This window comes from Pezoporus flaviventris, unplaced genomic scaffold, assembly GCF_033815535.1.
Source record: "Pezoporus flaviventris isolate CSIRO_AGI_PZ_B2104156 unplaced genomic scaffold, CSIRO_AGI_Pfla_v1 ptg000063l, whole genome shotgun sequence".
NCBI lineage: Eukaryota > Metazoa > Chordata > Aves > Psittaciformes > Psittacidae > Pezoporus > Pezoporus flaviventris.
Genome location: NW_026892611.1, coordinates 2,520,499 through 3,478,171, shown reverse-complemented (window position 1 = coordinate 3,478,171; position 957,673 = coordinate 2,520,499). Strand labels below are relative to the sequence as shown.

Below are 957,673 nucleotides of genomic sequence, written 5' to 3'. Positions count from 1 at the left end.
ACCCACAGGGTGCAGGCAGTGTCACAACTGCCTCTTCCTTCTCCTCCATCACCACCCAAGAGTAGGGGCCAGCACAAAGGGTGAGCATCTACCTAGAACCCAGTTCCTGGCTCTCATGCCTCAGCACCACCAGCTCCCTCTCCGTGTTGCCCCTCCAGCACAGCTGTGTTTCCCTTCCCAAGGTGCAGCCTCCCCGAGGAGGATGGATGGTGTTGGGACACTGCCAGGAGCCAGGCAGCCCCCAGCACATATTGGCTGCCTTCTCACTACCCCATCAACGTTTCACCTCCAGTGAGTGCTGTTCATCTCCCAGTGGCCCCATCAGCTGTCATTGGGAAGCAGCAGCAGTTTGGGGGTGCTGGGTGGATGTGGGTGAGAAGCAGCCAGTCCAGGGCTCTTTGCCTGGGCTGCAGCCACCCCCCTCAGCAGTAGCACTGGGGGTGAAGACACCCAAACCAGGCCTCTGGTCTGTGGGACCCATGAGCATGTGAAGATGCTGCCCAGGATGGGCAAGCACCCACCAGTCAGCAGTGCCCCAGTGACATGTGCTGGGGAGGTGGGGTATCCCCGGGGGTCAAACCCCTCTGTGGAGGCTGGGGAGGAGGCAGGCGGGTGCCGTGAGTGGCCTGATTTATGCATGGCGACGGATAATTACAGCTCTTTCATCATCTGTCAGGCAGAAGGGCCCGGCAGAGCCTTTACAGCACATTTCTGGCTCCCCATCTCAGCCCATAAATCTCTCCAGCGCATGGCAATAAATCAGTGGGGGCCGAGGGAGCAGGGCCTGGGTGGGCGTTCCTGCTGGCCTCCCACCCTGTAATGGGCACCTAGGTAGGAAGCATCCAGGATGAGGTGGGGACAGCCCAACGGGATGCACTAATTACAGGCAGCGGGTGGCATCCCATGGCCAGTGATTTATGGTCTGCCCTTGCCCGCTTCCGAGAGCTGGGGCTGAATCCCAAAAGCCAAGATGCTGGGAATCCCCAGCAGCGTTTCATAGGGGCTTTGTGCAGGATGGGGCAGCCTCAGCACTGCTGCCTGCTCTCTGCACCTGCCTCTGCCCAAGCAGAGACTGGATTTGTGCCCAGATCAGTCCTCTCCATGTCTGCTCTGTACCACACCTCCTGCCTTCATCAAACCCATCCCCATGGCAGGGATACATCTTGCATAGCTGGGTTTTGGACAGGCATACCCCTAAGTGGAACTGGCATGCACATCCTGCCGGCATTCAAGCATCCCAAAGAGCTCCTTGCTCCTGACCTGAGCTCAGTGGGTAAGTCAGTGGCTGGAGGAGCATCCACTCCTGGGCAGAGCAAGACTGGGCAGCCAGAGGGCTGCTGGGGAGAACAAGGGAGCCATAGTGAGCACAGGTGAGTGCTCAGAAATATGTGCAAGCTTCACTTCCCTTTGAAGTCCCGCTGCCTGGTCCTCCCCTATCCCCGAGGCCCTGGCTCCTGATTTATTGGGTTCCTGGAGCAGAGGCACCTAAATTAGCTCCAACTTCAAAGAGCCAAGAGAGGAGAAGGGCAATAGACAAATAGCCCCCCACTAATTGTGGCTATTGATCGAATGTGAACAGGGACAATAGGATAGGAAGGGATGAATCGAGAGGGGCACATTCTCCCAGGGCTTTGGTTTGGCACCAGTCACCCCAACAATTTGTCAGACCCACTCCTGGGCCATTTTTCATAGCATTGCCACTTGCACAGGAAGGCATTTAGCAGCTGCTCGCTAATGAAATGATGGGCAAACACGTGATGGTCAGGGGGACAGGGACCTGGCCCTCCCCATGGCCTCCAGACCTGTTGCACCTGGCAAGTCCTTGTGTCCCACTGGCCTGGAGATGGATGCAGAGAACAAGGAGCTGCTTTCAGCATCCTTTTCCCCAGAGGAAGTGCCTGGCAGGCCCAGCAGCACCAGCCCAGACAGCTCTGCCCCCAGGCTCCTTCTCTCTGCTGGGAAAGGACAGGAAGGCTCTGGAGGCAGGTAGCACTTTAGCTCTTTTATCACCTGCCCCAATCCCCCCTGCCACATTCCTGCTTCCTGCTCTGAGGGCAGAGGCGTGCCAAGTCCCCCACATTCCTCCACTGGCTCACAGAGGCTGCTCCTACCCAGGCACCCACCTACCTCCGTGCCCACCATGGATGCTCCCTGGGGTGCAGCTGCGTGGAACAGCTCGAAGGCACTGTCTCAAAAGCAGCTCAATGCTCCAGCCCTGTTCCTGGGGCAGGAGCAATTTTGTCTTCTCCTCAGCAACTTCATCACTCTGTGCCTTGGTTTCCCCTAGCTGGGAAATGAGAGATGCTGAAGCAGCAGTGAGTGTGTGGGAGCACAGCCCAAGCCCCAGGCTGGTTCTGAACCACAGCAATGTATAAAACCCAGGAATTCCCTGTTGCAGGCTCACCCAGCAGAGGAGAGGCCAAAGGGGCAAAGGAACCCCTGCATTGCCCAAACTCTTAGCAGGGATTAAGCAACCACTGCAATGTGTGCTTGGTAGAGGTGCTTCCCCCTGTGAGCAGCCCACTGCAGCCTCTGGGCAGCCCAGAACTGGTGCCCCACGCTCCATCCCAGCACCATGCTCAGGAGCATCCCTGCAGGCAGAGGCCAGGCCGGACTCGCCCTGTGCCCCTGGGCCAGGGAGCACACCTGCAGGCAGGTGAGGTGAGGAGGGTCGGGATGCAGCCACGTGATGAGCCCATGGTGGGGTTTTTAGAGGCTGCTGCGTGTGGCTGGAGGAGTGCCTCCCACATCCACAGGAGGCAGGACCGCAGCAGCACCTCTCCTGCTCCCCCTCAGCACAGCCATGTCCGGAGCAGTCATGGGGAAAGGCGCAGAGCCAGAGCCCGACAGCTCGGAAGAGGAGCTGGAAGCAGGGAGCACACCCCAGGCGTGCTATGGGCAGGGCCTGTGGGTCTCCCAGCGCAGGGAAGCAGCCACCTGCCTGGGTGATGCCGAAGGGATGAAGGTGAGGAAGAGGAGCAGACCGGTGCGCTCCAAAGCCAGGAGGATGGCTGCCAACGTCAGAGAGCGCAAGAGGATCCTGGACTACAACCAAGCCTTCAACGCCCTGCGGCTGGCCCTCAAACACGACCTCGGGGGCAAAAGGCTTTCTAAAATCGCTACCCTGCGGCGAGCCATCAACAGGATCACGGCTCTGTCCCTGTCCCTGCACGGTGCCGGGTGCTGCTGGCACTCCGAGTGCCGCAGCCGGGCCGGGGTCCTTGTGCAGGAGCCAGGGGTGAAGCCCAGCCATCCCCAGCTCCCATGGGAGCCTGGTTCCACAGCCGCTTTGCAGCGCTGCCCTCCATCCCCTCTCTACACTGCGTTTTCCCCCGAGAGGCAGCTCCATCACTACGAGAGCCTGAAGGAGGATCGCTCCGTGCCCATCCCTGCCTATTGCTCCAGCGGGACCCACCACCCTGGGCTGCGAGGTGCCTGCCAGCAGAGATACACGGGCAGCCTGCAAGACCCCCTGTCCGGGGCCATGCCCTGGCAGCTGGGCTATTGCCAGAGCTGGGGACACCAGCAGTGCCTCCCCATCCACTGACCCACGGGGCTGGGGTGGAGAGATGGTGCAGGGAAGGTAATGGATCCACGGGACACATGGTGTGTGTGTGTCGGGGGGGGAGTGGGAAGGGGCTGTTGTGTGCGAGGAAAGCACTACACGATGCAGGGCTCAGCTGTGCTGCTGGTAAGAGCTGTGAGCCCCCAACATGCCGTACGGGACCCTGCTGTGGGTCTCTGCTCTGTGGTAACACTGGAGAATGTGGGAAGTCCTCTGGAAGTGCCAGCTCCGTGTTTCCTGTTGCGAGGTTTCACCGTTGCTGGTTGTCGCTGTTATTTATTCTCTGTTGCTTGCTCTGTGAGAAAACATGGCTTATAAACCCAGCACTGCAGCACTGATGTTAATGTGTGTGGGGTGGACAGATGGGCTGCGGGGATCACACTAAAGCCTCTGGCTGGCTGGTTGCTCTGGCTCCCGCTGCGGAAGGAGGGGGGCAGAACCAGGGGAAGGTTGGTGCCCTGGGACTTTGGCTGCTAAGCTCATTGATGCCAATGTGCCCAGCAGATTTGTGAGGCTGGGAGGGGAGACAGATGCTGGCTTTCATAAAACCCACCCATCTGTCTGCAGGTTCTGATTGTGGCAAAGTGGCTCTGGTGGTACAGGCTGATAGAATGCTCCCGGATGATCCCAGGAGTGGGGAGGAAGGGGGGATTTCCCTAAAAAGGCCCCTTCCTTTTGGCTTAGAAAGCTTGGACTGGCCGGGGTGCTGAGAGGGCTCCCTTCAACCTGAGGCTCAGCAAACTGGAATTGCTGCAGGAATCAGGCTGGGTTTTACAGCCACATACATCACAGCCGGCAGGTTCTTGGATAGGGCAAATCACACTGCTTGCGTTCCCGCAGTGCTGAGCGCCCACAGAGCTCCTCCAGCCCTGCTGCTCCTTTCCCAGCGCTCCCAGTCGAGCTCCAGCACTGTCTGCCAACACACCGAGGGCAGTCTGAGCTCTTTCCCTGCGGGGGACATTTCAACCATGGAATATGAGAGGGAACAACCACCTCAACCCTCCGCTCCCCTGTGCCAGTCCCTCTCCAGGATCTCCTCCTCTTCCCTTAATCCCCAGGCGGGACAAGGGAGCTGGGCAATGAGCAGAGGAAAGCTTGCAGCAGCCAGGAGAGAGTGCTCTTTGCTCAGCAAAGGAGCCTCTTTAAAGTGCTGACGGTGTCAGGCATCTTGGCTTTAATATCCAACAGATGTTCCCGTTGCCAAGAGAAGGCCTGCTGCGATGTCCTCTGAAGGAATCCTGCTTCTTCCAACAGCATCCCTGCTCTGGGTGGCTTTCCCAGCTCTGGCTCCCCCCTGGAGTAGCGCATACCCCTGCTCTGTCAGCACCCATCACGTGGGGAGGGAGAGCACAGCAGTATCGTCATTCAAAGAAGGTTTAAATGAAACCCAGCAGTAACTGACGCAATGAACCACTCTCCCCACCCAAATTCGCATCTAAGTGTTTTACCCCCAGCTCTGGTGGTTACCCCGCTGCTCCTGAGGCACCTTTTGGAGAGGCAGAAGGTGCTGGGTGCGCCCCGTAGATGGCACTTACTGCCAGGGAAATCCCTGACAAATCTGGGACTGATGCGTAATACAGAAAGGGTGGAAAACATCCATCTTTGCCAGCCATCCACCCATGTGGGGTATTTATACCTCCATCCTGCCCCTCACAGCACCCCCTGATCCCAAGGATGCTGTTAGCTGCTTTGCAGGATGTAACCCACCCCTGCACCAGCACCCTTTCTCCTTTGCAGGTCAGGACCACACAGATTTGGTGTCGGTGTCTGCAGTCTCTGTGTCTCTCGCTTTCTCACCCACACAAAGCGAGGGCAGGGTGAGCTCCTCACAAAGGACCTCCTCTCGCCCTGAGATGCTTTCCCAGAGCAGATGGAACCAGCGGTACCGCCGGGCACCCACCGACTGCCCAGACACCATCACACCCGGGGCAGCTCCTGCCTGCAAAGGGCACAGGGCAGCTCTAGCCCCTCTCCGCAGCGATGACGGGTGTGTGGCTCTGGTCTTTGCCGCATGTCCCCCACCCAGCCGAGGAAAGGCTTGCGGCCAGTAGAGCCCCAGGAACAGCAGGGCTGTGTGCACCGGCACCCGGCACGGAACTGCCCTCGGCATCGCCCTGCGCCCCGCTTAGGGCTGGGCTCTCACGTTCCGCTGCAGAGGAGCCGAGCCCGTGGGAGCCCCCGGGAAGAGCGGGGGATCGGTGGGGCGGGGCAGAGCCTCGGTTGGAGGCGACAGGGGACACCCCGGCTTCCCCACCCACCGCATCCCCGGGGGCAGAGAGCCGGGCGGAGGCTGAGCGCAGCCGAGGGGCGGGGGGGATCGGGGACACCCCGGGGGCGGTCCGCGGCCCCAATCCTGCCCCGGGGGCTGAACCGGGCTGGCCCCTCCTCCGGCACGGCCTCCCGCGGGGCGGCGGGCCCCGGGCGCAGAGCGGCGGCTGCGGGGCGCTCCCGGAGCCCGCTCCGCCGGGCCATGGCGAGCACCGGCTCCGCGCCCGGCGGCTCGGGCTCGGGCTCCGGCTCGGGCTCGGGCACGGCGCTGCCCACCCGCTTCCAGGAGACCGAGAAGCTGCTGGCGGCGACTGAGAGTCGGGAGGAAAAGGGCCTCCGCGGCTCCAAATCCTTCACGGCCGCGCTGCCCGGCGAGGCGGAGCGCAACGGGCACGGGCTCTCCTACAAGTCGGTGTCGGTCGGGCACCTGGAGGCGCCTCCGCTCTCGCCGTCCCGGCTCAGCCTGGGCAGAGCCTCCTCCATCGCCACCAGCACGGCGGCACCGGAGCAGGGCCGCCCGCGGGACTACCTGGTGCTCGCCATCTTCTCCTGCTTCTGCCCCGTCTGGCCCATCAACATCGTGGGCCTCGTCTTCTCCATCATGGTGAGTGCGGGACCCGCCGTGTGCCCGGACCCGCCCGGAGCCTCTCCCGCTGCCGCCGCCTCGACGGGGCCGGGGCCGCTCCGGAGCTGTCCGCGGTGCTGCACCGGCGGGGACCGGGACGCGGCGGGGAGCGGGGCGGGAGGAGCCCGCGCACCTCCCGCAGCCCAACCGGGATCGCGGGGGGCTCTGCCGCGCAGTGCCGCTGCTCGGTGCTTCCATGGCTGTGCCGAAGGGAGGCGGGCGGGGACCGGCTTCCCAACCGGGGCCAGCTCCCGGGGAGGTGACGGGATGGAGATGGATGGCGGGGATTTGAGGATGGGATGCGGGCGCACCCAGGAAAGCGCGGTCCCTGCCGCCCGGCAGCGGTCCAGAGCGACTCGCTGGGCTTTCCCGGGCAGGAGCTGCGAGGCGAAGCGAGGACAAGGGATCTCCCTCCCTCCCTCCGCACCACCCAGCAGCCGAGCCCAGCCCTGCAGCGCAGGGGAGACCCTGGCTGGAGGCTGGCTCCTCGGACACCTCAAAGCGACAGGCTGCACCTGCACCTCTGTTAGGTGCCCTGAAGAAGCTATTTTCTCCATTCAATATCGTCCCCACCTCAGCAAATACACCAACAGCAGAGCAGGGGAGGATAAAGCCAGCCAGCCTCTCGCCCATCTCAAGTAGAGGGTGGCTCAGTCAGCACAGCCCTGCAACTGTAGTCACCCCCTTACATTGCTGCTCAGCCTCTGGGCACCTTTTATACCTTTAATTTACAACGGAGACAAATCTATTTGAAAATCATGTCAGGGAAAGTAATTCCCTGCTTACCACACAAATACACTGAAGGGTACCTACAGCCAGCATTTCCCCCAAACCCACCCCCACCAACTTGAGGACAGACACCAGCAGTTGCCACAGAAAGCCCTCTAGAGAGACCAGTTTCCATTTTGAGGAGGAATCATCATTTCTGCCAATGCCAGCTGTCATCTGCTTAGTACAGTTGTGTGGTGGAGCCTGTTTAGGCAGCATACGGGGAAGCCAGCCAGCCTTGTTTGGCTTTGCACTGCAACGAGAGGGAAAGCAGCTGGGTATTGCATATCCATGGTAATAAACAAGGTCTCTCACGGGGATTTTCCAACCACATTAGCCTTCATGCAAAATAGATTCTCACACTCTCTCTTGCAGGCGTTACAGCCTCCAGCGCGGTGGGGATGTGCTGTGGGCCACATAAACCCCATGGAGTAGAAGAATAAACAGTGATGAAAGAGCAGAAGTTAGTTAATACAGCTAGACAGAGAGGCACTGGTGTGTATTTACTGTGTTAAACCCAAAGGCAGGCAGGACCAACAAGGCAGAAAGACTACTTGGCTGCCTTCTGCTTCCAAAGCAAGTAACAGCATTGACCAGAGGCAGCAGAAATAGGTCTTGGGGCATCAACTGATGCTTACACGGGGGAGGAATGTAATTCCCAGTGACTCCAAAGGCTGCCACAGGCTTAGGTCTCCCTGCAGAATAAAACCAACCCCCAGACCTGAACAGGAACCAGGCTTTTGTGATTCCCGGTGGCTGGTGCAGCAGAGGGAACTTTCCACAATGTGCTGATGTTCCTTTAGCTTTGCCATTGTCTTTTTCTTTCCTAAGTCAATGCTTTTTGCGCATGAAAGCTTATTTTTCCTGAGTAATGAGCAGTAACAAGAGAGGAAAGCAAATGAATGCTTTTGGGTTGTCTCATAAATCAGTGTTCAAAAGCTGCTCTCAGATCCCAGCAGGGCCTATGGCCAGTGGTGGAAAAAGAAAATCAGCTCTGGCCCTCAGCCTGGCCCTGATAATGCTGTCTTGTGGAAATGAGTTACCTGGAGGCTCCTCCACTGACACTTGGATGTGTTTTCTTGACCAAGCAAGGACCTGGCTGCACCGAGGGGTTCGGGTCCTTCCCCGAGCCAGAGAGTGAGGCTGATGGACACAAGGGAAGCGCAGCTTTGGAACCCATCTTGGAGGAGTGCAGGGCAGGGCTGGGTACCACACACACTGTAGGGCTGTTATCAAAACCCTCCGCCTTCCAACCAAAGTGCAGCCACCTCAGGGAAGAAGAGACCGGTCACTTATCAGTGTACAAAAGTCCAAACAAATTAAATGAACTGAAAAAAATATGTAAATCCACCCAGAACCAGCATACAGTAACAGGGAGGGCAATTCTGCACGGCACTTTGTATCCCAAATCAGTACTGTCATTCCCCAAAGATGTGGGAGAAGTCTAATTATCATTAATTCATGTTAAATGGCACAGTCCTCTAGGTCTGATGGTGATTTATATCTCTCTTAGAATGTTTTCTTCAAGGCAAGTGTTGAGGGTTTTATTCTGAGTAACTGGTGGAAGGCAGCAGAGTGCAACTGAAGCCAGTTCATAAATTGGAAACAATTGCGAGGAAGAGGAGGTGACGATCCATCTTCTCCATCCCTGTAAACTAGCATGGAAAAGTAATTGCATTCTTTTGCAACAAGGCAAGTTAGGCAATCTATTAACAAAAAGAACCTCCAGAGCAGCAGCTTGAACAGGGAATAGTTTGAACGCAGGTCAGATTAATACCTCTTTTGAGTCACCCAGCCTTACCTGGCCCCACAGGTGCTGTGGTGCAGCCTGTCCTTCCAGCCCCACTTCTAGTGCCCTACTGATTTGCTGCTGCTGCACCACCACAGGGAATCCCTTTGGCACACCCACAGCGCCTCACTCCCCCATAGCCCTCCAGCCTTTCTGGGATATTCTGCCTTGGCGAGTCTCGATTAATAAACAAGATGTTAATGTTTTTATGTGGAAAGCAAAACACAGGATTAGTGCTACTAGAGAGCTAAAATCCAACTGTTCCACACCAATGAATAACACATGTACAGTAACAATAGCTAGCTAAACAGCCCGTGCCGGTGCCGATCTATGTTTCAGAATTGTTCAGGGTAAATGAACAATAAACACTTCCAGAGGCTTTAGTGATAAATATATCCAATTCCTTAGCTTATGTGCTTTCCCTAGAAGACAGCTGAAGCTGCGGATTTCATGGCAATCTATCCCACCCCCTGCAAAAATATTACACATGTTACAAAAAAACGGAGCCCAAAAAAGAATCCCCACCGTTGGAAGCTGTCAGTGAGCAGGGCAGGGATCCTGTCAATCCCTGGGTACCGCATCCTCCCCGGCTCTCACCGGCTTCATTTTGTCACCTCCTGTTCTGTAATGAGAATTGGCTCTTGGCTGCATCCCGCTGGTTTTGGATATGGTCTGTCAAACGGGCTGCCGAGACCAGAAGGAGCAAAGTCTTGAGCTCTCTTGGTGCCAGCATTGGGGATGGTGTTACAGAGGGTGTCAAGAGAGCGGAGCAGGACGGCTGCAGGGATGCAGTGGAAGCAGCTGCCTCTTTGAGGCTCTGCTATGTTATTTACATGGTGATACAAACTAAAACGAGAACATGGAAGCCTTTAAAGCTGCACTTCACCTACGGAGCACTGCGGAGCAGCAGCCAGCACACAGCCTGGGCTGGAGACCATTTGGTCATGGTGCTGCTAAAAGGGAGCAAGATGAAGTGGAAATGGTGCAATAGAGTCAAGTAGTTGTTCATTTGAATCCTCAGTGACATTCCTCAGTTAGTGCTGGAGCTGTGCTGGGCCTCCTATTTCATTTCAAAACATTTGAGAGGGGACCATTTCCAGTGCAGTTATTTCTGAGACAGACTTCTTTTGAAAGGAAAGTGGGATTGTTTTAATAGATTCATAGAACAGTTAGGGTTGGAAAGGACCTTGAGATCATCCAGTTCCAACCCCCCTGCCATGGGCAAGGACAATGTACTGCCATCTTTAACTCTTTTTAGGTAGCATATTTATTTTCTTAGCTGTTTCCCCAGTTGTAGCAGCCACACTCCAAAGGGAGGAGCTGGTACACGGGGGACCTGCAGGCAGCCCAGCAGCCTGCTCCTGGTTTCCCTCTTTTCCTAAGCCCTGGCTCAGCCAAGGCAGCATGGCTGGAGGTGGATGGAACAGGTGAAGACTTAACCCCTGTAAAAACATTAAATACTTAAAACCAGCTCTAAAGAAAGAGTAACTGCTCCGCGGCAGTTAAAGTATCCACAAAAGCCTGTCCCCAGTGAAGTCGAAGGGAGTTTTGCCAAACTCCTCAACTGGATCAAGGTGGAAAACGTTGCCTGTATAGACTTTAAACCCCCTTATCCGATTCCCCTCCCTCCAAAACCCTTTCCCAATGGATTTCATGGGAGGCAGAAGGGCACTATGTGAATTCGGGAAGGTTTCTCTGCCTGGAGAGCCGCGCTGCTCCTATCTGCCTCTTCCCGAGCAGGGAGCTCCTGTTCTGCTGATGGAGGCGCTCCAGCCTCTCTACCACACACAGCAAATGCTGACGCACGGTGAGTAATTCCACCACAATAACCTCGCCGTGGTGCAGCTCAGAGCCCTTCTGCTAAGTGCTAGGGCCTCCCTTAGCCAAGTGCAGGAAGCCCCAGCATGCTCGCTCCAAGCAAGCCAAGGAGCACTGCGGGCTCTTCTCTCAGCAGTGATGCTGCTTCCTCACAAGGAATTCTTACTTCCAGTATTTTTCACTTGGGAACCAAGTGATTTGCCAATTACAAGTGCGAGAAGCAAGATCAGTCCTTATTTAATCATTTACTCTGAAAGTTTACCATGCAGCTGTGTATTGTGCTTCATCTGGTGAGCTCTGCTTGGTCTTCAGGCTGCTGTGTGTGGGTGGCAGAGGTGGAGGCTTCTCTTGCCCAGCAGGTCAGCAGCACTGCTGAACACAGGGCAGTAAGAGCTGGCATCAAAGCATGGAGGAGTCAGGCCACAGCATCACCCTCGTGCACCATCAGGCACCAGGCAAGGTCTGGGTGAGCCCATGCTCAATCCAATCTAAGTCTTTTCCTTTTGGGTATGAGCCCAAATCTGCTCAAACCATCCAGCGCCTTGCAGCTGTGGCAGCAGCAGCCCTTCCCTAAGGAAGCTTCACTAACTTCCCTGGAGCTGCCCCCAGGGTCTAGATCTCTGTCAAGCCCATGGGTGGCCAGCCCTGATGGAGCAGTGAAAAGCAGTTTCCAAGCTGTGTGTTCCATCCACCCTGGGTTGCCATTGCTGCAATTTATCCCACTGAGAGCTGGCTACAACAGCAGGGCCCACCAACACCAGCACTAGGCAAGTCCTGTTTTAGCTCCAACCGTTGGGGATCTCTCTTAATCCTTTAATGAGTCTACACATAGTAATTTCCAGGCACCCTCCAGTGCTTTCCCCATCCAATTCCTCATTTCTGCCACAGCCAGGGAGCCATTTCTTTTAGTTAGGAAAGCTTTTACTGAGCTGTCTGAAGAAATCAGGCAGGGAAATCACAATGGAGCTGAAGAGCAGCAGGGGAAATCACAATGGAACTAGAAGCAGAATAGAGAAGCTGCATGGCCTATTCCTTCCCTCCCTACAGCACACATAAGAGCAGGAGCTCACTGTAGGAGGACTGCATTTAGTAACAGAGCTGGTGAACGCAACCCATCTATGCTGATGCAGAAATCCAGGGTAAACCAGAGGCACCAAATCACATCCCAGCACAAGATGAAAGCCAGCAGTTAGTGTCCACTTTATGAAAGCCCCTTCCTCTCACACACACATTCAGTTCAGCAGCCAGCAAAGAGGCCACATGCTGCTTAGGAAACGTCTGTCACTGCTTTTGCTTTTGCAGCTTGTCAGTGACTGTTAAACTTGTAATAGACATTGCTTCTCAATTATGGATTTGCAGAAGATGATGGTGGCAGGATGCTTTCCCTGCACAGAAAGGCAGTGGTGCCCCTGGGGGGTGCAGTCCCATAGAATTGAGCTGCTCTGGGACCCGAACTTAATAATTCCAGGGTTTTCTATGGAAGAGAAAGGGGCTGGGGCTGTGCTGTGCCTCCTGTCCCATGCTGGGACTCGCTCTTAGTCACTCTAACAGAAGACAGACTCAAGCCAGCCCAGCTCCTATCCAGGACAAGCAGAACAGCATCTCAAGGCGGGGCTTCTCCAAGCCATGTAAGTTCAGCAAGACCATGGGCTGCCAAAGCCATGGGCTCACAAGGGGAATCACATCACCTCTCATTTTGGGGACTACAGCCAAGGCTACCCTTAAGAGCCTTTTTCTGTGTTTCCCCCAGTCGAGGAACAGCGGGCAGCAAGGGGACCTGGATGGAGCACGGCGACTCGGGCGCATGGCCAGGCTGCTCAGCGTAGTCTCCATCGTCCTGGGGACCATCATCATCGTGCTCTACATTTCACTCAGCATCAGAGGTAACATCTCCTTCTCTTTTCCCCAGCCCAGCTAGAGCAGGACCCTCCCGGGTCTATAACCCACTGTATAGGACACACATGCCCACCATCACCAACCACTACCCTAAGGCAGGTGGTGCTCAGTTCTCACCCCAGCTGCAGTGGTAGCACACTAATCATGACCATCATGAACTGCAAACACAGATGCAGAACACCTTGGAGAACAGGGCCCTTGCAGTAACAACACACCCTATTCAAAGGGCCAGAATGGAAAGTCTTCCCATTGCACGATGGTGACCATACAAGGTCCCCCCGGAGACAGATCTTTCCCCGGCAAAGCCTGTGATGGGTTTACAAGAGCATAGTGGGGTAAAAACTGAAGGGTTTCAGCACACAAATCAACCTGCCCAATCCCAAAATGTTTGAGGAGCCTCCCAGACACAAACCCATTTGCCAACCCATCATGACCAGCATGCAGCACAGGCAAACGGGAACTTCAGAACAAAGCCTAACCCAAGTGCATAAGGGAAGCACCAGTGACTACTGGAAGGTGCCCTAAGACTCTCTTTATTTTGCAGTTTCCTAGAAGACGTTTAAAGCATGCAAATGCCTCGAAGAGGAGGAAGACAACTTTCCTTTTGGGGGTTTTACTTTCAGCCTTGCAACAAAAAATTGTCACAGTGTAGGTGGGCAGCCCTGGACAGCCTGCTCTGGAGCGCCGTCGGAAGGAACGCATGCTTCTACTTCATCGCCTCTTGGAAATGAGTTTGTACAAGTGATGGGATAACGAACATCGCCAGAAGGAATGGGAAAGGACATGGGATGCCACGCAGAGAGGAGAAAGGGGAAATCCACTACCTCATTCCCCTCCAGCAAAACTCACGGAGTGGGGAGACAACTAAAGTACAAGAGAAGGGAGTTCCAAGAAGGAAGCTTCTTTTAAAAGGCGAGAACAGGACATTCTGAGGAATCCTCCTGAGGATTTTGGCACAAGTCACTGAATCCATGGGGAGTTGTTGGTTTTTAAATCGTCAGATGCTGTCTCTACAATAAAAATAAAACCCCAAAGCTCAAACTGCCATCGGGAGCTGAGAGCTGCTCCATGGAGGAGGAGGGAAGAGCAGAGCTGCAGCAGGACCACGGCTCTGCTCCGCACGAAACTGCAGCAAAAGCTGGAGGATGTGGTGGGTGCTTTTGTATTTTTGATGAAAAAAAAAAAAAACAAACAAAAAAGAGACAATGACCATTTGCATGCCTTTGGGAATGTTCTCCATGTCTGTTCCTATGAGCTCTTTTATCGCTTAGGGCAGATCTCAGAGCTGGGAGAGCAGGATGCTGCTGCATGAGAACCCCAGGCTCCTCCTCACCCTGACCCAGCGGTGGGGTTTTTAATGGAATGAAAAATAATGCTGTCTCTGTGAACCCACCCGTTTCCCTCTCTGTGCACCCAAAGCGAGGTTAATACTCATGGCGCTGAGAAAAGAGCCTGGTGTATCTGTAGCAGCAGTATCATGGCACGGAGAGCCCGTTCTACCCACTTACATATTTATGTCACATCATGTCCATCACACAGAAGCTTCAGCATGATCCAGCCCCCACTTTCCAACCCTTTTGGGCTTCAGTTTAGGGCTTTCCAGGAGATTTTCAGAGGCAAAGAGGAGTTTAAAAGCCCTGGTCCTGTCCCTCCATCCCTAACATGCTGCTCTGCATCTCTGGAAGTCTCCAGCACCCCCGGAGCTGGCTGGGGTCAGTTCCACAAGTAGTGTTATTTTTTAATGTTTTATATTTAACGTAACAAGAAAACAGACTTTGCTCCTCCCAAGCTGCCTGTAGGTACTGTGCACTCTGCCATGTCTTCCACACCATGCTTTTTCCCCTGGGATCCAATCCCAACACGCTCCCTCGAGCCTCCATTCAGCTCCATCCCTTCTTCTTCCCCCTCACCCTGTCTGTGCTGTGGGTTGTTATTGAGGTTGGTCTCTACCTGACCACCCGGACTATGCAAAGTTTTATTGCCTGTGATTTATTCAGGCTTTGTAGGTGATTTCTGACCATGTCCATGGGCTCTGCACTCGCTGAGCCTCTCTTTTATCAGAACTTTGCGGGCACAAGTACACAACCAAGAGCTGCACTCCCTGGCCCTTCTGTTGGCTCTAGCTGACAACCTGGCACCAAGATACATGGACTGCACCAAGGTACAAGGTGCTTCAAGGCACTTCTGCTCCCAACAATCAATCTTCTGGGGAGAAAAAACCCCAAACAACCCAAACCTTAGACCAAATCAAACATTCCCGAGGGCTTGTCTGCATGGAGAACCTACTGCACCCCATAAGAAACTTCACACATGGTAACTGCTTGGCACTGGCTTCTTGTCTGGACTATGCGAGTGCACGTGTGGGGTTAGCACAGCGTGGGGTGCGCTGTAAATCCACGCTGTAGTTACCCCGGAACTCAAGTAAAGCCTAGTGGAAGAAAACACTTTAAAGAGGAGCAACCAAACAGGTGACAAGAACGCCCATGGCTCTGCATGGTAGTCACTGCAGAAAGCCACGTCCCCTAGACACGCTGTTACCTTTCTTCCCTGTGTTAAATGGGATTCACAGCTATAGCACATCCCTACAGCACTTTTCCTGGGCTCCATACCCGTCCACCCCTTTGCCGGCGCTCTATTACAAAGCATTGGCTTTGAAAATGGGCTGAATTCTCCACCTTTCTTTTGCAGCTCATTTTTTTGTGATCCTCAGCAAACAGGGGCCCCTGAGCGCTGCTGGGTGCGAGCTCCCACTCACAGCCCTGCCAGGCTGCCCCTTGGCACCAGATCCCTTCAGAAACCCTCCTTAGAGACTCAGCATCTCCCCTTATGGTTGATGAAACCCCATCAACCCCCCCCAGACGTTTCCTTCTTTAACACTCCAATCCAAAAGCTGCTTGCTGGGAAGCACACATTGTTTTCCCCTAGATCTATAAGGGCAGTGCTGCCTATCTGTGCATCTTCTGCCCTTTGGGCTGCCAAAATCCAGCTTATGGTAAGAGCTGAGCAAGCTCCTCCTTGGGCAGGAAGAGCTGACATTCAGGGAAAGCTGCCGCAATGAGTTATAGTACTTGAGAGCACCCAACATTTATTAAGGAAGAATTTAAATGCTCTTTTATCATTATATAAAGCCTTTCATCTAAAGAGCTTTCCCTCGTTCAAAGGATTAAACCCTGCCACCCCCCACGAGGTGGGTTAGCATTACGCTGCTCTAATTGCACCGATGGCAAAGTTGCTCAGTCACATGAGCTCCATAAGGAAACCTGTGTTTCTGTCTCCTCCTCATTAAAACCACATATGAATGCACATTTCCTTCACACTGGGTTTTTCCAAGAGCATCTATGCAAACACACACCACGCTTCAGGACGCATTGGGATACCTGCAGTTGGAGGAAGAAGGGGGCCTTGCGAGGCAGCTGCAATGGTCCTTGCCAGAAGTCCCAGGCTGGGGAAGCACTGAGGAATCAGAGTTCACCTGAATGCAGGAGAAGGCAGAAGCTTTCCCAAAAGACCCCATGGTGATGATCTGTTGCTTGTACCCAATGTGGTTTGTGCCTCCCGTCTTCACCTGGATCATGGGGCTGCTGAGGTCACTGCTTCTTGCCTCACTGTTAGCTACAATAAAATAGGGAAAAAGTGCATTTAAATGCCTTTCACTTTAAAAGCTTCTTTCTGATTAGATACAATGATCCTGCCCTCTTGGATGCAGCTTTGTGTTCCTACCCTGCATTCAAATCCAGGGGAAAGCCTCTACAGCTCCTCCTGACACAATCTTTTCCCTCCTTGCATCCTGGCTTTCCAGTGCTGGAGAAATAACTTCCCCAGGATGATCTGGAAAGCCTCCTCTCCCTGTTCTCCCCCAGCTTCCCCATACATTTTGCAGCCTGGTATTTTGCCACTAAATCCTTGCTCTCCACATCCCACTGTTTTATGCTAGCCCAGCTGCCTCTTTGCCTCTTTTGCATTCATGAAGAAAAAGGTGCTGAGGCCCCAACCCTTGACACTCACCTCACTTACTATTGTGTTGTGAGAGGTAAATCACAGCGCTTCAAACTAGGGCCAGCAGCAGGCAGGGGTCCTCTTTTGGTCTATGGGGAGCAGCAGCATCCCTTGTGATTCTGCCACATCCAGGCACAACCGCTCCACTCCTTAACTGTGTTTTTAGCATGCAGGAGGGCGATCACAGCTGTGTCACGGAGAGACTTTCCCTCTCCATCCCCACAAGCAAGGCCTGGTACTTGTGACAGCCCTTTGCTGCCTGCTGCAGCCTCCTCCCTGCACACACACACACACACACACACACACACACACACACGCACGTCAGAATCGAGGTTTCCAGGTTTGCAACTAAAACAAGTCATGAAATCCTCAGGGTCTGGCCAATCTCTATCCCCTAGTGACAGAGAGGTGAGAGATCCAAGCGATGCGATGGCAATGCAGCCTTACCTGCGGTGGAGCTGGTAGGAGGATAGCTTGATGAAGAGCTGGAGAAGGTGGGAAACGTCTCTAAATGTAAGCTGAAGTAGGAGTTACGATCGACAAGTGTGAGGTCCCGGTGGGATATAAATACACAGCTTGCACGGCTTGGGAAGGAGTCTCTGAGCAGAGCACGTGGCTGGTGGCACCTCTCTATCGCTGGTGTCCCTGGCCTCCTCTGCCAAGGGTTTGGGGAGAGCTGGGCTCTGCGGGGTGACGCAGAAGAGCTAGGTGGAAGACAGACAAGGTAGCTTGGTTTCATACCAGCTTCTTACGGATGCAGTGACCGATGGTCAGGAAAGGTCTAGCAGGAAGCAGTCGGTCACAGCAACACGCGGACGGGTGCCGACAGAGGAGGCAAAAGGGAGGAGAGAAAGCAACAGAAGATTTGATTTCAGACTTTGCTTGCTAATGGGGGTCTGATTTTACTGGTGGGTTTTTCACTCCGTTCCCATTCGTCCCCTGTTTGTACTTCACATGCTTCCCCCCTAGAGCAATGCACGAGCCTCACAGGCTCTTCCCCCCCATCCTCTGCCTTTTCCTCAGTCCAGACAGGGTCTCGTTGGGTGTCCATTGCTGGGCTTCACTGACAGGGGTTATCCAGGAGGAGGGAAACTGCTCCTCCAAGGCCCTGCCCCGGACTCCAGCACATACCCCTGCAGTAGCTGCCCTTCCAAATACAGACTTCTCCATGTAGACAAGGGGAGCAGATCCTGCCTTTTAGATAAAATTAATCCCCTGTTTCCATTCAGAGTCCAGGGGGAGGCTGCAGAAATGCACCCGCTGGGCTGCTCCCATGACTTATTCCTTTTGTATCCCCAGTGTGCCCAACCTCACCCGATCACTCGGGTCCTTGTCACAGGACCATGGCCAGGGCTGCGCAGTCAAGCTGAGGCAATCGCAGATTTAAGGTCGTTTTTCTTTCGATAGAAAACCTTTAATTTAGGCGAAGACCGCTCGGTTTGAACTGAAAACTCCCAAGCTTGGGCACAAGCCAAGGGGGTGCTGGGGAAAAGCAGCCTTTGCAGAGTGGGAATGTTTGTAAAGCATTTGCTGACACCAGTAGGTAGCAAAATTCGAACCTATAAATACCCATCCGGGATAAGAAACATCAGAAAGGGAACGTGTGCAGGATTCACCAAGGCAACCCTGATGCCACGTGTTAGATGGTGCCCAGGACGCGATCCTTGCATGGAAGCGCAGGGTCTATCCCCCCACTGCCACAACCACCGTCCATGCACCAGCTCCTCCTGTTTCGAAGCCAAACTGGAAGAGCCCCGTTTCACACACAGCATGAACACATCAGGAACCGCAGCTGGGTGCTTCTCTTTGCTGATGGGTGTTTCTTTCCCTGCAGGATGATGTGGTATATCCTATACACTTTCTTTGTATTTCTTGGCATGAGATAAATTAAAATGTAACATGCATGGTCAAAGCTGAACTTGTTTCTTCTGTCTAAATGAGAGAGAACATCCGAACATTTAACTATTGCTTCACACTCCCAGAGCAAGCGCAGGGTGAAGCGGGTATTTTGGGTGCAGTGGGTGGAAAACCATACAGATAAGCAAAAGGCAGAAGAAAACAGCACAGGGCAGAGCAGACGAAGGTCCGGACAGGTCAGCCTCATGCTGTGGAATCAAGCAGCACTGAGCTCCTTGGACCTGGTCTAGTGGAAGATGTCCCTGCTCATTGCAGGGGCTTGGAACTGGATGAGCTTTGAAGGTCCTCCCAACCCGAACTATTCCATGGTTCTATTGTGGGATGCCTGCTGCCAGACCAGGGAAGGAGGAGGAGTCCTCCCTGCTTGCAGCACACAGGGATGGGATGGGGAATAGCCACTAGGAACCGCTGCTCACTGCTGGCCCTACTGCGCGGTGCCCAACCGAGTACAGCAGAACACGTTCCACATCTGCCCAAACCCCCAAATTATTGATCCAGCCATAGATTTCAAGGGTGACAGCAATACCTGCCTCCATTCAAAAAGCCTAAACGCAGGCAGCTCCAGGAACCAAGTCCCTTTATAAATCCCTTAAACCGAGGCTTGAAACCCCAGCCGTTACCAAACCCACTGCCTTCAGCCTTTTCCCAGCCAGGCTGGAAGGCTGTTGGCTGTGGATCACACACTCCTTGGGTCACTACCAGGGTTTGGTTCTGTGTAACAGCACACTGCTCAGCCAAGGCCACTGATCCTTACTGCAGCTGAAGTGCACAACCACTTCATTCAGCTGTATCCTGACACCCTCCCCTCGCCTCACAGCTCTGGCATCCTCTGGGAACAAATGGCACTGCTGCTTCCAACCCAGCTCAGCTTCATTGCCAAGTCTGGGATGAACTGGTTGTCCTACACAGCTCTTGTCTCTGTACAACACACTTGGGCAGCCCAGGGCAGGACTTACTGGAGGTGACAGCCTCACAGCTTCCCAAAGATGACTCCTTCCCTCGCCCAGCAAAGCAGCACGCACACAGGAGGCAGCAGGGATCACAAATGAGCCCCTATGGCCCCAGAGCTGGTACCAGACACAGCGCTTCCATTTCCATCCATGTCTACGATGGAAAAAGACAGATGCAAACCCTCTGCAATGTTGGCAGCCCGCAGCGTGATTCAGCATCAAAGCCGCTTAATGGCCCTGCCTGGAGCCAGTGAGGTTCCTCAGGGCAGAGGCAGGTGAAACTGGGGGCACTGAGGAGCACTGAGCCACCAGCACTGCCCAGGGCTCTGCTCCCTCGATGGAGCCCATGGGTTATAACTCAGCAGCAAACGCTGCAGTGAAACAAATTCAGCTCTTTGGCTTGCCGGGGTCGCCTTTGGAAATGGCTATACCCACGCTGGCGAGGCAGCAGGGTGAACAGACCGTCGCAGGCAATCCCTGTGGTCCAAAGCCAAATCCCTCTGACGTGACACAGCAAAGCTTTGGTGTATTTGTAGTTTTCAACCAGCGGTGTTATGATAAACCCCTTTTTCCTTTCATAAGGCTACAAACTGGAGGGGTTTTTGGGTGGCAAAAGATAAATCAATAGGAAAAAAACCCAGGAACTCAAAGCCAGAGAGGATGGAGATCAAATGCTGTGAGCTCATGAAAACCAGCCCTGTTCTCACGTGCATCTCAGACAGCAACCAAAGGGACAGGAGTTAGTTCTAGATCTGCCTTTGCCCATAACACAAAGCCCAGCCCCTGTAAGGCACAGCTTGTCGCAGTGTTGGACTGCCCCTGAGGTTCCCTACGGCTCAGGCAGCACAGCCCTGGTGCAGCACTGCCCGAGCACCTCCCAGTGAGGCAGAGCTGCTCCACACCTCCAGCACACTGGCAATGAGCTCAGCTTGCTCTGTCCCATTGCCCTTCCCTTACACTGCCCTACCCACCCCGACCTGGCTCCGTGCATTTTCAGCACATCAGATGTATTTCTTTGGCACCATCCATTCCCCACCGCTTTAAAAACTGCAGGTCGGAGTGGAGCTGCTGGTTCTCACTCCTAAACACCCCCCCCTCAGTAATGCTACCTAAATCAGTGCTCTTGATGCGCAGTTTCACATACCAGAGCTCACATATCAGCTGCTCAGACCTTTAAGAGCCACCAGCCACAAATGCTCACAGCCACACAGGTCCAAGCTTACACCACGCTACAGCTACTCCTGGACTTTCCCTGTGTTACTCCGCAGCATCCCCTTGCTCCCTCTGCTCACCTGGAAGTGCAGGAGGCACAAAGGCTCTGGGCAATGAGTGTGGGCACAGGGGAGGTCCAAAGAGCCCCTTTATCTGTCCTGAGGGAGAAACGAGCCAGAGGGAGTGAAGAAATTCAGTGTGACTCCCACCGCAGTACGCAGCAAAGCAAAGGGACTTGTGGCTGTGGTTGGTGGTACCTGTGCATAACAAAACACGGGCGGTGGGGAGAGCTTTCGAGGAGCAGCTGCAATTGGCACCTCAGCACACGATGCCGGAGGTCGCTTTAAGCCATCTTTGGCCTTTTGCGTGCATTGCTTAAAGAATTCAGCCGGCGAGAAGGCCGAGAGGAAAGAACAATGGCAGTGTCCTGGATTTCACTCGCATCAAACCCCAGCTCTACGGACATTCCCCTTCGGTGGCGAGATTCCCCTCGGAGCATCCTGACCATGTCCCCGAAGCAGCCGGGCAGATGCAGGCTCCAGACCTCAAAGCAGGAAGCTGACAGCCTCGCCTCTGATGTCTCACCGAGGAGAGGGGAGTGCCGAGCGCTTTAGCCTCCTGTTTTATTAATACCCTGCTCTGATGGGCTTATGTATAATAGATTGGCAAAGGAACAGCAAGAGGTTTACAGCCAATTTCCACGTTGCGTGTTTCCTGCTAAACACCATAGGCTCCCCGTTCACCTCCTATTCGCCTTTGCTAATGAATTTGCATGAGCTTTGGGGTTCAAGCAAAGGACAAAAAGTTGGTCCCCAGCTCCTCAACTGGTTTCTGTGACTGTGGAGGTTCCAGATGACATCAAGGTGTGCGGGGGACAGCTTCAAGGTTTGCAGTTCAATGACACACACTCCTGGTGGGCTCCACGGCGGAGAAAAGCTGAGCTTGGCTTTGTAAGGGCGCCAAAAAGGTGCCTCCATCTTCCCATTTCCCTACCCAGAACCAGCCTTCCCCTTTAGGGATCGAGACTTCCTCGTGGCATGACTCTGCTGCCTCCAGTGCAAAGCTGTCACCACTCCCCTGCCCACCCAGAGCCACAGCTCCCACATCTACCTAGTGTTTCATCAGGACTCAGCTGATCCCGCGTGGCACAAGGCAGATGTTTCCATCACATCTCAAACCGGGGTTGGTGTCAGACTGGTACTCTGTAGGACCAGTGGTTAGGACTGCACAAGGGGACAGGAGGAGAGCGCGGCTCACCCGGCTAAGTGGGAATTGCACCAGCGGATCAGGGCACTGCTCTAAAAGAGGATCTTTCCTTCATGGTGGTTACTGCTGCATCCTTCAGAAGATGGAAACTCCCATCCAATACCTCCAACAGAGCAATGGGGGTTTCTCCATGAGCTAAGCTACCGCTTTATGTGCTAAGGAAAAAGACAACTGATGGCCCCCATTGTTTCCAGCTTAGCTGTAATGTCGGATGCTATTCTCGGTCAGGAGCTGCTGAACGCTTCTGAGGCTTGTGGAGTTGTTTGCTTTAATAGCACACAGCATGGAACAAAGCAAAGCTGGAAGTTTTCCTGGTGAAATGCTCCTGCTGAGCTCGCTGCCTCTTGGAAACGTTTCGTTATCAGCTGCAGGTTCTAAAGCAGTTACTTGGTCTCAGGTCCAGTTGAATAAAACCTGCGTTTTATACTCCTCGATGCAAACAGATCGCTTCTCCAACTCCAGTTGGGCAGGACAACAAACCAGCACATCACCCAGTGCACTGTAATTCATTACTGCTCCGAAACAGATGGCCCAGGTACACAGCAAAATGTAATACAATTAAAGGAATGGTGATAAGACCTAAAGCTCTGAAGCGATGCTCTATTGCTACCTTGATTTTTGACTGCAAAACACACAGTGGGGATAAGCTGAAGTGTCCCCAAAACCGGGTCAACAGCACCCACCTCTGAAGGGCATCAGTGGTGCCATGCTTGCAGAAGGGACTGGGCTGTTGAGTTAAGGAACAGCTTTTCCCGAGGAAGCAGAGGTTCACTGCCCATGGATATGTCTGTGCTTACACCTGAGGAGGTTGGTGGTGGTGCAGGATGGCCAACGTGTGTCCATCCGACAGTGAAACACACAGGGATGCTCTGGTAGCAGAGACACAGCTGCCTCCAGGAGCTTTTCAAAGGCCAAACACCTGGGCCGGACTGAATGGAAGAGATCTGGACACTGAAATCCCCATGGCAGCACCCCTCGCATCCCTCCCAGAGGCACCATGGCCCAGCTGGAGCTGAACTGTCCCTGAGGCATGACCAGAATTGATCATCCCCAAATGTTTCGGGTTCTTTTTCATTCACAAGCTTATTTACACAGGGACCATTTACATTTCCTGAAGCATATGGAAGCACAGGAAGAGCTGGCCAGCAGAGCCCTGAAGGCACAGTTGCTACCTGAGCACAAGGACCTATTTCTGTGGAGAGGGCAGAACCATGCCAGGAATGGTCTCTGCTGCAGGCTGAGCCCTCCCGCCCGCTGCCTCTTCCCAAGCTCTATTCCTTTACATAAGCAGCGCAGGCTTTTATAGACCTGACTCACAAACCTCCCCACCTCAGTAATATTTTAGAGTAAATTTAGCACTGGTGATACACGCCTGACCCAGAGGGAACTCCATTTATAGCACAGCAGGGAAATATCCACATCTACCCCCTTCGGCACTCGGCCTTGCTACTTGGGTGCCTCAATTCCCCTATGCTGGAAGGTGGGGGAGCACACGGGGGTGTTCCCACCCGGACACAGGCACCCAAACATCTTTGGTCCCAAATGAAAGGTGAGGACGATTGGCCTCACTTCCAAGAACCTTGCATCAGGCAGATGGGGATGGGTAAGGAAGGTAAGACCCAAACCGACATCAGGATGGGTGAAAGCCTTCCTGCTCCCAGCGCTCGGGGAGAAGCACACTGTGCTCCCACACCAAAGCGGCTAGCAGCGGGTTTCCAGCTCTCCGTGTAGCTTTGGTTGATGAGCTTCGAGCCACCCTGGGACCCCCTTCGTGGACTTCAAAGCCAGGAGAGGCGTTTTCTGTTAAAGAGATCAAAATGAGACCAAAACTGCATTCCTGTGTTTGAAAAGTCCACCTGGAGCCAAACACGGATGAAGCAAGAGAAGAGATTCTGATGGGGAGACGAAGGTAAAGCAGCACAGGATGCAAGGCCGAAATGGGCACGACTGCAGAAGACCTCTCAGAATCACAGCACAGGCTGACCCCGTTATCTGCTGGCCAGACACTAACTCATTCACAGGGCGCAAAGCGAAGACGACGAGCAAATAACCCACAATGAGAACTGCAAATGCTGCTTCAAAGGCTTTAAAGAGGGACTTTAATTGTGGCCAGACTTCTGCTTTACCCGCAGCGCTCTCAAAACTGGGTTAGCAAAGCCTCAGGGTCCCATCAGCACAGAGAGCAAAGGAGGGCTGCCACGGCACGGAGATGAAACGAGGGATGAGCAGCAGCACACACGGTTGTGACGGGCTGAGCCGGCTTGCAGAGGAACATGAAGGCAGGAGGAGGCTCTGAGTGTTTAATGAGATGCTGAAGCCCAAGTGCTGGCAGCACTCTGGTACCTGCAGACCCCGGTTCTGGCACGCAGCAGATGTAAACACCTCCTGGAAACACCGGGGCTTCTCTTCAACCAGTCAGGAACCAAGTCCACGCAGCAGCGCATCTCCCACGTTCAGGCAAGGGGAAAACAAAGGCACTCCTGTCTCTGCCTATGAATTCCTAATGGAGCGCTCGGCTCCCTTTCAGCAGGAAATCTGCTCATGGAATTGCACCAGAACGAAAGGAGCAGAGCGTGGCTCATCCATAATGCAGGAACACCCACTGCGCCCGAGCTTGGCAGGAAGGGCAGCGGGTTTCAGTATGAACAACAGTATTCTGGGAGGCGGATGGTTAAAAATATGTCTCTTACGCCTGTGCCACTATAAATTATTGACTGCACAGGGAGCTGGAAAAAGGGATGCAGCTCCATTAACAATGTAGTTTCTAATCCAAACGAAGATGGAATTTTATGCACCACTTATTGCCAGCGCTGCAACTGGAGAGACCAACTGCACTTCCCAGCACGGCCTTACCATTTCCACAAGTTTTTGGAGTTTCTCTCTCTAGCTTGAAGCATTCAAAGCTTTCCCTTGAGAAAGCACATGGTCATTCCTGAATATTTAGTAGGCACATTAAGGATATGGAAAACTACCTCTGCTTTAAAGCAGCACTGCAGGCACGGCACAACAGCCGAGAGCTACCTCCCTCCATCCCAGCCTCATGCAGGTGGACAGGAATGATGCTGCCAGGCAGATTTTGTTGAGAATCCCAGCCTGGTTTGGGTTGGAAAGGACCTTACAGCTCCTCCAGCTCCAACCCCTGCCACGGGCAGGGACCCCTTCCACCAGAGCAGCTTGCTCCAAGCCCCTGTGTCCAACCTGGCCTTGAACACTGCCAGGGATGGGGCAGCCACAGCTTCTCTGGGCACCCTGTGCCAGCGCCTCAGCACCCTCACAGGGAAGAGCTTCTGCCTAAGAGCTCATCTCAGTCTCCCCTCAGGCAGGTTCAAGCCATTCCCCTTGGCCTGTCCCTACATCCCTTGTCCAAAGCCCCTCTCCATCTTCCTTCCTTTTAGCCACTGGGAGCTGCCCTAAGGTTTCCCTGGAGCATTCTCTTCCCCAGGCTGAACGAGCCCAGCTCTCTCAGCCTGGCTCCATAGGAAGTAAATAAGAGTGAGCACCAACAGCAACCCCACCAGATACAGACGGGTCCTTCAGGCATGACGCTGCCTCGTCTGAACACCCAGGGATGGAGGGGGTTCAGGCTGCAGAGGTGCTACAAAACTACAGGACACAACAGAACAGAGAGCTTTTACAACTGCTCGTACCATGCTCCAAGTACCTACTTTCTTTTGGTGTTTGTGTTGTGATTGGAGCAGCAGGGGAAAAAGAAGCTATTAAACTACCAAATCTCTTCAAATCGACATCAGTCAACGCAGCAGTTTTGGGGTGCAGTTGGGAATTGAATGTTTTCTGCTAAGGATACATAGAAAATTTGGTAAAGCTTACCTCTACAGAGCACCATCCTTGTTCCATCTGAAAGTCTTGACTGCATTCAGGCCTTTCCAATGCAGATGCTTGAAATGGAAGCAGAGGAGTCCAGGTCTGCACATACAGGCAGGAGGAAACACATCCCATCACACCAAGAGATTTGGGGCCAGGAAACGCTCCATCACATCTGATATTTGGTACCCAAACAGAGAAACACACTATTCCTTTTGTCCAGTGTCAACCCTAAGCTGGAGAGATATTGTCTGCCTCTTCCCTGAGGTTTAGGTAAGCAAAGATTGTCAGGGGGAAAGAACCAAACACCTTGCTTAGAATTCTAATTTATTATTAAATTACATATCAAAGCTTTTTTTTTAATACATACAGAGAATGCACAATAGGTGAGAACAAAAATAATTACAGTTACAATAAAATAAGTTTCAAGAAGCTGTATGGAAAGCAAAATATCAGAAAGTGCAATCAGTTACAGGGGTCTGGACTGGGATACTTTGTGAGAAAGGGGTTTGGTTTCTGTCTTGGGTGTTGACTCAAACTGCTGCCTTCACTCAGTAGGAGACAGACCAACAGCCACTTGGGTATTCCCAACTGAGAGCATCACCACTGGTTGACTACAGCTGACAGAAGAGACACAGGGCACCAAGAGGACTTGTCACCTAGGATATGGCTCAGTTTTGGCTCGGAATGTCTTTCACTGGAGCCTCCTGTGCTGCACGGCGCTCCACAGGCCCACTGCTCTGAAGGATTTCACAATCTGGCACTGCTCTAAGGGGGTCTGGAATTACTTCCTTCTTCAGAGCAATACAGCTTTTACCTCTCCTCCTGTGTCAAATGAAAGCTTGGGGGGAGAAAAAAAATGTAAAAGTAGGAAAAGGCTCTGCATTAAGTGATCTTGGGACACAAGCTGCTGTGGTCAGGCGGCTAAAAGAGCTGTGACTACACACACTGCACAATCAGAGGTGGTGGACCAGGCTCCAGTCCCTGTGCAGCAGCTTTGGGGGGAGCTTCAGGAATGCAGCTCCGCAGGGGACAAGCTCTTGACAAGCTATCCGAAGCATTCACATCACCCAGAACTCTAGTGCTGCTCTTTTGCTTGCAACATCCAGGGAGGAACTGACTCTTTCTTCTCACAACAACCTTAAGAGCGCTGAAAGGAAGGACTTCCAAAACTACAAATGAGAAATGCGAGTTGATTATTCCATGTAACGAATCCAGCAGGAATTTATACCACACCTCTATATGCAAAAGCTCCTGGAATCACTATCATGCCTTCCCAGGAAGGACATGCTCTTGTATTACCAGAAGCCCCCACTGCTTGGTCCCAAAGCCTCCCCCTTTGCTCAGGCTTGCTCCCACGCAGGGCTGGGGGGTAAGTTATGGCTGAGATTTAGAGTGCGTGTGGGAAACGTGCCCTGTAGAAATACTCTGGATTTCCTCACTTCATTTCAATGCCTTAGCAGTAATTTTCTTAGCACAATTCTGTTTGGTTGAGTTACAGAACTGCAGCTTTGCCAGGAATTGCAGAAATGAGACTTGAACCACGTTTTTTCCCCTTACAGCAAGAGGAACCACACAGAAGGAAAAGCTCAGAGAACATAGTCAGCAACAGGAGACGTACAAGCCTGTATTTTGAGATTTGAGATGAAAAACTACAATCCACTGTTTTCATTTTACAGCCCATTGCTCCAGCTTACAGCTTCATGTATTAGAGATGTCCAGGAGAATTAGTGAGTCTCTCCCCTCTGCTCTATGTGAGCACAGCAGAGAGCAAACCTGCCTGCTCACATTGCTAGGGCACTACCAGGAGATGATAAAGGGGGAACTACAAGGTTAATTAAATGTATTATTCAACACAAATAATAACCATGGAGGGGCTGCCAACACCGAAACCATTTCCAGTAAAGCTTTATCAGAGAGAATTCAGTATATTTTGGTTATTTTATACTAAAATATATCAGTTCCTCCATTACATTTTCATAACATGAAAAATCAGTTGTTTACATATTTCTTATAATCTACATTTTCTCCATAGCAGCTTTTTCACACAGTAAGATTAAATATATGCACCAAATCATCAATGAAGTCCAGCAAAAAGGCTGTTATCAGAGTAAATAAATGAATTTCTTTACGGTACTGCAGATCTTATATTGCCAACTATAGAGCAACCACATCCCACAAATCCTAAACAGAAGCACGACTGCTGATCAGGGTCCCTCAGGATGGTGAAGGAATCAAAGAGAAAGCACTGGGAGAAGAGGTTTGATCTCCCAGTGCAGAGATTCATTAATAAACCTCCTTTATCCATGCAGGTTTTTCATAAAGCCCTTTCATGAACACTTCAAACCAGGAGCATTCCCAAATCAACCGGATCATCACCCTTTATGTAAAATACAGCCCCACAGGTTTACATGTAGCAGTCCAAATGCTTTCCAACCCCAACGAGGACCGATTAGAAAGCCTTTGTGGACTTTTTAGCACAAAGTATTAGTCTGCAAATAAACCTTCCAATGCACACAAACAGTTTAGGTGCAACAGTGTGGGTTTTTCACACTACATAGGCAGGAGCCTTTACTCCCTCCAAAAGAAACTGCACAGACACTATAAAAAGCAGTAGAAAATTGTGTCTGTCCCACCAGACTCTGTTCCAGAAGAGAACTCGGAGACTATTTGACATTTGTGGGTAATGATATACATGAAATCTGTTAGGAGCACTGTAAATTGATTGTGAAAAGAGTTAAAAGTTCTTGGAAAGCTATTTCAGTGCCTCGCTTTGAATTTCTTGAGTTATGATATGACAGATGGAAAAGAGCTGTTGAAAGAACAGGAAAATCTGTAATTCGTGAATGTGCAATATCAAAGCCATTCCTGACGTCAGCTCTGTTCAGGGATGGCAACACAACAGGATTCATGGTGCATGTCTGGATGGAAAAAGGCTTTTTCTCTCCCCAGATACTGGTAAATAATACTTGTTTTACTGTTCATACATTCAGATTTTTACTATGAGGTGTTATGTCCCTAAGTTTCACACGCAGACCCATCTGCCTCAGGTAGAACCATCATAATTCTCATTTCCAATTGGCATTTAGGTTATATCCTACTTACAGTGTAAAAATAATAATGCTATTAGAATAACTTTATCTAAATTACAATATAGACTTTTCAAACTGCTTATCGTGCCTTTATAAAGACCTTTATGATGCCAGCCAAAATCAAAGTATTTACACCCAAAAGACTATTTTTAGGTGGAACTCATGTTTGGTCACTTCTTAGATGACTGAACACTACAGTAAACAGCTGCTAGGACACTGTGCTCCCTTTTTACAAAGGGGGACTCGTTAGTCCCTTTAAAGCCACAAGAAACCTTACAACTCTTCCTCAGAGGGTAATTTATTCATATCCTGTGCAAAAAGTGAACTAAAGAACCCTTTCTGTTTGTTTCTTTACTTTGAGGAATTTGTGTGAAGCACAGTTTTCACAGCACAAATGATGCAGACATAACTATCTCAACCATGAGTTAAAAAAAGGATTACAGAACATGTATTTAGTAGTAAAGCAACCTGATGGCTTAAAGCTGCAATATTCTTCTCACAGGGCAAAAGTGTTCAGTATTGTGCTTGGCCTATGGGGGAAAACAGGTTTCCTGCTGAGTTTCCACCCGAGGCAAGCATAATGATGATCTTCTACTTACAAGCCAACAACAGACCTCCCCAGCACTGCTGAGCACAGAAGTTTTTCCACCTGTTCTGGTAAGCATCCCATATTTACTTACCTTGCAGTGAAAAGGGGAATGAAAGACAAACAAAGCCCACCAAATTTAAACCAAAGGAAGATGTATGGCAGGGAAGGAGGAACACCGCAGCTTCAACCCAAACCCAGTGTCACAGTCCACCATCATAAGCTCTAGCCATCATGCTGATGCTCCCAGCCGTGATGAGCAGGCTGTTGGAAGTCTGTCGCTTCCCCCACTCACTTTTCATTGACTGAGGGGGGAAAGGGTTGGTGGTGATGAGTTTAGCAAAGTCCATCGAGGAACATCCATCAATGGAAAGCATACAGCAGCAGTAGGATGGTACAGATGCCAATAATGCCACCCAAGATGAGGGAATCCCGTCGTTTCCGAAGGTTGATCCTTTGAATCAGGCTGTTCACTGCTGGAAACCGATCTTTAAGGAGTCTGAGTCAAGGGCATATCAGAAAACACTTGACTTCTTAACTAACAAGCCCCAAAGTCTGTATGTAGAAACCCCAACACTACAGTACACAGAAATGCAGAACTACTCCAGAGCTGAAAAAGGCAGACACAGTAATAAATCTCCACTAATAATCAAAGAAATGGGCGAACAGAACAGCTTAGAGCTCACATGAACACAGAATTCATCACCTAAATTACCAGCACTTGATGTAATTTAATCTCCAGTAGGTGAGGCTTAGTTACTTTCAATAACTGTGTTTAAATAAGTATGAAAAAAATATGGGGCAGTTACATAAAACATCTGTGGAATGTATTTAATGGAATTCTGCTACTGGCGAAGGGAACAACCAAAGGCATTTGACTGAGAAAATCATGCACATTGCGTGACTATGCACTGCTCAAGGATAGCACATAAGGATGAACTCCTACTGTAAAATCATAAAGATGTAAAACTGTCTTTTAATGTACAAAATAAAACTGCCAACAAGATAATAAATTTCAGAGCTTCATGTCTTTGGAACCAAGAATCTTTAAGGCCAAAGATTATTGAATCTTTTTTGTTCTTGCCAGTTGCTAAGAACTGTAATGAAACTTATGGGTTACCAAGATCCATCTCTTCAGGATGTAATCTGTCTAATCAAATGATGTTAATGTTATTCCTTCTTGTCATAAGGGCCCAAAGAACGAGTGGGAAAAGGACAAACATTTATGACTTGACAATCTGGCACATTCTTTAGCCATGAGCACAGAATATGAAGAGAAACCAAGGAGCCAAAATCTTAACATCTCCAAGACTGTGACAAGGCAAGAGGTCATGAATACTCAGCTGTAAACCATAACAAGAAGCAATGTATGCCAAGCTTCAGCTCTGGACAGTCTTAAAAGCAAAAAGCAAGAAGTGAAATCACTTTTACAAAACCACACAGCAGGGAAGGCCATAAAATGCTGCTGCAAATCTCCACCTGAAAATCAAGCTACACTGATTTATATGCAGTATTCAAATTTGAGTAAAACCAACTTACTCACCACATCCCTCTTTAAGACGCTTCAGTCATCATCCAGCCACTGACATCGCAAAGCATTTTGATTCCCAAATGACAAGAGTGAAAAATTGTACTATACCTCTTCTTCTGCACTGGCAGCACAGTATTTTAGGGAAGGATACTAGCCAAGGTATTCATCTTGCTTTGTATTGACTTCAACATCCCTCTCTGCGAAGTCATATTTTCTTTAGTTGCCATGGCAATGCTGGAGAAAGAAGAAGAGTGGATCAAGTTGTTGGTGCTAAGAATAATCTAGAGCTAAAACAAGAAGAAAGCAAGAAGGCAACGCTTCTTTAGAGAACAATGAATGAGGTGAAGCCATATGAATGAAACCACATTTTCCCCATTAATCTCTACCTTTTACACTACAATTTCTCTTTTTAGATAACCTATTAACAACTGCAAACACTGACATTTCTTGAAACAGGCTGGGGTTTGACATATCTCTGCCAGCTCAAAAAACAGCACTACATTACAACCAAACCTAAAAGTACTCTTCTGGCATAAGCTTTACATTCAGAAGTTTGTTTAATCACAGAAGCCCCATACTTACTCTGTCATATGAAAGTTCTTGTCTGCCATCAGGGGATGATGGCTACAGAAGTATTAAGCAAATAAAAGCTGACTCACAGTTACAAATCAATTTGCAAAGTGAACGTGCTGGTTGAGAGGAGATATTAAGTGCAGTTTGAGACCTGACACAGCTCATATAGCTTCACACAGAAGGTTTCTGGACAACCAAGCTGGGCCATACAGTCACCAGGTCTTTGGAGACATTTAAGCAAACAGAATGTTGGGATCTACTTGCTTTGACTCCAGAGTAATACTGCCCCCTGACTGCAGGGAAGTGGTGAAGGTTGGATACTCTTCACAGAAAGCCCAACCTGTTTTCCATAAGCTGGAGCTGAGGGAGCTGGTGTATAATGAAATCATATCAAACGCTGCTTCCAGCAAAGCACAGATGAGAGAAATTTCTGGTCCTAATTAAGACTATTATCCATGCATATGTAAGTTTTATACTCCATTTCTTTACTAATACACGGTCTAGCTGCATGTACTGGCAGGAAAAGCCACACAGACAAATTGTACTTGTTCACTCACCAGGCACAGAACGGGTGTTCCCAATGCTTTTATAGCAAAGACTGGTCGCTAAAACTTACTTCAAGTTTCTCTGGGAGCACAACACTTGCAATGAGCAGCTCTGGATCTGGTGTTCCAGTGCCTTCTCTGCTAGGACACTGCAGCCAGTTTCACAGGAAGAGCAGGCCAAATCCAGCAGAGCCAAGCCTAACAACTGCCCTTCAAGTCTTACAGCAAAAGGTCATGATCACAGTTCACAAACATCTTCACCAAGAAAACAGCCTGGATCAATGATCCCTAAAGTGTTTCTGGAGCAATGAGCTCCTTTGGGCTCTCTTCCATTATATCTGCTACTCCATCTCAAGTAGCCCTCGATAGAGGATCTTTAGCCTTCCCATAACGCGCCAGGCAAACTTTCAGGGGGAAAAAAAAGAAAGACGAGGAAAAGGACCACCACCTCTTCAGGTGGAAGCTGCCCTTTCCAACCAGCTTTGTCCATAAAAACTAAGGGCTCACCAAGCCAAAGACTAAGTGTTATAATAGGTATGATTTTGGTTTCAGCAGTAGAAGAATACCTTGGCAAGCAAGACAAGCTCATCACATAAACCTATGCGAGAGAGAGGGGCCAGCAGGGCCAGCTGATGTCTCTGGTAGCTTTCAGGTCACAGAAAATACTCTTCCAAGAGCTCTATATAGAGAATTCTTTTAAATAGAACAACATGCATTGACAGGGCAGATCAATATATTATTTTAAGCTTATTTTAGCATTCTGGTAAATTTGGACATGCATTTAGGAAATTGAAGATTCATCAGTCATAAAGAGACTACGAACAGTTTGATCACATGTAGGCAAAGCCCTGGCATTTTCTATGAGATTTAACATTTTAATACAATTTTGATGTATTAGCTTTAAAAAAATAAACATAAAAAGGGAAGTTTTAGGGCAGAAGTAGGAAAAACCTTCAAGCTTTTTTTATTTACAGCTGGCTACTTAGTACTTTTTTCTTGTATGTTTTTGAAGTGCCACATAAGCACAAAGGGAAAATGAAACTGATGGTTAACTGGAAGTGACAGGACTTGCAGTCACCTCCTTGATGTTTATAAAGGGGTTGCCAGCATGTGCAAAAACAACAGAAGAAAGTCTATAAAGCTGCTTCTCTTAGACTGTGTGTGCTTGTTCCTGTGGATACAATAACTCATCTACTGTAGCTGGTTTTCACTACATGGGACAGCCTTTTCAGGACTAAAATTAGTAGAAATGAAAGTGAAAATTAGATTAGAGGAGAAAAGAAGGATCAAACCATTGCCTACCTATGAGTATACAAAGAAAAGCAGCTAAGAGAAGGGGCTAACAGATATCATGAACAGAGAATAAACAGCTGTATATCAGCATAGAAAAAGCAGTTACCATCAAAGGCTGAAAAAGGCTACAAGATTAGAATAGCAAGTACATCAGATCATATCACCTGTGAGAAGATACAGCATTTAACAGATTATATACATTTACAACTCAGCATACAGCTATTTTAGTCCTCTAAAAAGCACCAAACTCACAAACCCATTACATTTGCTATTGAGCACTCGGGATACTTCACTAGGAACCAAGCTGGAAAACAAAACACTTTCCTAGCTGCACACAGGAAAGCTCGCTCAGTAACCCAGAGCTTACCTTATACCATCACATTGACTTGATACTTGTCCAGATGAAGTTTTAATACAGCATTGCCCAAAGCACTCCTGAATTAAGCCACATGGTTTTTGAAGATGCATCCAATGACTCATTAAGGTATCCATTAATTTACAGAAGTGAAAACACAGGATGAGTGCCAGGATATAAAGTGTTCCTGAGACACCTCCAAAATGCCTTTAGAAGTTGTTATTACAGATTATCACAGAACACAAGGTTCCTGCTTTAACATCGGAGAAGTGAGGCTGCCTACTTCATATAAAGAGGCAGTAACTGTTTAAGTTTACATATTACAGGATTGGAACCCTCTTCACTTCTTTTATCCATCACTTAGAAAAAAGGGCTAAGTTTTACTGAAGGGCTCAGAGGATAAAAGCCTGCAGTGATTATAATTTTTAGTATGATACGGTCTAGTAATGAAATGTAATTGTGATCTCCATGAACAAGAGCTTAACTGGATTCTAGCTACCACGAACAAGTCAAAATTGAAGCAAAAAGCACTGTTCTTCATGTATAATTAGATTATGTAAAATATGAGCTGGTTTGCCTAAGCCTTTATATCTGTAAATGAAACTATTAAGCTCAACAGCTATCAGAAAACACCCAGCTTCTGGGGAGTAGTCCTCCGACTGGTCTTGTACAGCCTTAAGTACTGCAGCTTCCTCATATCCTTCATTAGCCAGTTTTGGGTTCATTCCCATCCCTAACATATGCTCATTGACTTACTGTTGCCATTTGTTCACTGACAAATACAATTTAAAGAAAATTAATCATATTCTTCCCATTCACAACATTGGCCCCGTTTACTTACTCAGCACCATGATCTCCCCACATTAATATGTTTTTCTCACTCTAGGAAACTTCTACACAGTGCTAAGGATAAAAGATTAAATGATTTTTACTGGAATCAAGATGACCCCGATTTAACGTTTCAGTTGGAAGCCAGCAGGAACTGTTCTCAGTGCTGCACTGGCCTCAACTACTAGAGTTGGGTGCAAACCAAGTTTCTAAAACCAGATGGCATCCTGCTCTCTATATTTAACACTCAACCACGGCTGAAGTACAATATTAAAGACTGCTGCATTATCGGAGAGATCTCTTCTAGGTAAGCCCCAGGTCACAGCCACAAAGAGCCCACTCATCTCCACCGCACATCAGCGGGAGCATCTCAAACTCCTGTGCTTGCAGCTAGATTTCCTCGGAATTCCACTTATATTTCAAGTTTATCTTGGAATGGTCAGTAGTGCTGGGGGTATGTGAGCAACTTCAAAAGTAAAACAACTGCTATTTGTGTTTAGTTTGCAGTTTTGGCTGGCATGGAAAAGTACAGAGTGCTAAATGCTTCCAGCCATTATCACAGTCAAACCAGTCTAACGTGCAGAGATACACCTTTAATGCTCCTTGACTTGGAAGCAAAGTGTTTTTACCTAGACAAATGTCCGAGCTGTTAGGCTGAGGAAGCTGGGGCTGCTCAGCCTGGAGAAGAGAAGGCTGCATGGAGACCTCATAGCAGCCTTCCAGTATCTGAAGGGGGCCTATAGGGATGCTGGGGAGGGACTCTTCATTAGGGACTCTAGTGCCAGGACAAGGGGTAACGGGTTCAAACTTAAACAGGGGAAGTTTAGATTGGATCTAAGGAGGAAATTCTTTCCTGTTAGGGTGGTGAGGCACTGGAATGGGTTCTCCAGGGAGGTTGTGAATGCTCCATCCTTGGCAGTGTTCAAGACCAGGTTGGACGAAGCCTTGGGTGCCACGGTTTAGTGTGAGATGTTCCTGCCCATGGCAGGGGGGTTGGAACTTTATGATCTTAAGGTCCTTTCCAACCTTAACTATTCTATGATGCTATGATTTACACCCCATGTAGCAGCCACACGCATACAGGACATTACACCAACTGAAACGTACCCAAAAGTCAGCTCTTTGCTGCATTCATTGAGTCAGCTCAGCCAAATCCACACTGATGAGGAACTAGAACAAAGCTCTAAAGGAACAAGGCCTGTTTTTTAAAATCAAATAATTTATGTATTACTGGAACTTGGGCTTCATTTTGTACTCCATGAATCATACTTGCTCATTTAAATTCATGACAACATTTATGATTAAGGGAATGGACTCTGTGACTCTGCATAGAAATGGAAGCTCTGGTTTCAAATTGCTACAGATTCTGATTATATCACTTCTTTGTGTATACATACTTGTATCTATAAATACCAGTGTATACAGGCGTATATAACCACACAATCTTTCAAATTACTTTAAAGACTGTTGTGTCTTTTGATGAAGCTCAAGATGAAAACAAAGGGAATATTTCCTCAGACACTGGGGCAAGGCTCTTCTGAAAACCTAACTCTTGCCTTTCCATTCCGTAAAGTCAAGGATCAGTGCAAGTGATTTTTCTCCTTTTATTAAATCCTAGTTGTAACCTAAAGAAATACCCCAAACAAATAAGGAGGTTTTTTAATTAAGTCTATGGGATTAGTCTGGGAGCCGTGCAATCTGTAATACCCAAACACTGACACATCAGCCTGAATTAGGCCTCAGAAACAGTATTACAATAAAACCTTCAGAACTTGTCACAGGGTGCATGCAAAACGATACAAAAACCTCAAACTGGGCCAGCCTAAAAATGTAAATTGTTGGAAAAAAAGAAATAAATTGTTTGCTATTTTGGAAAAGTGATAATGTTTGAAAATGAAACCCCCAAAACACAAAGCATATTAAACAAAATCTATGCTTCTATCTATATCTGGCCAAGAGAAGCGAGCACTGTTCCAGAAGAACTGCAGTACAAAGTATCACATCCCACTCGTTTCTGGAAAGAAATCTGCTGCAGTAAGAACCCAAATCACATAATCCATTTAAAAATGGATTAACAGTTCAGCACTATCAAAACATCTGGAAGGACAGCCCTACTCATCACTGGAGTTACTGAATCATCTCAGCTTAGGTGCCCGTATATTATCTTGCACGTATGCTTGCTCCCGTGGTGGAACCACACAGAGGAAGAGTCAATTTTGGCATCTCTTCAGTCCTCTACAGAGAGTTAGAGGAAGGGTTTCACCATCAGTGCTAACTGCAGTGGCTGGCAGTGGGGTCACTGGTATGCAGCTTGGCAAAAGAAGCCTCTGGCTACAGGAAAATGCTTTCCAGGCTTTGGGATCGCTGCTTAATAACAACCCCTAAAAAAATACAAAATGATTTCTTGACTTCCTGAATTGCACCCAAATAATGAGTAATGAAGCAGATGTAAGCCTTGAAGACAGAGCAGTATTAGTAGCCAGAACAAGCTAATTACATCTCACTTCACCCAAGGAATCTGCATTCAAACAGCTTCCCCCGCACAGTTCCCTCTTTTATTTGGTTTACAATAGATAAAGCAATTGATGGTCCCAAGTTGGGTAAATTTCTATCTGCAAATTCACTTCAAATGCAGCAGGGTTTACCATCAGTTAATATCATACCTGAATACTTGCAATCATTGGGGATGACAAGAAAAAGAGTAAAACAAAAGAATTCACCTGGTTTCAATAGTGGAATTGAATTAAGACGTTATAAATGAAATTACTTCTCCTGCTCAATGGAGTCACTAAATGACATCTTTGCCTACAAAAAGATATGTAGAATTTTTGGCAACTACAACAAGAATTTAATTTACTTTAGATAATAAATACTGCAACAAGGGGGGCTGAAATCCAGCCTCTTAAACATTAGGGTTCCTTTATTAACAGAAGGAATGCTTTCAGTAAACAGCACCAAGGAGCTCTAACCCAAGCGATGCGAGTTGGGATTATTACTACTTGAGAAGCAGCCACTTGAAGTCAACCACAGGACTGCAGCTCATACAAATGAAACTCAAAGCAGTTTGAAACCAGCCTGGATACCTGATGTCACCACAGAGCTTCTGAGTAGACTCGAAACTGATGGAAGAACCAAGGTAAGCATTCAGGCAAGTGCCCTGCTTCGCGCTCCAGTCTGCCACAGCTACATTCCCTTGCACAGGTAAATCAACACAGAGGTTCCCTCATCACACACAGTCTCAGCTTCTCTGATGACATTTAATCAACAAGCTAAGTGCTCAAATTAGAAAATGCAAGTAATTTTGCAGGATATTAAGCTTAATAAATCACCATATGCTGTTTAATGCTCTACTTAGTAGAGTGGTAGCACGTAAGAGATTCAACAAATGCTGAGCATTTTTACAAGAAGGAGATGTAGGGCTACAAGTACGGCAAAAAGGAAGAGGAATTTTGATGAGGAAAAGCCTAGAACCCGAAGTAAAACAAATAGTGACAACAACTGTGCTAAATTTGGCAAATACCTTTATGAGGCTGAGGTGAGATTACACCCACATCGTTCTCACCATTTCTGGTTCATCACAGCACATTAATGTAGCTTAACACATTCTTCCACCATGCTAATTAGACTGAGCCTACTGTGTGTACTTAAGCTAGCCAGCCCTTAATGGACACAGAGCCTCGCTGCACTTCTAATTACTCTCCTTGATCACTTATGCCAGTACATGCATTATCTGAAAGCTTCTCTTGTTTTCTTTCTTCCTTTTTTTTTTGAAAAGCAATAATCTAAAATTTAGACTCCTTAACTTGGGCACTCTGAAATACTGGTCTGCAAAATCCCAGAGTTCAGCGGAAGCTTGGGAAGGGCACAGATGAGACAACTCATTTGTGATACTGTGGTCTAAAATTCCTAGATCAGTTAGAGAAGGTATCACTTAAGTATTCAAACCACCCAAAGATAACTAACTATACAACAGAAAAAACCTCTTAAGCCCTTGTGGTAAGAGCCCTTATCTGTATCAGCTGCACAGCAGCATGCTGAATACATTGATGGATTACAGAAAATCCCATTGTTGAAGAGTGTCTATGAGAAGAAACATCTTGACTACAGGAATAGCCCTGAACAGCTCAACCTGACATTCATTCTGCTCAGTCAGTCTCTGTGTTTTTGTAGGGGCTATTCACCCTTGAATAGAAATGTAGATTTTCTAAACTAAGATAAATAGAATATTTGAGCAACATAATTATTTCAAAATTGAACAATAATAAAACCCCCAAACAAAAATAATCTCACCACGTCACTGTACTATTACCCAGGAGCTGCGAACAATACAGGTATTGTACAAATGAAATGACTGATAGCTTTAGACACAATTCAGTGCAAATGCCAACTGTGCATAAAATAATGAAAATTACTACGTTCACTCCTACCTTATTGTTTCTTCTATCAGTCGATCTGAGCTGAAAGCCAAAGGAAAAAAGAAATAAGGTTAAAAAAAGGAACAAACATTAAGTATTATTGTAGATTATTAAATCAAGGGTCACCATAACACAAACCTTAACAGATTCACCCTTACAATGGCTTATTTCACTGTTTGCTACTACACAGATTTGGTATAGCTAATAGGAGCCTTTGGGGAAGACAGGCAGTGTTCCTCAGGAGCAGCATTCCTACCTGTACGCAAGAGCAGATGCTCCATGATTCATGGCTAATGAACGTTAACTTAACCTGATGTGCACCAGATGCCCAGGAGAGTTTGGAAATGAGTACTGGGGAAGAAAGAATCTAATTTTATTGCTTTTTAATCCTGGCCATTCCTGCTTACCCCTTCAAAAACCCTAATTACCAACAGAAGCTGAGACTTGGTTCCAAGTAATAGCATCTCAGAACACTGCTGCAGAACTGGTTTACCAAACACTGGTTTATGGTGGTTAGAGGCAAGTTCTTTCTATAGTAATAGCAGTTGGATGAGAAGAAAGTGAAGCTTATGGGAAACAGAATACACACCATCTGTAAGAAAAAGACCCTGATAACACGCATCCCCCTTCCCTCTCACTGCCTCACATCAATTGAGTTCTATGAGCATTGCTGGGAAAAGGACAGCCTAAAATACAGCACCAGAGAGAACATGTCACTTAAACACGGATGTGTGAGATCAGAATGGCAAACAAGATCCTCAGAAGACTGGAGCAATTCCTCTTTTTCTCTACTCAAGTTCTTATAGACAGGTTTTTAATCACAGTTTAAAATATATCTTGTTACAGCAATCAATATCGCAAATGTAACACTGACACAGAATAGGTTGAGTGCATCCCTGCTTCCCATACTGTGGAAACAACGATACATCCCTACAATTGCTCAGTTTACCACAGACTTAGGCAAACCTGTGTAGAATAACTGAATAAAAAAAAAAAAAAGAGTTTGCAGTTTAAGAAGGAAATCAATTTGACAAAAAGGAGTTCTATGTTGCACTGCATATTGCTTCCAGAATGAAAGCAGAATTTACTGCTGCCAAACTAAAAGGATTAAAAGACACTGAAAGAGTATGACAGTCTGCATCGTCCATCCTCCCTGTTCCAAGTGTTCTGCCACCTCAGGAAGGGAAGGAAAGGGAAGGTACCAACAGCCTCTGACTCAGCTGGAGCTGCCCGATTTGGAACTTTTCTTCTACCCACAGAAATTCTGGAGATCCCTCCACACCTCCAGCTGGAGGCACAGTGAAGGAGCACGTTGTGCTGTGCGTGCATGAGTGTGTAAGCTGTATGGGGGGGGGGAGATGCTAACAGCATGTCCTTATTTGTCTGTGAAAAGCAGTGAAAACAAAAGTTGCTATTTCAGTCTAGTCCAGGGCTTGAAATATGGAGACAGCATACAGAGCACTAAAAATATTTTGCCTGATTTTAAGTTGAGAGGAACTCAACTGGGGCAGCAAATGCTGAACACACTGGAACTGGAACACTCTGGGCTCCCCAAACAAAGCCACGCTCCAAAGATTCACATCAGTCGCAAGTACATCAGTTGAATCAAATAAAAGCATTTGCATTCACGGTGTGGTATTTACCACTGGCAGAGAGAAGTAAAACACCATGGTTCTGTACACAAAATAGTAGAAGGAGATTCAAGTCTCACAGCATCCGATGATGTCCCAAGGCAGCAGCAAAGCGATGCATTAAAATTTCCGTAATCGCTGATTCTCAAAGATACAAAATTCAACTGAGCATTTGCCTTTCAAACATAGGCAGCCTCTAACAGACAAGTGTATTATGTGGGAAGTGCATAAAAATAAACTGCAAAAGCATCAGAAAACGGCCTGAAAAGCAAGAACAGTGCACAAGAAGGCACCCTTTTTAAAATGAAAAACAAAAAGGTATCAAGAGCCTTGCTGGAAATGAGTTACTAAAATTCTGCGGAACAGAACATTGCTAGAACAGTGCTATTAAAAAACAACCTGCCATCACCAGCATCACCAGCTCCTTGTCCATTTAACTGATGAAATCATAGTACGTTCATGTTGATGAGCTGAAGATGACAGGGATGTTGAACACATTCGGAGACCTCAAGTGAACTAGGATGTTCTCCAACGTTTTCAGGGCACAAAAAATTAGGCTTACCAGTTTGCAGCAGACATTCACTGCTTTTTATGTTAGCAAAAGCTGTAGTTAGGCAGTTTTATTAGAGCCATAACCACAAAAAGTAGTTAAAAGCTTCAGATTCAACTGTATTATACCACATTATTTTTTATATAGGCATGTATGGATGCACATATATAAAAATAAACCATGGAAACGTGGCTACCTTTAAAATGATGACAGGTAGAATAAAAATGTACAAACGCAGTAATAAACAGTTCTCAATAGCAACAAAAGCAGACAGATGCAAATGCCAACACAAGGCATTGAACGGGAACCTGAAGTCACAAGATCAATGCTTCCCGAGTGACGTGGCGGTCACGCCAACTGTTTCAAAGGATGAGATGCATATGAATTCTCTTCAGAATGACTGATGTGCAGTAAGGGCAGACTGAACTAAGTTCTGAAGTTGAATACTTCCTGTCCAAGTTCAGTTTAAGCAGATGCTTGAGGCTTTTCTAAAGGCACTCACGCAGAATCTCAAAGTCCTTCCAACTTCTTGGCAAATACAGACTGTAGCTTTCACTTAGAGCAACACCCAGACAGAAGCAGTTTGTTTCATCATTGTGTATTTCATAACCATAGAAATTAACAGTCAGATTGAAGGGAGATGAGGAACACAAAGTACAACAGAGAGCCAAGGGAAGATCGCAGATCGCTGACTAATAATAACCTGTTTTACACAAATAGAAGATGCTCTCACAGCTATGAATAATGAACATTTCAAACTGTTTGACAGAATAAAAAATATCACTGAAAGAGGTAATTTTGCTTAACTCACATTCAAAACACTACAAAAAGAGGCTCTTTAAAAACAAATAAAATCTCTTGACTTTGTTGTTCTGCTTTCCAAGCAAAGACAACCAATCCAGTGGACATCACCTTATGCACATCCAAGTAAGCAAGCGATGGTTCTGGGCAGTATTAATCTGATCTGCCATCTGTTCCGATACGTTATGCACTTTCACCTGTCGAGACAGATGGCACTTTGACAAAGCCATTGCAAAATACTATCTGAAAAGAATGCTGAAGGATGCTGAGGCAATCGCCTCCTGTAATAAATGACACAAGTCCACAGTCGCAGTCATGCGTGTTGTCATCAGGCCTCTGTGCAACTGCTCTTTTCAGAAGATTGTGTAGTTTGTCATTGAAATATGAGACAGGTTAATTAATCCAAAGGAGAAATGCAGTGAAATAGGCCTCTAGGATAGAAAATGAGCCTGTCCCTCACATCAAGCTTTTACAACTAAAGGAGGCATTTTCTGATCTGTTTTTCTTAAGCAATTTTCTATGCTAGTAATTAGAATTCAGTCATACATATGATTACTCAGGTAAGGACTGTGCTTCTCCCAAATCCATAGATTTTGCTGCTGACTTAACTGGTTAGATACCCAGTACAAGCACCTGTCAGAGAAATAAAGTAGAGCAGTAACACTCATCTGCACACAACTCATTTCTCAATGCACTTTAAACCCTTCAGATGAAATTAGGGGCAACATTATCATAAAGAATAATTTTAAAGGATATGGGAAAACCCCTGTAGAATAAACTCATCTTAGCACTCGATAACTCTTCTCTTACTTTCATTAGGAATAATTACAGAAATCATAATTTTACATTGTTCTAACTGCAAAATCAATCACTAGCACCAGGGAACACGGAGCTTCCAGCAGCGCAAATATTGCAAAACATACTTGATACTCTAATGCAAATAAAGAGATTATGATGAAGCAAATCAGACTTCTACAGTCAGTTATTTCCACCATAGTAGTAATTCCTAACCCACAAGGGAAAGAAACACTGTGCAGACACACCAAAAACCCACACACCAACTCATTTTTTTTCCGCTTGCCATTAATATATCTCATCATCTAAAAACTCTGAAGATTTAAAAACTGAAGCAGGAGAATGTAAAGCATTCTGTGGTAACAAACAAGACACTCCAGATTTTGTAAGACTTGTCTTAGCTCGATTCAATTTAGTGTTGAAGAGTGAATTCCACTGGAGCTGCTTAGCTACTCTGAAGAGTCTTCTACAGCTGCTAATGAGGACAAGAATTGGTATAGAAGCCTATTACTGACTGGGAACCAGCACAAGAGCGTGGTGAGCCAAACATGCCATGGGACTACAGCACTCAAAACCAAAGACATGAGGCAAGATGGGTATTTTCAGGGATGAACAGTTTGCCTACAGAAATCATTCTGAAAGCAGAGAAAGGTTCAAATCCTGACAAAAACTGATGTCTTTTGCGGGTTCCCTTTGTACGTAAATCAAAGCATAAACCTAAATGCTAAGGAGGTGTAATGTTGGTGGCAGTAGGTAAGGTGAAATAAGAGCCTACAACAATCAAACATACCAAACCTACAACAAACCAAACATACCATACAAACATAAACCTTAAGTCAATGTATAGATTTGCTCCAAAGGAACAATACATTATTAACAACATCACACCTACAAACTCTCAACACATAAATAAACTTATTTCTGCACATCACTGTGCTGGGGAGTCTGACTCTCAGGAATCACTTTTAATAAGAATGAGGAATAGCTGCAAAATTGGAAACACAACAAAAAAGCACAATGGCACAACATCCCATGGCTTTTAATCAATGCAAGTAATTTGTTACATCTAGAGTGAAAGGCACTGGAACACAACCCACTGCTCCAGGCAGGAGTTAACTAACATTATTTGGTGTTGAATTTCTTTCCAGATGGTTCATGTGTACCTTGTATATGAGGAAAGAACACATCCAAGAGACATGCTTTTCACTGTAGGGAAGAATCTGCCAAAAGATTTCCAGGAAAATGACCTGGTGAAACCTACTCCTTCCAACCTACAATCCTATGACACAAAATTCACTAAGAATTGGACTCTTAGCTCCAGCACTAAGTAAATGCCTTGACAGCTTCTCAATTCCAACAATCTGGGTTTAAGATAAACTAACATAAGTACTTTCTTTACAGCTGCCTAACCTCTGTAAACATGTCTACAGATGCACCACAACCACTGAAAAGATGAGTTGTTCTAACTCAGTTTAAAGACCAACTTCATGGATGCCAGCAAATACCAAGTGATGCCCTCCCTTTGCAGGGGGATCCCTAAACACAGCGATCCACCCTCACAGCTCCAGGAACACCAACATGTTGTTCCTCCTGGATTTCCAAAGGGTACATTCTGCACCTCCACTAAACCCCATTGACTTGTCTGGGAATTATTAACAAGAGTGAAAGAAATGTTTCTGTAAAAACAGGAGGTAGCCAAGAAAGCTCTTTGGCACATTTAAAGACTACTGGGGAGAGAGCCTGATGCCTGAGAGTCCCAAGAGGGTGAGCAGCAGCAATACTTCTTCCTTTCAAGCAAATCTATACGGAAATAAGAGCCTTCTCCATAATCTGCAGCATACAGTTTACCCAAAGAATGCAGTTAAGAACTTAAAATGAAAACAGTTCCTATCATCTAAATGAAGTGCAGGAGCTGGTTGCCTATTAGTAAGCACACGACCAAGGCCAGGATGGCACCAACTGCCACATCATGAGGTTTCTAGAGGCTCTCTATTCATGGTTGTGAAAGTTCCTGGATAGATTGACCCTCCCATATAATTGCTCCATATTACCCATAGGAACAAAGTTAAATGAACTGAGAAGGGCAGGCCTTACTGTAAGTCATTATCAGTAACCACAACTGTCAGAATAATTCCAGTAACTTACTAATGGACTATATCGGCATTTCCTCAAACTTTACATGCTGCATGAAGAACCAGCCTTCAGGGGGAGTGCTGTTTTCATCATTCCCTCCAGTTTAAAACACAGAATTTAGACTATACCTTTAACTAAAAGGAAAACCCCTCAACACACAGCAGCACAGCATTCAACACCCAACACCGATCTGTTGGAAAATGAGCTTTACCAAGACAATGAGCCGTTACTCATTTGTTGAGCACACACAGACGAGTCAGATGCACAACTTGCAAGGAACACAAGCTGTCTGTCATCTGCACGGTAACAAAAAGGTTGTGTTGCTTTTTCAGTTTCTGCTTTTTGATTAAAGCTAGACAAAGCTAAAAACCCTGTCCTACTCCTCACGCACCAAGTAACCAAGAAAAGAGAACACGAGGGGAGAATGTCTTCTAGAAGAGCCCCATCATATAAACAGCTTTGTAATGAATCTCATCTTAATTTCCAGTGAAGCTAACACAGAAATGAGTTATCCCTAGGATGACAACCCTGAAATACCCACTGATAGATATTTATTCCACTTCCTGACTGCATCTTCACCTGCTGTGGTTTTGAGGGTTTCTTTGGTACATGTAGGAAGCTATATGGCTTTCATCCAGGACTTGGCTGAAGTATCTCATGTTACAACTATCTACCTGCCCATTTACTGAGTCTCAGAAACTGATGCTTCAAACTGCAAATTTAACTGTACAACATAACAAACACCAGTGGTTCAGAATTTGAAGTGCAAACTACTTTTAAACCATCCTCAATCCAAATTAAGGATGCAATTCATTGACAGGTAAAGATCTCCACATTCTTCTTCTGACCCAATTGTGTTTCGAGGCTTGCCTTCTTACCTAAGTCTGATGCTAAGATGCATTCTTCCAGAAGTGTGACTCTATGCAATACAAACAAGTCTCTCAAGTGAGATGAAAGCACTCTGCATCTTTCACTTGACAACAAAACTAAGGTCCTTGAAAGGTTTTAAGCAAAATTTCATTACCAGGCTAAACCAGGCGTGCTTTAGTGGGAATTTGGCCCTACTCCTGCTTACCACCATGGATTATGTACCCTCAGCAGATGGGAGTCAACGTTTTCTATCAAACCACCGGTAAAGCAACACACTAAGATATCTGCAGAGCCTACCATTCAGCAGCCAAGGATGATGAGGACCTCAGACTGATGCATTAGCACAGACATGCAAAATAAACAGACTCAAGCATGACATTTATACAGCAATGTGCTAACTTTCCAGCTGTACACTCTGTATTTGAGAAAAATGGAAATAATCACTACTTAACATACCCATACACATCAAACAAAAGTCAACAGCTTGTTTTCACTGGCGTTCCAATAGCAAATAATAAGCAAGCACTTCAGGCCTGAAAGAATAAAGAAGTACACAGCCACACTGGCAAAAAAATGACATGCTGCATTGGAATCACAAGTGATTCTCAGATTCCACCAAAGAGGTTCTGTAAAACTCCACAGTCATTGATTCTGTTCAAAAGATACACCTACTTTTCAGAACAACCCATGTAAGAAGGACTTCAGTTCTTGTCAAAGTCCTAATTTCAATACAGACCTTGGGAGGGGGAAGCTGTCCTAGTTAAGAAACAGTGTTGAAAGGAAAGCTAAAAAACAAATAAAACATGCATCACAGATCTGTTTATTTCTGAAACCAGCAAGAAACTTCAGAAGCAGACACAGAGCTCTGAAGTTTGAAGCGTGGTTTTGTATCTCTCCCTCTCCCCACATCAAGGGCATAGTGTGGTTTCTAAGGCAAAGCCCAGAACTGAGAACCAGAGCCAAGTTTTAGTCCCAACCACCCTTCTTTCCATGGTATATTCAGGTAATCCTTTCACGCTGTGGTGTGAGGGTTTGTTCTGTAGTTCCTGTAGAGATCAGGCAGAGTTTCCTAGGGGTACAGTTAGACATACTGAGGTATAAAACATATCACAACAGTCATCAACGGCAGGGAAATCGTTGATTGCAGCATTTTTTAAAGCAATCCAACTCTAAAGGAAAGCATGCAAATAAACCTTGTGAGATGGATTTACCCTCTGGTCTAGGGTTTTGGGGTAGGTTTGTTTCTTAAAGCCCTAAACACAGCACAGGAAGATGAAAAGCACTACTTGATTTTACCCTAATGAAGCTTCACCTATTTTTAGAAAGTTATGAAGTGCTTGGCTGATTTTCACGTTCTTATATTAAGTTATTTATAAATAATAACAACACCCAGGAGAGCATCTTCCTTCACTGCCTTCAGGCTTTGAACCTCCTCAAATTCTCATTAAACTACTTCAATAACTTCCTCACAGAGTTTTCTAATTACAGCCACATAACAAGCAGTGAAGTTCCTGGGTTTTTCTTCCAGAAGTTGGGAACTGTCCCCCTCATTGAACATTATCTACTATTAGAATAAGAAAATAGACAAGGTGTTCTCAGTCTGGTGTTGTGGTTAAGTATATGATATGCCCAAATCTTGTATTCAGCATGGGATTGTAACAGGGAAGCCAATCCTGCTATTTAGGAAGTGGCTTTGTGTCATTCTGCCATGAATCTTCAAGAGACAAAGGTTCTGCCAGCATGTCTGGAGATAAAACCCATTCAATCCCTTTCAGAGATAAGGCAAAAGCAAGGAATCACTGGTGCACAACTGCAATTCAGAGAACTGTTCAGCAATAGGAGACAGAGCAGAATGAGAAAACAGAATTGTATTTCCAAACAGGATTACAGGACAAGTTGTGCATCTTAAGTCAGCTTTTCCAATACCAAAAATCCTCCTTGTTCAAATCCCTTCCTTGAAAACCACTTTATTTGTGCTGCTGTCAGACAGAGCGTACAGCCCTGCCTAAAAAGCCCATGTTATGGATAGAGATAACAGTCCTGGCTTTCCTGGGGTGCTGAGAGACAGATTAAACATGAAGGGTCAAGAAAGTCTGTGCCCCTTTCATGTGATACTCCCCCTGCAATTGGAAGTGAAGATGGGGATGGAAGGGGAGGCAACAGCAATACTCTGGCTCTAATTCAACACTGAAAGTCCACCGAAATCCACAGGAACCTAAGCAGCAACAGCATGGTGAATGGAAATCAGAGTGTGAAGAGCAGGGATAACAAAAGGAAATTAAGGTAGAAAACTAGTTGCTTTTCCCCAGAACATCAACACACCTCTAATCAAAACCCCTGTGAAGTGCCTCCGTATCTCATTAAGCTGACTGTGCAAAGCAGTACTGAAGTGAGGATCTGTAAGCAACATCAGTATTTAGAGGAAAAACGGTCAACAAGTCACTCCCTCTATTAAGATCCGGACTGCATTACGAAGTTGGAAAGCAGTTTCCTGGTCATTATTCTCTACTGATGGTGGCAGTTTCTGCCCAAACAACAACAGGAAACCTGAAACAGTTCTGCTGACACATGAAATGCAATAATAGTAATGATAATATTTAGCACTCCAGAGCACTTCACATATATGAAGTACTGCACAAACATTAGTTTATCCTAATCATCTCCATGAATCAGGTATGTATTATTAATAGCACCATTACACAAGTGCTGCAGATTCCCGTTATTTCTTTTGCTCACTTCTCTTATTCCTCTTTCCCATACAGAACACATCCCTCTGTTTGCTCTCCTCCTTTTCTCCTTCAACATTTCTCACCCATCTCTTCTGGTCCCCCTACCCTCTGATCCAGTGCTATATTTTAAGCCACACAGGAGTGGTTTATGTCCTTAGCTAAGGAACACTTGAGCAGGTTCATCTCATCTACCTGCATCACACCTCATAATTCTGAGCTGAAATCTTTTTTACCAGACAGACTGATAGCCTGCACAGGGACACCCACCAGAAACACGTAGTCATCTGTCAGCAATTAGAACCACAGCTCATGATCCGGGCACCTCTTTACCACCAGCCTCTTCTTTTGGAGGAGGACAGATGTCTAGTTTTTGAGCGTGGACCTGAGTAACAAAGTAATAGTTGTACAGTGGCCCTACAATGGCAGAACAAACGTACTCCAGCAAATGCTGCTGACCACTGAAGTGGTCTCATTTTCAGCTAGTTTTGCAATGAATTCACCATAGGGAATAAAATCTGTAATTCCTATCTAAACCTTAGAAGCCCTCATCAATTTTTACACAAATTCATCACTATCACCTCATAGGGTATCATTCACCTCCAATAAAAGCACCAACACAAGGGCAATTTTCAATTGCATCCACACAATACAGCTAATTCAATCAAACACATCAGTCCTTTTTCTACTGTCACTCATCAACAACTGCAGACTTTCTCAGGGCAAACACTAAGCTGACTCTTTCCTCTGAGGCAGCACTTTTCAGGGCAGTTTTTCAAGCACTAAGCTAGATCTCTTCATCAAAATTGTTTGCTTTAGGTAGAAAACAGTATTACAAGAAAATGGATGACTTGTTTATCTCCCTGGCCAAAAGCATACAGAGAAGACGAGACAAACACCTTCACTGAATGGCACAGACCCAAGAAAACAAGCATCCAAACAGCAACTGCAAACATGACCACGCTAGACTTGGTATTTAGTACCTGACACAACAAAAGGTAGGAGGTATCAGGTAAAAATATTATCAGGGCATCAATATTTGATGAAATCTGTATTCCAGCCTCATTTCAATTTAGTTTATTACAAAATGTAAGCATTACTGGTTTTATCTCCAGAGACAGCTAAAACCATTCTTGAGCTATCTGTATAGAAGTGGGAAACTGAGCAACTTAGAAACTTTACTCATCCACAGCCAACTACATTTCTAGATAAATCTCCTTTTCCAATAAAACTCAGACTCAGCTGACTTACAGAATGAATTGAGGCATCAGCAAAGCTCTCCACTGAAGAGAGAACACCACACCATGTTTTCCCTAGCACTTCCAGAACTGGGAGCCCTGCATGCCTCCAGCCCAAGGGCTATCCCAGCAGCACCATGATCCTAACCTGAAAGTGCACACCAGACTTGTGCCAGCAGCACTGACACAGCAGCCAGCCCCACCCAGGAGAGTGCATCCAAATGGATGCACCATCCTCACAGCTTAACGGAGAGCAGGTTCATGTATTACAGGTGTAGCAAGGGTTTGTGAAGTGCTTCCACAGCTATCATTCTATTGGTGCTTAATATATGCTGGATCCTTTTATTCATAAAAATTTTGTACTCTCAGATTTATTTCTCCTCCTTTTTCACTATTACCTACATATGGAAAATTAAAACCGACAGATTCTCCTTCATTCTTCTTCCAGAAGAGATAACATTCAGAATGGAACAGAAAAACAAGGAGGTGGATTTAGGCAAAAAGCAGAGGTTCAGGCCAGGCTGGATGGGGCTTGGAGCAAGCTGCTCTAGTGGAATGTGTCCCTGCCCATGGCAGGGGTTGGGACTGGATGAGCTTTAAGGTCCCTTCCAACCCAAACTATTCCATGATCATGCCTCAAGTCCCTTCTGGAGAAGAGCTTTATGGATCTCCTCATCCTATTCCCAAGTGAGATACCATCACAAACAACACCCCTCTGGGCTGCCAGCAGGCTTTTTAGAGAGCAGTCATGGAAAAGCTGCCAAGAGTAAAGTCAAGTTTCTGATTACCCTGTCTCACATGGTAGTGCATAAAGAACAAGGCTGATGGATGAGGCTGGTTCTCTGCAGTGGGTAATAGCCCATACATCCTCCATTATCAGATCATGGAAAAGTATGTAATAAAGTACTTCATATAATAAATTAAGCAGGGCCAAGACCAAGTGAATGCTCCAATGTCTGATACAAATGCATCATTCCTGTGGTGTTATTTCATTCCTTTGCAGCATATAATAATACACTTGCAAAGTTCCCATCCCCATTCTTCAAACTCTTTTCACAGGTTTCAAAAGTCTTGACATTTGCAAGTTATCACTTAGAAGACGGTTGAACTGTTCCAAAACTGCCTTATTTCATTCTATTTTTCAGGCATTTTTACCCTAAAATCATAGTGGAGAGTTCAGCATGTTTAAAGAGATCAAAGCAATCGATGCTCAGTAAATGCTGGGCTCCAGATCTGACGACATCTGCAGATAACATTTACAAAACGAACTTCTCCTCTCCATTGTTTCAACCTTTTCAAAACAGTGCCTTCAGGGAAATGTCACTTTCTTAGAAGTGCATTTTATGACTCCAAGAGTCCCTTATTTGTAGCCTTCTTTAACAAAATGCCAAATGTACGAATGCATTTATCACCCCTCCAAAACCAGGGAAAACCAAACCACAACATCTAGAAAGAATCAGGTTTACTCAGGTTAACTGGCATTAATTCTTCAAAGTACAACATCTCAGGTAACACTCACCTCCAAAATATTAAGAGTGTGGTTTTTTTTTCCTGGCAACTTTACGTTTCCTCATGATGTATCTTTAACAACAAATACAACCTAACAAAAGTCATAATTTAATTAACTTCTGAGTTTTAAAGATACTAAAGAAACTTGAGGATGAAATGGTGCTAAGCCACAAATCACAGATTTGGGGTTTAATCTCCTGTAAAAGCTTTTTGTGCAGTTCTGGCTGGAGGTTGGAGCTCTCTTTATGCAGGCACATTGCAGAAAGCCACAGGTCACTTTATAGTTAGTTATTTCAAGTGAAAGGCTGCCCCCTTGAGCAAGCCTGAGGTTTAGTGTAAGGACAGTCAAGAACAGAGGCATGAAGATCACTGCTGTTTCTTGACTACCTAGAAAACATGAACCACCCAGTGCTGTTCTGTCAAAACATGCTGGTTTTGCTGAATGAGCATGACACAAAGCAGCTACTCATAATCTAATGCCCTCTCTGCAACGAGAATGAAAAGAAAGTCCTGTTTCGCTTGTTATCTTGGCCAATAAACTAGAGTCAATTTGCAAGTATTTAAGTGCATGGGTAACACTGGAATTAGTCTCTTCCACCACCATTTGTACACACTCAGTAGAGACAAAAGGAAAAAGGTTCTTTGTCTGACTGACAAATGAAGAAGAAAGGGAAAACCAGCTAAATCATTGGGACTTTGGTTTAGTTTTTTAACCTTTATCCCAGTGATCATGCCATGAAGGCAAAGGCCAAGGGCAAGGTCTGACTCAGAAGTGATTTTTAAAAGCCTGCTGAAGACAACATGGTATCACTTAGTGCTGACAAGATCCTGAAAGTCAGAAATCACTGGAAACAGGCATGAACCACTACCTACTATACACATTTCAGTCAGCACAAGCAATAAAAGTTTATCCAGCTACACAAGCAGCAGCACTGTCACACAATTCCAAGTGCAAGGTTTTCACTGTGGACATACGTATTAACAAATGGACAAAGCTTTCACAGATGCTTGGAAGTAAGAACGTTTCATCCCCCAAAAGAGTAAATCACAAATTTCACCTACTTTCGAAGGTGCTCGTGTTCCTTAAGGAATAGTTCTGTTCTTCTGTTATTCACGCCAGACCCACTTTTATATGATCTAAAATCCAACAACAAAACAAAACAGAATCTTAACACGGCCTTAATAAGAGTTGTGTAACTCTTTTTGCTATATTCAGAGTAACTATTTTTGCTATATTCAGAGTAGAGAGGAATAAACTATGCCAAAGATTCTCCTACAGGAGAGTTTCCAGCTTCCCCCTGCCAAGAACAGTCCCATACCATTGCTATAGCAAACAACTTACTCGATATCTTTCCTTACTGATCCCAACAGATTCTCCCTTTCTCGTATTGCCAAGAAGTTTGCTTTGGTTTTGTGGAATTCGTGTGTATAATCCTGTAATAAAACAAAATGAGGAACCTGAGCCCAGTTTAACAACACAATACACTCAATCAGGATCCAACCATCCTTCAAAATGTGAACTGTGCACGACCAGCTTCTGAAATGAGCATCAAAAACGCCTGGTGTCTTTGAAACTCACTGCTCTGACTGCAGTTGTTAACTTTTGAGGCCATAGAGGGAAATCCGTGGTCATTCCTTCTCCCAGTTTCATTGCACTTCACCTTTCTGATGAATTACCATTTTGTGTTAGAATTCCCCATTACTGGTTGAATGGTGTGGTGAAGGTGCTCCTGGGTTAATTTTGTTAAGTTACATCAGATGAAAAAAGCCTTTTCTGAACAGTGAAGGCAACTCTTTTTTAATGTTCAAGTTGCAATTCAACATTTGAAAACACTTGAGGCAGCTACTGCTGCTGGAAAAACAATTTAATTGGCAACTGGCATCCTCCAAAGCCACTGTTAAGTATTCAGCACTGCTTTCCATATAAATGTCATGGTTTTTACTAATAAAATGCTTTTTACATTGTGTATTGCAGATACGAAACAGAAACCAAACTGTACGTGACCAGCCAAATAAAACATGCCTTATTAACACTACCATGCCATGAAAACACCACCAGTTTGAAACATGGCTGATTTCTAACATGAATTAGTAGCTTTAGCCATCACATTTCCTTCAAACTTTTTTAGCAGTTTAGATGGCTTTACCATCATACTTTAAGTGTGAGGTTCACACACTGCTGTGTGACAGGCCACACACACAAGACAATCCATCACCTTTCCCCTTTTGCTATATAAAAGACACCTATGCAAGATGGCATGTTCTACAGTTCTTAGGTATCACCAATATGACATAAAAAAATGCAATTTTCAACTCAAGTTCATTGATTGGGGTGTCTGGAGAGAACAGTGAGCTGAGACTGCTGCCATTCAAATCTTCTGATCAGACTCTGAAGCATGCTGCAATACCAGCACTGTTAACTATGATTCCAAACAAAGAAATAAAACACAAGCAAGAAGGACACGGGTCTGTTACCTGCAGTATGTCTCTGTGACGCTGTAACGTGTGCATGAGGGCAGCGTTCAGGGAGGGGACTCCTGCACTATTTGTGTATTCTGCCATTTTGTCATTTATTCCAGTAAGCTGGAGAAGGAAAACAAAACCAAACCATGAAATGGCTTGTTCCTGGAAGAAACTTACAGTGCATATGTTGAAGGAGCCAGCTCTAACAACAGACGTGTACCTCCAGAAACACTTGTCTAACACCCACATTAGTATCTCCCAACATGCATCACGGGAACCTGCACTGCAATGTTTCCTAGAAGCTGAAGTAAATCCACAGTTACCTTTCCCAGAAGTTGCTCAATCTCCACAGCCATGGTCTCAAACATTCTGTCCTGGCTGGATCCATTTAAGAGGGGAGTTGTGTCAGAGCTAAGGGAAAAGAGGAGCAGTTACTGCAAAGGACATGATCTTTTCAGGAATCTTTTCATGAAGTTCAACAAGGCCAAGTGCAAGGCACCTTAATTAAATACAGTGTAAGGACAACCCACTAACCTATTAAGCAATCAGTGCTCTACAGAGCAACACAAGCCACACAATTTATCACAGTTACAGTTTCACACCTTCCCTAGAAGCTTTCTAAGATAAATTAAAGCCACATCTAAGCAACAGAACCGAAGCACAACACAGGGTATGCTAATGTGTAAATATGACAACTAATACCTTTCAAAGACTACTCATTGCTTTGGTAATCCACCATAACTACTGTAAGAGAAGCAAGTACAGCAAAAATAACTAAAACAATCAGATTACACAGCAAGTAACAGAGCCAGAAACAAGAGAGACCAAGACTCGGATTCAAGCGTAACATGATCATTGCTGAGGATCTCTCAGGTTTCCAGAACCAGAAGTTCATGGAAAGGTTGAAAATGGATTCAATTATCAACTTAAATAAACAAAACCATCAATGTACATCCCCAGAGCCGTCACAACACTGATACACAGTCAGGACCCAAAGTTAATAAGGAAGCAATGGCAGTTTTTAAGGCTGCACACAGGGACATAGAAGTTGACGGTTAACGTTGTACAAGACCTCAAGTCTGGCCCATAAGCAAGAAAGACCTGAAAAGTTTAATCAAAGTAATTCTTCAGTCAAACATAAATCTGACTAAAGCAAACAGAAAGTACTCATATACATACACCCACGCCTATTTATGTGGTTCATATATACATGAACCATATACACTATATGTATAAAGAAGCAAATATATAGGTCTCATTATTACTATTGCCTTAAAAGAAAGCCAGAAAGCAGCTACTCTTCCTAAAGGGAAGACTAGTCCCCTGAGCAACCCTGGACTAGCCACAGCTGCTCAGTGCTCCCATTCCCTTACCGTTAAAGCAGAGATTACAAGTACCACCCCAGCCCACCTGGGAAGTAGGAATTCCCCTCGTACTCACTTCTCTGAAGCCCTCCTGCTACTTTAATACAAGAAAAACTGGAGAATACGCCAATGTAAGCATTAAAAAGCCCTGTCACCAGTTCAACATGCAAACCCCACCGTTACAGTGCAGTCTCCTCAGCGATATTTACACTCTCACAAGGCACCTCTGCAGCCCACACGCCTTTCTGACTCAGCCCCCAATATCCCTCAATATTGCATCAAGCCCAACACCAGCAATGAGAAGTGCCGAAACGAGCTGCTTAAGAAGCAGAGCACAACAGCCACAGGTGGAACTAGCATGAAGCAGAGTACAAAACCGAAGCAAGTACCACAGGCAGCGTTTAAAACATAAAGAAACGGGCTAGTACCTATACCTGTCGCGCCTTCCGTCTCGGGAGCTGCTGTAGCTGGTGCAGAGCTTGCTGAAGGAGACCAGCTTCAGGTCCAGCTCGTTCTCCAGCTGCCTCGCCTGCTTCCGGAGATCTGCACAGGGCGGCCGAGAGCGGGGACCAGTCACAAACGCGCCCGGGGACCGCACGCGTTCAGGGGGACGAGGCGGAGCTGGCGGAGGGAGGGGAAACCCCATGGAGAAAGGGGAAACCCCCCGGAGAAAGGGGGACCCTCGCCGGTTGGGGCACGGCTGAGCACTCCCGGGCCCTGCCCCACACGGCCGCGAGGGTCGCGCTCAGGGCGTCCCCCCCTCTCCACGGGCCCTCAGCCCGGCACAGCCGCCTCATGGCTGAGGGGCCGACGGGGCCACCCCTGCCTCCGGCCGCGCCAAGCCCGCAGCGCGGAGCCGTCGGCGGTTCCGGCCTGCCCTGGCGGGCCCCCGCGGGCCCCCGCTGCCCCGTCCCCGCCGCGCCCAGGCCCCACTCGCCTTCCCAGTAGTTGCTGCTCGCCGCCGCCATCTTTGTTGTCCAACGTCAGCCGCGGCCCGGCGACACCGCGCCAGGGAGAAGGGCGAGCTAGAGCGGCGTCCTGGAGGAGAAGCCCGCGGAGGGATGGGCGGCCCGCCCGCTGCAGCGCCACCAAGCGGCGGGGAGGCCGCTCCATAGGGTAAAGCGGGGTGGAGAAGGGCTTCAAGATCCGGTCCAGCCTTTCCTGCCGACGCCAGCGCTCACCCCGAGGGTGAACACCTGCGGGGACGGGGACCCCAGCACTGCCTGAGCACCTCAGCTCCATCTAAACCTGCCCTGGCGCAGCTTGCGGCCCTTTCCTCTCGTCCTTGGGGAAGCCGCCAGGCACCCTGCACACCTCACCCCATCAGCCTCCCCTTCTCCACACTCAACCCTCCCCTCTGCTGTCCCCCATCACTCCTGTGCCCCAGCCCCATTGCCCACCACTTCAATATCTTTTAGCAAGGGGCACAGAACCGAACTCCTCAAAGAGGAGCTGAGGTACAACCGCACCGGCCTGGCCGCAGCATCCCCCCTGCAGCCCCAAGCCCACGCTGGAGGAAGAAGGAGACGAGCCAAGTGGACATCAAAATAGTTTTATACGGATTATTGGATCTCGGTATACAGGTAAAAAACAGAGGCTGAGGGCAGAGCCAGGCCTCGCTCCCGCCGCCAGGAAAAGGCGATTCAAGTCCCTTAGAAAACGGACATTTGAAGGCACAGTGCATGGACACGCTGCAGGGACAAGCACCCGCGGGGGACCAGCTCGGGCAGATGGATGGGTGGATGGATGGATGGGTGGACAGCGAGGGGAGGCTGCTCCTGCCTTCCCCAACCGGTGACAAACACCCCCAAGGATTCCTGCTGCAGCCCCAAGCACAGAGCAAGAGGCAGAACCCCCCCGTCCTGCTGTATAGAAAAGCCTCACGGGTTGGCAAAACGTCTCAAACCCACACACCTACTGCAAGCTGCTGCCAAACACCACCCTGGGAGGGAAAGGGCCAGCTCTAAGGAGGGTTATTGCTAGTGGGACAAAGCAAGGCCAGCTCAGCCCCCAGCACCTGCTGCCAGAGCAACTGAAACCCAAACAGAGCCCTAAGGACCATTTGCAAACTTAACACAAACCCCAGCTGTGTCTCTCATTAAAGCCCTCAGAAGCAGGGGAGGTTCAGAGGTTAGGCAGAGTTAGCACTATTGAGTGCTGGTGCGCTGCAGCTCATCACCCATGGGAAAGGGTCATGGCCCAAATCACAGTCCTGCTCAGCATGATGAGCTGGGAGCAGGCACAGGGATGCTCACGGCTCAAGAGCAGCTTTCATACCACAGCAGTGCAGGACAGGAGCAGAAGCAATGCTCAGCCTCATCTCCCTGCACCCAAGCCTGGTCTTAACACACATTTCTTGCAATAGAATTCCCTGTGGAACAGGGAAGGTGTATTGGTGGGTAAGGGTTCTCTCTGTCCCTCCAGCTGGCTGCACATTATCAGCTGGGACTATGAGCACGGCAGCACGGGCATGTGGTTCTGGATGGGCACTTACCACATGCTGGGGTGAGGAACTGCTCCTTCCCCAGGTGACAGGGGCCCAGCAGCCTTCAATAGGGAACCCACTGCACTGTTTCCCCAGAGAGGACCAAGTAAGAACCCTGCAGAACAGACCTCATCATGCATTTGGGTGCAAACACCCCCCAAGAGGCACCATGTGTAGGATTCGCCAGTGAACCTCCCCAGGTTGCTGGAGAACAGATCAGCTCAGGGCAAAGTGGATGCCCAAGACATTGCTGTGCCAGGCTCCTGCACCCTGGAGTTCAAGTCAGTAGGGCAAGGATTAAAAAAAAAGAACATGAGCAGCAAGAAAATAAGTGCCTATTCTAAGCCCAAGCTTCTGCCCAGAAAGCACAGGAACATCAGAGATGCATCAAGGCTCTGGAAATCAACCATTTCAGCCATTCTTCCCTTCTGGCCATCACTTCTATTCCCCCCAAATCCTACCTGCCTGGGGGATGCACACTGCAGCTCCCCTTTCCTGCCAAGTGCTACAAAACAGGATGTGGCTGCTTTTTCCTTCTCCTTCAGCACAGCCATTCAGTCCTTCCTCACACCTTGCACTCAGGCCCCGCAGCAGCCGACATACAAGCAGGTGGAGCTCTTGCTACATACTTCAGGGCAGAACAGAGCCAAGCCAGCAGCTAAGCTGATGCCCACCATCACCAGAGCTTGATGAGGATGTTTCCAAAGTGCTCTGACCAGTAAATGGTATTAGGTACAGCTTTGCTTCAAAATTTAAGACCGAAGTTGGGCCATGGATACTCCCATGACCTCTCCCTGCTGCTCCAATAGGAGTGCAATACAAAGCAGTGGTCACATTTCACTCTTTCCTCCTGAACAGTGGCACACTTGAGCAAGACTGATCAGGTGGAGTCAGTAACTGATTGCTTTTCTAACAGTATCCAACCCCATCAGTTTATCCATTTGCTTAGAACAACCTCCAGTTGCTCTTTCAGACACTGTGCCATTGCAATGCTAACGTGAAACCCCAAAGGCCAAGCCTACTACACAAATGAAAAGCAACCAGGGGTGATGGGTATAAAGCTTCTTCCTTCCCCAGAAGTCAGGCACAGCAGTACCACAGAGCTGGCAAGCAACCGAACTTCATCAGGGTCCACTGAAGCTCTGACATCTGCTCCTTCCTCCAGCTCACATCAAGAGTGGATGTCATCTCCCCTAGCTCTCACTGCTGATCATAGCAGGCCACAGCACCTCCTGGTGGGAAGAAGCTCCAAGGAAGCAGCTGAGAACCAAGGGATGCTTTTTTTTCTGGGGGGTGGGTCTTTTTCCAAGGGCTGCACTGCAGAACATGGAGTCAAGTGAAGGATGTGGCTTCCCCCCAAGTACAGAGTGGAAAACATGAAATCAAAACAGGAAGAGAAACTGCTCTGGAGTGTTGGAACTATGACTCCCTGCAGGTCTTGGGGCACTTCCCCACCATCTGCTTGCTGTACTGAGGTGCTGGGGAAGTGCTAGGAACTCTGCTGGCCACCCTGTTAAGTTGCCTTTCAAACAACCTCATGTGAGCCTCCAGGTCTTGATCCAAAACCATAACAACCAGTGTCCGTTCTTAGCCTGAAACCAGCCCCCAACACCAACTAATCTGCATGTACACAGGAACAGAGCAAATAGAGGGGAGCTGGGAGCAGCCACCCGCACCTCTGGAGGACACATCCTGCAAGCTAATGTTTCAAAACTGAACCACAGGGACTGGCCCCCACCACTGGGTCTGGTCCATGGGAACCTCCCTTCCTGCCCGAGGAGTGTCAGTGTTTGCTGGAGTACAGTGTTTCTTCTTCAGTGTCTGTTTCATCCTGGAATTCATGGCTCAGGAGTGATTTCTTGGAGCCTGTGGACATCATGCGGATTTCATCCTCGTAGTCGTCGTGGTGCTGCCGGAGGCGGTGGAAGCCATCCTTGTGTCTGTTGGACTTGATGGAGCAGACACACCAGATGATACAGGCAGTGAGGAGCAGAGCAGACATACTTGCACCTGCCAGAGACAAGACATCAAAATTTATGGGAGGCTCCTGAGCTTGCCACCATCTCTCTTCCCTTCCTCAATCACAACCATTTCCCCACTTCACTGTGACCCTGCTGCTTCCTCCTAGGCCAGGGCAGACATGCCACGCATGACAGCTGCTTCCAGAGCAGGACTGCACTAGCTTTATTTTCTGTGCTCACAATCTGGAGCAGCACCACCGAGCTCCTCTGCAGACTGGGTACAAACTCTTGCCTTCCAGCAGTTGCCACTTTGACAAAATAAGTAAGTACTAATGCTTACTTGGTGCCACAGCACCCTGAAGAAGCAGCAAGATCTAGCTTCCAGCTCCACACACAACCAGGCTTACCCCATTCCAGGCATGTCAAAGTTCATTCTAAAACCTTCAGACCCCTGGAAACATCCTCTACTTCCCTCCCCTCTGCTAGTCCAGCATCACCAGATCCAAAGGTTGTTGGACCAGTTTGCAAAGACAAGCACATGTTCAGAAGGGAAAGCAGGAGATGGCTTATGTCTTCAGGCTACTTTTCCAGTTCAGTGAAGGGTCATTGCCAGCAAGAACCAGTGCAGAAAGCAAAGCTCAAAGCTTTGATCAGTTGTGTCACTTTACCTGCAACAGTCACAACCAGCTCCCTTGGCAGGCCAAATATCCTGTTCTCTGTGTCAAATACAATGAACACGGAGCTGGGTGCATCGTGACGGACAAAGACCTGCAGAAAGATACAAGAGCTCAGAGTGTCTCTAAGCTTTCACCTCTCTCAGGTGTCAAGATGAAAGAGATACTTGGCATCCACCCAGTCCTGCCCTGGTCAGCAAAGACGAGTGCAATGGAAAGAAAAGCCACTGCCTGAAACAACCCTGCTGCGCTAGGAAATTCTTCTCCATTCATTGTATCAAGGCAGAAAACCAGGCAGATAACCAACAGCTAAGCACAGCCCAGGCAGAGACCAGACAGGGATGCCTTCATATGACAAGGAGCAGAGGGAAAATCTCCAATACAGACATTCACCTACCTTGACATGTTTCTGCTGGTACCCTTCAGCTACTGCACTGATGGTGTGTAAACCTGGAGCCAACAGCACATGGAAATAGCCACCTTCTTTAGTAAAGACCCTCAAACCTTCATTAAGAACAATGATAGCTTTAGAAATTGCCTTGCCACTCTTGTCTTGGACAAAGCCATGGACTCCCTTTTGGACCTGGAAGAAAGCATTTCAAACACGTCACATTCAGATCCACATGTGTGGCACATTTGTAACTAAAAGATATAACTAATCTTCCCCTCAAAACACAGCCCATTCTCCATCTCTGACCCCCAGAACAAATAAAAGTGCACGGCACTGCAAGGACTACTCAGCCCACTGTGAGGCAACACAGCACAGACCATTAACTCTCAGGTCAACACATACTGCGGTCACTTGCTGCCTGTGTTCAATTCATTCCTCATACAGTCTAAGTTATGACTGTCTGTAATTACACAGCACCAACAAAGCCGCAAGGACCCTCCATACTGTTCTCTTCCTCTTCCCCCTTCCCATCCAGCCCACTACCTTCCCTCCTTGCCCGAATTTGCTCCCCAGCTGTGGCTCACCTCCACCAGCATGCTAAGGAGAGATTTCCTGTGCTCTGCCCAGAGGCCAGGAAGCTGCCCTGCACTCGGGAAGTAACAGCAGCTGGTATAAACAGTGATCTCGGGACAGTGGCCAAACGTGACACTGAAATCCTGCAAAGGCCAAAACCACAGTTACAAGAGGAGGTATTCAAAAAGCTTTGCAGAGTGGGGGGTGTTGCTCAGACATCATGTTCAATGCTTGTTTAACAATGCTTGTTTAACAGAGATAGGAAGCCTTGTGCTGTGATGAAGTACCTTCATACTCCCCACATGACTGTGCCACTCAGAGCCACGGATCACACCGCCGGGGATGTTCTCATCTGTGAGAGCAACAACACAGGTATCAGATAGAGTCTAGCACATGCTGAGGAGGGGGTAAAGGACTCAGCCAAACATACCTGACTTATTGGGACAGCCTGGCTGGCCCAAATGCATCAGCGGATGGTTGTTTGCATACACAGATGCCAAATGCTTCAGTGTTTCTTTGTTCTCCACTACAAAGAGAAAAATCAGACCTTGAGAGTGCAGCTCCTGCTCCCTGGAGCGGCAGATTCCCATTCTAACCTCAAGACCCTGTATTAGAGACATGTTGTTTCAAGGCCATTCCAGATTTTCCCTAACACTGAAGGTGGTATCAAAAGCAGACTTCATAGTGGCTTTAGCAGAAGAAAGGTTGAACTACAACAGAAATAGTAAGTGTTCTGCCCCCCTGCTGAACCCTGTGAGGTTTTATAGCTTTACTTAACAGACTGTCAACCCCACATACAAGGGGCTGGACACAGAAGGAGGCTACAGAACACCATCAGCACAAAAAAACTCCTAAACCATGCAGTCATGTGGACTTCTGCCCAAGAGAGAAGTCCAAGATGAGAGAGAGCTCAAGGGTAACTGCATGCAAGGCCCTGGAGATGTTCATCATACCTGTCTGTGATGGGTTATCATATGGGTATGTGACAAGCAGAGATCCTCCGTCTAGTGCAACAGAGAGGCTGAAATCCTGCTTCAATATCAAGTTCTCCATGATGGCTTTGGTCTCAGGCTCCAGTGTGTCCAAGTACCGGGAATAATTGCCTATAAACCAGAACAACAAATACAAAAGGGAATTGACATCCGTTTCCTCTGCTGTTTGAGAGGCCAGAAGTACATTCTTGGTCTATGCCTGAAATTAAGTCTATTGCAGGTATTACGCAGCAGATGCAAGTAAAGCATCTAGACCACTCTACCCACGGGGGGAATTCACCTGCAAAGCTAAACAGGTGTGACACATGACTATTTCATATGTGTTTGCTTTCAGTATCACCAATGACGTGCCAATGAAGGGCAGTTACTGAAACCAGAAAAGCATGGAAAATAAAAGGAGACTTTCTGGGGAGCATGAACAGAAGGCATTTTTCAGAAATCAGGGGCTGAAAGAAATAAGTTAACAGGAAAAAATATATTATGTGTTGTCCAACCTCTGGACCATTCCTCAAGAGCTCAGCTCTGCCTTTTGCTTGCAAATAGGAAGCTGCAAATTACCATCTGTAAGGCAGATCCAAGCACTGGAAGCTTCCCAGCAGCTCTGCTCCCTGGGCTCCAGGGCAGGAGTGCTGCTCTCTGTACAGACAGATTCTGTAACCGAATCACTATACCCAAACCTAGAGCAGCCAGAAGGAGCCTTCACACTTAGAGGGACCCTACACATCACTGTGCTTCAGTTTGCTTTACTTGTAAAGTCTGTGTCCAGATCTTTGCCACGAGCATTAGTCTGGCCTATCTTCGATGTGCAGCCTCTCTCCTGGGCTATCTCATGTCCGTCTGGATTCAGGGAAGGCACAATCACAATCCGTGTTCGATCAATCAGCTGCACAAAAAGGAGAAACAGTACATGAAGTGCAATCAGAAGGGTTCACTTGCCTGGATCTCATCCTAGGAATTGCAGTTAGAGGTTCCCACTTGCCCTGAGGATCTCACAACACCTCCCCCACTACACATAGGATCACTGCAGGTCAGCGTTAACAAGGCAAGTCTCTCCCAGTGAGCACTGTTTTCTTAGGATATAGCTGGAAGACTCCAAGATGATCCCTTGCATTGGCTCCTCACCTTCGTAACAGCAGCGTTCTTCTTGTAATTCATGCAAAGGAATTCTGCCAGTGACAGGAGCAGTTCGGTACCAACAGGAGCGTTTCCATGAATACCAGCAACAAAGCGGATCTTCGGCTCCTCAGGCTCAGACTGGTTGGGCTTGTTGGAGATTTCAAGGGACCAGATCTGACGGAACTCAATGCTCTGACCCAAACTGCCAAGAGATGAAAAGCAGAGCGTGAGCTCAGGAACAGAGCTGCACCCCTGGTACAGGAGGGAACTGCTGCCAACCTCCGAGAGGCTGCAAAGGCAGACAAAACACAACCACATCCCAAGAGCAGATCTGCAGCAGCACTGAACAGAATTCACTAGGAACACAGTTTGAAAACAAGCATCTGTGGAAATATGTCCAGGTCCAGATGTACAAGACACCCAATGCTCTGTGTATCTCTATATAGGTTATGATGCTAAATGTGGAACTGCTAAATGCCTCTGGGCTTCCATTGTTGGCTTTGTTTGTGGCTTTCTTCTTCCTTCAAAGCAAGATACATCTGGACATCAAACTAATTTATGCAGCAGAGGACAAAAGCAGCCCTACTTCCAGTAATGCAGAACTTGTTGCCATAGTCATGCCATTAAGTTAGCAAACGGAATGCAAGCAAAGCAGGGAACGCAATCGGGGCTGATGCAACTGGAAGGACAATAGAGGCTACAGATGAGACAAGCAGCTTTGGCATCAGCTGGGACAGCACATGAGCACACTGTGCCTGGTAACAACAAGCAAATGAGGTCCTGGGACAAAGAGATTTGTGCTTTGTAAAGCTGAGAGAGGGCAAGCGCTACAGGTCACAAAGAATAGCAGAGGACTGCAGCAGCTGGTCTTCTGCAGGAGGGCAGAGGCCTTGGCTCAGGGCAAGCTAACCCAAACACATCTCACACTGCTGAATCAAAAACTGAAGGCAGACAATGAAAAAGCCATCTGAGATTTGTAAGCCAAACTGATCAGTTATTCTGGGGACTCTAGCAGGGTGGATGTTAGAAGGCATCTGGAAAACAGAGGAAATAATGAGCATGGAACAGAGATATTTTGCAGACACTGAGGATATCAGTGCTGGAATATCACCAGTCCCAGGCACCCCGGAGAAACTGACAGCACCCCAGGTTTAAATCAGCAAAATACATCTCTGGAAAAAGCACACAGATGCATCTGTAAGGCCAGTGCTCCACAACCAAGTCCTTGCATGCGGGGCTCCCTCAAACTCAGGGACCACAGGGAAAGGGAGGGAGGAGCTCCCCATCTCTGCACTGTGCTCATGGCTCATCATTTCACTACCTCCCTACACCAGGCTGCTGCTCAGGGAGGAGCTGAGCGGTGCTGCTGTGAGTTTTCACCTGGTGAGATTAGTAATGTGGGGGTAGTTCAGATAGAGGCCTCGGAGGAACTCGGAGAGGTCCTTGTAAAAGCGGTATCGGTAGGGAGCGACATTCCCGGAGGAGGTGAGCAGGAGGCGCTCCAGGCCATTCTCAGCAGAGAGGTCTTTGATCAGGGTCTCAAACTCCTTCTCGTTGGGGTCACTGGTGTCCGGGGTGTTCAAGACTGGCACCTTCCCCTCCTCCACTTTGATGTCTGTCCGTGAAAGGGTGAAGTTGACCTGCACCCCACCTCTGCTGCCGACTTCCACCGTCTTAGTGACTGGATCGTACCTGCCCAGGGAAGAGAAGGCACAAGGAAGCATCAAGCATTAGAGACCTCGCACAACAAACCATCCCGCTTCCTGACTAGACACTCACATGAGGCTGCTACTGCTCCCAGCCACAAGGGAGCTGTAAGAATGAAGAGCAAGAACAGTTCCGAAGGACATGGGAATGACAGGAGGAGAAGCAGCAGCTCAGGGCTCAACACGGTGCTGGGCTGCTTTTGGCTCAGGTGTTGCAGGGTTACGTGGCAGACTGGCCGCACAAGAAGTCAGGCTGCTTCAAAACAGACGTTTTGGCAGCAGTTGAAGTGATGAAGTCATTTCTGTGGGCAGCTGCCAGCAAGAGAATTTCCCCTAAAGACATTATCAGCTCCTTCCCCACATCACCTCCTAACAAGGGAGGGTTTGGACTGCACACCGATGCCAGGTGAGCACTCTTTGACACCAGGGTAGCATTACATTGGTAAGTCTGCATAGGGCAGAGGGCAGGAAAAACACCCATGTCTACATCTGCTGTAGGGCAGAGGTGATGGAACTACTGACTGGGAAGTCGGCTGTGCTGCTGTTTGCTCACCCTCGGGCAGATGCTGTGATTTTGTACATCCCCTGGACCAAGAGGCGCCAGTAGTCTCCATCCTTGTAGGTGGTCACCGGGTGGTTGATGTCAGCAACGCTGATGGTGGCATTCAGGATGCCCCTTCCATCCATAGCATCCAGCACAAACCCCCAGACGCCGCGGTGAACCTGCACACAGACCCACAGCCCTGCTGAGTGCCAGCTCCTCCTCTGGCTCCCACTCCACACATCCCTGTGAGAGCACTGACACCCAGATCCCACCACCTCCCAGGCCAGGAGGTTCAGCATTCCCAGAGACACATTCCGATAGGGCTCAGGTTCAACTCGCCAGCAGCTGGCATGGACAACTATCACCTGATGAGCACAATGAGCAACTGTTTGGCTCAGGGTGCCACCAGAGCACTCTCTGCTCCACACCTCTGTTTGCATACCCTGGGTGTGCAGCACTACCACCAGCCCCAGCTCAGATGGGAACAGCATGTAAGGGCTACTCCAGCCTAGGGAAAAAACCAAGGCAGTGCTAAATAAAAAGCCCACACTGGCATCACCTGGTTGCTATTTCCATACAGATTTTTTGCATGTTGAGAAAAGGGAAAAGGAGGAGTTGAGACATGTCTGATGGGGATGATTTCTGTGCAGCAGGTACCCAGTGTGGCCAGGAAGCAGCACTCACTTCAGCCCACAGAGCAGTGCATTCATCCTGGCACGTCTAATACAAAGCCCAGAGGCAGCTCCTACAAGTGCTTGAGGTCAAAGCGTGTCTCACCTGCTTCATGAACTGGAGGAGGGATCGGCGGTTCTGCTCCCAGTACCTGGGCAGCTCCTCGGCTTTGGGGTATTTCACACAGCCCAATTCAATGGTCACTTCAAAGCAGTTTGTATGTAAGTAATTCCAGTCCTGCATCCCACCTACAACAGGAATGTGAATAAGGTTTGGACAAGGTCTTCTGAAGGCAACTGTACCACAGCTCTAGAAAAAAGGTGTATCGGATAGTAGAGAAAGGTGACATACAAACTACAGCACACATTTTACAGTTGAAGAGAGAAGGCTTTTACACAGGGTAAGATTTAAGCTTCAAAGGGAAGCCAGACTAGCAGGCAAATAACCATCTGCCCTGTAAATACCTTCCATGCTAATACAGGGCTGTAAAATTTTATGAAACCATTTTGCTAATAACCAGAAAAACTACCCTATAAATTCCTTCCCCCAGGAATAACTTTATCTGAGTACATTATTTAAGAGGTTATAAAAGAAACCCGAGTCCAAGTAATCTGGGCTGACCAATGCAGAGTTTGTGACTGAGCAGACTAAATTCTTTAAGTTGTACATGCATTAACCTGGGGGACAAACAGTGCAAGAGATTTAAGGTCTACTTTACCTGGAACGTTGTACCATTGAGCCCCATTAGTGATGCCGTGTGGGAAGTACTCAGTGGGGTACATATCCTTACAAGGGCTTCCCTGGTACATCTTTGCATTTTCCTACAAAACAAGATACAACATGTGAAGTTAAGTCTGCACTCCATAGGCACTGGCACTTTTGTCCTAACATGAGTCACACACTCAGGGTTATCAAGCACAGAGGTCCCTGTAGATGTGTGTTTGTATGGCTGCAGCACAAATAGACTGCACCCACACCCAACCCCAACCCCTCCTTGCTCTCCTCCCAGCCCATACAGAGCATTTTCTACCACTCTTCAGTGCATCAGCTCCTGCGCTCCAGGAGTCATCCCAGCAGGATGTGCCTGTCTTCCCGTTAGAGCTTTACCTTAGAATAGGAAAGTGCCAACTGCTGAAACACAGCATCATCTGGGGATTTACTGTATATGGCTACTCCTTGCTCATCATCATCAAAGGGGTAATTAACCACCAGAGAACCTGCAAGGGAAACAAGCTTTGACTCACACTTGCACACTTTCCAAGTGATCCCTCAGCCTAATAGCAGAAATGTTTCCTTTCCTCCAACCAGTACCAGTGTTCTGCTTCTCAAGACTTGGCATTAAACAAAGCATTAAGCCCAGAGGGTAGAAGAGATAACAAAAGCACCGGAAGAGAGAAGATCACACCCAGGTGGGAAGGTGAACCCGCACCACAACACATCAAAGGTTTGGCTCTTACATACAGGAGTGATGAGCATAACCTTAGAATAATCGCTTTCAGAGGAGGGAAAGCAAGGGGAGGGATTTCCTAGAGCATGCACCATGCTCCTGGCCCAGCTGCTGTAGTTTTTCAGCCTTTTGGAGCTAATTGCAAGCACTGACAGATTATAATCCCTTTGGCTTTCTGAAGCTTTCCCCAAGCAAGTTGCACTAACAGCACTGTGGAAGCCCAGCCACCACCACTGCTGGAGAACTGCCAGCTCTCGTACCCACACATGGTACCGCTGCACTACAGAATTCAACACACTAGCACGAAGCAGCCACCTGCACGTTACCACAGCTACAAGCCAGCAGACAAACTGTCGGGGGAATAAGCTGCAATACAGAGATTTAATTCACATCACTCCAAAAAGATAATTAAATTACAGCAAATGTCATAGCTCTGCCCTGCGACTCAAGGCAGGGAACCCTCAGGATAACATCTTGTTCTCTTCACTCTGTAATTGTTATGAAGCCTTTAACAGCTGCAGCACTGTATCACATTCCCAGATCCAGCTGCTGAGCAACCGCTGAGGAGAGCACCCATCCCCATCTCCCAGTGGGCAGCGTGCTTGCTACTCCCCAGAGCATGCGCTGCCTCCAGAGAAGTGGCTGGAATCCTCCCAGCAGCATCTCCAACTCCCTACAAATGTGCTGGGAAACATGGGTTTCACCCTCATTTACTCTTTGTGTAAGCCCTTTGCAAATGGCCTTACTCCTGTTGCAGGAACCTGATTGCCTTCACTAGAACACTGTGGAGTTATCCCTGCAAACTCCCATCCCGTGCACCTCAGCAGAGGAAGGAGCTGGGTCTGGCTGCCGTTACCTCCGTGCAGGTTTGCTGAGAGCACAAATGGGTGAGTCTTTAACCAGGTCATGACAGCGAGAGTTTCTGGCTGCAGAGGGTCTGTCACATGGACAAACTGATCTGGGAAGTTCCGGTTCAGGTCGTAGTTGTTGCTGTTGTTCCTGCCAACGGTGCCTCCTCTGTCTCCTGCAAACGAAACCCAAGTTCAAGCTTGTGCCCTGTGCGAGTTCTCACTTCAGTGCAGAGGCTTCATCCCCTTACTACAGAGCTTACAACAGTCAATGAATGGATGACAGCAGCGAACACAACAGTGCTGGCTTCTTGCACCCCAGACTGAGGGGACACCCATCTTCTCCTCCAGCAAGAGGCCTGCTCTGCACACGGAGGTGTCTGGGGTCCTCTCTGTGGGTGCTTGCACAGGCTCTCAGTGCCACTCAGTGTACCATGAACAATGCCAGAGCCGGATGTCGTGACCACAGCAACCTCAGAGCTCACCTCCTCAAACCAGCTGGACAAGTTCTTTGCTAAACCCAAGCAGACCTCTGCTTCCAGAGAAATCACTCTGGACACACAGGCTTTGTTCTGCCAATCTGCAAGAGCCACGAAGTTTTAAGGACTTCCCTGCGGGCTGTTTTTGCCAATTTCAACATCACGATAGAAGTCTATATTATCCTTGGACGAGTGCTCTGCAGACAGCCTGGCTCCCACATCACATGTTACTAAGAGCATGGACCAAAACACAGCAAGCAAGAGCCGTGTCAAAGGAATGTCTTTTTATATTCAATGAGGCTTGGGATAGCCACAAACCATAAGGGGACCTGAAGAGGGGCAGCATATAGCAGTGCTGAAGCATAAGAGCTCTCTCCAACAACCTCAAGCATCAGTCGACTGCCCATATCCTGCAATGTGGGTTCACCCACTCATCCCACACACGCACCATGACCCTTCCCAGCCTCCCTGTGCAGAGACCACTCCTCCTCCAACAAGACTTCCAGGTTTCTCAGAGGTAACAAGAGCCCAAAAGCTTGTTTTCAGAGTTAGAAACCCCCCAGATGTTTCAGCACAGGCAGCAATACCTTCCTGGGACTTCTCATAGCCGTCAGGGTTCATAGATGGCATGATGTGGATCCGTGTGTTCTGGACCAAATCTGTCACTTCAGGATCTGTGCCAAAGTTCTTGCAGAGGTACTCGATGAGGTTTAGGAGAAGCTCTCGCCCCACAACTTCGTTCCCATGCATGTTCCCAATGTACTTGAACTCTGGTTCACCTGCAGACACAGGGCCACACCAAAGAGACAATTATAACCACTTCATTAAAGCTTGGAGACCTCTCACCACCCTTTCTGCAGGTCATTTACCTATTTACCGTTCTGCTCCCCCAACACCAAAAGGGTTTGTCACCTGCATTTGTGCCTCAGTAAAAAGGATTTCCCATGTTTTACCTGCTTCGTGGACACCAGGATTGTCAGAGATCTCCATTACGTAGAGCTCCCGCAGCTCCACCGACTTGCCCACGGAGTAGAGGTGGGTTATTTTGGGGTACTCGTTGGCGTAGCGCCGCAGGAAGATCTCCATGTCTGAGAAGTGGTGGTGGCGGAAGTCCATGGGTTGGATGGGTTGATGGAGAGAGGTTGTGCTCGGGACCTCTGCCTGCGCAGGGGTGGGGGTGATGGTAGAGGCAGGAGCAGACGTTGCTGTGAGCTGCGTGACGTTAAATGATGCCACTATTACAGTTGGCTGCAAGGAGAAATCCACTTCTGTTGCTGCTCCCTCCTTCACCTCGATGTTCTCTCTGGTCACTGGTGTGTAGCTGTGAAATAGACATTTGGCTTCAGCAAGGAGGCTCTTCAGAACCTCCTTCCTCAAAGCCAAAGCCTCCTGCAGCCTCTCCACCATTCCAGTTTACTCTTCCCACCTGAACCCACTGGGATGGGCTACGCAAGAGATTCACCAGAGAACAAGCCTTCAGGACACATCCCACTGCTACCAGAGCCAGCCACGCTGCTGTCCTTGCTGTGTCACAGAGGCAGAAGTTCCTGTTCACGGACTCACCAGGAAAGAAGCCACAGGCTCTCACAGGTAGCCTAGGGACAAGCTACACCTTCACACCCAGACTTGGGACAACACAACTCTTACTGGGGTGACCCTACTCCACTTTCTCCTTTTGCCCAAGAATTTAGATGCAGATCAATACAAGCAATGAAATGAAGGTGACAAATACTGGGCATCCAACAGCACTCTGCTGCAGCGGGGCGTGGGGTGAACAAATACAGCTGCAGCTCTAAGCTGGAGGCGTTCACTGGTCCTTCCAGCCAAGCCCATTAAATACACAAGATGCTTTGGGACAAGAAGTACATGAAGGAACACAAGTAGCTGGCAGTGTGGCTTGCAGGCTGCCACAGAGACATTACCCCATTACAACTGCAGTCACGTTGTAGGTCCCAGGCACAAGCAGTCGATGATAATCACCAAATCTGCCTGCAGTGATGTTGTGAGCGATACCAGCAACAACGATGGTCGCGTTCTCCAGGCCAGCTCCACTGACAGCATCCCTGACAAAGCCTTTCACACCAATGTGGACCTGAGGAAAACAATGCAAGAGCCTGGCTGAAGACAGGCAACAACAGGGGAACCACATCCCCAGCCAGCAATCCCCCTGCCCTTCCCCAAGCACAGCAGAGGACACCAAAGGGAAGGCAGCAAGATCTCCGAACTGATCCTCCCTAACAAATCCTCTTAATTCATCAACACAGCAACGTGAACATAGCAGGGCTGCATGCTGTATCAAGGGACAAAATGCAGCTCCTTTCCCAGCCTAAACTGTCACCTACTCAACTCATCCATGGGCATCTGGAGACAGATGCAAGCCAAGGTTTCAGCGGCGTTGGTGCTTTTGAACATCACTGGAGATTCACGGCAATGAGGCCATACAGGTACTCAGTGAGCACATTACTCAGCAATAACTGCACTGACTTAACACTGCACCCCACGAGGCCGCTCTCAGGGGAGCTCTGCTGTCTTGGAGGATGTGGGAACTGTGGCAGAACCACAGAGGCACACAGCAGCTTTCTAGCCACCAACCTCTGCACAGCACCTGCAGTTGTGTTACCACACACAGCAAACCAAGCCACAAGCGAACACGGTGCTCTCAGCCCACCGTGGACACCCGGGTTTCCCATGCTGCCAACACTACCTGCTCAATGAAGGCAAGGAGAGAGTCCCGGTTGTTCTCCCACTCCTGCTGGAGCTCAGAGGTCGGAGGATATTTGCAGCAGGACAGCTCCAACGTGATCTCAAAGCAGTTGGCCCACACGTAGTTGTAATCCTGCATCCCACCTGAGAAAACGAGGAAGAGATGTCCCAAAAGCAACGCACAGACATCCCAGCACGGGAGGCACGCTCTTCCTTCTCCTTCAGCCCCCCACAGCATCTCACCATGATGCTAGCCTCGCTTCAGAGCGAACAACCCCGATCAGATCATCATGACAGCCTGTGCTAGGGAAGATTGAGCTCAGTTTCACTCGGTAACTGGCACGCTGGGTCAGTCAGGCACAGACAGCTCAAAGATGACAGTCCCTTTAGTCTCACTGCTCTGTCAGCTGAAAGCAGCAGCACAGCACTCGGGGATTCATACAGGTTCATGTTACTGTGAAGACATCTTCCAGACACTACCAATCCAGGGTGCCAGGTCAGGCACACCAGAGTTTGAACACGACTGCCACCGAGTCCTTCCCTATGCATTCCAAGCCACCTTTAGACTTATGGGGTCTTCCTGCAAGAGAAGTTATTCCACCCTAAATGCGCTTCAGGCCTCTGATACAAAAGAATCCACCAGGCTATCAACCTGGGAGGTGGCAGCTCCAATCTGCAGGCCAAACTCAGCTTCAAGGACCATACAGCTGTTCTCCCAAGAAACCTCTTAGCAAAACTCTAGACAAGAGGAAGCAACGCCTTCCCTTCTGTACTTTGTCAGCTGCTCTCTTCCTCCAAGTAAAGGCTCTCCATCTACTTGGTATTTAGAGCAGCTCTAGCAGAAAGCCTGACAAGCTCTGATATGGTGTCAGTGTGGACTGAACTGCAGCAAGTCACCCTCGGGAACCTCGCCTCTTGATTTCAGAGGGCAGCAATGACCCCTCACTCCTGAGGACTCCGGCAACACCCCAGCACCAGAACAGGACCCAGACTTGTCCTCCTGAGAAACTCCAAGTGGGAAACGTGCTCTTTTCCCTGAGACCCTCAGCCAAGTGACCAGCCTTCTTCCACATTCCCTCTCTAAGGCAGCAGTCTCAATCAGTTTAAGGATGTTGCAGCGCCAGGGGACAGTTTGCTAACTCAGTATTACACCAGCCAAACCTCCATAAGCACCAGAAACCAAGAGTGCACAGAGCTGCTTCCCCAGTACTAAGCTCATCTTGGTATTCTTGCCCTTCAGAGAAACCACAGGCACTGCTATGAATCAAAAAGGTCACCTTGTTCCAGGAGTGTCCTGACCCTACTTGAAGTTTGCATTCAGCCCTCAGCGAGCAAACCTGTTCCTCAAGCAAGGGTGAATCATGCGCCAGCAGGACACGAGGGCCGCAGGTATCACCACTCATCATCTGGAGCTCAGACTTCAGTGCGTGCTGCTGCAGACTGCCGATGTTCAGCCCTCTGAACATTCATGGGAGCTTCCAACAGTGAAAGGCACGTTCCAAACCCACCACAAGTCTGTGAAACCGGTTTTAGAGGCACCCTGACGAATCCCACCACATGACTGTAGCCAGATGTCATGGCCACATGAGAAGATCGTTCCCACCACCACATCAAGCAGTTGTGCCAGCATGGAAAACACACCACACGAAGTTTTACCCATGCTGATGCTCTCTTCTGGGTTACACCACCTTGTTCAGTTACAATCCAGGCAGACTGGCGCGCCATGGCCTTGGCCACCACCTCCTGCATGGCTCCATCCCAACCTGCACAGCAGGGCCTGCAACTGCTCAGCCCAGAGACCTCCATGAACCAAGTGAACAACTCCCACCACTGTCAGATGGACGCAGGGACCCAGGCAATGGATCCCTTCTGCATGAGCTGAGGATGTCAAACTGGCTCTCAGAAGCCCATCTCTCATACAATAGCTATACATTTGCTCTACAGGAGGCAATGCAGACTTTAGGAGGACAGAAAGCAGCAGCCAGACTGCAGCTCGTGTCATGGCACCAGGCTGCAAGACCCCAGCAGGCAAGTGATAAATGAGTACTTTGTGCTCTCCTCCTTTGCTATGCTCAAAGAGCTACATTAGTGCTATGGTAACAAACCTCACTCCCTTTGTCTGAGCAGTTTCCTCACCATTCACAAGTGAGGGACCTTCAGTGGTGTGGCCAATTAAGTGGCCAGAACGGATCAATACCAGGATGCAAATGCACTACCTGGCATCTGCAGAGCCTGTGTTAATGCACGGCCAGGAAAAGCCATCAGCAGCACCTTACCAGGAAGAGGAGGCTTTTAATAAATGTGGTGGCTGTGGGCACTCACTCTCCCAAAAGGTCAGGGACCACTGTTCCGGGTTCAATAGCCCCACTGCACTTGGGTGAAGCAGAGGTGGACTGACAGCATGAGCAAGGATTTAGAACAGACCCCTGGAAGACGTGTGGGATGGTGCCACAACAAGGATGTCCCAGCTCCTCTCAGTTCTTCTGGGAGCCTGCTGCTAAGTGAACAGGAAGCTTTTATTGTAACAAATCCATCACCACGTGCGGCCAAGAGAGCATTGTACAGGCCAAGAGCAAACCAGGGGAGAGACTTTTCTGTCCAGCACGAGGGGCCCAAAAGTATCTGAGGACTTCAAAACTCTCAGACTCAGTTCAAGGGCTTAGAGGAACAAGACCTGCAAATCTGATGCTTGGTTCAGCTCCTGTTACCAGGTTCAGGGAAGTAACCCAGTGTGGGCTGCCCTCACCAGTGAACACCATGCAGAGCGAAACAATTTGCCAACCCATAACCATCTGCTCCTAGCAGGATGCTAATGAATTTGAAAACATCCATACGTGAACCAGAGCCATTATGAAGCGTATTTAGGGCTTCATCTGCCATTCAAGCAAATTTAGGACAGATGCTCACCCATAACAGAGCAGCAACGGACTGAATTAGAGCTTGCTCCATCAATCTTGCTCAAAAGTAGTCCATTGCATGCTTGAAACTTTGGATTGTATCCACTGCACATATTTGGCCTTCAAACGGCCCCGTTGCAGAGCAGGACAGTTATTTTTACAGCATATGGAATGACGTGGTTTTCCATATACCATCTGTCCTGGATATATAGGAGATGTGGAGGTGTGAAGAGATCTGTACACAGCCTACCACTAGCAGAGCACTGCATTCAAGAGGCAGCACAGAAAAAGTACACCCAAGGCAGGGGTGTCAGACAACAGTGCTTCTACTTTACCTACCTGCTTGGGTAATAGCTGGGGTAATCCCAGAGTGTCTTTTACCCCACACTGCCTAAAGCTTTAGCCTCCCATTGAAGCATCATACCTATTCTGCAAGGAAAGGAAAGCAAAGCAAAGCAGAAGTGAGCAGCTTCCAGTCACAGCAAGTCGGTCCTGGCTGGCAGGAGATCACAGAACGCTCAGAACAGACCTCTCTCCTGCTCTGATCCGCTCCTTGAGCGTCAGGACTGCACTTTGGGCAAGGATCCCAGACCTCCTGCAGCACAAGTGCTGCAGAGCTCACACTGACAGGCATGCCTCTGCTCCCTGCCAAGCTCGAGCAGGCAGAGGAGCAGGAGAATGCAGCTCTCGAGAGTCAAGCCTGGGGAGCCAGATACCATAAATACACCACATGCCAGGAGAAGCCTTCCAGGGCAGCCAGGAAGGGCTCTATTTTCAAACTGCACTTTGCAGAAACCTCTCCAATTCCAGCTCTGCTGGAGCAGACATTAGGAGATAAGAGACCTGCAGCTAAGTTAAAGCAGAGAAATTGTCCTGTCTGCTCTGCAGAGAGAGCAGATGGCACAAAGGAAGCCAGAGATGTGATTAAATATATGGCACAAGTCGCTTAGTCTGTGGACAGAAGTGATTGTCTCACAGCATGAGACCAGGGGGGCAGCAGTGGCAGCACCACACAAGCAGAGGAATGTGCTGGTCCATTAGTCTGCAACCATTAAAGAGGTGGGTGAGGATGAGCCTCCAGCTCCAGCAGCTGCATCACACAGCCCCGAGCAGCACTGCCCTGCAGCCTTCCTGGGGCTCTCCAAGGGGAGGGCAGAGTCTTCCCAAGAGCTGCAGTTCATGTTAGATGTGAAAAGAGACCTTCAAACCATCAAGCCAATACTCCCCTCAAGAATAAAGAAAAAGCTGCAGTAGGGATTTTATGGAAACACTTACAAACACATAAGGGCAGCCAACTGTGCACATTCCAGACAGACACGGCTGAAAACTTCTACCAGAGCTCACACTGTGCAACTGCCTTCTGCCATGCTCAGGAAACAGCCACCACAGCGGTACCACGAGCACCCACTGCTCTCAGCACCCATTTTAATTACTCTGATGCCACTAAAAGCTGCGTGGAAGCTCAGTGGGGCTTGTTACCACAGCTGAAGCTACCGCTAAGCACACACGAAACCTAAATCCACTTTGAACTTCAGAAGCACCTTTCGGTATAGACCAGAACTCGGCCATCAGAGTCAAACTAGCAAGGAAAAGAGCTTTTAGGAAGGGACTGCAAACAACACCAACCCCTTCCAAGGCTGCCCACAAAACAGCCTATTGAACGTTAAGCTGAATTCAGTTGCGGAACTGGGCTCTTTACAAAGTAAAGGCAGGCACATCCTTCCACGGTAAGACTTGAGCAGTTTCTTAACAGCTTTCCAAGCATCATCTGGACCAACACTTGCACGCGTTTTCTTGATTCAAACCAGGCATTTAGTAGTTAAAACCCGCAGAGGTTGAAAAGGAAGGGAGAGTAAGAACATGTATAGCAGAGATAGCCTCTAAAACCATCTCGGTGGCAGACGTGCTTATCTACAGCAGCTGGAATGCAGAAGGCAAATTCAGCTGTCTGGCAAAGAGCCACCTTTTCTGTGCACACTTGACCTTACCAATTGCTCCTATGGTTTGTACTTGCCACCTCGGCTTGACACACACAAGGGGCTGTTTGCAAGCTCAAATGAAAGTTAATGGGGTCTGGCACCAGCCTAAACCTGCACCAGTTAACTCCAGCACAATGAATCCCGTGGCAGTTTGCTTTCCAGCTTGTTTGATTCCACATGAGAAAACGTGGCAGGAAAATTTCCACCTGTGGAAACATTATGTTCCCATTTCTTTGTTTTTCCTGGCTTCACTTGGAGCCTGCATTCTCTCCTGGCACAACCTGATCTAGAGGCCACAAGTGAGTGCCCTGCGCTGCTCACACAACCACGCGCTCCGGTTATCTCCTGCAGGATACTGGGATTTCCCCAGCCTCATTCCATCACACATTTAAACTCTGCAATCGCTGGGAAAAGCCTCCTGGTCCCTGTGTGAGCCTCAGCAGGTTTAGCACAGAGCTGAGCGAGTCAGATGACTCAGTGCAGCCACCGTGGTGGTTCTGCTGCTTCTGTCACACTGCATACACCTGACCCCCCTTCGCCTGCTCTTCATCCACGACTGGAAATAAATGTTAAACCCCAAAGGGACACAATAAACTCATACAACATCAAATCACACATGTACCAGCCTCTGGTACTGGGTGGGTCAGCTGTGGGTTAACCCCTCAGCCTGGAAGGTGATCCAAGGGCTGCCACCATCCTCCACAGCTGCATTTGCAACAGCAGTAAGAGGTTAATTAGAACCATAGAATCAACTAGGTTGGAAAAGACATTTAAGCTCAGCAAGTCCAGCCTTACTGCTTCAGGAAGAGCCCACACAGGCTCCTCTCTGCCACTTCAGCAATGCTCCATTCTGAGAGTTGGTGTCATTGCACCTCCTATAATCTCTGCCCGTGAACCACCTGCAGTCATCAGCGCTGAGCCCAAGACCATGGCTTGTCACAGCAAAAGGGTTTATTTCTGCAGAGGCTGGATGCTGGAGGCTTTGGGACAGAACAGAAACCACAGCGATGGCAGCACAGAGCAAACTGGTTTTCAGGTCACACTTTGCCACTTCCCGTGAAAGGAAAGTAGGTGAAACCTCCTGAAAGGCTCACACATCAGTGCCACAGCCATCAGCCAGGCACCTCACACCCTAGCAGGACGATGAAGGAGTTAACCCTGCAGCAAAAAGTGCTGCTCACGAGGGGCCCGGAAACACTGGCCCAAAGCTGTGGAACCACTCACCCCACTTCACTCCAACGGCAGAAAACCGTAGAGCTGCAGCTAACAAACCTCCTGACTCAGGTGTTGGCTGGTAACAACCGCCACCAGAACAAGGCAGCACAGATCATCCAGGATATCCTGTTCCTTCATAAACAAATTCACCAGATTACACAAACCTTCCTCCTGCTGGACTTTTCACAGCAGCAGAGTGAGCCTTGAGCCAGCAAACACCATGGCCAGCGTACTCGAGAGGGTGGAAGGAAGGAGACAGCTGCTAAAGAAAGAGATAAAACTGCATCTTATTTGACCGCTGAAATCCTGGGGAATGATTCAGCCACCACTGAAATCAAGACTTCCTCTTCCATCACGGAGGTGATGTGTTCAGGCCAAGTAACAGATCCCTCTCCCTCCTTCCCAAGCAAGGTGGATGCAGGGTTAGCACAGGACTCAGCTCTGGAGCCTTGTTTTGGGCAGGCACCGTCTTACTAGTTTGTTAAGCTGTAAGCTCTGAAGGACAAACAAAATCCCATGTCACTGCTTCCTCAGTGCTGCTGCCATCACCCCTCAGCCCGAGCAGGAGGGAAAGCAAAGCAGATTGGGCACAGCAAAGCAACACAGCTTCCTCACATCATTTCTGCAAGGTTTCTGTGGTGGCCTCACCACAGGAGTTCCTGCAGTGTCTGGAGAGGCCGTGGTTGTACAATATCCGCTGAGGAGCCCGGCAATGGTGTCACTTCTAAAGACACAGCCAAGATTTCTCTCCCCACCAGCCCACAGATACATTTCCACCAGAGCCTCTCATCACATGTATTATCATTTAAATCCCATTTCCAGCAAAACCAGCACACACAGAGCAGCCGCTGCATGGCTAAGCCAGGCCAGTCACCTCCACACGTACAGGGTGGTGGCACCTGGGGGTAAACTTGCTGATATCAAGAGCTCTCCTAGAAGCCCCAGAGACTGAACTGCAGATCCCTTCTAGATCCCACCTCTCCTCTAACACAGGTCTAAGAGCAGAGCAGTCCATAGGAAAGCTGTCCTCCCCACTTTCAGAGCAGCAAGGTGAGCTCAGACTACACATTTACATTTTATATAGCTTTACAGCAGGCTACTCTATAATAATTTACAAAATTACAAGTTTGAAGGCTAAAAAAAAAAACCCTCAAGGAATACTGGCATTGGTTTAATGCCTTTAACAACAGTTTCTTCTTTCCTGTATCAAAATTCAGTAACCATCTAGAGAGCTATTGACAGTTCACTTGGCAAACGAAGCCTCTTGCATGCAGGATGCCTCTCCAGCATCCAATAAGGTCAGGAAGAATCCTCCAGTTTGCTGTGATCTCTTCCCTACGAACATCTCCCAAGCTGTGATTCATCAAGCCCTTACTGGTGTGCCTGTGATGCTACCTCCCTTCATTTCGAGCTGCTAGAACGCATTCAAAGCTAAAAATATCACTTCCCCCACCATCCTTTCCTCTGTGATCATCACCACTGGTTTGGATTGCAGATCCCAGCGGGAGCAAGGAGCTATTTCTGTGAGACTGGTAGGCGACTTAGAGCCCGAGTGACTTGTCAGCACATCTTACCTTCTACATCATACCACTGAGCACCATTTGTGATACCATCTTGGAAGGTCTCTCTCTCCTCGCCAGGACAATTGGGTCTGCCAGTTCTCATTATGGGGTGATGCGACGCATAAGCTTTTGCCAAGTATCTGAAGACCTCATCATCGGCTGATTTACTGTAGACTCCTGTGGGCTTGTGTGTGGGAGAGTCATCATAGGGGTAGCTTGCGACCACTGAGCCACCATGCAGATTGCCAGAGAGCAGAAACCTGGGGTTGGGGAGGATAAAAGGAAAAAGAGAGTCATATTGGAACAACTTCAACAGGATGCTTGGCTACAGCTGCCCAACCAGTTATTCTGCTGCCTTCCCACCCAAACCACGCTCTTGGGAGCCTCCAAACTCTATTTGGGATCAATGAGGCAGAACGTGCCCACTGGATGAGCTGCCCGAGTGGCAGTGACACTTTGGAAGAGATCAGACCCTTCTCCATCAGCCCTGAGCAAGGAGAACACCCACAGGGCTGCAGCTACACCAAGGTCATGTTAACAGATACACACACGCTCTTCATCTTTCCACCACACAGAGCACTGAAGGAAAAGAGTCCTCCTTTTCATCTGGTCAAATGGGATTTAGTTTGTTGAGCAGAGGTAACGTGACCAATACCTTTACTTGCTTAAAATAGCTCACACGAATTGCAGTACACCCACAATCTCTTTTTTAATCAAACACTTGTGTTTACCCACTCATTTTTCTAACGCTGGTTGTGTTAGCCTGATACAATCATACCGGCATTAACTGGTGCTGCCAGGTAGAGGCAAACACAAAGCCCCATGTTCTTCCTGCTTCACCCTGGCTTGGAGGCCAATCCCACCCCCAGCACCTGAGGTATTTTCAAACTGCTGTTAAGAACATGCATGTTTCCCTAGTAACTAATTCCGAGTTGAACCAAGTCTAGAGGGATTTCGGTGCAAACTGCTGCATCTGAGCTGTCCTAAAGGATCCCTGGGACAAGCCATTACTGACGCAGCACATGAAATCCCTCCAGAGCAATAACCCCCACGGGCACTGCATCCACCAAGCTTTAATAGTCTGGCCAAGCACATTTCATCCCTAAAACTGAGCCAACACTATTGAACACCAAATGTCATGTGCTTTGGTTTGATCTTACCAACAAGGCAGACCAGAGGTGGCAGGCACCCCCTCCCCACTTCTCCCTCTATCTCAGCTTTAGGAAGAGAGCCACAGTTTGTTTCAGTGTACTGCATTCTGGTTTTCTCCATACACTTGGTCACACTGACCTCAGTGGTTTGGACCTTCCATAGCTCTCTAAAGAATCCTTGAATGGTTTGTGTTGGAAGGGACCTTAAAGCTCATCCACTTCCAGTCCCCTGCCACGCGCAGGGACACCTTCCACTAGAGCAGGGTGCTGGGCTTCAAAGGCACCATCTCTCCTGCCGTGCTCTGGGCACGGCAGCTTCCCTCCATTCACCTCCTTGGAGGGCGAGAGCCTGAGGGTGAGCACAGGGCTCAAGGCTCAGTCCTGCATCCCCAGGAAAAGAGATGGCAAAGAGAGCTGCAGGAGTAGCACCTGGATGAGGAAAGGCTGCTGCACAGTGTTATTGCTAAATCCAGGGAATTTTCCATGAAGCACAGGGATGGGGGAAAGCCCTGTTCAGCACAGCTCTCTCAACATGCTTGTACACAGACCAGCTGCATACTTAACCTCCCAATGCTTTAAGCATCCTACAGCTCATGGTGAAAACACTGCTAACTCCAAGAGCAACACACACACACACAACCTGATGATGAAGCGGGTAAGGAGAATTTTCCAGCTGTGGGCTCTTGGAAAAGGGGGACACACAGCTGGCCACAGAGGCCGGGAATGCCTGTGCCCAGCGGGGCTACTATAGCTCCTTGCAGGTGCACAGCAAACCCCAGCCCTGTACAGGCTGACACAGGAGCGTCAGCCCGGGCACTGAGTGCAGAGCTGACCCGGGCTGCGATGAACACTGGGGAGAAATTCCACAGCACAGGGAAAGGCTGAACGCAGCCCGGAGCCCCCGCGGAGCGGAGCCAAGGCTTTCCCTCGGAGGGGAAGAGAGGAACCGGGCGGGGAGCCCCGGCCGGGCCGGGTCACACTCACTTGTTACGGCTCATCCAGTTGATGAGGGCTCGCACCTCGGGCACGGGCTCCAGGTCGGGCTTGGCCGCCCCGAACTGGTCGGGGAAGCTGCGGTTGAGGTCGCGGCCGCGGCTGTTCTCCCGGCCGCTCTCCGCGCCGCCGCCGCGGCAGTCGCCCTCCCGGGCGCGCTCGAAGCCGTCGGGGTTGAGGCTGGGCAGCAGGTACAGGTCGGTGCTGTTGAGCAGGCGGCCGATGCGCGCGTCGCCGCCGGCCCAGCCCCGCACCAGCTCCTGGGCCAGGCGCAGCAGCAGCGGCCGCGCCAGCGGCTCGTCCCCGTGCATGTTCCCCACCAGCTTCACCTGCGGCCGGCCGGGCAGGGCCGCCCCACCGAGCTCTTCACCGTCCCTCTCCGGCGGCAGCCCCGCCGTCAGGCGCAGCACCCACAGCGGCCGCCCCTCCACCGAGTCGCCGATGCTGAAGAGCCGCGCCAGGCCTGGGGGGGCCGCGGCCGCCAGCGCCCGCAGCGCCTCGCCCAGCTCGGCCGAGTGCAGGTACCGCAGCGCCTCACCGGGCGCCGCCGCCTCCGCCTTCTTAATGTGGACAGCGCGGGCCGGGCCCAGCAGCACCGCGCAGAGCAGCAGCAGCAGGAGGAGCAGCACCGGCGGCGCCCGGCCGAAGCCCCGCACCGCGCTCGCCATGGCCCCGTCGCTCGCCCGGCCTCGCCGCCCCGGGAGCCGCCGGGCAGCCGGAGGAGGCGGTGGCGGCGCTGGCCCCGCCCACGGGCGGGCACTCTTTCCGCCGCCCGCCAATAAGCGGCGGCCGCGGAGGAGGAGCCGCTAGAGCGGGGCGGTGAGTGACCAATGGGAGGCTGCAGTGACCGGCGCATCACGATGGGGTGGGGCGTCGAGGAGCACTGTGGCGCCCCCTGCGGGCCGCGCCGCTACTGTGGCCCGTGCTGCCCCGGCCCTGGTCCCGGTCGCAGCGGGGCGGGACGCGCACGGCGCTGGGGGCGAGCGGAGGCCAACGGGAGCGGCTTCATCTCCAGGAGAGGGGAATTTCCTCCTCTCCCCGGAAAAGAGCTCAGCATTTCCCCTTCCGAAAGCCGCCCAGGGCCGGGGCCCACGGAGCCTGTGCACTGGTGCAGCAGATACCAATAATAACCCAAGACCAAGTAACTGCGTACAGTGGAACAAGTTCCAGCACTCCTGGTGTCTGCCCTCTGCCACCAGCTCAGGCGGGACCTCCAGGGGAGTAGAAACTTTGTCACACCATTTGATGTCTGTGCTGCACGTTGCTGTACTGCAAGCTACTGCAGGACTGTGCGCCTGAGGAGATGTGGAAATAGTACTTGGGGTTTCCTCCATTCAGATCTTTGCCAGTTCCTTTTTGGGGCAGGCGGGATGATAAGGAATAACAAGCAGAACAGCTTACTCTGCAAAAACCGTGTTGCAGTCCATAAAATGTCAAAGTGTCCATCTCCAAGAGCAAATTCCCATCGACTCCTGTTTAACTTCTCAGTGGTGTCTCATGCTCACATCTGCTTCCCAGCTCCGGCATTTCCTGTGGAGACACAAGGTCTAACACATAAAACTGATTTTGAGGGCAACCCTCGGTGGTATGAGCCTTTCACCTCTTTGCATTCCAGAATCCTTTGCGTGAGACATCAGATGATGCAAACCCCAGTGTAAGCCAAGCGTGGTACAGCTCAAAAGGGAGCTGAAGAAAAGGAGAGTAAATTGGCTTCTCTTTCTTCGGGCTCATCTGTGCTGCAGAGTCATTAAGGGAGGGAGAAGCAAGGAACAGGGATTATCCATTTAATTAAACCGGAAAAGCCAAAAGACCTCAGCCATCAGGATGTTCTTAATCCAAAAGGGAAGAAGAAATGACAAGAGGGAATTTGGCTGTCGCAAAAGTGATCACCGTTACATAGCTTTAAGTCCCCAGTCTACAAATAAATTGCTCTGGATTTACAGAGAGTAACTGAGCTTATTTTCCTTTTTAGCTGATAAAAGCCCAATTGTCTAGAAATTCAACAAACCAATTGTAAAAGCAGCATGGGGCTGAAGGCTAGTGAGTCACCCACTCATTTTCTCAGCAGCCAGTAACAACAAAACCTTCCCATTTCCTTGGGCCAACCTAAAACAGCTCTGCCTTCCAGGTCCCTGGGTGAGCAGCTCTGCAGCATAGGGACCCACCTGCAAGAAACTGCCTCCTCCTTCTTCTTTTTCTCCTCCTCCTTTTTTCTCCTTCTCCTCCTTCTCTTCCTCAGGTCAATGCTGTGCTCGTGCTTGCCAAGATCTGCAACCCTGGCACCCGAGAAGGTGGTTATCCAGGGGCTGCGGCTTTTGCCTTAAGACACTCTGAAGTTGTTCCAGCCATGGAGGAAGAGTGTGGTTTCCTCCTAAAGACTGGCAGCAAATGGTTCCCCACGAACTGGAAAGATGGAGCAGCTCTGTCTCCGCAGATTCCTTGCAGAGGGAATGACGGATGATGCCACAGCAGGGAGGTTAAAGCTGCTAATATTGTTTGGCAGCACTTCACAAGATCAAATCAGCACTTGGTTTTCCAGCAGAGCATTTCCAAGAAATCCCACTGGTGATGAAAGTTCCTAGGTAGACAAAAATATCTGAGGTCCAGGCCGCAGCAGAACAGAGACTTGAAAAAGTAGCACATCTTGGAATGCTGCTAGGGAATGTCCTGTGCTGGCCATCAGAGAGCACCTAAACTGGGCAAGAAACAGGCACCCAGTTTAGCATCATCCTCACCCATCTTTGTTTCCCAGAGGAAACAAAACCCCCTTGAAATCCAACCCATCAGCAGTAGAGACACGTTTTCTGTCCAGGAAAAGAACCAAGTCATGGGAACCTGACACATTATCACTGCTATGATGCAGTTTAACCCCACAGCTCAGGCAGGACACAAGTTGGTTCCATCAGGTAGAAAATGGAGTTTCAGCAGTGGATGGTGCAAAGACTGATGGTATTCATTTCCCTGAGCACTGCTAGGTGTGAAAGCTGGAAGCCACTAACCAGGCCTTCTGAGATGGGAAACTACAAGTGCCAACATTTAAGTGGAGTTTAATACAGATGAGTCACTTTTATCTCCTGCAGGAGACCGCTCTTGCTAATTTAATGCCAGGTTCCTTTCACATTTCCTTTATTTGGCACCATTATTTCTCAGAGTAGGACAGCAACAGCCACATTAGGGTATTACCTTCAGTCTTCTAAGTCAACATTGGTGATTGCAGTGCTGGAGGTAACCCAGAGCAGCCAGGGAAGAAGGGGATCAGTGCTGACTGCTGGCACCAGGCAGCTGCACCTTCTGCTCTGCAGCAGTTTGCTGGGGCTTTCATTCACTGCCCTGAGCCCTGCTACAGACCCTTGGCTGCTTTCTTCACAGCACAGGGAACACTGGCAAGTGCCTCAATGCTCTCATTAAAGGTTAGACTTGACCTCCTGGGACACGGTTCCATTTCTTTGCACTCACTTCCAAAAGAGGGGTTTAAAAGATTCAGGAGCAATTGTTGAAAGTGATGACTGAGGTTCTCTAAACCCAATCACACTTCTGGAAAAGACATATGAGCAGAGCAGTAGCAGTAAAAGCCCAGGACAGGGTTTCTTCTTGCATCACCAGGAGCATGGACTCTGCATGGGACGTCTCACAGCACTCACACAAAGGGAATTCCCACCTCAGAAACATCCTCCCCTGAACACACAGGTCTGGGCAAAGCTGTCCGTGAGTGTGACACTGCTTTAGGGGCTTCTGCAGGGTTTGCTGCCTCTGAGCTTCCGCCATGGTGGTCAGAGGGATCTCACCCAGGAGGTGATTTTCCTCCCTCCCAGACACTGGTCTCTGGGTGCCAGCTCTTGTGGGTGTCTCTCCAGTAGATGGCAATAGTGCCCAGCGCTTCACCTTCCCGAAGGCTTCTCTTCGTCTTGATTGATCTCGGGAGCCGTTTCTTCATCAATGCCCACTTTTCATTTGAATCTTTAACGCCCTCGAAATAATTTCAAAACATTCACTGCTTTGGTGCTGCTTTTGCTAATCTTACACATAATAAACAGACTAAAGATCACGTATCATTCCTGCGCATTCAGTGATGGAGAGTGGGACCTTTTACATAAGGACAATCAGAAAGTAGAATTATTAACAAAATGTGTCCACCTCAACAGTGGAAAACATGTGAGGTATAGGCTGGGAATCAGAGAAATGAGGACACATCACATCTCCATCATCCTGACACTTGGGAAAAATGGGTTTCATGGGAGGGAACAGGAGTGCTGAGTAAGATGCAGGAGCATCCCCTGATAGCCTGGCAAGCAGAGGCAGTAGGTTTGGGTATTACAGTCATTCTCCAACAATGGAAGTGTTGCAAAATATGTAGCACCGCATATTAAAAAGGGATTAGGAGCACGGAACCGCACTGAGTAGGAAGATAGGAGCAGTCTTTGAGCAGAGCTTCAGGCACTGTTGACGGAACAGTGTTTCTGGAGTGGAGTTACAGCCATGGTACAGGCATTGTCTGCTTGACAGATTTACCACACATCTGCACACATCCTGCACAGATCCTGCTATGCTCCCAGCTCCAGGAGCAACCTTCAGCCCTCACAACGCTGCTGGGTATAAATCGAGTGCTCATCTGCCAGTGGAAATGCAGAGGATTATGAGTTGTTAGCCCCGTTCTGCAGGCACTCAGGACAACCAAGTGGAACCCAAAGCACTGTGAAGTCTGGAGCTGGAGGATAAGACACCCAGTGGAAAAAAAACTTCTGCCCAATCTCTATCATGTTCTAAATCTTCTCTTCTCAGGTTTCCAAGGCTTGGATTACACCCAGGAATAGACTGGTGTTTATTAATTAATTCCCTTTGGGTTTGTTGGGCTGGTGTTGCCATAAGGATGATGAGCAGTGGATTACTCTGGCTCTAGTCTGTCTAATCCTGCCTTGACAGTGCCTGATCCAAATACCTCAAATGAGAAGGCTGGATCCTTTGCATGGAGAGTTATGGAGGATGTGCCTCACTGAAGAGGTTCCTCCCACTCTGAGTCACTAACGGCTGCTTCACATTCTGGAGCATGAGGTTTACATCCCTCCTAAACGTAATGGAAAGGTGGAGAATGCACCCCACAGAACTCAGACCTCAGTAATTAACACCCACAAGGTAATTACACCCCGTATAAAAAGAGAAGTGTAAAAAGTCATTGCGAAAGCAATTGTTACCTGTTAAAAATGCTGCCTTTGAGTGCCTCTGGCCAAGTAACACGTTGCTGTTCTAGTCCCTCTTCCTTCAGCATGTCTCAGAGCCCACTGCAAAACAGAACACTGCAATGCCTTCATTTAGGGAACATAAACCTGAGCTCACCCACCACAGACCTGCTGCAAACCTGGCACAGAGCTTTCCCCAGCTCCCACTTGTTGCTGTGCCATCCATCATGACAAACCCACCACAGAACAGCTCTTGCCCAACAACCTTTTCTTTCACCCTCATTTCTAGACCAAAAAAATACCCCAAAACTCCATTCTTTCTTCCTTTACATTCTCACTTTAAACACCTCCTTCTTCTCCTGGTCCCGCCATGACCACTTTGGCATCCCTCTCTATTTCAACTCAGCTTAATACCAAACCACAAATGTCACTTTACTCCTCGGAAGAGCACTTTGATTGAAGTTCATACTGAACCATAAGCCAACACTCAATCCAATGCTATGAGAGGACATACAACTTCCAAAAAGTGATGAATTAAGCTAAAAGTGTCTTAATTTGAGTTTGAAGATAAAGAGCAAGTTAAAGGCTGGACACTGAGCTCTGAAACAGCAGTTTTCAGCCTGAACACTGTCTCTTTAAGGGACTTTTGGACACATATATTTTTAACCTGAAAATGATTCCCTTTTAAAGAAACCAATGAACACAGAAAAAAAGTTGTATTAAGAAACACTCAAAGGTGCCCTACGTTTGCAACAGCCCCACAGCTAAACAGTGGTGTGTGCTCCTATGCTCTGCATACAATAGCCAAGGAACGGGGCCACTTAGTCTGCATGCAGAGAAAATGCTGAGGACGTGTTCCAGGCTCCTGCTGCTTGTGAAATGCTCTTCATGGCTCTGCTGAGCCAGCTCCTGAGGAGTGACATGCCCTGCGCCTGTGGGGACACTGCCAACGGTGAGAACATGTTCTGGAGGCTGCAAGAACCCCATCCTTTGCAACCGCATCACTGTCATCCTGCTGAAGGCACTGATGCGAGCAGGCACACATCAGTGAGCAGGACAGTGGCTCTGCTCTCTCCTCTGCCAGCATGCTACAAGGCAGTAGCTTCAGTTCAAAGTCTGAATCAGTGCATTTTCTCATTTTCAGGGAAAGCAGGACATGGCAACAAAGCTTCAGGGCAAATCAGAGAGGAGCAAATCAGAGTCTGCTCCTGCTCTAGGGGAATCCAGGATAAACTTCCTATGTCTTGAAACATGTCATGAAAGCCCAGAAAGCTGAGAGGGAAAAGGTATTCTTTTTGGCTGAAGGTCTTTACAGCCAATTCAGAAACTCTCATTAGTTACTCATTGCCTTGGCAAGTCTCATAAAACACCCAGCAGAGCCCAGCAAATACTTTTCTTCATTGTTCTGAGAGCTCAGAAACCCACGGACTGAACGAGGCCTTGAACCCATTTTATGGACTCACTTCTTACTAAGCTACCATAAAATACTAAAATTGAAACCTTATAAATAAGGAGGGAAAGGAGCTTTGCATTTCTTGGCAGAAGCAGCTTCTCCAGAGACTCTTCCCTAGGTAAGTCCAGTGCTGCACGACTGAAGATGGGTTCCTCTTGGTAGACAGGTGATTGGAGGCAATGAACTCACACAATAGAGATTAGAGATGGAAAACCCCCTTGATTCTGCTCTGAGCTGGAGAAATCCCTGCAATAAACCAACTTAGTTTGTTCCCTTGTGATCCTGTACCCATCTGGGAGGGCTCTCCCCAGGGTGGCCGATGGCAGCAAGGAACTAACCTCTCTCCACAGACACCCCTCTGAGATGGTGCAGAGGAGCAGCCTCGCAGTCCCCTATGAGGTTCCTCTCCTTGCTGTTTGCCTTTTGGTGTGTGTAGCCACAGGTAAGCAATGGAAAAAATCCCTCCTGGGCTGGGCAGTGCCCAGGGTGGTGGGCCACACCAGCAGCCCAGAAAGCAGATGTTCTGGAGGTCATCCCCAGAGGACTGCCTGGAAACTGGTCCCTGATTTTGAGAGTAGCAGAGAAGGGAATGGGGAAGCTTCAGCGTTTCCCATTGCAGCAGCTGCACAGGGATGAGGAGGACACCGTTCCCAAACCTGCTCTAAGCAGGGAGAAGTGTGGTAGCTCTGGCCAGCTGGCAACATCAGGGAAGGGACAGGGAGCTCCAGACTGTTTTACATTCACAAGACTATGGTGCCTTCATATTCTGAGCTGTATTTTTAGTTCCTTCATCTATGACCCAGGCTACAGTAGCAAGATTCAGGCCATTAGAAACATTTCTTCCCCATATTGGTTCTTTATTTAGCATGTCCTGAGGTTTGTCCTTTAGACAAACTGCAACGCTTCAATTTCCAGACTCAGACTGGCCAGGATATGGCCAAGGGGCTGATTAACTCATTTATACTCTCAAGCCCATTCAGCTCCAACCAAAAACCAGCACTTTTCTCAAACCATGAGCACAAAACCTGAGGACACAGGTATGCCTTGATGGTGATCGGCAGCAAGAGGGTGAGCACGACTGGTGGAACGATCTCTTGCTGTGTGTTACACGGTCACTGATGGGTTTGAGATGTTTTGTTACTACAGGTCAGGCTTTGGTGTTCTCACAGCCAGTTGCAAAAGCCTGACTTCGAGTGCGAAGGGGGCTTTGAGATGGGACTTGTCTCCAAAACTGAAGTCCCACCTGAAAAGAGCTGTTAGGTTGAGGCTGAAACTCTCAGTCCCTCCGCAAGATCAAGGCCTGAAGAAGGCAGCAGGGCAGCTTCTGTGGGAAGGGAACAGCTCAGGATACCCAGTGCCCACATTCTCCTTCTTTTGCAGGTCTGGAGCTGTCAGTAAATAACCACAATGCTGACTTCTCCCTGCTTACATCACCCGGCCCTGCCGTCTCCCTCTCCTGCCTGGTGCAGAACAGCAGCGAGGCTGAGGAGCTGCTCTGGTACCGAGGAGATGGGCAAGTGGATCTGAAAGATGGGAATAAAGTGAACATCAGTAACATCTGCATATCCCCAGTCACTGAGTCCGACAACGGAGTCACCTTCACGTGCAAGCTGGCACGGGACACGTCTGTGCAGGTGTCTGTGATCCTGGATGTCCAGTGTGAGTCGTAGCAGTGGATATGTGTGCAGAATGGCAGGGGTGGGATGAAATCAAGGTCCAAGCACCTCGGTGTCTGGGCACTAGGTGAAGGTGGGTATTTTGCACCCTTGTATGCTGTCTTCACCAAGAAAAAATGCATCTAGGAGGAGATAGCTCATGTGATAAGACACTCCCTTTCCACCTTGGTGTTCATGACCTGATCTAATGCCTCTTTTATAGGGAGTGGGTGGGCCCTTAAGTAAGAAGATGTCCTGGATATGTCCCTGCCTCCACCTAGATTATTTCCCAAGGATACAAGTCAGGGCAGAGGAGTTATGGGAGTGACCTGCTGATTGCCGGGAATCAGGAAAAGCTGCTCAACTGTGCTGTGTTCTACCACTGAGCAAGGTGTACACAGGATGTGTAAAGGCACTTCTGTTGTGTTCCATGATGAGCAGCTTTATTAATGACCTGTTGTACTGCATTACTCTGAGCAGTTCCTCCCCACCTGTCTGGAGAAGAGTCCGTCCACACTGAAGAAGACAAAGATGTTACTCTGTCCTGCAACTCCAAATCCAACCCTCAGGCCCATGCAGCTTGGTACAAGAACACCACCACCCTGACCCTGCAGAAGGACCGTTACCAGATCCACCAGACCAGTGAGGTCTTTCAGCTCTCCATCAAACAAGTGCAGATGTCTGACAACGGGACCTACACCTGTGTGATGAGCTATCCTTTCAGCGAGTGGAGAAAGGATTTCCACCTCATAGTTGAAGGTAACACGGCTGCCGCCAAACAATTAGCTTTACAAGTAACTCTCCATTCTATTTTACAATGATAGCAATACATTTATATTAGGAAATGTAAGTGAAATGGAGTAAGCAGTAGGCTTCTGAGGGCACAGCAACAGCAAGGAGCTCTCCTTGCACCTGCACCTGAGACTACAGCACCAGGAAGGGCCTTTCCTGCCCTACCTGTTATTCCAAGGCGTGTGGCAAGTGTGACCTGAGGCAGAGTCATCCCACTCTCACTTCCCACACTGACAGGGTACATTCAACTGTGGCTTAAAGCACCTTAGGTCTTACTTGAAGCATCTTCGTAGAGTCATAGAATAGTTAGGGTTGGAAAGGACCTTAGGATCATCAAGTTCAAACCCCCCTGCCATGGGCAGGGTCACCTCACACTAAGACATATCACCCAAGGCCTCGTCCAACCTGGGCTTGAAATCTTACCCTGACCATCGTGTTCTGTCATGCCAAAAGAGTTGCTTAAGGTGAGAAAAGCTGTCCTCCATAAGCGACTGTAGCTCTGTGAACAACTGGGTGGTGGAAGCCTTGCTGGGGCTGGATGCTCCGGTCTCAGGCATCCATTGTCCACCAGCTGTCCAGGCCCCCCTCACTTCTGCACTCTCAGATCAGGGAGGAAAGCAACGCCAGTTGTGTCAGGGACACTTCTAGGCAGCCTTATTACATGTGTAAGAGCACTCTGGGGACCTCCTTCTTCTTCAGGGACCAACATTTCCATTCTTCCTTCAGTTCCTAAACCAGACTTGGCTCCCTTCTTTCCAGAGGATTAATGCACACATTCAGACTGCAGACAGCACGGAGCAACACTTCAAATCAGCAGTGACCGCCACAGGAGGAGAAATAAGTCTGCCTGCAGTTCTGTGGAATGTCCTGCTTTATGTGACTGTACCGATCGATCACATATTCAACCTCCTCTCTCCTGACAGACAAACAGCCCGTTTTCCCCATGGAGGCCATTATTGCTGCTGCTGTGGTGGTTTCACTCACGATACTTTTTGGAATTGTGGCTCAAAAAGATAAAATTTGTAAGGTATGGAAAGCCCTAATTTATTAGGAAAAACCAGTATTGTTTTGTGGCAATGCCCTGTCTTCTTCTGCCTTTTCCATTCTACTTTGTTGTGCTGCTTTCCACGGTTAAAGAACTCTACATACAACCTCCTGCTTTAGAATTAGCAGTAGGTAATCAGATAGTAGGTATTTTGAGGTGGAGGGCATTATGCACTCGTAATACATTAATCTAAATATCCCTATGGTCAGGAAACACAAAAGATAATGAGTCTGCTCCTTTATTTCCAGTGCTTCAAGACATCAAGTGAAACAGCTCTGTGAGTATTTGCTTGTTCACGCAGCTTCCAAATGAACCCTCTTCTTTAAGCCTTGTCTTAAGGCTTAAACCAGAAGAGCACTCAGTGTGCTTCCTGGAGCTGAACCCAGCCCAGGTAAATACAACTCACGTGGGTTTTTTTCCCCTGTAGGTGATTTTTCCTTTGTTCTTTCCGTTTTGCTGCAGGTGAAGACCACAGGGATCCTGTGCACACCAAGAAATCGTAATTTTTGCTGCTGGAATTAAGCCCTTGAGCGAGATGTTGAGATAAAGCACTGAAACAAGCTTTTTAGGGTCAAGTTTATATGATCTTTTCAAAATGTAATTGGTTCTTTGCATCTGTTCAGTCTAACCTACTGCTTAGAGCAGTGCCATGGGGGCTGCACTGCTGGAGCTGCTGCCAGGTCCTGCCTTCCACACTTACTCCTACAAAGTACACACGCGCAGTCAAGCATGCGGGTTGTGCATCGGTCTACTGAGGAATCCACAGTGCGCTGCCACGGACAATGCTGCTGATGGCACACAGATAAAGCGAGGTGTTGACCTGGCAGCTGCTTTCTTGTCCCTGTCCTACAGCACCATAATGTGTTAGAGGTGGCAGCCACCCAGCTTGCTGCCCCTTCCTGGGAATCCCGTGGGCATCTCAGCTCCTTCTGGCCAAGGGGAAAGCCGCCTGGTACTGTCACACCTTGTGTCTCCCTGGGTGCTGCGTGGAGCTCAGGGGCTGGGCACTCAGGAACACAGTGGGAATTCCAGTGTGAATGCTCTCCATCCCTCTGCTCTGCGGTAACGCCACTCCAGCGCGTTCCTCAAGGTCCTGGCAAGCTTTCCAGGCCTCACCGCATGTCGGAATGGTGCCTTACTGTAAATAAACTCCGTGTGCTGTAAATGAACCCCAGCCTGCGATGTGCAGACGCCCTCCTCGGAGGAGCAGGGCTGTTACTCAACAGGAAGCGTGACCTGGCGCGCGTCCTTGCCTAACGTTCACAAGCACCGTGCAACACCAGCGCTCCATGCGCCGGGCCTCCCCTCGGCCGGCAGCGTTCAGCCCACATCAGGGGCTGAGACCGGGGAGGGGGGGGGGCAGCGGGCTGGGTGAGCCTCCGATACCGGGGTCCCCGTGGAGCCGCAGGACCACCTCACCCCCCGCCGCCTCAGGAAGGTTCTAGCGCCGAGGGCGGAGCGAGGGGCGTGCGGAGCCCCCACCGCCGCGACGCGCGCAACCGCCCCAAGCTTGTCCCTTGCTGCGCGCCGTCCGCCCCCGCGCCGAGCTGCCCCCTCCCACCCGCGGCCGGTGCCGTGCGGGCCCCCCTCTTCCGGCTTCCGGTGCCGGCGCTATAAGAACCGCTTCCGCCTCGGCGCGCGCCACCGGCGGTGGGCCCGGACGGGGAGCGGCCGTTTGCGTGCGGGAGCTCGCGCCGCCTGTGCCATGAACGCTCGCGGTGAGGGCGGGGGACCCGTTACCGTGGCAACGGGCGGGGGGTGCTACCCGTGAGGGGGTCCTGTTGCCATGGCAGCGGGGGGGGGGTGTACCCCGTTACCTGAGCGATGGGGTGGCTTGGGGGGGGTGTGTGTGTGTGTTACCGGTGGTGACGGTTGTTCCTCCTCGTCCCGCAGGGCTCAGCACGGAGAAGGCCGCCGCCTTCACCCGGCGGCTGCGGGCCGAGCCGCAGTTCCTGCTGGCCCAGAACGTGGCGACCTGCAGCGACCCGCTGGAGGTGTGCCTGCAGCGGCAGGTGGTGCAGGACACGGTGCAGGTCTTCCAGCACGCCGTGCCCGCCGAGGGCAAGCCCGTCACCAACCAGAAGAACTCCGGTAAGGGGCTCCGGGACGAGGTTTGTTGTCCTCGGGGAGCGGGGCGCTCTCTCTTAGCGGCTGTGGTGGTCGGGGGATGAGTGGTGGCTTCCTCTGACATCACTTCATTGGCTCTGAGGCAAAGCTGTATCCCTGCAGCATCCTCTTGGGTTAGTAACAGTCTCCAGACTCAGTGCTTGCCTCTCTTCCCTTCTGCATAGTGCAGGATAAAATCAGTTGATTTTTACTGCGTTTGCAGTAAAAGGGCTCTGAACTTCTTACAAGCTGTTTGGTATTTTGTCATCCTGGCCAAAGCCTTGCGGCAAAGCTGTGTCATGAATCTTGTGTTTAAAGCAAGAACGTTACAGAGCTCTGGAGTGCAGACATTCCAGTTTAATCCTTGTTCCTTTGATCTCTCAGGGAGATGTTGGATTTTCTCGTGTCTCAATGCAATGCGCCTTCCTTTCATGAAGAAATACAACATTGAAGAGTTTGAGTTCAGCCAATCCTATCTCTTTTTCTGGGATAAGGTATGGTAGCACAGGCTGCAGGTTATGCTAGGACAGCTTGTGTGTTTGGGTGTGGGTACTGGGACAGGATTTCTTTTAGGCTGGACTATTTTAACATTACAGGTGGAAATCATGAGAAGAACCGTCAGAAGTTACTTAAATCAGTATTTTAAGCAGTAGTCAAGCAAAGTGGGATTTCCAGCCTGAGAAGAAAGCTATCCACATGTTAATCATAGAATCCTAGAATGGTTTTGATTGGAAAGAACCTTAAAGCTCACCCTTTTCCAACCCCTGCTGTGGGCAGGGACACCTTCCACTAAAGCAGCTTGCTCCAAGCCCCTGTGTCCAACTTGGCCTTGAACACTGCCAGGGATGGGGCAGCCACAGCTTCCCTGGGCACCTGTGCCCTGCTCTGAGCTGTGTCTGCTTGTTTCCCCTAAAGGAACTAGAGAAATTCTAGGACTAGTTTGGGCCATGCTTCACAGAAAACCCGATGTTTTGCATTTTCTATTTCCCTACGCTCAAGTTCTGTGCTAACTCCTTAACAGAAAGAAGTTTATACTATAAGCCCTGGAATGTTAGATGGAAAATAAGGTGGATGATCTAGGTAGGACTTCTGAAGAACTGAATACTCAGGAATGAATGCATAATGTGCCAGACTTAAAAGTATTTTTCCCCATCCATTTCAGGTGGAACGTTGTTACTACTTTTTGAATGCCTTTGTGGAAACAGCTCAGCAGAATGAGCCTGTGGGAGGCAGACTGGTGCAGTTCCTGCTCACCAATCCCACGAATGATGGTGGACAGTGGGATATGTTGGTTAATATTATTGGTAAGAGCATTGGTCCCTTCTTGAAATGGCAGGCTGGTTTGAGAAGTGAGAGTGAAAGAGAAGAAATAATTCAGTTTGAGACTTGGGGGTTTGCTGAGGAGCGTGATGCCGTAACCACTACCTTTTTTAATCCCTTGTGTGGGGTCTTAACTCTTGCATATTGCTGTAGACAACAGAAGCTCAGAAGATCAACAGAAGTAATGAGATATCCTGGACTTTGTGTTCAGTAAAAAGGTTCAATCCCCTTTACTTCAGTCATCAACTCAACATTGGTTATTTATACCCATGTATTCAATTCTTAGGGCATATGGTAAGGAAAAAACCCATTGCTAGACTAGGGTGTGTCTACAAGGCAGAAGCAAAACTACTTAGGGCTGAAGTCTGAAGATAGGCGGTGTAAAGATCAGTGAGGGAAATGATGTGGAATGTGGCAGTGCTGGTCTTACAAAGATCCAGCTGAAGTGAGATCTTTCATACACAGATTAAGGAGATACTTCTCTGTGTCTAAATTACACTAGGGTTTGCTTTTGTATTATGAAACAATGTGACACTCTGTAAATCAACAAGCCAATAATGTAAGTTTAGAATCACAAAAGGAATTTGTTTCTTTGAAGCCTGGAGGTTACTTTTTTTCCCCATCCAGTTGTTACAAATATTTAATCAGGGCAGAGGAGGTTTTGGATGCTGCTGTTACACCCAGAGCCTTATTAGCTAGTGCAGTATTTGACTGGTGCCATAGTATGGGAAGGAGTTGAGCTGCTGCTGGTGTCTTATAAATGTTGAGGAAGAAAAGAGTCTGGGAAGTCAGTCACTTAACCTTAAATAAAATACACGGAATAATTCGTAAGAGACCCAATTCTCAAAGGTAATTCAGGGGCTTAATTTCCAATTAATTTCTTTTTCTGGTGAGAAGAGCTTCTTAAAGAGCACAACTTAATTCAACACCTAAAAGTTATAAATTACATGATACTGAACAGTTCAGGGATTCCACTTCTGGGGACCCTGTGGAATACAGACCAGAGGTCAACATTCAGTCACAAATTAAGGTGTAAACTTTGAATACTCATAACCTTTAAATAAGAGACTTTCCCTTGTAATCTCTGCACAAAACCCAAGTATATGTAGCTTTTACATGGGTATAGGTAGAAGCATTAACATCTACTGTGTAGATAATTATTAGAAGATAATATTATAATATTATGTAGATAGGAATTAGATGATGGTTAATCTGTAGTATTATTACTTTCCTTTAGAAAAGTATGGTGTTGTCCCCAAGAAAAACTTCCCGGAGTCTCATACTACAGAGGCTACTAGAAGGATGAATGAGATCTTGAATCATAAGGTAAAACTGATGTAATTAAGGTTGAGCCTGTTTCAGGTGTTCTAGCCACCTTCATTTCTCTTTATTATATTAAGTGCATGTCAACAATTTCACTTGCTTTTATTCAAAAAACCAGTCTAAAATCTCAGCAATTTGTTAATCTTGGAGCATGGAGCAGGAAAGTGTTTGTGGAAGATGTCCACTGCGGGGCTTCAGTAACGTGAAAGTACCTTGCATGGGTTTAGTAGCAATTGTTCCTAATCCTTGAATTTCTAAGAAGTTAATTCCTGCTGTGTGGCTGATTAAGTCTGTTAATGCAAAACTAGCACTTGGCATCTGACTTTTTTACTGACAAACTTGATGGAAAAAATTAAAAGTATTTTCAAAACACTGAATCTTAAACATCAGCATTCAGTACAGAAAGAGCAGCTTTGTCTGAAGGAAGATATGAGCTCACTCCTTGAACTGCAGATTCAATCAATCTGGGAAGATGCTAGAGTAGGTACCTAGCTAAAAAGGCAATTAAAGCTTTTTTTCCAGTGAGCTGTGGTTAATTTTTCTGCAGTTCATTTGCTACATGCTCAGGGAAAAGTGCCTGCAGAAATCCACATAAAAAAAGTAAAATATGTGCTGAAAAGCTGACACATAATGAATGGTGTTAATGTTATTCTAGTCTTGAACATGGCAAGCCAGCTGGTCTTTAGGGAGCCCTGCTCACTGTTCCTGGCTTTATGGATTGTGACAGTAATGGGAAGTGTGTGCTGCTCTTGCTGCAGTCCTGCAGGCAGTGGGGAAATGCTCCACTCCTTTTATCAACCAAGAGATCAATTATGCATTAGAATTGCAACATAAATTTTACAGTATAAAGACAGTCTGTTCTGAGTTAGAGGTGATCTGAGTGGATGTTGCAGCATCAGTTATGGAGCTGAGAAATCCAGCCTTAAGAAGAGCTAATGGCTGCAAGCTTCAAATTAATGGTTGGAAAATATTAATTGAATTGCAACTATTTGTTCATTTCAGGTTATTTTTTTGTGATATCTTACTTCTAAATCGTTCAGATATCTTCTGAAAAGAATCAATATCTAACAAAGCTTCTGCAAGGTTTTTCTTTTGAAAACATGGAGAGTAAAACAGTGCTTGAAACAACCAGATAGCAAGTCCCAAAACCATAATAGGTGACCCTTTCATATCCTTATAATAAAATGACTCTCTTTAAACAGATGAGAGAATATTGTTTGCGGCTAAGAAATATGGTGGAAAGTGGAACAATGAGAGGAGAGCTTTGTGCTGCGATGGACACGATGATAGAAGAGGTAAATACACGTGTATGACATGAATCTTGTTGAAAGCAAGGCTAGGATGGATGAGATTTCTTACTCTTGTTCTACAGCTGATGGCTCGTCCAAACCAGTTGCCTTTTGTTCACCTAAGTAGCAGTGTTTTGTATGGCAGAGTGCTTGGAGGTATTCATTGTGGGTTTTTGCAGGAACTTGTGTATCTCGTTCTGAGTTTTTCTAATACTTTCAAACAAACACCTTGAATTTGTAGAACCCCAAACTATGACATTTTAGACACATCTGCTCTTTCTTGTGGGAGAGCATTATTTTTATCTTTAGAGAGCAAAATAGTGGGCTATCAAGCTTTTATAAGTAGTAGGAAAGAGGTTGAAAATAGCTTTCTGCTGGCTTTGAATGTAGAATCTTACTGCACAAGTGTTGTTGCATAAATCCCCCACAAGAGAGCAGAAGAGAACAACAAAAGGGAGTTTTCTCTGAGCTGAACGCAAGGCTGAAATCCAGCTGTGGCCTGATACTGAAGGGCAGCAAAGGAAGGAATTGCAGCATCTGTTCTTGGCTCTGTGAGTTAACTCAAAATCAACTCAATTGGCAAGTCTGTAGTACACAGTATGGGTAATGGCTGCCCTCCATCTGGTCACACTGAATGAGTGACACGCATCAGTCCTCATACTTGATTCTTAAATAGCCAAAAGTAATGTTAAAAGCTCAGACTGTTTTAGGTTGACCATGTGCGTTTTAAAAGGAAGGATCTATTTCACTTGTTCAGTGCAAAGTGGTTTTAACATCTGTCATTAGAGGGCTCAAGAAATCAAATGGTTTGGTTATGTATGTTAGGTTTTCTGCACCCCAGTAAACATCAGTGTTAGGCAGGGTTATATTATTGCAACAAAAACTTTTATGATGTGACTTCAGATGAACTCAGTGGTTTGAGCCTACCCGAGTCTGTTGCCAACCAGTACTTAGTTCACAAGTGAATTAACATGATTTACATCCAATGTGTGTCCAGAAGCCCTTGGAGGATTTTACAGCAGACATCAAAAGCTTCCTAGAGATGTTAATTTTCAGGGCAGTGACAGGCAGTTCACTGCACAATGGCTCTTCACTTATTTAGAGCATCTTGCCCTCCAATGAGGGATCCTGGACCTGGTGTTAAAGGCTTATTAAGTGATTGCAGTTTGTTCTGTAGAAAGGCTGTGTTTAGTTTGCTGATGTTAACACAGTGTTTTCTCCTGCAAGTGGGTTGCAACTTTTGTTGACTGAAAGTAAATCCACTTTGTAGTTGAAATATGCAGTCGCACCTCTCTTGTATACTTTAAAAACACTTAGTTTGAGAGGCTTGTGATCACTCTTGTTTCATGTGTTTATATGTATACAGGTGGTATTGCATCTATTTTTGTATGTGGCAAAACAGAGCTTGGGTTTGTTCTGTGCAGTTTTATTTGCATAGCAAATCTTGGCTTGCTCCTGCAGGGAGGCAGTGCTCTGGCTAAAATGGGGCAGTCATTGGCACACAAGATTAAATATTCACTCCAGAACTATATAAACATTCTTCTTATCAAGCCAGTGCACAGCAGGTCAGAAGCTGAAATCAGTACACTGCATGTGATTGACTTTTTCTTCCTTCGCTGTTTTCCTTTGTAGACTCTTCCTTATCACGAGTACCCTCCTTTTCCCCTCCCCGTTCATTTGGGATTTTAGCACAAGCCACTGTAGCTTTGCCTCATCTTGGCTCTACTTGTCACTGGAGTGATATAAGTCACCTTTTAGTTTAAATGTCTGCTTATTTATTGATTGATAGAGGAAGCTTGTGAGATCCTGAGATGGGCTGTGCTGGGTGTGGTGGCAAAAAGACTGAGGGAGGCCATTCCCAGGCTCCACTGCCCCTGAGACTTCTGTCTCCATCACTTCCCTTCCTCTGGCTGGAGCCTGCTTGTGTGTTGCTCTCCTTTCAGGCATATTTTTTCTTGCTTATTTTGTTTTCATAACCTCGTCCCTAACCACTTGTGGTTATTTGAGGTAATGTGGGTGTATCCACAGCAAATGCTACTTTTTGTGCAGTCTGTGCAAAGTTAAATATTTATAGTAGTTTAGGGATTTACATTTGCTCTTTAACATATTTATTGAGAGATAGATGTGCGAGTTCCTCCAGTGAAAACACGAAGCCCACACCCTTGATTCAACCCGTAATTAATCTTTTGGCTTGTTTTCTTAAACTGCTTGGAGCAAGAACACCTTTACTTATATTTTGTGCACAGCCGAATGGTGTTATTTAGCATGAGAACTGTGCTCCTTTTGCCATCAGCACAAAGCTGGTTCTTAGGGAGCCTGAGGATCCCTATAAAACAGCTCAACTAGCTCCAGAAAGGGAATGTCAGCTCTGGGAAAGGTATTCTGTCTCCTCCCCTGTGAAAAGTCAGTGAGAGGAAGGTGTGAAGACTGACAGCCTCAGAAAGCTGCCACAAAGCAGTGACTGGATCCTAGTGCAGAAGGTGCAGCTGGGATTTGACTCCCCCTTTCTCTTGTTTTAAATAACCTGTTGGTTTCTTGCAAGGAGAGGACTCGGGACATGGACAGCGCTGAAGCAGACCAGTGTCAGCTGAAGTAAAACAGATTCAAACCTGTTTTAATATGATTGAATTGTTTTGTCCCCAGGGTACCTGTGGCGGGTCCTGCTAAATATCCTTAGAGACAGTCATCTGGTTACCCTGCCTACAAGTTAGCACATTTTGTGATAAGCCCTGTGAAGAAGTACAGTAGTGGTTAAGTGCAGCTTCATGTTCTGATTTATAGGGATGCTGATGACTTGAAATCTGGTCAACTTTTTGTGCTAAGAAGCAACAGAAAGCTGCCATCTGTGAGGGATGTCACAGTCAGCAGGCAGGGATCTTGGGTGAAATTAAATAGCCTGCCAGCTCAACCCTAAACAGACATTGACAAACATATTAAAAGGGATGGGAAGATTACTGTTGAAAAGAAGCAAAAGTCCATGTTTGAAATCTAAATGAACATTACATGAAAAAGAGAGATTAATACAGGGGAAACACTGGCATAGAATGCTTTGTTGGACGCATGGCAGAAAGATTGGTTTGTCTTTGCGTTTGCATGGGGCAGAACACCCGGTAGAGTATATGATGCTGAATGCTTCAGCCTTTCTACAATCAGTTTGATGAAGTTTCTCTTGCACTGGGAAATCATCTTGTTGGAGGAGCTTCAGAATTACTTATGAAACATTGACATGAGCCTGGGCAGTGTACTGGCCTTTGCTCCGGCCACTGCATTCCTAGGAAACCTGGAATTTGTGTTCAACCTTGGGCTTCTGTTTTGCCTGATGATAACATGGAGTGTGAAAATGGAGAGAGATTCTGCATTTTTCCTGTGGCCTTTCAGTTTTCCTTTTGGACTATTGAAACACGTAGAATTCCAGAGCTGAATGCAAGTAATTCATGTGTGTGTGTTTACTCATCTTCAGAGGGGGTGTTAAGATCCCATTTCTCCAGTTGGTTTTCACATGGAGAAATCCACTCCTCAGTGGCATTGCTGTGGTAGGAGAGGCACTGCTGCATGGTCCAGCAGGTTCACAGCTGTTTGCTTCTCTGGGCAGGTATTCAGAATAGTGAGCACTTGCCTGGGCAACCCTCCGGAGACTTTCTGCTGGGAGTTCCGGGATAAGGAGAAGAACTACCACAAATATGGCCCCATGACACCGGTGCAGTTCTACAATGAGCATGTGAAGCCTTACTTCAACATGGAGGACAAGGTGGGGATGCTAAAAGGTTTTCCAAGCTTCCCAAGACCTTTCTTTGCTGCCAAGCCACTTATTTCCACTGTTGCAAGTGGCCTGTCCACCCTGTAACCCATATGTTATAGGTATTACACCCACAAGTCAAAGATGTTTATTCTTCCCATTCTCCTGTTTGTGCTCTACCCTACAATTAGCTGTGATCCCATATTGCACTTCCATCCTGATTTTGTAATGATGAGATATGTAATGATCTAATCAGTCATAAACTGCCACGAGACAGCTATTAGAGAGCAGGAATAACATGCAAAGCTGCTATGCCAGTTAGGAGGTGAACTAATAAAACAAAAGCAAACAAAACCTTAAAAACTCTGGTATTTCAGCCAAGTGGTTTGTTTGCTGATGGGACAGGCAGCTGGGACCAAAGTAATCCTCTCAAATCCACCTGGATTCACTCCTCAAAGGTTTCAGTTCAGTTGCACCCTGATTTGTGACATCTTGGGTTTTGGCAGATTTGTCTAGTGAATGATCCTCGGCCGCAGAATCCATACAACAGGCTGTACACAGTGGAGTACCTGGGCAACATGGCAGGAGGGAGGAAAACACTCTACAACAACCAGCCTGTGGATGTCCTGAAAAAACTAGCTGCAGCATCCATTAAGGATGGCGAGGTTGGTTTGGTTTCTCTTTGTGGATGGCACAGGGCAGCCCTTGTAATGTAAAACTGGCTGGGATATGGCCCAGATGTGACTCTGCTTTCTATCTGTAGGCTGTGTGGTTTGGCTGTGATGTTGCAAAGCACTTCTATAGCAAGCTGGGAATCAATGACTTGAATATGTAAGTAGACAATTGAAACGGGGTAGCATTTGGGATACTTGGCTAGGACATAAACAGTCTTTAAGCTGCTTCAGAAACTTAATTTGTACATACTTTGGATTATATAACCCCCCAAGAGTATATTTAAGTAATTCAGCAGCAACATAATGTTTTTTCACTTGTTAGCTAAACTCTGAGTCCTTTAAAGATGCACAAGTGGTTGTTAAACATGCATACTCATTTGAATTGTTTAGTACTCGGTGAGAGAAACTCCTCAAGAGATCAGCTTTTACATTTATTCCGATACTAAAAAGAGTTGAACTTTTATGCCTGTGCACTGGCTCCTGATTTAGTTTACTGCTTCCCTGGTTTACTCCTAGTGAAAATTTCTCCCTGCATCCCTTTCGATATTGCTTATGTGCCTTCCCAACAGATACAATCATGAGCTGGTGTTTGGTGTCTCTGTCAAGAACTTGAACAAAGCAGAACGGTTAATCTTTGGAGAATCCATGATGACCCATGCCATGGTGCTGACAGCTGTCACTGAGAAGGTGAGTATTCCTCCTCAAGTTCTGATGCTTGCATGGATGTATCTGCCTGTTCTGGCAGCTTGCTTGTGTTCTGGGCTCATTCACAGTGTTCAGGTGTGCCACAGCACCCTGGGTTGTCTGTTCTCCCTGTGATGTTTGAGTGTTCAGAGCTATAAATATTTAACAAGGAGGGGAAAATTTGTGACAAGTCCAGGATTTCTTTCCTTCTGCCCACAAACCTTTACTGAAGAAAGGGGAAAGGAAGTAAGCTGCTATTTTTAACAGAACAGAAAACCTATGTTAACTGATTTTTAAATACAGATTCCTGATGTATCTTGCTGAGCAAGCAATCAGGTATCACATCCAATGTTTCCTGCCATGTCCCACTGCATGGGTTAGTCGTTTTACAGCGTGAAGCTCTTACTGCTAAAATGCCAGTAGGAGGCACTTTGCAATGGTCTAAACCTCCTGCAGCTCTGGCATGTGACCTCCCTGACCTACTTGTAATTAGGGAAGGAAGATGGTGTCCAAAATAGCTCTGTGGCAAGACAGTAGGCTGAGATGAATCCACAACTAAATCAGCTCCTGGCAGTATAACAAAGCACATGTGGAGTAAAAAGAACCATGTGAAAGCTTACCACTTGGGGTTATCTGCAGTGTTGTTTTCCATGTATTTCCAGAAGCTGTCATTATTAAAGTTTCTTTGAAGTGATCTCTTCCTGTCCAGCGTGACCTTGGCTTGAGAAACAGCAGCTTGCACAGAACTGAAAGTTAGTTTGAGCTCTGGAGTTGGAGGACTCGAGATGGGAATGCTGAGTCAGAACTTTTGAGTTACTTTTTACAACTTGGTGTATTATTTCTCCTGTTCTGCATTCTGAGCTCTTAACACTTCCAGTCCTTGTAGAAATGTGTTGCATGAACACATCTTTAAAGCCACTGTTTTTCAGCTAGACATTTACTTTTCTAGTATTTAATACCTACTACCTGCTTGTGACTGAAGCCTGTCTGTTTGTACTTATTGTAGCCGGTTTGTGGCTGCATTTCATTGCAGCTATAGTCTATGGTCTGTGTTTTTAAATTCATTCTTTTACATGCCTAAATGTATCATTGCCTAAAATGTGACCTGATCTCTGATCTTCAAGACAAGGATGTGTATAAGATCAGTAAGGATGGTAGCTCTAAACCCAAAGATAGTTTAAAAGAAATAATCCTAAAACAAGCTTGGCATTTAGAGGCTTTTCCACATTCAAAATGGGCTAAGTTGTTTCTACTTTTTATTTGAGCATGTTGTCTTACATTAAACCTTAACTTAATCTAAAGGAACTTTGATAAACTGAGTTATAAAATGTAATACCTTGGGTTTACCTACTTTATAAAAAAGCCTTGAGGATTTAAAAAATCCTATTACAATTTTACAACATAAAATTGAGGTGGATTAAATGCACCTTTTGGTTCAACTTAATGTACATAAACGTGCTTATCCCAGTGTATCTGATGGCAGCAAGAGCTGACTTATCCCTAGTCTGGTAACTCTCGAGTGTCCTCTGTTTTTTAAAGTGAGGATAGAAGCAATACAGCAATATTCCACTGAGTAATAAAAATCATAGAATAGTGAGGGTTGGAAAGGACCTTAAGATCATCCAGTTCCAACCCCCTGCCATGGGCAGGGACATCTCACACTAAACCACCTCACTCAAGGCTTCGTCCAACCTGGCCTTGAACACTGCCAGGGATGGAGCATTCACAGCCTCCCTGGGCAACCCATTCCAGTGCCTCACCACCCTAACAGGAAAGAATTTCCTCCTTATATCCAATCTAAACTTCCCCTGTTTCAGTTTGAACCCGTTACCCCTTGTCCTGTCACTACAGTCCCTAATGAAGAGTCCCTCCCCAGCATCCCTATAGGTTTTATGGGGTGCTTTGCAGGTTAATTTTTTGTATTAGAAAACTACTTTAGGAGCAAATGAGTGTACCTAATGCAGGCTGGAATACTGCACACTCCTGAACATGAACTCATGCACTCCATGCTCATTAGAAGCCTCATCTTTTCTTTCAGAGCAGCAGACTTGGAGCGGTGTCCTTCAGCCAGATCCTGAAGTATTTGTATTTGCTCTTACTGCTATAAATTCGTAGAGTTGCTTCATTGTCCTTGCTCCTTTCCTCTGATTCCTACTTCAAGCAAGTTGTGTTCTGTGTTTCAGAAGACCCCATGACAGGTCCTAGGGAAGGCTGCTTAAATTCTGTCAGTTAAGTCCAAGCTCAAATATGGTTAAATTTAAATCATCTGGTGAAAATAAATACTTCTTGCAGGGTCTCTTCTCAACCACACTTTCTCTTGTAAGCAGGTAGACAAGTATTTTAGGAGATTACATTTCTCCAACTGTTCTGACCGTTGTTTGAAAGCTGCTGATGCCTTTTAGGAGTAGAACTCTCTGGATTGCTGGTGCTGGATTTAGACTAGGAAGGCCTGGCTGCTACAAACTCGTGTGGTCCTTCACTACTGAATAGCCATCACCTTGTTTTGTCACAGGATGGGCAAGAAGATGCATTTGAAAAATGGAGAGTGGAAAACTCCTGGGGTGAAGACCGTGGTAATAAAGGTAATCTACAGTGATGGGAAAGGAGAGCTGAGCTTAGTGTTTGGAAATAGGGAGGTGGGAGGGGGAAGAGGATGTGCTGTGTGCCCTTCACCAGGACATGCATGAAACAAGCCTGCACATGCATGCAGATCACTGAGTTATGGCACTGTATTCCTGGAAGACAAACATTCCTCACTTAGATGTGATTTACAGCTAAGTAAATTGAATGTAAACATTGGAGAAGCAGGAAGGGTCACTGGATAAAGCTGACACTGTGGCTGCAAGCTCAGCTGTAGAGGTGATTGTGGCTGTGGGAGGTGGCCATAAGTGATTGATCCTGACACTTCTTGACAGGTAGAGCATTTGGTCCCAAAGGCAAGAGGATGCAGTTAACAGAGGCTCCTGTGCTGGGGGCTAGAACTGGAACTCTGAGTGTAGGTAGTTTAATGATATAGGGTATGTGTTATCTTTACAGTGTTTGACAATGTAACCAAAGTAACCAGACTTTTCATGTATGGGAAGATACAGGTAGACCTTAAAGTTCGTATCAGAGTTTAAATACTTCATTATAAGTGTGGTCAGGCCTTGGCAGAGCATTTGGTAAAGTGGAGTGGAGGGAAACTCCATGATTTTAGTCATCCCCTATGTGAGGCAGGCCGGATGTGGAGTCAGGCCTGGCATAGGCTCACTGATGAGCATGCTGTGACAGACTCCAGCGTGTGTCCACAACAGTCATTGCTGACCACATTTTTCTGCTGCACATTAATCCCAAATGTTGTGCTCACAAGATTTGGTATGGGTGAAATTTCTCAGGATGTCTGGGTTTTCTTCTGGGAATAGGCTATTTTAGGAAACATCTGGTTTAGGATGTGGTCTTGCTCATAAGCTTTTGGTATCTTACAAACAGCTAGCTGCAGTGTAGGGTATTCTTCTAACAGTGTCTTAATTGATGTTCTGGTCCCTTGGTGCTGCAGTAGTGTCTGTTCTGAGTTAGCTGTGTACGTTCACAGCAAAGTATTCCAATAACAGTCTTCAGTCTTGAGCAAACAACGAAGCGGTGTTGATGTTCAGCCTTCAAGGCTCATCAGTGTGACAGTAGTAAAATGCAGTACTTTGGAATGGTGGATTAAGTAAAGGAGCCAAACAGTAAGAAGTCACATCAAAACTTTTCATGTCTCCAAAGCTAATTAAGGACCTTTATGTATAATAGAGACTATAAAACATAAAAATGGCTGGTTAGTTGTGCTCTTATTATCAAACACTTTGTTTTGAGACACTCCAGATAATCAGTTTGTGATGCTTGATGTTAGTGTTAGTGGAATGCTTCCAGGAAGGAAGTGTCTTACTCAGCTTGCTTTACAACCACTCTGTGGACCTAAGCTTGTACTCCAAATGTTCTGGAGTTCACAGGTGCATGTCAGAGCTTTGGCTGTGCTGGCAATACATGCTCCTTGGCCAAGGTTGAGTTGTTCTTTACTAGACCTGGAGAAAAATTGGCTCAATTTTGGGATACTGGCTAATATTCCCAAGCAGTGCAGTGGACTGAAGCGTGGCACTGCTTGCAGGAGTTGTACCTGTGGAGCTGTGACTGAACAGCAGCAGTTTTGTGCTGGTGTTACTGGACTGGAGCACCAGGGAATGCTGTGATGGAGCTGCAGAGGCTGTGACTATGTGGAGAGCCATGTTTGTGATTTTTGGCTTTCTTCACTTCAAACATACAATCCAAAAGCAAAAAAGAAAAGCTACAGCAACAGGGAATGACTAGTGCAGTGCTTCAGGCTTCAAGTTAGAAATAACACTAAGCTAACCCAGTTTCCTAGTTGTCTTGAAGATCACTTTGAACTTGTCTGCCAGCTTTGTAAGCTCAGCTTGCTGCTGGGTTTGCATTAACAGTTTATCCTCCTTAGACATTCTCTTTTCCAAACACAGGTTCACTTTTTAAATGGCTCTAAAAGAAGTCATTCTTAAGAGGAGCTGGTGGTTCCTTTGAGATCTAATAGGACCTTGTATGCACATCTTATGTGCATGGCATCTGTGTGCACTCTGGGTAGTCACTGTCACTTGTCTGTTCTGCGCTGGTAGAGACTGTGGTCCCTGGGAAGTCTTGCTCACTGTGTATGTTTTGCTTTGGTTAGGGAGTTGCCTGGAAAAGTGCCTTGAGAGAAAATCCCATCAGAATTAGGAAGCTGGACTCTATTTCAGAGTTATTTTTGTCTGGGAGGTGATTCCCTGAGTAACTTGCTTGGGCATGACCAAGCAAACCCCTATTGAGCTAAAGGCAGTTGCACTGTCCTTCAGAGCTCATATTTGGATGTTAGCAGAGGTAACTTGGCAGAATTTCCTCCCCTTTCTGTTGCTTTTTGTCTCTTCAGTGTCTAGCACTAGCTGGTGTAGGAGGGTGAGGATTTGTGGTCTGTCCTAGCTCTCTTCCTATGCCATGGAATCTCTCTAGCAGTGGTTTTTTAATCTTATCTGCCTTGTTAAGGAATTGGGCAGCTGTGTTTGGGCAAGTCCAGTGCAGAGAACCAGAATTCACATCAGTAAAGGGGCCAAGAATGATGTTGAACTTGGCACATCCCAGCTGAGGCCCAGTTGGGTGTGGGGGATACGAGTAAGCCCCAACTCCATTATTTCTTGGACAGGATGACAAAGGGCAAAGCCCACAACAAACCACCAGAGACCAGGCTTTGAGTCATTAAAAACCAAGCAAACAAATGACTTGGTGCTGGTAGGAAATGGACCTGTGTTTTCACATGGGGTTCCTGTTGCTTTGCTCCCAGTACAGCCCAAGGTGCCAGATACCACCAGCTTCCCCAGACTTGCATGGTGCAGGACTGGAAAGCCTGTGATTCCTGATTTGGGTATTGTGGGATGAAGTTGGTTACACGCTCACACTGCACTGAGTGCACAGAACTGGGTTCTTGTGGTAGTGCTTGTCCTGGAGACAGGGAAGCCCTGGGGATAGGCAAGCATTGGTTGCCTTTCATAAATAGCTAGTAACTACACTCTGATCTGTTGAAAAAGTGTTTCTTGGAATCCTGTCTGGTTTTCCTCAAGGAACGAGCACAGCTGCTGACAAACACTGCTTGTTTTTTGAGGTAAAAAAGTCTCTTCCCAGTCAAACGTTTCCTTTCTGTGTTTCACTGGCACTCTGTCAGCCATGCAATTATCCTGTGTGCTCTTTTGTCCTGACACAGGACATTATTACCTAGGTTTGAACCCGGCTTATCCCATCGGGTATCTCTTTTTGAAACCAAGCACAAGAGGAAGCCTAAGTCACCTTATCACATCCAGCTGATAGGGGTCCATCTGCTTGTTTTGGCATGAAAAAGACCTTCTTGTGATACAACTCCAGCTAGAAGTCAGCTCCCTTTTGCCTTTTCTGATCTCTTGTACTGGCTGCTGCATACATACCCAACAGATTTACTGGAGACATTTAACGTCTGTATTTGTGTATGTGTGTGTATATCATCCCATAAGTACGCTATGACAGAAGGACACTTAGTTTCTCCTCCAACAGAGGAATCGCAGCACAAGCACCAAGTGGCTTGTAGTAGTCCTTTGGGAATTTTCCAGGGCTTTATTTTCAGGTGCCCACATCCTAGGTTATGGAATAATTTGCAGGCCATTGATCCTCAACTGACCTCTCCCTGGCCAGCAGCTGGGTAGTGTAAAATGCTTTTCCCCTTCTAAGTTAGAGAAGTGTGGACCAGGCTGGCACACAGAGGAGTACTCTTTGTGGTCAGGTGCTGTGTTGTGTTACAAGGGGATGTTGTTCCAAGTTCTTTTCCGTATTCTGGCCTTAACATAGAACTGGTTTGAGCAGAAGCAATAGATCAGCTTCCTGAGGTGAAACTCCATTGTGTGCCCTGCCTAGAAGTGCAGGAAACTTTCCTGCTTCTTTTTCACTTTTGCCCATCACCTGGCTGCAGTGCAGGGCTCAGGGTTGCCTTAGGTAGGATCTTAGGTGTATATATACTGCTGCGTGCAAAGTATGTATCTGCTTTTAATGAAGAAATTGATAATGGCTTTCATTGTGCCACTGGCACAGGCCTTCTCAAACAGTGTCCTTGCTTATTTGCATGTTCTGAAGTTCTGCTTGACGCTTCCTCCTTGTTCAGACACTGCGATCCTAATCGGCCCTGTCAAGCTCTGAGATACAGGATGTCAGCAGCAGAGTTCATTATCCTCTCAGGGTGCAATTACTTGTTGGCTCTTGGGAGTGAGAGGTTTTTGTGTGTCCCAAGAACTCATATCCTGAAGAGAGAATAATCAGGGCAGCTCCCTTTGGCAGTGTTTCCAAAATGGCTTCTAGCTCGGATTACAATTGATAGGGTTTTTAATTTATGGGAATTATCTGATCTCTTGCTTTAGAAACAAGATGCTGTAGATAGATGCACTTATTGTCCGTATTCTTTAGACATTTTCTTGTTTCATTTGATTGTGGGATGATACTGTATAAGGACATGAGGATCTTTATTACATAAAGCCTGCTCATCTGTCTTCTAAATGCTTGCTTTCTCCCAGCCTCTCTTTATTTTCAGTTCACCTTGAACAGTTTCTTTCCAATGGCAGCTTTCTGTTAAAGCCTCTGATAACTCTCAAAGTGACTGTTTTCCCCCCCAGTTCAAAGGCTGTTCACTGAAATTCTCTGTAAGAACTATATTAAGGAGGAAAAATGAATATTTAGTTCAGCTAAAGTGTGATTTAGATGGTTTATGTTTGAGGAGAGCAGATGGCCTCCTCTCACTGCAAGAACTAAACCAGCAAAGTTTCCTTAAGCCACAGATGGTTGGATATTCACCCAGAAAATTTCCCTTTTCTTAACCAAACCCTGAAAACATCTAAAGCCAGGGACTTAACTGCCTTAACTGCCTTTTTTAAGGCATTGTAATTCACTTGAATATTCTCAGTGCCTGTTTTAGCAGAGGGAGCTTAAATAATGAATATTCTGGGTCTTCTTTTTCCTAGCAGGCTTCTTGCCTGGTCTTTCAGTGCCCATGAAGTACATCTGGTCAGCCCGAAGGTTAATTTCTTTGTCTTGAGATATACCATATCTGACTAGCCCTGTTTAACACATCATACACAAGTGAAACTTTATCTGCTTCACTGTAGTGGTGGTGGTTCTCTTGTAATGAGCTGTTTTCATCTCCAGGTTACCTGATCATGACCGATGACTGGTTTTCTGAGTACGTGTATGAAGTGGTGGTGGACAAGAAGCATGTACCAGAAGACATCCTGGCAGTGATGGAGCAGGAACCAATTGTTTTGCCAGCGTGGGACCCTATGGGGGCTTTAGCCAAGTGAATATTTGCCTCTTAATGGTCAACCAGAATTAGATGCAATAGAGAATTCCAGTGGTTGGAAGCCATAGCCAAATGATAATGTGACCAAGCCCTCAGCATGGTCCATACTCTTGAAATGTAAGTTAAGGATCATTGGGAAATAGCGCTTTACTGACTCGCCTGAATGAAGCTCTCAGACAGGCTCCTCAAAAAGCTAAAAGGGGAAAGGCAAAACCTCATCATGGAAAAGTATTACAAGTGCTGTCAATGGCACTTCGATTTCACCTGGAATTTTGAGTAAAAGTCACCATAGTAACTTAGTAGAATTACTTTGACCAGTGTTTTCCCTAGAAAAGATGGCATAAAAGGCCCTTTAGAATGACCAGCTGATTGTTAGAACAAAGACATTGAGATCCTTATGAATCAACCATCCACGGTTTGACTGGTACCGTAAAAGAATGCCCAAAGGATTTTATATATTTACACTTCTGCATTTGCTGAAGTTTCAAAGAGGACAAAAGAATTGAAATGGCTAAAATTACCTTTTGGAAAATACTATTTTCCAGCAGAAATCAGGTGTGTGTGGAATCAGTTTCCTTGGGGTTTCCCGTTTCACTTGTTTTCATTCTTCCATTATTGAGTTAGGACTGGATAACCCATGTCAAGGCCCAATGCCATGTCTGTGTGCACAGGAGCGCTATTTTCCAGTTACATTAGCAAGAACAACCATAAGTATGTTCCCAGGTGGAGTTAGTGTCATGCTCAACAGAAAAAACCCAATGTTTTAATTGCTGCATTTTATTTGGATGTTTTAAAAACCAAGATGGTGCTATGAAGCTTTTGAATAAACACTTTCTAAAGTGACTGCTCCAGTTCTGTTTTCTTGTTTCTTCAAATGAGCTTCATGGGACTAGTGCAATGGAAAGATGTTAGTGGGTTACGAACAAATCTAAGTGAGGCAGATGTGAATGTATGAGGAGAGCATGCTGCTTGTTCTCTGTAGTTAAAGATGCTTCTTTCACTGAACAAAGATAAGACAAATATAGTATCTCCTGTGCTACAGGCACTCAAGTAGCTTGAGCACAGAACTAATCCGTAGATTTAAACAGTGCCAGAATGGTGGGCTGGTTTTGTGTCCACCCTGACAGTTTTCCTGTTCTGTACTAGGTTTAGTCACAGGCAAGTAAGAGGGTAAGTAAGGATAAAGAACCACACTGCAACACAAGTGCCAGCTACTGTGGGTAGCAGATAGGTAGTGCTTCAGTGCAGGCAAAAAAAGGATGTTTATTGCTGTGGTATTCCACAGTTTGGTTTGACTTTTGTTCCATCTGCACAGCAGAGGTTAAAGCTCCTAAATGATTATGGAAGTGTATCCTATGGTAGTTACACAAATATGTGTGCATGCACTAAAAATGCCAAGCTGAATCATTGTGTTACTTGCTGAACTAAATCCAGATTCGGGTTTGTCTAGGAGAGCCATCCAAGATGATTCAACCTGCTGTGATTAACATCTCCTCAAGTGGGCAGGAGTGCTGGTTAGGGTAAGGCAGTTTGGTGTGGAACAGCTTTAGGAGGATGTTGCTGTCCTGGAACAATGTAAAAGACTGTGCCCTTTGCAATATTTTCTGCAGAGGTGTTCTGGAGGTGTACATTGAATGTACAGAATGTACCTGAATGTGTCTTGGCAGGACAGAGATCCTGTAATTTGATTCCTCTCTAGCAAAGTTCAGCTCACGTTATCCTGGACTTAGGTCAAGGTTTTCTGTCACCTGCAGTGCTGACTGGCAGGAGCATGCATCACATGCAGTTATCAGTGCAAGTCTGTGCATACCTTTCAGTTACCTGGCTACTGTTGAATAGCTGATCTGTACAATGTGTTTAATTATCAGGTTATTGTCAAAATATTTTGCTGCTTTCCGATAAATGCTTGTCAATGTGATCTGTTGAACTATGCAAATGTGCATTATGTGGGAAATGGTGCCCAGCCAGGGGTAACTGGGTACCCAGAGGATGCAGAGCAAGTGTGGACTGGGTTTGGTGCGGAAAGAAATGTAAAAGCATCATGGTTGACTGCATATTCCTATGGAATAAAGTAATACTGGGGTGCATAAACAGAAATAGCTGCAAGGTATGTAAAGTTACCCAGCTCTGCCTAAGGTTGCTGGGGAGTGAGCCGGAGTGATGTACTTTAGGATACTGCACCTCAGAGAAGGTGCAGATCAAAAATGAACGTAAAGAAGAGTGGTAAGAATGATCAGGGACTGGAAACTGCCTAGTAAAAAGCTGAAAAGATGGTGTTTAGAGAAAAGGGGAGATGTCATAATCTTTTAAGTGATAATAGATGCTTTAAAAAAGGGAATTTTGATTCAACTGCTTGTGATAAATTGATCAAAAAGTTGTGGGCTTTAACTGCAGCAAAACTTGGTGAGATTGGGAAAAGCTTTCTGGTGATGCAAATAGTGAAGAGCTGGAATAGATTGCCTGAGGGTGTGTGATGCCTCCCTTGTTTGAGCTCCTTAAGGACAGGTTATGGAAGAATGTGTCAGAACTGGCAGAGTTGATCCCTCTTTTGGCAGAGGGGTGGACCTCAGCTCCTGAGGTCCCTTCTGGCTTCATGTGTCTGTGATACAGAACCTCTACTTCATGCTGTTACTTGAATCAAGGCAAGTAAACAGCCTTGTACTTGATGCTGAACCCTGGTGGCTCTGAAGCAAAGCCAGGTCCCTTGGGAAGCACTATTATGCACAATATTTTCATTGTGAGTAATGCATGTGTTGTTCTGGGGGTGCTTTTCCCTTCCAAAAGGTCAGTATTTTAGTCTTTTAAAACCTTTCTGCTTAGGGCATTACACCAACTCTTTTCTTTCCTTTATGCTATCTCTGAGAGGGGCAGAGCAGCCAAAGAGAGTCACTTTTTCTCTGGAGTTTATCATTTGTGTTGCCCATGGCAGCAGTGGTGAGGATTGAGTTTGACAAACTAAAAGAGTTTCCAAGCCAGTTTTTGTTAAGTATTTAAAGTATTGTCCAGCATGTGCTTATCTCCCAGCTATTTCCCTGTACAGCTTATACAATAGTATGGCTTGGTTTTCCTTTCCTTCAAATGAGCACAGAAAACCCACATGGCTGAGACACATTACAGGAAATGAAGCTAATCTGGCAGAGTTTTGCCTTTATGCTCAGCATCTTTCTAAGTTCTTTGTAAGAAGGAGTAGGGAAGAGGAAGGGAAATAGCTCTATTTCTTCCACTTTGAGGACTCTAAAGGCAGTTGAACAAACTTTTTCTCAGTGGTTAACAGCCCATGAAAACCTGTACCTTGGTAAGAATCAATAGCTGTGTGCCCTTGCTAAGTGGCTTTGTTATCTACCAGTTGTATCTCACAGGCAGTGGGCTTGTTTTTAAGCAGCAGTTTAAAATGTGAATCCAATCAGTATGTGATTTCCCACTAACAGCTCCTGTGGCTATGTTAACTGGGTCACTCTGCTCTTGTGTCCTAAAGGAAATATCACTAATGTGACCAGCAGCCCTCAACTGGGGAGTAAGAATTGAGAGAGTTGAGCAGATGATTGAGAAGCCACATGCTCCATACAGAGGCTGAGGAAGTTTGTCCTGTGTAGCACAAGGGATGGCTGGATCCAGAAGAACCTCAGGCTCTTCTCAGGTGCATGGAAGTAAGAGGACACCACAGAGGTGATGGAATGAAGTGGCCCAGCACCACTCCAGCAGTGTAGTACAGCAGCATGTGGTTGAGGAACAGACCGCTTAACTCCTGTCAGTTTGTAGGAAGTCGTTCAAAGAGGATCAAAACCTAAACTCTTTCCACCTGATGGAGTGGAAATAATGCGGGAACACTCCTAGCTTGCTACAGTCCAGCAAAGGAAGCTCTGTGCCTTATCAACTGTAAACTAAGATCACAACAAAACCAACATCCAACTGGTAAAAAAATGCCTAGGTTAGACTGAAAAACCAAAACCAGTTCCTGCCCACTGTGTTTCAGTGCTGCTGCTTTCTTTAGTTTATATCTTTTGCAAATCCATATAAAGACCTTTGGATTGCTGAGGAACCAACCGACAGTTTCCTTTTCCTGTTTGTCAGTGGTGTAGTTCTCGTGGTAATTCAAGGAGTTCCTCTGACAGGTGGCAAATATTGACGGATGACGTTGTAAAAGTCAGATAGCTCGGATTCCATCAAAAGTCAGAATAGTAATTCCTCCTAAGAAAAGGAAGAGGCAGGGGAGCTTACGTGTAGTAGCAGTTTGTAGGTTCTCGGAATCGGATTTCTCCACCCAAATGCTCTCTCAAAACAGCTGAAATCACAAAACCTCTCCAAACCCCATCTAATGCCCAGATGTATTTCCCAGCTCAGTCAGCTTAGAAAATAACAGGGCAGGACAATCAGAATTTCTTTTAACCCAAAGCCAATCCTAATAGCTTCTAAACACAGTCTGATTCCTAACTAAGCAAAAAACTGGGAACAAATAAATACTTCAGGATTTGTTTTGTGTTATTTGGAAGATTGTTCCTATCCTCTTACTGGCAGTGAATCAGACACACTTGCAGAATTACTACTAAGCTCTTCTTAGTACAGCTGGTACTGCTGTTATTAGGGAATTTGATGCTTCCCATCCTTGTACTGGCATTGGGAACTGGATCTACAGTTGCTTTGCCTGTAGAGAACTGCAGAAGTGTTTGAGGCTACATCTTGTGTAAAGTCAGTTTTCTTCCTCTTTTTTCATACTTTCCAGAAATCATTAGTGTTTTACCCACCAATGCACAGGATACTTCATGGAATTCTGGAACTGACTCGGTACAGCACTTGGAAGTCTTTCACATACAAGATAAAGTGGAGGGCTCTGCCTGAAATCCCAAGTCTGTCATTTATATTATGCTCCAAAGGCTCCAGACGGGTAAGAAACTGCAAACAAACCCCCATGCTGCTGCAAAAGCCATTAATGAGAAAAAACTCCTCAACTGACCAAGCAGTCCAGGATAAGTCATGAAAGGTGGTTTTGTGTTCTCAATGTGCCTCTTGTCATGTTACAGCTTTGTGTGCCCTACAGAAATAACCAGATGGTGATGCTGGGTGCCACTGATGTGAACATATGAAAGCAATTTAACTGCAAGTGTTGGCCAAGGCGAATGGTGTGCAGCAGTGTTTGAGGTCTTGCTAAAAGAGCCTACTCTAAGCAGAGACCAAGACAGAGAAAAAGCCTCAAAGGTCATGATGCCGTAAAACTTTTAAACCCCCCACATAATCATGTAAAGAAGGGGCCAAAGTAAAGAGAATTTTTCTTGTAAAAGAGTAGAAAAAGTGAGTTTGGGAAATCCATTCCCATCTCCCAGCAGTAGTGAGCTGGCAATCTGCATGAAAGCAAGGCACAGATTCCTCCCATATCCCAAGAAAGCAAAAAACCTGCTATGCAAAGCACAGGGGCTAACCCACAGATGGGAACTGGTGCATTCAGAGGCTGTACTTCAGCATTCATAAAGGCTGAGTGAGGCACCAAGCCTTTGTCCTTGCAAACCCTTCAGAACAGGACAACCAGGGGGACACTGTGACTGATTACAGGCTGCAAGGACGCTGACTTTGGGGCAGCTAAACAGAGATTAACACCACCACAGCTGCTTATTTTGGAAAGAAGGGAAGTTCAGCACAGCAGAGAGCGGATGATTTAGTGCTATTTCCACTTAAAGATCAATGGATGTCTGATACAACTGAAGGCCACAAACTTAATTTGACACAGTGGTTTTAATACCTTGCCAACAAGAATTAACGGGAAAGCCAAAACTTCTGAGCCATGTGTGGCTGGTGTCTACGATTGCAATACCTGAGCTATCCTTGAGATGGTGCAAGTGCCACGCTGCTGCCTGCCTGCTGCAGTCATTAAGGGACCAGGAGACAGAAAAAGGAAAGTGCTAATTATATCCCAGTGCTTTCCAGTGCTCAGACTTTGTTTTCTTTTCAATTGTCTGGAGCAAGGCTCTGAAAACTGGCAATAACTTCCAGCAAAACCGCTGCTGCTCCAACCATCCGCTATTCTTAGTTGTCCCCATTCTGCTTTTCCACTTGTTTTCTCCCAAATCTGTCGCCTAACCCATGGCACTATTTCACTGACTTGTGGGTTGTGACTCTTTATAAACACATGGTAAAGTCTAGGAATGAAGAAATCCTGGATGAAAAAGCTGGAGACCCGGCATGTGTCAGAGGCTGAGTGAGAGATTTTGAGGAGCAGCAGGAAGAAAGGAAATCACTTGTTGAGCTTACCGAGGCAGCAAAGCGCTTCTAAGAATCAGTGTAAAGAATGCTTTAAACCACAACTAAACCTTATTTCTTTGTTAAAATAATGTAAATATTCAGCAATAGAAGTTATTCTTTCCAAGCCATTTTATTGTCATCAGATCCCAGTTTTTTTCCTACCTCAATTCCCAGACCCACCTGCAAACTCGTCATTTACTGATTTCCTCAGAACTTCCACCCTGTTTGCTGTCTCCATCATCATCATCATCCCCATCCTGTTATTTATAGCTGGAATAAGAGCCAGCAAACCTGTCCCTTACCAGGAAAGCTTCCCTCCTTCTCCCTCTGCCTTCATTGGATCCTGCTCTTTTGAACTGATCGGAGCAGGCAAATGTAGCCACCCACCTCTAGGAGGAAAACTGAGCTGCAGCCCTGGTGAAACATAAAGTTTATTTGACTAAAGTGACGCAAAAATTCTCCAAGAGCTCTTTGGCAGCAGATTATCTGGAAATCAGACCATGTGAGGGGGACTGGTGTACAAAAACCTCCCCAAGATGCTGAGTTGCCCACAGGCTGAGCTCCCGAGACCGAAGTAAATGTGGGTGAAGGTTACTCGAGCTTGGATAACTCCAAGGAAAGTGCTTCAAGCCGACCCAAACGACAGGTACTTTATGATGTTGTTTTTATCACTGATTTCTGAGGACTTTATGAATTTAGACAGACTTTGAGACGCTGTCTTCAGAGCTTACCTTCTGAAGCAAGCAGATAGCAGAGCTTCATTAACTTCCACTCCTTATTGCCTCTTTCAGCTCTAGTTATGAAGTCTGAACTACTAATAACAGTCTAGAATGCGCACGCTACGTTTTGCTTCTTTTTAAATCAGCTTTTAAGGTCTTAGAGTATTTCTGTAGCTTTGGGGAAATGTACATCTAACAAAGGGTTTTGGTGAAAGTTTGTTTTGATTTTGTCTTAAAACTTTAATGCTTTTTCTTGCTTTTCTGCTGCTCTGATGCCCTACTCCCTCTTGCTCAGGCACTTGTCCAGCAGTTATGAATGTTGGGAGTCAAATGCCTGCAGCAGAACATGTTATGACAATCTGAAATTACAGTTTTCACAGTCCCCATAACTGCATTATGAGCATGAAGTTTATTTAAAGTTTACAGAAAGGCATTAAACTATAAGGAAAAATAAGCAGAATCTGAAGGGAAGAAATCAATGCAAACTATTGTTTATTTTATACAAAGTAAGTTTTAATAACCATATAAAGTTCTATTTTAAAAGGTAAACTGTTCCAGCACAGTAAATTATCTAACTCAATGGGACAGATTTATTATCAGTAATAAATCTGAAGAGTATGTCATATATAGATTTATAGTCAATCATGTTTAGTGCTGAAACAACTTGCTTGCTGGTTAGCTTGCCAAGTAATATGGAAGTTTAAGTGAGGAATGCCATGTAACTGGATATATAAATAGTCATGGAAAACATGTTTTGGTGTGGTAAGAAAGTCTGGGGGGAAAGGATCGTGCATTTACTGGATCTGGATTCTTGGAAGCCTTGTGGGATTTTTTTTCACGTGGGTTTTTAGCTGCCAGGCATTCACCAGGGAAGGTCCAGGCACTTGGACCTCATCTTCTGGTGCTATCGATGACTGAATTGATGGTAGTTTTCTCAGAGAGCACTTTGTAAACTTGGCATAAAGCAAGTGTCTGTTGTGGTCCATCTTCTAATTGGACAGGGTGTGCTGAGTCGCAAATGGTTATATAAATTAAGGAAAACTGCCCTAAAACTGGAATTTAATAACCCCCCTAAATTATTCCCACACAAGGAAATGCACGGTGTGTATTTAAGCTCTTTCCTGCTTTCCCCCATGGAAATAAAGCCCAGCCAGTTTTCATTAGGAATTAAGAGCCTAAAGAAATGTTAAGTCTGTATCCTGTTGTCCTTTGTGATGCTGGTGTTTTAACTCTGTTCCAAAACTGTGTATCTGCAGCTCTGTTGATCTGGCAATCTGTATCATAGATTTTACACAACATAACGAAGCCTGTCTGTGGCACAAGTGTTTCATAAAGAACTTGGAGCCTGTATAAAGGGGCTGTAATTTAGAGATAGCTGTTAACAAACCTCCTTCAAAGAAACATCATCTGGAAACAATGGTGACTGTTTCTTTACTTCCTTTAGGTCAAAACATTACAAACAAGTACATGCATGCAGCCAGGCTTTGACTTGCATCTGCAAACAGGTCTCTCACTTCAAACACCATGCCTGTTAATTTGCCTGTGCAGAGTTCCATTAAGGAGCTCTGCTCTATTTGGTGATATTTGCTCCGTTATGACTTTTCCTTCAAGTTTATATAAATAATTTGAGGAAGAATACAAAGGGAATAGCATTCCCTCTGCGCTTATCTGTTTCCTTGCACTACATGTAGCCACTTGAGCCACAAAATGCATTTTCTCCCCCTCCTCCCTGTTTTTTAAATGTCATCCATCTGGCAGCATTCCCACTACAACACAGCATCTGTCTTCTCAACACATTTTTAAAGGTAAATTCTCTTTCTTGCCGACTTCTTAATTTCAGACTGAAAGATGGACAAGATGGGGACATAAAAACTCACAGCACAGGTTTATATTCCCCCAATACTATTCCTTTCAGAGGCATTATTTTCACATCTTACTTGTATTTAGCCTTATCTGGGAATACACAAGTTAACTGGAGACAGTTTGTTACTTATGCCATTCTTACCTTGGTAAGAGCCTTTTACTCTCCCACTATCTCAGTGGGACTACTTGTTGAGTACAGTTCTATTCTGTTTTAGTAAGAAGCAAGCCCTTGGAGAACTGCAAATACTCAGATATAGGATCTAAGTTGTCGTCTACAAGTTGCAGGTGTCTTATAAAATACCCATTAGTGGTGTGCAGAAGTACCCAATCCAGTTACACTTAAAATGACTGGCACCAGGATCAGACCTGCTCACTAGAGCCATTAATTTCAGTGGGTTTTGATCACTCTGTATCAAAAGTCAGTTTTGATTGTATCCAGCTAGACTGCAGAAGCATAGCTAAAACCCAAAACCCTGAAGAAATGATTTTTCTGTTGTTGAGGGTAGTTTAGACATCAGCTTGCACCTGCTTTGCACCAAATACTGCTGGTTACAGGCAGCCCTCCCAAAGCTGGGAGTCTGTATCTTCTACTGTGTATTTATGAATATCAGGCTTTGAAACCTGAAATGGAATCTGTCACACTTGCTATTGGCTCACAAAGGAAACAAACTGATAGAAAAGGATATCCTAGGTGCTCATTTTTTAGTGACATCAGTATATACAAACACAGCCAAAAAGCAAAGGGCATTTATTTTTTTTGCATTATGAACCCTAAGCATGGCTTGTGTATGATACACAGCAGGTAAAATGAATCCTAATCTAGTTTCAAGATTTAATTGGCTGAAACTTATTTTCCAACAACTCCTCACAGCATGGGCACATCAGAGCTATCCCAGAATAACTTTGATTAAAGGGTTAGTCCTGGCCTTCAAAACCTCCTTCACACCACACTTGCAGTAAACCAGGGATGCACCAGCCCACAAAAGCCTGTTAAAAGGACCAATCTTTACAAGGTTCTCACTGTCACCCAGGTCACCTCCCTCCTGTGCAAAGACAGAGCTGCCTGTGTGAACAGCACCTTTATTCCAACGTGTAATCTGCAGTCAAGCAGCTACATAATTTTAACCATCTTAAATACTTTGTGATAAAACCAAGATTTAGGTCAAGGTAACAGGTATGTGTTATAATGTTTGGTTCTGTTTGCCAGCAGGGTGAGTTAACTTTTTGTCTCAGAGTTCAAAGCACTTGAATTCTTTGCAAGTGCTAGCATGTGAACGGGCAGAAGTGGGGCAGATGGAGGAGCTGCGCGAGGGATAGACATGGGTTTTGCTGCAGGAACTGCTGTAATCCAGTGAGTAGCTGGCACTCCAGCAAGCATTGGCTCATAAAAGTAGCACATGAAAACAGAATGTAATTTGTATGATGCAAAATGCATGCAAATATCCACATGTTGCAAGTTAGAATGTATTGGATGGTTTGGAGACAAGCAATGAATCTGCAGTCACGCAGAGTGAGGCTGAACAAACCCTTGTGCTGAGGAATTCAGGAAGTCAGTGCTGCCCCACCTCAAATAAAGTATCCTCCAGGTGACTCAAGGCATTGAGATTTGCTTTCCTTGAAGCATCTGGTATTTGCTGTACCTCAATGTAATTGCCTTAATCTCCTGGACACATCAATCTGCTCCTTTAAAAAACACAGAGAACAGGAAAACCGTTTTGCCTTGAAGCGCTAGAAGGATTTTGGTTTACTGCATGGCAGGACATTAAAAGAGAGGGATTCCCACACTGCCACGAGAGGTCACTGCGTGCCTCAAGAACTAAACAAAGCGATGCTCCTTCGGTTGTGCAGCTCAGGGAGGAGCCGGGCCCCAGGACAGGGATGGATGTTCCTTGAGGATTGCTTTGATAGAGGCAAAGGAGTTGGGTTTGTGCACCAAGGGGCATAGAGGGCTTTGACATCCATAGTGCTGGTTCGAGTTTAGCTCGAGTGGGAGTAACCAAAAATGATAATTTAATTAATATTTGGCTGATGTGAACTGCGTTGGTGGCTCCAGCCAAGCTCGTAGGAACATATGGCTTCAATTAGCCAGCCTAGTGTTTTCAGCAAGCAAGCAAAGCAGGGAATAGCTGTGGAGGATGTGCTGTGTGTTAGAGGATGCTTCCCTGGAGCAGGGCTGAGGGTTGCTCTTCTTCTGTCACTCTTTGACTAGGGAGGAATGCAGTTCACAGGGCTGGCACCTCTCCTGTGCTCCTGGACAGCACAGCATTAGGAAAAGAAAACTGGCCTTTAGAATAATCATAGAATCCCAGACTGGTTTGTGTCGGAAGGGACCTTAAAGCTCATCCAGCTCCAACCCCTGCCACGGGCAGGGACACCTTCCACTAGAGCAGCTTGCTCCAAGCCCCTGTGTCCAACCTGGCCTTGAACACTGCCAGGGATGGGGCAGCCACAGCTTCTCTGGGCACCTGTGCCAGCGCCTCAGCACCCTCACAGGGAAGAGCTTCTGCCTAAGAGCTCATCTCAGTCTCCCCTTGGGCAGGTTAAAGCCATTCCCCTTGGCCTGTCCCTGCAGGCCCTTGTCCAAAGCCACTCTTCAGGTTTCCTGCAGCCCCTTTAGGCACTGGAGCTGCTCTAAGGTCTCCCCTTCAGGAGCCTTCTCTTGCAGCATCTCCATGAGCTCCTCTAAGCTCACTCCAGAGTCTCTGTTCAGAGCTACTGGAGGGACAGAAGGTGCACACACTTAGGACTGCTCAGAGGAGCAAAGACACATCACATCACAACCAAATGAAGACACAGCGAGCTTGCTTTTTCTTCTTCTGTAGCAGATTATGCTGGCGATAAGAAGCCAATGTGAATTTATATAAGAGCAACCTTTGCAACAGCTCAGATGGAAAATAAGTAACAAACTGCCCTTTCTTACATCAGTCACTATCATCATTCTAGCACCTGTAACTACTGAAGGATCGGTGCATGGAGATGAAATGGAGGGCAAAATCCTTCGCTATTGGTGTAATTTTCCCCTGGGTATGTTCCCTAGTGATCCTAACACACTTCTCAGCCCCAAGAGCTTCAATTCTGCAGCTGTTTGTGCTGTTTGTAGCAGTTACAGATATTTTTTTGTTTGAGTTGTAACAAGAGGGAGAAAAAGTCCATTCTCCCACAGTTCTTACGCTGTAATGAGATCTGACTCTCTAAATGCTGTGTTTTCATGTGCCAACTATACCCCTGTGAACACTGCTGTTGAGTCTGTCACTCCAGAGATTTCCCAGGGAATAGTTCAAATTCCAGCTGAAGCCCCCAAAAGTTCCCACATAATTTTGCATATTTTAGGCTGAACTACTGAAAATTCTACATCAATATTTCAAATAATGTGATATTTCTTCCCTGTGGTCTGCAGAAGACCAGAAGGAGCTTAGAGCTGGATAAGACAACGGTCTTGATTGTCACAGATCCAGCAAATCAACAATACATTCCATGACCTCTCCTCTGTAAAGGAAGCACCAAGAAGTATTTATGTGCAGAAATGAAGTGTTTCACAAATACAGTAAGGGTTTAAGTCTCAGGTATGGAAAACTCAGCCTCATGAGATAATGCAGCTAAATCAACATCCTTTACTACTTTCCCATTTATGAGTAAGAGGTGTAAAGTCCATAAGGGCTCAGGTTACTTTTCCATGTTCCTACCTTATTTAACATGCTCTATAGGAGAGCAGGATTGGCTGTGACCTTTCCTAGGATTCTTATGTTACCTCCAGTGGTGGTAGGACTGTTCTCATCTACATAGGCTTTTCTGGGATGGTTTCAGACTCCAAAGCCATTCAGATTTTATAGCCTCACAGGTAAAACAGAAACTCCTGTTCTTCTCAGTAGTATTTTTCTCTGGAACTCTGAAGATGTTTCAGTCTTTGTGGATGATTAACTAATGGTAGCAAAGTACTGCTCTAAGAAGTCAGCATTAATGATGCACTGCTTGCTATATGATGAAAAGAAGAACTGAAGAACTAGGTATTTCTGAACGTCATAAACACCTTCAAGTGACTTTCACCTCAGGACCATCCTCCTGTTTACTCTGCAGCTCGATAGCTTTCCTTCTCTTTCTGCTCGCTCTGATAAGTATTTAGGAAGAGGTTTAACAAACTGTCTTTGCACAAGGATGAAAGCAATGAGCAAATTCTTTCCCAATGGTTATAAGTGAAATAAAGTAATGCTTATTCTTCTGCTAGCACGTGACAATGCTGTTCACGGTGGTAAAAGGATTTGAAAGGAAAAATTAGATGTAATTATAATAATCTGTGTAGCTTGTGTAAGGCTTTGCTCGCTATAAAGCAAGGTTACTGCCCCAGGGAATTTGCAGCACAGAGAATCAGCTCCCATTTCAAGAGTAAAGGCAGCTTTTATGCTTTTTTTAAGGGCATTTGACTTCCCTAACAAACGACCAGAGAACAAAACCTGACCCACTGGCCCACAGTTCTTTTTCTGTTCTAAAGGAAAATCTGTGCTGTGCACTTTCTTTATTTGGGGATGGTTCGTTTCCCTTGTGTTAGGCTCCCAGCCCACATGAAGAGGGCTGGGATAGCCAGGGGTTCTCCCAGAGTCTGCTCTTTGCAGTCGTACCCACTGCCCTTCCCGGGGCTGGAACCACAGTGTTAGCAGATCCAAATGGAAAGCTGCCTTTATTTCCCCAAGGATTTAAATAAAACTGGGGACAATTCTTGTCCTTTAGACCCACACATCAGCTCTTACTCAAAACAATCAAATTGAAGTTTTCTGATCTTTTTTCCTTGCTATTATTAGTGCTGACAGCCTCAAAAGTCAGTTTGATGCAAAACAACTGAGATTTAAATACTTACTTCAACTTCCATTTAAACCTTCTAGGTGTGCTGCTAAACAGAGCAGAACCTGTGGAATTTCTGAAGAGAGGTGATCCTGAAATGTAATTTGTATATCCACTGTTATGTCATATTTGTTTCACTAATTCTTTTCCCTTCATACTGGGTGAACCTAGAAATTGCCACAGGATGAGTGGGTAAGACACAGGATGAACTTATGAAACTGAAAACACAAGCCACACTAAACTCTGCCCTCAGTATTGCAACCTGGGAGTCCCACAGCCTCCCTGGGCGTGAAAGCAGGGTTCAGAGGGGAACGTGGTACCAGAAGACAGTGGGACTGTGCCTGCCAACGATGCACAAAGTCCAGCAAACCTGCCCGAGAGGTTATAAACCAGGTACAGCAGCTTCTGCTGCAGGAGAGGATCACTGCTTCCTTCCTTTCTCTGTACTGAATATCCTGGATTATCTGCTAAATGATTCACACTGCATGCTGTGATGGTTCATTACTTCCAAAAGTATTTTAATTACAGAAACTCTCAGTTGTAACTTAAAAGTTACAGCATCAATAAGCCCTGTAATGGATTTTTAACTATTTTCATTTCTTAGATGGTGTTTGTGCCTTCAATGTGATGGATTTAAATATGGAAGAGGAGTTCTAAAAGTGCTGGGAATAGGCTGGGAATAAAAGTGTGGGAAGACAAGCCACAAGGGGACTCTGCTGCTGTCTGTGTGCAAGTGATTGGAACAAATCCTGGTGAAAATGGAAAAAAAGGCAACGGGGAAAGAGACTGAGCCACTGACTTGCAAGAAAGATGCCTCAGACTGTAACAAAGGAGAAGACTGTAAAGAGAATGGACTTCTGGTCAGGAACCCTAAATCTGCCCTGCGGCTGGTGGAGGATGGCAACAAAGTCCATCCCAGCCAGGGTGATAAAGGGCAGGCAGCTCCGATCTCAAATGGCTATTCAGGGGGGCAGAGCTCTGCTCCCTGCAACAGCATGGGAGAGGCAGAGGATGCCCAGTGCACTGCCCCAGCAGCCACCACCACCACTACAACCACCACTTCCACCACCTGCGGAGCAGAAGGCCAGCAGCAGCTGATGGAGCTGGAAGACAGAGAGACCTGGAGTAAAAAAATTGACTTTCTGCTCTCTGTCATTGGCTATGCAGTGGATCTGGGGAATGTGTGGAGATTTCCGTATATATGCTATCAGAACGGAGGAGGTCAGTGACTAGTTCTGTGTGCTGTTCCTTAATGCTGAACTTCCTGCTTGTAAATGGATGGGTTAGTGGCTTATTTTAGTATCGTACATAACAAACAGCAAAGGGAAAATTACTTTGCAAGCATATTGGAAAACCTAAATACTGGAATAGAAGAGCTAGATATTAACATGGAAGAAAACTAGTAAGCAAGATCTAAAATGTCAGTACAAACAGAAGCCAAGAGCCAGTTGGGTACAGAACCATGTTCCAAGAGAACAGACTCAACCCCTGTCCCAGGGAGTATTTTAGAATCAGATAAACCAACATGTCAAAACCAGCTCATGAGGAATGCAAAGCCTTCAACTCACTGATGTATCAGCCAAATCATAAATCTAATCAAGGAGATCTTGCAAGGGACTTTTGTCTCCATGATGTAACAAAGGCATTTTACTGAAGAAATTATTTCACCTGTAGCCCACCTCTCTCACAGTTGTAATGCATTGTAGCCAGTGCAGTTTTGGTGAATCCTATGTATACTTGCTATAGAAATGCGAGACATTTGGCCTGAATGTTGCTTGTTACTCACTTTACTAAGTAGTTACTCTTATGAGAAATCCCATGGTAATTCAGTGTGGCACAGTGGCTAGGAAGGGGGTATGCATTTTGCCTGTGGGATAAAAGGAATTCTTGTGTATGGAGTGCTGGTACTGTTGGAAGAGAAGCCCTATGTAGAGTTACAATAACCTGCTTTCTTTCTTGCAGGGGCATTCCTCATTCCTTACACAATTATGGCCATCTTTGGAGGGATTCCTCTCTTCTATATGGAACTAGCACTAGGACAGTACCACAGGAATGGGTGTATTTCAATTTGGAGAAAAATATGTCCTATATTCAAAGGTAAAGAAGGGGAATGGGAAAATACTGGGGACTTCCAGAATAACTGGAAGAGTTTCCTATAAAGGTGCAATTTCTTAAATAAATATTAAGATCTTCTAAAGCAAAGTAAGGCTTGTTCTACACAAGAATTTGGCTTTACAAAGAAAGCTTTCATAAAGCTTTATGTCCACTTGCAGACGTGTGTGCTCTCATATGTATGTATGACATGCAACTGTCTAACTGATTAGATAACCACTGGGTCCACGTTCTCTGACCCAAGCCTGGAAATACTCAATAATAAACAGAAAATGTAATTCATAGAGTGCAACATTCCTGAATCCAAGGGGAAGTTCAAACCAGGAAAGCATACAGATCTACTATTTCTGTTACAAATAAATGATTCCCTATCTTCACCCTGGTCTGTCAATTGCTGTCCTACCATAGAGTCTCTTTGAGTAAATGGGCCTGTCCCATATGCTCATTTACTCTTGCTCCCAGGCTTGAAGCTCTGGTCCTGTCTCTTATTTACTGAGAGTGCAAGACGCCTATTTCTAAATTCCAGGAATTTGGGAACAGATGGGAGAAAACCCTATATAAGCGTGTCCTGTCTTGCTTAAGGATGCTTTTTTGGAATCAGAGCCTGAATGTTTCTGAAGCCACAAGAAATTCCACTGTTGTAAATACTTGAGAGGGTAGTGTACCTCCTGAGAGCTGCCTTAGACAGTTACTAATTGTAGTTGATATGGTAACAAATTCCTTCCCTTTGTTTTTGGCCTAAAACTTACACTTACTTCATGTAATTATTTCCTGCCTTACTAGGAATTGGCTTTGCCATCTGTATAATAGACCTTTACGTAGCCTCCTATTACAACACCATTATGGCTTGGGCCTTTTACTACCTCATCTCCTCCTTCACGACGGAGCTGCCATGGACTAGCTGCACAAATGCCTGGAACACAGGCAACTGCACAAACTACTTCAGCAAGGATAATGTCAGCTGGTCCCCACACTCCATCTCTCCTGCAGAAGAATTTTATACGTAAGTGCATGTAAGTGAGGATGGTGATATCAGGCAGACTGGTGGAATATGTAGTTTGGAGGGGGAGGAGGGCTCCTTATTAATGGGACCCTCTTCTGAAGTATTCAGATCACTGAATACTTACTTGTAGGTGTGTGTAAGCTTAGGGTGTATGGGAGGGTACTCTGTATTCTAGATAAAGGGGTCCAAACCACTGTCATCACTTATCATTTATCGTCACTGTTGCACCATTAACTAGTTAAAAGATAAAAAGACATGACTGAAGGCTACTTTTCAAGGCCCTACGACTACCTGCAATGCTCAGATGACAGTACAGGACTTAACATCAGCTTCTGTTAAAAAATATCTATACTTGTGTTTTTCTTTCCTCTTTCAGACGCCAAGTTCTACAGGTGCACAGGTCTGATGGGCTGGACGACCTGGGAGGCATTAGCTGGCAATTGAGCCTCTGTTTATTGCTAATCTTCACCATTGTATACTTCAGCATCTGGAAAGGGGTCAAAACATCTGGCAAGGTGAATGCGAAAGCAAGATGAATCAACATGGTACAGTATAGTCTAGCAGCAGTTCTAAATGAGCCAAGTAACTTGACAGAATGATCTGAGATTGTCTTCATGACAGGGATTAGAGGCTTATGGATTTGGAAAGCACTTGGTGTGGAGTGACTGCTACTGTTACTCAAGTAATATGTAACAACAGTAAATCACACCACTGTTCTCTGGACCAGAACAACTCTGCTGAGGGAAAGCATGGGTATAGATGTGCAAGCTGCCTGTTCACAGATCCTCTGAAGAAGCTCACATGAGGATGTTACAAATGCTAAGAGCTATAATAACTTATTATCACTGTTAACTTTCTACTCCTGGCAAACACTGTGTTCCTGTTTCCCCTCACAGGTGGTGTGGGTAACTGCCACATTCCCTTACATCATACTCTTTATCCTGCTTGTGAGAGGTGCAACATTGCCCGGGGCTTGGAGAGGAGTCCTCTACTACTTGAAACCTGACTGGCAGAAACTCCTGGCCACTGAGGTAAAAAACCATTACAAAAGGGTAGAGATTTGCTGTTTGCCATCAGCATGTATACACTTCAATGTCTCTTTTCAGCTCAGAGCGTGAGTAAACATATGTCTTGGTGTGGGCTTACAAGCCCGGCTTCATGCTCTTGTTTAAAGTCACGCTATTCTTTCTATAGTTATAAAGATGTTTTAAAGATTAGTATCCACCATCAACTCAGCTTGAACTAAGAGCAGAGCTCCCAGACAGGGGCTGAACACAGTTAGTGATGTGATTAGATGGAAAACAAGCCACTGAACAATTTCTCACCAGGAAAATGGTGACACTGAGCAAGAAGCTGTGATTGCTGCTACACTGCAATAAATCCCTTGATCTTTGACAGCCACACTGAGCAAAGTGAGTTTCCTAAGCCCTAACAACAACTCTAGCTGCAGGATTTTTGGCTGCGATGGGATCATTACACAGTTGGGCAGGCTTTTCCGCAGCCCAAGTGTCCACAGTTGCCTGTATTTATACAGTAAATAGTGCTGGTTACCAGAGTGGTAACTTCCAACCTCCAAGACAAGATCTGGCAGATAAGCCCAAGGAAACTCTGTAGCCACCAACTAAAATATGACCATAATGCATTTAAGTGCCTGTAGAGGAGGAATAAATCAGTTAGGCCTGCATAGACCACCAAGATTCAAAAAGAAAGGAATGAGGACAAGACTGTGGCAACCAACAAACCCCAGGCATTCCAATATCTGATTCAGCTTTGAACTCTGTGGATGACAAGTGGTCCATCAGGCTCTAGGCTACACTTACTTCACTGCCTATGAAAGTGTCTAGTGAGGAGGGTGATGGAAAAAGCCCAAAGCAATAAATACTACAAATATAAAGATTACAAATTCTAATGTTTGCAAGTCTGCTGCTGCCCACCTGATAGGGAGAGTTGTGAATGAAAAGGAAATGAAAAGACACCAGTCTCTGATAAAGCAGCATCTCCAATAAGGGACCACATCTTCAGAAAAAGCAATAAAGGGCATTGATATTGTATTGGCTGCATCTGAAGTGAGGACAGCAGATCACAATCTGTGTGCTGGACGGTGACAGAGCTCTGTCTGTGGGTGATACGGGATGGCCTCATACGATGGAAGAGAATATTAGAAATGAGATGTAATGAACTCCATGGTTCAGTCAAAAGAGGATAAATGAATGAGGACTTTCACCTTTGGAAACAGGACTGATACTGTACTTTAGGAACACTACTCATTAAGGCTGTGGCCACTTTTCAAGTACAACAGGCATTTCATAATGAGATCATCACAGTTGTATCTGAGTCCCGAGGACTAGAACTGCACCCACACTGTCAAATGCATTTCCATATATCTAGGAAAAGTCTGGGCAGTGATGATCTACTAGGCAGCCTGGAGGACACACAGAGAGCACAGAGAGTTTGGAGGAAGATGGGCCAAGCCTACTGCAAAATCATGGATAGGAAGTTCTCATGTTAAACTGGTTGCAGGCAAATCACTGTGAACTCATCTCAGATGCTGTCAGGAGTGAAACTACCAGTGAGCACTCGAGACAGTGTAGAGACACAATAAGCACTGAATAGGCACTAAAATGACAGTGGATATTTACAACTCTCACAGATCTATGACAAATATTTGCATTCCAACATGCTTTCTTAACAAAATGTGTGTTACATCAGGAGTAGGAATACAGGCAGACTAGTGAGACGGAGTTTTGTAGGGCTAAGGGATATTCTGAATATGCCAAACTCATTCACTCTGGTTTGTGTCATTTTTTCCCTTGATCTTCACTATTTTTCAGGTTTGGGTGGATGCAGCAGCTCAGATTTTTTTCTCCCTTGGTCCAGGTTTTGGGGTCCTATTGGCTTACGCCAGCTACAACAAGTTCCATAACAACTGCTACCAGTGAGTTCTACCTGATTCTATAAGTCAAATTGAATTTAAAAATGTAACTGTGGCTATTTAAGGAAAAGAAACCCAGTGCTGGTGAAAGGCACTATTTATAACTTGGACAGAATAAAATTGGATAACTTGTATAAAATAAAATTTTCAATTCTTTAATATTCTTACAGTAAATCCTATTTTTCTAAAACACCAGCGTACATCCAGCATTCAACCCAGTGTCAGACTGATGTTACAGCAACCGTTTAGAGTTTGGGGTTGGGGGTTATGTTTCTTTCTTTCAAATCTACTGCTTGATTTTTCCCCTGTATTCCCCTAGTTTTCCTAGGACTCCATCCAGAACACTAACTCACCCCATCTGTAGTAAACCCCTCTTTCTAGCAGATGCCGATTCCCTGACACGAGTTAGGTCTTCTGTTGCAGAGATGCTCTGGTTACCAGCACCGTGAACTGTGTGACTAGTTTTGTGTCTGGATTTGTCATTTTCACCGTGCTGGGATACATGGCCGAGATGAGGAATGAAGATGTATCAGAGGTTGCCAAAGATACTGGTAGGTTACGTTTATATGCACATCTCTCAAAGTGCTTCTAAGATAGAATATAATCTTCTAGGTTGAGAATAGCCTCCTCACAGCAGTAGCGTGCTAACAGTTATCCTGTTCTAATATCAGGACCCAGCCTCCTCTTCATCACGTACGCTGAGGCCATTGCAAATATGCCTGCTTCCACCTTCTTTGCCATCATCTTCTTCCTGATGTTGCTCACGCTGGGATTAGACAGCACGGTGAGTACACAGCAGTGCAAGGCAGTGAACCTCTCGGGTACCTGGTGTATAGCATCACTCTTGCCAGCATCAGAGGAAACAGAATTACAAATACTGCACCACCACTAAAGGGTTTAAAGCAGGATTGGCATCTCCATGTGTCTTCTGTAAGACAGCAGGCATTACCTAAATAGGCTTAAATAAAATTAAACAACTTGTCAGTGTCATACTGTGGAAATTAGTAACTCCTTCCAGCAAGGCTGAACTCAGGCGATTTCGCAATCTTGATTCTCCTGAGCCACCTACAACTTACTGGCACCCTATTCCTTGTAATACAGCGCTTCCTCTGGATGGTAGGCATGTCCTACAGATCCACGAAGACTAAATCCCCACCTTGAAGAGTTTAAAAGTTCTGAAGCCTGTCTAAACAGCAGTTACACAACTCCACAGGCAGAATAAAGCACCACTGTTCCAATGCTTTAAAGCTCCTTTAAGCATTGAAACATACTTCAAGGCAGGTAACACTGCCCTCTATTTTCCAGTGACTTTTCCATGCTTTTCAGTTTGCAGGACTAGAGGGAGTGATTACTGGAGTCCTGGATGAATTCCCGCATGTCTGGAGCAAGCGCAGGGAACTGTTTGTCCTTGGTCTGATCATCATTTGCTTCCTGGGGTCATTAGCAACCCTGACATTTGTAAGTATTTCACCCACTCCTCAGTTTTCCTCACTGGCAGGTTCCTGCTAATGACATCTTTGAAGAGAGTTTTAAGGAATCAGATTAAATCTCCAGCCTGTTTTCTTTATGCGTTAGAAATGTGTTTGTGGAGTGAAATGTGAACAGTAAATCTCACTAGGAAATGTGCTGCAAAGTGATCCTTTTGCAATTCAGCACAACTCTGATGTGCTCCACATCAGAACTGATGCAGCTGCTCTTCCAGCTGCTCCAGGAACAGGCAACCTTCCACATTCTCTATGTGGCTTACTTCTTGTTCTCCAAAGCCCCATGTTTAAAAATCATATTAATTGTTATTCTAATTTTTGCAATGTTTAAAATATTTTTTTTTAATTGAACATACATCTGCTAGAAAATGATGTGATTGCCTGCTGCTGTTCTCCAAAAAATTTCTAGCAACGGATTTCCTGCATCTTCCTCATAAAATCAGGCCAGAAATCAGGATCAGTCACACCAAATAGTCCCTGTGGAGCTATTTTCACAAGAAGCACAATTCTGAGTAATGAGTTCAATGATCATATGGAAGAAGTAAAAATACTTGGCTTTTGTGTCACATTTCACTCCACTTGCTCTTTTATGTGCAACTTCCTTCTCATTTAAGGCATTTGCTGCAAATAGACTTAGCTCCTCTCCAAGACACAATGCTCTTCTCTTTCATGATTCTAGATCCCAAAGAAAGCAAAGTAACACCATAGTTATTTGGTGTTTGGTAACTGTGACTCATATTGGTGAAAGAAGATGCCATCAGAGAAGGCACGCAAAAAGCCATCCCATCAACCCCCATCAAATCCCAATTGCTCCTTAAAATCCAGCTAGAACTGCCAGTGGGTTCAGCTTTAACTCGTCTGCGTGGCAGCCCCACTGGTTCATAGGGAGGGAGCAGACCAGCAGCACGCTCAGGGAGTTCACTGCCAGGACCAGCCATGCAGTGACAGAACTGAGCGACCCGTCTGGGAATGCTCTGCTCCAGGTGGAAGCAATAATGAAGAGCAGTATGAGCAGATTCCCGTCACTGGATCTTCGGTTCCCTGATGATGTGGTCTCCTTTCCAGGGAGGTGCATACGTGGTAAAGCTGTTTGAGGAATACGCCACGGGGCCGGCTGTCCTAACCGTCGTGTTTCTGGAAGCGGTCGCTGTGTCCTGGTTCTATGGTACGCCTATTGCCATGCTGACCCATTTGCAGTGTTAACCCAGCCGGCTGAGCTGCTGCAGCCTGCTATTTCCTCTGTTCAGCAGACAAGATCACCGGTGTCTCCAGAAAAAGTTTACAAACTCACTGATTACTAAATCCATGAGAATTAACTGTTCTCTGACGTGAGTACACAGACATCTAAAAGCAACAAGAGCGGTAATGCAGAATTAAGGATTTAATATAATTAAGACTTACAGAAACAAAACAGTCTTCCATGATGGAGTCTAGATTTACTTGTGTATACGAAATGCTGTGCATCTACTTGCCCAAGACTTACATCTGTTGTTACCACTCTCCTCCCACTTGTCTCCACAGGCATCACCCAGTTTTGCAATGACGTGAAAGAAATGCTAGGCTCTGCCCCAGGCTGGTACTGGCGAGTTTGCTGGGTAGCAATTAGTCCCATCTTCCTTTTGGTGAGTTTTCTTTATAGCTTTTTCTTTCCAGCACCAGAAAATGACCACTGAGCAATGCTGCTCCTTTGACTTCTAAAAGCTTAATTACAGAATCTTCTGGTGAAGGTCTTCAGTAGCATTTTTTGTTAAATCAAAAAGGCTCAAAGAGTGAAAAATCCAATGCAAGGTCTTGTTACTAAATCACTGTTTTAAGGATTTTTGTTAGTAAGACTGGGTTCTCCACCCCTCTGCTGAACAAAGTTACTCTGGTTTGTTGCTTTATGTTTACCTCAGCAAAATGAGGCAATAAGAGATGATGATAAAATATACTGCCTGGGGAGGAAAGCCAAGATAAGTAAATATACTGCCTCAGCACCCGCTGACTGACAACACTGGAATATTCCACTTAGAATTTACAGCAGTTAATTACAACCTTTATAGATCTGTAATTCTGAGTTGGAAGCACTGTCCCAGTGTTTGACTTGGCAGGATTATCAATAACATTTTAACATAAAGTGTTCATTTCCTGATCCAAAATTAGTTCACGCTCTCTTTTATTGCCACTAGCCTTAGCAGGAGCAGAGCAGGTCAAATTGGAGGTTATAAAGCACAGAATGTAGGTGTAAGACCTACAGAGTGAACTCCAAACACTTGTAATGATCAATGCATCATTAACAGATTACCATTTTATTACCCCTAGAAAATGAAGGGAAGAAAAGGCTATAAATTGGGGTGACACCACAAAGAATTTTTATACTCCTGTCCTCTTTGTGATCCTAAGGCAGTAAAACAAACAGGGAGGAACATGGCTCTGGTGATGGGGTTAGCAGGCAGAGCCATTTGGATTCTCCGCGGAAACTAAACTAAACTAAAGGAAGCCCAGAAGGCAGCACATTATTTCTGTATGGAAATTTTGCTGTTAATCCTGATACTCTGATGATAGAATCAGATGTCCTTCCAATGCTAGTCACAAATATTATTCGTGTGATATTAAACTAAAAGTATTTGTTGTTTCACTAGACAGTTTTCATTCATGAAGGCTATGCACTGGAAAGCGATCTAACAGCATCAGTCGAGCTGATGCCAGAATGCTGTATCCAAACTAGTATTAACAGTTGTAAAAGCTACTGAAGAACTGAAATGCTCTGGAAAAATATCACAGAAAAGCTAAACTGTGTAGAAATAAGTAACAGTGGAAAAAAAATAGAATCTGTATAGCTTATCACAGAGAAAACTGACAGCCAATGTGATTACCACAGGTAAGTACTCTTAACAGTGTTTGAAAGAGTATTCAAAGGGGCTACAACCCAATAAAGAACAGCATAAAGCACCACTACAGGGGCTGTGAGTTAAATTCAGACTAAACAGAATTGACACTGATCATAATTAAATGTAGGACAAGTGGCAATGGGAAACTCTGCACATCCCATTTCTGGTGGCTTAAAATTAAGATGAGACCTTTCTGGAAGGCATCCTTTGCTGGAATCAAGTTATAGAGCTTGATAGAAGGGCAACTGGATGAAATTCTGTGCACTGGTATCAATCAATCTGATTCTGTCCATCTAACATCTTTTTTTTTTCCTTTAAATGTACAAGTGTGGTCCTGAATTGTGTCTCTAATGCTTCTCAGGCAACAGACACATCCGTGTGTATTTACGGAATAAGTAACTCATGGGAGTCTTTTTACCTGGCTCTTTCAGCACCTGGCTGGGCTATAACACTGAAGCACTCGAGCTCCTTTAAACGTTCTGAAGGAAAGTCTGGATATCCAGAAGTGGTTTGGGGGGTTCTTTAGTTTTGGGTTTCTGGTTGGTTGATTGTTTTTTTTAAATTCCATACTAATGTCATTTAGGATTTTTTTCACTGACAACCTTTTAATCCTACTCGTGATTTTTAGTTCAATGCTATGCTGGGATCTGGAATTGCTAAAGTAAGTGTCTGCCATTAAAATACCAGATGGAACAATCACACTTTCCCCTTTTTCCTTTCCCAGTTTGTCACTTGCAGCTTCCTGTCCAACCCTCCTGAGCTACGGCTTTTTGATTATAACTATCCCTACTGGACCACAGTAGTGGGTTATTGCATAGGAACCTCTTCTGTCATCTTCATTCCAATCTACATGGTCTATCGGTTGGTCATCACACCAGGAACATTTAAGGAGGTAACGATGATGCTCTGTCACAAGTCTGTGACAGCATTTTTGGGATTTACATTTATGTAATTACCAGATCAGAAGTAGTATGTTCAGTTGGCTCAGGGTATCCAAGTGAACTGCAAAGTCCTAAAGCATTAATACTTCCGTCACACTGGTTCAAATTATATGTTGCAAACAAAAACAATACTGTGTACTTCTGTAGCACCTTGTATCTTCATAGTGCTGAGATGAAAGAAGCCTGAAACATCCTTGCGTTGTAGTTCATGAGGTGTAACTCAAACTAAATTCATATCTTATTATAAATCTCTTTCCAAATGGCTGTCACATTATGTATTACCTCTAAAATCAATTGATTTCTAATACTGATTTCTCTCCAACAGCGTATTCTGAAAAGCATTACTCCAGAAACAGCTACAGAAATTCCTTTTGGAGACATCCGCATGAATGCAGTATAAGCTAACCTGGGGGGAGCACAAAATGTGACTTTCCTCATCCTCTCCCCCACCCCCCCAAAGAATTCAGTTTCCAGATAAGACAAGAAATGGAGGAGTTTTCCACGGAGATGGCATCACTGACAACAAGCATCTGGAAACACAGTGCCTCCAGCACATATATCCAAGCAATTCAATGAAATCTCCAGTGCACTTCTAACCAGCCTGAATTGACAGAGAGCCAACGCATACTGGGAACACACGGCTGTCTGTGTGCATGAGAATACCACTACTCCATGCTCTGGGGCTGTCAGAAAGTGTGCATGGCTGAGTAAGCCACTAAAGGACAAGTATCAGCGGGTAGGATTAGGTGTAGAATCCCAAGTCTGTGGCAGTGCTCCTGTATCTTTCTCAATGTGATCGTTTGTACTGGGCAATGTCGTATTCGCTTTTAAGGTTCTAATTGCTTAAACTACATTGAAAAATACAAAGATATTTCTGATAGCCATAAATGTATGACTCAAGTAACACAGGGTTTTATAAACTAGCCAAAAAAAGTAGCATACCCATAGGTTTGTAGTGAAGTAGAGAGAGGAAGAGGAAACTGAGGATTCTGAGCAGCACCATATGCAGCTCTGCGTACATCAGCACACACGGTTGGTGGCATTATCCTCCTTTTCATTACCAGTGTCTGTTCTTCCTTATGTAGTAAGCACTACAAAAGCATTCTTTGTAATGTGGTAGGCTTCACTTTCCTTTAGACCCAATCAAGCCACAAAAACTCACCACGGGTTACTTCACCCAACACACCCAAAGAAACTACAGGCCAAGAGTGAGCATTTTTGAGTTCCGATGCCAAAAAGTGTAATCTTAAAGATCTGCCTCCCTGCTTTGCTTAGTTTTGTGTTTTGTTCTGCATTTTTAGTTTGTTTTTAATTTATTTCACACCTACAATTTGCTGGAGCCTGTGGCTCTTTCTACTCCTTCCTCATACAGAACTGAAGTTTAGAATACTCCTGTTGGCTAGCTGACTATAGTACATTTAACAAGCTACACAAACCTACTTTGAAGATTTATTAGCTCATATTCTAATGTGATCACATTTGGGTTTCATCCTCAAGAAGAAAAAGAGGTGAATTTTGTTTTAACAAGAAGCTGGGTAGAGTTCAGCGGGACTGATTCTCATCAGAACTATTTCTATTACATTTTGAGGCAGTAATACACAAATTAACTTTCAGGCACATACAAACCTCTCTATATCAGATGCACGCACTCCAGATGTAACTGTCCTTCAGGCTGACTGCAACTGCCAAGTCAGCTGGAGGACAGCACTTCTGCTGCAGGTACATGAGAGTTTGGATAAACCCAAGTAAGCATCATTTATCTAAAAACCTGCATTCTATTTTCACTCTACCATTGAGATATAACAAGTAAAATAAATTAGAGGATAAAAGTCTCTTTTGTACCTCGTGGCCTACTTAGGTAAGAACTAAGGTTATATATACATTCATAGCCACAGGTATTAAGAGACTTGTTGAAGAGTTACATCAGTACAAAGTACTCGCCACGTCAGAAGAAAGCAGTGATGGAGTCTTCATCTTCTGAAACATTTTCATCGCTTCCACCAAGGTTTGTCTCCTCAGGTGTGCAGACACCTCCTGGAGGAAGCTCTTACACTTCAGCTGCTGACTTGAGTTCACTAAACTTTAGGTCTGCAGCCCAACCTCCAACGAGGGAATAAATAACTTCAAGGGACAAGGATTGTTCTTTTGGAGCTAAAAACAAAATGCACCTGAACTATTTTTAAGAAGGGAGCATGTTCTTTCACTGCCAACAGGAAAACAACAGATGTGTCTTACTGTACAGTTACAGGATACTTTTGTAGCTTATCCCTCAAGTATATCGGAAAGCCGTTTCCAAATCTGACTCCATTTTAAGGACAACAGGAACAGTTTGGGAATTATTTTAATATTAGAATGCCATTTAATTATTAAGTTACCAATCAGGAAAATTACTCTTGTAATTTTTTTTGTTATAATAGAAATTTCTATTATTTATTATATTTCTATTATAATAAAAAAAAACAACAAACCATAACAGATGTAAGATTGCTGAGGTACATGCTGAGGTATGTATCCACCATCTAAGTGTGGGAAGTAAAGGAGAAAACCCTACCCAGCTCCTTCACTCTTCAGACTGGTGGTGAGCTACTGATAAGTGAGTTTTCTCCTAAATGGGTAAGTATTTAAATAGGTAAATCTTACAGATGGACTATGTTTTGCCAGATTTGACGCTGTTTCATGCTAGGCTCCTTTAACAAACCCACACACACTTCCTCAAACCAGCTCCAAAATTCAACTTCCAATGTTCGGTCATTTTCATACACCCACGTGCAAACACCTCTTCAAACAGACATTTTGCAGCCTTCTATTAGCAAGGGTGAAGGTGGGGACAGAAATGGTTGAGTTAAATAGGAGCATTATCTGTTTCGAAGCCAAAGTTTCTCTTTCAACCCTCGCAAACAAACTGAAACTGGGAACATTATTTCTAGTGGAGTAATTTGCAAAGTATCAATTGCAGAAATCCCTATTTCATGTGCAACACTACAGATGTTATTCCTTTGTAACAGCATTTGAAGATGCATCTTTAATTTGTACTCTAAGACACTAATACACAACAGACATTGTCTCTCTGGGTGGTTTTAGCACCTCCTAAGAAATGCCACTGTTTTCTAGTGGACTAAAATCAGCCAAGAAGCCCTGATGTTAATACAGTCCTGCAACAGCCAGTGTAAAACAGGGCACGGTCTCTCAGTTGACTAAACCACTCTGAGTACAGATGTACTGACAGAGGGTAAAAGAGTTTTAAATCACTTGGAGATAACAGAGCAAGACAGACATGCAAAGACACAGGAGAAATATTTTTAGGAACAAATAGTCCAGAAGATCACTGGTGATGTTAGATCTTTGCTCTCTTTTCACTAGAACAATCCAGTCTGAGGTGCTTATGGGAATGGAGCAAGGAAGCCCTCCAGAAGTGGATTTAAAATGCTTATCTTTTCCCGAATACCACAAACATTAAATGCATGCATGTTTTCATTCTATAAAAGCTGAACTTCCAAGGCAGGTTAGCCCCCTTTATTTTTTGTTACATGGCACACCTGTGTCAAGTTTTCTGTATCTTCTGCTGACAAGTTCATTTGTCAGTGTCTGTTTAGCTCAGTGGCTGGTATATTGAGAAACAGATTTATTTTTACAATTGATTTTACCTTCCTTTTACATATCCAGCTGAACACATTTAGAGGAACCAGTATTTACCAGGTAGTTCAACAGGCAGTCGTATGTTAAACATCAGTTTTGTACAAAAACTAGTTGGCAGGTTGATAGCAAGTGGGCTGCACTTAGAAATCTCTTGAGGCAAACCACCCAATTCCTTCTCTTCAGTTCCCCTTCACTTACCCATCACATGAGAACATCCTACCCCTTATTCTGAGAAGTAAGAAGGAAGTTATGAAACCATTAAACTAGGACCATATTTGCCTTTTAAGCAAAGAGTATTAAACCGGAGTTTTAGTTGTACAGAACTAAGTATTCCCTCCAACTTGTACATGATGCACCTGTATTAATTTATGCAGCTGTTTAGTTACAAGTGTTGCAAGCCAATTGTTAAGTCATCAGTATGTGCCTTGTACTGTAAACTGTTATTGTAATAAATTTAATATTCATAATCCATCTGTAGACTTCTCTTGTGCCTCTCTTATGAGAAAAAAGAGCAAAGACGCAACTCTATTCCAAACAGCAAAATATCCAGTCCAGTTTACTACCCCAACAAGGCCTCTTTGCCAAAAAGCAGAGGATTTCCTTCAGTTCTTTCACTCTATTCCAACAGAAGAAACAAAAGCAAATTACATTTGTTTAGACAGAACAGCAAAACTGAACTGATCCACACTTGGAGTAAGTGCTTAGTTACTTGATGAGCTTATATATAAAACTCATTTCAAGGCTTTGTAAACTGGCAGGCTTGGCATTTAACTTCACTCACATTTTGTCTCATTACTAAGGCTGAACAAGTTCACTTTACTGTAGCATAAAAAGCAATAAAGTACAACTACTATCAAAAGTGTTAAAAATGTGTTCTAAAATCTACAACCACTGTCAGATATCCCACTTACCAAGCTAGAGATTGGAGATAACTTTATTCTTCATTATGAACCTTTGAACAGGTTGACAAATGTAAAATATTACTTCCAGTAGAAACAAGCAGATACAACTGTAATACATAAACTCATATACAAGCACAAGACTCATGTACCTTATTTCACACACAGACACAGTAAAATAACACAAGCATTAAGAAGACCCACACATTAGACCCAGTATGTATCTTACACTTTATTCGTTTCTGTACATCAGGTCCCCAAGACCAAAGCTCACACATAAATACAAAATTCATATATCAATATGCATCTAGCTTACAAAACACCATACTACATACAGAAGTTTCCTAGATTATTATTCAGGCTGTTTTTCTTGCCTTTTTCTTCACTTTTACAGGTCTGTTGCTCACTTTTGAGAGCATCAGTTGGCAACAATGCCTCCTGCCAAGGGCAGAGAACCCGTTTCTCTCAGCAGAGCTCACTGCTTCAGCTCGGAGCTGCCATGCTTTTTAACACTCCTAGGTCTGTCCCAGAAACTTCAAGTGCCCAGAATCTTATGGGCTGGGTGCTGAAGGCCATGGTGGATGGAGTCAACCCAATTTAATATTTCAACTGTATAAAGACACTAAGGCTGTTTTTCAAGTGATCCATGAGCCCATTTCAAGAGTTGTTCCTCTCTTACAGCATACAGTTTCTTAGATGAAAGCCAGGAATAAATAACTAGGACACACTTTTACCTCTGTACAGGAGTCCATGCAGCAGTGACTTTTCCTTCTGGTTGACAGACCAAGTGTTTTTGTCCACCAAGGGATGTTAATCTTCTTCCTTCTCGATGTAAGATTTGGCACTGACACGTGCCATCTGCCTCGCCAAGTACCGGTCCCTTGCTGACATGACTGTCTCCTCATTGCTCCGTTTGGCAAATTTGCTCATGCTCTCAGCTGGTTTCTGTGCTTGTTCTTTCTCCTCTTTATCCCCTTCTTCTCCAGCTTTACGTTTCTGCTCAGATGACATTTCAGAGCTGGATCTTCCCTTCTCATCCACCTCCCTCTCTCTTCCCTTTCTCTCTTTTTCCTGATGAGTCTCTCCATCTTTTTCTAAAGGTGTAGAACTACTTCCCCTCCTCTCTCTGTATTTCTTTTCATCATTACCGTATTTCTCTCTCCTGTCCTTCACATGATCTTCCTTTTCTCTATATTTCTCTCCTCTCTCCTTCTCTCTGTCATTATATCTATCTTTACCATTTCTTATTCTTTCTTTTTCTCGTTCCTTTTCTGAGCCCTTCTCATCTCTCTCCTTTGTTATTCTTTCTTTCTCTCGTTCCTTTTCTGAGCCCTTCTCATCTCTCTCCTTTCCTTTCCTCCATTCTCTGCTGTGTCCCTCCCTCTCTCTTCTTTCCTTCCCTCTTTGTTTATCATCCTGCTCTTCCCTCCTCCTGTAGTTATCTTTATTAATATGATCCCCATATCTATGTCGCTCTTCCTTATCCCTTTGGTGATCCTTTTCATAGGTCCTACTTCTCTCGTGATCTTTTTCCCTGTACTGTTCATCATTTCCCCTTCTACTTGGTCTGCTCTCTCCCCTCCTTGTAAGATGATTTGTTTGGGCTTTTGAGGGTGGCTCTTCCTCCACACTGGATGCACTCGGTGACATGGAATGTCTCTGGTTCTTGTGATGTTTAACCTCCTCTTCACTGCTCACAGAGCTCTCCCTCTTTTTCTTCTTTTTCAAATTCACTTTACTATTTTTATGTCTCTTATCATCATCACTACTATCAGTTTCTAAGTCAGTATCAGCATCTGGATTATTCTCTTTCTTAGCAGAGGGCTTCGGTCTTTGTTTTTCATATGAGCCTTTGTTCCTTTGGCTGGATTCATCGTAACAACTGTCAGGTTTTTCTTCCTTTATCCTACATTTTTTATGTTAAAAAAGAAAACAAACAACATTACACAGCCTGAAATCTCAGCCTCTTCCACAAACTGACTTCTGGTCAGGGCTTAAGCAAAAGATGCTGCTGAAGTCTAGGAAAGCAAATCTATCTGTGGCTCAGGTTCCAGGAATCCAGCGCAGAGGATTTCTGCTACACATCTGTATCTGGTTCATTGGTGAACGTGAGCGGATTAATTTATCTACAAGAATGACTATGGTTAAGTATCTGTAGCCTCCACCTAAGCAAAAAGACAGATTTGTATTCATATGGGAGTTGTGTGGCAAGCTACACACTTTTTCCTATGTGCTTATTCCTTTTCACTTCAAATAATTATCCAGATGAGCAGCAGGCTGTATGCTGTGTTGTTGTATGTTTTGTTGTTGCGTGTTCTGCTGACAGAGGTAAGAAGCAGCTTCCATTAGTAGTAGATCTTTTATAATCCAGTATTTCTGAAGATCTTGCCCTTGAGTCTAGATAGAAATGACTATCTTTTCAGAGCTCATAGATTCTTAAGCACAAAAAGCCGATCCATGGAGGACCAGTCTGGGCAGTAGGCAGAAAGGTTGTGCTTTGTCATTCTTTGCTGACTGATAAGGAAATACGTGCTCAATCACAGGAGCCATGAGTCTCTTCTCTTTAATCATACAGCTCTAGTAACAGTCCATGGTAAATTCTTGTGAATCAGCACACCATCTATTTAGATCGAGCATCTGATGTGTGCTGCATTTTCTTTGAGATGGCAAGCATTTAGCTTGCGATATCCAGGTTTAAAGCCTATCTTAAGAGAGGTTTAACCTGAATTGTTTCAAATGAACAGTTGTTGCACATAAGAAACATACCCCCTTCATCATTCCACAGGGCAGAATTTCACCACCTCAGCTATGTAAGTAATTCAGCCTCATCTCATTACTTTGCTTTGGAATGTACATATATTAAGATCTTAAAGCACTCCCACTGGATTTCCTACACATTTGGTTAATTTCCTTTTACCACAGCACCAGCACTCAATCAATTTAGTCTTTATGAACCCATAAATGTGGAGTAAGTATGAAGTCAGAGACTCACATTCTTTTCAGGCAATTTATATCACAACATCATTTCCTGTCCTCTTGTGCTTGTTGTTTTATCTTTTGTCTCCCTCATAATTCAAAATATGGAACCTACTGCATATTGTCAAATATGTGAACCAAAGTAAATAAAGGTTGGAATATATAGGCTGGAATAATACCAAGTGGTATTACATGTATGACTGTCCTCTTGATACTTTTTAAATGGCATTCCTGTCCTGCTTGGTTCTGTCTTACAGACTATTACACTTATGATTATTAGACATTTTCCACATAATTAAATTAATCAGCTGTGTAAAGGAATCACTTTACCCTACAATGTTTAGTACTCTCTGATTCTTACAGTGGTCCAGTGAGTCTGGAATCAGAAACAGCCAGAAGCTGGTTTATATTGGAAAGCCTTCCAGAATGGCATCCTACCTGGCTTCACGGAAGCTGCATTTAGGCATCTCTTCTTCCCCCACTCTCTGGTTTAAAAGATGTCTGTAAAATCCACTGAGATCCTTCTGTTTGGTCACATCCAGGTATGCTGTGAGAAAGAAAGTGAGGTTGGATTTACCATGCCACAAATACTTATCAGTACAAATACTACAACTCACAGTTGGTAGACACCACCAAGTCTGCAGTCTCCAGCCTGGAGGTTTTCAAGTCCAGAGTGGAAAAAGCTCAGAGTAACCTTACAGCAGACCAAGCTTTGAGCAAGAGGCTGTAACAGATGAACTTCTGAGAGCCACTCCAGCCTGATTTATCTCATGACCCCATATCCTATTCTTTACAACACCCGTTCATGGGACACTACAAAACGTCTGAAGTAAGGAGTGTAAGCCTCATTGTACCCCGGGCTTAGAGACTTCCTTCAACAAGTGACTCTTCCTCAAAAATAAAAAGCAGCAACACAAATAACACTGACACAGAGAGGAGCTTCCTCTGTTCCTTTAGTAACATACAAAGGAAAATAACAAAGAAGGATCTGATTCAGTATCTGCCACCTGGACCTTTTTGATTTTAATTATCTCAAGCCTCACAGAGAGCCCACATAACAATGTTGTAAATCATGTCAAGGCTGTACTAACATATTTATTTTAAAGGGCAATTATTTCAGTGTGAATCTCACCCTCGAGAGCTGCTTCTCTTCTTTCTCTTTCCTCCTCCTCAGCCCTTTCTTGCAGCTTCTTCTTATAGGCTGAGGTCACGAAAGCCTCTTTGTGATCAAACTCTCCCCCTTCCATTTCACGCTCTTTCTGTATTTTTCTTTCCATTCTTTTTTCTTGCTCCTTCTTTCTAATCTCAGCTGCTTTGAGGATATTTTGGATGTATTTGGGCTAAAATAGAAGAGAAAAAAGGGATCATGATAAGAGGTAATTAAGGTGGCTGAGAAGATATACATTGGGATTGATGGAGAGAAGCTGAAAGTTGGTAAGAGAATAAAAACTAACAGCAGCTACTCTAACATATTGTCCACTGTTTGGCAGCTATCTGAAATAAACTGGCATTCTCTTTCAGATCACAAACACCCATGCTTCCATGCTGTATTCAACCAAAACATTCAGCCCATCTTTGACTAAGATAATTTTTACTCTTGAGTGTGAGTGGTTTTTGATTTCTCACCCCTGTCTTCTGCCTTACAATAGTTTTGCCTTTCTATTGCTTGTAAAGGAGTGGGAAGCTTCCCTTTCTACCCACAAAACCTGACAAGAGCTTTCAAATTAAACAGAGTAAGTAACAATGAAAGTATCACTTGTCAGGATAATTCAACAATGCTTTCAAACAAGCCATTGGGCTGTGGAAACCGGCTCACATCTCACCAATGGAAATTAATTACTTTTGTCTCCTGACAGTCCTCCGGGAAGCCCAGCAGTGTGTGAGGAAGGACAATTTATGTTCATTGGCTTAATAACAAGAGTCTCTATTATCATAAGCAGTATTGTTACAGGGCCCATTGCCTCTAATCCTATTATCCCACTGTAACATTCTCTTCAGAAATACACAGACACACTGTACGTACATCATAAAGTGCATGGGAAACTTGTAGTGAGCCACCCTCTGGAATACCACTGGATGAGGACTCCAAAGTACTCAACAAACTAACAGTTTCGCCAAAATTCTTGCCAATTACTACCTTATTTAATGGGATTTGAGCACAAAACTTGCATGCCCCATGGGAAAATGCATTTGGCAAAGCTTAGAAGTTAATCAATTTTAGCCACTCCAAGCACACGGGGCTCAGACAGACATCACACACTTTCAGGTATCAACCTTTTTGTCATCTCTTCCAGATAACACTCTGGCATTACTTTCTTTCTTCTGCTGCTGCATTTCATCATAAATACTGTCATATTCGTACACTGTAGCATCTTCCTCCAAAGCCTTCTGAATCTCCAATTTAGTCTAAAAGAAAGGAAAGAGGATGAAAAGATACCCAAAAATTAAGCATGACATTTCTACAATTTTCAAAGCTTTTGAGAAATTCTAAAATAACCAATGCACTCTACACCACAAAACAAACTTCAACACCTCGTCTATTTAACTGCTTGCTTTGAGGAAACAGAAAATTCACTGTATTTTACATTATGGCCAGTTCTGTAAGCCTCACTCATGCAGCTTTCATCGGGCTCTTCTTCAGCTGCTCTGATCCCAGCCAGAAGAGTTTCAAAATGACCAACCTTGCCCAGAAACCTGATAGATTTCCATGCTAGAGGAAAGGCCCTGAGAACTTCAGATCAAGTCTTGTGCTAAAAAGAGCAATGCACAAAATCATAAGTGTATATGGAATTGGTTTAAAGGGTAACTGTAACACTGCAATGATACAAATCTGTTTCTGCAGCCATTTAATTAAAGGAAATAGATGCTGTAATTTCTTAATCTGCCACCACATCTTACCTGTTTCATTGCTTGTTTTTTCAGTGCTTCTTTCTGAAGGCTTTCACCCACAGATGGCTATAAGGAAACATTGCAAAAATGAAATCAATTACATTGACACAGCTCCTAACAAACAACTGTGTAACAATCCCGTTCCATTAAGTCAGTCTCTCATTTCAGTAGAATTTTTCTGTAGGAAGAAAAGCTAGAAGTTCCTTCCCAAGCATACAATGAATCAGCCTTTTCCACGAGCAAAGAATCTCAGTACCTCAGCATATATATGAAAATGATGAGTTTAAGAACACTATTTCAATGGCGTGCACCTCAAAAGCTGCATAAAGCGGCATGTCATTTCAAAAAGCAAGTGATCTCTGTCCAAGAACTGCTCAGAGACATAGGAGGTCTGTGAAAACTCTTCAGTTGCAATGCCCTCCTCCAACCACTGCCAAAAGAACAGTGGAGAAGATACACCCCTCCACTATGGTAAGGGTGAGCCTGCAGGGATCATGCTGAGAGGTAATTAAGGTGGCTGAGAAGATACACATTGTCATTATCTTTCCAAGAGCCTGTGAAATACATAGGTAGTGCTCAGAATATACATACTCTTCCTCCAGCGTGTACATGCGCTCAGAGATGTAGCAGTCATGAGCAGACATTCATACAAGCACATGAAAAAACTGTGCTCATAGTAAAAAACAACTGAAAGATTTGGCATTTACTACAGGATTGATCTGTATCATTAGTTCTGTATTTTTAGAAAGAAGAATACTGCTGCTATGGACAGCATGTACTTCAAATGTTCACGTTTCATTTTTCAAGATGAATATGCTCGCAAACAGCAGTACTGATCTTCCCTAAGAAAAACCATGTCCACTACTGAAAATATGTTTTCTAATCATACTGTCTTTTAAAGGCAGCTTTGCATTTTATTTAGTTTTGTCTTTTAGTGTTGAACTAAGCTGTGTATTTATCTTTCCTCAACCAATAGATGATACTGTTTATTTAACAGATTCACTACAACTGACAGGACATGTAACCTTGTTTATGTAATTAAGTATCTCAAACCTACAAAGCTGCTACATGCAGACTTGGATAAACTCCATCTCCACTTCCCAAATGTTAAACCTTGCGCTTAAACTACAGGAATAAAGGGAAAGTGTGATGTGCACTTTCATGGAAGAAAAGCCCTCCATGGTTCAGTTAGGCTCCCACCAAAAGCAGCCTCCCTCTCCCACCCACCTGCAGGTAACCAGGTGAAGGGAGCAGACAGACTTCAGGCTTTTGGAACCTGAGCTTGTAAGACATTAGCAACACACTCGAGAGTCTGCTGTGGGATCAGAGGCTACACCCTGTACACTGCAGCTTGCTGCTTATTTGGATTAGTATCAGATTTAGTCTCCTATTTATTTATGTAGCTGGTTGGTTGGTTGACTGGGGGAAGTAGATAGCAGTTTATTCAGTTTAAAACAACGTAAAAGGATCTGTTCACCTCTGGCTTTCAAGACTGAAAAGCTAATGTTGTAGAATATTTTAAATACTGTACTTAATTTTTAGGTCATCTGCTGTCTTTTCAAAATGCTATAAATGAGTCTGTATGAACTTCTTCATATAAACAGCTGCTTTAAACTGGCAGTGGAACATATACCAATGCCACACAGAAGACCTAAACTTCCTTGTGGCCCTTGGGAAAGGCGCTGATCCTCTACTTCACATATTAAGGGTCAGCACTGAAGACTTCCTTTATCAGACTCTTACGCTGGTTTTACAGAAAGGTGCCTGAACATTAAGGCATCTTCCCTGCATTAGCGCAGAAAGCAATGGCTCAGTAGAAGATGAAACAGATTCAGGAGCTGTATTTACAGAAGCAGTTTTATCCCACCAAAATGTTTGAAATGCTGCTTAGAATGTTTTCTTCCTCTGCCTACATGAAATGAACTTGCTGATCTGCAAAGATTACATGAACACAAAAGTAATACATAATCCTCTTGATAGTACACATCATTGTAAAGAGCTCCACCTGCCATTTGTTTGTCTAGAGTGGCAGTAAGTTTACAGAAAACAAACACTTTCCCTCATGGTTTATGGTGAACAATTTCCGGCTGTGCCACAAGCTCTGACAGATGAGAACTTCCCGTTCTTTTGTATTGTTTTTACTTATCAACTGCCCATTTATTAAAAGCCCTATAAGCTCAGCAATCTGTCTCATACCCTTTCCTTGCAGTCAAGCTATTCTTCTGAAGCACAAAGCTTAGAGTTTAGTATTTTCTGGAAGGAGAAAATGTTTTAACCCCATCCTGTGAAATGACACAGAATCCATGCAAATCAAGAAGCTCTTATGTATGAGATTCTCTCGTCTACCCCTCCTAGGGTTAAAAAAAAATAATAGAAGAAATAATAAATTACCCCAATCTACTAAATAGCTCATTGTTTGCTCCCATTTCTTTATTTTAATAGATGCTCTCAAAGTACATGTGAGATGCCCAACTTCTTCTTCCCTACTGTCACAAGAAGACCAACAAATTGTGACACAGTAGCTATTAATAATGGAGCATCTTGTATTAGCTGCATATCCTGCCTCCAAGGGAAAAGCATTTGTGGTTGTTACCAAAACTCCAGGCATGGTACTTACTGATAGACAATATAAGACATCATTCCAATCCTTTTCTAAAACCAGAAGACAATTCTGCTCTAATATAACCTGTTATGAAAGACCCATGAGAGGGCTTTGCCCTTTTGAACTCCCTACATGCTGCTTTGCAGTAGGCACACAAAATAAATTACCATTGTTTAAACTGAAATACATTTGAAAGGGAAATTACATGCTTCAGTGACGTCAGGCAGATTAGATGTAGTTTGATTTTAATCTCTCACTACAACCATCTAGTTTAAGCTGGGCAGAAAAATACTTGACCAAAGAGCAGCACCAGGATAATCAGGAGCTCTGCTTGATCACCAAGTGAAGGGACAGTCAACCAGCTCACAAACAGCAAAGCACTTTCAAAGCAAAATTCACCTCCCTAATTTTAGGTGTTCACTTTAGCATGAAGTGAGTTGTGCCTCAGCAGTACCTGCATCTCTCGTGACTGTACAGAGCACTCAGGAGCTCAAGCACAGATTTCTATGGATCTTGCCCAAGTTTGGGGCCCTGCGTGGCTGTATATTGGAAAGGCTGAGATCTGACTCTGCTCAATTCATGCTTCTCACATCAGGTAAGAAATCTCAGGCTATGATCTTTGGATTCATGACTCTTTGGTATCCAAACATTTCAAAATGAGCCACTTACACTCCCATGTATATGTACTTAGCATTGAATCGTTAAGGTTGCCCTCAGAGAGACCTGGATTACCCAACTACAGACCGCAGAGATGATCCCTGAACATACACAAGACTCAGAGCTTCAAGGGGAAAAAATACTATCAAGTCAGGCAACAGATCCCTCTCAATTCAGACATCATACGAGTCATGGCTACTAGCAGAAGATTAAGAGAAAGAACATAAACAACTCACATACAGAATTAGCTTTCCTCGACATTCCCTCCTAGGTTCCAGAAACCAGGAGGTGAGGGACTTCCTGCACTGGAGGATGCACCTGGACCATTGTTTGCCACCAAGAGCACCCCTTGCTTTGGCTAATCCATAAGTGAACCCATTTATCTTTTTGGCCATGCCACAATATCCTGCGGCAATGAGCTCCACAACTTAATTATACATTGTGTGGAGAAATCCCCGACTTCCTTTTGTTTAGATCAAACCAGTTACTTGGTAATTCCATAATACACTGTGTTGCTCATATTATGAGAAATACTACGTTACTTTCTCTGAATTTTCTTGATTTTACCTACATCCTCTTCAGTTCCTTCTCTTCACTTCCTTCCTCTCAGTAACCTAAGAGCCCCTTCAGTCTACTTACTTTGCATGAAAACTGTTGCATAAACTCTCGTCATCACCAGTACTCATCACTTTGCCAATTTTACTTTAAGTCATTCTATATCTTTTGCAAAGTGACTCTACAACAGAATATAGTCTTCTGCTTGTCCTCAGTTTCTTCCTTTGTGCCTGCTTAAAGACTTCATTTATGTCTGAAAAAGAACTATCCATACTGACTCCACTCTCTCTCTCTTGAATATACCACCTACTGTGGTCTAAATACAGTTATTTTTACAGCTACACTTTACATTCTGAGCAACAAACCAGTTCTGTAAGGCTGGTGAGGTGCAGGAATGTATGTTGGGTGATTCTGATACAACCAAAAACCAGAACCTTTATCTACTATACCACAGAGATATTTTCAGCTGAATTCCAAAGATAAACCAGAACATGCAAGAGTGCACTGGGAATACTCACAAGCCATCTCTGAAAACACAATGCATGAATAAAGGAATAGCATCTTTGGAGAAAATGGATGTATCACAAATAATACTAAGCCAGAAAGGAAACCTATTTTTAATGCATCCTAGACTGCTGCTGTAACACCTGCTCTCTACAACAGGCTTTCCCAGGGGTAAAAACCTTCCCCCCAGTTTTTAAAGATAGCGAAAACTCCTCATTATGAAGGCAAATAATTCACAACTCCAATGACTAAAAGCACCTGTAACCTCCTGGATTGCTTTTTCCCAGTCAACACTGTACTTGGAGAAAACTTCCACCCAGCTGTTCTGCTCCTTATGAACTAACCCAAAGATCATCTTCATCAGCAACTAACATCCATTAATGTACTTAGCCACAGAAAAAAACCCACCTTTCAAATTCCTTCAGCAAGAGCACAGGCAAAATCTTACTGAAATATGCATAGTAACATTTAAAAACAGAGAGCAAAAGTTTGGTATCTCCTGTATGATCACAGACCAAGTGAGGTGTGCAGATTTCCCAGCACAAACTTTATTAGAGTTCAGTTAAAAATACATAATCTCCAGACATTTGAGATGTAGTTCTGGCTGATAAGGCAGCAGACAGGAAATGAAACCCCTCCCAAACGCTGCTCCTTATCTTGAAAAGCTCTGAAATGATTACTGAACTAATAAAGTAATTTAGCTTTAAAAAAAATATAAATGATCTTCTCTGATAAAGGCAGTTATGAGATTATTACTTTTTGCTGGGTATGTACCATAGTGATGAGCATGACAACTTTTAAGAGTCTTTGTAACAGACTCTCAGTGAATCTGTCAGCCTTGCTGAGAGGATACTTGATCTGTTAAGCTAAAAGTAGACAGCATCATGCACTATTATTATTAGAACTCTATGTATTATTTTACTTTAACGTTTAGATATTAAGAGGAAATGGAGAAGTTAAAAAGTGTTCTATACTCAAGATGGTTCCCAGTCCTACTGTGTAATGCTGGCAGTGGATTAAATCATGCTCATTCTTGGGATATGGAAAATGTGGGGTTAGACCCTTAATGTAGAAAAAGACACCAAATCCCAAACTGACAGGGACTAAACTGACCAGGAAAGTGCTCTTGCCATGGGGACAGTGGATCTCCATGGACACTGCCATCTCCATCTGAAAGGAAAGCCTCTCTGCAGCACCATGGAGCCAGCTAGGAGATCAAGGAAGGACACACCTTCACAGAGTGCAAAGGACAGCAGCAGCGTGAGATGGGATTTAAGACATGTTCCTGCCCTCTCTGCCTCCTGTGGTCCTATAAGCTGCACTGAGTCAGTTCCATGTTGAGCAGGTGCCACTAGGAAGGCTCTCACCCCTTTCATGCCTGTACAAAGAGAGCTCATACACCTTCAACAGCAGCATTCTCATTTCTGTAAGTGAACCAGGTACACAGAGGCTGGGAAGTGGTAGATTCAGGCTTTCTGTGACATATGAAGAACAACTGAGAGTTCATAAGAAAAAACAAAAAACTCAAAGCATATTTAAAAGAAATGTTTTGATAATGAATCAGAAACTGACGAGGATTATCTGATGCTTTATTAGCACTGGGTTTTCAACCACACTAAAAAGCATTGAGTGAAGCTCTACAGCAGCAAGAGTATTTTTGTAACAGATTCCATTGCCAAACTTCAACTGATTCTAAATTACAACTTCTTAAACGTTAAAATTCTAGGCTATGGGTATAGGTGAAGTTTATTCTCTGAGTTTTGTAGGAAAAAAAGCTAAATATACACACAATGACATTCCGATTAAATTATCACAAGTAATTCCAGATCAATAAAATCCAGTATATTGCAACATTATGTCCAGAAAGCTCCATTCATGTTCATCTCCATGATTTTGAGTTCCTGTTCTTTACCTGTAAACTATGAAGCTACTGGCTCTAATTCCTTCAGAAAGTCTGGTTTAGGAGTTGGGTTTCTGTAAGGTATCCCAAGCAGTCTATGTACCATGCCAGTTCTTGATGCTCCCCATATTCATAGCACTATATCCAGGGGTGTAACTTTTAAAGCTTACAGCAACTGCTACTGGGGCACGTTGAAAGCAAAGATTTTGAAGGTAATACTTAAAAAATATAAAACCATTGAAGGAGACTATAGCAAAGAACACTATCAACTTCATGTGATACACTCATACACACCCATGAGTCTAAACATCATAAACCACTTGTATGAAATCTGCATTGAATGAGCTAAAGGATAAAATATGCTTTACTGCACTTTAAAGTTAATACTCAAGAAAGGAATGTTGATTGTTACTGGTCTTTATTTGCAAGCAGGTTTCCCAGTGATGGCCAACAAGTTTCTTTACAAGCTACTATTAACTCTTACAAACAGGCTGCTACAGGTGATGAGTTTTTGGAAGAGCTGGCAGAAAGTAACCAACTTTGGTTACCACGGTTACCAACCATGGCTTCACCTAACTCACACTAAAGAACACACAGATCCTATTTCACACCTAAATGGCAACACAGATCTCAGTGACACCAGGACAAGCTCATGCAGTCATTAATGGTTGTAAACAATTAATGTGAAGAATACGGGGAAAAATTCCTCATAAAACTGTTGAACTCACCTCATCATCAGAGTCATCTGCAAACACTGAGAGTTTCTTTGAAACGAGATTTTTCTGTGGCGTTTTTTTGGGCATAATGAGCCCATATCTAGAGAAAAAGAATAAAAGTCACCCTTTCACGTTACTGATAAAAAAATACAGCACATTCCAAACCGAAAGTCCACCATTTCCAATTTTAGAAACAAAAGACCAGCATCAGTGTAATGTATGAGGTGTGGAGCAGCATCATCAGCAGTGTGCTCAGCCTTGCCATGTGCCTGCAGATTCTCCCATAGGTATTGCTGACTTTTTCCATGCAAAGATTTGGGATGCAATGGAACTCCTAAATGAGGCCATAAATCCCTCATGTTCAGAGTTTTCCAAGTGATTTTGGAATTAAGAAATTACTGTTTCACCTGCAGAGGTTCAGTCTTAGTCTACATTAGACACCATTCTGTGCGCAGTAAGCTCACCTATTTTGCATGAGAATGTAAAGCACCAACCCACATACACCACTATGGGAAAAGACACGATTTACTGCCAGATGATGTCATGCAGAGCTTAATGACACAGACAGAACTCTTCTGCTGGCAGAGCCAACCTCTGAGAGACGTTCTGTCAGAGACACTGTTTTTGGCAATGAGCAATCTCTAAGGGAGGGATTTCCCCCAACCTGCTTTCCCCCAGTCCGTCACTGGGTAACTTGTTTATCATAACGTGTAGCTGGGGAACTGCACGATGCCGCAGATATCACATCACCACTGTGACAAATTGTTTCCTTCCGTGTGCTCCGAATCCGCCCCAGCAGCTCACTCTAACCGGCTGCGGGGAGCCGAGGAGCAACCGGGGGCCGCTGCCCCTCAACCGCCACTACTGGGGGCCTGGCGGCGGCAGGCTGAAGGGGGAGGTATCCTGAGGAGATTTTACTTCCCAAGAGTGAAAACTCCCCCCGAAAACACGGCAGCACCTCCGCCACTCCCCACCGATGTGGGGTTTGTTTGTTTTTAATAAACACAGGTTTAAACTCAGGCCAACGCAACGAGCCCCGCTGCTGCGGCCCGGGCCGGGGGGCCTGTTAAAAGCTCTCCCAGGCCCGAGACAGGACCCTGCTTGCGCCCGCTCTCACGGCGGCCCCGGGGACCTTCCCTCCCATCCGCTGCCCCGCGGAGCAGAGCCCGGTCGGACCCTCCGCACCGAAGGCCCCGGCGCCACCGACACTCACTGCTTGCTTAGCGCCGCCATCTTGTCCCGGCCGTCGCCGCGCAAAGCCGCCGGTTGTTCCGCGGCCGCAGATTCCTCGCGACAAAAACCCACCCCGGAGGATCCCTCCGCCTCGAGTCTCGGTCCCGCTCCCGGTCCTGGTCCCGCTCCAGCTTCAGAAGGGGAGCGGAGAACGGGCGGGAGGGGGCTGGCGGAGGGAGCGAGTTTTTTAACGGCTCGTTGCCTGGTGGCGAAAGTGCCGGTACGGGAAGGACTGGTGGGGGTGGCCCGCGCCGCCCTGAGGGGAGCCGAGATGGGCCGAAACGAGCCGAAAGTAGCCGAGGTCGGCCGAACCCAGCCGAGCTGAAACGAGCCGAGCCGAAACGAGCCGAGCCGGACCGAAACGAAAGGACCCGAACCGAGCGCAGCCGAACCCAGCGGGAAGAAGAGCGAGCGTGCCCCCGTCAGGCATCACCTGCCGGCACACGTCGCTTGTTGCCGGGTGCATTAAAAAAGAGCAGTTTAATTTCCCAAATTTGATTAAAAAAGAAGTGATTCGGCCAAAACAAGCGATATTGGAAAGATGAAATCTTGCTGCTGACAGCGCAGTTGGTGTAATGTCCGGCTTTATCCCAATGAGAAAGCTTTTTTTTTTTTTGCTGCATTGAAAGTGTAGCGCGTTCAGAATAACTTCACAAAATGCTGATTAACAACCTCTACTTAAAATTGTTCCTAAAAAGCAATTTAAGGAGACTGAATGTTGACTTTTGCTGTATCATCTCTTAGCATTGCAGCTTGGTATTCACAATACCTCTCCCCTTTTCCCGTCAGGATTAATTCAACCAAACAAACGCAAATTCAACAAAAACTCTTTAATCTAGGTTTTAAAGTAAGTAGCTATACTAGCAAAACTGTTTCCTTCAACGTGTTTATAGCTTTTTCTAATAACTAACAGACTTCCCACCATCTTAACAACAAAGACTTGGTGGCTATGGGTAACAAACAATGTAAGAACCTTAACATTTAGTTTAATAAAGGATGTCAAATACCAGAATGACTAAGGTGAGGTGAGGAATTAAAGAGGTTTACTTGGTGGTGCATTGGAACTCGATGCCAGAAGGGGCTAAAAATGTTTTCTTTTTGCTGTATAAACTCCTTGGGCTCCCTGCCAGCACCAGGCAGGTGTGTACCCAGTGATACAGGTACTCTATGGGAGCTGAGCCTTGCTCCCACACTGCTGCTCGAGATACACCTGAAACAAAGAAGAGCAGGAAATCAAAACCATGAGCACTGTCACCACACGACTGAGTAGAGATCACCCCATCACTGTTGCTCTCCCCAAGCCCAGTAAATTCCAGGCTGGAAAATGGTGGTGCTTTGAAAAGCACACACAGCATTACTGTGGTCACTGTCTATTTATTAGAATGCATCTTGCACAAAGTGCTCTGCTATATTTAATGCAAAACATTTGATAATTAAACATGAAATGAGAAAAATGAGGTTTTGTCCAAGCTCAGATTTGATTTAAGAGTAATGAACTTCAAAGCTCTTTTACTAAATGCTATTAAAGGTCACTGCAGAATCATACCATTAAAGGTTGCTCTGTCGATAGAGTATAGCTCCTTATGTGCTGTCTTCTCTATTACAGCACATGTATACAGAACATATGGGCATTATCTGGTGTTAATTTTAAAACAATTCTTATAATTTCAAGTTATAGCTCTATTCACACCACTGATCTGACACTATGCAGAGTAAGTTCCACCCTAGGAAACCAACCCTTTGTAGCATACCAGCAGTTTGTCAAAGCTATAATCTTTCTAGTTACAGTTCTAGGCCTGCTTTGTTCTTTCCAGTAAATTAGTTTAATATTTATGAGGAGAACACATGAAAAAGAGCTCTGACTGCTTTTTGTGTTCACCAGTGGGCAGGGTACTCTCGATACATATCCCCAGCTAAATTAACACATCTTGACCACATGTGATTTTTAACAGGCCTCTCAGACAGGCATTAGATCATTAAAGGAGAGATCTCAGTGCGAACAAGAGTCATCTCTCTTGCAGAGATATTGCAAATAATAATAGCCTCTTGACTACTTTGGCACCAAAAAAAGCTCATATTCATTAAAGGAGAGAAAGACAGGCTGAAAATAAGCTCCTGTATATGGCCAGTGAGTATTTTAAGTACCTGGCAGATGGTGTTTATGAAGAGGAGGGCTCACACTGTCCTCCCACACTCACATTGCTGTTTGGAGCTAGGTCAGTCCCTAGGGCAGGACATGGAGGCCTGAAGTAGATTTACTTGCCAAAAGAGCCATCATTCTTAGTATATCTTTATATATTACGTGCCAAAAGCATCATCATTCTTCATATGTTTATCTGGAGATTTACAATGAGATCACTTGTTCTGGTACGTTTCAAAACTGAGCTGTTCTCCTTTCCTTAAGACAGTGAATTTTGATTCTAAATTTAACAGGTTGACTTTTATTGACCGAAAAAGACTGCAGATATTTAGGACCCTTTATCTGTTGCTTCATCTGTTGTGAAATCAGAGTTAATTTCTGAAATAAGGACCTTAAAAGCACTCAGCTGAAAGCTGCCACTGACACTGTTTCATTGCTGAGCCAGGTCTGGTAATCTCACAATTAGTTTATGATATTTACCAGCGATGCAGTCCAGCAGCAGCTCTGCTTGAATTTGCACAGATGCAGCAGTCGGATCAAAGCAATAAATCTCCTGAATCAAACTGTCATCAAGTTTCTGCAATGCAGAGAACAAAAAGAGTCGGGTGTCAGTGAAAACTTAAGAGAGGGCTACAGAACTAAAGATGGCTAAGACAAACATATAGGAAATCTGTAGGTAATTCCACTGCATCTTCTTGGTGGGGGAAAGAAGAGAAATCAAAGACTCAACATTTTGAAGTCTCACCAGTTTACACTGACTCCAGTTCTCAGTCTCCTCTGAGCCCTTCCAGTCTGGATGGAAAAGCAAGAGCACAGCCTTAACTATGCTATGGACCAGAGCTGGTGGTTCTACATAGCTCTTTATGTCACCAAAGCTCTCCGCACTGAGTTTCCAGACACACTTGCGCAGGTCCTGCAGCATGCACCAGTGGAACAGAATCCCTGCATGCCTCAAATTTGCTTCGTGTTCTGGCTCTGGAATCAAAAGCAAAAACCTTTGAAGAAGTTGCTCAGAAACATCTGCTACTCAAGACTTATGTCATCGATTGCGAGCTCTGCCCCGTTTATGAGTAACTCTTTGTCTCCTTGGCTGATTGATCTGTACACAGCCCAAGCATCCTATGAAACTTTTAAAAATGGTGTGTGCTGGAGAAGGAGACAAAACTTGCCTCAGGGGCAAGCAGAGGTCCTGAGACCACGCAGGGTTCAGGCATGCAGGTAACTCTGTGACATTCAGATTCTTCTGATCTTAGTTGGGGCGGTTCTGAGGACGATATGCTAGATCCCCGAAGGCAACAAAGCTTCATACCTTTGATTTCAGTGGGACTTGGGCACAAAATACCCTCTGAACCAGCGTCAAAACCTAAACACTGTGTTTAACTGTACTCTGCTAAGCACTTAGGATTGCTCAGGAGTAGCTGAGTTACCAAAGGTTTGTATTTGTCATCCCAAACTTGTAGGAATGATTCTTTAGTTGGGGCTTTCCTGAGATTCCTATTTCATCCCTAAAAACCCCATCGTGGCTCTGTATGCACAATACCCAGTACATAGGTTGGTTCTGTTTCCTCTAAAGCCGTCTTCAGTATCTCAGAGAAGGCAGCTTGTGATATCTTTAGCATTTTCTGCAGGTCTTTGTGTTCATGATGTGGTAATTTCTGGTTGTGTCCAATGTTGATGTCAAACAGGCCAAGAGCCTGTCCCGATAGATCACGGAGAGGTACTGCAATGTGGTATTCTCTGTAGACAGAAGTGTGAATGACTCCTGAACTGTCTATGCACTTATACAGGTAATCTCTGAAATGAGAGTTGAAAACCATTCCAGTTACTTTTGGTAATATATTAAGCATATTTCAGTAAGATGAAGGTCATCTCTAGTTAAAACAAAGGTATTACATTATTAAATCATTGTTTATTTCCCTGAAATGAAATGCAAAGGTTTAAGTATCACTCAAGCCATGCACAAAAAGGAGGAAGTAGCATTGTGGAACACAGTATTGCTCAGCCAAAGCAATTGCTGAAAATCATAAGAATTTAACAAACCTTGCTTTAAAAAGTTTCCTAAGTGCATTGACATTTGTTCTATAGAGCTTTATGAAAAGGAAAACATCTGCTGGAACAGCATTGGCTGTTCACTCAACTTTGACAGCAAGGATGATAGGCTTAAAAGACAAGCCTGTGAGGATGTTCGCAGTGGAAGGAAACAGCTGAAGGAAATGAGACTAATATGGCCAGGAAAAAAAGACAGATTATTCTAAAGAGTAAAATGGCTCAGTGTAGACTCTAACCCTGCAAACCTTTCACAGAAGAGGTAGGGCTTGCTTGGCAATTCAGCTGGAAAGCATTAAGTTGGAAGTTCTGTTTTTGCAGGCCTAAACTCAAAGAGAAAATACTCCTCACCCTTCCTAATTCAGTGTCACATGGATCCACACCAGAAGCATTGATAGTGGGAGAGCTGCAGCCAGACACTCTTGCAGGGTTGCACTACCATGGGCTCTGTGTACTGTGGATCATGTCTGGTGCAGGCTGGAGTCTAGAACCAGAGGTGACAGGTTTTATTGCAGGTGCTGAGCCTACCTTACGAGATTTTCTTTTCTGAGGAGAACAGGAGAGCTATGAATTTCCTTTTGTCCTGTGTTATCTATAGAAATCATCTTGCGCAAAGTGTAGTTCTGTGCCTGCCAGAGAGGAAAGGGAGGTTTAGCTGCATCCAAGAAAGAAACAGCCAATGTTGAAGCTTGGAGAGGGAGGAAATTGTTTCTTAAGCTCCTATGTACATTAAAGTGCAATGGGATGGTTTAAAGACATCTCCCAACAACGCTTGGTTTTATTCCCAGAGTGTATTGCTCAAGCTGCATGTGAATGTGCCCTGGACCTCACTTCACCAGACTATTTAATCCACCCCCAGGCTCCACACTGAGGAACACCCACAGGCCAAGAAGAGGTTTTTCTTCTTTTTGCAATCCTCTTGCAGTCCTCTTTCTCATGTTTGTGTCAGTGTGCCTTGACACGTGAAAAGCACAGAGGGCAGCAAGTGACCTGGCTATCAGGCAGCTAACAAGGGAACAGTGCAGAGCCTGGAAAGACAACAGAAAGCTGCCAACATAAACCATGCTTATCAGAGGAAGCAGCTGAATTATGGCTACAGCAGATGTCATACAGACTTTGTGATGACACAGGATCAGTCCTAAATATTGCATACACTTTTCATCTTCTTAACTCACTTGTACATGAAATGACAAGCTTCCCAGGGCCCGAGAGCCTGCTCAACAACTGGAAGATGATCTGCAGGGAAGGGGGCTGCCTCTTCAAGCTAGATAATTAGGAAGCAGCCACTTCCTGAGATGTATTCACATCTTGCCTGCTGACATTAGTCATTAGTTCAGAACAAAGAACTAATACATTAGCCAGGACATTTTATTTTTCTTATAAAATACCATAATTTTAACGTGCACAGAATCTCCTCTGTGGAGGCCCCAGACAGCAAAGCTACAGACAGATGGATGGGTGCATGGATGTGGGGTTTTGTTCTATTGGTTCCTATGCAGCTGTGAGCATTGAAGTAGGAGAATACTCTTTTTTTTTTCCCCATGGAGAAGGGGTTATAGTAGCAGTGCTCTTGAACTGTTTTACATGGGAGAATGAAAAGAATGAAGAGTGGCCTCCTCTACAGGGAGAAACTTCCCTCTCTAGCTTTTAGCCCTTTGTTGCACAGGCAGGCACAAGAATCTCAGGCAGGCTTCAACTTAAAGTCACTGGGAAAATCAAGATAAATTAAAGATAAACCACTGGGAAATCAGCTAGAAATGGCATGTCCTCACTAAAGCTGCCTTTCAGCCCTTGACTATTACAAGCTTTTCACTGCAGTGATCTGCCTACCTTGTCTTTGCTGGGCTCCACCAGGTACATAGTAACAGTGTGGATGCTGGGTGCCCTGGTATACAGCCAGTCCAGAGCAGTACCAGTCATTTGTAGAACATTTTCCAGTGTGCAGATGTGGTGGTAGGCTTTGCTGAATGCATAAGAAACTCCCTGTGAAAGCAGAAACCTCCAAGTGAGCGAGACAGTTCCATCGGATTTGGGTGAAAAAGCTGACAAAATGTTCATGTAAATGGTTTTAACGAGTTACTTTAATCAGAACTTGTAAAGCTGAGAAGTGACTGCGCAATGTCCCTTATCGAATAATGATCTAAAGCTCCAGAGTGTCCAGGTCACAGCCACGTCCTAAACGAGACAAAGCTGTTCTTGGTGGACACGGCCACATCGGCTGGTAACCTTGGCTTGCTGCGCTCCCTGCTGCCCAGATCATGCATCGCAGTGCGCCTGATCCTAAAGAGCATCCCAAGGAGACCCAGACCACTGTTGCTGGTAATTATTCCACCATGTAAAAAGTAAGGTTTCATGCCACTTTATGGCAACAAACAGAAATGGGAAGCTCAGAGCTTCAGGAAAGAAAAGCTGCTACCTTTGGGCTTTGCACAATTGTGCAATTATTTACTAGTCAGGAGAAGCTTAAATTAGTTATTAATGAAGTGACACCTCATAATCACAGATAAGACTCTCACAAGTAAAATATTGATAAGGTGTTCTGCTCACACCACTTTCACCGTGCACAACAGAAAGGGACCCACAGTTCTTAGCTGTACAAGTTACATTTACTCAGAACAAACACGTGAAATTCTTGTGATCCCTACAGTTTTCTGCAGGCAGGTCTCTAACAAACCCCTTTCTGATGATGCCCACCTGATAGAAACTGATCTCATGGGTCAGAAAGATGGCTGTCTCACACTGGTCCCGAAGCGTGTCAAGTCCTAGAATGCCAAAGACTCTCCAGTGAGCGTCGTGCAATGGCAGTACCAGGAAAGAACCTTTTCTCTCCTCCACTGGGCGGTCATGGTTCCAGAAGTGGATATTTGCATGCAGCTGAACTCTTGGAACATGGATTGGCTTTCCTTCTTCAACAGCTGCAAAGCTGAAAAAGAAACTTTTATGTTTAAAAGTAGCAGAAAACCTTTAGTGAAATAATAAATATTACAGCTTTGATCTCTCCCTGCTTTTTGGCATCAGAGAAGGAAGGTGTTAGCTCCTTACTCTGAGCACACCCAGAAATACCACATTCACCACTTGCATCCCAAAGACAGTAGTAAGAAATAAGGCACTTTTCATCCTTAGGATGTTTAAAAAACATCAGCTAATGAATGTAATAAAAAGAAATACAGAAGCAAGCAGCAGTTACATTTAATAGATTAGAAGAACATTTAATAGGTTTAAAGAAGCAGCCAAATATGTCTGGCTTTTGGAAATGAGAAGTGAAGAGGCATGAAAGCTGTTTATGGTGTAAACACTGGGAAGGAAAGGCATTGTTCTCAGAGAATATCCTGTGGATGTAAACTGCTGTAAGGGAATTAATATTTAAAGAAGAAAATGTAGGCCCAATGCAAGAGTCATTTGCTGAAGGATGAGATTATTAGACTGTGAGCTAATCTCCCCAAGGAAAGGAGTGAAATCCCAAACAGAGCACTTCTAAGTAGACCATGCAGAGTATAAGGCATGTATATGATAACAAATCATTACACAACAGTCCCTGGGGGGATTTCCTCTCTATTCCCAGTGCACCCCAAATTCTGACTGGTACACCCCATTCCAAGTATTTTTGACAAAAGGAATAGTATTTGCAGCTTTTCTTGCCTTACTCCTTTCATGTCTCTCTGAAGAGTTTGGTTTAGAACATATGGAGCATCATCAGCGGTACACGCCACATAGTGTAGGAGAATCTGGTCCTCCTCTGGTGTGAGCTGGTTCTCTTCCAAAAGGGCAATATACGCACTGATCTTCTTGTTATCCCCATGGGCTTCTGCATCCTAGCAACCAAACGTTTCCCATTACATTATGTACATTAGCCACTGGCCATTACACTTATTTCATGGACTTAGCACTTGTCTCATTTTTTCTGAGGTGCTGTTCTGGGTCACTGATTTTGTATTTCAGGCACCAATTGCACGACATGAATGTGTCTGTGCTATGACGGTGTCTGACCAGGACACACTGTTACAAGCAAAACAACTTGATGCTTTCACTGGCAGTGGAAATGGATTTCTTTATTCCTGCTGCTAATGGAGAAAAGTTCATGTAAAAATAATCCCTTTATAATCTGTGCTTAGGATCAAACCATGGACAAGAAGTATTGCAGATCTGACCTGTGATTCTCTGTGCACAGCCATGGGCTCTCCTGAACAGAAGCTAAGTGCAGAAATGCACAAGGAAGCCAAGACTCAGAGCAGCTTCCCATCTTGCACTCATGTGCACCAGAGTCTGAAGTCAGTGTCACAATCCTAATACAAACAACTCCTGTGCTTCCTGGGATGCCTACCTGGGAGAGAGCCTTAAACACTGCTTTGTAAACCGGCTCTATGCTTCCTCCGCTGGTCTCTGCTGCCTGCTGGATATTGTGCAGCCACTTCCTCCTGGCTGAGCTTTGCAAGAACTCCGTGTGACTTTGTTCCACACTTGTGTTCAGAAATTCCACCAAGTTATCAATAGCTTCATCCTCATTGCCACTGAGCTCGGAAGCAAGTAACTCAAGGAAAGTCTGGAATGCCTTTGGGGATAGCTTCCCCACTCTGCTGAGCTGTGGGTAACGGGAGCAAAGGTGTTTCTTTGCTAGTAGAAGAAACAGAAAGTAAGACAAGGACAATCTATTTGAATAAGTTTTGCTTTTCCTGTGTAAAATATGAATCAAGCCCTCAACTGGCTTTGGGTGGAGTGCTCCAGTCTGTCATTCTTCTACCTTCCAGCTATCTCCTAAATGGAAGCTCTCATCATGACAGGTAAACTCCAGCTTCCAGACTGAATACATCTTTTCGTCTAGATCCCTCACCTGCTGTGAAAGAAACCTAAGCAGCATTGCTCTTGTGCTCCTTTTGTACCCCTGGAACATACCTAAACAGTAAAGGTCAATGGAAAATAGGAAAGGTGCCATGGTAAGAAAGGTCTGGCTTCCCTTTGCTTGGAGAAGGGGGAATGAGGAGTGCCACAAGGGTCAAATCATGATTCTCAAGAATCACTTTCCCAAGTCTACTCATTCTAGTTCACAAAGTTCCAGTTTGCCCAGAGATCCTGAAGATAAACAAGACCCTTCTCAGACTTGTAATCCCAGCAGACTGAGCCTGAAAATGTACATTTACCCTGTGGCTTCTCTGCAGATGTTACTTAAATCAGCAGCCAGGCTAAGAGAGCTGTTGCACCCTGTACCCATCCTTTCAGGCCAGTGCTGCTGCTCCCCACACCCCAGCTCTGGGCTCACGGGGGTGCTCTTGCACAGGCATTGGGAGTTGCAGGCGGATTCCCGGCTTTGGAAAACTGGGATTCACCGGCGGCTCTGCCCAGGCTGGGCTTGCCTGTTCCTGCTCCTGGCAATGCCTCTCCTGAGCACTGCAGTGACTAAAATCTTCATCATTTTTTCTGCATCCTGATTTCAAATCCTGTTGGACTCGAAGAAGAAAAGGAAGGAGAGCGATTTGTCAAGCTGCTTCCAACTAGCAAACTAGGCAAGCAAAGATATATATGTCAAAGTGTGACTTTGCTGTTAAGCACGAGAGTATTTTGTGATCAATACAGTGGGCTATAAGGAACAGTGTAATAGAAAATGCTTTGATTCATGATGCACAGGAATAGGCAGGGAGCTGCCCTGGTTGCCTCGCAGTGCATTAAGACACAGATATTTATGGTAGCTGAGAGCCTCCTCCTTCCCCCCCTAGAATTCAGGAGGTATTTGATCACTGACTTTAGCTGTAGAATTAGCAAGTGCTAACCAGCCCCAGTCACGGTGGAGCTGACTGTTAATGCTGCCTTATCCTGCCCATCAGCTATAGAACATTCAGAGTTTTTCATTTAATTTCTGGCTTTCTGACAGAACTAGGATGGAGAACTGTTTGATGGCATAAACACGGATTTTCACCTCCACTTTCTCCTCTCTTTGAAGAAAGAGATGAAGAAAGAAATGCGCATGAAGTTGAACGTGGCATGATCGGTTCTTTTATTACTGAGCCATAGCATAATGAATTATTCTCTACATCCTATCTGCAATGTTCACTTTTCACTTACAAGGAAAATCAAATCATTCCACCCACTTGTCACTCTGTGTTTTCATCCAAGAGGTGTTCAATGTCTGTGGCCCCTTCCCCCAAACCTGCTTGTTCCACAGTGGCTTTGGAAGATTACGTTGAAGCTGCTGGGAGTATTTTATGTTGCTTGTAGGTAGTATTGATTTTGCTATGCTATCTTGCTATTTATTTGTCCTTTAGTTTATGAGCCCTTCATGGAAGGGACTATGTCCTTCCATATTTCAGTACATTCTGGCATGCTTTAAATACAAGAAAGCTGTGACCTGCAGTTTCTTCTGTGGCTGTGCAGCCTGGAGACTACGAACTGGAGCACACTGGTGTGCTCCCCACCCCACCAGCTGCCTCAAGTGAGCTAAAGGACAAAGAGGGTTTGGTGGTTGCTAAAATGAGCCGTTTATACCAACAAGAAGATGAGCATGGAGATGAATAAACCAGTCCTCTCCATCCAAGCACGCATGCAGACCTGTTTCTAATTGCTAATACAGTATTTCAGAGCATCTAATGCCCACATGTTAATATGTATGAGGCTGCCAGACAGGTCCAGGTGAACCTGCAGCACTTCTGTCTGACCCAGCTCTATTCTGTCAATGACCAAATTTGCTAAGTTTAGTCAGAGAAAGGAACCAACAGAGAAGTGAGACTCAAAGCTGCTATCTAATTCATGAGCACTGTGCAAGTGTGGATTACTAAAGGCTATTTGAGACCCATAAGGAAAGCTGTTGTTCTTTCCTATGAGATACATTGCTGCAGATAGCACAGTAAAATCTATCTATAAAAATAGCTGGATAGCTCAGACGAGCTAGATGAGAAGTGCAAACATGTCTCAGGTTTTACCTGTGTTTTTCACTGCCACAACACAAGTGTACATTGCATGTTAAGGCTGAAATGATTTTTCAACACATCACAATGTCAGGGAAGCACTGGGCTGCCTCTCTGAGTGGGAATCTGTTGCAGAGGAGTCTTGCCCAGGAGGAGGGGATGGAGCTATGCATTAACAAGTCGCTCTGGATAACTGTTCCATTTTATTTTACACATCATACCGTGTATGCTTATAATTTCTTGCAAAAACAAAAAGTGACTGGTGCTTGCCAACAACTTCATTAGCACTGTTGTTGAATGGTTTAAGCCTACTGTGTTAACAGTGTTTTCTCAGAGCACAGCTATCTCCTTACCCTTCCTCAAGGTCTCTTTTTCCGTCCCTTCCTTGAAGGTGCTCAGAACAGCCTCCACCTCCTCCAGGTCCAGAAACCCAGATGCAGTGTTGTCCCACTTTTCAAACAGTGCCTCCAAAAGCAGGTTCCGCTGGGCCAGGCGAGAGCTGTGGTGAACCTACAAGAGAGAGGAGCAGCTTGATCTGTAGTGACTCCTGGACACTGATGTTCAGTGTCTACCCAAGAATGGAAACTGCAGCGGTATGACAATCACATCATTCCTATCTGTACATACACAGCTCAGACCTGGAGATGAACCTTTAACCTGAGAGATGCCTAGGAACACAAAACACAGACAACAGTTCAGTTCTAGCAGGCAGAATCAGCACCGCAGAGGGTTATTTCACAGTGAACAAATGAAGCCTGTGCTGGATCTAAAGTGAGATCAACTCAGGTAAGTGCAGGTTTCCCAGAATACAAATGTCTTCCCAGGAAGAACTAACCATAGCCTTGTTACTAACACCCAAAGATGTGACAGTTTGTGTATCTGTACATTGTTATTTTGCTGGTGCTGCCCTGAAGTGTGTGGGCTCCAAACGAATGTACAATTTGCCCTTTAAACTATCTTTGCACAGCATACAGTGATAAATGGCTGGGATGGAATTCTCTCAAAGGCCAAAATACTGGCAGTGTGTGTTGTGCTCAGCGTGAGGACAGTAGAGCCGTCAGATCCAATATCTCATCCAAATTAGGTCAGCAGCACAGAGGAAAACTAGAAACAGGTCTGAGGTCTGAGCCTCTCTGAGCTAGAGAGACTACTATGGACAGACCCACCATGAAGTATATCTATACTCTGAAGTGATATGGGGCACCCAGACGCTGTGCATGAGGATATTGCTGAAAGGGAACATATTTTTCAACACATGGCAAGAGCACCCTGAAACTTAAACACAAAGAAGCATGTGCACATTCACATACAGCCATGCACATAGCAAAACCAAACACACTTGTTTTATGATCTTCACCGAAACACCCACAACCTCATATGCACATGCCAGTGCAGTAGGTCAGAGATCAGGTTCTTGGCTATTATGAAGGTGAATAAGCAGAATGGAATGTTTTGAGCTCTTTCAAAATTAACTATCAACCTGCTGTGTCACTGAGGCTCTAGAACAGACAGACAACCTCTTACAGGATGAGTCTGTCACCACTCCTAGAGCTATGGGCTAGGGAGGGAGGATCCATATGAAAACAAAGGTGTAAAAGGTCTCTTGAAATAGAGAATGCAAGGCTGCAAGTGAATAGCTCTGCCAGCATGAGATTAAAAGTTGACTTTCTAAGTGTCTGTAGGCATTTGCTTGATTTTTGTTTGGACATGGGCTCAGCAAAACATATATTTACTTTTTCTAGTTGTTTCCTTTTTTCTTCTTCTGTCTGTTTGTATTCTCTTTTGATGAAGGCAATAAGCCTCTTCACAGCAGGCAGAGAAACCTCTTCACCAACAAATGTCTCCATGAGCTGTACAAACTGTGGCAGGTTGAGGCTGCTTTCATCAAAGGCACTCCTAGTACGAGAAGCCCAATGGTTCTGAATCTCTGCCATGATGGGATGTAAGTCTGAAAGGCAGAAAGCACAGTGTGTCACAGGCAGCCAAATGTTGCCTTAACACTGGCCACGTGGCAGATAGCAACTCAGTCCTAAATCCTGCATTTCCTATCCGGTGAAATTATAGCTGAGTACAGACTGACTCCACACTGACTAAAGGCCTTAATCTGCTTATATTTTCCTAATAGCATCTCTTTAGTCTATGGATGCTATCATACAACAAGGTCAAATCCTGAATACAGCTAAGCTGAAATTACTGTTACGCTGCAAGTGGTTCTCTGAGGCAAAGCCTACACTGCTCTTATCTTGAAGTCAGCTTTAGTGCTTGTATTCTTGCCAAACTTTGAGCTCACAGCAGTACTGGCCAACACTGCCAGCCACTATGTGCCCAAGTGAACACACAGCTTTGTGACCAAATACCTGCAAATCTAGTGTCCTCACACTTCCAGTCCTCTGGAATTCTCTCTCCACAGCTGCTAAACCTGGAACTTAGGTCACGAGTCAGAAAGTCACCTGATGAAAGATAAAATATACACAAGCTTTTAGAAAAGACACAAGATACAGCTTTTCTAAAAGCCTTTACATACACATATCCAAGCTATAGCTTCTAAAATGGATGAAAAGGGCTGACATGATCAGTTACCTGACCATGGCACTTTAACCTCCTGGCTATCTTCAGCTAGAGAATCCTGTCTGTCTGTGGGTGCTGGACCTGCAATTTTAAAGAGAAATCTTCTAGGTTTAACATGCTCAGGCTCCTGTCTTACTGTACTTATATTACATACATTCTTATATTACAGAGTGAAACAGAACATGAAGTTTCTCCTTATTATAAAAATGGTTCTGCTTCAGAAAGTCCATACTTGAATTACAGTGGCTGCTCAGTGCCTTGAATACAGATCACCAGCAGTGACTCACCTGCCACTAGGATAGTTTTGAAAAGGATTAAAAACACACCTATAGTTAAACCAGTCAATGTGTACATTGACAAAGATCAAGGTCTGCCAGAATAAAAGAGAATGCTTTACCTTCACCCTGGTCTTGGAGAAGGTTCCCATCCTGCAGCCTTGCCTGTTGGCCAATCTGGCTGCCATGCTGCTCAGAAACACTCTCTTTTCTTGCAGGGGTTTCTTTCACAACCTCTGCAACTGGAGCATCCTCTTTTGAATCAATGACATCTGTGTCTGCCAGAGCTCTGTCTTCTGAGGTCATGGCTGTAGCTTCAGGTGTTGGCTCTGAAGTTGTGTTGGTTGTCTCTGCAGTCCAGTTCTCCTCTTCCTGACCGACTTGCCCTTCTGAGCCAGGCTCTCTGTCTGAGACAGGATAATCTACTTCCCCATTTTTTTCTGTATCAGGCTGTCTTTCCAGGCTAAATTCCTCTTCCTCCACCTGATTTTCAGATCCAGGTTCTCCATCTCTACTGAGACTGTATTCAGTGGAAGCTGATTCAGGGAGAACTTCCTCCTGACTGAATGCACTTACAGACTCAGTTTGCTCCTCAGTTTGTATGTCTTCATGGAAACTGGATTTCCCACTAACTACGGTATCTCCATCCAAGTCTCTAACTTCCAAACCAATGCTTTCCAGCTCTGACACAGCATCCTCACCTTCCTCTCTCACTTCAGCATCATTTGATTCTGCTGCTTGGTTTTCTCCCTTAGGAATTCCTCCAGTCTCAGCTTCACTCATGCCCTTTTGTTCAGAAAGACCTTCTGTGACACTAGTTTCCACTACATTGCTGCCTTGTCTATCGTCAGCTACAGGTCCAGCTAAAATCTCTCTCTCAGTTTGAGACAAGACTAACTTTTCACTGAGTTCCTCACAAACCTCCTGGTCATCAAAGCCTCCCCATAAATGTGCAGGCTTAATCTCTTGCAGCTCTATTATTGGCCCTAGAATAGAAAATACATTGGTAAGCTGATAGTTCACAGTGGGTTTATGTTCTCTAGTACTGCATAAGGAAAATTGAAGGAAAAGGTATTCCCAAAGGAAAAGAAACTATCAGAAAGTACCTTCTGGAAACATGCATCTCAGGAACACAGAGCTTCAGAATGTCTTTGCTTACAGAGACATGCACTTGTAACTGTGTATTACACCATATTGCTTTTGAAAGAAGTATTTCCTAATTCTCCATGCTAAGAAGGAAAGCTGTAATTTGCCTTGTACTTGATCTTAGCAGTTAATTAATGTCCAATAGCTTAAAACCATTCTATTTTCATGTAGATTATTCTCTGTGGTTATCTTTCCATGTTCCTGGAGCAATTTTTGAGTGAGCACAAAATTCACTGCCCAGGAAGAAAGAAGAACTGTTGCAGGAAAAGAACTCTTTCTTTACTCCTACTTCTAAAAAGTACTCCAGAATTTGGTAAGAAGGAAAAGTTCTGGATGCTGAAGTATTTCTGAACACGCATTTGCATCACAGTTTGCAAAACATGTTTGTAAATTATGGTGTATAGGTCACAGCAGTTATTTGGGTCCTTTTATAGGCTCTGTTCACTTCTGGTAACACTTATGAAACATATATTAACTCTGCAATCTCATGTGACCTCCTCATGTTTTAACCAAAGTTGGAAGATCCCACGTACTTACACTGTCTTGGGTTACAGAATCCCCCCTGAGCACTCACTGGGCTTCTTTTGTAGAAGTCTGTCAACAGAGCAAGTATTTTTGGTCTGTTCAAAAGACCAACCTAGAGAAAAAGATTACAATTATCGGGTTTTTCCTGTGGTTCTTGGGACTTACATCAATATTTGCAGCACTACAAAGGCACCATTAGCTAAGAATTACCTGTGACTGAAAATTATCCATTACCAGAACATCAATACAGATTTCAAAGAAGTCAATTTATTTCATAGAGGCAAAAATTCCTCCTCTGGGCTTAGCTGGAATGCCCCAAACACATCACTTTGCAGGCACATCCTCTTGCATATTCTTCACCAATTACAGCTAGATCATTGTAACCACTTTGCCAAAGGAGCTCTTCATGTAAAGATCAAAGCTTCAATATTTCATGCTTTCTGGACAGATATTGATTTCCTGACAGTACTATGGAAGAATTTTCACCTATTATGAGCTGTGCTGTATTATGTTAGCGAGTGCACGTTGCAGTTTGCTTTTGTGCCCCATCATTTCCTTTGAAGTGTTATGTATTGGCAACTGCCTGGGAAAATGATTAGTCCAAAAACCAGAGGAATTATGATAACTCCCCTAATTTCCTTTAAAAAATCATACACATTTGACCACTGAGGTGAGAGCAGTATCAGTGATTCCAGTGCAGAGGAACGTGCAGAGTTTATTAAGTCCTTGTTGCTCAGGGTGAGTGTTATACAGACAATAACACCAGGAAAAGACAATGAAATGGGGCCTTTCCAATCAGGAAATTGTGAGTTGCAAAAGTAAAGCAAATCTAAATGATTGCAAGTTCTCCATTTTATGATGAATTCCTGTTGTCATTATTTAAGTCCTTCCACCTTTGTAATCTCCCTGCCATTAGTGAAATATCGTAGTTAATTAGAGAACAGATTTACTTAAGTTCATTATTTATAGCAAGTAGCTTTCTATCTGAATTATTGATTTCCTTTTCACATTTTGCTCTTGGATTAAAAACTGCAGAACATAAAGTTTACCAAGCTTTTATTTCCTGCTGAACTTTGCCTACCCTGAGGCTGAAGAAATAAAGGAAGAAGTTTGCTGCTCTTTTCTGGAACTGAGCTGAAGATGACCCCCTTGTTTATCATTTTAAACCATAATTAATGGCATCAGTGTTTAGGAACAGAGGGTTTGAAAACAACTGAGAGAAGTGCCTACTTGATGAAGTGCCTCCCAAGGAGGCTGATACTGAAAACAGGGAATCCATCACATTTTCTGTTACTGCAACACCTTTCCTCTACTGGGAATTGAGGAAAGGATCTGAACTGAAATGTAAGCATCTGGTGGAGTTTCAGTGTTTCATACTCTGGTAACTTCATTTCTCCTGGTAAAAAAATGCTGGAAATTACAGTTGAATTTCAGCTCTCTGGGGGTTTGGAACAACAAATGTCATCACATAATTCTGTCCCTAAATGTACAAGGTGTAGGCCCTGATTCCCAGGGTCTCCATCTTCTTGCCATTAATATACAAATACCTTGCACATTTCCATGCAAACACTTCTTCATGCTGCTTGTTTTTCAGTTGAATACATCCGTTTGGGTTCTGCATACATTTAATAGACACACAAACATGGTTTTGAAGACGTTACTGGATCACTGTGTAATCTGGATTCTCCATTCAGTATTTCCACTACACACACTTAATTTTCCCTTTACATTTCCTCAGCTGTTACTTCTCACAGTTAGCTGCTGGTTCCCTGGAAGTTGGCAGCACTAATGCAAAACTTTATTAAAAAGGTAAATCAATTAATGAAGTATTATTAAAAAGAAAATAAAAAGGATGATTTGGGATTCTTTTGTCATGTTAAGATAATACACTTGGAGGGTTCAGATAACTCAGATTCTAGAAGAGTTTGGGCCTTGGATGAAATAATTTTATGTATTGTTAAAACCAGTAAATTCCTTTTCAGAAATTACCACTTATGAATGAGGGGTACCTTTTCCACCTTGTTTTAACACGTACAATTTATACAGATCTGCCATTCTACTGGAGGTGTCTGTTATTTTAGGATACTTTTCCTTACAACTTACCTTGGGAGGAACTTGCTCTGTCTTTCTGAGTTCCTAAATTTACTAACAGAGCACAGGTTTCTTTGTGCCATGCAAGTGACTGAGGAGGCTGCTGAAAGATTCCTGCCCTTCAGCCCTTCATATTGAGTCTTCTCAGCAGGACAGGTAGGGCATCCACTATAAATAACAGCAGACCATCTGTGTTTGCACAGCCACCCAAAACTTGTCTCCACTTTTAATGAGTGCCAGCTTTACTGGTTAGGGTTGAAATGTGTTGACTTAATTTTCTTGACACCTAGATATTGGCAGGTGATGATTCTCATTTGTTTTCAGCAATGTGCTGTGATCTATGAGTAATTCCTTTAAGCAACACACTGAACCAGACTTGCCATTTCAGCAGTGATAGGTCAGTGTTTAACTGATTGATTGTTTTCCTGGAAATGGGACGTGTATATCTTGAGCACCATAAGACACTTGTTAGCGAGCAAGATGGGAAGAACAGACAGAAAAGGTCATGAGAAAGCAGGCTCTGTCATTGCTGTACTGCAAGAAAGGCGACCTGAGTGTCTCAAACTTCATTAGTTTGAAAACTAATCTGACTAAATTCAGTTACATTTAAAGGCTTCGGGCTGAAAAAGTCCTTCAAAATTAATGCAGATTCTTTTAATTTAAAAGATGGTTTTAAAAAACTATACTTGATACACATGAGCAGAGAGGGACAATAAGCTTAGAATTCCCAGAGCTATTGCCTTTTTGGGCATCAGAGCAGTGATTCAGCTGTGTTCTGGTACTGTCTTGGAAAGTTTCTGCTTCACTGTATAGTCCAGGCTGTTCTTGCTGACCTGCCATCCTTCTGGATGCATGCATTTGAAATCATAATAATGATCATGTGCATACCTTCTAATTTGACTGCAATTTAAACACTGCTTTCTCAGCTCCCTGGCTCTAATTGCAGCTCATTGAGGCAGCCAGCCACAGTTACCATGCAGACTGGAATAACTGCCTGCCACCAAACAAATGGAAATTAGGAACTGAAACAACTGCTTTGCTCTGCTTTGCAGAATGAGTATTACAGGTAATGGATCACATTCAAGTGGAAGAAGTCCTAGGGTTAGTTTGCATCTTTTATCTTCCCTGTGGGTACAGTAGGGCAGGACTTATTAAGAACTATACAAAAGAAACCAGGTCAGGTTTAAAAGAACTGTGTGGTCCACACTACAGTTTGGTGAACTCAATTCGCAGAGCAAGGCTACCTCAGAGACTGAAAACAGCAACCATGTTTGTGCTCTGTTCATTCTTTTCTGGGCAGCAATGGAGTCTGTGCTGATAGCTGCTCACTCTTATGTTTTCCTAGTGTTTTTGGCTCTTTGCCTCTGAGATTCCACTGGGATTAGTAGCATGGAGATGGTGATTACTGCCATGGAAATAATAGCAAGAAAATCACATTAAAACATGAAAGGAAAAGAAGGGATCCTTTCAAAATGCATGACAAAGATAGGACACAGCTTTATGTATTACTCTACCTGGGAGCATCCACCATAGGAGCAATAGGAAAATGAAATGTCTCCTAGCTGAGAAATAGACACACTTCTTTCCTCATCTCTGAAAGAGAAACTTGCCAGCTATTCTCCAAAACACACCATTGGTGTTGAAATGTTCTCTGTAATTCCATCCTCTTAGAGGTAATGACATTATTAGCATGACATTGTACAGCAGAGTTCATTCTGGGTAGGCATGCTGTAAACATCATTAGAGGAGTGCTGCATGGAATACATAATTCCTGTAGAAAACTGCAAGATTATGGCAACTGTTTGCTGTGTAGTAGCCAGCAACTGGCTAACTAAGGCTACTTGTAACAAATACCATACTTTTTGGATGAAGCCCAAGATTTTAGCAATAGCTCATGCCATTGATTCTTCAGCTCTATTTACTTGTTTTCTAATACATCTAGCTTATTTATTTATTTAAATGGAAATGCAAATGTATTCAGAGGATGATAGAGTTTAGAGCATCTGAAAAACAGATTATGGCTTCTGAGTTCCATTTCCAGCTCTGTAACTGACTTACTCTATTTTAACTCCCTGCCCATAAACTGTGGCAGAAGTTCAAAAGGTTGTAAAGACAGATTATTTTGCATTTTAAATTTAAACTATGAGATTTATTGATAGAAGCCCTCAAGGTGTATAAATTAATGCAGCATAATTGACACAATATATGTTACTATTGTAGTAATGTGCACATTTGTTAAGGTCAGTCTCTGTCAGGTTATCTTTGCTGCAATACAGCTGAACAGAAAAATTAGCACCCAAACATTCTCAGTGTTCTGTGGGAACAGGTAATGACCAGAAGAAGTAAAGACCATGGTTAATTTCTTCTCCAAAATCATCAGACTTCAGCCTTAAGTCATCAGTTAGGTCATTCAGGTTCTAATCAGTCATCAGCTTATAGGCTGCTGGCTGTTTCTGTGCCTAAGAACCATGAGTTTGAAGACAATGCAGCAGCTGTTGTCCTCTGAAATAATGCTGAGTAAGCACAAAGAGAGTATCTAGAGTCATGAGGAGTAAAGAGAAAGCAGTGACCCAGAGAAATACCAAACTGGAAGTATTACCATATTGAAATTAGGTTGAGAGCTGCTTTGCCTACCTTTGCGTAATCACAATCTATGAAGAGAAAAGTAAACATTTGCCTCCACATATCATGTCTTACTGCTTCTCTGAAGTCATCAGCACACCGACAGAGATGCTTCAGCATTTCTTGGAACACGGCATCTGGAAAATGTTCAGTGTAGGAATGGACATACTGGGAAGAGAAAGCAGCAGTGTGATGGTTAGCTTTCTTCAAGTATTTTAACCTTTATTTAAGCTCCTTAAAATTGATTGCGTGCAATAATGTATGTAGGAGTTTGTAGTTTAATCTGCAGGCTTGGTACATGGATGGTACACAGCCCGCTTGGTTCTTTCTTTCAGAAACAGCAATACTCTCCAAACTAGCCTGTGACTCTGCTGCCCAGAGGTCACTTATCATGTTCAGTGCTTCAGAGATGCTGGATGAGAATTCCACTCTATGAAATGCTATTGATTAAGCCAGGTTATCTCAGGGAGGATAGAAGTTCTCCATGGTTTTCAGCAGCATTTAGTATTCTTGACTTTACTCCTAACGACGCATTTTGAGCCATTAGTTTTTGCCAAACTGACAGTCACTCAGCTCTCTAATGCCACAACACGACCATTGGCCACAATTTCAATGTTTAAAGAACCAGTCTGGATACAATAAAATAAAGGAAAGAACCTTTTGAAAATGTGCCTGCTGTCACCTAAGTCCTCTCACACTGGGGATACTACTGACTCCAGATTTATTTTAAGTTCTAGCCTTGGAGACAGGTTAACACTTTGGATTTATAGCCATGTGGTTTTTATGAGCAAAAGCAATATGGTTCTAAAAATGTGGTGTGCATGACATAAATAATAATGGCCATCAGACCAAACCACAATCCCAAAGCCTGTGCTGAATTATTAGAGCAGGTTTCTGGAGCCAGCCACAGTTGAGGGAGACATACAGGGAGTTAAAACAAGGAATTTCCAAAATATGGAATGTTTCCCATTATCCCATTTTTAGAGCATGGATACCTGCCTTAAATACTAGGACTTGTTGGACTTGTTGAAATGCATTAACCAACTGAAATATTAATATATGTTATTATTATTCAGGTCTATATTGCATAATTCCCAAACATATGGGACAAGTGGGGAAGAGAAGAAGAGCAGAAAAGCAGCAGCCAATGGCCTGAGGGGTGGCTGGTGGGAAAGAAGAATTCCTGATGCAATGTGTGGCTTTTCTGCATTTCAGCATAAAAAGAGAGGATGTGCGTGGGCTGGAGAGAAGGTGGCAGATCTGGGAACACGTGTATCTCCCAGCTTTTCAGAGCTATTACAACCCAGAGCCCTGTGACAGATGAACCCTTAAGGATGACAGCAGTTGGGAGGAGGCAGCTTGGACAAGCAGCTTGTTATTTTGTATGTCATCTTGATGACACATCCCAGGGCTTGTGTATTAATACTTCTGTCTAACAGCTTCCCAGAACAGTTTTTAGAAGCCTATGTTCGGCTCTGTGGGCAGGAGGAACTATCGTAGAGTCTTAAGCTTTTCTTAGCTGATGTGTATAAAGCACTCTGCTGTGTAAAATACTGTACATGTTATAAGCATACATTGATTTATTATTAACCAAGAGATTTTGACACCCATCAGAAGAAAGCTGGCACACCTCCTTCTTGCTATCCCATGTAAGACCTCACTGAGTTTGTGAACACATTATCATCAAGAACGGAGCTTTGCTTTTTGTTCCTCCTGATCTCAACAGAAATGGAGTGAGTCACATGTGATCATGGAAAATAATCTCACCTTTAAAACTTGATTCTGACCCTACAAAGGCAGTGGGAGTATTTCCCTCAGGGTCAACAGCTTTGTGTCAGGCTGCTGTAGGTTCTGCATATTAGAGTACAAAGCCTGTGAAATAAACTGGTAAGGACTGGTATCTGGGATTTAAATGCTTTTAATATAAAGACTCCATGAGCTTGCCATGAAGGATGTAAAAAGACAAAAACCACTGTTTTGCATGTCCAAAAAAATATCCCCAAAACCCAACAACAACATGTGAGGTCTTTCTACTGAGTTTCTAACAGCCTTTAAGTAACCCAAAGCTGCACTGAATTCAAGGAAGGGAAAAAAAGCACCATTTAATTTTAAGGTCCATTACAGAGCAATGCTTTCCACATGTGAAAGGGCCTAGACCAGTGTCGAGAAAGATCATCTCTCTTGCTGGTCTATGGTGGATGATGCAAACTGATGAACAAAGGTAAAGTGCAGCTGAGGATTAGAAGCAGCCCTGGCCTGAAAGTGAGGCCTGTGATTATGGAACAGCTCCCCAAGGGAAGTGATGAAAGCTTCATCATTTGATTCAATTAAAAATGGACTGCAAAACGCATCAAAGAATATATTCTGAGAACAAAGTTGCACTAGCTAGTGAATGAGACAGCTTGACAGTCTGTGTCTTTTGTATTCCTGATCTCTGTTGTCATATCTTTAATTGAGTTAAAATAAAGAGTACACAAAATAAATTTTAAAACATTTTTCTAATGCTAATGGAGCATAAATTCACTCAGTGCTTATACATATGCCATAGGGATTATGTATTGATGCTTCATTTCAGTGACAAAAGCAATTCTCTGGGCTCCCATTAGCCACAATAGTTTTCTTAATTAAATGCAGTTATTCTGAGGTTAAATTTAAAAATACCTCATTTCATGTTTAAAAAAGCCTTCAACAAGTTACCATGAAAATGCATCTCTGTGCAAAATAACGAACATGGGGGTCTCCTGAGAGCAAGGAAGGCACAAAAATCACACATGGTTGCTTGAAATTAGTCTCTGCACAGCTGCTTTATACTCTGGTTTTAATTATTGTAACAGCACCCACCAGCACTGCTGCAACTTGAGGGTCTGCCATTATTTCTATTCTAAACATCCCTTTTTGCAGGTTTAAGTACCCAGCCATAAAATTCAGCTCTGTTGTAGGTAGAAATGGTTGGCAAAGGATTGGCCTGGAGAGTTTTTCAGTAAGTGTAGTTTGAACTAGTTCAGTTGTTTTCAGATTGATGAAGAGTAGAGTGATGGGGTGAACCTTCCAACTACACTTATTGATGTGGATGGGTTAAAAACACACTCCTGATGTTTCTCAATGACAGAGTTTGATTTTAAAGCTCTGTATTTTCTACCCTGGTTGTGCTTTATGAACAGCTATGACTCTTGCTGCAGTTTGGTTATGGTCCAAGTCAGTAACAGTTCTGAGCAAAAATGAGCTTCTCATCACTTGTTAGGCTTTTCTATGGCTAATAGAACTTGATCAGAAATAACAATAGTTTGAGGACATTACTGATTATCTCAGGCTGATGGATATACTGGGACACCAAACCTGTCTTGAGCAGCTACTGCAACATCTGCATTCACAAGTGATTCAGGGCTTTGGCATTCTAGGAAGCGACTGAGAGGGCTGTCCTAAAAACTACTGCTTGGCACAGGCTCTGAGAAAGCAAACTACACCCTCCTTGCTGGCCAGAATGGAAGTGTTGGGACAGCAAAGGATGGATACAAAGATGGAACATGAAATGTCCCCATATAACCAGTTACCTGGGATGCTGAAGAAGTGAAGCCCTTCACTTATTCATCTCAGCTGTCCCCAGAGAAATGCTACTACTTTGTGACAAACACCATATTCTGCATCAGATGCTCTTATTTCATTTCTCACCTCTGTGAATTCATCTATGTTTACTTTTTTCTCCAAAGTGTCTACGATTTCCAGCTTCCTGTCACAGACTGCCAGTAAAAAATGAAGGGATATTGGTTTAGAAAGCAAACAGTTGTGGGGTTACATATTGTACACATTGTTTTGCTTCAGTGTTAGATTAACTTTCTTCTCATACTGGATTACATTTATTTCAGGTTATCCTACAGAGCAGCTGAAGCATCTGACTGTCTGGAGTCTACCTAATTCTAATTCCTACACATTTCTCTTGCAGAGAGTCTGCACTTACCTATTCAGAACTGTATGGTTGTATTTGTTCTTGACATATGCTGGTGCAACCTGCAATGATTTTAATAGTACTTACAACTACATATGTGAGGGGAGAAATGATTTTTGCTTTAACAAACATAAAACTGCCTTAAAATACTGGGGGCATGGGTTCTGCTTTGCAAAAGCGGAATCTGAAAATCACAGTCATTTTCCCAAGATGTTCTATAGGATTATTTTTTACTGATGATGATATTCAAAATTATCTGGCCTGTTATAATGGAACTGAGAAGACAGCTCAAATGCCTGCATAGTTTTCTGAATGAGGGCTTTGAGCACAGACATGCTATTTCTGTTGGGATTATTTGTGCGCTCTTTCTTCTACAATATAACAGGAGAAATGAGAAAATTCGCCATAGAATGCATTTATCCCTTGTTGGTTAAGACATTTCCGAGCTGTACATTATCTTTATTAAACTATAAAACAAAGCTTGATGTTCTGCTAATGCTTATTGGATGATATTAAATGAACTAAATTAAGAAATGGAGCCACATTTTTAGTGAAATAGGACATAAACCACTTTAAGCATCTGGAGGGCAAGTGGCTGGATAGAAACTTCCTTCTCAATCTCTCATCCCAGTATCTGTCCACACAGGATCCACGAATACCACAGTAGGAGCACACAGGCTGGGTCTGGCATTTATACACCATACTACAAATAGGATGATTGACACAATTCTATGATGTAGAAGGGGCTGAGCAAGGTCAAGCTCTAGAGCGGGGTGACTCCAGCAGCAAGCAGGAATGCACATCCCATCTTCCAGCAAAGGCAGATTTGTTATTATTGATGATCATTACAGACTCTTAATATAAAGGGCTGGCAGCAGGCTGTGTGCTGCCACTCTGATGTTCCTGGCTCTAGCTATTCAATTATCATTATTCAGGGAGGTCAAGTGTAAGCTATTTAAATTGGACAGGAATTATGGAAATCTTTCTGTGCTGAGTGCTCTGGTACAGAGGCCCTTGTGCTGGGTGTCACTGGCATGCCTGGGACTGGCAAAGGGAAGAGCCAGACAAGAATGGGCTGTTCAGCAGAGCATTAGGCAAGCTTCAGCATCAACCCTGAAACCATGAAAGGCAACACCACTGTCAGACTGTAATTTTCATGATCCTACCTTTCTTCCATACCTCCCTGTATGCTAAGCTGTCCATGGGATTTCCAAGACCTCCCATGAGAAACACTGATAGGGCAGGTGGAGGAGGAGTTTGTTGAAGTGGTTCTTAAAAACAGTGATAAGCACGTGGCAATGTCTGGCTAATGAAGGATGTGAGTGGATCTTTTTATCTCTCTGAAAGATTTTTTTCCAACTTCTTTCCATGCTTTTCAAGATCCTGTTAATGAACCACCCGGTGATTCAGTCTCTTTCCAATCTGTCTCAAAATCTGTGGTTCATATCCTAACTACCCTTAGAGATCCTTTCTCTGTTATCAAATCCATTGGCTGTTTGCTCACAGTTTGCATCAGAATTCAGACCACAGAAACAGAACTAAAGGAGACACATCAAAAACTTACTTTTTCTCACATCTGTGGCTGTAGAAGCAATGACATCTGCAAAAGTCCTCAGGGCACTCTGAACCTACAAATCAAGGGGATAGTCAAAGGCCTGTTTCATGCAGACAACAATAGGTAATTACTAAAGGAAATCACCCAGAGTAACCAGTGTATGGGCCAGCCATGCTTCTTACCACTTATAGGTGGGTAAATGTTAAGGTAGACCTTGTCTGTGTTGTGCTGTGTGTAACCACAGGACCATTTCCTAGAGGGCTTCTGTCACTTGTAAGAAAAATGCTTGTACCAAGAGATTATTACAATTACTGCACATTTCATCTCTTCTGAGCTGCAGTATCAATTTGTATGAGCCACAGGAATAGGAAGAAAATTTAATGGAGGCCACAGGAGAGCAAGAGTGGCTGCCCTGGACCTTTTTAAGGGGATTCTGAGGGATAACCAGAAGGACATCCAGTGATGAGGTATGTATCCCCAGCCTCAGGACTGCCTAAGTACCTTAGGGGGTATTTAGCTTCCCAGGAACTGTGTGGAGAACGCACTGCAATTCTCCCACGTGTTCATAGGGAATCAGGGCTCGGTGGGGCTAAGAGGTAGACAACAACCTGCATCCTGACCTTAAGGGATGGCAGAGCCATTGCCTATCCTTATGCTCCATGCTGCCATGCCAGGGCAGATGCCACTATCACAGTCTTCCTTTTCCTCCTGGAACAATCATAGCACTATGTTAACAAGAATCTTTCCTAGTTACCAGTGCAATTGGTATTCTGCCACTGACGTCCACTGTCCACTCTTCGAACTGAATTGCCAGTGCCTCCTTTCTCATCAGTTTCACCTGAGACTTCATATTTTCTAATTCCTCCCTCTCCTTACGTTTGACCTTTGCCTCAGCCTTCATCCTGGCCAGCCTGTAGGACACGGGAATATGGTTTAGAAAGATACCATCATAATCATATTTAAGCTAGATTAAGCCTACCCTGAAGAACAAAAGGAAAGGAAATAACTTCTGACTGAAATACTTGTCCTTCTAATACAAGCAGGTTTTTTGTCCAAAGACATATTTGACGTTTGAGGCACAAAATTACTAGTGTAACTACTGGACTAGATAATAGTAACCTGTGTTTTCAGAGGGAATCTCCAAGGAGGTGAGAGTATTTATATTGACAAGTATCATCTCCTGAAATCAAGTGTACTATGAATCTGAAGAAATAACCTGCGTCAGATGTGTGTGTGGAGAGAGCTTCTTGTAGAGCATATGGTAGACATTTAAAGGAAAATCATCTGTACAGCAACCCTAGTTTGTGTAGTTTCAACAGCAATAATTTTTACCTTCACACTTATAATGGCATTAATCATTTATTGTGTAGATGTCCTTCACCTTCTAATTTTAGCAGGAAGAGAGGTGCCTAATCTTGCTACGCTTGATTTACCAACAGAATTGCATCAGTCTGCATTTGTCTCAAAGCCTAAGCACAATTTCACATAAGCACTTCACTGGCAAAGAACAATGTTCAATGAAATTTCTTAAGCAGTCTCCCACAATAAAGTCCTTTCTGCCTTAGGACAGGGATAATACCCCAACCTCTCTGTCATTTTGAACATACTGTTTGCAAGCTTGGACTAAAAATGCCTCCCTTTCTTCTTCCTTCCCTTTTCTTTGCTTCTCTCATCACCTAGCCATGTTTTTCCCAATCCTCCATTTTGCACAACAGAAGAACTGAATCAATTGATCCTGTAGAACTGATCTGCTTTGGTTTTGACTGTGTTCATTTATGAAATGAAAAAAAAAAAAAGCCTTCAGGAAGGTCAATATGCTTAAAGCCAAAGGATTAGTTCATATGGAGAGAAGAGTTCCAGGTCATGGAGACTGCTGGAACCTCTCTGCATTCAGCAGCTGCACTGCTCACCTCTGTGGCACTTACACCCTCTGTAATACTCAGATAAGGGGAGTTGCTCCTCTATTGTACCTGAGAACACACGAGCACAGAAACTATATTTTAACTAATGATTTCTGCTCCCTTCTTCCCCTGTGTTTCACATACTGTGAAGATGGGCTGATCCTGTCTGATCTCTTCTGTTGCTACAGGTCATCCTAGAAATGATAAACCACTGCTATATTTAGAAAGGCCTGTTTGACTTTTTACAGCAGCACACTCGGATCACAGTTTTATCACTTCGTACTTGTTCTTTGTTGCTACTTATCACAGAGATTTCTTAATGAATAACTGGGTTCCTTCACCAGTTGTGGGCATTGCACAAGTCCTGATTGAGGCAATGCAGCCTCTGGCACTTTGATAGCAGGGGAAGGGGAAAACAATTTCCTATCTCCTGACTCCTTCATGGACACAGCAAAGAGGAGGTATGTAGCAGGTACCACACTAACCACACTAACACATTTTTCTCCAATGTATGCTACAAACAGAAAGAGAAAACCAGACCATTTCTGGACCATTGCAGCTCCTCCTCAGGAGTGGTCTGCAAACTGAAGGCAGAGCTAAGGCTGTGCTGGGAGTTGCCACCGTGCTTTGGTGATTAATTTGGGCAGTACCCAGCGCACCTTTCCTTGTGTGCTGCACCCGCACTGGGCTGCAGTTTTGCCTTTACTTCTAGGGTCCTAAAACACCAAATTGCTGCCTTCTCTGCCTGGTGTCCCTGGTATGGGACAAGATGTTCCCCCCCTAGACAATCACAGCAGATCAATGCTGGGCACCCATTTCAATGTGAGCTCATTCCAGGATTAGACATTTCCAGAAGGATGAGATGGCAGCGAGGGTGACTTCTCCCTGCAGAATGAAACATGTTTCTTCAGGAAGACAGCCGCCTAACTCCCACACAGGGATGGTGACTCAGACTGAAGGACTACCATCCCTGGACAAATAAAGTCTCTAATTCAGGTACCAGTCCATTTGGATATGGAATTTCTCCCATCTGCTCTCCTGTCTGGTGGCAGTTAAGGAGAGAGTGGAGGAAGCCTGAGAGAACTCACTGAAATTTAGACAGAAACCTGTGGTGAGATCCTGCCTTTCCTGAAGGTCATGTCAAGGCTCCCAGGAGCTGCATTGGGACCAGAATTTTACCCTTCATCTTCCTGCTGCTTATGTGAGCGATTCTGAGCACAGACCAGCATCTCCTGTCAGTAAAATCCTCTGTGCTGATGGGGTTTAAGAATCTGATGCAAATCCCACAATACAGCCATCACAAATATGTAAATCCTGAGCTGCTGTGAATGCAAATCCCATGACACTACTACCAGCTGATACGCAAAACCTGCTATGGCTACATAACCCCCTGTGGCAGCGCTGTCTATGGAGAGATTTATTTCTACAAGTCTTGATAGTCACTTCCTTTGCATCAGCTTTGATAGCTACAAATTGAGAACCTGTCTCCAAGTGTAAACATGGATTTAACAGCCAAGACCAAGACAACATGTCACCAGTAGCCAACACTTTGCATTCTACAGGAAAACCTGAGCATTCCAGAAATATGCTCTGATTCACAATGAAAGCCAAGAATATTTTAGCAGTAAAAAACCCAAACCAAACCACAAAACTAAGAACACTCCCAAAACCAAACCAAAAAGCAACCCAAAATGTCAGGAAATGTTCTGTATTTTAATTCAACTTCTTTTGCAAAATGAAAGTGAGACATGGTTCTGAGGTTCCGGCATCCAGAAAAGGTGTTGGCAAGGCTGGCATCATCAAAATCCCCCAGAACAGTGTGTGGTTGAGTAAAGCTCACTGAAAAAGCAGGTATTTCCCCAGATCATTTGTTTCAGTGGACCAGCATTTAAAAATAGAAAATATAACTGAAAATCTTTTCCCAGCTTTGGTTGTTCTCCTCTATGTCTGCTTAAGAAGAAAAAAACAAAAAGCTGAGCTCTTACATGCTGACCACAATCAGTCATTCACAATTATTTCTACCCATGGGGGAAAAGGAGGGGACTGTATACAATTCACTCATGACACTGCTTTGGCTGTATCCACACAAGGCATGTTCCTATGAACTGTAACAGTATGTGGACTAGAAATGCTGAGAGACAGAAGCTCAGAGCAGTAGAGAGAGATTTAATATGGTCTTTTATTCATTTTCATACTGAAACTTCAGTTATCTTCATTTAGAGTTTATGTATAAGACACGTCAACATTTGACTTCCCTAATTCCTGACACTGAAAGCTTGAAACCAATTTTCAAGCTCTATGTACTATTTATGCAAATAGGAGACAGCCGTTCAAATAGAAGTCAGTATTCTACAAACCCAAATACAGAATAAAATGATCTGGTAGCGCATGAGTAATTTTGCCATCATTCACCATCACCTCTGGATCATCTGCAAACACAAATGTTCAATTCTGCATTTGTCTCAATAAAGCAATGACAATGTAACCATTATTCTTCAGCTAATGCACTCCTATTCTAACCATAGCATACTATAAGATGCCATGGAACCCCCTTCCAATATTAATTACATATCTGAGTAAAGCAGCAGATTAAATACACCCCAGGAATAAGCAACATAATAAAATACAAAAAAGAATCTGGAAGGAAAGCCTAAGTAAAAATCCCAGGAGAAGGAGCTTCTACAATGTACCAGGACAATATTGTTGTTGGTTTGGTGAAATCATCCTGAAGGAGGAAAAAAAGGTTCTCTTTGTATTAAGTTTGGAAGAATATAAAAGAACTGATCTGAAGAGTCCATGGACCTTCGATACTAGCACCTGCTCTAAAGAATTGCTGTCACTAACCTAGACCAGCTTGAAAGCAGTTTGCATTCCACACATATAATTAAGATAGTGTCTAAAGAGGAATTGCATACTTGTGAAGGGCAGAAAATTGCTTTAAACAGGAATAACTGGTGTCTCTTTTTGTGTGAAATGTTCTGGCATTTGTGCTGCTTCTCAGATTTTTGTGAGAGACAACTGCCATTGCTGGCACCGGACTCCACAAAGTTCATTTTGTTCTACAGTATCAGCCAGGCTGCAGCCACACCACTGCAAGACACCAGCTCTGCTTGTGTGACTAGCCACACTTTCAGCTCTCTCACCTCTCCGATGCTGTACCAGCCATCTCAGATTTTAGCTCCTCTGTGACCACCTTCAATCCTCTCAGGTATGGGCCTGGTTTTGCAGGAATGCCATACCGGGGGTTATGTCTCATCAGATATTCACCAAGGAAGATAAAGGGATTGAACTGGGTTGGCTCTTCCGCTGCAAGCACGTTCTTTCTTTCCACTTCCATTAACAGTTTTTCAATTCCTGGGATTAATGTAGGTAGGAGTTTTTCAAGCAGATAGATACGAGTGTCTAGTGACACCTTCTCATTATTGAACCACTCTCTGGACAGCAAGTCACAGGGTTCTCTCTTATTTACCTTTTCTTCTTTTACCTTTTGCTCACGAACCATCTTCACTTTTGTGTCCTGCAGACTCAGACACCTCTGCTGTACCTTTTTATAAAGGCACTCTTTCCACAGAGCATAAATATTAAGACATGGCAGCTCATCATTCCCCTGTTTTCTCTTCATTTCTGCGGCAGTCATATTCTCACCTCCAGGCTTGGGATGTTGCAGACCTGCAGTTTGGGCTGCTGCTGGCTGAACAGCCATCCTTCAATAGCTGTGACACAGAACAGAAGCAGCAGGTTATACAATGCCAAAAGATGCAACAGTGTCCTAAAAGATGACTCTATTGTTAGGAATTGAGTAATATTCTTTTTCTACATTCCTTTTTCATTCTGTTACTGCTGCTTTGTACTCTTAAATAAATACAGCCCCTTCACTTCAAAGATCATTAAATGATTTATAAAGATTAATTATGTATCACAATGGCCCTTGGAGACAGAGAAACCAAATAAGTGTGTTCCTTTCTTGGAGGAGAAGAAACTGAGACACAGAAGTGATTAATTCCAGGTCACTTAAAAACTCAGAAACCCAGTGGTGAACAGTACTCAGAAATCTTGTCCCCCAGTTCCAACTAGTAAATTCCTCTTACCCTTAGTGTCATTATTTCTGTTTAGGTTCCATTCCATGCCTCCAGGAAATCCAATGGGTGTGAGACAAAGGAAGCAAGTAATGGAAGATACCAGATACCTGGGAACAAGATTTCTCCACATCTTCTGTTTCATCTTTTCTGTTGCTGTGAAAAAACAGTGAGGAAGCCTGTCCCACAGATTACTTCATTTCAACTTTGACAACTATTTTTCCCTCTGGACATTTTGTTCAGGTAATGAGGACACAGGTGTATGGGTCAGAAGAGCTCCCACAGAAAGGGAAACTCTATATCATCAACTCTGTAATTAAGCTGTTCACAAGCACTTAATCTTGTAGATTATTCTGTAAGAGACAGACCTACACAAAGTTGCAGATATCTCCTTTACAGTGTCCCAAACTCCACTGTTTTCTTCTCAAAATGTTCATTCTGTGAAATATCAGGAAGAAACCGTGTTGCTCACAAGGCACAATCTGAAAACTATTGGTGGGTCTCCACACATCACTGTCTGCATCTGTAATGGGATTTATGAATACGGAATGGAGCAGAATGTTGCCCAACTACTTGAGCACGCAAAAACACCAGCATGCTGCAAAAACCCCAGGTCAGTGTTAAACAACAGCAAGGCAAGGGTGATACTAACAGAGAGAGCCTAATGCCTTTCCAAATTAAAGATGAAATTCCACTCTGAACTTTTCAAGCTCTTATTTAAAAGGGCTTTTCACCAAGGCCTTTCAGTATCCGTAGCAGTACTGTTGCTTTTGATACGTTTTGCTCTTCATGTTTAAGCATTTGTAGCTGTTCTGAAGAGAGTTCAGCCTTCCAGGAAATGCATACATGTGATCTACAACCCTCTTGACGCACGAATGTAATTACTAATATGTTCACCTTCTAGCTCATAACCACTGTTTGAGTCCAAATGCTGCTTGAACAGGTAGGATGCTTCACAGCACTAAATTTCTGTGTCTGCTTTCTTGATGCACTTATTGGCGTCTGCTGGTAATTTGTTTTCAAAGATGATTACCTGTTAGGGAGGGAGATGGATTTATGGATCAAGCTGCCTGCCTGACCCACACAGAGGGTTTTAAGATGAGAGCTGGTCTTGCCACCAGAGGACATGAGCTGTAAAGGAGTCCAGATTTACAATGGTAGAAAAGGAAACCAGTCAACCCAGGCAAATAGTTCCTTGCTTAGGTGAGTTTCCCTCAATCAGTTGTAAAATCAGACTCTTTCTGGTTTAAAGCAGGGTGTTAACCAAATGTCCTGGTCATATTCCAAATCAACTGGTTTTGTTGTGCCAAAATAAACCTTCTAGCAGTTTCAAATACTTACGTTATTTTTCAACATCCTTTATGAAACCGCTCTGCAGTCTCTGTGCAGTGTTGAAGTGACAACTGCACTCTGCTTTATGAGGTGCCCAATTCCAAAGAATGATGAATAGATTTTCTACATTTGTTAGGATGATTTTGAGGATTACCAAATATTTATAAAGTATCTCTATGTCTCTGAACAAAATAAAACAAAAAACAACTCAGGGTGACTGTTCTATCTCAATTCCATGGCATTCACCTTATGCCAAGAATGGAAGCAGAGCACAGAGAACTATGCCCACGCCTTTAATGCAGGACAGATAACGAAGGTATGGAAGAACATACAAACAGCACATACCTGTTAACAACAAAGGAGTGCTAGCATCAGGCCCTGAAACTTGGAATTTGTTGAGGATTACAGGAACACACCTCCAGTTTGTGTAAAACACCAGCTCATAAACTTCAGTGCTGATTAACATTAGTTGAGAATTTGGCTTGTGACATGCCCAAGTAGAGGCCTGATTGTTCAAGTAACAATAAGGATGGTGCACAGATGCAAGCTATAGAAACACCTAGGAAATTTGAAATGTGATATAAAGTTTCCTGTAAGCCTTTGCTCAAGCTGAAGGCAAGATAAGCTTTTCATTATTTAGTAGGATGCCACTTCCCTGGCTCCTTTTCTGTGAGAGAAATATTCTTGCTGGAATCCCTGCAGGTAGAAAAAGATTATCTCTCCCTTTTCTGTACAAACCCCAAATCTGCTCATAAATAAGGTTCTTACGGTTTCATTGTTATTCTGTTAGGGGATTTTGTTGGGTGGGATAGGGCCAGGAAAGACTAAAGTTTGTCTAGGTAAATATTTTAGAGATGTTTGAGTTACAAAAGTACTTTCAAAACCAGAGTATAATCTCTTTGATGCTCTATCGCTCAGAAATAGTTTTACCTTTCCTTAATGTGCTTCACAGAGCATGTTTATCTCACCAAGCACAAAGAGCCCAATACCCTTTTATACATGATTTCCTTTTCAATACAATTACAATATAAAAAGACGTTCTCTTTTGCTTCATGAAGCTTTGAAGAACTGTTTTTCTTACCTTTGGAGCAGGTATCAAACTAAATCTTATTCTTCCTGCTTTCAAAGTGGCTTTGCAAATGAACTGGAATTTAATATATGCCCATCTGTTCACAACCTTAAAAATCTTGAAGTGAATTAGGGATTTCTCAGACCTGCTGTGGAGCCGGGCTGTGAGTTTTACTCCTCTGTGTTTGCAGTTGCTAAGCAATAATCCCAAAGGTTGCTATGTGTCTTCCACGACTCAGAATTGCTGTAGGTTGTCTTTGGGCTTTGGCAGCCCAACAGACTCTTCTGTACTGAACTTAGATCATTGCATCACATGACTGAAAATAAAACCAGAAAAGACTATGAATAGCAACAGACAACACTAGGGCACAGATAGAGAATCCACAGGTGCCCAGTGACAGGAGGTTTACCTTCAGCTTCAAGGTTCACAAAGTCCAGAACAAGCAAGTCCATTCCAAGCTGAATTGAGGACTGCATTAACCAGATGTGAAACTCTGAGAGATAAAAAGAAATTCATTACAAACTCAATTTAATCATTTTCAGGCTCTTTATTGGAAAGAACTGTGTCACTTTGAAGCAGCCCTGAGGAAAGGCATGCACAGCACCAATAAGGGTGCCATTTTGTTAGACTGCTTTTAAACCTGAATCTACAGGAATTTGATGAATCATCTTCCATAATTTCTCCTATATTCTTGAAGAATAACATACAATGTGGGGAAAGGAGAAGGGAAAAGACAAAAACATCTACAACAGCCATTCTGCACTCTTTTATGCTACTGTGAATCAGGCACCTGCTTAGTGATTTCCTTTGTGTTATACTCAGAACTTCCAACTGAGAAATTTATGGAACAATCTGCCAGGAAACAAGGTTTATCTAATGCTGTTTCTTTCTTTCTATTTTGCACTGGGAGAGGCATAATCTTTGGGTTGTCTACCTGCAGGAAAACTGAACTGTGACTTTAGCTACGGCATCTGTCAATGGAACAGCTTCGCCCTCTAGCAGAGTATTATTCTCCATTTTATGGGACAGCTGAACTTGTTAGAAACCATGAAATAGAGGAGGTTTAATAAAAATAACAGAATTTTCCCAAAATCTAATAGAGTTCCTGTCAGTTACATTTGTTCTCTAGCTTAGGAACTCTGGATTTTTAATTGCAGACTGTTTCATTCTCTGTCATCTTTGTCAAGTCACTTGTTATTTATTACAGCACCCACAACACCACAGTAAATAATAAGTAATTTGTAAAACTGGAATTGGAATTAGCTAAATATGACATGCACCGGAGTCCCTAGATAAACCCAGTTCAATATTTATTCTGCTCTGAAAAAGGTTTAGTTTTGTTCCTAAGCCTTGCCATAGAAGTTAGAAAGTGTTCATGCTGTGTGCAGGGTTATTACAAGGAGGAAAGTTGCTCAGAAATCACAATAACAATTGTACTTTGATGGACAGTCAAAACCCTCAATTTTTGTATCAATTTTAGACTGTCTTTTCTGGAAAGTAGGACACTCCTGGTGTTCCTACCCAGCAACATTTATTTCCCTCTATGGTCTCCTGTACATATTTCAGAAACAATTTGTATGGTTGTAGCTTCTATAGATACTTTTGGCCATCTGTGCTACATGTCTCTGAAAACTTTTCCTTCTGGACACTCTCAAATACCACTGGAATGCCAAGCTTACCAGTGCATTCACATGCCATAGACACTACAATACTGACTTGAGTTTACAATTCAGTATTTGCTTGCAGAGAGGAAACAGCACAAAAGAAAAAAAACACAAAACACATATAAGTCAACTTTCATGTCAAAAATATGCTGTAATAAACTATCACTTCTTTGCTATTTACTTGAAACAACATCTACCAGAAGGAAATAAGCTCATTGCAGTGTACTTCCAAGGACTGCATCAATTATGTCAAGAAAATGAAGCAGAAAATTAGTGCACAGGAATAATTTAAATGAGGCTTTAAGCTGGATTGTGCACTTTTTTCCTCAGAGCAGCTTGCACATGATTAACTCCCGTTATCTCTTCTCCCAGGTGGGTTTGCTTTTCCCCTTTGCACTTCAGCATTCTGTTGGTATTATAATTAATTTACCAAACTTTCTTTTTTTTTCAGTCTGAAACATCTATTTAAAAAATGCTCTCCCTTTTCTTAAAGTGATTTTTTTACCCTCCAAACAAACATAACTTGGAAGGAGGAATCACAATGGCTCTATTTTTATTTCCCTGGAAGTGCAATCCCATGGGCTAAGCAAACCTTCAATCACACCCTATTTAACTGGGCTGTTATCCCCTAAATGTTTTTGCTAAGCAAAGTGTATCCTTTTATTATGCCATCAAATTCTTACACTGTTGACAAAATAATGGGCTGAATATGTCATCACAGATGTTTTGCTGCAATTGCCTCTTCCATCGATTTGGTGGGTTTCTGTGTAAGATACATTTTGGGAGCACACTGTTGCTGTTTGCAGCTGATGCCAAGATTATGCAATAAAAGCCCTGACATGTAGTAATCATAAGTTGTTTTAGCCAGAGAAATGTTTGCAGTGTATTACAGAAAACAGTCAGTTTGGGAAACATGTGCAAAACCAGCTCATGTAAAGCTTTAAATGACACATGGGGCTAAAGCTGCAGGTGCTGACCACAGCGCTTTCAGCACAGGAAGGAATAAGGCCACAGGCTTCAAATCTCTTCTTTGTACCAACCATGACGCTGTGACCACAGGCTGCCCTCTAATTGCTCTTTTCAATCAGAATTCATCTGCCTTTTAGCTTCCAACTCACATTGAAATTCTGCTGCTAAAAAGCATTGCACATGCAGATTATACCTTTCTAATGGCTCAGAGAACAACTGCGATCTGTGATTATTGTAGTTAGCAAGTGAAATGTTGGACCTTTAGTGAGCTATAGATAGCAACTCCATTATTTACTCTCGGTAAATGTTTTTAAAAAGGGTTTGCTGTTCAAATACCTGGAAGAGCTACAGGATATATGAAAATTACACAAAAGTCAATTTCAGAAGCTGGTTTAAATAATCATTTATTGAGAGTAATCCCTGCATGCCTGTTACTCAAAACCCAGAGTGAAATACCAGTCCCAAGGGAGGAAACTGCTGGAAGTCTGGGCACCTGGGGGCTTCCACCTATCCTCCGCATCACTGCAGATGTATTCAGCAGAAGCCACACGCCTTGAAGCAGCCCTGTATTTGCAGGAATCCATTTGCATGAAACAAACTAACAGCCTAGATATTGTACTTTAGAGAAAGATGAATAGCATTGAGAGTCCTGTCATATGCCAGAGAAGAAAAACCCTTCCCATCCTCAAAAGTGACTCCTGCCTTCACTGAAATTATGACATAAACTTTACAGCAGCATAGCTTCATATCTGGCTACCACCTCAAAAGGGTGGCTGGTGACCACAAAGAATCTCTTTCTACTAAGCTTCACCATGCTTTGCATAACCAGTACGTAGCAGACACAAAGTACTTGAGTCCATGCTTCTTACATTCCCAAAACCTCTCCAAGGGACTACTTAAGTGATGCAGGATCATTTTTAACTGAAAGAAAGAAGTGCTTTGCCAGGAGAAAAAGCACTTTTTCAGTTTCACAGAAAATAAGTCAGACAGAAAAGAGGAGTTGGGAGAACAAACACCATATTTGAGTAAAATATAGCAAAAAGCAGCTACAGTGAATATAGCAGAAAACCTAAATATCTTTAAAGTAATTGACAATAAAAAGGTTCCCATGTGCTTCATTGTACTGCTTATCCATAACATTCTTAGCTAACCTTTTACTTCTGTTCAACTGGGCAGAAACTAAATAAAAAGCTGACTAATATGGTCTGGAAAATACACTTTATGCAGTTTAGTTATACCTGGATTAATAGCAAATATTGATAGGAAAGAAGTTCTGTTCTATCTACAGATAGAGCTTTTTTTTCCATAGCCACACCTAACAGCCTTCTGGTCCTGCTGTGTTATTTGAAAGTATGAAAATATCTGGTATGTACAACTCACAAGCACAGAACAGTCCTTCTGCTCCCCAAACTTGCAGCTTGCTTTATGTGAATGCCAGAAAGATGTTTTTATTGGGAATGGCCTTTGCCAATCTGTATCTACTGTTCAGATACACCAAACTCACATGTGCATTGCAGATTTGCCCACAGAAAGGATAAAGCATTTAATAAAAAAAAAAAGGGGGGGGGGGGGGGAGGTCCTGGCAAGAGGCTGCTCAGAAAAAGATATTGTTTTATTGGGAAGTTGTGGAATATTCAGAACGTGAGGGATACTAATTTAAAAGGGGTCTGGAAGGCATTTTCTTGACTTCTGTGCCATAAATCAGAATGTGCTGTAGGCATAAATACTTTCCATAAATACTGTGTTCCAAAATACCAACGTGATGGCTGTAAAAATCAGGACAATGGCTCTCTGTTTACCTACAGGTTTTACTTATTCTCCCCACACTCTTGGATCCTACTGGTGGCTCTTTCGGACTCCTTCATGTTCAAGATCCTGGCTTGCTGTGCAGTTCTGTAAGCTCAATTTTAGACCAGTTTAGGGAGCCTGTCCTTCATCCTCTCTTGACCACCAGGAGGCAAAATGCCTCATTAGCAACCCTGACTTCTTCCTTGCAGTGCAGCCCAGCTACAGGAGCCTCTCTAATTACTTTGACTGCAGGGCTCTGGGGAATCACCTAGAGAGCTACCATGCAGCTTCTCTGGTATTTAAATTTACTTAAAGTCCCCTACAGCCCTGAGGAATAGATGAAAGCTGCTTAAAAGGAATCTGTGGGTCAATACACACTTTTTTGCAACGAAGTTTGTCCTGTTTAATATTTAGAATGGCTCCTGTTTATCATGTGTAGTTTTGTCATTAGATGCCCAAGACAATTCCTGATCCCAATTACCCCCTTGCCAACATTCCCATGAATTCAGCAGCACGAGGCTGAAAGTGCGAAACAAATGAAGCTTAATAGCGTTTGGCCCTTTGCCTCAAAACCCAAGCTGTCAATCAGTATTGCCTTCTGGGGATGGCTGAATGCTTAAAACGTCATTTATACTTATTAGACTTGCTTTTTCATAGAATCACAGGCTTGTTTTGGTTGGAAGAGACCTTAAAGCTCCTCCAGCTCCAACCCCTGCCACGGGCAGGGACACCTTCCACCAGAGCAGCTTGCTCCAAGCCCCTGTGTCCAACCTGGCCTTGAACACTGCCAGGGATGGGGCAGCCACAGCTTCTCTGGGCACCCTGTGCCAGTGCCTCAGCACCCTCACAGGGAAGAGCTTCTGCCTAAGAGCTCAGCTCAGTCTCCCCTCTGGCAGGTTAAAGCCATTCCCCTTGGCCTGTCCCTACAGGCCCTTGCCCAAAGGTTTCTTGGAGCCCCTTTAGGCACTGGAGCTGCTCTAAGGTCTCCCCTTTCAGGAGCCTTCTCTTCTCCAGGCTGAACCAGCCCAGCTCCCTCTCACTCTTTTGGTGTTGGAGGTTGTTCACTGATGTATAAATAGGTGTTATATGCCGTTTCCATTACATTAAGAGTTACTATTGCTCCCTAACCCAAAGAAAAGCTACAGTGCGTGAGCACTGAGGCCAGAATCACCCAGTGCGGTGCCATACACACCCCGAGTGCTCCCTGTAGGATGGGATTCCAAAACACCCTCAGTCCCACACGCCGGAGCACCCTGCCGGGAGGCAAACCAAGCCGGCACACATTCCCAAACCCCTTTCTCAGGCCGAGAGAGGCGGGACACGGAATGAGGTGATCCCAGACCAGTGCCAGCCGGTTTCCTCCCCTCAGCGCGGAGCCTGCCGGCGCGCCAAGGGTTAACCTGCAGGGGGCGGGACGGCGCTGACAGGTGGCGCATGCGCCCTGGCGCCTCATTGTGCCCGGCCGGCCCAGCCCCGGCGCGCCTCAGTCGGCGAGAGGCCGTTGGCGCGCGCGGAGCTGCTGCCCCCTGCGGCCGGTGCCGCGCCACCTCCGCTTACCCCCTCCCCACCCCTTTCCCCTCTTCTCCCCGCCCTCCCACCATGGAGTAAAGCTTCCCCCGCCGGCCGGACGCGGGGCCCCGCCGCGCCTCGATGGCTCTGGTCACGGTGCAGCGCTCGCCTACCCCCAGCGCCACCTCCAGCCCTTGCGCCTCGGTGAGTCCAGCCGCCCGCCCGGCGCTGAGGGGAGCGCGGCGGTTGGTGGCCGTTAGGGTCCGGAGCGCGGCGGTGCGCATGCGCGGGGCAGACCTCTCTCCTTCTCTCACCTCAGCCTTTTCTCCCCCCCCCCATCCTCTTCCCGCCGGGTCCTGACAGCTCCGTGTGGGCGGCGGCGGCCGCTGCCCTCGGCCGCTCGGAACGGAGCCCCCGAGGTGCTGTGGCCTGGTGACAAGCGAGGGGAGAGGCGGAGGGGCTGCGGTGCCCCTCAGCAGGCCCGGGCTGAGGGCCCCCACAGCGGTGCGGAGGGAGCCCTTCAGCCCGGGCCTGCTGAGGGGCACCGCGGTCAGGGTGGTTCCCTCAGGGTCCTGGTCAGAGCCCTCCCCACGCCTCTGTGTAAAGGTGCTGCTGCCCCATCTGCAGCGCGGAGCTGTCTAAATAAAGCGCCCGGTTTAATTTTGTTGTTGTATGCGGTGGGGGAGAGGCGGGAAGCGTGCGTTGGAAGCGAACTGACATTGTTCAGCTACGGCTGTTTTAAGATGATTTAATCTGACAGCACCCTCTGGGTATCTCCAGTACGCGGCCCTTCCTTTGCAAAGAGCTAAGGTTATTTCTTTCTTTTACCCCCTGTTTCTTGGATGTTATGTATAATCTTGCAGAGGCTGTGTCAAGCCCAAGACGGCTCGGGAAAGGCCAGATTTCAGATCTCTGGGTGAGATGTGCAGATGTTCCCTGGATCAGGAAGTGAGGCAGGAGGCTGGGAAAGGCTGCTTGCTTTCCATGCTCTTTAAACTTGGGACGGGTTGTTGTTTTAGTACTTCTGTATTGTAAAATCTTGCATGTTAACCCCTTATACTTTAACCTACTGTTTGTGTGGCTTGTTTCTAATAGAACTAAGGATGCGAATAAATATTGTGAGCTTCATTTCATCTCTTGTGCACCTAATTTTTTCCTTAAGAAGCCTCATGCATTGTCGCACTGGTGTTATGTCTGGTTTGCAAACGCTTTTTGGGGAGTAAAGAGTTGAAATCCCTGTTGCTTGCTGGGGGGAGATGAAGAAGCCAACTATGAAAATATTTCTTGTTGTGTTAGGTAACCTCTTCTGAAACTAGATCAGCTACTTGACAGGTCCTGCCTGCCCCGACAGCATTTTAGCTGTCAGAACACCTTTTTTTTCCTTTCCCATGTCTCTCCTAAGGTATGTTTGTTTAGCAACGCAGACTAACTTCACTTACATTTCTCTGCCATAAATATTAACCTGCTGCATTACTTCAGAGGTTGCTTCCCCCTCTTGACTTCTTCACCCTTTCCACTATTCCCTTTCCCAAACATCTCTTGTATTTATGGCATCTTGAGGGAATAGGTAAGTCTGTCTTGGCACCTTCCTTCTTTCTCCCACTTGAATGCATAACCTCTTCCCTTTGCTGAATATTTGATCTGTATGAACAATTAGTTGTATTCTGCAAGGCTTTCCCATCTGGAACTGCCAGGCTGTTTCCCAAGCAATTGCATTACACAGGAACTGTACTCGTTTTTGAACACTGCTTAGCTTTTAAATATAAAAACAACCCCTTTCCAGAGCCTCATAAATCCCAAGAATGCAGCTTTTGGTATATTTATCTATATTCTCTTTCTTCAGTCTCATAGTACGGAGGTGTATTCTGTACCAGCTGTCTTTGTAAATTCTTGGTGCCCTAAGTAAAAATAAGCTTGTGACTGTTTTCCTGGCCTGGTTTTAGTTCTCATAATACTTCTACATTCTCTGAGTTTTCTCGCAGACTAAAGTAGTAATGATACTCATCATATTCTGCCCTTAACTGCTATTGTTTGAGTACTTCAGCTTTTCCTGTTATAACTTCCTAACCACATGTTAGGGTTTTAACTGCCCTTTTAGCCTCTTGCAATATTTGGGGTTGGTTGTTTCTCCATCCTCCTGGCAGGATTTTGTTGAGTGTGTTCCTCCTTTCACAAAGTCCTTATTCAAAACTTTTGATATCATTTCAGATGGTTAGCCTTCCTAATCTGTGACGGGCTTGTGAACAGGGCAGTCGCTGGTCTAGGCCTTGCTCCTGTGAGCCTGCCACACTTGCCATTCTTTCAGATCAGTGTTGTCTTCAGCAGGAGGACTTGATGTTTTCCACCAGTCTGTTGTAAACTGATGGTAACTTCCTTCTGTATGGACTAATAACTCTATCTCCAAGTTACTTCTGTAAAAGAAAGCTCATCTTGCTAAATATTTGTTATGGTATAAGGGTCTAACTTGCTGCATGAGATCCTGCTGTTTCTGAGCAAAGATTATCTGGGAACTGCTGGAATTTTGCTCTTCCAGCTTATGGACAAGGAAGAAGCACGTTGGTGTGCAAGCATATGGCTGTGTCTAATTCTGTTTCCAGGTCACTAAGAATTTTGAGGACAGAGAAGGATTCTCTTAAATTGATGCCTTTTTGCTTTAGAGATAAACTTACCAGACAAGGAGAAAGGGTGAAATTGATGTCCTCAAACTGAATTTTTTCATTAAGTGAACAGTTGTAATTGGCTCTTATGGATTCAGGGGAATTGCTGATCTGAATCACTCAGAAATCGGATGGCTTTTATTTATAGGTTTTGATCTTGTTCTTGCCACAGAGTATCTCATGAGCATTTATTTCGGGGCAGTTCGTGCAAAGGGTTGATTATACATTTCCAGCCCTCTGGTCACTTGATAACTTGTTAAATTCCTTTAATTGTCTGTCCAGACTTCTATCTGTTGTGGCCTTTGGTTGTGCAGTCACTTTTGAGCAGTAAGACTGCAGTCTTCACTTCTGAACAGAACAGTTGTCTTCTGATGTGCCATGTTAGCAGGAAATGGTAGGAGGCAGGACTGTGCTACAGTGAAATGGAAAGATGGCGTGAGCCAGAGGGGGCTGCTTGGTGCTGATCAAAACCTTTGTTTATCTTCTAACACAAAATAAGATCTCCTTTTTTATTTCCCCTCATGTGTGTGTTTGAGGGAGTTGAAGAGGGGCAGGTGTTCTCCATATTTCTCAAAAAAAGGTTGTTTTGGGAGGAGGAAGACTTGAGTCAAAGTGAAGGAAGGGCCCTGGAAGTACAAATCTGCATTATAGCAGGTGGGCACCATAGTCCCATGTTGAACAAAAGCAGTGAAATACCCACCATGTTCACAAGTGCCACTTGAATGTGCCGACAGTGCTCAGCTAGGTCAGTTTGAAAAATCTAACCTGTTGCTTTTTGTCTCTGTACCCCAGATTCTTTGACTCTACTCCCCAATATCTGCCATGTTTCCTGTGTTGCATGACAGTATCTTAACAGCTGGTCAAGGGATTTCCCATCCTTCCCTTCTAGCATCTTTATTTCAGTGGAACAAAAATGAAAGCGTATTTTCTTTGGGTTCTTTCTTGCCAACTGTAATCTCTGTCCTGCAAAGTGAAGAAGCTGGGCAGGCAACCTGGCCCTGAGTGCTCTTGCAGTGCACTTGTCTTCCCTACCCTCTCGGAGACAAAATCCTTTCATTGGAAGGGAGTGACTGACCCAGAAAGAAAGGATATGCTGCAGGTATTGTTCTACAGTGCGCAGTTTAAAAAAAGAAAGTTTAAAGCAAATGAAAACCTAAGCCATTTGACTTCCCCCCTTAATCCCAGGGGACCAGCTTGAGCAGGAATCAGAGTCGTACAAATGTGTTTAAGGAGTCCCTGTCATGTTTTGCTTGAGAGCTCTTTGCTGGTGGAATGTACAGAAAATATTTTCCCACTTATTTATGGGGAAGCTAAATATAACTTCTCTACCCCTGGCCCTGCAATTGCTGTTAAACAGTTTGGCATTTGTGAGTTCACTTAGTCATTGATAAGTCCAGTCTATTTTGAGTAGAACCTGCTTTTATGTTTGTTTCTTTGGGGTTTTCATTAGTTAAGATCTTGACTGCTGCTGCTTGTATAGGGTTGTGGAGAGTTGATTTTTGGAGGGGTCTACAATGTAGCTAGGAGAACAGAAGTATCTTATGAACTACTTAGTAGACATAGAAATGCCTAATATTTAAAGATGCTGTCATCAGATATTTGTTGGTTTTCCTTAGCTGATGTTTTTCAGGTATAGCCATAGCTCATTCCAAAACCTGAAATTTTCAGAGGCAGTGGACCAGAAGAATGGGCTGATTCCTGCTTTAGGCAAACTTCTCATGGTGTCTTACAGATACCTCCATTTCCTGTGTTGCCAGCTGTCACTATTAGGGAGATACACCAAAGCTCTTTTAGTGAGGTGATGTGTAACATCCTCCCTATCTTTCAAACTCCTGTTGAAATCCCTGAGAGAAAAACAAGAGGGCTCTACCTCTTCCTGGGTGTGATGCTGTATTTTTAAAGGATGAAGGTTTCTATCCAGCTCTACAGGACCAGGCTGTCGTGCTGTAGATAATTTGTGTATGGGTAAATGCATTCATATGTAGTGAGACTCTCCTCCTAAAGCAGCTTGATGGCTAAGCTGAAGCTGCTTGGTGACAAAAGATCAGTCCTCCTCTTGAGGATTTGTTGTCTATTGTATACACACATACCAGGCTCTTACAGGGATCTGCATGAGATGCTGTGTCCTCTTGTAGGCTGCAAACAGTGTTTGGAGCCAAGAAAGAAGAAGGCAGTTGAATTGGAACCTCACTGAGAATCATAGAGAAATAAAATATGCAGAGTAAAAGAGTCTCTATTTTCTGAGCATTCATACCTTACAGCCACACTGATGATGACCAGTTTGGTTTGGTGGAGTGGTTGAGGTTTTGCTAGCATTTTTGTTTAATCTGGTTTGTGAGGAGTGTAAATTTGAACCTGGCTACGACTTACTTCGACTGTCAGGTCTAATATGCTTCACTATTTGTTACTATGCTTATTGACCTAAAGGATGTACTGAACATAAAATACCTCTTTCATATTGTGCTTTACATTAGATCACTCAGTCTAAGGCTTCTTTGCGAAGTTAGCAGCTACTTCTCCCATACCCTTCCCCTTCTATTTGTTTTGTTTCCTAGGGCATTGCTTTACAGGTTGTCAGGTTTGGAGTATGTGTGTCTTGAGCAGTGAAGACCAGCCCAAGGAAGCTATGGTAGCTGGCCTAGAAGCTGCAGCCTGCTTTTCTTGGGGAAGGTGAGGCTTCTTGTTGTACTTGGTCAGCGTTGACCTAAAATGGCCATTTTTAGGTTGAGGGAAATTTCATCTTTGTTTTTATTTCACTTATTTTCTTATTCCACTGAATATGATGCCATTTGTGGCATTTTGAATCAAACAACTGTACAGCTCAGTTGCAACTTTCAAAATATAAATCAGAGTGAAATACACACTGAAGTTGTCACCTCTTGAGTTCCAGCAGTACATAAATTCTTGTGTTTTGAAAAGGAGCTTGTAATTTGAAAATGCAAATAGCCTGTGATGCTCTAATGAGTCATTATTTGGCCAATACTGATTCTTGCCATTTAAGTAATGCAAGAAGGATGAAAAGGGCAGGGTACTGTAATATCTACAGTTATTCTGAGAGTCAATGACACGTTTACTAAAGTGGAGAATGCTATTTTGAGCAGAGACTGCCATTCAAAAAGCAATCTGCTGGAAGTATTTTAGTGTAAGAGGGCTGCCTTCATGCAGGGGTAATGCCTGAGGATTTCCATTTACTGGAAAAGAATCCTGAGAGATCTGTAGTTGCAACTGTTCTGTCTTGGGAAACATAAAAAAAGCCACAATAGCCTTTGGGCAGCTAAGCTCAGTGTAGCTGCTCCCTGAGCACAGCCTGGAGCTGAAGGTTTCATTCTTCACTCACAACAACCCACATCCTTGCAGTACCACCGTGCAACTTCACCCTACTGAACCGAGGAGGCTGTCTTCTTGTCTCTGGGAACATCTGCACTCTGGAAGCTCTTGCTGTTCTTGCAAGAATGTGCTGGATGGGAAGGCTTCAGAAGCGCTTGAAGTTGTTTAGTTCAGCCTGTGAGTTTAAGAGGAGTCTCCTCTCTGTGCCACTGATTTGCCTGAACATCCTTTTAATTTATTAGGTAGTGACAGTGAAGCTCATATCCTTTATATAAAAGGAAAATCTTAAAGCAGAAGAAGAAAGAGGTGGTACCTACTAGAAGTAGTCAGTGATTTAACTAAGGCAGACAAGAGTTTCTTACCTTTTGGCTGGAAGCTGTTTAAAGGAATTAAAAAATGAAGACTAAAAGCCACTTTTGCATTTTTGAGTTGGGCTGTGTGAGTTGTCTCACTCACTCAACCATCTGCAAAATGTTTTATTACAGTAATAGAATATCACAGTGTTTGTGTGTTGTAGTTAGTGTTTGGGCAGGCTTCTGGAGATGCGGTTTGGAATATGTGAATAGCTTTTTCTTATCCCTGCATAGAATTGCTCTGAATATGCATCTTATCAGTGTTGCTCACTGCAGGCTGATCGCCTCTCAGAAGGCAAAAAACGTTGCTGTAAGATGAGTCACACAGTTAAACAGCTTGTTGCTTCCATGGTGAGACGCACCCTTGCTGTGTATGCCAGCAATCAGGAAACTCCTGGCAAATACCCTGTGACATGAACTTCGTATGGCCTTGGCAAGGGAACCACACGTGGCACTCACGAAGTAGGTTGTGTTTGTGGCTGTTCGCTGCTTTTGGATTTGCTAAGTCTTCCCCAAGAGCTCCTCAACTGAGGCTTCATGGAAATAACGAATTTCCTGCATCAGTGTGGGCAGTTTCAAGGTGAAATTAGTGGGGAACTTAAGGCCACAACATAAAGTTCTTGTACTGAAGTGATCAAAGACATTAGAATATTTCAACTGTTCTGTTTTGAAAGAGCTGGTTTAGCACAGATCGTGCTGTGCGTGTACTAAGCCCATACCTCAAGAGGTGCTTGAATGCTTGAGTTTTCCCCTGTTCTGCAAGAGGAACAGCGTAGGAGATCTCTGGGAAGTAAATTCTAGAGATGTCATCTCAGGAATTGTCAGGGTCTGGGATTTGTGATGCCAGGCTCCTTGTTGCACAGCCTTCCCCCTGCCCACACCCCAGTTTGGTGAACCACCAACAATTCTGAGGCAAGATAAAGCAGGATCTGAAAGGCAGAAGACCATGATCTGGCTCCTGTGTTCTGTGGGCCCATTGAGTCACATGTTTCATCTATTTAGTGGGTTTTAGTGCACTTGCTGTAGCAGCTGATAGGTGATGCTCTCTCCTCAGGAGACAATCTGCAGGTTTCTTCTCTTAGTTTGCTTGTAACTGGCTTTGCTGTTGTACAAGTGGGGATATCCCAAAGGGAATTTGGAACAGGTTCCAAATGCAAGAGTTTGTTCTCTCTCTTAGAAGAGATGAGAAGTAATAGGAAGTAGCTGGGGAAGAAGGGCCCCATGAGGGGTTTGTTGAGGGATGCTGCATTCACTTGTTAAGTCTTGAGTCCTCCTTATCCAAAAGGCAGAAGCTACTGAACTCAGCACATCTATCTTCAACTTCTAACTGGATTAAATATCCGGGAAATGGATTTTAATGTGGAAAGCTGGTCCTGTCACCAGGTACTGTCGTCCTATTATTCTCCCTGGCGGCTACTGTGTCCCTTCTGTTTTGGTGTACAGAATTACCACACATAAAATTGCAGCAAGAACTTTTAAGATTTGTTCAGCTGGCTTGGTTTAGCTTCAACAGCTCATGTCTGAGAAATGTGTGTATTGGGATTCTTAAGGAACAGAAATAAAACACTAAGCTTTTCATCTCTGCCTTTTAGTGTGATGATGAGAGGGAGGGATAGGGCCTATGCCTTGCAGGGGTAAAATGCTTTGCTTTCCAAAGGAGAGCTTTGTTGGTAAGTAGAGGTAGTCTGAGTCGCCTGCGTAATGCAGGACCAGCCCTTTGGCTTAATCCATCTGAAGCTGGAGTTTCCCACGAATCTCTGAAGCAACTGAATGTTTAAGAGTCCTGAGTGCCATGTTCCAGACATTTAAAACCAAAAGCCCCTGATCTTCACTTGTGTGCGGAAAAGTGCTGTCCCTCTGTCTGCAGAGTATTTCCACGGCTTTGCTCAGGGAGGAAGGGGCCAGTCCTTAGCAAACTGTAATTAAAAAGCACAACTTCTGTTCACAAACGTCGATGCTCTGAGCAGAGTCAGCAGTTGTCAGTGAAATGGCCTGCTCCTGGTGTGGTAGCAGGTTTCTTTTTGAGTCTGCTATTTCTCTTTTGTAGTCCTGAGTTTTGGAGCATCTTCTGTAGGAAATGAGTGTCCCACTGAAAATTGAGCTCACAAGTAGCTGTGGGGCAAGCAGAAAAGTGACTCAGGAGCTAAACCTCGTTGCAAGAGGAAATGGCAGGTGACAAGATAAAGGTGTTTGTGAAATAAGGATTGATTCTTCTTTATTATTCTTTGTTGCCTTCCTGGGTTTGTTTTCCTTTCCGCTGTCGTCCTTAACAGTTTAAAACAGTTCTAAAGCAAAGAGCTCTGGACACGTTCTTCAGATGATGCTGTAAACGCTGTATTCAAATGCAGCGCTTCCAAATGTGGTATGAAACAGTTAACCAGCTGCCATGTTACATTGTCTTCCTGGGTAAAGTGCGAACCTTGAAGTGACAGCCTTCCCCTCTGCCTTCTGAGATTGCAGAAGGGTTGACAAAGACTTAATTCACTTTCTGAACAAGTGGTTTTTTCTTATGTAGCATTCAGTGAGTTTTGGTGCCACGAGTTTCCTCTGGTTTTGTTTTCAGCTGAGCTGTGCTGTGTGGGGTAGCACACTTGTGACCTCAGAAAGTGAAGTGAAATACAACAGCTTAGGCTTTTTTGTGCTTTGTGGCATTTCCTCCTTCTTGGTAGTACTTTGGTTGTGAAGCAGTTAATAGAATGTCTAAGCCTGAATTTCAACACTTAAAGGAATCTCCAGACAGCAACTACCCCAATAGTGTGGGTCAAGTCTAATATTGCATAAAATTGCATGTGGAAATCAGATACTAATATGATATCTCTTGGGTTTTGTGCCAGCCTGCCACTGCGTCCCTCTGCACTTCACTGGGTGGTGGCTGGGGGTGATGTGCTGGGAGGGAATTGTCCTTCTGTGCAGCTTCTGCTTTGTTCCTGAATGGGAAAGAAAAGATATCATCAGGGCAAACCACTATGAACATGGCATATTTTCAGATGCCTTCCCAAAAGGTAGCATGGGTATAAAAACTTTAAGGCAAGGGAGGCGTTATCAGTTAAACGTTTATAGTACGACTGGAGAGAGTTTGCATAGGCTCAGTGGGTGAAATGAATATTTTTCACATATATATCACAGATCCCTCTTGTCAACTTGTGCTTCATGCTGCAGAGATAACAACTGTGCCACAAGCTTCGGCAACCCACACTTCTGGGTTTTGAAGTGGAATTTTTCTCTTTTACACATATACCAGAAACTGCTGTTGTCTGGAGGAAGCTCTGTTTAACTTAGATCTGTTCGTGTTGACTGTAGATGCCTGAGACAGTTATTTTGGGGCAGTTTCTATCTAGTTTTCTTCTAAGTGAGGAAGTTCAAACTTGACTTTCCCTTGAGGAGAATGGAAAAGTTTTACATCTTGGTGCTATTTGGGGAGAAAATGGTGCTAGACAGATTTTTAAGCTTTGGCTAATTCCAAACTTGAGATCGGGCTCATTTAAAATCAAATCAGAATTAAAAAACCCCAACCCAACAAACCCCAAACCGAACACACATATATCCCTCCTACAGACACCCTCTGAAACACCCCAAACCAAAACTACTTAGCTTGTTGAAAGTTTACCCTTGCAAGTTTGGTTGTAGGACAGACAAGCACAGAGTGCCTTGAGCCAAAGGGAGTACATGCAAAGACAGCTGGAGATGAGGAGCAATCTGTATTTGTCAGAATTTCGTTTGTCTGTTAAGAAGTAGGAGTTATCCTGGACATAAGTCACTGTTTAAACTCAGTTTTGATGGCGAACATTTCTTTGCACATGCTGTAGGAAATACTGAAGAGCCCTGAAGCAGTTGCGAGGTATAGACAGGATATTAGGGAAGAACCTTTCTAGGGGCAGAGGATGGGAAGTGATTTGCAGCTGATTCCTGACAGCGGTCAGTGTTGGTAACACGCAGCGTCACTCTTGGCTGGGTTTCAGTGTCTGTGGTGCAGGAGCTCGCTGTGCAGAACGTGAGAACTTCCTGCTGTGATAAGGAGCCAACAGCTCTTCCAGCAGGTGCAGCCTTTAGCTGCAGTCCTGAAGATGTAACAGCAACGTTTGCTGGCATGAGCCTTCAGTGTTGTCCATCTCAGACTGAGGAGCTCACTCATGAAGGAGCACTGGAACAGGCCTGAACCAGTTCAGAAGGCAGAGCTTTGTTTTCTGCGTTGCACTGCTGTGGTAAGAATTAGGAGGGGAAGCTGTGTTCAAGAATCTCTAATCCATGATGGTGGCTCTGACTGAAATGGAATAATCTTCTTTTAAAGGGTGCTCTAAACCACTCAAGCTTTATAAATATTAATTTTGTTCTTTTGTTTCCTAATAAAAGGCTTTTATTCATGAAATCACTGTTTATTTATTAACCTGACAAACTAATAGCAAGCTCTCTTCTTTCAGTGTATGCATGTGCCATATCACAATTCTGCTTGTCACCGTAATAAGAACTTCATTCATCTGCTTTAAAATGTCATTGATAACAACCTGGCAGTGGCCCAGCTTGGAGCAAGTTAACTACAAAAGGCTGCATTGTAAAACCTTTCTGAGAGTACATGCTACATTAAGTCTAAAATTAAAAAAAAAAGAGAGAGAAATGTGCAGTCTGGTCCAGGCTGCAGACAACTGCCAAATAACTTCAGACCTGAAAAAAACAGCTCTGTATAGAGGAGATCTGGCTGAAAACGGAATTAAGGGTATATTCTGCTCACTTTAAAACCTTTGAGGTACACTGAATTTATAATCATTATCTTAAAATGAGAAGGAATGTCTGATGGCACCACAAGAGACACATAAGGATCTTCTTATTTCCTTTAGTCTCTTATTTCTTTGACTGGTCAGGATTAAAACTACAGTCTGAAAATCAGTTACAAACCTTTTGGAGTAAACTACTAGTAATTCTGTGAGGTAGTTTGTTATAAACAACCTTCCCTTATCCCAGCTGCAGGCTGTACATCGCACATACTTATCCACGTGTAGGTTCACGCAGTGCAAGCAGGGTGTCCGTCACATATGCCTGGTCTTTTTGCCAGCTCTTCTGGAGGTACCCAAGCTGCTCATTGCCCTGGCAATCTCTGTTTGGGGCTTCATGTTCATGGCAGTTCAGGGTTTCTTGCTTTTGACTTTCCTGTTCTTAGAACTATTACAAATGAAACTTGTAGCCTGAGTGAGAGTGAAAGCGATGCAGAGCTTGTAAACTACTTTGAGAGAAGCTCTCAGGGATTTTTAAAACGGGCCCTGCCCTATGCTCCATGTATGAAAACACACAGCCCCTGGTTGAACAATTGGGTGGAACGTGAAGCTTTAAGGCGTGTTCATCCAAAGCCTTCTGAGAGCAATATAAACATGCAGTAAACTACCACCATTCTCATCCTACACTCCAGAAATGTCAAAGGCTCGGGCAGTGTGGTGAAGGGCTTGCTCAGAATGGATGGGTGTATGGTCTGATTTCTTAACTGGAGTGGGGGCTGCAAGAGCTTAACAAAAGAAAAAAGATACAATTTCATGCTGCTTCATTTGTGTGGTTTTCTTGTTTTGTCTCTTTCTTAAGTATAGTGTGTGGACAGCACCATGGGTTAGGGAACACTTCATCTTCCGAGACTTTTCGTATGTAGCCTTCTACTGAAGTCAATGGGCGTGGAGGTAAGAAGTGCTGTGTGCTTCCTGACAACATCACTGCCACCCACTCTGCAGCCTGATGCACACAACACTCCTTGTATTTGAGCATTGTTTCTCTCCAAAAAAGTCGCATGCAGTTGCACAATGAAGACACTGCTTATTTGTGTGGTGCAAATCTCTTCCTGCTTGTCGGTACAAAGTGCAAGCAGTGAGCATCAGAGTGTGGGGGACTTCACTGATGCTGCATGAACACTTGCCACTGAACTTCAGTGGCATCCCTGTATTATGTCAAAACAAAAGATGACTTCACCGTTGGTTTGTGAGTGAATGGGATGTGACCATAGGGTTGAATGTTGCTGCCTGAAGTGTTTGTGTTACTGATGCTCAGCACCTCTTGCCCTGCTGTTGTGTATGTATTTTTACAATTGCTGAGCCTCGTCTCTCAATGGTTAACCATTTTCTCATGAGCCAGTCAGTATCAGTGAGAGTTTCCTGTTTCCTTGTCTTTCTGTTGATACACAACTTTCTCTGTTGAAAGAACCTATCTGCTGCACCCCTCAGCTTCCAGCCAATGGCTTAAAGCAGAGGGAGGGGGAACTGTCTGAAGTAGCATTCTGATATTCTCACAGAGATATTGACAGTGGGGTCTGGTGACTAAATTGTTGCCATAAAACACAAATTCATTAGTTGATGCTGTTGAAATCCATTGACTTTTCTGTACTCCTGATAGAAGGCTTTAAAATACCCAGCTGCAGACTGATCCTCTCCAAGCATGTGACACTGACATCAGTCCTAGAAGTGAGGCATTGAACTGCCTCCAAAAATGAGCTCATCGGGTGATATTCAATGCTCTGATTTAGCAAATATTCGCTAACTTGATTGCATGGTCACCTGTACCTACTCTTTGAAAGATGGAAATTAATTCCAATTTTAGCTGCTGCTATTCCAGGTATCAATGTTGTAATCCTAAGATCCTTCTGGTTAGAATGCTGTGCTCTCACTGTATGTTGGGAGCTGGCCTTGGCAGAGCCTATCTCAAATTGCTGCTGATTTGCTCCAAGACTTTGGTTTTTTTTTCTCCCTGCACCCCTCCCAATAAGCTATAGGAAATAAAAGGTTGGGGTTTTGTTGTTAAGCCATCCCTCTAAAGCCACACTGAAATAAAACCAGCTCCTGGCAGAAGATCCTGGAGGGCTGGGTGCCTCCAGCTTCCTCCCCTCAGCAGTAACCACATCCTTCCTCTCATGACCCGCAAAAGAACACAAATTCAGGCAGCATCTCAAAGTGGTGGTAACTCTGAGTAAACACACTTGTCCATTATTTCTGTAGACTTGAAGAAGTCCTGTATTTATCTGTAATTAGACTCTGTTCTAGATTCAGGTGACTGATCATCTCAACAGATACCTGATTATTTATTTGAAATATGGGGATAAGAGAATCAATATGTTAGAAGAAGGGTTCATGTGAACTTGTGCAAAAACATCTTTGTCTCCCTCCCTCCTTCCCAGTAGTTTCTGCCTGTTATTGCACTTTACATGATCGTTTGGTTTGAATGCTGTTTCCTGCTGAATAAAGTCCTTATTGAACTGGCCATAACGTTGCACTTTTCTTTCAAGGAATACTGCTGCTAACTTAAGACAGAGGAAGTTGCTGTATCTTATGGGGCTGTAAAATTGTGACCGATTGTGCAACTAAAGGGTTACACTGGGGAAGAAAAAGAATGGGAAAACTGTTGCTGGTGTATACAGAGAGTTGAGGTGATGTGAAGCTCTTAAAAGCCTTATGTGTAGAGCAGGAAAAGAAGCTAGGTTTGAAGAGCAAGCAGGAGAAAATGATATAGGAAGAAGTCTGTTCCTGCAAGAGTAAATGATCCCTTGGAGTAGCCCCAGAGGCTGGTTGATGTGAACTCTGTGCAGAGTTCAGTGGGGAGCGTGCTCTGATGTCCTGGGTGATACTGCCTCTTTCTACTTCTTGTTTACAAAAACCTGGCATGTTTTCAGACCACATCCTTGGTGGGGATGAGGAGTGGGATGACAAAAATGGTTACTTGTGTCTAGAAAGTCAGAGCAGGACCTATTCAAATTGGCTGAATGGCTGCTGCCTGGTTTTGGTTAACTTCAGGAGCGGTGCGGGTAAGACGGGAGGTCTCGGGGCGGGAGTGTGCAGCCCCTGTCGTGCCTCAGCACATGCATTCTGTGGTGGCAGTTCAGTAGCATACTTGAGATGTTGCCTCTGCAAAACGATGGAATAAACTTCCGCTTTTCCCAGTAAAATGCCTGTGGTATGTGCGTCACTTGGTTGGTTTAGTTCATCTTCATTTAACAACAGAAAGAGTTGTGCAGAGTACGCATAGGGCATGGAAGTGGAGACCTGAGCTCCATCTCTCTGCTGCTGGAGGGCAGGAGGATGTAGGGAGAGAGGGAAAAAAGGAAAATGGATTTGCCTGTGCCAGGTTTGATACTGAAGAGCTCTTTCCAGTGATTTGAGAAGGGGGTAGGGAGAGAACCAGATGCTCTTAGGAAGTTCATACCATTGTTAATAATGTAATTCACAGATGGTGGTGAAGGCCTTGAAGAGGCTTTCATGCAGTACTTCTGCTCTGTAATAGATAATCACATAAGGGCTCACAAATGGAGATGACTTAATCCCAAGGATGAGTCTACAGTGATCTATTTGATAGAGGCCCTGTGGATCATTGGAACCTTTTTAAACAGTTCACAGCTTTCAGGATCCCTGAATATTGAGCACTATTCCAGCACTGGACCAATCCCTAATTAAATTGTCAGGATAAAATGTCAGTATAACTTTGATACCTTTCCAACGAAAGCAGCTCTTCTAAACTAAAAAGCTATCTGTTTGGTCTGGGTACAGAAATCAATACAGGTAGAAGTGTGAAAATCAGTTTGTACAGTGGTGGTGTGTCAAGAGGCAGTTCTGCTTTCATTTCCATTTATCTGGTTGGAGTTGAAAGTAGACCTTGTCTATATTCTGAACAGCTGTCAGTACTGCTTGAGAGCTGAGAAGAAGGACTGGGTTCCATGTCCTCTTACAAGCAAGCCTCTCATACCTATAAGCTTTATTGCAAGTGAATGGTCTGTTCGTTTTCAAACGTCCAGAATCAGAAGAGTTTTAGTCAAGTCTGCAACTAAATTCAAACATTTCTATGCTTGTAAGAGGCTTATTGGTAAGTCTTTGCTGATTGTTGGTCAGCTTCTTTGTTAGCTCAAAACTATGTAACAAAAAGTACATATTAGGGACTTCAAAGCAGTACTAGCTTATATGTGGAACACTAAAAGTGAAGAGTTCCAGATAACATGAGAACTTTGCTTTGTTTGCTGCTGTCTTTTCAGGTGCAGCTCCTCCCTTCCAAAGAGATGTTTCTATAATGGGTTTTATTATTATTATTAACTTCTTCAAGTTTCAATTGTGATTAGTAAATTGGCTTCTTGTGATGTTTGTCATGTGATGGTTAATGAGCCCTAAAGAATGTGCTCCTGTGACTTCAGCCATGTATTTGCCTGTATCAACACAGGCTGGATCATGTGTTCTTGTTGTCTTGCATTTTGAGCTGAGTAGTGAAGGGGGCTGGGGATGGAAAAAAGGGGGGGACTGTTTCAGGGCTAAGCTACCACAAATTCTCAGACTACTTAATTTGTGACCTTGTTCAGTAGCTAAATGCTGTCCAGGATTTTCTACCACTTCCATACTTCCACAGGGATCTTTTCTGTATTAGAAAAGAAAGACCTAAATATTTTAAGATTTTTTTTTTTACCTTGGTGGGGTGTGTGTGCTTTAACTGAATCATAGAATGGTTTGAGTCAGAAGGGACCTTAAAATCATCCAGTTCCAACCCCCTGCCATGGGCAGGGACACCTTCCACTAGAGCAGGTTGCTCTAAGCCACGTCAAACCTGGCCTTGAACACTACCAGGGATGAAGCATTCACAACTTCCTTGGGCAACCTGTTCCAGTGTCTCACCACTAACACAGCAAAGAATTTCTTCCTTATATCCCACCTACATCTCCCATGTTTAAGTTTGAATATATACATATATATGTGCTGCTACTGCTGTTCATTTCTCTGTTTTGCCTCCCTGCATTTGATACAGCAACTGTTGTTGGGTATAAATCAGTGTTCTTAACTCCTGGACATCATTGTCTTACAGGAGAGATGACCGCCAGCTAAAGTTGTTCAGTGCCCTGAAGGCTCTGCATGTTGGATGCCCTAACACTAAAGCTGTGCATATTCACTAGCTTTCATTCTCCAGCAGATGGGCTGTGCTCTAGAGTTCACATCCTGTTAGACTTTTTTGTATGTTTTATGTCTGTGTGGGCTAATGCAATTCTTTGGATTTGAATCCAACATCAAAATAACATCAGTTTAATACAATGGGTTTTCTATTGCCTGCTTCTTTTTTTTTTTCCCTCCAAGTTGGTTTTTATTTTTAACTCTGACTCTTGCCTTTGTTGCTTCATAATTTGGGGCTTTTTGCTTGCTCTTCATGTTGCTTAAAACAAAACAACCAACCCAAACCCACACAAAACTCTGTTTTGCTTAGCTCAGACAGTATTTCCACTTGGCTCAGATGATGTGCATTTCTGAGCTGAGGGAATCCTCATTTGGCTGGTCACCCAAACTCTCTTCAAGAGCATTAGAAGGATCTACAGCTTAAGTTCATCAGAGCACTGACCTGCTCTAGTTTTAATGAGATTTATTATACAGGTACCTTTTGGATTCTATGGCTTTGATCTTCAAAATGATCTGTATAAACCTGTTAGTAAAAGCAGAACTATTGACAGAAACCTGACTCTTTATGCTGAATCTGCCCTATGTTAAGATCAATGATTTTTGAAACTCCAATAATATCCTTGTGCCATTGGCATGCAACTTATCTGTTCTGTTTGGCTAAGTGCTTGTTTTCATGTTTCTCTTCTTAGCTCTTTCAATCCTCCCTCTCAGAAAACTGCATTGATCAAACCCTGATATCGCAGCTCAGCCTTGGAGAGGGTGGAAGAAACAAATCTGCATGTTAAGAGTTGATGGGTGATTGTGTGTGAGTTTTATGGATACAGCTGCAATCCTAATACATGCAGGAGACACTGGGAGAGGGGTGAGTCTTGGCCAAACACAAGGATGTATTTTCCCTAAAATTGCCTTTGGCTTTCATAAAAGCTTGACAGCACTTCATAATTTGAGTTTTGTTCACTTAAAAAACCTGAGAGTTCTTGACTTGCTCCAAAATGAGTTCCTGGGAACTTTCAGCTTGTCAATGAACTGTAGGACTCCAAGGCCTGGGAAGGGGATCCAGAGGGTGTAGATGTGTACGAGTTATCATTGAGTGAAGGCAGTGGTAGAGACCATGGGCAACACGAGCAGGGAAACTGGTGTCTGGACTGAGAGTATCTGGATCAGTTTCCTCCAGAGCTGCAGGATGTGTGAGATACAATAGCCTGCCTTTCACTTTGGTGACTCCTATGGCTGTGTTAAACCTCCATGGACGACACAGCTTGACAAGCCTCTAGCAGAGGTGGCCAGTGAATGCAGTGATTTGACCTGTTCCATCAATGTTTGGCAAGCCTAATGGCTAGGTGATCCCTGGAGCTGTGGAAAAACTGTGTGGCTTGTCAGTACCAGGGTTCATTAGCTTTCCTCTGCTCACCCTGGTGTTTGTACATGCAGTACTCGGGTCTGAGGCAAATGCACTGCTGGGTGTAACACCTCTTTTTTTATTAGTGTACCTATTAATGGAAGCACAGTGCATAATGTAATCCTAAAATAGCTACTCCATGAATGCAGAAACATTCCACTTCTGACTGATCGGCCGTTCAGAAATGAGCATTTCGGTGTGCACTAGAGACTGAGTGGCGGCTTTCCACATCTGCACGAATGGAGTTAGAAACATCTGTTCAGGCACCTCGCTCCTTGTTCTGTCCTCTTACCCCACACCTACTTACCTCAGTGTAACAGTCCTCAAAACCAGATTACTCTTTCTCTTGGTTGTGAATGACCAGGAACACAAAGAGTTTACGGTCAAGCTCTGGCTGTAGTGCGTAGTTCGAAGAGCTTGGCAGGCCCCAGGGAGCCCATGTGCAGTGTTTTCTGCCTGACAGGCAGCTCTACAACAGTGTGTGATGCTCTAGAGCCCTGGCACAGCTTCACAATGAGCAGAAGACCTGCAGATACATGTCAGGGCATGATCTGTGTGGTCTGTTGGATCACAGACCTAAAGTCTGTCCCAGGTTGAGGATGTCTCCTGTAACCGCCCACTCGCTGCCTAGGCGGATGGTGCAGGTTACACAGGGCTCCCTCCCAGGGGACCAGTGCCACTGGAAGTGGGTACAGGCTCACCCATTGGAAAAGGGGGGAAAGGGCAAGACTCTTCTAAGGATTCCTGCTGGGCAAATACACATCTTCACTGGATTAGACTGTTGATGCCTCGTGCATGTGCTGGACTGTCTATTGCTCTGGCCCCTCCTGGCAGGCACTGAGGACCTGCTGCCGGCTTCTAATGCTGCCTTCCCTCTCCTGCCCGCAGGGCTCAGTGCTAAGGGCTCTGGCAGGGCCAGATCAGCAGGCAGAGCCTAAAGAAGTGATTTTTCTTGTGCTGATCAGTGTTGCTTTTCCAAATACCACACGGTCTCTATGACTATAATCGTGTAGCCATCTCATTTAGAGCTGACCTCAAAGGCAAGTTCTCCACTCCTCCCAGAAAGGGGGATTTTGACATAGGGGCTTACGCTGGTTTAAGGCTGCTTTATCTTAGTATAGTATAAACCTGTTTCTACTTATCTTAAGGCAGAAAGCAACTGGGGGATTTGGATTGGACTGGATGATTGATTCCTGCTGATTTAAGCAATCCATAAGGAGTGCCTTTTGCCCTTACCTAGCTAATCTTAATTTCCTTTTCTGGCATAGGCAGTACGTATTTACTTTACACTGTTTCTTGCAGCAGGACAAAGGGACAGGCTGAGCATTGGCTTCCACAGCTCTGCTCTTCAGGTGGTTATTTATGCAAGGTGCTGGCGAAAGGGAAGGGAAAGTTTTAACTGGATTAACCTCAAGAAGAGAGTGCGGGGATTTAGTGATTAAGGAACCAAAGGCAACCAGCAATCACTAACTTAAAACGTGCTGTAAGAGAGCCAGTCTCTATAGACTGGAAATAGAGTCCTTCCTTACCTGCATATGTTGAGGTTGGCAGCAATTTTACCTTTGGGGTATTATAGAAGGTGGTCTATAGGGCTGCAGGGTATGTGTAGGGGGTTTCCTCTTAAGGTTTGTCTTTTGATGGAAAAATAATTGGCAACTGTTTAAGAAAATACCGCTGGAGCACTGAGTGCTCAATGAGATCTTAAACCTGGCACTCTGAAGGTATGTTGGTGGCTTGCTCCAGCATAATGAGAACATCTGGTTTCGATAGACTTGTAGCTCTCATAACTTCATGCACTCTCCTTGTACACCTTCTGCCCTTGCCCCAAAGTGTTTGTATTGTCCTGTATGATTTTTTCCGCTGATGCTGGTCTGCATCCCTGCAGGGAAAATCCTGGTAGATTACAGGATTGACAGAAAGATTGGGAGAGATCAACAAAAACCTGTTACTAAGGAGACACGAGTTTTAGCATTGTGTCTCTAATGGCCAGTCTGCTGAAGAGGAAACAGATGGCACAAAGGAGGCTGGGATTATATAGACAAGTACTGCAGGGCCACAGATCTCATACATCTATTGAACTTCCAGGGGTCAGGCAGATCCAGTCTTGTGCCAAGACTAATGGGGTTCCTTTGCCTTTGGCACAGTGTTCCTCTCCTTCTGTCCTTAACGGCTGTTCTGGACACAGGGGTTCTGCATCAGCCATTGCTGCTCCTGGGAAGAGCCAGGTTTGGCACAGAGCGAGGGCAAGCTGGCTTTATGGAAGCGTGTCCCTTTGACAGGTCAAGCTGTACCCGCTGCCAGGGGCACTTGCATCTTGAGAGGGGGAAGTAACCAAACCTTACATGGCATTCGGGTTTAGTGCAGCTTTTCTCTTGTTACCAACACACACGTGTAGGAACGTGACTTCCTCTCTAGAATGGGAGGACGGGTGGTGGCCGCAGTCATTCCCGGCTTTTGACACAGCCTGGCCTTTATTGCAATATAATGGTTCACAGAGGCTTAGATTTCAGGAATGATGCTCCCAGCTGCCAGGCGCCTGCTTCCCCTGCTGCTGCCTGCTCTCTCCAGAGATGCGGAATGACACTGCTGCTCTGGGCTGAGCAGCAGGTAAATAAGCAGAGGCAGAGGACACACAATGCTGGAGTCACTTTTGCAAGAGGCTAAGATCTATTTCTCTTGTATTTAACTTCCAGGATCTAGAGAGTGTTGCAGTAAACAGGACACTGATTCGTTAATAGATGGGGTAGTGCTGGATGACTCCAGTACTAGAATTAATAGCTTGACAGCATTTCCTTTTCCCTTTTCTCTCCTCCCACAGCAATTTGGACTGATACCCAAATAAACAATAACAAAGACATTTTTGGAGGAGCTGGCTGGGAGAAATAACAAAAGTCAAGGGGCACTCATTATGCAACTTTGTTCTGCTCATATTTGACTCATCCAGAAAACCCTGTTCTACTCCTCAGCTGCATTTTCCTTTCTCTTTTTTTCCTCTTTTCTTTAAGTGCTGTTGGAGGAGGTGTTGTTTGAGTTGATGCCTTGGTTTTGGTCCCTCAGAAACTGCCTAGGCCCTTGTATCTCCAGTTGGCTGTAGGCATGGAGTGCTGAGAGAGTGTAGGCAGAACACTACTGTGGAGAGACAGTGTACAAGAGCCTATAAACCAGCTTGCATCAGGCAAGAAAATGGCTCAGCGTGCTGCCTTCAGTTCCAGCAGCAGGAGACTAATACCTGGGTGTATTTTTTACAGAAGTGAGTGATTCTGAGCTCTTTATAACCATTATGTTCCAGTTCTGGTAGCAGTGGTCCCCTGCCAGAAGTGGGGCAACTGGGAGACTCTGCTGCACCCTGGGGACCGAGGATGTGAACATGGAGCACACTCTGTACCTTGTGATTCTCTCTGCTGTGTCTTGCCAGGGAATATCTTCAGGCTTTCCTTTCCCTCTGCTCTCCCAGGGCTCTGCTTTGTGTCCTGCATGTCCCAGCAATTCCTTTTGAAGTTTTGCCTGAAACACTTGGGGCTTTTTTTTCTGTTCCCTACCCTGATAGAGGCTAGAGGTGAAGGGACTTTGCTGCCAATTCCTTTTCTGATACAGAGCTTCAGCTCCTGCTGTTAAACCTCTACCAGCCACTTCTGTTCCAGATCTGTCACTGCAATAGAGCAGAAACTCCCCGGCTGCGCTCCTGCTTGAATCCAGGGTTGTGCAATAGCCGCCTGTGAGTGCCAGTGCAGATGCTGCTGCATCCAGACACGCTGCACCATGTAGTTGCTTAGGTACCACCTTTTTTCCCGTTTTTCTCCCAAATGCAGGTGACAATTTGCAACTTGTAATTATACCATTCGACACCGATTCAGGGTTAAGCAATGTTAAGAATTTGAAATACTAATGACTTCCTCTCGATGTTGCTTTTCAGAGGTTGAGTATTGTGGAATTTGAAAGGACTGAGTGTTGCTCTGCTCCCTTTTCAGAGTCTTGATTTCACCTCCACAAGTGATAAATAACTCCTCACTTGGAGGATTTGTTTCATCCAGAAACCCATCTTTTAATTACTGATGCAGGAGGCCAAGGGCTCTGCATGGCCTGGCTGCTGGTGCCTGCAGATCAGGTAGGTCAGGAAGATTTCTGTGCTGCTCCTAACTCACCCGCTGTCGTATGTTCATTACGTCAAGGGGAGCTCTGATGGGAGCTGGCAGGGATTGGATCTCGAAGGAGATGAGGGGGTGAGAGTCTTTTCTAATGTTCTGGAAGGGAGAAGGATGCTTGTGTGGTACGGCAGCCACTCGCCTGCTGAGCTGGTACAGGGTGAAAATGGAACTCAAATGTGTCTCATGGATGGCTGCTTGTGCCTCCCTCTGTGCAGTCAAAGGCAAGTTGTCAAAATGAAAAGCCCATGCCTGGCTATGCTGCTACTGACCATGAATTAGACTTCTAACAAGAGAGCTATGCTGGCACAGCTTGGACATAAATAGGAATGGTATCCAGATAAGCTCTATTCTTGTCCCTTTATGGGTATAATATATTTCATATATGTGGCAGGTGAATCAGCATTGCTTTAGTGACCCTGCTATACATTCTGGGAGAAGTCAAAGCTCTGGAGTTACAATTTGAACTGTGCCTGCACAGAGCCCTGGAATAACCTCCTGCTTTTTAATGGAGATGACTGTAGCAGGGATACAAATGAGGCTGCTGTGAGTGCACACCAAGGTGAACAAGAAGCTAACAGGAAGATGGCTGATTGCAAGACAAAGACCCTTCCCTCTGTGGTGTACCTCCCTTCCTTCCACCTTCCTCCTCCTAAAATAGCCCTTCAACATGAGTGAAACCCAAATATTTTCCTCTTTTAAAAGCACGTTTAATGTTTATTCATTTCAATGGGAAACTGACTTACACCAAAAGCTGTGATGTGCATCTGCTATGTCTGGTCTATGTCCTTATTCCTTGTAATGCCTAATCATTCCATCATGAATGATGAAAGGTTATCAGCTGCAGTTTCACATCTCCAACTTCTCTGCATATGGCTCATCAGCCAGTTTGCTTTTCAGGCTCCTTCAACCTTGTTCAGTTCTGGCTGTCTTTTAATGCAGCAGTTTAGGAGATTCTCTCCCTTGGAACCTCCCAGGTTCCAAGGTGGAGATGTCAGTCCTCTGGGTGAGGAGATGCACACGGCCACGCTGCTTCTGAAAGCTCTGGAGTCCATTGGGAGGTTGAGCAAGGTCTGAGTATGAACAGGTAGTGACTGGAGCAGGGCCAAGGTGTCAGTGTCCATCCTTAATTGCACAGGGCCAATTTCATGCATGTAAATGTGTCACCCTGCATGAATGGATAATGAACAGCTGCTCATTGGGGTAACCTGTGGAGCTGGGATTTCATTTTCATCACAGACTGTTCATTGTGTAGAAGCCCTGCCCTGTGCTTCACCAGTGTACACACGCGTTATCTCTGACTTGGTCTTAGGTAAACTGTACCTTAAATATGTATGAAAACAGTGTCTGGGTTCATACAGCAAGGGAGTTTTCTCACAATTGCCCTATCAACATAAGCATTTGTTGCTGTTGTAGGGGAACAAATGCTTCTGGATTTTAAGATATACAGTGGACAGCTTCATTAGCTTTGCCTAAAAGGAAATTAAGCCAGTATCTTCAGGGTTCTGGGAGGTGTTAATCTAGCAAAGCATCATCATTATGTTAAATACCTGCCTTTTCTGTCTTACTTGTGCAGTGTTAAAGGCTTTCTGAAAGTTAGAGGAAAGCTCTCTTCAGGGAGTCAATGGGTTTTTAGGCTTTTTCTTGGTGTTTGTATATGTCTAGAGATAATACGCTACTACGCAGCTTAGAAAGGTCGTGTGTGATACTGCTTTGGTGTAGGGATATTTAATATGAGGATGTATCCACAAAGTTTGTATTCTTTTTTGTTCCCTCCCCCTTTGGGTGCGTCTGCGATTGAGGCGCAAGCTGTTGTACTCCACATCAGGCAGGCTTCTTTCACTGCAGAAATTCAATTGACAGTAATCTCCCTTCAGATCTGCCCTGGTGGGGTAGCGTAGCAGGCTGTCACACTGCATTTCTCATCCCGACTCTTGCTGTACCAGTTGGAAGCTTCTAATTTTTTGCCTTCAAGAGTCTGAGCTTTACTTGTGCGGGTTTTTTTGTGCTAAACAGAGTTTGCATAAATCTCTTTGCTCCAGCAGGAAGATGAAAGCTTTGATAAGGAACTTGTTGGGTTTTTTTCCCTCTCTCCAGAGCAGGAGCGCAGTGTCTTTGACCTGAATATACCAATTAGTGACACAGCAAAGTGATGCAGAAAACAGTCTGAAGGAATGCCAACCCCTGAATGAACACTTGACTGCAGAAAGCTGTTGCTTATGTGGAACCTCAAACACAGAAGAAATGTGAGGAGGAAACCAGTGTTCATTCAAAGCATTTCATGCAAATAGTGATAGATGAGAGATGGCTGGAGAAAGCTGCCTGTTCGCCCCTGATCCCTATAGCTTTGGAGAGGTAAAAGCACTATGCAAAACCCAGCGTGGCTCTCTCCTTTCCCCTTTGTGGCCTAGTTTGCTCAGCTTAGCTTTTTGAAGGACTTTTATGTCAAACTTAAAGGCTTCCTGGTAGCAGCTTCTATTTATAAGAAGTGTTTAATGGCAGATGTATTTCGGAAAGCAGCAATGAGCTACTTCTCTAGAGCACACCAGGTGACTTTTTTAATTAGTTTCATAACTTAATAATGGTTAAGGTTCAGCATCTCCAGGGACTGAGGGATTCTAAAGTGAACTGGTTTTCAGTTCAGCTTTGAGACCCATCCTCTCTATGTGAGTACCTGCACATTGCCACCGTGTTGATGGTTTCCATAATACACCGAATAAATCAGTTCACACAAACTGCTGCAGATTTTGTCTTTGTTCTCCATGTGGCAGCTGTGGAGCTGCAAACTTTGGCTGTCAAATCACCAAACTGCTTGGGTTTTCTTGCAAATAAAAAGGCAACCTTTCATGAACCCAGGTTTTGGAGTCAGCCCTCATTTCTTTTTACCAGCCAGTGTTGTTGCTGGCACTTCAGCCTTACTGCAAATGCATATGTGTGGGCTTTTTGCTAACACAGTTTATTTAAGAGATTGATACAACTCAGACTGCATGAAAGTCTCTCTGCTCCAGAAATGTGTAATAGATCTTTGGCAATCTGACTCAAATGTTTGTCTTACTTTGTTCCAGCACATAATTTGAGATAATTGATAGGAACAGCCTTGTGCCCTTGAATCAGCATCTGTCAAATGCTTCATCTTGGAAGGTGCTGATTTTCAGTTCTATGTGATGTCCACGCACAGATCCTGGTCCCTTGGACTTAAATGGCCTCTATTAAGTTGCTTCACTGGGCATCTCATGCCAGTCCGTGCAGATGTTGGATACCCCGGGGCATATCTAATGTCACTGTATATCTGTGTCAAGAGTTGAGTCAAGCCCTGAGGTATCTGAACGTCCATTGCATGCCCTTATCTGTATGTGACTTCTATTGCATTAGAGGAAAGGCTGTGGCTGCAGTAATGGCACCTTCTCTGCAATACTTGACCAGACTGGGTTATCCATGCATTGGGTAACAGTTGAGGGAGGGTGCTTTTTGTACTGACTTGTTTAAAACTTGCTGACACACAAGGGGAGCTCATGTATGGAGGAGCTTGCAGTGCACTGTAGCCCAAACAAAGATACCCTGGGAGTCAGGGGGATGCTATGAAGAGGAGTGCTTGCATGGATTAACAACTGGATCTGTGCCTGGCTGCACAACCTCTGATTTGACTGAAGCAGCTGCCTTCTTCCCAGCAAAGGTCGTGTTCAGCTCAGAGGCACTTAGTGTGTGTTTGAACAACTGGATGGGATCGCGCCAAGGCAAGGGGAGGCAGAGAGCTAGAAGATTGCTCATTTAATTACAAGCCTTTTCTTTGTAGTATTTCCTTTGAGACTGGGTCCAGAGTTGTTCACATAATGGTGGCTGACAGTTCAGTGGAAAGCTTCTCTGATGGCCTGGCTAGATCTGAATCTTGCTGCAGGTTTGGGGGGATCTATATTGACTAATTTTTTGTTGTATAAATAAGAATCAGCCAGTTGCACTTCACTAGGAGAGGTAAAACAACTTCAAGTTCTTTGTCTCACGGAGCTTCTCACAAAACAGCCTCTGCATTCCTGCTCTTGCACAAGGTCTCTCTGCCCCTGTTAAGGATCTTTAAAGAAAAAGAACAATACTGACTCCGAAAATTAACAGCTTCAAGAAATGAAAGTGGTTTTCCCTCTTGGTTCTGCCTTCCTATGAGAAATTCGGGATCGCTCACTGCTGGTGTTTGTTGCTGTGCAGAGGATTTATGTAAAGGGGGAAAGCGGACCACACAATGAAGGTACTGGAGCTGCCCATCCAAAAAGCAAATCCTGGCCAAGATTTAGAAAACACAGAAGGGGGAGAGGAGTTCTGTAATGTCTGAAGTGTGCACGTCACAGCTGTGAGCAAAATGGTGACTTGTGGGGTGAAAACTGCCTGAATTGCCAGGGCTTTGATATCGATGGCTGTGACCAGTCACATTCCTGATAAACACTTCTCAGGCATTGTCTGTACAGTCAGGTATGTTGGCATAAAATCACATGGAGCAAGTAGTTATTAAATCGGAATCTCTTTCAAGGTTTGAAAGATGTATTTTTTTAGGGTGTAGTCTGTGTGAAATGTTCCTTGGTTAATAGAAACGGAGTGAATGTTAGACACATTGCTTATGCTAATAATCACATCTCTTACAGTGCAATGTTAACTACAGGCAGACAGCTTCAGCCCCTGTACACAAGAATGCAGACTGACTCTTGTTTATCATTACATCAGCCTGCAAAAGGGAGATTTCTAAGAGCAGAACTGTTTGCGTGACATGGAGCGACTCCCATTGTGTAGAGCAGAATAGCACTCAGAAATTTCTCTCCTCTCCCTTGCTCTTTTGATGACAGATAGTTGGCAGAGGATCAAAGCACAAATAGGATTAATGTTTTGCATATTCTGTCCTACATGGCCTGAAAGGAGCAGAGATGGAATTTTTCATCTTTCACTTTAAACTGCATTTAATATCGTGGCCTAGTTTAGAGCAATGCGACTCATTCCTTCCATTTCCCCTGAGGCCTTTGTTTCTGGTCAAGGAAAACAGGGCATGACTCCCTCTGGAGCTCATCAGTGCAGCTCAGCTTCCTCTTCCTTGCAGGCTGGTGGAGGAAGCTGGTTTGAGGCTGGAGGAATCCAGCATCAGGAATCTCCAAGGAGCATTTGTCTCTTGTACAAGCTGCTGTCTCTTGTACCCATTGCAGTGAGTACAGCATGAGTGCTGCAGGGCATGGGGAACCTGGGGCAGGACCAGGGTTCCTGATGCTGCCTGTGCAAAAGTCACCATCATGGGTCACACCTCCATATGGCTGGGTTCAGTACCCAAGGGTGCTGTCCAAGAGTGGTCCTTTTCAAAGTCTAAACCACCTTCTCAAAGATGCCCTCAGAAAGGAATGTTCTGATCCACTCTTTGGCTGATGAACTGTTGTGCAGCCAGCAATACTTCCTCCTCTTTGGAAATACTCTGAAAATGGCAAGAAAATGTGAAGGTGCTTGTTGTGATGGTCCTGCCAGTATTGGAGTCATTGCCTTCACTGGTGCTTGCACTTGACCATGCAGTGGGCGCATCTCTGTCCTGCCCTCCCCTCTAGTGGGGTGACTTGTCATTGCAGCTTAGTTTTGGCTGATGGTTCCTAAGGTTTCTGTGATGTTTTGCAGCTGCAGAAATACAGTGACCAGAACACAGCACAGAGAACTGCAGGATGGGTATGGAATACACTGGATATTGTGGATGGACTTGTAGAAGAGGATTAATAGCAGTGGGATATCTGAAGTATGGGAGCATTGGCTGTATCTTCTCTCATGTTGAAATCCTTCTGTCCATGGGAAGGTGCAGATGCATTTGCAAAGAACATGGTTGATGGGATGCAGATGAGAGAACATCCCAGGTATTGGAAATGGATCTCTTGCTCAGATTGCACTTGTCTGCAGTTCTGTTCCTGTAGACAGCTACATTCTGAATAGATGTGCTCCTCACACGGATCTGCCACAGTCATGTCTAATATTAAAGGAGCTTCAGCAACGACAGATGGTAATTAATTGGGCCATGTCTAGCCTCCTCCACATGGAGCTCTTGCAGGCTGAATTTGGAGTGGAGCTAGGAAAATGATCTGTGTATTTCAGGATCTTCTCCTGTCATTTGTGGGACTTTTGGCTGTGGCATAGCAGGCTTGCCAGTTGCTGTGACAAGGATTTTTTTGGCATGTGGAAAAGGCCGTTCATTATAGTACTAAAAATGTTTGCATAGCTTGGGTTCCTGAACAGCACAGGAGCGATCTCAAGTGCTCTTTCAGTTGTTTTACCTAACTGGGTTTAAGGAACTTGTTCTCCAGCCAGATACATGCTTTTGATTGGTTTTGGCTTATTCAAAAACCCCATTGTGTCTTTAGCTGTCCTGCATGTAATGAAACCTCTTCCCTTCTTCTCCGACCTCTTGCTCCCACCAGTCAACTTTTTTGTCAGCCTACAGGGAACTCAGCAGAGCCCCTGCTCTGGCAGGAGCTGGGAAGTTCCAGCAATAACAAACACACCCACAACAGCTAATGCCGTCTTCAGCATCACTTGAGATAAATAATGGATCTGCTCAAAGGAATCTAACTGCGCAGCTGATGCTGGCTCCCAGTTGTTTGTCTTGCTGATCTTGCCTGGGACATTTAGCCCACCAAGCCCTTAAGGTGATGCAGCATCCTGAATGAAAGGTGGTGTGGTTCTTCTCTTATGCTCGTGTTGGTCATCCCCATCTAACCCCACCATCGTAATGCTGTGAGGCCATTACATCAGGTAGTGCAACTCAAAGTAGTGGGGTAAGGCTGGGGATTGGGCAAAGCCAGTGGTGTTAACTGCACTGTTAGTGTCTTTCTCAGTTTAACAGGGCTGACCTGTTAAAAGACCCTTCAAAGATCATAAGCAATACCTACATAAATGTACTGCACAGCAGAGAATTAATTGCTGAGATCTCTCGACGGAGATATTGCTTTGGGCTTTAGTAGGTAGGCTTGGTAAAATTCCACAGCATGGTAGAGATTGTGCATATTAATTTTGCATTTCAAGTAGCATAGGATGTCAAATTTCTACTTTCTAATCTATCTACACTCACTCAGTCCTATTTGTCAGTTCATTACCTGCTGGTTTTGTGGATTCTCACACGCGATTGCTGACACTGACTGTGAATTAGTATGATCTGTGTAAAGGTAACTGAAAACCCAGAGCTTTTTGTCCAGAAGTAAACTATGTGTTTACTCAGCCTGCCTTGTTTGGCAGGGGTCACTGGAAGTCCACACCAGAGCATGCTAGGTCCTGCAATGGCAAAAATTCTTGGGCTGTTGAGTTCTTAAGTGAGTTTTGAGAGAACGCGAAGTGACAGCGGAGCAGAGAGTGAGCTCCTCTGCAGTGACAGTGACATGCAGAAGCAGTGAGAGTTTCCTTTGCCTTCTACAATCAGACCAGTGAAATGCAAGTCTTTGCATTCTGCATATATTAAAGTATATTAACTTTTTTCTCCTTTCCTATCTATGCAGGAGGCAGACAGTGGGGAAGAAGAATGCCGGTCCCAGCCCAGAAGGTAAGATTGTCACTTGAGGCTTGCAAGAGTCCTCAAGGATCTCTTTCTGTGTAAAATGTTCTGCAAGGGGGTTTGTTGTTGTTCTATTCTGCATCATTTTCTCTCTGTTGTTAATCTTGCACAACTGTCTTATATGTACCTTACTGGAAAATGCATTGAACTGCCCTGAATGATGCTCCCAGGGCAGGGGTTGCTGCAGTAGCCAATGGAAAATGTCAGATAAACACTAAAAAATACCTATGGGGAACAGTTTGCAAAGCTGTCAGTGAGTATATTCACCAAACTGTTGTTTGCATCCAGGAAGAGGTGTCCTGCCTGAAGACGCCACTCCTCTGTGTATGTGCAGACTTTGTATCTGAGGAACAAACCCTGATCGTGTTGTTCCTTAGCTCCCTCCAGTGTCCTGTGATGTTCCTTGGGATTTGGGCCATCATCAGAATGTTCTGAGAGGAAAAACCATACTAACGAACTCTGGCTCTCTGGTTAAAAGTCTCTGTTGCCATCAAGAGGTGAATTGGATTTGCCTAGTTAGCACGAGTCTCACAGGAGAGACTTCAGCAGTGATGATTGTCCTCTAGCTGTGTTTCTTCTCCTGATGAGGCCATTGTGTACGTGGGATCTGTGAAAAGCTGTACATCTAGAAGCTGAAGCACAGCGTGATCCTATGCCATAGGGGCACCTGCTGCTTAAAACAGCATGTTCAGTGGATGTGTAGCTACTTGCTACTGATGCAGATCATCAAACATCTACTCCAGAGTTAAGAGAACACCGAGAATTTGCAGGGATTTCTTTAAACTGGGGTTGTTTTGCCTGGAGATGCTCACCTTTTGTAAATGCTGATTTCAGTTGCTTCAGGAAGGACCAGTTTTGATGAATGCTTCTCCAGTGAAACTCAGCTGATCGAATGGTGACAAGTGTTAACGGTGATTTCATAATGTGGTCGTAGTCTTAAGGGTGGACTTCTTGAAGCCTTGTAAGCTTTGTCTCCTGTCCTCTAAGCCATCAAAAGAATTATTTCAGCTAAACTTAATAAATTATTTCAGCTAAACTTAATAAAAGCAGGAACTTTGTCTACCAGGTAGATTCTCCAGCAGCAGGAGCACTAAAGCGTTCCAGTCAACTTTTAGGAAAGGCAAAAGATTCCCTCCAGAGGGCGTAGAGGGGAAGTGAAGGTGAAACAGTTCTCCCTTCATGAGCTCTTTGGCTGTTGCAGTTCTTTCCTTAATGTTGTTTGTGTGAGTAGATAACAACAGAAGCTGTCATTTCTTGTATTCAGAAGGTCTGAACAAGATTTGGCCTTTGGGTTTGGGGCCAACTTGGATGAATCCGCAATAGAAAAATGCTTGCACGTTCCCATGATTTCAGCAGAGTCCTGTGATTGCATGGCCTGGGGAAGGTGACTGGTTTGTTTCCTTCAGTCTTCTCTCCTGAAATGATGATTTAAAAATTGCTGTTGCTTCATTTTACAACTTCCATGACAGAGAGGAAAGCTGGAAAGCACAATTCCCAAAGGCTCAAATTGTACTCGGCTAAACTCCGATTTTTAATTCCACTCTTAGCCTTCCAGCAGTCACAAGATCAACTCATGACTTGATCTCAGTATACATAATGTATTGGAAGGGATGGGAGGTATTTAATTGTTGTGGGCACTTAGCAACAATTGTAGGTTAGGTTTGAAAGGAGCACTTTTTTAATAGATTTGAAATAACTTCCTGTGGTAGGAAATGACAACCTGCTGTTGATGTGGTGATCTGAACCGCCTGCCTCCTGTGACCGGGGTCAGAAAGCTAACTGAAACCAAGAGCCTTAGCAGGGAAAACAAGGGGTGGGTGTTAAATGGGTTTGATTACAGCAGCATAAAAATAATACAGTCAAAAGGGGTAAGTAGTCAACCTGGAGCCCTGCCGTGGAGGAGTAGCAGATGTATGTAAAGAGCTCTTGAGTATATCTGATCCCCAGATTTCAAGGGAGCATAGCAAGTAGGAGCTATTGAAAATCCAGACAGTAAAAAGGCAATGGCTTGAGTTTGGCTTTAAGAGCGAGGTATGTTATCAGCTTCATGGCCATCGAGGTATCGCTCAGCAGCAGCCTGACATTCCTACCTGCCTGCCTGGGCAAGGCCAGGCTGGTGAAGCTCTCCTGGGGCGGAACTCAGGTGACCTGGTTGTAGCTCCAGCCAGTGTTTGGGGTGGGATTTTTGCCATTTGTAAAATTCCTCTGATGAGGAGTCCTGTTGTCTCCTGCACTCCTGTAAAATGTGCTCAAACGCTACCTCAGGCTATCATGGTTGGCATCAAGCGAGCCCGGACTCGTGTTAACTGGTCCCGTTAACTGGATGTGGAATGCACGACTCTGGTAGTACTAAAGCATGTTTGAGTTAATAAAATAACTTTTCAGTATTTATTAAGTAGGATGTTAATGCATAGAGATGTTAATGCTTGCAGTGGAATTAGCTTAAGACCTAAACATAAGCATGTAGATGTGTTTGGTGTCGGGAGATGTTTGCAGTGATCAGTCTGGAGGATCATGAAGTCCAGCCTTCATTTCCTTCCTCCTGAGTCCCCATGTCTCTGCACAATCTAGGGACTGCTCTCTCAGAAGAGACAGATGTTCCATTTGGATCCAGCCCCACAGCATTGCTAGTCCAGTGCCTTGCAATTTCTAGATAGCTTTTTGTGTTAGGTTTCTGCTCTTTATCTTTTCTCACTGATGAGCTATGGGATATATATTGAGGCGAAGAGGAGCGTGCAGAAAAGACTGGCAGCAGGACAGCAGGAGTGACAGTTGGAGTGACTGTGCTTGTTGAGCAGAGGCTGTTAAGAGCAGCCAGTCTAAAATGTCCTCCAAAGAGGCAGAGGAATTTGTTTCAAACAAGAGCTCAAACTTTTAGGTAGGTACATCAAGATCATGATACATAAAACAAACAGTCTGTCTGGTTACTGATCTGTTTGTGCTTTTTAAGATCTAACAGCACAGAGGCCTCATTGCATGGACTCTTGTCTCACGGGTGAGGGAGAGGAAGTGTGTAAAAACATTGTTTAAACTTAAACCTGCTCTACAGAGCAAGCAAATGACATGACAAGTCTGCGCTCGCCACAAGACCGCTTCTGCCAGCACCATCGTGGAATGAGGAGCTTTCTGCTTTGTGAATTAGGAGAATCCACTTAAAGCGTTTCTCCAAGAGATGGGGAGAGTTATTGGAGGTGCAGAGAGAGGGTTCGTGTCTGCTCTGCAGGAGGGTCTCTGTAACCTGCTGTTAACTGTGACCATTCTTGCACTTCATGGGTGAAATCCCCAAGTCCCTAACACAGGTCCAATTTTTGCTTTGGAGTCCCTGATGGAACTAGTCCTTGTCACCTGTCTAACTCTTGGCTAATGGGACTGGGACAGAGTAATACATAAGCAGATGTCCTGGAGAATCTATTTATTATATTTATTACCTTCATAGCTGCCTTCTAGACATTTTTATTAGGCTATCTGGAGGCTGTACAGCCAGCTGGCCTGTGCATCTCTCCTCCTGTCCCCAGACATGCTGCCACGCTGAATACACTAAATGAAGCATCTGCATTAACAATCTCATTGCATCATCCTGATGTTGTTAAAACTTACCTAAAACGCATGTGTATTGAGCTCTGAGTTGTATTTACACCAACTGATGTATTGACAGTCATGTTTTGTGCGCTCTGTGCCAAGGTTGCAAGGATTCAGCATCTTTGTTTTGCTGACAAACGACATCTCCAGGGCCCGGGGCAGCAGTGGTGCTGCAGTCTGCGTCAGATTTGCTGTCAGGATCTGCTGGTTGCTTTCTGGGGTTATGTTTTAAAGCGTGCCTCTATTTCCACACTGTGAATTTACCACTTCTGGGCGCTCTGAAACCCCAGTGGTTGCTGAAATGCAGCATTTGAGGCTGCACAGTAACTGCTGCATCTAAAACTGGGTAGGCTGTATTGAACTTTTATGGCCTGGCTCTTGCTCAGACTAAAGTCTGTTTGCTTGGGTAAAGCCCGTCACTCCCTTCAAGTGCCATAGGAAGTGATGAGGTCCTGCTCAAAATCTGGGGGTTGTTACCTGGAAATGTTCTCTAAAAGTGGTTTTCCTCCCCTCTTCAGGTGGTATGAAAAACCCCAGAAAGAAATAAACCCAAACCACGTTTTGCAGCCCAAGTATGCTTCACTTCTGGTTTGTTGTTTTTAGTCAAAATAGTTCCTTCCAGGAGTGAACTGGGAAGGAAAGCCAATCAGATTATTGCCATGATAGCAGTTGGATATGCCAAGATGCCTCAAGGTTTCAAGCTGTGAGTAAATACCTTTGTTTTAGGAGCGGACGACCACAGTCTGATGCAGGAGCTTATGGTTTGTAACAGCATAAAAGCTGCTTTTCAAACAGTAAGTGGAATTGGTGCATGTGTTTCATTGTAGAGGGCGACAGCTCAATAAATCATAAGCCAACTTGTTTGCTTTTTAAACTGAGACCTGTTGTAAGCATCTCCCTACCTCTGGGTTATTGCAGAGGGGTGCTAGTCCCCGGGGGTACCAAACTGACTGCACTTCAGAAGGTTCACGCACAGTCCATGGTGAGATGTGTGAATCTGCAGCACCCTTTGCCTGTTGTGGCTCTTAGAGATGTGTATCATCACCATTTGGTGCTCCTGCGGCAGGCTCCTGACACTTATGGTTATCCTTAGAGCCTATCTGCTGTTGCAAGAGACTTCCAAAAACCACCCGCTGTGAGTTCTAGGAACTAAACCTGCCTTGTGCTTCCTTTGCTTGCTGCTGCAGTTGCCAAGCACTTACTCTGTTGGTACTTGAACAGTAGCTGGATCTTCTAATGGATGTACAAGAGAGTTTGTAACTCCAGATCTTGAGTGAGAGGGGACTGTGTGTGTAGTGTACAGGAAAGCTTGTGTTTATCCATGCCGGAGATTACTAAGCTCTTGCAGTATGAACCTTATCTTTAGAATGTGTTTCCTGAATCCATCTTTCTGTCTTTCCTTTCAGTGACAGCTTAGCCTCCCTGTGGCATTTACTACAGCTGCTTGTGGAGAATGTAATACTGAGATAAAGAGCAGTTCTGTTAATCTGCCAGCTCTGCTGACCACCAGAAACTGTTCTGAGGGCCACCAAAGCGGGTCTGTGGTCTCCAGTTTTGATTACCAGCTGGTTTATCACCAAACTGTGAGCAAAGATAGAGCACTTGTAGTAAAACCGGGGTTCACTGCAAGTTCTGTGTCTGTGCTTGCAGCATGACCAGTCTGATTACATACCTGTGGATCACAGTAATGTGTAAGGTGACTTCAGGTGTGATGTGAAGGATCAAGCAGACTAATGTTGTTGCATTACGAGGTAAACACAGGATGCTGCAGCAGGGAGCTCGATCAACACGTGAATGCTTATGAAAGCGATTTTTAATGTGTCCAATCTAAGCACGTGAACAGAGGAGAGTGAGGAACAAAGCAAAGACCAACTGGGAAGTGAAAGGAAACAAGGTGGGTCAGGTCCTTCAGCTACCAAAAAGGTCTGCTTAGCACAGAGCAAGCCCAGAACTGCCCCCATGCAGTTGGGCTCCTTCTTTAGAGGTTAGCAAAGAAGGATCTGACCAGGAGGTGCTGTAAAGATTCCATACGTGCTCATGTTTCCTGCTGAGCATGAACCAGGTGCTCTAAGGTAGATGAATCTAAGTTAAGGAAAGATTCCTGTTGTAAATAGAAAAGGACACTGCTCAGGTCCCTTCAGTCTTCTTTGCTTCTGCCTCTGTAAAAGGGGTGTAATTGAGCATTGACCTCTTTGTGTCAGACCCTCTAAGATTTAATGATAAGTAAACTATGCAGTGATTGGGTGTGGGGTTTGTGAGGGAAGGGTTTAATGAAGTGATAATATTGCAAAATAGGTGTTGAATTCTCAGCTAAGAAGCCTAATCATTGATCAGGACTGGCCACTGACCAGAAGGGCTTTAAAAGCAGGGGTTTGTTCTTTCTGTGATGCTTATCGCCCTATCCCTGTGCCTGTCTGATTTCTTTGCTCAAGAACTAGAAACAGAAATACTCTTTGACAGCTTAAATAACCAAATTTGGAACGTGGCTTCCTGTTCTGACTGGTTCTTCAGGATTCAAGTATAGTTTTGCATGCTTTCCCTGTTCCTGCCTCCCCCCTCTTTTTTAACTAGGTATGGCCTCCTTTCTAATTACTTTGTTAAATTTCCCTGACAGTGTGTAATAACGCTGGTGTATCTCCATGCTGCCTTGGTGGGTGGTAAGCCTCTCACTCACTGGGGATGCTTTGTTTCTTTCCTATGTCTCATTCTGCTCTGCATGCATTGGCTTGTTTATGATCCCTGCTACTGAAGAGGCTTCATGTTTTCCTGATAAATTGGACTACATAATGCAGAAGGCTTTGTCTCCCATGCTAACAATGGCCAAAAGACTCTTGACAGAGCAACTTCTCCCTCTATGGTGGGGATGGAGCACAGGAGGTGCTGCTCTCAATGGATTGCTCCCTACCTGTTCACGGTGTAAGGCTTTCCCCAGATAAGTCATCTGTGTGGAGCCTTAATCCACTCAGACTCATCTGTAGCCTGTTCATTATGTCCTCACAGCAACAGGATGAATTAACTGACCTCCCAGCAAAACAAAAGCAGGGCCATCTGATCCCTTGACCCTCAACCAGCTCCAGTGTGGCACCATATTCTTCCAAGCTACCTTTTAGGACTGTTTTTCCCCCATAAGACCTGATGCTGAGACAGCTGCCTTTGTGGGGAAGCACTGAGTACAGCTGCTGATGAGAAAAACAAAGCAGTTGCCCACCCTCTGCACATGGAAATGAACTTGCTGTCTCTGCTCTCTCTGGCAGTGCCTGTGCAAGACTCCAGTGCTTGGAGCAGTGACATGTTGTTTTCCAGAGTCTGGAATTTGTCCTAAATGACATGGGAAACAGCTGCTCAGCAGTGAAGAACAACCTTTCCATGTGCACAGTGAAGGTGCCTGGGCAGGCAGTGCTGTAGCTCATCGCTCCGTGGGGAGAGGATGCGATGGTGCTGAGGGGGAGGTTTGTTGTTAGAGCAGCAGCTTCACAAGTTGTTCTCATCATGCCCTGAAAACACAAGTCCAGGTTGTGCATCGCTTTATCTGTTACACTGGTACTAATGGATCGAGGCCAAAATTCCTACGCCTGACAACCTCCCACTGTTCACTTTACCTTGAACATGACTAACATTACAGCTGTAGTACCTTCCACAGGTTTACCCCGCTGTGTTGGAGGAAGAGAGGAATATTCCTTGCTTCAGTACCTGGACTTCGGTCCAAAGGCATTTAAAATAATACCCAACCCTTCATACCCACTGGAGTTTCTAGAGAGACTATTGGCAATCTATCATCCTCATTAGGGCTCTTCAAAAGGACAGAACTGAGAGGACCAGAGAAAGTCTTGCTGGCAGATATATTCTGAAATGAAAAGAGGTCACCGGGTCCCAGTGTAGGGTAAGAATTGAACATGCCCAATAAGACAATCACTGCTCTGGATTTAATCATCTTGGCACATGAGCAGACACTCAGCAACCCCTGTGGGATAGGAGTGGGTGGAATGAGGTGACACCCACACCTTTTTGTAGTCTGACAAGAAGAAGCAATTCCGCCTTAAGCTGTTGATCTTGGATGGAAACATCAACTTGATTAATGTCCTCTTTGCACAGGGGCTATGTGCACTGACAGGACTATGTCCAGCTGAAAGCATGCTTTCTGCAAGTGTGAAATCTGTGCATGCTAATGCAAAACCTGGCTTCATGTGTTTTTACTGGTGATCTATGTCCTGAGGCCCCAGCTGTACAAGGAGGATCCCGTTTGCAAGCTGCAAAGCCCTCTGTAGGACACAGAATTACTCTATTACATCATTGCAAGATCAAAACATGTTAAAATGGGTAAGGACGCTAAGGCAGCTGAATAAACCATGTATTTTATTTTTCACTATTTTATATTATCCCCTGTGAGGGTGCTGAGGCACTGGCACAGGGTGCCCAGAGAAGCTGTGGCTGCCCCATCCCTGTCAGTGTTCAAGGCCAGGTTGGACACAGGGGCTTGGAGCAAGCTGCTCTAGTGGAAGGTGTCCGTGGCAGGGGTTGGAGCTGGATGAGCTTTAAGGTCCCTTCCAACCCAAACCATTACATGATTTTCAGCTTTATTGTCTGCCAAACAGAACTCTACAAGTCAATACAAGACATTTGTACATGCATGTTTCCCCTCTGTGCCCTTAGACTTCTCTGCAGAGGTGGCTCTGGTGGGCATTGCCTCTGTCCCCTACTCCTGAAGTACCTGGCTGGATGTCCTGAGCACGCTTTGTCATAGTTTTTTTCCACTTTGCTTCCATAACTGGTTCTAGCTGCCGGAGTAGCCGGCTTAGTTAGTGTTGCAGAGGTTTAGGGATGGGTATTTATACAGTCTGCCTTGCACAATATATGGAACTGCACTTTATTAGTCTGTATAGTGTTCAGAGGTTAAATCCTGCTGCCCAACAAGGGTCGCGTTGTGCTGAGCGCAGACGTGGTGTTGTTTACCACTTGCAGCATGGCCCTGCTAATCCTGTGACCTCCTGTGGAGCACAAAATGCCGACTGAAACTCGGACAGGCAGTGCCTGTCCCCTGCAGCAAAGGGTAATTCCGTGTGCTGGGCTGGGAAGCACACGAGAGCCCAGACAGACTGACTTGTGTCTTGTCATAGGGTGATTAATGGCTGTGCTCACATGCTCCATGGCAGCACAGTGATGATTTAGGCTGCTGCCTGTCATCGCTGCAATTTGGTGCACTTTAAATTCTTCATGTGTTTGTCCCAGCACAGTGCACCTGCTTCCAGCAAGGAGCAGCTTCTTGCTGTCTTGTGACCTGCTGCCTTCAACTTCATCTTGTTGGGCATCCCCTCGAAGCCCTTTCTTCCCGCTTGCTCCTGCACGCTGAGGGATCGGGTTGTGGGGTCAGTACTTGTGCTCAGGTCTAAATGTAGGATGTGACTTTGGCAAAGAAATGAGGGTGTTTCTTAATCCTGATTTTAAAAACCAGGATGTGAAAATAACACAGGCTATACCAATGGGAACCGAACCACTTGTCTGTAATGTGTACCCTGTGTACCCTGAAGGCAGTGTCAGTCTTAGGCTAGTATTGCAATCTTTATGGCAACAAAACCACGTTCAAATACTTCTTATTAGATCAGATTTCCATGTATGAACTTATTCAAGAATTTTCCACTCCTGTTTTCTAAAGGTTCAAAAAAACCCCAAACTAGAATATTTTATTATCGTTTGGTCTCCTAGCATATGGACATGCAGTGCATGGTTGTATTAATCCAGGACTAATTCATTTACAAATCTATTATCCATATGTTATGAGTAGCTGCTTTGAGAGTATTGCTTGTAGTTAATCACTGCACTTGTTTTGAGCAGTTTTTAAGGGCTTGCCTTTGTAATGCTAGTTGCGTGTAAGAAATCTTGATGTCTCTGTGTTTAGTCTTATACAGTGCTTGAATAAAGCCCTTAAGTTATTAAGCAGAATAGAACAGAAGTTCTGGGTTTGTTTTTCAGTCTATGACTGCGTGGTATGTGTTACTACTGAAGATGAGGTTCTTGCCAGTCCCCTAACCTCTGGAGGGCTTGCGTTACCCTCCATTTCTATAATGTCCTCATTTTTCCATTGCTTCTTGCACTGACTTCATTCCTGCCTCAGAAAATGATTTTTTTTGGCACTGCAGCAAGTTGGCACTGCATTTTCTTTACAGCTGTGAGGAACCATTACCAGAGCTGTATTCCTGGCTATATAAGATGACATTGCTTAAATTAATGCAACCAAGCCATGTTCTAGCAAAACCTGCAGAATCACAGATCCACTGCTTTGTCCTCTCTGTGAGTCCCCGATGGCTGAGACCTTTCAGACAATACTTCTTCCCAGTATCTAATCGCAGTCTCCCCTCTGTCAGATTAAAGCCATTAATTAGTTAGTAAGTGTATGTGTTTAAATGTACATCATCCTCTGCCATCTCGCTGGAGCTGGGCATGTGCCATCCACATCAGATAACGTAAGAGCAGTGTATTATTTGCATCCCTCCTTGCTGTGATGTCCTGTGTTCCCTACGGGAAACACTGAACAAACTTCTGAGGTTCCTGGGCTGTTTTTCCATTGCTTGGTGGGCGTGAGGGCTGGAGAATGCGGATCTGGAACAGGCAGTTACTGCCTTGGGGTTGTCCTGTGTGCAGGGCTGGATGGGGCGGGCTCTGCCATTAAATAAAATTCTGTTTAATAGTTTCCCTTGTGCTGTAACATCTGAATTCCTCTCTGCAGTGGAAAACTCAGCTCCTTGCGCTGCAATTCCCAGCAGCCAGAGGACAGGATTTTTGTTCTAAGGAACTTCCTTTCTTCCTTTTCTCGGGAGAGACGACGGAGCTAAAGATGAAACAGCACTGAAAGGCTTCTCCTTTGGCAGAAACGAGTTGTCACATCTCTGCATAGGAAAATTATTGCCAAGAACTATTCCCTTCCCCCTGTCTCCTGCAGGAGAGATATTAACTCGGTTCCTGAGCACCCGAGTTGTCGCTGCCTGCTTTTTGCATGAAAGAATCTTTTGATGTGCTGCTTCAAACCTCGTTTCAGTTCTGTGGCCTGGATGTAGGGGGGAAAGGGAAATATAAAAGTAATTATTAATAATAAAATAACTTAAACCACCACCAAACGCCATGCTCGGGGCTTCCCGTCCCGTTTCCCATCCCCTTTCCCTCTCTCTCGCCCTCCCGGGGCAGTCACCGCTCAAACCCCGGTCCCGGACCTACTGGGACCGAGCGTCCACGTGCGGCCGGAGGGCGGGGCCTGCGGAAGCCCCGCCCCATTTCCGGGGCCGCTCCTGCGCATTGTGCGGGGGGCGCGGGCAGAGCGGAGCGGCGGGTCCCGATGCCGCGGGGTAGCGCGGCCGCTCCCGCGGGCAGCCGCGATGATCCCGTACTTCTCTGACAACGCCGTGATCTCCCAGGGCGCCATCGCTCAGCTGTGAGTACCGGCACGGGCCGCATCGCTCCTCCCGCCTGCCCCGGCTCCGAGCGGGTCCCTCGCTGCGCGCACCGGGCTGCGATTTCCCCGCTTTCGGTCGCTGGCTCCGCCGCGGGTTCCCTTCGGGCAAACTTTCCCCGTGGCAGCGGAGCCGGCACCGCAGCCGGAGGGAGCGGGGCTGTGGGAGCACCGCTACCGGGGGCTGCGGCTTCTCCCGTCCCGCTTCTCCGCCGCTGTTCGGGGGGGGGGGGGGGGTGTCCCTACAACAGCTTTGGGTCCCAGCTGAGCGCTTCCATAAGCAGCGCTCAGGGGAAGCAGGGGCTGCGCGTCCTCTCGCTGTGCCGCCGGTTCCGTGCCCTGTGCGGGGCTGCGGCGCTCTCGCCTCGCCACCGCCGGGCTGTGCCGTGCTAGCGAGGTGCGAGCCTCCAGTGGCAGCGTCCCTCGTCCCTCTTTCGGGCTTTAAGCAGAGCTTGGCCCCTGTTTGATTTCTTGGGAGCTGCGGCGTTGGGGTTGGTATTTTCAGTCGATGCAGTAGGAGCAGGACTGAGGTCTCACACTCGGGACCTGCAGGTCAGGAGGGGGACACGTGAACTGATGCCAGTTTTTAAGTCCTGTCAGTCTTTGGGCAGCTCTGAAGTGCCGTGTGAGTGGCTGTGCCCGTATTAAGCTGCTGGAAGGCTCGGGCTGTCCCGCTGCACCCCCCTTTGAAATGCAGATACAAATAATTATTTAATTTATAGACGATTAACAGCGACTGCCCGAGTTGTGGGGCTGAGCTGGAAGGATTAAGAGGGAAGTGGTTGCTATGGGGTGGTAGATAAGGGGTTTAGAGAGCGTAGTCCCTGCGGTAAAGCCATGCTTGATATTCCTTTAAAAAAGCCAGTTGCTGTTTTATCTCTTGGAAGCATCATGAAAGGCTTCAAGATAGGAGGATAAAAGGCTGGGTCCCACCTGCACCTGGGTTCTTGTCCTGCTAGAAATGGAGCTACCTCACACAAGGCATATCTATATGAGACGTATCTACTTCAGTACATATTCGTGCTTATGCTCATATGGAAGTAAGTCCAAAATACTTAGTAATTTTTTCCCCTCATGGTGTTGCCTGTAAATATTACAGCTTTCCTCGAGGTTCCTGATAAAAGAGGTTTAAGGGTGGTACACCTGAACTGTTCCATTGAAGCATGGATGCAGGTGAGATATGGGAAGCAGCAATAATCCTGGAACTGGAGCAAAACCCCAACCTACCATAGGCTGAAACATTTCCTTACAGCTCACCATGATTTACCAAACTCTGTTAGGTAGCTGGGTAACAACTTAAGCGCTTTTAAGATGTTTGTTCTATACTCTGCTCAAACACTTAACCCACAGTTTGAGCCTGGACGGAAAGGGATCAAAGGAAGAGGAAATGCTGTTTGTCTCTGCTCTCCCATCCCATTGCCCTGCAGGGTTGTATCTAGTAGTAGTTTAAATGGCTGCTTGGTTGGAAGGACCACCCTTTCCTTTTCTGGGGAGAGAGATAACCCAGTTATCAGAGGAGCTTACGCTGTCCTTTGCCTCCTGGAAGGGAAGATTAATAAGCATGAGAATGACAGAGCTTTTGGCCTACACATGAATGCTCACACAAGGCTGAGTGCTGTATTAACATCTGATAGCGTTCTCAATCAGGACAGTGCTGGGGCTTTCAAGCCGGCATAATAAAGACCTATTTAAAGTTTATGCACCTAATTACAACTTCACAAAGGCTGGTTAATATTGGGTGTCCTTATTTCATCGGGGGCAAGACCTAAAAATCCAGATTTTGGTGTTTTGCTGGGCTAAAAATGTATCCTCTGTGGAACGGGAAGGGCAGTGGTGAGCCCAGTGTTATCAGAAACTTCTGTTTCAGTGTATCCTTTAGTAGATGTATTTGGCTAATCAGCTCTGACTTTCAGAGATCAGCAGAAATTGCTCTTGTGTTGACGCTTTTGGTCAGTAATGTAGTCAGCTGCTCTGGGTCGAATTCATTTCAGGTTCACAAGGATTCAAATAGTGTCCGAGAGACTTGTGTTGATCAGAAATGCTCCGGTTTTGTAGCTGTGCCTCATTCCAGAAAGTCTTGCTGCTCTCATTGACCCTAGTGGGAATTCTGCTGATCGATCAGGGTTTTTTTATGTGTAGAATACAAAATATACTTTGGTCAGTTAAAACTCTAAGGCAGCTGATGGAAAGATAGAAAGAAAAAAGCCCAACTTCAGCCATTTTGCAAATTCCAACCTGTTTTTAGCAGAAGAAACCTGGAAAAATTGCCATAGATCCGTTCTTCCTGCCTGCAGTCGCTTTCTCTGCTTTTGGCTAAGGTTTAGGTATCTAATTCATTGTTGGTGCCCCTAAAGTGTTTTCTTTCCACATCCCTGTGATAATGCCAAATTCCTCTGTCGCTCCGTTTTCCTCTTTATCTGGGTAGCAAAATGGGATTATCCAGTGATTAGGGGGCTCAGCTGGGATTCAGGAAGACCCAGCTCTGGCTCCCTGCTGCACCACATCCTTCCTGTGTGACCATGGCAAAGTCCCACCAGGCTGGTGTTCATCAAGGGAGTGGGGTCCAAAGGTGCCGATGGTCCTCAGCCTTTCCTTTTAACCTGAGAATTAACCTCCTGCCTTTGGTGCCCACATTCTCTGGGTGGGTTTGTGCGTTTTTCATGTGTTTAAGTACTTTTCTCTCTGCCTCAGCTTCTTTTCTGCAAAACAGCAGTGAGAGCCCTCCCTGGGCTCACGTTCAGCACGTGTTAATGCTGTTTACTACTTCATCCTCCAACAGTTTGGAGCCAGATGGGTCTAAGCCTGTGAATAAGCTTGCTCCTTTCCATGGTTCTCATACTTGCTTCCTACTGGCCTGTTTTCTATTATGAGATGTTAACTGATAGTTTTTGTAAGTATTTTAAACTATGGAAGTGGGGGGGGGGGGGAGAAAGTAGGAGCTGGAAGAGATAAGTTCAGTGTTGTGGGCATTTGGAGCTCTTAAAAGGTAAAGCCAACAAGTTAAACACTATGATTTTAAGCAGAAGGTTAAAGGTAGACACCCAGTGTTCTGACGGGCTTGGCTGTTGCTCTTTCACACACTCGGTTTTCTTTTAAGTGATAAAGCGTGGTGTGAAGAAACCACACGCTTCACGTAAGAGGAAGTCACAGGCTGTGCAGGTAATCACAAACTCCACTAAACTACACCACGGGGTGGTTGGGGCTCATTGTGCTGCCTCCTCCTTGCTGCAGGCTGCCTTTGTGCCCAGCCTGCCTTGCCCCTTGTCCTCTCCCACCCCTTTCATTCACCCTTGTCATGCAGCCAAGGCTTTTATGGAGGAAATTTCATGACCGTCTCATTCTAAATTGTGCAAAGTCAGGAGCTTTAGGTGCTGTTGCTATTGTTTGGAGAGCTGCTTATTTATTTATTGAATGGGAAACCTTACAACGTTGTCTTTTATCTGCTCACAATGTTATTGTAGCCAAAAACCTTGACCGTGCAGCAATTAGACCAGTCCTCCGAGCAGTGTGTTATTGGAAATCTTTAATTGCCTTTGTGCCATTGTAAGTGCTGGAGCTCTGAGCATTTCACCATTGTGCTGAGAGTCAGGGATACTTAAGAGTTGATGAGGAGGTTCTTTGAAACAGCTGCTCAGAAGGCTGGAAGAACAGCAGGGTGATTCCAGTTACTGCTCTCAGCTCCAGCTGAAGTTGCTGAGGGTCGCTCTGGTTGGAGGTGCTTGAGATACAGAAACCAGTTGATGAGCTCTTCATCTCTGGTAGGATCAGTACGGACTGCAGCGGTTCTGTTTTCCATTTAATTGTGCATTATGTTCCTTGCATGACTGCAGAAGATGGCTTCATACTCCATCAAGGATGCAATGGGAATGTGCAGGCAGGGGAACCTGACCCCTTACCCTTCCTGCCCACCCCTCCATGCAGCTGAGCTCACCCTGTGCAGTGGATGGGCTTCCTGTTGACTGAGCAGTCATAGGGGACTTCTCATCTTTTTTAGTACTTTGCTGGTTGCGATAACACAAAATGTGATGCATAAAACACCTCTTAATACCCACTGATGATGAAAAGCTTCATGCAAATAACTGGGTAAGAGCAGTATGCTGTGTGCTCCAGAGTTGATCATTAACTGAGCCAGGGCTGTATTGTTCATAACTACTTTTCCTGTTTGGCTTTTCCTTTTATTCCCCTGGAAGCTATGGGTATTTGTCTCACCGATCCTTCCTGGTAGGGGGTTGGAAGAGAGACAGAGATGGTTATCAGACATAAAATCAAAACTCAAGCAGCAAACCAGTGTTTCAAGGACAAACCCCCTACTCCACCACCCATTTTAAGCAGTGTGTTTTACTTAGGAAGCCTGGGCTGCCAAGTCCATGTTCTAAAAGGCTGTGAATGGTAGAGTCTGTGTTGTCTTGAAACTTCTGCAGATGTTGCTGTCTCTGGAAATGCTTGGGATTTTTCTAAAGACTACAGAGCAGAAGGTCCTGGGTGACATTATCAGCAGAAAAGGACCTTTTGGGGCCAGTGAGTGGGGTTTTCTTTTTGCAGGACTGCACTTCCTTGTACCTTTATCATGGAGCCCCTGGCGAACACATTGCTGCATTGTTTTCTAAACAACTTCAGGCTAAATCTCTTGAAATGCTGCTTTTAACCAGTGTTTGTGGGGTCAGAGAGAGTTGAAGATTCTGGTCCCATCCTGCAATAGGCTGTGAAGAGTTGCTGCCCCTTGTGCATCGTTCTGACAAACGGCGTTTAAATTATCAACCTGTATGGGCTTAAAACTAGTTCAGCAAATATTCCCCCCCCCCCCCCAGTGTAATGGATGTGATGTGTGCAGAGCAAATCTGCAACTGGAGTTTCCAGCCGTGGTGTTTCACAGCCGCCGGCTGAAGCCTCTGTTTCCACAAACACATGGAGTAAAACTCGCTCCTGTCCTTGTGAATGGGTGTGCTGCAGTACTCGGAATACATCCTTTTGATTTGTGTATGCACCTGGGCCAAAGCTTGAGTTCCATGGCTTGGAAGTAACGGGAGGCTGGCAGTTGTTATTCTGCAGCCCCCTCTTGCTGTGTAGGATTAACCGAGTGTTTTGTGACAGAGAAGCTTTCTGGTTCAAGGACATCAGCCCACAGATGAGGGAGGCTGGGGAGGATAATACCTAAATACCTACAAGAAAACTGGAGAGGCCCTTTTTGATGAGGGGATGTAGTATTAGGACAAGAGGGAATGGCTTTAACCTGACCAAGGGGAGAAATCCAGCCCATGAGATCCTGGTGTAAGGTTTGCACTTCTTGGCATCAGCAGCTTTTCAGATCTGGGTATTTCTAGGGTATATTAAGGCCACAGGCTCCTCAGTGCATTTTCCTGCTTATCCAGTACTTATCTGGCCATCATCCACATTGTATTTAGCCCTTTGGGGTCTCTGGGTTTATTTGTAATAAGCCATTTAAGAACTACACTTTTCCTCAAAACACCTTTGTTACAAGTAGGTTAAACCCACAGGCTGCAGAACCAGAAACCATTTACTCCTTGCTTTGAAACAAATGATCTTTGTCACTTGGTTGTGAAGTCCTTAGTTTGTTCACACACTTCTCACAATGGCTTAATGAGGTCCATACTGTCTCCCTAGCCCGGGTTTTCTCCTCCTGGTGATCTCAGTAACTCCACAGCTCTGGGTTTCACTCACACTCTATTACACTTCCAGCTTCCCACTGGAAAAGTGCAGATTTGTTCCATGTGGATTTTGTGGTACAGCTCTCATGGAGGCACAGAGATGAATCGGGGTTAGGTTCAGCCCTGGGTCCAGCGTTGTCCAGGGTGGGTTGAGACCCCTGCAGAGAACTGTTGAGATAAGTTGAGCTTAGACTTAACCACTGTTATTGTGGCTGATGAACTGTGCTGTATTTCCTGGCTCCCTGTGCTTTGTTTGCCAGCATGAAGAGAATGAATTTGGTCATCTGAGTCTCTTATTGCCCTGCAGCTTAGGGTGTCCCAATGGGATGCTTTGGAGTGCGCTGTTACCCATTGTCTTGGCTCAACCACCTCCAGCTCTGCAAGTGGTGCTGATGGAAAAGCACAAGCAGCTGTATTCCAGGCATATTGCCCATGTTTTGTGAGAGGCTCCAACCAGGTGGGACTGGAGGAGGCTCATTTTGATAAGCAAGCGATAAATTTACCTCTGTTAGGACATAATTTAAGGAGGAATCTCAGTTGCGCAAAGGTACAGATGGGAAGAACTACCATTACTCTTATTTTTGTCCTCTAAAACATAGCCTGTCTTGTGCTTGCTTTCTGCAGCTCGATTCTGGATTAAAATGAACCCAGAATTGGTTTTTCTCTTCTTTGTTTTCTTCAAGCCTGTGTGGTGGTGTGTGAGAGTTTGTCACTGCCTTTGTTGTTATCGTTAAGGTTGGCTGTTTGTTTTTTCTTCCCCCCCCTTTATTTGCTTTAAAGAAGAGATGGAGAAATCACAAAACAAATGTAGAGTAGAGCAGCCGCATTCCTCTGTGTTGCAAAGAGGGAAAGCCAGTTCCTCTAAATAAAAACAAGTCATTTGTCAGCACCGTTTCTGGCCCTCCTGTCGGTTTGCCATGGGGAGAAAGTTGTAAGAAAGCAAACAGAGGAATATTCATGTGCCTCCCTAACCAGGAGGATAAACACCCATCCCAGAGCTATGTGAGGACACGTTCAGTGTGGGAGCAGGGCAGTGGGGATTGTGAAGCCAGGGTTGGTGGGCAAGGGCAGGAGCCTGTGTTTGAGACCAGCATCTGCTCGGCAGGACATAAAGGAGATAGGGCAGGACATAGAACCACAGAATGGCTTAGGTTGGAAGGGACCTTACAGCTCATCCAGCTCCAACCCCTGCCACGGGCAGGGACACCTTCCACCAGAGCAGCTTGCTCCAAGCCCCTGTGTCCAACCTGGCCTTGAACACTGCCAGGGATGGGGCAGCCACAGCTTCTCTGGGCACCCTGTGCCAGCGCCTCAGCACCCTCACAGGGAAGAGCTTCTGCCTAAGAGCTCATCTCAGTCTCCCCTCTGGCAGGTTAAAGCCATTCCCCTTGGCCTGTCCCTACATCCCTTGTCCCAAGCCCCTCGCCAGGTTTCTTGTAGCCCCTTTAGGCACTGGAAGCTGCTCTAAGGCAAATCACCAGGTTTCCCAGCACAGTCACCAGAGCAAAACCTTGACACTGTTGTAATATTACTGACTTTTTTTGCCCTCGGTTCCTTCAAGAACATCACAAAATGTTCTATGAGAGGCTCTCTACCTTGAAATTAAGCAAATATCTTTTCTTGAGCCTTTTTATAAGAGCCTTTTCCCTGAAGTACAGTCTGTTCTTGGTAGAGGCTTCTCTGGGTCTGTAATACACTGCAGTGTTTAGTATTCCATTGGTTTTTTCTGCTTTAATGTGTGGTTTTTAAAGGGGGTTGCATGCTTTTAGGAAATGCGAAGACCCGAGTTAACCACTGAAAATAGGCTGCCAAACTGCTTAAAGTGCTAATTCTGATGAAATTTAGCACCTGACTTTTGCAAGGAGAAACACATCTGGAATCTCTACTCTTCTGAATGCAAACTCTTGTAAAATAAAACTTTATTTAATGTATTTCCAGTTTGAGTCTTAGTCAGCAATTCTTTGCAGGGCTTTTATGTAGAGTTAGAAACTCCTTGTATGCATTTTGAAGTTAGGCATTGACATCTCCTTTAGCTGAAAGTCCCATTAAGGTGCTAAGAGACTATGTTAATTTGCAGCTGTACTGAGGAGTCAGGATTGAAAAACTGCAGGGTAATGCTTCAGGATGATGCACCTTGCTGTGTTTCCTTTATCTGCTTTTTCTGTGAGCAGATATGAAGAATGGACGGTTCAAACGGTGCTTCTTCCCCACTTTTATTTAAGGTGTCTGTATAAAAACACTGCAATTCTTAGGAGCAGTTTGAAGAAGTTCACTTGCTACTTAGAAATATCCCAGGTCCTTTCACCTCTTGGGCTGTCCTTCATTTCAGCCTTTCACCTGGGAGATGCAGTGGTGCTGTTAGACATCCCACAGCCCGTCAGCTTCTGTTGGAGATACTGTATGGTGAGTGATTAATGGAAATAATTTCAGGAATAAAGGACTCCTGGTAAGCTGATCCCTATTCAGAGCACCAAAAGAAAAAGCAGAGTCACAAGGGATGTTGTCTCCAGGAAGAACTTGGTGTATCTGCAGGCGGAAGAGTTGGATTGGAAAGTGGTGCTGAGTCTGCATATTGAAATGAATCATAATTATATCTCGGGGTCTGATGTGGAGAGCTTTTCCTGATGGCTCCGGAGACTGATGTCACTTACACCAGCAAAATGTTGAGTGCTGTCCTTGGCTCCTGCTGGGGTCCGTGTTGTACCGGGACACAGCAGCGTGTCACCCATCTGCTGGGAGCAGTGTCTTCAAAGGCTGAGCTACCCCATTCCCTGCGGTGCTGGGTCAGTTAACCCAAAGTGATGCCGTATTTCTACTCTGGTTTGCAGCTTTCCATTGAATCTGAAGTTTGTATTAACCCTGCTTATGCCAAAGACTGGCCTTCTAAGTGTTGCCTTGGATTGAAGAAAGGACCAGACTCCAGGAAACTATTCCAGCTATGTTTGTTATTTACAGCCACATTAAAAACTTTGTATTCCCTTAATTGTGGCTTTGCTCATCCATAAAATGAAGTCACTGGTGTATTTGCAAGGGTGAGCAGATCAATAGCCTGCTTATGGGCTGCATCAGCACAATAGGTAAAGCTCTCTGTGACTTCCAATTTCAGATCAAAAAACCCTATTGAAAGAAACCTGGCACGTGGCTGTTCTCTCTGAAACAGTTCACAAACCGCCTCGCGCTGCTGGTTACCGCTGACTGTCCTTTTTGCTAATCTAAAGGGACAGTCAGTCCTAAACTGATTTTACTGTTTCTGCTGGAAACTGTCATTTAGGGATCAAATGGCCCTCGTGCACGGGGAGGATGCAATAAGAATGAGAGAAAATTGAAAGTGCTGAGTGCTGCAGAAGTTAAAATACTGAACAAATAACTTCCTTCTATTTTTTTTACAAGTCCAATCCAACAGCCTCTTGATGATTTTTTGATGCTTTTGGTAAACAAGCATCTGCTTCTTTTTAGCTCAGAGGAAAAGGCTTATTAATTCAGCATTGATTTCTTTGTGTAGAGACAGAGTGGTCCTTGTTTTGGTGCTCTATTTACAGGGATCTGCTAATGTATTTACTGAGGGCAGGACACAGGGCTGCGATCCGAGCCAGGCTGCTTCCCCAGTGTCATTCCTTCATCCCATGCCCTGCTCTGGGTGTCGGGGTGGTTGCAGAGCTGAGTCCTGGCATGGTGCTGCTTCACAAGCCAGCAGGACCTCTGCTCCCCTGCCAACCACAGCCACACTCAGTGCTGGCCACCTCCACCATAACCAGCTACAGAAGCGATGGAGCGATGTCCTCCTCGAGCTGCCTGCATCCAGGCTGTGCTGCTCTGCTCTTCCCAAGCCTGCAAGGTTGGGCTTGTCCCTGGGGGAGCCGTGGGTGCTGGGGAGGGTGTTGGATGCCCTGCTTCGAGCAGGTGCCAGGGTGTCCTGCTCAGACTGTCCCCATCTTGGGTAGATGGCCAGTGCTGGCGGTGATTCAGGCAAGTCAGAGATCTCCTTCCATCTTTAAAGTGCTGGGCATACTTTGGCTAAATATAGGTGCCCCCGGGCTTGGCTGCTGTGGGGAGGGACAGTATAGTGACCTCAGTGTGTCTGCTGTGACTTGTGTTACAGTCGTATTTAAAGCAGAGGGGTCCTTGTGTGGTGCTGCCGGGCAGCCAAACATGGTCAGGTCTGACTGCCATGAATCCTGCACGTGCAGGGAGATGGGAGTGAAAATCAGTAAGAAAATACCCTCTCTTAAACATAGTGGGGAGGCAGCTTCCAGGCTTGCTGGTTGTGAACCAACTGCCCAAGGAGGTGTCAGCTCTTGTTTAAGGTCTAAAGAGACATGTGCTGTGTATGAAGGCCACGCTTTCCAGCTCTGGTGGCAGAGGAGATCACTATGTGGTTTAAAGCTGATCAGCGTGGACTGTGCTAATTCTGAGAGGAAAAACAAGATAAGTACGTGTCAGTCAGAGCTGTGCTTTCTGAAGATAACTAATCCAAAAGCTCTTTGTTGTTGTTCTTTATCTGATCCTTGATGTGATCAGATTCTCCTATGAAGTTTTCTCATGTTCAGAGTGTTTTTAAGAATATGTTTGTGACAGCATTTTGTTCATACCGCAGCAGCTGGATCACTGGGGACAGTTGGAGCTGGTAGGAGCGTGACACGTGGTGGTAAAACATTGCAGAATGCTCCCTGGGGTATAACTGTCCTGCTCCACGAACCCCATGGTATGCATTAAAGTCCGTGGGTGTTTAAACAGTATATAGCGCAAGAAGAATGTCGCATAGGGATTTAATCTGGGAATGTCTTGACTTGGAGACCTGAAAGCCTTTGGGGACTATCATGTAAAACAAATTCCTTTCACGGTCTCGCTTCCGGTCTGGGTCTCTTGCTTTAAAAAGTGCAAAGAATCAGATTTCTTCTGTAAACACCCAGCGCTGGATTTCTTAATAAGCATCCTAATTGTGTTCGCTGCCCCTTTCTAGCACTTGAAGTGCTATGGTCGGGCTGTATTAAAAATGATCTGGTGCCTATCTTCAGTCTCGAGTTCAAGCACACAGAGCTGTTTGCACAACTTGTTCTACTGCTGCTGTTTGGGGTGTTCTTATTTCTCTCTAGTTGGATTCTCTAAAGCCAGCGTGAGGATTGACCTTGGGGCACCCATTATGTGGCTTGTTGGGACTCCCTTAGCGCTGTGTAGCCCAGTAGTGGTCAGTAGCGGGTTTTGCTCTTTGAGAGATGAGTGCGTTTCAGTGTGTGATAGCTCTGTTCTTCATTGCTGTGGTGAGCCAGCCTGTGCCCAGGTTCATATTCATTGAAATGAAGGATTCGCTGGTGATCGGTGCTGCAGTGGGATGTCCCACCCTGTCCTGTGCTTCAGTGGTGGCAGCAGTGTTACAACTGGGTGCATCTTGCACCCATGAGCTGCCCAGCCTTGGCATAAGGGTGATTCCTCTGAGCACCGGCCAGAGGCGATGCCCATGGGCTCAGCAGTGAGGTGACACACGCAGGGCTGTCAGCGTGTTACTGCATGAGCACACGTTCAGCAGCAGCCCTGGGAAACGTCATACAGAGCTGTCGGGAGCCAGCATGGGCACATGGATGGGTGGCAAAGCAACGCGGAGCTCACAGCACTGGCTCTGCCAAGGGCTGGTGAGGAGGCAGCTGGTGCCTGTGTGGGGTGTCTGCCTGCACTGTCTTTGGTTTAGGGGTCTGTATGGTTTTGAGCTGGTTCATTCATAGGCCACGGGTATATGAAAGGAATAGGAAACCCTTGTGGGCTTGACTTGTGTCAGAAACAATGTCTTCTTCAGGAGTCCAGCCTGGTTTCTTGTGCCTGGAACAAATAAATCCCAGCCCTGCCTGCAATGGAATATGTGTGATAGGAGGCCGAAGGTCATCTTGCTGCTGCAAAGCAGGGCTTGGGGCACCCGGAGGCAGAGGAATGCTGCAGGTGGTTGTGGTTGTTGTGGGCATAGCACAGACCCGATGCAGCTGCGTGGGATGAGAACGTTGGCTGCAAACAGCAGCTGTGATTGCTCCCCTTGCTGCCAGCAAGGCTGCTCGGCACAGAGCTGTCATCTTCTGTGCTGTCTCCAAAGGATGCCACTGCTCTCAGCAGTGTATCCAGGCTGCCCTGAGTCTCAAGCTTGCAAAATGGTTTCTGGAGCTCAACTCAAATGATCCTAGTGGCACAAGGGCCCTGATTTCCCAGTAGTGGGCTTGACTTACAGACCCTTAACTCAGTAAGGTATTGAGTGGGTGTCTCCCTACAGCCTTGTTGGATGACCTGAGGCTGGTTAGATCCCATCTCTCAAACCTTGTCTGTGAGTGTGGTTGCTTTGTGCATCTGAAGTGGTTGCTTTTCACTTGCAGACACAACCATGCTCATCACTGCTCCCTTTTGCAAGTTGTACCCTCTCTGAATAGACCAAACTTCTCACTTGGGCCAAGTAAAAGCAGTGCCTTTTGAGTTCAGATTCATGCCCATCATCCTTCGGGCACCTTCTGGCAAAACTGTGACTTTTCCTTGTTCTAGCTCAGCTTCAGCAGATGCCCGCATTGGAGACCAAAGCAAAGGAAAAGGCAACTTGGCTCCAGTGAGAAGGGATCGGTAGGTAAGTTACTACAAGCGAGTTCCCGTTGCAGAGCTTCCTGCGATGATGCCTCTCTGTGTCACTGCAGCTCAATTACCCTCCAGCGAGCCCCACCTTGGAGCAGAGGAAGTGCCTGTAGACACTTCCTTTGAAAGAGAAGAAAAAGGCACAAGTGCAGATGTTGCTGAAAACCCGGTTTACGTCAAGCAGCCGAGAGGGAGCGGTTCCCACGCTCTGTTTTTCTCCTCGTGCTGTTTCTGAAGTTGCAGAAGTGCTGAGAGGTGGCCTTTGCTGCAGAACCACTTCCCCTTTCTCTCCCTGCCCTCAGTGTTGTCACCTCTGTTGACAGTGGTACAGAGCCCTTTTCGGTAAGTCAGGGCCCTTGTTTTGCTCTGCGCTGGGTTTGTTTCTATTTTGGATATCAGAGAAGCCTCGATTTGTCTGTGAGTGCTGCCAGCTGACCCTGCTAATACAGCTGTCAGTGCTGAGCAATCCTGAGTTATCCTTGCCTTTTCCATTTCCATGGTGTGGTGGTGGTTTTATTAGTGACCGGTAATACATTGCTTTACACAGCCCTGAGATCTGGCCTCAGTGTGAAGAGAACCAGGTGGCTTCATCACTCGCCTAGGAGCGAAGGCTTAAGCTGGAAGCCAGACATTGCTCTCCTCTGTAGTGTTCATGAATACTGTTGGCAGTTATTAAATCAGGTGCTTTAAAAAGTAAGCAAAGGACATAGGGATGTTGTTTATTGAGAAACAGCCTACTTTGAAGGTGTAAGAGGTTCCTGGGGAGGGATGCTGAAGTGTGTGTTGCTCTCATCTGGTGGCTTGATGGAGGAACACCTTTGTCTTCCAGACTGCACATACATGGAATCATAGAATCCTAGACTGGTTTGGATTGAAGGGACCTTAAAGCTCCTCCAGTTCCAACCCCTGCCACGGGCAGGGACACCTTCCACTAGAGCAGCTTGCTCCAAGCCCCTGTGTCCAACCTGGCCTTGAACACTGCCAGGGATGGGGCAGCCACAGCTTCTCTGGGCACCCTGTGCCAGCGCCTCAGCACCCTCACAGGGAAGAGCTTCTGCCTAAGAGCTCCCCTTCTGCCTATGGTCTCCCCTTCAGGAGCCTTCTCTTCTCCAGGCTGACCCAGCCCAGCTCTCTCAGCCTGGCTCCAGAGCAGAGCTGCTCCAGCCCTCGCAGCACCTCCGTGGCCTCCTCTGGACTCACTCCAACAGCTCCACGTCCCTCTTGTGTTGTCCAGCTGTATACCCAGCCACCATCGCACCCTTTGCTTGGGGCTGATGATGTATTGGCCAGGACTTTCCTTGTGGCCAGGTCAAGTGAGGGGGAGGCTGGTGGATCAGGAGTGATGCCATGCACAGGGCCTGCTGAGGAGGAAAGGAAACAGCCAGTTTGGGAAGGGGAGCAGGAACAGGGAGGGAAGAGCCTTGAGATGCTGAGGAGAGCAGCAGGCTGCTTGGCCTGCCCTCCTGTAACTTTCCCCACAGCAAGCTGCCGCTGGAATTGCTGCTCTTGCAGGGTGAGCCCTGGCGTGTGCTGCAGGAGTTGCTCCGTGTCCCCGGCTGCCCTCGCTCCACAGCCTCACGATGAGCTCAGGATTGACGCCTGCTCCTCCTGCCAGCGCTTCAAGTTTGGTCTTTTCCTCAGTTTTGTGTTCTGCAGCCTGTGGATTGAAGGAGGACGTTAGAGCTGAGCTGGCAGCAGATGAGGTGTGCACTGGGATGAGATCCCCAGCCCTGTAGTACAGATGTCTGCATTGACACCTCCCTTTTTCAGAGCTTGGAATGCTGAACGCTCCCAGTTAGTCAAAAACTTGCATCATTCCTTACCCTCCAACTTGTCTGCCTGCTTTCAATCAGTGTTTCTGCATTCTTTGATTCGCCTTTGGTCTAACTGGGTACTGGAGGGAAAGGGTTTGTCCTGAAGACGAGTTGGGAACTTGAAGCCCTTCATTTGTGATGCATAGTCCTGAGGGGCAGCTTCTTGTGTTTGCCCAGCTTGCACTGGGTGGTGGCTGTGTCCCAGGAGATGCCCGTTAGGAAAAAAAAAGGCTTTCTGCTCAGGAGTTGGAAGCCTTCGTGGTTACTGCGCAATGTTCTTGTCATGGGGAGCTACAGATGGAGCCTGGCTTGGTGTTGAAATCCCAGCACAGCTTCCCGGTGCTGAGCTGTAGCTCCCTGGCTGTTAGGATGCTGCCTCGGAGCACTTTTCTGCGGGGCTGACCCGAGGCTGATAGAGAAACTATGTTTGTATTTCTGTAAATAATACACGTAGTGGGCTTCAAATACCAAGTACCTTGAAATCTTCATTTCCCTTGTCCCATTGCTTTTCCATCTCCCCCTTTAAGGATGAGGGAGAAAGGGACAGGAGGATGTGATCTCCCTGCAGTGCCCGTGTTGCTGCCGTGCGTGCTGTGGCACGGCTGGTGAGGAGGTTTGTTGCCCATTCCTGTGCCCTAGGGGATGTGGTGGAAGGACTTCTACTGAGCCTCCCAGGGATGGTGCCAGCTCTGTCAGTTGTGCTGCTTGGCGAGCACCCGGTTAAGGGTTGGGCTGGACAGGACAGAGCCTGTTGTAAAGGAGCTGCTCCGAGGAGTAAGTCGAGCCGGCTGAAAAGTCATCCTCAGGCTCACAATAACTTAATTAAGTGTTTATTAGAATAAAACGTTGCCAGAAGCTGTTCAGGTGCCTCTTTGCTTTCCTTGCTGTGCTTCTAAAAGAAGGTTTTATCTCCTTTCTTTATGAGATAGAAATTCATTATTCTGAGGGTGGTGAGGTGCTGGCACCGGTTGGATGGGGCTTGGAGCAACCTGCTCTAGTGGAAGATGTCCCTGCCCACGGCAGGGGTTGGAACTGGGTGAGCTTTAGGGTCCCTTTCAACACCAACCAGTCTGTAATTCACTGTCAGTTATCAGTTACAGCTGTTTGGACTTTCCTATAAACTTCATGCCTTTCCTCCCAAGATTTTCTTTACTGTTGGAATCTCAGAGCAAGGGCTTGGTTGTGTGTTTGTGGATTATGGGGCTTTCTTTGCCGGGGCGCTGTGCTGGTTACTGATGCGTGTTGTATGTCTGGTGTTAGGGTTTTGTGGCAGGTGATGCCAAGAGCCCTGGTGCCATGCCCTCATCTGCACAGTGAGTGTCCCCAGAGGTGTATTTGCAGGACGAGGTTGTTGTCTCCACCAGCAGGCACTCTTTCCAGTGGTGCCGATGACCATCTCCTGCTCTCGCTCCTGCCCTGCCAGCCTGACCTTGCTCTACCAGAACGTTCTTCAGTTGTTCTGACCCTCTGTATAGGGTATTACATTTCTTTTCCCTAGTCTTACCGAGTAAGCTTATTGCTTGTGGTTAATGGCCCAGAAGGTGGGCTCCTGGAAGGATGTACCTGATGTACTTCTTAAGTTCTGCCTATGTCTCCTTCCAGGTACGTAGCTCATAGCAGAGTGCTGGTGATAAGAGAAAGTGATGGAAGTGAGAAGATTTTTACCCTCCCAGCCCTCTAGCTACGTGCTGCTTTATCAACTAAAAATAGTTGCTAATTCAGCCTTCTGGAGGAACCTCAGGCCCAGGATAAAGGATTGCTGATACTAGGTGTTGGCTTTGCTGATAAAATGGCCTATGTGAAAACTGGCTGTGACTGCTGGGTGCTTTCTCCTCCTGTGCCTCTGTGGTGAGATTGTGAAGGGAGGAGGAGGAGAGGATGTCTTCTCATTCTTCCTCTATCAATTGTCTTGTCTCCTGGTGAGGCTCAGCAAAGCGCAGTCTTTTTTGCCCCACTCCATCATGGGGGCAGGTTTGAAAGCTGGAGTGTTTTTCTTTAGGACATTGCTTGATGTTCTTGAATCAAAATATGTTCAAGCTAAGTGAGGGAGAAAGATTTCTTTCTTTCTTTATACCTGTATTAAGTTAGCAGTTTCAAGATAACTCAGTGTTTCCTTACTTCAGACTGTGTAACCCAAGAGCTTTCAGAGGTTCTGTTTGTCACCAAAAGCTGGAAAGGCTCAGTCAAAATTCATTACATGAAAAAGCTCTGAAGAAACATCAGTGCTCAGTGTGCCCAATTAACCTAATCTGGTTTGGTTTTAACTCCAGCATCGCTAAAGATCTTGGATCCATTTCAATTTGGGATGAGTGATACTTTTTTCCTTTTCAGCATTTAGGTTTGGTAAAACATCCAGTGCGTGTTTGATGTCTGGTTTAATTTTAGGAAGTAGTCCTGAGAGAAAGCCTGTCAGTAAGGGGGGGTGCTGAGGTTATGACTGTGCAGTCGAAACATTGAAAAAGAAGATCCTTCTGAGCGTATCTGCTGTTGGAGCTCAGAGAATCTGATGGGTTTGTATCTCCGCCAGCAAAGTGGAGAGGTGCCCACAGGTGTGCTTGAGGCTGGGGGGAAATCCACCTTTAACATGAGCTCTTATGGTTCTTATACCTATCAAGATGTATTTGGCAAAGCCTACTTCTTAAGCAGCCAACCTCAAACCATGGAGCCAGGAGATCCCAGGCTCATGCCGTGCTGCGTCCTGGTTTCTGGTCACGTTTGGTTTCTCTGTGATGTCTTCAGTCGTGCTTAGGTGTGTGCCTGCCTTTGGGTAGCTACTGAATCATGTCCCTGGAGTAGGAGGCAGGCAGGCAGCCTTGGCTTATGCTGCAGGGCAGAAGTAACTGTGGAGGGTGGTGCCTTGGCATATCCTAGTGTTCACCTGCGTTTTGTAACAGGGGATTTCTGCAGATACATGGATGGTTTTTATACTCCAGTGTTACCATTTCCCAGTCCTCACCCCTTAAAGGAAGGGAGTAAATAATCACATCTGGTATTTGTTTAAGCAGAGAAAGGAACTAAGAAGTTCCTAATCTCTTCTTCAGTTGAAGAGGGCAAGCCAATGTCTTTCTCGAGGCACAGAGCTGCTGGGGTGCACGATGCCAGGGATTCTCCCATCCTGTGTTATCATCTTCATCAAGCATCCTGTTGACTGTAGAGTTGTTTCTGGCTTTCTTCAAAGCCTGCACGACTATTCTGTCAGTTCTGAGAAAAGCAGGAACCTTTAACTGTGCACCAGGATGGTTTAATATAGTGTGTCCTGCTTTTTCCATGTGTCACAGCATCTCCTAAGAAAACTGCTGGAAGAGGGGCTTAAAATATCAGCTCTTCCACAGAACTTGAGAACTCTCTATTGTCCCTTTCCACAAACCTCTCCTTGTGTGACTTCAGAAAGGGCAAACTGAAGGCAGTAAATGATTTTTGAATTCAACAGCATTACAGCTTTGCTTTCAATATATAAGTTTTTGAGTCAATTATCATATGACTCAGTGGTTTCCTGGTTTCTTAAGCCCTTACGTACACTGATTTTCTTTTGGCTAAGTGCTGAAGGGAGACATTTGTTTCTGGAGGGCATCAGCTGTGCCTGAACCCCAAAGCACAAGGTTACCAGAGTCCATAATTACAGAGGTGCGTGGGCTTGCTGCATGAATCGCCCTTTAGAAATGTGGAGCTCTCATCTTGACTTTCAAATCGAAAATATAGCCATAGGTTAATCCCCTCTGCCTGCTCAGGTTCCACCTCTGCAGGCAGCGTGGCACCAGGCATGGGTTCTGCTTTTCAGTGGTTCTCTGTTCCTGTTGTTCTCAGTTATGCTTTGAATGTTTGCAGTGCTTACATGGGGGGGGAGTTCCTTACCAGCAAAGCAATTCAGTGGGAATCTTCCTTGCAAAAGAACCTTGAACCTTTCTTGTTCTGTTGCTTTTAAAGACAATGGAGAGTTTTCCTTATTCACTGTTTGTGCCTCCTCTTGCAGCATCAGCGAAAGCTTCCTCACTGTGAAAGGTGCGGCTCTCTTCCTACCACGAGGAAATGGGTCGTCTACTCCCAGGATCAGTCACAGGCGCAACAAGCATGCAGGTAACGTGTTGTATGTGATGGCTGAGGCTTGTCTGCTCACTCTTGTGTCCCAGTTTTCCTTTTTTGAGTTCACTCCCACCGAATAATACACATTTCTGTTTGCATCAGGGGTGTATTAAAGCTGGACCTGCCACTCTCAAGACTGATGTTTAATGCTAACAGAAATAAAGGCTTCAGTACTCTCTTCTTTGTGCTGCAAAACCAAACAAATGGGTGGCATCAGGGTAGCAGTTGTGTTCTCAACTCTCCGTGATGTCAACTGCCCCCCAAAATATCATCCTGTAACTTCTGTATGAGAGAGAGGCTCCAGGATTCCATCAAAACCTTCATGAGTTACACTGGGAAACTTGAAGTTGTGATATGGTATGAGTAATGGTTCTTCCTGATCTGAAAGTAACAGGTTATGATGGAGGAAAAGGAGGAGACTTACCTCTACGTAGTGGTGAGGAAACCTCTGAGCAAAGTCAGTGTGACTTCTCAGACATGTGAGCAGAGTGAATAACATGGAGCCAGTCATAATCCCACACCCTTTATCTGCTGAAAGTCTGATTTGTGTTTTTGCTTTGACTGTTTGTTTGGAAAGTCAGTCTGAGTAATGAAACTCAAACATTTCAGGTAGGTTGTTGTTCGTTGTGTGTATGGTGCTTATTCACTGGTGGCGTTCTACCGGGATCAGATAATGTGGGGGTTTTCCCTTCCATTGAACAATCAGGAAAAATAAACCTAACATTGAGACCTTCACACTTCTGCATAGGGGAAAGAGGCAGAAACAGAGCCTGGAGTCGACTTTCTTTGCCAAAAAGTGACCACCGAAAGGTGATTTGGTTTGGTTCCAGGTGTAGATTTCTTTGTACTTTGATACCATGAGGCTGTCATCGAGCTCTGCATCCAGGAGAGTTGCCTGGTCCACTTCAAAATCTGTTTACAAACCTCTTAAAAAAAAGAATTCAAAGCAAAGGCAGTTAATGACGTACTTCCACTCAGACACAATGTGAGCAGAGCCCAAATTGCTTTGAGTGAGATACATTACCAGATGTAAAGGAAAATAAATTGTTCTGAAACTTAATTTAAAGCTGGATTTTCTGATTGAGATTAAAGTGAAATTGTTGTGAAAGCAGAATCAGCAGTGTTAAAAGTTTATCTTGACCTGTCTTGGGTTTTAATCTCTCCAAAGTCCTCAGCATCACTGAAGCACAGGTTTCCAGCTGGCAGTTGCTATCTTGGCTTTACCTTGCAGAGGAGACCTGCTGGGTGGTTTTCCCTATGAACAAGGCAAGGCAATGAGAACAACTTTTGAGCCTCTCTTGTTGCCTCATCTGCTTACTACTGCTGAGCTGTATGAGGTCTGGAAGCCTTGGTGGGAAGGAGTTTCTTGCCTAATCAGCCCAAAGCTCTTAAAAGCCAGGTTGCCAAGAAAGCAAATCTGGTGTGTTGTAATTGCTTCCAGCGAGATGTTTTGTATTGAAGAGGGTGGCTTGCCTAAGGGCTGGGATTTTTGTTCTTAGAAGACTCCTTTTATTCCTGTCTCTTCAATTTATGTGGTGAGATTTCGCATCCTTTCCTCAGTTTCCCTGCATGTCAAGTGGTGTGAATGGTACCGTATTTCTTTAATGGTGCATGGAGATTTCACTCAAGAGGGACCTGTGTACGAGAGTGTGCATCACCTTCCTCTTCTGAGAACCCCTCTAATGTACAGTACATACCAGCAGACCAAGGCACCGAGCAATCGGTGTTTCACCTTCCTGAGCATAACATCTGTGCCACCAGAATTAAACAGTGATGTATTGAGAGTGGCTCTGCTGTGAGGTGACCCGGCTGCTGGCAGCGAGCTGGCAGAGTGTGTGGCAACTGTCTCCTTTCTTGGGCTCTGATAATCCATGCTCAGCTTTCATTCCCATGTCTGTGTGTCGTGACCTATCTCTGGCACACAAAATTAGAAGGGGGGGTAGAGAGCGGACATAACTTTCCAGTATGAAATTGCTGCCTATGGATGCAATAGTGTTTCAAGTGGCCATGTGAGCATTTTCTAGGAAGGCTGACTAACCTTCCTGACCAGTTCATCAGAGGTGCTAGAATCCAGCATAAAGAGTAAATGCATAACAGGAAATAATTAATGCTTACACCCATTTCTTTAATCATATTGACTTCAACACCACTAGTTGCTCCCCTTGCTTAGTGGTCCTGCGCTGCCTGGGCTGTGTTCTGTGGGACTGTGGCTTGCTTTTACACTCCAACAACACTGGAGAAAAGGATGTCGCTTCCCTGGGGCTTTTGCTGTGTCTGGGATACTGTAAATCACTTCTAAGAGCCCACCCTCCCTGATGCTTTGCACCTAGCCTGCCAGCTGAAGGAAACAAAAGCATCTGCTGGACAATGCGATAGGAAGCAGCAGTCTTGTCATGAAGGCCAGCAAAGCCGACAGCTCTTCATAGGACAGGATGTGATGTTTTTGTGCTGATTCTGGCATGTTAAAACTTTTCCTTTGCTTTTTCTTAATCCAGGAAGTTTACAAACTGCCTTGTGTGTTTGGGGCTGAAAATGCCTGCAAGTCAACTAAAGCTGGCCAAGGAAGCATTTTCCAGCTCCCTAGCTCCCAAGGCTGGCAGGGCAGGCTGGGGAACAGGGAGGAATACAATGAACTTTCTGAGGCTCCTTAACTGAGCCTTGCAGAAAGGGTTGTCTTAGAATTTCCTCTCTTTTTTCTAAATATTGAGATAATCCAGTAGTCTTGGTGGTGTTTTTTAAACTCTGGAAACTTCAGCTCTTAAACTGGTTCCTGATGTTGGATTATTGGCAGCAGTAGGTGGGAACTCTGATGCCTTGGGAAGGAAAAACAGGTGAAGCAACTTTCGTTTTAAGCTGCCTAAGATGTGAATGTCTCATGAGTCAAATACTTGCTGGGCTCTTCCAGGCTGCCAGGCAGGAGGTGCCACCTGAAGCACAGAGACCTTTGCCTGTTGAGACAGCAGGCACTTGCACCTGAAACTTGGTGGAATGAGCAGCACTGGTGTCGACATGGGGAAATCCTGTCTCCCACTGCACCCACAGGAGGACAAGCATCTGGTGGATGAGCTGGCCTTTCCTCTCCTACCTATCTCCCTGCATAATTGCTTTTCAGGGCGGCACATGCCAGCCTCTCCAGCCCTGGGAGCAGTTTCCACGGGCAGGAAGTAGCTTCATGTGCTTGCTGTTGCTGGTACGTTGTCTGTGACTTCCCTCACGCTGCAGTGCCTCGAGTTTTTCCACCCCAGTTAAAAATGCAGTCCCAAGGCATTGCCTCATTCTCCATATGCTGAAATGTGTTTCAAAGAGGAAGGAAGAGGAGCAGGGAATGCCGTGTCCTGCGCAGCCCTCTCCACACAAGCCTGTCTCTGTCCCATCAGGAGATAGCTGCAGCAGCCCTGCTGTAAAAATCATTTGGAAACCAGGCACCATCGTCTTGTTGGGCAGTGTTTCCTTTCTTACCTTTCCCTTTTGCGGCACTTCTGGATGCTGTTCTGTACCCAAGTTTCCTTATTTCTGAAAGTCCATGAAATAGCACAGATTCTAGTACCCTGATAAGTTAGGAAGGGAGGTCAGGAAGGTTACTCAACCTTCCTAGAAAATGCCTTTGTAACCAGTTGTGCTGAATACTTGCTCCAGCATTCGTGCTCTTCCCCTGTAGTGTTGCCTGAACTCCACTTCCCATATGTGGAGGAGTGGGAGAGTAAAGGCTGCTTTTGCCAATCCGTGCCGCCCACTGGCAGCCTTGTACTCTCCTTTCTGGGAATACACATTCATTTTCCAGGTAGCAATTGAAAAACCAGCCCATTGCTGGAGGTGTTCTCACGTTCTGACATTCAGAAAGTAACGGGCTTGCTCAGCAGAGAAGCTCTTGGCTCTCTATGGGCAGGGAGCGTGGCAGTACCAGCCACCTCACTTGTCTTTCAGGTGTGATGCTTTGGGAACCTGGGACACTCAGCTCTTCAAAGTCTTTCTAAAAGCTACTGTGTGACTGTGATTATTTTTTTTTCTCTTGTTTCAGTGTTCCTCAGCTATAAAAAGCAAGTGTTTTCTAGGAGCAGTTGTAGGTTCTTGGCTTCTAGGGCAGCAGTTCTGTGCTGCTTTTGGCAGTAGTGTTGGTCCATAAGCTCATACGGGCATGTGCTGATCTGAGATGGGACTAAATCTCATTTCAAAGGGGATTCTTTTGCCTAGGTATTAGTTCTGCACTAAGTAATAATGATTTGAAGCATGAGGTTAGAATGAGATGTGAAGGGCTCCATTTCTGCCTCGTTTGCCTTGTCTTTCAGCAGAACACGGTACTAAAACACTGTTTCTCTCCGTTAAAAGGATAACAGGGTTTAGCAGGAGAGAAGAGCATGGTAAGATGGAAACAGGTGAGCACATGGAGCAAAGAGCAGCTGACTAAGAGCTGGAGCTTTGTCATCTCTGAGGGTGGAAGTGCCAACGCTCTCGGTGACGTGTCAGGTTTCTTGCTGGATGTTTGCTCTGGCTGGACAGCCAGGAACTCGCATGTGATTTCCCACTATTTCCCTGCATTCACCTTTCCCTCTTGCCTGCAGGGGATCTCCAGCAACACCTGCAGGCCATGTTCATACTGCTCCGCCCAGAAGACAACATCAGACTGGTAGGTTGGCTTTTTGCTTATCTGCTCTTAAGGAGTATAAAGGTTGAGTTCCACTTGACAAATACACCTGTGTAATTCATGAAGGCAGTGGTGTGTGTAGGCTTGAGTGGGTTTGGGGAGTCTTCTTTGCAATCACAGAGGTAGAAAAGCAGTTAATTATGAAAGGCTTATTTGGTTGGCCAGTGAGACAAATAGTTTGGCTGGAAGACTGCCTTTGAACCAAATACTTAGGCTCTCAAAAAGTACTGTAACAATTGCCAGGGAAGCTGGGTAAGTTAGCTTGTGTCCTGTGTAAATCAAGAGTAGGTCTGGCCAGTGTGAATACCTGCCCTTCCACATTGGTTCAGTTGTGTTCCTCACTCTGCTCTCCTAACTTGTTGCACCGCAAAAGGCCATGGCTTATCAGGAAGGAGCATATGGGATCCCCAAGTAGCTATGCACCTAAACTGAACCATGTCTTTCTGCTTTTCTGGGTTGTTTTATAATGATGGAATGAAAGGCATTGCTGCTTATAGCATTGATACACAGTCCTACAGACCTCCAGAAGCCAAAGAGCAGCAGTGAGGAATTTGTCTAGGACGCACTGAAGTGCTCTACAAGGTCAGGCATGACTGCAGTGTATCTGCATCTCTCATCACTCAGTAGCCTGAAGTTTCTTTCCTGTGTTGTCTTGGTGCATCTTAGCAACGTATGCCCAAAGTAGGGATGCCAGCATCAGAAGCGTTATTCTGGCACCTCTGGTTTGATGAATCCCCCTGGTGCTGAACTGATTGTATGAGTATAGCTAGGAAACAGTCAAGATGACCGTGGAATGCATTAACTTTCAAAGTGACCACCAAAAATAACCTGCTACAAGCAAACAAAAGGACCTGCTCCTAAGCTTTGTCAGGCACACCTTGCTGTCATGAAAATCCCAGCAAAAGTGATGGGAGTGGAGGTTCTTGGTGCTTTTCAGAATCTGAGCCAGGGTTAGAACATTGGAAGCTATTGAACAAGTCATTGTTCAGCAATATCACTGGCTACATTGTGTGATTTGGGACAAATTAGCCTTAACAGCTGAATAAGGACTTTGTGGGCTGAGACATAAACCCTTTTGTTCCGAGTTACATTTGGAATGCTGAAATCTTGCGTGAGGTTAAGTTCGATAGTCTACTTGAATTTAATTGATTCTTGACGAACGAAGGGTGTGCAGGGCTGCAATAGACTCTCTCATAAAGCAGTAGATACAAGTGAGATTTGAAATACAAACACTACTGAGAGAAATGCATTCTCTTGTGTTGGCTGCTGCCTTTTGGAGGGCAGACTTCACAGCTCAGAGGGCAGCAGAGTGATCTAATCCTCCATAAACCTACACTTCAGATTTGGAGCAACTCTTGTTTCTGCTGGAGCTGTTGGCAGAGCCTTCCATGGGAGCAGGATTAGAGCAGTGCTACCACTGCAAGATCAGTAGGAAAGAGGAAAATGAGTTAAGAATACAAACTGAGTGTTTTCCTGTAGCTTAGCAGAGTGGGGACTTGTTCACTTGCATGTGTCAGTAATAAGAGAAGACTTGGGCACCTTTTTTTGTTTTCAAATATCCCAATGAGAAATGTATTCTTGTATGAAACGCCTATCATGTAGCATGAGAAAAATGAAAGGTCAGCATGAACTTCTTGGAATGTGTTTGTAAGGGCTGGCGAAATACCACATCATACTTCTGATGAAACAAGAATGCAGCAGGAGATAAAAGTTGGGTTGTGTTTAGGTGAGCCTGAAACTGAGAAAAATGTTGCTGAAAGGGCTGCAGGGGATGACGTGTTCATGAACACGCTATAAATAACATTCCCAAATTGAGGAGAAAGCTAGCTCTGTGAAGCTGTTGAGAAAGAACCTTCCATCTCATTGCAGTCCGTGAAGCCAGAACCTCCTCCCTAGATAGACTGAGATGTCTAATCCCTTCATTCAAAAGGCATCAGACCACTCGGTGCACTCCTGTTATTGGGTGAGCACATGAGCTAGCACTTAATGAAAAGGTTGGAGACTAATTTGTGGTTTGATGGTTGTGTGGAGCTGTAATAGGAATTGTTGAGGTTGGCTGGTTTATAATGTCAGGTTTGCTGGTTGATTATTCTAGTAAATTAATAGGACACTTTGCTCCAGTCATGATTCTTTGCTTTGTGGCAAGGTTCTAAGTGTTAAATTGAGAGAACCACAGTAAGCCATGCCTGTTTCTCTTAAGCAGCCCTCTGAATATGCCACCACACTTACTTGAAGCTACGTGACCTTTGGTTGCTGTTTGTCCAGCCCTTTTCTAAAGGGTCTCGTGTTAAGACCACGCTTCCTATTACTGCTAGCCAAGTTGGTTTAGCAAAGTAAGTTATAGTAGTCCTCTTGCTGCTGGACTGTCCTCAAGAGAAGCAGAACAGAACTGATGTGTGGGTGCCCCGACCACAGGGCATCTGTTGCCCATCTGCTCCCATTTTAGCCAAGTCTGGGTTTCTGTTTGAGGTTTGGTTCCTAATGTAGATAATCACTTTAACCACCAAGATCTTGGTGACTGTTTGCTCTTCTAGGTTGAAGAGCACCCTTTCTGTTTCGCTGCAAGCGGTTAGTTGTAGAAACAGCTGTCTTGGGCAGAATTCACACCCTGAAGGACTGACCGCTCTGATCCTCTGTGTTTTCAAAGGAATCCCAGTGACTCGAGGAGCAAGAAGGAAAATAAGGCTGGTTTTAGCATGACTTATCCTAAAGAGATGGGGTGGGGCACAGTCTCTGGCTGTGCAGAGCACATCTGTCTGCTGGCATCAGCTTTTGAGTAGTTTCTGTTACTCTTTGGTCCCATTGGATAAGTCTAGAAGACAGTCAACACCATTTGTTGCCTGCACTTGCTGTTCTATCCCCATCACTAGAGCTGCTGCTCCCTGCAATGCCACTGGGAAGCTTTCCCTGCTGCTCTCAGCTGTAGTAGAGCACTCTGGTGAATGTAGTGAGCTCTGTTTCAGCTGCCTGTGCTGTTTGAATCTTTATTGTAGACTGCCACATCTTGTGGCCAAGACTTACTGGCTTGGACAGGTGAGGTGTGAGGAGCTCAGAGGGGATTTCCTCTAACCTACAAGGTGCCATTCTGGCCTCAAGACCAAGTTATAAAGAGCTAAAGGAGCATATTGGGAAGAGCAGCCTACTCCTGAGAGATTCCACACAATAGTTATTTTGTGAGCTTTTTATGTAAGGGTAAAATGACTGTTGAAACTGGGCTGTGCGAGCCATGAACTCCTGTGGGGCCACCAAGAGATGTCTACACAAGAACTGGCTCAGGAGGGAGGGCTGCTGGTGTTTGAGGAATTCAGGTTCGCTTTGGGAAGGTGTCAGCCACTTTTGAGCTTCACTTGTTGGATCACAAGGAATTCAACTGATTCCCATCACAGCATGGGGCAAGGCTGAGCTGTGATAGCTCCTTCTTGCCCGTGATAGCTCCTTCTTGCCCATGTTTGCTCTCTGCAGGCCCTGCTCAAAGTTTAAGCAGCAGTTTAACCATATAGTAAACACAGAGGCCAGACAGTGTCTTGGGGCTGGATTAAGCTGTCTAAAGTTAAGCAAGCTTTGATATACATGATTACGACACTTCCTTTGTAGGGATGTCATAGTTTGTCTGTGACTAAAATAGCTGCAAATGATGTGGAACAGAGTCCAAAGAGTGTTACAAGTGAAGGCTGCCTACTGCAGGTGTTATGGACAAAACTTGCAACGCCAGGCTCCCTTCCCCAGGCTCCTCACTCACCAGCAGCCTGTCTGTAAGAGGACTTGCTGGAGTCACTTCAGCTCTCACTTCCTCATGGCTTCTGGAGGAGTAGTGTACTTCAGTGTAACCTTTCAAGAGCTTCATTGTTGGTCTGCCGTTCACAACTTGGCTGCATGGCTGCTTTCTGATTGCTGTCAGTACTGTTTGATTTGGGGGAGTGCAGGGTGAGCCCTGCTAGATCTCTCTCTTGGCACTGGGGTGCTTGTGACTGTGGTAGGAACAGTGAGGCATAGTGATTTTTACCTTCTTTGGGCAATCTGAATGCACCCATGGGTGATAGGGATAGCTTAGTGATAGGGAAGTCTTTTCCTACAGGTGTAAGGCAGTAAGGTTGGTTCTGCGCTGGGGAAGCTGCTAGAAGGATTCAGAGGAAACCACATCTGATTTAGATCCTGCATTTCTGCCCAGCTGCCTGGCACAGTGGTGCAAAAAGTCTCATTGGAGCTGTTGCAGCACAAAGTAGTGTAAAGCCAAGCCCTAGGTCTTTGGACAAAGCCCTCTGAGAGGTGAAGATTACGTTCAGCGCCAATCTCTCTGAACGTGTAATGCTCAATGAAGCTCTCTAGGCTAGGACTGCTCAGTGGACTGTGGCAGCCAGTCCTGTAGGCTGATGTTTAAACACAGCCTTAGTGGGACAGGGCAGGCCTGCAGCAGGGTGTGCAGAAGGCACCAGGAACATCCCACTGGTGACGAAAGCTTTGGATAAGAGAGTAAGTTGCTTCTCCCTCTTCAGCTGGTTACCCAGCTGAGAAGTACTAGTGCAAACTGCATCACTGCTTCTGCGCCTGTCACTCAGCATGAACAAGTGGCTTGTAAAGGTAATGGGGTGTGTGTTTTGCTGGCTGCACTGCTGATCTCTCCCCTTCCTTCCTTTAGGCCGTAAGACTGGAAAGCACCTACCAGAACCGCACTAGATACATGGTGGTCGTGTCCACCAATGGCAGACAAGACACCGAAGAGAGCATTGTCCTAGGAATGGATTTCTCTTCCAATGACAGGTACTCACAGTGTCCACGTGGGGGAAGTCCTCATGTTCACCCACATGTCAAGTGTAGAAGTCTCTGTCTGGTGTCCATGCTTTCTGGGGATAGAGTGCTTCAGGTTTTCCAGCTAACACCTTTTTTGAGATCCAGAATTCCCCTTTTATTTCTCAAAAAGAGGTGGCAAATGGGAAAGTGACAGTGCAAGTTAGCATTTCCTCCATTCCTCCAGCTTGTGTGAGGATGTTGAGTGCCCTTAAGTGTCTCTAAATGGTGAGGTCCCTAATCCTGCATCTGCACATCAGAGACAGGGACAACTTGGATGCAAAGAAAGAAAAAGCTGCAATTAGAAAAGCTGGACATCAAGGTTTGGGAGAGCAGCTAATAAGTGGGTGACTGTCAGCCAGCTCCTCCAAGGTCCTGGCAGAAAGAGCCTGATGGGAACATCAGGGTTGCTGATGGCAGATCTTGCACAATGTGTCCTCTCCCCAGACATCAGTATGTCATCAGGGTTTAGTGCTTTTGCTTCGTTCATTTAAATTGCTGCTGACCTCTCCAAACGGCTGCAGAATGTAGCTGGAAAGTAGCATTTGCTGCTGGAGCCGCTCTAAGCCAGGAGGAAGCACCTCCAACAGCTTCAGGAGCAGAAGCTTCACATTTACAAGGGGACACGGGGCACTTTGGGGAAGGAATGGAGGCACATGAGTTGTAAGTTTTTGCATACATAGGAAAGGAATCACTTGGGTATTCCAATGAAACTGTTTGGCCAAGAAACTTGCTTCCAACCAGGCTGCTGATCACAGCAGCCACCATCCTTAATTTCACATGGCTTGGTTTGGATGCTTAGCTTAAGTGATGTCTGATAAAAAGAGGGACCAGCTTGATGCTTCCACTGGCTCCTGTCTCCCTTCCTGTGTGTGTGTGCACAGCTGTAGCTCAGAGTTGTGGTAGGCCAAGAATCATTTGTCCTTGCACAGGTTGCTGTGAGCTTGGAGTTTGCTATTGGCTGTGATGTACCAGCACAGCCACCTTTGATAACTGAGAGCTCGCTGGTATTCATCTCTAATAACGCAGCAGGGTCATTTTAGCTTTCTGCTAGAGTTACTTCAGTTCTGGATGGTCAGTCTGATACAGCCTCCCTTAGCCTACTTGGTATTTATAACTCAATGTAGACTTGTTGCTATGGTCTCTGATAAGCGCCTGCTGAACAGTGTCACTAAAAATACCCTGGCCACCTTGGGAAGCCTTTAAAAACACCACTTTCCATGAGCTCATCTCATGTTGTCAACAGAAATAGCTGCGTGCCACTGTGTCTCCTTGTGCTGGGCACCAGTCGCTCCAAGGCATGTACATTTACAGGGCTTCATGTCTGCTGACCCTCTGAAGCTTCGAGTCTCACCCTCTTCCCCCACTTCTCATGAGCTGCAGGCACTGACAGAGGTGTTAGGGCTTGTGGAAATTTGAGAGCAGCTACTACAAAGAATAAGAGCAAGATACAGAAGAATCCAGTTCTTCCAGATGCTGTTTTGATTATGGACCAATTTGACAGCTTACAGAGAGTCAGCTTTTCTGTTTGACCACTTGGTGCAGGCTGCTTTGGGGTTCCCCTTCCTTCTTCCTTGACTTCCTTTTTGCTTGACTTCTGCTTTTAACTTGGCTTTTTGCTCAGCCTTACAGAGAGCAGGTGACTGAGGGCAAAGAGGTCAAAGCAACTGGGAGAGGAGTGGGATTGCCAAGAGGTGTCTGTCTCAGTGGGTTGTGCTCATCCTCGAGGTCCAGGAAGGTGAAGAAGTCAGGAGTCAACAGTGGGTGATAGGCTGTTATTGCAGACCTACCTTGCTGCTAATCACCCTGCTGTTGCACTACAACTGGTCCCAGTTCCCAGCTGCTGGGACTGAGGGACAAAGAAGAAAACAAAGCTGTGGATTGCAAAATCAGAGCTAGAACCAAACCACTTGAGCCTGAGAGGGACTAATCTGTAAAGAAAAGCCTTGAGCTGACTGAAGACTGTGAGCCCCCTCTGATCTTCTGCACAAAGCTTGCTGCTTTGAATCCTGTCTGCTCTTCTCTTGGGTGTATGTTAACCCTTTAAGCTTGCTTGACAGAGTATTGCTGTACCCTGTATGTGGTAAATGATCCTTGCCAGACACCTGTAGAACAACACCGGCACTGTTTGTCCCTGAAGCAGCAGTGGGATTTTCATTTTTTTCCTAATAAGTACAAAGCCAGACAACCATTGCTGTGAAATGAGAATGATAGCATGGTGCTGTAGTAGATGGGCTGACCTTCTCTTTCTTACTACAGTAGCACTTGTACAATGGGCTTGGTGCTGCCGCTGTGGAGTGACACCTTGATCCACCTGGATGGGGATGGGTGAGTGTCTTTTGTATGTCCTAGATGGAGAGGGTCTCTGCTGTGAGTTTGCAGTGCGGTGTATGGGGAAGGATTCAAATGATCACAGAGTTCTAACCGATCCAGCAAACCTGTTGTTGACCACTATGGGGTTAGTAGGCTCAGAGGCCCTAAATCACAGTGGTTGTGGCAGGGAACACCAATAATTGACTTATCTGTGAATAAACTCGCACTGAGACAGTGGCTTATGTGTGTGTTTAGGCTGGTGTAAAGGAGCTTTTCCTGAAGAGTGGGTGTATAGTGAAAGCTCCTTAAAGGGATCCTATTATGTGCCTCCATCATGCTGCAGCAGGCAGCATTCAGCTGAACATAAAATAAGAATGATGTTTGTCTGCCAAATAGACACCTGACTTGCAGACTCCTGTTTGTGCCAGTTACAAGGGCTGTCTAGTGCAGTGCATGGAATGACTTTTCTTTCCTTGGTAGCTGCCCCAGGATCACTGTAGCTGGACTCTGTTGCTCCCAGCTGTGGCACTGAATTTGTGTTGCCAAGGTAAACAGCACAGCCCAGCACTGTCCCACTGTCTTGGTTTCATTCCTGAACAGCAGCTGCTTAAAAAGAGTTATCGTAGAGCTTTTAGTGTGCTATTTTGATCTGTTTGCTAGCTGAGCTCAGCAGTGTATGCATAGGGCTAGTCATTTGCTGTTCTGATGTGCTACAAATTATCAGTTAATAACAAGTAAGTGGCTTTTGGGCTACATTTTTACTGTGCTTTTTTTCCCTTCTCCCCAGAGGGTTCAGCGTATCAACAGATAACAGGGTTCACATCTTCAAGCCGGTGTCTGTGCAGGCAATGTGGTAAGTACTTCCCAGCGATCCTTCTTCCAACGTGTTTTGGCTGCTTGAGCTTTTAAAGCTCAGGTGCTGTTTTGTGTTACTGGTATCTTGAGACCTACTTGAGCAGCCAGAAGTCTCCTTCAGAGACAGGGAAGGAAGTTGACTACTAGAGGAAAAAGAAAACATGCAAGTGCTGGTATAGAGCAGTGAGTTTATAGTTCTGCTGCAGCTGTACCTTCATCTTGGCTGGGGGTAGGAAGGAATAGGGTCAGTTTCCCTGCAAAGAGCTGCTGCTCTGAATCCCTCCGAAGTGGAATTGCTTTGAGCATGTGTTTGAAATTTGGGGAACACACGCTGTGCATATTTTAGGAGTCTGTGTCTCCACCAAGCCATGTTCATTGTGATAGCAAGAAGGAAAGAGAAGCTGCCTGCATTTTTCTTTCCTTTTAGGGTGGCCCATGTAAGAATGTAGAGGCCATGAAAGTATTTCTGGCTCAAGCTTCTTTGCATTGCAGAAATACATTGCCTGTCAGGGTGTCATGCTACTGTGTCACCCAAGTGATTTTGACCTGGATCCTTCTGATCCCAATCAAAGATTTAAAACAAGCTAAAAATAGGATGGGGGAGATTTGTTTGCCAGAGGCAGCTGAAGAAACTTCTGACATCCCTCGTGAGAGAGGGTGGGCACCCAAACACTTCAGTAGAGTCAAGTACTGAGCCCTTGGTTGTGCTGCTCTCTGTGTCTGACTCCTGGGTGTCCAGGGAATCCGATGGCACAGTAGGAGCTATCAGAGCACTATGGCTCGGACACAAACTCTGTGCATCCTGGTTTTTGGCTTGGGTAGCTGTAGCAGGTTTTGGAGTCAGAAACAGAGGTGCCTCTGCCATCTCAATTGTGAGCACCTTTGCTGCTACCCAGGCTTGTCTTGGCATACTTCAGTTAGGGCATGCAAGCATGTGGTTATCCATGCCTTTGCAGGACAGCCTCCTCCTCAGTGATGGGAGCTGTTGCCAGTAGCACTGGGGTTTGTGCTGACTGATGGGACCCGAGCAGCATCCCAGATTTGGCTGCTGCTTTGTGCTTGATACCAGCCTGAGGAAAAAACATTGCAGTCCTGCAAGTGTTCTTCCCTTTCTAGGTCTGCTCTGCAGAGTTTACATAAAGCTTGCGAGGTGGCACGGAGCAACAATTACTACCCAGGGAGCCTCTTCCTCACGTGGGTCAGTTACTATGAGAGCCATATCAACTCCGACCAGTCGTCAGTCAATGAGTGGAATGCCATGCAAGATGTCCAGTCCCACCGGCCTGACTCACCCGCCCTCTTCACAGATGTGTAAGTTGGGCTGGCTCTGCTGAGCCCAAGTGTTTGGCTGTCAAGCACTGCAGCCTCCAAATGAGGAGAAGTTTCCAAAAGAGATTACTCTTAATTAGGTATTAATGAGGAGAGGTTTCATCTTCCAGGTAATAAGCAGACCCCTGATTAGGTAGACACCAGCACTGGAAGTTTACCCTTCCGGGGCTCCCTTGCATCTCCTCCAGCTTCTGTTTTCAGTCTGGTTGTTTACCTTGCCCTTTAGGCTTGCAGATCTTCTGCAAGGTAAGTCCTGTGTTACTAGCAAGAGGTGAGGTGTATTCTAGTACCTAGACTTTCCTCTTTGCTGGTTTTGTCCTCTGGTTTCCAGGCCTGTTGTCTCCTGAAAGGAATAGGTTTCTCTGGACTTTGCTCTTACGCTGGCCCATGCCTAGAGTAACATGGTGTTTTATTTCTTATTCAGTTAATTTTGCTGTAAAGTGTCTGTGTACAGACTTTTGAGACTGTGAGCTCAGAAGCATCCTTATAGGCATCCAGCTGACACACCTGAGAATGGGGACAAAGAGCAAAACAGTTTTTCTGTGTTTTGAAGAGTCTGCAAGTGTAGAGCAGGACAGTGTATAGGTCCCAAGCTGTCTCCAGCTAAACATTTGGATGTCTGGTGCCATATGGCCCAAAACAGTGGCTGAGGTAGACAGGTGACAGTTTGGAAAGGCAGAAGTTATAGCCTGTATCAGCATTCAAGGTTTGCAACCTCTGTAATTAGTAATCGCTGATGGTACTGATACCACAGAACCTCAGAGGTAGTCTGTGTCCAGATGTGATGCTGAGCGTGAGAGCTTAGTTGCCTGGTTTGTAGTAGAAGAAATGACTTCACTAACCCCAGCTGCTCTCACAGATTATAGTGCTGTTGGTTGATTTATGCTCTCAGAGATTTCCTGTTGTTGGAGTTCAGTGAGTGAATAATGAGCAGTGAGCAGTTGTTCAGCTGTGAACAAGTCTTCACACTTGATTGTTTCTTAATGTACAAGGAAGGTGGCTGAGAAGTTTTGGCAAGCTGTCAGGTTAATATTCCCTTTTGGCTTATTATATATAAATTTTGTGTCACCCACCCTTTCCCCTGTGGCAGCAGTTGAATGATTTCCTGGGGACACCGAGACAGCATTCCCTTAATTGAGTCCTGGAATAATGCATGAGGTTAAGAGAATCAGGGCCATTGATGATCTTTATGAACCACCAGTTGGGCACTGGTAAAGCAGAGAAGTGTCTGTGCAGTCACCACCCAGGCAGTCTTCCAGGGAAATGGAAAGGTGCTGTGAGATGTTACTGCTGGGTCCCTTCTAAAGATGATGGGTGAAACAGCTCTGGGCTGCTGCTCTGTTGCAACCTCCCATGGTGTTAGTCAGGCTATTTTTGCAGCTGGTGATAAGGCCCCTGGCAGCAGAGGCTGGAGGAATGCACAGAGGCTTAGCTGCCCTTGTCTCTCCATGTAAGGAGCTTTGGAGCTGTTACCTTTCCAAGAAAGGTAGGGGGAGGCTTAGATATTGCTCCAGAGAGTATAATGCAGCCTTCCCAATTTAAATTTTACCAAATACCAGAGGTTCTTTAGATGACAACAATGGATTAGGAGCATTCGGTTGGTCTCTTTCATACACAACCAGGAATCTAAACTGGGCTTTACAGTCACCTGAATTCCCTCCAGCTGAGGACGTTCTTGGGGGAAGTAGCATGAGTATCTGAGGCTGCAGAGTACCCAGTCTATGCAATACCTGTTTAAAAGTGCCATGAGTCCAGCTTCTTTCTCCTTCTGGTGACTCTTCTTGCTTTCTTCTGACAGTCCAACTGAGCGGGAACGCACAGAACGGCTGATTAAGACCAAGTTAAGGGAGATCATGATGCAGAAAGATTTGGAGAACATCACCTCAAAAGAGGTGAGTGCTGAGGGAACAGCACGGGAAGTGCTGTTGTGCCAGCCAGAGAGCTCTGTGCTTTATGCCATGATGAAAGGCTGGAACAAAACCTTCACATGGCTTCTTTGTGTTCCTCCTCCCCACCCAGATACGCACCGAGCTGGAGATGCAGATGGTGTGTAACCTGCGGGAGTTCAAAGAGTTCATTGACAATGAAATGATAGTGATCCTTGGGCAGATGGACAGCCCCACACAGATATTTGATCATGTCTTTCTGGTAAGTCTTACAGTGAATCCAAACGTAAACTCGCCAAGCACATCTCCCTATGTCTCGGTTGGCACAGAGGTCTCTGGAGGAACTCTGGAACTCTGAAGGAGAGATTGGCTGATCCTTTGGTCACATAGTCTTAAGCAAGACACTAGTCCTGTTGAACAAGAGCAGTCTGGCTTCTTGGCTGTGCTAAACTTTGCCATACAACACCAGCCAAGCTGTAGACCCTGTCACTAATCTAGGTCGTGCTTTGCCTAGAAATGTTGGACCATGATCCTTGAGGTCCCGTCCAACCTGGTGTTCTGAGACACTAGAGGATGGAAGGCAAAAAGTCTTAATTCTAACTACTTTTCAGGGCTATTTCCATTGATGCAAGACTAGTTTTGTAGCTTTAACTGTCCAGGGTATCAACACAGCAAGTTCTTGGAGTGTGTTTGGGAAGGGGATATCTACAGCAAAGAGGGAGGGGAACTGTTTCAGGAGAGCTGTGATATGTTCAGGTGGAATCGCACTCCTGTAACATGGAAAGCTCAAGTGATCCAGGAGGAACAGAGGAGCCTAATGAAGAATCCTGAAGATAAGTCACTTAAGGAAACATTAACATTTGGCCTGCTAATGTTTTGCTGGCTTAGTTGCCTTTCATTGCTGCTAGGCCCTGTCTAATTACTGCACTTCCTTCTGGTGAGTCAGCGTTCCACTGGATTTCCCAGCCCTGGAGCAACAGACACAGGTTTGGTTGGGAAACCTATGAGGTTGGCTCAACTTAAAACAAAGCCATTCCTCTTGGACTTGCTGGGCTTTCCAAATGGAGAGGGCCTCTCCCAGTCTCCTTAAAGCTTGGTGCTGTGGCTCAGAAGCAATGGTGTATGTTAATGTGAGTGCTTCTGAGAAACTGTGGTGGGGTAGAGCCAGGAAAATTAAAGTACAATGTACTTTGTAATGTACTACAATGTAATGGGTTTTATTTTTGCAAACTATGTGTTCTGTGGAGAGAAAGACCTGTTCACAGCCTTACAGTGCTAGTTGAAAGCAGTGCAGGCAGTTCAGTGTGCTGCAGGGCTTGGAGTCTTGGCTCAGAGTGTATTTAATAGGAACAAGACCTTTAAAACAAGGCTTAAAGGAGCTGTGGCTAATGTGTGGAGTAGAAGTATCTGCAAAGCAGCTCTGCGGTGAGGAGCAGCGCTGCTGGGGCTGGGCCCCAGCTTAATTCAGGAGTGTCTATACTGCAAGGCAAAGTGAGGCATGGAGCTGTTTTCTTCCAGGTAGAGGCAAGAGCCCTGTGGGATCCCACTTACGGAGTGCTAAAATAACTAAGCAGGAAGTAAGAGATCTGATGGTGTTGGTAATTGTGGATCAAAGGATAGGAGAAAAAGTTTTCACCACTGCAGTGTTGTTCTCCATACCTGTGGAAACTGATGCTTCCCAGGCCTGAATTAAAGTATTCTTTCTTGGCCAGGAAGAGAGAACATGAAGTTAACTAAGGCGGGGGGCCAGGGTGAGTACAGCAGGGATCACAATATAGTTGTTGGCACATCCTGAATAGCAAGAGCCGCCATACTCATCCTTCAGACTGTGCACAGCTCTGGACTTTGGTGGAGCTGCCCTGATCTGTGGCTGAAGGCGATGGATTCTGGTGTAATCTGTGCTGCCATGGCATGTAACATTTGCTCTTTTACCCTGCTCAAAATTGAGATTTCCATCTGTGCTGAACTCTTGAATGGTATCTTCATTATGATGATTTTTCTTAGGTAGTGGTTCTTGGGAAGAATGAGCTGCTTTTCACGTCAAGAGAAGACAACAGACTTATCCGCAGTAGCTACCAGAATAGCAACAGGGCCCTTTCCTGTGCGTGTACATCCAGACATGGGCTGGGAGTGCTCAGGACTTCTCTGGAAGTGCTGTCATGGGCACCATTGTGTGCCTGTGAGTCAGAGCTCTTGGAGCTCCCCCATCTCAGACACAGGGTGCCTGTGCTTTCTGTGGCAAGAAGCAACCCATCCTCTGGATGGACACTGCAAGACTGGGATGTTCTAACTACCTGGCTGACAGGCTTTGCAGGCAAGCAGTGATTATGCTCCAAGGGCTGGCTCAGCCTGAACCTTGGGTGGTGTGGAAGCCTGTGCCATGGGAGCAGCCATGAGCAGTGCTCTTCTGCTGGCGATGGTGATGCTACCAGAGTCCCTCTTGCTTACTCCTGTATTTGAACCATCTTTCAATTTAGGGAAGCAGATAGCTTGTGCACCTTAAATTTTGAAGGAAGCCTTTGCCGGAGTGGTTTTGTCCTCCGTCAGGATTTATGTGTTTGAGCAGGAAGCAAGCAGCTTGGAGGCCCTGTATGTGCTGGCCACAGTGAGCTAGCCAGGGCTAAACGTGTTTATTTCTGCTCACACAGGCTTTGAACATGGGGAGACAAGGTGTAACCCAAGTGAGTTTACCTTGTTGGTGCCTTTGATGTGTGAGATAGGTGTTCCATGCATAAAGAGCACCTGGATGGTGCTGGCAGTCTGTCCTCTGTGGGGTAGAGCTGGCACAGCCTCCAGGGAAAGGGTGGAGCATTCTCATCTTTGCTGAGGTTGGTTTGTGAGTGGTTTATAGGAAGTGCCAGGGTATGGTGCTGGGCTTCTGCTTTGCAGGGCTGTTTGTTGCTTCAGAGTAGATCTGCTCAATGGGGCAAGATAAGGTGCTGAACCTTAGTATTGTTACCACTCTTCTGTGTACCCATGTACTCAAAAGATCCCCTCTGCTCTCCAGTACTTGACTGGCCAGCTTCTTCCTCCAGGTCACTGGTGACAGTCCCTCCCTCCATCAGTTGTCTGGCTGTGTCTTCCTTCTGGCTGATACGTCCCTTTGCATGTTCTCCCTGCAGGGCTCGGAATGGAACGCCTCCAATTTGGAAGACTTGCAGAACAGAGGGTAAGTAGCTTCAGGCTGTCAGCTTAAAAGCAAGAGCCTGGCCTCGACACTTGTCTGTGCAACAAATTCTCTTCCATGCCTGCTGTGTAACCTAAGTCTTACTAAAGGGTTTGCAGATCCAGACAAGTTCTTGCTTCCTCCAAACTCTATATCCCACAAACAGGCACCCTAAAGTAAAAGAGTCTTGTTCCCTGACCTTGACTGACATCCCCTTGGTGAACAAAGGAAGCCAGCAATCTCACAGCTATAAGTAGCAAAAAGCCACAATTACTTAACTGGATGCTGTGTGGTTGGCTCTGTGCCCTCTGCTTCAGCCCGTTATTCTGGACTTGAGGTCTCATGGTTACAGAGGCACTTTGGGGTCTGCACCTCCGGACTGCAGCAGGAAGGAAAACGTGTAAAAAGAGCATTTGTTGTTTTGAGTGGGGCCCAGGAGGAAGTCCTGTAGCTCTCACACTTAACACTGATGGGTTCCTCTGTCTCCTGCCCTTTCAGGCTCAAGCTTAGTATCCTTTCTCTAGGCCGGGTGGAGCTAAGCAACAAGATTTTTGCAATTAAATCATTATTTATGGGCCTGGCTTATTTGTGCCACATCCAGTGGAAAGAAAACGAATCACTGCTGAACTGAATAGCTCCCATACCTGTACCTGGCAAAAGGGGCTCTCCTCGCTGAGCTCAGGGTCTGCTCCAGTTCCCTTGGGTCAGACAGGTCCTGTTTGACTGCCAGCGCTCTCATACCCGCTAGGGAAAAGGGATGTCAGTCCCTTGCAGTGCTCTTGTTCTGTCTGGTAGCCCAGTGTGAGTGCAGTTCATAAGCATCTTACAAGTAACCCTCAGGGCTAAAAATACTCGATGTAATGTACATAAATACCATATGCTTTCCCCAGCAGTTTCCTTTCCAGAAAATTAAGGGATAAGAAATAAAGCCTCCCCAGTGGCTCATTGTCCGTTGCATCTCTCTGTAGTTACTTCACACATTTGTTTAGCTATGTTGTAGCTCACGAGCTGGTATCTTCAATCTTCCTGGTGCAGCAGGAGAAGAGATTCACAAAAGGGCTTGGAGAAAGTGTCCAAACACGACCTGAACAGGCTGTACAGGAGCTCCTGTGACACAAGTGTTGCTAACTTAGGTGGGCAAGCAGTGTGCAACCTGACATGCTGTAAAGGAAGTTTCTATCCAGCATGGGCGGAAGCCCCTTTATCAGAGGCTAGGCTCAAAATTGCTCAGCCAAACCTTTTGTCTGTATCAGCTGCTGCTTCCTTGCATTGAGCCCTGGTTTCCAAGGAGGTGTGTGCAAGACTGCAACTTCAAATGCTGTGAGTTTGCCACTCGCAGGGCAAGGCTGTTGTGTGGCAGCTGTGATCTCCCTCTGAACTTGGTGTGTTCTGCACATTCTGCATTTTCATCTGCTCTCTGTTTCCATGCAGGGTGAGGTATATCTTGAATGTGACTCGTGAAATAGATAACTTCTTCCCTGGGCTCTTTGAATACCATAATATTCGGGTGTATGATGAAGAAGCAACAGACCTTCTGGCTTACTGGAATGACACCTACAAATTCATCTCCAAGGCAAAGTAAGTCTTTTCAGAGCAGAACAGACACATTTAGAAGATGTATATTAAGTATTTTATATTTTCCTACTGATTTTCTTAACTACTTTTCCTTGCATACCTGGCATCAAAGCATTTTCACTTTGTAGTTTCTGGCTAAGAGTTGCCTTCAACACGTTTTCATTCTTGTAGGTGCTTGTACAAGGAGCAGGTAGGACTAGTGAGGGGTTTCTGCCCAGTTTGCAGTCCAGACAATCAGTGGAATGGGTAATTCCTGTACTGGAGAGCTAACAGTTTGCCTGCTGCTTAGGAAATGCAATGGATCTGGAGAGGTGCTGGAGGGAGGAAAGGGCAGTAACAAATTGAGCAGGGCTTAACAAAAGTGAGAAGCATTGTGAGGTTGTATGATGAAGCCCAAAGTCTGGAAGTGATTTCTTGTAGTGTAAAGCTCCAGAGTAAACTCTTCCCTTTAAACAGGAGTAAGTGCCTGTGTAGCTCTCTGAGCTGTCAGTTATAGTGAGTAATCTGATAGCGGGTGCTGAAAGTAGGGCTTTTTTACTGCAGAGAACTGCATCCCAGTTACATGAGCTGTCTCCAGTTAATTCAGCAGCCTTCCTAAGGGAAAACTGGTCAGAAAGCAGATTGGCATATGTTGCCTTTAAAGTATTATTACCATTATAGAAGTCTCTCATCTCTTAACCGTAGCTGGTGCTTGCAATTTCTCATAGCCTTTACAGGCTGCCTTGTTTGAATATGGTTTGAGACTTACTTTATTTGAGGTGGTGTCACTGTATTCCCTTAAGTACTTAAGCACTGTGACACCACATTTGTGTGATATATGGAGGCCCTTTTCATTTGGAATACTGCTTAATACCCATGGGCCGCTGGGGCTAAGTTCAAGGGTGCCATACTAGTCTTTAGCAGTCTTCACGAATATGCAAACAGCTGATGTGTGTCCGTGTGTGATAAAAGCTTCAGCAGAGCTGTTGTAACAAAATCTGTTAAGAATATTAAGACCCTGTTCTTCACTTTCTTTGTGTGTCTTGCTCCAGTTTGTAAATTGGATTATCAGATCCCATCCCAGACTTCCAACTGTGGCCACAGCGTTGAAAATATGTTTGATAATGCTCTGGTAAAGAAGTTGTTATTTTCTTAAGCTTCTCAGGGGCCGTGTTTTCTATTTAATGATCCTCTTTTTGTCTTTCTTCCACCTCAGGAAAAATGGTTCCAAGTGCCTGGTGCACTGCAAGATGGGAGTGAGCCGCTCGGCATCCACGGTGATCGCCTATGCCATGAAGGAATACGGCTGGAACCTGGACAGGGCGTACGATTACGTGAAGGAGCGGCGCACAGTCACCAAGCCCAACCCCAGCTTTATGCGGCAGCTGGAGGAATACCAAGGGATCCTGCTGGCCAGGTGAGTGGAAGGAATGACCCTGATTACCTGGGTTAAGGCATAAGTGATTGACTCCATTGTTTTAATTGGAACTTCCCTTGCTGCATTATGAGCTCCTCATTGTCTCGGGAAAGATAGCACTTTGTTTTCATGGGTTATCTCAGCTGAGCCTGGGAAAGTGGGTGTAATAAAGAGCTTTTAGGAGGCTCTTTGGCTTCTAGGATGGCTGACTTTTTTGGAGAGTAGCATCCTGTGATCTACCATCTGAATGCAGCATTCAAAGCTGTGCAGCCCCCAGCAGAGATAAATGGTGTTCCTATTGCTTGTAACATCACTTGGCAGGAGACTCGCTTTGTCTCCATCTCAGCCTCACAGTTCCCTGTTGAGCGTGCCTCTCCTCAGCAGCTGGTCTGGTTTTATTTAGATCACTTCGATAAGTGTTGGTGTTAGGGGAGGGGACAGGATGTTCTGTGCATTGCAACAGCGGTGTTTATTCCTGCATGGAGTCCTGAGCCTGGTGTGGAGCTGGGCAAGTGTGTTGTAAGCCCAAGCCTATCACTTGATTAGCAAAAGACACACAAATATTGCATGTTTCCGAGAAAGCCACTTGCAGGCTGCATTAAGCAACGTGTTCACGTGATCAGCTGGAAGGAGGTAGTGATACTCTGTGTTCACCAGATTACACTGTTCTGTTTAGGATCCTGGTGTGCTTTGCCAGGGAGCAGATCTGAAGCAAGCAGAACTACCCAAGTTGAGCCTCCTGCCACATGCTCTGGGCATGTTTTGACCATAGTAATTACTTCATAGCTGCATGGTGCTCTTGAAAGGTTTCTGCCTTATGCTGCTCTTTACAGCAGCTTAGGCAGTCACATTCTTTCTTTAGGGTATAGTTATCACCTCTGTCCTCTGCTTGGTCTTGTCCCTTTGAGTCTGTACTATCCTCTTGCAAAAAGCAGGTAATACTCAGTCTCAGGATAGATCACAGTAGAATAGATATTTCAAGAAATATCTGTGCTCTTCTGGACTGAAACCCTTGGAGACAGATACCACACCTGCCTTGGTGCCTTGTGTGACACCAAACGTGCTGCTGGCACCATTTAATAAAGGTCAGTGCTTAACTCTGAGCTAGAGGTGACCTGACCAGTGTGGTGTGCTATGTAGCGCTGAGCAGACTGGGCAATCTCACTGGGATAAGCCAGATGGAGGAAAAGAAGCTTTTCAGAGCTGAAAAACACATCAACCTCCTTTGCAACAGGTTGGTGAACACCTGCGAGGAGCCCTGGGCTGGTAGCAGCTGGTACATCATATCTTCAGCCCTGCAGTTGGGTTAGGTAATGTCACGCTGGTGGTTGGTGGCACACCTGCAGAGCCACCCTCTACAAACATTTTAGTTAAGGACTTTTCTTCCCCTGTCCTCTGGTAATTTATCTTTCAGGAGGTAAATCTTCTCTTGCTGCCATCCTTTATCTGGTGTGTGGCTCCCGTCCCACTTGAGCACACCACTGCTCCTGACCTACTCTGCCAGTCCCCATACAACAGCACGAAGAGGATGACTTGTGAGGCTTTAAAAAATGCAGGAGCAGTGCATTGCACTGGTGTGGGTAGGACTGAAAAGCCTGTAGTAAATGAAGCTTCACTGAAGCAAGGAATGGGCTCCCTGTGCTGCAGAAGGGGTCTGTGGTTATGTGGTTCCTTTCTCAGTTCCAAACTGCCTTTTTCTTCCCGCTTTATGTTATTGAGCTTTGCCCTCCTCTCTCTGCCTGCCTTGTTTATTGCTGCAGTATTCCAGGACAGGTAAAAAACAAAAACCCAACAGATCCCCACTCATGTGACTGCTCCAGTTTCAGGGGGATGGTATGTGAGGGCAGCCATGTGCTCGTGCTATCTGGTTACGGTTTTGTGTTGGGGTTATAGCAACTGGGGTATGTTTTCCAGCTGTAAAATGAAAACCCCCTGCCTGCTTTTAGTCACAACAACAAGCGTGTTTTGCTCTTTGGGACTGTCATACTTCCTGGGGTTAGTTAAACTGTCTCTTCCTATGTGATGATAGCCACAGAAAGGCAGAGCCACCCCTGTTGCTTTTATTAGTTATGGATAAGTTACAGGAAAACAGTGTTTGGGATTCTCTATTCCTTGTGCAACTTGTAAATCAACAGCAGTAATGTTATACCAGAGTCTGGAGAGTTGGCTGCAGCCTGGGGTGGGGTGGCTGGTCCAAAGCTGGTGTGACCGCAAGCTGGGCAGCCCCAGTGCTGCCCCAGACCTTGTGCCATTGGATGTTCTCCCCAGCACTGGGAATGCTGCTCAGGAAGGTGAAGAGGTGGTGGTGGGCTCTAGGAAGGGATGCGGGCTCTTGTTCTCCTGCTTTTAGCACATCTTGCAGGTTGTGAGAGTGGAGGAAGTGTGAGATTGAAGGCTGATACAGTGCACCTCTCCCAGTGGTTGTTTACATGTGTTTTGATTCTTGGATCAAGGCTGTGCTGGGCAAGTTGGGTTTGCTCGTGTGTGAGGGTAGTTTTGACTTTCAAAATCAGATGTGCAGCTGGATGTGAGCACTGAAGCACCAGGGTAGGAAGTGCCCTCAAAAAAACATCCCCAGCTTCTCCCCAGGTTACATAAGCAGAGACATGGGAAGCCTTTAGCATCCCATACAGAGCCTCAGCAACAACCTGCCTCATGGAAAAGCCTGGTTCTGCTGCCAGTGTCAGACTGTGATCCAAAACCCATTAGAGACAGAGCACGTGCACCCCAGAGCAACGCCTTTTGGCCTCTAGTCTTGATCCTCCTCTTCTCTGAAAGGCCCTGATCCTGACCTGTGTCACACATGAAGGCTGTAGCTGATTATGGGGTTGGAAAGCCAGATCTGCAGTGGATTATTTTCCTTAGCTGTTGGGCACCCACAACCAAACCAGTGCATTGTAATTAGTCCAATGGCATCTGTTAATTAACTTACAGCAGCCGATGGATATGTCTGGGAGCGCCTGCTCTCGCACTAGCAAGGGACTGAAGAGGTTTTCCAAGGTCTCCTGCTGATCCAAGACCTTTCTGTGGTATCTGCTCTCCTCCTAGGGGCAATCGGTGGAAGCACAGCCCTGTGGCCATGGTCACTCAGCAAAGCCCTTGCAGGCATGTCTAGCTGGTGTGGTTTCACTGTCAGAACTTGCCTCCTTTGCTCTCTGTAAGCCCAGGGGCACGGGCTGGGTTTTTTGGCAGGTAGGGATAAGGAAGATGTTGCAATGCTGCTTGGCTTTGTGACTGCTTAGACCTTCCTAAGGGGGCTTTCCAAGAGCTGGAGAACTCTTGAGTTTCCTTCCTGTGAAAGGCAGGCTTATTGACTGTTGAGGATGTCTTCTGTTTTACACACACCCACATCCTCTCACCCCACCCTACCCTCTTGGTTACCAGAGCCCAGTTATGGATCGCTGAAGTTCTTCAAAGAAGGAGCCACAAAGGAAATTTGACTTCATTCCATGTCCACCATCCGCTCACATCCAGGACTAGGGACCCTCTCTGGTCATCGCTCACCTGCTAGCAAAAAGTGCTTTGTGGTTGAGGGAGGACCAAAGTCTGTAGTCAGTTAAACATTGTTTGTTGAATAGACTGATAAAATAACTGCTGGGGCATGTGGCTTGTTACTGGATCAACTTCTCGAGCAGTGGGTTTGGCCCTGACCCGTTTAAGTGAAGCAGTTGTGGTCAATGACTCCAGTGTTTGGCATGATTCTTCCTGTAGGTTTCATCCTCTTACAAGACGGTGGGTCTGGCTCTGGTACATGAAGACCCTACTCAATGTTTTCCTTCCTTTTCCTCCCCGCAGCAAACAGCGGCACAATAAACTGTGGCGCTCGCACTCGGACAGTGACCTCTCGGACCATCACGAGCCCATCTGCAAGTCCAGGCTGGAGCTGAACAAAAAGGAGATCACCACCTCAGCCGACCAGATCTCAGAGGCAAAGACCAACGACAACCAGCAGCCGATGTCTCCCATCTACTCAGCTGAGCTAGACAGGGAGCAGCAGCTCCCGGAGGATGCCAACATGATCGAGGAGGTGTGTGTGAAGGAGAGAAGGATCCACCTGGAGTTTACGTGTCGAGACTTCCACGCTGAGCAGATGGAGGACAAGCTGAACCTGAACAGTATCAATGGCTGTACGGCAGGGTGTTGTGTAGACTCTGTTCCCCCTGATAACTGCCGTGCTTCTGAGGCCTTAATACAACTCCAGCACCCTTTGGAAATAACAGAGTTCCCTGATTTGACAGTGGACGATCTGGAAAAAGATGCCCTTAAGCCTGATATGAATGTGCACTTGGTTCCCATGGAAGAATTCACTTCGTGCTTAAAAGACTTTCCCCAATCCCCAAATCAGAATTCCCCAAGTCTCCAACAGAATCCCCAGCCCGCGGTGACAGAGCTAAGTACAGACAGGATTGATTTCTTCAGTGCTTTGGAGAAATTTGTGGAGCTTTCCCAGGAGAGTCGGTCACGCACTTGCTCCCATTCCAGGATGGAGGAGCAAGGGAGTGGAAGGAACGGAGTCTCCAGGGTGCCTGTGCTGGAAGTGCCGCCTGCTGTGGATGGGGGTGCAGATACTCGAAGGAGCAGCTCTGGAAACTCTCCTCAGGCATCAGATGACTCTTCCACAGATGAAGAACAGCAAAAGGTTAAAATAACTTGCTCATTTTTCCTAGGAAACTGCTGCTCAAACCTGGTTCTCTTGCTGTGAACAGGGCATTGCCTAATTCTGACTCTCACTGGGCAGGCTGCCCATTGGGGAAGCATTGTTAGATGCTTTCTTCTTCTTCGCTTTTAGATACTTGGCCTTTCCTGTGCTTTTTCCTTAAACATCTGCTTGCTGGCAGAGGCAGGGCACTGGCTGAGTCAACCTTGACCTGCTGTGCTGTTCTCATGAGAAACTCACTTTTGAGGTTTGCATCAGATGGGTTGAATCCAAGGTTCAACGTCCTGAGCCAGTGTGGGTATTTATCTTGACTTGAGAAATCCACCAAAGAATGGGGTAAAACTTGCACCTTCCCCTGGTTGGGAAGCACCAGCAATGGGATAGTAAATCAAGGCATGTGTAGAACTTCCACTGCTGGAGAAAGAGAATGAGCCTGTCCAGGCCTAGAGCGATGGGATCAGGCGTGTCATGGCTCACTTCTCTCCTGGGTAGAGATATGATCCTGACAAAATGTAGTAACCTCTGAACTGAGGTACTTTTCCCTTATAATTGCTTTCCATCCTCCCAGACTCTTGCAGGGATTGATGATGTCTGGGGCCATCATTTTCTGGGAGCCTCTCATTTAAATTCCACGCTGCATTGCTTGAATCTTTTCCCTCTCCATGTGAGGCAGTAAGACTCTTCCAAACACAACAGGCCAACACTCTCTCCAGTGATTTGGCAGGAGCATCCATGTGGATGCAGGAGCCTCTCTTTCCTTTTTCTTCCAGGAAACCAGGTTTCATTCTTTATCCTGTACTTCTGCTCACTCCCCTACATGAGCAGAATCTTTCATAGTTTTCAGTTCAAAATTGTGCCTTTAGAAGCATTAGGAATAGTTTTATTTTGTTAAGTGGATTTTTATTTATTAAAAAAAAAAGGCTAAATTCCCCTGGAATTCGGGGCAATTAAACAAGAAGACCTTGAATCTCAATCTAGGTGAAAATCCAGCCTGGAATATCTTGAATGCAGGCCCCAGAGACAATAATGCTTCATTAGTCATCATGGCACTTGTAATCTATCCCCGCACACTAGCACATGCACTTCTTGTTCCTTTGGGAACGTGCACCCCCATTTCCTTTAAGCTGCTGCCATTTGCTGTGTGTCAGCACAGCTGATCCACTTTGTAATTGTACTGTTTGTGTTGCAGGAGGTGCCCGAGCTGCCCAGCACAGGCCATCTCACCAGATCCCACTCGGAAAATGCCATTTCTGTGAAGGAGATCATCACAGAGATCGAGTCAATCAACCAGGGAGCAGGACCTGCCCAGCAGAAAGAAGGTTCAGCCAACCTCAGCCAGACACCAAAGAGGAACACGGTGCATGACCTGCCAGTGGAGGCGATTTGGGCATCAGAAAGGGTGGAACAGAGTGAAGGAACCTGTTCTGGACACCAGGAAAAGGAGAAGGACCCTGTGCAAGCTGAGCAAGAAGCTGCCCCCTCCCTGCAGCCATCTTCTGGTAAACTAGACCTGGAGGAAAGCAGCTCTGGAGGGGAGCAGCAGGAGCCTCGCAGCTCCATGAACCCTGAGCCCAAGTGGTGCCCTGGCTCTGTCCGACGAGCCACCCTGGAGTTTGAAGAGCGCTTGAGGCAGGAGCAGGAGCACCAGCACACATCCCCAGTCTGCATCTTACCCACCCGCAAGAACTCCAGGAACGACTCTCCTGCTGCTGAGCTCCTGCTGCGGGGAAAGAGCGAGGAGCCACCCCTGGAGCTGGCTCCGGAGGGTGACAAAGGACGGGCTCCAGGCAATGAGGAGCTGCCTCTGCCTCCTGGAGCAGAGCTGCCTGTGGGCAGGCACCTGCCTGCACAGGAGTCTCTGCCTGCAGAGCCCAGCCCGGGGCAGGAGGGAATGGCACAGCAGCGCAGGACAGTGGTTTCATTCGATGGGATGGAGGAGCCAGCCCTGCCCTCCCTCCTCCCAAAGAGAATTGAAATCATCGAATACGCTCCCATGGTCAAGTCTGCAGAGCGCCCCAATGCAAGCTGTGAGCAGGGCGGGCTGGTCACAGCCATCCCCTCTTTAGATGAAAACTTGAACCCTTCCTTGTGCTCAACCTGTCCCCGAGCTCCGACGCTGGTAAACCTCTCACTGGAGCACGCGGTACACAAGCAGGTCACCTGCACTGTGGGCAGCCCCAGTGAGGATGGTGGTGGGTTGTCTGCTCACCTCGGTGCTGCTTCTCCCTCTGCCCAGGTGACCTCTACACCTTCAGCCAGCCCAGATCACTCTTCTCACCCCTGTGTAATTCACCTGGAAGGTGTCACTGAGCAGAGCACGGGTACTGATGACGAGCCGGTCACGCCGTGTGGCACGGAGGGCGATGCAGCTCTCCCATTCAGGGACAGACCTCGGTGTAGGGGGGGTGCCAGCACCTCGAGGCAGCTGAGCGGTGAGGACTTCACCAGTCAACGTGATGAAAACATGGACCTTCTGGACATCTCCTTCCTGTGTTACGGCCTCTCGCACAGCTCCAGCAGCTGCAGCGTGGAGGAGTGCAGCAACAGCCCTGGGCTGGTCAAGCAGCGAGCGAAGGAGATAGAGGCTCGGATCCGGCACGCGGGGCTCACCACGCCATCCCACATGAAACGCTCGGCGTCCTTGGCCAAACTGGACTGCCTGGACCTCTCCAAGGATGACTTGTCCGAGAGGGAGTCGGCCTCTTCCGATGCCAACCCGGTGCTTCTCACCTGCGTTGCCCTGGGTCGAGGCTTTCGCGGGGGGAGGTTGGAGAGGGATTCATGTGGAAAGCATCGCCTTTCCTCCCCGGAGCCCGCTAAGCATTTTGTGGAACAGCTCAGAACAACCGAGTGCATTGCCCAGAGCAAGCCTGTGGAGAGGCCGCTAGCTCAGTACGCCAAAGAGTGCGGCTCCAGCCAGCAGGGCTTGTTTTCCAGCACGGATCCAACGTGGACTAGCTCCGAGGAGGGTCCTCCGCTGCTCCAGGCGCACGTCCTGGACTCCTTGTCCCCAGCTCGAGGCCTGGCTGTCGCGCCACGGCAGCAGCACGGGAGAACTCACCCTCTGAGGAGGCTCAAAAAGACCAATGATAAAAAGCGGACAACCAATCCCCTCTACAACACAATGTGATCCGGAGCCCTCGGCTGGGGTTCCTCCACACAACCCGTGGCGTTGCGTTCACCCAAGGGGCAGGTGTAATATAAGGAACATGCACTTTATTGGTTAATTTTATATATATATATTGTCATTTTACTGTTTCTGGCGCATGTAGGTGTGGGTTGGTTCTTCTGTGTGTGACTCTGACTGCAGGACTGTTTGGGTTTTTTAAGTTGTTTTTTTTTTAACTCGGATAACCTCAAATGTTCTTTTTGTTTGTGCTTTGTTTTAAAAGAACACTTCTGTCACGTGAAGGTGCATGTTGGCTTGCTTCGGCAAGGTGGGGTTGTGCTTAGAACCACATCCGAACTCCTCACTTGAATTTTCCCCGTGCTTTGAAATGGTGCTGGGCAGTTGTTGGGGTCACAGCCCCCATAAATGTGAAGGCTTGTGCCAAGGTCCCTTTGTTTGGCCTTTCTTTTACTTCTGCAAACTGGAACTCCACGATGCTGGCAGATCACTCACAAAGCTGCTACAGGACACCCCCCCTGGGCTCGGTTCAGCTGCTGCATCCTCAAAGGAGCATGTGGGTAAATCCTGACGGATGGGCTCCAAAAACCCCAGAGATCAGATCAGTGCTCACTTCCTGGTGCAGGTCATGCAGAGCTCCTCCATGACCTCCAAGCTCTCAACTGCCCCAAACCATTGTGTGAGAGGAGGAGACCCCCCCAAAGCCAGAGTGTTCTTTTAAAACAAACACCTCGTTAGGGTTTAAACCCTCCCATTACTTGAATACTGCTGTGGGCCTTCCAAGTTCATGGCCATATCATCTGTCCTCTGCTCTCCTGCTGCCTCCCCTCTGCCTCATTCTTGTCTCCTCATGCTGCCTGAGTTTTCCTCTCCCTTCTGCTCACGGGCACTTCTGGGCACTCCCAAACCTATTGTTACATGATGCGTTGCCCCTACTGAATGCAAAGCTTTGTCCTCTCTGCTGTCACTCCCAACACTTGGAGGGATGAGCTTTTCTGGATTCTTTTTCCTTTATTTTTTTTTTTTTTGCCTAAATTGTATATATGGTATTTATAGAGATTTTTTTTTTTGTCATTTCCATGTGGTTTTCTGTTTTTTAAAAAGGGCAAGACTGCATTCTGTAAACTGGAAATCAAACCCATCTTACTCAAACTCAGTGCTGTTCATTGTAATCTGCCCAGAAACGGGAGTGGGTTTGACATTGGAACCTGTCTCCCCTTTCCAGAAGTGAGCCTCCATGCCAGCCTTTGCCAAACGTGTCCCTTCTCCTCCAGTCCTTGTGAGCCCCCATCACCCCCAGTGCATCTGCCCCTTTCCCTCCTGCTGGAAGCTGGGTTTCAGACGGGCCAGTTGGATGTGGAAAGCCGTGGGCTGCTCTGAGCCATTCTGCAGGTTCTTGCTTCCCTGGAGAACCCGTGTTTGAAGGGTCTGCTCCAGCCTCCAGCACATGATTTAATAGTTCCCAAGCAGTTGGGTTAAATCAAAGCTCCTCATTTCCAGCCATGCATACCAGCGACTTGTATGTGTGCTGTAGGAAGATGCTTGCAGACAGGATCCAGAGCTTTCCAGTCCCATGGAAGGGCTGTGGCAGGAGATTGTGAGTGAGCTGGTGCTTGGCCCTAGCCCAGATCCTGCCCCCTGAGGAGGAGCAAAGCAGAGAGAAGCTGCAGAATGGCTCCAGCTGTTGAAAGCCCTGCATGGAGAGGGCACGCTGTGGGAGGAGCAGCAAAGGCTGTGCCTAGAAAGCGGTGCTGATGCTGCAGGCTCTGATGGGACAAACTCAGCTTGAGCTGGAGAGGAATAGACCTCACCAGAGCGCTGTGGAGTATTGGGAAGCAGCATGTGTCTCCCCTGGGGAAGGGGTGTCCATAACCCCAGAGGTGAGGATCCCACCTCTCTGCCCCCCTGTCGCTCCCAGGGGTTGTCCCACATTCCCACAGCATGGGACTGTGTGTCCCCTCCAGCAGCAGCATGTGCTTCATCCCTCTTTTCCAAGGAGCTTGGGCTCTGTCACCCATGATAGCTGCAGGCTGGAGCACAGCCCGAAGTAGCCCAGCCTGGGTCACGTAGCACGTCATTGCAGGCCATTTCGGTCACTAGGAGCCACCCAAGTCGCTGGCCCAGGAGGCCAGATACTTCTTTGGGACATGGAAAGACATTTGGCTTCTCCTGGCCAGCTCCAGCTGGCTACGGAGCTGGGCAAAAGGAAAGGCCAAGTGGCTCATGTCATCTTGTGAAGGACAGTTCCAGGCCTTGCCTCCCCCACAAACCTCACCAGACCCCACTGCCCACCATTCCCAACCCCAAGGACACGTCTGCCTGCTCCTTGCAAGGGACAGGCTGCCACCAGGCCTGCCCTGCGTTGGAGGGAGCAGCGTGCTTGGCTGGTTGCATGTCCTGGAGACAAGGATCTGCTTCGGAGGGGAAAGTTCTGTGTGTCATTTGCTCCCTTGAGAAGGGAGGAGGAGGAAGGGGATCTGGTTTCTTTGCCCAGCACCATCCCAGGAGAAATTCCCTATAGAAAGGCTCTTCTATGCAGACCAGAAATGCTGCTTCCTGCCCCTACTCTGCTGCTGTCCAGGTGCTTTAAGCTGGGGAGAGCAGCCAAGGGGCACAGGCCCCTGCAGGGAGCTGTGGTGCTGTCCCCTTGTCCTCAGCTCTGTCCCAGCATCGCTGTGGTTTTAATCTGGGAAGAGGGAGTTGGGGAAGGTGGTTCCATTGCAAAGCTGTGAAGGTTTTGGGGGGCTGGAGGCTCAGCTGGATGGCAGAAAGGGAAAGGGGTTGGAGGGACACGTCCCATGCAGCTCTCCAGCCTCTGGGCAACAAAGCCACCAAGGGCCTGGCATCAGAGGTTTCTGTGTGGGGACAGTTGTCCCTTCTCCACGCTGATGGCTCACGGATGGATGGTGGTTCGCTCCTGCTTCCTTGGAGTGCTTCTTGTGCCCCACCAAGCACCATGGGGAGCTCAAGGCTCGCTGATGGAGGGGTTTGAGGAGAAAGGTGTTGTTTTAAGGGCATTTTTGTACAAAGCAACTGTTCTTTTGGTCTTGCAAAGCCCTCTCGGAGGATGCTGCGTTGTTTACATTGACTCCTGTACAATATCTCAGCCATCGCCTCCCCTCGCCCGCCCCGGCTGTACTGTAACGTGTGAGCCTTGCACAAGCGGATAGCGTGTGTGTGAACGTGGTTTGTACACTGTTCTGTTGCACTCGATGCTGTGTGCGTGTGTGTGTGTGTGTATATGTGTGTGTGCCTGGTCTGCTTGGGAAGTTGTGACCTGTACAAATCTCTTCCCCTTTCAGCCCTTTCCTTGGGGGCACGGTCCCAGCGCGGTGGCAGGAGGGGCTCTGGGGGTGATGGGGCAGGGGTTAGCTCCGTGTCCCTTTGCCAGCGAAGGGAACCCCCTGCAGCTCCGGGCCGCCGGAGGAGGGAATGGGCACCGGGGCACTGCTCCTGCTCCTGGCTCCAAGCGCTCTCCCAGCCCAGCAGCAGGAGGAAGCCATACCCACCACGGGTCCCCTGCTCCCCTCACGGTGCGTCCTGCCTTAATCTGGTCCCAGCTCCATGCACACCCCCCCATGCTTCTCCCTAAGGGAGGGACCCCCGGAACCCTTGCTGGTGTGGGACTGAGGCAGGCGCTGGCCTGGCGCAGGAGGTGCTAACAGCCCGCCCGCGCTGCAGACATCTCTGTTGGCGCAGAAGGTGGTGCCAGTGCCTTTTATTTTCCTGTATGGAGATGTGGCGCCCGTGCTGGTGCGTAGGGATCGCCCCGGGGATGCCTGGTGGTGGAGTTGCAAAGCGGGGAGCGCTTCCCTCTGCTCCTCCTGGATCTTCCTTGGTGGCTGGGATCGTCCCCTTTCCCCCTAAAGACTTTATGACCGATGTGCTCAGCTGTTTTTAAATGTGAACTCGTGCACTGATGTGCAGATTCAATGTTCTTGTTACCGAATAAATAAAGTTTTATTTTGAAGATGATGTGGGCCTGCTGCCTCCTCTGGGGGGGCTGGGGGGCAATGAGTGGCCCCGTGCTGCTCTCAGCACAGGGGCTGGGGAGCCAGAGCCGGGTTGTTCACTCGTGTCCCCTGCCAGAAGGGGTAGATGGACCCATCCTGTCCCAAGTGATGCATGCAGGGACTGCGGAGCTGTGCTGCCAAGCAAGATGCTCTTCCAGACCTTGCTGCAGCCCCAGGGAAGATGCTGCGGGGGGGGGGGGGGGTGTTACATGTGTAAAACCTGGCACAGTGCAGGTCCCATCTCGCACTGCCACAGGCAGAGGAGCTGTGGGAGGCTCCTGGTTTGGAAGCAAGGAGGTGCAAGGTTTTAGCTGCCCTCGGGACCAGACCCGCCATGGCCAACCAAGGAGCTGAGCTGCATCCAAGCACCAAATAACCGGCTGGGGAAGGGCTTCCCAGGCCCTTTCCTGCGCTCACTGGGGATGTGGCTTGGAGTTGATACAGAACATGGGGCCAAGGGCAGAGTGAGCCAGAGCCATGGTGGGCCAGGGCAGGCAGGGGGGGCTCTGCAGCCCGCTCCCTCCCCGCCACCCCTTTGGCCAGGCGAGCAGGGATGTCACCTTTTCCCTTCCATTTTGCCAGCAGCCCCCTCCTGCCCGGCTCAGCCAATGCTTGCCTGGCTCCACACGGTGCCCTTGTAGGGTCCAGGGCTTTGCTGCCTTTCCAGGAACCGCAGCTCCCCTCCCACCGGTCCCCGAGCCCCACAATCCCTTAATCCCCTTGGGCTAGGGCATCCCTGCGGGGCAGGCGTCTGCTAAATTCCAAATCTGGTTTCTGAATGTGCCTGTAACCATCCCGTTATGCAGGGCTGATGTGGGTTCATCATCCCTATGGGCTTGCAGCCCCCTCGCTCCAGGGGGGGGGCAGGTTATGAGCCCATGGGGTTGGGGCCAGCCCACGGCCATGGCTTTGGTGGGACTGGGCTGGCTGCAGGATGCGGGGGCACCCAATGCAGGGATGCGGTGATGCCCATCAGCCCTGTGCCCGCTTGAGCCCTGAGCTGAAGTGACCCCGGAGTGACGGAAGCGGAGTGTCGGGGGGTGAACCCCCCGCCGTGGTCTCTCAGAGCGCAAAGAGGCTTCCCCCCATCCCCACCCCGCTGCAGCGCAGTGCGCAGGGGTCCCATGCACCGCGCGGGGGGCGGATGGGGGGGTGCGGGCCCCCCGCTTTCAGTGCCAAAGGGGGCCGGGCCGGGGGCCGGGCGGGGTGCGGGGACAGGCGGGGCCGGACCGGGCCCCCCCCACCTCCCGGTGCCCGCCGCGGGGGGGCTGTGGCGGCCGCGGCTCCCGGCTCGGCTCAGCTGTTCTCTGCGGCAGCGGCACTGCGCGGAGCCGAGCGCAGCCGCGCCGGGCGGAGCGGGGCCGGGCCGGGCCGGGCCGGGCCGTGGTGTGCGGGGGGGGAGCGCAGCGGGGCCGGGCCGGGCCGGGCGGAGCCGAGCGGGGCGCAGCGCCCGCAGCGCGCAGGAGCCGCGGAGCGCAGGTGGGAGCCGGGGCGCGGGCAGCGGGGACCGGGCAGCGGGGACCGGGCACGGGGCGGGAAGGGGGGGTGCGGAGGGACCCCGGCCCCCGGCCCCTCGGCGCCCGCCGCCGCCCCGCAGGAGATGGCTATATTTGGACAGTGACCTCTGGTCGTTCCCGAGCAGCCGCTGCGGATTCAATCGTGGCAACGTAATGGCACGGCCGGGGAGCGGGGAGCGGGGCTGTCCTGCTGTGTCCTGCCTGGATCCTGCCTGGATCCCGCATGTGCCCTGTCTGCACCTTGCTGTATCCCTCCTGAACCCCGCCTGCATGCTGCTAGCCCCCCATCCGACCCTGCCTGCACCCCATCCAGCTGTCATGCCTGCAGCCTGCGAGCGCCCTGCCTGCAGACCGTTAGCAGCCTGCTTGTATCCCGTCTGCACCCTGCTCAGCACTGCCAGCACCCTGCCTGAACTCTGCCTGCACCCCGCTCAGCTCTGCCTGCACCCTGTCCAACTCTGCTTGCACCCACCCTGCAGCCTCTGCGCTGCCTGCACCCTGTTCCGCTCTGCCTACACATATGCTCCTCACCTGCACCATTCCTGCACCCCGTGCCCTGCCTGCACCCTGCTTGCACCCCGCATGCCCTCTGCCCAGCCAGCCAGGCTGTCACCCACTCCTTGTGTCCCTACACCCCAAGCTCTGCTCCCACTGTGCTGCAAAGTACCCAGAGGTTGTCCCCATGGAGCCCACTCTCCCCTCCCCAGGGCTGGGGACCGTGTCTGGGGCCCTGGGGCTGACAGCAGCGGTGCCAGTGTCCAGCCCCCTTGGTAGCCAGGCTCCAACCCACAACCCATTCTGCCAGGCCAGGGATGATGCTGAAGGGCCACAAGAACCCCTGGGGACACCCAGGGGCTGGGCAGATGTGGCTTGGCTCAGTGCTGCACGTGCCCTGGCCAAAAGCCACCGGCCTGGTCATGGGGGGGGAGATCTGTTCCTATCTTGCCCTCAGCAGTGGTGCCTGGTGCTCCTGGATGAGTTTTGGTGGCTGGATACAGCCCCTGACAATGGTTGAGGCCCCCAGAGAGCACAGCAGGGTCCCTAGTCAGTGGCTCATGGGTGCTGCAGAGCCCCAGCTCCAGGGGTCCTGAGGGGCTCAGTACCCTTTGGTAGGTCCCAGGAGCAGCAGAGGCTTGGGAGAGAGATGGGTGATGGCGGGCAGTGTGCCCGGCTGGGATGGGAACCCTGCTGGGGCCATGGTGAGCACAGGGGGCTCCTCTGCACCCCGGGGTGCCCACAGGGCTGCATGGCTGGGCCAGGTCCAGCCCTGGCCCAGGGTCAGTGCCAGGGGAATGGGCTGTGGATGCAGAATGGATGACACATGCAGGAGCCCACGGGGCAGGCATGGGATAAGCAATGCTGGATGCATAGCCTCCCTTCTGCTTGCTGTGTCAAGCCAGGTATCTTTGTGCCACTGATGCAGAATGGGTCACAAGGGGACAAGCTGTGACGTGGTGCGAGGCACCTCTATGTCCACCTTCAGTTCTTCTCAGCCCCATTTATCTACTGCAGCTGCCCATGTGCCACCCCCTGTGCTGGTCTTGGGACACGGCACAGCCACAGGGCACAGCAGCGCATCATGGCATGACCATGTCACTGCCCAGCCATCGAGTGTCTCTGGCCACAGGATGCTCATCCCCAGCGCTTGCAGCACCCACACACCCCTGCACAAGGGCTGTCCCCGCTCCCTGCATGGGATAAGGGCCACATCAGGCGCCATCCTGCATCCCCATCCCCTGACATCTCCATGTCCCAAGGCTTCCCTCTGTGCCCAGGATAGGGGTGATTTATCAGGGGGATAAGGGCACCAAAACCTCTCCCTGCTGTGCCGGGGGGGGGTCATGGCCTGACCCTGGCCCCCCCTCCAGCCATGAGCCGACGTGTGGTGCGCCAGAGCAAGTTCCGGCACGTGTTTGGGCAGCCGGTGAAGGCCGACCAGATGTATGAGGACATCCGTGTCTCCAAGGTGACGTGTGACAGCTCCTTCTGCGCCGTCAACCCCAAGTTTGTGGCCATCATCGTGGAGTCCGGTGGCGGGGGGGCCTTCATCGTCCTGCCCCTTGCCAAGGTGAGCGGGGGGACTGTTGAGGACTGAGCCCTGATGGAATGTACTGGGGGGGGATGCGCTGATGGGCTCTGCTTTTGTGGGGCTGCTGTGCCCCCAGAGTCGCCCAGTTTTGCCCCAGTATCTCCATCCTCTCATGGGTGCTTGGGGAATGGACAGCCTGGGCTGATCTTCTGCGTGCATGAAGGGTGATGTCCCGAGGGCACCTGAGGGGATGCAGGAAACCCCTGGCTGCTTGCTTCCCATCCGGAATTCCCTGGGAGCACAAGATGCGCAGGGGGCATCCCAGTGGGGTGGGGGTCTGTGCTGCCCACCCCAGCAGAGGGGCTTGGAGGGGATCCCCAACCTCTCCTTGTCAGCAAGGAGGACACAAAACAACCTCTCCCAGGTCACACTGATCCCCTCCATGCCCCATTAAGGGCCTCATGCTCAGTGAGCCCATTCCCACTGCATGCCTCGGTTTCCCCCTTCAAGGCAGGAGCAAAGCTCTGGGCCCCCTGCATGTCCCTGTTGTGCCACAGCACCACGCTGTGGCCATGCTGGGGTTTGGGGGTTCACCTGGCAGCGTCCCCCCCCACACACACACTGCTGGGTACTCACCCGGGCACCTGGGCCTTGCAGACGGGACGGGTGGACAAGAACCACCCGCTGGTGACGGGGCACACGGCGCCCGTGCTGGACATCGACTGGTGCCCCCACAACGACAACGTCATCGCCAGCGCCTCGGAGGACACCACCGTCATGGTGAGGGGCAGACCAGGGCGGGAGGGGGGTGTCGGGCGCAGGGGGAGCCGTGCAGGGCATCGCCCCCCCCCCATCCTGTTGCCTGCGAAGTGTCCCTGGGCTATTTTTAGCCGCGGTGCCATGCGTTCACGCTGGCGGCGGCTGCTCTCTCCATGATGCAGCACTTTGTGCTAAATATACCCGCATGGGCGACTCAGCACCCAGGAATAGCTGGGGGGGGGGGGGGGGTACTGGGGGTGCACCCGTTTCCCTGTGCCCATCAGCACCCCAAGTGCGAGGGATGCACCCCAGGATGGAGGCGCTGCTGTTGTCCCCTTGCCACCCTCCTGCAGCCTGAGCCGGGATTAAGGATGAGGTTAATTGGCTCCGAGGCCCTCAGCCGCTTAGTGCTCAGGCGTGGGGTGATCCCCATCATCCCACACGCCGCTGTCCGTGTCCCCCCCCCCCCTTCAAGGTGTGGCAGATCCCTGACTACGTCCCCATGCGCAACATCACGGAGCCGGTGGTGACGCTGGAGGGACACTCCAAGCGGGTGAGCATCATCTCGTGGCATCCCATCGCCCGCAACGTGCTGCTCAGCGCAGGTAAAAGGGGGTCCCCAGGTCACCTCCCCGGGGTTTAGAGGGGGTTCTGTGGGGTGATGTTGTCTACCCCACTGGTCCTCCACAGGCTGCGACAACCTGGTGATCCTGTGGAACGTGGGCACGGGGGAGATGCTGCTGGCGCTGGATGACATGCACACCGACCTCATCTACAACGTGGGCTGGAACCACAACGGCAGCCTCCTCGTCACCACCTGCAAGGACAAGAAGGTCCGAATCATTGACCCCCGCAAGCAGCAGGTTGTGGCGGTGAGTGTCCCCAGTGTGTCCCCCCCCACCAGCCTGCCGCGGGCCCCCCCCCCCCAGTGCCTGCCTGACCCTACTAACCCCCTGCACCGCGCGTCTCTGTGTTTGGTTTTAACCCGCTAACGGCCGGCGCAGGAGAAAGACAAACCCCACGACGGCGTCCGCCCCATCCGCGCCATCTTCATGGCCGATGGCAAGATCTTCACCACCGGCTTCAGCAAGATGAGCGAGCGGCAGCTGGCCCTCTGGGACCTGGTATGAGACAGCGGCTCCTGCCTGGCCAGCACCGCTCTGGGGACACTGTGGAGCTCTGCCAAGCTGGGGATGCACCGGGTGTTAGGGATGCTCTGGGTACCAGTGATGTTCCAGCTACCAGGGATGCTCCAAGTACCAGAGATGCACTGAGTACCAGAGATGCACTGGGTACCACGGATGCACTGGGTACCACGGATGCGCTGGGTACCAGAGATATGCTGGGTACCAGGGATGCTCTCCAGCAGCACATGCACTCCAGGAGCTTCATGCACTCCCCAGCAGCAGGACTCAGCATCTCTTCAAGGGGACAGATCCGGACCCCCTCCCATTTTCCCCCCATCCCGTGCTCCATGCTGACTCTCTCCCCCCTTCCCCCAGGAGAGGTTTGCCCCCCACGAAGGGCTGAGGCCCGTGCGGGCCATCTTCACGCGGGAAGGACACATCTTTACCACGGGCTTTACCAGAATGAGCCAGCGGGAGCTGGGCTTGTGGGACCCGGTAACGAGGCCGCATGGACTGCTGCCCCCGGAACTTGGCCCCCCCCAAACCTCTGCCCCCTTCCCTGCCCCGGGGTGGGGTGCCTGCTGCATCCCCCTCATAAAGATGCCAAGTTCCCAAGTGTGCTGTGCTGTGCTGGGGATGGGGGAACAAGGAGTGCTGGGGGGGGGGGTGTGGGAGCACAAGGCTGGGGTGCACCCAGTCATGCAGGTGAGTAGGAGCAGGGCAGGGTGTGCTGGGTGGGGGGCATGACAAGGTGTGTGCCCGGGGGGTTGTGTACCGGGTAGGGGACAAGCCCTGTCCCTGCAGAGTGCTGTGCCTAATGCGTGACTAACCACGGCCAGGGGTTTGGGGACCACCACTCACCCCCCACTGCCCCGGCCCCACAGAACAACTTTGAGGAGCCGATCGCCCTGCAGGAGATGGACACAAGCAACGGGGTCCTGCTGCCCTTCTATGACGCTGACTCCAGCATCGTCTACCTCTGTGGCAAGGTAAAACCCCTGCTGGGGTGCACCCCCTGATGCCACCCATGTCTGTGGGGGTGCCAGGACTGGCTGACCGCCGTCCCCACACCCGCAGGGTGACAGCAGCATCCGGTACTTCGAGATCACGGATGAGGCGCCCTACGTGCACTACCTGAACACCTACAGCAGCAAGGAGCCGCAGCGGGGCATGGGCTTCATGCCCAAGCGTGGGCTGGACGTCAGCAAGTGTGAGATCGCCAGGTAAGAGCTTGGAGGAGGCTCAGGGGACCCGGAGGGGCCACAAAGGGGTGACTGGACCCTGAGTGCCTCTGCCCCACGCAGGTTCTTCAAGCTGCACGAGCGCAAGTGCGAGCCCATCGTCATGACGGTGCCGCGCAAGGTGAGTCCGTTGGGTCCCAGGGGAGATGGGGGGGTAAAGAGGGGACATCTTGTCTCATTGCAGTCTGCCTCGCCCCGCAGTCAGACCTCTTCCAGGATGACCTGTATCCCGACACGCCGGGCCCGGAGCCGGCGCTGGAGGCGGATGAGTGGCTGTCCGGGAAGGATGCTGAGCCCATCCTCATCTCGCTGCGGGATGGGTACGTCCCCATCAAGAACCGGGAGCTGAAGGTGGTCAAGAAGAACATCCTGGACAACAAACCCCCCCCCGGCCCCCGCCGCAGCCACTCCGGTTGTGACCCCAACGTCTCTGTGAGTGTCCTGGGGACGGGGACGTTGCGGCAGGGCTCTCCCCTGCCTGCAGTGGGGTGGGGGGGGGGATTGGAAGGGGCTCCCCGGTGACCCTGTGTGTGTCCCCCAGCAGCAGCCAGCCTTGCAGGAGGTGCTGGAGGAGATCCGTGCCCTGAAGGAGACGGTCCAAGCGCACGAGAAGCGCATCTCCGACCTGGAGAACAAACTCGGCCAGTTCACCAACGGCACGGACTAATGCGGTGGCCACGGCCAGGACTGCCCCGGCCCCCCCGGGGATTAAAGCCGAGTCCCCGCAGAGGGCAGGAGCCCAGAGCCGTGTTCTTTCCCCAGGAGCCGAGGCTGCAGGGAGGGGATCAGACCCTGGACACCCCCCCCCCCCCCAGTGGCATCAGTCACATCCTGCTCCGATGGTGTCCTGGCACCCGAGGGGGGTCCCACTTCAGTGCCCCCAGGCTGGGGCTGCTGAGCATCCCTCCTCAGGGACCTGCAAGCCGGATGCCAGCATCCTCCCAGCACAGGGAGCTGTTGGACCCCCCCCATGGTCAGGATGTGCTTGGGTACAGGTGCTACATCCCCCTCCATCACCCCCTTTGCTTCCCCCTGCCCCATCGCCCCCTCGGCGGCTGCTCCCACCCGGCTCTTTGCTCCTGGGTCCCCCTTTAATAAAGGGCTCAGCCACCCATGGCTGTGTGGCGGGTACCAGGGACATGGGGCTGCCATGCTGAAGGGGGGGGGTCCTGCCTGCACCCCCCTGCCCTGGGGCAGGCACAGAGAGGCCGAGAGAGACAAACATTAAAGAGCATTTATTGGTGTTGGCCGCGGTCGGAGCTGCTCGGGCTCCCCCGGCCCTGGCCCAGATGTCGCTTGTGGGGTGCATGGGGTGGAGGGGGGGGCACCGGCTGTGAAAAGTCCCAGGGGAGCGAGCCCGGCCCCCCCTCCCGTTGCCCCCAGCCCCCCATGTGCAAAGGAGGAGCAGCCCGGGGCAGGGGGGGCCGGGGGTTAGCACCATTGACATAAGGTTTCCTTCGGGATCAGTGCCCGGGATGAGGGGGTGCAGCGCTGCCAAGGGGGGGGGGGGCATCCGAGCAGGGCAGGTGTGATGCAAGCAGGGGGTTAAGGGGGGTGACAGCGGGTGGCCTTTTACAGGCACCCCCTTGGCTGCCCCAGTGGACCCCCGCTCCGGGGTGGGGGTCCCCACACTGGCTGTGGGGTGCAATGGGGCTGAGCCCCTCCCATGGCAGGCAGAGCAGCTCCCGGGTAAGTGCACTTGGTAGCGCCTGGGCTGAGGGGGCTCGGGGGGGGCTGGGCAGAGCCCCCCCAGCTCTAGGGGACAGCCCGGGACCCCACACACCTGGCAGACCCCCATCTGGGGCAGGATGTGCCCCCCACCGCCTCCCTAGGGTGAGGGGCCGAGCAGCACCCCACAGTGCGGTTGGGGGTCCCAGGGGTGGGTACAGTCTGTAGGGTTGCCCCCCCCGGTCCCCGCCACCCATCCCCACCCCATCCTGCTGTGGGGTGCCCCCCCTTCACCCCACCTATAGGGATGATCTCCCCCACACCAAGGCCAAATCCTGCACCCCCCCCCTCCCCGCCTGCAGTGCTCGGGCTGCCTGCTCCCACCCCGCTCCCCCTCTGTGCCCCCACGCACGGCACCGCCCGCATCCCCATCCCCATAGGGATGGAGGGGGGGGGGGGGTCAGTGGGGGTGCGGGGTCACTTCTCCGTCAGCGAGAGCTGCAGGATCCGCTGCAGATCCTCCTCCTCCTGGCGCGTCCGGCGCTCGGCCTCCTCCTGCTCCCGCGCCGACAGCGCCATGGCCAAGCGCAACTGCTCCGCGTAGCTGGGGAACAGGGGGCTGGGCCCCCGGCCCCCCCCCGGCGCTGGGGCAGCGGGGGGCCGGGGCGCTGCTGTGTGCTGGGGAGTCCTGGGGGGTCGGCAGGGTCTCAATGGGGGTCCCTGCGGAGCCAGCACCCGCTCCCCCGGGGTGGGGGGGGGGCTGGCTGGACCTTACCAACCTGTCTCCCCGGCGGCCCTCGTGGGACATGGGGTGGGTGCCTGGCTTGCTGTTGGTTAGCGCCTCCCAAATGGTCACCTACGGGGGGGGGGTGTCAGAGGGTGGCACCCGTTTTGCCCTGAGCACCCCAAAATATAGCTCCATGGCATGGGTGCTGACCCATCACCTTGGGGCGCAGGGATGGGGCAAGGTGGGATGAACCTCCCGCAGCAGCATCAGGATGGGGTGGGCAATGGGAGGTGGGGGGGGGGGGGTGTCAGCACCCACCTGGTCGTACTCACTGCCTGCCTCCAGCAGGCTCTGCTGGATGGCGAACTGCAGCAGATCATCCTCATCCTCCCGCAGGGCGTCCTGGTGCGTCCCCACCACGCTGTACCCCCGCGGCACCTCGAACAGGGCCGGGTCCATCTCACACACGCGGCATGAGGCTACGGGAGACAGGCACCGAAAGGCTGGGTACCCCTCCGTGTCCCCCCTCCCTACCCCAGCACCCGTGTCCCCCCTTAACCCCACGTACTCAGGGAGCTGGAGCTGCTGACACTGGAAGAGTCGCTGCTGGGTGAAGGGGCCTCGCTGCTGGGGCTGTGCCGCAGGGAGCTGACGGGCTCGTCGCACCCATTGAGGTTCCCAAAGGTGATGCGGGCGTTGAGGATGTGGAAGATAGGGATTTCTGTGGGAAATGGGATAAGAAGCAGGCAGGGAATCCTGCTGCATCACCTGTACCCCTAAAGACCCCCCCCTCCTCGTACCGATCTTGACGGGGAAGCCGGGCGGGAGGCGCAGGGTGATAAAGTCCCGGAGCTTGGCGAAGAGCGCGTTGCTTATTGCCATGAGGTCAATGATGGGGGCAACCTGCTCGCAGAGGGACAGCGGGTGGTCCTCACACAGCCACAGCTTCGCCTTGAACCTGCCGGGGACAGGCGCCGGGCTGGGGACCCCCTGCCTGCCCCCCCATGGGGGGCTCTGCAGCGGGCAAGGAGATGGGGGGGGGGGGAAGGACAGGGGGGTCCCCACTCTGCTCCTTCCCCCCTCACTTCTGTGTCTTGGTGGTGAGCTCCATGGGCCGCCCCATGTCCCGGTTGCCCAGCTCGAAGTTGGGGTTGAAGTACTCCTCCGGGGTGATGGCGGTGGGGTTGGCGTGGCTCAGTGTCTGCGTGATCAGCGTCTATGGGACGGCCCAGGGGGGTGAGGGGGTGTCCAAGTGTGGGGACACCCCCCAGACCCATGGGACGCTCACCCCGTTGTTGGGCCCCACATGCTGCTCGGCGATGCCCAGGAAGGACTGCAGAGGGGTCTTGCTGCCTGTGGGACATGAGGGGGTGAGGGCTAGAGCGGGCACGATGCTCTGCCCACCCAGCCCGTGCCGGTTCCACCTTTGCTCTTGCCCTTGTGCTGGTCCGAGAGGTGCTCGGTCCGTGTCCGCGTGATCAGCTCCACATTGGATGCGCCGTAGACCTGGATGAGGAGGGGGGAATGGCTGATGTGGATACCCCCCAACCCACAACCAGCCATATCCCTTCAGGCAGCTCAACCCCTGCCCCTCACCTTGGCCTCGTACCCATTCACCATTTCCGTCTTCTCACTCCTCCAGCCCAGAATGCCGGACTTGTTCCTTGGGGGACACAACAGTGAGCGATGGATGGTCTCGCTCATCCAGCCTCTGCGGGGCTGCGCATCCCTAGGGACGGATGGGCCCGGTGCTGCCCCCAGCCCACCTCTCGAAGGCGATGTTCTTGGTGTCGAGCTGCGTGGTGACGACGGGGGCCGTGAGCCGCCCCATCACCTGCTCCTCGGTGGGCTGCACAGCAGCCAGCAGCACCTCCTGGTCGTGGCCGGCCAGGGCCAGCGTCTCCGAGTACACCACCCGCCGGTCGTGGTCGATCTCCATCACCACCGCGCTGGTGTCTGCAGGGAGCAGGGTCAGGACAACCACGTCACCCGCGCTCCGCAGTGCTGCTCCCCATTGAGGACACCGGGGGGGGATCCTGCTGCGGTCTCACCTTGCCCCCTAAAGACGAAGCTGCGGTTGCCCCGCTGCCAGGTCATATGGTCAAAGCCCAGCAGCGTCGTGTCCACCCGCAGGTTCTGGCCGCTCTTCCACACCTTGTAGGTGTCGCTGGGGCAGATCTTGGACACCAGCGGCACTGGGGAGAGACGGTGATAGCCCAGCCAGGGATGGGGCCAACCTGCACCCCGAGTGGGCTGACAGCACTGAGCTGGGGGGGGATGCATCTGGGGACAGGGGTCTGCAAGCTTGGAGTGCGTGGGGAGAGGGGGGACAGTGTCCACCATCCTGGGGATGGGGATGGTGTTGGGGCTGGGGGACTCCCGCTCTGACCCCAGCAACGCTCTACCCCGAGCTTACCCCAGCTGGTGAATTCCCACTTCATCTCCACATAGAAGTCCTGGGCCTGCCGAGAGCCCAATGGGGTCAGGAGGAACCTGTGGCCAGTATCCCCCTGCCCGCCATCCCACCCTACTATTCCCATGGGATGGAGGGATGGGGATACCTTGCGCAGCTTCTCCAGCAGGATGGGGATCCCAGCCAGGCGTTTGATGGCTCTCTGGTAGTCACGGTAGCGCAGGACCAACTGCACCAGCTCCAGGTCCCGCGTGCTCACAGCCTCCTGTAGGACTGCAGGGCACAGAAGGGCAGTTGCCCAGGGCTGTGGCACGGCACAGGTGGCCACATGCATGCACCACCATGCGAGCTGTCCCTTGGGGAGCTCCACCATCAAGTGTGCCCATACCCATGCCCATGCCAGGGCAGGTTGATGGAGGACCAAGGCTCACCCGTCCAGCCGCTGCGGTTCTCCTTGCCCACGTCAGCACCATGCTTCAGCAGCACCCTGGCACACTCGAGGTGGCCCAGCGTGGTGGCCAGGTGCAGTGGGGTGCGTCCTCGGGGGTCCAGCTGCTCAATGTCAGTCTGCCAGGAGGGAACGGGCCTCAGGGACCATCCGGGGTGGCCAGACCTTGCCCTCCAATGCAGATGTGAAGCTCCCGCAAGCAGCCAGCATCCGATGGCATCTCAGCGAGCATCCTCTCAGCTCCCCCGGGAGATGCACCCCAAAAGGCTCTCCCTGCTCCTCAGACCCATGGGCAGAGTGCAGTGGTGCTGCCAGCCCCCAGCACAGCCCAGCACGGACAGGCCGGGCTCTACCCACCCATATGGGCATGGAGCAGGGGCATGGCATTGGGGCGCAGGGATGCCACCGGCGCGGCGCATGGGGCTCTGCACGGCTTGATGCAGCTGCAAGCTTGGGGAAAGCCCCCACCTCTGTGGTTTGGATGCAAGGGGGGGTGCTGCTGCCCAGTTGCCAGGCAGCACCCGCTGGCAGCCCCCCTCTGCCGAGGCCCGGAGCGTGGCTGCGGCGGGCGCACGTGTTCCCTTGCCTGAGCCGCAGGCGGCTGCGTGAGCGGAGCGACTGCTCCGAGGATCCCCGGCCCCGGGGAGCCGCACGCTGGGGCTGCCATTGTTTGTGCCAAGCCCAGAGCCGGGCACCCGGCCAGGCCTGAGGAATCCCTCGCGGGTGGGGCGGGGTGGTGGTGGTGATGGGCACCCCGAGAACCTGTGTGGGGTGCAGCATCGCACCCACACCCCAGGCTGGGGATACGGCGCAGGGGATGATGGAGCGGCAGCGGGGGACCAGCTTCTGCCCCCCAGTACCTTGTGCCTGGAGAGCGGTAGCTGCGTGCAGCCAGGGGAGAGGGCAGTGGGATGGACCCCGAATCAAGGCATGGGTTTTGGGGAGGACAAAGCTGGGCTGCAGGACCCAAAGGTGCCAAGTGGAACCAGGCACCCCAGAGGTGTCTGGGGCTGGGCAGGGTTGGGGTGTGGGCTCTCTAAAGCCAGGCTCCTGCCCGCAGCAAGTCCCTGCCTCGCTCTTGGGCACATCCTGCATTCCCTCTGCCCCAGGGAGTCCCCATCCCTGCTCAGGGACATCCCCACGCCCCTCACCCCCAGGGGCTCACCATGAAGGGGAACCCCCACCAGGCTGCCCACACCACTGGAGCAAAACAGCCCCCGGCTCTCCAGGAGCCAACGCGCTGCTCCACCGCTCTCCAGGCGACTGCCGCTGCTTAATTGCGCTAATGAAATGACTCTCATTAAAGCAATCGCCCCCCAGCTGGGGGACGGGTGCTGCAGGCTCAGTGGGGCTCCCCAGCTGCAGCCTTGCCCCAGTGCCAGGCGGGATCAGGGTCCCCGCTCCGGGGATGCGGCACAGGAGCCACCCCCGGGGGACACGGCATGACCCAGTTTTTACCAGCAAGAGCTCGGTCCTGGGCCTGGCGCTGGGACAGCTCCAGCTCAAGGGGCTGCAGCACAGACCTCGGAGCGCTGCCCCTCCTGGGGCTGTGGCACCCACCGGGGATGGGGACAGGGATGGCCCTGGGGTGGCAGCGGTGCAGCCCTGGCTGCTCCTCCCGCGCCAGCCAGGACGTGGCACAGAGCATCCCCTGTGCCGGGGTTGTCCCCAGGGTGGGGGACCCCAGCGTCTGCTCCCGGGTGGCATCAGGGGACACGGGCCAGCACGGGGAGGTGGTGCTGGGCGCTGCTGTCCCTTTGCAGCCCTGGGTCCCGGCCATGTGCGACAGGGCAGGCTGTGGTGTGGGATGTCCTGGTACAATGGGCTCTGTGTCACTGCCTGCCACCTCCTTGTGCTGCCTCTGCCAGGGGGACCCGCTGGCCCTCACTCCCCAGGTGGAGGCAAGCGTGGACAAGAGCTCATGGTGACAATTCAGGGGTGACCCACAGAGGGCCCTTATGGGGACATGAAGAGGAGCAATGCTGCCAGCTGCCCCAGCACTTCCCATCCCCAAACGCCTGCATGTGTACTGAGCCGTGTCCCTGGATGCCCTGGATAGGGATGGGGGGGTCAGCTTGGGCTCGCCCCAAACCCCCACCTGCCCTGGGGTCTGGCCTGCAGCACCCATGGGTGCACACAGAGCCGGCTTTGCTTTCACCCTGCAAATGGCAGCAGGGACCATGTCAGAGCCCCTCCAGAGCCAGGCGCAGGGTGTGTTGGAAACCCTCCCTGCATCCCCAGCATCTCCTGAGCCGCCGCCGCCGCCTGCACCCAGCTTTGATCTGCACCACACCGAGCTCCTGGGAAAAACGACCCCAAATCACCACGGGAATAAACGTGCCGGCGATGGGGCGATGCCGGCGCATCCATCCCGGCTGGCCCCCACAATGGAGGCGGGTGTGGCGGGAGCCATCGCCTGCATCCCGGCGGGAGCATCGTGGTACAGCAGCCCCCTGGTTTGTGCATCAGCGGGGTCCATCCGGCGCGGCCCTCAGCACCCTGGGGTGCCGGGAGCCCGGCCGAGGGAGCGGGGATGCTGGTCACAGCCTCACCACCAGCCTCCCTCCAGCGCCTGCGGTTTCCTGCGTCTTCGGGGTTGGGTTTTAATTACCTGAATTGCAACGCCACGGGGGAGAAGGGAGGCTGGGAACCCGCCTGAGGACGTGCTCCACCACCCGCCGGCTGGGGGCCTCCCGGGATGGGGGACACCGGGGGTCCCCCACGCTGAGAAGACCCCGACTGGCCGTTTGGGGTTGGGGTCTGCACCCCATAGCAGCATCAGGGCCCTGTGTCTCTCCCCACAGGGGGCTCAGCCTGAGGGTGGGGAGCTGGGGGGTAGCAGCGGGGCTGTGAGCACCCCAAGAAGTGGGGTGCAGGTCGGGGTGCAGGGTCCGCAGAGGCCTAGCAGCGGACACGTGGGAAGGGATGCTTGGGGCTGCATGCGCCGGGGGATGCAGGGGACCGGCGGGTGGTACCCACTGCTCCGCGCCGGCCCCGGGAGCAGCCGGCACAGTCCCGGGGTGCTGGGGGACACACGGCACCCCCAGAGCCCTGCCAGCCGCGCGAGGGACCCCATCATTATCAGCACCACCACCATCTCCATCCTCATCCCAGCCCCGAGCAGGAGCCCGGCTGCAGCCCGGCAGCATTGCATCAGCTGAACCGAGCAGAACCGGGCCGTGCCCGGGGGTACCCCCCTTACCCCCCCACTCCCCCACCTGCTTGGCGCTGAGCTCCCGGTCCAGGTCGCGGGCGCGGTTGTGCCAGACGAGGTAGTGCAGCGGGTACCTGCCCTCCGGCCCCTTCCTGCCTGAGCAAGACGCGAGCATCCTCCGTGCATGCTGGAGCGGCGCGGCGGGCGCGGCGCGGGGCGGAGCGGGGCGCGGGGGGGCGCGGGGCGGGGAGGAACCGGCACCTCCCGCACGGTGCTTCCCCCGCGCCCCCCCCCCCCCCCCCCCCCCTCCCCGCACCGCCCGGCCTCATGGGACTTGTAGTCACCCTGCCCGGCATCGCCCCCTTCCTCATCCTCCTCTTTCTTCCTCGGCCCCAGCCCAAACCCCGCGTCGCGCAGCCCATCACCGCGGCCTCCGACCCTGCGGGGGTACGGGGGGGGGGGGGGGGGATGGCTGCAAAGTGTCACCCGCTGACCCTCAGGGCCCCCCAACATCCTCTCTCCACGCTGATTTCCCCCCTCCCACTTCCCCCATGCTGGCCCTGGGCACATGGCAGGGCAGGGGTGAAGGCGGTGGCGAGGGGGGGGGAGGTCCGAGCTCCCCCCCCCAAGTGCCGGGCAGCGGCCGCCGGGGGCCCCCAGCCCGGTTTCCTTTTCCGCCTGCGTTTCTGCCGGGCGGGCGTCGTGTTTTCCGGCTGCTGGCCGAGAACAATGCGAGGCTGGGCCTCAGCCACTGCCTCAGCCTCCTGCCCGGCCCCCGACCCGCTGCCCCCCTCCCCGCCGTGGGGCTGAACCCCCTCGTTATTCCCCATTCAGCCACACTGAACGCGGTGGTGCTGGCGGTGGGGGTGGTCGCATCCCCCCTGCCCCGGTCCCCGCACAGCATCCCGCATGTCCCCGCTGTCCCATGACGTCATGGGCCATCCCCTCGGTGAGGTCACCCGTTGTACAGCCTGACCCACGGTGCTGGGGGGCAGGATCCGGCTCCGGTCCTTTGGATCTTGCATGGGGTGGGTGCAATGCAGGGGTCTGACCCCCACAGCTGCCTGCACAACGGGGCTTAAAGGATGCCGGGGGGGGGGGGTAGACCATAAATGGGTCTATCCAGTACCCCCACCCTCCCCGAATTCCCTGATGAATCTACTGGCAATGCTGTGGCCCACCCTGCACATCCACATCCACAGCGCAGTGTCCTGCCTGCACTGCTGGGGCAGGAAGGAACCCCGTGTCCTGCACCCCACAACCTGACTGTGCTTGCCTGCACTGCACCCCATAGTGCGCCTGGTGATGGGATGCACAGGAGTGGGGTGCACAGCACCAGAGTGCCAGGATTAGGGGTGTCCAGGCTGGGGGTCGGTGCAAGACAAGTGCCAGAGCCGGTGCTGAGGGGGCTGAAGCAGGACATGGGACAACAGGGAGATGCCCAGAGCTCGGACTGGGGTGTGCAGGACCTGGGCTGGGAGCAGGACAAGGACCACAGGGGTGCCCCGGACCTGGAGCCGGTGGGCGAGATGAACAGGACCTGGGCTGGGACCACAACCGGGACAGTGCTTTGGGTTGAGAACGGGACCAGGAGGGCGCTGACCACGGAGGGGGGAGGCAGGACGAGGGGGTGTCCAGGAGCAGGCGGGGTGCTCAGGGCTGGAACCAGAACCGGGCTGGGAAGTGCCCAGGACCCGATCTGGGACACCGGGACCAGGACCGGGGTTGTGCCGGTGCTTGGGCGCCGGCGGCGCGGGTACGGGTAGGGGTGCGGTACGGGTAGGGGTGCGGGTAGGGGTGCGGGTAGGGGTGCGGGTAGGGGTGCGGGTACGGGTAGGGGTGCGGGTACGGGTGCGGGTAGGGGTGCGGGTACGGGTGCGGGTAGGGGTGCGGGTACGGGTGCGGGAAGGGGTGCGGGTACGGGGGCGGGTAGGGGTGCGGGTACGGGTGCGGGAAGGGGTGCGGGTACGGGGGCGGGTAGGGGTGCGGGTACGGGTACGGGTCCGGTACGGGTACGGGTAGGGGTGCGGGTACGGGTCCGGGTCCGGTACGGGTACGGGTGCGGGAAGGGGTGCGGGTACGGGGGCGGGTAGGGGTGCGGGTACGGGTCCGGGTCCGGTACGGGTACGGGTACGGGTGCGGCTGCGGGCGCAGGTGCCGGTGCGGGGCGGTCGCGGCGGCGCTGCCGGTGCGGGGCGGGGGCGGTGCGGCCCCTCCTCCGCCGGGGCCGGGCCTGCGCCGCTTCCTGCGGAGCCGCCGGGCGCAGGGAGCAGCCGGTAGCCCCCGGCGTGCCGCGGCCCCGGGCCCCCGCCGCCCCCCGCCCCAGCCCCGCCGCAAGGCTCTCCCCCCCCGCCTCCCTTCCCTCCCCTTCCCCCGTTCCTCCCCCCGGCGGGCCCGGGGGTGCCGCCGCCGCCGCCCCACGCTGGCGCAGAGGCCCGGGCCCGGGCCCGCCTCGCCGCTGAGGATGTCCCGGAAGGCGCCGCGGGCGGAGGTGTGCGCAGACTGCAGCGCACCAGGTAAGGACCGGCCCCCGCGGCACCCCCCGGTGCGCCCCATCCGCCGCCAGACCCCCCCCCCCGAAGAGCCTGCCTCGCACTGCCCGGTACGGCCCCCCTGCACCCCGCCGTGCCCCGGGTACCCGCTCTGCATCCCCCGGGATGCGCCCGCGGAGCCCTTCTTGCATCTCCTTCTGCTCCCCAGTGTGAGGCCCCTGCGTGCCCCCAGGACCCCCCCACGGTCACCCCAATGCACCCTGCAGTGCAAACCCCAGGGACCCCCCTGCATCCTGCTTTGCCACCCAGGAACCCTCTGATGCAACGCTTTAGTGCACCCCCTTTTGCCTCCTCCAGGAATCTCGCGGTACACCCCAAACGTGACCCCGATTCCCCCCTGAGCACCCAGTGTGCCCCCACTGCACCCACCACCCCCATGCACCACCCGCAGCCTTTGCACCCTCAGCACGGGGGCTGCTGGCGCAGGCTGGGGATGTGCCAGTGGGTGCCAGCAGCACCGAGGACACTGCAAATGGTGGGATGGAGAGGGAGGGATACCCCACAGCACCCCACAGCCAGCACCCACACCGGCTGGATCCGTTCTTGGCGGTGGCGGCCGCGCTGCAAGCCGGAGCCTGAGCCTGGGCAAGACGATTCGCATCCCCGATGGTGCCAGTGCCCACAGCCCCCACATCAGGCACCAGCCCATGGGTGCTGCAGTGGGGCTGGACCCCGTAAACCCTGCCCACAGTGGGGCCGGACCCCCCAAACCCTGCCCATGGCCACCACGGGTGTCCCCATGGCAATGAATGAACGGGGCCGGGAGCGGAGGCTCTCGCTTCGAGCCGGCCCCGGAAAGCTGCCCGCGGGCCAAGGCTGTGCCGAAATTATTCCGGCCACGTGCCAATGGCCGGATCCTGCCAGGAAAAGCCGGCGGCACGCGTGGGTACGGGGCTGCCCTGCCTCCGGCACGTCCCCCATGCGGGGGGCACAGGGGTGCCTGGGGCGGTGCCAGAGCGGGGCCGGGGGGGGGGGGAATGGAAACCCGTTTCTTTCCAATCTCTTATCGCCTGGCAGCCATGTGAGGAAATGAGTTATAAAGTCCAGAGGCCGCTTCCTACCGCGCCGGGGATGTGCTGCCCGGCCCTGTGTGATGGGCTGGCTGTGGGGTGTCCTCATCCCTGTGCCCAGGCTCCCTTGGCTGAATCCCGGCCAGCCGCAGGCCCCTGCTCACCATCGCTGGGCTGAGTGCTGGGGGTCCCGGGGCAGGGATGGAGGTGCCGCTGTTCCCTGAAGCTCCATGATCCTCCCAGGATTTGGGGTGCCCCAGTGCCAGCGCTCCCCGAGCTGCTGCAGTCCCACCCGCATCCCACCGCACCCCGTCCGCCCCTGCGGTGCTTGGGGTGCTGCCCCGGGGTACCCGAGATCAGCGGGGTCGGCTCCCCCCGCTCGGAGCGTCCTGTTCCCGTGGGCAGCGGGCGCCAAGGCGCAGATGCTGCCGCGCCGGCTGCCAAGGCGCTGCCATCTGTGTGCACAGGGCTGCCAGGCTCCCCCCCAGACACCCCACCTCGGCCCCAGGGCACTGCAGCACTGCGTGACCCCAAACCGCGTCCACAGGGGATGAGGAGGGGGGTTTTGCGACCCCATTGTTTCTGGTCAGTGCTGCCACCCCCTGCTCCTCACCCTCTGAGGCACCAGCTCTGCGTTTCCCTGGTGGCAGGGAGTGGGTTTGGTGTGCCTGTTGGTGCCCACCCCACCATGGAAATGGGGTGACCCCCACACACCCCAGCTCAAGGGCACCCTTCCAGGCTGACGCCCCCATCCCTGAGGCGTCCCGGCACCCCAACAGTGGTCCATCGCATTGAGAACAGGGGCTTGGGGCTCCCCCCATCTGTGTGGAGGTGTTTGTGTAGGCCCCACAGAAACAAGGGGTGCTGGGGCTGGCAGAGGCTGCTGGGGTTCCCTGCAGCACCCAGGGACAGTTCAGCATCATCCATGGGAAGGGGCTGTGATGCAGCTGAGGGTCCCGAAATCCTGCCCTCAGTGATGTTGGGTGCAGTTACAGCCCCACACCCCCCCCCAAGGGGCTGGATCTCCCCCCGGCCCAGCCCCAGGACTCGTTTTTGGGGTGCGTGCGTGGGGAGCTGCCGTGAGCGGGGCCCCCGTGGGTGCCAGGGCTGGTGCCAGCGTGGGGCCGGCGCGGCGGCTCAAACAGCCCTTTGTTCCCAGCGGGACACAAAGGGCTCCAGTCTGGCCGGGCCGGGGACAACGGTTGGGAATGGAGGGGGGGGGCTGGCAGTGGTGGGGGGACATGGCACCTGCCCCCAAAGGCGGGGTGCCCTGTGGGGCTGGTTTGGGGTGGTGGGGCTGCAGAGCTGGTGACCACCATGGGCGGGAGCCCATGGGCTGGGGGTGCCCCTCATTGAGGGGCATATTCCCCCCTATCCAGGGCTCCCCCAAATGCCCAGTTGGGGACCGAGGGGGTGCACAGCCTCACTGGGTGCTGCCGTGACTCAGGGTGCCACTGCTTGGGGTGCTCTGCCGTGGAGCTGGCATCATCCCTGCCACCAGCTGCCCTCATGGTGGGGGAGGCCAAATCCTGCCCCCCCTTTGGCGGGTGCTGGTTGCTATGGGAAACCTGTGGGTTTCCCCTGGTGATGGGCTGAGCCCCTCTCTGTCACCAGGGAAACCGTCACTATGGCAACGCATCCCCCCCAGCAGCAGTGGGGTGGATGGGGAGGGGGCCGCATGGGGAGGGGACCCCCGGTGACACCCCCTTGTTCCACCCCGCAGACCCAGGCTGGGCGTCCATCAACCGTGGGGTGCTCATCTGCGACGAGTGCTGCAGCGTGCACCGCAGCCTGGGCCGCCACATCTCCATCGTCAAGCACCTCCGACACAGCCCCTGGCCCGCCACCCTGCTCCAGGTGGGTGCTGACACCGTGGGGACATGGGGGGGGGGTCATACAGGGACCCCCCCATGCCCACTGTGTCCTGCCTGTCCCCTGCAGATGGTGCACACCTTGGCGAGCAACGGGGCCAACTCCATCTGGGAGCACTCGCTGCTGGATCCAGCCCAGGTTCAGAGCGGTCGCCGGAAGGCAAACCCCCAGGACAAAGTGCAGTAAGTGCCCCCCATGCCATGGGGTGTGGGTCAATGCCGGCCAGGCACCCACCTTCACCCCACAACCTGTTCCAGCCCCACCAAGTCAGAGTTCATCCGCGCCAAGTACCAGATGCTGGCCTTTGTCCACAAGCTGCCGTGCCGGGATGACGATGGTGTCACTGCCAAGGACCTCAGCAAGGTGGGGTGTGGGTGCAGGGCCCCCTCTTGGTGCTGGGGACAGATTTCCCCCCCCTTACCCCTTCTCTCCTCCGCAGCAATTGCACTCAAGCGTGCGGACGGGCAACCTGGAGACGTGCCTGCGCCTGCTGTCGCTGGGCGCACAGGCCAACTTCTTCCACCCGGTGAGCACTGGTGGGGCTGGGGGTGTCTGGGGATGGGGATGGGATTTGGGGGGGGGTCCAGAGCTGCATCCCATGGGCAGGATGTGGGGCTGATGCTGCCCGTGCCTGCAGGAGAAAGGCACCACGCCACTGCACGTGGCGGCCAAGGCCGGCCAGATCCTGCAGGCAGAGCTGCTGGTGGTCTATGGCGCCGACCCCGGGGCACCCGATGTGAACGGCCGGACCCCCATTGACTATGCCAGGTGAGGGTGGGGAATGGGGGAGTACCCTCTGCCTGCACCCCCATAGGGTGTGCATCACCCCATGCCCATCCTCTCACAGGCAGGCAGCCCAGCACGAGCTGGCGGAGCGGCTGGTGGAGTGCCAGTACGAGCTGACCGACCGGCTGGCCTTCTACCTCTGCGGCAGGAAGCCGGGTGAGCACGGGGGTCCCGGGGGTGGCTAACCCGGGGGGGGGGGCACAGGGCCCTGCTCACCCCCCCTCTCTTTGCTCAGACCACAAGAACGGGCACTACATCATCCCGCAGATGGCCGATAGGTGAGTGCCCCGTGTCCGCAGCCCCGCTGCCCTGTCCCATGGTCCCCTCGGCATCCCCGCTGGGCCGAAGCGGGGGACCGCGGTCACCTCCCGGTGACTGGCTCTGGAGCATCCTTTGGGGGGTACATGGGGGGGTCCGCGTGTTTAACATCCGCCTTTATCCTGTTCTTCCCTCCGCTGCCTTCTCCGGAGCGCAGGGTGCGCCCAAAGTGCATGGCACAGAGGTATTGTCTGCTTGGCTCCGGGGGTCCCCCCAGTGCCACTGGCATGGGTCCCCCCTGCCCAGCCTGGAGGGCACCCAGGGAGGGGGGGGTCCTGCTCGCCCTTTGCCACCTCATCCCCGTGTGCCTGCTCGCCAGCCCTGGGGGGGGTCCTGGTCCTAGTGGGGTGCAGCCGGGGACTGTTTTAGTGGGGACAGAACAGGGATAACCCCAGTGTCTTCCCCCTTCTTCGCACACCCCCAGCCTGGACCTCTCTGAGCTGGCCAAGGCAGCCAAGAAGAAGCTGCAAGCGGTGAGTTGGAACCAGGGCAGGGCTTTGGGGGCAGGGGGGGGGTCCATCCGCTCCCCCTATCCCGCTTGACGCCATTCCCTGTTCCCGCTGCAGCTCAGCAACCGCCTGTTCGAGGAGCTGGCCATGGATGTGTATGATGAGGTGGACCGGCGGGAGAACGACGCGGGTGAGCCGGGGCGGGGGGAGCACAGGGAGCACCCCCGAGGGCTGGGGCGGGCGTCCCGGCACGGGGAGGAGCAGGCGGTGGGGCCAGGGCTGAGCCCAGCGCTCCCCCCACCCCGATCCGGATGCGTCCGCAGGGACCGCAGGCCCCTCCTTCCTCATTCCTCTGGCCGGGGAGGGTTTCTCGGTGCGAGGGGCCGCTGCTGGGTGCCAGGGCTTGGGGTGCTGCTGGAGGTGGGTGCCGGGACCCCCCCGGGGATGGGGGCACAGCCTGGAGGGTGCCCTTGAGCTGGGGGGGGGAGTGGTGGGGTGGGGGTCACCCCATTTCTGTGGTGGGTGGGCACCGATAAGGGTGCCAAACCGACTCCCTGACACATGGGGAGTGCAGAGTGGGTGCCCCAAAGGGTGAGGAGTGGAGGGGGTGGCACTGGAGGGGTCCCCAGCCCTGGGGGGAGGCCGGGGAAGGCGATTCCCGTCATCCCGGCCGGGCTCCGCTCCCAGCCCAAGCCTGGCCCTGCGCCCGCGCCTGCGTCCTGCCGGCCCCGCTGCTGGCCCCAGGCTGCAGCTTGCTCCGGAGGGGGGGTCCAGTCCTCGTAGCCCCCCCCGGGGGTCTGAGCCCGCTGCCTGCCCGCAGTGTGGCTGACGACACAGAACCACAGCACGCTGGTGACGGAGCGCAGCGCCGTGCCCTTCCTGCCCGTCAACCCCGAGTACTCGGCCACACGCAACCAGGTGAGCCCCGTCCAAAGCCCTGTGCCCCCCAACCCCTTTGCACCCCGAGCCTTGCTCACTCCCTTCTCCCCCCATCCCGTCCCATCCCCTCCCAGGGCCGTCAGAAGCTGGCCAGGTTCAACGCCAGGGAATTCGCCACTTTGCTCATTGACATCCTCGGGGAAGCCAAGCGCCGGCAGCAAGGGAAGAGTCTGCTGAGTCCCACAGGTGAGGGATGGGGGCAGCGATGGGGGCAGCTGAGCATCTCCCCTCTGTCCTGTGCTCAGCACCCCCTTTGCCCCCCCGCCCCAGACGCCCTCGACTACTCGCTGCGCAGCCAGAGTGACCAGGACGACCAGCACGACTACGACAGCGTCGCCTCTGACGAGGATACGGACCAGGAACTGCTGCGCAACGCGTCCCGCAACAACCGTGCCCGGGTGAGCCTGGATCCCCATCCCGGACCACAGCCCTGGCGCTGGGATTCTGTTACTGAGCCTGTGTCCCCATAGAGCATGGATTCCTCCGACCTCTCGGACGGCCCCATCACGCTGCAGGAGTACCTGGAGGTGAAGAAGGCTCTGGCTGCCTCTGAGGCCAAGGTGCAGCAGCTGATGAAGGTGAACAACAGCCTGAGCGATGAGCTGCGGCGGCTGCAGCGCGAGGTGGGCGCAGGACCAGCGGGGACCCTTCCTTTGTCATACCTCATCCTTGCTATGGCCCCCTCCTCGCTGACGCCTCCCGTCCTTGGCTGCAGATCCACAAGCTGCAGGCAGAGAACACGCAGATCCGGCAGCAGACTGGGCCCACGCACCCAACCCCGGCTCCCAGCGAGCGGCCGGAGCACGGGCACCCCCCGGGCACGGCCCCCCCGCTCCGCCGGGACCGCCAGGCCTTCTCCATGTACGAGCCGGGCTCGGCGCTGAAGCCTTTTGGGCAGCCGGTGGAGGAGCTGGTGACCCGGCTGCAGCCCTTTGGTGCTGGGGTGAGTGTGCTGGGATGGGAAGGGGGGGGGTGTGTGTTTGGGGCGCTGGGTCCCATCGCCATGGGGCTGTAACATTCCATGTGTCAGCAGGAGGTGGAGGACGAGGCTCTGTACTCCATGCACATCCCAGCCAGTGTGTACCGGGTAAGGGGGCCGCGGTGGGGATGGCTCCTGCGTGGGCTGTGGTGGCTGTGTCTATCCTGGGATGTGGGCTCTCGGGTGTCGGTTCCCCTAGGTCAGGCTGGGGACATCCCCAAGGAACAGCAGCCATGGCATGTTCCTGCATGCAGGGAGCGGTGTCCCCTGTGCTCATCCTCCCCTGCATGTCACCGGGGTTGGCTCCAGCCCCCTCTGCACCGTGTTTAGGCCTGGTTTATCCTTTTTTATCCCCCTCCAGATGCGGAAAGGTCCGTCTGCCTCCTCGGTGCCCTTTCCCCCATCCTCCCCACTGCTCTCCTGCCCACCTGACGGTGCCCGGCACATGGTGACGTACTGGGAGAGGGGAAGCTCTTGGGGTGGGGAGACCCCAATCCCTGCGCTGGGATGGGGCTGGGCAGGGCTTGACGCTGCTCCTGTCCCCTGCAGAGCAAGCTGGACCGGCACGGCAGCGGCACCGACAGCGACTACGACAACACGCAGGCGGGTGAGGTCCTGATCAGGTGCGTTCCGAGGCCGGGGCACGCATGGCCACAGGGCCACGGGGCTGGCACTGACCCGGCTGCGTTGGTCGATCCCTGCAGCATGGAGGGGAAGCGGTTTGTGGAGCTGAGCAAGGACGAGGACTTCCCGCATGAGCTGGACCCGCTGGACGGGGAGCTGGACCCGGGGCTGCCCAGCACGGAGGACGTGATCCTCAAAACCGAGCAGGTCACCAAGAACATCCAGGAGCTGCTGCGGGCGGCGCAGGAGTCCAAGCACGACAGGTAGGGCTGGGGCACGGCCTCGGGGCTGCGTTCGCAGGGGTGGCAGTTCCTTATTCCCCCCGTGCTCACCCTTTCTCCTTGCTCCCAGCTTCATGCCCTGCTCGGAGAAGATCCACTCGGCTGTGACGGAGATGGCATCGCTGTTCCCCAAGGTGGGAAGGGGTTTGGTTGGGGGGGTTCCCCACAAGGCACCGGTTCCCCCTGGTGCGGATCCTGATGCTTCCTGTGCTCCTTTACAGAAGCCAGCACTGGAGACGGTGCGGAGCTCGCTGCGGCTGCTCAACGCCAGCGCCTACCGCCTGCAGAGCGAGTGCCGCAAGACCGTGCCCCCCGAGCCTGGCGCCGCCGTGGACTACCAGCTCCTGACGCAGCAGGTCATCCAGTGTGCCTACGACATCGCCAAGGCCGCCAAGCAGCTGGTCACCATCACCACCCGCGAGAAGAAGCAGTGAGCACCGGCCCGAGCCCCCCTTCCACTCTCTTCTTGTCTCTCCTTCCCCTCTGGCACCTGGGGTGAGCGCGGCTGCACGTGGCCTTTTGCCCATGGGGAGCCAGGGTGTGGGGTGAGCTCCCCCTCTGTGCCCCCCCACCCCCCCATGCCACTGAGGTGCTGGGGGTGGGTGCCCACATCCCCCCTGTACAGCCCCTGGCCGCACCTAACTTATCCTGTACATAGCCTGTGTCCATGGCGGCGGTGGCCATGTACCCCCCAACCCCTCCCCAGAGAGCCCCTCGCTGGGCGGCCGGTACCCCCGGGGCCACCCGCAGCGTTAACACTGGACCGGGGCACCCATGGGGACCCCATCCCTGGGTGTCCTGCCCCCCTTTTTTCCCCGCTGGGGCCACGCTCCCTACTGTAAGATGTGTCCTTGTACATTTGTATCAATAAAGGTGTGAGCATTGCACGGGCACCCGGCTCCTGCGGCGATGGGGGGGGGTTATGGCTGCAATGGGATTCACCCCCCCCCTCCCCGGCACCAGGCAGCGCTCAGCCACGTGTCCGTCCCATTTCACCCAGTCCCCTTGGCCCCGGCTGCCCGCGGTCACGCCAGCCCCGGCACAGCCCCACTGGCCCCAGCACGGCCCCACCGCTCGCCCAGCCCCGGGGCCGGGCTTCTCCCAGCAAGGCCCCGCCACCGCTCCCGCACCCGCCGAGCACCGGGGCTGCCGTCCGCCACCTCCATGGTGTCCCCAGAGGGGTTGGTGGCCGCAGCCGCGGTGCTCATGGGTCTGGGCCTCCTGGCCTTGTGCCTTTGGGCAGGGAGGGTCGAGCTGGCTGGAGCCTGGGGAGAAGAGGAGGAAGAGGAGGGGATCCTCTTCATCACCGAGGATGGCTGCGGGCGCTGCCGGCTGCTCTGCAAGCCCTCGGCGCTGGCCCAGCACTTGGTGCGGAGCTTGGGGCGGTCGGTGGCGCTGCGGGGTGGCCCCTGGCCATGGCCGCGCTGGCCCCGGCTCCAGATGCTGCAGCAGCTCCTGCAGCCGCCCGAGCCAGAGCCGGTGGTGGCCAGAGAGCTCCTGCAGATGCCGGACGCTGGACTGGTGGCCCTGGACTGGTTGGTGGGGCCATGGGGGGCTGCGGGGGGTGGCGGTTCCAGCCCGGTGCTGATGCTCATCCCCAACGCCGCCGGGAAGGTGACGGGGGGGCTGCTGCAGCTGGGGCTGCGAGCGCTGGAGAAGGGCTTCATCCCCGTCATCTTCAACCGCCGGGGCCACAACGGCTGCCCCCTGACCACCCCCCGGCTCCAGCCCTTCGGGGACCCCCGGGACCTGCGGGAGGCCGTCACCTACCTGCAGTGCCGGCACCCCAGTGCCCCGCTGCTGGCCGTCAGCGAGGGCTCAGGCTCTGGGCTGCTGCTCGCCTACCTGGGGGAGAGCGGCTCCTCCAGCCGCCTGGCCGCCGCCGCCTGCATCTCCCCCATTTTCCGTGGCCGGGACTGGTTTGAGGCCGGGATGCCCTGGCTCTACGAGTGGCCGCTGCTCCTGCACCTCAAGCAGGGACTCAGCAGGTCAGTGGGGTCCTTTGGTCCTGGGGAGGGGGTACCCGGGAGCCCTTGGGGGGGTGCATGCAATGGGTGCTGCTGGCGGTACATGGAGCCCCAGCGTGGGGACGGAGGTGCTGAGAGCAGCAAAATGGGCTGGTTAATGAACACCAGCCTGCAGCCGGCTGCCACGGGGCCACCACGCGCTGCCCGACCCGGCTGGGGCTGAGTGCGGGGGTCCCTGGGGTGGGAGATGTCACCAGGAGGGTGGGTTGGCAAAGCCCCTGTGCTGCGCTGGACCCTGGGGCGGCTGAGCAGGGCTGGACACCCCCTCCTCTGCAACCAAACCCTGTGGGGCTCTGGGGGGGTCTATGACCACAAACCCCAAGGGTCTTGGGTTTCTCTTGCCCCAGACCACCACAGGGGCAGGGATAGGAGATAAACTGCCCCATGCCAAGGCCTTGAGCAAGTGGCACCTCCTTGGGTGCTGCTGAGACCCTGGAGGGGGCAAAAGCGTCCTGCTGGTGGGCAAATGAGGGCTCCCCCCCAAAAAAATGCAGGTAAACCCTAAAATGTTGGGGGGAACTTAATCCTCAGCAAAGCCCAGGTGGTGCAACAGGCCCCTGACTTACTACAGGGCTGTGGGGGGTATTGGGGAGGGGTGGGAAGCTGTTGGCCTTGTTGGGGGGGTGTTGGCAGCACGGTGTCCCCCCCCCCCCATTTCCCGATACTCATTGCAACCACTGCTGCCATGGCAACAGAGCGCTGGCTGCCTCCCGTTGCCATGGTACCAGCACTGGCACAGGATGCACTGCGGGGACCCCGCCCCAGCATTGGGCTGGGGACCCCAAAACCAGCTCCAGTGGGAAGGCGCTGCAGGTTCCCCCCCCCAACTCCGTGTGTGCAGGGCCATGGCCACAACCCACTTGAGGCGGCTGCATCCAACCCATCCCTGCAGGTACGCAAGGTCCCTGGCCGAGGTGGTGGACACGGAGAAGCTGCTGCGCAGCCGCTCGCTGCGGGACCTGGAGGAGACCCTCTTCTGCCACACCAAGCCCCGTGCCACGAGCTGGGAGACCTATTGGGACCGCAACGAGCCCCTGCGCGACGCAGACGAGGCGGCCGTGCCCGTGCTGTGCCTCTGCAGCGCCGATGACCCCGTACGCGGCACCGCCGCTCGCAGCCTGCCCCTGGAGCTCTTCCGCACCAGCCCCTACTTCTTCCTGCTGCTGACCCCCCATGGGGGACACTGCGGCTTCCCCCAGCGGGGCCCGGGGCGCTGCTGGGGGCACGAGGCCGTGCTCGAGTACTTCAGGGCCATGGCAGAGTTCCTGCGGGCAGAGGAGCGCAGGAAGGGGCTGCCGCGGCCGCGCAGGCTGCGGGGTCCCATTGGGGAGCCCCCCATCTTTACATGGCAAAGGTCCTACACCCGGTAACCCGCGGTGGGGAAGGGGAGGCTGAGGGAAGGCAGGCAGACACTCCGTGTACTAAAATTACTTTATTACAGTTGATTTTTTTTTTTTGTTGTTTTTAACATTTCCTTTGCTATGATACAAAGGATACTTACAAACAAAATATTACATATGACCTTATTGGGGTTTTCCTTTCTCTTATTTTTTTTTTCTTATTTTTCTTTTTTTTCTGACAACTCGGTAACAGCTTTTTTTGTCTTTTTTTTTTAAATGCACAATCTATACAATTAATACAGGTTATATAGGAGCTATAATGTATGTTGAACCAGAAGAATACCAGAATACTGACAATATACTGTACATTAAGCCTTACCAGTTAGTGCTCGTGGCATTTTCTACCAGAAGGAAAACGCACACCTGTAGGTTCACTCATACCAGCTGGTGCTACCAGACACGGAAGCAGGAAAGGAGTTTTTGATTCCCCATGTTCAATCCTTCGTGGGCCCATCACCGCGGCGCTGGGCCTGGAAACCTCAGACCAGTGTTCATAGTAAAACAGCAGATATGTGTGTGTGGTTGGTTAATCGCTAATGCTCTCTGGCACCGGTAAAACCCACGTGGCACCCGGGGTTTGCTAGAGCTGGGGGATGCCACGGCGCTGGGTGAGCTCTTGGTGGTGAGCTGGGACCTCCGGATGGAGGGGGGGGAGAGGAAGAGGAGGAAGAGGAGAAGGAGGAGAGGAAAAGCAGCAAGAGCCTTTGCTGTCAGAGGCAGCTCTCGGGGTGGTGCACACGGACAGGGTTGGAGCTGCCTCGTGGTTACCTGCTCGCCAGGCGCTTGTTTCGCAGCCAAAGCAGTTGTGTGGCTACAGGTGTGCCCTTCCCCTCCTCCCGCACTGATAAGGTTCTAGTTTTGTTTTATTTGATTTAGTTTTCTTGTTTTTTTTAAGCAATCAGCAAGTGAAGCGCTTTTGAGCTGACTGCCGAAGACCTGGCATTTGGGAATGGAAAAAGAGCCATCCCCTTCCTCCCACCCGCTGCATCCCAGCCCAGACAAACCCCAACCTGGTGGTGGAAGAAAGGGAAAAAAGAACACACCAGGGGTGGAGGAGAGGAAGGGGAAGGGGGGAACAGGTTGGAAAATACCAGGTTTGAGTTAATATTTCCTTGACTTCACACAATGCTTGTGCAAAAAAAAGAACCACCACCACCCCCCCACCCCCCCGCTGTCCCAACCAAACAAAAACCAAACCCAGAAACATGCTGGAAATAATGAGAACAAATGGAAAAGTAATATATAAAATTAAAAATATAAATAGGATGTCTGGCTGACTGGTAGAAGAATAGGTCATTTAGGTTACAAAAAGGAATATACATTCAAGAGGCTCTGAACCCAGTGGGGTAACTGATGTTAAACTTGTGTTAATAGTTAGGCTAGAATTCTCAAGTTTGTCTTTAAAATTCTTCACAATACAAGCAAGCTATTTGTAAAAAATATACACTATACACACCTCACACAGCTTCTCCTATCCGTATCACACACATCCCACCCTCTAAACCACGGGGGATCCCACACTGAGGGACACGAGGTCCCCCCTTCCCGACCCACTGGTGTCGGTGCTGGTGGGGCAGCGATGGCTGCGGTGCCCCGGGCAGGTCTCTCTGTTCCTCCATCTCCTCCCCACAACCTCCTCAAGCATTTATACAAGTCACCAAAGGGCTGTAGCCTTTTTATGTTATACACACTTCACTTTGCAACGTTAATTATTTACATCAGGGCTGACCCTCCCTCCCCACCCCTCCCCAAATATCTTTTAGCTGTTTCTAGGCAGGTAAGAAATGTTCCTGTTCCAAGCAAGCAGGGGTGGGGGGAAGAGCTGTTTGGGGGGGGGGGGGGGGGTCAGGAGGGAAGAAAAGCTGAAGAAAGGAAGCGGGTGGTTTGCTTGCCAGAAGCCAAACCCGTACGTGATCCGTGAATCCTTACAAGCTCCCATCTCCCCTACGACCTCCAGGATGACCAGACCTCAAACTCCTCTGCCCGCGGCTTCCCGGGCTGCTCAGCAAAGCTCATCTCGACTTGCAGACGTGCCTCTGCCACAAGACAAGGAGCACAGGTCCTTACTCCATTCCTAGGAAGCACGAGGAGCTCACCCCTCGCTTAGCAGCAGGGTTTATGGAGCACTGAGACCCTCCGCATGGCACCCACAGGCTCGCCCTGCTGCAGAAGCAGCAGCACTTCAGCTCCTTCACAACCCTGCGCTGATTCCTAAACTCTGCTGAGCTCAGAGTTGCCATAGAAATGCGTGATCCTGGCACTGAAAGCAGGCAACGACCTGAAATGAAAAGTCTTTTTTTCCTGTTTTTGTTCCTTTTCTCTCTTTCCCCTCCAGTAGGTTTCGATGATCTCGGGTTTAAAGACAAAAGCAGTCAGAGAGGGAAAACGGATCGCTTCTAGAGAGGGTTGAAAACTAAAAGAGTCCTAAGCCGATATTAAACTGCAGCAAAGAACCTGAACTCGGCTGAGTTCAGCTCCAGAGAAAGCTCGAAGCCACCGCTCCATCCCTCGCACTGCCCCATACACAGCACACGGCGCAATGGGGGGAACATTCCACATGGAAAACCTGGCTGAAGGCTGGAAGCTGGAAGCCCAGGCGAGTGGCCACTGGCCTCCCCGTCCCCGTCCCCCCCCACTGCCCCAGCTCGCAATATTTAAGCACAATTCCTTACGGCATCACTTGGACAAGTCTCGGGATTAGATGCATGCTGAACTACGACTGGCAATTACAGTAGCTTTTTGCTAGCTGGCACATAACTGTATCTATAAATTTTAGTACAAAAACTTAAAAAATACAGAAACTAGGTCAATTTGTTAACTACATATTTACAGGTAATTACAACTCTTTTCACTCACAATAACTCGAGCTCATTGTCAGTGAAAAGTCAATCTGTGCATGTTCTGAGGTACCCGTACTCAAGGGTGGGGAGTGGGGCAGGGGACCGGAGGGGCGAAGGTCCCCCCGGGTTTGTTCACATCCGTGGGGACGACGCTCGGCCCTCCTGGTTCCTGGACTCAGTGTGTGCACTCAGAGAAAGCAAAGGAGAGAGGGAGCTGATGGTGGGGTTTGGTTTTTCCCTAGGACATGGCTTTAGGATGTTTGAACGGGTGCAAAGCCAACCGTCACATACCAAACTGCCTTCCTCCCCCTCCAAAAGGAGCCTTCAGGTGAAGTGCAAGTATCAAGACCCACAGCTCGGTGGTTAAGGTGCTTGTTTGCCAGCAAATCTGATTTACCAAGTCCCTCTCTAGCTGATAAAGGCCTCTCCTTCCCCAGGAGAAGGGGCAGGGATGCAGCCGGCAGCGTCACAGCCCCAGCTGGCTGAACCTCATTGTGCAACAGGAACCAGGGTTATCCGCTGCCATCGTTCCCTGCTGGGGTGATGTTTACTACAGCCACGAGATCCATCAGCCTGGCTTTTGGTGGGGGCTTTTTTTGGCTATAAACAGTTACCTACAACCCTCCGAAGCGCCTCACACGCATTTCTCAACAGACTCCGACTCAAATCGACTCAAAGAAGTGCAAACTGAAACCAACACAGCAGAGGGGCACCAAGCAGCAGCCCTGTCCGGGCATGCCGCACTCCTCCAGCCTTGGCACGTGGCTCTGGGCTCGCTGCCCACAGCTAAAGACGACACAACTCCTTGTGAAAGGGTTAGGATGTCCCAACCAAACCCGAGCCCTGCCTAAGGAACTCACACGAGACCTTCCGAAAGGGATGTGAGGGCAAACCGCCTCCAAAATCTCTGGTAGCAACAAAGAGAGCCCGTGTTGGCACACTGCTGAGCTGGCTGGGCTTCCCCTGCAGGTAAACATTGCAGTTGGAGGAACAGTTGTGACTTGACACACGCAAGAACCATCTATCCCCAAAATACCAGACATCTCACTAAGATGGGGTCTACAGAAGACAAAGGAGAAGCTGAGAAGGATCTTCACAGCTTGAGGAGCTCGTGGTGTCCAGCATGGCACTCACCCCTCTACTATGAGAGAGAGCAGGGCAAGATTCACTAGAAATACAGAGCAAGCACCCACAAGGAGAACAAGACTGTCCTCTGCCACCAAGCAACCAAAGACATGTGCCTAAGCTGAAGGAGGAATGGACCTAAAGTGCCTGTGTGTGCACATACAAGTCTATGCTGTACACACACATATTTTAAGTCTTCCAATTTAGCTTCTCCTTTGAACCTCCACAGAGCCTGCTCCAGCTATTAGATGCACACAGAAGGAGACAGTGTTTGGAGTTAGCTGTGGCTTCAACTCAGGAATGCCAAAAGAAAGTGCCAAGACTTGCGATCCTTCATGGCAAGATTCAGGGGGGGACTGGGAGCTCAGCGCTGCCCTGGCCCCCTCCCCAGCAGATCCTTACAACACCTCCACTGCTTTCCTATTGCTAAACCATTGTGTTTTCCTCTCTGCTGTCTTCTGACTTTCTGGTACCCTCTAGGAGCTCCCTTCAGTCCTTCACAGTGGCTACCTCACCCTCCCATGCTCCAGAAACAGCAAGCTACAGTGAGCAGGGCAGTCCTGAAGCAGATGTTCATGCCCTCACCCTCAAGAGCCCTGCTGCAGGGGTTGCTTTTGCTCATCAACAGGAGTGTATAGAACAGCAGAACTGAAGTGCCCTGCCAGAAATGCACAGCATGAGGTGTGTGTGCACGTACACCCACACACACATACATACAGAGTAAATATATACACATGAGATACCATATATATATATATCCAGAGAGATGTGCGTGTTCAACGGAGGAATGGGAGACAGTGGTACAATACAATTTATTGCCTCTCAAGAAATGGCACGTTAAGCTGGGGGTGTTACTGAACAGCATCATCCCAGGATGGAGCGGGATGAACCCCGTGCAGGTTACAGCTAGTGTGCAATGCATGTTCTGGAGCGGGAGGGATGGCTGGGATACAGAGCGATGCCAGCCTGGACACAAGCCAGGCAAGCAATGGCTGCAGGGAATAATTTTCTGTGGAAAGCTTGGTATCATACCACATTTAGTTCTTCAACCCCTTTGAAGCTCTCGGGCTTGGAGTGAATGCAGGTGAAACAGAGCTGTGGCCTCCATTTCAGCGCTGCATCTGAGGAAGAAAGCACATAACATGGAAGGGAGAGGTGGCTGCTGACTCCCTGGGACCATGGAAAGCAAGAAAAATGTGATCCCTTTCACTGCTTTTAATTAAAAACAAAAGAAATTTGAATCAGAAAGAGGTTAAAATGCTGGCTCCTCTGCTGTTGTCATCTCTGGGCTAAACTACATCAGAACGTCAGGTCTTTGCAAAGGGGAGAGAAAAGCTATCACAGAGTAAGAGATTCAGGAGTCGAGCTGGTCAAGGGGTCAAGTGAAAACACTGCAATGAAGTTTGCAAAGTAGTCCACACAGAAGAGTTTCCCCAGTGTTAAAATACGAACGTAAAAATATGTCAGAGAACATCTCTGCTGAGGTACTGGAGTAGTTCCCACAAATTACAGTATTTTTAAAACCAAAGTTAGGGCATGACTGCAACGAGCACTTGGGCTTACTTTTAAAAAACAAGAGTTTGCAAACTGATTCAGAGAGAGTGCCTGCATCTCTCTGGTGTGGTGGTGTTCATGTATCTGAGACATGCCAAAGATACATTCAAATGCTCAACACCAAGGGCCTCCTCACATACCTCCAAGGCACAGCCTGAGCCTGACCCATCTGGCTACAGCTGCATAACGGGGTGCTCCCCCTTGAGATGAGGCTGCTTTGGGACAGCTTTCCTTCCGCCACGTACACACAGGGACACACACATTTAGACCAGTTGATCTGAATCAGTTTTTGCAAACTATTTTAATTAAAATATTAACTTGTTGGAATAGTCCAGGTCTGCACATGATATACATGTAAAAATGGTTACTACACAATTCTTTTTGAATACAAAAAAAGCCAATATGGGATAGCCATCATTTGGATTCAGCATTCAGTCATGCTCAACGTTACACAAAGAGATGGGTTGAGAGAATTCTGAAGTAGCTCAATTTAAGCCAGAGACTTTGACCAAATTCAAACCATAACAGAAGCAAAAGAATGAACCCACTCAACTTGCAGGTATAGCCTGTCCCCGCTGCCGCTGCTGCTGTTTGTGACAGAGGAGCTGAACTTCCAAACACTGTGTTAGCACCATGCTCTGGGCACACCCTCTACACTCCCATGGTAAGCCCCAGTGCAATTTTGGCCTTTCATTTCATGTTTGCCTGTCTTTCTAACCCCGGGAAAACACAGGTACCTTCCCTAAATCAGTTTCGCTGCATTTCAACAACACTGCAATGCAAAAGAATGACCCCAAAACATCCAATTCTACATAAAAACATAGCAGAGGGACAGACAATTCACAGTCACCACTTGCCCCAGAAGAGCAACCACAGTCACCTCCACGGGACTACCGCCTCATCCCAGGCTTCCAACAACTGTTAGTACTACAAAGCTCCTTACCAAGGGGCTGCTCAAACACGTTTTGGTGGAGTTTCCATCTTTGATTCGAGTGATATGCTACGTCAAGATGCTAGAAATCCCAGTCGGATTCACCGGACACTGGCAGAGAGTTAAGGATTGGGAGTGGATGTTAATTTAGCTAACGAAAGAACGTCGCCCTGTCGAGTACTGAACAGCAGCGAGACACTAGAGTAGTTACTATATAAATATGTCACATGGACAAACACATTCGGAAAACCTCGCTTTCGAGCCCTATAAACATATTAAAGGCAAATCCTAGAGTTAGCAGCTAGTGTTTTCTTCAAGATGATTAGTGTGCAAGGAAAAACATTTACAAAGAACCCTGGCTGGTCAGCCCCCCAAGACGGAAACCTTTGCCTCAAGCCAAACTTCATCTACCTGCTCTTTCCCCTCACCCCACAGTGCTGGCTGACCAGAGCTTGCACTGGCACAAGAGCACGGGGGCATCTCCAGCTCTCAGCACTAAGGGATGACACGATGCCACCAAGTCACTCGGTTAACGAGACTCCCTGACCCCTTTATCGCCATATGGATTTCACAACCTCCTTTGCTTCCTTTCAGTAGTACAGCAGCTCCAACGAGCCTCTGGAAGTAGTGCCTTCTCGCATGGTATGCTGCCGAAGTATCACAGCATCTCAAGGGACTGTAAGAGTTGTGAAGTATTGCAGCAATGGAAATAATAAAAAGGAGCCTCACATGCAGCAAGATCTACAGTGGTGATGTGGGTTAGTCATCAGCTGGGAAAGAGTCATTGGCTCAGCTCCTCCTGGTACACCGTGGCAACTAAACATTTAAACAGTTGGCTACACTCTACATGTAAACAGGAAATTGCAACAAGCCAAAAAGGTAATAAATTGGTGGATGTAGTGTAATAATGAAAAACCCGATCGATGGCATTTTGTGACTATGGCATCCTTCAAAATACCTCTGGCATTTGAGATTGATTGGCTGAAAGTCTAAACATTTCTGAATGGAGCAAAAAGGACTATGCTGGGCTCCAAGAATTATTCTGATGCTTAGCTAAAATGAGATGTCACAGTATTAGCTGTACAAGTGCATTACTTATGCTCCTCTGCCCAACCTCATCTGAGCTACCAGCAGCACAGTCAGGGGGTGCCAAAGCAGGGATTCCATTTCGAACACTTCTAAGCCTGTTCCCTCCAGGCAGATTTACCTACAGAGCTCTGGGGAAGCTGACCAGGGCCTTCTGAGAGAACAACACATCTTACACGACACGGAGCGGGCACTTGGGTAGAAGGGCCCTGCTGAGCCCTGGTGTCTCTTGGCCTCTCTTCTCACCCTTCTTCCTCACCTGCCGATTTGGAAATGCCTCTTGGCAGAGGCAATACCCTAGCAATTTACCCAATTTAGTGACAAATAAAAAGGGAACAGAAGATCCAGCTGTTCCTCCCCTGGATGTTGGTTTAAAGGCAGCTCGCCTGGTTTTTGCAGGGTGGCAGTTCGAAATTTAGGGACATGGGAGGAGGTCTCCATTCTCCCTCAGACTTCCTACAGATGGCATGACAAGGGCAGTCTGAGGCCCTTCCGTCCTGCCAGTGTGACGACCACCAGCCAACTCTTCTGACTAATTGCATATATTTCTCAGACGCCCTCCCAAGACCCCTCCGAAAAGTAACAAAACAACAACAAAAAACAAAAATCCACCCCCCCCCCAAAACCCTGCAGCCAAATACTATGACATCCCAGTTAGTAAACACAAAACGTAATGCTTTACAAAATGAATACAATATTCCATGTGCACCCAGCTTCCACACGTCAGCACCGCACTGAGGAGGCTGCTGGGCTGGTGTCTGTAGGCAGTTTCTGTTGGCAGACAGCTCCAGTGGAATTGCCACCCTCAGTTATTGTTTAAGTTATGTATAAGACATGTGTGAACCATTGGATATTTGTGAAGTAACACTTGTGCTCCTGCTCATGCCCTGTTCCGTCCGTCCCCCAGAAGCTGTCCGCCTCAGAGCCTGGGGGCTGTTGCGGACCCCTATAGCACTACTTCGAGGTACCCCCTGCATGGGCCCCGAGGGGTGACCCCATGGCTGGGGTCCACCTTGCATTGGATGGCCCCAAGCTTGTGGTGGGCCACCCATGGGATGACCCCAGTGAGGTCCTGCACCCCCAGTAGGATTGTGGGACCAGCCAGAAGCTCCCGGGTAGCTGTGGCTGAACGCCTCGGGGGAGAGATTAGAAAGAACCATGTTACTAAAACCTAGCCTCATGCTCTCCGAGTCAAAGGCTTCGATCTCGCGAGCTTGACGCTCCAGCAGGCTTCGTATCCGCTCGGTACGCTCGTTCTGCAAGGCCAGCATCTCCTCCTCAATCTAGGAAGGAAAAAAGAAAAGAGAGTCTGTAGCGGCAGGACCCCTTTACAGGCATGGCCTCGAGTCCCTGAAGGGCTAGTGAGGAACCTTCTCTCCCCATGTTTATACATGAGACTGGATCTAGATCAGATATCCACTGACACACAATCTGTTCTGAAAGCAAAGGGGTGAGTCTTATAGACCTGTACAAGTCAAAGCATAGGGAATATCAGTGAGAGGGTCTTGGCCCCTGTTCCCTGGTGAATACAGAAGCTTCAGGGGTGCAAACCCAAAGTTTCCACTGATAATAACAGCCTGACACAGATTAATCTTTAAAGATGCAGCAATCCAGAGCTTCCATAAAAGCCTACTGGGAAATCACCTTCAGACACAGCCAAGCAGACTGCCTATGCAGTCAAATACCTGCCAACACAGCTTAATGTGACCTTCACTGTTTGTAGCTGAATCTGATGACGGTGACTGCTGTTTTCGCCAGGATTCAATGTATGAACCCACATTCAGTTTCCTCTCCACTGTTCACTGGCCAGATTTCCTTAGCTCATATTTATCAATTCCTATATAACCCTTTCCTAAATTGGTTTCTCGTATTTCATTACCCTGATACTTTCTCCAGGGTGTGTGGCTGAAGCAAGCAAGCAGAGATGTTTGAACTGTGTGGCAGATTATTAGCTAGGTGATATGCAAGCTGGCAACTCCTATTTCTTCTCCATAGCACTGTTACAAATCATTTTCCAACAGTACTTTGGTAGGGGCACTGGGATCAGCTCTCTAAGTAAAGAAATCATGGAGCTACAGCCTCCTGACACCCATCAGGCAGGGATGAAAGCCTTTCTTATTGAAATCTTTGCAGTCAGGTAGAGAACCAAAGAATCACTCCGTTATCTTCTTTCCAGCACAAAAAAAGTTCCTTTTGGCCTTGGTGAAAAAGACCAAATGGGTACAGAGCAGCAGCCAAGAGTTTGAGCATAGCTCACTGGCATCTCCCCTGCTGTCAGCAGCAACGCAGCCAAGAGGTGTTATCTTGTGCTGAAGGTACTGGGCAGAGCATTGCACTCTCTTGCCTTAGTCAGGGAATATGCAAAGTGATTTCATCTGGAATTTCGGAAACAATCTGCTCCAGCGTGAGTCATCTCCTGAACCATTTGGGGCTTTCAGAAACTGCCTTATCCACTTGCCTGGGTTTAGTGCTGGATGAGTGACACTGACTGCACAGAGCAGCCCTGCTCACTCCTGCTGAAAGCCACACTGTTGGCCAGCTAGCTTGGAAAAGGCAGAAGAGGAAGAAGGTGCCTTCTCTGATGTTAGCTCTTTAAAATGCTCCACCTGGTTTTTTCCAGTCCTGCTGCCTCAGCAGAATCCTCCTTTTTCAGTGTCTTCAAGCCCAGCTTCAGAGTTTTCAGTCTTTATGACAGCATAACATGCAGGACTTCATGCAACTGAACTCTACAGAAAGGCATGCCTAGTACATTGCATTAAAATGATATCCCTCAGAAACAACCTCAGGATGCAGGACTCTGAAGATGAGGTGTCTGAGGCACGTGGGAAGGAAATGAGTACATCTGAGGTCTTTTAAAGATGCTCTTGGGACATGCTCATTACTTGTGCAACACAAACAACACAGCATTGGAGTATAGCTTGTACAGTGCCTCAGTCACTGCAGGCTGTGCATCGATGAGGCTGGCTGCTCCCTCTTTAGCCCCAGTCAGACTTGTATGCTCTGCTGAGTTACTGTGGTGATGGGCACCATCAAAAATGTGCTAAGAAGGAAGCAGAGTCCTAGGCACACACTAATGTTTGGAATCTGGTTTGTTATTGAACTGCAGGGACTGACTTTGCCACAGGCTATGTATATATTTGTGCATATAAACTCAGACTTTCATCTTGTGCACATACCTGCCCTTTCTCTGGCTGCCAGTTTCAGTTAGCACATGCAAGCAAATACCAGGTGACAGCACAGAGCGATCCACACCAGAACACTCACAACTCTTAATTCTTACAAACACAGAACAACACCTCTCCTTCTCAAAAATACCCTTACAAAAGAATGATGCATCCACATTTTCCCTCGAGCTGCTGCTGAGTGACTGTGACCCCACCAAGAAACAGTCTCACTGCTGGTCCATGACTCTGTGACTTGCAATGTGCCAGGACTGCACATATCACTAAATAAACCTATGGGAGTTGAAGTGCCATCCAATATTTTGCTATCCCACAGCAACATTGGGACACAAACAAACACAAAATATTATGCTACATCTGATTTTTATCTATGAAGTAGCACTGCTAAGCTTCCTATCACCACTGCTGATACCAAATGCTTTGCAGGGGCTTTCTATGTGCCAGGACTTCAACCCTGGACCAGTAAAAGACTTACACAACATTATTACTGGTTAATGTGTATTTCCTTAAGTCACTGGCCTCACTTCAACTTCTAACATAACACTACATGCAGTACAAGATATGCTGCTCCCATAGACAAGGAGCAGTAGCAGGCTCTCTGTGGAACCCTTCATCCCAGAGCTCTGGGCAGATCATGCCACCAGAGGGCAATGCACACTCAGTAGAAATACACCCTCAAACGCAGGGCTGTGATGGAGCTGTCCTCTTCCGGATGTAGCAAAATAACTAGTGATGGGGTCTAAAGAGCTGTCACACAGTGGGCACCACACAGGAACTCTTGCTTTCACAAACACAATTACTTCCAGAGATCCACTCTCCTTGCAGGAGACCAAAGGACAATAGGGCTGAACTGTCTTCTCAGAGATGCTTCCTCAGCTGACCGTGAGGTGGAGCAGTTTTACACAGACGAGGGCCCTCTATCAACCCAGCATCCATCCGTTAGCCTCTGGGAGAAGTGTAAAGAACCTCGAGGCCACAGAGTAATTGCCCTAATTTAATAATCACCCATCAGCAAAGTTGGGAACTGCTGTGTGAATGGTGATGGCTGGCACCAGAGGGCAAATCAAAGGGGGGAAAATTTGCAGAAGGAAAGCTGATTGTGTGTTTCCTTTCTCTGACTGATGAATTACCTTTCCCCCTGTCTGTGTAGGCCACTCAACATTTCTATACACACCATATGTCTGGCACAGCACATTAAAACATACTTCAACAAGGAACACCTTAATACATGGAGCCAATTACAAGCTGAAATCTAGGGAGCAGGAGGTCACCCATGCCCGTGGGTCTGGCTACTTCAGTTTGATGAATAACAAACATAACAAGCACAATTTCATAGGGAAACTGCAGCCTGGTCTCCACAGACTGCCAAACAGAGTAGATCTGCCATAAGATAATGTGACCACAAAACACAGGGTCTCAAACACATTTTATCTTCCTCTCCCCCTCCCCAGAGATACCTGCTACTGATACCATGCAAACTCCAAAAGCCCCCCTGCTAGCTTTGGGTTGTTACTGACTGTCCTCTAATGAGCTGGGGAAGGTAATCTGCAGCTCAGAGACAGAAAGAACAGTTCTCTTTTCCTCCTGCCTGGAGAGGCACGACTCCCTCTGGCACGCTTCAAGCGGCTCTATCCCAGCCAGAAGCTGTTCACACAGGGTGGCTGAGCTGGCAGAAAGTTTAGCCTATGTGTCACCGAGCTATCATCCCAGAGAGGCAAATACCCAAATGATTTCTGTTACTATATACAGCAAGGTAAAAGCATTTTCTCTCTGTATTAAGTACACTTTAAGATCTGAAGCAGGGAGCGTGCTAATGATGCTCACATGCGCATTTTACCTTCTGCTCAAGGAGGGCCCGGCGGAGGGATACCCTCTGCTCAAGATCACGCAGCTCCCGATCATGCTGGGCCTCTGCCTGCATCTTGATTTTACTCTGATACGCATTCAGCAGCTCCAATTCTTGCTGCAGCTGCATCTTCAAAACCTGGCACTCTGCTTCCTGTGCTTCATCCAAACGCAGCTGGGAAAGACAGACAATAGAGACGTTTCACTATGGGGTAACCACACTGGGGTAGGACTGTGGGGAGGGGGAGAGAATGGGATGGGACTTTGTTTTCTTAGCAATACAATTGGTCTCTATTGTACTTCGTTTCACTGAACAGAGGACCTACAGAGACAAAGACGGGTGACAGTGAGCCCACAGTGCTGAGGCAAGTGATGCTGATGAGCAGCAGCACCTCAGGAACCATGATCCATACTGCAGAGACCAGACTGCTGGAGGTGCCAATATCTACAGTTCTCCTTTTGCTAGGGGCAAAGAGAAGATCTCTTGCTCTGTTCAACTGAATTAACCAATTACCTGTACACAGGAGACTTAAGTCCATACCCCTGCCAATACAGGACTTTGGGCAAAAGAATGTGATGACATAAACCTAAAAGCAGTATGATACTGAACTTTTAACCTTCCCATACATATATTAAGCCAGCTACCCTGCCTCACAGAGTCAAAGTTGTACAGTGCGATGTGAGCAGGATGCAATATGCAAGAAGTGCAAAGAAAACTGCATATTCAGTTGTAGCAAGGACACAAAGCATTGCTCATGGGGTCATTTCTTAAAGAAGGAATCACAGAACTTTCACAACACTGGTAGCACTGCTTCAAAACTCTGGCCTCCCCCATGACCCAATGAGCATCTTCCACCAGTGGCACATGCTTTGGTTGGTACCATTGACAAATCAAAACCTAAATGACTTGAGACAGCAAGCTGCATGTTATTTAAATGATGGTCTAGCAGGGATGTTTATGTTGTCAAACATCATGCAAAAGCAGTCCTCTGGCCACACAGATGCATCACTTTGCATCTCTGCAACAGCCACTTCAACTCCAACCTGCCTGAAGGGGGTAATACCTCTTTCCTCTGCGTTTGAATGCTGCTTTTTTTAAACACAGAGGAATGACTGTGCAGGGTATGGCACGTGTAGCAAGGAAGCAGACAGCCTGCTGTCAGGATACAGATCGGTTCAAATGCAAACATCCCTATTTGGCTGAGGAACCCTGGGTCCCTCAGAGGCGACTCACAGCTTGTGTAGAGAGCATTTCATTAATGCTGTGATCATACTGCTCAGCCAGGATAGCCAGCTTCCGGGTCTGCTCCTCCTTGAGCCGTTTGAGGACAGCTTTATGTTCACTCTTTGGCGTGGTCTCCAGCAGATGGTTTCTCAGTGCTTTGTACTGCCTGGTTTGGATCTTGCATGTATCCTGAAACTGCTTCTTTATCTGTAGTTCTTTTGACTGGAAAGATGGAGGGGACACAAACAAAGAAAAAAAAAACCAGCATGTTTCAAATGAGAGAAATATCCATTCAAATGGATATTTACGATTACATTAAGGATATGAGTTCAAGAATCCACAAATGTATATTAACATCTACAGTGCAAGGAGGGAAGCAAAATACACAAGAGGCAATGACTATTGCTGCAGCTGCTTTGACACTGCTACTGTGCGGAACAATTACAATACAGACACTTTTATAACAAAGCTCCAGCCTAAATACAGCTGTCTGTGCACAAAGAGCCTCACATTTGTCACTGGACTGGATCCAGTCCTGGGTATTGCTTTTCAAGAAAAAGTTCTTGAGGGACAGGACCAATTTATTAGCACCAAAAGCCATACTTACACATGACTGTGCTTGTATGACACATACATATGGACAGCACTTAATGTTATGAAAAGAAGCAGACCTGGTGCATGGGAAGGGACAGGGAAAAAGAGCAACGCTTTTTCCATTGAGGGTTTGATGGAAGATCAGATGTACTCTAAGCCTTAATATTAAGAGCTTGTTTTTTTTATAAATACACTAAAAAATGGCTGGGCAAGATTAGATGCTTGAAAACACACACCACGAGCAACAACAGCATTATGCTGGTCTTACTACGGTAAGAAGAAACAAGTAAAACCCAACATCAACAACAAAACCACTCTGGGCCATCCTCACTGTCAGCCCCCATGGTCAAAACCCAAAGCACTAACAGAGCATAGGGCCATTTTCCTGTCCCCTGAGCAAGTTGGAACTGCTCTGGGCTCTGAACCAGCAAGGCAGATACACGTGCATGTCCTCCTGTCAGCTCCTCCACTGCCTGCTCCTGGCACTAACTCAAGGCTCAGCAGGGTAGGTGATAAGCACAGCACTTGTAGCCACCTAGAAAGATGCAGTGGGATCAGACAATATATCCAGCCCAATTTAGACATCAGCATGCTTTGCTGCATAAACCAACAATTCCACTTTGCTAACCTGAGGTAGAAAACAGGACAAAGATGGGTTTCATTCAAACCAAAACATGTATCACGGAGAGGAATACATCACTTTTACCCTTTCTAAATTCATGGAAAGTTATTTCCCTCCAGGAAACCTTTAAGGTTGTTTCCTCCCTACCCTTAAGGGAAGCGTCAGCAGGTTACACATTCCTGTCAGGGACCTGGCCACAGCAAAACACTTGCAATCTATTTTGTCCTCACTTTCTGTGGAGTCTTGCTTGGACACCAGAATCTATTTACAGGCCTCCAACCCAAAGGCTTTAACAACAGGAAACAGAAGGGAGGGGTAAGACTTCCAGTCAGACTTCTGACAAGACCATTTTGACCTAGAATTGTGAAACACCAGCAAGAGGGTATTTGCATCACAATTAACACACTCCAAATAATAACAGAGCAGTTTGCACTGAAGGGTGAATTCGAGTTATCGGTCCTTCTGGTGCTGTGAGAGTGGAAACAGACACTGACCGTTAAAGCCCAGCCTTCAGGACAAAGGACCTCACTAAATAACAAAGGGAGAGCCTGAAACATGTGCCCTTGAGGGAAAACGTTGCTGGAGAGAGAAACTGAACAAATAGTCAAATTATCTATTCAATGAAGAATACTTGCCTGCATTAGTCAGAAGCAAGAGAAGGAGTTAATAATACCAGGGAACAGCCTCAATAAAGAGGGGATTGTGCTCCAAACTGAACGCTTGTCCAGCAGGCTGCATTATTAGCACTGTGTGCATGCAAAGGTGCTGGATTGACAGCTCAAGCCTGAAATCCTTTGCTAATCGCAGAACAGCCATGCAAAGCGAAGCGCAAGCTTTCCATGCTTCCTAAAAACACTCAGCCCTGTCCTCACTGGAAAACAGAAGGGGTTGAGGAGTGTGCAGAGGTGAGAGCCAAGCCTCTGCAGCCCACAGGGACTGCAGATCCTGCTGTCCCAAGTGCCAGCCAGGGAGTGAGAACGGACACGCTGCCCACTCGTGTTTGCACCACATCACCTTGGGGAGGCAGAACTCATTCATGCTAATCTCAGAAGGATCAGCCTAATACAGCTGCTTCAGTTTTATTCAGCTCAGAGTGCAGCACAGCTTCCCTGTGAAGTCATCAGCTATTTATACACTATATCCTTGGAGATTCTCAACAGCCATCAGATGGTCCCTTGTTCTCACAAGCCAGGTTTTCACTACTTAATATTATTCTAATATTGACAAATCAGGTGGTGAGGGTTTTTTTTCCCTTCTGAAGTTCTATTTTCAAGTTGGTTATTTTCTCTGTGAGAAGATAACTTGCAGATGGTGAAAACTAAGTCAGATGGGAAATATCACGAAGAGGAAAAGACCTAGAACAACAAAGAAACCCCATGCTCAGTATGCCATACACTCATTTTGTTACTGGCACAGCTGAACACTGGGTGGAGAGAAGAAGTCTGCCTCCTCAAAGGAAATGTACCAGGCAGCTTTGTGAAAGGCCTTATACTCCCTTCTCAGACACTTCAGAATAAACCACTGGACTCCTTTGGATGGAGTGGAAGGCTTACAATGAAAACACTAAAAGCCTCAATTACAGAGGCCCTATAGTTCTGGTCTGCCACCGCAGCTACAAGGGCAGCATGAGAAACCCATGAGAGCACAGCAAAGGTCAGTGCTAGGACCTTCCTGAGGACGCTGCAGTTGGGGTCTCTCTTTTCCCCCCCAACACTTGCTGACATACCAGCCTTAATCTAAAAACAATACAAGGTGAGTTAGCCAGGACTGACTGTGCAGTGCATTTTGATGCACACAGCAACACAAAGCTTTTCTGATTGTTTGGTTTTAAATAGATTTTATTCTTGTAGACTGGGGTAGAAGAGGATCGGAAAATGGTGTCAGAGGAAGAGCGGGGGAAACAAGGGCACTGCAAAGATTAAATGCATTTTAAACTACCTCAGAAAGGAAGGCACACTGCTGAGAACCATAGCTTTTCAAATCAGATGTGCTGCTATGGCTTGCCTACAATACACTGCAACCCTGGCCACCATCGCTATGGTTCATACATGTGGTGCTTGGAGGGCTGCAGTTGCACCCTGGCAGATTGACAGACAACTTGACAGATATGTCCCTTTTTACAGAAGGTATTCATTACAGAATGAGCCACCTCTTTGAATTAATGAGCTTCAAAGTACCATGGACCTGCACACGCTGCAAATGAGACCTGAGCCGCAGTGTACCACTTCACTACCACCAGCAGCTCAGGCCCAGAGCTCCTACATCACGTAGTACCTTCAGGCTCTTGGGCTGCTGCCGGACCTCCATGACATGCTTACGCCTCAGCTCCCGCTCCCGGCGCTTGTTGTATTCCAGCTGGTTGGTGAGCTCGGTCTGGTGCTGGAGCCGGATCAGCTCACAGCGCATCTTCTGGATGGTACTGAGATGGCGGAACTCCAGCTCCTGCATGGACTCGTGCTGACGCAGCAGCATGGCATGCTCCAGGTCCTTCTGTGTCTGCCTTTTGTTTAACTCCTACCAGGAGGACAGAGGGAATTATTAGATTCTTCATACTTACTTGGGTTTCTGCTCACAATGTGACGTTTCACTTTGTTCACAAGGACATTTCTCTCTTGCCAAGGCATTTGAGGACAAGAGCAAAGAGTTTTCATGTCTTATCAGAAGCAGACAGCACTGCCAATAGTCATTTTTCCTTCCTCATTTCACTTTTCTTCTTCCTGTTGCAGATGCTCAACAGCATTCAGAGTAAGCACAGAAAGGACCATAACTGCTGACTTTTTGGATCCAACAATTCTCCCACAGTAGGGCACTATTCTGAACCATTTGATCCCACATGGTTCCCTAAACACCACAGGGGGGATTTGAGCAACTTGGTCTAGTGGAAGGTGTCCCCGCCTATGGCAGGGGGTTGGAACTGGATGAGCTTTAAGGTCCCTTCCAACCCAAACCATTCTATGATTGATTATCAGACAACACTGCAGAACACACAGAACCCTTATTTAACCAGAAACACTTTAGATGTGGTAATTAAGACTCCACAGAGACTCAAGTTGGATTGCAGGTGTTTCTGTGAGACACATTTCACACGGGTGGCTCCAGGTCTCATCTCTGCCTATTCTCTTACCTCCCGAACCAGGTCCTGCTCCAGATTATGGCGGCCAAGAAGCATCCGTCTCTTGAAGCGGCGACACTCCAGCTCCAAGTACTGCCTCTGACGCCTCAGTAAGTTGGCTTCTTCCTCTGCCTGGAAATGCTGGATGTTCTCCTTCTGCTTGGAGAGCCACTCCTGCTTCTCCTTCTTTGGAGTGCTCTGGTTTTCATTCAGCTCCTGATAACAGCAAGGTAATTAATTGTGGAATAGTCACCTTAAGCTCCTTGGTCCTGAACAACTGGACAGACCTGCCTAATAAAATACATTTCAAAGCCATTCCACCTTGTACCATCCCAGCCTTGCAAAATGCATCCTATCACAGATCTAAGGGAACACCAGGAGACAACTCACAGGGAAGCAAATTTAACTACAGCTTGGTTTTTGAATCGCCCATTTTAGCTGGCCAAAATGCTGGTTCAGGTCCACACTTTCCAGACATACACATTAGCTCAAAATGTAAAAGTGATGGTTTGCCACTGAAAACAGAGACTTTTGGAGCCTGACATATGCTTTTACAGGCTCCCAAAGGACTGAGAGGAGAAGCAACGTGTTGTCATCCTGTTGGTCAAGCAAAACCCCAGCCATGAAGCAGATTAGAAAATGTTCATGTCGGAACTCATATGCATTTTACAAGTCAGTCATCAAGGCAGAGCCACTGCAACTTACATAAACGATATAAAGTTCACAGGTCAAACTTAAAGCCACAGCTGGCACATTTGTACTAAATACAACACGTAACTTGAAGCATCTTTGGCAGAAGACTCTGCTTGCTCGAACTGCGTACTAGAGGTGCCCCTACAGTAACTAGGCTTGTCATGATACATCTCAACTTCAGCATGAGACAGAACTCTGTATTTCATCAGTGCTTCTTGGTGCTCTATGATCTCTTGCCCACTCAGAAAAAGACTCTCTGTTATTATAAAAAGCCCACACTACTATAGTTTTTGTTAGATCTTTCTTGGCTTTGCTGCTCTTTAGCCTTTTTTTTTTTTTCCTCCTGGAAATGTCTATGTTTGGGAATATTCCCCTTTGGAGCAAGTTCCTAAGTTGCGTCACCCAAGTTGATGGTTGAGCATTAAATGGTTCTTTCAAAAGAATTATTTATAGTGCTTATGGTTTCAACCACTCCACAGAAAGAATCAGGAAGTTTGATTCTACAGTTTCTCTGCCTCTCACAAAGGTCATGATTTTTCACCACAATACAATGGTTTTTAAGCTATTACACAGCTTTCTCCATTTAAATTAAACAGTGTTTTATAGGTATTTTCCTTTAAAAAGAAACAACAAAATATCTGCAGGTTTTCTTTACTGTTTTGTTTTCTTGCTGCTGCTACAGAAACATCATTAAGTGATAAGAAGCTTCATTAACTGCTGGAGTGCATGGTCAATATCTGCAGCAAAAAGGTATGAGAAAAATGCTCATGACCTTTCTACCTTTTTCATTCCTTAGGACTGCCAACTTTGCATGTTTCTGGCTGAAAAAGGAATATTAAACAATGGAGAAGGTTGTACTTTCACAAGATGAATGTAAAGGCACCAATATATGAATAAACCCTCTGAGTCTAAGGTCAAAGAGCTGAACAAACACATGTACAGGACTCTGCTGATGAAATGCAGAACTTGCAGCATCCGGGGAAACATCTTGTGCACAGGGTCACTTTTCTCCCTGACCGGCTCTCACACCACATCATGCACTGCACTATATTCACATTTCTCATTACAGATGAGTTACCTCTTTCAGCTGCTCTTTACGGAGTTTATACTCTCTCTTCTGGGACTCCAGGAAACTGTTCAATTCTTTTTTCTGTTGGGCCTGAATGTGCTGCTGAAACTTCTTTTCTTCATTGGCCATCACTTTAGCCTACAGCAAATCCGGCAGCAAATCAGTCTGTGTCCCGATGGATTACAGCTCATGTTCCATTTCAGCCCAAGACCCAGAACTCTTGGTACAGTCACCATGATACTCACCATGACTCTGAATAAGCATGAGCCTCAAGAGCTTGCCCTCATTCTCTTCTCATTCCAACCCCCCATCAACACACCCGGCAGGAGTCCTCTTTCCAGTGCTTCATTTCCTCAGCCCTACTGTTCAGCTAGTCCTGCCTAACACAGTCAACACCTTATGATAAACTATATCCTTAGCCCTCCACTGAGAGATCCAAGATGAACAAAGAATCAATAATAACTGGTGTAGGCAGCGCCACTTCATTATCAATTATTTAAAAACATAAAAAGTCCCATACCCATAAGCAATTCAACAGTGAACATTTAAGTGTAGCTGGCACATTTCTCTGCAGGCTGATCTGCCTCCAGAACACTCGATGGCAGTCAGTTATTGGCAGCATATGCATGGCAAAAGAAAGGAAAACCCTCACAGTATTTTTTCTGGGGTCAACACGCTAACATTTAGTATAACGCACTGTGATGAAGGACATACCTTTCCTCTAGTTACATAAGCCCCTTAGTGTAAGGGGGTGAGGTATTATCCTTTTTCTAATTAGCAGTTTGTTTGGCTCCTGAAAACAGACATGTAAGAGTCTATAATAGCATATCTCATCAATGAGGAGCGGTGGACAATTCAATGCCATTAACAGTATGGACTGGTCTGCTAAACCATGATTTCCTACCTCTTTCTCCATGGCTGCTTGGTGCTTTTTAATGAGCTTTTCCATTTCTGCAGCAAAATTGTTACGCTGTGTTTCAAGGTCTTTGTCCAACCTGAGGCGATGTTCATCCATCTCTGCCTTCAGTTTATTCTCTAATGCCATCAGCTGCTTCTGGTGTTGCCGTCTCATACGTTTGTAGCCAGACATCTGCTCTCGGAGTTCCGAGTCTTGTTCATGTTCCTGCATTTGCCTTGTCACCTAGGAAGATAACCACATCAGGCCAAAGTAAGTTAATGCTTAATCTGCTTTTCAGCAGTCTTCAAACCACAAAAGAAAACTATACAGGATAGAAATATGATTTTGTTGTAAAGAAAAGCACACATCCTAATGGCAGCAGAGCAGATTCAGAACTGAATTCTGCTGTGGAAGATAAGCTCTGCTGGGCGCCAGCAGAAAAACTGTACAATTGCTATAAAGCTGATACTAAATAATGTCTTTTAGCCCACTGCAATGAGGGTGCATATATATACATACAAATACACATAATATGCATATGAAAAGAATAGCCAGCTTATTATTACAAACTGTTTCCTGGGTTTGAAAATCTCTAATATGCACAAATTACATTTGCCCAGGTGTCGCATTTAAGCTTTTATTAACTTACATTCAACTATTTCAGTGATAATGTCTCTGTCACTGTGGATAGCTCATATTGTGACAAAATCCTAACAGCTCTACTAGTGACACTGAGCTAGGTTCAAACGTGTCCCTTCCCCTACAACTTCATCCAAACCACCACCTTCACGTACCAGCGATGCTGTGCGTATAGTAGCAAAGTGCTCTCGGTTGCGATAATGAGACTTGTGGCGAGATACTTGGGGAGGAGACTGGGGTTCTGATGCCCTTGTTCGAGGATCTGATTCCTCTCTGTAGTTTTCCTCCTCCTTATCAGCAAATAGTAATGTGAGAGAATAAAGAGAAGCTGTGTTAATCAAGATTTTTACTTGGGTTTGGTTCAAAAGACATCTAAAAGGAAGAAAAACCATTTTACATTCATCAGCCCTGAAAGATTCTCCTGCCAATAAGGTGGTTGAAGGAACAGTCTGCATCAAGAGCTCTGATCTAGGATCTTTGCTTTTGGGAGTTTCATTGTGCATTTTTCTTACCAAGAGGGAAAATGATTAGTTAAAGCTGAAAAAGAGAAAAGCGAATGTAAAACTGAAAAGTGAGTTAGTTGACTTCAACAAAACATTAAAGCTATAAAGTAGATGATATCAAGCCTGAAAGACAAAACCAGCATGTTTGCAACCCTGAAAGAGAGAGGAAGATTTTCACTACACCCACTACAGAAATACCTCAAAGGAAATTTTAGGATTTGTCATGGTGTATTCCACACTCTTATTTTGGGTTTGTCATTCATCACAGAGCGATTAGTAGTTAGATATGATACAGTAATTAACTCCCCAAGGAAATACCTGTGTCTTTGGTGCATATCTGGGCAAAGAACAAAACATTCTAACCACACCTATCATTAACTGAGGGAACGTTACTGCTTTGAGAACACATGTGATAACCCCTCCATAGAGGGAGCAGTATGGATCAGAGGGAAGCTCCCCAGTTTATCCTTCACTGTACAGAGCTGAAGCAGGGGAAGTGGTTTCACACCTTGCCATGGCCAGAGTGCTGTGTTTCTTTTTCCATGCATCCACATATTTGAATCAAGTGCTGCAAAACTGGGTGCTCCAGGAACAGATTTCAGCCACTGCTCTGGGTTCTGTACTTCCCTAACTAGGACGTAAAAAGGGGGAACTCACATCCTTTGGCCCAGGAAGCAGTACTCTGGAAGCATCCACTAAATAAACCTATTCACAACCTCACATTGCAGCTCCTCACAGTAAAGCAAACTCCTTTTGAAACGATTCAGTTAGTAAAATAATTGTTAGTGAATCAACAGAAAGAAATGATTTTTACAGCAACCTTCCAAAGCTTCCAGTGCACATTAACATATTTGGGGCACAGCATTATAACCTGTAGATAATGACCTGGATAGGAAACACAACTTTTGGTCATCATGCCAACCAAACCCTCTCCCTGTTTTACACCTTCAAAGTTATCCAGTATAAATCCAGCGCTTACCGGCTTTAAATGAATGACAGAGCTATTTGACATCACGGTGTGGTCCCCCTCCATCATATCCAGCTCGCTCTTATCATCCGAGGCATCTGGAAGACTGTTAACACTACTGCTTTGGCTACTGGCACTGATAGACATGCTAGGAATGGACTGATTACTTCCGACACTATTCACTGTTCCTGTCCTGCCGACACCGTGATCTTGTTCCTAGGAGATAGGAATTATTAAGAGAACTCAAAATCCATCACAGTTGTATCTATGGACATGACCAAATGAAATGTTCAATCCATTTCTTTCTAAAGGCATCTACCTGTCACATCATGGCAGTTCCCACCCTCTGGGCATTGCCATGAAACATTTCTCTTGTGGGATGCAGGGGAGAGAAGGAGTCAGCCTTGTCAAGATTAACTGGCTGATGTCAGATTCTTTTCAACACAGAGCCTGTTAACAAGCTGAACTCGATCATGTATCAGCAACAGCGTGTCACCAGAAACTGTTCTGACACCAGCATCACCTAAGCGCTCCGCTGGGACCCTGCATCTCACACAGTTTCTCTCTGCACATGAGAACTACAGTCATGGTGACTGCAGTTTGCAACCCAAAACCAGGCTGATTTCCTTGACTGCTTTTTTTTTGTCCCTTTTTCTTTTAAATCAAGTACAAATTTCTATGCCTTAGAACAACATTCTCCAGTCAAAACTAGAGGACTGTTAAGGGCCTTGTACAAATGGTCAAAACAGAGGTTAACTAGTTGCTAAAAGAGTCCTCATGAAGCTTTATAAACAGGCAAAAAAAGCTGGGATTTATGGAACTGGAAGCCAACTGCTCAACCATGAATACATGGCACAGCTTCTTGCCAGCACGAGGCATCTACCCTGTTTGTCCTTGTTTGTGCCTCGAGGTAGCTTTAATCCAAGCACAGAGAGGAAGACACAGTTTATAGCCAGGTGTGTAAACAGCCTTCACTGGTTTTAGCACTATCCGAGTTAGAATCATAGAACCATAGAATTGTGAGGGTTGGAAAGGACCTTAAGATCATCCAGTTCCAACCCCCTGCCATGGGCAGGGACACCTCACACTAAACCACCTCACTCAAGACTTCGTCCAACCTGGCCTTGAACACTGCCAGGGATGGAGCATTCACAACCTCCCTGGGCAACCCATTCCAGTGCCTCACCACCCTCACAGGAAAGAATTTCCTCCTTATATCCAATCTGAACTTCCCCTGTTTAAGTTTGAACCCGTTACCCCTTGTCCTGTCACTACAGTCCCTAATGAAGAGTCCCTCCCCAGCATCCCTATAGGCCCCCTTCAGATACTGGAAGGCTGCTATGAGGCCTCCATGCAGCCTCCTCTTCTCCAGTTGTGGTTATCTGAATGACAGCATCATTCCCTGGTTCAGTGATGAAACCCAAAGCTTCTCTCACCTCCTCCTCCTCCTGTGTTTCAACTGCAGGGCCATTGTGTGCCTCCTGGAAAAGGAGCTTCTTCATTTTACGATACTGCAGGTTGTCCAGTTCTCTCACCGCATCCTTTGTTCTCTGAATCAAGTCTATTAACACTGTTTCGGGCCGCTCCCGAAGAACAAACATATGCTGTAGGACACACAAATAGGTGAGTGACCTCTTATGCCCCCAGTACACATGCTTTGAGGATACAACTATGACCTCTATCTGGGTTTGTTAGCCTTCTTCCCTGCCCAGGAGAAGACCTCTGCGGCTTATGCTGGCACTATCTGCAGACTTCACAATCCAGACAGATTTCAGGATGATTGCTTTCTGATGGGAGACATCCACCAAAAAATAAAGATGTGGAAAAAAAGCCAGGAATGGTATTTCACTCATCATGAAAACAGGTTTAGTTTAAAACTGGACTCCTTTGGGTATTGGGGTTTTTAGAAATGTTCTCTACCTGTGGTTTAAAGATGGAAGAGCAACAAATAACATATCAATGCTGAAGTTGTTAAGCTGGCTAGTACCTCTAACCAAATGTTAAATCAACTCATCACCAAACTCTCACTATAAAACCCTTTTCCTTGTTTAGAAAAGCTGGAGAATCAAACACTCAGCACACAGCTCTGAGTCATAAAATAGGCTGTGAACCTTCAAGCTCGGTTCTAGAAGAACAGTTAGCCCTATTATGTTTTTCTGGGGGGAGATATTCACTGCATTGCACTGCAAAGGTGGCTGCACTTTGCCAATAGGTAAAACAATTCCTGTCGCTGTATGTCAGAAGCAGCTTTTGCAGGCTCCAGCTGAAATGTGCTGTGCAAGCATGAGTCATTATTAACACCACCACTAGTTTCATTTTGTTCCTCTGGAGAACTGCATTGCCATTTCCATCATGTCACAGTCCCTACCTGTCCCTGTGAAGTGGCACGCAGCTGTTTCAGACTATAGATATGGAAGGAATAAATACACAAACGTTTAATTTCCATCAATGTTCTCTTTAATTGCAGTGCACTGCTCAAAATAAAACCTATCTGCAGGGTTCTGAAATGGCAGGACTGCACTCCCACACTGAACCCGTTCCTGGGTAATTGCATTTACTTTCTGAATACAGGTTTTCTTTTTTGAAGAGGCAAAAGTCCTCAGAACCATTTCAGTAAAAACATGCAAAAAAGGGGATGATAAAACCTTCATAAATAGCATCCATTTTCCTTCAGAGCAACTGAGCAGAAACATGGCCAGGATTAAAATAAAGAAACCCCAAAATTATGTCACGAGCACTGTAAAAAGAGTGACAAGTTAGCAGAATCCTGAATGCCACCTGATGCCACAAAGGAAATCCATCAAATCCCACCTACAATAAAGCAGCTCGAACACCCAACTTCTATGCGAGTTGCGTTCACTTAGGAACACGTCAGCTTTTAGCAAGGCTGGCTTTGTTTCCAGACTAAAGCAAGGAAAACCAAGTGTCTGCAGCACACAAGAGCACAAATGGAAGCCAAAGTAAGAAAGCAAGCAAGAATCCTGCAGAAGGCTGAGGTTTATTCATGTCAAGAAATGTATGGGAAAAAAACCCTGCTTTTCCCCTGCTCCCTTTCTCTCAGGGATACCATTAGAACAGCAGATTTCAGTGCTACATGTAAAGCATATAGGTGATGGGAGAGGATAAAAAGCCTTTAGGGGAGTGTGTGTATATATATACACAGAATAAAAAGGGAAACAAGGAAAGGTGTTTGCTAACTAATGCATGGCAGCTCTGTCAGGATTATAGTCACTGGAAGCATAGAGTGAGCTTAAACTGAAACTCCTGACAAGTTGATGGTCATCCGGTGTCACTCGATGGGGTATCCTTTTATGAGAACAAGGCTGGCTTGGAGTGCCACTTAGGGAACTGCCCTAGAAAGGGAAAATGAAGCTAGGACAGCCAGCTCAGAACCCTCCACAGCACCCTCGGCGCAAAGGTAATAGAAGTAACAGGCAGAGAAAGCATCATTAACCACAGCCTAGTATGGCAGGTGAGACAGAAGAACATTGCAGGTCATGGCCCCTTTTTAATACTATGTGGAAAACAAAAAGGACAAGGAATCCAACCTTCAGAAGCTCCTCTGATGTAGGCCTGTCTTGAGGAATTTTCTGGAGGCAAGAATCTACGAAGTTTCGAAAATAATCAGACCTGTGGCAAGAAAAAAGGAAAAGAAAAAACCCCATCTGAGTTAACGGCCCAGTTTCATTCATTAAGGAATCCAGATACTCAGACTTATTTGGGTTGGAAGGGACCTTAAAGATGATCTAGTTCCAACCCCCCTGCAATGGGCAGGGAACCCCTGAGTGCCCCTAGCAGAAAAAGATGGGGAGAAACCACACAGACCCCATATTTCATACTACAGCCTCTGACATCCCTGGTCAAACCAAAGCCCACCATTAGTAGGTAGAGCCCTTTAACCTCAGCTCCCAGGCAAAATGGTCAAGCTTAAGAGCAAATTCCAGAGGAAGGATATTTCCATGTAAAGGCAGACACCCCTGTAGCTCAGTGCAAGCACCAAACCTGGCCACTTCTATATTGCATAAACTCTTCATGGTTTAATCAGAGCCTCTGCCCCATTCCACCTCTGTGTGCTGGTGTTTCATCCACTGGCTGCATTAACACACAATTCCTGAATGCCACCAGCCCCTCAGACACAACTATGCAATCTGTCACAAGTAAGACTTAAGGTCATGATTTGTTTAGTAACTTCTCTCATTCTGCAAGGTAAAACACTGTATTTTGCCCTTGTTTTTCCCTCTGCACACAGGTTTTCAGCGGGGCAGGATTATACCCTGAAAACAGCAGCATATCAGTTGTACAGGTTATCTTTCTTTCCTCCCCCACTGCTCCCATGATGTAATTGGGGGGGGGGGGTTGCTACTCCAATTTTCCCAGCAAATTAAATTACTGCATTTTTTGGTCAGAAAAAAATAAAATGCATAAAATGAGCTGAATGTTGTATCAGGCACCAGGGTATGAAATAGCCTCAAAAGAAAAATCTCAGAGGTAGTAAAAGGTAATCTAAAACTCAGGTACAATGTAGGATGTTAGAGGCCCAGGACTGTGGCTCAGAAAAACACCATTAGGGACTTTTTGATTTCTGAAATCAGTTTACTGTGTTTGCTGTTTCAAAAGACAGCTTTGGGGCTGGGAAGCACAAAACGTGCTTTATTCTTCTGAAGTTTATGCGACAGAGGCTTGCCACTCACAAGCAGCGTCTTCATCTCCAACAAAATTTAAGCACTGACAGTGTGGTTGGTGATGAAACAACTCTAAACCCCACGTTTTTGGCTCGCCTGGGAACTTCAAAACTTTACTGACCCATGAACTGAACTTCTTACAGGATCTTCCAGTGGCGTGTTCCACTTTGACCACATTCTAGAGTCTAAAACTGCATATTTAGAGATGGGTCAGTTTTGTATATAAAATGTATAGTGAACCTAGTAAGAACCTTCCAGCTCACATCCTCCCAACAGGAATCCTGCCATTTCAAGAACTCAGCATGACAAAGCACTCCATTTACAGCAATTCCCTGCAACATTCCTCCCTCAGTAATACTCACCATTCATTAGACTGTAGTGTAGGGGATTCATTCTGCGCTATGTGATATAAGGCACTCATTGCGTTCATATTAAACAAAGGAGGCTTCCTTTCCGCTACACACAAAAGAAAATAGTTTTTATACAGGGAGATAGTCTCATGGTTTTGCTCTTTATTTTAGTTTACATCCCTTTAAAAAGAAAACCACATCAGCAGAAACACTATTGCCTGAACATGGAACCCCAAACCAACCCTACCCTGCAATCAGACGGATATGTTGGCATATGTCCTATGCCATTGCAGAAGATGAAAGCACTCTGAAGATCAAATGCCTTGTCCTCTCAAGCTTTTAAATTACGTGGTTTATCATAGTTCAGTTCTCTGACTCTTTTTAATGTACTAAAATTGGAGTAAGTTAACAGTAAGCTCTACAGTCGGTGTTTAGCCACTAAGCGTTCCTGGTTTCACTGCCCCCCACCCCCTTTTTTTAACTACAGTTGCTAAAAAGCTAACAAATATTTAATTCTAGGACAGCAGTGATGAAGAAAAAGCTGGTAACAAGAACCATCAAATCACACTTAACTGACTAAGCACATGGGCAGGAAGTCAGTAACAGGCCAACTCTTTATACTATTTTGAGAGTTGCATTCTCTTTGGCTCTTCTCTCCCTTTCAAGCTTGTGTTACTCTTATAGACTGACACAGCATGAAAGCTTAATGAGGAAGGAGATGATCTCACTGGAACAACAAAACTGAAGCTCCATCAGAATGTTTATGGGGTAAACCTATAAAGCTCAGCCTTGCCATAAACATTCCAGAGGAGCTGGTCAGGCCGCAAGGCCATTCCTACATGAGTGAAAAACGCAACAGAAAATTCTTCCTTCCTAAAAAAAACCTAAACAAGGAAAAATAAAGCTTGTTTTCTGATTCTGCTTTTCAATTTCGAGTTGCATAGTAGCAGTAAGCTATGCATCAGAGATCACAGTTCACTCATCACTATCACAGCATGGACTAAGCCCTACAAATTCCCCAGAATGGAAAAATTGTGGAGTTAAGCCCTTCCCCAAATGTAGCACTTTACTTTCTGTAGCCTGTTCGATAACTGGTTGCTGCCATCAAGGATCAGGCTGATTATCCATCAAACTCTCTTAACTGACCCCTTAAACTTTTTGAGTCCTAACTGACTGCCCTCCCCAGTTTTTTTCCCTCTTAACTCATCTGAATAAAACAGAAACCTTTAGGAAACACTGACACTGAGCCCTCAATGAAGCCATTTCTAAGACTAAGTGATCATTTGAAGACTACCAGCCATCTCCTTGTCCTGCTTCCCTCCCATGCGTGTTCAAACCATCCCAACTGAGACAACCACCGGCCCAGCCTCCAATGCTCTACCATGCTGACCTAGCCTCACCTCCCACTACACTAGGAAGACACAGATGAAGCCCAAAGCTTCATACTGCAAACATGCAGCGTGCAGGAAGGCTCCCGGGGGTGTGGTGGCCATGAGCTCACTGCATTCCTGGAGCACCGCAGCCAGCCAAGTCTCCTTACTCCACACTTGGAGCAGGATTCTGTCCTGACAGTCACACCCCTTCAACTGGCTTTATATTGGCAACCCCCAAAAAAATAATCTCTGCTCTGTAGAAAGAATCTATTTCATGTCCTGGAAGAAAATGAAGTTGACAGTTTGGAATGCCAGACAGCACTTTTAGCTAAACTGTGCAGTTCACATGGATTAACGTGCTCCTGAGAGCTCTCGTTGCTGCTGCTCCTCCACCAAAGTTGGTCTGGAGTATGAGCAATGAGATCTGACAAGGATGGTAGGACAGCCTCAGGTGAAAACTCACCATCCCCAGTAAAACTTACAGCTAAGTGCTTCCAGAGAGCTAGATCCCGAGTGAAGCCTGAGCAGTGCTGTGCTTCAGTGAGTGTATTTTTGTTCCAATACTGCATGTTTTTAAATAGAATGCCATACTAACACCGGCCTTTAAAACTGATGTTCTGCTTTAAGGAGTCTGCTCTAATGGTGACACCATCATTTCTTTGGGGATTGATTTATAGGATTCCACTTCAAAACTGGATTAGTCTGTACCTTTTCTTTAAAACAGCCCAGATATTTCCCAGCCAAATCTATTCACAAGTGATAACGCACACTGAATATAGCTTTGAAGCTGTCCACTTATCCAAACCTTCACTGTTGCAGAACCGTATCTTAGATTTACATGCAAACAGTATCAACTTCTATCATTAGGTAGATTTTCACACTGGCACTTTTAATGGTTCATTTCTAAAGCAGTTCAGCAAACAGACTGGTTTTCAGTTCAGAACTGCCTCTCTCACAGACTGTGAACATCTTTAGTGATACTGTCTGGCTATTTTCTTTGTCTACGTAACTCTTCCTTCAGGTAATGAAAACACCAGTTCAATAAACACCAAATTGGAGATTTGAATTCTAGAGGTCACATTTAGCCCTTTTCTCTAAAACTTAAGCCCCAGAGAAACCAGGACGAGGACAGAAGCAGAGATCTTCTGCACTGTGATTCAGCTGAATAAGTTCTTAGTATCAAATAACTACATTTTATAATTTTTTCCAATAAAATAACTTACCTAACTCAATACAGGTAATTCCAAGAGACCAAACATCTACTTTGCCATCATACTGCCCTTCATCCATGGCTAAAATCACTTCTGGGGCCATCCTAAGAGAAGGAAATTGATGCTCATAAAATTCTGGGCAATGGCACACATTATATCAGCATCAGTACTCCAATGAAACAGGCTGCTTCACTGATCTCAGCTACTGTAAGCAAATCATTCCCCAAGGTATCAGGCATGGACAGGGAATACTGCGAACAAAGACCAGGCACCCACAGCAGCACAAGCCTGTGGAGAGGCTGTGTGCTGTTCTCCTGTGCTTTGCTCAGTTTTCCATTCTTGAGCATCACCAGCTTTTTTGCCCTCCCCCAACAATTTAGCTGGCTGGCCAATTCTGGTGAAAGAATTAGAGCATGCAGTTGTGTAAACACCACAGATTAGGTGTAAGAGATCAAAAGCATACAAGGGAGCTGCAAAGGGTTTTGGTCAATGAACCTGGCCTTTCCTATGGAAGAAAAAACACTTCAGTTATTTCAACAATCGGACGCGGCAAGAACATATGAATTGTTAAAACCACTGGGGGGGGAATGATTTAAATATATTAGGAGATGATTCAATCCCACCTCTGCTGCTTAAAGTCAGCCTAACAATAGTTTTATTACTGTTTGTGAACTTTAAATGCAAGAATTCACAACTTCTTGAGGTCAGAGCCTATTTACTCTTTAATCTTTGGCAAAGTCCATTTTATCACTGCGCAACTTGAAGACTACAAAGCTAGCTCAAATAAATCCCAAGTGTATTAAATACCCAATATATGATCTTTTCACTTCACAAAGCCAGAAATACGTGAAGCTCTTGACTTACCAATATGGCGTCCCCACAAATGAGTTGGCAGGAGATGCTATGGAAGCAGACCCAAAGTCAGCAAGTTTCACCTGTCCTGGCTCTGTCAGCAGGATGTTTCCTGCCTTGATATCTCTGATTATAGAATACAAGTGTCAGGATTATTCCTCTCCAAAAACATAAAATCTTCTATAAGACAGACTACAAAACACACCAGATTTTCTCCAAATACAGGAGCTTGAACCTGAAGGTTAATGCCACACCTGGATAAGCTTCATTTACAGTTCAACAAAACCTCCTGAAGTAACCATGTCCTTTATCAAATCTTTTCAGAAAGTCCTAATAACATAACTATTTAAATCCTCCATCCTATTAAAATGCAGCAGGCCCTTTAGACACAAAGAACATTTGCATCCCATACTTACTGTGTGCTTCTCAACAGGTGTGTTAATATAAAACTGACTTTTGAGGTACAAGTGTTCCCCCCACCCCAGCAATCTCTGCCTTGCAGTTGCCACAAGGAAGTTAGGTGAACTGAGCCTGCCTTGCTATTCACAGCTTCAGGGAACAATCAGCATCATATCAAGAATTGAAAAGCTTAGTAGACTCAAAGCAATTCTGCACAAATTATGAACACCAGCTGTAAGAGACAGTGCATATGGAGATATGTAGCTTGCTAGTATTTGTCTACTATAAATCACTAGCTGGGGAGCAGATGGGCAGAGCAAAAAGAAAATCTCTTGCTTGCAAATATTGAATTTGGGATGAAAGGGAATACAATCAAGAAAATAAATTACCTGTTAAGTGTGTGAGACAGCAAAAGTATAACCACTTACCTATGGATCATATTGTGAGAATGCAAGTATGCTAATCCCTGGAGAGCACCATGGGTAATTGCTGCTATTTCCACTTCTTGCAATGGCTTTTTATGAACTTAAGGAAAGAATTTATTTAAAATTCAATATTAAAGAAAACAATGCAGTTTGCAGCATGCAAGTGAGTACTGTTAACAACATAAACAGAGAGAAAATACTGAAAAGCCATTTTTACTATGTTCAGTTTGAGAAGCAAATGTAAAAATTAGTTCACAGTGTACATTCTGTTATCAGATGTAATCTTCTAACTGTAAACCAGCACCTATCTACTATAAAAGGGACTACTTTGCAACTGTAAACTGTTTTCCTGTCAGTTCTGCGACCATCCTCCCAAACACCTATTTGAGACTCAACATTCAGTTTTCCATTAATGAAGCTAAATCCCAAATCCTAGGACTTTACAATGCACACATGAATAAGCTGTAGCAACACAGATGACTCTGGCAGCTCAGCCTTTTGTCCTGAAACGCTGCTGGCAAGGAAAGGAGATGAACAACTTACTGGCCACACATACATCTTCAAAGAAAGTTCCTTCAAGAAGCCTGATAGAAAAATGACCGTTTAACAACAGACCTCATCAAGCAAAACCCTACTACTGCTGCAGTGCTATTTTAGTCAACAGGCCTGCAGTTGTTAGTAAGCATTAGGATCAACAGCGAGGGTTTGCAGAAATAACTCTTGAACTGTCATGACAGGAGAACCTAAAACTCAGAGGAAAATAAAAAGCTGACTGACAACTTTAAAACAATACAAACCAAGGGGAAACCAGGCCCCTAGGAAAGCTGGTGTTTGACACAGAAACCATAACAGCCAGCAAGAACCTGGGAAAATGAACCTGTCCACTCAGCCCACAAATAAAACTACCCACTCATGGACAACTCTGATGCTGTAACCTCCTATTTCAGCACTCTACTCCTGACTTTCAATCAAGTAAATGTGAATAACATACCTTCTAGTAAGTCTGATGCTGATCCTAAACAATATTCCATAACAAGCTGTATGGGAAGAAATTAAAAGGAGTTGTTAGAAAATCTCTGATAGTAAATGTATGTTTTCTAGGTTCCTGTGGAAAAAAAATCAAGAAACATTCCCTGGTGCATTCGGTGCAGACTGCCATAACAAACCAAGTACTGCTTGTAACATACACCCCATCCTAGAACCGTCACACTGACCTCTCCTATGAGGACAGCTCTAACTAGAATTAGCACAGCCTTCCTGTGGAAGATAACCAACCCACAAAACTTGCCGAGGAAGGCACAAAAGCATGTTCAGAACCAGTTATGTATTGTATAACAGATCTTATTTTATATGCACATACTTAACAGCAATGTTAAATTGCACTTAACAAGCTTATCAGAGTATTAAAGGGCTATTTAGGGATTTACTTAAGATTTTGTCCCAGTCAGACTGCAAAAAAAGAAACTAAAACTTTGTCCTATGGATTTATTGAAGCTAACCCAAGATCAGTACTTATAATTTCAACTATTAGTTCAACAATATCAATTCTTTAGTATATCATACTACAAAAACTTCATCTGAGAGGCGTACATTACACTTTTTACCTGATAAAACGCTTACTCTGCATAGCAAATCACATCTATTCCTACCATAGGCATTTTTATGCACACACTCTCAAATAACCCAAATTTAGTTGGGGTGTGAGAGTGGGTTTTGTTTGTTTAAATCAAATGTATGTAACGAATTAGGAGATAACAGCCAGAGATAAAACCAGCTGGTTGGTTTTGTCACCTGAACACACACACAGAAATGACAACGAAGTAAACACTATACAACAGTAGAATTTAGTGAAACAGAAATACTTATACCTCAAAATAGACTTATTTATATTATTATGCTATTATTACTCATTTAAAATACTCAGTCCATCAAGCTAAATACACTAGAAAAACAACCCCCTTACTCTGCAAATGAAAGGGAAAATTTCCCTAAATCTTGTTTCCAAAAACTACACTCAGTTTTGCTGAGCAACTGTGAGGTCCTGGGCTACCCTCAGCTGAGTCTGTGCAATGCAAGTGGTCAGGTGCCTCTTGAAAGCCAGCTGGAGAAATTTCAAACTGCCCTTAACCAAGAGAAGAGTGCAGCAGATGCTTACCCATGCTGTATGCTCCCGCAAATAGCAGCCTTTGTATTCTATACTGTTAGGGTGTTTTATTTTTTGGAGGAACTTGACTTCCTTAATAATATCTTGCCATTTCTGTAGAAAATAAAAGAAATAGAAAGACTTTATCAACTGTTACCTTTTTTTTTCAGGTTGTTAAGTCATTATATTATTTTAATTATTTTAAGAAATAAAATCATCTTGAGGTTCCAAATCAAAATAGATTTACATCAATACCATGATGTTCACTGCTTAACTCCTCAACACATCTACAAAATAAGCTGTTGATTGATTAGACTACATGTAAGGATCTCTCATCAGTGTAATACTTTATGTGTATGCATAGGCTATACTGGCAAACAATATTGGAGCAAGTCCTCAAAAAAGCAGTGTTCCTTTTTTAAGGGACACCATTTCTGTTGTCAAATCAAACGTACATCCCAGCCTGAAAGAGATGTGGATAATAAGTGTCCTTCAGCAGGATCAGCTGTCTCTCCCTTAACTGCTGTAGACAGAAAGACCTGTCCTTACTAGTAACTATATTACGCTGGCTGAGGCTCCATTTATCAGTTACCCAATATCTGACTCTGTTGATAACGTTCCTCCATCACTAGTTTAGTCTTGTCAAAGGACCGATTTAAAATGAGTTACCTACAAGATAAGGGAATGGTTCTGCAGGAGAGAAAGAGCAAACAGATAAAACAAAATCCAGGATTATAAAAGGAGAGCTCTGCCAGTGCAACTTTGAAGTATAGAAGAGGCCAAAAAGTCATGTTCCAATGTGTGCCTAGACACTGCCGTTACTGTCCTTGGAGGAAACCATCAAGTGTTCTCATTCACTGCATATCCACCAACTCCAAAAGGTTCAAATGCTGTTTTCCAGGTCCTGTTAATCTCTCAGCACACACTTCCTTGTATGTGCCTAAGACTCACAGATGGACAGAGGTCTCATGCACCCAAATGCTTTAGAAAACACATGCAAAACCCAAATCCTCCTCAATAAATATTTTAGGGTTAGAGAAACAAATGAAACCAGGGAACATGGTGGCCACAACTGAGGCAGCCAATTGACTAAGCACTGCTCAGCACCAGGAACTTCACTAAGAGTGCATTAGTGCAGCTATTCTAATGTGAACTCTCTCACTGACACCCTTGTTCCAGTACAAGAACAACTTAGTTGCCTTTTACTTTTAGCTCCTAAGGCTTTGAGGTACTAATAAAAGCCAAACCAAGAATGCACCATGCTAACCTTCTCTGTTGGGAAGCGAGAAGTGATATATTAATCAAGACGTGTTTATGATTTCCTGCATTAAAAAAACTGTCCAGGATCACATTAAGATGTGTACTTAACATCACAGTACTACATATTTCAAAGTTCACAGTACCACTTATTTCAAAGGTTTTCCAACTTATTTTTACTATAAAATGTATCCTTAGAGAATAATTGTTCCCAGCAATGATAAAAATCTTATAAACGATACCAGAATGCCCTTAATCAATTTCTTTACATAGGCTAGTTCATAACTTTAGCAAACTTCTGAACAAAACAAATAAATATAGAGGTAAAATAGACAGCATTTCATTCTTGGTCTTATTGCTTTCTTCAAAATAAAGACACATACGCACTGAAGACAAACAAAAGCTATTTCTGAAGCATGCACAGTTTGTTTCATTCATGTGAATAGAGTATTTATAGCTCACAGTAATTAAAACAGTGGGACAAGTAGTAAGTACAAATTATTCTTTCATCAGTACACAGTTAAACAAGTCACCGCAGTGACAAAATAGAAGCACGCACAGCAAATTTAACTGGGAAGCTAGAATTTAGGACTGCTGGAGAGACACTGCCACCTCTACCTCCTACACAGATACACACACACACACACAAAGGAAGGAATAGCTCAGTTCCTTGTAGCGCAGATGATCAATACACAAAAGGCAGGCGCAGAAAACGAGTTGTTAGTCAAACTCATCGGAGCAAGACTGCTTCTAAGACTAGAATAGAGAGAATGGAGGGAGGGAACCATGAATGCCCTGAACAAGAGTCTTGCAATAAATACTTCTGGAGGAAATAAAAAAAAAAAATCACACCATGATCTGATAGATGTCATTTACCAGAAATACCACCAAATGGGCTGCTCGTGTCACGTTGGGCTTTTCAAGACCCTGTATTAGCACTTAAACATTCCAAGTATAAAATCAATTATCTCTGTAAAGCGTCGTAGGGAAAAAACACACAACTGGGGTGGCCATGAAAACACTTAATACTTCAATCTCAGAGGCCTACTTCTGCAGACCTCTGCAAAGACTGCTTTAATCCCTGGCTCCGGCAGCTCTTCCGTAATTATGCTGCTGCTCAGATTTTCACACTCATTCATTCACTGCTGGTTTGCTTTTGTTTTAGCTCCTCATCAGCACAGTCATTCCAGGGAAGGATGCATTCTGCCTTACTACTTTGCACATGCAAAATTCCCTCGGAATTTTTCACCACTGCATCCGCTGCTATTATTCCTTTGTCCAATGAGCAATGTGGTTACTTTGAAAGCCATTTCAAATGGAACATTTAAGGGCAAACAGACATGGTAATAGACAAACCTACCATTTTTAATTTCCTTTTTTGCTTTCTACACATTTATGTGGTCCCATAAAAAAGCCCTTTCTGTCTGAAAGAAAAGAATCCTACCCATCTTTTCCAGCAGCAGATTAAGCAGAAATATGCTGTGAACAGTAAACTGATTTTTCACTGCCCCCTCATTCACCTGTACAGTTAAAGGTTTCTCCTGCTGTAACCCAAGCCAGTTAAAATAATCCTATATAACAGGTATTTGCAAAGGTCAAGATTCAACATGCAGTATGTTCTACATACCTCATTGGACTGCTTCCCACTATATGACATTTTCTTGATGGCCACCACTTCATTGGTGCGCACATCACGTGCCTGTAATGGGAAAACACAATGCATCAGTTTCTTCAGACTGAGATTCCCCATGAGATGTAAAGCAAACATACCCATAAAAAAAACCCAATCTTTATCCCTTAGTTAACTTTTGCAGAGAGTTAAACTAAAATATCTTCCAAGGGGTGTGCCTGCTGCATCTGTTAGAAGTTGAAGATCATCCTCCTGTTCATGAGACAAAGCATGACATTTCTCCATGCTCAGCATGCAGCAGGTTTCTGCAGCAGCCATGTACTGTCACTTCTAAACTAAAAATCATAGCTTATAAAAGCAGCTCTGACTCAAATAAAACTGATTTTCCCTAAATCAACTTCTCTCACTGCTCAGGTCCATATCAGACAAAACAGAAGCAATGCTCAACCCCCTTGTTCCATTCCAAACAAACCAAGGTGCACAGTAGATACCTGCTCTGCACACCAGTATCTTTCTCCCCAGTGCTCCCACAAATCAGCTATTGTGTCTTAAAGAAGGGATGGGGACACAGCACCAAGCACCAAGGCAATTGCTCATTCCCCTCTGGCAGAAGAAGGGGCAGGGCTGCTTCACCTTGTGGGGAGGATGGCTCCAGACCAGACTCTAGCCTCTCCTCTGTTAAGGATTTCAGCAGCATGGGAGGGTGATGGAGGAAAACCCCCAAGTCTCTCTGATAAGAATTATCAACTTGGGTATGAAACCAGACCATATAAATCAGAATATTGTGCACCACAGCATTCATGGATGATTGATGAAAATGCTGATTTTGCATATATTTGCACTATGAAGCACAACCTATCAGAACATGGATTAATGAAGTACCAGGACTCTGCCTTTTGTAAAAAGGTTCTTCCATAACGTTTTAATTCTGCTGTCCATTCAAGATTCCCAGAATTCCCTGACAGTCTTTACTTCAACCAGTTATGATGAGCTTGAACCAATCCTATTTTTAGTTTTCTATCTGTTTGAGCAGATCCTTCCTCCTGTCTTGCTGACACTAAAGTTGGGGGGTGACTATATTTGGGTTTTGAGACTCAAAAAAAGGAAGAATAAAGTTCTGACTCCTAGATCTTTACTAATTAGAGAGACCGTCTATGAAACAGTCCAACCAGTGAAGAACTGCAACAAACCAGGCAAGCCAAATACTACAGTATAGCAGAAGGAGCACAGCTCTAACAAAAGGGAGTGGGTTATTCTTCTGCTCCATCTGCAGTGTTCCAGTGTAGTAGGTTTCCTGTGTCAAGTGAAAGCTATTATTACACTGCAGAGTAGGGTAAGGATAATACCAAAATGATTCAGAGGTGCCAGACTTGCAGCTTCTAAGAAGCTAAAACCATGAGGTGAACCAGCAAAATCCATGTCAATTGTTAAAGGAAAAACAGAAACTTTCTGCCACTGCAGGATGTAACAGAAACAAAGAGACAGGAGTGAACACTTTTAGTCAGTTATCATGTAAAGTAACATATCACCCCTTCTTGGGATCAGGGATGAAAGGAAAGTAAAGTAGGAACAACAAACATGGAAAGAGTAAACTGCATTTAATAGGGCAGGAAGAGATCTCAGGAATATATGGATTTTATACTTTTTTAATCACTCCTGCATCTATTTCTCATCAACATTTTTGGTCGAGGCTAGAGGCAATGAAAGCAGGCTGGTGAGGGGGGTTGCTGTGAATTAGAGGAACCAAGCAAGCAACTCCTCATTGAGTTTGCTTAACACTGACACCAAGCTGGGAGCAAAAGAACCATCCCAGCTGACACCCCATCAACGTTCAAATTACAGAGTTTTGTTTGGGTTTTTAGTGTCCCTGCGATCTGGAATAAGTGAAAAAAGACAGTTCCTAACCAAAAGCCACGGAGACGTTCCAAGATTTAAAAGATCCAAACGAAGAAGACTTGTTTCATGGCAGACATTTATGCACATACACCCCGCTTTCCTCCAAAAGCTCCCCGCAAAAGGATCAACATCTGGCGACGAGAGTAACCTCACCAATGAGAGAATTAAAACATGAGCAAAGAAAAGGTGGAGTGTGTCATCGGCTTTGGTAATATGCTTTTAAACAGTTATTAACCATAATCCAGTACTAATTACATTGATTAGAGAAAGTTTCATTGTTTGCAATAGCAGAATCAAAATCCTGCTAACGAAACTTAAGAGCAGGTTTTTTCCCTAGTGTTACAAAGGAATAAAGGATTTAAGACATACACTCCCTTACTTTAGTTCTCTATTTAACTCACACTAAATTTCTCCCTCCACTTTGTCCATCTCATCTTTTGGGCTTCTGTTTGTGCTATGCAGTACACTACATGGAACAGTTTCAGATTCAAGATCTCAGGCCTGCTAGCAGTAAAAAGGTACCATAACAAAAAACTTACAGGCTACAACTCGCACTTGACAAAAATAAAGCCCCAAAATGGGTTGGAGTAGTGTGATGTCTTTTTCATATCCACTCTTTAACCAAAGTGAGTGAATGAGATGAAGTAAAGGCCACAAGGTGAGTACTGTTTCTTCAGGAAGCACTTCCTCCCCCAGACCTGTTCCCAGACAGTGGCAGCTCATAGTTTTAAGCAGGGAACAAAATTAAGAAGCTTTTCCTAATTAGTTCATCTGTGCTGCATTAGATTTGTGCTGGAAGGTTCCCAACATGGTCTGCTGCAATTATTAACAATGAATAGGCATCTCATAAAATACTGACACAAATGGCTTTCTGAAGGAAAACTGGCAGGTTTGGCCACACCTCCTATAATTATAAATGTGAAAAGGTTTTCTGAGGAAAACGGGGGCTTTTAAATGAAGGTCTCAGAGGATGCACTTTGGTTAATGTACAGCAACCCGCAAATGAGGCTACCATGAGGCATCCCACCTCCAGTTGAACTGTATCAGCTGGGGAAAATTTCTGCTATCCAGATGACCACGTCAAAAGTCTCATGCAGATGAATACTGGGATTCCTGCCTGAAGTAGGGAAGGATGTGACAGAACCAATCCTTAGGTGTCAAACACAAAGAATGGCTTTAAGGGAGCCTGAGGGTATGCACAAAGGGAGAGAGAACTTAAGATAAAAGGAGATGATCAGACCAAGAGAATGGCATTGCCAGTGAGAATTGATGGAGGAGAAGTAATATTTGAATTAGCAGATAAATCCCTGCTTGTAACATAATGGTGCACCCAAACGCACTGGGCAAGGGCCATGTTTCCAGTTCTCCTTTTCACTGCATATGCAAACACCTTACAGCTACTGCAAGCTTGTGAATGGGCTGAGACTGTACAGACACACACCACCACATATCTAAAAGATTCACAGTAGTTTCTCTTCCTCAATACATTCAAAATAAGCCTACAACCACGGCTTCAAGATAAAAAGACATACAGCCAAAATTCACAAGTCACAAAGCTACTTACAAAATAAACTGCTCCGAAGCTTCCATGGCCAATCTCTCGGAGATCTGTGAAGAGCTTTTCTGGATCTTCTTTAAAGAAGAGCTCTGCAATTTCTGGGTCCTTCAGGCTGCCCGCTCGGCTGGTTGATGGCATCCTGCTGGGCAGTTAGCCGACCGACTATCTGGGTTTAAAGTGCTGCCTCAACCCTTGGTTCATCTGTATGAATGGAGCCTCTTCAGCATGGATTACTGTAAGAAAAAGATTGCAATCCTTCACTGATTATCCTCTTCTCAAAGAGTAAGAGTAAGAAACAAAGCTACAGCAGAGCAGTTTCCACTTCTTCCAGGGCATGCATCCCTGTTGTGTGAAACAACACAACCTATCTGCTGGGATAATGTCACAGTCCCACTGTGACACCAGTCAAGCATTTCCACAGACCACAAACCAAAGTCAAAACATAAAGTGAGAGGCATTCTTTGCTCCAGCATCTGCTCAGTCCCCTGCAGAGCAGTCACCAGAATCATTTTGACCTACAGCAAGAACCAGTTTGTCACCAGTGAGCCCATATTACCTTGACACCCTCCCTCTGAAGAGTTACACCCACTGTGTCTTAAAGTGGATGACACAATTGCACATCTCTATATATATCTATTTATGATGGTCTTTGCAAGACAAGATGTATGGCACCAGTATGAAGTGTATGAACCACCACTGCCCTTTACTGATCTCTATTTGTATTTTTACTTCTAAAATTGCACTCCAGTTACGAAGCAGACAGTGATCAGTTTTTATTCATGTCAGCACATACGCAGAGACCTCTCTAAAGCTTCCACAACTTAGTCATGGCCCTTTTGGGTTTTTTTCTCTTATCTAAATTCATTATCTCTATTGTAAAGTGCCTGCTCTTCAGAGCCTGATTAGCAACCCTCTTCTTTAGAGGAACAGCATTCAGAACAGGAGACACCCCATTCCATACATGATACATCTTTCTACTCTGCTGAAGCAGCAGACATCCATTTTAATCATGATAGTATATGATACAGTGGTCCAGAGTCCACCGGCAAACAGTTTATTCAGAGGAACTTGCAACTTCAGACACTATTTGGAATGTACAAAATCCTGTTTGTATCATGAGTTTACCTTCATTTATTCAGCGCGCCTTGGAATCTATCCAGAATAAAAGTATACCTCCAAGTGGTGCTAAATTCATACTGTATCATCACAACAGGTGAAGCTAAACAAGCATTACAAGTAAAACGCACCTTTCTCCCCACACACAGCTAAAAAGGAAGAGCCTGGGTATGAGGATTTCCTCTCAATTCCCTGTAAATACCAATAGAAGCATTCTGTGTGACTGGCAAACAGCTGATCACACAGCCCACTTCTTCCCAAAAATCCCTGTCTGGCCAAGACTGGTGCTTTTTTAAATTCACATTTCACTGCTCAAATTCGTTCTTCTAAAAACCAGAAAACAAATACAACAAATCTGAGTTTAACTGAGGCATCAGAAGGCCTTATCCCTGTCCATTTATCCTCCTTTCCTGGACTCTATAAACTCCACCTTTCTCCTACCCTCTAAACCATCAATGAATCATTTGTTTTCCCCTCCCTGTGGAGCAATTCCTACAAGCATGGAAAAAGACATACTCCTGCATGTTTATGTTCTGTGGTACTCTTCTCTAGACAGTTGCAGCATGTGAAAGTGCCAAAGACTGCCTGCTCCTTGTTAGTTCAAATAACTACGAGGAGAGCACGATGGGGTGAGAGACAGCCAAGACATACCTAGTTGTAAAGTCTGCAAGAGCCTCCAGTTTTCCTGATTCCTTTAAAATCCCAGTGGTAGGCCAATACATATACACACACACAGAAAATATGCAGCTGTCCACAACTCTGCTATACTGCACTGGTGAGCACGCAGAGGCACGTTGCACATCGATGCAGGATCACTTATAGGAGCCTTCGGAACAAGCGACATCAGCACAGGACATTCCCAACTGCTAATGAAGCTGAGTGAGATGCACAGGAACAGGACTGGGACATCTCCACCTTCCATTGCATAACACAGTAACTAATACCGTGTGGGAAGGGAAATAATTAGCTCCAATTCAGCCTGTACCTGAAGCACACGCTACATTTATGAAGACTGGAAAGAAAAGTGGTGGGCTTTGTTATTTTTTCTTTCAAACAAGCCAACAATATTCCACTTGATTCCAGCTCTAACAAGCACATAAGACTGAAAGACAACTGTTTCACATTTACAGCCCCCGACGAAACAATAGACAAAAAGCATCAGTCAGAAAAGCACGAGAGAGGAGCTGGGGGAAGGGAGCTGATAACCAGAGCACACTCAGTATTATTGAAGGAATGCTTCTTGGATCGACAGTAATGATGTCATGTTCCATCTTTTAAGAAGCATCAGATTCTTACAAAAAGGACATTGTTGTTCAAAAGCAACTGCTGCAATCCCAGAATGCCCTTTTCCCTACATCTGTTAGTCAGAGGGGCTAGGCTTGGATAAACCTGCTAATATGGCCCAAAGTCACATGTCCCCGGGAGCGAGCATGCGAGTGGGAGCCAGGGAGAGCAGGAAACCCCCAGTGCATGCAGCTGAGATGGATTACAGCTCCCCACCTACTCCTGATGCCAAACCAGCCACCAGACTTGCTCTTGGCATCATCTTGGAGCATGCCTCTGAAATGTCATCAACAGGCAGCACTTCTTATGGCTGCTAGAACTCTTCCCAGGCTCCTTAACAACACACGCAGAAGTGGTACAGGACTGGCTATTGCACTGCCAGGCTTGGAATAGCAAAAGAGAACTCCTTATCCACTGTGATACACCTTAAAATACAGGGTTTCCCCCCCCCCCCCCTTTAATCCTGAGAACATTGAGACAAATTTAATTATCTTTATTCTTGAAAATAATTGCTGCTTTGAAATGAATGAGAATAAAACCATTAAGTACTAAAACCTATTTAACGGGATAGTCACAGACGTGAGCATGACACCACGGTTATCATTTTATCTGCTTAGATGGAACAATAAAATGCATTAATGTAAATTCCACCCATAAGAAAGCTTTATGCAGCCTTTGCTAAAGAAAGTGCTCCCATTTTTTATGGATGCTCCGATATTAAATTCCCTCAGTCTTCTCTTTACCCAGACAACACGTGCTGCCTGCCAAAGCCCGACAGTGCCAGCAGCTGAGATGCTCTGCCTGCAATAACAACACCTGGATGCTCTGGGGAAATGGAAGTGAAGTTAGGAGAAGTGGCATGCAACGTGGTTATTGCATTATTTTAAATGTATTTAAAATACAGATGAGTTAAGATTAAAAACACCCAAAGCCCTGCACCTAAACTGCACTGAAAATTCAATCACATACCAGCAGCCAGCTGGTTTTCTGTATTACAGTCAAGTTGCACTGATGTATTTCACATTCTTCCACCAATGCAGTCTCTTTAGTGTAGTCTGTTTGGACTGGTTCAGCTATACCATTAAACACAACTGTCCCCAGTGGATGGGTGGATGGATCATCTCACCTTAGCTCAGACCAGGCAGCTGGATCCTGGCTGTGGCCAAGAGACAGGCACTGCACCAGGAATCGGCATCCCCTGCGTGAGCTCTTGTCTCTGCAGTCTACCTACAAGCCACCTTGCAGGCTGCTAAAATTAGATGAAATAAATTCCACATTTTTTCCTAGTTGTCACTCATACAGAAAGAGAATATTGCATTGCATAAACACAACTGCTGGTACTTACATTGATTCCACTCACAACCAACAAGGTGATAGAGGAATACGAGAAAGAGTCAAAGTAAGCCAGGGAATGACTAGTGGAAGGTGTCCCTGCCCGTGTCAGGGGGTTGGAACTAGATGAGCTTTAAGGTCCCTTCCAACCCAAACCAGTCTGGAATTCTACATTTCTATGACCGAAGCACAGACTGGACCAACTCTTATTTCCACGCAGGCTGAAGTAACTACATTTAGTCAGTAGCAACCATTACTAGTTTAAATAACACTGAATACAGGCCAAAATGTTTTATCAAATTACTTTCATCTGAACAACAACCAGTTAGTAGAAACCACATGCACACATCCACAAAAGTCTATGAATCAGTAAGATGTTACATCCCCTGTAATTACAGCTATATTAAATGTACACACACACACACCTTGAACCACCGACACAAGGAAGCTGAAGATGAGGACGGGACAAGACCTGTTCTCTTCTGAGTTTTCTGCCTCCCTGCCATGTCATCTCCAGCTGAAGTAAGACCCACCCCTGTGACTAACATCCCCTGGGATCCTGCAGAGCAGAACAAGCAAAGCTCTAAATGGTCAGTTGCCATATTTAACATGCATGTTTAAGCCTTATGCCAGGAGACCTTACAGAAATACAAATCTCTCCTCACTACACTAAAAACTGTGACACGGAGAGCTGTCAGATGTAACTGCTTTCATGTAATAAACCAATGTACTAAGAAGAGAATGTACTAATCCTTCACTACAAAGGCAAAGTGAACCTACTCACTGAGATTTCCACCTATCCATCATATTACTTCTCCAGTTCACATCCAGACCAACCTGATGACTAAAAGGCATTCGGTTACACTAACCATGAGATGCATCAAAGCATTTGCAGTTCCTGAAGATGGCTCAAAAGTCTGCAGGCACCAACTGACAACACAGGCTTACTTGTAGATCATTAGCATTAAAAAGCAGCACACTTTGTCCGTACAAATGAAGTTTCAAGGAATCAACATATTCAACATCCTTCGGCTTCTACACACAAGAATATTACAACCAGAGTTAAAACAAACACCATGTGAGAACATCATGGAAACAACAAACAAATTTATGCATCCATCATCCTGTGTCTCTCTCCATTTCCCTGGGTACCAAGAGGCACTACATGGCCTCCTACAATGGCTAATGAGGCTGACAGCAGTGCTGCCCTCTGTTCCTGAATTATAAATAACAGATTATTTGGAATATGAGACATAATACTCATGTCATCTGCTATACAAAACACTTAGCACAGTACAACCTATAAACACTTCTCTTTAGTATCAAATGGCCGTTACTCCATGTATTTTTCCCTGATAGAATATATATGACTTTAAAAACAAACCAACCAGGAGACCAGTTATAGCACATACAATCATCAGAGCTGCACATTCTAACAGCAAAGATATAAAGTGATTATTCAACAGAGAAAATAACTGGTCCTTTGCAGGTCCTACTCGAAGCCAGAGCAAAAGTAAAGCAAGCAACAAAAACAACCCAACACCAAAACCCAACAGCCCACCTCAACACAACTGCATTTGGAAGCTGATACTTAGATATTTTATAAGAGCATCTGCATTGCATGTAGTGCAAACCATTGCCAGATTTTAATGTCACTTCCTCTGGCAGGATCTAATGCAAGAGCATCAAATAGATGGGGAATGAGTGTCATCATGCAACTGTCGAAACAGGGAAAAGGGATTTTCTCTTACTTGCATCCGGGTCTGATCCAGGGAGTGTATGAAACTGAGATTAAGCTACCCCCTCAACACGCTATCAGAAATTTCCTGAATGGATTCCAGCTGACGCTGAAAATTTCCACCACCATCATAAATATGGTAAAAAGGAACGACTTGTCATTTATTTTTTCCTTTTACTTGCAATTATGTCTAAAGTGAGAGTGAACTGGTGAGAATGCTTAAAATACTGGCTTGTAAACACCTCTATAGCATTGAATGCTTGACCTGAAAGCACAATTTTTTTGGAAGTAGCAGACAAATCACTCCCCATTTTGGACAAACTCTGAATAAAAGCCTGTAAGGTAAAAAAAAAGAAGCAAAATTATGGAATGCAAGTTTCTGCTTGCATGCAAAATGTGAAGCTGTCACTATTCCATGCATTTTCAGGCGAAAAAATCCCAAACTAAACTCAAATAAAAGTTTTCTAGCATAACAACCAGAAATACCAGCACATATGAGCTGTCTGGTTATAAACCATGCAGAAGAAACCTCAGCTGAACTTTCAGTATCGCATAATACTGCCTGTTGGGGAGAGGAAGCTTCTTTGACGTATATTTGAGACACCAAAGAGGTTCTTGCAGCACAACATGTAACAGGCTCATTCCCATGTGCTCAAGGCTGCACTGCCCAGCACAGGAGGCTGTGTTCTGGTATAATGTGACTGTGAGTAAAATACTCTCTCTTCAGACAACAACGGGATGCTGCAACACCCACCCTCAATCCCATGGGGATGTGTGATGGTTTGACTCTAACCTGGTACTGGAAGCAGAAGCACAGCTGGTGGGGAAACATCAGAACAGATGATGAAGGCCCAGCATCAGAAGAATCCCAGGCTGGTTTGTGTTGGAAGGGACCTCAAAGCTTTTCCAGTTCCAACCCCCTGCCATGGGCAGCGACACCTTCCACCAGGGCAGGTTGCTCCAAGCCCCAACCAACCTGGCCCTGAACATTGCCAGGGATGGGGGATGAAATGAACTCTTGTCACACCAGGCAGTGCTGATATGTGCGACTTTAGGAATGATGCTACCATCCTTGACTTATTTTGTGATCTGCATATAAATCTTATATTGTGATCTGCATATAAATCAGCCTTTAAAGTTTTATCCTGATGAATTCTATGCATGGAGTTAACCTCATCCAGAAAGATAAAGGGCAGACAGAAATCACCTACTATACATCCTATCACTGCATCTGCATTTGCTGTTCATCACAAGCCAGGTGACAGCCAGGCTGCTGGGGTGGGATTCTCTAAGGGCACAGACAGAAGAAGCTCATTTGGCTTATCTGAAATTCAAGGGATCTTCATCCAGTGCAATACTGCCAGATTCAGGATCATCTGCTATCCATCCTTGTGCACATCTCAAACGCAGGGACATATGTTCATCAGGGTCCTCATGATCACTGGGAAAGCACATTCTTGATCACTGCACCCAGTTTCTCCTTCCAGCAAGCTTGTCAAAACTACAACATGGGATTTACTGCTTTCCAATTAAAAAAGATGCCCTGGCAATGCACCAAGTGCTGCGGATGTTCCTTAAACCCTCTTTTAACCTAGGCTCTGGAACCCCAGTTGACCCTTTCTTCTTGTCCTAACAACAGCAGAGCAACTCTCAAGTGTGTTGCACTGCACACATGGAAGATCAATTACTCTCTGCTCACGAATAAGGTATTTTCCTTGATCAGCTAAAAACCGGCTTCCTATCCATGCTCAATTACACCACAACAGATGGTGTGAAGATAGTTGTATTTAGGTGACTATCACAATGGAAAGTCTATCAGCATCCCCAAGCCTCTCCAAATGGACAGCAATTTTAGTGACTTGACTCATGTGAAACCACACACCACAAACTGCTTGGGTACTTGGGTACGCCTCTCCCACTAAGCTAACAACATGTTACTTTTTCTCTTCCTAGTTCTGGCATTTGGAAATTGTCCTAAAGTAGTAATTAAGGGGGGGGGGGGGGGGAGAAGGGGAATCCCAGAAATGAAACAAGGAAAACCTGGAGATGCAGCAAGCGGCATCCAGCTTCTCCTCTGCCCTGCAAAAGGGGCAAGAGGCACTGGGGAACATCTCCCTCAGGATCCTGCTAACTTACCTCTACCACTTAGTAGATGGAAGAATGCTGGCAAAGTAATGAACTTGCCTTTCTCGTAATTATCCTAAAATCATTCCTTTTGGTACCCATGCTCTCCACACTGGATCCATTAGGACTACCTGTCATTACGGAAGGGGGAGGTGCAGATGAATGGCATTCTACAAGAGACTGTTAGCAAAATGTTTAATATTCAGAAGAAATCCAAAATGCTGTCACCAAACTGATTAAAAAAAGGAACCATCCTGAAACAGTGCCAACTGCAAGCAGAACAAAGACACCTGGAACGGGCTGAGGAAACTGGATTGTGGAGGGTAACTGTGTACCATGGAAAGCCCCACTGAGACACTGCTTTTATCTACAGCACTTTTCACCCTCAAGCTTATGTTCATGAGATGCTCCTCCGCTTTCTGCTGATCCCCAAGGGAAGGGGAAAGCTAAGATCACCCCATTTACGAGTCAGGAGCCCCTTCTGCTGCCAAAGCCTAAAGCAGGTGAGATAGTACAGCCGTGCTGGACACTTCCATAACTTGTCTTATGACAGGGGCACTGCACGTGGTCTAAAATCCCACACATATAAAACATGTTACATGTACAACATGTAACAACAGTACTGCATACTGCAAATGAACAGAGATCCTCCTCTGTAGCAGAAGCTCACAGCAAAGAATAGTCATCAAACGCTGTCCCACTGGTATCTTCCACATTCCCTCAGCTATGTCCTTCTAGAAGGAATAGATTATAAGGATAAGAAGAACCTGCACCTGGATATTATGGTGAATTCTGGCAGCTTTTTGCCTGTGTGAGACCCTATGTTCAAAGAGGCTTTTCTTCCCCAACACATGCATTCTTCTTCACCTGACAAAGAGCAAGCCTATCATTCCAGTCAGATTCCTTTCTCGATTTCTTTTAAAAAGATTTTTGAGGAATGATTTTATCCTGGAAAAAAACCTCTTTGTAGATTTTTTTTTCTTTTTCTCTTCTTCTCTGTGTTGTGTTTTTTTTTCTCTTGTATTTTACTTCTTCGCAAAATAGCCTCCAGAAGACACTTTCATGTTAGAGCACTGCTTGTGTTTCTCTTATACATGTACTTGTAGACTGTGGCTTTCTTTGATTTCCCCTCAAGATTCTGACACTAAACTGTCCATCATCAGCTCCCTGCATCACTTACCCCAGCACACTTTCTGATCCTGCTGAGCTGTTCTGCTTGGATGTATGTTTACTTTCCAGGAATGTCACTAGCAAAAAGGGTCAGAAATCTAAGCTTCCAAAACCTCCACTGACAAGCAGTCACGATGATCCACACCAGCAGTAAAGCCAACAGTGCAACAATTATCCCATGCTTTCCATTTGAAACAAAATGGAAAAAATCTTTTGTATTTTTTATTATTTTGATAATATTTCATGTTTTGCAAGTAGTGGGAAAAGTAACAACTGGGTAAGCCCATTCCTGTGCTACAGACAGATATTCTGAACAAACTCTATCTATTTTGACAAGTTACATATGCCAGTTATATGCAAACACAAATAAACCAAACACTAGTTTGAGTCACCAGCAATTTCTGCAGTGTCGCTCACCCGAGAAACACCAATCTACCACTTAAACACCACAAATAAAACGCATTACCAATGTAGATGAAAGATACTCTAGTACCAATAAGCATCCTGTATTTATTTCTCCTATTTAAAACAAAACATCCCATAGGATCACCCAGGATAGTTAAAGAACAGCCAGCATTCGTTTCTCAAAGGCCAGTATCATGGACGCTGAAGAAGTGCTAACCATAGCCTGACATATTCAACACTAACATCTCCTGAATGACTTTGCTTGTGATAGTTCTGGTACATTTATTAAGAAGGTCAGCTCTAAATTTAGTGATTCCTTAGGCTAGCAAAGCTATGAGGAAGGCAACTGGAAAAAATTAAATCCGCTGTCCCCCTTCTTTTGCAATTCATTAAGTTCACAGGCACTGCCAACTCCTGTCCTTTACTACATCACGCTGCTCTGACTCTCATTTGAGCAAGTGTGAACCTGGCAAAACTGGAGCCAGCAGGAAAGACCTAAGGTAGAAAATAAAGTCGAATCCAAAAAACTGGAAGACTCTGTGGGAATAATGCTACAAACCACTGGCCAGGAAGAGGTTAGCGAGCAGCCAGCTGGGGAAAGTCAACTAAATCTAGAGGCAAAAATACTGGGAAACTCCAGCTGCCCATAAGAAAATAAATTTAGGCAGATATCCTAACGGGGCTTGAGTTTAAAGAAACCTTTTCTTGACCCCAAAGCAATTTCACCCCCGAACAATAAATATAGTAAACGTAAGCAAATCGGCTACTTTGGATTCAGCATAAATAACTCAGAAACAAGCTACTAAAGCTCACAATGTAGATAATTACCCTTGAGAAAAGGAGTGATTAAAAAGTAGCAGTATCACACACAGCCTTAGAAGGGAGGCCTGAAAGGAAGGAATTCAAAGGCTTTCTGACCAGCCAGTAAAGAAATAACAAAAATGCTTAAATTAAGCTTGCAAATGAATTCCCTGGAGTGCAGGAGGAGGGCAGGATGCATGCCCACCCCAGAGCTTCCAACCCACCAGTCCATGGGTCTGACTCTTCTTTGAGCAAGTACAAACCTGGCAAAACTGGAGACATTAGGAAAGACCAAAGGTAGAAAATAAGTCAAATATAACAGAAATCCAAGAGAAAACTGGATGATTCTGTGGGAATAATCTTAAAAACCAAGCTGTGCCCCAGCCTGATCCACTACCAAGGTACCAGAAAAGCCACAAAGGAGAACAAGGATACAGGATAGAAGGTAAATTATCTGCGTAAAGATGATGACTAGGTATAAGGTATGGTGCTGTCACAGACCATACATCAAGAAAGCTGGTCCTTCAATAAACTCATACATTAAACATTACTGACCTATGGAGATGAGTAAGGAGCTGCCCTAGGGTCTGACTAGCTCCAGAGTGACATCCCCTTTTGTCACAACCACTGCTCCTTCCAAAGCCACCGCTCCAGAAGCTCCCACAGTGGCTGCAGCCAAACTGAAGAGAGGAATTAACCGAAGTAATAATTAGTGGAAGTAACATGCTCATCACTTGGTGACTGTGACACAGTGAGAACTAACAAGCCAAACATTTATGCGCTGGGCTGTGCCATCAAAATAACAGAACAACTCAAAAGCATATTCAACAAGAAGTGGGCAAAGTCTTGTACACAGAATTCTTGTATTCATTAGTCTTAGGAAGAGAACAGAAACTTCGCCTCTTCACTGATACACAACTCTGAAAAAAGAAAGGGGTCAGATGCATAATTACACGTTTGGAGCAAAGGAAAAGAACTTTGCAACCGGAGTGACCGCAGATCCTGTGTAGCATTTGTATTTAGGATCTGGAACAGGAGGGAAAGGTACATGACAAGTTTTGTTTAGGGCAGCTGACAGTACCAGAAAGTACACAGGAACCTTAAAAACCGAAGTGTATGAGCAAGAAGGCAGGAGATGAAAGGTCAAAAAGTAAAGAACCATCAAGCACATATCTAGTCTTAACCATGAAGAATCTATTAGGAAAATAATACAGAATTCCTGTCAATATACTAAGCAAGTCTCTGCCATGCTCTGCTCCTGGCTATTATTCTTCACTCACATCTAGCCATAAAAATCAAAGTACAGTACAAAAAGGCCTCAGAAACCTTAAATGTCCAAGAAGATAACCTAAGCTTGAGGAGAAAAGGTGCAAGAGCTAAAAATCATACACAAGAAGGCCATGTGAGGTGCTCAGGCTTCAAGAAAAACGAGAGAATCCATAAAATAAGAGCAGCGTATTTATAACAGAGTGAAGGAATTCAACCAACTGAGCTATAAAGAGGAGAATTAACCTGCAGAAATGGCTGCAAGGTGCTGAGCCCAAGAGATACAAACATTGCTTTTTAAATTAGACATTCACAGGAGTAAGAACATCCACAGACAGGTCGGGTAAGGTATTCCTGAACGCTCCTGGCACCTCTTCAGTTGTTACCACTGCCAGAAACAGCAGGTAGGACCAGACCAGTGATGTATTCTGGATGACAGTTTTCATACTGCTATTCTTCCAGGGTCAAACCAGCATTATCCTAACACACCTTGTTATGAAAAAGGCCAATTTTGTTTAGCATGGGTTAATAAAATATACAACTGCCATCACAAACAGAAAAAAAGGTTTATCAAAAGGCTGCAGAGAAATAATCATATCATAGAATGGTTTGGGTTGGAAGGGACCTTAAAGCTCATCCACCTCCAACCCCTGCCACGGGCAGGGACACCTTCCACTAGAGCAGCTTGCTCCAAGCCCCGTCCAACTGTACCCACAAGTGGAGTACTCTTACTGAGCAATTATTTCATGCATCTCTATAGCCTGTGAGCACCTCCTTTCCTGCTGGAATTCCCCAAAGTCAGGGCAATTTGTACAGTTTTACTCCAGCTCAGGCTGAGTATTTATTTTTCCTGCCTCCACATGACTGAGCAGAACAATGTTTTGACCAGCACACAGCAAAGGGATGAGTCAAACAACCAAAAGCAAACAACAACAGATCAAAACCCACCTATTTTACCTACGTGAAGGAATGCTTCCCCAGTGGGTTCTGCAAGGTCTAGATTACTTCTCACTCGGCCCTTCACTTCAAGCAAAGCATAGTTTTCAATATGTATCAGGATTAAAAGCCTTTTAATTTGGTGAGTTTTATCTGCTTTCATGGGAACAAATGCTCATTTCAACTCAGACACAAAACAATTTAGGTAGTGGTGGTTCAGGTACAGAGTATGGCTCAGTTGGATAGTTAAGATCACAGGACTGAAGGTCCTATTAACTCCTGTTCCTGCTATTTTAAGCAACTATATAATAGAATCCAGTCATCAAAATGTAACCAACTCTGGAGAACTTAAAGCCACTCCTCTGGTTACAAAGCTGCTCCAGAACCCTGCTCCCATTCTGATTAGGAACATATTTAAGAACTGATTTAGACTGTCTTACAGTTTGTGTTTATTGCCTGTCAGTTTACACTGACTTACTCTTTTCCCCACACTGCCCTTAAACAGTATTCTTCCCTTTTCCATATTGAGGAATAAGCGCAAGAACAGAGATATAATATGTCCCCTTAGCCTCTTAGCTGAAAAAAGCAAGCCAGTTTTGTCTCCCTTTATGATACAGGAGAAAGCTGGCTTTCTAACACATCCCAACAGCCCTTCCTCACATCTTTCCCAAATTAAGGCTTTTTTTAAAACATCCCTGAACAAAATTGTCCACATCTGCTTATTTCCTGGCCATATAGCATTAAACTTTTAAAATCACCATCGTATAATGAATATACTCAAGTATTTCAACATCTTTCCATTTCTGATAAACCACACTTCTGTATTTCACCTACATACAATATATATTTTTACATATTATGATATGCTTGTTGATACTGCATGACTGCGCACTTTGCGCTATCCCACTTCTATCCATATTACTGCAAACCCCCAGCTCATTCCATCCTGCTGAGTGAGACTCCAGCCCTCCTTTGGATTGATGACACCCACAACTTCACCCCAGCAAATTTTATTAACACATTTACAGTCCTTTCACATGTACATCAAGCCCAAAACACCATTTAAAACTGTCTGAAGATTGGTCCTTGGAACTATCATCAGCTTCCCTTTAACCCATACTTCCTCCATTGACAGCACTAACTCACCTCCCCGCAGCCAGTTCTTAACCCACTACACCACATTTGGCTTTAAGAAGCCTCCAACATGATGCTGTCCTGTTGGCCCTGTGCTGCACTAACATACACCTACGTGAGATGAACTGTACCTGCAGAGCTCCTCCATCCTGGCCACTGTCCTGCTCCATCAGCTCTCCAGCAACCCTCTCCCGTGGAGGCCAGCCCCGCTCACAACCCATCCTTCCCCAAGCATGGCAAACACTGTATAAGTAGTGCTAAAATCAGGAGGTGTGGGTGGGCATACAAAAGGCATCCTCGCTGTAGATGGGGAAAAGCATAAGAGGTGTGTGACAACCACCATCACTTTCACTCCTGTGCTGATGCCTGCCGACTCCACTCCCACCCCGCACACTCGTGGTCCGACTGGTCCTGCACTTCCAGCTGCTGGGTGGAAGAGAGACCTCCCCACCGTGGCACAGAAGTGAGATATGTGCTCTGCCTACCCAGAAATTCGGGGCCCATATGAAATTCCATAAACCCGGAAGATTTCTCATGGAAGCTCTGACGTCACTTTCACACAGGAACAGGCATCCCTGCAGCGAGAGCCGAGTCTGAAGCAGAAGTTCCTAAAGGCCTGCTTCCCAAATGCAGGCAGTCACAGGTTCGTGTGCCACATTACAGCTGTTCCGTTTGCTGACATCTTCTCTCTTATGTACTTCTATACCCATCACCATAGCAACCTAATTCCTCAGAACATATAATGCAATTTTTGTATCTAGTCTATTAGAACAAAATTATTAAGGTTACAAAGGCAAGCACTCCAGAATTAGAAAGTGTCAGAATTCAGACTGCCATCTCCCTTGCCAACTCATCTTCTCCTGCTGCCTCCATCTTCCAGGCCCCCGAGCCACCTCTCCTGCAAGCCTCTACCTCCATTTCTCCACCAGCTGTAGCTCCTTCCTCTCAGATTCCTCTGCAGCCACTAGACTTCTGTCCTGATGGATTCTTATCTCTCCTCTCTCATCTGACTTTTATGCCTCCTGCATTCACACCAGGCATTTTCCTCCTCCACACTGCCTGGGTGCTCTCCAGGAATGATTCACTCAACACAGGACAGAGATTCCCAACAGCCTAGAAACTGGAAACAAGAGGAGCCTCTCTGGCAGGGAAAAGTCCTTCTGATCTCCTATAGCCCAGGGCTGAAGCATCTTCAGCTGCACTTTGAGGATAACCCCCAGCATAGCACTGGTTTACCCTCTTCTTATTGCCCTGGAAGAGTGGGTCCACTGAGGAAAAGCCCCTGCTCCAGGAGGTGTTTTGCAATAACAAAGAGATTCTCCACCTTGATGGAACTTATATAAAACAAATTAACCTTTATGCTTTACCTGCCTCTATCATTATTTATCTGTATCTCACTAGGATGAAGACACATGCATGGAATGCTCAAGTGTTGTGGTTTCTCTGAACACCAACATCTGCAAGCACTATAGAAGTGAGGAGTGGAATTCACTGCACTGGAATGTACCCAGGAAATTCAGCTCTCTCCTTACAGGTTTACTAAAAGGTCCATCAAATCACAGACTTCAGCATCCTACTGCTTGGCTGTCTCTCCACCAGAAAGACAGGTTAAGTCAATACATCATGTGCACACACAGAAGGTAAATGACTACATCTTTTCTCCAAAAACCTGCTTAAACAAAAATCATCTGGCTCTTTTCTGGTTTTGGCAGGATTACTACTTGTCCTCAATACAAGGGATGAAAGAGGTAGGTCACCATCATCACCTGAAGCAAATAGCTGGAACAACAATTCAGAAACAAGGCCCACAAAGCAGGTTTTAATGCCCAAGGTCCACCCTGCCCAGGCTGACTCTTGCTGGGAGTATTTAAACAATTTTTCTGCTGTACACCAAGTCAGAAACACAGCACTTCCTTCTGGCCTGAAGAGTGGAGGGAAGCACTTAAGTTGCTTGAATGTACAAAGTAAGCATTAAAGTGTTTTAAGGCTGAAAAGGCAATTTCAGCTCAAACAGGAACACATCCATCCTAAATCTGACACAAAACTGTAATCAGAAATGGGTCTATTCCAATAGCACAGACCCAAACACCTTTATATTTCACAGGTTCATTGTGTGCTGGCACACAAAGCTGCTTAATCCAGCTGTTCTCTGCAATCATTCACAAAAGCAAATGAATGGAAAAGAAATAATCAGCAACCATTTCCATGGTTCACCTTTAGCTGGGGTGAACAATAATTGGATTGCTTCAGTTGATGGACCAAACTATTTTCTGTGCCTTTAAATAAAAGGTTAACTGAGATAAGGTGGAACCTGCTCTTACACTTGGGCTTGCTGAAAACAAGGCTGTCCTGCCTGTTTCAAGGACTCAGCTTTTGCATGAGGCGAGGCAGGGAGCTGCAGACAGGTGCCTTTTCCAGGTCTGACCTGTAAAGGTATAAAGCCTCCAAAGAAAATACAACTACATTAATCTTACATTTCTCCTTAAGCACTCACTGCTGGCAGGATGGAGCTGGAAGGCCTCTGTCAGCACAGCACCTTGCTGGATGGCAGCGGTGGCTGCTGTGAGGAGTCTCTGATCTGAAGGCAATCAGTGACTTGGTCAAATCATACTACTCAGAGTAATGCCATCTAATGAAGGATGGTAAATGGAGATGGTAAAAACTACTGCCCAGAGCTATAGCTACATGGCACAGCTGGAGCAGGATTAAGCTGCATGGTCTGAAGGACTTACTTAAAATGGTCTACAAATACGCAACGCAGCGGTCTGGCTATGAAGATACAGAAGTAAAGCACCAGGGAACAAGAACAGTCATGAGAACAGTCCCAGGAAAGCAGTGGGACAGACCTTGCCAGGGGGACATTAGAAGGAAATCACGTGCTGCTTTGTTTTGGTGTTATTTGTGGGTTTTCTTGCCTCCGAAACAGGCCTTGGTATTCCCTCTCCATTTTCACATTAGCAAATGGACAACGTACAGAAAACACTGCACATCCCTCGCATGAGCCTCCCAGACACCCTCCTATTTCCCTGAAGAGTTTATCAAACAGTTTTAGACAAAAAAAGAAACTGCCTGCATTAGAGTTTCAATGCTGTCACCATATCTGTCCAGGTTCCCTTAAAATGGTTCTCTTCCTTCGAGCATTTAAGTATCTGCCTTATCCACAGCTACGAGTAGTCCTTGTGCTGTGGCAGAAAAATCTGCAGCATTTTCCATCTGATTTTGAAGAAAGCTCATGGAATTTAAAAAGTAAAAGAACATGAGAAGACAATCAGCTGTTATCTAAAAGCATCTTCATTAATGATAACTACACACGTTTAGTTTTCATCATGCCAGATAGTTTATACTGAGAAACTGCATTAGAAATTTAGTCCTGGTGAACAGTAGAAGCCTTTAAGAAGAGGTTTTCCTTTTAGGACACAAGTGATGGGTTGCACTGGGGTTGATGGTATTTAATTGTTGGTGAAAAGTAGAAGAAAAGCATTTCCCTGAAATAAAGACCAGTCATTCTAAAGCTGAAATGTTACCAGTCCTTGGGATTCAAACTGTGTATTGTCCATACAGGTTGGAGAAAGCAAATCACAGCTCAGGATGGCGGTTTCACAGCCTGCAGGACACAGCTCTGCATGACTGACACTGGCCAACTGTCTCAACTCAACAGGGTGGTAAGGACTGCACCTGCAATGTCTCCATTCACCCTGGCATTTCTCAGGTCTTATGCTGGGTCTGGAAATGCGTGGAAAGACCAAAGGTTGCTCCATTTCCCTTCTTTCTCTGAAGAGGAATTCTTCAACAGCCAAAACTCACATCTGGGTATACTTTCATTACCAAAGCCTAAAAAGCCCTGGTATTTGCTGAGTACATAGAGAGCTGCAGCAACCATCCTTACCTTACAAACACATAAACTACATGACTAAGGGGTGACCCGTCCAAGACCACACAACTTCACAGCAAGAACACAAAGGTCTAACATCCCATTTCTTATGCCAACCACTAAATACACAAGGTCTGTGCTTCTTTTTTAAGTTTCACCCAGTGCCTAGTCTATTAAAACAAAGAGGTTGGAGCTAGATGATCTTAAAGTCCTTTCCAACCCTAACTATTCTAGGATTCTATTTACCTGATTTTATAATCATATATCTCAATGTAAGACAGAGTGTTAAACCTTTGCAGCACAAATATATCAGTGAATAACAGGCTTGTGATTGCTAACACCTTTTGCCTTGAGACTACCAGTCTGCATACAGCTGGAGAACATGGAGGCTTCAGGTTGTCTCTGCTCCAGCGGCTGGACAGAGGTAGGTGCTATCAGATTCCTTTCACATCTATTTAGATTTAAGGAGATAAGCACCCACATCACACACAAAAGAACACCCTCACATCCCTTTGGCAGCCAACTGTTTGAAGGGGCACAGAGAAAGGAGCTCCTCATCCCAGAGGCTGCCTGTGAAGGGCATTGGTAGAGTGTAGCAGCAGAATAACACAGGACATTTTTGCACTATTGCAGTTCTGCACAGCACCTACTCTAGGGATAAATAAAATTCCCATCTCCACAATCTCCAAGGCTGTCAATCTGACACCTTTTGTGAATACTAAATTCACACATACAAAGAACTTTCTCCTTTGTAGGTTTTGAAACATCTCGCATGCCGTTTCCTGCTGGTAACTGAGCGAGCGGCATAATTTCATACCTGGCAATTTGAAACCTCTCTTCCAACAGTTTGGAATAATGGATTATGCCTTTTGTCAGTAGGAACAGACAAATAAGAGAAAGGGAAAAAAACAACAGTAAAGTTTTGAGCAACATTTCTGCTATTAAAGAAGATCTATTTGCTGACTGCTCCTGTCTCCTAAACAAAGGGAAAGTCAGGTGTCTATTTTAGAAATTCTAAGGGTCTTGGATTTTGGAGCTGGGAAAAGTAGGACAATGTCCTGATACCTTGCGCAGATACACCCTAACAACTGACCAGCGAGAGCTGCTCCCTCATCATGCATGCAGCTCACCCTTGCAGCCCAGCTGGACAGGGAGAACTCAACATGCCATGCCAGAAAACAGTATTTACATTTTGGATCCCAGCTATAAAGAGCAACCAGAAGTAACCAAGGTTCCTGAACACAAAAGGGCAAGGAATATCAGCTCCAGCGTTGCTCAGTGCCCAGAAGTTCTTACTACATCTGGACAGCTTCTCAGAGACCACCAGTCTATCCCCCACAAACCAATGCTCAGTTTGTAGCTTCCAAATACCTCAACCCACCTCTCTGCAGATTATTTTGCAAAGTCATTTTGAATGAGGGAATAGCGAAAACCTTAGCCTGAAAAAGAATAAACCTGCCCATATTTACATGAACCATATTGCTCAGCGTAGATAACAAGCTGCATGAAAGCCAGTTGCTGCTAGGCCACAAAAGGGCTTCCATAAAGGCAGAAGAACTCGGATACACTCAAATTCCACAGGCTTGAACAAAAATGAGCCTGGTTCTATCAGCCCTGCAGTTGGTTTTGGCTGCTCCCCTGATGCTGGCCAGGGCCCAATAGTAATCTTGGTGGAAGGCTGGTGTTAGCACTGCCATGGTACTCATACAAACATCTGAAGTGGATGGGATAGTTCTCTGGTAGAAACCAACACAACAGTGACAAGAAATCGCTGTGCTTTAAGTATCTCCAAAACGGTAAAAAAAAAAGGGAAAGGTTGCTAATAACAAAGATCCCTGAAGCAAGGAGAACTTTGGCGCTTACAAAATGCCCCTATATCTGCATCTGGCACATCATATACATCACATCCTCCAGCGAGGCAGGAAGAAGTTATTTTTGAGAACCCGATAGTAAGAACTGAACAGAACTGCTTCTCCCGCCCTCTTTTTTCTCTATGAAGCTAATTCCTGTTGTATAAAGTCAGCTTGAAAGCTCCTTTCAAAGCCAAAGGGGGAGGGAGGAGAGGGAGAATCAGATCTGCTTGTGTTTTCCATTTGACATTCAGGTCTCGTCCCCCCTGTTTTGTTTTCCTGGAGGATGCGGCGGAGGCGCAGACCTCGCGGAATGATGACATCACATCCACCAAAAACCCTAAACCCAAAGAGGAGGGCTCAGCCCTCCCTCAGAGCACAGCTCAGCAGCTCCGGACAGCAGCTCTGCTTCTGGCTATTACCTCTGGGTAACGGTGCCATGCAGAAAACGAATATCCCCTTCAGTACCCATCAAAATGGGGAATGCGACAAGCACAATCCTTCCCAGGCCAAGGAGGATCAAGTTAAAAGGTGTTTACTTATAGAGATATCTTGAACACTATATGGTTTGATACTTGCTTATGCCTGTTCTATCACAGGCTTTCAGTTATACAGGCAAGTGGCTTTTACCATGCTAAAACACAGTATGTTTAAGTTGATGTAAACTGGAAACTGCTCTCATTGAATCAGAATCCCAGACTGGTTTGGGCTTGAAGGGACCTTAAAGCTCACCCAGTTCCAACACCTGCCACAGGCAGGGACACCTTCCACTAGAGCAGCTTGCTCCAAGCCCCTGTGTCCAACATGGCCTTGAACACTGCCAGGGATGGGGCAGCCACAGCTTCTCTGAGCACCCTGTGCCAGCGCCTCAGCACCCTCACGGGGAAGAGCTTCTGCCTAAGAGCTCATCTCAGTCTCCCCTCTGGCAGGTTAAAACCATTCCCTTTGTCCTGTCCCCGCAGACCCCTGTCCAAAGCCCCTCTCACTTAAAAGGCTTTATAAAGTTATTCCTTCCATATGAGCTAGGCATTCCAAGAAGCATCTTTCCTGCACATACTGCACCAGGGACAGAGGAGCTGCTGGACGTGTATGCATGCAGAGGGAAGGAACACGCCTCTTGCAGTAAAGAGGCATTCATACCTTGTCTGTATTTTTTAGAACTCAGGAGAGGCCCATGCCAGGACACGTGCACTGACTGCTCCACGTCATGAGGAGATTCATCCTTCGTGTAATACCTAAACTCAACACTTCGACACGACTTGCAAGCTCAGAAATAACAGGTTTTAAGTGAGAAAGACCTGCAAAATCTTCAAAGCAAATCTCCAAAATGCTTCTTGACACCAGACTTGATGGTGCATGACCACTTTCCTTGCTCCTCACAATTTATGACTTAATTTTAAGCAGCAACAATGAAAAAACAGCAATAAAAAGGGAGAATTACAGAAAGGAATTAAATACCCTGTGGTCATGTGGTTCCTACTGAACAGCACAACGGTATCTCTTTGCTATGATTTTTTTGGTAATTAAATATGAAACTAAGGAGATTGCCATCTCCACCTTATGCACAAGCTAATCAGTATTAGCAGCCCACTCCATTCAGACTGAATACTAATAGTTTCTCGAAGCAGCAAAACACAGCTTTGCCCTCAACTTAGGACAATATTCCAGCAATAACATCAACTAACCAGGTACCATTTGCAGAGTCTGTCCAGAAAAGGATTTCTAGGAGACTCCATCCTACAGGATCTCACACCTCCCCTGAACTCAGAAGTCCTGATTATTGTTCATCATCCACCTGAAGGGATTCTGGCACAAGAAATGGTTGATTTTGGTTAAAATGTAATTACAGATTTCAGTGAAGCAGGTAAAGAATTCAAACAGTAAAATGGTAAGACGCTGGAACAGGGTACCCAAACATCTCAATCTCCTGTCCTGGTGACTGAAGAAAATGAGACATTAAGGAAGCACCAAAGGAGGTGGTAACTCCACTCAGAAAAGGAACTTTACTCCTAGATTTGCAGTGCGATCTGTTCTATCAGCCAGGCCCAGTGGAGCATGCTGAGTCCTGCTGGGTTACCTCTGGAGACTCATCAGGACAGACGGACAGTGACCATCTCTGTAATTTTCTGTTTACATATTTACAGAAGGTATTTTAGCGGTGAGACTGTATGTGTCATGTCCTTAGAAATGCTAATCACAAGCATGAAATCACATCTAGAAAACCCCTACATCAGCAGGTGCTCGATGCCTCCTAACCAGAACATAAGCACACAAGAAGAATCACAACTCACACCATACTCTCCTTCCACTCATGCTGCTCCGTACCACTCATGCTAGTCCCTATCATCCTTGTTTCCCCAACACCTATATAAATGAGTAGGTAGATTTTGCAATGTGCATGATAAACAGGTATGAACCAGCACAGGTTAACATTAGTTCCAAACCTGAAAGCATATCGTGGAGAGCACTTGCTAAATTTCATACTCCATGGCTGTGGCAACATTGAACAAAAATCCCTCAGAAAACCAAGGTCTCAAAATAGGGAACACTTCAACACTGGCAGTCAAATTTCAAGGTTTGAATACTTTTTGGGTTATTCTAGTTTTGACATAATAGGAGTGAAGGAACAAAATCCTTAGTTTCATTATTTCCAAATAAGCTCCTGCAATTTTACTGCATAGATATGCCTTAAATGAATACCAACACTGCAAACCTCTCCGCAGAGACAGCTGAAGTAGAATCTAGAACAGATGAAAGTTACTTGTGATGAGCTGAGCAATGGCTCGCTCTGCAGTGCTTAGAGACTACTGATGCTACAGGGGCTCAAAGCTCTTCTTCCTTCCCAGGTGACAACACTCAGGTTTCTACAGAAAACATCTGCCTTACAGACTAACTAGACCTTTAAGAAGATGTGAGATTGAGCAGCAGTAGAGACTGCACAAACAAGATAACAGGATATACCCTTGCCTCCAAAGACCTCCATGAAAATGTCCACACAATCCCCAAGTCCTGCAATTATATATGCACAAGAATATTTTTCACTTAGGTGGGATGTGCTCAGTTATCCCTGTGTGTGACTGACTCCCAAAAGGGAAAGACTTTGTTGTTCATCAAGTTCAGGGACTGATTTACAATGCATTAAAGGCCCTTTTCAGATTTATTTAAAAACAAAAACCAGCAACCAGCACAACATAGTAACACAGAATATCACAAATTGCAAGACGTAGCCAGTCATTAATGAACACCATCAAAGTGCCATTATGAGAAGAAAAATCCATATAATGTTCATATGATGAAACAAAAAAAAACCAATCCCCTGCATTATTAGGAGGTCATGGCCAGACTTTCAGGAGAGATCTGGGACACTGGCACAGCACGCCCTCCACAGCATCTTCTACACTGCTGCTCCTGCTTTCCAACCTGGAGGTACTGAAGTCAGATGTTAACTGGGGACCAAGGAGACAAATTCTTCTACCTCTGTCATCACTCATGCTGGGCATATCACTCCTCTACCTCTACTTCAGCATCTCCACCTTTTAAGTGTGGAAAATAAATGTGTATTCATCACCCGTTTAAAATACTTTGAGATTTACGGATGAAATTCAGAACTGGGAATTACTATTATTATCTTGCCAACTCAGAGAAAAGTACAAAAACATCACAGAGGTAAAATAATCTGTGTTATAGCTTACTTAGATTTCTATTTGTGTACTAATATTTCATTTCTCATCATACTAATGATAGCTATTTCTATTTAAACATAAAAATATTTGTAATACCTACAAGCAGCATAGTGATTATACCAGTTTATAGTCACTACAGTCATTAGTTTTCAGTACCAGGGTGTGCGATGGGAAGACTATTCAAATAAGGATCAAACACCCTGGTGCTGGACCAGCCACTGTGGAAAGACTCTGGAGCCCAGGTGATGGCCTGCCTGCAGTCAGCCACAACCACCAACTCCTGCAACAGGGGAAATACAAGGTGCTTATAATGTGTGAATTCATACTTTCAAGAGGGAGGAGCTACTTAAGAAAAAGCACCTACCATTAAAGTATTTTGGAAAAGGACTTTTCAATAAACGAGTAAATAATTCTTTAAATGTTCTTTATGGCTTTGTGACTTCTTATGAGCCAGTGCAGGTAAATCACATTCTTTATAAGTAAACTATTTTCATGTTACTCTAGTATCCCAAGTGCTCTGCTTGTGATTGTCAAATCAGGAACAAATCTTTTACCCAGTCTTGTTTTCATAAACAAATTTAGAACACCAGTACTGCAATGAAATCAAAGGTAATGGGGAGGATGAGAACTTGCTGCTTCTGGAACATTTTATTTTGGGCTAAAAGCACACACATATTGACCTCTTCTTAAGTACAGGTTATTGTAAGAGTTTGGAACCCTGCACTCTGTCTTCGCAGTCAGCAAAAGTGAAATTTGGAAGACTCTGGTCAGTTTGGGACTGCTGTGTAGGCTGATCAGGTAAGAACACAGTCAACTTGTGAGCTAGCAGCTCACAGCAACACCTGAGAGGAGGGAGAAGGAAGTATCTCCAGTGACAGCCATGCAATCAACTGAACTCACACCAAATATCCTGATACCAAGCACTCCTCCTCCTCCTCCTCCATGGGCACGCACTCCTTGTAAGGCTCTGGGTGCCTGACATGGCTTTTGGGACCGAGATGCCCTAGAATTCCTTCACCCATGTACTGTGTCAAATGAAGTGAAAAAATAATCTTCCATCCTCCACAAAGAACAGATGATCAGCATTCGGATGGGTTCGCCTGCATTCTTGCTGCAAAACGGGCAGGTCCCAGCAAGAATTAACAGGAGGCTCTACCACACACCTCCAGCCAGAGACTAACCTAGTTTTAAATACTTCAAAGCATGGGTTAGAGGGGGTTTTGTGTGCGAAGGGAAGAAGGAAAATTAAGCCAAAAACCCAGGTAAGAGTTCAGGGTTTGCCTATATGGCAATTAACCTTAATAAAAATGGAGCCTGGCATTCTTAGCAAGGCCCTGCTTCTGAAACATATCATTATTTCCTTCCCAACTTTGATACGCACTTCTAGAAGCCAGCATGAAACTTTGTCAAGGCCTAAGTTACCCTCTTTTTTAATTAAAGTTGCAAACCTTCATAGAAACCTGAATCTAGGAGCTTGCCTGTGTACTAGGATCTACTGAGCAAGTAGAAAGTGGGGTTTGTACCACTTCATCTGATGCCAGGGAAAATCATTATCACTGCAACAGAGTTAGTCTTTATGGGTGGTGAAACTGCATTACTACAGTTAGTATGGTATATAATTCCCAAGACAAGACTTGAGTATGCAAAGGGTAATAAAAAAGCCCAAGGAGATGTGGGAGGGTGGTGGATTTAAAGGTGGATTTAACGATGATCACGTGCTATACACAGATCTTGTGCTCTGACCCTTGAAGAAGACAACAGCTCACCTAGGGGTATGCAGTCGAATCACACATAAATAGATTTCAAAACCAGGGTTTAACTAGTTTGCTATCTAGGCCAAGAAACAGTTCTGGAACACATTTAACACAGTTTAATCGCATCGAATCATGGCTGGCCCAGAACTGATTTTAACAACTGTCAACTGCTCCTTGGAACAGGCAAAGCCAAAAGGCAAAGATCACGGCGTACAGGGTACGAAGGACCCGGAGACAACCCAAACATGCAGAGCAGCAGCAGTAAAGCACATTCAAATCCCATGATCTTTATTCAGATTGGGTTACAAGGAAGTGGGAACTGGGAGGAGCTAATCCTAGTGACAACTGCAAGGCAGAACTAAAGCAGAAACATGTTGTGCTGCCATCGGGACACAGCTTGAGAAATCCCAGTATCTGATGGAGAAAGTTGCTGCACTACTTACCCTACACCCGTGGCCTATTTGAGAAACAATGTTAGCAAAAATAACCTCTTTTCTCATCTCCTCAACTGGGGCAGGGAGTGACAGTCACCAATTAAAACAGGACTGAGGTGGGAAGTAAGAATTGCATATTAAGAAGGGGGAAGAGGGCAAAAATAACAAACGTGCAACACCACATGCAATTCTTTCCAAGAAATCCCAACACAACAATTCTCTGGGAGCAGGCTCCTGGGTCTGTTACTGCCTTTGTGTATGTCAGGGAAGAGGAAGGATTGCTGGATGCTTGGAAAACTGACTGAACACATGGACAGGGAACAAGCCAAAAACTGTTACAAGAAATGTTCCCTACCCTTTCAACATACTTGCATTCGCATATTCCAATTTCCCATGCTCCTGGGTCCCAAAGCTTTCCCCAAGTTACAAATCAGCCAGACCAGAATGAACTGAAGCTGAACCAGCAAATAGAGGGACTTCTCCTAAAGGATCTAGCCCCTCAAAAACTGTGTCTGCTGATGCTCAGTGAATGGCAGCAGGCTAAAGGGAAGAAGAGTCTGAAGTTTAGCTTAACTAAGCAAAAGGCTGAAAGCAACTTTATTCACATTTTTAAAAGTCAGGTGCAACACACATTGTCTTTCAGTCTGAAAGCTACGAACAAGAACCTGAGATTAATATTAAACATCAAAACTTCCTTTTCAACCATGGCCTGACATAACTGACATGCAGCAAAAGCTTCCAACTAAACACACAGGCAGCACGCACCCACATCCCGATAGAAGGCTGCCCTGTAAAGGCATTACACTTGATGAGTGTAGAACACTGTTTTTATAAAATTACATCTCACTCTAAAGAAAATATTTGCCTGGCTGTAGCCAGGAGTGTAATAAGGGTCAGTGGAAGATCACAGGCACAGAAAATGGCAGAGCCTGCCAGCTTCAGAGGGATGTGATTTTTACTTCTTTCCTCAAGATCTGAGTTTTCCCCAAACCACACCATTTGTAGCCTTTTCCATTCTAAGGACAATATTCAATATGTAAGTCTCATGCTGTCACCCCATCCTGACCCCTAGAGAAAAATCAAAACTGTATCTAGCCAAGCAACACAACAGGCAAAACCATCAGCTACTGCCCACTCAGATTAAGCAGCCACCATCATCTCTGTAACTCCTGTTGGACTGTCCTCACCACACCCCTAAGAGAAGGAAAAACTCATCTCTGAACTGCAATGTAGGTGTGTAACTGACTCTGCAGATCTGGACTCAGGAAGCTCTCATTAAACTGGAGAAACTTTTCTGTTTAGACAAAACTTACTGCTGCTGTGGCCATTTCATGCTATGTTTACAGTGGCTACCTTGCCTTTTCTTCTGGCAAAGGAACCAGGATTTAGCAGGATGTAAAAAATAATAATAGTCAAGAGTAACAATGCCCTAAATTTCTGTCGAAGTATTAAAAGTTCTCAATGGCTTCCCTTTGGTAATTAAAAAACTACTGTCATTCCAGTGATCACCAAATATTTGTTTAAAAACTGCTTTAAGAAACCACATTTGGAGCACTCATTGTGCAGTCTAATGTCCATTGTGTTTCTAAGGACCTTCAGAAAATATTCCTGCCTCCATGTTTTGTACTGTAAATGAGCACTTAGACAAGGAGGAGGGAACACTGTCTAAAAGCCAACTGTGCTTTTAAACAGCTCTCCATCCTTTTCCTCCCATGATGGGCACACTTTCCCCTCAGACACTTTGCACTTCACCTCTAGTTTCATGTTCTTGTATTTTAAGTTCTGCTTTCACAGGAAGGATTCTGCTTCACAACTCTGCAGCTGAGCTCCCTCTGGAACTTCACACGAGGGGATTAGTGGTTTTCTGACCCTCCATCCATTGGATTTTTTTCCAGTCTCTTCTCCACACAGACATTAATGTATGATGAACAGCTCCTCAGCATCTTAAAGAACAATAAAACAAAAAGAATCCTGAAACCTAACTACTACAGGTTTAGGAAAAAGCGCCATCAACCACCTCTGTCTCCACACATTTCTCTTTGAACAAGCTATGATTCCATGGCAGAATAAACTGATATAAATTGGGCTGTCTGTACCATCAAATAACCATGCACTGAGCCGTTTTAGATAGCCAAACTGACACCAAACTCCTTCCATTTTTCCTTCGGTCAGCTTTCTGCTGGTGTGGCTCAGCACAGGATCAAAGACCAGAGCCAGTAGGATGACATAAGTGGAAAGGTAGGGGGAGGATGGTACCACACACCTGAATCAACTTCTAGAGCAACAGGAACTCACCAGAGAGCACAAGACTGCACAGACCAGGGTGTCATCCTGTGTCACGTTGGTCAAGAATGAGCAGTTTGTGGAGAAGAGCAAGACACATTCAAGGGTTATAAAAAAAGGACAACCACGAGTCTCAGAAGATATTAAATCATCCCTCTGTATTGCTATAGGCAAGCTTGTCTCAAACACTGTGAAGTGAGGGAGGACATCTGTGCTCCCCTTAACTGAAATCCTGCTGTCAGACCCAGGATAACTCTAATTCAGAGATGATTCAAGTCCAGAGTTGAAGTTAAACTCTTCGGGTTCACAATGAGAAATAAAACTAAAAACCTTCACACTGGATAGCATATCTGAACAGAAAAATTAATGGCCATCCACGACCATTGTAATTCAGAAGACAAGAGCCCACTGGTAATACCAAAGATTTTCTGTAGTTGCTAGCACCCACTTCAACATAACAATACATTGTTTACCTGATTTTAATATGAACAGAAACACAACAGAAAATACTTTTAAGATAGGATCTTAGTGATTATGCAAGTGTTCTCCAAAATACATTGAGAATAGAACAAGACAAGTGGTATTTATCATAGCTTATTACCACTTCTGGATCACAGAGAACCAGAACAACTCAGAACATTTTCTTATTTGACAAAACATTCTTACTGCCAACTAAACTTACATGAGGAATATTCTGCAAATGACTGTAGTATCTATTAAGTTAGATCAGAAGTATATGCTTGCAGAAGAGAGGAAAGAGACGACAGCAATAGTCCATCCATCTTTGCCAGAAAGAGAATTAGCACCTGAAAATGAAGTACGTGGAAACCACCTGATGTTCCTGTTGAGTGTGAAAGGGTTGCGTCCAAGTGGATCTCACTACTGCAGAGTCAGCTACCTACAACATCTTTAAAACAAATCTCTGAATTCACCGCCATATCTATTGTTCTCTACAAAACATCCTCATTACAGGAAATCCACTACTAGGATACATCTGAAGATGTAATTATTAGTGTGATATTTGCTTCTCTTCTAATGTGTCCCACCAAGCATAAAAACTGAGGCTAACAACTCATTAAAAAATATGTTCTTCCAATGACAAAAACTGATGTATTATAATGGACAGGCAAAGATGAATACAGCACAAATGGAAATGTTATTTAGATGGAGGTAAGCATTTAAAATTCTCCAGCCTTAGAGCAGAATTTAACAGAAGGACATACGATAGATAACTTTTTCCAACAACCTAACTTGAGGCCTAAGTCACCTTATCTGTACATAATTTTAATGCCAACATCTGGTCCTCTACACGCAGCACTTAATTTCAATCTAGTTAAAAAGAAAAATATCAAACTATCCAAGGAGTTTTTACTTCAGGCAGTGGTGTTTCCAGAGGATTAAATTTAATTTAAGCTGTTGTATCACAATCACTTTCTCTACAGTGAGACATTCTTAACAGAGGAGAAAAAAACATTCTCTCAAGTTCAAAGGACAAATTAAGGTTCAAGTTTATCAATGTATTTCAGGCTACAGATAAAAGGAAGAGGAGTCCTAAAAATGGCAAACATACCAGCCAGAACTAGGCCAATGTTGTGGAGAATCTAATACGAAGGCTCAAACCAGTCGTTGATTAGGTTTGCCCTTGGACTTAAGTAGCAAAAACTATGACACACTCGCTATGAACAGGCACAAAGGCAAGGAACAGGGAGGCTCAAAGTAATCTCAAGAAAAATTGATCTAAAATCATATTTATTGCAACAGAAGTTGTTATTCTGGAATCCTGACACATGAAACCAAACCTTCCCTAGTGTCAAAATATAACAGCTTTCCACCATGTTTTCACTATCACGATGTGCTATCTCTTAAAGCCATTTTTCAGACACTGATGATCCAACAATACTGTTCCACAATATAAATATATATGTGGTGTTAGGGGTGGTATTTTGGGACCATCTGAAGCACTCCAAGCCGATAACCTTTATCCAAATACATAAAACAAGAGCCATGTCAAATGCACTATAAATAGCATTAATAGTAAGGAATCAATAACATCCAAACCTTAGGTAACATCTTATTAATCTGCCCTTGGCATGCATAGGCACACTGCTGTAAGGGCTCTCAAAATGCAACAGTCAAAGGTGAAGGACATAATTTGTTCAACTAGTTAATGCAACTGCTATTTAACCAACTCAGCCACTAAAATGCCACCTAATGAAATACTCCATGCCATGATAAGCAGCAGAGACAAGGCACGATCAACACGAAGGGTTTCTCGTGAGAAAATAATTTCAAGTCCTCCAGGCTAATACCGTTCTGTCATTTTTTTCCCGAGGCATGTAAAGATCTACACTTGACAACAACCATTTTAATCCCTGGTTCTCTCTCCCCCCCTCTCCCTCCCCATTTCTTGTACCGCGCCCAACACAATGGTACAACTGCATGTTCCAGGCGCCCAGGTATCGCCTTTATATTTATTTCTGCTTCCACAGTGACAAAGGTGAACTCTAAGGCTTCAAAGATGCTTTGCAGCAAAGCAGGGGGAACGGTATTCCCAAAGCCATACCCACACGCGGGTTGCAGAAATCTAGCCTCCATGAGATGTTTTAATCTGACAAATTAAAATGGTTGGGAAACGCTATTTGGCTAACGGAATCGGCCGCCACATGCAATGCTAAGGGGAATCAAGAAAAGGTCTTTAAAATAGGTCACTTTCATCCAAATCCCACACCAGCACCGAACAAAATGGTATATACACGGAAAACTCACCGCTTGGGGAGGAGCGAGGGGTAGGGATCTCGGGGGAAGGAGGAAAAAAAAAGGGAGGGGGGAAAGCAGGAATCCGCCGGTCTCCAAGGGACCCCCCAACGCCTCGGGGGCTCCGGGCTCGTCCACCGAAGCCCACCGGAGCCGTGCAGACAAAAAGGACCGAGGCGCAGGGCACGCCTGGCCCGTGGGGCCGACAGCCCAGCCCCGGCCCCAGCCCCAGGCCTGCGGCGGCCCCTGACAGCGGGGAACACCCCACCGGCGGCGGCCGCCCCTCCGAGGGAAGCGCCATTTCGCCTCCCGCTCCCCCGCCGGTGTTCGGCCCCGAGTCCTGCGGCACTGCCGCAGAGCGCGGCGGGGGAGGCGCCGGCCCCACCGGGCCCCCCCTTCCCCTCCACCTCAACCGTCCTCCCTCAGCCCTCCCGGGGGCGCCGCCGACCCGCCCCGGCCGAGTCCCCCGCCGCGATGCCCGCCTTACCCTCCGCCGCAGCCGGGCTGGGAGCGCCGGTCGGCCCCCCGCGGAGGAGGAGGAGGAGGAGGAGCGGGGCAAGGGGCGGCGGCCCCGCGGGGGGAGGCGCCCCCGGAGGGGCGTCGGGCCCGGCCCCCGCGGGTGCCCGGGCGCGGCGGGCACAAAGGCGGCGGGGCACGGCACCTAAGATGGCAGGGCAGGCGCGGCGGAGCGCCCAGCCGCCGCCACCACCACCAACCACCGCGGCTGCCGCCGCCGCCGCCGCCTGGGCCCCGCTTCGCCGAACCGCGGCCAGGCCGCGCCGCGGGAACACGGCGTGCGGGAGGGCGAGCGGCGCCGGCCGTGCCTGCCGCGGCGGAGCAGGTCCCTTCGGCCGGGCCGGGCCGCGCCGGGGTAACCGCCTGCCTGCTCTGCCGCCTCCCCTCAGCGCCAACCGGGCTCCGGCTGCTCCGTCGCCGCCGCTCCGCGCTGCCCGCAGCCAGCGGCCCCCGCCCGCCCCTCTCGCGAGACTTCGCCGCCCTCTTCCCCCCCATCCGCGGACGCGCGGGAGGGGCGGGGGGCGGTGGTTGTGGGGAGGAGGATGAGGAGGGGCGGGGCCGAGGCCGAGGGGCAGTTGTGAGGGGCGGCAGGAGCGGTTGTGTGGGGTTGGCGGGGCAAGGGTAGTTGTGAGGGGCGGCAGGAGCAGTTGTGAGGGGTTAGAGAGGCAAGGGCAGTTGTGAGGGGTTAGAGGGGCAAGGGCAGTTGTGAGGGGTTGGAGGGGCAGGGGCAGTTGTGAGGGGCGGCAGGAGCAGTTGTGAGGGGTTAGAGGGGCAAGGGCAGTTGTGAGGGGCGGCAGGAGCAGTTGTGAGGGGCTGGCGGGGCAGGGGCGGTTGTGAGGGGTGGCAGGAGCAGTTGTGGGGTTGGAGGGGCAAGGGCAGTTGTGAGGGGCTGGCGGGGCAGGGGCAGTTGTGAGGGGCTGGCGGGGCAGAGGCGGTTGTGAGGGGCGGCGGGAGCAGGGAGCGGTTTGGGGGGAGCTATTGTGGGTAGACTAAGGGCAGTTTGGGTGAGGGGTCGTTGAGGGAATGGAGGGGACTGAGGAGAGTGCGAGGAATCCCCGTGTGGGGACCCGGAGGGGTGAAAGGGGCCTGAGGGAGAAGATGGGGGGAGTGCTGCTGAGGTGTAGGGGAATGAGGACACTGAGGAAAGGCAAGAGGAAGCTTAGCTGAGTGCTCTGGGGAGGAGCAGGGAGAAGGAAGTCTTGGGGATAGGGCAGGTGGGGCCTGGACATGGGTGAGGAGGTGGAGAAGGAGGGCAGGTTTGGGGGCAGTTAGGGGCAGTTGTGTCAGAGGGGGTGGGTTTGGGGCAGGCAAGCTGAGGATGAGGACATCCGGCTGAGTGGGGACACTTCACGTGCTGGGAGCAGCTCAGCTACAGGTGTTAATCCCAGGAAGGTGGTAGGTGTCTGCTTGTGCTGACTCTTGTGCAACTGGCCTGGCCAAGTGACTGCGTTTCTGGCCATACACAGGACGTAGTTCAGCCAAGGGCACACAGTCAGAAATGTTTAATAGTAAAAATCTCCCAGGCCAAGCACAGAGCATCCTGAGCTGTAGTCTTGTGGTGGGTTTTGAACTTGGTAGGTTGCTGAGCCTTTGTGTGCTTCGGTATCTCTATCTATGAACTAGAGATAACAGTTGGCTTCATGCAGGGATTAATTATCATGTCTTGTAGTCATGTATTTGTTTATTTGGTTTTACTATAGATTACAGCTGGAGGAATGCTAAACAGTCCACCTCTCCTTGTCATGGTGTTTAAGGGCATTGTGCTCCTGCCTGAACAGAGGAAATCACTGAGGTCAGTCTCCCCTGTGTTTATAGTTGCTTTCCCTTTCAGAAGTATGGGGGCAAGGAATCACCAACAATTTGCACTGACATCCTGATAATAAATTGTTAGAAACAGTTACGTAAGACACAGTTTGTAAAAGGTGTTTTTGTAGGGTTGCTTGCGCTTTTAATTTCAGGCTTATAGCTTAGGGGACAACGTTATAAAGTGCCCTGCAAATATTCATGGCTCTGAAGTCTCCAATATGAAAAAGTACAACTCTAAATCCAGAATTACTGCTGAAATTAAAAAAGCAAAACAAATTTCCTTCCTGTTTTCCCATAAACTAACAGGTGTTTTATACCTGTTTGTACCTATAAAAAGGCTTTGTGAAGCAACCATTGAGGATGATGCTGGATACTATTTATGTAAACTTTGTTTTTACCTTTCAACAAGCAGAGCTACTGGGTACTGTTTAACCTGGGATGGGGGAAACCTGAGGGAAGATAAGAACAGAGGTTGGCTGTAATAATTGTGGACCACATCTAAGAGTTCTGCAAACTTCTCACATACTGGTCTGATACTTCGCCTTTTCAAATCCCAATGGGAAAAGTAAGGCAAGTGTGGATCACTTCAAACATATGTTGTTGTAAGTTATTGGGGAAAGGCAAACTAAAGGTTTATCTGATTATCTCAACCTTAAAGTTGGCAGCTATGACAGGAAACTTGGTTTCATTCATCTGCCAAAGATATTTGTAGCGTATCGTTTGACAAGTTAAAAGGCATTTTTGTAATGGTACAAAAATAAAACCCTCCACTTTCTGAAACTACAGTTTCTGTCTTTCTAAAATAACATGGGTTTGGAGGCATGCTTTGGGGGAAATTAAGGACAAACTTGAAAGGTAAATATTTGTATTTTCATATGTTAGAACAATGGTGTTTGACACGAATCTACCCAGCATGGCCTATCAGTATAAATTTGTTCTCGTACTTGTTTTGCAAAAGAGTGGTATCATTTGCTTTTGCAATGGGAGAACTAAATGGAGCAGTAAGAGGGAGTGATCTGCCCATGGGGTCATAAGGTGGAATTGAGAATCAGGTTCTTCTGAATCTTGATCTTGTACTTCTTCTAGCAGACAAATTGCCTTTAAAGCTCATGAATGATGAGAGTAAAAGCTTCAGGTAGTGAGGTCTGTAGAGCTAACCCTGCAAACACCAGCAGAGATTGGGCCTCCCCTCTTTCTGTTACACATATAGAAAGGCAACGATAGCTCTAGGTAAAAATTCTCAGCATCTCTAATGGTGACTGCAGAAAAATGTGAATAATGCTTTACTGTTAACTATCAAGTATTTTACTAAAAATACTGGATTTGCATTTGATCCTTATTCAGTGATAGCTTCAAAAATAAGCAGAAATTCTGAAGGAACAGCCAATATGAAAACTATGATGTTTATTGTCACCAGCGAAACTGGCACTTTTAGTGTGCTTTTCTAGCCCTGTGCTGTTAGGCATGCTCTTGCTGCTTTCTCAGATGATCATGGTAGGCATCTAGAAAGTTAATTTAGCTTAGTTTGCTGATTTCCTGATGCAAATTTAGTTCATTTAAAGAACTAAACAGGTTTATGTATGTCTGCATTGGGATTTGCACCCATCTGCTTATCCAATAGCTATACCCAAAGTTAATTCCATCAGAAGGAGGTGCCAGAACATCAGTAAATACAAACTGCAGATTGCCTAGAGGTTCAGCTGCCAGGCGGAATTGGTTTCAACACATCATTCCCGATGTGCTGCCCAGAGCTGGTCATGGGGTAGACCCACACAACACTCCAGCATAGACAGGACGTTTAAGAGTGTGCATCAGCACTCCATAATATTGTAGGAGAGGAAGTAGAGAACAATACTATGTCCAACGGAAACTGTGGCAAGAATTTATTCAAGGCACATTGTAATTACTCCAGCTGGGAATTTGGCCAGGACATTGGGGTTAACACCCCTACTTCTTCAGAAGTGTCATAGTTTACTTTTTGCAATGACTTTAAGTGATGAGGAGCTTGGCTTTCTGTCTCAGCAGAATGGCAACACCTTTAGCAGTATAAACTACTTACAGCAATGCAAAGGTCCTGGTTCAGAGTTAACTGGGAGCAGTGATGGGGCCTAGAACAGTAATCATTGCTTTATAAATACTTGAGTAGATAAGAAAGATAAGAGTGTGATTAGGGCAGAGTTTCAGCTGCTGTAATCACAGTCCTACCTTCCTTAGCCTCCAGTCCACATGCTGCTTTACTGTGACCCTTTTTAAATGACCAATTGTAGATTTTAGAATAAATTGTCAAACTTGAACTAATTAAATTTGGTTATTAATTGTGATAGCAGTTATGAATTGCAGTTGTCAATGGTTTTGGTTTAGGCATTTTGGTATCATGCAAGCAGAATGTAATTTAGCCAAATTAGAGAGGTTTCTTTTTTACTTCTTTCCTGGCAATGAGATCTTCAGAATGTGCCCTTTGCATGTTTTATGTACTGAGTTAGAAACTAACTTTCAGCTCCTCTGTTCAAGAAAAGATAAGCCCTCGTGTGTTTAAGTGTGTGACTAGTTGTGAAATGCACAAGCAAGGAATTGTTTTGCTTTTCCTAGCTCATGAAACCTGCAGTTTGGGCCATTATTATGGGTTAGGAGGTTATACAGGAAAAACATGTTCTAGAGAAAGGCTGGTCAAAATAAACGAGGTAGAGTCTTCCAGATGGTTGTAATCTGGTTTTGTATCAATGAGGTAAACTTCAGTACCTTCACTGGGATGAAGTTACCATGTCAGACAGCATCCCTCTGATGGGTTGTGATGTTGTAATGACAAAAATGAAGCAATACTGATGTTATTACATAACTGCTTTTGTATTATAGCACAACAATAATAGTACTTCATTCTTTTCTCTCTTGTCTTTTATTAGATAAATAAACATATTCCTTGCTCTGCACTTCTGATTGTCCCATGAGTCAAGGGAGTGGTTTTATCTATTAAGAAATGGGGAAACAGTGGCACAAGAAGTACTTGCCAAGGTCATATGGGAAGTCAGTGTCAGAGGCATAAACAGAATCTCAGCTTTCTGACTGTCCCACTCTACCCTCTGGGCAACCAGACCAAAGTGGAAAAGTGGCTTGCAGTGTGACTCAACAGCTTTTCCTTCCTCAGCATCTGCCATGCTGGGCAATTACAAATAAATGCCAGTAGGTCATTTCCACCTGAGCCAATCAGGTTTCCAAGGGACTCTAGGTAGCTATGTCTTCTGTTGGTGAGGGCTTCTTGATGGATCTTTGCAATAGTTTTGCTTTGTAATGTTTTCAGAACTTGAAAAAGAATTCTTTTTTTCTTTTGTCAGATGTATATTTCCCCTGATCTCTTTCAGGGTCTTTTGTAATACACGTTGCTCAGGGGCAGCCAGGAATTCTTTTTATTTTTCTGTGCAACAGAATAACAATAAGCTTATTAAGCTCTCCTTTTTCAGGTGCCTTTTTTTATATATATAGTTTATAACATAAATGCCGAATGAACTGATGCTAGGAAGTACTTCCAGAATATCAGTAAAACACGACTGACACAGCACAGTAAGAGGCAATGCACTTTGGTAGGTCAGATGCTTAGAGATAAGTGGGGTGTTGGGGTGCCTCTTAAACACAGTCATAGATAACAATGTTCTTGACTCCTTTTAACAGCAAAATCAAAACATGTTGGTCCAAAAGCCATTTTTCCAGGCTGTGACAACTGAGTATAAGGAGGATCTGTTCATCAAAACAGGGCTGAAAAGGGTTTTACTCTGGAGTTGGTTCAAAATGTCTGGCCTGTGCAGCAAAGATCAGTATTGTGGAACCCTTGACCTTGAAGAGCAACTGATGGAAAGAAGCAGGACAGGAAAGGCTTGTGTCTTGGCTCTGGCCCTTGGATAGATGGATAAGAAGAGGCCTTTGGCAGAGAAGGGTGAAAGGTGACTAATAATGTGAAACTGGGAGGAAATTCATTATAGTTATGCAATCTCTAGGTGGCTTGCTTTCTCTGAGAGACACCTTTTGTTAGTTGTCTTACTGGCATTTGCTGCTCACACTGTCTTCTGAATAGAAGTCTTAAACAATTACTTCTCTGCTTGACTTAGGAAGCTTGCTATAGCTCCCTAACAAGGAAAATACAACAGCACCTCCTTTCTTTGTTCTCCCTCTACAGAACTTTTTCAATTTCCTTTGCCTCTTCCCTTTCTTATTGGTTCTTTTTCTGGCTGTCCAGTAGTTTAGCCAAAATGAAACTTTTTCCATTGTCATGCACTAGGTCCCTGCATCTCACTTGTTCCATGGTTTTGTGTGTCACACTTCCAAACACTTCATGGACAAGATCTACTGAATTTTGCTGTGGTGGTTCAGGATGTTGCTGTTGTCTGGTCTAGTGCTTCTCCAGAGGTTTCTCCCCTGTAGCAAAGCCAGCAGAAGAGAGTTTCCATACCTGACCCTGCCGGTTTATGGTAGATGTCTTAGCTCAGTCCAAGCCTAACAATGCTGTTACAATGCTGTTAGCTGCAACAATGCTGTTAGGCCTAACACTGGCCTTTGTGCTAGACTGGCTGGTGCTGAGCCTGACACAGGGATGTAGCCTCTAGAAGAGCAGTTTGCTAGAGGAGATGATTAAAACTGCTGGAGCAAGAGTTGGTGGAACTCTTCTGAGAACCTTTCGATTCCTTATTAGCATGGTGGCTTTTCCAGTGACCTCCAATGAACAGCTATACTGCTGACCCCATCTGGATCTTGATTTTCCATTTTACAAGTAAAATGACACGGTTTGCATTGTTGGCAGGAGCTGGTTCTTATTATAATCCACAAAGCAGTTGTGAAAATACGGCCTTGATCTTCAGCAGTCACCCGTCTCTGTGCCATTGTGTTCCACTCTTGAATAGACCAGAAGAAGAGTTAGGCTGCATACAGATTAACAAATCTATTGCTAGTATCTCTGGCTACTGCAGCATGACTCACCCATCAGTGCTTGTCAGCGTCTGGTGTGACCTCACTGAAAGCTTCCTCTCCTATGTGAAGGCAGGTTGTAATCCAGTGTGGGAATCCTACATAGGTGGAAAATGAAGTTCTGAGACTGTGATGATGCATACATCCTCAACATCCCCCTAGAAACCAAAGGTGCCCTCACCAGGAATATTCTTACAGATACCTGAACATCTTTTAATAAGTTTTCCTTTCCCATGCTTCTATTAAATAAACACCTGTAACTATTCAAGACAGCCAAAGAAATAAGTGCTCAAGAGAATGGGAGAGATTAGGGAGGAGATACTCTGTTCTTTGCAAGGGTGAAAAGGAGCTGATGGTTCCTTTTTATCACACTTTCTAGAGGCTTTTGCTCTTTTTTCCTTATGTCAGTATGTAGGACTTCTGGTAGGCTGGTTGAGGGAGACAGGTGAGAAAACAGCAAGGGGAGTGGGTGAGTGAATCGGCTTTCTACATATACTACATATAAGCTACACATGAAAGTTAACTTTCATGTGTAGCTTATATGTAGTATGAAGATGAAACAAAAAGTGGGAGGCAACAGGAGTTAGGAATCAGATGGTTCTCTTCAGCTCGTGCCTGCTGAGTAAACATGAAGCTTGTGCTCAGTGCCTCTACCCCCTTCCCATGGGCTGTTACGTACTAGCAGATACTAGCAATGCTGTTCAGCCTAAACTGAGCAAGCTGTTGGCATTTTCGTTGCAGAACCCACATCTAGTAACACACACAGAGGGAACTTTTAGCTTCTAAAAACAGAAGACCAGCATTGCCCTACAGGTATCTGCAGCCACTTGAAGCCTGGGTTGAAAGTGAAATCTCTGGCCACTGGTCTGGTTGCTCTGCTTGGGATACATGGATATCTCTTTGAGTTTTCTGTAGATGATTTCTGTGTGTGGCAATGTTTGTGTCAGCCTGGCAGCTTTATCCTTAAGCAGCAATGGTTGCTGCCTCTTGGCTTCCCAAACCCACTGTCCTCAGAGCTGCTGCTCCTCTCTGGCTCCAGAGAGCAACCCAGAGCCTGGCACCCTGTGAGAATCTTGCAGAAGATCTCTGCTTCGGTGGATCACTATGCAATCTCCTAATCACTGTGACAACAGCTTCTTATGTAGCAATTACCTAGAAAAGTAAAGAATGTCTGGTATGGCGGGACAGAAAGACACCCTGCTTCTAAAGGTGTGTCGTCGTGGTGACACTAAGGGATTATACTTGGGGTTTTCTGAAGACTGGGAATATGGATTTTATTTTGGGGTTTTAAGATCCTGTTCTGATCAGATTCATTTCATGTTCTGGTCCATCATTGGGGAAGGCATAGAAGGTTGTAGAGGTGAGGCGTGCACGTGATTTGCAAGGAGGAAATAGTCAACCTTATGCCTTTTAATCCATAATTCCTCACCAGATCTTACCTGCTTTGCTTTTTTGTGATTCTGGGGTGAAGTAAATTGGTGGCTCTGCCCAGTTTCTGGTACAGAGATGTGCACATGCACACAGAATACAGCTAGTTCTAGAAATGAATGTGCGTCTGGTGTTCTTTGCACAGAGGCCACGGCCTCCTGAATGATGTTTTGAGACTGAGCAGGCTTTTCCTGGATGATCTGATGGATATGCAGCATGATATGCAAGTGGGCAAGAGATGGAAGCCCCATAGCAGTGCTGTCCATGCTGCATTCAGCTGTGGGTGTGTTGGGTTAAATGATTGATCCGGTATTTGAAATCTTATTGCTTAATTTCTGTCTTGATTTTTAGTATCTTGGCAGACTTTTCTTTCACATGCTAAAGCAGACCTCGGGTTCTAGTAGAATCCTGCTCTTACATCAACCTCAAACCTCATTGCTGCTCCCTGTATTCAGCTGGAAATGGACAGACACCATTTGTGGCGGCCTGAATATCCTGAGTCACTGGTTACCAGCTGGCATGTGTGCCGCAGTTTTCGTTTCTCCCTTTACGACTGCACTCCCTAGAGGAGGCTCGGAACAATTGCAGTTGTCAGCGAACGCATATGATGTGCACTTCCCTAGATCCACACAATTGGTTGGCGACCTCTGACTACGTCTGTGGGGTGAGCTGCCTGTGATTTGTTACTGTACGCCTGGTGTTTCCAACCAGAAAATAGAGCAGGTGTAGGCATATTTAAAAATGCATTTTCTTCATGTTTGCTGGTAAAATCTCTGCATTGTAGAGATGGTGATAGGATGTTTTCGTTAATTGGTGGAGACAAGTAATGATTCCAGTAATGCTCTCACAGTAAGATAAATTGTGTGAAAACAGATGAAATCTAAGTATTTAGAAGGTGATGAAAGGTAGAAGTACTTAACTCCCCACACTGGCAAAGCTTTGCTAACAGGAGCATGGGTTTACCGTGCAGGAGCTGAGAGGTTTTCTGTCCATTCTGTCAGACGTGTTTGTTACCTTGCTTCCCCAGTGTCCCAAAACAAGGCTGCTGAAGCTGGGCAGGGAAGGAATGTAATGTTTCTATGTTGTTTCATCTCACTAAAATGTCTGCACTATGGAATGTCTGCTACTGGGCTTCTCTGGGGAAAGCTGAAACACAGAACACTTCATTGAGCTTTTTGACCCAACAGGTCTTGACACATTGCTGCAGACATGGCTCTGTGTCTGAGCTGGACTGCAGCACTTCCATTCTGTCCTGCTAAAATAACATATTAAACAATACTATTCACTCCATGCCATTTCCACCTAATGACTAAAAAGTTACATTCTTCCTAAGCTGGTTTTAATTTCCATGCCATAAAATATTAGTTAATGGTCAGCTGATTTCACTGGCGTGAGGACTGTGATGTATGTAACACAGATTAATGCCTGCCTGGGACCAGATGAGATAAAACAGCTCCTTCCACTGAAATACCCAGTGAAATACAGTGATGCTCTGTAAATCAACTTTTGTGTTTGCAACAGGTTGCTAGTGTTTGCCTGGGATGGTCCATCCTGTTATAACAGGCGCTGGTCCTGCTTGGACGAGATACGTGGGTTGTGCTCACAAAAACAGACGCAAGTTGTGTCAGTGGAGTAAGGAGTGGCTCACCTTAGGAACAGGCTGTAGGTTTTGGTGTGAGATCTCTTAAAAAAAGAACCTTTAGAGAAATGTTTCAGGGGGAAATATGTGAGATAGACCTTGACTTGATGAAATTCTGGTTCCTCTTGCTGCATAAGGGACTTGTCCCAAACAAGACTGGTGCGCGACTCACTGTCTGAAGTGTCTTGGGAAGATGTGAACTATAGCTGAAGAGAGCAGTATGTCAAAGAGGAAATATTATTAAGAGTAGTCCTAAGAGGAGTTTTCTCAGACTGACAGCTGTTCAAAAACTTGCATACACAGTTACTCCCTTGTTCCTCCTGTATAGATCTGACTCACCCACCCCTGTCCTAAACACACCAGTTGCAGTATTTTCCTTTCTTTCATCTACTTCGTATTTCATATCCTTCAAACTTCCTTTTGTATCTGTGGGCTTAATTCTGTTAAATCCAGTTGCTCTGCCTTCTGCTCTGCCTATGCTTTGCACCTGCTACATAGCCCCAGCAAACTTGGCAACCAACCCTTGGGCACTCTAGAGAAAACAATTGTCTAGACCAGGCACCTTCTGCCTGATGCCCTGGATGTACCCCAGAGCTCTCAGGCATTAGTCTGTATGCAGAACAACATGTTGCTATGCAAATGGTTCCTTTCTGCTCTTCCTTCTACAGAGTTACATGGCATCTGACTTGTCAGCAGGCACTGGCCTAATGCTTATTGCATAGGAAGATAGATAAAATCTTGTGCAGTGTCTTTGTGGACTCATAATTGTACATTTCCCCTCCTCGGGAGTGAGGGAGCTCGCAGAATAAGCAGCACCCTCTGCAGACCTAGAAGCAGTGCAGTCTTAAAGGACAGTAGTGCAAAGGCCCTACAGAGCCTCTGGTATCCAGCAGAATTCAGGAAGATGTGTTGCTCTTTTAAACTGATGAGGAATCAAGTCTTGGTGTGAAAGAGTCCTATGGCACAGGAAGGGCAGAGAAGCCTTGGTGTGAAGTCACAAGCCATTCTCATTCACAGTTGAAGTCCCTGTTCCCAAGGCTGACACGGAGCCTGTCAGCATCCTGCAGCTTCCAGTACAGAGACGTGACCAAAATAGCTCCACAACTTTACAACGTGGCTAAAAATAGCTTACAGGTCAGCTTTTTTTCTTAAAGGTAGTGGTGACATCAATGGGAGAGCACTTTTGCTGCTGTTCAGTGCAGGTAGAACTGAGCAAACAAAGGGGAAACAGCAGCAGTTTAATTATCTGAGCAGCCTTGACGTGAGAGAGGTCTTAAGGGGTGGGGAAGGACTAAGGTGGTACAGCAAGAGATGGACAAAAGCATGAAAGGCCTGGGCAGACCCTCTGCCACTGACCGAGTCACTGTGCTTGTACACAGCTTCTCTGTGGGGTTTTATTGCCATTACGTTTAAAAGGCATCAACTGCCCGTTTCGGTCTCATTGTGGCCCATGTCAGGATGTGTCACTGGACTGAGCAGCCACCAGCAGCGTATTCCTTGCTCCTCATTTCCAGACAGCGAGCACAGTCCATGATATCACCTCTGGCCAGCACGGCTATGGCTGTGGCAACGTCAAGGGTGTTTTGCTGTAGCCATTCAACCAGAGCTGATGTTTTACAGCACAGTTTGTATGTGGAGAAATCTGGGTGGCCTTCATTCTAGGGGGGTTTCAGTATCTGGTTTTGGGCTCTCTTATGGGGTTGAACTGTCTGTTATTGTAAAGCATAGCAGTTTACCAGAGCTTCTCACCATGACCCTCAGATTTTGAAGTCTCTATTGTGCATCCTAAGTCTGGCCATGGAGATAAATCTCAGCCAAGTTTGGAAGTGAAGTGCCTGATCTGAAACATTATGGGAATCTAATGTAGGTTAGGAGGGGTTTGCCATTCCTGCAGCCGCCTGCGTGCTGAGGTAAGTGCTGCAGCAGGCTGTGCTAGCGAGAATTGCCTTTGCGCTGCAGGTTTCATGCCCACTGATTTTTATGGTGCTGAAAGAGAGGAAGGAGGTGACAAAATAGTGAAAAATTGAGGCCAGGTCATTGCTGTCAGATGAGGACAGAGTCCTGCAGCCAGTCAGATGTGACAGAACACACTTGCTGATACTGCTACCAGGAAGCTTGAGAGAAATGTGACTGAATGATAGCAGTGCGCATGTGCCTTTGGAGAAAGGAGGCTATCTGTGAGCTCTTGCAGTGCTTTCTCTGCCCAGCAACATCCTTGCTTCTTTTCCTTGCATTCTGCTAAAGCAGCTGTTCTGTATTTACAAACTGATCTATTCTTTGTATAGGGCCATCTTCACACTGAGCCAGCTTCACAGCAGTTAGCTGAGATGAAGGACTGACAGGACCTCAGGTTGTCTTTGAGTAATCACTATAAATAGGGCAAAAGCACTATAGTTACTGTTCCCTTAAACTAGTGTGAGAGCCTTGTAGGATCAGCCTCAGCCTCCATCTATGCAAAATGGCTCCTGTTACCTTGAAAGGGGGAGATTCAACCAAATGCATCTCTAAATTGTCAAGTATAGAGAGAATTATGTTGCAAGATCAGCTTGCTGAGGATTTCATTTGGTGTACAGCTAAGCTGAAACTCAGTTGCCAATAAAAAGGGAAGCTCTGTATCCCTAGCTGTGTGCTTCTGGTGCATTTTGAAGCTACAGGCCGCATTGGCTGTGGACTCTAGTTAGGTTATAGGTAAAATCGACTCAATACTAGTACCATGACCATTTAGCACAGTCATTTCTCAGCACTGCAATACAGCTCTGGCCACAGCCTGCTTCTTCCCCTCAATGAGAGTTGCTCCCTGGTCTGCCCTGCCCAGCTTGCAAATGTAGCTCATCAGCCTCTGCCTCTTTGCAAATGAGCTGTGTAGGTAATGGGAGGAGGAGCAGCAGGCTGAGGCTTAGCAACCTGCCCATCCCAGCCAGCCATAAATGCTTCCTCATAGGCTTTCTGGGGTTATTTGCCATGTGAATTGTGTGGGTATAAAATTCTTCTTTCCCTAAATGCTCTGCCTTTTGCAACAGGAGGCCACTTCCCAGTGGGGAAAATGGGCTGCTAGGCAATCAGCTTGTCCTTTGGATAAAATCCAGAGCTGATTGGTTTGGGTGCAGCAGTGTGCTCACAGAGGCAGAATGCACCCAGACTGGCTCCCATCTAGATAGCGCCCATCTTCCTGCACTGCTCCATGTCCCTGCAGCTCAGCCTGAGCACAGGTTCCTCTCCTCGCCTGTGCTGGCATGCCCACAGCAAACCATAATTTGCACCCAGTCCTCGTGTCTCGATTGGTGGCAAACCCTCTCAAAGCAAACAGTGATTTGCCTGTCTGCACTGACTCAGCTCTGCTGAAGGCAGGAATCGGAGCTAAATCCGGTTCAGTAAAGTCTATAGGTAAAGCATAGCCTTCCATAGCAGATACTGGGGGGGGTTAAAGGAATCTGTGTACATCACAGAAGTGCACTGAAGTGAGCGATGCTGCATTAGGCAGGAGAGAGCCTACCCTGGAGGGCACATCTGTAGCCCTGTAGTTGTAAGCACTGGGGGTTTTCTTCCTCTGCCTGCAATTACTAGCAAGCAACTGGGAATCCAGAGGAATCTGGGCTATCTTTAGGAAGCAAGTACCTACTCTTTGCCTCCTCTGAGGAAGCAAGGTCCTTCATTACAGCCTGTCATGACAAGGGGCTCACAGATAAGGAGGAAGGGCAGGAAACCTGCTGAGCTCCGCTTCTTTAGCAGCTCTAAATATTTCCCATAGCCTTAGCTCTGTGAGTCAGCATTCCTAGAGCCTGGACTTGTTTACAGCAGCAATCAGTGAGCTGATACTGGGTAGGTGGGGTATAGAGGTACATGTGTGTCTAAAATGAGAAACCCTTTGCCCAGGCACAAGCGGGGAAGTTACCAGCTGTCTTTCAAAAATGGGACTAACAGGGAGCAAAGAACAGGGATACCCTGAACAGTAACTGCACTGGAACTATTTGCAGTGTAAGGAATTTCCTAGTGTGTAAGGAATTTCCTCTAATGTGAGGGGATTAGAACTTCATAAAGCTGTATATATTGTGTTGTCTTAGTTCACTTAATAATAATAAAAAAAGGACTCTGGAAATAGTCGGGATTATCAATAGGGTGGGATAAAGGTAACACTTCCCACCTCAGGTGGTTACAGATTCATTTTGCTTTGGCCTGACCAGACTGGCTGCATGGCAGGGAAACTCCCCAAACTGTACAGGTAACAGACCATACACTGAGGTTTCTCTCCAGAGCCCATCCTGCACTGGGATAAGGAACATGAACCATGGGACATCTTCTGTCACCACATGCAAGCTTTTTGTCTGACCCTGGCTGGTCAGCCTGTCTGGCTCGTTGTGGCAAAGGGAGGGCACATCAAAACCAGTATGGATTATTTTAGATCTGCAACCTTTATTTTGAAAATTCTGGTTTCCATAGCAATGTAGTGCTGTTCCCTCTCATCCCTCTCCCATTACTCCAATCTTAGCAGCCATTAGATAAATTATCAGCCAGGCAAACCTTAGCTTTTTTTTTTTTTTTCTCTTGAGTGATTTTATATGTGTTTGGTTCCTTAATGAATCAGAGCCAGTTAGTCAAGGATTGACTCATATCCTTTCCTGGGGCTGCCATGAGGTCTATTGCAGTGTAAAGATGATAATGAAGAATGAATATTATTAATTGGACTTGGTGTATGAATTGCTGGGCTACTTTCCAGCAGAGCAGGGGGTCTTGCATCTAGAATTCTGCTTCGGTTCTAGATGAGTTGTTTATGTCTTTAGATTTTACTTATGTTTCTCTACAGTTCATTAGGAGATAATAATCTTGTTCCATACATGTAGTAAATAAATTCTTTTGTAGGTGTTGCTGTGTACTGCTACTCAGCTGCTCTTCTCCACCCCAGAGGTGACTTGTGGACACAGTTCCCTTCTCATTGTTAACAGAGCCAAGCTCATGGCTCATTAGTTCATTCTTCTCTTTCAATATGTGCAAAAAAAAGAAGCTGTTAAGAAAACACCTTCCACACTTTGTCAAGAAAACAAAGCAAGCTTTTCTTTTTTTTCTGCTGCTGTTTGCTTGTTTCCTGGTGCATCTTGTCTTCCTGGTCAAGGAACTACAAGTCCTGCCAGAAGAGTTATGCAGGCTGGAATGTAAAAACCCCAGAGTTACCCCTGCAGCAATGATGGCATGCAAAAAGCAAAGATGTAGACATGATTTATTCTGATGGTGTAGTTTGCCTTTTAAGGAGATGGTTTAGTGAGTTCTTTTGCCTATATGAACTGTATCCCCACCTGGGGAGCTGTGCCAGAATAGCTGTTCCACAACCCCTTTACTGTGAACAAAAGCCTTTGTCCTGTAATGCCTCCTCATGAGTAGGTAAGCAGTGAAGTAAAGAAACTGCGGGGGAGCACAAGAGCTATGGACCGTATTCCAAGGAAAATGAGATGAGAGTTAGCCTTTTGCCTTCTGCAGTGTTGTCACTTAGTAACTAAAATACCTGGATTTTAGAAATTGGAGCCTAGATCCATTAAGTTGAAGATGTAAGAACCCCTCTGTGGAATCCAGATGTTAAGAGGCATCTGCTGCATAGTGACCAGTGCTTGCCTTGCCAGTCCTTACTGGTCTCTAGTGCCTTGTGTTTTCTTCCTGCCTAGGCTAGAGCCATCAGCTGTGTGTTTATGTTCAGCTCATGGTTCCTTTGGAGTAGATGGGTTTATTATGAGTAAATTCTGCTCCCCAGTTCTGTTTGAGCTCTCCAGGTACTGGATGCCTCACAGAAATAGCTTCTTAAGTCCTAAGGTAGAAGCTCACTTGTGCCCTGAAGAATAATAGATAATAATCCATTCAAATCTTCTAATTTAGATGTCAAATATTTACTTTTAGCTGAATTATGCCCATTCTTTGAGAATACATACTATTTTGCTCCTCACAATGTTGCATATTGATGAATTCCATGCATTCCATTTAATGCACAGCATTAAAATGTGGCTGCTTATCCTTTAATTTTCCTTCCCCTCCCTCCCCTTGATGTTCTTATGTTTTGAGATAAGGTGAACATAAGGTGCTATCTCAAGGCTATGCATTCTGTAATACCTTCACTGTGGACATTTTTGATTCACCCCCTCAGAGGTGAATGGTTCCAGTCTTTTTAATCTTCCTCCAGACAAGGGCTCTTCTCAATCCCTAATCTTGTAGTCAAGTATCATTGCCCTGTGTCACCAAATGAAACAACTTTAGTAATAACTCAAATAAGACCCTTCCAAAGGCAGTGTTCTTCTAGTGCTCTGCATTGTTAGGTTGGAGACTCCAAGTCCAAACACATATTGAACTCCCTGTGTGTCAGGTGCAGACATACCCAATGCTTATGTTAAAAATAATGACTAAAAAAGAAAACCCAACCCTGTTTCAAACTAATAACTGCTTGGTATCCAAATGGAATGAGAATGAAATGTGACCAGCGACCTTGTGACTCCTGTGTTGTATAACAAGATAAAAAGTACTTGGGATTTGTGGATTGAGCCTTTTCTCATTTATCTTCCAGAGGTCAAAGTCTACTGCGCGCAGTGACTGCTACAACCCCCCCTGTAAGTCAGACAGGGCTGCCTGTGTGTCAGGCCCTAAAAGCAGGGCAGTTCTTGCAAGAACACCTTGGAAGGTGTTTGTGTGGATTTCTCTGTGGTCCCTATGGTGATCTAATGAAGCAGGAGGAGATCCAGAACTGTCTGAAAGCCCAGAGTTAGGATTGTTTGAAATCCCAGACTAGTAACAAGAAACTTGGCTGAGGCTAACCTGCTGCCTGCCTCCAGTGCTGCTTCTTATACGTATCCAAGAAGCTGCCTCCAGTTTATGGTTGCACTCTAGTAAACAATTTTTCATGCAAATATGGGCAGCAAATGTTACTCCTGCCTGAGTGGACCCTTCAATGTGTTAACAACAGCGATGTTCCTCAGATCTAGTCCTATTAAACAATAGATGTAGCCACCAGAAAGAGGTCCCACTGCTTACAGCTGTTCTGTTACAGCTCACTCAAAACACTTTGAAGGGTGATCACGTCATCCCTCTTTGAGCATTTGAGGGGACTGACTCACAAGTATGAGCAAAATAACATTAGATGGTTTAAGTGGCTGCAGCCCCAGCTGTGTCCCTACTGCCCAATTCCCAGAAGGGCTCATCGCTCAGCTGCAGAAGGCAACTCCTGAGCTGCTGTCATGACAGCCTATTCTTAAGGGTGTTAATACTTGTCTGGCTCCTCAGGAAGCTTAACCAGCATAAAAATGTACACTTTTTCATCTGAAGAACTGCCTTTTAGTTTAATTTCTCAAACAGGTTCAGAGAAGCACCAGTGCTGCTGTGAGGGCAGGGCAGAGGCAGGCACAGGCAGAGATGACCTTCCCTTTCAGAAGCAGCTAGCCATTACGTCAGTTTTGCTGCCTCACAAAACTATGCCCTATGGTTATTTCTGGTGCTGGGCTGCCTTAATTTTCTGGAGAGTGACTGAAGGATTAACATAGTGTGCTTATGGCATTTGGAAGTTAAGTTTCGGGAGGAAAAAACATCTTAATTGAGCATGTGCTATTAGGTAGCAATGCTTAAGTTGTTAGGAGTGGGAAAGGTAAGTGTACGGTACCCATTCCTACAATTCAGTTAGGGGGTTAAATCCTTTTTTTTTTTCTTTTGCTGCTTTTTAAGACCTCTAACCCAAAATCTAATATCCGTCTCTAGAGAAAGGAGTCTTTCAAGAGACCAGCTCTGAACCTATAAATAATGTACACAGTGAGTACAAAAATAGAGTCAAGGAGAGGCTCCACCTTACCTGAAGGTAACTGCAAAGGCCAGTTGTGAGCTGCACCCTGGTCAAACAGGAGGCTGCAGGGAGCACTAGCACCCTGTCATCCATCTTGACTAAACTGCTTCTGAGATTCACATCTTCCTCCAACATCTGAATAGCAGCTGCTAAATCATGACTGCATTGCACTGAAATACATTAGATTTCAGGGGCTTAATGTATCAAGGTCTTGAATAATATTGCTATAAACATACTTGGAACTAAGCATCTGCTTGAGTGCGTTATTAGGTTGGATGTGTTGGGGTACAGAGCCTGAACCTTGCTATAAATGAAAACCCTGTGGCAAAAAAAATGTAAATAAATGCCACACTTTGTCTGAGAGCCCTTCCCAGTATCTATAAATATGGTAATTTGGATGTTTCCCACTTCTGAGTTTTAAATAGGAGTCAGACAAAAGAAATACAAAGACAGCATTTTTCTTTTCATGGATTAATTTTATAACTTCAGTTTGAACTTACCTGAACACACTTAATGGAAATGAAATGTAATGTCTTAAAAGAGGATTGCCCGTGAAAGGAAATTATTTGTTCTTAGAAAATCACTAGATTAGCTTCTCAGTTTAACTGCATTTTCATGTGAACTCAAAGCTCATCTCAGGTCAGGCTCTCCAGGAAAACTTTCTCATGGTTTCTGTAGCAGTTGATTCATTCTTTGCTGCCTTCATTTTGCAGCTTTAAGTGGCAGGTTCTCTGAAAAGCCATTTACTTCAAAGCTTTATAAACTAAGGCTTTGAATAAATGACTGAATTATGCTGGCTGTGCCCAACTTTGTGCCTGGATGTGGGAATACTTAGCACTGGGTGTGGAATTCTAAGGAAAATTACCTCTTCCTTTTGCTTGAGACCCTGCTGGCTTGCAAACACAGAGAGCAGCAAGAAGGAAAACTGTGGATGAGGAGGCATGGAAATCTCTGGTATCCCTTCTCCACTGAGAACACATCCTGAACAACTACTGAATATTAATACACAGTGGAACTAGGGTGATGTTGTATCAACGATGGGAGCTGAGCTTCAAAAGACTACATGTCCCAGCAGGCCATGTAGGAGACGCTAGCCCACAGCGCAGCATTGCATGCTGGAACTTGTAGCACCCTTCAAATGCCTCCCTGCGTTAGGCATGGCAGTGTTTCCCCCTCTTGTAGCCATATGAGCCGTGTCATGGTGCCTTGCGCTGTGTGCCTGGTCTGTTACTGGAGGACATGCATTAGTTTGGATTTAAAAATGTGTTTTTCAAGCTTTAGATAATGCTGTCATGACACCTGTAAGTGACAGAATAGAATCCCAGACTGGTTTGGGTTGAAGGGAGCTTAAAGCTCACCCAGTTCCAACCCCTGCCACGGGCAGGGACCCCTTCCACTAGAGCAGCTTGCTCCAAGCCCCTGTGTCCAACCTGGCCTTGAACACTGCCAGGGATGGGGCAGCCACAACTTCTCTGGGCACCCTGTGCCAGCGCCTCAGCACCCTCACAGGGAAGAGCTTCTGCCTAAGAGCTCATCTCAGTCTCCCCTCTGGCAGGTTAAAGCCGTTCTCCCTTGTCCTGTCCCTACATCCCTTGTCCAAAGCCCCTCTCCAGGTTTCTTGTAGCCCCTTTAGGCACTGGAGCTGCTCTAAGGTCTCCCCTTCAGGAGCCTTCTCTTCTCCAGGCTGAACCAGCCCAGCTCTCTCAGCCTGGCTCCAGAGCAGAGCTGCTCCAGCCCTCGCAGCATCTCCTCTGGACTCTGTACTTAGAATACTTAAACTTCTCCTGTACCTATGTGTACAGAGCTGATCTGTCCACCATCACTGTTTGCTTTCTCCTGAATCTTTTGAAGTTTGTGTCTTCAAGCCAGTTCCTTATATTAAAAATAAATTCTTCCAAGCCACCAATAAAATGTCAAGCGTGATTAAAGCCTGACTCCTCATTTTAAGACTTGTCTCCTAAGCAGCATGAGGTCACTCTGAGTCAGCCTTTGAAAGGACCGTTATTCCTGAGAGCACGGGTAAGGCCCTAAATTCAGAGGTGTGTGCTTAAATGGTTTCACAGTGTTTTGAATCACTTTTCTTTATGCTGAACATGAATATTAACTGTGGGGCTGGCTTGGTAAGGATTGCAGACACCTCAAACCTTGAAAAAATCCTCTATATTAATGTAGAAGTTGGTATTTCTGGTAGGAAAGGTTTTACCTCCTGGGTATAAAAGAGGGTGGAATGGGGAGCTGTGCTTGAGGCACAGACTTTCAACTATGTTCTGGTGAAATGAAACTGGGAACTGCAAAATCTCTGGGCAAGGACTGTCCTTTGTACAGAGCTGAGGCCTCATAGAGCTTTCTGCACACAGGAACTTTGTTTACTATATATTAATACGTAAAATATACAGCAGGATGTTACAAGCTGCAATTGCAAGCCCTGAGATGTGAGGAAATACTATTTTTGTCTCTGCAGCCTTTTTTATTTTGTGCATATTAATTATAAGCGTCTTTAATTCCATGATCCCGTTTTGTCACTCATGCTTCCTGTTTGTTGTGGTTCATGCTCTGAGTATCTGCAGGTAATAAACCACACTGGAGTACTGAATAACTCAGAGCAGGACTCTGCACCTGAATCCAGCCTGTGTCAATCCCTGGTCTCCCCATCCCTCTTGCTGCCCTTTTCCTACCCTCCTAACTCTTGCCTCAATTCTCGCTGCTGTGTCCAAATGAAACCCCTTGCTGTCCATGGAGAATGCCTGTGTCTGCGAGGGAGTGGGGAAAGGCAGGTGGAGGGGAAAGTCTTGCTGGCCTTTTCCTCCTGCGAAGGAACATGCTCAGAGCAGAGGCAGGATTCGAGGTCACTTGGCTGCAGACCCTCCACAAGACACGCTCCAGTGGGCATTAGCAGAGATTTGCAGTGGTGAGAATCTGGGGCAAACTCTGACAAGCTCCAAGTTGTTTCCCCCTTCCCCTCCCCGGCTTTCCAACACCACCACTGGCACTTTGTTAAGCATCATTCCTGATCTCCAGCGCTTTTCTCGGGAGCAGCAGTGGGGTGTGTGGAGGTGCCTGGCCCTCACTACAGCCGTGCTGGGCTCCGTCCCGGCCGCTCTGCGGGCGGAGCCCCGGAGCAGAGCGGGGACCCGGTGGCGCTCCCAGCGCGCTGCTGCTCCCGCGTTCTCCGTGACTGCGGCTTTAACGCGGTGCTCCCGCTGACCGCCTCCCCTCCGGCGCAGCCCTGCGGACGCGGTTGCGCTACCCCGGCCTGCTGCAGCCCCTGCTCGGCATTACCCGCTCCTTTACGGGCTCTGCTGCACCCCGAGCCGCCCCTCTCCCGCGGGGGGCGAGGCTGCGGAGCCAGGCTGTGCGTGCACCGCCCCGGTTCCGCGGGGGAGCCGCTCGCCAGGCTCCGAGGCCTGACTCAGCGGTGAAGGCAGCGGAAGGTGGCTGTGCTCCGGCACGGCCGCGCTTGCACGGGGGAGAGGGGTGAAGCGCACCCGGCCCCTGGCCTCACCTGGCGAGGGGGTGGCCGGCAGGGCCGTGCCGCGGTGGCTGGGCCGGCTTCCATATCCTCTCCTCTCCCCGCCTCGCCTCTCCTCTCCGGCCGCCGGGCCGGGGCGGGGCGAGGGGCGGGCGCGGCGGCGCGGCTCGCTGATTGCAGGGCGGGCGCTGCCAGTCCGCCGCGTCCCAGCGCCGGAGCCGCACGGCCCAGCAGCGAGCGCCCAGCCCGGCCTGGCCCGGCCCCGCCAGCCGCCCCCCATGGAGGAGCAGCCCCACCACCATCATCACCACCATTACTACTACTGCGGCCACCACCACCACCACCCGCAGAGCGCCTACCTGCCGCCGCCCGACGGCCGAGCCCAGCCCAAGCCGCCGCTCCGACACGAGCACAAGCACGGCGGCCCGCAGCACCAAGAGGCGGCCAAGCGGAGAACAGGTCCGGGGCAGGGCGGCGGGACGGGGCCTGTGACCTTCTCGGGGCGGCGGCGGCGGGGCCTTCCTCCTCCTCCTCCTCCGCCGCCTCCTCCCCCGGCCCGGCTGGAAGCTTCTCCGCCGCGCTGGGGCAGCTTCCTGTCCGCCATGTTGGGGCCGGCGCGGCAGCGGGAGCCGCGGGGCCCGCCGGGCACGTGGGGCCGGGCCGCGCCGCACCGGGAGCGCTGCCCATGGCCGGGCCGGGCCGGGGGGCTGCGGGGGGCGAGGAGGCCCCGGGGAGAACCGATCAGTGACTCGGAGGAGGCGGAGGGGCCTGCACCGGGGCGGAGGGGGGGGGTGCCTCTGGGGCCGCTTCCTCCTCGGGGTTCGGGCCGAGCCGGGGGCGAGGCTGCGCGGAGCCCGTGAATGGCACTGGGGAGAGGGGGGAAGCTGCTCCCGAGCCCCCACCTCACCCTGGGGCGCTGCCCGGCTGCTGCGTCCTGAGAAATAATCCCATTTTGGGGGGGGGGGGGGTTCAAAGCAAGTGTGTGATTGCGGCAGCACCCAAAATGCCGTACAGATCCCTGAATTCTGTGGTTTTCCTTGAGGTTTTCATTTACATAACGAGGGAAGGGCCCTGGCCGGCATCGGGAGCGGGGCTGGCGGCGCCGGAGCCACGCACGCAGCCTCGGGAGCGGGGGTAGGGAGGGAGCGGCCCCGGCCCCGGCCAGCGCTAAAATAAGTTGCCGAGCAAAAAATAAGTTGAGGAGTCATTTGTCTGTTTGCAGTGTGCCCGGGGTGCCGAGGCGCGCTCGCTCTGACACCCCTCCCTTCCCAGCTGTGAAACCGTGCCAGAGCCTCCTCACCTGCGCGTTCCGACATCGCTTTTCTTTAGCTTTCCTCCTCTGAACGTTTGCTCGCTGCCCCTCTGTGCCTAGGCCAGAGCCAGCTCTGCCCAACGTTGGTTGGGAGAAAGCTCTGGGCAGCCGAGTTGTGAATACTTGAGAATTGGAGCTAGAAACTGCTGACACACTGACTTACTGAGATGGATTTTGTTCTTCATTTCATTCTTTCGCTCCTCATCTGCAGTGGTCTTATGACCGTTCTTATTGTTTTGTTGCATTAGCAAGTGGTGTCAGAAGTCTTGAGTCATACAAAGGTCAGCTGTAACACGTTGCTCTTGGGAAAAGGCTTCCTCTCAAATACTTGATTTTGTTTAGTCCTTGAGTTAATCCCATCCCATCAGTGTTCTCCAGGATGAAGGAATCATGGTTAATGTTCTTAACAGCCCATTGGGAAGTTATAGTGGAAGTTGTGGTGGTTACAGATACTTGCGCGTAGTAAAATCCTTTTTGATCCCTCTCAGCAAACGCAATTGTGGAATTTCTGTGAAGATTCCTACAAGGATTCTTCTGTTCCCGACTTACCCAGAACTTGAGCAGTTACATCTGCCAGACATCTGAGGCTCCAGGATGTGAGGATAACAATGATTTCTGGTATAGCAGTTAATTTCAACAACATTGGCAACAACAAAAACATTCTTTTTCAAGCTGGAATTCTGCCTGCTCTCATTCTTGGGGGACTGACTTGGTGCCACCGTGGCTGCAGATGAAGCCTTAGGTGGGTCAGTTGTTGCAGATGTCAGGCCTTCCACCCTCGGGAAGGAGGATGGATGAGTCAGAGGAGGAGCAAGGATATCGCTCTTCCTGGAGGAGCGGGTCCCTCTGCTCCGTGCGCAGCTGGAGTGTGTTTGTTGAGCTGGGTACAGAGTCCTCTTCTCATCTCTTGGTGGGGTTTCAAGGCTTCTCTTGGGCATTGTAGCCAAAGTCCTTGAAAGTGAAAGGTCTCTGGCCAGAGGTTTTGCAAAGAAAACGAAACAAGGAGGAAGTTGAGGTGGTTCTGGGCTGTTCTGAGCTTCCAGCTCCTTGAATTGCACACTCCAGATTCACTTCAGAACCATAAGGCCTAGAAATGAACTGCAGAAGGAGGAAGGAAGGCTGAGTGTACAGCATAATCTCATGCTTTGTTGAGGTGGATCCCTCAGCAAGTGCTTTATTCCTTGGGTCTCAAGCTAGGAGCGGGTCTCCCAAGGACAAGTTTCTTGGTGGGCAGGAGACCAATCACTGGTAGTGGTGAAGGCTGATTGCAGGGATGTGGTTCTTCCTGCTTTTATCACCTTCTCAATGTTAAAGAGCACATGTAGGGAGGTGTTGGTTGCTGTCTTGAAGTGAGGGGGTGCTGGCTCCCTTTCTTCCCTCCTCCTCCTTCCAACTGGACTTGCACATGTCCTCTTGGAAAGCTGCTTTTTTAGGTTTTCGTAGGGATTCTTTTCCCCCTTTACTGGAGATGGCACTTGGGAGAGGAGGGTGGGAAGGAGGGCTGCTGGTGTTGCAGGCCTGGCAGCTAATGGAGATGATAGGAGTTGGCTCTGGTTCACTGTACGGATTCTGAACCTTAACAAATCTCATAGCAAAGGCAGCAGATCCCTCTGTCTTGAAGCATCCTGGGAATTACTTTTTTTCCTCTGCATGACCTGGAAACAGTAGCTGATGAAATAGCTCTCTAGCTTGCCAGTGGCCTTCAGTGCATTTTCCTTATCTAGTATCTGAATAGTCTTTCCCTGTATTTTGTCATCCATAGGTCACCATGTTGTATGTATGAGTCAGTGGCTGCTGATACTTTGTGCTTAACCCTTTGTGCTGTGGTTTCCAGCAGATAAGCTTTTGCTTTTGTACATGGGAGACTTTTCCTATTTTAAAATGTCTGCTTGAGGAAACTGGATATGTTTGGGGCTGATTACAGCTTTCTGCCATCAGAAGTTTAATGTTTCACATTCTAATTCTTGCCTTTTGTTGTTTTTGGCTTCCTTCTAGGCTATGGAGAGCTAAATGGTAATGCAGGAGAAAGAGAAGTGTCATTAAAGGGCCTGTGCTCTGATGAAACCACCACCCCAGGATCCAGGGTACCCAATGGCAGCCAGCAGCTCGTAGACACTAACGTGCCCCCAAAGCAGACTGTGAAGGCCAGCGCTTTGGGGAAAGCTGGAATCAAACCCAAAAACTTCATTCAGAAAAATAACATGGACAAAAAGAATGAGAAATCCTACGAGAACAAACTTAGAGAAAGCCAATCCTCAGACAAGCCAGAGGGAATGTCTATTCCAAACGGTGTGGTAACCAATAACTCCAGCTATATCACCAATGGCTACATAGGGAAAGGGGCCGATAACGATGGAAGTGGCTCCGAGAGTGGATATACTACACCTAAGAAGCGGAAAGGCAGGCGCAACAGTGCCAAGGGTTGTGAGAACTTGAATCTAGTTCAGGACAAAATAATGCAACAGGAGGTCAGTGCCCCAACCTTAAAACAGGAACTTGAGAGTTTCAAGCCTGATTATAGTGAGCAAAAGGGGAACCGAATTGAAAATACTAAGCCAGTTTGGAAATACGAGGCTGGAGCTGGTGGAGCAGGACGGGGAAAGCCTGGGCTTGGGGATGTACAGCGAAAAAACTCGGATGCCAAACCTGGGATTAGCAGCAAGAAGTTTGATGACCGGCCCAAAGGGAAGCACGCGTCATCAGCTACATCTAAAGAGGATTCATGGACCTTATTTAAACCACCCCCAGTTTTTCCAGTGGACAATAGCAGTGCTAAAATCGTACCCAAAATAAGTTATGCAAGTAAAGTTAAAGAGAACCTCAACAAAGCAGCTCAAACCCCATCCACATCATCTTCTTCATCTTCATCATCTGCCGGGGAAGCTCAGGCCCAAACATCCAGTCGACTGTCCCAGGTCCCCATGTCTGCTATGAAATCTGTTACTTCTGCTAGTTTCTCTAATGGGCCCATCCTGGCAGGGACAGATGGAAGTGTGTATTCCCCAGGGACCCAGCCACTGCTCTCATCTGCTGCTAGTACTGTACCATCCACCTCCTCTGAGTCAGGACCCCAGGACATGAGTACACCTTCAGCAGCTCTCGAACAAAAGAAATCTAGCCTTTTTATCTACCCTTCAAATATGCAAACTGTGCTTCTGGGTACAACCCAAGTCAGTTTCCCATCGCAGACCAATCAGCAGAACCTGGGGGATATCTTCCAGAATCAGTGGGGTTTGTCTTTCATCAACGAGCCCAGCGCTGGACCCGAAACTGGGGTGGGGAAATCTGCGGATAATCAGTTAATGGAAGTGACATTTCAAGGGGAATATCCTGCCACTTTGGTTTCGCAGTGTGCTGAAATCATTCCCTCAGGAACTGAACAACCTGTGTTTCCTAAGGCTTATGAGCTGGATAAACGGACTAGCCCTCAAATTCTTAGTGCTATTCTTAAGCCTGGGACTGCTGTTGAGGGTGGTGTCTTAGCTTTGGAGTCGCATCACACAGGTGACCTACAAAAGGCAGACACCGGTAGCCAAGGTGCTTTAGTGTTTCTTTCAAAAGACTATGAAGTAGAGAATCCTCTGGCCTCTCCCACGAACAATTTGCTAGCCTCCGCCAAAGAACAGAGGTACCAGAGAGGCCTAGAAAGGAAAGATAGCTGGGGTTCTTTTGACCTGAGGGCTGCTATTATGTATCACACTAAAGGTAATGGCTTCACTAATGCCTAAGGGCATTTTCTCTTTTATGTTATTATTTTAAATGCAATATTCTAACGTGATCTATTCTTTACAGCAGTTGATTGCTTTAAAAATGAGCCTTTTGCTTGTACATCTCTAACAGCAGTAGTGGTTTGGGGAAGTTATTCAAACAGTTGTTTAGTTCATGTTCAGAGGTACTTGTTTCCCTGTTCTGTGGACAAGGGTAAGTGATGATACAGCAAGTATGGTTCATGTTTTAATTCCCCTGGAAGAAGCAAGTCCTCCTCGAGCTTCCAGCATTGGAAGGAGTTAAATGTGTAAGTTTGCCAGTTCTGTTCCAGCTTTACCAGGTGATATTCTGTCTCTGGAAAGGCTTCATAGTCTGTACTCACACCTCTGCCACCAAAGTGTTGCAGCTTCTCCCCTGGGCAGATCAGGCCATGAAATCACAGCTTTGAAGGAAGACAAATTATTCCTACAGCTTTTCATGGTGTGATTTATTTTAATTTCCTGAGCACACACCCCCCCCCTTTTCTCCTGCCCTTCTGGAATATTGGAGCAACAGCAAGACAAATCTTTGCTTATCAGCTCTTCTGGAAGGTGCAGATTGAATTCTCTCATTGTCTTTGTAAACCAAATCTTTCAGATGATTTTACTGCTTTCATGAAGTCCTTTGTAGTCCAGCTCCTTCTTTTTTTTTTTAATTTCCCTGATTTTTTTTTTGTTTTTGTTTGTTTGTTTTTTTTTTTTTGTTGAGCCTGAAATGACTCAAACATGATAGAGATGCCTTGAACTGGGAATGAAGAGAAGGAAGCCTGTGGCTGGCTTGTGTTCGGTTTCAGCCTCAGCCCCAGCAGCAGTGAGGTCTTGTGGCAATTCTTGGCTTTTGGTTTTGGCTCCGTGTTAACAGGAGCCTGGTTGTGAGTTCCCTTTTGGCACAGTCGCGACAACACGGGGCAGTTCCTACTTCTCATTCACCCTGTTCCCGCTCCCTGCATCCATCCCCTTACCCTGAAGGGAAAAAGGTGATCACCCGTTTCTTGTTTACTGTTCCACATACATACGTGGGTAATGTCTTGCTTCCCTCTGCAGAGGTGTTTGTATTTGCTTGGCATTGGCAGATTTGCTGTGTTTTGGCCTACTGCTAAGTTCTTAAATTACCTGTTTACAAACCCTTTGTGTAGCAGACAGACACTCAGATGCCTTCCTTTAGTAACAGCAAGCCCAGTCACTTTAAAATAATAACTCCAAATGTGTTTTTTCCAGGTCTCGCTCATGATCTAGCATTCTTGAGAACAGCATTCATCAATTGATTTTTATCTGGGTCCTCTACCTTGTGCTCAGTCTGTTCCAGTATTAAAGCAAGCTTTCTGTTCTCATTTCTTGTGACTGCCTGCAGCCTAAATCCCAGTTTCCCATCAGAAAATGGGGGTACCAGGAAGCATAGCATAGTCCTAGGCAAGCCTCTTCTTGAGTTTGCAAATTTTCCCAACCTTTAAGTTCGTTTCTCTTTGGTTTTGTCAGCCTTTTGTTAGCTTTCTTGTAGGAAAGCATCTCTGTACAGCTGCAGAGACTCGTCAGCTCTCCCTTTCTCACTAGCAGTGTGAAAGACAGACCCCAGTAAAACAATGGTAACAACAGGAAAATAAAGAACACTCCCTTCCCATGTCCTCTCTTAAGGAGGTGTTAACTTCAAAGTCTGGCTGTGTTTAGTTCTTCTAAACACAGGCGTTAATTACATTCAGTGGCAAGAATGGACACCTAAAGCACTCTTTAAAATACTCTTTTTCTTCTCTTTCCATCCTTGTGCATGTGAATGCTCTTGCTCTGAGCATCCAGAGCAAGCACCCTTGTGATGCCCTGGGGAAACAACCCCACCCCTCCTCTGCCCATGCATTGCTGTGCCTGTGCCAGCTTCAAGGTGTTACTTATGGGTAAAAGATGATGGATGTTTCTAATCAATGCTGTCATTAACACACTGATAAGGGTGCTTCAGACAGCTTGGGCTTGTCTTTCTCCTACTTAATCTTCAGATACTGGTTTACAAAGCAGGAGATAGTAGTCCATGTGTAGGTCTTAGTATCGCTTCTGTGGTGATGTAGGGGTGCTTCCTGGTGTGTTCAGGTCTGTTGGGGTGAGCTGGATTAAGGGGTAGGGGGAGGAATAGTGCCTTTTTCTGCTCCATGCAGATGGAGGTAGCTGTCCCCTCTCCGTCGTGGTGACCCTGCAGCCAGAGTCCTGCAAAACGTCCAGGAAACGCCGCTGCTGGTGTGTTCCCAGGGCAGCAGTGCAGTGGTTAATTCCCACACCATTCCCTCCGTTTATCTTGGGCTGTTTTCCTGAGGTCCTGCTCCTGGCCAGCCAGCTCCTCTGCAGTAGGAAAGGAACGATTTCACTTGCTCATTTTTCACAAGCTGCCTTCTCCTCCCTGCGGGTTTGCCTGGGCCATTGTTCGAGTGTCCCGGGCAGTTGGATCCTCAGATTGTTTGATTTTCATTTCGAGAGGAGGGTGAACTTCTCCCTTGTCACATCGATCTGTTATCTGTTTGCTTTTGAGCAAAGTCTCAATAGTTTGATCTTCAGACCTGCCCTGCCTCTAGGGTTATGGACACAAAGAGAAACGATGGCAGGGCAAGGATGGGGTGAACGTGGAGCACTGGTGGGGTCCTTGTGTGTTCCTCTACCCTGAGCTCTTTGTGTGCAGTAGTTCAATGCAAGGATGAAGCTCTGGGTGTTGCAGTGAGGAATGGGCTCTAGTGTGTATGGTTGCAGTGTCTCAGCTTGTATGTCACAAGCTTGCCCACCTTTTTGTGCTGTTTGTGTCCGTAGCTGTGACCAGGCTGTGTGGATCTTCATCTTGGGCTGCGCATAAGCCATGGGAAAGCCTCTAACTTACTCGGTAGCTTTGTTCCAGCAAAGCAGGTTTTCCTGTGTGTGGTTGCCCAGTGATTGCAAGGGGCATGATAGATTGTAATTGCTTCACAGCTTCCTTCCAATACCTAAAGGGGCCCAACAAGAAATCTGGAGAGGCCCTTTTTACAAGAGCATGTAGGTATAGGACAAGGGGAATGGATTTAAACTGACAAAGGGGAGATTTAGATTGAGATTCACCCTCCTGTTCTTCTCTTGGGTGCTTTTCATGTGTTTTCTTCTGTGCCCCTGCTTCGTGCCTTGGTTTTCTTCCTTTTTAAAGGGCAGGACTACCCTGCTCATCGGATCTGCTTGACTGTAAAACACGATCCTTCAGTGTGGCTGCCTTCACTGACAGCACGTGCCACTTGGTGTTTGTGCTGGTGCCTTGAAACACTCATGGGTGACATAGCTGATTAGCAAGGTAGATCTGATCTAGTTGAGCACTGGTGGGCCTACTGGTTGTATCTCAGCAGCTTTAGTTCTGTTGAAATCAGTATCCTCTTATTGCTTTAGTCCTCTTACAGACAGCTGGATGAGCCATTTCATATCAGAGTAATTACCAGCACTTTGCAGGATTTCATCATACTTGGGCATTTGCAGTCTTCCAGGCCACGCTGTCACTACACCAAGCTCTACGTGGCACATTGTGTAAGTTTGAAGCTCAGTAGTTTGCTTTTCCTTACCTAAAAAGCAGTTAAGATCTGCAGTTCAGCTGCACAGTAGCAAAGACCACATGGGTGGAGGAGAGGAAACTGCAGCGTGTTCCTTTTCTGTCTTGCCCCCAAGTTTCTGCCTGTGCTGCTGCTTTGTTCCATCCCGGTCACGCCAGCATCTCTGCTCACATGAAGGAGCAGAAGAGCAGCATGGAAAATGGAGCAAGGCAGCGTGGGCCAGCCCGGAGTGGCGTGCACTGCAATGGTGAACTGGGTCAGAAGAAATAGCAGAGCTGTGAGTTCAGCAATTCCCATCCTTTACATCAGGAGAGGAGGGGAAGAAAGTGCCTTAGCTTCCCATCCCCCTTGGTGGGAAGGGGTTAGAGCTCGGTCTATTGCTTGTGAGGCCTGAGTTGTGAGGAAAAGGCTGATTTAGTTCTCCTTCAAGTTTCTGCTGTTTCCAATTGTCAGGATGAGTTGCAGTGTATTCAGTACAGCAATGAGTCTACACAGCCTTGAACAGCAATCTCATTACTTACTGATTGTGTCATCTACATAGAAAAACCTGATGAGGATGGTCTGAAGCCATGATCCCAGAGGGCTGTGGGGAGGTTGGCCAACAGTAAAAGCATCCTGGAAAACATGAGGTTGGAAGGGGCACAGGAGGTAACCTAGTTCTGCCCCTGGCTGGAGCAGGGCTGGCTTTGATGCCAGGTTGTGCAAGGTCTTGTTGATGGCGTTTTCTCCAGCTGGGTTGGAGCCTGCTGAGAAGGAAGCATGCAATTTCCCTGGCCACGTGTCCTGCTTTGGGAATGATGACCTCTGTTGGTCAGGTCTTGACCACCTTGTGCTTTGGAAAGCAGCAGTTCTGGTAACTGAGGTCTGTCCAGCCACTGCTGTAGTGGTCCTGGCACTTGTCACAGCACCATGTGACAGTCAGAGGTGACGCAGCCTGTAATCAGTCCACAACCAAGAAGAAAATTCACTCTAATGTATTGCCAAGTAAAGCAGGCAAAATCACAAAAATTCACCTTAAGCTTGAAGGAGAGTCTTTTTCTCCTGGTTCTGCGTTGCAGTTTGCCAAAAACTTGATGGTTTTATCCTCTGTGAAGTTGTTTCAGTTGGTGAATGTGCTCAACCTGTGCTGCTGTCCTGTATTATCCATGTGCTGCTGGCCAGGTAGAGAGGAGGACCTTGCTCTTGCACTTGACAATACTCAGTAGCAGTCAATATCACATCCAGTTTTCTGATGGGCTTTGGGGTTTGTAGCTTTGTCAGGGTGAGCATCTGCCTGCCAGTGTGTCTGTGTGTGTGCTTTACAGGACAGTTCACAAAACCACCTCTCCTACCTCTCCTTCTGAAGAAGGAAGATTGAAGCCTGAAGGGGTTGTGGAATTTGGGTGTTGATTTGTTAGGGTTTTCTTTAAAACAGAATTTTGACAAGGGTTTTTGTGTGTGTGTTGTTGATAGTATCTCACTGTCTATCTGATTGTCAGGCACATCTTAATACAAGCAGTTCACCCTCTTCTGATGTCCCATGAAGTTAAGGCCAAATAGAAGTGCAAAAGAAAGCATGGTCTTTTGCCTGGAGGAAGAGCAGCGAGCAGTGCTTCAGCCTCTGCCTTGTATTTGATGCTCAAACATTGCTCTAATGTGGAAGAGCCAACAACTTGAGAGTAGTTTTCTGAGCCCTGCCTTTGGGGAAAGCTCTTAAAATAGGTGATGTCCTTTAGTTGTTAGGAAATGATGCATCTAACGTCCCTGAATGGAAAATGAGCTCCACTGGAGGTAATTTTAGTAGCTGGTTCATTTTACTGCTGGGGAATCTGCATCTGGTGAATGAGGGAGCCCCTTGCTAGGTTGCTTACATCCATCCCTGGGGGTGGTAGAGGCTTGTTGCTACTCCCAAAACACTTGGAGTTCCCCTGAGCACAGTCTGGCTGTTGTTACCCTGACACATAAAAAACAGACCTTGTAAAATTTTGTCAGGGGCTTCCTTACAAAAGGCTTAATTGTGCAGAGGGGACTGGCAGTATTCATCTGCATGCAATTTCCTGCCCCAGGGAGCTTGAGATAGCAGAGGACAAAGAACAGATGAAGCTTGGAGAAGAGATGCAAACATGGAAGTGATTGATGGAGGTGGCACTCAGCACACATCGTGCTGAGGCTGTGACTTCTGCAGGGTTTTTCTTCTTCCTTTCCCATGCTGGTTAGTTTACTTACTGCCTTGGGTTGTGTTTCACTGCACATACCATGTAGCTCAATCCATTGCTATTCCCTGTTCCCACCCCTGCCAAGGTCCTGTCACTCCTTTCTGGCAAAAGGGAGAACTTGAAAGATTGTTCTTGCAGGTTGTGTTCCTACTAAATGCTCCTTTTCTATAATTATGACTCCTAAACTTGGGTGCAGGGTCCTGTTAGTATCTTCATAAATATTCCAGCTCACAAAATCCCAACTTGAGAGTGTCTAAATGTAATTATTTTGAATGGGTCTCTAAAGATGTGACTTAATTTGTGATATTTTCATGGAGTGAATCATAGAATCACAGGATGGTTTGTGTTGGAAGGGACCTTCAAGCTCATCCAGTTCCAGCCCCCTGCCATGGGCAGGGACACCATCCACTAGAGCAGGTTGCTCTATGGCCCATGCAACTTGTCATGGGGCTGCAAGGGGTGGGGGGAAGAACCTTCTGATTCTTAAAGTGAATGAAAAGAACATTTAACTTTACTGTTACTTCTTAGCTAAACAAGAACATGTGCTCTCAGCAAGAACTGCGGAGGGTTGGTTTGTCTTTAGCCCACAGGTGTGTGTAAACTAGGGAAAGAACTGCCAGCCAGGCAGGGAGCTGGGTGTCCTGAGCACTGCACCTTGTTCTCGGTGATGTGTTGGCAGCAGTTTTGCAGCAGTGTCTTTGCATGGTGTGCTTTGGCAGGTGCACAGCGTGCACCATGAGAAGCCTGCTTTGTTAGTGAGTTCTGATCTCACAGAAATCATCTCTCTAGGCTTCTTGTTGAGGCTGCAAGTTGGAGTCAGAGTAGTAAAGCCCAGAGTTTGTGATGTGTGGGAGTGGAGATTGGAGATGACGTTTCTGATGCTCAGTATGGCCATCTGACCCTGAAGACCACGTTACAGTCTTTTATTCCTAGCTCATTCACATCCAATTCATGCAAACCTGTGGGCTGAGTTGGGGCTGGGCTGGATGGGATTGGCGTTGTCTGAAAGCCTCAGTGTTGTGCCATGCTCAGAAAAATTAAAGTATATTTGGAGTTGTCTCTGGTGGCAGCATCAATTTGCATAATAACAATGCTCTTCTCGTTTTGCCTCCACAGAAATGGAATTGGTTTGGAATTTGCAGAAGCAAGGTAAGGATTTTTGGAAAGAATAAATAAGCTAAGTTGCTCTGTTCTCCTCTGTCTGTTGGGATGGGTGATGAGAGTGGATGGTCTTGGTGTCTGGAGATGCCTGAGTTTAGTTCTTCAATGCCTGCTGTTTGTAATGTGGGTTTACCTTTACCTGTGTTTTGGATTGCTAAAAGACAGAACAATAAGATTTACCATAATTTTGGGGTGTCCAGAAAGAAGCAGAGTCCCTCAAAGAGCAGTAAAACCAGTGTCTAAGATTTAATGAGTTTTCCCTATGTGTACGTGAAACAGCTCTCTACTTCTGGTGTTGGCTGTCAGACCCAAGAATAAGTTTTAGAGTATCTTCAGCCATAGGTCCTGAAAGTAGCTTGTGGGAAACTTAGGATTGCGCTTTCTTTGCAGATCCCAAAAGGATAATCACTTACGATGAAGCCATGGATCGCCCGGATCAATGAAGGTAGCAAGACGAGACTGCCTGTTCTAACCTTTCTGCAGCATTTGTGCTGTTCGTGGGGGACAAAAGGCTTTTATGCTCCTTCTAAATCTTCAGTGCAGCAGAGGAACCGTAACTAGAATCACAGGATAATATATACAAATATATATATAGTTATTTAAAAATGGCAACTGAAAGTAATTAGACTTCTTAAGGAATCTGAAAATCTATTTCAACGAGACTACACACGTGATTATTTAATCTCCGGTACTGAATAGATTTTTTTTTTTCCCCCTTTTCTTTTTTTTTCCTTTTTGGTTTTGTTTTTTGTTTGTTTTTTTTTTTTTTTTTGTTAAAGAGTGAATGCAAGTGATTAACAAACACAGACTCGATTTACAAGCCCGGTTCTAAAGTTCCTGCTGTCGTCTGCCATGGGCCGCAGCAACCCACTGGAGAGGCATTTCCACTTGACAAGGTTTCTGTTTCTCGTTCTGTGACTGTAGTGACACACTAATCACAGGGAAATCAGGATGATTCACCATACTTCATCTCCCCTTTCCCTTCCACCTCCCCTAGTTGGTTGTGTTTTTTTTCCTGTTTTGTTTCCCATTGAATGCTGGAGAAACACCTTGAAGTTTGCAGTTTCCTTTTTTATCCAGAGAATTATAATCCGCATGTTTTGCCAGGAGTAAAGCAGCAATCCGATGCTGGGAATACTGTCTTAAAGCATCATTCTTCTGGGGGTAATACTGCAGTTCTAGGATGCATGGTGAAGTCACACAGTTGACCTGGCTCCGGTTACACGTTGGACTATTGCAACTGAAGAGTTCTTTTCATTTTAAAAGACAACGTGCAAAAATAAGCAATCTGTTTAGGCATTTAATACAGAGAAAAACAAAAAACCCACTGTTCCCACAGGTTAATGCCATTGTATTACTGGGAGCAAAAAAAAAATACCTTCTGCTTTCAACTGTAGGTGCTTCATATTTGCTCTGTCTGTCTCCTAACACTAAATGTGCTGGATTTCTTTCCCATTTTCATTGGAAAACTGAAGAGGAATTGAGTTCTGCTAACTTCCACCTTTCCTGAATTATTTCTTTTCTCTTAAAAAAAAAAAAAAAAAAAAGAAAATCAAAAAAAAAAGGAAAAAAAAAGGAAAAAAAAAAAAAAAGAATTTAAATCCTTTTCAATTTGTCCATGGAACTCCAATGGCCACACCTGCCCGTTGGAAAAGCTCTTTTATATTTTAATGCAGTCTGTGTATTTCCGGGCTCTGCTTATGATGATCTCTTAATAAAAATCTATTTTATTACAAAAAAAAATTGAGGACTTAGGAATGAAAATAATAATTAAAATTTTAAAAAATAATTAAAAAAAAAGAGTAAATCAATAAATCCCAAGGGAAGGAAAGCTTCCTCTAGCAGTGGTAGAGAAAGCAGACTGCAGCTCCAGCTGTGTAACCCGCTCTGTCCCATTGCAGCTTGTGTAGTGCATCCAAATCAGCTTGGGGTTGGGTAGTTTCTCTGGGTTTTTGGTTCTTAAAGGTGGAAAGTTCACAGGGTCCAGTGCAAGAAGGAGCTATAAATAAAGCCAAACTGGGGTTTTTGACCTACCCAAGCTCCACATGCACCCAGTGTGGAGTGTTTGTGGCCAAAGAGCGGCTCACATACATCGGGGTACCAAGGTCAGCAGCAAATCAGTCTGGACCCTATGGGGCATTAATGAAGCAGATAAGCCCAAAACTTCTGCCTACCCCTTGTGCTTAGATATATCCACTTGTTTTTCTGTTAACTAGGAATGTGTATCATGGTTTTTAATTGTTTCTTGTTTTAATAAGATTGTTCCTGAACGAGACTCTTAGGTTCACAGTGGGGCAATGGAACTTCCTTCTGTACCTTCTGTAAGATCGCTAGCTGTCTGCCACGCTTCATTTTACAAGTTTGATTATGGGTTGCCTACTCCATCTTTATGTATAAAGTACTATATAGTATAATACTGTAGTGTAATACTATATAGTGATCATGTATTGTACCAGTCCAGGTTCAGAAATGTGTGGTTGGCCAGTCGCAAATACTTCTGTTTCACCTACAACCTGTACCACCTCTGCAGGTGTGTGTCACTTTCAGATGTATAACATGTTTACAGATGTGCCCCACATCTAGTCCTCAACGTTCCTATCTCTAATTCTGTTGAGTCTCCCAACTGCTTGCCAAAAGTTGGAATCACCTTCGGCTCCACTGTGGAAGAGCTGAGGCATTCCTGAGCTTTAAAGTGTTGAACAAACTGGATGGTGGGATTGGGAAAATGAAGGTGGAAGAAATGTTTTGGGATGTGTTTTGTTTTATTTTCAACAGGGTGAAGGCTAATAGCAAAGTTCCCAGTTTGTTTTACTGGCTTTAAGGCTCTGCTGTGTATTTATTTGCCTTGTGTAGTCACTTGTCGCCTTAAGGGCTGGGTTCCATTAAAAACAAAAAGACAAAAAAGATAAATCCAAACCCTTCTTTGCTTCCCTGGGCTCTGCGCTGTCCTGGTGCCCCCCTGCCCCAGATCTGCTCTCTCGGCTGTTGCGATGCAGAAGCTGAGCAGCAATAACCCATTGCTGAATCTGACCCTGCGCCTGTAGAAGGATCCCAGTCTTGCTGAGTATTTGAGGATGCTCATGTTGGCCTAGTCCAGTTTTGATGTTCTAAACAAGCGCTGAGCACAGTTCAAGCCATGGGTTGGGTTGATTTCTCCCCTGATGCTCATCCCTGCTGCTTTGCCTCGCTGCACGTGGCTCCATGCCACCGGGACCCATCCAGAAACACTCTCAGCAGCTTCTCTGCTGTATTTCTGACCATCCTCTCTTCAAATGTCTGTCTTCATGAGCTCCATGGCGTGTGCTCAGTGCTAAGCAGTTAGGAATTCCTCTCTCTGAGCTCCTGTAACTGGCTCACTGGCAGAGGTGGTGATATGGAGATGGAGTATTGCCTAGAGCCAGGCAGGACCGTGAAGAAACTTCCTTGTGCTTTGGTGTAACTTGCCCTGTCGCTGTCTGCAGTCCTCCTGAAGTCCTCACACAATTCTTCACTGAGCACTTATTAAAAATCTCTTCAGATTTAATCTGTTTTCTGATTATTTTTGTGTAAACTTATAAAAAAAAAAGAAGGAAAAAAAAGAAAAAAAAACAGGAAATGGAGCTGTGACTAATTTAGCACATTGAAATAATGCTAAGGTGTTACTGATAAGTCTCATGTTTTGTTTTTCTGTTTGACTCAGAGTATTAGTACTGTAGCATAAACCAAATACAGCCCGGGAAGGGGTGCTCAGCCTCTCCCAGGGCTGCACCCAAGGGTATCTGTGGGCAAGGAGCTGGCCTGCGTGTGCGAGCATCTTACTCGTGTAGGAGAGCGAGCGTGTATTTATTTGTGCCATTGTTTTCATTACACTGAGTGAAGTTTTAAAACAAAAACCCTTAAATACGTGTGGTATCGGAAAGTGGCACTAAGGGTGAGATCATGACCTATTTTTGTATGAAGATACCAATTCAGGTTAAGGCTTCTCTCCCCTTTCTGTTCCTGTTGTTGATCCGATGAGTCCCTTTCCTCTGGTTCCCTGGCCAGGCTGTCTGTTGGGGTAAGGCTTCTTTCATGGGCAGGGCTGGCTTCTTTCTCCTCTGGTCTTTCCCCACTGTTGCTCTGCAACAGGTCCTGTTGGAGCTCTTGTACAGGGTTTTGCGCAGTATGTACCAGATCCAGCATGGGATCTGCTTTCTCTCTGGTGGATCACAAAGTGTCTGGTCCACTCAAAGTGATGGGTTAGAAGCTGCTCCATGCTCGCATCTCTGGTGGCGGTGGTATGGGGACCTTCAGCATCACTGCTCCCTCCTAGTCTACCTGTGGTAGATTGGCAACGCAATGACTTTCAAGGCTTGGTTGGTGTTTGGTTTTGGTTTGTCCTTGGTTGTCCCTGACACCTGTTTTTGTTGTTGGAAATCTCCTTGGCAATGTGGGTAGCTCCAGGGCATGGGTTCTGTCCCTAACCTGCTTCAAAGCATCACCCTCTCTCAGCCATAAATCATAGAGCAGTTTGGGTTGGAAGGGACCTTCAAAGGTCATTTTGTCCAGCCCTGCTGCGGTGAGCAGGGACAGATCCCACTGTTTGCCTTTTGTAGCTGCTGTGAACTTGTTTGAAACATTGAAGAGAACCCCAGTTCTCCTTAGGTTGTGAGTACACCGTGGGAGTGGGTGATGGGGGGAACCAGCTTAGCTAAAAATCCACAGGAGAAAGGAGAGATGGAAGTTCTCCCCTCAGTTCTGTGTAATTGGTGCTTTTCACCTTCAAGAGAGGGTCGCTCTAGCACAATTGCATCCTTTCCAGCCAGTGGGTGACCTCGGGGACATCTGGGAGCTGGGGCATTCACAGATGTGTTTCACAGGTGGTTTTTCCTGCGTGTTCAGTTTCGATCCAGCATCTTCAATAAGTTGCTGTGGTGTCCAGAGCTTTCAGGAGTCTCATCCCTAGAAGACTTTTCTGTATGTACGTCCTTAGTGATTTCTTTTCCTTACAGAGACTGTTTACAAGGGAGATGGTGGAGGTCAGGAGGGGAGAGAACAAGGCTACACCTGATTTAAAGCTGCTGCATGTTTCACACCAGTGCATAAAGCAGGAGGAGGGCTGGGGCTGGAGGAGCCAGAGTCGTTCTGGCTTTGGCCACCATGAGAGCATTTTGTCCATGAGAAGCAGCATCCTGGTCTGGTGTGAAGGAGCAGATCTGGGTCTGTGCTGCCTTCCAGAGATCACAGAGCTTTAGGTGTTTGTACAGGATGTATTACACCACAGGGTAAGGCTGCTTCCTTGTATCCTGCTCCAGAGCCTTGGAAGCAGATGTGCGGGGAGGTAGCAGAGAGCTCTATGATGGCCTTGTGTTGAGGACATGAGACCCTCTTGGCACGCCGCTTGCTGTCCCGGGACAGGAGCAAAAGTCATCCCCATGCTTTTTCACCAGGGGATGCTGAGCTGTGTTCACCTTGACTGTTAATCAGAAAGCATCATCTAACATGTCCAGCGCTCTAAAGCCATGTTGTAAGATAGCGGTATCCCTTTTCTACAGCCTTATTGATGAGTAGAGTATCTTTGACAAGGAGAAAAATGAGTTCATTTCTGTCTGTGGTATGAAACGTGTGTGCTGCGAACATAAACCCACAACTTTCTTACAAAACAAACAAAACCAACAAAAAAAAAACCTGTCTGCTTTCCATACGGTCTTTCCTCAGGTGCTAAATAAGGGTTCCAAAAATGGATACTGCTTTAGGAGTTTCTGCTTTATTCTTAAAAGACCTATTTTTTTTTTTTTTTTGCTTAGCTGTTGTAAAGATATTTTAACAAGAATGTCGTTTGGGTTATTTTTTTTTGTGTGTAAATAAGATGGTGTCTTTAATTTTTGTTTTCTCTCCTTTTTGTGTCTGTCGAATAGTCTCGTTTCCATTTTATCCTTTCGAGAAGGACCCTCTTAAGACCTTCCTTGAAGACATTTCATTAAGTGTTGCTGCATTTAAGAACGACTCTACAACTGTTCATTGTCTTGGATTAATGCTGCTGCTGCTATAAGTAACCCTGAACATCAAGAATGTGTGATGCACTTTTGTTGTTTTTCTTTTACACGACCATATAGTTCCTCTGCGAGTAGCTAAACCCTGGTGTAACACAGCCACTAACTGCGGGTAGTGTAGGAACGGGGTCCAGGAGCGGGGTCTACCTGACTTTGGTGCTGACCTGTGGGAACTTCTATGCAAACGCAAGCAAAGGAGAACTCTTAACTTGAGAGATCACTGTGCATTTGCCTTTTGTTGTTGTTGCTTTTTCTCTCCTTCCTTTTGTCAAGCTGCTGTTGGAAAGGGTAGCGCAAATCCCTGAGGTTTTCAGCTTCTCCTTCCTGCCTGCCTGGTGGTGCGGGAAAGAGGCCCAAATAACTTGTGAGGTGGAAGAATCTCAATCCGTGTCTTGTCTCTGGTTTTAGTACTTCTGTTTTCTAATGGAGTCTCTATGGAAGGAAATTGCTCATCTCTGCAAAAAGATCTTAAGGCTTTATCTCAATGTGAAGTTAACCAGCAGTATTAAAGATCGTGTGGCCTCTTTCCTGCCTGCACCCCTGGCAGTCCAGTCACAGGCTCCTTCTCTGGGTGCTGCAGAGTGGTTGGTGCCTGCAATTGGGTTGTTTTCCAAGACAAAAGGCCCTCTAACCAGCCAAAACCTGATGGCTGAAGTGTGAGGGAGGTCTTGCCCCATTGAGGTGCTAACACAGGGCACGAGCAGGTCTGGAACCTCTTGTCTTACTGGGTCAGACCTGGATCACTGCAGGGGGGATGCGACCCTGCAGGAGGAGTTCATTGGAGGGGGAAAAAAGGAATGTACTTGACTATTTATAGAAGATCCTTTAGGAAAAATAGTATCTCTAAAGTGAGGATAGAATGAGGAAGGTCTGAAGTGTAGGAAAAACGCTTGGGGATTACAACTGTCTGGAAAATAGTATATCAGTACATAGGCTAGGACTCTCTGCCTCTTTAATTTAGTTTATTCAGCATCCATTAGTTCTTTCTGGGGCAGCGTTTGCTGTTTTACGCCCATGTTTGCGTGTGTGTCCATCTGACTAAATGTGCCTTGCACGTGTGCTTATTCTTTCTGAAGGGAGCTGGTGGCGGTGTGTGAGCTGCTGGGACAGCTGGGCCCTATCCATATCCGAGGGTTCATTCCTGTCCCAGTGACCCATGGGATTGATGGATTGGGCTCGAGCCTGCATTGAGCCCAGCTTATGGTTTGGGGGCGATGTCCTGTGGGGTGGCCCCTGTGAGTTTGGAGGGGGTAGGGAAAGAGAAGCTGCTTTGCTGTTCTCCCGCGGTCAAAAACAAGCATTGCAAAGCTTTGCCTGCAAAGCAAGGGCCAGTGATGGTCTGCAAGGGGCTTTGCACTGGAGTTAGGGCTCTGCAGCACCAGGGATCCCGTTATCCGGGGGTTTATTCCCTTCCAGGTTGTGGTTCTTGTTACTGTGGGGGTTTTCTCTTACATTTTTTTGTTGTAAAGCAGAATTAAAACACGCCTTGCTTGAAGTTAACAAAATAGGAACGCTTCTGTTTGCAGTCAGTGACTCTGAATACGAAGCTGTGCGATTCCTTGTTCCTTCATCTCTCTCCCAGCTCACCCCAGCGTGTGGTTCCTGTCCCAGTCGTTCTGTGCTCCTGCCACTGTAAATGTGAAAAGCTTGCTTGCATTATTTTCTAGAGATGCATTTTGCACACCGGGGCTTCGCCGGAGCTCCGCGATGAGGTTAGTTTGAAGCAGATGAATAAAGCTATGCACATGTTTTGAAAGTTTAATTTGTGTCTCATTGCCAGAAGTGACTTATCTGCCCTCTTTTGCATTCCTGTGCTGTCATTGCCTGCGTTCTCTTCACCGCCCTGCAGGGTCTGATGTAAGGTGACAGTTCTTTGCTGACAGCTCTAGCAGAGGACTGGCGTTTCTTGATTCTTTTTGGTAGCCTCTCCCCTCTCCTTGGCTTTCTCTGTCTCTGTAGAGCTATATAAATATATATATATTATTTTTTTATTTTAAAGAGCCTGCTTTAGTGCTTGGATCGGAGGGAGCGGGGTGTCGCTGGCCTGTGGTTCAGGTACGCTCCTAGTGTCGCATGAACGAGTGCCCCTTTATTCCTCTGGTTGAGAGCGGTCCCCGTGGGGTGTGCGGGTGGGATGGGGACGGGGAGCACACAGCTTTGAGGAGGGGATGGAGACGGAGCTGCTGGAGGTTTCTAATGACAGAGTGAGCCCTTCCGTTGTGTATTCCCACTGTGAGGTGGGGGACAGCTTTCCTCACGGTGGTCCCTGGCGCGGAGGGTCAGCTCGCGTTGGTCTCTGAGCTTCATCTGGGGTTTGTTTTCACGAGTTGGGTGCGTTGGGTTGCAGGTACCACCTTTGGAAACGTGTTGCTTAGCCAGGATGCTGCTTATCCCAGAGCTTTTGCGCAGGAGAGGGGGGGTTTTGTGCGGGGAGAAGGACCCTGACCGCTTCCTCCTCCCGTTCCCTTCGCCGTGGCAGCGATTTGTACTAACTTGACAGCTTTCTTTCGTACCGAACAGGGCTGCTTTTCTATCTACCATCACACACGTGTACTTACACACCTTCAGCCTCGCTCTGGAGGTCCTCAACTTGTTTACTGGGGGGACGGGTGCCCCCCTCTGTCCCCCTCCCCTGAGTATTTCAGTGTTAAGGGCGATGCGAAACCCAACCGCGCGCTTCGCCTGTCTCCTCCCGCCTCCCCCATCCACGAGTTCTCATTTCCTTCCGTTTCCTTGTGTATTAAATTCACCACGAAGGGGTTGTGCTGAGTTACCTCTGACCCTCAGAGAGGCGCAGCCCCTCTTGGTTGTGTGCGACCACACGAGTCCGTAAAGGTAGTTTGTGTTTCCTTCTCCCTTCCTTGGTTATTCCCGATGAGGTTAATGCACTCTTGTGTGCCCAGCTGGAAAAGTGTCGGTGTTTTCCCGGTGGTGAGGGGGTGGCTGGAAGAGTTAGTGGAATTCCTGCTGTAGCTGTGTCTGGCGCAGCCCTTTGCGCTGGAATGGGTGATGTCACGGACTGTAAGGATAGGTGATGTCCATGAGCTGTAATGGCATGATGTTATCTTTACCAATGATGTCATAGTTCACACTAAATGTTTAAAAAAGAAAAAAAAAAAGAAAAAAAAAGGAAAAAAATACCTGGAATTTTGTTTATTCTGCACCAACAGGTCTTCAAAATTTATCCAAATTTTATTATTTTATCAGGAAAAAAAACCAGAAAAACAGAAATTTGTGTAGATCGAATACATTAAGACAGACAATAAGTGATGTAAATTGTTGAATAAAAGTTTTAAAGTTTGTGGGTGTCGGTGTGAGGTTCTGTTCCGCGCTGTCGGGGAGCATCCCTTCAACCGGGGATGCTGCGGCAACAGAGACTCCAGTTCCTGGTCCCTTAGGGCCAGCAGCACTGGCCATGAAGGCCATGAGCAGTGCAGGTGGCTCTGTGTAGGCATGGATGCTCAGTGGGACCAGGAGCTCAGTGTCCTTTCCCTTGGCAGGGGAAGGGGAAGGGGAGGGCAGGGAGGAAGAGAAGCCCACACCAAGGGTTTGGCTGCTGTGTTTGTGCGTGTGAGAGTTGGAGTCTGGTCCCTGCTGCTGGGATGGGGATGTGTGACTGCAGTCCTGGCACACAACAGACACAAGAGGGACGTGGAGCTGTGGGAGCGAGTCCAGAGGAGCCCATGGAGATGCTGCAAGGGCTGGAGCAGCTCTGCTCTGGAGCCAGGCTGAGAGAGCTGGGCTGGTTCAGCCTGGAGAAGAGAAGGCTCCTGAAGGGGAGACCTTAGAGCAGCTCCAGTGCCTGAAGGGGCTACAAGAAACCTGGTGAAGGGCTTGGGACAAGGGATGTAGGGACAGGCCAAGGGGAACGGCTTTAACCTGCCCGAGGGGAGACTGAGATGAGCTCTCAGGCAGAAGCTCTTCCCTGTGAGGGTGCTGAGGCGCTGGCACAGGGTGCCCAGAGAAGCTGTGGCTGCCCCATCCCTGGCAGTGTTCAAGACCAGGTTGGACACAGGGGCTTGGAGCAAGCTGCTCTAGTGGAAGGTGTCCCTGCCTGTGGCAGGGGTTGGAACTGAGTGAGCTTTAAGCTCCCTTCCAAGCCAAACCAGTCTGGGATTCTATGAACAGCGGACACCCACCAAGCTGGTTTATCTTTTTCTTTCAGTCACATTTATTGGCAGTTGTGGCAGTCGGTACCGTTGGGGAGTGTTGTTCCATAAGCAGTTGCAGTACAAGAAGGGGTGGTTATTTCGGGAGGGGAGTATTAGCACCAAAAGGGAGCCGGTGAGCTTTAGAAACCTTGCAAAGATGTAGTGGGAAGTGGGGAGCTACTGCTGGACACGCCTGATGGATTGGATCTGGGAGGTCTGGGCGTGCGAGCCCCACTCCCTCCAGTGCTTGTAGTCTCCTCCGTGGTGGTCGGCCTCCAGGATGTACTGGTAGCCACGGTACCCGGGATACTGGTAGCAAACCCAGCTGGAAGACAAGGAGTCATCAGGCAGCCATTAAGAGGGCTGAGAGGTAAGCAAGGGGGTTATGGGGTGTCCCCCCTCCGGCTGTGGTTTGTCCCTGCTGCCCGTGGTGCTGTGCCCATCACTTACGCGCCACACGAGATCTTCATGGAGCCCACTTCGTTGTTGGCCCAGCCCATGGCCTGCAGCGAGGGGTAGTCATCAGCGATCTCCCACTGGCGGCCGATGAAGTTGTCCTTCTCGAAGATGGTGATCCTGGATTCCTTGTGGTTCTGGGGATAGAGATGGGGTGAGGGTGAGGGGTGCTCCCTCCCTGGCTGTCCCTCCCTATGGCATTGCTTCCAGGGTTTGATGGGGAGGGAGGTGCTCAGAGCCTGGGCTGTGTGGGGTTTTGTAGGGGAGCCTGGTTTTCCCAATGCCCAGCTGTGAGGAGGTGCTCAGCAGGGCGGTGCTGAGCCAGGAGGTGTCAGAGCTGTGCCACAGCTCCCATGTCAGGTGAGCTGTTCACAGTATCACAGTATCACAGTATGTTAGAGATTGGAAGGGACCTCGAAAGATCATCTAGTCCAATCCCCAGCTCCTCACATACAGATGCCCCAAAATCCCCTTCAAAGCTTTAGACTACAGGACAGAAAGACCAAATCCTGCTGGGCATGGGGAGGGGAAGAGCTGAACCCAACCCAAGGAGCCTCTGCCACCCACAGAGCCCCTGCCATGGCTCTGTTTGCCCTTCCTGACCCCGCTCCCTTGGCCTGGAGCTATTGCCTGGGGCACTCGATTGGGATGAGGGATGGGAGGGCTCCGTGGCAGCGGGGGCACTCACAGCGGAGCAGACGGGGCGGAAGGACATGAGGCGCTCGATGTGGTAGGCGTTGCTGCCGCTCCAGGCGTCCCAGCGCGGGTACTCTCCCCTCTCCAGGATGAACTGCTGCCCGCAGAACCCGGTGTGCTCGTAACCCACCCAGCTGCGGAGACAGAGCGTGCCAGGGCCTCCTGTGCCGGCAGTGGGGTCCTGCCCGCGCCTGGCACCAGGGTGCGAGGAGGAGTTGGGGTCTGGCCTCTGCCCACCCGTGGGGAGGAGAGGAAGCGGTGCTGGATGTGGCTGCCCTGCCCCTGACTGCTCTGTGGTTATGTGCACAGCTCAGCATCGCATTTGGATGCCCCAGGACAGCCTTGCTCTCAAAAAGCCTCATTTCTTGTTTCCCACAAAGCACAGCTGGAAAGACCCGAATTCCTGATGCCTTCCCCTTTCTGGCTCCCCCTCTTTGCTGAAAATAGGCAAGGAGAGGTGAGAAGATGATGTCTTCATCCTGCAGGACGTATTTTCCAGCCCTGGTGCTGCCCATATGAGATCCTGCCTGTCCCTGGGGCGGGGACATCCCCTTGAGAATGAGATGGAACAACTGGAGCTGAGTGGGGAGGCAGAGGCTGGGCTGGGGGCTGGAGGATGATGGCATAGGCTGTGCACACCCCAGGCTCCTGCTTTTGGGGTATGAGAGGCACAGTGAGCCCGGGGGCGGGGGCCAAGAGCCTCTTGCAACTGATCCAGACTGAGGCCCAATCCTGTGTCCCACAGTCGTGCTCCCCTGTGCAAGGTGAGCAGCCTGATTAGGAGCACGTCAACTGGAGCAGCGAGCTGATTACGGTGTGAGCATGCACGCCGCTGTAATCCCATTAGCATTACAAACCCTAAATATAGCAGCACAAATCTATCCTGTCTGCTTCCCAGCCCCAGCAGGATGCTCGCCATGGGGACCCATCCTTACACACAGCGTCTGGAGCAGATCAGGACATGGCTTGTCTATGCCAGGGAAGATTCCTGTGCTCAGAGAGAAGCCCAGCTCTGCTCCAGACCCCTACCAGTGATTGGGGCAGCCCTGTGCAGGCTGTAGGAAGGCTCTGATCTGGCCATGCAGGAAAGCAATGGGGAGAATCAGGGCTGGGCGCTGTGGCAGCTGCGGTTGCCCAGGTGCTTGATGGGGTTACACAGGCAGGATGGGGACTAGGCTGGGCTCAAAACCTTGCTGAGTGCTGATCTTTGCTGCATCTTCGAGGGGCACTGGTGAGCTCCAAACCTGGCTGCTCCGAGGCTGCGGGAGGGAGTTTTGGATGGTGCCAAGAGCATCTCCACTGTCCCTCTGGCCCTGCCAGGGCTGCCTGCTCTACCCTGTCAGGGTGGGGTTCTCTGTCCCTATCCTCCCCTTGCTGCTGTGCTTTGCTCCAGCCCGGCCACCCCTCACCCTGTCAACCCACCCAGGAAAAGCATCCCGTTGCCGGGTACTCACGCGCCGCACTCCACCTTTATGGAGCGGATGTTGTCGAAGCCGCACTCCATGATGTTCGGGCAGGCCGAGGTGAACTCCATCCTCTTGCCCTGGAAGTTCTCTTGGTCGTACACAGTGATCTGCAACGCAGACCGAGCTGCGGCGTTGGGCAGTGCCCGGCACCGGCCGCAGGCGGTTCAGCCCCTCTTTGAGAGGGTCGCGCTCCATCTCTGTGCCGGGATGCGGCCCCGCAGCGCCTCGGTGCCGGCCCCGCTCCGCTCTCCTGCTCACCCCAGCGGAGGTCGGCTCCCGGGGCAGCGCCGCGGTCCGGAGGGAGGAGCGGAGCCGCGCTGGCACGGGCGGGTGGCCGGGCTGCGGCTGGCGGTTCTCCCGGCCTCTGCTCCCAGCGCTCTAGGGCAAAGAGGGATAACGGGGGGGAAAGGGCCGGAGGGGGGGGTGCTGCTCCCCGGGGGCTGTGGATGATGCTCTTCTCTCCCTGAAGGCTCCAGCTCCGGTGGGGCCCATCCCATTGGTACCCGAGCTTCTCCATCTCGGCTCCCTTCTTTAACTGTGTGCCCGCAGCTATTGCCAGACCCTCGGGGCTGCTCCCCGCCATCTCTGCCGTGTCCCCTGTCCCCTTTGCCCGCCTGCACTGACGGGAGGGCGAACAACAGCGTGTGGCTTTTGGGACTGCTCTAATTCCCTGGCACAGGGCCACTGGTAAGAGCAGGGCTAAGAAGAGGCTTATGGAAAACACCCAAGAGGGGTTTGAGCAGGCAGGAGGCACGTTCCCATAGGCAAAAGATAATGGGGACAGGGGTGCTGTCCTTCCTGTACCTCCTCCCTGCCTCACCGTCCTGCTCCTGGAGGACTGGCTTTTCCTCCTCTCCTTGTCCCCCACATGAACACAGTGAAAGGAGAGCTAGAAGGGGTGCGAGGACATACCTTCCATGGGCCCATGGGGACAGGCAGAGGGTTTGTCTGAGCCATCTTTGGTGCTGGAACGGTGTCTGGAAAGGAAGGAAAAGCCGTTGGCACCGCAGTGTGTCCCTGTGCTCCCCTGCTGCCCGCTCCTGGGGCTGGGGACAGCTCTGTGCCTGCTGCCTGCAGTGCCTTTTTGAAGGCAGCTGCCCTATTACTGAGACCAGTCACAGCGAGACCCTCTTGTTTGGCCACAAAACGGGGTTGGGGGACTCTGGAAAACACCTAAAGCATGGTGCTCCCTTCTCACTGTCGCAGTGTCCCTTTCCTTCTCCCAGCCATGGCACCGGCGTATTGTCTGGCTCCCCTTTCCCCTTCCCATCACTAGGAATAACCCCCCTGAGCTGGAGCAGGGAGCTGTGATGTGAGGCATAGTCTGCCCCGTGCCTGATGGTCTCCAACAGCCCCCCTGCCTCTTCTCCCTGCCCCAGCATCTCGGCAATGCCTCCCTTGGGAGTCACAGTGTGCTCCCATGGACAGCCCTGACCAGTGATGGGAGACGCCAACCGCTGTGCCGTGGGCCGGGTGGGTACCAGGAGTGGGATACCCCATGATAGAGGGGCTCTCACCCCCTGGATGCCGGCGGGGATGTGTGAGCCTGTCTTTTGCCATGGGGAAGGGCAATGGTCCCTCTGGGTGTCTTTGGGCACCAGGCAGGAGGAAGGTGTCTGCCCGGCAGGGGCGAGGTGGGAGAGGTGCGGATCGGTCCCAGGACTCACCTAGCTCAGGCGGTTACTGCTGCTTCCCCCATGTAATGTTTGCCTACTTCAGCGGCTCGGCTTTTATAGGGTGCTGCTGGCTGGGAGCCGGTGCCAGCGTTTGCAGAGCCGTCAGCACAATGCTTGCTCTGGCATTGTCCTGCTGATCCCCGGAGATTTCAGCTGCTCATCCCCATGGGCTGAGCCACATTCTTGGGGAAAAAGAAAAAATAAAACAAATTGATAATAATAATAACCCCCCCCCAGTCAGGGCGGCTGTTTGCACAGATAATCTTGGCACCAATGACTCAACGCTCTGACCACTCTGGCATTTTCCAGGGGCAATGCACTGCGGTGTCACAGGGCGCTGGCTGGCACGGTGGGGATGGCGGCTTCATGGTGAGACCCTATGGGTGGTGGGCTTGGTGAGGTGTGTACCACGCACTGCCATTGCCTTGGTGGGTCTCCACCTCCATGTTGGTGTGGACACCCTCCACCCTCACTGTGGCTCTGTGGTGGGTAAGGGGGGCTGTGATGCTGCTTATCCCTGCTGGTGTGGTGGGGTCTCCCATGGCCACAGCTAGCCCTGGTGCTGCCCCCCGCTTCCACACATCCCTGTCCCCATGGCTGGGGATGGAGCCGCCATGGGCTTGGGAGGCCTGCGGTAACCATGGCAACGAGGCACCGCTAGGCCCCAGGCCTCATGGTAACCATGACAACCAGGTCCTGGCTGTCCAACACCCTCCTTCTCCCTTCCCTTCGGTAGGGCAGGCAATGGCGGGGTAAGACCTGGGGTGCCATGGCAGGCAGAGGCCTCAGGATACCGTGGTGGGGCAGGCCCCAGGTACCATGGCAGGGCAAAGGCCCCAGAGTCCCATGGTGAGCACAGACCTAGGTTGCCATGGTGAGCACAGTCCCTGGGTGCCATGATGGGCACAGTCTCTGGGTGCCATGGTGGGCACAGTCTCTGGGTGCCATGGTGGGCACAGTCTCTGGGTGCCATGGTGAGCACAGTCCCTGGGTGCCATGGTGGGCACAGCCCCTGGGTGCCATAGTGGGCACAGACCTGGGTTGCCATGGTGGGCACAGGCCCTGGGTGCCATGGTGGGCACAGTCTCTGGGTGCCATGGTGGGCACAGCCCCTGGGTGCCATGGTGGGCACAGCCCCTGGGTGCCATGGTGGGCACAGTCTCTGGGTTGCCATGGTGGGCACAGTCCCTGGGTGCCATGGTGGGCACAGCCCCTGGGTGCCATGGTGAGCACAGTCCCTGGGTGCCATGGTGGGCACAGCCCCTGGGTGCCATGGTGGGCACAGTCTCTGGGTGCCATGGTGGGCACAGCCCCTGGGTGCCATGGTGGGCGCAGTCTCTGGGTGCCATGGTGGGCGCAGTCCCTAGGTGCCATGGTGGGCACAGCCCCTAGGTGCCATGGTGGGCACAGTCTCTGGGTGCCATTGTGGGGACAGACCTGGGTTGCCATGGTGGGCACAGTCTCTGGGTGCCATGGTGGGCACAGTCCCTGGGTGCCATGGTGGGCACAGTCCCTGGGTGCCATGGTGGGTGCAGTCCCTATGTGCCATGGTGGGCGCAGCCCCTGCGTGCCATGGTGAGCACAGCCCCTGGGTGCCATGGTGGGCACAGTCTCTGGGTGCCATGGTGGGCACAGTCTCTGGGTGCCATGGTGGGCACAGCCCCTGGGTGCCATGGTGGGCACAGTCCCTGGGTGCCATGGTGGGCACAGCCCCTGGGTGCCATGGTGGGCACAGTCCCTGGGTGCCATGGTGGGCACAGCCCCTGGGTGCCATGGTGGGCACAGTCTCTGGGTGCCATGGTGGGCACAGCCCCTGGGTGCCATGGTGGGCACAGTCTCTGGGTGCCATGGTGGGCGCAGTCCCTAGGTGCCATGGTGGGCACAGCCCCTGGGTGCCATGGTGGGCACAGTCTCTGGGTGCCATTGTGGGGACAGACCTGGGTTGCCATGGTGGGCACAGTCTCTGGGTGCCATGGTGGGCACAGTCCCTGGGTGCCATGGTGGGCACAGCCCCTGGGTGCCATGGTGGGCACAGTCCCTATGTGCCATGGTGGGCACAGTCCCTGGGTGCCATGGTGGGCACAGCCCCTGGGTGCCATGGTGAGCACAGCCCCTGGGTGCCATGGTGGGCACAGTCCCTGGGTGCCATGGTGGGCACAGACCTGGGTTGCCATGGTGAGCACAGCCCCTGGGTGCCATGGTGGGCACAGCCCCTGGGTGCCATGGTGGGCACAGCCCCTGGGTGCCATGGTGCTGGGCACAGGCCCGGTCCCTGCCGGGTCACGAGGCGAGCGTGGCGGCGGGGGCTGCTGCCTCAGCGCATGGCTGCCAGCACAATCACAGCCCGCGTCTGACTGCGCCTTTTGTCTCCCCACCGGGCAGCGGCACAAAGCAAAGCGCCCTGTCAGCGCTGCCCGCGGCACGGCTGGCGCCCGGCCCGGGGGACCCTGCCGGGGCCCTGCTGCAGCGATGGCACCGGCCCAGCGCTGCCCACAGCGGGGACAGTGAGGTATTGGGGTACAGGGCACCGCCACGGCGGGGGGAAGCCTTGGTGCAGGCTGCGCTGGGTGATGGAGGTGATGGAGACGTGGTTGGCAAAGAGGGGGGGATCACTGGGAGGCAGAGCTGTGGGGCTGAGGCTGTGCACCGACCCCTTGGGCACGGTGGCTGACCAGCAAACGTGGGGCAGGGAAAAGGAGGGGAAGGCAACCTGCGCTCCGAACGTGGGGCTGCTGGGGGGAATGGTCCCGTGAGACCACTGGGTCCCACCCCTGCGCGCCCCGCTACGTGCATCCCGGCTGCCAGGGGATGGAGCTCGTCCCCTCGCTCCCTGCGGACCCTGGACCGGGCTCCGGCCGCCCCGGTGCGCGGAGGCTTTGGCAGGAGCCGCTAGAGGGAGAGCTCGCCCCGAGCAGGCTGCGGGCCCGGCGCATGCGGGAGCGCAGCGCGGTGCTGCCCGGCTCGGCCCCGTGCCCCCTGCGAGGGCACCGGCTCCCCGCTAAGGGAAACCGCTGCCGGTAGCTTCAGTCAGTGCCTGGAGCTGCCCACAGCCGGGAGCAGGGAATGGGGAGCCCCTGCACACCCCACATCGGGCACGGCCAGGGATGGTCACCCTCGGCGGAGAACGGGACCCCAGTGTGCGGCTTAAGCTCCCCAGCTGCTCTCCCTGCTCACACCAAGCAGTGCTGGCGGGACAGGTCCCCCCAGCAAGGACCGGCAGTGAGTGCCTGGGGAGCACGGCTGCGGCGGTGCTGGCAGGTCCTCGGGGTGTCCGGAACAACTGGTTTTTCTAGATCCCAGAGACTATAAAAAAGCAGTGACCTATTTAGGAAACCCCGCGGTGCTGAGAAACAGATGATTCCCTCCCAGCCCGGCTCTGGGCCCTCAGTGCTCCAGCTGACCATCTGCCGGGGCACCGGAGCTCTGTCCTGCTTCTCTATAGGATGCTTGGGGCAACACGGAGACTTTACCTGGGCATAGGGTGCCTGTAACACACCCCACACCCCCCCCCCCCATACCAAGACAGAGATGCTCAGGGTGCCGCGGTCCCAAGAGAGAGGCTGGTGAGGGTGGATGGGATCTTACAGACACCTTGCTGGGAAGCACGGAGGTGTTTAGCCCTGTGGAAGAGGCAGGCGGGTGGCACCACCGGGTGACTGCTTGTGGCAGGGCTGTGTCACACCGGAGACCCCAACACTCGGCAGCTCCAGCCGGCATCACCCCGCCACCGTCTGCCCTGCATGATAAGGAAGCAGGAGCTGCCGCAGGCTGTAACCGGCTGTTCACCCGCCTGTGCTGGGCAGAGGGGCAGTCACACAATGTGTTCCCAAACCAATGCAGCTGGGAACCCCCCCCGGCAGCTGAGCCAGGGCTCTGCCCCCGCTCCAGCTCATCAGTTCCCATCCCTGCTCCCCAGACGCTGTGGTTCCCTGCGCTTGGCACCACGTGCCTGGGACAAAGGGAAGTGTGACAAAAGCAGGCGGCTGCGCTTGCTGCTGCCGTCCTCTGCGCTGCAAGAGCTGCATCTCCTCCTGCACCGCGTCCCGCAGCACAGGGCCCGCAGCAGCGCCCTTCATATGGCCCCCAGCTCGTTCCCACACACGTGCCGCTCTGCTGCTGTGTCCTGGGCACGTGCTATGGGCCCAGTGCTGCAAGGAATGGGGCTTGTGACACGCAGCAAGCGTGTCCTAAGAGTGGGGTGAACCTGGTGCTACTCCCAGTGCACAAGGGATGACAGGAGCCTGGCAGGGCTCAGCCTCTTGCTAGCACACAGCCCAGCATGGCTGCTCAGCAAGGGAAGGTGGTGAGGCTGTTGCATTTGTGGCCTAATAGCAGGAGAGCCAGGACCACACAGCTCAGTCCAGCTCAGCCTCCCATGGATGGTGGTTGGAGTTTGGAGTCCTCTGGATGCCCCAGGGCAGGGCAGGAGCCATGGGGGCGGCAGGGGTGGTGCTGGGGAAGATCCCTGTGCCCATAGCTTACTCTGTCCATCTGGGGCTTTCCAGCAGAGGTGACGGGCACCCTGAAAAGAGCTTTTGGGAAGAGCTCGTGGATGCCCATCTCTGGGGTCTCTGTGCCCCAAAGCCCTGCTGGGTCACCCATGTCCCTTGAGGTGGCCTGGCTGCTCCCACATGCGCTGGCAAGGGAGCTTGTCTCAGCTCAGAGACTGCAGGGCTTGTCCTGAAACCCCTCTGCCCCAGGACAGGTGGTGGTTGTAGGGTCCGCAGGGTTTTCGCTGTATCTGAGTGACCCCAGTGTGATGTGCCAGCGCTAGACAAGAGTGGAAGGACTGTAACAAAGGCTCTGCTGGGTGATGCTCATCGTTCATCACGTGCTGTCTCCCGGCCAAGGCACCATCCTGGTCTGCTCACAGCCCTCCCTGCGGACAAGCAGCGTGGGCAGGGAAGCACGGGGAGAAGCACCGGCCACAACGTCCTGCTTTGTATTCCTGCCAACGGGCACCAGCCACCCTGCACCGGATCAGGCTCTGCTCCCTGCAGGATCCTTCCGAGGAGGGGAACCCCGGGAGCGTGTGCGCGCCCTGGTGCGATGCACAGGGCTGTGTTCATCATCACCCGACGTGCTCACACCGTTTCCAGCGTGTGCTGGGTTGGGCTCCCGGCCCCGCACCGGGCAGTGGCCACCCGCACGGTGCTATAGCGGTGGCGGCTGATGCGGGAGGCCGGGACCCTCTTTACCGTTCCGTTCCGTGAGCAGCGGCGCGCGCACAGCCGGCAGTGCCCGCCCCGGTGCGGATCCGCCCCGCCCCGCCCCGCGCCGCCGCCGCCGCCGGGGCCCGGCACCACCGCCGCCACCAGCCCCGGGCCCCGCAACGCCGCCGCCACCGGTGAGTACCCGCCGCAGCCCCCGACACCGGTACCGGTACCAGACCCAAAGCCGGCCCCGGGGCAGGGCACGCACCGCACCGCACCGCACCGCGCCGTGCGGGGCCGGGTCCGTCTGCATCACACCCCCTCCTCCCCCGGTGGAGCGGAGCGGACCGGGCTGTGCTCCCCCGGTGCACAACCGGGGTGTGCGCGGGTGCCCGTGCCCCCCCCCCTGCCCTCCCCGGTGCCGCTGCGGGGTGCGGGTACGCGCGTGGCCCGCTGTTGTCTCGCAGCGCCCGTGGTTGTGCATCCCCCGGTGCTCTGCACATGTATGTGTGTGCGTGTGTGTGTCTGTGTGTGCCGGCCCCATTGTGTCACCTTGTGCGTGCCCCCCCCCTCCCCGTTGCGCTGCGGGCCCTGGTTTGTGTGTACACACGCACCCCCTCTCGTTGCATTGCAGCACCTGTGTGTTTACTACTCGTGCAGTGGGGTGCTGGAGGTTTGTGAGCTCCGCTGGGGGGGCACAAACCCTCTGTGTGGTGTGGGGCACATGCCAGCCTGTCCCTGCAGGGTGCCTTGTGTTAGGTGCCCCCCTGTTTGGAGCCCCGTGTTTGGTACTCCATGTCGGGTACCTAACGATGGGTGTGCAATGATGGATGCTTCATGGTGGGTGCCCCAGCACCTGCAGTGAAGCTCCTTGGCACTGACCCTGCTTCCAGGGAGAAACCACCGGCCTGGGCCTTTCCTGCACCACTGGGGGATTGCATCCAAAGCCATTATCCCAGCTCAGCAATAACCGATCACCGCCGGGGCCGGTGGTGCTGGCACCTGGGTCCCTTTCTGGAGGCACACAGGGCGGGTGGGTGTCCTTGCAGCAAGCTGCTGTGCTGGGGGCGGCGGGGGCTCGTGGTGCCTGCGGCTGCCACGGCGCCTGCCTGCATGTTCATTTGCCTGGAGAGGAATATATAGAGCAGCGGGTGAGGGCTGGGACGCGCGGCCAGGAATAGTGTGGTTTCCAGCCGGGCTGTGAGATGCAAATCGTCTGGTCAAGAGCTAAACTTAGGGCAATTACAGAAGAGCGTGGGCCCATGGCGGGTGAGCAAGGGCACGCAGGAGCTGTGTTCCTGCACCCTGGGCTGACCCAGGCACCCCGGCACTGGGGGACCCCCATCCAGCAGCTCCCATCACCCTGTGCCCCATAAGCAGTCAGGTGTTCCCGCAGGGCCTGCGCCAGCCCTGAACTTTGCTCGCTGATGGGCCGTGCTCAGCCCGTCACCTCTGTCATGGGCTGGGCCGTGACGGGGTCAGGCTGTAAATCTGGGGCCAGAAAAGGGCTATGGGGTGACACGGGCCCAGTGCTGAGGGGCTGTGACCTGCCTGTCCTCCCCCTGAGCTGGGCACTGAACTGTGTCCCACTTAGTTCCCACCCAGCAGAGCCTGGCAGTGATTGCTGCCCCGTCACCTCTGTTTTGTAAGGACTCTTTGGGCTGGTTTATTGCCCGGCTTTGGGGTGAGGCGAGTGCCTGCATCCCACACATACACCCTATGTGCCCTCCTGGCCTCCACCACCAGCCTAGGGCGATGCTGGCTGGGTCACCTTTGCTGCTGGAAGTGGGTTCCCACAGCAGAACCCACAGTCCCGCTTTGGAGACAGTCTAGTGACACATCCCAGCTGTGACTCGGGTAAATCCAGCGTTGTTCTCCTCCTGCATCGTCCATAAGGGCAGGCAGGGCGGAAGGACTTGGAAACCCCCTAGATTTCCTTGTGCTCTGGAAAACTTGTGTCCGGCAAGGAGGCGAGGAGCCATGGCGCAGGTCATCGTGTGAGGGAGCTGGGCTGCCCGCTCAGCATCGCTCTCACCAGCACGCACTCGCTGGCACAGCGTTGTCCATGCCCCAGCATGGTGTGTCCAAGGAGGTGACAGCCACCGGGCTGGCTCCTGTGCCGGCATCGCAGCAGGGAGCAGGGCAGGAGACCAGGAAACTTGCAGTGCAGGTCCCTGCGCGGGGAGCGTGTCGGACCAGATTGCGTCTGGGGCAGGGAAGGAGTGGCTGGAGTTCCAGTGAACGCCTTCCTCCTGCATGAAACTCCCCAGCAGGGACATGGGGGGCTCATGGCCATGATGGGTGCATAAAGGGGAAGTTTCACCCCCCCACCCCCCCCCCCCAAGTCCCTCTTGGGTGGCCTAAGGAGGGGGTTTGGGTTTGGGAGCCTGGAGCTGGGTCTCCCTTTCTGGCCCCAGGCCCTTGCAGGGTGACATCCCTGTGTCCTGCCAGCCCAGGTGTCACAGCAGCGTCCTTGCGTGCCGTCCCGCTGCCTCTCCCTCCCCTCCCATGGCTCATTCACGGCACTGCCCCGAACACGCCTGGCCATGGGTAATCCCATCCCATGAGTCAGGGAAGGCGCCTTGGGTCTGATTCAGGAGCAAGGAGACGCTCAGCAGCTGCCTCCCCTCCTGCTCGAGGCGTCGGGCTGCACCCATCCGGTATCCCCGGTGTGTGCGTGCCACGGGCAGGAGGCTCCTTGGGGAACAGGGAGCGCATCCCATGTGGGCTGGGGAGGCTGGGGTCTTCACCTGCCCCATTCCTGCCAGCAGTGGCTTTGTGTGGGGTTTATGTGGCAGGGCCGCTGCCTGATTAGGGATGCAGATGGTAACGCTTGTTCCCCCTTTTTGTTGAGCATACAAAGGCTGGAAGGGAGCGTGTGTGCAGGGGAGAGAAACCACGAAGGACAAAGGGAGTGCTGGCCGCCTGCCTCCAGCGCCTCGGCTCTATCCAGCACCAGCCCAGCGAGCAGCTCTGCTCCCAAGGGTCCCTCCCCATGGACCATGGAAGGGGGCCGAGCATCCCCCTTCCTGCCATGGGGTGAGCGCAGGGTGCAGCCCTTTCTGCATCCCCCAGGCCACCCCACTTGGGTACCGGCGGCATGGAGGGGGAGCAGGGACACTCGCAGGTTGTTCTCTCCCTGCTGTTGTCTGTGCTGAGGCCCCAGCATCACTGTGGAGGAGCCGGTGGAGAACCCTCATCACGGCGTGGATGTGGGGCCCTTCGCTGGCAGGACCCGCTGTGGGTCATGGGAAGGAGCTGTGCCATTCCCAGGCTCGGGTCAGCAATCGCCCTGCAGCCGGTGTTTGTGGGAGAGGAGAAAGGAGCTGGCTTGGTTTCCTGTGTCCTGGGGGGCTGCCCAGCCCAGGTCCTGGCCCTGACAATAGGGAAAGCCTCAGGGAAGGGCAGAACAGAGCCCTGGGGATGAGTTGTGTGGTCAGAGCCATGGCAGCCCCTCTGGCCATGGGCTGGAGGCTCTGAGCTGGTGAATGCAGCCACCCAGCCATGCTCCATGCCTGACCTCGTCCCTCCGACTGCTTCCCTCTCTGCCTGGGTCGGATCCTGTATCTGCCATGGCTTGCAGAGCTCTGCCCTCACCTGCCCTGCGGCTGGGACTCTCCTGGGCACGTGTGCTCCTGCCCCAGCCCGAGGGGCAGCGGGGCTGAGGCAATCCCTGAATCCATGTGGCTTTGCCAAGGGGATGATGGGTTCCCTGTGTCCCACTGGGTGCATCCAGGGACAGCAGGGACCGTGTGGCCAGGCAGTGGTGGTGATGCAGCACTGACGCTGTGCTGGATCCAAGGTGCAGCTTGGCACGGCATGGCATCCATGCACCCCAGGGTGCCCACAGAGCCTGCAGCGCCAACATGGGCAGCACTGTCCCTCTCCGTGGGTTTCCCAAACCTCATCCCCGCACCCATCAGAGAGCTCTAAAGCAGATGCTTCGAATACAGGGAGTTTTCCTGTTGTCCTTTGTGCTGAGGTTAAGTTCCTGTGCAGCTTCCTGCCCTGTTATATATAGCTGTCAGCCTGTCCCGCGCCACGCTGCCAGCCCACTGCTCCACCGTGGAGCTGTTTATCCACACCCTGACTGCTTGGTGGAGGCTGGGGGGGGCACCAGTTGCCCCGGGGACTGACGGATCCCGTAGCAGCCCCATGTGGGGCGACGCTATGGGTGCTCCCGGGGTTTTCCAGGGAGGGATCTGAGGTTTGCTCCAGGCCGTGGTGTTGCCACTGGCTGGTTGCTCCCCCCCCGCCCCTGCACGGGATGCCCAAATGAAAGAGTGACTGTTCCTGGATGTTGAGGCAGCGTCACGAGGTTCTGCGTCGCCGGTGCTAAAATTAGACACTTATCAGTGTTTGGGAGGAATGTGATTTTACAGGTTCCTGTTTATGACAGCAGCCTTTGCTTAGGGCCGTGTTTCCGGCTCCCTCCCCGCTGGGGACGCTGCCCGTGGCTGTCCCCCATGGCTTTGTGGTGGCCAGGCCTGGGACAAGCAGCAGAGAGGAATCTGTTTCTCCAACAAGGGCGCTTTTTGAGCTGGTGGGCAGGACGGTGCCGCAGCCGCAGGGATGGGTGGGTTTGCCTGGAGCATCCATGTCGGTGGTAACCGCTGCAAATGCCACTGGGATGCTTTCCTTCCCTGCCTGCCCATGCTGCTCCAGCACTGCTGCCAAGCTGCAGGACATGATGGGGGTCTTGCCTGCAGTCAGCCCCAGTGATAGCCTGGGGATAAATGGGGTGCCAGGCTTCCGAGCGTCTTTTGGGGCATCCCTAGGGATGCAGCACCACCATTGTTGCATTCCTAGGGCTTGGTGCCCAGCCAGGGCAAGGACCTGGTGACCAGGGCAGTCTCAAAGGCCCACAGTGCCCTGGGGATAGTGGGGATGCTGGGACATGGCCAAGGGCTGGGGGTCTCGGTGGGGTGGATTGAGGGGTGGTGGGGTGGGCGCTACCCATGCTGCTGTCTGATGGCACCCTTGCCTGTCTGTCCTTCTGCAGGCAGGCGGCCGTGCCGTGACCAGCACCCCCAGCCCAGCGCCCTGCCACGGGGCTGAGAACGCCCCGAGCTCCCCTCCACCATGTTCAACCTAATGAAGAAGGACAAAGAGAAGGATGGGGCCCGGAAGGAGAAGAAGGAAAAGAAGGAGAAGAAGGAGCGGATGTCGGCGGCTGAGCTCAAGAGCCTGGAGGAGATGAGCATGCGCCGGGGCTTCTTCAACCTCAACCGTGCCTCCAAGCGGGACTCCAAGACCCGCCTGGAGATCTCCAACCCCATACCCATCAAGGTGGCCAGTGGCTCCGACCTGCATCTCACAGACATTGACTCCGACAGCAACCGGGGCAGCGTCATCCTGGACTCGGGCCACTTGAGCACGGCCAGCTCCAGCGACGACCTCAAGGTGGACGATGCCAACTTCAAGGGCTCGGTGCTGCAGCGGGCGGCCAAGTTCGGCTCCTTGGCCAAGCAGAACTCCCAGATGATTGTCAAACGCTTCTCCTTCTCGCAGAAGAGCCGGGATGAGAGCACCTCAGAGACATCCACCCCCTCCGAGCACTCAGCAGCACCCTCCCCGCAGGTTGAGGTGCGCACGCTGGAGACCCAACTCGCTAAGCAAGGGGTCCCTGTGGGACACCCCTGTACCCCTCCTGCTGCATCCCTGCGTGCCAGGGTGCCGGAGCTCGTCGACAAGAGGTTCCCTGCCGAGCTGCGGCTGCCCCCATTGGTCCCCCCACAACCTCCCACCCCACGGCAGCTGGAGCTGCAGAGGCGCAACACGGGTGATTTCGGGTTCTCCCTGCGCCGCACCACCATGCTGGACCGGGCGCCCGATGGGCAGGTGTACCGGCGCGTCGTGCACTTTGCCGAGCCCGGAGCCGGCACCAAAGACTTGGCGTTGGGGTTGGTGCCAGGGGACCGGCTGGTGGAAATCAACGGGAGGAACGTGGAGAACAAATCCCGGGATGAGATCGTGGAGATGATCCGGCAGTCCGGGGACACGGTGCAGCTGAAGGTGCAGCCCATCCTGGAGCTGAGCGAGCTGAGCCGCTGCTGGCTGCAGGGTGGCCAGGGGACGCGCCGTGCTGCTTGGGATGTGAGTAACGTCATCCTCACCATGGGGACAGTGTCCTGGGGGTCTGCTGGCCACCGACATCCTCACAGAGGGTATTTGGGTTGGCAGGGACTGTGCGGTGGATGCCGGGGTTGACCCAGCCAGGAGCGATGCAGGAGGTTGTGGCTGGGATGCAGGAATGATGCCCAAGCGCAGGGCAACAGAGTGGCTACAGGGGCAGGTTGGCACCAGTTTTGAACTGGCACCGGTGGGTTTTGCCCTCAAAATACTCAGTGTGCTCTTGGGTTTGGTTTTCCTCTTGCTGGAGGGGCTCCAGGAGAGCACAGTTCTGCATCTAGTCTGTCCCTAGGGAGAACAGTCCAGCAGGGACAGGAGCTCTGCTCCTCACTGCCGTGAAATCCCTATTGCTGCTTTGCAGGAGGGGCACTGCCCCACTGCCCACATTGGCCTCTTCCCGCTGGATCCCTCCCCAGGGACCGGAGCAGGCAGTGTGATGTGCCGGGGGACGGGAGCTGCCGCCGGCGTGTGCAGCCCGTGCTGGTGCTGTATAAATAGAAGCTTAATGGCTGGGTGACCCACATCTCTTGTATGAGCTGCCTGGCTCTGCTGACCCTGCAGGACTGACCTCTCTGTGGTGGCATGGGCAGCAGCATGACGCTGGTATTGGGTCTGTTTAGGGTATCTTTAAGCCTTCCTTAGGGAGAGGAGGGTGCCGGTGCCTGCAGAGCAGGTCACCTGCATCGGGGTGAGCTGTGCGGTGTGATGTGGCTGCGGTGAGGTAGATGGGGCACCACAGGGCAATGCCATCGGGATAACCCTGAACCGATACCGCTGTGGGGCTGGGGGATGTGTGCGCGTTCAGTTCTGGAGCCAGCAACGTGCTTGTGACCCTTGAGAGCGCAGTGCTGGGAACGGGGAAGAGGAGTTTCCAGTGCCCTTGGGGCTGTGGGGGAGAGGCTGCACTGCTCAGCCTTGTGCTGGGTCCCGGTGTGGTTACACAGCACCAGCCACGGGAAAGCAGCCAGAGGGGCTGCATTAACCATATTGGTGGCATCTTCTATTGCCACCAGAGCACAGGCACCTCCTGGTGCAGGCTGAACTGGGGGAGCATGATGTGGCTTTGCCGGTGCTGGGGAGGCAGGGCTGCGGTGCAGGGTGCAGTCAGGGCTCCCTCACCCAGTGCAAGGTGCCGGCACACGGGGAGGCCTGGCTCTCCCCCCAGGCCCCGCTAAGCTCCCTGGAATGTTTCTGGTCCTAATTTAAATAAAAATGATCCTTTTTGAAACAGGAAATTATAGACATATTTTGGGCTTTTGGGCTCTGGAAGCCCCTCCCTGGCTGGAGCAGGGATGGTGCTGGGCTCCCGGTGTTCCATGAGGGATTTAACCCCTCATCGGGGGCCGTGCTGAGCCATCCTTATCCCTGTGGATCCATGCTGAGGGCAGGCAGGGGCAGCGCCGTGCCTGGAGGTGGTGGTGCTGTGCTCAGCCGGTGTCGTGGGGTTGCTGTGACCAGGAGCAGGGCGAAAGCGCCCTCCACATCCCGGCGCTGCTCCCGGCGTGGGGCTGGCTCAGCTCCACGCTTCTGTTTATTTATTTACCGGCAAAATTCCTCTGGCAGAAATATTCCAGAAAGGCTTCCGACCGCTCCGGCACTTTGGAGGGACCACAGGCATGCGGCAGAGCCCTCTTGCCGCGCTCGCCCCGTGCCACTGGCACCATGGTTCCCAAAGGGCTGTGCGGCAAAGGGCCCCTGTGCCATGGTGCTGGCTCTGTGCCGTGCCCTGTGTCCAACAGGGATGAGGTGTGGGGGGATTGAAATGGGAACCGTGCTGTTCCCGTTGTGCCAAAGGCGCTTTATTTATCCACGCTTCTTCCATCTAAAGTTCTCGGTTTGGCTCTTTTACCCTTATAACGGGGACGGTGCTGCTGGGGTGCCCCACTATGGGGTTCCCCGGTGGCCATGGGGAGAGGGCTCAGCCGCAGGGATGTCTCTGCTGAAGTTCCTGGAGGAGGAACGATAGGAATTTGCTGGCCAGGCAGAAACGCAGCCACGGAGCAGCCCAGGCTCCTTCCTGGCGCGTAGCTCCATGGGGTGCTTGGGACCCCCTGGGAAGGCAGGACCATGTTGTGTTGCCCATGGGTTTGGCTCTCCCAGTCAAGCCGGGACCCCCTGCTCCCTCTGGAAGTGTTCTTTAGCCCGGGGCACATCTGTGCCACGCAGGGACCTGCTCAGGCACTGACTGGGGTCCCCTCCATGCCCGTGCCAATGGGTCACCACTGCTCCGTGCCTCCGGCATTCCCTGCTGCCGGCCTCTTCCCGGCAGTCCCCGCGCAGGGAGGCCCCCAGTCCCTTGCCCTACTGTTTCCAGGGAGACCCTGGCCCTCCAGAGGCAGCTTTGCCACAGAAGTGGCTTTACCAGGGCTGCCACGCTTCCGTCCGTCTGTCCGTGTATCCCCAGCAGCAGCGGCGGCGTTCCGGGTGGCTGCTGTGTTCATGGGAAACCAAAGGGAGGAGCAAGCGGTGTCAAGGCTGCACCGCTTGGCACGATGCCGGATGCCCCGCTCCCACACCAGGCACCCCAACGTGACACCAGGCACCCCACTATGGGGCTCAGGATGGTGCAGCACTGACCCTCGCCATACAGGGCCCTCATTGCACCCCGCCGCTACGCTCAGCCTGGGGGTGTCGTTCCCCACTCCCCCCCAGGGCGGGCGGTGGGACGGATGCTGGGCTGTTCCCACATCACTTCCTTTGGCCGCGGTGCTGGTGGTGCTGGTGGTGCTGGTGGTGGTGGTGGCGAGGCCCCACTGCCCGCGTGTCCCTCCCCGTCGCTCCCGGCGTGTGCTGCGCGCGCCGGCGGGGCCCTCACATTCCTCAGGCTATTTTTAGGGTGGCCCTATCAGCCCAGCTGTCCCCGCGCCGGCCCCTCGCACCCGGTTGTGCCGTGCTCGCCTCGGCGGAAACCCCGCTCCCGGCTCACCACGACCCTCGCGGTAAGGTGGGGACCCCCGGTGCGACCAGCACCGCATGGGGGGAGCACAGAGGGGACGGTCCCCTGCTGCACCCATCCATGGGGTGCTTTGGTGGTGTCCACCAGGACCCCCGTACCGGTGTTCCGTTGGGGTCTTTGGGGCAGTTTGGAGGTGGGAGCGCGGTGGGCAGAGGGTTTGGGGGCTCTGAACCATGAGCAGGTTCCCCTTGGGACCCCCGTGCCCAGCTCTGGGCACTGGTGATTCATGCTGCAGTGAGAAGGGGCCCCCTCGGGATGGGGTGAGGTACCCCCACACAGGGAGGTGTTTTGGCTGCGTGCTCCTCCGTGCCATATCTGGCCTTGGGACAGGGAGTTCTCCCCCGCAGCCCTAGGCACGACCCGCCTGGGTTTCAGAGCACGGCTCTAACTGGGGCAATGGGTCCCTGCCGGGGCTGCCCGGCTGCTGGCATGGGGTCAGGCTCAGAATAAACCCCTGCTGTCAGCGTGAGCAGGGTGCCCGGGGTAGAAAATATCCCTTTCCTCACCCTGGCATTTGCTCACTGCAGGGGGGAAAGCGGGGCACGGTCCTGCAGCCTGACTAAAGGGGCTTATTTTGTGCAATGAGTGTTGTCCAGCCTCAGCCCGGCCGCCTGCCTGTCCCTAGAGCCCTTCCTGTGCTGAGCAGGGCCAAGTGGTCTCAGACCCCCATTCCTGAGGGTCCCAGGCTCTGGGGGCCAGCAGGGCTTAGGCACCGTGCCATGTTTGCCACCCTGCATGCTGTCCTGGGCCCGTCTCACCTCTCCCTCTCTCCCCAGCTCAGGCTGCGGCTCCATGAGACATCGCCATGGCGTTTTCATCCCGGTTTGCGTTCTGGGAGCAGAAGGGAAGTCTCTTGCCTGTTTGCCTGCACCCGCGTTCGGGTCACACTGCCAACCAGTTTGCCTCGGTGCCGGCACTGCCCCGGCCTCACCATAGCATGGCCATGGTCACCGGTGTGGCCACGCATGCGGTGACTAACACCATCACTAACAGCCCCTTTGTGAGCAGCCCCTAACACAGTGTGAGCCCCCTCGGTGCCACCGGCCAGCCCTGGAGCTCAGAGGCAGGGGAGGGTTTGGCTGCCCACCCTGCCACATACTCCTGGTTGTCCCGCTTGGCTCATCCCATGGCGTGCTACAGGGATTAGCTGGGGGCACTTAAAACGTGCTGTGACACCCATGTGGTGACGTGCAGATAGACAGAGCCCCCGTGGGAGCAGCTCACTCATTGCCTGCATGCATTGAGGGGACCAGGCAGGGTCCTTTCCTCTCCCACTTCTGGGGTTTGCCGTAACCAGGACATATCACTGTGCTTCAGTCCCTGGGAAGCCTGGAAGGACACATGTCCTCATCCCTGGGGCTGCAACAGGCTGCAGATTGGGGCTGTTTCTTGCTTTCCTGTCCCCCTGGCATGGAGTGATGATCCCGATGGCTTTTCCTGGTCCCTGTGGCTTTTCTGGCAGCGAGGCCCCACAAAGGGCTGAAACAGGCTCCTCTTGTTTGTGTGACCCTCAGGTCAAGGACGAGGACAAGTCTTTAGCTGTGAAAAGACCTGGGAAGGAGGATGGGGCTGTAAGTGTTGAAGGCAGGGGCAGGGTGGAGCTGTGCTGGGAATGGGGCTTGCCCTCGGTGGGGACAGACCCTGTACAAGGGTTTGGGGGCATCATGGAGGGTCCTGGGGACATCGTATTGGGTTGTGGGCTCAGCATCCACCGTGGGGATGCTGTGGGTTGGCTGGGGAAGGGGTCTGGCTGGGAGCTGTGTTCCCACGGCAGGGCACAGGGCGCCGGGTACCACCATATCCCAAGCCGCGGGTGCGTGTGGCAGAGGCACCGCACCACCACACCTCCACTCACACCAGTGTCATTGTGGCTGCAGTCCGAGAGCCCGAAGGATGCGGCGCCTGCACCCCCGAATCCTGAGCCCCCGAAAGCTGAGCCCTCCACAGCTGAGCCCCCGAAGAGCCTGGAGCCACCCCCTGGGCACGGGAAGAGCCCGGAGCCGGTGCTGAATGGTGCAGCCATGAACGGGCTGGAGGGCCCGGCCACCGAGGCACAAGGGGATGATGAGCAGGGGCTGTCCCGCCGCAGGGTGGTGCGGGTGGTGCGCAAGGTGGTGCGCAAGGTCCTGCCTGGGGAGGACGCCGGCAGTGCCAAGGAACCGGGGCGCGATGCCAAAGGTCCTGAGCCAGTGCCCCCTCCGAGGAAGGAGGAGACGGGCCGAGCGCCCGTCCCAGCTCCTCCTGCCCCACCGCCTCCCCCCGCCGTGCCGGCAGCCCCCGCTAAGCCGGAGCCCAAGGATGAGATCTCAGCAGGGCTCAAAACCCTCATGGCAAAGGGCAAAACCAAAGAGCACCGTCCACGGCTCCGGCCGGGGGACAGGCAGGAGAAGTCCCCCGAGCCGCCTGGGGGGGACGCGAAGCCGTCCCTGTCCCCCGGTGCTGAAGCCAAGCCGGAGCCGCTGGGGCATCCTTCGGGAGGGAAAGCAGAGCCGGCAAAGGCATCCGCTCTGAAACCCACCGCCCTGGAGAGGCACAAGGTACCGGTGTGTGTACACGGCGAGGGATGCGCTAACACAGCAGTGTGGGGTTGTGCGGCCCGTGGTGTGAGCTCACCCGCATGGTTTGAAGTGGTTTTGGGGTGTGTGGTGCAGGGTGGGGGTCACTTTTCGGGGCAGTTGCGTGCGCTGCGGCCACCCCATCACAATACCCCTTGTCTCCCCTCTGGTTCGTGTGGAAAAGAAGCAGCAGCCCAGCGAGAAGCGGCCGATCCCCACGAAAACTGCCCCGGCACCCCCTCAGCAGGTGTGTGTGGAAGTAGGGACCAGGGTCCCTGCGCATTGGGGGTACCTGCTGGTACCCCAGCTGTGCCAGCCTCCGAGCACTGCTGGGCTGCGAGGCTGTGATAGCCCCTCTGGTGCTAACAGTGCTCTGCCTCCAGGCAGCTCCCAGCCCCGCATCCCAGCTGAGCCCGTCAGAGGAGGCACAGCGTCGGCTGGAGAGGATCTTCACCGCTACTGTAATTCCAGGGGCATCGGTGCTCGCGTGCCATCCATGTGGGGTGGGGAGGCATGGCCGGTGTCCATGCTGTGTGCTCCGTGTGGGGTGATTGTACCCCTGCGCCTGGCCACCACTATCGTGGCTCCTTTCTGGGTGGCATTGGCAGTAGGGGATGGATGACAGGGGCTGCTGGTGGGTTTGGGCCATGGGGAGCTGCATTGCCCTGCTGGTGGCATCCCTTTGGCAGCCTGGCACTGGTGGCTGGGATGATGCCAAGGTGGTAACATGGGGATTGTGGCTGTGCCAAGGCCCTGTGGCACGGCACGGTGCTTCTGCTGCTCTCTGCCTCTCACCCCTTCTCTTCTCCTTTCTCTTCTTCCTCGCTGCCGCTAGCTGGACCCTGCCGCCCCGGCACCCAGCCAGGTACCGTACCCCTGTCCTCAGGAGCCCCCTGTTTCTACCAGCGACCCCCTGCCATCCTCTGTGTGCCACTGGGCTGGCGTCTGTGCCCGCGCCTCGTGCTGGAGCGTAAGGCTTTCCCCATCCCACCCTGCTCCGTGGTGCCAGGGTGGCCGGGGCTGGGTTCCCCTCCCCAGTGCCAGGGAGCCAGGGGTCGTGGGAGGGTGCTCTTGGCCTCGGTGACACAGCCAGGGCGGGCAGGGGTGCAGAGCAATGTAAAGGGGCTGAGCACCCAGCATAGCTCATGCCAAAGCAGGCAGTGCTGGCAGAGCTTGCAGCAGGTTGGCACAGTGGCTTCCCAGGGCTTTGGCAGCATGGCCTCATGGCCAGCATCCTTCCTGGCTCCGTGTGTCCCCAGCACAGCGCTGGACCTGCCACTCCACTGGTGACTGTGGTGGCTGTGGCAGAGGAGCAGGCTTTGGCACAGCAGTGCTTTGCCCCCATCGCTTACCGGCACTGTTTCCCGTGCTGTCTGTGGGGCAGAGATTAACCCTTCTCGCCTTCACCGCCATCTCTCGACCTCACCAGGGTCAAGCGGATGATGCCCCGGCAGCCCCCTTTGGCGCCGTCCCTGCTGCAGCTCAGGTTTGGCTTTGGGGCTCACCCTGCTCCCAGTTGGTGGGGACATTCCCGCTGTGCTGGCCATGCCAGCCCGGCATTTCCCACACCGAGGAACTCTGCCGTCGCTGTGCCGCGTCCCGTGTCCCTCTGTCACGTCTGAGCGGCGTCTCCCGTGTCCCTAGTGTGCAGCATGCCCCACGTCCCCACAGCATGCCTGGTGTCCCTGTATCCTGACACTTGCTCCATGGGCTGTGGTTTGGGGGTTTGGCCCCTCCAGGCTTGCCCAAGGTGCCCATGGTGGATGTGCTCGTGGGTCACTGTCGCTCTGTGTCTGTGGCAGGGCCCTGGTGGTCTCTGCAGCCCAGGGGGCAGTGGGCAAGCTGGGGTTTGCTGGGGTTTTTGGCTGCCCAGCACATGGCCCCGTGGCCAGGCTGCTTCCTTCAGCCCTAGAGACATGGGGAGGGCGTGAGATGGGAGGTGGGGCAGATGACCACAATCACCCCACATCCCGCTGTCCCACAGGCAAAGACAGAGGAGCAGATAGCAGCCGAGGAGGCCTGGTATGAGACCGAGAAGGTGTGGCTGGTGCACAGGGATGGCTTCTCCTTGGGTGAGTCAGGAATCAGCCTGGTGCCACGGGGCCATGGAGCTCTCCCTGTCCTTCCCATGGCTGCGGTGTCCCCAGGGCGCTGCTGGCACAGCGCTGCTGAGCATCCCATGCGTCTCGCAGGCAGCCAACTACGGCCAGAGGACGGCAGCCCCCTGCCCGAGGGCAAGGTGAAGGTGAAGCTGGACCACGATGGAGCCATCCTGGAGGTGGAGGAGGACGATGTGGAGAAGGTAAGGCCACAGGATGGGGAGCAGTGGCACAGCCCCTCATTTCCCACCTGATGCCCCCCTCCTTCACCTCGCTGCCAGGCGAACCCCCCGTCCTGTGACCGTGCTGAGGACCTCGCCAGCCTCCTCTACCTCAACGAGTCCAGCGTCCTGCACACGCTGCGGCAGCGCTACGGCGGCAACCTCCTGCACACCTACGCCGGCCCCACCATGGTCATCATCAACCCGCTGAGCTCCCCATCCATGTACTCCGAGAAGGTGAATCTGGTGCTGACGGGGGGGGGGGGAAGCAGAGGGGACACAGGGAGCAGGGTGCTGACCCTCGCCCGCTGTCCCCACCAGGTCATGCACATGTTCAAAGGGTGCCGCAGGGAGGACACGTCCCCGCACATCTACGCGGTGGCTCAGGCTGCCTACCGCAGCATGCTCATGAGCCGCCAGGACCAGGCTGTGGTGCTGCTGGGTGCCAGCGGCAGCGGCAAAACCACCAACTGCCAGCACCTCGTCCAGTACCTCGCCACCATCGCCGGCAGCACCGGAAGGGTCTTCTCCGGTGAGTCCCCGGCGTGCTGCAGGGTCCCCGCATGCCTCTCGCTTTGCGGTCCCAGCGTCCTGCTGCGGCCGGACACGTGCCACACGTTGTGCTTTCACATTGTCACCCCGGCCCCTTTACCGCGGGCGGCCGTGGCGCGGAGCATGGCACAGGAGCAGCCGCGCTTGCCTGCCTGGCGGTGCTGCCTCTGGCTGCACCGCAGCACCCCGCTCCTCTTCCCGCAGCGGAGAAGTGGCAGGCTCTCTACACCGTCCTGGAGGCTTTTGGCAATAGCAGCACCGGCATGAATGGCAACGCCACTCGCTTCTCCCAGATCATCTCTCTGGACTTCGACCAGGCTGGGCAGGTGGCATCTGCCTCTGTACAGGTGAGGGGGGCCGGGGTGGCCCCCCCCAGTCCGTCCTTAGCAGGGCAGCTCCCCATTGTGCGGGAGCTGGCCCATCCTCCACGAGGTGTTTCCTCCTGCTCGCAGCGCTTAGCAGCCAGGCATCCTTCTCTCATCTTTGTTCACACCCCAGCACGCACACATCGGATGGCCTCGCTGCGTCAGCAGCTCTCTGCCTTCCAGACACTGTTCTGGTGTGATAACAGCAGAGCCCCTAATTCCAGAGAGCTGCTTCTTGCTCCTGTAGTAGCAGACACCCAGGAGAGGAGATGCTCCTGGGTTGCCTGGATGATGTTTGCATTCATATGATGCCCTGCAGCGGGCAGGAGACCCTCATGTCTCCGCAGGGACCTTGGGCAGGCAGTAAGAATGAGGCTGGGGTGGGCTGGGTCTTGGTGGGAGCCTTGGTGGTCCTTGGGGATGGTTCCCAACCCTCCCATTCACCAGACGCTGCTGCTGGAGAAGCTGCGTGTCGCCAAGCGCCCGGCCAACGAGGCCACCTTCAATGTCTTCTATTACCTGCTGGCCTGCTCTGACAGTGCCCTGAGGTGAGCTGGGGGGTGAGGCCATGGCCCTGGCTTAGGGGGTCTCTGGGGTCTCCCATATGGAGCCAATCTCGGTGTTTATCCCCATAGGACCGAGCTTCACTTCAACCACCTGGCAGAGAACAACGTCTTTGGCATCACACCCCTCTCCAAGGTCACTGCTGTGGGGCTGGATGGGGGTCTATGGGGGGGGGGGGGGGCTGGACCATTTGGTTGCAGGGGAGGCAGAGCCAGGCTCCCACACTGATGGCTCCTGTTGCTTTTACAGCCAGAGGAAAAGCAGAAGGCGACCCAGCAGTTCAACAAGCTGCAGGCTGCCATGAAGGTGATGGGCATCGCCAGTGATGAGCAGAAAGCCTTCTGGCTCGTCCTCGGTGCCATTTATCACCTGGGGGCTGCCGGGGCCACGAAAGGTAACGTGCTGCTCTGGGCTGGGAGGCATTAATGAGCCAAGGCTGGGGCTGATGGCTGCATGGGGTCGAAGTGATCACCAGCACCTTGTAAATAACCCCCTCCTGGTGTGACTCAGCCCTGGGGGGGGTGTTTGGGCTGTGTCACTTGGGGACAGTGCCCTGCCACCCTGTGTGCTCTGGGACACCCAGTTCTGCCCCCTTGGTTGGGGTGGTCCCACTGGCTGGTGGGGATTGAGCACCCCAGACCCTGAGCTGGCCCCTGTCAAGTTGGGGGACCAGGAGCCTGGCTGGGGCTGAGGGAGTCGGGGGTACAAGTGTCCCTGTCCCCAGTGTAACATCTCTCCCCTGTCCTCCTGCAGAGCCGCTGGCAGATGGAGCCGGTAATGGGAGCCATGGGGGGCTCTGCTCCGGGTGGTGCCGTGCGGAGCTGAGTTTGGGGCTGGGAGTGGGGCTTGGGATGCTGCTGGTGTGCTGGGACCAGCCCTGATGCCCAGCTGGGTCCTGGCAGCTCCATCTTTGCCTGCTGCCCCCCAACCCAGTCCTGTTGGTACCATTGTTGGTGTGGGCACCAGCACCCAGAGCTTACCATGGGCTGCAGGGCTTGCTCTGATGGGTGCCAGCTTCACTGTTCATCCCTGGGAGTGGTGAATTTGGCTTCATGGGGCTGCTCTTCTCCCCCTGGGGCTTTCACCTTCCCACCGTGGAAGCCCCCCTGGTGCTGCATGCTGACAGGAGGGCCTGGGTACGGCACAACCAAAGCGGGCACCTGGAGCTGGTGGCTGTGCCAGGGGAAAAAGATGAGTTGGGGATGGGAAGAGAGAGACCAGGAGGATCTCGGGGGCACGACGTGGTGCAGTGCTGGCTCTTGGGGTGCTCCAAGGCACTAGAGGGCAGCAGGGCCCTGCTGCAGCCATGCTTGGGCAACTCTGGAGCCTCCTCATGGGGGTCTGCTGAAGGAGGAGCCCCACATCCTGCTTGGGGGGAAGCATCCCTGCATCCTGCTCAGGGAGAGCATCCAGCCCCAGCTCTGTGCTGCATCTCGTGGGGATGCTCATTGCCAGCTCAGCCGCGCCAGCCCCCGTTTCCTTGGCTCCTTTATACTTGTAGTGGGCTGGATCCATCAGCAGCTCCCCATGGCAGAGCTGGGCTGCTCCGCACCACTGCACCTGGGGCTCACAGGGGAAGGGTCCCCATGCTGGGTCGCAGGGTCTCACCGCAGCGGTGCCGGGGGGAGGACCAGGCTTGGCATGTGCGTGGCGTGAGGGTGCCGGTGTTTCTAACCCTGTCTCTGTTCGCATGGTGCATGCTGCCCCTTTGCAATGCAGACGCCGACGAAGGTAAAGTCTTGTTCTCCACGTGTCTCTAGTTTCCCCCTCCCAACTGTCGTGTCCCTGCGTGTCACCATTAACCACCTCCCACCTCACCTGCCCTTCCCCAGCATCCCTGTGCTTGGGTCTGTCCTGCCCCATTGCAGGGGGGATGCTCAGTGCATGTGGCCGAGCAGGGATGTGTCCCCGTGCTGGGGTAGCTCAGAGCCCCACACCATCACAGGCCCCAGGGGTCCCTGGGTGGTGGCACTGAGAGGTGACCCCCACTCTCTGACCCACAGCACGGCTCTGGGCTGAGCCCTGCAGAGGCACAAAGCCGTTCATCCCCCATCTCCTCTAATCAGACCCCAGAACACGCTTCCCAGCTCTCCTGCGTCAGCCCCGTGCTCCCTCTGTGCACAGCATTCCCAGCCTATTTTGGGGGATCTGAGCCCACCCCAGGGCTGCCTGGGGGTGCCCCCCCATGTGGGGGGATACTGTGGCCGGTGCTGAGCCCCCTTCTCCCCTCTTGCAGCCGGGAGGAAGCAGTTTGCAAGGCACGAGTGGGCTCAGAAAGCTGCCTATCTGCTGGGCTGCAGCCTGGAGGAGCTCTCCTCCTCCATCTTCAAGCACCAGCCCAAGGGCACCCTGCAGAGATCCACCTCCTTCCGGCAGGGCCCCGACGAGCCACCCCTGGGCGAGAGCAGCACAGGTATGGTGAGGGATGGGATGGTGGGGACAGCCCCAGGGGACACCAGCATGGGGACACTAAGCATTGCCTTGGCCAGGTCCCAAGCTGACAGCACTGGAGTGCCTGGAGGGCATGGCAGCCGGCTTGTACTCTGAGCTCTTCACCCTCCTCATCTCCCTCCTCAACAGGTACGTGATGGGTGACCGGGGAGGTGCCGGGGTGGCCGGATAGCACCCAGTCACCCCGCTCTGCCCCTTTGTCCCCGCAGGGCACTGAAGTCAAGCCAGCACTCGGTGTGCTCGGTGACGGTGGTGGACACCCCCGGGGCACAGAACCCGGAGCTGTCAGGGCAGAGCCGAGGGGCCACCTTCGAGGAGCTGTGCCACAACTATGCCCAGGAGCGCCTGCAGCTCCTGTTCCACCAGCGCACCTTCGCCCGCGAGCTGGAGCGCTACAAGGAGGTGACAGGGACACCCCCAAGGGCTGCCATCGCCTCCTCCCCACTCTCCATGAGCATCTCGTGTCCTTTCCCTCATCGTTTCTTGCCCTATGGCTGCTCTGGACCAGTCCAGCAAAGCAGCTCTGATGATGCTCTGTGCAGCCGTGGTCATGCCGGGGCTCTCTTCCTGGCAGCACCTTTGCCGGCAGCTCCAGCTCCATCCCAGCAGCTTTGTTTGACAAAGTGCCAGGCTATGGGTAGTGTTGGTGGTGAAGATCACTGTCGCTGCTCCATCTTTGCGCGACCCTTCCGTGTGTCCTGGTCCCTCCTTGGCACCCAGCACTGTGGAGCAGTGGGACACTGGGAATGTCCTGCTTCCTTCCTACACCCCATTGAGACCAATTGCCAGTCCCTATCACTGCCTCCTCACTGCATGGTCACTGACTGAGCCTCTGTTCCCCCTCACCAGGAGAGCATAGAGCTTGCCCTGGCTGATGCTGAGCCCAGCTCCTCCGGCTCTGTCGCTGCCGTAGACCAGCCCTCGCACCAGGCACTGGTAAGCACACACTGCGCTTCCTTCTGGTCACATCGTGGCATGATGCAGCCCTGTGCGGCTTTCTGGGCCTTTTGGCAGTAGTTTGGGTTAGGAGAGGGGCTGTCCTGAACGCTTGGCTATGAGAGCACATCTGCAAGTGTGTGTGCAGCCCCCATCCCTGGTGCATCCACTGCTGTGGTGTCCCCACTAGCTCTGGGAGCTGCCTGTGCTGCGGGCAGGAGGGTGCAGAGATATTGGGTGATCCCTGGGGTGCACCAGTCCTCGAGGTGCTCAGGTCCCCAGGGTTTATGGGTCCTCAGGGTTCTCCAGTCCCTTGAATGCTCTGGTCCTCAGGGTACATAGGTCCCCAAGGTGCACCAGTCCCTGGAGTGCTCCAGTCCCTGCTCGAGGAGGCTGCAGAGACTAAAGGTGCTGCTAGCACCACCCCTGCCCTGGGTTTCAGCCCATGGGTGCCTGAGCAATGACTTTTCCACCCCAGCCATATGCACTGCCCAGAGTGTTGCAGACATTTCCCTTGCTGGGTTTCCATGAAGCAGGGCCCCTCTCTTTGCTGCTGACAGCACCCAAGGTTGCATCCCAGGGTCAGGCCTGTGTCCCCTGTGTCACCGCGGGGATGCCGGCGTGCCGGATGGGACCCAAGCGCAGTGTCACCCCCAGGTCCGGTCACTGGCACGCACGGACGAGGCACGAGGGCTGCTGTGGCTGCTGGAGGAGGAGGCTCTGCAGCCGGGCGGCAATGAGGACACCTTGTTGGAGCGGCTCTTTTCCTACTACGGCCCCCAGGAAGGAGGCAAGAAAGGTGAGGAGGAGCCTGGCACCATGGGGCAGTGCATCAGTGCTGGTCCCTGGGGCTGTGCCCAGCGGTGCCGTGTCTCCCTACAGGACACAACCCGCTGCTCCCCAGTGACAAGCCCCGGCACTTCCTCCTGGGGCACAGCTCGGGGACCAACTGGGTTGAGTACGATGCCACGGGCTGGCTCAACTATGTCAAGCACAACCCAGCCACCCAAAACGCCTCCATCCTGCTGCAGGAGTCGCAGAAGTGAGTCTGGTCCTGGGGTAGGGGGGGATCACAGTGGGGTAAGAGGTGATTTGGAGGGTGACATCCCCTCCGTGCCCCACAGGAAGGTCATCAGCAGCCTGTTTGCCGGCCGTGGTGGGTCAGCGCTGGTGCTGTCGGGCTCGGTGGCAGGGTTGGAAGGGGGGTCCCAGCTCGCCCTGCGCCGCGCCACCAGCATGCGCAAGACCTTCACCACCGGCGTGGCCGCCGTCAAGAAGAAGTCCCTCTGCATCCAGATCAAGCTGCAAGTGGTGAGCGAGGGGATGCCACGGGGGGGGATGGATGGATGGATGGATGGATGGATGGATGGATGGATGGATGGATGGATGGATGATGGATCACTAGGTCCGGCTGGGATATCACTGCCTGTCACCGCTCACCTCCGTCTCCCACGCCTGCAGGACGCCCTCATCGACAGCATCAAGAAGTCCAAGCTGCACTTTGTGCACTGCTTCCTGCCCAAGGCGGCGGGGGGCGGCGGGGACCCCCGTGCCGGGCCGTGCCGGCGGGTGAGCGGCAGCGAGCTGGAGCTGCCCACGGAGCACTGCGAGGCCGGGCTCATGCAGCTTGACGTGCCCCTGCTGCGCGCCCAGCTCCGCGGCTCCCGCCTGCTCGATGCCCTCCGCATGTACCGCCAAGGTGAGATGTGGCACCCTGCGGGGTGTGGGGATGGATCCTGGACGTGTCCCCTCCGTGGGGAGCCAAACCCTACCCAGCCACCCCCTTTGGCACATCCCATTACTCCAAACCCCACTGCATCCCCCCACCGTGGTCCTGTCCCCCCTCCCTTGTGCTGGGGACAGGCATGGCCTTAATAGGGTGTCTCCACTGGTGCCGCCGGCTCCTGGCAGCATTCCTGCTGGCAGCCTGCCCCAATCCCACTGGGACGAGGGCCTCTGGGTCATGCTCAGCAAAGCATTTATCGATGCACGTGGCTGGCTGCCCAGCCAAGGGTTTACCGCCTGGGGGATGGACCCTTCCTGCTGCAATAGGGAATCGATGCCGCCCGGATCGATGGCCGCTGTGCCGGGGTCGGCAGCCCCATCAATACCCCGTCACTAATTAAGATGTGGAGGCTCGGCACCGTGAGCATGACGGCGAAGTTGGCTGCGGCTCAGGAAGGAGCCTGTTTGCTTGCACAAGCAACACACGTGTCCCTGCGCTCCCCTGAGGCAGGATCCGGCCACTTGCTCCATGGATCCTGGCCAAAATAGCTGGAGGACGCAGCCAAGGAGAGCGTCCCGGGGAGGGTTGGGGTTCTCCGGCCGTGCTTGTGCCACGTGGGGTGACACCATCAGCTCTCCCAAAAGATGGTCTCCAGCAAGTCAGGGCACATAGGGCCGTCCCCGGCCATCCCCTGGGTGTCCTGGCTGCTCCTACATCCCCCTTGCTCCCCACAGGGTACCCTGACCACATGGTGTTTGCGGAGTTCAGGCGGCGCTTTGACGTCCTGGCCCCTCACCTGACCAAGAAGCACGGGCGCAACTACATCGTGGTGGATGAGAAGCGGGTACGTGCCCTGTGCTGGGACCACTGCTGCACCCCAGGGGTCCCCTCCACCCCAGGGTGCTGCCAGCACAGCCCTGACACCTCTCCCTCCCTGCAGGCAGTGGAGGAGCTCCTGGAGTCGCTGGACCTGGAGAAGAGCAGCTACCACATGGGTCTGAGCCGGGTATGGTGACACTGGCTGTGGGCAGGGATGGGTGGCATGGCATGGCACAGGGTGGCACGGCCGCACAAGGGCAGCACTGTTTGTTCCCCCCTACGACATTCCTCTTGTCTGAGGAATAAAACCCCCACGGCGGGACAGGACCAGAGGCTGCAGAGGGGAGAGCTGCGTCCCCAGCAGCCGGTGCAGCCGGAGGGATGCCGGCACCCATCGGCATCTCGCCCTGCTCCCGTCCCGCAGGTGTTTTTCCGGGCTGGATCGCTGGCCAGGCTGGAGGAGCAGCGGGATACGCAGACCAGCAGGAACATCACCCTCTTCCAGGCAGCTTGCAGGGGTTTCCTGGCACGGCAGCAGTTCAAGAAGAGGAAGGTTCGTCCCAGCAGCTCTCCCCTCCCAGCTCTGCTGCACAATTTCGCCTAAAATGGGCAGCGCAGCCTTTCTGCTGCCTCCTGGGCCAGCACCTCCTCCTCCCGCCTCCCCCCACACCCGCCCAGCTGTGGGGGGCCAGGGGGAACCGGGGGGGTGGAGGGGAATCATCGGGCATCGCTGCGGTGGGATGGAGCAGAGCATCGGCTCCTACTTTTAATAGTAGAGAGGGTGTAAAGCAGGCACCTTGGCAGCTCCTCACCGTGAGATTAGCTTTGAGGGGGTGGAAAGAATCAACCAGATGAGCCGGGTGCAATTAGCCCAAATGCTAACAAAGGGGAGCGTGCCAGGGTGCTGAGCACCCACCCTGCTTCGTCCCACTGACGCCGTACCCTGCGGTGATTCCAGATCCAGGATTTGGCCATCCGGTGCGTGCAGAAGAACATCAAGAAGAACAAGGGGGTGAAGGACTGGCCCTGGTGGAAGCTCTTCACGACGGTGCGGCCCCTCATCGAGGTGCAGCTCACTGAGGACCAGATCCGTGGCAAAGACGTGGGTATCTCTATGCTGGGGGATGCTGAATGGGGCAGAGAGGGGCCTGGGGGGGGGGGGCTAGTCCTAGTCAGGACCTCACAGCGGGGTGGGATGCAGGATCCTGTGGTGGGATTGGGATGCAGGATCCTGTGTTAGGGTTGGGATGCAGGATCCTGTGGTGGGGTTGGGATGCAGGATCCTGTGGTGGGGTGGGATGCAGGATCCTGTGTTAGGGTTGGGATGCAGGATCCTGTGTTAGGGTTGGGATGCAGGATCCTGTGGTGGGGTTGGGATGCAGGATCCTGTGGTGGGGTGGGATGCAGGATCCTGTGGTAGGGTTGGGATGCAGGATCCTGTGGTGGGGTGGGATGCAGGATCCTGTGGTAGGGTTGGGATGCAGGATCCTGTGGTGGGGTGGGATGCAGGATCCTGTGGTAGGGTTGGGATGCAGGATCCTGTGATGGATTGGGATGCAGGATCTTGTGGTGGAGTGAGGCGCAGGCTCCTATGGCGTGGTGGGATGCAATAACCCATGGCTGGGAGGGATGCAGGACCGTGGCTGCCCCATACCCCATCAGCGCCAGGCTGGGATTGCTCCCTCATTTGTGATCAGCATGTCATTAGCATCCCCAGAGCCGGCTGTTGCCTGAGCCCAATTACAAGGCGTGGAGAATGGAAATGAAACTGTGCCGAGAGGCATCTGCGGGGGCCACCCCGTGCTGGCAACCAGACACTGCTGCCCCTGCCGATCCCGCCCAGCACAGAGCCTGGCTCAGCTTTCACCCTCATGGGTGCCTGTGCTGGGTTCAGAGGAGGGAGGGAAAGATGCTGGCCCGTGGTCCCCAGGCATCCTGCTGAGCCCCCTCCCTCCCCATCTGGGCCGGGTGCACCCAAACCCTTTGTTGAGCTGCCGATGAGTGGGTTTGCTCCCACCCCATCTCCTAAGGGGATGCAGGGACCCCTCTCTGTCTCTGCTGGGGCTGCCTGGTGTTTAGACACCATTTATGGGGTTGGAGTCAGCACGGCAGCGTTGGGGAATTTCCCTGCCCAGCCTTTGGCAGGGGAGCCCCCATCCTGCCCACCCAGTGCTAGGGGGGGGTCCTGCGGGGACCTGCCCTGCTCTGCCCCCCTCCCTCACTGCCCGCTCTGCTGCAGGAAGAGATCCAGCAGCTGAAGAGCAAGCTTGACAAGGTGGAGAAGGAGCGAAACGAGCTGCGGCTCAACAGCGACCGCCTGGAGAGCAGGGTAGGTCCTGCCCGCACCGGGAGCGGCTGCGATGCCGTGCCCTGGCCCATGGACCCATTCCCCCCCCTCCTTCTCCCCAGATCACGGAGCTGACATCGGAGCTGACGGACGAGCGGAACACTGGAGAGTCAGCTTCCCAGCTGCTGGACGCCGAGACAGCCGAGAGGCTGCGGGCAGAGAAGGAGATGAAGGACTTGCAGGTGAGTGCTCGTCTCCACAGCCACGCAGCGTCTCCTTCACCCCTCGGTGCTCACCGTGGCCTTGTCCCCTCTCAGGCTAAGTACGATGCTCTGAAGAAGCAGATGGAGTCGATGGAGATGGAGGTGATGGAGGCTCGGCTCATCCGGGCGGCAGAGCTCAATGGGGAGCTGGATGATGATGATTCTGGTACTGTCGTGTCTCCGGTGCTGGCTGCTGGCACACCTTGGTGCCCCGTGACCACAGCACTGTGCCCCCCTCTCCATGGTGGCCCCGTAGCACCCCATGCAGCCCCTTGGTGACCCAGATTCCCCTTGCAGGTGGCGAATGGCGGCTGAAATACGAGCGTGCGGTGCGGGAGATCGACTTCACCAAGAAACGGCTGCAGCAGGAGCTGGAGGACAAGCTGGAGGTGGAGCAGCAGGGCAAGAGGCAGCTGGAGAGGAAGGTGAGTGGGGCTCAGCCCCAGGGACCCCTTTATCCACTCAGCATGGGGATGGGCAGCTTGGAACTGAGGGAGCACAATGCCAGTGGGGACACAGTGGCTTCCTCAGCACCCTGCCTGCTCCTGCCCCTAGCTGACAGACCTGCAGGCAGACAGCGAGGAGAGCCAGCGGGTGCTGCAGCAGCTGAAGAAGAAGTGCCAGCGCCTGGCTGCGGAGCTGCAGGACACCAAACTGCACCTCGAGGGCCAGCAGGGACGGAACCACGACCTGGAGAAGAAGCAGCGGAGGTGGGGACCGCGCGCCGGCGGTGACGGGACGCAGCGGGGGTGGCATCCTCGCCGCGCAGCCAGCCTCTTGCAGAGTGGCATTACCATTTTAGCAGGGATTTGGGCACTCCACCAGCTCCCACTTGGCCGAGGTGTCTCCAGTGGGATAGAGCTGCCCGAGTCGGGTGTTTATGGTGATGGGGGTGATTCTGATGCTATTTTTGGGGGCTCAAGCTGAGTGATCCCCCTGTGTGAGGCCGTGGTCTATGGTGGAGGCTGCTCATGCTCCCTGGCTGTGCTCAGCACTCGCTCTCATCCCGTCCCCTCTCCCAGCTCTGGAGTTTGCTAACGTTATTAAGCAGCAGGGACGCTTTCATCTCATTATGGTAATGATCACACACACAAATACAGCAAGAGAATCCAATCTAATTAATTTCAATTTCCGTGGATTGGAGCCTGTGTTAATGCAGCTGTTTATTACCCAGCGCGAGCAGGAACGGGGATTAGCTGCGAGGTGTTTAATGCAGGTCACAGACTGAAACACAGGGTTGTTTTCCAAGCCCCAAAGGCAGCAGTTTCAGAGCAAACCCCACTGATCCCATCCCAGGGGCATAGGGAAAAGCTGCCCCATGAGCAGTCCCCCACCAGGAGCTCATGACCTCCCCGGGTATGGCACCAGTGCCATCCCACATGGGACCGTGGCACTGGGCTGCATCCGTGGAGCTGAGATGCCACAAGAGCCCATCTCAGCTGGAGACCCCCATGTATTGCAGCCCCTGCATGTCCTGCTCTGAGGGTGCAGTGTCCCCAGATGCCTATTGCATAGCAGAGTGTCAACATCAGCACGCACCAGCCCCACTGTGGGTGCTGCACTCCATTAGCCACTGAGGGAAGGCGTTGGGAGGAGTTTCTCCAAGTGACTCCGTGCCACCGTGCTGGCAATTAAAAGCTCATCAGCAGCATGTTTCAAATGAGCAGCCGGCGACACGCTGCCCTTCTTAGTGCCTGCTGGTGTGTGATGGGGATGCTCGGCACGGTGCTGGCGGCACAGGGCTGGGGACCCATTCCTGGTGCCCGTGGCAGTGTGCTGAGTGCCTGTCCTGCTGTCCCCACACAGGTTTGATAGCGAGCTCTCGCAGGCGCACGAGGAGGCACAACGGGAGAGGCTGCAGAGGGAGAAGCTGAGCCGCGAGAAGGATGTGCTGGTGGCCGAGGTCTTTGGCCTCAAGCAGTTGCTGGAGGTGAGTGGTCCCATGTCCTCTCCCCAGTGCCCCCACCAGTGGGTGTCCCGGGCTCATGGTGCCCCCCTCTCGTTGCAGGACAAGGACTCGGACATCGCAGGGCTGACACAGAAGGCAGAGGCGCTGGAGGCTGAGCTGCAGGACATCTCCTCCCAGGAGTCAAAGGATGAAGCCTCCCTGGCCAAGGTGAAGAAGCAGCTGAGGGACCTGGAGGCGAAGGTCAAAGACCAGGAGGAGGAACTGGATGAGCAGGCTGGGACCATCCAGATGCTGGAGCAGGTACAGCGGGGAGGGGCGAGGTTTCTGGGTGGGGTGGTTTCATGCAGGGCTGTTATTACCTGGGACGGGCTTGCCCGGGAAGAGGAGGTGTTGGGCCAGGCATCATTGGTGCCGACACGGCTCCTGGCTCTCCGTGCCATGGCCCGGCAGGTCACTGTGGGGCGGGAAGCCCGGCCAGCCTCAGACCGGGGGGCTTTCCGGGTGAGTGGCACCCAGGGAATGGCACTGGGGTCCCCCCATGTCCCCTTTGCTCTGACCACATCCCCCCTTCCCATTTGCAGGCCAAGCTGCGGCTGGAGATGGAGATGGAGCGGCTACGGCAGACCCATGCCAAGGAGGTGGAGAGCCGCGACGAGGAGGTGGAGGAGATTCGGCAGTCGTGCCAGAAGAAGGTAGGGCTGGGCTGCGGCCCCTCTGCCCATGGGTGTCCGGGATGTGTCCCTGTGCCCCGGTCGGATGCTGGGAGCTGCCAGCCGGGCACCATCAGGCAGTACCCGGCTCCCACGCGTCCAGCCGCAGCCCGGCTCCACTGGCTCGGCGAGTCCGACCGGTCCCTCCGCTGCCCCGGCCAGCGCACACTGGGCTTTGTGCCTGTGGTTGCGCAAACACCGGGATGATGGGGTCCCCCCGAGTCCCCAGTGTGTGGGGACACGCAAGAGGAAGGGGTCCCAGCCCCTTCCCGTTACCCTGAGCGGCTGCCTGGGCTGTCCTGCAGCTGAAGCAGATGGAGGTGCAGCTGGAGGAGGAGTACGAGGACAAGCAGAAAGTGCTGAGAGAGAAACGGGAGCTGGAGAGCAAGTTATCTGCTGTCAGTGAGCAGGTAGGGTGCAGGGTGGCTTTGGGAGCCCCATGGTGGGTTGGGCGCCCTGCTGGCAGTGTCCCGGAATGATGCCCCCCGTGCCACAGGCCAACCAGCGGGACTTCGAGACGGAGAAGCGCCTGCGCCGGGACCTGAAGAGGACGAAGGCGCTGCTGGCCGATGCACAGATCATGCTGGACCACCTGAAGAACAACGCGCCCAGCAAGAGGGAGATCGCCCAGCTCAAGAACCAGGTGAGCAAACAGATTCCCCCCAGAACCACAGCCCTCGAGGGACACGGGGTGGCCCCAGCCCTAAGCTGGGCACTGAGCCGTGTCCCCACAGCTGGAGGAGTCGGAGTTCACGTGCGCGGCCGCCGTCAAGGCCCGCAAGTCCATGGAGGTGGAGATCGAAGACCTTCACCTGCAGATCGATGACCTCTCCAAGGCCAAGGCAGCGGTGAGTGGGGTTTGGGGTCCTACCCCACCTGCAGCCAGGGGGACATCCGGCACCATGCGTGCTGTCAGGGTGGCCCCACGCCATTTGGGTGGCTTTGGGGGTGGGTGCCCTCCTCTTGGGGTGCAGTGGGAGACGCGAGCGGCTCCCCGCAGCTGGAGGAGCAGCTGAGCCGGCTGCAGCGGGAGAAGAACGAGGTGCAGAGTCGGCTGGAGGAGGACCAGGAGGACATGAATGAGCTGATGAAGAAGCACAAGGCGGCTGTGGCTCAGGTGAGGGGGGAACAGCAGCCACAGCACCCCCATAACTCCCTTCTTGGAGCCGGCACAATGGGGTCCCTGCTGATGGCCTCCATGTGTCCCACAGGCATCCCGGGACCTGGCGCAGATGAGCGACCTCCAGGCACAGCTGGAGGAGGTCAGCAAGGAGAAGCAGGAACTGCAGGAGAAGGTAGGGAGCATTGACACTGGCCATGGGGATGCGCCATGAGTGAAGCCAGGGGGCACATGGGGGCACCCAGAGGCCTGCTACCCACAGTACGGGGTGCAGAGCATTCCCATGGGGAGCTCTCCATTGGGATGGGAGCGGCAAGGCTGGCAGCTGGGGACCAGGGAGGTTGTGGTTGAGGCTGTGTTTCCCCTGCAGCTGCAAGGCCTGCAGAGCCAGCTGGAATTCCTGGAGCAATCCATGGTGGATAAGTCGCTGGTGAGCCGGCAAGAGGCCAAGATCCGTGAGCTGGAGACCAGGCTGGAGTTCGAGCGGACGCAAGTCAAGCGCCTGGAGGTAGATCCCTCCGTGTGGAACCGGGGTACACCGGGACCATGACGTGAAGCTGCCCAGGGCATCCCCTGAGCACATCCTAAGCATCCCCTTGCCAGGCCCCCCATGCTGCAGCCCTCCCCTGCTGGCAGCTGTCCCCATTCCTGCAGGGAAAGCTCCCTGCAAGCGCCGATAACAGTAATCCAGCACCCAGCCCAGCAAAGTGCTGCTTTCTCCCTGCATTGACTTAGGGAAATTATAGACTCTGCCGGCCCCGCTAAACGCAGCCTGCTTTATATTCTGCCTCTGCAGCTCTGCCGGGGAGTGGAGCAGCTTAGCTCTCCTCTTAATATTTTCCAGGCTATTATTTCCCTTCCCCGCTCTCTCTGCCGGGGCCATAAATATGCAGTGGCTGGCTCAGTGGCTTGGGGGAGAATGGAGCTATTTTTTCCCCTACGTTACACGCTTTAATTACTTCACACAGAGTTAAATCTATTTTCCCAATTCAACAAAGCCCTCGTGGTTGTGCTGCCCCTTTCCCGGCCCTGGGAGGGGGGGGGTTTCTCCTTCATCCCCTTGAGGATGGGAGCCATTTGGTGGGTGATGCTCTAGGGGGAAGGGTTCGTGGAGGGATATAGGGTGAGCCCATGCCTGCTGCTCCACAGAGCCTGGCCACACGGCTGAAGGAGAACATGGAGAAGCTGACGGAGGAGCGGGATCAGCGCGCGGCTGCTGAGAACAGGGAGAAGGAGCAGAACAAGCGGCTGCAGCGGCAGCTTCGCGATGTCAAGGAGGAGATGGGCGAGCTGGCCAAGAAGGAGGCAGAGGCCAGCCGCAAGAAGCATGAACTGGTGAGGGACCCCCAACAGGGCTGGGCAGGGGGAACAGGGGTGTTTTCCCCGGGGCACCCAGCTCATCCTGCTCCCTCCCTGCAGGAGATGGACCTGGAGAGCCTGGAAGCCGCCAACCAGAGCCTGCAGTCGGACCTGAAGCTGGCCTTCAAGCGCATCGGGGACCTGCAGGCGGCCATCGAGGATGAGATGGAGAGTGACAGCAATGAGGACCTCATCAACAGGTAAGAGCAGCCGGGCCTGGCCCCTGGGCAAGGCACATCACCGGGGTTCACTGCTTCTCCTTGCCACTTCTGAAATGTCACTGAAACCCCTCGGCTCTGCCTGGCCCTGACGGGATGCACCATGCGTCCATCCATGCACCATGCACACATGCATCCGGCCATCGTGCACATACGCATCATCAATCCGTGCATCCCACCCTCCACAGCCCCAGTGCAGCTTCACTCACTTGTGGAGGTGCCTGAAATGCAGCCAGGGCTGTGCCGGCTGGCTGGACTCTGCCAGGGAGCTCCAGGAGCCAGGGCAGCGCAGGCTGGCAGGAGGTCAAGGAAGCTGGGATCCAGCCCAGCCCAGGACACTGGAATCCAGCCCAGGATAGAATCATGGAATCGTAAAATCGTTTGGGTTGGAAGAGACCCTTAAGGTCATCAGTCAAAATGTTAACCCGGCACTGCCAAGTCTACCACTAAACCATGTCCCCAAATGCCACATCTACACGTCTGTTAAACACCTCCAGGGATGGTGATTCCACCACGTCCCTGGGCACCCTTTTCAGTGGATAAATTTTTCCTAATATTCCACCTAATCCTTCCGTGGCACAACTTGAGGCCATTTCCTCTTACCCTGTCACTTGTTACTTGGGAGAGGAGGCTGACCCCCACCTCACTACAACCTCCTTCCAGGTAGTTGTAGAGAGTGAGAAGGTCTCCCTAAGCCTCCTTTTCTCCAGGCCAAACATCCCCAGTTCCCTCAGCAGTTCCTCATCAGATTGGTGCTCCAGGCCCTTCACCCCCATTTATTCCCATCCTTTTGGTCTTTTGTTTTTCCCTTTGATTTGATTTCCTTTCTTTTGTGTTTCTCCCCACCTCGACACCCCCCCCCCCCCCCCCCAACCCCTCCCAGTTTGCAGGACATGGTGGCAAAGTATCAGAAAAGAAAGAGTAAACTGTGAGGAGCTTCTCTTTCTTTCCCCCCCCTCCCCTAACCCTCACCTCACCCCCACGGGCCGGGGCCCCGCATGCCACTGGCCCATCTCCGCATGCCCTAACAGCACCCGCAGCACGGCACGTAACCGCATCCCATGCAGGGGGGACGGGATGAGCCCCCGGGATGGGGCAGGGGGGATGCTCTGCCATGGCTAATGATGAGCACATTGGTACAGAGCCCCACCGCCACCCACCTTTAATATCCCACCTGTGGTCGCTGCACCACGACGCGGGCCGCGCTTAACTAACGGCACGGGTATGAACTGTGTTTGATGTGGAGTTTAATTCTGATGGTTATAAAACCTTAGCTGCCCCCAGAGTTTGTTTTAGGGGGCTCGTTGGGGTTTGTTTTGTTGTCATTTTGTGGGTTCTTGTTTGTGTTTTTCTTCCAAGCTGAGCGTTGCCTGGATGTATTGCAGGGGAGGGAGACGTGCGTGTGATGGAGCGCGGCAAATTGCCTTGCATGTAAAGAGGAAGATTCATACACAGGGTCTATCCCAGCCTGTGCTGTCTGCTCCCAGCCCCAGGCAGGGAATAAGCCCAAAGCTGGGTGGATAAAACAGCTCTTTAAGATGATATGATATATCCCATCCTTGGTGGGATCCCTCACCTCTCACTGGCCGGCAGCAGAGTGGTTAGAGAGGGGGCTGTGCTGCTTCGATTTCCTTATGGATCCCGCCAGTACTGCCATAACCCTAATGAAAGCAGTAAGCAGTTAGGTATTAAGGGAGATTTATACAGGGATGCTTTTAACGTGGAGGAATGGATTTTGCAATGCATACGGCGCCTTCTTTCTAAAGGCAATCAATATGGTTACGAACGGCTGATATAAATTAGTTGGTTTAAGCCAGATAGGACTTTTTTAACTCTGGGATGTAAATCAGGAGCTCCAGGCTCGGCAGGGCTGTAAATCTGCCCGCCTTGCCGGGGTCATTTCTGTTCTGCCTGCTAAACTCCTGTTTACCCAGGGCCATCAACATTGCTCCTGCTCGCTGTAACTTTGCACTCAACGGTGGCCTATAAAACGAACCCACTTATTTCCTTCCCAGCCCTAGGGCTGGAAATCTCCTGCGTTTCTGAAGCTATGCCCTGCCTGCTGCCCTGTGCAATGGCAGGGGGGGACATTGGGCAGAAGGTGCACGAGCTCCTTGGATGGGCAAAGGGGTGGTTTGGGGGTTTGTGCTCCATGGAGCCCCTATGTATGCACATTGGAGATGGAGCAGGGCCGTGGGATGCGGTTTTGCCCACACCAGGGTACCCAGGCAGTGGGTGCTTGGAGGGTTCAGCGCCCACCAGCGCAATTTGCCACTCCAGCACCCAAAATCTCACTGCCCCATGCTCACATCTTGCTTTCTCTCACGCCAACCCGCTCCTCCGGCAGTGACGGTGACTCAGACGTGGACTCGGAGCTGGAGGAGCGCGTGGATGGGGTGAAGTCCTGGCTCTCCAAGAACAAAGGCTCCTCCAAAGCACTCTCGGATGACGGCAGCCTGAAGGGCAGCAGGTGGGTGCAGGGCTGGCTGGCAGAGGACAGGGTGAGCTGTGCCAGGGGATGGACAAGGTATAGGGGGAGCACCCATGGGATGTCACGCTCTGGGTGCTGTGCTTGTGTTGCTGGTCAAGGAATGGTTAAGTGATGACCAGCTTAGTCTCCACTGGGGACACATGTCCCCCCACCCAAAAGGACCTCCATGGTCCCCCTCCCCATCATTCCACCTGCTGCACCACCACTGTGGAGGCACATGGGCATCACAGCCCCGAGCCCATCTGCCTCCCCATCATTCCCAATGATCGGCTCTATCCCTATGCATCATCCCCCTTCTCCAGGGCTGGATCCTCCCCAAACCTCCCCACACCTCTCAGAGATCACCAGCGGAAAGGGGGCCCATGCCCATGTGCCCCCATGGCCAGCGTGGGGCTGGGGCACACATCCCCACTCCCATTCCCTAGGGAAAGCGCTCGCCTGCTGAGTGCAGCCTGCTTTTATCCAAACCCAATTTCCTAGCCGGGCTCTAGGAGTCCCAGGGGGCTCCCCCCTCCCTTCTGCCGAGCAGGAGGGGAGAGATCTGAGCCGGGTTTTCTTAATTGGTTTAATTTATTCAGCGGTGCAGATGTAAAACATTTTGTTATGGGAGATAATTCCGCCTTTTCTGAAGTCGGGAATCAAACGCCGCGGCTCCAGGTAGCCGACAATGAAATAGATTGAACGCAACACTTGAAAAGGGGAATCAAAGTGCTGGGCTAGAACAATTCCCCCATTTACCTGGCATTTTAACTCGGTGCTATTTCCCACTGACGCACGTCGCCGAGGCAGCGCGACCGCCCCGCTTCGCCCGCTTATCTCCATCTCTCTCTTGTCTCCCCGGTGCGTGCGTGGTGCTGGCACAGGTCAGCCCCACCGGACGGTCCAGAGGGTGAGGAGCGCCCGGTGTCGGTGTTGAGCTGCCTCAGCTATAGGAAGCGGCCGGGCCTCAAGGACTCTATAGGTGGCCATGGGGATGAGCAGACGCTGTTCAGTGCCTTGGGAGAGCGGCCGCCTTCCCCCGAGCGTGCTGCTCGCAGGGCAGCCCGCAGCACCGAGCCCGAGGACCGGGCGGCTGTGATCGCCCGCGCCTTCGCCGATGCCAGCGGCCGGGCTCGCCAAGGGCTGGGCAAGCGCTGGTCCCTCTCCGCTGCCGATGGAGACAAAGCCTCCGTCGCCTCTGCCCCGGTGAGCCGGGCGTCCTCAGCCTCCTGGCGCGGGATGGAGGATGAGGAGGCAGGGGATGAGCGGTCCTCAGTGCTCAGCTTCGCCCTCTCCAGCCCTGGGAGCTTGAGGAGCCGGCGCGGGGGACCTGAAGGTCGCCCCGAGTCGCGGCTCTCCCTGGCCCGCAGCCGCATGGAAGAGGCGGACGAGGGTTCCCGTGGGCAGCCCCCGCTGGGGCGCAGCTTCTCTGTGCCCCCCCGGCCCCGCAGCGCTGCCTCTGAAGAGGGGAGTCCCAGGGACGCCCGCCCCGTGGGGCACCGCTCCTACCTGGACCCCGACCTGGAAGCTGCCATCCAGGAGGTGCTGAGCTACCGCCCGGTGCGGGCCCGGGGCTGCTCCAGCCCTGACGCTGACTCCGATGACGGCCGCAGCGTGCGGAGCGTTCGGAGCGTGCGGAGCGCGGCCCCCTTGGGTGCTGCCGACCCCAATCCCGGCAGCCTGCGCCGCTCCGCGTCCGCCCTCGACTTCTCCCGGCATCACCGGCACCGGAGCAGCTCCTGCTCCTCTGAGGAAGAGGAGGAGCGGAAGAAGAAGAGCCGCTCCAAGAAGCGCTCCAAGAAGTCCAAGAAGAAATCCAAGAAGAAGAAGAAGCAGGAGTCGTCATCGTCCGAATCGGATTCCTCCTCCGATTCGTCCTCCGGCTCCACCAGCTCCTACCGCAGCACCTCCAGTGTCAAGAAGGGCCCAAAGGCACCGGGGGGTGAGGAGCAGGGACACCCCAGCCGGGGCAAGAAGGAGGAGAAGCAGAGGAAGAAGCAGGTGGACAGCCTGATGATGAAGTATCTGTACCGGCCCGAGAGCGACTGAGGCAGGAGGTGGGAGCGGTGTGTGCTGTGCAGCATGAACCTCCCCGTGTGCCACTAACAGCTCGTCCTAACCCTCACCTGGCTCCGGGTGTGGATCTCACCTTTGCCAGGTTCCCTGGGATGTGTCCAGAGCAGCCCTGCTTTTGGGGTGCTGCAGGGCATCCCCAACGCATCTCCAGCCATGGGGCATGGCCGCAGCAGGACCAGCAGCATGTTTGGGATTAGTAGCTGGGGCGCGTGGGGTACTGGGAAGTGCAAATCCCTTCCTGTTCCCCAGCCACCATCCAGGATGCAGCTGAATTTATTCCTTCAGGAAATTTAAGGGCTCGCCCCAGGGAATTCAGCGCCCTGGGGACAGCGGTGGGTCCCGAAGGCACTGGGGAGGAATGGGATGGGTACTAACATGCATCCAGTGCAGCGTGTGAGCATGGAGGGCAGGCAGCACCCGCAGTGGGGGTGCCGGGGTGGATGGTTGGGACTTGGAGTTGTTTCTCGTGGCAGCCACATCCTGCTGCCCTGTGCTGTGCAGGGGCTTGTGATGGGGATTTGGGGTGCAAATGGTTGCGCTGGGGTCTCCGGCCGTGATTTCAGAGCAGGGTTTATCCTTTCCAATGGCTTGAATAGGAAAAGAGCTGGAGGAAAGGGAAAGAAAAGCCTTGTGGAAACATGGTCATAGTCGGGCTGCCTGACCCAGGGCCAAGGAAGGCATCATGGGGTGATGGTGGTGGGGAGGAACACCCCCCAGGACCCAGCCGTGGGCTCTGGTGCATGCAGGACCCTCAAGCGGTGATGTCCATGAGCACTGGTGTTTGCATCCATGGCCGTGTGCTAGGTGCCTATGGGGCTGGTAGCCATTGGGCAGGCCCAGTTTGACCCACGGGGCTCAGCTCAGCCTGGGAATGAGTCAGCTGCAGCGGAAGATACCCCAAATCTCTCCGAAACAATAATAAAGGTGGTGATGGAGGCTCCATCCATCCGGCTGCCACCTTGCCTGCTCACCCAAGGGGATTGAGCCCCGCACTGCAGCGTGCAGGGAGCATTGAGCCCCCATTAACTCCACTTTCTCCCACAGCCCCCCAAGTTCCCGGCGCCATTTCACCTACGACAGATGGGATGAGGAGCAGGACGCCGAGGAAAGCACCCGCCGCTCATCCCACAGCTCCCCCAGCGAGGCCGAGAGCCGGGCTGCCGAGACCCCTGCCTAGAGCCCACCATCGCCCCAGAGACATCCAGCTCTATAGGGCTGCCCTGGGCAGCCGGTGACTCCTGATGCACAGGACATGGGGGGGACACACACACAGCCACCCCCCAGCCCTGCTATGTGGGGAGCAGCCCGGCCGGCTCGCTGGCTGCAGCCCCCCAACCACCTTCCCACCTCCCGGCTGCCCTCGGCGGTGGAGCCGGTCATTCCGGCGTCCTGGTTTGTTATTCCTCAGTGCCTGCTGGCTCCTTATTTTATAACTTAAACTCCCCCCCCCCCTTCCCCAGGCACCCCAGTGTCCTCTTAAACCCCTTTTAGTTGAGCCAAAGACGTCTCTCACTGGCCGGGCCCTGGGGAGCAGCCAGGAAGGGGACATGGGGATGGGGTCCCACGTACCCATGCGGGTTGTTGTCACCCCCCAACCCTGCCTGGTTGTTTTGCACTAGCCCAGCTGTGCGTCCCGTCCCGTCCCCCCCCATCCCCTTTACTTTCAGTATGGAAATAAAAGTCATTTCTGGCTGGTGGCAGTGGCTGCTCCATGGGGCCGGGGGGGGTCACCCTGTTTTAGGGGGTGATGGTGATGGTGGGTTGGATCCAGCCTCGATGAGGATGCTGCATGGAGGGACCAAGCCCTGCGCCTGCTGCACCCATGGGTGATGAGGAGAGGAGACAGCCCTCGCGGGTGCTGGCACTGCATCGTTTATCAATCTTCATAAATATGCAGATGAGCAGCAGGGATGGGAGCCCTCCGCTCAGTTAATTATTTAACATGGAGGAGATGGTGATGCGCATCGCTGGCCGCCTCTGCTGCGTATGGCTAAAGCACCCACCAGCTGATTCTGGGTGCTGCCCCTGCCTCCCCCCATCCCCAAGAGCTCCCCCCCAGGACCCCACAAACCAGGTTGTTTGGTCCCTTCTCCCAAGCATCTCTTGGAAACAAGTGGGGGAAGCTCTGCGCTCGCTGCTGTAAAGCCACGCTGCGCTAATGCGCTTTCATTAAGTGGGAGCGATCTAATGATAATAAAATGGCACATTTAACATTAAAACATTTAACTTGACTCCTAAGCGAGAGCATCTCTGCACTGTTCCAGCTCCATCTTCATGAGGCTGACAAAGCTCCTTAATTTGTTTCCTGGGAGCTGGTGCTTGGTAGAGACAGCTTGGCACCGCGCGGCATGGGGGATGCTGGGATGCGGGGAGGCAGGGTACCAGGATGCTGGGATGTGGGGATGGAGGAGACAGGGGTGCTGGGTTCTGGGGATGTAGGGTGGCAGGATGTTGTGCTATGGGGATGCAGGGGTGCAAGATGGAGGGCTACTGAGATGGGGGGAGGTAGGAATGCTGGGATCTGAGGAGGCAGGGACCAGGATGCTGTGATAGAGAGATGCAGGGGTGCTGGGATGTGGGGTGGAGGGGTGCCAGGATGCTGGGTGATGGGATGGTGGAGTATGGGGATGTGTGGATGCAGGGTAGCTGGGGTGTGGGGTGGAAGGGTGCTGAGGTGCAGCATTCTGGGACACCGGGATGCAGGGATATGGGGATATGTGGGGATGCGCGGGGATGCTAGCATGCCGGGATGTAAGGATGCTGGGATGCAGGAACACAGCTGCAGGTCAGTGTGATGCTGTGTGGGCACAGCCAGGGCCTCTCACCTACAGTGCAGCCCGAAACACTCCAGGGAAGCGGGTGATGGCAAAGGGAGCAGTGCTATGGGATGGCTCCTCACCCAGGCTCAGCTCACACAGCAGCTTCCCCACCACTGGTGCCAGCTTGAACCCATGGCCTGTAGGAAAACAGTGGAGGTTGGGGGGCACAGGGCAGATTGGGGCACTGGGGGCTGTTGGGTGCCCTCACCTACCCGAGAAGCCAGCCCCAATGATGATGTTGCTGTACTTGGGATGCCGGTCCAGGATGAAGTCTCCATCCGGGGTGTTCTGGGGGAGCCATGGTGTGAGAATGCAGGGCCAGGGGTCCTCTTCTGGACCCATTATTGTGGGGAAGGCACGGCAAGGTGCAGCTTGGGGTTGGATGCCCCCGGGGGCACTCACCGTGTAGAGGCAGGTCTCCACCACGGCTGGCGAGGGCTCCAGGCCGGGCAGGTAGCTGCTGATGAAGCTGCTCAGGAGGGTGACATCGGGACGGGGGGTACCGGGGGGCACCCGGTCCCGCTCATCGGGGTCCGTGGGGCTGCCGTGGTGGTAGCAAACCTGGGGGGCAGCAGGTCAGGGGGGCTGCTGGGGGGACCCCCCTAACACCACCATACCCTGCTCACCTTGACCAGACCGGGGTACTCGAGGGCAGGCAGCCCATAGATGCCGTGTGGGGCTTGGCTCAGCCCCATGGCCATGAAGCAGGGCCCGGCTCTGCTTGCTCTCCCAGGCTCTTTCTCCTTCCAGTAGCAGACGTCGATGCGCAGGGGCTGGGGTCACAGCGTTAGCCCTGGCCGTGGCCGTGCCACCCCATGGTGCCACCAACCCTCACCTGCAGCGGGAGGTGAAGACCCAGCGGTGCCAGGAGGGCACGGGTCCAGGCTCCGGCGGTGATGATGAGCCGGGGCGCTCGGTACACGCCGGCGGTGGTGGTGATGGTGAGCACGGCCCCAGGCTCAATGTGCAGCACCTGCTCCCCATCCTGCAGGGTGCCCCCGTGCCGGCGGAAGGCATCCTGGGAGGGGATGGGGACAGGAGGTGACTGCAGGGACTGAGCCAGAGGACCCCCATCCCATCCCGTCCTATAGCATCCTATCTCATCCCATCACATCCCTTCCCATCCCCACCCATCCCATCCCACCCCATCCCATCCTATCCCATCCCATTTCATCCCATCCCATCCCATCCCTTCCCATCTCTTCTCTTCCCTTCCCTTCCTTTCCCTTCCCATCCATCCCATTCCATACCACCCCATCCTATCCCATCCCATCCCTTCCCATTCCATACCACCCCATCCTATCCCATCCCATCCCATCCCATCCCATCCCATCCCATCCCTTCCCTTCCCATACCACCCCATCCTATCCCATCCCATCCCATCCCATCCCTTCCCTTCCCATCCATCTCATCCTATCCTATCCTATCCTATCCTATCCTATCCTATCCTATCCTATCCTATCCTATCCTATCCTATCCTATCCTATCCTATCCCATCCCATCCCATCCCTTCCCATCCATCTCATCCTATCCTATACCATCCCATTCTATCCTACCCTGTTCCATCCTCTTGACAGCACCCACCTGCACTGCCCGCAGCGCCCGGTCAGCGAACAGCACCCCACCAGTGCTGTCCCACAGGGCCACCTCTCCAGCGTGCAGCCGGAGGCCAGGGAAGTGCTGGGCCAGCTCCACGGCATCAAGGACGTGGTTGTCCCCCAGGCTCTGGCGGCAGCCCTCCAGCTCCGGGTCACCCGCCGGCCCCAGCACCACCAGCCCTGTCCGCCTGTGTCCCACCAGCCACATCAGTTCCCCCTCCGTGCACTGACCCCCCTTGCTTTGCCCCTGGGGGAAACCGAGGCACTGGCAATGGTGATGCTTGGAACGTGTGATGCCTGATATTAGGCATGCTGGGTGATGCGGGCTATACAGGTGATAACGGGGATATGGGTGTGTGCGGTGATGCATGGGGAGGATCCAGATGCCAGCACCCCACTCACAACGCCCCCCCCCCCCCCCCCCCGCAATCCAGCTATTGCCATCAGCGCTGACCCCAGCAGCAGAGGATCATTTGGATGCTCATTTCCTTAATGATGCTTCCTTATGAGCCCCATAAATTACCCAGGGCTGGCAGCTGCTGCCGGCGCGGCCTCATCCAGCCCTGACACACGGCTTCCGCAGCCCCCAGCCCCACGTGGGGGGAACAGTGCTGGTGGGGCTGCATCCCCATTGCCATCACCTGTACAGGCTGGTGCCGGCCTCGTCCTCCAGCTGCTTCCAGAGGCGGAAGCTGTCGGGCATCATGCGGGCATAGGGCACCCGGGGGTAGGCGCTGCGGGTGATGCGGCTCTGCCCATGCGAGCTGCCTCGAGAGTGGGGCAGGATGAACTGCAGAGCAGGGGGACAGGGGGGTTACTGCCACCCCCTGACACCTGGGGACACAGCCTGCCCTGACTCTGTCCCAGCCCTGTGGTGCTGGGAAATGGGGGTCCTGGCACTGGGGGGCACAGGGCTGCTGGCACTGGGGACATGTGGCAGCTCCACTCCATGCCGTGCAAAGGGCATCCAGGCCTGCAGGCACCCGCCCCAGTTCGTTGTCACTGGGGACCCAGTGGAGCTGGGGACATGTCAGGGCTGGGAACACGGTACCTGCTCCAGCAGGAGGGTGTCCCTGTGGCGCTGGGCCAGGTGATAGGCGGTGAAGGAGCCCTGGATGCCGGCCCCGATGACGATGGTGTCGTAGGTGGCCTGGTGGGACTGGCTGGGGGCAGCCATGTCCGTCTTTGTCCTTGTTCCCATCTCTGTCTGCAGCCGGGAGCAGAGCCAAGGGGAGGGATGGGGCAGAGTCCAGCCATTGGTGGTGGAGCTTTGGCCACCCTCCAGCCCCAACAGGGACAGTGGGAGCCGCATCCTTCCCACCAGGACCGGCCTGAACCCCGCATCCCAGGGTACCACAGGGTACTACACCCCTCCATCACCCTCACCCCTCCAGCAGGATCAGAGCAATAGGGTGGGATAAATGTGATGGAAAAGTGTTTCCAGTAAATCCCCTTTTCCCTCCCTGCTGGTCCCTGGACATGGGGCTCAGCAGCGCTCCCATTTGTGTGCAATGCGAACCCCCTGCTTGCTTCAAGACAAACAGGTTGGTTTTTTTCCCTCCAGCACAATTTATTGCAGCCATAAACCATTTTGGTGCCATCTTTTCTTGTTGCTGCTATGTTTTTAGCAGGAGATAGGGGTGATTTAGGGCTCAGAGAGGCCGGGATGTGAAGCCCCATGTCCCACTGGTGCTGGTGCAAATTATGGGGTGTGATTTGGGGTTTGAGGACACTCGGTGATGCTTTTTGGGGGGGTAACACAGGCAGGGGATGCCAGTGCCCATGTGCTGCCTGACGGCTAATTAGGGGAATTAATTTACTCTGGCTTTCGTGGTGTAAAAAGCATTACTTACTGGTTAATTGTCGTTATTATGAAATGTTAAATATCATTACTTACATTGCTGCTCGCATCCGATGATGGATGAAGCACTGGGGACTAGCCTGGGGGGGGAATTCCTTCCCCCCCCCTCAACGTGGTGCTCAATTGGGTCATGGGGATACCCCAGCATCATGCGAAGGCAGATCCGGCAGCAGACAGGGATGGAGAGGTGATGGGGCAAAGACGGGGAGCACAAGCAAAGGATGGGGTCCCTCATAGACCCCTCCTCAGTGCTATTCCTCAGGACCACTAATGCAATGAGGACGTGCCGGCCTCAGCATCGCTGCGATGCCCAGGGCTCTGCATCACGCGGTGCCCCACTAAAGCAGCACATCCTCCCTCGCCTTTGATGTTACGAGTAATTCACCAATTCCCCCAGGTTTCAGCTGGCTTTTTTGTGCTTTGAACAGCACCTCTTACCTGCTCTTCCTTCTTTTTTTTGCTGGGAAGATGAAGAATAATTAATTATCCGTGAAACATTACATGGCAAAATGAACTACTCTCCTGTTAACGGTGTGTTAATAGGTCGGGTTGGAAGAGCCTTGCTCAGATGCTGTAAAGCTGGGGAGGCTGTTGTGGGGTGCAGGGATGATTGTTGGTGTTGGAGGAGACAGTGACCATCTCCAGGGCTCTGTGGGACCCCTTAAACCATCACTTTCATTGCATGGATGATCCTGACCAGGGCTGCTCTCATCTTGGGGATGTCTATACTCCAAACCCCCAAAAAGCAGCAGCATGGGCTCATCTTGCATTGGGGTGAATTTTTGGGGTGCTACTTCAGCCCTGTGCTGCATAAGAGAGAGAAGATGGTCTCCATCACTCCTGCCTCTTGTCTTGGGTTTAAATTAACCAGAGGCAACGCTCGAGACAGCAAGAAATCCATTTCCCAAAGCAGCCGGCGCGGGTCAGGAGAGCACAGTAAAAATGAAATATTCCCAGTGCAGGCTGGGAGGATGGATGGGAAAACTCGGGGCTGGCACTGGCACAGGGTGGGATTGATGAGGGAAGAGCCTGGCTCAGGCTGCAGGAGCTGAGCCTGGATCAGATCCATGGGGACTAGGACAAACTGGGAATGAGGAGCTTTGGCCAAGGCCAGGCAGGGCTCAGCAGCTCAGAGCTCTGTACCTGCTGCACCCATTGCACATATTACACCCACAGCAACCATTGCACCCAGTGCACCCATTGCACCCATTGCATCCATTGCATCCATTGCACCCACTGCACACTGGGCTGGCAGGTGGAGTATCCCAAAAACCCACCACCACCCGTGCAAGCGCTTCATGCTGGGCTGTGCCAGCCTCATACATTCTCCATCAAAGTGCCAACTGGCACTAAAGGAAGAATTAGGGAGCCAGGATGCTCCCTGGGGAGCACAGCATCATTGTGCTGTGCTCGCCCCCATTTATTTCCCCATCCAGATGCTTTGAAGGCACCTGCAAAGGGTTTGTTTGCTTTGTGTCAAACCCAAACAGGAGGCAGCCCCTCATTAGCAGTCCAGGTAGGTGCCGGGGGAAGCGTTGGGCGGCTTAAAAATTATTTGAATATCATAATATCAAAACCCATCAATTTGGCCTCAAAATGTTCATCTTCCAAGCCCTACCAGGCCTTTGGTGCATTAAACATTGATGCAGCTACCAGCAGATCAAAGTTTTGGGTTTAGAGCTTGAAAGCGCTTTGCGGGAAGCATCAGTTGCCCCCTGCCTACCCCACATCCCCCTGGGATGAGGACCACAACATCGGTCCCAGCACAGGCATGGGTTTGCCCACATCCCGAGCCGAGGTTTGCCTGGTGCGTGCTGGCAAAGCAGGGCCTGGGTTTGGAACTGCAAACCCACCGGGCGATGGTTGGCTGCGTGGGCTGGGGCCGGCCGGGCTGCGGGCTCTGTGCGGCGCACGGCGTCGGCGCGGGGAGGAGAAGCCATCTGGGCTTCGGCGGAGATGGGGAGGGGGTTCTTCAACAAAGAGCCGGGTTTGTGTTTATTTTTAACACACGCAAGAGCCGTCCGGCAGCGGTGCCAACGCCATCTGCCTGCTGCAGGGCTGGCGGCCCCCGGCCCTCCCCGGGGAGCCAGCGGGCTGGGGAAGGGGGGTGAGCCCCTTGGAACACAGAATACACCCCCCCTTCCATCAAGCTGGGAGGGCTGCCCTGGGCCCAGGTTGCCCTGATTAGGGATAATGAGCTCAGCCCTAACTGGGGCTATTTAGGAGGAGGAGATGGAGAAGGGCAGCTGAAAGGAGTGGGTATCCAGCATGGGGTGGGTGGGATATGGCAGGGTGGGTACCGCTGAGCTTTCCCACAGGCCCCCAGCCCGGAGGGTGGTTTACATTCGGGAAGGGGGGTGTACAGGAGATCCCCCTCCCCCAGCCTCCATCTCCCAGTATTTGCGGGCGCCGCGCTCGGAGAGTTACGGCGCGGAAGGAGGGGGTGGCCGGGAGGAGCCCCCCCCTCTCCGTTCCCTCCCCGTTCCCTCCCCATTCCAGCCTGCAGGATCGGCGTGCGCCGCACTCGGAGCATTACGGCGGGGTCCGTGTGTGTGTGTGTGTCCCCCCCACCCTCAACTCCCGCCACGGCCGCGGGATTGGCGGGCGCCGCACCCGGAGCGTTGCGTTGCGGCTCGGCCGTGCCCGCAGCGCGGAGCTGTCCGCGGTGCTGACCGCCGCCGGCCATGGGCTCCGCGCCGCCGCCCGCACGGCTCCTGCCGCTGCTCGCCGCGCTGCTCGGGGCCACCGCACACGGTAAGCGCCGGGACCGCCATCACCGCACCCCCTTCCCCGCTTCCCTCCTCAACACGGTGACCCCCCCCCCATCCCCGCACCCTCCCGTCCCGGTCACCCCCCCCCCCCCATACACACCAACACCCCCCGGTACCGGTGGCTCCAGCCTTGTCGCCGCTAAACTTTGCCAACTTGCGCTCGATCCCTCCTCACCGGGGGGGCCCCCGCCATCACCTCTCCGTTATCCCCCCCCCCCCCCCCTCCCTTTCTCCGGTGGTGCGGGAAGCGGGAGCCGCCGGGGGCGCGCAGAGCTGTTTGCAGCCGGGCTGGTGCAACGCCGCCCCCGGCGGGCTCTGGAGACGGCCCCTCTGCCGGTATTACCGAGGGGGGGACCCGCGCCCTCAGCATCAAGCCCTTCGACACCCCTCACCGGCTGCGAGTCGGCCCCTCCGTGCTGTGGCGCCTGGGGGCATTCGTCTCTGTCCCCCCCTTCCTCTCTGGCTCGCTTGGGGTGACCCCTTTGGCTACGGGGAGAGCGCAGGGGAGATGAAGGGATGTGGGGGTTGGTCCTTCCCAAGGAGAGCAGCCAACACCCAGCTCAGCTCCTTAGCTCTGCCACCCATGGGGCACGGGCAGCCGTGATGCCTTGTGGCTCTGCTGCCCCAAACCCCAAGACTGGGGACGTATCAGGGCTTGGGGTGAGGAGCGGGTGGGGATCCATCCCTGCTGGCCCTGGCGGGGTGCGGGCAGGGGGACGCAGGCTGCCTGCGGGGCTCGGCCAAGCTGCAGGCAGCAGCCGTGCAGGGACTTACATAAACTCCCCATCTGGCAGCAGAGCCCAGCCAGGGAAGGGCGTCGTGGCCCTGTGCCCGCTGCTATTCCCGTCTCACTGTGCCGCCGGGAGTGATGCCACAGCCTCTTGCTTGGGTGGAGAGGGTGGATGGGGGAACTTCTGCATGGCAGCAAGTGCGGCAAGGCCATGGCACCCACATCTCCCACCCCACTGTGTGTGGGGGGGGGGGGGGGGGGGGTGAGGGGTGCCTGTGTGCCTCATTCTGTCCTGGGAGCAGGGCTCTGGCTTCCCCCAAGGGAGGCTGGTGCTTACAGTGTCAGTTTAATGATTTCTAATGAGCAATTACCTCTAGTCAGTCCCCTAATTTCTGAATATCAATAAAGTTAATTAAACTCTGTACGTGCGTTTCCCAGAGTGTTAGAGGTAGGGATGCCCTGGGATGTGCCAAGCTCTTCCCAGGGCTGGGAGCTGTAGGGTCTTATTCACCCTGTGCCCCCCCAATGTGCTGGGCATTGCCCTTGACACTCACCCACCCTCTCCCTGTCCCCCATCAGGCAGGGCTACCAGCCCAGCACCCTGATTTCCATACAGCACCACCTTGTTGTCCTGGCCTTGATTTGGCATTGATGGGCTGGAGCATGCTGGGGATGTGCCGTGGGTCTAGGTGATATGGGTACAGGGTTCACAGAACCCTCACCCAGGCTGAGGGGATCGCTGATGTCCCCTGGATGATGGCAATGCGGGGCTAGGACCCAGTGGCCTGCAGGCTTAGCCCAGCCATGGGGCAGCACCAGCTGCCAGTGCCCACAGGAGTAAGTGGGGTGTAGGCCCCACAGCACTGATGCAGCCAGGGTATGGTGCCAGGCATGGTTCCATCCACCCTGCCCCACCGCACCCAGTTTTCCCAGCTCTCTAAAGCCATGGCAGGCCTGGCTTGTTCGGGGGATCATCTATGCTGTGCTGAAGGGACCTCCTTGTAATTTGGGGTTCTTGCAGCCTGCGGGTTGTGATGGCTGACACAGGGCCTGACTGTGCCCTCATGAGCTGTGCCATGCCTGCCAGTGTCAGCCACATCCACCATGATCATAGGAGCAATGGATTTGGGGACAAGACATCCCTGGGGATGTCGGTGCTGGTCGGAGTTTTGGTGAGAGGAGAGGGGAGAGGGAAGGGAGCGGGATCTGCTACAGTAATTAACAGCGTATGTGCTCATCCCCTGCGTGCCCCGGAGGAGTTCATCACTGCCACACTGCGTGCGCCAGGCTGGGATTATGTGGATAATGCTCTTAAGCCAGAGGATGGGAGGGCAGGGTGCCCCATGGGGATGCAGGGCTGCACCAGCCGCCTCCATCATCCCCATGGGAGCCTGGCTGCCGCAGGACCTGCCGCAGGTGGGGATGAATTTGGCACACGGAGCAGGGCTGCCGGCCCCAGGCTCTGTGCAGGCACTCGGCAGAGCCAGACAGTGGGAATGTGGGAGGAAAATGGGGTGCAAAGGGGCAACGGCACAGCAAGGGCACCCCAGGGCTGGTGCAGAGCAATGGAAGGACCCACAGATGGGAGCGGGGCTCACTAGGGTTGTGCTGGGGTGAAGGCCAGGGATGATCCCAGGATCCAGGCCCCCTGTGAGCACAGGGAGGCCCCAGGGGAGGTGGATGGAGTTGTGTCTGTGGTGACTCTGGCGGGAGAGGATAATTTTGCCTCCGATCAATTCTTTAAATGCACACAATTGAAAGATTGCCTTTGAAAGCTGCCTATAACCAGGGAGGTAATGGATTCCCTCTAGTCACAGGCAGCAGCTCCAGAGAGCCAGCATCCCTTCCTTTGGCTGTTGAAGAGATGGAGCCAGCCAGGGTACCAGCACTGCTCCCACCATGGACATCCTTGGGTGGCAAAGGGGCTGCCTGGACCTGTCAGACGATGTCTCCATCTCCCTGGCTCCCCACCAGCCTGCCCTGCAATGAGACCTGGTGCCCCTTGTGTCATCCTCTGAGGTGTCAGAGCATCCCATTGGGAATGTGCTCAATGCCCAGCCTGTGTGAGGAGCACCAGGCACCGGCCTGCACACTTGCCATGCCATTGGGGATTATTATATATATAATTTAAACGCAGTAACGAGCTGCGCTGAGGGGATCAAATATTAATCAGCTGCAAGAGCGCTGCTGTGACCCTGTGAAAATGGAGAGAGGTGCTTGAAAGACAGGATCAGCTGATGCTGGGTAGTGCATGGGGGTGATGCCCAGGTAGGGTGGGCTCTGGGGGTCCCCAGCTGCCCTGGGAGGTGGCAATGGGAGGGGATGGTGGCTTTGGTTCATCCTCATCCCTGGCAGTGTTCAAGGCCAGGTTGGACACAGGGGCTTGGAGCAAGCTGCTCTAGTGGAAGGTGTCCCTGCCCGTGGCAGGGGTTGGAGCTGGATGAGCTTAAAAGGTCCCTTCCAACCCAAACCAGTCTGGGATCCTACATGAAGAGCAGCGATGGAGCAGGGTTTGCTGGCAAGGGAATGCTCATGCTGAATTCCCAGGGGGACAAAGGCGAGTGCTGGAGGCAGATGGGATGCCAGCCCTGGTGCAATGCTCCATGCTTCCCACCTGCTGGGAGGGATCGGTGTCTGCAGGGAGGGTGATGGCTGAGCAGCCCAACACGGAGCCAGACAAGCACATTTCAATTACTGTTGCCAGCAGCAGGCACAGGGAAGGGGAGCTGGCAGGGCAGTGGGGCTCTGCTCTCCCTGCCTGCCTCCTGCCTGGACCCATGCACTCAGGGGTGCCCTATAGGGTGGGTGTCCCCTCTGCCACCAGGGGATGAGCTGTGTGGTGTCCTTGTGGAGCCCAGGCTGGCACAGAGCCCTGTGGGGAGCTGGTACCCATGCCATGGGCACCCTGGAGCGGCACAGAGCAAGTGCTGTCCGCCAATGGGGGTTCCGTCCCAAGGATACCAATGCAGGGCTGGGATGGGGCTGATTTGGGCACTGATTTGGGGAGGAGGGACGTGGCACCGCACGGCTCCAGCTCTCAGGTCCGAAATAGCAGCAGACACACAATTCATCACTGCCGCCGCTCAGGGAAATCGCTGTACAAACGCATTAGCTCCGCAGGGAAAGCGGGATTACACAGGCTGTGGCAATGAGGAGGGGACGGGGGCACCCTCAGCAGGGGTGGGGAGGGAGGGAGACCCCCGGGGATGGGCACCCCGGTGCCCGGTGGGCTCTGCCCTCCTGCCCGCTCGGTGCCGGTGATGCTCGGTGTGCCACAGCCGCGGGGCTCCAGGGAGCTGGTTCTGGTGACATGTGACATGTGTCAGCGGGTAAATGACTGTTCAATTCAAGGAGAATCGCAGAACATACAAGGTCAAACGCTTCCCCGCCAGCGCCGCCATGAATATTAAACTGAGCTCTTCTGGTAGCTGCCAGGGCTGGCGGCCGCGCTCACCAGCAGCGTCCCCAGGCACCGGGGCAGCCCTTTGGTTCCGGCTGCTCCAGCATCCTTGGCTTGGGCGTCTGGGCATGGAGGAGGCCATGGGGTAGCAGGATGTGGGTGCCAATGGGGTGCTCAGCTTGCTGTATGGCAGTGCTTTGGCTGCGTGGCAGCGGTGTTGGCACGGGGAGCTGCCTGCACATCCCTGCTGCACCATCACGCCGTGTGTGTGCACCTCCCTGCACTCACCTCCCCACTGCTTACACCCACCATCCCTGCCTGCGCTTTTACACCACCCACTGCTCCTGCCTGCATCCTGACACTGCCTGTGCTATCACACTGCCTACACCTTCCCATCCGCCCTCATTCCCTGCCTGCTGGTAGCGAGGGTCCCCATTCCCCATGGCTACCAGAGCAGGGCATGGAGATGGGGATCTGGCATCAAGTGAACACATCCCATACCCAGCGCTGGGGCTGCGGAGGGGGGGAGCGTGGCGCCGGCTGCCTGACAGCTCATTCATCACCGCTGCCAGCCCCGGGCGCAGGGGCAAAACCAGATTGGATTTTAAATTGGAAAAGAACCCTGGATTCCTGCAAGCCCCAACCCCTGCCCCCATGGACCCGGCTGCCTGCACCTCCTGCCAGCCATCACCCCCCTACAGATGGGGAAACTGAGGCACGGGGCAGCACCGCGGTGCTCCTGGGACAGCTGAGGGCCCTGACCAGTGGCCTCCGCTGTGTTATTACTTTCTCGTCGGGCAGCATCGATCGCTGCTCCCCAGGAGGCCACGTGCTGCCTTATTTATGTATCTGTGACAGCCAGCAGCATTGATTCCCAATGGGGGGGAGGCAGCCGCCGCCACAGCCCCATTAGTCTCCAGCATCTCCCCAGCTCCCACTAACAGACTCCTGCCTGGTAAAGCCAATGTGAGGGATTAGGACCCCAGCCCAGCTTCAGCCCCCATGGGCACCCGGCTATTGGGGATTTGATGGGTCCTTTGCAAGTGTTTGTGAGCACCCTGAGCCCTGGAGGGATGCCAGGGCTTGGGAGGTGGGTGGTAGGTGGCAGGGTTTAATGCCACCAGCCCCTGGTCTCCTTGGGGCTGTGGGAGGGACACAGATGTGGTGCTGGAGATAAGCTGCTTAGAGATATCTGTAGGGGCGGAGGGTCTTAATCTGGTGGTGCCTGAGGGACATGGGTGGCAACATCTGGGCACTTGCTGCCTTCTCGCAGTGCTCCAAGCATCCTGCATCCAAGGGCGTCTCCAGCTCTGAGCATCCTCTGGTGCTGGAAGCATCCTGTAGTGCTGGAAGCATCCAGTGGTACGCAGAGTATCCCCTGGTGTCAGGAATATCTCCTGGTACCCAGAGGCATCCCACGATGCTGGGAGCATCCAGTGGTACACAGAGCACCACACAGAGCCCAGGGCAGCACCCCCTGTCTAGGTACTGCCCAGCCCAGGGTGCCACAGCACCCAGGTAGCACCCGCTGTAGGGATCTTGCTGTGGGGTCCCACCTCATCCAGCAGCCCCAGTGGGGACCACTGTGCTGCCAGCACCCTGGGCAACTGAGATGTCATGGGCAACGGGTGCAGGAGGCCAGGGTGAGCATCCCTCCTCCAGCCTTTGCTCTGAGGGGCTGGTCCCTGAGCACTAATCTGCTATTAAAGCCTAAGAGAGGTTTTGGTGGCCTTCAGTACAAACTCATCAAGTTTTATGTTCAAATAAATGGATCCCATTAAAAAATAATTGGGGCCTTGCTGGGGGCCAAGTGACCCTTTTGGAGCTGGTGTGGTCAGATACTCACCTCCCACCGTGCTGCTGTGCCTGGGGCATTGCCACCATCCCTGGGTTATGGTAAGGGAGCCAAGGGGATGCACTGGGTGGTGGAGATGCCTCCTGGCACCCACCAGCTCCCTCCCCACGCTGCTCACCCAAGCTAATGTCTCTTAATAGTCCCTTAAAAGCAGCAGTCACAGAGTAATTAATTTTCGTGGGGCCCTGCCCTGCTATAGATCAGTATAATTACCTGGTAATTGGCAGTACCATGTCATCAGCGCCTGTGCACGGTGGCAGGACATGCCCGTGTGCTCCTGTGGCCTCCCAGCTGGCCATAGAGGGATGCTGGGTGCTGCCACAGCATCCCTGCCACCGTGGCATCCCTTCCTGCCGTGGTACGGTGGGGCTCGGGAGCTGTGGGGACCAGACCCACCAGGGAGAGATGCTGGTGGCTCATTAAGGCTGATTAAATGCTTTTGGTTTTGGTCTAAAGGCTGTAAGTGTCTGGGATTTGCTCAGGGATTAATGCTCGGAGGAGCCATGGCATTCCCGGGGCAGCTGGTTATGGCAGACATGGCAATCACCTCTATGTCTACAATAGGAGGGGTGGGCACCCCTTAATGTGGGGCAAGCTGCAGTTATGCATTAATTAGCCATGGCTTAATTGCCAGGGCTGCCCCAGGGCAGGGTCCCACTGCATGTGGTCAGTGTGCTTGTTTGTCATCCTGGCTTTGGTGCAGTACTGGTGAGCAGGAGGTGTTGCCCCTCAGGATGGAGGATGAAGTGTTGGTCCATGGTGAAGTGTTGGTCCCCAGTGCAGCACAGGACTGATGTTGCACCAGCATTGCTCCCTGGTGCAGCATCGGTCCATGCCCAAGGCTTGCTTCCAAGTGCCACATTGGGCACAGCATCGGTTTGTGAGGAAGCTTCAGTCCCTGGTGCATCGCTGGTCCCCAGGGCCATGTCAGTTCATGATGCAGCATCTGTCCACAGTGCACCATTGGTCCAGCCTGAAGCCTCGGTCTCTGATGCAGCATCAGTCTATGACGCAGCATCAATCCACGGGACCCCAGCACCCCACACTCTCTCCTCCCCACAGGCTTCAATGGGCTGGCGAGGAAAGCCGGGGACAGCGCTGAGGCCGAGAGGGAGCCGACGGCGCTGCCCACACCGGAGGAGCGGGAGGCAGAGGCTCGCTTCGTGAGCACAGCGCCCACGCTGAAGCTCCTCAACCACCACCCGCTGCTGGAGGACCTGCTGCACGAAGCCTTTCTCAAGAAGGACTACCTGGGCCAGGCACCCTTCCTGCCTGGGGGTCCTGGTCCCGTCCTGCCCGCTGGTGCCCTGCAGCCAGACCCTGGTCCCCCCGCCCCTGAGCCCCCGCCACGCACCCCTGCCCTGCCCAGGGCTGCCTTCCCCACTGACCCATTGACCACACCAGCGGGGCACCCAGGGCCATGGGGGGATGCGTGGGGGGCTGTACCGGCTGCTGATCCCTCGTGGTCCCCTGCCAGGGTGCTGGAATCGAGCCCCACATCGCCCCCCAGCCAGGCACCCATCACACCTGGTACATCTCCAGGACCCCGCACTGGGGATGCTGTGGTCCATGGGGATGAGGAGGGGACCACCACCACCTCCACCATCACCACCACCACTGTCACCACGCTGCAGGGGCCTGGTGAGTGCTGGGGAGGGAGCTGGGGGGAGCTGGGGTGAAGTGGGGCTGAGCAGGGGTCTCCTCTGTCACCACAGCCCCCTGCAATAGGACGCTGGCGGGTCCTGAGGGCTGGCTGGTGTCCCCGGAGCTGGCCAGTGTCCCCTATGATGGCAGCCTGGACTGCACCTACACCATCTCTGTCTACCCTGGCTATGGCGTGGAGCTCAAGGTGAGATGGGAACTGGGGTGGGATGGGGTGCCAAGTGCCCATGGGCAAGCGTGGCATGTTCCCTGCTCTGTGCCATCACTGTGTGGAGTGCAGCAAACACACAGTCTTGTCCCTATCCCACGTCCCCAAGTCAGCAGAGCTGGGCCCTGGGGCAGGGATGTGGGTGCACAAGCTGGTGGGATGCCCTAGGATGCTCCGTGCTCACCAGCTGCCATGGCTGGTACCCAGCACAGGAGCAGGGATGCAGGATGACTTAATGAAGGTGTGAGCGATGATGTGGTGCAGAGCCAGGCAAACCCAGTTCCCATCTGCTGGAACCAGAAGCTGAGGCCACGTGCTGCTCCCATCGGTGGCACATGGATGTGTGTCCCCACTGAAAGCCGGTGGTGACCCAGAGGCAGCAGCTCCACAGTCAGCCCTGGCTCCTCCATCACCACACACCAGTGCTTAATTAACACCATTAATAGCAAATCACTCCAGAGGGCTGGAGCTGCTGGCAGGGCTGTCGGTGTGGGCCTGGCTGCGCCGTGGGGGGCTCACTCCTTGCAGAGCAGGATGACTTATGGTGCTGGTAACCGTGTTTGAAAGGCGCTGCCCTGCACGGACACGCTCCAACGCGCTATCGACCATGGACAAGCTGCCCCAGTACCAGCCCCAAGCCAGGTACCGGGGTGGTGATTCCCGGCTGTCCCCATAGGTACACAACATCAGCCTGGCAGAGGGGGAGACGCTGACAGTGGAGAGCATGGGGGGTCTGGAGCCCACCCTCCTGGCCAATGAGTCCTTCCTGCTGCGGGGCCAGGTCATCCGCAGCCCTGCCAACATCCTCACCCTGCGCTTCCAAAGCCCCCGGCCCCACAGCCCCAGCTCCTACCACTTCCGATACCAAGGTATGGGCGCAGCATCCACCACCCTGGTACCTCCCAGGGGCTCCCTCGCTGGTGCAATGGTAATTTAGAGCATGGTGATGGGCGGCACAGTTTACCTGTGCCAATGGTGGGTTAAGTGGGTGAAGAGCACAGAGAAAGGGCAATGAAGTTGTTGAAGGGCCTGGAGCACAAGTGTGGTGAGGGACCTGGGGGGGCTAAGTCTGGGGAAGAGAAGGCTCGGGGGGGGCCCTTATCGCTCTCTACAATTACCTGGAAGGAGGATGGAGGGAGGTGGGGGGTCAATCTCTTCTCCCAAGTGACAGGACAAGAGGGAACAGGTTCAAGCTGCACCAGGGGAGGTTTAGACTGGATATTAGGAACAATTTATTCATGGAGAGCGCGCTCAGGCATTGGAACAGGCTGCCCAGGGCAGTGCTGGGGTCACCACCCCTGCAAGTGTTCACTCATGGGTGAGTGGTGGCCTTGGCAAGGAAGGTCTTGATCTTAAAGGTCTTTTCCAAGCTGGTTGATTGTATGATTACAGACAGACGTAGGCACCGTGTGACCCAGCCCTGCAGCACCCATACCAGGGTGCTGGGTGGGCTGGGGTCTTTAGGGGGCTCCATCCCCACCCATAACACCACACCTGCCCCCAGCCTACGTGCTGAGCTGCCCCTTCCCGGCACGGCCGGCGTTCGGGGAGGTGTCGGTGAGCAGCCTGCACCCCGGTGGGGACGCCCGCTTCCGCTGCGCCACCGGCTACCAGCTGCAGGGCACCCACCGCATCACCTGCCTCAACGCCACCCGGCCCTTCTGGAGCGCCCGCGAGCCCCTCTGCCTCGGTGAGCACTGGCACCGGGGGATGCGGCACAGCCGGCGCGGCACAGCCGGGTGCTGACGGGCCCTCTCCTGCAGCGGCGTGTGGCGGCGTGGTCCGGAACGCCACGGTGGGACGCATCGTCTCGCCCGGCTTCCCCGGGAACTACAGCAACAACCTGACGTGCCACTGGCTGCTGGAGGCGCCCGCCGGACACCGCCTGCACCTCCACTTCGAGAAGGTCTCGCTGGCAGAGGATGATGACAGGTTTGGCAACAGGGTAGGGGGGGAGTGGGGGGACCAGGGCACCATGGAGCAGCCCCACACTGGGCCGTGGCCAAGGATGGAGCTTTTGGACATACCCAAAGATGGGCGCTGTTGGCCATGCCTGTAGATGGGTACCTTTGGTCATATTCAAGGATGGGTGTCATATGGCATATCCAAGGGAAGATGCTGTCGATCATGTTGAAGGATGGGTGTCACTGGCCGTGCTCAAGTGTAGGCACTGTTGGCCACGTTCAAAGAGGACACCACTGGCAATGGCCAAGGGTTGGTGTCATTCGTCATGTTCAAGGACGGGTGCTGCTGGCCATGGCTGTGGCCATGCTACCACCCATGCCCAAGGACGGGTGCTGTTGGCCATGGCCACCACAGCACCCTGCCCCTGCCATGCTTTGCCAGGCTCATCATCCGCAACGGCAACAACGTGGAGGCACCACCGGTGTATGACTCCTACGAGGTGGAGTACCTGCCCATCGAGGGGCTGCTCAGCACCGGGCGCCACTTCTTTGTGGAGCTCACCACCGACAGCAGCGGGGCCGCTGCGGGCATGGCGCTGCGCTATGAGGGTACGGGGCCGGGGTGGAGGGGGGCACCCAGGCACCCCCATGCCCGCCTGGCCCCTGCAGACCTTCGCGCCTGTGCCCGCAGCTTTTGAGCGGGGGCATTGCTACGAGCCCTTTGTCAAGTATGGGAACTTCACGGCCAGCGACCCCCGGTACCCGGTGGGCACCACAGTGGAGTTCAGCTGTGACCCCGGTTACACGCTGGAGCAGGGCTCCACCATCATCGAGTGTGTCGATCCCAATGATCCACAGTGGAATGAGACGGAGCCAGCATGCCGTGGTGGGCACCAGTGCGCAGGGAAAAGGGAGCTGGAGATGGGGTTTGGGGGGTGCTGGAATTGGGAGGTGCCATTGTGATGGAGCTGGGCATAGAGCAGGAAGGATGCGTTGTGGTGTGTGCTGGAGCTGTGGGATGCAGTGGGAGCCGTAGCTAATGGGAATGGTGGGTGGTGGGTGCCGTGGTGGGTGCCCCACAGCGATGCTGAGCCCATCATGCACCCACAGCGGTGTGCAGCGGGGAACTGACGGATGCATCCGGCGTGGTTCTGTCACCCAACTGGCCAGAGGCGTACGGCAAGGGCCAGGACTGCATCTGGGGGCTGCACGTGGAGGAGGACAAGCGCATCATGCTGGACGTCCGCGTGTGAGTGCGGGGATGGCCACGGGGATGGAGGGGTTTGGGATCCATGCTCCCCCCTGCCCTCACCGCCCTGCTCCCCCAGGCTGCGGCTGGGCTCAGGGGATGTGCTGACCTTCTACGACGGGGATGACCTCACGGCGCGCATCCTGGGCCAGTACACGGGCGCCCGCGGCCGCTTCAAGCTCTACGCCTCCACCGCTGATGTCACCGTCCAGTTCCAGTCTGACCCTGGTGCTGGTGCCTTTGCCTATCGGCAGGGCTTTGTCATCCACTTCTCTGGTGAGGCCCACGGTGGGATAGTGCCAGCATTGTCCCTGGTGTCCCACACTACCCCATTCACCCTGTCACCCTCACAGAGGTGCCCCGTAATGATACCTGCCCCGAGCTGCCAGACATCGCCAATGGCTGGAAGACATCCTCGCAGCCGGAGCTGCTCCATGGCACCGTGGTCACCTACCATTGCTACCCCGGCTTCCAGCTGACCGGCACCGACCTCCTGATGTGCCACTGGGACCTGACGTGGAGCGGCGACCTGCCCACCTGCGAGCGGGGTGAGTGGTGCCCATTGGCACCCCCGTGCCCTGCGGAACATCCCCAGCAGCCGCCATCATCACCGGTCCCATTGCCTGCAGTGACCTCCTGCCGGGACCCCGGGGACGCCGAGCACAGCCGCAGGGTGGTCTCCAGCCCCAGATTCCCGGTGGGAGGCACCGTGCAGTACATCTGCGACAAGGGCTACATCCTGGCGGGCAGCGGGACCCTGACGTGCCACGAGCGTGCCGCGGGGGGACCCAAGTGGAGCGACCGCCTCCCCAAGTGCATCCGTGAGTCGGGTCCCCTCTCCCAGGCCATGTCCCCTGCACTGATGGGCACTGACGGCGCCGTGTCCCTGCCCCACAGCGGAGACCTACGAGCCGTGCCACAACCCCGGCGTGCCGGCGGGCGGGCGGCAGAGCCCCGAGCGGCGCCTGTACCCGGCGGGAGCCACCCTGCGCTTCTCCTGCGCCGACGGCCGGGCGCTGCTGGGGGAGAGCAGCCTGCGCTGCCTGCCCGGGCACCCGTCGCGCTGGAGCAGCTCCCCTCCCATCTGCAAGGCGGGTGAGAGCACCCCGCATCACCCCACAGCATCCTTCAGCACCCCACTTCTTGCTGATGATCCCGGCTTCTTTCTTTCCTCCCTCCCCCAGCCTCCTACGATGAGTTTTACAGCAACCGCAACCTGGATGGTAAGCGCAAGGGGGTGATGGGGTGCAGACAAGCACCCAGGGTGTAGCCGATGCGGGGTGCCCCCTCGCTGAGCCGACTATCCCATGCAGCCGTGGCCAAGGCTGTGCCATCGGGACCAGCGCTGGAGGGCACCAATGTCGCCATCGCCGTCTTCCTGCCCGTCCTGGTGGTGGCCCTGCTCATCGGGGGCATTTACCTCTACTTCTCCAAGTGAGTGGCCGTGTGGCCCCCGGCACCCCATGGGGTCACCATGTTCCTCCTGCTCCATCTGTCTGCTCCCCACAGGCTCCAGGGGAAGCCATCCCTGCAGCTGCCCCTCGCTGGCTCCCACCCCTATGACCATATCACAGTGGAGTCGGCTTTTGACAACCCCACCTATGAGACAGGAGTAAGTACTGGCCCTCCAGGTCCCCCCAGCCAGAGCTGGGCACCCCAGGGACCCTGTGTTGTATCAGCCAGGTGTGCCAGGGGCTGTGTGTGGAGTAGGACAGGAATGGAATGGGGTGACACATTGCAGGGATAGTGCTTTAGGTAGGATATCCATACAGGGACCACACATGGCGTGGAATATCCATCCAGGTCCCATTCACAGGATGGGACATCCATCCAGGGACCCTTCATGTGACGGACATCCATCCAGAGACCACACATAGGGTCTGTGCACGGGATGGAATATCCATCTAGGGACTCTCCACAGGATGGGACATCCATGCAGGGACCACACATGGGATGGAATATATTTGTTGATGGGATGGGACATACACTCAGGGATCATTTCCCAGGATGGACATCTATCCAGAGACCATTCATGGGATGAGACCATGCACAGAATGGTATATCCATCCAGGGACCCTTCACAACATGGGACATCCATCCAGGGACAACACATGGGGTGGGACATGCATGTGCCGAGTGTCCAACCCCTCGCAGTCTGTTTTCTTTGCAGGAGACAAGGGAATATGAAGTGTCCATCTAGGAGTGGGCAGCGTGGAGCCGGGCACCGCAGCCACCCCTCCCGGCCCCCCCCGTGCTCACCAGCCCCCCAGCACGGGCTGGGTCCACCTTTCCCAATGAGACCCAAGCCGAGCGCTTGGTGGGACTGACCCAGCCCCAGCTCCCCCCTGCACCCCCCAACCCACCCGGACCCCCGTGGGGTCTGCCTGCACCCCGCTGCCACCCGACCCCCACCCTGGGGTGCTGAATTGGGGGGGGGTGTTATCCCCGAGGCCCCAGCCACACAATGGAGGGTCCCAGGCGGGGGGGAGCGGGGTTGTGGGGACCCCCCCCGGCAAACACAGGGGGTGCAGCGGAGAGGGGGACACCCTGCAAAGCCCCTGGGGGGGGGGGGGGAAGGGGTTAAAGGGGTTCGGGTGGCCATGGGGGTGCCCCCCACCTCTCCCACCTCAGCACAGGTCCTGCCCCCCCTGCACCCCCGTGTCTCCCACCGCCGTCACGCAGGGACGTGTCGTGTGTCCCCCGCACCGAGCATGCTGCGTCCCCCCCCGGCCCCCCGCTTGCTTCTCCCTCCCTGGGGCGTCCCCTCCGCCACCGATGTGTCCCCCCCCGCCTGCCCCGGCACCCAAGGAGGGACGGACCCGGGCGAGGACGGGGGACACCGGGTATGGCTGTGGCTCACCCCTCGATGGGTCCCGCCCGGGCTGGGGGTCCCTGGGGTGGAGAGGACCCCCGAACCCCCATCTTTTGGTTGTTTCATTAATAAAAACAGGTGTTTTAGAAGAAGCGGTGGCGTCTCCCTCAGCAGAGCAGCCCTGCATGGGGGTGAACCCCCCTACATCCCGGTGTGCCCCACCGGGAACCCCCAGATATCATTCTGCACCGGGGAGGGGGGGAATTGCCGCTTTAAGAGGCGGGGCCTCCGCGAGGGTGACGTCACGGGAACGCTCCGCGCCGGCGCGCCCTCTGCGGGTAGGCGGAGCCCACCTTCCCTTGCGTCGTGACGTCACGCGCTGCGGCACCACCCGGGGGACGTGACTGCCGCCACGCGCCTGCGCGCCGCCCTCTTTCGCCCCGCCCTTCTACTTCACCGCGCCTGTGCGCGCAGCCAGCGTGGCGCATGCGCGGTAGGGCTATGTGCCCTCTGCCCCCCCCTCCCCGCCCTCTACCGGCGCGCCAGGGCTGACCGCGGGAGGCGGCGCGGGGCGCGCATGCGCGCTGGGGGCCGGAGCGTCGGCGCCGCCTGTGCGCGGTGCGTGCGCGGTGCGTGTGTGGCGGCGGCGGGCGCGGGGCCGCCCCTTCCCCTCCCTCCCCTCACACGGCATGGCAGCGGGAGCGGGGACCCCTGCGGCCGCCCCCGGGCCCGCCTGCAGGCGGAGGAGGCAGCGGCCCGTGGGCTAGGCCCCGCCGCCCGCCCCCCGCCTCGACGCGGAGCCGCCGCCGCCGCTGCTGAGGGGCCACCCCCCCTTTCCCTTTACCCCCCTTCATAACGAGCCCCCATCCCCGCCTCGCTCCCTCTCGCCGGGGGGGGCGGCTCTCGGGGCCGCTCCCGGGCTGGATGAATGTGGGAGAAGATGGAGACCAAGACGATCGTCTACGACCTGGACACCTCTGGGGGGCTCATGGAGGTGAGGCCCGGGCGGCGGACGGAGGGGGGGGGGAGGCCTGCACCGGGGGAGGCCGCGGGGCTGCAAAATGGCGAGGGGCACCCACCCCCCCACCCCCCCCCCCCGGAGCCCCGTGGCCATAGAAGGAAGTGCGGAGGGACGGAGGCAGCTCGCCCAATCCCCGGGAGAGGTCCTCCGGACACGGGCCCGGCGGGCGGGGCGGGCCCGGCACAGGCCTTGTGTCCCGTCGTCCCGTCCCTTCCCGTCCCCCCCCCCGGGGGCCGCTTTCCCCTCGTCGGTGAGGCGGGAGAAGGGCGCTTGGGGTCAGGGTCGGTGCCAGCCCCTCAGAGGCGCTGTCTGTGTGTCTGTCCGTGCAGCAAATCCAGGCCCTCCTGGCTCCCCCCAAGAGTGAAGATGGGGAAAAGAAGAGCAGGAGGCCCGAGAAGGAGCCCAGGCGAAGTGGCAGGGCCACTAACCACGATAGCTGCGATAGCTGCAAGGAAGGAGGGGATCTGCTGTGCTGCGATCACTGCCCCGCCGCTTTCCACCTCCAGTGCTGGTAAGGCTCGGCGCTGTCCTCCCTCCGGATCCAGCCATCCCGGCCCAGGCAGCACCTTCCCTCCAGCAGTTCCTGCTCCCCGTTAGCTTTGCGCTGGGAAAAGGGGGGTGCACGACAGGAACAAAAAGGAGGTGCAAACCTGCAGCCCCCCCCCCCCCCCTCATGTCCATCCCCTTCTCCGTGGTTAATCCACGGCAGCCGGGGTGCAGAGCGTTGTGGCTGCCCTCCCTGCGGGTGGGGGTCCGCCACCCTCCTTTCTTTATGTGCTGAGCAGCGGCCGAGAGGCCTGGAGGAGGAGCGAGGCCCTGGCTGCGCGGCCTGCCCGCGCTGCTGCTGCCCCTGCCCGGCCTTCCTCCACCCTCCCCAGCGGGGAACTTCCCCTCCTCACCCCTCTCCGAGGGTGCTTTGCTTGGGGCGGGGGGGACCCTCCGGAGCGCTGTGGCCGGAGGGAGGGAAGGAAGCGGCGGTGGCGTCTCCGCACCAGGCCTGACATTCCCAGCGCTTCCGTGCTGCTGCAGCTGCTGGGAATAATGGAGGTTGCTGTCTCTGTGTCTCCCTGCCTCACTGTTTACAATATGGCGACCTTCCTTTAAATTATATTTTTATTCTCAGCGCCATTTTGGCTGCATTTGTGACTTCCAAACCCTCGCAGTGCTCCCTCCAACGTGAAAGCACCTTCCCTGTGGACAATCTGGCCCTCCAGGCTTTAAGATTGGCCGGGTTTATTCCTTTCCCTCCTTTTTTTCCCCTCTTCCTCCTCACTCCAGACCTGCTCTGGCAGTGTCTGCTGTGGACTGGGGGGCATTAGGATCCTCTCGCAGGGCGTTGGGTGGCTTTGTGGGTGAAGGCAGATCTCCCTGCATGCAAATCTGGGTGCAGTGTGGGAGCCGAGGTGCATGTGGAGGCGGTGGTGAAGCTCTGGTCGGTGCAGGCTGCAGCGGGGAAGGACTCTTGCTGCCTTCCCTTGCAGCTTCCTGAGCTCTTGGCACAAAGCGACCCGCTCCAAAAAGCACCTCAACTTTCCATCCCAAAGTTTTTCCCCTTTTTCTGGATGCATCCCAGGCTGCCTTACCCGAATCTCCCCTTCAACAGTTGACGCAGGCGGTTTGTGTTAAATTAGCACAGCCAGAATGGATAATGGAGTGGAGGAGGGAGCGGGGCAAGTCAAACAGCTGGAGCTCGGGCGTAGAGAGTATTCTTCCTTAGGGGAGATTTTTTAACCACATTCCTTTCTCTCTTTCATGCTTTGGAGCTTTGTTTGCCACCCTGTTACAGCTGGCTGTCTGCTTTTTTTTCTCTCCCCATTTTTTACTTGGTGGTTGCACTGCGTTTCTATGCTAATTGCAGGTCTCTGAACACTTATTAAACTGATTGCTGATACCAGGAAAACCGAGTGTGTGGTCACAGTTCTGTAGGGAGTGTCCCGTTAGCAGCGTGTAGCCAGGCGAACCCGACAATGCTGTAGCATGCAGCCATGACATCATCCCCTCCTACCCTCAGGAAGTGCTACTGGTGGTAGTGCAGATCCTCTAACATTTACTAGGAGGACACTAATTGTTTAATTATTTTTGTCCAGCGTTCTTGATGGGCTTTAATTTAAGTTCTTTGGGGGTGGGTTTTTAAGTTCTCCGTGGCATAGGTGCTTAAAAACTCAGTGTTTGCTTTCAGATGCTGCTGAGTGCATCCTGAGCTTTCTCTTAGCGAGGCTAGAGCAATGGTTAAAGCTTCACATTTTGAGGTGGAAGATCTGTGACTAATGCTGTAGGGCTTCCTGGTTGACTCTTGAGTCTTGGTTAAGTCTAACCGTAAATGAGACCGCTTTGTGCATGGCTAAATCTGGCTGAGTTTCATGGCTTAATATGGCAAGTTTCTTGTAGTTGGTGAGTGGGAAGCAGTTGTGTAAATCGGGTATCGGTAAAGCTTTGGCTGTGCTTGAGTTAGTTACATTATAATTACTTTAAAGATACATATTTTTGGCTAGGTGGTCACCTTTTGAAACAGAAATGGAAGGAGCAGTTGTGATGAGGCTTTCTCACTTCAGTTGTTGCCTTTCCTGGGGTATCCTTTTGACAATGGCACAGACTCTGCTGTGGGATGTGGCACGGTTTAGGGTGGCACAGGAGATAGGCTTCACCTAAAGCTCTCTGGCTTGGGTCTGGTTCTGCCTCCCTCCTCGTGGAAGCCTGTCCATGGCTTGGCTAGGGTCTTCCTGTGAACCAGGTTGTCTAGAAGGGATGCTCAGGTTTTGTTTTCCTGTTTTCTTCCCTTTACCACCTGCATCTTCCTTGCAGTAAGCTTCTGCTCTGGCTATAAACCTAGGCATAAAGGCAGCAGTTGTAACTTCCTTTCTGCTTCCTTTTGTTTTTGTATTTGAAGAGTAGCAGCTGTAATGCAATGCTTGTTTGAAGTCATTTGAATAGTGGTTTAAATGCTCTGCTGGGGCATAGTAGCTGAATAGTGTCGACAGCTTACCTGTTCTTTAAATATTTATTGCAATCTTTAGCACCAGGTTGCATTTATTATCAGCATAGAAAAAATTAAAGAGAAATTAAGAAGAGCAGCTCTTAATTGGTCTGGGGTTTGTAATCAGTTGATTAAAGCTGTGTAGAGAGACCATACTATCAAAGACAATGAATGACAAGGGTGTGATCAGCCCATGTCACGCAGGCGACTGGAGACAAACCCAGGAGTTAACCCAGCTCAGTAGCCCATAAACTAGTTTTGTGTCTTCCTGTGTCAAGAAGTCTTCTCTGTCGTGTTGCTTGAACCTGTAGTGAGCAAGTTGGCTTCATTAGGTGAGTGTGTGGTGCTCAAACTTCAGCACTTTGCTTTAACTTCAGTTTGGGGCCTGAACCTGTTGCCTTCTGCAGGAAACAGAAGGCACTCGGCCAAAATCCCCCAAACTTTCCGAGCCTGATAGTATTGCGCATCTCTGATGGTAAATAACAAGTTCTGTTGATGCACTGTGCAAGTGGCTTCCTCATTCATCTGTCAGTGTGTCAGCTCTTCTCGCAACTCCATTTCAGAACCTCTTGCTTGGCATGAAACTCCTGCAGGTACTGTGAGAGCCCACGGAGCAGGAGGATCACCAGCCAGGCTGCAGATAAAGTGCCTTGGTGGAAGGGATACAGGAAAGCGTAAAATCCCTTCCAGACACTTAATTTCAACATACTTGGATTAATATTGTGGTCAGGTGACTGTCTTCAGGTTTGAATTTACAGAGAGGGCTGGGTTTTTTTCAGTCCTTAGTAATTCTTGAAACAGAGCGAAGGCTTTTTAGCTCTTAAGTCTGCTTTTGGTTATGCTGTTTGCCCATAATCCGCTGCTTTGGGTAATGGTGCAGCCTGCATTTCCATTCTGATGTTCTGCCTTAACCCAGGCCCCTGGGAATGGTGTACACTCCTTCTTTACATGATTGAAACCCAATTTTCCAGTGCTATTCTATTCTTCCCCTTTTATATCCTCCTTCTGGCTATGTGATTGTTAGAATTCCCTGTGTTTTCTGGAGCTCGTGGTAAACTCGATTCACGTTGAAGCCTGTTTGCAGAGTGCCTGATGTTGCAAATTCATTACAGCTTCGCTGAAGGATTAGAAAGATCCCTGGGAGAGGAAAAGTTTAGTTAACAAGCAGGGGGAGGGGAGTGACAACAGGAGGGAGAACTAACACAGAACAGTTTTGTGTTGGGGTTTTTTTTCATCCCTGTTTTTTAAGTCTAACTGCCCAAGTTTCTGGTTGGAGGAGCCCAGAATGACCAACCTCACTGAATGCTGCTCTTCACAAATCCCTGCTGCTGGCTGTGAGGCACTGCTAGCATGGCAAAGTGACCTGAGGTACCTAAAGCTGCCCCCTACCCTAAACAGACAGTACCAGTTTGATGGCACTGCCCAGCAAAACCGCTTTCCTTAGCTGCTGGGAGAGGTACGCTGCACCCATACTAGGGCCTGCTAGCTCCATCAACACTTCCCTCTCCATGTTTATATTTGGAGCCTTTGGCTCCATTTCTCCTTCAATTTGGCAGTCTTTGCCAAAGTTGTCGAAGAACTGGAGTAACAGAGCTGCAAAGAGAAGGAGTGAAGCTTAAACTAGCCATATTTTCTATGAGTCACAGTGGGTAAGTGCTTTGCACAAAGAGTGGAAAAAAGTTGTGTTAGGTAGGACATCTGTAACTCTTCCCCCCTTTACTCAGGTCTGAAGTGTCCTGCTTTTATCTTGGCATTTGGTCTGGATTTGGGTTTTTTACAGAAATATCTGTTCTCTGAGAGGGGAGGGAAACTTTAGCCTGTCTATTGTGTTAGTTAATCCTTCCTCTAACGGGCATCTTTGGCTGCCTCCAGAGTTTCAGGTGAAGCTTTGAATGGTCTGAAGCATCTGCTGCTGCAAGGAGTGGCAGGATGGCCAGAAATGCTGCTGGAGAGGTTAGCTTCATCTCTCATAGTGAACTATGGAGGAGCAGGTTTCTGTACATTGAATTCATTGTGTTGCTGGCACTTCTGACAGCTTCAAAAGCTTGTGGTTTAACTGCAGCAAGTTTGTATTTTGAGGCTTTCTGGGTAGTTTTTACATTAAATAACTGGCAAAACACCTGCTTGAATGTTTGTGAGTGCATTTTGAAGATCAGGGTAAGCTCTTCTGTTCCAAACATTAATTTAAATGTATCCACCTTTACTGATAGTTTGTTAAAACAGTAGTTTTAAGTATGTACTTTTTAACACCTCCCCCCCTCTGAAGTTTGGGCTTTATGTGTCTTTGGTTCTGATATTTGGTAGCATTGGGACCAGCCTGGTCTCCATCCTAAAGCAGAAGGAAGCAGTGGCACTGGCTTGGTTCCTAACTGTGGAGGGTCACTGCGCATGTGCCTGCAGATGTGGTAACATGATCAGTCTTGGCAGTTCTGTTGAGCAAAGTTGTACCAATGAGACCTTTCCCTCTCCTTGTTTTGTCCTAAATCTCTCCATGCAAAGGCAGATAAGGTCAGCCCAAATCTACCAATTTAAGCTGAGGGCACCCCAAAACCATTCACAGTAAGAATCTGATGAATTAATCTGACTTGGGGGCTTACAAACCACGATTCTCACCTGTGTGTGCTCATGTTAAACTGAGAGTGAGCAAATTTTGCAGCATGGGCAAGAGTTTGGGCATTCAGATCAAGCTGTGGATCACAGCTGCTGCTCTCACTATCAGCATAAAGTGGTAGGAGCAAAGCATTAGGGTTCTGACACAGTCAAGGAGGGATGTTTAGCTGCTTAACTTAACACTTTGTCTTCAGGCATGGCTGCTGTATGGACTAGCATTATGTGAAACGTCCATAATGAACTGGAGCTGTTTAAAGGGCACGGTATGAGACTGTTAATAAGGAAAGTTCTCTGCTGTTTTGTCCCTTTGCTTGGGAAAGTGCCAGTTTTGTTGACTGGGACTTGTGGGACTGAGGACTCTTTCTTTTGTGGACTCCTGAAGTTCAGTAGATTGCAGTGGCTTCGAGGTGGGGTTCAGGCCTTTGTTCATGCTGCTTCAGAGCTGGTCTTTCCTGGTATGTCAGACCTGCAGGCGTGACTCATGGAAAGGTCTTCCCAGAGGAATTCCAGCTCCTCCAGGCATTTGCAAAGGAAATTCTTAATTGGATTAGATTCATAATACTAATCTGCTAATGACTGTTTGTTATGGAGATCTTAGCACTATCTTGTAAATATATTCACCTTATTTAGCTTGCCTCATGTCTTTTATCACGGACAAGCTGTTAAGATTGTACACCTGGCTGTGGATCTTGGGAATGGGAGGACTGTGTTTAGTACACAAAATCATGTAATACTCATAATTGTCCCCTCTCTTTACATTCCTCGGCGTTGCTTTAGGTGGGGGTAGTAAATGGGAAGTGGTAATGATGAGCATGTCTAGCATCAGGCTGTGCTTCTCTTACAGAGGGTGTGAAGGACCTCTCGAGTGGGGAAAGCCCCCACAGTGTTGTCAGGAACAGAGCTGTGTATTTTTGGTAAGAGACAGGACCAAATATGCTGCTTTTTCTTCCTGAAACTCACCTTTTTGACTTGGCTTGTAGGTGCTGTTGTGGTGGTGTGAAGAACACACTGCATGGAGGGCAAGGCTTCTGGCTGGTTCCTTGTATAGAACAGAGTCAATTCAGGATTTCAGTTGTAGCATCAATACTGAAACAGCCTTTCTGCATAATAAAGGCACTAACATCAATTCTGTTTATTGACCCACACAAGTGGATGGATGTTAAGCTGGTTTTGTTGCTGGACTGACTCACTGGTAAGTGTCGGGTTCTTGAGTTTTTCCTGTGCTCCGGAGCCCTTATTAATCCTTGAGTCAGTAGCAAATAGCAGGAACCTGCCAAGAAGAAAGAGAGCTTCCAGAGCAGGAAGGAGGTTCTATCTTCCTGAGAGCAAGTGTTACAAAGTCTGTATGGTCAGGGTGTGCTGCCTGTTGCAATATAAACCACATGTGAGAAGGATGTACCTGTGTTTAACCAGTCCGGAAGTACGCTAGGAGTTGTGAGAATGCTAATGTATCCGAGGTTATAGTATGGATTTGTTGCAGGGAAATGAAGTAGTGGGTTTAAAAGAAGGGAATGTAAGCAAAAAGCATCTTGTCACGTCAGGTTACTGGCTAAACTTGTGATTTCTGTGGCATGGTCAGAATGTCACAACTGGCTTTTTCTCCTTTTTGTAGTCAATTTATGCTGCTTCTGACTCCACTGCTCTCAGGATATCTGCCCAGCTTCCTCAAAGGAATGCTGTGGTATCCAGTAGCTGTAAGCCGAGTAAAAATGGCGTTGTACCTTCCCTTTAACAAAGGGTTGACAGATGTCAGGTGTAATGCCATTACATACCTTTTTAGGGTATGGAGTAAATGCTTCTTATGGCCAAAAATGAAGGGAAAAGAATCTATAAGTCATTCTTCCAGTCGGTGTGTCTGATCATGAGTACAAAAGGCAAAGAGCATCTCGGCCAGCTGAGGGAAGCGTGGTGCCTGAACCCAGCTCTAACCTATTTCTGCTGACGTCTGCTCTGCACGAGTCACTTGAAGTAAACTAGATGGAGCTGGAGATTACCCACTTTGAAGCCTGCAGAAAGCAGTGGCCTGAGGATGCAATTTAGGAGGCTGCAAACCCCATGCTGAATTTCTGGCGTGCACTAGTGATTGGTGTGAAACACCTGCCTGGACAGCCTCTGACTCTGGGCAAACAGCATGTGAACTTCCCAGTGATCTCCATCTAGAATAGCAACAGGAGCAGGATATGAAGGTGATCTGGAAAAAGCGGAGAAGAATGCATGCCCTCCTTTTGGTGGCTTTTTCTATCGCTGCTCTTTCCCATCTCTTCCCCTGTGTTCATGGGAAAGCCTCGTCTACCTGGAGATGTCAGAATTACACTTCACTTGTGTCTGTGTGAAGACAGATTCATCCTTTTGCTTTTATGGGTCTGTCCTTCATCCTCTTCTGATGTGCTGCTTTCCTTTTTTCCACCTTATTGCTTCTGTCCTTTCACCCCTGTCTGCTTTGAACGTGTTCAGGATGGCTGGGGCTGAATGTGGTCGCTCCTCTGAAACCTCTCAGACCTGTGTTTTGATTATTTTTTTTCTTCCCCCACCAGAGATGTCTCTTCATTTATTGTTCTTTAAAGGCGAAATTGGATGAAGTGATTCTCACTCGAGCTGTGTTGTTCCTCAGACCTTTCTTTTTCCTGGTGCTGCCCTGTGTGTCATCCTGCTTTGTGAAGATGACTTCTAATCTGTTAAGAAGATGGTGCTGGAAAGATCTGAACACTTAACAATGAACCTGGCCACTGAATTCAGGCTATTGTTGCTATTGTCTGCAGTGAAGGCATGAGTGATGCATGGAAAAGAAACAGGAGTCAGGATGTGCAGAACGCTTGAATTTCTGCATCTGACCCAAATTTTCCGAAGTCAACACGTCTTCCTGTTGAATTCCATGATTTCTGATTAGAAATACAAAGCTGCATGCTTCCCTAGCAGATATGTCCCAAATATCAGAGTTTTTTACCAGTATCAGAGTTGATAACCAACCAGACTTACTGAAAAACCAGATCAGGAAGCCTCAGGTGGTATTATACAGTTTTTAAAGCACATTTATTTATCTAGACGTACACTTGGTGGGTTTTAGACCTTCATGGAAGTTTAATATCTTAAAACCCACTATTTTTTGTCAGCTTTTAATGAGGGTTGTCTGTGGAATGGTCTCTGTGGGCCAGGTTCTCTCCATAAATAGAAGTCACTAATTACATCAGGTGATCACATGTGTACATGCAGCTTATCCAGTGTATTGGACTCTCCTGCTTGTCAAGCTTGAGACAGAAATGTTCTGCTTCATCCCATGTGAGGGAACTTTCTTGATTCCTTGGGACTGGCTGTGCATGGGGAGGACTCTGATGACGGTAGGAAGGGAAGTGAGGTAAGGTGGATGACACATGCATCCATGATGTTGTACTTGGCTTTCCCTTCTCAGGATGGGACTAGCAGTAGCAGTTTGAGGTTGGGTACAAGTAAATAACTTCACTGGCTTCAAAATACTCAAATTCACAATACCCCAGTGCTTTGGTTTGTGGTTCTTACTGCTGCCAGAGGCTTGAATGATGTTCTGCCCTTGCAGTGGTAAACACTGGCTGGTTTAGAAGGCAGAGATAAGCACCTAGTAAATGAAATGTTGGGATTTAGCATACCTGTCCGTGTTACTTCTTAGACTCTTAACTTGCAGTCTTCCTCCACTCTTGTACTGGCACATGGACAGATTATGTTAGTCTAATTTGTCCTTGTGTGCATCTTGTTTCTCACTGTCTGGCCATAAAATGGTGTTTTAATCATCCTTCTGTTCTCTGTCTGTTGCTGAACCCTTATTTCCAACTCTGGCCATGCTGCTGGAAAGATGCATGCTAAGCAGATGCAGTGTTCCAGCTGATGGGATAGTTGGTGACCTGTGAAATGGCCACTTCAGCTCCCTTGCTTGCATAGTGGCAGCCAAAATAACCGTGTACTGATCTGTCCAGGTCTCCTTGCTGGATGTTACTAGTTTAGAACTTTTTCTATGCATTCTCAGGGCTTTCACTTCAGTGTGAACAAAGTTATGCTGGCTGCTATCAAAGTGTTTTTCACTAGTTCCCTCAGGAGCAGATGCACCACAGATAAAAGTCTAGTGGCTGATGCTCTGTAGGTAGTGCGGATTGCACTACTGGCTTCAAGTAGGTAAAACTTCATAGGCAAGCCTCGTTGAGACCAGAAAGTTCCTGAAACTTGGTAAGAGTTAATGTGATCAGGTCATGCTTGCAAGTCTATAAAGAGCAAAGATTATGTCTGGTTTATGTAAGGTTTGGTGGTGTCTGCATTGGTGCTTGAGAAATGTTCAGCATTATCAGGGCGACTGTTTCTCATAAAACTATAGAATAGTTTGGATTGAAGGGAACTTAAAGCTCATCCAGTTCCAACCCCTGACACAGGCAGGGATACCTTCCACTAGAGCAGCTTGCACCAAGCCCCATCCAACCTGGCCTTGAGCACTGCCAGGGATGGGGCATTTCTTGTACTCCTGAGCGTTGGGACTTTACCCATGTCAATCAGCAGAACTTGGAGACCTTCACTGAGTAGTTTGTGCTGAAGAATAATCCTGAAACTGGAACAGGGGAGAGAGCTGACACTATTCCTAATAACCCTCTTGGAATCTTGACTTCTGTCTTCAGAAAACAGTAAACTTTCCATTGGTCCAAGAATTGCAATAGGAAGGTAAGGGAGTTGCAGTGGGGAGAAACTTGGAACGGCTGATAGCTTGTTTCATGTGCTTTTGTTACCTATAAGTTAGAGGCTCTGGTTGTCCTCCTCCTGTTTTGGAGCAGCTGTGAGCAGAAGTGTGTAACTTGGAACCAGTAAAACTGTTTCAAAGCCCTGAATCTGTAAGTGCTGTGACTTTCTGTGTTTCTCAATGGGGTGTTTGTAATGCCCTGACAGTGAGGTTGGTTTCCTGGTTTGTTTTAGTTGCGGCTGGCATTGAGGCGCTGCTGTTGGAAGCCGGGAAGCCTTGTTCTTTATGAAGCTGGTAGAACAGCTGTAGCTCTATCCCATCACTGGGATAAATAGGAGTCCAATAGAAGAGCCGAAAGCTTTCTTCCTTTAACTGGCAAACATAACCAGCATCCTTCATTATAAGCCTGTCACTGAGTTATTTAGAAGATTAAATGTTCTTGCCTACAATTTTTTCGTGGAGTTGCTATCTTCCTCTGCACAGAAAAGAAAACCTTAAGTCAGATGTTGAAAACAACTGACATCAGAGACAAGCTATTCAAGAAAGCCTCCCCAGACACTGGTTTGTTTTCCTGCCACCACGATCCCAGCCTGATAGCTGGCTGTATCCTGGTGGGTCCGGAGCGTGTTCTCAGCAGTGTCAACGTGCCTTTGACGCAAGATGGCCACCAGGAATGCCGTGTGTAAATAACTTCAGGTTTGCTTCCAACTGGTTCCTTTGAGAGCTGTAGCCCTGTTCATAGTGAAGAAGGTGCCATTCCTTGGAGTGTTTGTTTACTTATTTATTGAGGTCAGCAAAGTGAAGAGTAATTACGGGATTCAGACTGCAACAGGCATCTGATGGATGAGAGCTCCGGGGTGTGAAATTGAAAAGCTAAGTGGCTTCTTGCTGTTGTTTGCTTGATAAAAACTCCTAATGTGTGGGTAACTCTTGAAGATTTCTTTATTTCTTCATAGCCATTTAAACTTTATTTAAGGGAGGCTTTGCATGATGTTCTGACCATGGAAGAGCAAATCCTGACAACATAAATCTAGTTTGAATTTCATGGAGATGGCTTTTCTTTAGAAAAGAGCCATGAGGCTCATCATATGGCAAATGACTTCCTATCCGTGTAGTGGCTTTTGAATAGGCAGTGATAAATATCTCCTTTGATTTTCAGAGGCTTTGTATGAGTTGGTCTTCCAGGTGTTTGTATAGATCCTAACTTTGAAAGCCAGCCCCAGTTTTTCAGCGCTGTCTTTATCTTCAATTCAGAAGCGTGTTTGATTTGGGGCACACCAAACCTTCCAGGTAAAACAGTGCTGGTCACTGCTCTCTCCTGTGATGACAAAAGGGGAAACTCTGAAACAAAGGCTCGGTGGATCAGAACAGTGCAACTCGTTGGTGTGTAGTTGGGAGGAGATGTGTTGTAAGTGAAGATAAAGTTGGTGCTGTACAATTGCAGGTCCTGTTGGCAGCCAGCACTAGGGACTGGAGATCTGCGTGCTAATGAACCTAAGAAAGATAAGGAAAAAAGGGCCATGGTGCTCCTGCCAGAATGTTAATTCTTGCTGTGGTTATGAAGATCAAGTATCTTGTTCAGACTTAAAAATCAGTTTCTCTTATGCTTACAGTAAAAGGTTGACAGATGTGGTCATAACTACTCAATTAAAACAGCATTCCTTAGCGCTTCCCTGGCTTTACGCTAAGACCCAGGAAACGCCGTGTGCTCACAGAGGGGCCAGTGGTGCAGGAGCAGTGTTCATCAGTCTTTGTTAGTGCAGCAGGCTGCCTTGATGAACAGTTCATTAACCAGGAGAAGCAGAATCAGTCTTTTAATACACTTGCTATAGCAGCTAGGCCCTGACAGCAAGCAAAAAAACTCAGGAGGCTACTCTGAGAGCTAAAACCTCGCTGCTGGTCTGAAACTAATCTTTCCCCCTCCTTCCACAAGCCTTTGGGTAGCAGCATTCATTAAAACACTTCTCCAAGCTGTCATTTAAGAGTACTGTGCATGTAGGATCTCATGGTTGTTGAGCAGATAGTTCAGCATAACAAATGGGACAATAACATACACACTGAGGAAGAAAAGCATTCAAACTCTCCTCGGCACCTCTCAGGATTCACTGTGGCATTAATTGTTTCATTGTAAGAGGCGTCAGGTTGAGGTAACAGTTAAAACAAATAACCAGGAGGCATCTGGCAGCATGCAGATCCCTGGCACGCTGCTTGGAATGGGGCAGACGTGTTTCCAGCGGTTCAGGCATGCTTGTCGGTGCCTTCAGAGGGATGAATTCCCTATGAACAAATCAAATACTGTGGGTTCTTTTCCCCCTGAGGTGTTGGGAGGGGGGGGAATGAGCCTGATGAATCCCTGCTCGCTGTAGCTGCAGATCTGAGAGCTCCGTTTCTAGCAGTTGTTGTTGCAGGATCCACCTAGGGCTCGGAATGGATTTGCACCGCAGCAAGCACGCGGGGGTCATTTGTTCCTCTTCTCCTTCCACCCCCTTTCCCTGCTTCTATCGGTTTGGGGCTCACTGCTTCAGCCAAACGTTTGAGGCTTCACGTAAAGCAGCCAGTAGTCGAGGTTTTGGTGCTCGCATCTAGAGCCTGATCTCTCGTTCATCCAAGTCCTCCAGGAAATGAGAAACATAAGCTGCAGGTATGTTTGCGCGTATACGCGGAGCGCTGCGCTTCTGGAGCGCCTGGAACACGGAGGCCTCCGAAAGCCTGCTCTCCTCCTCAAAATGGCTGCCAGATGTGTTGGCTCTACTGAATTCCCCGGAGCCTGACACCAGAAACGCTGAGGTTGTTGCCAGTTTGGTTCTTGCTGCTGTCTTCCTTCAGTCTTCCAGGCAAGGCCGAGTGTGACCCTGGGTGGCTGCGGTACCTGCGGAGGTTTGCTGCTGGCACACTGGTGCGCTCGGGGCAAGGCTCGCTGGGACTCTGTTTAAACAAAGGAAGCGTGTTTGTTTTTACAGCTCAAGCTTGGGAGCCTGGGCTGGGATCCTGAGCCATTTCCCTGTGCTAGGAGCAAGATTCTCGAGGAAGGCAGCCTCTCCCTTTGCTGCAGAGCACAGCTCTTACTGGCCAACAAATACGTGTCTTATCGTCGCTGGCTTGTTGGTGCTGGAGACTTCTTAAAGCTTAACTTGGGTTTGGCTTGATAACTGTCTGTAGGTGAAATAAACAGTATAGAGACTCCTGAAGTGAACCGCAGTCTGCTTCCCCACGCTCATGTGGCTTCTTGGGCTGGTCTTGTAAGCTTGTAAGAGAGATGGGTTTGTTCAGCCTGAGAGGAGAAGGCTCCAGGGAGGCCTTAGAGCAGCTTCCAGTGCCTAAAGGGGCTCCAGGAAACCTGGAGGGGGGCTTTGGACAAGGGCCCGTAGGGTCAGGACAAGGGGAATGGCTTTAACCTGCCAGAGGAGAGACTGAGATGAGCTCTTAGGCAAAGTTCTTACCTGTGAGGGTGCTGAGGCGCTGGCACAGGGTACCCAGAGAAGCTGTGGCTGCCCCATCCCTGGCAGTGCTCAAGGCCAGGTTGGACACAAGGGCTTGGATCAAACTGCTCTAGTGGAAGGTGTCCCTGCCTGTGGCAGGGGTTGGAACTGGAGGAGCTTTAAGATCCCTTTCAATCCAAACTATTCCATGATTCTATGATGTCCCAGTCAGTGGGAAATGGAGCTTCTAGGTCCTGTGATAGCGCATCTCTCTGTTGAGTGTTGAGCACAAGGGAGCACTCTTGCTATGCAGCTGTCATCATTCTGCATCAGTAGGCAAACTTTTAAAAGTATTATCTTAAGCCCCACTGCATGGTAAGTGCCTGTTTTTCTGACAGCATGTACACTTCTTCTGCAACAGTCAGCACTTTGCTGAAATAACAAATCTTAATGATAAAGAGGTGTTGGAAAGTTCTTGGGCTAGTAGTAGGATCTGTAAGGAAAGTATCATCTAACATATGCTGCTCTGCTTCTAACTGAGGAGAAGTGTTTCTCGAAATAATCCTCCTTACTCCTTCATGTAAGTTGCTTTGGTTTATTTCTAGCATCCAAATGAGAATGTCATTTTGATGTGATACAGCTTTTATAGTAAGTACAAATCCATATGAGTAGGATGTATCTTGTGCTTCATAGCCAAGGCAAGCTGTATATGGTGACGCCTTTAAGAGTATTTGGGTTGCCTTAAGATAGAAAGTGGTTTCCACCATTAAGTAAGCATCCCCATGGATGGAGTACATGGGAAGCAGTGGGTAGACTTCATGGCAGCTTGTTCTGTTGGACTCATACTGCAAATCCAGGGGATGCAAATGCCTGGATACATGACTGTGCTTGCTGCATGGGAATCTGTGTAGTCTTACGTGGAGTAATCAAGTTATTTCAGGAGGCACTGCTTTTAGGATGGAGGTGTATGTGTTGCACACAAGCGAATCTTTTTATCTTTGCTATTCAATTCTAAGGCTGTCTTCTGAAACTGTGGAGATGAGATGGGTGTCGTGGAAGGCTGCTTAGAGGTGTCCTCCGAAGTGGATGTACGGGGGGACAAAACCAGGGAGCATCTGTCGGGAACAGAACCTGCAGAGCTACCCTGACTCGGGCTGGTGCCCATGAAGAGAAGCCTTCAGAAATAACAATAAAGCATTGCTTTGTGCTTCTCTTGTAGCAACCCTCCACTCAGTGAGGAAATGCTGCCTCCGGGGGAATGGATGTGTCACCGCTGCACTGTACGCCGCAAGGTAAAGCCTCTCCTCCCAGTCATGATCCCTGCCCTTAACCCTGTCTATTCAAAATGTGAACCCAGTGTTTTACAGCTTCCTCACCTCTTAATATGTACGTATGAGCACCAGGGTTACTCTTTGTGCTTGCAGTTGCAAAAGGCTGTGTTAGGAAGAAGCTTAAAGAAAACTAAAGGGTCTTGATGAGACCCTGCTGGTATTTTTAACCTCGGACTAGGAACCAGACCTGAAGTGCCTGACATGTTCTTGCCAGGCTGTGCCTTTTAAATTGTTTTCCTTCCCCACACACTTCTGGAAAGGAGGGAGAGCTGAGGCACAGAGGAAATGGGAATGGCTCCCATGGTTGAGGAGGTGAGCTGTCTGCAGGTGAAACAGGAGTCATGTTAATGCAGCTTTGGCACCAGGGCTGTGATTCTGGTTAATGTGGGGGGGGTTGTCTTGAAGTGTGACTTTGCAGCAGTTGCACATCAGCAGAGGGTGAAATCACAGTGAGTTATGATTTCCTGGGCTGTTGAACAGGACGGGAAGGAGGTGATTGAGCAAGACTGTGGCTTGTCTTTTTTCCTTGATGCTCTTTCTCCAGGAAGCCGTCTTGCACAATGTAAACATCTTATTGCTGTGCCTACGTAAGGCAGCGTAGCAGAGGGTTTAGAAACTGCACCAAACTATCTAGCAACTGTTCCCTTGAAGTGACACCCAAAACAGATTGGAAGAAAACTGTATTCAGCCTTTTGTTCCTCAGTGGATTGCCTTGTTGTTTCCAGGGTGCTGTTCAGCCATCTGCTAACAGTTAAAATGAAGGTTGCAAATTGAAATATGATGATAAATATGATAGTATGATAATAAAATAAGTAAAAAGGGGGGGGGGGGGGGGAGGAAGAAAACCAGTCCCCAACTTCTCAGTTTTAAAAATTGCCTACTAACACACTTTGCTCCTTTTGCAGACCATTTTAGTGATCAAATAGATTGGTTCATCCACATTGGTGATGCTGGAGCAGTGCGCAGTTGCCCATGCTAGGCCATGTGTTGTCCCCTCCTGCTGCAAAATGGACCTTGCAGTGATCCCAATGTATTGTTTTCCTCTACTGCAGTTCTCCCTGCCCACCTCATTCAGGATTCCTGTCATCAGGAGATAGCAGCATGTTGTTTGTATCTTGTGCTTGTATTCTCAAGCTGATCTTCTTGTTCTGCCATGGGTTTGGATGCACTGACAGGGTTAATAGGGTGCGTTGACAATGAACAGTCCACTGTGGAGTTTCTCAGTGAGGGTTAGCAGAGTAAACAGAGTTGCCTGATTTGGCAGGTATTTAGGGCTAGATGATGTGAAACGTTGTCCTGATCAAATACGGCTGTCCTGAAAGGAGAGGGACGTGCTGATTTCCTTCGCCATGCTTGGTTCCCTTCAGCTGTTTTGTCATCTGTCTGTTAGCTGCAGACAAATGGGGTTTGCCGAGTTAAGGCTTCACGGGGGAAGTTGTAGTAAGTGGCTTAAGCCTTTTCAGATGCTGTTTGTCTTCGATTGCATATTTGTCAAGGTTGATGTGCTTTGTTTGTGGCCTCCATGATAAGCCTGCCTATTCATGTCGTGCAGAAGCGAGAGCAGAAGAAAGAGCTGGGGCAGGTAAATGGATTGGTGGACAAATCTGGGAAAAGGACCACCTCCCCCACCAGTGACGCAGACCTGTTGGACAGGTCTAGCAGCAGCATCAGGGCTAATGCGCATGCCAGGATCTTGGAAAGGAGAGCAAGCCGGCCTGGCACTCCCACATCCAATGCCAGCACCGAGACCCCCAACTCAGAGCAGAATGATGTGGATGAGGACATAATTGACGTGGATGATGACTCTGCCATTGCAGAAATGGACTGTGGGCAGCCCCAGCTGAAGCGACCCTTTGAGCTTCTTATTGCTGCTGCCATGGAAAGGAACCCAACGCAGTTCCAGTTGCCGAACGAACTGACCTGCACCACAGCACTTCCAGGTGAGCGATGGCTTGTCCAGTGGTGGTGAAGGTGTCTGCAGTTGCATCCTGCTGCCATCTTCCCTCTTTCCACTCCTTACTCCTTAGTAGTTGTGGCTCCAGTGGTGCTTGCTGGTACAGAAGTACCCTTGGTCCTCCTCCAGCTCTCCAACAGTAGGTGGCCTTTCAGATGTGAGCTGTGGGGACACTTCTGCTGCATGCTGCACTCCATCAGTGCTTGTGATAGATGCTTGCTGTTGTCACCTTGGTCTAGATCATCAGTCTGAAGAAATAAATTCCAACTGTCAAAATACTCAATTTTGATTTATGATATGATAATCTAGTAACAAAGTAATGACTTGATGTATGGGATATCACTGAAATGATTAAGTATAAAATCCACCTGCCTTTAAAGACAGTCTGTGTCACTTAAGGCTAGATTTAGTGGTTGATAAGGATGCCTTAAGCAGCTCTCTTTGCCTTTTCTGTTTGTCTCTGCCCGAGATGATTATGTGCATCTATCAGAAAGCAAATCGCTATGTGGGTAACCCAAAGCCTGTCAAATTTTACTTTCAGGTACTAGTAAGAGGAGGAGAAAGGAAGAAACCACAGGAAAGAATGTCAAGAAAGCACAACATGAGTTAGACCACAATGGTTTGGTTCCCTTGCCGGTGAAAGTCTGCTTCACATGCAACAGGTACTCGACTCTTCCAGGGAGGCTGTTTGGTGTAGCTACACCCTTCACAGGAGCAAAGTTCTTGATGGAAAAATACAGATGACCTGTTCCCTTTCCCATTCTCCTTCATTACTTGCTTACAATCCTCTAAACAAACGGTGGAATAATCATCTTTGCTAACTAACAGATGTTTAACCATGGCAAGGGTAGGTGTGGCTCCTGCAGCCTTGTGTGGCTGTAAAAGGCTTTAAAACGTAGCCTGAAGAGCGTGAGCTTGTCTTGGGTATTTTTCTACTTTCTCAAGTGATGATGGTGTAGAATACGGAGGTATTTGTTTATGGCTCATGTGTGAGGAGGTGACCTTTAGGAAATAGGAATCTGCTGAGAGAGGTATAAGCCCAAGGCAAATAGGAATATTGTACTGAAGTAGTAAATCTGAAACCCAGTGCAAAACACTTGCTGGTTTTTATAACTGCAGAAAAAAAGGCACGCAATTGTCTCCCAGTGCAAAGCGTGAGTGAAACCGAAAAGCTTTATTTCAGGACCCCAGTCAGTGAGTTTCTGGAAGTGGGCGGGAGACTCGGGGGCTTTTGTGGGGAGCAGCTGGTGACTTTGTCATAGAGTGAAGACTTTAAAGCCTGGGGAATCAGATGTAGCTTTTTGGAGTTTGAGGCCTGTTCTGAGAACATCTTGTTGAAGTAAACGTCCCAGCTTCACACATGATTCATCTGAGGAAAAAAATGCAGTGACCTAAACCTGAGATTTCCTTTTGATCTCTGAATTTTGCTCTAAACAAAGCCACTCAGAACTGACAGACAAGGTCAGCTTGAAAAGTTGCTGATGTGAACCTGAGAGGTACTCGCAGCTTTCCAGCACCAGCATCTCTTCCTGCCATGGGACCTGTTCTGCAACGAGAAACCCTCATGTGTGTGGGCAAGTCCTTTTGCCTTCAGTGGGTCTTGCAGAAGGTCCACAACGATCAAGTTACAAATCAGAAGCCTAATTTTAGTTGCATGTAACGTAGCGTAGGGGAATTGGTGGGGAAAGATAAGCTCAAGTGGTTAGCCAAGCTTGCCTGTGTGCTCAGTTTATATTCTGTATGGGACATAAGAGGCGGTTTTGTCTTTGCAGGAGTTGCAGAGTGGCACCTCTCATTCAGTGTGATTATTGCCCACTCCTGTTCCACATGGATTGTCTGGAGCCACCGCTTACTGCCATGCCTCTGGGTAGATGGATGTGCCCAAATCACATAGAACATGTGGTGGTAAGCAAGGACTATGATTGCAGTATGGTAACCGGATGCTGGAGTTTAAGCTGGCAGGTCCATTTAAAGGACAAAGTGCAACAAATGTAAAACAGCTTCTGAGCTCTTATTGCTCCCTGTAACGCCTGTAAAGCTCCTGCTGCAAGCAGCGTGCTCTCCAGAGGAATATGATGCTGCTGTCTGCAATAAAATGTAAAGATGGGGAAACTCCTTCCTGTAACTGATGCTGACAGCTCGGGCTGCGGCTCACTGACAGCTTGTCTAGTTTTCTGACTGGACTCTTTAAGATCTAGATGAGCTTTCCAGAACTGTGATACAAAGCAGCACAGTGCTACAAATAGGGGAAGTAATTCTTTGCATGCTTAACCCAAAAAGCTTTCATTCCAAATGGGAGCTTTCATTCCAAATGGGAGTTTTCATTTGTGGAAAAGCAGTTTGCTTGAGACTTAAATACTCAGGAAACAGGGGGCTGAAACAAAGGGCTTGTGCCCAGACAGACTGCTTCTGGGAGCATTGATGCTGCTTAGTAGGCCTCTAAATGCTTTTGTATTCATCTCCAGCAGTGTGCCCTTTAACAGAAATGGTTAGTGCTGCAGGAAACAAATAGTCTAAAGCTGAGCTGATGCCACTGCTACGAGGCGTTAAGAAAGTCTTAGGGTACAGTAGAGTGACCTGCAGATCCCTAACTCCTGTGGCATTATCTGATCACCCAGCTGAACCAGAAGAACTTGACCCTGAGTAATCGGTGCCGAGTATTTGACCGGTTCCAGGACACCATATCTCAGCACGTGGTCAAGGTGGATTTCTTAAACCGAATCCATAAGAAACATCCTCCGAATCGCAGAGTTCTTCAGTCTGGAAAGAGGAAAGGTTTGAAGGTACGTGTAAACAAGTAGGTGTTGGTGAAAATCCCTGTGTGTGTATTCCAGTTTGGAAGGGAAGCTGGCACGCCCTGCAGGGATAGCCTTCGGGGCAGGAGGAAGAGGGTGGGGTGTGAATGGAGGCGGTGGTGAGAGGTCTGGGAGTCAGCAGTTACTTTTCACTACGGGTGGAATTGAAGAACCTCGTTTTGCTGCCAGCCATAAGGTTCAGCTATTACAACTAAGCCTTTAAATCGAGCACAAGCATAAAAAGTGCAACACACAACCTCCTGAATGTGACCCTGCCGTCAGAATTGGGGCTGCTGTGTTAAACCTCAAAGAGTATTTGTTGCCAGAACACCTGAAAAATGCCATCCAGGTTTCCCTTCTTTGGCCTTTTTTTTGGCGTGACTTCTGTTCTGCTGTAGCCACCATGTTGTGCTGAAGTCACGCCTGACCTAAGGGAATAAAAGCTATTAATTTCATCATGGCTGCATCAATGTGAAGTACTCAGTCCTTGAAACAGCTAATGTATTGTCTGCAGGGTTCCTTTGGGTCAGGAAGCAGCGAAGACGAAGCAGAGTGGTGGTTAGGCACTTTGTTTAACTAGTCATTCTTGAGTAATTGTTCTCATGTGTGATCTTTTTTCTCCACAATGTAGGTTCCTGATGCTATAAAGTCCCAATACCGGCTTCCACCCCCGTTACTTGCGCCTGCAGCAATTAGAGATGGCGAGCTGATCTGTAACGGGATCCCTGAGGAACCCTTGCAGAAGCACCTTTTGAACACTGAGCACTTAGCCAGCCAGACAGAACAACAGGAGGTAAATGAAGTCAAATGTTTGGACTCTGTGTCTGTAGTTTCTTTGGTGCAAAGATCCTCTTCCATTTCAGTCATGATCAGAGCAGTTGTCTAGGAAACCAGTCTCAAAATCATGTCTGAAGGTGATAACTTGTCTTGTCTCTGACACCCTTACCCATTAAAACTTCATTTTGGCTTTCCAGGTGAAATGTAAAACTCCCCACTTGACACTTCAGGGAAGTGGTGATATAGTCTTCTGGCTTTAAGAGCGAAGTCGAGGGCTTTCTGTCTAGATGTCATCTCTATTTCCTAGCTGAGGGAGAAATACTTTCCACTTTGATTATGTTAGGCTGCTCTCTGACACATTTATTTGTATGTTAATGTCACATTTCTGGCCTGCTCTTTATTGCTAGAGAATTGGACTTTTAAGCCAAGGTCAAGTGAGTGTTTAAACCTTGTGTGAAACTTCTTGCCAGATTCTGCAGCACGAAGCCATGTTGCTTTGCAGTCAGTGGTGTCTTCATGTCCTTCTGTTAGCTCAGGAAGGGTGCTTCTATGTGGCAGGTGTATATTCACCATGCAGCTTAAAACTAGGAATAAATCTTTTGGTCTTCCTCTACCTTGTGAAAAGGGAAGATGTTCTCCACCCCAGCTTTGGTGGGTGACTCCCTGTAACACAAGGTAGATCAGTTTATCTTTCCAGCGTGCTACAGAGAAAGCTGGAGGATTGTGTTTGGATAGAAGCCCGGATCAGTGAAAGATGTGTTTGTAACCAGCTGAAGAGTTGCAACACAAGTGAAGAGGGGAAGGAGGAGTTTGGGGCTGAGGAAGCGCGTCTGCTGCCTTCTCCCTCCTTTCATCTCAGCTCCTCTCTGTGCTGTCCCTGGCCTGGAGATACACACTGTGTAACTTTGATTGTGCTTTTGTACCTCTGGACAAAACTTCCTTCTGATTCTAGATGAGCATCAAAGCAGATGCTGTAGTTCCAGGCTGCATCTGAGCACTCAGCAGCACAGAGAGGCAGCTGAATCTCTTTGAGCTGGGTGAATCATTGAGTAACTGTTGAGGTTTGAAGCACTGTCTGCCTGTGGAGCTAACCTGTGCTTTTTTCCTTCCTCCCAGTGGCTCTGTAGTGTTGTTGCGCTCCAGTGCAGCATATTGAAACATTTATCTGCTAAGCAGATGACTTCTCTTTGGGACTCTGAACAAACAGAGAAGGCTGATATTAAGCCTGTTATTGTGGCAGATGGCTCACTCGCCAACCCTTACCAGGCAGCTGACAAGGCACCCACACCTTCCCTCTATTCCATGTCATCCTGCACCTCAGGGATTACCACCCAGAATTCCTTGAGCTCCTCGCAATCCCAGCAGACTTTGTCACAGGAAGATGTCAACTGCAGCTCTTGTATAGATAAATCCAAGAAGGTGTCTTCTTGTGGGACTTCCAACGGGCCGACAGCCTCTGACATTAAAGTCAATGGTCCTCATTTCTATGGCGTTGCGTCCGAATCTTCAGCACAGTTGACTGACTCCCAGAGGCTGGTTGGGTCTGGTAACACAATCCCTGTTTTGTCCCATCGGCAAACGTGGCCTCGGCCCCTCACACCCCCAGCGAGTTGTGGACTTGTGAATCACACCATCGGAACCATCGTCAAAACGGAGAACGTAGCAGGACCTGTTTCTTGTGCACAAAGGGGTTCTGTGCCGGTCACAAGTATGCCTACGTCCATATCAAGCTCCTGTGCCAGCCTGGAGACCACCAGCACTTTGCAAAGGAAGAATGTGCAGGCACAGATAGGACCGCCACTGACGGCAGACCTGCGATCCATGGGCTCCCCTCTGAGTGCCACGAGGGCTCTCACCCCGCCGCAGGCTGCAGGAGATGGGATCTCTGCTGTTGGGGCCACAAACCGATTCTGTTCACCAGCACCACCTTCAGGTACGTGCTAAAGAGCTGATCTTGGCCCCCCCCGGAGGCTGAGGAAGTGTTCAGGCTCAGTGTTACTCTGAGCCTCAAGGCTGTAGCGGTCTGCCCGTGTTTAACTGGGGATTGTGCTTTCTGTGGAGAGCTGGGAGAAGTTTGTCCCCTCTGTCTTGGCTCCCTTCATGGAAGCCACAGGATGTGAATTTGCTGCCTGCATATACCTGAGAAGCAGGATAGTAGATTAGTTTAATTCTGGCAAGCAATAGTTTTAAATCAGTTGGCTGCTGTGTCTAATGCTGCCTTAAAGCACTAGTTGCAAGGCAGTTCTCGCAGGATAATTCTGATCCTGGGATTTGTGTACACAGTAAACGCTCTGGTGTAATGGTTCTGTCCCCTAGCACGGATGTGTTTGAAGTCTTTAGCTGCATAGCCTTGGTGTTAGAGAAAGATGGACTTCAGAAGCTGTCGTCTGCTTAGTATCTGCTAGTCTGTTAATACAGGGAAGTTATGGACTTGGATATACCATCTCTGTCCCAGGTTGTACCCAAAACCCTTGCTGTTAAAGTGTATATACCCATCCTTCAGTATAAAAACATCAAGTCCGAGATGCTGATAGCTGTTGAAGTCAGAATAACTGCCCATGGCTCAAAGTTGGCTTTGACAGAGCTCTCTTATGTCTCTTGCAGTTCCCAGCTGCTCAGTGCCAGGCCTGCATGCAGCGCTTAGATCCAAGCAGGCAACAGAGGCAACAGCTTTTTATCCTTAAAATTCCTTAATGAGTAACTTCGGAGCTTCACCTCTTGTTTGGAAGCAGTTCCAAGAGTATTTGGCCTCTTGCTTATTGCTGAACAAACTTGGTTACTCCGAGGCTCCTAGTTTGACCATGCCCTGCTTAGAAATGCAAGACTGGAAGAAGCTTTGGTAGTGGAAATGAGCCCACACTATAGGAAACTTCTTGCTTTGTGGTTTGAAGAGCACTGCAAACCCTACATAATTTTGCAGTTACTTAAGATGTTAATTAATTGCCTTTGCTGCAGTCTACAAAATGCAGATTAAACCATTCTTTTGGTGCAGTGTCTCTCGGGAGAGGTGTAAATATTTAGATTTCCCCATTTAACGTGATGTACATATATAGATTTACAATAAATCTTAAATTAAACTGTGCACATTTTGTTGCTGAGTACAGAAATACAAATCATTCATGACCTTTTCTTGGTGTTGTTGCCATAAATTTCAGGCTTACAGTAGCTCTGAGCAAACCAATTCAAGAAGATCTGGTATCAACAACGCATTAAAGGGATTTTGTTTCCTGGCACTTGCCATTGTCTCTTTCAGCTGTGTGGTCAGTGCCAAAGCAGGAGGGGTTTATTTTGCATATAAGAAAATCTGCTTTTAACTGTCACCTTGTTACTGGATAGTGAAGTACAGCCCTTGATAATTGTGCAGAAATAAAATGGGGCTGTTTGTACTTTTTAGGCATGTTCAGACCTAGACAAGCTCCTTGGCAAATGGCCCTGGGTTTAGTTAGCTTTTCCAGCTCCTGGGGGTTTGGTGCTCATCTTCCCAGTCTCTGTAGGACATCATTTACAGTCTGTCGTTGCTGTTGCTTCTAACAGGGGGTAGGAGCTTAAATGTATAGGTCCAGAATTCCTCTGGCAGCAGGATGTGAGAGGCAGGAGCTGGCAGTTGGCTCTGTGTTGGGAGCACACACGAGTCCTGTGAGCAGAGCAAAGCTAATGTCCTCTAATTCAGGCCATTTTCAGAGCATGACTATGAGCAAAATTAGTCATTCTGAGCAGCTTGGAAGGGAAGCGCAGCCTGAGGGCTGGGAGCATGTCTCACGAACGTCACAGTGACATATCTTCTCTACACCATCTTTCTCTGTAGATGGTAAGGTCAGTCCCAGCACCTTATCCATAGGAAGCGCTTTAACTCTACCCTCATCACTCACTTCAAACTCTGCAGCTATGTTGGACCTCACCAGTTCCCTGAAAGCATTTATGGACGGCGGTGAGTATTCAGTTTGTTATCAGTATCTGTTTGTTTGCTTCCCTACAGCATTCTGTCTCTCCTTAAGGAAAAGGATCCAGAGGTAAAGAAGGGTTGCAGTCAGGTGAGGGTGGAGCTGGGTATACATTACCTTAAATATGTCACATGCTTCCCTACTTGTAGTGTTGCCAAGGCAGCGAGGCCAGTGAAGTGTTTCTGCCTGGAGCTTTTCTGGGGAATGATCACAAAGCTATTGCACGGGCAGCTTTCCAGGTGGAATTCACATGCACAGACCTGCAGCCCTGCCATGGTGTGGTGCTCTCTGCAATCCAGAGCTGCTCCTGGCGGCTGTAAAGTCCAGTAACAGTAGGCCTTATGGTTGAGCGCTCACCTGAGTGGTGATGCTCTGATGGGTCAGTTAATGTTCTGATTTATTTCTGCTTCTGTCAGGCTTCCAGACTGGCCTGTTTTGTATTTTCCCTTTGTTGCACTTGGCAAGAAATGCTAAACCTTAGTGGAGTGACTCGAGGAGGAGGAGATTGATGAACAGCACTCGTCAGTAGCATAGGGAGGCTGCTGCCAGAGACAACTTCTGCATCTGAAGAGCAGCCTTTCTGGCATTGCCAATGTTGACCCTCTTTTCTTGGGTGAACCCCAACTCCTCATCCTGCCCCAGCTACTTCTCTACCACCAGGAAAGGCTGTTAAAGTTCTGCTTCTTCTGCTTGACATTTTACCCATTGTTGATGTGAAGAAAGCTCTTGGAAAGAAGAGATTAGCCAGCCTGCTTGTTGCTAGAAAGCAGACCTCTGTAGGGCTTTACAAATATCAATACTTCAGAGCTGTCAGCCACAGATCTGTTTTAAAGTTCAATAATACTGTCTGAATTGCCCTGTTTGGTTTAACTGACCCTGCTATGTAAACCCGTGGCTCAAGAATGAGCCTGTAGCAGCTTCAAAGGTGGCTACACCTTTCCCCTGTAACGTAGGGTTGCACTTTCTAACTAGATAATGGAGCTTCCCAAGAGGGACCCAACCTGCTGCCTGAAGGGGCACGATGCCCACCTCTGCAGATCCACTGGTTCTGAGCCAGACCAGCAGGTTTTCAGCTTTGTCAGCCCTTGTTCCCCTAAGCTTCTGCTTGCAGCCTCAGTTGTAGCTCTGTGGCCGTGGTTAGTGCGCTCCTTGCACACTGCTCACAGGAGATGATATGAAGTAATAAATCAGCTCTGTGTAAGATTCTTGATACTGCAGAATTTGTCAAGTCTTTGCTGTTGAAGCAAATGGCACGTTTGAAAGTGGGACAGTTAAATCCACTGCAGCTCAGATTGCACCCTTTCCATGAATAACTTACTAATTGCTTTTTGTTTATTAACAGAGATTGAGATAAATATGCTGGATGAGCAGCTGATCAAGTTTCTGGCCTTGCAGAGAATACATCAGCTTTTTCCTTCCAAAGCTCAGTCTCTAGCGAGCAGTGTCAGTTCCCATCAGCAATCTCCTGTAGGAAACCACATTGAAGGTAAGAGCAGCCCTAGAATAGTTGGTTGATGTTGAGCCACAGCTTTTTGGCACTCCCTTGCTTATCCATTGAGGGAGATCTTCTCTTGTCTTCTGGTATCTGTCTGATGCTGCCTTTCATGTTTCTTTCATCCCCCCACTCTGGATATCCACTGGCCAGAAACTCCTTCAGGTCCCTCTGTTTAATTATTTATAGACTATGGCAATGGAAATACCTTCAGTAACTCCTGATTTTCTGCTGGAAATCTTTAGTGAAGTTGTGTTTTCTTCATCTTACAATTAGCAATGGGAAGGTTCAGCTGCTTGCTTTTTTGTCCTCACCTTTGATATGGGCAAGAGAAATACATGAATTCCTGCTCCTTCTTTCTGGAGAAGTTGCTTGTGAGACAAACACAAACAGGAGGATCTGAGGCACAGAATATATGTGCTGTCATTGCTGTGCAGGATAATATTGCTGTCAAGCTTGAAACACTAAATGCAACTAATGCAAATAGTGGAAAACAACTTGCTCCTCTGTTGGAAATCTCCAGATTCCCGAGTTCAGCAGTGGCTTTGTTTATGGGCACTGGTATCAGCATGCTAACACCTAAAGCTGCAGGGTGAACTGGCTTCTGTACCCAGTCAGTTTAGTCTGTTTCCAAGCACTAACTGGACAGCCTTGTTGTGGAAGCTGTTGCCTGCTCCCTCTCTGCTAGGCCTGGGGGTAAATATCCAAGATAAGATCTTTGGAAGTCTGCTACCAGTCAGTAACCTCTGAAACTCTGTGCTTGCCTGCTCTGCTGCTGTAGCATCACAGCATTCTCTAAATGCTTTGTCGGTCTTCTTTTGAACGCTGTTGTAGGACAGCAGCTGTGCTATGAGCTGTGTTCCAGTGCTGCTCCTAACAGATGAGGTCTGGAAATTCTTCAGCAGTCTTAACCCATCACCCTTTAGGGGCAGGAATGCTTAGAATTGCTGATGAAATATTTGATACGAGACCTTTAGTGAGCCCTTTTGAGCCAGACAGCTCAAAGGACTTGTGCAGGGCAGAGGTGGGGATCTGCATACTGCAGCTTCATTGAGTGCTGCTTGTCCAGTGATGCCACTCAGTGTGGCCAGTGTCTTTGATGTAGGTGGCTCTGGAAACAATCTCTCAGAACCCTCGTGTTCTGTTCTTTGATTTCACGCTCTTGGTGTAAAACTGCCATGCAGATGTGGTGTCAGGAGAGGCCTAAACCCTGTGGGGTTTTTGGTGTCAAAGTGACACTTAGGCTCAGCTCTTTGATTATCCAAAGAGGAAGCGATTGAGAAGCTAGTGGTAGGAAGCTGGTGTCTTCCTCACTGTGGCTCCATTGTGCACACTCACCATTAACATTCCCCTGCTGCATGGCTTGTGTGGGTGATGGGAGAGAGCAATTTTCTCTGGTGACTGGCAAAGAGATGTTTAATGCACAAACATTCCTAGAGGGTTGGGAGCTGAGGGTTAGGACAAAGCTGACTGCATCCTCTTTAGGATCTGTGCTTTTTGGAGAGTCTAGCACTGGGGACTGGGCTCAAGCAGCCTTTGTGGCTGATAACTTTGTTCAAGGGATTTCTTCTTCTCTTGCAGCGCAAAGAAAGGAAGTGCAAGCACGGGCAGTGTTCTATCCCCTCATGGGCTTGGGGGGTGCAGTCAACATGTGCTATCGAACCCTCTACATTGGGACAGGTGAGTAGCTTTTCCCTGGCCTGACCTTGCAGAATCAGGGTGGTTCTCCCTGACCTCTCCCTAAGTGTTTGCCAAGTGGGTGTAGAAGGAAACAGACCCATTCTGGACACTGGTGTGCTGGTGCTGGGATTCTTCGTTACCAGGAAACATGGCAATATTCCCCATCCACTTGAACGTTCGTGGGGTTGCACCTTTGTAACCTGGCTGGTATCAAAGGGTGGCTCTCCTGGAGATGTAATGCTTGACTGATGGAGAGAAGAGCTTATGGTTTGCTTGCAGGTTTCATATGTTTGCCTACATTCTTGTAGTGCTCTGGATAGACCCAAGAGCTGAAATGCTCTTCAGCCTCCCTGGAGCTGCTAGCCTTCCCTTCCCCCACTGAAACTTTGTTCTGTGGCTTATCGAGGCATTATTCATGCAGTCCTGGGAGCTCAGACAAAGGCAGTTGCTCCCCTGTTGTTTTGCTAATTGAAGTTTAATTCTGTCTGTTGTTCTCTGCTGCCTGACAGTTTTTTCCTGCCTCTGGAATGAACTGAGCTTGTTTTGTCCTTCCTATTGACAGGAGCTGATATGGATGTGTGCCTTACAAGCTATGGTCACTGTAACTACGTGTCTGGCAAACATGCCTGCATATTCTACGATGAGGTGAGTGCTTGAGTGTTGCTTGGTTTGGGGGTTTCTTATTTGGCATGCACAGCAGTGGGAGAGCTGGAGATGCAGGCAGCAGGTTGCCTTTGTGTGGGGCTCCTTTGTGGACTACAAAGTAAAGAGCCAGGGCTGTGAATGGTTTCACTCCATCGAAGGCTGCGTCAGCGTTTTCTGTCAAACCCTTTTCTGAAGCCCAGAGCTCTGCCAGCGTGATTCCTCTGAGCTAACTGCTTGTGGACAAAGCCTGACCACAAGTAAGCACTGTCACTGCTTCGTGTCCAGGGAAAGAAAAAGTCATGGAAATGGTTTGATGCTTTTTGATCCAGCTGCGTGTCGACATCAGACCGCAGCTGGAACAAGGCAGGGAACTCCTCCCAGGCTCTGCTTTCAGGTGTGGCAGTGCTGCTGAGCGATCATGCCATCTGCAGGACTCTGTAAATTCTTTATTGAACTAGATTTCAGTGAAGCTCTCAGCATAAACAGAGGTCTGCAGTTGCTCCTTGACTACAGGCCTGAGATTAGTTTGTTCTTGAAGTAAACAGGCTGGTGGGGCTGCCAATAAAAGCGCTGCTGGAGATGTCTCTTAGCATGGAAACGGTCTTTGAAGCAAGATAGAGTCTTTTATATCACCATTAGTCAAACAGTTACTGAGCAGCATCCAGGATTAACCCACAGCCAGCTTTGGCCATTCCTCCAGTGCACTACAAGTTACAGAACACACTCCGTAATGGGATCCAGACCTTAAATCTGTGTTGAAGCATCTCCTCACAGTGGTCAGTCCTAAATCAGGCTCTAGGCACTGAACTTCTTCCACACTCCAGCAGGCCTCCTATGGCTGTGGTTGCTCTAGAAGGAGAATTTCCTCTTCCTTAGCTCTGTTTGCTGTTTCTGCTTCTGCCCATTGGCAGCCCTTGGTCTCTGCAGCTTAACAGGTTACTTGAAAACTCGCTCTTCTGTGCACGGGAAGCTTTTGTAACTTATTCAAGCTCTGTAGCCCCTGGGGGACAGGGTTTTCAGGCCTCATACGATTCCTGTGAGCTAACCTGAAACCTCCTCCGCTCTGTCAACATCCTCTGCAAAGCTCAGTTGAGCGTGACGCTGCTGGTGTAATGCTGCGTGTCAGGGTAATGTCTCCTGGCATTTCAGACTGCCTCTGTCTTGCAGCTGCTGCAGCACGCTGCCATCCCTCTTGCCATCTTGTGTCTGCTTTCCAAAGTGCATCTCCTCCCTGCTTAGGCACAGGTCTCAGGCCAAGCTTGCATTTAGTGTGCCTGTTAAAATGATGCGCTCCCTTTGGGAGAACCAGCTTGCATCCCTGCTTCCCGAAGGTCTGTTGGTCCAAGTGCAGTAGGAAAACTCTCTTCTCTTCAAAGCTGCTCTGGCTTTGCTTCCCTATGGAGAGCCTGCTCTTGCTGGAAAGCTGTTCTGTCAGCATGAGCCGGTCACGAGGGTCGGGTTGGTGGTCCCTGAAGCTGGAGGATATTTTAACTGCTCTTACTTAACCACCACCAGCAGGAGGGAGAGAGGGGTTGTGTTTCAGTGCTCCAAAAGGGTACATGGGCAGACGCCTTTCTGACTTGATGTCTTGATTCCCACTTCCTCCCTTTTTCTTCTTTTCAGAATACGAAACATTACGAGCTGTTGAACTACAGTGAGCATGGGACGACCGTGGACAACGTTCTGTATTCGTGTGACTTCTCAGAGAAGATGGCTCCCACTCCTCCCAGCAGTATTGTTGCCAAAGTGCAGAGTGTGATAAGTGAGTGTTGGGGCAGCACCAGCCCCATGTATGATCACAGGGAGCTCTTAGAAGGGCATGGGAGGAGGTGCAGATCGATTCCTTGTTGGTGGCCCTTCTTCTGCAGCAGCTGGTGAACCCCTTGCAAGAATCAAGGAATGGTTTGGGCTTGAAGGGACCTTAAAGCTCCTCCAGCTCCAACCCCTGCCACGGGCAGGGACACCTTCCACTAGAGCAGCTTGCTCCAAGGCCCTGTGTCCAACCTGGCCTTGGGTGCTGTCAGGGATGGGGCAGCCCCAGCTTCTCTGTGAAGGGGAAGCCTCTCCATTGGCTTGCAGCCCGGGCAGGGCCCAGGCTCTGCTCTAAACCCTGCTCCTGCCTCCAGTGGCAGAGTTACACCGTGCTGAGGTCCCTGCCTGACATCAGCTCTGGTTCAGAGCTGGACCAGTGGCTTTCCCCATGTCTTCCCCTTCCAGGCTGTGAGTAAGCGATCTGGGCTGTGCTACGGGCATCCCATCCCCAGATGGCCTACTCCTGCTTTCCACTTTATCAGCTCCCTCTTGTTTTGGCTGTTAAAGTGGATGTGTAAATGCCTTTACCTCTCTGGGCTGTGGGGAGATTCCCATTTCCCTTTATCACCCACTCCCTACAGAGGACTGAAACACCTCATTGCTGGAGGATCTTACCCAAGGCACCTCAGCAGTAAGCCTGTTGATGAAAACAAGCTGCCACAGCCCACCTAAACTTCACACGTTACCACTTTCCTTTTCCAGAGCGACATAAAAGCAGAAAACAAGAAGAGGAGCCGCATGAAGAAGCTGCTGTGATGAGTTCCCAGGCACAAGGACAGCATAGGAAACCCTGTAACTGCAAAGCCAGCAGCTCCAGCTTAATAGGGGGCAGCGGGGCTGGCTGGGAGGGGACAGCACTGCTCCACCACGGCAGTTACATCAAGCTGGGCTGCCTGCAGTTTGTTTTCAGCATCACTGAATTTGCGACCAAACAGCCCAAGGGGGACACTGCCTTAGTACAAGACATGGACTTGGAGGAGAAGCTTTCTCTGAAACCCCACCAGGTGCCCGTGCTGCGGTCCAACTCCGTTCCCTAGGAATTTTTTTTAGGAAGAGACCTTTTGGAGTAAAGGAAAATAAAAACACCTTCAGACTGTTGCAATGCAAAACTGTACAAAACCAAGGTGGGATTTTGTGTGTCGGCCCAGAGACTGTTCACACGCCGTTTGCATGAAATGAAGAACGTTTAACTTTTTTTAATTTTAACTTTTTTTTTTTTCATTTTTTTGCTCAAGTTTTAGGGGCATTTGCACATATATTTGTACTATACATTTCATTTTAAAAAGGAAAACTGCAGCGAGAGCAGGACGTGTCAGAGCGAGGGGCGACCGCTGTCTGACTCGAGGACTCTCCCTGACAGATAGTTCCCATGCAGTTGTAAAATAATCAGAAACTTGTTCTATTTTGTGCCAGTGACAATAGTTTTATATTAAAAAAAAAGAGAAATACAGTTTTCATACAGCAAATCTATACAATATCATTGTTTTATTTAATGTAAAGAAGCGCTCTTCTTCTTCCCACAGTTATTTTCTTTCTCCCATCCCTCCCTGCTATGGTTGCACTACAAGTAGCTACTGTGTATTATGGGCAGTGAGAAATGAGTTCTTTTCCTGGTGTCCATCCTAATTTTTCTTTCAGACAAAGGAAAAGCGTTGGGATTCTGTGTAAATACATCAGTGATGGCATTTTTTTCAATGTTTTAAAGCTGTGTACAGTGCTACATGTGGTATGACGTTCCTCAAATTGTCTATTGTAGCAGCTCGTTTGTCGTAACCTGTCTGTCTCCTTTTTTGTTTCTATGCCACCTCCCCGCAGAACAGCTTAGTTCCACTGTACATAGTAATTGTAACGTTTTAGACTTTACAGAAAACTTTCCTGTATTCTGTATATAAAAAAAAAATACTTCACATTCTGTTTTCTTGACTGTCTTGTCTTTAACTCTTGTCCCCACAACATGGAGCTTTCTGAGCACGGAAGAGCTGCGGGAAGGATGGAGGCATGGGAAAGTCGTGGTGGTCCAGAAGGGGTGGAGGGTAATAGGACGATTTTGAAGGGCACCAACTTGCTCCAGCCCAAGCTGGTATTGGATGTTTACAGGGATGGGGTGTTAAGAGCAGCAGAATCGTAGAACTCCACACTGGTTTGGCTTGGAAAGGAATTTAAAGCTCATCCAGTTCTAACCTCCCCCTGCAGTGAATATGGACATCCTCAACCAGGTCAGGATTAAACCACATCCAGCCTGGCCTTGAATGTTGCCAGGGTTGATTCATCCACCACCCCTTTGGGCAACCTCTGCCCGTGTTTTACCACCATCATTGTAGAGTTTTTAACTCGGAAGAGGGGAGATGCTGGAGCCCAGTGCCACGGTGATGGGTCTCATGCAGCCGGGAGAGTGCCCTGACCCCAGGGCGTGCTTCCACCGGGGCCAAAGGTCTCTGCACTCCGGTTGCGAAAGGAGCAGCGCGGCCGCGGCTCTTTCCCCGCCCTTCCCTTTCCTTCCCTGCCCTTCCTTGTCCTTCCCCTGGAGGCGGGACCCGGCAGCAGCGGGATGTGCCTGCGGGCGCTGCTCCGGTGCGGGCTGCGCCGAGCCCCGCCGCCCCTCGCCCGGCCCTCGCTGCGTGGCCGCACCGCCATCGTCACCGGTGAGCAGCGGGCAGCGCCGGGCAGCGCCCCGCACACCCGGCCCCGCCGCTCAGCGCTGTGCTCCGCAGGGGGAAGCGGCGGCATCGGCGAGGCCACGGCGCTGGAGCTGGCTCGCTGCGGGGCACGAGTCGTGCTGGCGACGCGCAGCGCCCCGAGAGGGGAGGCCGCGGCACACCGCATCCGCACGGTGAGAGCTGGGGCACCCCTGGAAACCCCCATGGCATCACATGGGGCACCCCCAGAACACCCCTATGGGCACCCCAAGGGAAACCCTATAGCACTCCTCTGGCACTCCTGAGACACCCTCATTAGACAGCACTGGGCATCACATGGGCACCCTCAGAACACTCCCATGGGCACCCCAAGGGAAACCCTACAGCATTCACCTGGCACTCCTGAGACACCCTCATTAGACAGCACTGGGCATCACATGGGCACCCCAAGGGAAACCCTATAGCATTCACCTGGCACTCCTGAGACACCCTCATTAGACATCACTGGGCATCACATGGGCACCCCAAGGGAAACCCTATAGCATTCACCTGGCACTCCTGAGACACCCTCATTAGACATCCTGGGCATCACATGGGCACCCCCAGAATACCCATGGGCACCCCTCGGAGACTCTTACGGCACACCCCAGGGACAACCCCGTAGGACATCTCCAAGCATCCCAGGGCACCCCCAGCACCCTGCAGCCCTCCCTCACCTGGGTGGGATCCATCCCCACCCCATGGTGCCCCAGCCCTGCCCCAGGCCGTGCTGTGCCCACAGGAGACGGGGAATCCAGATGTGCGATTCATGCATCTGGACCTGGCCAGCCTGTGCTCGGTACGCGCCTTCGCCAGCGCCTTCCTGCGTGAAGAACCCCACCTGCACCTCCTCATCAACAACGCTGGTGAGTTATAGACCCCCTTCCCCCCCCCCCCCCAACTCCAGCACCCCCAGAGCACCCACAATGTGCCACCATTGCCTCCTCGGCAGGGGTGAGCGCCGGGGGCACGACGGAGGACGGCTTCAGCCTGGCGTTCCAGGTGAACCACCTGGGGCACTTCCTGCTGACGGAGCTGCTGCTGGAGCGCCTGCGGAGCTGCGCACCCAGCCGCGTGGTCATCGTGGCCTCCAGCGCCCACCGCGCCGCCCGCCTGCGCCTCCACACGCTGGGGAGCCCGGCCCCGGGGCCTCTGGGTCCCTTCCAGGACTACTGCGACAGCAAGCTGGCCAACGTGCTGCACGCCCGCGAGCTGGCCGCGCGCCTGCGGGGCACCGGCGTTACGTGCTATGCTGCGCACCCAGGTAGGGACGTGGTGCTCTTGGCATGGGGTGTCCCTTGGAGCGTGGTTTGCACTGGGGGCTTCTTGCGTGGTGGATGATGGCAGTGCGTGGAACACATCTTGCGTGGAGGGTGATCTGCCTGGCGGCTCCCTTTGCACGATGCGTCCTGGGCGTGGAATATCCCTTTGCATGTTGTGCCCTCCTTTGCGCAGGGTGGCCTTTTGCACCGTGCATCCTTGGCATGAAACGTGCCTTCGCACAGCACGTCCCTTTGCATGAAATGTCTTTGCACAGCATGCCTGTTTACATGGAACATGCCTTTGCACAGCGTGTCTCTACATGGAACATGCCTCTGCGTGGCCTGTGTCTTTGCACGGTGCATCCCTTTGCACGACACACTCTTGGCATGAAACATCCCTTTGCACAGTGCACCCTTGCCATGAAACACGCCGTCGCACGGCGTGTCCCTGCGCAGGGGCATCCCCTTCCATGGCGTGTCCCTACGCAGGGTCCATCCCTTTGCACGGCGCACCCACGCACCCTTCTTGCACAAACCCTCGTGCCCCGTTCCACCATGCACCAGCCTTGCCCAAGCGCCGGCAGCACCCGAGGGAAAACCCCATTATATCTGCCCATCCAAAGGGCCCGCGGTGCAGGGTGTGACGCGTCTGCTCCGTCCCTCGCAGGGCTCGTGGACACGGGGCTGTTCCGGCACGCTCCGCTCTGGCTGAAGCCGCTCCTGATGCCGCTGGCCCGGCTCTTCTTCCGCGACGCGGCCGAGGGTGCACGGACGCCGCTGCACTGCGCCCTGCAGCATGGGCTCGAGCCCCTCAGCGGCTGCTACTTCAGCAACTGCGCCCCACAGGACCCCTGCCCGCCCGGTGGGGATGAGCGCCTGGCGCGGGAGCTGCGGGAGGGCAGCCAGCGCCTGCTGGGGCTGTGCGGGGACGGCGATGGCGATGGGGATGGGGATGGGGACAGGCCCTTGCGTGGCACTGCTGCAGCTCAGCACTGAACGTGACCATGGTGAATGGAGCGGCCTCCGGTAATGCCTTGCGACGGCGTGGACGTGCTGCGGGGCTCGCCTTGCACAGCCTGCAGTGCGCACACCCTGCTGTACACACCTATAATCACCATAGCTGGCACACCGATGGTCACACTGCAGCGCGCACACCCTGCTGTACACACCTATAATCACCATAGCTGGCACCCCTGTGGTCACACTGCAGTGCGCACACCCTGCTGTACACACCTATAATCACCATAGCTGGCACCCCTGTGGTCACACTGCAGTGCGCACACCCTGCTGTACACACCTATAATCACCATAGCTGGCACACCGATGATCACACTGCAGTGCGCACACCCTGCTGTACACACCTATAATCACCATAGCTGGCACACCTGTGGTCACGCTGCAGTGCGCACACCCTGCTGTACACACCTATAATCACCATAGCTGGCACACCGATGATCACACTGCAGTGCGCACACCCTGCTGTACACACCTATAAGCACCATAGCTGGCACACCTGTGGTCACACTGCAATGCACACACCATGGCTTGCACACCCGTAGTCGTGCTGTGGTGGGCACGCTGTGCCTTGCACACCTATAGTGCTTAGTGGCGGGGGGGTGGAACTAGATGATCTTAAGGTCCTTTCCAACCCTAACTGTTCTATGATTCTATAATTACACTGCAATGCACACACTGTGCTTTGCACACCTGTAATCATGCTGTGGTGTGTACACTATGCCTTGCTCACCTACAGTGACACTGCAATGCACACACCATGCTTTGCACACCTACAATGACACTGCAATGCACACACTGTGTTGCACATCTACAGTCACACTGCAATGCACACACCGTGCTTTGCACAACTACAATCACACTGCAATGCACACCCCCTGCATTGCACACCTACAGTCACACTGCAATGCACACCCCATGCATTGCACACCCAGTCACACTGCAGTGCACACCCCATACATTGCACACCTACAATCACACTGCAGTGCACACCCCGTGTGTTGCACACCTACAATCACTGCAGTGCACATGCCGTGTGTTGCACACCCACAATCACACTGCAATGCACACCCCGTGTGTTGCACACCTACAGTCACACTGCAATGCACACCCCATGCATTGCACACCTACAATCACACTGCAATGCACACACTGTGTTTTGCAAACCTACAGTCACACTGCAATGCACACACTGTTTTGCACACCCACAATCACACTGCAGTGCACGCACTGTGTGTTGCACACCTACAATCACACTGTGATGCACAGTGTGTTGCACACCCACAATCACACTGCAGTGCACACACAGTGTGTTGCACACCTACAATCACTGCAGTGGACACACCATACATTGCACACCCACAATCACACTGCAGTGCACACACCATACATTGCACACCCACAATCACACTGCAGTGCACACACCATACATTGCACACCCACAATCACTGCAGTGCACACACCATACATTGCACACCCACAATCACACTGCAGTGCACACACCATACATTGCACACCCACAATCACACTGCAGTGCACACACCATACATTGCACACCCACAATCACACTGCAGTGCACACACCATACATTGCACACCCACAATCACTGCAGTGCACACACCATACATTGCACACCCACAATCACTGCAGTGCACACACCATACATTGCACACCCACAATCACACTGCAGTGCACACACAGTGTGTTGCACACCTACAATCACTGCAGTGCACACACCATACATTGCACACCTATAAGGATGCTGCCGCGCAGAGCCCCCTTCCCTTCACACCCCACCTCGCACACACACACACACACACACACACACACGCACTCCCTGCAGCCCGCACACGCCCCTCCCTGCCCGCCCATGCACACACCAACATGGCGGCGACACCGCCGACCTCCCCAACATGGCGGCGACGGCGCCGCTGACCTGCCTAAGATGGCGGCAGCGGCGCTGCTCACCTCCCCAACATGGCGGCGCGCAGGGGCGAGGAGCCGCGCTGGGGTGTGGCGAGCGGCGCGGCGGGTTGTGGGAGCGGGCGGCTGAGGAGGAGGAGGAGGAGGTGGGCGCCATGGGCAACTGCCACACGGTGGGGCCCAATGAGGCGCTGGTCGTGTCAGGTACGGCCGGGGTCCGTGTCATGGCGAGAGGGGAGACCCTGAGGGCATCGGGGTCTGCGTTAATGGGGTCTGCCAGGACGGGTCCCTGTCATGGGCGCGGGTGTTGGGGGTCTCTGTGCTGAGGGGGCTTGGGTGGTGCTCTGGGGGGGTGACCCTGTCATGGGGGGGCTGTGGGGAGGGTCCCTGGTGTGGGGGGACACAGGGAGCTGGTGGGGAATGGGGGACCCCGTCTGGGAGGGAGTGGGATCTTGGGGGGTGTGTTTGGGGGTACCTGAGGGAGTTGTGTGGGGAGACTGATGGGGCGCTGGGGGGGGGTCCCTGTCATGAGGGGCCGCTGCGGCTGTCCCTGTGCAGCGGGGCAGAGGGCAGCTCCCTGCAGCGGGGACCCCCGGCTCTGGCACCGCGTCCCCGGGGCGCAGTTGCGGTGCTGGCGGCGCACCCCGGTGCTGCTGCGCTCGGGTGATGTCGGGCGGAGGCACCCGCAGGGCTCTGGGACCCCGCCAGCAGCCTTTGGCTTGGGGCACCGGGAGCCTCCCCCGTGCATGGGGGCTTTGCTGGGGAGCGGAGCCGGGTGTGAGCGTCCCGCTGGGGCGGAGAGAGCAGCTCAGGGCAGCGCCTGGCCCTGCCGTGCCCGTCTCCATCGCGTCCCGCGGCCGCCTCGTTACCGGCGCTGTCTCCGTGCTGGCGGTGGTCACAGTTGATGCCTGTCACACGTGTGCAATGTCATCAGCAGGAGAGCTGGTTGCTTAAGTTAGGGTTCAATTGAAGCCGTAGCGAAATCACCAGGTCTGGTTCAACCTGTAGCTGCTTCAGTACTCGGACAAAGCTCCAGGCTGCGCTTTGGCAGGATTTAATGACCTATTAGGAGATGGAACAGCTTGCTGCAAGAGCTGGGTACTTCACTCTTTATCACAGGCTTGGGCCCAGTGCAAGGTAATAACCAGGTTAGTTTACAGATGTTGGTCAATTCTACTGTCCTCAGTCATGTTACATCCTTTTGTCAACACTCAGCTAGTTTTGGGGCAGGAGCTGTGATATTCAGACCTAACCTTCCCCGCGGAAATGCATGTGAAGGTCAAGGCTGTGCTACCGTCGCAGCTCTGCTGTGCATGTCAAACTGTGTTGTGGTAGTGTTGGAGCCAAAGCCTCCAGCGGGCTGTGGCCCTTACTTCTGGCTGCTCTGTTATCATTCCATCTCTCTCGGATAACAAACCTGTTACGGGAATTACTGGGGAGAAGCCAGAAGCAGGCTGCGGTTTTGGAAACAACGATGCTCGCTGTGGCTGCTGCTTCTAAGGAGTTACAAACCGCACCCAGCGCTGCCTTGGGCAGCAGTATTCCTTGTGCTTTCCCTGGTCTTCTGCACGTCTCTGCAGTTCCCAGCTGGGATCTAGAGCCGGTGCTGCACTTCCCTCCAGCGAGACCCCCATCGGAATCAGTGCTGCTTGGAGAAATGCCGTGTCTGGAGATGGGAGGACTAGGGAAGCCGTGCTCCAGGTGTGCCGGGATGCCTTCCAGCCCTTAAAAAGCTGGATTTTTGCATCTGTTCAGCTCTGAAGTGTACAAAACACAGCTTGCAGGATGAGGCAGCAGGAATCTGTGGCATCTGCTCACAATTCCAAGTCTTAGGCTTTCCCACAGCTGGGAGCAGCCAGCCGGGGACACTCCTCGATGTACAACCACATTCTGGGAAGGAAGCGTAAATCATGCCAGGCTCTGTCGGTCAGAACTGGGTTCTGTGCTGCCACCACACCACCACACGTGGTTTTCCTCTGCCGCTGCCCAACTTGGTCTGCAAGCGCTTGCTGTCTCCTGAGAGCACTGGCTGCGAGCTTCAGGGGCAGGCTGAGCGGTTGTGGGAGCTCTGCAGGGCCTGCAGCTGCTCCGTGCGTACACAATGAATGCCAAGGCATTAGTGGGAGGCGTGTAACTACAAGCAGTTGTAGTTCCAGGAACTTCAGCCGTGTCCCTCCAGGGTAAAGCAGAGAGGAAGGAGGGCGGCGGCAGCATTTACTTGCATGCTGTTAGGTTGGATGTGGGGGGAGAAGGGGAAGGTGAGAATAAACCGACAGCAAATAATATTAAAAGCAGGCTTCTGGCTCACAGTCTCGATTTGCCATACGAATGTTATATGAAGGACTTTGTGGGAAGGCACCTCCACCTCGTGAAGCTCACTGAAAAGTTTCCTTATTGCACATCCAGCCTGTGCCTCTTGAAGTTTGGGGTGGCACATGGGGGTTTCCAGGGAACGGTGTTCTTTCTTTTCACTGTCTTGTAAGATATTCTGGCTCCTCCAGTGCTCCAGGAGCAGCCAGCCGTGCCTGGGGAATGTCTGTGTGTGCAGGAGCTTTGCAGCCTTATTTGGGAAGCTGCTTCCCAGGCACAGGTCAGCACTCTAATGGCACTTACATCCTTCTGGTTGAGCAATATTGATCTCCTTCTAAGAACTTCACTCTTAGCCAATCTGTCCACGAAATGTAGAGCCCAGGCTCTACAAACCCTACAGAGGCAATGATGGTGTCTCCAAAATGTGGGCCTAACTTTGCTATCAAGGTTTGGTGCAAGTTCTGAGGAGGCTTTGGCATCGCTGAGTCTTCCAAGAGCCAGTCAAGTTTTCAGGGCAATACACAAAGTACCTGTTCATGCTGATACCAGAATGTTCCCAGCAGCTAAGTAGGTTTTGTTGGATGCATAATGCTGGGTTTGGGTTGAAGTCTAGCTTTTGTGGCTAAGGATCAATCTGCTAATTATGAAATACAATGCTAGGATCTTTCTGCAGTCTCACTGTAAGGAGATGTAATTTGTAATGGCCACGTTCATCTTACAGTCACCCTAAGTAAATAATATGTTCTGGATCCCTACAGCTGGGACATTTTCCTTTGGGAATGTTGACAGTTGCGGGGCAGCACCGCACAGCAATGGTCCAACAGCCAGAGGAGCTTGGAGTGAGCCCTTGGAGATGGGTGATAGGGGAAGGTTGGCACCCGTATTTCCGGGTCAGAACAAACTGCTCTTTCAGCATTAGTTCAGGGTATGAAAGGAGGAAGAAAGCGCAGGGGAATTGCCCAGTCAGCCTGGCTGTATTTCCTGGGAGAGCACTGAAACAAGTACACTGCTTGTAAATGCCTACAAGAAAACAATTCCTTGTATTTGCTGAGCATGAGCCATGTCCAGCTAACCTGACTTCCCCATTAGGTGGGTCAGTGCTCCAGGGGATGGGGAGAAGCCTCTGACGTGCACCTTGCCTTTACTAAAACCTGTTTCATGTGATTTCTCAGAATTCAGCTTGCAAACTACAGCCCAGCCCAGTCTCTCAAACTCTGCTTTCCTGCCTCACCCTTGGAGGCTCCCTGATCTCTGTCAGAGTAAAAGAAGTTTAAAAGAAGTTAATTCCTTTCTTGTGTAAACACTTCCTGATGCACCCCAGCAGCCAGGGGTGGTTTAACCCTTCCAGAGCTGTTCTAACCTCTTGCATCCTGTTAGTGCATCCCTTTTTTCCCCACAAGAACTGGTCCTGATTTGGAGCCAGTGTCGCTGTGCCATTTTCATGGTATTTCTCTTAAGTTGAAAGCCTGAAAATAAAGGTTTCTTGAGGCTCTGCAAGCCATTCCTGAGAGAGAGCTACAGTCCACAGTGCAAGGAGGAACTGGTTTCTCAGATACTGTAAAATTAATATGAAACTGCCTGGAAAAGGGTTGCCAGGGAACTTGACAGTGCCTCACTGTTCAGCTGAAAGGATTTACCAAGTATGTTCCTTGTTTTGGCTTGGATAATGGAATTGAGAATGTGCTTATTGAATTTGCAGACAGTACTGAGCTAGGAATGGATTTGAGAGCTTTGAAGACCTGGATTAGAATCAAAACAAACTCAACAGAGCGATGGAATGGCCTGGAAGAAATATGATGCAGTTCAACGAGGAGAAATGCGGAGAACAACACTTGGGTGAGAACAGTTGATAGCGAGAAAATGGAAGGAGAAGGTCCAGGCTGTGTCCTGGCAGAAAGATGTGGTGAGCAGCAAGAGCCATCTGAGGGTTGAGGTTGGGGTCTTCTACCTCTCACATCAGGCAAGCCATGCAGGAAACTTCTAGTGGCACTCATTGCCAGGTTTGAGTGCTCCTGCCCTTAGGTTCTTCATTTTGGCTGGCCAAGAATCTTCACCTGCAGTTGATTTCTTGCTGCTTGTGGTGCTCCGTGGCTGCTGCCCAGAGTGCAGCATCACAGCTTGTTTCAAGTCTGTAGCACAAGGTTGCTGGTGCATATGGGGATGTAGTTTCTCCTCTGGGGGTAGGTCTTCAGCTTTTTGCAGGTGGTGGCACTCAAGGTTTCCCCTGTCAGGTAACTGTTAGATGTCCAAGACTTGCAGATGGCTCATCAGAAAGCATGGCAGGAGAAGGAAGTAGACAGAATAGCTTCGGAGCTTTCCCTTTGGAATTCTGGGGTAGCATCTCTGTGGTTTTGTTGTGTAACTTCATTGTGGTTTGTCTTCTGTGAGTTTCTCTTTACAAGATGAATCAAACTAAATGTGTGTTTTTAAACTCGCTCTGAGCATTGATACTTCCAGCCTTTAAGCAGTCATTTTGATACAGATCACATCCAAAGCGAGCTAGCCAGCATCCGTTTCATCTGCTGTAGTGACCATCCAAGGATTTTATGGATTCAACTCAGAACCCTGCACTCTCTGAAATTAATTTTTGTTAACCTTGCCCCATTTCTGCATGTGGACAAAACCTCATTTTTATGCACAGCAGGGCCTAAGAACCAGACTGGCTTTAGTCAAGACCCTGCTTTATTACATGATGTTCTTTATGCCTTTGCTTTTTCTCTCATCTCCATTATGTCTTTTGTCAGTAACTGGTTTCAGTTATCTTTGTCCCCCTTGTCTTTCTGCACTCGTTTATTAACACCCCATGACACGGGGCCATTTCTCTACAAACCTGGCTTCTGTCCCACTGGACCGAGCTGTTTATTCCCTGTTTTGGTGATGGGTCCTCCTGGAGGAGGAGACTCCAGCACAGATTGCCCTGAACCGAGGTGAGGAGATGGCAGCTCTGTCTGTGCAGGTGAGGGTGATGGTGTCTGCTTTGTTCTTGTCTGCAGCCTGTGGCAGTCTCAGGGAAGGAATATCATTATCAAGCTATCATAGCAGCCTGCTTACCATGACCTGATTTCTGAACACTCACCAGTTCCTGCCAGAATACAAGCTCATTGCCTCCAGTTACCTTGGGAGAGCAAACTGAGTTTGTTCCCAGCCTCCCATTGTCCCAGCTTTGCTGTTTCGTGCCCTGTGTCCCTGCTGGGGCTGCTGTTCTTCCTTGCATGCCATCCATCAGGGCAGCAGCTTCCTGTGTCTGCTGAGAGCTCCATTTATCTCCGAACTCCCAAGCGATGAATCTCATCTCATTACAAAACCCCACCAAACCCAAACAGACAACGTGCTTTCTCCTGCCTCTGGGAATTCTTGCTTGAACACGGGACCCCTTCATTTGGGAAGAGGCCAGGCTGGATGGCAGCTTCCTGGTGATGAATCCTGTGTTTGTAGTGTGCCTGGCTGCTGCACACTGCCCCGGAAGAGGCAGTGGATGTTTGTGGAAGCGATGGCCAAGCGACTGTGAGACCCGGGCTGCTGGAACAGTGGGTGTATTATAGCCGGAAAAGGCAATTTCTCTGCCAAATCTCATTGTGCAAGAGGGGTTATTCTTAAGCCTTGCAAAGATTTCGCTTTGTTGGTTCCTTTTTCACTTGCTCTTTGAGACTTGGGAAAGAGACTGCGGGACTGCAATGGAAAATGAGCGTTCGGCTCATCCGACTTGTGTTACCAGGACAGAGCTCTGCTGCGCTCAGACGTCCAGCCTGCATGAAAGCAACCAGCTGGCATCCTGCTCCTGTTTAATGTCTTGATTTTTCCCTCTTTTCCTTATGCTTTGAACACTTTTTGACATATAATCTAGCTTAGTAAACTGCTGTGGAGCAGCGTTAGGAAGCAAACAGGGGGCTCGCTTTGGGTGTGATGCCAAAGGTATTTCCTGCGGAAGGGAAGAAACATATGTGTGGGGAGGAACGTTCTTGTGAACAGTGGGTTGAGGGTGCAGGGTTTTCTCAGAACATTATTATGAAGCAATTACCAGAGGTTTGGTAAAGGCCACATAGACCTTCTGCAATCAAATACCTTTCCATGTGGAGCTGCTTTTCCCAGCTGCCAGGAACACCTCCCTTCCTGTTCTTGGAAAACAAGGGCCTGGCTAAAAGGCTGAGCTAACTGGGCTGACGTCCTCCAGGAAAAGTTAAGAGGCGTTGCAGTTGAAATGCTGCAGGATGTTGTATCATCAGCTTCTGTAACTGCTTGCCTGGCTGAAATAGCCTTCCAGCTACAGGAAGAAGCTATCCAGAGGCTGAAGAAGCTATCAAGAGGTTGCCTTGGAGGTGGCAGGAGAATGTTCCTCAGGGCTGTGGAGCACAGGAGACCTGAGAGGTGTGTAAACCCATCTCCATTTGTGTTTACTTGCTACTGATATTGGATGGTGAAGAATTGGAGACGAGGCTGTTGCTTATGGTTTATCAACCACTGCATGGAAGCCAGTGAAGCAGGTGGTACCTTTAGCTGAGAGCAGAAGATGGCCAAACGCTTTAGGATGGGACAGACAGAAGGCCTCTCCTGTGGTCCAGAGAGCTCTGCCAGCACACTGGCCTGGATGTGTGCTGCCTTTGCTTCTTCATTTTGACCTATTGCAGCTTGAAAGAGCTGTCTGCTGGTCTCATAGTTCTCCCTTTCCCCTCCCACGGCGTTCCAGCTGTGCTGTTTTCCCTGTGTGCCAGCTCTGGCTCTGTCTTGCCTGCGTAGATACATCCCCCAGGGCTGAAGCTGCTGCTCTATTGGTGCAGTGCTCGCCTTGCTGGTGCCCTGGGGTGCTGCTGTAATAAGTATGGTTATGGATGACAGGCTAGGGAGGGACTGCTGGGTTCATCTGCCTGGGAGAAGGCAGCTCACAGCCCTGGTCCAAGCCAGGGCGCTGCAGAGCTCCTCTCTTGCCAAGCATTAAACCTGGGGCTGGTCGTGGCAGGGTGCTCCTTGAAAGGTAAGAGGGGGCTCATTCCTTGGATCAAAGATGTGAGAATCTTCTGGCTTCTCTGGGGTCAAATCTTAAATGCATCAAAGGAGTTCTGGAAGCTGACCTAAATCTGGGCATAGCCAGCTCTGTGATGGGCCATCACAGCTCCAGGCACTGTAGTATTGCATGAGCCCAAACTAGGAGATGTTCTGGGGGAGCTCCAAGGTTCGTCCCTCCTCCAACAGTGACCTGCTAGCTTTTGGGTGGATTAAAGGGTGCAAGGGAAAGGAGATGGATTTCCTGCTTGGCTTTCCATAACAGAGCTGGTGCATCACGGTTAAAAATACTGAAGCATGAACTGTCTTTGCTAAAAGTGCTTAAACTGCTAAACAAAACTTAAATAAAATCCTGGTTTGAAATCCAGTCACTCTTTGTATGTTATTTCCCACTGAATTATCACAGTTTCCCACTTTTACAAGACAACTCTAAAAAACCACAGGTTGCCTTTGGAAAACTGCTGTGTGAGGCCCATGAGGGTGAGGAAGAGTGTTTTGTTCCCGGTAGCCAGCTGCATTATGGCTGACCAAGGGTGTTCCAGGGCTGCTGTGGATCTTGGAAAGAGTTTTCTGTGTTCATTATTCATCAGATCCTGCAGGCATGCTTGGATTTGTCTGGGTCATGCTGCAGAGCTTGGCTTGGCAGCACTGGTGCTTCCTGTGCTCCAAGGGGCTGGAGGAACCAATGACCCCTCCCCAGGATGCCCTTTCCCCATCACCCCAAGGCTTGTTTGAAGTTGTGCTCGTGACTCAGGTTGGTGTGTGTCATCCCTACATCTCTGCTGTGCTGCAGGTGGCTGTTGCGGCTCTGATGTCAAGCAGTACGTGTACGGAGGCTGGGCCTGGGCTTGGTGGTGCATTACTGACACCCAAAGGTAAGGACCCCCCCTGTTCTTTGTGGTTTTGGAGTAGGAATTCAGCAAAGCCATCCCAGTGGGGCAGTCAGCAGTATTTTTAGGAACATGGGACCTCTCCTCAAACCCAGTTGTTTATTTACAGAAACTCCACCAAGTTGAGAGGGCTGCAGCCTGGCTGGTCAGTGTGTTCCATCCTGTGCTGGTGCTAAGGAAGAGAGGAGCCCTGCTCTCCTCTGCTGTGCTCCAGGCTCTCACAGAGGTGCTGGGCAGCAAAGCACTGGGCTGGCTCATCCCTGAGCTCACCAGAGCTTGTCTCATGCAGTGGCTAGTGCCCCTTCCTGCTCCTCCAGGCTCTGTTCCTAGCAATGTGCTGACTGCTCTCACCTTGGGAGCAGAGTGTGTTCCTATTTAAAACCATGGGATTTCCTTTCTCTGCCTTTCCTCAGTCGTGGTTTTTGCTTGCTGCTTCTTCCTGCACTGGTCTCTGAACTAACATGCTTTGATAATGCTGCTGTCCTGCTCATACAGCTCTTTGTCTTTAGGATCGGTGGGAGTGTTGCTCTCAACACCTCCCCCATGCTCACTGATGCAGGTTTCCTCCATCTGTGTAAAAAAAAAATAGCAGGGAAAAAGATAATGATGAGACTTTTGGGTTTTGCACTGAGTGATGGTCAGAGTTAACCCTTACTGCCTGATCTTGCCACCTCTTCTCCCTGTTCACCTGTTGCCACCAGCAGACTAAGTGAGCACGTTCTGCCCTTGCTCTGCAGATGATACACTGCTGTAGCTGCTCTTCACCTCGAAGCAGGCAGCTTTGCCTTGTGCAAAGGGGTCCTGGCTGCTGCTGCTGACTGACTGGTGGCAGCTCCCAGGTCCTCTCCAGACTGCTCATACTCAGGGTTGCTATGAGAGCATGAAGAGGTCTCAGCTAACACCACACGTTTTAGCCTGAGCTCTCCAGAGGTGCTCATATGAGGCAGGAGGGGAAGGAAAGGCCCAACCTGTGGGTTCAGTCCTTAATAATTCCATTTGATCCGGACAAGCTTCATTCCCAAACTTCTGTGGGGTATCTCGTGGGAGAACCATTGATTTAAATGAGTGGTTCCAGCTCCTCCTCTTGCGTGAGAAGCGCAGAGGACAGTGCAGGACCTTGACCTGCCGTGTGCAGGGCATAGCAGATGTATTCAGGAGGCTCACTTATTAAGTTAAGCAAAGGCTGAGTGCAGGGCCAAGAGCTGCTTGCCAGGAGTGAGCTGTCATATGATAGAGGTCTGTGCATTATTTAGCCAACGGGGCTCTTGGCAGCAATTCCAGCACCCACACAAATCTTTGACTTTAAAATCTATCCTCTGATTCACACCATGGGATACGGGGCTTAGTTCTCCTTTGGAAAACAGAACCTTTCCCAAATGAGCCGTGCCACGGATGGAGCCTGCTGCATTAACATGAAGAGTGAGGCAGATTTCCTCCCCTGAAATTAGGACATCTTTTCTGGGGCTGCCAGTGCTGAAAGCAAGAGAGGCAGCAGCAATTGTGTTCCTGTCAGCGGCATCCCGCCAGGTAGCACTAACCTGGGAACAAAAGGAACAGTTAGAGCTGGCAGGGTGCTGGGCTCTTATCCTGCTGCAACCTTGAGGACTGGGGAAGAAAAGGAAAGGAAAAGTCCTGTCCTTGTTTAAGGGTCAGGAAGAAAAGCAGAGAGGGAGGCAGCACGGTCTTGCATGCCTTTGGGGGAGCCAAGTGGCGTTATTCATCTTCTCAGGACAGCATTTGGAAGCACTCTCTTCTCCTCAATGCTTGAGCCAGGGGTGGGTATCCAGGCCCCTAGCATTTAAAACTTCCCTGTCCCCTCTTAAATGTTGGCATAGAAGCATCTGAATCATTACAGGAGGGAATTTTCTGTGTGTGAAGATTGCTTCCAGCAGAGAATTCCTGCAGGATGTCAGTCCAGGTGGGATACATCGTTCAGTTTCATCTGCAGTGACTTGTGGCGCACAGGGTTGAGATGAGCCCCTTCAACCTCATCAAAAGAAGCTGTGATGAAGGGAGCCGGTCTGGCCCAGTGTTAATGAAGCCCTGGGAGAAATAGGTGGGAGAAAAGCAAACTGACCAGGGAGAAGCTGAAACCTGAAAGTCTCGTCTTGTCCTTTTCAATGAGTGTCTTACTCTCTGATAACTGCTTTGTATATTTGCTGTCCTACCCTTATTCCTCGCTGCTCAGACTGTCTTTGGAGGTTATGACCATCCTCTGTCGCTGTGAGAATATTGAGACGTCGGAGGGGGTCCCACTGTACGTAACAGGGGTTGCACAGGTAATAATCCACCAGCTTCCTAACACTGTGTCTGACTTTATCCCTCTGTTCTGAGCAGCAGCAACAGCAGCAGCAGCAGCAGGATAACATAGAAACTAATGGTTTTCTAATGGGACAATTGAAATCTCAATACCCACCTCTCCTTCCCCTCCTCTGGCACTTGCCCTGGGGCGCACTCCATGGCTTATAGGTAATGCAGACAGATGCACACTTGGCAAATCCCAAATCCAGCATTGCTGTACTGGCTTCTTCTGATAATGCTGCAGACATTCGCCCCAGCTGTAACCCTTCACTTGACAGCACTGTTTCCACTGTGTGCTTGGTGGAGAGCAGAAGGGTATTGCTTTTGTGTGGAGCCACAAGCAGGCCAGACTGGATTTGGGGCAGGTTTTGTGCCATTTCAAAAGGAATCCTGTACACATATGGGCAAATGACAACTGTACCTGGCTCTGCAGTTTTGAATATGGGTTTCCACTCAGCCCTACTCCCTCTACACGGAGACAGTGCCTGGTCTGGATATTGTCACGTTTGAAAGTACAGCATAGAGACCTTGGATGAGTTGCAGCACACAGGACTGACATTTACACTGTGAGCGGTTAGGAACCGGTGTAACAGTAATTACCAAGCATCCCTGTGACTTGCTGGCTAACGAGCAGCACAGTCAATTAAACTCAAAGTGTAGGTTAGGTGTTCAGAAGGTTAAAATCCTGCACTAGCTGATTAAAGCTGTGAATGCAGAAAATGCCTCTGTGCATCCTGGACAGTGGGATCTGCTTTATCAGCTCCCAGCTCATGTGCCAGTTTCATTAGGACACTGGCCAAGGCAGGTATGAACTTGCAGAGATAGATTTCAGCACTTGCAGCCAATCCTGCAGCGACTCAGTGTGCACACAGCGGCGCAGTGCAGCCCCTTCATGGTTCAGAGGTTTGACCTAATGTTCGCTGACACAAGTTCTCTGTCCTGTGGCTCCTTGTCCTGACTCCCAGTCCCTTCCCGGCTTGTTAGGGTTGATGGGAGAGCCAGGCTTTGCTTCCTGCAGCAGAACCTGCCGTGGCCAAGCAGCATGTCTCTTGTTTCACCAAACCATGACCTGCAGATTGCCAGGTCTGGCCAAAGTAACTTGAGCTCACCTTGAGTGACTGAGAAAGCCCTGGAGCTGCAGGATGTGCAGCCTGATCTAGTGGAATGTGTCCCTGCTCATAGAAGGGGAGTTGGAACTGGATGAGCTTTGAAGTTTCTTCAGACCCAAACCATTCCATGATTCTATGATTGATCTGTTCCTGGATGCCTGATACTACATAGGCACGGCCCTAAAGAGCTGGAGACTCACTTCTGTCTGCCTTTGGATCACGGGACATAGGAAGAGTATCAGGAGAGGTGAACCAGATCAGGAGGTAGGTCTGTGTTAATGCTGACCCAGTGAGGGCAAAGGCAGGGCTGCTTCTTGCAGCATCAACACCAGGTTTTGCCATGCCCTGCACTCCATGGGGGTGGCACCATGGGGCAGGAGCACCCCAGGTCCATGCTGTGCTTTTAAACCAGTGACAGCAGCCAGCGAGAGCACCGGGGCAGCGCAGCGCAATGAGCCTCTGGTGGGAGGCCCTTTGTGGTCCCAAAGCTGCCAGCTTCTGGTCTCCTTCTAGCCCAGCAGAAGGGAAAGGGTCATGGTATCATTTGTAGCCTGGCTCCCAGCCTTCCTCTGCTGATGAATTGCTTTAAGCATTATCTGAAAATCTATTTCTTGACCAAAGTGTCTGTCTCCAGTCACAGGTGGAGCCTCTCGGCTGCATTCTGGGCCTGTCTTACATTACCTGTGATGAGTGCAGCAAGTCGCCCGGGGCAGGAGGTGCAAAGGGAAGAGCTGAGTGGGTGTAACCTGGAAACGTGCAAATATCTTGCGTTTTTTGGCAGGATTTCCCTAGAGATAATGACGTTACAGCCCAGGTGTGAGGACGTAGAGACGGCGGAGGGGGTAGCTTTAACTGTCACAGGTGTGGCACAGGTACAGTAACTCCAACCATCATTTCAGGAATGCATGTCTCTAAAGTACATCTTGTTTTCCTCCTTAAGAGGTGGCTCTTGTCCAGGAACAGAAGCCGACTGCTCTGAAATCCGTGTACACACTGTCCTTGTTGGTTCAGACACGTCCCATGTTGTGAAGGGAGTTGTGATCTGTCCTCCTCTTCCCAAAAATCATTCCTCTTTTTCCCCAGTCTCATTTGTCCACGTGGCAAATGAGCTGTTTGTGGGTGGCTTGACCTGTGTGTGAAATGCTGATGTAGTGTGGTGCCCGTGGAGCTGTGTGTGACCCTGCAGGACTGAGCCACTCACTCCTGAGGTAGTATTGAGCATTATGTTGCTTTGGATTATTATTATTAGCATGTGGACCTCGTAATTCTTCACGGTGAGTTAAAGCTTAAAAAAGAGCTTAATCCCTCCAGGCACTAAAATTTGTGTGTAAAATTGCTGGCTTTAGTTGAATTTTGATTCTCTCAAGCCTTCTTCCTTGCTGCTTGTGATAGCACACAAACAAGTAAGTTCCTTAGACTCTGAGCTAAGTCCTCATCCAGGGTCTCGTGTCCAGGTCCTGCCTTGGGGAGGATGCTGTCAGGAAAACGTTGTTAGCTTTTGACAGAACCTGACTCCCCAAACAGGCAGTTGGATGCTTTGATTGAGAATTGCTCCTGACAGCTCATTCTGGGTGTAAGAAACCCAAGAGAGTGGTTCTCAGTGCACACAAGGCTGTGGTCACCGTATGTCCGAGGCATGTCCAGGTCTGTTGTTGCATGAGAGGTGACTGCCACGTTCCTTGAGGTGAGCAGTGATGCAGTGATGTCCCATGTGCATCTAAAGCCCCCCCAAGGGAGAGCACCATGGCTGATGCAGCCCTTTTAAAACCAAGCTCTTGACACACTCCACCCAGCGCATTCCAGCCCAGGTTCATTGGTTTGCTCTGACCTGACATTGCAGAGGGGCTGTGTCTGTAAGGGAGGATGGGATCCAGCCAGGAGTGGATTCTGAATTCACACACACAGCAGAAGGGCTGGGCAGGACCATGACTCAACAGTGGAGTGCCCATCACCCTGCTGCTCTTGGGGAGGAGCTACATGCACAGGAGCCAGCATCTTGGCCTCATCCTGGCTCCAGTGATGTGAATCAGCATCCTGGTTTTCCCTTTTCAGTTCTTTATATCCATATATATATTCCATATCCATATTTGTATCACATAACCACAGCAGTCTTTGCATGGTTGGCAAAATGCCTGCACCCATGTTCCCCCTCACACACATCTCACAAATGTGTAGGCTTTTCCTTCTCTATTTGGAAAAGGTATTTCTCTGAAGCCAGCACCCCTTTTTGACCCAGTTTGGGGACATCCTTCCATTGCCTACAGAATGGTCTAGGCTGGTACATGGTAACAGCAGGCTGGATGACTGGGTGCCTTGATTTAAAACTGCAGCTCCCAATCCAGCTCAGTGATGTTATTCTCTCTTCTCACTGTTCTTTTCTTTCACTCTCAATTATTATTAAAGGTTTAGGCTTGTGAGCTGCAAGGATTTGCCCTGCTGAAAGCAGGTTTGAGGCAGCTGGGGCTGTGCATGGCGGAGGTTACCTTGATTCTGCAGAAGTACTTTTGAAGTAAACCTTTTTTCTTTCAAGGGCTTGTGCAAGAAAGGAAAAAAAGCCAAGAAATGATTCCTAGAGACCTTTACCACCTTTAAGAGTGGTTGTTGTATTAATAAAGGGCTTAATGTGCATAAGGATGCTGTCCTTGTCTTGGTGTAATGAGGACACGCCAATAGCTTCTGTCTTGCGTTGGTTGAGTGCTTGGGGTGCTGCTGCCTTAAGCCACATTGGGCTTCGTATCCCCCTGTCCCATTCCTGAGCCTCAAGCCAATTGGATTGTCCCTGCCCAGCCCTCGCTGTGGCTGCAGCTGCCTGGAGCTGGGTGCAGCGCTATCGATCCACATTGGGATGGCTTTATGGGAGCTCTCTGATTTCCTGCCAGCTCCACTCTTTCTGATGTGAATGACTTTTGAAGCAGCCCCCGGTGTCGCAGTGCCCTGTCTGAAAGAGGCAACAAGCTGAGCGCAGATTGCTCAGCTCTGGCTTGTTTTGTGCACCCTTTGGCTTTGTAGGTTGACATCTATATTCAGCCCAGCTCCTTCAGGCCGTCCAGGGTTCACTGGTGCAGGCTTTATTCAGAGCCTGAATTGTTCTTGTTCCTGTTAAGCCCCCCAGGGACTCTCTTAACCAACACCCTGCTCCATCCTATCTGTAGTTCACAAAGGATGGAATTGCTGGCACATGCACACCATAAACCTTGCTGCTGAGTCTGATTGGGTTTGGTATTGCAAAACCCTCCTGTTTGCTGCAGGATGAGCCTTGTGCAGGACCCACACTGGGGGCAGCTCCGTGAGCAGCTCTCCCAACTCCCCCTTGTGTGGGAAGAGCACACTGCTGGCCTTGGGGTGCAGGGACGAGAAATCACCATGGCCTGGCCCTGTGGTTCTCCCTTAGGAGGTGGTGGCTGGTCCCAGCTATCCTGCTCCCTGGCAGTGCTGCTGTTTGGCTCCAGAGGTTAGGCTGCAGGATCATTTTGGACTCACAGGTTAACAGAGCAGGGATGAGGTCTATAGGCTGTGGACCCATCAGAGGGCAGCTTTGAGGAGGTCTCTGAGCCAGGACCGGGCTGGCATCACGGGTAGCAGCCAGGGCACTGTGCTGGGTGCCACCAGCATCTCATGGGACAGGAGGCGCTGCCCAGCCCAGGTGTCTCCATCAGAGGGTGCTGTGGGACTGGCTCAGCACCCAGAGGTCCCAGCAGAGCTGTGTGCCTGGTATGGCCCTGCTTCCTTCTCTGGTGCTGCCACAGAGACATCCCTGTGTGCAAACTGGACCTGGTCCCCAGGAGCTGCCACTTTGGTGGGTTGTATCTCCTCATAGCTGGGTCCTGTAGAGCTCCACGAGCACACGTCTCGTTTTTAACCCACTTTGCCTTTCAAAAGCAGCCCCATGACCAGCAGAACCATCTGGAGACCCTGGATGTCTGGATTTAGGGATGCTTTTATGTGTGGCTTTGACGGGGAGATGAAAGCAGTGCTGGGGTAGTTGTGTCCCACCTCTGGGGTTTGTTATCACATTGACCATGCAGAGTGGGACAGCCAGGTCCTGGCCATAGCACACTGGGGTCACTGCAGAGTGCCTTTGGGAGCTCCCAGCCACGAGAAGGGCAAACCAGTGCACTATGGCCATCTCATCTCATCTCTCCTTGCAGGGAACACCGAATGGAGCCCCTGTTCCCAAGCTGCTCCTTGGGCATGTGAGACTCTTCCTTGTTCCCTGCTTTTCCTGTGTCAGAAAAGTTAATTCTAGTGAAGGAGGAGGAAGAGAAAGGTAACAGAATGGCTTTTGGACAGGGGTAGTACTAGAAAGCCCTCTCCTCCTAGGTCTGGTGTTGGTGCAGTAGCTCAGGGCTTTTTGGTAGGGTTTTCATCTGGTGGGACCTGCCCCAACATCACCCCATGGCTGCTGCTGTGGGGTAGATGGCTGCAGGGAGCACCTCTCCACACTGAGCTGCAGTGGGGTTTGCAGAGGTGTCTGCCCCATGCATGTGCCTGCAGCAGGGCTGTCCCCAGCAGCAGTGGCTGGTTTGGTGGCCTGGGTGACCGTGGTGACAGCTCAGCATGGTCCCTTGGAGCATCAGTAGCAGGGGGGCAGCCTGGTGGTGGTACTGCTGCTTCTGCTGCTGCTGCTGCTGCTGTTGGGTGCCTGTGCCTCTTTGAGCAGCAGCCTTCAGTCCCTTTGGTTTTGTCTCCTTTCTCTAGGTGAAGATCATGACCGAGAAGGAGCTCCTGGCTGTGGCTTGCGAGCAGTTCTTGGGGAAGAACGTGCAGGATGTGAAGAACGTGGTCCTTCAGACACTGGAGGGACACCTGCGCTCCATCCTAGGTGTGAGGGGACTCATAGTCTTGAAGGCATCTTGAGTAGCTTTCTCCCCTCTCTGCTGGCTGCTCCCAGCAGTATCGCTGCCACCACAGCACCCACAGCGGGTGCCTCCTCTGCTCTCTGCAGAGGTGACATCTGAGGTGGTTCCACCCCTCCAGCAGCTCCTGGGTGTTGTGATAAATAGGTTTGCAGTGCCTGCACTCAGAGATGTCTGAGTCCCCATGGGATCCAGGTGGCACATGTGTCTGGTGGTTGTGCTGTGACACTGAGATGTTGGTGCACACCCTGGCGCCCAGACCTGAGGAGATTAGGGACAGCAGGGATGTTGCTGAGCTTAGACCCATGTTGTTGTGTGTTACCTGTTCCAAATAAAGCACTTCACCTTCCTCCCCTCTGCAGGTACCCTGACAGTGGAGCAGATCTACCAGGACAGGGATCAGTTTGCCAAGCTGGTGCGGGAGGTGGCAGCTCCCGACGTGGGTCGCATGGGGATCGAGATCCTGAGCTTCACCATCAAGGTATGCTCAGGTGCAGGGTGCTGTGCTATGGGGCAGAGCTGTAGGAGCAGCAGAGCAGAGCCTGGCCCTGGCTTCTCTGCTGCAGTGAGGTGACAGACTCCAGCTTACAGCCGGCTCCAGCCCTCCGGGTGTTTCCATGACAGCCGCCGCTGCATGTCCTGTATCCAGGCAGATGGCAAAGAGCACCCAGTTAAATCAGCTGCCTCTGTAAACACAGCTTGAGGAGAGAGCTCACTGACAACTGAGCTGCCAGGGAGACAGAGGGAAGATGTCAGGAGAGCCCAGCTCCCCCTGTCACCCCTGTTTGATTTGGCAGCAGGCTGACATGGCTCATTCTGACCCTGGCCTAACTGCTCCAGTGATTGTTCTGAGCTTCAGCGGGACACGAGCAGGATTGAATCACTCATCTGAAGTGGTTATGACTTATCTCCCCCTCTCCAGGATGTCTATGATAAAGTGGATTACCTGAGCTCCCTGGGGAAGACTCAGACTGCGGCTGTCCGGAGGGATGCAGACATTGGGGTGGCAGAAGCCGAGCGAGATGCTGGCATTCGGGTGAGTCCAGAGCCTTGCTGGGCTTCCTTAGAGCAGCCTCTTCTGCTCCAGCTGAGCTCTGCTCTCTGTTTCCTGTCTGCAGGAGGCACAGTGCAAGAAGGAAATGCTGGATGTCAAGTTCATGGCAGATACCAAAATAGCAGAGTCCAGACGGGCTTTTGAATTGCAGAAAGCTGCCTTCAGTGAGGAGGTCAACATTAAGGTGAGAGGTGTCTGACAGCACACTGCTGATCCCTGCCTCGTTCCTCGTGGTATTGGTATCTCTGGGACTTGTCAGATTCCTCTTCCTGCACGTGTTAGGAGAGCTGGAGGTGGGGAATCCAGGTTGAAACAGAGAAACCTGGGTTCTGTTCACAACAGTTAGGTGGGACGAGGAGAGGAAAGGATGGGGAGAGTCATCCATGCTGAACCTGGAGCTGGTGGGGCTCAAACGCTATGGAAGAGTGCATAGGGAAGGACAGCAAGTGCAGCTCTAAGGACTGGGGTGCCACCCCTGGGTTGAGGTTTGGGAGCAGGAGCTGTATGTATCTGCTTTCAGTGCTTGCCACGGGCCCTTACGTCCGTGCGCAGGAGAGGATGGCCAAGACCCCTCTCATGTCTCTGTGTGCAGACTGCAGAGGCCCAGCTCGCCTACGAGCTCCAGAGCGCCCGGGAGCAGCAGAAGATCCGCCAGGAGGAGATTGAAATCGAGGTGGTGCAGCGCAAGAAGCAGATCGACGTGGAAGAGAAAGAGATCATCCGCATGGAGAAGGAGCTCATCGCCACCGTGAAGCGGCCGGCCGAGGCCGAAGCCTACCGCATCCAGCAGATCGCCGAGGGCGAGAAGTGAGTGAGCCCTGAGCCTGTGGCTGCAGGAAGGATGGAGGGAAGCAGCGCAGGGATCGGGGCTGCTGGAGGGCTGTGTTTCCCTTTGCAGGGTGAAGCAGGTCCTCCTCGCTCAGGCGGAAGCGGAAAAGATTCGGAAGATCGGGGAAGCGGAGGCTTTTGTGATCGAGGCCATCGGGATGGCAGAGGCTGAGCGGATGAAGCTGAAAGCTGAAGCACTCCAGCAGTATGGAGAAGCTGCCCAGCTGGCTCTAGTGCTGGATGCGCTGCCTGAGGTGAGGAGGGAGCAGCATTCCCTTGCTCCGGGGAGATCCCAGGCTGGGCCAGGTCTCCTGTGGTGTGTAGGGAGCTTTGCCCAGCAGGCTGCTGAGCAGCTCCTTCACTCTGCTCATGCCACCCTGCTTCCCCAGATCGCTGCCAAAGTGGCTGCTCCCCTCTCCAAAGTGGATGAGATCGTTATCCTCAGTGGAGAGAGCAACAGCACCATGTCGGAGGTGAACCGTCTGCTGGCCGAGATCCCTGCCTCCGTGCGTGCCCTCACCGGTGTGGATCTCACAAAGGTGAGCCATGCACCAGCACCTGCAATTCCTGCAGCTCTTCAGGGCGTAGGGAATTGCCTGAAAGCTTCCAGACTCGTAGGGAGCCTTTCCTTGCCCAGCCACAGCGTGCAGGGAGCTTCCTGCCTCTCCCTTTTCCAGCCCTAACAGCTTCTTTTCCCCTCCTGCAGATTCCCCTCATCCAGAAAGCCACCGGAGCCCAGGCATGAGGCTGGCCAAGCCAAAGCTAGTGAAGATCACTCCCTGTTAATGCACTCAGACATCAACTGCCTTCAACACGTGGGAATTCCTTTTATATCAAAGACAATCAGGGTTTCATTTCGAAGCTCTGGTGCCTTATTTTGTAGGGCCAGAAGGTTGCATGTCCGATCAGCTGCTCTTTTTATTACCAAGCTCGGGGTGGGGGGATTTATTTTGTAGTTACCTGTTCTTGTACCAGGCTGGGGTTTGGATCCAAGCCCCAGCTACAACTGGCAGCTTGTCTGGTGTTGCAATCCCAGTGCCTTGCTGTTCTCTGTCCTCGGAGCAGAGGCTCTGTGGGATGCGGAGCTGGAGGAAGAGAACAGCCAGGACCCATCTCCTCTTGGCTCCCTGTCCTCCTCCTTGGGCACTGCCCAACCCCGGCCTCTGCCCATAGCCTGTTCCTGTGGCTTTCCCTGTTGGAGCGTCTCGGGACCTCTGCAGTGCTGGCTTGGCTTCCCAGAGGTGGCAATGATCACGGTGCCCAGGCCCATGCTGCCTTTCCTCAAGGAAGTTTCCTCCTGGGATCTGGAGTGGGGAGAGCCCAACCAAGCCCTGGCCTGGGCCAGACTTGGTGAGGCCCCAGCACCAGGAATGCCAAAAGGTAGCACTGTGCCAAAGCCACCCTGTGCCCCGAGAGGGAGGTGAAACCACTGTGGTGGCTGTGCCCAGGCGCCCCATATCTTGTTCCCCACAGCTCCTGGGTTAGAGGGAGGTTGGGGACCAGGCAGGCACTGCAGTGGGGCAGGGACCAGCAGCCAGGGCTGGTTCTCAGTGCAGGCAGTGCAGAAGCCCCTACCTCGCTCAGTCCCCTTGCCTTTAAGGCCAGTGGCTTTGCTGCCCTGAGTGACAATGTGAAAGAGGTTGTCCCCTGTCCGTGCCCCATAGAGGGCCCTGCGCTGGCCCCTGTCCCTTCCATGCCTGTGTTCAGTGTGGCTGTTGCCAAACCCTTGTGTGGCTGTTGCCAAACCCTTGTGTGGCTGCTGCCAAACCCTTGTGTGAAGCCAGCTGTGGGGTGCTGGGTCCCTCACATTGCCATAGGGTGAGCGCAGGGACTCGGGTCCCCTCCACCTCCTGTCAATGCCCCTTTCTGGCCATTCCCTTTGGCAGGAGTGACCTATGGTCACAGGTGGGTGCTGTGGGGCTGGTGGCACCCTGTCCCCCTCCCTGCCATCGGGGTGGGGAGGGATGGTGTTATCAGCCCCCTGTGTGTGGTGGTGCTGGCAGGTGTGCCGGGCGTTGTGCCCTATCTGCCTGTGCTGTGCATGGCTGTGTCCCTGCCACCCTCGCTGCTGGATGATAATAAAGCCTTGTCACCGTGTCCCTTGGCTCTGTCTTGTGCCGCCTGCACCCATCTCCCCTCATACCATGGCACCCATATCCCCAGCACTGGTGCTTGACCCGCTGCGCCACGGGGGCTGGAGCAGATGGGTGTCCCACTGGGATGAGGGGTGCATGGAAGTTAGGTCCCAGCTCATGCTGCTCCACAGCTCCCATGGCCTTGTGCTCTCCATAAGGTCACCGTGTCCCCATGGGCTCGTTGCCCCATGCCTGGGGCTGCTCTTGGTGAGGGTCGAGCCTTGTCCTGCTCCCATATGGTTGAAGGTGGTGATGAGCTCCACAGCATCACCTTTGTCAACCCAGGAGCTGGTCACTGTGGGGGCACCCCACAACCAGCAGCACCCCAGGGTTTGGAGCAGGGCTGGTGCAGCCAGGCTGGTGGCACCACCTTGTGCTACCACCGTGTCCCAGGCTCATACACCCTGTGCTGAGGGACACTGGGGTGGCTCGGGGGGTCCCTGTCCTTCCTGCACACAGGAGCAGTGACAGCAGCCATGGGGGGACTTTGCTCCACTGCTCTCCCTGCGGCAAAGGGGGTTCCTCAAGACCCCCCTGTTCTGAGCAGGGGCGCAGGCAGGACAAAGGGCCCCGTCCCTTGCACCCTGCAGCAGGGTGGCCCTGCAGATAGGTGGGGTGGGGACAGCTCTGCAGCCCCCATGCTCTTATCTGCAGCCACATGCACTGCCTGGAGCACGGCTGCGGGAGGCCTGCAGCAGCACCCAGGGGTCCCACATCAGCTCCATGGTACAGACCCTGGGGACACTGGGGCCCCTCTGCCCCATGGGGTGCAGCTCTCCAGCACAGGGCTGTGTTTGGGTACCCACAGGCACCCGGGCTGGCTGGGATGGGGACAATCCCACATGGCACTTTGCCTTTGTCCTGGTTTATGTGCTGGGGTCCTGTGCCACACTCTGGGGAGCTCTGCAGCCCCCCCCAGACACCTCTGGGTGACAGCAGGGGCTGAACACGAGGGGGGGGGGCGTCCCTTTCAGCCCCCCAGCTCCCAGCATCCTGATGCCTGGGGAGAGGCTGAAGCTGGGGCTTCATTCACCTTGTGCCACCTCCTGCCACGGCCTGGCCAGGCCAGGGTGGGAGGCGATGTGGGTGATGCTGCCCCTGTTCCTGTCACCCAGAGGCAGCAGCGGGCCTGGGGACAGCCCGTGTGTCAGGGCAGGGTCCCCGATAGCCGGACACTGCTGCTTATCGGGGTCCCCATGCGGGTCCTGGCAGGGGGCTATCACCTCCCTGCAGGCAGCTTCCAGGAACAGCAGCGTGTCCTGGAGCAAACAACGGGGCGCAATGGCACGGGGGGGACACACACTGGGGGTCCCCCACAATGGGGATGGGGGACACCTATGGCTAGGGGGACACCTATGGCCAGTGGTTGCAATGGGGACAAGTATGACCAGGGTCATGCGCAGTGAGGTGACACAGTACCCTTGGGGACACATATGGCTGGGGGGAATGTCCTATGGGGACACAAAGGGACATCCCTCCAGGGAGCACATCCCCTTGGGAAGGAGGCACATAAGACAAGGGACATGTACTGCTATGGGACGTGCCCCTGCAGGCTGGGGGCCCATCTTTTGGGGGGGACACACACACTGCAAGGGGCCATGTCCCTCATGGCAGCACATGTGGTACTTTGAAGGCCACTCACCCCAGGGGGACACAGGGCCCTCACACTCACATCCATGTTAGGGGGACCCCCTGCACACATGTGTTGTTCCCACCATCATCACCCTGGGCCCCATCCCCATGGAGTTCCCATGTCCCCGATGCATGTCCAACAGCTGGGAACCAGTCTGCAATGGGTAGCTCCCAGTTTGGGGTCCCCGCACCATCCTGGTGTCCATAATGCCTCTGGCATGGGGGGTGTCACCCTGAAGACCCCCCCCATCCTCAAGAACCCCATAGGCTACGCCAGGCTGGGTGGGAGCTGTTTAGGGCTGTGTGTCCCGTCCCCCCCCCGGCGGGCATGAAGGGGTTAAGGGCGCCGTCCAGCTGTGCAGTGCAGATGTGAGATATGCAGATGAGGCAGAGCAGGTTTTATAAGGCGGGTGCAGAGCCAGCACCCCCCAAAGCCACAGTGACACCCCCAGGGGTAGGTACCACCTACTGGGAGCTGCTGCTCCGCTCTGGGGCGATGGGACTGGGGGGACAAGGAAGGGGTAGGGGGGCTATTGGGATGGGGAAGGCATCAAGAACCTCCATCCTGCTCCAGGATGGTGGGATTGGGGTGGATAAAGAAGGGCTTGGGGGATTCAAGGTTAGGGAGGACACTGGAGCTTCCACCATGCAGTGGGACCAGGGGGATAGGGATGGCACAATGGGAATGCTGGGTGGGGAGGTGGTGTCTCTAACAGTTCTCTGTGTGTCCCCCCCACAGGCTGTGCTTGCTGCTCGCCCCATGGCACACACCACGCGCCGCCCCGGGCAGGATATCATCGTATACTGTAAGTTCACTATGAGACACTACAGTATAGATGATGTACTCCCCTGCGCTGCACCACCGCTGACGCACCGACCGGCCCAGGACCAGCACCGCGGGCATGGAGGGATGGGGGATGCGTGTGGGGCTGGGATGTGGAACATGGGATGGGGGGGGGGGGGGGGGGTAATGGGTGGGGAGGATGGGATGGGGGTACCATGGGTGCAGCCAAGGACCTGCGGCCGGCGGGGAAACCGTTACCATTACTGAGTTTAGTAATGGTAACGGTTCTGCTGACGGCCAGGCACGCGGCACGGACGTGGCACAACGTGGCATGGACATGGCATGGACATGGCAATGGAGCCCCGGGATGGGACACGGGGCAATAAAGGGGGTTACAGCACCATGGATCTGGCTCTTCTTCTTCACCGTGTCCACTGGGGGCTCTGGGCCTGGGGCAGGGTCACTGGGAGCACTGGGAGGCTCAGGGAGTGCATTTGGGTGTGGGTGGGATGAAGAACCTTGGGGTGCATTTGGGTGTATTTCAATGGGAGAACTGGGGGGCACGTTGTGGGGACTGGGGAGACTTGGGGAGCACTGGGGTGTACTGCAGCGGGAGCACTGGGATGCACAGGGATGCATTGAAGAGGGGAACTGGGAGCACTGGGGCTTATTGGGGAGCACGGAGGAGTAGTGGATGTGTGGGGTGTGTTGTGGGGGCGTCCCGGGCATCCTGGGGAGCACTGGGATGGGCTGGGGAGTGCTGTAGGGAGCACTGGGACACACTGGGACGTGTTGTGGGGTGCACTGTGTGCACCGGGGTGTGCTCCAGAGGGCACCGGAGCTCACTGGGCTGTGTGCTGGGGGCACTGGGAGCCCCGGGAGGTGAAGGGGGGGCACCGGGACCACTGGAGGCTCCCACCGCCCTGCACCGCGTTGTGGGGCCAGCAGGGGGCACACCCTGCCCCGGCCCCTCCTATCCCGCTTCCTTCCCACACTCCCCCGCGGCGGGCAGCGGCGCGCTGCTCCCGCGCTCTTCCTCTCTCCTCCTCCTCTCTGCACCAATGAGAGCGGGCGGCGCTCCTGCTCCCGGCGTGCCCCGCGGCGGGCAAGATGGCGGCACCCATGGCCGCGGTGGCGGCGCGCTCCGTACGCTGGGCCGTGCGGGCCGCAGCGGCGGGGCCGCTCCGGCTGGGCCCAGGTGTGATGCGGAGCAGCGGGGCCGGGGTAACGCGGCTTTGGGTGCTCTCGGTTCATTCCTTGCGCTGCTTTCTTCCAGCCCCTTCCAGATGTGTTCCGCGGCCCGCCCGCTGCAGCGGGAGCAGCTCGGCGCTGGGCAGCATCCTGGGGGTCCCCTCGGAGAAGCCGTCCGGAGCGCTGGGCCAGCACCCGCCGCCCCTTGCCACCAGCAGAGGTGAGCGGTCCCGGTCCCACTGGTGATGCCGGTTCTCTCTCGGTGGGGGTTAACAGCGTTCAAACTCCTCTTTTCCGCCCCCCCATAGAGGAGCAGGAGCGGCTTCTGCGGGGTCGGCCCGACCAGCCCCGCAACCCCAAGGTGCTCCGAATCGCCATCATCGGGGCGCCCAACGCGGGCAAGTCCACGCTGTGCAATCAGCTCTTGGGCAGGAAGGTGAGGCCGGGGCGCAGCAGCGGGCTCAGGGCGTTCAGGCCCTCTCTTTGGTGCGAGTCCCGCGTGTCCGATGGGTTGGGTTGGTTTGGTTTGGTTTGCTGCAGGTCTTCCCTGTCTCCAAGAAAGTGCACACAACGCGATGCAAGGCCCGCGGCGTTGTCACCCACGAGGACACTCAGCTGGTGAGCTGCCCTGCTTGGGCTGCGGCGCTGGGAAGCCTTAGAAGTGGGGGGGGGGGTCCTGTTTACACCCATATGTACTTCTCTATTTATATTCCATAATTTCTATCGTACATTCCCTTTATATCCTTCTGATTGCACAAATAAGTTGGGCTTGGTCACAGGCTGCAGGTAAACTTACAAGATTTGTCTTTCTAGGTCATTCTGGACACACCTGGCCTCACTAATCCCTTTAAAGTCAAAAGGTATCATCACTGGTGGTGTGGGGAGAGAAGGGGGGTCCTGTCCATTGAGGTGTGATAAAACCAGAGTGATGGACACCGGGAGTGACTGGAATGCGGGTTTTAGCCTTATTTTGGTCTCTGGGTTTTTTGTTGTTGCAGTTTCAGTGGTGTCCCTTGAGCCCTGTTGTGTTTGATTCTGCCCGTGTGTGTGTAACAGGGGATGTCACAGCCCTTAGGGCAGCCTCGTGTCAGCTGGGATGATGGAAAGGACTGTTTTCCCTGCCCCTTTGAGGGGAAGGAAGACGACTGTGATCCCCTGTGTCTGGCTTACTCCTTTGCATCTGTGTTTCAGACATAAATTGGATGCAGCCATGCTGACAGACCCATGGGACAGCATGAAACACGCAGACTTAGGTGGGTGCTCAGCTCCTCTTGGGTCAAGCCAAGCCCTTTATCTGCCACAGATGTTCACAGCCCCATGGCTGTGATACCTGGATGTTCACTGGGCAGAAAAGGCAGCCCTAGGAGCATGAAATAGGACGGAAGGGTGGTGAAAAGACTTAATACTGAGCTCAGGAGTGGATAAGAATTGCCTGGTGCCAAGGGGGAGCAGTCTGGGTTAATAATTGGGTTTAGATGTTAAGTTTTAGCACGTGTGATGTTGTTTGGATGGCAGGGATAAACAGCACTTTATAGTTCTGTCGGTTAGAATTCTCCTTTATGGTTCCATCTGCGTGGTACTCTTTAGAAGAGGGAGAAGTGGCAGCAGGAGGGCAGCATAAACTGTAGAGAACGTATTGGATAGTGCAGGTTTTTTTTATCTCCTTCCCTCTTTCCTGTCAGTTCTGGTTTTGGTGGATGTGTCTGATCACTGGACACGGAACTCCCTGAGCAAGGAGGTGCTGAAGTGCCTGTCCAAGTTTCCCCAGGTCCCCAGTGTCCTCGTTCTGAACAAGGTAAATGAGGAGCTTCTGCCTTCTACAGTGTTTTACGCTGGTGTCTTTAGACAGCACCATCAGCAGTGATGTGAGTCCAGGTCACTGTGGCTGGGTGTGCTTCTGTCCACTTCTACTGCAGAAGGCTTCTCCTGCAGCAGCTTCCTCCCCTGCGCGGTTTCCTCTGGCTCCTTCGGATCCAGGGCCCCGCTGCCAGCCTCATTTAGGACGAATTCCTGATGCCTCCCTCCCTCCCTTTAGGTGGATCTGCTAAAGAAGAAGTTCCTGCTGCTGGAGCTGGTCAATGAGCTGACGGAGGGAATTGTGAATGGAAAGAAACTGGAAGTGAGAGCTGCGCTTGAACAGGATTCCAGTTCTTCCGCAAAGTCTCCTCTTCAGATCACTCAGGCTTCACCATGTGAGAGCAGGGCCCCCGAGTCAAGCCCAAATCGAGCCCAAGGTGGCTCTGGCTTGGAAAACCACAGTGGTGTGAAGGCTTCAGAGTCCAGCGTTGTCACACGAGAAGCACAGCGGCCGACTGGAAATGGACCCAAAGAGCTGAAAGACAGGAAAGGTTGGCCGGGCTTCCAGGAAATTTTCATGCTGGCAGCTCTCCGTGGGGAGGAGGTGGATACACTCAAGGTAACTGCAGTCTGAGCTGGAGACTGGTGTGCTCTTACCCCTGTGAGACTCCAGTACTTCCTGCTGAGCTTCATGTCCTGGGGCGAAGTAGCAGAGCTGCTGTTCTCAGCCTGGGATCTGGGGGAAGTGTTGTCAACGTGCAGTATGTCCGTGCTGTACCTCCAGAGTTCTCTGTACAGGACTCTTATTTGGGGCTCTCCAAACAGCATCTTGCTCATAAAGATGAGGCCACCTAATGCGTTATCTTTGAGCTACAAAAGATACTGTGGGCTTTTATAACTCGTACAAATGGCTCTGGGGAGGTGTGACCCTTTGGTAGGGTTTCAGTTGCAGATGCTTCCCTTTCTCCTTTCCCGGCCACAGGTACTAAACTACCAGGAGAAGAGAAGGCTCCTGAAGGGGAGACCTTAGAGCAGCTCCAGTGCCTAAAGGGGCTCCAGGAAACCTGGAGAGGGGCTTTGGACAAGGGATGTAGGGACAGGCCAAGGGGAATGGCTTTAACCTGCCAGAGGGGAGACTGAGCTGAGCTCTTAGGCAGAAGCTTTTCCCTATGAGGGTGCTGAGGCGCTGGCACAGGGTGCCCAGAGAAGCTGTGGCTGCCCCATCCCTGGCAGTGTTCAAGGCCAGGTTGGACACAGGGGCTTGGAGCAAGGTGCTCTAGTGGAAGGGGTCCCTGCCCATGGCAGGGGTTGGAGCTGGATGAGCTTTAAGGTCCCTTCAGCCCAACCCATCCCATGATTCTATGCTCTGAGGCCTGACCAGCAGCAGCATCCTCGTAGTGACTCACAGCAGGATGGGGACCCGGGTAGGTGGCGCCATGTGAGCGGTACATGACATCTGATGATGTGCTGTGTGTTTTGTGTGACAGCGGTACCTCCTCCTGCAAGCCAAGCCAGGCCCTTGGGAGTTTCACAGCGGGGTCTTGACCAGCCAGTCACCTCAGGAGGTCTGTACCAATATCATCAGGGAGAAGATACTGGAGTACCTGCCACTGGAAGTGCCCTATGGTGTGACTCAGGTGGGAAGCATGCAGAAGCAGACTTGCCTTTGAGTGTGGGATGAGAATCCCTTTATTTGAAGCTGTGAGATAGATGTGCCAGACTTTTCACAGCCCCCATGGGGTAACTTGGAACTGACACAATCAGTCTCACAGCGCCTGATGTGCGTTGAAAGGGGTTGGGGAGCCGAGCTGCCCTCTGAGGGAGCAGCATTTGTGGTTGCTGAGGAGCTTTGTGGACGTGCTGAGTGCTCACTTGATATTGCAGGTGACAGAGATGTGGGAGGAAGGAGAGTGTGGGGAGCTCCTCATTGTGCAGAACCTCGTGGTCCCAAGGAAGTCTCATATGGTGAGTGACAGAAGACAGATGGGTGCTGGGGAGTGTGAAATGAGGTTCCTTTGCAGCGTGTGTGCATCCTCGCTGTGATCCCCTCTCCTCAGCTGTGGGCTTTCAGCCTGGCACAGGCTGCTCATGCTTATGCCTTTCTGGGGTTGCCCATGGTTTGATCTTCGGATTTCTATCACTGTTGTATCCCCTGTTGTGTTGTTGGGGCAGTTCCTTCCTGCTGTTAAGCAGCATCAGGGTGAGCATGGTGAGCTTCTCTTTGGGTTTCAATCCAGATGATGCTGATCGGGAAAGGAGGGAAGGTCATCAGCAGGATTGCTCAGGAGGCTGGCCAGGACCTGATGAACGCTTTCCTGTGTGATGTCCGCTTGAAGCTCAAGGTGGAGGTGAAGAGTTGAGCTCTTTGCCCATGTTTTAACAGACTTGAGCTCTCTGTTTGTGCAGAGAAACCAGTCCCGTTTTCCCCCACGGGTCTCTTGGCGCCTTTGTTCAGTCCAGAAGCAGAGAGTGATGGCATCAGGGTTGAGGCCTGAAGTAGGATGTGTTATTCTCTGCGGGAATGGCCCAAACTGAAACAAAGCCTTCAGACCTGCCACTCTATGGAGCCCTTGGCACAGAGGACGGTGGAGCCCAGCACCCTCCTGAGCTGCACGTGGATCTGGTGGTCGGAGGCTTGAGTTTCCTCTCCACATGAGGCTGTGCTCAGGTGTTTGGAGCCAGAAATGCAGGCCAGTCCCCATGTCCTGTTATACATCAACGTCGCTGAGTGAGGAGAGCCCAGGCTGCTGCCCCAGCAGTGAGGAGATCTGGGATTTCTGCTCCTGCTGGAACCTGTTGAGCAAATCCTGCACCCACCAGCATAAGATCAGGGAGATGGTTTAGCAGCATTGGGAAAATGGAAATTGGGAGCTGCTGGCGGATATTCCACTGATAGGGATGCCTCATGGATCATCCACGAGCTGGGTGGAAAAGCCTCCCGTGAGGGGCTGCCTTGCCTCTGGGACACTGGGCTCTCTGAAATGCTGCTGTCCAGCTTCTGTATTTGCCTTGCAATAAAGTGAGGTCACAGCACAACTGATTGTTCCCGTCGCCGTTCTTCCTCCCCATCACCCAGACCTTGCAGCCATCGCCTTCCCTAGGCTTTGTTCCTGCTAACTCCAGGCTGCTCTTAGGTTTTTTTTTCCTCCTCCTTTATTCCCAGTTTAGCTTCGATCCCATTTCCTGCAGGTTGCACCTCGGCGGAGGGTAAGTGGGCAAGGAGAGGTTGGAGGTGTCTTGGTGGGTGGGAATATGAAGGGAAAGCCATGGGGAGGTCGGGATGAGCTGGGATGAGGCACGTGGAGCCTTCTTCCAGGCAGGAGCAGGGCACCCGGAGCAGTGGCTGGTCCTGGGGGTGATGGAGGTGTAGGAAGAGAAGAGGTGAGCTCCGTGGTTAATGAGCTTGACGGCAGGGCTCATTAACCCTTGCGCTCGCGGGGTTTAATTGACTTTGCCTCCCACCACCGCCAGGGGGCGACACGCCGCGGCGCTTCGCCCCCCTTTATCCCTCCCTGCGCATGCGCAAGGGGGCGGGCCCGGCGGGTCCGTTGGCGGGCGGCGCGCGTGCGCGGGAGCGGCTGGCGCAGCCACCACGGCGAGAGCGGGCGGCGGCGGCGGCGAGCGGCGGGGCCGGCACGGGCACAGCGGCGGCGGCGCCATGAGGCCCGGGCAGGGGCACCGAGAGTAAGTCCGGGCTGCGGCGGGACGGGAGCGGCCGCCGCCTCCTCACCGGGGTAGCGGGACCTTCGCGGCCCAACCCCCCCCCCCCCCCTCCCACCCCCCATTGTCCTTCCCCGGTGTCCCCTCCCCCCACAGCGTGAGGTGCTCGCCGCTGTCGTGACCCCCACACCTCCTGTCGCGACAGCGCTTCCCGGAGTTCACCCCCTCCCCCACCCCCGGGGTAGCTCTTCCGCTCAGTCCGGTGTTACCCCCCCCCCCTCCAGCCTGTGGTCGTCCTTGTGAGGGGCCGGGGGGAGCCTGGCCGGGCCCCTCTGCACCCCCCACACTGCCAATGCCTGCCCCCCGGTAGCGAATACACAGCGGGAGTCGCGAGAATACCTCATCAGTCGCGACAGAGAAGTGCCTTCAGGAAGCGGGGGGGGGGTTGCGGTCGCGGTGCGTGCGGATCCTTTGTGTAATTCCTTCCCAAGAAAAGTGTCTGCTCGCCAGAGGTGTCCGTAACCACGGGGCGCTTTGATCCCCCCCCAGCCATGTGTTTGCGGGAGAGCTGCGGAGCTCCAGTTCCCTCTTTGCAGCCCTTTTACTGAGCAGAGTACTTGAGATGCTGTTGGTTGTGCAGAGCGTGAGCTTCCACAGCAGCACCTGCGAGGGCTTACGGACATCCTCCATCCTCCTCCCGCATCGCCTCCCGCTGCTCGGTACCAGTTTTAGGGCAGATCCCAAGCGCAGGTTGGGTTAGGTCAGTGTTCATTCATTCCAGTCGCTTCTTACCGCAGCCCTGCGTTTCCTTGTGCCACACCGAGAAAACACAAGTTGATTCGGCAAACTTTTCTTTGCAGCAATGCTCCCTTAGCTGCGTGTTGCACAAACCCTGCTCTTTGTTGCACGGGGATGAGGTTGGCTTCTCGAGTGATGTCATTTGTGCTGGCGATGACTTTGTGATTGAATAAATCCTGCCAGGCTCCGTGGTTCTGTGTGTGTGTGCGTGCCGGAGAAACTTCATCTGCTGCAGCAGCCAACGGGGAGGATTCAGCGAGCGGAGCGGAGTAGGCAGTAAGGGAACAGCGATGGCAGCTGCTTTTCCCCTTCAGCGCGTGTATTTCTGCTCGTGACTTTTTTCCACCTAAAGAATTTGAACTTGTTGGAGTCCTTTCGTTGAAGTAAATGCAGAAAGCAGTGGGAAAGATGCTGTCGAAGCATATTGGTGGTGAGAGCAGGCTCTGGCAGCCAGCAGCCTGGGGAGTGGAGGATGTAAGGGGAGCATTCAGGTCCTGGAAAGCCAATCCAGAGGGTCTGAAAACTCAGGGAGGGAAAAAGCAGCAGCAAGAGAATGAAAGAAGCAAATTAACTGGTGATGTTTTAGCACAGGAAGGTTCGGATCAAGAGCAACCATCAGAACAGAGGGTAAGATTTGCAATAAGTACAGGATCTAAGCCTTCAGGGAAGAATGATCCCATAAAGAAAGTCTGTTTGTAGTTTGTTATATGATATTTACAATGAGCAGAATTTCTGAGGTGAAGAAGTCAGAGACTGACCCTTTCCTGAGGGGAGTCACAGGAGCTGGAGGATGGGTTGATGAACAGGCAGTGATTTACAAGCATGGCTTCAAATATTCTCAGTATTCCTCAACTATTTTAAGTAGCCATATTGAGTTCAAGCCCAACCAGCCTGAGAGTCTGGAGAGAGGAAGCAGGAGCAGGAATTAAGCAAAAATAGAGAAATCTGACATAATGGATGACAAGGGAGAAGATGATTGCTGAAAGATGCCGGCACGCTCCCTGTTCCTTCGTGCTTGCTGTGTGTGTGTTGTGTTACACAGCTTTGGAAGTGTAAGAAAGAAAAGGGAAAAGAAGATGCTGAGATAAAAGAAAAGGCAGGTGCTTAAATTCTGTTAAGGATCAGCTTTGATACTGACAGTAAGTAGTGACCTTACTTGCTGCTCCCTCTCTGTCATTTCCTGAGCTTCTCAATTGAATAAATAATGGGCTTAGCACCAAACAAATACCATTTAATAAGATGGTATTTTTGTTCCCCCTCTCGCTTCACATTTGCAAACAGATTCACACTTTTTCTGCTTGAGCAGAGCCTCGGGTGCTATTTCTGTTAATAACGTTAAAAAAATAAGTTGGAGTATGGCCACATAGTATTGAGGGGTTTTTTTTCCTCTCCAAATGTAAAATTAAGGAACCCTTATGTTCCCTGTAACTTGGATATTTGCCTTCATTTAAGTCTTATTTGTATTTGTTTCAAGTTGTCATCTGATAGATAAGCTTTTAGATCTACATGTGCTTCTGGGAACTGTAAGTAGATGAAGAGGCGAGGAAGGGATTTAGTCAAGGACTGAAGTATCTGTGTTTGCCAGAGATGCAGACTGTGTGATGTACAGGAGCCTCAGCTCGTATCCTCGCCTGCGCCTGCTGGATATGGGATAGGAACTTGTATAGTTTCCTCTCCAGTGCAGTAGTTTTTCACCTTGGTTTGTCCATTCATCTTTATTCTGCTTTGGTTTTGACCTGGGCTGACACACAGAGATGGGCAGAGGAAGAAGTAGAGGTGGTTGCCCTGATTGCCCCCACCCCAAAGCCTCTATCACAGAAACATGTTGTATCCTATATATTGCTGGCTTGCTCATCTTCAGTGAGTGGACTTGCTGATTTATGGAGATGGGAGATGAAGTAATGTCCATTCTGCATTTCTCTAAAGCTTGGTAGCTCCTAGGATTCTGGGATTTATGGAATTATTAAAGACACCACTGAGAGCATAGCCACAGCCTGACTTGCTTGATTTATTTAGCAGATGATCAGAACTTTCACATAATTGCTTTAAGAACATGTAGTTCACTGAAATACTACGCCCAGCAGTGGAGTAGCAGGTCACTCCGTCACGTTGTAGACTAACAGGGGCCTGCTGACTCCTCTGAAGCTGTTCATGGGGTAAGATGCTCCTGAAGATGAGTAAAAGCTTCAGCGTTTTCCTCATGGAATGTATCATCCCACCACTCCCTATTTTCAGCATTTAAAACATTTCCAAACTGGGAAGTTAAGTGAATAATTCAGATTCTTACTCCTTGTGTGCTATTCCATATTCCCACTTTCCCATTGTATTCTGGGACTCCTATTAAAATCATAACCATAATGGTCTTGGAGCAGTTTTTCTTTCAATTGCAGATCCTTAGTTTGAATATGAATGCTGAAAGGAGTTTTCTTACACTCTTCATCTTTTTTTCTTCCCCCAAAAATTGCTTCCCAACTACTGATTCAGCTGCTCAGGAACATTGCTTCTGAAAAGGCATTCTGCTGACTGGCATCCAGAACAGTCGGCTTTGGCTTTGTCCAAAAATACTTTTCCAATGGATTGTATTCCTCAAAAGCTGCTGGTTTCCATGTGTTTAGTGATCTAGCTCAGGTTAGATCTAGGGCAGAAGCTTTTCCCTGTGAGGGTGCTGAGGCGCTGGCACAGGGTGCCCAGAGAAGCTGTGGCTGCCCCATCCCTGGCAGTGTTCAAGGCCAGGTTGGACACAGGGGCTTGGAGCAAGCTGCTCTAGTGGAAGGGGTCCCTGCCCGTGGCAGGGGTTGGAACTGGATGAGCTTTAAGGTCCTTTCCAACCCAAACCATTCCATGATTTAAATGGGCACTTAGAAACCAACAGTGATGATGGCCCATGGCTGATCTGGCTTCATAGACTCTGCGGACCCCGCTTCCTTAATTCAGTACGTTCTCTCTGGGTGTCTCTTCATGTCTCCCCACTCGTTTCATATTTGATTTGTTGTTGCTATAATTATTCTCCCCCTGCGCTCGAGAATTATGCATAGTTTACATATTCCCATTGCTTAACTTATTTATACTGTGTTTGAAGCTTGGTCCAAGTTTCCAGGGTTTGTGAAGAAAATGGTGATATTTCAGGATTGGAATCATTTCACAAGGAAGTTTGGCTGCAGTCTGGCTTTGGTGTGGAATAACAAGGGTGTAACAGGGGGGTGCTGGGGTGGGATTGGGAGAGATGTTTTAATGGAAGTTTTCAAGTCCCATGCAGTGCTTCTGATCTGCTGAATGTTGTGTGTGGAGCGGTTGAGTTGAACGTCTGGATTATTGATGTGTTTAGAGATAACTGAGTTGCTCCAAGCTTCTAAATGGATGCATTGATGGATGTACCTTAGGGAAATGTGTTAGAAAACAGGTTTTCTGTTAATGCAATGCATTGGTGACATACTTCTAAGTAAAATTCTGTTGAATTAGGTCCTGCTTCCAGTGCGAACGAGCTCTGTAGCATCAGTGTGCAGTAAGTAAGAAAGGTTTGTAATTTCTTACGATGTCTGTAGTAATGTGATACAGAAAAGGTGAACCATGAAAGTGAAGCTATTTTTAGTATTGAAAAAGAGACAGAAATGATCCACCAAGTGACACGTTGCTGACGTCTGTAGTGCAGCCAACCCAGTTAAGGTGCTGTATATTGTTTCCAGCAGGATTCTGATTGTTTTGGATTCAGAAACCGCATGAGAGCGAAGGGAAATGGGTGAAATGACATGTTCTGCTGTTCAGAGTGGATTTAGCATCCCCTTGTGTCATTCCGCTTCTGCATGGGCAATCTCCCTGTCCTGTGCTCCTCAGCTAAGATGTCAGCCACCCACAGCATTCCCAGGTGATTTTTTTCCTATCTGGTTGGTTTGGGCTTTCTGTCGGAGAAGAAATAGTTGCAGCTATAGTGAAAACAATGGAAAAGGGGGAAAAAACCATGGTTTTACTTGGTGAAATATTGCACAAGTCAATGTTCAGTGCTGTGGAGGGTTTTTATCCCCATTTCCTGACCCAGGCATATCCTTTGCTGTATCCTGCAGTAACTCTTCTTGCTTCCACATATTAAACTTGGAGCGTGTGTTTTAGAGCACTCACATATCACAGTCCTGCCCTTTCCTGTGTCTGTTATCTTGTCACTCATTCTGTTCCTTTCCATAGGCACTTTCTGCATGCAAGAATGCTTTGAAAACTATCATATGATTACCATATGATTACCTGAGCCCATACCATGTGTATATATAGCTTAAATACTGTTGGATAGAAATAGCATTGTATGAGCCTTTGAAGAAGAGAATGACACAGGTGCTCCCACTCTCCAAAGGAAACTTCCTCCCTCTGTTCATCTTTTTTGGAATCTGGAATGGAAAAAGCATACGTTTTCAACAGCTGGAATAGGGAGCCCTTCATGCCTACTTTATTGTTCTTCTCATTGTTCTTGCTCTTGATTCATCCTGTTCTGTCACTCTCTGTCTTAATCTTTTTGCCTTCTAAGCTAGAGGAATATCGCGTGCTTTGGCTTCATTGTGGACAGGAAAAGTCAGGTATTTCCTTGCCTTTATTTCTCTTCCAGCTCATCAGCCTGTTCTGATTCTGAGTTGGTTCATTTTTCTTCCATCTTCTGCCTGGAATGGGTAATGTGTTCCTAGAGCTGGTAATTCATACATCCTCTGGCTTTAAATTGTTCACAGCTATGCTGAGCATTTGTGAATGAGCGTGGAGGAAAATCAATGTGAAAAGGCCAAAGCAGGCAAGGGAAGAGATCTCTTCCAGCACCTTTTTCCTGGTCACACCACTGCCTGGTTCTGAGTTTTCCTGTCTGTGAACTCTTCAGTGTTTAAATTTAGAAATGGCTTGTTTGGGAACAAGTCACTTTTAAGAGCCTTTCCAGAAGATTTGTGTGTAATTTAATCCCTTTCAGGTTTCCTGCTCTGTTGCTCTGATCCGAGTTTAGCTTGTTCTGCAGGGCTTTAGGTTGCTCTTTCTCCCTATCCCTCTCCCAGTATTATCTAGAAATTGGGGATTTTTTTCCTACTCAAAACTGCAGCAGCATTTATGAAGCTTTTTATACCTTTCCTATTCCCTGTTTCTATTCTGTGGCAGGGTAGAATCTTCAGAATGATTATTCTGTTAAAATAGCCCGAATGTTTCAAAATATAAATTCAATTTCTCTGAAGGACCTCATGAGTGACTATAGAATCATAGAACAGTTAGGGTTGGAAAGGACCTTAAGATCATCCAGTTCCACCCCCCTTGCCGCGGGCAGGGACACCTTCCACTAAACCACGTCACCCAAGGCTCTGTCCAGCCTGGCCTTGAACACTGCCAGCGATGGAGCATTCACAGCTTCCCTGAGCACCCCATTCCAGTGCCTTACTACCCTTACAGTAAAGAACTCATCATTGAAACACTCTAGGAATGGAATGCATCTGCTTTGGAAATGAGCCTGAATAATATATTTAATATTTCTGCTGTATAGCCTCTCATATTTACTATTCATTTCCAACCCGGTTTAATATTTCACAGCATCTTCTTGCAGATTATCAATGAAGTTGCCACTGAAGAACCCAAAAAAGGCTTCTCAAAACGTGTTAGTAAGACCTAACATTGCAACCACTTCAGTTTAAAAGGAGGGAAGAATTAAGATTTTACATACTTCCATCTAGTGTGTGTGAGGGAAATTGCATCCATAGTTCAAATCCCAAACATTCTCCAAGCAATTCCAGTTGGACAAGGGCCACCTCACCCGTTGGTCTTTGTTAAGCAGTCCCTGCTGATAAACTGTAGCATCTCCAAGCTGGCAGATTTTAGCTCTTCAGTATTTAGTGTGGCAGTAGCTTTGTGATGTCCATAAAATGGCGATGCAGGAGGCTTAAGAAAAATCACCTTTCACCATGTGATGCTCATCCTCTCCTTCAGTGTGTTCTGCTCTATTTGCTTGACATTCTGTGCGAGGATTTCAGCTGCTTGATTTATGAATTATCGCTGTTGAAATAAAATTAAAGTGCCTGTTCAGTTATTTAAGAGCCAATTAAATCTGATTTTATTCTGAGGTAACATTTTCAGTGGAAAGTGCATAAAACACAGTCTGTGGAGGAAAGTTACGTCTAAAAATGTTTAGTGTTTGGGGTTTATAATCTGTGGTTTAGATGGCTTGGCTCGCTGAATAAAACCCATTACAACCTCACAGCAGTGAGTTCAGATGGTAGAAGTTAATTCTATGTAAGAAAATAAACCAGTTTTGGTGTTTTCAGTGATTCTATATAGGGTCAAAAAGGTTCTTTTATTCAAGCAGGAGAAATTAATTTCTTGTTTGCAATGCTTTTGAAGAATATAAATTATTTATACCAGCCTTTAGTGACTTTGACAGGTAGAAACAATGGGTCTTGTGGGAGTAACATGTCTCCAGTTGTGGGTTGTACTGTCTTGAGGGATCAGCGTTTATATTCATTGAGTTTCCAGTATCAGAATGTGCTACTTGGTGTGAGGTCCCCACTCACAGGGGATGCTCAGGACTAGATGCTTCGAGAAATGCAGCTCTGGAACCTCAAGTGGTTCCTGCAGAATGGACAGAGATGGATCATTTATTGCATGGTGTTGGGGGGGCTGAGGTCACTCTTGACAATTCTGGTGGGGCCCAGATACACCAAAAAGCTAACAGTACCAGAAAACACCCTGCCAAGCTTTGTGGTCCTGTATTATATAGCAATAAATACAGCAGGTGGAGGATGAGCAGGTACTTTTCATTAGGCGTGGCAATTAAAATGCATCTCTTGATTGGGGCGTTTCTTGTTGGGGAAGCGGTGATGCCAGTTTAACACCGTGCATTATGTTTTCTGTGGGCTGGGGGGTGCTGGTGGAGACTGCTCTGATATTAAGGGTCTGGATTGCCTCATTTTTTATTAAAAATAAATCACATTGATGCGGATATAATTCTGTTTCTAACTAGACAAGCCTGCACTAGCCAGCGCTCGGGCTTGTGGCGTCTGTCTCCAGCTAGATCACAGATACGGAGGAAATGATTTATTTTAGTTTCCAACGCTTAGCTAAAACCCTGGTTTTGTGCAGATGGCACTGGAAGGATAGCGCAAATGTGTATAAAGCACCATGTATCTGTACCAGAATCCAAATCTTCGGTAATATTGAGATTTATACTACTATGGTACTAGCGTGGGGGTGGTTTTAGCATATAGAATTAGATACCATGTGTAAAAGTTGGTGGGGTTGGTAAACTCCAGCCTGGCTGCTCCTTGCATCTTAGTGGGGAGCTTCCAGCTGCCCACCCTTCCTTCCCAGAACAGCCATTGGGAATTGTCTGGTTCATACCGGAGAATGATTTGGGGTTCTTGGATGTTGAGAGCAGCGCAGGGCAGGAGCGTGAGGATGCTTGGCTTTATGGAGAGGGTTGGAGATGGTGCAGGCGTTTGAGGGGTACCTGCTCCTCCATCAAAGGCTTTCATAAAACACTTTCATAGATAAAGAAAATCCCAATAGCAGCACTAATTCTAAATAAATGTTTACTAAACATCATTAATGGATTTTAAATGTTTTTAGGAATAGTTATTAGTCCTTCAGTCTCGTATGGTGAAGGGAGTTTGGTCTCAATGGGGGGGCTGCCATTTTAATGCTTCCTGGCAGGAGGCCTATTTTGATCATGCAAATTAGGTTGGGAAAAGTAGGCTAAGCCATTAAAAAGTAGGAGAGATCATGAAATTTTAAATGTTTAAGGTGACTGGTTTTCTAGTTATGAGCATTTTTGTTACCATCATTTACATATGTCACTTCATCTCCCTTAAATCTCGCATCCTCATCCCCTAACACTGACAGCCTCGGTGCCCGTTGCTCTCACATCCACTGCTCAAAATGGAAGTTGCAGTCCACTGGTTATTTTATTCCCAGCAAGGTGCTTGGAAATATTGCCACGTGCTGTGTTTTGTTGTATAATTAGAAATGCAGATACAGGTTTTTTTCCATTGTGCTGTGGTTAATTTTTTCCTATTCTGTTAACATTAATAGGGACCGAAGGTTAAACTTCGCTTCTGTAAACTCTGGGTATTTGCAGGATGCTTATTGGCAAGGGGATTAATTCCAGCAGTGGGAAAGGGGAACACGTGCGGATGAGTGAGGGTAAGAGCCAGAAGACTGGATCCGAAGCGAAAAGATGCTGGAGTTCTCAGGATGATCTTCATGGGTTCCCCATCAGTTTCTGGACAAGAGGATGAGCTGCTCACCAACAGAGGGGCACAGCACTGGTGGAACACAGGGTCCTATTGAGGATGTGGGGAAGAGCCCCCTGCTACCCTTCCTGGCCAGCATGTGGATCCTGCAGGAACACTGCAGCCCATCCTTTGCATCCAGCTCCTCCGGCCAGCGAGTGCATCGGCAAAATGACTGTCTGGGTGCCTGCCGGCTTGCAGGCTTCATTTAATCCTATTAATTTTTAATAGGAAATTAATATTAAGCTAGCATACTTCTAACATGACTTTGCCTGTGTGCAGAAAGACCCTTTGATTTGTATTTACTTTGGAGGAGAAAAGCGTTGGATCCTGCAGGAGTGAGGGAGCCGGAGCACATGTGTTTAGAGCAGGGGCTCGTGTCTTTGTAGGGCCATCACCTTCAGCTAATACAGTAGTAATGCCCTGATCTGCTTCAATGAGCACAAATGTTGGTTGGATTTCAAATGTATATCTCTCACAGTAGCTCTCTGCAGCGGGGTGGTGTTTGTGGCTGTGCTGCTTGGATAAAGTGAGGGGAGATGAGGTTCTCCAAGTAAATGGGTGCAACAAGAGCATGGTGTGTCCATCGGCAGAGAGCTGACCTGACTGGTGCCTAGTGGAAAATGCCAGGAGTTGAATACCAATTTTATGAGGACTTCAGTAAATATTAATTTAGGTGATTTAGGGTATTTTTAATTGCTGTTTTCACTAGGAACTGACAAAGGAGAGTTGTGCTGGAGATGGAGGGTTTGTACCCAGCCACCCAACTGTGGCTTTACCACGGTTGACGTTCTGCAGCCTCCAAAACAGTAAGCTTGAAACAGGAAGGTCTGCTCTGTGAGCTGATGCTATCTTTCTCATTAAGGTAGATTCTGGGCAAATAAGCTGCATTCCTTAGCTCTTGCAAGCCTTTTTAATTGTTTTTTCTCACAACCTTCACCTGATCTTATCACATCAGTAATTGTTGCATCATATTTGCTTTATTCTCTGTACTAGGAAGCCAGGTAATTGCTTTATACCTTCTAATGGGAAGTGTTTGGGAAGCCTGTTACCACTTACATGAGCAGTGCAGCAACTGTTGCAACGCTTGCATTATTTCTCTTCCTTTTCTGCAGCTCCGTGGGCAGCAAGTAGGAGAAGGGAGGCACAAGTGGCCAGCAGCTCGTCTAGAATTGAGTAGCAGCCATGAAGTTACTCAGTGGTTTAGACTCCATCATAAAAATAAAGCTACCAGCTCTGATGTGCCTTGTATTTAGGTGCATCTCATCTGCAGCAATATTCAGCCAGACTTCCCTTATGAAGTAGTATTGTAGGGTATTAATTATTCATAGTCAGTTTAATTCTTCTTTCTTGCATATTTAATTGCAATAGCATGCTGTATGTCACAGTGATTTCCCAGAAGAACTGTACACCAAAGGAAAACCATTCAGGTCGAGAGTCTTAAATATGTCCGCGCTAATCTTTGGTGTTTAATGTTGGAGCAGAGCAGGATATCATCAGATGTTTCTTGCAGGGAAACACTTATGCAAAATCATGATTTCGCTTAACCTTCTCAGCTTAACTCTTCAAGCTGGGGTAGCTGATTTGATTTTCCCTCGTGACGTTGACTTGCTCATTTAATGAGGGGAAAAAACACTTAATGGGAGGGAGGACGTGACTTTTGTTTTCTCCTCTGAAGGGGGGAGCCTCTCTCAAAGACATTGGAAGTGCCAATCGATTCCTTCCAGAAGATGAAGGAAGGGAATAAGATTTTTATTGAGTTCTTTGCAGTGATCAGAATAGCAATGCCAAGTGCTTGTGTGATTAAGATTTTAGTTTTTAACAACTAGGATGGGCTCTTAGTGCTTCGTGTGAGAAGATATTGGAGGCGCAGGAACTGCAAATGCATTTGCAATTTGATTTGCATCGTCCTCGTTCTAGAGCTGCCCCAGGCTTGCAAGGGACTTGGTGAAACGGAATCCCTCGCGTTTGGGGGCAGGATTGTTCTCTGGGATTTCCTGTAGGAGTTTAAACTTCTGAAAAATCTGTTTACAATGTGTCTGAACCAGAGGGTAGAGGACACAGTAGAGACTGTTATCTGTTTACTGCTCAGATAAGGAGGTGGAATAGATTGCTGGCCCGTTTCTGAACTCTGCTTAATGAATGGTTGCTAGGCAAATTGCATCTCAATCAGCTTAATCCTCAAGATGTCATTTACAGGTCTGCTCTTTGTGAGGGCCAGAACCGTGTGCTTTCAAACTGCACAGGCCAGAAAGTGCTAGCAAAGCAGCTTAGAATAGCTTGCTCAAAAATTCGGTGTACATGTGTTGCTGAGCTGCCCAATTTCAAGTGCCTGTTGTCGCATGGCCATGCGCTAGATGAGACGTTTGGTGATAGACAGGAGGCAGCAGCATCCGTAGCAGCATTCCTGGATCAGCACAGCACACACACATCATAACGTTTTGGCACTGGATGAACGTGAAAGAAAACGTTTCTAAATGGGGACTGCACTGCTGACGTGAGGAAAGGTATTTCTGTTTTGGCTGAGTTTGCTCTGAGCCAGGTGGGGTTTTGGGGTGTAGATGTGGGATGTGATTAACTTTGGCAAACAGGTGAATATGGGAGGTGGTGTTACCTGGCACAGGCTGGCCTTGGGGAGAGAGCTCTGATGGGGTGAGGGCTGGTTGGTTGAAGGCTGCAGCCTGCCTCTGAACTGGTGGGCTTTCTGCTGCAGCATCAGGAGAGAGGCAGTTAATTGCGTATGCTGGTATGTGTGTTGCCCACATACATTAGGCTCGTGATTTAGTCCAAAGGAAAAAGTTTCCCAGCACAGTTAAGCTTTAACAGTCTCTCTGTAAGGGAAGATAACGAGATATTTGATTTTACTAATTTTCCATGACAGAGATTAATCATGTTGCAGGCAGAGAGCATTGTTCTTTGCATGGCTACACCTTCCTATCCTCTGAAATACATCCTCTACCAATGCTGTGTGTCATGACACTGTAAATGCAAACTGGAAAAGGTTGGACTTGTTGAATGCTGAAACCATTTTAGAACTGCTTATGGTCACTGTGTGCTGATATGAAATGTGCTTCACGTGGCTTGGTTATTTAAAGTGGAGGTGAAAGCGTAGTCTGAACTTTGCAGTGCTTGCATAGTTTGGATGTGTGCGGCTTTTGTGTTAGTCAAAAATACTGTTAGAATTGTAGGAAAAGATGGGATTAAAATGTTGAGAGCCTCTCCAAATAAAGCATAAATAAAATATTCCACCTTAGTCACCAGCAGAAATGACTGCGGTGCTTGCATCTTGATGCTGTAAATGGGAAGAGGACTGTGGAACAGAAGACTTTGTGATCAGAGAGTGCTTTTCATGCAAATGAAGATTTTATTACATGCTGCTGAATCAGGGGCTTGTGTAGTGAGAACAGCACAGAAGTGATAAGATCACTCTGTCAGAGCTTGAAATTTTGCCCAGCATGTCTTTCAGATCGCTGAAACGGGCAAGAAACCCTCTTGTTAAGGGCGCAGCAGTAACTGATAGAATATTTGGGGGCAGAGCTTTTTCTTCATGGTACAGTCTGTCTGCAGCATCCTGCCACGTGTCCACTGCCCTGCTGTCAAAGCAATGAGGAACTGCAACCTGCAGATGACCCTGCAAGGCAGCAGAGTCAAAAAGCTCTGGTTCCTGATGGGATCCCAGTGCTGCTCGTGCTCAGATGGGTACAGATCTCTGCTGCAAGCTGGGAGCCCTTAGCATTGATTAGAGCAGATCTGTCCATCCTTTTGGCTGCCACATCCTGTGCTGCCTGTTTCCCAGTCATGCCAAGTGTTTTGCCCTGGAGGGCACCCATCCAGGACCAGCTCTGTTGGTTTTCCTTTTGTATTTGTTAGCTGGTGTCATCTTCCCAATGTCCTCCTTTCATGGATAGAACCGGTTTGGTTTACTGAGGGCTCTTGTTGCCAGCAGGTGAATGGATATGTGTAGTGGAATAGGCATTTAAATCTTCCCCTGCAGATGGGTAGTGTTCAGCATCCTGATGTGACCTTGGTAAAAGTTCTCTGGTGTGTTACTTTCCCTCTTTATTTATCTCTCCTCCTGTGTAGCAGCTTTCTTTACATCTGAGCTATTGGAAATCTGTCTTCTCTTCCTCCCTCCAGAGACACTGTCAGCCCAAGCTACTTAGATTGATGCCTGAATATTCTGCTTTTGCACAATCAGGAGGCATTCAGTGAAGTAGCAAGAGGAGAGGAAAGTTGAAGATTTAGGACTGACGTTTTTAGACACTTTTCAGTCCATGATTTTGAATAGTCCTGGGGAGGAAGGTCAGAGGCTTCCTTCACATGGGATGCCCCCATATGTGTGGGCTGAGCATCCATCAACGCATATAGCACAGGGGAGAAACATGCTTAATTGCCATCAGACTGCAGCGTGGAGCTCTTCATATTTCAAATTCTCGTCTGAAGAGTCGAGGAACAAAATCTAATCCTGCACATTCCTGGAGAGTTTCAGAGCAGCAGGACGGAACCTTTCCCCTGTTTTTTCTCATGCAAATGATGGGAAGGATTATGGAGTGTTTGAAATCTGGTTTATACTGGCTTCTGAATTTCATTTCAAATAAACATCTGGAGGGCTTTTTGATCTCCTGTGCAAGACTGTTGTCTGCCTCACTCCTTAAAATGACTTCTGCTTAATTTCTAGTGAAAGGCAAAGACCTCAATCCTTTCGGCCCAGAGGCCATCTAAATGGTTCACCTTCTGCAGTTAGGAATTTCCAGGAGCACACAGCCTATCCCACAGGTATTGTAAATCCTTGCCACTTGCGTGGCAGTGATAGATATCTCTTTCTCCTGTGCTGCTACTTGGGATCTGCAGGGCTGCTGCCTGTAGTGTAGCTCGTACTTCTGCAAAGCCTCATTCTCCCAGTGCTGAGCACGTATCCCAGTGGATGCTCCGTTAGAGAATAACATTCCTGTCCCTTTGCAGCTTTGAAGTCCAAAGCCCTCCTCCGGAAGATTGCCACTGTTTGCCTTCATCCCACCGTCAGAGCAGTGGAGCAGTGCCCCACAGGGAGTAATCAGTTATTTATTCAAATAGCCGTTTCATTTGGAGTATGTGTTCTCTTATTTGACAGGAGCTCACTCCTCTACTCTTCACTGGACACTGAAAATGTGTGCCCATGGCGAGAGCGCTGGGTATGTGCTTCCTCTGTCTTTCTGGCTTTGAAATGGGTTCCTGTTGCTCTTTGGCAGACCCTGAAGCAGCCGTCTGTGGAAGCAGCGTATTCAGAGCGAGAGTGACTTTACTTCTTTGTTTTCTCTCTCTATTTATGTCTGTATAGGATCAGCTGGTCCCACATTATGTGTGAAGTAGTTAAATTTTAGCCTGCATCTGTAGGATGTGATTTCCCCCCCCTCTCCTGCAGTCCCTTTGATCAAATCAAATACAAATGCAGCGCTTTCATTTCTAGTTTTGTAGTTTCAAAGACAATCTCTTGACATGCTCTAGCAGCCTGGACCCGAGTCTTTTGCCTTAGTCCAAAGGCACACTGTGTCTTGCGCCTTTCTCTGTATCAGCAGTTGCAATCTGCATTGGCTTTTATCTGTATCAAAAGACAAATGGAAGAGAGCAAGACACTGCAGGAATGGGAAGCAGACTTACATGTGCAATGGGAATATGTAATCCTTAGGTTCAGTTTGCCACATGGAGTACAGACCAGTTTCTGCTTTGGAAATCTGTAGCCTTTCCTCCCAGAAACGTGAGTTTAGATTTTAGGCTTTGAAGGCTGGTTAATCCCACATGAATTTTCCTGTGATGTCAACCCTTTCCTTCTAAATACTGGTTGGTTTGGGTTTTTTTTTTTTGCATATGTCAACTATACAAAAGCAACACAATTTGAGAAATGAGCATTCAAACACTCTGTAAGCACTTTATTTTTGTCTGCTTTGTGAGCAGCTGAACACATGTCCAGGCTGAAATACACTGAGCTGCTGCTTCCCAGCAGTGAGGCAGCTCCTGGCCACACAGAACTTGGAACTCTGTCCAGTATCCTGAAAAAAACCTCTCCATCCTGGCAAAGCACATCTGCACATCTCCTGCTCAGCTGCATCCCCAGGGAAAGGATCCCAGCTAAGCCATGTTAAATCATACCCAGTTTCTCAGTGAGATGAGATGAGATGGTCGCTGTCATCGTGATGAAGATCTGCACTGTGTCTGATGGCGTTTGGAATGTCACAGTACGTGGTACCTCTTCAGTGGCAGTGCTTAAAGCAAAGTGTGTTTCTCTCTCTGCACTAAGGAGTCAGATTCAGCTATTCAAAGCAAGTTGCTAAATTGCTTTTCATTAAGTGTCTGAGCGCCAAGGGGTTTGGTGTGTGTTCCAAGGAAAAAAAATACATTAATTACAGCTATTGTGGAGCATTTATCAATCACACAGTTACAAACAGTGCTAATGCAGTTAATTGAAGGTAGAAAAATTTACCTTTTGAATTTGGTGACTGTAGCAATTCCATGGCTGGAAAGACAAGTTGCCTGGAAGTTAAAATCAAGCAATACTTTGGGGATTGCCTGAGTAACCGTGTCTCACACGGTGTTCACAGGGGCTGTGCTGCCCTTTAGCGTGAGATGCTCTATGGAGGTCAGGGCTATTACAGGCCAAGTTATCAGCAGCTCAGCATTCATGTGGGTGGGTTTGTGCTGTGTTTGCTGTTGGGCTGTGGTAGCAGCATTTGTTCTCTTCTTGCCCACACAGCCAGGTTGTGTTTTCCGTGCACAGGGATGTCTCACTGACTGTAGTACAGTTACAGCTGCCTCTTGTGGCCTGTCTATACAAGTTATGTATATTTGTGTGTCTGGTGTTGGTTTGTTTTGGGGTTTCTTAAGGGAAAGGCAAGTGTAGAGGAGGAAGGATGGGCAGGAGCAAACTAAAGTCTCCTGCCCACCTGTAGTCAGTAAAACTGACTGTGGGAAATAGAAGCCTTTTGTGTGTGTAAGCTTTGGATGCAGGCAATGTGTTGGCAGCATCTGAAGGAATCGGGTGAGATCCCACTGAAGTGTTCTATCAGGTCTGCAGACAAAAACCTCTGGTGCTTGTGGTGCACAGAGGTTTTGGAACATCTTGCACATTCGTGTTGCGTTCCCTGTGGCTGTTTTGAACTGCCAGCACTGCAGCTGGCTGGGTTTCATGCTTCTCAGGAAAGCACTGAGTACAGCAAAGACTTTTTATAGTAGCTCACAATTAATGTATTTCTTCTGTTGAGTTGTTACGAGATGGCCTTTGCATTTCTTGGGGGATTGATAAGGACACTAAGTCTGGGTCAGGACAAGGGGGGCACCAGCGCCTGGTTTGGAAGGTTGGCAGGAAAACATCATCCCAGTGTCTGGTCCAGCTCTTCAGTATTCACCTGGTGGCTTGTATTTGCTGCTGGTTAGGGTTTTGTACGTGCGTTGCAGCTTCTGTTTGAGGTTCTTAGAATGCTTTTCATCTTTACAGTACGTTGCACGATATCTCTTAAGTACAGAAGGAGGTCTTATCTTGCCCTTACAAATGGTAAAATGTGTATCTAAGAGCTGGTGTGTCCGTGCTCCAGCAGGAAGCTCTGGCACTGTGCAGTTAGACAGAGCTCTCCAGTTTTGTGTCTTAAATACAAATTTGCTGTATATTTCTCCACGTGGTTTGTAAATGGGCTGTTAAAAATTCACTATAGGTGGGACCTTAATTCAGTATCCAAAGAGCTAAATACCAAACCCAAGCCACTGGCAGTGTGATTGGACAGGTCAAAGTGGTACACACACATAGCCAATGCAAACTGAAATCCATCCCCTGTGAGCTGCCCGCCTGTGTTCACAGCCACCAGCGCCCCTGGCCTGCAAGTGAGTCACTTCTTACTATTTTAATTAATATGCAAGTTCAGTTTTCTGTTTTGTATGAAGCCTCATTCATTCTTACCTTATTTGCAAATATTTCTCATTTTCAGGGGAATCTGTTTTTAAAACTGGCCTCAAAGCGTGTTTCTCAGTATCTAACCAGCGTCTGGTTTGCTGTTCGTGTGTTGCATAGAGGTGGAATTTGTTCAGAGTTAGCTCTGAAATAATATGTGTGGTTTTAACAATCAGCTTGCAATAAACAGGGGAAGATGGCTTCTTCCCTACTCGGGGAACTGTCCTAAACTGTGACTTCTGACGATATTCTAGAAAGAAAAACCGTCATGTTGGTGTCATGTGCAGCCACAAGGATTTCTGTAAGTCATGATTAAGACTTTAATTCTGGGCTTTTACAGAGCAAGTGTGGAACAAGTGAAGATAACGGTGATCTGTGCAAAGCAGCCACTAGAGAGGGAACTATGTCATGTTTCCTTTCCCCTTTGCCTAGCCTGCTGTTTGCTGCACTTAAGAACAGCTTCCTTTTGAGATCTGAGAAGGCGAGAAAGTTGAGAGGGAGGAATTCTGGCTGAGAGCAGCATGAGGAAGCTCAGAGCTCTTGCATGGCTTTTGTGGCAAAGTAAAACCCAGAATTACATCCTCGTGCTCTCCCAGACATCGAACCCATAGGAAAGCTGCATGTAACACCAGTGTGGTGCAGGCTCTTGCTAAGGATGTTGAGGTTACAACTGCAACCTCTCCACTATGGGAAGGGGGTCAATGGGTATTCTGGTCTCTTATCACTTGAAGGCAGAAGGAAGTTGCATATGAGGATGGAGAATGTCTGTTGATGGGAATGTGTGGTGCCTCCAGTGGGGTGTGTGTTAGCAGCATCCTGTAGTGCGGTAGTTGCCGGGCTGTGCTGGGTTGGATGGAAGTCATCGCAGCTAACCTTAGCACCCCATGAAAACATGCACACTCGTATCTGTAAGTCTATTTTGTGTTTTATAGTAGCTGCTGTGATATTCTAGGAAGAAGTTGGGTTTAGTTTGCTGAAAGGATAATGGATGCTTTGGAGGAAGGAATCTTTGTTTGCACCTCTCAGTACCTTGTTGCAGAAAATGGTATCTTCTATGAACCTTAAGTGATGGGTAGGGAATCTGGTTTGCATTTTGAAAATACAAGTGTAAGGCTAATACTCTGGGCATGTGATGATTTTGATGGCAATGCTGTGTCTACCTGGCCTCTTCTCTTAACTGCTGTAGTTCAAGTGTAGAATCCTTTGCTCCGTCTCCTAAACAGCCATGCAGAATTATGTACTGTGGAACGCAACTAACATACGTCCCAGACTGTTTCTTTATCCCTGTTTCCCACCGATACAACATTAAAAACTTGGAAGTTACCATATAAAAGGAGAAAGAAAATTAAAGGTCAGGGTGCTTTAGTGTAGTAAAAATTCAGAGGAGGCAGATACAAAGCTATTCAAATCACTTCTGACTTCAGGCAGGTGGATTTTCCTATTTCTTGCATATGTTCCCATGGTAAAAGTAGTATCTCATCTGTCTCATAGCTGACCACTAGCATGTGTGTTTCAAGCACAGCCAGAAAATACTCCTTTGAAGCTTTGGCCAGGCCCTGCAATCGTCCTGACTTGTCTTTTCTACATCTTTCCTTCACCTTTAGAAGCAGCCTGCAACACCTGGCAAGACCTACTTAGCGCCTGTGTTGTCTGTCAGCTCCTGCCACACTGCAGAATACAGAGTTAAATCTAAAAATAGGCTTAAAAAGAGGTGAGGGCTTTGAGCAAAGTAAAGTAAGCCACTGATTTGGGTCATGAAAGGGAATTGATGTCACTGGTTCTCTGTCGCAGCTTTCTTGAGCGAAGCAGATCTGTTCTGAGCTGTGAAAACGCAGAGGAGCCGTAGTGAGCAAATGGCACTCAGGGCAGGGAGGGGTGCTTTGCTTCAGTCCTCCCCAGGAGCCTGCCTGGAACATGACTTTGTGAGAAGCCAAGGTGGTATTGAATGCTCCACAAGTTCATTTATCTTCATGGGCTTCTTCCGAGGCAGGAAACTGTCACTCACTGCTGTCCTTTTAACAAGGAGCGACCGTGGCATCAGGTGATTAAATGCTTCATCCCAAACTATGTCAGGAACCTGTGGTGAGCTGGATACCTCCCTCAATCTCTTCTGTCACAGACTAGCCCATAATCAGGAGACCAGTCTTCTAACATAAATCTGGTCAAAAATAACCTTAAGCCTCTGTAAAAGGAGTTATGTGCAATTTCTGCCCGTTTCAGAGTGATTATGTGGCTTCGGTAATGTTTGTTAAGTGCTTTGATATGCTTTGGTGAAGGGCAGAGTGTTAATAATTAAAATTGGAAGGAAGTTCTAAAGTAGTATGTGGGGATGACGACTGCTTTCTGGTCTGTTAGTTAACAAAAATGCAAAACATAAATGCACAAATCAGCAGGAATTCAGTTTAACGCTCCCTTCCCCCAGCCACCTGCATGGGCTGAGGAGAGAAAGCAGCTAATTGTCTGCTCTGCTGAGGAGATGAAAGAAGCTGGTCCTGCAACAGGAAAGGCTATTGAACTGCATGAAGGTGGTAAATTATCAGCACTGCAAACCGAGTTGGTATCTTTATGTGCTCGAAAAGCACGTTATTTGTACTGCTCTTCGCAGCGCCGGGGAGCTGATGAAACCAGCATCTCGTGACATGAATCTTACGTTTCAGGCCATGTAATGAAGGAGGTCAGTAAAACTGAAACTTGGTTTTGAAGCTTTGGGGAGCGTCGCAGGGCGTGCTTGGTGAGGACAGGCCCTCTTAATGGCTTTGTCTTGGCCCAGTTAAAGAGCTGTTTGCAGAACTGCTGTGATGTGCTGTAAAAGCAGGCTCGTGTTTGTCCATTTTACTGCTAGCAGTTCCATTTGCAGAGTGCAGGCAGGAGCAGGCTGCTTGCCAGCAACAGCTTCATTCAGATTAGGGCTTTAGTTCAATTATGTCCAATTAACTTTTATTGCAGATAGCAGTGATAATTACTTGCAAGTCAATTTTTTGGCTGTGGTTATCCCAAGGCTAAAGTCTGAGCTTGATGGATTTTAATAACTGAAGTGACGTATCGCTTTTCCTCTTTTCTCCTTCTTCTTTAGGCCTCAATTAGATGAAAGGTCAGAAGCTATGTAAAAATCCATCTTACAGTTCAAGCCAACTGTTCTCCTCTTCAGCAGATGCGTAGGACTGTGTTTTAAAACAATCTCTTGGGACTGACCTAAAAAAAAACCCAGGCTTTTTAAACGCAAAGATCATAACCTTGGGCTTGCTGCAGCTTTATGCAAAGAGGGAATTTGATGGAGCTGATGCCACACGTGGCAATACCTGGAGCCGGGAGCCGCCGCCTCGGCTTTTGTTACTGCACAACATCCTGTTCAAAATTGCTCACCTAGAAGCCTTTAGTGGTAGCCCTTGGGCATGAGGAGTGTGATATGAACAATATTCCATTTTAAGTGCTGTTGCCCCAAAGCTGCTTCATTTCTTTCCTTGTTGAGCGCTGGCATCGCAGCTTGGGGAGAGGAGCAGAGCTGCAGCAGGAGCCTCCCCTCTCCCAGAGCACCCCACAGACATTTAAATTCCCTCTGCCTTCCCCTCCAAACTGTTTAATTTTGTTGCCTGCCTAACATTATAAATGGAGGTCAGCCTGAAAGCTGAAACGGTTTACAAGCAAAATCATAGTTAATTAAACTGCAAGGAGCCAAAATTGATTTTGATGGAAACTCTAGCAAAGGTCCATCTGAATGCAGAAAGCCAAGAGGTCCTGTGCTGGCAGATGCTGACAGTGCATTCTGCTTGTCACAGAAGGCGACTTTCTATTGTTCACTCTTCCTATTTATTTCTCCCCAAGTACACTCGATGCTATTGTGATTTATTGCCATCTCAAAAGACTACCTCTGTGCACATTATTTTGCAGTTTTCCATTTATAAAACATTAAAGAGGATGTGATACCAGCCTGTGATGAATACAGGGCTAGTCTGGTAATTTTGTTCCAGGAAACAGTAAGATTTATCTCTGGCTTTTCAGCAATCCTGGGAAAGGGCCATGCTGGGAACTGCCCATGAATAAAGGGGGAGTTTTAAGGCAGGAAGCCTGTGGGATCTGTCCGTTGAGGCATGACTGACTGGAAGGAGTCGTATCGAGCGCTGAGGTTGGCCATGGGGGTTCAGCATGTGCAGGTCGCACAAACAGCTTCTTGAACCCCTTAGATTTTAGGTTACTTCAGGAGAGGGAAGAGGAATGAGCCTCATTTGGTTTTGAGCAGCCTGCCAGGGGGTAAATGAGACACTGAGTTTCCCTTGGAGCATGAAAATTGGCCAGGATTCAATTATGTTTCCTGGCAAGCTCTAACAGACATTTGTACCAAAGCAGCTTCACAACCAGAGTTAGTTTTGGTTTTTGTTTGCAGCATTTATGTTATGCTGAACTTGGAACGTGCCACATGCGCTGTAAATCCCGCTGGCGGTCATGGAACTACATGGAACTACCTTGGGAATAAGGAGAAGTGAAGTGTATCAACCAGCTCCAAGTGCTTAACAACCCTCACATGGCTTATGGGACCCCAGGGTGCTGGAAACTTGGAATAGTTTGGAGCTTTTCTTTTGTGTGGAGGTGGCTGCTCCTGCTTCCTCCCGGCCCCAGGCTTTGTCAACAATTCCTGCAGTTAATGGTGGAATTTCAAACATGCATGTTTACGTTCAGGGCCTAACTTTAGACTTCAGCAGCCTGCTTTCCTCTCAACCAGCTCAGCTTCCCATATTTCACCGATCCAGGGTGGTTTACAGGGAGTGTTTCCATTGTGTGCTTACCCTGTAAGGCCTCTTGGGAGCTTCAGAGACTGGCGTAGCTAAAACTTGGCAAGAGCTCTGCATATGTGGTCTGTTTATATAATGATAAAGCTGTGTTAGAAGTTTCCTAAGAGTACCACGTTGCTCTATACCTAGGTTTTACTCTAGCTTCTAAAAGTACCCCCTGGCCTGGGGAGCGGTGGCTCTGGCAGAAGCGATGCTACACGTTGAATATCAGGCAGAAAAGAATATGTCTTTTTAGTCCAGAAAAGCAATATCATGGTAAATTTTACTGTAATTGATTCTTAGCTCTACAGGGGGGGTGTCCCTGGGCAATGGGTGGAGGTGAGTTCTTTGTCCTGCCTGGTGAGCATTGGTGGTGACAGGACTTACTCTGAAAACCAGTGCATGGGACGTTGCTGTCTGGACCCTGATGTGCAGGTATGGCTGAACGTAACAGTCATTGTGGGGAAGTGAGAGTGACCCCCAAATCCCAAGCACTGCACATCCCTTTTAAGCTTAACATGCTTTGATTTGATGATTAATAAATCTTAGAAGGGAAAAAAAAAAACCCTGTTCATGTGTCTAAACCTGCTAACTATTTCATAGAGCATCCTGCAGTATGTGAGCTGTTAAAATTCTATCCTGCAGCCAAATTAGATTAAAATCACTTCAAAGCAGGGTATTTATTTATTTATTCCATCTAATGATTGTTTCCTCCAGAAATCTACTTTATATATAGTTTCAAGACAGAGCTCGTTGGGCTGTGTTTGGCAGCATACACAATCAGTTTAAAATACAAAGGTAAGGGTTTCACAGCTGCCATATTTTGCTGGGTGCCAAAGCCTACTGGTCTTGCTTTCCAGTTTGCAGCTGACTGGTTTACTGAGCCTGGTACTGTGCAAAACCCCCCTGGTTCCTAATTCCTTACATCCATTCCAGTTCCCCCAATAACATCCACCCGTCCTTGGAGGGACTGGGGCAGCTTTGCAGGTGCTGGTGCCCACACAAGTTGCTGCTGTGAAGGGAAGTTTACTGGTGAGAGGTCTTGATGTGCCAAGTCCAGTTTATCTCCTACTCTGGACTAATTAGAAGCAATAAAGCCAAGCTCCTCCCTTCACGTGAAGACCCCTGTTGACCTGAGACTGTGAGTATCAACTGTTTGAGACGCCCATTAGTGCTCACCTCAATCTCAGACACGATGGGGGGATTTCAGTTCATGTTATCTGCATGGTATGTTGGAGTTGTCTGTGTTAGCTCGTGCTGAAGAAGAGCCAGTGAGAAAGCAGCAATCAGGTGCTGAGTATCTCAAAGGGAATATATGTCAAATTTCTTACCAAAAAAACCTGAACAGGCTTGTTTGTGAAGACATTTCAAACACTGAGATCTTGATTTTGGAAAACACATTAATTTCATAGAGAACAGAAATTGGAGCAGGGTTTTAATTACGGGATTCAGTGATGGAGTTAAGGTCAGCACTTCTGTAGCAGTCTGGATTTCTGTTTTAAATGCTTGGCAGTGACCTAGGTGGCATCGATTTGCCTATTGCAGATCAAGCTAAAAGAATGATGTTATGCTTCTACTTAAAGTTATAAGTCTAGTATTTTCTTTAAAATTATTATTGCCACCCCAGTCCTTACGAACTAAAATGATTATCTGTCTGCAGGAACAAGTTGCCTTTATAACCCTCTCTAAAACATTATTGTCTGTATTGGAGCTAAAGCTCCTGTAAATACATGTTTTGACCTTCAAGGAAATACTTGTGTCTTATCACAGAAGCCCAGCTCTTCTGAGTTGAATGCTGTGGCCACTCTTTAATCACTTGTTCTCTCTCCTAATGTGCTATTATTGTGTTTATTGCTGTGTCTGTGGCGCTGAGCCTCTCAGCAAGAGGCTTACTCCAAGAGCCACAGTGTTGAGGCTGTAATGAGCCTTAATGATGGAGCAGGTGAGCAAACCCACCGAGGATCTTGCTGTCAGAAATGCTGCTTGTTCAGTCAAAGAGCACGTTGAGTGCAGTGCTGTTTCCCTCTGTTGGGGCTGCATGGAAACTTGTCACCAGTTAAGTAATGTAGACACCGAGCTGCTTTGGTTGTGCAGGGATGGGAAGTAATCCTGGCCTGGCATCAGATGTTAACTGGAGGAAAAGATAGATGCTTAGGTGAGTATGAATATTAGGTGAGTATTAGAGAATGGTGTGACCTGATGGTTTGCTGACTCCAGGGAAGGCTCTTAATTTTGTTTGTCTGCTTTTCACTGAGAAATAGGTATTGTTTTTGCCAGTCTTCTGAAGTTGATGAAATGAAGCAAAAAGGAAAACACAGTGACTCTTTTTTCTTGCTGACTGCAAGCGTTTCTGTTGCCTCCTCAGGTAAAGCTCTGGCAACATGCAGTGCTTTTGTCTTCTGATTAAAAAGGAGCTGGCTTCTCATTTTGTCTTTTTGGTCATGCTGGGCATGATCTGGGACAAGAAACTGCTGCCCACTGGCTGTTTGCAGAGTTTCACTGAACCCTACATACTCAGAGTGGTAAATCTCATGTGTAAAGGCTGACCAACTTTTCAATTCCTAAAGTGATTCCTTCAAGTTGTGGATGTGACAGGTCTTCAGTCATCGTTTCTGAGCACCTTCTGAAAGACTCCAACAACTCCACCTCCTACAGAGGATGAAAAGAAAACCTGGGTTTAGATCTACCTTACAAGGTTTTACAGCTACATATCTTCAACTTGTGGTAGTGGAGATCGTTGCTATCTCCTAGGAATGAAATGGAGAATGATGTAAACATGTTGGTGGTTGAGCTGTCGACCCTGCAGCTTGCTGAGGTTGTGTGTTTGTTTCTCACAGCCCTGAGTCACTGTTACTCTGAGTGGGAAGGGTGAATGGGCAATAGCTTGGAGTTGTCAAGCTGACATTCAGTGCCCAAACCTATTTTTAATTGTTAGTCTCAGTGGCACCCAGCGGGCTCACTTAGCAACACTCAGCTTCTGAGAGCTCTCACACAGGGAAGATGCAGAAGTCCTCATAAATTAATGTTTGTGTGAGGTTTTGTTGGCCGTTGGTTTAATCAACCTTTGCATGTTGAACCAAGGATATAAACATGGAGCTAATGAATTCTACACAGCGAGTAATTGCTGTGCTACAGGAAAGCTTTAAGTCCGTGCTGTTTGCTGCACTGGTGCAAGTGGTCCTTGGGTGGTCTGAGGTTGAGTTTCAAATGAAAGTCATTAAAACATCCCAGTAGAGAAGTCTGATTCTGGAGCTTTCTGGAGCATGGAGGTGGTGGGGCTGTCCAGGACACAGCATGGACTTTGCCTCACCAGGTGTCATCTGAAGGGTTTATGTTCTTTGTGCAGTCCTCAGCAGTGTGACTCAGAAGTGGCCTCTGTGGCTTCTCACACCAGTCGGGAGCTTTCTGTTTCTCATCTTCTGGTCTTTGAATGCCTCCCCAGTTGCTTGAATTGGGGTCTGTGAAACTGACTGGAATTAAATCAGCCTATGACTTTTGAAGCTTTCAACTCCTGCTGTGTCTTGGGGGTCATAGAACAAACCCCAAGGCCTTTCTAGCTGTTCCTCAGGTGTTTTGGCAAAAGTACTCCCTTTAGAGCAGCACCAATGCTGAGGCACAGAAGAGAAGTCAATTGATTTCTCCAGTTTGGCTCAGCCACCCTGTTCCCCAGAGCTTTCTAAAGTGCTTGTGGCCGGCTGTGGTTTGTCCCTGTGGCTGTGGCAGAGGGTTCTGGACCAGGAGGCCTCTTGAGACCTTGTTCCACCTTAAATACCTCTCCATAATTCTAGCTGGGAGTCTTTGAGCCTGCGTGAGGTTTGTTGAGAGACAACCCCCCCCCCCCCCTTTGTACACCGATGATGGGATATAGGGCAGCCGTGCAGTGTTTATATATAGAAGAGCTTTAGTGCTCTGTGCATTTGTTTTGAGGTTTGATTTCCTAAATGCTGACCCTCTGCAGCAGAGGCTGGTGGCACCTCTGCATCTGCTTTGTGCAGGAGGCACGTCTGGCTGTTTGTCTAACCCAGGTTAGTGAGTCTCCTATGAAATGAAGGAAGTTGTAGCCATTCATCTTCCAGCCTAATGGACCACAGAAATTACAAGCTGTAGCATGCAGCTTAATCTTGCCACGAGGCAGAGTGCTGCATACTTTGCCTTCAATTTATGCATGCCGTGCCTTTTTATTAAATGTAAAAGAGCAGTTGACAGGATTTCTCCAGAGGACTTGCTTTGGCTACGCTTGGTGGGTAGCCAGCACATTTCAATACAGTGCAAATGAGTGATGGTGGTTTCTGTACCGTTCGTAACAACCACCTTTGAAATGTGAGGGTGGAGTTATGGGTTATCCTCTGTGTGTCAAGCAGCAGAGGAGAGTGAGACAGCTATTTTAGTTATAACCCTGCAGGTGACCCACTTCTTGAAGCATGGCCATTGCCGTTACGAGATGCAGGAAGGACTGGAGCAGCGGTTGCGCATCTGTGCTTGGTCAGGCCTTCACCCAGGGATGGCTCTTTGCCGCTTTCTTTTCTCTGTTCCTCCTTGTATTATAACTTTGAATTGTCTCTCTGTTGTTGCAGTGTGCAGAGGAGTGAATGCCCCATGTTGTGTTAGTGCCTGTCTGCCATGCTGGCCTGTCTGCCAGGACCAGGTGACCTCTCCTTTCAGCTTCTTTCTTACACGCAGATGAACACTGGACTTCAGAAATGTGAGTGACGTTTTGTCTGCAGGATGTGGTTAACTGTTAAATCTGGCTCTGGTACAGCTCTGACATAAACATTTAGGATACAGTGGAAAAACTGTTTAATGTTAGAGTCTTTCTTTTGTTATGCCTTCAAGGCATCCATCAATAATGGCTCTGAGAAATGGCTGTGGAGGTTCACGTGTGTGCAGCAAGCTCTCCCCCCCAACCCCCTTTCCTGGCTTTATAAAGGTTAATTTTAACCACAGCAAGATGAAATGCAAGTGAGGTTTCTGTGAGATTCGTGCCTCTTTGCTGAAAACATTTTGTGCTAAAAGTGTGCCAGCTGACTTGCTCCTTCACACAACTTCTTCCTGACTCTTTTTCACTTCCAGTCATTTAATTGCTCCTAGAAACCAATAAAAGTTGGATCAGGCTAATGCAAACCTTTTGAGGTCAGCAGCTCTGTTGTTCTACACACCTGGGGCATATACTGCAAATATTAGTGATCTAGCCCAAATTACTAAAGTTCAAAGTTTCCGTCTTCTTTCTGATGTCTCTTTGGTGCCTCTGAAAAGATGTCTGCAGAGTTCTCTGAGAATCCTTTTTTGATACCTCCAGTCATTTTTTTGATGGGTATAGTGGTGGTTTTTAGAGCAACTTATGCTTGGGAATGTAAGGTCACTGGCTAGAGATTTGTGTTAAATCTTACTCTGTCTCTCCTGTTTTGCACATTGATTGTTCAGCTGAAATTGCAGAAATACCAGGGTTTCTACATAAGATCTGTACACTTGGCTCTTAGGGCTGTGACCTGCCTGTCCTGTTTGGTATGTACACTGGGAGATCTCTGTACCCTCAGTTTGCTGATGGACTCATTGCTCCTTAAAACCCAAGCAGTTTACAGTCCAGTTGTAACTAAATTATTAGTATTTAAAGACTTGTGATGAAAATAGGTAAGATAATTTTGCAATGAAGGTGACATGCTCAAAGTCCTGATCCTGCCAGAAGTGAATGACACTGTTCATGTCCACGTGTGCTCCCCCTCAGCACTTGCATAGCATTTATGCCAACTCCACAGGCTTGGTAATTGTAATGACACTTCCAGCAATAAGTAAAAATCTTTACTCACAGAAGGACTTCCTTAGGTGGCATGAAACTGGGCACCTCTCCTTTCTCTTTCCCATTTCCAGTTCAAGCTTTGCTGACCGATGCTTATTCAAAAGGTAGGCTGTTGTGGTGGAAACGTGCCGAGGTCCTTGCATCACATGAAGTTTCTTTTGATGGATCAGAAAGCTTAGTTCTGAAAGCAAATTGTTGAGGTTCATGTGAGGGTAGCTGTGCATAAATCAGGTATTTGCTAATTACACCTTTACAAGGCAACATGCCGATACGTGGGCAGTTTCTTAACCTGCTGGTACCTGATGCTGTTACTGAGAACTGCTTATCCCTGTGCTGAAAGCATCTCTGTATCCTGCTTTGGGAAGAGCTCCGGGTACTGCATTTGAAAGAATTGAGGACATAAAGTAGCTGGCAGGCAGTGGGGGAATGCTCAGCTGTTCCAGTTTGTTCTGATTTATATGGAAAATGAAACTGCTTTTACAGACCTCGCTCACCCCTGCTGCAGATGTGTGTAAGATTAATTGGTGCATTTCTCTCCACACTGTATATGCACAAGCAGCCTAGCCCCTGGCCAAAGCAGAGCTGACTTAATGAGCATTTTTTAATGAACAGTGACTTGTGACTTTGGGGGGGTGGAAGTGGGCTTTAATAATAATGCTATTGCCTTTATGAAAGGCACAGAACTCCGCATGATAACCTTTATTCAGATTTACAGTGTTTGTATTTGTAATTTTTAAGTGTAGTTTTCCAGATTAGACTTTTTATTAATGCTTCAAAATCCACATTAGCTCAGTTAGCTTTTTTTTTTCTCTCCTCACTTTCAAATAAGAGGCTTTCTTCTTAAAGCTGGTCTGTGCAGTGGGAGTTTAGAGGTTTAATATGCACATATTTTTTCCTTTCAAACTGATCACTACAGCACTTCCAGTTCCAGTGTTTTGCTTTGAATTCCAGCCTGCATCACAGGAAGGGCTCCCCCTGAAATTCATCCTTATCCACCCAGGCGGTTTCTCAGGGACTCCAGGCCAGGAGAAACCTGACCAGTCAGTCAGGATACTCAAGACTGTTTGGGCAGTTTCTGGAGTTGCTGTGGGATATAGAAGCAGTGATGCAAGGTCTGAGTAAGAAAGGGTGGTTTTTACAACAGTGCTGTAAAGTCAAGGTGAAAGGTGCTTCTCGGAGAGCTCTTGTTGACGGGGATGAGATAGATGGATGGATCGATGGACAGGAGAGGAAAGAGCAGGTTGGCACTGAATCTGGGGTCATCACCAAAACGAGCCCTTTCTAGGGGTGAGGTCTGTTTCTGTAAACCCTCTAGCAGCTGAGATTTTCATGCAGAAGATGGGCACAGCGGGTTTTGGCTCATCCAAGCGCGGATGCTCTCGTTAGGGCAGGGATCCTGAAAGCCTGTTTGTATGTTGTTTAATGGTAATGAAGATTTAACCGCGGGCACTTTTAAAAGCAGTGGGGTTTAAAGCCTTCTTGTGAAATGCACTTAAAAGACGTTACATTGGTGCTGAGGTGAGGCAGAGAAATCTCATTTCATGATAAAAATAGCTCCAGCGGTGAGAGGCGCGCAGGGCCGTGACCAGATGAGTTGGTTGCCACGGGATTAGCAGGAGTGTGAACCTGCAGCTCACCAATTTACTGGGGTAATTGCTCACATACACAGCTTTCCCTTACAATACACGTGAAATAATTACTTTCCAACGAAAGTATTCTGCCCGGCATTTACCATTAGGTAGCTTTGTGGAGCTCATCCCTTTGTTTTTGTAATGTAGTTCCTTCTCTGCCATCCACCTCATCATTTTATGGCCTGAATTCTTGCACACGAATGATGAGCATATTCTAATACCACCATTTGGTTTGGTCTGTTCTAGCTGGTTTTCCGTTGACTTAGTTACCAGACCTACTTCATTTTTACTGGTTTGTAGGGTATTTGTAGGGAAACTCAGACTCTTGCTCACCCCATAATGCCTTTCTCCTATTTTTTTGCTGTCTTAATTATTACAGTCATTGACTCTTGCCTGTGGAACTACTAGCAAAGCACATTTTAAGCAGCACTTTGGGGCACTCAGAAATGCATCACCTTCAGGCCTGAGTAGAATGGCTGAGTTACTTGATAGTAAAAGGAGCATAATCTCAGCTGTAAGCAAAACGGGTGCTGTTAGAAGTGATGAATGGGATTTAAAAGCTGGTTTGCCATGTGGTAGGATGCCAAACTTGATGTTAGTGCGTCATTTAAGTTTAACTGAGGGGTTATTTTCTCTCATCAGAGGAAGGGAGCACTTCCAGATTTGGGATTACAGATGTGTTGCAACTGATAGCTGCCGCCTGTTCAAACATTGACGTTTCAGCTGCTTTCTAAAAGCTTCCGTCGTAGTTTGTATAACAGAATAGGTCCTTGAGTAAAGGGATATTTAGTGTATCTGTTTATTGTTTCCCACCTCATTTGATAATATGCCTATAGAAATGTAAACCAGGCTGAGAAATTTTGGTGGTGAAGGTGTCCTAAAGTGGCTGCATAATTTTTCATCTGAAAAGAAAAGCTTTGTGTGACAGTGCTGCGAGCATAACGTGAACCATTACACAGACAAATGTGGGCTCCTTTGTCTGTTGTCAGTGGTTCTCCTCTGATGGTGAGTTGCAAGGGTCATCTCTTGGGGAAGAAACAGAACTTTATGAGCATGGACAGTGCTAAGAATGAAAGGTTGGGAGTTCATGAAGGCTTTGCCTTTGAGGGAAGGTAAATGCCATTCCGAAGCTCTTCTCTCCACTGGGAGCTCACTCAAAAGGATAGATATAAACCACCTGCCTGCAGCGACAGGTACAGGGATATGAACAGAGGGGACCTTCAGGTTGATATCAAACGAGCATTTCCTTTGATGAAGAGAAAGGGTGGTGGATGCTGGTGTTTGGACAGCACAGGGAGTAGGAGTACATACAACTGGTGCTGTGGTACGTGCTGTGCTAGAGCTGCAGGACAACCTGCTTGCAAAGCCGCTTATGTCACTAAAGACACTTCTAACATTTCTATAATTATCCTTTCTTTGGGTATCCATTTTCTGACCTTTAACTTTCTGAAAGTGAGTGCTCTTAGACCAGTGCTGCTCTCCCTCACCTGTGATGACTGGAAGCTGCTGGATGCAGAGAGAAATGCCTGGTGCTCATGTATTCACGAGTCTTTTGGAGGCAGTCATTTAAGAGAAGCAGAGGTGGAATGGCCCAGCTCTGCCTGGAATATGATTATAGCAGGAGAGGCACAAGCATTTCCCTACATGTCTAAAGTTCTTTCCAGAAGCAGTTGGAGCTTGTGGGTAAGGTAGGTATCTGCTAAACCAGAGTAACCCCACACCCCTGTCTCCACAAGTCTTTTGTCTGTGTCTGGGCAGTAGCATATCTTTAATCTTGTGAGGGTATCACGTCAGATTGCTGTGTGATATGAGGATGCTGTCCTTAGCAGGGTGCCATGCTGAAGAAATAATTGCAAGCCATAAAATAATGCATGTGGAGCCTCCTTCCATTTGCTGAACTTGGACTGACAAGGGCTTCCTAATGGACAAAAAGACACTCAAAGTGCTTTCAGATGTCAGCATCTAGAAAAGAACTCAGATGTAAATGGAGGCTTGAGCTGAAGGCTTCAGATGTGTGCTGGGCTTCCATCACAAGGTTTTGGTAGCGGGTGGGGGTGCTGCAGGGATAGCTTCTGTGAGAAGCTTCCTCTATGCCCGATGGAAACAAGAGGAACCCACTGCTGGGCAAGGCCAAGCCCACCAGTGGTGGTGGCAGCAGAAGAGGGGAGGAAAACTGCGGAACTGCAGCCAGAGAGGAGTGAGAATATGTGAGTTTAACAGCTCTGCAGACACTGAGGTCAGTGCAGAAGGAGGGAGAAGATGCTCCAGGCACCAGAGCAGAGGTTCCCCTACAGCCCATGGTGAGACAGGCTGTGCCCTGCAGCCCATGGAGGTCCATGGTGGAGCAGAGATCCACCTGCAGCCCATAGAGGACTCAACACCAGGCAGGGGGATGTCCAAAGGAGTCTGTGACCCTGTGGGAAGCCCACGCTGGAGCAGGTTTGCTGCAGGACTTGTGTCCTCGTGGGGGACACAAGGCTGGAACAGTGTGTTATGGAGGGACTGCACCCCATGGAAGGGACCCACGCTGGAGCAGTTCATGCAGAGCTGCAGCATGTAAGACTGACTCGTGTTGGAGAAGTTCATGGAGGACCGTGTCCCATGGGAAGGGACCCCAACACTGGAGCAGTGGAGGAGTGTGAGGAGTCCTTCCCTGAAGAGGAAGGAGCAGCAAGACAATGTGCAATGAGCTGACCACAACCCCAGTTCCCCTGCACCACTGGGTGCGAGGAGGTAGAGAAAATCAGGAGTGAAGTTGAGCCTGCAGCAAGGGAGGGCTGGGGGGGGGTGAAGATTTAGTTTCTATTTCTCATTTTCCTACTCTGATTCGATTGGTAATAAACTAATTTCCTCAAGTCGAGTCTGGTTTGCCTGGGATGGTAACTGCTGAGCGATCCCTCCCTGTCCTTACCTCAACCCAGGAGCCTTTCATCCTGTTTTCTCTCCCCTGTCCATCTGAGGAGGGGAATAATGGAGCAGCTTTGGCAGGCACCTGGAGTCCAGCCAGGGCCAGCCCACCACAGTATGGTTCCCACCTCAGCATTATATGGGTGTAATGTTTAATTCATAACTTTCTGATTTTCAATTACATGGTAAAGATAGTGAGCATGGCTTGAAGAGCCATGGGGGAGGCAGCCTTAAATTAAGAAGCTAGAAAGTAGGCCACTACCACAAGCTGTAAGAAGTACTTCAGTCTGGAGACAGCCCAGTGTTCATAGCACGTTACCTCTTTTTGTCCAACTATAAACACACTCTGATGAAAACAGTTTTTGTTTTGCTCCCATAGGCAGGTCTTGCCTTAAGCTGAACTGGGGCTTGTGTTGGTCACCAGGTAATAAAGGGAATGCGGCATCTGGTACGTGACCCGCTGGTCTGGGAAGATGAGGTTCTTGCCTCTTGATTCCTTGGAGACTTTCTACTCTTGTTGTGCAACTGTCTTGCCCTGGGCTTGATCCTCCGATTGCCAGGATCGGTATTGATGGTTTTCCTTTTCTCCACAGGGGACACTACACAGAAAATGAGATCTGCACAGTATCCTACCCCAGCAGAATTGGATGCTTATGCTAAGAAGGTCGCCAACAACCCACTGACTATAAAAATCTTCCCAAACAGTGTCAAGGTTCCCCAGAGGAAACACATACGCCGTACTGTGAACGGACTTGATACTTCGGGCCAGAGGTACAGTCCTTACCCATCTCAGGCCACCACCAAAACGGGCCTCCTGGCGATAGTCAAATCTCCAGCAAAAGGAATTATCAAAGACTTTGACGGGACACGCACGCGTCTGCTGCCGGAAGCGATGATGAATCCCCCTTCCACCCCTTACGTTGCACCTAGCACTTTAACCCACCCCCAGGCGCTTGCTCGCCAGCAGGCTCTCCAGCATGCACAGACTTTGCAGCACCCCCAGAGTATCCCGCAGCCACAGACTTTGCAGCACCCTCAGGGTATACCCCAGCCACAAAGCTTACCGCACCCTCAGGGGATCCCGCAGCCGCAGGCGCTGCCGCACCCTCAGAACATGCAGCAGCCTCAGGGCTTGCAGCATCCTCAGACCATGGCACACCAGACTCTGCAGCACCCCCCAAATCCTTTGCTGCAGCCGGGTTTACATGGAAGCAGAAAGATGCCGGATGCAGACGCGCCGCCGAATGTGACCGTGTCTACCTCAACCATTCCCCTCTCTATGGCTGCCACCCTGCAGCAGAACCAGCCACCGGACCTGAGCAGCATTGTGCACCAGATTAACCAGTTCTGCCAGGCCAGAGCTGGCATTAGCACTACCTCAGTGTGTGAGGGACAGATTGCAAACCCCAGCCCTATAAGTCGCAACCTGCTTATCAATGCAAGTACCAGGGTATCTACTCACAATGTCCCTACACCCATGCCTTCCTGTGTAGTTAACCCTGTAGATCATGCTGCTGCTGCTATTCCTCCTGCCTCTGTTAATGTGCCCATGGTGAATATTAACAGGGTGCCGCCCGCGTACCAGAACGAAATCAAATCGGTTGCGTGGAACCAGCACCAGCTTGCACATCTGCAGCAAATGTGTGGGGATGCTGCTGGGCCTGCTGGACTCGCAGGGAAGCACCCCCAGAGAGAGATCACCGGGCAGAGCTTCCCTGTCAAAACTTCAAACTACCCTCAAGAACTGTGCATGGGCCAGTCCTTCAGCTTGAAGCCCCCCATCGAGAAGCCTACACCTTCTCCACCTGTGAACGGGTTGCAGGGACCCTTGCCATATACCAATGGGCACTATTTCCAGCCCATCTGGAATAACATTCTGCCCACACCCAACAGTGACAGCTCTGGGTCCCAGGACCTCGCCATGCCTTTCCACGGGGGACAGCCGGCAGGAGCACCGCTAGATTGTGCAGGAGGAACTCATTACAGAGCTGGAGCTGGCCCATCCAGCCAGAATAACGTGATGCAGACCATGGATTACCTAAGTGGGGACTTCCAGCAGTCCTGCTTCAGAGATCAGAGCATGGCCGTGCTGGGAAAAGTCCATCGGCCTCCCATGAACCGAGCACCTGAACCAACCGATAGTCGAAATCTTCATATTCAACACCCAGGGTATAGATAGGCTGCAGTCACTTTCACAGACAAAAAAAAACATAGAGGTTTAGTCTTAATTTTAATTAATAAGCAAGGCATTTTTAACTTGCAAACTTGTGTGATCATTATAGTAACCATCAGAAGAAGACATACTGTATATTTAAAAGCTTTGCTTACGTGTTACCTATCTCCTTTCTGTATCAGATACTTAACATGCCTTTTGTGTCAGAGGATTTCATTACACTACTTCACACCACAGCCCTTTCCTCACCATAGAACCCCCTTCTGTGCAGCTTCTGCTTAGCAGCTCCTTGCTGGACTGATGTTGAGTTGCTGCAGGGTTTCGCCAGCTCCATCAAGAGCAAGGTAGCGTAGCTGCTTAAATTTCCATCTCCGTTTCCTCTGAAGATTAAGAGCAAGAGGATTTGTCAGGAAGCAGGGCTTATTTTCAGCCGAAAGCCCATTTCATTAATGCATTAAACATTGACCATTTGCACTGTCTAAAGGCCTGTTTAATTGAAAAAGAAGCCTATGTTTGAAACGAGCTAGCTACGGGGATGTACTTGGGCATGAATACAGGACGAAGCTCTTCAGCTCTTCCTTGACCACCTTTGTCATTTTAGACTTTGTCCAAAGTCAAAAGTCTCCGGCAGGTATTTCTGACACTTCTTTCTTTTGCAGACAGGGTATGGAGAAGGGGGGGAATGGTGGGTTTAGGAGGCAGCATAGCTGCCATAGGTCGCTGCCTTTTCTCTGCATTGTATTTCCCTTCCCCACTCCCTTTTTTGCCTAAGAGCTAGCTTTGTCTGAACCCCTCGCTGCTAGGAGTCTGGCTGTCCTCATGTGAAGGCATCCAGACCCACTGACAACTCCAAAAAGGGTTCAGCTTTTTGGTAGCTAAAATGAATTTCAGGGTGAGGAGATGTAATCAGTGCTCAGGGCAGTGTGGCACGGTCCCACTGCTGTGAAGCTCTGCTCGTGAGCCGCCGTGGGACCAATGGTCCCATATTCCTCTCCTTCGGAACACCACAGCAGGTTTAACAGAACAATTCCACTCCCTGGGGATTAGCAAAGCTCTTTCTAACATCCCTTTATCCCAGGGTCTCGGTGCCTAACTCCTCTTGTTCCTTTCCCACATCACTTCCAGCAGCTAGTCGAGTCGGTGACCGTAGGACACTACTGAGTAACCTCAGCATCTTGTTCCCCTCAGCGTTACCACAGCACACCTTTTCCTTCCTAACAGCTGGATTTCTTGTAAGTAGAAAATTCCTCATCTCCGTTAATGAGACTAATACTTGAACATAATGATCACAATCAAGTTTGGAAATTAAAAAAAAAAAAGAGAAAAAAAGAGAAAAAATCAATAAAAAAAAAACCTAAATGCATTGATTCTTTATATGTACACTGGCTAAAAACTATTGCTCTACACTGTAACTTTTAAGTGTAATATTTCTGTATGAATGTCGCCTGGTAGTGTGGGTTTGAGTAGCATTGTGTATGGGTGAACCCACTTGGCCTCAGCCATCCACTGGCCTCCCTCACAGCCCTTGGAAACAAACAAAGCCTTAAGTATTTGCTCCTTGAACTTTTCCTCCACGAGCATGGTTTCAAAGAGAAAAAAAAAACCACAAAACAAACCCCAATCTTTAAAAGACATCATACAAAAGTTAAAAACACAGAAAAAAAGAACAAAAAAAAAAAGAGAAGTAACCAGTTTTGAAGTGGTGTCCTAGTTGGCTAGAAATCCTTTCCGAGTTTTTGGGTAAATGGAGAAATTAGGAGACATTTCTTTGTATTTTTTTAAGTTAGACGTGTAGTCCTGGGCTGTAACAACTCCTTAGGTTTCAGAGCTTAGCAGAGTACGTTTCCTGACTCCTTGCGTAAGTTAGTACACTTATGGCGTTATTGAAATCCCTTCAAGTGTACTCGGAGCCGTTCTTTAGTGGGAACTCTTCTAGCAAAGCGAAGCAGTTTGACTAAAGACGGATTAAATTATGTGTTGGCTTGTGTTGCCTTATATTTAAAAACAGAAAAGGAAGACTCGCCTGATTGTGTTATGCCAAATGATAGCAACATGAAGTCCTAATTTATTGTTTATAATCGTATTCCTGCAGTCTGTGTGAAAACTGGTAAATATACATCTATGGAAGAACTAAAACCCTGAGGCTTTTCATGCAATATTTTTCTCAGTACATGATAGTGGAAGCCGAGGTTTGAGTCTGAAGCTGCTCCCCTTACGGTCTCCCCCCATCCTACCCCTCCTGAACCGATCTAGGGCTGTGCGATGACTTTAACCTGCTGAGTTAGTTCTGCTACCTGAATCCTTTTCCTTTTTACTCAATAAACTACTGGCATCTCCTCTGTTCAGTAGCCTGCTGCAAATCTCAACCCAGACTGTTATTAAAAGCTGATTTTTCTGCCTCCTGCTCTTCTCCTGCGAGAGAGAGACCGAGTGGAGTCCCGTGTCGTGCTCTTAGTGGAAGTGGTTTTGAGGCCTGGGAGGTGTTTGGGATCGTTCTGTTCTGGGATCGTTCCGCAGGGAGAGCTGTGACCTCTGAGACTTTGCCCCGGGGCAGCAGGACCGGGAAGCAAAAACACTTCTGAGATTCATCCAGGTGGGACATTGCTTGAAAAATGGGAATCATTTTACTATTAAAATATACTGAAATATTGCCTTTTGTTCTAGGAGTGAGATTTTTCTTTTAAACCGACCTTTTCCCTTCAGCAGCAGCCTGGTGCTGCCGGGCTCCTCCTTCCTTTCCCTTCCCCACCACATCTTCTGTAAAGAGGAACACAAACCATGACCTGCCTCATTCCCAGCTGCCGCTTTTGGGATCCAGCCCTGCTGCTGTCACTCCCAAAGGGAAGAGCACGGGAGGCATAAGCCCGAGGCTGATGGTCCAGCGCATGGCAGGAGTTGTGCTCTGCTGGAATCCCTTGTGCACACGGGTTTATTTCACACTGCCTGGTATAGAAGTAACGAGAAGGGCCAGGGCCACATCTTCACCCTGCGTTCTCCCTGGTGCAGATTGGCACAAGCCTTTGGGCTCCATGCAGTGCTCAGCTTGTCTCTTTGTAGGCTGCTGACTTCCTGACCTCCAGCACCAGGCTTCTGTTCCCCTTATGGGTCCTTGGAGATAAGAGTTCTGCTCCTTGGGGAAAGAGGAAGGTGTTGCCACTTGTTTTCCTCAGCTGTTTCCATTGCCTCATCACCACTGAGATCTTTCCCTTTTACAGCACCACACTGATACAGCAGAACATCATCATTCTGGTGGTTCCTCCAGCTGGAAGTGGACATTGCGTAGATCCTGAGAGGGATAAACATGAAAGCAGGGTAAACCCTTCCATGAGGAAGCTTCCCCTTCTGATGCTTCCAGCAGAAGCTCTGAAGCTGTTCAATCCCAAACCTGCTTTGTTACAGCCCAAAGTTAACATTTTATAGACACTTGTGCATTTTCCTTAAGCTTTACAATGTGAAAACTCCAGTCCATGGGAGTCAGCCGCTCCCGTAGGAACCAAGCAGGAATGTTTGCAGGAGAGAACTGGGAATTGTTGCTGGGTTTGATTAAACCACAGGCTGATTGTAAACACTGCTGCTTGTGTGCTATGGGTCCAGCCACAATTCCTCCTTGTCTGCAGGGAAAACAGAGAGACTTGGTCCCTCTGCCCCTAGGGCTGCTAAGGTCGGACTGAGAAGTGAGTGCCCTTCCAAGTGCTGACCTACCAGTGCGTGTAATGAGCTCAGTTCTGCTCACTGACATCATTCCAAATTATAAAGGGGCTTCATTACATTTGTAGACCCGTTCTGAAGAGACCCCTGTGCAGCTGTGGGAGGTTTTCTCCCCTCTGTAGTGATTGCACATCGAATTCAATCTATGCTTTCATCCCAGAATGACACAGCAGCTCAAATCCCATCTCTATGTGCTGGAGTGTCAAAACCTTTCAGACACCAAGCTAACACCTTGCACGCTGTTCTCACTTTTCCCAGATACTAGGAAATGTATTTGTATTCCACGTGCTCCTCCAGAAGTTTGGGGTAAACCAGACCGCCCATCCATCTGCCCACCATGCAGAGACAGAGCCTCGGAATCCTCCATCCTGCAATCACCGGAGCATCTCTGGTAGCATCTTGGCAGCATCTTCATCTGTCCCCCCAGCAGGAGGAATCCCTTCTGCAGGACTCTTCACTCTGTCTTTGCAGGTAGTTAGACCTGTTTACTGGAGCAATAATGAGCCAGTGGGGACTTCTGTGTCAGCAGAGGTCCCTGCAGCCATAACTAAGCTTAAGGCCTCTGGCATACAACAGAGTAAGATCCATCCTTTTAAAGCTTCTCCCTTAGGGCCAAACAGGGTTTTCTTTGTAGATTTAATGGCTGTGTTTGGTTTTCCCCCTACACTGAGCTCCCTGTACCACGGTAGGGGTTAAAAGGGTGCAGACACTGAGGGGTCAGCGTCACCCCGAGATGTTCTGTGCCAAAACCCAGCAGCACATTGCCTTGTGATGGAGAGGGGCTGAAGAGAACTCCTGGTCAATGAGGAGAGGGGCACGCTGAAATCAGCTCCTCAGGGCTTGGCTGGGGAAGCTTGTGTTGGACATCAGCCACCTTCGGATGCTCTTCCAATGTTCAACAAGGCCAAATTGCAGTAAAATGACTGGAGTATTTAATCCACTTCAGTTCATTTCCAGGCAATCGGGCGCACAGCATTAACTCAGATGGCCTCAGCGGTGAAATCACACCAGGATTTAACCTGGATAAACCCCTTCTCCTTCACCACCCTCTAAACCCCTTGGTCCTGGGGAGGGGGCGACCGCGGCCGGGTGTTTAATAAAGGATGTGAAAGCAAATTGCTCTTGTGTTTTTCTCCTGATATTAATGGCTGGGTTTGCATCTTGGCGAAGAGTGGCAATAATTGGCACACATCAGGGCTCTGCATTTGCATCCAGAAGAGCAGCAGATGCAGTGGGTTTCACCAGAAATTCTCCCTATCTCTATACCAGAGGTTCTGTAAGGTGTGAAAAGGATTTGGTGTTTAGTTAAATAGGAGCATCTCGGTGCGGTTGGGGTCTTAAACTAAGCTCTGGCCCTTCGATTTCCAGGGTATTTAGTAACACTTTCCTCACTGGCTTGAGCATGTTGTGTGATACTCACCGTGTTGGCCCAGTGGAGCAGGGGCCATGCTGCAAGCTGCTGGGCCTTTAGAATAAACCTTCAAGCCAACAACTTCCCAGGAAGTTTATTTTTAAACTCGAAATTTGAGGCTAAATTTAGGACCAAATCCATTTTATCGCTCCCGCTCCCCCATGAATGTTAAGAGCATCTCCTCCTCCTGCTCTGCAGACAGGGGCTTGCAGGGGAATTGCTCCAACCCCGTGAAGGTTAAGAGGTGCTTCAAGATCCGGTTGACATTTCCAGCCAGGCACCGCACGGAGACGTGGCTCCGGCTGCGACGTGCCGGGATAAAGGGAGCTGTGCGGTGGGGCTCATCAGAGCTACTGGAGAGCCGCACCTGATGGCAAACAGCACTTCAGTGACTGGAGAGGGCAAAGAAAAGGGAATAAGCCCCAAGCAGGGGAAGCAGAGGGATGGATCCTGGGCTTTGAGGAGCTCTCGGCTCCCTGGGGTTGGTTTTCCCCTTGGGTGGGCTTTGAATGAGCACAGTCAGGAGGTGCTGCACAGGCTTCAGCCAGCGGCACTGCCCGCAGTAGCTTTAGGTCATAAAGCCTTTAGGTCACAAATAACTATATGGGGGGGGTTCTTCATTATTATTATTATTTGTAATATATAATAATATAATTATTATACATCATACATATATTACATATAATAATTATTATATAATTGTAATACTATATTGTAATAATAATATTATACTATATTGTAATAATAATAGTAATAATAATAATAATTGGGGGGCACAAGGGGCTGCCAACACCCTGCTGTGGTGTACGAATGGGACAGCTCCTATACAGTGTGTGTGCATATATATGTAAATATATATATGTATGTCTATATGTGTAGAGATATAAATTATATACTACGTAAAACATCAAATACAACCTATAGATATACATATATATCTAAAGGTAAGATATGTGCAGAGAGGGATGGAGGATGTGCTCGGGGGATGCCCCTCACACAGCGGTCAAAGGGGAGCACAAGGGTCTGCAGGAGGCAAAACCGAGTGGGAACGGGCCCGAGAGCGGCGGCTGGGGTGAAACCACAACACACCGCGAGGCGGCGCCACCGAGTCGAGCACGGGGGGGAAGCCGGGGAATGAGGAGGGGGAGCGCGGTGCGGGCTGGTGCTGGGCAGCGGAATGGGCTGATGATGGGCACTGAAATGGGCTGGAGCTGGGCACCGAAATGGGGTGGTGCTGGACACCAGAACGGGCTGGTTCTGAGCATCAGAACGGGCTGATTCTGGGCACCAGAATAAACCGATGCTGGACACCAGTACGGGCTGATTCTGAGCATCAGAATGATCTGATTCTGGGCACCAGAATAAACCGATGCTGGACACCAGAACGGGCTGATTCTGAGCATCAGAATGATCTGATTCTGGGCACCAGAATAAACCGATGCTGGACACCAGAACGGGCTGGTTCTGAGCATCAGAACGGGCTGATTCTGGGCACCAGAATAAACGGATGCTGGACACCAGAACGGGCTGATTCTGAGCATCAGAATGGTCTGATTCTGGGCACCAGAATAAACGGATGCTGGACACCAGAACGGGCTGATTCTGAGCATCAGAATGATCTGATTCTAGGCACCAGGATAAACGGATGCTGGACACCAGAACGGGCTGGTTCAGGGCACCAGAATGAACTAATGCTGGGCACCAGAACGGGCTAATTCTTGGCATCAGAATGGGCTACAGGACTGGCTGATGATGGGGTGGGACAACACGAGGTATGAGCACACTGCAGCAGCTCTACCCCTCTCCACCCTCCAGCCCAGCCCAGCCCAGCCGCGGGTGCAGCTAATTAGGCGCTAATTACATTAAGTCGGAGCAGCACTAATGCAATTGTGGGATTAGGCTGCAGGGATGCGACACCCTCATTGCCGCTGGGGTGATTGGAGGGGGGAACGGGACACCACATCCCTGAGATACCCCTAAAACACCCTCAGTGCCCTCCACCATTACCCACCCCCTTGTACTGAGTCCCTGCTCCCCCCAAGGTGTAATTGGCTTGCCTGGAGGGGGGGGGGGCTGAAGGACACCCCAGGTCTGGTGGCACCCCCAGCACATCCCATTGCTGGTGATTACTGAGTTACCCATCTCCATCTGACCCGTCTGCTGCTGCCGGGATGTGGGTCAGGGATTACCACCCTCCGAGCCCCCCAGCCCAATGGCTGCACCATGAGCACCCCATTGCTGGGAGGGGGGGCAGCACACAGGGGTCCCCCCCGTCCTTGCCCAGGCAGAGGAAGGAGCTTTCAATCGGCCATAATAAATACAAGAGACGTTTATTGACCAAAACCAAGAGGTGGGGAGGGGGGGCCCGGGGTAATAAATAACAACCGTGCTCCCGGGGGGCACCAGCTTACAAAATATGGCTCTGGGCAGGGGGTCCCCATGGAGACCGGGCACCCCATGAGGGGCTTGGGGGTCCCAGCCCCCCAGCACCCCCCCAAGCACCTGAAAAGGGGCTGCAGCAGGGTCCCAGCCCTGGGATGGACATGGGGAAGCAGCCCTATCCCTGCCCACCCGAGCGGCAGGCAGGGGCTCAGCACCAAATGGGGCACCCCATGGCGGGTGCCCAACTCGTGTCCTGTCCCCCCGGGGAGCACCAAGGGCTCAGGCCAGGATCTTCTGGGGTATCTCCACCGAGGCTTTGATGAAGATGGCGTTATCCCGCACGTAGTTCCGCTTCTTGATGTCCTCGTGGGAGATGAACTTGGGGTAGCCGAAGCCCAGGGTGCTCTCGTCCAGGGAGCTGCGCGACGCTCCCGGCTTCTGGAAGTTCTTCCAGTTGGGATCGGGGTGGAAGGTCTCGGTGATGTGCTGCGGCTTGGAGAGCGAAGGGTCGCTCTGGTCCAGCAGGGAGAAGGTGACGCGGTAGGAGAAGGGCCACTCCAGCAGGTTGTCGTACTCGCCCGGCAGCACGCGGATGTACACGGAGAGGTGGCTGCTCTCCCCGCTCCCGTTGCCGTTAAGGAAAGCCGAGACCTGGAGCTTGTAGCCGTACTTGTGGGTGTAGAAAGGGGGGCTGAAGAACTCGTAGTTGCTGCGGGCTTTGGCTTCCTGCAGCTTGCGGGTGTAGTCGGAGATCTTCCAGATGAGGGTCCCGTCGCTGCTCACCGACAGCTCCTCCACGTCCCGGCGCAGCTCCAGGATCTCCTGACGCTGCCGGCTCACCAGCGCGCACACCATGCCCAGATGGACCTTGGTGCTCTCCTCCAGGTGACGGCCCATGGCCAGCTTGGGGCACTGCGGGGACAACGGGAACGTCAGCAGGGGCATGGGGCAGGATGGGAGGAGGATGCTGTGAGGTTGTCATGGAGATGGCTTTGGAGCGTGGTGGTACTGCAGCAGGATGGCACGGGGATGCTGTGGGGACGTAGAGGTGGCACAGGGACACCTGGTTGGGATGTCGTGGGGACACTCGGGTGGCAAAGGGGAATAGCGATGAGGCAGGACAAGGATAGGGACGCTGGGGAGGGACTCTTCATTAGGGACTGCAGTGACAGGACAAGGGGTAACGGGTTAAAACTTAAACAGGGGAAGTTCAGATTGGATCTAAGGAGGAAATTCTTTCCTGTGAGGGTGGTGAGGCACTGGAATGGGTTGCCCAGGGAGGCTGTGAATGCTCCATCCCTGGCAGTGTTCAAGGCCAGGTTGGACAGAGCCTTGGGTGAGATGGTTTAGTGTGAGGTGTCCCTGCCCATGGCAGGGGGTTGGAACTGGATGATCTTAAGGTCCTTTCCAACCCTCACTATTCTATGATTCTATGGCATGGATGGGACAGAGCAGAATACGGACACCAGAGGGGACAGGGCAGCAGGAAGGTACGGGGATGCCACGGGGCACACGGGGGCAGCACAAGGATGCTCACAGGGATTCACTCACCCGGTGCTTGCAGCCAGCCTCCTTGAAGGGGCACAGCAGCATGGCAGTGCTGCAGCTCTCCTTGAGGTGCGTGGGCACGTCCTCGCGGGCGATGCTGGGCGTCCCGCACTGGTTGGGGCAGGGCACGGGGTACCGGGGACACTGGTACTGGTGGTTCTGGGGATGGAGAGCGGCCGTCAGCCAGGGGCAGGAGCTGGGACGAGGGGGTCCCCGTGGGCCCCGTCTCACCTGGATGGTGTCGAAGACGAACTCCTTGGCGCAGTAGGTGCAGGGCTGGGTGCGCTTGGGGCACTCGGTCAGGGCGTGCTGGGACAGCAGGCGCCGCATCATGCGGGCCCCGCACTTGTTCTCGCAGTACACGCTCTCCTGGGGACACGTGCCCTGGTGGCCCTGGGCACCAAGACAGCATCGTCACCCTCCGGCTGCCCGCGTGGGCCAGGGACGCGGCCGTGCCGTGCCCCCCATAGCCAAGCTGTGTCCCACAGGGTGTTCCCTACCCAGGATGTGTCCTCTATGGTGTCCTCCACCCAGGCTGTGTCCCCATGGCCAGGCTGTGGCCCCCACGGTGCCCCATGGCCAAACTGGGGTCCCACACCTGGGCTGTGTCCCTATTGCCAGGCTGTATTCCTTATGGTGGCCCCATGGTGCCCTGCAGCCCATCTAAGTCCCCACATTGCTCCTCCCGACCAGGCTACACCCCCATGATACCCACATCAAGGCCATGCCCCTTGTAACACCCCTGTCCATCTGTATCCTCTCCATGGCCACTGTGTTCCAGCACTGCCCCCCAACACTGCCCCCCCAACACTGCCCCCCACCACTGCCCCCCAACACTGCCCCCCAGCATTGCCCCCCAACACTGCCCCCCAACACTGCCCCCCAACACTGCCCCCAGCACTGCCCCCCAACACTGCCCCCCAACACTGCCCCCCAGCATTGCCCCCCACCACTGCCCCCCCACCACTGCCCCCAGTACTGCCCCCCACCACTGCCCCCCAACACTGCCCCCCAGCATTGCCCCCCAACACTGCCCCCCACCACTGCCCCCCAGCATTGCCCCCCACCACTGCCCCCCAACACTGCCCCCCCAACACTGCCCCCAGTACTGCCCCCCAACACTGCCCCCCAACACTGCCCCCCCACCACTGCCCCCCCCACCACTGCCCCCAGTACTGCCCCCCAACACTGCCCCCCAGCACTGCCCCCCCACCACTGCCCCCCAGCATTGCCTCCCAACACTACCCCCCACCACTGCCCCCCAGCATTGCCCCCCAACACTGCCCCCCCCACCACTGCCCCCCCAACACTGCCCCCCAACACTGCCCCCCCAACACTGCCCCCCAACACTGCCCCCCAACACTGCCCCCCCAACACTGCCCCCCAACACTGCCCCCCAACACTGCCCCCCAACACTGCCCCCCAACACTGCCCCCCAGCACTGCCCACCTCGAAGGCCTCCCCGGTGAAGTCGCTGGCACAGAACTCGCACTTGACGCGGCGCTTGGGGCAGCCGTGCTGGACGTGCTCGGGCAGGTCGCGGCGGCTCAGCTTCGCGCTGCACCGGTTGGGGCACGGGATCACGTTGAAGCCGCAGGTACCGAGATGGGCCTTGGGCAGGGGGGCAATGGGATGGTGAAGGGGGGTCTATGGGGTGCATATGGGGTGCATGGACCCCCCACACGCATCCCGCTGGCCCCTACCTGGAGGTGCTTGATGAGCCCGCTCCAGCGGCAGCCCTCCTCGCTGTGGATGCAGCGGATGGCCAGGCTCAGCACTTGCGCCTCCAGCTCCGGGTCGGGGTAGATCTGGGATAGCAGCACCATGGCATCAGCATCCCAAAGCAGGCTGGGGTGGCGGGGGGCACAGGGACCCCTATCCTGGCCTGGCTGGGAGCTGTGGGCACGCTGCCCAGGGCCGGATCCCCCCCGCCGGCACACGAACAAGCTCCCTTTGTGGGGAATGGGGTTTCCGCTCCCGGCTCCACGGCACAAAGGGCTCTTGCTTCCGCACGGGTGCCTGTGCCAGGCTGGTGCGGCTGTGCCAGGCGGGAGCGTGGGGCAGGGGGTGGCCGCTCAGTGGGGGATACAGGGATGGCGATGTCCCGCATCCCATCCGTGTGCCGGGCTCACCTTGGCGTACTCCAGGGGCAGCTGGTCCTCGGGGCACTTGAAGACGCCTTCACTACAAGACAGAAGGGTCCGGGTCATTGAGGGCTGGGAACTGCACCGGTGACACAGCCACCATGCCCCACAGGGTCCCCACCATCCCACCCCATGGAGCTGGTGCTGACCCTCCATCGCCGAGCGCTCGCCCCGCGCCAAATCCAGCCCATGGGGAGCCGCAGCTCTAATCCCGCTCCATCTGTCTGAGCTGGGAAATGCCCCCACCAGACACACACACACCCCCCCCGCCCCCCGGGCCCGGCACGGCTGCCCCGGTCCCCAGAGACCTGGACCAGCCGCTGTGAGCGTGGCACCATCTGGACCCCGATCCCCCCCCCCTTTGCCCACCCCAATTCCCCTGGGATTACAGCAGGGTGCCGCTGGCGGCGGCCAGCACCGTGGTGGGGACCATGGGCACCCACAGCCTGAGATGCCGGGGCCCAGGGGAGCAGTGGGAGGCCACAGCTGGATGCCAGATGTGCAGCCCGGATGCATGGCCCCGGGGCTCCTGCTCCACAGGAAACGGCCCCACCAGCCACTGAGGTGAGGCAGGATATGGGGACACGCAGCTGTCCTGGAGGGGTCCCCATCCTGCTGGGGCCCAGGATGGGGTGCTCATCCTGAGAGCCATCCCTGAAGAGGGAATGGCTCTGCTCAGCCTGGCCTCTACGGGATGGAAAGCCAGGGATGGAGCCAAACAGGCAGCAGGGACGGTGACACTGTTGGCCAGGAACCACCATCACTCCTGGCCCCCATGACATTGCCTGGGAACCGATGAGGTTGGCACCCGTGCGCCATTCCCAACGGACACTGGGACACAGCGCAAGGACCCTGGGTGTCCGGATGAGGCCACAAGGTTGTCCTGCGCACACCCAACCCCTCCACGTCTGATCACCGCGCACCGTTGGCAGGCGCCAGCGTGGCCTCAACCGGAGCTGCCAAGCGGATGTGACTCGGAGCAATGGATCCAGCAGTGCCGCCTGGCACGTGCTGGCTTGGGATGCCCGGGCACAGCGCAGTGACACCCCCTCCATCACCACCCCTGTGCCCCCCAAAGTGACATCCCCCCCCCCCCCAGTGAATCCAGCCCAGTGCTGCCAGTGGGACCCCGTGGGGCACAACCACATCCGTGTGCCCGCTCCGCTGGCTGCAGGTGTTCCCCTGGGGGTCACCAGGCACCCGGGCAGATGAGCTGCTCCCAGCCCCTTCCGGGGAGCCCATGGCATCGCCCCATGGCTGGCAATGGCTTCCCCGGGGGCATCCAGCCCTGCCTGCGCCCCATGGATGGTGTCAGGGTGCTGAGGCTGGCAGGGAAAGAGGGACGGCGACCCAAAGCCAGCGTCTAATCCCCAACAAAGCCTCCCCTTTCCTCACGCTTGGCCAGGCAGGGAATGTGCTGAGGCAGCGCCTGGGGGGACCGTCCTTGCCTCTGACCTTCGCAGCGTGCCGGGGAGCAGCGAGGTGATGGGGTGGGGGAGCCCCAGCACCCCCAAACACCCCCCCGAGCACCGCGCTGGGGCTGGATGGCTCAGCCCACGGGGGGGGTGTCAGCGCGGGACCCCCGTGTCTGACCTCGCTGATAGCGCCGAGGAGCCGCGGGACGGTGCGGGAGGGAGCGGGGCTGCGTGGCACAGGCGCGGGGAACGCCCGGTTTCACCGATACCGGTGACGGTGCCCGCGGGGCCCCCGCACCGGGCAAAGGTCGCTTCGTTGGGGCGAGGTGCAGGCGGGGGCGGCGGCGGAAACAGGGCCCCGAGGGCACGCTCGGCACCGCCGCAAGCCCGGCCCGGGGGACACCGGCACCGGGCACGGTGCGACCCCGGCACCGCACGGAGCCCCGCGGGCAGCAGCCGGCAGCGCCGGGGCCGGTACCGGGGCTGGGGTTGGTAAACAGCAAGCCCTTGGGAAGGGGCCCTGTCCCCTTGGTCGCTATGAGTGCGCACGGACCGGGTCTCGGTCACGGTGGGCACGGCCGTACCGGGGCAGCCGAACCCCCCCCCCCGCATGTACGATCGCTTCCTCCAGTGGAGCCGTGGAGGGAAGGGGTTAAACACAAATCTCTGCGAGCGCTCGAAACTCGCCGCTGCGGGCTTCCCCCGGCCTCTTCCTCCTCCTCCTCCTCCTCACCGAGAGGGGCCACGGGCCGCTGCACCCCGTGGGGTGGCTGTCACGGGCTGGGCGAGCCCCGCACCCCTTCACCTCAACCCGGAGCACCCCATAACCCGCAGCACCCAACAACACGGGGTAACCCCTTACCCACCCTGGGACATCCCCAGGGCCGCCCCGACCTCCCCGTCCTGAGCACCCCGCGGCTCCTCGCACCCCTCCCCGGGGCCCCGCACCCGGTAGTGATGTGCGGGGGGGGGGGGGGGAGAAGCATCCAGTGTCCCCCGTGTTGCAGCACCCCGGACCGGGGTGTGACCGGGGCACCCCATAGGGGAAAGGGTGCTCGTGGTGCGGCCACGGCGGGGCTCACCTGAGGAACTCCTGCAGGCAGGTATCGCAGAAGCGGTGTCCGCAGGTAGAGACGCGGACGGGCTCCCGCATGGGCTTCCCGCAGAGCGGGCACAGCACCCGCCGCCGCGGCCGCTCCAGCAGCTTGTAGTCGTAGCCCGGCATCCCGCCGCCCCGCTCCGCTCCTCCGCGCCCCGCTCCGCTCCGCGCTCAGTGCCCGGCTCCGCCCGGGGGCTGGACGGGGCGGTGGAACCGGACCGACACCGCCCCGAGCCCGGGGCCGGGCTTCGCCGCCTCCCGCACGGGCTCCGCCTCCCCGCACCTTCCCCCCCCAACCCGGCACCCCGGGGAGCATCACATGGGGGGGGGGGGGGTGTTTGGGGGGCACCGCGTTGGGTACAGACACCATGGGGAGCATCACATAGGATACAGCCCCTCCTGGGGGGGGTGGAACTCCCTGCACTGGGCACAGACCCTCCGGAAGGGATTTGGGACCCCCTGCATTGGGTGCAGCCACCCCAGGAGTCTGGGGAGCATCACGTCATGTCATGTCATATCGTATCATATCACATCATACAGTGCCAGACCAACGTGCAGACCCCCCTTCCCCGGCTGTAGCCTCCCCTGGCCCAGGCTGGGCTCTGGCTGCGGGCTAGGGGCACACAATGCGCTGTCCTCACTGCCCCAGTGTCCCCTCCTTGGGGGTACCACGCTCCTGCTTGGCAGCAACAGGACACAGAGGGGCTGCCCTGATTCCCCCCATGTGCCACAGGCACGATGGGGACACATGCCACGCTCCCGTGGCCTCATCTTACACAGATAAGTAGGATCCAACAGCATCCCTCCAGCCTGCGGTTCCTAACCTCACAAGAGCTCGGAGAAGGGAGAATAAAAGCAAATCTGTCTGGCTCCAGCCCCCACTTTGCTCTTGCAGAAACCGGAGCAGCATATGGGAGTATTTGCCCCTTTCCCTAGAGATGGAGACGAGCAGATGACAGGCTGTGAGCATGTGTTAGTCCCACCAACGCACGCTCCAGCCAGCTTCCCATTAAGGGCGGCAGTTGCTCCAGCCCCAAATGTTAGCAGTTTTCAATTAGCAAATGGCAGAGGAGAGGGATTCCTGGGGGACACGCTAAGCAAGTCAAGCTCTATCACTTGTCACTCAAGGAGCTCACGTTACCCTTCTCCCTGCTTAAAATAAACCCCTACAACAGCCCGAGGGGGAAGGCAGGCTGCCCGCCTGCTGCCCCAGCTGCCAAGAAGGGGATGGGTGGCTCTTTTTGGGGGTTACCCTGACCTGAGCTGCAACAGGGCTTTAACTCCTGACACCCAAATAGCAGGGAAGCTTGTGTCAACATACATGAAGGGCGAACAGTCACTGCAGGGATGTATGGAGCTGGCAGCCTCGGATGGTGGAGAGCACTGAGCTAAACTTTAACCAGCTTCCAGAGAGCTGGAAACCCAACGTGTAGGAACAAGAGCCGGTACAGGGAGCAGAGGGGTGCACCGGGCACCTCGGAGCTGTCTTAGGGGTGGCAGCCTGGGCTTGGGTTCACCCGGAGCCGTGACCCCCCCAGGGCAGGATGTACAAACAGCCCTGTGGTCCGTCTGGTTCTGCCACTAAGTCACAGCACCCCTGGAGCTCGGCTCGCCTTGAACAACCCTCAACCGGGACCTGTCTAAAAACCAGCCCCGGACACTGCTATGGGATGGGGCTCAGACCAAAAGGATGGGCCCTTGGTACCCCACGGGGTGAGGGGACCCCCTGTGCTACCCCATAGCAGGCGTAGGACACTCGGAATCATCACAGAACGGTTTGGGTTGGAAAAGCTCATCCAGTTGCAAGCCCCCACCACGGGCACGGACACCTTCCACTAGAGCAGGCTGCTCCAAGCCCCGTCCTGCATCACTCCTGCTTAGATGAGCTTAAAAAGCCTTCATCTCCCGTGACAGGCAGGGACCAGCTCTGAGTTTTATCACTATTTACCACTTCTCTTTGATGTTTTAAACCTTTCTCGTTCCTAACCTCGCTGAGGAGCATCTCTGCTAATTAGCCAGGAGCTGACAAAGCCATCAGGAGGTGCTGGCTGTGCCGGCAGGACGGCTGGGAGGTGTCAGACCCTGCAAACAAAGATCCTTCCCTTTTCCCCCCCTCTCCCTAAGGGAAGCCCTCCCCGCTCTCAACATCACAGCCGGGGCGTTTGTCTCACACAAAGGCGACACTCGGAGCAGGGCAATTCCCTTTGTGCAGGCGATATGTTCGCTGTCCGCCCTGTGATGGGTCAGTCCTTGAACCCATCTGGGCTTTGGGAAGCCTTCCCCCTGCCCTGCACCCCTGCTTCATTCACCCCCCCGCCTTGTATTTAACTTAAACTGGACGGACAGAAAACAAACCTCAGCTTCTAAAGAAGTTAAGGTGGAGCGGTTTGCCCTGGGGGAATGGAGCGGGGAGAGTCCTCTTCCTGCTTTGTGCCCGGGAAAGGCGGGGGTAAGGAGAGCGAGGGTGCTGGACACAGACACAGGCTCACGGAACGAGGATGTGACCACAGCAGAGGGACCGGACTGAAATCAAATCAGCTCTGGGATCAGCAGGGGGGTTCGGGGCTGTTTCCTGCTGACAGCGGTGGCCCCAGGTCACTGGGATCTTCTGGAGCACAGGAACAGGGATGAGCTTTTCCTGGATGACAGTGACAGAGGGTACCTACACCAGCCGGGATGCACAAAGCATCCCTGCATCACCTCCCCTACCCGCTCCCTTCACCCCTTGCCTTCCTTAGCCAAAGAGCCACAGGGACACAGCCGATCCAGCACCAGCTCCCCAGAACACGGGAACAACACAAGGATAAAAGGGAGAAGCCCCAAGACCTGCAGCTTTCACCGGGAGCTTCTGCAAGGAAACAAAGCAGCAGACGTGAGGAATGCAGTGGCCTATTTGCCCGGGCTGCTGTGTGCCTGCGGCAGCGCGGACATGCCTCGGCTTGTCGCTTCAAGAGCTATTGTTGCTCGGGGCTGGGGGCCTCTTTGTTTCCTTTACCCTTTCGCCAGGCTTGGTCACAGCCTGGTATTAAATTATTCAAATCATCTCGCTGGGCTTCCCAGCTGAGCTGCTGCACGGAGCACGCAGGCTGCGGAATCCCCAGGGCTCCAGCGCCGGGCCCTGCACTAGCACTGGTCCACACGGGCTCCTCCGACCATAATAAGGCTGGTGACAGCTCAGCACTGCGGTGCGAAAGCATCGTTAAGCCATAAACCCCACTTCACACCAGCACATCAGTGGGAAAAGGGGGCTGACAGAGGCTCACCCCTCCATTTGGCAGCACGGGGAGATCCCAGTGGCTCTCTGTGCTGCGCATCCCATGAAGCAATGGCATATTGGTGCCACCACCTTCAACACAAAGGGGGGCAGAGAGCTCTGTCCTGCCATCCCAACCAGCTCTCAGCCCTGGCGAGGCTGTAGCAGAACATCAGCCCCTTCTGATGGGATGTGTTTGCATGTGGTGCAAGGAGCTCAGCAAGGAGCTGAGCACAACGCAGGCAAGAGATGTCTGTTGCTGTAGGAGCCGGTGCTGCCACCAGCTCGGCACAGGCAGCAGCGCAGAGGGGCTTTGAGGTGATTTAACCCAGCCCCGCAATCACCCCGGTGCCCAGGAGTGGGGAACACCCTCACCTCTGCTGACACCAGGCTGCTGGAGCCATCCCTATAACCTGCAGCACAAAGCGAGTGCCAAGGGACTGGCAGAGCCTTTGAATTCCAGTGAGCTTCCTGGGCTCCCAGGGTGTAACCGCCTGGAAAGGCAGCTCCAAAGCAGGGAAAAACCCCTGCTCCCACCCTGGCAGGAGCCAAAGAGGGAGGCAGTGTCTGCAGGCAGGGCACACGCCTCTCCCGGCCGGACAGGACCTGCTCCCTTCCCAACCCGGAGCCTGGGAGGTGAAGGGAAGAAAGAGCAGGAGAGCTGCTGGGATTCATTACCTTCCACATGAGAGAGGGATCAGTTGGCTTCTAGCAGAGCCCAGCGAGGTTCCCCTCATTGAACACAGGAAAGAATCACAGAAATAATTAGAGAGATTTCATCTCAGCCACCTCATGAAAGCCCTGACTTTATACACAACAGATTGGCAACGGCACAAAGATGGATGTGAAAGGCAGGAGCATTTGCAGTGTCAGACAGCTCAGAGACAGGAGCTCATCAAAAACTGGCCCAGGGCAGATGTAAGTTAAAAAAAGAAAAGGGGGGGGGGGAAGGAAAGGAAAAGACCTTTCTTGAGATAAAACCTGCAGCTCCTGTCTGTGACACAGTGATATGCCCCCTCCTGCCTACAGACAGGATCCCTGGTGAAAGCTCATCACCCCCCTGGAGAGATCTGGGTTAAAAACCTTCAAGTGCTGACAATCACTCGCTGTGTTCCACTGCCTTCCGCTAGCTCAGCTGGGAGCCTGTGAGCTGGTCAGCAGCAGGATTTAGGGGCCTGAGGACAAATGTCAGCTGGAGGATCCTCTGGTGAGCTCCTGGCGCTGGGGGAGGCTCTAATTGGAAAGCTCCAGGCTGTGTTTTGGGGAGAGCAAACCAGGTTGTGCTGCACAAAGGGGCTGTTCACCCCGGGTTCGTCCTGCTGTGCAGAGCAGGACCCTCAGAAGCATGATAAACAGCCCAACAAATGGGTGAAATGCTCTTTGGGGGATGGGAAAGGACAGGCTTCTCTAATTAGAAAAGAGGTTTGCACTTAGTCACCCCGAGTAGTGCCTGGGGCCCTAACTCCAGACACTGCTGTGCACAGGCTGACAGCTCTCTCAGACACCGAGCTGTCAGCCTGGGCTCTGTAACCAGAGACAGTTTCCACTGGGAAAACAACCTTTGTGCTCCTCACCCTTCCACAGGCACTTCCAGCAGGGAGGCTTCCCCATTGACAGCAGCAGCGGAGCTCTGGGGATGCCCACCCCATGGCACATCCAGGGCAGCAGCTCTCGGGCACTGAAGGTTCACAGTGACCCTTGTTGATTCCATAAGAGAAACCAGCTCCGGTTCCATGGGAACCATCGTTAGGAGCTCCCTGTTTCCTGTTTGGAGCTCCTGAGCCTGGGGATGCAGGGCTGAGCCATCAGGAAGCGCTGAGAGGACAAGGCATTCCAGGCAGCTGGATGTGTCCCCTCGACTCAAACTCACTGGGAAGGCGACTCTTCCACAACAGCTGAAACACAAAGGGCAAGGACCAAGAATAAGCCACAAGCCACTATCCTGGTGAAGCTACAGGGAGCAGTGCCTGCCCCGCACAGACCAGATACCCAAGGGATGGGCAGCTGCAATCCTTGCCTTGCTATCCCAGGAAGCAAGGCCTCAGTAGTGGCACAAGGAGGAGGCAGCGCCCGGCACACAGAGCCCAAGCAGGAGTCTCTTGCAGCTTGTGCCCTCCTCCTCCTCCCTTCCAGCACACCTGCCTTTTCCCAGTTACTCCTGTGTTTACAGTGGGATCGAGCAAAGGGCACAGCAGCAGCCTCAACAATGAAGAGGGAGGAAACCCAAACGGGTCACAAACGGCGTTTGCCACACGGGAGGAAAGCACAGAGCGGTGAAGAACGGCTGCCCCAGAGGCAGAGCCCTGCTCGCCTGTGCCAGCAGCCTCTGCGGGCCAGATCACAGCCGGAGCTGGCAGCAGCAATGACACCGCACGTGGCACCAGCAATCGTGTGCTCTCTGGAGAAGCTTCCAGGCAGACTGAGCTGTGTGAAAGCCCAAATCTCAGCTTTTTACAGAGCTCCCGATGCTTTTTGCACCCTGGCTACTGAGGGATAGGGATAGCAAGGCCAGGCTGCTGCCCTGATGCTGCTGCTGCTGAGTTTGCACTGCCAGTACCGGGGCAAGCAGGTTGAGGTTTCAGACTGGGCAGTGCAGAGGGAGAGAAATGGGGCTACACGCTCAGTCCCTACACTTACAGTGCTGCAGGTGGAAGCCCACAAACCAGCTCTGGAAGGGGAGAGCAGCCTGCTGCAGACACAGAACCCTCCTGCTCCCATGACAAATGTCCTCCTAGTTTCTGAGCCCAGGGACTCGGCCGTTCCCTGTCCCCTTCACATGGCAGCACACAGCACGAGAGCTCGGCCCTCGCAGGGGAAGAACAGGAGCCACGGCCCATTGCGCTGTACTGGGGCAGTCACAGCCCTGCCTCCTCCCCTCCAGGGTGTAATTAGCCTGCTTGAAGTGGGCTGGGACTGGGATCCCTCAGCCCAGCACTGAGGCCATAATCAGCCCAGGAAAGGAGGAAGAAAGGCCCCTCCAGGAGCGTGGGCCAGGCTCCCATCATACACCCAGGGAACGGAAGGGCAGGTCATGCCACGGGCACGTTTTAACCACGCAGCGATGCTGCCTTTGGGCCGAGCAGAGAGGAACCACAAAACCAGTGCTATCTTTTCCAAACCACAATGGAAAGGCAGCAGCCAAAACGACGCCTCAAATCTCAGCTTCTATTTCAGCAGCAGCAATTAGAGAGCTGCTCCTTTTGGATCCTCAGCTCCCCGCCAATGTGGGAGTGCAGGAGAACCTCTTCTGCTGTCCCCCTGCTCTCCCAGCCCAGCGGAAGCATCCCAGTGCTGAAGGGGAATTTTTATGGGCCTCAAGCTATTTCTGTTCACCTACAGCTGGAGAGGGCCTAGAATAACACAGAGCTCACATGCCAGGGTTACTTGGGACAGCTCCAGTCACAAGGCATTGTGTCTGGCTGGGCTCTCACGGCAGGAATCACAGTAACAAAGCCTCTACTCACGCTTTACTGCCAGCAGCGTGTTCCCGTGGCAGCAGGCAACGGAGGTCACCAGGTAGGGATGTGTCTCCTCCAGCTGCACCGGCTTTGGTGTTCCTGTTTCCTCATCCTTCCTGCCCAGGCGTCCCCTGGCTCCTTTCCCCCATGTGCACACCTCACCATCTGCAAAGGGATATATCCCTTCACTGCACACAGAGCCTCCCTCCTCCCTCGTACCTACCCAGGCTATCTCCTTGACCACAGCATGGACTGCAGGCAGAGGAAAGCTAGAGTCTGCTGCAGCCCAAAACACTGGGGTTTCATTCTCACCTGCACCAATGGCCACAGTAAAGGCATCCCCACAAGCCACCACAGTGACCTTCATCGCCTGGAGCCCCACAACCAGATGGGGTACACGGCTGTTGCGGCAGGAGCTGGTGCCCAGCTGCCCGTGCTGGTTGCTGCCAAAGGTGTAACACTGGCCAGAAGCTAACAATAGAGACAAGAGAAACAACTGGGTGTCACCTGAGGATGCACTGAAGCTCTTTGCTCTGTACCACGCTGAGCATCCACAGAGCTCCAGCATCAGGAGCAGGGTGTCTCCCTCTTCTCTGAGGTCTCTGCCCATGGGAAATGGAAGGAGGATGGAGAAATGCAGGTGCCCCCCAGTCAGGTGTTTGGGCACCCAGCCCTCACCTGTAACTGCAGCTGAGTGCGCTGTACCAATGTCAGCGCACACAATCGGCTCTTGGTTCAAGGGGACCGACTGGGCACACATGAACACGGTGGCCTCTTCCACTTGGTCCTCTGCGGAGGGCTCCTCTGCTGAGCTAATCCGATCCAGGCCCAGCTTGTTACACCTGCATGGGGAAAAGCACAGTTCAGAGCTGGCAGAATGGAGACAAACCCTGCCCTGGCATAACCACACCACCAGCAGCGTGATGCTGGGGAGCAGGATCACACAGTGAGCGATGTCTTCTACAGCCCCTTGCTCCCTCTTCCTGGGCTGAGCACAGATGGAAAGGCCCAGGAGGCTGTAACAAGCTCTGGAGCACAGGCCCTCACCCCTCTTACCTATTGCTCCCACAGGCAAGAATCTGGTTCTTCACAGTGAGGACCATGGAGGAGTCGATGCCACAGATGACTCTGTGGACCTCATGCTCCGGCGGAACTGTGACCTGCTGGGGGGAATTGTGGCACTCCAGGGTACCCAGCCCGAGCCGACCTGGCAGAGGGAACAGAGCAGGACACAGCTGATGGCAACGCACAAACCTGAGCATCAACGTAGCTGCTCCAAGAGCCATAGAAGCGAAATCCAAACCCCAGGGGCACTGGCATGCGGTGAAGCAGCTGCAGCTCCTCCACACCCACCTACCCTGGCACATCTGGAGAGGACCGTGGGCAAGCAGGGCTGGTGAGAGGAGTGGGAACAGGCAATGGGAAGCACAAGCCCTGTTTTACCAGGCAGCCGTCTCTTACCATTATCCCCCCTGCCCCAGGCAAACACTTCCCGTTCGTTGGAAACTGCCAGGACGTGGGATGCGCCACAGGCCACCTGCACCATCTCATAGCCCAGCAGGGCCTCCACGATCTTGGGCTGGCAGGGGAAGAGCAGCAGCCATCAGCCGAGACCTCCCAGCCAGCCCCATCCCTCCCACCCGGCCCCCCAGCCTCAACACAGCGCTGGCAGCATCCCAGTTTTCATCCAACACAAACACCAGGGAAGGGTTTCTAGTTCCAAACAGCCTTCAAAGGGTTCAGAGACTACGTGCACGCAGCACAGAAGATAATGCAAACATCTCTGGGGCAGAAGAAAGCAGCCAGCACCAACGGTTTGGAGAGGGAAGGGTTGGGATTCGCCCCCCTGCCCATGTGGGGAGTGCCAGGGGCTGTAACGCACTCCCTGAGCAGGCAGGGGCTTGGTGCAGGATGCGTTGGCTGAAAGGCTCTTGTGTGCAAGAGCCGTGAGCTATCAGTGAGGGTGTGGAGAGACCAGGATCTCCACAGCTCACCCAGCCCCTGCTGTGACCTGCTGTTAGATCTGACACCTCGCCACAGCCAACCTCATCCTCATTATCTTCTGCCAGTGAAAAGCACCATTTGTTGGGATCTGGCTGCTGCTCCCAACTGCTCCCCCCCCCCCCCCAACTCTCCCCAGCAATAAGCTCAGCTCCGGACGGAGCCAGCTGACCACGGGGCCAAATGGCAGCAGTGCCTGTGCTCGGCTGGAAGCCATCGTGCTGCTGCCACATCCGAGGAGAGGGCTGGAAGGGAGCGATGTGCCCGGGGCCCTTGTGTTCGGAGCCCGTCGGAAGCGCACGGCTCTCCTTCAAATAGTGCTGCTTTTGAGCAATAACTTTTCTCAGTGAACCCTGGCAGCTGCAGGCCAAGAGTGGAGCAGGCAGGTGTGTGATTGGAGGCAGGCTCCAAGCTGGGAGCCTGCCAACAGCAACCACAAGGCAGCTCTTGACTTCCCCCACGCTCAAAGGGATCATTGTGTAGGGGCGGGGGGGAGAAAGAAGGAAAGAGAGACGCAGGTTGGGTCTTTTAAACCCCGCAGTGACAGGGAGAGAAAGGGGAGGGAGCTGGATGCCAAAGCACGGCTGGGATGCGCATCCCTGGAGCTGGGATGAGCCCTCTCACGTGGCGCAGGAGGCAGGAGCCATCCTGTGCCCCGGGGGAAGCAGCACGCCCAGCACCCTCACGACAAACCTGGCTCACATCCGTGAAGTTTCCGTGCCCCAAACAGCCATTGCTGCCGCTGCCGAAGGTCATGATTATCCCCCTGTCTGCAAAAGCAGAGGGAAGTCGTGTTACTGGCGTGTATGAGGCCCTGCAAGGCACACACACAGCACCCACTCCGGTCCCTTCCAACCCAAACTACTCTATGGTTGTATGATTCCATAACTTGCTGCAGGGGCCGGAAGCCTTTAGTGAGCTTCCAGAGAGCAGCAGCCTCAGTGTGCTGTAACAGCTCACCAAACAAAGAGCAGATGACAGGAGAGAGCTGAGATAACATTATTGCAGCTGTGTAACTCCACGGTGTGTCAAGGTGTTACACACACAGAGGCACTCGCTGAGCAGCCACCCAGCAGAAGGGGAGGCAGGAAATGCCATGGAGAAGTAGAACAAACCCATGCCTGCAGTTTGTCTATTGCATGTCTGCCATTTGCTGCCCTGATCACCAGCAGAAGTGCAAACAGGGCTCTAAAAGGACTACTGGGAGGGCTTTGCTCTACAAACAGCCTCAAGCTGGTGTGTGCGCTCCTCTCCCAGCCAGAAGCTGCCTGGTTCACTCTAAGGGGTCTTCAGACCTTATCTTCCTATAGCTGAGGACAACCAGCCCTATAGGAGCTCACACTGACTTCACACTGCAACGCCAGTCACTGATGGTCGCTGCTTGTGTCTGCATCACACTCACAGGGTGACAAAGGCTGAACTTCCCAGATGCTTCTCACACTGCAGTCCCCACTCTACAGGTCAGTTCTGGCTCCATATAACACCAATGCAGCCAGGACAGCAAAAGGAGGAGATCTGTAGCCCTCCCCACACCAGACACACCTTTGGGATCAAGTTGACCACTTGAGCATCATAGGAGGACCATGCCTGTTATCTCTGCCCCTTACCTAATGTTATATGAGAGGCCACGCAGACTTTGTGCCATCCCACCCCAGCATCTCCGGGGTTCCTCTCTGTGCAGGCTCCCCAGGCAGTGACACTACATTTACAAGCCCAATGCCATGCAAAGGGGTCTGGCACCTGGGGAGGCGAAGGCAGGAGGCAGCAGCTCACCTGTGAGGCAGGCTGTGAAGAGATCCCCACAGGACACGTGTTTGATGGTCACACCAGACTGACCCTCCAGGAAGCGGGACACAAACTGAGGCTGGAGCTGCTCAGTGGCTCCGGGGAGGGAAGGGCCTCCTGCAGCACCCATCGGGGGAGCCTGGTGGAGAGAAGCTGTGTCATCTGCGGTGGGGTTGGGGACCTCAGAGGAGTCCCTTCCCACACTGTGACCCTGGACAGTGGCGCTGCTGGATGCAGCGCCAGGGCTTACGCAGTGAGCAGAAGTGTGCTCTCCTCAGAACTCACACATCTGAGGCTTCCACGGCCACTGGAAGCCAGCAGTCCCCATCACTCACCTCCCACAGGATGAGCCTTCCCGACTTGGTGACCCCAGCCTTCTGTGTCCTGCCTGCAGACACCTGCACCACCTCAGTGTTAAGCATGGGCAGTCGGAGAGGGGTGGTGATCCCGCTCCCCCACGTGTAGATGGATGACAATGGAGGAGGGATTCCTGTCCTGGCCGAGCCCCCTCGAACACCTATGGGTCATAGAGAAATCATTAACATGGATCCATGACTCTCTTCCCACAGGAACAGAAGACACCAGCCAGTCTGGGTGCCAGCATAGCTGTCTGCCAGCCAGCAGAGCCAGACCAGTGCCTGGCCAAGGCTGGCAAGGGGCTGCTGCAGAGCTCCCCACCAGGGCTGGGAACAGGTCCTTGTATTTACCCCAGAATTGAGGGAAGTGGCACCACAACTGCTCTATCCTAATTGTTATCAATGCCAGCTGCACCGGCCTGCACCAGGACTTCCCCCTCAGCATCCCCCTGGCTCATTCCCAGCCTTTGTTGGGAACAGCAGAAACTTGGTTCAGGCACCCATGGGCTCCTCCAGGGCTCATGGAGGCTGACACCTCTTAATCTTCCCCTCTCCAGAAGCTCCAGTGCCTCTCTGACCCTCCCACCATCCAAAGGAAAGGGTCCTTCTGAATGGAGCTGTGTTGAACACACCGTGCCAGGACTCACCCCTCGGCCTGGCACTGCTCACTCGTCCCCCCGTCCGGCTGTGGGTCACAGTTGGCACCGGAGCCAAGGGTTTTTCAGGCCTGCCAAATCAAAATCCAGCCTTTAACATCAGCTTAGTCCAGAGGTCCTGCAGAGCCCTGGATCACAGAAGGTCTGGGCAGAGCTACAGCATAAGCCACGGCTGAATGGCCTCGGCAGGTGCTTTAAACCACCTGAGAAGGGAGTTGGCATCACTGTGCTTCCCCCTGAGCTCACAGCTCTGTTTGCTCTAATGACAAGTTCATACCTGCCATGGCACCTGCTATGGCCTCGAGCCACTGGGCCAGGCTTGGCCTGCAGCAGCTGCACATTGGCTAACACAGGAGAGCTGCATGGGGAAATGCTCTCTGGAGCTCGGTCAGACACGTGCGGGCTGTGGCAGCCTGCCCAAGGCACACTAAGGTGACACCTTCACTTGCCTTCTCATCTTGACACTGCCCACGTCAGTGTAGAGGTTCAGAAGGGGCCGAATGCAGATGGCCTGGGCCATGATCTCATTCAGCTGGGGCCGCTTGGAAGGATCCAGGTTCAGCATGCTAAGGATGAGCTGGCGCAGGTCGGGGCTGTATCTGTCTGATATTGGGGCAAACGTCCCACTCATGATCTTCAGTACCAGGGCAGGAAGATTCTGGAGAGACAACAAGAGACACATACAGTATCTGGGTGGTCAGAGGAGAGGCTGAGGAGCAGGAAGCTCTGAGCACTGCTCTCTGCCTTCACACCTCCAGGCTCAGTGAGAAGAGGGATCCAAGCATGCATTTGCACCTCTCTGAGAGGCCACAGCTCCCTGTGCTGTGTGTAAACTACCTCCCTCTTACCGCGGCTTCGAAAGCCCTCTTGAGGCTGGCGAGTTCATAGAGCACACAGCCCAGAGCCCAGATATCACTCTTCTGGTTGTAAGGCTTCCCTTCACAGAGCTCTGGGGAGATGTAGCACGGGGTTCCCACAACCTAGAAGAGACAATTTTACCATGATGCTGGGAAACTGGGGCAGCGAGGTGGAAGGAGAAAGGCTCAGTTTAGAGCACAGCATGCAGGCTGGCTAGAGCACCACCAACCAAAGCTTGGTGGAGCTGGGCTTTTTGTTCCTTGGTGTCAACATCTGCTTGAGATTCTCAGGAAAAACCTTGAGGATTTGCCTTTCTGGTGACCCCCTTTGCTCAAACAGAGATTACCTCTCAGTTTGCTCCCATTCACTGGAGAGAATCAGAGCCTGGAGCAATGAGCATGATATAAATGTCTAGTCACTTTAGACCAGGTGGGGAATGATACTCAAGCAGAGAGAGGAGATTAAGTCAAGGCAGGACAGAGGCACTGGCAGGGATTTTGTTGCCAAGTATGTGTCAGACAAACCCACAAACACCACCCCTCCCACTGTGACAGCGGGAGGAGCCCTGCCTCCCCTTACCAGCGCGCCCAAAGAGCTGCAGCAAACTTGGGTGTGAAGACATCAGTTTATATAAACTCCAAGGACCAAAGCAGCACCATGACACGTGGATGTGGCCTACTGCAAGTGTGCTACATCCAACCTCGCTGCCAGCTTCCAAGAGATTATCCTGAGCCAAGTCCAGCTTCCAGCTGGCTGCTATGGTGGTAAGCAGCCCCCCTGCAGAGCCAGGCCACTCACCGTGTAGGCTTTGCTCTTGCTGCTCAGGATTTTGGAGATGCCAAAGTCTCCGATCTTGACAATCATGCGGTGCTTGTCCAAGAGGATGTTCTGAGTCTTCAGGTCACGGTGCAGGATCTGCTTGGTGTGCACGTGGTGGAGAGCCAGGAGGATCTGCACGAAGAAGTGCAGGATGGTGTCCTCGTCCAGCAGGGAGTTGCAGCGCTTATGAATGAACTCTGCTAGTGTGCCCCCTGTGATGAACAATAACGGGCTATCAGCAAGGGTGGCTGCACAAACCCAGCCTCAAATCCAGTGGGATTTAGCCATGGCATCTTAAGCCAAGCACATCCTGGTGGGACACGCAGCATGTCCTCCAGTGCTGCTGAGACCATGCAGAGAACAACGGCAGCACAGTTGGTGGGACAACGGAATGGCAAAAGAGAAGTTACAGTTGACATATTGTCAAAGGCAGCAGGAAAAGAAACGCTAAAATTACAGCTCTTGGAGGAGGACACAAACCTCAAGCGCAGAACAAGATAAGCCTGTTCTGCAGAAGGGAATTCTTGCTGTCCAAGAGGCCACGTGGCAAGGAGAGGCCCCTGTCGAGAAGGGAAGGTGCAGATTCAGGGCTCACGCACAGCTTCTAACAAACCCTGATGCAAACGCTGATTTCAGCTGCAACTCCACAGCAGATCTCGTTAGAAATCACACCTTCCCACACAGAGCTGGGGGAGCAGCAGCGTGGCCAAGAGCTGACACAGGGAAATGTGTGTGAAACCTAGGCCAAGGGCAGATGGCAGCACGCTCACTGGTGACAGAGGCGTTAGAAATCTTTGTTTTGGATATGATTAACATGCATAAGGCACAGAATCATAGAATCATGGAATGGGTTAGGTTGGAAGGGACCTTAAAGCTCATCCAGTTCCAATCCCCCTGCTATGGGCAGGGACCCCTTCCACTAGAGCAGCTTGCTCCAAGCCCCTGTGTCCAACCTGGCCTTGAACACTGCCAGGGATGAGGCAGCCACAGCTTCTCTGGGCACCCTTGGCTCATGGTCAGCTGCCAAGGAAGCAGTGACAAGGGACCCGAGGGCCTACCTGGGGCGTACTCCATGGCGATCATGAGCGCCTTGTCCTCCAGGAAGTTCTCGTAGTACTCGATGACGTTGGGGTGGCTGAGCAGCTTGAGGACCTGGCACTCGTTCTGCGCCGCCAGCCGCTCGTCCTTGCTCATCTGCTCCACCGGGATCTGCTTCAGGATCACCAGCTTCTGGTCGGCCTTGCGCAGGCAGAGGTGCACGATGCTGCAGGACGGGGACAGGCTCTCAGTGCAGGGGACATGCAGCCACCACCCCGGGGTGACACGTGGCCCCTGCCCCTCCCGTTGCCATGGCAACAGGGCCTGCACCCCAGGGCCGTGTCACCCCATCGCCATGGCAACAGACAGAGACCGGACACCCCCCCTCCCTTAGGGTACCACATACCGGCTGACCCCCCGCGTTGCCACGGCGACACTTTGTTGCCATGGTAACGCGGCCTGCCTCCCACCGCCGCTCCCCGCACACAGCCGGGACGTCCCCGTTCCGACACCCCCGGCTCCCCGCCGGCCCGGAGCCGCCCTCACCCGAAGGCTCCTCTCCCCACCACCCGGATCCGCTCGTATTTCTCCATCGCTGCCCCGGCCGGGGCCAGCCTCCTCCCGTCTCCATGGAGACACTTCCGGGGGTTCCTACGGCAGCCGCGGGTGGACAAAACACCGCCTGTGTCTCGCTGTGTGTATAGGGCTGGCGGGGGACGGGACGGGGACTCTCCGCTTCTACCGGGAGAGCGATGCCGCCCCACGGCGACCTAGCCCCTCGCTTGTGGGGGTACCCACGGCTCGGGCTCCCGCCCTGCACCCGGCGTGGAGGGGGGACAAGGGACCGCGCTGGCACTGCCAACCGCACGCTACGTGGCCGTGCTGCCATCTAGCGACCGGCTTACCGGGAGCAGAGCCACACCGTACCCGGGACACGCACACGGTGCCCGGGACAGATGTGCTGGACCCGCGGCACCTGTGCAGCAACAGGAGAGATGTGCAAAGCCCGGAATGGATGCGCAACGCCTGTCATGCACACGCTGCGCCAGCCCTGCACGGACACACACGCGTGTGCCACGCACGCCTGACCCGCACGGGTGCAACGCTTCGCACCGAGATAGCACCACAATCACGCACTACACCGGCAGGAACACGCACAACACCCCCAACCGGCGCAGACACAAGCGCAGCGCCTTGCACACGTGCGTGCAACACCCCGCCTTAACACACACATACACACGTGCGCGCCCCCCGCACGTCCGCTCCCGCGCAGACGGGGGAAGGAGGCGTGGCCAGATGAGGCGTGGCCAATAGGGTGGCGTGGTCACTTGGGAGGCGGGGCCAGCGCGGTGGTGTGGTCAATGGGGAGGCGTGGTCAGCGGAGAGGCGCGGCCAATGGGGGCGTGGCCAGGCGGCCGCGCCGCCGGAGCTGGGCGCGATGGGCCCGGGCTGGCGGGCTCCGTCCGCGGCGCTGGTGGCCGGTAGCGTGGCGATCTTCGCGGGGCTACGGCGGCTGGCGCTGGCCCTGCCCCGGCCCGCTGCCGTGCGGAGCCGCCCCGGCCGCGCCTGGCGCTGGCTGAACCTCCTCGTCTCTTTCGCACACTCCGTGCTGGCCGGGCTATGGGCCCTCTTCAGGTACCGGGCGATTGGGACGGGAGAGGGGTGCACACCGTGCGAAACGGGAGCGGGGATCTGGACCCCTCTGCCCCCGGGTTCCCCTGGCCCCCAGGGCCCTGCCTCTGACCCCCTCCTTCCTTTCCTGTCCTCACCCCCAGCCTCTGGCACGCCCCGGAGCTGCTCTCCGACATCCAGGACGGCTACAGCGTCTCAGGGCACCTGCTGGTCTGCTTCTCCTCAGGTAAGCTTAGAGCCGGGGAGAGCGATGGCTGCAGTCACTCCCTGGGCTCTGCCCAATCCCTCTCCAGCACTCTCCCAGCACTCTGGGCTGTGGGGAGCCCTGGTTTAAGGGCCGGGCAACTTTCCTCCATACCTCCCGCTTTAATCATGAGCGTGGAGCCTGCAGACTTCCAGCCCCTGGGGCCTGGCCGTCACCCCACGCTCAGACAGGGTGGAGGTGCAACACATGGAGCATACTCACAGCACCCTCCTCCTCATTGCTGCTTCCCCTTACCGCAGCGGGTGACTGTACACAACCCAGATCCCCTCAGTGTTCTCCTTCGTCCCACAGGCTACTTCATCCACGACACCCTTGACATCATCTTCAACCATCAATCCCGCTCGTCGTGGGAATACCTGGTGCACCACGCCATGGTGAGTATGACCCCGGGGAGGTGAGGGGCCAGCACAGTCAGTACCACACACCCCAGAGCTCAGCCCATGCAGGTTTCGGGTGCTATGGCAGGGCAAGCTGGAGCCCTTCCCTCCGCCTCGCCCTGGCTGCCAGGTAGGCTGCACATCAAGGCAAGGGTGCCTGGCGGGGCAGGACTCCTGCCAGCGTCGGCTCGGAGCGCCGGGAGCCAGACAGGCTGCCGCGGCAGCGAGGGAAGAGCTCCCCAGCACAGGGAGGTGGAACTGGTCCTGGGGGAACTGGCTCTCCAGACTGGTTCTCCAGGTGCCTGCGGGGCTCTCTGTGTGTGGGGAGCAGCACTGTGTGGTCCCACTGAGGGTACACCTAGACCAAGGGAGGGAAGGAGTCACCTTCCCCAGGGCGAGGAGAGTTTACCTTGTGTACCCTGTGTGTGTGTTCCCTAGGCCATCTCTGCCTTCGTCTCGCTCATCATCACAGGCCGCTTCTTGGTGGCAGCCATGCTGCTGCTGCTGGTGGAGGTGAGCAACATCTTCCTCACCATGCGCATGCTGCTGAAGATGAGCAACGTGCCTTCCCCGGCACTCTACGAGGCCAACAAGTACGTCAACCTGGTGATGTACTTCGCCTTCCGCCTGGCGCCCCAGGCTTACCTCACCTGGTACTTCCTCCGCTACGTGGAGGTGCAGGGCCAGGGTGCCTTCCTCACCGCCAACCTCCTGCTGCTCGATGCCATGATCCTCATGTACTTCTCCCGCCTCCTCCGCTCCGATTTCTTCCCCTCCCTGCGGAAGGGCTCTGCGGGGAGAGATGTGGATGGTGAGAAGTTTCTGATAGACTGAGACATGCGCGCCAAGGGGGGCCCAGGCTCTGGCTTCTGGAGGTTTTGGGCTCTTCCAGCCTGCTCTGATGTGCCTTAGGGCTTGCTCCGCAGCCCCGGGCTCTGCCTTCACCTGCTCTGCCGCCTAAAAGCACTTCCCTGCCGGACCAGCCCGAAAGCCTCACCTCGCCGCAGGGATGCCACCGAAACCGGGGGCACGGCTGAGGGAGAAGCAGCCCAAGCCGGTTTCCACGGGGGCAGCTGGAGGGCCAGGGGTGACTGCATTCTGCAGCTGATGGCCTGAGAGGGTTGCGAGGGCAGGGACGAGTCCCTCCCGTGGTGATGTCGGGTGTTATGTGCATTAAAATCGGTCTGATTACTGCTGCCGCAGCAGGCCTGAGCTGGCTCTTCTGTGGGGCAGAGCAGGGTCAGGGAGGGGGTGATGGGAACAGAGTGATGGGAAAGGATGTGCCCCCATTCCCAGAGGAGGGCTGGCAGTCCTCAGGGATGGAGAGGACACATTTCTGTTCTAGGGACCCTCCAGAGGTGCACTCAAGCCTCTTGGTCCCACCAGCTCAGCTGAGCCTTTAAGCAAGACCCCATCCCTCCCATGGATAGGTCCCTCTTCTTCTCACTCATCTTCCAGAGAGCCGGGGCTGAGCAGGGGAAGGGAGCCAGGAGAGGTATGGAGCCTTGCTGCAGTCCCTGACCCGGCTCCTGCCTGGCGGCGCGGAGCCTGGCTGCTCTGCATGACTCACCCAGCAGCCACGTGAAGTGGAGCTGGCATGGGAAAGCCGTGTGAGGCCACGGGCTCTTCCTGGAAGCCTGCTGCATGTTTGCATCCCCCCTTGGAGCGCTCTTCATTGGCACAGAGCAGCTCCAGCCTCCTGTGAGGGTGCTGGGTCCAACCCTGCAGAGGAAGTACCAGGCTGGCTCCAGCAGCACGCCCAGAGCAGCAGGAGGAGGGGTCAGCTCCCTGGGGCAGTGGGGCCAGAACCAGCCCAGCCAGTCCTGTGGAACACCAGAGCATTGGGAAGGCAAAACCTGCTGACGTGACAGCTCAGGGATCACATCGGACTGGCATAAGCAATATGGCTTAAAGGGACTCAGCTCCGGGACAGGATCCATCCCACCACCACCTCAGCTCAGGCACACATAAACTGGAAGAAGCTGGTGGTTAAGTAGGAGCAGCGGGGGAATCCCACAGGGCTGGGATGCTGCTGGGGCTCCCTTGATGCACTGCCACCAGGGAAGGTGCTGGGAATAGCCTGGCAGCTGGAGCAGAAACAGGACACTCTGGATGTGGGCAGGGACCTGCGCCAGCTTCAAACCCTCAGAAGAGAGCTCAGCAGCCCCAGCAGGGCACAGCCTAACCCTCAGCAGCACGTCCTGGCAGATACACATCTGCCCGGCTGCAGCTGAAGCCCCATGGCCTCTGTGCATCAACTCCATCTACAGATCACCCACACAAGCTCAGGATCTGTTTCTCCTCACCCCGGTTGCTGCGCCTTTCCCCTTGTCTCTCTGCACAGAGCAGGTATGACTCCATCCCAGCTCAGGGCACCACCACTCTTACAGCAGCATGGAAGGGTCAGGCATGACAAAGCTTCCCGAAGCAGGAAGCCCTGTTTTCCCCTTTCCCTGCCTGGCTTCCAGATGGATCATCTCCCAGCAGTGCTGGGGCAGCTGTGGACCAGGCCGGCTGCCAGCCCGGAGCAAGGGGCAAAGCACAGGGGAGCACAGAGCCAGCCAGCAGCAGCAGCCACCGTGCAGGGTCAAGGCAGACTGCAAGTCATGCTGATGTGAAATCACTCCTCAGTGCCTGTGCTGCAGCACAACCTGCTCCTCACCCCAGCAGCGGTACCAGCTTTGCTACAGGAAGGACACCTTTCCCCATTTGTCTTTCTTGGGGTGACTACAGTGGAGGCAGCAAAGGGGTGAGGCAAACCCCCCTGAGCCCCTGCTGCTGCTCATCCCCTCCCCAGACCATGGGCAGGAGGTTGGGCTGGTGCCCGGGAAGCACCCAGGGAAGCTGTGCTCCTCCCTCCGGGTGGTTTCTCATCCCTCACCTCCTGCCTCTCCTCCCAGCCTGGCTGAGCATTCTACAGGGCCAGGGAGAAGGGGGTGCTTCCAGGCAGCTCCCACCTCCAACCCCAGGATCCCAGTTCCTTGGACAAGGTGAGGCTGTGACGGCAGCTCTGAGCACCAGGTTGAAGGCTCTCAAACCAAGGGCCATACAAACCAGCACAGATCTTTACCCCTATGGCAGCAGCTCCCCCTTCCCATCCACCCCTCTCCTGTACACATGCAAACCACCCCCAAAGGACTCTGAGAGGCTCAAGGAACTCAATGTCCCACGCCTCAAGAGCTCAATTAGCCCAATCAGTATTTGGACACAGCTTTCAACACCTTTCTCACTCGGGTCTAACTCCACACTTAAGATCAAGTACCTCTAAAAGCTTACCTGTTCTTTGCCTCCCTTTCCTGCTCACCCACATTCCTGCAGCTCTCGAACACTGACACGCCAGTTTCATCTACAAATTCAAGGAAGTAAAAGACTGCCAAGGCAGGAAGAAGTTTGAAAACAGCCCTGATGAGGACTGTGAACCTGTGGGGTTAGAGGAACAGTGCCCATGGAAACCAGGCTGTGATTCATACACTGCAGTGTGGGGAGTAGAGATCACACCAGGGAAACAAAAACACAGCACCTCTACTATTGGATTAGCTTAAGGGCTTCATCAAGTGAAGCCTGCAACATAGCAAAGAGCTGATAAGCTGATACACTTAGGAAGTGGTGTGACACTTGGCTTGTGCCAGATCTGAAGCATTCACACGTTTCTGTTGTTACTGCCTCCCTCCTGGGCACTCAACAGCCTGGGATATGCTCCACAAGGAAGGACACCAATCACAAACACATGCTAATTGCACAGGGCAGAAAAATGCAGGAGGATACCAGAGGCCTGAGGTAAATACAGAGATCTGAGACCTGGGGGACTGTCACCTCATGCTTTACCCACAGCAAAGGTCAGTGATGCAGGAGACCTCACCAGCAGGACAGCACTGCTCCCCGTGTGATCCCCCAGGGAGCAGGCAGCTCTGCCCACCCAGCGCCAGGGAAGCAGACAGGAACCCCCTTCACTGAACCCCAGAAGTCGGCTGGGTGCTCTCTTTCACAGAGGCTGTGCTGGCACAAAACACAAGAGCCCCTCGGTGGTGTCACAAGGTTTATTCTCCTGTCTGTACAGTCCTTGGTAGATGCAGTTTAGATGATTCCAATCTGGAAAGAAGCAAAGCATGTTAAAACGGATGTTACGGTGGCAGGAAGGCAGAGCCTCCAACCAGGTATCACTGCATCTCCCCAGGATTCCTGTCCTCTGAGCACAGGCTTCTTCATCCCAGACCTGCCCTTATACAACAGCTTTATGCATTTAAACCACAGTAACTTGCACTAAGTCACATTCCCTCTTGCCTACCCCAAAAACCTCGAGGACTGAACTGTCCGCCACTTCCAGCAACACAGCAGTGGTCTTGCTTCTGAACCCCTGGATCCTGTCTTACTACCAGGACACCCCAAAGTGCTACTGTGCTCGGAGCACAATCCCTCATGTGTACATCAGGACAATCAGGTGGGGAAGATACAAGACAACCAATGTCTCTCACCTTGTTGGCTACATCCAGCGCATCGTAATCTGGAGCCAGTCGGACGTAAGCCTTCTTCTCTCCATCAGGCCTAGAGTGGAACAGGGGACATGAGAACAAAGGCACACAACAACTCCCACGTGCTCCACCTTCCCACTATACCAATGTGCATCAGTGGTTCCTTTGGAAACATCACTGCAGTCAGTGAATAACAACGTTTACATCACTTGCACAAGGCTCCCTGGGTGTTAGAAGGGCTCCCTGGTGAAGCCCCTTTGGTCTGCCACCGTCTCCCACTCCCACTGAGATGTGCTCAGTCACAAAGTGCATGTCTCAAAGCTTTAACACTGAACCACCATAGAGCTCAATCACCACCAATGACCTATTCTCCCCCTCTTCTCACCTAATCAATGTGTTGACCTTGGCCACATCAATATCATAAAGCTTCTTGACAGCCTGTTTGATCTGGTGCTTGTTTGCCTTGACATCCACGATGAAAACAAGGGTGTTGTTATCCTCTATCTTCTTCATGGCAGACTCTGTGGTCAAAGGGAACTTGATAATGGCATAATGGTCCAGCCTGCAGGAGAGAAACCCTGTGGTTAACAGAAGGCTGGAAGAAGCCATTTCTGCTCTTCAAGGGCTTTCTCTGGGGTGCATCAGTTGCCAAAAAAAGTTCTCATCACAAACTCTCAGGCTTTGGTCGCTTGAAATCATCACCTGCACCCCAAACCCACCCCAGGGCTCTGCCCAGCTCCCAAGATGGGTCATTGGCAAGCTCTCACCCTGAGACCTGCAGCAAAGTCCACAGGGCTGCTTCCACCCCACACCACCCACAGCACCCCACACATACTTGTTTCTCCGTGGGGCGCTCTTCCGGGGGTACTTGGGCTGCCGCCGGAGCCGCAGGGTCTTGGGCCTGCGGAAGGTGGGCGATGTGCGGATCTTCTTCTTCTTGTGGCTGTGAACCCCCTTCAGGACGGCCTTCTTGGCCTTCAGCGCCTTCGCCTTTGCCTCTGTCTTCGGAGGCACAGCTACGATGACAAATCAGTCAGCACAACCAGGATCTGCACGGCCAGCAGCCGCTCCCCGGCCTGTCCTAACGGGCCATTGCTTCCCCTTGTCCCAGGGGGAAGGATCTCATCCATGGAGGGCTTCCAATGAAGATCCAGGACCCCCCCCACCAAGTACCCCACGCTCCTTATCTAACCAAGACCTACCCCAAAACGCTCAAGGACTGAAGTTTCCCCTTATAAAGCCTCAATTATGAACTTATTTCCCCCCCCCACAGACCCTCAGCACCTAAACGGGGCTCACCCCCTCAGCTAACCGCACCGCTGCAGGCCTCTCCCTCCACCTCCACGTGTCCGCAGCCCAGCACCGGACTCCAGGCTTCCTTTACCCCCTCCAACCGCTCATCCCGGCCTTCCCCGTTTACACCCGTAGCCCAGGAACCACCTCAACGCACCCCCATCACCACCCCATAGCCCCTCTTTGCCCCAAGCCCTCACCCTCCTTCTTCGCCTTGGGCGCCATCTTGGCCAGGCGGAAGCCGAAAAGGGCTACCCGCGCCAGACCGCAGGGGCTTATAACCTTAAATCTCGCGAGAGTTCCCCCTCTAGCCCGCCCCTCAACTCTCGCCGCGCCGCGGGGTATGCCGGGAGTGGTAGTACTCGCTGGTTGCCTCACTCGCGCATGCGTAGACGCGTGTTTTCGCCGTGGGGCATCATGGGAGTTGTAGTCCTAAGCGGCAGCGGGTCCCCTATCGTTGCCTCGACGGTGGGGACCGGGATGAGCCCCGGTGTGGGGGGGGAAATGGATGGGTCCCAGCGTGTAGGCAGCAGCCTTGCACACCCAGCCCCCGAGGAACCGGCGTCTTGGCTCCTCCCCGCCGCGGCCGCGGCGGGGAGGAGCCAAGACGCCGGTTCCTCCGGGGCTGGGTGTGCAGCGCCGAGCATCGCTACCGTTACCGGGAGGTTCGCGGTAACGGGGACACCCCCCCTCCCCTCCTCCCCGCTCTATTCCCCTGCGGAGGGGACCGGGATGGGACGGGGAGGACTTGGTTGTGGACAGGGATGCGGTGTGGGGGATCGCGCAGGGGCACAGAAGCGGGATGTGGGGACACGGGGATGGTCTTGCTCCGGGAGACAGGGATGGTGGGAGGTGGGGAAAGCCACGCTAGGGGACGTAGGGAGTGGTGGGACACAAGGATGAGGGGTGGAAGTGCAATGGGATGTGGGGATAGCTGAGACATGGGGACAGAGTTTGGGAACACTGGGGGCAGGCATGCCCTGGGATGGCACTTTAGGGATATGTGGGTGGATGGGACATTGGGATGGCTGGGATATGGGGACAGCCATATCCTGGGGGGCACATTTGGGATGTGGGGATGGCTGGGACATGGGAACAGCTTGGATATGGGGATAGACACACTCTGGGAGCTTAAGGGGGCTGGGACAGGGGGACATCCATGCTTGGGGATGTGGGGACAGCCAGAACACAGGGACAGACACGTCCCAGGGATGTGGATGCAACTGGAATAAGGGGACAGCCCCACTGGGGACACAGGGACAGCCCCATGGGGACAGCTGTGACACGGGGCCATCACCGCCCCCTTCTCCCTCTGTCCCCAAGCCCCGCAGTGGCCCTCGGCTCATCCCCACTGCCCCGCAGCCACCCAGCCCTCCCCAACACCCCCGCGGGACAATGAACATCCTGGCTCCGGTCCGCAGGGACAGGGTCATCACCGACCTCCCCCCGGTGAGCAGGGGACGGACGGGACACGGACACCGGCCGCGGGGTGACCTCATCGAGCCCCACGCTCACACCGGTGTCCCCCTTCGCGTCCCCCCGCAGTGCTTTCGGAAGGAGGCCGCCCTGCACGCCCGCTCCTCCTTCCACCCCACCGTGTCCAGCGCCTGCCAGGAGCAGCGGACGGGCACCGTGGGGTGAGGAGGGGGTGATGCGGAGGGGGGGGGGGGGGGGGTCCCCACCGTGGGGGTGATGGGGGTGACACGGGGACGGCTTCCGCCCCCCCCGGGGTTGGGGGTCCCCAGCGCGGGTGCCGCGTGGCTTCGGTTGCTTTGCGTGTGCCGAGCCCTGCGTCACGGCACAGGAATGCGGCGCGGGGGGGGGACATGGGGGTCTGGGATGGGCTGCGGCTGGAGGCGGGAAGCACGGGATGTGGGGTGCTGGGGGGCTGCGCGGTGGCACCCCCCAACCCCATCAACCCCTCTGCTCCTATGGCAGCACAGGGGAGCTCCCTGTTTCCCCCCCCCCCCCAATAATCAGCCATGAGCCCCCCCCCCTGTGCTGCAGGTTCAAGATCTCCAAGATCATCGTGGTGGGGGACCTCTCGGTGGGGAAGACGTGTCTGATCAACCGGTAACTGTGGTTAACTGGTAATGGGCCCCCGCCCGGGGGGGGGTTAATGGGGTGGGAGGGGACAGAGCAAGAGCCAACCCCCCTCCTAAAAGAGCAGCAGCACCGATTGGGCTGAGCCTGATTCCAATTGGAATCTGGTGCTGCGCACCCCACAGTGATGGGGTGAGAGGGGGGGGGCTGCTGACAGCCTTTCCCCCCCGCCCCAGCTTTTGCAAGGACACCTTCGACAAGAACTACAAGGCGACCATCGGGGTGGATTTTGAGATGGAGCGGTTCGAGGTGCTGGGGGTGCCCTTCAGCCTGCAGCTGTGAGTGAGGTGCCAGCCCCTCCTTCCTTCCCTCTGCACGCCTGTGCCCCCCCCAGTCACCTCCTGCACCCCCCCAAGGTGGGACACGGCCGGGCAGGAGCGCTTCAAGTGCATCGCATCCACCTACTACCGAGGAGCACAAGGTGAGGGCCCCCCCCCCCCCACCATGAACTTGTCCCATCACAGTGTCCCCATCCCCATCTCACCCCTCTCCTCCCTCCTCCAGCCATCGTGATTGTCTTTGATGTCAACGACGTGGCGTCCCTGGAGCACACGCGGTAGGTGACCCATGGCCAAGGTGGGACTGGGGATGATGGGCGATGGTGGGGCTGGATGGAGGTCATGGGGACGGAGGCAATAGCAGAGTGTGCGAGCAAGAGGGTAGCGCTTGGCTGGTGACTCGCGTAGGCAGTGGCTGGCTGATGCCCTGAAGGAGAATGACCCATCCAACGTGATCCTCTTCTTGGTGGGCTCCAAGAAGGACTTGAGCGTGAGTGTGCCCCCCTTCCCATGGGCTCCCTGTGCTCAGGGTGCGTGTCCCTGTCACCCATCCACCTCTTGGTTCATTGACAGACACCAGCCCAGTACAACCAGATGGAGAAGGATGCTCTCAAGGTGGCCCAGGAGATGCAGGCAGAGTACTGGGCTGTCTCCTCCCTCACCGGTGGGTCCCCGGCTGTGTGTGTGTGTGGGGATGCAGACCCCAGCATCCCGCTGGGTGATGGGGGACACTCAGTGGGGTTCTTACGCCATGGGACAGGGGAGAACGTGCGGGATTTCTTCTTCCGCGTGGCTGCGTTGACCTTCGAGAGCAGTGTGTTGGCTGAGCTGGAGCGCAGCAGCGCCCGCAGGATCGGTGACACCGTGCGTGAGTACCCCCCACCAGCACCATACCAGTGTCCCCCGTTGCCCCCTCTCTGTGCTGGCATCCCCCACTGTCCCCATCCCAACACTCTCCCCTTGCCCCTTTAGGGATCAGCAGCAATGAGAGCGACCTGTACCTATCAGCACCCCGCAAGAAACCCAAGTGCTGCCAGTGAGGGACCCCCCCACGCTCACACCTCTGGACCAAAGAGGGGTGGCCCCGGCTGGCCCCAAGGAGCCATCCCTGCTGTCCCCCCCTTGGCTTGCCCAGCATGGGCACCCATGGCTGGGGTGGGCAGGAGCAGCGCGGCTCCCTTCGCTATGCAAACACAGGTACTCGCACGGGGAGGTGCCCCCGGGCTCCTGTTTGTCTTAATAAAACCTTTTTTTATGCTTTTTAAGAAAGGTTTGGGGCTTTTAAGGAAGGTTTTGGGTCGGCTGCGGCTTCCACTGGCCCTGGGTGCAGCCTGCATCCAGCAGGGAGGATGGAGCAGGGGAGGATGGTGGCTGTCACCCAGGAGAGGTTGGGAACAGGCGATGGGTGCCTTGGACATCCCCGTCCTATAGAGCCAACATCCCTGTGCCCCATGTGGGATGCAGAGGGCACACATGGAGCCGGCCCCATCAGTTCCAGCCTAACTGATGGTGGTTGAAGCGGGGCTGCAGGCGCGGGGGGACGCAGTGGGAGCACTTATAGCGCTCCTGGATCCATCGGCCACCCTCGCTGTCCTCGATGCAGATGGCAGCGACGCCTGTGGGGACACAGAGCGGGAAGAGCCACCACGGGGTATGGGGATGGCAGCCCCATTGCACCCATGGGCGCACCCTACCTGCCACGACCCCCCCCAGCCGCTCCACCAGCTGAATGGCCGCTCTCATGGTGCCCCCGGTTTCAATCCACTGGTCCACGAGGAGGATGCGCAGACCTGGCACGGGGCAGAGGCTGCGCTGAGCGCCCCGCTCCCCGCACCGGCAGCCCCTCAACCCAAGGCAGCAGCGCCCCACGGGCTCACCGGGCGAGATGGCATCGGTGCGGACCTCCATCACCTTCTCCCTGCCCGAGTAGTCGGTGTAGGGCTGTGCCGCCGTCTGCACGCAGAGGTGCCCGGCTTTGCGGATGGCCAGGAAGCCTTTCTGCAGCACAGCGGCAGCGGCAGAGCCTGGGGTAGGGCACGGCGCTGTCAGATCCCCCCCCCAGGGACAAGAGGCAGGGACCCTGGGCTCACCAACGTCCCCGCTCACCCAGGATGAAGCCCATGGCATCAATACCGGCCACCATGTCAATGGGGTCTCCTTGGAAGGGCTGCAGCAGGTCGGCCACGCAGTCCTGCAAGCCCTGGGGAGGGAACAGAGGTGCTGGGTGCCCACAGCCCCTGTGCCAGCATCCATGGGCACGGCTGGGTGCCCCGGCACCCCCACAGAGATGCAGCCCACCCCAGCCCCCCCATGGGTGCCACCGCCACGGGGTGCTGGGTACTTGCGGGTGGCAGTAGAGCCGGGATGGGTCCAGCCAGGCGTAGTTGGGACCCTTGACGTTGGGGGCCATCAGCGCCAGGTACCAGCCCTTCTCCTGGGTGGCAGGGACGTGGCACAGGTCCATGCGCAGGCACCGCAGGCACTGCGAGCATTGAGCGTGCAACAGGGGGGAGATCCCACACCCACAGACCCCGTGGGGCTCCCCACAGCACAGAGCCCCCCGTGGCCTCCATTGCAACCACTCGTGGGCACCCCAAGGTCCCCGTGCGCTCCGTACCTGGGTGCTGGCGGCGAGGCTGAGCCGATGGGACCGTCATGGGGAGCGTCACAGACAGCGACAGCTGAGCAGGAACAGCCTCTGCGGTGCTGGGCCCCCGCCAGCACCCTCGGTCAGCCGGGCCCTGAACCACTGCCAGGCCCATGGGTTGGGATGGGCACCCACTGGGATCCGCTGTCGCAGCAAGGCCAGGGCGTGGTGGGGAGCATTGGGGTGTCACCAGCACCCAGCCTTCTGCACCAAGGCTGGCACAAGGGTCAGCAAACCGGGGGGATGCGCAGGGTGCAGCCGTGCACTCCTATGGGGTCTTGGGGGTGAGGGGACTTTCTTAAGCCATGCACGTCCCCGTGGGGTGTTGGGGCATTGTCCTGCCATGCCAAGCACTGGCTCCATCGGCTGCCCAATGTGCCAGGACCATGCCTGGAATATCAATGGGATCCGTGGCTTGGGAGCTGGCTAAAGGGGACAAGTCCTGGCAGTGGTGTGGGGAGCTGCCTGTGGGCTGCCAGTCGTGCATGGGCACGGGGGCTGCCCCTTGGGAAGGCACCATGGGGCATCCATGGGATGAGGCATGGGGCTGTGGAGAATGAGAATATAGGACGGGATGTGGAGCCGTGGGTAGCACCCATGGGACTTGATGTGGGAAGCATCCATGGGATGGGATGCGGGAAACGTCTACGGGACAGGACGTGGAGCAGCTAGGAGCATCTGCACAACGGCATGCAGGGAACATCCATGGGCTGGGATGCAGGGAGCATCTGTAGGACAGGACCCGGGGCTATGGGGCTCATCCTTGTCCCATTGGGGCCGGGGGTCGCGCGGGGTCCGGCGCGTCACGGGGCGGGCTCGTTGTGTTACCGGTCCCCGCGCATCACCCCACCGGCTGCCACAGCAACGGGGCCCGGCCCGGCCCGGCCCCACCGGGCGGGGTAACCCCTTCCCCGCGGGCCCGGCTCCAGCACCCGGCTCTCCGGGACCCTCCGCACGGTGCCAATCCGCGCCGCGGGGCGGGCTGCGCGGGGCTATAAGGAGGGCGCAGGGCGGTGAAGGGCGCGGGGCCATGCGCGACCCGGGGCTGCTCCGCCGCTGCCTCCTGCTGCTGCTGCTGCTGCTGCTGCTCTCGGCAGCCGCCCCCCGAGCGGCCCCCGGCACCGGAGCGGGGCGGCCCCGCGCCCGCCGCGGGCTCACCTACCCCGGCACGCTGTGGTGCGGAGCCGGCAGCAACGCGGATGCCTACGAGCAGCTGGGTAAGGGCGGCTCATCCCTGCCCCGTCCCGTCCCATCCCTTCCCGTTCTATCGCATCCTTTCCCATCCTTTCCAACCCTTCCCTTCCCTTCGTGTTCCATCGCATCCCTTCTTATGCTTTCCCATCCCACCCATTCCCCTCCCTTCCCAACCTTTCCCATTCCTTTACACCTTTTCCCTTCTTTTTACCCTTTTCCTTCCCTTCCAGTTCTTTTCCTTTGCCTTCCCATCCCAGCCCTTCCCATCCGTTTCCATCCTTTCCCATTCCTTCTTATCCCTTCCCGTCCCATCTCCAGACTGCTGTTGCTCCACCCCAGCCCAATCCCAGTTCCCAGCCCAGTGCTGGGTCAGTCCCCATCCATCCTAGTCCAGTCCCATCCCAGTACTGTTCCACTCAAGTCCCCACCCCTATACTAGTTCAATCCCTGTCTGCCCCTGTCCAGTCCCAGTTCACCCTTGCCTAGACTCCATCAAAAGGCTGGTCCATCCTGGTCCCATCATTGTCCCCATCCTGGTGCTGGTCCAGCCTTTATCTACCCTCTGTCCTCAGCCTGATCCCTAGTCCATCCTGCTCCCATTCTGGTTCCCTCCCAGTCCTTATCCTGACTCTATCTTAGTCCCTCTTTTGGTCCTGGTCCCATCCTTATCCCAGTCTCATCCGCACTGTGGTGCTGCTGCAGCCCCAGTCCCCGTCCCAGTATGATTCCAGCCCTGTTTAAGCCCACTCTAACACTGATCCCAGTCCTAACCTAACCTAATGGCAGCCCAGCCCCGATCCCAGCCATTCCCGAACCCCATCTTCCCTCCCTTTAGGGGAGCACCGGGACACGGACCGGTGCTGCCGGGACCATGACCACTGCCAGCACGTCATCCACCCCTTCACTGCACGCTATGGGTACCGCAACCTGCGCTGGCACACCATCAGCCACTGTGACTGCGACCGCAGGTGAGCATCCCCCAGCATCCCTCCAACCCTGCATCCCTGGACAGGGGGAAAAGAGTTTCCAGCCCCTTGGAATCCTCCCTCAGCCCAGCTCTGCCTATGGCAGGTTAAAGGAGTGCCTGCAGCGGGTGAATGACACAGCCTCACGAGTGGTGGGTCAGGCCTTCTTCAATGTCATCCAAGTGCCCTGCTTTGAGTTCACCTACAGGGAGGAGTGTGTGGAGCCCTACCTCTATGTCTGGTGAGTGCCCCCCCCGCCATGGGGACTGCCCCCCTGCTCAGCCCCACGGGGGTCACCTCATTCAGTGTCTCCTCTTTGTAGGTGTAAGGCGTACAACACAGTGGCCATCGCGGTGCCCAGGGAGCCGGTGATGTATGAGTTCGGGGGGGAGCTCATTGACCGGGCAGCCAGGCCCGTGGGGGTCCCTCTGAGCCCTCCATGGAGCAGCACTGATGGAGGAGCCGTCCCAAGGGATGTGCCTGCACACCCCCCCTCATCCCGCAAGAGAGCCAAGGAGGAAAGGAAAAGGAAGAAAGCAGACAAGAAGAAGGGGAAAGGTCTGAGAAAGAAAAGCTCTTCTGGAAACATGGAGCTGAGCGCTGCTGCAGCCGCTGTCCCACCTCATCCCACTGCAGGGCAGGATCCATGGGTCCCACTGCTGCCTTTGGAAGCAGCCAACACCATCCTGAGCGATGCCCCGGTGCAGGAAGGCTTGGGCAGGGATCCAGCACCAGCCACGGCATCCCCGGCTCCAACAACCAGCGGGAAGAGGAGGAGGAAGGAGAGGAACAGGAAGAAGAGGCTGAAGGGCAGAGCTGAGGCACAGCCTGCACGAGAGCCGCGGTCCTGATGCCCCCGTGCGGGTCCTGGCTCTGTAATAAAGTCACATCTGCTCAAGCAGATGGAGCTGCCTCGGTCCTGTCTCCTTGGGGAGGGAACATCACAGCGGGGACAGCATCCAGGGAAATCCTGGGGCTGATCCCACTTGTGGGGATGTGGGAAGGGAGCATCTGGAACTGGGGGGGGGGGGGGTATTGAAGGGCTCTGAGCTGCTCTTTGCTGCTCCTACTGACCTGTGCCATCAGCCTGGGCACTGGGGACACAGCCCCTGTCCCCACACCAGCATGGGGCAGAGCCCTGGTTCATCTCCCCTGCTATAGAGCTGCAAGTCCCAGCCCACAGGGCTGCTCTTCTCTGGGGGACCTGTCCATGAATTGCATCACCCCATCTCTTCCACCCAACCCACAGCCTTGTCCCAGGGCTCCCACACTGGCACCAATGCCCCCAGCAATAGCGAGGAATGGGGACCTTGTCTCCTCAAACCCCATAAAAATGCTCTTTGAAGTGGGACAACAAAAGCTTTTCCAGCCCTGGGATAAAGGCAGGCGCTGCCCATGTCCATGGATGGTGACTGCCCCCGGGCTTGTTCCCCTTGCTCATAACCAGGATAACACCCTGCAAAGTGCTTCTGAGCGAGGAGCATGGCTCAGCCCAGCATCCCCAGCGAGAGCAGGAGAAACATCTCCCCACACCACATTCCACAACAGGAACAAGCTGGAGCAACAGGAGCTCTGTCTCCCATCTTGCCACACATCCTTGGAAGATCAGACAGAAGCCCAGAGAGCAAAGCTGCTCCACACAAACCCCGCTATTCCCAAAGGACCACACATTGCAATCCCCAATCCCTGAAAGAAGCAGACCACATAAGCCCATGGCAGGGGAACACCAAGGCTGTAGGATGAATCCCACCCTCTGGAACCCTGCTAACGGGTGCAAAGCCCTTGTGGCCACCACAGCAAGCACAGACCTGGGGCCTGGAGGCAGCTTCCCAAAAGTAGAGTTTTTATTGAGGGTAAGGGCGAAACTAAACCCAAAAGAGAGCCAAACAAAAGGGAGCAGGCACCGCACAAGCAACCCCCAGCCCTGGGTCTGACACTTCCCTGTGGAGGAGCTGCTCCCGCTCCAATTCCCATCATATGGAGTTCAGGACGTAAGAAAACAGCGTTCAGGTCAGTACAGCCGCAAGTGCAGCAGCCCCGGGCCCCACACACATCCCCAGCCCGGCCTGCGGGGGGGGGGGGGACGACAGCACCGTGGCAGCCCCCCCAGTACTGCAGAGGAGATGGTGCCCGAGCCAGGACCTGCATTTCTCTGTGGAAACAGCTTTGCTTTGTCTCCTGGGTCGCTGCCATTCTTCAGGAGCATTTACATGCAAAAAAGACCTTTGTTTTCTTAGGATCTGCTGTTCTTGCTCACTTCCTAAAGAGAGGAGCCCTTGGAAGGAACAAAGGCTCTGCTTCCATAGAAAATCCCTACTAACAAAGCAAGAGAGAGGCAAGTGTGTGCAACAGGAATGGCTCTCGGTGCTGCAATACCACAGTGGGCTGTTTCTGACACGACCAAAGTTACCCAACATTACCTGCCCCTTCCCAAGCCTCCCCCCAGTACCTCTCCCAGCCAGAGAGACACCAGATTCCAGGAGGTATCCCGGATATCGATGTGATGTCTCTGTAAGATACATCCAAACCGAACCATTATTCATCAGCACAACAGAAATCAGCTTCTCCAGGAGAGTTTCAGCACGCTCCAAGCAACAAAAGGAAGAAGGAGCATCCACTTCCACCACTGAACTCCGCTTCTAAGCAAATCCATCACTAAGAGGAGAGGGCAGGCAGGCAGCACGGGCTGCAGGCAGGAAAGCTCTCAGCTAGAGCTCAGTAGAAACACTATTTATTCACCCCTCTTGGTTACAAGTGGGCAGGGTTAAGCAGATACGGAGCAGGATGCCATGCACGCCAGGCTGCTTCGTGTTCTCCACCATAGGAGCAGCTGCGTTCCAGCCCCACGTGTCTGTCCCGTGCTTGGGATGGCTCCTGGTGGCTGCTGCTTTGCAGTCTGATTAGAAAAGAAATCAGAAATCAAAACTAAATAAATATTGTTCCAAAAAGAAGCCAAAGGAAGGAGCAAGCCTTTGGTACGAGAGCAAGACTTCGAGCTCCAGCGCTGCTGTGCTGGACCCCGATGAACACAGCCAGGGGTTGGCAGAGCATGAAACCGTGGAGCAAACCAACCACAGAAACTGAGAACTTGGGTTTGCTTGACACAAGCCCTGTGGTTTCTGTGCTCTCAGGGCTCGGGGAGATGACAGTCAGGGTTTGGGAGAATCCAGGTGTAACAGGCTCAACTCTAGGCCCATGGTTTGCACTTCCAGCTACGTTTGCTTCCTAGTCTTTGTGGTGAGAGCAGAACTGCTGCGCATGGACAAGAACAGACTCATCTGACATCAGAATTACTTTGCCGAGCTTCCCAAATGGTGAACCAGGGCCTAGAACACAGAGACCACTGCAGTGTCCCTTCCTATGATATAATTCTTTATATATAGTATATATATTTAGACCAGCCCTGCCAAGTCTATTCAGTTGCTCAGGTGCACGTCACTAAGAGTCACTTCCCACGATGTATAAAACAGGAGTTATGCGGCTAAGGGAAGAGAAGGTGTTTTCAACTGTTCACTCTCTTCTCCCCTTCCTAGAAGAGAGTGGAGGGGTCAGGTCAGGCCCAGCAGCACCTATCGATCCATCTCATCCAGCAGTGGTGTGGCATCCCCAGCGATGGACATGGGCGTGCTCTCGATCATGGGGCTGGGAGACGGGCGAGGAGTCAACCTCTGCTTCTGTTTCCTCCGCTCAGCCTCCTTCTCCTGCAGCCACTGCTCGGCCATCTTCCCCCAGTCGATGGCAGCGTGATTGGTGGTCCTGCGATGACACAGGCACAACGTCAGGCACATGGTAGGAGACATTCCAAGCCCTCCCTCCCCAAGGGATCCCATGCAGGAAAGGTGCAAGGCAAGCCCACCACACAGAAATCAGGATGGGACACGCAGATACATGTGCACCCAGCACTGGGACCACTCACTTTGGCTGCTGCCTCTGCCTGGAGCTGGATGATGGTTGGGACTGTGTCTGGGACTGGGTGGACTGGGGTGTGGTGTTGGCCTGGAGCTGGTACTGGGGCGTTGTGATCGGCTGGCTGGGGGTAGTGTAGGAGTAACTGGGGGTCATCAGAGGGGTGGCCACCGGTTGCTGTGCTGGAGTTGTGAAGACCTGCAGAGAGCAGATGGTGTTAGAACAGAGGGGCAAAACCTGCTGGGCTCTGCATTGCCCTGCTTGCCCAGGAGCCTGGTGCACGTCCTCACCGTGCACTCCCAGCCCTGCTGGAGCCCCTCATCTGGGCAAGGAGAAGTTTACAGGGATTGTTGCCCAGTGACTGTTGCCCGGGGAATGGGGACTGCAGGGCAGAAGGAACAACACCCTGCTGAGCACAGGGCATTTGTGCCCCTGAGATCTCCTGATCACCCACCCAACCTGGCCACCACATCCTGCCTTTCTTCTTCACCCCACACAGGGTACAAGCAGAGGTAAGGGCTGCAAGAGGTGGGCACAAGAGACACTTGGGGCAAGCTAGCAGGAATGATGTCCCACAGTGGGCTTGAAGAACCCTGTGAGCACAGCAGCTTCCGAGATGGCTCCTTCCCAGATCTCAAGCTGGCTGGCTCAGCCCAATGGAGTGTTTAGTCTCTGCCTCCCAGTATTCATCTCTCTTTTCCTTCAGATTGTCTTGATGATTAACACATTGGGTTATGCACAGTCCCTGCCTCTCCCCAGTGCTGGCTGTGCCAAACTCCATGAAAGCCTCCCAAGGTGGTCTAAAAGAGGATCACTCCTCCCTGCAAGCCTTGTCTTGCAGCACCTCTTCATAAGGTCTGGGTGTGTTTTTTGTACCCAGTTCTTCTGCAGCTGGATTTAGCCTTGATGGAGCTGGCAGTGTGGGCTGGGAGGAGGCAGGCACCAGCACACATGAGGAAAGGCTTCAGTGTAAGCTGAAACTGTCCAATTCCATCTTATTCCCTAAAAAGCCCCTGGGTGTTGGGTCAGGCTGAGGTGTTCTCCTGCTGGTGCAGCTCAGAGATTAGCACACTGAGCTGAAAAGCCTTGCAAACTCAGCACATAGTTTCACAGCTAATCTCTTCCCCTGGCAGCTCACGTTGCCAGTTCAGGGGCACAATCAGGAGGTTGTGCACCCTCACTGCTGGATCCCACCTCTCCACCCTGCCACATTCCTTAGGGGCCAGACCCAGCCTGCTACTTGCTTCCCTCTCCCCAGAGCAGGGCTGTGTTAGGGACCTCTTTCTTCAGCCACAGAAGGCAAGAGGAAGCCTGGTACAAGAACCCAGCCAGGCTCCCACTGGGTACCACAACTAGGACCCAGGTAACAAGTAACCTCTGAGGCTCCCAGTGGAGCCCCTATGGGATGGTTTCTAGCAACAAAGAGAAGCCATGCAGCACCTCCTCTCATGAACCTCATAGAAGCACAGAATACCAGGTCAGAAAGGGGACCATCTGGTCCAACCTTTACACTTAAGTGACACCTACGTGGTACGCGCTGCTGCCGCCTCCGCTGCCTCCATAGCCATACTGACTGGATGCCCACTGTGCAGGGGTGGCATTTGGATTCTGTCCCTGGCCTGTCACAGCAGCAATGGCACTGAACATCTGGGAAGTCATGTTCTGTGGCAGGGCATTCACTGCACGGGTCAGGTCTGCAAGAAAGATCCACCACTTAGACAAAGCAGAGCTTGGATGAGGAACTCGCGTCCCAGTTCCAACCAGGAAAGGCCTGCACTGACCTGCCAGGTTAATGTTAGCTGGAGTAGCATTAATGGAGGCTGGAGTCCTGGTCCGACTGCTGCTGCTTGGCGTAATACCTGTATGAAACACAAACCAAGAGAGACGAATTAGCTCTCCTGGAAGAGCAGCTGAAACTCAGGATTTGAATAAGCAGGCAACAGGCTATGTTACCAGGGAATGATGTGAGCAGGAGGCTCAGGGAGAGGAAAGGGACAAGCCCAACATTTGCTGCAGGGCCACTTGGCTGAAAGGCAAGACAACTGAGGCATTCAAGTTTTGGGATGCTCACCTGGAACAGGGTCCTGATAATGATCCTTAAACCATCGGAAGAGTCCGTTCACGGTAGGGAAGACCTGGCCCCGGTAGCGGAATCCTTCTGGTGTCACTGTCACATACTCTATCCTGTGAGGAGTGGTGAATGCAGGAGAGGACATGAGGTTGCAGACTGCTTCAGAGCCATACCTGCACCCTCACACTGACAGGTCAGTCAGAACAGGCATGGCCATACTGATAATGAACAGTCAGACCTACCCATTTTGTTGTCAAACAATTGCTCCAAAATACCATTCTTTTCCAAGCAAAATCTATCAATCTCTGCCTACACTCCTGTGACACCCCCTGCATAGGGCAGTACTGCTTGTAGCAGCCAGCTGGTTAGAAACACAAGTCTCTGGGGTAGGATTTAATCCATTCATGGGTCTTCTACTGTCAGGAGGCCACAGCCTGGGTAAGGGAGGCATGACTTTTACAGGGATACTGACAGAGCTGGAAGGAAAACTGGCAGCAGTAAGCTGAGGGGTGGTACTGGCAGTACTCAACTGCACATGTTGGGCTTGCCTCTCATTTACCTTGGTTTGCCTCGAGGTTGATATCCCAAGAGGAATTTGCCGGGTAGATCTTTACAGGCACTAATAAAGTAGGGAATAAACGTTGGCTTCTCTTTCTTGGTCTTTATGAGCAGCTCTTCCAGCTTCTAATTAAAGAGAGAACGAAGGGAAATGCTCAAGGCGAGTCTACATCTCCAGCAACACACAGAGCCCATGGGTATCTCCCTCCATGCTGTGGTCAGCCCTTTTTCTTCCCAGCCCTGATGCTCACAGTCCAACAAGGAACACCAACCACACTGCTTCTGCACAAGGCTGGTGCACAAATGTCAGCAGGTCACAGAAAGCAAATTACTCTCAGTGACATTTGCTGACAGAGCCACCCTTTGCTGCTCTGGCAGCACACCATACTCCCATTGCTCTCTTATCTCCACTGCTCCCAGACAGAACCTCCTATAGCTATAGCTGGAAAGCGACTGCCAAGCCCCAGGCAACAAGAGGAAGACCAGAGAGAGCACTCCAGCAGCAGCTTCTGACAGACACAAAGAGTTTAAGAGCTGTCCTGAGACAAAGAAATTTATGTAATACTCTTGTATCTCCTATGGAAGTTCCTACATCCCAGGACAGGCTTACCTTCTTGTCTCCACCGTTGCAGTCCTGATAGTATTTGTGATTCAACAAGTCTCTGGCAAAAGAAGCCATTGGCTGGACATAGCGAGCAACAATTTCATCCAGGTCTTCAAACTCCTTCGAGGAAACACATTTAAAGAGGTATAGAGGGTGCATGATGAGGAACTCTTATTCTAGTATACAGCTCTCAGACATATATTCTGCACAGCAAGATGCTCTGCAGGGCTCTTACCTCTGTGTTAATCCAAAGCATGGAGCCCAGGCTGAAGGCATTCTCCTTGCCCTCTTCTCGGACATCCACATGCTGGTAAATCCCATCATTCACCTTCCAGGTGACAGTCAGGTGGTTCTCCCCTTTGCTACTTGGCCGAATAATCACATCCCCTTGGTCCATGGTCTCCATCATCTTCTCAGCTTGCTTGAAGCTAATGTTGTGGAATGATGGGTGAGCAATTACTCTCTTGATGTACGCTAGGGAACAAAGCGGAGTGTTTAGGTTTCCAAGAGGAACTGCTTCATTACAGCTACAGGCCTAATTGTGGTTATTCTCCTGAAGCACCCTGAGAGGGTGAGCATTAAGAGGGAGAATAAAATTAGAGGCTCACTTGTCCGCTGTTGCTTTCTTTTCAGGTCTTCCTCTTGTTTGTGATCTGCTGCCTCAGAGTCAAAGTCGTAGTAGGTATCTTTAGGCAGTTTCCACTCATTGTTCTTATCCATCAGGTCTGAGGTCCTGCAGGTCAGGTCTGCACTGAACTTCTCAATGTCAATCTTCATAATCCTGCAGTGAACGGTCATTCCCACCTACAGGAGAGGGGCAGGCAAAGCTCATCAGCAGGTCTGGCTGATGCACCAGCCTCCCTGCGCTACACACCAATCTGTGTGGGGTCATGCTGCCAATAGGAGGTACAAACTACCTCACCTACTTCAGACTGATACAGCCTTTAAAAGTGAGCCTTCAGTTCAAAGTGAAAATCAACTGATCCCCAAGATGACTAGAATCAAAAGAGATTAAAGGAAAAATGGGCAGTTCTCCAGCAAGTTACTACCTATGCTCCAGACCTCACGGGAAAATGCATGTCTGGAGGTTGAGGACAGCAAAGTTTGCTGCTTTACATATCTTTAACAATGGGAACTGCAAAACTGGACTTCAGTATGCACAAGAAAGCAGTTAAGGCTGGTCTGAAACAGAGTGGAAAACATCCAAAGGACTGCTGTAATAAAATGGGAAAGAAAATACCATCACAAACAGTGCAATGTCTTAGTCCAGTTAACCGTGCTGAAGTTAATGGCTCTTGAAAGAAATGCTGAGACCTTTGAGCTTTCAGGATTATCCATCACCTGCATGGGACCCCCAAAGACAGCAAAGATTTTAAACCTCTATTTCATCTTGTGATAAAAATACGTGATTCTGTGTCTTCCAGAACCCCAGTCCCTGTCTTGAGCAAGACCTGTAATTCTGGACCAGTAACTTTGACGTCCACAAGTGAATGGAGACAGAAGCAAAAGCTATGAGAGAAGGAAAGTGACCCCTGCATACCTAGCAGCAGCTTTGTGAACTCTTTAGAAAGCCAAAACAAAGGGCAGCCCTGCATTAGAATGCCTTCTGGTCTCCTAAACCCAGACTTGAGCCAGATGATAATAAATCCTTCTGCAGTGCAACATGTTAACTGATTAACGTGGTTTCCACCAGCTGCCAAGAGAGATTTGCACTGTGGGACAAAGACATTAACCAGAGCCTGAACTTGCTGCTGATTCAAAGTCCTTCAATGAAACTAAGGTTTGAAAAGTCATTTAGGGAATGGTGTTGTTAACCAAGCCCTGAATCTTTGGTACTGGCTCCAGGCTCTTCCAGCTCTTGCTGGATATGTGGAAATCCACTGCTTTCATACCTTTACTCTTTCTTCTGGCCGCTTGACCACCTTATCACTAAGAAATTTTGTTGGGATGAAGCCAGCGACCCCATTATCCAGACGTGTCTTCACTCCAATGGCCTGACCTGGGCAGGAACCGCTGTCAAAGTGGTTCCAAACCTTGAGCAAGGCAAAAGTAAAAGTCATTCAGCATGGAAACAAAATAGCCCCAGCAGCTAACACTCAAAACCAAGTCTAAAAGCTGTGTCAGCAAACTGGTGCAGCCAACAAAGACATGTGGAAGTGCACGGGACAGAGGACTTCAATGTGTGCTACCCTATTTTGGTTCTACTCAGCTTATGGGTGGATCTTTGCAACCAGGAAGGTCAGAACATTTTCAGATCCTGCACACAAGCTTGCAGCTAGGGCTGGTTTCTAATGAATGCTATAGGGTTTTAAAGCCATGGATTACCAAGGCTGGAATTCAGCAGCGTTTAGAAGAGACCTAAAGTACAGCTGCATTAAGCAGCAGGGAGTTCAGACAAGTTCTTAAAGCTGAGAAGGTGGCAAAACAACCTTCTGCTCTCAGTGTCACAGGCAGTTTCTTTGCGTAAAACACAATCCCAGATCACGAACAAACCTGCTTTATATATCTGCAAAGAACTGGCCAGCTTAGCCCCAGATCCATTTCCCTCTTAGCCCAATTCACTAAAATCCATAATTTAGCCATAAAGGAGCTGTCAAATCTATACTGAAGCAATTAGTCTGAAGTGGAACAGATAGTTGCAGCCAAAGGCCACTTTCAGACTGGGCACTTGCAGATACCTTGTGTCCCAAGAACCCCACAAAATGCTCAAGCCTGCTGATTGCAGGCTCTCAACAAAGGCAGCCCCATGAGGAGCAGCAGCCCCACCTCGCTGAGCTCAGGGAAGTTATCCTGCTGACAGAAAGGACACTGCCAAAGGCCAGTTTCATCGTTCCGTATCGCCTGGTCGTAGCTCTCTCCTTGGGGCCGCCTGTGGGCTATGCCAGTCACGTTGCAGATGATCATTTTACCTGTGGTGTGATGGGAGAGGAGAAAGGAGGAATGAACAACTGCAAGCCAACTGTGGGGAAGGGGAGAGCCCCCATGTAGGTGTTAGAAGACCACCCAGAAACACTGCTTCAGACACATGCAACCATAGCACAATCCCAACATCACACTCACTAAGATCCCTCTGCCCTTTACACATCTGAAGTCAACTTGGGACGACAGAAACCAGGGATGTACCTATATAAAAAGTCTCTGGAGTTTCTTTGGTCAGCATATTGAAGACTTCTTCTGTGTTTGGAGAACGATATGGGGTTCTCAGGTCCTTGTACCTGCAGCTTAGTTCAGCCCGAATGTCATATAAAGTGATATGCTTGTCACCATAGCCCTGTGTGGTAATTCAAAGGTTATAAAGCCATGAGAGCAGAAAGGAGGCGAGTATGGAATTCAGTGCAAGTTATTAAAGAACTCAAGGAACTCATCAAACACCAAATTCAACAACAGAGGAACACAAAGAAGAACCCACCATCAAACTCAGTTACAGGATGTTGAGGTTGAAAGTCCCAATACATTCAGAAAAACAGGTAATTTCAGGGAGAACTGCTTAAACGGTCTAATTACTGTCTCTGGCCTCCTGCCTCCCTCTGCCCCATGTGTAAGCATTTACTAGATGCCACTGTCAGACACTGAATACTCATAATGCCTGTTTATACATTTTACAACAGCTAAATGCTCAGCTCCCCGAAAGAATAAGGGTCACCAGCTATAAAACATAACGAACTGAGCTGCATAGCAGAGCTTCCCTCTGGTTCTCAGCACCAGGAACCCCCCTGTGCACCTGTCTTTCCAGTTCCTCAGCAAAGGCATCGAGATCCAGGTCCTTCAGACGCTCAGGGTTTTCCAAGATCTCCTCTAGAGCTCCTGCAGGATTAGCATCCTCTGCTGACTCATCGTATTCCAAGGCATCCACTGCCATCTTTCTTGCCCATTCATAGGTTTCAGGATGGACCCTGGAACCATCTAGGACTTCGATGTAGGAATCAGTGCTGAAATGAAACAAGATTCAGAGAAGGGCTCTGCAGGGTTCCAGAGTCACCTCCTTCAGCTCAATAATAAAGCACACTGTTGAGCACCACGACTGGCTGCGTGTCTGCTCTGCCACCGCTGTCTTCTGAGGAGCAAACTACAAAGGACACAAGGAATTCTTCCTTGCTAATCAACAGGAACCGACGCAAGACAAATTCCAGTCTGCAGCTCCTGTGCTGCAAAGATACAGCCAGGCGTTTTGGATGCTAGAGATTTAGAAATTAGGTTACTGCTGTCCTCCAAACACCTCTCTCTTGTTCAGTTACCAGTTACCTAGTGCTCTGCAAACTTCCCAATATTGCTACCAGTTTAAGAGGAAGCTGAATTGCAGAGTTATTCCTCAAGTTTGGAACTTTCCTAACTGTTGGTAGGCCTAGCAGAAGCTAAGCCAAAGTGCACATGGGTTACTGATGGACATTCCTGCATTAGGGAATAACTGGTTTTAGTTTAGCTCCTCTTGACCACAAAGGGTCTTTCAAACCTATATAATTAATGCTGTGGAGCTCACATTGCTGCACGAGTTTAGCTGCCCTCAGGGATCAGATTAATAACCAACAATACCTGAACTTGGCCAGGAATCAGAGGCCACACAGAAATTCCTGGGATATGGGCTCCAGGGTACAAGACTGCTTCAGCCTTTGCTCATGCTAACTCCATACCCCATATGACACTGGATGCACTCCAATACCCACCTATCACCCAGTGACGCCGTGTCAATCTTGATGAAGCCAGCACAGTTGATAAACACTTTGGGTCCCATGTGGCACATGGTAACCAGCTGGGTCCTGTTCTCCAAACGTGTGTTGTTTTGTTTTAAGATCTGGAAAGACAGGGAATAGTAGAAACCTTGCTATTCAAACACAAGGGAAAAGCAGAGGACTCACACTGGACACTGCAGTGTTCAAACCATCCAACAGAAGCTTCAACAACTCAAACTGTTGTTCTCTGCCTGCATGTATGAAAGAAGATGATTCCACATGGAATGGCTCCAACTTTTGGGAAAAGCACTGGCTTTTTGCCTTGTGTTTTCTACTGCGTGAAGGCATCTTCCTACTGTTAACAGTGCATCTATCCCTGTGGGTTCAGGAGCCGCGTAGAACTGATGGACCTACTTGGATCTATCAAGGACACAAGTCTTTGCATAGCTTCAGGGTTGGGCGCAGTGAGGTAACACCTACTAAAACACATGTCAATGATGCTGTCAGCTGCATCTGGCATACAGGATCTTGACTCATCTCCTAAAAGCACTGCTATCAGGCCACATGATGCACTGTTTCTGTAAGCAGGGACAGAAGCCTCCTTACCTTCAGCAGATGGGTGCCTTTGCGTGGTCCCAGGCCACACACATACTGTAGCAAAGCCTGGCTGTGAGGGTGAGCAATGGCTCGATTGACATCCACTCCCACCTCGTTCACACGGTTTATGAATTCGCAGTAGAGGGCATTCAGCAGCTCCTCCTTCACCACATGCTCCTGACAGAAAGGAGAGGTGTTAGCCTCACAAGGAGATGCTTGCAACACTTTGCCATAAGCAAGCTGTGCCAAACATAACATGCTGGCTCTCGAGAGTTGTGCTGCACCTCAGTTACCCCTCAAACAGCCTAAAGGCAGGAGGCAGATGAGTTAAAAGAGGTAAAAAAAAGGTGCTGTGTTTCCTGAATATTGCATAAACCAGGCAGGACTTGCATGAGTTCAATTTGGAATGCTTTTCTTTGACAACAAACTGTCCCAGGCCTCCCAAACAACATTCTCTTGCCCAAGGATCTCATGAGGAAGTTACCTGCAGAGGGTGGAGCTTCAGGCAGAGAATATCCTCATCAGAGCTGCAAACCTGGGCAAATTCTATGAGAGGGTCCTGGATGCGGCGAGCAAGGGAGACAGCCTGACGCAGCAGAGGAGGGTAATCCCTGAACTCATTCTGCAAGAGAATCAGGGAGAACCCTGATGGTGTTTTCACACTTTGTAGCACAAGCAGCAAAGACACTTCAGATGGGGATTGGAACAAGGGAAGCATTTGGTGCTCAGCACAAAGAGAGCTGAGGTCAGAGGCTTCCAAGAGCTCTGCTGCAAGTAGGAATGAAACAACCCCACTCACCCAGCTGAGCAAGACTCAAATTTCAGACTACATCAATATCTACTCTGTACATCTGCTGGTGCTGATCTCTCCAGGGAAGCCTAAGTAAGATGCTGTGCCTTGATCCAAAGATCAGTATGTCACTGTCGAGACGGATCACACGAAGCAGAGGATGATGCAAGGCAGGGCCAGCACAACAGAGGATGAGACAGCACAAATGAGCAACAGACTAAGGGATAGCTGAAATAACAGAAGGTTCACCTCAGACTTCTTGCTGTTCATGTAGAGGATGGCCAGTTCATTGTCCACCAGCTCCACTCCAATAGAGGACAGCTGCTGCCCTTGATCCAGCTCATGAACAATTCTCTTTACATCCTCCATCAGCATCTGAGCATCCCTAGGGAGAGACAGCCAAGCAGACTGAGGGGAGAGCGCAAAGCTGGGTCCTGGGATCACTTTGGGAGATAACCCCACGGACAGAAACAAGTGAAATGTGGACAGGCATGAGGGAAGGACTGCAAGGAGACTGGGAAGTGGAAGGAACACAAAGACCGACCTGTTCTCGCCTGCAATTGTCACCACATGAGGCTTCTTGTTCAGAAGGAATTTTTTCAAGGTTTCAATATCCTGGGCCTGGAAGGGGAGGTGAGACAGGTCAGAGCAGCAAAGCTGGAGAGTTTCTGTACTGAGCTACTCCTGGGTACTGAACCAATCCTGGCTTCCTATTTCACAGGGTAAATCCTCCCCTAGTGCCACCTTGATCTGCCACCATGCCATGAACATGGCTAAAGGCCTTCTCCACAGGCCAGCCTTGCAGCTCCTGACCACTGTAAGGTCAGACAGGAAGGCTCTGCAGAGGAAAGACTGATGGCGCTGCGCTCTGATGTTACAGAAAATCAGTGAAAGTAGCAATGGAAGTCAAAAGCCTGCCCAAGTGCCACTCCCCATAAGGGGAGCAGAAGAGATGAGCTGGAATATAACTGGAAACAACTCTTCTGCCAGGAAAAATTACAGGGTGGGGAAAAGGCAGTATGTTTGCATGCAAGAGTGGCAAGGCCTGAGCTGTCTTCAGACTGACTATTGCCCACAGTGGATCGCATGGTACCAAAACCAACATGCAGACATTCATCCCAACAATAGCTGCATCCATCAAGGCTCACCTTCTTTTCCCTCTCTTCCTCACGCCAGGCATTCCTTCTCTTAGTGAAATGTGGCAGTCGGAGGAAGTCTGTAACCTCACCCTCTCCATTAACAAGGGCGCAAAACACGGGGTTGTCCCTGCAAAACAGAGATCACTCAGACATGGTGAACTGCTAAAGCTCTACATGGATCCAGAGGCAATTCCTGTCCTCCTACCTGGCTGAAGAAAAGGCAATGCCTAGCACCCGAATCCCCTTCCCCTGGTTTTCATCCATGAAATCATCATCTTCCTCCACTTGCTGATCAGGACGATACGAAGCTACTTTTAACCAGTTGTACAGTTTTCGGCTGCAAGCCTGGTAGAACAGGAAAGGAAATTGAGGAGGGAGAAAATCCACTGCAGGTGCTTTGGCAGAGCCCTTTTCCAGAGGGAAGGTCACAGAATCACAGAATGGTTTGGGTTGGAAAGGACCTTAAGATCGGGTAGTTCCAACCCCCTACCATGGGCAGGGACACCTCACATTAGGCCACGTAGCCCAAGGCTCAGGCTCTGTCCAACCTGGTCTTGAACACTGCCAGGGATGGGGCAGTCATGGACTGCTCAAGGCAGCAAGACTGTATTCTGCCAGGACTGGAACCAGCTCTGCAGTCCCATGGAGCCCATCTCCCCTCCCTATTGAGATGCCTGCTTTTCTTCTCCCACCTTGGGAAAGAACCAGATGCAGACCCCTGCCTGCCTTCTCCTCCTTCCCAAGAAAGAGCCTGTGTATGGCTTGTCAGCAGTAATCTCCAGCATGCTGCAAGACTGTTAGCATTTGTAACCCCAGCTCTCCCATCTCACCTTGAGGACATAATCCTTGGCTTCCACCAGCAGCTTGTTCTTCAGCTCTTTAGCCATCTGCACATAGAGGAACTGGTTGAGGGACCTCTCGATGGCCATCGTACGCTGCCGATTCCACTCCTGCACCTGATGGCTGAACTCATCCCGGTAATAGAACTGTTTGATTTCCTCAAAGTATGTCTGGTCACTACCATAGCTGCAAGAAATAAGAGGAGAAGATATAAAAGTGCTTCAAATGCCTGCACTGACAGCACTACTGGCAGATTCCTGCACAGGGATGCAATAGCAGCAGCTTGGCTTCAGGAAGATGCCTGGGAATTAGAAAGGAGAGGCAGTCCTTCATCAAACACTCCTTTAGTTGCAAGAGCTATGCTGTGATACAGATCAAAGCCAAATGCCATGCTGGTGGCCTGATCAGCACAACACAGGGCAGCCCACAGCCACATTGCACAGTGTGGCTCCTCAGATGTGCAGAGAAAGAACCAAGGAGTGAGTGTTGTTGGGGAAAAAAAGCATCACCTTTCAGAAAAATCCTAAAGGCTTCAGGGCTCAAATGAATAAGGGAGATGTTTTTTTCTTCATCTTAATGAAAACTTAGGCAGACAAGACCCTAAGAGGTTTGCCCGACTTTAAGGTGCAAGAAAGCACCAGGCCATGACTTCATGGGGCAGTTTGGGTTATAGAAGAGCTCTAACAGCACAGCAGCACTGGATGAACAAGCTCTGCCAAGGCATGAATGGCACAGCCAGCGAGGACTCACCCCTCCACTCCTTTCATGTCAATGCTGATATCTATAGTGAGCAGTGCCTCGTCCTCTGCCAGGCTCATTTTCAGGAACTGGTCATCTCGCAGCTCCTTCACAGGCTTGTTCTTCAAGTATTTAAAGGAATAGGCATAGTGGGCTTCATCGATATCCTGGGAGAGGACAGACAAGTCAGCATGCATGCAAGGCATTCATGAAGAAAGACCCTTCTGTATACCCCAGCAGACAATGGTTTTTATTCAATACCCTGTCGCCCCTATGCCTGCCAGTCTGCATTTCCTTCCCCAGCAGGACACGGTGGAATTCCTTCCCAGTCCCAGAGAAACAGAGACTGTTCCAATAATTGAAGGCAACATCTTAACAGCAAGAATCAGGTCTGATGAAACGCTGAGACTAAAAATGGCAGCACACTGCTGAGCTGGGCTCTGCAAACAGCCCAGCTCACACGCTGCTCTGAGATTCATTGAGTTGCCACTGACATGGGAGAAGGTTTCAGATGCAAAAGGAGCATTGTATGTTATTTAGATCCCTCCCTGAACTGACCCATACAGTTGGAGGTCCCCTTCCTTACCTTTTTCCCCTTTTTGGTTGGTGAAATGTTGATTTTGGCTCTTTCTTGGAAAGTCTGTCTCAGGACCTGCCTGACCAAAGGCTCCCTGGCTATCTGCAAAGCCACCATGTACCGGGCTCCTTCCAGCACGGCTTCAGGGCTTGGGAACTGACTAAAAGCAAAAAGGCAACATAAAGGCTTAGGACTTGAGAATGCTTCCAGATCCCCTCCCTTGTGTCACATTCCCCCCACTGACCTACACACATAATCCTTGGCCAGCTCCAGGGGCTCTGCAGGGAACTGCTCTGTCTCGTGACGCTGGTAACTGTCTCGGAGGTTCTCTCCAAACTGCTCAGGAGTCAGACCAAACTTCTTAGCCAGGCCATCTGGTAACAGGAAAACAACAAAACCAATAAGGACAAGCAGCTTATACTGAGCTAACCATCAGTTCTCCTTCTACAGGTAAGCCAATGCAAGCTCAGCATGACAGAGAGCAGCTCTTACCCAGCCCAGCTGTTTGACAGATGGTGTACATATCCCGCCGGGAAGCCTGCTTCAGCTCAGGCCCTTTCTGCTCATCATCTTCTGCATCCTCCCCATCACCTATGGGAAGGATATATTTAGCAAGGCCTCTTTACAGAGGCATCCAGACAGCTGCAGTGTGTCACAAGTACAGCACAGGGATTAAACACAACCTACATTGTGCATTAGATCCCCTAAATTCCACAAGCACATCTCAAAGGTCATAGTCTTAAAATGATTCAGGGTTAGAAAAAACACCCTGAAAACAGTATCTTCTCTTAAGTTTCATTCTTTTGTAGTTTTAATAGCAGTACCTCTGGGTTGCACATTAAAACACACATCAAGGTGGCTGATCAGAGATGCCTGAAAGAGCTGGAACTAACTTGAGATAGAATTGAGCAGCAGAGCTGCTCTGTGCAGACACACGGGCTTTCCAACAAACTTCCTTACCATTCTTTCAAACCAGGATTTTCAACCAGCCCACAATTAGGAGACTAACAAATCTGGGGACAAACCTTCCTCCTCTTCACCATCCTCTCGGATATGCTTCTGCTTCTTTCGAGCAGCCTTGGCAGCATTCTGCATCTTGGGGATGTCTCGCCCATAGTACAGCAGGAAGTGATTATACACGTCCTTCAGCTCGTCCATGGACTGCACGTCCTTCAGCCTACGGCACGTAAAGCCAGCATGTTACACCCTGCTTGCAGCTGAGCCGTGGTCAGAGCACTCAAGGAACCTGCTCTGCTACAGGTCACAGGCAGAAGGAGCACTTGGGTTCATCTTCTAAGAGAGACTTAAATATTTCTCAGTACCAGCTTTGTGGGGAGGATAAAGTCAATGCACTGCAGTGGCCAGACAGCCTGTGCTGTTTGGGCAAGTCAACACACACTTTAAGTTGTTTTGGAATGAGTATAAGTCATGGAACCATACCTCTCCATGTCAGTAGTATCCAGGGCCCTTATTCCATCAGCCAAGGGCTTGTCTGGGTCAGCAGAGATTTGTTCATACTGATAGGCCTGCATCTTCTCAAACAGCCGCGTCAGGTTCTGCTTGCGGATCTTCAGCTGGGTCCACTAGCACGGAAACAAAAGACTTCCAGTGAAATGCACCATCACAGTGCATCATGTTTGTCTCTTCCCTTTCCAGACAGGGAGCTCTCAGGATCACAAGATATTTGTCATACAAAAACAATCACCAAAATCATTATCCACAGCCAAGCCCAGATGCGACATGTGGCAGGTCTTATCTCCAATGTAGATTGTAGTAATAGAAGAAAATAAATCAAGGTTTGGATCTTCCTGATAGAAGGTCACTACACAAAAGGAACTTGGTGAAGGGAAGGAATGCTTTGAATTCTCTTTTGTCAGATAACCCTTTACCACCACAGGACAGCAAACACGCATGTAACACAGGTAAAAAAAGCACACAAGGTCTCCACAGCCAAAACAAAATCTGCTGAAAGTATCAGGCTAAGTGGGAAGACATCTTAAATATCAATGGGATAACAAGCAGTGAAAACACTCCTCACCTTCTCATCCCACTGCCAGACCCTCCACAAGTCATTGATGTGCAGCTCTGGCTCCACATACTCCTTTCTATAGAAGGCGATGAATGGGACCTGGGTCAGAAATGAGACTTGTCACCACCATGCAGGAGACCAGGCTGTTCCTGGCAGCCAGAAGTCCAGAGAATGCTCCTGTTCCACGTGGAAGAACAAGCTAATGGAGCAGCAGTGTAGGAAATATAACAAGCCATGCCCCAGCTCTTACGACTGATCCACCAAAGAACACACCACATAAACGAAAGAGCTTCTGCAGCATCAGGCAACACCTTAGAGAATAGGTTGAAGCAAGACTGAAGAGAGTCTGAAAGTCCTCCATCTCAGTTAACATCATTTGCTCAGGCTCAGGGAAATAAGATGACGGCAGTCCAATCAAACAGGCCTTAAAAACCTGTGTTACCACAGCTCATATAAGATGAGCTGCACCAACAAGCACCATTTTGCCACAGGAGAGGCAACCAGGTATCTCAGTTCCTTCTAGTTTGCTGCCCTAAATGCTTCCAGCAGGCCTTCTGCTAATCCTGTCTGGATAAGGAGATAAGCAACTCAGACCTTGTCATGGCAATGGAGCAAAATTACCTCAAAGTGTTGATTTCTCATGAAATTCAGGGCTTCTTTAATCTTCTGGATGGTGCTGGGACCCTTGCGGCTGAAGCTGCTGCTGGCTTGTCCACGGTCGAGGTAGTCAGAACTTTCCTAAAAGGGAGAAACATGTTGTGCTGCTTGTATTCCTAAGCTGACCTCCCTAAATGACCAGCCTGGGCTAAGGGTGGAAAAAAGCAGTCTTAGGAATACAGGCTTAGGTACATGCTCTGATTTTAGACCACAGAAAAGCATCCTAGCCCTGACTGGCTTAAAGGAAGAGAAGCAGCCTCTGGGCAAAGTAACTGATGGTTAAAAGCAGATCATGGCTAATACTGGTTTAGTTCTAAGTGCACAGTGGCTCAGAGATCTTTCAATCACTCTTAGTTATTCTTGCAACTTCTCTGTGTGCCTTTTTGTCCCGTTTTGTGGATGCGAGAATGAAGATACATGTATGTTAAATGACCTGCTGAAAACCAGAAAGAAACATGTATGGGGCATCACATTCAGCAGTCTCCTGGAACAATGCCTCCAGACTGGAAATCTGGAAGTCAAGTAGGACACAAGTCCCAGGCATAGTCCTTTACCTGCAAGGAGATGGTGGGTGTTGCAAATGCATTCCTATAAATCCAATCAGCTTCCTCCTCCAACTCATCATCCTCAGCATTCTTCACCGGGATGGACCGCAGCTGTGGGGAGACAACAGAATGAGCAGAGGTATCTGCAACACCAGGGCTTTTGCTACCATCTTTCCAAAAGGCCTGGAAATTACTGCTTTGAGCTGCAGGTTGCCTATAGGGCCTCAACACCTCCCATACCCACTGAATTTTGCTAGGGACAGCACTTCAATATCTGCATTTTCTGAGCACACAAGAAGCCTGCATCAGCTTTACATCAGTAAAGGCAGCTACAGTTCTCTCAAAGGCTTGTGGAAAGGCCTGCAATGGTGTGAAATCTTTTGTGAGGATCAAGCCAGGGTATCCCTTTCTTCCTACCAGCCCCAAACCCTTGCAGTTACATCCTCTGTTTCAATCTGTTTGTTCTATCATCACTCTTCTTGCTGCAGACACAATAACAGAACATAAAGCAGCTCCAAACCCTTCCTGGGCTTTTAGTCTCAGACACTTCTCTTTCAGGAGCCTGCTCTAATCATCAGCATGAGGATGACAGAATGTCTGAACAGGCTATATAAGGCCAGAAGACATTACAAAGAGCACTTCCTTGTGCTGTGCACACTGGCATGGGAAAGCAGGTCCTTCTGAAGAGCTGGCAGCTTCAGCTGTCCCTTTTACAAGGAAGAGTAACAAGTCTCTGCACAGAATTACATTAGCATAAAGGGAGATGGATTGCTTAGTGAAAAGCTGAATATAAGGTAAAATTAAGACAAAAATATGAGATATCAGAATGATTCCCAGCAGCACAAACAGGACTCTGCATGGAGAGCAGTGTAAGTCCCAGTCACCTGGATTAAAGTGAGTTACAATTGGTACAGAACTGGTATGTGCTGGCTGGCAAATGGGTGGTCTAGAAACCCCAGCAAACCTTCTCTGGCACTGTACCTCTTGTTAGCCAGAAGTACAACTCAAGGGATTCCTAACAGCATCCAGCATAAAGGACATCTCAGCTGAGCACAAGCCCGGGAGTGCAACACTGGCACCCAGTGGCCAAAGAGAACCTAGGACCAGTGCTAAAACCGGGCTTTCACAGCTAACACAATTCACAACGTCATCTGAACACTGAAATACCTTCTGGCTCCCTCCTCCCTCACCTGGAACCTCTCAGGCATGTCTGTCATGCGGATCTCATTGTCCTGGTCCGTTAGATGACTGCTCTCCAGCTCACTGGGCTCATACATCTCAAAGATGCTTCGTCGGCTGACGCGCTTCTTGGCGGTCTTCTTGGGTCGTACACGGGTCTCCCCTTCAGTTTCTTCATCCTCATACTCATATTCCTCCTCCATCTCCTCATCGTACTCATTGTACTTCTCAAACTCATCATAGTCAAAGTCCACACCAAAGATTTCCTGAGCTTCCTGCAAAGCACTGGAAGGCAAAAAGCTGCCATTTAGCCCCACAGTGAAGTTACAGAACATCCTTCTAGCCGCACAGAAGAGGCCAGAGCACCTAAATCTAAGTTTTAGTTTCCCTCGAGGCTAAAAAAAAATCGTATTTTTTTTAGATAAGTACTAAAAAAAAAATCATATTTTTTTAGATAAGTACACAATTCTTTGACCTTTACATGCAAACACCTCTCTTAGGGGACTGGTTTTGGTATCCCTGTAAAAAAACAACAGGGAAGGAGTCAGACTTCTAAGGAATCACAGACTAAAGGCTCCAGGTTTAAATTTACCAGGTTCCTTTAGGCAAAGAGACCAGAAGTACCCAGTCACAAGCTGAATCACTCTGAGGTTGCAAGACTCAAGCTGAGCACCGTTTTTGAGGCTCCAGGCCAACTTCCAATCAATACTTACGCATCTGTGTATCCAGGGAGCTTCTTTCGCCATTTTGGCTTCTTCAGAGGTTGTCCATCATCATCCACAATGAAGTCATCAATGTCTGGACACGGAGAAACAATTTACTAGTCAGGACCTCGCATATTCAACTGGTACCTCTCACAAAGCTCAGCTCAGCCAATGCAACTATGAGCCTTCACCACAGGCCTAGGCTGCCGCTGGCTGTCAGTCTGCCCAGCTACCCACAGCATCTCCTACACCAACCTCAAACATTCCAGGAGCCTGACCCATAATAACAAGCTAGAATGTACTTCCAGACACAGGCAAAGCCATCTGGCAGCTATCTGCAGCTCAGTGCACTGAACTGCAGTCAGAAAAGGCCCTGCTGCTTCAGGCAGCAGACAGAAAGAATTCTTGACACTCCTTCAGTATGGTATTAGCAGTGGCAACAGGCCGATACTCAAGTAAGGCAGGCATGTGCCATGTGCTGTGCTACCAGGTACTAAACAGTGCCTTGACTTCCTTCCTTTGAAGCATTTCCATGTTAGAAACTTTCAACACCTCAGCATACGTAATGTGCTTCTGGACAAAGTGGTTTAGACAAGCTAATTCTGCACTCAAACACTTCATTCTAAAGACTGTACTAATCAGACCAAAATGAGCTTTACCACGACGATGCTACAGCCTTTAGTTACTTGTAGCTCAGAGAAAGCCTTAACTTGGTTCCTGGGCTTAACGCTTTGGATGTACTGACCATCCAACACTCACCAGATTCATCTTCCTCCTCCTCCTCTTCCTCTTCTGGTGGAGGAACGGGAACTTCAACAGCTTCCCCTCCTTCCTCGCCTTCACCATCCTGAAAGATTTCTTCAGCAATGGCTTCTTTCTCATGTTCTTCCTTCCCATAGTCTTCCTCCTCATCATCCTCATCATCGGACATCTTCCGCAAACGCCTGAATTTTTGCTGCAAGCAAAACAGCTCATTAGGGCCCACAATTCCCAGCACGGACACCAGGCTCAGTGGGGCCTCTGCCAGGCCATGACTGCACTCCTCTGACAGGGAGCAGGATGGAGCCCAGCAAAGGCACACAGGGGAGAAGGGCCGTCCCCTGGCAGCCTTGCTGCAGGTACTCATGGGGCTCAGCGCACACACACCCTAACTGCCTGCTGAGGACTGTGCCACCTGCATGCTGTCACCACCAGCGTTAGCCTGGCTTGGTGTGCCTCTAGTGAGCATTGCGGAAGGAGCTTTACAGCCCATAATAGCCTGTGGTGACTTTGAGGTTAGCATCATGCAGGAGAATGCCACTGGCACACAGGCTCCTAAGACTGTTGTGCAGAGGTGGGAAGGGAGGAGCACGGCAGATTTTAGGAACCAGAAGTGTTTTGCAGACTCTAGGAAGCCAGGTCCCAACTGCCTGGGCAGGGAAAAATGCCACTTCCTTCAAGCACTCACCCCCAGAAGGGTAGGAGCAGACAGAAGGCACCTCTTGCTCACTCCAGGCTCCTTCATGCTAAGAGCCACCACCCCATTAACAGCAGCATGGGAACACAACTCACTCTTTTGACTTTAACGCCCAAGTTCTCTTCAATGAGATCAAAATCATCATCCTCCAGGCGGTCGTCAAAAGCTAAGAGAAGAAAGCAGAGAAGAGTTACACTCTACTAACCTGGGAATGGACCAAGAGTACGAAGGGTACAGGTCATCCAGCCCCTGCAGACACCCAGGGCAGAGGGAGAGCTCTGCTCTCTGGCAGGACAGTGTGAGAGCACTGCACTGTGACCTGCTATGAACACAAAACTTACTGCGCTTTCTCTTTTTGTGGCCAACATCATCTTCAGAGTCTCCAGAGTCACTGGCTTCTTCCTCCTCTTCTTCTTCCTCATCGTCATCATCATTAATGAATCCTTTCAGGTTCCCCTGCTCATCCTGATCATCAAGATTCTCCTCCTCCTCCTCATCTGGTGTGAAGAGCAGCAAGTGTTAAACATGCACTCACTGGTTATCTGCCAAGACTCCTTCACACTATCCACACAGAGAGTTTAAAGTGAACACTTCTACTGACGCAGAACCCAGCAGCTGCTCTTGTCACAACCCCACTTCTTGACTCGTGATTTCATGCTCTTGCTGCAGATGGAACAGGTGGAGTGGTCACACTGGACAACCCTCCGCTTCTACTGTTTGCTACCAAACCGTGTGCCTGAAAGTGCCACGGGGCTGAAGCAGTGTATTTTCTGTTGCCAAGTATAAAACCACCTAAGCACTTGAAGGAAAGGAGGCACTTAAACAGCTGAGATGATCGACTACAGATGGCCATGCTATTATAGCACAGTTAATGCTCCATCTGCAGTCATGCGATGTAAAACAGAGCAGTGAGGCACCCAGACAACTCGGCAAACTCAGAACTGACAGGCAGACTCACCATCCTCATCCTCCTCCACAAACTTCTTGGTTACTCTGGGCACAACCTCCCCATCTTGGTTGTACTCTTCCTCTGACTCCTCTGCTTCACTTTCTACGAAGTCAGACATGGTTGCAGGCTCTCACACACGGCTCCAGTGCAACTGGGGGAAGAGGAAACGTCCATCACATCAGCTGAGCGAGCAAAACACAAGCACTTCCTCCTACAGGGTTTTGGAGAGAAGTCAGCTAAGGCAAGAGGGGTTGAAATTATCTATCAAGGCCTTGAATTACCCAAGGTCCACCTTGCCTGGACATCCCTGTCATGAGAGATTAGGCAAGCAAAGCCAGTGGCCAAATGCTGCCAGCTCCTGTCAACCCATGTCTCAGCAAGCAGGACAGGACCTGTCACAGCAGCATTCATTGCACAGCTGAGCTCTGGGCTGAGGCTGAACCAGCACATGCAGCCAAAGCCCTTCATCCCATCCATACCCTCCCACACAGCCAGGAAAGCTGCCACTGACACTGCACGGCGTTGGGCACACTGTCCAACCCATTAGGATGTTAATGTGAGTAATCCTCACGCAGCTAATGAAGCCAGGGTGAAGTTGAGAAGGGCCTTGACTGAGTTGGAGGATGTTAGCAAGGCTCTGTGGAGCCCCATGGAGCAAACAAAAGGCCTGGGAGCAAACAAGGGGCTTGTCCAACGCCACTGGCCCACACAGCCAGAGCCAGGGGGCTCTCCCAGAGATAAATAAATGAGACCACAGATATGGGGTGTTTTGTATCCCCAGAACCTTTTGTTTGATGTTTTTCCCCAACTAGGGTTTCTGGAAGCAGTATAAATCCAGTCTGGTACAAAGGAAAGTCTGTGTCCATAAAGACACGGCTCAAGTTCTGCCTCTCTGAGCTTCCGCTTCTTGTGGTTACAAAGCCTGCTGTCATTTCCAAACTTTCCAAAGGAATTTCTGGGTTCCTTTTTACATACACCAAAACAAGAGCAGCTCACACTGTCAGCTATGAGAAAAAAAACCAAATTAATCCCTCAAATGGGTGTGAAGATGAAAACTCCTGCCCAGGAAGAACCACCAGGCTTTGGGAAGGTACAAAAAGCAGCTCAGAGGAAGTGTCAGATCTAAAGCAAAACCCTTCATGTGAAATTACATCTGATGTAATTTAACACACAAAAAAAGAAAGGAAAAAAGATGAGAACTCCATAGGCCAGAGAACAATACTTAAGCAAACATGCTTCCAAATGTTCCTTAATCATTTCCCACTGCAAACAAACAGCTGAAGGAAACTGGTCCCGTATGGAACAACCTGATCAAGGCTTTGCCACGACACTTCTTGTGTGCAGGACTTCTTGTTCCACCCTGAGACCCACACATCTGGTGCACAAATACAACTTAGGGAAAACCAGGGACTTATTCCTCACTTAAAAGAAAAGCAACAAGAAGGTGCAAGGCTGAGCCTGGATAACCTTTGAAGTCCTAAAGTACCAGGAGCTCCAAAGGAGCGTGTCGGCCGTATCTCATTGAGGAAAACCCACAACAAAGACAAGGGGAAAGACCTCTGCCAAGTTTCAGACACGAGCAGACAGCAGCTTGTACTCCTTGGCTGTGGATTACGTGGTTGTGGCCAACATCTATCTATTTGCCACGCTCCAGACAGGCAGACACTGCGGCAGGCCAACGCTACTGCTCTGCACCCAAACAGGATGAGTGCGTGCGTGCGTACGTACAGGGTGATGCCTGTCCTCAAGAGGACGCTGCAGAATTCACACAGGTGTATTGAGGGATCCCCTTCAGGAATAACTGCTCAGAGGGCAGTACAGATGCTGGTTAAACCCTGAAGCAAACACCACTGATGAACAGTGTAGCTATATACAGCAAAGGAGCAGGAACTGTTATGTTCGCCAGCCTGTGTATGAATATCATGTCAACCTCACATTTTCTCACCAATTCTTCTACAGATATCCATCAGGGTGTATTAACATACATAACAGGCTAAGTGGCTGTTCCTAGAACATTTCCAAGTTTAATAACCTCATCTCTCCCCTGCCCATGCTCAACACGCAAATCCAGGATGAAAGAACCCCCCTCATCACAGCACCACAGACAATTTCACTGTTCTCCGCCACTTCACCCACAATTCCAACCTTTTTTGTCATCACCTCTTCTACCACCTCCTGGCAATTTCATTTCATGTCAAATCAAATTTGTCTGGACATAGGGAATGACTAGGACTTAGGAAACCCGTCTCATTTAATGACGCAGCTGAGCAGGTTCCACACAAGCCAACCACCCACAAAACCGGGTGCTTTTGGCTCCAGTGAGATCCAGCTCAGGACAGCAGGGATGTCACTTAGCACAGCAAATGGAAGGGTACCTGTTACCAAGGAGATGTCGAATCAGATACGGACTAAAGGTGCCTCTCCCACCCTGAGTGCCAGCAAGGCCTTCATTTGAAATAAAACAGGACAGGAAGGTGGCAGAGACAGAGCGGGTGGAATCACAGAGCTCAGACCAGCACTGCTGCCTGGTCTGGGTCACACAGAGAGAGCCCCACTCCAGCAACATCACTTGTGTGTCACACAGAAGGGTTTAAAGATTCCATTGGATAAGCATTGGGCCAGCTCAGCTGTATCATACTATGGGCCTTTCCTCAGAGCAGCACAGCAGCATCCCTGCTCCTGCAACACTGCAGCAGAGAAGCAAGTACTAAATTGCACTAGAGCACCAAAACGATAGGGAGCCCATGCCTAATCCTGCCCGCTTACCTGTGCTCAAGCAAACAGGTTCCTACAGGTGATATATACGTACAGCTTTAGCCAGAGACACACTCCAGCCACTAGACACTGACCAAGATGGACCAAAGACAACAGCAATGCTGTGACAGCACCAGAGCAGGCAGTGAGGGCAGGAAGGGTGCCCCCACATTGAACACAGCCTCTCCCACTCAACATCAACACCAGACCAGCTCAGGGCTGAGCAACTACACAACCTCTGCTTTCACCCAGCAGTGTCTGCATTTTGTCTGGCTCAAAGGCCCAGTGGCAGTTGTCCAGAGTCCACAGGCTCCTTTTAACTGGCATGACCCTGAGCGGACAACTCTCTCTGCTGTCAATACCAAGACTGCAGACATCAGGTCAGCAGGACCAGGGTAGACACCAGCCACAGGCACTGTGGGCTGCCTCCCTGGTTAGGCCAGGCAGCGCCTTCAGAACAAGGGTTGCTTTGTAATGAACTGGAAACCAGACCTGTAAAACCATGGCCATGCATCCAGATAGCTGCTGGCTGCTCAGGACTGCAAACCACGGCAGTGCTGGAGGCAGGAGCACTTAATTCAGCAAAACTTAATTCATTAGGTTTAGAAACGGAGGTACACTGCGAGCACCTGCAGAATATCAGTGTTATGGAAAAACCTCCTGCTCCATGCCACATAGGGTGGTCCTCTGGCAAGGCAGGGACATTATCATGTGCAGGATGGCATCAGGAACAGCTGTTACAACCAAGAATAACCAAGGAGCATCCTCACAGCAAGATACATTGATTATTCTTCACCAATCAACCTCAGGACATCATTGTTGATGCCCAAAACAGAAGAACCAAGTGCTAATCTAGGCTTTACTACAGCACGGGTGCTGAAGAGAAGCAAGTTCTTGGCTTCTCCCCATTCTTTGTGTAAGAAATAACATCAAGGCCTTGATCCAAGCTAACACTGGTTTTGTGAGGGGTATTTCTGGGTGGGAGATGGTTTGGGCAGGGACTGTTTTAACCTCTGCCATGTCACGATTCAACTCACAGTCCACTTAAGGTCACGTAGGTCCATTGCCAAAGCCACCACTGAACAGTTTTGCTTAGTTCTTAGTCTACCTTTGAAAAGTTAAGACTAAAAAAGTTACCCCTCTACTCTGCTCTCGTGAGACCTCACCTCGAGTATTGTGTGCAGTTCTGGCGTCCTCAGCATAAAAAGGACATGGAGCTGTTGGAACAAGCCCAGAGGAGGCCACGAGGATGATCAGGGGCCTGGAGCACCTCCCGTATGAAGACAGGCTGAGGAAGTTGGGGCTGTTCAGCCTGGAGAAGAGAAGGCTGCGTGGAGACCTCAGAGCAGCCTTCCAGTATCTGAAGGGGGCCTATAGGGATGCTGGGGAGGGACTCTTCATTAGGGACTGCAGTGACAGGACAAGGGGTAACGGGTTAAAACTTAAACAGGGGAAGTTCAGATTGGATCTAAGGAGGAAATTCTTTCCTGTGAGGGTGGTGAGGCACTGGAATGGGTTGCCCAGGGAGGTTGTGAATGCTCCATCCCTGGCAGTGTTCAAGGCCAGGCTGGATGAAGTCTTGGGTGAGATGGTTTAGTGTGAGGTGTCCCTGCCCACGGCAGGGGGGTTGGAACTGGCTGATCTTAAGGTCCTTTCCAACCCTAACTGTTCTGTGATTCTATGATTCTAAGTTCAGCTGGAGAGGATTCAGAAAGCTCCATGAGAATAAGAGGCTGGAAACTTGACTCAGTTCAAACACTGGCCTAAGGAAGGCAAATCTATTTATTTGGCCTATTAAACGCCCATGACATTGATTTTAGCTTGGCCTAAGTACATCCACAGCAGTAAAAGACAATGACAAGAGGGAGTGTAGGGGTGAAATGATGACTAGAGAGCAAGAGGCTGCAACAGGGAAAGCCCAAGCAGTGTAGCTCTGGAACTTCCCACACCTACTTTTGTTAGTTTTTAATGCTCCCCATTGGTCCCGCTGCCTCGATGCTATTGGGTGGCAGCACATCCTCTGCCACGGTTTAATAACACGGTGTGTGAAAAAGCACTTCCTCCTGTTTATTTTAGCCCTGCTGCATCAGAATTTCCTGTAAGAAACTGAAAACTCATCTTTCCTCCTCACTTTCTCTGACCTGCACGGGACTTCACACACCTGATTTGTATCCCACGTCAGCAAGTTCTCCCCTAAGGTAAGGAAGGGAAAGCTTCCCTTGCCCCAAACCTGCTCATCCACGCTGCTCCTGCCCCTTTTCCACTGCTCCTCTTTCAAGATGGGCAAACCAGAACCACCAGCAAGAGCCAGGGCACAAACTGCCAAGGCTTTATACAGCAACATAATGTCTTCTGTTCTGCTTTTGCTCCTTTAAAGCAATTCCGACATCTCCTCATTAGGCTACAGAGGGGTGATGGATGCATTAAAACAAAGTGCTGAGACACCATCAGCTCTTTCCTGCATTGTAAAAGCTGATGCAGAGTCAGTCTCTGCAGTGCTTGTGACCTTCCTTACACATGTAGTATCTCATTTACCACACCTCAACCACTCCACATTACCTGTCCTCTGCAGGTAATCACAGCCTAAATAATTTAGGACTAACTTTTCCTTCTCCACAGCACCATACTCAGGAAAATAAAGCAGGGAGATGCCGACGGAACTCCACAACAACCTCACCCCGTTGTGGCACCACTCCTTCATCCCTACCTTTTTCTTTTTTGCCACCTTTTGGCCAGTCATTGAGCCCCAGAAGGGTCTTCCCAAGCTGCTGCCCCATGGATTTTCATGGGAGACCCTATCACAAATTGCTAAACCGAACGGAACGCTCCGGGAATCACACCTGAGGAGCGGGGCGATGCGAACCCCGCTGTAACAGAGCTCACACCTTGTTCCGTCCTCCGGGGATCACAACCACGCTCCCCGTGCCCACCCCTCACCCCTACCAGCGCTCCCCACCGTGTCACCGCTACCCCACGGCCCCTCCGGCGGGCGGGAGCCGCGGTGCCGGTCAGCAGCTTCCTCACCCGGGCCGCCTGCCCCCGCTTCACCTCCCCGAAGCCCCATCTCCATCACGGGTACTCCAAGAGCCGCCGGGCGCACAGGGCCCGCCGTAGGCCCCCCATAGGCCTGCACCGGAGCCGCCCCAGCGCGGCGCAGGAGGCCTCGGAGCCGCCCCAGGCCCGGCGCGGCCGCGCTGTTCCCCTGGCAACGGCTCCCCACGGGCCCTCCGCGGGGTGACCCGAACCCCAGCGCCGCCGCCAGCACTCGCCCTGCCCGGGGCGGCGCCGGTCCCGCCCGGTGCGGCCTTACCCGAGCGCTGAGGGGAAAATGGAGGCCTCGGCGGCGGCGGCGACGGCGACGACAGCGAGCGAGGGGAGGCGGAGCAGGCGAGCGGCGACCTCCGGGCGGGCGGAGCGGCGCTCACTTCCTCTTCCGGCGGAGGGATGGGGGGCGCCGCGGCGGGGAGGCCGCGGGTGCTCGCCCGGGTGCTTGTGCTGGCGCTGGGCGTTGCTGTGCGCACCGGGACCGGAACCGGAACCGGAACCGGGGTCGTCACCTGCGGCTCCGTGGTGAAGCTGCTCAACGTGCGGCACAACGTCCGCCTGCACTCGCATGATGTGCGCTACGGATCCGGTAACCGGACACCCCTCCCTTTCCCCCCTTCCGCCCCGTTCCGAGCCGGCCCTGACCGCGGTTCTTCGCCCCGGCCGCAGGCAGCGGGCAGCAGTCGGTGACCGGGGTGTCGGCGGCGGACGATGGGAACAGCTACTGGCGGGTGCGGGCCCGCACGGCGGGGGTCTGCGAGCGCGGCGCGCCGGTGCGGTGCGGACAGAGCATCCGGCTCACGCACCTGGGCACCGGCCGCAACCTCCACAGCCACCACTTCGCATCCCCGCTGTCCGGGAACCAGGTACCAGGGAGAGCGGCCGCACCGGGGGGCACCGTGTCCAACGGGAGCAGGTCCTTTCCCTGCGCACTGCCGGGTCCCCTTTGTCCCCACCAGATCCGCCTTGCTCTCCAGTACACGTTGGGTTCTCCATGTCCTTGCCAAGTCCCCCTCGTCCTTACAGCCCCATCTCATTCCCCAGTCCCCACCAGGTTCTCCATGTCTCTGTCAGGTCCTGTCTGTCCTACTTGTCCCCACCAGCTCCATCTTGCTTCCAAACCAGGTTCCCCATGTCCCTGCCAGCACTTCCTTGTTCCCTGGTCCTGACTGTGCTCCCTTTGTCCCTACCAGTCCCACCTTGCTCCCCACTCCTGACTCCATCCCCCTTGCCCCCCACATCCCCACCAGTGCTCCCTTATTCCCTGGTCCCAGCTGGATCCTTCCCAGTTCCACCTTGTTCTCAGGTCCTTGAGATGGGCTCCTGTTCCGTCCCCAACACCCCAGTCCCAACCACACCCTCCATGTCCCAACAAGGTCCCCTCAGCCCCCTCCTCACTCTGTGGGTGACCTCAGCACCCCCAAGTCCCCCCTTGCCTCATCCCACCCCCAAAATAAGCTCTTTTGGACCACAGGAGGTGAGCGCGTTCGGGGAGGACGGTGAGGGTGATTACCTGGACGACTGGACAGTGGTGTGCACTGGGACCTACTGGTCACGGGACAGCGAGGTTCGCTTCCAGCACACCTCCACCGACGTCTTCCTCTCGGTGACGGGGGAGCAGTACGGGCGCCCCATCCATGGGCAGAAGGAGGTGCACGGCATGGCTGCCTCCAGCCAGAATAACTACTGGAAGGTGATGGAGGGCATCTTCATGCAGCCCAGTGATGTCTTCAAAGCGGAGCAGTACCACGCTGAGTTGTGATGGACACAGACTGCCTTCTGGGTGCTGCCCTGAGGTGGTTGGGGCCGCTCAGACAAGGGGATGGCCCCTGTTCTCATTGGGGTTTGGTGCCTTCCAGAACACAGGGCCCCAATTTTAACACAAAGCACATCCCAGACACAAAGCAGATCCCAGTGTCCTGAATTCAATGTGGAGCAGATCCTGGTGTCCCAAATCTGACACGAAGCAGGTCCAACATCCAGATCTGACCCAAAGCAGAGCCCAAGATCCAACACGAAGCAGGTCCTCACATCCTAAATTCAGGCCAAAGCAGATCCTATGTCTAGTCCTGATCCAAAGTTGACTCCAGCATCCAAGACCCAGCACAAACAGGTCTCCATGTCCCAAATCCAGCATAAAGCAGATCCCACCATCCAGACCTGACCTCAAGCAGAGCCCAACATCCAACGTGAAGCAGATCCCCATGCCCCAAATCCAACACAAACCAAATCCCAACATCCAGCCCTGACCCAAAGCTGAGCCCAGCATCCAACCCCCATCACGAACCAGCTCTGCACATCTCACGTCCAGCACAAACCAGCTCCCTACGTCCCGAATGCAGGAAGAAGCAGATCCCAACATCCAGACCCAACCCTGAGCAGGATCAGACTCCCCAGTGCCCCCTCATAGCTCCCACCGAGGACCCCCGAACAAGCACCGCCCGGTGCCCCGTTCCCCCCGGCTCTGTACCCCAAACCCCGTTACCCTGCGGCCATAAAAGACCCGAATCCGCGCCCCTTGTGCCTGTTTATACGGGGAGCGCCGGACCCAGCGGGGCCCGATCCCCCCGCCAGCCCAGGCGGGGGCGCTGTTCCTGCCGGGAAGTGCCGTCGGGCTCCGCCCCTTCCAACCGTCACTTCCGGTGCGCGGCCCCACGGGCGGTGGGGCCGGGCCGGATTCCGGACTCCGGGTCCAGTCTATGCCGCTGCCCGCAGCGCTGCTCGGGCTCCTCATCGCCGCGCTGCTCGCCGGGCTGCTGGCGCGGTCAGGGCAGGGGGACCCGCGGGGACGCGGGGTTGGGGGGCCCCGAGGGGTTATGGGGGGGTTGCAGCTGATATAGGGGTGTAAAGGGGTGCGTAAGGGTCGGGGGGGGACGGGGGTGACAGGGGTATAGGGGGGGATCTGCTTGGGGGTGGGGGGGAGCGCGTAAAGGTCAAGGTGGGGGGGTGCATGGGGGTGGCAGTGGGATTTTGGGGGGGTTTGGAGCCCGCGGGGGCTTGTAGGGGTGATAGAGGTCATAAAAACCAAGGTGGGAGTGGGGTATCGGGGGGGGGTCTGCTTATGGGGGGGAGATTGTAAAGGCCCATGGGGATGGCGCAGGGGTGTGGGGTTTTGGAGTGACAGGGGTGGAGGGGGCCCATGGGGCTGAGGGTGAAGTGTTGGGGGTATGGGGAAGGGGAGTAACGAGGGGTTAAGGGTGATAAAGAGGGATGTCAGGAGTCAGGGGTGGCTTGCAAGGGTTTGAGGGGTCCTAGGGCTGGGTGGGAGGGTGTTAGGGGCTTGCAGTAGTGCAGGGTAGCCCAGAAGCATGGTTATGGGGTGTGAAATGGGCCCCTCAATCCAAGGGGAGGGATGTTAGGGCTTGTGCGGGGTGACCCTGCAGGGTCTCTGCTCCAGCTTGGAGCAGTCATGGAGGCAGGACCTGCTTGGTGGGTGCTGGAGCTGGAGCTTGAAGGACAAAGGGGGTCCCCGTCCCCAGTGGGAGCTGACCCTGGGCCCCCCCCCCCATCCCCGCAGATGGCTGGCCTGTCGCCTGGCTGTGACCTGGTGCCGGCAGAAGCTTCATGCAGAGCTCAAGATCGGCTCCTTCGGCTTCTTTTGGGCCCGGAACATCAGCCTCAAGTTCCAGCGGGAGCAGCAGACGGTGGTGGGTACCCGGCAAGGGGTGGCCACCAGTGGGTGAGGGCAGGCAGGGTGGATGGGGTCACTTCCAGGCTGGCAGCGAATCCCTGCGCCATAGTTGGTGCCAGGCCCTTCTTTCCATAGCCAGACTTGGGGTTTGGCTGCTCCCTGGGTGATGCCAGGGGTTGGGAGCAGAGTGGGAACAGCAGGATGAGTATCACAAGGCACAGCCGGGTTGTTTCTTCTCTGACCTACCTGTGCATCCTTGCAGGAGATTGACCACATCTGGATCTCCAGTAAACTGAGCCGGGAGCTGCCGTATGTATCCCTGCCCCAGCTCCCTCCTTCCTCTCTTGAGGGTCTGTCTCATGTCCTGCTGCCATTACCCCTCCTTGCAGTCCCTGTGGTCTGCTCAGTGTGTGAGTGAATCCCCTTCTTTGAGGTGGCAGTGTCTTGTGGGTGCCCTTGTGCTGGTCCTGCATGTCCCCAGGGTGGGAGCACCCCCAGATGTGGGGCTGGGTGTGCAAACTCCGGTGCTGTTCTTCCATAGGCGCTACTTTGAGCTATGTTTTGGCGAGGTGCGAATCCGCACGGATCTCCAGAAGGGCTCTGGGTTCCAGCCACACATCCCAGAGGCTCCCAGAGAAGCTGAAGGAAGCGAAAGCAGAGCAAACGTGACACTTAAACCCTCCCTGCTGAGGCTCCTAAGCCAGGTGAGGCACTGGCTCTGTGTGATGGGCTGCGTTGCTGTCGTACACCCCTCATGGTAGCATCTTCCCCTGCCAGCTCTTTTCCATCCACATGGACTCCATCAACATCATGGTTCTGCACTTGGCCACCTCGGAGTCTCTCTGGCACATCCAGGCCAGCAAGACACGTCTCCTCCTGACTGGTGATGGGAAGAGGTAATGCTGTCCTCGCACCCTGCTCTGCATCCCCAGCCTGCCCCTGGTGCCCTCCAACCCCAGTGTGGCATCTCACCTCTTCCTGTCCCACTCAGCAGCATCTCATGTCACCTGTGCTATGACACATTAACACCCCCCCCCTCCCAAGCTGGCCAGGTCCCTTTTCCCTTCCTGGGAAGCTCAGGTTGTGTGTTCTCCAAGTTCTGAGTTGCTGCAGTGTGCATGGAGTTAAGCTCTGCTTTTGGGAGGACTTGAAGCAGGGACTCGGGTTCCCCGTGTCACACAGGGAAAACAAGGACAGAGGGTTTAGAATGAGGGGTAATGGGTTTAAACTTAAACAGGGGGAGTTCAGGTTAATACGAGGAAGAAGCTCTTTACTGTGAGGGTGGTGAGAGCCTTGGGCAGCATGGTTTAGTGTGGGGCATCCCTGCCCATGGCAGGGGGGTTGGAACTGGATGATCTTAAGGTCCTTTCCAACCATAACCATTCTATGAAAGAGAAGGCAGGGGGCTGGTTTGGAATGGAAGCAGCATGTTCCACATCTCCATCTGTTCCCTGCTCTCCCCAGCCTGACCTGCGAGGTGAGCCTGATGAAGATGAACAGCAAAGTCCTGTGCAGCAGCCAGCTGGTGAGTGCTGGGGAAGGAAGAAACCCAACCCTTACAACCTGAGCTCTGGGGGACACTGAGGACCTGCTCCAGTGTATCCCCGAGGCTGGGTGATGCTGCAAGGCTCTGGGGTCCGTGCTGTGTCCAGCACTTCACCTTCAGCATCCACCAGCTGGGAGCTGGGTGACTCCTTTGCCATGGTTTAGTGATGGGTTTGGCAACAGGTAACTGTTGGACTCAGTGATCTTAAAGGCCTTTTCCAGGCTATTGACTGTGATTCCTTGTTTGTATCCTGTTACAGGATGACACCTGCCTGGTCGAGCTGACCCTGGCGCTCTCCCTCTCACTGGAGATAAGCAGCAAGCGGCGGCTGGTGGGGGTCCGGCTGCATGTCCGGACCCTGCAGGCAGAGCTGCACGAAGGGCTCTTCTGCAGCCCGCTGCTGCACCGCATCACTGCCAGCCCCCAGCACAGCACTGCAGGGGAACAGCCCGGCACAGGTCAGGGATGGGCACAGGGATGTGGGCAGGGGATGGCAACACCAGTACTTGCACTGGAGCCACAGGGATTTGGCTGTGCCGTCGTGTGGGGATTTGGGCACGAGCCTCCCTGTGACTCTGTGTGTCCCTCTCCAGGCACAGAGGAGCCCCTGAAGTCCCTGTCTCTGCTGAGCAGGGGCACGCTGCAGCTCATCCCCAGGAGGGCGGAGGTGAAGCTGGAGAACACCAGCACGGTGCTGTCAATGAACAGCCAGAAGAGGTGAGGAGGCAGGGAGAAGCTGTGCTGGTGCTGGGGACATGGATTTGGAGACAACTGCTCATCCCCTGCTCTGCTAGACCACAGATACCCAGTCTTAGAGCCAGTAGAAGGGACTGAGCTTGGCCTGGGGCTGGGCTCTTGGGGAAGGAGGAAGGCACGTGAGCTGGTTCTCCAGTAGGACAGTGTGATGGGATCCTCTGCTGATGGGATGAGAGCGCTGGGCTGGGCTGCAGCTGGGTGCTGGCTGATGTCTTTGTGCCAGTCAGCTGGGGATGAGAGCTGGGGAGATGGAAGACGTGACAGTGCAGTTCCCTTCTGGCAGTGACTCCCTGCTTCTTACAGGCACCTCACCTGGAGCTTGAAGCTGCTGCAGTTCCTATATCAGCGTGAAGAGGAGCAGATTCCCCTGCGCAACTTCACACCCACCTCAGACCTGGACCAAATGAGTGTAGACCTCCAGGTGGAGGGCAAGTGGCTAAGAAGGATCCTTTTAGGACACTGCTGCCATCACTGCCCTTTTCCACCCCTCACTTCTGTTCCTCTTTGCCCCCAGGTGGCCTTCTCCTGTCCCAGAGCCGCCAGCGCATCGTGTACCTCAACTCCCTGAAGACCAGCGTGCAGGTGAGTGGTGGCTGAGCACGTCCTTTGGGGTGGCTGGTCCAGCTCCTGGCATGAGTGGTTTTGCCACCTGGCCCCTTCCCTGCTCTAGGTCACAGCCATTGACCTCTCGGCTGCTGTGCTGCTCAACACCTGCATCATCCACTACCGCCACCAAGAGTTTTCCCTCTGGCTGGGCCTGTTGGCACAGGAATACTGGTGCCAGGCAGTGCCTGTCCCCAGCCAAGGGCACAAGGGAAGGTAAACTTGGCCTCTGCGCAGCTGCTGGTGTCGCAGCTTGTTTCCTCTTGCCTTGCCATGCTCTGGCAGGGGTCCCGGGCACCCAGCGTCTTCTCTGCCCTCTGCACGGCCTGTGGGATGGGGAGAGTGGTACAGAGAGTGGCAGATGGTTGGGGGGGGTCCCTGTGAACCTGCTCCCTGCCAGGCAGCACCCCAATAACAGCCCATACCTGCTTGTCCCACGCAGGAGCTATCCCCAGATCATAGCGCCCATCATCTTGTGTGCCTTGCTGTCCAATGTCAATGTGTCAGTGCAGCTGGGGGACACACCACCCTTCGCCTTGGGCTTCAACTCCATCTCTGCAGGTATTGGCACCAGGGTGGCTGCTGGGCTCTTCTTGGGGGTCAGTGGTGGGAATGGGGAGGGCCAGGGGCTGTGGAGCCCTGCCTGGCTGTGTCTGGGTTGCCCGTGTTTGAGCCCTGCCTGCTCTCATCCCTTGCTCTCTGCTTGCAGACTACCAGCACCTCTGGCCGCAGAGCGTGCACCAGCGAGCGGTGCTGGCCGTGGACCACCTCTGCTGGCGTGTGGGCAACGACTCGCACATCCAGCGTGCCCCACACCCTCCTAACATGCACGTGTGGGGAGAAGCCCTCATCCTCGACTCCCTCAACCTGCAGGTGAGGGGCAAGCCTCAGGGATACCGGAGAGGGACTCTTCATCAGGGACTGTAGTGATAGAACAAGGGGTGATGGGTTCAGACTGAAACAGGGGAAGGTCAGGTTGGAGATAAGAAGTTCTTTGCTGTGAGGGTGGTGGAGCACTGGAACAGGCTGCACAAAGAAGTGGTAAATGCTCCATCCCTATGGTAAATGCCCCATCCCTGGCAGTGTTCAAGGCCAGGCTGGACACAGGGGCTTGGAGCAAGCTGCTCTGGTGGAAGGTGTCCCTGCCCGTGGCAGGGGTTGGAACTGGATGAGCTTTAAGGTCCCTTCCAACCCAAACCATTCTGCGATTCCATGATCCTGTTTTACCATGCAGGGCAGCTACAACCAGCCCCTGGGCATGTCCAGCGCCCAGTCAGACACCCTCTTCCTGGACTGCACCATCCGGGGGCTGCAGGTGGAGCTGTCAGACACATGCACCGAGTGCCTGGCCAGGCTCCTGCCCTTGTTCTGCCCACGGCCTGGTGGAGCTGAGCTTGCCAAGCAGCCACCTTCTACCTCCAGCGAGCCCTGGGGGCTGCTCTGGAAGGTGGATCTGAAGGTGGAGGATGTGAATCTTTTCACACTCTCAGCCCTAGTGGGTAAGTAGCATCCAGGCTGATCCCAGATGGCTGTCAGAGGAACCTGGCACGTCGTGGCGTGCCTCCTCCGTGCCTCCAGCATTGATGTGCCACCTCTCTAGGGGCCCTGGAGCTGCGGCTGGACACGCTGACTGTCCTGGGGAATGCTGAGAGCTGCACAGTCAGCGTCCAGGGCATGGTGCTGGCCTTGGTGAAGAGCATCATGGAGAAGATGCAGCCATGCTGCAAAGCTCCTGCCATCCCCAACCCAGTGGCCAACCTCTCCATGCTCTCTGTCACCTACCACAGCAGCATCCGCTCCCTGGAGGTTGGTTTGGGCACTGGGTCTCTGCTTTAGCTTGTCCTTGTTGGACTGGGGTGGATGGACCAGGAGGAAGGTTGGCTGGCACCGAAAGGCTCTGGAGAGGGCAACGGGGCTGTGCTGGACCTGGCAGCGACTTGCTTGCTCTCTCTGGTGTAGGTGCAGTGCGGCGAGGGGCTGGCAGTGCTGTGGAGCCCACCCGACCACATGCACTTGTACCATCACACCCTGGCCACCCTGCAGTGCCACGAAGCCTTGAGGAGCGCCCTCGGCCATGGGCCATCTCCCTCCTTACCCCCGGAGAGCGCAGCATCCCACCCCACCGCCCCTACTGAGACACCCCTCCAGCCGGATGGCACCCCCCCGAAAAGACTCCTGTCCCTGTCCCTGGAGCTGAGCTCTGCCAAACTCACAGCCTTCGTCTCCGAGGCCAACTACATCAGCCTGGCTGCCGAGCGGACCTCCGTGAGCTGGCACGGCGGTGCCCTGCACGGCTACTGCCCCGAGCTGGCCGCCGGCTTTGACGGGCACAGCATCTTCAGCTTCAAGGAGGTGGAGGTGAAGCTGCTGCCGGAGCTGGAGGAGGTCGTCTTGCACCGCTGCGCCTTCCCCACCCTGCGCACCCTCCGCAACCGCGGCTGGGCCTTCTCCTTCGCCAGCGTGAGCATCGAGTTCCCGTACCAGTACGACTTCTCCCGCACGCTGGACGCTGCGGTGGGGGTGCAGAAGTGGCTCAAAGGTCTGCACCGGCGCGGGCGCCCCGGCGTGCCGGCGCTGCCCCCGGACCTGCTGCTCAAGGTGACGCACTTCTCCTGGGTCTTCCTCGACGACGTGTTCGAGGTCAAGCTGCGAGACAACTACGAGCTGATGAAGGACGAGAGCAAGGAGAGCGCCAAACGCCTGCAGCTCTTGGATGCGAAGGTGGCGGCGCTGCGCAAGCAGCACGGGGAGCTGCTGCCCGCCCGCAAGATCGAGGAGCTCTACGCCTCGCTGGAGAAGAAGAACATTGAGATCTACATCCAGCGCTCGCGGCGCCTCTATGCCAACACGCCCATGAGGAGAGCCCTCCTCACCTGGAGCATGGCCCATCTGGAGCTGGTGGCCATGGCCGATGAGTCCTTCCATGGCACGGAGCGTGTGTTGGAGCAGATGAGGGACGTTGATGGCGTGAGCCCGTTTCCCACCGAGGGTCTGGAGATGGTCACGCAGTGGTGCCGCATGGTGAAGGGCAGAGCTGGTAGCTTCTTCGGTGAGTTGCTTTGCGTGAGGGTTGCTCTTAGAGGACAGCGTGGTGGATGCGTGGCCTGGGCTCGCAGGCCCTGACACCATGGAATGTGTGGCCAAGCAAGGGGAAATGAGCTTTGGAGGTTCATGGAGGTGGGAAGGGAGCAGAGGTGTGACAGGACAGCGCCTCCGTCTTGGCTCAGAGTGGGGCACGAGGGCAGCGTCCCTTTGCTGCCCCATCTCAGCCCTTCCTATCCCCACAGTGCGGATCCGTGATTACCCTCGGTACCTCTTTGAGATCCGGAACTGGCAGCTCTCGGGGCGGCTCATCGGAGCCGAGCAGAGCGGCCAGGCCTGCTCCCGGCGCCGCCAGCTCCTCAAGCTGGGGCTGCCCTGGGGGGATGCCACGGTGGAGAGGAACATGCACCCCCTGAAGTTCTACCACGACTTCCATTGTAAGAGCTGGAGGGACGGGGTTGCTCTGAGGCAGGGCTGTGTGGGACATGCACAGGGCTGAGCCAACCTCTGTGTGTCCTCAGCTGAGATCTCCCAGTTCACCATCGTGTGGGGGCCCTGCTGGGACCCAGCCTGGACCCTCATCAGCCAGTGTGTGGATCTCCTCACCAAGCCCTCAGAGGACCCCAGCGCCCCATTGCCCTGGTGGGACAAGAGCCGCCTTCTCTTGCACGGGGACTGGCACATGGATGTTGAACAGGCCAACCTACATCAGTTGGCCACCGAGGTGGGTGCTGCCCAGGCAGGGAGCAGAGCACGACGTGGCATCAGCTCACATCTGCTTCTCCCCATGCTTGTCCTTGCAGGACCCCTACAACACCACAGAGAACATGCACTGGGAGTGGAGCCACCTCTCCTTCCACTGGAAGCCCGGGCAGTTTGTCTTCAAGGGCAATTTGGACATCAATGTGCGCACAGCTTCCAAGTGAGTGTGGGACCGGGAGTGCAGGGGCTGCCACCAGGGTGGCAATGGGAATGGGGTCTCTTTTCCCCCTCAGGTATGACGACTGCTGCTTCCTGCACCTGCCTGACCTGTGCATGACGCTGGACCTGCAGTGGCTGTGCCACGGGAACCCCCATGACCACCACGGCGTGGTGCTGCGCTCCCCCGAGTTCCTGCCCGAGGTGCCGGCGGGGCAGCAGTACGATTCCTACCGTGCCTTCCGCTCCGAGAACCTCAACCTCTCCATCCGCATGGACCTGACGCGGCCCAGTGAGGGTGGGTGACGGCACCCCGGGGATCCTTTAAGTTTTAGCAGTCCTGGGATGGGAGCTGCTGTATCCCTGCCCCATGGCGCTGGTTGACGGTGGGTGTATCCTCAGAGCATTCCCAGCCCCGGATCCTGCTCTACAGCAGCACCCTGCGCTGGATGCAGAACTTCTGGGCCACGTGGACCAGCGTGACGAGGCCCATCTGCCGCGGGAAGCTCTTCAACAACATGAAACCCAGTAAGAAGAAGCTGGGGCAGCATTACAAGCAGTTGTCTTACACTGCGCTCTTCCCCCGGCTGCAGGCAAGTCCTGGGCGTGGGGATCTGGTGCTACCGACCCGCTTTGCCGGCGCTCAGTTCTCAGTGCCTGTATTTGCTCCTTTGCAGGTTCATTACTGGGCTTCCTTTGCCCAGCAACGGGGAATCCAAGTGGAATGCTGCCAGGGGCACATCTTCACTCGGGCCACGCAACGACTCATCCCACAAGGTGAGTGGCAGCACTTCCAAGCAGGACAGGGTCCTGGCAGACCCCTGTCCCCGTCCCCCCAGCCGGCACGGTGATGCGACGCCTCATTTCAGAGTGGAGCATCACGCAGATGGTGAGCGACCTGAGCCAGGTCACCGTGCACCTCATGGCCTCCACTTGTGATGAGAACGCTGACCACCGGCTCGACACCCTGGTGAAGAAAACCCATCTGCTGAGCCTGTCCTCCCTCGCCTACCAGCGGCACAGCAACCGCACAGCAGAGGAGGTACCGCTGCACACGCATAGGGCACGGCCCAGTGGCATCCCCCTGGGACAAGGTGGTCTTTGGGTGCAATGGGGAAGGGATTTGGCTGGAGAGGAGGTAGACCTCTGATCTGAGTGCCTGGCCAAAGGGATGCCCTGTTCCAGCCACAGCATCCCTGGTGAGGGCTGTGGAGTGGTCCCCACGCAGGGCATGGCAGGGCTCCCGGCCCCTGTGTGCGAGTCCCGTGGGCATGGGCCTGGGGGTGGCTTCGCCTCCCTGAAGCTCTGAGCCTCTGTGTGCAGGAGCTGCCCCTGCGGGATGGGGACGATGGTTTCCACACGCATCAGCTGCACTTGGTGGACCTGCGGGCGTCCTGGACCACCATGAACCGGGACATCGCCTTCGGCCTCTACGACGGCTACAAGAAGGCGGCTGTGCTCAAGCGCAACCTCTCCACCGAGGTGCTGAAGGGGCTCAAGATCGACACGCAGCTCCAAGCCAAGAAGCTGAAGAGGGGCTCGCTCTCTGCTCACTCCATCCCTGCCAGAGTGACCGTTCCCATCACCAGTGGCCGTCCTGAGAGAGCCTCCTCAGGGGGTGAGCACGGCAAGGAGGAGAAACCCATCACCGGCAGCGTGCATGGTAGCCCAAAGCCATGCCTGCCTTCTCCCCGTCATACCACACAGCCTTGCACTGAGCCTTCCTCCTTCCCCAGGGGCCTACATGCTGCAGAAGCTCATTGAGGAGACAGATAAGTTTGTGGTCTTCACAGAGGAGGAGTCGGGGGCTAGCGAGCAGCTTTGTGGCATCGCTGCCTGCCAAACCGATGACATCTACAACAGAAACTGCCTCATCGAGCTGGTCAACTGCCAGGTACCTGTCCTGCCCCATGGCCTGCCTGGGACAGGGGCTGTCCCTGCCCCACAAGGGCTCATCTGACCTCCCCCTTGCAGATGGTGCTGCGCGGCGCGGAGACCGAGGGCTGCGTGATCGTGTCTGCTGCCAAAGCCCAGCTACTGCAGTGCCAGCACCACCCTGCCTGGTATGGGGACACGCTGAAGCAGAAGACATCTTGGACCTGCTTGCTGGATGGCATGCAGTACTTCGCCACGACGGAGAGCGGCCCCACTGAGAGGGAGCCTGGGCAGCTCTGGCTGGAGGTGAGTGGATGCATAGGGAGCAGGCAGCACTGGCCAGGGCAGGCACAGCCAATGGTGCTTCCATGCCTTCCTAGGTGAAAAACATTGTGGAGCATCGGCAGCGGAGCCTGGACTCGGTGCAGGAGCTGATGGAGAGTGGGCAGGCGGTGGGGGGCATGGTCAGCACCACCACAGGTACTGCCCACAGCGTGGCTGCTGTGTCTGTGCCCATCCTGCTCCTGTGGGACCCCAGGGCTGGTGAAGCTGAGGGCTGGCTTGCCACCGCATGGTTCCAGGAGCTGAGTGATGCCCTGAGCCCCAATGTGGCAGGACCTGGTGCTCTGACCGTGGTCCCTCTGCCTGTCCCCAGACTGGAACCAGCCCTCGGAAGCCCAGCAGACCCAGCAGGTACAGAGGATCATCTCCCACTGCAGCTGCCGCATGTACTACATCAGTTACAGCCATGACATCGACCCCGAGCTGGCCACGCAGATAAAGCCCCCCGAGACCTCCGCCAACCAGGAGAAGGAGGATCTGCTGAAGAAGCAGGAGGGTGGGTACCTGCAGGCAGTGTGTCTTGGGGGGGCAGACCCACAAGTGCCAGCTAAGTCCAGGCATGGTCTGTCTTTGCCCCGCTGAGATCAGAGGGGTGCACACAAGAGGGGTCCCAGCCACATGGCAGTGCACCAGATGATGCTGGACATGCTGCGCCTGTGTAACCACCTTGGTTTATTCCCTGTCTGTCTCCATCCCTGCCTGGCCCCCACGTGCATCCCGTTTCTGGCCATGCTGAGGCTCCTCTGCGTGTCCCTGCAGGAGCTGTGGATACGTTCACGCTGATCCACCACGACCTGGAGATCTCCACCAACCCCGCACAGTATGCCATGATCCTTGACATCGTCAACAACCTCCTGCTGCACGTGGAGCCCAAACGCAAGGTACCCCCACGAGGCTTCAGGTCACTGCGTCACCCACAGCACCCAGGGCAACGCTAACCTTCCCCTGTCCCCGTATCCAGGAGCACAGCGAGAAGAAGCAGCGGGTGCGCTTCCAGCTGGAGATCTCCAGCAACCCCGAGGAGCAGTGCAGCAGCATCCTGCACCTCCAGGAGGCTGTGAGGCAGCACGTGGCCCAGATCCGGCAGCTGGAGAAGCAGATGTACTCCAACATGAAGGTGAGCCCCATCTCCAGACAGGGCCTGGCTGCCTGCTGCAGGGCAGGGGGTGCTGAGGGCCGTGTGTCCTTCAGTCCCTGCAGGATGACAGCAAAAACGAGAGCCTGCTCGACCTCAACCACCGGCTGCGGCAGCAGCTCAGCCAGGAGAAGGCTGACCTGCAGCTGGAAAGCGAGGAGCTCAACATACTGATCAGGTAGAGCCCGTCCCTGGCTTTCCCCAGTGCTGTGTCCCCCCTTATTCCGTGGCTTCAACATCCCGTTGCTCCCCTGTGCGCTGCAGGTGCTTCAAGGACTTCCAGCTGCAGCGAGCCAACAAGATGGAGCTGCGGAAGCAGCCGGAGGACGTGAGCGTGGCGCGACGGACCGAGTTCTACTTCGCCCAGGCACGCTGGCGCCTGACCGAGGAGGACGGGCAGCTGGGCATAGCTGAGCTGGAGCTCCAGCGCTTCCTCTACAGCAAGGTAGGGATGGGCTGGTGGCACCCACAGCCCCCAAAGTGGGGCTTGGGGTGCGCGGAGCTGATGGATCCATGCGTGCAGGTCAACAAGTCTGATGATACAGCCGAGCATCTGCTGGAGCTGGGCTGGGTCACGATGAACAACCTCCTGCCCAACGCTGTGTACAAGGTAAGGAGCCAGCCCTGCAGCCCTGGGGACGCACGGGATGAGGTGGTCTGTCCTCATCCCAGCCACCCATCCCTGCTCCCTGCAGGTGGTGCTGCGTCCCCAGAGCCCCTGCCAGTCCGGCCGGCAGCTGGCACTGAGGATCTTCAGCAAGGTCCGGCCACCCGTTGGAGGCATCTCCATCAAGGAGCACTTCGAGGTGCTGGGGATTGATGGGCTGGGAGGTGGCTGAGCTCCCCACAGGGCACGGGCAGGGTGTGATGTGCCTCTCTCCCGCAGGTGAATGTGGTACCTCTCACCATCCAGCTCACCCACCAGTTCTTCCACAGGATGATGGGTTTCTTCTTCCCCGGCCGCAATGTGGAGGAGGAGGAGGTGGGGGATGAAGAAGATAAGTCCAAGCTGGTGACAACGGGTAAGGGGTTCAGGGTAACCACTCATGGCACCGGAGCAATGTCCTTGAGCAGCTCCATGCGTTTGTGGTAGCTGCTGGTGGGGTAGATGTCAAAACACAGGGATTTGTGGTCATCCCTGCAGGCGGGTAGAGCAGAGGCGGGGTCTGGGTGATGGATAACCCTCACCAGCCACCATCTCCCACCCCATTTGACCCAGGGATCCCTGTGGTGAAGCCGCGGCAGCTCATTGTGGCCGATGACTCGCTGGGCCCAGGGAAAGGAGTTGCTCAGGGACTGAATCGGACGTCAGGGGTCAGGAGATCATTCCGGAAAGCACCCGAGGTACCTGCTGCTGCCTCTGGGGGAAGGGGGGGGATTTGGGGGGTTTGCATCCTTTACATCCAAGCGATGCGATCCCTGCAGCATCTCATTTTGCTCACACTGCACCAGAGCAGCTCTCGCCTCTCCCCCATGAAGCAATGCTGTGGCTTAGTGCCCGGCTGCCCCTTCCCTGCTGCTTCCTGGCTCTGTCCCCTCTCCTTCCCTTCTGGTCACGGCTCCCGCTCTGTCCCCAGCATCCCGTGGATGACATCGACAAGATGAAGGAGCGCGCGGCCATGAACAACTCCTTCATCTACATCAAGATCCCGCAGGTGCCGCTCTGCGTCAGCTACAAGGTGTGGGGCCGGTGGGATGGGGGGTGCTGGGGAAGGGGACACAGCCCCTCCAGCTTGGGGGGGAGACCTGGGGCATCATCCCACACTGTGGGTCACCCAGGGCGAGAAGAACAGCGTGGACTGGGGCGACCTGAACCTGGTGCTGCCGTGCCTGGAGTACCACAACAAAACGTGGACGTGGCTGGACTTTGCCATGGCGGTGAAGAGGGACAGCCGCAAAGCCTTGGTGGCACAGGTACGTGGGGTCCCGTCTTGCTGTGCATCCTTCCTGCTCCCAGGGAGGCCGCGTGGAGGTCCCGGGATGCCCACCATGGTGGGCGATGCATTCCTTAGAGTGGGAAGCAGCTTCCCTGGCTCAGCAGCTCCAGCTCTCACCCATGCAAAGGGGGCTTGGGTGCATCCATGGGATGCTGAGCCCCCTAACTCCCGGGGCAGGTGATCAAGGAGAAGCTACGCCTGAAGCCGGCAGCGGGCGCAGAGGCCCGGGGGAAGCTGGAGAGCAAATCGGATGCGCCCATCCAGCAGCAGGAGGAGTACGAGAAGGCTCGGCTGCTCATCGGCCTGAGCGTGGGGGACAAGAACCCCAGCAAGAAGTCCATTTTCGGCAGGCGCAAATGACGGCAGCACCCGGCGGGCCGGGAAGGGACCGGGGTGCCCCATGCTCCCCTGTGGCAGTGAGGGGTGGCCGTGCTGCTCGGTGATGCCCAAAGGGGGGGATTAGCCACATCCAGCCGCCCAGCAGTGCTGTTGGGGCAGCAGCACGGGGCTGTGGGGCGCAGAGTGCTCTGGGGCTGGTATGTGGGGTGCGGACCCCCCCTCCATGCCCGGTGCCCGTGGTGCCCCTTGAGCTTCCGTGCTCCCTGCTGTGCGGGTTCTGGGCCTGGGGAAGCAGCAGGATGGCTCCAGGCTGGGAGAAAGGGGAACGGGAGAGAGTTTAAATAAAAGAGTTTTTAATTTGGAACCCTTTGGTGGCTCCTTCCTCGTGTCCCCGTTCACGCTGCGGTGCCGGCAGCTCAGCCCCTGCCCTTCCTCGGGGCACGCAGCATCCCCATCACCCCCGGTGTTGGGCGCTGTGGGTACCCCACCGGGTACCCCGGAGCAGGGGATGCAACGAGAGGACGAGTGGGTGATGGGGAAGTGCAAGGGGGTGCCCGAAGGGTGAGGAGCGCCCCGAGGTGGGGGGGAGCAGTCACCGGTGGGTGCAAGGGGGTAGCCCAGCTTCCCGGGGGTTGTCACACCCGGGCGGGGCGGAGCGGAGCGAGGCGGGGCGGCGGGGTTATGTAAAGCCGCGGATTACCGGGGCCCGGGCCCGGGGCGGCGCCGCGATGGGAGCATCGAGCAGCGGCCCCGGCCCGGCCCCGGTGCGGCCCCCTCAGGTGCGTGCGGCGGCCCCCGGGGTCCCCCCCTCCCGGTTCCCGGTGTTCCCCCCCCCCCCCAACGCTGACGCTGCCCCCCCCCCCCCGGTTCCGTAGGGCCGCGCTGTGGGGTCGTGGGTGCGGGCGCTGTTGGGCCGTGCCCGGCCGGTACCGGGGTCGGGGCTCGCCCTGGTCCCGCTGGGGAGCACCGAGGAGCCGCCGCTGCCCGGGTGGCCGCTGCCGCAGCTCGTCTCGCTTTTCCTGCCGGAGTTCCCGGTGCGCCCCTCCGCCCGCCAGCAGCAGCTCAAGGTGCAGTCCCGGGGCTCCCATCCCCTTACCGGGGTCCCGCTGCATCCTAATCTGGGTCCCCGACCGTCCCCTCTGGGCACCCGCGCGTCTCGCCCTGGCAGGCGGGTCCCCTCGCACCCCGTTACCGGAGCCCCTGCACGTCCTACCCCGGTTCCCCGAAGCCCCGAGCATCCTCCCGCGCTGTCCGTGCACCCCGTGCCGCCATCCCGGCATCGCCTCCCTGGCTCTCCTCGGAAGACCTTGCCCCGTCCCTTCACATCTTAACGGCTTCCCCCCTCCCCGTCCCCCCGTGTCCCCTTCTACCCCCGCCAGGTCCCCGTGCCCCGGTGTGAAGCCTCTGTGCGTCTTACCGGGGTCCCTCTGCACCGTTATGGGGTCCCCGTGTGCCCTACTGTGTCCCTGTCCCCCATCCCTATGTGCCCCACACCGGGTCCCCTGCATCCCGCTGTGGTCCCTGTCGGGTCCTCCTGGTCCCCAAGTGTCCCCATCACCTGCCATGGGTGCCCTGGACCACCCCGTGTCACCCTACACAGGACCCCACACCCTGTTCCAACCCCAAGCACCCTGATCCCATCTCCATGGGGTGCTCAGACCCTGATCGCCCCCCCCCCCCCCCCCCCCCCCCCCAGATCCTGGGCTTTGTGGCCAAAGGCTCTTTTGGGACCATCCTCAAGGTGCTGGACTGCGGGCGGGAGAAGGTCTGCGCCGTGAAGGTGGGTGCTGCCCCCCAAGGACCCACGTGTACCCCTGCCTGCCCTCAGCCCCCCCTGACACCCCTTCACCCCCCCCCCCAGGTCGTGCCTAAAGTGGAGGTGCTGCGCCGAGACACCCTCAAACAGTGCAAGGAAGAAGTCAGCATCCAGGTTAGGGGGAACCCCAGCCCATGGGGTGGTCATGGGGCTGGCAGAGGCCACTGGGAGGGTGGCAGAAGCGGGGTCCCCATGCCCCCCATTCCCCACCCCGGGGGCTGCTCACCCTCTTTGCTTTGTGTCCCCAGAGACAGGTCAGGCACCCCTTTGTCCACGGGCTGGGGGACAGCTGGCAGGGCCAGCGCCACCTCTTCATCAGTGAGTGACCATCTGCCCCCCGGCCCCCCCGCCCGCCCCACAACGTGTCCCCACCGCCAGCACACGTGTCCCCGCACACGCACACGCTCCCCCCTCCCTGCTCCCGCACGGCCCCCGGGGATGCAGGCGCGCGGCTGATGGCTCCCAGCCTGCAGGGATGGAGATGGGGACAAGCTGCAGTGGGGGCAGGGATGTACACGGGGCTGAAGGAGGAGCCCCAGCTCTGGTGGCCCCGATGGCTGTGCCGCCTCCATGCCCGTGTCAATTCCGTGCTCCTGGTGCCTGTATGACCCTGGGGGGGGGGGGGGGGGGGGGGGGCATGTCACTTCGGTCCCCACCTTGGAGCTTGCCTGTCCCCAGTGCTCCTTGGCACCGTTGTATGTGGCCCTGGTACGTGCATGCTCCTATATGGTCTTAGTATGACTAAGTATGACATACCGTGTCACCTTAGCATGTTGATCCCGGTGCCTACATTGCCCTGCTGCTTGTGCCACCCTCTATCCCCAGGGCTTGTATCCCCACGGCGCATGCCCATAGCGGCCACATCACCTCGGTGCGCAGCCCCATTGACCCACCTGCCCCCCCTCCGTGCACATGCCACCCCCCTTTCCCATGCCCCTCATGCCCGTGTCACCCGTCCCCACAGTGTGCACCTACTGCAGCACCGGGGACCTGCCGCCGTGTGGCGTGCGGCTGGGTCCTTCACCGAGGCCACCGTCCGCCTGTTCGCTGCCGAGCTGGTGCTGGTGCTGGGTGAGTGTTCACCATGCTGGGGACAGCACCCATGGGCCCCCATGGATGGGGGGACCTGCAGGATGGGCCTGCTGGGTGCTGTGGGAGGGGACCCATGGCTCTGACGGCTCCATCTTCCCCGCAGTGTACCTACACGACCTGGGCATCATACACAGAGACGTGAAGGTGGGTGACAGAGGGTTTGGGGGGTCCGGGGATGGGGTGGGGGGTCTCTGAACCCCCCAGCATGGAGAAGCCACCCCAGCGCCTGTCTCATTTCAGATGGAGAACATCCTCCTGGATGAGCGAGGTAAGAGCCTGGTGGCACTGGTTTGAGGATGCAGCATCTGTGGGGACACCCTGTCCATGGGGACGCCCCATCCTTGGTCCCCTCCGTGGTGTCTCGCCCCACAGGGCACCTCAAGCTCACTGACTTCGGCCTCTCCCGGCACCTGCAGTGGGGCGAGCGAGCCCACACCATCTGTGGCACCCTGCAGTACATGGGTAAGGGGGCAATGGGAGGGCTGCGATGGGGGGCACAGTCCCCCCAGGCACTCATCTACTCATCCCCACAGCCCCAGAGGTGCTGAGTGGGGGACCCTACAGCCATGCAGCCGACTGGTGGTCCCTGGGTGTCCTGCTCTTCGCTCTGGCCAGCGGGGAGGTGAGGACCATGGGGTAGGGAGGATAATGGGGCTCCATGGGGTGCCCCTAAATCCATTTCTGCCCCCCCCAGTTCCCCGTGGCACCAGCAGGGGACCACGTGGCCATGCTGGAGCGCGTCAAGCGGAGCAGCTACCAGAGCCCACCCGCGTTCAGCCCTGCGCTGGCGCGGCTGATGGCCGAGGTAACCGCCCCGCATGGGATTTGGGGTCCCCACGGCCCCATCCCGGGGGTGCCCCCTGCTCAACTGCCCTCCTCCCTCCCCAGCTGCTGTGCCAACAACCCCCTGCACCGCCTGCGCTACCTCCATCACTTCCAGGGGACACCCCTTCTTCCGCGGCTGTGGCCTTCGACGCCGACCTCCTGCAGAAGGACCCGGCCGGGTGGCCGTGGCCCCGCAGCCCCCGGAGCAGCCCCCGCCAGCCCCCCGCCACCTTCGATGACTTCGACTGCGATCTCGAAGTCCCTTCGACTGCACCCCCGGGCCGGCCATGCCTCTGGCTGAGCCCCCCCAAAATCCCCCCCGGCATCGCTCAGGGACATCCCCCCGAACCCCGGTCCAGGGCCGGGGCTCCCCCGTACCCCCCCCTTGTACCCCTCCCGCGGGAGCAATAAACCCGAGAGCCGCGGGCACCGCTGCGGGGGCGTCCTGCGGGGAGGGGGACGGGGACGCGGGGCTGGGTCCCCGCCTTGGGTCGGGGCAGGGCCGGGGAAGCACCGGGGATGGGGGGGGGGGGGAACCGGACCCGTTCCCCGCGACGGTCCCGGTGCTCGGCGCTGCGCGGGACCGGCGGGCGTGGAGGGGGCGTGGTCTCACCTTAAGCCCCGCCCATAACGGCCTCGCCCTGCGGAGTGACGCGTGCGCTGAGCAACCAATCAGAGCGCAGCGTGGGTTTTCAAACGGGCGGCGGCGGCGGCGTGCGGGAGGCGGCGGGACCGGGATCGGGACCGGGAGTGACCGGAGCGGGGCCATGCGGGCCTCCAGGACCCCCCGCCGTGAGTGCGGGCCGGGGGAGCCCCGAGTGGGGCCCAACGGGGTGGCCCCGACCGTGCGGGGCTGCCGTGGGGGGCGGTGGGGTGGGGGGGCCCGGAGCGCTCCGGTGTGTTTCCGGTGTGTGCATACGGGGGGGGTTGTGCCGCCGGTGACCCCCGGTGCTCCCCTCCCCGTCCCCTCCTCCCCAGGCGCAGCAGCGGCCCCGGCGCAACCCCACTGCAGGAGCTGCGGCTGCAGCCGGGCGCGGAGCGCACCAGCCTCACCCCGCTGCTCCACCGGCTGCGGCTCAAGGTCGGGATGGGGACCGGTTAACGGGAGGGGGTGTTGGGGCGGGGGGGCAATAGCGGGATCGTTGGATGCATTGGGGTGAGGGCAATGGGGAGGTTGGGGTGCTGGGGGCCCACCCTGACCACCCCTTCCCATCTCCTTTAGGACCATGACTGTGCCACCCCAGTGCCCTGCACCCGTGGCCCCCGCAGCAGTGTAACCCCGTGCCTTGTGCTCTAGGATGCCCCCGAAGTGCTGTCCTGCCTCCCCCCCGCAGCAGCACTCTACTGCCTTGCACCCCGGGGCCCCCCAGCAACACCATCCCGGAGGCCCCTGGGACTCTCTCCCTGGGTCCCAGTGTCTTGGAGCCTCCCAGGACTCCCACCCTGGTGCCCAGTGCCCCTGAGCCGCCCAATTGGACCAACCCAGAGCTCCCTGGCAGCTCCACCCCAAGGGCCCCGCACCACCCCCAGCAGCACGGTGCAAGCAGCCCTGGACAGCTCTATCCCAGGGCCCGGCAACATGGAGCCCCCCAGCAGTCCCACCCCAGATCCCTGTGTTCTGGAGCCCCCCAGCAGTCCCACCCCAGATCCCTGTGTCCTAGAGCTCCCCAGCAGTCCCACCCCAGATCCCTGTGTTCTGGAGCCCCCCAGCAATCCCACCCCAGGTCCCTGCATCCTGGAGCCCCCCAGCAGTCCTACTTCAGGCCAGCCCAGCATCATCAGCTCAGTGCCTTGCACCCCAAACTCTCCAGACAGCACCACAATAGCACCCTGCACCCCTGGGTCCTCAGGCAGCACCAGCTCAGACTCCTGCACCCCAGGCCCCCCCGGCACCACCTCCACCCCACAGGAAGGTCCCTTCCATGGGTGGCGAGTGGCACCCTCTGACTTCTCCTGCAGCCCCGTGGCCCCTGAGCCCCCATCTGCAGATGAGGGTGTTGGTTCCCTGCCTTGCCAAGACACCCCTGAGGAAGCCAAGTCCCCATCCCCTGCCCCACAAGAGCAGGGACCCCCTGCATCCCCTCCCATTGAGGCAGGCAGGTCAGAGCCTGCTGCACTGGAGGGAACAGCTACCCCCATCCCCTCACCCGAGGTGGCCTTGGGTGCTGTGTCCTGGGTGCTGCCATTAGTGTGGCTGGAGAAGAGCCTCAACTCCTCATCCCTGCTGGAGTCCCTGCGGCACAGCTTAACCCTGCCACGGCGGGACATTGGCACCAACATCACCCCAGTGCCTATTGCAACCACTGGCACCAGCGTCACCCCTGTGCCCGCTGCAACCATTGGCACCAGCGTCACCCCTGTGCCCGCTGTAACGATTGGCACCAGCGTCACCCCTGTGCCCGCTGTAACCATTGGCACCAGCGTCACCCCTGTGCCCGCTGTAACGATTGGCACCAGCGTCACCCCTGTGCCCGCTGTAACCATTGGCACCAGCGTCACCCCTGTGCCCGCTGTAACCATTGGCACCAGCGTCACCCCTGCGCCCACTGCAGCCATTGGCACCAGCGTCACCCCTGCGCCCGCTGCAACCATTGGCACCAGCGTCACCCCAGTGCCCACCACAGTCACCGGCACCTTCATGACCCCGCGGGACCTGCGGGAGAGCAGCACCAACACATCCACGGGTCCCCCTCCCTGTGCCAAGGACAGCGCTGCCGAAACAGACTCCCTGCTCTGGCAGTAAGTGTAGGGCCGAGCATCCCCCTGGGGCAGTGCTATGGCACTCGTGGGCTGGCCCTGCACCAAGCCCTCTCTCTGTCCCCAGCTGTCCCCGGGAGCAGCTGAAGTCCCTGCCACGGGCAGAGCTGGAGGGGCGGCTGGAGAGCACCCTCATCATCATCGAGGCCCTGTCGCTTCAGCTGCGGGGCTGGAACGAGAACCAGCGGGCCCTGCCTGGCGTGGGGCCGGCTGAGCAGAGGGATGCGCTCACCCAGACCGATGTCACCCACCCCAAAGGGGTAAGAGTCCTCACTGGGGCGATGGTACCCTGCTCCCTGCAGCATTGGTGCTGCTGGTGGGACCGTGGCTTCACAGCCCAGTGGAGTGGAAGTAAAGCACCCAGCACTGCTCCCACCGTGTTCTCTCGCCTGGCTCAACCCGCTGAGCTTGCTGGATTTGATCCCTTTGTGCGGGGAAGCATCCCTGGCACATGTTGGGGGCAGGACGGGAGGGTCACGGCTAAGCAGTGGAGCAGGGCTGGTGCTAAGTCCCCTCTGCTCTGCCATGGTGCCCTTAGGAGGAGGAGATCTACCGCAACCTCTACCTCGAGCTGCGGAGGAGGACGGATGCTCTGCAGCGGCAGCGGGGAGTGGAGCAGGACCTGCATCGGGAGCTGAAGACGGCCGTGGAGGGCATGGTGTGTGTCGGATGCGTGCCGTGCCATGGGTCTCAGCCGGGCACAGTGTGTGTGTGTGTGGGGAGGGGGACTGTGCTCAGCCTGAGCACCGGTGTCCTTGTCCCTTCCCCAGGGTGCCTGGAGCAGGCAGCGCCTCCTGTTCCAGGGTCTCACGGATGCCTCTCTCCAGAGCCTGCGGGATGAGCAGAGAGCACTCGCCCAGGAGGTGAGACCCTGTGGGGCCGGGCTGGACCCCTTCCCTATGGATTTGGGAACCCTGGCACACGCAGCAGACATCACCCGTACCCATCACTGTCTCCTCTCGCAGCGGGAGCAGGCGAGGGCCCTGGTGTCCCGGTGCCAGGCCCTGCTGGAAAGGGTTCCCAGCAAGCTGCAGAGCTGCCTGGAGGAGCGGGATGCCATGAGGCAGCGAGCGGATGAAGCCCTCCAAGCCGAGCAAGAGGTAGGGTGTTACCTTGTGCTGGCTGGCCCCAGGCAGGGGGTGATTTGGGGGTACCCCATAGGGAAGAGCATCCCGAAGCAAGCCCAGAGCACACTGCGTCTCTGCAGGCGTCTCGCCAGCTGGAGGAGACCTCGGTGGCCCTGCAGGACACGGTGGCTAAGCTGGAGCAGTTGACAGTGGCCAACTCGCGCCTCAGCGCAGGTATGGGTGATGATGTGGGGCTGGAGCTGCCCCTGTGTCCCCCCCTACACTGAGAGCTCTGGCCCTTGCAGACCACAGCTCCCTGATGACCAGCCTGGCCAGCCTGGAGCAGGAGCGGGATGCACGGCAGCAGGAGCGGGATGCGCTGCAGCAGGAGAACGAGAAGCAGCAAGAAGAGATGGCCTGGTGGGTTGCGAGCCCCGGGGCAGGGCATTGGGGGCTGTGTGTGTGGCCCCATAGCCACCTCCTGCCATCCCTGATCCCACCCCACGCCCGCAGGCTGGCGCGGGAGCGGGAAGCGCTGCAGCGGGAACGCAATGGATTGTGCCAGGAGCTGCGGGAGGCAACCGAGTGCCGGGAGGTAGGAGCTGCCTGACCCTGCCCACACCATCACGCGCTGCCAGCTCCCATCATGTCCTCACGGGAATGCTGGAGGCTGGCCAGGAGCAGGATTAGCCCTTCCGTAGCAGGGGGATGAGGGCGGTTGGCTTCCTGCACGTAGTGCAGCAACTCCTCCTGCAGCAGTGATGGCCGGGAAAGCTCTCCAGGATAGTTTTCCCACTGGATGTAGATGTGGTGTTGTCCCCCCAAACTGCCCTGTGTCCCCGCTGGTCTTCAGGGGTAAAGCTGCCCCTGATAGGAAACAGCACCCTGAGGAGTAGGAGGGAGTGTGCCAATGGGACCCCTCATCCATGGCTGCGTCCCCCCCATCCTCTTGCAGTTCCTGGAGCAGGAGAACCAAATGTCCCGCACTCAGCTGCTGGAGGTGGAGGCCAGGCTGAGGTCCACGCTGGACACGCTGCAGGAGTGCAGCCAGCAGCACGAGGAGCTGATGGATTCCCACCAGCGCCTGCGGTACTGGGCACTGCTGGAACCCCTTCTGGTTTGGGGGGAATCGAGCCCCTTTTGGAGGGTGGGGGATCCAAAGTGGGACATGGCTCTGGTGTAGTTGCTCAGGTGGGTGGAAAGGGCTGCGGGAAAGGCTGGTACACCCCATCCTGGGGGGAAAACTACCTAAATCCGTGAGGTTTTAGGTGGGAGGCAGGCATGGGAAATGTCCCCATCCCACGCTGAGGAAGGGGAATGCTGCCCCCACTGAGGCTGATGCCATCCTGCAGGGAAGAGCGGGCTGCCCTCAGCAAGGAGCTGGAGAGCACCAAGGCCGAGCTCCTCGACTTGCAGCTTAAGAGGAACAAAGTCTCCTGGTGCTCCAAGGACATCGTGGAGAGCAAGATGCGGCTGCAGGAGCTCGCTGAGTGCCTCAGGGCTGCTCTGCAGGAGGAGGTGGGAGCTTTGCCTTGGGGGTGGCCTGAGGAGCAGGCAGACACCCCACGCTTTGAGCCCCCCGTTGCCATGGCAGAGCAGTCACCGCTCTGCTCTGCTCTTCCTCCCCTCTGAAGGATGATGATGATGATGCTGCTGCCCCATCGAGAAGCAGAGCCTGGACCCCGGTCCCACGTACTCCAGGCTGGCAGACCCCATACCGTGTCCGGACCCCCGCCTGCCGCACGCCGATGTTCCGGACCCCACACCGTGCCATAGCGAGCTCCTTTGTGGGCAGCGTCCTGAAAGCCGTGTGTGGGGAAGGTGAGCTGGTACCCACTGCATGGCTGGGATGGGGATCCCTTCCTCCTGCCCTCCCTGGGAGTGCCTGGATTTCCCCTTGTAGAAGCTATGGGTTAGGTCGTGGCTCCAGCAAGCATCCAGGGTCTCCTCTGAGCGCCCTGCGATGGATGCGAGCTCAAGTTGTGCTCCCTGCAGCACACAAGGCACAGAGCATCTGCCCTCTCCTCTTGCAGATGCTGATGAAGCTGCTGGAGTTGGGAGTGCATTTACCAAGGACAAACCTGCTGCTACACCAAAGGCAATAGGTACCGGGGCTGTCACCCTGCCCTGGGCTCTGCATGGGGGATGCTCAGGACGCCTTCCTGCTTGGCTCTGTGTCCCCTGATGTTCTCTCACGAGCCTCTGCCCTGCCCACAGAGCCTGAGGATGGTTTGCTGGAGAGCGTGAAGCAGCTGAGGTCCGTGGTGTCCGACCTCGCCATGCTGAGCTGCCGCATCCAGGACCTGGAGCAGAGCGAGTTCAAGGCGCTGCAGACAGAGATGTGAGCTCAGTGGGGCTCACGTTGAGGGAATGGCCATGAGCAGCCTTGCCTGGGGGACCTGCTCTTACCCCAGCCCTGGGTTTTCCAGCTGGTGGGATGCCCAGGAGGGGGGTTGGTACCCGGCACCGTGCTCGGCTGTGATCCCCATCCCCTGAGCACTGGCGTTGTCCTCTCCCAGCTCCAACCTGCAGCTCCGTTTGGAGACGGTGACAACGGAGAGCCAGGAGAAGATCGATGCCCAGGCTGCCACCATCGTCAAGCTGAACAAGGCGCTGAGGGGCAAGCTCGAGGTGAGCTGATGCCAGAAGTGGGCCAGCACTCAGGCCAGGGCAGAGCCGAACTGGGACAGGCGCTGATCTAGGACACGGAGGAATCTGGGTGACCGGCTCTGGAGGTGCCCCGTGGGTGCTCCTGGCTCGTCTGACCTTCTTGAACGGGACAAAACCTGCTCCCCCCTCGGGCACTGAGGGCACCCAGGGCCAGGAACTCCCTGACACTGCTTCTTCCCCCTCTGTAGAGTGAGAAGGAGCTGCAGGACGTGGTGAAACGACAGGAAGAGAAGATGCTGCAACTCATCGACAAGAGTGGGGAAGTCACGGTGCGTGATGGGGGCTGTTCTGGGCCGCATGCCCGGGGATGCAGGCTCCAGGACCCCCCTCTCAGCACCTCCTTTCCCTCATAGAGTCTGAAGGAAGAGGTTTTCCAGCTGAAGCGCTCGCTGCAGCGTGCAGAGACAGAGGCCAAGGTGCTGTGGGAGGAGATGAGGGAACAGAGACCCAAGGAGGACACTGTCCATGTGCGGGAGCGAGTGCTGCAGCAGCAGGAGGTGAGGCTGGGGGGTGTGGGGGGGTGTCTGCTGTCATGTCCCATCCTGCAGGACCCCATGGACAGGGCCCCCCCACCTTGGCTCTTGCCCCACAGTGATGCTTTGCTCTTGTTGCAGATGGGCAAACTGCGGCTGCTGCTCCTGGAGAAGGTGGATGAGAACCAGCGGCTCTCAGATAAGGTATGGGGGAGCCCTGGGTTTAGTCCCCCTATTCCCTGAACAGCTTTAGGTCAGGTTCCTGACAGGCATCTCCCACCACAGGTCCAAGGGCTGGAGCTGCGGCTCCATCGCATCCAGAAAGTGCTGAGGAGCCATGAGGAGATGCAGGAGAAGATGAAGGAGGTGAGGGTTGCTCATTGCTCTCACCCTTGCTGTGACTGCAGCTCCACCACTGTCCCTAACTCTGCTGCCATCCCCAGGTCCTGGTGGCTGTCCCTGATGTGGCCCTGGCGTGCCAGGAGCATCACAGCCTGCTGCGGTACCTGGGCTTGAAGCCGGAGAGTGTCAGCAAAGAGGCTGCGGAGCCGCTATAGCCCCCGGGGTGAAACCTTCCCCTTGTTAATGCTGTAATTATTTATTGAATAAAGTTGTGTTGGCATTCACCCTGCCCCGTGTGCTGGATGCAGGAAGCTCCTGGTGCCCTGGGTGGGGACAACTGGTCCGGCTTGTGCCGCCTGCTCCCGCTCCATCCCTGTCACGGGGCCACGGGCACGGCTCCCTGCCACCCCAGGGCCTCTCCTGCTTGGCAGGGAACAGGCACCGTGTTCCTCAGGCAGCAGCACGGCTCCTCCTCCTGCCCTAGATTCCCTCTGTGCCTCCCTCCTGCCTCCCCACTGCGGGGGTACCCGAGGCTGCATCCTGCACCTCCAGCACATGGGGGGTGTGGGGATGGTTTTCCCCATTCACAGTGGGCCTTTGGCATGAAGCAGCATAGAATCATAATGTTTAGGGGTGGAAAGGACCTTAAGGTCATCCAGTTCCAATCCCCTGCCATGGGCAGGGACACCTCACATGAGACCATGTCACCCAAGGCTCTGTCCAACCCGGCCTTGAACAGGGATGGGTCATTTACCTCTTCTTTGGACAACTTGTTCCACGGTCTCACCGTTGAACTTCCTCCTTGTATCTGACCTGACCTTCCTCTGTTTCACTTTAAACCTGTTTCATCAGGTCCCATGGACTTGTGCACATTCAAGTTTCTAAGATGATCTCGAGCCTGATCCTTTCCCAGTCCCTGCTTCTGCCTTCCAAGACTTGAGCAGCGTGGTCAAAGCATCGTGAAGACTTCATTCCTCAAATCCAGGGTCACCGGTTCTCCCGTTTCCTCCTGGAGAGGGCCCACGTTATCCCAAGCCTTCCATTTGGTAGCAATGCATAGGAGCCCTTCCTGTTATCTCGGACATCCCTGGCCAGACCCAGTTCTGTCTGTGCCTGACCTGATCCGCAGCATCCCCTGGGTGCTGTGAGAGCTGCCAGCCAGGCACTGGGAGCTCAGCCAGCTCCTGCTCCCAGCCCCCCCTTGTCCCCTGCTGCTGCTTGGGGGCCTCCTGTGGGGGCTCCCCTGCTCCCAGCACGGTTCCATCCTCATCTCCCTCCTTCCCTACTGGGGCATCTCCTGCGGGATCCCCCTCCCGGTGTTCCCGACCCCAAGGATGCTCCCTGTCACCAGGGGGGCCAGGCTAGCGCCTCCCTCCCTTCTCACAGCCCAAAATAGCAGCGTTCCAACAAGTGCTCTGGTTTTTAATGGCCCGTTTCTCCATGCCTGGAGGGAGGGGGGGGGATATGACATTCCCCTGCCCTCTGCCGCAGCCCTGCGCCCTGTCTGGGGCGGGTGTTGCAACACCCAGGGTGCTGGCACCTTTATTTACCCTTGCACCCAGGAAACGGAGGTGTTCAGGGTTGCGATTCTGGTCACTGGGTGTGTAAATGGATCACGGGGAAGCAGCACTCGCTGCTTCCTCATTGTGTCCCTCCCTGCCGGCAGGGAGTGGGATACAGCCCCCCCCCCCCCAGGCTGGCTGGAGCTGGGATGCAGGAGGAGATGCGCTCCTATTCCCGGGATTAGGGCCATGCAGGGTGCATGAGCCCTCCTTTTACGGCGGGGATTCAGCAGAGCCGGGTGCTGGCAGCGGGCCCGGACACTGCTATTGTCCCTGCTCCGGATCCCGGCGGCTTTTGGGGGGCTCAGAACCCCCCCCCACAATGGCCTGTGCTGCTGGGGCTTGGGGTCTCAATGGGGTGGCAGCAGGGGGGTGGCACAGGGGGGTCTTTGGTCCAGAGGTGATGGGGAAGGACTCTGCATGTAGCTGACAGTGGTAATGGGTAGGGGGGGACAGTGGGGTCCCTGGTCCAGAGGTGATGAGGGGAAGGTGCCTGCTTCTAGCTGATAGTGGGAGTAAGATGGCACACAGTGGGGTCCCGAGCCTGAGGGTGGAACAGGGGGGTCCCTGCCTTTGGGGTGATGAAGGGAAGGTCCCTGCTTGTAGCTGGCAGTGGTAATACACGGGGGACAGAGGGGTCCTTGGCCTGGAGATGATGAGGGGGAAGTTTCCTGCCTGTACCTGACAGTGGTAATAGGGGAGCACAAGGGGGTCCCCAGCCTGGAGGGTGACACAAGGGGGTCCCTGCCTTTGGGGTGATGAGGGGATGGTCCCCACCTGTAGCTGGCAGCGGTAATAGCAGGGCTAGGGAGGTCCCTGCTCCGGAGGTGATGGGGAAGGTCCCTGCCTGTATCCCGCAGCGGCACCAGGGGGGCACATCAGGGTCCCAGCCGGGGTTATAGCCCCGGGGCCCCCATCACGGGCAGGAGCAGCGGTTGCCGCCAGCGGGGGGTGTGCGGGCGGCGGCGAGGGGGGCGGAGCGGAGCGGGCCGGGGGGCCGGTCCTGCCGGGTGCCGCCCGCCGGTCACGTAGCTCTGCGGCACCGCAGCCCCATTTACCGCGGGGCCGGAGCGCGCAGCCCGCAGTCCGCTCGCCGCCGCCCGCCCTGCACGGTAAAAGGGGGACCGGGAGACCGGGGGTGGTGGTGGGGAACGGGGGTCGGGGGGGGAGACCCCATCGGTGGGACCCGGCCGCCCCACCGGGGCTCCGGGATGCATCCGTACGACGCCATCCCGGGGGTCGGGCAGGGCTGGGGGGGCTCCGGAGCGGACGAACCCCGGGCAGGGGGGTGTTGTTGGATGGGGGGAGCCCGGAGCCAGCCCTTGCGCTGGCGCAGCCCGAGCCCAGGCGGTGCGGCCGGGGATCGCCGCCCCGGTGGGACGCACCGGGCCCGGACGGCGGCAGCCTCGGGGTACCCCAAACCTCGGGGTACCGCAGATCTCGGGTAGTGCCACCCCTTGGGTCCATTCCATCCATCCCTCCCCGGGTAGCGCCATTCCCGGCGTGTTTCCGCCTCTCCCTTCCCCGGTGACCCCATCCCCGCGCTGCCGCCGTTCCCCGCGGGGTACCCCCGGCTCCGGGGTATCTCCATCCCCGCTCCCCCCGTGTCCCGTCGCTGCCCGGTGGTGCTGCGCTCCCTCAAGATGGCTGGGCTGGGGGCGGGCGAGCAGGCAGCAAAATGGCTGGGAGCTCCCCGGCATCCTCCACGAGGCCCGGGCCGGGCCGGGGTAAGGGCAGCAGCCTGCTGATGCAACGCGCCCGCCCCGTGGGGGGGGGGTCCCCGGTACCGGTGGCAGACGGAGGTGCCGCCCCGTCGGTGCGTGACTCAGAGCCCGTCTGCTCGCAGCCGCCACCATGACGCACCAATACCCCGCGCTGACGGCCGAGCAGAAGAAGGAGCTGTCGGACATCGCGCTGCGCATCGTGGCCCCGGGCAAGGGCATCTTGGCTGCTGATGAGTCCGTAGGTCAGTGGCTTTGGGGGGGAATCCGTCCCGACACCCCTTCCTCCGTTGCACCCGAGGCTGATGAGGGTGCTGGGTGCCCGCAGGGAGCATGGCGAAGCGCCTCAACCAGATTGGAGTGGAGAACACGGAGGAGAACCGCCGGCTGTACCGCCAGATCCTCTTCAGCGCCGACAGCCGGGTGAAGAAATGCATTGGGGGGGTCATCTTCTTCCACGAGACCATGTACCAGAAGGCTGACGACGGAACCCCCTTTGTGCAGATGATCAAGGATAAGGGCATCGTCGTGGGCATCAAGGTGTGGGGGGTGTCCGGTGGGTTTGTGGGGTGCTTGGAGGGTGCTGGTGGGGCTCAGCGCCGCCGTCTCCTTCTCTCTACAGGTAGACAAGGGTGTTGTGCCGCTGGCTGGGACCGATGGCGAGACCACCACGCAGGGTAGGTGCAGCAGGTAGTGGGATGGGGGCAGTGGGGTTTGGGGCTGTGGGGCTGACACGCTGTCTGGCAGGTCTGGATGGGCTGTCCGAGCGTTGTGCCCAGTACAAGAAGGATGGGGCTGACTTTGCCAAGTGGCGCTGTGTGCTGAAGATCAGTGACAACACCCCCTCTGCACTCGCCATCATGGAGAACGCCAACGTCCTGGCCCGCTATGCCAGCATCTGCCAGCAGGTATGTGTCTGTGGCCAGGCATCGCCCCACAGGATGGGCATTGACCCATAGGATGGGTGTTGACCCCACAGATCCATGGGGCTCAGCATTGCCCCGTGCCTGGCTATCGCCCCATGGAGCTGGACATCAACCCATCGGCTAGGCAACGCTGCACATGGACGGGCATTGACACCCAGAACCAGGCATTGCCCCATGGGGTGGGCATCACCCATGGGATCAGGCATGGATTCATGGGAACAGGCATTGCTTCATGGGGCTGGGCATTGAGCCTTGGGGCTGAGCATCCCACCCCAGCTCCAGTCACTGGTCCCCATGGGAATATCCATGGACATCCCTATGATGGCATCTGTGTGGTGTTTGCAGAATGGCATCGTGCCCATCGTGGAGCCAGAGATCCTGCCTGATGGTGACCACGACCTCAAGCGGTGCCAGTACGTGACGGAGAAGGTGAGTGTTGGGGTGGGCAACAGGGCAGGCACGGTGCCACGCTGTGCTGTGCTGTGCTGTGCCAGAGGGACTCCATGCTGCCTGTCCCCACTAGGTGCTGGCAGCTGTCTACAAGGCACTGAGCGACCACCACGTCTACCTGGAGGGCACCCTGCTGAAGCCCAACATGGTGACCCCAGGGCACTCCTGCCCCACCAAGTACAGCCCCGAGGAGATCGCCATGGCCACTGTCACTGCCCTGCGCCGCACCGTGCCCCCCGCCGTGCCAGGTACCAGCACCAGGACATGGTGGGCACCAAAAGGGGGATTGCCCTGCGGCCCCTCGCAGTGAGCCATAACCCCGCTGTCTGCAGGTGTCACCTTCCTGTCCGGGGGTCAGAGCGAGGAGGAGGCTTCCATCAACCTCAACGCCATCAACACGTGCCCGCTGGTGCGGCCATGGGCTCTCACCTTCTCCTATGGGCGGGCGCTGCAGGCGTCGGCGCTGAGCGCCTGGCGCGGGCAGAGGGACAACGCCACCGCCGCCACCGAGGAGTTCGTCAAGCGCGCAGAGGTGATGGGGTGGCACCAGGGACGATGCCCCTTGGGACAGGGGATGTGAGGGTGATGGGAGACACCGAGGGCTGTGCCCCATAGGACAAGGGATGCCATGGTCCCCATGGAGGGGATGCAGCATTGTGTCCATGGGGGACAGTGAGAGTTTGGTCCCCATGGGAAAATGGGGATGCCAAAGGCTGTGTCCCCATGGGTGACACGGGACATTGACAACTGGGTCCCTATGGGAAGAGTGATGCCAAAAGCAGTGTCCTGTGGTTACCCCACAGGGGCTCCACCAAGGGTTGTGCCTGGTGAGATGGGGGATGCCAAGCGCTCTGTCCCCATGGGAGGAGGAGGCCAAGGGCTGTGGTGTTGCAGGGGACCCCAAAGGGCTGTGTCCCCATGAGCTGGGGGACCCCAAGGGCTGTACCCATGGAGGTCACTGATGTCTCCTCTCCCTGCAGGTGAACGGGCTGGCGGCGCTGGGCAAGTACGAGGGCAGCGGGGACGACTCGGGGGCCGCCGGGCAGTCCCTGTACGTGGCCAACCACGCTTACTGAGCCCCCTGCGTGCACCCCAGCGGCCCCCTCCCTGCCACCGCTCACACCCCGCTTCCCCCCCAGCCACCCAGGGGAGCCGCCACGCGGGGAGGGGAAGGGGAGCGCGCCCCACGGGCCGGCCCCACGCAGATGAAATGTGGGGAGGGGGGGCCCTGGTTATACCCGGCCCCCTTGAAGGGAAACACCCGGGTGCCCCTTTTTGGTGTGGGGGGGCTCCGGCCAGGCCGCGTGGGGGGGGGCAGGAGGGGAGGTGTGTGTGGGGAGTGCCCCTGCCCTGCCGTAGCTTCGCAGTCCCGGTTGCTGCCGCCCTCGGGGCGCCTGTGTTGTGTTCGCCATGTGCACCCCATGTGTACCAAATAGCCTAACAGCGAATAAACGGTAGAGACAGCGCCGCGCCGCCTCCTCCCTCGCCGCGGGGCCCTGGGGCACCGTGCGCTGCCCCATCGCGGGCTGCCCCGTCCCTCGGGGTTGTGCTCACACGTGCGATGAGCTGCGCCCGGTCTCAGCGCACACACACACACACAGCGGGGCTATGGGATCCCGGGAGGGGGGTGTGATCGGGAGCTCTCTATGGGCTATGGGGCCGGTGGGAAGCCTCTGCCCCTCCGCTGCCCCTTTTCCTGCCCCATTCCCAACCGCGGTGCTCAGACACCCACAGGGGCACCGCTTGTCCCTCCTCAGCACCCATAGCGGCCATGCCGCCAAACCCCACCTCCTCAGGCCCACTGCCATGCTCTGATTGGTCCCTTTACCTGCCCGTCTACTCCGCCGCTCTCCGATCTCCACGCCCATTGGCCGTTGTAAGGAAATGGGCGCTCTGAATGGCTGGGTTTGACATAGGCACCGCCCCGTCGGCTGAGACAGGAAGGGAAGATGGCGGCGGCGCTGGCGGCGGATGAAGCAGGTACCGGTAGCCCCGGCCCCGGTCCCGGTCCCGGTCCCGGTCCCGGTCCCGGTCCGTCTCGCCGGTCCCTTTGCTGAGCGCTGTCCCCGCAGAGCGGGCGCGGGGCCGTCGGGCCGCGCTGTCCTTCGCGACCATCGCCGTGGTGCTGGGGCTGCCGCTGTGGTGGAGAACGACCGAGACGTACCGCGCCGCGCTGCCCTACGGCGACATCGCGGGGCTGGCCCGGCTGCCGGTGAGTGAGGGTCGGGAGCGGGGCTCCGCGGGGCAGCGGCTCGGGCTGACGCTGCCGCCGCCGCTTCAGTTCCAGCTCTCGGTGCCCGTCGCTGTGGTGTTCGCGCCGGGGTCGGTGCCCCGGGACCTGCTGCGGCCGCTGCCGTTCCGGGACGTGCAGGAGATGGAGATACCGGTGAACGGTGAGAGCCTGCGGGTGTCCTTGCGCCGACCGGCCCGCCGGGGGGGGGGGGGGCGTTCGGCCTTCCTTCCCTGCGGGGTCCCCAGACACGCGATCACCAGCAGTGCCCGGTGCTGTACCGGGGAGGAATGGGGACAGCAACGTGCCCAGGGTGCCACAGGAAATAAACCACTTCCTTTCCCTAGGGATAGGGACAAAGTCAGTCCTTGGAGGGGGGGATGCGCCCTGCATGGCGTGGGGCTGCCCTCCCGGATAAGGCTACATGCCATGGTATGTCACTCACCTGAGCTTGGTGCCCAAAGGATCCTGTGGTGTGTGCCCCCTGGGGTTGTCCCTTGTCCTTCTTAGTCCTATGAAGGACTAGGGAACTGGGATTAATGGATTCGCTCAGGTTCTGTCCCCCTCCCTGTCAGTGAGAACCAGTGTCACGTCCCGCTACGAGATGCTCTATCGCAGCACCACGGCTCAGGAGGAGGCAGCGCTGGATGCGGCTACTGCACGAGGTACCAGGATGAGGGTGTGTGGGAGCAGGGGGAACACCCTCTTCCTTCAGAGGCTGTGGGATGGGGATTGGAGTGGGATTCCTAGCCTTTCTAACGCCTTTGTCTTCCCCAGAGGCTGACGCTGCTCTGCACCTGCTGCAGGGCACCTCCTTGGGCTCTCTGACCATGTACGTGGTTCCTGAAACCTCCCCTCTCCTGCCTCAGGTAGGGAGCAGCACCCTGTGGTGCCAGCCTCTTCACACTTCACCCCTCAAAGGTGCCCTGGGGAGGCATCCATCCCCAGGCTGTCTCAGCAGGCACCACGGTGCTGTTTTCCACCGTGTTGGCAGGAGCCCGCTCTCATCCCTGCCCTTTTCCCAGGGGATCAATGCCTACGTGGGGAAGCACCGCAGTGCCCTGGTGAGGGCTGTGGGGATGCTGCCCGCCCTCCGCTCCCGCCTCCAGGAGCTCACTCAGGTGATGTCCTTCACTGCCAGCTCCATCACTGCTGCCCTCTCAGACCGTGTGCCCAATGGCCAGCCTGGCCCCGATGCCCGGAGGAACTTGAAATCCAGCCTGGGTATGGATGTGACCCTGCAGCCCCATTCCCTGTCCTCTGTCTGTCGGGGAACATCCCATTCCTGCTGTCCTAGTACCATCCCCGGGTGTCTTCTGCGGTAACAGACACCAGGGTCTTCCCTTTGCCCTTGCTGTGTGCTGGGGCATGGGTCCATGACCCCACTTTGGGAAGGAGCTTGGAGGAGGGTGTCAGCTCCTGCTGCTCTTGCCCAGCCGCAGCATCCACTGGCACTGCCTGTGCTGGTGCCTCACAGGCTGTGTGTCCTTGGCAGGGTACGAGATCACCTTCAGCCTCCTGAACCCCGACCCCAAGTCCCACGATGTGCACTGGGCCATCGAGGATGCTGTGAGCCGCTACGTGCAGCCCGTCCTGGACAAACTGAACTTGGTGGCCAACTTCTCTGTTGATTCACAGGTGAGGGTTAGGAGAGGCGAAGGGGGGAGCCCAGCCCTGCTGTCCCTGGGTGCCCTGGGACGTGCTGCTCTGCCAGCAACGCCTTTGCCGTGTGCCTGCAGATCCTGTACTATGCCGTCCTAGGAGTGACGCCGCGCTATGACAAGGAGTCCTCCAGCTTCCTCCTGAGTGCTCACAGCCTCCCGCACGTCATCAACCCCGTGGAGGCCCGGCTGGGTGAGCACTGTGCTCCTGGCCAGGCTCTGCTGAGGTCTATGGCCTGTGTCCCCTCCGTGCCCTGCAACCCCCGATGGCAGTGAGGGTGACCGAGCAAGCAGTGTCTTGCTGTGCAAGGAGGAGCAGGGCTGGGTTCTTCTCTCACCATCCCCACCATCCAGGGGGGTTCTTTGGCTCTATCCCGCTGCAGGCTCCAGCGCTGCCTCACTCTACCCCGTGCTAAACTTCCTGCTGTATGTTCCGGAGCGCTCCCATTCTCCTCTGTACATCCAGGATAAGGATGGAGCCCCTGTGAGCACCAATGCCTTCCACAGCCCTCGCTGGGGCGGCATCGTGGTAAGGGGCCATTGGGGTTGCTGGCTACGGTGGTGGCTCCTCATCCTCACAGTGCTGGTGGCCCTGCCAGCCCCAGGGCTCTTGTGCCTCACTGACATGTTTTCCTATAGGTTTACAATGTGGAACCTCCTGCTTCCCCCCAAGCCTCCCTCCCGCTGCGCGTGGATGTGGACATGGCGCGAGTGATGGAGATTTTCCTGGCCCAGCTCCGGTGAGGATGTTCTCTTCGCTCCCCAGGCCTCTGTGTGCTCCCTTGGCCCATGTGGAAATCAGTGGGGTTGGAGCCAGGCCATTAGGCACAGTTGAGCCCTGCTAGGACTGAATGAAGCAGGGAAAGGGAAAAGCAGGGAGCACGTGTGGGTCTGCAGGTGTGTGATGTGGGCTGGAACCTTCCCTTTTATCCCAGATTACTCTTTGGGTTATCTCGGGAAGAGCTGCCCCCAGAGTTCCTGCTGGAGAGCCCTGGGAATGAGGGGCTGGCTGACTGGGAGCTGGACCGCCTGCTCTGGGCGCACACCGTGGAGAACATCGCCACCGTCTCCACCACCTTGACCTCGCTGGCCCAGCTCCTGGACAAGATCGGGAACATCGTCATCAAAGATGATGTTGCCTCTGAGGTAGGGCTGGAGCACCCTGAGGTGGGGGCCGGGTGCTGCTGTGGGTGAGAGCCCAGGCTTCTCTGGTCCTCCCTATCCAGGACCTGACCATTGGTGTTGTTCCCATGCAGGTGTACCGAGCAGTGGCCTCAGCACAGAGCGCCATGGACAAGCTGGCCGCAGGCCATCTGCACCCAGCCTTCCAGGCCAGCAAGGAGGCAGCCACGTCCTCGGAGCGAGCCTTCTTTGACCCATCTCTCCTCCATCTCCTCTACTTCCCTGATGACCAGAAATTTGCCATTTACATCCCGCTCTTCCTGCCCATGGCTGTCCCCATCCTCCTCTCCCTGGCCAAGATCATCCGGGAGGCCAGGCAGAAGAAGAAAGAGCCCACCAAGATGGACTGAGCCCATTGTCCTGGTGCCCTCTCTTAGGGTTGGGGCTGTCCCTACCTTATGGAGCCTGTTGTCATGGACCAGTGGCCCAAGAAGGTGCCCTACAATGGTGCCAGGGCTGTGCGCAGCAGCTTGGCTCAGGCCTGCTGTGGCCAAGCTCCAGGAGTGGGAAGAGGCTGCTTTGAGGGGTGGGAAATGCTCTGGATCAGCAGAGATCAGTGAGGAGGGGCCCTGTGCTCTGTTTGGAACAAGCTGCTCTATAAATAAAGACAAAACCCCAGTTGTGCTGGGGGCTGGTGTGGGGCTGTGTGAACCTCTCAGCTGTGTGGGTGCCCCCTGTGCCCCATTATTGACTTATGGGGTCTGGCTCCTGTCTTAGGGGTAATATAGTCCAAAGCACTTGTTATGGGGGACAGTTACAAGTTTCAGCTTTTGGAGGGCAGTTAATGGTGCCCATCTTGTTGATGGGTGTTGAGGCAGTTAATGGGATCTGGTTCATGTGGTCACTATATTAGCCTGAGGCAGTTGGGGAGGCAGTTATGGGGCTGTATGAGGTTATGGCGCTGATGACACTGAGCAGCCCTGAGGAGAAGGACTTGGGGCTGTCAGTTCATGTCGGTCCCCATGACCTGGCTTCGGTTTGCGCTTGAGCCCAGAACCACCCCCCTTGTGCTGGGCTGCACCCGCAGAGCATGAGCAGCAGCTCAGGGGGGGATCCTGCCCCTCTGCTGCTCTATGGGACGACCCCCCCTGCAGTCCTGATCCAGCTGTGGGGCAGCAGCACAAGAGGGACGTGGAGCTGCTGAAGCGAGGCCATGGAGATGCTGCGAGGGCTGGAGCAGCTCTGCTCTGGAGCCAGGCTGAGAGAGCTGGGCTGGGGCAGCCTGGAGAAGAGAAGGCTCCTGAAGGGGAGACCTGAGAGCAGCTCCAGTGCCTGAAGGGGCTGCAGGAAACCTGGAGAGGGGCTTTGGACAAGGGATGTAGGGACAGGACAAGGGGAGACCGAGGTCTGTGCCCCCCGGGGCCGGGGGAAGCGCCTTCTCCTCCCGCGGAGGGGCTGGGCCGGGCGGGGGGCGGAGCGGCGATGCCCCTCCCGGTGCGGCGGGGCCGGCGGCGGCGCGCAGAGGGGCCGGGGCCGCTCACACCGGCAGTGGCGGCGGGGCCATGAAGGTGAAGAAGAGCGGCGGGGCCGGGGCGGCGGCGGCGCGCACCGAGGAGGAGCTGGGCCGTAAAGCGCTCATCGGGCCGGACGACGTGCTGGGGCTGCAGCGGGTCACCAGCGGTGGGTACCGGGGGTATGGGGTACCCGTAAGGTCTGGGTACCGCTAGGGACCATGGGATGCCGGACTTGGAGGGCTCGGGGCTGGGGATGCTGCCGTCCCCGATCATCCTCCTAGGGATGCACAAGCTGTAGAAGCCCCCTCATGCAGGGGTCAAAGCTGGTGAGATGCTGCTGGGTGCTCTCCTCATCACCCCTCTTCTCTGTCTGTGACCATGATGACCCCCACATCAGTGGGGCTGGGGGGTACCATCGAGGGGGGCTTCTCTGCAGCCCCAGTTTCCCTTTTCCCAGCATAGCATCACTGGTCTTGAGAGCATCCTCGGGAGCGTGGTGGTTGGGGGGGGGGGTGTGGGGGGGTGGTGTTTGTTGTGCTTGGCAGAATGATCAGACAGGACCAGGCGGCACAGCGAGCTGGGAGAAGGCATGTCCCAGCAATGCCCAGTGGTCTCCTGCCCCACTGCCCCCCAAAAAGGCATTTTTGCATGTCCAGGGCCCTTTTGGGTTGTCTCCGTGCTGGCAGCAGGTTGTGCAGGGGGAGAAGACTTGGGGCGGGGAGGGTGGAGCTGGTCTGGGTGTCCTGCTCTTTGCCTTGGAGCGCTCTGTGGCGTGGCGCTGGAGCAGGATTCGTGTCGCAGGCCAGGGCGAAGGATGCGGCTGCGGGTATCCGTGCGTGCAGGCAGCGCTGGGGGCCTGTGTGTGTGAGCAGGGAGGGAGGGAAGCCCTGCAGGGGCTCAGGAAAAGGGGTTGTGGAGGCTCCTCTGCTGGTGCAGGGATGCTCTGATGGGCTGCAGCAGTGGCCAGGCCCTCCGTGGCAGGGGGAGCCGTGCAGCAGCAGGCACTGGAGTGTGCTCAGAGGAGCAGTTAGATGGTGAAGCTAAGCACCGAGCACTCTGTGTGCTTGCTTCATGGTAGTGCCGTGTACAGGGGCTGCAGGCATGTGGCCACCCCATACCCTAGCATGGCATCGGTGTGAATGGTGCATGGCTCTTGGTAAGCTCATTCCCAATGTGCAGGCAGGGCTGAGATGGACACCTTGGCTTCAGAGCCCGGCTGGGAGCAAGGCTGGTGATTGCTTGTCTCTTCCAACCATGGGGCGCAGGGAAGATGTGAAATGCATGAGGGTATTTTGCTCCTCTTCTGCTGTAGGACTTGGTACAGGGAGTGCAATGGGTCGTGTCCAACAAGAGCCAGGCACTGTGCTGACCAGTGGGTAATGCCTTCCTATGGGAAATGCTGGGATGGTACACAGGAGCCAGCAAATGCTGTCTGCGCTGAACTCCTCAGTATGCATTTGGGGATATGGATATACAATACATCCACGTTGAGCATATTGTATCTGATCACTTGGGAATGTTCTGCAGCACCTCTTCTCAAGCTCAATTTTCCACCTGGTGGGTTTAGTACAGGGAGAAAAGGTACAAGAACGTTCTTCTGTCCCTTAACACATGATGGTTATTTGGGGCATTTGATGTCCTTTTCTCCTCTCCACACACCAGTGAGCTCCTAAAACAGATTGCCAAAAATACCAATGTGAAACTGTTCCAGTCTCCTGCTCCGAGCGGAGGATGCTGCAGGGAGGAGGAAGGAACAGACTGTAGGAGAGGCGTTCATGGCTCCCCCAGCCCCAGCCTCTCCCATGGAGATGCTGAGTTGGAGCAGACTCAATGTCCCATTTCAGCAACCCTGGGTTTGGTGCCCAAAGTTGTGGTGCTCCAGCTTGGAGTTGAAGAGGGGAGTTGGTGGTGGGGTTGCAGCAGAAATGTCCCGGTGTCCTGGACATCCTTTGCTGTTCCAGATGGAGTATAATTCATCTCTGTCCAAACTCATGGGGTGGTAACGTGTTGAGGGACATGTTAAGCCATGTGCTGCCCAGGGTCTGGCTGTAGTTTAACGTTGCTCCAGCAAACGAAGCCCAGGATAAACCATGCTAGAACAGGGCTTGGACTGCAGGGATGCTTACAGCATGAGTATCCTGTGTGTTTCTGAATGGCCTTCCAGCTTGAGTAGGGAGAGGCAGGATCCTGGCTACTGTATGGAGTGTGATACTCCATATAGGTCCAGGTCCAGAAAGGACTTCATAGCATGGCTGCCTGGCTCCGTGTTCACACCTAAGCTGGCCCTTGCAGCCCTGCATGTGCCTGGGGTGTGCTGATGGTGCAGATGCTCTTTTGGAGCCAGGGTTTGCTGTGTTATCCTTGCTCTGCCTGCTGTGGAGCTCCTCAATACTTCCTGATATAGGGGGTGAATCTGCTCCCCCTTCAGCCCTAGAAGAGCTGGGTCTCTCTGGAGCCAAGCTGCTGCTTATCATCACTGCCTGCTGACCAGGCAGCACATCAGCCCTGCTCTGGCATGTTGGGGCTAGGGAAAGCCCTTGCTGTTGCACCAAGAAGCACAGCTGGGCTTTCCCCTTCCAATAGGTAAATAATAGCTGATAAATGACCAAATAATGAGGCTGGGAGAGTGGAGATGCAGGATGTGGCTCTGTGGTGTAAGCATGTTTAGTGCTAACATGAAGGAACCCGGTCTGTGACCAGCCACAAGAGCCAGCTGGGTTCTGCTCTTAATGTTCTAATAAGCTTAAAGGGGGAGCTGTGCAAACTACCCTGCATATGCTGCATCCTTCCAATGCTCAGTTCCCCAGCAGCTCCAGGGTTGTCACGTTTCCGGGGTCCAGCCTCATGGATCTGGGATGCTACCTTGGAATATCTGTGCCTTTTGGCTGGGCTGGCCCTGGCCCTGCTCCAGCTGGATGAGGTGTGAGGCGAATGAGCCCTTTTCTTGGCAATTAGCAGGATTTGTGGCTTGCTCACACAACTGCGGTTACAAAAGGAGGAAAAACCTTAGGATGTGATTAATTTAAGATCATAAAGGAGAGGGGCAGAGCTCAGTTCAAATTGCAGTTAATTACTGAAGCAGCTGGAGGATTGGAGGAGTCTGCCTGCAGTGACTGGGATGTCGATGCCTGTGAATGCCATGTGCTGCCTTCTGGAGCCACCTGAGATGAGCTTAAGGCCAGGCTGGATGGGCTTGGAGCAAGCTGCTCTAGTGGAAGGTGTTGCTGCCCATGGCAGAGGCTGGAACTAGATGAACTTTAAGGTCCCATGCAAACCCTTCTATGAATCTATGAAAGCCTCTGCAAATCACAGCTTCAGGCACCTGGACACTTCATCTGTAATACTACGTGAGGGCTTACATTTTAAGCTTCATTCTAAAGCTTATTTTAGCAAAGCAAAGGGTTAAATAATTGATTACATACCTGGAAACAATTACAAAACAAAACCTAAAAATAAGGAAGAGGCACTTAATTATTTCTGAAACTAATCTCTTCCCTGAGCTGTCATTTAGGATTTCTCTGAGTCTTCTCTTAGCAGCTTTAGCTAAAGGCCAGCTTGGCAGAGGGCTGCCTCGATGGGTCAGTCAGGGTAGAGCCTTAATGGGTGACTTCCCTACCAGTAGCATTAACAGGAGGATGTGCAAGAAGCCCCTCCTGGACCATCACTTTTTTTCCCCCACTTAATTAGGGATATTTATTGTATTAGGAGCTGTGATTAGCTGGGGGTGTTTGTGATGAGGGTCTGAATCACTGTTCTGAGTTGTCTGGGGCTGTGGTGAGTTAAAGCATGTTGCTGTGTTGATTTCTGGTCACGGAGCGATACCCCAGAGCTGTGTCAAGCTGCTCTCACCACGACTCCTTTCCCCAGCAACACCACATATGTTGGGAACCCTTTCAAGGCTTTGTGATAACGCGCGGCTCGAAGTGTTGTGTAGATGAAGAGCTGTTTCTTTAGTAGTCTCACAGCACAATACGGGCTGTGAAGACCTCCAGGGGCTGCACACATGGTGTGTGTGTGTAGCGCAGTGGGTTCCTCCGTCTGCCAGTGCTGTGGGTTTGAGCCATTCCTGGTGGAAAGAGCAAAGATAAGAGTTCAAGTGGAAGTTCCCTGTTAAAGTCTAGGTTGGATGGGGCTTGGAGCAACCTGGTCTAATGGAAGATGTCCCTGCCTGTGGCAAAGGGTTGGGACTGGATGAGCTTTAAGGTCCCTTCCAACCCAAACCATTCCATGACTCTATAAGAGAGAAGCTGTGGCATACACCAGGGGAATCAGCCTGGGGCCTGATTGCCTTCTGTAAGAGCAAGGGGAGCTGATTTTGTTAATGTGCACATGGTTTCAGACTTCGAGTGCAATCAGCATGAACAAGGGGGCAGGAAAGGGTGTTTGGTTGCCTTGGGAATGGGAGAAGAGCAGCTCCATCCTTCCTCAGCAAGGCCTGGAGGACTGTGATCAAATGAATGGTGAGAGGGTGAAATCTGGAAAGCTTTAGCTAAAAAAAGATGGGAAAAAAAAAAGAGCAGGCTGCCACAAAAAGCAGAGCTGTTGAGCTGTGCAGCAGGACTCGGTGCATGGAGTGCTGCCAGCTGGATGCATTTTATGGGCTATAGGGACCTTGGTAAATGCCCCAGCTCAGAGCCTGAGCTGCATCCCTCTGCTCCATCCCCAGTGTTGGTCAGTGAATGTGGTGCTGTAGGGAAAATATCCCATGGGATCCTCCTAGCTTGAGCTTTTCAAAGCAGGCTCATTACTGAGATAAGCAGGAGGGCTGTAGGTACCTCCCTCCCTGCTTACCCCCAGTCTTCGCTTATGCAAACCCAATGGCTTTAGGACTGGAGTGGATCCTGACTGGCTTAGCTTGTTCTTCTGCCTTTATGGGCCTTGAACTGCTGAGACAGAGGGCAGGGGAAATGGTTTGGATATTTCTGTGATTGAACCCTGGTTGTCTAAGCAGACATATCAGCACTGCTTGAAACGTGCCCTGCCTTCCCCTCGGGGTCTTGCACTCTGTCCTGCGTCATCGCTCTGCATCTTCATGGGGTTCGTGCTATTTTTGCTCGCTTCCTTCTGAGACTCTTCAATCTGATAATCTGCTAATCTCCAGCTCCTGGCGATTCAGCTGCACTTGTCTTTGCTTTATACCTGGCTTATGTCTTGGGAGTTGTCTTCAAAATAGCTCCTGACCTTGTTGGCTAATGCGTGTTAAGAAAGAGGCCTGGATAGCTGCAGGAGCCTTCTCATTCCACACATTCTTGTTATTGCTTGTGGTGGAGAGAAATGCCTATTGCAAATCACTGCTGTTGCATTAGTTTCTTCTACAGCATCCTTATGACTTGCACCCATTTTTCCTAACCGGCTTAGGTTAGGAAAAATTAGGTTCTTACCCTAGGTACACTCTTTTTGTATCTGTGGGCTATTAAAGCCTTAAAATAGGAACCCAATCTGAGTTTACGCACTCTGATGAGCACTGCAGAAGTATCTGTAGTGTCTGTGAGGGGGGACATGTGCTTTGTCCTGGTGGCAGAGGAGAAGGGATCTTGACAGGAAAGTGCTGACCCTATTGCCCATGAACTCGTGATAAAATGTGTCTGGTGGGGTGGTTGTGATGGAAATCTGAAAATAGAGGATGGACTTTTAGCTTTCTCTGATGAGGATCAAACACTTAATCTCATCCAGTGGATAACTGAAATAACAGGTAGAGGGTAAGAGGAGAAAGTGCCTTCCTTAGCTGTCATCTTGTGTTATCTAGCACCGTATTATCCCTCACCTTTTGTGCTCTTTGGTAACACCATCTTGCTAAAATACACTGGCTGGAAATACACACCAGGGTTCACAGTGTACCATTGTTTGCAAGAGAATAGGCTGGGCATGCTCTCATTGTCTAAGGCTGTTTGGCCGGTTTCTGTTGCAATCTTGGCTGGTTTGGGGAGGGGAGGAAGGTTTCCTGGAGGAGAACCGGCTCTTCTCTGGGATTGTAAACAGGGAATGAGCATCCATTGTTTCTGATAGCAGAGCTAGAGATCTCTGAATGAAAGCCTTGCTATGGATTGCTGTCTGGGGGTTGTTTTGGAATCACTTTTTCGTACAAAGGGAATAGGAGAATTCGTGAAGGAATTTTCACAATCGCCTCTGCTGCTTCCTGAGACCACCACGGCGATGCTAGTTATGCTTCCAAACTCTTCAAAACCATGATAGGTCTTCAGATAGGGAATGTAGGTGCAGATCTTGGGGCGTGATACAGGGATTATGGGAATGAAGCTGCAGAGGCACCAGCAGGAATGTGTGATGTGAGAAGTAGCTGCTAATACCAGGGTTGGGCCAGTTGCAGGAGTTTACTGTGGAAACAAGTTCAACTCAGTTGGGAAACGTTTTCCAGGAAGTTTGGGGATGTGGGAATTCACCTGGCTTTAGGAAGGAGTAGGAAAAGCTCCTCTCTTGTGACCTGTTTTTGCACTAGTCAGTGTGAGTACTTCAGGACAAAAGCCAATCTCTTGGGTTTCCTGAGACCGGGCTGATATGTCCATCCCTTCGTTCATTGTTCACACTGTGCTCTCTATCACGCCTGAATGAGGAGAGCACTGAAGGCTTGTTCAGGGAGATACTGTCATTATTTGGTTCTTAATGGGGAAATCTGCTTCAGGAGGAGAAATGGAAGAAACAAGGAAACGTTCAGAGACCAAGCCTACTTTCCTTGCCGTGATCCCCTTCACTCAGTGGAGGTTTGAGCTGTCTAACTAAAATAGGCATGGATGCTGTCTCCACATCCCAAAGTGTGGTGACGGTGAATTAGGATAATGAAAGCACATGATGCATTTAAATGCGTCATGGAAGTGTGGGCAACTGGGCCCTACAGGAGTTTAAAAATAAGTCTGTTTGGGATGAGATTAGCAAATTTGACAGTGCTCAGCAAAGCAGAAGTACCCACCAATTGCAAGCAGCCTGTTCCCAGTCACACCTTCCAGTGTAGCTGTGGGATTCTGTAATGCATTGGGGGGGAGAAAACCCAGCATGTGGCTACTTTGATTTTTGAACAGGAATTGCAGCAAGCAAATGCAATACAGACAGAAAGGAATATATATATATATATATATATATACACATCTCTTTGTTTTTCCTGCTAGGAGACTGGGCACTGCCAGAGGAGGAAAACCACTTGATTGCAGTATTTTGGCAGCTGATCTTCCCAGATGTCATCCAGTTAGACACTGGCATGTTGACTTAAAACCCCAAATAGGTTTAAAATATTAAGGTTTAAAATATTTTCAGTGCACAGAAAGAGTTGGGGTGAAAACATCAATGAGCAGGAGCCTGGTGGGGCTTGTGTCCAGGGTTGACTCCTCTTTGGTGGCTCTGCTTGGCTCTCCTCTCCTCCAGATGAGTCATGGACACTGTTACTGCAGCAACGCTGCTGCCAAGCAGGGGGATAAAGCTGTTGCCATGGTGCTGGATGGGCAGGAATTCTGCAGGAGTAAAACCACTTAATAATTAACTTGCAGACAAGCGCAGCCTCAGACTTGCCTGCGTGCTCGAGGGAAGGTGTCCTGGGCTCCCGGGCGACTGAACCAGGCTCTAGTTCAGCCCCTCACTGGTCTGAGTTTGGTCGTGGGCCAAGGGAAGCCAAGCTGAGGCCATGGGAAGCTGCTCCTGCTCTTGCCAGTTTGTGCTTGCTGTTTGGAGCAGGGGAAGCTGTGGGATGGGTGAAGGATTTGGGATGGGTGATGAGTTTAGAACCCGAAGTCATTGTGTAGTTACAGGACATCTACCTGAGGACTGCTGAACCTCAGGGCTTAAGGCAATGGGTTGATACAGATTTCTGTTCCATCTCCTCCTCTACTGTTAAAAAGAGGATTTTTGTGCTGTTTTTAGGCGATTCTGTCTGACATTAGTGCTTTCTTGTGGTAGTGAGAAGGTTGAGCTTTTATCTTGCTCTCCCTGACAGCTTGGGTACTGGTGTTAGTTTTCCTTTGTGCTGTGTTGACAGGAAAGGGAAACCTCCCTGCCAAATGCCAGAGATGCTTTGAACACAGTCCTCTCCCTTAAAGGCGAAACCTTTGAGTGTTCACCCGATGGTGGTGATGATGGAGAGCAATAAAAGTGTCCAGAGAGTACATTTAACACCTCTGTCCCTTGTACTGGTGAGCGCTTGGAGTGTTCTCCGAGTTGAGGAGATTTGCAAAGAATAAAATGCTTCTAGGAAAGCAGAGGTGCCGGATGTGCAGTTCATGCTAGGAGCAATCTTCCCCAGTGCTGACTACAGCTATCTTTGTCTCTCCCTGCAGAGGGACCTGATTGCTGTAATTACACATCCCAGCATGAGGGCCTCGCTGTCTGGTACTTGCAATGTGTGGCCTTTAGGATCTTCTCTTACTACACCACAGCAATCTTTTATTAACTCCTTATCTATGGGATGTGCTAACCACTGCCCTTGAGCAGTAACCCCCAACCATGATGTAAGATTTGTTATACCCAAGTAAGGGTTGTGATGGGTTAGGTGTGATCTCTGAGTAACAGATCGCACTTTGTTTTCAGATCGTCAATGAATAAGCCTTAAGTGGATGGGTGTATCTGAATTTTAGGAACCGGAAAGCAGACAGGAATAAGTGATTAACTCAGACTAGCAGCAGGAATTAGTAGCCGAGAAAGGGTTTAGAATTAGAATGTTGAAGCATTACTTTCACCTTAGAACCTCCAAGTCTCCTGCAATCTGCAGACGCACAGTTGGTCAAAAGCTAACCTGGCTTGTATCCATACCTTTATTTAAATGCATTTATTTAGGATAAAGGAAGTTACTGGAGCTGCTTTCTGTGCTTGTATGTGCAGTGAAAATGAAGTACCACTGCTCTTTACCCAGAAAGGAGGCTGGTACCCTGATCAGGAAGCTGTCTCAGGGCACAGCAAGACTGAAGCCACAAACAGTGTCTTTGTCCCAGAGATACCAGCTCTGGTGGAAGCAGGGAAGGGCTTCGTTCCCAGACTGTTTTCCTACTACAGAGAAAAGCTTCGACACCATTTTCAGTGCTGAAGAAGTAGAATCCTTGCCTGGGACAAGCATCAGTGGAGAGAAGAGGCCATCCTTTGTCTGCAGAGGGCTGGAGATAGGGAAGGTGGCACAAGGGAGGACACTCCTGTTCCAGTTAAGTGCAGCTTAGTGGTCACAAAGCTGCTTAGCAGTTGTGTTCTGCCAGAGGGCAGTTTTTAAACCAGGCAAAGCCTCTTACACAGAAAAAGGGTAGGATTTGATGGAGGTGCTGACTGTTCTCGATGCCCCAAGGAGAAACGGATGCAGAAGATGCTGGCATAGGGTTGGGAAAAGGTGATGACCTCCCTGTCCTGTCCAAGCAGGGCGGTGTGAGCATTCAGACCTGAGACTGTCTTCATAGACATCACTTTTGCATTACAAACAGTAGCAGTGGAGATGCCTTTGGGCCGCTCTCACTGCTGGCTGTGACCTTTAAAGAATAGCCAGAAATACCTTGGTAACTGTGGGCAGCCTTCATTTGTATTTCCTTTCCTCTGCAGATTATTTGTGCACTCCAGAGGAAAATGTTTACAAGATAGACTTCACCAGGTTCAAAATCCGGGACATGGAATCTGGCACAGTCTTGTTTGAAATCACCAAACCAGCAGCTTCAGGTGAGTGCACACACAACATATTTTCACGGCCAAACCAATGCTAGTGTCTGCTTCCTTTTGCCTTTTCCTACTCATTTTTCTCCATACATTTCCCCAAAACAGGAGGTGCTCTCAGCTGCAAGAGGGTTAGAGGCTCAGCCTGCACCAGAAGTATCATTCAGGTGTCCTTTTGTACCAACACAGTGAACAGAGCTCATTGCTGCTGTAGTCATGACTGCCATCTGTGATGAGAAGGGACAGATGGGTGTTGTAAACAGAGACAGAGGAGGAGGAGGAGGTCACCGCGTGTTCGTTTCATGCTTGTTCATCAGTTTGAGTCTCCCTGTACATAGTTTAACATCTTTCCCTCAGGATCAGGAAAATGGTATTTCCAAAAGGGAAAATATCAACTGTGCAAATTACACAAATGGAAAGTTTGCCTTTTTTTTTTCTTCCCTTTTTCATAATTTTTCAGTGTTAGTTATAACCATCAAAGTGTTACCTATTGCCAGTGGTAATAAAACCCTAGGGCAAACATTCTTTTCCTGATCAAGCACTCTTCTAAGAAGGTTTCTGGAAGTTCTCTGTAGCTTGTAGCTGGCAAACCAGACATGCTAAGCTGAAACGGCTTGTTCAGTGTCATACTGCAGTCCTGAATCAGAGGTGGGAGCAATAAATCACTTTAGAACAGAAGAAGTGCATCAAACCAAAGGGCCATCCTCTGTCTCGGAGTAACCAGCAGTTGGTGCCTTCAAGAGGATCAGGCTTCCTCAGAAGAGCTTCCTGGCTTTTATGACTCAATAACGTGTGACTGCAGGCATTTTCACTGGGTTTCTGTTTCTCAGACTTGCCTTTGTGCTTTTCCAGAACGTGAACACAATGACAGGAAGGACATTGATCCCAATGCTGGACGGTTCGTTCGCTATCAGTTTACTCCAGCTTTTCTCAGACTTCGGCAAGTGGGAGCCACGTAAGTAATTGCTCCTGGGCTGCATTTTCTAGTACAGGAAACAACTGAAATCCTATTAAAAAATGGCTCTGGCTTGTTGATCCTGTCAGGAAGTTGATTTAATGGGGACCTTGTGTTGTTAGGAGGATTTCCAAGCCTCTTTGCTGGGTGCTTTGCTTTCTCCATCCCTTTAGCTTGTTTATTTACCTCTGGAATAGGCATGGAGTTGAAGAGATTCATGCTCAAAGGTGCAAAATAAGGTGGACAGACTACCAGATATTCCAGTGCTTTTCTGTGCATTATAGTTTGTCAGAGGCTCTGCCAGCTTTGGAAGATACTCTGCAGCCTTCCCCGTTGCATTCCCAAAGAGCCATTAATCCATAGATGCACGTGAAATGGTGAAGTAATGTTTAATGCTTTATGTACTCAAATGATCTTTGATGTGGCTGGTAGCGCTGCTTGCATCCATCAATGAAACACACCATGGAGATTTGGCTTTTTTTTTAGTGCCCACCCAAATAAGTTGTATAAAACCCCACAGTGATAAGGAACTGGTAGTCAGTGGTAGTGAAGTGCCTACAGTGTAGCTGGAGGGATCTTTCCTTCACTGCAAATGAGTTTAATTGTAAAATTGTCTTGCATGTCTTTTGAGTGAAAAGAATCAGACTATAGTATAACCTATGGTTTGTAATGCTCTGTTGCGCCCGTGTAGCTTTAAGAAAAGATAATGGTTTGGTTAGTACCATTGCTTTATGTTTTTGGCTGGTGTTTGTTTTACAAGAGCTCTCTTCTACCTTTCAGCAATGGTTGCAAATCTTGCTTAAGTGAGAAAGCTCATTGCAATCTTCTTCTTTTTCAGGGTGGAGTTCACAGTAGGAGACAAACCCATTAATAACTTCCGCATGATTGAGAGGCACTACTTCCGGGATCAGTTGCTTAAGAGCTTTGATTTTGAATTTGGGTTCTGCATCCCCAGCAGTAAAAATACTTGTGAGCACATCTATGAGTTCCCACAGCTCTCCGAGGATCTCAGTAAGCTCTTTAATTACTGGGTGACCACACAGTGATGCTAATCTCAGTGTTTTGAGCAAGCCCTTTCCTAAAAGCTGGCTGTAGAAAGCGGGTAGGAAGAAGACTTCCAGGTGCTTTTGCATCTGTGTTAATACAGATTTTGTCTTCTAGCAGCATGTATCTCATCACCCACCAGACAGTTGCTGGGAGGCTTCAGTGTCAGGGTGTAAAAAAGATAATTGCGTTATAAAATAACCAAGAAAAAGAGGATTAAAAAGACATTCAATGAATGGATAGCTTAAACATTATGTTCTGGTTTAATGTTTGATGTGCTGCATTGACAGCTTGAGAGGTTTTAGTAGGAACATAACTTTTATTTTCTCTCCTCTCTTTTATTTTCTCTTCCTCTTTACTTCTTAGCAGCGGTACTAAATCTGTGTGATCTTAATGCTCTTTCACAACCCCTAATCACTTATGTCAGCACTAATATTGCAGCCTGTGGAGAAAACAGCAATGCCCTTCTGCTTACTTGTTGTAACACCTGAACCAGTTTCTTTTGAGTTGCCATTTAAAAGCAAAAGCAAATCCTCGGTCCAGACTCCAGTGTTACTGTTTTGAGGTTAGGTAAAGCACATACAATTTGTACGGCGCCTTAATATACTTTGATTGTGTTTGAGTTATTTAAAAGATGAATGTCAGTGAACGGTTTGGTAGGTCCCTAGTTTGGTTTTGAGGGTTTGCTGTGATCTGAGCAGTGCTATTAAATGTAATGAAACCCCGTGCAGGATGTTGCCCTCAGTGAGGCTTCTGTGGAACATGATTAATTTATATATATCCTTTTATTCCGCCCCCCTGCAGTTCGAGAGATGATCCTGCATCCGTATGAGACACAGTCGGACAGTTTCTACTTTGTAGACAACAAGCTTGTGATGCACAACAAGGCAGATTATTCATACAGTGGAGGACCTTGAGCACAGGATGGGCAGCCAACCCACGCTGGCCTTCCCCTTCCTATCGAAGCCGTCAGGGATAGCAACACCTCCAGTTCCGTTGCCTACAACGTCAGCTGGACAAGGATCCACAACCCAAGGACTCTTTGCCACAGTAGGAGTTTCATGACTAAATTTGCCAGTCTCATCGTTTTTGAGCTTTGAAGCAGACCCAGTTCTTCAGAACTTTAAGCGGTTCTAAATGGTCTTTGGATACCACTTCCCTAAGTTCTTTCAGTGTCTGCTCTGCAAATGGCCTTGTGGGACCTGAGGGATTTTGCCCTAATTCTGTGGATTTGTGTTCTTGCCCTCAAATATCTGTTAGGACTTGGTTGCTTTCATAAAGAATGTGATCTGAGAAACCACCTGAGTGGATGGATGCAAATGCAGAGTCCTGTTGATTTGTTTCTCTGGGTCAATTTCTCTTGTACACCCCATTGAAAATGTCAAGTGTAACATCTTATAAAAGCAGGTTTCACCTTTAGATTAGTTCTCAAAAATTGGTATTTCATCCTTTAGTTTTGGTCCTTCTAGTAATATTCTGTTTAATGGCGGAGACACTGAAACTCCCAGTGAAGACTGATAGTTCAGTGATAGGGCTGTTTTAAATCAGGTACTGTCCTTTTACATTTCAGATGAAGGCAAAAATAGCCTTGAGGGTTTTTAACTTCCATAAGCATTTTCCACTAATTTCAGTTTTTGCAAACTGATTGCAGAATAATCAGGAAAATTGGAAGGATTTTAGCTTTATTTAACATTTTTACATAGCTAACATGCAGCCTATTTGTGCTATGTGTTTTCCACGTCTATTTTCTTTCATCTCTGCTCAATACTAAGATAAGGGCTTCAGCACTGCTTGTTAGAGCAATGCTTTCATTTGTCTAGGGCAGTTGGAGAGTGCTGGAATTTCCAGTTTTCCATTTGTATCTGAATTTGAAGAATGTTATGAGGGTGTTTTCCCTTTGTTAAAAATGTTTTGCATTGGGTATTAATACAGGTGAAACAGTAAGTCTAATAATGTCAGACTTACTGTCTTAACATTAAGTCTAGTGTAACAGTAAGCTTATAACGTAGGACTTTATGCACAGCAAAAATTGAGCAAGAGCTCTCTTTTCAAACTCTAAGAAGTTCAAGACCATTTTTTCCCAAGTTTCTCAGCATGTGCTTCTTAGAAATGCAAAGAAGTAGCAGTATCAAAGGAGTAAATTAGTGTATGCAAAGCAAAAGCTGAGAAGGCTGTGGGGGATAGTCTGCTGTCATGAAACCCTTACTCTAAAGTTCAGTTCACTGATACTTTAAACCAATAAAAGGCAGTTGCAGTTTGTAGATATTTCTATAAATACTTGATGTCTCCATGTCTAATTCTGTGAGTTGAAGTGGAACATTCTATGTTAGCCTCAGATAGGTGTGATTGTAATGATTTTTATAAAATATCATTTCCAGTCGTGATGAAACATCTTTCTAGGCACAGCTGAGTGGAACTGCAAATGGTTCCAGCTGTGGCTGTCTGCCTAAGAGCAGGGAGGGTTTCGTGCTCTATCTGGGCTTGTGGTCACTATTAAATGTGTTACCATTTGTATTTGGCTTGGCTTTACTTCTGAGAGAAGATTCAGTTTTCTAAAGGAAAAGCAGTGAGTTTAGGGTACAGCACAGTTTTTTTTTAAGAATCATAGCTAAGAAAGTACATAAAGTTCACTAATTTTACACAACTAGTATCTTGTAATTAGCACAGCAAGACTTGTATTTATCACTAGTTTTTGTTTCTAGTGTGTTAAATCATGCATTAGCCTACAGCTTACCTGAGAGTAAAAGAATTTTCTTGTTATTTGTATGATGCTTTGAACTCCTGATCAGTAAGTTTTATAGCACAATAATTACTAAAGGTGAGAATAGCTTGCAAAAGTCTAGGTCTTTCCCCCAGCCTGCTGGTTTTTTTTGCATCAGAGCTGTTGAACTATCTATGTATTTAATGACATTCTGCAAGTTTAAGTATTTATGAATCTTGTTCCAACTCTTGAAGGAGAAAAGACAGCGATTTGAAGACAAGGCAGCTCGTGTGTTTACAACTAGCACCCCGTACAAGTTTTTTTGGGGTATCTTTCAACTCTCACCTGCTGTTTGTCAGAATCATTTCTGTGCATAAGATTTTCAAAGCTGTCTAGCAATGGTGCTTGCCCCGGCTTGCCAGTCATACGTTTGTTTTTTCAAATGTATCGATGTTTTAAACAGAAATATAAATCTTGGTATATTTGTGGTGAGAGCAGTTGTACTTTGGTGCAGATTCTTGGGTTATTGTACTGAGTATCCTCTCTGTACAGCTGATCTGAGAGAGTCATCTTCTTTTTTATGCTACCTCCTTTTAAGACTTTGGACTTCAAGACCAAAAGTAATTTCATGAAAGTATTACTGTGATCAACAGAAACCTGAGTGGTAGATGTGCCCCTTTAAAAATGAACCTAGAGTAAGTTACCGTGTTCCCAATAGCGCAGTATGCTGCTGAATGGACTTCTTGACACTCTGCATTTTGTGGTAGGTTTGAGGTTAAGAGGTTTAACTACCTGCTGCTGCTCTCCTGGATTCTGCTGTTCTGATAATTCAGGTTCCATAGGTAATAATTTCAGGCCAACAGAGAATTCAGTGTGAATCAGATAGGAAATATTTTATTGAGTGAGTTTGTTGTCTTCTATTACTAGGAATACTCTAAACCGGGAACAAATAAATTTCTACCTATTTTAGCTTTAGCTTTTCAGTTTGAAGAATTTTACTTTGTTTTAAAAAGTCCCTACAGTTCACTGCAAATAACAGGTCCAGGTTCTTAAACCACAGCAAATGACAAAACTTTCTGTGGGGAGCGTAATGAAGGTGCTTTTTAACTTATTCTACTACAACAGTTGCCACTGTTAATCTCTCTGTTTCACATAGAAACACTTTGTTAGCATCTTTTTAAGGTCACCTACACCCATGTTTACAAACATGTGGGAATCACTGTCCAAGGGAAAGGTGCCATTCCTTTCTCCTTGCTTATGCAGCAGTATGTGTAGGGTTGACAAGAGCCATTGTATTGTGTACATAAACAGCACTAGAAGAAGAGTGTTTCTTCAAAGACTTGTGCAGTGCAGTTGCTGTTTTAATGCCACTTCTGTCCTTGTTTTGCATTGAAACTATATGCAATATTTAATGTTAAAGGCCACGATTTGTACAGCACTGAACAGCAACTTCTGAAATGGAGCTGAGAGCTCTCAGGTCAGCTGCAGAATGAAACCCACAATTTTTTTTCCCCCTTGAATTGGCAGCTGATTTTTATTATAAACCGTTTGAAAATCAAATTTTAACAGGATTGTTCACAGGAGAATTTGTTAATCTCCTGGACTAGTTATTGCTTTGTATTTTAATATGAATCATTACTGGGTTTACTTTGGAAGTTCATCTCCAAAATCACCATATATTGGCTCTGGAAAGAGAATTCTTCGTATTTAAAAAACTATTTTAATTAGCACCACGGCTCTGTTTTAACAAAGCAGTCAGGAAATTCAGGATCTGCCTTTCTGAAAGTGAAAGAAAACATCTTAAGAGCTAACCAAGATTATCTGCTAATAATGACTTGCTGTTTCCTGTCATAAGACAGGATTAGACGTGTACTTTATGAGTCAATCTTGGAAAAAGAAACTAAGTCTCTGTGAGTGCTAACAGTGACATAATTTTTCTGAGACAAGGAAATTATAACTCAACACATTCTTCTGCTTTCTCAGTTTTGGGTTCCTGTGAACTTCAGGGGTTTTAAAGAAAAGCACCAGTAATACACTTGTGGTTAACTGCCATGCTCGTAGTCTGTCTCTATGTCTTCTTTTAGAGCAGAGTAGCGTGGCTGTGTGTGAAATACTGCAGGCTACCAAGTTCCAAATGCCTTCATTTTGAGCAAACAGTCTATTAGAGTTTATTGAGAAATAGTGCTACATGTTGAGCCCTAAAAACTAAATTCCAATCTTCATGACAAAAATTAAAGGTAACTCTTATTCATGCAAAGATGATTTGTGGTCTAATTAAGGTAAGAAAAGGCTGATACCCAACTTGTGTACTTAGTATTATAAAACTGTTCTGTTCATTATTCATAACTTGAAAAAATATGGTTAACAGCTCTATTTTAATTAGATCTGGCTAGAAATTAAACTATAGATTATTGCTTATTACAAGGGCAAGAAAAGAATTTCATCTAAATGGAACCACGAGCTTTAAGGTCATGGTGAATGTGTAATGCTTTTTCTCTTGAGTTTGAGATATCTGGTAATACCCATTAGCAGTTCTTTTCCATACGCCCCCCCCCTTCCATAAGCACTAAGTTTATACAAATGTTTTAATATTAATCAGATATTAAATCTCACTGACAGCTCGTATAATTTTCTAAAGGTGGAGAGTGTGGTACTCTAGGCCTCAAGCTGTAGCTTGGTTGTTTTCTAAATCATAGCCTGACTAAGCAGGTGAAATTGTGTGTTTTTGTATCTGTTCACAAGCTGTAGTTAACTGCCTCCCTAGAATCACTGTGTTAATGCCTGCTGTGATGTCTGCTTGTGTCTTAATGCTACACTGAGAAAACCTGTTTGAATGTGACATTGACTTTTTTTGCATAGAATCAGAGGTGTCTGCATTAAAATGTATTTATAAAAAATATATTTTTTGTGGAAGGAAAGTAGGATTCTAGTTAATATACCACTGGGGAAAAAATGTTAGGAACATTTTTATCCAGTTCATTTATAATTCTTTGTATCTTGTTAGTTACCTGATTTGTTTCCTATAAGAACATCCACTGTGGCCCATTTCGAGGCAATGCAATGCACTGTTATGCAGAGAATCTGGTTTTCAGAAAACTGGGAGTCTTTTGTTTCCTTTTGGGACAGTAGGAAACTGAGTAGGTTGCCAGGAGAGAACCTTGGCACCGAACCCACTTCTGTGGCTTTGGCTTCAGTAACTAGTCTGCCTGACTTGTTTGCAGCTAGATAAGTAGCGAGAGCCAATATTGAGACTTCAGGATAAAGAAAATTAGATGCTACAATTTAGTCTTCCTGTAGGAGAAGGGGAGTACTGAAATGAATTTATACAAGGATAAAATAGGGAGTACACTTGCCTAAAATGATTTAATATTGGCAGCTTAGTCATCAATGTGCATCCTAGGGAATCTGCTTAACTTTTTCCATTACCTTGGAAAACGGTTACAAACCATGTCACTTTCATCAGCAAGTGTTTCCTCTCCTGTAACAAACTGCAAAATGTAAGAAAGCTCAATAAATGATTGATCCTAGACATGAGGGTGGCTGTCTATTTCATTTAAATATATTAACACATGAAAAAACCTCCAATTTCCATTTCAGATGTCTTCCATCCATAACAGAACTCCAGTTTTGTGCAAATGGATGTAACCAGCTTCACTTTCTGGTGGTTATAAACTGAGCAACACACATGCGAAAACTCTGCAGTGGTTTGTGTAGTTACAAGAGTAAAACAATTACAGGAAAAGGGTTTAAATGGGATTCAGCTTTCTAATATACAGAAATATCTTGGGGCATACATAACTAAATGATTTTCAAAGTACATGAACAGAACTTTGGAGTTCACAGATGAGTTGTGCACCAGGTTGTGCTTTTTTTGGTTCCGCAGACTTACAGGGGATGCCTTAATAACACTGTATCAGCAGAACAATTCCTGTGTACAGGAACTTGGGGAAGAACAATATTAATACAAGGCTTTAACTTCTGGATTATTACTTGGAGCTGCATGAAATACCTGCTCCGTGTCCTGCAATAAGGTGGTGACCTTGAGTGCAGGTTGCTAACATGCCTGGTTTTCAGGTATCACTCATCTGAAATCTGGGATGAAGATATCAGTTCTCTTACTCAGGCTCTTGTAAAGCAGAGGATAGTTTCTGGTTTTGCCTGTACAGGTTCTCTGTGGTTAGATGCTCTCTTCTGATTAAACTTAACTTTCGGAATTACCTGAATAACTGGAAGCATCAGGTCTATTTTCTGAGACTTCTTGAAAGGACTGGATACTGATTTCACTGAACACCTAAAGAGATGAGATAGCAAAATCAGTCCTAATAACTCCAATAAGCAGGCTAAAACCTCTCTTTGATGCTCGAGTCTCCTTGAAAAACTTTTGGGGTTCAAGAGAACCTTTAAAAAGTAAATCCAAATTTCATTCAAAAGAAAATTTCCCAGTGTTCAATGTCTGCCAAAAATATACTTAGTTGGTATGTCAGTGTCATTTATTAATAAATATGCCTAATCATCCTGGAGATGTTCTGTGCCTCTCCTCTGATTCTGATTTCTTATGGTACTTATCAGCTGCTTAGCTACTGTGGAAAATCTGACGTGTTCACACCATGCTTCTAATTCTTCTGTCATTGTCCAAGGGCATTCATCTATCTGCGACTTGCATTCCCTTAACATTTCTTAACTGTAGTAGGAACATTTCCCAGTGATATAGTACTCCAAGTTTCCCAATGTAAACCTGTAAGACAACATATCTTATTTTTAAAGGAAGCTTTAGAGATTAAAGAAGTCTGCCATTGCATGCTAGGGTAAAACAAAGGTATTTATTCAACCTATTTAAGCCCACAAAAAGGGGTGATTACTTCACAGAGATAACTTTTTATCCTTAACCAGTGCTGTACAAGAACTTAAAATAGGAGGTGAAATTATGCTGGGTAATGTATTTTAATTAAAACTACAAAGAGAATTTAGGTAGGTAGAGCATAATTGCAGCTGGATGATTCCCAGCCATTATTTTGGAAACTGACAGGGGACCTTCAATAACAAAGGCCTGTTTTATTTAAAAATAATGAAATTATTTTAGGAGAGGGTGTAAAGCATGTTAATGAAGCTTGCACATGAAAGAGATTTGTAGCAAGGAATAAAAACAGGCAGGGAAGTTACAAACAGCAATATAGCGAACACATAATGAAATTTACTTTAGGAAAGGAAGTTAATACATGAGGGAGAGATGAGTTCCAAATGCTTTCGGTTCTTCCTTTGCTGCTGAATGACAGAATGAATCAGAATAGCAGACTGGGTATTTTATAATCTTTATAGTTTAGCTGTAGAGTAAGAAATCATTCCAGATAATGATTTATTGGAATATGCTGCGTTTACTGTATTTCCTTGGGGAGTTAGGCATGCAGCTGTACTTGCGTGCAATAGCAACGCTTGGCCAAAGGGAAACTGGCAGTAATAGGTAAAACCTTCAGTAAAATATCAAGCTGTCACGTTTATGTGTCACTTGCTAGCCCTGTGCGTGGTGTAAAGTGTATTCCCTCAGGCATGCAGCCAAGCAAAGGAAGAGGGGTACAAAGCATCCTTTGAGTGTGTGCACGCAGACCCAGTTTTGGCTATGAAAGGTGCTACATGCACCAGACCTGAAAGCTAGAAATACCCAGGACCTATTTGAGTTAGAAAACCCCCCAAAACTCAACCCCAAAACACTTCCTTCATGAATGATGCTGTGAAAGGCATGGTTTTGATTTCCCAAACGCATACTTTAACACCCTTACACGTAACTGTCTAATTAAAAGCTGGCTGCTTTGCTGGCTGCAGTTTCACAATGCAGGAGAACGCAGGGTACAGGGTGTCCCCTGAAATTAAAGCGTGCAGGGAGACGTGATTATACATTCAGAGGAAATAAAACTTTCTGCCCCAGACAGACCAAGCCTCTTTAGCACCAGGACAACACACACTTTTTAAAGTCATTCCCTGCCTGGAGCTAATCAGCTGGCATTTGGCAGTAACTTGAATTTGACTTAACAGTCCAAAGCTGTTCTTTGCAGTGACAAATACACACACATGCTTCCTGCAGCTCCCTGGCAAGGAAGCACAAACCCAAGTGTCACCACTGAGATAAGTTTTAAAGGCTATTATCTCAGCTAATGTTTGAATTTCTCTATGAGAAGCTAAAATGAGGATAAACAGGGCAAGTTCAGGTTGGATATAAGGGAGACTGAGATGAGCTCTTAGGCAGAAGCTCTTCCCTGTGAGGGTGCTGAGGCGCTGGCACAGGGTGCCCAGAGAAGCTGTGGCTGCCCCATCCCTGGCAGTGTTCAAGGCCATGTTGGACACAGGGGCTTGGAGTAAGCTGCTCTAGTGGAAGGTGTCCCTGCCTGTGGCAGGGGTTGGAGCTGGATGAGCTTTAAGGTCCCTTCAACCCAACCCATCCCATGATTCTATAATTTCCACAGCTAAAAGCAGAGCACTTTATCTTATTAGATTAACCGGATAGTTGGTAAAATATTTTTTTCCCATTTTGGGTTTGGTTGGTTTTATTTGTGATGTTCTAAAGTCACGGAGTTAAAGGTAAGCATAATAAATGCCTCTAGTAATCGTCTTAGCCCAGTGCCTCAGACGGGCACGAACACGCTGGGCTTATTCATGTTGAAATTAAATCCTTCGGTGAGAGCTGGAATTCTTTGTTCACCCAAATCATGTGAATTCCCTTCTTTAGCTTGTGTTTTTTGTTACTGGCATGTTTCTACCTCAGAGCTCAGCCACTCACAGCCACTCTTCCAACAGCACAGATCTGCTCAGCCGCCTCCATGGAGGGTTAAGGAGAAAGAAGCCTGTAGGAAACGCAGAGCCACACCTGCCTTGGGTTGAGTTTATTGCTCATCCCCTTTCACCTCCACCTCCCAGCGCACCAAACGCGCCTTCCCCGGCGCCATGAGGCGAGGCACGGCCCTTCCCGCCCTCAGCTGTGAGGCAGCGGCTCACGCCCAACGGCTCTTCCCGCCCTCCTGTTCAAATCCCACTCAGCAGCCAATCAGCGGGCGCTGGGCGCCCTTCGCTAACGGTCGGCGCTGCCGCCCTGAGGTGGCTGCTGTTTTCGGGGCTCGGTGGCCCTTTCGCCGGGCTGGTCGCCCTCCTTTCCTCGCTAAAGGCGGTGGGATACGGTGGAACGGCGGCTTGGCAGCTCCCTGAGGGCTGTGGGAAAGTGGTGCTGGCGAAAATCACCTCCACACTGCTTAAGAGGCTGTCCCCGCCCCTGCTCATCTGACGTGATTGATTTCCCAGTGACGATGGTGTGGATAAGGAACTTGGGTAATCTGTCTAATGTGATGGTGTTGGTTGTGCAGTTGGGCCTAGTAGGTCTTGTCAGGAATAATGTTTAGGGGTTATATTTGTCTCTTCTGTGCCCAGGTCAAAAATTAATAGATTCATAGAATCATAGAATAGTGAGGGTTGGAAAGGACCTTAAGATCATCCAGTTCCAGCCCCCCTGCCATGGGCAGGGACACCTCACACTAAACCATCTTACCCAAGGCTTTGTCCAACCTGGCCTTGAACACTGCCAGGGATGGAGCATTCACAACCTCCCTGGGCAACCCATTCCAGTGCCTCACCACCCTCACAGGAAAGAATTTCCTCCTTAGATCCAATCTAAACTTCCCCTGCTTAAGTTTTAACCCGTTGGCCTTGTCCTATCACTACAGTCTCTAATGAAGAGTCCGTCCCCAGCATCCTTATTGGCCCCCTTCCTATTCGGAATAGGAAGCCTTCAGTTCTTCAATACAATGATGTGTTTTGGTGCTTTGTTATTCACTGGGTGAATTACGGAGGTTTAATAGCAACCTGCTCTAGTGAAAGGTGTCCCCGCCCATGGCAGGGGTTGGAACTGGATGAGCTTTAAGGTGTCTTCGACCTAAACCAGTCTGGGATTCTATGATTCAGCTGCAGTTTGCTTATTGGCATTTATTGGCCCTGAGGTGTGCCATATGCTTTCTGTGCATAAAATTGGTTTGCCTTGAAGTTGGTGCGAGCTCAGTAGTTCTTGGAAACTAATTCCAGTGTTTGTTGGCATCTCATGGGCCTTGATTAAGAGAGGTTCAGCCCAGAAAAGGCTGCTGGGTTGTTCAGCTTCCTGCTTGCCTCTGAGCCCTTTGCTGTATGGAGCCCAAACTGAGAAATCTGTGCTAGGAAGACACCCAGACTTCATGTGGAGGTAGCAAAAAACTAAAACATTGTTATTATAGAAGGCTGAAGAGCACGGACTGCTGGTTTCCCACTGCCTCCCACTGGTGAGGGCTCTTGTCTGATGGTGGCTTCATGTTGGTGCCTGGTTGCTGCGATCTGTCAGTTTATCCTCCAGTCAGTGTTTGTTATATTGGTATTTGATAGCTGAGATTTTTCATCAATGGGAAGCACCCAGGGGAAACAAATCCAATGTGCATAAATGGTGTTCCCGCTGCTGTTTATTTTCAGGATGTCAGTGTTTTCAGTGCAAACAAGTTTTGTTTCTTTGCCTGGATAAAAATAACTAAAAATGCCATTTCTGCTTCTAAAAGGACTGGATTTAAATTTTATTTAAATTATATTTATATTTAATTTTATTGACTTATTTCATTATTTTAGTGAAGAGCAAATCAGTCCTCAGTTCAATCTTTGCTGTGGCCAGAAGTGGGAAGTGCTGCCATAAAGCTTCCATTTCCATTATGGCAGTGAGGGGCTGCATGGGAAACCATACAGCTCTGCTTCAGCTCCTGGATGGTTTGGTTTTGTTTGTGTTGGACCAGAAATGGATTAAGGGGTTAGAAAAAGCTTGTGGGGAAGTATTTACTGGTTTTAACACTTAGTAGCCTAAACACAAGCATACACACATGTATCTGGAAGCCTGAAATATACAAAAAGGGCATCAGCACCGGTAAGTCCTGGAATGCAAATACTTAATTCAGCCAGTAGTTTAAATTTACTTGGAAGTGCCAATAGGTCAGTTTCACTTTTATTTTCAAGCTTTGTGTACAAAGTTAGAGATACAAAGTAACACTGACTACTTGTATCTGTTTCATAATGCCTATTAATCACTGTCTGGTTTAAGCAGCTCAGTGCTGAGCCAGGGTTTTGAAAGATGGTGCAAAGATATGAATGTATCTGACAAGAGCTGTATCAACAGAAGCAAATGCATCTTCAGAGGTGATGGTTTTATATCAAGAACAGGAAAACGTGTGGGAGGCAGCCTGCTTTAGGCAGGAGTCTTGTAACAGTAAATTTGGGAACATTAAGTAGATTTAGGTATGTCAAGCAAAAAGGGCTTGAAAACATAGTTCCAATAGAAATTGCTATTACTTGAATTTTCTGAAGTCACTACACAATATTTTCTGAAACATACAATAAAAGAATACATGTTAAACTATTGAATCCTAATCTTTAGAATGCAATTTTTTCCTAATCGTATGTTGAGGAGGGCAACAGTGAACACTTTCTTCTGCTTAGAATTGAGAGATTTTTATGGTAATTATATTTCAGATTTTGGTGTTTATTTTTTTTTACTCCTGACAGAAATAGCTGTTTGCATAATGTGTTTGGTTTAGGCTGATGAAGCAAACATCATTGGCCTTAGAAAGCTTCATTCCTTTCCTTCTTCCTTCCCCTGTTTTCAGTGTCTTACTTAAAATGGTCTTTAATGCAAATGTATCTGCAATAGATTTGCAATGTGTGCAAAAGACTTATTTTACAGGAGGTAGGAAGTGAGGTGTCAGCAGCTCTTAAAGTTCTAGGAAAATGTTTGCTGTGCTATCAGGGGCTGTAAAAAATGATATTAAAAGTATGCAATAAGAATTGCACAAGATAAGGATCTTTCTTCTATATAAACTTCAAGTAGTTAAATATTTTTTTACCTTCTTTAAAAAATGATTGTTCCAGAACTATAATTTACAGCATGACTCTTTCCTCATGCACCCATATTTCAATTTCCATGTGTACCAGAATTGCTAATGCTAAACTGAAGCAAGACCAGAAAATTCTAGATGGAAGAGCCTGAAGGGGGTGGGAAGGAAAACCCAGAGGGTTTATGTTAGTTAACTTGCAGTCTTTGTTTTTAACATGACTCTTTTTTAATATAAATCATTACATGATTTTCCTTAGAACTTCTGTGAAATGTCCAACCATATTAAAATGGAATTCACTGGAGAAAATAAGGTGCTTAGAATAAATAATTTTATATAGGGATGACAAACTTTTCTTACGTAGATACAGTATGTCAAAGAAAATCAAGCAAAACAAAAGAAAAAAGCTTTTAAAGTGGTTTTTTTTTTTTGCCCCTTTTGTTCTTTGTCTGTTCAATCTTCAAAGCTTATTACTAAGAAAAATACGGAATGCAGCATGACATGTAGATTTCTTCCTCTGTTTCTCCACCTTGTGATCATGTGCATGGTATGTTTTGGTGTATCTGAGAGAATGCCCTCCACCTGTTCAGCATAGATCGTGTAGTATCTGAATGATACATATGAATTTACAAATGAGTGAATTGCTGTACCCATAAACTAGAAATCTTTAACACAGAAAAAGAAGCATAGGTTTTCTTGTTTTAAAAATCTGTATTTCCTTAGCAAATACCTTGCTCATCCTGGTAAAGTGTTGTCCAGAATCACAGTTGATTTGTGCTGTGGATTTGCTTTAATTACAAATATGTTATTGCAATTTTATTATGTTTCTGGAGTGATGGACCTTCCTGATAGACTTCACCTGCCATGTTCTCATGTATTGTCTTGTCATTGTTCCCCTCTGCCAAACGCAAAGTATTAGGAAGATGGTTAACTCTGTAGGGTAATGCTTTGCAAGGGTCTGTGATATTCTGTGTAGTGGCCATAGTGTGTTCACTGCATGGTGCTACTCAGTGTGTGTCATCCAAAGGGTTTTAAAAAGGGCTAATGAGAATTTGATGCAAACAGTGACTGAAAATAATTAAGAACTCATTATCTCCCTTAGGCCTCTGGAAATACTGATTTCTGTATCAACGCTTCGCTGTTTCCAGTTAAGGACTTCTAAATAGACAATTATCCTGAAAAGTCCTTGGGGATACAGGCAGCTGTATGCAGAATCCACTGATGTCGGTGGTCACTGGAATTAAATGTATCTGAGGAATTTGTGAGGGTTTGGACAGATGGTCCTACCCCAGTGGTGGGAGTGCTGGCACGGTGGTGGAGTCCTCTGTTGAAGTCAGAGAGAGTGTACACACAGAGCTCTGGAAACCAATCTCATAGCACAGGTCAGATCTGTTGTAAACAGTCTGCTATTTATAGATAACATTATTTACCAAATACTATTTTTGGCTTAAGAGTGATTTTGACATATTTTAAGAAATGATAGTAGCTCTCTGTCACAGGGCAGGGGGTCGGTTTGGTTTTGCTTTCCCTCAATGCATGGTTACATTAGGGCATATATATATATATATATATTTGATTCTTTTTCCAAAAAAGGTATTTAGCATAATATTATTGCTCTTAAAAGTTTGTGCTTGGTAGTTACTTATCTGTAACATGGTAACTCAAATTATTCTGAATATGTTGTTTAGCAGCTTTATACTTACTAAGGCTTATCATTTAATATGTACATTTCTAGTGATGTGGCATATTAAATTGTTTCCTTATTCCTTATCTAAATGTAAGGATGGTCAAGAATTGATTTACCCAGCTCTAGTATGTTTGCAGAACTCTGTTCCTGCTGGGTGTTTTTTTTTTTGCTTAAGCCACAACAAGCAGCTTGGCAAACTGAATGCATGTCTCACACTGCTTGTTCTGTTTGCAGGAAATGCAGAGAAAGAAGGGCTCAAGTCAAGTGAGGGTCTCTTGGTAGCTGCATCAGGGATTATGAACTTGCATCATGTGTTCTTCCTAAATCTTCTCTATCCGTCTGCCCCTAATCTGATTTTGGTTTAAGTCTAGGCTAGTAGGCATGGTTGAGACTGTTGATTTCATCCTGGGTTTGGCTTCAGCCTTAACTGGCAGCACCTTATGGTGGTACCTTGCTGTGGGAAAGTGGCTATTAAACCCACATGCATTTATTTTGGCAGTACTGTCCCACTGCTCTACCTGCTCTGTACTTTGCAATTCATTGTTGCTTTTTCACAGTGTGACCTGATCTGATGTAAATTTTAACCTCCTTAGTTTCTTCCAAGTTTCTGTAATATGTGAACAGAGATGTCACTTCAAGACACTTGTTTGTTTTTTTTTTTTGTTATTTTTAGGCTCTTTTCCTTAGCACTGTTAAGGGTTCCTGCTCAAGATTGCTTTGGGTTTAGATTGCTTTGGGTTTAGATTGCTTCACTTGAAATAAAGCGCTGCTCTGTCATGTCATGAGCAGCACCTCTATGGTAAATCAGAGAGAGAAATGTGTTCCTGAGAAACTGGCTACTGAGATGCCTTAGTTTAGTTCATGGTAGGAACCAGACACTATTCTAGTGCAGGAGTTAATTCAGCATTGTAATAAACCCTGTTGGATGCATCAGATGGCAGCTGGTTGTTAAAACAGGTGCTGTTTGGATTTGGCTAACCACAACTATTGTTGTTCTCTTTATTAGCATTTTTAAAAATCTTGATTTAGTGGTTGAATAACTCATCTTACTGTTCATTTATCTGAATAAAAATAGAGGAATGAATGTGAATAATTTTCAGCCAAGTAAAAATTCTACTAAATTTTGTTCTTTTTTATTAAAAAAGCAAAGTTTTAAATTTCTTTTTAAACACAGTAAAACTTATATTTTTTGCTAAATTCTATCTGTTGCTTTGGTTTAGTCTGGCAGCAGCTAGTCCTCTATCTTCTAATACTTGCGGAGTTTTCAGTTTATGTTCTTGTTTACCAACCCCCAGAACTTCTTTCAAGGGGACTATAAATGTTTTAATATGCAGATTGGTTTTGAGTTGTGTGCAGAAGATGTTGTTGCCATCACTGGCTCCAAGAAATAAGTTACATTATTGTAAGCTCTGGCTTCTGTGTTCATTTGCAAGCAGCTTTCATTTTGAAAAAGAAAAGAAAAATGTCAATAATTTGTTTTCCTCTTATAGTCATTTGTTCCTGGAAGATAGAGAAGATGAGTGGCTTGATAAAATGGTGTTGACCAGTTCAGCCGTTAACAATATTATCTTTAAATAGTCTTTTAAACTTTCTTAGTATCTGTCTGTAGAAAATTGTCATAGTAAAGCTACATATCCTGCGGGTGAGTTCTGGAAAAAGAGTATTCTTATTCCAATGGACACAGTTTCAGCTGACATAAATCAGGCGGGTCAGTGTGTGGGATGGTTAGGACTGTATTCAGACCAAGTAATAATAACTAGGTTGGTGCGTGGTTCACATTAGTGCTATAGGTTTGGATCCAGTATTACTTAGGTAGGCAGGAGACACTGTATCCAGTTCCATAAAGGCAGAGTAAAGAGTAGTGAGCTGTAGGTCAGGCACATTGCTGTGTGGGGTTCCATTCTGGATGTTGATGCTATTGCTGCTGGTGTTCTCCATCTGGCAGTGAGAAGGGAAACATTGGGAAGACATTGGGGATGATGAAATGAGAACTAGGGGATCCACAGCTAAGCTGTCGTCTTTCAGCTCCTCCCAAAGGTTTCCTATAACAAAACAAAAGGGATTGAGTCAACTTTCTTCATATATGCTTTTTGAACATTGTTTTACAGGTCAGTAATTATACAGTTAGTATGCTGTGTGTGTAGGTGTTCTTAATCACCTGTGATTGAGAAAGGAAAAAGATTGATTAGATTATTCACTAGTTATTAGTTGTCTGTCACCTTAAATTTAAATCTGAGAAAGCAGCATTAGTTTAAGAAAATTATTTCACTTGATAATTAAGATTCTGTTGCAAATGTGTACTTAGGTAGCATAACTTGTATTTGAAACCCCCTCCCATCACTAATTTTGAAAAAGGAAATTGCCTCTGTTATCTTTATAAGTTATGGAAGAGCTATTGGCACTTTGTGGGACAAATCTGCAAATAATACTACTTTATGACTGGCCTTCTTGTATTCTTATGGTTCTCTAAATAGTGAACTAAGTCACCGGGTATCTGATTGACCTGACAAATCAAAAGATCTGAAATGGGACTTTTTCCTAATGTTTACCAAAACAGTTCTCATCTTTCTGCTGATATTTCTGCGCATATCACAGCGAAAGCCTGACATAAGTTTCTACAGGAGGGCTATATTTTTCATAGTAATCATTGAAGATTTCCTTGTGGGGACTGTATCAGGGAAAACTTGTTCTAAAGCTATGCCCACCGCCTGCAGACTGTCAAATGGGGTCATATTTAGCCATTTGCTAGAATAATGCTGATTTTTAAAAGAACTATTTTTAATGTGTGGATGCATAATGATTTTGCTGCAGCTGTGCAGGCCTTGCCTTAAATTCTAATTTAAGTGTTGATAATTTTGATGGAATTGTACCAGATTGGTGAAGCATTCAGAATATTCACCATATAAATGAGCATGTTCCAGAATGAAGTGGGAAGAGGATCAGAGAAATGTGTGGAATGCCTGAAAGAGGAAGAAGCTGAGGATTCAAAAAACTGTTGTTAATCTTAGTAAGTGATCTGGGCATGACAGGATTGTGGAATAGTTGTGACGGCACAATGGCACTTGCTGGGTCATATAGATTATGGAGGTTTCTTTTGCTCTGTTTTTTAGGTTGCTTTTGTACCATGTTTTGCCTGTGCAGGAAGGCAGTTTTTGCATGTTATGTGGTACAGCAAGAGCTTTATCATTTGGAACCTGCAGGTTTTATTTATATATAAACACATATATAAATACATATATATGTATACACGTACGCACACATGGTGGGTTGGGTTTTTTCCCTTATTTTTAATGGAAAGCTATGTTTTTAATGTTCAAAATCCTGTCCATTCAAGGTGACTCAATTATTTCACATTAAAAAACCCTTTACTTGTCAGCATTGCATGACTAAGTATTTAAGAACACACCTTGGAAAATATAATTGTCCAGGGCATAGATCATGCCCTGAATGAATGTCTTGTGAAGGAGTAAACAGCACTCCTGTGAGTAGAGTTGTGGAAGGAGTTTGAATATTGATAAAGAAATATGTTGACATGTTAATTCAATCAAAATGACTTCTGCTTGTGCCTCTCACATGAGAATTCTCTTGACGTGCACTAAATAATTTTGCTTGAGTAGTTTTAAGTGAGAAATTTAAAAAATACCTTCTAAGTACTGTATTGTACTATTCAATATCAGCAGTTGTAATCAAGAGTAAGCATTTGGGTTTTTCAAAACTCTGGATGTCAATCTGTTGTGCAAAATCATGTATCCTGGTAAGCAAGTCTTCGTAGCAGTGGCAAGGACAAGTAGTTAAGAAAGAAGGATATACATGCATCTGTTGCAGGTTGTGATGTGATGTAATGTAATAAGCCTGACTCTACAAAATAAAAATGCCTGAGATGCCTACCTTGGAGATCAAAATCAGTCAGGGATGGATTAAGAGCATCGATATCATTGCTGAGATCTCCTTCCTGCATGAGCGTGTCCTGCATTGTCCTGGCTGTAGAGTGCTCTGTCAGCATCTTCACTCCACAGCTGGGGGGGGTCTGAGCCGGCAGCGGTGAGTCCTGGGTGATGCTAGGCTGAGTTCTGAGTTCACTTTGAGCCTCCGCAGAAGGAAAAAGGGTCTGAGGGTCGGGTGACTGTTGCATTAATGTACTTGAGATTTGAGGAAAACCCTGTGTTGATGTATAGCACGCAGTTTGCTGCCCCCCAAGCAAATTTGGCAATGGGTTCTTGACATGTAGAGCTCCTGCTGCGTGGATACTATGTAATGGCTGTGGTATACCGGAGGAAAGCGAGGGCTCGCATAAGGAATGGGATTGGACTGCCATCTGCCTGGAAAGGGATGCAGTTGCAACGCCAGTCGGACTGCAGGACATCATTGAAGATCTCAGCTTTTCGCTTTTGTCACCTATCAGTGTGTCAAGTTCTTCTACAAAACAAGAAAAGAGCCCGTGATTAACTTACTCCTAACAAAGCCTCAGTCTTCACAGCTTGCAGCTGGAATTCTAGTGTTCTTTAGGAAATGGGAGAGTGGAATGGCAAACGAGTGCTAACCCATTTATGATCACTCTTAAGGTCTGAAATGCTTTTCTAAATTAGCATTGCCAAGTGAGTATATAGTAAATTGCATCTCTGTGTTTAAAGGCTGGATACTATCAGTTAATTTCAAATTTTATTATCTAGTACTTATTTCAGTGTTGGTTTTACTTTAAAATTTAATGAGATGTCAAGAGAAAATGTTCCCTTGGTGAGGCTTCTGTGTGCCTATTTGGAAGCATTCCTGCAAAACCAGGTCTTATCTAATTCTGCTTTTAATTTTAATTCTTTGTTTTGCCAATCAGTTTATAACCAGGGAAGTTCTTAAATGCTTTCCTAAATCCTGTCTAAATTCTCTTATAGAGCTTGATGTCTATTGCAAATAAAAGTTCTGGGTTACACTGTTTGGGAACAAATACACTAATATATTACTGACCTGGCTTTGCCATACTCTTCCTTACGGCAACTGGGTCTTTCCTCTTCCATTTCTGAAGCTCCTCCTGCATCTTATCGATTTTGGCTGGATTCAGAGCCCACAAACAGCCTTTCCGAGAAGAATTGCCTGACTTGTTTTCAACTTTCTCAAAGCATTTGTTCAAAGATAAGTTGTGACGTACAGAATTCTTCCAGCCGTCCGGAGCTGTCTGGAAAAACAAATCCAGTCTAAGAATGGAACTTCAAGGAAAAAATACAAATATATTTCTCTATTTTGACTGGTTAGAGTATACTTTCTACAAAATGAAACTGGTACCATAGAAGGAAGCCACAAAAATGTTACAGTCGTGTGGTGTGGGAAGAGGAATCAGATAACATAGTAACTGATCTTCTAAGCAAAAGGTTGGCCTTGTCAGAGGGGCTACTGTATGTTTGAATTTGCAAATTACAAGAATTAAATGTGTTAAAGAATTATATTCCAGAACTGTGAACTAACAGGAAATCTTTTAATCCCTTTTAGCACACCTAGAAATATTTCAAACACTTAGTTGAAGGGCTGCGTGCCACTTGGATTCAAATGAGTTGTCCAGGCAGACTTCAAAAGCATTTTGGCATGCTGCTGGAGGTGTAGCCAATTACATAACCACATGGTTTAAGCAAAAGCCCAGTGGATGAGATACAGGTTTGTACATCTGATTGCTGCATCTTTTTGCTTTGCATTTTTTTTTAACTTGGTAGTAGAAGTTGGAAGGTCCTTTAGGCTGAACAGTGCGTGTGAGCTTCATTAAAATGATTCCTCTGTTTTTAGTTAGGATGTTTCTGATTGATGAGGGAAACAAAATTCCCTCCTTTTTCTAAGGAAGGGGTTTGCATTCAACTGCAAGAATGGAAAGAAAAGAAAGCTTAGTGCAAACCCTCAGTTTATACAAATTAATCTTTACAATATTTCTGTTTTCCCTGATTGCTTGTAGAAGAACATTGATAATTAATATTGCTGTAGGGAATGAAGAGGGAAATACTCAGCAAAACAGTCATGCTCGGATTCTGATGGGAAATGCTTGTTTGTTTGCTAGTCTGAAATGCTGATCTTGAAGAAACAGCACTGTATGCTTTTATTGCGTTTCAGTTTTTCTGGTGTATGTTTATTTGATCTCACTCATTTCTGTTTCCTTAGTCATCCAGCCAGAAAATGCTGCCCATCACATTAAGGCTTTGTAAATTAGTACGCATATTCATATCAGAAGATTCCTACAGTAAATTCCTGATGTGTCACTTCCTTGCTTTTCATTTGGTAGGTATTGTACGATGCTGTTTGTTGCAGATCCGAGTAGAGCTCTCTTAGCTCATTGCCACTGCACTGTAAGCTCAAAAAAAAAGGGAGTGGGAAAAATGACTTGCTATGTAATGGTAGGAATCAACCTGAAAAACCCAGCTTCCTTGTAGTAGATGCAACTGCTTGTCCAGCTACACCTCCCCTGTCATTGTAGGACCAGTTAAAAGCCCAGAATTGTAGCTTTATCTGTGTCAGTCAAATGATTCTTTCCAAAGGGTCTGCATTTGCAGAGATGAGAAATCTCAAGAGTGACTTCAGAGCTCATCAGATTTCAAGGAGTCTAGAGTATGTGAAGCCTTTTTGTTTTGTTTTAATCAGTTTTGGATGCTTTTTCTTGTTTCCAGAAAATCCTCAGCTGTGTGTCATAAGAGCTAAAAAAAAAAAATCAAACAGCTCTCTGAAAGGTGGGTGACATTGTTTGTGTGCCGCTATTAATTCACATTCATGGATGTAAAATATTGGTTGTTGCAGTTGTTGACCAGAGAGCACAAGAAATAAAAATGATTTTCCGTAGTACTTTTAAAGAGGTTAAACATGAAAATTTCCCTTTTATGCATGTTAAGTTTCCTTTCCATTCTTAGGCCCTATTTATAGGGATCATTCACTTACAGAAAGCAGCTTTTGGATACTTTCTCTAAATGTTTCCTGGAGTAGCAGATCTCTTCTAGACCATCTTTTATAAATGGACTTGTGTCCATTCTTGCTTTCACATGCTACCCTGCATTTTTGAGCACGCTTTGACAGAAATACTGCTTTTATCAGGAATGCAAAATCTAGTGGGTTAAGGTGTTAAAAGCCTTACTGAAGAATTTCAGGGTCAAATTTAATACTTGCTCTCCTCATTAAATAAAGTTAATCAATAGTGGAAGTTAAATACATGTTGCTTACTAAAAAAGAAGCTACTTTCTCTTCATCGCGGCGCAATTTCTACCCTTTTGGCCCACCTGATGTCAGCATTTCACTATTCTGTCAGAGGGTCCCATAGGTGGAATACTGCATTTCTGTTTAAACAAAAAAAAGGGGCAAAACCTCCCTTTTTAAACTCTTTCTGCCACAGGGTAATATTAAAGCTGATGAATCAATTTTTCTCCTTTGCAGATCATATTCAAGTTGCTTTCTGGCAGTTCCAAAAGTAAATAGAACTGTTGCTCCTAGGTAAGATGCATGTTTAGCTTACTGAAGAAGCTGACCTGAAAGAATATTCATGATTGTGCCCTGCATAGGAGGCTGTATCTAGACAGGATAATTAGTGTTTCTGCTAAGCACCAGGGAAGATGGGAGTGGCATGTGTTTCTCAGAGCTTTTCAGAATGTGTGGGGGTGTAAACTATGAGGTAGTTTTAGAAACGTAAGAGCAAAAAGTACACGGATTTCTGCTGGAGACTGCTGCCAAGAGCTGAGCAGGTTCTTGCATTAAACTTGGGATTGCTGAGCAGTGAAAACCAGTCATTTACCCAGGTAGGCCCTGAAGGAACACTCTGGCAGCGTGATCATGTTACAACTCTGTTAGTAGTTTAAGTTAATATTTGTTAAAGAACTGAGCTCTGGCTCCTGCATTGCCCTTGTACAGTTGGAATCTCCTGGCTACGGCTTGGTTTTGCTATTGCTGTACTCAGCACAGCATGGATGAAGCTGTGTAGAGTTGGACACTGCAACTTGCTGTTCTAAGTTCATCAGACCACAGACCTTCCTAACCTCTTGGACCACTGCAATAACTCCAATTACCAAGATTAAAGCTTTCTGTTAGACTCACTAATCACTACAAAGACAAAAAGGATGACAAGCAAAAAATATTACTGCACAGACCCATTGATCCTGACCGCCTCTTGAAGTTTAAAGAGTTCAGTGATCTTGCAAAACCCTTTCTCTTTAAATCTAGGTCTCAAGAGAAGGGAGAGGTACATCAAAGAGTAATTCGACTTTAGCTGCGTAGATGTTTTTTTTAGGACGTAGGAGTTGGATTGCTCTGTTTCAACTAGAAATGAGATTGTTGCATCATAGAAACTAAATTTGCTGTGGCAGCGAATACAAGTTAATTTGACTAGGCTTGTATCATCTAATGTCTCCCAGCAAGATTCTGTGTACACTTGTACTCTGTTTCTCTCCAACTTTAATTGCTTCCCCTCTCCCTGTTGTATCCTGCTGTTTAGAGAGTTCTGGTAGCAACAACAAAATATTCTTTGCTGATTTTATAATCCTTTATCTTGCTGAAGACTGTATTTGTAAGTAAAATGCAAATAGAAAGCTGTCACCAAATAGTGACAGTCACAAAAAACTTTCCAGTATTACCCCCTGTATCATTCTTTTTCTATGATGCATATAGCAGCAGTAACCTCATTCTCATCAATTTTTAAATGAATTAAGCAAAAGACCAAGTTTTGATAAGTAAGAAAGTGAAAGTTTAGGTATAAAACAGTTATTTAAAGCTGTGATAGAAATAAACCTTCTGTCAAGCTGAGCATGTGTATCCACACGTCTGTATACACACAGGCAGACGTGAACACACCTATTTGTACATGTTTACACACAAAATATCACAGTATCTACAGTACACAATATTTACACACAACATACAGATGAGGAGAGGCTGTGTATCTCCCTAATGTTTCTGCTGTGTCAGAATGACTTCAGGACAAGGAAGGTGACACCTGCAGAGCCACAGTCTTGTGTCAGAGGAATTCTGTGCATGTTGGCAGCAGCAGCATTTGGTTTGCAACCTGCTGGTTAGTTAATTTTATAATGGATTGTGTTGCAAGTCAAAGGAGAATTAACTTCAGTTTGGTCTGTTGAATAAATGTGGACATCTGTAAAACTTATTTTTAATATTCCCACCTCTCTGCTTGAAACTCCTGTTATTTTTCCAGAAAACATTGATCAGATGGAATGCATTCCATGATTTGTGCATTATACTGGGGAGCGGAACTCCACAAAATACCAGTTTCAAGATGTTGGGGGCCAGCACCTTTTCCATACTCCTCAAACTATTTTCCTTTGGATTATTAATATTTTTTTTCAGCTAGTGATAAATGCATATAGAGTTATTATTCTGTTAGGGACAAAATACAAGTATTTAAATCTATTCTTGTTGTGAAAATGACAGGAAATTCACGGTTACTATGTTCTTGTCACATGCCATTCTGCTGCTCTTCCTTTCCCTGTTCAGATTACTGTCATTGCTGAATTCTCTGTGTGTTTAGCCTAAAAATCTGTTGTGTCCCTGTGACTTGAAGTGTTTCAGGTTTGTTTCAGTGGGTTACGAGCAGTCATGGTGTGACCGAACACTGCTTGAATTGTGATGGTACGTTTCTTTCTTTTTTATTTTATTTATTTATTTTTTTTCCTCCCTTCACTTGCTTGTAGCAAGCAGTTGAGCAGCTGGTGATTCCCTTGGGAGGAAATCTGGGAATGCAGAAGTGTAAAGGATCCTAACAGTTCTTCCTTCATGATAGCTCATGTATTCTATTACTCTGGTTACTGACCTGTTCGAGTTTAATTTTTTCTGGGCATTATTTATCCTCAGTTAGTGTCCAAAACCATTGCAAACTTGTATCTGAACACTGATTTCTAGTCATCCTTAGTGTTCTGAATACAAATGTTTCAATTGCCTTTCTGTAGCTGCTTTAAATTTGGTTGAATTGCTGCATGTTTGTTCATAGTAGGAAGCTTAACAGACTCTTGTTGCTTTATTTTTCATTTCTGGGTCTTGCTAACAGTTGCAGGTCACCTGGTCTGGACTTTTTAGTGAGACGGTTTTGAAGACTCAGCAATAATAAAGCTCTGTGTTGGGTAGCAGTTGATGATTCTATTACAGCTCTTTTTAAAACGTTCACTGTAATCCTTCTGCTCTTGGATCATGCCCTGACTAATCTCTTTCCACTTGCAGTCTAAGTGCAAGAAACCATTCTCTTATAGCATGGATTTAAATTTCAATAGTAACTGCTGCAAACCATACACCCTCACCTTCACCAACATTACAGTGTAATTATGAGCTTAATACTATTTATCACATATTATACTTCTCTTTGTACAGTGTATGCAAGTGATGAAGTTGCCCAAGACTGATATTCCAGGCCCAGAACAGAGCCAGATAACCTTGAGCCTCTGCTTCCACATGAGTCTGGAGGTGCTACTGGTGGCAAAGGAAGCCACAAGACCAGTTCTGCCTGTATTTGAGATCAGAGAGGAGGGAATGGATATGTTTTTAAAAGTATTTATCCTTTTGGTGAGTTGTTGGTGAGGAACAGCCACTGTTATCTGCACAAACTCAAAGTCAGAACAGTTCTTAATATCTTTCTGTGTTAAATATTGCCACATATCATGTTCATGTTTCTGCCTAGGCCTTAGATGCTGGGTGGTTTGTGATCATGAAGGTATATAGTGTGTAATTGATTTGATATTAATCTACCTAAGAAATGATCCCTTTTCATAGATCGAGTTCCCCTCTTTATTCCCTCTGCTGCCAGGTAAGCTGAGAGAGAGACTTCCCCCCCATCCCCTTGGCACTCACCTTAAAGTAAGGGAAGTGTTCCGTCATGAAATTGTAAATCTCACTGACTGGCAAACTCCCTGTCTTGCTGTTTTTGAGTGCCATGAAGATCAGGATGCTTCAGAGAGAGAAAGAAAAAAAATTTAGCTTATTCTGCTCCTCAGAAGCAGAAAATGAGTGTTTTTTCAATGTATGTAATTACTGTGACTTGCACTGCCTGAGCATGAACACTGATGATACTCAAAGTTTCCACCCAGTTGTTTACAATCGGTCTCCTTACACTGCTTAACTTCTGGAGGTAATTCTGAAAGCACACATAGAAGGTCCAGCCAGGGCTTAAAATAAAGTAATACAAACTGGAATCAAGTCCACAGCCTTCAAATTCTACTAATGTGTTTTTATTTAAGGCTGTGTTTGAATGATAAAGGCCCCAAGAAGAGTGTCAAAATGACAGTGAAAGAAGGTACAATTAAAATGCAATTGTCTGGTCTACTGTGTTAAGCTGCTCTCTGGGGGCTAAACCTGTGTGGTGACTGGCATATCTGATATGGTTTTTAGGCATTTCTTTGCCATAATAACTGGAGAAAAAACATCAGATTTAATACAGGTCCTGGAGAAGACAACTACAGGTAATTAGTCTTGTGCTGATGAAATTTGCAGCACCTAAGGTTTTATACTGGAGAAACATCTAGCTGTTGTGGGGTGATCAAAACTGTTCACAAGCTTTACAACATTGCATTTCCCTCTGCCTTGGCCCCTGAGTCTGGAACATGTTGTGATTCATACAAACAGGACAGAGCACACTGGGAGCAAGACAAATAAGAATAAGCATGTTGTTGCAAATGATGCTGGAAATAGGCCATGGGTAAACAGTGTATTTCCTGTAACATTAGAACCTGAGAAAGTATGTTATTACCTGTAGGAGTAGATGGGTTTGGGAAACAGAGGCTGCTGGGATTCTTGACTGCTTTGAGGAGCGATTCGTTGGTAGGGGTAGTGCGAAGAAGTAATGTAAGTCACAGGATAGCTGCCTCCCGAGGAATACTGGTGGTAGAATAAAAGAAATGTTACTTGACCTCTCAACAAGCTTTCAAAAATACTTATTTCTTAATAACATTATTAAGCTAGCTCTGAGGATGTTGCTTTCTGCCTATGTTTCATACCTGTTTTGCCAACCCAGATGTAGTCTTTCTAGCATGGTATGGAAGACATTAATATTACTTGTTAATACCCAAAAAGTAGAAGAAACAGGGCATGGATGAGGAGGAGCTCACTGATACGTTGACTGTTACCAGATGCTGTTTAGTGTGTTCCAAATTGAAGGATGTAAAAAAAGTACTTTCTTATTGCCTGTTATGCTACTGAGTTCTTGTGAAAAATGGGACTAACTGAACCCTAGTAATTGTCTCCAGAAAATTCATAACAGCATCCCAAAGCATCTGTTCAAATTGCTGTTACCAGGTGAAGAAGTAAAAAACCCCAAAACAACAACCACCAAAGCTGTAGTGGATGTGTATACAAAGTGGGTATGCTATTCTAGAATAAGTTAGTAGTGTCATTCCAAGGGACAGACAAGTGGCATATGAGGTGTTTCTCAGAGGTGGTTTTCATATTGCCTACCTTGCGAGGCTGTGAGGCTACTGTCATAGTCAGTGGCAAGAAACAGGCTTCTGGAAGGGGCTGGGAGTTTAAGGGCTTCAGGCAGCTTTCCTCAACCCCCCCCTTTTCTATATCAGAAAGCTAAAAAGATTATCCAGGATACCTGAAATCAGATAGCATTTGTGCTACCCTCACCCTATCCCTTGGGACAAGCAGCAGAATGCTCCTCAAGACTGAAGTGCTAAGCTGTCTCCTCAGGAGATCTCTAAGCCTGTCCCACTCTCAAGACACACTAAAGAAATCACTGGCCTATCATGCAGTCACCAGGATAGAGATATGCCCATGCAAAAAAAATGGTGAAAGAGGGGAGATAACACGCACAGATAGCCTGGATTGCATCAGAGTTTCTGTAGGTTTGTTCTCACTTTTTTAACACAGCAGTTGGTCACCTTTTTCTTTTCCAAATTACAGTTTAAACCTGCAAGTGAGCAACTTTCAAGAACAAAGAATTGCTCTGCTGCTGAGGTGAGATACCATCAATTTTGCTCTCCAAGAGGCAAAGGCTCCCACTGAACTCAGAGCTCAGTGTGAGAGGAATTTCTGCCTCTTACAGATGAATCTTTGCAGATGCCAGGGCTAGGGCATGGCCAAAATTAGGAGTCATGTCATATGCTATTAAAAAACTACCTGCATGCCTTCCCTAGTACTCAAAGGCTGCTGAGCCCTGTTCCAGTGTTTTACTGCTTAGATCTAGAAGTCATGTGTCATGAGAGTTTTATGGCTCCTTTGAAAGATTATAATGTAGCTTTCGAGACTGGTTGGGAAAATCTCCTTGGTAATTTATACGTCTCCTTAGTTTCTTACTGTCATTCCTATTTTCAGACCGATAACTTCTGTCGCTCTTGGTCTTTGTTGCCTTAAAATGCATGTGAGAGTTTATCATGTGCTTGCAAAATGTTCATAGTTAATGTATTTATTCTGGATTCTGAATAATTTATTTCAGTTTCTAAGTAATTTTACTGTTGTTGCTTGAGTTTTTTGTCTGTTTACTTTTATCTAACACTGAACTGCCTGAAATGGAATGTGGACAAACATACTGAATACACTAATTTGTTTGCTATGGTAAACAGGGTGAAAGAAATGAGATGTACATACTCATTCATCGTGTCCTGCCTTGTTAAACTAAATCCTGGGCAAAACGGCAGTCTCCACATTAACCTTGAACTATTTTCCATGTGCAGTTCTGTGCTGCCTGGTTTGTTGCATAGTGTGTGGGTTTTGCACCAGAGTGGAAAACTGGGTAATTCATACAATGATTTTGATTTTATTAGTCTTGGTGGATCTTTGAAAGGAAAGAATACAATGATGGGGCTGGTTGTGATGTCATCAGCAAGGGCAAGAACTGGGTGTTTTAAGGATTATTTCTGTTTTATTGGTTTCATTACTCCTTTTTGAGGGAACAGAGGCTGGGGAATGGTCTGGTATGACAGGCTTGAGCTGGTTTTACAGTCGCACAACTGGCATGAAAGGTGTCCATGTTTTATGGTGGGTGGGTAAGTGACTTCAGTAAGTGTCTGCTACTTCTTTCAGGTCAACAAGAAGTAATTTTTCTTATGAATCATCATCTGTGTTGTGTCCAGCAAAGGGGAAGGTGAGGCCATTTTATCATTTGGACAAAATTAACCAAAGAGTTGATGTCTCTCATCCCTCTAATGAAAAATGAGGCGTAGTTTGCACATCCTTCACTCCAGGCTAAAGGGCCCGTTCTCTGGAGTGTAACTTCCTAGTGATTTTAATTGCACTGCTCCATTCAAATTTTAAATGTAAAGTATTAATAATAGAGCTGCTTCATGCAAAAGATGTTATTCCACTTCTCCTCTGTCTTGTATCACATGTTCTTTCATTTTCCAGTATCTGATTATGGCACACAGACAGCAATTCTACCTGTTATGATGCTGGCTGCTTATGCCTATTGTTTCTTTCCTCTGAGTAGTAGAACATGTTGCCATACTTTTACTATAATAACATTAAGAAGCACAAATATTGAAAAGTCTAACAGAAACCTGCTGCATGTAAGAGATCTGTCACAGTGCCAGCCTGCAGGTGGATGGAAGCCTGTCCTCTTGGTGCTTGTTGTATCTTGCCTGGCAGCTCCCAGAAGGTGTATTTCAGCTTTAATTTTGTAGGTTTTTTGAATGTGGTTAATGCCAGTGTGTAGTAATAGTTCTGATGTGAACTCAGCAGTGACAGAGGAAGGGTGTCTGCCACAGGATGAATAAAGAAATTAGAAATACTCACTGAGTTAGCAGCTGACTGGAGTTTCTGCTAAAGCAAGCTGACATTTATACTGTGAGATGTGTGGTACTGTGGCACATACACAATGTCTGTACTGCAGTCCCTGTGGGGAGCTAGTTTATATTTGTAGCAGGATAATCCTTCATCTGGGACCCTTCTAAAATAGCAATAAGGAAATAATCCAATTTGTAAGTTAGAATGATAGTGTAATATCACCTTTCTTAGCCTGTTTTATTACCTTTTATCATTTCTAGTGAGTTTTAGGCTAACAAGAAACTCTAGTTATGAAGGTATTGATAAAACTGAGAAGATAGTTACCTTTTTGCCACATTATAGGGGGGAAAAAAGGAGGTTTGGTGAATTCTGGCTGGTGGAATTCCAGAGTGGTAGGTAAAAGAAAAAGCCAGGAGTGAGATGATTCTGTAGCCATACTTCCTGACTCAGTGTAGGAGAACTGCTGCTCTGTTATTCACGCCTTCTCACATCTGTTTAGCAGCTGTACACTTGACAAGGAACCTGAGTTGAGAAGCTGGTACTTGAGGGTGCTCATTGAGCTTTGTCACACCAGCCTGTGGATCAGTTTAACTGGTCCCAGACACTAGAAGTTCGGAAAGGCCATAAAAGCTCTCCTAGTGGTTAATAGTCAGTCCCTATTTTATTCCATTCTGTATCTGAGGGGTTATCTACTGTAATAATGAAACATCTTCCTTTAGATTTTAGTAGACAGGTGGGGGATTTATAAGTATGAAAAATACACACTTAAATATGAAAATCCATTGCTGAGAATGGAATTCTTTCATTCTTCCTTAGTCATGTTTTACCAAACAACTAAAATTCCTAACCAGTCACCTGTGACAGATGATTTAGTTTTATCAGTGCTGATAAAATCCCAACATTTATCTATTCTCATTCTTTATGGTCATCCAGCATCTGTTTTCAGATGTTACTTAAGTTTCCTCTATAAGAAAATCATGCCAGAAATAACCTTTCTTTTTCCTCATAAGGGACTAAATCCTGATGATGAATGGTATGATTATTATTTCAATGTTTCAGACTAGTAGCACCATATGAATTAATCCCAGTGAAATATCATACAGTAACCTGCTCTTTGTTTGCTTTGCACAGTTTGAAATCACTGCTCAGTTAGTCACAGGTTTTATACTTCTTGAGCAAGTTGAATGAGATGGTACAGTTGATTCCAGTATCAGTCATCAGCCACTGGGATCAAAGGAGTCCTAACTCAAGTGTGAGCTTTTATGGTCAAATATTTTATATATGTGAATTTGCTGTAAGTTTAATTCAGTTGTAAATGTTAGGAGCTATAGCGATTGTGCTGGCTTTGTACATGGATTTCTGCCTCTGTAGCTGTAAAATCCTCATTGCCTTAATTTCACTTTAAATAAGTTTTGGAGGTTGTTTGTTTTAAATAGGGACTTTCAAGCAATGTTTTCAATGCATTGAACAGCACCACCATTTATATCTAGAGGAAATAAGTTAAATTCATTTCAGAGTCATGAGAATGACTTTGTGACACTCACCCTCCCTCTATGCCAGGTTTTCAAAGCTCAGTAGATCACACTCACTAACATCTATAAATAGGTACTAGGATCACATGTATTAAGCATTAAGGTATATATGTATGATCTTCCAGAGATACTGTGTATATACTGCTTTGAAAATAGGAACTGACCTGTATTCAAATGACATCTAAACACACTGAAGAACAAGGTGTCAGTTGCTGCTGTGCATTTTTAGTATTAACAATATAGTTACAGAAGAACAGCCCTAATATTGTGCATTCTCATGCATCATCAGCATTATTGTCAATTATGCTTCGCTGAATAATCTTTCACAGGGGATGATGTAACAGTCAAAAGATTGCAAAAGAGATGTGTATGCTGTCAAGCGCAAGGAGAATGAACATTCTCTTGCTGTTAATGTCTTGTTTTAAGAGTGGGTTTCTATCCTTATCTGAATTTTCAGTATGCAGCCATGTATATTTAATTTTTTATTCTGAAGTTAAAGCACAGTTAATTCCCTGGGATCCTGAAATGCCAACACTTATGTTGATAATTTATCTGCTTTCAAAGTGAATTTTCTTGAGCATGATGGTAAAAACATAAATAAGCAGAACTGAGATTCAGTTTGACAAAGCTTTTTTTCCCTTTTTTCTTCTGCCCATGCATTAATATTTTAAAAAAAATTTAGATGTGGCTCTTTTAAGATCTCATTGTCATAAAAAGAATGTATGTATATAAACATGGCCCCACAAACACCACTTCAGCAGGCATTGTTTCACCTGTCTGTTTGTATTACTACCATAACCACTGTATCATTATAGTGCTAGAAATACGGGATTTGGTCTCTATATAGCACTGACCTGATGGAAAGGATGTGAGGGGCAATACATCTGCTGCACTTGAGGCTGATAGCAATACAAACCAGGCTGCCCTTCCAGGGGGGATGTCCTGAGCTTCATGTCTGGATCCTGCTAGAAAATATTTGAGGGAAGAGTTATTAGAGAAAACACCTCTACTTGAAATAGAGCAATTCTGTTAATTATAATTCTGATTTGTCTTTCTTTATGCTTACTACTTTTCTGGACTTGATCCTGTCACAGTAAGTGTTAGAATTTGATTTATATTCTAGCATACAAAAAGAAACATTTGCTGTGTTTATATAATTACCACTTTAAAAAAGGAAATCCCAAGCCAAATTGCATGCAAAGAGCAACTCAGAAAATGCCAGTTTCTGTTTATCTTTCTTCCCTACACACAAACTGCCTACTCCAGCTTTCCTTCTGGAGTGTGCACATGTGCCTCTGTCTCGTCTTCACATTGCTTGATTTTATCTTGCAGACTGTCAGTCCCTTGAGCTGATGCTGGAGTTATGTCATTAGCTAGAGGGTGAGGTGCCACAGGAAAGAGGTGGCAGAGATGACTCAGACTAAGGGGACTACTGAATTTGATCAAGATACAGGAAACATCATAAGAATGGGATTTATTTCTGCAACTGTGGAAATAAAGGTAGAAAAGTTCATCAAGTCTTAATTTCTCCCAGGTCTGCCCAGCTGCCTGTCCTGGATTCACATGGGATTTCAGTCTGTTAAGGGCTAAGGTTCTGAATATTAAAACTTGCTGTGTAGTTGGAATGCTGAGTGCACCATATGGTGTGTAGTAACACCATCTGCTTTAGAAGAGCCATTCAAGCAAACTGCGTGCTAAGCAGAGAGCTCCAGCAGTGAAGGGAATGATGTGCCTTGAGCAGTGTCCTTATCCACGCATCTAGTGACTGACTTTAGGTTCTTTTTCCTTAACATCAATAGCCAGGAATTTTCTTCTGAAAGTTGATGTCATTGACATTCAAGGAAGGCCATAAATACCATCTTTTATGGTATAGGTTAGTGTAGGGGGTGCATGTTAGACTTGGTTTGATCTCCTGGCACCAAGCAACTGCCACAGCAAATATTAATAAATATCCATGCTGTTTTGGTGACCATAAGATGAAGCATTTCAGAAATGTCGACTTGCCAGCAGCACGTAAGCTGTTCAAGGGATCTGAAGTTGCTGACTGTTCAGACATTAACAAGCAGCCGGTCATTTCCCAAGTACTTGCATCTACGTGGTAAAAGGCTTCTGCTGCACTGGCTTTACATTTGCTACAATGTGCAGCCCAGGGATTTGGGAAGAAAATGGGGATTTTTTTCATCAATGGCTCACAGGTTTTGCATTAAACTCATCTGACCTAGATGAGTATTTATTCAGGAAATAAGAGATTTAGATCAATTTCCTTCTTAACCTGAATGGCTTCAATCCCCAGGTATGTACCCTGACAACATCCCTCCATTCCCTGGTAAACTGTCTTAATCCAGGTGAGATGTTGGGGGTATTTTTAACCCTTCTTTCTTTTGGTAACCCTCAAATTCTTTGCCTCACAGCAGCAATTTAGAACCAGTGGTTAGGGCCCTCTCCTGGCAGGTGTAGTCATTGTTTTTGTCTGCTCTAGATTATAAAGATACGCTTTACACTTTGGATCACAGTAGAGATACTTTGTGGAGATACTGGAGGGTAATTTCCCTTGCTTTTTAGGGATTTGTGTGCTGCCTGAAATAGGCACTTGCTTCTCTCCAGCATGGATATCAGCCCTTTTCACTTTACTTTGCACTGCACATACCATAAACAGATCTTGTATTTAAAGTAATTCTGATGTCTTAGAGTTTCTCTTCTATTTGCAGCTCAGCCAACATGTTGTAGCAAATCTGTCATATGTGTGAAAAATACTGTGCTGAGAATTTTTGTCCCTTGAAACCACAAGTTAATGGTAATTACTGCTGTAAAACCTGTTGTCAGGAAGAATCTGGATATTGAGTATTCATGTATTGTGTCTAGTGGAAAATCATTTGTCCTTATGCACCTTTTTGGGGACTGTTTTTCAGTAGGAAAAGGCCATGAAATAGAGAACTTCAACATGTAAATATGATTGTCTATCCTGAGCTCCAGCCTGCAACTTGACAAGAGACTAAATGCCCAGGTACTCTCATTAAGAGATAAGAAAATAATCCCAAAAGTATATTTTTGCAGTTGAAAACAGGGGGAAAAAAAGTAGAAAAGAATACTGACCATGACTTGTGAAGTGTGATCTTGACCTGTGGTGCTGTACTGGAGGCTGTTACACCAGGGTTGTTCTGTGGAGATGTTTGGAATGTGTGTCGGAAATGACTCTGACTCGTCAGGACCTGTAGATCCTGGTAGACCCTCAAACCCATCGATGCTTCTGGCATTTTTGAAGGGTGAAGCTTCTGGTGGGAGGTTTTGATGTGCTTCCTGGAAGACATCTTCACTGATCTGCCTCTTGTAAGGGTGAAAGGGGTTTCTGCTGCTCTTGAGAAACCTGTCATAATTTCCTGCAGTGCTTTCCTCATAACTGAACTTCCTGAACTTCTCGGTACTGAAAGATGCTTTAAATTTGTTCTTGCCACAGTGAATTCCTTGGCTTGTAGGATATCTCCCATGAATCTGATCCTGGGCTGGAGAAGCAGGGCTGGGGCTGTGAGAAGACTCTGAGCTCTTCCTTTCTGTCCTGCCGTCTGACTCGTATGGTTGGCAATTGTAACTGGGATTATCCTGCAATGGATTATTGGCATTTATCTAGGATTAGCATGAGCAAATATTATATTATTTTCATTATTTACAAAAAAGTACTTTAAAAATATATTGCTGATGAGAAGTATAAAATTAGTAGTCCCAGCCACCTTGATGCAGAGAAGCCCTAAAAGATCTAAGGGGGTTTCTGCTTACTTGATATTTAAACCTGTTCAAAAGTAAATTAATAAAAGCAATGAGAAGACTGAACTATCTTGGAAAAACAGGATGTCTCGGGTAACTATTGACTAGTTGGTCTTACAATTTCAGGGCAAAGATGATGTATGATCAAATGATGAAAGATTAAATGACAGGAATATGATAAGTGCAAGTCTTGTCATATACAGGTTTAGTCAAATAAGCTTGATCTCATTCTCTGATGGTGTTACAAGCTGCCAGATATGTTGGTAGTTACATCACTTCCTTTCATTAACATAGCCACACTCATTCTGTGAGACAGGGAGGCTCTAGGCAGACATCTGAGCCTTCTTCCTGTCTCATCTCCTCCCTTCCCTTTTGCACTTCAGCAAAAAGAAAATAACAGCTACTGAAGTGCTCTTTAATCTAGAAGAGAAAGGCTTAACAAGAACTAGTGTCTGGATCCTGGAGCTGAACACATTCAGCTTAGAAATTATGCGTATTTTCCCTGACATCAAGGATGAGTAACTACTTGGATGCCTGTTGACAAGATGTGCTTAAGTCAAGAGCAGGTTATTGTGCTCAGCGAAGGGGAAAATATAATGTTCTGTGTTACACAAAGTCAGAACAGATGATCAAGTGTTCCCTTTCTTTCGTCCTTTCCCCTCCAAATGCAGGTTGGTCTTGCAATACTTTAGGAGAAGAGGTAAAGGAATACGTGCCCTCATGGAAGAACCACATTCCAAGAAGTCCCAAAGGGAAGTTAGCCTAAAAGCTAGTGCTTTCTGAGTGAAGCATGGTACAAGCTTCTTCATTCTCTTGCACATGGGTCTATATTAAAGCTGTTAATGTTCCATTCTGTCATGGAGTCCTGCAGAAAGCAAATATGACCTCATGGCACTTTTGCCTTCTCATATGAACGCGAACTTGCTGAGTTTGTAACTTCTTCTTTCTTGCTTCTTTGCTCTTCTCTATTATAGTCCTATGTACATTTGTTTATGATATCTCTTGTTAAATAAGGATTTCACCCCCCCTAGATTTAATTATATTAAGTCATATGAATTTCAGTGTGTCAATAGATGATCCTAAGGTCCTTTCCAACCCTAACAACAGGAGAAAGATCATTTTATTCCAAATAAGACCCAAGGAATTCTGAAGTGCTTGAAGGTATCCTCTACTGGCAGGGTGTAAACAAATAGTTCTGATGTCTTTCTGTCTGTCTGCTTTTTTTATTTATTTATTTTAGAAACAGGGTGAGAATTACTTTCAATGTAGAATTTTTACTGGATTAGTAGCTAGGTGGATTTCCTGCTTTTAAAGTAATAGGATTTTTAAGCAATCAAATAGGAAACTTAGAGGGAGCTTAAGATTAGATCAGAAGAATAACTCTGATTTCTGCTCCTCAAGAGTAAAACTTCCAGTGCCAGTTACGAATGCTGAGTGGTGCATCTGAACTTGTGCCTCTGAAGAAAGAGAACAGAACTGGGTCAGCTTACTCACAGTTTGCTGAACTGGGGATACTGAGTCCCCCTGTGTCTTCATGAGGTCTTGTTGATCCCTTTCCAGAGTGTCCGAAGAAGAAAACTTAATATTTGCTTGATCTTGGAGTAGTGAAACCATCACCAGAGCCACGCAGGCAGAAACCCTGTCAGGACAAAATCAAATAGTTTCTAAAACTGTAAAAGAAGCCACTGCATTATGTGCAGGTGTTGAGGCAGTGTCAGACATGCAGCTGGACAGTCCCTGTCCTGATGAGCTCCTAATTCAGTTGAATTATCTGGTATTTGCTGTTAAAGAAGTGTTCTGTAGATGGAATTAGAATTATAAAGATTATAAACTCTGATACAGAGTTTAGATGGATTTGCCACATGATTTTTGTAAAATAAGTAATTTCTTTGTTTTCTGTAAGTTCATAAGTGAATGAAAATGTATCACCTTGGTGTTATGCAAATTGAACAATATTACTTTATTGAGAGAATATAGATGCACCCCTGTTGCTTTCCATGGGACTATACCAAATGAAGAGGGTTTTGGTAGGATTACTCAGACTGATGATTGCTACAGACTGATGGTTTCATTTTGCTTTTTCATTAGTACCAATCCCTTCAGCCTTTTCATTCTATTTTGCATTATTAAATGTATCTGAGAGATGTAAATAACTCCATCATTCCATACCTGTTTTTGTTAGGTGGATCTCCTCTCAAGTTCCCAATCTTTGATCTTTGGGTATACGAGACATATCTGATGGTGCTCTTTGGATTAAGAGGAACACATTTAATCTTCTTGGATTTTGTTTTCTATCATGGGTTTTCCCAGTCCTTGTGCACTGGAACCATACACCCTCTTATGTCACACATATAACGCTGCACCAAGTTTGTGCCTATGTCAAGATTTCTTATGTTCATACTTAGATTTGTACAAGTAGGGGGGAAAAAACCACTTCAAGAGTTAATTTGCAAGGTCTTTGCCACGTGTTTAAATGGCTGTTAGGTAAATAACTAAGGGCTTTATTAGGTTTGATTAACAAAGATATATCACCTAGAAATGTGGAAAACCTTTTTGTCTTTATAGTTCAAAGGTAACTCTATATTTATGATGAGTAAGACTGCACTGCCTGAGGGGATAAAGCACAATGGGCCTTGGAAATCAAGTATGAGACCTATAGTAGTATATCAGGAAAAAATGATGTTAGATAAAGTTCAGAGATTTCTTAGGTGCAGACTCTTTTCTTGAGGCTGATGAGGAGATAGACTTCCTACTGACTCTCACCTGGAAAGAAGCAGGTGGGAAAACTGACAAGTAGGAAATACATGTGTGTATATTTGTAAGTGTTCCACACTGTGCCCTCTTAGTGCTGGTTTCCCACTTATCTTCAGGTTATACAAAGCTGTGTCTGACTTCTCTTTTACACTGCAATTTTTCAACCTAGCTTCCCAGTTTGTGGTCTTATACATTAGAATTTTATGAAAAGCTTTTGTAAGTTAGGATTCTTGTCCAATGGCTTTTGCATTGCAAGAGACATTTGACAAATGGTCACAAGTAAAGAAAAAGGAGGAGCTTCAAGAAAGATTAATGAAAATAACAAAATAGGTAAGTCTAAAAGCTCTGGATTTTAGATAATGCCTGAAGCTTTTCTCTTCTCATTGTGTTTACCATTAGTATCTGTGATAGAGCCAGGTAAAAAGAAGCATTATCTATAAAGAGCTAATTCAACAGGTTAGAAAGCTCTGGCTCTGCTTACTGAAGGCAACCACACTTCCTCTCTGGAAACAAAGTGAATATATCATGATTATTTGGACAGCCAATACTAAACAACCAGGAAAAGCAAATTATTATTGTGTCTCCCCTCCAAAACTTTTGTTTATGAGTTTAATTTTGCTCTCAAGGAGGCTGATGAGAAATGAGGTGTTTTACGGCTGGTTTAAAACGATAAAAATCCTCCCTGCATAGTGAAAGTGCTTTACTGAATATTAAAGGAGAGACAGCCTTGTACTAAAACAATGTCAAGATGATTGTCTGCATTCAGTGGTGGTTACTTAATGCCTTTGTCAGGAATCCATTTCAGAGGGATCTCCCGTGGGGGAAGAATCCCAGGCCTACTACCACAGTGCTGTTTTCAGTTTACACATTAAGATCAGCACCATTCTTCAGCAGCTCAGGAACAGCTGCCTCTCTGAGTTATCCTTATCCTGGAGCTGGCATGCTATGGATACGTCTTGCTGTGAGAGAAAAACCTCTGGTTGCATACGTCTGACCTCCTAGTTTTTCTTGGAGTCCAACCTGCTCACTCCAAAAGCCATTTGCAGCCTCACTTGCACTGGTATGTATCACGACTGGCTGTGAATACAGATAAGTAGAAACTGCCAAATTAATATACTGAAGCCCCTTTGCCGTTCCAGTTCTTTAAATCTCATTTTCTTGTTTTTAAAATGTCCCTTTGTGACACTAACTTTAATTGTCGAAAGAATATATGCCAAAAACCCCAAACAACAAAACCACTTTGCATTCTTAATAGAGAATTTAACAACGAGAAATCAGACCACTTACTGGCAAATCCTCCTTAAGACAAGAGATTACAGTCAGTAGAGGTTGTCAGTAATCGGGATTACATGAAATCATTTACAATAAAGTGTTCCTGGGAGACAGAGAGCTTAAGGAAATTGTGGGTTGTCAAGCTGGAGGACGTGTTAAAAAAAACAATGATGCTTTGATTTGGAAAAAGGTGTCTGATTATCCCAGATGTAGCTGGAACCATTTCTCCTTAGCTTATGTCATTTTGACTTCTGTAAATGTTGCGTGACAATCCCGGGCTCCGGTGATGTGATAACTATCTTCCAAGAAGAAAAGAGTGAGAAACTGTAACCTCAGCTGAGCGTTTGGATAAGCAAGATAGCAGCAGCTGATCTATTAGCTCTGCATGACTGAAGTCCTGTGGCAGCAATCCATAGCTTAAACAATTCTGGGGTTTGTGTCTTTTCTGGCTATTTTGCTGGTGATACACTTCATCAAAGCTCGGCCTCAGCAATCCCAACTGCACTCAACGCTGCATGTTACTGTAAATGCCCTCTCCATCCCTTGGGGCTGAGATCAGTTTTCATGAGAGGAAGGTGTGTTTGGATGTTCCCCAATTCATAATTCATTCTGTGTGCATGCCTTAGGCAGCTCACTGATCCTTGCTTGACACTGGCTTCTGTGATCTACTCTCTTCTCTGCCCCCTCCCCAAAACACTAAATCATCTTTTTTTCCTCTCCTCATCATGCCAATGTTTTTCATTGTAAGAAAGAAGTAACTATTTGGGACTTCTTTTTTTCCGGACTCTTTTGTGAGAAAGGAGTCAGAGAAGCCAGTCTATAGTTAAAAATCTGTCCCTGAATGATGTCAAGTTCCAAATATTGTAGAAATGACCAAAATTTTGTGCCTAACACTTGCCATGGAGACAGGAATATTTCTACATGTAATAATTCATATGGGAAACTTCCAGAAGAAAAGGAATTTGTCAATGAGAATCAGAAGTTTTTGTGGTTTACAATAAATTCAAGACTTTTCTAAGCTTATTGCTGACATATTGACACCAAGCACTATGCTGGGTTGTGGTTGGTGATGGCTTTGTTGATCGCTAACATTCTTGTCAGTAAGGCTTACTCTATTTTTAGAAAGCATCTCCAGGAGCAGGATTTCAATCTGCACAGCACTAAACTCTGGTTCCAATTCCTTACTGCTTTGTGCTTCTCTTAATAGTATGTATTGGACCTTGATTATAGCATACTTGAATAGATGTTATAGAGCGTCTAAGGGTGGTATTTTCTGCTCTTCTGAATTTAGACCTGTTTGGGAGTCTAACTATGCTATTTTTGCTTTCTTACTCAAGGGCTCTGAGCTCAATCCTGTCATGGGTAGGTAGTGGTTACTGCCCACATTCAGCTATCTCTGGAAATGACATCTTCATATTTAGTAGGAGCATGTGGGAAACAAGCTTAATTCATCAGGGCAAGAGCAGTGATAATTTCAACTATGGGTGAAGAAAGTTTGCAACCATGAAACCCTTTCTACATCATATTACATGGGATGTGTTTGCTCTTAGTAACTTTTGGAGAGGAAGAAGCATTTGGCTACAGCTCTTTACAGCTTGCATGATGTTACATCTCTCCATGTGAATCAATTCCTATGGAATAGTGACTCTGAGAGTGTTATAAACAGCCTGAATGTTACAACAGTGCGTGAGTTCATGTGTTTATAGATGGTTTTCAGAACTCCATAGAAGTGTGGATTCTACTCAAGTAGGTCTGGTTGTGGAATAATCCCATGTGGGTTTGGGTTTGAGGCTTGTTACATGAACTGACACTTGTCTAGAATAATGATGAACTTTATTTGCTAAGTCTAAACTGAGCAGGTTTGTCTAGAGGGAGATGTTAGAGTTTAACATTAAGTCTAATGTAATTTATTATTTTCATTAGAGATTTGAGAGAAAGTAAATAAATTAATGATATCCACATGTAGTAGTAAATTAAAATTGCTAACACAAATATTACTGAAGGGAAGTGGGTACTAGAAACATGGTGGCATTATGAAATAGCAGAAGATGTAATGACAAATGGGAAAATGATGAGGAAGCAGCTTGGATCTGGCAGTTCTCTGAGAACCTGAAGAGTGATAGACAGTGAAGCAGTCTGCAATGTCACAGGCCATTAAGAAGTCTACCAAATTTCAGGTCACCTACATGAAGGTGAATTCACCTAAGAGAAGGATGCCATTTTTTATGAGATCATTCCTGAATTATCAGGGTTTATTTTTTCATCAACAGCTACCTGTAGGCAAGGCTGAATACCACTGTGTGCTCTAGAGAGACTTAGGGTAATTGCCACTGTGTCCAGATGTGCTCTGAAGCAGGAGTGGTGAGGAGCTTCCTGGTAGGTGGAGAGAAGAGTGGGGTGTTTGCAGCAGGTTTTTAATCTGCTCTAGGAACACACTTATAAAATACTACAGCTCTCTGTATAAACAACCTTCAAAAAGTCCTTGCAGAAGACTGTGATTTATTACATCCATGCTCCATTTTCCTCTTTTCCAGGCTGAAACTTCCTTAGTAAATCCCCATTCTGAAGCTTTTGGTTATACCTGCAGCCCTCCCTTGAACAACTTCTGCTAACACCCTTCTGGGACCAAAACAACATGTTGCATTCAAGATGTAGACACGCCACAGTGTTTACACAGCAGATATTCCCCAAGTGTACAGCAATTCACTCAAAACACAGAAAAGAAGGTCCCAGGATTGCTCCTTAGCATATCCTATGGATTTTGGGCATCTATTTTATCTCTAATGCTAAAGTATTCGTTTATGCACAAGTAGAAAATGTGGCAGGAATTCATGCAGTACGGCTGAGATAACACTATTTCTTGTAGACTGAGCAGCCCCATCACTTGGCAAGTCCTTGATGGAGAAAAGCCCCTCACAGGTATATAATGAAGTCAGCAGAAAGGGAGCTCAGGACAGAAACCAAGTGTGGAAAAACTTAGCTAAGAGGGTGAGTTTGGCATTTGGATTTTTCCCTCTTCATAATAAACACGAATACGTTTTCCAACTACACCAGTTAACCTAATAAGACAAGCTGTTACCTCTCCCTACCAGCCCAGCAACTCTGATGGTATTTTCCAAACCCTTTGCATACCCTGTCCTGTTTTCTGAATGAATGATTGCTCTGTTTCCTGAATGAGGAGTATGAAATTTCATTGCTTTATACTAGACATCTAAGCATGAAGTCAGACACAGTTCCAAGGGTTGAAGTAGTTAATATGATACAGAAACTCTGTGATTCTTTCATGAATAACCAACTTGGTTGGCAGGTCAAACCAGCACAGGAGATAACGGCATAGCGTGTTCATAGGCTGATTGTAGCAAGTGTGTAACTGAATTCTTTGGGCTGAATTCAGAGCAAGTTTTACTCTGCAGTGGGTCTGGGGAGTGGCGATATTTAGATGCAACACATATAGCAGGGGTCACTGCAATCATGGGACATGGAAAAGTCAGAGGAAGAAGCAAAGAGAAAGCAGCTAGCCATTAAGTTGGATGGTAGTTAGATGCCTTCTTTGGATCAAAAATCATGAACTGCAGATGATGGAAGCAAGGAGAATATGCTTGGGAATTATCCCTTTGCTTTTCTCCAGGTATCCCTCACTGTCCCTGCATCTGTGCTTCATTCTTACCTTTTATAATCGCCCTCTTTTGCACCACCTTTTTTTCTATTCAGTGTCCCTTTCTGCTATTACTGTGTAGGGTGTCACCTGCTGAGTATTCCTTTACCCATCCTCTTTCATTCCCTCTCCCTGCAATGACAGTCCACATCACTTTACTTTCTTCTATCGCATTGTTAGTTCTTCTGATACATTCCAACATATCCCTTTCCCTTCTACTATAACTATTCTAGTTCCTGGTTGACACAACAGACTATGGGCTATCAACAGCATTTTCTGTGAGATCTCTTTTTCTAGAATTCATTAGATTTTAATTGAAAAGGAAATGTCAGCTGGGTTTAAAGAGATGACATTGGTTAATGTTTCAGTAAGTGCAAGAACCACTGTAACACACAGCATGGGTCAGGAACTGTCAGCTGCTCTGTACCCAGCATGTAACGTCTTGTGGCCCGGTCCCTTGCTCCTTATGTGCTGGTGTAATACACGTGATTAATAGTAAGCTGTTCCCACGAATTACCTATTGATAGCTTAAGGGCTGTATGCAATGGGGTGTACCCTACTCATCCTCTTTGGGGAACATCGTGTAGGGGGAACATGGGGGACAAATGGCATAGATCCTTCAGCAGCCTCATAATTTGTTTTAAGTTCCTTTTCTCTCTCAGTGAGTCATGCTCATCTCCCTGTGACTTGAGAGTTCATCCTGGGATCTCATGCCATCTTTCTGTCTTTATGAGAAGGTGTGTATGATGATCCACCCTAATGGTTTCTGTTGCTGGCTGTGGCAGCATGTTTTATGATGGGTGTGGTACATTCCCATTTTCTCTGTTGTGCATGTACAGTATTCACCTTGCAGCCCCACCCGTGGCCACTCCCACCCTCCCACTGGGAATCGCCCACAGTAAGCTCTGTAATTACCTTTATTTGATCTGAGGAATGGATTTGGGAATCTTATTTGCACAGTCGTAAGCTGAGTATGTTAAAACAAAACAAAAAAAAACCAACAAAAACCTTTGACTGATTCACTGAGCAGGGATGTGTTAAGCAGAGAGAGCAGACACACAGTTCAGGGGCTGTTTAACTGAAGTGTGCTTGGAGTTCTTGCTTTGGAAATGTCTAACTACAATACCGGTATAACAGGGGAATTTCATCTGTTATCTCCTATTCTGAGTTCTTCATGTCAGCAGGCAAAGCTGCTGTAAGTTACGGTTCTGTTAGTTTTACATTGAATTAAACTGAATCAGTGCAAAGTACAGTTCGTACTTGTTTTATGTGTTTAGTCTGGGTTCTGCAGTGTAACTTACACAGACCTCTGACTCTCAGTGAGTATGCACTCAGAGGTAATGCAGCACTGGTTCAAGCATTTAGATTATGGGGAAAGCTTTGAAAAGAAAGAAACAAACCCAAAGAAAGACTCAAGCTCCTACCTGGGCTTTTTAAGATCAGAGGTCTTTCACCTGCAACTAGTAACTAATTCAGCTCCTCACAGAAGCCCTGCTGATTTGGAGTGATGTGTTCTGCTGACACCTATTCCTAGGCATGCATGAAAAATGTTGCATATAAAGTAGTAAAGATGTAGGGACAGGTAATGGAGAATGATATGTATTTCTTTGGAGGGAACCTACCCTCCAGTCCCAGCAATAGCCTTTCTGTCGCCAAACCTTCAGTGTTGTTTCTGTATGTGCAGCAGTCAATGCTGACTAGCATGTTAGAGTATTTCAAACAGGTATGTGGGGAAATTGGGCTGACAATTTGCAGATGATACTGTTATTCTGAGCAGTTGTGATAAAGATTAGGGGAAGGAACAGTAAAAAAACATGAGAAGGAAAACCAGAACTAGCAGGTAAAAAGTTTCTTCCACAGTATAAGACCGTGGTGTGTTGCTGTCTTGAACAGTGCACAATTCTGGTTCTCCCTGTCTTGAAAAGGAGACAGTTGTACAGGATAGGTTGAGGAGAGGGCTGAAAGTCTGGTTAAAGGTTTGATCCAGCTTCCATATGAGGAATAAGTAAGTGGCTTTGGCCTGAAAGAAATTGATGGTGAAAGAATAGAAGAGATGTATTAAATCCCAGGTGGCATGGGGAGGGTAAACAGGCACTGAAGGTGTACTCCTAACTCAACAGCTCCAATGCCTGGTAGGAAGAAGATACAAAACTAGCAAAATTAGTTGGTTCTTTACACAGTGTGTAGCTGAGCTGTGCAAGGCCCTACCACAGCGGCTTTGTATGGATTCAAGGGATGGCTGGGCAAGTTCATAGAAAGGAAAATCCATTGTGGCTTATTCAATAGATGAACACCAGATCTGACTTGGGAGGTCTGTGACTTGCAAACTATGTTTACTGTTTCTATGCTTTCCCCTCATGTTTAGTCTTGTCCATTGCTGGAAATAGGATGCTGGGCTAGATGGGCCTTTGGTTTCACCCAGGATGGATGTTTCGGTATCATGTGCGTTGCATTGCACACTGTTTTAAAGACAAACCCAGACAATGTCTCATGTTCCAGTGGCATAAACTCTCTGCAGTGTAAAGGTAACATAGAGATACAGCTGTCTACTTACAGAACAAACACTGCAGTTATGGAGAAGGGAGAGAGAAAAAAAATGAAGGTGAAGAAATAAAAAGGCAAACACCTGATTATGCTAAACCTTTTCTCTCCCTGCCCCCACATTACAAAGTCATTCGCATCCCAGCATCAAGTTGAGAAGTTAGTTTTGTAATTTAAAGCACTGTCTTTGGAATATCAGGAGGAGCAAGAGACAGACAGACAGAAGAATAAATGAGGGACAGTTTGGAGATTAAAGAAGCTTATAGGAAAATATGGTCTGACATTGTTTTGCAAAAAATGAGTAACATACAAATATGCTAATCCTTTAGGAAGGAGTAACTGCTGAGAACAAGATGAGATACAAGTAACTTGAAACTAGGAAGACTAAATAAAGGAGGGATGGGGAAGGAAAATCAGACTTAATAGGATGAACAAAATGAGGAGTTGTGCATGAAGGCATTAAACTTCCCAGGAAGGATTGTGTTCATTCTTTGTAAGCCTTGGAAAACTTAGTCTCCTCTTAGTACAAGTACAAAGAAAGTTCCCAAGGGAAACAAAAAGATAGGAAAATGAGGGAAGTTGTGAGAGAATAGACACAAATAAACTCATCCCCGTTTACAGTGATATGAGACAGCATAAGAGCCTCTAAAAACTGTGACTGTTGGCCATATACAACAGACTTAAGTTGCACCAAAGTTCATTCACCCAATTGACCTTCTCTCTGCTTCATTGTGAAGTGACCGATGCCTGTTCTTCCCTTCACCCTCCCCACTTTCCAAGTACTCACTCCTCTGCTACACCCACCTCTTTTCCCAGTGCCTAATTTATTCCTAGAGTCTATTTCTGTTTCATAAATACTGCTTCCTGATGTAAAAGCATCCATAAAAGAAAAGCCCTCCACAATACCTATTGGATTTTTAAGTTCGTTTTGTCTAATTCTCCATCTATCTTAACCCTTTTAGGAAAATCCTCCAAGCTTTGTGAAAATTAAGAGGAGCAAGACAAAGCCAAGTTTCTTTCCCCACTTCTACATTCCTGGTTGCTTAAAAGCACATTGTTCAAGACAGCATGCCTTAAAATGATACAAAATAATATAAGTTGTTCAACTAGACTGAACTTTTTGGCCAGGTTCATCTGCCTTGTGCAGTGTGAGGTGCTTTTATATTGATTTCTTTATTTGGGCATTATCTGACTGAACAGGAGAGCAGAACTAAGGAATTTATAATCCCTGTGCTCAGCAAAGCCACTGAGAAGAAAATGCACAAATCTGACCTGCATTCCCCTCTTGAGGTGCTTCATTGTCCATCTTAAATCTCCAAAGTGCTCAATCAATAGAGTATCTAAGAAATGGAGACCATGAGAGTGGCCTTTCCCATGCTTAAGTATTTTGACTTTTAAATGAGTATCTGAAGTAACAGAGAGTCTCCTTCAAGAGCTATGTATGTATTCAAAATAGTGCCTCTGCTTTCCACTGTTACTTAACAAAATCCACATTCTCTTTGTGTGTCCATCTCATGAGTTGATCCCTTCAGGGTGATAAGCGAGACAACAAATAGAATCATAAAATCATAGAATGGTTTGGGTTGGAAGGGACCTTAAAGCTCATCCAGCTCCAACCCCTGCCACAGGCAGGGACACCTTCCACTAGAGCAGCTTGCTCCAAGCCCCTGTGTCCAACCTGGCCTTGAACACTGCCAGGGATGGGGCAGCCACAGCTTCTCTGGGCACCCTGTGCCAGCGCCTCAGCACCCTCACAGGGAAGAGCTTCTGTCTTAGCTCTAACCTGAACATCCCCTGGGTTAGTTTAAACCCATTCCCCCTTGTCCTGTTGCTACAGTCCGTGATAGGTTTTTAATTCTTTCTGTCCCAAATTATGGCTAGTTAAAATATCTTCTGGGAAAATATTAAAAAGAATAATTTAAGATAGATTAAGTAAATCACAAAAATTAGAAAATGTGAAGGTCACAGTTTTTTTTAGGAGAAATGAAGTTTTAGTGCACAATAAGTAGCCTTCCCCATCTCTTGCTTATAGGAAGACCACAATGACTTTAGAAAATAGAGATTTCTTTCATCACAAAACACGAGGCAAAACCACCCTTGAAATAAAGGTCTGGAATTTCACAGAAACTGCAGCCATCCAAAACCAGCGTGTACAGAAACAGTTTTGCAATAAACAGTCTGAATAAACAGTCTCTGTTTCATGGAGGAAGCATCACTTAAGCAAGTGTAGTGAATTAAATACACATCCTTGATGCTCTTTCAAAATCCTTAATAGAGGTGAAAATTAGAAATGAGAAAAAGGCTGAAATTAAGCAGGAATTATCTAAGTCCTGCATTTCCCCATATACTCATGTTGCATTTGACACACATGTATCATCATGCAGCTTATGAAATACATGAGATTCTTCCTGAGAAACTTGTGCCCCTTCTAACAGGGATTTTGTCCAGTCTCTCCTTAGTGTAAAAAATTAACTCCTTTACTGAAATGGAATCTTACAGTTTTGGGAGCAACCAGCTATAAAGAGCTTGAAACTATGCTCATTTCTTCTCTTAAAGTATTAAATTTCAGTGATACATAAAACATAATGAACTGAACTAAGGGGATTACCACATTAAAGAAAGAGATGTAAAACTAAGCCTATTGCAAAAGCCATTCTGTTTTCTTATGCATAAAAAATAATGCAAATTAAACTTTTTATAGGTGTTTGTTTCCAACACACACCTGATAAAGAATATTCATGAAGGGACTGGAAGTACAGTTTCATACTATTGCTAACTCTGGAGCTACTAATAGGAATTCCAGGAGAAAAAAGCAAATTGAGATATTAAAAGGTATTTATGTTTTATAATCCCCCAAATCTGTATCAACATCAATAGCAGCAACAGCTCAACATTTTACTTCCTTGTAAAGATCTCTGTGTCATACAGTTTTTCACTCTTTCTAGTTTGAGCTTTTTCAGATTGACTAAATGAGTGTAGGACTACTTTTATGATATTATGTTATTTGGGGGACTACAGACTGGAATGCAAAACCAGAACATAGTGTTACACATGCAGTAGAGCAAAGTAAAGATGTCAGCAAGGAAAAGCAGGTCCTGAGCAAATAGCATGTTGTTTGGAGACTTTAGATGCTTATTCATGAAGAAAAGTCATGAAATTAAAGAATATGTTTCATTTTAAACTTTTCTGCATTCATATAGTTATTCCCTCTGATTTAATATGTTTTCCTTTGGAAAACATGATTTTATATTATGGTAGCTGTCAGCAAAGCGTTTTGTAGTCGAAGAGAAGATTTGTGTTTGGGATTAGTTATATCTGAGGCTATGTAAAGTGAATTTCTGTATGAGAAGCTTTTGTCAGCTTTCATTACTCTCTGCTGGTGAAGAGGCCACTCAGCTGCTGGAACCAACCTCATACTTTGCCGTCTTTGTCAGCTTGTTTTGTGGTGACAGTAGCTTCCTACAGCAGATCTCATGCTATGGTCAAAGGCCATTTTGCTCCGTGGTTGGGAGTAGAGCAGAGCTATGAGGTGCCTGGTTTTCTCAGCTATTGTTTCCAATCCATAACAAGATCTATATACCATCAGGAATACCATTGGAAAGATTCAGAGTCACAGGAAAGCTGAGGCTGGAAGGGACCTCAGGAGCTCATCTAGTCCAACTCGCCTGCTCAATGCCAGGTCAGCTAGATTGAAGTGAAGAGTATCAGCAGGAAAATGAAATGAAAAGCACATGCCTAGCTCTTCTGTCAGGGAAATCAGGCCCTGTGTCTGTTACAAAACCCATGCATGCTTGTTTAAACATTAAGCATCACTAATGAATGCACTGTCAAATCTGACTTGCTAAACTAGGGCAAAGGAATTCTTCTTATGGGCTCTTGATTTTGTTTTCTGTCAACTATTCCTTTCCTTCTCCCTATCCAAGTTAAATACTGCCAGTTCTCACTTTTCTTTTTGTAATTCTTGACCTGTCTTACAGTTTTTGAGAAGCTCAGTGCTGCTGGAACAGGGAGTACACAAAAATCACTTTTTTAACACAGTTTTGTCAAGAATACATATTTTTCTATTGGTATGAAAAATAAAGGTGGAAACTTGATTCTTGGTGTCTAAAACCCATAAGCAGGTATTATAAAATCCCTCCTGCTTGTTTTCAGAATTCCATGGTGATAAGATTTGATTATCCATACTGTTCAATTCAAGGAGTTCACTCCTGGTACATTCTACCTTCAGTTTCAGTGTATGCTATTTCCAGTTTCTACATTTCCCTTCTCTCTTAAATTTTAGTTTGTCATCTTAAATCTGTGTATGTGTCTCTATATGTGGGAAAATCTTCTAAACCTGACCTTTTCCTGTTTTAATTGAATATATTCTTTAAAATTATTTTTGCTGTGGAGGCTTTCAACAAGGAAAATCATCACTTTGAGCCAAAATTTGCAGCCCCCTTTGAACTCCTTTTGAGCCATTCTACACAACACACAGGTGTATCGATACATCTGCCTTGGTTTTTCCTGTTTATAGAGTCAGAGAGGAAAAAAGAACAAGTGACTGAGTTATGCTGTGTTCCATTTGATTTTTAGCTGTTCAGTTTGACTGCGGAAAGCTCCTGCAAGCCAATGCATGTGAAATTAGGCTGCAGGGAACTCATCTATGTGAAGATGGACAGAAATCCAGGAAGCCTTTACTAGATTTCTAGTGAGTCTTAAGCACGGAATGGAAATGTGATGCAAAGAGTTTTTCCATCTGAGTACAGGTATTTTAAGCTGTGCACTGAACTGATATATACTTATGGATGGTAAATTTCCATAGATTTAAATAAGTGGGACTATTGCTCAACTCCTGAGAAGGCGGTGTGCAGACAATCCCAAACAGCACCTTGCATTAATGGCTAATCTTGAAAATGCTGGTCCTACTATGTAATTTTTCAGTGCTTTGAAAGGTTCATATAAAAGATGTTAGACAATAGGATCTCTTGGGTGTTACCAAACCAGAATTCAGATAGCACAAAGCTGACCCCAGCCCCATGTGGTGGAGCAGGTGCTCTCTAGACACTCTGCATTTCAAAGAAAAAGAAAACAAACCATCCCAAATCTATTCCTTCGTGGAAAAGTAGGGCATCCATTAATTACTGACCTTAAAGCCCAATGGAAAACTAACGGGGCAATGCCAAGTCAGAGGATGAGAAATCCTGGGATATTAATGCTGTTTGCCTCTGATCTCATACACTGAAGGCTACGGGTGTTCTCCCCTCCCAGAGGACAGGGCCGAGGCCTTTTGACGTCTTCAGGTTCAGTCGCCCCAATTAATTTCATCCAAGTGAATTTGGAGAATCAGCTGAAATTACTGCAGAGCTGCAGGTCTTTGAGAGTGCGCTGAGTGTGAGTGCCCTGTACAGCACTGAAAGGAGGTAAATACAGTGCCTGTCTGGAAACTAGCAAGTGAGGGAATTACAGACGGCAGATTTAACTTGAATTCCCAGAAAAGTCCAAAATTGAACAAACACCAAAACACCAAAGTAAGGAAAAAAAGACAAAAGTAAAAACCTTTATGAACTTATTAAGCAATTGTCATACCAGCGTAGTTTCCCTGCAGACTGGCCTTGCCAGAAGAGGAGGTCTGCAGGTAATACAGCTTGACCTTAGTGAGGCTTCTACACTACCTCCCATGATGTTCTCATGAGCAAACTAAGAACATGCATTTTAGGTAAAATTCTACTAGAGAGGAGGTAAAGGTGGATGGAACAGAGTATTAAGAGTCCCTGCTGGCTGTTTGTTGTCAGAATGAAGGGGTATTTTGAGTGGATTTCTTGGAGAGCCTGTTACTACTTGGGATTTTCATTAATGACTTGCATGATAGACTAGAGAGGAGCACTAATCACATTTGGAGACAGCATGAAGATGGAAGGCTTTGCATATGGATTTAGAGGAGAGGATTAATATTCAAAAGGAGTCAGGAAAAATGATGTGGAGAAAGTAAAACGCAGTTCAGTGATAACTGAGTTCAACATCTTGTCAGGAATAATAAACCCTGCAGATAGTGAATGAGAATAAGTGACTGTATAAAAAGGTGTAGAGGTTTTAATGGGTTACAAGCTGAGCTACATCAGCCACATCATGCCATAATGTAAAAGGCAGACGTGCTAGCAGGTACAAGGTGCTTAAAGAAATATATCCAGTGGGACTTGTGAAGTAACTCCTCGTGCTCTAGGAAAAGCATCAGCTGAAGGTTTGTGTCCAGTTTTGGTCACTGCAGTTTGAACCTCCAGCTTGGAGGAGGAGAGGAGTGAGAATGTTCAGAGGCCCAGAAAATGTGGCTTATGAGGAAACCTTTACAGAATTAAGTTGTTTAGTCTGGAAGAGAATTTATATTGAAGGACATTCCAGCTCTTTTTTTTCCCCCCTCTCCTTTGCTCTTCTTTTCTGCAGCTTGGGAGGACAGTGCCTAGCTGTTTAATTATTCCAGCTGGGAAAATAGTAAATTATTTCCTTCTATGAATTACTTACATTCCTGGGAGAACAGGTTCCTGTCTAATATTTCTGGCATCCTACCATTTGCCCACAGAGGGGAATGTTGCAGGGACCTGTCCTGGCAGGTCTGTTGAACCAGCAGTTAAGAGTTTGCAGGGCAGGGATACCTACCCATTCCAGGAGTAAAGTACGGGCTAGGTGTGGAAGTTGTAAGCTGACACTGGATGAGCTCCTTTGAGAGGCTCTAACAAACTGGTGAGGCAGCAGTACAGAGGGAAACAAATTGGGTTAAAATGACAGCATGTTTAGCTTCATTACATGACTCTGATGGAACCTCACCCTATATGCTTCATTCATTTCTGAGCACTTCACCAACAGAAAGATAATAATGCTCTGGATTGCAGGAGCCCTGTCTCATCCAAACATCTTAAAAAGATTTTACATATATTTACTAAGCCTCAGAAAAACACTGTTGAGATTTCTAAAGGCTCTGCAGGGATCACTTTACTAACCACACATTTAGCAGCTCCCTTCAATACTCTGCACCATTCAACAGGGCACAAAGAATGCAGATTTCACTTGAAAATGTTAGGGAGTTTAGGTAAGATACATATAATAATCTTACGTATTATTATTTTGTTTATATGATGCAAAAAGCAACGTTGTTGTTCTGTGGACAACCCTAAAGGTCCTTCATCCCAAATTAAAATAGAGAATAATATATTCTATTGCAGTTGTTTGGAATATGTGGCTCTTTTAAGTATTGGTTTGAAGGAAGAATAGTGGCATCTAGGCTACTTGGAAGAGGGTGTTTGCAAGAAGGTAGTGAGCACAGCATGTTAGTTTACATTGAGGGCTCTCAGTTTTCTCAGTGTTGTGGGAGATACTCATGGTAGTATCTCATGTACGACCAGGAGGCTTAGTTGCACAAGGGGGCTGCAAAAATGCCCTGTGTTGTACAGTACTTAACTGATTTAGAAGGAACCAACAAAGCCAAGAATGTGTGTGGGGTGAGGAGCCATTTAGGGAAGCAGCAGCACAGTGGGCTGTGATTGTGAGGGCATGACTTGAATTTATGTTTGAAATATGGCAAAAGAGTTAATTATTTCCCTAATCTTAGTAAAAATTTCATAGTGTCTTTAGTAATAAATTTGACAAGACTTAGCTTTTAGTCTTGAACATAAACAGCATCCTGTTGTTAGCACCATGTTGTGTTAGGCATTGATTCAATAGTGACTCAGGAGAAAGAGCAGCACCTCACAGCTCTGCTTCCTGAGGTAGACAGAATGATGCCAGACTGGGGATTTACTGGTGGGCTCCTACTTAGGGTATTCCAGCCTCTCTCAGCCTTACAGAGCTTTTGAGAACTGCCACCTTGCTTTTAAATCCGAACTCAATGAGAAGCGCTTTGGGAGGATGTGGCACTGGCCCTACTCACAGATGGATGAGAGAGAGGATGGTTTTATTTGTACCTCTCACTTAATCTGCATTATCTCCATAATTACTCTCTTTGTATTTTGACCTAATGATTTTTGAGGTGCAGAAGAGCACAGAGGTGTGTTTGACCCAAATCATAAAGCTCTGACTATGTGAGTAACAATAGAGGACATGGCCACAAACAGTAAATCCTATCTGCTTGAAAGTTACCTCTATGGCTTATGGACACTGACCTACCAAATACTGTTTTTCTTGTGCCACATCCAAAATAACACTTTTCCTTAGTTTGCAATGGACACAGTCAGAAAGAGCCAGCTTCCAACATTTCTGCATGAGTGAGGTGTAACCTGCTAGAATATTTTGCATCTGTAATTGTCTGGTTTCTAAGCAGGACAAAGTAATACATGTAAAAATTCTTCCTTATACACTCTTCAGTGCTTTGAGTCCCCACCTTTTAAAGGCTAAATATGGGGGAGGGAGGGGAGGATTGGTTTGGATTTTGGTTTTGGTGTTTTTTTTTCCCAACTTTATGCCTTTTAACGTTATTGCACAGATTACTGCAGAACTTGGGACCTCAGATCTAGCTGTGGCCACTCAAGGTTGCCATCAAAGGCTCTTTTGGTTCTAATGGGAATCAATTATCCCTATTTTTTGCAGGACTTGGAAATTTCTGTTTCAGCTTGTTTGGAGACCATATCATTGTCCCCCTGTTCTAGGCCACTTAACAGCCTATGAAACAAGGTTATGGGAGTGATTTCATGATTTAAAGCAGTTCTGCACAACACCACTGCTTGGTTGAAATTTCTGGTGTTTGCAGCCAAAAAGGTTAGAATATTGTTGTGGTTAATGTTTAATTTCCAGAAATCCTCAACGATTATGTTTTCTTTTTATTTCTGTTTTTACAAAATAGATGCTGTAGATGCTCTAAAAGGACATAGTGCATTTTATGTTTTTTTTTATGTGTCTTTCTTATTAACCCCTTCAAAAACTCTCTTTGAGCAGCAAGCTATTGTCCTATAAAAGGAAAAGCCTGTTATTACAAGGAATGGATCAGAAAGACATTGCTTCATGTGGGTGAGCCTCTTTCTACACTTTCCTCTTTCAGCCCAGTGTTTTGCAGTAATGGCAAGTGTCTTCATGTATTCCTATTTACACCTATCACAGTGGCATAGAGATACTTCCATTTACTCCCCAGAGTACGCGACTGACTCCTGTCTCAGTAACTGACACATGGCTCTGGTTGTATCTAGGAACACAGCAATATTATACAACTATCTATGCTTGTGTACAAGCCAGTACTTTCCTACACTACAACATTTGAGATGAGTGTAGATGCTCAAATGATGAGGATGCAGTCCCTTACTTTATTTACATTGACACTACTTGTACCCATCTCCCATCACCGGGATGAAGTAAACAATGAGCTTTAGTTGTATATTTTCTTGGCTGCATATAGAATACAGAGTATCACCTGGCTGAAAGCAAACTACACAATCCTTTACTCTTTAAGAAATATGCATCCTAAATATATAATATTTTTTGTTCTATGCTCATAATCAGTTATGCACAAAATACATTTCAGCCTAAAACCCATCCACTCGCTCACATCAGTATTCAAGTTAGAGACACATGATTCAGATAAAACCAAATATTTACAGAATAAAGTCTAATTCCCCAGGATTTAATCTGGTGTCCAGTAAACTGGCAGGAGGGCCAAGAGTGAATAATGGCTACTTGTTATTTATAGGTTTGATAATTATTGTGTTTGTAACACAAATAGTTCGTTTCTTGCTGGCAATCTAACAGTCTGAAACTAAGAAGTGAAAAGAAAGCGACAGACTTCCTGTGTATATAAAGAAATAACAAACGAGTTTCCATCTGCAACACTCAAATTCAGTCCTTTCTGCAGTCAACACACCCTAGCTCCTGTCTGGATGTCACTTCAAGTCACCTTGCCATAGAGAAGTAAGTCTAAAACAGTTTTCAACTACTACTACACAACATATGAGGCAAAAGCAACAGATTAAAAACAGAGGCCGCAGTAAAAACAAACTTGATTTCACAACATGCAACTTCCCAAGTTTTGATTTGCTATTGGAAAAGTTTGAAATAAATCCATTATGAATCTGTGAGACATGAGATTTCCCACTTTTTGTTTTTGGAAATACTTTTCATAATTTTTTCTTCTGTTATTTAAGTCTTTTTTTCCCCATGTAATAGTAAACACTTCCAGCTTTCTTTGTAACTAACACAAAGTAGCTTACATTAAGCTGGTCTACACCTGAGACAAGAAGAGCTTTTCCTTTAGGAATTCACGTACAGTCTTCATTTCTCCCAGTATTAGATAAATGGATCTATTAAACTTACCTGGTGTTTTCTCGACTCCTTCTCTTGCTACTCTGCACTTGCGGCTGGTGAATACCTATAGGAGTTGCCGGGGAACGGGATGTAGGTGCTGACCTTCCCCTTCCCTCAGCCTCAAGTTCTTCAAAGTCAGCCTCGGGGACTTCAGATTAAATAGATGAGCCAAGGCAAAAGAGTTCTGCTCCCCCTTCCGTTTGGCTTTCACGGCTGAGTTCTAAAAAGCCATATGAAGTTGTCAGAGGTTTCCTCTTACCTTTTTACTGAAGCAAAACGGCGTGCTGCTGCTCCAGGACAGGATTAGGTCATTCAAACAGCCCTGCAGAGAGAGTGGAGGCTCAGCGGTACAGAGTCTCCAAAGGCTGGAAAGATCTGATCTTACATCAGGTGAGAGAAGGCAGCTGGCTGGGCAAGCCAATAATTATGATATCAGCTCTTGTTCGCCTCGGGCAGTCCTGCATTTAATAAGAATACAAATATGACTAAGCTGCAGGTTTTTTTTTCCTTGTTCTCTTGGTAATTCTTCAGAGGAGTCGGGCAGGTATCGAGCTCTAACTGTCTGGAAAGAGAGTGCTGCTCCCTCTCAGCCTCTGGTTTTCTTTTGAATTCAAATACTCATCTGTTACTGTGTTTTGCAAGCCTATTATCTACCTGTGGTTATTAAAAACACTCTTTCCTGGCATGGATTTTGCCATACTATCAGAAAGCATCCAGCTGCCAGAAATAGGTGTCTGTCTTGCACTTGTTCAGTCTGAACTCTTGTCGTGGAAAGGACCTGTGGCTCAACCATAGAGTGTCAAACCATGTCGCACCATTTAAACGTAAGAGGAGCACTACAAGGCCAGTATACTCTAGGTAATACTCTTCTCCCAGAACAGAATGCCTTAGCGCAGTCATAAAAATAGAACTAGATTGGAGGAGTGTATGCATTCATGTGGGCATGTATGTATATATATTTATGTGGAGAGGTTTGTTTTTTGTCTGCAGGTATGTAGAGAGGAACATGAGTTTAAATGTGCAGTTGCAGGAATAGGTATTTCTGCTGCCCATACCTGGCTTTGTGCACACTCTACAGTCCCCTACACAAACCTGATCACACCTACTGTAATAACACTTACCTACCTCATAGGGTGTTGTGAGGATTAATTAATGTTTGTAAAGTGCTTTGAAGATGAAAAGCCTTGAATGAGTGCTAAATATAATTATCATCATTCCACAAAACAGTAGAAACATCTTTGCGGCCCCCAGGTTATTGTATAGGTACACCCATGTTTATCTCCCACGATTATGGTGAGATACTGAATAAGGTCTTGAAACTTTGATAAAAACATGTTCTCTGCCTTGGAGGACGTATTTATATCCACATCAAGTTCATGCTGTTCATGAAGTGTTTTTGTGATTCCTGATGCAGAATACTTTACACAGGTTTGTAATAGAAAAGATCTACCATGGCATCTGTATGTCATAATAATGGTGGAAGAAAAGCCATGTTTTTCCCTATGATGAATTATCTCCTATCAAGAGTTTGCCAGTTCGATTTTATTAATCTGTTAGGAACTTCTGAGACTTGATGAAAAAGACTTTGTCAAGTTATCTGCTGGATCTCGTAGAGATAGTGGGCATGGAGTGTTGGTAGATATGCTCTTTCCTGATCTCAAAGATAGAGCTGGATAATTACTTGTCCTTTCCAAGGGCTTTCATATTTAATGTTCCTCAGGGTTCCATGTCTAAAACTGGCAGGGAAGATTCTGAGATGGTTTGGGCTACACTTGCCACCTTTCCTTCATTATTCCCAAATTCTGCACTACCCTTAATAGCCATTCTTACTCTGATGGCCGAGACAGACAAATCTGAGGTGGTTTTGTGTTAGTAACTTAGGTACTAACTGCACTAGCCCAGAACCAAAGCAGGCTAATGGCTTATTAACCCAGTCTCTGCAGGGAGCTTAGCAGCCAGCCTTGGAACCCAGACTGCTGCAGTGCTGCAGTTACTGGTACCTAAGTTAGGCAGTTTAACATTAAGTTGCTGGGTGTGTTTACTTGAGCTGGCGTCACAGGTCGATTGCAGTGCAGAGATAAGATCCTGAATGAAAGTGAACCACTGACTGGCAAGCATTATCTCTTCTTGCCTGGGATAACTATCAGGAGGAAATACCTAGAGGAAAGGGGGTGTCACTATTTGCTGCAGACTTTTCCTGTTTCTTACCAACGTGTATCACAGCCTTTATCAACATTCACCTTTGTGGACATGGAAGAGTGCAGCCCACCCAGCATACATAGTGTTTATCCTTTGGGTAGCAGAATAGTTTTGTCGAATTTAAAGTGAGTATTTTTTTTTCCTGACAGCTGTCTTGCAGTCAATGTGAAGAGTTTTGTTAAACAGTTTGGTCTTCAGGAGATGATGCCATATGCCAGAAGCAAAGAACAGAAGAGATCAAGGAGCTTACATCAGAACAAACGTAGTGTTGTCAGATCCAGACTGGCCTACTGTAATGTGTTACCTTTACATTTCTCCTTGGTCTGAGCTTTTGTTGAAAGGCTAAGGTACTTGTTTAGTACCTCAGTACTGGTAGTGATTCTGAACTGTTAAATTCTGTTCCTAGAGCTGATCTGCCATTTCTTGGGGGAAAAAAATAGCAGCCATCAAAGTTGCAGAGTAAATATTCATCATGTGAGTCAGTGGAACCAATTCAGTGAGGTCTGACTGAGACTAGAGTTTGAAGTAATAATGTCAGCAGGTGGAAATGGCTCTGATCACCTTTCTTGAAGGCTCAGTTGTCCACTGAAGATTACTAAAGTGGTAGTACTGTTTGATAGATCCATACAGGCAGTTACAGCAGAGGGAAAAGAAATTACAGTCTGCATGACTTGCCATAGCAGGATGTCTTTGTAATCTGTCCGGAATGAGTGGCTCAAGCTCCTGCTTCCCTATTTGTTTCTCTGGTTCAGGGGGAGTCATCCACCCTGCCTGATCTGCTTCCTGTAGTGCTGCGTTATGGGTATATGAGTTCATTTTATAATAGAAGTTGAAAAAATATGATTATCTTCTTATGTTCCACAGTTTGAGCCTTGTCTCAAAGGTATTTTCCTGGACTAGCTGGTGCTTTTCAAAGCACTGGAAATGGCTAAGCTGAGCTCCAAGGTGTGCATGAGACTTTGTGTCCAGTTCAGAATGTTTGATCAACTTTAACATAAGGTGTTCTTGGGCTTCCTTACACAGAAAACCACTCTTGACCTCACTATAAACCCCTCCTGCTGTTTAGAATTGGCAAGAGTGGTCTTGCTGATCTGGAAATGTGTCAGTGAGGAATTTTCCCCATGAACATTTTGTGTCCAGACAGAGGATCAAGTAATTCCTTTGCTAAAATATTCTTATTTAATTTAGTAGTGGGCTTATTGCCTTTTTTCTTCATACATTGTATTTTATTATGCAGTGATGGCAGCAGCATTTGTTATCATACATAGCTTTGGAGGCTTACAATTTTTGTATCCTAACATTTGGATGATAAGCTTCCAAAATGACTTCAGACATAATCTAACCAGCTATTCTGCCACCATTAACTAGGAAAAGTGGCCCAGCATCTCTCCCTTGGGATCACCCGAGGGAAGACACACCTGGGTGTAACTTAACCGTCTGCTGTGCTGCCTTTAAATAGTAGTCAGGGCTTGCTTTTTATCTTCTGAGATATCCCTAGGGAATACACACCTTGGTTTAACCTACATACACTTCGGCCCATATTTGTCCCTAAGAAATAATCCCAAGTGCATTTATCTGGTAGTTTAATGGGAATAGAAAAACTCACTGGTCAACTGCGCTTATGTCAGCATTCCATATAGAAAAGAGAATATTGTTCTCATTCCCTTCTGAGCTTCTTCTTGTGACAAAACACTGACATCTGAGGGTTTTTTCCCTGTCGTTGTTATAGTTTAGTGGAGCTGTGAGTTGCAGCATTCACTTGGAAGACTGAAGGATAAAATTCACCAGGGAGATGTGAATTACAGCCTCCGAATCTGGCACGCCCATAAGATGCTCTTTTGTTGGCATTTGCAGCACTTTCTGTTTGTTAATTGTTTAATCTGAAATTACAATATAAAGAACCATTATTATATATGAAATATTGTTTCCTGACCAGTGATTTAGTGTTGCCTATAAAGCAGAGCATCTGGAGCAATGTGACAGCCACTATAAGCTCTTATTGTTTTGTTACTTTAGAAAGGAGGATGAGCTCAAGACGGGGCGTTCGACTTGACTCTGTGCCTTTCTGCTCTAGGTGAGATTCAGGGAGGTGATGTACACACATGTTACAGGCATTGTGTCATCTAGCAGGATGTTTTGGTTTGCTTTTTTGACAAGACTGCTGTTAGTATGCAACTTTCAATACAGGAGTGAGATAATTTAAGACAGATATTGGGCTAATGGAGTAATAATCTCCATTTCTTCTCACTGGTTTACTTTGTCTTGTGCATAGTGGTTTGTTCCTTATAACTATTCAGTATCATATGCCATGGTCAGGACCCTGCACCACTCCAGGGCAGCTGGACCTTCCTCCTGTCCTCAGGGAGGAATGCTTATTCCTCCTTGGAGCTGTATACATGTAAAGTTTCAGACCTCAAAATCAGGTTGAAATGTCCTGTAATGTATCAAAAAACTTTCTTCTTTTCTCCCAGAACATGATGCGTGAAGGGTTGGCAGCATCCTCTCAACTTTCCCTCTTGTTGACTTTACACTTCAGAGTCTTCCATGATTTTCTTCCCTTTTTTTGTTGCAAGGTTAACAGAAAGAGAGAAGCTTTCCTAGCCTGAAGCTGCTGGAGAAGTGGTAAGTTGGCAGCCTGGCTTTGTTTGCTATTTTGTCTTCTTCATTCTTGGCTGCCAGGCTTTTCCTGACATCACAGAGTAGCACAGTATGAGGCTACTGGGGGAGTTTTGGTGACATGGCAGTGATATGGAGAAAGTTGCCTTACACCAGTTTCCAGAGAATGGTCATTTGCTGACCACAGTCTCTGTCAGAGTCAAGATTGTAGAAGAGTGTGGCCAGTGTCAGAAGACAAGTGACTGAATCCCAGCGGTAATTCATTATCCATCTGACAGTGACAGTGGCTCTGGAAACTTTGGTATTGATACCAGAGAGAAAAGAACAGTTGGCTGATCCTCTGTTTAGGCACCTCTCCTCTATCTGAATAGGACTTTCTAAAGGTCAGACCACATGAGATTCAAAGGAGAATGCTATTGCATTCTGGTTTTAAGGCCCTGAGGGACTGTGGGAGTTTCAAGAACATGTGGAGCTACAAGTGAGGCCTTTGAACTGTATGAGTCTTCCAAACCCAATCCTGTCACATTCATGATTCTGAATATGTTATGCAGGTTTGGCCACTTAGTGCTAAGGCATAAGCAATGAAATGATCACTCATACATTACTTCATACTATTGCTTCTAAGGCTTGCTGCCTGCTCTTTTGATTTTCCATTTATTTTAAGCTGCAAGATGATTTCAAAGGTGTTGAATAACCCACACCTTCCCCAAATAGTGTGCATCTTTTAGTTCTCAGGCTATTTTCTGGTCTGTTCCTCCTTGCTGACATTCTGTCATGAGCATGCAACATCCTTTCTGGAGCTGTGACAGCGCTTAGAAACAACATTTGTTTGTGAATGACAGGCAGTCTTGCTTTGTGGTCCAGATGAAGCATGTTAGCAATTTACTGTACTTACTTTGTACTTACCTACTCTGCAAGCCAAGATGAAACACATTCTATTCTTGCACCGTTCCTTTACAGCAACCGAAGAGAATCTGTTTTGGGTTGTTTCAGGCTCTCTCAGAACCTCCTTTGTCACTTCCAAAAAGCTTATGAATTTGCTAACAACTGGAATATTGCTCTTGTATTTGCCTTGCTCAACACATTCTGTGTAGAAGTCTAGGGATACTGCAGCTAGAGCTAAACCAGTGCACCTTCTCTGCACCACAACCTTTAACCAAGTTTCTAACCAGTTAGTGACATGATTAGTTCTAAACAGGATGATTAATATTTAGCTAACTAGAAGACAGCTAACAGTGTTTTACTCCTGCCAGAGGCTTAGGCCAGCACATGATTATCTTCTTATAACTGGCTTGGCACAAACATGTGTGTGTTGGTTTAGGGTTTTTGTTGGGTTTCTTTCTTGCTTTTTCAGCCCCTTAACCATGTCTAATAACCAGTACAACTGGTCTGTCTTCTTCCTTTCTTGAAGTGTGCTTGGATGTTCCTAACTACAGTGCTCCATAAGCAGCTAGTGCCAATACATGCACGCCCTTGGAGCTGTTCTCCACTTCCATAGACTTCTGGGGGAACATTTGTCCCAAGCTTCCCAAAAAGCACTGACAATGAGAGAGCTCCAGATGTATAAACAGGATTAGTAGTGTTGTATTGCAGGAAAAAAAAAAAGCTGTTTTAGGAATATGACTCAAATTTAGTTCTTGAAACATGAGTTTCTGAGGAGCTCATTAGAACATAGTTATAGTATTTATAGGCAAAGCTCATAGGTGCTTAATGCCACCACTCCAAGTGTTGCCTCAACTTCTACCAGCTATTGATTATGAAACTTCTACCACCTATTGATTATGAAACAGAAAGAAAAAGTGGGAAGGGTTTACCTGGGGCATTCAAAAGGAATAGCATATGTGGGTATGTGCAAACACATGATGAATTATTTGACACTGTTTAGGGCACTGCTTGGATTTGGGGAAATACGCAGCATGTTCAGCAGGAAGGTTATGGAGCTATACTTGGCTGGTAGTCAGGGTTCTGAGCTAACCTGCCAAGCTCCTGTGTGCAAGGCTTTAGAGCCATATGGTCAGTAATGAGAGCTACAGGAGAGAGTTTCCTCCATCCTGTCCAAACCATTTTCACATCTTGCTTGGGCAATCCTTCCTTCATCTTTATCTTCACACAATAGTGGAAAACATAAAACCTTGTGCTTCCGCAAGCAGCAGTTGAAATCATCCCAGAGGTATTATCTTAGAAACTAGAAAATGATTCAATGAAAGAAGGAATGAATCATATAAATACTCAAAGTGTTGTACCTCAGCAATGTCCCTCCCTTCTTAGTACAAAGCAAAGAACAAAAGCAGGCTGCTGCCTGGCATGGGCCCCTCCTAGATGACTTACTGGGACTGTGAAATCATCAGAAGCCTCAGAAAGAAGTGCTTATGCAGCGTTTATGACTTTATTTTCTTCTCTGCACTTCTCTGTAAGCAGGGAACCGGTAGCTGTGTTCCCTTCAGTGCATATATTCTGTAAGATGGATGAGGAAGGGCAGGGACTGAAGCAAATATTTTATGTTCACACATCTCAGAAACTGGCTTTTTAGGGATAAACCATATTGCACAGAAGAGGGGGCATAAACATTATAAGGTCATGAAAAAATGAAACCAGATTTTCATTGCTGAGGATGATTTTAAACACTCTCTTAGAAAACAAGCAATGTTAAATTGTGTGTGGTCTGTTCAAATGGAAAGTAATAATGGGAGGGAGAAATCCTGAACAGGCCATTAAGTGCTATTTGGCAGACAAACCAAGATTGCTTTAGCACTTAGAGGAGTTTCAGTGCTAAAAACATATTGATCTCAGATTGCCAGGCTTAGAGTTAAATGTGTGAGATAGAAGAGGCTGAGGAACCCACTATGGAAGGTATCCAGTGCAAATTACTTGATGAAAGATCATTGTACAAAGATGAAAAGAATTAAGGAGGATGAAAAGAAGTAATTGCAACTGAAGTTTTCATTCTAAATTCACTTCAAATTGTTTCATCTTCTTAAGCAAGTAACTAGGAGTTCATGTGATCCTCCAAGTGCCCCAGTCTGAAAGCTTTTTTGGGAAGCAGAAGGGTTGGTTCATCTTCATGCTCAACTCCTTAGTTTTGCTGGTTTGTTCGCTAGGATGAGAGCGCACTGCAGCTGTTCCCCATTGCTTCAGTGTCTCTTTGTCAGTGCCTTTTTAGTTTTCTTTCTCATTTTGTTCCTCTCTTGTTTTTCTGCACACAGTGCTTTTCACCCAGGCTCTTGTGACATCCATGGCCAATGTCTGTGAGGAATTGCCTCAGGCCAGTGTGACTTTCAAAGGATAAGACAATTTGTTACCTTGCCAATGAACAGTTTATTACATTTCTAATTATTGTTATTAGTCTGGCAGGTGGTGCCATGCCTGATATTTTTACAACTGCCAAAGATGCAGGTACTTCTTTCATGACACAAAATAAGCAGAGTAAGATTTAAAGAAGAAACAGGCATTCCGCTGCAGGACGGGTTTGGGAATTCTTTGCTCTAATGTGTAGATGACACATGGCTATTTGCTATTTCTATGTCTTAAGCTGAAACATATTGACTCTTGAAAGATTTTGTTGTGAGACCAATTGTAATGAGAGCGTGTTAGCAACATAAGTTAGATATGAAGGTATCTCTCCCTCCCTCTCAAGCTCTTTCCTCTAATCTCTATTACTTGTTGTGTAAATTAAAGACTCATCATATTTATAAACTGTAGCTCAGAGTTCACGTTAATCATCACCTTAATATCCCTTTCTCAATGAAGATCTAAGTTCCTAAACATAGAGACCTTGCTTTCTCTGGTTTGTAGGGTTGCATGCCATCAGATGCAAGAAGTAGAGAGGATAGGAATACCCATGTGCATTTCAGTATTAGCTAATGCAATTCCATACTGCCCCTTTTGAGCAGCACAGAACAGTTCCAGCCATCACTACCTGTCCAGAACAGCTGATAAAGCATGTCATGCCTTTTGCTCTGTCATATATTGTGTGGCAAGACATACTTTCTTAAACCGGTTTCACATTGCTTATTCTGCTTCAGTAAATACTGCATGATTTCATGTCACGCTGTTACTGAAGAGAAGGAACTCAGGGGGAGGAAGAGAGTTTATGACCTTTGGAAGCAGGGGCAGGAAACTCAAAAGGACTACAGGAACATTGTGACTTTATGCAGGGAGGAAATTAGAAAGGCCAAAGCCCAGCTGGAACTTAAACTGGCTACTGCCATGGAAGGCAATAAAAAGTTTCTGTAAATACACTGGCACCCAAAGGAGGAGAATCTCCATCCTTTCTTGGATGCAGGGAAAGCAGTAACAAAGGATGAGGAGAAGGCTGAGGGACTTAATGCTGCCTTTGCCTCAGTCTTTAATAGTAAGACCAGTTGTTCTTGGGGTGCAGAGGAAATGGTCAGCAACCTGCTCCACTACTTGGACACACGAGGTACTAAGGGAGCTGGAGGAAGGGTGGTGCTCACCAAGGCACTTGCTATAATTCCTCAGCAGTCCTGGCTCACAGGGGAGGTCCCAATTGACTGGAGGTTAGTGAATGTGACACACTATCTACAAGAAGGGCCGGAAGGAAGATCTGGGGAACTGTCAGTCTAATCTCAGTGCCAGGGAAGGTGATGGAGCAGATCACCTTGGGTGCCATCACACGGCACGTACAGGATAACCAGGTTATCAGGCCCAGTCAGCATGGGCTTATGAAAGGCAGGTCCTGCTTGACTAACCTGATCTTCTGTGACAAGGTGACCCGCTCAGTGGAGGAGAGAAAGGCTGTGGATATTGTCTACATAGACTTTAGTAAAGCCTTTGACACTGTTTCCTGTAGAATTCTCCTGGAGAAATGGGCTGCTCGTGGCTCGGATGGGTGTACTCTTCACAGGGTGAAAAACTGGCTGGACAGCTGAGCCCAAAGAGTGGTGGCTGATCACAAGTGGTGTTCCCCAGGGCTCAGTACTGGGCCCAGTTCTGTTTAATATCATCTATGATCTGGATGAGGGGATCGAGGGCACCCTCAGTAAGGCTGCAGAAGACACCAAGTTGGGAGGGGGGTGTTGGTCTGCTTGAGGGTAGGAAGACTCCACAGAGGGATGTGAGCAGGCTGGATCAGTGGGCTGAGTCTGAGGGAGCTGGGGGTGTTTGGCCTGGCGAAAAGGAGGCTCGGGGGGACCTTGTCGCTGTCTACAAATACCTGAGAGGAAAGGGTAGCGACATTGGTCTCTTATCCCAAGTAATAAGTGATGGGATAAGAGGAAATGTGCCAGGGAAGGTTTAGACTGGATAATAAGAAAAGTGTCTTCACCAAAAGAGTTGTCAAGCACTGGAACAGGCTGCCCAGGGAAGTGGCAGAGTCACCATCCCTGGAGGTGTTTAACGGATGTGTAGATGTGGCATTTGGGGACATGGTTTAGTGGTGGCCTTGGCAGTGCTGGGTTAATGGTTGGACTCCATGGTCTTAAAGGTCTTTTCCAGTTTAAATTATTCCATGATTCTATGTTTGGTCTTATGTAATCAGTATTGCAATAACAGCTACTTTGTTCTTAGTTGCGTGGCTACTATCTTAACAAACAGGAACCATGTTTTGCTGTTGTCCTCATGACACAAAGAAACTTGTTCTTGTAAAAAAAACAAATCAATTTATTCTTTTTATATTTTTTTTTTTACATATCTTCACTTTTTCCCTGTCTTCCCAGGAATATCAAACGATCTTATTCAGAAGAACCAGACACTTAGATCTGTTACAGTTAATCCAACTGGATTTTACTGTTTTATACATTAATTCGAGGAGCTAAGAAGGTGGGACAGTCTTCTCTGTCCCCTCCATTAATGTTTTATGACACAGGTACAGTGGGACAAGACAACAAGTTTCCTTAATGCCACATCTACCTCCTGTATAAATGGAACATGAACTGGCAGCATCCTATAAGAAAAATGCAGCAATACATTTTGTATAAGATTTAGTGGTTTTGTCCTTCTGTGACTTGGAGGAACTGCAGCTGTACTAGAATAGCTTCAGGATTTGGCTGACTTATGTATGCACCCGCCAGGGCTCCAGGTAAGAACTGATCTTGCTGGAGCAGAGAGCATGGGCATGTTTTGGAGTCATTCCCTGCAGGGGCTGTTCAGCAGGTACAGTAGGCCAAAAGTGGCACTGGTTCAAAATAGTGGCTAAAAAGATATTACATGCCTGACTGCACCTGGTGCAGAGGAAGCTGAAGATGTCAGTCCCCTCCCCTTTCCCCATCAGTTGTCTCGTATTTCTGAGAGACAGGTGTGTGGTTACAGTGTAAACACACCAAAGAGTTTTCTTCTAGGCTAATAAAGTGCATGGTTTTTACCTTACAGTATCTGTGCCAAAATAGAGAAACAGAGAAAATTCCTGCACTTCCACACAGCACGTGGGGAGAAAGACACTTGTGTCTGGAGCCAGGATGGCAGACAGCACCCGTCCCTCTGGCAGCTACACTTTGCTGAATGCATTTCAGAGGTTTGTTTTTGTCTTGTGTACACATCATCTTTTCTGTCCACTGTCAGAGCATCTTAAATGAAGACATAATGTATGACTGTGACAGAGGAGTTTGGTTTCTCTGTGCCATTCTCTGCTCTTTTGTGACTATGCAGAAGGACTCGTGCTCGCTGTGGTCGTTGCCTTTTGCCACTAATTAGAGGAAGAACTGCTCTGGTTTCATCCCTAAGCTTGCAAGTCTCTCAAAGTCATGATGATGTCACTATTTTTTATGTAGCCTGGATTATAAAGATGTAACACTAAAGGAATGACAGTGATTATTTCACGTTGACTGGGTGGTATCTTCTGAGACTACTATTTCTTTAGTACCAATTGTAACTCTAGATACCACAACACCACTTGCTTCGGTTGAAGGAGAAAAGAAAAAAGCACAGGTGTGAGGAAGTTGCATTGTACAACTGTGTTATCTGCAATGCAGACAAGTGATTTATGATTGCATGTTTCATGGAGCTGGAATGATATTGCCAGAGGTAAGAATAAAGAGGAAAATTCAACCTCCCTTCAGGTGACAGACATCTTAAAAAATAAAGAGGATCCTTTTGAATTTTCTGGCAAGTCTCATCAGGAGAGTCCTACAGCAAAAAGGGAAACGTGTCTTTCCCTTTGCAGGCACTACAACTGCCCCAGAACAACCACTACTCACTGTGTAAGATCCCTTTGATAGGCAACCAGGGAAACTGCTGCTGTAGCCACTAGCTGTGCCCAGGCTGCGTTCCCCTTCTGCTAGTGCACACAACTTGCTCTTCTGACATTGTGCAATTCCACAGTAATACAGACATTTGTTTCATGGACAACACTGACCACTTTTGCCTTATAGAAAGAAATCAGCTCTGTAATCAGCAGAATTGATGACATTTGGCGTCCTATGGCTTTCCTTTCCTTCCAAAGCATGGAAAGTCCCAGGTCCCAGTGGCAGGTATTGGGAAAACTTGAAATCGTTCTGCTTCTCATTGGCTGGACAGGGATCAAGGGAAATGAGACTGCTGGGCTGGCAAGAGAACCTCAATACCAACCTAAAGTTGGCTGAATAGTATAAACTTGAAGCAGTGTGAAGTTTTGATGGTTTTGTTGATAGTATTTAGAGCACAGTGTCATCTAACAGCAATCACAACTAGAGCTTTAGCAAGAGAGATGTCTTACACAAGCACAAAAGGTCTGAGCCTTCAAGCAGTTGCTTCTGGTCTGATCTAAATCATGTCTAATGAGACAGAAGTGTTGAACCCTTGAATTAACCGCTCTGTTCCTTCTCTGTTTTCAAGTTTGTGCTTTGGGGTTTTTTTCTTTTTGCCAATTTGAATCAATTACATTAATTTTGCAGCTCTCCTGTCCTGCATTGCCTTTCAAAAGTGTTCCTCTTGTTCCGTGACTTCCCCTTAGCTATTTAAAAGTGTTTTCCGAGGAAGATCAACACCAGCCTGGGTGCTTGGCCTTGTTTTGGGAACCTTGGGCATGCCCTGGTGCAGTGCCTGCAGCCACTAGATGGCACAGGGCGAGGGACTCTACACCCTGAATAGCAACCTGACGTTTTCAGTCTGTTAAGTATGATTAAAGGATAAATAATACTAAATGTTTCTTTAATAGGAGAAAATGCACAGCATTGACAGTAGTGATTAAGTTGTATTAAACAGTTGTTATTCTGGACACCAGGTGATTAGTACATTCAAACCACTTCATTTCCAGACTTTGGCACTTGGTCATTACTAACTCAAATCGTAAAGTTCAGTGAATCAAGTTGTAAATAGTTTTATTGGTTCCGTGTTGGAAAAAAAATAGAGTGTTGTGAAATTCCTTGATGTTTTCAAGTTACGTATTTCCTAAGCTCTTTTATGTCTATTTTCTGTTCTCTAGTTATTCATCATTGCAGAAACGATAAACTCTGTTTCTGCCTTTGCATACACTAAACCCAACATAGTAATTGAGAGCAGAGAGTTGTGTTCCTGAACGAATATGCCAAATGGAGAGAGCTGCACCTTTGCACTAAGATCATAGAATCATAGAATAGTTAGGCTTGGAAAGGAGCTTAAGATCAACTAGTTCCAACCCCCTGCCCCTGGACACACTGCTGACTGCATGCCATAGTTACCTGAGGGAGGAATTGGCTCCAAGCATGAGAGGGGAGCTGCTCTTACAGCTCGGGGAGAACGGCCCAGATTTACATACATGCTGACGGCTGCTGGATAAAACACTGGACCTTCATGTCTCTGTTGGTTTGTCTTTTGTTTTCTGAAATATTTTTCAGCTGTTTGAGAGTTATTTTATGTCTATTATATGATAAAGTTTCCTTCAAAGCAGTTTTTTGTTTTGTTTAATGAAAGCCTAGGAATTAAGTTGTAAGATCTAGATATATTTCAAGGTGTCAGCGCTCTACAACAAGGCTTCTTTAAAGTTCATTTTAATACCTTTTAAGTGACTGGGAGCAAGTTTTTGGTTTCTCCAAACCAAGTTGAGGATTAACTTTAACCTGTTTTGGCTTGAAAATGGACTGTTAAGTCTGTTTATGATTCCAGTGCCTGCTGAAGTGACCCTTGCATCACTTAAATGCCACTTTACAAATTGCTGGCAAGATGTTTATGATGAAGTGCCTTTCTCACTTGTAAGCTATTTTCATTGTTGTCTTAGCCTGCTTAACATCAAGCTGGTTTTCTGTGGGGCCATAGGTTGTAGAAATGCATATGTTTTACTGGGCTAAATCCTTGACATTCTCTTAGGTGTACATGTATGTGCCTGTAGAACGTGTGTGTGTGCGTGTGTGTGTGCGTGTGTCTGGGCAAGGCAAGGCAAGACAGCACCATAACTCCAGGGAAAATGGAGGAGGTGACTGCGAGTCACCCACTTACTCACTGGCATATACTGTGGGAAACCTGTATTTTGTGGTTTTGAAGAGCACTTGCTTTTTAGACAAGGCAGGCAAGGAGGCAGACAGCCCCTTCTGATTAACAAATTTATCACTTACAGCTCCTGTGTAAAACCAACTGAGTGTCAACCCCAAAATGAAGAGCTGCATTGGAAATCGCACCTAAGTACAGCAGGTGCTGAGCTGGCAGTTTCACAGAAGGTTGTGAAATTTGATCACACAATGGGAAATAGAGCCACTCCTTGAGGGCAATATCTGGAAACATAATGGGGAACCACCCTTCAAAGGTGATCTGTGTAATAATGGGGCTTAGAAACACTTTCTACCTGCTTTGCTTACAAAATGATGAACGTTTTTAATAGTGTTACTGGGTTTTGCACAAGCACACTATATTTAGCTGCACCTCAACTACTCCTGTGTTCAGACACACCCAGGGCAATAAACTGCCCAGTGCATACTTGCTACTACCATCACTTCAAGGTGGAAACTATTAATGAAATTATCTGTTCTGCTGATACCCTGACATTATTGTTGACTTCTCTGTCTCCAGATGACAGCTTTTCACCCCTGTTCTTCTGGGAGCTAAGCATCTGTACATCCCCCTTGTGTAACTTTCACTGCAGCCCTTTTCTGGTAAGTCGCTAACCTTGATATACTCATATATGCTAATGAACATGGAACACCCAGTGTTATTGCATTGGCCCCATGACACTCTGTGCTACTTGATGTCTCTCTTCTTTCTTCTTGAGATTGCCATAAAGATTGCACCTGTGCTCCTGCATGTAGTTATGCACACCACAGCCTCTGAATAATGTAGACTAATAGAAAAGACTTCAAAGAATCATAACACACTTTTAAAGGGCTGGAAGGAGAGGCTGATGGGATATGTTATAAGAATGCTCTATTTCCTGCTTAGCTAAGCAGTAATTTAGAAGGACATGTAAACTCTGGGCAAGTGTTTCAAAGAAAACAAAAAGCAAACAAAAGCTATGCACAGTGCCCTGATGCTGTAGACAAAGAGCAAAGAAGGGAGAGGCTTCCAGCAAATCATCTGCTTGAGTTTGTCATTTTTGGGTGCTCAGACACAGGATGAGCAGGGTAATGAAAATATTTAGACAGATTTATGTTATTTGATAGAGGTAAATGCAAAAGGAAAGAAGGTGAGTGAGTGGTTTAGCAGTGGCCTGAGCAAGTCATTATGTGATTGAAATCAATTACCCAGGAGCTCATTAGCAAAAGAGAATAAATGCCTTTCCTTCTCGTGCTGTGGATAGTTTATTGGATCCCTATCACATGTCAAATCAAACACTACCTTTCAAAGCCGCTGAAGGATTAATACCAAACTGTTCTTCCTGAGTAGGTGATTTTTCAGAGCAATGAAGCCATGAATGCAAAGGGAATCAGTGAGCAGCAGACACAAGAACTGTCTTGACAGTTGGAACTGGAAATAAACTACTGCAGGTCAGTGAATTCTAACATCTCATAAATCACATGTACACTGCACTCTGTCCTTGTCACCTCATAATTACCATAGAGAAAGAAAGAAGATTCTGAAGAGCATGCATGCTATTTTAGAGTGAAATTCACCCATGTTCACTCTCATTGAACCTGTAGGGTTCAAGTGGGACTTCAGAAATGCAATAGACTTTGGGCAGGCAACAACAAAACAAAGCATTTAGTGCAGGGTTCAAGGGCACCTATTGTATAACTGGTGTGTCTGAGCCCATTTATGGCACTAAGTGCTTGATTTGACAAAGTGTCTTTGGATATTCTAGTATCTTTGTCAGTTCAGTCATTAGGAACTGCAAGTCAGTTCCAGCAGAATAAGATTAAATATTTAACAGTATTAGAGGCTTTTGCAAAGGAAGATCTTGGGTTTGAGATCCCAAGAAAATTGGACTCCTAATAATGAAGTAATGATTACTTTAACAATAAGAGTAAATCAATTATGTTAACTTCTCTGATGATTTAAAGATATTTTAAGTAAGCCCACACACAAGCAGCTGGTACATGGAAGACAGAAGCACTGATATATAATGGGAAAATTCTCCATAACACAGGGGTACATAAAAAAATCTTTAATTCAATCATGTATATTTTAGGACACAGGGATTCTCTCCTTCTCAAAAGAATATTGCTCTTCTTATCATGACCTCACAAGCTGTAATCTTACATAAATAACAATGGGAGAGACATTCTAGGAATAAAATGGTCTTTTACATTCATAAGTGGACTGCAAATAAATACATTTCAAAGTAATATAGTGGGCTGACAATATGGGACTTGTCTGTAATCATACAGCACATGTCTTGCTGGGAATGCCCACAGAGAATTTAACAGTCATATACATCTTGAACACATACACAGCAGACTGTATACTCATCAGGATTAGGAGACCAGCAATGTACAGTCTCTTCTTTATATACACACTTCTCTTCTTTCTTGCTGCAGATTTCACATTCTGCAGGAGGAACTGGAAAAACAGTGTAGCACTTGGGGAAAATCTACCCTTGCAGAGACAGAAAACCTGAAGATACCTGGGACAGTTGGAAAGCCAAAGGTTACCTTTTCTAGGGTAACAAAATTGCCAGCTAAACAGCACTGTTAGGCAATTTTATTGCTGTTATCAACGGAGTGATTTTGCTTGTAGGTGGCTTGTCCTTTTCCACAGAGCAGGCCTGTCTCTTAACCAGTGCCTTGGCAAAACACACGTAGATGATAGTCTTGCTCTCGCTGCAGTTCCAACAGAAACTGTGTTGCTTTCGTGCCTCTCCATATTACGGGCATGTACCTGTCTTATTTGCCCAAGATGGGAAAGTTTGCAGTTGGAACAAAGATGAAGCCCAGGTGTTGATGGCTAGATTTATCGTCAGAACTCCTAGAATGTTGAGTACAAACCCAGATTTGGCCTGGAATTATAAAAGAGAAAGGTTACAAGCTGAACTGAGTTCTTTTTAATTCCTTGATGATTAGGGTTTTGTGTATGGTTAGGTTTTATCTTTGACCTTTTTTACAAGTCCATCATAACTCCATCCAATTACACCAAAGTTGGTTTTCTTCACAAATATAATTTGTATTAGGGAAAAATGAGTTTCCTTTGGATAAAACTAGAAGTTCTGAAATCCTTTTAATCCACTTTTGTGGGACTTTCTCTTCTGACCTGATGTCTGTCTCTAATGTTACTTTGGACTTCTTGGATCAATCATGGGTTAGAAAAGTTATCAAGAGACATGGTATCCTTGTCAGTCTTATCCTAATATAGTGAGAAAGGGCATCAGGGCAGCCTAGTGACATGGGCTGGGCTTTCCCCTTGTACCTGCAGGACTGTCCAGGTGGTTGGACTCTCACATCTCTATGATCTACCTTTGTCCTTTTCAATCAGTTAGACATTGTCATTTCTCATTGACAGCAAGATCTTACTGGAAGATGTTCAAGAGGCCTTGCCTTTTCTTTAAAAGCTCAAGGGCATCTTTGTAAGTGCTACTGTTCTTTATAATGATGAAAATTCTGAAAAGAATGGGCTTTCACTCACCATATCTATCACTTTGAGCTGTCCATAGGAGAAGACAATAGCATTAGGAGGAGTGGCCACTGGGAGCATGAATGCCAACGATGCAGAAAGTGTACAGGGCAGCATGACATAGAGTGGATTGAGGCAGATCGCTTCAGCCTGTGCAAGGAGGGAGAGCAAATATGATGGTTTTGATTGATAGACAAACCCACATAGAAATCTTTTGGCAGAGACTGTATTTGTTACGTCAGAAACCTCAATCTTTTACAAACACTGCAGCCACTGAAACGTTGGTTCTGCTTTAGCAAATTCCAGCCAATGTCTGTATGCAGCAAATGCAAGAAGTGATTTTGTGGTCAGTGCTTTGTGTTCCTGATGGTGGAATCTGATCACTCCTGCAGCATAAATTAATAATGGTTGTACTCCACTCTAAAAGCAGGAAAAAATGTTGCTTCAAACTGGTTAAGAACAAAACTCTGTTATCAGAGGAATCAGGGTAGCCCAAGCTCTGAAGGTGAGTGGTTTAGGGGTGAGACTGGTGCCTATGCAAACAGATCTTGGTGGAGCTTATTGCAGTTTCTGTGTGGAACCAGCTTTTCATGCTGCAGAACTGTGTCTACCCCAGCAACAGGAATCTGTGAAAATGCAAAAATCTGAATTAGGTCATAAAGCCTGACTAATGCTATCACCTTCAGAGACTTCTGGAAGGCCAGTGGTGGGAGTGAAATACAGTAATGGAATGTTGCAGGGAAGCAAATGCTGCTGCTGGTGCTGTCTCTATGCAGAACAAATAGGAAAAAACAAGTACAGCTGGCAGTGACCTCATGAGGTTGTTTAGGCCAGAAGGCAAAGTCTAATATGTCAATGAATTTAATCCCTTTATTTTTCAGCAGCCATGGTTTTAGAAGGGTTGAACTGAGCACAGTGTGTGTGAGTATATATGCATCCACATGCATATATGTACATTATAAATCTTGTATTCCTGATCAGATACATGAATCAGTGCTTGGCTGTGTTAGCCAGCTATTTATAATTGAGCAGATATATGCTTGGGAAAGAGTTGAAAGCTGTTGTTATAAGAGTGTTTTGAAATGCTGGAACTTACCATTGAAGCCAGAATAGGGAGGAAGAGGGTGGTGGTGGCCACATTGCTGGCACACTCAGTGAAAGTGGCAATAAGGAGACACAACAGGAGAGCAATAGCTGGGTGAGGGATTTGCTGCAGAGGACTCAGTTTGCTTCCTAACCATGAGGACAGATGAGACTCCTGTAACAGAGGAAAGAGGTTTGTCAGGACAGTAGGCTGGAGAGGAAATAGCCACATCACAGTCCAGTTACATTTCTCATATTGATTCTACCTTCCCTTCTTACAGGAGCTCACATGCAAACTGCTTTCTGTAGAACAAGTAAAAGGCAATGCTCATAGATACAATCATTTGGTAGGTTAAATAACAATAACATGCTTTCCCTTGCAAAGAATTTAAAATAAGAAAAAGGTACTGCATTATAGTATGTTATTGATGGCAAATAATTATTTCTCTGGTCAAGTCATTATTGCACATGATCAACATTCAGGTCTTTTTGTTTTAATCTAAACATTTTTATCTGCTGCTGAAGGTTCTCCAGCTAGCTCTACATTTGTCTTCTAATTTAATTTAAATCCTATTTCCATAAGTAGTTAGTTTGAAATAGTTTGGAGGCCCATCCTGGGCACATCATCTCCTCATTCTTTCCACATCAGTTAAGGTTTATTTAATAAAACTTTCAATGTGTTGGGGTAGTTTCTTAATCATCCACTCTTCTAGAAACACAGTTAATGTGCTGCCTGGATTGGTAGTACCATCCCAGTTGCACAAGCAACAATAAGGATTTGTTCTCATCACAGGATTCCTCCTAAGGAAGTCTGTCCTACTGCCACTAGCTGAGGAGATGCATGTTTAGTGCTACCAGCATGCCCTCTTGTGTTCTGGGAGAGCACTCGTGGAAAGCAAGATGGAAAACACCCAGGAAGACACAAATACCAGGTAAGCAGAGGAGTGTTACCTCGCTGCCTTTAGCTAAGGCAAAGCCACCTCCCAGCAGAAACACAATGTTCCATGGCATTTTCTGGTGAACTACTTTCCACTCCAGGAGAGCTGGGGGTGCTTGGATCCTTGGCTTGCTGCCTAAAACCCAGAAAGATTTTGTAAGCCATTGTTGCATCCTCCAGAGAAAAGAGAACTTCCTGGAGGGAGGTGAGTTTAGTCTGAACATCAGGAAACACTTCTGCCAGCAAGATCCAAGTAGACTGGAATTATCTCTTAAAGCAATCATCAACAAAGATTTAAAACTTGACTTGCAAAAATACTGATGAGTGATCACAGTATCACACAGTATCACAGTATGCTAGAGATTGGAAGGGACCTCGAAAGATCATCTAGTCCAATCCCCCTGCCGGAGCAGGAACACCTAGATAATGTTACACAGGAATGTGTCCAGGCGGGTTTTGAATGTTTCCAGGGAAGGAGACTCCACAACCTCCCTGGGCAGCCTGTTCCAGTGTTCTGTCACCCTCACCGAGAAGAAGTTTCTTCTCAAGTTTAAGTGGAACCTCTTGTGTTCCAGTTTGTACCCATTACCCCTTGTCCTGTCATTGTTTGCCACTGAGTAGAGCCTGGCTCCATCCTCGTGACACTCCCCCTTTATATATTTATAGACACTTATAAGCTCACCCCTCAGTCTCCCCTTCTCCAAACTATAGAGACCCAGCTCCCTCAGTCTTTCCTCATAAGGGAGATGCTCCACTCCCTTAATCATCTTAGTTGCCCTGCGCTGGACTCTCTCCAGCAGCTCCCTGTCCTTCTTGAACTGAGGGGCCCAGAACTGGACACAATATGACACAATATGATGTGATGTGTAGCTGCTCCAAAAGGCATCGTAGAGTACAGGTAAGAGGGATGGAAAAGTATGGCAACATATCTGGTAAGTCATGTATTCTCTCCTGAAGACTCCAGCAGCTTTTACAGATGTGTGTACTAGTGTCCAGAACGTTGCTGGGATAAGTGTTTCCTACTTAGTTAAATTACAAAACCAGAGAACTTTCATTAGCTATGTGCCTTGCCTAGCCTAAAGCATTACAGCTATGCAGGAAGAGCAGTTTGAATTCTTGTTTAATGTAAACGTACCTGTTTGGTCATTGTCTCTGAAACCGATCGACACGTCAGAAGGGATGATGAACAACAGAACCGAGATGAAGATGGCAACTGTAGCATCAGTGACATAGCTGCAAGAGGTCAGGCAGATATTCAGTTCAGCTCTGTTCTCATGTTCATTAAATCTAGCTTACTTTATTCAAAGTGAGGAGGAGAAGGGGTTATACCTCGTATCATTTTTGTTGAACAGAACTGTTGCCCAGCCTGGGATGAAGCCAGGATCTCTTGTAAACCAGAGCACTACCAGTAGTACAAAAAGGACCAAAACTGCTATTTCTGCAAATTTCATTGAGCCCAATTTCTTGCTCTCTTCCTTGATAATGTCATAGGCCTGTTGCTCCTTTGCCTTTGCAGAGGCATTTGCAGCACACCCAAAGTTCTCATGAAAACTAGAAGAAGATGGACAAGAAATATCAGAGAAATTTGCCAGATATCCTTAAAGGTAAGAATCCAAATGTAATACATGGTCATATTGTCTTTTAGATAGAAGTATTTATATATGCATATAGAAATCATATATATCATCACATCAGCAGCCATAGGTGTTGGATAGTAACTGCATTGTACTGTGTATTACCATGATGACCAGAGAGAAGCTTTGGGCCCCTGAAAACTCATCCTCTACAGACAGGCAGGGGTGCTATATGGACACATGGGGAAATAATGGCAATGTTGGTCTGAGTGACACGACTACGTGATCACCAGGAAGTAAACAGTTGCCAAGCTTTTTAAAATGATGGAAAAGGAGAGTTTTAAAAGTGGAATTTCCAGCTGAAAGTGGTGGTATTACATATTTCAGGTATTACAGCACTCTTTCAATTTAAAAGAGAGGAGGATGGGGATAATCCAAAAGTGATAGGCTAAGTATTAAAGTGGTAGGCAATGCAAGCTGGTGGTATGGGGTGATTAGCACTGGGAATGGCACAATACGAATCCTCTAGGTCTGGAGCAACTCTTGTCACAAAGGTATTTACCAAGTGTAAGTAGAAATTAAATTCCTGGTTTGAAGCACAACAGTCTTTCAGGGCCTGAAAGCAATGCTGCAGAACAGGTTGTATGCAGTTATAACTTCATGTTGTCATCTACCAAGTGTACTTAGCAGGGGTTTGATCAGATTCCTCAGAGGCAAAGTTACAGTATTTTAATAGATACTTAGTATGCTGCTCTGGTAGTGTCTGTTGTATGTGAGGACTTGTCACTTCTGTCTGACTTTCAAGCGTAAGCTCATCACTAGTGTTCCGACATGTAATGAATACTTGATAACAGGCCTGTCAGCTGTAATACAGTGTGTGAAGGGTACTTACTTAAAGCCCAAGTACAGTATCAGCAGCCAAATCCACGTCAAAGCCAGTAACAAGATCATGGTGGGGAAGGCAAAGGAGAACCAGGAGGCAAAGTTGACGATATTGCCATTTTTAGGAAAGAGCCTGTGGAATGCAGATGGCTGTTAGCATCCAAAATTCTGCACTCTTCTGTATTTAATGATTCAAAAAAGCAGAGGTACTGAGACCCACTAAGGAAGACAAGCTGACTTCCGAGAAAGTTACCAAATGGGTATTTTCCTTCTCTGTGTTGGCTGGAAGTCAGCTGTGGCAGAATGATGCACTTTAATGGGTATGTAACCCCAAATTCAGCCAGACTTACTCATCAACTTGTCCTTGCAGTATCAGATTTGGTGTTGTCCCAGTTAGAGTTGCAATCCCTCCAATACTGGCTGAGTAACAAATAGAGAGAGACATCCCCTTGCTGAGTTTCTTGTGTTTCTCCTCTAGCAGACTTTCATTTCTCTTTCTGTCTTCCTCGACTGTCAGGGCATAACTATTACCTAGGTCCCAAGACAAGAACAAAAGTGTTACAGGAGCTAGATTGGGTAGGAAAAGATCTTGTGCCTGCATAATTCAGTATTTCAAGGCTAGGACACAATAGACAAAAAATTCCAGGAGGTACAACAGAGCCAGAGGAGTTGGACTGAAGAGAACTTGTTCTGTACCAGCACCTCACTCCTGGCACTGAGATTTGCATTTTGAGTTGTCTCAAAGAGGGGAAGAAGGCAAGACAGCTGGTAAAGAGAGATTGTTGTATGATTGCATATCTTTGGATTAGAAAGATCATTTTAATCTCTACCCTTCTGGCATGAAATTTTCCCTCAGGAATTTCCTATTATCTGATAAGTTACACAGTAGATAACAATTGAACTAATATAACTATAGAGGGAAATATCAAACCTAATATAAAGGCTTCCAGTAAGTGAGAATTTACACATTTTGCTGTTTTGTTGATTAATTATCATCTTTTCATCTTTTCAATCTGTTTGTAACTTCAGCAAGTCAGTTGATCTTAATGTGCTTTTGTCTGGTTCATGGAAGAGCCTCTTAAATGCCATTGGATGCAGTCAGAATGCTTTGGGTACATTCTTCCTTCAGAATTTACTAACAACTCTAATGACAGTGAAGAAGGCCTCAGGTCATCCTCCATTACCCCAAAGAGAAAACCACCTGTAACCCACTCACCTTTTCCCTCTGTTTCTTTGGAGCTACCTGGCTTAGTTGACTCTTCCTGCAGTTCAAAGGCTTTATTGATCTTTTCAGATGTTTGGCCAGGTGAATTAGACCCTGCTTCTGACTTGTGCAACTGCTCCAGCACTGCTTGTGCTATTGGGACCATCATGGCAGTGGTGGCAGTATTGCTGATCCACATGGACAGGAAGGCAGTCACAACCATGAAGCCCATGAGAAGTCTGACGTGAAAAGGTTTGGAAAAGTCAGTTCAGAACTCAGCTCTGTGATGCCCTTTCTTCATTGCAAAGCTTTGCTTACAAAGCTTTTGGTCTGGAAACTGCTTAGTAACTCACACCCAGTACTTCCTCCTACCCTGGTCTGCTCTGGGAATGACACAGAAGATTTCACAGTTTCAGCCAGTTATGTTTTTACATTCTTAGCACTAGGAAAGGGGAAGCTGGGAGCTTGAAGCAGTTTATCCAGTCAGTGTCCTGCTTATTCTACATGCTTCTGAGGAAGACATTCCACCTAAACAACACATATTAATGTATTATCATGTATTTCGAAGAGGAAAGCTGAATTTGAGCCCAAGTGGCAATCAGTTTAAGCCATAAGGAAGATGATCTCTCTTTTTTTTTTTGGCATTTTATCCCCTCTATTATTTAAGATTTTCTTCATATAAAATTCTAATCCATGTTTCAGTATTACTCTGTTATTTGTCTCAAAATTATTCTTTAGATGAGACGTAGATTATATATCAGATGAAAAGGGTTTTATCTGGTATGTGTTTTTATTCTATTGCTTTGTAATTTCCTTCACTATTCCCTCTTCTTATGATCTGAGACAAATTAAATAGAGCCATGAAGCCTCTGCATAGCTTAAACTTCTAGTCTGGTAAACATTTGTTGTTTTCAAAACAAGCATCCCCATATTTCCTCTTCTCTCTCAGTTAGAGTATGTTTTTGTGTGGAGTCTTTCCTGACTGTCTAAAGCTGTGCTTCTGGCCAAGCCCAGCAGCACCCTTGTCTTTCTGGCACTGACTTATTGCTATTTCTCCACCTAAAGCCATTTGGCATTCCAGAAAGACACACCAGGTCTGTAACACATCAAAGGATCCCCATTTGCAAGGTCTGCTCAGGCACTGACTCACTTGGACTGTAGAAAAGCATCTGTAGGATACAATTTGCAGATTCACATGGGAGATGATGGGCAACTAATGCCATAAAGTCCTTTATCCCACAGTGTTACTCACAGGGCTGGTCTCACACCAGTGATAAGCAAGACCCGCAGAGCAACGCGTTTGTGTAGGTTCCAGCGCTCAATAGCGATGGCCATCAGCAGTCCCCCAATGAAAAGCATATTGCTGTCCTTCAGGTACTCCCGGCACACCTGTAACATGGAACAAGGGAGAGAAAACAGTGACAAGGAGCCAAGAAAGAAGGCATCTTCTGAGGGAGGATCTCGTTCTGGAGACATTAGCATGGAGTAACTATGGATTGCATCTCAGCAGTGGATTTGCTTTGATTCAGATTAGCAGCTCCACCAAGAGTTCACTCTAGGCTCATGCAAGTCCTGTTCTATGGAGAGGACAGATAACTGCTGTGTATCAGAAGTGCCATTTGCTCTTCTTTGCTCTGAAAATCATGTTAGAAATAAACCCCAAACAAGCTGACCAGCAAGCACACAGGCAAACATGTATAGAGTATGATTTCTTACTGTTGTTGAATCCATGATATTCATCAATGGGAAGAACAGGACAGGGAGGAGAGCTGTGACAGCCAACGGCAGCACTTCCATGCACCAAAACAGTGCCATCACTATGATAACATAACCACATTGGGCCTCCTGACAGAAGAAGAGTACATAAAATCAGAACAGACTGTACATCTTACTTAAGCTTTGAGAAAGCAACAGCCCATAACTATATTCATTGCCTGACAAAGGGGTTAGAGAAAATGTTATTCTCTGTCTTCCCCTCCTATCTATCCTCCTACCTATGCAGATCATAATCAACTGACAAGCAATTCAACAACCTTGTGAGGAAAAGATGGGGGCCTCCAATGGGGAAAACAAAGAACCATAGGAAAAGAAACAAACTGATGACTTTGAACCCTTCATGATAAGGCTTAGCAGTCCCTGCACAGGCTTCGGGATTTTGCTGATGGAGGTGCAGAAACAGGTACTGAGCCAGCCAAGGTTTCCCCACCTTTTTCTCCACGTGTTTCAGGACATGGCTTAGGTGAACCCCAACTCATTTCAACAGCCTGGATTCCTTGTACCTTAAATACCTTTATCTGTTCTTCACTGGATTTTTAGCTTAGTACAGACTTTGAAAGGCTCACTGACAAACCAGTCACAGACCAGTTTCAGCTTCCACTGACTATCCTTTGAAGGAGGTATGATCCCTTATTCCATGTTCCTCGTTCTGAGAAAACACTTTAATTCTTTGGAGAACCACTCCAAGCTTTATATACAAATATTTAACTTGGTCCCTATACACTAGATAGCTTGTCACAACCAGTTTTCACATAGATGAGCTGATGAAGAGAGTAAGGAAAAGTTAACACTGCAGGTTACAGTGTTTTCCTCATTTTGCAACTGGCACAATAATAAGTACCTGCAGATCCAAAGGAAGAAAACAGTGGTTGTGTGGGCTTACATTAAGGGTGGGCATGAATGAATGAATGAAATTCATATGAAATTGATCTCACCTGAATGAAAATGGAGTGATGCTAAGTAAGGAAACCATTAATGAAGAGATGGACATTGTAATGGTGAGATTACAGAGGATTAAACTGAGGAGCTAAGATAATGCCTGCCTGCAGGATCAAACTTGTGATGCTTTAGAACGTGCTGAGGACTTCTGGACATGGCCTGGAAGTTATGGAGCTGGTGAAGGGGAAGGATGAACAGGGAGGCTGAGAAGTCTGGAGGAAAGAATAAGATCACAATCTAGGTGGTAAATTACCAAAGCTGCAGGGTTGGAGAAGTAAACCTGAAAGAGATTAATGAAGAGATGACAAGATACCTTTCTGAGCCTTATTTTTGAATGACAGCATTCAAAACCTTAACTACACATCCTATCAAACACTTAAAGCAATTTTCAATATTGATGATCCTTTTTTCTCCCATTTTTCACCCTAACAGACACCAGTGGATGTCTTTTGAGAGACCCTGGCAGGGCTTTGGAACATATATTGTAGGCCCAGTGCTATTCTCCTCAGCCTGCTGTGCACAGGCTCCCAGGAGAAGCTGGAACAAGGCTTTTCACACGACCAGTTGTCCTGTAATGACATTTCTCTGTCATTAGACAAAATCTTGAGCACTGTTTGCTCTCATTTGTAATAGTTTAGTGCCCAAAGCTGTCATTATAGCACAGGTTAATAGCTCAACAGAAGAGAAAAATGTGAAATTCCACTCTGTAGTTTGTGTGCTCACAACCCCTCCTGCTGAGGCACCAGCTTTTCCTGCTTAACATACCACGATGCACAACCCCAACACAAGAAACCTTCTTACAGATTGCAAAGGGAAAAGTCCAGGACAGTTTGACTTTATTGTGTTATAAGTGACTACCTAGAAACCAAAGAGAGTCATTTTGAAAGAGAAACTGAACCAAAACATTTCATAGGCAATACAAAGGACTCATTGTATGGTAACGATGACTCCAGCAAGTAAGTTTGAACTCGTGGCCTCAGGATAAAGAAAACCCATCTCTCTCCTTCTGGCTACTTAAAACTGTTCTGAGCCACATCTCTTTAACTTCAGGAACCCTTTTGGCTATGGAATGTTAACTAGCAAAATAAGATTCTTTTTCCTGTTTTTTCTTCTTAGTAAGTTTAAGTGATACTTTAAGCTATTTTCTTTGCATAGCATGAGAATAAGAGGGCACTCCTCATCAGTTACCACATTTCTCCTCAAGCCAGTGCCATGCTCTCATTCTTGCTTGCAATCCATAGCTGCAAAGTCTCGGATAACATAGCTCCAAAAAGACTGCTGTGAGGAGGGAAAGGCTTTGGGACAGGCTGCATGAAAAGACAAGGAAGAACTCCTGGAGTGAGGATGGAGCCTGGCAAAGGAGACTAGAAACTGCGAGTCAGCAGGGATTTGGGGGCAAGCAGAGACCCAAGGAAAGAGCTGGGATTTGACGTCCAAAGAGCAGTGACAGGAGAGGTAGATTGAGACTTACTAATGCTGGGACTGCAATAAAAGACCTGAAAAGCAGAGATTAGATCTGTCTGCATGAAGAGATTGGGAGGCTGAGGAGTAAGTCAGAGCACTGGCAGTCTGCCTGCTCAGCACACTGCATTTGAGTGATCAGTGCCTCAGAAATACCTCAACAAATGCTACAGGGATTTGGAGTTAAGGAAGGAATTCTAGGCAAAGTGTCTTCTGAAGCTGGACAATTTCAGTTTTAAATCACTGTTTGGAAAGATTCTTATAGGAATATGCTAAAGAAAGAGTGAAATATTTATTACTTCATCCTCATGTATCAGAGTACCTTGTTCTTCTGACCAAGGAAAACGCCTCTTCTACCTGGCAGTGACAACAAGGGAAAAAAATGAAAGGAAAAAACAAAATATGGACTGCATTCTTTTAGGAAATCAGAAGGGGAATTAAAAATTGAGCCTTAAATTGTGTCTTAGGTTCACACGTATGAACTTCAGCACAGAAAGCCCTTTGCTACATCAGGCAGAAGCAAAGCAAAAGCCACAAAATCACTTGTCACTGAGCATTCTTCTAGAATATGCTATCACAGATGTATCTGTTTATCCATCTACATCCCATGGCTTCTATATTCCTTCACTACCAGTAGTCAAAGGAGTCTGCTCAGCAAACAAAAAAGATCTTCAAGCCGTAAATGAAGTGCCTCTGCGGAAGGATCTGTATGTTCTCAGCTCTGTCATTTAAAAGGAACAACTCTAAGGAGAGATTTGGAGATCAAATTCAATTTAAGAGGTCTTACCTTGGTAGGGACAGCCAGAGGCAGGGGAAGAAACAAGAGGGGTATAAGCACCACAAGCAGGTATTTCTTGCAGGCCAGGATAATCTGCAAGAAGCGCGGCATGGTGCTGGAGCTGGCCCAGTGCTGAAGGACCCTAGATCTGCTGCTGGAGGCTATATAAACACTTGGGAATATTAACCATTGACCTCGGGAGGTTGGGTGTTGTTTTTGGAACTGTAATCGGAGAAAGAAGGAAGAGAACAAAGAAGGGAGGAGACAGCAGAAAAGTGTCAGACCAGGTACTTTCTTCAGACAATCTTCCTGATAACTGCTAAATCCAGTAGAGAATTAACTCCTTGTGGACCAAGTAGGTTTATTAACAGCATCCTGAAATGAACTATGCTTTTTAATGAACACTAATGTCTTGTCTAATGCCTTCTTTGAGTAGGTACTGTTATTTCTTCTACAAAAAGAGAAACTGCTCCTTCATAATAGCTTGAAGGTCTGCAATACTCAAAGTGTAGAGCTTAGAAAGGTCAAGAAGCATTATATACACATCACTGTATTCACTGAGAAGTTCTTTGGGTAGCAAACCCCCACTAGAGCAGAGCTTCCAGCACCAAATGCCACATCAAGTCCCCATGGAGAAAGGGACTCACAGTCCTCCCCACCTGAGAGCAGGAGCACCCATCCTTGTGTATTACAGCCCTCATGACAATCCCTCTTTCTTCTACTCATAAGAGCAACCAGGGAAATACTAAGGTTTGGTCAGAACCCAAGCTCCCACCTGGCAGCCCAGTAGGTTATAAATCAGGCTTAGGGACAGAGAGGGAACCCTATACTCTGATGTAGCCTGTTGTATCTCAGTGGATTGGGAAAGACTTGGCCACAGTGAATCATAGGCTGGGGTTTCTTAACCTTGCTCTTGCAGGTCTATAGACACAGCTTCGGTAGCCTGCAGGGTGTCCTGGGCAGGGAGGTGAGTGCTAAATGATGAACAGTTCTTGGTCATTTTAGCAAGAAACTCTCCAAATCCAAGCAGTGAATTACTTGGTTCTGTGAATATCCAGGAGTGGAACTAAACTTTCCAGTCCCAAAGGGGGTGTCGTGTTAATGTCACTTTGATGCCTTTGTTTGGTAGATCAAGCAAATGCATACTTCAGATAATGATGATAACATTTCCGTTTTATTGGTATAAATTGTCTCAGCTCTGTTTATAGCTTACTCAAGCAGAGAGGAGCACAGACATTAGGTCATCTGATGTCAACACCACAAAGAGCTTCTGCTCTTTCCCTCTCTCACCCCTTTTCTGCCAGGGCTTGTGATTGAAAACCAGTGAGGTTTCAGCAGCCAACTCACAGCTCTCTTGCAAACTTGATTTAGGCATACTGCTCACAAGAAACAGCATCATATAACTTAACTGCCAGTCCTGTGCATTAGCACTTCAACCCTTGGTACAAAAACGAATGAGAAAGCACTTTCAAATGAATTATAGTCATATTTTTGCTTCTATTTAAGGTTGAATTAGTGGCTGAAAAGGTGCAGTGACAAAATCAGCCAATGGCAAAGTAATTGTTCTACTTTCTACTCTTATGTCCTGAGTTTGCAATGAAAATCTAAACTGACACCTTCTTCTCATATCTCTCTTATGAAGGTTGGCCTCCAGCTGCAGCATGGCCAAGGGGGAATAAGTAACAATGTGGAATGATTCCTGCCTGTTCCTTAGATGCAGCACATCCACAGAGATTTTCTCCACTGAAAGGTGAGTCCTGTTGCTTGCACAGATGCTATAACCAGGCTCTGCAAGTGTGTTACAGCAGAATGACTGGTTTATGTGTTCAGGGGCATTGGTCAGAGCTTCACTTGTAGCCCATTAACACTCCCTCAGTGGTGTCAAAGGACTGATGTCAGTTTGCATTAACTTGGAACCACTCCAGTTTATGTAGACAGGTTAATCTAACACTGAATCAGGTCCTTGGAATTAAAAATATAACTTGGTCTTTCCTTCCTGATCTGCTCTTCCAGTCAGACCAAGCCCAGCAGGGAACCAAACAGCACAGCCAAAACCTCTGTGTTGCAGCTCTAAGTTATTTTGTCCTTTCAAAACAAGTATTTTCTAATGTGCTGTGAATCAATAGGAGTGATTACACATTGCAAACCGCAACAGTTGTCAGATCCTAGTGCATTTATGGAATCCTAGAATGGTTTGGGTTGGGAGGGACATTAAAGCTCATCCAGTTCCAACCCCTGCCACAGGCAGGGACACCTTCCACTAGAGCAGCTTGCTCCAAGCCTCTGTGTTCAGAACCCTGCCAGGGATGGGGCAGCCACAGCTCCTCTGGGCACCCTGTGCCACCGCCTCAGCACCCTCACAGGGAAAAACTGACTACTTTAAAACGTTGATTATAACTTTTCCTTTGGAGGTAAGAGAAAGAAAACAGGGTTTAAGTTGGAATTTCTTTACCCATCGATCAACAGCCCCGCCAGCATTGAAAGCCTTGCGCACGGTAGGGATGCAAGCGCCAGCCCCGGCGCCTGCTCTCACTGCAGCTCACGCAGATCCCTCCCTCGTTCTGCAGGAGGAAGCGCTGCGAAGCCCTTGCCGGTTCCCCGGCGGGGCGGAGCGGAGCCGAGCCGAGCCGCCTGTCCCGGGCGGAGCGCGCTGCTCCGCTCCCCGCCGCCATGGCCGCTCCGCCGCCGCTCCCCTCCCGCCGCTGCCTCCCAGCGCTGGCCGCCGCGGAGCCGCTCCTCTTCCTGGCCACTCTGTCCCTCGGCCTGCAGGGCCCGCTCGCCACGCAGTACCTCTGGGACCGGCTGGGGGCCGAGCGCGGCTACAGCGGCCCTAACGCCACCGGCCCCGCCGGCTGCGGGAACGGCAGCGCGGCCACCGACCCCCTGCGGCAGGTGGGAGAACAAAGAAAGGCGTATGCGTGTGTATGGGGCGGGGGGGGAAGGTTGGAGGTGCTGTCACCCTTGTGGAGCTCTGGGGTGGTGATGGCCCTGGATCTCACGCGCCTGTCTCTTACAGGAGGTGGAAGTGCTGGTCTCCCGTTGGAACCTCTGCATCAACCTGGGAGGCTTCTTCGTTGGCGTCTTCTCAGTGACTCTCTTTGGACCATGGAGCGACAGCGTAGGTCGCCGTCCCGCACTCATCCTTCCTGCGCTGGGTATGGCCTTGCAAGCGGCCATCTATCTCCTCGTCATGTACCTCCAGCTGCACGTTGCCTACTTTCTCCTTGGCCGTGTTTTGAGTGGCCTCATGGGAGACTACAACCTCATCCTGGCCAGTTGCTTTGCCTATGTGGCCGACACCAGTGATAAACGCGCACGTACGTTCCGCGTGGCTGTGCTGGAGGCGTGCCTGGGCACTGCGGGCATGCTGGCCAGCATTGGCGGTGCCCAGTGGCGCAAGGCCCAGGGCTACATCAACCCCTTCTGGCTCGTGCTCGCTGCCAGTCTTGCTGCCACTCTCTACGCTGCTTTCTGTCTTCAGGAGTCGGTGAAGCAGCAGAAACCAGCCAAGCTCTTCACACTCAGTCATTACAAGGCTGTCTACAAGCTGTACACGGCCCCAGAAAACCCAAGCTCCAGGAGGAAGCTCGCTCTTTACACCCTGGCTTTCTTTCTTCTTGTCACAGTACATTTTGGAGCCAAAGACCTCTTTGTTTTGTATGAGCTTGGCTCCCCTCTCTGCTGGGCTGCTGACCTCATTGGGTACGGCTCAGCCGCCACCTACCTGGCTTACCTGAGCAGCCTGGGGGGCCTGCGCCTGCTACAGCTGTGCCTTGAAGACACTTGGGTGGCAGAGATAGGATTGATCTCCAACATTTCTGGACTGGTTGTGATTTCTCTTGCTGCTACGACACCACTGATGTTTACAGGTGATGCCTCTATGTCAGGCTCTTAGCTTAGAGATGCCAGGAGATTTTTCTCCTAGTTTCAAGCTCATAGAATCATAGAATGGTTTGGGTTGGAAAGGACCTTAAGATCATCCAGTTCCAACCCCCTTGCCATGGGCAGGGACACCTCACACTAAACCATGTCACCCAAGGCTCTGTCCAACCTGGCCTTGTACTGAACAGCCCGTGTACTGAAAACTGGGGCTTCACAACAGCAAAGCTGTCCTAACACTGAAGCTGAAAGTGCAACCATATAGTTCCTAGAATATTAAGTTTCCCATAAGCTGTATTACACTACAGACATAGACTGAAGTGCATTATCAGATGCAGGAGGGTGAATTTGGTCTAAATATAGCAGAGAGAAACTGGAGCTACTGATTTCTGGGATTGACTTTGGAGACTTTATTTTTCAGCTGAGCTTTCCCTAATGTGTTGTATCTTGCTCACAGGTTATGGGATTCTGTTCCTTTCCATGGCAGCCACTCCAGTCATCAGAGCCAAGCTCTCCAAGTTGGTCAGCGAGACAGAGCAGGGTAAGGAGTTAGTATGCTTAAGCCATATCCTGAAACACTGGCTTCTTGAACAAGTGAAACCAAACTGCTTTGGGAGGTTAGGACTTCCCTGGCTCCTTTGGATTCCTGTGCTCCCCCATTCGCCCTCAGGCCCATGGTAGCACCGGTTCAGATGCTACATTTCAAGATAAGGACAAGGGAAAAAAGCAAGATGGAAAGTATTGCATTCAATCTCAGGAACAGTTTGTTCATCCTATTTGTTTCCAAACTTTTACAGGGAGCAAGAGTTAAAATGGATTATACAATGAGCAGAAAGTAGAGATTCCCTCACCAGAACTTCTTTCTGTAGATCAGTAACAGTGGGAGGGAACCCAGTGGTTTTGAAGGGTTATATCATTGACCATGGGGAAAGATCATGGATAACCCATCGGAGGAGTGTATTTGCCTTCCGGTAATTTATTTGTAGAGCTTGCACTTGCTCTTAACTCTGCACTGGAATGACTCTGCAGGCAGACAGAGGGAGGAGGTGACTTTGCACAGTTTGCGTTTCTTATATTATAATGAAGATGGCACATACTTGATACCACATTTATGATGGTAAGTCTATAAAGTGCAGTCTTTTGCTGTACTTAATGTTCAACAGGTGATAAGGTGTGCTTGGTGTAAACAAATCCACAGAGCCTTGTCTTGAAGCTTTATGATGAAGCTGATAGCTAATACCCCTGGTCGGCCACAGTGATGCCAATTGTGGAAGTCACAGAAACTGAACTTGCCAAGTTTGAACTTGCCAGGCCAGTGTGGTATGCCTTCTCTCTGCTCTCAGCTCTTCTTATCACACATGATACCCAGACGCCAGTTCTCTGGTGGGAAGTGCACAGCCTTACTAAGATTGACAGAATCCCACTGAAGGTGATGTGTTAAAGGCGTTTGTAGGCAGGGCTCTCTCACCATTAACCTCTTCCGTGTGTTTTTCAGGTGCTCTCTTTGCTTCTGTTGCCTGTGTGGAAGCACTGTGTTCACTTGTGGCTACAGGAGTGTTCAACTCTCTCTACCCTGCCAGCTTGCACTTCATGAGGGGATTTCCATTTCTTTTGGGGGCTATAATCCTCCTTATTCCAGCAGCTATTATTGGGTAATTTACTTCAAATGCCTAAACTTTGCCTTAGGACCTGTGAAGTGTAATATGAAAAATACCATTTACTTTGCATAGAGGCTCTCAGTTTTTAAGGTGTATTTTAAGTTATGCTTGTGAGAGGGTGTTTAGTGCCCCAGTTAGGCAGAGGAGGGGGTCCGTTTCTTCTTGCATCTGAATCTTAGTGATAGGATCCATGATGCATCCTGAGTAACATAGCTGCTGATGTTAAAAGCACTTCAAAGTCTTGAATTTGAAAGTCTTTCTTTATGGGAGAGATAGAGCTCTATTAGTGGTCTCTCTGCTTGGGGTTTCTTTAATCAAAGCAAAAGTTGTGTCGTGATAGAAAATAAATCCCCTGGTAAGTCCTGGGACAGAGAATGTGTTGGGATTTGCAGTAAAAGTGCAGCAGCTCCTGGCAGGGTCATTTTGTTCTGTTCCTTTGAAACTTTAAAGCTCAGTTCATTCAGCAACATGCCAGTGTGCCTCCATAGGCTCTGATTGTTCGTTCTTTCTTAGGTGGATAGAAATCTGGGACTCAAACCACGACTACGATCACTTCTCAGATGCTTCCCTGTCCCCTGCAGATGGCTGAGAAGCAACTTAGCAACAAGGACTTGGCCAGCTCAGCAGTGCCCATCTGAAGACTGCTCTTTATACTTTCCCTGAAGGACAGATCAGCATGGGAGTGACACCCTGCTTGTCCTTGCTAATCTTTAAATGCCAGATAGTTGGAAATCGTGGCTCTTACCACCAGTAAGAACTTGACCTGCAGATGTCAATGCCTCCTCGCTGTTGCGTTGGCTCATCTGGCAGAGAAAACCCAAGAGACCCAAAAGCCAATCAAGAGTAAAAGCTGTTGCTGGCCATTTGCAAGGCTGGTTAGTGGTTTGTGGTTTGGTGAGGAGGAAAGGTTCATGCTTTTAGTGGTGAGAGAAGACTGAATTCTGTTTTAATTGCCAAACATGTGCCCCTCTGAGTACTACAGAGGGATGAGCTGGTGTAGGGACAGGATGAGTGTCTTTGGAGGTAATTTGTTTTCATTGTGTGGGCGTAATTTTGTGTCATTGACCTCTGAAGTTCTGCTGCCCTTCCCAGGATATGTTGATGCCAGCAAGTAAGCCCCATGTTTGTAATTGTTCTTTTCGAAGCATTAACTGTATTGCCTCAATCCTGTTCTCTTAAAAACTGCCATGAACCAGCAGTTCTGTGTGCTCTGCATTGCACACATGGTTGAGATACATGCAATCATGTCTTTACTGTGCAGTTGCTTAGTAGACATGTTACTTTCAGAAGGGATAAAACCTCCATTGTCTTCTGCGGCTCTTAGAGCACTTCACATCATTTGTCCTTGCCTCACTCTCGCTTGTCTCCATTATTTTCCTTCTGCTTCATTTATTGAAACCTCTGCAGTAAAGCAGCAGCAGCAGCAAGTTACCTGCAGTGTGGAGAGGGAGCATGTGAGAGTCCAGAGCCAGGAAAAATGCAGGTTTGGGACTTGCAAGCAGCCAGAGCTTGCTTTTCCTGAGCACTGGAGTAAAGCAGGTGGGAGTGCTTGGTCTGTAACCTGTCCTTCAATGTGCAGTAAATATGAAATGCTTACATACAGCTTTGTTCCCTGTTCCTTGGGAGGTTGTGGTAAAAGGAGGAGGTGGAGAAGAAGGGAGGTTGTAAGAACTTGGTGTTATGCCACTTGCTTTGTGTAGTTACGGCTGTGGACATAGGCAGGAGTTATGTGTCAGATTAACGGGCTAAGCCCAGAATCAGCCTCCTCAAGGAACAGGGCATGCTGTGAGTGCTGTGTTAGATGTTTGTAGCCGAACTGATTGTGAAATTAAGTCTTCTCTACCGTGGACACCAGTGCTAGCAAGTGCAGTGAAATGGAACTCCTGCACTGCCTCTGCTTTCCTGTTTGTGTCAGGGCATTTGCAAAGGAGAAGTTCAATAGGAACTATTGTGCTCTATTACAAAAATTACCCCGAAGTTTTTCTAGGCTCTCCTCCAAGAACTCCAGCTGTGAAGCAGATACAGGATCCATGCATCGTGACTCTGGGCAGCAGGTAGAGAGTCCCTGGGGATGCAGCGAGCTACAGCAGCCCATGCAGAGATGAGTGTGAAGCAGGAGTCCCCACAGAGAATGATGCCTGGAGGATGTCAGTTCTGCAGCCCCATCAGAGAGTGAGAAAGCATGAGAGCAAGAGAGAGCCAGGGAGAGAAGGCTACAGGGAGAGAAGCATGTGACACAGACAGGTGGGAGTTTTGAGTATAAACCAGATTTATTAATAATGTCTGAAAGAGCAAGTCTAAACACTTTCTGACATGACACAGCAAAGGAAAAAGGAAGGGTGGGAACAGAAGAATTCACTTCCTTAATACTGCTCTAGCTGGAAGGGGCTAGGTATGGGATGTTCTGTCCAGAGCAGGGTGAGTTCCTTAAGGTGAAGATAACTGAATGATGGGGAAGCAGGAAGTCAGGGTCTGGGCAGCTGGAGCATGAGATGGGATCTCACTGCAGGTGACACCCAAGCTGTAGAGAACAAGTAAATCTGTATCTTGAATGGTGGGTGAGGAGGATTGCTGGAGAGCTCCTGGGACACCATGATCTTACTGTATTATTGTGGGGAAGACTTTGTGTGGGACACTTCAGTGGCCATGGAGGCCTTGGCAGTCAATCAGTACTTGGAATTTTCCCTGAAGCAGCTCACAAGCGGCTTTAATCCTTTGGCAGATTCACCTTTGGGCTCATCTGTTGGCTTCCTTGTGTTTAATCTGGAGATTAGATAGGTTCTATTTGTGATGAATGCTGGGCAGACACAGCTATTAACCTTTCCCTGGAGAGCAAAGATGCCATTAACTGTGAGCTGATAAGAACTATCCATAAAGCTGTGATTAAGCACCAGAATTTAACTTTTTTTTTTTTTTTTTCCCTTAAATGTTCATGGATCTAAGCCAAAAGGAAATGGGTTTGTGTTCCTGACAGTTAAGCAGCAAGGGTTCAGGGAGAGGCAGGAGAAGGACAAGGTGATTCAGATTCCTCATTACCTCCTGAAGGAGTTATCTTGAGCAGAGGAGCTTGCTCCTTCAGGGTGGTACATCGGCCTGGTCTCCAGAGCATCAGGGCAGACTGGTGCTCCCTGGCCATGGCTTCATCATCCTCCTGTGCATGCTCTAAAAAAGGATGTCTTCTTTGCATTATTCCCTTTGCATCAGAAAAGACAAACTCAGGTAAGAGCTGCAATTTCTGGTCCTAGTTGCAAAATGGCATGTTGTTGAGAGCTGCATGTTGTTGAGAGCCTGCTCACCCTTCGAGGCAGGCAGGAGAAGCAGGGTAGAGCTGAGAGGGCAGAACTTGGGGAGATGTGTCAAGGTGCCCCTGGTTCCTCATCTGAGTGTTAGTCCCCCACCCAGCTGATGTTCACACCTTGCAGGTGGTGTTCACACCTTGCAGCTTTCACCCACCCTTTGCATCAGCTTCACTCGTGATGTTTCAGGGTGAGTAACTGCAAAAAGACCTGGTGGGTGTTGAGGAGAGGTTGATAGAAACAAGCAAATGCTACTTGATACTGAATCCAGCAGAGACTAGAGACAAACCTGAGCCTGAAGAGCTTACCCACGGCTGTCAGGAGTGGCTGGCAGTCAGCAAAGAGATACACCAGCTCCTGTTTGAAGGAACAGACCATGGAAGCACCAACAGAATAAAACACAGCCAGTGTTTAACTCCACAAGTACAGAACAGCAATTAGCATCTTCCATATTTACATGGATATGTGTTCCAGAGATCCAGCCTCCTACGCCCTGTAAGTATAGACCTGATATTGTGGTAAAGCTGAGGCACCAGATGGTGGGAAGGGGTTGTTTCAAAAGCACTTTTTGGGAAGATCCTGCAGAAACTTCACATGATCTGTTGTCTGAAAAGAACAACTTGTCATAACCCCAAACTTCCATCGCCAGAGTTAGGAACACAAAGTGCCTTTGCAGCATTAGGAGGTGGAAGGCCCTGAAGGGGGGAGTGAGCTCACTTGATAAAAGGATGTTACTAGGAAAGAGAAAGCTGCTGCTGAGCCGTTGAGAAGGCCTCTGTGTTATCTTTCCCAAACACAGGGATTTCGTTAGGGCTTAGCTTTTATTTGCCCTTTCCTACTCTTGGCGTCTGACCACGATATTCCCACAGCACACAGCAGAGGCCATATGATGCTTAGGGACCGTTTCCTCTCAACTGCTCTCCTGCGCGTCCTCTTTGGTTGTATCCCCCACCAATTCCCAAGTTTTGGTTCCTCAGAAGACCTTTTCTCTTTGGACATGTTTCTCTTCCTCTTCAGATATGTTTTCCTCACATCCCCAGCACTGCAGGAGGTATAGCCTATGTGTCCTACCTTCCCAAGGGAGGATGTGGAAGACAACTCATCCATCCCAGAGTCCACCTTAGCTTAGCTCACCAGGCACTGTGTGAGTACTAGTCCTTTAGTGCCAAGGGCTTGCATTTGCAGGGCAAAAGGGGGGTAAATGTGCCACAGGCCTTGTCTCAAGCCAGGGTATTAAGGTACGGAAAAATAGAGGGATAAATCTGGCCCCACATAAAAAGGGGCCAGCTGGGGAGTCTCTGAGGGGCTGAGGCAGCTGTGCTGGCTCTAGGTCTGCCCCAGGGAGGACAAGCAGTCCAGGCCGTTCTCCGACCCGGCCGAGGAGTCCCGCGAGGAGCGTCCCTGCAGGAAGCGGATGATTTTGTCAATTGTGGCCTCCTGGTACTCGTGGGACCACCTGAGATCGAGGGGAAAACTTGGGTTAATGTTTCCTTCATGTGAGATGCCACAGGATGGCTCAGTTCATCTGGGCCAGGAGCCAGAGAGCCCTTTCCTCCAAGCCAGCTCTCTAGGAACCTCCTTTTTCCTCAGGGAAAATGGAGGAGCACTGGATGCTGCTGGGAAGTCCCTTTGTGCCTGCCAGGCTGGCGGGCTATGAGCACATTGGGATGCCATCCCAGGGGAAGCAGGAGGTGAGAGGAGCCTAGGGGGAGCTGTGGAAACTTCAGCATCACTCCTGCCTGGAGCTCTCAGCCAGGGGAGCCCCAAGCACAAAACCAGAGAAAGGCTATGGTGGGGACCTTTGCTCCCTTCATGCAGTGGAGAACCCAAAGTGACTCAGCTTCCCTTTGGCCTGTTCTGCCTGTTCATCTGTTTCTCCCTATTTCCTTGTGCTCTTTGCTACTGCTTATGCAAGCTGTTCTGTCCAAGTGCCAAGGAAAGCCATGGTACAGGTGCCTTTTACTTACTTGATACCATTGAATTTCAGGACAGCCCTCATGTCCTTGGGAAGTGTTTCTGGATCTGGCCACTCAAAATGGTCTGTAACAGGTACAATGTTCTTTCCAGAGTTGAGGGCTGTCACAATCTCCTATGAGAACATACAAGTGCTCAGGCTATGACCTGTGTCAGCCCACCATGGGCCTTTTCCTGCTCCAACATCCACCAGTCTCCCGCGTGATAGCATCTCCTACCTTGTGCACCCAGTCCTTACACTCAGGGTCTTCCATGCATTTATCCAGTGCGTTGGGTGAGAGGACCAGCACAAAATTCCTTGCACTCATGACACTCTGGATCAGTTTGTCCTCAAACTTCCCTGCCTCCAGCTTCTCCACGTCGATGAACACACTGAAGCCGTGCAGCTGCAGGTGGACCTTCAGAAGGCTGGTGGCAAGAGGGAACAGCACCATGAGGAGAGCTACCGGGTTTCACACATTCTCAGGCAAGCTGTGGTGAGACAGAGGAGCAGCGAATAGGCTCCCACAGAGAACAGCATGGTCCTTGAGATGCCAGCTGCCAGCCCAGCCTCCTTACACAGGGGAGCTGGACATTAACTCCCTGCTGTGATCCCCTACAGCCCTATGAGCACAGTGTGAGAACAGGGTAAGTCAGTGTCAAAGAAGGACAGGGTGGCAGTGACAGGACTGGGAATTAGCCTGTCCACCATGCAGCGTATGGCACATGCTGTCCTCATTTGCACTGCAGCTTTTGGCAGCCTCCCCCTCCTCTGCATCCTGCGGCTTTCCCAGCTCCACGCTTTTCCCACAGCTGATCACCAGCCTTCAGCCCAACACCATGTCCTTGCCTGCAGCACTCACCTGGCCAGCTGCGACCCGGTGCTCCTCCTGTAGCTGATGAATACATCCGTGCCATTGGATGTTGTTTGCAGCGTTATAGGGGAGTGAAGCATTTCTAGACAGAACAAACAGCACCCAGAAGTTAAAACCCACGCAACAGGTCATCCCAAACAACCCTCCACATTCACCCCCAGCCTTGAGCATCAGCGGGACCCTCACCCCTTGCAGCAGTGAGGATGCGGACACGGTGGAAGCCGGTGTTGATGTGACAGTCCTCCTGCAGCTGCTGCTCCGTCACCCGGTGCAGGAAGTTGCGGTTGATGCCGCATGTGAGCAGGTTGTAGGTGTACTGACGGAACTTGGGGTCGATGCTGCCCAGCCAGTCAGCCAGGTTGCTGTGGTCACACGTGGAATAGTTTGCAAAGGTCTTCAGCTCTGTCAGCTCCCGGAAAAACCTGGCAGAGAAACAAATGGAAGCATGTAGTGGGGAAAGGAGGCTGCTGGAGCAAGCAGGACTTAAGAGATGTTTGGTACCACATCTTCTTGTCTGTACAGGAGAGAGTGCAGCTATGTGCCATGGTGAAGAGTGAGCCAAAGGGATAGAAAAGGAGGAAAGTTGTGTGACTGTTGGTCTTCAGGACACAGAGGTATGAGGAGCTCAGCTAAAGGAGGAGAAGCTCAGGTAAGTTCCCATCTTTCAGGGTAACTTGCAGGATCCAACCTCCCCTGTGCCAGAAATAGTCTCTTCCTATCCCACCCCTCTCCCCATTGCCAGAATCTCTTTGGGACTGCATACTGCACTGGAAAAGTCCTGACAGGCCAGGATTTGCATTTTGAGGATCTCTGTTCTTGTCTTGGCAAGAAGGGAAAGGCACAGACCTGTAGTGATGACCATGAAGGAGGCCAGCATGGGCTGGTGGCAGTCCTACCTTTTCCGAGTGATACTGGAGTCCATCCCCAAATCTTTCTGCAGCTCCTGCTCCGTCAGCCTCAGGAGAATGTCCCCATCCACCTGGTGGTCCTGCCAAGAGAAATCCAGGCTGGAAAAGCTGTTGGGTGAGATGTTTACACCTCTGCTGCGAGATGGGGCAAAAGGGCCCATCCAGGTGTCCCTCCCCTGGCACACAGCCCTACCAGGAACCTCTGGCAGTAACTGTTGAATCCGATCTGCTGCAGCCACGTCTGCACCTCACAGGCCTTCCAGTTGGGAACCGTGGGCAGGATGCGCCGAGGAACCTCCTCCCCTATCATGCGCAGCACCTTCTTGGCCAGGGAGGAGGTAGTGCTGCTGGTGGAGTAGCACACTATCCTCTTCAGGCTCTGAGTAGCCCCAATCTCACTGAAGATCTGGGGACACAAAGGGAGCACACATCACTTTGCTTTCCCTCCTCCTCCCCACAACCCATGCTGGGCCAACTGAGGACCAGAGTACTTGGGGAGCTCATAGGAGAGCAAAAGACACCAAGATGCAGTTGTGCCAATGCTTCCCTTCTGCATCTCCTTCCTTCAGACCTACCCTTTACCTTTGTTTTCTTCTGCCTGGTTTTGATGGCAGCCTCCATGCAGAGGTAGAAGGCAGCAATGCACTGTGCTTCCATCCTCGAGCTGTCCAGCAAAGGTACCAGCCTCTGCAGGTCATCTGCCGTCCTCCCCTGGCTGTTGTCACTGCTGCCCAGCATCTCAGAGGCGAATTGCTCCGGATCCAGTGAGGCGATGAAGGGCTCCACCAGAGCCAGCGTCCCTGACCGCTCCACCTCCTTCTCGATTTCCTTGTTGGTGGCCAGCACTGTGATGGCCAGGCACGCGTGCAGCCGGATCAGCTCATCATCTCTGGAGAACACCAGGGGGAAAAGCCACTCTGCTGTCCTCTTCTCGATCATCAGGCGCTGGTTGGCCTGCCCTCCATACATGGCACAGTTGGCCAAGGCCATGGCACAGTGCCGCAGCACGATGGGGTCCGTCCAGCGGCACCAGTACAGGATCGCATCCAGGCCTCCATCGGAGATGAGCTGGAAACAGGTCTCCTCAGTGTGTTTGAACATGTGCTCCAGGATACCAGAGACACTCTGTGCCAGCTGGGGAACATCCTTCTCCTTGGCTAAGTTCAGAATCACTCCCAAACCAATCCGAGCAATCCGGTCCCTGAAGGAAGGAGAAGCACAGGCAGGTGAGTGGCAGATGGCTGCGTAGGGACTGGGAGCAGTGACTGGTGTGTGAACTTGCTCATGCTTTGGTGGCATTTGCCCCATGAAAGCCAGATGTTTCCCTGTGGGACACAGCTGCCAGGTATGCTGTCAGATGTGATGCAGTGAGATGTGACAGGCTGGTGGTGGAAGAACCTGTCTGGGTCTGATGGAAGAGCTCCCGCTGGGATAGGACCACTGGGTGGTGGTGAATAGCCCAGGACCACCACATCAGAGGCTCTCATGCTTGAGATAAGACATACATAGCAATCAACAGCACGTGATAGGCAAATGCCAGGCTAGAAATAGATCTGCTTAGTCAGCTTTGCTGGGGGTGTGTGAGCTGCTTAATGTTTGGGGGTGAAAATTTGTTTGTCTCTCATTAGTGCTGTCCTCTGGCTGCTCCCCAGATGGGTGCCAAGCCCAGGACAGGGGTTTCACATCTGTCTGAGCAACCACACAGAACTGGCCAGGGGGGTCTGCCTGTCCTGCAATGACAGCATGTGGGAAACCTGTGTATTCCCTTAGTCCTGCACTCTCCTAGAAGAGGACAGCAAGAGCTCTCCTGGGGCAGGCAGCTGGGGACCAGCAGCTGCTGCTCAGTCATGGCTGGCCTTGGGAGCCCTCTGCTGTGAGAATGGTCTTAAAATGACACCTCAATGGGGCTGTGCCCTAAAAGCATACAGTGAGGAAGGGTGAAATGATGGGCTCTTTCCTGCCCTCCCTGAGCTTGCCAGGGCAGCTCCATCTCAGCCCTTAGGTATGACCCGTTTGGTGCCTTGGTGGAGCCGCTCCATTCCCAAGGCACAAGCGCTGATGTGAATGTTCCATGCTCTGTTGCTCATGAGGACAGCAGCACATTCGGTCCCAGTGAAGGTGGGGTGAAGGCACAACAGGCTCGCTGCGCTGGCAGGCAGGAAGAGCATTTCTGGGAAGCCTGTGGCCCACATGGCTCACGCTGACCTTGGGGTGGGTTTGGCAGCAAACACTGTGGAGAGCTCAGGGAAAAAAAGGCCCCAGCCTGGGACTGGCTCCAAGCCTGGACTCAGCTCAGAGCTGGATGACAAACACAGCCCCAGCAGGTCACAGGATGGAGATGGGACCGGTCCAGCTCCCAGGAGAGCACTGCTGCTGCTGCACACAGATGATGGGAGAGGCCTCTAAGAGACTTGGACCCTGAGGGGACCTTATACCTCCCTAACATCACTTAGAGGTTGATGGTGGGTCAGGCTGTGTGGAGTGAGGGGCTGGGAGCCCACTGCTGCTCTGAGACTCTGGCCCATGAACTACTTCTGGAGCAGAGATGGTGACTCCAGCAGCTGCTTTCTCTTGCCAGGAAGCTAAGTAAGTGCTGAATTCATGCAGTGCCAGTGATGTTTCCTGGGATTAATTCCACTCTAATGGACTTTCCTGATTTAGCTGTTGCTTCTTTTTGTCTGCCAGTGCACACAGTGAGGTCCAGGCTGCGAGTCCACAGCCCTACAGCTAGGCACATCACCCAGGAAGCCGGAGCAAGACCCCAAATTTGGTCAGACTTCCTCCACACACAAAAAAAGCCCTGGCTGGACTTGGGAGCATGGAGGGAGAGCCAGGCTGTCAGAGTCATGCGTTTGCCTGTGGGATACCAGGAGAGAAAGGACTGATCCTGACCCAGCTCATGGCAGGTACATGGCTTCTCTCTGGGACCAGCATGCTGCAGTGCAGTGCTGATGGGGCATGTCAAACCAGGCACAGGGCAGAGAGAAGAGCTCATCTGTCGGGGACCTTGTGGCAATGCATATACATGTGTTGGATGTGCACGTTCCCCCTTGTACACACACTTGTACACAAACTTCCACCCTTGTACACAAACTTCCACCCCACCTCTACCAACACTTTGGCAGGGCCAGCCCGGTGCCTCTCACCTCTCCTAGGGAACAGCACATGCATCTCCAGCCTCTGAGCTAGGGACCATGGGCTGAGGGGCTCTAAGGGATGCTGACCCTCTCCTTATGGCCTTGGTCCAGCAGCAGGAAGTCTCTGGGAACTGGCTTTGTCCTCCTCTTCCTGCTGTGGTTATGGCTAAGGGGAAGTCGTGTCCCATCCTTTGGGTCAGATGCTCTGTGCCAGGCAAACTGACCCAGCTCAGCCACAAAGGATGTCTTGTGTGGGTGACCCCAGGCTAAGGGTGGCTCATGAGGACACCCTGATCCTCACCAACCATCCCTGAGCCTGAGGGGTTCACCCTCCTCACTCCAGTCAGGGAGGGATATCATTGCCTGGGTGGGACCAGCAAGTAGGGATCCCTCCGTGCAAGGACATGGATGGACATGGTGTGGAGCCGAGGGGGTTTGATGCACCAGGAGCACCCAGAGCAGGGAAATTTGGGGAGTGTGGGTGGGATGGTTGGAGGGGATGTGGGACAGCATGCAAGCCTGCAATGGGGAGGGCTGTTGCTTTTTTTGGGGGGGCTCTGTGCAGACTCACCTATTTTCTGCCACCAGGATCTGCTCCAGGAGTTTTCCTGCCTGGCACTTGGTCTCCAGCTCCGCTGTGTACAGCAGGTTCAGCAGCAGGTCCAGGCCCCCCTCCAGGCGGATCACATCACACAGCACTTTGGCCACATCCCTCCCCAGTGTGGGCATCCCCCACGCTTCCTCCACCAGCTGGAACACCTCTGCGATGGACCTGCTCAGCTCCTCGGGGCTGGCTGCCTGCTTGGCGTGGGTGATGGCCTGGTGCAGGGCGGGCAGGATGCGGTCCAGGGCTGCCCGTACATCCGTGTTCACCCCGGGGGAGACCTCCCGGTGGTCCCTGGAGCTGCCAGCCCAGCTGCCAGCCTGGCTCACGCACTCCGGCACCTCCAGCCGCTCCGCACCCGACATGGTGAAAAACCGGCACAGTTTATAGAGGGAGACGAGCAGGGTGAGCACCATCGGCATCTCCTAGCACAGCATCCTCGGTCACCAGCCCGTCAGAGCCCCCAGCAGGGCCACCACGCTCCTTGAGGGGACCCCAGGTGGTCGGAGGGGTGGCACGGGAGGCGGACGGAACAGGGCTGGGCTGCCGGCTCCTTCTCCCCTCTCTACCCAGCCGGGATGCGGAGCTGGAAGCGGTAGCTGGAGCCGCCTTCCCAGAGCCAGGCTCAGCATCCCCGGTCCTCAGGGGCTGATGTCACCCCGCGCAGGCGCCGCCTCTCCAAGGAGGGGCTCATGTCTGGGCAGCAGCATCCCCCTCCTCGCTGCAGATGCTCTGACATCCCCCCAGACCCTTCCTTCCACAGCCCTGCTGCCCAGCCTCACCTGGGGCTTGTCCGTCTGTCCCCATGGCACATATCCCTCGCCTTGCCCAAGCTGTGGAGCCTGCGGTCATCTCCACCGCAGGCAGGGACCCCCTCGCTGCTTTGACAGCAGGTCTCCATGACCCTGTGTGACTAGTGAAGGGGGCACAAAGTGGAAGTGAAGAGCCAGGCACCTTGATGGCCACAGTGGTCACAGTGAGGTTGTGGCCATCCTGGCGCTGTGTTTTGAAACCGTTTGTATCAGTGCAGGGGGTTAAATAGCTGCCTTTGCAGGGCGGAAATTCAGAGCAGCTCTTCTGGGTGGGCTCTGGATTTGCATGAGAAAACAAAGAGCAGGGGCAGCTTGGGCCCCTTTTATTTTCTTTTCCTTTTTCCAGGCCGGACGTGCTCAGGGCAGAAATGCTTTGGCCACTTCTTGCACTGGGAGGAGCAGCTTAAATCCTTGGCTTCAAAACCAGGTTGTTGCCAGCTCAGACTGAGACTTAAATTCAAGTTGATGTTTTGATGCGCCAGTCGCTTTTAATCCTCTCTGAACCCACTGCACAGGGACAGGCAGAGGAAAGGGACATCATCTCACAGCAAAGGATGGTAACCGAGGCGTCCTGAGCAGCACAGCACTGCAGGAGAGGCTCAACACGGAACCAGTAAGGATTTTCCTGCTAAATTATTATTAAACAGGGGTAATTAAGTTAAACGGGCTGTTGCAATGCAGCACAGCTGATCGGTTTGGAGGAAGCTGCTCTCTGCAGGGGGCAGAACTCAAACCATTCCCTAAGGCTTGTCCTGACAAGCCCAGAGAGCTTTGCTTTGCTTTTAGTTTTACTTTGCTTTTTGGGAGGGATTTCCAGTGCCGGTTCTGGGAATGGCAAGGGTTCCTGGGGGATCAGCCCCATTGCCTGAGCTCTCCTTGCTGGCTCTGCTCAACCCTTGTGCTCCCCAGGGCCCCGTTGCCCAAACCAGCCCGTCTTTTGGGGGTCTCCTCCTGCCATGCTTTGAGCACAGCAGCCAGGGAAGGGCTCAGCGTGTGAGCTGGTGCATGGGAGCCTGGAGCAGCCGGAGGGAGCTTTGTCTCAGCCGATCAGCCAAAGCAGCTCAGACACTGCCCAGCCCTTCTCCCCCCCCTGCAGCCTCCCCGCAAGCCTGTGTCTGCTCGGAACTCCCAGGCTCGATTCAACAGGGATGGGATGAAAATTTAGTGCAGTGCTGGGCTGTTTGCACCCAGGGATGACACCAGCCCTGCCATAGCTGAGCCCAGGGGGCAAGGAGGGAGCTGCAGGAGAAGTCCTGCCCCAACAGCCCACATCTGGTGGCTGCCCTCGGCTCACCGAGGCTTTCCACATGGAAATGCCTTTCTTGAAACCAAATCAAAGCTCTTTCCAGTAAGGGTGGGAGCAGCCAATGCTGGGAACTGCCTGTGTCCGAGCTGGCAGAGGTGAGGCCCCTGGAACAGCGGGCACCCTGCTCGGGTTCTTCTCTTCCCAAATCTTACATCACTTATTCAAGCCCAGAGCTGCACGCGGGGCGGGGTGGACGGGAAGGTGAGCCTCCCGCCCCAGCAGAAGCAGCCAGGGGCGGTATCTGTGTAGTGTCGTGTGTGTTTGCTCCTTGCCCTTGATTAAATAAACATCCCAGAGTTATCAGGAGCTGCCCAAAGATCTGAGTTGACATTAATTAGTAACCAAAAAGATGGGTTGGAAAGGGAACGATGGGAGCAAAATACACAGGATTTTGTTTGCGTACTGCAGTGAAAGTGCAGAGGGCTGCTGCTCTTCCTCCCTCCTTCACGGCCACTCACCTCTGGCCCCTGGTCCCTGTGCACAGAGGTGGCATCTGCCCCGTCCTGAGCTGCTGTATCTTGGGGCTCCCCAGCTCTGCTCCCAGCCTTGCCGACACTAAGAGAGCCAGAATTCCAAGAGCAGGTCCTCTGGGATGATGAAATATGGAGCTTTTCCCTTTGTCCTCAGAGCATCGCTCCTCATCCCCTCTCATTATGGTTTTTGTCTTGCCAAGGCTAGGCTGGCAAATGGCCTCCCCTTGAGTTGGAGCTTTAACACCACAAGGTTTGCTCTGAAATTAGCATGGCAGCACCTTAAGACTGGTTCCTGGCTCTGGCCTGCTGTCCTCCCCTGCTCTCCGAACCAGTGCCCGCATCAAGGCTGGGAAGAAGCTGCCTGCACACATGGGAAGCCCTGTTCCCCCTCAAACATACCCAGCTCATTATGCACTGCAGGGGATGCTGGGTGGGAGAATGTCTCTGCCCCTTTTCCCCTGCTCTGACCTTGGCCTGTTTGCTTTCTCCCACTGGGGCAGGCTGAGCAAACAGCGGCTGCCGGGGCCCCGGCCGCAGCCACGCTCCAGCCTGCACAGTCACAGGAGGGCTGTGCTCCCACCGAGCAGGATGAGGCTGCTCTTCCCTGCCCTCGTGCTGGCCCTGCTCACTCCTGCCCGTGCTGCTGAAGGTGAGCCAGCCCCAAACCGTGTGCCTTCCCCTTGCAGGGTGGGGATGGAGTGTCTGTGGCTCCTGGGCTGATGGAGGGGCTGGGGAGTCTGGACAGGGTGGGGAGACAATCGGGTAGTGGCCATGGCCACTGGCCACGTTGGCAATGCCTTGGGAGAAGGTACAAAGGCAAAACATGGGTTATCAGTGGTGCCTGGGCAAATCTCTGGTCATCCTAGTGCTGGATTGCAGCGTGGAGCTGGGGCCTTGGCACAGCCTGGTCCATGGCTGCCATTCCAGCAGGACGTGGGGTGAGAGCAGGGTGAGGTGCTGTTGTAGACCCCGGTGACGGGGTTGACCACAAAGAGGTGGGAATCTCCTCAGCTGGGATGTGTTTGTGTTTGCTTTGACCCCCGGAGCTGGGCTGGGGAGGGAGGCACTGGCCCCGCTGCCCACCCTTTGTTACTCCTTCTGTGCTGGGGTGGCTTTTGCAGACTCCTGTGTCGGCCACTGTGACGATGGCTTCGATGCCAAGCGCAAATGCCAGTGTGACACCCTCTGTGTGTACTACCAGAGCTGCTGCAGCGACTACTCCACTGTCTGCAAAGCCAAAGGTACTGGTCCTGTGGTTGTGGATGCCCAACAACAGTGGGGAATCAGAGGGGTCCATGGTGCACCTACAGAGTCCTCAGGGTGAGGTCTGTGCCAGGATTTGGTGCTGCAGCACCAAGGGGTTTCGGCAGCTGCACTGTGGGGTCCTTGCAAATCCATATTGCTTGGGAGCAAGCAGCTCCTGCACCCAGATCCCATGGGGGACACCCAGGGCTCCCTGGAACCCACCTGCTCCCTTCCACAGTGACCCGGGGAGACGTGTTTGCCTTGCCGGAGGATGACTACCTCGACTACAACTTCACCATCGACTTGGGCACAACAGAAGGCACCAGGGCAACCCCCACAGAGCTGCCCACAGAGCAACCCACATCCCTGCCTCCAGAACAGCCCACACTGGAGAGCAAACCAAATCCCGAGGAGACACCGACCGAGGTGCCCAGCACCACGCTGGATGGGTTTGGGGAGCTGGAGCCTGTGGAGGAGCCCGAGGAGCTGTGCAGCAGGAAACCTTTTGATGCCTTCACTGACCTGAAGAATGGTTCCCTTTATGCTTTCCGAGGTATCCTGGGGACATTTCCTGGGCATATGGGACATGCTACTCTGTGGGCTGACACTGCCAGACCACACTGGTGGCTGAGGTCCCTCCTGCTGCTCCCACCACCCCTCTCTCCCTAGGGAAGTACTTCTATGAGCTGGATGAGAACAGCGTGCGGCCAGGCTACCCCAAGCTCATCAGCGATGTCTGGGGCATTGAGGGCCCCATTGATGCAGCCTTCACACGCATCAACTGCCAGGGCAAGACTTACCTGTTCAAGGTGGGCAAGAGCCTGGCTGTGGGGCTGGGGGGGGGGTGTGCTCCTGGAGGGGCCAATACAGCTCCCCAACCCACCTGTCCATGCACACACACCCACAGTGGCTGCCAGGTATACCCATATCCTGGGCTCCAGGCAGCCAACAGCCTCATGATGGGGCTTCCCAGCATCTACTCACACCCTGGTGCTGCACCCAGCCCCCTGACCCCCCTACCTCTGTCCTGCACCCCCCAGGGCAGCCAGTACTGGCGCTTTGATGATGGAGTCCTGGACCCCGAGTACCCTCGTGACATCTCTGAGGGTTTTGAAGGCATCCCGAACGACATCGACGCGGCCTTCGCCCTCCCTGCCCACAGCTACCACGGCAATGAGAGAGTCTACTTCTTCAAGGGTAAGGGGCACAGTGGGCATGGGCAGGACACCGTCTAGCTCCTGCTCCCCCTCAAGGGTGTGTTCCCCACTAATGCCCTGTACATCCTCTCCTAGACAAGTACTACTGGTCCTATGACTTTGCCAACCAGCCCACGCAGGCTGACTGTGCGAAGTCCTCCCCCTCCACCGTGTTCAACCACTACGCCTTCATGAACCGGGACAGCTGGGAGGACATCTTCCAGATCCTCTTTGGCAACAGGATGAGTAAGGGCTGGGCCTACACTGACAGAGCACAGGGGGTGCAGGTACCCAGGGAGGAGGGAGCTATGCCTGGGAGCGTGAGCAAGCTGAAGAAGCTGTTGTGCTGGGTGGGAGTCCAGGATATGGACAGGAGCCCCCCCAGGCCACAGCTTCATCTCCCACAGCACCCAAATCTCTGCAGCTCTTATGCCCCACACTATCAAACCCATCACCAGCCATCTCACACCACAGTGTCACTGCTGGGGTCTGTTTATTCCCACTGGAGCTGGAGATGCCTTAGGAAAACCCCAGCCCTGGGCAAGGGAAATGAAAGATGGGAAGGTGGAGGAGAAAGGGGTTCAGCAGCACAGGGCTGATCCCAGCTCTGCCTGTCCTTTGCCCGATCGTGATGCCATCCAAGCTGGGATCCTTTGGAGCATCCCTGTGGGTCTGGGCTCAGCTCCCCCTGCTGCTGCTGCTCTCACTTGTCCTGTGGCTCTCTCGCAGCCGGGGCGAGCAGCCCGCGGTACATCAGCAGGGACTGGCGGGGGGTGCCGAGCCGGCTGGACGCTGCCATGGCCGGCAGGATCTACGTGGCCTCGCAGCAGCCCCGCAGGAGGAAGTCTCGCCGCCAGCGCAAGAGGTACAAGAGCCACCGCTCCCTGAATCTGGGCTTCTGGAGCTGGCTGCACAACGACTCCGACTCCGCGGGGATTGAAAGCGACTGGCTGTCGGGCTCCAAGTGCGAGACCCTCCAGAGCGTCTACTTCTTTGTCGGAGGTGAGTCTGGGGCAGCAGGAGATCCAGGGATGCTGCCACATCCCCGAGTTCTGGGATGCAATGGGAAGGTGCCCAGGGCTGGCAGAGAGCCCTGACTGCCGTCTCCCCTTCCTCCCAGACAAGTACTACCGTGTCAACCTGCGCACCAAGCGCGTGGACCTGGTGCAGCCCCGCTACCCACGCTCCATCGCCCAGTACTGGCTGGACTGCCCGCAGCCTGGGGAGGAGAGCACCTGAGTGGGCTGCACCAGAGCCACCAGCAGCACAGCCCCTAGATAGACGAATAAACTGAGTGCCGTGCAGGCTGGAGACCTCTGTCTGTCATCCATCTATCCCTCCATCCATCCATCCATCCATCCATCCATCCATCCATCCATCCCTCCATCCATCCATCCATCCATCCCTTCATCCCTCTATCCATCCATCCCTTCATCCATCCCTCCATCCCTCCCTCCATCCCTCCCTCCATCCCTCCCTCCATCCCTCCCTCCATCCCTTCCTCCCTCCCTTCATCCCTCCCTCCATCCATCCATCCCTCCATCCCTTCATCCCTCCATCCATCCCTCCATCAATCCACCCCTCCATCCATCCATCCCTCCATCCATTCCTCCATCCAGTGGTCTGTGCGGTCCTTGTCCCTGAAGGCTGTGGTTGTCCTCCCGTGTCTAATAACTGCCTGTTGGCTGTGCCAGATCCCTGCTGCCAGCCCTGTCCGTGTCTGTGCTGCTCAGATCTGCTCCACCAGCCAGTCCAGTGCCTCTTCCAACTGGAGGAGAGGGATGGTGCCAGCGGCTGCCAGACAGGAGACAGCAGGGTCAGGTCTGCAGCATTTCCAGCTCCACAGCTCCACACATGAGTGGCTGGGTGGGATGGGTGCTCATCCCCAGGGGACCTGGCCTCCCCCCAACTGCCCTGCTCACCTCTGGGCTCCGGCAATCCCGGCCACGGCGGTGCCGAAGGGATGACCCTTCCCTCGGGGCTGGGACAGCGCTCGGGGCCTGGCAGCTCCCGGGGCAGCGGGTGCCGGTAGGAAAAGCTCCTGCTCCTGCCCCGGCTCCTGCTGCGAGGACACATGAACAAACCCAAATCGTGCCCCACCATCCCCTGGAACCCCAGGAGCTTCTGAGCTGCACGATGCCCACAGGCCCCGGCTCTCACCGCTTCCCCTGGGGTGGCTGGGGGTTCCCGGGAGCCTGATGGGAACTGGGCAGAGCCGCGTCCTCCTGGCCTGGTGGCAGAGCACTGGTGCCTCCTTCGGGGGCCACTGGCTGCAGTGTGGGGAGCCCTGGCAGTGCCTGGAGGGTGAGCAGAGTGGTCAGGCTGTGCTGTGCCACCCCTTTCCAAATCGACCCCCGGGGCTGTACCTGGGACATGAGGGTATCAGCCAGCCCAGGGCAGCACTGGGGGCAGCTGGGGTGGCTGGAGGCAGGAGGCAGCTTCTGCAAGAGGGTTTAGCAGAGGGTGGGTGATTTGGGCACCCATGTGAGGATGCCCATGGAGCCCAGGGTCCCCCCATGCTCACCGGCAGCCGGGGCCTCATGGGGTGGCCAGGAGGGACATGAGGGGTGCAGGCGCTCTGCAGCAGGGGCTGGGTGTCACAGGAGCTGCGGGTGGCTCTGCAGGATGGGACATCACCACTGGGGTCTGCGGACAGCCGGGGCTGCCTGGGGAGCAGTGAGGGAGCAGGGCAGGGCATGGGCAGCCCCCAAGCCTCAGTCCTGCTCATGGGTCCCGTGTGTCCCCCCAATACCTTTGCTGCTCATTCTCCACCACGAAGTCCCTCAGGAGGCCGTAGAGGCTGGGCCAGGCTGGGGCTCCCTCCGATGGGAGCTGCCCTTCCAGAGGGGACTGATGCAGCCCTGTGGGGGCAAACCTGCCTCCCAAGCCTGGCCAAGCCCCCATCCTCGTTGGGGTTCCCAGGACCTCCATGCTCCTCATGGGCACCCTGGGCAGGCCCAGCTGCTGGCGCAGGGAGAGGTTTTCCAGCTGCAGGGCATGGATTTCTTCCTCCAAGCTTTGCAGCACCTTCTCCCGGGATACCTGGGAGCACAAGGAGGTGGTTCAGAGGGATCCCAGCAGTGGCACAGAGCACCCTGCCCACAGCCCCTGCTATACCCTGTTGGCCAGGGGCCTGGTGGTGACCCTGCGTGCCCGGCTGGCGTAGTGCAGCGTGCTCAGTGTCTCTGAGAGGCAGCGTGAGGATGGGGAGATGCAGGCGACCTGCCGGTGGATGAGGAAGAGCTGCAGCTTTCCTGCCTGCCAGGGGGACACCCATTCCCCTCCAGCCTTCTCCGCCATGGGGTGAGACCCCTGCCCAGCCACCTACCATCAGGGTGACCCCGGAGCCGCCCAGGGATCGAGCCAGCAGCCGGGTGAGTTTGCTGTCCCGGTAGGGAACGTGCGTCCGCTTCCCGCGGGGTTTGGCCAACATAGAGATGCAGTGTCCTGTGGGGGATGAGCCCCAGGGGCTGCAACAGGGCTCTGATGGGGACCAGCAGCTCGTGGGGGGGTCCCCCAGCTCTTACCCAGTGCCAGGAGGCTGCGGTTGATGTTGTTGGCCTCCACACAGAGCTCCCCGCTGGAGCCCGTCTCCTTCACCCGCTCGCTGCCGGCCAGGTCCACGAAGCACAGGGTGCCCTGCCTGCTGGGGAGGGTGCTGGCCTGGCGCACCCATGGTGGGTGGGGGTGATGCTTTGGCCACCCTCACCCTATTCCCATAGCAGTGTCCCAAGCCTTGGCTCTGGGATCTGGCTCCCTGCTGCTCATCCCACCAACACCAACAATCCTTGGGGAGAAGGGTATGCCCCCCTCCCTCCCCCCCACCTCGGGGCTGTTTGTACCCCCCCAAAGAGCCCCGTGCCCCCCATGCCCTCCCCCTGGAGAGGACACGAGCTCACGTTCCGGCTGCGGATGTGGATGGTCAGAAGAGCGTGGCTGCGGCTCGAGTGCCTGTTGAGGGCATGTGCTGAGGTCCTTCTCCTCTGGGATCCTACCGAGGGGGGATTGAGAGCTGCTGCCCAGCCCCTGCGCAACAGGACCCTGCCTCTTGGCTGCCACCTGAGCCCCACCACCCCTGGAGATGGTCTGCAGGGGCTGAGCCTCCCCATACCCAGTATGACCCCCCTCACTGAGCCCAGCGCCCGTTGCTCAGCACCTTGCAGGAGCAGGCTGGCAATGGCCTCCAGGCTCTCGAAGTCCACACTGAGCTGATTTTCCACATAGAAACCACGGGTTTTGCTCCACCGCAGGGGCAGGGTGCATGGAGGCCCTGGGCTCAGCAGGTCCCGGATCTGGGGAGGGGGGTACAGCAGAGGGGAGGCACTGGGGACACGGGGTGGCAGTGGTGCTGGTCTGGGTGGCCGGGCAGGCACCTACCTGTTCATTGTATATCTCCAGGTAGGAGGCACTGAGAGCCAGGTCAGAGCCACGGCTCCGGCTCTGCTCCAGGAGGCAGGCGAAGGACCTCTGCATCAGCCCCAGCAGGGCCGGGGATGCTGCGTGGGTCTCACCCTGTGGAGATGCCAGAATGGAGGTGAGTGGTCACCCACGACCGGCTGAGAAGAGCCCATCCCACCACCATGACCCAGTCAGGCTGGGGGGGCAGTGCCGTACCTGGCCGAGGGGGCCCATCAGGGTGTAGGTCTTCCCGGAGCCCGTCTGCCCGAAGGCAAAGACCGTGCAGGAGAAGCTGCCGGAGATGCCGAGCCTCAGGCATGGCCCCAGGCGGTGGCACAGGGATGCCACCTCCCGGCACGGCCCTGGCACTGCAGAGCCGCCCGGGTGGGATGGGATGGGATGGGCTGAGAGGGTCGGGGTCCGCGCGGGGCCCTTCGGGACTCACCCATCCATCGCCAGCTCCACCAACTGCCTCATCCCACTGCCTTCGAACACAGCCTCCTGCGAGTCGCCGGCGTCAAACACGGCGCTGAACCCGAAGGTGGCGTCTTGCCGGGCTGCACTCACCTGGGCACGGGGACAGCGGGGGGCTCAGGGGGGGCCGCAGCCCTCCCACGGCCGGTCCCCCGCAGGGAGGTGGCACTTACATGGACGGTGCCGTCGCCGAGGCTGTGCACAACCCGCCGGTCCCCTCGCCGCGTCTCCGAGCAGGTCAGTGGCCGGACCCTGATGGTGTGTGTGTGGGGTGGATGGGTCCGTGGGGACCCCCGCTGTGCCCGTGCCCTGGGCAGGAGGGTCCCCGATGTGTCCCCAAGCCCTTTGTGTCCCCCCCTTACCTCAGCACCACTCTCAGACGCGTCTCTTTGCCCACCGCGGGGTTCCCCCGCTCCTCTCCAAGGCTCCTTTGGGAACAGAGGGCAGAGGGACGGTGGGTGCCCCCCAGGCAGGGGGGGAAAATGCCCATGGGCATCCCGGGGGACAGGGTAGGTGGGGAGCCAGGGTCGTGCTGTGCTCCCCCTGTCCTCCCGTCCCCACTGTGCCCTAGGGCCTGGCAGGGGATGCAGTGAAACATCCCCCCGTGTCCCTGCAGAGGGACCACCCTGGCCCTCCGCAGCCTTTATGGGGTGCGAGTCCCTCGCTGCCTGCCCAAGCGGCTGCATCAGCACTGCCCAGGCCCTGCCTGCTCCAGGACCCAGAGGCCTCGATCCCTTCGGTTCCCTCCGTGTCCCGTCCCCCCCCACCCCGACTTACGGTCTCTCCTGGCCCCGGGGGAGCGTTTTGGGCCGTGTTCCCGGCCGGGGCTCCCAGCTCTGCTCCCCCGCCGCCTCCATTCGCCCCTCGCTCGGGGTCTCCGGCCACTCCCGGCCGCAGCCGCCGCCGGCCAGCGCGGGCTGCCCCGCACAACCGGCACCACCGCTCCGGTTAAACATTGACCGGTGCCAGCCCCGCGGGAGAGCGGCCCCCGCGGCGGGGGCCGAGGCGGAGGGGCGGCACCTCGGCCCCGGGCACCAGCAACACCCGGGGGGCCCCGACCCACCGGTCCCGGCTGCCCCCGAGCCCTGGGATGCTCACGGACCCCACCGTGCCCCGCCGGGGGGAACACAGCAGCGCGGGCAGCGGCGGGGTCACCGGTCCCCGAGGGCGGATAAGGGGGGGCAGCGCCGCCCGCTCGGGGCGGTCCCAGCCCGTCGAGGGGGGGATAAAAGCCGGGTCGGCTGCGCGGGCCCGGGGGAGCCGGGCAGGATGAGCGCGGCCCCGGGCACCTCCCGAGCCCCGCAGCCGCTGCTCCGCTTCCCCGGCGGGGCGGGAGGACCGGGCGGCAGCCGAGCCCCGGGGCCGTGCCCCTGCCCCTGCCCGGGGGGCCCGCGCAAGCGGCGGCGGACCACGTTCAGCCGGGGGCAGCTCTCGGAGCTGGAGCGGGCCTTCGCCGCCGTGCCCTACCCGGACATCGCCACCCGGGAGCGCCTGGCCGAGCTCACGCAGCTGCCCGAGGCCAAGATCCAGGTGAGCGCAGACGGGACCCCCCCTTTGGCCCCGCTGCCGCCCCGTCGGTGTCTCACGGTCCCGTGTCCCCATCCCAGGTCTGGTTCCAGAACCGCCGCGCCCGCAGGATCCGCAGCGCCAAACCGGAGCCACCGCCGCAGCCTCCAGCAGCGCCCGCCGAGCGGGGTCCTTCCACAGCACCCCCCGACGGCACCGCCCCGGGCCCGGCTCCCAGCGCGCCTCCACCGGGAGCCCGCAGCCCCGCTCCGGGCCTCCCCACCTCGCTGGGCTCCATCTCTGACCTCATCTACAGCGCGGCCATCACCAACCTGGGCGAGCCATAGCCACGATGGGGACCCCCCCCCCCCGGCCCCGCACCATGGTTTCATTGGGGTGACAAGGGGTGACCTGCCGGTCCCGAGGATGTCATCCTATATCCCAACTGCCGGAGCCCCGCGGCGGGGCCAGGCCCCATGAGCCCCCTAATGCCGACTAATCTTTTGGATGACAATACCTTAATCTGGGGCTGCTTCCAGGGCTGATTGCTGCGCGGCCGCCCCTAATCCGCGGGCACGTTCCCAGGTGCCGGCAGATCCCCCGTATCGGATATTAAAGTGTGTTTGCAGCGGGGCTTAGCTGCCATCAGAGCATTAATCACCGTGTCTGGCCCTGGCAGGGCGCCCGCATGGTGGCCACGTCCTCAAGGGGTCCCCTCCCACTGTGGGTGCACTGAGCTGGCTCCTTTCCCTGCCCCATGGCCACTGAGAACCCCCTTGGGCTCGGTGCGGAGGTGCCACCCACAGAAGCTGGGATCCTTTGGCAGTCCATGCATCCCTCATCCTGCTCCTGGAGGGCTGGGAGATGTGGCAGCCCCAGTGTGAGGGGACATGGAGCTGTCCCCAAGCCCGTCGTGGCTGTGATGGACACCATGATCCTCCTGAACCGCTCAAGTGGATGGGATAAGGGCTCATCCCCAAATATGAGCTGGGTTGGGTGGAGAGATGCTCTCCTGAGAGTGGGAGAGGGGAGGTTGCAGCAAGAGCTGGAGTGGGATGCGGGATGTGGCGGGAGAGGGAAGATCCATGGCTCCTAGACTCCTGCAGCAACAGCATCTCCAGTGAGGCAGGAAGCAGGTTGCAAACACACTGCCATTTATTTCCATGATAAAAGGAGCCAGCAGGAGCAGGGGAACAGTGGGAGCTGAGCCCCTCTTTGTGCTGGGTTACGACAGTCCACCCACGTCCCCTCCTCTGTGCCACCGCTGCAGGATCGCTGCTCCAGGATCCAGGACGGAGGGATGCAGCAGGTACCGACAGGCAGGGGAAGACAAACCTGCCCCGAATCCATGACTCCGGGGTGGGGGAGGTCTGGAGCTCGCAGCGGTCAGAGTTTCCCAAGGTCCCCTTCCAGGGTCCGCACCATCACGTACAGCTCGGCCAGGCCAACCACGGAGGCCACGATGACCGCGGACAGGACCCGCTGGGGACACGGACAGAGAACAAAGCGATGCCGTGTGCACGCGTGTGTGCGTGCAGGGCCGGCACGGGGCGCGCGCCGGGGCTCACTCACCGCCGCCGTCTCTGCGAACACGTACTGGCTGCCCAGGTACGTGCAGGCGAAGGCGGCCGCCACCGTCACCAGGAAGTTGAAGATGGTGATGACAACGGCTCTAACGGAGCGGACTGCGGGGAAGAGACGGTGGGAATGGGTTGGGGGGAGCTGAGACCCTGCTAATGGGGACTCCCGCGGGAAGACGGGGGGATTCACAGGCTCTGTGCATCCAGAGGCAGTCACAGGGACAGCCAAGAGGCTGCTCCTTCGCTCGAGGAACACCTGCCTGCAGTAAGAAACCTGCCAGGGTGACAGCGGAGAGGGCAGGGCTGCGTGGTCCCAGCAGCGGGGCCTGACCCGCAGGAGCCCCCATCAGCAGCACTCACCTTGCCTCCCGAATTCAGCCAAGGACCCGTTTGTCTCCTAAAGGACAAAACCGACCCGTGGTCAGTTGTGTTTTAATGGTAACCATGGAATAAAGCTGCCCCGACGCCCTGTCTGGAACACTCCGTGTCCTGAGAGCCGGGCGGAGCTGCGGCACTCGGGTTCCTTGGGAGTTCTGTGGGATCTGGCTCAAGAGCATTGAGAAGGGAACATTTCTGATCCGAGTGCTTTTTCCTGCCTGTGGGCTCCCTGCTGCACGTTTGGCTTTAACAGGGACACTGAAGGGTCTGGCCTTGTCACCGTGTCCATGCCTCCGGGAAGAGCTGAGTGTTGCAAAGCTCCACACACTCTGTGCTGACCTGGACACGGTGACAGGGCTCTGAGCACCAGATCCTGGCAGGGAAGCAGGGAAGAGTGGGATGAGCACACAGGATACGCTCCTCTGCTTCCCTGCTATTTGAGAGGAACGCTGCTGGCATTGCTACCCGGCTCTGCTAAAGCTGCTCTGGTTCAGGGATCATGGAATGGTTTGGCTTGGAAGGGACCTTAAAGCTCCTCCAGCTCCAACCCCTGCCACGGGCAGGGACCCCTTCCACTGGAGCAGCTTGCTCCAAGCCCCTGTGTCCAACCTGGCCTTGAACACTGCCAGGGATGGGGCAGCCACAGCTTCTCTGGGCACCCTGTGCCAGCGCCTCAGCACCCTCACAGGGAAGAGCTTCTGCCTAAGAGCTCAGCTCAGTCTCCCCTCTGGCAGGTTAAAGCCATTCCCCTTGGCCTGTCCCTACAGGCCCTTGGCCAAAGCCCCTCTCCAGGTTTCCTGCAGCCCCTTTAGGCGCTGGGAGCAAAGCAGCTCTTCCCATAAGGGTTAACACAACAGCAGAGCACATTACCCTGGTCATTCAACTTTTACCTTAACACAAAAGATCTCATTTTAGACTACAACGAACACGGAGCCATTCAGACAAAGGCAGCACCAGTGCTCCCCATGGCACATTTACCGCAGGTTCCTCGTCTCCCAGCCCCAAACCCGAGCTCTCCATCACAAAGAGCCGTTCCCAAAGCCCCATCCATGGCCCCATCCCGCGCTGTTATCCCCGCACCGCCGGGTCCCTGTACCCCCCAGCTCCAACCCCGCTGCCGCCGCCGCCGCCGCTCACCCTGCCGGTGACATCGCGGGTCATCCGCCGGTACTCCTCGTTAGCCAGCCTGGCCTTGATCCGCTCCAGCCGCGCCACCAGCTCCGGGTTCTGCGGGCAGGGAAGCGCAGAGCTCCGCGAGCACCGGCACCACCACGGCTGCCAACACCCCAACACCCCCCATACCACCGGCCCCCACGTACCCGCGGCGGCACCGGCACCTCGGGCAGGTGGATCTCGCTGCCCTCCAGCAGCTCGTGTAGGCGCAGCGGGGACCCTGCGGTGCGGACAGGCCCGTTACCGGCGGCGAGGCCTATGTCACCGGGGGGGCGTGTGAGTGTGAGTGAGTGCGGCGCGGCCTACCTGCGTCCCGCAGCGCGGCGTGCAGGCTCCGCAGCAGGCTGAAGGGCACCAGCGAGCCCTCGGAGGCCAGCGCGGCCCGGAGCTCGTCCTGCAGCCCCCGGGGCAGCGCCGCCAGCTCCCGGCCCTCCGCCGCCCGCCTCAGCCGCGGCCCGGCCCGCACGGCCGACGCCATCTTGTCCCCGCCGTCACCCAGGCAACGCGGGGCCGCGACCATAGAGCGCGGAGCTAGAGCAGCACCCGCGGGGGCTGCCGGGAAGCGGAGGCGGCGGCGGTGGTGGTGCCGCGGTGCACTGTGGGCCGGCGGCGGGATGTCGGGCTGCGCGGCGCGGCGGTACGTGGCGGCGGCGCTGAGCCGGGCCCGGGCTCGCGGGGCTCCGCTCTGGGAACCGACCCCGGTACCGACCCCGGCCCCTGCCCGCGGGCTGCGGGCCCTGAGCGCGGGCGGAGCCGCGGCCCTCCCGCTGCAGCTGCTGCCGCCGCGCAGGCACCTCTCGTCGCGGTGAGGCCTGTGGGGGTGTCCGGTGAGGGAGGCCCGGGGAGCCGCGGGGATGGGGCAGGAGCGGGGCCGGGGGGGGGGAGCTGTTCGGGTGTTTGGGGGCTGCCGGGGGGCAGGGTTGAGGTGTCCGGTGCCGTTTGCAGGGGGGGAGCCGGGCGGTCTTGTGTGTAATGGGGCGGGAGCAGCGCCTGGGGCTCCGGTGCTCTGTGTGTGCCCCCCCCCCACCTCCCCAGCCTAGGTCCGGTTCAAACCCCCCATGTGCCCCCCAGGAACCGTGCAGAGGGCAAAGTGCTGGAGACCGTGGGGGTGTTCGAGGCCCCGAAGCAGCACGGCAAATACGAGACCGGGCAGGTAAGGGGCTGCCGTCCGCAGGGACCGGGTGCGTTGCCATGGGGAGTCCCAGTTCATGCTCCCCGCCTCTGCTGTGTCTGCAGTCTGTGCCAGCAGCACGCTCACAGGGATCTGCAGCGTGACACGGGTGGCGTTTGTGCCGCGGGGCTCATTGAAGGGGCTTCTCCTGGGCTTGGGAATCGGCAGCTGAGACAGACCCGGCTCTGCTCACTGCTCACAGCCGCTCCCGTGCGCTGAGCACTGGTCTCCTTCCTGCTCTCCTGCTGCTCTGCCACCTTATCGCTGCCTTACTTACTTGCTTTCATGGGATAACAGCGACATTAAGTTCTCTCATCCCAGACTGCTGCTGCATCCGCACTGCGGAGCCCTGTATTCCCATCCCGTGTGTCCATGCCCTTTATAAACATTCCCAGTTTCACCTCAGTTAACAGGTCTGTTTAAACCTCACCATAAAAGGGCTTTTGGCTTCCTGTTCTGTGTCGTATCCGACTTGATTACAGCTTGCTGTGTGTTCAGCTGCGATTATTGCTTCCTTTCAGCTCTTCCTTCACAGCGTGTTTGGTTATCGAGGAATAGTCCTGTTCCCCTGGCAAGCCAGGCTCTACGACCGGGATGTAGCTTCTCCTGTCACAGAAAAGTAAGGAATTGTCCCGGTTTATTTGTTGTTGGACCCTTGCATTGACACTTTGTAGTGAGATTCCTGCTTGGGGGAAACAAGGCGTTCTAAGGACTGTGGTACGGGGCTGTTCTGCACGAATGAAGAGAGGTGCTTAAAGGAGGGGTGGTGCATGAGGATGAATTGTGTGTCAATGGGAGACAGGATGGAAATGTGGAGGATGAGTGTGTGTGAGGGACATAATGGGAGTAATGAAGTCATGCTCCTGGCATTTGTTAATATAAAGACCCCCCTCCCCTTGTGCTGCTCTTTGAGCTGGGACCAGGCTCCTGTGTTAGAATTGCAGCCTGGTGCCTCTGTAGAGTGCCTGGGTTTGCCAGCTGCCTCCCCAGCCCAGTCCCTACAGGACCTTGTCTAAAGCCCCTCTCCAGGTTTCCTGTAGCCCTTTTAGGCACTGGGAGCAAAGCAGCTCTTCCCCCAAGAGTTAAGGCAACAGCAGGATGTATGCAGGGCCTTAACGCATGGGGATGCCAGAAACAACGTGGAGGAGGGACAGCAGGCTGGGATCACAGGGAATACCAGCAGGAAGAGATGCTGGCTTGGCCCAACAGCCACCATGCCAAAAGATCTCTGCTCTTCCTCCCTGGCCTGTGTTGGAGGCAAGGACTGAGGAGTAAGCAAAGAGAGCATCAGGGCACAATAGAAATGCTCACCCCAAACAGGAGACTGGGTTGAGCATGCAGGAATTCCGAGTCATCTGGGAATAGCGCTGTGCCTGTGACAGCCCCCACTGATTGTCATCTCTGCTCGTCTGTTGTCAGGGGTGGCTGCCATGGGTTTAGTTTGGATGGATTTGAACGTCACAGGCTGTGAAATGTATTGCTTCTCTTGGTCCTGATGACAGGAAGGGACTTCAGCTCAGTGCTCTGCTTTTCTCCTTAGGAGCGAGAACGTGGCAGGCCATGGTTCCAAAGAGGTCAAGGGCAAAACACATACTTACTATCAGGTGTTAATAGATGCCCGGGATTGTCCACATATAGTAAGTAACAATCTTGGTATTGAAACTCAAATACCTGCTGTGGGAATGCTTCAGATGGACAGGCACTGAGAGCACATGGCTACGATGGCTGACTGGATGGCTCAGAATATAGGGACAGATTTGTTCTTCAGGACATGTTTTCCCCGAGAAAGAATCTGGAATGTCATAGGACTGTTTTCTGGATCAGGTTTTCCCTTTCCAGCCTCCTTTCCCCAGCCTGTTGGCATTCCTGCTCTCGCATACAGGTCACTCTGGATGTGAGTTACGGCACTGCAAATGCTGTTGGTGTGGAGAATTAGTTCAGGGGAATGGAAGGGAGATGTTGTGGGTGGACTGGTTAAATACAGTAGACATTACACACCTCACAAAGCACAACAGTGACCTGCACTGTGGGAACTGGCCCTCAGCCCTCCCCACAGGAAGACATAAAGCTCCTTTTCCTCAGTCCCAGAGGTCACAGACGGAGGCAGTGACGTTCCTGGCAAACCACGATGACAGCAGAGCCCTCTATGCCATCCCAGGTGAGCAAACCGCACTGTCAGCCTCTGGAGACGTGGGTGGTTGTGAGGTGAGCTCAGAAGATTCAAGAGTCACCTTCTGCCGTTGAAGAAGCAGCTCCAGTGCCTAAAGGGGCTGCAGGAAAGCTGGAGAGGGGCTTTGGACAAGGGCCTGTAGGGACAGGCCAAGGGGAATGGCTTTAACCTGCCAGAGGGGAGACTGAGCTGAGCTCTTAGGCAGAAGCTCTTCCCTGTGAGGGTGCTGAGGCGCTGGCACAGGGTGCCCAGAGAAGCTGTGGCTGCCCCATCCCTGGCAGTGTTCAAGGCCAGGTTGGACACAGGGGCTTGGAGCAAGCTGCTCTAGTGGAAGGTGTCCCTGCCCATGGCAGGGGTTGGAGCTGGGTGAGCTTTGAGGTCCCTTCCAACCCAACCCATCCCATGATCCATGAACCAGAGCAGCTTTAGCAGAGCCGGGTAGCAATGCCAGTAGTGTGATCCATTCTTCTGCAGGGAGACTTCTGAGCTGCTTTTCACTGGGGAAGCTCAGTGGCTTTTGGGGTTTCTTTTTCAGGTTTAGACTACGTAAGCCATGAGGATATCCTCCCCTACAGCTCCACTGATCAAGTGCCCATCCAGCATGAGCTCTTTGAGAGGTTTCTCATGTACGACCAAACGAAAGGTAATTCCTGCCTTCAGAGGGAGCTCTTTAGAGCCAGATGCTTGAGGTGCTTCGTAACAAGTACCCACAACTCCTTGGATACGGTATAGAAATCATGGTCTAGTGGAGTCCCTCAGGGGTCGGTGCTGGCACCAGTGCTGTTTAATAGCATCAACGACCTGGATGGAGCTGAGTGTACCCTCAGCAAGTTCACTGGTGATACTGAACTGGGAGGAGTGGCTGACACACCAGAGGGCTGTGTTGCCATTCAGTGAGACCTGGAGAGGTGGGCGGAGAGGAACTTGATGAAATTCAACAAGGGCAAGTGTAGAGTCCTGCATCTGGGGAAGAACAACCCCATGTAGCAGTACAGGTTGGGGGCTGACCTGCTGGACAGTAGTGAAGGGGAAAGGGACCTGGGGGTCCTGGTGGATAGGAGGATGACCACGGGCCAGCAATGTGCCCTTGTGGCCAAGAAGGCCAATGGCATCCTAGGGTGCATTAGAAAGGTGTGGTTAGTAGGTCAAGAGAGGTTCTCCTCCCCCTCTACTCTGCCTTGGTGAGGCCGCATCTGGAATATTGTGTCCAGTTCTGGGCCCCACAGTTCAAGAAGGACAGGGAATTGCTTGAAAGAGTCCAGCGCAGAGCCATGAAGATGATTAAGGGAATGGAACATCTCCCTTATGAGGAGAGGCTGAGGGAGCTGGGACTCTTTAGCTTGGAGGAGACTGAGGGGTGACCTCATCAATGGTTACAAACATGTAAAGGGTGAGCGTCAGGATGATGGGGCTAGGTTTTTTTCAGTGCTGTCCAGTGATAGGACAAGGGGCAATGGGTGTAAACTGGAGCATAGGAGGTTCCATGGGAACATCAGGAAAAATTTCTTCACTGTGAGAGTGACAGAGCACTGGAACAGGTTGCCCAGGGGGGCTGTGGAGTCTCCTACGCTGGAGATATTCAAGGCCCACCTGGACAAGCTCCTGTGTGATGTACTCTAGGTTACCCTGCTCTTGCAGGGGGGTTGGACTAGATGATCTTTTGAGGTCCCTTCCAACCCTTAGGATTCTGGGATTCTGTCTGCTTTGGGTTACAGTGAAACCTACTTTAAGTAGTTTCTGTAACTGTTGAAGGAGTTGCTCTGAGGGGAGACCACTGCAGACGCAGTGACTTCTCCTCCTGAGCTCTCTTCTTTCCCTCCTGCAGTTCCACCTTTTGTAGCAAGGGATACGCTGTGTGCGTGGCAGGAGAAGAACCACCCCTGGTTAGAGCTCTCCGATGTGCACCGGGAAACCACAGAGAACATCCGAGTCACAGTCATCCCCTTCTATATGGGCATGAGGGTAGGTCTGGGGTGCGTGTTGGTGGTACCTCTGTGATCTGCTTAACGTGCTTACTGCTGAAATGACCTTTTAATCACAGCTGTGATTCGTTCTGCTGATGTCCAGCAGAGGTATGAACACTGTTTTGTCATAGAGGTTTGGAAAATTGGCTTTTCCTTGTTATTTTCAGGATGGGAAACGGTCCTGTTCTGCAGAACAGTGTTAGCAGATGTTTTAGGAAGGGTTCTGAATTGGTCCTTTACTGCCTCAGAGGTGTGTGTGTAAAGTGGCACTGAAGCCATCTGTAACGACAGTGTCTGTTATCCTGCCTGGTGATGGGTGTCTATCCCTGTTAACGTGGGCTTAGCTACAGCCTTCTGGATTTAGCTGCTAACCATGTCCTCTTTATAGTGTAAGAACTTCATCTGGACCATCCCAAATGATGAAGCTCCAGTACTTCCGAGTGGGAGGGCTGGGAATTGCTGCAGCAGTTTGATTTCCAAGCCCAGCTGAGCAGAGCTGCCACGGAGCCTGGTGTGGATTTGCATGTTCTGGGGAGCCCAGCTGCTGTTTGTCCTGACCCTGTCAGGAAATCGGGTGCCTGAAGGCAAACAAACGGGTGTTTCTAGATGTGTAGACAGCGCGTGATTAACGTGGAGATGAACCCTCCATGGTCACAAGATCCCTGCGTATCTCCCACCTCATGATTCCATGTCTAGAGCAGAGCCAGTGCCAGGCAGTAACTGCTGGGAGAGCAGCTGCCTGTGCTCATGTGAGTTGGCTGCGTCAGCCTGGCATGGAGAGAGCCCCTCTGCTTGTGCTGTGCTGACAGCTGAAGAGGTTTTGGCACTGAGGCTTGAAGGGCAGCTGCTGAAGTCTTTTGTTTCTCTTGACAGGAAGCCCAGAATTCCCATGTCTATTGGGTAAGTGCCTTTTGTTTTACCAAGCAACTAAACGGGAAGGAGTTGATTTGCTGTGGCATCACTGCTGCGTGATAAGCTCAGAGGGAGAAACATCTGAGGGATGATGTTTCCCAGCATCGGCTATGGGTTACCCACTGTCTGCAGCTGATTCCCCTTGTTGATATCAGTCTCTTGTGTCCAGTGGCGCTACTGTATCCGCTTGGAGAACCTGGACAGTGAAGTGGTGCAGCTGCGAGAGCGGCACTGGAGGATATTCAGCCTGTCGGGCACCTTGGAAACAGTGAGGGGCCGCGGCGTGGTGGGAAGGGTGAGTGTTGTCTAGTGTCCTTTGGGATGTGCAGCTCTTTGCTGGAGGCCTCTCACTTGGGTTCATTTGCCAGGGAGCTGCTTGGTGGGCAGCAGAAATAGGTGGAATGGGGAAATGGCAATGAAAAAGGATCACAGGAGCTTTTAAGTCTGGTGTTAGTGACAGGCTGAGAGAGCTGGGCTGGTTGAGCCTGGAGAAGAGAAGGCTCCTTAAGGGGAGACCTTAGAGCAGCTCCAGTGCCTAAAAGGGGCTGCAGGAAACCTGGAGAGGGGCTTGGGACAAGGGATGTAGGGACAGGATAAGAGGGGGAATGGCTTTAACCTGCCCGAGGGGAGACTGAGATGAGTTCTTAGGCAGAAGCTCTTCCCTGTGAGGGTGCTGAGGCGCTGGCACAGGGTGCCCAGAGAAGCTGTGGCTGCCCCATCCCTGGCAGTGTTCAAAGCTTCACACTGAGTATTAGAGAATGATCTTAAATGACCAGTAATGGGAAAACTGGAGTGATACTGGGTGACTTGTTTGCTGTGCAGTTGATAGCAGTACTTGAGTGTGGATCTCCCCATTTCTCTTGCTCTATAAATTCCCTGTCTGTGGAGAAACACTGGGATCTGTTGCTGATGCAGAGTGGTCTCTTCTTGTCTTCTCAGGAGCCAGTTCTATCCAAGGAGCAGCCAGCATTTCAGTACAGCAGCCACGTCTCCCTGCAGGCATCCAGTGGTCACATGTGGTAAGAAGCACTTATTACTGCAGTGGTGGTTTAGCTCTAGGGACCCCACAGTGCTGAGCTGGGAGCTGGTTTGAACCTGGAGTTATGGCTGAAAGGTGGGTGGAAGTGACTGGATGTGTTTGATAGTAAAAGCTTCTCTATGGCAGTATCCCACTTAGATGATCTGTTGATTCTCTGCACCAAGAGAGGGTCCAGGCTAATTTATCCTCATCCTGTGGTCTGTGCCAGGCTGGATTTAAGAAGACATGGAGCAGTTCTGTGTCAGCTTCTGCTGGGCTCAGCTTCACGCTAGTGCTTCCCTGGCAGCAGGGATGTGTTCTCTTTGAAGAGACCTGGGTTTTGATTCTGTCCCTGAGTGAAGCTGTGCAGTTCTGTGTCCACAAGGAACTGGCACTTGGGGTTATTCCCAGTTTAGGCCAGATAAAACCTTTGGTTTAGCTGATGTTGAAGTCTCCTCTACCGTAAGCACAGGCAGGAAAGTGCTCAGCTGAGCTGTTCTCTTCCTGTGCCTCAGGGTTAGAGCACTTCCCCTCTGTTTTCCATTTCAGCTGGGTCAGCTTGTTTAGTGTCATCTCTGTGTGGACAAGAAATGCACAGTCACCTTTTGCCTTCTGTATGCCAGGTCTTTCTGCCTTGCATTTTGAAGTCAGTCTGTTTCAGGGCTAAGCTTGGAACTGCCTTTGAGTTGGGAAAAGCACGAGAGCAGCTCTTTGCCTATAGGGGATATCCCTATTTGCCAGGTTACACATTTAACCCTGGGGAATAAAACCAGCTTGTTTAGTATTTCCCTCTACATGAATCCTAAAGAGATAAAGCTTCTGCAGCTCAGAAGCTGCTCAGTTTGGTTTCTGGTGTTCTGTTGTGTCCTCTCCATCATAAGAACCTGTTTATCTCCACCATCCTCTTGCCCATGTCATGTTTTGCTGTACAATCATCTGTAGTTACGGGCAGTAAACAAACTGTAGAAGCACAGACAGATTCAGTTCTGAAAAGCAAACCAGAAGCTATTCCAAGTGACATCTGTGGTGGGATTTCACCCCCTCACAGGCTTCTTCGTGGGTAAACAGTTTGTAGAAATAGCTCAAATGGGTTTGTCTCCTGTGGAGTGGGAGTTGAACACTGCTGCAGACGTGTGGTGTGATTGCCTCCTGGAGGCTCCAGTCAGGACATCCTTATTCAGGGAATGTGTATTGGAGATGGGATGTGAACCACTGGGGAGCCCTCCAGTCACTGAGTCACCCTGCCAGTGAGATGTCCCTCTGCCAAACCCATGTCCTTGCTGCTGGACCTTGCAAATGCAGCCCCTGAGTCCCTGCCCAGGCGATGGAGGAGCTCCTGTGTTACCTTCTCTGTGTGTGTGTGTGTCCCTGGCCTGGCTGTGATCTCTGCTCGTGTTTTGCAGGGGTACTTTCCGATTTGAGAGGCCTGATGGCTCCCACTTTGATGTCCGAATCCCACCTTTCTCTCTGGAAAGCAACAAAGACGAGAAGACGCCCCCCTCCGGCCTTCACTGGTAGAGCAGAGCGAGCGCCGAGCCTCACGGGCCTCTGTGTGATGTAGACCTTGGCCTCCCCATTCCGCTGCAGCCACCACCAGGGAGCTTTTAGACATTTGAAACCCGTTTTTGTTTTAAATGATGTCTAACGGGGAGGCTTTATTTGAACTTTAACCCTGGCTCGCTCAGGCTGCTTGTAAACATAAGCTGTGTTCCAGTTAACCCTTCCCTTTGGGGTGCCTGCTGGGGTTGGAGCTGGGGGACATAGATCTGAGCTGCTGAAGAGAGGCTGCCCCGGCAGGACTGGACCCTTTCCAATGTGTTGTGAATTCTCTGCAATGTGAGGTTTCTCTAATAAACTGGTCCTTCCAGTTGCAACCAGTTCTTCCTTTATAAAGCCAGGCCTGGTTCCTGCATCCAGCTTGCCCTGGCTTGTTGCTCCCTCACCCTTTTCCTGTGTGCAAAGTGGGAAGTGCTTCAGGAAGGCAGCGGTGAGGCTGGTTTAGGGAGCAGGAATGCGAGCTCAGCTGCTCTCTGGGGTTTAGGCAGCACGTGGAGGAGCTCCACTCCTCATCACCCAGCTTGGCTGGGCTGTGCTGGGGCCATGTGAAGCCTCTTGTGTTGGAGAATAGAGACAGAAGGGGGGAGCAGGAGGTGCTGAGCAGCTGCTGTCTGTCTTGTGCTCATGTAAGCTTTGTGTGGATGGTGCAGGAGAGCTGAAGGTCCTGCCCTGACACAGGGATGCACATCCCAGTGCTGGAGCATCCTTCCCTGTGGCTGTAACTGTACTTCCTCAAGTTTCTGCTTTGGCAGGAAGAGTTTTCACCCATGGTGCTCTCAGCTGTGGTGGGGCTGTGCTTGGCTTTTGCTCCTTCTGCTGGGTTGTCAGTTTTGGGTGTCTGTGCAGAGGTCACTGAAATACCTGTGAGCTTCTGATGTGGATTTGTGGGAATTCTGCTTTTACAGGCCCAGGGCTCACAACAGAGCCCACAGCGCAGCTCAGTGTTAGCTCTTCCTACAAGCCAGAGCAGCTCTCAGCAAGATTCCAGAGATCTGGAAGGGACCCTTCTGGCTGTCTCTGGGTTTCCAGGCTTCTGGATGACTCACTGGGACAGAGGCAGTTCTTCCCCTTGGCAGGAAGCGTCAAACCTTGCTCCTCTCCCTGGTCTTGCTGAAGCACTGAGGTGTAACTAACCCACAGGACTGCTGGCTTTCCTGACTGAGAAGTATCCCAGTTATTCCCTGAGTGCTCTCTGAGTAGCCCCTTTGCATTTGGCAGTGCTATGGGCAATGGACACCCTTTGGAAATGACAGTGGTACAGACTCGTGTGCCAGTGAGTACCTGTGTAGAGACTCAATGACTCCTGCTTCACTTTAGCCATCACTGGTCTCTTGATTTGTGTCATCCATCCTGGCAGGTAGGCCATGCTATGTGAGATGCTTTTAGAGTTTGAAAGGTTCAGCCGGCTTTTAGGGGTAGAAAAGGCTCTGTAAAGAACAGCTCCGGTGTTGCTGCCCCATGCTGATTATCTGCAGGAGGAAAAGGGGAGAGGGGGGAATGATGCCTTGAGTTCAGAGGATCCAGAACCTATAGAACCTGCATTTCCCCCCCATGCAGTCACTGTTGGTAGCAGCTGCCCGGTCTCTCCTTGGCTCTTTGCTTTCCTGGCCCTTGCACCCTGCTGTCAGTGTTTAACCCCGCTGCTCACATGCCTGTGGTTGGGGGGGGGCTTGCAATAACAGGGAACATCACATCCCATGTCCTGGGGGCTTGTCCCTGCCAGGGACGTTCCACCAGACCGGGGTACAGCCACAGCCTCCGGCCTGGGAAGAGCCGCTCTTGGCTGGATAACGAGCGACAAACGGGGCTGGGATGAAGCCCCAAGGGCCAGGCACGTTCCTGCTGCATTCACCTCTATGGAGCGGGGCTGAGCCTCCGCCGCCCTGCTCCTTCCGCCGTGTGTAAGCACCCGTACACGGCGCTAACCAACAACGAGCTCCCGGAGCGGCTCCGCTCCCACCGGGGCTCCTCCATCCCGTTACCTCACGGCGCCACCGCTCCCCTCACGCCGCCATCTTGGTCCGAGGTGCCGGACGTGACGCAAGCGGAAGCCCCGAGGAGGAGGAGGAGGAGGTGGCGGTGGCAGCATGGCGGCGGTGGGCGCGCACCGGCCTGGGCCGCTGAAGCAGCAGAACAAGGCGCACAAGGGCGGCAAGCACAGCGGGGCCTCGCAGCGCCGCGCCGGAGGTGAGGCGGCTCCCGGCCCGGTGTCCGCTCCGGTGTCCGGCTCTCCCCGGCCCGCCTTGACCGTTCTCTTCCCCGCTAGGCCGCGTGTCCGTCAAGGCCCAGCCGCGGCGGCGGCGGCTCCGCGACCTCAACCGGGTGGATCGGCGGCACCAGGCGCTGCAGCTCCGCCGGCAGCGCAAGGAGGCGGTGAGGGGGAGCGGGGAGCGGATCGGCTCCGTTCCGTGCGGGTCCAGCGGGGCCGGTGCGGGTGTCATGGAGGTGGGGGGGGGGATAAGCACCGGGCTCGGTTGGGTTTGGAGCAATGAAGCGTTCCTGGGTTCGGGTTGAGCTGTGGAGGGAGCCGGGAGAGGACCGGAGGGGGGTTCACAGTGCGGCTCTGCCCGCAGGTGATGGCGGAGAAGCGGGGCCTGGGCAGCCGGGAGGGGCCGCCGCACCTCGTGGTGGTGGTGCCGCTGCACTGCAGAGCCGCAGCCCAGGACACCCTGCGCCTGCTGCAGAGCCAGGACTCGGCTCTGGTCCGCCTGGAGCAGGGCAGGGCTGGCGGCTTCGCGCTGCTCTGCCCCCGACTCAAGCAGCGCTGGCGCTTCGTGACAGCTCAGGCAGGTGAGGAGAGGCTGCTGCCGGTGTGGGTCTTGGCTCAGCGCCCCTGCACAGCCCCAGTAACGGAGGTGTTCTACTCGCAGGGGACCTTTACACTGTTCTAGACCTGGCAAAAGTTGCTGATTCCCTCCTGTTCATCCTGGATCCTGCGGAAGGCTGGGATGATGCAGGGGAATACTGCCTCTCCTGCCTCTTCGCACAGGGGCTCCCCACCTTCGGTGAGCAAGTGAGAAACGTTAAGGGCTTCTAACAGGGTGTAGGGTGAGGGGCAGCTTGGTGGAGGTTTACTGCTGCAGTAATTAAATCTCCACGTGTTAATAGGGGATCGGCAGCTGATTGCTGTTTCTGAGCATAGATCAGTCAGGTGAATGCCATTCTTGTACTGCCTTTTGCTGTCACTAACCTGGTTGAGGAGTGCTGGAGATAATAAGGGGTGTTCTAGGCTTAGGCCTCTGGGTGCACGGTGGGGTCAGCACTGCAGTCGTTACCCAGCTGTGCAGAGAGAAGGGATTCAGGCACTTTCTCACTAGTTTGGTTCCATGGTGTCATTTAGTCCCCAAAATCTCATCTCTGTTGAATACTGGATTTCTGCCCCAGTTGTTCTCTTGAACGTGTGAAACTGCCTTTGCCCCTCATGGTGTGAATCTGTTTCTTGTTGATTGCTGATATCTGAGTGTGTGTCGCTTAAAGGGGTTTAAGGTTGATGCTCTCATCCTGACCCCTCTTCCATGCACTGCTCGGTAGCCCTCGCTGTCCCAGGAGGCACTGACTTGCCACCCAAGAAGCGGATAGATGCTAAGAAGAAGCTTTCCAAAGCCATTGAGAAGCGCTTTCCCGAGGCCAGGCTCTTCCCACTGAACACGGAGCAGGAATCCTCACTGCTCCTCAGGCACCTCTCCACACAGAAGCAGCGGCACCTCGCCTTCCGGGACCGGCGTGCTCACCTGCTTGCCCACGCTGCTGAGTTTGTGCCTGCTCAGGAGGGTGACCTGGTTGGAACCCTGAAGGTGTCTGGCTTCGTGCGGGGACAGAGCCTCAACGTGAACAGCCTGGTGCATATCGTGGGGCACGGAGACTTCCAGATGAGCCAGGTGGATGCTCCCCCTGATCCCCTCTCTTTGAACCCCCGAGTGGTTAAAGGACAGAAGAGGAGTCAGGACATGGAGGTGCAGGTGTGTTGGAGGTCAGGGTGTTGCTGGTTGTGTTTAGAACATGGTGTTTCAGAACTTACATCAGGAAAACACAACTGGGTGTATGTGCTCAAGGGGAGGCGAAAGGGAGTAGTATTAGTGCCAGCTCTTGAGCAGAGGTTCCTCACCCACAGCACGTAATGAACATGATACTAAAAGGAACTGCAGTTAAAATCCATTGCCAGCTTCAGTTAGGAGTGTTCACAGCTCAGAACTCTGCTCTTGCCCTCCAGGATGATTCTGTAAATGGGACTGATGAGATGGAGGAAGATGTTAAGGTCCTGATGAAAGCAGATCCAAGCAAGCAGGAGTCCTTGCAGTCAGAAGTGGTTCCTGATCCTATGGAAGGGGAGCAGACATGGCCTACTGAAGAGGAACTGCAAGAAGCAGAGGGTGAGTAGCAACAATACTCCTGTATCTTTCCCTTGTCCCTGTTGAGGGTTGTTAGAAACCCTCGGTTGTTGTTTACACCTGTCCTTTGTAAATGGTCCTGAGGGAAAGGAGAATGATTCCTTCATTAACCATTGGTGGGAATCCTACAGCTTCCCTGAAGGCAAACAGGAGAGTGGTGAAGGTCCCCAAAGGCACATCCAAGTACCAGGCTGCCTGGATTGTGGATGATGAAGAGGGCAGTGAGAAAGATGATGAAGACACTGAAGATGATGACATGGATGAGGATATGATGGAAGAGGCAGTTTCCCAGGTACATCCCAAGAGCTGATGCTGCCGGTGGTGCTGTGGGGTGTTACTGTGTATTCCAGGACAATCCTGTCCCGTTTTCCTCTATGCAAGGGCACCACAAAGAGCCAGAACTTGCCTGGATTTCCACTGTTAGATCTGTCACGTGTTTGATGTTGCTTCTTTGGCTTCCTTTGTGTCAGGAGGGGGAGAGCAGTGGGGAGGAGGAGGAACCTGCAGAGGAGGAGTGTGAGACTATGACCGTTTCTGAGTGCTTGCGGGACGAACAGTACGACGAGAAGGTGGAGGAAGATGAGCAGATGTTGGAGAGATACAAACAGGAGAGGATGGATGAAATGTTTCCCGATGAGGTGGACACACCACGGGATGTTCCTGCCAGGATCCGGTGAGAAACGGGGTGCTCTCCTTGGAGAGGAGCTGGAAAGCACCTTTCTGCCTGGTTTGGTGAGGGCAGGAAGCCTGTGATGTCTTAGCCATGGTGTCTGAACCTGGCTGAAGGACTCTTCTGAAGACTCATTCTTAGGCTCTGAGGCTTCCAGGGGATGCAACAGTTGGGAGGCAGTGGGTGAGCCTGGGCATGGAAAGCTGGGATCTTACCTAGGAGAAGGGAGGAGGATGGCAGAGCCTGGATGCAAGGCTGCTGTTTCTACCTCTCTCTGCACTAAGATCCCTTCTGAGAGCTCATGTCTGCTTTGCTGCCTTTGTCCTCTCCGAAGGTGTGAGTCCATGTGGACCACAGAAGTGGGCTGGCCGCACACCTGGACTGGTGAAGTAATTTGTCTTCCCTGTTATCCCTTCCCTAGGTTCCAGAAGTACAGGGGGCTGAAGAGCTTCCGGACTTCTCCATGGGACCCCAAAGAGAACCTCCCAAGGGATTATGCCAGGATTTTCCAGTTCCAGGACTTCTCCCGGACCAGAAAGCACCTCTTCCGGCAAATAGAGAAGGAGGAGACCGAAGGAGCATCTGTAACTCCCTCTTTCTGATCTCTTCCCTTATTGTGTTCCCTTGTTCCTAACAGGGAGGACGTCTCAGGGTGGTAACTGGGTGGATCTTTCAGGCAGCTGGTTCTCAGCACAAAGCCAGAAGTTCACCCTTTAACCCAGGCACGTTATTCCTGACACTCTTCTGTTAAGAGAACTATTCACAACCAGTCCTCTCCTGGCAGGTTGGCTGGTACGTTACACTTCACCTCTGCAATGTCCCTGTCTCGGTGATGGAGAGCTTCAAAGAAGGGAAGCCCTTAGTCCTGTTCTCCCTGCTTCCACACGAACAAAAGGTGATTAAATACAGTCCTGCTGCTATCTTGCAGCTCCTTGTCTGGTTCCATGGGTTGGAGAGGTTCTGCCTGCGGAGGGATTGGGCTGAAATCTCCCCCTGTTGCATTTTGCAGTAGGACCTTCCCTTTGGTCAGAGCAGGGGTGTTTGGGCTCGAGTGTCTGAGCCTGGCTGAGGCGTCTGCACTGGTAACCAGTGATCCTTTGGGAAGCCATTATCAAGAGCACTCACCTCTGCTGCAGTGTCCCATTGCTTTCTGCTCCAGCATCACTTCCAGCCCTGGGTCAGCCCCTCTCAGAGCTGCTTCTCTTCCAGATGTCTGTGTTGAACTTCCTGGTGCGCCGGCACCCGAGCCACAGCGATCCAGTGAGGGCAAAGGAGGAGCTGATCTTCCACTGCGGGTTCCGGCGCTTCCGAGCATCCCCCCTGTTCTCCCAGCACACCTCAGGTTCGGGAGGGACCACAGGGGCTGGAGTTTCCAGAGGAAGCCAGTGATGTCTTAGCCGTGGTGTCTGAACCTGGCTGAAGGACTCTTCTGAAGACTCACTCCTAGGCTCTGAGGCTTCCAGGGAGGCATTAAATAGTGGGGAGTGGAGGGGTTTGGGACTGGTCCAGGGAAGGGGGTGTCAGGCTCCATGCAGTGAGCTCATAGGATCACCTTCATTCCCAGACATTCATAGTGGCACAGGAGGGGTGTTTGTCACCCCTTTTCTTAAAGCACAGAGCCTGTTTGCTGGGGATAATGGGCTCAATGGGGTTTCCCAGAGCTCTGGTGACTGCTCTTGGCCTGAACTTGATCTTTTCTGGTCTCTCCTAGCCGACAAGCACAAACTGGAGCGTTTCCTGCGCCCGGATGCTGCCATGGTGGTGACTGCTTATGCTCCCATCACTTTCCCTCCTGCTTCAGTGCTGCTTTTTAAACAGAGAAGTAATGGTAAGTTGCTAAGTGCTGATGAGGTAGTGTCTGGGATCAAACATGAGCGAGCTGTTCCCATACCCCATTTACAAGTGCATCTATCCAGAAAAAGGCATCCCCTTCATGTTATTTGAGAAGATGCATGTATTTCCATCCCCGTTATCACTGGCACCTTTGGCTGTCCCTGTTCTGGGGTTGTTCTGGGCCTGGAATCATTTGGGGGAAGGAGGTTTTGATGGGGTAGAAGAGGTGTTATCAGTGATTCTGCCTTGCAGGAATGCATGATCTCATCGCCACTGGTTCTCTGCTGTCTGTGGACCCCGACAGGATCGTCATCAAGCGGCTGGTGCTCAGTGGCCACCCATTCAAGATCTTCACCAAGATGGCTGTTGTGAGATACATGTTCTTTAACAGAGGTACAGCTCTGCTCTGTGTGGTGGGAAGAGGGGATGTGGAAGCAGAACTCCTGTGGGAGCGGTTGTGTTGGTGCAGCAAAGCCTGTTCCTTACCTGCCTTTTGTGTGTTGATCTCCAGAGGATGTGATGTGGTTTAAGCCAGTGGAGCTGAGGACAAAGTGGGGCCGTAGAGGACACATCAAGGAGCCATTAGGTAGGTTTGATTTGGGATTTATCCCTGTGATGCTGGGCAGGAGAGGCAGCTAATGGCCTCTTCTCTGTGCCTAGGAACCCACGGGCACATGAAGTGCCAGTTTGATGGACAGCTCAAGTCCCAGGACACGGTGCTGCTGAACCTCTACAAGCGGGTTTTTCCTAAATGGACTTACGATCCCCACGTTCCGGAGCCTGTGGCGTGGGTGAGGAGCCAGAGCACGCTGCCAGTGCAGGAGGTGGACATGGAATAACTCCAGCGTGGCTGGAGTTGGTGCCTTAGCTCCTCAGCTGCTGTTCTCAGGCCGCGCACAGTGAGGACAGCACTGATGTATGGATGTGTCACTGCTGGGGTCTGTACAGGGGTGGTTCTCTCCCCAGCTGCTGCTCAGGTACCAGCTACAGCTATTTATTTTAATGGAAAGTGTTTTCAAAAACTTCTTAAAGTGCTTCTGTCGTGGTGGAGGCTGAATGGGGAGGCTGTGGGTACCCCCTGCTCATTGGGGCTGTTTTCCCCAGCCACGTGTGCAGGGATTCTGCTGTATGAAGGACACGAGTTAGCTAGAAGTTACTGTGATACTGAGAAAGGTGAAGGGAGGGTGGCTGAGCATAAAGCCAGGGCACTGGGGAGAGGAAAACAGGCCATGCTTTGTTTCCATACCCCCAGTAGGAACCCTTTGCTGCGGAACCAAAGCACCTCCCTGCTGCAGAGACCACCCCCAGCTTCCTTTATCCATCCACAGAACCCTTTCAGACCTTTGGGGCTGTTCTGTCTGTTTTTAGTAGCACACAAACCAGACTCTACAAGCCCAGAGCGAGGCTCCCATCGCTGGAGGCACCGCTCCGTTCTCATTCCGCTGTCCCAGGGCGCTCTGTGAGCCAGGTCAGGGAGCTCAGGTCCACGTTTCCCCCGCACAGCACGATGCAAACGTGCTCCAGATCCCGAGGGAATGCCTGGAACCGCTCCGAGAGCACGGCCGCCACTCCTACGCCTGCTGTTGGCTCAATCAGCAGCTTCATTCTTTCCCACACCAGCCGTGTGGCTCGCTGTCGGGACAGAGCAGCTGCTGTCATTCCAGCAGCAAGGACCGGCTGCTCCAGGGCTGGGGAAGGGGCATGGGGAGAGCAGAGCTTCCGCCAGCCCTTTCCAGCTGGAGATGTGCGTGTTGGACATCTGCAGTGGGGTGAGGGTTGTGCTGCTCTGGGAGCTTATCCCTGGGACAGAGCTGGATGAATGGGAAGAGAATGGATGGAGACAGTTGGGAGAAGGGGACTGGGAATGTTCACCTTGATTTCTTCCTCTGAGACTGTCAGGACATCATCAACCAAGTCCCTGATGATGGGCCACGTGTTGGGGCCGATGTTGGTTCTCACTGCATCTGCGATGGTTTCTCCTGGGTGAGGACTGGGGGTCAGCTCCCCTCTCAGCTTGGACTGGTAACAGTCGTCTGCGTTGCATGGCTCAGCAGCAAACACCTTCACATCTGGTCTGAGAGCCTGCGGAGAACAGGAAGAGCCACCCGGATGAAATTCCTCCGTGTCAGCCCCCTGTTGCTGCTGGTGCAGGGGGTTGCATTACAGCCATGTGGCCCCCAGGGATCCTCACAGCAAGGTCTCTCTGTTTCTAAAGAGAAAAGCTGCTCATTGCTTTGGAACCCTACGCTTCCCACCAGGACACGCAGCCACCGCTTCCCAGGTGACCCGTTGCCTACCTTGATGGCAATTGCTATTCCTGCAATCATTCCTCCACCTCCAACCGGAGCCACCACTGCATTTACCTCGGGTGCCTGTGCAGAAAGGAAGCGTTGATACTCATGTACCCCTCTCTGCTGTGCCCCTGCCTCTGAGGGGTAGGGTCCGGTGTCATGCACTGTGGTCCCCTCACCTGCTCCAGCACCTCCAGCGCGATTGTGCCTTGCCCGGTGATCACTGCTGGCTCCTGGTTGGGATGCACCATGACTCCTCCTGTCTCCCGCACCACCCGAGCTGCTGTCTCAGCTCTGGACTAAGGGAAAGCACAGATGCCACGTCTTGGTCTGGCAGGGCCACGCTCTTGCCAGTCCTCCCCACGCCTTACCTCGTCACTGGGCTCACATGGCACCAGCGTGGCACCGTAGCTGCGGATGGCATCTTGCTTACACTGTGGTGCTGTGTGGGGCACCACGATGTAGGCAGGAATCCCTGTGTGATGAAAGAAGAGGCGAAGCCAACAGCAGAAGAGCTGCATTACTGCTTTGTCACACTGGGGTTAAGGAGAGGGACAGCCCTGCTTACCTCCAGCCATGGCAGAGCTGGGTGCCTGGAGCTCCCTCTGCCCAGCATCCACCTCTGCCTTTACCCTGGCCCCATGCCCGCTGCCTGTCCGCTCCCTGAGCTGGGGCTGAAGGTCAGGACCCACATTACCTTCTGCCTGGGCAGCGCAGGCGAGGGCCTGCCCGTGATTCCCACTGCTGTGTGTGACAACGGCGCGGGGCAGCTCCCCTCCAGCGCGCTCGCTTCCCTCCACCAGGCTCCTGACTGCGTTCAGGGCCCCGCGGATCTGCAAGGACACAGCAGCACCCTCCCTTAGGGTGGGTGACAGCAGACAGCGAGGTTCCTCCATCACCAGAAGCAACCGGTGCCCCGAGGCCGGGGGACGGCCGCTCACCGCCGCCATCCCCGCGCACCTTGAAGGAGCCGGTCTTCTGGAAGAGCTCGCACTTGAAGAGCAGCCTCCGGCGGGCCAGGCGGGCCAGGGCCGCGCAGGTGAGCAGCGGTGTGCGGTGCACCCGCTCCCGGAGCCTCCGCTCCGCCTCCCGCACATCGCACAGCCCCAGGCGGGGCGGCTCCGCCATGTGCTCCGCGGTCCCGGGGCCCCTACGCGCATGCGTCATCCGCAGCTGTTTTGTCCCTGCGCGGCCGCCGTCCGTGCCTCCGCCGGGGCGGGGCGGGGGGGGACGGAAGATGGCGGACGGGCTGGAGCGCGTCCGCGTCTCGGCCGCCGAGCTGCGGGACATGGTGGCGGCGCAGGCCCGCGCTGCCGGCGGCGGTGAGGGCGGGCGGGGACCGCGGAGGCGGGAGCTGGGGACCGGGAACGGGACCGGGCTGGCGGGAGGCGGGAGCCGCCGCTTGGGCCTTCCCCATCCCGACAGCTCCGCTTCCCCTCAGCGGCACCGGCCTGCGGTGAGCGCACGGAGCCCGGCGCCGGTGGAGGCTTTGCCCCGCGGTTGGGGCCTCGCTGCCCGCTCGGGGCTCAGCACCCACCCGCCTCCCCCCGTAGCGGTGGCTGTGGCGGGGCTGAGGGTCGGTGGTCCCGGTTAGTGACAGGGGGGAAGAGCTGAGGTAACGCAGCCTGGCTGCAGCGTAGCGTTCGGTTATGTGTTGGCCAGGCTGCGTTCTCTGACGAGGTGCTGTGTAAATACAGCTACAGGGAGGAGGAGGGAAGCGTTACGGGGTTGCGAGCAAGGGGGGAGGACCCATCTTTGACTCAAACCGTGCCCTGGCTGGCTGGGGGAGGCTCCCGAAGCAGCGGCAACCACTGCTGAAACCTGGAGCAGCAAAAGTGCTCCCAGTACTCGCACACGCGTGCTCGTGTTTCGCACTGGGCTTTGTCCCTTTTCCCCTCTTGGTGGTGCTTTGAGGCAGAAGCTGTGGTGGGACTGTTTTGAGGGTGAATCAGGCCAAGGGTTTGGCCAGCTCTGTGACAGCTTCTCATTTTCTGCTCCTATAAACCTTGGCTTTTAGATCTGTTCTCTTGTTCCTGCCCTGGGGGTGGTAGGTTCTTTGTCTTTAATAGCTCTCCTTGAATATATGTCATTATAGTTGGTTGTTCCTGGCTGGTTTGTGGTGAGAATAACGTTGTTGTGCCTGTTTCTCCTCAGATACCATGAAGGAAGTGAAGGAGCCGAGGCACCGCAAGGACAACAGGCGCCCAGACCTGGAGATCTACAAACCTGGGCTCTCCCGCCTCAGGAACAAACTGGTGCCACCAAAGCCTGGGGCCTCGGAGAAGGAGAGGAGCAGGGAGGGGAGTCCCAGTGACAAGGGAGGGAGGGCTCCAGTCGTGGAGGATTTCACTAAAGGCGATGGCCCCAAGCAGAATGGTCCTTTGCAGGAGAATGAAGAGACAAAAGGTGGTCTTCAGAGCCCAGAGAGCGTGTCCAAGCAGCCAGCCTCGGATGAGTGGTGTCCCAAAGCCACCAGGAGAACCAAGAAGCCAGACCAGCAGATCTACCAGCCTGGGAAACGCCTGCATTCAGCTCCAAAGGAACCATCCCTGAGGTCAGGGACTGAGGAAGTCACCAGTAAGATGGAGCAGCTGAAGGTTGAGAGGGATGAAGAGACCGAGAAAGGGACTGGAAAAGACAACAACAGGAAACCCAAATCAACCAAGGAGGATAGAGAAGGGAGCCAGGCAGGGGAAGGAGTGAAAGCCTCAAGGGGAGAAAAAGGAAGACGACTGGAGCGAGGTGACAGGATGAGGAGAGCAAATGATGACGGCAAGTTGGGCTCTACCAAGCGGTATTCCCGCTCTGACAAGCGCCGGAGCCGGTACCGCACCTGCAGCACGAGCTCAGCTGGAAGCAACAACAGCGTAGATGGAGCCCCACTCGTGGATGGGGTGGAGAGGCACCAGCAGCGTGCCAGAGAGAGGATACGTCCCAGGAAGCAGCTCTCTGCGTCCTCCACTGACTCCCTGGATGATGACCGGATCGATGAGACAGAAGCTTATGTCTCCAGCAGGAATCTGGACAGGAAGAAGCATCCAGAGCAGAGCCGAGCTTCTAGGAGTGAGAGTGAGTGGAGCAGCAATGGCAGGGAAGGGAAGGGATCCTTTCGAGTCACATTTGACAGCAGGACTATGAGCAGGGATGTCAGCCTGACAGACACAGAGAAAAAAAAGCCCCTGAAGGCATTTGGTAGTTGCAAGGACTCTGAGGCTCTGGAGGTGAGGAGCCATAGCAGAGAGCCCCAAGGGAGAGGCCGTGGGATCCTGTTCCTTCCTGCCAACACCGACCTCTCTGCCAGCACCACGGGCTCCCCAGAAGCCGTTCACCCCGGGCCCAGGCTGCTGCTCGGCGGGGCTGGGAGCAAAGGCCCCCGCAGCAGGGGCCGGGGAGGGACCATTCGCAGGCTGTGGGACCCCAACAACCCGGACCAAAAACCTGCCCTGAAGAGCCAGACTGCTCAGCTCCACTTCCTGGACACGGATGATGAAGTGAGCCCCAGCTCCTGGGGGGAAGCCCGCCAGGCCCAGACCTCCTACTATAAGTTCCAAAACTCTGATAACCCCTACTATTACCCTCGTGCCTCCGGTCAAGGCGCTCAGTATCCTTATGGTGGGTACTCCCTGCAGTATCCCATGGGTCCAAGCAATGGTGTGTACCCAGGAGCCTACTACCCTGGTTACCCCGGCCAGGCAGGGCAGTACATGTGTGGCCCACTGCCCCCAGCCCCTTTGAGTCCTGAGATGGAGCAGCAGATGAGGAACTTGCAGCAGCAGGAGCTGAGCAAACACCTCCGTGAGGCTGGGAACCAGGAGCAGCAGCTCAGCAACCTGCTTTCCAGAGACCGCATCAGCCCGGAGGGGCTGGAGAAGATGGCCCAGCTGAGGTGTGTGGCTGTGCTGTAGAGGGAGGTGGCACTGAGTCGTTTCCAGGGTGAACTTAACAGAGCTGTTATCCAGGGAATGGTGTCTCCTTTGGGGGGGTTGATATACTGGAGATGTTGGTGTCTCAGAGACTGGGAGATGGGGTAGTGGCTCAAAAGCTTCTCATGTTCTGGGTCTATTTGTCATGTGTGGGTATTGAAACTGTGGGTGAGCACACCGTTCATCTAGGCTGAGAGCTAAGCTGTGGATGGGGAATGCCTTGCCCATGTTTCAGGGGTATGGAGGAGCAGGACAAGCACCCACTGCAGCTCGTGGGTTCTTTTTGCTCTTGCTGGAGCTGCTTTCTCTCACTTCTAGTGCTCTCACATGCCTTCAATATTTGCTGAAATACTTCTGCTTCCTTACCTGGCCTCAGTTATCTGTCTGATCTGCACTGTGGCCTTCAGGGGTTCTGCTTACAAAGAGATGTGTGGGATTCTCAAGCTGTGTGCCTTTCAAGCACAGGGTAGTGTTGTTCTTGTCACCACTTGATGCTGTGACATACAGTGGTCCAGTGGGAGCAGCCTGGTGACACCAGCTAGTGAGAGGGACCTGCTGTCCCTTTGGCAGAACTGTAGCAGCTCTTCTTGCTCTTTGCCAGGCCCTGATCCATTCTAATGCATGCATACAAGGGAAATGGTCCTTCCAGATCTACCCTTGTGGAGCAGGAAGTGTGTCTGACCGCAACAGCTCCCATTTCCCTGTGGGATATGTGTGGAAGCATCAGTTTGCCGTGGTGGGAGCTGCTGAACTGCTTATGCCTGGTGCTTGCTGGATGAAAAGCTGCAGGTGGCTCAGGACATGTTCCCTGGCAGCTCATGCCTGGGCAGTTGCTGTTGTATTAACTAATTGTGCTTCCCTGTAGGGTGGAGATGCTCCAGTTGTATGAAAGATGCATCCTGATGGATATTGAGTTCTCTGACACCCAGAACGTGGACCAGCTGCTGTGGAAGAACGCCTTTTACCAAGTGATAGAGAAATTCCGACAGCTCCTCAAGGATCCTCAGGGGGAAAATGCCCAAGAAATTCGGAACAAACTGCTCCAGCTTCTAGATGAGGTGAGAGGAGAGAAACATCCCCAAACCCCACAGAAGGTTTGGGATTGGTGGGATTGGCTGGTGTTCAGAACGGGATGGTGTAAGTGGGCAACCGGTGTTCTCAATCCTCTTCATATCGGTGTGTGCCTTAGGCCATCCTCGGACAAGGAGGTTGCTCAGGCAGATGATGGGTTAGTGTGGGACGTGGAGGTCCAGGGGATGTTTGTTACAACTTAAGCCAGGCTTATTTTGGTTTGTTTCATATTAATTAGAAATTGGTTTAAGTTACAATGAGATGAATGCCCTGAAGTGGAAATGAACAGAGGTGTTCCTGGAGATGTTTGTGCCACCTTTATCCAGTGTGCTTTAAAGTCATACTGTAAAACTGTGCAGCTCAGTTTACTCTTTGTAGAAAGTAGGCTGGCAGTTCCATGAGGATGTGTTTTATAGGATTAGATTGGTGGGATGGGACTGCTGGAGGGCTTTAGTCCAACCTCCTGCTCAAAGCAGGACTCCTCACACACTAGATCAGGGCAGTCTTGATATTGCCTTGCTCAGTCTCAAACCTCTGAGGCTGGAAATCCTCCAACCTCCTTGTTCTGTGCAGAGAAACAGCCCAAACCTCAGGGAAAGGGACCTTCCTGCAGGCAGGAATAACGTGGTGGTTTTTTGCTCATCATCAAAGGCTGTAACATCCAAATACTGTGTGTTTCACAGGGCACTTCTTTTTTTGATGGCCTGCTCCAGAAGCTCCAGGTGTCCTACCAGTTCAAGCTGGAGGACTACATGGACGGGATGGCCATCCGCAGCAAGCCCCTGAGGAAGATGGTAGGTTGGCATTCCTGGAGGCTTCTCATCCTGAACAGATGTCACTGTGTTTGCAGGGAATCTTTCTCAACTGCTAAAGAACTTGTTGAACCGACATTGGTGCATTGACATTTCTTAGCTTCCTTTGCAAAGAACTTGGGTTTTGTACCAGCTGAGGGCTGATGAAGGGAAATAAGTGTCCAAAGGTATCCTGGCTTTGCTTTAGATATTGAAATCTCTTATTTCTGCCCATGGGATGCAGACTAATGACCAAGGACAGCCACAGTTGTGCTGCCTCCCTGACACTTGCCAGCACTCTGCCCTGAGCTGGGAGTGCAGGTGTAAGGGACAGCTGGGAAAGGATATTTTAATCCAGCTCCGTTCCCAGAGAGATGTGCTTGTCCAACAGCTGTCCTCAGATTAGTCACGGCCTGAACAGCTCTGTTCTGGAGGGAGATGGGATGTTATTGGAAAAGAGGAGGTGTTCAGGGGCTTGGCTTGCCCCTACAAATGCTGAACCAGTGCCATGGAGCCTTGTCATTTCCTTCTGCTGCCCTTCAGTGTGCCAGGGACCTCCTCTTTGCTCTCTGTGTGCTCCCTGGGGCTGAACGGGTCCCTCGTGCTGTACCAAACGCTGCTTTGCAGGTGAAGTACGCGCTGATCAGTGCTCAGAGGTGTATGATTTGCCAAGGGGACATCTGCAGATACAGGGAACAAGCAAACGACACCGCCAACTACGGGAAGGCGCGCAGGTACGGTGCTCCTCACTGGAGCTGCTCTTCCTCTCTCTGCAAGGGATGTATCTCCTCTCATGCTTAAGCTTGCCTCTAGCCAAATAAGCCTTTCCTCTGCTATTACTGCAGCCCTGGGAAGCTGAAAGGTGTAGCTGAGGCTGTTTTGCTGTCCCAGAGAGTCATCCTCCAGCATGGATGGAGGTTTTTCCTGTGTTGATCCTGCAGCAGGGAGGGTTGATGCTGTTGGGGCTGGCAGAATGGCTGTTGTATTTAGTGGTAGCTTTGCAGCTAGGAGAGATTCCCGTATGTGTCCATATGTTCTGACTGATTCTTGGGATTTTCTGGCACTTGTTGCCTTCTGTCACTGTTTTCTCTGAGGCAAAGACGGGGGGTGTGGGAAGGAATGCAGTGACACAAGTTGAGCCCAGCATAGGGGATGGAGCACTGAAGTCCATGGAAGTTTGGAGAACAGGGCAGGGAAAGCTGCTGATTTTGGAGTGTGTGGGCATTGTGGCGTGTGCTGATGTCTCAGAGAATCTGGAGGGATTGCAGCAGGTTCATGACATGTCTGAACAGTGCTGATGGATCTGTGTGGCATGATACAGGCTGGGGAGTGGATAATACAGTTGAGGGTAAATAGAGAAGACAAGGATGCATGGATGCCTCTTCTCTTGGGATAAGTAAATATCTTGAAACTACAAGAGCCTGAGTATCTTGGGGGACAAGCTAAGGGACATGAAGGGTTTGTTCTCAGCTGCCATGGAGCTAAAAAGGCGCCTGAAAGAGAAATGTTCCCTGAATAGCCTGTTCTCTGTGCCTGAGGCTGCACAGGGGACTGGGTCTGGCTAAATGCTCATCTTCAGGCTGAGCCAAGGGCTGGATCTGCCCTTTTCTTGTCCGTCTGCACCTCCAGGCCAGGCACCAGCTCACTGCCTGTGCAGGCTCTTGCAGGGAGAGGGCACTTGTGCAAAGGGCTTGTTCCCTGTAGGGCTGCCAACAAGGGGAATTCTACACAATTCTACACCAAGCTGCAAGGAAGGCAGCCTCGTGGCCTGTCAGTAAACCTTCCTCTTTGGTTCTTCCCTCTTCAGCTGGTACCTGAAGGCTCAGCAGATTGCTCCCAAGAACGGCCGCCCGTACAACCAGCTGGCACTTCTGGCCATCTACACGGTAAGATGCTCATCCAGGAGGGACAGGGAGAGCCCCTGGGGGCAGGGGGGGTGGGCTGTGGGATTCCATCTGGTGGAGGAAGGTATTGTTTAGGGCAGTGCTCCCAGATGGTTTCTTTTAAGCAGAAGGAAGCTGATGGCAGGATGTGCTGTGTGGGTTCCAGCTGCTGTAGCCTCAGGCAGCTTTGTTAGATACACACCACTCCCTCAGGCTATTGGCGTTGTGGGGACTGTTCCGTGGGCTGTTGAGAGTGCAGATGCTTGAAAAGTGGGTTGTGTTTCAAGCTTTGCATGAGAGTTTTGTGCCCAAGGCCATGCTGTCATGAGGATGCTGTTTGTGTGCAGTGCCTTCATTGAACCTGTGGGCACTGGTCTGAGCAACATCTACATGTGACTTTCATAGGCTTTGTTCTTGCTGGCTGCTCTAGCCATGCAGGAAAACTTACTTCAAGGAGGCTGTGACAGCAGATAATGAAAGCATCAGACTGGGATATGGGCTGACAGGAGGCTGGCAAACTTTCTGGTTTTCCTGCCCCTCTGCTCTTTGTAAAACTCACATGGAGTCATTTCCATATTCATAGTAATGTATTTCCTGAGCTCAGGGATTCAGTATTTATACCTTTGTCCTTTACCACCATGGCTGGTGAGAAACTGGTGTGAGCCTCTGGGTTGATGGCTGCTGTAGAAGCCTCGGGGCTGTGGTGTCACCTGCACTCCCTCAACCCTGGCAATGGGCTTGTACTTTGTGCTGGTAGCTGTGAAAGTGGATGGAGAGCTGAATGTCCTGCTTGTCATAGTGCTTGTTGTCTGTCCCAGGCAGTATTGAGGGACAGGGAAGGCAAAGTCTGAGAGCTTGGCTCTGAATGCCCCAGGGTGAGTGCCAGTTCTGAGTCTGGTTGTGTTCTTGCAGAGGAGAAAGCTGGATGCTGTCTACTACTACATGCGCAGCCTGGCCGCGAGCAACCCCATCCTGACAGCCAAGGAGAGCCTCATGAGCCTGTTTGAAGAGACAAAGCGTAAGGTGAGCCTCAGAGCTGGGCTGGGGAATGCTGCAGCTGCCCATGCAACTGTCCTGAGCTGGGGAGCTGTGATCCAGAGAGAAAAGTGATGGTGGCTTTTGGACTTGGAATCTTCCTTCTAAGAAATTCCGTGTTGGGAGTAGGGAGAGAGGCAGCCTTCAGAACGATGGTGTCCTCCTGCCTCTCCTCACTTGGATTTTGGGTTGTTTGGGCAGCTGAATCTCTTGTTTCTGGGTCACAAACTATAAAACAGCCAAGTCCAGCAAGGGCTGTAGGGTTGCTGTGGTTTGTGGCATGGCCTTGGCATGCAACATGGTCGTTGCCTTATCCCATAGGTGCCCCACACTTACGGGGCTTGTCAAGAGAGGCTGCAGTGCCTTTGTGCCCTAGAGGGTCACCTGAGTTAAAGATACAGCATGTTGGCTGTCACACATCTAGGGCTGGACACAGCTTTTCTTACCCTGGGGCAGTTGGAGTTGAAAACCTCTGACCTGCACTGTCCTAGGGAGTCAGAAACTGAATTCTGGTGCTGTCAGTGAATCACTGTGCTTGTGAAGCAGGGAAAGGGCTGATTTTCAGTGTAAATGAAATGATAGCCTTTTCCTGACCTTTGATCCCTGGGTGATGGGAGTCTGTTCTGCCTACCCAGGCCGAGCAGATGGAGCAGAGGAAACATCAGGTGCTGGATGTGAGCCCCAGCCGGCGGGGAAAGGGCAAGAAGTCCACACTGCGACAAGTTGGAGATGATGCCACACGGCTGGAGATCTGGATCCATCCCTCCCACCCCCGCTGCTCCCAGGGCAACGAATCCGGCCGGGATTCTGAGCAGGACAATGGTCTTGGGAACCTCAGCCCCAGCGATGTGAGTACTGCAGGAGGCAGCAGTTGGCTTTGGTGTCATGTGTTTGGAATGCAGTGGAATGACACTGGATCTGTTTTGCTTTCCTGTTGCTAAATTTTCCAGTGTTTTGGCTTCCCCTCTGGGAGCTGTGCCTGGGTCAAGCTGAGGAGCTGGTGACCTCGTGCCTCTCATGTTTAAGGCATGTTGTTACCATCCGTTTCTTGGCAGCATTGTGCTGGCGTGGCTGATACGGAATAGGAGAGGCACAAACAGAAGATGCTGTGAAATGCCTCTCCTCTGAAGGCTTTAACTTGGGCGAGGTTGCTGCTGGGAAATGAGGTCAGATGCTGAAGACCAGGGTTAACAGTGACCCTGTGAGCTCTAAGGCTTGTTCTGGAAGTGGGTGACTTGTCCCAGCACCACATGGTTGGGTGTTTGCACTGGGAATGTGAAAACCATGGGTTTCATTTCCAGTGTAGGTGTTCTGTTTGCATTGCTGCTTCTGCTGAGAAGGCAGACCCGTGCCTTTCCTTTGCAAGAATGAATCAAGAAGTGACTGAGGGCATCTCTCAGGCTGTTGGAGCTGGGTACCTTGCAGGGGGAGCCCGGGTGAACTCTGTTTGTCAGGCACAGGAATGCAGGCGAAGGCAGTGGTGGTTGGGAGCTCATCCTCTAGGAATCCTTGCACTGCTTTGGCACATGCCTCTTGCAGGAGGACTTGCCAGGGAGCTCTGGGCTGCCTGTCCTAAAATGGCTGTTGAGGATGGGAGTTTAGCAGCACTGGGAAGACCTTCTCTGCATTCTCCAGGGCCTGGAGCTCCTCCGATGCAACCACACTTAGAACTAGTTTGTGACTTCAGCTGGGTGGAACTGGGGTGAAGTCTTGGAGCTCTGAGAGATAAGCTCTGGCACGTTGCTGCAGCATAGTTAAGATGTTACTGCCCTTGGTTGTTTTCCCTCTCCTTCTGGAGAGCTCTGCTTCCTCAGAATCACTGAAGAGAACGTGCCAAGCCTTAGCCTCTCCATAAATCATTGGTAAAGATGCTTTAAGATGAGTGGGTTTGGGGCACTGGGGGTTTCTCTTTCTCCCATATGAGGCAGTGTAGCACTAGCAAAGCCAGGGGGCTGTGGTGTCTCGTCTGCAGTGCTGTGTGCTAGAGCTTGCCCTTGGTCTGTTCCAAAGTGCAGGTTGCCGGCAATGCCTGTACATTATTGTGTCTCATTACTACCATTAGTCTTGATTTTCTCTATTCTCTGAAACGTTGGCTCACGGAAAGCATGAGCTTTCTGATCATGGAGAGGCTGAAATACAATGGTACAAGGGCAGGGGGAGCTGAGGGCCCGGGTTTGGGCAGTGCTGCTTTTGGCAGCCAAGGTGTTTGTACTTCGCTGTGGTGCAGTGCCGCACTTGTGTTGGTGCAGCTGCTGATGGAGCTGTGCCGTGGCCACATCACCCAAGTGATGTGCATTGGAAATGACCAGGTGAAAAGGAAACCTTAAACCTGTGTCCGTGCCAAAGCTCCCGAGCTGTGCGCTGGATAAAGGCAGCAGCGCTTCGGGAAGCCTTGGTCTCCTCGCTCCCTGAAGCTACAGCCTCTCACCCTCGTCCTCACTGCATCTCTCGATGGTTTCGGCTCCTTCTCTGCAGAGGAGCGGCTCAGGCCGTGCGTTGCCGCTGTGTGGCACTGTTTGGCTTCGGAAGGGCCTTGCCTGCGCCAGGGGCAGGCAGCAGCCCTCGTCTGGCAGCACCAGCACCTCTGCCCCACATCCCGCAGCCGGGCGGAAGGGAGCAGCTCTTCTCCCAGGGGATGTGTGCCAGCGCTGACGTGTCGTTTGGGGGAAATGAGGCTAAATGGTCCCTTCCTTGGCAGCTTTAGCCCGTGGGAAGGCTGAGGCAAGCTGTGTGTGTACTGACAGCGTGCTCTGCAGGTAACTCCTCGGACATCAGAAGCAGATAAGCACTGCAGTATAGACCCTCACAGCTCTGGATGTGTGCTGGGCAGAAGTGTGGGAGAGAAGCTACTTGCACCTTCAGACTGCTTCCAGTGACTGGTGGTTTCACTGTGGAGATGCTGCTTTACAGGTGACAAGGGATGTTTCCTGTCCTCGTTGTGCAGGTGGTGAGGTGCCAGTCCTGTGGTGTGGCACATTTGGCAGGGAGATGCTGAGCAGGTACTCCCCCAGGACCTGCTGATGTGCGCATTGTCCCCATCAGCGAGCACAGAGTCTGCTCAGCTCATGCTTGTGAGTCTCCTTTCAGTGCTAACTTGGTTTTTCCTTCTGCAGCCCTCTGCAAAGACACAAACATCTTTATTTCAGGGTTAGTAAGTGAATGGAGTTAGTAAAGCATTGATGGCAAGTCTGCAGAAGGCCAGCTCACCCTGCAGCCCTTGATGTGACAAAGGAAGGTGGTGTGCAGAGCTGGCAGCCTGCCGTGCACTATGTGTTTAGGTAGGGACTTGGCATAGCTGCTGCATTTACAGTTTGCTGTGTTTTTCCTAGGAGGATGCAGAACTGGAAGAACATAGCATCTGTCCACAGTGAGGGGTGTTCATCTCCATTTGTTCCCTTCCTCAGTAACTGCATCGGGCACTGCTGGCTGGAAGGCATGGGGCGGTTTTAAAGCGAGCCGAAGAAATGCTTGGGTTGCAGCCTGGCTGCTTTGTGCTCAGGGTTTTGTCTGTTACACCTGCAGCCTTTGGGGGTTTCACTCTGTGAATGGCTCTTCTCTGTGGTCTCTTGTACGTTGCCTGTTTTTAGGTGTTCAGCGGCAGGAGAGCCCAGGCTGACTGCTTGGTAACATAAGGTAACATAAGGTCCCTTCAGGTGGGATTCCAATGAGAAGTGCAGAAAAGGAGGCTGAACCAGGGAGCAGTTGTGCTGCTTTATTATGAGACATCTGGATAGGGCAAAGGGAGCTGAGGAGCCCAATCTCTGCTGTTTCTTCTCTGCCACTGATTCCGTTTGCTGTGGGTCTGGATTAATCTTCAATCTGATCGTACCACATGCAACCTGCTGCACAGACTGCATTGGGAAAGAAAGCAGGGCAAGTGTGCTGTCAGCCTCTTGAGAAAGTGTTAATATTGCACTGAGTTTGAGATTTTAATCACTCCAGTCAGGAAATGCTGAGTTAAGGTTCCCACAGTTGCTATTGCTACCCATGCTCTGCAGTAGATACTTCCTTGTGTTACCACACAGCCTGCATGCACTAATACAGATCGCTCCATAGCTGCAGCTAAGCTTAGGGAAGAGAGGTTTTCCCTTGGCAAGACAGTAATTGAAGAATACTTCTCTCCAGATGTCTGAATGCTTCAGCATCATTAAGGAATTAAGTCTCCTGGCCCCTCTGTGAGAGGTCAGCCTTGCAGAGCCATCAAAAGTTTGGGAGGGCCACCCAAAAAGCTCTTGGGAAAACTAAGGCCAGATCTGCTCTCTCAGCCTTGAGTGTCCCCTGCAGGAGCCTTCCTGCTCCCCCCAGCCTGCTGGATGAGGGTGGAGGTGTTGCATTTGCTGTGCCCATGGAGCAACAGCCCTTTTGCTGGAGCAGAGAAATTGGGATGGAATCATGAGCTCTGAGGTTCAGTGGGTTTTAACTTCCATTTCTTTACACAGGCTTTCTTCCCAGCAGCAAGGAGTAGGGACACAGTGCATCAGGGTTCAGCAGTAAATGCCACCAGGAGGCCTACAAGGAAAAGGAGGTCAAAGTTTTATCAGTACACTGCATAGAGAGGGTTTCTTCCTTGTTACCTACTGTATTCATCTCACATCTTGCATGTACAGGTGTCACTGAGGTTGTAAAAGCTGTCTTGCTTTATTTTCCTCTGTAGGTCAGGATTCAGCTGACTGGCAACTGCACAGCATCACACACAGGAGTGGTAGTGACCTGTGTTCAGAGTTTGGTGGCCTTGATGTCACTACCTCTGATCCTTAGGAGCAGCTGGGTTGTTTTGGTGTGAGCTGGGCATCTGCATCTACACCGCAGGGGCACCCCTGTTTGCTGAGAGGCGCTCCCTTTGCTCTCACCTTGTAACTCTTCCATCACACATGGCTAGAAATAAGTGACAGGCAGAAGTGGAAATGATGCGTTGCTGGGATTACAGTTGTTCTTCCATATGGATGCATGGATAAGAAGCTGCTTGGGGACCTCCTTGTTTCTGTGGTGTCTGCCCCTAACAATGCTGACAGATTTTGGGAGCATTTCTCTGCACGGCTGGGTGGTTTTTCTCTTCCATACAGCCTTTTGGGAATAATCTCTACTGGTTGATAGTCCAGAGTTCCCTCAGTTGCTCCCTCCATGGTGTCAATGGGCAGAAAGATCCTTTTCCAGACCAGAGGCTCCTAAAAGATAAGCCCAAGCACCTGAAGCTGTGCCTCTGGTTTAGAAGGGCAGCGTGGAAGCGCAGGCTGGTGGTGGGACATAAACCAGGTCTTACAGCAGAACCTTGGGTCAGGCTGCTGTTGGTCGCTGGGAGGGTGGCTTGTGTTAGGTCAGGAAGTTTGTCTCTTCCATAGTCAGGTGCTCTCTAGTGTTTGGTGTGAGTGATCAGTCTGTGGGTGTTGCGTTGTGTTCTGCCCCTGCTGTCAAGAGACGGTGCTGCCTCCCCTCCAGCCCACTGCTTGTGCTGTGTTTCATCCCCACCTCTGCAGCGCTGCGAGCTTCTGCTGAGCCTCCCCTGCGGCGTGAGAACAAGCAGGGAAGCTCTCCGGGGTGGGAATACCAGGCTTACCTTCCTTATTTGTATCCTTTATCCACCACCCACATGAAAAAGCAGCAAAGAGATGTTGCATGCGTTATGTTTGTGCCTGAAGCGGGACTCGAGAGGCAGAAACCTGGAGTTCCCTCTGTCCTGCCGAGGCAGCCTCCTTTCCTCACCCCCCCTCCAAGCCTGCAGGAAGCTGTGGAGTTCGGTTACTCATTCGTGGAGGTCAGGACTAGGTCTGGGGTTGTTTTTCCCTTTGTGTTTAGGAAAGAGTTTACAAACTGCTTTGAGCGTGGGGGAGCTGGTGGCGTGCGAAAGAGGCTTCTTCGCTGCTAGATTCACATTGATTCTCTGCCCTGCCTCTTGTTCTGTCATCTCTTTCTTGGCTGGCAGCGTGAGTACTTCTGAGTGCCTTCCCCAGCCTGCAACCCTTCTGCTTCCTAATACGACCTCGGTCACCAAACCACCTTGGGGCTTTATTTGCACTCGAGCCGTTCTGGTGAGGTTGGTTTCTCTCCCCTCACGCTGAGCACACTTCTCTGCGGAGGAAGTAAAACAGTGCCAGGCTGCAGTTGAAACTGGTTAAACACTAAAACCACACTCCAGGCCTCTCTGGGTTTGAGACGTGACATTCAGCCATGCAGCTTAGCACTGGCTTTTTTTCTGCCCACTGGTTGTGCACCCTCCGTGCTTGCGCTTTGTTTTTCTTTATAAACTCTATTTTTTTTACTGTAAAATGCTGGTAAAAACCTTCTCAGCTGCAGTTTGTGTGTTAATAATTCGATCAGAAATGCTGCTGCGCCTTGCCTGGGCTTGTGTTCTTCCATGGATGCTCAGTGCTGCTCCACTAAAGCTCCTGGAGCTCACGGAGCCTGGTTATTGATTGAAGCCTGTGCATGCGTGTTGTGGAGAACCCACATGTTGCTTTCCAGCACAACTTGACCTCTTGTCACTACCCAGAAAGTGAAGGCTGAGCTATTGGTAAAAGTTTCCAGAAGTTGGTGTTGGTCTTAAAAAAGGAAGGGGGGGGGGGGGGTTGGTGGAAATAGGATCGTGTTAGTGGTTTTATTTAACTGTGAAGAACAAGGCAGGGCCTGATGTTACTTGGATGGGAGAGACACCAACATGTTCTCCTTCCGGTAACAGGCATCTGGTGCTAATGTGTATAGAAGTATGGTGGTGGATCAGAGGTGGGAGCACTATGAGGACATCAGTGAGTTATGCCTGTGTGAGGAGCTCTTCTCTAACCCAGCGCCCGGAGAGGCTGTGGTGAGGGGAAGGAGACTTCAAGTTCCAACAAGCTTCTCATACCCTAAACCCAAGTACAGTCATCCAGAAACCGCCTTTCCCTGTCAGTCACTCTTTCCTCATTTCCTCTCCTGCTGGTGCTGATCAGGCAGGGATTTGTGTGTAACCAAACCCCCCTCCTGCTGCTGCACATCAGCCCTTCCTCGTGGCAGCGGGGTTGATGATCCGTGCACTGCAGAGTGGGGTTGGGAAGGGTGGGTTTGCCCTTCAGACAAGGGTACTGCCAGCATCTGCAGGATGGGTAAAGGAAGTCCAGTGCCTCATGGGAGGGTTGGGAAGTTTCCCAGAGCAGGGTGAAGGATGTAGACAGGGATTTCTCTTGAGCTGCCTTTTTTGTTGTTAGTCTAACCTTGAGCTTTGTCTGAAGTTGGCCCAAGCCAACTCTTCCTGCTGTCTGTTGTATGTTTTTTTTTGGGATGGGCACCACATATTCCAGAGCCAAACCTCTTAATTCTGCCATGGGGAATGTTTGTTTCTCTTCAGTGTTGAATGAGCCATTTCCAGGCTTCGTAGCCACTGTGGAGGTGGGTATTAGGAAAGAAACTTCCTTCCGGAGGATCAGGGAGTGGAACCTGCTGGAATCTGTGTCATTTCCTCTGTCCTTGGCTCTCCTCTTCCTCCCCAGCAGGCTTCACTGCTGTGTAACTCGCAGTGGAGAGGGAGATGCCTTCATGGCATCCATCCCTGTTGGTGAGCATGGCTGGGAGAGCGGGAGCATGAGGATCGCGTGATACGATGCTGTCATCCTTCTGGAAGGCTCTGTCTCTGCTCAGCCTGTTGTCCAAATGTCTTCTCTGTTGGCCTGACTCCATCCTAAGCCTTTCAGGGTTCTTCAGTCTTCACCCTTCTTCATTTGTCACGTTATCTCCTTCCTTCGTGCTTTAACCCCACAAATAATCTATTCCAGTGTAGAACCTACTCAGAGCAGCACTCAGAGCTACACTACCAGGAGATGTCTTCTGACCAGAACTCATCGCACATTTACTGGTGTCAGTCTTCTGTTACCGGAAGGAGATGCTGTTTACTCCTGGCAAACAGTACGTGTTTGAGTCTAAGCTGCTTTTTGTTGATTGGGACTGTTTCAGTGCACAGCATGTGGCCTCCCCGTTACCTGTTGGACAAAGAGCAGCTCTTCCCGGGTCATCTTCCTTTCAGTGCTTAACTAGATCCAGCCTTGAAGAGCCGAGTTTGTATCCTAAATGACCCGCAGCACCAGAGCCAAATTGTGAAGAGTTTTATGTTGAAAGTGAACTTGATATCTCAGCTGAGGACTCGCTGGCATGTTTGCATAGATTCAGAGAGTTTATGGCCAGCAGGGACCATTAGATCATCCAGTCTGATCTCCTGTATATCACAGGTCCTTAAATTTCACCCTGCTACTCCTATATGAAGCCAAATAACTTATGTTTGGCTAAGGCAGAACTTCCAGAAAGACATCCACACTTGAGAATCCACCCTTTTCCTGTGGAGTTTGTTCCAGTGATAACTGCACTGGTTCTGAAACACTTAGGCACAGAGTGAATGTTTCCAGTTCTTGCCTTGTGCTATTCCACGAGTGCAAAGAGCCCTTAAGTACCATGGAGGCACTTTGCACCCTGCCATCAAATCCTTTTTGATACAGTAAACAGATTGAGCTGTTTAATCATTTTTAGCCTTTAAAGCACTTTTATGGCTGGTTTTTGGCCCCTTCCCAAATTTTCAGCATCCTTTTATAAAGAAGAGCACTGGAACTAGATGCAGTACTTCAGCGCCAGCCTCACCAGGGCTGTATGTAGCTGTAAACATGCCATCCAGTGCCTGCCCTCTGCTTGTGCATCCAGGGGATGAGTTAACCCTTTTCACTGGACATTCCATTGGGAATCAAGCCACTGTTGATGCAAAGTCACTACTGAGGCTCTACCAACATCTTCCATCCAGTTCAGTGAGGGGCCCTGAAGCCGCCTGCTTTTTAAAAGGTCAAACAAGTTTTAATGTATTTAGTGGTAATATATTTGTCAAGAATAGCTGAAGGGGTCTACAAGGGTGCTGGAGAGGGACTCTTCCTCAGGGACTGTTGCTTTAGGACAAGGGGTGATGGGTTCAAACTTAAGCGGGGGAAGTTTAGACTGGATATAAGGAAGAAGTTCTCTACTGGGAGAGCAATGAGGCTCTGGCACAGGTTGCCCAAAGAAGTGGTAAATGCTCCATCCCTGGCAGTGTTCAAGGCCAGGTTGCATGAGCCTTGGGTGACTTGGTCTAGTGTGAGGCATCCCTGCTCATGGAAGGGGATTGGAACTGGATGATCCTAAGGTCCTTTCCAACCCAAACCAGTCTGTGAGTGTTGCATATTAGTAATTTGTAGAAACCAAACTTCGATACAGGTTTGGTTGGAAAGGAAATAACATGCATCTAAACAGTCTGTTTGACCTGTTTGCCTTAAACTGAAAGTTCTGTGCTGGTAAGTTCGTTATTAAACAACGTTGACTTTATTTCTGGGGGAGATGTTTGCTTTGAAGGCAGTGAAGTTCCCACAGCTTGATCTTTACGTGACTAAAGTGGACAATCCTCTTGCTTATGTTTCTCATCTCACTTGCTCCCTGCAGGGATGAAGGGAAAAATCCAAAGCTCATTGGTTTTGCTGAGGGGCTTCCTAAATGCCTCTTTTCTTCTCTTGCTGGGCTGCTGACTTGTAACTCTTATTGCCATGAGATGTGTCCTGGAGCTGCTGCACTGCAGGAGATGAGGGAGCTGCAGGAGCCTCTTGAGATCTTTTTACCACTAAATTGATTTTGTATGCCTCAAGGCCAGGATACAACAGGGCTCCCCCTTCCTTCCATGTCACAGCAAATTGGATTTTGTATTTGTGCAGAGTCTCACGTTGGGTATCCGGATTTTCACTGGAATTGCTTCGAATGCTATAGAAATAAACCCATTTCAGGGCAGGGCGCTGTGACTGCTAAACAGAAACCTGCAGTAGAACACGTGGCGAGAAGCAGGGAAGGCAAGCTCTGTATCCCTTTGTGGTTGCAGGTGGGATATGAAGAGGAATGATTATGGTAATTAACCAAGCTGGAATTTGCCCACAGCTCTTGTGGGTACCTTGTAAATACTGCAGAAATGCCAGACAGCCTTAATAGCCCTTTTGTCTTGTCTCCTTTATGGAGGTAGCCATTTGCACAAAACACTTCCCACCAGCACTTTGTTGGGACTGCACCTGTAGCAGTAAAAACCTCCTCTTGGTATCTCGCCCACTGCAGCATCTCGGGCTTTTCAGGAGGCTCTGTCTCAGTGCTCAGTGTTGTTTCATTGGGATACTGCCCTGGAAGGTACCAGCCAAGGGCTGGGATGGTTTGGGATAAAGGATTAGGGTTATATTTGTGGGCTCATTGCTGCTGTTGGGCTGGGAAGGAGCTGCCTGCAGAAGTGAATAATAATAATAATATAAGGAAGCTCTTCCCTGTGAGGGTGCTGAGGCGCTGGCACAGGGTGCCCAGAGAAGCTGTGGCTGCCCCATCCCTGGCAGTGTTCAAGGCCAGGTTGGACACAGGGGCTTGGAGCAAGCTGCTCTAGTGGAAGGTGTCCCTGCCCGTGGCAGGGGATTGGAGCTGGATGAGCTTTAAGCTCCATTCATCCCAGACCATTCTATGATTAATAATCAATGTGGTATATCCAGCCCTTGAGCTGCAAGTGAGAATATGGCACGGTTTGGGTGCCTGGATGTTACTGCACATGGATCTCAGCAAGGAAGCTGTGCCTGGAAAAGCCTGGCTGCCCAAGAAAGCCGGGAAATACTTGGGATGAGTGTGGTATGTGTTCTGAAGCAGAGCTGTGCGGCTCTGTGGTCTGTATCCCAACCCCTTGTCACTGAGGAGACCCCCAGATTCGGGAGAACATCCTGCTGTGCTCCAGCCCCTTCCACTCCGGTGGAGGCAGCGCGTTTGCTACAGGCAGTTTTGCATCTGGTCTCTTGATTAATGGACTTGTCTTTTGCAGCCTATTTTGACTCTGACACCGCTTTCTGCTCCGCAGATGCTTTGCTGATGTTGAAGAAAGTTTGCCTCGCTTGATAAAGACCAGATCCTGAAATTTACTTCCAAACCTGAAGTAACAATTTTGAACTTGAAACGTTTTATTTCCCCAGGAGTCACTGCTCCAGAATCCTTCCCTTATTTGGTGCCTCCTTCACAGCTGGGACTGATGCTCAGGTGCCAAAGCTCTGTGCACTCCTCACCCTGAGCCAGATGGGTCTGTGCTGGGTTCACGTGCAGCAGCTCTGCTTCCCAGGCCTGGATCCTTGTGCTCCTTTTCCTGTGCACCCTGGTGGCATTCCCAGTGTTTTCATGCTGGGGTGGGACACCCTATTTACAACCCCTTCCGCTCAGGGAATGGTCTGTTGAGGCTGGGGTTTTGCTTTCTTCTTTCCTGGCTCAAGACATGACAAAGCCTTCCCGAAGCTGTGTGCCTGCCCTTGCTCTGTGTGCTGTCAGGACATACTCCTCGTGGCCTCTAAGTGATTTGAGCTTGGCTCTTCCTGTTCTGTTGCTATCTGTGCACTCTGCTGCTCCACGAGGAGTTGTTAGTCACTGTTGATTCCTTCCATGGTAACACATCCAGTTTAGCTGGCGGTGCGGTGTGTGGATGCTCCCCAAGCAGCAGTGTGCTGCTTCCTCTGGTGAGGTTGCCTCTTCCCAGGTGGATTTAGTCTGTCTGCACATGCTGACTCATGACAGCTAAACCAGCTGTTTTCAGCTCCAGGCACTACTGTGTGCAGGGACCCCTTCTTCTTGACAACTGGTTTGTTTTTATAACTAATGCCTTCGCTATATGCTCATAACTTCCATATCTCTGATGCCCGTTTTCAACTGGAAGGGCCAAAATCTGTTCTTTCTTGACATAGTTTTGTGGTTGGATGAGCTTGGCTGGGGGGGCTTTTCCCAAGCAACCAGCTAGGTTTGGTTCCTCATCCCTAAGAGCAAAGGGCAGCGATGGAAGTGAACAGGGAGCTCCATCTTCCCATGGCATCAGCACAACAGGAAACCTTTGGAGTGGAGCCGCCTTTGGGCTGCACAGGGAGTGAGATGAAGGCCAGAAGTTGTTGCAGGTCTCACGTCAGGGCAGGCAGCACTTAGCAGGGCTCTGGGGAAGCGTTCCTCTGCCCTGTGTGAATGCAGAACAGCGCAGTGGAAGTCACTGGTTCCCTCTGGCCGTGAGAAGCGGCGTTTGATGGGAGGAGCAGGGAGGCTGAAGGGACAGGTGAGTCACTGGAGAAGGAGTCATTCAGAGAGAAGCCCAGTCAAAGCAGCCCCGTGGCCTTAGCGTGAACTCAGAGATGAAAGGTCCAAAGTTAAGTGATGAGCTCATCAAAACCTTGAGGCTGTGAGAGAAAAAGTGGTGAAAGAAGCTTCAGAGGTGCCTGCTTGAGATGCCATAGTGCTGGGGCACACAGGGCTCTGCCCGGGCTTGCTGGGTTCGTGCTTAAGTTGGCAGGAGGTATGAAATACTCTTTCCTCGAGGCAGGTATCCTGCTTACTTAAAAGAATATGTATATATATATATGTATATATACAGATATCTCTATTCCAGTTCAACACTGGTTCCTGTGGAGTGCGACTGCTTAGTCCTTAGGATTGTGAGTGAAAAGGCTGAGGGGGAAGCTTGCTCTGGGGAGATGGGGGTGAAGGTGATGTCCTGGTGAGCCCTCCCAGAGCATTGTGTCTCGTGGGAATGCTCTGGGCACGTCCCTGCTGGGCGCTGCTGTCACTTTCCATTCCAAGTGGGGAGTTTTGGTACTCCCCCGCTGCTGGGAACGTGGGGTGAGGATTGCAGGGTGAGCACTGCGGGTGAATGTGGGCCTTGGTGGGGGGGAAACTTGTGCCCCAGTTTCTTCCTTTTTGCACATGCAGCCTTTCCAGTAGAGATGGAAAGCCACAGGCTCCTGGTCTTTTCCATATCCCCATCAAAAACCTCCTCCAGCTCCTGCTTGCTGTGAGGCACAGCACTGTCCCACCGAGGCGCTTGCACTTGAGTTAGGGACTGCGATTGGGCTGTCTCTGTCAGGGGATGTGATTGCAGCTGGAGCCACAGAACTGGTCACAAACCACTTTTCTCTTTCCACAAGCTATTGCCTGAGTTAAAAACTAAGGAGGTGTTAAAGGTTTCAAGCTCTGAGCTGCTCTGGTGTCCTAAGGAGGATGGTGGAGAAGCAGCTGTATCCAAGCTTCCCTGGCAGGGCGATGCAGGGCTTTGCTCTGGTGTCCCAGTATTCCCCAGTCTCTTCTGGGTTTCATCTGCAGAGTTCATAAAATGGTGGCAAATCAACTGGAGTTCCAGTGGAAAGGGCTCTTTAGGGCAGCAGTAAAACAGCGAGTAAGCAAGAACCCCCTTGCTGCAGGGGCCAGTTTAATTGGTCTGGCTTGTTTTATGAGGCAGGTTTTATGTTGAAACTCGCACATGGCCCAGGAGCGACTCTGCAGCAGGGCATCATTCTCCTGCATGGGTCCTCTGGGAATGCAGCCCGGGTTAATTACACCTAAGTGAGGAATCACACCTCGTGGAGCAGCTGGTGTAAGTCACCGTGAGGGGTTGAGGGTGGAAGTGGTGCCAGGGCTGCCGGTGATAACCATCCCCTGCAGCCGTCGGCTGGTGCCTGTCTTGCACTTTCTCACTGTGGCATTGCCACAGCCTTGCCTGCTAATCTCATCCTCTCTCCATGCCTCTGACCTGCCCCTGGAAATGGAAGCGGTGCTGCTGACCTCTCTGGAAGAGTTCAAGGTATAAAAGTGTGGTGTGAATGGGTTGCTCCTGGCCAGCATCTCCCCACGCAGTGCTTGGAGCCTGGCTCCGAGTCTGGCTTTTCTCACCGCGCTGAGGCTGTGCAGGCACAGGAGGGAAAGCTCTTGCTGTGGGGAAGGTAAGAGCCAGGCCAGTCTGCTCTGAGTGTGTGACACAGCCACCTCCAGAGCCAGGCAGTGACTCCTCACCCACCCACAGCCTTCTCCAAAGCCAGTTAGATAAGGGCTGGGAAAGCCCAGAGCTCTGCCGAGCTAGCAGAGGTGGCTTAGAGCAGGAGTAAGTGGTTATTCAAGTCAGGTTTTGGTGTTAACTTGGACCTAGGCAGGGCAGGAAGCTGCTTCACGCCGTGTGCTGCAGCCAGCTCCCCCTGTATCCCCTTAGCTCCAGGTTGTTCTGGTTGTTGAACAGCAGTTCTGCTGCTGCAGGCTTTCAGAGGTGTCTCTGGTACATCTGAACCGGCTCCCTCTCTGTAATTAAGTGGGAGTGAAGTGAATCACAGAATGTGTTCCAAGGGACCTTAAAGCTCCTCCAGCTCCAGCCCCTGCCACGGGCAGGGACACCTTCCACTAGAGCAGCTTGCTCCAAGCCCCTGTGTCCAACCTGGCCTTGAACACTGCCAGGGATGGGGCAGCCACAGCTTCTCTGGGCACCCTGTGCCAGCGCCTCAGCACCCTCACAGTGCTCCCTTCTGAAAGCTGCTCCTTGAGAGGACCCAAGTGCTGAACTCCCCATGTTGGCTTCTCAGCAGAAGAGCATCAGTGAGGACATCCCGCTCCTCCTCATTGCCCCGGCACTCAGAGCACTGATAAACCTCCTTCTGTTGGTTGTGTGGGGTTATTTCGGTGCCGTGTTTAATGCCGTTTGTGGTAAGGGGGCTCCTCCTGTGTAACCCTCACGCTGTGTAGGACACCCTCGGGGGGGGGGGTACCCGCTGTGCGGGTGCTGTGCGCGCAGGGCCCGGCAGAGGGCGCTGTGTCTCCACCGCCCCGTCCCGCTCCAGCTGTTTGGCGCTGGGTCCCTGGGATGACTTTGGGCATGTCCATTTGGTTCCCATCTCCAGTGCCACCCCCAGCATCCAGGCCAGGTTCTTCTGTCACTGGGGACATTCTTAATTCACAGGAAATCGGAGAGAGTTTAATTGTTTTCTCCCCTCTCTCTCTCCCCTTTTTTTTTCCTTTCCCATGCAGCTGAACAAAAGGTTCATCCTCAGTTTTCTCCATGCCCATGGGAAGCTGTTTACCAGGATTGGGTAAGTGTGCAGGATGTTTATTTTATTTTCCTACATTACAAGTCTTTTTGGAATTTAATATTGTTAGCAACTAAGCTGTGTTTGGAGCTGAGGGCACAGGGTGTGAATTCTTGCCGGCCTAGCCTCCTGGTTCTTATTCTCCTTACCCGCCCTCACATCCACACTGGTTATTGTTTGGGCTTTTTGTTCCCCCACCTCAAGGCCCAGTCATGCCCATGCACCAGAACCCTCTGGCAAAGGATAAGCTCCGATGGCTGATATACACACAGGAGGGACTACATGCTGTTTTCTCTCTGCCGTCACCTAACACTTCTCCTTCCCCTTTAATTCCTGGTTTTACCTCATTCTTCCATTCCCCCCTGCTTTTAGCCAGCTGTGAGGTGGCTCTGCCTGTGAGGAGCACAGAGCCATCAAGGCAGACCCACGTGGTGGCTGAAGCATGTTGAGACAAGCCTTGCCCTTCATCTCCTCGCTGCCATTTCAATGGGAGCCTCGTAGCTGAGAGCTGCCCTGGCTGTGGGAGCTGGTTTCGACACAGCGCCCTTGGCAATGTCTGTCAGAAGCTGCTTTCAGGTAATTGAAGAGCTGCCCTTGAAGCAAAGCAAGCCTGGTTCAGGCCCAGGCTGAGAGCCCAGCCTCAGAGACATCCTTATCACCCAGGGAGCAGAGCACAGCCTCGAAGCTGATGGGCACCATCCCCATGGAGCTGTCCCTGCCCTTGCTGTCAGCTGGTGTAGAGACCTCACATAGGTCCAGATAGTCTCTGGCAACAGTGGTCTCTGCTTGAGCCTGCCAGTGCCTCGTGAGCAGATGTAATCTCATGAGCTCTTTTGGCTCCCTCAGTCTCTTGTGGAAGTCTCTTGGCTACAAGTTACAGGGCTGAGAGACCTTTTCCAGGACAATTAGATAAAGGCAATGTGGATGCAAAGTGGCATCTTGTGCTTGTTGGTGTGCTTTTGACGTGGGTTCCCTGCCTCTGGGCCTGTCCCCTTTCCCTCCTGGAGCAGGGAAGCACCGATCCTGCCATGCAGCCTGAAACCTCGGGTCTTGCTCCATCCATGGGATGAGCAGTCAGGAGTGGCATGTGCTTGGCTTTGGACCCTTCATAAAGCAATGAGAAGCAGGAGCTGTGCTGGCCAGTTTTATTGGAGATGTGAGGGGGAGAGCAGTATGCTCACTGCTGGTGCTATTGATCAATCCTGACTCACAAGGCACTGACGATGTGCTCGTGGGCAGCAGTGAGGAGGCAGAACTGGATGTCCTCCTGCACATAGGAAAACAGGAGGAAAGCTGTTAGAGCCTATGGAAGGTTTGTTAACTGCAGCACGGCTGTGCCGGAGGGCAGAGCATCCGGGCCAGTGCTGCTCCTTAGCTCTGTGGGGAATCCGAGCTAATCCCAGCAGTGGGATTAATGGGAATGCTGCAGAGATTGCTTGCACATTGGCTCCTGAGACTTTGAGATGAAGATGCAGCGTTTGAGGCAGTTGCTTCCCAGGACAGTCATTTAGAAAACCCAAGTATGTTTAATGGTAGAATATCCCTTGAAGCACTTAGAAGGGAACTAGAAAGTAATACCCTGACACAGGAAGAGAAAATGGTCCAGCCCTGCTAAACAGCTTCCGTGCTTAAAATAGGTAAAAGGTGAGGAATAACTGAGTCCTCCTTGGGCAGGATCTTAGTGGTTTATCCCTAAAAACTATGGAAAAGATGATGTTGCCCTAATTGGACTCTTTTGCTCCTAAACCCACAGGTAAGCACTTTATTAAATGCTTCCTCTCGGCTCCTGACCTGCTGGTTCTGAGCTCAGTGGGGTTACTGCTGTGCTGTTCCAGATGTGCTGTGCTATCAAAGCACAGCTGGCGGGGCTGAGGAAGCCCTCACTCCTTCTTGTTATTCCATAGCAGTAATCTTCATCTTCTCACTAACAACTCCTCCTGCAAAGGGCTCTTCCATCCCATGTCCTCTCTGCACTAAGAGGATGTTGCTGAAGCCTTTCGAAGCAATCAGTTTGCTCCAGTTCCCTGGCTGAACCCCAAATCCAGGGAAGTTGCCTCTTCCAGGCAGAGCAGTGCTTATGTACCAGTGGAGCTGCTCCATTCTGCCCAGTTACAAGGGGCTTGTTTTGTTACAGCCCCTATTTGTGTGAAGGTAACAGGCACCTTGAGCTGCTCCAGCAAACAGTGCCCGGGGGAGGGTGCCCCTGCTGCTATAGGCAGAACCTCTTGTTGAAAGGCATCTGTGAAATATGGTTCAGAAGCAGCAAGCCATTCGTGTATTTATAAATAGAGCCTGTTACTGCCCTGAAAGGCTGTTGGGGAAGCCCAGCAGAATTGCCCATGTGGGTTACCAGAAGTGGCTTGCTAATCCAGCCTGTAGCTTGCTGATATCACAAGATCTGAATCTCTGGGGGGAAGATAGAGGAAATTGCTATGGAGGCCTCCGAGGCTGCCTGCCCCAGCTCCTCGTGCTTCTCCCACTGTGGAGTTTGGCTCCTTTGCTCCCCTGTGGGCACAGCAGTGCAGTGTCACTGATAACTGGAGCGGATGCTTGCTGTGAGATACTGAGTGTAGCTGTGGCTTTTTCTAGTGCAGGAGCAAGAAGCAGCACAGAAAGCTCAGCAGCAAAGGTGGTGGGACAGGAGGACCTCAACAGTTCCCCAGGTTTCCTGGTTACAAAGTTGTCTCCATGGAGTACCAGGGGAGGACTCTTTGGTAGGGCTGTTACGGGCAACCAAAAGTCATTTCTGTGCACAGATTGCTGCCCACTTTTTGACCCCACTTCTCTAGGGAGGTTGCTGAGGATCCAACAGTAACCTCATGCAATTCCCTCCGTGCTGTCAGATGAAGAGCAGGGTGAATGCGTCAGGTTTGCTTGGGTGCTTGTGAGCAGTGTTGAAAGCTCACCCCATCCCCAGCCGTGGCACTGCAGCCGCTGGCTGCTGTGTCCTGATGAGCGACAGCAGCGCCGCGCACTGCAGGGACCAGCTCCAGCTTTGATGTTTCCAGCAGCAGTTGTTAGTCTGCGAGTCCCCGTCCTGTGGGGCTCTAAGTGATGAAGTTTAGGGGCTCAATCACAGCGTGTAGCCTGAGGGGACAGGGCTCAGTGCCATGGGATCCATTCCTGCAGTGAGGAGCACAGGGATAGGCACTGTTCTTGCGGAGGAAGCATGCTCTGGCCGCCGTACAACACGCTTAGAGTTGCCACATCCGCAATGTGGCACCAGTGTGTGCAGTTTGCTGCAGCCTGGGTTTCTTGGGAGTCCCATGGGCTGCTCCTGGTCCAAGCGAGCTGCTGGCCTCTTGGCATCACTCCCAGCTTGGTAGAAGTCAGTAGAAAAAAATGGTTGGTCAGAAATGACTCATAAAGGCCGTGTTTTCCTGCCAAAAGAATGCTGCCTGCTGGTCACACAGCAATCCCTCGCTACCCTCTCTCTAAGGAAGGCTTCAGCTGCCTCTGTTGCAGCTCCCGGATGGGACACAGCACCCAAGGGTGTTCCGCTTTGCCGGGAGTGCCACCAGAGCACCCTGCACCCCTGGGCATAGCCTGAGACTCTCTCTTTGTCTGCAGGATGGAGACGTTCCCTGCGGTGGCTGAGGAGGTGCTGAGGGAGTTCCAGGTCCTGCTGCAGCACAGCCCCCCTCCCATCGGAAGCACCCGCATGCTCCAGCTTGTGGCCATCAACATGTTTGCAGTGTACAACTCCCAGCCCAAAGGTACCACATGCTGCTCGAGGGGAACCGCGCTGGGGGATCAGCCTGCTTGTGTGGAGCAGGGAGGGGGGCATTACCATGGATGGGGGAGCAGTAAGGTGGTTGAATGCCTGAGGGTGTAGGGACAGCAAAGGGACCTTGGTTGGAGGTGTCTGAGGAGCGAGGAGGCATCACATCTCCCTGGAGCCTGAGTCATCAAGCACAGAAGGAAGGCATTGCTCCATGGCTCTGCCTTCCACTGGGCCCTGCACAGTGCCTGTGCTGCACTGGGAAGATGTAGGAGCCATTGGCTGTTGGGAGAGTGGTGTTGGCTGTGATTGCTCATGCAGGTGGCTGGGTGATGTGATGCTGCTCTCTGAAAGGTCAGGCTGGAGGCTATGCCCCACACTGAGGCACCCAGAGACCAAAGCAGATCTGGTATTACTCATCCTCCTCCCCATCACCTCCTCCATCCGCCCATGTGGTCTCTGCCATAGTTGAGTTTAATGTGTTGGTTGCTCAGCAGAGATGCCACCAAACCAGTGTCTTCCACTGAGTTTGAAATGATGCTTCCGGGGATGTGTCTTTCCCAACACACATGGCAGCAGGTACCCGGGTCTGTGTTTGAGAGCAGGGATGCAGCTGTGCATGCTGGGTGGGATGAAGCAACGTTTCACTTGGGATTTAGATCCCAGAGATGGAAGTCTTGAGCTGATGGATTTCAGCTGAAGCCACCATGTGGGTGATCAGGCCGAGCCCCAGAGCTGCTGCTGGCAGATTCCTCCCTCGTGAGCCTGTTGGCCACTTGTCAGGCTGGTGGTTAGTGGCCAAGATCAGCTGATGGAGTTGAACCAGCACCAGCCACGGGGGCTGGGAAGCAGCTCCTGTGTGCCTGCTGCCCGGCCAGCCCTGCAGGCACCCTCCTTTCCCAGGGGAAGCTGTCAGTCGTGCTGGGAAGCAGCTTTGCCCTCCCACCCTCCTGCTAGATGCCAGCCAGCAACAGTGTGTTTATCTTTGAGCTGCAAAGTACTTTATGATTATGAGCAAATGCCTCTGTGTGGCCCCTGGTAGGTGTATTAACAGTGTGTGTGCTGCAGCTGGGAGCGGGTGGTAAAGAGAGGAAGAGATCTGCCTGGGCTGTGTGGCAGGTCCCTGTGGATCACTCCCAGCTCTTGGAGCACTGGACTCTGCTCTTCCATCCATAGCGGGGTTGTGGATGTGAGTGGTAGGAAGTGAGTGCTTTTTATCTCCTATGGAAAAATCAGTATTCCAGGAGTTTTCTGCCTCCTGTGTGGGTATCTGCCAGCTGCTCCCAGCTTCTGGATCTCTGCAGAAAGCAAACCTGGTCCTGCTGGGGTCTGTGGAGTAGGTGGCAGTGCTCATGCAGTTCCTGCAGGTCGGATGGCCCTGCTCTGCCATCTGATCCCTGGTGCCCATCAGGGATTTCCCTGCGTGCTCCTTGCTCTGGTGCCCCTAAAATATCACTGGGACTGTTGCTGGCAAAGCAAATCCTGTCATCAGCACAAATGCCCTCGTGGTCTGTGAGCCGAGTGCTGGCACAGCACAAGTTGGGCTCGGTGCTGGCGCTGTGATACTGGGAAGAGCTGGATGCAGAAGGGAGGGAGGAAAAGGAAAGGGTTTAAAAGGCAAGTGAGAACGTTTGCTGAATGATTACCAAGTGCCCAGCGCGGAGTGAGGGTCTTGGCTCCCTCCCCAGCGTGTGGGCTGCTGTGGGCAGAGCGTTGGCTGGAGCATACGGCAGGAACGCTGTCGGGAAGGTGCAGGTTTCCATTTCCCAGCACATGAGTCACCTCCCTGCGCTGCAGTAGCAGGGGCAGTGGTGGGAGAGGGTGCTGATCCATCCCTGTGGGGCTGGGGGGGGGGGGGGGGCACAGGGAGCACTCCCTGCCTGCCTGCATCCCCACTGCCAGGGATTACTGGGGAGCCGTGAGCCAGGCTCGCTGTAGTCAGAGCTTGGCTGCGTCAAGTCTGTAGAGCTGGATCTAAGTTTGCCGTTGGACCAAACAGCCTCCAGAGATCTCCTCCTACTGAAATCCTTCTGCAAATCTGGGATCAGAGCGTGTCTGTGTCCTTCCCATCGCACGGGCCTGTCTGACCTTCAGCTGTGAGCTCCCAGTAGCAGGAATTGATCCATGGGTTCAGGGCCAGGGGAGGGAGGTCGGTCTGAGATCTTCCCTTCCCTGCTGTTCAGGGTACTTTCCCCAGGGAGAGCTGCTCCCTCCCGCCCATCCATGTATTTCCAGGTCTTTGGAGACACGGTTATTCCTGAGAAACTTGTGGATTTGTTGTTTGCGCCGTGTCTGATGAACCCCTCGTGCTGTGATGCAGTGGTGCCAGCAGTTGTGGGGCAGCGTTGACACTAAAACAGTCTTGACTTGGGGAGCTCCTGCAGCATTTTGTGTTCGTGAGCACAACATTTAATCACAGCTACAGCTTTCCTCGCTGTTGCTCAGGCTTAAACACACCAGTCCTGCCTCATCTCAGTCTCTGCTTCCCCTGGTTTTGCTGTAGATGATGATCTGTCCCCATTGCTTCAGTGAGGCAGCAGGGGAGGCTGGGGACTCGTCTGTTAATGCTTTATGTTGCTGCTCTTTGCTTTTTTACTCATTTTCTTTTGCTGTGGTGTGGGTTTGCTGGGGTCCCTCAGGGATGTCCTTGCCCTGCTGTGTGTCCCCCATATGGCAGTTGTGGTGTGTCCTCCTGTGTGTTTCTGGCTCCTGGTGGATGCCACTTCTTTGTAAATCAATTTGTGCGAGGTTGCCAAGTGCTCTTCTAGAATCATAGCATCACAAAGTGGTTTGGGTTGAAGGGACCTTAAAGCTCATCCAGTTCCAACCCCTGCCACGGGCAGGGACACCTTCCACTAGAGCAGCTTGCTCCAAGCCCCTGTGTCCAACCTGGCCTTGAACACTGCCAGGGATGGGGCAGCCACAGCTTCTCTGGGCACCCTGTGCCAGCGCCTCAGCACCCTCACAGGGAAGAGCTTCTGCCTAAGAGCTCATCTCAGTCTCCCCTCTGGCAGGTTAAAGCCATTGCCCTTGGCCTGTCCCTACAGGCCCTTGTCCAAAGGTTTCTTGTAGCCCCTTTAGGCACTGGAGCTGCTCTAAGGTCACCCCTTAAGAAACCTTCTCTTCTCCAGGCTGACCCAGCCCAGCTCTCTCAGCCTTTTTTGGGGTGCACTTGGGTGTTTCAGCTGGTTTCAGAGCCAGCTGTGAGCAGCACGTGGCATTTCACCACCTCCCAGTGCAGGTCACTTCTCCATCCCCAAGTACCCAAACCCAGAGCCCCACGGTCTCTGCCCGGTGCAGGCAGCAGAGCTGTGCTTGTCCCCAAGGGCCAGCACCAGGCACGTTGGAGCTGGTCTCAGCTGCCTGTGCAGCCGGGCAGCACTGGGCAGACCCTGGGAGATGGATTGGTTCTGTTGTTTTCTCTGACAGAGGAAGCCAAAGAATTCCCACATGAAGTGTTTCCCCTGCTGCTCCGCATCAAACAGCATCCCTCCGAGTGAGCCGCTCGCCCCGTGGTGCAGGGAGGAGTGTGGCCAGCAAGGGTCCCTCCGACCTCCTGTTGGGAGCATTCCAGGTGGGAAAAGGCTCCTTGGAGACCTTAAACCCATGGGGCAAGGAGGGCCCACCCAGGGGATGGGCACCCACTCTACATGGCAAAGACATGCAGTTACTAGAGCTTTCCATCATCACGTAGGCATAGTGATGGGCCATAGTGGGGGCTCTGGCTGGGGCAGGACCTTAGTGGGGTGGCCCGTTTGAACAGTTTGGTAGCCATCTGCGCCGAGCGACTCGGGGAGAAGTTTGGATCCCTTTATCCCGACCACAAGCACGCCAAGAATGTTAATTTTTTTTTAATTCTGTAATTTGGGGAAATAAAACTCTGGTTTGTGAGAGGCCTAATTGAAGCCGTGCTTGCGGCAGGGGCATCTCGGTGAGGGGAGAAGGAGAGGAACCCCCCCCAACCCAGCCCCATCTGTGCCCAATTTACTCCGATCTGGCCTCTCTGAGGCTCCCTCTCTCTCTCTCTTTAATAATTTGTTTTATAATTCCTGGAATCAAACCCATCTCAGACACACTGTTTTATTTTACTGTATTATTGGATTATACTTCCTATAAATCACTGGATGTTATTCATAGGCCACCACCAGAATAACTTCCCCTCTCTTCTCCTTCCCCCCCCCACACCCCATGGCCCCGCATTCCAAACAAGCACTCACCAAAGTTGGGGGTGCAGCAGCACGGGGCACCCTAGAGACACTTCCCGGAAATCCCAGCAAATTTGCCTGGCTGTGGGTGTGAAGCATCAGGCTGCAGCACCTGGATGCCTTCTGGCATCGCGGGCCAGGCGCGTTGTGCCGGGTGGAGGTTGTTAGGAGGTCGGGCTTTAGGTGGAAGTGGAGAGGGGAGGGGGCTGCCATATGTGCATCCTCAGCACATGGAGGGAATGAAGTTGCATCCCCCTGGGGCCGAGCAGAGTCAGGGCATGGAGGCACAGGGAGGTTCTGGCCTAGCTTTAGCTTGAGGGTTGGGAAAGTGGCTTGTGTTTGAAGCAGCGGGGAAGCTGGGTGAGCAGCCTGGAGGCTGGTGGAGGAGGAGGAAAAGCTGCTGCTTGAGCAGCAGTCCCACTGTCAAAGGAGGGTTCAAGAGGACAGGTAGTGTGTCAGGGTCACTGCTCCTTGGTCCGCCTTCTCAAGTGGAAGGTGGTTGGGTTTTCTATGTTGAGATAGAGTTTGCTGGGAAGCCTTGTGCAGAAAGGGAGGATTCACATCCTGCTCCCTGCAGTGGGTTCAGAGTGGTGTGCATCCCCTTTGCACCGCCACACCAGTGCAGAGTAGGTCAGTACTGCACAGGCCACTGGGTGTAGACGTGCTCTGCCTGGCTCACGGAGAACTGCTCTTACACAGTGAGCATCTGCTAACTACAGCCTCTGCAAGGGTTTGCTAGTGTGCATGGTCCTGCTTGCTCCTTCAAGACCTATACCAGCTTCTGAGATGCTCATCTCTCCCAGGTCTTGATAGACACCACAAAGGGTCTATAGCTTAGTGCAAACCAGCTAAGCAGGTACAGGAATACCCCTTTTGGATGTGAATTCTCCAGCCTGGCTGGAGAGGAGGCATCAAACCCAAAGAACCCCCCCCAAAATGAGGCTGTGCTTTGCAGCCAGCAGCCTGCTCCGCTGCCACCCTGTACATGGATGGAACGTGTTTTGCTTTGCTGACCACAGCTGCTTTGGTTGCAAGCTGAAGCCTGAACCCTTAAAATATCCCCTGAGTTGTTGCTAATGGTGTCTACCCCCAGCAGAACCTCACCTCTGACCATCTCCACAGCTGTTTGGTTTCTTGGACCCAGCTTTTGCTGTCAGACCTTAACTGCAGCATCAGAAAAAGACTCAGCGGAAGCAGGTACCGCTCTTCTGCTGCAGCCACGTCTCAATGGCTTTTCATGAAGCTCTAACCACATCTTGCATATTGGAGCAGACAAAAGGTGCTGGGAGTGGAAAGCAGAGGAGTCCAGTGCATTTGACTGGGTTTAAAAATAAAGCAGTGCTGTGGATGGTTTGCTTTGGTTTGGTGGTTTTACAATTAGACGCAAAGCAAAGCTTCATAAACCTCAGGCTGTAGATAGCAGAAGCAGCAGCTTGATCTTTCCCTGTCTGGGGAGCAGAACTGAGGCCTTTTCTCTTGAATTCCCCTCTTTGCATGGTAAATATGTGCTTCACCAGAGTCCAGCTGGTACCTTTGTGCTCTGTGGGACATGGGCACAACATCAGGGAGGTTGGTGAAGATCGTGTGTTGCAGGGCTGTGTCTTGGGGAGGCTGAGCATCTGCGGTGCTGTGCCACATCAAGAGCAGAGCCTGAGGTCCCTCCACCTGCCTGGAGGACTCTGTAAGGCAAACACAGCCCACTTGGTGCTAGGAGGATGGGGTTTAGCAGTGTTGTAGCTGCCCTTCTCTAGGGCTTTGTTGGTAATGGAGCAAGTGTGGAGTGAAGTGTCTGGACTGAGCTCACCAGCGTGCACCTGGTGTGCTGGTTCTCTCTGAGACTGGGCAGTGCTGTCTTCAGCGAGGTGGTCTTAAGACTGAATGCTTCCCAAAGGCTTAAGTCTGGAGGAACTGGATGTTAAATTCCCTTCACATTGCTGCTCTTACTCACTTCAAGCCAGGCTGGACAGGGCCTTGAGCAACCTGGTCTGGTCAAAGGTGTTCCTGGGGCATGGAACTGGATGATCTTTAAGGCTCCTTCCAACCCAAACCAGTCTGATTCAGTTTTGAGTTGTAATCAGGAGAGGAAACCCAGAGCAGGGCTGGCTGCTGCTGCTGTCCATCCTTCCCCATGCTGCTTAGCTTGCAGAGAGGCTCTAGAGCAAGTGCTGAGCTGTGCCAACAGGCTTTTATCCTTAACCTGTTGTTGAGTGATGTCTGCTGCTCGCTGTGTCCATGCACAGGGGGAGCAGGATGAGAAGGGTGAAACAGCACAGGGAGCAATACCTGCGTTGCTCATCTCCATGGCCACACAGCTTCCTGGGTGTCCTGAGGGGCTGGCATGTGTCTGGAGGTGGCAGCTGGCCCTCCAGAGCCAGTTGGGAATGCTGGAGGTTGGCACAGTTGCCTTTCCTCTTGGGGAAGGAAACTGTCTTGGACTTGAGACACATCAGCAGAGTTCAGGTAAAACCCTTCTGGTCCAGACGTGTCTTCAGAGCCTCCCTCTTGGGCTCTTGAGGCTTGGTGGCAGCAATGTTTAGACCAAAGTCTTCCTTTGCTTATTCCCCTCTGTTTCCTGTTTAAAGGGCAGATTGTCACATATTTGGGGATTTATTTACCGTAAATTGGAGCTATTTTCCTGGCTGCTGGCTTCTGCCCTCTGATGCAAGACTCCCGAGTGAAACGTGTGTCCAGAAAGCCCTGTGACTCCTTTTCCCCCTGCCACAAGTGCCAGCAGGAGATGCAATACTCCACGCGCTGCAGGGAATTTCCACTTGCAGGTCAGGTTTCTGAAATCTAGACCTTGGCTTTGGAGGCAAAAGATTGAGCAGGGCTTTTGTGGCAGGGAAGGGGAAGCTTGCCAGCAGAACCAAGTGCTTGCTGGTGCGTCAGGCTCTGCAGTCCAACCGAAGAGCAGTAAAAGCCCCTGTTAGGTAGGGTTGGATGAGCAGGCTCTGGTTTTGCCTGTCACAAGCACATCCTTACGCCTGCTCTTGAAACTGTTCCACCCAACGCAGGCTTGATACCGAGATCTCATTTCAGGGCAACAAGTAGAGGGGAAATGATTTGTAATCACAAAACTCGAGTCTGCTTTAGAGCCAAGCTTCAGCAGCCCCAGCAGCAAGTCAGGACAGAGCTGGTGACAAGCGAGGTCAGGTTGGAAGGGGCTTTCGTGCTGGCATGGACCTGCTCTAAACACTGAACACTGAAGCAAGACCATGATTGTGATGAAGAAGCAGCGTTGCTGTGTGAAGCGAAAGGCAGGAAATGGAGCATTGGCACAAAGCAACCATGTGTCCTGCTGTAAAATGAGTAAGGAGGTGCCTGAGGCTGCTGGCCTGAGGCTGTGCCTCACCCCTGCTTTGGTGCTGGGGAAAGAGGGGTGCCAGGGAGCCTGAGTGGGGTTACACCAGGTGCAGTGGCTTTGCTGAAGCTTTAGATGTTTGCAGCGAGACAGGAAATCCTCTCGCTTTTAAAGAGATGTTTCTGACTCTTTAATGTGCATTGAGCCTTTGATTTCCTCGTGCTTCTAAGCAGCACCGAGTCAATTACTGTATTTCTGGTTAATTCTCAGAGAGAACATTGTATAATTAGGCTAATTATGCTGCTTTGTGAAGCTGTAAAACTCCTGATTGAGCTTGCGGGGCTGTTTTATAACCTGCCAGGTGTAGGCAGGGAGGGCTGCCGGCCCCATGCCCCATGCAGCCTGCCAGCTCGGTCAGGGTGGCTTTCTTCACTGGGGCTGCTCCATGGGCTTGTCTCCTGCCAGCTCTGTCATAGCATCATGGAATGGTTTGGATTGGAAGGGACCTTAAAGCTCCTCCAGCTCCAACCCCTGCCACGGGCAGGGACCCCTTCCACTAGAGCAGCTTGCTCCAAGCCCCTGTGTCCAACCTGGCCTCGAACACTGCCAGGGATGGGGCAGCCACAGCTTCTCTGGGCACCCTGTGCCAGCGCCTCAGCACCCTCACAGGGAAGAGCTTCTCAAGATCTGATCTAATCCATCCTGTTCATGGGCTGCAGCTTCTCAGTGAGTTGGGTGCCTGGTGCCCGTGGGGCTTCAGCTGGGACTGAGCACCCCTGGGGGCTTGTTGGGATCCCTTCTTGCTTTAATGCTGGGATCAAGAATGGCAGCTTAACCAAGGCTGTGTTTCCATTTCCAAGTGCATCTGCAGGGAGGAGGTGACCCTGAGCAGGTTTCTATATGGAGACCTTTTATTTTCCCTGATTAGGGTCTGCCTGAGACCGTGTGTGCCCGAACAGCAGGTTCTTGGCAGCACCAGCTCTGCCTGTACTCGTTGATGGTCAGGAAGAAGGTGAGGACTTGAGTGTGACCTTCACAAGTTGCCTTGGTAACGTGATGCTCAGTCCAGCTTCAGAGCCAGTATGTATTGGGGCAGTTTAACGTTGCCTGCGTGATGGCACTGAAGATATATGGCTCTTCTTTTGATTTAAAGGTTATTTTTAATGCTGATTGATGTGGCTTGTGATGGATGTGGTTAAAGCTGACCATAGGGCTGGCTTGTAGGTGACACCTGCATGGTAAGGGGTTTGTTTGAGGTTGGCACAGGTCTCGGCATGCGCTCTCAGGTCCCTCAGCCTATGGGATGTGCCAAGAGGCAGACAGGAGAGTGTTGCTGTGGGCTGGGAGATGCTTTGGCTGTGAGATATCTTCATTCCCCCATCTCCTGTCCCTCCTGGGAGCGTGTGGTCCCCTGACCCTGCCTTGGTGAGCTCCCAAGTGCTTCTCCAGCAGACCCAGGAGCAGAGGAGCAGTCTTGCGTAAGCAGCGCCTGCTCTCCGGGTAATGGCACGGAGAAGGAGGCGCCGGTTGCCAAAGGCGGGTTGGGAACAGCAGAAACCCTTCCGAGCAGGGCCCAAGGAGCCAAGGTCTGACAAGAAGACCTCATGCCTGGTGCTGGGAGAGCACGGGGCTCATCCCGCTCGGGGGGCCCCAACCAGCAAACCGTTGCCACATGGGCTGGTGTGTGTCTCGGAGGAGCGGAAGGGATGCTCTCGGGTCCATCTGCACGGGGAGCGGGAGACGCGCCCCAGCTGGTGCGAGGCCCTGGCAGCCCCGGGAGCTGCTGTCTGTTGGGGTTTACTGCTGTCTACGTTGAAACACGGCTTGGGAAGGAGGGTTTGAAAGGGGTTGGTGGGGGGGGGGGTCTGTGGCATGGTGCCAGTCCCGGTTCGCCTGGCCTTCTCGTTCCTTTCTCCTCCTCCAATGCTTTAAAGTCACATTTCCAGGCCAGACATAGAATTAATCTCTGGGCACTTCACATTGCTGGCAGCGCAAAGCAGGATGTGGGATCTTTTTTTTCTCTCTCTCTGCGTCTTGGCTGACTTTTTTACCTCTCGAAGAATTTGGAAGGGCCGTGAGATTCCCCCCACCCCCCCTTGCCTCTGTGCCGTGCAGTTTTTCAGCACGCTGATCACCCTGCTGTGGCTTCACCCTAATAGATTTCATATGCTGACACAGTTGACATCAGTACCAAACTATTTTACATGTGATCTGGTGTATTTCCTGAGGAAATCTGCAAGATATTTATTAAGAACTAATAAAATAAACCTCTCCATGAGCTTTTAGGTAGTTTTCAATTTTTCATGTCTCTCTCGTTTCCTCTTATCAATGAGTTTCTATTTTTCTCCCTCCTCTCTGACCATTGCAAAAGGAAACAAAAATAAATGTTTTAAACCCGTTCCTGAATGGACACTGGGAATATTTCTGTAGTGATGTATTAACAAAGTCGTATTTTTAGTGCTGTATTGTCAAGACTAAAAATATCCCGCTGCAGTGCATCCTTTTTATAGGGCTTTGTGTGTGTGCGCGCTCGCCGTCGTACAAGCTTGCACCAGCGTGTAAAGGTCTGTCTTTGTACTGCTGCAGCGCTGCCTCCCCATCGCAGCTGGACTCCATTAGGCCTCGAAAATTAAAGTAATCCTGGTTAAGAAAGGGAAAAAGAATTAATCAATCTCACAGAACAGCGTTTCCCCGGCTGAGCCGGGATACCTGCGCGGCTGCGAAGGGCTCCAGCAGCCCCGGTTTGTGCTTTGGGCTGGTGGCTTTGCTCTAGGGAAGGTGTTCCCTGCTGCCACGCAGAGCAGCAGGGATGGGGCGAGCTCGCTGGCGGGGATGCCTGTGGGTTGCAGTCACTGAGTGGGTTCCTGCTTGTTTGTCATGCTTGGGAAGGCCTTTGGGGCTGTGCTGTGCTGTGCTGGTGGGGCTGTGCATGTAGCTGAGGGCAGGCTGGGTGCTTCTTGTTCTGAGAGGAATATTCTACCTTCCTGCTCTGCTTTAAACTGAAAGAAGGGAGCTTGAGCTGAGCTCTTAGGCAGAAGCTCTTCCCTGTGAGGGTGCTGAGGCACTGGCACAGGGTGCCCAGAGAAGCTGTGGCTGCCCCATCCCTGGCAGTGTTCAAGGCCAGGTTGGACACAGGGGCTTGGAGCAAGCTGCTGTAGTGGAAGGGGTCCCTGCCCGTGGCAGGGGTTGGAGCTGGATGAGCTTTAAGGTCCCTTCCAACCCAAACCATTCTATGATTCTATTTCTACCTCCTTCAATTAACTGTGTTTGTAACAGAGAGAACCAAAGGTGGGAGCCGGGCTGCGAAGCCCCCTCCTCTCCATCCCCTGTCCCCGAGCCGTGCTGCGAAGCAGCTCTTTTCTCTCCTTTCCACCCGCACTCGATCGATGCAGCCCTTTCCAAATATAATCTGCTCAGTGCTTCGCATCCGCAGCATCCCTGCGGAGCATCCCGGCCGCTGGGAACAGCCTTGGCGTCACAGGTAGTGGGTGCTGTGACTGACGGGCGACCCGTGCGCACGGTGTCTTCGTGTGTCTCACGCTCCAGCCGGGTGCGAGTGTCGTCCGTCCGTCCCCCCCCCCTCCTTGCGCCCGCCCCTCCGGCGGCTCGGCTCCTCTGAGTCACTCGCTGTTGTAGCTTTACTCACGGGTGCCTTGCTTTTACTGTCTGCTGCTGTCTGGAGAGCTGCAGCCTTTCAGCTTCCTGTCGAGCAGTTCAGCGAAAGCAGTAATTAGGGCCTGTAAAAATTGATTTTTATTAGCCAGAAGTGTTGGTGGGGAATTGGCCATAATTTGAACCCAGCCAGATTGGAGATTAATAAAAAAACCTCCAAAAAAATCCAAGATCTTTTCAGCAGAAACCCCAAGGCTGTTCCTTGCAGACCCTTCCCGAGGCAGATGGGATGGGATAGCGGCTGGGGAAAGAGCGGCCAGCAGCGCGCGCCTCTGCTGTACCCGTCCTTGAGGGTGTTTGACACTGGCATGGGAAGAAAGGAAACCTTGTTTTCCAAGAACTCTGCTCTTTCTCAGCTTGATAAGCATTTAAAATAAAAGCTGCACAATTGGAATTGGCAGAGCATCCTCATTCTTTTGTCTGTCTGTTTATTTTTTTCCCCCTTCATCCCTCGACATGTGCGCTACAGCCCAGGGTTACTGCACCCCGCAGAACCACAGGCCTGGAGCTCTGCAGGCGCATGCTGAGCTCTGCCCACCCCCAGCCTGGCTCTTTGAAGCCTGGCAGAGCAGCAGAGATCCGGCTCCGTTCCCAGCTGGGCCCCGACCCTGGCAGCCTCCCGATGTCCAGGGCACTGAAGTATTTGATGTTTTCATCCCCTTTCTGTTCCCCCTTTACTTGCAGGGCAGCAAACGCAGAGCTGGAGCGGTGGTTTTTGGATGCGGGCTGTGACCGTGCTATATGGACCCGATCACTTTGGTATTTATAGACTTTGTTAGAGCAGCTCGAGCGTGGCCAACACATTGGAGCAGTCCGAGGGCTGATTCCTGCATCCCTGGTGTCAGGGATTGGAGAATTCACCGCTCCACTCAGGGAATAGGGAAGAGCCAAGCCCCTGCACACATGTCACGCTGGGTTACTGCTAGTTGAATCAGACTAGGGAGTTACTTCAGGTTACTAGTCCTGGTTGTTGCTTTGGTGGAAGGCTGTTGCTTCAGGTTAGGAGTGCTTGTTTTTCGCTTGGCAGCTCGGCTTGGAACCTGGGGGGAACTGTTTCCCAAGGCATATTTTTGGGTCGAAAAGTGAAGGTCAGCAGTTCGCGAGCGCCGCGCTCGCAGCCAGCTCTGTGGTCTCAGCCTTGTGCCACCGGGCCAGCAGCACTTGAGATCCTGATCAATTGATCTGCAACACTATGAAACCACGAAGGGCGACTGCCAGTTCAAACTCCCCGTCTCGCCCCGCTTTTCCCCACCCAAAGTGTCTTTCTGCCCGTATCCCCTTTCTTCCTGCCTGTCTCCCTCCCTCCCTTTCGGCTGTGTATTGGAGTTTTTGTCTATCTTTTTCCATCTCTCTGTCTCTTTTCATAACAGTTTTTAATAATGTTTTAGTTAGTTCCAGCCTTTTCCCTCAATGGATCCCATTGGAAAATGCATTTGAAAGGAAACAGTTATACACTTCCCTTCCTTTGAAACTCTGTTGGCACCTTTTCCAGTGCAGTAAACCATACAACATGGATTTTCAAAGTTTCCAAACACAGACATGCTGGCGTTAAATTTATGAAAACCTATTTTATTCGGCTGTATAGTAACTGTGAGGCTCGGAGCTGCTGCTCGCAGTGAAACCGAAGCTCACTTTGGAACTACAACAGGTTTTCAACTCTCTGCAGGAAACAGCACGGTGCTGGCTGGATGGGAGAGCAGGATCCCTCGGGCTCTCCGCTCATGAGGTGTATAACAGCAAAGGAAAAGGGTGCTCAGGCACCCCATTCCCTTCCAGTGCAGCCTTTCCCTGCGGATGGGCCCGCTGGGAATGGTGCAGCAGTGGTAGCTGCAGGGAACTTCATGGGCATGCCAATCCTATCTCAAATCACAGGGGGAAAGAGGAATTTGGCATAAACCCGTTATGTCTTATGGTTGTTAATGAATGTGGAAGGTTCAGGCTTTTTAGTTACTGAGTCCTGTGGCGGAGGGGGGCAATAGCTGGGGCGAGTGTGCTGCAGTCTGAACGGGGTTTGGGGACCTGAGGCTCCAGCTCCATCTGAGCTGTTGGAGCACTGAGATCGTATTTGCTAACAGGAGGGCTCGGATGTTAAACTTCCTGGAATGGGTTCTCTGCGTGCTGTGGGTTTTTGCCTGTGGTCTCAGCCCTTCCCGCAGGGAATCGCTCGCTTGACACCTGAGAACCTCCCTTTGGCACAGATTTCCACAGGAGACCATGGTCCTTGCTCACCACGAGAGCACAGGTGGGTGAATGTGGCCGTGTCCTCTCCACAACCATTGTCAGGGGTTGTTTCCAAACCCAGCGAGCCTCAAAGCCGGCACTCAGCAGCACTCCCGTGCACTTGAGGTGTGGGGGAATGCAGATAAGGCCTCCTGTGATAGATGAGATGATGACGTGGCAGAGAGATCCTGGGCTCAATTTTCCTGTTGTCCTTTTGCTTGTAAAATTCCTTTCCCTTCACATGGGACTCTTACAGAGAGGTCGCTGATGAAGTGTTACCGTCATGCTCTGTGCCGCATGGAGCATAGGAAGAGCTGGAAGGTTCAGGTCCAAATAATTAGATAGTGTAAACTCACTGGCTTCTGTCTTAAAACATCTCTGCTTTGGATGGCTTTCTGCATGGTATCTCTAACATGCACAGCTAGGGAATGGAGCTGAAGGAGGAGAACAGGTTTTCTAGTTTCTTGACTGCTCACCTTGGGATGCGGGAGATGGAGTTCTCTGAAAAACATGATCCTGAGGAGCTGCCTTTGTTCCTACTCAGAGCAGAGTTGCCCAGCATCTCCATGTCACCGTGGCCAGCAAGTGAGGGACACATAAATACTGACCTTCCCTGGCCTGCCTTTCCCTCTCCATTGTCCCACCTGAACCATAGAATCCCAGACTGGTTTGAATTGGAAGGGACCTTAAAGCTCCTCCAGCTCCAACCCCTGCCACAGGCAGGGACCCCTTCCACTAGAGCAGCTTGCTCCAAGCCCCTGTGTCCAACCTGGCCTTGAACACTGCCAGGGATGGGGCAGCCACAGCTTCTCTGGGCACCCTGTGCCAGCGCCTCAGCACCCTCACAGGGAAGAGCTTCTGCCTAAGAGCTCATCTCGGTCTCCCCTCTGGCAGGTTAAAGCCATTCCCCTTGTCCTGTCCCTACATCCCTTGTCCCAAGCCCCTCTCCAGGTTTCCTGCAGCCCCTGCAGGCACTGGAGCTGCTCTGAGGTCTCCCCTTCAGGAGCCTTCTCTTCTCCAGGCTGACCCAGCCCAGCTCTCTCAGCCTGGCTCCAGAGCAGAGCTGCTCCAGCCCTCACGGCTTCTCCGTGGCCTCCTCTGGACTCACTCCAACAGCTCCACATCCCTTGTGTGTTGGGGGCCCCAGAGACTTGGTTTCTTCTTCCCTTGTCTGTCCAAGCAGATGAACCAACCGATACATCACTTGGAGTGGCACATGAGAGCTATTTGATAGCGAGCACCCAGCTACCCATAGGCTCCCACCTTGGCAAAGCAGGGGTGGATGGAGGTGGCAGAAGGCACGTCCAGACCCTGTCGCCGTTCCTTGCCAGACTCCCGGTTCCTGCTCCAAAGTGCGAAGGTGAGAGGGATTTCACTGCAGTGGTCAAAGGATTTTTAACTTGAGAAGAACAATCTATTTTCCCTAACCTCATTCTGGCAAATGCCTCAACCTTTGTAGATGAAATTTTCCCAATAAATTCAGCTCGAAGAAAGCTTTTGGCACGAAGGATTGCAGCCTAAATGGTTAAAGTTTGGCAAAGTCCTTCGGAACTAAACCCCGGGTCTTAGAATGGAAAGTCTTAGGTAAGCTTTATTGTAGGCACAGTGGCTGGGCTGTGTGACTGAGGCTGGGGATGCCCCTGGCCTTACCCAGGGACACTGGAGGTGACCAGGGGCTGGAGCAGGAGGTGAGGAGGGGCTTCAGGCCTGCAGCATCCAATGAGGACCTTTTAGTGAGGGGGGGTCCATGGGTTTTGCTTTACATTTTGGCATTTGCTTTGCGAAGTGGCCCTCAGGAAGCTGTAGAAAGAAGAGCAGCAAAGGAGGGAATGTGTTGAAACGGAAGCTCAGCACTTTGCTGTTCCTGCCCCATCAAAGGGCTGCTTTCTCCAAATGTGCCTGTCTGCAGGCGCTTTCTCTCATTAACTTTCCCTCCAAGCTTGAAGCTCTCCCCAAGGTTCACACCAGAGGAGGCATGTTCCAGGCTGTCTGCTTGCATTTGCTGCCAAGGACATGCCCACCTCCAGCATGGAGAGGGTGGAAAAAGGCTGCCTTTTATTTGCTGCGATTGTCCTGGTACAACTTCACTCCGGGCTGGAGTAAATCTCTTGGGAAGTCCTGTTCACACCTCCTCCCCCGTTGTAAATAACATCTGACACAATTATGGTTGGGCGCACGCAGCTCCTGGGTGGGATGCTAGTAGCAGCTTGCCATGCCTGCTGCGTAGCACCGAGCCGGGCTCCCATGGCAGCGTGTTCCCTCCAGCACATGTGCTGAGGAGCCTGCTTTCCTCCCTGCCCCGTTTGGGGTGAGGTTCAGGGCTCTGGCTGTGCAGCTGGCTTCCTCGAGAAAGGCTGATAGAGCTCTGCAGACAGAGGATGGGGCCATCAGGGGGTTTCTTGTATAGGGCTGCAGCATTGCAGTGCCCCAGCGTTTCCACCATAGAATGGTTTGGGTCGGACCTTAGAGATCATGCAGTTCTCATCCCCTTGCCATCCACATCCTTACTTCTTTAGGTGCAGTATTCCCTGTTTCATCCCGATGCCCTTCACATGTACCAACCCCTGCTCGCCTTCAGGCCCTTGCAGCCACTCCGGTCCCATCCTGCTTGTGCATCTAAGGGCAAATATTCCCTCTGCAGCAGCAGACAGCTGGTTCCAGGCTGGTCAGGAGCTCTATACACAGGGACAGACTCGTTTCCAAGCTAGCCAGGAGTGATGTACATGTGGGTTTGCCAGTCTTTTAGCTGCCAGACAGGTCAGGTTCATGCTGTGTCAGTCACTGGCAGCAGAACCAGTGGCTCTTGAGGCAAGTGAAGGTTTTGCTGTGCCTGTGTTGGAAGTCCTAACATCACCTCAGTCATTTGGAGCAGCTTTGGTGAAGGCAGTGCTTGAGAATTAAGTTCCTCTGATGATTCCTCAGGCTTTGCCAGTGTGGGTGAGACTGTAGGTGCCTTTGCCCCAGCTGTGATGGTTGCGGGCTGACGTGTCTTAGTGTGAATGTAGCTACTGAAAACAGAGGCATGTGTGTTTCTGGAGGAGTGTTTGACACTCCATGGGGTGTTTCACATCCACAACTGACTCTGCAGCCTCGCTGGGGCCGGGGGGGTGCAGGGCAGCACCCTGCCAAGCTGGGTCAGGCACCCCGAGCACGGAGGGAGAGCTCCGACGTGCTGCTTAGTGCAAGTGGAAATGGCTTCAATCTGTGTTTTGACTGATGGGTCTTTTCAGGAAATTTCTGAGAATAACAGTTCTAAAAATGGCTGCTTCTTTCCACTGATATTTCCTGGAAAAGGCTGCAGTTAATTTTAAACCACTGTCCTTTTCCCTTTTCAAGTGGAAATGGCTCTGGGCTTGTCCTCGAGGCTAATGTCATTCTCTCTGTGCTAGCCTGGGTTGCATGGAGGTGAAGGGGCAGTGTGCCACTGCTCTGACCACCTTTTGCAGGACCTATTGGTCTCCCAGAGCTGCAGAAATCGGGGTGTGGGGGGCACTCTGTGCACGTGTCTGCTTTCTTCATGGCAAGGCATAAGCATCTCTTCCTGACTCACTTCACAATGATGTTCTTTGTCGGTGACTCCTGGCCCGTCCCCAGCACACAAGTCAAGTCATTCCTTTGCCCAGCCCCAAGCCCTGTTTGCCGGGGTCAGGAAGGATATACTGAGCTGGTTATCACACCCCAGCTGCAAGGATCCAGCCCCGTGCGTGGGGATGGGCAGCTCCTGGCTCATCCGGAGGGAGCTGGCACCCTTTGGGCAGGCAGCCCCTTGGTGTCGGGCAGAGCCTGGCTTCCCCTGTGGCTCTCGGGCAGGTTTGCTGCTTCGGGTGGGAATTTGTCATTAACTTTTATACCTTCCCCTGTAAACCATCTACCCTTTTTTATGATGTCATGAGGGATTCCTTAATTTTGCAGCTGCTTCCTGGTTACGTCAGAGAAGAGCCTCCCGTCCTAGAGCCCAGCGCTGCAGTCCAGGACGGCTGGAAACAAATGAAGTGTTGAATATCTAATGGCTTCCACAGGGAGAGCTGCTCCATCCTCCCCAGGCCCCCGGCATTCCTCACCTCCTAGGCCTCCCTCCTTCCCTCCCCTCGGACAAGACGGGGTTTCAGCACGGAGCAGAGGGAGCTTCAGCTCCTGGGCGGCCCCGGCTGCTTTGAGCACACGTGCAGCAAGTGCTGCCGGGTCTGGGTGCTGCAGCAGAGATCCCCCTCACCCTGGGGTCTTCCTTCTTCTCCATGGGGAGAGGTTGGAGTGGAGAGGTGGATTAGGGCTGTCCAGATTGCTCTGGTGGGGATTCAGCCCTGTGTGCTGCAGGTGGTGCTGTCCAGCTCAGCCACAGGGTACCAGGAGGCCAGCACAACCCCTGTGAGGGTGCCCAGAGAAGCTGTGGCTGCCCCATCCCTGGCAGTGTTCAAGGCCAGGTTGGACACAGGGGCTTGGAGCAAGCTGCTCCAGTGGAAGGTGTCCCTGCCTATGGCAGGGGGTTGGAACTGGATGTTCCAATTCAAGCCACTCAGGGATTCTATGACTCTGCAAATTCAGTCAAGGAGCATCTTTCCAGGGACGTTGCCCATCATTCCCAGGTCCTTTTCAGGGTATAAAGCAGACCTGAGCAAGTGTCTCCATGTTCCCAGGCTCTTTTGGGGGCAGACGAGTGTGTGTGTGACTCACTGGGAATGGAGAACCAGGAGTGCCCGTGACTCACAGCTCCTCTGCAAGGGAATGTCAGGGACATGCCCCACAGTTGTGAGCATCCCCCTCGTTTTCCTGCTTTGTGTTCCCGTTGGTTTTGTGCTGTTTTCACGACAGGGAGGCTGGACCAGGTGGGAGCAGCTCCTCACCCTCTTCCTGCAGACAGCCCCATACCAGTGGGCTGCCCTGCACCCTGCCAGCGCCGTGTCTGGCAGGGAGTGACTCACAGGGAAAGCAAGCACTTGGTGTGTCTGAGCAGTCAGAGAGCAAACGGGCTGCACTCAGGTGGTGTCAGCTCAGGGGTGAGCAGCTTCTGTCTCCTGCCCCGCAGGGCAGCACTGGCTGGTGACTCAGTTGTCTGTGCTGTGAGCTGCTGACACATCAGCCTCAGGCACAACTCACCCTCAGGACTGCACTCACTGAGCTCCTCCACCTCCTGCATCCCCTGCTCGGCCCCTTATGTCACCCTTGGGACTGTGTCCGGAGACCTGTTTGTTGCTTTGATGGTTCTTACGGTCCCTTACCGTGTCTGCAGGGAAGGTGGGTTCAGCTGGTGCTCCTCTGGAGCAAAGCACAGCCCTGCTGCTCTCTCTGCCTGCTCTGGGGCCACCTGCTGCCGGCGCTGCTCCAGGCTTCCCGGCCTGGAGCCGCAGCTCAGGTTAGGATGGAGGGGCCAGCATGGAAATACTCACTGGAGTCTTCCTGACCCTTGGCTGGAGCAGCCCGCTTGCCTGAATCAAAGGAATCAGCTCTCCTTCGAGACTCTAACACTTGTTGGCTGGTGTTTAACAGCGAAAGACTCGGCGCTCCTCGTGTTGCGTTAGCTGGGATGGCTGGAGGAGCACGTCTGCTGCTTGCTTGTGAGCTATGGGGTTCCCGGGGCTGGCTTCCACCGCTGCCCACAGCGTGCTTGGAGCAGAGCAGCTGGGAACCCTCACCTGTAGCCCCCCTCTCCCCTCCCCATGAGGGCCTGTGCTTGCCCTGATTGTCCCTCGCAGGATTTCCTTCGGCACATGGCACCGGAGAAGCTTCCTCCAGCAAATCCTTCTCCTCGGAGGCAGCCGTCCCTTTGCATCGCCTGCTCTTTTTCCCATTCCCGTTTCCTGTGGCTGGTTGCGTTGCCCTAAGAGGGGTTTGGCACTGCTGTTTTGCACACCCTAGTGGGAGAGGGGATGTGTTTATCACTTTTCCTGGAGATTATCTGTTTAAGCACTCTCTGACAGTTACAATAACAAGGGCAGCGCGTTGTGTTTCCCAGCAAAAGGACACTCGCTGCTGAAAGATGTATAGCACTAATTAGAAATACATAACATCCGGCCACATGGCAGCCTTCTCCCGGCCGCTCCATTTCCTGAGCTCAGACGACTTTGACGACAGTTGGTTTATGTTTTCCATGGATATAACGTGCTCAGAGAAGCACCAGTTTCTCCCCGTTACAGAAAAGTCCCTTTTCTCTCTTGTCTCTTTCTCTTCCCCCCCCCCCCCTTTCCCAAGCACCCTTTTCCCTGTGGAATTTAGGACTGCAGAAAGCCTGGGTCGGAGCTGAGCTCGCAGCCCCTGAGTGGATGCAGCTGAAAGGCCAGGTAGATGCTTGCAGAGGGCGCTGCAGCAGGCTCTGTGCAGAGGAAACTGCCTCCTGGTAGCCAAACAGCATGTTCTGAGCAAACCAGGACCCAGCTGGAGGGGGGGGAAACTCCTCTTTCCTACATGCAGAGAAACAGGAGGACTCTGCTGCAGCTCAGAGGGGTTTCTGAGCATCAGAAAACCCACCCATCCCTGGTTCCCAGCTGCTTTTCCTCTGTGCTCGCAGTCCGATGCTCATCAACTTCCATCTTTTCCATCCCATCCCCTCTCCCTCCTTTCATTCTTGGCCTGTGCTTCAGAGCACATAGCCTGGGCTCCATTGGAAGAATGTGTCCCATCTCCAGCTCGCAGCAAGCAGCAGTACTAGCACAAGGACATACATTTGGAGGTCCCCACGTGCTGGATGGGAGCAGGGCTGTTGTTCTGCTGCCTGTAGCGTAGGTTAGGTATAAGGAAGAGGGAGCATGCTCAGGGAGGTGAAACCTTAGAAGGTTTTAGCTGCTGCAGTGAATTCCTGTTGAATATGGAAAAACTGCTGTGTTTCGGATGTTCATAGCTTGGCCAAGTGTGGACAGGGCAGGAAAACTCTTTGCTAAAAGGGTTATCCTGCAGCAAAGTCGCAGATCCCCTCTCCAGGATTTGCAGTTGCTAGATTAGCTCAAGGAAAAGGCTGTAAGTGGGGTGTTGCAAACACAAGGGGAAGGGGAAGGCACTGTCTTGTTTCCTTGCCTCATTCTCACAAGTAGCCGAACTCTTCTGGCTATAGACTTCCAGAAGAATTCGGGCTGAGACAGGCACCCAGCATGGAAACTTCAGCTCCCATAGTTACAGCCAGAGCCAACTGGAAAAGGGTCTTATGAGTGGCTTGTGTCAGGCAGGCTTAATAACACGGTGCTCAAAGCTCTGCTTGCAAAAGACTGAGCTCATGTCCAGCATCTGGAGCCCTGACATCTGCACGGGGCTTGCAGATGCTCTCACTTTTATTTTCTGGTGCAGAAAGACAGGTCTTGGAGGCAAATTCAAGCGTATAAAGTGTGGGGTAATGCGCATCACCCAGCCCGTTGTTTCAGGTTGATGACATTCCTCCTTTAACACGCTCTGCCTGCTCCTTTCTAGCCCTGTGCAGTGTTGCATGTACCTCAGGAGTTTTGCTGGTGGGGTTGACGTGGGGCTCCAAGTGACCAAGGAACAGATCCAGCCTAAGAATGCTCCCTGCTGTGACCACAGCGTGGTTCCATGGGCTCTATTTGGTCCAGGAGGTGGTGGTGCAGCACGTGAGGGTAAGGGCTCACCCCAAGTCAGTCTTAGCTGCAAGTCCCAAAGCCCTGAGCTTATATTGTGGTTTAACAGCAGTTATTTAGGTACTGGTGCCTCCTCTCCCCCCCCTCCACAGCACTTTTGATGGCGATGGCACTGCTGAAAGGTGACATTTGTAACTCCAACAAGCTGCGTGCTCCGGTTCACAGGGTGGCTGCGCAGGCGGGAGCTGGGAGGTGACGTGGTGACAGGAGCTGTTGAGCTGATGCCAGCGTTAACAGGACGTGTCTGCCCCGTTGCAAGGAGGGAAGGTGGAGGGGGGAACGTGTTGTGGTTGGTGGTGCACAGCCTGGTGTAGTGATGGATAGTTTCCTGTGGAGTATCACTTCTCCGTGTGGCACCTTCTTTTCCATGTGATCCCTGCCTGTTGTCTGCACTGTTCCCTGGCTGTGTGGCATCGATGGTGGGAATAAAGGAGGGATTTCTGATTACAGCCTGATTTAGGGTCTCGGGGTTGGAAGGGGCAGCTTTAGTTGATGGGATGCCATCGATGCCACCTGAACGTGTCTCTGGTACCAAGCTTTTGGTGACTGCCTGTGGGGACAGGATATGGGATTGCCTTTGGACCCGATGCTGCAGTTCTGCTTCTCCTGCACCCTCTGTGGATATGGGGAAATGACAGGGTTTGTCCTGACCTGGGTGGTCAGGATCTCTCTGCCTGCTCTTGTTAGTGGTGTCCCCAGGTTATACAAGTGCTGTTCAGCTGCAGGGACAGGAGTCATCCAATTGTCACTCCAACCTCCAAGAACATCTCTTTCCACGTAGTTCATGTCTTAATGCATCGTGCATGACCAGCTCAGCTTAGAGGTTACAGTGCCCCGTTACAATGCTCCATATCGGTTTTGTTGTTCCAACCCCCCTTTCAGCACATCTGTTTTGGTGCCAGTGTGGGCTCAGACACGTTGTCCTGTGGGTGATGGACCTTGCTATGGGTGCTAAGAGCTCATTTCCTTACTGCCCGTTGCCCAAAACACTCCACAAGCTCTATTTAAACACCCTAATTACATGAGCCCTTTGCTCATACCCTCACCTTGACTTGTCTCCTGTGGCAGCCTGGGCTCTGCTACCCCATAGCAATTGTGACCACTGGCTCCAAGCTCCCAGCTCCATGAAATCCAAGGCTCCCGCCTCCCAAGGAACGTGGTGAAAGGCATAAAGAGAAAGTTTCTCTTGATTTATGGCTCTTTCCTCTTTGTCCTATGATTAAGCTCTTAAGAGCTATTGCTGGCAGGGCTGGTGGATGTTCAGGGGTCTTGAACAAGCACCCACTGGGATGCTTGTGCTTCCCTGCAAGCTGGTTAAGCTGGGGGGGAGCCCCCTTGGGATGAGGCTTGGCTGGGGGAGGTTGGTGTAATTTAATGATGAGGTGACAACGTCCACAAGCAGCTGAGCTGGAGCCATGGGGAAGTTACCTTGAATTGGGTGTCTTCCTCTTACCTGCACATGGGCAGCTTTTCAGGTTGTACAATGCTGAGCATCCTGTGGTACATGAAAGCACCGTGGCTTTGTGCAGACTGGGTGTGAGCTGGTGGGGATGTGGTTCGTGTGTGCAGCGAGAGGAGCTGTTTGGAGGTGAGGCTGTAGTGCGGGTCACACATGGCTGTACCTGTGACAGCTCGTGTGCAAGGAACGTTTTTACTCTCTTTTGGTTGTTTAATGTTGTGTGGGAGCTTGTAGCCCGCAAGAGGAGCTGCTGGTGGCAGTGTGAAGGGCTGAGGTGCTGGTTCCAAGCCTGGACGTGGCCACTGCAGAGCATTGCCTCAGCACTTGTACTCGATCTCTGAACTACATCAGTGTTTATGACCTTATAACAGCCTTGCAATACCTAAAGGGGCTACAGGAAACCTGGAGAGGGGCTTTGGCCAAGGGCCTGTAGGGACAGGCCAAGGGGAATGGCTTAAACCTGCCAGAGGGGAGACTGAGATGAGCTCTTAGGCAGAAGCTCTTCCCTGTGAGGGTGCTGAGGCGCTGGCACAGGGTGCCCAGAGAAGCTGTGGCTGCCCCATCCCTGGCAATGTTCAAGGCCAGGTTGGACACGGGCTTGGAGCAAGCTGCTCTAGTGGAAGGGGTCCCTGCCCGTGGCAGGGGTTAGAGCTGGATGAGCTTTAAGGTCCCTTCAACCCAACCCATTCCATGATTCCATGATCTCGCCCGAGCGCAGGAGGAGGGCGCGAGGGGCAGACAACTGTAATTTCTTGCACTGGACCATGGCCAGAGCGCTGGGACTGACACTCTTAATTGTGGGAAAGGCTTCATGAAAGAGATTTACTGTCCCACAGTGGTCACATCTTTAGTTTTATGTTTCCTCCAAGAGCTGACAGCCCCTGCAGTACAGCACTTCCTACCAGTGCTCTGTGGCACCAGCTCAGCCCTGCCTCTGGGCGCCCTTACTCGCTATTATGTGCCTTGGTGCCACCCTGGGTTACCCTCAGTGGGCTCCCCACTGGGTGCTGAAATCATTGCCAGCTGTAAGAACTGCCCCAAATCAAGCCTAGAGATCTTCTTCCCATTTTCCCCTGTATTCTCTAGGTGGTTTTTAGCTTTTTCCTCGTTGTTTTTAACCTCCCACCCCGTTGCTCTGCAATAATTTGCACTTAAAACCCCACTGTTTGTTCTCTGCACCTCAGATGTTTCGCTAGCCCTGAGAGCAACAGGGTCTCGATGTCTTGCTTTAGTTCCTCTTGCCCTTTGCTCAAAACCCTCTGGCCTGCCACATCACAGGACTCCTGCTTCCAACACCATCTCCTTGTTCTCCTTCCCCATCCCGGTGCCGCAGCTTTACTCACACGGGCACCCATTTGGAGCCAGTGCTTAGGTGTTTGCATTCCCTGCATCCCTCCAGGGAAGCCCCCAGCCAGCTGCTCTCAAAGGAGGACGTGAACTGGGGGGCAGAGGGGATTTGGAGGGCAGAGGCTGCCCCTAAGGCTTTAAAGCCTCTTGTGAGCAGGCAGCACGGTGCCCGGGCAAGCGCGGGCAGCCTGGCATACCCAGGGGCTCTTGGCCTGGGTAAGTGGAACCAGCTCCAGGCAGTTCCCCCAGTCCAGCTCCCTGCTGCTCTCAGCAGCCTCAGAAGTGGTTTCTGGCTGGGTGTAGATGTGCCAGGGGGGATTTGCTCTCACTCCCAGCCGGCTCTGTTTGGAAGAGCTGTGGTCGTGTGGCATCTACTTGAGTAACAGCTTCAATTAAACTCTCTTGACAAGCTGTTGTGTGACTGGTGAACTAATGGGAGGAGCCCCCTCCTCAGTTGCTGAGGTTCAAACTCCAGCAGGGACAGAGATCAAACGTGCACCTAATTACCCTTTTAACACTTAAACATGGCCCCCTCCTTCAGGGGGAAGGCAGCAGCTTCTTGTGCTGGGATCCCCCAGTGTCAGCTTGGACCAGGCTGGCTCAGCCCATGGGGTGGGTCAGGTATGATGTGGGCAGTGGGATTGCAGCTTTTTCCCACTACAGAGCTACTCATCACCTTTTTCCTCCTCTATATGGAGCAGTTGTGTTGAGGGCAGGTGTGAGGTGGGAATCACCCATCCCTGCTCCATGCAGGATGCAGAAAGGGAGGCTGCAAAGGAGAAGGAAGATGGAGCATCTGACCTGCTCCCCTCTGACCCCCCTCTCTGTCTCCTAGAGTGTGTCTCTGAAGACTGCCGCTCTGTCATCCAGGAACAGGCCACAGCCCTGGGGCTCTCCATGTTTGCCCTCTTGGTGAGGAGGTGCACCAGCCTGCTGAGGGAATGCATGCCAGGTAAGGGGTTCCGTGCAGGAACCAGCCAGGTTCCCGTGAGGCAGCCTGGTGGGGTTCAGGCCCTTGATCCCTTCCCTCTCCTTGTATTCTCCCCGAGCATTCCAAGTTCTGCCCAGTTTGCAGCTGGATCATCTGACAGGAAAACTGATGTGTGTGCACAGACAGAAACGTTTGGAATAAAGGGGTTGACTTAAGGCGTGCTTTTAGCCAGCCTTCCCAAAAGCGGGACCTCAGAATCCTCCCTCTGTGAGGATTCTGAGGAGGATTCCCCACTGCCCTCTATAAAAGGGATCACAGACATCCCAGTTTTCCCCCTGGCTTGTCTGTTTAGGGAGAACAGATCTGTCTTTGTGCTTGCTGTGGGTTGTGGCTGTTCCCTTGTGCATCCAAGGCTGGGATGCTGGGATCAGTGTTGTGCATCCCCAGTCCCTGCCCAAGCCTGGCTCCTGGCTGCGTTGAGCTTCCTCAGCTCTCACATCTTGTATTTGCAGTTCAGCCACAAGACGTGGAGCAGGAGGATGAGGAAGATGACATCAAGGTCTCTGCCTTGCCCCAGGACCTGAAGGAGCTGCTCCCCAGCGTGAAGGTCTGGTCGGACTGGATGCTCGGCCACCCGGACACATGGAATCCTCCTCCGATCTCTCTGGAGCTCCCCAAACAGTACGTGCATCCTCTGCTCTGTCTTCTGGTGCCTGCTCCCTCCTTGTGCTACCTCCCCCTTTGCTCGTGCTTACTCCTAGCTGTGGCACTCTGCCCTGAGCCCCCAGGAGAGGCTCACTGCACTGCACTGTTTGGGAGGGAATTTTCACCCTTGGTGACAATTCCTTCTTCATCGATGCTTGGATGGGGCTGAAGTGTCTCTGAGGGGGCCTGGTGGGTGCCCTTTGCTTCTGTGTGTTAGGAGATGGCCTATTTTTACCATCAACTTAGGATGTGCATCTACTTCTGTTGGGATACATCTCCTTTACGTGCTTTGCACGTAGGCAGGACCTTCCCTCGACAAGAGGGAAGTCCATTTCCAGCATAAGCACTTCGTTGCCTTTTGACTGAATGAGGCCAACCTTGGTCAGGCTGGGCTGGCCTGGAGCTCCAGAAGTGACCTCCCTTCAGCTTCAGAACCAGCTTGTCTCTACCTCTGCACCACACAGAAGGGTTAATCTTCCAAACCGGCTCATTCCAGCCCATTAGTCCATAATGCGGACTAGGCAATTTGCATATTTTTGGACAGAAACTCGAGCGAAGGGGCCAAGTATGGAGTATGCAAAAGAGTGTCTGAGCATGCTCCGTAGCTGCTTTCCCGCAGGATTTTCCATCTGCCTCTGGTACTCCGGATCCAGAGCCTGAAATCACGTCTTATTGTTAATCCAAAGAAGCCAGAACCCAGGGTGATGGGAAAGGCGCATTAGGAGTAATCCAGCAAAGTGGCTTAACCATTAATGGGTCCCCGCTCCGTGCGTCAGGTCCAGTCCCGCTCTCCCGGTTTATTGCCTCTCACTCCAGTTCTTTTTCATTTGGCTGAGGAAATGGAAATCTCACACAGGAAGTTCTGGGCCTCATTTTGTGGAGATGGAGTCTGTTTTCTGTTTGTCGGCTGCTCGGTGTGGGACCGCTGCCTGCTCATGTGAACTGCTGCCCATCTTTGGGCAGGAACTCCAACTGGGATCTGTCACGTGAAGCCGCCTGCACCAATCCCCCCCGTTCCCTGCGCAGGGAGACGCCGCCGAGCCCTTGGCGACGGGCAGCCAAGATGGAATTTGTGATGGGCTTCGGCACAGCCAGCGCTCGGCGCCTGCCTCCCCCCTCCTGCAGGGCATGGGGCTGTGTCCCTATGGATCAGGTGCCGGCTCCTGCGTGTCCCGTGGGGTTGGGTTGGGGGGCTCTGCTCCACAAGGCTTGCTTGGTGGAGGAAGGAGGGTCTTCGTCTTGTAGCAGAGGCCCAGCTGCTTCCCCGTCTTGCCTTCTCCATGGAGAAGGAGCAAGCAGCCCCTCTTGTCCCACTGTGTCCAGGGCATGGGCAGCCTTCCTCACGTTGGCTCCCAGCTCCTCCATCCCGGTGCTCTTTGGCTCTGTCTTATCCATGGTGCTCTTTGAGCCCAAACCTCTTGTGTGGATGGGTGTTAGCAGTCCAGGACTCTGGAACAGCAGTGGTTGAGCTTCCCTGGATGTGTGTAGTGATGAACAGCAGGGAACCAGCTCCGCTCTTGGGCATGACCTGGGATTTACAGCCTTTTCCCTGGAGGCAGGAGAGGAAAAAGGAGCACTGGGCTAGTGTTTCAGCTCTCTGTTGACACAAGGCTGCTGTCTGGCCTGGGGCTGTGCAGTAACCAGGTAGAATCACCAAGTCCTGAGGCTTAGATAGGAGCAGTTTCAAAAGAGTTTGGAAGTAAAACACAGGTCAGAGCAGCAGGCGTGTTGGAGTAAGCCAAGGTTTGTGGGCAGGCTGAGCTCAGGAACAGAGAGAACATGCAAGGAGCGAGCACAGATGCCAAGTTGCAGGACTAAGTGGCCTGTGCTGTTTCCCACATGGTGATGGGACGCGCCGCAAGGTCCCCACCAGTAGAGAAGCTGCTTGGACACACTGAAACTGCCTCGCAGTGCTCCACAGCCATCACTTCCATTGACGGCGCACACAGTAAAACACCCCGAAGCACAGAAGCACCCTGCCAGGATGCCATGAATGTGCTCGAAACCCCAGGCCCCGTACCCACCTGGCAGCCCCACTAGAGCAGCAAAGACCTGGCCCAGAGCTTGCATCAAAGTGCAGCTCATCCGGGGCCAGCACCACTGCCAGGATGACGGCCTGGGCTGGGGGCCAGCGGGGCAGCTTGTCAAGACTCCACCAGCGCCTGCATCCCGCGCCGCACATCCCAAGGCCTCCGCGCTCGCCATGTTCGGGATCACTCCTCCTTTAGAGAGCTGAAGGAGGGAGAAGGGGGGGGGGGGACACTGAGAACGTTTAAACTCAGCCCAGCTGTGGCAGTTGGTTTATTGCTTTCAGCTGGTACTTGAACCCGGGTCCTTGGTCTTGGAGTCTTTCCCAGGTTTAATCCCCGGAGCTTTCTCTGCAGCTGTATGACACTGCGCTGACCCCGAATGAGGATAGGAAAATAGAACCCGTGCCAAGCCAGAGTCTCTTTTTCATTTGGAGTCTGGCTGTCTGCCCATGACCAGGGTTACATAATGGGAAACATAGCTGGGGCTCTGGAGAGCCCGCGTTTCACCACGCTGCCCAGACCTTCGCGTTCTGATGCTATATATCTTCCTAATTGTAGCTCGGATGCATTTATCACACTGCTGGATTTGAGTCCTTGCAGTGAAAAAAAAGGAGGAGAAGAACTGCAAAAGCCCACACCAAATTCCTCAGCTCGCTGCTTTCCCCCTTTGCATGGAGGTGGAGGGAAAGGTGTGAGGGGTGAGAGGTGCCCACCATGCAGGAGTGGGCTCTGTGGAGCCGGATGGGAGGCTGCATCCTCCGGGTCCTTCTCATGGCAGGGGTTTGGCAATGGGCTCCAGCTCCTGACAGGCATCTTCTTGCTACCTGGGGACTCAGTGGTTCCAAATCCAACCCAAATGAGAAGCTTTCCCTAAAACCACTCTCCTTGGTCTGAAGTGTTCATCCATCTCTTGGCCACACCAGCGTGGTCACTGCGTTGTGATGGGTTTTCAAGCCAAGAGGGCTATAGAGAGGTGACAGCCTGCCTGGATTTGGAACTAGATGATCTTTAAGGTCCCTTCCTACCCTAACCATTCTGTGATCCCTCTCTTGGGGCTGCTTTATGTATTGGAGCGGTGATTTTGGGAGAGGGGCTCAGCGAGTTTTCCATTGCTCTTTCCTCAAGTGTTTCCAGATTAGGAGCTAAACCTGACCGTGGACATCTCTCTTCAGCACAGCAGTGTCCCGTGGCTCAGGGACTCTGTGTTGCCAGGTCTTCTAGCAGCCAGCAACAGTCACTTCTGTATCTTACAAGTCATTTATATCTGCATGTTTCATGGCAAACGCTGCGTTGAGGTCTGAGCAGTTCAGAGCAGTTGCACTAACGTGTCACTGGGTTGGAGAAGTGCAATTCAGACCAACTTTCCCCTGGAGTGATTTGTGGAGATGAGGGTGTAAAAAGCAGGAAGCCTTGGGGAGAGGGGAGCAGGGTGGATCTCCTTAGGCGGAGATATTAGCAGCAGATGGGGCGAAAGGCAGATCTCCAAGTGAATCCATCTCCTTTTGGGACATATGGCTAGGAAGAGGGCTGGGCAGGGGACAGCAAAAGCTTCTCCTTGTTCTGCTGTGTTGCTGCAGTGAGTCAGTGGCTAAGTGAAGCGCAAGAATCGATGGGGAAGCCTCTGGCTAGACAGACAAACTGCTGCAGGGCTGACCCTGGCAGATCTGTGCTCCTTCCATGCTGAGGCGAAGGAAGGGCCTCTCGGTTTGTGGAGGGCTGTCTGCAAGCATTTAAAAATGGTTAATTTAAACCAAGTATTCAGTGAAACCCAAAAGCTCGGAGCGCATTCTGGAGCTTACCTTCCCAGAGAGATGTGCCAGATCGCTCTCATCGCATCGCTCGTGCAGGGAAGTGTCGCTGAGATGGCAGCTCCCACTGGGAGAGATGGACAGAGTCGGGGACAGGGGTGCCAAGACCTTGCTGGAGACTAAATGGAAAATCCCTTTTGCGGATCTCAGCCTTCAGCAGTAATGCCGGCCACCGCGGTGTGCCTATCGAGACACCAAAGCGAGCGTTCCGAGGTGGCTCCGTAGTGTAAACCTGGCTGAGAACGAAGGTAGCATTGACTGAAGCAGAAGCCAAGACTCTCTGTGGTGAGGGGGCTGTGGCAGAGCAGAAGCTGGCTGGGAGGAGGCTGCACCTTTCTGAGGAGAGCATCCCTCTGACTCCAAAAGCAGGTTCCCAGGAGAGGAATGGGTTTATGGATGCCTGGGGGGCCAAAGGATCTCTGTACAAGGCAGAGTGGGGGAATCACTGAAGCCACAGGGTAGAGGGGCTGTGATCACCTCATCCCTGCTCTGGGCAATTGTGAGTCCAGGACATGGCTGGTGAACCCTGGGAAGAGCTCCCACTGCCAGTCCCTTTTGTTCCTTGCAGAGGAATCACAGAATCATGGAATGCTTGGGTTGAAAGGGACCTCAAAGCTCATCCAGCTCCAACCCCTGCCACGGGCAGGGACACCTTCCACTAGAGCAGCTTGCTCCAAGCCCCTGTGTCCAACCTGGCCTTGAACACTGCCAGGGATGGGGCAGCCACAGCTTCTCTGGGCACCCTGTGCCAGCGCCTCAGCACCCTCACAGGGAAGAGCTTCCTAAAACAGAAGCTGCTTTTAATTCACTTTCCCCTGGGCCAGGAGAGAGGAAAACTCAGGCAGGAGGGATGCAGAGCACTTTGTACAGGATGGGCACTGGTGCTGCCTCACACCCGGAGCCGGTGTGTCCATGTTGCAGTGATCCCGAGGTGTTTTCCATCTGCCCGGCAGCGCGGCTCTCGGCGGCCAGGGAACACAATGCAGGGCTTCTTCTGCTCGGCGCTTTCCGGGTTTGTTCTGCAGCTGTGGAGTTGGACTGTTAGTGTTTAAACAAGCTGGTATTACACAGGAAATGGCCACCTCCACAGGCCCCCGCAGGCCTGGAACATGGGGTCATTGTGCTTGATATTAATCACCAGGCAGCCCCCGGTGAAGATGCTGGCTTGTGCCACGTAACGCCCATAGGGATGCGGTGAGCATCGGTGTCACGTCCTCTCCTCTCCGTGCCTTCTGCCTTGGGATGATTCCCGCCCATGGTGGGCATCACCTTTACCAGGAGCCATCCGCAGGCAAAGCTGGGCTGTGAGCACACACTTGTGCTCTCCCCAGCGCTGCCTGGCCGGGCTGTGTCCTGTCGGCGTGCAGCTGGGCTGCGCTCGCCCTGACAGCTACATTAAACCTGGAATCCTGAGGCAATAAAAAAGAAATTAACTCTTATTTTTTTTTCCTGTCCTGGTGGAATAAGCGAATGTAAATGTGTCTGTGGGGAAGGGAATGAACCCCCCGCTCCGAGGAGAGACCTCGCGCTAACCCCCTGCTCGCTTCCTTGGTTAAAAGCTCTGGGAGCCTCATCCCCGTACCTGGGAGCTGCGTGCCTGGGCTCAGTGTCAGTAATACAGGGCCTCCCTCCGCAGAGGGATGCTGAAGCTGTGGCACTGGGTGGATACAGCGATTCCAGGCACCTGGACCTGCCTTGGCTTTTGCAGAGAGGCTCCGGTGAGGTGACATAAGCCAGAAACGCCTGGAGGTGGCCATGGTGTTATCCTGGGAAGAAGCCTGACAGGACTCCCGAGTGTTGTGCAACCTTCCAGGGCAAGTGCATGTCCCAGCAGGGGATGTGTGGGGCTGCACAGTGTCAGGATGAGCTCTTAGCCCTCACTGGCGTTGCCGGTGGGTGGCAGCTGGTAAATGATCTCGGTGGTGCCGGCACTGGGAGATGCACTGCAGAGGAGGAGCTGCATCCAAAGGGAAGGCAGGGAATTGTCAGACCTGCTCTCTGCAGTGCTGCCTCTGCATCACAGGAGCAGAAATGCCTAAACCTTCGTCTTTGTTGGCTTTCTGAAGGCTCTGAAGGGGTGCTGGATGTGAGAGGGTGCTCAGGGCCGTGTTGCAGTGAGATGGTACCTGGGGGGCCAGCCCAGTCTGTGTTTTCAGTGAAGCAAGCTCAGGGTGGAAACTTAGCACATCCAGAATGACAAATGTGGCAAGGCACTGGGAAGCTGGAGGGAGCTGGTGGATGAAGGGGATAAAGTGACAGGGACTGCTGTGGTGCTCAGGAGGTGGCGAGGGGCTGCAGTGCTGCAGTGGGGGGAGAGGAGAGGGCCCACAGGGCTGTGTGGCTGCAGGGGTGTTAGCATCAGCTCAGTGACTGTTCACATGGCATCTTCCTGCCTTTGGTTCCCTGTTCTTCATCTGGGCTGCTCCTTCACCCCTGTCCTGCTGTGGATCTCAGTCCTGCTCAGCATCCCACTGCTACCCTCTGCCTCCCTCACACCCTCACTGGTCATCTCCATCCCCTGCCTCCAGCTCTGTTTCTTAGGGAATACCGGCGAGATCTCTTCAGTGTGTTGCTTTCCCTTCTCCTCCACTGTGGCTCTCTCAGCCCTCTGGGAGCATCCTCTGCATCTCTGCCTGTCCCCACCACCCCAGTGCGCCTGTTCCCTGTGGCTGCAGCCGCTCTCCCCGTACCTCTCCCCCTCTGATGCCTCTGCACCTCCTTCATCCAAGCCGGTGCTGGGGCCCCACCAGTGCTATGTGACCGGCTGCAGGCAGCCAAGCCCAGTTGCCAGCAGGGCACTGGGGGAGGGCTGAGCCTCCCAAGCCCTGTGCATCTCCCATGGGCAGAGCTCGCCTTGGAGGTGGCCCAGAGCAGCCCTATCACATCCGGTGCTTGTCTCTGCAGCCAGGGCTGGAGGATAAACTATCAGGGCTGTGGGGCAGTGGATCATTCCTCTTATTATTTTCTTCTTTTGCAGATAGGGGTCGTGGAAAGTTCAGTTCCTTTTAACCCTCGAAGCTCTGTTTATTTTCCAGCTGGTAGCACAAACGCAGCGTTTCCCATTACATCACAAAGGGCCTCGGACAGATCCCTGCACCAAAAAAAAAAAAAGAGAAGAAGAAGCAGAAGTAGAAGAAACGTGTTGCAACTGTTTATTTTTTTCCATATTTAAACATTTCTGACAGCCAGACCTGGCTGAGCCAAGCGATGGAGCTTTGTGAATGAACCCAGCTCCTGGTGTCTGTGACCAGAGGGCCCTCGCATCCCCTTGCAGCAGTGTAGGGCTGGGGCTGGCTTAGGGATGCGGGCGACTCTGCGGTACATGTGTGCTGATTACGTGCCGGGCTTTGATTAATGGCTCCTCATTCTGCCTGGCTCCCAGGACGCTCTTGAAAACAAGATGTTTCATTTCAGTGTGCTTTCCTGGTACATTGATTCCCGTAAATAACCCAGTGCAGACTCTGTCCACCTGGAGCAGTTCAAAGAGCAGGGGGCCTCCCTCCAGCCCTGCGCTGCCTTGGGCTGCACCGGTCACTGCTGCGCTCCGGGTGATGCTGTGCTTTTTGGGTGCCCCAGAGGGATGGAGGAGCAGCCCTCCTTAATGCCAGCAGAAGCAAGCACATCAGCCCCAGTTTACCCCGTTTCGTGCTTTCAGTCCAGTTAATGCACTAGAAAACCTCTACCTGAGTGCTTTTAGAAATGCAGTGCAGTGCAGTGTAATAGAATCAGATGGTTTGGGTTGGAAGGGTCTTAAAGCTCATCCAGTTCCACCCCTCTGCTGTGAGTAGGGACGCTTTCCACTAGAGCAGGTTGCTCCAAGCCCCATCCAGCTGCATTGCTCTGTGCTTGTTCCCTGCTTCCGCCACGCTCACCCTCCCTGGGGTGCTGGGTGCTCCCCAGGGTGTGCTCAGCGATGGGGATGTGTGATGGGATGTGGTCCAGGGCTGCTGGTGGCCTCATGTTCCCACTCTGGGAAGGTGATGCACCACAGAGGCAGCTCTGCAGGTCAGTTGTGAGTGTTGAAACTGTGGCCAGAAGCAAAACCTGGCTTCTTCCCACCGGGGCTGGGGTTTAACAAGGAAAAATCTCCTTGCTTTAGGGCACACGGATGCAGCAGCATGAAGGAGAGGGGTGCCCTAGGCTGGGCCGGAGCCCCCTGGGCTGGGTTAGACCCTTCCTAGGCTTGGCTGGGCCCCCCCCCAGCCACCTCTGTTGCCCCACAGCAGCGTGGCTGCTTGCTCTGTCCTCCCAGCAGGCTTAACATTGAGTAACAAGCATCATTTCTCCCATCTGGAATGAGCCGGGTTCCCGCTGGCGCTGCACGGGGAAGCCGCTTCCCGCGCATGTGCCGGCTCGGGAACGGGCAGGAGTGGGCAGAACAGTGGGAAGGGTGAGATCCTGGGAGCTGTTCCCTGTGCAGGGGGGTGGAGGCAGGACACGGGGTGGTCGGTGTCATGGGCTGCAAGCCCCGGTGGGTTCGGGGCCAGCGCAGCTGCGGCCGGAGCCCTCCCGGTGGGGTAGGTCGGTGGTGGTGATGCCTGTGCCTCGCCTCACCTCTCTGGTATTCACTGCAGCATTGCAGGCAACTCCCAGTGCATTCCAGCCCGGAATTGCTCACGTCTCTCCTCGTTCTCCCAGGGTCTCAGTAGATGTGTGGGCGACGCTGGCTGACTTCTGTAACATACTGACCGCAGTGAATCAGTCGGAGGTGCCCTTGTACAAGGACCCAGATGACGACCTTGCCCTGCTAAGCCTGGAAGAGGATCGGCTGCTCTCGGGCTTCGTTCCCCTGCTGGTTGCCCCCCAGGAGCCCTGCTACGTGGAGAGGACCTCGGACAAGGTCAGCACTAGGCCAAACATCCCCCCTTCGATTCCTCCGCAGACTTTTATTCTTGGGAAGTTTTCTGTGCAAACGGAACACGATTAAGTCATTGAGAAGGGTGTTAAGGGAAAATATCGACCTTTCAGCCGCTGACATCCAGCTCTGTGTCATGAAAACCCCTCTCGACTTCCTCTGGTGTGTGTGTGCTCGCTGGCATGTTGTATATACGATCATTTCCTCACTTGTTTAAATAGTGCAGCTTGTGTTGGCAGTGCTCTCAGTGCACTCCAAATGGTTTGCATCATGCTTAAAGCACCCTCCCCCTCCCCCCGGCCACAAAACTCTGCCTTAGGAAGGCAGCCAGGACTTTTTTCCCTTCTCTAAAGAGGAGAGTGATAAATAGGTGACTAGAGAGAAGCAGACACCATGTGTTAACGTACAAAAGGCTTTTAGGAATATGAAGCATTCCCCACTGCCTGCTCTCTATTTTCCTTTCTTTGCTCTAGGAGCCCATTCGAGCCTGAACTTTCCTTTGGCTGTTTGTTTTTAGAGTCATGAAATCAGTTCCCTTGTTGAGGTGGGGTTTGGGGGCTGCTCTCTGCCACCACCTGGCCAGAAGGGACCTGGGGGCTGCACTTGGAGAACGTGTCTGAACCTGAGAGGAGGAACGGGGCCAGGGAGGTGGGGGGGGAGGATGGAAGAGGCACAATGGCATTTGTTTTGCACTCCCTTGGAGGCACAGCAGGATAAGAGTGGCTCTCAACAGTTTCCTGCTTGGAGGCAGGAGCGCTGCTCATCTGGGAAGAGCTTTCCCAAGAGGTCAGTGCTCCACGAGGAGATGCAGAGGCTGGTTTCAGTGGAGAGCCTGTGTGTGATGGTGGTGATGTGCCTTCCCGTGTGCCACTTCTTGGCGTTGTCCTGAAATGACAGTGAGGAATCCAGGACCTTTCCCACAGAGGGACCCAGGAGATGTGGATTCCTGCTTCACTTCTCTCTCTGCCCATGGAAAAATGGATTTTGAAGGCTCTACTTGAAGGGGTTAAACCAGTGTGGTTGCCATTGCTGCCTTCAGTTTGCCCGGTGTGTGTTGTGTCCTCACTGGGCTTCTGGGAACAGCCCCAGTGCCCCATTATCTGCACAGGGAGTCTTTCCCCCACAGCCACAAACCAGAGCCCAAACAGGCAGGTGAAGGGGCTGAGCAGCTCCTTCTGGTGCCCCATAATTTGTGGGAAAGGGTTTGGTATTCCCTGGATTCTGCCTCTTGTAACCACACACTGGTTTATTCGGAGTGCCATCTACCTGCCCTGCCAGGCACTTGCACTCATCTTTGTGAGAGGAGAGCCATGACCCTGTCCTGTAGCTACATCTGGGCTTCCAAGCTGTTTTCTCTCTGTCCTGGTTCCCTTCGGTTCTGGTGCTTTATAAAGGAACTCCAACGTTCCTGGCAGGAGCTGGTGCCCTTCACAGCTCAGCAGCAGCCACCTGAGCATCCGCACAGTGGTATCAGCTCAGCTCTGCTGGAAAGGAAGCACAGATCCCAGAGGGAATGAGCCAGGCCTGGCTGTGTCTGCCCCCTTTTCCCTTCCTTTTCCCTTCCTTTTTCATTTCCTTTCCCTTCTCTTTTTTCTTTTCCCTTCCTTTTCCCTTTTCCCTTCCCTTTCTCCACTTCTGTGTCTCTTGTTTGGTTTGAAAACAGCTGTCTTTGGAGCCATGATCCCACGCAGCAGCCTGGGGTGGTGTTGGCACAGGTCCGAGCCCCTGTTGTGTCCCAGTTGTGTTGTGCCGCCTTCTGGTCTCTGCCTTGTGCACCAAACACATCTCATGGAGGTAGACAGAGGAACCCACTGGTACCAGCACCCCCCAGGACACACTGAGCAGGAGCAATGGGTTCTGCAAGGTCTCTTCTCAACTCAGTCTGGTGAAAGAGCAGGGATCTCACAAGCCTGACTTCCAAGAAGGGACTGGAAGATCTGTTTAGTCAAGAGGAGACTGGGTAAAATGCAGTGAGCTGTTGCAGAGAGGAGCAGAGCAAACTGACCTCCAGCTCCATGCTGAAAAGCACAGGAAGGAATGGACATAAATTGCAGCAAAAACTGGGCATCAGGGAAGGCTTCATACTTTGGGTATTTAAACACTTGAAAGCAGCCTCCTTAGTGACTCTGCAGGGTCTCTTCAGCCTTGGAGATGTTTGAAAGCAGGTCAGTGGCTCTCTCAGGTGTAACTTGAGTGGAGGTGAACACCTTGGCCAAGGAGGCATGGTGACATCTTTGGATGCTCCTACCCCATTTGCTGTGATGGGAGTGGAGTGGCAGCCGTGTCACTGCAGTCAAATGATGACTTTGTTTCCCTAAGGTATTCATGCAGTGAATGGTGTGACTGCCCAGAAGTGGGCTGTTGTAGGAGGCAGTGCAGCCCAAGCACTGCCCAAGGTGTGACAGAGGGGCCTTTCACAATGGACTGTGGACAAAAAAGCCCTTTCCTGCCAAGAAGCCCCAGTCCAACTTGTCTGGGGATGCCTGTGTGTGGTCCCAAGGGCACCATCTGCTCCCTGCCCTCCTGTTGGCTGGCAGAGCCCAGATAAACCTGACTCCTCAGCAGATGCATCTCTGGACTATTTGTAGTGTCTGCTGTGCTCATGCCAGCGTGGCTCTGGGAAGCATGCTTTGGGACCTTTCCTATCACTTGCATGGCTAGGAAGAGGTGGTTGGCTTTTTACTGCAAGGATAATAGCTCACCTTGCTCACTGATGCTCCAAATCCTTATCCCATGCTTTTGCACCATAGTTTTTTAATGAATTTGTAACGTTTTGGAGGAAAAGAATCTGTTGGAAGGCAAGACTTCAAGCTGAAAGAGGGGAGATTGAGATGAGCTCTTAGGCAGAAGCTCTTCCCTGTGAGGGTGCTGAGGCGCTGGCACAGGGTGCCCAGAGAAGCTGTGGCTGCCCCATCCCTGGCAGTGTTCAAGGCCAGATTGGACACAGGGGCTTGGAGCAAGCTGCTCTAGTGGAAGGTGTCCCTGCCCGTGGCAGGGGTTGGAACTGGATTTAAGGTCCCTTCCAACCCAACCCATTCCATGATTCTATGACGACTGGAAAGCACTGGGCTCAAAATGGTGTTAGGTTATTTGCTCTACCAAGAGGATGCTTGGTTTATAACCACCATAGGACAAACGCTGTGCTTCCCTGTTCTCTCTGTTCTCCACATCCCATGTAGCAGGATGAGTGCAGTGTTCAGCCAGTTTCTCAGCAACTTTCTGAGCGTTTGGCCTGGCTCTTATTTGGAGTGCAAATGTTCTGACTCCGTTCGTTGCCATGAAGCTGCGCGTTCGGATTCCTGCTGGAGCCAGTGTGACACTGAGAGCTTCCCATCGTCTCCTGCACTGTCACTGAAGCTGTAACCAACAAAAGCTGGCTCCGGGGGTGAGCATAACTTGGTGATGTTTTCCTGGGCGTATGTTGGGCAGATAGCCATTGCAGCTTGTGTGATGGAGCACCATTGAACGTACCAGTCAACACCAAACTATGCAGCCTGGTGCCTGAGCTCTCAGACTGTGTCTGCAGCATTTGCAGCCGAAGGAGATGCTGCCAGGACCACACTCACCCAGGACTGCACCCGAGGCAAGAGCAGGGAGCAGCAACATAGAACCATAGAGTGGTTTGGGTTAGAAGGGATCAACCAGAAGGGACTATCCAGTTCCAACCCCCTGCCATGGGCCGGGGAACCTCACACTAGAGCATGTCACCCAAGGTTCTGTCCAACCTGGCCTTGAACACTGCCAGGGATGGGGCATTTACCACTTCTTTGGGCAACCTGTGCCAGAGCCTCACCACCATTACAGTAAAGAACTTCTTCCTTATATCTAACATGGACTTCCCTTTTTCAGTTTGAACCCATCACCCCTTGTCCTGTCGCTACAGTCCCCGATGGAGAGTCCTTCTCCAGCATCCTTGTAGCCCCTTTTAGACACTGGAAGCTGCTCTGAGGTTTCCACAAAGCTTCTTTTCCCAATATTCTCAGCCTGCCTCTGGCCCCTGATCATCCTGGTGGCCTCCTCTTGACTTGCTCCAACAGTTCCATGCCCTTCTTAGTTGCGTACACCAGAACTGTTCCAGGTGGGATCTCACAAGAGCAGAGTAGAGGGGCAGGATCACCTCCTTCAACCTGCATGGCTGAGTTAAGGTTCAGGATGAAGGAGGGTTGCAACTATGGATTCATCAGTTGGTGTGAGGTGGTGCTGCCACAGGGGACTTGTCATGGAAAACACTTGGGTTGTGTTGAGGCTAAAGCAAGTCCTGGTGACGGTGCATCCGGTTCTGTTGTTGTGCAGCCCTGGGAACATGGGGCATGTCCTGGATTGCTCAGCTCCCACTGAATCCTGTTGTCTCTGGAGCATCCTGCTCTGCAGTGACCCCCTGGAGCTGGTGGCAAGGCTGGAAGCTCAGCCAGCATGATGCAGAGCAGGGAGGTCCCTCTCCTCTCTGCAGGCTCATGGTAGCACCGCTTGCCCACATCCCTGGGAGCTCCGCATGGGCTGGATGCATCCATCACCCAACCCCACACACTTCCACATGCCCCAGGCAAGGGAGATGTGGAGGAGAAAGTGTTAATGTCCCTTCCCACAATAAACCTCTCTGCATGGGGGGTCCTGAAACCTGAACCTCTCCCTCCTCCCCCAGCCCTGACACACGTTAATAAAAGGTTTTTAAAGCCAATAAAAGGCAGCAGCAGCCCCAGCTCACCAGGTCCGGGGCCCAGGGTCCTTGGGAAGGCACTTCACAAATGTGTTTTTTGCATTTTCAGGCTTTTGGCTGGTGAATAAGATTGAGGAGAAATACTCTTTCCCCTGATAACAATACAGTGAGACGCAGGATCAGCAGTGTGTGGATTAAAACCAGACGGTGCATGATTAATACATATGCTTATAGGGCTAGTCACTGTGGTTCCCTCCTCTCCAACAGCAAGGCACTTTTCTGTGCTCTCTCATGTGTGGAGTGGCCTGTGTCAGATCCTCAGCACTCAGCTAGCCTCAACCCTGTCTCACCTCACCAGGTGAATGAAAGCCCTGAAGCTTGCAAGGCTCTGAAGGATAACTTAGCAACACAGCGACCCTACACACTGGGTACTACGTGGTTCCTCCAGCTCCAGGGTGGCCGGTTAGCTTCCCACACTTGATGCTGTTCTTCTGCTTGCTTCCTGCTAGTTGCACTGCTCACGTGTCAGTGCAGATAGCCTAAAATGCAAGCTTTGCTCTCCTTAGAAAACACAAATCCCTTTCGTCTGCGCTGTGCAGCTCAGGTGAACAGTCCAGATCGAAGCCTTTCCCTAATTGCTCCAATGTACTCTACATTTGCAGAGTTGGTAGCCTGTTTAGAAGCTAATATTATTTAGGCTTGGGCTAAAATTAGTCCTGTCTTGTTCTTCACTTCACTTGTTTACGGTATTTCAGTCTTCTTAAGACTTGCAGATATCTCTTGACAATGTGTAGCCCTGTCTGATGCATCTTGGAAAGGGAGCCCCAGGTTTACAAGGCCAGGAGGGATAGCTGTCATAGGGACCAGGCTCTGTCATGCCTCTAAACACCAGATGTTTGTCCTTTCTGAGACCTCATGACTGCTGGGATGCCAGGGATGAAATCCAGGTTAGAGTGGCCACACTACAGGGGTTTTGGGAGGACTTCTTGCAAGACATCAGAGGAAGAGTAGCAAGACCCAGACTCTGAGAGCACAAACTCTTTGTAAGCAAAGAGAAAACCCCAGTGAGCAAATGTAACTGTTTTCTCAGCATCCTTTCCATATTCCCATTCCATAGCCTTGGAGCATCTCCCTCCAGCTTGGCAGGCGAACGCATTCAGCCCATGAGAGCGAGAGCTTCCAGCTTGGAGTTTAGTCCAGAGAGGAAAAGGGAAACTGTGAGCAGAGATCGGAGCCCCAAGGAGGAGAGGCCAAGGAGGAGTCATCCTTGAGAAACTCCTTCCATTCCTGCCCGCCTCGCTTTCCAAACCAGCAGTGAAGGATCCTGCCCCAGGCAGCCTTGCTCCGAGTGGGAACTTGGCAGGAGCTGGCAGCCCCGAGGCAGCAGTTAGAAATGTTTACATCTTCTGACCAGTATGTGAACTCCATCCCAGCCTCGACCTTCCCTTTCATGTGGTGCCTTTGGACTGTAAAAGTCAATTAGGCTAAATTATGGGCCATGGTGGAAGGCGATGTCAGTGGGTGATGGAGGAGAGCTGGGGTTTATGCCACCGTGAAGGTAGAGTGCAGAACGTCACCTGCTTTGAGCTCCTCCTCCGTCCTTGGTGTTGCCTTGAGCTGCAAGTGCCAGGGACTGTGTGGATACCACGGAAGCCTCTGTCTGCCTCTTCCAAGTGCCGTTAGCACAGGGGGAAGTGTCAAACTGAGTCCTTGTCCCCGGGCCTGAGTGGCAGAGGAGGGTGCGCTGCTGTCTGTTGTGCTGTTTCAAACGCGTCTACGTACCTATGAGCATGAAAGCTGCTGCTGCATCTCCTAGGGCTGTGTGGGGCGTCTTCCAGAGAGGTCTTCTCTTCATTTATCATTTGGTCTCAGCTTTTAATCACTCTTTAAGCTACAAGAGATTTGAGCATATTCTTAAAACCGTGTTTCCCCAGCTGAAGGTAAAGGGAACTCGTGGCAAACAAGCCCTAAGACGCTGAATACAGCCCTGGAGAAATCCACAGTGTGGAATAACAGCTCAGGCTCTGCAAAGAGAGTGGGTTAAAAAAAATCCCTGTGTAGCACAATAAATCTAGCGAGTGGAATCTGAGGGAAATGATCCCATCTGGAAAACTCCGGCGCTGGTGCTGCTGAAGGCTTAAGGAGCGCTGCAGATCGCAGAGAAGCAAACCCTGCAGTCTGAGGATGACAGGCTGCTTAATTGATGTCCATTGCAACTGGTACTCTGCCAGTTTGTGTTGGCCACCGTCCAGCAGCGCTGTAATGTTGGGGCCAGGTGTGAAGCGTTTCTGTTCCGTCTTGTTCCCAAGCACCTACAGAAGCCTCACGCATCCCACTGGGGGCTTGCAGCCCTGTAGGAAACAGCTGTACAGGTATAGGTGAAAGGAAATGTCACAGCTGGGCTCCGAGAACTCCCCCGGGCGCCCTTTGGGGCTGTGAGGAGGTGGCCACTGTCACAGGCACACCTGCCTGTCTGTCAGCAAGGTGCTTTGAACGTCAGGGAGCTTGTGGGAGGAATGTGCGGGTCAGAAACAGCCCCCTTGTCTTCAAAGAGGAGCCCACGGTGCCGTGCGTCAGTGCCGCGAGTGGGGAATCCAGGCTGGGAGAGCCCAGCGTGCTGGGAAGCCGAGGGAGCTCTGGCCGTCTCCCGCAGGAGACCACAGGGAGATCTCCAAGGGAGGCAGGTTTTGGAGGAAGCTCGGAGCCTGGGTTTTGAAAGGTTGAGAATCCATTGGGATCCTCAGCAAAGTGTCCCGGGAGCCAGTTCCAGTCACTGTTAGAAATGTGGGTTATTTCTGGGCTCAATTTGTTCTGTTTTGGTTTGCTCTAACGGAGGTTTGCTGGACGTTGGCACGTTCTCCGTGGCTGCTCTCTGACCCTCATCTATCAATGTATCCCACGTCCCCCCCATCCCTTCCATAGGTGAATAGATGGACTGAGGGACCTGGTTTGGAGCCCCTGAGCCATCCTCAGGTGCTGGTAAGTGGTTTTCCAGGCTCCGTGTGTTGCTCCGTGAGCTGCTTGTGAAGTGGAGGTGACCACTGCGCTCTTCTGCTCTCCGTTCCCACCAGCATCCTGCAGCCTTTGCTCTCTTAAAGGCACAACTTTGGGTTGAGCTGTATTAAACAGCGTGGGGTTTGCTCTTGAGCAGGCAACTGAGCAGCTTTCAGGCTTTATCCCTCGGTGAGTTGCTCTCTTCAAAGACTGGGAGGGCAGGAGCTGGTGTCTAATCTGCAGGCTTTATCAGTCAAGGTTTTCTTTGTCCAGGTCACTGAACCTATTGTTAAGCAGCAGAAGCCCAAGCAAGCTTCCCTGCCAGGACTTGCCCTCCTGTTTACGCTGACATTTTAAGACCTCTGTTGACCAGATTTGAATCCAGGCCGTATCCTGTGCACTGCAGTCTCTGGGGCATAGTAGCTTTTCACATCCTCTTGTCCCAGCCATGCAGAGTGCTCGTGCTGAGGACAACTGCCTGCCTGCTGACACACAGCCGTGGCATCGAGCTGCAGAAACAACCTTGAAGGCAGCAGGAGTTCAGAGCAGCTCCTTTTCCACAGCCAAGTATTGACAGATCCCATAGTCCTGGCACGGTGGTGAAGGGGAGCAGATCTGACTCCCTCCAGTGCAGCCCCCTCCTCTGCAGAGTCCTGCTGCTTTGCCTCCCATCCTGAAACTGAGTGCTGCTGTGTGAGAGCTTCAGTCTCACTCCGAGGTGAGGAACCACCTGCCAACGTGCTAAGATCCATTTACAGCACCTCTTCGTGTGCCTGTTAGTGAGCGTGAGAGTGGCTTTGTGGTCGGGAGGCAGCTTGCAGGGAAGGTGCTCTCTTCCAGGCAGCCATGTCTTGGGAAGTAGGGAGGGAAGAACCAGCAGTTGGTGGAAACAACCTTCCCTACTCTGCAGATTCCTCTTTCCTGGCACGTGGAGGGAGTGAGCAATGCTCCAGTGCATGGGGAAGCTGTGGGGACCTTGCTCAAGTGGATTGTGATGTTCCCATCCCTTCCACCCCTGCCTGCTGCCAGCCTTGGAGCCACCTCTGCCTCTCCTCCAGGCTCACTTTAGCCACTATCGGCTCCAAGTGATTCAGGCAGGCTGGGTGTGAGCTGTGCACATGTACCAGCACGTGTGTGGGTCCTCAGCCAGGGCTGCACAGTTTGGCTCTGGTGTCAGCAAAAGGCTGGAAGCGTGATGTGATCATCAGCTCGAGGCAGAGACTGACAGGAGAAATCAGCCTTGTCCCTTGCCTGGTTTCGGGCAGTGTTGGATCTTCTTGTGCAGATCAGATGACTCTTGTTGTTGAAGGTCGTTGCTTCTCTCACCATCAAGCCAGGTTTGCAATGAGATGGAAAACTTGCCTTGCTTCGGTCCTTTTGTCATAAAAGCTGCTTCTAGAGAGGCACAGATTCTTGGGAAAGGGGGAATGTCATAGAACCAGCGAATGGTTTGGGTTGAAGGGACCTTGAAGTTCATCCAGTTCCAACCCCCTGCCACGGGCAGGGACACCTTCCACTAGTTTCTTTGAGCAGCTCTGACCATGTGTTCCTGGAGTCAGCATCAATGGAATGACCTTGGAAAGGAGAGTCAAACCATGAAGTCTCCTGTGCAGCAGCACCTCGGGATACACTGCCTGCACCTTCACTTCCCTCAGGGCTCTTTAGCAGGTAATGGTCTTGCTTCTGCTGCACCAGCTCCCTAATGACACAAAACCTGCCACATCTTGGCAGCACATCAGGCCTAGTACATGGCTCTGGCTATAAATGAGTTATTCACCATGCCTTTAGTGTACTCAGAATGACATATTAGGGCCCAGACCTTATGGAATTTGCTGATTAGTCTATAAGTAGATCGAAAGGCCTCATTAAAACACCATTAACGCTGGATCCCCTCCCAATGAGCCATCTCTTATTGCTACCCAGAGAAACTTGGAGGAAATGGAAGGGCTGCTCTGCCTGACCGAGCTGGTCCCTTCTTGGACAACCTTTTGTGTTAATGTGGTGCTTCTGATCGTGCAGGGGGTCCCTGGGACTCAGGGCTGCCTCTTTGCCTCATGCTGGTTACTTTGCCACCGCTTAGACTCTGCACTCCAGTACTAAACTCAGTGTCTTCATCCCTGCCCGTGGCTTAGCTTTGGGGGTGACCCTGTTTCACAGCACTGTTCTATCTTTGGCCAAGTGAAATGCTTAAAACACGCCTGCTGAAGCTGACCCGGCTGTGGTATCCACCAACGCAGCTATTGGAAGGACCTCAGGAAACCTGAAAAAAGATCCAATTAATAACTCCTCATTGTTATCCTGAATAAGAAAGATCCACGTCCTGGGAAGCTCGCCAGAGAAGTGGACTGGGTGGAATGCAGGGAGTGGTCAGCCCAAATAACAGATGGGGATCTACTCTGTCTCTATGGGAGACGGAAGGTGACCTCTGTCATTGAGCTTGGAGTCTGCTCCCCACGTTTGTGCTCCCAGCTGGACCTCCCGTTGTTGTTGTGCATGCCAAATCCTCCTGCCAGCACTGGGCTGAGTCCTGGTGAGGATGGAGAGAGCTCAGCTCCCACTGCAGTCCGGAGCCGCAGCCCTCGGCGTCCTTGTCTCCATCACATCCCAGATCAGAAAGAGAAGACACCACCGTGGTCTTAGTTATTTTCTTCCCTCGCCGTCATTGAAGTCCAGGCACTTCCCAGGCATTAATGAACGTATCTCCACAACACGTTGGGACAGAAGGAAAAGCAATTTCCTCGCTGGAGATTGGCAACAGAGGTACGCGAGGCTGAGGGACTGACCCGGGTCCCACAGGAAACCTCGGCTTCAGGATGAGAACAAACCCCTGATACCCAGGATTTCAGGCCAGTGCCTCAGCCCCAGGCCACCCGTGTCCCTTAGGAAGACGAGGGGGTACTGAGTGAAGGTTCACTGGGAAGCATTAACATTCCTCCCAAAGGCAGGCCTGGCACGAGCAGTATTCCTGCAGCTGCTCTGACTGTGTCTGTGGTGGGACACTAAAAATGCAGGATATTTAATCCAGAGAATTTAACCTCATTTTTCCCCCCTATTTACATATATTTCTTTAAACAGAAGGTAAAGCCCATAACTTACTGAAACTAACAAAACTGGCCATAACGTTTTGCATACCAGCACTTCACAGAAAGCATTTTCTCCACCATATGCAGCAAATATTTGTCCATATAGTACAAATAGCAACAATAATACTTATTGCCAGTCATTTTATTGATTTCCTTTTTAAACTTTCCCAAAACTTCACTGTATTTGGGGTAGGTGGATGCATAGAGAACCACAAATCCCTATTACGAAGACGGATGTGTTTTCTGAGGTCTGAGAAGTTATTGCCTGCCTCCTCTCTTCGGTGTGTGAACTTGGTTCTGCATTTACCTTAAGTATCATGGTTATGGCCGTGGTTGATGTGCATTTTAGGGGTTCATAGAGTGATTTCTGGTGCTGAAGTCACTTTTGAAGATCATATTGTGCTCTTGATGCTCCTTGAACTTGTACCCATTGCCAGCTTACATTGTTAGCTCCCTCTAGTACCAGCAACTTCTTAGTTCAGCATCTGTCCTGATGAGCAGCGGTTTGATCAACTCTGATCTGAGCTTTGCAGAAACCTGAGGGGTGAAATGCCCTTATCAATCTTACTTCATCAGGGGAGACCTTAGAGCAGCCCTCCAGTATCGACAGGGGCTCCAGGAAACCTGGAGAGGGGCTTTGGCCAAGGGCCTGTAGGGACAGGCCAAGGGGAATGGCTTTAATCTGCCAGAGGGGAGACTGAGATGAACTCTTAGGCAGAAGCTCTTCCCTGTGAGGGTGCTGAGGCGCTGGCACAGGGTGCCCAGAGAAGCTGTGGCTGCCCCATCCCTGGCAGTGTTCAAGGCCAGGTTGGACACAGGGGCTTGGAGCAAGCTGCTCTAGTGGAGGATGTGAGCATCCTCAGTGCTTAACCCGTGGAGGCAGCAGAGCCCTCATCACGGCCGCTCTTTGCTCCACAGCATCTTCATCCTCCCCTTTTCAGCATTTCAAACCCACCACTTTGGCGAGTGGTTTCTTGAGAGGAGTTACTTGATGTTTTGTGTGCTTTTTTTGTCTCAAGTGAAACATCTTGGCAAGGTGGAATGTGAGGACAGGAGAGAATTTGCTGGAAGTTCTGAGAATTAGCACATACGTGCTAACGGGATATAATTTCTGACCTGTCATGTCTCTCCTCATGCTGAAGTGCATGGGCTGCTCCTTGTGATGAAATCCTCAAAGCCTGCTTTAGATGGCTTCAGGGCAGCCTGGTGATGAAGAGGAAGCCTGGTAGACTGTTAGCCCTCAGAGATGTGCTACGTGCTCCCATCCTGTCTTGGGCAGTGCCGCCCCTTCCTGCAGGCACTTCGCTCCTCCTGTAGCTCATGGATCTCCTGTTCCCTTGGGCAGGATTCCCACTTTTCAGCTCTTCCCAGATTTCACCTCGGTTTCCCCCTTTTTAATAGGAATGCTTGGCCTCTTGCACTCGGGCTCGGGGAGGAGCAGCTTGTTTCTGTGGCTGGCCCGGTGCCAGATGTCATCACTTCAGGCAGTGCCACGCTGCACATCTTCAGCAGTTTGAAATGGAGAGACTGAGAGAGGGAGACAGATAAGATCAGCAGCTTTAGGTGATGGCATTGTTTCAAATAAACCATGCATGACCCAAAGCTTCCACTTCAAATGGGGAATGAAATTGCTTCATCCTTTGACAGCTTGCTCCATGAAAGAAATTTATCTTCGCTTAATTGCTTTAGATCCCAAGAGGCTGTGATTTCTGTGTACTGTAATTTCTAGGAGATAATTATATCAAATTAAAAATATATGTGACTAGCCCACTGCCGAGCATGAATGCAGTGGCCAGAGAGCAGGAAGGAAAGAGGCACCGCATCTGACTCATGCTCACAGGTTATCGCTTCCTTTCCTTCTCATGGTCCTTGGCCATGGCGCTGGGAGACCCAACGGGAGAGCGTGCGAGGGACTGGGTGCCAGCGTGCTTGGAGCTGGGAATGCTGCTCTCCCAGAGCTTCTTCAGCATCCTGCCTTTGCTTCCCTGCTGGGGCATGGCTGGGTTTGTCCCTCATTCCTTGTCACTTGGGGCCAGCAAGCGTGGCCAGGCAGAGGTTGGCAGTGCCTCTTTCTGGTTACTTCTCCTGTGTAGCTGTACAGTAGAGCTGAGGAACAAGAAAGCTTGTTGATTTAGAAACATGTATATTTAGAAGCAGAGTGTAAACTTCCTGCCCAGGCTGGGATTGGATTCTTGACTGTGTTTGAGTTTCCAGTTTTCATTTCCTTTGCCCTCATACTTAACATTGTGTATCTGTGTCCCAGAGTGTGCCCCAGACTAATCTCTCCTTAACCCTCCCTCGCCCCACGTTTTAGTCTCATTATTTGCACATCAGTTCTAGTTCTTTGCAGGAAGCAGCGTATCTCCTCATTGTCACTTGGTGCCATGGCTGAGCCTGGGCTCCTGCAGGTCTCCTTTGTCCCTCTGGAAGTGACCTCAGATCCAAGCAGGGTCAGAACTGTTATCATCCCTCGGAAGAAGACGGACTCTTTTGCCACGGGTTGAAATCCTGAAGGGACATCCCTCTTTGTAGCTCCTGGGGAACAATCACTGACCAGTTCTAGAGGTAAATCACTCCCTCATCTAAATCTTCCCTTTCCTTTAAATCAGACCCTCCTTGATGGCCTCCTGTGAGCTCCTACCCTTGCCATTGCCTCTGCAGCCCATCTCCTGTGGGACAAAGATAATCTTGTTCCCCCCCCTCCCCAGGGCTGTGACGGTTTTAGTGTGTGATCCTGCATGGCCTTTGAAATGGTTGTCAAGAATCCAGGGCCAGACCTGAACTCCTCCTCAGCCCTGTGATGTGCAGGCTGGGTTTTGAAGTGTGATGCTGCTTCAGCTGTTCCCAGGAAGTCCGCAGGGGAGCTGTGTTAGGACTAACGAGGTAAAGTCCCCGTGTGTATCTGGAGGGGATCTGCTCAATGGGCTCTTTGATGTCATCTCAGTTTTTGGACTTACATCAAGTAAGTCTGAGAAAGAAAAGAAATGCTTTGGCTTCGCCTAGGACGTTTGCACCTGAGCGAGGTGACCTGTGCTTGTCCTGGTGTCTGAGGAGGAAACCCACAGCCACTTACAGAGCTTGGAGCATGGAGCTGGAGGCTTCTGGTCCCAAAAGCTGCCCACCAGACAGGCTGGCTCCCAGGGGTGTCTCAAGTGTTGTCACATGTAAAACGTCTTCTCGAGGCAGTCCTTAAATGTAACCCTGTGTTCAGGGTGCTGCTATGGTTAGTGAGCATGGTATGATGGTATGATACCCCCCTGAGCACAGAGAGAACCAGCCCTCAATGATGCTACCTAATGTACTGTGTGGTTTGTTTCAACCTGAGCAGCATCTTCCATCTCCTTGTGTCTCTAGAGCCTGAGGAATCTTATGTTGGGATGCACAGTGTGATACCCTGATACACCAGCCCCATAATAATTAGCAGCTAATCAACTGGAAAGGGATGTTCTGGTAAGGACAGTGTGAACTGGGACATGGTTGGAGGTGAGGGACCAGCTGGGCATGGCACTGCACAGCCACACCAGTGAGGTCAATAAGCTCAAGCCCACACCTTTTGGTCCGTGGAGTTAACATCTGGCACCTTCTACCACTGTGGGCTGTTTCCTGTGTTCTCCCACAAAAAACTCTGTCAGCAACAGTCCCTCTGCCCATCTCTTGTCCTTTTCCTTGTCTTTTCTCTGCTTTCTTTGACATACTCTTTCATTTGCTCCTTCTTGTTGCTGTCAGTGAAGATTATATCACCTGGAGCCATCTGAAATACAGGTTCTGCTCTTATTAGCTTCAAAGCCTGGCTGCTCTTCTGGCCAAAGCCCTGAGGGACAAGAGGGCTGCAAGGGGGTGGCCACCCCATCGCCCCAGCTGGCAGAAGAGCTTACATGCAGCAGAGCACAAGGAGCTCTCATCTGGCTCGAAGCTCCCAGCGCAGTCGGCATTTTGCTTCAGAGGCCACGAGTGAATGAGTTAATGATGATCCCAGATGGCTTCAGAGTTTGCCTCTTGCCACCCCTTCCTGTTCCCCCAGGATCTCAGATGGTGGCGGGAGATGAAGTAAAATCCTGGGGTTTGTTGTAAAGTTCATCCCTCTCCCGAAGTCGTGCTGGAACTTGTGTGTGTTGTGTTGGCAGCTTCAAGGGGATGCTACCTGGTAATTAATTAGTTGTCAAGAGACAGCCCAGAGGTTCCAAGTCTTTATATTCTTGCTAATAGAAGTTGCTCTGATTACATTCCCCCCCTTGGCTGGAGGGCTGGAGGGTGCAGAGCAGGAGCTCTGGTCCATGGGCAGCTGGAGCTTCCTGGCCTTTGTGGGACTCCTCGGAGCGTGCTAGCACACGCTTCCATGAGCATGAGCAGTCCTGAGCCTTGTCTTTGCCAGTTCTGCTCCTCGTGTTTCTCATCACACACTTCCCAGGTGAGCCCTGCCATGATTTCCTTCAGCTCCTCCTCAGGCTCTTCCCTTGGCATCAGCATTCCCATCAGCCCTTCCCCTGCAGCCCCTTCCCCAGCCCGGGCAGAGGTTTTCCATGTGCTTGGCAGAGCCCTTGTCCTGAGCTAAGCTTAGAGGAACATTCCGTGTCTACAGAGATCCCTGGTGTTCCTCTCGACCTCACTTCTGTTTCCTTCTTTCTGTCTTTACCTCCATGTTTTCATGAGCAGATTTAGGTTTCTTCTTGCAGAGAGAGGAGTGTGGTTGTGGTTGAGAGGTGCCTGGATTTTGGGGTCCTGTCTCAGCCAAGCAAGGCGCTGTACACACAGAACTGGTCTGGAGCTGAGTTATCCCATGGTTTGTTAAAGGGCCATTTACATTTTTGTGCACTATTTTATGGGTTTCCCATCTTTTTGCAGAGATTCTCTGCCAACAACTGACAGTTCCCCCTTTCCCCTTCTCTGTGTGTCGTTCCCCCCCCCCCCCCAGCAGCCTGGTTGTGTCTGACATCTCAAGCAGCTTTGTGCCCATTCAGAATCAGCATCTTTGGAGCTGAACCCCATCATCCATCCAAACTCTCGTCCTTATTGTGCTTCTCTGGTCCATCACCACCATTCCGAGGGGAGCAGTGGATGACATCCCAGCTGTGTGGGAGATGCCACTCTCCTCCTCTCCCTCTGCAGCAGGACACAGGCATTTTCTGATGCATCCTTCAGCAAGGTACTGAAAACCAAACCTTCCCAAGGCTCCAGGAAGCACTTGCCCAGGAGTGAGCTACTGGGTTCTCTACTCTGGAGACCTGCAGGAGGTGGCCATGGCCTGCCAGCCATAGTGACCCAGGTACACTGGTGTGATTGGACCTCTCTGTTGATGCAGAGTGGTCCATCTCAGCCCAGGATGGAGCTTGCTTGTGCCTGGGAGACCCTCCAGCCTTCTGCTCCTCCCGAGCACCCCTGGGTAGGCAGAAGCAGCAGAGCAGGGCACAGCAAGGCGAGAAGCCAAGCTCTTTGAAGCCCATCTCTGCTACCTTAGGGGGCAGCTCTGCCCTTGGCTGATCCCAGGAAACATCCCATCCAGTGTCCCTGGGGATGCTGTAAACAAGCAGCAGCAAGCGGTACTGCTGTGCCGGATGCTCTCACGCCTGCCCAGTGCCTTGTCTTCCCTTCCCACCCCCGGGGAGCTGGGATCCAACCCACCTGACAAGGCTGCTTGTGCACACATATGGTCCCTTCTCTTTGTGTTTAGTTAAGTGTGGGAGGACTCGATGTTATAACTCCTGTAGCTTTCAAGCTATTGTTGCTGCTGATACGGCCCCGCGAGCAGACGTGGCAGTTGTACAAGCATGGCCCCATCCCTAACAAAGGCAATTAGGATGCTATTCTGTTGTAGCTGGGGGGGGAGAGATTTCTAATGTCTGGAAGGAGCAGGCTGGAAAGGGCATAATCTAATGCAGAAGATGAAGACAAAGGCATTTTGGAGGCAGGATGTGGGGAAATCGGGGGCATGACAAGCTCAGAGGGCACATCTGCAGCTGGAGTGGGGAGAGATGGTCTTTAAAGTCCTTTCCAACCCAAACCATTCTGTGATCCTATGGTTCTAGAGGAGCCCAGCAGCTCGGGGTGCAAGGCAGGAGTGAGCAGGAGGGACACACTGCTCTGGGCAGGGACAGGGAGGTGTGTTGGCAGGGGTGAGGGTGAAGAGCACCCTTCGGAGCAGGAGATGGTTGTCCTGGCTGGGAATGCTGAAGGTTCACACTGAGGGCTGGAAATAAACCAACCCCCGATGTGATAACACCAGAGCGTGATCCTGCAGCGCGGCGAGCAAAGGAGATGGAGGTGACAGCAGGGACAGGAGAGCTCAGAGCAGGGTGAGGGCCGCCACCACATCCGTATGGTTTAGTTCCATTCACCCGGGGCAAGTCAGGAGGCTGTTCCCAGTCCCAGGGCTGGAGCTGCGTTCCATCCTGCTGGCTCCTTCCTCGCTTGGCTTTCTCCAGCATGTGCCGTGCCTGTTTGTTTGCTTGCAGTGATTTCAGTTGTTTTCTATTTTAGCTTCTGACCCCGAGTGCCTGAGCTGGGGCAGGCAGGCACCGTTTGAAAGCCGCCACTTGGCGGCAACAACTGGTGGAGCAGCACCCATCTCGCCCCTCTTTTCACACACTCGGAGCTTCCCAAAGCATTAACCTTTGGATTAAGATTTTCCATGCTCGCTCTCTCCGCAGATGTGATGTCTGAGCGTTGGTTTGGGTCGATGTTTTTTGTGTTTGCTGGACTCGGGTGATGGGAGAATGAAAGAAATACTTTTCCCATTTGAAAAAAAAATATATAGCCTCTTTATTTTTTTTTTATCCTTCCCTTTCCTTCATTTAATTTATTTGGGGATTCACCAAAAATGGTTGAAGTTTGAAGCTGCAAATGGCTTGGCTGCAGCCCCGCTGTGGGCACTAGGAGAAGCGCTGCAGCTCCTGCCGTGGGGCATCAGCATCGCAGCCTGCACAACCCACTGCAGGTACATGCAGGCAGAGCTGTGCTGGGAGTCAAGCTGAGTGAGTCCACGTTTGGAGGAGGGCAAATGGGTTTTGGGTGGTTTTAGGGAGAAAACAAAGAGGAACCGTTGTTTTGCAGGCCCCCCGATGCACCGGGGCTGCGGTGAGTCAGGCGCAGGGCTCGCTGGGCTGGTTCCAGTCCTCTGCTCTGCGCTGCAGGTCGTGGCATCGCTGGGAGAGGACGTGTTGTAGGCATGGTGATATGGTCACCCCCGGGTTGGGAGTGTTTTGGCACAGATCCTGCCTCAGGGTCCTTGTGCAGCGTGGCTGTGACACCCCTTTAGTGTGGGGGGAGCTCTTCTTCATTTCATGCGGTATCAGCCAGGGGCTGCACCTTCCCTTGTCCTGAAGCCAGAGGCTCCAGTCTCACTCTTGACACCTCCTTGTCCCCCTTGGACACGCTCAAACACTCTGCATTTCCCTGCATTGTTGGGTTATTTCTTGGCCGGCTGCAGCACCCCTCCTCTCCGTGCGCTGCTCATCGGGTGGGGACCTGTGCTGCTCACAGCAGCGCTCGTCATGTCTGGCCTGCAGCTCTGCCAGAGGCCAGAATTGGCTCTGGGTGCACGGCTGGATCGCGAGGACGGTGTTAGATGGAGGGTGGAGTGAGCGAATACCCCTCTCTTCCTACTGTGCTTTCAGGAAATATCTCTACTGCAGCTGTAAGTGTGAATGAAGTCAAAAGGATGGATCGGTGCCCCTGCTCCAGCCCACCCCACTTGTCAGGGCCCATCCAGAGTCCCCACCCTATTGTTCTGGTTCAGCTCCTCCGTTGCGGGGCAGGGGCCCTGCTCTTCCCTCAGCATCCCACTCCCGGAGGAGGAGCTCTGCAGAAAACAAAGGCACAGCGAAGAGTTTTCCTCTCCCCATCAAGCCGCCGCTCCAATCCCTCCTTCCTTTCCCTAGGTGTGCTTGCAGCTCTCAGCCCGCTGGAAGCTGCAAGACTTGGGCCATTAATCATCTGCCAGAAGAGCTGAGCACTGGGTATAAGTAGCAGAGCTCTGCTTGCTCCTTCCTTAGAGACAGAGCAGGATCTGTGCGGGACGGAGCTCGCATCCAGCGCACGAAGTTACCTCTCTGGTAGGCGAAGGGAGCGTGTCTCCCCCCTCCTCGAAGAGGACATGGGCTGTCAGGCACAGGAACGTCATCGGGAGTCCCCTAAGTGGCAGCATTTCCCTGTAAAGCCAAATAAGAGCCTTTGTCCCTCCCTGGAGTGGCTGCTGGAAGCGGTGTGAGCCGCTGAGCGCCGGGAGCGCGCTGCCGCTGCGGTTCCTGCGGTGGGTGGGAATGCCAGGGTTGCCAAGACCTCTGGGGCTGCGGTGTCGCAGCCGGACCCGGCTGTGGTGGCATTTTTCTGGTGTTATTCCAGTGCCTTCCATATCCTCCACCCTCTGTTTTCAAGGGAATTTAATAGCGGCCCTGACGGAGCAGCCGGCGGTCGGAGGAACTCCTCCCTGCACGCAGTAGCCCCGTTAGCTGCCCTTTCACACGGGCTCTGCTTGCTTTTGAGTTCAAAGCAAAGCTGTTTCTCTACCAGCTTCCAAAGTCGAGTGGAGCTGGAGTGCCCTGAGCATCGTCCAGGCCTGGCGTGAGGCACGTGGGGCAGCGCGGCGCTGACGTTGCTCAGTCTGGCTGCTGGTTTGTGGGGCAGAGGTTTCACATCGCATTGTTCTGACTCAGGTATCTGCTTCCTCTGATGTGGGCAGCCCTCGCTGGAGCTCGAAATCACCCCGTGTCTCCCAAGGGATGGTGAAGAGCTCCCCCAGCGCTGCCACAGTGGGCCGGTGGCTTGGGTCCAAGGGGTGGTGAAAGCAGCGTTGCAGGAGCAGCATCCACCACACGTTCTGAAGTTCCCCTAAAATCAGTGGGGCAAGTGGCCAATCTGTGTCCTGGCCTAAAAAATCTGAAGGAAATGAAACACACACGACCTGAGCACGTTAACTTGGGGTTTGGGCTGCTGCTCCCCATAACTCACCCACCCAGCTGGGTACCAACCCAGGGACCTCCTGCTCTCCATCCAACTCCGTGCAGCAGCAGCATCAAATTCCCTTGGCAATGGGGTGCTCAGGAGGCACCTTTTGCAGTGTTCAGTTGTGTTTTCCTGGCTGAACGGCCTTCCCTGAATTCCCTATCATTCTGCCACGGAGACCAACCACTGGAACCAGTCTCCCCAGCGCAGGATCCCAGTTCAGCAGGTCTGGATTGTCACCTGCTTGTATCTGAGGAACTGAAACCCCGCCATGGGGAGGCTGCGAGCAGCAGCCAGGTGGGAGCTGTGCTGCTTGAGGAGCTTTCAGTGGTTCTCATTACAGCAGGCTCCTGGAGCCTCAGTTTCCTCAAAGAGGAGAAAATCCCAAAGACTTTCATCCCAGTTCAAATATCCACCGGAGCTGTGGAAGTTGGAGTGGGAGCTCGGATGACAGCCTCTGAAAAGCAACCTTAATGGAGTGCAAGTCTGAAATGCTCAGAGCAGCAGCAGCTGTGCCCTCTGCAAGGGCTTGGCCAGCATCTAATGCGAGGCACAGAGGGGAAATCTGCCCAAGGAGCCCCCTCTACTTCTGAAGCCTTTGGCACCTCCATGGGAGATTTAAATGACAGACAGACAGAGAGGGGTCTGTAAATACTCACTTGGTGCCAACCAAACCACAAAGAAGATAGAGCATTTGTGGTGCAAGGAAGTTGAAATATTTGTGGTCAAACTTAAAATTCGACATAAAACTCTCATCTGCCGTGGAAGGCGTCCAGGAACTGCATGGAGAACGTATAAGCTGTATAAGCTCACAGAGACAGCTTCCCAACCAGCTCCTCCAGGAGCAGGCAGGACAGTCCAGCTCTTACCTCTCCTCTCCCTCCCGCTGCCGAGGTCAGAAGTCAGGTTTGTGAGGGACACAACAGCCCATTAACACCTCTTGGGGTGAAAGTCCACCCTGCATGGGTGTTAGCAGTGCTAACACCGGGCTTTCCTGGCTGCTTGTAGCAGAGGTCACGCTGCAAGGGTGAGGGGTGGATGGTGATGAGAGCAGGGCAGGTGGATGCTGCAGGGGTTTGCACCTGTGTTTGCTGGTTTGGAGTGGTAGATCCTCATCCCTGTTCCCCCTTGTTGTGACTCTTTTCCTTCTACCACCCAACTTCCCACTGTTTCAGTCCTCTGCTACACCAGACATTGGTGTCTTCTCCCATGGAACAGGAATCATGTGGGTCACATCACGGGGCTGTTGTCTGCTTGTCTCCATGGGGAAATCCTTGTGAAAGAGCTCATGGGTTTGAGGGCACAATACCTGCTCTGCCCCACATTAGTGCACACCACCTTCATCTGCTTCAGTGGAGGGTCTGGATGAGCTGAGTCGAGCCTCCACATGGCACTGCAATGAGTTGTTGTGCTGGGAGGGGACACGCTCAGCAGCCCTGGACTTGGTTCCTGCCTTTTTTCCACGTATCCTGCAGAAAGGGCTCTTACTGTTGCAAGAGCAACGTTGAGATTTGCAGCAGAGATACCGGCTTGAACATTCACCAGCCGCATTTCCCAGATTCCAGGAGAGCCAGATCCTAGTCCTGGTGCAGCAACAGCTTCTCTCATCACCAGCACAGTGTAGATGAACCTGAGAACCACTGGGAATGGAGACATGCAGGGAAGGACCAACCTCATCCCCAGCACCAGCATCTCCTGGAGCTGTGGCCTCAGAGGAAGGGCAGCATGTGCGTGCTGAGCACGGAGCGGTCCCCTTTCCCTTACTAAGCAATCCTCCCTTCCTCCACCAAGGAGCCTGCTGACCACTTTCTTATCTTCCTTAACTCTGCAAAACAATCTCTGGCAAGGCAGGCATCCTCCGAAATGGCAGAGGAAATCAATTCCCCCAGTCCCTGAGAAGGAAAAGCCTCCTGCAGCAGGGAGGAAAGCTGACGGTGGTGCCATATGGGCTTCACTTGAGGATATGGATCTTGAATTCCTCCTTCCCCAGCCAGGGACCACTGGCTTGAGACAGGCTTTCAGGGTCTTGTCTTCCCTTGTTCCAGCAGGATCCGTAAGGGAGGAGTGGAGCAGGGTCCTTCGGGCTTGGCTTTATGGTCTGAATGTTGCTCTTTTTTTCCCCTGGGAAGTTTGGGGATGTGCTGGGAGCAAGGATGGGAGCCAGGAGGGCACCAGGATGCCTCTAACAGGGAGTCCCTGGCTGTGATTTGCTGTTTGTCCTGGAGCCGTCTGCCTCTCCCACAGGTTTCTTCCAAAGCTGAGGTGTTTTAGCCTCTTCTCCCCACCAAATGTGTGATCCTGTGCTCAAGGTTTCACCTCGGAGAGCAGGGATGCCCCAGGCATTTCACTGCTGCCGGGATCAGTTTACCCAGCACTGGGGCATGTGGCCGCAGGGCTTGGAAGCAAATGCTTCCTCCCATGGAAATTCCTGCAGCAATTCCTGCAGCCTCTTACTGGAGGCAAGGTTTTGCAATGTGGGGAAGCCCACGGCTCTTGCTGAGCTGTTGGCAGGGATGCTGGAAGACACAATGAGAACCAGGCTGGAGCCACACTCACAAACCAAATGAGACATCTCCATCACCCTCCGGAGACGTTCCGTACCCCATTGTCTTCTCTGGGACTTCTGCTCCAGACTGAAGTGATGCTTTTACCTCATTTTGCTGCTGCCCCAATAGAGGCATTCCCAATTGGAATGGGCTCACAAGAGTAAAATGAAGTAAGCCAGTCACACATCTCCTGCCTGTAAGGTGTTGGATGTAGTTGGAGCCATCTGCTCCCAATTGCAAACACTGCTGCTCCCTGGAGAGATGAACTGAAGAAGAGGTTCTTTAGCACATTCAGCAGGTGAATGAGACCTCAGGTCAGGTCTTCCTAGCATCAGCAAAAGCCAGAAGCTTGGTTTGGAAACCATCAGAAGCTTTCTCCAGGCTGTGTAGCTCCTCATGCTTGAGAGGAGCAGTTGTGCTTGGACTGGAGTCACCCTGGGCACAGGAGCACAGGAGGGGTCTGGAGGATGGCTTTGCATCCAGAGCATCTTCTTCAGGTGACTTTGGTGGTGACTCTTCCAACCTGCAGCACCCTCAGATGTATTGTGGCCTAGAGGAGCAGAGATGCAGTCTGTATTCCTGCCCCACAGCCACTAGGTGCCAGTCAGGGAGAGAGAACTGACCCCTGGCAAGGGGAAGGCTGGTGCAGGGATCCCCTTCTCTAGGGAGGGTTTTCTGGGAGCAGGCTCCAAACCCTACAACTCCTCACAGCTTCCCCGGTGTTGCTGCATCTCTCCTTCATACCCTAGAGCTGCCAGGTGCCCTGGGTGCAGCTGGAGGAGCGTCCTGGTGGGAGTCTGTGCAGGCTCCTCAGGGCTTCATCTCATCTCTGACACCAAAACTTGGGTGGCTCAGCTCACATCTATCACTTTGCACCTTCCTATGAGCCGTGTGTCCTCTCTACATCACTGTGTGGGACAAGGGAGCCCAACAGACTGTAATGATGGTGGGCAGGTGGCTCTTGTTCCATGCTGCTTTCCAGTTTTAAAGGCCGGCCACATGGCCAAGGCTGGAAAGGTGGAGGTGTTTGCCAGGGCGAAAGCACATCTGTGCCAGTGCAGAGGTCAGAACTGAGCCTCTGCAAGGCTCAGGGTGCTGGGGAGAGGTCTTTGGGGAGGCCCTGCTTTGCAGAGAAAGTGGCTCTCCAGCAGTGGCAATGGGGAAGAGCAACTGGAGTGGTTCTTCTGAGCTTCCCTTGTCTTTCCTGTTTTCTGATGCACCTCTCTGCTCTGATGGAGCATCAGATACGGATGTGATGGATCCTTTACCTATTCATGCTCTTGAGTTGGTGCTAGGTGCTGCCCGTGCCAGGGCACACATCAGACATACGTCAGAGCCAGCAGTGCCTTGGTGTGATCCCCATTGAAGCCACAGTTGCTCTCTCAGGTCACACACAGTTGCAGGTATGTGGGAGCAGCCTCCAGCGAGCCTGCTTGTGGGCTTAGGTGAAAGCAGAAGGAGCTGTGGCTGAAGCCAGCTCTCAGCTGCAGAAACCAGGGCTCTGATCCTGCTTTGAGTGCTGCTGCCCAGCCATGACAGAGGTGTTGGTCCTCCCTACCCCGGTGCCTTCAGACTGCATTTGGCACTGAGCAAGGCGAGGGGCTCCTTGGGCTGAGGAGGGAGCCCGGAGAGGCTGGGCTGGGCTAAGTGCAGGGTTAAAACCCAGCCCAGCTTCTGTGTGCAGACCTATGAGGTGAAGACACAGAAGGGATGAGACCAAAGCGGGCGCTTTCCTCCGTGCTCCTCCTCCTGGGCACTGGGCCTCCCTCCGAGCTGGCTCCCCAGGGACGGGAGGAGGGAGCACAGGGCACTGGGAGGCATTTAGCCATGGGCTGAGCGGATGCTTTAGCAAGGTCAGTGCAGATGGTTCAGCTGGGTAATGTAGACACTGTGTGGTTTAGATTGTTTGGGGCTCACTTGGTTTCAGCATCGTTCAGCTGGGCTGTGTTTAAACCCATGTGGCAAAAACAGTGTTATCCTCATCCTGGATCCTGCCGGAGCTTGGCTCTCAGTCTCAGTCCTATCCTGTTCCCATCTCCGAATCTGGGATGGGATCTCTCCACGCTATGACTCAAACTTCTCATGTCCTTTTCCCCTTCTGAATCCAGCTGTCAGGATGTGCTCGTGTCTCCCCCTCGCACACAGGAATGCAGAGCCGGCAGTGGCAGCCTGTCCTCTGAGCAAACCCTTCTCCAAATCCACTGCCTCCCTTTGCTTTGTGGAGCTCAAGCTGCTTGGTTCCCTCCACACACCACCAGCAGCACATTGCCATGGGGCATCCTTCTTTGGACCCCTTCCCTTTGGGATGCTGCAGGTCTCTGTGGCCGAGCAGGGCTCCCCTGGCCAGCTGGCTTGGCAGCGGGAGGCTCTCTGGCCTAGCTGAAGGAGTCTGCATTCCTCCTCACAGTTATTTGCTCTTTAGGACGCTGTGTAAAATTAACAAGTTGTAAAAGCTGATTGAAGGCGGCGGTGGGTGTGACAGCGATTTGCTTAGCAGCAGGAAAGCAAAGCAGCAGGGCCAGGGCTGCTCCCCCCAGCTCTAGCCTTGCTTCTGACCCAACATGAGCCCCACATTGAGCCCGTGGCTGGTTTCTGATGGTGTCACCCCACCAGCACCATGCACATGGTCCCCCCCCGCCAGGCACAGCACTTGCAGCTCTTGGAGTGAGATCCCATCCCAGACACTGAAGCTTTTCCCCTCAGCCTGCTTTATCTCCAACCCCAAGGCCATAGAGGGGATCAGCTTCATTAATTAGATCTGGGGACCCCTCATTGCTGCTGGACCCTGACTGTATCACACAGGGTGATAATGGCACTGGCGCTGCAAAGTGGCTGGTACAGTTAATGCAGCCCAGTGGGTCTCTCCAGGCAGTTAGTGTGTGTTAATGCGTGTCCTGCTGCGTCCTCCTCGGTGACCAGCATGTTAATGTATGACCCGTGCATTAGCAGTGGGAGCAGTAATGAGCCTCTCAGCCCCGTGCCCGTGGGTGGCTGGTGCTGGGCTCCGATGCTTTAATGTCTGATGCAGCAGGAGGTTACAAAGCCCTCCTGTGATGCAGTGAGGCTGGCGAGCAGGGCCACTGCAGCCTGAGGCACCCAGGGGCTGCATAGTGCCTCGGTTGCCCCTGGGGAACTGAGCCCAGGTCACGGCCGGGGGCACCAGACCACTTCAGCACTTCTCAGTTTCAGTTTTCCTTTGAGAGCGGCTGTGTGCGTGTCAGGCCTATTTTAATCCCCAGCCGTGACTCCAAGCCAGGCTTTCAGTTCCTGCTGTCTCACTGCGCTGCTTGGAGGGGGAAGGGTATATAAGGGGTGGCTGTATTCCCTGCTGGGGCCAGGGTGTCTGCTGCCACAGCACCAGGGACTCCGACAGAAGGCATTCTGTGCTTCGCCATTCCCTTGGGAAAGGTGGGTATAGCTCCCAGCATCCTCACCGCACTCCGCTCCAGGGGATGCAGAGCACCTTCACATCCATTCCCGCTGCCCTGGGCACTCACATTTCCACTCCAAAACGGGAAGTTTGTGACAGAAGTGGGTTGTTCTGTGGCACGCAAGGTCCTGCTTCAGTGTTTGAGAGGGACCTGGGTGCCAGTCACAGGTCACTTCTTTCCCAGCATCTCAGAGGCTGGGCTGCCCCGTGGCCTCATCCTCCTCGAGCGGGGCTGCACGTGATGGGGATGTGCAGAGCATTTGCTCCTTCCCTGTTTTTCATTCATGTGGGCTGGAAAAATGTGTTCATGAGACGAGTTGCTGTGGCATTATGTCATGGCTCTGCACTCGGGCTCTTCTCTCCCCAGCAGATGAGCTGAACTGAAGCATGTGCTGTGCTGGCTTGGCAGGAAATCTGCTGTTTCCTACTTGTTCCTTCTTCAGGAGAGGAAGGAGCAAACCCACCTGCCCTTGTCCGCAGCCATGGGTGAAGGGAGCTCTTCTGCAATCTGCCTGATCATTCCCAATATCCTTGAGGCTCTCAGTGGGATTTGAGCCTTTGCTGTGCAGAAGGCTGCACTGCAGCTGTGTCAGCCCTTCGTGCATACATGTGAACCTCATGGGTCCTAAACTAGATAAAGTGGCTTTTATTTCTAGAGGTGTATTGAGAAATCCCTTGGGAATGGTGTTGGGATGGGGTTCTTGGACAGTTCCTCCATCCCCTTCCCAGATGATGCTGCTGTTGGCTGCATCCTGGCGTCCCACTACACAGGCACATTCCCAGCAGCCTGGGCACAAGGGAACTGCAGATCCAGGACTGGAAAATCCCTGTTCTGAAGCCACCCCGTATGAGTCAGGCCAGGTCTCCGTGGCACTTTCCTGTTGACCTGGGGATGAAGCAGTGAGGTTTCCACCACTTCCCCTGGGCCAGGGCAGCCTGGAGCTCTCAAGAGGGATATTTCCCATGACAGCCATTCCCACTTTGCTCCTGTTCTCTTTCCTTCTTGACTTTCCCCTGCGCAGAATCGTTCCTAAAGGAGAGCCAGGAGAATGGGAATGTTCCTGTGGTGACACTTGCTGGGATTGCTCCTGGCTCCATGTCCCCAAACAGCAAAGAGCGCTCCCAGGAATGAGGGTCCTCAACAGCCCAGCCTGCTCCTGGAGCTGCTGAGCCTGCGTCACTTTGTCCTTTGCTCACCTCTGTCCTCTTCGTAGGAGCCAAATCAGTAGTTAGGGGTCCTACATCTTTATATCACCCACCTCTCCATAGGGGAGGAAGGGGCTTCTCCTTCCCCTCCACTCATCAGTGCAGGTACCGGGGGATGCAGGGTCCCTGGTGCTGATGCCTGAGGGTGCCTTGCGCAGGCAGTAGCCGGGGTGGGAGGTTGGAGGTGAGAGGAGGGTCAGGTTTGTGACCCGCACCGCAGCGACGGGATGGTTAAAATTAGCCCGCAGAGAGGAAACTGGCAGCGCTGGGGAAGAGCACAAGTTTCCTCTCACGGCAGCCCGGCGCACGCTGCCAGCCCTCAGCTCCACGGCACAGCCCCAGCCAGGGCACGCACCGTGAGCACGCAGTGGGGAGAGCAGGCAGCATCCCTGATGGGGTCTGACTCCGGTCCCACCTTTGGGACACGGGTGGTTTGCTCTGTTGGTACAAGCAGAGCCAAACCAGAGTGAGGGCTCAGGAGGAACTCAGGCTTTGTCTCCATAGCGTGTAGCGTTCCTAGCTGCAGTTTGCTGACTTTCTCCCTATAAATCTGCTGCTGGTCAGCAGGAAGCAGCACAGGAGAGCTCTGCAGGTGCAGAACCCCACTGAGAGGGACAGAGTCTGAGCTGAGGCCGGTCATGGTGGAGGCAGCGGCAGCGGCTGTGCCGCACGGGATGGGGCCACGGAGGCACCGGGCTCCCGTGCTCTGGAAACTCCATTTGAGAGCCTCATAAATTGGGTAATTACCCAAGCTATTGAGTTTCCTTCTGGCCTGATCCGTCCCAGCCTCCCCAGTTGGTCCATGAGATGGGCCCATGGGATGGGGTTGTGCTGGAGGCAAAGAGGGGCCTCGGCTTCTATCAAATGCCCCCACCGCCCACTCTCACACCTGCATCCCCCCTGGCTTTGTGGGGGGAGAATCTGGTGATGGAGCCAAAGCGAAGCAGTGAGGACAAGCCACATCCTTCACCTCTCATGCTTCAGCAGGACTTCTCCACCACTAAGCAGCCCTGCGGGCCCAGGGTGCACAGGGGAAGCAGGACAGGGGCTGGGGCTGAGTGTCCTGTCTCCGCCTGCCTCCTTTTCCCTTGGGGATAATGGGCTCCGAGGCATGGGCAAACCCCTTCCATCCCTGTTTAGTAGAAGAGGCGCACCCCACACATCCCCACGGTGCTGTGTGGTGCTGCCTGAATCCCACAGGGCCTTCTAGCCCCGAACATTTCCCCCTTGGCCGTTGCCCATCTGCGTCCCCTTTGCACTGACTCTGTTTTCCTTCCCCTCTCCCCAACCCCCTCGTCCTCACCCTGTAGGTTATTGCAGCCGACTGCAAGAGGGTCACAGTTCTGAAGTATTTCCTGGAAGCCCTTTGTGGACAAGAAGAGCCTTTGCTGGCATTCAAGGGTGGAAAATATGTGTCAGTGGCACCCGTCCCAGACACCATGGGAAAGGAAATGGGAAGCCAAGAGGGAAAACAACTGGAAGATCAGGTACCGTGCGGGAAGAGCGCGCCTCGGTGAAGGAAGAATCACCCCTGTGGGGCCCAGCCTCTGCCTGCCCTGCAGCTCCCACTATTTATAGCTGCTGTGGTCTGCATTCGATGGCTGGGGGGGGGAGGCAGAGAGGGGGGGACAAATGGTGCACAGCCCTTGTCTCCCGAGTGTGCTTCCCTCGTGCCCTTTCCTGCCAGTCCAACCCGCGTGCCTCTATCTCATGTGCTGCTATGAGTTCCAGATGCTGCTTTTCCATACCCAGAGCAAGGAGGAAAGGGGAGGGGGGGGGAAGCTTTAAGAACATGCAGCACCACAGCCCCCCTGGGGGGGACGAGGTGGGCGAGGGGGTGTCAGGGTTCAGCTTCAGGATCAAGTTTATAGCCGGGGAGCTGGTTGCGGCGGAGGCCTGAGCTCCAGCCTCCAGCACACGTACAGGAAGAGCTGACATTGGCGCCCCGTCCCTCCCCTGCCTCTCACATCCTGATGTGATTAAGGAATTCAGCTCTTGTTTTTCTGCCCTTGCTTGTTCCTGTAGGCCTTGCTTCACTCCAGGCTCCGTGTGTGTGTGTTTAAGGGCCCTGCCAGCCGCTCTGCAGGTTGACTCTTTTCTTCTGTTTAATCTTGCAGTCGGAAAGGCCAAGGAAACAGGAGAGAGGGGGCAGAGGCGTTGGGAGCAGGGAGCTGGGTGGCCCTGGCGCTGCCCAGGCTCGCTCTGGGTCCCCTCCTTGCACTGGGGACCAGCACTGCAGAGCTAGAGCGGGTGTCACCCCATGCAGGCAGCAGCACCTTGTGTCTGGGTGCCCCACGGTGCTGTGCACCCCAGGGAGCTGACAGCCAAGGGAACCCAGAGCAAGGGACTGTAGTGACAGGACAAGGGGTAATGGGTTAAAACTGAAACAGGGGAAGTTTAGATTGGATATAAGGAGGAAATTCTTTCCTGTGAGGGTGGTGAGGCATTGGAATGGGTTGCCCAGGGAGGTTGTGAATGCTCCATCCCTGGCAGTGTTCAAGGCCAGGTTGGACAGAGCCTTGGGTGAGATGGTTTAGTGTGAGGTGTCCCTGCCCATGGCAGGGGGTTGGAACTGGATGATCTTAAGGTCCTTTCCAACCCTAACTGTTCTGTGATTCAAGGACGTGCTCAGCACCCTCCTTGTCCCAGGCAGGTCCAGCTGAGCAGGGCACAGATTTTAGGTGATGTTTTTGCACTGATGCTCAGAGCAAAACCCCGGGCAGCAAGAAATGTCTCTGTAAGGTGGGAGATCTGAATCCTTGTCTTCTCCTGGAGGTTTCCAAGCTGATACCACCAGAAGCATGTGATACAGGGGGACCTTCAGGTTCTACCCAGTGTCATGGCAGGGATGGGCCTGCTCTCCAGAGCACCCCTTTTGTTGGGTCGGTCCCTCCAGTCTCTGCTGTGAACAAGCACAGGAGGGACAGCTCCCTCCTGCCCTGTCCCACAGTGTGTGCTCAGCTGTGGGAACCTCTCTGTGAGCAACTTGCACAACCCTGGAGCTTCCTCCTTGGGCTCAAGTCGCAAGGGAGCTTCCAGCCTGCCAGCGTGACCACCGTCACCCTGAGCAAGTGGATCCCACCCCACCACAGCCAGTCTGCATCCGACAGATGCTTTTCCCCAAGGCCCTTTTGACATCCCTTTGGGCAGCATCCCCCATCCCCTGTGGTCCAGGCTGTCCCAGCAAAGGGAAGTAAGCCTGAGGGCTCCATCTTCCTCCTTCCCATGGCTAAAAAGTCACAAGGAGAGAAGAGCGCACGGTTCTGTGGCCAGGCAGGCGTGTGGTCTGGGTGAAACGATGGAGTGCACAACTTCTGCAGTGCTGGGCTTGGTCTCTATTAAGACTAAGAGCTCTTGCATGAGTCCCTGCTGCTGACACATGCCATGGCAGCCTCCACGGGGCAGGGAGTATAACGATGCTCTTGCCCCTCCAAGCGTTCCTCTTGTTCAGGATCCATCCCTGCAGTCCTCTGGGGGCTCAGAACAGGTCTTTTTGCCTGGGTGCCACCTGGAAACTCTTCCTAGCCCCATCACAAAGATTTGGGTGCATAGGGGAGGGCCAGTGTGGCCTTCATGTGAGGTGAGAACAGCATGGCTCATCCCAGTGTCTCCAGTTCAGGCCCTGCAGACAAGGGTCTCTAGGAGAGGGTGAAGGTGCGACATGGTCCAGACATTCCTTTGTGGGCATGAAATTGGAGAACCTGGGACCCTTCAGTTCATCACATACAAGGTTCCAGGCCATCAGGAGCACGGCAAAGGCAGACTAGAAGTAGGATGCAAATGTTAACAGAGGAAGTCATTAACCATTGAAATGACTGACCTCGAGACACAGTTGCTTCTCCATCATACAGAGCCTTAAAATCAAGTTTGAGCATCTCCTTCTAAAACATCTGCTCCAGCCCAGCTGGGAGTTCTGGGGTGGGTGCAGGAATGTCTCTGGCCTATTCAGAGATCAGAACACAGAAGGGGAATGGGTTCTTTGGTCTCCTGGGTTCCTGGATCCAGGTTTCTTGTTGAGAGGACCAGCTTTGTGCCTAAGAACCTGATGAGGCAGCAGTGTTAGAACAGCATTATTAGGGAGAAGCAGCATTGCTCCATGGGATATGCAGCCTAAACAGCCAGGCAGAGTAGACAAACCTGGGAATACCATAGTCTTACAGAAGTGAAGCCTATAAAACATCACCCAAGGCTGTAGGAAGAGTTTACCAAGGTGAGGAAGAGGGTTTGATTTTAGAACAGAGCTTGAAGCAGGGCTGCCCCTTCCCTGCCTGGTCACTGCCTTTCCTGCCTGTTGCCTCCTGTCTCACCTTATCATTTCCTGGATGTTCACTATGATTTATTTTGCTTGCTTCTTTTGGATGCTTAGAAAGAGTCACCCATCATCAGATGGTGATGGACCATGCCTGACAGGGATTTGTCTGCTGGAAGGGAAAGAGCAGAACAAGCACAGTCCCCTTCTGACTTATATCCTGTTCTTTTTGTCTTCCTGCATTTCCTGGAAGAAGGAAGATGATGTGAGGATCGAGGCATTTGAAGATGATTCTGAGGCTGAAGGCAGTGGAGGAGAGATGGACATCAAGGAGCTCAGAGCCAAGAAGCAAGCCCTGGCCAGGAAAGTAGCTGAGCAGCAGCGTCGTCAAGACAAGATTCAGGTAGGATGGGCTGTGTGACTGCAGCACCCGAGCTGGCTGAGGAGCTGCTTTGCTTTGGGACGTGGGCTGATCCTGTGGTGCACAGCCACTTCCTTGCCATGCGCCAGGACCTTCAGGATGTCACTGGAGCTTCCAGGGTGTAGGTGCCGGGCGCTGCCTCTGTGTAACCCAGCAGCAAGCTTAGCTGTGGCCCTTTGGGAGAGCCAAGTCAGTGTGTCTGTCCCCACCCAGGGTACGATCTGCCCCGCCAGGCTTTGAGATTGATGTTTCGGGGACTTTGGGACTCCTGTGAAGGGTCCCAGCTTCTCCTTGGAGCTGCCAGCACACCCATAGCTGCCGGATGTAGCGCGGTGTGTGCCAGGCAATGAGCTGTCCCCTGGCCCCGGGGCAGAGGCTCCGTGGCAGTGAGAAATCAGCTTTCCTGTGCAGCGGGGCACAGGCTGACAGGGGAGAGGGTGGGACGTGAACAGCAAGAGTTCATGCAGGAGCCAGCAGCAGGAAAAATAGCCTGTGAGCGGCTGCAGCAGCCAGAGCGCCGCTTGCGGAGCGTTGCCATCGTGATGGGGACAAACAGACGGGATACAGGTGATCCTGTCCTGCCCTTGGCCTCAGCTGAGCACGCTTCCCGGTGGGAGCTGGTGAAGTAGAACGGAGTGCCCTGGGGGCAGATGCCTGGCGATGCACTCTGTTGCTTTAAGAGCCATCTCCCATGCATGGCTGTTGGCTGCCTCGCTCCTCGCGAGCCCTCTTCCTCCAAACCTCTTTTTTTTTCTTGCAAGAAAGCCCAGATGAGGATTTCTCAGCAGAGGAAAAAAATCCTCCCTGGCTCCCCTCCCCCTCACCTCCGCCCTCTCTAATGCCCAGGGCCCTTCACTTCCATAATTCTTCATTTTCCAGCCTTGAACGCAAGCCAGACACATCTGTCTGGCCATATGCGTGAACTCCGCAGTGTGTGCCGAGGTGGTTGTAAAACAGGGCTGCTGAAGGCCCTACTGGGAGAGCGTGCACATGTGTACCCTCGGGCTACTGGCGCCGGGCCCAGAACCACTGCGCTTCGCTTTTCCAAACCCACCCCAAAACCTTTCAGATTTCACCCTTTTTTCTTCTTCTTTTTTTCCTTTTTCATTTGAATTTTGAGCAATTCCGAGCGAGGCGAAGGGAGGGCTCCCCCCCCCCCCCCCACCAGCAAGTCCATTATTGTTGGCAGGTACCTTGGTTCCCATTAATATAAGGAGGAAGAAAAGCAGCAGCGAACTGAGTGAGAGATTGGAGAGATGGGCTGTAAATTAAAGCGGCTTGAAGCCTTCCAGCCTCCCAGGGTTGTTAAGCGGGAGGTGTAAGTAAATTCCCCACTTCCCACTGCCTTGTACAGACACAGCAAACAGGAACTGCACATGTTGAAGGGAGGGCAGCGTGCAGCAGATCCCAGCCCCGGCCACCAGCCCAGCTGCAGCAGGGCCCCCCGGGACGGCCGCTGCCCATTCTGCAGGGAGAGTGGGGGCTGCTTGATGCTGTCAGGGGTTTTCTCCCCCCCAACTTGGCGTGCTCCTCCCTTCCTCCCCAAGCCGTGCTGGGACTGATGCTCGCAGGCAGAGAGAGGTCAAAACGAGGGTGTGGGCAGCTTCAGGGGCTGCACAGCTGAGAGCTGAGGTGCACTTGGAGTCTGAAGGAGCGGGGTGGAGGAAGGAGAAGTCCTTGGGGCTGCAGTAAAGTCATGCAGTGCATTGCTGGGAACAGCCCGCAGCAGAACATGTGTGCTTGCCCCTGTCTTCTCCCTGCCCTGGCACCCACCACACGGCTGAGCTCGGGTGGAAAGTGCTGCCTGGGGAGGCCAGCACAGCATCCACCCCCTCTCTTAGCCCATGAGCCTTGACCTTTCTGATCTTCCAAAGAGATTCTGTGTTTCCTAGGCCCTGCCTTCTCTGTTAGAACCTGTTCCTCTCCTTCGCTGCTCACCTATGGAGTTCCCACATCAGCTGCTCTCTGAGCCCCCCTTTCACTATCCGAGGGACAAGCCACAGCTCCACGTATTCATCCAAGCCCAGCAGATGCAGCTCCTGTCTCAACAGGGCTGAGAGCCTCAGTTCTGCACCCACAGCAGCGTGGCTGTGCCTGCATGGTGGTGGGCTCAGGTCCAGAGAGCCCAGGTGCCGTGGCTGCCTCCCATAGAGCCTTGGATGCTGTGTGCAGGGAGCCAGGGCAAAGCTTTCATCTCTTGGCCATCCGTTTTCTGTCTGTGCCCAAGGGCACTGCGGTGTCATGGCCTCATCCTGTGCTTCTCGCAGCTAAATTCATTGTCTTCTCCCCAGCACTCTCTTTTTCCTGTGCTCCCCACCTCTTGCAGATGGACATCATCCACCTGATGCTTGTCCCAAGTTCATTGCTGCTGCTTACCTGCCCTGCAGGTCCTCATTGCAGCTCCCAATCACATGTACACCTCATGGAGGGGGATTTGATCTTCACTGTGCTCCTTCAGTCCCTGCCTTGGCACAGGGCTGTGGCTCAAGCTTCTGGGGGGGTACAGGTCCAGACAGGAAAATGACAGAAGGGGGTGTCCCTCAGCCAGCACCAGATGTAGAGAGAACAGGAGAGCTCAGCTCCATTCTGCTACATGAGCTTGGACCCCAAAACCAGCATTCCGAGGGGTGGCAGATAGGTCAGAGTGGGGTTAGGTGATAGTCCCTTGTGTCCCTGGGCTGCCCTTTGCTGCTTGGCCCTGGGTTATGGGCTGCCTGCCTCCGTTGCCAGCCTGCCCTTGCCCTCACCGCTTGGCAGACTGGAATGGAGCCACCTACCAGCCCCATGTCACAGCCTGGTGACAGCAGCGATGCAGTGAAAGACCAGGCCCATCCCTGGGTGCTGTCAGCTATTTGGAGGGCCGGGAGCCCATGCAGGCAGGTGGACATGAGGAGGAGGCAGCGGTAGCAGCTTCAGGGCTGTCCCCAGCCGGCACCAGGCCCTGCAGCGTGCTCCCTGCTGCTTGGCCAAGCGCTTGGTCCATGCTGTTCAGCGTCCTTTGTGCCGCCGCTGCGCGTTGGGAGCGGTCGGGTTTCCTGCCCGGTTGAAAACATCCCACCTGAAACATAACAGGCTCTTCCTCTGGATGCTGCTATTGTTTTACTCAGCATTACAGAAGCAGCTTAAACCCGGGACGGGCCAATTATGACATGTCTTCCCCAAAATAACCACGCTGCTGTCCCTTCCGAGCCCACGGCCGCCCCCTTTTAAGATGCAGCCGTTCCTTTTGTGCGGTGGTGCTGGCGGTGTGAGTTCAGCAGCTAAATATAACCGGGTCCCATTCACGCTCTCCTGGGCGAGCAGGGACAATGCACACGCGCCGGCACGCACCTGCCCGGGAGCCTGCGGAAGGCGGACACCCACCCAGCGCGGCTCCGCCACGGCGGCGGCCCCGGGGAGCTACCAGCCACGGGGCACGTTCGCTCCTGAGGAAGACGCTGGGAGAAGAAGCCTTGGGAGGAGGAAGCCCCGGAGCAGGGACTAGAAAGGCATTGTTCTCAGCGCTGGAAAATCCGCCTCCCATCCCTGCGGAGAGAGCGCGCGGGGTTGGGAAGGGGCAGAGGCGCCGGGTTTCTCCCCCCGGTGGGTTGGAGAGGAGGAGAGGTGCTGGCAGGATGGTGACGGCCCATCCGTCCTGGCAGAGCGGTGTGACCCTGTATGACCCATCCCGAAGGCGGTGGAGGGTTCGTCTGGTCCGAGCTGAGCACCAGGCCTCTCCGTGAGCGCGGCGCCTGGAATCTGTGCGCGAAGCCCCCTCCTGTTCCGTGCTTGTGGCGGAGACCCTCGGGTCTCCCCCGTTGGCACTTTAGAGAGTACCTCTTAGCCGCCTGGCTTATGGGGAGACCGGTCCACACTGGGAGCCTTTAGCCAAGCCCCGTTTCCTGGGAATCCCCCAGGTGATTCCAGCTGATGGATGAGCTGGGAATTTGGGACCGTGCGGAGTGTGTGATCTCAGTGCTGCCACCAGCTGGGGGAGCCACCGGCGCTCCGGCCCGGCTCCTGGGAGAAGCCCCCATGGCCAGAGCGTGACCAGGGCTGCGGTGGGAGCAGCTCTGACAGGAGGTGGGACACAGGGAGCATCCTTAGGGAAGCAGGTTGCCCCCGGCCTCAGAGGTCATTGCCAGCCCAGCACTGTGGCTCTGCCGCTGAGCCATGCAGTGTGCTTAACCCCAATGAGACGAGGCTAAAATCTGCCTGTCCTAGAGCACTTGGGTCAGGGTGAGGCTGAAACCGCTGCTGTTTCGACCACAGCGCTCTCCTCAGGGCGTTCTCCCCTACAGGGCACCACCTCCCCGCCCTCACACCGGGGAAACTGAGGCACAGCAGGGTCAGGATGGGAAATGGGGCTCACTGACGGCAGCCATCACAGCGCAGAAACCGAACCTTCAACATCCCCATCGCTCCCCCTTCCTCCCCACGGGGTCCGTTCCCCACGGCCCCAGCAGAAGGGTTAAGGCAGCGGTTCCCCACACATGGGCTCCCTTTCATGCCTGGCGTGGGGCCAGGCGGTGTCCGCATGAATCAGAGGCCACTCCTCTCCCCCCCCCCCCCCCAAACCCCTTGGCCGGAGGCTTCTGCAGCCTTTTACTCACACAAACAAAAATAAATCTCAGCTCCGGCCTCTGAACTCGGCAGAGGCGAGTTTCCCTCTGGCTCCCCGAGCGGCCCGGAGCTGTGCGAGCGGGGACTTGGCACGCTCCCCCGCCGACCTCGCTCTTTCACTCCCGGCGCATCCTGTGTCCTTCTCTCACCGGGCGGCCCGGCGAGCGGAATGGGACGTGACGGCCGGCACAGGCGTCGCGAGCGCCTGCCAGGAACCGGCCGGGTACGGCCTGCGAGAAGCCAGTGCCACACACATGGGCTGGTTTCTGCCCCTGCACCCCCGTGTCCGAGGGGTTGGTGAGGTGCCCTGCCCCTGACGTCGTCTGCACCGGCCGTGGTGAGCTGTTGCGGGCAGGGAGACGTGCTGGAGTGGAGGTTTGGGTCTGCCACCGCCTCTTGCTCTTGTAGGATTGGTGTTGCCCATTGGAGTTTGGGGTGGTTTCAACCCCTCTCCTCCCCTTCCTGCAGTTTTGGGGCCGTTGAGCTCTTTAGCTGCTTCACAACTTCGATCTGGGTCTCTGCATTGGCTGATAGGGCCCTTCTGGTGGAGGTCAGTGGGGACAAATGTCTCCTCTGCATCCCCAAAACCCTGGGGACAGACCCTACCTCCTGCTCTCCTCATGGGGAAGGTGCCAGGATTGACATTTCCCATGCTAACACCCCTGGCTGAAGGCAGAGTGCCGGCAAGGATGCCATCCAGCACACGGCTGGCCACGGCAGCATCTATATGGTGGCTCTGGGGCCATCACAGCTGCCCCTGTGCCATAGGGCACATCCTCGTGCTGATGTGCAGCAGACAGGACCTGGCACGCTCCCTTGCTCTGCCCATCGCCCCTTGGGCTCGGTGGGAGCTGCAGCCCCAAAACTGGTGCTGCCAGGAGGAGGGTGTGAGGCAGGTGGTGAGGTTAGGGTTGCTGCCTTGCCTGGAGGCACTTGGGGGAGGTGGCAGCATCAAGCTTGCCTTGATTTAAAGCCAGATGACAACACTTGGAAATGGATTAAAAACCACTTCTTTCCATGGCCACTGCTGGCCCGTGCAGCTCCTCATTCCAGGGTGCCTCCGAGGCTTTGGCGTGAGGATGGGAGGCTTCAGATCCTCGCCCTGTGCCCCATAACATTGGGCACAACGAGGCTCTGCAGTCACCTCCTGTCCCCAGGGCACAAGAGTGGGTGCAGGCCCAGTCTCACAAGGGTTTGCATGGTGGATGTGATCCACAGCAGTGCTGCTGTGCTCCGTGGGTGACCGGTTCCTATTAGAGGCAACAAACAGCGAGTCCAGGGAAGCTATTTTTAAGCAGAGGAAGCACTAGAATAGCATCCTGAGTTTTTTAAGCCTGTGACTTACTAAAGAGCCCGAGTCCTTCGATAGCGTCAAAAGCAAGATGTGAGCTCTTGGGTCCCATTTTGGCAGCTGGCATTGACCAGAGATCCAGGTGCAACCCTGGGGGGGGGGTTGTTAGTGAGACCCAGCAGACCCTCCCCATGTGAGTGTGAGCGCCTCTGCTCTCAGCCAAGGACAGGACTGTGAGTTTCCAGGGCTGGAACCCACCTGGTTTCCCAGCTGGATAGAGTAGGAAAAGGCAAAGCACATGCAGGAGCTGGTGGGACAGGGAGTGAGATACTCAGCCAAGCATCCCCACCCCACAGACCTCCCCTCTGGCTGCCTGCTCAGGGTCCCCTTGTTAGGATGCCTTTGGCAGCACTTGTGTGTCCCAGGCTGGTTTGTTTTGGCTGTTGTTGCCTTGAGCTGTTTCCATGCGGAGCCCCAGAGCCCTCACCCTCCAGCCTCGCTTTCTCCCTGCTGTTTTCTATCAGGGTTGGTCTCTTGGCATTGATGCAGATGATCCTGGCAGCTGCCAGCCCACAAATGGGACAATTCCCAAAACACCTCCACTTTTCAAGGCTGGTCCCGGTTCTCCGTCGAGCCGGTTTTCCTGTGCTCTCTTGGAGGCTTTTGCCATCCCATTCACATGTGCTGTAGCTCTACAAAAGCTGGTATTTGAGGCATACAGGGAGGTTGGATGCAGCCTCCAGCCGCTCTCCTTCACACAACGCCCTTGCTGCAGGAGGTGTGCGTGCCACCAGGCTCATCTTCTGCTTTCAGAGTCCACAGGTCATAGGGCTGACGTCCTCCTTACTCATCGTGTGTCCTTCTCCTCCAGGCTGTGCTGAAAGACCAGAGTCAAATGAGGCAGATGGAGCTGGAGATAAGACCTGTCTTCTTGGTGCCAGACACCAACGGGTTCATCGACCACCTCAGCAGCTTGATAACGCTGCTGGACTGCAGGAAGTTCATCCTGGTGGTGCCCCTCATCGGTGAGTAGAGCCAGTGCTATGGCAGGGGCTTCCCCTCCTCTCTCCGTGCCCATAGCGCCTGTGTGGTCTGGAGCCTGTTGGCTCCTGCCATGGGGCTGGCCTCCATCCCCATCTCATCCCAGCTGTGGCCAGCATTCGTTCGGACCATGTTTCCCTTCTCCCTTCCTGCGCGCAGCACTCAACAAGCTCCTCTCCTCCTGGTGCGTTTGGGGGTGCCAGGGGTTGGGAGAGGCGGGCGGGTGTTAAATGGGATTTGGAGGGAATTCTGGAGGGAGCGAGGAAGAGCAATTGTTAAACAATCAGAGCAGATAGCTTATCCCAGCTGAGCTGGGGCTTAGGCAGCCTGAGCAAACGGCCAGCCTGGGTCCCAGCGTCTCCGAGCTGCTCAAGCCCGGCCCTTCTTTTTATCCTTATAAAGCTCGCAGTAAAACACAAGCTGGTTCCCGTTATTGGTAAACATTCACCCTGGCAGATAACAGCCCTGCTGCTGGGTGGTCTCCCGGGGTGGCGGCAGGATTGGGTTGGATGCCTTTGCTGGGATTGTTTGATCCGGGCTGGAGGTACCGTTCCTCCGGCCAGTGTCACTCCGGCACCCGGCGTATCCCAGCTTCCAGCCTGGCATTCAAATGATCCCAGAGGGCAGCAGGACAGGAGCAGGGATGAGCCTCACGTAGCCCACAGGCTGCCCCATCCCCGTTGCAGCCCCAGGAGGTCGGGGATCAGCCTCACGTAGCCCACAGGCTGCCCCATCCCCGTTGCAGCCCCAGGTCAGGGATCAGCCTCACGTAGCCCACAGGCTGCCCCATCCCCGTTGCAGCCCCAGGTCAGGGATCAGCCTCACGTAGCCCACAGGCTGCCCCATCCCCGTTGCAGCCCCAGGAGGTCGGGGATCAGCTCTACCCCATGGCATCCCCAGCATCTGGGTAGTGCTGATCTCCCGGCCCGCAGCACACAGGGGTGCCTGCCCTCCGAGCCATGATGGGGCTTCCTTCTCAAGGCCTGGTGTCCAGCAGACAGCTCTGCCTGCCCCAGAGCCAACGTCCAGCTGCTGCCTTTCCCTATGGAGTGAAGAGCCTGGCTCAGGAAGGATTCCTGGGGCTGAGGACAAGACCTCTGGATGCGGGGAGCAGGGCTGGCCACCTGCCCAGCTCAGCACGGGAGCTGCCAAATAGCTCCATGGCTTGGCACTGCAGTGCCAGGGCTTTGTGTGGAAGGCAAGGAAGGCAATAGCACCAGCAGAGCCTGGGCAGCCTTGAGGGCTGCAGAGTGTGTTAACACCTGAGGGAGCTGGGACTTGTCCTGAGCCGTGGCTCTGCCTCTTAGTGTCTTCCTGTGGTTGTCTTGAGGCTTCCCCATCCAAACCCCAGCCAGGGGCAGCAGTCCCAGGAGAGCTGAAAACCCTGGTCCTGTCCTTGTCCGAGATGCTGCTGCCCTCAACCTGCAAAAGGATCAAAGGGATCCTGGCCTGCTATGGGCAGGAGGAGCAGCAGACTGAGCACCTCCAGTGTTCTCCTGGCCTGCTGCCTCCCTGCACAGCCCGTCATAGCGGCACGGAGTAACTCATCTCCCACTGCTGAAGCACCCTGAAAACAGTGACTCCTTGTCCATGCTGCTTGTTGGTCACATTCCCCCTTGTCCTCCAGGAAAGCCATCAATGCTGAGACCCGGGTGCAGGCAGGAAGACCCCATCCCCAGGGATAAGCCAGGGGCCCATGGGTGCTGAGAGCAGAAGCCCTGGCGCCACGTCCCATCGCTGGACCAGAGATCCACATGGGACGCTCCTCCCTGCTCTTCCCCGGGATGCAGCAAGGGGTTAAGCACGCAGCTTCTCGTTGGGTTTGTTTCTCTTGCTCTTTAACCTGCTCTGTGCTCCTCGAGGCTGACCCCACCATGGAGAAGCCAGGCCTGGTGCAGAAGCACAAACAAGCCTCCCCTTTGAAGCCTGTTTAGCTTGGAAGCAGGAAGGCGGATTTCGGGAGGGAATACCAGCTTTTCCTGTTTGATGTTCCGTTCTTGCACGGCTCCCCCCACCCCGGGCCCGGGCGTGCATTGTGTGGAAATGGCAGCATCAGGTCGGTAGCAAGAAGAGTCTTTGGCCAGCAAAGAGCAAAAGCAGCTCCATGCAGCTTTAATTTGAATACCCAGACAGTGAGTGCCAGCCTCACCATGGAACAGAGCGATCACGCAGGCTCCCCGGGCAGTGATTCACAGCACTGGGGAGAGGCCTCAGACCCCGAGCTCTCTTCCCCGAACCCCCAAGGAATGCATAGTTCCCACTTGAACTCAGGACTTGGCTCCAGGCTCGGAAACAATCTTCAGAAATGAAGCCATGGCTAAAACACACGCTGTGCGCGCAGAGCCTGCCTCGCGCACACGTGCGCCCCAGCCCTCGCGCCCTCCCAGCCAGGGATGCTCCTGAGCACATCTGGATGCACCCTCATACCCGCCTCGGGGGGCATCTTGCCCCTACCCTGGGATCAAGGGGCTTTTCCAGCAGAGCGGGTCCCTCGTGGAGCTCTGCAGGGGTCCCTCGGGCTTCTGCTGGGCTCAGGGGGCTGGAGCAGCAGGACAGGAGGCTCTCAGTGGGCTCCAGGGAAACAGGCTGGGAACCTGCCTGATCCCAGTCTTAGGTTTGCTTCAGGCAGCATCTGTCAGGCCAGATGCACAAACGCACATGGGTGAGGTGTTAAAGAGAGTGCTCCTGAGAGGGCAGCGACAGGTGGGAAAATGGGGCCAGGACTTGTGTGGGAAGCAGTGCCAGGGTGGGAGCTGCTGGATCCCACGTGTGACCGTTCCCACATGCACCCCTGCAGCAGCTTTCTGTGTCTCAAAGTAAGGACAGGGAGCTGGGAGGTGCAGAGCCGAGCAGTGCAGTGCAGGGCAGGAGCAGGCTCCAGGAAGCAGTGGTTTCCCAACACCCTGGAGCACGCAGGGATGTGCTGTTGGTTGTGCTGCAGGAGCGTGTGGGGCAGGGGGCACAGTGATGCTCCCAGTGTCTCACAGAGCACAGTGAGGTGTCCATAGGGAGTGTTCCTCCCCACTGCAGGAGCGAGGTGCCCGTGCCGTGGGGGCTGAGCCAGGTGACCCATGGAGGTGGAAGGCAGCAAAGCTTTTCCAGACCCGCAGCCAAGTCCAGGAGCACAGGGACACTGCAGCAGCTGAACCCAGATTTCCTGAGCCAGCTCCCAGTGCCCCGGCCCCGAGGCCTTGGCAACTTGCATGCTCCAGCAGCAGGTCACGGGAGCACCTTGTCCCATAGTAACTGTACCTCCTCTTCCTGTTTGAAGTGATAAACGAGCTGGATGGCCTGGCCAAGGGCCCGGAGATGGAGCACCGCGCTGCAGGCTATGCCCGCCAAGTGCAGGAGAGAGCCAGGAAGTCCATCGAGTTCCTGGAGGAGAGATTTGAGAGCCGGGACAACTGCTTGAGGGCTCTGACCAGCAGAGGCAACGAGCTGGAGTCCATCTCCTTCCGCAGTGAAGACACCACTGGCCAGCAGGTAAAGGAGCATCCCATACATGGGGGGCAGTGCTGCTGAGGGCTGGAGGCTCTTTGCCACCATCTCCTTGTAGGGGGGAAACCAGGGGTTCTGGGGTCCACGAGCTCTGGCCAGGGGGTGGCTCTGTCCCCACCTCTGTAGGCTCCTGCGGGCTGCGTGTGCTTTGGCTCAGAGCAGCCCTAGCAGGGTGTCCTGAGCCAGTGCAGAAGTTGTGATGGGGATGCAGGTTTTCATCCTGCCCTTTTCTTCCAGGGAAACAATGACGACCTGATTCTGTCCTGCTGCCTCCACTATTGCAATGACAAGGCCAAGGATTTCATGCCCTCCAACAAAGGTAGGACACCCTCACATCCTCTCTGTCCCTTCTCTGCTGCATTCCACAGACTCTCCTCCTTCCTTTCTCTTTGGAGCTGATGATCTCTCCCACATTTTGCCTCTTTCAACACCAAGGTGCCACCTCCTGCCTCCCAACAGCCCCAGGCTGTGGCCCTCCCCCTGCATTGCCAAATGTGCACCTCACTTGTGCTCTGGGGATGCCGCAGCCTGTGAGCAGCCCACTGTAAATGTCCACGGAGCTATTCCTTGGTGCTGGCAGCAGTGATGAGCGGCCGGCAAGAGCCTCGTCCCCCTGAATCGTGGTGCCTCCTGTCCAGGTCCCTTTTCCCTCCCAGTGCCAGATTGGCATCAGCCACGTGTGCAGGGATCAGCCATCCCCCAGGCTGTTGCCAGAGCAGTGGGAATGGGAATCGCATCAGCAGCTGCCCAAGAAATCAACCCGCATTTGTCAGTGCGAATTCTTAGCAGCTTAACTTGTCAGATCCACAGAGAAACCGTCACCAAATGTTTATGTGCAAATGATGCTGAATTTTGAAATCATGTGGATTATGGGGAATGGGGCCTGACAAGCTGACAGCCTCTGGTTTGTAACAAGGAGGCGCGTCACCAGCGCGGAGCAGAGGATGTTTATTGTTACACAGTTCTTAAAGTGTCCGCGTAAAACCACCCCATCCCTCTTCCAGCAGCCCTCAGCCCCAGGCCTGGCCTTGCTCTGAGCCCCTGCTCCTCTTCCTCATGCCACGGGCCCGCCAAGGTGCTCGCCCTGCCATGCTCAGCCCCAACACCGTGACCGTAGCCCGCGTTCCTGGCCACGCTCCCCTTCCCCTCGTCCTGCCGCTCCCTGTGCAGCCAATCTGGGCCCATGTTGGGCTCCCATAAACTCTGTTTTTTCCATTCCCGTCCTGGCTCGGAGGCACTGTGTTTCCTGTGCTCATAGGAACAGTACTCTGGTCACAGGACCCAGCTGCTTACACATACCCCATATGCTTCCCCTGCTTCGCACACACGTAAGCGTGGCTCCCACATCCCAGCCCGGCACGTTGCGTGCGGGGCAGCTCATCCATCTGGGGGCAAGATCCCTTCGGTTCTTTCTCAGGCTTCGGCTCTCCCTGGCTGGCTGAGCCCCAGCCAGGAACGCCTCGGTGTCAGTGGCCACTCCAAAAGAGCTTCACACACACACAAAAAGAGAAGGGGTGGTTTTAGATCTTATAACGAGATCACCAGAATAATAGCACCAGCTTCCTGCTGGAGCCAGGGTCGTGGGACGTCTTCCTGGCCTGGCTCAGGCAGAGGGGACCTCCTGTTCCCTGCCGGGTGCACCGCGCCGTGCGGGCAGCACGGAGCCCTTGGTGCTGCTCCACGGCCTTCCCGGCCCCAGCGATCACAAATCATCCCCCAACCAGCACTGGGAGCGGGGAGGAGGCAGCTTTGGGATGCAGTGCTGCCTCCGAGCCACGCTGCCAAGGAGCAGGGAGCTGGGAGCGCTGCCGGGTGGCCCTGCCATGCCCAGGGTGCAGCACCCAAGGAGGACGGGGACAGGGCGGTGTGGGATGGTCCCGAGCTTCCCGCTGGTCTTCCTCTCGTTGCAGATGATCCCATCCGTTTGCTCAGGGAAGTGGTTTTGCTGACGGACGACCGGAACCTACGAGTCAAAGCGTTGACCCGCAACGTGCCGGTGCGGGACATTCCCACCTTCCTCAAGTGGGCTCAGGAGGGCTGAAAAGGGGCCGAGCAGCCCCCCAGAGCGAGTCACGCACGCAGCCTGTGAACGGTGGCAGAGCGGCTTCAGCCGCAGCACCACCGCCTGCCAGCCCACCATGAACAATGCACGCCACGTCTTCAACCCACCCCAGAATGGCCAAGCTGAGAAGGGGCAGACCAGCCGGGGAGGTCATTGCTGTGGATGGTTCACGTGGAGGCTTCGGGACGGTCAGGGTCCCAGCGGCCTTTGGGCAGTGCCGGAGTGGAGCTGGTGAGCCCTGCTGGCGAGGGGAGCTTTGGGTGAGCCCCGGAGCAGCAGCCTTCTGCTTAGTTTGCTTGGTTGCAGAGAGCTCGAGTCACGAGTCGGTGGCTCTTTGGGTCGGTAGGCTGCGTAGGGCGCAGACCAGGGACACGGCCAGCGCGG

The 957,673-nt window shown here is 50.4% G+C and overlaps 50 protein-coding genes, 6 long non-coding RNA genes and 4 other non-coding genes across 138 annotated transcripts; 38 read left to right on the top strand and 22 right to left on the bottom strand.

Moving 5' to 3' along the window:
- The first annotated feature begins 2,803 nt into the window (after positions 1 to 2,803).
- BHLHA9 (basic helix-loop-helix family member a9) lies at positions 2,804 to 3,547 on the top strand. The gene has a single exon (XM_061469840.1). The coding sequence runs from the start codon at positions 2,804 to 2,806 to the stop codon at positions 3,545 to 3,547; it is 744 nt and encodes a 247-aa protein (XP_061325824.1).
- Positions 3,548 to 5,561: 2,014 nt separating this feature from the next.
- TRARG1 (trafficking regulator of GLUT4 (SLC2A4) 1) lies at positions 5,562 to 13,943 on the top strand. Its single transcript, XM_061470192.1, has 3 exons — positions 5,562 to 6,437; positions 12,584 to 12,716; positions 13,274 to 13,943. The coding sequence occupies exons 1-3, from the start codon at positions 5,577 to 5,579 to the stop codon at positions 13,279 to 13,281; spliced, it is 1,002 nt and encodes a 333-aa protein (XP_061326176.1). The 5' UTR covers positions 5,562 to 5,576; the 3' UTR covers positions 13,282 to 13,943.
- Positions 13,944 to 27,784: 13,841 nt separating this feature from the next.
- On the bottom strand, positions 27,785 to 56,240 carry GOSR1 (golgi SNAP receptor complex member 1). 2 transcript variants are annotated; one of them, XM_061470190.1, is made up of 9 exons: positions 56,128 to 56,240; positions 55,619 to 55,733; positions 54,150 to 54,237; positions 53,839 to 53,946; positions 52,706 to 52,797; positions 52,426 to 52,500; positions 39,123 to 39,152; positions 31,253 to 31,335; positions 27,785 to 30,058 (listed from the first exon to the last, which is right to left on the bottom strand). In XM_061470190.1, the coding sequence occupies exons 1-9, from the start codon at positions 56,156 to 56,158 to the stop codon at positions 29,934 to 29,936; spliced, it is 747 nt and encodes a 248-aa protein (XP_061326174.1). In that variant the 5' UTR covers positions 56,159 to 56,240; the 3' UTR covers positions 27,785 to 29,933. The 2 variants fall into 2 exon arrangements, with proteins under 2 accessions (XP_061326174.1, XP_061326175.1); XM_061470191.1 differs by having other exon boundaries at positions 55,625 to 55,733.
- A 2,726-nt stretch (positions 56,241 to 58,966) lies between these two features.
- Positions 58,967 to 82,246, bottom strand: CPD (carboxypeptidase D). The gene is made up of 21 exons (XM_061470189.1): positions 81,570 to 82,246; positions 79,447 to 79,694; positions 71,783 to 71,925; positions 71,001 to 71,170; positions 70,032 to 70,399; positions 69,666 to 69,857; positions 68,608 to 68,775; positions 67,412 to 67,521; positions 67,023 to 67,125; positions 66,410 to 66,552; positions 65,642 to 65,811; positions 64,763 to 65,074; positions 63,389 to 63,584; positions 63,014 to 63,149; positions 62,228 to 62,377; positions 61,705 to 61,800; positions 61,562 to 61,626; positions 61,286 to 61,417; positions 60,708 to 60,893; positions 60,305 to 60,404; positions 58,967 to 59,685 (listed from the first exon to the last, which is right to left on the bottom strand). The coding sequence occupies exons 1-21, from the start codon at positions 82,244 to 82,246 to the stop codon at positions 59,459 to 59,461; spliced, it is 4,092 nt and encodes a 1,363-aa protein (XP_061326173.1). The 3' UTR covers positions 58,967 to 59,458.
- A 5,257-nt stretch (positions 82,247 to 87,503) lies between these two features.
- On the top strand, positions 87,504 to 92,258 carry TMIGD1 (transmembrane and immunoglobulin domain containing 1). Of its 2 annotated transcripts, XM_061470187.1 has the most exons (7): positions 87,504 to 88,323; positions 88,556 to 88,647; positions 89,586 to 89,864; positions 90,341 to 90,619; positions 91,576 to 91,679; positions 91,946 to 91,974; positions 92,160 to 92,258. In XM_061470187.1, exons 2-7 carry the CDS (start codon positions 88,569 to 88,571, stop codon positions 92,161 to 92,163), a joined length of 774 nt encoding a protein of 257 aa, XP_061326171.1. In that variant the 5' UTR covers positions 87,504 to 88,323; positions 88,556 to 88,568; the 3' UTR covers positions 92,164 to 92,258. The 2 variants fall into 2 exon arrangements, with proteins under 2 accessions (XP_061326171.1, XP_061326172.1); XM_061470188.1 differs by lacking the exon at positions 92,160 to 92,258 and having other exon boundaries at positions 91,946 to 91,978.
- A 1,059-nt stretch (positions 92,259 to 93,317) lies between these two features.
- On the top strand, positions 93,318 to 111,539 carry BLMH (bleomycin hydrolase). Its single transcript, XM_061470186.1, has 12 exons — positions 93,318 to 93,415; positions 93,591 to 93,788; positions 94,188 to 94,297; positions 94,966 to 95,107; positions 96,361 to 96,449; positions 97,649 to 97,741; positions 101,328 to 101,483; positions 101,978 to 102,136; positions 102,235 to 102,302; positions 102,715 to 102,832; positions 105,342 to 105,411; positions 110,546 to 111,539. The coding sequence occupies exons 1-12, from the start codon at positions 93,403 to 93,405 to the stop codon at positions 110,695 to 110,697; spliced, it is 1,368 nt and encodes a 455-aa protein (XP_061326170.1). The 5' UTR covers positions 93,318 to 93,402; the 3' UTR covers positions 110,698 to 111,539.
- A 5,436-nt stretch (positions 111,540 to 116,975) lies between these two features.
- On the top strand, positions 116,976 to 138,088 carry SLC6A4 (solute carrier family 6 member 4). 2 transcript variants are annotated; one of them, XM_061470183.1, is made up of 14 exons: positions 116,976 to 117,573; positions 124,947 to 125,563; positions 126,305 to 126,439; positions 127,238 to 127,457; positions 127,834 to 127,972; positions 128,354 to 128,488; positions 130,289 to 130,392; positions 130,813 to 130,940; positions 131,061 to 131,173; positions 131,716 to 131,847; positions 132,939 to 133,038; positions 133,395 to 133,495; positions 135,468 to 135,635; positions 136,010 to 138,088. In XM_061470183.1, exons 2-14 carry the CDS (start codon positions 125,101 to 125,103, stop codon positions 136,082 to 136,084), a joined length of 2,013 nt encoding a protein of 670 aa, XP_061326167.1. In that variant the 5' UTR covers positions 116,976 to 117,573; positions 124,947 to 125,100; the 3' UTR covers positions 136,085 to 138,088. The 2 variants fall into 2 exon arrangements, with proteins under 2 accessions (XP_061326167.1, XP_061326169.1); XM_061470185.1 differs by lacking the exon at positions 116,976 to 117,573 and adding an exon at positions 118,485 to 119,451.
- Positions 138,089 to 140,432: 2,344 nt separating this feature from the next.
- Positions 140,433 to 154,498, bottom strand: NSRP1 (nuclear speckle splicing regulatory protein 1). Its single transcript, XM_061470182.1, has 7 exons — positions 154,232 to 154,498; positions 153,031 to 153,118; positions 146,094 to 146,150; positions 145,470 to 145,601; positions 144,328 to 144,535; positions 143,634 to 143,742; positions 140,433 to 142,125 (listed from the first exon to the last, which is right to left on the bottom strand). Exons 1-7 carry the CDS (start codon positions 154,249 to 154,251, stop codon positions 141,030 to 141,032), a joined length of 1,710 nt encoding a protein of 569 aa, XP_061326166.1. The 5' UTR covers positions 154,252 to 154,498; the 3' UTR covers positions 140,433 to 141,029.
- Positions 154,499 to 155,066: 568 nt separating this feature from the next.
- EFCAB5 (EF-hand calcium binding domain 5) lies at positions 155,067 to 194,671 on the bottom strand. Of its 11 annotated transcripts, XM_061470166.1 has the most exons (23): positions 194,537 to 194,587; positions 188,843 to 188,926; positions 188,579 to 188,749; positions 185,100 to 185,669; positions 180,810 to 180,966; positions 180,065 to 180,128; positions 178,227 to 178,294; positions 174,570 to 174,725; positions 169,857 to 169,956; positions 168,296 to 169,159; positions 167,911 to 167,979; positions 167,688 to 167,780; positions 167,064 to 167,278; positions 165,684 to 165,840; positions 162,759 to 163,048; positions 162,077 to 162,249; positions 161,132 to 161,360; positions 160,268 to 160,420; positions 158,966 to 159,066; positions 157,932 to 158,185; positions 157,137 to 157,366; positions 156,872 to 156,968; positions 155,067 to 155,461 (listed from the first exon to the last, which is right to left on the bottom strand). In XM_061470166.1, exons 4-23 carry the CDS (start codon positions 185,657 to 185,659, stop codon positions 155,295 to 155,297), a joined length of 4,197 nt encoding a protein of 1,398 aa, XP_061326150.1. In that variant the 5' UTR covers positions 185,660 to 185,669; positions 188,579 to 188,749; positions 188,843 to 188,926; positions 194,537 to 194,587; the 3' UTR covers positions 155,067 to 155,294. The 11 variants fall into 11 exon arrangements, with proteins under 11 accessions (XP_061326150.1, XP_061326152.1, XP_061326155.1 ...); XM_061470168.1 differs by lacking the exon at positions 188,843 to 188,926 and having other exon boundaries at positions 194,537 to 194,630; XM_061470171.1 differs by lacking the exons at positions 188,579 to 188,749; positions 188,843 to 188,926 and adding an exon at positions 186,045 to 186,555 and having other exon boundaries at positions 194,537 to 194,607.
- On the top strand, positions 194,429 to 283,772 carry SSH2 (slingshot protein phosphatase 2). Of its 8 annotated transcripts, none has more exons than XM_061470175.1 (15): positions 194,429 to 194,567; positions 223,613 to 223,656; positions 252,733 to 252,836; positions 257,402 to 257,466; positions 262,121 to 262,242; positions 264,532 to 264,597; positions 265,370 to 265,435; positions 266,554 to 266,748; positions 268,565 to 268,658; positions 268,786 to 268,914; positions 271,775 to 271,821; positions 273,250 to 273,396; positions 274,589 to 274,789; positions 278,585 to 279,428; positions 280,636 to 283,772. In XM_061470175.1, the coding sequence occupies exons 1-15, from the start codon at positions 194,505 to 194,507 to the stop codon at positions 282,574 to 282,576; spliced, it is 4,128 nt and encodes a 1,375-aa protein (XP_061326159.1). In that variant the 5' UTR covers positions 194,429 to 194,504; the 3' UTR covers positions 282,577 to 283,772. The 8 variants fall into 8 exon arrangements, with proteins under 8 accessions (XP_061326159.1, XP_061326157.1, XP_061326162.1 ...); XM_061470173.1 differs by having other exon boundaries at positions 264,529 to 264,597; XM_061470177.1 differs by lacking the exon at positions 194,429 to 194,567 and adding an exon at positions 206,278 to 206,357 and having other exon boundaries at positions 264,529 to 264,597.
- A 4,165-nt stretch (positions 283,773 to 287,937) lies between these two features.
- On the top strand, positions 287,938 to 294,001 carry CORO6 (coronin 6). 5 transcript variants are annotated; one of them, XM_061470161.1, is made up of 12 exons: positions 287,938 to 288,065; positions 289,972 to 290,171; positions 290,790 to 290,912; positions 291,367 to 291,496; positions 291,582 to 291,763; positions 291,896 to 292,015; positions 292,394 to 292,513; positions 292,903 to 293,007; positions 293,096 to 293,241; positions 293,323 to 293,380; positions 293,461 to 293,691; positions 293,804 to 294,001. In XM_061470161.1, exons 2-12 carry the CDS (start codon positions 289,974 to 289,976, stop codon positions 293,924 to 293,926), a joined length of 1,536 nt encoding a protein of 511 aa, XP_061326145.1. In that variant the 5' UTR covers positions 287,938 to 288,065; positions 289,972 to 289,973; the 3' UTR covers positions 293,927 to 294,001. The 5 variants fall into 5 exon arrangements, with proteins under 5 accessions (XP_061326145.1, XP_061326144.1, XP_061326140.1 ...); XM_061470160.1 differs by lacking the exon at positions 291,896 to 292,015 and having other exon boundaries at positions 293,807 to 294,001; XM_061470156.1 differs by lacking the exon at positions 291,896 to 292,015.
- Positions 294,002 to 295,184: 1,183 nt separating this feature from the next.
- ANKRD13B (ankyrin repeat domain 13B) lies at positions 295,185 to 301,911 on the bottom strand. 2 transcript variants are annotated; one of them, XM_061470126.1, is made up of 15 exons: positions 301,734 to 301,911; positions 298,499 to 298,634; positions 298,216 to 298,340; positions 298,071 to 298,116; positions 297,706 to 297,849; positions 297,421 to 297,610; positions 297,251 to 297,317; positions 297,079 to 297,160; positions 296,943 to 297,007; positions 296,740 to 296,870; positions 296,455 to 296,612; positions 296,223 to 296,375; positions 295,973 to 296,133; positions 295,703 to 295,783; positions 295,185 to 295,615 (listed from the first exon to the last, which is right to left on the bottom strand). In XM_061470126.1, exons 1-15 carry the CDS (start codon positions 301,842 to 301,844, stop codon positions 295,388 to 295,390), a joined length of 1,878 nt encoding a protein of 625 aa, XP_061326110.1. In that variant the 5' UTR covers positions 301,845 to 301,911; the 3' UTR covers positions 295,185 to 295,387. The 2 variants fall into 2 exon arrangements, with proteins under 2 accessions (XP_061326110.1, XP_061326111.1); XM_061470127.1 differs by having other exon boundaries at positions 295,405 to 295,615; positions 295,707 to 295,783; positions 301,734 to 301,910.
- A 2,125-nt stretch (positions 301,912 to 304,036) lies between these two features.
- On the top strand, positions 304,037 to 312,372 carry GIT1 (GIT ArfGAP 1). 2 transcript variants are annotated; one of them, XM_061470121.1, is made up of 22 exons: positions 304,037 to 304,185; positions 306,955 to 307,088; positions 307,173 to 307,285; positions 307,361 to 307,466; positions 307,543 to 307,629; positions 307,741 to 307,871; positions 307,951 to 308,045; positions 308,125 to 308,167; positions 308,365 to 308,391; positions 308,632 to 308,680; positions 308,774 to 308,846; positions 309,477 to 309,574; positions 309,670 to 309,781; positions 309,866 to 309,993; positions 310,066 to 310,218; positions 310,311 to 310,538; positions 310,629 to 310,682; positions 310,936 to 311,022; positions 311,124 to 311,197; positions 311,279 to 311,461; positions 311,550 to 311,613; positions 311,701 to 312,372. In XM_061470121.1, exons 1-22 carry the CDS (start codon positions 304,134 to 304,136, stop codon positions 311,911 to 311,913), a joined length of 2,304 nt encoding a protein of 767 aa, XP_061326105.1. In that variant the 5' UTR covers positions 304,037 to 304,133; the 3' UTR covers positions 311,914 to 312,372. The 2 variants fall into 2 exon arrangements, with proteins under 2 accessions (XP_061326105.1, XP_061326106.1); XM_061470122.1 differs by lacking the exon at positions 308,365 to 308,391.
- Positions 312,373 to 312,569: 197 nt separating this feature from the next.
- Positions 312,570 to 315,032, top strand: ABHD15 (abhydrolase domain containing 15). Its single transcript, XM_061470090.1, has 2 exons — positions 312,570 to 313,467; positions 314,399 to 315,032. Exons 1-2 carry the CDS (start codon positions 312,644 to 312,646, stop codon positions 314,874 to 314,876), a joined length of 1,302 nt encoding a protein of 433 aa, XP_061326074.1. The 5' UTR covers positions 312,570 to 312,643; the 3' UTR covers positions 314,877 to 315,032.
- A 5,675-nt stretch (positions 315,033 to 320,707) lies between these two features.
- TAOK1 (TAO kinase 1) lies at positions 320,708 to 386,173 on the bottom strand. The gene is made up of 20 exons (XM_061470089.1): positions 385,990 to 386,173; positions 355,574 to 355,800; positions 352,111 to 352,182; positions 349,239 to 349,340; positions 348,075 to 348,120; positions 347,087 to 347,183; positions 346,272 to 346,385; positions 345,420 to 345,511; positions 342,836 to 342,929; positions 341,340 to 341,421; positions 339,228 to 339,395; positions 337,804 to 338,007; positions 336,477 to 336,611; positions 335,689 to 335,925; positions 334,794 to 334,922; positions 333,035 to 333,238; positions 332,185 to 332,424; positions 328,704 to 328,916; positions 327,462 to 327,644; positions 320,708 to 323,725 (listed from the first exon to the last, which is right to left on the bottom strand). Exons 2-20 carry the CDS (start codon positions 355,703 to 355,705, stop codon positions 323,264 to 323,266), a joined length of 3,006 nt encoding a protein of 1,001 aa, XP_061326073.1. The 5' UTR covers positions 355,706 to 355,800; positions 385,990 to 386,173; the 3' UTR covers positions 320,708 to 323,263.
- A 1,400-nt stretch (positions 386,174 to 387,573) lies between these two features.
- NUFIP2 (nuclear FMR1 interacting protein 2) lies at positions 387,574 to 428,212 on the top strand. 2 transcript variants are annotated; one of them, XM_061470125.1, is made up of 4 exons: positions 387,574 to 387,810; positions 410,419 to 412,128; positions 419,017 to 419,049; positions 419,452 to 428,212. In XM_061470125.1, the coding sequence occupies exons 2-4, from the start codon at positions 410,625 to 410,627 to the stop codon at positions 419,502 to 419,504; spliced, it is 1,590 nt and encodes a 529-aa protein (XP_061326109.1). In that variant the 5' UTR covers positions 387,574 to 387,810; positions 410,419 to 410,624; the 3' UTR covers positions 419,505 to 428,212. The 2 variants fall into 2 exon arrangements, with proteins under 2 accessions (XP_061326109.1, XP_061326108.1); XM_061470124.1 differs by lacking the exon at positions 387,574 to 387,810 and adding an exon at positions 407,289 to 407,570.
- A 1,039-nt stretch (positions 428,213 to 429,251) lies between these two features.
- CRYBA1 (crystallin beta A1) lies at positions 429,252 to 433,975 on the bottom strand. 2 transcript variants are annotated; one of them, XM_061470151.1, is made up of 6 exons: positions 433,509 to 433,975; positions 432,754 to 432,818; positions 431,830 to 431,948; positions 430,368 to 430,509; positions 429,674 to 429,816; positions 429,252 to 429,548 (listed from the first exon to the last, which is right to left on the bottom strand). In XM_061470151.1, exons 2-6 carry the CDS (start codon positions 432,796 to 432,798, stop codon positions 429,401 to 429,403), a joined length of 597 nt encoding a protein of 198 aa, XP_061326135.1. In that variant the 5' UTR covers positions 432,799 to 432,818; positions 433,509 to 433,975; the 3' UTR covers positions 429,252 to 429,400. The 2 variants fall into 2 exon arrangements, with proteins under 2 accessions (XP_061326135.1, XP_061326136.1); XM_061470152.1 differs by lacking the exons at positions 432,754 to 432,818; positions 433,509 to 433,975 and adding an exon at positions 432,100 to 432,233.
- A 4,866-nt stretch (positions 433,976 to 438,841) lies between these two features.
- MYO18A (myosin XVIIIA) lies at positions 438,842 to 474,155 on the top strand. 21 transcript variants are annotated; one of them, XM_061470091.1, is made up of 48 exons: positions 438,842 to 438,864; positions 443,673 to 444,766; positions 450,498 to 450,560; positions 450,697 to 450,774; positions 451,149 to 451,283; positions 451,743 to 451,799; positions 452,298 to 452,385; positions 452,506 to 452,615; positions 452,694 to 452,870; positions 452,955 to 453,165; positions 453,390 to 453,532; positions 453,998 to 454,098; positions 454,186 to 454,249; positions 454,364 to 454,508; positions 454,868 to 454,888; positions 455,834 to 455,845; positions 456,351 to 456,527; positions 456,604 to 456,694; positions 456,775 to 456,967; positions 457,415 to 457,501; positions 458,159 to 458,300; positions 458,384 to 458,543; positions 458,626 to 458,812; positions 458,963 to 459,200; positions 459,962 to 460,071; positions 460,168 to 460,233; positions 460,471 to 460,599; positions 461,005 to 461,148; positions 462,286 to 462,375; positions 462,456 to 462,575; positions 462,651 to 462,762; positions 462,894 to 463,021; positions 463,152 to 463,306; positions 464,403 to 464,526; positions 464,605 to 464,805; positions 465,087 to 465,197; positions 465,521 to 465,625; positions 465,712 to 465,858; positions 465,950 to 466,063; positions 466,216 to 466,332; positions 466,427 to 466,510; positions 466,706 to 466,843; positions 467,485 to 467,670; positions 467,755 to 467,894; positions 468,796 to 468,840; positions 470,260 to 470,382; positions 471,267 to 472,439; positions 473,503 to 473,641. In XM_061470091.1, the coding sequence occupies exons 2-47, from the start codon at positions 443,753 to 443,755 to the stop codon at positions 472,429 to 472,431; spliced, it is 7,548 nt and encodes a 2,515-aa protein (XP_061326075.1). In that variant the 5' UTR covers positions 438,842 to 438,864; positions 443,673 to 443,752; the 3' UTR covers positions 472,432 to 472,439; positions 473,503 to 473,641. The 21 variants fall into 21 exon arrangements, with proteins under 21 accessions (XP_061326075.1, XP_061326081.1, XP_061326095.1 ...); XM_061470097.1 differs by lacking the exon at positions 438,842 to 438,864 and having other exon boundaries at positions 451,149 to 451,178; XM_061470111.1 differs by lacking the exons at positions 438,842 to 438,864; positions 471,267 to 472,439 and having other exon boundaries at positions 473,503 to 474,155.
- A 1,045-nt stretch (positions 474,156 to 475,200) lies between these two features.
- On the bottom strand, positions 475,201 to 478,108 carry PIPOX (pipecolic acid and sarcosine oxidase). The gene is made up of 8 exons (XM_061470144.1): positions 477,927 to 478,108; positions 477,517 to 477,665; positions 476,862 to 477,063; positions 476,113 to 476,295; positions 475,904 to 476,050; positions 475,680 to 475,838; positions 475,490 to 475,565; positions 475,201 to 475,414 (listed from the first exon to the last, which is right to left on the bottom strand). Exons 1-8 carry the CDS (start codon positions 478,074 to 478,076, stop codon positions 475,284 to 475,286), a joined length of 1,197 nt encoding a protein of 398 aa, XP_061326128.1. The 5' UTR covers positions 478,077 to 478,108; the 3' UTR covers positions 475,201 to 475,283.
- A 3,233-nt stretch (positions 478,109 to 481,341) lies between these two features.
- Positions 481,342 to 494,951, top strand: SEZ6 (seizure related 6 homolog). 2 transcript variants are annotated; one of them, XM_061470120.1, is made up of 17 exons: positions 481,342 to 481,490; positions 488,555 to 489,133; positions 489,208 to 489,341; positions 490,039 to 490,231; positions 490,867 to 491,052; positions 491,126 to 491,294; positions 491,709 to 491,875; positions 491,958 to 492,152; positions 492,377 to 492,515; positions 492,595 to 492,791; positions 492,869 to 493,063; positions 493,145 to 493,336; positions 493,413 to 493,610; positions 493,700 to 493,738; positions 493,829 to 493,949; positions 494,025 to 494,127; positions 494,686 to 494,951. In XM_061470120.1, the coding sequence occupies exons 1-17, from the start codon at positions 481,421 to 481,423 to the stop codon at positions 494,713 to 494,715; spliced, it is 2,907 nt and encodes a 968-aa protein (XP_061326104.1). In that variant the 5' UTR covers positions 481,342 to 481,420; the 3' UTR covers positions 494,716 to 494,951. The 2 variants fall into 2 exon arrangements, with proteins under 2 accessions (XP_061326104.1, XP_061326102.1); XM_061470118.1 differs by having other exon boundaries at positions 494,670 to 494,951.
- Positions 494,952 to 496,158: 1,207 nt separating this feature from the next.
- PHF12 (PHD finger protein 12) lies at positions 496,159 to 528,375 on the top strand. Of its 2 annotated transcripts, XM_061470116.1 has the most exons (15): positions 496,160 to 496,321; positions 496,678 to 496,859; positions 511,261 to 511,333; positions 512,925 to 513,312; positions 513,868 to 513,988; positions 515,099 to 515,231; positions 515,945 to 516,109; positions 516,753 to 516,914; positions 518,015 to 518,831; positions 520,704 to 520,826; positions 522,182 to 522,325; positions 523,913 to 524,011; positions 524,574 to 524,656; positions 526,280 to 526,418; positions 527,171 to 528,375. In XM_061470116.1, the coding sequence occupies exons 1-15, from the start codon at positions 496,256 to 496,258 to the stop codon at positions 527,503 to 527,505; spliced, it is 3,030 nt and encodes a 1,009-aa protein (XP_061326100.1). In that variant the 5' UTR covers positions 496,160 to 496,255; the 3' UTR covers positions 527,506 to 528,375. The 2 variants fall into 2 exon arrangements, with proteins under 2 accessions (XP_061326101.1, XP_061326100.1); XM_061470117.1 differs by lacking the exon at positions 522,182 to 522,325 and having other exon boundaries at positions 496,159 to 496,321.
- Positions 528,376 to 529,198: 823 nt separating this feature from the next.
- FLOT2 (flotillin 2) lies at positions 529,199 to 553,785 on the top strand. 6 transcript variants are annotated; one of them, XM_061470132.1, is made up of 14 exons: positions 529,199 to 529,298; positions 529,886 to 530,009; positions 530,096 to 530,407; positions 541,444 to 541,525; positions 543,729 to 543,819; positions 549,649 to 549,772; positions 550,169 to 550,287; positions 550,729 to 550,842; positions 550,925 to 551,044; positions 551,453 to 551,667; positions 551,759 to 551,942; positions 552,078 to 552,227; positions 552,395 to 553,424; positions 553,469 to 553,785. In XM_061470132.1, exons 2-13 carry the CDS (start codon positions 529,913 to 529,915, stop codon positions 552,431 to 552,433), a joined length of 1,647 nt encoding a protein of 548 aa, XP_061326116.1. In that variant the 5' UTR covers positions 529,199 to 529,298; positions 529,886 to 529,912; the 3' UTR covers positions 552,434 to 553,424; positions 553,469 to 553,785. The 6 variants fall into 6 exon arrangements, with proteins under 6 accessions (XP_061326116.1, XP_061326119.1, XP_061326118.1 ...); XM_061470135.1 differs by lacking the exons at positions 529,199 to 529,298; positions 529,886 to 530,009; positions 530,096 to 530,407; positions 543,729 to 543,819 and adding exons at positions 533,464 to 533,546; positions 545,732 to 545,822; XM_061470134.1 differs by lacking the exons at positions 529,199 to 529,298; positions 529,886 to 530,009; positions 530,096 to 530,407 and adding an exon at positions 533,477 to 533,546.
- On the top strand, positions 534,437 to 536,399 carry LOC133277901 (uncharacterized). The gene is made up of 2 exons (XR_009746384.1): positions 534,437 to 535,522; positions 535,575 to 536,399. It is a non-coding gene; the product is annotated as an uncharacterized LOC133277901 (long non-coding RNA).
- Positions 553,786 to 557,299: 3,514 nt separating the features above from the next.
- Positions 557,300 to 561,995, top strand: ERAL1 (Era like 12S mitochondrial rRNA chaperone 1). Of its 2 annotated transcripts, XM_061470141.1 has the most exons (11): positions 557,300 to 557,437; positions 557,516 to 557,650; positions 557,739 to 557,866; positions 557,971 to 558,048; positions 558,244 to 558,290; positions 558,622 to 558,683; positions 559,113 to 559,225; positions 559,466 to 559,846; positions 560,715 to 560,864; positions 561,112 to 561,192; positions 561,465 to 561,995. In XM_061470141.1, exons 1-11 carry the CDS (start codon positions 557,350 to 557,352, stop codon positions 561,585 to 561,587), a joined length of 1,386 nt encoding a protein of 461 aa, XP_061326125.1. In that variant the 5' UTR covers positions 557,300 to 557,349; the 3' UTR covers positions 561,588 to 561,995. The 2 variants fall into 2 exon arrangements, with proteins under 2 accessions (XP_061326125.1, XP_061326124.1); XM_061470140.1 differs by having other exon boundaries at positions 557,335 to 557,650.
- A 790-nt stretch (positions 561,996 to 562,785) lies between these two features.
- Positions 562,786 to 598,642, top strand: FAM222B (family with sequence similarity 222 member B). Of its 3 annotated transcripts, XM_061470129.1 has the most exons (3): positions 562,786 to 562,911; positions 589,172 to 589,299; positions 595,523 to 598,642. In XM_061470129.1, the coding sequence occupies exons 2-3, from the start codon at positions 589,218 to 589,220 to the stop codon at positions 597,106 to 597,108; spliced, it is 1,668 nt and encodes a 555-aa protein (XP_061326113.1). In that variant the 5' UTR covers positions 562,786 to 562,911; positions 589,172 to 589,217; the 3' UTR covers positions 597,109 to 598,642. The 3 variants fall into 3 exon arrangements, with proteins under 3 accessions (XP_061326113.1, XP_061326115.1, XP_061326114.1); XM_061470131.1 differs by lacking the exon at positions 589,172 to 589,299 and having other exon boundaries at positions 562,798 to 562,911; XM_061470130.1 differs by lacking the exons at positions 562,786 to 562,911; positions 589,172 to 589,299 and adding an exon at positions 573,108 to 580,739.
- Positions 598,643 to 604,532: 5,890 nt separating this feature from the next.
- TRAF4 (TNF receptor associated factor 4) lies at positions 604,533 to 611,020 on the bottom strand. Its single transcript, XM_061470142.1, has 7 exons — positions 610,793 to 611,020; positions 608,284 to 608,335; positions 607,855 to 607,959; positions 607,601 to 607,762; positions 606,383 to 606,544; positions 606,155 to 606,310; positions 604,533 to 605,515 (listed from the first exon to the last, which is right to left on the bottom strand). The coding sequence occupies exons 1-7, from the start codon at positions 610,933 to 610,935 to the stop codon at positions 604,883 to 604,885; spliced, it is 1,413 nt and encodes a 470-aa protein (XP_061326126.1). The 5' UTR covers positions 610,936 to 611,020; the 3' UTR covers positions 604,533 to 604,882.
- Positions 611,021 to 614,836: 3,816 nt separating this feature from the next.
- Positions 614,837 to 625,666, bottom strand: NEK8 (NIMA related kinase 8). Of its 2 annotated transcripts, XR_009746383.1 has the most exons (16): positions 625,580 to 625,666; positions 625,054 to 625,259; positions 623,975 to 624,207; positions 623,167 to 623,298; positions 622,768 to 622,976; positions 622,310 to 622,389; positions 621,642 to 621,823; positions 621,295 to 621,445; positions 620,215 to 620,291; positions 618,982 to 619,099; positions 618,577 to 618,727; positions 618,199 to 618,362; positions 617,833 to 617,991; positions 617,527 to 617,685; positions 616,700 to 617,401; positions 614,837 to 615,957 (listed from the first exon to the last, which is right to left on the bottom strand). XR_009746383.1 is itself a non-coding variant. In XM_061470123.1 (15 exons), the coding sequence occupies exons 1-15, from the start codon at positions 625,624 to 625,626 to the stop codon at positions 615,929 to 615,931; spliced, it is 2,097 nt and encodes a 698-aa protein (XP_061326107.1). In that variant the 5' UTR covers positions 625,627 to 625,666; the 3' UTR covers positions 614,837 to 615,928. The 2 variants fall into 2 exon arrangements, 1 of the variants encoding a protein (XP_061326107.1); XM_061470123.1 differs by lacking the exon at positions 616,700 to 617,401.
- A 752-nt stretch (positions 625,667 to 626,418) lies between these two features.
- Positions 626,419 to 628,512, top strand: TLCD1 (TLC domain containing 1). Its single transcript, XM_061470149.1, has 4 exons — positions 626,419 to 626,668; positions 626,809 to 626,891; positions 627,222 to 627,304; positions 627,746 to 628,512. Exons 1-4 carry the CDS (start codon positions 626,472 to 626,474, stop codon positions 628,139 to 628,141), a joined length of 759 nt encoding a protein of 252 aa, XP_061326133.1. The 5' UTR covers positions 626,419 to 626,471; the 3' UTR covers positions 628,142 to 628,512.
- A 2,817-nt stretch (positions 628,513 to 631,329) lies between these two features.
- Positions 631,330 to 633,369, bottom strand: RPL23A (ribosomal protein L23a). The gene is made up of 5 exons (XM_061470155.1): positions 633,270 to 633,369; positions 632,612 to 632,792; positions 632,162 to 632,338; positions 631,780 to 631,849; positions 631,330 to 631,396 (listed from the first exon to the last, which is right to left on the bottom strand). The coding sequence occupies exons 1-5, from the start codon at positions 633,292 to 633,294 to the stop codon at positions 631,382 to 631,384; spliced, it is 468 nt and encodes a 155-aa protein (XP_061326139.1). The 5' UTR covers positions 633,295 to 633,369; the 3' UTR covers positions 631,330 to 631,381.
- LOC133278215 (small nucleolar RNA SNORD42) lies at positions 631,925 to 631,991 on the bottom strand. Its single transcript, XR_009746472.1, has one exon. It is a non-coding gene; the product is annotated as a small nucleolar RNA SNORD42 (small nucleolar RNA).
- Positions 632,412 to 632,485, bottom strand: LOC133278216 (small nucleolar RNA Z17). The gene has a single exon (XR_009746473.1). It is a non-coding gene; the product is annotated as a small nucleolar RNA Z17 (small nucleolar RNA).
- Positions 633,370 to 633,657: 288 nt separating the features above from the next.
- Positions 633,658 to 636,719, top strand: RAB34 (RAB34, member RAS oncogene family). 3 transcript variants are annotated; one of them, XM_061470145.1, is made up of 11 exons: positions 633,658 to 633,741; positions 634,393 to 634,518; positions 634,615 to 634,706; positions 635,077 to 635,142; positions 635,349 to 635,450; positions 635,529 to 635,593; positions 635,677 to 635,728; positions 635,859 to 635,940; positions 636,024 to 636,114; positions 636,211 to 636,318; positions 636,423 to 636,719. In XM_061470145.1, exons 2-11 carry the CDS (start codon positions 634,465 to 634,467, stop codon positions 636,488 to 636,490), a joined length of 780 nt encoding a protein of 259 aa, XP_061326129.1. In that variant the 5' UTR covers positions 633,658 to 633,741; positions 634,393 to 634,464; the 3' UTR covers positions 636,491 to 636,719. The 3 variants fall into 3 exon arrangements, with proteins under 3 accessions (XP_061326129.1, XP_061326130.1, XP_061326132.1); XM_061470146.1 differs by having other exon boundaries at positions 633,668 to 633,734; XM_061470148.1 differs by having other exon boundaries at positions 633,688 to 633,741; positions 634,432 to 634,518.
- LOC133277898 (adenine phosphoribosyltransferase-like) lies at positions 636,681 to 638,446 on the bottom strand. 2 transcript variants are annotated; one of them, XM_061470154.1, is made up of 6 exons: positions 638,068 to 638,446; positions 637,792 to 637,884; positions 637,557 to 637,650; positions 637,328 to 637,474; positions 637,145 to 637,240; positions 636,681 to 637,066 (listed from the first exon to the last, which is right to left on the bottom strand). In XM_061470154.1, exons 2-6 carry the CDS (start codon positions 637,858 to 637,860, stop codon positions 636,939 to 636,941), a joined length of 534 nt encoding a protein of 177 aa, XP_061326138.1. In that variant the 5' UTR covers positions 637,861 to 637,884; positions 638,068 to 638,446; the 3' UTR covers positions 636,681 to 636,938. The 2 variants fall into 2 exon arrangements, with proteins under 2 accessions (XP_061326138.1, XP_061326137.1); XM_061470153.1 differs by having other exon boundaries at positions 637,792 to 637,932; positions 638,068 to 638,419.
- A 651-nt stretch (positions 638,447 to 639,097) lies between these two features.
- PROCA1 (protein interacting with cyclin A1) lies at positions 639,098 to 641,157 on the top strand. The gene is made up of 4 exons (XM_061470143.1): positions 639,098 to 639,314; positions 640,127 to 640,259; positions 640,363 to 640,497; positions 640,579 to 641,157. Exons 1-4 carry the CDS (start codon positions 639,128 to 639,130, stop codon positions 641,105 to 641,107), a joined length of 984 nt encoding a protein of 327 aa, XP_061326127.1. The 5' UTR covers positions 639,098 to 639,127; the 3' UTR covers positions 641,108 to 641,157.
- Positions 641,158 to 642,082: 925 nt separating this feature from the next.
- On the bottom strand, positions 642,083 to 670,451 carry SUPT6H (SPT6 homolog, histone chaperone and transcription elongation factor). Of its 2 annotated transcripts, XM_061470115.1 has the most exons (37): positions 670,327 to 670,451; positions 664,272 to 664,413; positions 663,655 to 663,810; positions 663,409 to 663,479; positions 662,617 to 662,812; positions 661,867 to 661,951; positions 661,165 to 661,438; positions 659,984 to 660,085; positions 659,394 to 659,510; positions 658,782 to 658,871; positions 658,184 to 658,326; positions 657,769 to 657,920; positions 657,236 to 657,334; positions 656,988 to 657,117; positions 656,753 to 656,903; positions 656,179 to 656,333; positions 655,419 to 655,614; positions 654,794 to 654,933; positions 654,598 to 654,715; positions 653,994 to 654,070; positions 653,699 to 653,834; positions 653,144 to 653,281; positions 652,669 to 652,836; positions 652,057 to 652,184; positions 651,117 to 651,324; positions 650,519 to 650,666; positions 650,162 to 650,304; positions 649,288 to 649,428; positions 648,004 to 648,199; positions 647,631 to 647,869; positions 647,402 to 647,515; positions 646,793 to 646,917; positions 646,234 to 646,346; positions 645,944 to 646,021; positions 645,690 to 645,856; positions 644,173 to 644,360; positions 642,083 to 644,012 (listed from the first exon to the last, which is right to left on the bottom strand). In XM_061470115.1, exons 2-37 carry the CDS (start codon positions 664,378 to 664,380, stop codon positions 643,826 to 643,828), a joined length of 5,178 nt encoding a protein of 1,725 aa, XP_061326099.1. In that variant the 5' UTR covers positions 664,381 to 664,413; positions 670,327 to 670,451; the 3' UTR covers positions 642,083 to 643,825. The 2 variants fall into 2 exon arrangements, with proteins under 2 accessions (XP_061326099.1, XP_061326098.1); XM_061470114.1 differs by lacking the exon at positions 670,327 to 670,451 and having other exon boundaries at positions 664,272 to 664,646.
- On the top strand, positions 670,433 to 671,970 carry SDF2 (stromal cell derived factor 2). The gene is made up of 3 exons (XM_061470150.1): positions 670,433 to 670,650; positions 670,731 to 670,927; positions 671,536 to 671,970. Exons 1-3 carry the CDS (start codon positions 670,461 to 670,463, stop codon positions 671,821 to 671,823), a joined length of 675 nt encoding a protein of 224 aa, XP_061326134.1. The 5' UTR covers positions 670,433 to 670,460; the 3' UTR covers positions 671,824 to 671,970.
- A 790-nt stretch (positions 671,971 to 672,760) lies between these two features.
- On the top strand, positions 672,761 to 686,298 carry BLTP2 (bridge-like lipid transfer protein family member 2). 2 transcript variants are annotated; one of them, XM_061470082.1, is made up of 39 exons: positions 672,761 to 672,825; positions 673,579 to 673,708; positions 673,955 to 674,001; positions 674,234 to 674,396; positions 674,470 to 674,588; positions 675,157 to 675,217; positions 675,498 to 675,696; positions 675,832 to 675,955; positions 676,298 to 676,422; positions 676,509 to 676,576; positions 676,665 to 676,813; positions 677,040 to 677,158; positions 677,307 to 677,470; positions 677,832 to 678,096; positions 678,198 to 678,403; positions 678,557 to 679,646; positions 679,885 to 680,076; positions 680,161 to 680,363; positions 680,443 to 680,561; positions 680,635 to 680,855; positions 680,960 to 681,150; positions 681,235 to 681,334; positions 681,397 to 681,599; positions 681,881 to 682,175; positions 682,294 to 682,451; positions 682,532 to 682,738; positions 682,813 to 682,912; positions 683,088 to 683,270; positions 683,534 to 683,655; positions 683,736 to 683,891; positions 683,966 to 684,087; positions 684,174 to 684,354; positions 684,433 to 684,519; positions 684,605 to 684,715; positions 684,796 to 684,931; positions 685,129 to 685,253; positions 685,487 to 685,588; positions 685,689 to 685,823; positions 686,024 to 686,298. In XM_061470082.1, the coding sequence occupies exons 1-39, from the start codon at positions 672,761 to 672,763 to the stop codon at positions 686,204 to 686,206; spliced, it is 6,726 nt and encodes a 2,241-aa protein (XP_061326066.1). In that variant the 3' UTR covers positions 686,207 to 686,298. The 2 variants fall into 2 exon arrangements, with proteins under 2 accessions (XP_061326066.1, XP_061326065.1); XM_061470081.1 differs by lacking the exons at positions 672,761 to 672,825; positions 673,579 to 673,708; positions 673,955 to 674,001; ... (4 more) ...; positions 675,832 to 675,955; positions 676,298 to 676,422 and having other exon boundaries at positions 676,491 to 676,576; positions 680,635 to 680,849.
- A 541-nt stretch (positions 686,299 to 686,839) lies between these two features.
- RSKR (ribosomal protein S6 kinase related) lies at positions 686,840 to 690,329 on the top strand. Its single transcript, XM_061470721.1, is given in 18 exon segments — positions 686,840 to 686,964; positions 687,061 to 687,252; positions 687,882 to 687,965; positions 688,047 to 688,115; positions 688,250 to 688,319; positions 688,966 to 688,992; positions 688,995 to 689,072; positions 689,197 to 689,237; positions 689,334 to 689,361; positions 689,466 to 689,555; positions 689,627 to 689,715; positions 689,788 to 689,898; positions 689,982 to 689,993; positions 689,995 to 690,033; positions 690,035 to 690,055; positions 690,057 to 690,093; positions 690,096 to 690,136; positions 690,138 to 690,329. Coding segments are annotated over 18 exon segments (1,272 nt in total). The 5' UTR covers positions 686,840 to 686,913.
- A 1,125-nt stretch (positions 690,330 to 691,454) lies between these two features.
- SPAG5 (sperm associated antigen 5) lies at positions 691,455 to 697,511 on the top strand. 2 transcript variants are annotated; one of them, XM_061470080.1, is made up of 19 exons: positions 691,455 to 692,657; positions 692,743 to 692,935; positions 693,217 to 693,333; positions 693,446 to 693,538; positions 693,641 to 693,775; positions 693,883 to 693,976; positions 694,048 to 694,162; positions 694,256 to 694,337; positions 694,698 to 694,831; positions 695,095 to 695,260; positions 695,377 to 695,563; positions 695,776 to 695,847; positions 695,960 to 696,083; positions 696,262 to 696,373; positions 696,601 to 696,681; positions 696,766 to 696,909; positions 697,027 to 697,089; positions 697,171 to 697,251; positions 697,329 to 697,511. In XM_061470080.1, exons 1-19 carry the CDS (start codon positions 691,498 to 691,500, stop codon positions 697,440 to 697,442), a joined length of 3,267 nt encoding a protein of 1,088 aa, XP_061326064.1. In that variant the 5' UTR covers positions 691,455 to 691,497; the 3' UTR covers positions 697,443 to 697,511. The 2 variants fall into 2 exon arrangements, with proteins under 2 accessions (XP_061326064.1, XP_061326063.1); XM_061470079.1 differs by having other exon boundaries at positions 691,456 to 692,657; positions 693,214 to 693,333.
- Positions 697,512 to 699,750: 2,239 nt separating this feature from the next.
- On the top strand, positions 699,751 to 703,350 carry ALDOC (aldolase, fructose-bisphosphate C). The gene is made up of 9 exons (XM_061470078.1): positions 699,751 to 699,901; positions 700,636 to 700,755; positions 700,839 to 701,050; positions 701,133 to 701,187; positions 701,258 to 701,418; positions 701,782 to 701,865; positions 701,960 to 702,134; positions 702,219 to 702,418; positions 702,867 to 703,350. The coding sequence occupies exons 2-9, from the start codon at positions 700,644 to 700,646 to the stop codon at positions 702,960 to 702,962; spliced, it is 1,095 nt and encodes a 364-aa protein (XP_061326062.1). The 5' UTR covers positions 699,751 to 699,901; positions 700,636 to 700,643; the 3' UTR covers positions 702,963 to 703,350.
- Positions 703,351 to 703,742: 392 nt separating this feature from the next.
- Positions 703,743 to 707,596, top strand: PIGS (phosphatidylinositol glycan anchor biosynthesis class S). Its single transcript, XM_061470077.1, has 12 exons — positions 703,743 to 703,866; positions 703,959 to 704,098; positions 704,168 to 704,279; positions 704,692 to 704,781; positions 704,894 to 704,985; positions 705,142 to 705,340; positions 705,612 to 705,754; positions 705,856 to 705,970; positions 706,161 to 706,306; positions 706,417 to 706,517; positions 706,713 to 706,923; positions 707,034 to 707,596. Exons 1-12 carry the CDS (start codon positions 703,836 to 703,838, stop codon positions 707,307 to 707,309), a joined length of 1,656 nt encoding a protein of 551 aa, XP_061326061.1. The 5' UTR covers positions 703,743 to 703,835; the 3' UTR covers positions 707,310 to 707,596.
- A 791-nt stretch (positions 707,597 to 708,387) lies between these two features.
- On the top strand, positions 708,388 to 723,683 carry UNC119 (unc-119 lipid binding chaperone). 2 transcript variants are annotated; one of them, XM_061470074.1, is made up of 5 exons: positions 708,388 to 708,579; positions 717,930 to 718,043; positions 718,890 to 718,992; positions 719,831 to 720,003; positions 720,841 to 723,683. In XM_061470074.1, the coding sequence occupies exons 1-5, from the start codon at positions 708,462 to 708,464 to the stop codon at positions 720,951 to 720,953; spliced, it is 621 nt and encodes a 206-aa protein (XP_061326058.1). In that variant the 5' UTR covers positions 708,388 to 708,461; the 3' UTR covers positions 720,954 to 723,683. The 2 variants fall into 2 exon arrangements, with proteins under 2 accessions (XP_061326058.1, XP_061326059.1); XM_061470075.1 differs by lacking the exon at positions 708,388 to 708,579 and adding an exon at positions 715,984 to 716,860.
- On the bottom strand, positions 715,499 to 729,744 carry LOC133277870 (uncharacterized). The gene is made up of 3 exons (XR_009746381.1): positions 729,487 to 729,744; positions 726,956 to 727,028; positions 715,499 to 715,870 (listed from the first exon to the last, which is right to left on the bottom strand). It is a non-coding gene; the product is annotated as an uncharacterized LOC133277870 (long non-coding RNA).
- Positions 729,745 to 735,337: 5,593 nt separating this feature from the next.
- On the bottom strand, positions 735,338 to 755,904 carry FOXN1 (forkhead box N1). The gene is made up of 8 exons (XM_061470073.1): positions 755,746 to 755,904; positions 753,586 to 754,089; positions 751,347 to 751,457; positions 745,989 to 746,116; positions 745,094 to 745,190; positions 739,256 to 739,463; positions 738,185 to 738,712; positions 735,338 to 736,338 (listed from the first exon to the last, which is right to left on the bottom strand). Exons 1-8 carry the CDS (start codon positions 755,863 to 755,865, stop codon positions 736,070 to 736,072), a joined length of 1,965 nt encoding a protein of 654 aa, XP_061326057.1. The 5' UTR covers positions 755,866 to 755,904; the 3' UTR covers positions 735,338 to 736,069.
- On the top strand, positions 739,298 to 746,747 carry LOC133277866 (uncharacterized). Its single transcript, XR_009746375.1, has 3 exons — positions 739,298 to 739,936; positions 740,932 to 740,991; positions 744,617 to 746,747. It is a non-coding gene; the product is annotated as an uncharacterized LOC133277866 (long non-coding RNA).
- Positions 747,652 to 794,433, top strand: LOC133277868 (uncharacterized). 4 transcript variants are annotated; one of them, XR_009746380.1, is made up of 4 exons: positions 785,191 to 785,582; positions 785,873 to 789,540; positions 793,792 to 793,824; positions 794,304 to 794,433. It is a non-coding gene; the product is annotated as an uncharacterized LOC133277868 (long non-coding RNA). The 4 variants fall into 4 exon arrangements; XR_009746378.1 differs by lacking the exons at positions 793,792 to 793,824; positions 794,304 to 794,433 and adding an exon at positions 790,268 to 790,663; XR_009746379.1 differs by lacking the exons at positions 785,191 to 785,582; positions 793,792 to 793,824; positions 794,304 to 794,433 and adding an exon at positions 747,652 to 748,322 and having other exon boundaries at positions 785,873 to 790,663.
- SLC13A2 (solute carrier family 13 member 2) lies at positions 790,971 to 803,274 on the bottom strand. Its single transcript, XM_061470071.1, has 12 exons — positions 803,071 to 803,274; positions 799,824 to 799,952; positions 799,360 to 799,496; positions 798,120 to 798,346; positions 797,254 to 797,434; positions 796,914 to 797,036; positions 795,777 to 795,998; positions 795,583 to 795,680; positions 794,462 to 794,583; positions 793,524 to 793,685; positions 792,440 to 792,577; positions 790,971 to 791,816 (listed from the first exon to the last, which is right to left on the bottom strand). Exons 1-12 carry the CDS (start codon positions 803,170 to 803,172, stop codon positions 791,685 to 791,687), a joined length of 1,773 nt encoding a protein of 590 aa, XP_061326055.1. The 5' UTR covers positions 803,173 to 803,274; the 3' UTR covers positions 790,971 to 791,684.
- LOC133277867 (uncharacterized) lies at positions 795,911 to 805,291 on the top strand. The gene is made up of 3 exons (XR_009746376.1): positions 795,911 to 796,051; positions 798,198 to 798,359; positions 804,704 to 805,291. It is a non-coding gene; the product is annotated as an uncharacterized LOC133277867 (long non-coding RNA).
- A 272-nt stretch (positions 805,292 to 805,563) lies between these two features.
- Positions 805,564 to 809,931, top strand: SLC46A1 (solute carrier family 46 member 1; the record flags this gene model as incomplete). Its single annotated transcript, XM_061470720.1, has 5 exons — positions 805,564 to 805,953; positions 806,078 to 806,930; positions 807,398 to 807,481; positions 808,436 to 808,592; positions 809,112 to 809,931. Coding segments are annotated over 5 exons (1,560 nt in total), but the record flags the coding sequence as incomplete, so codon positions are not given.
- A 1,289-nt stretch (positions 809,932 to 811,220) lies between these two features.
- SARM1 (sterile alpha and TIR motif containing 1) lies at positions 811,221 to 819,877 on the bottom strand. 3 transcript variants are annotated; one of them, XM_061470084.1, is made up of 10 exons: positions 819,339 to 819,877; positions 816,213 to 816,831; positions 815,824 to 816,036; positions 815,619 to 815,710; positions 814,909 to 815,144; positions 814,711 to 814,804; positions 814,087 to 814,276; positions 813,862 to 813,983; positions 812,184 to 812,251; positions 811,221 to 811,760 (listed from the first exon to the last, which is right to left on the bottom strand). In XM_061470084.1, the coding sequence occupies exons 1-9, from the start codon at positions 819,791 to 819,793 to the stop codon at positions 812,212 to 812,214; spliced, it is 2,061 nt and encodes a 686-aa protein (XP_061326068.1). In that variant the 5' UTR covers positions 819,794 to 819,877; the 3' UTR covers positions 811,221 to 811,760; positions 812,184 to 812,211. The 3 variants fall into 3 exon arrangements, with proteins under 3 accessions (XP_061326068.1, XP_061326070.1, XP_061326067.1); XM_061470086.1 differs by lacking the exon at positions 812,184 to 812,251; XM_061470083.1 differs by lacking the exons at positions 811,221 to 811,760; positions 812,184 to 812,251 and adding an exon at positions 812,284 to 813,350.
- Positions 819,878 to 820,591: 714 nt separating this feature from the next.
- Positions 820,592 to 825,714, top strand: VTN (vitronectin). Of its 2 annotated transcripts, XM_061470088.1 has the most exons (10): positions 820,592 to 820,610; positions 820,699 to 820,796; positions 822,463 to 822,611; positions 823,084 to 823,203; positions 823,446 to 823,760; positions 823,877 to 824,016; positions 824,248 to 824,404; positions 824,500 to 824,649; positions 825,133 to 825,405; positions 825,524 to 825,714. In XM_061470088.1, the coding sequence occupies exons 3-10, from the start codon at positions 822,551 to 822,553 to the stop codon at positions 825,640 to 825,642; spliced, it is 1,335 nt and encodes a 444-aa protein (XP_061326072.1). In that variant the 5' UTR covers positions 820,592 to 820,610; positions 820,699 to 820,796; positions 822,463 to 822,550; the 3' UTR covers positions 825,643 to 825,714. The 2 variants fall into 2 exon arrangements, with proteins under 2 accessions (XP_061326072.1, XP_061326071.1); XM_061470087.1 differs by lacking the exon at positions 820,592 to 820,610 and having other exon boundaries at positions 820,646 to 820,796.
- A 270-nt stretch (positions 825,715 to 825,984) lies between these two features.
- Positions 825,985 to 830,231, bottom strand: KIF12 (kinesin family member 12). Of its 3 annotated transcripts, XM_061470069.1 has the most exons (16): positions 830,053 to 830,231; positions 829,638 to 829,703; positions 829,449 to 829,527; positions 829,247 to 829,368; positions 829,018 to 829,093; positions 828,781 to 828,915; positions 828,560 to 828,695; positions 828,303 to 828,394; positions 827,931 to 828,066; positions 827,732 to 827,850; positions 827,521 to 827,625; positions 827,156 to 827,445; positions 826,928 to 827,069; positions 826,564 to 826,844; positions 826,326 to 826,462; positions 825,985 to 826,197 (listed from the first exon to the last, which is right to left on the bottom strand). In XM_061470069.1, the coding sequence occupies exons 1-16, from the start codon at positions 830,229 to 830,231 to the stop codon at positions 826,133 to 826,135; spliced, it is 2,160 nt and encodes a 719-aa protein (XP_061326053.1). In that variant the 3' UTR covers positions 825,985 to 826,132. The 3 variants fall into 3 exon arrangements, with proteins under 3 accessions (XP_061326053.1, XP_061326052.1, XP_061326054.1); XM_061470068.1 differs by lacking the exon at positions 830,053 to 830,231 and having other exon boundaries at positions 826,564 to 826,700; positions 829,449 to 830,023; XM_061470070.1 differs by lacking the exon at positions 830,053 to 830,231 and having other exon boundaries at positions 826,564 to 826,700; positions 826,928 to 827,021; positions 829,449 to 830,023.
- Positions 827,695 to 829,450, top strand: LOC133277863 (uncharacterized). Of its 2 annotated transcripts, none has more exons than XR_009746373.1 (3): positions 827,695 to 827,781; positions 828,806 to 828,937; positions 829,299 to 829,450. It is a non-coding gene; the product is annotated as an uncharacterized LOC133277863 (long non-coding RNA). The 2 variants fall into 2 exon arrangements; XR_009746374.1 differs by lacking the exon at positions 827,695 to 827,781 and adding an exon at positions 828,448 to 828,517 and having other exon boundaries at positions 828,802 to 828,937.
- Positions 830,232 to 832,126: 1,895 nt separating the features above from the next.
- TMEM199 (transmembrane protein 199) lies at positions 832,127 to 834,407 on the bottom strand. The gene is made up of 6 exons (XM_061469839.1): positions 834,219 to 834,407; positions 834,059 to 834,132; positions 833,877 to 833,966; positions 832,722 to 832,758; positions 832,354 to 832,466; positions 832,127 to 832,263 (listed from the first exon to the last, which is right to left on the bottom strand). Exons 1-6 carry the CDS (start codon positions 834,388 to 834,390, stop codon positions 832,168 to 832,170), a joined length of 582 nt encoding a protein of 193 aa, XP_061325823.1. The 5' UTR covers positions 834,391 to 834,407; the 3' UTR covers positions 832,127 to 832,167.
- Positions 834,408 to 834,511: 104 nt separating this feature from the next.
- POLDIP2 (DNA polymerase delta interacting protein 2) lies at positions 834,512 to 843,021 on the top strand. 2 transcript variants are annotated; one of them, XM_061470067.1, is made up of 11 exons: positions 834,512 to 834,549; positions 834,984 to 835,065; positions 835,605 to 835,702; positions 836,624 to 836,720; positions 837,166 to 837,241; positions 837,789 to 837,896; positions 839,079 to 839,215; positions 840,091 to 840,117; positions 840,299 to 840,424; positions 841,069 to 841,148; positions 842,551 to 843,021. In XM_061470067.1, exons 1-11 carry the CDS (start codon positions 834,527 to 834,529, stop codon positions 842,663 to 842,665), a joined length of 969 nt encoding a protein of 322 aa, XP_061326051.1. In that variant the 5' UTR covers positions 834,512 to 834,526; the 3' UTR covers positions 842,666 to 843,021. The 2 variants fall into 2 exon arrangements, with proteins under 2 accessions (XP_061326051.1, XP_061326050.1); XM_061470066.1 differs by having other exon boundaries at positions 834,527 to 834,717.
- A 1,717-nt stretch (positions 843,022 to 844,738) lies between these two features.
- TSR1 (TSR1 ribosome maturation factor) lies at positions 844,739 to 850,618 on the top strand. The gene is made up of 15 exons (XM_061470063.1): positions 844,739 to 844,891; positions 844,971 to 845,077; positions 845,278 to 845,494; positions 845,575 to 845,709; positions 846,236 to 846,663; positions 846,915 to 847,074; positions 847,224 to 847,384; positions 847,563 to 847,765; positions 848,184 to 848,346; positions 848,547 to 848,657; positions 848,972 to 849,104; positions 849,474 to 849,590; positions 849,848 to 849,988; positions 850,107 to 850,181; positions 850,256 to 850,618. The coding sequence occupies exons 1-15, from the start codon at positions 844,792 to 844,794 to the stop codon at positions 850,432 to 850,434; spliced, it is 2,430 nt and encodes an 809-aa protein (XP_061326047.1). The 5' UTR covers positions 844,739 to 844,791; the 3' UTR covers positions 850,435 to 850,618.
- On the top strand, positions 847,831 to 847,923 carry LOC133278223 (small nucleolar RNA SNORD91 family). The gene has a single exon (XR_009746479.1). It is a non-coding gene; the product is annotated as a small nucleolar RNA SNORD91 family (small nucleolar RNA).
- LOC133278224 (small nucleolar RNA SNORD91 family) lies at positions 849,137 to 849,229 on the top strand. Its single transcript, XR_009746480.1, has one exon. It is a non-coding gene; the product is annotated as a small nucleolar RNA SNORD91 family (small nucleolar RNA).
- SMG6 (SMG6 nonsense mediated mRNA decay factor) lies at positions 850,446 to 957,417 on the top strand. 3 transcript variants are annotated; one of them, XM_061470062.1, is made up of 19 exons: positions 850,446 to 850,572; positions 854,041 to 855,772; positions 856,675 to 856,867; positions 857,564 to 857,674; positions 858,299 to 858,405; positions 859,479 to 859,557; positions 860,467 to 860,577; positions 861,225 to 861,437; positions 875,383 to 875,444; positions 879,012 to 879,157; positions 903,779 to 903,895; positions 904,387 to 904,555; positions 913,056 to 913,257; positions 941,436 to 941,612; positions 944,628 to 944,777; positions 951,560 to 951,713; positions 955,001 to 955,212; positions 955,465 to 955,546; positions 957,138 to 957,417. In XM_061470062.1, exons 1-19 carry the CDS (start codon positions 850,518 to 850,520, stop codon positions 957,266 to 957,268), a joined length of 4,203 nt encoding a protein of 1,400 aa, XP_061326046.1. In that variant the 5' UTR covers positions 850,446 to 850,517; the 3' UTR covers positions 957,269 to 957,417. The 3 variants fall into 3 exon arrangements, with proteins under 3 accessions (XP_061326046.1, XP_061326045.1, XP_061326044.1); XM_061470061.1 differs by lacking the exon at positions 850,446 to 850,572 and adding an exon at positions 853,088 to 853,208 and having other exon boundaries at positions 944,631 to 944,777; XM_061470060.1 differs by lacking the exon at positions 850,446 to 850,572 and adding an exon at positions 853,088 to 853,208.
- On the bottom strand, positions 850,938 to 853,018 carry SRR (serine racemase). The gene is made up of 7 exons (XM_061470065.1): positions 852,847 to 853,018; positions 852,584 to 852,719; positions 852,258 to 852,361; positions 852,066 to 852,185; positions 851,893 to 851,967; positions 851,468 to 851,677; positions 850,938 to 851,227 (listed from the first exon to the last, which is right to left on the bottom strand). The coding sequence occupies exons 1-7, from the start codon at positions 853,012 to 853,014 to the stop codon at positions 851,030 to 851,032; spliced, it is 1,011 nt and encodes a 336-aa protein (XP_061326049.1). The 5' UTR covers positions 853,015 to 853,018; the 3' UTR covers positions 850,938 to 851,029.
- Positions 957,418 to 957,673: the final 256 nt, after the last annotated feature.

Excerpts from the sequence above, each read along its gene's own strand:
- FLOT2 (XM_061470132.1), top strand. The coding sequence starts at position 529,913 with ATGCATCTGGACCTGGCCAGCCTGTGCTCGGTACGCGCCTTCGCCAGC. Across the intron at positions 530,010-530,095 it reads CCTCCTCATCAACAACGCTG|GGGTGAGCGCCGGGGGCACG; the intron begins GTGAGTTATAGA and ends CCTCCTCGGCAG. Across the intron at positions 530,408-541,443 it reads GTGCTATGCTGCGCACCCAG|GTGGCTGTTGCGGCTCTGAT; the intron begins GTAGGGACGTGG and ends GCTGTGCTGCAG.
- TSR1 (XM_061470063.1), top strand. The coding sequence starts at position 844,792 with ATGGCGGCGGTGGGCGCGCACCGGCCTGGGCCGCTGAAGCAGCAGAAC. Across the intron at positions 847,075-847,223 it reads GGAACTGCAAGAAGCAGAGG|CTTCCCTGAAGGCAAACAGG; the intron begins GTGAGTAGCAAC and ends GGAATCCTACAG. Across the intron at positions 849,989-850,106 it reads ATACATGTTCTTTAACAGAG|AGGATGTGATGTGGTTTAAG; the intron begins GTACAGCTCTGC and ends GTTGATCTCCAG.
- RPL23A (XM_061470155.1), bottom strand. The coding sequence starts at position 633,294 with ATGGCGCCCAAGGCGAAGAAGGAGG. Across the intron at positions 632,793-633,269 it reads GCCCAAGGCGAAGAAGGAGG|CTGTGCCTCCGAAGACAGAG; the intron begins GTGAGGGCTTGG and ends TTGTCATCGTAG. Across the intron at positions 632,339-632,611 it reads AGCGCCCCACGGAGAAACAA|GCTGGACCATTATGCCATTA; the intron begins GTATGTGTGGGG and ends TCTCTCCTGCAG.
- PIPOX (XM_061470144.1), bottom strand. The coding sequence starts at position 478,076 with ATGGGAACAAGGACAAAGACGGACATGGCTGCCCCCAGCCAGTCCCAC. Across the intron at positions 477,666-477,926 it reads ACACCCTCCTGCTGGAGCAG|TTCATCCTGCCCCACTCTCG; the intron begins GTACCGTGTTCC and ends CCTGCTCTGCAG. Across the intron at positions 476,296-476,861 it reads GGGCGCTGCGGGCAGTGCAG|GATGCCTTCCGCCGGCACGG; the intron begins GTGGGTGCTGTC and ends ATCCCCTCCCAG.
- NUFIP2 (XM_061470124.1), top strand. The coding sequence starts at position 407,390 with ATGGAGGAGCAGCCCCACCACCATCATCACCACCATTACTACTACTGC. Across the intron at positions 412,129-419,016 it reads TATTATGTATCACACTAAAG|AAATGGAATTGGTTTGGAAT; the intron begins GTAATGGCTTCA and ends TTGCCTCCACAG. Across the intron at positions 419,050-419,451 it reads TTGGAATTTGCAGAAGCAAG|ATCCCAAAAGGATAATCACT; the intron begins GTAAGGATTTTT and ends CTTTCTTTGCAG.
- MYO18A (XM_061470091.1), top strand. The coding sequence starts at position 443,753 with ATGTTCAACCTAATGAAGAAGGACAAAGAGAAGGATGGGGCCCGGAAG. Across the intron at positions 450,775-451,148 it reads AGAGGATCTTCACCGCTACT|CTGGACCCTGCCGCCCCGGC; the intron begins GTAATTCCAGGG and ends CGCTGCCGCTAG. Across the intron at positions 462,376-462,455 it reads GCGACCGCCTGGAGAGCAGG|ATCACGGAGCTGACATCGGA; the intron begins GTAGGTCCTGCC and ends CCTTCTCCCCAG.
- SPAG5 (XM_061470079.1), top strand. The coding sequence starts at position 691,498 with ATGGAGCCCCCCAGCAGTCCCACCCCAGATCCCTGTGTTCTGGAGCCC. Across the intron at positions 693,776-693,882 it reads CCCTCCAAGCCGAGCAAGAG|GCGTCTCGCCAGCTGGAGGA; the intron begins GTAGGGTGTTAC and ends GCGTCTCTGCAG. Across the intron at positions 696,910-697,026 it reads GAGTGCTGCAGCAGCAGGAG|ATGGGCAAACTGCGGCTGCT; the intron begins GTGAGGCTGGGG and ends CTCTTGTTGCAG.
- TRAF4 (XM_061470142.1), bottom strand. The coding sequence starts at position 610,935 with ATGCCGGGCTACGACTACAAGCTGCTGGAGCGGCCGCGGCGGCGGGTG. Across the intron at positions 606,311-606,382 it reads TCGTCTTCGACACCATCCAG|AACCACCAGTACCAGTGTCC; the intron begins GTGAGACGGGGC and ends CTCCATCCCCAG. Across the intron at positions 605,516-606,154 it reads AGGCTGGCTGCAAGCACCGG|TGCCCCAAGCTGGCCATGGG; the intron begins GTGAGTGAATCC and ends TTGTCCCCGCAG.
- UNC119 (XM_061470074.1), top strand. The coding sequence starts at position 708,462 with ATGAAGGTGAAGAAGAGCGGCGGGGCCGGGGCGGCGGCGGCGCGCACC. Across the intron at positions 718,044-718,889 it reads CACCAAACCAGCAGCTTCAG|AACGTGAACACAATGACAGG; the intron begins GTGAGTGCACAC and ends GTGCTTTTCCAG. Across the intron at positions 720,004-720,840 it reads ACAGCTCTCCGAGGATCTCA|TTCGAGAGATGATCCTGCAT; the intron begins GTAAGCTCTTTA and ends GCCCCCCTGCAG.
- SARM1 (XM_061470083.1), bottom strand. The coding sequence starts at position 819,793 with ATGCCGATGGTGCTCACCCTGCTCGTCTCCCTCTATAAACTGTGCCGG. Across the intron at positions 814,805-814,908 it reads CATCCTCACTGCTGCAAGGG|AAATGCTTCACTCCCCTATA; the intron begins GTGAGGGTCCCG and ends TGTTCTGTCTAG. Across the intron at positions 814,277-814,710 it reads ACCGGGTCGCAGCTGGCCAG|CCTTCTGAAGGTCCACCTGC; the intron begins GTGAGTGCTGCA and ends TCTTGCCACCAG.
- BLMH (XM_061470186.1), top strand. Across the intron at positions 94,298-94,965 it reads ATCTCTTTTTCTGGGATAAG|GTGGAACGTTGTTACTACTT; the intron begins GTATGGTAGCAC and ends CATCCATTTCAG. Across the intron at positions 102,137-102,234 it reads CATCCATTAAGGATGGCGAG|GCTGTGTGGTTTGGCTGTGA; the intron begins GTTGGTTTGGTT and ends TTCTATCTGTAG.
- SMG6 (XM_061470060.1), top strand. The coding sequence starts at position 853,124 with ATGGCGGACGGGCTGGAGCGCGTCCGCGTCTCGGCCGCCGAGCTGCGG. Across the intron at positions 860,578-861,224 it reads TTGAAGAGACAAAGCGTAAG|GCCGAGCAGATGGAGCAGAG; the intron begins GTGAGCCTCAGA and ends CTGCCTACCCAG. Across the intron at positions 944,778-951,559 it reads GTCGTCAAGACAAGATTCAG|GCTGTGCTGAAAGACCAGAG; the intron begins GTAGGATGGGCT and ends CTTCTCCTCCAG.
- CORO6 (XM_061470161.1), top strand. The coding sequence starts at position 289,974 with ATGAGCCGACGTGTGGTGCGCCAGAGCAAGTTCCGGCACGTGTTTGGG. Across the intron at positions 293,008-293,095 it reads TCGTCTACCTCTGTGGCAAG|GGTGACAGCAGCATCCGGTA; the intron begins GTAAAACCCCTG and ends CCACACCCGCAG. Across the intron at positions 293,381-293,460 it reads TCATGACGGTGCCGCGCAAG|TCAGACCTCTTCCAGGATGA; the intron begins GTGAGTCCGTTG and ends CTCGCCCCGCAG.
- SLC13A2 (XM_061470071.1), bottom strand. The coding sequence starts at position 803,172 with ATGCCGCGCTTCTTGCAGATTATCCTGGCCTGCAAGAAATACCTGCTT. Across the intron at positions 799,497-799,823 it reads ATATCATGGATTCAACAACA|GTGTGCCGGGAGTACCTGAA; the intron begins GTAAGAAATCAT and ends TCCATGTTACAG. Across the intron at positions 795,999-796,913 it reads ATACTGTACTTGGGCTTTAA|TTTTCATGAGAACTTTGGGT; the intron begins GTAAGTACCCTT and ends ATCTTCTTCTAG.
- TMIGD1 (XM_061470187.1), top strand. The coding sequence starts at position 88,569 with ATGGTGCAGAGGAGCAGCCTCGCAGTCCCCTATGAGGTTCCTCTCCTT. Across the intron at positions 90,620-91,575 it reads TTTCCACCTCATAGTTGAAG|ACAAACAGCCCGTTTTCCCC; the intron begins GTAACACGGCTG and ends CTCTCCTGACAG. Across the intron at positions 91,680-91,945 it reads AAAAAGATAAAATTTGTAAG|TGCTTCAAGACATCAAGTGA; the intron begins GTATGGAAAGCC and ends CTTTATTTCCAG.
- SSH2 (XM_061470173.1), top strand. The coding sequence starts at position 194,505 with ATGGCTCTGGTCACGGTGCAGCGCTCGCCTACCCCCAGCGCCACCTCC. Across the intron at positions 273,397-274,588 it reads AAATTCATCTCCAAGGCAAA|GAAAAATGGTTCCAAGTGCC; the intron begins GTAAGTCTTTTC and ends CTTCCACCTCAG. Across the intron at positions 279,429-280,635 it reads CAGATGAAGAACAGCAAAAG|GAGGTGCCCGAGCTGCCCAG; the intron begins GTTAAAATAACT and ends TTTGTGTTGCAG.
- CPD (XM_061470189.1), bottom strand. The coding sequence starts at position 82,246 with ATGGCGAGCGCGGTGCGGGGCTTCGGCCGGGCGCCGCCGGTGCTGCTC. Across the intron at positions 68,776-69,665 it reads CTATGAGAAGTCCCAGGAAG|GAGACAGAGGAGGCACCGTT; the intron begins GTATTGCTGCCT and ends TTTCGTTTGCAG. Across the intron at positions 61,801-62,227 it reads TGATAACCCATCACAGACAG|TGGAGAACAAAGAAACACTG; the intron begins GTATGATGAACA and ends TTCTCTTTGTAG.
- SDF2 (XM_061470150.1), top strand. The coding sequence starts at position 670,461 with ATGGGGGGCGCCGCGGCGGGGAGGCCGCGGGTGCTCGCCCGGGTGCTT. Across the intron at positions 670,651-670,730 it reads TGATGTGCGCTACGGATCCG|GCAGCGGGCAGCAGTCGGTG; the intron begins GTAACCGGACAC and ends CCCCGGCCGCAG. Across the intron at positions 670,928-671,535 it reads CCCCGCTGTCCGGGAACCAG|GAGGTGAGCGCGTTCGGGGA; the intron begins GTACCAGGGAGA and ends TTTGGACCACAG.
- BLTP2 (XM_061470082.1), top strand. The coding sequence starts at position 672,761 with ATGCCGCTGCCCGCAGCGCTGCTCGGGCTCCTCATCGCCGCGCTGCTC. Across the intron at positions 673,709-673,954 it reads AGCGGGAGCAGCAGACGGTG|GAGATTGACCACATCTGGAT; the intron begins GTGGGTACCCGG and ends GCATCCTTGCAG. Across the intron at positions 682,176-682,293 it reads TGAGAGAGCCTCCTCAGGGG|GGGCCTACATGCTGCAGAAG; the intron begins GTGAGCACGGCA and ends CTCCTTCCCCAG.
- NEK8 (XM_061470123.1), bottom strand. The coding sequence starts at position 625,626 with ATGGAGAAATACGAGCGGATCCGGGTGGTGGGGAGAGGAGCCTTCGG. Across the intron at positions 624,208-625,053 it reads CGCCATGGAGTACGCCCCAG|GGGGCACACTAGCAGAGTTC; the intron begins GTAGGCCCTCGG and ends TGTTCATCACAG. Across the intron at positions 623,299-623,974 it reads GCAAGAGCAAAGCCTACACG|GTTGTGGGAACCCCGTGCTA; the intron begins GTGAGTGGCCTG and ends TGTCTCTTCTAG.
- SRR (XM_061470065.1), bottom strand. The coding sequence starts at position 853,014 with ATGGCGGAGCCGCCCCGCCTGGGGCTGTGCGATGTGCGGGAGGCGGAG. Across the intron at positions 852,186-852,257 it reads CATGTGAGCCCAGTGACGAG|TCCAGAGCTGAGACAGCAGC; the intron begins GTAAGGCGTGGG and ends GCTTTCCCTTAG. Across the intron at positions 851,678-851,892 it reads GAATAGCAATTGCCATCAAG|GCTCTCAGACCAGATGTGAA; the intron begins GTAGGCAACGGG and ends TGTTCTCCGCAG.
- PROCA1 (XM_061470143.1), top strand. The coding sequence starts at position 639,128 with ATGCGCGACCCGGGGCTGCTCCGCCGCTGCCTCCTGCTGCTGCTGCTG. Across the intron at positions 639,315-640,126 it reads GGATGCCTACGAGCAGCTGG|GGGAGCACCGGGACACGGAC; the intron begins GTAAGGGCGGCT and ends CCCTCCCTTTAG. Across the intron at positions 640,260-640,362 it reads CACTGTGACTGCGACCGCAG|GTTAAAGGAGTGCCTGCAGC; the intron begins GTGAGCATCCCC and ends TGCCTATGGCAG.
- ANKRD13B (XM_061470126.1), bottom strand. The coding sequence starts at position 301,844 with ATGCTCGCGTCTTGCTCAGGCAGGAAGGGGCCGGAGGGCAGGTACCCG. Across the intron at positions 297,318-297,420 it reads AAGAACATCGCCTTCGAGAG|GAACAAGTCCGGCATTCTGG; the intron begins GTGGGCTGGGGG and ends GTGTCCCCCAAG. Across the intron at positions 296,613-296,739 it reads CTCACCACCAAGACACAGAA|GTTCAAGGCGAAGCTGTGGC; the intron begins GTGAGGGGGGAA and ends TGTCCCCGGCAG.
- LOC133277898 (XM_061470153.1), bottom strand. The coding sequence starts at position 637,914 with ATGGACCTGTGCCACGTCCCTGCCACCCAGGAGAAGGGCTGGTACCTG. Across the intron at positions 637,241-637,327 it reads CACCGATGCCATCTCGCCCG|GTCTGCGCATCCTCCTCGTG; the intron begins GTGAGCCCGTGG and ends GCCCCGTGCCAG. Across the intron at positions 637,067-637,144 it reads GCTGGGGGGGGTCGTGGCAG|GCGTCGCTGCCATCTGCATC; the intron begins GTAGGGTGCGCC and ends GTGTCCCCACAG.
- ALDOC (XM_061470078.1), top strand. The coding sequence starts at position 700,644 with ATGACGCACCAATACCCCGCGCTGACGGCCGAGCAGAAGAAGGAGCTG. Across the intron at positions 700,756-700,838 it reads GGCTGCTGATGAGTCCGTAG|GGAGCATGGCGAAGCGCCTC; the intron begins GTCAGTGGCTTT and ends GGGTGCCCGCAG. Across the intron at positions 701,866-701,959 it reads GCCAGTACGTGACGGAGAAG|GTGCTGGCAGCTGTCTACAA; the intron begins GTGAGTGTTGGG and ends TGTCCCCACTAG.
- TAOK1 (XM_061470089.1), bottom strand. The coding sequence starts at position 355,705 with ATGCCATCAACCAGCCGAGCGGGCAGCCTGAAGGACCCAGAAATTGCA. Across the intron at positions 349,341-352,110 it reads GTGGGAAGCAGTCCAATGAG|AAATGGCAAGATATTATTAA; the intron begins GTATGTAGAACA and ends TATTTTCTACAG. Across the intron at positions 335,926-336,476 it reads CTATACGCACAGCATCGCTG|GTGACAAGGCAAATGCAGGA; the intron begins GTACGTGAAGGT and ends TTATCTTCCTAG.
- KIF12 (XM_061470068.1), bottom strand. The coding sequence starts at position 829,961 with ATGCAGCCGCTTGGGCAGGCAGCGAGGGACTCGCACCCCATAAAGGCT. Across the intron at positions 828,395-828,559 it reads TGCCAGCCTGCTCCTGCAAG|GATCCCAGAGGAGAAGGACC; the intron begins GTGCTGAGCAAC and ends CCCCCTCGGTAG. Across the intron at positions 827,070-827,155 it reads GTGGAGAATGAGCAGCAAAG|GCAGCCCCGGCTGTCCGCAG; the intron begins GTATTGGGGGGA and ends ACTGCTCCCCAG.
- TRARG1 (XM_061470192.1), top strand. The coding sequence starts at position 5,577 with ATGTCCCCCACCCAGCCGAGGAAAGGCTTGCGGCCAGTAGAGCCCCAG. Across the intron at positions 6,438-12,583 it reads GCCTCGTCTTCTCCATCATG|TCGAGGAACAGCGGGCAGCA; the intron begins GTGAGTGCGGGA and ends TGTTTCCCCCAG.
- EFCAB5 (XM_061470163.1), bottom strand. The coding sequence starts at position 185,659 with ATGGCTGTTCAGCCAGCAGCAGCCCAAACTGCAGGTCTGCAACATCCC. Across the intron at positions 174,726-178,226 it reads ACATAGATGAATTCACAGAG|TATGTCCATTCCTACACTGA; the intron begins GTGAGAAATGAA and ends TTCTCTTCCCAG. Across the intron at positions 161,361-162,076 it reads AGAGACATGAAAGGAGTAAG|CTTTGCAGCTGTTGAAGAAG; the intron begins GCAAGAAAAGCT and ends TTTCTTTTTCAG.
- SLC6A4 (XM_061470183.1), top strand. The coding sequence starts at position 125,101 with ATGGAAAAAAAGGCAACGGGGAAAGAGACTGAGCCACTGACTTGCAAG. Across the intron at positions 131,848-132,938 it reads CATTAGCAACCCTGACATTT|GGAGGTGCATACGTGGTAAA; the intron begins GTAAGTATTTCA and ends TCTCCTTTCCAG. Across the intron at positions 133,039-133,394 it reads CGCTGTGTCCTGGTTCTATG|GCATCACCCAGTTTTGCAAT; the intron begins GTACGCCTATTG and ends TTGTCTCCACAG.
- FOXN1 (XM_061470073.1), bottom strand. The coding sequence starts at position 755,865 with ATGGTTTCACTACTCCAAGATCAAGCAAATATTAAGTTTTCTTCTTCG. Across the intron at positions 746,117-751,346 it reads CCTCACATCCTTTCCATCAG|TATTCCTCGGGAGGCAGCTA; the intron begins GTCAGTGCTATA and ends TTCTACCACCAG. Across the intron at positions 745,191-745,988 it reads AAACCCATCTACTCCTACAG|CATCCTGATCTTCATGGCAC; the intron begins GTAATAACATAC and ends CTCTCTCTGAAG.
- TMEM199 (XM_061469839.1), bottom strand. The coding sequence starts at position 834,390 with ATGGCGTCGGCCGTGCGGGCCGGGCCGCGGCTGAGGCGGGCGGCGGAG. Across the intron at positions 834,133-834,218 it reads CGCCGCGCTGCGGGACGCAG|GGTCCCCGCTGCGCCTACAC; the intron begins GTAGGCCGCGCC and ends TCCGCACCGCAG. Across the intron at positions 833,967-834,058 it reads AGGTGCCGGTGCCGCCGCGG|AACCCGGAGCTGGTGGCGCG; the intron begins GTACGTGGGGGC and ends CCCTGCCCGCAG.
- POLDIP2 (XM_061470066.1), top strand. The coding sequence starts at position 834,527 with ATGTCGGGCTGCGCGGCGCGGCGGTACGTGGCGGCGGCGCTGAGCCGG. Across the intron at positions 836,721-837,165 it reads CCCGGGATTGTCCACATATA|TCCCAGAGGTCACAGACGGA; the intron begins GTAAGTAACAAT and ends CCTTTTCCTCAG. Across the intron at positions 837,242-837,788 it reads AGCCCTCTATGCCATCCCAG|GTTTAGACTACGTAAGCCAT; the intron begins GTGAGCAAACCG and ends TTTCTTTTTCAG.
- PHF12 (XM_061470116.1), top strand. The coding sequence starts at position 496,256 with ATGTGGGAGAAGATGGAGACCAAGACGATCGTCTACGACCTGGACACC. Across the intron at positions 511,334-512,924 it reads GCTGCACTGTACGCCGCAAG|AAGCGAGAGCAGAAGAAAGA; the intron begins GTAAAGCCTCTC and ends CATGTCGTGCAG. Across the intron at positions 516,110-516,752 it reads GAAAGAGGAAAGGTTTGAAG|GTTCCTGATGCTATAAAGTC; the intron begins GTACGTGTAAAC and ends TCCACAATGTAG.
- GIT1 (XM_061470121.1), top strand. The coding sequence starts at position 304,134 with ATGTCCCGGAAGGCGCCGCGGGCGGAGGTGTGCGCAGACTGCAGCGCA. Across the intron at positions 307,872-307,950 it reads ACCCCCATTGACTATGCCAG|GCAGGCAGCCCAGCACGAGC; the intron begins GTGAGGGTGGGG and ends ATCCTCTCACAG. Across the intron at positions 310,683-310,935 it reads TCCCAGCCAGTGTGTACCGG|ATGCGGAAAGGTCCGTCTGC; the intron begins GTAAGGGGGCCG and ends ATCCCCCTCCAG.
- FAM222B (XM_061470129.1), top strand. The coding sequence starts at position 589,218 with ATGCTGGCCTGTCTGCCAGGACCAGGTGACCTCTCCTTTCAGCTTCTT. Across the intron at positions 589,300-595,522 it reads GAACACTGGACTTCAGAAAT|GGGACACTACACAGAAAATG; the intron begins GTGAGTGACGTT and ends TTTTCTCCACAG.
- ERAL1 (XM_061470140.1), top strand. The coding sequence starts at position 557,350 with ATGGCGGCACCCATGGCCGCGGTGGCGGCGCGCTCCGTACGCTGGGCC. Across the intron at positions 558,049-558,243 it reads CCCACGAGGACACTCAGCTG|GTCATTCTGGACACACCTGG; the intron begins GTGAGCTGCCCT and ends TTGTCTTTCTAG. Across the intron at positions 559,847-560,714 it reads AGGAGGTGGATACACTCAAG|CGGTACCTCCTCCTGCAAGC; the intron begins GTAACTGCAGTC and ends TTTGTGTGACAG.
- ABHD15 (XM_061470090.1), top strand. The coding sequence starts at position 312,644 with ATGGTGTCCCCAGAGGGGTTGGTGGCCGCAGCCGCGGTGCTCATGGGT. Across the intron at positions 313,468-314,398 it reads CTCAAGCAGGGACTCAGCAG|GTACGCAAGGTCCCTGGCCG; the intron begins GTCAGTGGGGTC and ends CCATCCCTGCAG.
- GOSR1 (XM_061470190.1), bottom strand. The coding sequence starts at position 56,158 with ATGGCGGCGGCGAGCAGCAACTACTGGGAAG. Across the intron at positions 55,734-56,127 it reads GAGCAGCAACTACTGGGAAG|ATCTCCGGAAGCAGGCGAGG; the intron begins GCGAGTGGGGCC and ends CGCCCTGTGCAG. Across the intron at positions 52,798-53,838 it reads GTCACAGAGACATACTGCAG|GATTATACACACGAATTCCA; the intron begins GTAACAGACCCG and ends GTTTTATTACAG.
- SUPT6H (XM_061470115.1), bottom strand. The coding sequence starts at position 664,380 with ATGTCTGACTTCGTAGAAAGTGAAGCAGAGGAGTCAGAGGAAGAGTAC. Across the intron at positions 652,837-653,143 it reads TGAAGCTCCACCCTCTGCAG|GAGCATGTGGTGAAGGAGGA; the intron begins GTAACTTCCTCA and ends CCTTTCTGTCAG. Across the intron at positions 650,667-651,116 it reads CTGAGGAACTGGAAAGACAG|GGCTATGGTGACAAGCATAT; the intron begins GTGCACAGGGGG and ends ATTACCACACAG.
- PIGS (XM_061470077.1), top strand. The coding sequence starts at position 703,836 with ATGGCGGCGGCGCTGGCGGCGGATGAAGCAG. Across the intron at positions 704,280-704,691 it reads GATGGAGATACCGGTGAACG|TGAGAACCAGTGTCACGTCC; the intron begins GTGAGAGCCTGC and ends CCTCCCTGTCAG. Across the intron at positions 705,341-705,611 it reads GAACTTGAAATCCAGCCTGG|GGTACGAGATCACCTTCAGC; the intron begins GTATGGATGTGA and ends TGTCCTTGGCAG.
- RAB34 (XM_061470145.1), top strand. The coding sequence starts at position 634,465 with ATGAACATCCTGGCTCCGGTCCGCAGGGACAGGGTCATCACCGACCTC. Across the intron at positions 635,143-635,348 it reads AAGACGTGTCTGATCAACCG|CTTTTGCAAGGACACCTTCG; the intron begins GTAACTGTGGTT and ends CCCCCGCCCCAG. Across the intron at positions 635,729-635,858 it reads GCGTCCCTGGAGCACACGCG|GCAGTGGCTGGCTGATGCCC; the intron begins GTAGGTGACCCA and ends TGACTCGCGTAG.
- CRYBA1 (XM_061470151.1), bottom strand. The coding sequence starts at position 432,798 with ATGGCTCAGACAAACCCTCTGCCTGTCCCCATGGGCCCATGGAAG. Across the intron at positions 430,510-431,829 it reads ATAAAGGTGGAGTGCGGCGC|CTGGGTGGGTTACGAGCACA; the intron begins GTGAGTACCCGG and ends CTGTCTCCGCAG. Across the intron at positions 429,817-430,367 it reads TCCGCCCCGTCTGCTCCGCT|AACCACAAGGAATCCAGGAT; the intron begins GTGAGTGCCCCC and ends CTCTATCCCCAG.
- SEZ6 (XM_061470118.1), top strand. The coding sequence starts at position 481,421 with ATGGGCTCCGCGCCGCCGCCCGCACGGCTCCTGCCGCTGCTCGCCGCG. Across the intron at positions 491,295-491,708 it reads CTGGCAGAGGATGATGACAG|GCTCATCATCCGCAACGGCA; the intron begins GTTTGGCAACAG and ends ATGCTTTGCCAG. Across the intron at positions 491,876-491,957 it reads CATGGCGCTGCGCTATGAGG|CTTTTGAGCGGGGGCATTGC; the intron begins GTACGGGGCCGG and ends CTGTGCCCGCAG.
- NSRP1 (XM_061470182.1), bottom strand. The coding sequence starts at position 154,251 with ATGGCGGCGCTAAGCAAGCA. Across the intron at positions 146,151-153,030 it reads CAGATGACTCTGATGATGAG|CCATCTGTGGGTGAAAGCCT; the intron begins GTGAGTTCAACA and ends GTTTCCTTATAG. Across the intron at positions 144,536-145,469 it reads CTGGAAGAGATGACAAAAAG|CCCAAATACATCCAAAATAT; the intron begins GTTGATACCTGA and ends CTTCTATTTTAG.
- BHLHA9 (XM_061469840.1), top strand. The coding sequence starts at position 2,804 with ATGTCCGGAGCAGTCATGGGGAAAGGCGCAGAGCCAGAGCCCGACAGC.
- TLCD1 (XM_061470149.1), top strand. The coding sequence starts at position 626,472 with ATGGGCCCGGGCTGGCGGGCTCCGTCCGCGGCGCTGGTGGCCGGTAGC. Across the intron at positions 626,892-627,221 it reads GCTGGTCTGCTTCTCCTCAG|GCTACTTCATCCACGACACC; the intron begins GTAAGCTTAGAG and ends TTCGTCCCACAG. Across the intron at positions 627,305-627,745 it reads ACCTGGTGCACCACGCCATG|GCCATCTCTGCCTTCGTCTC; the intron begins GTGAGTATGACC and ends TGTGTTCCCTAG.
- VTN (XM_061470088.1), top strand. The coding sequence starts at position 822,551 with ATGAGGCTGCTCTTCCCTGCCCTCGTGCTGGCCCTGCTCACTCCTGCC. Across the intron at positions 823,204-823,445 it reads CACTGTCTGCAAAGCCAAAG|TGACCCGGGGAGACGTGTTT; the intron begins GTACTGGTCCTG and ends TCCCTTCCACAG. Across the intron at positions 824,650-825,132 it reads CCTCTTTGGCAACAGGATGA|CCGGGGCGAGCAGCCCGCGG; the intron begins GTAAGGGCTGGG and ends GCTCTCTCGCAG.